General features: G+C 40.7%; 5 protein-coding genes, 1 long non-coding RNA gene, 2 other non-coding genes and 1 pseudogene across 11 annotated transcripts; 6 read left to right on the forward strand and 3 right to left on the reverse strand.

The window, feature by feature from the left end:
• The first annotated feature begins 8,962 nt into the window (after nt 1–8,962).
• ZFAND3 (zinc finger AN1-type containing 3) lies at nt 8,963–337,948 on the forward strand. 4 transcript variants are annotated; one of them, XM_030928148.1, is made up of 7 exons: nt 8,963–9,482; nt 115,849–115,889; nt 133,818–133,871; nt 246,957–247,139; nt 267,237–267,302; nt 300,823–300,990; nt 335,559–337,948. In XM_030928148.1, exons 1-7 carry the CDS (start codon nt 9,412–9,414, stop codon nt 335,711–335,713), a joined length of 738 nt encoding a protein of 245 aa, XP_030784008.1. In that variant the 5' UTR covers nt 8,963–9,411; the 3' UTR covers nt 335,714–337,948. The 4 variants fall into 4 exon arrangements, with proteins under 4 accessions (XP_030784008.1, XP_030784010.1, XP_030784009.1 ...); XM_030928150.1 differs by lacking the exon at nt 267,237–267,302; XM_030928149.1 differs by lacking the exon at nt 133,818–133,871.
• On the forward strand, nt 81,972–82,729 carry LOC104682897 (glutathione S-transferase P). The gene has a single exon (XM_030928152.1). The coding sequence runs from the start codon at nt 81,989–81,991 to the stop codon at nt 82,619–82,621; it is 633 nt and encodes a 210-aa protein (XP_030784012.1). The 5' UTR covers nt 81,972–81,988; the 3' UTR covers nt 82,622–82,729.
• LOC115897236 lies at nt 99,360–99,524 on the forward strand. Its single transcript, XR_004057152.1, has one exon. It is a non-coding gene; the product is annotated as a U1 spliceosomal RNA (small nuclear RNA).
• A 13,072-nt stretch (nt 337,949–351,020) lies between the features above and the next one.
• Nucleotides 351,021–838,989, reverse strand: BTBD9 (BTB domain containing 9). The gene is made up of 11 exons (XM_010389718.2): nt 838,870–838,989; nt 796,862–797,073; nt 793,225–793,588; nt 791,513–791,777; nt 779,412–779,631; nt 776,798–776,917; nt 529,739–529,848; nt 472,915–473,104; nt 442,751–442,858; nt 374,741–374,819; nt 351,021–357,663 (listed from the first exon to the last, which is right to left on the reverse strand). Exons 2-11 carry the CDS (start codon nt 797,044–797,046, stop codon nt 357,466–357,468), a joined length of 1,839 nt encoding a protein of 612 aa, XP_010388020.1. The 5' UTR covers nt 797,047–797,073; nt 838,870–838,989; the 3' UTR covers nt 351,021–357,465.
• On the forward strand, nt 389,743–389,814 carry LOC115897174. The gene has a single exon (XR_004057103.1). It is a non-coding gene; the product is annotated as a small nucleolar RNA SNORD45 (small nucleolar RNA).
• LOC115896823 (EP300-interacting inhibitor of differentiation 1) lies at nt 542,696–543,678 on the reverse strand. Its single transcript, XM_030928256.1, has one exon. The coding sequence runs from the start codon at nt 543,667–543,669 to the stop codon at nt 543,103–543,105; it is 567 nt and encodes a 188-aa protein (XP_030784116.1). The 5' UTR covers nt 543,670–543,678; the 3' UTR covers nt 542,696–543,102.
• LOC115896824 lies at nt 676,792–677,727 on the forward strand. Its single transcript, XR_004056709.1, has 2 exons — nt 676,792–676,981; nt 677,264–677,727. It is a non-coding gene; the product is annotated as an uncharacterized LOC115896824 (long non-coding RNA).
• On the forward strand, nt 786,270–787,467 carry LOC115896822 (annotated as a pseudogene).
• Nucleotides 838,990–876,291: 37,302 nt separating the features above from the next.
• Nucleotides 876,292–902,355, reverse strand: GLO1 (glyoxalase I). The gene is made up of 6 exons (XM_010389719.2): nt 902,171–902,355; nt 886,719–886,801; nt 884,326–884,466; nt 883,075–883,142; nt 882,273–882,362; nt 876,292–877,756 (listed from the first exon to the last, which is right to left on the reverse strand). The coding sequence occupies exons 1-6, from the start codon at nt 902,252–902,254 to the stop codon at nt 877,668–877,670; spliced, it is 555 nt and encodes a 184-aa protein (XP_010388021.1). The 5' UTR covers nt 902,255–902,355; the 3' UTR covers nt 876,292–877,667.
• Nucleotides 902,356–920,859: the final 18,504 nt, after the last annotated feature.

Below are 920,859 nucleotides of genomic sequence, written 5' to 3' on the forward strand. Positions count from 1 at the left end.
AAGGATTGTAAATTATTCTGCTACAAAGACACATGCACACGTATGTTTATTGCGGCACTATTCACAATAGCAAAGACTTGGAATCAACCCAAATGTCCATCTGTGACAGACTGGATTAAGAAAATGTGGCACATATACACCACGGAATACTATGCAGCCATAAAAAAGGATGAGTTTGCGTCCTTTGTAGGGACATGGATGCAGCTGGAAACCATCATTCTTAGCAAACTATCACAAGAAGAGAAAACCAAACACCGCATGTTCTCACTCATAGGTGGGAACTGAACAATGAGATCACTTGGACTCGGGAAGGGGAACATCACACACTGGGGCCTATCATGGGGAGGGGGGAGGGGGGAGGGATTGCATTGGGGAGTTATACATGATATAAATGATGAATTGATGGGTGCTGACGAGTTGATGGGTGCAGCACACCAACATGGCACAAATATACATATGTAACAAACCTGCACGTTATGCACATGTACCCTAGAACTTAAAGTATAATAAAAAAAAAAAAGTTAAAAAAAAAGAAAAATAGGCAAAAAAAAACAAAAACAAAAAAACAAAACAAAAAAAACAACAAAAAAAACAAATCTCATGTTGAATTGTAATCCTCCATGTTGGAGGTGGGGCCTGATAGAGGTGTTTGGGTCATGGAGGCAGATCCCTCATAGATTGGTGCTATTCTCATGATAGTGAGTATTAGCAAGAGCTGGTCACTTAAAAGTGTGTGGCCTTCGGCTGGGCGTGGTGGCTCACGCCTGTAATCCCAGCACTTTGGGAGGCTGAGGCAGGTGGATCACGAGGTCAGGAGATCGAGACCATCCTGGCTAACACGGTGAAACCCCGTCTCTTCTAAAAATACAAAAAATTAGCCGGGCATGGTGGCGGGCGCCTGTAGTCCCAGCTACTCAGGAGGCTGAGCCAGGAGAATGGCATGAACCCGGGAGGTGGAACTTGCAGTGAGCCGAGATCGTGCTATTACACTCCAGCCTGGGTGACAAAGCGAAGACTCCATCTCAAAAAAAAAAAAAAAAAGAAAAGAAAAGAAAGTGTGTAGCATTCCCCTGTTCCCCAATTCTCTCTTGTTCTTGCTTTCACCATGTAAAGTACCTGCTCTCGCTTCACTTTCTGCCATAAGTAAAAGCTCCCTGAGGTCTCCCCAGAAACTGAGCAGATGCTGATGCTATGCTTCCTATGCAGGCTGCAGAACCATGAGCCAATTAAACATCTTTTCTTTTTTTTTTCTTGAGACGGAGTCTTGCTCTGTCACCCAGGCTGGAGTGTAGTGGCCGGATCTCAGCTCACCGCAAGCTCCGCCTCCTGGGTTTCGGCCATTCTCATGCCTCAGCCTCCCGAGTAACTAGGACTACAGGCGCCCGCCACCTCGCCTGGCTAGTTTTTTGTATTTTTTAGTATAGACAGGGTTTCACCGTGTTAGCCAGGATGGTCTCGATCTCCTGACCTCGTGATCTGCCCGTCTCAGCCTCCCAAAGTGCTGGGATTACACGCTTGAGCCACTGCGCCCGGCCCCATCTTTTATTTTATAAAGTACCCAGTCTCAGGCATTTCTTTACAGCAATGCAACAACGGCCTAATACAGTGTTCAGTAAGTGTCTTTTGAATGAATAAAAGCAAATGAATCAATGATGAGAGAAATGAATCAACAGATTCTTTAATTCACCCATACAATAGTCAGAAACAAATAACAATGGTAAGTGTTTATGGAGCTTGTTTTTTTTTTTTTTTTTTTGGAGACAAGAGTCTTGCTCTGTGGCCCACGCTGGAGTGCAGTGGTGCAATCTCAGCTGACTGCAATCTCTGCCTCCCAGGTTCAGGCAATTCTCCTGCTTCAGCCTCCCAAGTAGCTGGGATTATAGGCATGCACCACCACACCTGGCTAATTTTTGTATTTTTAGTACAGACAGGGTTTCACCACGTTGCCCAGGCTGGTCTAGAAATCCTGACCTCAAGTGATCTGCCTGCCTAGGCCTCCCAAAGTGCTGGGATTACAGGTGTGAGTCACCATGCCTGACCTGAGCTTGTACTATACACTCTATACTACACTAAAATTTCCCCACAGATTATATACTTTAATCATCACGATAAACCTATGAAAGAGGTAGATACTACTAGGGATGCTCAGGATTTTCTCATGGAACATAATGAAACTCAATTTAAATTAGTGTAGGTAAAAGAAGGAATTTATTGGCCCATGTCACTGAAAAGTCCAGAGGGCAGCTTTGGCATGAGACTTAGCTGGATTCAAGGACTCAATGTCTTGATGATTTAGTCTATCGCCATCTCTCCTTTCCTTCCTGTTGGCTCGATTCCCCAGGCGACCTCACTCCAGATGGTGGGTCCCTCAGCAGCTCTAGGCTTACGTGGTCTTTGGGCCACTTGATCTCAGAAGACAAAGCTTGCAAGTCAAGCCTAGGGAGGGCCCTGCCTTTCCCTGAGCCAATCCCAATTCCTGTGTCCAGAAGGATAGGGCTCCCTGACGAAACCAGTGAGTGTGTGCATCCCTCAAGAGCAGGGAGTAGGCAGATAAAAACCACAGCTCACTACAAATGCCTCCTGTTACAGATGAGGAAACTAAGACACAGACCAGCTAAGTAACTTCTTCAAGTCTCTGAGCTAGTAGGTGGCAGAGCCCACATTTGAACTTAGGCAGCTTGACTTTTGAACTTATGCAGCCTGAGTTTGGAGCCCATGATTTTAGTGTGATAGTTAATGTTATATGTCAACTTGACTGGGCTGCAGAGTACCCGGATATCTGGTTAAATATTATTATGGGTGTGTCTTTGAGGTTGAGATTAACATTTGCTACGGTCTGAATATTTGTGTCCCCCAACACACATAGTCCGCAATTTATATGTTGAGCTCCTAATCCCCATGGTGATGGTATTAGGAGGTAGAGTCTTTTAGAAGATGATTAGATCATAAAGGCACAGTCCTCATGAATGGCATTAGTGTCCAAGGGAGCTCATTTGCCCTTTCTGCCATATGAAGACATGGCAAGAAAGTACCATCTATGAGCCAGAAAGTGGGGTCTCATCAGATCGTATCTGCCAGTGGCTTGATCTTGGACTTCCCAACCTCCAAAACTGTGAGAAATAAATTATTGTTGTTCACAAGCTGCCCAGTTTATTTTATTTTATTTTTTTTTTTGAGACGGAGTCTCGCTCTGTCACCCAGGCTGGAGTGCAGTGGCGCAATCTCGGCAATCTCGGCTCACTGCAAGCTCCGCCTCCCGGGTTCACTCTGGCCTCAGCCTCCCGTGTAGCTGAGACTACAAGCGCCTATCACCATGCCCGGCTAATTTTTTTTGTATTTTTAGCAGAGACGGGGGTTCACCGTGTTAGCCAGGATGGTCTCGATCTCCTGACCTCATGATCTGCCTGCCTCGGCCTCCCAAAGTGCTGGAATTATAGGCGTTGAGTCACTGCGCCTGGCCCTTATGGTTTTGTTATAGCAGTTTGAATGAATTAAAACAAAATGGTAGACTGTGGAGATTGCCCTCCCCAAGTTGGACAGGACTTATTCACTCTGTTGAAGGCCTGAACAGAAGAAAAGGCTAAGCAAGAGAGAATCTGCTCTCTGCCTGAAAGCCTTTGAGTTGGGACATCGGTCTTCTACTTCTGACTCAGACTAGAGCTTATACCATGGATTCTCCTGGTTCCCAGGCCTTCACACTGCAGATCTTGGGACTTGTCTGCCTCCATAATTGTGTAAACCAATTCCTTATAATACATCTCATGTAATTTCCCATTGGTTCTGTTTCTTGAGAGAACCCTAACTACAAGACTGTACTACAGAACGATATATGGAAGATGTCCGTGACATATTTCAAAATTAAAAAAAAAAGTCAGAGTATACTATGTGTTACATGATTCCATTTATATGATCATACACAAATGAAAAGCCTAGAGGGCTATATACCAAACTGCTAACAAAGGGTATCTCTGGGGGATGACAGTATTAGGGAGGACTTCTGTTTTCTCTTTGTTTGAATTTCTTTTTCCCCACAAAGGTCAAGTATTTCTGGGAAAAACAATTATTTCCATTCTTGAAAATAAATTTAAAAGTCGGCAAAATGAAATTTCACACCAAGATGGGTGTGAGCAGCAGGGAAATCAGCAGTTGCTTTGTGAACATGAGGAACATGCGATGTGAAATGGCAGCATCTTCTCCCCTCGTCCCCTCTTTTCCCTGTTGCACTCTTCATTTTAATTTATTTCTTGTTTCCTGAGACGGGCTGGAGATGGTATGCTTGGTTGCCCTTCTCGTCCCTTGGCTCTGAGAGTTTATCCATGCCAACTGGACCGTAAGTGACTAAAAGAATCAACTGCACATCAGAAAACTCAAAGGTCAGAAGGAAACTTGAGAGGATCTGGTTCAATGCCTTTTGAAAGAAAATCTCTCACCCCCTTGGAAAACCAAACTCAAATGAAAGAGGAGAGCAAAACTCAGAATTCTTGCTCTCTGAGAACACAGTGTAAAAGCCACTCGTCTAATCTAACCATATTGTTTTGCAGAGGGGTCTCAGGTCTTCCACTGTAGGCCAACTGTACCTCACATTCCTGAGTCGACATAGGTGACTTGGAGTGCATGTATTCCGGACTTTCAGAGGCTTAGTAGTCCCTGAATTAGGCAATAGGAAATGTGATTGGGCAGGGTCTCTGCCTCTTGCTCTGGTCACAGATGCTCCACTTTCTCTTTTCTGGCAGTCCAAGGCCCTGGATCCAACCTGGATGATGAAATTGGCTCTCATTCTCTCCAGGGGTCCAGGATGTTACAGGGTTCTCTGCTCTCATTAGTCAGTCAGGGTCAAGGGACACAAGAAAAAGGAGCTAGGGAAAATAACTCAGTGGCAAGGCAAAGAGCCTTTGTTAAGCTCATAAAACTAGAGTTGGGATCTGAGATTAAATTTTACAGATAATATTAGGATTAGGATTAAGGCTAGAGTTTGGATTGGACAGTGGGGCTAATACCAGGTTAGGACGGATTATAATGATGACAGGCTTTGAACTGAGAGCGAGTTTCAAGGGTAGGGATTAGAATTAGAGTGGAGGATCATCTGCTTTCTCTCAGGTCTCTACAAGCCCCTTTTTTTTGGTAAAGTCTTCCAGGGCTAAGTAGGTCTTTTGAATTCTTACCAAGAAGGCAGTCATTGTTTGCTCCTGACCTTGAATCACACTAGGCTCTTTTCCATACACCCTCAGTTTCTACTTCAAAAGCTCTGGCTGCTGAAGAATTAATATTATCCTTTACTAGACCCCACTGAGCACATAGATGGCTCCTTTTGGGCCAATGGTGATTGCAAACTACTCCCAGGAGTCACATCACAGGTTCATCTGGAACGTTAATACACGATAGAAAATAGTCAAGACAATTACGACAAAAGCACTCTGCCAATTACCCCCACACTATGCTCCCCTGATTTGATGATGCCCTGAAATTTTATGTCCTCTCTGAGCTTTCAGTCAACTAAGTGGGCTTGTTATAGGAATTGGATCAAGGGCTCTATAGATAGAGACACTGGGAACTAAGAGTAAAGAGTTAGCTGGCTAGGAACGTCATAAGCAGCAGCTAAATACTGTCTCATCTCATACAACTTCAGTGTGACAAAAAAGCTGGCAGCCTTGTGATGAACGAGGTCAGAAAAAAAAAAAAAACAGAGAACTTCAATGTCTTCTAGGGAGGGTGGGTTGGTAACTAAGACATTCCCCCAGGGTTGTCTAACTATGACTCCAATCCATTTGTGGGTCTCACATTGACTAAGAAATTATTGTGCCTTTTTATTCATGCAACAAATACTTATTGAATGCCTCCCAAAATGCACCTTGAGTATTGTGTATATCACAGTAAACAAAACAGACATGATCTCTGGAGACTCACAAATACATACTTAACTATAAAGTGTGATAGGTACTATAAAGAAAAAGAGTGCCATGTAAGATAATAACGGGGCCACCTAATTTTGATTGGGGCTTGGGTCAGGGATGACTTCTTTGAAGGAGTTTCATTTAAATTCAGGTCTGAATTTGTTTAAGTAGGAGTTAGTCTGTTGAAAAACCTTAACGTGTCAATTGTTCTTTATGCTTTTGAAGTTCAGCTGCAATTTACTCCTTTATGGTCTGTGGTGGACATTTTTTGGAATCTTTGCCAAGTACATAACTTTCTTTGAGAAGACAGCTTACAAAGATGGGGTTCTGGCAGCCATGTTTGCATTACAAAACAAAGAGACCTGACTACATATTGCCCTGTTGGTCAAAGGTGATTGTACCAAGAGTATACAAGCGGACATAAATTGAACCAGTTTCTTGTTCCTGGGCATTGGGATTCATAAATACTAATTAGTCTGTCTGTTCTTGAAGTGAGGCTGGGTAAACCTGGATTATGTTCCCAAAAAAGCAGTGAAAACAGCTCTGCTGAGATTATAAAGCAGCTTTGTAGAGAGAAGCAGAGATGGAAGAATATGTAACCAGAGAGAAAAAGATACTGAAAAAAACCAAACACTTGGCTCCCTGTTGATTAGGCACCTATTTCAGTCCTTCATGAGATCTTACTGCTCTGTGTCCTTGGGTTGTAGAAGATTATTTCCTTGTGTGTGTGTACACATATAAAGAGGAAAGGCAGCTGAGGCAGTCAGGAACAGGAGGACAAGGGAATGGAGATGTCAGAAAGCAAGGTGTATTTGAGGAATGGCAACTAGTGTCTGCTTTGCAGGGTGAACAGAGAAGAGCAGAAAATGAAGTCTGAGAGGACGACTGGAACCAAATTATCTACATTATATGTAGGGACCTGCTGGTGAATGCTACATTTTATTAATCCTTTTAGTCTCCAGAGTGCTGAGGAAATTCCTTGTGTATACTGGGTACTCAATAAACGTTTGTTGAATAACTGGCAAACAGGAAAGCAGTTTGGAAAATGACAATCACTTTTTATGTTGAATTCTCCTTTCAGTTGTGGAGTTTCCTTTTCTGTCCATAAAAGAAAATCATCAAGATGCCAAGAGAGACAGTCCCACTTAATCTTTGTTAAACTCAAAGGCTGTTAAGTATCTCACGTATCTGGGAATTTTATGTCGGTTTAAATGAAGATTTAAGGGTAATATGAATCCAGTGAGAGCAAGGTGTGCTGTATGGCTTTATCCTTTCTATGCATTTTTTTTTCTTTTCTTTCTTTCTTCTTTTTTGAGACAGAGTTTCGCTCTCGTTCTTGTTGCCCAGGCTTGAGTGCAATGGCATGATCTCGGTTCACTGCAACACCCGCCTTCCGGGTTCAAGAGATTCGCCTGCCTCAGCCTCCCGAGTAGCTGGGATTACACGCGCGCCACCCTGCCCGGCTAATGTTTTGTATTTTTTAAAACTAGCGACGGGGTTTCACCATGTTGGCCAAGCTGGTCTCGAACTCCTGACCTCAGGTGATCCACCCGTCTTGGCCTCCCAAAATGCTGGGATCACAGGCGTGAGCCCCAGCGCCCGGCTTTTTCTATGCACTTTCTTACACATATACTTATTGAAGGCTTTGGAAAATCCACAAAATTAAAACTAAATATTGTGCATAATAAATTATCCCTCACGTTTTGGGGTGTTTTGGCTTTAAATGGCTTGATTTTTGCAATCATTAACTGCACCATCAACAGCATCTGTGGCATACTAAGCTAAATGCGATCCTTGCTCTTTAGAGTACCAAAATAAACATCAATGTTAACAAACCCACAGAGAATGCACAAACGGAAATGTGATTTGGTATACAAAGAAATAAGATAGCAACATTTGGTAACCAAATTAATCTAGGTAATACTCTCTCTGAGGCTCTCATATATCCGACAGGCCGGGAGGGTATACGGCAGCTATTCCTAAGAGCCAGGAAGTCTTCCTCAGCGATGGGTTTCCAAAAGGTCTGAAGGATGTTGCCTCTCTGTTGAACTTAGTCATCAATAATCGGTTTCTCTGTCCACGACTGGCTGAGATCAGAATGAGCTCAGGATCAAGGACTAGAAGCGTTAAAGGACTCATTTTCTTAGTGTCTCGAAACTTCTTTGATCACTTACCAATTTCCATTACTGATTCTGCCACAGCTCCCCTTTCCCCTCCAAAAACCAAACGAGTCAGCTGTAGGAAGAAGGGAGGCTCTCCTAGCCCGGGCACAGGCAATGGACTTCTGGCTCTGTGGTTGGGAGTGGAGAGACAAGGAACTCCTCAACACCGGTGGGGGAAGAGACAAGGAACTTGCCCCAGACAAGGGGCTGCGGGAGGGGCATTTCCCAAAAGTTCCTGTAAAGAGACCAGTATACCGGGTGGAACTCGAAGAGTTGTTTGGGTGTGGGGGGACCAGGAAGAGAGAGAGACTCCCAGGGAGTTGGCAAACTAGGGAGAAAGGCTCCGCGGCATCGCCCAGGAACAAGAGCTGCAGCTCCAGGGACCTTGACTCCAACGTACCCGGGAAGTCCAAACTCCACTTCCGCGTTTGGCATTCCTCTCAGAGGCCCCGCCTCGCACTCGGATACGGGGTCTGCGGGCGCATGCGCCGCCGCTCAGGGACTGGCCCAATTTACCCTAAACAACTAATCTGCTCCTCCCCCTCCCGCTTGGAGCGCACCACTCGCGTTTAGGGGGAGACACCGCGCCCCGGAGTACTCAGAAACCTGCTCCCCTTCTTCAGACAGGGGGAAGATAAGGTTGCTTCAGATTTTAAAAGTTCTAAGAATACGAAGGCCTCAGTCGCCCGTCGCCGGGCGAGAGCCCGAGGCTCTCACTTTCTCCCACAGTCCCGCACTCCGCCTTTGAGGCGCGGAACAAAGTGGCACGCCCGGATCCCAGCTGATCAGCTGCTGGGCTTTGGCGGTGGCTCCCCCGGGCGAGACCATTGTGACTCCTCGGGAGGGGTGCATAGAGGGGAGGGGCGGAGCGGCCATTGTCCGGTCAGCGCAGCCTCCGTGGGAGGGGCCGGTGTTACGGAGCCAGCAGGGCCCGGGGCTTCACAGCGGCCGCTGCGACTCCGGAGCCGGCGGGGACCTCCGGTCCTTCCCCGCGCCACCGCACGGGACATCGCTCTGGCTGGGGAGCGGCGGTGGGAGCCGTCGAGGGCGTCGGTGTCCCTCCTCCCCCGCGGTCCTCGGTGCGTCCGCACGCCCCTCCTTCTCGGCTCCCTCCTTCTCCTCTCCGCACCTCCCCTGCCCCCCCCCGTCTCCGCAGACCGAGTGGTGCGGCCCGCCTCCAGCTGACCGGCCTGGAATCCCGGCTCCGAGCCCCGGACTCGCGCCCGCCCGCGCGCCCGCTCCCTCCCCCTCCCCCCGCCCCGAGCCCCCGACGCCGCCGCCACCTCCTCCTCAGAGCGGGGCCCGGGCCCAGCCGCCGCCACCGCTGCCGCCGCCGAGCTCCGCCGCCGCCGAGCACCATGGGAGACGCTGGGAGCGAGCGCAGCAAAGCGCCCAGCCTGCCGCCTCGCTGTCCCTGCGGCTTCTGGGGGTAAGTGCCCGGCCGGGTGGGGGCGGGGGCCGGGGGCGCGGACGCCAGGGCTGCCTGGGCAGGCCTCGGGGCCTGGCATGCCGGAACCCTGGAGGCTGGGCCCAGTCCGGGCCTACGGGGAGGGGGTGGGGGTCGCGTTCCGGGGAGGGATGCCGGGTGGGGAGCTGGGGGTGGGCAGAGAAGGCCCTTCCGGGGGTGCGTTACCACCCTTTGGGACCCGCCAGCCTGAAGCTCGGGCCCACGGGGGCCTCCCGGGCCACGGGTGAGGGGGGCAGGGCGGCGGAGAGGGATGAGGGGGCGGCGTTGACCGCTCCAGGAGGAGCAGGGGTGCCCCTTTCCTGGGCGTGTGGAAGCCAGCCCTTCCTCCCTCCCGGGGCTTGAGTTGGTGCCCAGGCATTAGGAGGGTATTTCCTCTGACTTTTTCACCTCCCCTCCTCCCTGTCCTCCGGAGACTTGCATCATCACTTCCTAGATTATATCCCAGTGCCCCATTTGCTTTTAGGAAGCTATTCTCACGTCACCCGTTTGTAAAAACCGAGGCCAGAACTAGGCTGGGGTAAAGTTATAAGACTGTTAGAGGTCTCACCTTTATGTAAAACACGTTTCAGGAGATTTGTAAAATTCCCTTGTCAAAAAGGAAGAAGAAAACCACACAAAACCTGAAGTCAGCCTGGATTGGGGAATATGAGATCCAGTTTCCTCAATTGGTTCTCAAATTCCCCTCTTTCTCAATTTAAGTAAAAATGATAAAAATGTTCACAGTGGATAGCGTATATTGTTTGGCCATCATGTGTTAGGGCGGAAAAAAAAGTGAGGTGGGAAATCAGCTCCCTCTTCCTCCCCCCGTTACAGTTTAAATTCTCGTGGTAACACTTTAAGCTTCGTGGATTGCCACCTAACAGGTGCCTCCATCGTACCACATGACTGTAGTTCTGCAGTAAGAAAGCTGGAGACTTTAAAGGCCGGCTTTTGTGATTTGAGTCCTTTTTATCTTTTATCGTTTTGTTTTAGTTTTATTTTTTGAAAGATTCAGTATATTTGGAGACACAGAGGCAGGAAGGAAGATTGTTTCTGGTGAGGACATCTTGGGAAGAAGTATGGAAGTAGTTTCCCTTTGCTATCTCCCATATTGTAGGAATGGTTAACAGAAATTAAGGGTAATTTTGGGAGTGCAGAGAAAGATTAGAAAGTGGATCTTAATGTGGACTTCTGTGGAAGCTGTTGTATCTCAAGGTTATGACAAAGAAGTGGATTTTCATTTTCTCATTTTTCTGACTTTCTCGAAAATTTCCCTGTGGAAGGATATTAGTCAAAAAGAAGTTATAGCATATGTAAAGTCCTAAAAATGTGAAAATATTTCTATTCTTCCCTTCATTTTTATTTGAAAATAATTGGTTTGCCTGTGAAGTGCTTTCATGGACTGTCTAATTCCCACAAGAATCTTGCGGGTAGGAACCATTATCTCATTATTAAATGGGGAAACTGAGGCTTAGGGTGGATAATTTGCCCCTTCACACAGGAAGTGTAGGGTGGAGCTGGTGAGCTCTTTAGAGTGTTTAGTACCATCATGTTTATGACATCAGTCTGCTGCCCTGGAAAAATCTTGTGTCACAAGCCTCAGATTGTAACTTATTATAAGACATGTGTCCTGAAGAAAGTTGCTGCGAGTGGCAGCTAATGCTCAGGATGTATCAGGTCTCTCTCCTGGCAACGTGTTTATGTCCTTCGGACTATTATCATGAATGGAATCTTTATTGAAAGACTTACATCAAGGCTTACAGATTAAGAAAATGGCCGGGCGCGGTGGCTCACGCCTGTAATCCCAGCTCTCAGGGAGGCAGGGGCGGGAGGATAGCTTGAGCCCAGGAGTTCGAGACCTGCCTGGGTAATACAGCGAGACCCCGTTCTCCACAAAAAGGAAAAAAAGAGATTAAGAAAATGGAATAGCCTTTTACATTTATTTATTTATTTTTGAGACGGAGTCCTGCTCTGTTGCCCAGGCTGGAGTGCAATGGCGTGATCTTGGTTCACTGCAGCCTGCACCTCCCGGGTTCAAGCAATTCTCCTGCCTCAATCTCCCAAGTAGCTGGTACTACAGGTGCACACCACCATGCCCAGCTAATTTTTGTATTTTTTAGGAGAGATGAAATTTCGCCATCTTGGCTAAGGTGGTCTCAAACTCCTGACCTCAGGTGATCTGCCTGCCTTGGACTCCCAAAGTGCTGGGATTACAGGTGTGAGTCACTTCACCCGGCCAATTTTACACATTTTAAATAATGATGATGATTATCATTATTAATGACTGTAGGCCAAACGAAAGGACAAAGTAGGAGGATCACTTGAGCCCGGGAGTTTGAGACCAACCTGAGCAACAGCAAGATGTTGTCTCTAAAAGAGTTTTAAATTATCCGGGTGTGTTTGTGCATACCTGTGGACCAACCTACTTGAGAGGCTGAGGCAGGAGGATCACTTGAGCCCAGGAATTTGAGGCTACAGTGAACCATGATTGCGTCACTTGCTTTCCAGCCTGGGTGACAGAGTGAAACCGTGTCTTGAAAAAGTAAATCAGTGGCCGGGCGCGGTGGCTCAAGCCTGTAATCCCAGCACTTTGGGAGGCCGAGACGGGCGGATCACGAGGTCAGGAGATCGAGACCATCCTGGCTAACACGGTGAAACCCCGTCTCTACTAAAAAATACAAAAACTAGCCGGGCGAGGTGGCGGGCGCCTGTAGTCCCAGCGCTACTCGGGAGGCTGAGGCAGGAGAATGGCGTAAACCCGGGAGGCGGAGCTTGCAGTGAGCTGAGATCTGGCCACTGCACTCCAGTCCGGGCGACAGAGCGAGACTCCGCCTCAAAAAAAAAAAAAAAAAAAAAAAAAAAAAAAGAAAAAGTAAATCAGTAAACGATATGATTGTAAATAATGAGTGACTGTAAATAATAAATAGTAAATCATTTTTCTGTGATAGGGTAATGTAGAAAGTTTCAGAGGTCTTTTGTTTATAACAGGCATGAGCCACCACGTCCAGCCAGCCTTTTACCTTTAGCTGGTAGGGTTCTGATAATGCCCAGAGAGTTTGGTGGCAGTAGATAGGAAAAGTTACGCTAATGTTGTACTTGACCTGTAAGCAACTAGGGCTTCTTTTTAGATCCTTTCTCTCTGATACTTTTTATGAACTGCAATTTACCTAGCAGGAGTAGTGACCACAAAACTAATATTTTTATGGTGAAAAGTGTTCTTTTTGGTGCAATGTTTTAACCTTTCCTAAGGACTTTTGTATACAATTATGTAGTTTGTATTTTATACCAAAGCATAACAAAATTGCTGCCTTGTTTCCATCGTATCATAACCGACTTTGAACGTTTCCCTTACTGCATGGACCACATTCATATTATGTTCACTGAGTAAACTTAGAATATATTTAACAAATATTTGAATGCCTGTGATATAATGGTGGGCAAGGAGGTGCTGGCCCCATACTCTGGGTCAGGGGGCACAGGGAAGTAAACTGACAGTTGCAATACATTTTACAGGTGCTGTATGGGAGGGGCACCTACCCTAGCTGGGGCGGAGGTAGAGGAAGGTAGCCTGGAGAAAGTGACACTTTTGCCTAGACCCGCAGGAAGGGTAGAAGGAGAGTATGGAAACAAATATTCCTTTCAGGCAGTGGGACTAACATGGGTGAAGGCCGGGATGTGAGTGAGAGCACTACGCATTTGAGGAACAGGTTTGTTGGGTCTGTTGGTAGATGGTGAAGAGGGATCACAATCTAGAGATAAGGCTGGGGGATTGAGAGGAATTGGTGATACAGGGCCCTCATAGGTAATGCTGAGGACTTTGGACTTTTATCCTGAGTGCAGTGAGGAGCTACTCAAGAACTTTGATCAGGGAGTGATGTATATCTTTAATGTGAAAGATTATTGGTTGTCCTTGAGAGTACCCTGGGGGTGTGGGTATGATTCTGTGTGTCTGTATGAATGTGATGTACGTGTTTTCGTGGAATGTTGCCAAGTCCAGATTTGCCATGGTTGTGGCATGAGCCAGTGTAATGGCTGGGGAGAATAGAGAGCCATTCAGGAGGTATCTTTTGCCTTTTCCCTTCATGAAAATAAAGGTGAATATGTTCTAAAAAATTTTGTGTAGCATTGCACTCCTTGGAAGCTCTAGGTCTAAAGTCAGCTAGCCAGGGCCCACACCCAGCCCTTTGCTGAGGAGCCTCTCAGCAGAATGTTCTGGCACCGGCAGACTAACAGCAGTTCCTTGAGGATTGCTGCTCTTTCCAGTGACTCAGGCTGCAGGATTTGCTGCCCAGCATTGTCCAGTCAGGACACTAATCAGTAGGGCTTGGTTGAATAGGAGAGCTTTAACTGCATTCTCTTGTGAAAATGCAGTTAAAGAATGCCAAGAGGAGTGTACAATTCAAATGCATTAGTGCTTGTAACAGTTGGTTTCCAGTTCTCTCCCTCTTGGCTTGTATTGTGTAATTGTGTACAGGTAATTAAGTTATTTTATAGAGACCATCTCCACTGGGAAACTTTGCTACCATGGAAATTATTGAATATTAACCAGTTGATAATGAAGTTGATAATAACGTTGCAAGTTGTTTATATTACATATATATATTTTTTTGTTTTGTTTTTTTGAGAGGGAGTTTCACTCTCGTTGCCCAGGCTGGAGTGCAATGGCGCGATCTCGGCTCACCGCAACCTCTGCCTCCCGAATTCAAGTGATTCTACTGCTTCAGCCTCCCGAGTAGCTGGGATTACAGGCATGTGCCACCACACCCAGCTAATTTTGTTTTTAGTAGAGTTGGAGGAGGCTGTTCTCGAACTCCCGACCTCAGGTGATCTGCCCCCCTCGGCCTCCCAAAGTGCTGGGATTACAGGCGTGAGCCACCACTTGTAGCCAGTATATATATTAACATCATATTTTTAGGATTAAAACAAATTTTTCCCTGAGACATGGACTTAAAACTTTCAGTGAAATATGAACATTTTCTTGGCTCATTTTAGGCATTCAGTACTCAGGCAAAAAACGTATTTGTTGATAATTGTCGTATCTGAAATGAAATAGTCAATTAGTACATTTTCTTTAGTTGAAATATACAGATACATGAAAACACTTAAACTGTGCAGATATAACTGGTATTTGTTGAAGCTGCATTTTAAATTATTTAGACATTTAAAAAGTGCTGAGGCATGTAGATTCCTCACAAATACGCAGATCTAGACTATTACAGAAAAGATAGGAGGAAAAATAAGTATAAGAATATAGTATGTGTATTATAGGATAACAGGGTAATTAGGATGGAAGACGGAAGTGTTTTCTAATTTTATTTAAGTACAGAAATATAATTACTATTGATATTTTGCTTTTATAATTGGAGATAATCTCATAATGACATACGGAAACCTTGGGAATTACTATTTTGTAAATAAGCTTAAAGTGTAGTAGACGTAAGCATTCAGTCTGGTATTTAGGCAATAATGCAATAGTTAAATATGGGGCTTATTAGGTAAACTATTCATTGTTTTGATTTTAAAAAAGAAGCTCTTCTAGCAAGTCATGACAAACATATCACATGGGTTCATTTTCTTTAGGGAAATAGATTTTGTTACTATTTCATTTTTATAATCATGTCTGTTGAAGCATTTTGCCTACAAACTATATTGGCTGGATATGAGATGTACTTTAAGATAGGGATGGGTAGAGATAAGGATAGGGGTAATCTCCTAAAATAAATTTCATTTCTGAAATCGCTACTAGTAGAAAGTTGATTGAAAACATTAACAGGATTTGTTTTATTCCACCTTATTTTTGGCAATCATAAGATACTGACTAGTTTAGAATCAATACATATATTTTTTCCCTCTGAGCCTAACCTTAGTGAACTGCTGTAGAACATCAACTCTGTCACTGTCTAAATTATCTAGCTAGTGTGCTTGGCTCCTCACAGTGTGTGGACTTCACATTCATTTTGCCTCTTCAGTCTCAGTCTCACAATTGTAACATGTTGCCACACTTCAGCCAGCTTAACCTGGGCGTTCAAGATCATGTGAACACAGTATGAATCACTAATCAGTAGAATGTTCATTCCATTGATGTCACTACTTATCCCTTGATTATAAAACCCCCTTAAGCATTCTCTTAAAAAACAAAAAAGCTTGCTTGTGGAGTTTTACTTTGCATCTTTGAGTATTGTGTGCCTCTGAAGATAAAACATGATTTAAGTTAAGTATTCATTGTCAGTTCATTTATCTACTTGCCCTATTTTCCTGATTACATTTGGGGGATTCAGAAAATAGGAAATTTGTCCCTTTGATGTGATGGAACACAGGGAAATAATTTTTTTTTTCTTTTTTAATTTAAACAAACATAGTCATTTTTCTGTTGGTTTGAGGCAATAGCTTTTTAGAGTTAGGTCCAGTTAGCATATGGCTCTTTTGGTTTTATCATCTTCTCTTCTCCATTTTCCATCTCCCACTCTTCCCCTCCCTTCCAAAATGGAAGAGAATTCTAAACTTTAAATCATACTGAACAGTTTTGACTAAGAATCTCTTTATAGTCCTTAATGGGATCAAAATTAACATTAGTTTTCACAAATCAACCTTTCCTTGCTCTAAAAATCAGAGAACTAAGAATCGTTTGAAAAGAATGAAGTCCTTAAAAAGAAACCAAAAATAGTATATAAAAAGATTATTTATTTAGAACAGAATACTTAGACAGTGAGAACTAATATCATTTGGATTTTTTATTAGGTCATAGGGAGGTTCTATCCATGCAAAGTGATGTAATATTTTGAATTCCTGCAATAATCATAGATCAAAATTGAGGTTAAATATTCTTATTTTCTTTTTCACGCAGGCCTGGGACTGGCAGGGCTGCATGACTTTGTGGCTGAGGCTGGAAGCAGAGCCTATCAAAGTTCCTTCCCCTGCAAAAAAAAAAAGAATAAAAGCAATTCTTTTCTGTTTTTGAAGAAAGGTTAAGGTTGATATCTTAGCAAAACTACTTGAAGGAAGTGATTGGTCTTGACCCAGCACTTGTAATGCAATGCTTGCAAAATCGTTCAGATTCTGGTTTTTTGGATTTCGTGGGACTTTGTGTCAGAGTGGTTTTCAAAAGAGGGCCTTCATTCCAACTGTGGGGATGACACTGATGTTACTCAGTTTTTCTAGGGTTTGGGAGGAACAGTGATCCTGCTCTGGACTGGGTCCCTGTGTAACAAGATTACATTGCTGAGTGAGATATTTAAACATAAGACATTTCCTGTGTCATATGCAGAAAAGGAGGTTGAGGAATTTTGTTTAACGTGTCTTGGCCGGGTGCTGTGGCTCATGGCTGTAATCCCAGCACTTTGCCAGGCCGAGGCGGGAGGATCACTTGAGGTCAGGAGTTTGAGACCAGACTGAACAACATGGTGAAACCCTGTCTGTACCAAAAATAAAAAAATTAACTGAGCGTGGTGGCATGCACCTGTAGTCTCAGCTGCTTGGGAGGCTGAGGCAGGAGAATCGCTTGAATCCAGGAGGTGGAGGTTGTAGTGAGCTGAGATCGTGCCACTGTACTCCAGTCTGGGCAACAGAGTAAGACTCTGTCTCAAAAAAAAAAGTGTCTACTAGTCAGAATCTAAAACTGTATTCTAGAATGGCACTGCCCAATATGGTAGCCATTAGCTATAAGTAGCAGTTTAAATTCAGATTAAAGTTAAAAAATTTAGTTCCTCAGTCACTGTAGCTACTTTTAAGTACTCACTAGCTCAGTAACTAGTGATTACCCTATTGAGGAACACAGATATAGAACATTTTCATCCTTCAAGAAAGTTATGTTGGACAGCCTGTTTTCTTGTGGGCTCTCTAGATCCCTTTTTTCCTTACATTCTGAACATGAGGCACTTAGCTAATTTAGCTCTAATTTTCTTTCCAGCCATAACATAGTTTATTTCCACTGGGAGAAGCAATGCTATTGTTAATCCAGAGTACTGGGAAGTGCTCCTTTGGTTAGGAATGGGAATTAAAATTTCAGTAATGGGAATTAAAATGTAGTCTGTAATTTGAACCTTTTTTGAAGTGTTACTTTTGAGTCAGCCATTTTAGCTCTTTTAGCACTGTTAAACTGGCAGCCTGCACGGCTTATACAGGGAGGTGTTGGTCTAACAATCATTTTCTTTTTGGTTCAAAGAATTTTTGAAGCTACTCACCTTTTAGAAAGTTGATAGGTTGTAGATAGGCTCTAGTTAGCTTTTATGACTTTTGTGGAGGAAAAATATTTGTTTTCACAAATGTAAATCTCATGGCGGCTTTTTATATGTGATTAGGGATAAGTGGATTGGATTTTCTGGTAAATTCAGGTTACTATAGATAGAGAAAGGTGGGGTGTATTGGAATTTCCAGCAGTAATGGGCAAAACCAAACTGATCTGTGATGCACCAGTCTAATAGAATGGCATAGGTGAATGAAAATGCATGTCATCCATGAGGCTGAGGGACAGAGCTGCTAACAGTGCCGGGTACCTGAAGTGGCTACAGCTATTAACTCAAGGAGGGATGATGTACTAGCTAACTACATCTGTTCATTTAGCTGTACCAGATGTCCCATATCATAGGCAAGTTCGAGTTTATTAGGGTAGAAGAATGTCCTAGGAGAGGTCTTTGATGCTGCTTGCTACCACTCTGGCCTTGGATGGAAGAGGAGGGCCAAGCCACACCAGAGCATTCTGTTTCCAGGTGTGAATAAGCTCTAGTTAGCTTTATTGAAGCTTTAGTAACTACCTGGTAGAGTGAGGCTGGTGATGTACTTAGGACCTTTTTGGGAGTGTCTTTTTTCATTTATTTCTGCTGAAGTGGAGTGGTGTGGAGTAACAGCTGTTGATGTCTTATCTGCTTCTTGGACTCTTACACACTGATAAGTTGAAGTGCATTTGCATAAAATAATCACAATTATAGCCACACTTCCTGGAAGGGGAAGCATTCTGACCATTCAAGAATATCACAAATACTCTTCCCCTGGTCAGCTTCTTTGTCCAGGCACTTGATTTTATTCATTTATTTTTTACAGGAAAGTAAAAAAAATTTTCTGTGGCTTATGGTACCTAACTGGAAGAGTGGAGGCAGGAAGTTGGGTAACACAGAGTGGGTGGTGGACTTTGCTGTCATTTCTGTGCTTTGAAAACTTTTATCTATTTCAGATCATCATTTTTTAAAGGCAGCCCTTTCTAGGATGCTTTCGGCAGAAAAAATGGGCTGGCAAAATCATCTCCTGAAAAGATTTATGAATGAGATACATAAAGTACATTGAATAGTATAGTTATTCTTAAACTAGTCATAAGAGTATTAACTAGCAATAAATAATAAAAAATAAACCAGAGGTAGGAGAAGGTATGGTGATTTCAATGTGAATTGTTTTTGGATTTATGATTTCTTGGTTTCTGTGCCTAGGGAGGCGTGGATGGTGTTACTCTTTTCTTTTCTTTTTTTTTTTTTTGAGATGGAGTCTCACTCTGTTGCCCAGGCTGGAGTGCAGTGGTGCGATCCTGGCTCACTGCAACCTCCACCTCCCTGATTCAAGCCGATTTTCCTGCCTTAGCCTCCCTAGTAGCTGGGACTACAGGTACGCGCCACCACGTCTGACTAATTTCTTGCATTTTTAGTAGAGATGGGGTTTCACCGTGTTAGTCAGGGTGGTCTCGATCTCCTGACCTTATGATCTGCCTGCCTCTGCCTCCCAAAGTGCTGGGATTACAGGCGTGAGCCACCGCACCTGGCCTGGATGGTATTATTGGTTTTCTTCAGTTGTTGCTGAAATCTAAAAAACCAGGTTTTTCAAGTCTTTATGTGTTCATGTGTGAAACTGCCCGTACATATAAAATCTTTACATTGTTTGACTTTACTGCGTGCAGTTTAGTTTGCCTTTTCCTTTTAATATAACTTAAAGGTATTATCTTACTTTTACAAGTGGAGAACTGTTCTGTGGACTGATTAGCAGTGGATTTGAGCCTGTAAATAGCCACTGCACTCCAGCCTGGGTGACATAATGAGACTTTGTTGCTTAAAAAAAAAAAAAAGGTGGAGGATGCCAGACTTGGTGGCTCACGCCTATAATCCCAGCACTTTGGTGGCTGAGGTGGGCAGATCACCTGAGGTCAGGAGTTCGAGACCAGCCTGGACAACATGGTAAAACCTCATCTCTACTAAAAATACAGAAATTAGCTGGGCTTAATGGCCTGCGCCTGTAATCCTAGCTACTCGGGAAGCTGAGGCAGGAGAATCACTTGAATCAGGAAGTGGAGGTTACAGTGAGCCAGGATTGCACCACTGCACTCCTGGGCAATAGAGTGAGACTCTGGCTCAAAAAAATAAAATAAAAGTAAAATAAATGGAGGAATGTTTTTGTATATTGACCCACAAAAATATTTGCACGTAGGAACTTTTAATTTTTTTATTGATTTGGGAGGACATGTTCATGTCGTCTCTGAGGCCTGAGTTCCCTGTTTCTGTGGATCAGTCACTGTTAACTAGCTCACCCTGTTCCCCCAACCCCATTTAAGCACTTCGAATATGTGCTTAAACCATGCATTTTATTTGTAAGGCTAATCTTCTTCAGGGAATATTGAGCAGGATCTATTAAGGAACAGTTGCTTTGACTTAAAAAGTCTTTGCAAATGACAGATAAAATCTTGAGTGACAATGTGTGGAGTACTACACTCTTGTATAGTAGAATCTCTTTAGGGGATCTCAAAAATCCTGATCTTTGGAAGTGTATGTCCCTACAGACTGCATTTTCTTACCCTTGGTTTTAAACTTTCTAGGATTATATATTGTAATCTGATAGTTGAAAGCCACCAAATTTACATGAGTAGTTTTCATTCTAAATAAACTAGAATTTACATTGTGTGTGTTTTTGGTTGGAGTTAGGGACAGGAAGAATAGACTGTTGGGTTTGTGTTTAAAGTTGTGGTGCAGTAAAGTCGTTGGACAGAGATCTATTTAAGACTACAGATTTGGAGGTGAGTTAGAAGGGAAAGAACACAGAAGGTGGTCAGAGGCGAAGACTGGGGCAAGGGGGATGAGGATGGGGACACATGGAAGACAGTAGAATGGTGGGATTATAATTGGGAATGAAGTAGCTTTGTGGCCACCATCATTTAGTCAATCTGTGAGAGGTGGTCTCATCTGTAAGGCTAGAGTAATTAATGTGAAAAGGTGGTGGTTAGGGTTAATGAAATGTTCTGTCTTTTCTTGAAGTGTGGTATGTGAGTCCCCTGGGACCTTACAGGAAAGTGCTAATGATCACAGGATGACAGCTGAGATACAGATTCCAAACTAAAGTTTAGTGGAAATAGCAGCAGCTTTCAGCAACATTGGTGTTCCATCATGTTAGAACCCCATGGGCTCTTCTGCTAAGACCATAGGTACCTTCTTAGCCAGTTAAAGAAAAATGCTGCATTGTTTCTCTTTGCAGCAGGCCATGGAGACTCAACCTACCTTTCTTTTATTGAAATTGCCACAACCTGTTAATTCCATTGCTTGGGAATGATTTTTCTTCTCCCCTTTCCCCCCCCATGCCTGGTGAGGCATTGAACAGTCTTGCCCATCGTCTATTTAACTTGCTGTTCTTAGAAAAACAACTCATACAAGCCCTTCTCTTTTAAAACATTTTACAGTGAATACATATGGGGAAGTTATATTAGATCTTGAATAATGTAGCAGTAGTACTTCCTGGGGAATAGGATCTTTTCTTATTTGCTGAGAGGCTGATGAAGGGCCCCCTCTCTCGTCTATTCCAACCTCCTCCAAAACTCCGAAGATGAAGGGCATACTGATCTCTTATCTCCAGAAAACCAACTGAGCTAAGTGGCTAGGCATGGGTTTTGGAATCAAAGATCTGGATTGGAATCAAAGATGTGAGTTTACCTCTCTGTATCTTTATCTTTAAAAAAATAATATCTTAGAGTTGGCTTTGAGATTTAGTGAGCTCTGATGCCTGTCAAGCCCTTGCCACAGAGCCTGGTCATGGTAATTACATTCATTAAAGGCCAGCTTCCCAACTTGAAAGAAGGAGCGTTGATGGCAGATTAGTAAATACAGAACTATCTTGCCTTATATGGGCAGTTTGCATTTATAGTGATCTCCAGACTGATGCCACTTCATTAATTGGTGAAGTTTCTGACCAACCTTTGGCCATTTTCCAGAGCCAGTCCTTTTTCCAGCAAGTGTTAAGCACTCTATCTTGTGTCTTGAGCTATACTAGGCAAGGGATACCTTGGTCTGGCTTCTGCCTAAGAAAGCTCACAGTCTAGAAGGGAAGGTGGATCAATAAACTGACAAAACACTGTTAGAAAAGTGCTCTGGGGGATCACTGAGTATTGTGAGAAGAACACTAATGGGCAGCTTATCTACATGGGAACTGAGGGTGGCCAGGAGAGCTTCTCATGAGTTGGACTTGAGCTAGGTATGAAAGATGAGCAGAAGTTAACCACATGAAGATGGTAAGGAGGGGATTTCTAGGCAGAGGGAACAGCTTGTACAGAGAGGCACAGAGGAATGGGAAAGTGTGCTGAATTAAGAGAATTGCAAACACAGCTCAGTATGTTAGCTGCAGGGTATGGCAGGAGGCAAGAGAAACCTAGGGAGATGAGCAGGGGCCAGGTATGAAGATACTTCATTGCTGTACTGTTGAACTTAAGGATCAGGAAGCAGCTGGGAAGCATTTAAAGATTTTAAGCATGGATAACAGATGATATTTATAATATATTTCAAAAAAGTTAATGTGGAGGATGCATTGGAGTGTATAGGCAGAGAGACCAGTTAGAGCAATGAAATCTTTTTGAACCGTGGATCCCTTTGGCAACCTGGTGAAGTCTGTGGACCCCTTCTGAGAATAATGCATAAAATAAAACACCCGTGATTTCAAAGGAAACCAGTTAGCCCATGGACCGTGGGAGCCTGTGGACCCTAGATAAAGTAACCCTGAAGAATGCAGCAGCGGGGTGCTGAGAATAATTGTAGGCTGGCAGTGGGGAATGAAGAGGGGGCTTAAATATAAGAGCAGCGACAGATTGGATGGTGGGGAGTGGTGGTAAAGGAGAAGAGAAGCAGCAGGGTCTGACGTGGACTGCAGATGGAAGATGATGTCAGTCACTTGTGGTGGGTATAGAAGTTCATTCACTTACAAACTGTAGATATGAAAGGTCATTTGTGAATTCATCTATTCCCAAATACAAAGTGAAATTGGAGAAGCGACCAGTAGTGCCCTCTGTCAGTGGTACGCATTGTTTTGTTCAGTAGGAGAAAGTTTATACTTCGGAAGTTCTTAAGTTGAAGTGATTCAGTGAATCTGTACTAGAAGATGATAAGTGGGTGGTGAGAGAGATGATTTGTTTTAGACAGGTTAAGTTTACTTTCTGGCGAATTATAGACAGCTTAAGACAGTTTCTTGCTTTGCTTTTCTGTTTTCTTTTTTCTTCCCTTCCCCTCTCCCCTCAACAGGGTCTCGCTCTGTTGCCCAGGAGGCTAGAGTGCAGTGACAGGATCATAGCTCACTGCAACCTCGAACTCCTGGGCTTAAGTGATCCTCCTGCCTGAGCCTCTGAAGTAGCTAGGACTACAGGTGCATGCCACCACACCTGGCAAACTTTAAAGTTTTTTTTTTTTTTTTTTTTTTTTTGTAGAGATGGGTGTCTCTCTATGTTGCTCAAACTGGTTTTGAACCTCTGGCATCAAGTGATCCTCCCGTCTTGGCCTCCCAAAACATTGGGACAGGCATGATCCCACTACTGATGAGCACAGGAGTTTTGACCTGCTCCATTTCTAACCTGGGCCAGTTCACTCCTCCTTTGGCAACCTGGTGGTCCTTTGTTCATGGGAGGTAGCCATATTGATGCTGAATTTAGTGTGGACATCTGATCAGCATAATGCAGTACTGCCCAGAACTCCTGGGCTCAAGCAATCCACCTCAGCCTCCCAAGTAGCTGGGACTACAGGCATGCTACCATTGTATCTTTTTTTTAATGTGAATTTTTTACTGAAGTATAACATAAATAATGAAAAATACGTGAATCTTCAGTGTATAGCTAAATGAATTTTCTACAAAGTGAATATGCCTATGTAACCAGAAATAGCTAACAAGAAATAGCATTTCCGGCCCCCAAGAATCCCTCTTCCTATCCTCTTCCGGTAACTACTCCCTTCTTCTGTCAAGGGTAATCACTATCCCAACTTGTACCATCACAGATTACTTAAAATTTTTTTTCTTCTTAGATTTTTTCTACTTTTTAATTGAAGTATGACTTAGTTTACTGTAAACATTTCAAGTGTGTACTTTAGTAGATTAAAAAAATAGACTTCACAGCTGGGTGTGGTGACTCACACCTGTAATCCTAGCACTTTGAGGTCAGGAGTTAGAGACCAGCCTGGCCAACATAGTGAAACCTTGTCTCTACTAAAAAGTACAAAAATTAGCTGGGCGTGGTGGCGCATGTGTGTGGTCCCAGCTACTTGGGAGGCTGAGGCAGGAGAATCACTTGAACCTGGGAGGTAGAGGCTGCAGTGAGCCGAGATCGTGCCACTGTACTTCCAGCCTGGGCGACAGAGTGAGACACCGTCTCAAAAAAAAAAAAAAAAAAAAAAAAAAAAACTTCATTTTTTAAAAAGGAGTTTTTGGTTTACAATAAAATTTACTAGAAGGTAAAAAGAGAGAGTTCCCATATACCCTTTAACTGTCTACGCACACAGCCTCTCCTACTATCGACATCTCACACTAGTGTGGAACATTTGATAGAATTGATGAACATACAGTGACACATCATTATCACTCAAAGCCCATAGTTTGCATTGGGATTCACTCTTGGTGGTGTATATTCAGTGGATTTTGACAATGTGTAATGAAACTACCATTATAATATCATATAGAATATTTCAGTGTCCTAAAAACCTTCGCTGCTCTGCCTGTTCATCTCTCCCTTCTCTTCAACCTTTGGCAACAACTTTTCATTGTCTCCCTAATTTTGGCTTTTTCAAAATTTCATATTGTTGGAATCATACAGTATGTAGCCTTTTCAGATTGGCTTCTTTTATATAGTAATAAGCATTTAAGTTCCATGTCTTTTCATGGCTTGCTAGCTTATTTTTTAGTGCTGATTAATATTCCAATGTCTGAATTATACTACAGTTTATCCACTTACCTACTGAGAGACATCTTGATTGCTTCCAAGTTTTGGCAATTATGAATAAGGCTGCTATGAATATCTGCAGGTTTTTGTGTGGACATGTTTTCAACTCATTTGGATAAATAGCAAGGAACACAACTGCTGGATCATATAAGAGTATGTTTAGTTTTGTAAGAAACTGCAAAACTTTGACAAGTGAGTGTACCATTTTGCATTCCCATCAGCAGTGAATGAGAGTTCCTGTTGCTCCACATCCTTGTCAGCATTTGGTGGTATTGAATGCTGACACTATGATATATGATACATATGCATATATCATATGCATAATGATATATGCATATATTATGATATGTGCATATATGTATGTATGTTTCAAAAAAACTAGATACTGCCAGTTTTCAAAAATGATTATATCAGTTTACATTCATACCACCAATATATGAGAGTTCCGGTTAGTTCACATTTTGTCAATACTTGCTATTGATGGTCACTTTCATTTTGGTTGTATAAAGTTACTGCATTTTTCTTTTAATTTATATTTCTCTGATGACTAATAAAATAGAGCATCTTTCTTCATTGGCCATTTGGCTAAACTTTGTTGTGAGGTGCCTGTTTAAGCATTTTGCTTGTTTCTATTAGGTCATCTGCTTTTTTCTCATTCATTTGTAAGAGGTCTTTTTTTTGTTGTTCTTGTTCGAGATAGAGTCTCACCACTCTCTTGCAGGCTGGGATACAGTGACACAGTCATGGCTCATTGCAGCCTCAACCTATGGGCTCAAGTGATCTTCCTGCCTTAGCCTCCCATGTAGCTGGGACCCCAGGTGTGTGCCACCACACTCAGGTAACTTTTAAATTTTTTGTAGAGACGGGGTTTCACCCTGTTGCCCAGGCTGGTCTTGAACTCCTGGGCTCAAGTGATCCTCCTGCCCCAGCCTCCCAAAGTGCTGGGATTACAGGCGTGAGCCACTGTACCCGGCCTGTAAGAGTTTTTTGTTTTTTGTTTTTTTTGTTTTTTTTGAGACGGAGTCTCGCTCTGACGCCCAGGCTGGAGTGCAGTGGCCAGATCTCAGCTCACTGCAAGCCCTGCCTCCCGGGTTTACGCCATTCTCCTGCCTCAGCCTCCCGAGTAGCTGGGACTACAAGCGCCCGCCACCTTGCCCGGCTAGTTTTTTATATTTTTTAGTAGAGACGGGGTTTCACCGTGTTAGCCAGGATGGTCTCGATCTCCTGACCTTGTGATCTGCCCTTCTCGGCCTCCCAAAGTGCTGGGATTACAGGCTTGAGCCACCGCGCTCGGCTTTTTTTTTTTTTTAATGTATTCTGGATGAGTCCTTTTTTAGATAGCATGTACATGTACTGCGTGGTTTTGTATTTTCTTAAATCCCTTTTTAAAAAACTAGAAAGTGACTGTATTCGTATGGTAAAAAATTTAAACACACAAATGGGTATATTATGAAAAGGATGTCTCCCTCCTAGTTTTAGTCCCTTACTGGGAGACCATAGCCTTAGTCCCACTTAGTCGTGGTTATGTTTTTTGAGTATGTTTCCTGTGCGTGTACTGCATTTGTTCTTTTTTCTAACACAAACAGCATACCACAGACTATTCCCCACCTTGATTTTTTTAATTAACATATCTTGGAATTCTTTCCAAATGAGCATATACATTTCTAGCATCCTTTATAATAAATGGCAGCACAATATTCCAGTAGGTGCATGTACCAGATTTTATTTAATCAGTTTATCTAGTTCCTTCTTGATAAGTGTTGTTGTTATGCTACAAAAGTAATATGAAATATGTTGAATTTTAGGGCTTATGGACAATCTAAGTGTGAAAATGCCTTAGGTGTCCGAATTAGGAGAGAGGATAAGCTAGGGCTTTATCATTTAGGGTGACATGAGTGCGTATTGTCATAGCTGAAGCCAAGGGAGCAGGTAGAGTCACATAAGAAGTATTGTTAGATCAGTGATTCTCTGTGAGATAGAAATGGAGTTGTCAGAACCACTTTGGGAGTCTTTTCTTTTTTTTTTTTTTTTGAGACGGAGTCTCGCTCTGTGGCCCAGGCTGGAGTGCAGTGGCCGGATCTCAGCTCACTGCAAGCTCCGCCTCCCGGATTCACGCCATTCTCCTGCCTCAGCCTCCCGAGTAGCTGGGACTACAGGCGCCCGCCACCTCGCCTGGCTAGTTTTTTGTATTTTTTAGTAGAGACGGGATTTCACCGTATTAGCCAGGATGGTCTCGATCTCCTGACTTCGTGATCCGCCCGCCTCGGCCTCCCAAAGTGCTGGAATTACAGGCTTGAGCCACCGCGCCCGGCCGGGAGTCTTTTCTAAGAAACACATTACTCTTGCTTTCCCTAGCCCCAGTTTAGTGGGTCCCTGATAAGGTCATCCTTGACCATTTTTCTTCCATCCCTTGAAAAAAGTGTCACTGTCCTTTTGAGACCCAGGGGTATAGAGTGAAAAGATAACTAAGGATGGAACCCTGAGGAACACAGGTAGAAAAAGATGACTTTGGAAAGGAGTTGGATACACTGAGGAGATAAATCAGGTGAGTATAAGGTTACTGAAACCAAAGGAGGTGATATTTCAATGAAGAAATGGCAGAAGGGTCATGCTACAAAGAGTGGTCAAGTTAAGATGATAATTGGGACTTCTCTGCTTCTTCAGGGTCCTAGAAGAACTTGAGTAGTGCTTTTAAAGTCATGTTTGTGCTTCCCAGCAGTATTCTGGCCAAGCATGGTACCAGGGTATGTTTTGTGAAAAATTGTTGTAATTACCTCCTATGTGTACCAGAAATGAACACCTTTCATTAATGATTCATGAATCTAACCATCATGAATTGAAAGAAACTTCTCTTGAATCTATATTTTCACTTCTATTAACACTTCCAATAATATATATGTTTTTAGGGTAGTTTTTAAAAAACCTTTGACCTTCAACTTCTTAGTCTTCTAGGTTCTGGCGGACAAGATTGCATTCACCTAATTTTTCTTGATATTTGACTTAATTTTATAGACGAACCATCTCTCTCAGCTTTTGTTTTTCTAGCAAGAAGTCCCTTTTATTTAGTCTGGACTTTGATTCCTGTAAATATTCATATGTCTTTTCTGAAGTCTTTCCAATTGTATGTTATGTCTTTTTGAGGTGCATCTGTGTTGCTGAAAAGATACTAATATTCATATTCCCTGTCTCTTCCCCATCCCCCATATAGATTGGGATGAGGTAGAAAGAAGGCATTCATATGGGAGATAACGAAATGTATTTCTTAAGAAAAGCTCAATATATATATATTTAGGAAAAATTAGGTGAAGAATGAGGTAAGATGAGGGGACAGACTTCTTGGCTGATACTGGTTTATGCTGTTTTATTCATGACATATTCTGTATGTGTCAATATGACACAAGAAGAAAGGACATACTGGAATTATTAGAGGAGACAGTGTGAGGATTAAGGTCACATAGCGTTTTTGAGATATTCTAAAAATCTTATTTTGCTGTGTGTTATTTTCTGTAAACATTCTTCTGTGTATTTTGCTGTGTAACTGCTCTGTTGTGACTTTAGGGAATTTTAAGCATTTCAGCATTGGAACTGTGTAATCAAAGACAATGGGTCCTTTTAATGTATAGGTAGGCTTTTTTTTTTTTTTTTTTTTTTGAGATAGAGTTTCGCTCTTGTTGCCCAGGCTGGAGTGCAATGGCGCAATCTCAGCTCACCGCAACCTCTGTCTCCCAGGTTCAAACGATTCTCCTGCCTCAGTCTTCCGAGCAGCTGGGATTACAGGCATGCACCACCATACCCAGCTAACTTTTTTTGTATTTTTAGTAGAGACAGGATTTCTCCATTTGTCAGGCTGGTCTCGAACTCCCGACCTCAGGTGATCCGCCCGCCTTGGCCTCCCAAAGTGCTGGGATTACAGGCGTGAGCCCTCACGCCCGGCCGATAGGCTCTTATTAAAGAACAGCTTATATAGAGAATAGCATGCATACCAGTATGGTAAATATACACAAAGATACACTTTGTTTGTTTAAAATTATACTGATACAATTTAAATAGTGTCGTAAATATTATAGCAACTTGATGTTACTTTATTTTAGAATATCCCTGGAGGCCTTTGAGGTTGAAGCTGTTTTGATTTCACACCCTTCTGTTTTAAAACATAGGGACTGACAGGGAGGCCCAGGGCTGCTATCTGGGTGGTGCTACATTTGTAGACAAGAACAGCTTGCTGTATTTTAACCCAGAAAGATTAGAAAGTTTGTTCTTGAACTTCTGGTTCAGATTTAGATGCATCTTTGAAGTGCTGATACTTGGCTTATCTGAAGCTTTGGGATTATCATTTTCTAATTACGAAGGGATTGAAAGTGTTTATAACATTTTTGCAGGTGGAAAGTAAATTTGTTATTTTGTTCCTCAATTTTTTTTTTGCTTAATTTAAAAAATATTGAGATATAATTCACGTACCATAAATTTCATCCTTTTGGAGTGTATAACTGTGTGTGGTTTTTAGTCTCTTCATAAAGTTATGTAACCATCACTACTGTCTTAATTCCAGATAATTTCATCACTTCATAATTCCAGACAATTTCATCACTTCGTAAAGAAATCTCATACCCAATAGCAGTCACTTCTCCCCTCAGCTCCTGCCAACCGTGAATCTACTTTCTGGTTCTATGGATTTGCCAGTTCTGGACATTTCGCATAAGTGGAATCATACCATATATGACCTTTTGTGTCTGGCTTCTTTGACTTAGCATAACGTTGTCAGGGTTCTTCCATGTTGTAGTGTACTGCATGTCTTTTTGTGGCTGTATAGTATTCCATTGTATGGATATACCACATTTTGTTTATCTGTTCATTAGCTGATGGATAATGAGTTGTTTCAGGTTTTTGGCTGTTATGAATAATACTGCTGTGAACATTTGTTTACAAGTTTTTGTGTGAACACCTGTTTTCACTTCTCATATTTGAATACGTAGGAGGGGCATTTCTGGATCACATGGTAACTCTGTTTAACTTTTGAGTAAACTACCACCCTGTTTTCCAGAGCCAACTACATTATTTTACGGGTTCCCACTAGCAATGTATGAAGACTCCAGTTTCTTCACATCTTTGCCAATACTTGTCATTGCTGCTCTTTTTGATTATAGCCAACCTAGTGGCATCTCCATTGTGTTTTGATTTGCATTTCCTTAATGACTAATGATATTGAGTATCATTAAATATTCCCATTGACCATTTGTGTATCTTCTTTGGGAAAATGTCTATTTAAATAGTTTGCATGTTTTAAAATTGAATTATATGCCTTTTTAGTTGTAAATTGTAAAATTTCTTCATGTATTCTGTTTACTAGTTATCAGATACAGAATTTGCAAATTTCTTCCCCCATTTTGTAGGTGGTGGTTTCATGTTTTTTTGGGATGTGTCCTTTAGAGCACAAAAGTTTTAATTTTGGTGAATTCTTATTTATCTTTTTGTTGTTTTTGCTTGTGCTTTTGGTATCATATCTAAGAAAACTTTACCTAATTCAAGGTCACAAAGATTTACACTATATTTTCTCTAATAGTTTTACAGTTTTAGTTCTTATTTTACATTTAAGTTGGTTATCTATTTTTTTTTTTTTTTTTTTTTTTGAGATGGAGTTTCGCTCTTGTTGCCCAAGCTGGAGTGCAATGGCGTGGTCTCGGCTCACTGCAACCTCCGCCTCCCGGGTTCAAGCGATTTCCTGTCTCAGCCCCCAAAGTAGCTGGACCTTCAGGGACACACCACCTTGCCTGGCTAATTTTTTGTATTTTTGGTAGAGATGGAGTTTCACCATGTTGTTCAGGCTGGTCTTGAAGTCTTGAGCTCGAGCAGTCCGCCTGCTTCAGGCTCCCAAAGTGCTGGGATTACAGGCATGCGCCACCATGCCTGGCCAATTTTATTTCATTTATCTGTAACGTCTGTCTTTATGCCAATGTCACACTGTCTCGAGTACTTCCTTTGTGATAGGTTTTGAAACCAGGAATTGTGTGACTTCTACAATTTCATTCTTCTTTATCAAGAGTGTTTGGCTGTTTTGGGTCCTTTGAAATTACATATGAATTTTAGGATCAGCTTGTCAGCTTCTGCAAAGAAGCCAACTTAGAGTTTGGTAGGGATTGCATTGCATCTCCAGATGAATTTGGGGAGTGTCTCCATATTAACAATATCTAGTCTTCCTATCCTTTAACATGGGATGTCTTTTCATTTATCTGTGTTCAGTTCTTTCCACATTTTGTAGTTTTCAGTGTACAATGATCTGGTCTTTTGCTTTCCAAAACCAGAAACTCTTTTTTAAATTGAAGGTTTCCTAAGACTTTTGGGGAGGCAGTTCTGGTAACCAAACACAAGAGAGACCATTTGGTTAGAAAAAAACAGAGATAACAGGAAGATTAATTACTTTAATAATAAAGCAAAGAACCAATTTATTAAAATTTTTTAGAATATGCTTTGTAATCATAATGCTTGAATCTGTTGTTATACATTTGTCTCAGTCCAGAAATTCCTCTTTGTGACTTCAAGATACTTGAGAAACAGTCAGTAATCAGTTAATGGGCTGCTGGGTTATAGAAAAATCAACACAGAGGAAATTTAGAGATCTTGAGTAAATATTTCACTTTAGTTATGAAAGAGGGTAATGAATGAAAGAGGGTATTTTAAGAAGGGTTTCCGGATAAGCTTCAGTTCTTTGAGTAATAGCTTTATGGAAAGAGAGACTATTTTTCTAGTATCTGATTTTCTCCTTCCCCATAACATTTTATCATGAAAAATCAAGAATTGTACATCCATTTATTTACTACCTAGATTCTGTAATATTTTGCTTTATTTGCTTTCTATCCTTCTATCCATCTAGTAATCTTATTTTTTATTTTCCAAGTAAATTGTAGACTCAATACATTTACCCTTCTATACTTCAGCATGCATATCATTAACTAGAGTTTAACATTTGTTTTCAAATTTTGAAGTACAATTTATATACAGTGAAAAACACATCTCTCAAGCATAGTATTCAGTGAGTTTTGACAAATGCACATATATGTCTTAGTTTGGGCTGCTGTAACAAAATACGTGGGTAATTTATAAGCAGTATAAATTTATTGCTCATAGTTCTGGAGGGCAAGGTCAAGGTACTGGCAGATTCAGTGTCCGATGAGGGCCCATTCCTTATAGGTGGCACCTTGTTGCTGTGTCCTTATGTGGCGGAAGGTTCATCATCTTTTATAAAGGCACTAGTTCCATTGATGAGGGTGATGTCTTAATAACTTAGTTACCTCCCTGGAAGCCCCAGTTCTTTATACTATCACAACTTAATGGTATTAGGTTCCAACAAATGAATTTTGGGGAGGACACCAACATTGTACAGAGTAGTACTCTGTAACCCAAACCTTTACCAGGAGGTATACTATGTAATGCTGCTCTTGATCCAGAAAGGTTCCTCATGTCCCTTCCTAGTCAGTCTGGTCCCTTCTCTGTTTCTCATCCCCTATCAGGCAGCCATGGTCCTGATTTTCTTCCCATCATAGATTAGTTTTGCCTATTTTGAAAGTCATATAAATGGAGTCATATGCTGTGTACATTATACTCTTTGACACAGTGTAATGTTTTTGATATTTATCAGTGTTGTATGAATCAGTTTGTTCATTTTTTATTGCATATTTTAAATAGTATTATTTCATTGTATAACTATACAACCAGTTTCTCTATTCTCCTGTTTATATATACCCTAATTTGCTTTTTAAATACTGCTACTACTATTACTACTACTACTATAAAAATCACTTATCAGCAAACACCCTTACCTGACATCAAGAAAAGGACTAGAATAGATTGGAATTTTCTTAGATAACTTTATATTCCATCCTTGCTTTTATAGTTGCCTTAATTTTATTTTTAGATAGAGTTTGGGAGATACCCTAGCCACATGTGCATCCCAATTTCAAATAATCTCATTCATGATGTTGTAATTTCTACTACAGGATGATCTTTTAAATCTTAATTTCTTTCTGGGTGTGGTGGCTCATGCCTGTAATCCCAGCACTTCTGGGTGTGGAGGCTGAGGTGGGCGGATGACTTGAGGTCAGGAGTTTGAGACCAGCCTGGCCAACATAGCAAAACCCCATGTCTACTAAAAATACAAAAATTAGCCAGGTGTGGTGGTGTGTGCCTGTAATCCCAGCTGCTCAGGAGGTTGAGGCACGAGAATTGCTTGAACCCAGGAGGCAGAGGTTCTAGTGAGCTGAGATTGTGCCATTGCACTCCAGCCTGAGCAACAGAGTGAAACTGTGTTTCAAAAAGAAAAAAAAAATCTTAATTTCTTAAGCCTGCTGTGCCTTGACTTTCAGGTGATTTTTTTTCCTTTGTTTTTTTAAAGTGTTCCTGGCTGAGCACAGTAGCTCATGCCTATAATCCCAGCACTTTGGGAGGCTGACACAGGCAGATCATGAGGTCAGGAGATCGAGACCATCCTGGCTAACACAGTGAAACCCTGTCTCTACTAAAAAATACAAAAAAATTAGCCAGGTGTGGTGGCGGGCACCTGTAGTCCCAGCTACTTGGGAGGCTAAGGTGGGAGAATGGATTGAACCTGGGAGGCAGAGCTTGCAGTGAGCTGAGATTGCACCACTGCACTCCAGCCTAGGTGACAGGGTGAGACTCCGTCTCAAAAAAAAAAAAAAAAAAGTGTTCCTGTCTTTGCTTGTTATACAGTTTTGTAAAATCCTACCTGTGTCTCTGAAGCTGAAATCAGATCTGAGAGCTAATAGGAGAGTTTTGTTTTGACAGCTATGCAGTCCACATTATTCCTGTTCAGAGACCAGTGTTTGTGTAATGGATTGAGCCTGTTTTTGCAACTACTTAGCATTTTCCTCACTGAAAAAACCTTTAATATACTCAACAATCATTGGTAAATAAGACCTCTTTTTCTTTTCTGGGTCAGACATTGCATATTCTTTTAACATTTCCAACAGTAATAGTTTTCTGTCCTTGTGGATCCTTGTAGTTTCTAAAGAAAAAAAAGAAAAAAAAAGAAAAGCTAATTTGAACATATTCCCAAAGTTAATAAATACTAACAAATGCTGAGTACAATAAGATTATTTATTTTCTATTGATTTTTTTTTTTTTTTTGGTACAGAGTCTCACTTTGTTGCCCAGGCTGGAATGCAATGATGTGATCTTGGCTCACTGTCACCTCCACCCCTTGGGCTCAAGTGATCCTCCCACCTCAGCCTCCTGAGTAGCTGGGACAACAAGACCACCACGCCTGGCTTTTTTTCTTTTTTTCTTTTCTTCTCTTTTTTTTTTTTTGTGAAAACAGGGTTTTGCCTGTTGCCCAGACTGGTCTCAAACTCTTAGGCTCCAGTGATCTGCCTGCCTCGACCTCCTAAAGTGTTAGGATTACAGGCATGAGCCACTGCGCCTGTCCAAGATTGATTGATTCTTTCTCCTTTTCTTTTTCCTTTCCCCTTACCTTTCCGCTTTCCTTTCCACTGCACCCAGCCAGTTATTTTGTTTTCCAAGTGAAACCGTGTTTAGTCTATTGGTGTGGTGAAAGGCCTAAGAGCTGGAGCTGTGGTCTGCTGTCTGAGGTTCTGCTTACTTGTTGCTTCTTAACAAACTACTTTAATACTTAGGATGTTAAAAAGCAATTATCGGCCGGGCGCGGTGGCTCACTCCTGTAATCCCAGCACTTTGGGAGGCTGAGGTGGGCAGATCACGAGGTCAGGAGATCGATACCATCCTGACTAACATGGTGAAATTCTGTCTCTAAAAAAAAAATACAAAAAATTAGCCGGGCGTGGTGGCGTGAGCCCGTAGTCCCCGCTACTCGGGAGGCTGAGGCAAGAGAATGGAATGAACCTGGAAGGCGGAACTTGCAGTGAGCCTAGATTGCGCCACTGCACTCCAGCCTGGCCGACAGAGCGAGACTTCATCTCAAAGAAAAAAAAAAGCAGTTATCTCTCACAGTTGATGGGCTCAGTTGGAGACTGGCACAGTGTCACTTCTACCATATTCTCTGGTCAAAGCAGTTATGGAGCCTGCCCAGATTCAAGAGAAGGGGAACTGGACTCCATTTCTCAGTGAGAGGTGTAGCACAGAGCTTGGGGCCATCTTTAATCTTCTACTGATGGTGTGACTGGCTCAGTGGCAATCTTGGGAGGGAGACGTAACTGAATTACAGACAGCAGTTGTTTTTAAGTGTTATAATGTGTTATATACACCCTCCTTATCACTCAAAAAAAATTTTTTTTTTAAAATTTTCTTCTGGGTTAAAATTTACCATGCCTAGGCACAGCTCCAAAGTAAACCTGTTTTGTTGTCTTTGTTGGCAGAAGGGTAAACATAAATGAAATTTGGTTAGGGAAAAATGTTTTTAATGATACAGATAAGAAAATAAACTGTAGAAGAATGTCAGGTTTCCTAGCCATTTTTCCTCAAAGGAAGCATGTATAACTTAATCTTCCAAGAATGAACTTGTTTTACTGCTTTTTTGTGCTGTAAACTGTGGTCACTTGCAGCATTTAGGAAAATGATTTTTGAAGCAGGTTGCATGCATCATCAGTAGAACAGAGTATGCCAGTCTCTACTCCCTCACAGACTTGCTAGGCTGGACTTGTCCCTTCCTTGTACTCAGCGTCCTTGGAACATATCCTCTTAGACGTTTGTAAAGTGCTTTGGGAAATAATGATGAAATGGGTTGAAATCAGCATGGTTCATAATTTTCCTAACTTCTGAGCTTAAAGTGAGCCTTAGCTTATCCTTCATGATGCTTACCTTTTAGAGGTCTAAAGACTAATGGTAAAGTTTTTCTTTTCCTGGTTAGATTTTTAAAATGAAACATTGTTTTTGGAATGTTAAAACTTGCACTGCCCTGCATCCTCGGATTTGTGAAGTGTTCTCTCATCTCTGTACCTCAGCTCTTAGAATTGCTCTGTTACGATGTGTCTCCCATCACATACCCGGGCCCTGATTAAATACCTGTACAACTTTTCCTGATCCCATGGGACACTCATGTTGGCTTTTGCCTGTTCCTATTACAGCCCTGATTCATCATATATATATGTCTGAGTTCATTTTAAGCTGTTTAAGGGTTGAGGCCATCTCAGTCATCTTTAGTTCCACCACAGTGCCTTACATTATGCTTTGCTTAAATGTATTCGATGAGATATACTCCTAGGTGCACAATATTCCGCTAAGAACCCAAGCCTTAGCAGAAACTAACAAGTGCTATTAAAAAGTGTGGAAAATTGAGCCAGGTGCAACTGTTTGAGAGGCTGAGGCAAGAGGATCTCTTGAGCACAGGAGTTTAAGTCCAGCCTGGAGAACAGAGCAAGATCCTTGTCCCTTTAAAATAAAAGGGAAAATTATAGTATTAAAGTTATGAAGAAAGCCATTGAGCACCTAATAATGGCAGCTGATATTTCTGTAGCACTATGTAGTATACAAATCCTTTCACATAAGTTTAATTGCACATTTTGACTACTCTTGGACCATTGCAGATATTTACTCCTTAACAGTAAAGAGTCTGGAACTTGCTGAAGCTCACTCATCTAGAAAGAGGTGGAGCTGGAATTAAAATCTAGTGTGTAAGTATCTGAGGCAATCCTATAATTTATACTTGTGTGTTTTTTTTTTTTCCAGATGGAGTCTTGCTCTGTCGCCCTGGCTGGAGTACAGTGGCGCAATCTAGGCTCACTGCAAACTCCGCCTCCCAAGTTCAAGCAATTATCCTGCCTCAGCCTCCTGAGTAGCTGGGAGTACAGGCGTGTGCCACCACACCCGGCTAATTTTTTTGTATTTAGATATGGGGTTTCACCATGTTAACCAGGATGGTCTCAATCTCCTGACCTCGTGATCTGCCTGCCTCAGCCTCCCAAAATGCTGGGATTACAGGCTTGAGCCACTGTGTCTGGTGTATACTTGTGATTTTTATTCAGGTAGGTTTTGCATTTGAAGATAAAAAATAGATTGAAAGATGATAGTTGAATTCTTGGCTTTACTAAAAGAATTTTTATTTCTGGTGATATATTAACCAGAGATTTAATTTGCACCAGTTTGATTTATATCACCCGTTGGCAATATACTACATGTGAAAGTTGCTTTTTATGTTTTTTGTATTTTGAGAATTATTTTAAAATACCAGCTCACGTAAGGTTATTTGGTCGTTAACAAGTGCCCCAAAAAACCTCATCAATCGGCTGGGCGTGGTTGCTCATGCCTGTAATCCCAGCACTATGGGAGGCTGAGGGGGGCGTGGATCATGAGGTCAGGAGATCGAGACCATCCTGGCCAACATGGTGAAACCCTGTCTTTACTAAAAATACAGAAATTAGCTGGATGTGGTGGTGTGTACCTGTAATCCCAGCTACTTGGGAGGGTGAAGCATGAGAATCACTTGAACCCCGGAGGCGGAGGTTGCAGTGAGCCGAGATCGCACCACTGCACTCCAGCCTGGCGACAGACTGAGACTCTGCAGGATATTAGACACTCAGAGTACCGTTGATTCACAGAGTGCTATTGATGCACAGAAAGTGATATGAGTGATTATTTTCTCTATTCTCCATAATATGATGTATAATTGGTACCAGTCTGGATACACAGGAAAGAAGTTAATCTGTTACATATAAAGGATGCCTTGGGAATAGGTCTGTAAACTGCCTAGGGCCAGATCTGGCCAATGAATTCAGAATTTTTTTAATAAGAATGATGTTATGTTTTTAAAACCTTGGAAAGATATTTTTCTGTGAAAATTACATGAAATTCAATTTGGTATGCTCATAAATAAAGTTTTATTGGAACACGGTCATGCTCATTTACTTATTGTTGGTGGTTAATTTTGTGCTACAGTGACAGAATTGAGTAGTTGTGACAGAGATATAGTGGCCTAAAAGCCTAAAATATTTACAGAAAGGTTTGTTAATTTTTCTGCCTTAGGGTATTAGTGCCTAATTCTGCCTTGTGGAACCGCAGTTGAGAAAGGGCAAGGATTACCAGTGATGATCCCTTTTAGATTGCTGCAGTATTCTTTATATTTAATAGGAAAGTACAGTTATCATTACTGTTTTGAGAATTTTATCCTTTCTTTGCTCTTTGTCACTTGGCTTTGACAATTGCAGCCTGGATTGGGCACTCAAGTTTTATTTTGTTCTAACATGCTGAGCTTGACTAGTCCATTGTATTTGGCACTTTGAAAAGTACTTTTTAAAAATAGCTTACATTGAGATTTGCTTTTGAGAAGCTACTAATTGGCAGTTCCAAACTGGACAGATTGAGGCCAGGTAAAGCCTGTAGGTGCCTGTCAGGCAGCAGTGAAGTTAAAAATCACCTGCTGTCAACACCAGGGAATTCTATAATCATTTTCATTTTTGAATAAATGGAGAATCATTAGATTCCTGGAGCTGCAGCACTGAATGGGGAAAATGGTTATTCTGCATATGTGCAGTATTTCCTTTGTCTCTGTAGCTTCATCTGTTAACCTCTTTCTGGCTTTGGTTAAAAATTATTTTTCTGGTAAGTTTTTAATTAGGAGATGCAGAAATAGAACTGCTTGAGTTGTCATAACTTAAACTAGCCATGAAACTTACAAACTGGAGAGACAGCTGTCTCGCTTAGAATGTAACTGAGTTTATTGTTGAAGTTATGTTTAAAAAAAACTTGGGAGGGTTGTGTTTGCTGTCTTTGTTTTTTTTCTTCTTCCTCAAAAAAAAAAAAATTTTTTTTTTTAAACCGATGTTTAGTGTCTCAATGCTGGTAGTCTGGTATTATATGATACTGAAGACAATTATAGACAGGCATAAGAGAATTGTTGAGAGAGCTGTCAGCTTCTCCTTTAAACTTTATTTTGTATCGAACTTTTTAAACTTTGATCTAGTTTTGACAAGTGAAGTTCTTTAAACATCATATTTTTCTGAGGAAGGGGAATTTGAAATAAAAAATCAACTCTTAAGATTTCACAGAAGTCTTAAGGCCTGTCAGCCAATAGTGTCTTCTGTTATTCTGGTAATTAAAATAAACTGCTTTGCAAGTTGAGATGAATTAGTTTGGATTCTATATTCCTGCTGCTCGTCAACGGGGGCTGCAGGGGACCAGAAGGCTGGAGTGAAGATGGAGGAGGATGGGAGAGATGGGGGAGGACCATAGACGCACTACATTCTCAAGCCAGAGCTCCCCTTTTAGAGTTGCATTGTTCTATTCCATTTTTCTTTTTGGCTTTTCCTCCTCTCCTCTTCTTTGGGCGATGGGGAGGTAAAGTAATTTATAAACACCTGTCTTCCCTGGATGAATTGCATCATATAATATTTTGTGCTTGTGCCATTGGTATTTTTATTTATTTATTTTTCTGCTTCTTCTTATTTTTGAGATGGAGTTTCCCTTTTATTGCCCAGACTGGAGTGCAGTGGCGCGATCTTGGCTCACTGCAACCTCCGCCTCCCGGGTTCAACTGATTTCTCCTGCCTCAGCCTCCCTAGTAGCTGGGATTACAGGCGCCCGCCACTATGCCTGGCTAATTTTTTGTATTTTTAGTAGAGACGGGGTTTCACCATGTTGGCCAGGCTGGTCTGGAACTCCTGATGTCAGGTGATCCACCTGCCTCAGCCTCCCAAAGTGCTGGGATTACAGGCTTGAACCACTGTGCCTGGCCTTGATTTTTGTTTAAAACTTCATTCCTTTTAAAGTGATACAGAGTTGTGATAATAGATGGAAAATGTCCTGAAGGGCAGCAGATGGACTTCCTGGAACTTGATTTCAGTGCCCTTTTGGGAAGGAATGTTATGGTCCTGAGTAAGGGATAAGTGAGGCTCTGTGGCTTCTGCCACCATCTCCCGTCCTTTCCTTTGGTTTCACCTAAATGTGATTGCTTTCTCTGCTGTACCCCTTCCTCTATGCTTCCTTCTGTCTGTCCTTGCTGCTGCCACCACTGCTTGCTGCGGGTACCTATAAAATGGCTATGTGGTATCTCAACAACAAGTCGAGCAGTGGACCATTAGTGAGAACATTACATTCATCCTGGGCACAGCCCGAGTAGGTTTATTACTATAGTAGGAGGTCTGTCTTGTAGCCCTTGAGTATCTTATCTGAATTGGAAGCTAGAGAAGAACAAAACATAGATGATTGAAACATAACCAGAAGCAGGATGATTTTATTTCAGTTGAAGCTCTTTAGAGCCAGTCAAGAGAGGCTTTTTGGAAGAGATGAGGTTTTTCTATCTGAGGAAGGTTAGAATGGGATTAATAGACTTATAAAAGCTGGGATTGGGAGTGAGAATCAGTCAGCAAATATTCTGCTGTTTACTTTGTGCCAGACATGGCTCTAGGCACTGGGCACACAGAGAATAAGTCACTGCCCTCACGTATCCTGCCTGAGGATGACACATCTAATGGGTAATCGTCATGTCAGTCAGTGACAGACCACAAATACGAAGGTGGTCCTTTAAGATTAGACTACTGTATTTTTACTGTCCCGTTCCTATGTTTAGATACATGAATACTTACCACTGTGTCACAGTGGCCAACAGTATTCAGTACAGTAACACATACTGGTTTGTAGCCTAGCAGTGATAGGCCATACCACATAGCCTAGGTGTGTAATAGGATATGTCATCAAGGTTTTTCCGAGTACACTCAATGATGTTTGCACAACAATGAAATTACCTAATGACATGTTTTTCAGAACATATTCCCGTTGTTAAGCGATGCATGACTATAGTTAACGGAGGCAGAGATGGGTCTTGCTATGTTGCCAAGGCTGGTCTCTGACTCCTGGCTTGAAAGCAGTCCTTCTGTCTCAGCCTCCTGAGTATCTGGGATTACAGGTGTGAGCCACTGCACCCGGCCCTTTGACTCTTTATACCTGCTCTGTTTCCCACCCCCATTAGTCACCAAATTGGTTTTCTTGGTTATATCTGTCTTGTCTCTCCCTCCTTGCCATCACTGCTACCCTAATTCAGTGAACCTCTGCTTCCTGCTTGGTCTCTTGCCTCCTTTTTTTTTTTCTTTTTTGAGACAGTGTCTCGCACTGTCACCCAGGCTGGAGTGCAGTGGTGTGGCAGGTACATGCCACCATGCCCGGCTAATATTATTGTTTTTTTTTTTCCTGGTAGAGATGGGGTTTCACCATGTTGTCCAGGCTGGTCTCTAACTCCTGACCTCAGGTGATCCAACTGCCTTGGCCTCCTTAAGTGCTGGGATTACAGGTGTGAGTCACCATGCCCAGCCGTTGGCCTGTTGCCTCTTATTAGAACTTCTTGTTGGATTCCAGTCTTTTCCCACTCCATTTTATTAATTTGTGGCCTTTGGAAAACAGATCTGTTCATGTCATTTACCCACCAAAAAGGATAAGTTCTTACTCTTTGAAAAAAAATCAAGCTCCTTCGTCTGCCTCCAAACTATCCTGTTTAGCCTCATCTCCCACCCTTTGCCACATATACTGTATTTGAGCTACGTAAAAGTAATTGTTGTTCCCTACTTACAGTATTCTCTGAAGATCTCAAAGTGTTGTAGCAGTTATGAATGGATTTTGTAATGACCCTGAATCCTAAAATAGAGTTTAATTATTTTTAATATTCTTGTTCAAGAATGAAAGGCAGTATATAAAAGTAAAGATTTCTGTCCAAGAGAGTTAAAATTGGAAAAAAATACCTCGTATCTAAAGGGACAGATTTCCAGCCATTAGGAAAATTTGGCTGCTTAGAGAAGATACTCAGGTGCACAGAAATTTGACCAGCTGTTATAGTGTAAGTTGCACATTGCGTGGTTGAGCTCCCTCAGTAGCTCAATTTCTGTTGTTGTTTTTGTTAATTAAAGATTGATTATTTAAAGGCACAGAAACAATAGCTGATACATTGTATATTGCAGATAAAGTGTTCATCTTAGGCATCAAAAATAATTTTGATCTAACTTCTAAAGAATTGCTGGTAGCCATTCTAACTATAATGTAGGAAGATCACAGAGCCTACTGTGACCAGTACTTTTGGGCTTAGTTTATATTCTGGCTGTAACAAAACCAAAACTAGGCTGTGCGACTGTAGCAAGTTATGTGACTCACCAGGAAATCAGTTTATTTATCTCATGAAGGGGGTTGGACTAGGTAAGTGGTTCTCCATGGTGGTGAGGAGGATGGATTTGTCTCCCAAGGGGGCATGTGACAATGTCTGGAGATATTTTTGCTTGTCACTACTTGGTGGAAAGTGGTGCTAATGGCATCTATTGGGTAGAGGCCAAGGGTACTGCTAAACATCCTACAGTGTACAGGACATCCTCCACAACAAAGAATTACCTGGCAGTGACTCAGTTTTTTTGTCTATTCAAATCTAACCTTTACTTGTTTGTTTGAAGATACTTTTTTCTGCCTGGCCCCATAAGTCTACCTAATCAAAACCATGCTTCTGTCCTACTTTATCACATTGTACTGTCTTTATCACCTCATGCACATATCTTGCCATTTCCAAACTCCATGCCTTCTTATTTCTTCTCTTTTTGGAATGTGTTTCTGCAATCTCTTATATTTGCAACCTCTGCAGACATAATTTTTGTGTTCCCTTAGTATTTTGTGTTAATTTAGACTAAATAATCATAGTTCTTTAGTTTCACACATTCTTATGTGTATTTCCTTTTTCTTTTTCTTTTCTTTTTTCTTTTTCTTTCTTTTCTTTTTCTTTCTTTTCTTTCTTTCTTTCTTTCTTTCTTTCTTTCTTTCTTTCTTTCTTTTCTTTCTTTCTTTCTTTCTCTCTCTCTCTCTCTCTCTCTCTTTCTCTCTTTCTCTCTCTTTCTCTGTCTCTCTCTTTCTCTCTTTCCCTTCCTTCCTTCCTTCCTTCCTTCCTTCCTTCCTTCCTTCCTTCCTTCCTTCCTCCTTCCCTCCTTCCCTCCTTCCCCCCTTCCCCCCTTCCCCCCTTCCCCCCTTCCCCCCTTCCCCCCTTCCCCCTTCCCCTTCCTTTCCCTCCTTCCCTCCTTCCCTCCCTCCCTCCCTCCTTCCTTCTTTTCTTTTCTTTTCTTTTCCTTTCTTTCCTTTCCTTTCCTTTCCTTCCTTCCTTCCTTCCTTCTTTTCTTTCTTTCTTCCCCTTTCCTTTTCCTTTCCTTTTTCCTTTCCTTTCTCCTTTACTTTCTCCTTTCCTTTTCCTTTCCTTTCTCCTTTCCTTTTCTCCTTTCCTTTCTCCTTTCCTTTCTCCTTTCCTTTCTCCTTTCCTTTCTCCTTTCCTTTCCTTTCTTGACAGAGTCTTGCTCTGTCTCCCAGTCTGCAGTGCAGTGGTGTGATCTTGGCCCACTGCAGTCTCCACCTCCTGGGTTTAAGCAGTTCTCATGCCTCAGCCTCCCAAGAAGCTGGGATCACAGACGTGAGCCACCATGCCCAGCCTTTATGTATACTTCTTAAATTTTAAGTTTCTCAAAGGGTGTCCATTCCCTGCTGCTAATATTTTCTTCACTATAGATGTCTTTGTTGAGAAGGTTTGGCACTTTTCAAAACCTGTTGGTCTTAGAAAGAAGAAGGTAAGAATTGTGAAAAGCTGATTGCAACTGGTGCCCTTGTAGGTCAACAATGTCTATTTTGATGTGGCCTGATTATTTCACTTCATTTTATATGGTCAGATGCTCCACGTTAGGATTAAGGGATAATTAATAGTAATGCATATGGAATTCAGTGTGAGTTGATTCATTCATCTGATTCTGTATTTAATATCTTAAGTGGGATCAGTGACACTGGTAGGATGGGTGAGAGAAGAAAATAGGCTAAGATTGCATCATGGAAGATCACACTTGGATTGGGTGCCGTGGGTGACCTGAGGGGCAACATGAGATCCCAGGAGCACAAACTTAGAGGGATGCTGAAAGATACCAAGACAAAGACAAACTAACATTTTGCCAGAGCCTAAAAAAAAAGAGAAGATGGATTCATTCTTGCTCTTTGGTGGCATGACCCTGGATTTCAGAATCTGGACCAGTAACTCTTATTACTAGAATTCAGTAATACTATGGTTAAATATTTTTGTGGGGTTAATTTAGGAACTTTAATCATACAACATTGTTTTTAAGGGAAAATAAATTCTGAGTTCTAAACAGTTGAATTGCAAATGGATTATATTCTAAAAGGGAACTGCTGATATATAAAATATAATATGGTTTTAGTAAATGCATTTTGTTTGCAAGCCTTTGCTCATAAGCAATGTAATAGGTACAGAAGTAGGAAGAAAATACTAAAACCCCTAAGAATCTAAACTATTTTATTAGGCACCTGAATAAGTAAGTAGATAGTATAAGAATTCTTGATTGCCAGTAAACTATTTGGGGGGAAAATGCTAATCTTACAATGTCTGTTGTATTTTCTGATTATAATAAGAATGTATTTTCAGTAGAGGAAACTCAAACAGATAAAAATAAGGCTTTTGCCTTAAAAAAAATTTTTTTAAAAAAAATTTTTGAGATGGAGTTTCGCTCTTGTTGCCGAGGCTGGAGTGCAATAGCACTATCTAGGCTCATTGCAACCTCCCCCTCACGGGTTCAAGCAATTCTCCTGCCTCAGCCTCCCGAGTAGCTGGAATTATAGACATGTGCCACCACACCCGGCTAATTTTGTATTTTTAGTAGAGATGGGGTTTTTCCATGTTGGTCAGGCTGGTCTCGAACTCCCGACCTCAGGTGATCGCCTGCCTCAGCCTCCCAAAGTGCGGGGATTACAGGCGTGAGCCACTGTGCCCAGCTTGCCTTTCTTTTTGGTGAACTAACCCACTCTAAGTCTACCTCTTAGGTAGGAGGAGAACAACAGATTAAACATTTTCATGAATGTCCCATCTTTAGGGGAGACATGAATTCAGGTGAAAAGCATATTATTGATTTAATTTCACATGTTTTGGACATTTGAAGACAAAGTTACAGAACTTTATAGCTCAAGTCCCTTTACTCTTTAGAGATTGTTGGAGGTGGTGATGGATCCAGGTCCCTAAGTTATTATAATGTATTTTAAAGCCTAGAGAAATGTTACTAATGATTAAAACATTTATTGAGCATTTTCTGTTTGCCAGGCACTGTTCTAAGAGTGTTATGTGTATTAATTATTTCCTTTCTTCCTTAAGAACTCTATGAGACAGGTATTAGTAATATCTTTATTTTATAGATGAGGAAACAAGTACCTTATCTGAAATCAGGCAACCTTGATTATAATAGCTGTGTTTAATTCTAGAACTCTCTCTTAACTCTACTATATTTTATTAATGAGACTGCATAGGCTAAAATGCCCCTTTTTTTCTTTTGGAGTAAGAAGTAGGCTGACCTGAAATTGAGTCACTTAATTATGGTTGTTTCATGTTTAACAGAAGCTCTGCAGTTATATATGTCTTTGGTCTAAAAAGCTAAAGCTAATAAGTTAGTAATGAGTACAGTCTAGAAAGCAAAATTTTTACCAGTTGAAAGGTTATAGGAGAAAAATAATAAGTTTTTTTTTTTTTTTTTTTTTTTTGGTGAGGCATTTGGGATCTTGCTGGATTATGATATAGGTGCTCACTAATTACCTCTTCTTTTTAATCTCTGTCAGAGGGTGATCCTCTCTGATACCAACAAATCTTCGCTTTCTAAAAAGCAAGATAGCGCTGAGGGAGGTATTTTGGATTTTGTGGCAATTGCATTTTTTTTTTTTTGAGACAGAGTCTCGCTGTGTTGCCCAGTACAGTGGTGCCATCTCAGCTCACTGCAGCCTCCACCTCCCGGGTTCAAGCTATTCTCCTGCCTTAGCCTCCTGAGAAGCTGGGATTACAGGAGTTTGCCACCATGCCTGGCTAGCTTTTTTTTTTTTTTTTAAAGTAGAGATAGTGTTTCACCATGTTGGCCGGGCTAGTCTCAAACTCCTGACCTCAGGTGATCCCCTTGCCTCAGCCTCCCAAAGTGCTGGAATTACAAGCATGAGCCACTGTGCCTGGCAGCAGTTGAAATTGGTGTCCATAATTTAGTTCAGGGGTTGCCCCCCCCGTCCCCCGGAACCCCATATTCTTTGACAGAGGTTTGAACCTAATGAAAGAGGAAAGGAATTTAGTTTTGATGTTAGAGATTTTTTTTCTTACCAGGCACACTTGAATCAATATGTTAAAATTTGAAGAAAGAAGTGAGTACTCTCTCTAACATCTTCTCTTTTTGGGGGCAGGTGGTGGGACTGTGTTGATTTAACCATTGTGAAATCTGGGTTCCATTTTGAAAAAGAAGAGCGTATGTAGACCTTCATGTACTTTGCATATACACAGTGTACTTCTTTGGTGCCTCAGTCTTTAAGGATTAACTAGGAAGAATTTTCTTTCTGCATAGAAACTTTGTAAAATAATGCCATTGTTAATAATTCGGGCATAATACCTTTCTTGAACGCTGATGTTGCACACAAGGGTGATCTGTAAACCGCCATCATTTCCTTGCTCTCGCTTTTAGACCTGTTTCCTGACATAAAATCTTGGTGGTGGTTCTGGTTTTTTCTTCTTCTTCTTTGTTTTTTTTTTTTGTTTGTTTTTTTTGTTTTTTTTTTTGAGACAGGATCTGACTCTGTCGTCCAGGCTGGCATATAGTGGTGCTCAAGTGATGCTCCAGCCTGTGCCTCCTGAGTAGCTGGGACAACAAGTGCGAGCCAGCAGGCCTGGCTAATTTTTATAGTTTTGATAGAGACCCAGTTTTGCCATGTTGCCTGGCTGGTCTCACACTCCTGAGCTCAAATTGATCTGCCCCACTCGGCCTCCCAGAGTGCTGGCATTACGGGCACGAGCCACTGTTCCTGGCTGGTTCTGTTTCTTCTGTAGTCTTACTTCCTGTCAGGCTCACCTACCTGACTTCATGTAGAAGCATTCTTCTTGGATCCATGTTACTCTCTTTTCTGCTAGCCTGATATTCTATTTCTAGCTGTGCTTTTTTTTAAACTCAGATCAAACAATAGCTGTCATTGTGCTTAAGCCTTATCTCTGAAGAATTTCCCTTTTTTGAGGAAAAGTTAGAAACTACATATTTCACATGCATTGCAACATCTGTAATGCTGTGTACCTTTGAACAAATTCTATGTGAAAGGTGACTGTGTGGGTTGGGGATGTGGTTTGAACAGTTTGGGTGGACAAAATAAATTGACTTCAGAGTTAAGTTGTAGACTCAGGACATGAAGGACAGTTGTGTTAGAGCTTTGCAGGTGCAGAGGAAGTCAGAGGCAAGGGAGTTGCTATTTGGAATGGAGAGCTGAGTTAAATAGGAGTGGGTCACAAAGAATGTGGTCCATAGGTAGGTTGCAAGTCGAATGGTAGGTGCAAAAGTGCAAAAACTTCTCTTTTCCAACTATGAAACTAGGAGTGGGGCTTTCACTCTTCAGTCTTCCTGAATCTTTAGCTGCTTTACTTCATTTCTGGTCTATGTGCCCTAATGCTGTATCTCTGGTGGCAACTCCTATCTTTTTGGCTTTCACCACTGTAGAGATGGAGGTCTCACTATATTGTCCCAGCTGGTCTCAAATTCCTGGCCTTAAACTATCCTCCTGCCTCCTCCTTCGCCTCCCAGACTGCTAGGTGTGAGCTACCCCAAGCCCTGTGGTGGCAACTCCTACCTTAACCTGGAGATAGTAGCAGCTTTGTTTGTCTCAGGTGGATGGATAGTAGGAGAGTTGATGGGAATTGTTCAGCTAAAGGGAAGCTTTTAAAAAAAGTGTGTTAGAGTGTGGTTAGGTGAGATTATCATTCGTTTATTTTCCAGTCTTTTTTGTTTCTTCCTGAAATTAGATTTGAGGGTGGTATTGTGAAGTTAGGTGGTCTATATATAGTTTGCCCAATATTGTTATATGATGTGGTATTTGAGAGAACTCTAAATTATCTTGATAACCCCCACTTCTTTTTTTTCTTAGATGATTAATAAGAATAGAATTAAGTCAAAAGATGGCTTTTTAATTTTTAATACGTTATTAGACTGTCCAAACATGTCTGAATTCTTAGAATTGAAGGGAAGTTTGAAATTAAAATACTGGCTTATCCAGAAAGTAGTCATGATAAGGCTGTTTTGTTGACTGCTTGATTAAAAATTTAGGTTACCAAGTGGTTTTCATAGGACACTCCCAAAGATTGTTGAAAACAGACATTTTGAGTGTAGAAGTACCTGAGATACTGGGGCACTGTACTTGGTAGTGTATTATCCAGTGACCTTTGAATTTTCTGTGCCACTTAAAGAAAAGAGGTTCTTATTTTTACTTCAATCACCGTAATGTCAGTGAGAGATAGCTCTGTGGTCACTGACTTTCAACCGTAGTAAGGTCAGATAAGAAATTCACGAAGCCTTTTAGGAATTTGTCTGTAAAGGGCACTGTGTTGTCATGAAACATATGGACTGCTTTACTAAAGACCTGGGATGCTTACACAGAAGGCAACTCCATTTGTGGAGAAGGCTTATTTTGTCTGAATTGTTTAATGTCTTGTCTCAGACAAATGGTGACTCAAAGTCAAATGTTCACCTTTAGGGGCCCCAAAAGGATGCAAAAGAGAATACATAGTAATGATTGGCCTATAGGCGGTTGAATGGCAAAGTTAGTTTAAAGAAGAAAAATCCTTCCTATCTTTTTTTGATAGTTCTGTAAACATTATTTGAAGAAGCTTGGATTTCCCTGTGTGCTTTGAAAAGTGAAGTGCATGTTGTGCAGTAAAGAAGCAGATCTAACCTCATTGTGGATCTTGCTTGCTGTGGTAAATCATAGAAGGAATGATGTGAAGGCAACATTTATATTTTCCTGCATGAAAAATTCATATGAATCACAGAAACTCAGAAGTGGCCATGTCACTCTGGTTTCTCTGTTAAGGAGCTATGGTCCTAAGCTTGCTGCTGACAGGTAGTGTATTAGAAATACATCTTCAAATTACCAGTTTTTCTGCTGCATCTGCTGCATTTTAGACTAGTAAAGGGAAGGAGCAGACCAGTGATTATGTCCTTTCCTCTCTGTGGCACCCCTATTTAAGGGGATTTGAGGTTGTTCTATAGGTCCTTAATGTGTGTTTAAAAAGTTTTCATTCCACATTAGTGGTACTTGTCCAATTTTGTTTTGATCAGCTAATGAAATATAGTAACTGTGTATTTTACTGCCTATTCACCATAGTTACCTAAACTAGTGGCATTGCTAGGAAATGTTGAGAATTGTCACAATAAGAACCAGGACTCAGTCTTTGATAAAGGTCCCGAAGTATGCTTTGTAGGAGGGACTAATTGTCCATTGTGACGTGAACCTGAATATTAGAGATAGTGTACTATAGTAAAAAAGTACTTTGGGTAAACGACTGGATTCTTGCCCTGGCTTTCTTACTTGAGTATATGATTTAATGTTTTTAATGTTTTTGACTGAGAGTTGCTGTTATACCAGTTGGGACAATAACTTCCTTCTTTTTTTTTTTGTTTCAAATTTAAACAGGGTTGTTATTAAGACCAGTGAGAGATAAATAAGCTCATGTAAAAGTTGACACCTGCTACTAAGATTACTGATACTTGGAAGTTAAGAATGATGTTAATTGTTATATTTTTCTTAAATGTCTTTACTAGGTTGAAATTTCCTTTAATTCTTAATTTGATGAGTTTTTTCCCTTCATAAATGTGTATTGACATGTGTCAAATGCTTTTACTGCATCTTTTGAAATGATGATTTCAATCATCATTTTCAAATATGGTTTTTCTTCTTTATTAATGTGACATTCCCTGCCCTGTAGGAGTGATAGTGGAATAGAAATAAAAAGAAGTGGTAATATCTGCTGTAATTGAGAGTTACAAAAGATGCAGTGGGTGTGTGGAGAGAGGAGTAATGAAATCAACCTGATAAAGTTAGGAAAACTTTTGGAAAAACTGGGCCGAGATGGAGCTTTGGCATTTGTGATGGAGGGAAGGAGGGGAGTGATATGTCTTGGGCAGAGGGCATGGCCATTGTAGTGGGAATATGGGGTGCATAGTGGAGGGTACTACCTAGAGATGTGACTGCAGTGCGGGGCTGGGATTGTGAAAGGAGCATTACATGCTGTGTTAAGGTTTCTGTCTTGTATGTGGTTATGGGAAGCCAAAAACCAAGCCAAAGAGTTTTGAGAAAGTGAGGAATATGATGAGATTTTTGTGAAAGATCTCTTCTTCAGTATTATAGTGTGGGTGTTGATGAGTTGTTTTAACAACCTTATATTCCTGTGATAAACCTCACTTGGTCATGATGAATCATTTTAAAATATATTACTAGACTCCATTTGTTAGTGCAGTATTTTGTTAAAGATTTTTGCATATGTGCTCATGTTCTCTTTGTCACAATTTGATATGAGGTGTTATGCTTGCCTCAAAATCAGTTGTTAAATATTTATTCCTCTTTTTCTGGAAGGATTTGTGTTCAATTGATGTTAGTTGTTCCTTAAATGTTTGAGAGAATTTGCCATTTGAGCCTGTGGTTTTCGTTGTGTGAATGCATTTGATAACAAATTCAGTTAGTAGAGTTAGGGCTATTAGGATTTTGTAGTCTATATTATGTCAATTTTGGTAAGTTGTATTTCTCATGGAATATGTCCATTTTGCCTAAGTCGTCAAATTTTTTTTGGCATAAAGTTGTACATTGTATTATTCATTTAATAATTTAATATATGTATGGTCTGTAGTGATTTTGTCTTTATTTTTTTTTTTTCGAGACGGAGTCTAGCTCTGTCACCCAGGCTGGAGTGCAGTGGCGCGATCTTGGTTCACTGCAACTTCCACCTCCCGAGTTCAAGTGATTCTCGGGCCTCAGCCTCCCGAGTAGCTGGGATTACAGGAGCACCACGCCCAGCTAGTTTTTGTATTTTTAGTGGAGATGGGATTTCACCATGTTGGCCAGGCTGGTCTCAAACTCCGGACCTCAGGTGACCCATGCACCTCCGCCCCCAAAGTGCTGGGATTACAGACATGAGCCACCGTGCCCGGCCGTTATTTTATCTTTCATTTGTGATACTGGTTCATCTGTATTTATCACGTTTGTTATTTTATATATATATTTTTTTGAGATAGGGTCTTGCTGTCACCCAGGCTTAAGTGCAGTGGTGTGGTCATAGCTCACTATAACCTCCAACTCCTGGTCTCAAGTAGTCCTCCCACCTCACCCTTTTGAGTAGCTGGGACTACAGGCGCACATCACTGTGCCTGGCTATTTAAACAAAATTTTTTTTGTAGAGATGGGGGGGGTCTCACTTTGTTGCCCAGGCTGGCCTCAAACTCCTAGCCTCAAGTGATTCTTCTGCCTTGCGTTCCAAAGTGCTGGTATTATAGGTGTGAGCTACTGCACCCAGTCTCGATCTTCTTAATCTTAAAAAAAAAAAAAAAAAAATCAGCTCTTGCCTTTGTTCATTTTCTTTATTATTTTTGTTTGCCCTGATGTTTGCTTTTATTTTTCTTTCTTTCCTTCTATGTTGGGTTTAATTTGGTCTTTTTCTAGTGTCTTGAGCCAGAATCTTGGGAGATTTTATAACTTTCTTCTTTTCAGATACTAGCATTTAAAGCTATACATTTTTCTCTCAGTACTGCTTTAGTTGAATTCCACAAATTTTGGTATGTTGTGTTTTTATTTTAATTAAATTCAAAGCATTTTCTAATTTCATTTGTGATTTTTTCTTTGAAGTGTGTTGTTATTTAGAAGTGTGTTGTTAGCTGGGTGTGGTGGTGCACGCCTATAGTCCCAGCTGTTTGTGAGCCTGATATGGGAGGATTACTTCAGCCTGCAGTGAGCTGTGATTGTGTCATTGTAGTCGTACCCCAGCCTGGGTGACAGAGTGAGACTGTCTCAAAAAGGAAAAAAAAAAAAAAAAAAGGGCGGGCACGGTGGTTCATGCCTGTAATCCCAGCATTTTGGGACGCTGAGGTAGGTGGATCACCTAAGGTCAGAAGTTCGAGACCAGCCTGGCCAACATGGTGAAACCCCGCCTCTGTTAAAAATACAAAAATTAGCCGGGCATGGTGGCACGCACTCGTAATCCCAGCTACTCGGGAAGCTGAGGCAGGAGAATTGCTTGAACATGGGAGGTGGAGGTTGCAGTGAGCCAAAATCGCATCATTGTACTCCAGCCTTGGCGACAGAGCAAGACTCTGTCTCAAAAAAAAAACAAAAACAAAAAAAGACGTTTAACGTGACCTTCCACTGTCTTTTGGCCTTAGTTGTTTTTTAAAATGAGAAATGAGTAATTATTTTATGAATGAATGAATGAATGAGACAGGGTCTTGTTCTGTTGCTCAGGCTAGATGACAGTGGCGCGATTATAGCTCACTGCAGCCTCAAACTCCTGGGCTTCAGTGATCTGCTTCAGCCTCACAAATAGCTGGGATTACAGGTGTGCACCACCACTCCTGACTGTAAATCAGTAATTCTCATGATTGTTTTCTTATATGATTTGTCATTTTTCTCTGTTTTAGCAGTTGTGTCTTTTTCATTGTTGACCATTTGACTATGATGTGCTTAAGTGTTTTACTTGTATTTTGTCCTGCTTATGTTTCATTGATCTAGAATCTGTAAATTTCCATCTTGTACTCCATTTGGGAAAATTTTGGTCATTATTTCTCCAAATATTTTTTTCTGCCCCATTCTCTCTTAGTTCTGGTTATAGAATTCCAGTTATACCTGTTACATGTAGGTTTAGACCTTTGATGTTGTAATACGCAGTACTCTTCAGTTTTATTATTTTTTCTGTGTTGTTCAGATTTAATAGTATCTAGTGATCTTTCTTCTAAGTTTACTGACTCTCCCTGCCATCTGTATTTTGTATCCAGTGAATGTTCTTATTTTGGTTATCGTAATTTTTGGTCCAGAATTTGTGTTCTTTTATGGTTTCTGTTTCTTTGCTGAAATTTCCTATTCATTTATAAGAGACTATTTTACTCTTTAATCCTTGAGCACAGTTAGAGTAGCTGCTTTAAAATTCTTGTCTACAGGCTGGGCGCAGTGGCTCAAGCCTGTAATCCCAGTACTTTGGGAGGGCGAGATGGGCGGATCACCTGAGGTCAGGAGTTCGAGATCAGCCTGGGCAATACGGTGAAACCCCGTCTCTACTAAAAATAGAAAATTAGCCGAGCGTGGTGACACTTGCCTGTAATCCCAGCTACTTGGGAGGCTGAGGCAGGAGAATCTCTTGAACCTGGGAGGCGGAGGATGTGGTGAGCCGAGATCGCACCATTGCACTCCAGCCTTTGCAACAAGAATAAATCTCCATCTCACCAAAAAAAAAAAAAAAAAATTCTTGTCTAGAAAGAAAGACTGGGGAACTATCTCAGACTGGTGGAGACTGAAAATATGTAGCAACTAAATGCAGTGTGGGATCTTGGATTGTATCCTGGGCCAGAATAAAGATATTGGTAGATGGATTGGCAGAATTTACATAAGGTTTATAAATTCCTTGATAGTATTGTGTCAACATTAATTTCTTGGTTTCTATAGCCATATTAGGGTTATGTAAGATACTAACGTTAGAGAAACCTAAGTGAAGGTAGCTTAAAAAAATCTTTCTCTAATTACACATTGAAGTTATCATAGTGTTGGTCTGCATAGATCACCTTTTCTCTTTGAGTATGGGTCATGTTTTCCTGTTTCTTTAAATGTCTAGTAATTTTGAAATGCATCCTAGACGTTGTGAATGATTTATTATAGAAATACTGGTTTCTGTTGTGTACCTCCAAATAATATTAATTTTTGTTGTAGCAGTCATTTTACTTGAATGGGCTCAAAATGAAAACCATCTTTCCCACCATCATCAGCAGCTAAATTCTTTATTCAGTTTTTAGTCTTACCTGGGCTGCTGTAGTCTATCCCATGCATGTATATTTCATGGATCAGCTAGAGATTTGGGCCAAGTTTATATGTAGACTTTGAACCTCTCCATTTCTGCCTTTCTCCTTTTCTTGATTTCTCCCTCCACTTTCCACCTGATAGAATCACTCTGAACTCTGGTTCTTCATGTCAGTAAGACAGTAGTTTCTATCCGGATTCTGTTACTCAACCTGGCTTGCCTAGGCCTTCCCTCAGGCAAAAAGCCATTTAGAAAAAAAAAAAAAGGAAACTTTCTCAATGCAATTCCCGTTTTCCAATGCAGACTCACAGTTTCTGCCTGTTTTTGGTTGCTGTTCAGTGCCTTCAGGTAGTTACTTTTTATATTTTGTCCAGAGTTTATAGTTTTTACCTATGGAACAGTTGGGCCAGTAGGAACATACTCAGTTCCACTTCTAGTAATCTTAGGAAGTAGCTCCTGGAAGTGGAACTTGTTTTTTGTTAACCTTTTTTTTTTTGAAGTATATGATACACACACACAGTAGGGAGAGAAATAGAATATTACCAAAACCTCAGAAACCCCTTTCATTTCTCTTCATGTCCCTTCTCAGTCATTACTCCCACTTGCCTCTCCAGAGTACCACTCTCCTACTCTAGCACCGTAGATTAGTTTTGCTTGTTATTGAAATTTACGTAAATGATATCTTTCGTAGGTTTTGCTTTTTGTTTGGCTTCCATCTTTGTGTTTATGTGGTTATTCTGTGTTGCATGTAATTTGTTCATTCTCATTGCTGAAAAGTATTTCATTGTGTGTATTTACTGTGATTAGTTTATCCCTTCTACTGTTGATGGGCATTTGGATTACTTCCAGTCTGGAGCTGTTACAAAAAGTACTGCTTAAATATTCTTTTATGTGTCTTTTGGTATATATGTGTATGCATTTCTGCAACCTTGGTACATGCTGCCAAACTGTTGGCTAATGTGGCAGAACTTAATTGTTTCATTGCATTAACAAACATTGAGTTTTTAGCTTTTAGAAAATTGGGGCTGGGCGTGGTGGCTCATGCCTGTAATCCCAGGGCTTTGGGAGGCTGAGGTGGGCAGATCACAAGGTCAGGAGATTGAGACCATCCTGGCTAATACGGTGAAACACCGTCTCTACTAAAAAAAAAAAAAAAAAAAATTAGCCAGGCGTGGTGGCGGGCGCCTGTAGTACCAGCTGCTCAGGAGGCTGAGGCAGGAGAACGGCATGAAACCAGGAGGCGGCACTTGCAGTGAGCCAAGATCACGCCACTGCACTCCAGCCTGGGTGACAGAGCAAGACTCTGTCTCAAAACAAAACAAAACCAAAAAAATTGGAACATAAAGAGTTAATGCAAACACAATTAATCATTCTTTCTGTGTGCTACCCCAGGGTTTGGTCAATAAATCGGTATTTTTATAATAGAAGGTAAACATAGCCCTAATTCATACATAATCACTTGTTTGCTTGCTTGCTAGAGCTTATTGAATTTTATTGGGATCATTTATGTGGTTGTAATTCTTGGATCTATTATTGAGAGTTGTATGAGGTATTTTACATAGTTTTATCAGTCACATAAGTTCTTGCTGACATTAGTGGACTTAATAGATTGATGGTCCAGGAATATGTAAATTGTCTGTTGACCTAATTTTTAGAAGAAAAGCAGAATAGTGAAGGTCAGCTGAAAGATGGAAAATGAAAACAGATTGATCTTCTTAGGGGGAGCATCTACAATATAAAGTGTGATGCTTTGTAACACAGTGGTTTTTCTCAGATTGGCAAACTTTTCTGTAAAGTGCCATGTTTCAGGCTATGTGGGCCACAAGCTCTCTGTTGCAGCTACTCACCCCTGCATTGTGAACACAAAAGCAGTTTGTTATAGGCAATACATAAAGGAATAAGGAATAAATGTGACTGTGTTCTAGAAAAACTACACTGAAATTTGAATTTCATATAATTTCCATGTCTCAGAATAACATTTTTTTTTTCCAACCACTTGAAAATGTGGAAACCATTTGTATTCATCTGCCAGGGCTACTGTAACAAAGTGTTGCAAACTAGATGTCTTAAGCAACAGAAATTTATTGTCTCATGATTCTTTCTGAAGGCTGTTAAGTCTGAAATCAAGGTTTGTTGGCAGGGTTGTTTCCTCCTTAGGCTGCGAAGGAAGGATCTTTTCCAGGACCTTCTTCTTGGCTTGTAGATGGCCATCTTCTCCCTGTGTGTTCACATAATCTTTCCTCCGTATGTATCTGTCTCTCTATACAAATTTCCCTTTTTTACTAGGACACCAGTCATATTGGATTAGGGCCCACGCTGATAATCTCATTTTAACTTGATTACCTCTGTAAAGACCCTGTGGCCAAATAAGGTCACATCTGAAGTATTGCGGATTAGGTCTCCAACATATCTTATTTTTGTTGCCAGGGATTTAGGATAGGGGAAGGACACAATTCAACCCATAACACCATTTTTTTTTTCCTTTTTGTAGAGATGGAGGTCTCGTTTTGTTGCCCAGGCTGGTCTCGAACTCTTGGACTTAAGCAGTCCTATCACCTCAGCCTCCCAAAGTGCTGGTATTACAGGTGTGAGCTACTGTGCCTGGCTCTGTAACACCCTTCTTAGCTGTGGGACTGAAAAATACGGCTAGAGGGCTGGACTTTACCAGCTGGCTGCACTTTGTCAGCCCTTGGCTTATCTGATTGCAGGAGAGGTGATACCTGTAAATCTTACCATCTCCAAAGGCCTGTGTAAATGTATCTTTGAATGAGATGGCTAATCTTGTGGACCTTTCACATACACCGGAAGAACAATAATCAGTTTCATTTTTGAATATGAAGGACAGCAGTTTATACTGATATACCTGAGTATAGGATTATGTCTTCTCAGACATTTACAATTCAGGTTCAAATACCATTTTTGTGTTGTTTTTAATTTTAGAAATAATGGACTCCTCCTGGCCCCCCAATTAGAGATATTTTTGGGAGTGGATTGGAGTTGCAGTGTAATAAAAGAAGGCATAGAAAGTGATTTGAAATAGTTGTCCAGCATTTTGTAGAGATGCTTTTAAGGATTTTGTAAGCATTTGATGAAAATGTTATTTTAAAAAATAAACTTAATTTTAGTACATGATTACCAGTAATGCGTTAGTTGGTGCTATTCTGTTCATTCATTTTTGTGAAGATCTTAAAAGTAAATGATTTTTTTTTTTTTTGGCTTGCTCTACTTAAGGAGCATCCCAAAACTCTGAGGTGAACTGTTTAAAATAAAGATAAATCTGTTATCAGCAACTTACGTTCATGAACAAGATTTTCTTGGTTGTCATCTATATATTCTTGTTTGTATAATATTTAATTTCTGTATATGATTCTTTTTTTTTTAAATAGAGATGAGGTCTCGTTGTGTTGTCAGGCTGGTCTCGCTGTGTTGCCCAGGGTGGAGTGCAGTGGTGCAATCACAGTTCACTGCAGCTTTGACCTCTTTTGCTCAAGTGATCCTCCCGCCTCAGCCTCACGAGTAGCTGGGACTTCAGGCATGCACCACCATGCTTGGCTACTTTTAAAACTTATTTTATTTTTTTATTGGTAAAGATGAAATCTTACTATGTTGCCCAGGCTGGTCTCAGACTTCTGGGCTCAAGTGATTTTCTCGCCTTGGCCTCCCAAGATGTGGAGACTACAGGCCCAGCAGTAATTTGCTTTATAATATATGAATGTTTTACATTTGAACTTAGGAGACATATTTACCCTAAAATAACTTTTTTTTCAATTTTATATTCATGTTCTTTGTAAGGTTTAATTTGAAAGACAGTTTTACTGTTTGAAAGCTTGGAAAATTGCTGATTCAATATATGTAACAAATTGGAAAAGGTGAAACAGGAAATAAAGGAAATTGGTTATTTTAAATCAAGTTAATATTCTGATGGGGAGGGCACAGCAGAAATGAAATCAGTTCAAATTTCTTTTTTTTTTTTTTTTTTGAGACGGAGTCTCGCTCTGTCGCCCAGACGGGAGTGCAGTGGCCGGATCTCAGCTCACTGCAAGCTCCACCTCCCGGGTTTACGCCATTCTCCTGCCTCAGCCTCCCGAGTAGCTGGGACTACAGGCGCCCGCCACCTCGCCCGGCTAGTTTTTTGTATTTTTTAGTAGAGACGGGGTTTCACCGTGTTAGCCAGGATGGTCTCGATCTCCCGACCTCGTGATCCACCCGTCTCGGCCTCCCAAAGTGCTGAGATTACAGGCTTGAGCCACTGCGCCCGGCCATCAGTTCAAATTTCTATTCCAAGTTTCGTTTTCATTCCTTTGACAACTTTTAGAATCCTGTAGGCACTGTTGTTTCTGCCTTCAACTTCAGTAGATACAACTTAATTATTTCCTGTTAAGTAGAGTTACTGGTAGCTCCTGAAAAGGTGATAGAACTTCTTACCTGCGTGTTAGTGGTAAGTGAAGTAATCTCAGTCAGCATTACGGCAAAGCAGGTTTTAAGTCTACTTTTTAGACTTTTGCTTTAAAGTAAAGGTACTTCTTGACTGCCAATAAAATATAGAAGAAAATAGAGAAAAGAAAGAGCCCCTACTGTTGTAAAGGCTGTCTATTTGGAATATGTTCTCATTGTAGCAGTTCTTGTATTTATTCATGTAGTGGAAATGGTCAGAGGTAATGAGATAGTTAATTTGATCTCCGGTCAGTCTTTCATATCAATCCATTCTCTAAGAACTTGTAAAGAATGGCTGACATGGTGTGTGTCTTAGGCTGTTTGAGAGGCAAGGGACATTTTGGAGTGTGATTGAAAGAGCAGTAAGCCTCTTTTGCATATGTTGATAGGAAAATATTGTTTATACCCTGTTGGCTTGGGACACTCATCTCATGATCTTTTTGCCTCTTGAGATTAAAATACACATACATATACATTGGCTAATTGAGATTATTTTCGATGTTTAGTTGTTTTTATGCTATTAAATTCCTTTGCTTTGAAGATATTCTTTGTCCACTGTGGAGACTCTGGAAATGTGTCTATTAGTTCTGTGCCTGCAACAATCATTTCCTTGAGTGACACATAGATCCTGGGTTTTAATGTTTGTGTATTTATGCAAGTACTTTATGTATGTGAAAGGAGGGCTGGAGGGTTTTGTATAGGTCTTCAGTTACATACACGTGCATGTGACATTTTTAAAATTTATTTCACCAGTGGGAATCAATAAGGTGGGTGATTTATTGTTTATCCCGATTGTGTACAAATCATACCACTTCTTTCTTGGGAGCATTGCTTTGTTCATATTTCTTCCACCCTTGTGAGGACAAAAAAGTCCTTAGTACACCTTTCTCATTTCTTATCCTGTACATATTTAATGTGAACCTCAGATTACCATGGAAATTGATTGTTTCCAAGGTTGTGTAGTTTTTTTTTTTTTTTCCTTTAAATTTTTTCCATGTAAAGAATTGAAGGGTATCAGAGAAGAAAGCAGGAGTCCAGGTGAGATAATGGTGGCTTGGATTAGAGTAGTAATAGAGGAGATGGTGAGAAGTACTCAATTTGGGGCTATGTTTTTGCAAGCCTTGTGATGAACTGGATGTGAGGTGAAAGAAGAGGAGTCGGAGATAATGCCCAGGTTTCTAGTTTGAGCACTGAGCAGTCCAGTGGATGATTGTTTCACTTACTGAGGTAGGAGGATCTCCTGCGTAAACATAATTTGTTAAGCACTTTACATGCTTGATATTGCTTACTTGTGGCGGGGCTGGGATTCAAACCCAGGGAGGCTCACAACAAAGCTGGCGTTCCAAACACTACAAAGTTCTGTGTATTAATAGCTTCTTCTGGGAACTACTAATATTGAGAGGAGATGCGGAGAGAGAATGAAGCGAGAGCCAAACCAAAGTCTTGGTCAAGCTAAGAAGTCTGAATTTTGTTTTAAGTGAACCAAACACTGGAGGGTTTTAAGCAGGGAATGACTTCATCAGACTTACACAGTGCAAAAAGATCAATCTGGCTGCTTCGTGGAGAATAGATTTTAGAGGGGAGGTAGGAACAACTGTATCAGTCCAGGCTGGAGATGATGGTGGCTAGAAAGTTGGTGACAGCAGTAGTTGGAGAGAAGTAGGCAGATTGGAAACACATTTACAATACAGTGAGAGTTGTGTGAGAACTCGTACAAATGTGGGCAATCTGTGACACTGGATGGAAAGTACGATCCAATGCAGTCCCTATTTGATTTATGGAGGTTCTCCACACAGTCATTCAGCTCAGCTTGAGTCACTCCAGGAGCTCACTGCCATTACTATCTGTAGGACAGTGGGAGAGACAGATTGAGGGCAGATCACTGGAGTGTTGAAGGGGGCTTGATGCAGCACTATGTGTGAGCCCTATCCTGAATGAGCTTGGACAGACAGAGGCAGGCTGAGGTCAGGCCTTGAACGCCCTGCTGAGGAGAGGGTTGTGTTGTAGGCTCCCCAGTGCTTGATGTAGCTCTGAGAGGTGAGGCAGGGCCTAGATCCCTCACGCTTGGCATAGCCCTGCCCCTGTGACCTGAACACCCCACGGCAGTGCCCTGGGGCTGAGCGGCTCAGGAGTCCCACCACCGGGAGCTACAGCCTCCTCCTCTGCCTAGGACTGCTGGCTGAGGCAGTTTGTCCTGCTGGTTGTGTAGTTTCTTGAAAATAGGAGAAGTGAAACAACTTCAAGCTGTTAGATTTGGGAATTAGTTTAGTTTCTGAAAAGGATTTGTCCTAGCCTAGTTGATTAGGTTTTTTAGTGGCAAGGAAGAGACACTTAGTAATCACAGAGATGGAATGAGAGGTAAAAATTTTGTGTCATTTATTGTATAGGCACCCAATCTCCGTGTTCCTGGTGAAGTTTTTTTTTTTTTTTTTTTGAGACGGAGTCTTGCTCTGTCATCCAGGCTGGAGTGCAGTGGCTGGATCTCAGCTCACTGTAAGCTCCGCCTCCCGGGTTTACGCCATTCTCCTGCCTCAGCCTCCGAGTAGCTGGGACTACAGGAGCCCGTCACCTCGCCCGGCTAGTTTTTTGTATTTTTTAGTAGAGACGGGGTTTCACCATGTTAGCCAGGATGATCTCGATCTCCTGACCTCGTGGTCCACCGGTCTCGGCCTCCCAAAGTGCTGGAATTACAGGCTTGAGCCACCGCGCCCGGCCGAAGTTCTTAAGTAGCTAGGAAAGTATCTGTTACTCCAGGACAGGTCAGCTGCTCCAAATAACCTTTCCCAGCCCCGTGAGTTAATTCTACAGTTGGATTGGATTGATTTAGCATTCTTGTGCCAGGGTGAAATATCCTTCTTGGTCACAACTGGAGTCAGGAATCTCAGAGGAAGAACCCCTTATCCCCAACCCATATGTAGTTGAGTATTAGCCTGAGTAAATTGATTTTTCTTCATCCAAACCCCTGTGACCTGTGTAACTGTTGGTTTTATGTTCCTTACAAAGTATACCTTGGAGAAATTACTGGAGAGTGGGATAGAGTGAGAGAATAGGTTGGGATCACCGTGCTCAGAACTATCTTTGTGTGTGGTGGGATGCTTTGTATATCACTTCTTTGGTCCGGCAAGAACAGGTTTCTGCTTTACCCCTAATTCCAAATGCAGAAGTGTTGTTTTTTTTGGGGGGGGTGGGGTGGGGTGGGGTGGTGCAGGGAGTAGGTAGGGGAAGATTGGTTTTAGAAAGGAGGGAAATTGCATGGAACCATCTTTATTATTCTTGATACCCACATGGACTTGCATACTTGGGTTAATTATTTATTGTGGCCATGAAAATGGAGTTTTCTCTCTGTGTAACTGACAAATATATAGGTATATCTGTGTACTAGAACCCAATTAAATGAATTAACTGTAATTAAAGGTACTTAAAAGTGTGTTTCTGAAACTTTATTTTGCCTGTATTCAGTGAATATTTTAAAAGAGTATTCAAGTAACTGGGATGAATGAGCATGCTTTTTCTCAATCTGGATGATAGTAAATTCATTATTGGTAGAAGATATTATCCTGCCTGTTATAGAACTTTCAGAATGTGAGTTAGGTAGGGTATGAAATACTGAATAACACTTGAAACCAGGTATATCTGGTACTTACTTCTTTTGAACTAAATACTGCATTATTTTCAGGATAGCATGAAGATGTTGGCTTGGAACTTTTGAAGGGGCTGTGTTATAGACTCTGCATGGAGACAAACCATTAGTACCAACCACCTGGCTGTATTCTAAGGCTTAAAAGCAAAATCTTTGTGTGATGTTTTGTATATTTGGCTTAAAAAATTCACCAGCTTTTAGAGGTTGTGAGATATGGGTCATTTTTGTTCAGATAAGAGAGGTCAATAAAGCATTTACTAACATGAAATGTTTTTCTTTTCTCCTTTCTCAGTATTAAAAGAAAGGTGAATGGACAAAAAGCCAATAAAGGGCTTAGTTTTAAAAATGTAGCAACAAAAACACACTCTGGCTATCATGGTACTTTAAGTTTCATATTTCAAAAGTGTATTAACAGCTTTAGAAATAAACTCTCCAGTAGCTGCATGGTATTAACCAGTGCTTTTCTCCTTTGCTTTATCCTATGGTGTCAGCAGGGATGTTGCAGCAATTCTTTTTGATCTAAAAATTACTTTGTTCTGGAACTGAAAAAGAAAAATGTTCTAATCTCATACTAAAATTTTATCTGACAGTGAAATCAGTCAAACAATGGAATAACTTGCTGAGGGAGTTCAGTGAGAATCTTTCACTAGAGATGTCCTGAAGTTGACTAGAATGAGCCACTTGGAATCTGAAGATCAAGTTGGAAAAGTCCTCCAGGATGAGATAGTCCTTCTGAACCAAATTTTTAAAAAGGAGTTAAAAAGTGTATATTACAAGGTTTGAGAAAACAGTGCCTATTTATTCAGAACTTAGTTTCAGGTCTGTTTTGTACTTGACAAAACATCTTTCATGAAGGATATATTTGATAATGGAAAGTATTTTTTTTTAAAGTTGTATAGTTCTGAATCACAAATTACTGTGCTATCGTGTATATTCTGCAAAGTCCATGATTCAGTCACCTACTGTTGTGTGCTAGCACCTCATAAAAAATACTCTTCAAGGGAAGGCTGATTATGGTAGTCTTTATTTTTATTTAGTTATGTTTTTTGTTTTTTTGAGGTGGATTCTTTCTCTGTTGCCCAGGCTAAAGTGCAGTGGTGCAATCTATACTTATTGCAGCCTCCACCTCCTGGATTCAGGCGATTCTCCTGCCTTAGTCTCTGGAGTAGCTGGGACCACAGGTGCACGCCACCATGCCTGGCTAATTTTTTTATTTAATCTTTTTGTATTTTTAGTAGAGACGGGTTTTCCCTATGTTGGCCAGCCTGATCTCAAACTCCCGGCCTCCAGTGATCCGCCTGCCTCGGCTTCCCAAAGTGTTGGGATTACAGGCATGAGCCACTGTGCCCAGCCTATGATAGCCTTTAAATTAAAGACCTAGGTGGGTGGCTGGCAAGACTGTCAGTCATTATTAATGCCAGAGATCTAGATTTGATGGTCTGTTCTGTCTTTCTGCTTAGGCCAGCAGGAGGTAGGATTGCTGCTGGAGGGGAGGCTGTTAGCTCTGGGGCAGGCTAAATCTTTAATCTCTCCACAGGTTCCTCTTTCACTAATTAGAAAAGAAAACAGCTAGGCTGCAGGGGCTTTTCTGTTTTCAGAGCTCCTTAGCCAAAAAGTACATGCTATATAGGGTTTTGAATATAACAATAGAGTACTAAAAATAAGAATTTTTAGTCTTTGGGACCTTCATAGAGATTTTTGTTCCTTGCTCCTTAGGGTTTGAAAGAAAAGTTCAGTGTTGAGAGCTGGACTTCAGGGATAGGGGTAGGCAAGGGTAGAGTTGAATGCTGTTTGTATTTAGAATTTCAACATTGTAGTTAAAAAAAAATCGTTCCTTTGGATGCTAGTATATGGAAGAAGTACAATGAATTCAAAAACATCCCTGTATAATCACGTGAAGACTATAGGTCAGTGGTGCAGAGCTCAGCATGTCATCTGTGTCATGACAATTTTGTTCTTTTCACTACTTAATAGCCAATTTAATTTTGCAGCAGAATGTGTTCAATGTTGAATTTTCCAGGTTCTCTATATCTCGTGCAAAGATCACTCTGACATTAGGGTTCTTTTCAGTGGTCCAGTTGGGTGGCCTTGTTGCTGGAGTGGGAGTGGGGTGGGATTTAACTGTAGGCCTTGTGTTAGCAAAAGTATTACTCTTTGTTTGTTTGCCATGTAGGCAGTCTAGCCTCCCCTGAAATAGAAATGACTAGTAATGATTTGTTTCTTGTCAGTATGAGATGGAACACATGAAGCCCCTCCCCCTAGGCTCTTCAGATTCTGTTTATTTTGGGGGCAGTAGTCAAATCGGAAGCATGATACAGTCTCCCTGCCCCCCCCCCCCCCAATTCTCTTCCTCCTTCCTTTGCCCAAGGATAGGATACTTGTTAAGGTTAGGGCTCCCAGGCCTAGGGTCCATTTGATGCTTGAAAAGATTGCTTGGCAAGGTATATTTTTCTGGATTAGTCCTAAGGTTTAGTCCCTGCTGCATACACTGCTGCTATACTTCCCCCTTGGAGAAGGAAATGAATGTAATTCCCATATAATTGGGAAATGCCAACCTCACTGGTCTGTGGCCCTCCCAACTCCTGCCACCCCCATTTGTTTGGCTTGGAGTGTTTGTGCCCCCCACCCTTCCACCCTTTTGGATATTAGAGATGTGGGCCATGGCTGGACTAGGTTAGCCCACTACCTGGTCTGGGCTGCATAGAAAGATAATGAACAGGGAGTAGCTGGCCACTTGTTTTTGGCATTTCTTAACAGAAATCCTCTTTGTCTCTATGTCTGTTCACTGTGGTACTTTGGAATTTCTTTGTGTTTATCCCATAAACATTTTCTCTTGCTCAGGACATTCCAGTGGTTGCTTAATGCTTCTCTAGTACCATCCAGTGTATGGTTATATTTAAAACATGTAGCCTGGGTGCAGTGTCTCATGCCTATAATCCCAGCACTTTGAGAGGCCAAGGCAGGAAAATAATTTGAGGCCAGGAGTTCAAGACCAGCCTGAGCAACATAGTGAGACCCCCCCCCCCCCATCTCTACAAAAAAATTAAAAAAATAATTAGCTGGGTATAGAGTTGTACACCTGTAGTCCTAGCCACTTGGGAGGCTACAGTGGAAAGATCCCTTGAGCCCAGGAGTTTGAGGTTGCAGTAAACTATGATCACGCCACTGTACTACAGCCTGGGTGACAGAGTGAGACTCTCTTTGAACAAAAACACAAGCAAAACTAAAACATTTTACAGTCCTGGTCAATACAGTCAATAACATGAGTCACACGTAGTACAAGCAGTGTACAAAGCACATCCAGAGAGTAAGTTTAGTATCCTAAGATAGTTTTATCTTTTTGTACCAGCAGTATTATTTGTCACAGTAAAGAGAATTAATATTGGATGGCCCCCACCCCCCACCCTTTGCTGTTGAATGTATAGAAAGTACCCAGACTACAAATGAGTTTTGTTTGCAGATATTTTTAAATAGCGAAGACTTTAGAAATCTACTCCATATCGGCTGGGCTCGGTGGCTCATGCCTGTACTCCCAGTACTCTGGGAGGCTGAGGCGGGCAGATCACAAGGTCAGGAGATTGAGACCATCCTAGCTAACACAGTGAAACCCCGTCTCTACTAAAAAAGTACAAAAAATTAGCTGGGTGTGGTGGCGGGCGCCTGTAGTCCCAGCTACTCGGGAGGCTGAGGCAAGAGAATGGTGTGAACCCAGGAGGCAGAGCTTGCAGTGAGCCAAGATCATGCCACTGCACTCCAGCCTGAGCAACAGTGCAAGACTCCATCTCAAAAAAAAAAAAAAAGAAAAATCTACCCCGTATCTAAATGATGCATACCTTTTCTTTTCTTTTTTTTAGACGGAGTCTTGCTCTGTTGCCCAGGCTGGAGTGCAGTGGCACAATCTCGGCTCACTGCAACCTCTGCCTCCTGGGTTCAAGCCGTTCTCTGCCTCAGCCTCCTGAGTAGCTGGGATTACAGGTGCCTGCCACCATGCCTGGTTAATTTTTGTATTTTTAGTAGAGATGGGGTTTCACCATCTTGGTCAGGCTGGTCTTGAACTCCTGACCTCATGATCCACCTGCCTCGGCCTCCCAAAGTGCTGGGATTATAGGAGTGAGCCATCGCACCCAGCCTGATATATACCTTTTCATTATCTATTTCCCTTTCTCCCATCCACCCAACTAGTTCATTATGTATGTTCAGGAGATTTGCCAGGCCTGGGAACCTTTAGCCAGAGTTTCTCAAGATTATAGTCATCCTTGGTGGAGAAACCTTGGATGACCAAGAGCTTTACAAGGGCCCTAGAGCTCCTGTGTAGAGAAAGGTATCTAGAGTTTTGATGTATGTGTGGCTCTTGTAATAGAGATTGATTTTTAACTTGATCACATGTAAGTGGGAGATTGGAATGGTTATGATATGGTTAGAGACTAATCAGGGCTTTACAAGTGATTGAAAATGAAATACACCTTGATTCGGGAAAGTGAGAATTAAGAATTACATCAGGGTGGCCGGACGCAGTGGCCCACGCCTGTAATCCCAGCACTTTGGGAGGCCGAGGTGGGCGAACCACCTGAGGTTGAGAATTTGAGACCAGCCTGTCCAACATGGAGAAGACTTGTCTTTACTAAAAAATACAGAATTAGCCAGGTGTGGTGGCGCATGCCTGTAATCCCAGCTACTTGGGAGGCTGAGGCAGGAGAATCGCTTGAACCTGGGAGGCGGAGGTTGCGGTGAGCAGAGATCACACCATTGCACTCCAGCCTGGGCAAAAAGCGAAACTCCGTCTCAAAAACAAAAGCAAAAACAAAAAAAAAAAGACAAAAAAAACCGAATTGCATCAGGTAAGGTTGCATGTCTTTGAGAGATTGTTAGGCTGTAATTCCACTGTGGCTTCAAGCTCCAAACCAAAATACCAGTGACATACTCTAGACCAAAGACCAAATGAAAATCGTTTGTCATTTATCTGCTACTCTAAATATCAAGTGGGAAGTGGGAGGGCAAGATTACCAACAAGCACATTCGATTGTAAAGTCATTCCAGGTATGCAGTGATGTCACTCAGAACACTTTTCTGAGAGATGTGAATGAAGAAGAAAAATTATCAGTGGATTCCTCAAGTTGCTGTTGCATAGAGAACATTTATCATACTTCAGTCACTCCAGCCCTTGCCAGATAGGACTAGTTTCCAAATCCACATGTGAATTTTTGGGATGGAATTTTGAATTCATCTATATTTTCCCTCCACTTTCAAATTCCATTTCTGAGATGAGTAAATCTAACAAGGCTCTTGTAATGGACATCCACATGATTGTTTTCAGAAATCTAGTTTTCGAGCCTCTTTCTTCCAACAGTACCATCATTGCTTAGAATGTCTTGGGGGCCTCTTGAATCTGTACTCAGGGACTGAAGAACATCTCTGGTGGCCAATCATCTTTTGGAGCTTATGTATGTCTTTAGGTAGGAGAAATGATTAACATGTTTTTTAGAGACAAGATTGGGAAAAAAGGGGTGGGTAATTGTCAGCTTGAAGGATACTGAAGGTCTCCATTGAGGTAGCTGTACAGAGCAATTAAAAGAGTATTTCCAGAGATTTGGAGTCGTAAGAATTGTATGACCTTGGTTTCCTCATCCCTAAAATCAAAAGCATATCTACTTTGTAGGATTGGTATAAGAGATAAGAGACTCAGTGCCTGGTTTGTAGTTTACCTTCACTTATATTAATTCCCTTTTATGGTTTATAAATGTAGATCTGGGCTAGGCGTGGTGGCTCACGTCTGTAACCCCAGCACTTTGGGAGGCTGAGGCGGGCAGATTACCTGAGGTCAGGAGTTCGAGAGCAGCCTGGCCAACATGGTGAAACCCCGTCTCTACTAAAAATACAAAAATTAGCCGGGTGTGTTAGCATACGCCTGTAATCCCAGCTACTTGGGAGACTGAGGCAGGATAATTGCTTGAGCCTGGGAGGCAGAGGTTGCAGTGAGCTGAGATCATGCCATTGCACTCCAGCCTGGCTGACAGAGCAAGACTGTGTCTCAAAATAAATAAATAAAAATAAATGTAGATCTGAAGACAGTTCTGAAGAATTTCAACCTTATTTGAGTAATGGCATTGATGTCCAGAATAATTTCCTTGAGATTACTCCTTTAAAAGACAGCACTTAATTGGGCATGCAATTTGTTTGGGTGGGCAGAGGGGCGGAAAAAGTTAGTATACTTCTCCAACTCCTAGACTCAAGTGACCCTCCTGCCTCAGCCTCCCAAAGTGCTGGGATTACAGGTGTGAGCCCAGCCAGAAGTCAGTATACTTCTGAGCAGAAGCAACTGAACAACTGTTTTAAGTTTGAAGAGGCCAGGCGCGGTGGCTTACGTCAGTAATCCCAACACTTTGGGAGGCTGAGGTGGGTGGATCACTTGAGGTCAGGAGTTCGAGACCAACCTGGCCAAAATGGTGAAACCCCATCTCTACTAAAAATACAAAAATCAGCTGGGCATGGAGGCAGGTGCCTGTAGTCCTGGCTATTCAGGAGACTGCGGCAGGAGAATTGCTTTAACCCAGGAGGTGGAGGTTGCAGTGAGCTGAGATTGTGCCACTGCACTCCAGCCTGGGTGACAGAGCGAGACTCTGTCTCAAAAAAAAAAAAAAAGAGTTGGAAGAATATGTTTTTACTCAACCTTGATTGATTACTACAACCAAACTTAATGACAAGGAAACCAATGGTAGGTTTAAATTCAGTAATGTGATCTTAGATAAATCACTTGTGCATCTCTGGGCCTCAGTTTTTTGTCTGTACAATTAGGAATTTAGATTTGATTTGTTAGAACATAAGCCTAGTTGGTTTGAAAGGCTGAATCTTAAAATAGCACAAGTTGTTTGGGTAGGAAGTAGTGATTTCTAATCACAGGAGATTTTCTACAGTCATATAATGGAAAGGACCCTTGATTCCACATTGATCTCTTCAGCACTCTTGCTCAGTAAAGCTATTACCTTTTAAAGCTTAAGAAGGTACTGAGGTACTTGTGCATGAGTATCCATGCATATGCTACAAGTGAGAATTCCATGTTTTGGATTTTATAATTAAGGAGCTATTAATTGTCTGGACGTGGTGATTCATGCCTGTAATCCTGGTAGATTTGGGAGGCCAAGGTGGGTGGATCACTTGAGGCCAGGGATTCAAGACTAGGTTGGCCAACATGGCAAAACCCAGTCTCTACTAAAAAAACAAACAAAAAAAACCCCCCAAATTAGCCAGATGTGGTGGCACACGCCTGTAATCCCAGCTACTCCGGAGGCTGAGGCATGCGAACTGCTTGACCTTGGGAGGCAGAGGCTGCAGTGAGCTGACATCACGTACACTGCACCCCAGCCTGGGTGACAGAATGAGAGACCCTGTCTCAAAAAAAGAACCAAAAACTGTTAGTTGTATCTTGTTGTATGTCATGCTCCTGTTCCTTGGTATCATAATCCTGGTAACGTATTATCAATCTGAAAATTATCAAGCATAAAGAATGTTGTAATGAAGTAAGAAGTGTTGTGATATAATGAATAAAAGCCCCTTTGGCTTTTCTTTTTAATGTCATTCTAGGTGTAAATTTTGCTCTTGGATTTGAAAGCAGTGAAATTACAGAGAAATTGAAGTAATTCTCTTGTAAAAACACATCAGAGTTACTTCTCAGTTTAAAAGAAATGCATTTATTGTTCTTGGCATATGTAAGAATGTGTATTAAATATGTAATAATCTTGACTTTATTTTTAAAAATGAAAATCATTAGTACTTTGTACCAACTGAAGCATTTGCTTTTTATCAAAATTGTTAAAAGAAATATATTTTAAACAAGTTAGGTAACCTTAATGTATATTATGAGGAAAGTCATAATCAAATCAGAACTTATGATGTTGGAAATTAACTTCTGATAAAAAGAAAAAAATCCACCTTGAATTGTATTCCCTGATGGGAAGAATCTTATCTAGGCTAAGGCCGATACAAATATAAAATTGTATTTTAGTTTTGCTTCTATTTAGATCGGGAAACTTTGGTTTGTTGCTGGATGCAACTGTCGTAAATATACCATATATGCATCTTATCTGTTAAATGATTATTTTATGTAGTGTTAAGCATTTAACCAACAAGAGTTAATCTAATTAAGCTATGAAGATGTTTGTTAACTACCATATATGTAATTTCTGGATAAGTTCTCTTAGCCACTGATTGTAGAAGGAGGAATACGGTTTATTCTTTGAGAAATTAACATAAAGCCTTTTGGAAAACAAATGGCCTTGGCAAACACATTTACAAAGTCATGCTGTCTCAAGTACAGTTGGGCTTCTCATTGTGTTGAGATTTTGACTTGTATGTTCTCATCTATCTGTCACTTTTGACTATACTAAGAAGGCATTTGTAGGCTCTTCTTCCTGAGCATTTTCCTAATTTACTAAGTAGAAAAAAAAAGAACAACTGTAAGGTGGAACTGTAAGCTAAGGATTTTTTTTCTTAATTGTGTTACATCTTTCTGGTAAGTACCTACGTCTACAGCTATAAATTTTTTTATATGTATGTTTCAGCTTCTATTTATTAGAGTATGGTTAAAATTTTTGCAGGTTTGATTAGAAAATAAGTTTCAATGTATGAGTAAAAAGTTTCTCATTGTGCATCATTTGAATGTCGTTAAAACCAGACTTGCAAGTTTCAATGTCACGTAGCTCAGTCTTTAATACTGTAATAGATGAGCTTGACTTAGCTCTGAAGTAGTTTAATGAAGTCAGATAATATTCTAAAGAGAATTAACATCTGAAATGTAGTTGCATAATTATGGCATTATCAGTAGGAATACATAATGGTTCAATCATTTGTGCTTTATTCTTTTAGAGCTTAATTTTTTCACTTAATTTGGATTGTATATGCAATCCAAATTATGTGAAATTGTATATGCATTGGATTGTATATCCCTTTTCTTTTTTTTCCACAGTGCTCTGGGATCCTTGTGATTAGATAGGAGACCAAAATCCCATTTTCCAGATCACGTTAGTTTATATTTTTGTTTAATTTCCCTGGATGTGTTTTACTGTTTGCAGAAAGGTTACCCTTAAAATGGGCGAGGATATAAGAAGACTTGTATAGATTTCTTTCTCTTTGATGTTGCTGAGACTTTGGATTTTTTGGCTGCAAGAGACTTACTACCGAACTGAAAGTGGCCTTAAAAATGCTATTTCTACTGTATAAATTGACCTTTAAAAAAAATTAAGTGCAAACTTATATTTTGTAACTACAATAAAAATGCTGCAGCAATATAAAATACTGTGAAGTTTCTAAATATTTGCTCTCTGTTCCTGTATTTATCCCACTGTGGACTGGAAGCAAACCTTTTTTGCAGGCTAGCAGTAGTCTATGGACCATCTTTTGAGTAACACAAGCATGAACTACACAATTATTATTTCACTTAACGAGAAGTCTGGATTTGGTGGTTCCAGGTTGGGTTCAGCAGCTCTGCAATTTGCTTATCTTTCTCCATCATGCGGTTAAAAAATGACAACAACACCTCTGAGCATGCTCTTCTCAAATGAGGACATCCAAAGCCAGAAGGAAGAAGGAGGAAAAAAGGGAGCTTTCTTTTTTTTCTCTTTTCTATATTAATGAGGAATAAAACTTTCCCCAGTGACTCATCTGCCACTTTGCCAACTTCTGACTCCCAGAAAACTTCCCTTTACATGTTATTTGCCAGATCTGTGTCACATAGCCACATCTACATCAATTATGTGCCAAAGGGAATAATGGATTGTTATGGTGGCTTACACCAATTTTGATTTCTCCCTTGGCACTGTGTCTAGGGCCACCAGAAGAAAATGGGGATTTTATTAATGAGGAGGATAGAGTAATAGCTGGGTTTGTTACCAAGTGTTAACTGCCACATTGACAAGAGAGGTCAGAGTGTCTTAGCCATTGAATTTAATAACTTGTTTATTTGTGTTATAGTTAAGAAAGGCATACAAAGTTGATAGGAAAATAGTAAATGCATTAGCCTGTGAGACCCAGTGTCCTTGATACTGAACTATGACTCCTATTGGTGAGTCTGGAATGTGCCATTGGGCATTGCTGTACTTGGCTACTAGCTAGAGTATCTGATTTGAGCCATGGTTTAATAGCTGGCCAGGCACTTTGAAACAATAGAACATTATTATTGTTACTGATATAATCTTTATTGTGTAATGTATATTATTAGGACTTTCAAATGTGTTTCATTTTTAGAAGCTACATAATATGTTTTAAGCAGCGATTTATTGTTTCTGATTATTTTTGCAAGTGTATTAGAAAAGTAAAATAATTTGGCATGTTAAGACGTGTTCCATCCATCATCTTCAGGGTACTTCTCATGACATTTCATTTGAGCAACTAGTCTTTGTATTTTGTTACTGCTTGCATTTAGCACTCAATTCTTACTTTTAGATAGGAAGAAAAAAACAGGTATTTTAAAAAAGGACGTGTAGCTGCTCATAATAGCATGAGTCCTATGGTTCCTTCTCTGTTCATATCCTAGCTGACAACACATACAAACATTGCTTTGCTGGAATATTCTGAAATTAACAATTTTGAATGATAAGTTTATACACGTATGCTTATAAATCTTTTCCCAGTTAACAGTTTGTCTAGTTAATTTTGTGTTTTTAAGTAAATAGCACTTCAGTTTGAGTCCCTATAGTGTTGACTATTATCAGATTTGAGATGCTTACGTGAGTGATCCCCGATTGCTGGTATTTGGACATTTGGATCTCAATAGAGAGATTGCTGGTTGAATGGAAAGTCCGTGAACCTGAGAGCCAGAAGCTCTCGACTCTCTTGTTCTGACACTGTTGCTATCTGAATGGCTGCGAAGAAGCCCTTTATTTCTTTGAGATGTGGTTGCCTTTTCTGTAACACCTGATCTGTATTGTTCTATGTCACTGGGTTGTGTAGATAAAGTTAATACTCTAAACAATTTCACAAATATATAGTAGATATTATTAATAGTAAGTTTTATGGAGTAAACATATTAAAAGGTACTCAAAGTGTCTGAAGTATGGCCAGACTAACACTATTAGATTAGTTATAATTGTTGCTAATTCACAAAACCACATTGCTTTATCGGTTTATTTCAAGATAATCACACAGTCCTGGTATTGTAGAGTTCTTGATAGAGATTTGAGTATCAACATATAGAACAGCAGTAGTTATTGTAATTCAGTTTTTATTTTGAAACAGTTGAAACTATCTTGACAATTCATCCTAGTTTTCAGTATGTTAAAAGTGACTTCAGCCAAATGGCAGAGCAGGCAGCTCCAAACACACTAATCTCTTTACAGAAACATCGGAAGATGAGCAGAAACTCAGAATCAACTTTATCAAAACTCTGGAAAATAGTCAAAGTGTTACAGTAACTAAGTATTTTCATCACCACACACACACAACAACCCTTTATGTTTTAGCTATCACTTCTCTATCCCCCAAACCCGGAGTCCTCATATCCACTTGCTGTCTAAAATTTCCTTCTTTGGGACATTTCATATAAATGGAATCATACAATACGTGGTCTTTTGTGACTTGCTTCTTTAACTTAGTATAATGTTTTCTAGGTTCATCTGTGTTGTAGCCTGTGTCATATCAGTGCTGCTCTCCATTTGATGGCTGAACATAATTCCATTATATGGTTGTTACCATTTTTTGTTTAGTCATTCATTAGTTGATGGGCATTTGGTTGTTTCAACGTAGAGCACCAAAATACATGAAGCAAAACGGACAGAAATGAGTAATTTGACAAATAGTTGGAGATTTCGGTGCCCCCCCCCCCCCCCACCTTTAAGAGACAAAAATTAGCCGGGTGTGGCAGTGCATGCCATGCCTGTAATCCTAGCTACTTGGGAGGCTGAGGCAGGATAATCACTTGAACCTGGAAGGTGGAGGTTACAGTGAGCCAAGATCACACCACTTCTGCACTCCAGCCTGGGCTAAATTAAATAAATAAATAATAGAACAACTAGACAGAAGATAAAGAAGGAAATAGAAGACTTGCATAACACTGTTTAAGCAGCTAGAGCTAATACATTTATAGCACATTTCACGTAACAACAAAGTATATACATTATTCTTTTTTTTGTTGTTGAGACTGAGTCTTGCTCTGTTGCTCAGGCTGGAGTGCAGTGGTGGATCTTGCTGGAGTGCAGTGGTGGATCTTGGCTCACTGCAACCTCTGCCTCCTAGATTCAAGTGATTCTCCTGTCTCAGCCTCCTGAGTAGTTGGCATTATAGGTGCATGCTGCCATACCCTGCTATTTTTTTGTATTTTAGCGGAGATGGGGTTTCACTGTGTTGCCCAGGCTAGTCTCCAACCCCTGACTGAGTTCAGGCAATCCACTCGCCTCGCCCTCCCAAAGTGCTGAGATTACAGGCGTGAGCCACTGTGCCTTGCTAAAGTATATATTATTCTTATGGGGACATGGGACAGTCTCCAGTATAGACAATGTAGTAGGCCATAAAATAAACCTTAATAAATTTAAAAGGATAGAAATAATACAAATCATTTTCTCTGACCATATGGGATGAAATTAGAAATCAGTAGTAGAAAGAAATTTGGGAAACTCAAATACGTGGAAATTACAACACACTCTTAAACAACTACCTGGTCAAAGAAATCAGAAAATGCTTTCAGATGAATTCAAATGAAGACATAGCATATCAAAATGTATAGGATGAGCAGGGTGTGGTAGCACGTGCCTGTAGTCCCAGCTACTTGGGAAGCTGAGGTGGGAGGATCCCTTGAGCCCAGGAATTTGAGGCCAGCCTGGGCAAGCAATATAGCGAGTGAGATCGTCTTAAATTTTTTTTTTTAAAAGTATTGGATGGAGCTTAAGTAGTGCTTACAGATAAACTTACAGCTGTAAATGCCTATGTTAGAGGGAAGAAAGATCTCAAATCAATACCCTTTCTACCTTAAGACTCTGGAAAAAGAAGAGCAAGCGAAACCTAAAGCAAACAGCAAACCTAAAGCAAAATAAAGACTAGAGCAGAAATTAATAGAGAATAGAAAAATAACAGTAAATCAACGAAATCAAAAGCTGGTTCTTAGGAAAGAGCAACAAAATTGACTGAACAAGATACAAAGTGAGACTCAATTAACAGAATTAAAAATGAAAGAGGAGACACTACCATTGGCCTTACAGAAATACAAAGGATGGTAAAAGAATACTAAGAACAAATTGTACACCAACAGATTAATTAGATAACTTAGATGAAATGCGTAAGTTCTTAGACTCTAAACTTCTGAAACAGACAGAAGTAGAAGAAAATTAGAATCGGCCTATAACAAGTGCAGAGATTGATTCAGTAATTAAAAAGCCACCTCTAAGGAAAAACTTAGCTCTAGATGGAATTCTGAGGAATTCTACGAGACATTTAAAGAATTAATACCAGTTCTAAACACACACACACACACACACACACACACACACGTTTAGGAGGAAGCACTTCCCAACTTACGAGGTCATTAATACCCAAATACCAAGACCAAAAGTATCATAACCACATTCCAATATCTGTTATGAATATGTATGCCAAAATCCTGAACAAAATGCTAGTAAATCAAATCAGTGAGGCATAAAAAGAATTGTTTCCCATGACTAAGTGGGATAATCTCAGGAGTATAAGGTTGGTTTAACATCTGAAAATCAATTAATGTAATACATCAACAGAATGAAAAACAAATTATATTATCATTTCAATAGAGGCAGAAAAAACATTTGATAAAACTCAACACTTTTTTGATAAAAGCATTCAACAAACTATGAATCGAATGGAACTTCCTCAATCTGATAAAAGGCTTCTAGGTATTACTTTTTAACTGTGTTATTTTAGTGGTTACTTTTATCTTTAACTTATGACAGTCTGCCTTCAAGTGATACTATACAATTTCAGGACCTTCTGTTTTTTTTTGGAGGCGGAGTCTTGCTCTGTTGCCCAGGCTGGAGTGCAGTGGTATGATCTCTGCTCACTGCAACCTCTGCCTCCTGGGTTCTAGCGATTCTCCTGCCTCAGCCTCCTAAGTAGCTGGGATTGCAGGCACATGCCACAATGCCCAGCTGATTTTTGTATTTGTAGTAGAGACAGGGTTTCGTCATGTTGGCCAGGCTGGTCTCAAACTCCTGACCTCAGGTGATCCACCTGCCTCGGCCTCCCAAAGTGCTGGGATTACAGGCGTGAGCCACCGCATCCGGCCCAGGACCTTCTGTTTCTACCTTTTCAACTTTGTGTTATTGTTGTCATGCACTTTCACTTCTCCATATATATAATACCCATACTACACTGTTACTAATTTTGCTTTAAACATTTGTCTTAGGCTGGGTGCCATGGCTGACACCTGTAATCCCAGCACTTTGGGAGGCCGAGGTGAGTTGATCCCTTGAGTCCAGGAGTTCAAGAGCTGCCTGGGCAACATGGTGAAACCTCATCTCTACAAAAATACAGAAAATTAGCTGGGCATGGTGACTGGTGCCTATAGTTCCAGCTACTCAGGAGGCTGAAGTGGGAGGATTGCTTGAGCCCAGGATGCAGAGGTTGCAGTGAGCTGAGATAGTACCACCGTATTCCAGCCTGGGCAACAGACCATGCCTCGAAAAAATAAAGCAGTTGTCTTTTAAGGAGCTAGGAATAATTAGAAAAGTCTGTTTACTTGTGTTCATTTCTTTGTGTAGGTCCATATTTCCGTTTGGTATAATTTTCCTGCTCTTTGAAATCTTTCCTTTCCTTTCCTTTTTCCTTTCCTTTTCCCTTTCCTTTCCCGTTTCCTTTTTCCTTTCCTCTTTCCTTTCCCCTTTCCTTTTTCCTTTCCTCTTTCCCCTTTCCCCTTTCCTTTTTCCTTTCCCCTTTCCTTTCCGCTTTCCTTTCCCCTTTCCTTTCCGCTTTCCTTTCCCCTTTCCTTTCCGCTTTCCTTTCCCCTTTCCCCTTTCCTTTCCCCTTTCCTTTCCCCTTTCCTTTCTTTTTTTTTTTTTTCCTTTTCTCTCTCTCTCTCTTTTTTTTTTGTTTTTTTAAGTCTGTTGCCCAGGTTGGAATGCAGCTGTGTGATCATGGCTTATTGTAACCTGGAACCCCTGGGCTGGAGTGATCCTCCCACCTCAACTTCCAGAGTAGCTAGGAATTAGTAGATGTGTGCCACCATGCCTTGCTAATTTTTTTATTTTTAAATTTTTTGTAGTGACAGAATCTCTCTGTGTTGTCCAGGCTGGTCTCAAACTCCTGGCCTCAAGCACTCCTCCTACTTTAGCCTCCCAAAATGCTGGGATTATAGACAGGAGCCACCACACCTGGCTTTAATATTTCTCGTGGTGCAGATCTGCTCATGAGGAATTCCTTTAGCATTTATGTTTGAAAATGTCTTTATTTCTCTGTTTTTAAAATATATTTTTGCTGAGGATAGAATTGTAGGTTGGTGGATTTTTCTTTCAGTATCCTAAAGATGTTGCTCTACTGTCTTTTAGCATGCAACGTTTCTAATGAGAAATCTGTCACTGTCCTTATCTTCTTTCCTTTATATATAATGTGATTTTCCTGGCTGCTTTTAATAATTTGTCTTTATCACTGGTTTTAAGCAGCTTTATTATATGATGTGTGTTGGTGTAGTTTTCTTTGTATTTTTTGTGTTTAGTTTTGTTGAGATTTTTGGATCAAAGGGCTTATGTTTCCGATCAGTTTTTAAACATTTCTGCCATTATGTCTTCAGAACTTTTTTTGCCTCCCTTCTGCCTCTTCATAGACTTCAGTTATACATATATTAAGCCTTTCAAAGTTTCCTCACACATACATCCTTTTTATTTTCTTCATTTTTTACTCTTGTTTTATTGTGACTATTTACTGCTAGGTCTTCATGTTCCTTTTTTCTTCTGCAGTGCCTAATCTGCTCTTAATTTTATCCATTGTATTTCTCATCTCAATGTAGTTTACATCTGTAGGAGTTCTATTAGGTTCTTTTTCTTTTTTTTTCTTTGAGCCCGAGTTTTGCCCTTGTCGCCCAGGCTGGAGTGCAGTGACGCAATCTCCGCCCACTGCAACCTCCACCTTCCGGGTTCAAGCGATTCTCCAGCCTCAGAGGTTCTTTTTGTCTGTGTATCTATCTGTCTCTGTCTGTCTGCCTGTCTATCTTATCTATCTATCTATCTATCTATCTATCTATCTATCTATCTATCTATCTATCGATCTATCTATCTATCTTGTAAGTGTAGACTTAACTTTTTAAATTTTCTTTTTTTTGATTTAGTACAAAAAACATGAACATATGGAATACAGTTATATTTATTGTTGTAATGTCTTTGGTTACTGATTCTATCATCTGTTTCAATCCTGGATCACTTTAGATTGAGTTGATTTTTCTTGTCACTCTTGGTCATAATTTTGTGCTTGTTTGTATGCTAGTTAAAAGTTTAAATTGTATACCAGAGATTGTGAACTTTACCTTGTTTTAATAGATACTTTTGTATTCTTGTAAATATTCCTGACTTTATTTTGGCATGCCGTTAAGTTTCTTGGGCAGAGTTCAGTCATTTCATGTCTTTCTAAGTTTTGTTAGGCTATGGTATACCAAATCAACATTTAATCTACGGTTCATTTACTCCACTACGGAGGCGAAACTGTTTTGAGCACTCTACCCTATGTCCTATGAATTGTGAGGTTTTCCATTCTTACTGATGGGAACAGGCACTATTCCAGGCCCTGTGTAAGCTATGGCATTTGTTCCCGCTAGTTATTTTCAGAAGTCTTTGTCCTTCTTCACGTTGAGTAGATTTACAGATGTCATCATAATGGTTATGGTTATACTTATTTTGTTTCTGATTTGAAGCACAGAGCTCTCAGCTTTTCACCATTAGGTTTGATGTTCCATGTTGGCTTTATTTAAACCTTTTTTTCTTTTTCTTTTACAGTATCCTTTTTTTCCTGAAAGTTTCCTTCTGTTGCCTGTGATTTTTGTTTGTTTGTTTTACAGAAAACCATGGATGAATATTAATTTTTATCCAGTTATTTTTCTCCATCCATTGGATGCTCAAGTTTTTTTCTCCTTTATTTTGTTACTGTGGCCTGTTACATCAATGTTTGAGTGTTAAATCTACCTTGGACTCCCTTGAAAAAGCCCAACTTTATTGTACCATAGTGTTTTATTGCCCATTTTGGTTTGCTAAATTTTATTTACATTCTTTGTATCTGTGTTCATGAATGAAGCTGGTCTCTTATTTTTTTTTCCTTTTTCTTTCTTTCTGTTGTGTGTGTGTGTGCGTGCGCGCACGCGCGTGTTTGTGTGTGTGTTTTAAATACCTATAATGCCCTTACAGAGTTTTGTCATCAAGGTTGTGCTGATCTCATCAAGTGAGTGGATGAGTGCTCCTTCTCTTGCCCTGCTGTGTTTAAGATGGATTTATTTTTTAACTCTTTGTAGAAATTACCAGTAAGGCCAACTGAGACTGAGGTTTTCCTCATTTCTAATGAAGTTTTAAATTTTGGATTTGTTTTCTTCTTCATTGTAGGATTGGTTAGATTTTGTTTATTCTTTTTGGTTTTGGTAAGTTTTGTTCCCTAGAAGTTTAAAATTTAAAATTTATTAACATGATATTGTTGATAATACCCTCTTTTTAAATTTAGATATGACTTACATATAATAACATGTATGATGTTAAATTTACAATGTAATGAATTCTCATAGATGTATATTTCTATCTATATATGTCTATATTTGTGTAATCAACAGCTAGAGCAAGGTAAAGCATATTTCTTTCACACCTGTAGGCTCCTTCTTGCCCTGTTCTAGTTAAAGCCTTGTCTGTACGTGACTATTATTTTGATCTCTGTCACTGTACTTTTAGTTTTACCTGTTTTAAACATCATGTAACTAGAATCATAGGCACTTCTTCATGTCTGGTGTATTTTGCTCAACATTATGTCTGTAAGGTTCATCTTTGTTGTTGCTTATGTTAGTAATTCTCATCCCATTGTGTGACTACAGAACAGTTTATGGATTTATTCACTTGTGGGTACACATTGGGTTATCTTCAGTCTTTGTTAGGAATAATGCTGCTGTGAATGTTGCTTTATATGTCTCTTGGAAGAAATTCAACCTCGTATTTCAAGAGCATATAGATGAGAGGGAATCGGTGAGTCATAGGTTATCTATGCTAAGCTTCTGCGATAGTGGCTATACGAGTTTACTCTCCCAGTATCAGTGTATTAGTATTTCAGTGTTCCACACTTTGCCAGAACTTGGATATTTTCAGTCTTCTAGCCTCTGGTGGAATTATATTGGTGTGGCATTTTAATTTTAATTTGCATTGTCTGATGTCTACAAATGTTGAACTGTTTTCCCTTTTTTTATTGACCACATAGATGTCTGCATTTTTGAAGTGCTTGTTCAAGTCTTTTGTCCAATTTAAATTGGGAGTCAACAGTCAGCAAGCAGTCAGAAAACAATAGCAAAAACACACAAAATAAATAAATAAATTGGGAGTCAGTCTTCTTATTGATTTATAGTTCTTTATTTTACACAAATACCCAGACACATACCCCATATGTGTGTATTGCAGCTATCTTCTCTCAATCTGTGGTTGACTTTTTTATTCCCTTAGTGTTATCTTTTGATGAACAGAAGTTCTCAGTTTTAATGCAGTAGTATCTATCATTGTTTTATGTGGTCAGGATTCTTTGTGTTTTAAGATATCTTTTCCTATTACAGAGTTAAAAAAGATACTCTTGAGTTCATTCTTCTAGTTTTATTGTTTTATATTTTGAACTTGGGTCTACTGTACACATTTACTTGTGATGTAAAGTAATGGTAAAAGTTCATGTTTTTTTCACACTGATATCAAGGTGACCCAGCTCCATTTATTGAAAAGACCATTTTCCCTAGTGGTTTGCTGTGGTAGTGTTAAGCCACATGCGGGTCTGTTTCTGGACTTTTAATTCTGTTCTATTGGTCTGTTTGCCTGTTTCTACATCAGTGACATGCTGTCTCTATTGCTGTAACTTTCAGATAGGTTTTCATATCTGGTGGTATAAGTCCTTCAGTTTTTTTATTATTCTTCATGATTGTCTTAGCTATTCCACATCCTTTGAATTTTCGTATACGTTTTAGAGTCACACTGTCAATTTCAGTTAAAAAGAAATGCTATGGTTTTGATTGAAAGTCTGTTGAATCTAAGCATACTATATATATTTCCATTTATGTAAGTCTTTAATTTCCCTCAGAAGTGTTTTATAATTTTCAGGGTAGCAGCCCTGTACATCTTTTAGATGTATTTCTTGGTATTTGATGTCTTTTGATGTAAGTACTATGATTTAAATTTCATTTTTTAACTTGTTTATTGCTTTAAATGAGGAAATAAAATTAATTTTTGTATGTTGACCTTATTCAGTGACCTTGCTAAATTTATTAGTTAATTCTAATATTTTATAGATTTCTTTCCATGATATGCAGTCATGTTATGTATGAATAATGACAGGTTTACTTATGCATTTCTAATTTATTTATTTATTTTTTGAGACGGAGTCTCGCTCTGTTGCCCGGGCTGGAGTGCAGTGGCCAGATCTCAGCTCACTGCAAGCTCCGCCTCCCGGGTTTATGCCATTCACCTGCCTCAGCCTCCCGAGTAGCTGGGACTACAGGCGCCCGCCACCTTGCCCGGCTAGTTTTTTGTATTTTTTAGTAGAGACGGGGTTTCACCATGTTAGCCAGGATGGTCTCGATCTCCTGACCTCGTGATCCACCCGTCTCGGCCTCCCAAAGTGCTGGGATTACAGGCTTGAGCCACCGTGCCCGTCCGCCTAGCTAATTTTTTTGTATTTTTAGTAGGGACAGGGTTTCACCGTGTTAGCCAGGATGGTCTTGGATCTCCTGACCTCGTGATCCACCCGCCTTGGCCTCACAAAGTGCTGGTATTACAGGTGTGAGCCACTGCGCCCAGCCATTCATTTCTGATTTTTAAGATTCCTTTTTCTTTTGATGATGTGGGCACCACTAATCTTTATGATTTTTGTTTGACTTTTCTTGCTTAATTCCACTTGCTAGAATCTCTACCTTAATGCTGAGTACATGTGGTGATAGTGTACATTCTTGCTTTTTTCCTGCATTGGGGAAATGCGTGCAATATTTCACCATTTAATGTGATATTAACCTGTTATTGTTAGCCTTTAATAGTAGTGGCTGAGTAGCCACTATTATTGTTAAACTGTGCCCAGCCTGTTTACTTTTTTGTTGTGACTTTTTCTGAGGTTTCATGAATGCTTTAATGATCCAAAGTTATTCATTTGTCCAATTTAGATGTATATTTGTATTTAAATTGTGTATGTAAACTAATACTTGAAATAAGCACTGTTTAAATAGGATTAATCTAATTTTAACCCTTATGTTTTAGACGTTAGAGATGCTCATTATTCTCTTTGCATATTTCAAATAAATTTTCTTTACAATTCTGTAATTGGGCTGGAGTTTCGTCGTCCCCGCCGCCGCCGCCGCGTGTGCCATCATGCCGCCCTACACCGTGGTCTACTTCCCAGTTCGAGGCCGATGCGCGGCCCTGCGCATGCTGCTGGCAGACCAGGGCCAGAGCTGGAAGGAGGAGGTGGTAACAGTGGAGACCTGGCAAGAGGGCTCTCTCAAAGCCTCCTGCCTGTATGGGCAGCTCCCCAAGTTCCAGGACGGAGACCTCACCCTGTACCAGTCCAATACCTTCCTGCGTCACCTGGGCCGCACTCTTGGGCTCTATGGGAAGGACCAGCGGGAGGCAGCCCTGGTGGACATGGTGAATGATGGCGTGGAGGACCTCCGCTGCAAATACCTCTCCCTCATCTACACCAACTACGAGGCGGGCAAGGATGACTATGTGAAGGCATTGCCCGGGCAACTGAAGCCTTTTGAGACCCTGCTGTCCCAGAACCAGGGAGGCAAGACCTTCATTGTGGGAGACCAGATCTCCTTCGCTGACTACAACCTGCTGGACTTGCTGCTGATCCATGAGGTCCTGGCCCCCGGCTGCCTGGATGCGTTCCCCTTGCTCTCGGCCTATGTGGCGCGCCTCAGTGCCCGGCCCAAGCTCAAGGCTTTCCTGGCCTCCCCTGAGCATGTGAACCTCCCCATCAATGGCAACGGGAAACAGTGAGGGCTGGGGGCACTCTGAGCGGGAGGCAGGGGCTGCTTGCCTCCCTTTCTCCAGGACCAATACAATTTCTAAGAAAAAAAAAAAAAAAAAAAAAAAAAAAAAAAAAAATTCTGTAATTGCCCTGTTCTGAAGAAATAATACAACCAATGCACATGGTAAAAATTTAAACAGTTCAAAATGGTTTACAGTGTAAAGTAAATATTTTTACTTCCATTCACAGTTCCATTACCCTGAGGGCAACCTATGTAACCATGGTGTTTTTTTGATGGGGGGTATCCTTCCATTTTGTACTGTGCTTAACCATTATACATTTAAGCAGTGTATGTTTGGGCATGTACTATACATGCTGTTCAGCTTCTTATGATGTGTTTTATTGATTGTTTTATATCAGTATATGTAGAACTACATCATTCTTTTGGGTAAGATTGTTTTATATCAGTATTGTAGAATTACATCATTCTTTTGGGTAAGACTGTTTTATATCAGTATATGTAGAATTATTCTTTTGGTTAGTGTCATATACTCAATAGATTTAGCATACTTTAGTCTCTTTATGGACATTCAGGTTATTACTGATCTTGTTTTAACTGTTTAACTGTTGTTTAGTTATGTAACTATTTTAAACAATACTGCAGAAACCCTTGCAATACAAGGTTTTCTGCATATGTGTGGGAACTTCTTCCCATATTATCTTAATGTTTTTATTTATAACTTCTTTTATACTGTGTTCTGAGAAAATTACATAGCAAAGCACCCTTTCAGTACTCTTGAGAATTAGAAATTACTATTCAAAATTTTACTCTCTTGGAATAGACTTGCAGAAGACATCTCATTTTCAAGAGGAGAAACTAATCTTACAAATGGTGTTTGAGCAAACTTCCTTTTGTGTAGAAATTCAGTGTAAAATTTTAATATCAAATAATGGGCAATATTGAGTTGTTGCAATTTTCATTACTTTTAAACTGATTTAGTTTTCTAAGTAGAGTAAACTTGTTCTGTAGATTTTTTCCCCCCTTTTTGGAAAAGCACTAGTATTTTGTAAAGAATACATTACTTGGCCGGGCGCGGTGGCTCAAGCCTGTAATCCCAGCACTTTGGGAGGCCGAGACGGGCGGATCACGAGGTCAGGAGATCGAGACCATCCTGGCTAACACGGTGAAACCCCGTCTCTACTAAAAAAAAAAAATACAAAAAGTTAGCCGGGCGAGGTGGCGGGCGCCTGTAGTCCCAGCTACTCAGGAGGCTGAGGCAGGAGAATGGCATAAACCCAGAAGGCGGAGCGTGCAGTGAGCTGAGATCCGGCCACTGCACTCCAGCCCGGGCGACAGAGCGAGACTCCGTCTCAAAAAAAAAAAAAAAAAAAAAAAAAGAATACATTACTTGCTTGTTAGTATTTGTAGTAACAGGGTCATTAACTCATTCAACAAATACTTGTCACAAGTCTGTTATGTTCCAGGTAGCGGAAATTCCATGCTTTGGAAATACATCAGTGAAGAGTTAATCATGGAGCTTTTATGGAGTTGCAGATTCGGGTGGGGCAAGAATAAAATAATTGATTTAATTGTAAATAAAGAATATATGTTGGCAGGCTTATTGGTGATCAATACTAGGAGAAAAATAAAGCATGCAGGCAGAATATGGAGTGCCGAGATTCAGAGTTTCAAATAGGATATGCCTTAAGGAAGGATCTACAAGAAACTGGTGGTTGCTTTTAATAGAGGGGAATTGAGTGTCTGAAAGACAGGGATGGGAATGAGGCATATGGTACTTTTTTTGCCGACTGAATTGTTTTTAACATGCAGTACATTTATTGGAATAAATTCAATTTTATTGAAAGATAGGCTACTGTGGTATTAGAGTTGAGGGAGCAAGGGAACAAGCTGTCCAATTTTTGGCAGTTCATTCTGGTGCTTTCACTGTGGCCAGGCCTTCTTACTCAGAAATGAGTAGTAGTGGTTCTATAATCATACATTCCTACCGATAGCATAAGGAAGGAAAAGGGCATCCTGAGAAAGCAAGGGAGATTAGAGTGGTAAATGGGTAAGAGATGAAAAGTTATCAAATCCAGAAAAACCTTTTACGGCTATTTTAAATCGTGAACAAGGCTGTGTTGGCCAAGTGTGGTGGCTCCCGCTTGTAATCCCAACACTTTGGGAGGCCAGAGTGGGTGGATCACTTGAGCCCTGGAGTTCGAGACCAGCCTAGGCAACATGGTGAAAACCCTTCTCTTGAAAAATACAAAAATTAGCGAGACATGGTGGCACACACTTGTAGTCCTAGTTACTCATCAGGAGGCTGAGGTAGGAGGAGAATTGCTTGAGCCCAGGAGATTGAGGCTGCAGTGAGCCGACATTGTGCCACTGCAATCCAGAGGGAGACCATGTCTCAATAAAAACAAAAAAATGATGTGTTTGTCTTTCTAATATGGAAATGAAATCATCAATGACTAACTTCCAATATGTTTCAGTTAAGCCTTTTAGAGGGGCTTCAGCCTTTTGAATGAAAGCAGTGAGACTGAGTGAAGGTCTGATACTTCCACGTGCTGGTTCGTTGCATTTGTTTCCTGCATCTGAACCACAAGCAGACTGACTTGAGGTTTCTCTCACAAAAGCTGAAAGTATACACAGGTTCTTAGGTTAAGTACTGGAGAGACCTTCCTGCTGGGGCCTTGAACAAAATTGCGAAAGATAAAAGTAATTTAATTCCCTGCTTGGATCTCTGGTGCTGTATATAAAACCAATTAACATGTAACACTTGTAGCTATTGAGGGTTAATTTTAAATATTCTGTTAGTTTGTTGAGTATCCTCTGGTAATTCTGTTTTTAAATTCAGCGTTTATATTTGCATATTTGGAAAGTATAGATGCTGCCTGCCAAGGGTAAAGGTGGGGTTAATTTGGAATCTGAATATAAAATATTTGTTATAAAATGAATATACTAACATTATAGCCGGGTGCAGTGGCTTACTCTTGTAATCTCAGGACTTTGGGAAGCCAAGGCAGGAGGATTGCTTGAGACCAGGAGTTCAAGACCAGCCTGGGCGACATAGTGAAACAAAAATTACAAAATTTTTGTATTTTATGTTTTTAATACAAAAATTAGGTGGGCATGGTGGCACACCCCTGTAGTCCCAGGCACTTAGGGGGCTGAGGCAGGAGGATTGCTTGAGCCCAACAGGTTGAGGCTGCGGCTGTGGTGAGCTGAGATGACACCACTGCACACTAGCCTGAGTGGCAGAGTGAGACCCTGTCTCAAAACACCACCACCACCAACAAACAAACAAACACAACAAATATAACAGTAAAAATTATAAAAGAAAATTTTGTTCATATCTTTTCAGGTGTGTTAGACCCTTCTAGTTCTTGTCTGTTGCTTCCACATCTGTTTCCAATAGCTGTAATCATGAATTAGATCCCATTTCCTTTGGAAAAAAATAATTTTAATTGAATGTAGACTTTTTCTTTTCCTATAGAGATGCAGCAACAAACTTCTTTTACTTACTTTTTTTTTTTTTTTTTTTTTTTTAAAGAGATGATGTCTCACTATATTGCCCAGGCTAGACTTGAATTCCTGGTCTCAGGTGATTCTCCTGCTTCAGCCTCCCAGGTAGCTGGGACTGTATATACATGAACGACTGCACTGGCCATGTCCTATTTACTTAACATTTTACAAACATTACCCTATGTTGTTACTTAGTTTGGAAGTAGTTTCATAGATGATTTTAAATAGTAATAATTTCAGAGTAACATAAAGCTAAAAAATTGGCAAAGCATATCAAGCTGTGTGTAGTAATTTAGGATGGATCTTTACACTTCTCTAAAAAGTATTCATTTTTAAAAGGTTGCTTTGATCACCAGTCTTGAAAGTTTTGAAAGTTTTGAGGGTCTTTATTGATACATGATGAGAATTTTTAAGCTTAGAAAACCAATTTTATGTTCAAACTTCTTTATTTATTGGGTAAACTTGTATCAGAATTATAATTACATATATAATTGAAAAATCCTATAATTTAAGGTATAAATAAGCTTTCTAGTTAAAGTCAACAACAAAATATGTAGGAATATTTGATTTCTTCTTTGACACATGAAATATTCTGGCAAGCTTTCAGACTAATAGAACGGTTTCCAGAGATTGAATAAAATTGTTTATCACTAATTTACTGGTCATCTAGATCACCACATTTGTTTTCTGGAAACTTTATCATTCGGGGCTAATCATCCATTTTCTGAATTTTCTAAATTATTTTCAAAGCTTCTCCTGCCATATATCACCTGCCATATCACCTTTCTTGCTACCAAGCTTTTGACGGCGCATATTCCCTTTAACTAGTAGAGTAAGATGGAATAGCGAGAGTATGTACATTCACCTTAGGTCAGTAGTCTATGGTTCTTGGGTGGGAGAGATAAAGGAGGTTTAACAATTGAGAATTTCAAAGTCATCCATTGATTTTAGTATCAGTGGCAGAGCATGCACTCTAATAGCATGAATAATGTAATCACAACTAAGGTAGGACTGATGAAAATTTTAAACGTCCAGTTCATAAAAAATATGCTTGCTTTTTAGAAAATGTTTTCCATAAATAAGTTGGAATCTATGCTCTGTACCTTGTAAGTTGCTAGCTTCTATTCTAAACAATAGTCCCTTTATGAGGTGAGAGGTTGTTGTTCTGTGGATAGTCTCAAAGTTTCTGAAATAAAGGGACAGATTTTCTTTAAAAAGAAACAAACTACTTGGCCTATTTGGAAGGGAATAAACAACTATAGCCTACAGTTTTTGCTTTTCTGGAATGCCAAATTTGAGCTCAGAGCAGATTCTTCAGCTGAGCAATAAACCTTTGAAAATTGCTTTATAATGGAAATGCTGACAGACCATTAACTATAGTGGTGCAAATGTGCTGCTCTGACATACATAAGGTTGTCCCAAGTTGCTAAATAGAATAAACCATGTTGGGCAGTGTGCATCCTGTGGAAGCTTGTGTGGGTGTGTACAGTTTGTCATGTAATGCCACCTGATTATTAATGGGGGAAGTTCTATCATATCACCTTAGACATGCAGGAGAAGTACCATTTTAGAAGAAAGGAGTGGTTTAGGCTCTGCTGATGCTGATAGCTCATTTTATATTTGCTATACTGGAAAAGGCCCAGGGTAAATTTAACATGATGCATTTAATCACCATTCCAATTACAGTGCCACTGAAGCAAATCAGTGTTTTCTTACTACCAATTCACTGGAACTTCTAGGTCATAAAGTATCATTATTAGGCATATTGGAAAGTCTCGGCCCAATGGAAATGTGGATTCTGGGGCTTTCCAGTTGCTTTGAAATAGTGACAGAGGCTGCCTGGTTGTACATTGTCCCCATGTAAGATGAGAACTGGAATTTAAAGGGATTGATATGACAAAGCGAGAATTATATAATGACCCAGGGAAGGATGAAGCAGAATGTTCACTTCTAAAAGCAAAATAAGGAAAATGATGAAAAGGGGTGATTACTTTCATAGTAGCCTGCTTAGTGACTCATGCCCCTGCTAATAATAAGTATTGTGAGAATATGTCTTATTCTTGGCTATATTCACAGCACCTAGAACAGTGCCTGGCACGTAATGTGGATGTCAGTCAATGTTGGATTTACTTGTGTTTATTTATTTAAAACCTATTTGGGGTTAGATTGTCAGGAATCCTGCTACATGTTGTGTAAGGCTTCTAACGTGTACGTGTGTGTATTTCGTATAATACATTTATGTATATGAGCAGTTGGAATTGATCACTAAAAGATTTCTTAAAGGTAATATAAATACAGTTTGATATGTTGAGTATCATGAATGAATCAGTGCAAAAATTCAAGTATATTTGGGGTAGAATCATATCCTTTGAAATGTCAGTGTACAGTAAAAAGGTGTGACATCATAACTAGATTATAAATCCTATACTCTTGTATTCCAAAATCAATATAATTCGACTGGGCTTATATGTCCTCTTTGACAGAATATAAATTTTACTTTCCTGTGGCAATTCCCAAACTGAGCTGCCCACTTGGACTTTTAAGAAAATGTAAGCATTCTTGGGCATTGACCCAACAATTTTCATTCTCTAGATCCTGGGGTGGGGCCTAGGAATCTGTATTTTTTAATAATTTCCTTTCTGTAGGTGTTTACATACAGTCAGTTTCTCTGCTACCCACCTTTCATGATTTACTTTGAAATTTGGTGACAATCACCTTGGACCTTTTGGGTTCTCTGGAAATGGTAGCCAGTAAGGTAATTAATAATTAATGTTTTATACTGGTAGAAGGAAAGAAATGTTAACATGTGTCGTACTAAAGATCTTTTAGAATTAGTGTTCACTTTCTGTTCATATATTTCACTGGAAAGCTATTGTCAGGACATTTTGGGGAAGGTGATTTTTAAAATGTGGCATATTCATGGAGTTGTATTGCTGGAAGTTACCTTAGAAACCATTTAGTTTATTCCCTTTTATATTTGAGTTAATCTTAAAAATGTTAGGGTGTATTGCTTATTAGTTAAGTTGCCTCATTTCTCAGCCATGATTTCTTAAGCATAAGATGGGGATAATACCTACCTACCTTATAGTTTTTTTAGGATTAACTGAGATTCAAAAAAGTTCCTAGCATGTATCTTGTTTGTAGCAATGTAGCAAGTGTTCAGTAAATGTTTAATATTTTGACATACCTATAATATGATCTGTGGTATACATAAAAGCCAAAAGAGGTAGAAAAGTTATAGTAATTAAGTTCAAGTTAAAAATGTTGTACACCCACAGGCAGAGTTTTATTTTTAAATTATGGCATAATACTTACAAAATGCACCATTTTAAATCATTTTAACCATTTTTAAGTAAACCATTCGGTGGTGTTTAGTATAGTCAGTGTTGTGCAGTCATCACTGTCTAGTTTGAGAACATTCTTACTACTGCCAAAGGAAATCTGTACCCATTGAGGAGCCACTTCCTATTCTTTTCTCTGTATCCGCTTGCAACCACAGATCTATTTTTTGTCTTTATGGATTTGTCTATTCAGTCTCTTTCATATGAGTGAAATAATAAAAAATGACTATTTTCACTGTATAATGCTTTCAGGGTTTATCTGTGTTGTTGTGTGTATCTTACTGCATAGCTTCCATTTTTTTACAATGACCGAACAACATTCCATTGTATGGATATAACAGCCTTGTTTATCCATTAATCAGTTGATAGACATTTAGGTCCCTTCCAACCTTTGGCTGTGTGAGTGGAGCTGCCACGAACATGCATGTATAAGTTTTTGTTTGAAAACCTGTTTGCACTTTTTGGGTATACACGTGGGTGTGGAATTGCTAGGTCTTGTGGTAATTCTATGTTTAATTTACTGAGGAACTCCAAATTGTTTTCCACAGTGGCTGTACCATTTTATACTCCTTTAGCAATGTATGAGGGTTCCAGTTTCTCCACATACTGGGCAACACGGACTTTCTGTTTTTTTTTTTTTTTTTTTTTTAAGTTAAATTTTATAGCCATCCGAGTAGATACGAAATGTATCTTATTGTGGTTTTGATTTGCATTTTGCTGATGGCTAATGACGGCATCTTTACCTGTGATTTTTGACCATTCATATCTTTTCTTTGAAGAATTGGCTGTTCAAGTGCTTTGCCCACTATTTAATTGGGGTGTCTTTTTGTTGTTGAAAGCAGTCTTTTGATTATGAAATTAATTTATGTATTCTTCTCTAGGGGCCTTATTTGGAAATATATACTTGGTAATATAAAAATTTATTTTGGAATATAAAATTAAGGACTGGACTTCATTACATTTTAAGTAAACTTTTATTGGATGCTTCCTTTTAATGTATTTTTTTTGTAGAAATGAAACTATGTTTATTTTATAGCTTAGCCTGATGCCTGATTCTATGCTTGCACTGACTCCCTGTCTGCACTAACAAATTATCAGATTTATTCCTTTCCAAAATATTGTTTTACATTGATTTTTTTTTTCAGATCATAGAATGTTCCTCTCCCAACTTTTTTGTTAACAGCTTTACTGAGGTATAATTTACATACCATAAAATACACCCATTCTAACTGTTTGTAGGTCAGTGATTTTTTAGTAAACTTACAGCATTGTACCACAGTTAACACAATGCAATATTAGAACATTTCTATCCTTCTGAAAAGTTTTCAGGCCTTTTGGAAGTCATTTTCTGTTCCCACCCCTTGGTGAACTCTGATGCTTTCTGTTACTCTTGATTTGCTTTTTCTGAGTATTTCTCGTAAGTGGAATCATAATGTGTAGTCTTTTGTGACTAGCTTCTCTCACTGAACATGTTTCTGTGGTTCATCTGTATTGGAGCATGTATCTGTAGTTCTTTTTTTTTTTTTTTTTATTACTGAGTAGTATTTCATTCTGTGAATAATACCACATTTTATTTATTCATTCACAAGTTGATGGGGGTTTGGATCATTTCTAGTTTTTAGCTGTTATGCATAATGAACATTCAAGTACAAGTCTTTGTGAGGACATCCTCTTTCAACTTTTTATTCTGAAAAATTTAAACCCCACAGAAAGATTGAAGTAAATAGTATAACAAACACCTATTTACTCTTCACCTAGATTCACTGTTAACATATGCCTACTGTACTTTGCCTTTTTCTATAAATACACCTTTTCCAGAACCATTTGTAGATATTATACTTTATCTCTTATGTATTTCAGCATGAATTTCCTGAGAATGACATTCACATACATAAGCATGATATTATCATTTATCACACTTAAGAAGATGAACAGTAATCTCATGTCAACTACTTTATAGTCCATATTGAAACTTGTCCCCAAAATGTCTTCTGTAGTTCCCACCCCCACTTTCTAATGTAACATCCCTAAATGATTTATGGATCTCAGTTGGTTTGATATTTCTCTTAGTCTCTCTTAATCTAGAATGGTTCCCCTTCTTTTTGTTTCTCCTGTCAGTGAGGTTTGGAAGAATACAAGCCTTCCACATTTTAGATTAACATTTTGACAAGGATTCTTAATATCAAGGTGAAGTTGTGTACGTTTTAGTACACCAGTGATTAAGTGATTAAGTGAAAAAGTGAGTTATATCTCAAATCTAAAAATACCTTAAATGCTTTATTTTAGTGTAAAACGTAAATGTACATTGCCATTAGTGTGAACATGTCAGGTTCTCCCCTTTCTTGTGTAGAAAAGTTTGATCACTTGCTTAGAGATATTGAATGCCACATTCCAAAGGAATGACTTCTCTTTGTATTAAGTAATTTGTAGGATGAAACTTTGAAACCGTATGGGATCTTGTTCGTCAGTAACTTTTTACCTGATTGTTTCAGGGTCCTTGAAATAATTACTATATTGGGAGAATGTTTTAAAAAATAATTTCATAAGTTGTGTACTATTTGAAAAGACATTTGACATTGTCTCCTTAGGTTTCTTTACTTGGGTAAATATGCCCCAGATGTCTGTTACATTGTAGTTTGTACTTAACTCTTTCAGAGAGGAATTTACTTATGAATGTGTTGTGGTAGTTAAGTGTGGAGATGGATTTTGGTTTAGAAGTTACTTTTGATTTTACAGTGATACTCGATTGCATTTTAGCACTCAGCAAGATGGTAGAGAAATTAATGGAATCCATTAAGAGGGAAGACTTTCTGAATAGATATCCACCTGACAATACTAGATTTCTTTCTTTCTTTCGTTCTTTCATTCATTCGTTCTTCCTCTTCCTCTTCCTCTTTTCTTTCTCTTTCTCTTTCTCTTTCTCTATCTCTTTCTCGTTCTTTCTCTTTTTTTTGACGGAGTCTTGCTCTGTCACCCAGACTGGGGTGCAGTGGTACTATCTCAGCTCACTGCAACCTCCGCCTCCCAGGTTCGAGTGATTCTCCTACCTTGGCCTCCCTAGTAGCTGGGACTACAGGTGTGCACCACCATGACCAGCTAATTTTTGTAGTTTTAGTAGAGTTGGAGTTTTGCCATGTTGGCTAGGCTTCTCTTGAACTCCTTACCTCAGGTGATCCACCTGACTTGGCCTCTCAGAGTGCTGGGATTACAGGCACGAGCCGCTGTGCTTTGCCTAAATGTATTTCTGAATGTTAAGAATTTTGTTTAGAATTTTTTTTTTGACGTTTTGCTAAAGCTTTTGGTGGAGTTCCCTGTTTTGTTCTATGCATTTCTGAAATTGCTTATACTATAGTTGTGCTGATTAATCATGGGTAGAATCTCAAAATGTTACATTCAAGCCTGTAAATACTTATATTTCTTTTCCTGGGAAAAGAGAATATAGCATGTCAATAATATCAGTAATTAATGTGTAGCTCTTTGCTCTATCATTGATTTAGTGGCTTACACCAGAACATAGGAAATGTACAGCAGAAGCCTCTTATTCAAATTGATAAAACTGATAGGTAAGTAAAAAAAAAATGTGTTAAAGCATGAAATCTTGAAAAGCAACTTGAATGTTTAATTTAAAACGTAAATTTACATGATTTGCATTTTTCAGTGTAGGTCTATGACTTGTTCTTTGCATGTCATCAACTGATTTGAGAACCATACGCTGTTTCTGCATAAGCCACACAAATAATACATTGTCTGTGATAGTTTAGCATAGTAGAAATGTGACCTCTGAGACCAGGCCTCCTGGGCTGCAACCCTCATTCTCTCTTCTTACTAGCATATGAACCAAGGCAAGTTACTTGACAGTTCCGTGCCTCAGTTTCCCCATTTGTAAAATGCAGATAATACCAGTGAGTCAGTAATTGTCAAACACATGTTTAAAGTGATTAACTCGTTTATACCAGTGAGTCAGTAATTGTCAAACATATACTAGTTTAAAATGATTAACTCATTTAATCCTGTTGGTAACTGGCATGTAAGTGCCTAGGTAATTGTTAATTAATGTCCAGTTTTGGTTTCATTAAGTGAAATGAGAGTAAAGACATTTGTGAAGCAATCTGAAGGTACTCTTTCTAGATTTTAAAAAATATTTTAATTAAAACATTTTAAAATCTGACAAATACAAATTGTGTATGTTTATGGTGTACAGCTTGGTGTTTTGTCTTTTTTTTTTTTTTTTTTTCCTTTTTGTGGAGAACGGGGTCTCGCTGTATTACCCAGGCAGGTCTCGAACTCCTGGGCTCAAGCTATCCTCCCGCCTCTGCCTCCCTGAGAGCTGGGATTACAGGCGTGAGCCACCGCGCCCGGCCAGCTTGGTGTTTTGATATATGTATACATTGTAATGCCTAAATCAAGCTAATTAACACCTCACACACCTATCATTTTTGGGCGGTGGGAACATTTAAAATCTACTCTTAGCAATTTTCAAGTATACAATAATTTGTTACTAAGTATAATCACCATACAATGGATTTATTCCTCCTAACTGAAATTTTATATCTTTTGATGAACATATCCCCAACCCCCCATTCTACTCTCTGCTTCTGTGAGTTGGACTCTTTTACATTCTGCACGTAAATGAGATCATGTGGTATTTGTCATTCTGTGTCTGGCTTATTTCACTTAACATGATGTCCTCCAGGTTCATCCTTGTTTTTACAAATGAAAGAATTTCCTTCCCTTTTAAGGCTTAATAGTATTCCGTTGTGTTTATATGTCACATTTTATCCATGCATCCATTAATGGGCACTTAGGTTGATTTCATGTCTTGGCTATTGTGAATAATGCTGCAGTGAACATGGGAGTGTAGATACCTCTTCAGCATCCTGATTCCATTCCTTTGGATATATACCCAGAAGTGGAATTGCTGGCCTAATTCCACTGGTATTTCTATTTTTAATTTTAATATACTGTTTTCTGTATTGGGTGTACTAATTCCAATCAATAGTGTACAAGGGTTCCCTTTTTCCCCATATCCTTGCCAACACTTATTATTTCTTGTCTTTTTGGATCATGGCCATCTAACAGGAGTGAGGTGATAACTATTCCACTGCAGTTTTAATTTGCATTTATCTGGTGATTATTAATGTTGAATTTTCGTGTACCTGTTGGCTATTTGTGTGTCGTCTTTTGGGAAATGTCTATTCAGATCATTTGACCATTTTTAAAATTGGGTTATCTGTTTTCTTGCTATTGAGTTGAGCTCCTTGTATATTTTAGATGTTAAGTATGGTCATCAGAAGTATGGTTTGCACATATTCTCTTTCATTCTGCAGGTTGTGTCTTTACTCTGTTGACTGTTTCCTTTCCTTTGTATAATTTTTCCAGATTTTTATGATTTGTATACATCCCAGTTGTCTTGGCCATGCTTGGCAGTATGTCTTTTGATCAGAGCAGTCAACATAGATTTTATAGAAATAACGTGTCCTTTTTGCACTTACTGGTTTGGGTTATAACTAATTAAATTATCTACAGTAACGGAACAGGCATAATTATAAGGCAGACTTGGAAACACAAACCACTGGTTCTTGTTAGACATTCAGTTCAACAGGTGGGAGTGGATGAGCTTGTATATTGAAAAATAGCTTTGCTGCCTGAGATGGCATCTGGCAAGCTGTGGTTATGTCAGCCTGTTTTATGGGGGCCTCACTACCATAGGTTAGTGCAGTCAGTTGAGTAGAGTGCTGCCAAGAAACACTACATTAGGGTGCCTAATGTAGGTTGGTTGCTATGGATCTGTTTTCTGCCAGCTTACAGTCTGTGTGTGTGTGTATGTGTGTGTGTGTGTGTGTGTGTATGTGTGAGATGGTGTAGGTAGCATATGTTTGTGAGAGGTGGCAAGTTTTATGGCTAAGAAGATATCGACTGACCTAGGACTATCAGGATCCTCTGAGAACAATTATCTGTGGCTCAGCATCAGTCCCCAGCACTGAGGAGGGGGACCATGCACTCTGAGTTGAATTCTGTCAGTCGGATCCTGATCCCAGTGCTTTTTAATACTTCCACCAGAGTCTTAGATGGTAGCGCACAGTGTATGCTCATTAAGATTGTGAAATGGCATCAAATTGCATAGGTGGCTCAATAGAAAACTTGATTAAATTTCAGAATACCTGATGGTTTAGGAAAGTTGGCGAATATACATATGGCATTTAGCTAGATCAGGGCAAGATAATTTTCTTAAGGAAAGTAAATCATTGTTGAAATTTGGTATGGGGGTAGAGTTTGTACTACACGTGATAGCACAAAGTATCCCAAAGTGCTAAGAAAACCAGTTAAATAAGGGTCATTGATAATGCTTTTGTAGTTGGTCCGAGTGTTGTGGGTTATTGTTAAGCTGATAATGCCTTTGCATTCAAAACCACTGATAAGAAGTCATATAATTGGAATGGTGCTTATGGAAGTTACAGGGCTTCACTGTACTTAGTATTTCACAGTGTAAGCATATGACAGGGATATCAGAAAGAAATGTTCTGAGTGAGAAAACTGTCTGAAAAACTAGTAAATAGTCCTGTAGCTGAATGTTATAGTAGATACTTAGCTTAGAAATATGAGGAAGTTTAGTAATTCTCTCTTTTTTTTTTTTTTTTTTTTTTGGGCGGAGTCTCGCTCTGTCGCCCAGACTGGAGTGCAGTGGCCAGATCTCAGCTCACTGCAAGCTCCGCCTCCCGGGTTTACGCCATTCTCCTGCCTCAGCCTCCCGAGTAGCTGGGACTACAGGCGCCCGCCACCTCGCCCAGCTAGTTTTTGTATTTTTAGTAGAGACAGGGTTTCACCGTGTTAGCCAGGATGGTCTCGATCTCCTGACCTCGTGATCCGCCCGTCTCGGCCTCCCAAAGTGCTGGGATTACAGGCTTGAGCCACCGCGCCTGGCCAGTAATTCTCTTAATAGATTATACAGGCATACCTTACAGATACTGCAGTTTTTGTTCCTGACCACCACAGTATAGCACAAGTTACACAAATTTTTTGATTTCTGAGTACATATAAAGGTTATGTTTACACCATACTGTTATCTGTTAAGTGTGTAACAGCATTGTGTCTAAGAAATGTACATATTTAATTAAAATATACTTTTGCTTAAAAATCTGCTAACAATCATCTGAACCTTCAGTGAAGCACAGCTTTTTGCTGGTGGAGGATCTTGCCTTGATCAAGGTGGTGGTTGCTAAAGGCTGGGTGGGGGCTCTGGCAGTTTCCTAAAATAAGACAACAGTGAAGTTTGCTGCATCAGTTGCCTCTTTTTTATGAAAGATTTCTCTATAAAATGTAATGCTGTTTGATAGCATTTTACCCACAGTAGAACTCCTTTCAGAATTGGAATCAGTCCTCTCAAACCCTACTGCTGCTTTATCAGCTGAGTTTATGTAATACTCTAAATCCTTTGTTATTTCAACAGTGTTTACAACATCTTCAGAGGAGATTTATGTCAAGAAACCAGTTTCATTCATTGCTCATTCATTTAGATTTTATTATGACATTGCAGTGATTCACATCTTCAGGCTCTACCTCTGATTCTACTTCTCTTGCTGTTTACACCACATCTGCACTTATTTCCTCCACTGAAATCTGGAACCCCTCAAAGCTATCCATGAGAGTTGGAATCAACTTCCAAACTTCTGTGAATGTTGCTTTTTTGACCTTTTCCCATGAAGAGGTATCACAGATGTTCTTAAGGGCAACTAGAATGGTCAGTCCTTTCCAGAAAATGTTCTACTTACTTTGGCCAGTTTCATCAGAAGAAGCACTGTCTATGGGAGCTATATTCTTTCTTTTTGGAGACGGAGTTTCACTCTTGTTGCCCAGGCTGGAGTGCAATGGTGTGATCTTGACTCACTGCAACCTCCGCCTCCTGGGTTTAAGTGATTCTCCTGCCTCAGCCTCCTGAATAGCTGGGACTGTAGGCACAGACCACCATGCCTGGCTAATTTTTTTTTTTTTTTTTGTATTTTTAGTAAAGATGGGGTTTCGCCATGTTGTCCAGGCTGGTCTTGAACTCCTGACCTCAGGTGATCTCACTTCAGCCTCCCAAAGTGCTGGGATTACAGGTGTGAGTTACTGTGCCTGGCCAGCAGCTATATTCTTATGAAATGTATTTCTTAATAAGACTTGAAAGCTGAAGTGATTCCTTGATCTGTGGGCTGCAGAATGAATGTTGTGTTTGCAGGCATGAAAACAACATTCATCTCCTTGTGCATCTCCATCAGAACTCTTGGGCGACCAGGTGTGTTGTCAGTGAGCAGCAGTATTTTGAAATGAATCTTTTTTTCTGAGCAGTAGTTCTCAACAGTGGGCTTAAAATATTCAGTAAACCATCCTGTAAACAGATGTGCTATCTTCCAGACCCTGTTGTTTCGTCCCTAGAGCACAGGCAGAGTAGATTTAGCATAGTTGTTGTTTTTTGTTTTTGTTTTTGAAACAGGGTCTCGTTCTGTAACCCAGGCTGGAGTGCCAGCGTGCAGTGGTGTCATCTTGGCTAACTGCAACCTCTGCCTCCTGTGTTCAAGTGATTCTCTTGCCTCAGCCACCTGAGTATCAGGGATTATAGGTGTATACCACCACACCTGGCGAATTTTTGTATTTTTAGTAGAGATGTGGTTTTGCCATGTTGGCCAGGCTGGTCTCGAAATCCTGGCCTCAAGTGATCAGCCTGCCTTGGCCTCCCAAAGTGCTGGGATCACTGGGATCACAGGTGTGACCCATAATTTGTCCCTCTTCTCTCCCCTCCCCTCCCCACTCCTCTCCCCTCCCCTCCCCACTCCTCTCCCCTCCCCACCCCATTCCTCTCTCCTCGCCATTCCCCTCCCCTCCCCATTCCCCTCCACTCCCCTCCCCTCCCCACTCCCTTCCCCACTCCCCTCCCCTCTCCTCCCCACTCCCCTCCCCTCCCCACTCCCCTCCCTTCCCCTCTCCACTCCCCTCCCCTCCCCTCCCCACTCTCCTCCCCTCCCCTCTTCTCTCTCCTCCCCTCCCCACTCTCCTCCCCTCCCCAGTCCCCTCCCTTCCCCTCCCTTTCCCTCTCCTCTCCTCTGCTAGGATTATAGGTGTGAGCCACCGGTGCCTGGCCAGGTGTGACCCATAATTCTTAAGGGTCCTAGGATTTTTGGAATGGTAACTGATCACTGGCTTCAACTTAAAGTCACCAGCTGCCTTAGCCCTTAACAAGAGAATCAGTTGATTCTTTGAAATGTTGAAGCCCGGCATTGACTTATCCTTTCTAACTGTAAAGTTCTCTGTAGCATCATTTTCTAGTGTAAGACTGTTTGATCGACATTGAAAATCTGCTGTTTAGTGTAGCCACCTTCATTTTAGCTAGATCTTTTGGATAACTTGTTCCAGCTTGTACAACAGCACTTGCTGCTTCACCTTGCATTTTTGTTATGGAAATGGCTTTTTTTGTTTTTTTTTTTAAACTTCATGAACCAACTTCTGCTATCTTCAGATTTCTCTTCTGCAGCTTCCTCACTTCTCTCGATCAGCCTTTATAGAACTGAAGAGAGTTAGGCTCTTGCTCTGGATTAGGATTTGGTTTAAGGGAATATTGTGGCTGGTTTAATCTTCTGTCTTGATCACTAAAACTTTCTCCATATTTGTATGTTCACTGGAGTAGCATTTTAACTTTCCCTTCAACTTTTCTTTGCATTCACAACCTGGATAACTGGCATAAGAGGGCTAGCTTTAGGCCTGTCTTGGCTTTCAACATGCCTTTTTCATTAAGCTTAATCATTTCTAGTTTTTGATTTAAAGTAAGAGATGTGTGACTCTTTTCAGTTGAACACTTAGAGGACATTGTAGCATTATTGACCTAATTTTAATATTGTCCCAAGAAAATGGTAGAGAGGTGGAGGAATGGCCAGTTGGCAGAGTGATCAGAACACACATTTATTGATGAAGTTTGCTGTCTTGGGCTTATCCATTGCACTCTGGATGTGCTGACCCCTGCAGTTTTCCACAAACATGAGAAACTTGACTGCATAATTTGTGGTAGTGGGAGGCTGCATTTGCACTCTCCTCTGATGCTGTGTGTTTTTTAAAAATTTTTTGTTTGTTTATTTTTTGAGACAGAGCTTCATTCTTTTTGCCCAGGCTGGAGTACAGTGGCACGACCTCAGCCCACTGCAACCACTGCCTCCCAGATTCAAGCGATTCTCCTGCCTCAGCCTCCCGAGTAGCTGGGATTTCAGGCATGCGCCACCATGCCTGGCTAATTTTATATTTTTAGTAGAGACGGGGTTTCACCACGTTGGTCAGGCTGGTCTCAAACTCCTGACCTCAGGTGATCCGCCCACCCTGGCTTCCCGAAGTGCTGGTATTATAGGCATGAGCCACTGCGCCCGGCTGCTGTGTTTTTTTAACTTACAAAAAAAAAAAAAGTTTGTTGGCTTGTATGGGCATAGTTTATGGTGTCCCAAAACAATGACAATAGTAACATTAAAGACACTGATCATAGCTCACCATTGTAGATGTAATAATAATGAAAATGTTTGAAATATTGCGAACCTTATCAAAATGTGAGAGAAGAAGGCTTCAGACGATCAAACTTCTCCAAGCTAAAGGAGGAAGTTCAAACCTATCGCAAAGAAGCTGAAAACCTTGAAAAAAGATTAGACGAATGGCTAACTAAAATAACCAGCGTAGAGAAGTCCTTAAATGACCTGATGGAGCTGAAAACCATGGCACGGGAACTACGTGACGAATGCACAAGCTTCAGTAGCCGATGTGATCAACTGGAAGAAAGGGTGTCAGTGATTGAAGATCAAATGAATGAAATGAAGCGAGACGAGAAGTTTAGAGAAAAAAAGAGTTAAAGGAAATGAACAAAACCTCCAAGAAATGTGGGACTGTGTGAAAAGAACAAATCTGCGTCTGATTGGTGTACCTGAAAGTGACGGGGAGAATGGAACCAAGTTGGAAAACACTCTGCAGGATATTATCCAGGAGAATTTCCCCAACCTAGCAAGGCAGGCCAACATTCAAATTCAGGAAATACAGAGAACGCCACAAAGATACTCCTTGAGAAGAGCAACTCCAAGCAAGACACATAATAGTCAGATGCACCAAAGTTGAAATGAAGGAAAAAATGTTAAGGCAGCAGCCAGAGAGAAAGGTCGGGTTACCCACAAAGGGAAGTCCATCAGACTAACAATGGATCTCTCGGCAGAAACTCTATAAGCCAGAAGAGAGTGGGGGCCAGTATTCAACATTCTTAAAGAAAAGAATTTTCAACCCAGAATTTCATAGCCAGCGAAACTAAGCTTCATAAGTGAAGGAGAAATAGAACCCTTTACAGACAAGCAAATGCTGGGAGATTTTGTCACCACCAGGCCTGCCCTACAAGAGCTCCTGAAGGAAACACTAAACATAGAAAGGAACAACCAGTACCAACCACTGCCAAAACAGGCCAAATTTTAAAGACTGTCAATGGTAGAAAGAAACTGCATCAACTAATGAGCAAAATAACCAGCTAACATCATTATGACAGGATTCACACATAACAATATTAACCTTAAATGTAAATGGGCTGAATGCTGCAATGAAAAGACACAGACTTGCAAAGTGGATAAAGAGTCAAGACCCATCAGTGTGCTGTATTCAGGAGACCCATCTCATGTGCAGAGACACACATAGGCTCAAAATAAAGGGATGGAGGAAGATCTACCAAGCAAATGGAAAATAAAAAAAGGCAGGGGTTGCAATCCTAGTCTCTGATAAAACAGACTTGCTGCCAACAAAGATCAAAAGAGACAAAGAAGGCCATTACATAATGGTAAAGGGATCAATTCAACAAGAAGATCTAACTATCCTAAATATATATGCACCCAATACAGGAGCACCCAGATTCATAAAGCAAGTCCTTAGAGACCTACAAAGAGACTTAGACTCCCACACAATAATAATGGGAGACTTTAACACTCCACTGTCAACATTAGACAGATCAATGAGACAGAAAGTTAAAAAGAATATCCAGGAATTGAACTCACTTCTGCACCAAGTGGACCTAATAGACATCTACAGAACTGTCCACACCAAATCAACAGAATATACATTCTTCTCAGCACCACATTGCACTTACTCCAAAATTGACCATATAGTTGGAAGTAAAGCACTCCTCAGCAAATGTAAAAGAACAGAAATTATAACAAACTGTCTCAGACCACAGTGCAATCAAACTAGAACTCAGGATTAAGAAACTCAATCAAAACCACTCAACTACATGGAAACTGAACAATCTACTCCTGAATGATTACTGGGTCTATAACAAAATAAAGGCAGAGATAAAGATGTTATTTGAAACCAATGAGAACAGAGACACAACATACCAGAATCTTTGGGACACATTTAAAGCAGTGTGTAGAGGGAAATTTATAGCACTGAATGCCTACAAGAGAAAGCAGGAAAGATCTAAAATTGACACCCTAACATCACAATTAAAAGAACTAGAGAAGCAAGAGCAAACACATTCAAAAGCTAGCAGAAGGCAAGAAATAACTAAGATCAGAACAGAACTGAAGGAGATAGAGACACAAAAAACCCTTCAAAAAATCAGTGAATCCAGGAGCTGGTTTTTTGAAAAGATAGACTGCTAGCAAGACTAATAAAGAAGAAAAGAGAGAAGAATCAAATAGATGCAAAATGTGAAACAGATATGAAGTAAGCACATGCTGTTGGAACATAAGACTTGCTCAATGCAGGGTTTCCATAAACCCTCAACTTGCAAAAAGTGCAGTACCTCCAAAGTGTGGTAAACTATAGTGCTATAAAACCAGGTATGCCAGACGGGTGCGGTGGCTCACACCTGTAATCCCAGCACTTTGGGAGGCCGAGGTGGGCAGATCACGAGGTCAGGAGATCAAGACCATCCTGGCTAACACGGTGAAACCCTGTTTCCACTAAAAATAAAAAAACATTAGCTGGGCGTGGTGGCACGTGCCTGTAATCCCAGCTACTCAGGAGGCTAAGGCAGGAGAATTGCTTGAACCCTGGAGGCAGAGGTTGCGGTGAGCCAAGATCACACCACTGTACACCAGCCTGGTGACAGAGCAAGGCTCTGTCTCAAAAAAAAAGAAAAAAGAAAAAAAGAAAAAGGGTATGCCATGCATAATTACAGTGGTCTCCCTTTATCCGTGTTTTCACATTTTGCAGTTTCTGGTACCTGCAGTCAGCCATGTTGTGAAAGTATTAAATGGAAAACTCCTGAAATAAACGTAAGTTTTAAGTTGCACACCATTCTGAATAGCATCATGACATCTAATGCTGTTCTGCTTTATCCTGCGCTGGTGGTGAATCATCCCCTTCTCCAGCATAACCACACTATGTATGCACTACCTGCCTGTTAGTAGCTGTATTGGTTATCAGGTAGACTGTCATGGTATCTGTCATGGTATCTCAGTGCTTGTGTTTAAGTAATCCTGTTTTACTTAATAATGGCCCCAAAGCACAAACGTAGTGATGCTGACATAGTGTTAAAATTGTTCTGTTAAGTATTGTTGTTAATCTTCTACTGTATCGGATTTATAAATTAGGAAATCTGTTTGTATAGGAAGAACACAGTGTATATAGAGTTCAGTACTATCTGTGATTTCAGGCTTCTGCTGGGAGTCTTGAAATGTATCCCCCAAGGATAATGGGGGACTACTGTATATCATTGTGTGATCATAGATTTATAGAACATTAGCAGTCACTGGTCTAAGTAGCTCACTTTATTTTAATGGGTGACAAAACCCAGTTGCGAGGTCCCGCGTTCAAACTAAGCCCTTTCTTCCCAGGTCATTGCTCTTAACTCTACCCCTGTAGCAACTGTTTTTACCCTGAAGACAGAATTATAAAGGAGTTTACAACAGTGGGAGGAATGTGTGTTGGACATTAGAAATTTATGATTACAAGGGCAATGAAATATGATACACAAGAAGCAATAGAATCTCTGGTGATTGTAGAACAGGAATACTTTAAGTCTTTTTGGGGCAGAGATAGAAAAGATGTACTCTTGAGTTCCCTTCTGTTTTTTTGCTGGGGGTTATAACCAGAGAATTTTCTTTTGCAAACTCTGGTCAATCTTGTATTTTGTGATGAATAATTAAAATAGGAAATGGATATTTTGAACTTTGAACTTTACTTGTCAGTGAGCATTGGACTGGGAATAAGGAAAGCAGTTTATTTTCTGCCGTCACCTTTCAACCATTCCTTCTCTAGTTTCATTGTAGGTGTGGTATCCTGACTCTTTCACGAACTCCCTGAGAATGGCCTAATTGATTGATGTAAGGTATAAAATGTTTGGAATTTGAACAAATGAAAGATGTTGAAGTACAAATGACATTTAAAAAATATGTCAGTGACATTATGTATACATTAAAATTTTTCTTCTATGTGCATATTGCTAGATATTGATTTCTCCTCCTCCATGTTTTGTAGATGTTCTGTTGGTATTTTTATCTTTCCTGAATGACATGAACAGAAATGTTGCATCGTGTAGAAGTCTTTTTTGTTTTTGTTTTTGTTTTTGATATGAAGTCTCTATTGCCCAGGCTGGAGTGCAGTGGCGCGATCTTGGCTCACTGCAAGCTCTGCCTCCCGGGTTCATGCCCTTCTCCTGCCTCAGCCTGGCGAGTAGCTGGGACTATAGGTGCCTGCCACCACGCCCGGCTAATTTTTTGTATTTTTAGTAGAGAAGGGGTTTCACCATGTTAGCCAGGATGGTCTTGATCTCCTGACCTCATGATCCTCCCGCCTCGGCCTCCCAAAATGCTGGGATTACAGGTGTGAGCCACCGTGCCTGGCCTGTGTAGATGTCTTTACTTGGATATCCTCCAGCTTCTGTAAGTGCCTTGTGCTTGTCTTTCTCAGCCATACAGCTTCTTTTCTAGCCTGTTTAACCTTGTAGTTTGAACGCTTGTAACTCTATCATCTCCCAGGTTTATGTCACATTTTCTGACAAAGATATAATAATACTTCAGGTTACTTTTCATCTTTCACTAAAATTATCATGCCTTTGATTTAATTTACCATAAATATAGATAAAAGAATGCCTCTCTCTGCAAGCCTGAATTATCTTAATGAGAGTAGATGAGTGGATGAAGCAAAAATATTTGCCACTTGGGTAGGACAGGTGAATATTTAATTATTTTGACACACTTTGGGAAAAGTACTCTAAGCTCCATAAATGTTGTTGTTCCCCCAACCCCACCTATTTTCAAAAGCAACATTGTTAGCAAGAAGAAAAATAAGGCCAGAGAATAACTCATTGTTATCTCTCAAATTTGTCATTCTCAGTTTAATTCTCAGGTAATTGCTCTCATACTAGATGGTTGGGAAGTTTTCTGTGTGTTTTCAAAACATGAAAAATGCCCCTTTTTTTTTTTGAGACAGAGTCTCTGTCGCCCAGGCTGGAGTGCAGTGGCGCAATCTTGGCTCACTGCAACCTCTGACTCTGGTTCAAGTGATTCTTCTGCCTCAGCCTCCTGAGTAGCTGAGATTATAGGCATGCGCCACCACACCCAGCTAATTTTTGTATTTTTAGTAGAGACGGGGTTTCACCATGTTGGCCACGATGGTCTCAATCTCCTCACCTCATGATCCGCCTTGGGCTCCCAAAGTGCTGGAATTATAGGCGTGAGCCACCTCGCCGGGCCAAGAGATCTTATATATATGTTCACTCATTTTGTCCTGATGGTAACTGCATGTATATTTAAAGGTCATGGATTATATAAAATCATATGTAATTTGTATATGCTCCTAATATAAATTTTAAAATGTTAGTTTTTCCACATTTATGAACAGATTTAAATTCTCCATGTCTGCACAGACATTGGACTTCAATATTTACCAAATTATTATTTAATATTTACCAGGCCATTTTAAAAGTTATTGACCATGGTTTTTCAGAGGATATCATATTCATTTTTCAGCCTCCAAGTTGTTTGAGATAAACCACTTTAAAATCTGTAAATGTTACGATCACTGGAAAATTTATCCCAAGCCACAAGAATTCGTTCATGTAACATTAGAAGAGTTGTCATCATCTTGACGTCATTTATTATCTTCCTCACATTTCAAGGCTGTTACTGCACTGCTTTCTGGAAGATCTTCAGAGGCCTTCTTCAATGGCAGCTACTATTTGTAATCACTCTCTAGAAATAAGTATTAAATCTTTGTTTAAAACTGTATCCTCCCTTTTTATAAAACTAATTTGTTGTGGTAACCATGACAAAGTATCCAATATTAGAGTTGGCTTGACATCCTTCCATACCTCAATATGTCTGACTAGTGTCTCTGACTAGTGATGAGAACTTCACTGTCTCAGCCTTTCACAGACTCTAACTGGAGAGATGCCTCTGGGACTGTGACTCTATATTCCTCTTTTGAAATCCCAAACACCATTCATTTCCCTGGGCATGACTGCATGCTTGGCTTTCTCTTTCTCACTTCCAGGTTGTTCTTGAAGCTTTTTTTTTTTTTTGGCCCTTGTTAGTACTTACTATAAAATAATTGGTGTCTGCCTCAAAAGTAAGGATTTAATTGTAAAGCAGTTCCTTCTTTCTGAAAGATAACTTTAGGGAAGAAAACCTTATCTTACGTTTGGGGATATATAGTGGGACAGCTGCAATCATTGATATATATTGGGTGTGTTAGAGTTGATAGCCTCATTAAGTTTCTCGTATGTGGAAAAATTATTTGGCATTTTAATCACTTCGTTGTATTTTTTTTCTCCTTTTCTACAGGGGCTTTCATTCGTATATTTTAATTTTTTTTCTTCTTCTTTTGACTAGTTTATTGATGGCCATGGCTCATCTTGTCTGTAATTGTTAGATGGTGCTGGACTAAATTTTTAGTAATACATAACAGGGCCACAGATGAAGATGTGACTAGTTTTACATCTATACACTATAACTTTTAGTGCAAGTACTTGAAACACACAAAAATCGAGGCATTTTGCTCTGCTGTCCTTGAATTTGGGCATACAATGCTAAAACCACTGCTAATTACAATAACCCACTTGGAATCTAAATTGTTACATTAAAATTAGTTTTTAAAGTGAGCAGGATCCATATTGTTACATTATAGAAACTAACACCCTTATTAACAGCTCCATCATTGTAATATTTCCTTAAAAAGAAAATTTGCAGACATGGTCTGAACCATTTAGAGTGATGTGTAACAGTGTGGACAGGCTGGTTGCACCGTTGAAAGCCTCCTTTGTCATTGCCAGCTAGAATGTCATCTGTTTGAACTGGTCTTTTTCTTGTTTGCCTAGGGTGAGTAGAGAGTGATGATTTAGTAGAGCTGTTGGCTGCTTCCTGGCTGCTGTAGGAAGTTAGTTTTTCTGGCTATATGTGTATGAGGCAGGAAGCAGATTGTTAGTAGTCTTTAATCTAATTTTATCTCTAAGAAAACTGGGATGATTTTTAGTGTGTAGTAGGTATTGTGGTTTGTTTTTTCCTTCCTTTCCTTTACCATCCCACTCCTCGGCCCCTTCTCTTCTCTTTGTCCTCTTACCCTTCCCTCCCCTTTCCTCCTTTGTCTGGTCTATTAGAAGAGGTTGAATTCAGAAATGTGACTAGTTTTTGCAGATTGTGTTTTTACAGACTAGTTTTTAGAAATGTGACAGTTTTTGCAGATTGATTCCCTTCATTGAAGAAGGAACTTTCTTTGTAGTCTAGATTTTTTTAGTTTTATGATACATGTCTAGTCTGGAGAAGTTCAGGGACCATAGGACTGGAAGGGCTTGGTATACTTATGTGCTGGTACTGGTTTTTCTTTATACTTTTCTTTATTTTTCTTGTGCCCTAGGTTTTTCCTTCCAGTTGTGTAAACAAAAAAAAGGTTGTTGAGGAACATTGATATGGTGACAGAGTTTTTAAAAATTTCCATATTTATATTAAAATAGTTTTTTGCATGTGTGTGTTTCTCTTGAGTGGGGAGAGATAGTAGTCTTGTGTATGTGTCAGGAAAATACTATAAATAAGATGTTTCTAGAATTCCCAGAAATTAGGACTGTTACTTTAATTCCCTAAGATGAATTAGCATGAAGGCTAATTTATTTGTCATTAAAACATTGATATCCTTCAAAATTGGAAAAAAAAATTAGAAGAAACATTTAACAACATAATCATTTCTGCCCTCAAGTAAAAATTAAAAAGTACAAACAGTGTTGGCCAGGTGCAATGGTTCATACCTGTAATCCCAGCACTTTGGGAGGCTGAGGCAGGTGGATTGCTTGAGCTGACTAGTCAGAGACCTGCCTGGCAACATGGCAAAACCCCATCTCTACACACACACACACACACACACACACACACACACACACACACACACACGCTGGGTGTGGTGGCATGCACCTGTAGTCCCAGTTACTCAGGAGGCTGAGGTGGGAGGATGGCTTGAGCCCAGGAGGCGGAGGTTGCAGTGAGCTGAGATCACACCACTGCACTCCAGCCTGGGCAATAGAGCCAGGCCTTGTCTCATAAATAAAATAAAATAAAATAAGATAAAATAAAATAAAATATTGTTGGCAAAGATGTGTTGAAAATAGTATATAGAACTTACCTGGAAGGTAATTTTGCAATACTTACCAAAATCATACTTTTTCGTCTAGTAAGGTCTCCTTCTCACAATCAGTGTTAAAGCCATTCAGATACAGATTTATGATTAAAGGTGTAAGTCCCAAAATGCTCATTATAGAAATATTTATAATAGAAAAAATTGGGGAAAAATGATTATACATCCAACAGTAGTAAGGGTGTGACTAAATTATAGTATTAGTATGTAATGGATTGTTACAGAGCAACAAATATGTTCTTGAAGAATAAGCAGTATAAATATTAAATGGAAATGTAAATTGAAAAAATGGTATCTGTAGATTTTCATTATGCATTTCTTTATGAAATGTTTATATATACACAAAAGAAAGTAGTCATGCATTGCTTCATGATGGGGACATAGTCTATTAGTCGGTTTCATTGTGGAAACAGTGTTGAACATCATAGAGTGTCCTTACACAAACCTAGGTGGTATAGCCTACTCTACACCTACACTATATGTGTAGCCTGTTGCTCCTAGGCTGCAAACCTGTAGAACATGTTACTATATTGAATACTGTAGGCAGTTGTATTTGTGTATCTAAACCTAGAAAAGGTATGGTAAAAATATGGCGTGAAAGATAAAGTGTACACCTGTCCCAGGCACTTACCATGAATGGAGCTTGCAAGACTGGAAATTGCTCTGGGTGAGTCAGTGAATGAGTAGTGAGTGAATGTGAGGGTCCTAGGACATTATGTTACTGTAGATGTTGCAAACACTGTACACTTAGGCTACACCAAGTTTATTTTTTAATTTTCTTTAATAATAAATTAGCTTTAGCTTACTATAACTTTTTTACCTTATAAACTTAAAAAAATTTTAAACTTAAGACTCTTTTGTAATCACACTTAGCTTAAAACACAAGCATATAGTTACACAAAAATATTTTCATTATATCCTTATTCTATGAGTTTTCTTTACTGATTGCTTGACAGAGTTTCACTGTGTTGCCCAGGCTGGACTCAAAAGTCCTGGGCTCAAGTGATCCTTCCTTCTCAGCCTCCTGAGTAGCTGGGACTACAACAGGTGCATGCCACCAGGCCTGGCACCTTTATTTAAACAATATTTTATTTTTTGCTTCTAAAGGTTTTTAATTAGGCCCCAACATACAGACATGCACACAATTAGCCTAGGCCTGCACAGAGTCAGGAGCATCAGTCTTCTGCTTCCACATCTTTTCCCACTGGAAGGTCTTCAGGCATAGTGACTGGTATGGAGCTGTCATCTCCATGATAACAACGCCTTCTTCTGGATACCTCCTGAACGAGCTGCCTGAGGCTGCTTTACAGTTAACAACTACTTCTTCCTCTTCTGTTTTTAGTGAGTAGAAGAATTACAGTCTAAAATAATGATATAAAGTATAGTAAATACACAAACCAATCACATAGTTGTTTATCATTTTTTATCAAGTATTATGTACTATACATAATTGTATGTACTAGACTTTTATATGACTGGCAGCACAGTCTGTTTGTTTACTGTGTTGCTCTAACACTACAGCTACGATGCCACTAGGTGATAGGACGTTTTTGGCTGCATTATAATCTTATGGAACTTCCATTGTGTATGTGATCTGTCATTGATGAAAGTATCATTATGCAGTACATGACTGTATGTAATGTGTATATATGGTATGAAGCATAATAAAATGAACACCTATGAACATACCATATAACAACCAATACAGTCAATATAATAAATTCTGAATTATGGATATCTATCTAAAAAGATTAGTATTTCTTATTTTGGGGAATTATAAATGAGTTTGTTTTTTTGTTTTTTTCTACATTCTGTTCAAGGGGTATGTATTTGCAAAACCAGAACATACTATTAAACATTATTTATTAGAAAAAGAAAAAAATTTAAGTGGATTTCTCACTGTATCTCATTAGAAAGAAACTTTTAAAAGTGTTTGCCACCTGTTATCTCCTGAGTGACAGATCATGGCCAGATACATAGGGTGACGTTGTCTACCAGCCATAGGTAATGCATTGTGACAGAGCTCCAGAAAGATGACAGGCTGACAGCCACAGGAATTGTGGAGAACCTGTCTTCTAGCTGGTGTTTGACCTCTACAGAATACATTTCAAATATCTACCTAGGTGTTTTTTTTGTTTGTTTGTTTGTTTGTTTTTTTAATGGTTCAGGCCTGCAAAAGAGATTTCATTTCTTCATTTAACAAGCATTTATTGGATACCTGTTAAATACCAACCAAGAGTGACCAAAGGAGTCTTTGCTCTTATGGCACTTACATTCTAGTGGTGAAAGATAGCAGGCAAACAGGCATGCGGTGAGCTATGGAAGAATGATGTGTTGTGAAAGAAGGAAACAGGAAGAGGAACTGATTTAAATCGGGTAGTCAGGCCACAGGAGTTGTGGCTCACACCTGTAATCCCAGCACTTTGGGAGGCTGAGGTGGGAGGATCACTTGAGCTGAGGAGTTTGAGATCAGCCTGGGCAGCAAAGCAAGACCCCATCTTTACAGAAAATAACGGACTAATGCGTGCCTAGAGTCTTACCTACTTGGAAGGCTATAGCGGGAGGATGGCTTGAGCCTTGGAGGTGAAGGCTGCAGTGAGCTATGATTGTGCCACTGCGCTCTGGCCTGGGCAGTAAAATGAGACCCAGTCTCAAAAAAACAAAAAATAAAAAAATAAATTGGGTTGTCAAGGGAAGGCAACTGAGGAGGTTTGAACTAGATTATGAGTAACAAGAAAGAGACAGCATTACAGTGATTTGGGGGGGTAGAGAGAACAACATGGGCACGAGCCCTGCAGCACAGTTGGGGAATAGAGAAAAGGCAAGTGTGGTTGAAATGTGGTGAGTGAGGGGGCAGAATGATAAGAGAGGAAGAGGGGAAGTAGGCAGAGTCAGATCACAAGGAGATTTCCAGGCTTTTTGTTTTGTTTTGTTTTTAAACTTTTCTCCAGGTAAAAAGTTTGGGTTTTATACTCAGTAGCAAATTGTTGGATAGTGTTAAGCAAGAAAATAACATGCTCCAACTTGTTTTAAAAGATGACCATGGTGGCTTCGTGGAAAATCAATTGTATAGGGTCAAGAGTGGGAATGAGAAGACCAATAAAAAGCTATTTACAGTGGCCTAGGTGAGAGTTAATGGTGGCTATCATAGAAGCATTGAGGAAGGAGAGGAATACATAGATTTGAGGTCTATTTGTAAGTAGAACTAATGCGTCTTGCTGAGTGTTGTTATCTGTGAGACTACAGGAAGGATGGTAATCAAAAATGGTTTCTGCCGGGTGCGGTGGCTCACGCCTGTAATCCCAGCACTTTGGGAGGCTGAGGCAGGCGGATCACCTGAGGTCAGGAGTTTGAGAGCGGCCTGGCCAACATGGCGAAAACCTGTCTCTACTAAAAATACAAAAATTAGCCCGGTGTGGTGGCGGGCGCCTGTAATCCCAGCTACCTGGGAGGCTGAGGCTGAAGAATTGCTTGAACCCAGGAGGCAGAGGTTGCAGTGAGCCAAAATTATGCTACACTCCAGCCTGGGCGACAGATCTAGACTCTGTCTCAAAAAGAAAAATAAAAAAGAAAAGGTTTCTAGAATTTTGATCTGAGGAACTGGGAAGAAGGTGTTTTCCACTTATAGAGTGGAAAAGATGGGTCAGGCAAATTTTTGGGAAATACTGAGAATTCTAATTGGAAATACTAAGTTTGAGTCACATGTTGAGATGTCAAAGAGGCAGTTAGATATGTGAGTTTGGAGCAAGGAAAAGAGATTTGGATTGAAGGTAAACATTTGTGTATCTTTTGTGTATAGATACAGTATTTTAAAACCACAAGAGTGTGGGAGATCACTACTAAATGAGAAGTAGAGGTCATGAAGACTGAGTTTCTGGACCTCCAGTTAAGGGTCTTTGCAGGGGAGGAGCAGCAGCAAAGGTGGCTAAATGGGAGCTGTTGTGGGGGAAGAGGGTTGTTTGATCTGGGATTTGAGTGACATGAAGGTATATGAAGAGTGTTCTGGAAAGAAGGATGGATCTGGCTGAATGCTACTGAGAGGGAATATGCTATGATTGAATACATACCCTTGTATATTAGTTTTCTAAGGCTATTGTAACAAATTACCACAAAGTTGGTGACTTAGAATAATAGGAATTTATTTTCTCAAAGTTCTGGAGGCTAGAAGTCCAAGATCTGGGAGGGCTTCCTTCCTTCCAGGGTAGCCCTGAGGGAGAATCCATTCCTCACCTCTTCCAGCTTCTGGGGGCTGCCCCAGCATTCATGGGCTTGTAACCCTGTTACTCCAGCTTCTGCCTCCACCTTCACGTGGCTGTTTACTCTGGGTGTCTTTCTGAATTCCCTTTGCTACTCCCTTATAAAAATGTTCTTTGACTCTCCCTCTTGTGATGTCATTTAGGGTTCACCTGGATAATCCAGGGTAATCTCATCTCAAAATCATTAATTAATTTGGAAAGGACCCTCCACCCCCCAAGTCAGGTAACTTCAGGATTAAGACTCGATATCTTTGGGTAGCCGTTATTCAGCCTACTACCCCTTGGTTTTAGAAGCGTGGTATCCATTGGAGAGCCCCATAAGAGTAGTTTCACTGGAGCAGTGAAGCTTTCAGAGCTCTGTTGTCTGTTCCAAGACCATGCAAGTTGATTACATGCGTTTTCTTAGGTAGTGAGTAGTTGTATGCCTGTGATTAGCTTCAAGTTTCACATGTTCAACATGAGAAAGGATCAAAGTTCCCAGAAGTCTCTGCCAGTTCCTTTGGATTCAGTGTTCTTGACCCATGTGATCCAAGCTGGCATTGTTTAGAAGTGACCATTATTTCAATAGCCAAAATCTGGTTTATTTTAGATTTAAAACATCTCCGTTTTGAGTAATAATATCAGTAGCTATATTATTTCTTTTATAACCTGATTGACAACCATGTTGCTGAAAAATTTCTATCCAGAATGTGTAATGGATGTCATTTAGATAATATATAGGTATGGTGGGCATTTTAAATACATAGACTATCTGAAGAGAGATCAAGGGACTCTGAGAAAAATGCCATTTTGCCTTTTTTTTTTTTTTTTTTTTTTAAAACCATGTTTCTGAAACTCAGATGTTAAAACTGGCACACTTGTTGCCAGGTTGTTCTCTGAAGGCTTTCCATGATTCCTGCTGGACAGTTGGGAGTAGCAGAGGTTATATGAGTTGTATCTGGCTTTTTGTGACATTGCGTGGACAAGAGGTAGTGACCACATTAGAAGGGCACCTGCTTCTTTGGCGGGGAATTCTGGCCCCTTCAGAGAAGTTGAGTGGAGATGAGAGGGGAGGGGACAATCACAATATTCTGGCAATAGAGAATGTTCTGCTAACCACAGATGTGTGTATATTGCATCCATACTAGAGAGTCTCTTTAGGATGGAGAGGCGCCCCTAGTTCAAGTTCAATTAGTTAAAACAGGCATGTAGGATTTTCTTCATTCTCAATTCTTCGTTGCGTTGGAACTGAAATGACTGGGAATCTTAGGTTGTTTTTCCATGTGCCTGGAGGGTCAGGGAGGGCAGGAGTTGTGCTTCTTCCATATGAGAAGCTTTACTTTCTCAGGGAGCTGACTTGATTTCCATAGACATTCTCACAAACCACCAGAGCGCTGTTTCTGGACTGATATATACCCCTCAGCTTCTATATTGAGGCAGAGGCCTAAGTTTGGCATGATGAATAGAATACAGGTGTTGGAGTTAGACCAGATTAATTCACTTACTAGTTCTGTAATCTTCGGCAAGTTACATACCCTCTTGGGACTTCTGTTTCCTCAATGGTAAAATGGGGTTGAAGGTATGTGGTATTGTGCCTGCCACATTATGGGCATGTAATAAATGTTAGATGCTACCATTAACATATCTCTTTATCCACTTACTCATCTTATTCACTTATTGATACTTAATTTTCCTCATTGCTCTTGTGTTTATATTAAGCAGGATTCTAAAGGAATATCTACTTGTTGACAGCATCTTTTTTGGGACAGAAATAATGACTCCCTTTCCCCCATCTTGTGGCAATTAACTGTTAGGGCTTCAGTTCCAGCACATGTGCAAACAATCAGCATCAGAGAATACTTTCTGAGGGAGGCTTTCTTTCATTGTAAAACGTAGTAACGAAGGCAAAAGAAGCTTGGCTTATTCTATTTTTAGGGGCAGTTCTGGTCAAAGGCTCAAATATTGGAGATGGAGTTGCTGAGGAATGAGGTTTTAAATAGGTCAGCTTGCCTAACATAGAGCATTCCAGGAGGTCTTTGGAAGGGAGAGCTATAAGAATGAGTCCTCTTGGGAATAGGATCAGGAAGGGAAACAGCAGTCAGATTAATGTAACAGAAAAGTCATTATTATTATTATTTTTTGGAGACAGATTCTTGCTCTGTCGCCCAGGCTGGAGTGCAGTGGTGTGATCTTGGCTCACTGCAACCTCTGCGTCTCTGGTTCAAGCGATTCTCGTGTCTCAGCCTCCCAAGTAGCTGGGGCTACAGACATGTGCCACCTCTCCCAGCTGATTTTTTCTATCTTTAGTAGAGATGGGGTTTTGTCATGTTGCCCAGGCTGGTCTCGAACTCCTGAGCTCAGGCATTCCGCTCACCCCTCGGCCTCCTGTAGTGTTAGGATAACAGGTGTGAGCCACCATGCCTGGCCAGAAAAGTCATTTATTGATTGCCTACCGTGTAATCCCTGGGGTGCTATGTTGCCAGGTGCTGTGTTGTGAACAAAGGACGTTGGGTTGGCCTTTGGAGTTTGCTTACACCCAAGGTCAGATATTTTTCTATAGTTCCTAGCTTTGTGACCTAGAACAGGCTGCCCACCTATGTAATGGGGATGAGACTGTATGTCTTTGATTTCTAAGACCGCCCCCCCAAGTTGAATAATACCTTGGCAGAGGAGGGGGTAACATAGTGTTCCATTATTGGAACACTAACCATGTGGGTTATTTATATCCTGCTCAAGGTCATTGCCCTGGTCTCATTGCCAAAATTCAAAAATTCCAACCTCTGGCATAAACAGGTTAAATTATTCATCGCTTGTAAACAATTCTAAGGTATTTCCTTGTTACAGAAATGCTAATGTGATTTTTTTTTAAAGTGCATTTTAGAAGCAAAACAATATGGTAATACCCATCTTAGTGATGTTGGGATGATTAATAAGGTAATGTATGTGAAATGCCCATCCAAGTTAGTATTCATTGAATTGTAGCTATTATTAATGGATGAAAGGACATGAAAAATAATTTGGAGTATCTGAAGAAAGAATTTTAAACAAGAAGGTTGTAATGTGACTAGGATCTGAAATAGGGAAGATTAAAGTTCAACTAATGTTATAGAGATAAATGACTGTGTATATGAGGAGAAAGTTTTACCCGTTTACAAAGTCTTTGTTGTTTATAGTGATAACTTCGTATATTTTTCAGTATGGTAATCATGTGGTTTAAATTGACTCCCATACCATCTTCTGGGCATTTTATGTTTCTGAACTTGTTGCTATATAAGCTGCTAACATACACAATAAATAAAAGCAAGCATTGGCTAACTTACAGGTAAAAAATAAAAATAAAAAACAAGTTTTTATATTTTTGTTATTTTTATTTTTATTTTGTTGAAGGGGGAGTGGTGGCTAGCTAGGGACTTGTTATTAATTTATCAGTTTATTAGTTCAGTTGCCTGGCCAGAAAGTTCTTTGCCTACATTTCGGACATCTTATGTTTTGATTAGAGTGATACGGAGTTTTTAGCTCTTCTTTCTTTCTTTTCTTTTTGTTTGCCCCAGGTCCAGCAAGACTATGAATCTCTGTTCCAAATGCTTTGCTGGTAAGTGCAGAAAAAGGGTTTTTAAATTTACTTTCATTTTTCATTTTTTTTTTTGGTTGTTTTTAAGACTAAATCATTTGACCCTCCCTTGGATTTATGCATGGGGTTTTGTTTTCTTAGCTTGTGTGAGAAAGCAGTTTCACCTTACCAAGGTGCTTCATATATTTGCCTAGGACAGTTGAAACAGTCTTCCTTGAATGAAATCCTATCTCCTGTGTACTTGCACCAAACAAACTTTCTTTGGTTTACTGTTGTTGGTGTACAGTAGAACTATAAAAAAATGCGTGTATTTTAATAGGGTAGTAGATACTCACTGCTCATCTTGACTTGAATGATTAATGGTTAATATTGCTTTATCAATGAGAATATAACAGAATATTTTCATGTTGGAGTCAGGAAGAGAATCATGCTGAGTTAGCCCTTCATCAAATCCATCATAGAGGCCGCCATGGTGGCTCACGCCTATAATCCCCGCACTTTGGGAGGTAGAGACAGGAGGATTGCTTGAGGCCAGGAGTTTGAGACCAGCCTGGGCAACATGGTGAGACCCCATCTCTATAAAAACAAAAAAACTCCTGCAGATCCCTCATTGAAATCACCTCGGGTAAGTCATGTAATCTCTTTGGACCTTGGATTCATCATTATAAAATGAAGGACTTGGGCTTGACATGTGCCAAGGTCCTTTTCTAGCCCCAGAGTGGTAATTGGTTAACTTCTAGAATTATGACTCCTTCACAAAGTTGAAACTTGTAGGTGTTTTTTTGTTTTTACTTTTTTAAAAAAGAACGTTATATCTAGCGATCCTATATAAATAAGTCTTTACTAATTAGGATATGTTTAACTTTCCGTCTTCGTTTTGTCAAAGATAAACAAAGCTGCATACTAGCTAAAGTTCTAAGGACAGATTTTAGTCAGTAATACACTTTTGCAATAGGGAAGAGAGTCCAGTATGAAATGAAGTCAATGTCGATTTGCAGAGATGACTGGGAGTTTTAAAGGGAGAATGGCAGGGGACTTGGAGTGGATAAACAGGGGATCTGTAGAGTCAAGGAAGTGAAAAACTAAAAAGATTGGTAAAATATGGTGATTAGGCCAGCTGTGCCTGTTAGCTGCCACTGTGACTGGGGAATAGATACCCTATTTTTCCTGATGGTTACATTTTAAAGGAATGGCTTTAAAAGACACGCCTGAGTTGTAGAAGTACGGCTCAAAGGGACAGAGGAAGGATTCACAGTTGTAAACCCTTTTTAGTAAATGATCTAAGAGGATGGTTAGGGCCTATCTTCAGATGCTGGCTAGAACAAACAGTAGATTCTTTGGCAGCCTTGAGCTTTAAGAGGCAGACACTTAAAGGGAGGCTAGGGTCATCCTAGGGAGGTAACCTTGAGCTGTTAGAAATGTTAGTGTTTAAAATTAGCTGGACATGGTGGCACGCACCTGTAGTCCCAGCTACTCAGGAGGCTGAGGCAGGAGAATTGCTTGAACCCGGGAGGCAGAGGTTCAGTGAGCCGAGATCGCGCCACTGCACTCCATCCTGGCAACAGAGCGAGACTCCGTCTCAAATTAAATCAAACAAAAAAAAAGAAACGTTAGTATTTAAGTCTTTTAATGTGAAAGGAGTGGGTGAACCAAATCATTTGTTTTGGGAGTCCAGGTTGAGGCCTGGTCCAGAAGAGGGCTCAGAGGAGCCTGGCTAGATTTTTATTGAAGAGATTTTTGTTGTTGTTGTTAATTTTAATCTATTCATTATGCTATTTGGGCAAGGAAGTAATCACAGTGTAAGCTTTAGACCTTCACATTGGGGCCTAAACTAGGGGATAGGTGGGAAAGAATTGGGAGAATTGGGGAAGCTGACGGCTCTTATGTGTTCAAAATTGTGAATTTGTCAGATATTTAGGTTTTTAAAAGAAAAGAAATATTGGTGGATTTTTATTCAGCTTTTAACAGTATTTGTGCCATGTTAAAGGACTGTATCGGGCCGGGCACAGTGGCTCACGCCTATAATCCCAGCACTTTGGGAGGCTGAGGTGGGTGGATCACGAGGTCTGGAGAGCGAGACCATCCTGGCCAACATGATGAAGCCCTGTCTCTACAAAAAACACAAAAATTAGCTGGGTGTGGTGGCGCATGCCTGTAATCCCAGCTACTTGGGAGGCTGAGACAGGAGAATCGCTTGAACGCAGGTGGCGGAAGTTGCAGTGAGCCGAGATCGTGCCACTGCATTCCAGCCAGAGTGAGACTCCGTCTCAAAAAAAAAAAAAAAAAAGACTGTATTCTGCTTCTTACCTTATGTATCTATAGTCACAGATATGAAGAAATGCTTCCTCACTGATGAAAAGTTAACTTTATAGTGAAGACTTTGAAAGTAGCAATGAGACAAAATGTATACAGGTTGAGAACCCCAAATCCCAAATCTGAAATGCTCCAAAGTGCAATCTGAGAAAAACAAATCCCAACACTTCTGGTCTCAAGCATTTTGAATTAGGGGTACTCAGCCTGTATTAGATTGTATATTTGTCCCCACATGGAGACCCCATTGTAATTTAGTAAAGCATGGTTTTGGGAGAAGGCCAGACACCTTTGAATAATAAGGTGGTTCACATCAGATAATCATAAGGAACTGTCTTGTGCCCCTAAATGAATACAAAGTTAAAAAAAAATTATGAAGTTAGAGTTCAGCCATGGTCTTTGTGTTTCTTTGGACTTGTTACAGTTTTACTTTCTGTGTTTATAATTATCTGTCTCTGGTGATCTTTGTCTTTTTACATTTTATACAACCTTGCCACTTTTGCTTTTATAAAAATGTTAGGACACTTTCAAGTATCTAAAGAAAATATTTGCTTATCTCCTCTATATTTTTTACCCACACACTATTGCTTTCTCCAGTTGCATTTGCGTGGCATGACTAGTTAATATCCTGCCTGCTGAAACAGAATTTTAAGTTCCTTTAGAAATTCTCATTCTCTCTCTCTCTCTCTGTCTCTCTCTCTCCTTTAGAAGTGAAGCTTAAACTACACCCAGTAGGTTACTACAGTGTTAAAATACATATTAAAAGTCAAGCATAGAGTCTAATGAGTCTAATGAATATTCCTGCCTCAAAAGCAGAAATGATACTGCCTATGGTATTTTTTTTATTTGAGTGCAAATCCAATTTATGAGTTTGTGCATTTGGTTTACCAGTGTTTAATATTTAGGAATAGTTAGTACCTAATTCATGATGACCTCTTGTTCTAGCATATTGAAGGCCAGCTATCATTAAAGCAGTGCTTTTAACAGAATGGTTTTGCTGACCTCCTAAATAGAAGTGTGGATGACAGAAGCATCAAAGAGGATGATCACAAGTGGGGAAGGCAGACATTTTAAAATAACTGACTGAAGTAACTCCTGTATTAATGTGACATCATCTCTATGCCCCACAAACCCTTAGAAATACTAGTTTTGGGAGAAGAGAGGAGTATGGTGACCAGAAGTAGCTATAACCTATTAATCATTGTATACTTTATAAGGCAGTGAGTCAGAAGATCTGTTTAAGGAATGGAAGGTTGTTGGAGTAGCACTGATAACAGATGCTTATCATAAGGCAAACAATACATGTTTCACAGTATACAAAATGCCACTTGGTTGATGGACTTTTAAATGTGTACATACTTAATTTTTAATAAACCGTAGACATGGTATAAACATAGTTTCATTTAAGACTAATTTTTAAGAAATTTGCTATCGTATGTGGTTCACATATGTACAAGTGTATGGTTGCATGAGATAAAGCTGGAAGATGCCACATGAAAAATTTAATTGTGGTAGTCTCAGAGTAAGAGTAATTGGGGAGCTTTAAATTTGAATTTTCTCTGTGTTTTCAGATTTAAGTATTTTTAAAAAGTGAAGTGAATTTATACAATCTAGAAGTAGTTTGTTTCTTTCTGGAATGAGCAAAATAAAATTAGCTGTAGTCTGCAGCATTGGGAATCTAAATGTTGACATCCAACGTGAGTGATATAACAATGCTGAGCGCAGGGTGAAATGGTAGATAAACCAAAATGCTAACATCTTTCTTGAAAGTGATTTGAGTATCATGATAGTTCCAGAAGAGGATAACAAATTCCCATTTCATACCAAGTAAATTAAAATATTTCCTTATGAACTTGCAACTTAGTGGTTGCAGTTACATACTAATCGCTTTCCTGCTTCCGTTTCCTGTTAGAATACCAGAGTAAAAGTGGTATGATTCTAGTCAATTTTGAAAAGCAAAGAGTTGTAGGTTACAGCTGAATTTTGAGGCATTACAGTTGAGAGGTGAAGCCGGCTGGGCTTCTGGGATGGGTGGGGACTTGGAGAACTTTTCTGTCTAGCTAAAGGACTGTAAATGCACCAATCAGCACTCTGTCTAGCTAAAGGTTTGTAAACGCACCAATCAGCACTCTGTGTCTAGCTAACGGTTTGTAAAGGCACCAGTCAGCGCTGTGTCAAAATGGAACAATCAGCTGTCTGTAAAATGGAGCAATCAGCAGGATGCGGGTGGGGCCAGACAAAGGAATAAAAGTAGACCACCCGAACCAGCAGCGGCAACCCGCTCGGGTCCCCTTCCACCTGTGGAAGCTTTGTTCTTTGGCTCTTTGCAATAAATCTTGCTGCTGCTCACTCTTTGGGTCTGCACCACCTTCGTGAGCTGTAACACTCACCACCAAGGTTTGCAACTTCACTCCTGAGGCCAGCGAGACCAGGAACCCACTGGGAGGTAGGAACAGCTCCGGTCGGGAGGAACGAACAACTCCACACCCGCCACCTTAAGAGCTGTAACACTCACTGTGAAGGTCTGCAGCTTCACTCCTGAAGCCAGCAAGACCACGAACCCACCAGAAGGAAGAAACTCCAAACACGTCGGAACATCAGAAGGAACACACTCCAAACACACCATCTTTAAGAACTGTAACACTGCGAGGTTCCGTGGCTTCATTCTTGAAGTCAGTGAGTCCAAGAACCCATCAATTCCAGACACACAGTAAGAGGAACAGAGTGAGTCTGACAAATTTTAAGCTCTTCTTATATATGTTTCTTTTAAGAAATGTAGGAACTCCACAGATAATTTAGAAACAAATTACCAATTTCAATACCAAACATTTTGCAGGATAGTGGAATTTGTAAGCTTGTCATACCTTGATTTTTCAAATTCACCTTTTCCCAAAAGAAAGCAACTGTTGGCCAGGTGCGGTGGCTCATGCCTGTAATCCTAACACTTTAGGAGGCTGAGGCGGGTAGATCATGAGGTCAGGAGATCCAGACCATCCTGGCCAACATGGTGAAACCCCCATCTCTACTAAAAATACAAAAATTAGCCAGGTGTGGTGGCACGTCCCTGTAATTCCAGCTACTTGGGAGGCTGAGGCAGGAGAATCACTTGAACCAGGGAGTTGGAGGTTGCAGTGAGCCAAGATCGGGCCACTGCACTCCAGCCTAGTGACAGGGCGAGACTCCGTCTCAAAAAAAAAAAAAAAGCAAAAAAAGCAGTGTTTGAACAGAGTATTTCTGTTTTTGTAATCTTTTTGACTTGGTTGCTTTTGTATACTGTTTGATTTCTTCAAAGCTGAACGCCCAAGAGGGATTTCTCAAGTATAACACACACACGTTTTGGTCATGTGTTTGTTAAAAGGGGACAGCTCGACTTACCAGGCTCTACTTAACCATGATGTGTCTGTTGGTAGGTACCTGTTGCATAGTTGGGTGTCTGACATTCAGAATATCCACAAACCCACCCAGAAGTAACAAATGTTAATGTTTTGTCTTTTTCCCTATCACATTAAAAAGGACACTAAAATGTCACAGTTTTCTTTTACCCTATTCATCATCTTCCTGTCTCAGAGACAACTACTCTCCTTATCCTTGTATTTATACTTTTTATTATGAATGGGCATTTATATAAATATTATGATTGTTTTAAAAATGTTTAAATGGTATTTTGTACTAGTCAGTCTACAACTTGTATTCTTTTAAATAATGCTTTTAGAAACTAATCATGTTGACACGTTGCTCTTGTTCATTTTAACTATAATATTCCGTTATAATTAATATCTAGATTTACCTAGAACAATCTCCGTTTATGCACTTTGTGCTAGTGAAAATCTTAATAGTTTGTACCAAACTGGTACTCTTGTAAGTGTACCAATTTGTTTGATACCTTAATTGGTCACCTTCATTATAATATGCCCTCATTTATTTATCTAGTCACCTGTAGAGGGACATTTGTTGTCAACGGCCATTTTTATACCACAGTTGCAATCCTGTGTTTTTTCTCTCTTCTTTTCTTCAGCACTTGCTTAACTATGTTAAAATAATGTTTCTGTAAGAAATTCTGTTCTTTATGGTGTAGCCTCACTCTGAAATGCGAGCAAGACTCGGGCAACAGGTCCTTAACAGATTAGCAGTGCTGGACTGTGGCAGCCTTTTCTGATCTCTTAGTCTATAGCAGTTTGATGTCTCACTAATAAGCATTCTTAAATTAATTGTGTGGTTAATTATTATGCTAGTCAAGATATATGAAGCAGTGTGTTAAAGATGATGATGTTATGGAAATTATGTCAAAAATAATTGTTGCATTTCTAACGGGAAACAAAGTGCTCAGTGCTGTGAAATAGCTGAGAGGTGGCTTCTTTCAGGCCTCAAGTGGGAAAATTGTGACCATGTATTAGAGTATGATAGGGAAAGTGGAAGAAATGTAGTAGTTACTAGGTCTTTTAAGATAGTTTCGTCTGTCACTTGGCTTTATTTCTTCCTACACGTTGGTCTAAAGCTGTGGTCTCTTTATGGTAAGACAGGATTATCCTTTGTGGCATTGAGAGAAAATGTTAGAATTCCTGCTTGTGTTTATTTCTGTCCTATATACATAATCTCATTGGTATCTATATTAGTTTCCAAGGGTTGCCACAACAAATTGCCATACACTTGGTGGTTTAAAACAACAGAAGTTTATTCTCTTGCAGTTCTGGAGGCCAGACGTCTGAAACCAAGGTAATGGCAGGGTTGGTTTCCTCTAGAACCTTTGAGGGAGAATTTATTCCATGCTGCTGCTTGTTTCTGGCTTGTCAGTAGTTCTTGGCATTCCTTTGCTGGTAGACATATCACTCTAGTCTCTGCTTCATCCACATGACTTTTTCCCCTGTGAGTCTCTGTCTTTCCCTCTTCTGTCTCTTCTAAGGACAAGTGTCCTTGGCCCCACTCTTATCCCAGATTATCTGATCTGGAAATCCTTAACTTAATTACATCTGCAGAAGCTTTTTTCCCCAAAATTATCACATTCACAGATTCTGCGTGAACATATTTTGGGAGGTGGGGACAGGGACAGGGTACATCATTCAGTCCACTACAGTAATATGTAACTACTTTTAAAACAGACATGGAAGAGATGTGCACTCACATTTTATACTGATGGTACACCTTTATCAAAGCTTGGAGACTTCTAGTTTAGAGAACTGTTTGGGTTGGAAATGGTTGGCCTCTTTTCATGTAATTAGACAACCCTCTGTGACATGAAAAGCAGTATGAGTTAAAGCCAGGAACGGTGGCTCTTGCCTGTAATCCCAACACTTTGGGAGGCTGAGGTGGGTGGATCACGAGGTCAGGAGTTTGAGACCAGCCTGGCCAACATGGTGAAACCCATCTCTACTAAAAAATAAAAAAATTAACTGGGAGGGGTGGCGCACGCCTGTAATCCCAGCTATTCTGGAAACTGAGGCAGGAGAATCACTTAAACCCAGGAGGCAGAGGTTGCAGTGAGCTGAGATCGTGCCACTGCACTCCAGCCTGGGTGACACAGCAAAACTCTGTCTCGGGGAGTGGGGCGGGAAGTTAATTGCTAATATTCCCTATGTTTCGTGTCCTCAGTAGACTAATGCAGGCTACTGTATCAGAATGACCAGGCCTGGGTTTATGGGCTCCCGTTTAGACTTGTTAGGAATATGGATAACTTTCAGATAGACTCAGAAAAGCAGGAGACTGTTTTGTGCCTCAGAGGCTTTGGCTCCACCAAGTTTCAGATACTTACTGTAGTTCTTGTTCTGGCTGTTTCCTTTGTGTATGAATTAGAAGATTATGATGAGGTTGCTTTTTGACATTTTTCCTGGATATAATACCCCCTTGTACTTAATTCTTAGTCCACAGCAGGGATGATGAGTAAAAAGATTGGACATTATCTTTGGGCCATTAATGTATGACTAAAATATCATCTTTCATGCTATAAAATTTTATACCATTTAAAAGCCTCAGTGCTTAGCTGGTTCTTGCAGTGTAAAGTAGATCTAACTATATGTTAACAGTCTTAACTATTTTTTTCTTTAATTTATAAAAAAAAGAGGTTTAATAGCATAGTACTGGCATCTGCTTCTGGGGAGGTCTCTGGAAGTTTCCAGTGATGGCAGAAGGCCAAGCAAGAACTTGCATATCACATGGCAAAAGCAGGAACAAGAAAGAAAGAGTGACAATCTTAACTATTATCAAAGGTTGTTCTACATTTCTTAATTTACTTTAAAACTAAATATTGGGGATAGAGAAGAAAAAATACCTTAAGACTTCTGGTTTGAAGAAAAAGAAAAATGGTACATAATCTTAAATGGAGAATGCCAAAAGACAGATACTTTAGTGTGGAACAAGAATTAGTTTTTGTGAAAAAAGAAAGATACGGACAATTATATATATCTATTTTTTTAAGGCAGTAAAATCCTGAAATGAAATAATTGCAATTTTAACTAAGATTACTGCAGCCCTTTTATATTATGAAGTCCTTTAATACAATATTATCACATTTGATCCTCACAATGTTGGTGATTTTATAACTCCATTTTACAGATAAGGAAACTTTGACTCAGATGGGTTAACTCATGTTCCCAAGATTCAATAAATTTTAAAGAACTGAGGTTTGATCTGTGGGAGTTTAGACTTGATCTAATCTCCACTGTTTGATGTTATTAGGTCCTAGGCTTCCAATGGAATGAAAGTAGTAGACTTAGATGGGATTGTACTGTGAAAACCAAAGCTAAATAGATTAGTTGGGATTGTACTGTGAGGATATAACAGTAACATTGTTTTGCATTTGTGTGTAGGAGTATTCTCTTTTCTTGTGCTCTTTTCTTTTAGCTCAGTTGTAGTTTGCCTCTAGATCCTGTCATAATTAGAGAAACAGTGCTGAAAGCTTCACAGAGTAGCTAATTTAGGAAAAGGTGTGCATGTGTGGTGGGGGGAGTGTTTTTGTCTAACACATTTTCTGTTTTGGTGGTGAGATCTTCATTTCTTAACATCTTTCTTGTTCTTGTTCATACGACTTTTAGCTCATTAACCTTGCTCTCTGTGCTGCATAGTGAAGCACCATTTCTAATTTAGTCTCCTGTGTTTAGCTTCTCAGAAGATTTTTTTGAAAATGTTTGGAAGTATGATTTAATTGCAAGGCTGTTTGCACATTGTCAGTGTGAAAGCAAAGATGAATTTCATATTTAGACTGTGCAACCTGCAGATTTCATTTGTTAAACCTTCCAGTTGGTACTCCCGTTCTCTCATATATGTGTGCATAATAGTATGGAAAAAAACTCCTGTTTTGTTGTATCCATATTTATCAGTTTGGTTGAGTTATGGAAAAGCCTGTCCTTTGCTTTGTGTATTTGCTCATTTGGAAACCTTGTGTAGTTTATAGAGACACTGGTGATTTGTTCCCCAGCCTCCCTGTGGATTTTGTTCCATATTACAATCTAATTCCACCTCCCTGTCCCGTACTCCTGAGCTGTTAATTTGTACATTTCGATGCAGTTTGTTTCATCCTGTGTTTTTGTAATCCAAACTGAATGTAACGAGCTATGTGCTTTAGGGACCTGGCTTTGCCTTGCCAATTAGAACAAAGTGGTTACTAAGTAAGAGTATGTTTTAAATAAAACATGGCACCTCTGAGTGGTGTGACACTCATTTGGGAATAAAATAGATGGTTTTAACTCTTTGACTCACAAAGAAGAGCCATTCCAAAAGATCATATATATATATTTTGTTGTTGTTGTTTTGTTTTTTTTTTAAAGAAGGGTAAAGTTTACCTCCATAAAATGTGGTTTTACAAGTTTCTTTAGGTAACTAAATAAATTTAAAGGTTTGTAATTAAAAATGTACTTTTTTCCTTCATGAGCATTTGAGACATGTTGCAAAATTCTCTGAATTTCTGAATATTGAACCAATGGCTGCTGCTGAATTTTGAATTTGTTCATGTTTAGGAAGGTGAGGGTATATGAAACCAATAGGTATGTTAGTCTCTTTATTTTTATAATGTATCAAGCCAAGTTTTCGATTTAATGGTGACACTCCTTCCCCCACAGATACTTAAAAATTGTAAAAATTATGAAGGTGAATGTAAGCTTCTACAATCTTGTGGGAGTATTATTTTCAGATAATTGAATTTTGAGCCATCAATGACTTAAGGCTATTTGGACGTTTAGCTGCACTTTCATCAAACATTTGCAGCACAGATGTTTCTGAATAGATCTTCATAGGCTAATAGTTTACTAATTCACATCATAGAGGGACCCTCATAAGTTACCTCTGTTATTGTATTTGCATCTACCCTAAAGATAGAGTTTTAGCTGATATAGCATATAAACTCTGTAATTCATCCTTTGCATAAGGAAAACATAAAACCTACTTTGAAGAAAAAGTGGGACTGTATCAAAAACTTTGAAATAGAAACATCAAGGGGAAAGCTAGACATAGAAAGATTTGGTGATGGGCTTAGACATTATAGCATGTATTAACCTATGCAAGCAAGAGAGAACAAAAGGAATGCATTTCTGTGGAATAGTTCAGTTAAAAAGTATGTAGCAGTATCATATTGAAAAAAAAAGTTTCTAGAAAAATGAGCTCTGTACTAGAGGAGGCCAGTTAATTGGACTACGTGAAACTAAACATAGGCGTTTCTCACATTGTACTGGTACAGGAAAGTCTTGCAAGCCCTGCTGATGGTTTGAAGAGACAATCATTTTAACAGTATTACTAAATGCTCTGTACTTCAGATTTGACAGTTAACCTCCATATTGCTAGTACTTTAAATTGTCCAGTTTTCTGAGTAAAGATATTAAAGTTTAAATGTGCTTCCATCTTCTCCTTAATGCTGTTTCAACCTGTTGCTAAACTGACAGTCCAGGAGATTGAATTTTGTTTAAAAATATTTGACATCTGTAGAGAACACTGAATTTTCCAGCTTTGCGTAAAGTGACAGTGTTTTCCTCAAATCATATGGCTTAGGATCCAGTGGCCGTTAATTTCCATGTGTGAAGCACAAATTAATGTCAGGAAGTCTTTCTCAAAAATTATTTTCATTCAGGTCCTAGGCTTCCAATGGCAACTGAAAGCTGGGTTATTCATTTCTCCTATACCTGTTACTCAGTGTACATCATAAGTATTTGTAAACACTAATTTTGCTTTTAGGAAGTCTAGAAGTGCGAGTCCCATTAATCATGTGATATTAGGAAACGGTGATCACAGAATATTTGAGTGGAAAGATTTTTAGAGCCCTTTTCTATCCAAGACACTGGTACTTATTCCAAATGTCTACTGAATTAATGAGTTTCAAAGTAAACTGAGGTGGTGAGGGCAAAGTGGCTTATTATTTCATCTTTTATTTGCATACTTCAACCTGTTTCCTTTCTCCTTCCAGTGTTACTATGCTATATTAGTAATCTTGAAGATGAGACTAGAAATAAATTTATAATAAAGTTGCAACAACCCTTTAATTTGTAGATCCTGCTTTAGGATTATATGCCTTTTTCTGTTTACTCTCTGTAATTCATTTGCTGATAGTCTTGCAGGCAAACATTCATTGTTCTGTAGATTATTGGTACAGTTGTCAAATTTTTGTATATTTGTGTGTATGTGGGTGCGTGCATATGCATATAGTTATTTAGATATGTTGATTATAATTTTTTATTAAAATTTTTATTTAAGTATGACACTTGGATTTTATATGAGATTTTATAACATATAGCAATTAAAAGAACTAAAATGTCCAAAAACATTTTCTATATCATTAGTACCTTAAAGAAATTTCCCCAAATTCGATGAAAATCTTTATTATAGATTTTTTAAAAACCCATAGTAAAGCGTTTCATGTTCTAAGATACATACTCTGTGGAAATGGATAATTTTTATAGTGTCCCTCTATCAAGTAGCCTGGGTTTATAAAATATCACAGAGACGAAATTCTTTTCTGAAAATCCCTACATGGCCCTGCAAGAGGAGGAGCCTAAAAAGAGAAAAGAGAAAAAACTGTGTATGTTTCCCGTGGGTCAAAATTTTTCTTCGTTGAATGGGAAAGGCAAAACTAATGAATCCGTTTTTCTTTTGTGATGACTGAGGTCTCGTGTTTTGACCTACAGTGTGTATCACGTGGAGAAATGTGCCTGTTATAACTTGGGTAGCAGTTTGAGAACTTAAGTAATGACAATACCAGGTACTTAATATTTTTTCTTTTGGACTGATACCAGTGGACTGGGGGAGGTCCCCAAATGCCAGTGGGACCTCAGCTCTGATCAGTGTTTAGGCTCTTGACAGTGTCTCCAGTAGGAATTCAAGGATGAGTTGGAAAATAGTGAAATGTACTAAGATTTATTGCAAAGTGAGAAGTATATGCTCAGGAAAGGGGAGTGCGGGCGTACTCAAGACAGGGTTTGGCTTCTATCTTTATGGGTTTCTTTAATCAAGGGATGGAATATTCATGAAGATTTCTGGAAAAAGGTGAAAATTTCTCAACTTTAGTGCTACCCATTTTTACACCCATATGGGTGCTCCTGGAACTGTCTTCGCATTGGTGGGTGTGACTGAGTATGTTAATGAGCATATAATGAGGTCCTAGGTGAAACCTAGGTCAAATCCAGTGCCATGTTGGGTCCACTTGGTCTTAGCTAGCTTGACCAACATTCTGCTTTTCAGGGTCTTCTCGGCTCCTAGCTTATATATGTATTCTAACAGTTTCCTTTTTGCTAGTCATGTGAAACTGCTGCCTGGAATTTTCTATTCTCCTTCGACCACCCTATATTATTCCTGTCTCAGGGCTTGGGAGAAACTATATGGTATTCCGGAAAAATACCACGTGGAGGCAGATAATTTTGGACAATGGGAAATTTTGCATTGGAAGATCATTGACATAGTCTTTTTTTCAAGACAGAGTCTCCCTCTGTCTCCCAGGCTAGATTGCAGTAGTGCAGTCGCGGCTCACTGCAACCTCTGCCTCCCCAGTCCAAATAGTTCTTCTGCCTCAGCCTCCGTGCACCACCATGCTCGGCTAATTTTTGTATTTTTAGTAGGGACAAGGTTTTGCCATGTTGGCTAGTCTAGTATCGAACTCCTGAACTCCAGTGATTCACCTGGGCCTCCCTAAGTGTTAGGATTACAGGCGTGAGCCACTGTGTCCGGCTGACATAGTCTTAGTTTAGTTAACAGTGGTAATTTATTTTTGGACACACCATATGGTTTAATCTTTACAAAGCAAAAATGAATGTCTTGTCTAAAACACTGTTTTATATAGTTGTCATATAAAATACCCAACTTTGTTTTAGCAGACTTTTTCCTTTTTTGGTGTCAATATTCTGAGCTTATGAAAAGCACAGCTCTTGCTTGAGTGCTTGTCAGACACCTCGATACCTGAGGCACTGCTGGCTACCACTTCTTGTTAAAATTTGGTCAGTGATTCTAGTTGCATTATAAATTAAAATTCAGAGAAACAGCCCCACCCTATTATCAGAGCAGTGTTTTTGGTATTTAAAGGGCTGGTGTGGTTTGTTTAGTGGCTCCATTGAAAGGCTGCTTGGGACTTCTGTCTGAATTTTAGATGGACATAAATACATTGTGGAGGTTCAGAGTGAGGGAATAATGGGGAATGTAAAGGCATACAAGTCTGTTTTTTAAAAACTGTAACCAAGGGAACCTTTTCAAAGTACTCTGTAAAGGTCATGTTTCTTGTATTTCCTACCTGATCTCTATGTGACTGAATGGAGGCTATTTCACTTCTGATTTATAAGATATTTACCGTGAGTCAAGGTTTTGTGAACACTTTTGTCTTTTCCATGCCTCTACCCTTAAGAAGGAAAACAGACCCAGTCTACATTTAGAGAAGCCCTTCCCTATAGGCCTTTGTTGCACAACTCAAAAGAGCAACAACCTTAGAAAAGTAATTGGATTTTTCAAAACACAAAATTACGATTTTCCCCCCAATTCCTTCATGCACACTGTAAAGTTACCAGGATACCCTTTCCCAATAGTTTAAAATTGTGACCTATTTTTTTTCCCCCTTTTGGTGTCCTGATCAGGGTTCGGGGAGAGGGAAGCATTAATTTTTTACTAATTTCCCTTGAATTCACCAGTGCTTTAATTTCTCACAGCATTGTCAAAGAACTGATGTTTATGCTGTTTTGGAAACTGGCTTTTCGCAAGTGTTTTTGCTATAGCATGAATGAACCTTGACAACATTATGCTAAGTGAAATAAGCCAGTCACAAAAAGAACAAATACCATATGATTCTGCTTACATGACAAACCCACAGTAGTCATATTCATAGAGACAAATAGAAGGGTGGTTTCAAGGGGCTAGAGGGTGGGGGAATTGGAGAGTTGTTTAATGGATAAAGTCAATTTGGGAAGATGAAAAAAAGCTATGCAGATGGGTGTTGGTGGCAGTAGTTGCACAACAACGTGAAATGTACTTAATGCCACTGGAACTGTATGATTAAAAACGGTTAAGATGCCGGGCGCGGTGGCTCACGCCTCTAATCCCAGCACTTTGGGAGGCCAAGGCGGGCGGATCACAAGGTCAGGAGATCAAGACCACGGTGAAACCCCGTCTCTACTAAAAATACAAAAATTAGCCAGGTGTGGTGGCAGGCACCTGTAGTCCCAGCTACTCAGGAGGCTGAGGCAGGAGAATGGCGTGAACCCGGGAGGCAGAGCTTGCAGTGAGCTGAGATCCGGCCACTGCACTCCAGCCTGGGCGACAGAGCGAGACTCCGTCTCAAAAAAAAAAAAAAAAAAAAAAAAGGTTAAGATGGTAAATCTTAGGTTATGTGCATCTTACCCCAATGAAAGATAATGATTAAAATAGTGTTTACTTCTGAGTACAGTTTAGTTCTTTACATTTGCCAAAATCTTTGTTCAAATTTCTTTTAAAAGTCTATTAACAGGAGGGGTTGAGTGTGAATATTTCATCTTGCTCTGTGACAATAAACTAGTCTTCTACAGTAGAGAGCAGAAAATAAAAAAATATTTCCAGAAATAAAACTGAGATTTAAAAACAATGTAATTTTTTTACCTTCTCATATTTATCTGTGTAGGTGATGTCATAGCAGGCATAATTTATATTATTTATATGATTAAGTTAAAAAAGTTGTAGTGGCTTTCATTTTGGGCAAGCTACTTTACCTGAAATATTAGTTTCCTCATTTGTCAAATCAGGGGTTACTATACCTCCTTCCCTGGGGATAAAATTAGATGATATAGATGAAATCTCTTTAAAGGTATTTTATTAAAGTACTACATGTATATAGTTTGAAAAGTCAGAATATTACATGTAACAAAATGCCCTGCCCTTTCTGCTCCAAGTTTCCCCACATGCAATAATTGAGAGGAAGTTCCCCAACATGCAGTAGTGACTCTGAATTCTGTCTGCTGTTTCTTCTAAACTTATACTTCTCCATATTTACGATTAATATACATATATTGCTGACTTTTTGATTTATCAGTTATACACTTTTTTTTTTAACCTTGTTGTGATATATAAAGCCTTTGCTTTCTTATACCACCATCTCCAATTCCCCCCAACATATTTATAGTGAAATTTTGGTTAAATAATTCTTCAGTATTTACTTTTTTATGGGTATATAAACATTATGACTTTGAAGCGTTTAGCTTAGTATTTCCTTTCTTTTTTTCCCTTCCTAGAGGATTTTCCAGAGATCTTTCTGTTACTTCTATTTTTATTCTATTGTGCTTAAGAAACATTTTGTATGATCCTCATTCATTTATTGAGACTTGTTTTATGACAAAATATGTCTTGGAAAATGTTTTGTTTGTATTTGAAAAGAATGTGCCTTCTGCTGTTGTTGAGTAGTGTGTTCTTCAAGTGTCAGTTAGGTCAGGTTGGTTGACAGTGTTCAAGTTTCCATGTCTGTTGATTTTTTGCTTACTTGTTCTGTCAGTAACAGAGAGGGATAGTGAAATAGCTGAATACAATCATGGATTAAAGCAATTTTTTTCTTATATTTATATCATATTTAGCTTCATGTGTTTTGAAGCTCTGTTACTAGGTACATAAATTTTAGGATTTTTACATCTTTATAAATTGATCCCTTCATCGTTATAAAATGATCATTTTAATTGCAGATAATGTTATTTGTTGTGAAATTTACCTTGAGGTTAATTTAGCCATGCTAGCTTTCTTTTGGTTAATGTTCACATGGCTTAGTTTTTTTCTTTCTGTTATCTTTCCAAGTTTTATTTTTAGGTTTGGGGGTACATGGGCACATTTGTTACATGGGTAAGTTATGTGTCATGGGGGTTTGGTGTACAGATTCATCACCCAGGTGATGAGCATAGTACCCAATAAATAGTTTTTTGATCCTCATTCTCCACCCTTAAGTAGGCCTCCATATCTATATTTGCCTTGTGTCCATGTGTACTTAATGTTTAGCTTCCACTTATAAGTGAGAACGTGCTATTTCATTTTCTGTTCCTGTGTGTGTTTGCTAAGGATAATGACTTCCAGCTCCATCCATGTTCCTGCAGAGGACATGATCTTGTTCTTTTTTATGGCCACATAGTATTCTGTGGTGTATACGTACCACATTTTCTTTATCCAGACTATCATTGTTGGGCATTTAGGTTGATTCCATGTCTTTGCTATTGTGATTATTGCTGCAGTGAACATATATGTACATATGTCTTTATAATAGAATGATTTATACTCCTTTGGGTATTTATATTCCTTTAGGTATATGAGTCCAGCAGTAGATTGCTGGATCAAATGGTAGTTCTGTTTTGTTCTTTGAGAAATCTCCAAACTGCTTTCTGCAGTGGCTGTACTAATTTACTTTCCCACCAGCAGTGTATAAGCATTCTCTTTCCTCTGCAGCCTCACCGGCATCTGCTAGTTTTTGAGTTTGTAATAATATTTTGACTGGTGTGAGACGATATCTCATGTTGCTTTGATTGCTTTCTAATGATTAGTGATATTCAGCATTTTCTCATGTTTGTTGGCCATGTATTTGTCTTTTGAGAAGTGTCTGTTCATGTCCTTTGCCCATTTTTAAATGGGGTTATGTGGTTGGTTGTTAATTTAAGTTCTTATTGTGTGGGGAAGACTCTGTGTTTTTCCTCTACTGTCATACCACAGCAATTTATGCAAAGAAAACTCCCGTGACCAAATGTGTGTGTGGGGCGGGTCTCTCCCCACCACCAAGCAGTGGACACCAGCTGGGTATCCTCCAATTCAATTCTGACACTATCTGCCTGGAGGTATAGTGCCAGATCCCACAGGTTAAGGGCTCCTTTCCCCACCAGTTGCAAGCCCAGGCCTCCGGAACTTCTGACACACACATCAAGTTGGGATTCCCACAACCCCCTCTTTGAGTTCGATTAATTTGTTAGGGCAGTTCACAGAACTCAGAGAAACACATTTACTAAGAAGGGTATTTTAAAGGATACAGATAAATAGCCAGATAAAAAGGTACATAGGGTGAGGTCTGGAAAGGTCCCAAGCTCTGGAGCTTCTGACCCTGGGGAGATGGGGTGCACCACCCTCCCTGCACATGGAAGAGTTCTTCTTCACCTTCCTCTTGGCCTACACATGTTCAGCTATCTGGAAGCTTACTGAACCCTCTCTTCTTGGGTTTTTATGGAAGCTTCATGACATTATCATTTCTTCCCGCAGGGTATACGGTGGGACCCTCTCATGGGAGGGTCTTAAGACCCACAATCAGAAAAGGTAAGGGAACATGAGCCAGGAACTGTGGATTATGGATATTGGACCTTTGTTGGGTGCATAGTTTGCAAATATTTTCACCCTTTCTGTAGGTTGTCTGTTGATAATTTCTTTTAATGTGGAGAAGCTCTTTACTTAGGTCCCACTTGTTAATTTTTGTTGCAATTGCCTTTAGAGTCTTCTTGAAATCTAGGTTTTCTTCTGGGTTTTCATAGTTGTAGGTTTTACATTTAAGTCTTTAATCCATCTTGAGTTGATTTTTCTATGTGGTAAAAGGAAGGAGTCCAGTTTCAATCTTCTAGCCAATTATTCCAGTATTCCAGTACCATTTGTTAAATAGGGAGTCCCTTTTCCATTGCTTGTTTTTGTTGACTTGGTTTTTTTTTTTTTTTTTTTTGGTCAGAGTCTCGCTCTGTCACCCAGGTTGGAGTACAGCGGTGCAATCTTGGCTCACTGCAACCTCTGTCCCCCGGATTCAAGAGACTGTCCTGCCTCAGCCTCCTGAGTAGCTAGGATTACAGGTGCCTGCCACCATGCCTGGCTAATTTTTTTGTATTTTTGTAGAGATGGGGTTTCACAATGCTGGTCAGGCTGGTCTCAAACTCCTGACCTCAGGTGGTCCGCCCACCTCGGCCTCCCAAAGTGCTGGGATTACAGGGATGAGCCACCGTGCCCAGCCTGTTGATATTTCTTGATGGTTGTAGTTGTATGGCTTTATTTTGTGTTCTCTAACCTGTTCCAGTGGCCTGTTTTGTACCAGTACTATGCTGTTCTGGTTACTATAGTTTGAAGGTGGGTAATGTGATGCCTCCAGATTTGTTCTTGTTGCTTAGGATTGCTTTGACTATTCGGGCTCTTTCTTGGTTCCATATGAATTTTGGAATAGTTTTCTTCTAATTCTATGAAAAATGTCTTTGTAGTTTGATGTGAATAGCATGGAATGTGTAAATTGCTTTGGGCCATTTTAGCAATATTGATTCTTCTTATCCATGAGCATGGAATGTTTTCCATTTGTTTGTGTCATCTCTGATTTCTTTCAGCAGTGTTTTATAATTGTAGAGATCTTTCACCTCCCTGGTTAGCTGTATTCCTAGGTGTTTTGTTTTATTTTATTTTTTTGTGGCTGCTGTAGAAATAGGATTACAGTCTTGATTTGGCTGTCAGCTTGGACATTGTTGATGTATGGAAATGCTGCTGATATTTGTCTGTTGATTTTGTATCCTGGAATTTTGTATCCAAGGAATGTGCCTGTTCCCACAAGGCAAGGTTGAAACTCTCAATTCATGGGACACTGTTGAGTACAGGAGACATCTTGCCTCAGAAGCACAGAATAATGAGTCCTAGACTGTGAATTGTGAGTAGTGGGACAGGGAGTAAGCAAGGCTGGCACACTCATTCCCAAAACCACCTGCTTTCTCATGTTTTCTCATCAGGCCAAGCTGATCAAATGTATTCAAACCCTGCATTAAGAAAATTTAAGACTCCCTTCCCCTTCCCCTTTCCCTTCCCCTTCCCTTCCCCTTCCCCTTCCCCTTCCCTTCCCCTTCCCCTTCCCCTTCTCTGTGTTGCTGTTTCAGTCACTGAACAGAGTTTTCAGTCACTGAACAGAGTAAGAAAATTGATTGCCTGTGCTTGTGGGGGGTGGGGAGGTTGGTTTAGAGTCGGGGTGGAGGGTTGTTGATGAACTGGGTTTTGGACTCAGCTTGAGATAATTTGGGAACTGCATATATTCCATAGGTACTCAGAATTTGGAACTCTGTGAAACATCTAAAATCAATTTTGAAAAGTTGTCACATTAAGATGAGGTCCTTGCACATAGCTAGTATTCATTAAATGTTTGAAAAACAAAATAATAGACTTGAAGCTTACTGTGCTCAGGGCGGTATTTCTAAAACTTGAGCATGTACCTGGAGGGGCTGTTAAAACTCATATTGCTGGGTCACACTCCACAGAGTTTCTGATTTAGGAGGCATGAGGGTGGGACTGGAACCATTTGTGTGTCTTAAAAGTTCCCAGGTGCTGCAGTGGTCTACAGATGGCATATTGAGAACCACTGGCTTACAGAAGTAAATAGAGAGAACACAAAGGAATGCTCAGATCCTTGGAGGAGGAAGAAGAAAAGGAGATAAATGAAGTCACATAGGTCACAACCATCAGTCGTTAGAGTTAGATGACACTAGTGACATAGATTATAGAAAGGGGATATTTTAGGATTTCAAGCTTGGGTAACAAATGGCATCAAGTAAGGTAGGGAGATTAAAATGAATGAGAAATGATTATTGGATTTAATGAATACTGTTATTTGTGATCTTGGAGAGCAGTGTTTATCTTTTTGGGGTCACAGAACTTTGAAAACTGATGAAAGCTGTGGATCCCTTTAGAAAAATGTGCAAGTGCTCATAGTTTTGCATATATTTCTAAGGAGGTTCATGAATTTTATTGAGGCACTTGCGTCTGAAGTAATTGAGGCACTTACATCTGCTTTAGGATGGATGGTCTCATTAAGAGTACTAAGTGTGGAAGCCAAATGTGAAGAGGGAAAGTGTGGGAAGAAGAAAGTAATTGTGGATATGAACAGTCCTTCAGGATTGCAAAGACTTTTGGGAGTGAACTGATAATTGTCCAGTTTCCTTACTTGGAGGTCTAAGCTTGTGATAGTCTTCACATCTCGCTGAGTTTTTAGGGATACTATGAAAAAAAAGGTACTCATTTATGAAAACTGAAATGACCCATGGCTTTCCTGACTTCCTGGTCACTTGTTTCTTTGCTGCTCTTCAGCTCTGGTGTGATCAGAGTTATTGACTGTTTTTGAAATGATTCAGTCTTTTAGTCTTTCTGTCATGTGTTAAGCAAGTCCCCCCCCCCCCTTTGTTTCCCTCTTTCATGAAAAACGCAAATTATCTTTTTCCAGAAGAACAAATTATTCTATAACTTGCCAATTCTAGTGGAAACATTTTACCATTTCTTATATCCTTAGTCTCATGCTCTGAACTTGGCATCAATTTTTTTTCCCATTGAATTCTAGGGCTCTTTTGGACAAGTGACATAAATTTCTCGGAGTCTCAGTTTGCACTTGTTCTTGGTGAGGATGGTGATAACCTGCTTTACAGTAGGTTTGTAAGGATCAAATAAATTAGTGAGGCACTTACTAAACTTTCAACATATGTACATGTAAGTTGTTTCTTATTAGGTACAGTGTAATAAAATACATTGGTAAGCAATGCTAGGGTCATCTAAATTTGTTTTTTTCTCAAGCAGAACATTTGACTGTAGTATCTTGAAACTAGAAGCTGGTATGGAAGAATCGTTGCACAGATGTAAAATGATGGATGGAATGAAAATAGAGTTGCCAGCTACTTTCTAGCTAAGAAATGTGGTAGAACTCTACCCTTAGTTGTTTTCAAGGAGATACGATCTACTCTAGGAAACTTGTCAGTACTTTTATATGCTGGTTGCATATGGACCTAGACCAAAATTATAAGGAAAAGCAGCAGGACCCTGGTAAATATTCCTGGTGAGATAATTTATGCATATGCCTTTGGAGAATAACTGCAATATGCTGTGTATGTGACATATAGGGTGTTATGCTCTATGATTTGTTTCACTATATTTAATCCAAAAATCTTGTACACAAATCAAATAGACTGGACCAGATCAGTGAGATCAATAATAAAGGTAAATTTGGATTTTTTTTTCTTGGATAGAATTTATGACTATGGACAGACAAGTAGTCATAAAATTTTAAAAATATTTGTGTTTATGCTTTAGTGGTGTCCATTCAGATCTGTAAATTTTCAGTACAAAAATATGATTTAAAAAATTGCTCATTTAGGCTGGGTGTGATGGCTCACACCTGTAATGCCAGCACTTTGGGAGACCAAGGTGGGCAGATCACCTGAGGTCAGGAGTTTGAAACCAGCCAGGCCAACATGGTGAAACCCCATCTCTACTGAAAACACAAAAACTAGCTGGGCATGGTGGCGGGTGCTTGTAATCCCAGCTACTCGGGAAGCTGAGGTAGGAGAATTGCTTGAACCTGAGAGGTGGAGGTTGCAGTGGACTGAGATTGTACCACCGCACTTCAGCCTGAGTAACAGAACAAGACTGTGTCTCCAAAAAAAGAATTCTCGTTTAGGTAGATTCTGAACCATTTTACGTAAATGAGATTAAAAAAATAATGCTATGTTTCTGCCGTCACTAATTAGCAATCTTGGTAGCAAAACATTTGACTTAAAATAATGAGCACTTGAATTGACTTATACTTAGGAAAAAACGTGGAACTACATGGTCGTAGCAGTTAAGCTTGGGACGAGTATGTATACATCACCTTTTCTTCCACACTTAAGACTTCTAAAAAACCTTGCTTAGCTTTTCAGGACATCCCCCACCCCCGGCCCCACCGAGGGACAAAATGTACCTTGTGTTTACATTGCTGGTATTTGACAATTGTAAATTTCCATGGGGATAGATGTGAATTCTGGTAAAATTTCTCCCCAAAGCTTGCTTCATTTATTTTCCAAGCTTTAAGATGACTGGCCCCCATTAATGTACCTGTAAAGTCTGAACCTTAGTCAAAAGTACAGAAATGGTGAAAGGGCTTTAGGAACCAAAATCCTGCCATAGATTTTATCACCAACATGTTTCCTCTGGGTCATTACTCATTTGTTGGCTTCAGTGGAAGTACTGGTGAAGAATGAAAGAACTAAGTCCTTGGGGTGTAGAAGTGGGATAGTAAGCTGAGGTGTGGCATTCTCGTCAGCCCCCATTTCACCTTCTGAATTAGCTTAAATGCAAGACTTTGCTTTTGTGCTGGTTTTAAACAATGTAATGCAGCATAGCCTAACACAACACAGTGGTTTGTAAACAGGCTCCAGTCTAGTTCTGTGACATTAACGTGTAACAACAGAAAATGTTTCAACATTATCAATACAGTTTCTCTCCACGGTAGTGATGGTTTCCTGCAAATGCACTTAGTCTGACTTCATCAAAATGGAAATGTTAACATTGGACTTACATAGATGGTTCCAAATCCAGAAATTCTGTCCACTATTGTTAAGTGAATGAACAGTGTCAAGAATGGATTTTTACTTATTTTTTTTTAGAGCCTAAAGTATTAATAGTTAGCATAACTATTTTCTAATGGTTGTGGTAGTATTCCTTTTTTGTTGCTTTACTAAATGTCAGTTTGAATAACATGGATTCATATTATGTATAGAAATAATGATTTCACATAAATTGTCAAATATATAAATATAATATTTCAATATATAAGAATTTGATGTGGACATTATTGGAACTTACTATAAAAGACCTTACACTTGTGATCTTTGCTTCTTATGGACAAGCATTTTCTGGAGCTATTTCCTGGTTGTATCTGTACTTTGAAAGTCTTTCCGTTAAATTGGGATAACTTTCATCTTCTAGATCCAGAATTAAATTGAGACTAAATAGAGGCTAGATCCTCAGGCTTGCAATTTAAACATTTTTCTTCTTGAGAACACTTATAACCTAACCTGGGCGAAACGTGAGACGATGAATTCTGTATGGAAATAAATTGCATTTGTTCAAAAGATTTTCTTGAATATCTGCTATGTTTACTGCCTTACATTAAGCACTTTAGGGAGAAGTAAATATATACTTCTTACTCTCAAAATCGTTAAAGTCTAATTGGGGAGGTTAGCCATAAGCATTGAAATAGCAACACAGTATTTCAAGCAAGACCGCTGAAATGTGTTCTGAAATCTTCAAGATACCACAGTGTAGCATATATCTTTCTTAGCTATCAAATGGGGATAATAATAACCCTACTTATTTTCCTGACAATTAATTGAAATCCTGTGTTAAATAAAATAGTAAGACCACACTGAGCTGGTCAGCTTTAGGCACACTGACCAGCCAAGTAACTCATTCCTGCAAAGCTGTCCTGCAACCCAGGCAATTCAGATTCATACTTAGCAAAATCATTTGTTACATGCAGTGAACTTTGAAACCTCAAATGTCAGATCCTTGAATGCCAAGTGTTTAGTGTGACAAACATTTCAAGTCTGTGTTGCCAGCACACATTCATATACATACACCCTTTACTCTGGACGGAAAGCAATGGGGAGTACCATCAGTGATGTTTGCCTGAGCATGGCAACTTAATTCCTTTGTGGAACTGCCCACTTTCCATGAATTACATCCTCTTAGCATGAACAGATTCTGCTGATGTTCAAACAACTACCTTAGAATCCTGTAGCTGCCTTCCTGTGTGTGCCTTCCATTTATAAGTAAAGGGGAATAAAGGGAAGTTTAGAAAATTTGCTGTATTTACTTGTTCATTCATTCTAGGTACAGAAACTTCTCTCGTCAAAGTTTTTACTCATCTTCAAGTTAAATGACATTCATCAATTCTGAGAGTTCTTCCCCACACCTTTCCCTACTCCTTGGGAAAAAAATTGGCTAGTTTTGGTGGTTCACACCTGTAACCCCAGCACTTTGGGAAGCTGAGGCAAGAGGGTCACTTGAATCCAGGTATTTGAGACCAACCTGGGCAACCTAATGAGACCCCACCTCTACAAAAAATTTTTTAAAAAATAAGCCGGGTGTGGTGGGGTGTACCTGTAGTCCTAGCTACTCAGGAGGCTGAGGTGAGGGGATTGCTTGAGCCTGGGGTATTGAGACTGCAGTGTTCTGTGATAGCACTGCTACATTCAGCCTGGGAGATAGAGCGAGACTCTGTTTCAAAAATTAATAATCAGTGCTCTTAGGATATCTGATTCCAGGACTGGGCTCTTGGATGTCGTTTCTGGACCTGCCTTGGGCCACCAGAGGAGAGCCCACTCCCCTGAAAAGTGAGTCACTGCTAGATGGTAGTTGGGCCAGTACTCCCTGTTTACCTGAGGTGTCAGTGGACATGAGGTGAGGCTCCTCTGCCTTTGGAAAGGGGAGGGAAGAGTAGGAACGACTGTGTCTCGTGGTTTGGTTGCCAGCTCGGCCGCAATGCAGTAGAACAGCACGTGGACATCTAAGGTTTTTGACTGTGGTCTCTGCCTCCAGGATAGCACCTCTGGCCCCACCAGGAGCCTGGGGGAGCTTGCTGTCCTGAAGGGAAGGACGTAGGTCTGGCTGGCTTTGCTACCTGCTGATTGTAGAGCCCTAGGACATTGAGCAAACAGAGGTGGCAGCCAGGGTGTGGTTACAGTAGGCCTTGGGTGAAACCCAGTGCTATGCTGGTTTCAGGTTTGACCCAGCGAAGTCCTTGAGCTGGTGGTTACAGGAGTACTTGTGTCAGTCCACCCCCATCTCCAAGTAGCTCAGAGCAGAGAGAGAGAAAGAGAGATTCTATTTGTTTGGGAGAAAGTAAAGGAAGAAAACAAGAGTCTTTTTCTAGTAATCCAGAGAACTCTTGAATTTTGTCCAAGACCCTCAAGGTGGTACCTCTTAAGAATCTGCAAGAAACATAGTGCTCCTGGGCTTGAGGACCCCCCTAAAGCAGATACAGCTTAGATCACCACACCTAAGTCCTTTAGAATATCTAGGCCTTTCCAAAAAGGATGGGTACAAACAAGCCCAGACTGCAAAGACTACAATAAATACCTAATTCTTCAATGCCCAGACACAGATGAATGTCTACAAGTATCAGGATGATCGAAGAAAACATGACTTTACCAAATGAACTAAATAGGGCACCCGGGACAAATCCTGAAGAAATAGAGATATCTGACCTTTCAGACAGAGAATTCAAGACATCTGTTTTGAGGAAACTCCAAGAAATTTGAGATAACACAGAAGGAATTCAGAATTCTGTCAGATAAATGTAAGAGCGTGAAATAACAAGAATTAGACAGAAATTCTGAAGTTGAAAAATGAAACTGTTGTACTGAAGAATGCATCAGAGTCTTTTAACGGCAGAATTGACCAAACAGAAGAAAGGATTCGTGAGCTTGAAGACATGCTGTTTGAAAATACACAGGCAAAAGAAAGGGTAACAATTGAAGCATGCTTACAGGATCTAGAGAATAGCTGTAAAAGGACAAATCTAAGAGTTATTGGGCTTAAAGAGGAGGTAGAGATAGTGGTAGGCATAGAAAGTTTATTCAAAGGGATAACAGGAAACTTTCCAAACCTAGAGAAAACTATCAGTATCCAAGTACATGTGAGAGGTGAAGCCGACTGGGCTTCTGGGTCAGTGGGGACTTGGATAACTTTTCTGTCTAGCTAAAGGATTGTAAATGCACCAATCAGCGCTCTGTGTCTAGCTAAAGGTTTGTAAATGCACCAATCAGTGCTCTGTGTCTAGCTAAAGGTTTATAATTGCACCAATCAGCACTCTGGAAAAATGCACCAATCAGCGCTCTGTGTCTAGATAAAGGTTTGTAAACGCACCAATCAGTACTCTGTAAAAATGGACCAACTGCGCTCTGTAAAATGGACCAATCAGCAGGATGTGGGTGGGTCCAAATAAGGGAATAAAATGTGGCCACCTAAGCCAGCAATGGCAACCCGCTCAGTTCCGATTCCACACGGTGGAAGCTTTGTTCTTTTGCTCTTCACAATAAATCTTGCTGCTGCTCACTCTTTGGGTCTGCACTACCTTTAAGAGCTGTTAACACTCACCGCGAAGGTCTGTGGCTTCACTCTTGAAGTCAAGCCAGACCACAAATCCACCGGAAGGAAGAAACTCCGGACACATCTGAACATCTGAAGGAACAAACTCCAGACATACCATCTTTAAGAACTGTAACATTCACCGCAAGGGTCCGTGGCTTCATTCTTGAAGTCAGACCAAGAACCCACTGGAAGGAACCAATTCCGGACACACATGTAGCCTGTAGAACACCAAGTGGATTTAACCCGAAGAAGACTAAAGGCATTTAATAATGAAACTCCCAAAGGTCAAGAAATGGAAAAATTTCTTGAAACAAATTATAGTGGAAACACAACATACCAAAACATGTGGGATATAGCGAAAGCAGTACTAGGAGGGAAGTTTATAGCTATTAGTGCCTACATAGAAAAGAAGAAAAACTTCAGATAAACAATGATGCACCTTAACTAAAAAAGCAAGAGCAAACCAAACCTAAAATTAGTAGAAGAAAAAGTAAAGATCTGAGCAGAAATACATGAATTTGAGATGAGAAACAATACAAAAAATCCATGAAACAGTTGGCTGTTTAAAAGTTAAACAAAAGGGACAAAACTTTAGTCAGACTAAGGAAAAAAAGAAAGATCCAAATAAATAAAATTAGTTTCTAGTTCTTCAGCTTCCATCCTGCTTCACCAACAGCACTAATAGTCTTTATGATAGTTTCCAGTCTGCTTCTGAATGTAGAAGCCTTCTTTCCTCCCTTTCTTTCTTTGACTTTCTGCTGTTTTTTCCTGAGTCTAGAATTTAAAGATGTTCTATTGATTTAGGTGTCAAGCCCTCCTAAGATCTCTCTGTTGGATATAGTACTCTATCATACTGCAGCAGAGTAAGTCAATAATGCAAGGTCCATAAGGTATTATAGATAAATAGCTGTGCATTTTCCTGTACTGTTCCCAAGATCTCAATTATGAGTCTGTTATTTTACAAACCCTACTTTTCTGGAAGAATGTTAACTGTTTATGACTTGGGCTAGTGTTCCATATATTATAATCCTTTCCATAGTTTGTTCTGTTGTAATTCTATTTCTCCTTCTGTTTCATTCTTCCCCCACCCCCTCAGATTTTCCTTGTCCTCCCTTCTCCTAAATCCTGTAAAAGAAAACAAATCTTTGAGTGCAAATCTTTCCTCAAGACTTCTGGACTATTGCTGTCTGTTCAAAGATCAGGTGATATAGTAAAAGAGATATGGACTTTGATGTCCTGCTCTGATGCTTAGCTGTTATAGGTGGATTTACCCAGGTTCTGTATCACATGACTACCCTACCATGCTGCAAGACCAGAAGGGGTGCTTGATTCATAAGATAGCCAGTCTATAACTTCTGACCTGTGTGGCTTTTGGGGAAAATGTGAACTTCTGAGAGAGGCAGAGGGAGATTAAATGCTGGTGATGTGCAGGTGTATTGGGCTGGGCCATCTTTGGTTGTGCAGGTTGAAGACGACGACCTTGGCAAAGAGAACAAAGCAGAACCACTCATAGTGTCAGTAACTGCACAGACCCTTAGAGACAGCCAGCCATCTTTGGTTTCTGACATTGATTCAATCCCTGCCTTTGGATCCCTATGAGATGTATGTATGTATACAGTTTATCTTTACTTGAGCCTAGTTAAGTAGACTACTCTTACATATATCATGGAGCAAAGTCAAAATACCCATATTCAAAGAACACCAACTGGTCTATCATGCATTCCGGAATCCCTTCTTCCATCATTTCTCTGTAACTTTACAGTTTTCTTTTATTACTTTATGTGGTTTTCAGGACTCTATGGCTTAGTGATTAAGGGCTTAAGTTCATGTCATTTACTGTGGAACTTAGGTAAGTTGTACATCCTCTCTGAGCCTTAGCTTTCTCGTCTGGGGAATGAGGGTAGTAATAGGACTTAGACCCCTGTGAGGATTTAGCAAGATTGTGTACAGCATACAGTACCGGGCATGTAGTAAGTGCCCAGTGAATATTAACTTATCGTGTATAAATGTAGGATATGAAAATTAATGTATTGCTTTTTAAACTATCTGTGGTAAAAGACCAGTTCTTTTTTTCTCTCAACCTATGACAATTCAATATTTTTGTAAAGTACAGTAAAAATAACTAGATTTTTAAAAGCACTAATTGTAAAGACATGAAATATAAGTCCTGATTTTTAAATTATTATATTCAGCAAACTTAGTATGTCAAATTTTAAAGTTTTCTAAGTTCTTACCCTTAATTTCTCTACTTACTTTGTTTAGACCAGTAACTACTTATTGACCAGTTACTGGTCTACTTATTTAGACCAGTAACAATTTGCAGACTGGCACTGATCTGTGGACTGTGAGTAGCACTGTCCTGGTGTACACAGACAATCTCATGGATGTCAGAATATATATGCACACACATATAATTGGGGAAAAATACCCCAACCATTTCTGTAAGGTTAATAGTAAGTAGCCAGAAGTTCATGTATCCGTTTCTTGACTTGGACAGTGTACAAGGGACATCTGAGACCCCTGGAATTCCTTCCTTATATGGTTGTTATTCCACTGTTTCCCAGGTGAGGGTTGTCATTCTTTTTTTTTTTTCCTTTGAGTTGTGCTGTTCTTCCCTTCTTGCTCTTCACTTAAGGAGGAAACTGTACTCCCTGAAGGCCAGATAAATATACATTGTCTTAGACAAATCAGCTGTGATAAGTAGTTGAGAATAGGATACTGAATACTGCTGTCTTGTGGACTGAAGTGAAGCAATCACTAGCAGAATGACCAAAAGAATAACTTTTTAAATTTGAGACAGGATCTCTGTTACACAGGCTGGAGTGCAATGGCACGATCATGGCTCACTTCAGCCTCGGCCTCCCTGGGTTCAGGGAACCTTCCCACCTCAGCCTCCTGAGTAGCTGGGACTATAGGCATGTGCTACTATGCCTAATTAATGTTTATATTTTTTGTAGAGATGGGGTTTCGCCATGTTACCCAGGCTGGTCTTGAACTCCTGGGCTCAAGGGATCCCCCTGCCTTGACCTCCCTAAGTGCTGGGATTGCAGGTATGAGCCACAATTCCTGGCCCAGAAGAATAACTTTAATGATCCTTTACACAACGGCAAACCAGACTGCATGGTTTGAAGACAAAGGGGGAATGAATCATAGAAGAGGTTGGCATTTGCATTTTCCTTCTATGCAAAGACAGTGACAGACCATGATACAGAATTGCAAACAGCAGGTTCTAGAAATAGTAACTGTGATTGATGACTAAAAGTCTATATACAAATGCTAGAATGTGACCAGGGTTGGGTATTCTCTTCTAAGTATTTTAGGGAAAACTAAGCCTTACGGTATCAGATTTTATTTTCAGAGAAATTAGAATTTTCAATTAAACAGCACATACAAAGTGCCAGACATTGTGCTAAGGTGCCTTGTATCTCTTACTTAATTCTCACCACAGATTGATCCTCATTATTCACTGAGCAAACAACATTTAGAGAGATTAAGCAACTTGTCCAGGGCCTTGCAGTTCATAAGTGACTGAACCTGATTTTTGAATCTAGGTTTGCCAGACTCATAGTTGAATTTTCTGGGTTTTCTCATAAGTGGATTTTCTGGATTTACCTTAAAAAAAAAAAAAAAATCACAAATAACTTTGCTGGAACCATTGGAGAAGAAGTTGCCAGCTTGATGCTCTATCACTCCCAAATACTTCAGTGTTTATTTTCTACAAGAACATTTTTCTTTGTAACTAAAACAAAATGTCCAAAACCAGGAAATTAGTATTAATAGATTGTTACCATCTAATCCTCAGGTTTTATAATGTCTTTCATAGCACATGTCCCCATAATGTCCCTTTATTTCCTTCTGGAACAGTTCCCTAGTCTTTTCATGATTTTCATGAACTTGGCACTTTTGGAGATGACAAACTATAGTTATATGTTGTATTTTCCTTGATTTGATTTTATCTGTTATTTCCTCATGTGATGCAAGCGATGTACCTTTGCAGGAATATCACGTAAATTATGTTGTTCTCATTGTACTCTGTTGTTACAGGGCATACATTTTCAATTTGATTCATTACTAATGATGACCTCTATAACTGCCTTATTAGGGTGATATCTCCTGGGCTTTAGTACTGTAAAGTTACTGTTCTTGTTTTTGTAATAAATGTTTTGTGGGAAAGTATTTTAAAACTAGGTAAATATCCATCTTTGTGACACTGTTTACTCATTTAATTTGTATCTACTTATACTCATAGTTTCCTGTTTTATTCAGTGGATTATGATCTTCTGTACCATTATCGGTTTTGATGCTAAAATTGTCCTAGATTTGGCCTGTAAATGCCTCTTCAGGCATTCTGTGTCTATTTTGAGTGGTTTCGATAGTTTCTTGCTTTCTGGCACAAAAAAGATACTCTGAGCTCACCTTGTACTTTCCCCATCCCAGCCCTAGATAATCAGTCATTTCTCCAAGGAGCCTCAGTTCTTTTTAATTTAAAGGAAAGAAGTATTTAGAAGCCAAGATCTGGGTAACCAGTGTGCTCATTACCGTTCTTGTTTTGCTACTTCCAGATCCTCTCAGTGGATGCATTTACATTTACCTATGTTTTCTATGTTTATTTCTGTGTTTAAATATATTGGAAATTGTGAATTAATACTGATAACTCCAGTTCCAACCCAATACCTCAGGGTTCAGTCTCGTTTTCTCACTTTCTTTTACAGTATTCTCTTACAGCAAGAAACTTGGTTTCCATTATCCTTGATACACTTGCTAAATGATTGGTCTACTTGTATGTTACCAACCTCCCATCTTTGACACTATTTTCTCCCCTTCATGTATGTCCTGTTTTTCTTTTTTTTTTTTTTTTTTTTTTTTGAGACGGAGTCTTGCTCTGCCGCCCAGACTGGAGTGCAGTGGCCGGCTCTCAGCTCACTGCAAGCTCCGCCTCCCGGGTTCACGCCATTCTCCTGCCTCAGCCTCCCGAGTAGCTGGGACTACAGGCGCCCGCCTCGTCGCCCGGCTAGTTTTTTGTATTTTTTAGTAGAGACGGGGTTTCACCGTGTTAGCCAGGATGGTCTCGATCTCCTGACCTCGTGATCCGCCCGTCTCGGCCTCCCAAAGTGCTGGGATTACAGGCTTGAGCCACCGTGCCCGGCCCTGTTTTTCCTTTTTGAGTATTGACTCCACATTCCAGACACTTCTCCTTTTTTGATGTAGTCACCCTTTTCTCTCCACATGGGCTCTCAAGTAAATTTACTTGATGATTTTATTTTACTAACATAATCCTCTTGTTTTGGTGTTGTTGCTGCTATATGTAAATGATAACATTAAAGGTTCCCTAAAATGATTGCCCTGCTGGTAGGAGAGCACCAACTAGAATATCTAAATGGGAGGAATTGAACATTAGAACTGAAAAATAACATTTTCTGGGATCATCCTGGGTCAATAATTTGTATTCTGCAAGTGATCACAAGACTGGAATTGTTCTTTTGACAAGAAATTGGGATTTAATGGGTTGTCTCTAGAAGTCTCATTAGAGATTTAAAAGAAAAACAAGTTTTAGTATTCTGTAGAGGATGTAGAATGAAATATGTTCCTGGGGTAGGCAAGAGGGCTAGGAATGGATGGGGGAAAAAAAAAGTTTTTATTGAAAGTACTAATTGGGTGAGGCTAACCATTGATAGGATACTGTGCATTCAGAAAGTCAAAAAAGATAGAGAGCTGGGTTAGCGAATACTAGATGCAGACTCCTCCTTGGAGGGGTGAAAAACCAGTCCACCTGACGGAAGGATCAGTAGGAAGCCTGAAGCTGGGTGTTAATATGGGGGTGTGGTGTTGGTAATATTTGGTGTGTGCTGCTCCATGGGGAAAATAAGCAGTAAGGATGGCTAGCAGTTACTATGAGAGAGGCTTTAAATCTTTTCAGAGTGAGTACTGGGACAGGGAGTGAGCAAGGGTGGCACAGTCATTCCCAAGACCACATGCTTTCTCATGTTTTCTCATCAGGCCAAGCTGATCAAATGTATTCAAACCCTGCATTAAGAAAATTTAAGACTCCCTTCCCCTTCCCCTTCCCCTTCTCTGTGTTGCTTGGGCTGGTTTTAAACTCCTGGTCTCACTTAAGTGATCCTCTCACCTCAGCCTCCCTAGTTGCTGGGATTACTGGTGCAAGCCACCATGCCCAGTTAACCTTGTGTTTTTGAAACATCGAAGTGTGTCCAGTAATCTGGGAGCATTATGAAGTCCTACCCCTAAAATTCTTAAAGATATATTTCAATGCAATTAAACTGCAGGCTTGTGTCACTTAACAATGAGGATATGTTCTGAGTGAACTTCCTAGAGTGAACTTGCACAAACCTAGTTGGTGTAGCCTACTATACACCTAGGCTATAAGCTATAGGCTGTTGCTCCTAGGCTACAAACCCGTGCAGCATGTGACTGTACTGAATACTATAGGCATTTGAAACACAGTGTTAAGTGTTTGTGTGTCTAAACATAGAAAAGGTGTAGTAAAAGTACAGCATTAAAATTTTATGGTATCAGTGTTGCATATGTGGTCCATCATGTACAGAAATGTTGTTATGTAGCATATGATTGTTTATGCTATTTGGAGTATTTTTAAGCAAGAGAAAGGTATATAGGGGAAGCAAATAGAGATACTTCTTGATTTAAAATTAGGTTACATCCCAGTAAATCCATGGTAAGTCAAAAACACCGTAAGTCAAAAAGGCTGTTAATACCCTTAAGCTGCCAAACATCATAGCTTAGGCTACAGCCTACCTTAAACATGCTTAGAGCACTGACATTAGCCTATAGTTGGGCAAAAATCATCTAACACAAAGCCTATTTTATAATAAAAGTGCTAAATATCTCATATTTTATTAAATAGTGTACCAAAGTGAAAAACAAAATGGCTGGATGAATACCCAAAGTATAGTTTCGACTGAGTGTGTTTTGCTTTTGTACCATGGTAAAGCTGAAAGAGTATGTAACTCAAACCATTGAACATCAGGGAATGTCTGTATATGATAGTGGTCAGAGTAGTGAGTTACTCAGAAGAACTAAAATACTGTGTATGTGGGGGGGACTTGCTTCAGTAGTTATTGAAATTTGCTTTTTTTTTCTGTTCACCTGTGCCAGATTTGAATATTTGGGAGATATTTACTCCCTGAAAATCTGAGGGGAACTGCTGCTTTGATGGGAACCTTGCTTAGTAGATTCTTGCTCAATGTTTATTTTTAGGAAACAATCAAATCCCCTTGTGGTTATTAAATTAATTTAGTATCAGGCCGGGCACCAGTGACCTCAGGAGTTTGAGACCAGCCTGGCCAACATGGTGAAAACCTCATCTCTACAAAAATCCCAGCTACTTAGGAGGCTGAGACACAAGAATCGCTTGAACCCGGGAGGTGGAGGTTGTAGTGAGCTGAAATGGCGCCATTGCACTCCATCTTGGGTGACAGAGCAAAATAGCAAAATAAATAAATAAATAATTTAGTATCATTAAAATCAGAGAATTTAGAAGTTTTGTTAGGATGTAAAGTCCTACCCAGAAGAAAAACATATAGGTCAGGGATCAAAAATGTGTCAGATTTTTCATAACAATATGAACAGTTGGTAAATCTAGGTAAATGGTATATGGCAGATCATTGAATTATGCTTGCAGTTTTCAAAAGTTTGAAATTAAGTAAAAATTAAAAGTAACAAAAGATTTTGCATGTCAAGGTTCTAGCCTGTTTCTTCTGGTGTACTGATAGGCCAGAGGAACCCATTCTAGGGACTAAGTATTGACAGAATTTGGTTCTGTGGCAAGAATTACCTAGTGTCCTCGTGCTAAGGCCCAGTAGGTCAGAGCCCTTGACTCAGATTTCAGGACAAGAAACAGAGAAAGATTGGAATAGGAGTGGGATGGAGTCTCCCAGTGATTTTAAAAAACACTTAGTATGGGACCAGGCGCGGTGGCTCACGCCTGTAATCCCAGTACTTTAGGAGGCCAAGGCAGGTGGATCACGAGGTCAGGAGATCGAGACCATCCTGGCTAACACGGTGAAACCCTGTCTCTACTAAAAATATAAAAATTTAGCTGACGGTGATAGTGGGTGCCTGTAGTCCCGCTACTCGGGAGGCTGAGGTAGGAGAGTGGCATGAACTGGAGAGGCAGAGCTTGCAGTGAGCCGAGATCATGCCACTGCACTCCAGCCTGGGCTACAGAGCGAGACTCTGTCTCAAAGCAGACAGACAGACAGACAAACAAAACCCACTAAGTATGCGTTGGTCTAGGACTATCATTTATTCTTCCTCAGTATTTCTGTGATGATCCTTGTTGAAAATTTAGATTGATGGTGTAGTTTGTGACGTTGATACAGGTGTATTTGTTCACAGAGATTTGAGCATATTCCTTTCAACCATCAGGAATAACTTTTAGTTTTTGTTTGATCATAATTTTTAGTCTCTGTTCTCTGTAAAGTGCTTTACATTTAACAAAGTACTTTTGTAGTTCTTGTTATTTTGAACCCATAAACTAAGATCTTTTTTCTGAGCCATCTTGTGCCCCAGCCCTTACTTACTGAGCCCTCTTATTGTATATACTGAACACATTTTTAAATTGAAGAGATGCTATTCTGTGTATCTTTGCGGGGGAATGAGTCCTAGGTTGGCCAATGTCTCACTAGTTGAGATTAATTTTTTGCTTATACTTGTTGATTTGACTGTAAATTTGTTGTTGGTGGCTGGATGAAGTTTTCCAGCACATTTCCTCATGTTGCCAAGTTCTTCTACAATGACTGAATCTACTCTTCATTAATTCTAGTCAGCAGTCTCACACTTAATTCCAAGGTTTACTTAAGATTTTTTTTTTTCTGAGGCTGGGCGCGGTGGCTCAAGCCTGTAATCCCAGCACTTTGGGAGGCCGAGACGGGCGGATCACGAGGTCAGGAGATCGAGACCATCCTGGCTAACGCTGTGAAACCCCATCTCTACTAAAAAAATACAAAAAACTAGCCGGGCGAGGTGGCGGGCGCCTGTAGTCCCAGCTACTTGGGAGGCTGAGGCAGGAGAGTGGCGTAAACCTGGGAGGCGGAGCTTGCAGTGAGCTGAGATCCAGCCACTGCACTCCAGCCCGGGCGATAGAGCAAGACTCCGTCTCCAAAAAAAAAAAAAAAAAAAAAAAAAAAAAGATCTTTTTTTTTTTTTTTTCTGAAAAGGCAATGCTTACTTTCCATATTTGCATATTTTTTCTCTGCCTTAATAGCAGAAACAATGGCTTCATCTTGCATTGTGTATCAAATTCTTCTCATTGATATATCTTGTCCTTATTAGGTAGTTGTTTCCCAGCTGGGTACAGTGGCTTATTCCTGTAATCCCAGCACTTGGGAGGTCAAGGCGGGAAGATTGCTTGAGCCTAGGAATTCAAGACCAGTCTGGGCAAAATAGTGAGACTCCATCTGTACAAAATTAAAAAAAAAAAAAAAAAAAAATACCCCAGTATGGTGGTGTGTGCCTGTAGTCCCAGCTAGTTGAGAGGTTGAAGTGGGAGGATTGTTTGAGCCTAGAAGGTCAAGGCTGCAGCGAGCCGTTATCTTGCCACTGCACTCCAGCCTGGGTGATAGAGCAAGACCCTGTCTTAGTAAAAATAAAAATAAAATAAAAATCTTTGATTTCCAAAATGATTTTTGGTTGCATAGGAGAGAAAGAAAAAATGGAATATCAAAATTAGTTGTGTATGCTGAGTTTTTCTCCCACTTCCTTCCTTTGGGTTAAACAGCCTCTCTTCTATTTATTTTAACCTGTTTGCAATTTATTAGGCTTGGTAGGACCCAGCTGTTATACCTCACTTAGCACATTACCCATTTTGCTTTTTTAAAGTGACTGAGGCAGCAGCTGTTCTCCAGCTGCACACAGAAGGCCCACATAAAGCTGGGTTTAGCACATAAGCCCCACTCTAAGAGCATTAATTCACCAACCCAGTCTTTCTGTTTTGTCAGCTACTCAAAGTCTATACTTGCCTCTGTGAGGCTTCAGAAATAATGGATGAATCTTCTGTTAATGAAAATACACTTCCAGATATAATATACACACTAAGTGTGGTGTTAGAATAACAGATGTGGCTGCTCAGCATTTTTTGGACTCTTGTAGGTATATAGAATTGTGAGAATATTAATTTTGAGGATCTATAAAGAGTTAGGACTTACCAGTTATGATTTGAAACACTCAAAATTATCTCTTGGAGTCACACAAAATAGCTATTATTTTATTTGAATGAGATCATTAGCAGATTGATAGTTGGACGAGGTGCTGTATTTTATGGTGCTATACTTTATGCCCTCTCTTCCCTTTGTAAGGTTTTCAGGCCTATTAATTTTTTTTTTTTTTTTTTTTTTTACAACATTGGGGTAAGATTTTATTTTGGCTGACGGTACTTAAAATGGGTGGGTGAGTGATAGATAATATTTGTCTTCACTATTGGCTGTAAACTGGGATTAGGGTAGATTTATTTATTTATTTATTTATTTATTAAGCAGTCAACTAGAAACAAGTGCTGTGAAGTCAGTAATGTATGGCTTTAGTGAAGAGTCCACTTAACTGAAAGTAGACCTGAATTATTCATGCAATTTGCCAACATTTATATCCATTAATAAAGTGGTAGTTTATTTTGAAAAAAACTTTGCACATACTTTTTGTTGGCATTCCTCTCCCTCGAGTTCATTTGTCAAAGTCATCATGAGTATACTCTGTCAGTATATTCATGGCTTTTAATTGTTTCACTGCTTCTTCTTAGTTTCTGAGTTACTGATTTGGTAAAACTGTCATGATTTTCTTCTCTGTCAGTTTTCAAATGTTGCAAAGCGGGCAGAACAACTTTGAGTCCCATAGATTATTGATGGTGCTTTGCAAATAGTTAAATACGCCTAAGGTAAAGGAAATTTTATGGGATTAAAAAAAATTCTATGCTCCATTCTAGGTTGATAGTACTTGAAGCAAATTTCATTTCATTGGTGGGTGGCCCCAGTACCTAAACTTTAAAAAGCATGGATTCATAAAACTGTTAATGCCGCTTACGAAAATATCTGCAGAAGTAAAGAGTTGTGAAAAAGCTACCATCTTTCTCTAAATTTGGTTACTGTGGAGTAGCACTGTCTAATGCAACTTTTTGTAATGATAGAAATGTTCTCTATCTGTGCTGTCCAACATGGTAGCTACGTGTGGTTATTGAACACTTCAGGTGTGGCTAGTGTGAGTTAGGAACTGCATTTTCCATTTTATTTAATTGTAGTTAATTTAAATAGCCACATGTGTCTGTTGCTTTCTGTATTAGATAGCACAACTCTGAAGCATTACACCGAGTACCTAAGCTAGTGTTTCTGAAATAAAATGATCCTTTGTGATTTTCCTGAAGGTGAAGAAGGCCTATGTATGGCCTGGAGTCAGAAATTGTTGATGACTTGTCTTGATTTTTTCATGAAATAATTTAAGGACTGTCTTCTCTTTCAAATCTAGGAAATTTCTGAAATGTTCTTTCTCATCTACTTAGAAAGCATTTACTATCACCTTTTGATGAGCAACACAGTGGTCAGTATATTGTGTTGTAGGTTTGATTAGTTTCTCTATCTCAGGGAGACAGCTTTAGTGACCTGAGAGTTTATTGCCTATCTGCAGGAAAATAATAAACTTTTGCTTTACTCAAAATTGTCAGACTTGGAAGTAGAAATAGCAGCTTTTGCCTTTCCACAACAAATAATTATTCTTTTGGTTACTTCACGTACCTGCCACCTTTACCTTCATTATTTTCTCTGAAAAAGAAATCTTGGCTTATTGCAACCTCTGCCCCTCCCCTAAGTTCAAGCGATTCTCATGTCTCAGCCTCTGGAGTAGCTGGGATTACAGGCGCCTGCCACCACGCCTGGCTAATTTTTGTATTTTTTAGTAGAGACGGAGTTTCACCATGTTGGCCCGGCTGGTCTCAAACTCCTGACCTCAAGTGATCTGCCCTCCTCAGCCTCCCCAGACTGCTGGGATTACAGGCATGAGCTACCGTGCCCGGCCTGAAATCATACATTATATACTCTCTTTCTCTTTTTTTGTTTTTGGAGACAGGGTCTAGCTCCGTTGCTCAGGCTGGAGGACAGTGGCGTGATCACAGCTCACTGCAGCCTCAACCTTCTAGATTCAGGCAATCCTCCCACCTCAGCCTCCAGAGTAGCTGGAGCTACAGGCGTGTGCTCCAACATCTGGCTAATTTTTGTAGAGATAGGGTCTTGCTGTGCTGCCCAGGCTGGTCTCAAACTCATGGGCTCAAGCAATTGTCCCACCTTGGTCTCCCAAAGTGCTGGAATTGTATGTGTGAGCCACCATGACCAGCTATATATACTCTTTTGTTTGGTCTGGCTACTTTCACTCAGCATATTTTGAGATTCATCTATGTTGTTGTCTGTATTAACAGTTCATTCTTTTCTTTTGCTAAGTAGTATTCCATTATGTGGCTAATACTACAAACTGCCTAATCCATTTATTAGTTGATGGACATTTGGTGGCTTTGAGCTCCTGAACTCATGTAGTCCTCCTACCTGAGCCTCCCAAGTAGGTAGGAATGTAGGTGTGTGCCACTATGCCTGGCTATCACATAAATGTCTTTATATGGATGTATATTCCTTTGCTTCTAGGTAAATGCCTGCAAATGAAATGTCTAGATCATATCATAGGTTGTATGTTTTAACTTTTTAAGAAACTGCCAAACTTTTCCAAAGTGGTTATATTGTACAGCATTCCTACCAGCAATGTATGGAAGTTTCGTTTCCTCCATATCCTCACCAGCACTTAGTATGGTCAGTCTTTTTAACTTTAGACCTTCTATTAGGTGTGTACTGATATCTCATTATGGTTATAATTTGCATTTCTCTAATGACATTGAGCATCTTTTCATGAGCTTATCGCTATCCATGCATCTTCTTTGTTGAACCATTGAAATTTTTTGCCTCTTTTTAAATTGGGTATTTTCTTTTATTACTGATATTATTAATATTCTTCTGGATACAAATCTTTTTCATATTTATGTTTGCAAAGATTTTTTTCTTGCTCTGTGACTTGTCTTTTTTATAACAGTGAGTTTTGAAGAGAAGTTTTTCATTTCAACGAAATTCAGTTTATCCATTTGTTCTTTATAGATGATGCTTTTAAATATTTTTCTATATTTTCTTCAGGAAGTTTCATAGTTTTAGTGTTTATATTTATACCGATTATTTATGTAAATTTTTATATATGATATGGAGGTATGCATCTGAGTTGATTTTCAAGTACCAGTAGTTAAAAAGGCTATCTTTCTTCACACTGCAGTACCTTTGGGCCTTTGTCAAAAGTCAGTTGTCAATATATGTGTGTGTTTTTTTTTTCCTGGAGTTTATATTCTGTTGCATTGATCTGTTTGTCTGCCTTTATGCCAATACCTCTTTTGATTACAAAAACTTTATAATAATTCTTGAAATCATGTAATGTTAATCCTTCAACTTTATTTTCAGAGTTGTTTTGGCTCTTCTGGGTCCTTTTTATTTCAATATGAATTTTAGAATCAGTTTGTCAGTTTCTCCCAAAAAACCTGCTGCATTTGTGATTGGGATTGCTGTGAATGTGCAGACTAACTTGGGAGAATTTACATCTTAACAATGTTGAGTCTTTCGACCTATGATAGAAGTGATCTCTCTTTAGGCCTTCTTTAATTTCTCTCAGCAAAATTTCGTATTTTTTGTTCCGTAGGTCTTTCACATCTTTTGTCAGATTTATCTCTAAGCAATTAATATAGTTGATGCTACTTTGAAGGGTGTTTAACCATTAAAAAAAATATCTGATGGTTGATATATTGATTTTGTATCTGTAAACTTGGTAAACTTATTAGTTCTAGTAACTTTATTATTTATTCATTGGATTTTCTATAAAGATGTATTAGTCCATTTTCACACTGCTTATAAAGATACTACCAGAGGCTAGGTGTGGTGGCTCATGCCTGTAGTCCCAGCACTTTGGGAGGTTGAGGTAGGAGGGTCCGTTGAGGTCAGGAGTTTGAGACCAGACTGGCCAACATGGTGAAACCCTGTCTTTACCAAAAAAAGACAAAAGTTATCTGGGAATGGTGGCACACACCTATAGTCCCAGCTACTTGGGAGGCTGAGGTGGAAGAATCACTTGAGCCCAGGAAGTAGAGGTTGCAGTGAGCCGAGATTGTGCCACTGCACTCCAGCCCATGTAACAGAGTGAGACACTGTCTCCAAAAAAAAAAAAAAAAAAGATACTGCCTGAGACTGGGTAATTTATAAACATAAGAGGTTTAATTGACTCACAGTTCTGCATGGGCAGGGAGGCCTCAGGAAACTTAACAATAATGGTAGAAGGCAAAGGAGAAGCCAGGCATGTCTTACATGGTGGCAGGTGAGAAAGAGGAAGGGCCACACTTTAACACCATCAGCTCTTGTGAGAGCTCCCTTACTATCATGAGAACAGCATGGGGGAAAGCACCCCCATGATCCAGTCACCTTCCACCAGGTCCCTTCCTGGTGGGGACATGTGGGGATTACAATTTGAGATGATATTTGGGTGGGGACACAGAGCCAAACCATATCACCAGACAGTCATGATGTTTGTGAATGAAGACAATTGTGCTTCTTTCTCTCCACCTTAAATACCTTTTATGGTCATGTATCTCTGAATTTTGAGGATACTTTCAGAGAAATGCATTGTTAGGCAATGTCATTGTTGTGCTAACATCATAGAGTATACTGCACCAAATACTGTAGGCAATTGTAACACAATGGCTAATCTTATGAGACCCTCATTGTATATGTGGTCTGTCATTGACTGAAATGTTGTGTTATGTTGTATTTCTTTTCTCACATTATTATACTGGTTAGACTCCTCAGTATGATTTAATTATTTATTTATTTATTTATTTTTGAGACTGAGTCTCGCTCTGTCGCCCAGACTGGAGTGCAGTAGCACGATCTCAGCTGACTGCAACCTCTGCCTCCCGGGTTCAAGTGATTCTCGTGCCTCAGCCTCCTGAGCCACTGCACCCAGCCTACAATGTTGAATAGAGGTGATGAGAGCAAACGTCCCTTTCTGTTGCTGATGTAAGAGGGCAAACTTTCAGTCTTTCACCATTAAGTATAAGATTAGCTATAGGCTTTTCACAGATGCTCTTGATTAGGTTAAGGAAGCCCCCTTTTGTTTCTGGTTTGCTGAGTTTTTTTTTTTTTTTTTTTTTTTTTTTTTTCAAATGAAGAAGGAATGTTACATTTTATAAAATGTGCCTTCCTCCCTCTCTCCCTTCCTCCCTTCCTCCCTCCCTCCTTCCCTCCCCCTCTCCCTTCCCTTCCCTTCCTTTTCTTTTCTTTTCTTTTTTTTTTTTTTTTTTTGAGACAGAGTCTTACTCTGTCTCCCAGGCTGGAGTGCAGTGGCTTGATCTCAGCTCATTGCATCTTCCGCCTCCTGAGTTCAAGTGATTCTCCTGTCTCAGCATCCTGAGTAGCTGGCATTACAGGTGCCCACCACCATGGCCGGCTAATTTTTGTATTTTTAGTAGTGACAGGGTTTCACCAAGTTGGTCAGGCTAGTCTCGAACTGAGACCATGCTCGGCTATAAAATGCTTTTTCTATGTCTGTTGAGATCATGTGATTTTTTTCTCTTTTAATTCATTAATATAGTAAATTAATTATGCTGGTTGGGTTTCAAGTGTTAAAGCAGTCATACAATTTTGGTATAAATTCCATTTGGTTGTGATACATTCTATTGTTGGATAAAATCTTGCTTAAAATTTTTGCATCTACATTTCATCATGGATGTTAGTTTGTAGTTTTATCTTGTAATGTCTTTGTCTGGTTTTGTTATTAGAGTACTTTTGAACTCACAGAATGAGTTGGAAAGTATTTCCTTCCTCTTTAATTTTCTGTTAGGAGTTTGTTTAGAGTTGCTGTTGTTTCTTCTTTAAATGTTTGGTAAGATTCACTAATGAAGCCATCTACACAGGGAGTTTTCTTTGTCAGAGAGTATTAACTGCAATTTATTTGATAATGATACAGGGCTATTCAGAATATCTGTTTCTTCTTGAGTGAGCTTGTCTTTCAGTGCATTTGTCCATTTCCTCTAACTTGTATTTATGGCATAAAGTTGTTCATAACATTTCATCCGTATCAGCTCCCTGCAACCTTTTGCCTCCCGGGTTCAAGTGATTCTTGTGCCTCAGCGTCCTGTGTAGCTAGGATTACAGGCGCCGGCCACCACACCCGGCTAAGTTTTGTATTTTTAGTAGAGATGGGATTTTACCTTGTTGGCCAGGTTGGCCAGCATTTTATGCTTTTAATATGTATAAAACTGTAGTGAAGACACCTCTCATTTCTGATACTGATAATTTGTGTCTTTTTTTTTTTTTTTCCTAGTCAGTCTAGCTAGACGTTTATCAACTTATTGATCATCTCAAAGACCACTCTTTTGGGTTTCATGGCTTTTTTCTGTTACATAAATTCTCACTTTAATCTTTGTTTTCTTTATTCTACTTTGAGTTTGTTCTTAATTTCTTTCTTAAGGTGGGAACTGAGTTTATTGATTTGAAATCTTTCCTAATAAAGATATTTAATGCTAAAATTTTTCACCTCATTACTGCTTCAGTGGCAGCCTACAAATTTTGCTGTGGTGGTCTTTTGATATCCATCTCTGCTAATTTCAACATCTGTGTCAATTCTGAATTGGTTGTGATTATTCTTTTCATGGGTCATGTTTTCTTACATCTTTGTGTATTTGATTATCTGTGTCTGGGTGGGCAGATACTGTGAGATTTACTTTGTTGGGTGCCAGGTATTTCTGTAAATGTACACATTTTGATCTTTGTTCTAAGATGCAGTTAAAGTTACTTGGAAACAATTTCATCTTTTGGAATTGGGTGTGTGTGTGTGTGTGTTTAAAAGTGGGCTTGGAGAGGTGCTCAGTGTAGAGTTAATTGTTCTCTACTTCCAAGATAAAACCTTCTTAGTATTCTATGCAATGTCCCTGAATTATGAGTTTTTCCAGTCTGACATTGGGCACAGGCACGATTCCTTGCCCTGTCTATGTGCGTCTCAAGCCCTGTCAAAACAATCCATTACGATGGTTCTTTCCCTGGCTTCAGATAGTTTTTTCATATGCATGTGCTGACCCGTACTTGGCTGAATAATCAGGACCCTCTCCTGAAATGTAACTCTTCCTTGTGTGTTTTTCTGTTCTAAGAACTCGAGCTGCTTTGTTCTCATCAGGGCTCTTAGCTTATTTCCTCAACTCAGCACATCTGCTGAGTAGGACGAGCTATATAATTAGCAGGGCCCAGTGTAAAATGAAAATGTGTGCCTTTGTTAAAAAATTACTTAGTTTCTTAAAATTCTAATTTTAATCAGATCATTAAAGCAAGCACTGCACCCTTCTGAGCTGCAGCTGCACAGGTTACATGCCTACCAAGCCAGGGCTACTGCTGGACTCCACTTTGCATTCCCTTCTCTGTTCCATGGCCAGGTAATTCTCTTCAGGGCAATAAGCCGAGACAGTTATAGGGCTGGTCTTCTTTGTTTCCCATCTCTCAGAGGTCACTGTCTTTTTTTTTTGCCAGATGTCCAGAGTCATGAAAATTGTAATTTTTGTCTGTTGTTTTTGTTTCAGGCAGGAAGAGAAATCCAGTCCCTGTTAACCTGCCTTGCTTGGATGTAGTTATTTTTAATGTACATTTTGTTCAAGGACCTTGTAGCAGCTTTTGTGTCGAACTAGGCAAAGATTTCCCTATTTGGCTTCTTGGCTTGGTGCGTTGTTTAGAGCTGTTTGGGTAAAATCTCTCTTTTATCATTTGCTTATCTGTTTTCCAATTTGTTTTCCTGGTAACCATCAACTCCATTTTCTGAATTGTATCACTTGATTTGAAGCAAGTGTTAGCTTCCTGCTTGAAACCACTCTGCCCTTATTCTTCTTTCTGCTACATTTAACTGCAGACTGCAATGGGTGAGGACAATTCTCTTCTTTCACCTCCTGCACAATACATCCCCTTGCAGTACAATTTGATCGGCATTTGTGCAGTAAGGTATTAACAGCTTTTCAGATATTCCCTGCCCTATTAGCAGGAATATACAGCGATACAAAAATGAATTTGTCAAGAGTTTTATGGCTTCATGATCTATCGTACAATATTAATCCTGCTGCAGTGTTATTAAGTCATTTTTCATCTCCCCTCAAATTAATGTTGACGTTCTATTACTGGATTTGTTCTTGTCCCCAGATTAAAACATAAAGGAAAAAAGTCTTCCCTGCTACAATATTAAAATTAATTGTAGGGTAAGCAGTACCTAGCTTGGTGAAGTAGATTCCTGCTAGAAAATTTATAATGGGAATTTATTTCTCTGCTTTCTATTTGTTCTTGTGCACAAAAAAGCACAATTGGAATATACTTCTAAGGGCACCAGGAGAACATAGCAAGGAGCAGGGGGGTACATTTAAGTCACTGAGTTACCTAAAAGGGAAATGAGAAATCAGTGGTCTGAGCCTAAGGCAACGATACCTAGCTTGTACTTCCGGCCTAGAGGCTGATCGGGATACTTGTGGTAATAGATGTATAAGTAGAATTTTGGCTGACTTAGGATGCTATTTTCTTCATAGGAATAGCTTGTTTCTTGTATTTGGAAACATTTGGGGCATTTAAACAAAAACTACAGCATGATGAGGTCAACAGTTATAAATCACAGTAGACCTTGTTCAGGACTCTGGAATGAGAAGACAGCTGTTACCTTTGTTTCAAATTTGGACTAAGTGATGCTTTTCTGTGAATACTCTTTTTTTAAAATAACTATTTTCACCCATATTGAAGCCAGGATCATCAGCTTCATGTCTGTGACTGCTGTAATGAGATCTTAGGGTATTGTGATTTTTGGTCATGGTTAGGTAGGTGCTTTAGAATGCTCATTGTTACTGTAGGAGGATCATGGAATTCTCAAGAAGTTTTGTTATAAATTCTAAATTTAAAATATGTAATATGTAAATATATATATGTATATTTTTGATGTGAAACACCAAAATATATAGTGTTTGACTCTGGGTGATGGCTTGTGGGGAAATAATGTTATTTAAAAAATTTTTCCTTGTAAAAGATCAACATGAGTTGTGTAAACCGAAGAGTATCGGAGACAAGTCTCAATTTTGGAAGTTTATTTTGCCAGGGTTAAGGATGCACCTGTTACAAAGCCTCAGAAGGTCCTAATGACATGTGCCCAGCGTGGCCAGGGCACACACAGCTTGGTTTTATGTATTTTAAGGAGACATGAGACATTAAGTCAGTATATGTAAGATGTACAGTGGTTCAGTCTGGACAACTCAAAGTGGGGAGAGGGCTTCTGGGTCATATGCAGGTAAATGACACTTTCATTCTTTCGAGTTTCTAATTAACCTTTCACGGAATACACCATTTACAAGAATGGTCACTTATGCCTTAGTCTTGCTTAGTGAAACAATAGGGCAAAGGAAGCAATCAGATATGCATTTGTCTCATGTGAGCAGAGGGACAACTTTGAGTTCTGTCTGTCCTTTGTCCACGAGGAATTTCCTTGTGGGCAAATTGTGAGGGAGTTATGTAGCTTTTTTATCTTTGTAGGTGTCTTATTTAGGGATAGAATGAGAGGCAGATTTGCTATATGCAATTCCCAGCTTGACTTTTTCCTTTGGCTTAGTGATTTTGGGTCCTGAGATTTATTTTCCTTTCACAGTTGTACAATAAAAATGTAGCCAATTATATATATTTTTATATTTGCAAATGACATAAGCAGTGGAGCAGCCTTCTAGAGGGTGAAAGATGATGCAAATATAGTCATGTGTAACAGTGTTTCCATCAAGGACAGACCACATATACAACAGTGGTCCCATAAAATTATAATGGAACTGAAAAGCTCCTATTGCCTAGTGACATGGTAGCCATCCTAACACAATACATTACGCATGTGTTTATGGTGATGCTTGTGTGAGTATATCTACTCTGCTGCCAGTTGTATAAAAGTATAGCCAGTACAATTATGTACACCACATAATGCTTGATAATGACAAGAAATGACTCTGTTACTGGTTTATGTATTTACTATGCTATCTATCCTTAGAGTGTGGTATTTATTTATTTTTTTAAAGTTAACTGTAAAATAGCCTCAGGCAGCTCCTTCAGGAGGTATTCCGAAAGAAGTCAGTGTTGTCCCTGGAGATGATAACTCTATACCTGTTACTACCCCTGAAGACCTTCTTCCAGTGGGAAAAGATCCTTGTAGAGGTGGAAGACGATGATGCTGATGATCCTTACCCTGTGTTGGCTTAGGCTAATGTATGTGTTTGTGTTGCAGTTTTTAACAAAAAGGTTAAAAAGTAAAACTAAAAATGTTTTAAAATAGAAAAAAGCATATAGAATAAGGATATAAACAAAATATTTTTGTACAGCTGTTACGTTGTGTTTGTGTTGTAGGCTAAATGTTAATACAAAAGAGTCCAAGGTTTAAAAAATTTAAGTTTTATAATATAAAAGTGACATGAGCTAAGGTTAGTTTATTATTGTAGAAGGAAAACATATTTTAAAAAATAAATTTAGTGTACCATGTGTACAGTTTATAAACCCCACAGTAATGTGCTAGGCCTTCACATTTACTGACCACTCACTTATGCAGAGCACCTTCCAGTCCTGTAAGCTCCTTGCATGGTAAGTATCCTATACAGGTGTACCATTTTTTATCTTTTTTTTTTTTTCAGATGAACTTTTGCTCTTGTTGCCCAGGCTGGAGCGCAATGGTGCGACCTCAGCTCACTGCAACCACTGCCTCCTGGGTTTAAGCGATTCTCCTGCCTCAGCCTCCCAAGTGGCTGGGATTACAGGCATGCACCACCACGTCTGGCTAATTTTGTATTTTTAGTAGAGACGGAGTTCCTCCATGTTGGTCAGGCTGGTCTTGAACTCCTGATCGCAGGTGATCTGCCTGCCTTGGCCTCCCAGAGTGCTGGGATTACAGACATGAGCCACCCCCCACCCCTGGCCCCATTTTTTTATCTTTTATATGGTATTTTTACTGTGCCTTTTCTATTTTCAAATATGTTTAGATACACAAATACCTTCGATTTATAATTGCCTACAGTATTCAGTATACTAACATGCTTATACAGGTTTGTAGTCTAAGAGCAATAGGCTATACCTTATAGCCTAAGTGTATACTAGACTATACCATCCAGGTTTGTGGAAGTTCACTGTATGATGTTCACACAACAATGAAATTGTGTTTTTCAGAACGTAACCCCATTGTTCAGCAACACATCACTGACTTTGGGCAGTGCAATGAAATTTATTTCATGATTGCATCATCCTTCAGTGGAGGTGATTCCATCATTTTTATTTTCCTTATTCTGTAGTCTTTTTGAAAGCATAGTTGGATATAATTGATGAGTAGTGGTAAACTAACTCTGGATGATGAAATGTTAACATGTTTCAAGATATAGGAAAATTAAGATCACAAAACTTCCATAATGTGTATTATATTTATAAAATGAGTCTAATGGAACAATATGGTAATTGCAAGATAGAGCATGAAATTCCTTCCAGTGACTCAAAGAATAAAGGTAATGAAATGCCAATTCTTACAATTAGTTAGAACTGCTGAGAAAGAAACTAAAACAAAAATTGAGTCAGATGAACTAAGTGTTAAGAACTTTTAAGGTAAAACTGTCCAGGTTTCCCATTGTACATACGAGAAGAGGGGGTATATTGTCAGTGGCAGAGCCATGAGGTTGGAATGGGGACTCTGATGTGTGGTCTTAGCTTTCACATTCCCCCAGGTGGTACTAGAAGCAAAGTAAACATTTGAACAACAATCACTCCCTTATGAGTTCCTCTATAGTTGATGGTAGGATGTAAAGATGGTACTTTCTGAAAACATTTGAATTGTATTTGATTACATAATTTGAACAAAGCAGTGTATCACTGCTGAAAGCTAGTTGGCAGAAACTTTATCTTAAAAGTGATTTATTTAAAACTTCTACTGAAGCCCAGTGGACTTCCACATCCCAGCATCCAGGTGTCCAGTACTCTCATCTGTAAGAGTCAGCTACTCGTCCACAGGCTAAGGCAAGTTTCAGCTAGATCCAACTAAGCTGGTCTGAACCAGTGGAATGGGCCAGTTGCAGCTGTCACTGCATCTCCATTTTGAGACTACAGAACCCTAGGACTTAGTCTGTTAATTATCAGAGAGGTCATTGCTGTATGTGTTGTGTGTTCATGGGGCTACTGCAGCAGTTATACTTCCTTCAGCAGTCTCAAAAGTTGAATGTGAAAATTGTCTGAAAAAATTAAAAAGGGATGTTTTATTTCTAATCGTTCAACAATATAAGACTTCTAGTACTTTAGTTTTATTTTCTCTCCGTCTTTAGCTTATTAAATAAAGATCTGTAAACTAGGCAGTGAGTGTTTATTGAGCATCAGGTATGTAAGGTACTAGAGGAATGTGATACTCAAGGGGAATTCTTTTATAAAATAAAATTTAAGCTGGGTGTGGTGGCATGTGCCTGTAGTCGCAGCTTCTTAGGAGGCAGAGATAGGAGGATCACTTGTGCCCTGGAGTTTGAGGGCAGCCTAGGCAATGTAGCAAAATAAAAAATAAAATAAAACAAACATTTCTTTGTAATGGAATAACTCAGTTTAACAAATACTGATACATTAAGAACCTAGGCTCATGCCTGTAATCCAAGCACTTGGGGAGGCTGAGGCGGGTAGATAGCTTGAGCACAGGGATACGAGACCAGCCTGGGCAACATGGCGAAACCCTGTTTCTACATACACACACACACACACACACACACACACGTCAGGCCTGGTGGCACGTGCTGGTGAAACCCTGTCTATGCATGCATGCGCGCACACACACACACACACACACACACACACACACACACACACCCTGTCAGGCCTGTTGGCACGTGCCTGTGGTCCCAGCTACTCGGGAGGCTGAGATGGAAGTATTGTTTGCGCCCAGGAGGTTGAGGCTGCAGTGAGCTGAGATTGTGTCACTGTTCTCCAGCCTGGTGACCCAGTGAGACCCTGTCTCCAAAAAAATAAATAAATAAATAAATAAATAAATAAAGTTTAGGTTGCTGTTATTACTTATGGTTCACAGTGCCACCAACATAGCAAAGCACATGTAGTTGAGAAAGAAAAAAGAGGAACAGATAAAGGAGAATTAAGTTAGAAGAGGTAGATGAGACAGGAGAGGCAGATGTTTGTCAAGTTGTGAAGCTATGTGAAATTTGCTTTTTATTATTCTAGTCTTTTTATGCCTGAAATATTTTGTAATCTCAGATCTATCCATCTAACAAGTCTTTATCGAGCACCTCCTGTGCTAAAAGCATTTTGTTGCTGTGGCAAGACTGAAATAGATAACCAGCTGTCTCAGGGATGTTTGTATTTTAGAAGGAAAACACAAAAGTAGACATTGTCTGCAGATACGTTTGATTTGGCCTGCAGTGTTTTCAAAATAGGGGAGATGGGCCAGGCGCGGTGGCTCAAGCCTGTAATCCCAGCACTTTGGGAGGCCGAGACGGGCGGATCATGAGGTCAGGAGATCGAGACCATCCTGGCTAACCCGGTGAAACCCCGTCTCTACTAAAAATACAAAAAACTAGCCAGGCGAGGTGGCGGGCGCCTGTAGTCCCAGCTACTCAGGAGGCTGAGGCAGGAGAACGGCGTAAACCCGGGAGGTGGAGCTTGCAGTGAGCTGAGATCCGGCCACTGCACTCCAGCCTGGGCGACAGAGCGAGACTCCGTCTCAAAAAAAAAAAAAAGGCGGGGGGGCGGAGATGTCACATAAATTCTGAGTTTGGCTTCTCTTTACAAAATATAATTTTTTTTTCTTTTTACATTTCTTTGTGGCTCTGGTTGGCGGGAGTTGAGTAGATATTGCCCTTTAGACTGGCAGGTATCCTTGAGTTTGCCAGTTTAAACTACTCCCTGTTGTCCTGAGCCTAGCTTACTTTACTCACTTACATTACCTGCCCTATCCTTTAGACGTTGGAGTTTGTGGTCTGTTAAGTGACTGAGCTCTAATGGGATTCATCAGCTGTTACCTAGGTGAGGATTTAAATGGATTTTGGGGGTGGTGGTAGTGGTTGCATGTTATTATAGGCACCAGAAATTATGTTCAGTAAGCCACTACCAGTACCTGCTGTGCAAAGAAATATCTTCCTTGGGGAGTGAAGAAATAACCACCAATTTTCTTAAGTGACAGTTGTTGGTTTTTTTATCCTTAGTTTAGTGGATAAAAATAAGTGTTTAAATTAGTAAAAACCCGAATACCTCCGAACCCAGTCTGTCCAGCTTTATGTTGACCTGGCTTTTAAAATTATTTATGTATTTATTTTTGCATTTTGGCAGTTCATTTACTCTTCTTTCTCTATTTAGGAAAGTTCAATCATTATAGCAAAGGATGAGTCTCTGAAGAAGGGAGGAATGTTATATTATCTAACTATCCATACTTAACCAGGAAGGAGCGTATTTTCCCCTCATTAAGAAGCCTAAGTATTAAAAAGCAATTAATACTTTATTAAAACCACAATTACTTTTGCACCAACCTAATAAGTGACAACTATATCAGTGAAAAAAAAAATCTAGAATGTTTACTAAATGTTCCAGGCACAGGGAATACAAAGATAAGTAAGACATGTTCTCATTCAGATAGCCCACAACTTATCCGTGTCAGAATTTACATTTCACGAATATAGGGCAATGATTTATCTCTGAGCATTAAAAGCCTTGAAAATATTTAAGAATGTTTAGGCTGGAATAGGAGTTTACTTTGAATCTGATTGCGTTACCTGCTGTAAAGTGTGAAATTTAATCCCAGTTCTAGAAAGCATTATAAACTCAGAGCAAACGAGTGGAGTTAGAAGTGAATAGCCAATGGAATTCTGAGCATGAGAGAAACTCATTTTTGTGATATGAGTCAGAGGTTGCAGGTGGTGATGTTCAGAGGAATACATTTCTAGATTTTGGAAAAAATGATTCAGTTTTGAATTTGCTCAAAAAGTCCTCCTAGTAGCAATATTTAGCATTTCTTTCAATTGGTGAGCGTTGCCAAAAATGTTTACAATCAAATAAGGAGTTAGTAGTGCACATAGAATTCATTTTATAGAAACTTTAGACCCTGGAGTGTATTATTCTGATAAAGATGATGATACCTATACTTGTGTGTGTTAGTGGGACTGTAAATCTGAATCTGTAAATCTAAAAATGTAGTCGGCATCTCAGTGAAGTGGTTGTACCCTTTCAAATGGTTGTTCCAACTCACCTTTAGAACCTTTGTAAACTTTAAATACCCTGGCCCTGCTCCTGACTTAGTGACTCTGAGTCTTAACCCTTGTGTAAGCACTACTGTTCTGCCGCAGAATTTCTGAGATCATTTGCTAGCACTTTGTTGAATCAGGATGGAGAGAGGGGAGAGGATCAGGAGCCAGATACTCAGGTTGGGGTGACGTTCCAACTCTCCTCACTGGAAAGTGGCACAGATGTAGTGACCCTCGGTCATGCTTTGGTCTCAGCTGCCCTTTCTTTAGAAAGTTGCATTATTACTGTTGGATATGCCTTCAAAATGAAACATCCTCTTTAAAATAATCTCTTGAATAGATTTAGTATTTTCCGGGAATAAATTCTGAGTTTCTCAGGCAAGTCCAGAACTATTCTAATTACTTGCATATTCTTACTCTTACAGAGCTTGCTTTAAAAACTACTGGTTAAAGTTATTGGAGTTGGAAATACTGTGAAAATTAAATTTTTTTAAAAAAGTTTTTAATGCTTCCTTAGAAGAAAATATTAATTTTGCCAATAAGTAGAAAAACTGGAAGCAAAGTTCCTATAGTAATGTTCTTTGCCTTTACATTATTATTACCCAATTGGCCTGTGATTAATGCTTTTTCCTGACAGCTGTAGAAGCACATAGGATTCTTTCTGTATCACTGCATATGAACTTCGATGCTGCTTTCCTAGTAAGCTGTGTAAATATGTGGTCTCAATATGTATCTCCAGTTTGACCTTTATGTTTTTATTGCTGCCAAACTTTGTCCTTGCTGTGGTATCTCACTACATCTGTTGCAAACTTTTCCTCATTACCACCCCTGTCAGAAATGTCATTGCTCTAAAAAATTTTTTATTTTGTCTTTGTATCTCTCAATTCCTGACATTATGCATTATTTTCCCCCATGTAGTTCAAGCTGTTCATTTTCTCTCAATAAAGCTTCTGTTTACAAGCTTACTGTTTTTTTGTTTTGCTTTGTAAAATTACAATATACTGCTTCCTAAATGCTTACTCGGCTCTGTATCTTTCAAGCCAGCCTTATTCTGAGTTAAAACAAATACCTAGCATTGATTTGTCTTCATAGTTCTTCTAGTTTCTCTTGTTCCTGTTGGTTATTTAAGGATGTGGCCTTAACTTAGATTCTTAGCTCCTCCTTTCCTCCCTCCTTCCAACATTACTGAATATTTGCTCTATGTTACGGACTCTTTTGGTCTCCAGAAATAGAGCAGAGAGCAGCTTCCTGAGTGGTGTGCTTGTTTGCATGTTTTTTTAAAGGGTCTAGTTTTATTCATTTCACAAATATTTAGCTGACCTTTTTTTTTTTTTTTTTTTTTTTTTGAGACAGAGTCTTGCTCTGTCGCCCAGGCTGGAGTGCAGTGGTGTGATCTCGGCTCACTGCAGTTTCCATTTCCCGGTTTCAAGCAATTCTCCTCCCTCAGCCTCCCCATTAGCTGGGATTACAGGCACTTGCCACCATGCCCGGCTAATTTTTTGTATTTTTGGTAGATTTTGCCATATTGCCCAGGCGGGCCTCCAGCTCCTGACCTCAGGTGACACCTGTCCTCCTTGGCCTCCCAAAGTGCTGGGATTATAGGCGTGAGCCACCATGCCCAGCCGAGCTAAACATTTGAGGTATACCAGGTACTATCCTAACATAGGGATATAGCAGAAAATAAAATTGGCAAAGTCTCTATCTTAAAATACCATGATTTGGGTGGCTAAAACAATAACGTGCTGGCCATTGGATTCTTTGTGAAGACCCTCTCCCTTGTTTACAGACACCTTCTTGCTGTGTCCACATGGTAGAGAGAGAGAAAAAAAGAGATCAGCTCTCTCGTTTCTTTTTATAAGGACACTGATCCCGTTCACTAATCCCATTCATAAGAACTCTACCTTCATGACCTAAATAGCCCCACAAGGCACCACTTTCTAATACCATCACGTTGAGGAATAGGCTTCAACAACGAATTTTGGAGGGACACAAACTTTCAGTCCATAGCAATAAAGATCAAGCCATATAAGTTATCTGGGGAAAGAGTGTTAGGCAGAGGTGACACCAATTGCAAGGGCCATGAAACTGGAGTGTTCCAACATGGGTTCAGGAACAGCAAAGAAGCTAGTGTTGGCTGGCATGGTAGTTTTTGTGATTTTAGTTTTTGTGATTTTATTTGCATTTAAATCTGGAATCCATCTGGATGTTAAGTGAAATGCTGTTTCTAGAAGAAGGTTGTTGAAGTGATACTCTAGAAAGTTGGATGCAGAGCCAGAGGCACAGTGCTCACCTAATCTGGGACATAGAGCAGTTTTCTCGAAGAGTTTCAAGAAAAGATAACCATAACGGAGACTAGCCTTGTCTCATGCTTCTTATATTTATCCTCTGGGAGGATTTCATTGGCTGTTACTGGTATAGCCCAGGGCAGTGGTTCTCTAACTTGAGGGCTGAAACAGCATCATATGGAGGGCTTGTTAAACTCTAGACTTTTTACTAAGTAAGTCCCGCCTCCAGAATTTAACTCTCTAGGTCCGGGTAAGAGCTGGAGAATTTTTGTTTTTGGTAAGTTTTCAGGTGATGGTGATAGTCCTGGACAATACTTTGAGAATCACTGGCCTCGGGGTTCTGAGCTTAAGCTCTGGAATCAGAGTTTTGCGTTCAAATTCCTTTTCTGGTATTTACTAGGCTGTGATTTGGGGTACTTTTCTGTGTGTATTCCTCTTCCCCTCAAGCCACAGTTTGCTTTCCTTGAACCCAGGACATGTACTTCTTAGAGCTGCTGTGAAGAGTAAGAGAAATACTGTATTTGAAATAGCGCATAATTGAAACCTGGCAAGTGCTCCTAATAAATATGAGTTGCTGGTGCTTTTACTGAGCTCTCTCTTTGGTCAGAGTGTCTGACCCAGTGCTGCTCAATAAAAATATGTAACATAATTGTAAAACTTCTGGTAGCCGTGTAAGCAAAATCAAAACAAGGCAAAATAAACAAATTATTTTAACACAACATACGTGAAATAATTTTAAAATATAATCAGTATAAAAGTATTAAGGTTTTAAAATATTATTTTCTTTATACTAAGTCACTTAATTTGGTGTGTCTTTTGTACTTAAGCACATCTCAGTTCAGACCAGTCACATTTTAAGTGCTTAATAGCCACATGTGGCCAATGACAGCTGTTTCACATGGTGCCAGTTTAACCAGCACTCTTTCTCACCCTTTCCTCTTGGCCACCCCCATTACAGATTCTTAGTCTAATTAGTTATAGACGTGGAAGTAAGCTTGTTTTAGTTAATGCAGAAATAATGACCCCAGGCATAGCAGGCATCCTTTACATGCTTTTCTGTCTCTTAAAAGTTCAGTCAGGGATAAGAGTTTGTATTCCTGGGAGTCAGTTTTCACTAAGGATGTCGTGTCACATATAACCCAATGTCCTTTGAAAGATCTCTTTTTTTAAGTTCTATGGGTTTGAATATTTCCCACTGGAGGAGGGTCGCTGGAAACCCCAGGAGTCTAAGGAATAACTCCACCTGATTCTTAAAAGCTAGTCACGTGTGCTGACATTGGTTTCCAGAACTCAGCGTCTTGACTCATTGGACAGGCATTTCCCCTCTGTGTGTCTGTGGAGACTGTTGTGAAGGAGGATCCCCTTAGGATTTGTGATTATTTTTATTTTATTTATTTATTTTTTATTTCATTAAAAAAATTTTTTTTTTCTTTGAGACCGAGTTTCACTCGATTGCCCAGGCTGGAGTGCAGTGGTGCAATCTCGGCTCACTGCAATTTCTGCCTCCCAAGTTCAAGCGATTCTCCTGTGTCATCCTCCTGAATAGCTGGAATTATAGGTGCCTGCCATTACGCCTGGCTAATTTTTGTATTTTTTTGTATTTTTAGTAAAGATGGGGTTTCACCATGTTGGCCAAGCTAGTCATGAACTCCTGACCTCAGGTGAGCCCCCTGTCTTGACCTCCTAAAGTGCTGGGGTTGTTGCAGTTTTAAACAGGGAAGTTTCACTTGCCCCTGTGTTTCTGGACAGCGTATTTCAGAGGCTTGTGGTGTACTTTTGTCTTCAATTAAGTATTCATTTAGCAAATATCTGAGTACCCACTATGTGTTTGTCACAGTTTTCTTATGCTTTAGAGACCCTATTTTGGAGTTTCATATTTTTCAGTGATTGTTTTTTAATCTTTTAGCTGTTATAAGCTACTCAATGAAATCCTACCTGAAATAGTTTTGGTTATTAAACTTTTATATTCGTTTAGCATTCTTTTGACATTTAACCCATTTGAAAATAAATGTATGAAATGTTAAGCTTTTCCTGCCTATGGGGATAAATCATGTTTGGTAATACCTTTAAATTTATAAATGGGCAGTGTGATTTGCATTTTTTGCAAATACTTTACTCTTGCCGACTGACTTTTTTAAAAATTGGGACTTTTCTTGTTACTTATGTAACAAGGTTGGGAACTGTGTTGTTTCTTAGACTAGGCTTTTAAATTCATTTGCCTTTAAAGGGCTCTCTTTTGAATTTGTATTTCTAGACAGTACTTCCTATACTTACAGAAAAAGAAATTTTATATATTTGCTGCCTATCATGTATCAGCATTTAATTTATCATTTGCTGCTGAGAGAAAATGATGATTTAGGTGTGTTTAAGCCATAGAAGCAAAACCTAGTAGTGCAAATAGATGAACAGTGGAGCTCCCACAATCATTCTTCCCCTCTATCATCTTTATTGTTTAAAAAAGTTCAAACCTACAGGAAAGTTAAAACACTGGAACAGCGAATTCCTATGTATCTTTCACTGAGACTGACCAGTTACTCTCATTTTTCCACGTATGCTTTCCCTCTCTTCTTCTCCCTCTTTGTTTTTTTTGCTGTTTTGTAGCTAGTTGCAAACATTGACACTCCACTCTTAAATTCTTCAGCATATTCTCCCCAAGAATAAGGATATTATTTTACATAGCCATAATATTAAGAAATATACCTAAGAAAAATATCAATAATTCCATAACATTGAATATATAATCCCATTCACATAGCTTTAATTGTCCCTCAGATGTTTTTTATCGTAGTTTTAAAATTAATCCAAGATTAGGTTTAAGTGTTTGATTATGTCTCTCTTATTGTGTCCGGAATTGGTGGGTTCTTGGTCTCACTGACTTCAAGAATGAAGCCGCGGGCCCTCGTGGTGAGTGTTACAGCTCTTAAAGGCAACGCTTCTGGAGTTGTTCGTTCTTCCCAGTGGGTTTGTAGTCGCTCTGGCTTCAGGAGTGAAGCTGCAGATCTTCGTGGTGAGTGTTACAGCTCATAAAGGCAGCGTGGACCCAAAGAGTGAGCGGCAGCAAGATTTATTGCAAGGAGCAAAAGAACAAAGCTTCCACAGTGTGGAAGGGGACCTGAGTGGGTTGCCACTGGCTGGCTTGGGCAGCCTGCTTTTGTTACCTTATCTGGCCCCACCCACATCCTGCTGATTGGTCCATTTTACAGAGAGCTGATTGGACCATTTTGACAGGGTGCTGATTGGTGCATTTACAATCCTCTAGCTAGACATAAAAGTTTTCCAAGTCCCCACTAGGTTACCTAGATACAGAGTACCAATTGGTGTATTTACAAACCCTGAGCTAGAGACAGAGTACTGATTGGTGCGTTTATGATCTCTTAGCTAGATATGAAAGTTCCCCAAGTACCCACCAGACTCAGGAGCCCAGCTGGCCTCACCCAGTGGATCTCACACCAGGGCCATGGGCGGGGCTGCCTGCCAGTCCCCCACTGTGCACCCGCACTCCTCAGCCCTTGAGCGGTTGATGGGACCCAGCACACAGAGCAGGGGGTATGGCCCCTCTGGGAAGCTCAGGCCGCGCAGGAGCCCACCGTGGGGGGGTGGGTTGGGGAGAATTGGGGGAGTTGAGGGGGGTTAGAGTATGGCGGGCTGCAGGTCGCCAGCCCTGCCCTGCGGGGAGGCAGCTGAGGCCGGGTGAGAACTCCAGTGCAGTGCTGGCGGACCGGTCACACCCTTTGCAGCTGCTGGCCCGGGTGCTAAGCCCTTCACTGCCCTGGGCCTGTGGTGCCAGCCGGCAGCTCCATGTGTGGGGCCCGCTGAGTCAGCACCCACGCCTGCCGGAACTTGCACTGGCCTGTGAGCACCGCATGCAGCCCTGGTTCCCACCCTCGCCGCTCCCTTCACACCTCCCTGCAAGCAGAGGGACGCGCTCCAGCCTGGGCCAGCCCAGAGAGGGGCTCCCACAGTGCCGTGGCAGACTGAAGGCTCCTCAAAAGCACCGCCAGAGTGGACGCGAGGCTGAGGAGGCGCCAGAGAGCAAGGGCTGCTAGCACGTTGTCACCTCTCATTATTTTCATCTACGTGGGTTCCTTTGACGATTTTTGGTTTTTTTTTTTGTTTTTCCTGTAATTTTTTTTGAAGAGTCTAAGCCTTGATCAAAGTTTGTTTTATACAGTGTCCAACATTCTGCATTTATCTAATTGGTTTCCTCACAATTCAGTTCAGCCTAAACATTTTTTTGGCAATAATACTTTATTAGATGACATGCATTTGTTACTACATCACATTCCATAACGTCAGATTGTGCTTCTCTTGGTATTGCCATGTTTGATCATGTACTTAAGTTGATGACCACTAGATGATTTCATTGTACACATACGTTTTTCCATCTGTAATTTGTAATCTGGTGAGTCCAATCTCACTTTTGGATTAAAATTTTTATTGTTAAGAAGTGTCTTTTCAATCTGGGAAAAAAAGGTATTTAATAGCCTATGTCACTTTTTTTTTGGCTCCTTTATGTGACATAATGAAACCATAGAGCTAAAAATACAGCCTTTGCTGATTTCTGTTAGCCTTTAAAACATGATTTTATTTTTATTTTATTATTTATTATTTTTTTGAGACCAGGTCTCACTCTGTCACCCAGGCTGGAGTGCAGTGGCGTGATCTCGGCTTGCTGCAAACTCCACCTCCTGGGTTCAAGCCATTCTCCTGCCTCAGCCTCCCAAGTAGCTGAGACTACAAGTGTGTGCCAGCATGCCTGGCTAATTTTTATGTTTTCAGTAGAGATGGGGTTTCACCATGTTGGCCAGGCTGGTCTTGCACTCTTGACCTCAAGTGATCTGCCTGCCTTAGCCTACCAAAATGTTGGATTACAGGAGTGAACCACTGCGCCTGGCCTGTTTTATTTTTAAAGAGACTTTTTCTTCAAATTATTGATAACATGAACTGTTTATTGTTACCAATTAAGTATGTGTGCACATCTGTCATTTCCTTTAAAAACTCAGGAATTTAAAGTAAAAAAGGTTTTCTGAAATATTTCATAGCTTGCCTTTACCTTACTCAGATCAAAATTGTCACGTGATAATGATTGGCGTAAATATATTTACATTATACAACGCAGTATTTTTGTTTTGTTTATTCAGCATGTAACTCTAAATTCTTTAGACTCTTTGTGATATTTTCATTTTTTGCAAAGATACTGAAATCCTTGAAAGAGTGAATGTTACCAATAAAGAAATCATTATTGAACTACCATTCCAACAAAGTATATCATAGGACCAGTAAAAGAATTGGATTTCTAACTTCTTAAAAAAACGATTTTTACATTTAGTTACTAGAATTATGTGTCTGTGGTTCAAAGAACAAGTTCATGGAGAGAGACTGTGTGTGTGTGTGTGTGTGTGTGTGTGTGTGTGTTTTGGCTTCTGTAAAAAAAAATGTGATTACTTAACGATTATAATGTTATGATCCTGAAGATGATGGAGTCACTAGAGGAAAAATCCTTAAGTGTCTTCCATAGGACAGCAGCTTATTTCCCCTCCCATAGTGGACCAAGGAACCAAGAAAACACTTACTCTTTTGTTTGGTTTTTGTTTTTCTTAGAATGGCTTCTACTCACAATCAGGTTAGGCAGACCACCTGGTGTCTGCCTGTGAATGGGAATATTTATGAGCAGTCTGAAGCAGTTCTTAAGTGTCCACTTCTTTGATAGAGACTGCTTATTCCAAGCTCAGACATTACTTTTCCCTCAGAAATTGCCTGCCAACACCCCCCTCGTAGTAGAATGACTCATTATGAGCTGCAGTCTTAACGTTTTTCATTGTTTTGACGTTGTATGCTTGGCAGGGTGTAGGGTGGTTCTTTACTTCTTCAGGGTGTCTATATTTATCAAATACAATGTAGATGCCTTTATAATATTAAATATGTGATTTGTAACTCTTACTCTCCAATTTCCATCAATAAAGCACAGCTGCTTAGTTACAACTCAGGCTGGATTAAGCAGTTTGTTTTATTTTGTGGCTCACTAGAGTAATTTGAAACAGTGAAGATTTACCAAGGATATAAGGCCAGATTTTTGCAGGTGCTGTTCTGTGTTTTGTAAACAAACATTCATCTTTAGTGGCTAGATGTCAGGCAGGTCCCCCCAAATTTCTTGTGTACAGTAGAGATCAGCCCAGATGTTTCTTAGCCGGGGTGGGGGTAAAAAGAGAGTGACCCTAATGATCATGCCCGAGAGTGTTATCTTTGGTTGATCCAGTGGTTCTAACTGCCTTTGTTGCAGACAGTGTGTAGCAGTTTAACAGCTCCTTTGAATATGTCAGTGAATGAATGAGAGAGTAAAAGTTGAGGATAAAAGCTGAAAGGTGATGGCGTGATAATACTGGAGACACCTGCGTAAAAATATTACACGGATGCGGTATGCCATGTCAGGGCAGCTATTGACTCGGCAGATCCTGTTAACCCCATGGTTTTTTTTTTCTTCTTCTTTTGAGGTGATCTTCTTAGTAGAAATTTAATTTTAACCTCTTTCTTGAAATGAGGGAAACTAATCTTGGGTGTCAGTCACATTCATAATTGTAGGGGCAAGCATTTTAGAAAACCGTTTTCAAGCATTAAATTCTCGACCTGAGTTCAGCAACCCAAGGTATTAATATGTCTAAAGAGCCCAGTCTCTTGGTTTCTTGTGCAGGTAGTTTTTGGGTTTATATTAATGAAAGGTTCTAGAGTTTCTACAATAATACAGGTTTACCCTTTTGGAAAATTGCATTATTAACATGCAATGATAATTATTTCTTCGCCACATTGTTGCAAAATTTAATTTTGCAGTGGGAATAAAAAAATGTTTAAGAATTCAATTGATACTTATTAATTGTTGCCTATATATGTTATGTACTGTGCCTGGGGCGGGGAAATACAAAGATGAGTAAAGCAGGTCCTCTTCCTTAAATAAAATTTTAGTTTTTAAAAAGCCTTTTAATGAGCACGAAAAGCAAAACAAACACAGTTACTAAGTAAAATGAGTAAAAGTATATTTGAAATATCAAAACATCAGCATGTGTTTTTTTAGAGGAAACTATCAAATTATTCTAAATTTAAAAATTTTAAATGAAATTTAAAACGGTGAGACTTGGCCGGGCACTATGGCTCATGCCTGTAGTCCCAGCACTTTGGGAGGCTGAGGCAGGTGGATCACTTGAGGTCAGGAGTTTGAGACCAGCCTGGCCAACATGGTGAAACTCCGTCTCTACTAAAAATACAAAAAAATTAGCAGGGCGTGGTGGTGGGTGCCTGTAATCCCAGCTACTTCAGAGGCTCAGGCAGAAGAATTGCTTGAACCTGGGAGACGAAGGTTGCAGCGAGCCAAGATCACGCCACTGCACTCCAGCCTGGGCTGTAAGAGTGAAACTCCATCTCAAAAAAAAAAAAAAAAAAAAAAAAAAAAAATGATGAGACTCTTATCTTTCTTAGCTTACAGAGAAAAGTGAATTTTAAGAGCAGATTTTCAGTGGTTATAGTTTTCCAACACTAGACAAATAATGAACACAAAATACATGCTGCTGTAAGATTATATTGATAGTCTTCGCAGTATTTCTCTTCAGCATTATTATCTGATCAACACGTATATGAATGGAATAATAAAACTTACATTTATCATACACTTGTTATGTACTTCTTTTTTGTTATCACAAAAATATAAGTGTCTTCAATTTAAATGAGGATGCGCAGAGATTAGTAACCATCCCACAGTTAACAGAACTAATAGTTTAGCAGAGCCTAGATTCAAGCTAAGCAATCAGATCTTTTATCCAGCATTTCCTGAGTTCACTTATTCTTAGCTGCCCCTTTACCCCAATAGGTTTTTTTCTTTTTGTTTTTGTTTTTTTCTGTTGAGTATGGTTTGGAAGAACCTGTAAAACTCTATCTAAAATAAAGGGATACATTAACTTTTCTCTAGGCTAATGTTGTAAAAGAAAAAATTCAAGGAAAATTTTGGCTAAGTATATATTTTCTTTCAGATTCTTTCTATATATACATATTTTGGCAGTGTATATATTTGTAATCTTATATTCTACAATATGGGACATTTCCCAAGTTTCTATTTTGTTTTCCAATTATTTTGAATTGTTATGTATTATACCACTGACCTAATTTATCCATGTTTGCTCATCTTTTCCTCTACTTTTGGGATTGTTTTTTCTTATTTCCATTGGGGAAAGTAAGAATTGGGGAGATACAGGCAATATTAAATTAGAAGTGCTTTAACATATCAATCTTCTTATTTGGCTTAGTCTTTTAGTTCCTATATTTTCGGGAGTATAACTAGTATACAATTCCAGACCCTATAAGGAAAATGAGGATGGAGAAAAGAATAGCATTGTAATGATAGAAGAGGGTTAGGGAACTCCTGTTGACTCTGATGATAAGAATTATGATGGATTTGTCATTCATACAGAAAGCTAGGAACTTAGCTCAGATGCATGCATAGTGTGAGAGACAAGACTCAAATAAAACTACACAGGCAGTTCATATCACTAGAGAGCCCCAAGTTAGTTTCTACTTGAGGTTAAGACAGCTGCTGCAAGGAGGAAGGGACAGCTGTTGGGGTAAGCTTGTGAGCACTGTGAAGCACTTCTGTAGTCCCTTGTGCTCTGGGTGAATTAACTGGAGGTGCTTTGCTTTCCTTGTAGAGGGCCATGACCACTGTTTCATTCATCCTTTGAATCCTAGTATATACAGTGCCTGACACATAGTAGTCCCTTAGTAAATGTTTATTCCATTTAGTAGAATTCATAGGTGAGCTTTGAAAAGAGTGGCTAGCACATGTGCAATGAAAATTGTGCTAGAGAAATAGAGGCTTATTAGGCAGATGTACCAGTTTGGTGGGAAGAGACTTTGGTGACTTCAGTGGATGGGTAGCAGAATTGGAAGATTGTTCAGGAAGAAGAGATGGTGTTAACTGCTATATTGAAATTTCCTTTGAAAACTTAGGTTCACACAAAAACCTGCATATGAATGTTTATTACAGCAGCTATATTATGATCTCCAGAAAATGGAAGTAACTAAAGATGTTTTTCAATAGGGGAATGGATAAACAAACTGTAGAATATTATTCAACAGTAACAAGAAATAGGCTGTCAAACCACAAAAAGACATGGATGAATCTTAAATGCAAATTACAAAATGGAACCTGATTCAAAAAGGCTACATTCTATATAATTTCATTAGTATGACATGGAAGATGGAAAACTAAAGTGACAATACAGAGATCAGTGGTTACCATGAGTTCAGGAATTGAGGAGGGTTGAATAGGTGAAGCACGGAGGAAGTTTTAGGGGAGTGGAACTATTCTCTATGATCCAGTGGAATAGTGGGTATGTGACAGTTGTCGAAACATACAGAACTTTTACAGCACAAAGAATGAATTTTAATGTATGAAAATAAAAAAAAATTTTTTAGGAGATCCCAGGATGGAATGCAGAATGTTTTTAAACAGACTGTATTACAGATGTATGAAACATCTGTAATGTGGCGAGGGGTAGGGGGGAGGAGAAAAAATGCTGAACTAAGTAAATTTGGAAATAAGTGAATTCTGAAAGACTAAAGGCAAAAGGACCTGCATCTGAGTATTGTATTCTAGTTGATGAAGTTGTTTTTCATGGGCGTATAGGTTAACAGTTCTGATACTGTTATACATGTATACTGGAATTGAGCAGTTAAATAAATGGATGGTGGAAGCCAGATTTCTCATTGTTGGGGTGGGTATTTACAGAAGAGTAAGAGGAAGAGGCTAGAATGGTCCGTGTGGTAATGAATTACAGAAGGATATATCAGTAATGTGAATACTTAATGTGGATACAGATGGTTACATATAGAAATATTTACAGAGATGAATGCATACACAGATTGGTATACACATATATTTCCTTGCTCTGTCTCCTGAGAGGGCCTAGATGCAGCAACAGTGATTATATGTAGCACCTTGATCCTGGTTTCTAATAACCATTCTCCAATAGAAGCAACCAGGGCTCTTGGAGAAGTGGTCAGTTCTAGGACTGCAGTAGGAAATATACAGAATGAGCCTTGAACGTATTATAGTGCTAAAGAAGTGCTTTAAAAAAACCCACAATGAGGGGTGCGTGTCAGGCGAACTGAAGAGCTCCCAGTGGCCCAAGCTGGAAGGAACTATTTGAGCAACAGAATAAAATACTAACAAGTTGTAACCCGAAGTATGAAATAAATATCCGTGAGTCCATACTGATATATAAGTAGTGATAGATAACTAAAAGGGGGAGGAAGAGATAAATTTGCCATGTAGCTTTCCAAATAATTTATGTAGATACTCTCCCATTAAGGAGCAAGGGGAGCCTGACTGTCTTTTCCTTAAGTGTGGGCTGTGTCCATGATTTCCAAGTGTGGAAAGGGAGGGAAAGTAACTTTAATGGAGAAACCTGACAAACATGGCCTCAGCCACGTGATCAAGATTAACATCAGCAGTGATAATTCATGTTGATTGCATATACCCTTGATATGGTGTGATGAGAATGGCCTCTGTGATCTTCCTCCAATCCCATTAATCCAGTTTAACCATGAGAAAAATCAGACAAACCCAAATTGATGACCATTGTACAAAATACCTGACCAGTACTCTTCATAAGTCTCAAGGTTATCAAAAACAAGGAATATCTGAGAAACTATCACAGCTAAGAGGAACATAAAGAGCAATGACAACTAAATGTAATGTGGCGTCCTGGATGAGATCCTGGAATGGGAAAAGAACATCAGGTAAAAACTAAGGAAATCTGAACAAGTATGGACTTTATTATAGTTAATAGAGTGTCAATATTGGCTCATTAATTGTAACAAATGTACCATACTAGTGTAAGATGTTAATGATAGGAGAAATTGGCTCCTGAGTATATGGGAATTCTCTGTACTATCCTGGCAACCTTTTTATAAATCTAAAACTGTTCTAAAAAATAAAGCTTCATAGATTCCATCGATCAGAAGGAAAAAATAAATAAAGCTTTTTTAAAAAAGGAAAATAGCCGGGCGCGGTGGCTCAAGCCTGTAATCCCAGCACTTTGGGAGGCCAAGACGGGCGGATCACGAGGTCAGGAGATCGAGACCATCCTGGCTAACACGGTGAAACCCCGTCTCTACTAAAAATACAAAAACTAGCCGGGCGAGGTGGCGGGCGCCTGTAGTCCCAGCTACTCGGGAGGCTGAGGCAGGAGAATGGCGTAAACCCGGGAGGCGGAGCTTGCAGTGAGCTGAGATCTGGCCACTGCACTCCAGTCCGGGCGACAGAGCGAGACTCCGCCTCAAAAAAAAAAAAAAAAAAAAAAAAAAAAAAGGAAAATACTGGGTGGCACAGGTAGAATTGCTTTTACTTATCTCCCTAAAGGAATTTAAACAATTTTTTAAAAAATAAAAGCAAATTCAGATACCAAACAAACCAAAAAGCTTCCTGTGATGATCCTGAGAGGTTTTGAGATGATCTTGATCTCAGATTGATACTGATCATTTGCAAGACCCAAAGCACCTTCCATTAATTAATTAATTATAAATTCTTCTCATCTAATTCTGAAATTGAGAAACAAACTGGATTTCCCATGCCCTCCAAACAAGTTTATGAAAGAGTGAAAATTTCATAGATCCTGACAGTATTAGTTCATTCTCATGCTTCTAATAAAGACATACCCAAGACTGGGTAATTTATAAAGGAAAGAGGTTTAATGGACTCACATTTCAGCATGGCTGGGTAGGCCTCACAATCATGGCAGAAGGCAAAGGAGAAGCAGAGACACATCTTATATGGTGGCAGGCAAGAGAGCTCGTGTAAGGGACCTCCCCTTCATAAAACCATCAGATCTCATGAGACTTATGTACTGTCAGGAGAACAGCCTGGGAAAGACCTGCCCCCATGATTCAGTTACTTTCCACTTGGTCCCTCCCATGACACATAGGAATTATGGGAGCTACAATTCCAAGATGAGATTTGGGTGGGGACACAGCCAAACGATATCACTGACTAAGTCTTGTGCCTACCTTCTGCTTAATGCTTTTTTCTTTTTAGAAGTAGAAATATTCATGAATGAGAAAATTATAGGCACTGGACCTTCCTCTGATGCACTGAATAAAGCTCAGAGTTCACTCTCATTACACTTGAAGGAGAATAGGTTGAAGAATGCAGGATAATTTAGAAATGCAAGAATGCTTGTATATCCTTTGGCAAAGGAGATTTTTAAAACTTCAGAATACTCTGACCACCCTTAGTGTAGAAAGTATTCTAACTAACTCATTTTCATTCATTCTTCTTATATAAGTTACTCTCTCTTGACCTGGAGTAGGATAGTCCCAACTTCCAGTTGAATAATACTCTTAATTCCCTAGAAACAATGCTCTGTTATTTCTGAAACTGGTTCACTGCTCTCCTCTTCACAAGTCCATCACTACTAGTGTTTGACCTTCTGGAAAGCACAAGGTGCTCCTGAAATCATAGTTAGGGCTGGGAACTGAAGGGCTGATGCAAATGTATCTTGTAAGACAGTCTGTGTTCTGTTACAAATGGTCTCCATCCTGGTGTTCTTTCCTGCTCATTTCATTTTGTGTTCCTAGGATCTTTGCACAGAGCAGAGCAACATAAACTGTATTACAATCTTATCTTTTAGTGGGCTTTTGGCCAGAGGTTCAGAGCTCTAGGATTTAGAACTTCTTTTTACTTCATAAAATCACAGGATTGATGTTAGCACTCGTTCTTTTTCAGCCATTAATTCATCCCTTGGTCATACGTAAATAAACTAAATTTGTATGATGTAGTTGGTGAAACGAGATGTCTGGTTTATTCAGCTTGGAAAACCTTTTTCAGAACATGGAGAAACTTGTGTTTGTGCATTCCAGTAGCTTCCGGCAAGCTCCGTAGAGAATGTCAGAGGAATAAAAGTAAAGACAACTCCTTGTTCCTAGGAGTAAAAGGTAGTTGCACACAAGAAAATTGAGTTATGACTGTTGGTCTGATACCTTTTCTTTTTTCTTTTAGTCTTTTCTTTTAGTCTAAATATTGATATATTAGGTGAATACAGAGTTTAGCATCCTTGATCTAATTTATTGTATTACTAGAGAAGTACGTGTTTTTACCAGTGAAAATACAGTCAAGTGTGAACATTTTAAATGCAGAAAGCCTGAGATTTTGTCCTATTCAATAAAAAGCCTGATTTATAGAATACTCAAGAGATGTTGTTTTCCTTAAGAAAATATACTATAAATATTCATGTGTACTAAGCCTATATAAACATAAACTAAGCTTAATTCAACAATAAATACTTGCCAAGCTCTATGAAGACATAATGGACACAAAGATGATACCCTCAGGAAGCTTACAGTTTAGTTCTGAATTATACTACTGTATTTTTTTTTTTTAAGAAAACAGTTTAACATCAAATGTTTCCCAAGTTTACTTTTTGCATAGTGCATACACTTTTGGGAAAATATATGGTTACAAAACGATATTCTAGGCCAGATATGTTGGCTCACACCTGTAATCACAGCACTTTGAGAGGCTGAGGTGGGCGGATTGCTTGAACCCAGGAATCCGAGACAAGGCTGGGCAATATGGTAAAATCCTGTCTCTACAAAAAATCCAAAAATTAGCCTGGCTTGGTGGTGTGCCTGTAGTCCCATCTTACTCAGGAGGCTGAGGGGGAAGAATCACTTGAGCCCAGGAGGTGAAAGTTGCAATTGCCACTGCACTCCAGCTCGGATGAAAGAGTGAGATGAGACCCTGTCTCAAATAAAAAAAAACCAACAACAATAAAAACAAAAGAAAACACCCCATGATAGTCCACGATTTGTTCAGTGCTACTCTAGATCATCTTAAAGGAAAAAGCAATCAGTATGACACCAAGTCTCTAGAATTTTGAGGATTGGTTGATATTGTCTCCCAGTGAATGAGAGAGCAGATCTTAATTTTTATCTGTGAGCAGATTCTCTGACTTCATCTGGGCCTTCCCTATGCTAAGTTCAATTATTGATATTTTCTTTTTAAAAAGCCGTGTACCTTGCTAACACAAGAAGAGAGCTGGGGAGAAAATGCCACTCTTGGACAGAATGATTGTAATGATCAAAACCAGAAGGCCACCAACATTGCCTCCAATGATGATAGGCAAAGAATGTTACTCTTCATCTTTCAGGAAGATGACAGTGATCTTAGTTCATTGGTTCTCTATATTCAGCCCCTCATATAGAGATTTGTTGAAAGGATCCACAGTTCAGTTACATTTCTTGGTAACAGCTTAGAGTGAACCAATGAAATCTCTGCAGCCATGGTTACATTTTCTTAATGTGATGTGATGGCTTAGCTCACTGAATGCCATTCTTCCACATGCTGAACTAAATTGCTCTCATAAGTGTTCTTCTGACTTTGGGTGCACAAAGTATAGGCCTGAAATGAAAGCTAATGAAATGAAAGGATGCACTGCCATAGTCATTTGCCTCCTCTCCACTATACCACTGTATTTTAATTTAGTTTATAATAATTAAGACATCTTGTATATTGTATTTTATTATAAATGCAATTAGTGAAATTTGAGTAAATGAACCTTTAGTATTAAAAACCATCCCGAATGTTTTTTTTTTTTTTTTTTTTTTTGAGACAGTGCCTCACTTTGTCGCCCAGGCTGGAGTGCATCAGTGTTATCTCAGCTCACTGTAACCTCTGCCTCTTGGGCTCAAGCAATCCTCCCACCTCAGCCTCCCAAGTAGCTGGGACTACAGACATGCACCACCACACTCAGCCAATTTTTGTGTTATTTTTGTAGAGATGGGGTTTTGCCATGTTGACCAGGCTGGCCTTGAACTGCTGAGCTCAAGTGATTCGCCCACCTCAGCCTCCCAAAGTGCTGGGATTACAGGTGAAAGCTACAGTGCCTGGCTAGTCCAGAATCTTAACGTTGCTATTTGTGTATCTTTTTCCTTCTGCCTTCAGGGAACGCCTCAATCACTGCTTATTACTGTGAGTTCACTCTGACCTGCCATCACCTTCTGTCGTCTGAATGAAAAAACTAATTTATTTTTTCTTGATGACTCTAATATTGTTTGAGGGGCAACTCAACTTTTCTTTCTCTCAGCTTTTCTCGTTAATGTTGTTATCTTTTATATCAAACTGAAGGATGGCCAAGTCCCTTTATCCAGCTATCCAGGGTCAGCTTTCTAGGTTTTACAGTGGTCCCTTGGAGGATTTTTGGAGTCCTGTATTTTAAAAATTTGGTCATATGGGGTTTGGTGTAAAAGATGCAGAGAGGCCATGGGAAGGGATTCCAGTTTGTATCCCAGAACTTGGGTATATTCAGGTTGAGATCTTGATTGTCAAAAACTTGTATATTTTGAAGGTGATTTCCGATAGTACATATTCGGTAGAATCTTACCAAGGAGGCATTTGATTTCCCACACATTTGCTCATAGCATTATATTGCTTGCCTTAGTGATTTCAGTGTTCCTCCTCTCTAGGATTTTTATTTCTTTTTAATGTTTCTTTTCTTTTTTCTTTCTTTCCTTTCCCCTCTCCCTCCTCCTCTCCCCGTTTCCCTTTCCCCCTCTCCCCCTCTCCCCCTCTCCATCCCTCTTTAGGACAGCAGTGTCCTGATAGAGGTAACACACTTGGAAATGCTAAAGCTGTATACACACACACACCCACACCCACACACACACCAATGAATAAGTAGGTCTTCTGATTGAATGGTATTAAATGTAACAATATTTTCATTTATACTTTGATCCTGTGTTTTCTAAATTTTGAATATTAGAATGTGCAGAATATAAATTTATAATCTTCAGACTTGAATTTTTAGCCCAATACATGATATTATTGTAGAGTAGGAATGGTATGGAAAAATGAAATAGAGAGATAATTCTCAATCTTTATTTTTAATCATTTAAAGTCAGAATTTTTGTCTCTTCCATTAAATGTCTAGCTGTAACACAGATCATCATCATGTAGCAAAGGTATGCCAGACTGAAAAAGAGAGTGGCAGTTCTTTTGGGGGCTCAGTAATTAGAGCTTACCTAAAACCCAAGATGTTGAACTAGGAAATCACTGTCGTCTCTTCTGATTCTAAAAGTTGATGATTTTCTTGACATCACAAATTCATGCAGTTGCATGTGCGAATTGTGAGATGCTCAACCTGTAACAAGAAGAGATAGATCATCTTCAGTCAGATAATCAGCTTCTGGGTGGCTGAGAAGTTTTTATATGAGTAAGATCAAAAATGAGAGTCTGCTCAGCAGATTTGCAGGGAGTCTCTGATCAATTTCTTTAGTGCCATTTCAAACCCCAGGAGCTCCACATATGATGGTTTTATTTTGGGCTCTGTTATGGACATATTCTATATATTTACTCTCACTCTGCAGATCTGTCTAAGCATGTTTTGATAAAGAGTATTGAAGTCTCAAAGATGGGTTTTAATATCTTTACCAAAAGATGGCAGACATTGACAGATGGTTTCTAAGGATAATTCCTTGCAATCAAATCTTATTTTCTTTATAATGCCAGTATATAAAATGAGTATAGGTGTGCATTATTACATTATCAGTAAGAGCTAACAGTTGATTGCCAAAGTATACTTTCAGTGGCATCCGACTTTTCTAGATCAGAATCATGTAATGTGGTAGAAAGAGTTCTTAAATAGGATTGACAAGCCTCTATCCTTCCCTCTCTGTTTTGAGCAAGTCATTTGAACTACCTGAGAGACAGTTTACTTGTTTTTTAGAATGAATCACTTTTCTTATAATGATGGATTTTTAAAAATCATTTTAATTATTATAAAGTTATTACATTCTGCATGGTTAATAAAGGGTGACATGCCAAGAGAAAAATATTACAGTTGAAAAATCTTAATTTCATCAGGTTTCCAGAACAGTTTTTAAAACAGTATTGAAAACATTACTATGTTTTTATACTTCTTCACTGTGTATGAGGAAAAGCTGACTACTTGAGCGTTGTTATCAATCTACACTAAACTAGAGGTACAGTTCAGGGGACATCAGCACATATATGGACATTTGGCAGATTTCTTGAGCCGATAATTCTGGTCCTTCTCTTTTAAAAGTTCTTAATTGGGTAATCACGGATAATTGAAGCAGAAAAGTCTTCTCATGGTGTGCTAAGTAAACACAGATGAAGACATAGCCAGCTGACTTCAGCAACTCTTCTCTGCATGGTGTGTCTCTGAGACTTACATTGAAGATGTATAGTATGGGTTACTTTTACTTCATTTTCTTGTAGTTACAGCTTCTGCATGTATCATGCCCCAGAAAAAAGTCATCATCTTCCCATTATGACATACAGTATACAATTGATAGTCTTTTTTGTGGGGAAGGTGTTGGGGAAGAAAGTGAGTTTAATGGACCTGAGGTAACGTTTAATAACAGGAGATGTAAGTTAAATTGACCAGCTGTTGTATGTCTATGTTTGCTGTAATAGAATGTGGGATAGTGAGAAATTTCACACTAATTTTATTCACACTAAACAATTCTAATTGTTTCTTTTTTATAAAAAATATGTGAAATTTGTATAATTAAGAGGCTGTCCTTTCTAAATTAAATATAAATTTGGCTTTCTTCTGGAATTCTGCTGTTTTGAGTGCTTTTTGTCCTCATTAGTATTATTAGTGCAAGACAACCTGCTTGCATGCAGCTAAGCATAGCTTCTTTGTTATGTATATAACACAGAGTGGGCAGGGTGTGCAAAACTCATCTACATGCTTCTCAGAAAGCTTCTGTGTAACACTGCCATGTGCTAAGCCTACGGAGCTGAGGTACAGGGTTTTCTTTTGTTTTTTTGTTTTGTTTTTTTAAATTGATAGTTTTGGCTTAAGCTTTGGAAGGAAGAAGAAATGGTGTGGACTCTGTGAAATCACAGGATGTCCAAGTTCCAAGGGCTTTAGGAATTGCTTTATATCATGTGTCTAAATATTGCACCCCTGCCCCTCTTCCAGTCCAGACTCATCCAAGAGAATCAGCACAATTCCATTAGTAAATGAAGTCACAACTTAGGGATTGATGGAGAGAATTAATAAAAAAGGCCACAAGTGGTTCCAGGTGCTCCTGCAGTCATACACACACATACTCTGTTTAGCATCCTGAGTTCTCAGAGAATGAGGAGGTGTGGAGAAATTATTTGAATTTGTTCTCAGATGTTTTTATCGGGTTAAACAGTTTTTAAAAATTAGAATGAAGAGAAAGTGATGGACATACAGTTGCCAACTTTTATTCATTTGGACATTTAAAAGGAAAATCATCACCATAGAGTTATAAATAAATTATAACAAATGTAACAATGTAGCATATATTTAGCTTTATGAAAAACTGATATTGTCCTTCTCATTTAACTATAAAAATTTCATCACTGACTGGATGCATGGTGGCTCATGCCTGTAATCCTAACACTTTGGGAGGCTGAGGATTACATGCTTGTAATCCTAGCACTTTGGGAGGCCGAGGCAGGAGGATTGCTTGAGCTCAGGACCAGTAAAACTCTGTCTCTACAAAAAATACAAAAATTTGTCAGGCATGATCTACATGCCTGTGATCCTAGCTCTTGGGAGGCTGAGGTGGGAGAATCACTTGAGCCTAGGAGGTCGAGGCCCCAGTGAGCTATGATTGTGCCTCTGCACTCCAGTCTGGGTGACAGAGTGAAACCCTGTTTCAATTTCAAAAAAAAAAAAAAAAAAAAATCACGTAGTTCATTGCCTAGGATTTAGGAATTGCTAATCAAGTAGTTATAACCTGAAGAATAATTTAACAGTATAAATTTTAAATTTAAAACTATGGTATTAGCCTATATCAGCTCTAAGTGGATTCTTGCCTGATGCAAGATGTGATTCCTGCACAGCCACAGAAGGGTATTATTAATTACTTTTAGGCTCAATAACTAAAGAAGCTTTTGGAAAATTTGAACACAACTGAGAAAGCAACCAACATCAATTTCCATAGGTACTCACAAAGCTGGGTGGTGGTGTACATTGTCATGTTGAGTTATTTACAAATACAATTTTTGTGAGACTGTGGAAGGGATAACTTGAAATCTTGAAGAATGATTTGGGGCCTTGTTACCCGAAGTCTGATCCAGGGACTAGCTACATTAATAGCACTTGGGAGCTGCTGGAAATGTGGGCCTCACTCCAGACCTGCTGAATCAGAATCTGCATTTTAACAAGATCCCCAGGTGATTCACATGCATAGCAAGTTTGAGATACTGATTTAGAGTACCTTTCTGAAAACAAGGGTTTCAATTAGGTAACTTTCACATAGCCTTTGCCTTATCTAATTAACAAGTGTTCCAAAACCAGGATTATTAGAGGAAATAGGTTGTTTAGAATAGGAATTAAAACTAGCCTTTAAAAAAGGTAATATAGAAAGGCCTTGAGACCTGCATTAATGATAATGTAGCTTATAATTAGCTTATCAATTAGATATACATGGGTGTATTTAAAGAGCTTGAAAACTGTTTTTAAGGTTTTTCTTTTCTATCTTGATTTTATATTTAGGAAAACCCAGGTAAAATCACAAATAGAGGAACATTTTTTTAAGCAGGAAGATATTTATATAACAATTTTTGGACCAAACAGTTAAGTGAGAGAATTTTGAAATGGAAACAGAAGTTGAAATCTGTCTTAGAAGTAATCTACTCCATCCCTTCTCTCCCAGCAGTTTGAGTGCTCTGTTTAAAGCTAGAATTTTGAGCATGAGAATGCCACTCTGGACAACAGAGAGATTTTTTCTCTGTCTCCCCTCTTCTCTTTCTCTCCTTCTATCTCCCCCTCCACCACCATCTCTCTCATCTTACTCCCTTTGTCCCCACCCCATTTCTTTTTTCTTTCTTCTTTTCCTCTTCCCTATCCCTACCCAGGATTGTTTCACTGTTAGCCAGGTTAAGTTTAAGCTTCTTGAGAACTTTAGTACTTAATATGGCTCACTTTTAAGACTAGTTGAAGGGTACAGATTTAGATTTGTTCAAGATGATATATGATGTGTAAACAAAATCACAGTGGAATTTCTACTAATGGATATGTATTTACATTATATATATATATATACACACACACACACATATATAATCATTCCTTTTATGCTTGCATCCAGGGTTTAATTAATCCTTTGGTAATTAAGAATCCCCTCAAAGTATGCCTGTGAGCATATTGTTCAGACCAGCTGTTAGCTCTTATACTAAAATTGGTTGCCTTGCAGACCTGTGTTATCAGTAGTAAGTACCTCAAAAGTCACTCAGGAGGAAAACTGAATGGAAGACCCGAAGCAGAGGGAATCCTCATTGTATACCTTTTTGTGCCTTTTGAATTAAGCCCTTTGAGTATATTACTAATCAAATAAATAGTTAAATAAAATTTAAAGAGAAAAGTTTCTAAACTTTTTCACTAAGAATGTGTGAACTCTGATGTCAGGTACTGTTTTGTGGAAGGGGAGAAAATACCAGGTATGGGTAGCATCTTAACAAGTGATAAATGCTTTTGACTTTATTTCTCACTGACATCCTGTACTTTTGGTGGTGTATTTCTTCTTTCTACTGACCAGCAAGTAAGTTCCAAAATACTGCTGAATATCAGGTTAGAAAAGAGCCAGTGTTTATTTCCCACCCTGCAGTCTTCAGTGTAAATATCTGAAAATGGTTACATTGGGAGAGACAAAAAGATCTTCCAAATCTCTCTTATACATCTGTTAGTCTACAAGAGCTTGCCAAAACTGTTTTCTGAACTTTTACAGGATCCTGCTATAACCCAGCATACATAGCCACCATCCAGATTTTGTTTTAAAAGTAGATGTGGTTTAATTTATATTGAAGGAGGATTAAGTCTCTTCCTTCATCTTATACTCACATAGAAATACAGAAATCTGTCTGCTTTGATCTGAATATGTTTTAAGAGACAATGTTATGACTGGTGGTTACCGTTGCCTTTTAAGTTATAAACAGTATGTAACCACTTGCCAGAATTAACAAATAGGTTATAGTTACATTACATTCTTTTGAATCTGAAATTGATATTTTATCACTTGTTTTCACCTTTCTGCTGAAATGAGAATTTGTGAGGAGTAGGGGCGCAAGACAAAAAAAGTTTATTCCATGTCTGTCAGATAACTGGCAGAGCTAAGTTCCTAGGGCATATTTCTAGTCGCAAAAACGTCACTAAATGTCTAAATTAAGACCAAAATGCTTCTAACATTGAATATTGACATAAATGTGAACCGTACATACATTTAAGACAGAAACTAAGCACAAGATATTTACCCAGTTATTCCAGCTCAGGGTGCCAGGTGAGAACCAACCCTGCACAGGGCACCATCCCATTGCAGGGTGCACTCACACTCACTCATACTGGAACTGTTTAGACTCATCAGTGAACTTAGCATGCGTAGCTTTGGGATGTGGGAGGAGTACGCAGAAAAAAACCATGCGTGCATGGGGAGAAGGTGCGAACCATACAGACAGTGGCCCTGGTTGGGAGTTGATTTTTCCCCCCTTACCATCCTTCTAATGAAATGATGTTGAAGGAAACTGTTATTTGAGGAGCTGTTGTACCAGACTTTAACTGGGATTTTGAAAGTTTATATCTAATACTGTCGTTTTGATTAGATTAATTCTGGTTTGGTGATATGCTGCTTGCTTTTGTCTCCAGCTGTTAAGTCTTTTCATGCCCTTGTTTGAGCTTCAGTGAGAATATAGTAATGACAGATTGTGAAAAGTTTTAACTTTTCTGTTTTAGTTTGTTAATGTGGCTGAACCTTTCTCTAAATACTTTGTATGCAGAGTATAAAAGATAGCTGGTGAATGCTTAATTGCAAGGTCACATTTTAAGATAGATGTTCTCATAGGGCTATGTTTTACATGTCTAATAGTTTGTGATTGTGTCAGGACCCTGAAAAGAATTTGGACCTATAATTTGGGACTCTACTGTGGTGAAATCTGCAACTTGATAGCAAAGTCTTCCTTTACCAATTGAATTCAGTGTGAATCACATCACTGGTATATTGGCTGTGCCTAAGATTATATTTGCCTTTTGTGGTAGATTAAAAAAATTTTTTTTGTATATGTATAAAGAATTCTATACTTAAATGACTAAATTGCTCATAAAAGAGAATTATATACATAGGTACATGATTACGTGTTTTTAAGAAGTACTTAAACCCTTTATGAAATTCATAGGTGATGTATGGTGGTGTGTAAGATCAGAATTGGAGTAGATATCTGTTCTAGTCTATACTCTGTTTTTAGCTGGTAACCTTGAGCAAGTTAGTTGTGTGTATTAATTTCCTTTTATGAAAATAAGAAAGTTGGCAATGTGTTATCTGCAGTCTCTCAATGTTCTGTGATCATCTAATTTTATGTAGTTCAAGGCAGTTTCATAGGATCAAGAAGTACATTGGCTAAGATACTTTAGTAAGTGATTTAAAAAATGATGATAATGATGTTGGAAAGAGCAGAAGAAACAATATTAACATTTATAGTATTTGTAGCAAAACAAATTTATATTAAGGACAATAGATGTTCAGAACCAGCCTGGAGTGTCTTCAGACGTCCTTTTAACATTCTTTCCTGAGGCTCATTCTTCCAACCAGGACCCAGGGCTCTCTCCTTTCTGCTCCTCCATATTCCTATCCCAGTACTCATTGAAACTCTGACACCTATCTTTTTTCCCAGTCGTTGACCCATATCCATCTTGTGCCTCCATGCTGCATTAAAAATTTTCTGGTTCCATCCAACTAACATGATAAACTATGTTGATTAAAAAAATAGTTTTATTGAGGTATAATTCACATTCCATAAAATTCACCCATTTAAGGTGTACAGTTCAGTGGCTTTTAGTATATTCTTAGTTTTGCACTTATCACCACAATCTAATTTTAGAACATTTTTGTCTCACCAGAACGAAACTCGGTACCCGTATACTATATTGACTTGATCATGTTTAATGTGGATTCCTAACCATGTGTTTGCACAATAATTGAGGACTTTTAAGAGACCATTTCATAACTTAAAAGAGTGACTGTACTGTGGAGGCTTAGGCACTGTTATAAGGGTGTAAAACAGACCATTTTGGTGCTTCCCATGCTGTGCTGCTCTGCTCGGTAATGAGGGCGGGTTCTGAAGTTGTAGTGAATGAATTTCTCCATTTATATTTCATTAAGAATTAGGAGCCAGAGTTTGAGGGGTAGCTGTGCTTTTTTCTGAGGGTTGTATGGCTGGCCAGCATAGTGATGACCATGTGAGCACAATGATAAGGAGACATGTTCCAGACTTAATGTGGTAAGCAACAATGACTGAATGCTGCTTCTCTGTGTTGTGGACAGTAAATTAATAACCACCTATAAATGTTTCTTGCGTGTGTTTATCTTTACATGTAGGAACCTATAAATATTCATTATGGGTCCTTCAAGATCCAAGAGGGAAAAATTATTTGCCTATATGTATGTCTTCTTTTTAACTATCTTTTTTTCGTTTTTCTTCTGATTTATTGCCTTGACCTATTAGGTGTTAGAATCAGTTTATTTTATAGGTTTTTAATGAAATTTTAGATCAGCTCTTTTGAGATATATAATTTTGTAAAATAAAACTGATTAGGAGTATAATTTTTTGTCATATGTATACAGCTGTATGACCACCACTGCAATCATTACACACACATACACACACACATTTCCATCTCCCTCGAAAGTTTCCTTGTAAGTTTCCTTGTACTTCTTTGTAGTCATCCCTTTCCCTCACCCTAGTCTATGACAAACAGGGACCTGTTTTCTGTCACTATCATTTTGCTTTTTCGCCCCTAACCTTTTTTCCCTTTTTTCTTTTTTTTTTGAGACGGAATCTCACTCTGTCACCCAAGCTGCAGCACAATGGCGCAATCTCGGCTCACTGCAACCTCCGTCTTGCGGGTTCGAGCAATTCTCTTGCCTCAGCCTCTTGAATAGCTGGGATTACAGGTGCCCACCACCATGCCTGGCTAATGTTTTGTATTTTTAGTAGAGATGGAATTTCACCATGTTGGCCAGGTTGGTCTCGAACTTCTGACCTCAGGTGATCCGCCTGCCTCGGCCTCCCAAAATGCTGGGATTACAGGTGTGAGCCATCGTGCCCGGCCCAAATTTTTTTTGAATTAAAGAGATGAGGACTCATTGTGTTGCACAGCCTGGTCTTGAACTCCGGGGCCCAAGTGAGCCTCCCACCTCAGCCTCTCAAGAAGCTGGAACTTACAGGTGCATGTCACTGACTGGCTCATTTTGTTTTTTTCTAAAAATTTGTATTAATGGATGCATACAGTTATGTCTGGCTTGTTTCAGTTCGCACAATACGTGTGGGACTCATTCATGTTGTTGCATGTATCAGTAGTTTGTTCCTTTTCATTGCTTTCCATTGCATAGATTTACCACAGTTTGTTGAGCTGATCTGTATGTGGGTTATTTCCAGTATTGGAGTATTTTAAATTGCTGTAGACCTTTGAGTACCGATCTTTGTATGAACGTATGCTTTTATTTTCTTGCATAAATACACACGGTAGAATTTTGGGGTTGTGTGACAAAGTATAGCAGCTGTATGCTTAACTTTATAAGAAACTGCCAAACTGTTTTCCAGAGTGGCCGTACCATTTTACATCCCCATCAGTAGTATATGAGAGTTCCAGTTGCTCCATATCCTTGCCAACACCTGGTATCGTCAGTCTTTAAAAAATTTTAGGCCGGGCGCGGTGGCTCAAGCCTGTAATCCCAGCACTTTGGGAGGCCGAGGCGGGCGGATCATGAGGTCAGGAGATCGAGACCATCCTGGCTAACCTGGTGAAACTCTGTCTCTACTAAAAAAAATACAAAAAACGAGCCGGGCGAGGTGGCGGGCGCCTGTAGTCCCAGCTACTCGGGAGGCTGAGGCAGGAGAATGGCGTGAACCCGGGAGGCGGAGCTTGCAGTGAACTGAGATCCGGCCACTGCACTCCAGTCTGGGCGACAGAGCGAGACTCCATTTAAAAAAAAAAAATTTTTTTTTAGTCATTCCAGTGAGTGTGTGGTGATGTCTCATTGTAGCTTTAATTTGCATTTCCTTTTGGTTCATGGATTTGTACTTTGTGGCATTTATGCTAAAAGTACCAAGGGGGAAGAAAGTTGTTTTTTCTTCAGATTGTTATCATCTTGGTTTGTAACTTGTGTGTTCTCAGAACATTATTTGATTCTCGACAGTCAGTAGCACAATTATTTTTATATTAATTGGTTTTGTAAGAGTTGTCCAGAACTCTATTACACTTAAAATATGATCAAACACTATAAATTATTGTATCATTTATGATCACACCTGATCAATTAAGAGGATTCGGGGTAGGTAAAACCTTACGTAAATCTTTGGAAAATGGTTTTAACCTGTTTCTCAAATAATACGTAGCTATATTTCTTGTCATTCTTTTTTTGGAAACTATAATATGAAAGTTCAAAATGTAAAAAAGAAGATATACTTAAAATTAGACATTTCATAGTTGGGATATGGTATAGTACTTTGAAACAAATTCTGTATTAGTATTTAGAATTGAGATGTTTAGCACACACTGCGTAGTTATGTTAAATGGTGGGGACGGGGTGTAGCAGGCAGTAGTGGAATGTAGAATGCTGCTGTATGCTGTGTAATGTAAGCATCTCCATTCCTACTGGAGAAGTTGCATCTTGTTCTCAAGAAGCACAGAGGGAGAAATTTGGTAAAGTACCAAGTAGTTGGAAATACAAGACATAGCAGATAAATTTTGTATATACTAATCAGTGTAACTCAAATCGGTAACTGTATTTGATATCCTGAGTAGCCATATTGGATATCCAAACTGTTAACACTTCATTACCCTGAAGAGCTTCCTCCTTTCTGATAGTTTTTTTTTTTTTTTTTTTTTTTTTTTGAGACAGAGTCTTGCACTGTCACCCAGGTTGGAGTGCAGTGGCGCGATCTTGGCTCACTGCAACCTCCGCCTCCCAAGTTCAAGCAATTTTTCTGTCTCAGCTTCCTGAGTAGCTGGGACTACAGGTGTGCACCACCACGCCCAGCTAATTTTTGTATTTTTAGTAGAGACTGGACTTCACCATATTGGTCAGGCTGGTCTTGAACTCCTGATCTCGTGATCCAACTGCCTCGGCCTCCCAAAGTGCTGTGATTACAGGCGTGAGCCACCATGCCTGGTGGATAGTAATCTTTAATCTTTATGTGATGAGGGATCCAGAAATCTTAACTTGAATGGCAATTAAAGGCCTTTGAGAAAGTAGGGGAGGGTGATGGATACATCAGCCTTGGCCACCCTCTAGTGGCTGCTCTGACCATATTGCAACTTCAATTGATGCTCTTAAGTGTACAGTTGGGGGAATGGCTGAGGGGCTTGTTGTTGTTTTTACAAAAATATTTTTTGTATAATAGAGTAGAACAAACATCTGGAGCAATCTAGAAGAATAACTTTAGTAAGGAGTTACCTTAAATATCAACATTGGTTATCTGGGTACTAGGATTATGGATGATTTTATTTTCATAATTATACTTGAGTGTATTTTCTAAATCTTACTTAGTCAGCTTTTTGTTATAAGCCAGATAAATAGAAAGGGAGACTCACTGATCATCTCTTTGTGCCAGACACTGTTATATATATCATTCCTAATTCCTAATACACAAATTTGAGTTACATTGATTAGTACATACAAAATTTATGTCCTGTATTTTATTCAACTTCATTTGGGGTTTTAATGGAACACTATCATTCGCTAACATTTTTGTGGCACAGACTTCTTGCTGATGTTGTTTACCAGAATGTCCTTTGATTCTATTTTAGTCTTGCCCAGTAAAGTCGTCTTTCTCCCTTAATGAATATCTCACCTTTTTTCATGACCACTCACTAGTCTGTGACCTTTCAAAATAAATACATTCCATGTTCTTATTCATATTGACATATGTTTCATGTAGTACATACTGCCATCTGTTGTAGTTATTTTATGTGTATTGCCTATTTCCTAGCTTTGCATCCTACAGCCCCAGAACAGCACATAGAAAGCACACGGTATTTGCCTAAAACCATATATTGAAAGCTTCTACCTGCCTCAGTTTGTGATGTAATGGTATTTGACTTATTTAATCAGTTGCTTGGCATTGTAGCACATTTTCCTAGAACTAGTATTTCAAATGGTGTGTAGGTGCCTAGGCCCTAAAATACTGGTTTTAAAACTTTGCCACACATTTAAAAACTGGAGAGTTAAAAAAACAAAACAAACTTCCAATGTCCAGGTCACACCCCATACAAATGGAATCAAAGTATTTGGAATGGAAGCCAGGTATCAGTATTTTTAAAAAAGATACCCCATGTTATTTGAATGTTCAGCAAAAGTTTATCAACTACTGCCCTATTTAATCTATACTGCATGGGTACTAAAGTTAAACTCCTGACATTTAAAGTTTTGCTTTTGGGGAAAATACCTTTCTCAAGCCATGTGCAAGAGGTTTTTATGGCATAAGACCTACAGATAACTAGCAGGCTTAATGCCCAGGTATTTATTGTTAAAGGAGGTATTTGTCCAGCTTACTCTCAAATAGTTCCCAAAAAATGTTTTTAAGGGGAGAAAGAGAGAATGAGAATGATAAAGCAAATGGGGACAAAATGTAAACAGTTGTTGAATTCTATAAAGGCTATATGGGATTCACTAATACTAGTCTTGCAACTTTTTTGTAAGTTTGTAAAACTTTTAAAAAGTTTTGTTAAAAAGAGAGAATTTGTTAACACAGATAAATCCCTAATTGGTGAAATAGTAGAGATTTTGTTGGTTTTTTTTTTTTTTTTAATAGAGTTTTTACTGTTGTCGCCCAGGCTGGAGTGCAGTGGCACAATCTCAGCTCACTGCAACCTCTGCCTCCCTTGTTCAAGCGATTCTCCTGCCTCAGTCTCCCGAGTAACTGGGATTACAGGCGCCTGCCACTATGCCCAGCTAATTTTTGTATTTTTAGTAGAAACGGGGTTTCGTCATGTTAGTCAGACTGGTCTCGAACTCCTGACGTCAGGTGATCTGCCCACCTCAGCCTCCCAAAGTGCTGGGATTACAGGTGTGAGCCACCACACCCGGCCCTAGATTTTTGTTTTTAGTTTTTAAAAATATTGAAATGCACAGAGTACATCTGGCTTCAGTCATCTGTTTTCATTTGTGTTGCTGTTTGACTGAAATCCTCTTTCTCCTGGCAGGTGGGGTTGGGGGATGGTCCTATTTTCTAAAGGGAAGAGGCATTTCCTATTTAATCTTGAGGATACAGGGAAGATGGTATGGAGTTAAGCATCAACCCACTTCTCTTTCTGTCTTTTCTTTCTACCTCTTTTTCTTTCTGTTTCATTGGCACAAAATGCTGTTTCCATTAAGGTGCTTAAAAGTGATGCAGGTGCAATTGTGCAAATTTAGAAGATAATCATTAGTTGGAAGATACGTTAGATCATTTAATTTAACCTCTTGCTTTTTACCAATATGATGACTAAACCAAGACTGGTAGATGTAACCTTATACTTTATTTAAGGTCTACAAGGAGGAGTAGTATGCATTTTACTGGTTCCCTTGTTATCTAGAACTTAACATGGGATATTTACCTTTAAGGAAAACTTTTATATTATATCTGTGCCCTGGATGCTTAATTGGTTAACTGTGCTATTGTAGTTTAAGGACTGTGGCTAGTAATTATGAAAATATACTAAATCTCATTGCTAATCAGAAATGCAAATTAATCAAAAATGAGGTAATTTCACGTCATCGTATTGGCAAAAATTAAAATGTCTGGCACTGCCAAATGTGAATGAGGATGTGTGGGTGTAAGAATTGAATACTGCCTTCATGAACAGTTTGGCAATATTTGATAAAGGAGGCATTCCTTTTGGTCTGACATTTCTAAGTCTGTGCTCTAGAAATGCTTGTGCAAAGGAGTCAGGTACAAGAATATTCATCATAGCAGTGTTTATGTTAGTGGAAAACTTAGAAACAAGCCAACTCTCCAGCAGCAAGTGAATAGATTATTGTGGTTTGTTCATACTAGAACACTATGCAGCTGTTAGCAAGGAATACATCTCAAAAACATGATTGAATTAAAAAACAAGTTTCTGAATGATGTTTATGTATGATGCCATTATATAAAGTTGGGCAACATGCAATATCTTGCATTTGCGGATGTTTATTTGTAGAAATAGTATTAAGACATACATTGGAATGCAAATCCTGAACCAAATTTAGGATAGCGGTTACCTCTGGGAAACAGAGAAGGGTATAGGATTGGAGGAGTACACACAGATTTGCAACTTGACCTGTGGTGTTTTCTTTCATATTAAAACTCTGAAGCAAATATAGTGAAATGTTAAGATTAGACAAAGCTAGCTAGTAGGTGCAGTTGTTGTGTTATTCTCTGTAACTTTCTGTATATTTATAAAATATGTGATTAGATACATTGATGGTAGTATGTTTATAATGGGCCATACATTCAGTCACCAGTGGTAACATAGAACAGCAGACTGTGTCTTGCAGGTGAGACCTAAGGCAGTAGTTCCTTAGACAGTAGTTCAGAACTTAGGTTTTGGAGTCAAATATACCTGGATTAAATTACAGCTTATCCACTTGTTAGCCATCTGACTTTGGGCTTTAGTGTGCTCATCTATGAAGTTAACAATCAAACTTACCTCCTAGAGGTGGGTTGTGAGATTTTCAAAAAAGTATGCTTCAAGTAATACCCACTCAATATATGATAGTTTCATTTAGCCTTTAACCACCTAGATTAAATAATTCTTGTTTCAAAGAAGCATACTTCAGAGAACCATGGAACAATGTGTTACAAGTACAATATTGCTTCTTTTCTGTATGACTGGCATAATTAAAAGTTGCTAAAAGAAAAGTTCCATGCCAGAGCTTAGGGAACACACTAAAGTTGTATTCCATACTGAGTTCCACCTACAAACGTAATTATGAAAGATTGTTGAGGTTAACTTTGTTATTGTGCTTTCCTCTTGGATAACCCTGCTTTTTAAAAGGAAAAAGCTCCTTTAAAAATAGGTTCAGTTAAACTTACAATTTTGCAGCAACCCCAAATCCTCACTCTTAATGGATTTGTCCAGTGAAAATTGTAAACAAGAACACATGTGAATATATAAAGATAGATGTAGGTATAACAAATGAAATGGTATTTTCCTGGACTGGAAAAATTCCTTTTTGTGAAGATTATATTTTTGGTGATCCTTTTCTTGATTTTCAGTGCAGAATTACTGTTAATATATTTTAATTGACCTTTGAGAGCTGTCTTTAGGGATCTCTAGAAATACTAATAAATATATTCATAAGCCAGGCTCAGATATTCATAATCCATAGTAAGGAAAACTCTTCATTACTATGTGTCAGAAAGAGAAGAAGGTAGATGACCTCTCTCCCCCAAATGTCTTGAACTTCGCTTTTCTAATCTGGCGTTGCTTGCTTGCCTTCTGACCAAATTCATCACATTGGGAAGTGGAAGAATACATTGATATCTGATGAGATTTCATTTTAAAAGTTCTCCCCAGTGAAAGGATTATAGGCACTTCAGAGTTGTGGGTGTTTGGCAGGTGTCTACAGTCAAGAAGAGTGAGGGAAAAGTGTTTGAAGCCCAGCTGTGTGGTAGAAATGGAGCCTCTTCATCCAGCATCTCCCAGTGAATTGATAATGTGTAGAAACACCAGTCCAAAAGGTAACTCACAGCTTATGGAGGGACAAGAAGCTTTGGAAGAAAGCACAGGAGAAAGAACCCGTGTGAGGAGGTTGGGCAGGAGCTGTTTGACATTCAGTTAGAAGCATTGCCTTTCCATTCCACGATGGCTTCGACTGGTATTTGAAGCTAGTTATTAGTGTACCCAGTGAGCCATGCATTTCTGAGGTATCTCTGTGTTTTTAAAATAAAGTCTGAAAGCTTGATCTGCTTAGTTCCACCAAACCCTGTTCAAATTTTTTCTGAAGGCACTTTAGCAGAGCTTGTCTTTTCATTTTGTGAATACTAAAGTGTAAATGATGTTCTTAAAGCAGTAAAGGGAAGATACATTTTTAGAATTTCTGTATTTGATACTTGAAAAGTTGGGGTAGAAGAGAGACCTGGTGTTTGTGTCGCACTGGAGAGGGAAACTCCTGCTCCCATTAAAAAAAAAGAAAAAATCATGTATTTCTAGATGTATATTTCAGTCTTCCAGGAAACTCCCTTTACGTTTTACTAGGCAACTCCCTAGGCAATGATACAGACCTGTTTTTTTTATGGAAATGGATGTTAACTATATTTTCTCAAACCACAGAAAGTAATATTCCTGTTACTCATGTCAGCATTCTTTTTTTTTTTTTCCGAGACGGAGTCTCGCTCTGTCGCCCAGGCTGGAGTGCAGTGGCCGGGTCTCAGCTCACTGCAAGCTCTGCCTCCCGGGTTTATGCCATTCTCCTGCCTCAGCCTCCCGAGTAGCTGGGACTACAGGCGCCTGCCACCTCGCCCGGCTAGTTTTTTGTATTTTTTAGTAGAGACGGGGTTTCACCATGTTAGCCAGGATGGTCTCGATCTCCTGACCTCGTGATCCGCCTGTCTCGGCCTCCCAAAGTGCTGGGATTACAGGCTTGAGCCACCGCGCCCGGCCTCATGTCAGCATTCTTGATCTCTAGTTTTGGGTATTGTCCCCTTCCCTAAATCTCCATCTCATTATTCTCAAAAGTATACTTTTTCCTGGGTTCCCAGAAAACTACTTATCATTTACTCCTACCTCCTTTTTGCAGACTTTGAGGATCAGTTCCCTTTTGCAGTTGTTGGTGGACTAAAATGACATTATACTATCACAGTTGAGGAGCCAGTTATCTTAATGTAATATTAATTTAGCATGTTTATATGTGGCTTTCGAAATTAGATGGGTCAGGTAATATCACCTGTAACCTGACTCCTGTTTTTATAAAATGGTCATTAGCCTCATCATTCATAATCTTTATTTTAAAAGGGACCCACTGATACTATGCATTCCTTTAGTATCTTCTCATATTAATGAATGAAGAATATTTTAGTTAGGTTTGCATTTTGAAATGAAATACAAAGACCCTAAAACTACATTATACTGCAATTTATTGAACCAGTTCTCTGTTTTGGAGTATTTAGATTACCCCCTCCCAGGCTTTTACTAAAACAACTCTCCAGTTATTATCTGTGGATGTAGGGTACTTTATACATGCAAAATTATATCTGTAAGATGAACTCTTCGATGTAGAATTGATGGGTCAAAGTGTATGTGCACTTTTAATTTTGATATTGCCAAATTGCCCTCTGTAGACATTGAAATAATTTACACTCCCGCTGGCAGTGTTTGAGAGTCCATTCTCCTGGCGGCAGAGAAGAAACTTTATTTTTGCCAATCTGATAGTCTTTTTTTTTTTTTTTTTGAGACGAGGTCTCACTCTGTCGCTCAGGCTGAAGTGCAGTGGTGCCATCTGGGCTCACTTCAATCACCATCTCTTCCGCCTCACGGGTTCAAGCAATTCTCTGTCTTAGCCTCCTGAGGAGCTGAGATTACAGGCGCCTGCCACCATGCCCAACCGTTTTTTTGTATTTTTAGTAGAGACAGGGTTTCACCATCTTGGTCAGTCTGGTCTTGGAACTCCTTACCTCGTGATCCACCCACTTCGGCATCCCAAAGTGCTGGGATTACAGGTGTGAGCCACCACACCTAGCCCGATAGACTTTTTTTAAAATGGTATCTTATTTTGCTTTAGTTTGTATATGTTGAGGTTGAACATTTTTAATACACTTAAAGAGTAATTCAGATTTCTTTTCTGTGATTTTTGTGTTCATGCTCTTTGTCCATTTCTCTATTAGATTTGGGTCTTTTTTATTTGTGGGAGCCCTTTCACATTAAGAAAATGAGTCCTTTTTCTATACTGTGTGTTGCAAATACTTTCTCCAAGAATTTGTCATTTGGTCATGTATGGCATATGTTGAAATACAGAAAGTTTTTGTTTTTACATAGTCAAATATTATATTAGTCTTTACTTGTATGGCTTCTGGGGTTTTTTTGGGTCATTTTGAAGGCTGTTCCTTACAAAAAATTTATGTTTTCGGTTTGCTTTTTATAGTTAACTAGGCTTATGTTTTTGATGAAAGACATCTTAAACATTAATATGAAAACACCATTTTGTGTTTGTTTTTGAGATGGAGTCTCACTCTGTTGCCCAGGCTGGAGTGCAGTGTGGCACGATCTCAGCTCACTGCAGTCTCTGTCTCCTGGGTTCAAGTGATTCTGCCTCGGCCTCCCAAGTAGCTGGGATTATGGGTACATGCCACCACACCGAGCTAAGTTTTGTATTTTTAGTAGAGATGGGATTTCAGTATGGTGGCCAGACTGGTCTCAAACTCCTGGCCTCAAGTGATCTGCCTGCCTCCATCTTCCAAAGTGCTGGGATTATAGGCGTGAGCCACCTCACCCAGCCTCAAAACACCATTTTGGCCTTATAATGCCTTTGCTATGTTAATTGTAGGATGGGCCTGTATGGCATAGACTGTAGATCCAGGCACATGGGCGGATCATAGCTTTGTTACCTAACTGCTGTGTGAGATAGACAGATAAATGTATCCAACTTTCTGTTTTCTCTTACGTAAAATGAGGATAATTATACCTGCCTCCAGAGTAGTTATGAGAATTGGAAGATAATGTATATATTAATTATATTCTTAAAGCACAGTGTTATAATTCATAATCCAACACACGTTAGTTTTCTTCCTTCTTCCTTCATCTGACTTCAACATCATAGTGATGGGAAAGATAATTTAAAAATTTTTTTAAAGTAGAATCACTTGGTGGTTAAAAAAGAAACAAACGTGTTTCAAATTATCTCAAAAAAATACTGTGCTTTAATAATACTTTTGTATTAACAAACAAGTCTCCAACATAACTCTATCCCTCTATTTATTGCATTATTTATAATTAAATGTTAGCATTTGCTTTCCAAAGAGGAGACAACTGCTGGCTTTTGTGTTAAAGTGAGACAACTGTGTAATGGCATGTGGATAACAAATATTTTAAAAATTCTTCCTCCTTAAAGGGAAGTTTAGGAAAATACATCTTATTTTGCCTCTCTCCCCGTTACACAGCCTAGTATTGTCCAGATTGCTGTGGATCTTCTCACCAAATGAGTTTTGTATCTCTAAGTTAATTTTCTGCCAGAATCACTTCAGGCTGATGACTATGGTGTTTGTGTATCCGTTAAGCATACTGCCAGGCTATGTCCACTGCTTTCCACCTCTCCTATTAAACAGCTGTCAGCAGGTTTACAGAGCTACTCCCTTGCTCTGCTTTAATTGTAGAGAGCCACAGGATACTATGTAAAATGGTCTATAAGGAGTTACATAGAGCTGGCTTAGAAATCACAGAAGATAAACAAATTCTGTCATCAGCTGGGTCAAATTTATTAGTGTTTTTATGAAAGGAAATACATTTTTAAAATTCTTTTTCTTGGTTAACCTTTTCCTTCCTTCATTTAACAACCTCCAACTAGTAAAATTCAACAATTCAGAAAAAGCACATATTGGAGGAGTCTTGGGTAAGAAGCTCTCATTAAAGTTGTATATAGCACCCTGCTGAGCTTTACAATTGGTTTTGAAATGAAAATCTGTTAGATTAGAGCAAACATTATCCCAGCTGCCATGGTAAGTAATGTGGAGAAGATTAATGATTTGTCTATGAAAGCCAGTGAGCGTTAAGTCTGTGCTGTGCCCTTTTTAAAAGGTGGAGGTGAGAGAGGAGGTAGGGAAGAAGGGAGGACTATGCTATTCATAGCTACATGTTTATCTTTTTCACATGAGTTAGTGCTTCTCTAGCTTTTTTTCCCTTGTTAAAACCAGGGAAGCTTTAAATTTTAATGATACCCCCAGAATTTTTCATTGACTAGGGAAAGTAAGGTGGAACCGGAGAAAAAAAACATTGCCCTTATATAACATTAAAGGCTCTCACTTCTTCCAGTCAGCAATGAAATTTTCTTCCTCCTTTCATGGAATTAATTGTAGTACCATAATCTGTCTTCTTGTGGTAAATGTCTGAAGATATATGGGTGAAAATTAGTGATGGTAGAGTTAATACTTTTCCTCTTCACCCATTGCATGCATCATCGAAGGTAAAATTGAGCAGGGCTGCTGTTATATAACCTTAGGTTTCCTGACTCGGTAGGGCTGTCTAAGACAATTCCTGCTTTCCCCATTCAACAAGTGCCCCTGTTTTCTGAGACCTTCAGTGTGAGGCAGGGAGAGTGACACCAGCACCATTGTGTGAAAATAGTGTCCTGACAGAGAAAGAATGGCTTAGATAAGTATTTAGGAAACCATCAATACTTAAATATAGGTTTATATATCATAGCAGACTTACAGTTTTATTAGCACAAACCTAATCTTGTGATTTGGAAATCAAGTCTGATATCGGGACCAAAGTTGATTTTTATTGTTGTCTTTTTGAATTTGGTATCCTGTAAACTCTTGTCATTCAAAATGTGCTCCTTGTCACCTGGGAACTTGTAAGAAATGCAGAATCTCAGGTCCTGCCCCACACGTACCAAATACTAAATCAGAATCTGTATTTAACAAGAGCACAAGTTATTTGAATGCACATTAAAATTTGAGAAGCTCTGATATAAACCATGGCCTGCTTTTCTAAAATCAGCATCTATTATACTTTTTCTCTTTTCCAAAGCAGGCAAGAAGGCTGTAAAAAAGAAAGAAAGAAAATGCTTTTTGTTTCACCAACAGGAAGCCTGATGATGATTTTAATGTCATAGCAGTGCCATGTTTTCTGGTGCTGTTCGTGCATCTTCCCGGAGACACTGTTTTAAAATGCAGCTATTTCTTCTTAATCCCTGCAACAGAAATAAGTCAGCTTTTGCTGGTCTTTTAATAACACCAGCCACCGTTAGAGAGTTTGCTGTGTTCCACACACTATATGAAGTTTATACAGCACTCTAGTCCTTAAAATACCCTCCTCTCCCCACTCCTTTTTTCAGATGAGGAAATAGGCCCAAATAATTTTAATGGGACTTGCTTAGATCATATAGTTCCTAAGTATTAATAGGGTTCAGACTTGATTTTGAGTCTAAAGACTTGCTTTTCTATCCCTTTGCCATTTGGTCAGAATTTATCTTAACAGCAGATAGGTGAATTGTGTAATTTCTACTGACTTGTAATATGTACTTAACTTTAGGATTATCATTATTTTGATCCTGCAGGGCACAGCACTACTTGATTGGAACAGCCTTATGCTGGAATAAGGACTCTAGTATATAGTTCAGCCACTAGCTGTTTTGATGACTGTTTTGTTTTCTTTCCTTTTTACCTTGTAAAGGTAAGGAACAGGCATGTGTGTTGGGAATGGTTAGCTTTAAGGACAAAGAATGCATATGCTTTGAAAATAAGTAAAATCAAATTTGCTACTAGAATGTACTATTCTTTGTGAATTCCTCAATTTATAAAAATTACTTGGAGAAAAAGTGGTTGATAATACCTTTCAATACACTCTAACCATGAATCTATAAGGCTACAAGAAGCTTTTCAGAGGAAAGCTAGCCAGACACTGAATCAAGGAGGGTTTAATCCTTCTAATAGGTTTTTATTCACAAAACCTCTCTGGAGAAGGAGCTATGCATGTGTGTGTAATATGTATTTTAAGGTAGACATTACCCCTTTTCATTGAAGACAGTTGATCTGATTGAAGTATTATTGCTAACAGTTTAGCATGATATATTTAGTAACATTTTAAGACATTTCAATAACAACATGGAAGTTGTATATTTTAAAAAAGATTTGAGAGATCAAAAAATGGTAAGTATATGAAGTAATGCGTATATTAATTAGCTTGATTTAGCCATTCCACAGTGTGTATGAATTTTGAAACAACGTATTGTGTATGATGAGTATGTAATTTTTATTGGTCAACTTAAATAAGATTTGAAAGTTTTAGAATCTAGAATGTGCTGCCTCTAAGCTACCTGTAATCTAACTTTTTTGGCATAGTCAAGGAAGAAACATTTCATTTTGGCAAGAGGAAAATATTCAAATATAAGAACAGTTTCATACCCCCATAAGACAAATATCTTTTACTTGTCTGACAAAATCCAGAACAATTGAAGAAAAAGATACAGCTTTTACAAAAATTTGACGTATAATAATTTAAGTGGTATTTCTACTTCCTTACTCAATTTGGTCTCTAATACTTCCTATCACTGTCTAAATTACTCCATTATTAGGGGAAAAGGCCAATTTTTAAAAGCAGGTTGGGTGCAGTGGTATGTGTATGTAGTCCCAGCTACTCGGGAGGCTGAGGCAGGAGGCTTGGTTGAACCCTGGAGGTCAAAACTGTAGGGCACGAAGATTGAGCCTGTGAATAACCACTGCACTCCAACCTGAACAAAACAGTGAGATACTGTCTCTTTAAGTCAAACAAACAATTCAAAACCAGTTTACTGCTGTTGACCAACTGTAGAAATCACTGGGTTCAGTATTCCTTTCTTCAGAAATGTATGATTCAACCCAGCAGTTCCAATACTAGTTACTGAAAATTCAAAACAGGTGTATACAAAGGTACATATATAGCCAGGCACGGTGGCTAACATCTGTAATCCCAGCACTTTGGGAGGCTGAGGCAGGCGGATCATGAGGTCAGGAGATCGAGCCTATCCTGGCTAACATGGTGAAACCCTGTCTCTACTAAAAAATACAAAGATAAAAAATACAAAGAATTAGCTGGGCTTGGTGGTGGGTGCCTGTAGTCCCAGCTACTCAGGAGGCTGAGGCAGGAGAATGGCGTGAACCCAGGAGGCGGAGCTTGCAGTGAGGCGAGATCGTGCCACTGCACTCCAGCCTTTGTGACAGAGCGAGACTCCGTCTCAAAAAAAAAAAAAAAAAAAGAAAAGTACGTATACATGCATGTTTGTTGCGGCACATTTCACAATAGCCAGTAGATGGCAGGCAGCAGCCTATTTCATTGGATGAATGATTAAATAAATGGTGGTATATGCATAAAATGGAATATTACTCTGCCATAAAAAGGTATGAAGTACAGACGATGCATGCTACAACATGGGCAAACCTCAAAAACATTGATGTCAAGTAAAAGAAACCAGACACAAGAGGTCACGTATATGATTCTGTTTGTATGAAGTATGCAGAATAGGTAAGTCCATAGAGGTAGACTGAGATTGGTGGTTACTGGGGCAGTAGGGGAGGGAATGGGGAGCAGTTGCTTTATGGGTATGGGGATTCCTTTTGGGTTGATGAAAATGTTTTGGAACTAGATGGAGGCAATGGTCAAAAAAAGTTTTAAATGCACTAAAGCCACTGAGTTGTTCATTTTAAAATGGTTAATTTTGTGTTGTGTGAATTTTTTATGTTCTGTGAATTTCACTAAAGTAGAAAATACATGTATTGTTCATTATTTCTCCTTTGGTTAAAGCCTTTAATATATCTGGTATCCATTCATATGTCACATGATCATTCTGAGAGATACTCTTCTCAGATTTCACATGCCTAGTAGATTTTAATGTTGGATTCATTCATTACATTCCTTTGTTTCAGAAATATGTTTCCATTTTCTGATTCGGCTTAATCAAGTTGCTGTAAAAATGGCAACATTAAAAATCCATTTTTCCTATAGGAATTCACAAGTCACATACTCGTATTAAGCGACACTACTAAGGAGAGACAAAGGTCTTTTTTTTGGGTCACATCAATACTTTTTCATAATTACTGGTGGTGCTTTCACTTCTTAATTAGAAGTGGGATTTATTTCTATCCCCCCCTTTTTAGGAGGCAGAATATCCAAGTAATTTAAGTGGTATTTAAATGGTATGGAAGAAAAGACAATTTCTCTGCATTTTGATTTTTTTGAAACTTGAATTAACATCAGAGTCAGATTACTACAAAAAGTATACATGAAAATACTGGATCTTGTGAACTTTTTTTGGGGTCTGTTTTGTTCTTAATGAAATAGTTATGTTGAATTAGTGGTATTTATTACTATAAAACATTAGCCTTTAAACAGAAGACTAGTTTGGTAAACAGCTTGCTTACTCATCTTTTGGCCAGTCTCATCCTTACAGGCAATATACATGCCACAACATAGATGAATTTTGAAAACATTCATGCTATGTAAAAGGAGCCAGTCACAAAAGACTATATATTGTATGATTTCATTTATACGAAATGTCCAAAATAGGCAGATCTACAGAGGCAGAAAGTAGATTGGTTTGCCTAGAGCTGCGGGTAAGAGTTGGCTGGAAAGTTGGAAGGGAATGAGGGGTCATTGCTAAAGGGTACAGGGTTTCTTTTTGGCGTGATGAAAATAATCTAAAATTGGTTGTGATGGAGGCACATTGAATTGCACACCTTAGGTGAATTTTATAATATATGAACTATATCTCAATAAAGCTGTTACAAAAATAACCTATTGCTTAAAAGATAAATTATTGACAAATTCTTTATCAGATCCATTTCTAAACCAAGTTCTTCAGCAAACCTCTTAATGTCTCTGTCCCCTAAATACACTTATATCCAGTTTATACTGGATCATTTTATACTTGATACATTGTTTTATGATTTTTCTTCATAAATCCTGTTTCTCTAGTCCCAGGGTCCAGAACTACTCCTTCTTTTGCCCCTGTTTTAGCACTGCAATCAGGAAAATACTATATAAGATCTCAGAGGATGATTACTCAGCCTTGACATTCTGCATTACATTATGGATTCTGCTAGCATTTATTATTTGTATTACTTTAGGATTTTTTTTTTTTTTTTTTTTTTTTTTTTTGAGACAAGTCTCACTGTGTCACCCAGGCTGGAGTGAAGTGGCCGGATTTCAGCTCACTACAACCTCTGCCTCCAGGTTCAAGTGATTCTCGTGCCTCAGCCTCCCAGGTAGCTGGGACTACAGGTGTGCACCCCCATGCCCCGCTAGTTTTTTGTATTTTTAGTGGAGAGGGGCTTCACCATGTTGCCCAGGCTGATCCTGAACTTCTGAATTCAGGCAGTCCGGCCCACCTTAGCCTCCCAAAGTGTTAGGATTACAGGCCCAAGCCATCACGCCTGGCCAGTCCAATTTTAGGATCTTATGTGGTAGATATTATGGCTCTTTGCATTTTAATAACCAGAGAGAGAGAGAGTGAGAGAGTGTGTGTCTGTGTGTGTGTGTGTGTGTCTGTGTGTCTGTGTGTGTAATGTAATACTAGATATCTCCCTCAAGGTTTGGGACACTCTATTTGGAAAGCAAATTTAGTTTTATTTTCTGCCTGCACATTAGCTAATTTACTCTCTTACTGATAAAATTCCAGGTCTAAGTTTTTGAATTGATTAGTGTTTACTAAGTAAGGAATAGATTTACTGACTTTTTTTGGTGGGGGGAGGGCGGAACTAAGTAAATTCCTATTCCATTCCCTAAATTTTTCCCCAGTCCATGAACAGAGGTCTTCAAGAGCCTACCGGGCTCTAAGGACACAGGCTGTAGTGAGGGATAGTGAACAGTTAGCTCAAGTGAAATGATGTTGTCTTGGGGATACAAACATGTTCGTCTCTTATAAATGAGGAATAGTTACGAGAGTAGATTATAGTGATTTTCTTGCGTGACATCCTACATCTTGCTTTTTAAAATATTTCTCCCAAATATGAATTTGGCAAGTGCCTTTTAAATGCTTTATTGTCGACAGATAGTCTTTTCTTATTCAGTACATGTTCAGAAACCCCATGGTGGATTTATGGAATCTTTAAGGTCCTTTTCAAAAGAACCAAAGAGCTTTGACTAGCATATCGAGACAACCTTTTTTCCAAGGTTAACTTTTCCCTTTGTAGGTATATTTTAGTCTGCAACTTGGCTTTCTAAAGGCATCTTTTTTTACAATAGAGCGTTTTTAATAGAATATATTGTTTAGCTGCCTTGGAATTAAGTCTATAAAATATTAATGTACTAAGGCTTGCAAAACCCAGCGGTATGTGTGTGTATAACTTATCTAGCTTTCAGAAGCTCAGAGAGAGTAGCAAGGAATCAAAGCAAAATTTGGAAGAAAAACTGTTCTTCACGGCTGGCTGCCTTGGTAGGTATAAAATATTAATATTTGTACAAAAGGCTGATGCTCTTAGCAGAGGCTTTGAAACCAATCTGGATGTCTTAGGCGGGTGGGAGGTATGGTTGGGTAAGTGGGAGACTGACTCAGCAGAACATCTCAGGGAGCCTGCAACTACAGTTTGGGTAGGAGCACAGCTAATTTCATTTGAGCACAAGTGCTCCTGAAGCTCATGATTGCCCTGCTGTGGAGCCTTTCTTTTGTTACTCTGTAATTTGTGCAGGGACTGGGCAGACATTGATTTTTCTGAGGCTGGGCTTAAATTAGCCAACAATCCCCAGGGCATTGTTTGCTCTTGTTAAGTTGCCTGCCCTGTGTAAGAGAGCACATTTGCTACGAGAATATTTGGATTTTGTCTTCAGTCTTACATCATGGATGGTTCATAAGTCTCCCTTCAGCCAGTATCCTAGAATGACCATCAGTTCCAAGAACAGGCTAAGACACTTCCTTCCTTTTCTCTGTTCTGTAGTTCATGCCTCATATCGAAATTTAGATTTAAGAGTACTCATGTTATGCAGCATACTTATACAAGACAGTGATGTATATGAGTTAGAAAACAAGTCTGTAGCTTGCGTTGTAAATTTTGAGTAGGGTTTATAGGACCTAAGTGTTAGTGTAGTAGATACATTATTAAGGGAATTTTAGATACACATTACACCAGATTTTGTGTTGTATTACAGTTTTTGGAAATACTCTATTCCCCTCACATTATCTTTTCTTTGTTTCATCACAGCCTTGGTAAATTACAAATTTGAATGTACAGTGGTCTATACCTCATGCTTGTATTTATTGTCTAGTTAAGATGTCCTTGTTTTTGAATTAATTTTCTCAGGCAACTCCTGATCTGCTTGATTAGGTCCATGGGTAATGTCCCATTGCAGCTAAAGTCTGCCTGACCTAGGGTACTCTTGTAGTAAAGAATCCATGTACCTCTCCTTTGCAGTGTAGCAACAGAATAAGCTCAAAATCAATGTGCCAATGAGTAAATTTCAAGTTGTAGCTCTTCACCTTGGCTTGAAGTGATTCTGTGGGGTCTTGGTGTGGCTTCTGGTTTATCAGGGATACGTTTCCTGTGTTCTGTGTAGAATTCTATTTCAGAGTATAGCTAGGTGACTTGGTTTTTTCCTTTCTTCGTGAAGGAAGGCGTGGTGCAGAATAGCCCACTCCAAATCAAGCTCTATTTTTTGCTTGTAAGAAATTGTTTTAATGACTTCTGATTAAATGTGTTTTCAGTGAGGTTGACCTTGTCTCTAATTACAGAATCATGTCTTTCTCTTGACTGTCTTGATTGAACTTTACATAATAACCAGTGGAAGAAAAATAAGTCAGTAGAACCCAAATATTCAGTCTTGGGCATGCATAGCTATTTTAGTTTTATCTGAACTCTCTTACCTTGATAAAATGAAAGTTTGTAGAAAAGCCATTTAAAAGTCCGTCAAGCTTCTTTACTCATCTTATTTAAATAGTACAGCTTCTAAAACACTTTTGAAATGTCTCCATCAAGATATATCTACAAATGGGTACAGGTGGGGGGCCCTTCTTTTTGACTGCTGATCTCAGGGTGCCCAGAATAAATTGATGATACAAATTTTCAGCCTTTGGATTTCAGGAAGAGTAGCTATTCTGATTTTAGTTTTATCTTTTGGCTTTATTTCTACTAAATCAGTTTCTGTATTACTAAATACCAACAAGCAAAGCATTTTTTTAAAGTTTGGTAATGAAATGTCTTCCTTGTGATTTCTTTCTTTGTCTTAAGTATTCATTTGGATCTCTCTAATACCAGTGAAACAGCACAGCATTTATGGTTGTAATTGGCATAATCTCAGGCGATGTCTAAAGTATGGACATATAGCCAAAAGATATAAAGAATACCTACATATTAATTAAAAGGAAGAGACATTCCCCTTCGAAAAACCCTTACAAATAAATAGGCAAAAATGTGTGCACTTTAAAAAGGAGAGATATTCATAAACATCTGAAAAATATGTGTAACTTTTAGTCATCAGGGAAATAGAAAGAAAATATGAAGTGTTGGTGAGGATATGAAGCAAAGGCAATCCTCATGCATTTCCAGTAAACGTATAAATTACTGTCATGTATTTTATCTTTGCATATGCTATAAACACACAAAACATTGCTACTACTTTTGTTTTAAGCTTTTACTGATTAGAGCAAATACAAATAAGAAAAACATAAAGTTTATATTTGCCTTAAATTATTCGGTATTTAGTGCTTTTAATTTCTATGTGTAGATCCATGGTTCTGTCTGATATCAAATTTCTTCTGCCTTGAAGAACTTTCTTTAGCATTTCTTGATATGTAGTTCTGCTGGCTATATATATATATATTTTTTTTGCCTGAGAAGGTCTTCTTTTCATGTCTAATTTTTCTTTTTCTTTCTTTCTTGCCTTTTTTTTTTTTTTTTTTTTTTAAATATTGTTTTGCTTTGTAGAGACAGGGTCTCTCTCTCTCTGTTCCCCGGGCTGGTCTCACACTCCTGACCTCAAGTGATCCTCCCCACTTGGCTTCCCAGAGTGTTGGGATTACAGGCATGATCCACTGCACCTGACTGTAAATATATGCATATATTTTTAACACAGTAAGCACTGTTTTTTTTCTCATTGTAATTCAGTTTGGTTATTTTCTATAGCTGTATCATCAAAACTTATGAACTAGAGAGCAATTTACACCAGTACTTATTATGGTAAAGCTGACCCTATGGGACCACAGATAATTGGGGAACAATCATAATATAGCTACCCAAAACTAAAGTATTCAGGGAAAAGGACACATCTCATTCCAAGAAGCAATGATAAATAATTGTTCAACAGAAACAATGAACTCCAGAAGGCAGTAGGAAGACATCTTTAAAAGGGGAGAAAGAAAACAATTGTCAAGTTACAATGTAAGCACAAGGAAAATACCCTGCAGAAATAAAGGAGAGAAGATATTTTTATGCAAACAAAAACCAAGGGAGTCTATGACCTACAGGTCTACATTGAAAGAAGTACCAAAAAAAAAAAGAAAAAAAAAAAAAAAGAAAAGAAAAGAAAAAAACTTCATGGGGGTAGGAGGATGCCAGACAAAGTGGTAGAAGGAATGAAGAACAGAGGATGAAGTAAAATTGTTGTTTAATTTAAATGAATGTTGATTGTGAAAACTAACAATTCTAGCATCTTTGGAGTTGAAAATAGATGCAAAACCAAAATGGATGGCAGTAACATAATGGAAGGAGGGTAATAAATGGTGCAAAAGTTTGCTAGGGTTCTAAGTTGTACCTGAGATGGGATAAAAGTTATTTAAATAAGAATGTGATAGATCAAGGATACAACCAATGGAGAGAGCTAACCTTTCTTAAGGTTACATAGACAGGATAGGACCCAGGTCTTTCTGTATCCAAGGTGCTGCTTTTTCCACCACGTAGTTTTTTGTTTCTTCTCCATTCTTGGTGCTACTACCTGTTTGTTTGCCTCTGTATTTTGATCCCCTCTTTTTCAGAAATACTTAGTTACTCTGTAATCACATACCTGAATTTTGCTAGAAGTTTCTTTCACCTTCTGACTCATCTCCTCAATACTTAATAAAGTTTTAGATTCATCATCTATACTACTGTTGTCATCAAGCCATTCTCCTGCTCTTCAGCAGATCTCTGTTTTATGCCTTAAACTTTTATCACTGACCCCACTATGCCCACCCATTTTCTTACTTTGCCCTTCTGGAAGCAACAAACTCCCTTTAGCATGTTCAGTCCTGTCCTCAATTCATTATACACTTGCAAACCTGTCTCAGTTATGGCATCTTTCTTTGGTGCTTGAGGAAAGTTCTCAGACTTTGGAGTCCAATAGACTTGAGCACTTGTATCCTGACTCTACCACTTCCTAGCTTTGTGATTCTGAGCAAATTTCTTAACCTCTAGGAGCCTTAGCTTCTCCAATTGTAAATGAAGATATTAATAATTATAACTGCCTTAAAATTTTTGTTGATTGAGATAACACTTAATTGCCCAATAGAGTACCCACGTAGACATTTTAATACTTTTTAATGTATCTCATTTGTTACGCATATGTAGACTCCAACTTACAGTTTCATATTCTGCCCCTCCCCACCACCCCACTGTCCCAGGGTCTTACTTTATCACCCAGGCCCCTGCAGTGGTGTCATCATAGCTCACTGCAGCCTCAGTCTCCTGGACCCAGGTGAACTTCCTGCCTCAGCCTCCCAAGTAGCTGGGACTACAGGTGTGTGGCACCATGCTCAGTTAATTTTTGGATTTTTAGTATAGATGAGGTCTGGATCATGTTACCCAGGCTGATCTCTAACTCCTGTCCTCAAGTGATCCTCCCTCCTCAGCCTCTCAAAGTTCTGGAATTACAGGCGCCATGCCTTGCCTGTATCCTGCATTTTTTAATGTATCATGAGCATTTATCTATGTGACTATAAGAATGCTAGTGATACTATTATAGATTATTGTAATATCAGTATAATAGTTACAATATATTTTATAGTAAAGATAATATTTGCAAGTGTTCTTAATGGTATAATCCTAGGCTAAAAGGACGTATTATAATTTTAACTATTTTATCATTTATCAGTTGTTTGAAAGTTTCACCAATAGAAATAATTTTGTGGAGAACATTTTTGTCAAGTCTTCGAGACAGTTAAGTTGTATCAGAAATGTCATTTGAACTCTGCTCAGTGGTCATGGAGCTGTGATGGGAAAGATCTTTAGTGTCAGAGCAGATTATAGGAAGACATGGACCTCGTTACCCAGAAGAGAATAAAACTCTGAGCACCTACTTTACTTAAAATGTACTGAGTAACTGTTGGGGAAGGCAGAGGTCTAATTGTTTTCAAAAGGCATTTGATAAATATCTGCATCTCTTTATTAAAAGCTAGCATTAAGGGCAGCTGGGAGGAGTCGATTATCTAATAACTCTGCAGGGGAATGGTGATCAGGCAAAGCACAAAAGAGTCCCTGAACTTTATTTAGCTAAAGTTGTGCCTGCACAGTAGATGCCATGTCTTATCTTACCATGAACCTAGTAAACTTCTTTGCTTATAATCAGCAAAGAAGATTTGAGTGGTGTGTTTGAAATTGAATTATTATTATTTATTCAAATCTAGGAACTAAAAAGTAAAGATAAATTTTGGTTTTGTGCCTATGAATGTACTGTGCAGAGTCCATGTTGCTACTCTGTGTAAGACCCAAGCCTTGATTGCCTTCCCAAAATGCTAATACAAAGGCTGTCATAGTTACTTTGTGGGCTAAATGTATCCTTTAGGAAGCCAGTGAGAAACTTACTGAAAAAAAATGGAAGCTTGCTAGCTGAAAAATTTAAACACATTAACCAAAATGGCCGCAAGTAAACTCTTATCCAGGAGCTAAATTCCTGAGAGCTGTTAGAAATAATTTATTTAGACCTGTAAGAAGATCAGAAAGGGGTTGGATTTAGTTTACTCTCTCTAGAAACTAAACATCATATAATAAAGACTCTCATCTATAGTGAGAAGGGATGCTGTATTCAGGAATAGGCTGGAAAATATTAATCCAGCTTTTCCAATCTTCATTATTTTTTTAAAAAAAGGAAATTTTGCCTCTCTCTGTGTAAATCAAGTTGAAATGTTTCTCTAGCTAGAGTTGATGTCATTGCACCAGCCACTTGTTTGACCTAATTAATAGAACTTATATTTATTGCAGCCTTCCCCTCCTTACCTCATTGTAAGACAGGGGTTCACAAGGAGTGGTCTGCAGGCTGCTTTACACAGGTAATTAGAACAGCATGAGTGTAACAACTAGTAGTTTAAAGCAGTAATTCAGCTGTGTCTGAAAAGATCATTCATCCTTCCATTTACTCATTTTTCTATTTGCGCTGAATTTTACATGCCAATCCACAGTTAGTTTTCTATGTCAGTGCCTATAATTGACTGTACTTGTTACATAATTAGCAACTGTGCCTTGAATTGAAACTCCTTCTATTGTTTATTTTACTAATAGCCAAGAAGCAGGTAGATTTTCATGTTCTCTGTGGAAGCTTTCAGGGATAGCTCAGTCAGTCAGTCAGTCAATCACAGGATATCTCTATGACAACTCTTGTGACATTTATTTAATGGCACTTGGCAAAACAATTAAAATTAATAGCTTATTTAAACAAGCAGAGTTAAAGCTTTACTTCGTTTAAAAGGGTACTTCTTACTGTTTCAAAATAAATGTTATTTTACAAATGACTTAAAATTCTAGAATTTAAAAAGACTTCTAATAAAAAGTTTTCTAGCTTGTGCAGGGAAAAAAAAAAGTGGTAGTACATTGTACTCAAACAGTGATTTCCTCAGCTTTTTTAAAAAAAAGCCTATTATGTTTTACATTCAGTTTCATCTTTTGTGTGAACTCATATGTGCCAGATTGCATCTACAGTGTTTTTATTTAGTGAAGTAAACTAGTCTCTTCCTTTTCTCTTTGTATGAAGCTTTTACCTTCTCCACCTCTACTCCAACCCATGCAGGAAATGGAGGTGTTAAAATACAAGAAAATAATGCAGAATAAGAAAGGAGAAAGTCCACTGGGATTGGCCTAATAGACTGTTGCTAAACCTGCTTTACTAAAAAGTCACCCGATATATTATACTGGGATGTATCACCCTTTGATAGTTATTTTATTAGGAAAAAAGTATTTGCATTTCCAATTCAAGATGTGAGGAGCATCTAAGGAAGAACTACTGCAAAGCCAGCAGAGGGAGCACATCATGTGTTTGCTGGCTTGTCTTGAAAAATATGCAGTATCTTTTGAAAGATTCTTGACCAATGTAACTAAAAATAAACAAGATCATTTTCTCCAGTGTGGTTTCAAAATTAATATTTAAAAAAGGGGAAGAAAAAGGATTCTTTGTCAGAAGCTGATAATGAATCCTCTCCCCAAACAGGGACTCCTACTAGGCATTTTAAAAAGTTGAACTAGACAAAAGGGGAATTAAGTTGAGCCCTCAGCAAGAATTGTAGCTTGTTCATTGAATGGTATTTATTTTACCATGGGCCTTTTTGATTAATAATTCCAATTTGACTTTTAATTTGATAAATACAATTGTTCTCATACCACTTCCCAAAAAGGGTTTTTTTATTTTTATTTTTTCTAAGCATGAAAGTAGCAGCACATAAGGGTTTTTTAAAAAAGCGTTAATAGAAGGTTCTTACTGTACAGGATTGTTGATGGTTGTCTTGCATCTAATTTGTGCTGTTAAATAGTCACAATTTACTGGAAATTTAAGTTTTTACGCTGCCTGGGCCTAGTGGAAAGTTGATTTCCTGTTGAGCTTTGGGGGTTCATAAATACAGGTCTTTTTGGTGGCTTTTTTGATACATGGGATTATGGAAGTTTTATACATGCATTAAAGTTCTTTTTCCTTGGTGAACTACAGCTGAAGTGCATAACTTGAGCAGTAAGAAAGACTTAAAAGTACTTTTGCTTAAAAAAAACTTCACATGTGACATCCTGAATCTTCTATTATGTTTGTTTACTTTTCAGTCTCATTTTCAAAATATATAATCATAGCCAAGGCATTTTTCTCTAAACCTCTTTTTAACAGAGTTCCCTCCTTATGCTGCTCTTAATTTTGCTTATTCAGGCCATGCTAATGGTTTCTAAGCAACCAAGATAATACATATATAATAATTGTGTATTTTGGCTTTTAAAGTCTTAAAAATAATCCTCGAAAAGGGAGAGAGGGTGATTTGTTTTCTTAGGTACTCATGTTCTGAGTTATCGTATTGTTTATATTTAGACACTGACAAAATAGTAAACTTCTGTTGCTTAATTAGCATATGAGAGATCCTCATTAATGTTATTCTGTTATTGTACTTAATACAAATTCCTGCCTTTTCTTTTTCTGTAGTATGAACTGTTATATAAGCAGTATTGAGTCATTTAAGAACTCAGCAAATACCACTAATCTAGGAAAGGTGCAGATTCTATCTCATATCCATGTTTTAATTTTCTATAAATTGTTTAGGGTGAGAATTTCTAGAATGGTGTGTGGAGCTTGGTTGACCCTCTCCTAGATGAAAAAACCATTTAAAGTTATTTAAAGCAAACATTTAAAGCCTCTGGAAATTGTCCTAAGGGCACACAGCAAATGGAGAAATACTTTCAAGAAGGTCTACTAAATCTCGGTGAGAACTGGAGACCCTGTGGCATTTGAGCTACAACCAGCTCGCATCCATTACCTCTGCCAGCTCCATGTCATGGAAAGGCTACTCCAGGAGAGTGCAGCCAAGGATTCAGGGTCCCCTCTCCCCCAGACTCTTGAGTCTGTTCTCCCTGGCTAAAGACAGGACAGAATATTTCCTGAAATGGATAGAAGTTTCCAAGCCCCATATACTTTCATTAGTAAAGGGTGAAAATCTAACTGGCTAAGGAAGCTTAAGGACTGTCTTTGACCAGTAAGAAGTTTATGTGAGCCCAGGGGTGACCCCTAGGAAACCAGGCTGAAAGATAAAAACAAGGAAAAAAATCTGAGCAGGGACATCAGAAGCTGCATACTGCAGGGTAAATAGACTTCACAGAATTAGTCCAGCCAAGCCACTAAACGAACAACAAACAACACCAGAACAGGGGTAGGATAGGAGGATAGAGGGTGCGTAACCGGAGTTGGTTATATTATCTAAAATGTCCAGTTTTCAACAAAACTTCATGCAGAGAAGCTAGAACGTGTGACCATCTACTGGGGATAAAAGCAGAAAACAGAAATTGCCTTTGAGGGGACCCGGATGTTGGATTTAGACCTAGACTTCGAATTATAAATACATTTCAAAATTAATATAATTATAAATAAATATAAAAGAGGTTCGATTACAGACTCATCAAGTAGAGATTATCAATAGATTATAAAAATACTCCACATAGAAACAGAGACTTCAGAAACTAAGTTGGCAAGCATGCTTTAACGTGTAAATACTAAATATATGAGCATTTTTTTTTTATTAAAAATCTTTTTCTTTCAAAAATTTTAATAGAAACAGGGTCTTACTATGTTTTCCAGGCTGGTCTCAAACCCCTGGTCTGAAGCAATCCTCCTGCCTCGGCCTCCCAAAGTGCTGGTATTACAGACATGAGCCACCATGGCCACTCTTAAATACCTGTTTTAAAAGAGATACTCAGAAACTGTAAAATCAGAGTTTATCTTATATATCAACACTTTTTCATTTAGTTCTGCTTGTTGTATGTAACACACCAAGTTGCTTCAGAGTTTGTAAAAATGTCAGGTTGTTCTAAATAGGATCTAAACTCTAGTTATATATCCTGCCAACTCAACACATTCTTTGAGCTACTCAATCTTTTAGTGAATAGAGAATAGGTGTCCCTTGGCCATGTCTACCTTAGAACCTCTTAAAGGTTTGTAAGGTATAATGAATGGGTAAGCACACACAACATAAAATAACAGGCCATCAGTAGGAAATATTTTTAGTGTTATCTGAGTGATAACCAATTCGTGGTGTGGCCCTCTTGTCTCCCTGATGTCTGATAAAAGCTAGCAATCTGCAGTTCAACAGAATAGAATTTCTGGAAAGGGTAGTTGAGTTGTAAATTCAGATCAGAGTTTTGGTTTTAAGAGAAGTATGACTGCTAATTTAACAAGCATTGTAATCACCAGTTCATAACCATTTCAGAGGTAGATGTGTATGTAACTTCTTGATAAAAATTTTTCCGTAATCCAGATTGCCTGTGAACCTAGGTGACTGAAAAGCATTTAATTGATTGAAAAGTGTCAGCTAACAGGTAAAAGGTATACATGCTTTAATGTAGATAAAGGAAACAACTTATTCATTCCCAGAGTAGGAGACACAAACAGCACTTCCATTGGGATGGGGCTACACAAAGGGTGCCCATCCACGACTAACTTCTTAATTGGGCTGAAGACTTCTTGGACCCTTTCAAAAGGCCCACCTTTGTCATTCTAACAAAGGGTAGGTGTGTGGGTTATGCAGTGTTCTGGATAACAGCCAAGTGGTTGTTCACCAAGTAAAAATAATTGATAGCCCCATCATATTCCTGAATGTTTACTGCAAAGTTGTATGAATCAAAGATTAATTTTCCAGGCTGCAGATTTTTAATCCTTTCTTGCAGGGAGTGACTTTTCCTTCACATTATCTTAATATGTATTATATATGAGGGGGTTGTGTGGAAGAAGAACATGAGCTAATTAGCCAAAGAACAGAGAGATTGGAGGGTAAAAGCATTAAGGAGCCACACTCAGCTCCTTCGTGGCAGTCCACATGTAGGACCTCCAGGGCTGCTCTGCAGCCCAGCCAGTCAGTCTTCGAGGATTAATCAGCTGGCCCGAGGCCTCTAGTCTTTTGTATCTTTCCTGTCCTTCTCTTAGCCATTGAGATATTGAAGATCCTAAAAGTAGAAATAGCTCTGTTAGAAAGGTTTGTTACCCTCTGGTATGTTTACGATACATTTTGCTTCCTCCTCTGTGGTAAAGGCAGAGATGATAGATGCAGTGCAGCCTTTTGATTGCAGTTAAAGAGGAGATTCTGCTTAGCATGGTGGTCGATTAGCTCTTTATGAAAAGGATTCTGACTTTTTATTTCATACAGATATTTAAAAATATGTGAGCCTTAAATGAATCTTAGCAACTAAAACTGAAACAAATGTACCCTTTTAATTGGGTTTGGAAATACTGTACATGATACATTGTTTATAAAATGAGATATTTTTAAATGGCAGAGTTCACCTTAGGCCCCCAGGAGGATATTCTGAGGCAGGGTCTTTAAAGACATTCATGTAGGAGAATGAAAGTCATTTCCCCCACCCTGGTGCTTTATTTTATTTTTTTTAAGAGAAAGAATAAAAAGTTTCTGGCATGAGACGGAAGATTCAGAATTGTTACCTGTACCTTTTCATGATCCGTAGACTTTCATAGTCATTTGTCTTTACCAAATAACATTAGTCTTCAGATGTTTAGATGTCATTCTAGATGCAAAGATCTTTGAAAGCAAGCCATACCAAAAAGGAGCTGAATCTCTATCGTATCAGCTGCTTGGGGGCAGCACTATCTCTGAGAAGCTGTTAGATCCCATCCTGAAACCTGGTTCATTTGAAGCTCAAGCTACCTGGGATCTGGCTCTTTTGCTTTTGAGATGTAAAACGATGGGGGTTGAAGTAAACAGGTTTTGTTTTGGTTTAAATATCAGATAGGTTGGAAATAAAACCTAGATCACATTTCTCAATCTGGGATGACCACACTATATTTTAGTGTTCCAAAATTTCTCATGTTTGAGAAACCTTGGCCTAAAGGAGTTTGCCAGTTATCTCTTCTCAGTATTTATTTGTGTTTTGTTAATAAAATTTAAAAAGGTATGGGGTCTTACTTCTACAAGGTATGTCTTATTGCTCTTAAAATCTGCTTCCTTACTAAAGGACAGTCTTACAGGATCATAAATATTCTTCGGAAAGAATGAGATTATCTGAGGGTATATAGAATCTCAGTGTGTCGTCTCATGTCAATGATTTTTAGCAACATGAAGATTGTTCTTAGCCAACTTTAAAACATACCTAAGGTCATGGAATGACCTAATTGGCCACTTTCTTCCTCTTTAACCTTTTCTATACACATTTCTATTCTAGGTTTGTCAAGGATTTATAATTTTCCCAAGGATTTGCCTCAGAAGAAGACACAAGGGGAGTATAATATATTCATAAACTAGAGTAGTAGTCAGAAGATAAAATGCATAAATTAGATGCATATGTGTCAGCATGGATATGCATAAAAACTAGCATTGAAGAAAAGCTAATTATAGAGTAAGACATGCAGCACAGTACAATTTACGTAAATTTTAAAAATCAGTACTCTATAGTGCATGGATAATACAAGTATAAGTATGTGGTCTACAAGGAGACATTCCAAAGTCATGATACTGGTTGTGTTTACAGAGCAGAACCACACTAGGGAGGAGAACTGCAGCTTTATTAATAATACTTAAAAAATTTATCTGTATACATATGTATAATGCAAATATGACTGATATTAAAATAAATTCTGAATGGTGGACCAAATGGTTATTAGTAATGTTTTCTATGCTTTGTTTTTAATATTTTTAAAATACATGCTTACTGTAAAAGAAAGTTGACTATTGTTTAGAAAACAATATTATCCTTCCTCATTCTCCCACCTGAATATTATTACTCTTAAACTTATGCATCTCTTGAGACATTGGGGAGAGAAATGGATTAAAAGCTAGAAAAAAAAAAAAAACGAAAAAACTTTATTTTTGTACAGTCAGTATATAAAACATAGTACCTTATAAGCCTGCATTTTCTACTTTTTTTCATTGTCTATACATAGATACCTGCCTCAGCTCTTAAAGGACATTCTGGTTGTTAACACTTACAGAAAAGGTTGTAGTGACTCTTCTTGCATACACATCTTTAAAGAAATTTTTAAATTCATTATATATTTTTCAAACTTTTAAATTGTGGTAAAATTCACTTAACATAAAAGTACTGTTTTAACAATGCTTAACTGTACAGCTCAGTATTTGTCTTTTTGTGACTTGTTTGGCTTGTTTCACTTAATATTCTTTTTTTTTTTTTTTTCTTTTTTTTGTCTTTTCTTTTTTAATTATACTTTAAGTTCTAGGGTACATGTGCATAACGTGCAGGTTTGTTACATATGTATACTTATGCCATGTTGGTGTGCTGCACCCACTAACTCGTCAGCACCCATCAATTCATCATTTATATCATGTATAACTCCCCAATGCAATCCCTCCCTCCTCCCCCCTCCCCATGATAGGCCCCAGTGTGTGATGATCCCCTTCCCGAGTCCAAGTGATCTCATTGTTCAGTTCCCACCTATGAGTGAGAACATGCGGTGTTTGGTTTTCTCTTCTTGTGATAGTTTGCTAAGAATGATGGTTTCCAGCTGCATCCATGTCCCTACAAAGGACGCAAACTCATCCTTTTTTATGGCTGCATAGTATTCCATGGTGTATATGTGCCACATTTTCTTAATCCAGTCTGTCACAGATGGACATTTGGGTTGATTCCAAGTCTTTGCTATTGTGAATAGTGCCGCAATAAACATACGTGTGCATGTGTCTTTGTAGTAGAATAATTTATAATCCTTTGGGTATATACCCAGTAGTGGGATGGCTGGGTCATATGGTACATCTAGTTCTAGATCCTTGAGGAATTGCCATACTGTTTTCCATAATGGTTGAACTAGTTTACAATCCCACCAACAGTGTAAAAGTGTTCCTATTTCTCCACATCCTCTCCAACACCTGTTGTTTCCTGACTTCTTAATGATTGCCATTCTAACTGGTGTGAGATGGTATCTCATTGTGTTTCACTTAATATTCTTAAAGTTCATTCATATTCTAGCATGTCACAGAATTTCCTTCTTTTTTAAGACTGCATAACATCCTGTTGTATGTATATACTACATTTTGTTTATATATTCATCTGTCAGTGGACACTTCAGTTGCTTCCATGTACATATCTTTTTAAAACTTCAGTTTTGACATGAAGTACAGCATTTAAAAGCATAAATCTTTTAATTTTAATACAATTTCAAACATATACAGAAAAGCAGCAAAAACTAGTACAAGATCTCTAGTATATCCTTTATGCAGATTCAGGAGTTGTTTATGTTTTGCCCCATTTATTTTATCATTCTGTATGTATGAATGTATTTATGTATGTTTGTATGTACATAACACCCCCACATGCATATTTTTCTGAACTATTTGAGCATAAGTTGAAGACATCATGCCTTTTAGTCCTTGAATATTTTCATGTATACTAAGAACAAGGACATTCTCTCAATTTAACCACAGTATAATTATCAAAATTAGGAAATCTAATATTGACACACTTCTATTATCTGATCCACAGTCTATATTCAAATTTCATCACTTGTCTCAGTAATATCCTTTTTAAAGATAACTATTCCCTGCTGCCCCCTGTACCCCTGCCCCTGCCATCAAGGTCTAATTCATTTCTGGCGTTTAGTTAATGTCTCCTTAGTCTCCTTTACTGTGTTACAGTCCCTTAGCCTGTTACTGTTTTTCTTGACCTTTGATATTAGTAAGGAGTGCAGGCCAGTTATTTTGTAGAATGTCCCTCAGTTTGTGTTTGATGTTTCCTCATGATTAGATTGAAATTATGCATTTTAGGAAGCAGAATCACAAAAGTAATATGTGTCTGTAGTACACAGTATCAGGAAGCATGTGATTAAAGTAGTGTCCTCATGTCTGTCCACTATAAAATTCCTAAATTCCCTTACTAATTAATAAGAAATTGTGGAAGATACTTTGAGACTATATAAATGTCTGTCCTTCATGAAAATTTCACTCACTAGTTTTTTAGCATCTATTGATGACTTTTGTTAACTGCATAATTTCTTCTGTGTTTATTAGTTTGCTTTCCACTGTAAGAGTTTTTCCTTCTCGCCCATTCTTAACATATCATTATAAATCCATGGATGTGTATTTTATTTAGTAAATTATCCATTACTAATTTATATTGTTATTACTATTATTGATGCTTGCATTGTCCCAGATTTGGCTCCTGGGCATCCCTTCAAACTGATTTCTGTTTTGTGATGTCACCACTGATTTTTTTTTATATATTTTTCTTTTTTTTTTTTTTTTTTGAGACAGAGTCTTGCACTGGGCCACTGTTGTCCAGGCTGGGGTATAGTGATGCAATCTCGCCTCACAGCAGCCTCTGCCTCCGAGGTTGAAGTGATTCTTGTGCCTCAGCCTCCCAAGTAGCTGGGACTGTAAGTGTACATACGACTGGATATGGCTTTTTTTTTTTTTTTTTTTTAAAGTAGAGACAGGGTTTTGCCTTGTTGGCCAGGCTGGTCTCGAACTCCTGGCCACAGGTGATCTGACCTCAGCCTCCGAAAGTGCTAGGATTACAGGTGTGAGCCACTGCCTGGCCTAATATATATCTTTTGTACTTGTTTTGTTTTCCTTAAAATGATTTTCTTAAAATAGAATTTGCTGCATTAAAAAGGTTACACATTTCAAATAATGCATGGACTAAGTAAATCACACTTTTGGCCAGTTTGGGGGAGGGGAGAAAGTATGCATGTAACATGTAACTCCTTCTTGAGCTTTTTTTTTTTTTTTTTTTTTTTTTTGAGATGGAGTTTTGCTCTTGTCACTCAGGCTGGAGGACAGTGGCACCATCTCGGTGCACTGCAACCTCCACCTCCTGGGTTCAAGCAATTCTCCTGCCTCAGTAGCTGGGATTATAGGCACCCACCACCACGCCCAGCTAATCTTTCTATTTTTAGTAGAGATGGGGTTTTGCCATGTTGACCAGGCTGGTCTTGTACTCCTGAGCTCAAGTGATCCACCCACCTCAGCTTCCCAAAGTGGTGGGATTGCACACGTGAGCCACTACACCTGGTCGAGCTGCCTAAAAAGCAGAATCTTTTTAAGGAAATTTTGTCATTATTGGCTCTCACAAGAAACATATGCAAGAAAGGAAGGTATGAAAAAGAAGAGTATGTTTTCAGTGCCATTCAGGAGTAGTAGGTCACAACTATCTGAATGGTTGAACTAGATTTATAGGGTGTATTTTTAAGAATAGATGGTTAACAGAATAGATCATTTATATTAAGTAATAAAAACCTACTTGGGAAAGTCATAGATTAGCATTAATGGTGAGAGACGTTTCCCTTTTCAGATCAGACATTTCTGTATGTTTCTCACTTGAGCTCCTGCCAAGGATGCCCAGGACAGGTTGATAGCTTCCCTTCTGTGCCTCACTTTGCTCAGATAAAAAATGAATGTGTTAGATCATTGGTATTTATAATCTTTTTGACTACAGCCTCCATTAAGAAATATATTTTCCATTGTGATCTAATATACATGTATGTGTGCATAATAAATACATATTACAAAGTCAAAAGTTTTGTAAGAGACAATTTAACCTTACTATGTGTGTAGCAGGACAAGCAGCAGACAAAACCCCTCAGACACAGAGTTAAAGAAGGAAGCGGTTTATCTGGCCAGGAGCATCGGCAAGACCCGTCTCAAGAGCCGAGCTCTCCAAGTGAGCAATTCCTGTCCCTTTTAAGGGCTCACAACTCCAAGGGGGTGCGTGTGAGAGGGTCGTGATCGATTGAGCGAGCAGGGGCTGCGTGATTAGGGGCTGCATGCACCGGTAATTAGATAGGAACAGAACAGGACAGGGATTTTCACAGTGCTTTTCTACACAATGTCTGTAATCTATAGATAACGTAACTGATGAGGTCAGGGGTCCATCTTTAACTGCCAGGCCCAGGGTGTGGCGCCGGGCTGTCTGCCTATGGATTTCATTTCTGCCTTTTAGTTTTTACTTCTTTCTTTGGAGACAGAAACTGGGCATAAGGCTGTATGAGGGGTGGTCTCCTCCCTTACGTGTACTGCATGCTGATATTTCCTTTTCTGTTGTTTCTCTCATCTTGTCTTGTCTAGTCTAGTCTTGTCTTTTCCTTCTTTCTCCCTCCCTCTCTCCCTTTCCCCTTTCTGCTGCCACCCTGTGAGCCACCGTGTCCAGCCCTCTATTCTGTTTCTTTAAAATACTGGTAATACCATTGACCTTGATTTTAGATTAAAAGAAAAAATTGTAGTAGATTTTTGCCTCTTCTCTTCACTCTTCTCCCCCACTCCTCCCCTTCTCTTCTCTTCCCCGCCTTTTTCTTTTCACTTCTTTTCTTCCTCCCTTGCTCCCAGAACACTCTCCTCTTTTCTCCTCTCTTCCTCCTTCCCCTCTTCCCCTTCACCTTCCTCTCCTCCTTTCCCTCTCTCACTCTTCCCCTTACAACAGGGTCTTGGCTCTGTCACCTACCTGGAGTGCAGTGTCATGATCTTGGCTCACCACAGCCTTGATCTCCAGGGTCCAAGGACTCTTCCTGCCTCAGTCTCCTGAGTAGCTAAGACTAAAGGTGCAGGCTCATGTCACCACACCCAGATTGCTTGCTTGCTTGCTTATTTATTTATTTATTTATTTATTTATTTATTTATTTATTTATTTAGAGACAAAGTCTCACTGTTGCTCAGGCTGCTCTCAAACTCCTGGCCTCAGGTAATCCTCCCACCTTGACCTCCCGAAGTACTGGGATTACAGGTGTGAGCCCCTATGCCCAGTCCAAGTAGATCATTTCTCAAAGCCCTTCAGCTACAAAATTACATGAGTATATTCTGTGCAACTATTTTTAAATGACATAATAAAAAATAAAGATTCTGGGACAAGGTCTGTCAGGGCAAACAGTCAAAAATAACAGCTTCTCTTATATACGTAATTGTGGCCATCTCAACAAAAACTAATCCAATAAAAAGCCATTCCAAAGTCTTTAGTCTGTCCTTCTGAATACCGTCACGACTAGTATAAGCTAATTTTGGTAGGTTTTTTCTTGCTTAAATTGACCCTTTTCACCCTTTTCTTTACATCCATAGCAGTACACAAATTACTGTCGTTGGTGCATTTATTTCTGGCCATGACTAGTTAATGGAGAAGATTAATTTAAAAAACTTATTGCTGGATTTTAGTTTGGTTGAAAGTAAGTCTAGTTAACACTCTTACTTTTTTTTTAGATTGGCAGGTTTTTTAGTCTATCTGAAATGAATAAAATTGGTCCTTTGGCCATCTTGCAGAAGAACTTGAGCTCCTGAGTGCTAGAGCCACAGTTCATTCTTCACTAGGCATCTTTAATGTCTCAGCAACAACTTTGCTGCAGAGATGGTAATTTTCCTTGTCACTCTTAGTTTTAGTTTCGTTTCTAGGAAAAAAGGTGAATGGAATTTAACATCTATCAGATTGATAAACACAATATTAAAAGAGAAATTGGGAATGTGCTGCAGCCTTTCTTGACATGCTAGTTTTTTCCCTTGAGTTTGCACTACAGTGTTATTCACATACAGAGCTAAGCGAAATAGTAAATCACTTTCGTGAAATGGGAGTTTTGGGGCTGGTTGTGCAGAAGATGTTTTTGCTCTTGATAAAAGTACATGAGAAGATGCAAAAGTAATTACTGTTTCTTTTTTGAGCCAGTTTTTTTAGATGTGTATGATTTCTGGTGAGACAATTGAAGTATAAAGTGTTAAGGAAATTGTACTGCTTTTGTAATATTGTAGCTAGCCTCCTAAGCATCTTCTGTTGATTTTTGTTTTGTCTGTGGTTTTTCAACTCCTCCTATTTTAGACTTGGCATGTCTTGCCTTAAAATCTGTTTAGTGATAGCTGTTATCTCCCCATGTAGAAATTCTTTTATTTATTTATTTATTGAGGTGGAATCTCACTCTGTCACCCAGACTGGAGTGCAGTGGCGCGATCTTGGCTCACTGCAACCTCCGCCTCCTGGGTTTAAGCAGTTCTCCTGCTTCGGCCTCCCAAGTACTTGGGATTACAGGTGCGTGCCACTACGCCCGGCTAATTTTTGTATTTTTAGTAGAGATGGGGGTTTTGCCATATTGCCCAGGCTGGTCTCGAACTCCTGACCTCAAGTGATCCACACAGCTTGGCCTCCCAAAGTGCTGGGATTGCAGGCTTGAGCCACAGTGCCCAGCCATTCCTGTGTAGAAATTCTAATACATTAGTTGATATTTCTTATGCATGCATTCTTTACCTTGAAAGATAAAATGAAATAAGAATCTAATCATAGTTCCTTATATAGGAATTCTAATGCAGTTCATGTAAAATTTTGTTTCAAATTTCATATACATTTTTCTAGCAATTTTTCTTCCTTTGAATCAGTAGCCTTCACTTAAATATTGATACAGATATAAATATATATTATCTCAAATGTTTATCTTTATGAAATCTCCCACTTAAAAAGTAAGATTATGGTATTTTATTTAACACTACCTATTTCTAATAAGAGTAGTTTAGTAAAAAATATATATAGATTACAATAGTTTTTTCTTTTTAAATGTTGGTATCAGGACAAAGGGAAAATACAGATTGAGTAGTAAGACCAAGATAAGGAATTTGAACACAGAAATCTATATACACATCTGTATAATCATTAAAGACAGTGCAGATTGAAATCTGAGCTTCCTAGGGATCAAAGCAAAAATGGAAATACTTTATAAGCAGTTTAGAGATCATTGTGTTATGAACTCTAAAGTGGTTAGCGAGAAGAGTAGTGAACAGTGTTCTCAGTAACAGCTCTTCAAAAAGTGTTTTTTACATGGCTTTTTCTTATAACATCCCTCATTATAGAAGCCAAGGGCATTATATATGAAAAGTAAGTAGCGGTGATGATGACTAAAATGTATCTCATTTTCCTTTTGTGCATTTGTCTGAATTAATGGTAAGCACCATCTCTCAGAGTAATATAAGATCTAAGCCTAATAAATTGCCTAAATGAGAAAATTATAAAGGATTTCTTATCTGTAAGACTTCCTATTGAGCCGCATAGAATAAGAGTAAGAGATAATGGGAGTTGTTATCTACATAGAACACAATCATTTAATTTGTTTAGTGCTATTTGAAGAAACTTACCTATATCACTTGCTATTAAATATTTGAAAGATAATTTCAGAATAGATAACTTCTACCTCTTCCGCTATTCCATTCAATACATACCTACCCATGCTTGCAAGTGAAGTAAAAAGCATATTCCCAAATGAAAAATATTTTTAAAATGTGTTAGTTATACCAAATTTCACTTGTCCTAAGTGACATTTAGACAAACCGGTTTGGATTAACTAGGTATGAGGCAGTTCATTCCTAGGAAGGACTTTGTAATAATTTGTTTTCTCTGTTTGATAGGGAGCTATAAATAAAAAATTTAATACATGTACTTAGTAACCAGTGTCCATTTGAGAATCAGAAATGAGCCTGACTTGTAATCAGTAAAAGATAAAACCAACATATCGTGGTCCTATTAATTTAAAACACAAAATTTTGAGTTGGGGTCGGATTATCTGGTATTTTATAAAGAACAAGGATTTTAGTTGCTTGGAAATAGTTGTTTCAGACAAAACTTTCTTTTCAATAAGCCAGTATCTGCTTAATATGGTTTTATGGCATTCATACACTCAGATTTTTATTAAGACTATTACAGAATTTAGTACAGCCTGGTAGAAAGTTAGTTGATATCTCCAGCCCACATTGTCTAGTAATCAGCAGCTGGGAAAATCAGAGTTAGAACTAAAGTGTACTGATCTAGTATTATAATTAGTAATGGCTGTATGTTTGAAATATGACTTCTGGCCAGGTGGCTCATCCCTGTAATCCCAGCACTTTGGGAGACATACGGATCACTTGAAGTCAGGAGTTCAAGACCAGCCTGGCCAACATTAGTAGAGATGGAAACCCCATCTCTACTAAAAATACAAAAATTAGCTGGATGGTGATGCACACTTGTAATCGCAGCTGCTCAGGAGACTGAGGCAGGAGAATCACTTGAACACAGGCGGCGGAGGTTGCAATGAGCCAAGATGGCACCACTGCACTCCAGCCTGGACAACAGAGGGAGACTGTGTCTCCAAAAAAAAAAGAAAAAGCAAAAAAGAAATATTACTTCTTTCAAACCCAATATGAGTTTTTCTTTGGCCCTTTTGGTCTGTGATCTGTGATGCTTTGCAGAATATGGTATCTTTATTCCTTTATCTGAGAGGGAAAATGTGCCTATATACATATACAATATTGCATGTAATTTAATAAGATTACTCAAAATTATATGCAAAAGTTTTCTATGCACACACATTATGAATCCCAGATTATTGTCTCCACATATTTGGTGCCCCTCCCAGTGTGAGGCTCATACTTCCCTGTCCTGATCATCAGGCTGAGCTGTGTGACTTATTTTAGCCAATAAAGTGCTAATGAAAAGTTTATTTGGCTTTTATGACCAGAAACGTTAAGAGCTGTTAGGTGGTTCCATTTCTCTTTTTCCCTTTGCAGTGATACCAGCAGTATTCCATTTAGGGCCACTCCTTCATTCTGGGTTCCTGGAATGAAGATACATAGAGCAGAGCTGCTGCCTACCCTCAGCAGACCTATAATGTGATCAAAACAAACCATTGTTATAAAGCCTGTAGATTTTAGGGTCATTTATTTTTGCAGGTAAATTAGCCTAAGCTGACTGATAATAAGAAGTCTAGCTTAAGAAGATCTTTTCTAGACCTAGGTTTTGTTTGTTTCTTTGTTTTTTTTTTTTGTTTGTTTGTTTGTTTTTTTACTTTTTGTGTTTGTGGGTTTATTTGTTTATTTATTTTTGAGACAGGGTCTCACTCTGTTGTCCAGACTGGAGTGCACTGGTACAATCATGGCTCACTGCAGCCTCACCCTCCCTGGGCTCAGGTGATCCTCCCACCTCAGCCTCCTGAGTAGCTGGGACTACAGGCGCGCACCATTACACCTGGCCAATTTTTGTATTTTATGTAGAGACAGGGTTTCGCCATGTTGTCCAGGATGGTCTTGAACTCCTGAGCTCAAGCTATCTGCCCACCTCAGTCCCCCAAAGTGCTAGGATTACAGGCATGAGCCACCATGCCTGGCCCCAACATTTTTTTATTAGTCGTTAAAAAATGTATTCAGGCCAGGCGCAGTGGCTCACTCCTGTAATCCCAGAACTTTGGGAGGCCGACGTGGGTGGATCATGACGAGACCATCCTGGGTAACACGGTGAAACCCCATCTCTACTAAAAATACAAAAAAATTAGTTGGGTGTGGTGGCAGGCACCTGTAGTGCCAGCTACTCGGGAGACTGAGGCAGGAGAATGGTGTGAACCTAGGAGGCAGGGCTTGCAGTGAGCCAAGATCATGCCACTGCATTCTAGCCTGGGTGACAGAGTGAGATTCCGTCTCAAAAAAAAAAAAAAAAAATTCAATGCCTGTTTTATGAGGGGCACCTGCATTATCTGCTATCCTCACAACAATCCTACACAGTAGGTTTTAACATTTTTGCAGTTGAGGAAACTGAAATAAAGTTCAGTAACTTTCTTATGGTCATGCAGTTTCTAAGTAGTTTAGGCACGATTCGTACAGTTCTGATTCTTTGTATTACACCTCTAAACTTTCCTGTTTGTTCTTACATTGGTTTCACCTATATCTGATCAGTCATTTCTTTACTAATAGGCAGAATTAATAATGCAGTTTTCAAAAACTTTTATATGATAAGTGCATTTGTCTCTGTTTAAATCAAGGGTCTTACATTTTTGGCTTTCAAAGCACAGATATCTTGTATTTGGAGGTTTTTATTTTTGTTCTTACATTTGAAATCACATGCCTTTAGGTGAGACTTACACTTGCCAGTTAGCCACAATAACTAGCACTCCCTTTTGTGTTAGGCTCTCTAACTTCACACATTTATGATACCCACCTGGTCTCTGAAAATGTTTGTATTTGTATCCCCAGGATTGGCTTGTTAGTGTACATTGTTAATGAAGCCAAAGACTTCGCTATAATTTACACTAGAGAAATTAATTTCATAGCCTTAGTCTCAAGCTAGCAACTTTTTAAATTGCATACAAGGAGTTGGAAGAGGAATAGCAATCATAGTTACTTCAAGATTTACTTATATGCCAGGCACCGTTCTAAGACTTGCACGTGTATTATTTACAAAATAACTTCATTAGGTAGATAGTAGTAGTAGTCTCATTTGTGGGGAGAAAACTAGAGCAAGAGAAGTTAAGTAAATTGCCCAAGATTACACAGCTATTAAGAAATAGAGCCAGGATTTGAACTCAGGCAGTCTGGTTACACACATCATACTGCGACAGAGGATATGTAGGTTAATTGTCCATGGAGCTTTTCTCACTAGTGGAGAAAGCTTTTGTATCAGTAGTTGATAGCCTTTACGTGAAGATAGATACCTTTTAGGAATTGTGAATTATATAAACATCGTGTATTCTGATACCTTGGATTGACTGGATAAAAATTAGTAAATTAGCCCTAATCTTGTGAAGATCATTGCCATCTTCTCTAGACATCCCCCTGATATGCTTTAATAGATGTAAGAAGAAAGTATTAGTAAGCCCATCATTTAATCCTTCAAAAAAATATATCTTAGAAGTTTGAACCACTACTTGGTCTTTTACTCTTTGGGAAAGAGATTGACTCTCCTCGCTCCCCACACCCCCACCCCGCTCTTCATTCACCACTTTTGAGTAGGCAGTTCATTTTTTTTTTCTTTTGGAGACAGAGTCTCACTCTGTCTCCCAGGCTGTAGCACAGTGGTGCAGTCTTGGCTTACTGCAACCTCCACATCCTAGGTTCAAGCAATTCTCATGCCTCAGCCTCCTGAGTAGCTGGGATTATAGGTGCATGCCACCACGCCCGGCTAATTTTTGTAGTTTTAGTAGAGATAGGGTTTCACCATATTGGCCAGGCTGGTTTTAAACTCCTGACCTCAGTTGATCCACCCACCTCGACCTTCCAAAGTGCTGGGATTACAAGCGTGAGTCACTCTGCCTGGCCAAGAAGGCAATTCATTCTTTGCTTCTTTTTCCCCTCCTAGAGATGGAGTTTTGAGATGTTACCTAGGCTGGCCTGGAATTCCTGGGCTCAAGCAGTCCTCCTACCTCAGCCTTTCTAGTAGCCAGGTGATATGGTTTGACTGTGTCCCCACTCAAATCTCATCTTGAATTTTAGTTACCATAATCCCCACGTCATGCTGGTGGGAGGTAATTGAATAACAGGGGCAGTTACCTCCATGCCGTTCTCATGAAAGTGAGTCAGTTCCTATGAGATCTGACGGCTTTATGAGGAACTTTCGCCCTTTGCTTGGCGCTTCTCTCCTGCCACCTTGTGTAGAAGGACATGTTTGCTTCCCCTTCCGCCATGATTCTAAGTTTCCTGAGGCCTTCCCATCCATGTGAAACTGTGAGTCAATTAAACCTCTTTTCTTTATAAGTTACCCAGTCTTGGGTATTTCTTCATAGCAGCATGAGAATGGACTTACACACTGGGACTATAGGCGTGCACCACTGTGCCCAGCTGACATTCTTAAAATATAGCATATTGTATTGCTTGAATTTGTGCTGAACATCTACAAGTTTTATCTTAAGGGAAAATGTGTCTCAAAAGTTAATATCACCACTCTTAAGTTGAATTTACTGAAACAAATGGAGTGGTCAGCTTAGTAGCAGAGCTTAAATGAAGGAGACCTGAAGACTGGTGGTATGAGATTATAGACTGAGAACTGAGTAGAAATACTCAGGAAATATTGAGGGAGTAATTAGGGGTAGGAATAGCTCATTAAGTCAGGAGCTGCCTTTGTGGATAGAAGGAAGGAAGAACGAATAGGACCAGATTGTAAGAGCATAGGTGGGCAAGAGCAGTACCTACGCTGTACCCAGTCCCACCACCATCCTCCCCCTCAAAAGAGAGGTGCCAGTGGGAGTTATTCTTTTGTCTTTTCTCCTGTCACATCTGCACGGTAAAATGAAAGGCTAGTAGCATTAGGACTGTGGATACAATTATAGAAATAATCAGTGATCTAAAAAGAGGGGTGGTAACCTGCTGTTTTTGCTAATTTATTCCAAATGCTTTTCTACTTTTCTATTCTGTTGTTGTTGAAGTCTTTATGGGACATTTAAAGCCTTTAATCTGGGGTAAAATATTCCAGCCTCCAGCTTCTCCAGCAATTACGTTCATGCCACTTCTGTGCCATTGGAGTAATTCATGAATGACACTAAGGACTAATGGCTTGAGGGGAGGTCTTTAGATGATACCAAGGGTCAACTGTAAACAAATAGAAGTTTTTTGTTTTGTTTTTAGGCTCCAACTTGCCTGTTTTATTTTGTCAGCTTTACCCAATTTTTCCACAATATGCCAAACCCTATCAGTAATTTTGATGGCTGAACTGTATGTGTATATGCACATACAGCATAAAGTGCGTATTTTGTTAGAGCTAGATTAATGCCACAATATTCAGAAAACTTTTCCCTGTGTTTTAAAAAAATTGACATATTTTGTGGTTAGACTGAAATGATATAAATGTACATGTTATTGTAGTACTAATGAATTGTTAGATATTTGCTGTAATGTTAACATTGCTAATTTATGCCCTGTAAATGAATATTGAATATGAAACACTGTTACAGGGAAAACTATAGTCTGCACAATAAATGCTGCCTAAGAAACAAGCCTTACTCCAAATAATTTTTTTTTTTTTTTGCTAGTTCACACCTCTGAGTAGTTGGCTCTAGAGGTGTGAAGAATCTAGAGAATGTTTAATTTCAGTGATAAACCAGATTATAAAGTAAGTTTAATTGATGAAAAGAGTAAGCTTTGTCAGCTTCATATATTCTCTTGTTGCCTGTTTTTGCAAGACACATTTGAGAATATGCTTTTGGGAGCCAATCTAATGTTACCTGTATTTGCCTCACGTAAAAATCTTAAGCTCTGTGGTTTAAATCTAAGCAAGCAGGAAGTGACTTGAGAGACCTTGTAAGTCCTGTCAGGACCAGTTATCCATGATGAATAATAAGGAAGAAATTTTTATATGTGCGGAGATCATTTATGAAATCCAAACATCTACTTATTGACAGGGTGCTTAATATTTCTCTTGTAGGTAGGAGCACTCTTACCTCCTATAAATAAATTTTGTAGCAATTTAAAATCCATTAATGTCTGTAAGAGAACTAATATTCTTCAACTTTGTGTGTTCATTGGTATCCAATACATTAAATTCAAGAAATGCATATTGTGTATCATGTGGCAGGCATTTTGCTAGGGGCTGAGTCACACTGTGAATAAGACATTCATTTATCCAACAAATATTTAATAAAGTGCCTTCTATGGATAATCTTAAGGACTTCCCTTAGGAAGTAATGCTTATATTAAGAGTTCAAATATGAGTAGGATTTACCAAGGTGAATATGAGGATAAAAAATCTTCCACATGTCGTGATTAAAGTACTCCATGTTGACAGCCGGGTGTGGTGACTCACGCCTGTAATCCCAACATGATTACAGGCACGAGGCTGAGGCAGGGAGATCATTTGAGGTCAGGAGTTAGAGCCTGGCCAACATAATGAAACCTTGTCTCTATTAAAAAGTACAAAACCTAGCCGGGTGTGGTGATGCATGCCTGTAATCCCAGCTACTCAGGAGGCCAAGGCAGGAGAATTGCTTGAACCTGGGAGGCGGAGGTTGCAGTGAGCCAAGATGGTGCCACTGCACTCCAGCCTAGGCGACAGAGCGAGACTCCATTTTGGGAAAAAAAAAAAGAAAAGAAAAGAAAAAAAGATAGCACTCCCTGTTGAGAAAGAGCACGGAGTATCTGAAAAACCAAGACCGCTAGAGAATGGCTAAAGCAAGGAGAGGGAGAGGAGGAGCAGTGGCATCAAAAGTGGCTGAAGAAATAGCCAGCAGCTGGTTGTAAGTTCTAAGCCATGGTTAGGATTCTGGATCTGGTTGTAAAGGCAGTGAGAAGCCATTCAAGGGTTTAGGCAGGGAGGTGATGTTATCAGAATTTGTTTTCTTACATTTTTTTTTTTTTTTGCAATCACTGTGGTTGCATTGTGAAGAGTGGATTAGACTGAGCCAAGAGAGGACACAAAGATTTCAATTAAGATGTTATCGAGTCTGGACATGGTGTCTCATTCCTGTAATCCCAGCACTTTGGAAAGCCAAGGCGGGCAGATTGCTTGAGGCTGGAAGTTCGAGACCAGCCTGGCCAACATGGCGAAACCCTGTCTTTAATAAAAATACAAAAATTAGCCACATGTGGTGGTGCACACCGGTAGTTCCAGCTTCTTGGAAGGCTGAGGGATGAGAATTGCTTGAACCCAAGAGGCTTGAACTCAGGATGCCAAGGTTGCAGTGAGCCGAGATTGCACCACTACGCTCCAGCCTCAGTGGCAGAGTGAGACTCTGTCTCAAAATAAAAAAGATGCTATCAGAGGAATCTTACAGATGATGATGGCTTAGACTACAGTGGTAATGGAGAAGTAGGTGGATTCAGGAGATATTTAGGAGTTGCAAATGACTAGAATGGTAATTTGGGGAATGTAAAATTAAGAAGGGAGAACATGAAGTTCAAGATAATTCCTGTCTTCTGACTTTATTCTCTGAGTGAGTGTTGATGCCATGTCTTGAGATGGGAAGGAGGGCAGAAGACAAGGTCTATTTTATTTTTTGAGGTATTACTCAAATTACAGATTCATGGACATAAATAGGGAACATAGGATAGGAGTCATTTATCATCATTAGGAGGATATATACATGTACGGGTGCCGTGTGTGTGTGTGTATGTATATGTATATGTATTATATGTATATATTTTTAACTTATTTGAAAGGACACAGGCTGGGCATGGTGGCTTACACCTGTAATCCCAGTGCTTTGAGATACCAAGGTGGGAGGATCTTTTGACCCCAGGAGTTCAAGACCAGCCTGGGCAACACAGTGAGGCTCCATCTCTACCAAAAAAAAAATTTTTTTTTAAGGTAGTTGGGTGTGATGGCACACACCTGTATTCCCAGCTACTCAGGAGGCTGAGGTGGGAGCATCACTTGGGCCCAGGAAGTCAAGGCTGCAGTGAGCCATGTGTATGCCACTGCACTCCAACCTGGGTGACAGAGCGAGACCTTGTCTCAAATTAAATTTAGAAAAAAGGAGGAAGCACACAAAAACAGAGCAGTGTTATTCAGTCTGTCTATTCTGAGATCAGTGAAGAGAGTCTGATTTTTTTCAATTAATAAAAATGATTTTTGAAAGAAAACAAAAATTAGTAAAAATATTTTTTAAAAAAAGAAGATAGTCTGATTTTTAAAGAGAAGGAATGGCCGTGAGAGGTTGGGTGAGAATCTGATAGGGTAAAGGTGTTTTGCTTTTGCTTTTTAAAGAGGCTAGAAGATACTGTTCATGAAAAGACACCTAAGTAGACTTAGCCACATTCAATAGATCACAGTTTGCCCCTAAAGCTACAACATATGCATAACGTGACCAAGTCCGTAAGTACATTGGTTCTTGCTCACTCCTGTTTAAGCAGTTTATTCTTGCTGCGGCTGTTAACCCAGATTAACATCCAACTACCAGGATTTTATTAAGATTTTAATCAGAAGGCTAGAAGTCTGATTTATGAATTGGCTGGCTCCTAATGGCTTTGTAACTTTTTAAAATAAGCTATTTAAGTTTTGTGGTTGAGATGGGGGTGGGGGACAATGCAGCTTTAGAAACCTAGAAATGTTTCTATGAACGGAAGCTGTAGCCTATTATGGATATAAATTGGGCAGAGAGGGGATGGTGAGCAGAACCCTGTTGTGTTAAAGGAGACCTTTATACAGTGCCTTGTATGAACCAAACTCTTGAGATATGGGAAATGAATTTTTATTTTTAAGTGGGTTGAGAAACAAAACCTCTGGCAACCTTTTCCATTTTTTTAAATTTGACTACTTGAAACATGAAGTATTTTATGGTGTGAAATACCAAACTAAAGCTTCTGGTGGATGCATGGATTTGTAATCTGTGATACATAGTCAGATGGGGTTTGGAGACTGAGAATGGAAATGTGCGAACCAGCAGCGTACCGGGTGCAGGCTGCGAGCGGTTGCATTTTGGGGAGCTGGGAGGTGGTTGCTTCAGTGGTGCATGCTGTAGTGGGAAGAGCACAAACATTAGAGTCAAATAAAGCTGAGTCTCAAAACCTAGCTCTAGCATTTGTTAAGGAGGGAGCAGGTTGCCCAACCTTGCCATACACACTGTCCTCTGCTGACATGTGGTGATGACGTCTACTGCCCAGTTTATTCTGAGGGCTAAATGAGAAAATGAATGCAAAGCCCCTGGCAGAGTGCCTGACTCATAGGAGGCGCTTAACTCTTAGTTCCTCTTCTACTTCTAATCTGATTTCCTATATACCTGGCTTTAGTGTTTGCAATAATGATAGAAGCCTTATTAGTGATCCCAAGTAGTCTTAATGAGTGAGTTGGAACAAATGCAGTTGAATTTCTCATCTCTACTTACTGATTATGAAAATAGAAATTCACAGGTATTAAGCTTTTTATCTTTTAGAAATGCCGACCCACATGATGCTAAGAGTACCCTTAAAGACACACAAAACAGTTTATGAAAGGTTTAAAGTAACAACTGATAAATATTTTTAAATGTAATCCAGTGATGGACTTTCTACAGGAAAACATTGGCCACTTATTTATCCAGTTAATGTTTATTGAGAACCATTCTTTGTCCTGGATCCTGAATAATGTAGGAGACTGACAAGTGAACAGATGATTCTTATGTACCATAGTAAGTCTTGTGCTATGGGAAATCACAGAGTGCTGTGCCAAGAGAATTTGGTAATACGTACCAAATTCTTTAAAAATGTACGTCCTCTCTTACCAATTGATCTACTTCTATTATATAACTTAAGGAAACTCAATGAAATCTTGTTTATAATAGTGAAAGGTTGGTAAATGAAAATGTGTAACACTAGTGGATTGGTTTAGTTCATGTATCTATGAACGAATGAGACCATGTACTCATTAGTGATCACCCATTTATATTTTACAAAGAAGAAACATTCATGATACCTTGCTAAGAGGAAAAAAAATAGGTTATGGAACAGAGTTAGAAAGAATTAATTTGTTTTCAGTGAGAGAAAAAGTTTAGCAAAATAACCGAAATTCTTTTTAAATATTTTGAAGAAATCATTCTGAAAGACATATTATTGTAATAGTCTAGAAGTGGGGTTGGGAATCTAAGCATCTTGCCAAATCAGCATTGTACGTCTGAGAGAGAAACCATGGGGCATGTGCATATCAAAATGAGTATTGCATAGTGGTGTACTTCTAGAGAGACTGCCCAGGTTAATGGACTTGTGAAGCAGGACAGGACAAAGTGCTTTCACAGTGCTTCCAGTATTTTAGGTGCATTTTGTAGTAAGAAGATTGACGTGTGAAATATCATTCTGAAAACAGTATAGAAAACTATGCCAGGGAGTATGTGGGTAGCCAGTCCCAGGGGCTTCACTGGTTATTTTGACTTTGCTAGAACCATTAGGTCACTTTATCTTCTGGAGACATTCCATTTCTGGGTACTAAAGGATTCAAGCATATCTTTGTTGAGAAATTGTTTTTCCCTTTAGATGATAATAAGGTAAGTTGCCAAGATCTGGGCTGTATTCACTCTTAACAGTAATCCCATTAAAGTGCAAAGGTTTTTAAACTCAGTTTTTACAAGTAACAGTTTGCTTTGGAAAAGCTTTATTCACATAAACCTCTCTCAGACTCACAACTTTATTCAAGGACAAGTTTAAGACCTTTGGATATACCGTTAACTCAACTAACTTATAAAATTAGTTATTCCTAAGTTTTTTTCTCATTTAGAGAGGTAGATAAGCTTGGAGATTTCTAGTTTTCTCATTTATATGAGAATTATACAATATATCAAGGGAACGGACCTTTACTTTGTCTGAATCAGATGAAGTGGCTGTTTCTGGACCTTTCATCTGCACTGCTCTCCAGTGTAGAATGATGGGAGGCAGGCTCTGTGCCTCATGTTTTGTTGTTTACTTCTTTACATGTAATATGAATCTGTTGCCCTTCATTTTCGGAGTAGACTTCTGAGAGATTCTTTCTTTTTGGCAGTAATCAGAAGTTGGATGCTGAATGATTCAGAAAGGCCTAAGAGAATAAGAACTGTGATGCAAATATCAGGGCCAAAACGAAAAGATAACTCTTACTTAGTGCCCCTTTCTTTAAGTTTGGAAAATACCTTTTCTTTTTAATTCTGTCATTTGTTGAGTACTCATGTGCTAGGTCTTCATGTACATTATCTTATTTAATCCACATTTTCCTGAGAGGTTTAAATAACCACCTCCCTTTGTTTTACAGAAGGCCCCAAAAGATTAAACAATTTGCTTTTAGCTATATGCCCAGTAAATAGCAAGGGCAGGATTTGAATCCAGGTCTCACTCTAGAGCTCTTTGTATTGCACAGACTTTGGCATGGAAGTTAGAAAACTCCCAACTCAATTTCTGGTGAGTTGTAGTAATTTTCTCAGCTCTTGCTTTCTCTGTCTGTAAAATGAGAGGATTGAGCTGAATTTCTAAAGTCATTACTGGTTGTAACATTCTGTGATTCCTGGATGCTTTTTCAGGTTCAAGCAGAGAATATATAGAGCTTCTACTCCTCTCTTTGTGAGCAGCCAGTTGGGTTTGTATGTTAGCCTGGTGATGTGATGACACCATCACCCTGTGCAGGTGTAGAAAAGGCATAGAAGGAGTATGGGTTAAAAGAAGGTACACTGTGTCAACTGCTGATTCCTAAAAGAAAACCTGAAATTTGTGAACTACCAATTCACAAAAGAAAACTTGAAAGTACCTGAGCATCAAAGCAGCATGGCTTGGCTGGAGAGTGTGTGGGTGGAGCCTGGTATTAATAATTGTCTTTAGACACCAACATCCTTCACCTTCAAAGGGCTGTTGTGCCTGAGTGAGTGAGTTTCTGTGTGTGCATCTGTCTCCAAGCATTGGGGATTGTGCTAGATGGTACAGTGATGACTCAGTTTCAGTTCTGTCAGGGTCATAAAACATTTCCAATTAAAAGGTAGACAGATGGTTATGGGAGGGACACAATGATTATTGACATAGGAGAGCTAATGAGATGACATGACATAAAAAAGAAGTATCATTATTGCAGTATTTTTATTCCATTGATATAGTACCTTTTTCTTGAAGGTGCTATACAAGTAACACTGAGATAATAAGCCATTTTAAAATGTCAAAACATGGAAGAACGAGAAAGTGGCTAGGAGAAATAAATACACAGAAAAGAAGCAGTGGGGGCTGTAGAGCACTGATCACCTTAGCAGTTACTAACTGGCTACATTCATTGCACTCACTAGTGGTGCTGGAAATGGCTGGGGGCTTGACATGGAGGTCTCTTCTTGGCCCATCCTGGTGATCACAGTGCCACATCCTGTGGTTGTGATTGAAGACCATGGGCTTTGTTGTCACATGGACTTGTCCTTGCTACTTATTAGCTGTTGACTTGGAACAAATTACCTAAACTTTCTGAACCTCAATTTCTTTATCATTAAAATGATGTTATTTATACCTTCGTTGTTAGGGTTTTCCTGAGGACTAACATAAATACATTACACACATAAAACATTTAGTTCAGTGCCTGGCACATCATAAATGCTAGCTATTCTTATGTTTAGAATATGTCAAAAGGTAGTGATTCTGATGAAGTTATAGAGTATGATAGCAACACTTCCCTGTGGTTCGAAGGCTGTGTCAAGTTATAAGAATCTTGTACTTCTCTGAATTGATATAATAAACTGTAATCTGTATTCCGCAGAGTAGCATTAGATTTTTAAAACATATAGAGAATATAGACAATAATCACACTCAGATACCTACCAACAGCTTAAGAAATAAAAAATTACAAAACAAGATAGAAGACCCGTTTTTCTCCTTATCCCTTGGCCTCAAAGAGGTAATCGCTATCCTGAATCTGGTATATTATTTCCTTGAATGTTTTTATCTTGTAATTATTACCATTCATGTATCTATAAACAATATATGGTATTCTTAACATATTTTACATTTTTGTATAAGTATTATTATACCATGTATATCTTTCTGTATCTTGCTTGGTTTTCTCTCTCAACATTCTTTTTGAGATTTTTCTATTATACTTGTAGCCTTATTCATTTAATCACTGTAGAGCATTTTAAGATCAATTTTCTGTTAATGGACATTACCTATCTTTGGATATTTTTGTGTGCCTCTCACCATCACACCACCCTCCCTCAATCTAAGATGTAACTGCTCTTCTGAATTATGCTAATATTTGGGGGCTTTGAAAAGGTTTAAGGCCAGGTGCTGTGGCTCACACCTGTAATCCCAGCAATTCGGGAGACTGAGGCGGGCGGGTCACCCGAGGCCAGGAGTTGGAGACCAGCCTGGCCAACATGATGAAACCCCATCTCTACAAAAATACAAAAAATTAGCCGGTCGTGATGGCAGGTGATTGTAATCCCAGCTACACAGGAGGCTGAGGCGGGAGAATCACTTGAACCTGGGAGACAGAAGTTGCAGTGAGCTGAGATTGCACCACTGCACTTTAGCCTAGGTGACAGAGTGAGACTCCATCTCAAAAGAAAAGAAAAAAAAAATTGGGTTAAGCATACAAATCCCTAAACAGTATATCTGAGTTTGTACTGTTTTTGAGGTTTATATAAGCACAGTACAATCTACTGTGATTTAGTGGCTTGCTTTTTCCCCTCAGCGTCATGATTTTGAGATTCATTCATGTTGATACATGTGACAGTAGTTGTTTCCATTATGTACATTATTCCATTGTTTGACTGTGCCATTATTTATAGACCTTAAGGTTGTTGCTGTCTCCTTGAATATGTTTGTTGAGTTTCTCTCAGGTATATATCTAGGGATTAAATGACTGGGGTGTAGATAATGTACATATATTTTTATCTTTACTGGATATTGATATGTAATAATTTCATTATTTAATTGTAAGTATTTTGTAATTTTATAATTTGATTTCACTCACGAGTTAAAAATTTTTTTTTGTATGTTTCCAAATATAAATTTTTTTCTCAGCAGTTTTTAACTCAGTTGCCCTATGATCAGGTAATATTGTCTGTATCTTAGTAATTCTTTGGCATTTGTTGAGACTTTTGCTTTGTGTTCTGATATGTGGTCAAGATTTAGCCAGGTTTTAATCAGCTTTTATAAATATTCCATGTGTTTGAAAATAATTTATGAGCACGGTGGCTCATGCCTGTAATCCCAGCACTTTGGGAGGCTGAGGCAGGCGGATCACCTGAGGTCAGGAGTTTGTGATCATCCTGGCCAACATGGTGAAACCCTATCTCTACTAAAAATACAAAAATTAGCTGGGCGTGGTGGCACACGTCTGTAATCCCAGCTACTTGGGGGCTAAGGCAGGAGAATTGCTTGAGCCTGGGAGACGGAGGTTGCAGTGAGCTGAGATCATGCCACTGCAGTCCAGCCTGGCCAACAGAGTGAGACTCTGTCTCAAAAAAAAAAAAAAGAAAAGAAAAAAAGAAAATAATTCATTATCTAATTGTTGGATACTTGGTCTTTGTATGCTTATTAATTATTTTGTGTGAGAGTTATATTAAAATCATCCCCTGTAGGAAATTTGTCAGTTTCTTGTGAATATAACCATTTTTACTTTTAAGTACAGTTGGCCCTGGAACAAAATGAGTTTGAACTTTGTATGCCTGCTTATATGAAGCTTTTCAACCAAACCTGGATTGAAAATATGGGATGCTAAACCTGTGTATATGGAGGACCAGTATTTAATATACGCTGGTTCAGTAGGGCTGACTGTGGAACCTGAGTATATGCGGGAGTTCTGAAACCAATCTCCCTTGTATATTAAGGGAGGGCAGTATTTTGGGGCTTTGGAGAAGACTCTTTTACTATTTTATGATCCTCTTCACCCCTAATAATGCTTTTGACTTAAAGTCTACATATTCTGACAGTACTGTAGCCATACTAGCTTTCTGTTCATCCCCTCCCCTCCCCTCCCGCTTTTCTTTTCCTTTCCTTTTCCTTTCTTCATTCTTTTTTTTCCTCCTCTCCTCTCTCTCTCCCCCTCCCCTCCCGTTTCTCCTCTCCCTCTCCTTTCTCTGTTCCTGTCTTGTCCTGTCCTGTCCTGTCCTGTCTTGTCCTCCCTTCCCCTTCCCCTTCCCCTTCCCCTTCCCCTTTCCATTCCCCTTCCCCTGCCTTTTCCCCTTCCCTTTCCTCTTTCTTTCTTACTCCTGGACTCAAGAGATACTACCAAGTAGCTGAGACTACAGGTGTGCGCCACCACCCTCAGCTAATTTTTTAAAACTTTTTTAGAGATGAGGTCTTGCTGTGTTGCTCACGCTCATCTCAAACTTCAGGCCTCAAGTAGTCCTCCCACTGCAGTCTTCAGAAATGCTGGGATTATAGGTGTGAGCTACTGTGCCCTGCATGTTCGCTTATATTTTTTTACCAGGTACATTTTTTTATATATATACAATTGTGTTATACTTGGGGGATTGGCTACAGGACTCCCCTGCATATACCAAAATCTGTGCATACTCAGGTTTATCAGTCTGCACTGCAGAACCATGGTATATGGAAAGTAGGCCTTCCATATATGATTTTTACATCCTGTGAACATTGTATTTTTGATCTGCATTTGGTTGAAAAAAATCCGCATACGAGTGGACCCACACGGTTCAAACCCATGACGTTCAAGGACTAACTATACTTTAACATTTTGTTTATCCTCTCATATTTGTGTTTTTAGTATGTCCCTTATAAATTGAATATAACTGGACTTCAGTCCAAATATTCTGTCTTTTAGCTGAAAAGTTCAGTCTGTTTATTACCATTACTGACATATTTATACTTATTTCTACCATCTTGTTATGTGTTTTCTGTTTACTCTGCTGTTTTCTCTGCTGCCTTTTTCCTTATGACCTTTCCTTCTAAAAAGTTTGAAAAACTGTTGTTTATTCCCTTTTTCCTTCTGATTACTCTTAAATATTTAACATGCATCTTTGGCTTTGCACAGAACGTTAAAATCAGTATGTTTGCATTCTTCTGAATGGGACCTTGGAAAACTTTTATCTCTAGTCACCTTCCACTAATCTTAAAAGTTTTTGACCAGTGTTTTACTCCCATGGTTTTTTAAACACCCAGATCAGTCTTTATTATTGCTGTTGTTGCATTTAATTTTTGTACCACCTTCCATTGTTTTCTAATCCTCAGAGACTGTGAACTCCTTAATTAAGCTCATTTTCTATTTTTCTTCAGATTTTCAAAAGAAACAACCAGATGATGATTCCGCTCCAAGTACAAGTAACAGCCAATCAGATTTGTTTTCCGAAGAGACCACCAGTGACAACAACAATACCTCGATAACCACGCCAACTCTTAGTCCCAGCCAGCAGCCGCTTCCGACAGAACTGAATGTAACTTCACCGAGTAAAGAGGAGTGTAAGTGCCTGGCTTCTTAGGGGTGGTAGAGAGAGCAGCCTAAGAACCTTAGTTGAGCATCTTGGTAATGCCTAACCCCAGAAAAAACAGCACTTCTTTTTATTCAAGATAAGTGTTCACATACAAGGCCCAAGCTCAGCAAGTTAGAGAATAAGTTTCAGCCATTCTTGAAGAAATAGCCTTTTATACTGTCAAAGTACATGAAGTTTTGAACCAGTCTGGAGAGCAGTGGCTCTCACCTATGTCTGCACATTAGAATCCACTGGAGGTTTTTAAAACAATTTTAATCTTTAGCATCATTCCCTCATTCTCATTTAATTCATCTGGAGGGAGACCCAGGGATCTGTTATTTTTAACTCTGCAGTGGATTTCTAATGTGCAGCAAGGGACCAGTAAGGGATTCTAACCCTAAAACCCTAATTTAGGAGCCTTAGATTGAAACTTTACCTCTGTCACTAACTGGGCCTTGACTGTTTCTAAGCATTTAACTGAGAAAACACTATACTTCATAGGACATAGGATATTTTTTATTTTATTTTATTTTATTTTATTTTATTTTATTTTTGAGACGGAGTCTCGCTCTGTCGCCCGGGCTGGAGTGCAGTGGCCGGATCTCAGCTCACTGCAAGCTCCGCCTCTCGGGTTTATGCCATTCTCCTGCCTCAGCCTCCAGAGTAGCTGGGATTACAGGTGCCTGCCACCATGCCTGGCTAATTTTTATATTTTTAGTAGAGACAGGATCTTGCCATGTTGGCCAGGCTGGTCTCGAACTCCTGACCTCAAATGATCTACCCGCCTCCGTCTCCCAAAGTGCTGGGATTACAGGCGTGAGCCACCATGCCTGGCCCATTGTCTACTTAATTTTTATAATGTCATAACATAACATCTCTTTCCCTCCATCCCCCATCCCTGGTGGTATGTGAAACATACATCTCTTTTAGGGCACAACTATAACTGATAGTATTTGTTGAAAATTATAGGGATATCATAACATAGCAATTTTTGCCTTTTAAAAGCTCTGCTTGGCCAAGGCAGGAGGATTGCTTGAGGCCAGGAGTTTGAGACCAGCCCAGACAACATGGTGAGACTCTTTTCTCTACCTAAAAAAAAAAAAATTAGCCAGATGTGGTGGTGTGTGTTATGGTCCCAGCTGCTTGGGAAGCTGAGGCAGGAGGATCTCTTGAGCCCAAGAGTTCAGGGTTACAGTGGACTGACTATGGTCTCACCATTACACTGCAGCCTTGTGAGACCTGGTCTCTGTGTTCTGTATACTAACTTTGGAAAGGTTAGCAGAAAACAAATATCTAAATCTATCATAAACTACTATATTTGGTAATATTGAGAATATAAAATAAGCAAGGTCATAGTCCTTGTCCTCAAAGAATTTGAAGGGGAAGTTAAATATATTTGTTATAGTTTATCGGTGGTTATCAACCAGGAGTGATCTCCCACCCCACAGCCCCAGAACATTTGATAGTGTCTGGAGGCCAGAGATGCTGCTGAATGTCTTACATCATATAGGACAGTCTTCTGCAACAAAAAATCATTCAGCTCACAATGCCAGTAATGCTGAGTTTGACAAACCCTGATACATGTTTGCATACACCCATGTTGGTCCTTATATATTAAAGACAGCAACTGTTGAAGGACATTCACTTACTGAGGAAGTAGTAAAGATGGATAGAAGGTGGTGAAGAGACATACTAGACAGAGTAGAATGAGCTGTGGAAGGAAAGCTGCATGAAGTTTCTCAATGGCAAATGACTGTCTTAGGGCCATTTATGGAAGAGAATGAAGGACAAGGCTAGAAGGGTAAGTCGTGGCCAAGACATAGAGGCTTAAATGTCCAGCTAAGCTATTTGGACTTGAGACAATAGCCATATTTTTGAGCACAGGAAGTGATATTATATTACAGTCCTTTGGAGAAGTAACCTTGGTTGTATTGAAAATGGAAAGGATTAAACAGGAATAACATTGCAAAGAGAGAATTTTTAAAATGTTATAAGTTATTGAATAGAGGCCAAAGCAGGTGTAGAAATCATGTAAGAGGAGAAAAAAAAACGGTGAAAATGGTAGTGGTCATGCTAAGGCAGTAGATTTTGTTTTGTTTTCAAAAATCTATTCAAGGTCATGCACTTATTGAGGAGCTGATGACAGCTATGGCCCCTTGTCTTAGAAAAATATACACCATCCATTTATAACCAATTTTGCATAGAATTTCTCTACAGCTTATTATGGCCCTTGGGTTAAGAACTCCTGGTCTAAGGAAAAGGTTGGTCAGGATCTCATCTGATGGAAACTGGATTGGATTCGTGCATACCAGGATTAGGCCATCACAAACCAATTCAAGCCGCCAAAATGCATGTGAGGCTGAGATAACAGCAGCTACTATTTATTGAGCACTTTATATATGAGCCATTATTCTACATGCATATTTTCTCATTGTTTCTCGTGATAACCCAATGAGGTAGATACTGTCATTATACTCATTCCGTAGATGAGGAATTAGACACAAAAAGATTAAATAATTTGACTGTGGTCACAAACTAGTAGATACCAGAACCAGGATTCAAAAATGTAGGCATTTGGCTTCAGAGTTCATACTTTTAATCAGTTAATTCACAATGTGAAACACAACTGTCACAGAGAATAATATTTGTGTGGGCAAGAGGGATGCTTTCTCTTCCTGTCATTAAGATATGTGGAAATCCACATCATATGCAAGTTACTAGCCAGTTTCGGCCACTGAAGACTGCTATGGGTTTTTTTTGTTTTTTGGTTTTTTTTCAATATGAATACCTTCAGCCTGATTAAGGATGTCTAGTTCTACTAGCTTCATTGCCTTTCTCTCTTTTTGGTGACATCATTGCTTTGAACCATTGTATGTTTCTCTTAGACTTATACTCTCTGAAGCTAATCTCTTTCCTAATTCCTCAAGCTTCTACAGATCTAGGGAAATGAGATTTGCCAATTGGAGATATGGTGATGACTTAAGTTGTTGTATGCCGCTGGGCAGGTTGAGTTGGAGCTCAGAGGAGAGAAGTCAAGATTGGCTTTATCCACATGGAGATGATAGTTTAAGCCATAGGTGTTAAATGAGGTTGCCAAGGGTGAGAGTAAAGAAAAGCAGGGAGGGCTGGGCACGGTGGCTCATGCCTGTAATCCCAGCATTTTGGGAGACTGAGGCAGGCAGATCACGAGGTCAAGAGATCAAGACCATCCTGGCCAACATGGTGAAACCCCGTCTCTACAAAAAATACAAAAATTAACCGAACATGGTGGCATGCGCCTGTAGTCCTAGCTACTTGGGAGGCTGAGGCAGGGAAATCGCTTGAACCTAGGAGGTGAAGTTGCAGTGAGCTGAGATCACGCCACTGCAGTCCAGCCTGGCAACAGAGTGAGACTCCGTCTCAAAAAAAAAAAAAAAAAGAAAGAAAAGAAAAGCAGTGAGAATAGACCTGTGAGTGAAATTTCTGCACTTAAGGAGCAAAAAGGCTAGAGGAAGCAACTGAAGAAGTCAGGAGGAGAATGATAGTGGGCAAGGTCACAAAAGCCAAGGAACAGATTTCAGTTTAGATAATAATAATATTAGCTCATATTTATGAAACATTTGCTATATTCTAGACAGTCTTCAGGGTTCTTTAGATGCGGTAACATTTAATTTTCAATACAGCCTATTAGGGTAGGTGCTTTTATTATACTTGTTTTTACAGATGAGGAAACTAAAGCTTAGAGAGGTTCATTAACTTTCTCCCCAAAGTTATAGAGCTATTGCAAGGCAGTGAAGCCCATGCTGTAACACACGAATTTGGATCCAGAGCCTATGTTTTCAGTCACTATAAGATATTGTCACAATATTATGAAAATGCTACTGAGGCTGTAAACTGACAAAGAGGCACTTGGATTTAGTGATCATAAGATGGATAACCTAAATAAACTATTTAATAAACGGTTTCAGTGGTTTGTATATTCATTTAGCAATCTTTGCTGAGTGCCTGCTGTATGTTAGACACTAAGTTAAGTGCTGAGTATAGAAATGAATAAGATTAGTCTTAATACACAGGGAGGTCACCTTTTTGACTACATATGTCTCTCCCTGGGAGTCTGGTTTGTTCTCGCAAACAAGTGGGTAAGAATTTTGGGGTGGAAGGGAGGAAGTAGCAAGTAGTGGTTAACAGGCATGTTATTTGCAAAGCTTTTTCAGGTCAGCTTTGCTCCCTCACCTAAGTTGAAAGCAGCTATGCTAGTGTGAGGAGATGTGTGCCAGATTTGGGGGTTGAGAATATGGGGTAAGACAAGTACCCTGGGTTTGTTAAGAGCTGTCAGAGTGGATGCTTTAAAAATCAGTGGGAGTTAAAGTGATTGCCTAGTAGCAGTGAAGACCCAGGTGAGACACTAGACAGCCTGATCCATCTACGTCTTGCAAATTTTTTTAGCTGTGATCTGCCAAGGTGACAAAGGATGATGGAAGAGGCAGCAGGAGATTGCCTATGTTGATATTTTAGTATCTTCAAGGGACCAGAATTTCATCTGTGGATTTCTTCTTAGCTTCCCCTAAAGAGATGTGGAGAAGTAAGATGTAGCAGTTGTTGGAAAATGGATTTGGGATGCCAGATCCAAGTACCATGAAATTTGTAAACTATTTAGTAGTTATGGATCCATGGTTACTGCATAGAGCTAGGAGTGCTACATTTTGTTGGGGGCTTGTGAAAGGTTTTGTTTTCCCCCTAATAGACAAGAAAATGGATATTGCTTAAATCTATTTTCACCTTCTTACTATCAACATGAACTTGAACTATGAACATATCAACAGAAAGTAGTGAAAGTCTGGGTACATTTTCTTTTGAAAAGACTGCAGATAGAGCAATAACTATTGATGGAAGTATGTAAAACTTAGAAACAGGACTAATTTTTACCCAAAAAAATTTCTTAATACACTTCCCTGCAGATAAATAAAGCAGATATCCAAAAGCTCTAAGTGATATTTCTCTATCTGAACGTAAACATATGTCTCCCTGTCCCAAACTGTGTGTGTCTGCAGAAGAGTGCATGGAGCTTAGCCATTGGAAGCCTTTTCCAAAAGTAATGTAAACAAAATTCAAATAGTGACTAAAGGACTTGTTACAGCATTTAAATGCTATAATATAACAGGTCACAACAAGTATACTTAGTACCAGGCACTGTTCCAAGTACTTTATATGCACAGTCATTCCTCATTATACACAGGGGATTCGGCGCATACTCAAGTCTCACAGTCAGCCCTGTGGAACCCACTTACGTGAAAAGTTGGCCCTCCATATATGTGGGCAGTACTATATTTTCCATCTGTATTTGGTTGAAAAAAAATGTGTGTCTAAGTGGACCCACACAGTTCAAATTGGTCTTGTTCAAGAATCAGCTGTATTAACCTACTTCATCTTCGTAATTACCCTGTAAGGCAGGTACTCCTATTGTATCTATTTCACAGGTTTGAAGATGGAGGCACAGGATGATTATCTTGCCCAAGATCACAGAGCATTCTGGCTCCAAGGGACTGACTCTGCCACCGCACCATAGCTACCATTCTCTATCATGATTTATGGTCTAAAGGACTTTGCATGCAAATTAGGCTATACAGTGGAAGGTGTGTTGGACAAACTCTTAAAAAGAAGAAAACATTTCTTTCTGCTTTTGCCACTGCCTATTTACTGTTCTCCCAGTTTCCAGATTTTTTCTAAGGGAGAATACATGTAGTTTGTAGTTATGTTTTTTGACCTAAGTTTTGCAGAGAGAAAGGATAGTGCCAGGTTGTAGTTAGAACGCTGGAATCAGTTGTTGTTTTATTGTTCTTAAGTACAGACAGATGACTTCTCACAAGATGAGGAAATGCCCTCATCTCTTTATACAAGTCAGCTTTTCTGTTGTTATGCTTTTAAAGGCTTGAGCATCCCTATTTATGACTGGTTTGGGAACCTTTTAATGTACATGTCTACCTGAGCTTTTGGATTTTTCTTCCAATCCCACTAGTATAATGGATGGAAATGGAGGTGTTGGAGGGGTCATGGCTGATCTATTTCTTTCTAGGCAGGAGAGGAAGAGAACTGATACCTGTTGCTAGGGAAGACTAATGGCAAGAAATGGACTTGTTTTCAAATAGTCTGATATTCTAAACTAGCAGTTAGAGAGTACCTATCTCATACAAAGCAGTCTTCTGAGCTCTGTGGAGGCACATACTAAGAATTAAATAGCAACCAGCTCTTACATAAAAACTATAGTTTACAACAGGGGTTGACAAACTATAGCCAACAGGCCAAATCCAGCCTATCACCTGTTTTTATGCTGCCCACAAGCTGAGAATGATTTTTACACTTTTAAACAACTGAAAAAAATCAAATAATATTTTGTGAAATGTGGGAATTACATGAAATTCCAAATTCCGTGTTTATAGGTAAAGTTTGATTGGAACACAACCCCACTCATTTGTTAATGTATTGTCTGTGGCTGCTTCTGTGCTACAATAGCAGAATTGGCTAGTTGCTGTGGAGACCCAATGGCCTATTACAGAAAAAATTTGTAAACCCCTGTTTTATGGAGTACTTTGGTGCACATGTTCCTAGGATCATCTTGACAGTGTGCAGCATAGGTAAGGCAAATATTCTCCTTCCTATTCTATAGATGAAAAGGGGAGGTTTAGATAGTGACCCTCCTGAAGTCCCAAGACAGGGCCAGAACTCAGCTCTGGGCCTTTTGCATCTATAATACGGGACTCTGGTTTTTTTCCTACTCTTCTCTACTGCATCCACCCAAGACATACTTTTGTTGTAGCAAAATAAAATATACAGAAAAAGTGAGAACCATATTAACTGGCATGTTAGTGAGGATTTTTAATGACTAAAGCTTCATTTCCAGGTGCTGACTGGATTTTCCTTTAATATGACACTGATTCCCAAAATAGAAATTTGAGAACATACTCCACCTCTGGTTAAATTAATTTGGTTGAACAGAGATTTCCATCGTTTCCTTGGAAACTGGTTTCTGGTGATATTGTAGCTCCCTCAGGGATTTTTAAAAAATGGTAGTGCCTTTTAACAGAGGTCCTTGCTAGACTGCCCCTGGGTCTTTGAACATCCATTGGGTGTCATTGGCTACATATCTTCATTTCTGTCTGACAAGCCTTAATCTGTTCCCTGGAAATTTAGTATCACTGCCACCAAGCGGCTAAACTTCTGATTTGTTTGTTTTTACCAGTTAAATTTCTAATAATCTCTAAATGAAACCAGTGTTCCCTTTTTCAGACTATGCCTACTTCAGGAGGCCAGATATTGGGCAAAACAGGCTGGTTTCTTCTAGTAAAGCATTTAGAAAATATTGCCTATTAAAAAATATTTTATGATTTCCTGCTGGGCTGGTTTTAAGTGAAATATGGTGGGGAGATTTATTTACAGTTCTCTCTGTGTGTGTCTTTCTCTTCCCTTTTCTCTAATGAAGCTCAAAGCATCAGGCCGTTTATCAGAGATAATTATACAACAGATGGAGTTTTTCTGATATATAATAGTCTCAAAGTGGAAGATTCTTTCCCATAATGAAGAATGCCCAAACTTTAAATGTCTCTTTTGATTTTAATTTAACGGTGTTTTTTTTTCCCAGTGCATTTATTTATTTATCCTGAAACTGGTTCTGCAAAGCATGCTGCTTTCATTAGGGCTGTGTTCTGAAAAGATTGATACTTTGCAGTACAGTATGATAATGTACAGTTATATGCTGTTTTGAAGAGCCATAATTTATCAAAAATCATTGTGTGAGATCATTAAGTTAATCTCTGTCAAAATACAGGACTTGAGCAGTTCAGAAGTGTTTTCTTATAGAAATTCTTTCTGTTCCATAATGTCAGTTGGGTAGGAACTTGTTTAAGTACTGGTAGTGTCATCTGACCTTCCATTTGTAGTCAAAATATGAACCAGATTAAAGCAAAACCATGATTTTTAAGTTACTCATTTTCTGGCTTGCTTTTCTTTTTCATAACTTTTAGTCCTATTTTTAAGTATGCAAGTAAAGCATGACTACATTCTCAGTTTTTGAATTACAAAGACACAGGTTTAGATAGACTAGAACATGAAAATATTCTAACGTCACCACCATCAATCACCACCACCCAATTCCTACTTTTTACAGAAATAACCAGTTTTTTTCATTTTGGGTTGTATTTTTTCTATGCAGCTGTGTACATGTTTACATACAAAATTTTATTTTGGCCGGGCGCGGTGGCTTGCGCCTGTAATCCTAGCACTTTGGGAGGCTGAGGCGGGCGGATCACCAGTTCAGGAGTTCGAGACTAACCTGGTCAACATGGTGAAACCCCGCCTCTACTAAAAATACAAAAATTAGCCTGCCGTGGTGGCAGGCGCCTGTAATCCCAGCTACTCGGGAGGCTGAGGCAGGAGAATCACTTGAACCCGGCAGGCGAAGGTTGCAGTGAGCTGAGATCATGCCATTGCATTCCAGCCTGGGCAACAAGAATGAAACCGTCTCAAAAAAAAAAAAAAAAAAAAAAAAAGATTTTATTTTTATATAAATGAGAGCGTACTATATATATTGTTTTGTAACTTGCTTTTTAACTTAAGATATTTCAGAGATCTTTCCAAGTCTATGCATGGAGATCTGCCTTACTTCTGCATAATATTCCATATTGCCCTTATCATCCTTTTCTCTACTCTCTTCTCTGGAGGCTGTTTTTAATATTTCACTATTATAAGCCATGTCAACTAAACATTTTTGTACATGGCTAATGGTGCATATGTTATTTTTCCATGATAAATACATAGAAGAGGAACTAACAAGTCAGAGAATATGTATATTTAAAATTTTGATTTGCATGGCAATATTAACTTCCAAAATGACTGTATGACTTTCTATTCCTAAGAATGATGTTTGAGAGTGATTGTTTACCACAGCATTACCAACATTAGGTGGGTTGTTTTCTTTGTTTGTTTGTTCCTTTTTATTTATTTATTTTGGTAAGTTGGGCAAAATAATAGCTCATTTTAACTTGTGTTTTCCAGATATCTCCTGATGGTGAGATTGAGCATTGTTTTATATGTTTGTTAGCAATTGATGAGTCTCCAGTAATTGGCCTGTCAGTGGTGTTCTTTGCTTATTTATTTTTTATTAGCTATTTTTTTCTTACTGATTTGTATGAATTCTTTATTTTTTTAAATATGTAACAAATTCTGGATGAGTATTTGTTACATATATTGCCAGTTTCTTTTGGTATGTTACTTGGCTTTTAATTTTCATTTAGGTGCCTTGTATTCATGAAAATTTTGTAAATTTTGATTTAAATCTGTTGGTCTTTTGTCTTCTAGCTTTCTGTCTTTCTTAGAAGGCTGTCTGAATCATAGTTATAAAAATATTTTTCTATATGTGTTTAAATACTTTCATAGTTTATCTTTTTCTATCATTAGCTCTTGAGCCCATCTGGGATTTATTTTGTATTTAAGGCATAGAGATTTACCTTTATTATTTTTTTTCCAAGTGCATAACTAGTTATGCAAAAACCATTCATTGAATAGTCCTGGTTTAAAATGCTAATACTATTACATAAACATACATCTGTTCCTAGGCTCTTTATTTTGTTTTATTGGTCAACCTGTATATTTCTGAAACTGAAATATAGCTTTATAGTATGTATCAGTGTCTTCTGATTTGGATTATATTGAATATATAGATTTATTTAAGAATAATTAACATTTTGATACACTTTTGGGTCTTCTCATAAAGGAATATAGTTTGTCTTCATTTATTCAAATCTTCTTCTATGTTCTTGACAAGACAATGTCATCTCTGTACAAGTTTAGAGACTAAGCACCAAATTAGCAGTCTTTATTTTATGCTACTTTGCTCTGTCCCAGAACACCTAGCACACTGCTAGCATAGTACTCAATAAATGGTTACTGATTTAAATATTTAGGAAAAGTTTTGTTTTTAATTTTTCTTACTTTTAGAAACCTACTTTATGTGTTTTGATACATTAAAGAAAGGGCCTCTCATTGCCTGTGCCTGATTTTTGAATAACTACTTAATATTCTTTTATAATTTTCTGTGCCATACAATAACCACAAGACAAAGCAACTCAAAAAAGGCAGTATCCCTACCAAATTTTGAAGATTTGGATGCTTTGTGGTGGTAACAATTCATCTCAAACTTTTGGAATAATGGGAGTCTTTTCTGTTTCTCTCTCTCTCTGTCTCTGTCTCTTTCTTCTGTACAAATAGGCACTTGCCTGTTGTAAAATAACCATTTTTGCTTGTTAGTATTTATCACCTAAATTTCCCTCTTCAAGATTCCCCTTTGCAAGACAGAATACTAGCAAGCTTTTAATACTTATTTTCAAAGGTCCCTTAAGAAATCTGCAAATCTAAAAGGTTAGTTTCCCAAAAGATTACCTCAGTCACATGTGAGATTATACAATTACTGATACTCAAACTAGGTTTTGAAGCAACATCATCACTGGCCCCCCTGCGCCCAATATGAAGTTCTTTAAATGTTCTTATTAAATTAAATGCTCTGTCCTTCTCTGTGAAACTAAAGGTCATGGTAAACAAGCACACTTCACACAGCTTTAGCTCTTGCACTTGTCATATTTTTATTTTGTCTAGTTACAAGTACTATGTGACACTGTGCTGATTTGAAATTAAATCTAAGCTTTATTTATGACAAAAATGTTTGGCTGGAAAAAAAAATAATGACATTTATGTGAATGTGTTGAAGCAGCCATTTTAAGCTTACATAAATATATTTTAATTGTGCTTGTGAACTTCTTTCTGAAAATTCAGAGCTGCCAGTGCCAAAAAATGACTATGTAACTGTACATTTTGTATTCATGGCCTCTGTTACTTTTATAAACCATCTCACTTTTTGATCCATCAAAAAGGTGATTCTATAGGTTTAATAAAAACAATAGGATGCCAACTTAGTGAGGAATTTTTAAAATTCTAAAATATCAGTATAACCCCTTCACTACACAATTGAAATTGTGACATTTTCAACTATTAGTTGCAAAGAGAGATCCTATTATTAAGACCTGACAGTGTTCACTTCTGTCTGTAAAGCAAGACGGTTGGACTAAGGTAATTTCCATTTAGTGTCACTCATCATGTTCCAGCTGTGGTGCAGCTAACTATGGGAGAGGCTCAGCAGAGAGGCAGAGGAGAAGGGCACCTGTGTTCCAAGTTGTTTTTACAAGTCCATGGAACAGTACCTGTGGCCTGAATAGATGTCTTTTTTTAAATTTTTTTATTTTTCCTGAAGCCTCTTAGGAAGAACGTGCACCGGTCATTTCCCTTTCTAAGGAAAGCATTGCAGCCTTTTTTCAGTAGCTGCTGCAGGCTGAGATTTATGAGAATACTCTTGCTAGCTGAATTGTGTTTGAAAAAACAAAAAAAAAAATCTCTTCCAGTGCTGAGTGGTGTCTCCATTAATGTTATGAGAATCATGGTTGTGTTGATGGTAAAATGCAAATGATGCAAATGTAGAAATTGGAGTTGGGCCTTAGTTAAGCCTGTAAATAGTCAGAAGTGAAGCCTAAATTGGAGAGGTGACAGCCCCTGATTTTGTGTTCATATTATATATGCTTTGTCACAAGAGAAAAACAAAACAGTGTCTAAAATTGGTAATGATTTTATTAGCCAGGTGGTATTTTGACCTCTAACAAAATGGCGATTATTCTATTTTTATCCCCAAGAGGGTGGTGATGTCTTAGAATGTCACTGTTAATTGCTGTTGGGCTTTATCACATTTTGAAGTATCGGTGGTAAGCGTTTGTCAGCATCTTAACATATGGAAAGGTATAGGATTCTAGGTGAGAGATTACATCTGAAAAACTAAAATTGAACATATGTAACTGCTGACCCAGAATCCTTTGAGAGTTCCATGAAACATGTTTTTACTCTTCTTATATACATAGCAGAAATGGAATGTCATGGTTTGAAATTTTGACTAGTTTATTCCACTATCCCTTGCCTTTATTTACTTAAATATTCACATTTTGTCGAGACTGGGAAACCCTTTTACTGTTATTTACACTTAGTACATCAGTTGATTTCTGCAAGACTGTAGAAATAAGTCAGTTGGCATGTAAGGAGTATGGGGAAATTGGATCTTATATTAACCTTTAGGTTCACTGGTTCTGTACCAGTGGTTCTCAAATGTGGTCCAGAGACCTATAGAGGTCCCCAGGTCCCTCTCAGGGCATCCATGAGATCTTTCCTTTTCCAACTACATATTTATGTAGTAGTGGGCTTTCTTCGTATTCATATAAACAGATTACATACAGATATAGACATGAAAATCCAAGTATCTTCCTTTAAGCCAGGCCACTCTCACTATTTTTTAAGTTGCAGTTATTTTTCATAAAAGAGAAAGTTTTAATGTTGAAGTGTAATTATTTTGATTTTAAATGAAAACATAATTTTTATCAAGTTATAATTTCACATGAGATAAATATCAATGATATAAACCACATAAACAAAAGTTTTTTAGTGTCCTCAGTAATTTTTAAGTGTTAAAAGTTCTTAAGACAGAAAAGTTGAGGACTGCTATGCTGGTAAAGAAGTTACAGAAGAAAAGCTTGGAGTTAGCGGAGATTGGTTCATGAGGCTAAGAAAAGAAGCCATCTCCATAAAAGTGCACGGTGAAGCAGCAGTTGCTGATGTAGAAAGCTGTAGCAAGTTGCCAAAAATACCTAGCTAATATCGCTGATGAAAGTGACTACACTAAACAGCAGATTTTCGAAATAGCCGAAATAACCTTCTATTGGAAGAAGATGCCATCCAGGACTTACAGGAGGAAAAGTCAGTCCCTGGCTTCAAAGGACAGTATGACCCTCTTTTAGGAGCTAATGTAGCTAGTGATTTTAAGTGGAAGCCAGTGCTTATTTACCCTTCTGAAAATCCTAGGGCCGTTAAGAATTCTGCTGCATCCACTCTGCCTGTGTTTTGTAAATGGAACAACAAAGCCTGGATGACTACACATCTGTTTATAGCATCATTCACTGAATGTTTTAAGCCTACTGTATAGACCTGCTGAGAAAAAAAAATACTCCTTTCAAAATACTACTGGTCATTGACAATACATCTTGTCACCCAAGAGCTCTGATAGAGAGGTACAAGGAAATTTATGTTTCTATGCCTGGTAACACAGCATTGATTCTGTAGCCCATGGATTAAGGAGTAATTTTGACTTTTAAGTCATAATTATCTGAGAAATACATTTTACAAGGCTATAGCTGCCATAGATGCTGATTCCTCTCATGGATCTGCCGAAGTTAAATGGAAGATCATCTGGAAAGGACTCACCATTCTAGATGCCACGAAGACCATTTGTGATTCATGGGAAAAGGTCAAAATACCAACATTAACAGAAGTTTGGAAGAAGTTGATTCTAACCCTCATGGATGATTTTGAGGGGTTCAAGACTTGGGCAGAGAAAATAATTGCAGATGTGGTGGAAATCACAAGAGGAGTAGAATTAAAAGTGGAGCCTGATGAGTTGACTGAATTGTTGCAATCGATCCGCCTCCCTCGGCCTCCCAAAGTGCTGGGATTACAGATGTGAGCCACTGCACCTGGCCTCGTTTTCTTTTTTTAAGAAATTGCGGGGTTTCACGGTGTTAGCCAGGATGATCCTCAATCTCTTGACCTTGTGATCCGCCTCCCTCGGCCTCCCAAAGTGCTGGGATTACAGATGTGAGCCACTGCGCCTGGCCTCGTTTTCTTTTTTTAAGAAATTGCTGCAGCCACCCCATTTTTCAGCAGCTACCACCACCTACCTGATCAGTTAGCAGCCATCAACATTGAAGTAAGATCCTTCACTAGCAAGAAGAGTATGAATCACTGAAGACTCAGATGATCCTTAGCATTTCTTTTTAGAAATAGAGTTTTTTTTAAATTAAGGTATGTACATGTTTAGACATCATGCTGTTGCACACTTAATAGAGTCTACAACATAGTATAAACATAACATATATGCATTAAGAAGCCAAAAAATTTGTGCAACTCGAACTTTATTGCTATATTTACTTTATTGCGGTGGTCTGGAACCAAACCCATAATATCTCCGAGGTATGCCTGTAATTGTTTAGGGGAGTTAAGGTGGAGTGGTAATAAGATTTTGTTGAGAAAGAAGCCCTTATTAACAAAATAGATAAGCTACCAATTGCAACTTCTGACCCACTTTGAAAATTCCCTTCTCAGAAATTACTAATTTGGATCTAAATAGTGTGAAAGATCATGTACTGAGTTAGGATTAGAACTTCTAACTCTGGGAGATTAACACTTAGATTCCGTAAAAAGCTTTGTAAATGGTTTAATTTGGAAGTTTCATTTGGAGAAATAAGAGGGCTATTATCTGTGTTGAAGAATTTCTGTAAACTTGGATTACAATTCACTATATCTTTATGTATCCTTGTTTTTAATCAATGGTGCTTTTCAAACTCAATTATATCGACAGATAGGTGTGTCCTTTCTGATTAAAACAATTCAGGAACTCCAGGTTTAGGGTGAGGTTGGAGATTAGGGTTTTCTGAAGAGATGACTTTTCTTGTGCATTCTGCTATGTACTGGATACTCATTAAATACTGTCAATTCTTTGCTATTTTAAATCTCTGTGTTTATATTGAAGGCTAAAGAAGGAATATTTTACTGCGCAAGAAATATATATTATATGAATTTTTTGAAGATAATTTTACATTCTAAACATGGACACATCAGGAAACAGTGTAGTTTATTTCACTATCTCCATTGCATAGATTTGTTGAGGTTTATTTTGTCCTTTTTTATTTTTTTAAGAAGAAGCCTCTTCAAGAAATTCTTAATAAGATATCCTGAATCTCTCTCTGCCCAGGGAGGCTTAGGAGGAAAAGAAAAGATATTCTGAATCTCTACAGAGAGGAGAGAATTGCAGCTCTTTAATTTGTTGTCCAAAATTACCTTTAGAACTGTGAGCCTGGAAGAGTAACATGCTGCAAAGGAAAACAGTGTACAGATTATGATAGAGTGGAATTGACAAGCTGGTTAAAAAAGGATGGTACATTTTTAATTAGCCCACAGTGCCTTTAGTTGATAAATAGATACTTTTATGTAAATGTCATGTTAATTAAGAAAATTGAAGTGTTACAAATCTACAAAAGGAATGGCTATTTTTGTGTATTAATGTTTTGCAGTTACTGTGAAAGGACTGATAGTAGAATATTTGATTATTGCACTTCTGGCAATTTTTGGCTGACCAACTCCTTGATAGTCTATTTTTTCTAATTGATGTGCTATTATCTGTATTGAAGATTTTTAGCACATGATTTGACTGCAGCCAGTGAGGGCTAGTGAAACCAGAAGCCAAAAATAACCAGTCATCACAGCTAGTTTAACAAAACTTTTCAGAGTAGATTGTTGATCTCTATTTCAAGGTTAAGAAGAAATGTTATTTTTCTGTATTTACTCAGCTGTGGAGTTTGGGGTTTGAGTGCATGAAAAGCTGAATGCAGCTATCCTCCAAACCACCATTCTTGACTTCCTCCTCGAGTTGCAGTCTTCAAGTAGCCGATGGGATTAACCACTACATAAGTAGGTAGACCTGAGTTTTTTGGCATGCTCAGTAACTCTATAGGAGACTGGAAAAAATATAATAATTCTGGTACTTCATTTTGAAATGTGTGTGTTGATAGTTAATGGGGTATCTTCATCTACTCCTGTTTTTGCAGGTTACAGTGAAGTGAGTATGCAGATTTGACCCATGTCTTCAACTTTATAGGGCTGCAGTCAATAATACTGTTTCCCTGGGAAAATCTACTACCATATTGCAAATGCTGTAACAATTTTTACTTGTTGGGAATACAGCTGAAGAATATAGTTTCATGGCTTTCATGTGGAATTGCAAATGTGATCCACAGTGCTACATTATGTATGACACCTTTAATATAAGAATAGAAACATCCCTAGAAGAAGCAGTAGAATATTCACTCTTCTCTAGTCACAAACCACAGTTACCAGAGGCTTTATTCACTCACAAACTCCAAACATTAAATTGTTGAAACTTGATGTTTTTTAAGGAAAAAGTCCTCTGAATGTAATATCAAATGCAAAATGTTAGTCTGTTAATAAATATCTCTGGATAATGAAGAAACATGAAAAAATTCAGTTATTTAATTTGCTTTAGCAAAAGAAAGCAAAAAGCATTCATGATGATTGGCTAAAAGTTATTTCAGGTTGGTTAATCTTGATATCATCTGGCTCAGAATCCCAAGAACCTGTCGTATTAAGCAAAGAACTTTGTAATTTTTTTAGACATTAATAAACCCAAACTCAATTGCCACTGATACAGGCTAGAAGATAATGGTTTGAATTGTTCTGTGCTTAGAAATACATTTATTGTCCCAACCTCAGTCCTAGTCAACACACACACATACACACTACATTCATCTATAGAACACACAATCATGAAGAGGCTTTCTCATCTGTTTCTTTAGTTACTACCTCTGTCTACCCTGTTGTTTGGAAAGAAGAAGAAAGGTAGAAAAATGGGAGCCAAGTTTACAGTGATTTATGGGGACATACGCCAGCCACACTCTCAGGCATTAGAAAGTCCAGAAAGGAACTTTGACCCTCACTGTCAACTCTCAAAACTATTTTGTTTCCTGTAACCAAATGTTACCCATGTTATATTTTTATTGTTGTGGGCAGAAACCTGAAAACATTTTCTGTGAGTGGCCCTTAATTTCCTGCATTGATTTTAACAGAGTTGATTTGGAACTGCCTGTAATTGTGTGGATGACAGTGCAATTAGTGTAGAATGTATGTGTGGTGCTGATATGTTCCTGTTCTGGGTTTTGAAGTGTTTCATAGGTTGTAGTTTGCCAGACCAAATTTAACTCTAAGTTCTCTGTTTATAACATTGCCCAATTATCAAAGCTGGGATATATTATTACTGCCAGTTACTCTTGCTGTCAGTTTGTCTTGGTTCAACTATGGTTCCATTTGTACTTTAATGCAGTGAATACATTGGATTGGGTTGTTAGTTTAACAAGCTCTCTGGAGAACACCTTCATGATGATGCATGTTGAGATATGCTAGGCAGCCTTAAAGTTATTTGCAGAAACCTACAGAAATTTATTCACTAGAAATTTTTAAAAGAATAAACTCTCAAGCTAAAGACAAGGTAAAGATTCTCTTATATGATAATCTTCTAGAACATTTGTAAATACGGGTGTTGCTTCATGAGTCTCAGCCAGATTTCTTTGGGGGTTTTGATTTGACAGTTTCTCCTTTCTTATATAATTCTACTGGATGAATTATTTTATGTCCTTTTAAAAAAAGTATTTTGTTAGTTAAGCTGTTACTGACCCTTATGCACTGTGCAGCTCATGGTGTTACGGGAACTCAGTGATCTTGGCCAGATACTGAGTTGGGGTAATCAGAAATTAGAACTGACTGGATTGTTAATATTTACATTGTGCTTAGCTAGTTTAGAAAAGTACAGTAACTTCCTCCTATGTCCACCCCAATCTATTACATCAAAATTTCCAGAGTCAGGGCTTGGGAACTTGTATTTTTAAAAATGATCCCCAGGACTTTCTGGATGTTGGGAATGTTCTGATATTTTGATCTATGGCCATTACACAGTATGTATGTGTTAAAATCCCTCAGGATGTACATTTAAGTTCTATACACATCATTCTAATATTGCATTCTCTCAAATGTTACACTCTAATTTTAAAAGTTCCTTGAAAAAAAAAACACCGCATTTTCTCACTCATAAATGGGAGTTGAGCAATGAAAACACATGGACACAGGGAGGGGAACGTCACACACCAGGGCCTGTTGGAGGGTGGGGGTCCAGGGGAAGGATAGCATTAGGAGAAATACCTAATGTAGATGACGGGTTGATGGGTGCAGCAAACCACCGTGGCACATGTATACCTATGTGACAAACCTGCACGTTCTACACACGTATCACAGAACTTGGTATTATATACACACACACACATATATAAACTGTTACTCTTCTGATTAAATAGTTTGCAGTAGTCGCTTGATGAACATTATTAAGCATTCACTGTCTACATAGCAGTGACCCAACAGTAGATAACAGTGTGATTCTTGATCCTTGGGAACATAAAATCAAGTGGAAGAGGAAGTGATAATACATAATATAAAGTTTTATGGTTTATGATACCTTGCTGTACAGATGGTTCATCAAAAGTCGGTTATTGGCAATTTTACTATTTCCATTTTTTTATTTGTTTTGTTAAAGAAACTGAGGATCACTTACCCTTGCTGAGATTACTCAACAAGTAGGGAGTAGTTGTCAGACTTAAACTCAGTCTTCTAAAAAGCCTATACTTTTCAAGAAATAAGAAGGCTTCAATTAACAAAAACAAAGAAGCCTTACATGGAAGCAGAAGTTACAGCATTTTATGGAGCTACGGAAGCCAATCCCAGGAGGGTTTTTGAGGATGCTGAGGCTGTGTTAGCTTTGCATGTCTCTCATTGTCTCTTCATGTTGCCTGTTTTCATGTCACAGTTTACCATTTGAACCTCTGGAATTTTAATTCATTACACTTTTTCTGGTGAATGTGACATTTGTAGAAAAATGTTCTGTTGAAATACTCTGCTCTCTGGTCTGACTTTCGAAACTGTAATTTATTCTTGCCTCATTTTCAAATTCTTGTATTTCCAAGTAATACAAGTCAATGATGAATGTTCTCCTTCCTCATTACATATAGCATTTATTACCTGTTTCTTGTTCTTTGGCACTTGGCCACATTCCGTCTAGCTATTTATTGCTGTCATGTATTGTTCTTTATGTACAGAGGTTTTTGCATTTTGTTTGTTCGTTTGTTTGAAGAAAGATTATGATCTCCCTGACTGTGGGACTAACCTGTGTGGTGACACATAGTAGGTATTTGCTAAGTGTTCTTTGAAGTCAACAGTGCACTTACTTGGTTTTTCCTGTTTCAAAATTTCCCCTCTGTGTCTTCTTACACTAACTAAGGGTTGTTGCTATTATGGCCTTGCTATAGTAAAGAGTAAGCTAAGAGTGAACTTCTTAGGTGCGCTCTCCAAGTCCTTAAACCCATGAATCTCGGCACTATGCACTCTAGGAACAGGTCTCAGAGCTCCTTCATCGTTCCCTCCTTTTCAGTGAGTAACTTATATGAATTCTTGTAGAAGATACACAACTCTGCCAAGTAACCATGTTTTCCTTCTGCTAGTCGCAGTCACCTGGGGACCCTTTTTAAAATGTGTAAGAGTTGCGTATGTGTTCTATTCCTTTATGATCACTGCTGCCCATCCCAGGGCATGTCAGTGGGAAGTGTTGGGGTGTGTATCAGTATCAACCTCAAAATGTGTTGAAAGTCTTGATTTTGCAGAATGAAATTATTGATTTTCAAGCCTTCACTCACCCAACAACTGTATCTCTTGCATACTCTTGAATTATGCTTATGCATCAGATCTCTGGGCCCACCAAGATTGCATAAAGGGCCTCTTGTTATCATATTTCTTATAATGAAACTAGATGTTCTTCCTTGGTCAGCAATGCTCTCTTTCTATGTGAAAATGATTCTTATTTCTTCTGACAAGCAGTTTATTGTTTCTTAAGGCCTTCCCTTTCTTATTATGTAAGGCTAGTTTTTCAGTAAATTCCAAGATAGAGTGACTGCTGAGATACTAACCTAAGAGAGAGTACTCCTGCTCATCGTTCTGTGGAGGAACGCATCTTCCCAAACTTGTGGGTAATATCCTCTCACCTAGATCTGAATTCTAATTAAATTTTTATTCTTTAACTTGTTAACGTTATGTGAGACTTGGCTGTTTTTTTTTTTTTTTTTTTTTTTTCAATGAAAAGCATGTTATAATGTAGAAAGACTATGCATCTCTATAGACTAAACTGCTGAACTAAAATTAGGTCCTTAGAATTAACCCACCACCACCGTCTTTCCTACTACTACTTGTCATTGTATTTGCAGGTTGATCTTTTCCTTTTTAAGTTTCTCTTTACTCAGGAAAGCAACTATATGGACATGTAAAGAATGTGTCCTGACTGATGCACCTGCCTTTCTGTTTCTAGGTGGGCCATGCACAGACACAGCTCATGTCTCATTAATCACACCAACAAAAAGATCCTGTGGTACAGGTATGTACGTCATTCTTATGTGAATTCATCCTTATTTGAATTCTTCACAGAAGTTAGCAACTGGTTCTAACTTGGTGTGCTTGTCAGGGTCTCTGATTTCTTCCATCAATTGTGAGGTGATATATTATGTGCTTAGTATTGACAGTGGAGTGTCAGCAGAGGTCAAGGTCAGAATGATGTTTTTGGGGAGTCAGATTGACTGAGTAAATGCTGGCAGCTAGATCCAAGAAGGTGGACATCAAAATATACATAATTTCTAATATCTGAAGAATGTTATTAAGATAAAACAGAAACGCACATCATTGCCCAGTTTGTAGCATGTAGCTAATCTGAGGGCCAAGATTGAAATTTTAATAGTTTTAATGTAGAAAATCAGTGTTTTAAATTGACTATTGTAGTATCCTAGTATTTTTGGAAAATTATTTCCTGTCATTTGATTTAAAGCCATAGATATACTGAGATTTCTCTTTTTAAATGCAGAGTCCCAAAAACATCTTTGTGCATCTGTGGCATTTTTATTAAACATGAAGTCATGAATCTTGTGTCACTCTAAAGAGCAGTCAGAATGCCCATTGTTCCCTTCGCCTATAGCTTAATTTGTTTTAAGCGATATTTACCTTTTCTAATAATGCTGTCTGCTATTTAAAATATCTCAAGGATTATATTTGGAAGAGTCAAAATAATTATATTGTTTTTCTAAAGGTCACAGTCAGAGTATTTTTCATAACTTAAAAAATCCTTGTAACTTAAAAAACCCAGCAGAAATAGCACAAACTATTTCCATGTACAAACTTAACACTGAAACCTCAGCTCCTTTAAATGCTCGTAGTTTGATGCTAGGCCTCAGTCAGTCCCATGTTTGCATAGTTTCAAAGTAACATCCAGGCACTGAACTCTATAAGGAACTCAGTTGTACTCTTCTCTTCCAAATGACCAGCTTTGAGGTAGGGTAGGGGGTATAAGATAGTCTTGGCATGCTCTTATCCCTCCTGTGCTCAGTTCTCAAGCTCTACTTGGTAGAGTAGATTTATCGTTTTTCTTGAGGTAGAAAAGAGCTGTGCCTGAAGTGAGATAGACCATCCTGATTTCAACCAGTGGGAAGTCAGAGAGCCAACTACCTGCCTACTCCAGCCAGAAGCTTGAAAACATTCAGAGTCCTTTGATTTGAGGTCCAGCACTTCAAATGCACAGTACTTTAGTCTTTGTCTTTCCTTCTAATCTTGGCCCTCAGAGAAGGTTTTACTGTTAAGCACTACCACTATGTTCAGGTAACAGTCAAGGAGTTGAACCTTGAACACACTGGGTCATCCTGAGAGGTTTGGGAAGGAGACTCATATACTCAGATGCTGAAACTAGCAGGAAATTCTGGTGAATATCATTTACTTGTGTCTGTCTCCTAGGTAGATCTGTTTCCTCCTCTCTGATCCCATACTATTTTGTGTATCTAAAACTAATAATGATATTTTTTATATGCTTACTACATTGCCAGGTACTATTCTCTATATTTTATATACACGGTGATTTAATCTTCAGAACAGTTCTGCAAGATAGTTATTATAATTCCTCTTTTACAGATGAAAAAAAATGTGGGCACTCATAAACTTAAGTATATTTTCTGAGGTAATATTGCTAGTAAGTGATGGAGCCAAGACTTGGACACGGATCTTTAAGACACTAAAGCTTGCATTGTTTTCCCCTATATCATGCTACTGCTTTTCATATTTTGTGATTGTTTCTTCTCCTAACCAGATTGTGGAAAAGCAGACTGTTGAATGAAATATGGAAAAAATGAAACATATATTTGGAAATATAGCATACAGTCAAGTAGTTTGAAAATGTGAGTTCTAGAATCACATCTGGTTTCAGATCTAAGCTTAGCCACTTACAAGTTGTGATTTTAAGTAAATAAGTCAACATCTCAAAATTTTGTTCTTCATCTGTAAAATGGGATGATAAATCTCCCAGGTTTGGTGTAAGAAAAAAAGAGTATGCTCACATAGTAGACCTTCCATTACTGGTAGTTTCCATTGTCTTAATGAAGATTATGTCTTTATAGTGAGCCACCCTTTCGATGGTGTTGATAAACACATCAGTGGGTATCTTAGGCAGAAGGAAGAGTAAAGTAGAAGTACTGGCGTTCTGTGCTGTACTCAGTTTTATGACCTGATTTTATATTGATCATGTTCTTTGTTACGTGTCGGTATTATACTGGCAATTGAAGGTGGTAATATTTAGATCTCCATTAGTGAAATGATAGGCATTGAGCTCTCAGTCATACCTTTGTAGGCCTTCATTTAGGTGAATACATACCTCTCTTAACTAGAAAAAGATTGAGAATTTCTGACTTGGAAGGAAATTAACGCATTGTCCAGGTCGTATCCTAGAAAGCCTGAGGGAAAGTTGAGATTTCTCAGCAATGGACATTAAAGGTCATCAAGTTAAGCCGTCTGTACTTCTTTTCAAGAAGACTGTTCTGTGCCCTCTTAGGCTAGCCAGACTGCCTCAGCCTTAAATATTGGCCCTGATTCAAAAGGACAGAGCTTCCTGATTTTGAGAGGTAAATTAAAGAATTTATTTAGAGAACCACAGGTTGACTGTCTTTGTCTCCATCTTTCTCTGTGTCCTGCAGTCAACAGGTTGCCCGTGGTGGGGATTTCAATCATTTTTCTTCTGAACCACCAATTATTACTTATTTTGCTGCAATGTTCCTTGTAGCCTTTATGTCTAGGTTCTTCAAGTTAGGATTCATGTCTATGATATGTGCTGTACAGTGCTTCTATTATGAGGGGGTCTCCCAGACAGAAACCACATGGGCCTTCAGGCATAGATGGCAGTAAATAATTACTTTACAGTGGTGTCATTTCTTCGGAGACACAGAGTGAGACGTTAAGTGAGATCTTACCTACCTCCTCCCAGCCAGTCTATCCATACAAGTTTGGACCTAAAGCAGCCTTGAGCTTAATAAATGATGTTTGTTAGAAAAAGGATACTGATATTAGACTAAGGTGGTTCTTTAAGTCAGCCATTTCTGACAAAGGGCACACAATGTACTGTCTGAGGTGTGTGGAGACAATAGCAAAAGCTCTTTATCTCAGCCTTAATTTATGTTTTGCAAATTCACTTTATTATATGTGTATGTGTTCATACATTTATTTTTATTTATTTATTTTTATTTTTTAATAAAGACAAGGTCTTATTATGTTGCCCATACTGGTCTCGAACTCCTGAGCTCAGGCAGTCCTCTCGCCTTGACCTGCCACAGTGCTGGGATTACAGGCATGAGCAACCTCTCTCAGCCTGTGGTTTATAAACAGTTTATAAACAGCAAATACACCCACAAATATATACATATTAAAGGAACATGGCCATTTAGATAGGACTATGCAGTTCAAAAAGGTTAGTGACTTCTTCAGTAAACAGATAATTTTCTTCTTAGTACTTTGAAAATTAGCTCTGAGGATTAGCATTAGACCCATTATTACATGGTTTAGTAAGTGAAGACCTCAGTGGTTGATTAATCAGTCACCATTTGTATTTCAAGCAATTACAGTTTTGATCAGGTAAAGGGTATTGTCATATTTTAGAGGTGGGCAGCAGTGTAGCGTGGTTGGTCTACAGCTCTCAAAAGGAGAGAGACAACTCTTTTTAAGAAATTGTTTTGTCATCACTGTGAGTCTATGACGCAGATTGCAAAAAGTAGCTGTAGTAGCAAATGAAAGATCAGTTTGTCTTTGTGAGATAGATGGGAAAGACTTTTTTTATATGATGGCTTTTAGCCAGACAGAATTATTACCAATTAAACTCTGTAATCTTTAGATTAAAAAAAAAAAAAAAAAGTAACACCATGATCATGATCATTTTGGTATTTAAACAGAGAGCAATTAGATAGATGAAGGGTGTGTGGTTGTCCCCACTCCACCCCACCCCTGCCATCTTTGTGGAGTTCTAGGATCTCCACAGTCAATGAAGGGTTGAAAAGTACTGCCAAGTCCTAGGTTGCTTTTGGTTAGAATGTGTGAGTTAAAGCACATCACACCTTCAGATTACTAGACAGAGTTTACATTTCTTCAGAGAGCTCAGAATTTTTCCACATGTTCTCTTGTTAATTCTCACAACATTCCTGTCAAGAACAAGTATTTTGTGAAGGAAAGAGATCACTTTCTTTGGCAACAAACTACCAGAAGATTCCCTTTTGTCCTTCATCTTTTCTAACCATCAAGTTATACCTTCAGCTAATAAAATACTGTAACCGGAGTTATAGTCATCTCCTTTAGATAATTTTATTTGGAAGGTGTTTGGATATTTAGCTGGCTATCTTCATGACATTATGTTTTTATGTTTAAAGTGGGCACAGATTCAGTGCAATCCCTATCCAAATACCAGTGACATTCTTCACAGAAATAGAAAAAAATCCTAACATTTATATGGAACAACAAAAGACCCAGAATAGCCAAAGCTATCATAAGCAAAAAGAACAAAACAGGAGGAATCACATTACGTGACTTCAGTTTATACTACAGAGCTATACTAACCAAGACACCCTCAAACCGGCATAAAAAGATACGTAGACCAATGGAATGGAATAGAGAACCCAGAAACAAATCCACAGTGAACTCATTTTTGACAAAGTTGCCAAGAACGTACACTGGAGAAAAGAAAGTCTCTCCAATAAATGGTGCTGGGAAAACTGGATATTCATGTGCAGAAGTATGAAACTAGACCCCTGTCTCTCTCCACATACAAAAATAAAATCAAAGTGGATTAAAGACTTAAATCTGAAACCTCAAACTATGAAACTACTATAAGAAAACATTGGGAGAAACATCCAGCACACGTAGATAATATTCTCTTTGATAGACTTGAAAAAGGATGGTTAAAACATGCTGTGTGTATGTTTAAAATGTGATTATAATTAGTAGAGCAGCAAATAAAATAACTATTTGTGAGGCCATAGGGGAGCTGTAGAACTGTCTGAGGTTAAAGCAGATGGGACTAAGAACAGTCCTGTTAAATATCAAAGCAGTTTTTCCAGAAAGTGTCATCTTTCCACCCTATAAGAAGCATGTTAATTCAATTTTACTTTATATCCCTCCCTCCCTATTTTGGGTTACCTGTTTTCCTTTCAGTGTGATAAACAGTGACATGAACTAGATTAGCTTTGTATTGTTCATTGTTTTTTCCCCCCCAAAAAAGAGAACAGTTTTCCCCTTTTCTTGACTCACTTCTTTTTTTTTTTTTTTTGAGACAGAATCTCTCTTTGTCACCCAGGCTGGTGTGCAGTGGTGCGATCTTGGCACACTGCAACCTCCGTCTCCCGGGTTCAAGTTATTCTCCTTCCTCACCCCGCCCCGCCAAGTAGCTGGTTTTACAGACATCTGCCACCACACACGGCTAATTTTTGTATTTTTAGTAGAGACAGGGTTTCACCATGTTGGCCAGGCTGGTCTTGAACTCCTGACCTCAAGTGATCCACCTGCCTTGGCCTCCAGATGGCAGGATGACAGGCATGAGCCACCACACCCAGCCCTGACTCACTTCTTTTGTACGGCCTGTTTATGATATTGTTTCTTCTTGCAAAGACGAGAAGAAAACCCCTTTCATCTGGAAGTTAAGAGAAGATTGATGTGCTGAACACTTTCACATCGGTGTTCGGAAGCCAGTTAAAGGGAAATGTTTCCTTGTTGTTAGGTTACCGAAAAGTTTATATGAGATTTTTAGAATTGATTCAGAAGCTAAAGAGTGTTGGTGTTAAATCAGAAGTGGCCCCGTAAATCTTAGAAAGACCTACTCTTGTGTGTTCTATCTGCTGGTAGAGTCAATATTCATTGAAACATTTCAGCCAGTACATTTAATCCTAGAGAGTTGTGTCAGTGGCTACAAACTGTATTGTTCAATATTACACACTATAGTTGGCTTTTCGAAGGAGGACTTCACATCTTCCTCTGCTCTGTGGAGTTTTGTTTTTGCTTTCGTTTTTGTGAGGGAATCTCGGTCTGTCGCCCAGGCTGGAGTGCAGTGGTGCAATCTCAGCTCACTGCAATCTCTGTCTCCTGGGTTCAAGCAGTTCTCCTGCCTCAGCCTCCTGAGTAGCTGGGACTACAGATGCGTGCCACCACACCTGGCTAATTTTGTATTTTTAGTAATGACGGGGTTTCACCATGTTGGCCAGGCTGGTCTTGAACTCCTGACCTCAAGTAATCTGCCCACCTTGTCCTCCCAAAGTGCTGGCATTACAGGTGTGTTCTGTGGCGTTTTAAAGGGAGGTAGCTTCGGGTGTGAGTTCAACTGTGTAATTCACTTTTCAAATCTTTCTTGTTGGTCCTTCAGGTATAGCTCTTCCCTCAGGTCTGCAGTATCCGCATTTGAGGCAGAAAATTAGAAATTTGACCTACTTATGTAATACGCAAGTTCCCATCAGGAGAATATTAGGGAAGATATAAACCTTTCATTTTTTATTAGCGTTTAATGTAATCATTGAAGAAAGATCAAAACAGTAAATCTGTCATGGCAAGGAAAAAGTATTTAAAGAAATGTTTTACCTTGTGCACTCATCATCTTGGGTCCTGAGGGAGTTCATTTGATTCCTGGGGCAGGGGACAAAAGGAATATCAAATATTTGGCAAGATTGCAAAAATTTCTCTAATCAATAAGTGCCATCTGACCATGTTTTGCCACAGAAAGCAGTTCTCACCAAAACTTATCATGGCATGTCATAGTGGCTGTTTGCTGACAGTGTGTGAGTTTTGGCCATTCAGTGGATGACTGGGAAAGGGAAATAATCTACTAAATGCTTTCCCTTGGGTTTTTTGTTTCCCTGGAAGAACTTTAATCAGTCTGCTTCAGTTGTTTATGTTGAAGAATAGAATGAAGGAGTGAGATAAAATATACTAATAATTAGATGATTTGATACTCAGTATAGAGATAAATTAGGTGGGTTTAAAGGCACCTCACACAATGTATAAATTTCAGATAAGAAGAGGGAAATTTTACTGTTTTGTAATTGGAGCCCTAAATGAGAGTTAGGTCCCATTGCCACCTATGTTTATGTTACAGCACAACATATAATGTATCAGTTTGCTGTACTTAAAGTCAAAAACTTGTTTCCGAGGCCTAGTTTGGGCTTTACTCAGGAGAAGCAGGGGCTCCTCTTGAGAAAAGGCTGAATATAAGTGAATAAGTGGAATATCAAGCCAGGATGCAGTCTCATCAAGAGGAATTTTTGCACTTGAAAAATAAAAATGCACTGTAGTATAAAAAGGAAAGAGAAGCGTCATGTGGTTTGTTGCTCTTTTGGAGATGTGTGTGTGTAAGAAGTCCAGGCTTTGCTGTTGAGCTTTTCGTGATTCACATGCTTTGCACAAAGTCAGTTTGCATCAGTCCACAAATGCAGTTACAGCTGTGTTTTTTTTTTTTTTTTGGAATATTTATTTTATCATAGCTTGCGTTCTTACCAAGGAGAAAGATCCCTGAACTTTCATTAATTAGCTGTTCTGTTGCTCCACTGGGGCAAAATGCCTGAGCCAATACTATTTAAAAAGCATATCGGGAATTTAATTCTCCTCTGCTCCTTTGAAACTTCAGGATTTTTTTTTTTTTTTTTTTGGTGGAGGTGGATAGGTCTGGGGGAGTGCCTTTCAGGTGCTGCTCCGTAGCATGTGTGTGCCTGTTAGAAGGCAGCATGTTAGAAACGCAGCCTTCCCAAAGCAGTCTTACCAGAAGAAGTGGGATAGAACAGCCACAAAGCAGCATTATAAATCATCTGAGCCTTGCAATGATACTGCCCATTAAGGAGCCTTTTTTTTTTTTTTTTTTTTTTTTGCCCTACTCAGTTCCTGGCTCTACTAATAGAACAACACATCAAGCAAGGCTGTAAATAAAAGTTATTGCCTAATAGGTGGGTGCCGAAGTGGAACAGACGGAGCCGAGGCATGGAGGCCTTATTACTGCTCATCAGCAATTATAAACAGGATAAAGTGTCTGGGACTTGCGCTGATGCAGCGAGGGCTAATAGAGGCTGGGGATGACACTGGGCAATGATAGGATGATGTATGCTGATGGGTTTTACTGCCTCATCTTGCTGCTTGCTTCCAAGAAAAGTTGTATTCTCCGTTTTCCTGCTTGCTCATCTATCTGAAGAGATGGTCCCATTGCCTCTCCTGCCAGCAGGTGGGCTGGCATTTATTCCTCATAGCTGTGTCTGCTTCCAAGGCACCGCCCTTGAGAAGGATCTTCAGAAATACTTCATAATCATGGCCGATTAAAGTTGTGATCTTACTGTATTGTCTGCCATCATAGTTACAGATCACACCCTCAGAAGGAGTTGCTTATGTGGATTATAGGACCAGCTGAGACACTGTGGTTAGGCAGCCAGTCTAGCACTTTACTAAAAGACTGCTGTGACAGAGTCCTGTAGTAGATTCTGTAGGAACATGCAAAAGAAGTGATAAATGTGTATCTTGCCCCTGGGAGCTTACACCATAGAGAGAGAGAGTAAGTACAGAAACAAGTACAATAATTCCAGCTTTTGCGAGCAAGAGATGTAACTTATGTTTATTTCAAAAAGTGAAGAACAGGAAGATAGATTATGCCAAATCATTAGGAGCAAATACAATACTACTGTTACATTTTTCTTTTCACGAATTACCTTCCTCGTGGAATGCTTAGAATTTACTTTAAAGTCATGGGAAATGATGAAGGGATACTAGAATGTGAAGGGAAAGTCTAGGAGTAGGACTGTGTTTTCTAGTGAATGGAAAACTTCAAATGTGACTTGGCAATGCTTTTGAGTAGCACATAAGCATCTAGTACTTGGAAAAACTGAGCTACAGCTCTGTTCAACTTTGAGTGCTTAACTTCACTAAATCACAGTAGTGAGACCTTTAAGATAGGAGGAATCTGTAACGGAGCCACAGAAGAATACTTCTGGAAAGGGCTTTCCAGTTTGATCCAGGAGTTTAGCAGCATTCTGATACTTCATTTGTTTGTCATTTGTGCCTTTAAGTAAATACATATCTTTATGTAGTACCCTCAAAACTAACCTATCAGGAGACTTCCTACTGTTAGAGATATTGTAGTTTTTCTCTGATGCCTTAAGGTATGCCTAGGTGTATCTCAGTTTTGAAAAAGCCTGACACATGATAATCCCAGTATTATAAGCTACATAAACTAAGAATTAATGTTATAGGAGGGTCATTCAGTCTATAAAATGCCTTGCCATTGGGTTAATGTAAATAGGTTTTTCCTTTTGCATATAAAGTAATACTTGCCAAAAAAAAAATTCCTACTTATTCAGAGAATGCTCTGTGGGTAGTGGCCAGTGGAATAGAGAAAGAGATAAATCTGATTAAGATATGTTTGAAAAGAATAATTGACAGGATTTGATGGCTGATTAGAGTTGGCTGAAGACTGCAAAGTATAAATCTGGAGAACTGAGGGAAGAAAGATGTAACTGACAGGGAAGGAGTAGGAAGAAAACTTGATTGAAACTATTTTCAGTTTCTGATGAGTTAAACTTAAATTAGTGTAGTCCTATAGAAAATTATAAATATGAGCCTATTTTGGAAATTGCTAATTTAGAAGCAATGATTAAAGCTGTGCAAATGAATAAAGAAGAAGAACCAGGGGGTAAGGACTGTGTTTCAGGGCAGGAAAGAGAAAGAGGAGCCAGTGAGTTAAGGAAGCTAAAGAAAGAAGAAAGCTTCCCACAGGATCATGAAAGATGCATGAGAAGAGGGGTCAGGAAATGTGAGGACTAAGGAAAGCTATGACTATGGCTAGAAGAAGATCATTGGAAAACCTGAAAGAAGTTTGTGTAATGTGTGGGAAATGAAAGCCTGAAATCATTAAAGAGGGCCTTGATAACAAGGCAATAAAGGCAGCAGGCAGAAATCATTCATTATGGGGTTAATTGAACCATTAAAAACCAGCAAATAGTGGTGGTTGGAGGGAGAGACAGGGTCAGGCATTTTTTGGTGTGGAGGTGGTTAAAATAGTGAAATATTTTGCCCCTACTAAAATACAAAGAAAAGGGATCCAGGAAGAGAAATAGAAAAGATTAGAGGAGAAATGGAGAGGCGTACAAGCAAGACTCAATAGAGGCAGAAATCCAGAAGCATTATTTCTCTCTAAGAGTATAAAGAAGGACATGCAGTTAGAGATTTTCTCATTAAATGAGTAGATGGTTAGCTGAGACAAGATTAACTAGGGAGTTCCTCCTAGAAAAGGTGGTCACCATGTTCTGAATAAAGAAAAAAAAATAATACCATAAGCTGTAAGTAGCAGCAGAGAGCTGTGCAGCAGAGAGCTGAGGGTATAAAGAAGGAACTATCTTAGACTGAGGAGGAAAGACAGCATCTACAAGTAGTAGCTAACTCAAGCTGTCATTAAGTAGTTTAAATTTATAGTGGGCCAAAGTAACACTTTCCCTGGATACTCCATTTAATCCAGAAGAAAAAAGCAAAGGAGAACAAGTGGTGTTCTCTTTGTTTTTTAATAAGATTTCATTTTTATAAAAGTAACATATGGTAGCACACCATATCACAGAATAGCTTAGAAAAGAAAGTAATAACTTGGATATGATCCTACTCCACAAAGTTTCTCTCTTGGCAGTTTTAGTACCTTTGTTCTGTAGGTTACCTTGTAATTATGAGAGGAAAATAATACTTAAAGTCCTACTTTTCGAGATGTCAACTGGCCTGAAATAGGAAGATTTAGCTTATACTGTTCCTCATCCCAGTGTTTGGTGTTTTATTACTGATTTTCATTCTTTCTTGATCCATCAACTTTCAGCACCGTCTCTTAATGAGGATATTAATACATCTGATTGGAAATACTTATTCCTCATATTCTCTGTTGGCTACACTTGTAATTTTTATATGTCATGGTTGTTAGTTACAGGATGAGTATCCCTTATCCAAACTGCTTGGGACCAGAAGTGTTTCAGGTTTCAGATTTTTTAATATTTGCATTATACTTACTGGTTGGTCATCCCAAATCTGAAAATCCCAAATCTGAAATTCTCCAATGAGCATTTCCTTTGAGCACCATGTTCCAGAGCTCAAAAAGTATAGGATTTTGGATTTCAGATTTGGAGATTAGGGATACTCAACCTGTATTTACAGTCAGGCTGTAACCAGAAGCAAATCCTCCATGTATGTTCACAGGTTGTTCCTAAAAAATTGAAAGCCCAATATATGACATTTACATTAGTATGACTCTGTAAACATTCCCTGTCAGGCCACCAACCTGATATATGCTAAGAATATATTTCTTTCTCTATAGGTCTAATGAAAACAGTTAATGGTGAACTATTTAGAAAGCAAGCTTTCATTTACTTTTCAGGGCTAGAATCTGTGAGCCATTGCAAAAGAATCTCTGAGCCATGGAAAAAGAATGTTCCTATAGCAAAGCCAAATTGATCCTTTATTATATTCCATCAGTTGCTCAAAAATTATGCCACATCTTAGTTTGCTTTATATTTGCATTATAGCTCTTTAGTACCGGTCCCCCCACCCCTGGCATTTATAATTGCCTTTCTTTTTTTTTCTACAATGTTTGGTTTTACGTCACCACTTACTTCCTAACTCTGTATTTAAACCTTTCACCTGAAACCTTTTTCCTAGAGCCTACCCACCTTTCCTCTCCAAGCTGGACTAGATTCTGTAAGCCCACGGTGCCATCCTAGAATTTCCTTTCATCGCTCATGCTTTTATTCCCTCATTTTTCCAAATGCACCCCCAAGTTAGTGCCTAAAAGAAGCAGTGTTAGAATTCTTGCATATCTGAAAATTTTTTTCTGCTTCCATTATGGTGGAAAGTTTGAGTAACGATTCTTGGAAGAAAGTCATTGCTTCAGCCAGGCACAGTGGCTCATACCTGTAATTCCAGCACTTCGAGAGGCGGAGGTGGGTGGATTGCTTGAGCCCAGCAGTTGGAGACCAGCCTTGGGCAACATGGTGAGACCCTGTCTCTACAATCAATACAGAAAATTAGCGAGGCATAGTGGTGTGCATCTGTGGTCCCAGCTACTTGGGAAACTGAAGTATGAGGATCACCTGAGCCCAGGAGATCGAGGCTACAGTGAGCCATGATTGCACCACTGCACTCCAGCCTGGGCAACAGAGCTGAGATGCTGTTTAAAAAAAAAAAAAAAAAAAGTAATTGCATCCTTGTCTTCTAGTATTCCATGTTACTACTAAGAAGTCAGATGCCATTGACTATCATTTTTATAAGTAATATACCTGGAATTTTTTCACTTTTAGAACTCATTAGGGTTTTTTGTTGTTGTTGTTCCCCATGCCCCATCCTCGCCTTCCGTGCCCCAGATGATGTCTTGCTCTGTCACCCAGACTGGAGTGCAGTGGTGTGATCTTGGCTCACTGCAACCTCCGTCTCCCAAATTTAAGTGATTCTCCTGCCTCAGCCTCCCAAGTAACTGGGATTACAGGCACCCACCACCACATCTGGCTAACTTTTGTATTTTCAGTAGAGGCGGGGTTTCACCATATTGGCCAGGCTGATCTCGAACTCCTGACCTTGTGATCCATGCGCCTTGACCTCCCAAAGTGCTGGGATTACAGGTGTGAGCCACTGCGCCCAGTCAGCGTTGTGTTTTTATAAACTTAGTGTTCTAAAATTTGTAGTGAAGTGTGTAGTAGGCATCCCTGTTTTCCATTCAGTTTTCCATTCAAGATGCTGAATACTTGCTACGTCCCTTAGATCTGGAGACTGATACCCTTCTTCAGTGCTGAAACTCTTTTATTTTCCCCTATCAACTTTGTTTTTTTTGGGGGGGGATGCTTGTGATTTAGATGTTGGAAGTGCAATTTTGATGATCTTTCTCTAATTCTTTTCTCAGAGTTTTCATTTCCTGTTTTCTGGATGATTCTGTTGACTTTCTTTTGTAACCCTTTTATTTCAACAGTCATATTTTGAGCTCACTTTTGTTCTCTGAAGATTTTTTTTTCATAGTGTCCTTTACCTATTTATGTATATAATAATTCCATAGTAATGTCTTCTAAGCATATTCATTAGCGGTTAGATTTGTCATTGTGCCCTTCTGTTTTCTGAATTACCAGTGATTACCTTGAGACCAGGTTTTCTGTTTATCTTGGTCTTCTTCATACTCTGATTCTCCTCATTTACCTGGCAAAGCTTGGTTTTCTGTTGACTTTTAAGAAAGACGCCCTGGGTGAGTGGGGAAGATAGGACTGTTTTGGTTTTTGGGAGTCTCACTCTATTCACCCAGTCTGGAGTGCAGTGGTATGATCACTGCTCACTGCAGTCTTGATCTCCTGGGCTCAAACAGTCCTCCAACCTCAGACTCCTGAGTAGCTGGAACCACAGTCCTACAGCAGCACACCCAGTTAATTTTTAATTTTTTTTTTTTTAAGAGACGGAGTCTTGCTTGTTGTCCAGGTTAGTCTTGAACTTTTGTTCAAGTGATCCTTCCACCTCTGCCTCCTAAAGTGCTAGAATTATAGGTGTGAGCCACCACACCCAGCCTAGGACTGTTTTCTACTATGTCTCTTTGTTAAGTCAGAATTTTAACGGGGGGTTCTGTGTGGGAAGGAGTGAGTATAGGTGTTAACTGGCAGAATTACTGGTAAGGAGGTTGAGAACCTGCTGTTAGGCTTTCAAATTCAAGAGGAGAATTCAACTGTAAGGGACCATAGAAACAGCTTTGCCTAGACAGATGATTCAGTTGCTTTGAAGAAGAGCTGTCTAGATTTTTGCCAGGTAAACGTGGACTGGCTGCCAACACTGAGAGACAGGACTAGTAGAGTTCTTGTAAATACAGTTTCAGTGGATCCCCCTGCTTTCTGCCTTGCTGCTCCTTCTGCTTCTTCCTGTTCCTGCTGCTTCTGAGCCCAGAGCCTAGTAAGGATTTTCCTTGCATATAGTGGCTTGCAGCCACCAGGTTTCAGCCTCAACCTGCTCTGGTTCTCTGTCAGTTTCTAGAAATGTGTTTAAAATCTCTTAATCATTGATTATGTTAAACCTACAATTATTTTTATGAAAGTTCTTCATGTTTGTGCTTTTATTTCAGTTGGGTCTGGGGAGGAATAAGGAAAACAGGAGTTTTCAGTTATTTCTCTGACACTAATAAATGTTATTTGGGATAAAATCAGGGCTGCGATTTCTGATTTAATCACTGGTGAAAGACAAAAGGAAAGGGTAGCCTCAATGAAAATGAAGTGGTTCTTAGGAAATCTAGAGGGGTGAGAATGTACCCAAGTTAAAGCCCCTGATCTTAAAGAGAAGGATGTGGAGGGTAGTGGCTGAGAATGTGGGCTGTAAAGGTGGATTATGTGGGTTTACATTCCATTGTTCCCTTTTACTAGCCTCATAACTACAACAGTTATTGGACCTCTCTATCTTGGTCCCCCCCGCCCCCACCACCACCAAGTAATATAAAATGACTAATAGACCCAACTGGGCACGGTGGCTCACACCTGTAATCCCAACACTTTAGGAGGTCGAGGCAGGCAGATCACTTGCGGTCAGTGTTTCAAGACCAGCCTGGCCAACTTGGTAAAACCCTATCTCTACTAAAAATACAAAAATTAGTCCAGCATGGTGGTGTGTGTCTGTAATTCTAGCTACTTGTGAGGCTAAGGAAGGAGGATCACTTGAACCCATGAGGCAGAGGTTACAGTGAGCCAGGATCATGCCATTGCACTCCAGCCTGGGTGACAGAGTGAGACTCTGTCTCAAAAAAAAAAAAAAAAACACAACCATAAAGTTATTATGAAGGAAGTGAGATAATTTATCTAAAGCACTGATGCCTGGTAAATGCTCAGTAGATAATAGAGATGTAGACAGATGGTACCTGACAATCTTGAATGAAATGAGACTGAAGAGAAACTTGAGGCTCGAGTGTAGAGGAAAGTGAGAAAGAACTTAGAGATGGAATCCGAAGCTGGTAATAAGCACCTGAGGCCAGTCAGATTGGATAATGCAGATATGGAAAGGAAGTAGAAGTCAGTGGAGATAGGGAAGGAGGGAGAGCCATAGCAGCCCTTGTTTGAACAGGTGAGGGCTGTGAATGACAGGAAGCTCAGAAAGCCCCTCTGTCCTTCCTTAAGAAAACTGAGAATTAGAATTGGGAATATCAGACTTTCTTTTTTGTTGTTTTGCTTTTTTCTAGCCTGGCCCCACTCCGCTTTTTGAGATAGGGTCTTGCTCTGTTGCCCAGGCTGGATACAGCAGTACCATCACAGCTCGCTGTAACTTTGACCTCGGCCTCGAGCAATTCTCCCACCTCAGCCTCCCAAGTAGCTTAGGACTATAAGCATGTAGTTGTCTCACTGCAACCCCCACCTCTTGGGTTCAAGCAATTCTCCTGCCTTAGCCTCTGGAGTAGCTGAGACTACAGGTGCATGCCACCATGTATTTTTAGTAGAGACAGGGTTTCACCATGTTGGCCAGGCTGGTCTCGAACTCCTGACCTCAGGTGATCCACTGGCCTCAGCCTCCCAGAGTTGTGGGATTACAGGCATGGCCAGAAGTTTAACTTGTAAATGAATATTCTAAGCAAATGAAAACAGTATTGCCCATCTTTTTTTTTTTTTTTTTTGAGACGCAGTCTCGCTGTGTTGCCCAGGCTGGAGTGCAGTGGCATGATCTCGGCTCACTGCAACCTCTGCCTCCCAGGTTCAAGTGATTCTCCTGCCTCAACCTCCCGAGTAGCTGGGATTACAGGTGCGTGCCACAATGCCCGGCTAATTTTTTTTTTTATTTTTAGTAGAGACGGGGGTTTCACTGTGTTAGCCAGGATGGTCTCGATTTCCTGACCTCATGATCCGCCCGCCTTGGCCTCCCAAAGTGCTAGGATTACAGGCATGAGCCACCCGCCCAGGCCAGTATTGCCTATCTTAAGCACAGTTAAAGTAAGTTCTCACTTAACATTGTTAATTGGTTCTTGGAAACTGCTACTTTAATACATACATATATACATATATATGGTTTTTGTTTGTGGTTTTGGTTTTGATAGAGATGGGGTTGCTCGGGCTAGTTTCAAACTCCTGATCTAGGCCTTGGAAGTTAAATATTTCTGTATGGGTGGAAAGTAATTCTTGCAGATTTCACAAGCTTGCCTTTTAAAAACATAAATACTTCTATTTCCTGAGGTCTCTAAGCTTTTATACTTATAACTGAGAACTCCTTTCTAGGGTACATCACAATTTAGAGGCCACAGAGAGTTAATAGTTTCTTGTGATTAAAATCTGGGTAAGAAAGACTGGCTGTTGCATCCAAACCAACAACATGAGGAGATACTTTAGCCAATAAATCCACTGGTTTATGATTAAAAATCAGGCAGTTTAACCTTGGAGGTATTTCTGTCATGGAGGGCTTAATATTGTGATTAGTTATCTGAACAGCCAAGTGCCTCTGTGGATTCAGTTAACTGGCCTCCCACTCTTTATGTATAATTATTTCTAGTGCATACACATACTCTGCCATAAAAGCTTACTTGGCCTTATGTGCCCCATCATTCTGAGTTCTCTGTTTCATTACCAATATCCACACACAGAGTTTCAGAAAGCCATTACCAAATAGCAGAACCACAACTCAGAATTTTAAATAAACGACACCTCTGTTAGCTCAATAGGACAGGGGAATTAGTTACATGCTATGCATTTCCCACACCCATCCACCCTTTCAAAACTTACTAAAACTGTATACATATATAAGCAAGAAAATAGGGCATTTAACTCAGATTGTGTTAATTTTTCTGTTACTTTAGCAAGGGGTAAAGAAAAAGACTATAGCAGACAATCTTTAAAATTTTTACCTTGAATATGGGTCCCAAGGTATATATGTATTTACTTGAAAAATGTACTGGTTGCTGCTGCTTTTTTTCTAGAGGAACTCTCTTCAAAGATAATGTTATTACATTACAGCTTGAATTATATGTCCAAATATGCAGATGGCTTTTAAAAGAAAGCTGTATGCAGGGAGAGAACTCATGTAGTACCATTTTGAATGAGAGGTGTTAGCTGTAGCAGAATTGTTTTCCAGCTTGGCATTAACTGATAATTCCTGTAACTGACAAGATTAAGCTCCACTTTTTCCTTGGCATCCTGTTGATAAACCTATTTCTTTTTTTCTTTTTTTTTTGAGACGGAGTCTCACTCTGTCGCCAGTCGCCAGGCTGGAGTGTAGTGGCATGACCTCGGCTTACTGCAACCTCCACCTCCCAGGTTCAAGTGATGCTTCTGCCTCAGCCTCCCAAGTAGCTGGGACTACAAGCGCATCCTACCACGCCAAACTAGTTTTTGTATTTTTAGTAGAGATGGAGTTTCACCATTTTGGCCAGGATGGTCTCAATCTCTTGACCTCGTGATCTGTCTGCCTCGGCCTCCCAAAGTTTTGGGATTACAGGCGTGAGCCACCACGCCCAGCCAATAAACCTATTTCTAGAAGATTAAAATCGTATCTTAAGGTCTTGGTCATCATCCTTCCTAGAATAGCCATTGCAGTAATTAATGCAATGAAAAATAAGTTCATATTGGTGTTGGAGGAAGTAAGGACCAAGAGATGACAAGCGAAAGTCTGTGAGTAATCTCTGAAGTGTACCTACAGGTAAGTTTTGACTTCACTGCAAACCTGGAGAAGCATGAGTTCTGACCCTACTGTTGATTACCAACTACAGCTATGTTGTCATGTACTTTCCCATCAGACGTAAGCAATGTCAGCATTTCTGGGAAAGAATTCAGTAGGCACTCTAGCCACTTACCTCTAAGGATAGCTACTCTGGAATATAGTTGGGGATTTTTCTTTTTTTAACATGATTTCAGACTTTAGAAGTTATAAGAATATTTCCTAAAATTCTTAGGTATCCCCCCAACCCAGATTTTCCTAATGTTAACGTTTTATCACATTGGCCTTATCCCTTTCCCTCTTTGTGTCTGTCTGTATACATGTATGTATGTGTATTATATCCATATCCCTGACCATTTGAGTAAGTTGCAGACATGACACCCTTTTATACCAAAACTTCAGTGTGTAATTCTTAAAATCAGGGAATTATTTTACACAGCTACAGTATAATTGTCAAAATTGCAGACTTAACACTGATATATAGTTGATTTTTAATATGGTGGATCACAATGTGGACATCTTGATAAATAATAATTCTTTTAGTGAAGATGGTTGAATTGAGGTTACATTGTTAGATAGTTGCTTCTCTCATGTTTCAAATACATACTAAAGACAATTTTCATAATAATGGTTTTTATGCAGAATTCCTTGCTTCTGATTTTTCAGCATCTCATCTGGGTACTCTGTCACAATATACCAGAAGAAATCTAACTTTTGGTTCATTTAACATCATATCACATGAGGTGCTGAAGTTATTTATAAGCTTAAGGATTTGTCTTGAAAGCAGTGAGTCAAAAGACTAAATTTTACCAAGGCGGGCAGATCACAGAGGTCAGGAGTTCAAAACCAGCCTGGCCAACATGGTGAAACCCGATCTCTACTAAAAATACAAAAATTACCCAGGCATGGTGACAGGCACCTGTAATCCCAGCTACTTGGGAAGCTGAGGCAGGAAAATTGCTTGAACCTGGGAGGCGGAGGTTGCAGTGAGCCGAGATCGTGCCACTGCACTCCAGCCTGGCAACACAGCGAGACTCCCTCTCAAAAAAACAAAACTAAACTAAATTTTGGGTGGAAGAAACTAAATGATAGGTAGGGAGAGGAACTGAATTAAGCTGATGCTAAAAATAGTTTAAAAACAAATCAGATATTTAATTTTAGCATCTACTCAGTTATGCATTCAGGCTGATTTTTTTAAACAGCAACATATAAACGTTCAAACATTTCCCCCTTACATTAAACCTGGAGCACATCCCACAGGATGACAGTCTCTCACTGCTAGATTACCATCATTAGCAGCTTGTCCTGTTACAGACATCATCTTCCTCCTTTCTTCTTTCTTCTTCCTTCTCATCTTCTTCTTCCTCCTTCTCCTCCTCTTTCTCCTCCTCCTCCTTCTCTGCTTTCTCCTCCTCCTCCTCCTTCATCTTCTTCATTCTTCATCTTCATATTATTGTCGAGTGCCAGTAGAGTACTGAACATAGCTGATTCTGCCCCCTCCCAGAAAGCTTGCATTATAAATCAGATAGGCAAAACATTTGGAAGATCAGAAACACCCATGAGTAGAGTACTTAGGCTTCATAGGGGTGGGATAATTTACATGGGAATATCTTGACTTTTTGTCTGTTTGTATGTTTTTAATAAAAATTCAGAAAGTTTACTTGAATTAGTGTCTCATTCATCTTTACCCATTTCCCCACCTCACCCCTACACTCAGTGTTTCTCCATAAAGGAAATCTATTTTTAGTCTTTTTCGCAAAGGACCCGAGGCCAGATTAGGTTTAACCCCTGGGCAAGTCATCTATATTTAGAGACCAAGGTGTTGGGGTACAACATTATTTGAAGACTTCTGGCCTGTCTCTTCCCTCCAGACCTGTCCAAATACAAGTCAACAGTAGGAGGAAGTGGCCACAGTTACAGGTACTATCCAGCTGCCTAAAAGTTGTATAATTTTATAAGGCAGAATTTAAATACCTCTAGGCTTCATGTAACTACAGAGTAGGCAGGAGACTTACTCTGTATTTTTAGAAAGTTTAACTTTTTTGTTTGTTTTTTTGAGGCAGAATCTTGCTCTGTCCCCCAGGCTAGAATGCAGTGGTATGATCTCGGCTCACTGCAACCTCCGTCTCCTAGGTTCAAGCAGTTCTCCTGCCTCAGCCTCTGGAGTAGCTGGGACTACAGGCATGTGCCATCATGTCTGGCTAATTCTTGTATTTTTAGTAGAAATTGGGTTTCACCATGTTGGCCTGTCTGGTCTCAAACTCCTGACCTCAGACTATCCACCTGCTGTGGCTTCCCAAAGTGCTGGGATTACAGGCATGAGCCACTGCCCCCGACTGGAAGTTTAACATCTAAATGAATGTTCTAAGAAAATGAAAACAGTATTGCCCATCTTAACACAGTTACAGTAAGTCCTCACTTAATGTTGTTGATTGATTCTTGGAAACTGCGACTTTAAGGGAAATGACAGCAGGTCCTTAGATAACATCATTTGGTTATGACGTTATGAGAAAAAATGTTGGCTTTGTTATGTGTTGTTTTCCTTAAAGTCACAGTTTCTAAGAGCCTGTCAGCAACATTGAGAACTAAACTGTATATGAAAATAAATCTGGAGATATATATACTTCATGGACTTCTCAAGTTTCTCTCTTTCAGCAGATGAAAAGTCTTGGCTGATTTTGCTTTTCTGATAAATACTGGAAAAGATAGTAGAACTGAAGTTCTGTCTAGTCTTAACACTGTAAAAATCTTTGCATTCTCATGATCATAGACTGACTTGTGGCCAAGGAGCAGATTAAAATTAAGGGACTTGGGCATGTGGACTTTGAGAAGCAGATTTTTCTGTTAGGTTTTTCAGGTTTGCCTTACCTTAGAGTACTACCTTATTCGGTACTCCACTGATGCTATAAATGTAGTATGTTTAAACATCAATGCATTGTAACGTTGAATTCCAAAATTGCCAAGCATGTTATAAAAAGGAAAGGTTATCTATTGAGGATCTTTTGTCAGTTACAATGAGAACTGAAAAATTGATGAGAAAAAAGTAATACAGTTGGACAGGCAGGAGAGGTCTTGCTAATATGGAGAAGCTAAAACAAGGAAATGGTGCTAGGCCACGTATCAGCCACAAAGAATGACTGCTGTTTTGCTAGCCTGACAGGTTCCACTGACCAGACACTTCTTTGAGGAATTTAGCTCCTGGTAATGCCCTTTCAGTAATTAGTGCAGTGGAAATGGCACTTAACAAGCAGGGATGGTGGCTGCAGTTTTTCAGATGAACGCATCCTCATCTGTGCCTTTTTGGTAAAGAGACCTCGCATATGAGCTGTAGGAATACTCTCAGGGTGGTTGAGAAGAGGAAGCTTTGACTTCTGTCTGTGGGGCCCATATAAAGCTGAGAAAACATGTTTTGCCTTATCTGATTATTAAAAGCAATAAAATTTCAAATGAAAATATCTAGGTTTTCTTGTGCTAATGGGGAGAAATTTTTTTTGTATCCTACAAGTAATCAGTAAAGAAACTTTTGTGGATGAAGTCTTTAAAAATAACATGCAAGTATGTAAATCCAAGATTAAGCCTAAGATATGACTGGTGGAATGATGTTGTATGTCAGAAAAGAAAATAATGAATAACTTAAGTACTATGACTACAATCCACAGAAATCCAGAGAGTTAGCAGGAGTGGAAAGAAAATCATATGAGAAGTCTTACAAATCATATTCTGAGAGCAGAGGGCAAGTAGAATTATTCAACAGAGAAATATCCTAGATAAATTGATAATCATATTTGGACAAGAGGATTTTATGAAATAGAGGAGCTTGTTTTCATTCCTTTATTTGCCCCAGGATCTGTCCCCTGCCCTCATCTTGGAGACAACTGGGTCTTTGTATATGCAGAAAATAGCATAAACTTGTCTTCGTAATAAGGTACTCTGATGGGAAAGCAGAAGTAGCATGTTTAAGTGTAGCAACGGTTGGAGACAGCATATATAGTAGTTAAGAGTAAGGACTCTAGGCCAGGCTACTCTTCACTTACTAGCTCTGTGACTGTGGGCAGTTCACTTAACCAGTGCCTCAGTTTCCTCATCTGTGAAATGCAGGTAGTAGCTACCTCATAGCCTTGTTATAACACCAAAATGAGTTAATATATGTAAGAGCATTTAGAAAGTGCTGATAAAGAATATGTGCTTTGTGTTAGTGGTCATTATTGCAGTTACTAGGAAGCTTAACTTTAAGGAATCTCTTTTGTCATATCCACCTTCCGTGATAAGTGGCCTTAAAAATAAGCTTGTACAAGTGCAGGCATGGTGGGTCATGCCTATACTCTCAGCTACTCCAGAAGCTGAGGGGAGGATCGCTTGAGCCCAAGAGTTTGAGGCTGCCGTGACCTGTGATCATGCCACTGCACTCCAGCTCGGGTAACAGAGTAAGACTCAGTCTATTAAAAAAAATTTTTTTTAATGAGTTTGGACACATGGGTTATATACACACTGTATGATTCCATGTATATATTCACATATGTGACATTCTTGAAATGATAAAATTCTGGAAATGAAGAACACATTAGTTTGTCCGAGGTTGTCAAGGATCAGTGGGGAAGGGAGGGAAGTAGACATGGCTATAAAGGGGCACTAAGAAGGATCCTTGTGGCGATGGGAATGTGGTGTGTCTTGATGGTGTCCATATCAATATCTTGGTTGTGATGTTGTTCTAGAGTTCTGTGAGATGTTACCCTTGGGGAAAACTGGATGAAGGGGGCGTGGGATCTTTCTGTATTATTTCTTATAACTACATGGGAACCTACAGTTACCTCAAAATAAAACATTTAATAATAAAAAGAAAATGGTCTCGGAAGATTCCTAATAGAGAAAAATTGGCAGTGAACGCCATGTGTATATCTGAAACGACAGACCAATATTAGGTAAATAAGGCAAATAAACATCACGGAAGGAAAACCGAGCTGACCATTGACATTTTAGTGAGATGTTCATGGGCCCCCAAGAAAAAAGTGGAACCCCGTGGGTTCAGAGGGAGGGAGAAGACAGACAACAGCTTCATTTCCCTGAAAACCCATCAAACTGGTGTTCTCTAAGGGCCTTTGCTTCCCGTACTGTGAAATGTTCTATTTAATTGATGGTTTTTGGTAAAGAGAAGAAGGTAGATGAGTAGCAACTTAAATACAAATGACGTTCTTTTTTTTTTTTTTTTTTTTTTTTGAGACAGAGTTTTGCTCTTGTTGCCCAGGCTGGAGTGCATTGGTGCAATCTCGGGCTCACTGCAACCTCCACCTCCCAGGTTCAAGTGATTCTCCTGCCTCAGCCTCCCAAGTAGCTGGGATTATAGGCATGCACCACCATGCCTGGCTAACTTTGTATTTTTAGTAGAGATGGGGGTCTCCATGTTGGCCAGGCTGGTCTCGAACTCCCGACCTCAGGTGATCTGCCTGCCTCGGCCTCCCAAAGTGCTTTCATTACAGGTGTGAGCCACCACTCCTGGCCTACAAATGACGTTCTTAAAGGTAGGCCTAAGAGAAAAAGAATATGGGGATGACAGGTATGAGCTAAAAATCATCTGTCTATATGCCTGTAAATATAGTAATTAAATCCAGGAGGTACCTTGTCTGACTTTTCTCTCATCTACTTCTTAAGCACCCCATCCGCCAGAGTTTATCACTTTTACTTTGTGTGTTCATAACACTCTCCTCATACCACTTACTATGGCCCTAGTTGTATTTGTGTGTGTGTGTATATATATGTGTATATCTTTCCTTCTGGATTGTGGCTCCTTTGAGGGGACAGCTCACTACTGTGCTTTGTTTTGATTTGTTAGTTCAAAGCCCAGTGTCTGTTGCACAGTAGGCACTTAAGAAATAATGAATGAGATATTGACTGTTGTCATGGCCCTGGACAGAGTAGATGTTAATCTAGAAGCCTATATAAATTAAACAGATCAAATAAACTGGTAATATTATTGCACTGAATGAAATTGTGGTTATTTTTACAAATGAACATTCCTGGGCTTTTCTTTATGTTTTTTAGTCTGGCAAATTTTTTCCTTAGGTTTAAAATAAGAATTTTAGAGAATTGAGTAATGCAGCTATGAAGAGATGTCTTATAGCAACTACTAACAGTAGTGTGGTGTCAGTCAGGAGGTAAAGGGCCATCAGAAAAAGACAAGGAGACCATTGGAAAGGAGATAATTGGAAGAATGACTTGTGTGGCCTGCTGGGTTCAATTTCAGTCAGAGAGAATGCCATCAGACTAAAACAAATCATGATTGAAAGCACTAGTAACAAGCTTATCTCTTAATGTTTGCGTAAGCATCTCCTCCTTGCCAAGGCACACATGAGCCATATTCTGATGTCCAGTATGTGAAAGAGGTGAAGTGGAGGCAGTTGAAGGAACAGCATTCTTCTCCCCAACTGCAAGGTGCAGTAGAAACTGGGTTGATTACGCAGTACCTGCCCTTCACCTTCTTTACTTGTGCCAGTCCTCCAGCCATGCCATGTGAGCTTGTCAGGTGCCTAATGGAAGTTTTACATTTCTGGTTCTGAATATCTAACAGAGAAGGTATACAATTAAATATTCCCTTCCTGCCAGGCACAGTGACTCACACGTGTAATCCCAGCACTTTGAGAGGCCGAGGTGGGCAGATTGTTTCAGGCCAGGAGTTTGAGACCAGCTTGGGCAATATGGCAAAACTCTGTCTCTACTAAAAATACAAAAAACTAGCCAGGCATGGTGCCTCACGCCTGTAGTCCCAGCTGCTCAAGAGGCTGAGGCAGGAAGATCACTTGAGCCCAGGAGGTTAAGTCTACAGTGACCCGTGATTGAGCCACTGCACTCTAGCCTGAATGAATAAGTAAATAACCACTTCCTTAAAAGTTACAGGATACCATTGATTGCTTGATTGATTGATGAGTGGAAAGAAAGAATAAATCCAGGTGGTGGTACATTCCACAGGAAAACTGAGAAGGATTGTAAAAAAAAAAAAAAAAAAGCTTATGTTATTTGAATGAATGAACAAATAGTTTGAGGGCCATACTGTTCTAAGTTTAAAAGAGATTTCGACGTAAGAGCTAAATGTAACACATGAAACTTGATTGGACATGCCTTTAAAAACAATGAGGGTATTTCACTATACACTGAATATTAAATATTGTGTGACACTGGGGCATTCTTAATATTCTTAGGTATGATATTTTGGTCATGTAAAGAAATGCCCTTATTATTAGGTATCTATATATTCCAGGATGAAGTATTTTGATGTATGTAGCTTATTTTCAGACGGTTCTGGGAGGAAGAAAGTATAAATATGGAGGGGCGAGTGTATTAGGATTCTTCAGAGGGACAGAACCAATAGGATATATATATTTATAAAAGAGAGTTTATTAGGGAGAATTGGCTCACATGATTACAAGGGGAAGTTCCATGATAAGCCTTCCATACACCGGGGAAGAGAGAAGCCGATAGTGGCTCAGTTCAAGTCTGAAAGCCTCAACACAAGGGAAGCTGACAGTACACCCTTTAGTCTGCAGCCGAACCTGAGTCCCTGGGAAGCCACTCGTGCACCTCCAGAGTCTAGAGGCTGAGATCCTGGAGTCTGATGTCCAAGGACAGGTGGACAGAAGCAAGCATCTGGCACAGAAAGAAGAAAGAGGACCAGAAGGCCAGCAAACAGACTTGTCCCACCTTCTTCCTCCTGCTGTGTTCTGGCTGTGCTGGCAGCTGATTGGATGGTGCCTACCCACATTGAGGGTGGATCTTCCTCTCCCATTCCACCAACTTAAACGTCAGTTTCCTCTGGCAGACACACCCAGACACATCCAGAAACAATACTTTATTAGCCATCTAGGCATCCCTCAGTCCAATCAAGTTGACACCTAGTATTAACTATTAAAGTCAAGTTAAAGAAATGGGATAAAACGTTAATTGTTGAATCTGAATGGAGTGTACACAGGCGCTTAGTGTATTATTCATTCACCTTTTCTGTGTTTGAAATTTTTAAAATAAAATGTTGGGTAAAGCCTAAATGCATTTTTCCTACAGCTGGTAACAAACCAAGGGTGTTCTCTCTCAACACTCATATTCAGCATCATACCAGAAGAACTAGCCAGCCCAGGCAAGAAAAAAAAATAGAAGGCATACGGATTAGAAAGAAGAGTTAGAGGGAAAACCTTGCCCTCAAAAACTGTTGGACTTGCTGCCGTGACTTTTTTTTTTTTGAGACAGAGTCTCGCTCTGTTGCCTAGGCTGGAGTGCAGTGACACAGTCTTGGCTCACTGTAACCTCCACCTCCCAGGTTCAAGCAATTCTCCTGCCTCAACCTGCTGAGTAGCTGGGACTACAGGTGTGTGCCACTACGCCCAGCTAATTTTTTTATTTTTAGTAGAGACGGGGTTTCAACATGTTGATTGGCCAGGATGATCTTGATCTCTTGACTTCGTGATCCACCCACCTCGGCCTCCCAAAGTGCTGGGATTACAGGCATGAGCCACCGCGCCCAGCCTGCTGTGACTTTCGTTTAAGATTGTTCGATTTGATGGAGAGCTGCTCCCCCATGGCCCATTAGCTTCTCCTGCTTGATATTTTAATGAATTCAGTCACTTGTTTCTGGTATCATGATGTACCGCCAAAATCAGCTTCCAGGTTCCTGTGCACCAGAAATGGGAAGGGAAGATGGGCCGTGAGGAAGTGAAAAACCTAATCTCAGTCTTAAAAACATACCTTTGGGGTTTGTGGGTACGCATCCCCTGAAGGGCATATGGTAATTTTATCATGACTCCTGACTTCTTTGTTCTGCTGCTCTTTAAGCTGTCTTCCAGTCAAAAATGTCTCCACAGAAGCAGCTTCTACATTGCTATCTGGAGGACCAAAATCTGGTAGATGATAAGAGTTGGCCCCAAGAAGATTTCTGATGCCGTATGTTTTTTGAGCATACTAAGGATAAAGACCTCAAAGCTCAGGTGTACTCCCAAGATGGTCAGCCTTCCTGATCAGCCATTCCAGATCTCCCAATCTTGTGTTCCCAGGAGGAGAGGGAGCCAAATGCTTAGGAATTATACTGCCTGGCAGTTTGTGAACAACTGACTTTTTAAATGTTTATGATCTAGGACATGGCATACTAGGAGTATTTCAAGCTGGATTCATCTCCATATCGAATGAAGATGATGGCATTCTCCACAAAATTTTAATAATCAGCCTCTTGAACCTCATTCTCTGTCCACACAATGGCTTTTCAGCGGATGTGTTACTCCACAATTATTTTAGAGTCATTAGGAACATTAAGAAAGGAAGGGAAAATTTCAGTCAAACGAGGTGGGAAAATTTTTTTAATGGGTAGCAAGGTGTTTTCTCTCTTAAAGTCTTTCGTGACACACAGAGTAGAATGTCAGGAGAAGATGAATCTAATCCCAGCATATACCCTGAAAGCAAAGCATGAGGGGAAACACAGAGAGAAAGTACCTGTAAAACAAGTTTTTTTCAAGCCTCTTTTATCAGTTTTTCCAGTGAGAGTGTGGTATTTTTCGTGGACAAAGGTTTTACCAGCTTAAAGCTCCTTTTGAGTGGTCGAAGGAGAAACAGCAGTGATGTGTGAGGGTTTGTTAATTATTGCTCTTACTGATGTTTGCACAGGCTGTTGGGATCATAAATGTCAATCTGTCAAGAGACTGATAGGTTCTAAAAAAACTGAGTACCTCAAAAACTGTCATAGAGCCTGAGATTAAACAGATATGTCTTTCATAGAAGTAAGGGAAGGTGTGGGTGAAGGGAATAGCAGAAGGCTTTCTTCTCTTTGTTGCCGCATTGCTTCTCCCACTCTCCTATTCTGTATTGTGAGTGTTGGCTTGTACAGAGGCCTAAGAGCCTGCCTGCCTGAGATGTCAGGAAGCCACAGCCGTGGTTAGTGCATGGGGTGTGTGCAAGCTGCCAGCTGCAGGGTGACAGGAGATTAAGAGAGATTGAAATTCAGCTTTGACAGGCCTGACACAATTTATTTGGAAATTTTCAGGAGAGAACATGAGTAATAAAGACAAGAACTGTGACAGTAAGGAACAAATGTCAATTTCTGCCAGAGACAAAACAGAATTTTAAAAGAAGTGGCTGTTTGTTGTCTCCAGTTAAGCTTTCCAGTTAAACTGTGTTCCTAATTGAAAGTCTTACCACTACTTTCTGAGATTGGCTAGGAAAGTACAATTAGAAGAATTCCTCTCTTCGGAAGATTCCATATATTTAAAATCACTGTACAGCCAGCCTACCATATCCATGAGTTCCACATCTGTGGATTCAACCAACCATAGACTGAAAATATTTGGGAAAAAATGGATGATTGTGTCATACTGAACATGTAGATTTGTCATTATTCCCTAAATAACACAGTGTAACAACTATTTACATAGTGTTTATATTAGGGATTATAAGTAATCCAGAGAAGATTAAAGTACAGTTGACCCTTGAACAACATGGGTTTCAATTGTGCAGGTGGGTCCACTATGCGCAGATCTCCTTCTGCCTCTGCCATCCCAGAAACTGCAAGACCAGCCCCCCACTCCTCCTTCGTCTCCTCCTCCTCAGCTACTCAACGTGAAGACCACAAGGATGAAGACTTTAATGATCCACTTACACTTAAGAGAAACTGTGTTTTCTCTTCCATATGGTTTTCTTAATATTTTTTCTTCCTGTAGCTTACTTTATTGTAAGAATACAGTATGTAATACATAAAACATGCAAAATATGTGTTAATTGTGTGTTATCAGTGAGACTTCTGGTCAGCAGCAGGCTATTACTAGCTAAGTTTTGAGAGAGGCAGAAGTTATATGAAAATTTTCAACTGTAACGGGGGGTCAGCACCCCAAACCCCATGTTGTTCAAGGGTCAGCTGTATACAGGAGGATTATGTAGCTTATATGCAAATACTGTGCCATTTTATATAAGCTTCTTGAGCATTTGTGGAATTTGGTATCCTTGGGGGGTCCTGGCACCAATCTCCCTTGGATACTGAGAGACAGACTGTGCAGTACTTGTCTCTCTGTTGAAAATTAAGCAGCAGTTACTTTCACACCAAGAAAACTAAATAAGCAAAATCCTTCTTAAGATTTTCCTTCCTTATTTAATCACATTATGATTCTTGATCAGACTTTACTTTGACTAGTTCTGATGTGATATCTTTCTCATTCTATTAAACATTGGTAGAGAAAGCAGGGGTCTGGTGACTACCAAGAAGTGTGAACCTGGAATGGGGGAGTGGCCGCTCTCCATGGGTATATCCACACTAGATTATGTTCTCAAGAAGAAGCATACTGGAAAAAAAGAATCTGCTTTGTTGGCCATTTATGAAGGACCTTAATTAGAAGTCACTGTTAACTCCTAGAGTGGGAATGGTTTCCAGCTTGGCACGGGAGTTCCTCCTGCTGCTAATGAGCATACTCCTTGCAAGGACTTGCTTCTTCTGTCAGTTAAAGCTGCATGTAAGAGTTATTTCTCTTCACCTCTCTCTCCACATTTAACCGTTACTGCCCAAGTTCAGAGTATGCAAGTAGACTGTTAGGTGTTTTCAGGAAATTGGCAGTGCTTCAGGGTAACAAGCAATGATACTTGTGAGCAAAAGTAAATCATTAAAGTTTAATTTATTCAAATATGGGCAGTAGATGGTTCCTTTAATGTCAGCCACGTTTGGATCTTTTTTTTTTTCCTGGTAGTCTTTTTCTAATTGACCTAAAACATAAATAAATAGTTGAATTATTTAATTCATTATCATGTCATTAGAACCCCTGCCCTGGACATCTGTTTCTCTTAATTAAGCAACTCGCCCCATGGCACGAAGGTTTTGTTAACTAATTAGCAGAGGAAATGTAAATTTCTTATGCAAGGAGGATAATTCTATAGATTACAATTTATTTCATTAGCTTCTCATTAAAAGTTGACTTGTGAGAAAATGCCAGAGAATGGTTTGCTTCTCCAAGAAATTACACAGACATAGTCACCCTCTTGGACAATAGCATGTGGAGGATAGCGAGCAGTTTGGGAAGCTTATTTACTCTCGTTCTCTGTGGGAGGGAGCATTAGAGAGCATCTAACAGATCTTCATCTAGGGAAGAGTAAGTGGGGATATTCCAGAGCTTCAAAGGTGTGGATCTCTTACTAGCTGGAATAGTTCCTTGATTCTAAAACATAACACATTCTGTTAGACATTTTTTCTGCCTTGGTTTAGAATCATCTAGGACTGCTTCCTGGGGCCCAGACTTTCTGTATACATGGATGCCTTTGGTCATAGACTTGTACAGATGCTGGGGCATTGATTGTCAGAGGACTGACTAGGGCTTAATGGTGTTCTTTTAGGATGACCAGTATATCATACCAGAAGCTGTGGCAGCATCAGAAACCTCCTTTAGGATTCATTGTTCAAGAATATTCCATGCCTACTGCCTACCAGAACAAATAACTCAGTGGTCTTTTTATTAATGTGGAATAGATCAAGGAAAATCTCAGCATGGGACCATGTAGACATTTCTTAGTGTTGCTGTTGAATGCCCATTGATCAGATAAGGTGGGGAATTAAGAGAAAAAGAGGTGAAAACTGCACAGGCCTCCTAACTTTGCAGGGCAGGGGTCGGGGGGACCCATGAAAGTGGGTTGTTTGGTGATGACTAATGATTGTGGTTATGTAAATATGAAATCTATTTCTCAGCCATAGGACTCATACATTAAAAAAAAATTTCTTGCCGGGCGCGGTGGCTCAAGCCTGTAATCCCAGCACTTTGGGAGGCCGAGACGGGTGGATCACGAGGTCAGGGGATCGAGACCATCCTGGCTGACACGGTGAAACCCCATCTCTACTAAAAAATACAAAAAAACTAGCCGGGCGAGGTGGCGGGGGCCTGTAGTCCCAGCTACTCCGAAGGCTGAGGCAGGAGAATAGCGTGAACCCGGGAGGCGGAGCTTGCAGTGAGCTGAGATCTGGCCACTGCACTCCAGCCTGGGCGACAGAGCAAGACTCCGTCTCAAAAAAAAAAAAAAAAAAAAAAAAAAATTTCTTCACATGTCTAACTCCCTTACTTATTTGGACATAGTTAGCTTATGGATAACATTGCCACACTCAAATTCTTTTTGTCTTTTCTTTATTTTTTCTCCCAGTTTCATTGACACAGTGAAATTAAATTGTCTTCTCCTTGCAGCAAAGGTTTGTTTTAGAAATGGAGGTGGGTGCTTTGCAAATGGACAGCGTGTTTGACAGTTTGGGATAGATTCATGTAGAAAGAGCTCTAAATGTGAACTCTTCATTTTCAGACACAGAGGTGTGAAAGAAAGGGGCTCAGGGTCTGAGCAGTTCTCTGTTAGATTAGAGGTGTGCTGGCATTGTGCCAGGGCCCTCCAGATTTTAATCATATTAATAATGAAAAGGCCTCAGCTGCCTCCCCATCTTGTGCTGACACCTGCCTCCCAATGGGAGCAACTTCCTGTAAGGATGCTTTGAATTTAGGACTTTGTCTCAGAAAAAAATATTTTTTTGTTATAGTTTTTACTCTAGAATTTTCTCGTTACAAAAAAAAAGATCTAAATAGGATTATTAATATAAATAGAGCCATTGCTGGTTTGTGTAAAAGGACATCCCCAGAGAGCAGTGTGGCTCATACAAGGTGAACTTCTTTCAGCTGACTGCTTTGTAATGATTTACATTTAAATTGTTGCTTGTTGCTCTTGTAGAAGAAGGGAGAGAGAGCCTGCCCTATCTGCGGCCACCTTAGTCACCACATTGACTGGGCCTAGGCCTAGACAGCTTTGCTCAGCAGAGCTGGGAAATAGGCTGAACTTACTTTTGGTTGTTTTCATCAGAGGTCTTATTTAGTTGGTTTGTATTGGGGCAAAATGTCATGTAGGACTGGAAGAATTAAATGAGATGAAAAATGAAGTCTGTAGTTGCTAAGAATGGTGCAGGGCCTCCATATGCCAGTACAGCACAGCAGGCTATACTGATGATGCCCTGATGGGGCACCATCAGGGTCCACTGAACAATCTTGGGTGAAGTGCAGCATCTTCCTCACGCACAGGGAGGCTAGGAAAGGGCATACAGACAGCCTTCACTAAAATACATCCTACAGGCTGTGGCTTCTCACTAGACCCACTTTAAGTAGAACATTAGGACTGCCTAGGAGACAAATTCATTCATTCAAGAAATATTTATTGAGCATAGGCATGGAGGGAACATCAGTGAACAAAGCAGGTGAAATTTCCTGCCCTCTTGGAGTTTATTTTCTTTTAGGGCATAATGTTAAAGATAAGTGCTGTGGAGGAATAAAAGACAGGGAAACAGAGGAGGGGAAGTGCTAAGAATGGGGATTCAATGATCTAGAATTGATGATCAGGGAAGAAGCCTTCAGTGAAAATGTGACTTTGCAAAATAAAATTTAAAAGAAAATGTGACATTGGAGCAAATATATAAAAGAGATATAAAAAATGGCATATGCAGGGCCTTCATATGCCATTACAGTTCAGCAGGGCTGGGGGACTGTGAGCAAACTACCATCGGGGGCCTGAGTGATAAAAGAGATAAGATCCCATGTTGATCTGGGTGAAGATTGTTTCAAATAGAGGGACAGAACATGCAAAGTCCCACAGCTAGGGGACAATAAGGAGGCTAGTGTAGATAAAGGAAGGAAAGCAGCAGGAGCTGAGCGTGGGGCAAGTCATGCAGGGTATTTGACAGTCTAAGTATCTGGACTTTTACTCTGACAAGAGGAGCTATTAGAGGGTTTTGAGCAGGGAAGTAACATGATTCTAACTTGATTTTTAACAGAGTCACTTGTCTGCTATATGGAGAATAGACTGTAGAGACAAGGGGGTGAGCAGAGAGACCAGTGAAGAGGCTCTTGTAGTAGGCTTGATGAGTTGGTAATGGCTTAGACCAAGGTGGGAGTGACAGAGGGGTGAGAAGGTGTAGCATCTGGATTATTTTGAGGAAGACTGTTTAGGAGACTCCCTTCTAGAGGTAATTTAGCACAAACAACTTTGGAACTTGGTAGGAGGTACGTCGTGGGTATGCAGGCAGCTATTTCAGGAGTACAGAGCCCCAAAGAGCTGCCCAGTTTGTTGAAGGCAAGAGTCATTTACAGCCTTGCCTGTGATAGGAACTTTATTGCATCTTAATTACTTTTTTGAGGTTATATAAGACACAGTTGTCACAGAGTACACCCCCCTCCACCTGCCATTTTTGCTCCACCTCAAGGTGGGGTGCCCAGTGCTGCTGCTGCACCACACCATAGTGGAGGTAATAGGGCAGCTTGCATGTGCACCAGCAGAGGTGCCCCTTCATTCATTCTGAATCAAATTGAATAATACTTGTCAGTATTAGAACCTGACTTTTGTGTCTTTAAGAGTAGAAACATGAGTAATTTTACTATAAAAGATTACAGATCACTCATCAAACACTGGCTTTGGGAATGGAATTGTGAAAGCATAGTGATACAGAGATAACATTAGACATAGTCCCATCTTTAAAGAATTACAGTCTACTTGAGGACAAGCAAATACCCAAGAAAAGATACCTAACCAATACAGGCAGCCTCTAGGTCCCAGCAAGGGGATACAAAGACAGGACCCCATTTCTAGCTGGAATGGTCTCTTCATAGAATCTCAGCTTTAAAAAAAAAAAAAAAACAGCAACATAGAACTGGTTTTTGTTGAGCCACCCTCACTCTCCTCTCCAGCTCAGGCCTAGCTGGTTAGAAGTCAGCACTAAAGGTACATGCTTGTCATGGTTTGTGCGATATAAACCAAGCAAGTCAGAACTGGCTTTCATGGGTCTGATTCCTTCCTGGACAAGGGCAGTAGCCCGGTCAGGAGAATGCCTGGAAATACATTAATCAGCTGTGCTTGCCAGGCCAAGCACTAATCCTGATCCCCGAATATGTTGTTTTGGTCAGATTCACACTCTGAGAATGAGGCTTCACCAGTAAAACGGCCACGACTACTGGAGAATACGGAACGGTCCGAGGAAACCAGTCGATCTAAACAGAAGAGTCGACGTCGGTGCTTCCAGTGCCAAACCAAACTGGAGCTGGTGCAGCAGGAATTGGGATCGTGTCGCTGTGGTAAGCATCTCCCCCAGTGGCATGATGGAGACTATATCCTTAACACTTTGGCCCAGCTTTGGGAATTAAGTGGCTGGAGTCTTTTGTTCTTCTGAGTACTGTAAGTTTGCTACAGTAGTGCCTGCGATGTAAGTTTGGGGCTTGAGAAATCAGGAGTACAGGATGTTTGCCTCTAAACACCCTTTATTCTCACGCATGCAAAAAAGACAAAAACATCCCCCTGTTCTTATGCATATCTCCTTAGAGCTACATCTCACTGCTTAGTGCTTTCAACTTCCCCCCACCACTTGCTACTCTGGTTTCTTCTCACGACTTCAGAAGTTTACCAAACAAAATTCTGGAGTATGTACCATAAAATTCAGATAGTAAGTTAATTTTGAATGAACTTCTTACTATTTATGGAAGACTTTTTTCTCCATCTCCCTGTTAAATTAAGCTTTGATTAGAAAGTTTCCTTTGAACCTTAGTTCATCTAGTCAGTTAATACCTTGAAATTGCCTTTTTTTTTTTTTTCTGGACTGAATTCATCCTTCTGCCTCTGCCTCACAAAGTGCTGGGATTACAGGCATGAGCCACCATATACCCAGTCGGAAATAGCTTTACAGTCACCTTTCCTTCCATATTCTGTAGTGTAATACCTTTTAGAATTGCTGCACAGGGATGCCTACCTGCAGTGGAACAAAACTTAAGTCAGCCTTTTCTCTCTTCATGACCACATGTATCATGACACATAGGAATAAAATTGTGTAGCGGCATTATTTTAGGCTGATTTAGTTTCCTGTACTTTTGTTTATTCCCTGGTTTTAAAACATACTGTTATAAAATTGTTTGAGGACCAGTTCAGCTGTCATCAGGCTGACTGTGAGACCTGACTGTAGCCTCTGAGAATCCTGTTTCTTTCTTTCTGAGAAGTCAACTTTAGAAGCCCCCTTTCACTTCTGGGACAGCCAAAGATATCCTACAAGTACTATTGCTGACAGTCAGGACTAAATAGTTCACTCAGCAGTTATAAAGTAATAGTCACTGGAAGTTTACTATCTCCTGAAGCGGCAGCCTTTGCTGCTACGGTTCCTCAATTATCTGCCCTATTGGAAATGGGAAGGAAGAGAGAGGATATTAGCTTTTCATAGAAACTAAGTTGAAACTCCTGTTCCTGTTATGACCAGATACCTGTTTGTTACACATTCTGGTGTATGTGTTACTCCATAAGATTAGAAGTGCATATTCAACTGCAGAAACCGGAACCAGCATGGGGAGTCTTAAATGTTACCAGATAAGGTTTTTAGGGCATTTTGGTTATAGTGCTAAGCATTTTTGGGAAACTGTAAAGAAGATTAGGATAGGTGGTGGGAACAGAGGCTGACAGCAGTTTTCAGACTTCCGTGTGTACATGCATGCAGTATGGCCCAGGTAAGTTCAGAACCTTATTATTAGGCTATTTCGATCAACCCTGCCAGACAATTTTAAATTCTTGGTGACATAAGGCAGGGACACTGTGGTTGGCTGAGGAAACTCTGGGCTCTGCTGGCTAACCAGCTTCACTCCACACTGAAGAGGCTGCCTCATCTTTTGTGATCTGCAGTTTCTTGCTTTGGTCTTCATGTGAACTCTCAGGGAATTTGAGCAGTTCAGTCTGTTACCAGTGTTGTGAGCCTACCTGGTCATTTTAGCTGTTGCTTTTGTAACACAGGCCTTTGGTTGTCCCTCAGTTAGAATTGTGGGACGTTCCTGAACCATCTGTTCTTGTTTCTTCCTTGAAAGTAACTAAATCCTGGGTATTACACAGGATTTGCCATAGCAGATCAAGCAATTGGTCTATCAAGTATGCTGTCTTGCCCCTGGCAGTGGCTAATGCTTCTTCTTATCAGGCAAACAGGCGATTGCACAATTTAACACTGAGATATAAAGATGTTGTAACCAGGTCTCCCAGTTTACCCTTCAGCTTTTGACACAAACTACCTAATCTCCTAAGGTCTTAGCATCCACCTGAAAAAAAAAAAAAAAAACGGTAATACATGTTAGATGACTTCACATTCACCCAAGTAAAGCCCACATGTCTAATCTCTGGTAAATATAGATTACTCTGCCATATTCTTAACCTTTGTGGGCAGGAGGCTGAATTGCTAAGTGTGTATTGGGTTTGTTGCAATATGCATCCTTTTTAAATGTTCTGACATGTAGTTTCTGGGCTTGTACCCAATTCCGAGAGTCTGCTTATAGGGAGATTTGACTTTTTCTGTTGGAGAAGAAAGCCCTGAGCTTTCTGAAGTCTCAACAAGATGTAACTTTCCTAGAGACAGCTGGGCATTCAATTTGACCCACTGAGAGTATTACACTTATGTGCCCAGAAAAATTACTGAGTCAACTGCCACCCTTCAAAAGATAAGGACAACAATGGGAACATGCCGTTAAAAAAGTCTGGGACTGTCTTTGACAAAGAGCTCTTGTGTTCCTCCTGCCTGCTTGGATCTCTAGGAAAGGGTGAGTTGTACAGGTATTTCCTTGAGGATGCATGAATGTTGGAGAGATGTTTAACTGCCCTGAAAGGTTTTAGTAGGGGGATAACACAGTAATTTACTACTGAAAGTGAAGACTCAGGAAGATAGTTTGAACTCAAACAGAACACTTCTTCACTGCAGAAAATCTTTATATATATATATATTTGCAATCTTTTCTTCCATTTGCCTTCCATTCTGTACAGGTTATTAACTGCTGACAAGAAATTCACATCTCATAAATAATGCTTAAGAGCCATTGCTATATAAATTGAATGTGTTATGAATTGTGATGGGCCTTTTTGTAGCATTCGATGCCTAGAGCAGGAAGAACAGAGGATGTCATTTTCATTAATTTCTAATGAGGTGCCAATTAAAGGCAGGGAAGACCTCCAAAGGGAACAGTGGCCAAGCTCCCCTGAATCCTCTGCCCCAGGGCTGTCATCCAAACACTGCCAGTGAAGCCTTCTCTAAAAATTCCATTAAATTACAGTCTCATCGAGAGCACACACAGACACATTCGGCTTCCCTTTGATCTTCAAAAGAGCAATTTGTAAGGCGAGTTCTGAGCCTTCTTACATAGGGAACAGCTAGAGGTGATAGGAATTGTTAATTGCCAAGACACTCCATGGGCTTTCAATAAGGAGGAATTTTGAAGAGGAATTATCCTATGCTTCACTGTGACTAGATAACCTTTAAATCAACAATACCAAAGTAACACCCTTTTCCTGTGAAATCTTTCAGGTGCCAGTTAGAAAAGGCATGTGGTTGCGAGGCTGGGATGATATCCTGCATCTTAGAGCATCTTCAGTAGTTTAACTTCTCAAGATAGAAAACAAGTGCCTGAAAATGGATCTATTTGTTTTCATTTTCTACCCAGTAGGCGAATTGATCCGCTCATTCTCATTGCAGGAGTCTTGTCTCCTGAATTGCCACCTAGAGGATGTTCTTCTGAAATCTGGCCATGTTCATCAAATCTGGGTCACAGCCACAAGAATGCCGTCTTCTCTGAGCAGATCTTGCATGATACACGTAGCTTGGCTTCCTTTTTGGGGGGGGTGGGGGGTAACAGAGTCGCCCAGGCTGGAGTGCAGTGGCGCGATCTCAGCTCACTGCAACCTCTGCCTCCCAGGTTCAAGCAATTCTCCTGCTTCAGCCTCCCGAGTAGCTGGGACTACAGGTGCACGCTACCACGCCTGGCTAATTTTTTGTATTTTAGTAGAGACGGGGTTTAACCGTGTTGCCCAGGCTGGTCTTGAACTCTTGAGCTCAGGCAATCCACCTGCCTCAGCCTCCCAAAGTGCTAGGATTTCAGGCATGAGCCACCACCCCTGGCCTTCTTGGCTTCTTAATCACTGTGCAATGCTTGCTAGAACTGCAGAACTAATTTTTAAATACCAGTCGAAGAGTGTGTGTAAGTTTTAACATATTTTCAATTGGTGCATTAATAGACTAAGTGGATATGCTCCCTTTGGGGACAATAGTGCTTTTATTAACCTCCCGAGTAATCTGACATCCTTTATTGTTTTCAAAATAAGTTTTCTATTCACTTTAGAAACCTGAAGTGATGTGTTAGCTGGGGCCTCTGGAGTAGTTGATCATCTCCAAGTGTCTCAGTGGTCATTGCTGCCTTATCATTCACTGTCAAACCAAATTCAGCAAGCATTTATTGAAATCTGAATATGCAGAAAGCATTTTTTTTTTTTTAGGTTTTATGAGGAATATAGAAGCTAGAAGTACAGAATCTAAGAGCTTATAGTCTAGATCTGTGGTTTCAAACTTGAGTAGGGGCCTGGTGTTGTGGCTCACACCTGTAATCCCAACACTTTAGGAGGCCAAGGTGGGAGAATCCCTTGAGGCCAGGAGTTCAAGACCAGCTTGTTGTCCGTCTCTATTTTTCGTAGAGATGGGCAACATAGTAAAACCCTGTCTCTAGGAAAATTATTGCCAGGCAAGATGGTGTACACCTGTGGTCCTACCTACTTGGGAGGCCAAGGTGGGAGGATGGCTTTCAACCCAGGAGTTCGAGGCTGCAGTGAGTCTTGGTCACACCACTGCACTGCAGCATGGGCAACAGAGAAAGACCATGTCTCTTAAAAACTGGAAAACAAACAAAAACAAAACTTAAGCGAGCATCAGAATTTACCTGGAGAAAATGTTAAAACCACAGATTGTTGGGACCCACCCCCAGAGGTTCTGATTTGGTAGAACACGTTCCCATGGAGTGTTTTTATAGCCTTTCTGTTTTTTATGGTATTGACATTTTTAAAGAATACAACCCTCTATCCCTCCCCTCACCTATTTTTTAATAGAACACTCCTTATTTGGGGTTTTAATAGAACACTCCTTGTTCTGATATTTCTTCATAATTAGATTCAGGCTACGAATTCTCACCCAGTCTACTACATAGATAATCATGTGTCCTTCTCAGGGTTTTATGGGAGACACAGATGTCCATCAGCCCTCATTGTTGATGTTAATTTTGATACACCCACCTAGTCAAGGCATTCCCTGGTTGCTCCACTATGTAGTTACTATTTTTCCCCTTGCACCTATAAAGCAATCTGTGGGAAAACACTTTAAGACCAAGTAAATGCTCTGCTCCTCGTGAAAAATTTCCCCTAGATTCATCATCCGTTGATGATTCTTGCCTAAGCCAATCTCTGCTAGGAGGGTTGCAAAATGATGATTTACTAACTCTAGCACTCCCTCAGCATTTACTATTTGGCACTCAGCATTCTTCTGAAAGTGAACCCACCTCCTCTCCCCCATTTATTTATCTGTTACTTGTATGGACTCATGGGCTCTTATCTTTTTTAATGGTTTATGATTTGTTACGGTACAGTTGTCCCCTGGTATCTGCAGGGAATTGGCTCCAGAGCCTCCCATGGATACCAAATTCAAGGATGCCTAAGTCCCTGATATAAAATGATGTAGCATTGCACATAACCTGTGTACCTCCTCTCATATACTTTGTCATCTCTAGATTACCTATAATACCTAATACAGTGTAAATGCTATGTAAATTGTTACGTACTATGTTGTTTAGGGAATAATGACAAAAAGAAGAAATCTGTATGTGTCAGCGCAGACACAACCATCATAGGCCTAACTACATTTTTGATACGTGGTTGTTGAGTACGGAACCCATGGATATGGACAACCAACTGGACTTAATTACTTTGATGCTCAAATTGTCCCGGATTTAGCCAGTGGAAGTTACTTTCTGTTCGCTCCTTTACTCTTATGACATACTTCACATCTTTTTTCAGTGGTGGGGGGAGGGTTTGGGAACATTCCCTTATTCTTTGGCATAACAGCATGTGTCCCTAAATTTCCCCAATCCTGGAATCAGCCACTTCTCCAAGGACCCCCAAGGTGATTTTAATGTGCACTCAAGTAGGTATTTGCTGGACCCAAGAGGAAGGCAGACATACATAAAATAACTGACACCTGGAACAGCCTACCATAAGCATTTATCAAGGTATAAGCCTATGTTATAGTGATATGGAGAGGGAGAGATTAATTCCAACTCAAGATTCTGGACAGGCTTTTACAATTGGGGCTTTAAAGGAAGGTTGGGACTCAGAGATGAGAAATGAGGGGATGCTTGGGCAAAGCTGGTGTTTAGGAGATGACCTCTGTTCAGCTGGCTGAAGTCTTGGAGTCAAATGAGGACAGACTGTTAGAAAGGGAGGAAAAGGATTCCAGATTCCAGGCTGAGGAGTTTGAATGTTAGTTTATAGTGAGAAGCCATCAGTAGTTTTGAATACAATGAACATGATCTAATCTGACTTTTAGAAACATTCAACATGTTGGAAAGCCATGGAGGTTGTTGAATCTTTTTAAGGGAATGATCTAGAGAGAATGTGAACTGATTGAGTGAAAAGGAATGTGCATGTGTCACAACTGCTGCTGCCACTGCAGGGACTGCAAAGTGAACGAACAGTGATATCCATAAGGTCTTGAGTGGGGCAAGGAGCTGCAGTGATTAGGACACATGTTGGGGACATGCAGTTACCAGGCTGATCCATTTCACCAGCATCTGAAATCAGCCCACGCGTCTGTGCCTTAATTTTAATCCTCATCCAAGTGTGAACCTGTCAGGAACATTTGGCATTCTGTCCTATGTCTCTAAAAGAAAGTGAGGCAATATGTTCTTTTAAAAAGCCTTATTCTGTTGACAGTGTTCTTGCGTAGATCCACCAGAAAACCCTGCTATGCAGAGAAACACCTGAGATCTTTTATTATGACCCAAACTGATTTGACTGGTGAAGTGTTACCATTATTGCCATTGTGTGGAGAGTCCGTGCTCTACTATGAGTTATGGGGATAGAGCATGGTTAAGCAAAAGACCCCAGCCTTTAGAAAGTCCTATTTATATGCTGAGTCTGGGTGACGAAAGACTAAAGCTTCTCCGGTACTCCTAAGATAGCAACAATTGGGGTGTATGTTATGTGTGACTCAAGAGAAGGAAGTGTCCCGTCCATCCTCCCAAAAGGAAAAAAAGTTCCATAACCTTTTGATGGGAGTTATTATAGATGTGAGAGCTAAGGGTAATTAGACATCTTGAGGCAAATTCTGAGAAAATTTTCCTCCTTTGCTATACTCCTCCCTTCACTCTCACTGTACTTTTCACCTAAGCATAAGTGTGCTATCTGTATTCCTCATTTAATCTTCGATGTGTAAGTGTTCCAGTCTAAAACCAAGTAGATTAGTCCCTCTGCTGCTCCTCTGCAAATTGCAACTTGAGATATTAGAACAAAACAAATGAAACCTTTTACTGAACATGAACTCCATGTATTTAGCCCATTAGTGCAGTACTGTCCTGGAGACCCAGCCTACCATATGTCCTTTGACAGGGCTGTAGAGAGATGTCAGAAACATGAAGAACTCCCCCTCCCTAAGCAAAGGAGTATCAAAGACTAAGCTCTTCTTACAAGACCAAATGTGCAGGGCACATTCGTTGCAGCCTGTGTCACATCCCCACCCATCCCTTACTGACAGGTATGGCAGAAGACCCTTATCCCATGGCGTGAGATAAGTTTCCATCTTTTTAGCAGACTTGCAGCTACTTCTGTAATCTAATCTTAGTGGCAGTAACAGCACAATAATAATGTTCCCAAAGTTATTTGGATAGGTTATCCTGCTTAGAATACCTTTTTTTATGGGAAGAAAAATTATTATAAAAGGAAGTAAGTTATTAGTGTCTTTTATTTTAGTTCCAGTAGTAAACAGTTTTAGTTAATTCTTTGTTTAGTAAAGTTTTTAAAACAGCTTTTTGAGAAATAATTTACATATCATAAAATTCGCCCATTTTACAGTTGAATGAGTTTTATTACTTTTTTATTTCTTTAATCTTGTTTCAGACCCTAATTTTTTAGGTATTACATTTTTTATTTCTTTTTAAAATATTTTTTCAGAAACTGAATGAGTTTTAATAGATCTATGTAAGTTGTACAGCCCTCACCAAATTCCGTTGTATAATACCTCCATCGTCCCAAAAAGTTCCCTCATGCCCCTTTTCAGTCGATCTCTATTCTATTCCACCCCAGCCAACCACTTAAGATCTGCCTTCTGTTGCTGTAGTTTCACCTTTTCTAGGATTTTATTATCAATGAATTCATACAATCTGTAGTCTTTTATCTACATAGTATGTTGTTTTTGAAATTCATCCATATTATATATCAGTAGTTCATTCCTCTTTATGCTGAGTAGTATTTCATTGTATGGATATACCACATGTGTTTATCCATTTGCCACTTGACATACACTTGGGTTGTTGCCAGTTTGGGGCCTTTATGAATACAACTGCATTTGTTCTCAAGTCTTGTGTGGACATGTGTTTTAATTTCTCTTGGGTATGTACATAGGTATGGAATTGCTAGGTTAAATGGTAAGTGTGCCTTTAACATTTTAAGAAACTTCGAAGATCTTTTCCAAGTTTATACCATTTTATATTCCCATTAGCAATGCATTAGGGTTCCAGTTTCTTCCTATTCTTGCCAGCATTTAATATTGTCAGCCTTTTTAACTTTAGGTATTCTAGTGGCTATGTAGTAGTATCTCATGGTATATTAATTTGTATTTCCCTAATGACCAATGATGTTGAACATATTTTTTATATGTTCTTTGGTCACTCATAGTATCTTCTTTTATGAAGAGTCTGTTCCCACTTTAAAATTTTAACCATGTTGCAAAAAGATTCACAGAATTGCCATCTTAATATTGTAATTCTTTATTTAGGTGCTTAGTTTCTCGGCCACATTTTATATTTTCAATGCATATCCTGTTAAATTTATTCCTAAATATTTTATTTTGTGATGATATTGTGAGTGGAATTTAAAAGTTTTGTTTTTAGATTGGTTTTTTTTTTGCTACTACTTAGAAATACAATCTTATATCTTTTTTTTTTTTTTTTTTTTTTTACTGCAGTCTTGCTAAATTTAACTTGTTAGCTCTCAATTCTTTAGGATTTTCTACATCCATGATCATGTCATCTGCAAATACAGTTTTACTCCTTTCCAATCTGTATGCCTTTTCTTTTTCTTGCTTTATTGCACCTCCAGCATGATGTTGAATAGAAGCGTGGAGTCATCCTTGCATTTTCCTTGATTTTAGGTAGAAAACATTGCATTTCATCACTAAGTATGATTCAGCTATAGATTTTTCATAGCTGCCCCCCACAGGTTGCAGTTGATTAATACATTCTAGGAAAACATGGGAAATGTTCAAATGTGTTCACCAAAAACAGATGATGATTTAACTCATGGTAGGCTACCATGTAGCCTAATTGGTCAACAAAGCTGTGTTTTAAAGAGTTTTGCCATCCCATAGACTCATTTCTGTTTGCAGATGAAGCATATTCCTATGTTGTTAGTCATATGTCACGTGTGTGTCTAGCTAGAGTGGTAAAAACCTGCACCCTGAGCTTGGCCCTCTTATTTTAAACCAGTATCATAAGAAACACCCCAGATAGCTTGTCCTGGGCTATACTCACTTGAGGTGATGAAAGCAAGCCACACTGAGAGATGTTTAGAAATGCTTTGTTTGAATTAAAGGCAAAATCATGAAAATTTGTGTGTAGATAATAGAATCACATACCACCAGAATTAGAAGGAGCCTTAGTAATCATTTGGTCTCATCTCCTTTTTTTTTTTTTTTTTTTTTTTTTTTTGTAATAAATGAGAAAACCAAGATCGGAAAGGTGGTCCCTCACCTCATATCACACCTGTATGCTAAATAGTGGTATTCTATGTACTAAACTTCAAGGCCTGCTGAAGACTTTCTGCCCAGGGACCCCTCATGCCAGTACCTTCTCCTCCCTTCCTTCAGCTTAGGTTTCAGCCACACTCACTGCATCTCCCTGTCACATTTTCCTGCCCTGTATTCTCCATTGAACCCAGAATATCTCTTCTGAAGTACCCATATTTCTTGGTCTTTCTTCCAAATTCACCAGACTCTGTTAACTTCTTGTTAGTTCAACCTCTAAAACCTTGCCCAGAACTTGGGACCCTGTATGGAGCCTTTGCAGTAAAACCACCAAGTAAGGCCAGTTATGGCAAACACACACACTCACACACACACACACACACACGCAAAGTAGTTAGTAGTCAAAATAATCGGATTTTTAAAAATGTTTTCTTTCAGATTAATAATAAATTACTCATGAAGTTTTACCAAAGACATGTCCTTTGCAAAGCCTTTAATGTGTAGTTAAAACTAATTTATGTTAAGCACATTGTATGCAAATACCTGCTACTAGGTACTGTTAGTCACCCTAATAGATTCTTCCTGTGATTCCCCTTTTTTTACATTTTTATTTCCATAGGCTATTGGGGAACAGATGTTGTTTGTTTACATGAGTAAGTTCTTTAATGGTAATTTGTGAGATTTTGGTGCACCTATCACCCAAGCAATACACACTGCATCTTATTTATAGTGTTTTATTCCTCACCCCCTTCCCAGTCTTTCCCCCTGAGTCTCCGAAGTCCATTGTGTCATTCCTATCCCTTTGCATCCTTATAGCTTAGCTCCCTCTTAGGAGTGAGAACGTCCGATGTCCTGAGTTACTTCACTTAGAATAATAGTCTCCAGTCTCATCCAGGTTGCTGCAAATGCCATTAATTCATTCCTTTTTATGGCTGAGTAGTATTCCATCGTATATGTTTGTGTGTGTATATACACACACACACACACACACATACACACACACACATATATATATATACACCACGGTTTCTTTATCCGCTTATTGATTGATGGGCATTTGGGTTGGTTCCATGTTTTTGCAATTGCAAATTGTGCTACTATAAACATCTGTGTGCAAGTATCTTTTTTGTATAATGACTCCTTTTCCTCTGGGTACCCAGTAGTGGGATTGCCGGACCAATGGTAGTTTTACTTCTAGTTCTTTAAGGAATCTCCACAGTGTTTTCCATAGTGGTTGTACCACCAGCAGTGTTAAAAGTGTTCCCTGTTTACCACATGCACACCAACATCTTACTATTTTTTGATTATTTTGATTGTGATCATTCTTGCAGGAGTAAGGTAGTACTGCACTGTGGTTTTGATTTGCCCTTCCCTAATCATTTAATGATGCTGAGCATTTTTTCATGTGTTTGTTGGCCATTTGTATATCTTCTTTTGAGAATTTTCTATTTTGTTCTTAGCCCACTTTTTGATGGGATTTTTTTCTTGTTGATTTGTTTGAATTCATTGTAGATTCTGGATATTAGTCCTTTGTCAGATGTATAGATTGTGAAAGTTTTCTCCCACTCTGTGAGTTGTCTGTTTACTCTGGTGACTGTTCCTTTTGCTGTGCAAAAGCTCTTTAGTTTAAGTCCCAGCAGTTTATTTTTGTTTTTATGTCATTTGCTTTTGGGTGCTTGGTCATGAAATCCTTGCCTAAGCCAATGCCTAGAAGGGTTTTTCCAATGTTATCTTCTAGAATTTTTATAGTTTTAGGTATTGGATTTAAGTCTGTAATCTGTCTTGAGTTGATTTTTGTATAAGGTGAGAGATGAGGATCCAGTTTTATTCTCCTACATGTGGCTAGTCAATTATCCTAGCACCATTTGTTGAAAAGGGTGTCCTTTCCCCACTTTTTGTTTTTGTTTTGTCAAGGATCAGTTGACTGTAAGTATTCGGGTTTATTTGTAGATTCTGTGTTATTTTCCATTGGTCTGTGTGCCTTTTGTTATGCCATTACTATGCTGTTTTGGTGACTATGACCTTATAGTTTAGTTTGAAGTCAGATAATGTGATGCCTCAGGATTTGTTCTTTTTACTTAGACTTGCTTTGCATATGTGGGCTCTTTTTTTTTTTTTTTTTTTTGGAGGGGTGTCCATGTGAATTTTAGGATTGTCTTTCTAGTTCTGTGAAGAATGATGGTGGTACTTTGATAAGAATTGCACTGCATTTGTAGCATTTGTAGATTGCTTTTGGCAGTATGGTCATTTTCACAATATTGATTCTACCTATCTATGAGCATGGGATGTGTTTCCATTTGTTTGTGTTGTCTATGATTTCTTTTTTTTTTTTTTTTTTTTTTTTTTGAGACGGAGTCTGGCTCTGTCGCCCAGGCTGGAGTGCGGTGGCCGGATCTCAGCTCACTGCAAGCTCCGCCTCCCAGGTTCACGCCATTCTCCTGCCTCCGCCTCCCAAGTAGCTGGGACTACAGGCGCCCGCCTCGTCGCCCGGCTAGTTTTTTGTATTCTTTAGTAGAGACGGGGTTTCACCGTATTAGCCAGGATGGTCTCGATCTCCTGACCTTGTGATCCGCCCGTCTCGGCCTCCCAAAGTGCTGGGATTACAGGCTTGAGCCACCGCGCCCGGCCTGTCTATGATTTCTTTCAGCAGTGTTTGTAGTTTTCCTTGTAGAGGTCTTTCATCACCTTGGTTAGGTGTATTCCTAAGTTTTCATTTTGGTATGTTTTGTTTTGTTTTGTTTTGTTTTTGCAGCTATTGTAAAAGGGATTGAGTTCTTTAGTTGAGAGCTACTGATTTGTGTACATTAATTTTATATCCAGAAACTTTGCTGATTTATTTAATCAGTTCTAGGAGCTTTCTAGAGGAGTCTTTAGAGTTTTCTAGGTGAATAATCATATCATCCATCAGCAAACAGTGACAGTTTGACTTCTTCTTTAACGATTTGGATGCCCTTTATTTCTTTCTCTTGTCTGATTGCTCTTGCTAGGACTTCCAGTACTATATTGAAGAGGAGTGGTGAGAGCGGGCATCCTTGTCTTGTTCCAGTTCTCAGAGGGAATGCTTTCAACTTTTACCCATTCAATATTATGTTGGCTGCGGGCTTGTCATAGATGACTTTTATTATATTGAGCTATATTTCTTCTATGCTGATTTTTGTAAGAGTTTTAATCATAAAGTGATGCTGGATTTTGTTGAATGCTTTTTCTGCATCTACTGAGATGATCATGTGATTTTTGTTTTTAATTCTGTTTGTGTGGTATATCCCATTTATTGACTTGAGTATGTTAAACCATCCCTGCATCCTTGGTATGAAACCCACTTGATCATGGTGGATTGTCTTTTTGATATGTCGTTGGATTTGGTTAGCTAATATTTTGTTAAGGATTTTAGCATCTATGTTCATCAGGGATATTGGTCTGCAGTTTTCTTTTTTGGTTATGTCCTTTCCTGGTTTTGGTATTAGGGTGGTGCTGGCTTCATAGAATGATTTGGTGAGGGTTTCCTCTTTCTCTATCTTGTGAAATAGTGTCAATAGGATTAGTACCAATTCTTCTTTGAATGTCTGGTAGAATTCTGCTGTGAATCCGTCTGGTCCTGGACCTTTTTTGTTGATATATTTTTAATTAGCATTTCAGTCTTACTGCTTGCTATTGGTCTGTTCAGGGTATCTAATTCTTCCTGATTTAAGCTAGGAGGGTTGTGTCTTCCCAGGAATTTAACCGTCTCGTCTAGGTTTTTCTAGTTTATGTGCCTAATGGTGTTCATAGTAGCCTTGATTGATCCTCCATTCTCTGGTGTCCGTTGCAGTCTCTCCTGTTTCATTTCTTATTGAGCTTATTTGGATTTTCTGTCTTCTTTTCTTGGTTAATCTTGCTAATGGTCTATCAATTTTATTTATCTTTTCAAAAACACAGCGTTTTGTTTCATTATCTTTTGTAATTTTTGTTTGTTTCAATTTCATTTAGTTTTACTCTGATATTGGTTATTTCTTTCCTTCCTCTGGCTTTGTGATTCCCTCTTAAGGAGTACTTCTAAGAAGTGTGGGCCTCAGCCCAGCACTTCTAGAGTTCTTCTTTAGAGAGTAAAAATGCAGTTCTTTAGGTAATTTGAATGTACCCCCAAGTTAGACCATACTACCTGTACATTTAATAGATTCATTTGTTCGTAGGAAGCACCAAGGTAATTTAGAACCAAAGAGAATTACTGGAAATTGCAAATGAGTAGTACCCACATCAATGAGGTTTCATATCAGTTCCAGTCACTTCCATTCTCTCTCAGTTAGAGATTTATACCTTGTGGGTGTGTAACACATGCCTTCCTCCCACTGTTCTCCCCTTCCCTGCCAGACTCAAAAAATCCTCAGCAGGCATAAAAGTACATGATGGCTCTGTAACTTACCACAGCCGCTATTGGAGTATGTGGCCTATAGTGGCTGTCCAGTCAGTGGTGACTAATAATGTACAAGAAAAAATGGAAAGTCCAAGAAATGTGGTGTTCTCATGAGCCTGCTGGTTATGATTAGCGGAAAGCCTTTTTGGAATTAGTGCTTCAAGGCAGGCCCAACCACAGCTGACTGGGAATATTTCTGGGCCAGTAGCCATGTAAATTCTTGAGGTCCAGAGGACACGTGCAGCCTCAGGATTTCCTAGTGGATTATGGCTGAACGAATAAGATCCAGATGGATTGTTTTCCCCTTTACCACTAAAAATTGGTAGAGGAGGAAAATAAATCAGACTAGACATATATACTGTCAGATAGGGTAGTGTGCTTGCTTGCTTGAATTAAAATTATTTGGTATGCTTACAAGTTTAATTAAATAATTCAACTTTGGGAAAGGGTGTATTTGCACGAATAAAACCTGTGTTTTTGTTAGTACTTAGACATAAATAAGATGCTTTCTGTGGGCCGGGTGTGGTAGCTCACACCTGTAATCCCAACACTTTGGGAGCCACGGTGGGAGGATTGCTTGAAGCCAGGAGTTCAAGACCAGCCTGGACATCATAGCAAAAATCCATCTCTACAAAAAAATAAAATTAGCCTAGTGTAGTGGCATGTGCTATAGTCCTAACTACTCAGAATCTGAGGCAGAGGAATTGCTTGAACCTAGGAATTTGAGACTGCAGTGAGCTGTGATCATGTCCCTACACTCCAGCCAAGGTAACAGAGTGAGACCCTGTCTCATAGAAAACAAAATATATGGGTTCTTCGGAGGTCACAGACCTACTGTGTGTAACCACACTAGTCTCTGATTCCTGCATAACAAACCTGCCATTCCTTGACATATAATCCAAGCAATTAAGGGATATTAGAAGCCATCCATCCGGTGCCAGTCCAGACCCGTAAACTGGCGCTGCATAAACCCCATCATCAGCAGTTTCCTGGCAGGAGCCCCACTGTGTACATCTGCATGGAGGGAGCATGGCATCTCCTGTTGCTGGGCAGCTTAGATTGACTAGATGCTTCCTCTACCCAGCTTAAACTGGCCTCCCTCTAGACCACATACTCATTCCCCTCACTCTGCCCTCCGGAGCAATCTGTCACAGATCCTCTTCTTCAAACCTGTTCACAGATTTGAGCACTGTGGTGTGAGCTTTCCAGCAGCCCAGCTCCCCCAGTAACAAATTCATTCTCGAGACCACAGAACTAATATTGGAGCATCAAGGACAGGGTCAGAAACAGGATTGCCAGACTGGGCTCAGTGTTTGTCTCCACAGTTTTTCTCAGCTGAGGCCCTCACAAAACCTGTTGTCTTTTTTAACAAAACCCTTCATCTGGTGATCTCCTCTGAGACAGCTCAACAGTCTTCTCTTCTGTGGAGTCCATGGTTGGCCTCTGTTTATGATATATGTCTCAGAGCATATTGAAATTGTCTGTTTACATGTCTGTCCGTTCTCCAGACCATGAGCACTTAGCGATACTCTTCTGCGGTTCTCGGCTCTTACTGCAGTGCCTGGTGTGCGGTGATACTTTAATAGACACTTGAATACACTGTGAGATCCCTGCATCTTGCAGTTGTGATCTTCTGGGTGAAGGAAGAAGAGGAATAGCTGTATTGAACAGCTACTATATCCTGGGTACCTGTACGTAAGTTATATCATTTGACTCTTAAGAGCATTGTTGGACAAATGGTACCTCCTTTTTTACAGAGTTGCAAACTGAAGCTTTGAAGCTTAGAAATATGAAGGTAGCACCTGGGATTTGTGCCCAGCTCTTTTGAGCTCCCAGAATCCTACCCCTTTCTCATATCCCCAAGCTGGCCCATGGGGTCCCCAGAACAGTGAGGAGAGGACTACAGCATTAACTGTCCATATTTTCACCCATGTAGAATTTAGCCCATTCCTTAACCACTTCCCCATTTCAGAGATGCTTTTTATTGAATGGTAAAAATATATGCACCTGACTGAGAACCACTTAAGATGGGGTAATGAGTCATCCAGTGCACTGTGTTTTGTTGTGTCCCATATGCCACATCTAGATAAGATGCTTCTGGAAAACCGGGTCCACAGCATGGCCACCTTTTGGTCTCCCACTGCACCTGGGTAATACGAGACACAGTGACATTTAATTCTGTTGACATGCACATGCCGTTCTCCTGAGTGCTAATTCATATCCTCATGTTCCTTGAAAAGTTACCTCCTCCAAGATCCCTTATTGGAGTTGACTTCCCCTTGGTGCTCCCGATTTATTACACATCGCTGAATTATATTGATTTTATTTGCAGTTGATTTCTTGCTTTGCTCTTTGTGACCTTCAACTGTTTTTCTCTGCATGTGTCTCCAACTATCTCAAAAGGCAGAACCTAGTGAATTCTTTTTTTCCCTTCTCCTCCACCCAGCCCCTAGAATAGAGCTCTGTAAACAGTGCACAGGTGACCAATAAATACTTTTGGCTCCTTGAGCTTGATAGCTTCTTTCCCTTGCTGGACTGACAGCCCAACACTGGAGCCTACATCCTTTATTTATTAGATGAGATTTCTATAGCACCTTTACTCTGAGAAGATCAATATCAATGAAGTTTGTTTCTGCTTCTGGAAAGTGCTTTTTACCTAAGCAGACCAAAGTCCTGATAAGATCACATGATAGCCCTTAGTCCTCAGCTGCTGGGGCCTGGAGACGCAGACTAAGAAAAGCCTCACCACTTCACGTTTTGCCATCTTGTTGCCAGCCACGAGCCTGAATAAGATTGTGTGCCAGCATAAACTCTAGTGTTGGTGGATACTGTAGTCAGTGTTACAAAAAGAGAATTTGCATTTGGAGAGCATTGCCATCTTTTGGAAGGCAGACATGGAGAAGACTGCCTTAGAGGTCAGTATATCTGCCAGTAACCAGATCCCTATGAATGGAGCTTTCATGGGTTGTTGGCTTTCACCAACCTGCCTGATGTCAGGGGGCACTAGAACTGTTCAGTCTCTCAAAGTCATGTTGCTTAGCGAGCTAAGGTTCCTGGGACAGGACACATGAGGGGCATGACAGGTGATACATTCCCAGAGACTCAAAAGGAACAAGCTCTGGATAAGTTGGGAATAAGTGCTGAGAGGTGGCACTCTTAACTATTTGGAAAAGGAGCTAGCAGACTTAAGATCTGAATAGTTGAGACTGACCATGAAATGCTATAGCAAATTTCAGAGGCAAAAAAACTGAAAAAGGTGGATGTGTTAGTCCTATAGTTCATTGGAGAACTGCCTAAAATAATTGGATCAACTGACTTCTCTAAGAAATTTCTCACCTTTCTACATCTCCGTGTTTTGTGCAGGCATCCCCATCCCTAATTCAGGGTTAGACAGAGCTCAGTTAAGAAATGAACACGTGAGGCCGGGTGCAGTGGCTTACGCCTGTAATCCCAACACTTTGGGAGGCCAAGGTGAGCGGATCATCTGAGGTCAGGAGTTCGAGACCAGCCTGACCAACATGGTAAAACCCTGTCTCTACTAAAAATACAAAAATTAGCCAGGCATGGTGGCATGCACCTGTAATCCCAGCTACTCAGGAGGCTGAGGCAGGAGAATCGCTGGAATCTGGGAGTTGGAGGTTGCAGTGAGCCACTGCACTCCAGCCTGGGCAACAGAGCAAGACTCCATCTCAATTTAAAAAAAAGAAAGAAAGAAAAAAGGAAATGAACACATTTCTGGTGAGCTGTGTAGACAAATGAGAGGTACACACATAAGAGCTGCTTGGTGCAGACACTTACCAGCATCACCAAGCTTGGCCTGCCCTTGAGCCTGCAGTCCAGAAGGCTCCCTCCTCTGTGGAGCAGGTATTAAGGCAGTCATAACTGTGGATTTCCTTTTCCTTTTACTTTTTTGAGAAACAAAAATGGTCACGACAAGTAAAAAGAAATCCATGTGTTGGAGAGAAAAGAGACACAGTAGAGAAGGACTAGAAATGTCTGGAAATGGAGGAGGGGCAAACATGGAGGTGTGATGGTGGGTGTGGACTGGCATTGACCTGAGAGTGGTGTTTGGCCACAGCTGCCAGCGCCTGAGGATGCCACTGCTTATTTCCTCTTGAGATTTGAAGGGTGTTCCCTTTCTCTGTTGTTGCCTGTGGCAATGAGAGGTAGAGCCACCTGTACTGTCTAGCGTATTACTATACCCCATTACAGTGCCTGTGACACAGTCCAAAGAAGATTACAGGGAAAGTCCCATGTTGCTTTGGATATTTCCTTGTTCACGATCACAGGCCACACCAACTGGTGCATATGCTAAAATGTACAGTGCCTGGGTGGATGACTGGAAGACAGATGACTCTGGCCTGTGGGGAGTACTGTCTTCCACAGAAGACAGATCTCTGCATGATCCAAGGCAGGCCTGTTTCATTTGCTCTGATGGCTCCTCCAGAAAAGTACCTTGGGGCCACAAGGGAGCTAGGGATAAGTGTGTTCCATGCTGATATTAGATTTCTTTATTAGTAGTAAATATTTGCTTTCGCTCTAGGCCATAGGGTGGGAGGTGGCAGGCAGTGGCTTCCACAAGTGAAGATGGGTCCTATGGGTCCAGGAGACAGGCTGGCAGCCACCTGTCTGTGCCCTGAGGACTCTAAGGGTCACGAGGACACATGCTGTGCACAGCCAGCCACTGTTCTCCACACACTCAGTGCTGTTCTTTCTTGGACCATGGCAGCTGTGAGTCAGCACACAGTGACATTTGTTTCCCTGAGCTCTGCACCGTATGTTCCAGATTCACCCAGGAAGTGGGGGGTCCCAGATTTACAAACTAAAGGGCTAGGTTTATGTTAATACTCTTGCATCAATTAAACTGCTCTTCCCTCGAACCCAGGATTAATTTTCTATGGAATCTGGAGTAACTCACCAAAATACCAGGGTGGAATAGGAAATGGATGTCAGTGGGAATTGTGTGGTTACATTCAGTTCTGCATTGTGTGTACTCCACTCGTTTGTAATTATGAGCAGCCGCAAAGTTTCAGTTCCAGGAGAGTATCCAGTGCCATCTTGGACATTTCTGGGTTACCTCTAAGAGTGAGCTCAGCAAGTGCAGGCTCCTGTGAATAACGGCAATAGAAAGGCACTATTAGGAAAGTGAACGTACTACTGCAAAAAACAGGATACACCGCAAGCCAGACAGCAGTAATTTTTCAGTCGTGCCCGTGCACTTGTGTTCACCCAGGTAACTGGATGAACTACATGGTGATGGTGTTCTCTTGTGAGGGGGAGGGGCACAGTTACTAGCATTAAATATTGCTAGAAGCAATATTTTTCTATTTTTAATGAGTCAGATGTTTACTCAAATTATTTATTCATTCTGTTCATCTTTATTGAGTTGTAGAGGAAGAGCAAGGAATAAAACTGACAAAAGTCCCTGACCTCTTGTTGCTTTTATTCTTTGGGGGAGAGATGCAGTAAGCAAGGGAACAGATAAACAAGGTAATTTCTGATGGGAGTTGGAGATACGATGTAATAAAATGACAGAGTGATAAGGGAAAGGGGGAGCCGCAAATAGGGAAGGGGGAGACGAGCACCTGGGAGGACATGAAAGCTGAGCTGAACATGAAAGCTGGGAGAGCCAGCCATTCAGAGAGCTAGGAGAGCAGTGCCCTAGACAGAACAAAGGCCCTGGAGGGAGGAACAAACTTGGTGTATCTGAGGAAGAGAAAGCTGGCCAGCCTGGCCGGAGCACAGTGCGGGAGGAGAGTGGAGACGCAGCAGGGATCAGTCGGGGGCTTGCATGTCTTTGCAAAGAATCTGATTATTGTAAACATAGTGAGAAGGCATTGAAGGGTTTTAAGCAAAGGAGTGATCTGACTTAAATTTTAAAAATATTCCCTTGGAGAGCCAGGCACAGTGGCTCATGCCTGTAATCTTAGCACTTGGAGGCCGAGGTGGGAGTATCCGTTGAGCTCAGGCATTGGAGACCAACCTGGGTAACATAGTGAGATCTTGTCTCTATTTAAAAAAAAAAAAAAGAAAGAAAAAGAAAAAATAGGCCGGGCGCGGTGGCTCAAGCCTGTAATCCCAGCACTTTGCGAGGCCGAGACGGGTGGATCACGAGGTCAGGAGATCGAGACCATCCTGGCTAACACGGTGAAACCCCGTCTCTACTAAAAAATACAAAAAACTAGCCGGGCGAGGTGACGGGCGCCTGTAGTCCCAGCTACTCGGGAGGCTGAGGCAGGAGAATGGCGTGAACCCGGGAGGCGGAGCTTGCAGTGAGCTGAGATCCGGCCACTGCACTCCAGCCTGGGCGACAGAGCGAGACTCCGTCTCAAAAAGAAAAAAAAGAAAAAATATATTTCTCTGGGAGAGAAACACATGCTTGTGTATGCATAGATGCATGGGCTCTCAAGAATACATAAAAACAGACAGTGGTGGTGGTTGCTGGAGAGGGTAACTGAGAATGGGATGGGAGACTTACTTTCTGCTGTATATCATTTTATGCAATTTGAATTTTTATTATATTCATGTATTACCTTTAAATAGGCAAAGTAAGAATAAACAAATATAAAACAAGTATATCTCAGGTCAATAATTGTTTTAAAAAATCCAGAAATTCCTTCCAACTGCTGGGAGGGGGACAGCTTGGAGGGCAGCAAAGGGAGAAGCAGGCAACACGCCTGAGCTGTAGCAGCCTGGTGGAGCCGTTGGCCTCACCGCACTCCAGCCCAGCTGGCTGCCTTTCTCTTCCATCAGCATGTGGAGCTTATTCCTGCCACAGGACATTCGCATGAGAAGAGATGCGGGGCCGATTCAGGACATTGTTTAGATCTAACCAAACCTCTAATAAAGTCAGTGTGAGAAGTAAAGAAAAGAGAGGAGTCAAGAATGAGCCCAGAGTCTGACTTGAACAGCAGCTGGGTGGATATATTGCCACTCACTGAGGCAGAGAAGATGAGGAGATAAACTAATGGAGAGGTTAAAAAGATGAAGAAGAGTTGTTTCGAACATGGTACAATTGAGATTCCTAGCAAACATTATTCTAGTCAGAAGTGTTTGTCAAGTAGGCCACTGGATATCGGGATTTGGATTTGAGAGGAATTCATGGATGGAAATGTAAGTTCAAGAGGCATTAGCACTGATACCCTACTTGGATCTGGAAGAAATTACGTAAAGGAGAAAATGCAGGAGGATGTCATGCTGGGTGATTTTAGAGGAGAAGCCATGAAGGATTCCAAGGAGCAGCAGTTGGTCAGGTGGGAAGAAAGGAGTGTGACATCACAGAAGACGAAAAATAGAAGTTTTTTAAGAAATGGAAAAGTGGACAAATGCTGTAGAGGTTGAGGTGAGGATATTGGATTTGGTCCCTTGAATACCCGATTGGCCTTTGCTTGCTCCCTAAGGTTCAGAGAACACAGTCTTTCTGTACCTAACCTGTCATTTCTTTCCCTGACCAAAATATTTTGAGTGAACCAAGCAGTATTTTAGGGATAGAGGATATGTGATAAATTACAGAAGCATGGTACGTGATTTTATGAAATCTAGCCAAGGAGACAAGTTAAATGAACAAATTCCACAAATGACACTAAATTAAAATTGTGACTAGTGATTGAAGGGAAAGTTCAAGATGCCTTGAAAGCATCCAACTGGGCCCTAACCTAGTCTGAGGGTTCAGGAAGATCTTCCTGAGGAAGTCATTGAAGTTAAGGCCTGAATAACCAAGAATTTCATTTGGAAGTTGGTGTGTCTGGGACATAGAATGCAAAGGAATAAATGGCACAAGGGCAAGCGGCAGCGAGTGTTGAGATCGTGCTTCAGTGAGGAAGTTTTTATTGTAATCAGTGGGGAACCATTAAGTAAAGGAGCATGGTAATCACAGACAGGGCTGGATCTCATCATCTCATCACGTCGGCTGCCCTGAGGAAGGTGGATTTGATGTGGGGTGACCACCTAAAGGAGGCTGTTGCAGTAGCCTTGGAAAAAGATACTGGTGGCTTTGACCAGGTGGTGGCAGTAGAGAGGGCAAGAAGTAAATGGATTTGATTTTTGGAAATCATATCCACAGGACTCAGTAATTGAATGTGAACAGTAAGGAAGATATCAGTGATGACTCCAGGTTTGTGTCATGAGCCACTGGCTGCATGGTGGCCCTATTCTCTTAGAATGGGAGACACTGAAGAAGAAGCAGATTTGTGAGGAAGTAGCAAGTGTACTATGTTAGACATCTCAAGTCTGAAATACCTGAGATGCCAAGTAGATAATTGAATGCACAGATAGGGAGCTCCAAAGAGAGGTCTGGGGCAGAGAGAGAAATTTCAAAATTGTTAGCATACATAGTTAGAATGTTAACCTTGAGGAAGAGTGTAGGATTAAGACAGAAAGAAGGTCCAGCACTGAATAATGCTAATATTTCAAGGACAGCAGATGAAGAGCTATCAGAGAAGAAGAAGGAAAACAAGGTAAGCAGGTGTCCCAGAGCCCACGGGAGTAGTCAGCTTTCCAGAGGTTCTAAGTGAGAATTGAAAAGGGTCATTAGATTTAGCGATTTTCAGGCTCCATTCATGGGGTGTTTTGTTTTGTTTTCTGTTTTGTTTTGAGACAGGGTCTTGGTCTGTTGCTCAGGCTAGAGTGCAGTGGCTCGATAACGGCTCACTGCAGCCTTGACCTCCTGGTTGCAAGTGATCCTCCTGCCTCAGTGCCACAAAGTGCTGGGATTACAGACATGCGCCACCATGTCCAGCCGTTCATGGGGTGTTTTTTATACCCAAATTGTAACCATTAGGTGAAGTCGTCATATCTGAGCCCCCTCTCCTACACCCCCAAGTGAAATGGAGCTGGGCTATGGGGTTATTAATACCTTCCACACAGGAGATTTGTAGAGTCCTTTAGTGGGCTATCTATTCAGTAGGGCTTTCACTATAGTGTGTAGTCTGACTTCAGATTTGAACTGATGTCTGCAGAAAATATTTTTCTGACACTGAATAAGCCTCTTCCCCTTCATGGGAGTTGTTTATAAATAAACTAGCTTTAAACATGGAGAATCAAGAAGCCAGCTTCTCTGCCCGTCCCCACCCCCACCCCCACCACACAGTCTTATAACAGTGGACAGCAGACATTGTAGGACTTACGACTTTGCAGTTCAGATTTTGTGGAAACGGCAAAAGCATGCTTGTACTTTTAACTCCTCTGAATGACCTTTTTGAGTTATCGTGGTGAAAACAAGAAGCCCTTAGAGAAACTTCATTCTTAACACAAGCACATAAAACGAGTGCATGTGACGCTGGCACAGTGTGGGTGAAAACGTAGATTATTTGCAGAATGTCTACAGCCCATTCCTTTCTCCTGCTCTTCCTTTCACCACAGCCCCCAGCCTGACAGACTCGGGGAAGTAGACATGAGGCTTTTCAGTAAATGGTCAGTACACGACCAAACTGGGCAACACATGCTCTGCCTCTGTTTGTGACAGAGTCTTGCAGAACACTCAGCTGTACCTGTGGCGATGCCTCTGCCAGGGCAGAGAAGCTCCTCTCTGATGTCCTTGGAAAGTTTCTGTGTCCCTTTCATGGTGTCCCTAACCACTGAGTGCTTTCCAAGCTGCACTGTGTAGTCTTCGTATATTTAATTCAGATTTCTCTGAAATTTGCATATCTTCAGAAATTTTTACTGAGCTTGTCACTTAGCATGCATTATAGTCTGTAAAAACAGGCTTGTAGAGGGGGAGAGAGGAAACTTGTACATCATATGTTCAGAGGAAGATTTCCACATTCATTCTCTTTTTGTCGGCAGTGACTTCTCAAAGGAGAATGGAACCAGAATCTAGATGGGGAGGTAAAAATTCAGAGGAGTTAAAAGTACAAGCATGCTTTTGCCGTTTCCACAAAATCTAAATGGGGCAGAAAAAAGGCTGTGTGAATGGAGGAGGAAGGAACAGACATGATGGGGGAAGGGGGTCAGAGTCGTAATGCCAAGCATGCCAGCTGCACCATGTAGGGCAAAATTGGAAAAGGGATGACCACGCTCTGAAGTATCATCCCAGGACCAACCAGCCTTCCTCGAGCACATGCCGGGTGCTTCACAGGCACGGTGTTCTGTTATGCCCATAACAACCCCATCTTATAGCAGACACAGCTGAGGTGCTTCAAGGTTAAATGGCTTGCCCTGAGCCAGTAATGTCAAAGCAGCCCTCACTTCACCTGACATAACTGTCAAAGCAGAGCAGCGGGAATCTGAATTCAGTACTTGGGGTCCAAAGCACACACTCCGTGCTGTATTATCCTGAAAGAGAATGTATAGTTCAGCTGTTAAGGGACGTGCTGGGGAAGCAGGGTTGGGACTAAGCTACAGGTCTCTCCTGATTCCAGTTTCTTATCTGCGTACACCCTGTGATCCCAGCATGTTGATTGAAAGGTCAATTGGGAAAGATGGGAAAATGTTCCTTTCTTTTCCAGGTGTTTCTCTGGAGAGAGATGTATGGCATTTATAGTCTGATGCCCCCTGACCACATTGCCACTCAGACATTCTGTGCCTTGGACGAACTGACTCTTGCCTGCAAAGGTGCCTTCAGGGAGGCTAAACTGGCCACAGCTCCTTGGGAGCCATGTGTCAGGAGCGTGGCAACTGAGTTACCCCCACAGGCCCAGGCTGTGTCCTCAGCAGCTCCTGGATAGAATGTGTGCAGCCTCTTTTGTCATCTCTGCTTTAACTTTGGAGCTGGTTTTTTAGGAGACTGCTCTGTCTGAGAAGATAATGTTTTAAAAGATTGGGAAATGCTGAAAGAGAAGCCCAAACAAATCAGGAGCCTACTGAAAGAAGAATAAGATCATTCCCAAAACAGAAGTTTCTTACCAGCACAGCACTCTTCCCCTGAGAGCCGCGTAGAGGCTGGAGGAGGTGGAGGGGCCTGCCAGGAGTGCAGGTGCCTCCTTAGGGGGTTTTGGACCCTAAAGACTACCCCAGGTACCAAGTGGTTAATGCCACCTGCTTTCAGCTACTGAAATGAAATGATGTTTGAAAGAGCAAGTAATTTCATTATTCTTGTGGCAAAAACTGCCTTGAGCCATTTTCTCTTAGTTTTTAAATATATGTTCATCTCCAGATAAAACAGCCTAGCATATGAGCCTGCAGCCAGCCCCTGTCTTCTTGTATGCTGGGCATTGAAGGGCTTGCTTGGAGGAGAGTTCTCATAAGTCACAATATCTTCCATGGTATGGGCCTCCTAACCCCCTACCCCCTGGGTTGCAAAAATAGCTTTTCCTACATGGAGGCAAGAGTGAGCGATGGAAGGCTTATTCTCTGGCTGTCAGGTAAAGTGAGAGCTGCTTGAGCTGGGTGATAGAAGGAGACATTACTGGGACGAAACGATATTCTCCACAGAGAGGAAAGAGGTAATTAGAGCTTTTGCAAGAATGGGGCTGTCTGGAGAAACAATAATAAAGGACATGAACAGTGGTGAATTTTTTTATACTTTTAAAATGGCATGTGTACAAACTGCATGGGGAGCTTCGTTAAGCTGGACTGTGGCACAGTTTTCTTGCCTGCACTGCTGACGGCTTTCTGAGAGTGATGTGACGGCACATGCCGAGGGAGGGCTCTCGATCACCGCTGATGGCGCACAGCTGCCTTACGAGTTCTTTGCACAAGGCTTTTGTATCTTTGCCTCTATCATACTGCTTTTGGTTCTAACATTTAGCTGGCATGTAACTGATATTTTAATTTATTTGGAGGAAAGCAGATGATTGCTTCTGTTTTAGAGCTGTCTCGATATGATTTTAGTGTTTCTAATGAAATTGCTGAGGAGGAGCGTGGGCTTTTCTAAATTGCAAGTTTTCCTTCTCTTTGAAAAGCAGACAGACCGATGGCCAGCTTGTTGATTCACTGTGGCTTTGGTTCCAGCACCCTGGGCAGCTGACTTCTGTCCATCCAGTGGTTCTCTTCTCAGCCCAGCAGAGCACTGTGTCAGCCAACTCAGCAAGCTGGGATCCAGTTCTGTGTATTGGAGTCTAATGATTTTCCCCTTACCATACAAAGCCAGGAATGGAGGAGAATGTAAAGCAGATGCATTTCGTTCCCGAAACACCTGCAGCCGCTTTGCCTGTACCCTGGCCTGATGAAATAAAATGCATTTAGATCCTTTAATATAATACATTTCTGTGCTACAAATTCTGCCTTGGGCATTGGGTCAGCGGATGTGGTATAATCCAGGGATTGCTGCAGGTGGGAGTATAAATGGCTAATGCTTTACAACAAGCTTCCCTGTAACCACCTGCTGTTCCCAACGTGTACTTACATATGAACTATGAGGCCAGTGAGCTGTCCTGAGCTTTAAACAGTTGTTACTTGGCTGGAAAAATATGATTTTTTAAAAATAAGGTTGCTTGATCATTTAAGGAAGATGAGTCAGGGATATTTGTCATTTATTTTTGAAATAGACACTTTAGATGCCAAGTGGTACCTATTAGTGAGTTGAGATTTGGAGGGTCAACTCAGGATGCTTTGGGAGGTCTTGGTAGCTTCTGTCTGCTGGAGCTCATGTGCATCCACAGGAATAGTCTCTGATTTACCACAGAACCAGATATACCTGCTGGGGCCCCATCACTGTGCTGCCCCCAGCACAGGCTGGGGGGTGGGGAGCAGGTGCCTCTGTGCAGACAGCAGCATGCTGCCACCTCGGGCTGCACACCAGCAGAGCTTGTTACAGTACCTCATCCCCAAGGCTCATCAGTATTTTTAGGTCCTCCTTCAACTTTTGACAATTTGAAATTTAAATGAGCAAGGAAGTGTAAAACATTTGCAAATGAGGCAAAAACACCTGAGCAGCTGGAGCTGCAGCCCTCCCTGGTCTATGGCTTTAATAAAACAGCCACTTGAGGGAGCTTCCAAGTGAAGGGGTCTGTAAGAAAGCAAATGTTTAATTAATTATAGTCCAAAAGTATCCAGAGCTGCCCAGTTTTGCCAACTTGAAATAATTATTTTTACTTCAAGATAAAGCCAATAAGCAATGTTTCTGTCTGGCACCGATTGAATCAAAATGTCAAGGGCTCAACTTTTGTGACTTTCAGCATCACCTTCTTTGTCTCCCTCAGGAAATTCTGTGTAAATGGACAGTTCTAACACCTACCCAATTCTTAGGAATTGGAGGGAAATGCTGGTCTATAGGGTCCAGGGGCCTCAGCCAAGGGTAGAGGCCTCACCTCAGGCAGGATTAAGATGGGCTCCTTCCCTCTGCCCTCCAGCTCCTGCTCCACCTGCCTCCGCAGGCCCCTTACAGCAGCCATTCCCTGTGGCCACTGGGGGAAGGGAACCAGCCGATGCTACTTGACTTGGTTCAGCTGCCCTCCGTGCCTAGCCTGCCAGCATTACGAGAGGTAAAAAACACAGAACACAGACCCAGCCCGACCTTCTAGGTTGAGTTACACCTTGGAGTGTTCCTTTTGGGCAGTGATTGATGTTGATTTTTGTATATAAGTGAGTGAGATGTTAAAATTTTCACAGCACTTAGAACAAGGTGTTGGATGTTTTGGCACCTTTGCCTAATGATGGCATTTGTGCAGATTGTTCTCAGTCATGTAGGTTTAGTCTCAAAACACCCACGCCTACTCCTCATGTAGACAGAGGTGAGGGGTAGCTGTGGATGAGAGATCTGAATGAATTGTATCCATTTCACATGTTAGCTTTAAAAGCTGTAGGGTCATGTTAGAAGTTTGGTTCCCGCCAAATGAGCAGTTTTAGAGCTCTGCATGTCAGATTTTTATGGGTCTTGGAAAAATGCTCCTCAGTTCAGTTTTCTGCTGGGAATGTGTTTCTAAGGCCCTTTAGGTATTGGGCATCTTCAGGTTTATGTGGCACATGGGTCTTTAGGGCCATAGGCCCCATTTCTGCATCAGGAGGGCTGAGTCCAGATGCGCTGGTTTAATATTTTATGAGTGGCCTCCATTGAAATACCTGTTCTCCCGAGAGAGGTGTCCCTATCCCCCGGCCTCTCTGTTCTGGTGAGTGAGCTGAAAACTGCCTCTTGCATTTCTCATTCACATGGGATTCTTTCAGGACAGAGCTTTAGATAGGTCTTGAATTGTGTTTTTGCCTTTTGCTATAGTCTTGTGTCTTTGGTAGTGACAGTCAGGGAAGTGATTGCTCTGCCCTCGTCACTTGCTGTCCACAGCCTCAGGCTTGGGCAGGGCCCCGGGATGACAGCCTTAGGTGGTTCAGCCACTGTGACTGTCTGGACAGGCATCCTCTTCTTCCGTTCCTGTTCCATGTGCCCCCTCTCGATGCTGTCTGCTCACTTGAAGGAGGTCTTCTCAGATGGTGGGTGTAGCTGGTGGAGACCCTGGGGAGACCTTCCCCTCAGATTACAGGGGGTGACTGGTACTACCTGCTGTGGCTGGACTTCCTCACTAGTCCTGCTCTCCTTCTTTCCATGCTAAGGGCGGCCTGTAAGAAGCCAGGATGGTGGCAGGCAGAGAGGCCTCAGTCCAGAGGGCCATGGAAAGTGGAGTCATGGAGCACAGTGCCTGCAGAGCTGCTGTTTCACCCTCCCTTTGAAATCAAGGGCTCATCCCATATTGCTCTTCAGTGCCAGAAAGCAAAGGGACGCCCACACAAGTTCTTGAGCGTTTTGTGCAGATTTACTGAACACAGCTCAGGTATCCTTAAGGAAGCTCTGCAGCTTCCTCCTGGACCAGTATTTCATGAAAATCCAGTAATCCTGTGCTCGAAGGAGCAGGGTAGCCAGTCATGTGACTTGGCAGGGGAAAGGGCTATGGTTAAACCACATTTAGCAGGCAGATTACATTTTCAACCACTTTGCCATGACTCTTCCCCTCTCTTTTTGGGGGGTGAGCATCCTTTTAACTATATTCCCCTATCCCTTATCGTCCTTTATCCCTTCAAAGCACCAAATGATATATAGCTACAGTAAGCAAAAATCTGTTGAAATGTTTTTAAAATTACATGCCACTGAACAATAGGGCCATAAGGAAAATACAGATATGGGAATGTATGTATGTAAATGAGTCAGTGAATTTGATTTTTTTTATTTGTACAGATTTATGGGGTACATGAGAAATTCTGTTACATGTATATAATGCATGTGATCAGGTCAGGGTTAGGGTGTCTGTCACACGAGTACAGTACATTTTTGCTAAGTATAGTCATCCTACTGCACTAATATTGAATTTATTCCTTCTACCTTACTATGTGTTTATACCCTTTAGTCCACTTCTCTTCATCCTCCTCCCTCCCCACACTCACCCTCCCAGTCTGTCTCTTTTCACTCTCTACCTCCATGTGTTAAATTAGTTAGCGCCTGAATATAAGTGAGAACATGGGATGTTTGCCTTTGTGTGCCTGTGTATTTCACTTAAGATAATGACTTCCAGTTCCATCCATGTTGCTGCAACGGACATGATTTCATTCTTTTTGACTGAAGAGTACTCCTTTGTGTATATATACCACATGAATATCCATTCATCCCTTGATGGACACTGAGGTTGATTTCATATCTTTGCTTTTGTGAATAGTGCCACAATAAACATGCGAATGTAGCCATCCCTTTGATGTATTGATTTTTTTTCCTTTGGGTAGGTACCCTGTGGTGGGATTGCTGGATCAAATGATAATTCTTAGTTTTTTGAGAAATTTGCATACTGGTTTCTCTAGTGGCTTTCCTAGTTTACATTCCCACCAACAGTGGGAGTTCTCTCTTCTCTGCATCCTCACCAGGATCTGTTATTTTTTTTGTCTTTGTAATAATAGCCATAGTGACTGGGGTAAGATAATATAGCTCATTGTGGTTTTGATTTGTATTTCTCTGGTGATTAGTGATGTTGAGTATTTTTTTCATACACCTGTTTACTGTATATCTTCTTTTGATAATTGTCTATTCATGTCCTTTGCCCAATTTTTAATAGGATTTTTTTTCCTGTTTAAGTACCTTATGTACTCTGGATATTAGTCCTCTGTCAGATGAATAGTTTGCAGATATTTTTTCCCATTTGGCAGGTTTTCTCTTTGCCCGGTTGATCATTTCTTTTGCTGTGCAGAAGCTTTTAGTTAGTTAAGTCTCATTTGTCTGTTTTTGTGTTTGTTGCCGGTGCTTTTGAGGTCTTAGTCATAAATTCTTTGCCTAGATTAATGTCCATAAGAGTTTTCCCTAGGTTTTCTTGTAGTATTCTTATAGTTTCAGGTCTTGAGTTGAAGTCTTGAGTCCATTTTGAGTTGATTTTTGTGTGTGGTGAGAGACAGGGGTCCAGTCTCACTCTTCTGCATGTGGCAGGCCAATTCTCTGAGCACCGTTTATTGAAGGGGATTTCCTCTCCCCAGTGTAAGTTCTCATTGACTTTGTCAAAGATCAGCCAGCTCTGAATATGTGGCTTTATCTGATTTTGATTTTAATATATAACTTTTTAAAATCTGGGGAAAAAAGAAATACATGATACCCTGGGTAATAATACCAGAGCTGCTGTCATAGTTCAGCAGGTCAGTTCGGTGTCCTTAGTGTCTTCATCCCTTCTGGATGCCACTGTCCTTGGCCCTCTCTGGAAAGGCCCTTACTGGTTTCTAACAAATGATGTAGAGGAAGTGTTAAGGCTGGCCTGGCTAACACGACTGTAAATCCTCTGTGCTCTAAAACTGCTCATCATTGACATTATGGAAAATAGTCTTCTGTAGTAGCAGCCTGGGCTCATCTCTCTCCATACCCAGCTTGGATCCCAGAATTCAGTCAGAGAGCAACCCAAAGTTCATGACGCTTGCAGTGGTTTCTGGACACAGATCTGTGAGTACCAAGAAAAGAGGACAAAGTTTCATCCCATCCACCAGTCATTCCCATGCACCTCTGCCCGCCATCCCCTGTATCCAGGACAACCCCCTTCTGACACCAAAATGCATTTCGCCATTGGCTGCTGTCAGTAGATAATATCTGCTCAGCATTTGGGACAAGTTCCAGACATAACTTCCTCTTAGTGAATGATCCTGACAGGAGAAGGAATTGAGCTTTAATTTATGCCATCTAATAACTTCAGTGCAGCTACTTGGGAAGTTAGCCCTCCAGTGAATTATTACAATGCCATATATTCTCATTGCTACCAGCGCTGCTCCCAAAATCTATCTGCTGTTTAATAGTTTTTACCTTTCAAAAATGCAAGTTGGCTGGGTGTGGATTTTTGAAAACATTCCTCCTGCCTGCTGGGATTAGAGGGTGCCTTCTCATCCCAGCAATCCCAGCACTTGGAGAAGTCGAGCCGGGAGGAATGCTTGAAGCCAGGAGTGTGAGACCAGCCTGGGCAACACAGTGAGACCTTGTCTCTACAAAAATAAAATATAAGAAAATAGCTAGGTGTGGTGATGTGTGCTTGTAGTCACAGCTACTGGGGAGGCTGAAGCAGGAGGACCTCTTGAGCCCAGAAGGTTGAGGCTGCAGTGAGCTACGATAGCACCACAGCACTCCAGCCTGGTGACAGAGCAAGACCCTGTCTCAAAAAAAAAAAAAAAAAAAAAAAAAAGAAATCTAAGCCAGGTGTCAAGATGTGTCTAACATGTTCACAGAACCTGGGCAGAGAAATAAGGTGTTTTGGGCTGGTAGAGGGAATATTAGGGTAGCTACTGTGATAGAGGGTAAAGGGAATATCAGGTAGCTACTCCCTGGGTGGTAGAGGGAATATCAGGGTAGCTACTGTGGGTGTCACTCCCTGTTCCTTCTTCCAGAGGCCTGGGGCTCTCACATCCACCAAGTTGGCTGCTCACTAGCTGGCGGAAGGCAAGCTAAGCAAACATGGAGAAGGGGGGGCCAGATGCAGCCTTTGCCTTCCACCCCAGTCTGTCTTTGACTAATGAGGTGTTAAGCTGAGCCAGGAGCCAAGTTAATTCCAGTGGTAATCCATTTCCTGCTGCTTTTATTCAGCCAGCACCATTCATCAGAAGGAGAGGAGAGCCCCTGGGACCTTCTGAATCATCCCAGTATCTTGAAGAAAGGGAAGGGAATGGGCAGCAGGGGTCCACCCACCCCTTATTATGGATGCTGAAAGTACAGAAATATGTCAGGACTTGGTGACAGAAATGTCTACAGACACATCCTGATGCCATCCTGCTGGTGCCCCTACCCTAAGCCCTGACTGGCAACAGGTTCTCCCTCACCAGGTAGGCTTTGCTACGAAAAGATGATTTTGCTTGTTAGATGGAGGATGCATATTGAGGCCCATCCACGCCTCTGCTGCAAAATCCTTCAGGAGAAAGACAACTGGTATCCAATATCTTCGAGTAATGAACTTATCAGTAAATATAACACATGAGCTCATTAATCTTAACTTTGCTTTTGGACCAAGTGGGAGCTTGGCTTCTCAGGAGACAAAAATTTCATCTCTGTTCTTTTCCTTAAACCCAATCCCAATTTAGAGCCGAACATATTGCCCTGCTCTCCCTGGGAAGCAGTTAATAATGTGTTTTCTCACACAATGGATGGCCCAAGCTCAGCTGGGTCACTCCCAGCCCCCTAGGCTGTGTACACGTCCCTTGCACACAGCCTGGGCTCCAGGCTTTCTAGTAGGGTGTGAGCGCCAGCTACATCCTTGAGGCTGGTTGGTCCCCAGCCATTGAAGACACCACACACTCTCCTTCCTTCAGGCTGAGGAATATAGGTGAAGTTAATCTTAGAAGTTAAGGCTATTGAATATTAATCTTAAATCTTAAGGCTGTTGAAACTGTTGTTCATCCTGGCCACTTCTTCCTTGCTTGGGCTCTTGCTGCTCTTCTAAAAGCACAGCCTCTACATCTCTGAAAAGAAATTGATGTGAGGAGGGATGAGTCAGTTTGCAAGGGCTGTTCTTTATGGCCTGGATGAGGGCTTAAAAGAAAGAAGTCTAAAAAGAGATGCCATGCCGTTGGCTTGGAAAACAAGTGAGGAGAGTGTTTGCCTGGGCAGGCTGCTGTGGGATGCCTGCTGCAGACAGGGGGAGCAGGTTTAGGAATGGATCTGGACTCACCCAGAAGCTTGCTCCTGTGGACCTGATCTAGGCGCACGGGGCCTAGAGGTGTGGTGAGTTAATGCCGATGGGATAAGAAGGTGGTGAGGAGCCAGCCAGCACTGGCAGGTGTCTTCCTAGCCCTGATCTTGCTCTCCCCAGTGTTCCTGAAAGAGACAGCCAGCAGACCCTGCGGACCTCAGACGTCTGTGCTCCACATGCATATCATCCGCTCTAGAAATTGCCTGGGAAGCGGGAGGGAATGGGTGACACCCTGGTGCAGCTGTGCACCCTGTGTTCTCCTTGTTCCCGGCCCAGAGTGACGTTACCTGTACCAGCTCTCTGCTTGGTAGGCCTCTTGATCTTTCATCACTGATCTTTTTCTCTTATTTACCAGACCAATGTCTCCCTCGGATTTCTCTGCCTCAAAAAGAGCCTTGCAGCATCCTGCACTTCTGGGAGGGAAGGACAGTTGGGAGGCCCTGGGTGTGGGGATCTCAACCTTGCCCACCTACCTGGTGAAGTTAGAAATACCAGGTTCTGGCTGGGTGTGGTGGCTCACGCCTGTAATCCTAGCACTTTGGGAGGCCGAGGCGGGCAGATCGCAAGGTCAGGAGATCGAGACCATCCTGGCTAACACGGTGAAACCCCATCTCTACTAAAAATATAAAAAATTAGCCGGGCGCGGTGGCGGGCGCCTGTAGTCCCAGCTACTCAGGAGACTGAGGCAGGAGAATGGCGTGAAACCTGGGAGGCGGAGCTTGCAGTGAGCTGAGATCCGGCCACTGCACTCCAGCCTGGGTGATAGAGCGAGACTCCCTCTCAAAAAAAAAAAAAAAAAAAAAGAAGTGTCAGGTTCCTTGGAGATGGCGATTCGAGCCCAGCATTGCTGTCCTTTCCTCTGTTTCTATCTAATACCTTTTCTAGTACTAGAAATAATCCACTTTCCTTTGAGAGCCCCCACTCATTTGTGCGTTGTGGTTTGATCACTCCCACCATCCTCTCTAGCCCCTGCTGTACAGGAGGTGCAATGTCATTTAAGACATAATCATTTCTCCTGCCTCTTAGAAATGGTGGGCATCCTGTGGTGGAAATCACAGTTTTCCTGAGCCAAGCAAAGTGCTGAGCTGACAGCCTGTGCTCTTCCGCCTGCATGGTGCTGGAGGGGGGCGCAGAGCCCACTCATTTCCAAGGAGAGGGCTGTGTCTCACTGCAGCCATCAACTTAGGATTCTGCCCTTCAAGGGTCCAGGCAGGGGCAGCCTCTGAGCAGCCACAGCTTGTGAGTTCGGAGGGCGTCAGACGAGCTTGAGCATCTGTGGAATGCGAAGTGCTGACCCTCTTGCTACAGGGTGTGGGTAGTTGGAGTGAGCTCTCTGCTGCATCAGGAACCCCTGCAGTGACTGTTGTCCACCCACTGGGATGCCCTTCCATCCTCTGGACAAAGGCAATAGTGAGGCTCTGTGCACTTGGAGGCCACCCTAATTCTCTCTTTCCTCTGCTTCTCCCACTGCTGCAGGTTATGTGTTCTGTATGTTACATCGCCTTCCCGAGCAGCACGACTGCACATTCGACCACATGGGCCGCGGCCGGGAGGAAGCCATCATGAAAATGGTGAAGCTGGACCGGAAAGTGGGGCGCTCCTGCCAGCGCATTGGGGAGGGGTGCTCCTGAAGGCCAGGCATGGCCACCACATGACGCTGTTCTTAGTTCACTAATGTTAGCCTTATTTAGGACAAAGTCAGCCAGACACCTTGTACTGGGCACGCGTCAGACTGCAGCCAGTCCGTTTCCTTTCTTTAGCCAGCCATCCTGGTACTGTAGTTTAGGGGTTGATGGTGGTTGAAATTGATTTCTGGCTGGTTACTAAGGTGCCTGCTAGCCATTGTATAAAATTAAAACATGAAGAATATTTTTTTTGAGCATGGCTAGTGGATTTAAAACAACACATACCTGTCACTGCTGGAGTCAAACTTATAAAAAGCCTTAAGTGGAAAGTGTTCCAGACGGAGACTCTGAGTTAATAGAGGAGTAGAAGCTGGTGTTAAAGTTCCCACGACGCACATGGCTTTGCCAGAAACTCTGTTTAATGTTCGGCCTTTCACCTCTTCACTTATCCTTAGTCCCAGTAGCCAGGATACCTGATGGCCACGTGTGCCTTGGCCACAGGAGGCTGCTGAGATTGGCCACATGGCTGGGCTGGGTGGTGGCCTCACTCTCCCACAGAGCTGGAAATGGGGGGTGGGGGACAGATTCTTATGGAAATTTTTTTTACCTGACTTGCTATGAAAAAACTCATCACACAAGAAGAGAATCAGTAACCTCACTTTGAAAATTAGCTCCACTCAAGACTAGTCCACGAACGAGACCCGCCTTTTCTACACAGGATCCAAGGTCATGAGAAGCAGCCAGAGTGCCCTGCCCCCGCCGGCTCTGGTCTGCCATTCGCCAGTGCAGGGATCTGGCACGGACCAGATGCGGCGAATGGCAGCACAGCGCGGTGGCCGGGTCTGCACACTGGCCTCTGCAGCCAGATTTCTATATTGGGAGTTTTTTAAAAAGACATTTCATAGCCAACAAGAATCAGTAGAAGTGCTGGGAGCAGCTAGGGAAGCTGCCGCCCACAGGCTCTGCCCCTTCCAGCTGGAGCCGCCCGTGCCTCCAGGGGCCAAGAGGATGATGCCGTGGCCTCCATTCTCGTTTCTATGCAGCCCCATAGTCCAAGGACACCCAGTCCACATCTACCACATAGCAAGTTTAGTAAGAGAAGGCAGCATATGTCCCAGGGACAGTGGGTTTGGATCTGTCTAGAACAGCAGTTTGTGGCTGTGGCCCAGCTCCGAGAGTGGTATTTGCTCTGGTGGGTGTGGGCCTGAGGGTACATTTCTCCACCTGTGCCCCCTCGTGTTCACAGAGGAGTTCAGCAGCTGCAGCTGCTCAGGCCAGATGGGGAAGGGTGGGGGTGGGCCTCATTGCCCCATGTTAGGAAATCACTACCAGTCAGGTGGGGCTGGGGCTGGGGCTGGGTGGACAGGATCAGGATTCTCTTGAAAGCCCAGGCAGGGTAAGCGGTCCCAGTGGTTCTAGGTCCGCATCTGATCCAGGTGGGTGAGGGCAGGAGGCCCCTGCAGAGGCAGCGTGGATCTGCCCACACATAGGCTACTGGAATAGTTTAACCCAGCAACTTTCCTTTTTATAAAACAACAAATGGTTCAACTCTGTCTGCAAATTAACAACTGAGCACCTGCAACTGCAAATATTTTTTTGATCCGACGTACTGAAATAGGAAGTCATGCTCTTCCCACCCTCCACCCACCAGAGTGGAACCCGCTGCAAAATCCCCAGCCTTAATTCTTGCTTCAGGACCCAGACGGGTGTCTTGCTCTAGGGCAGCCCAGGGCAGAGGGGCCAGGTCTGCCCAGCGTTTACCACTGCTGTCAAGCCACAGCCCTTGGCCACCATACGGGCCATCCTCAGTGAGGCAGCCCCGCCTAGGCCTCCGCCAAGCTCTGGTCCCGAAGAGGCTGTGCGCTCCTTTCCCGGCCCTCCCCAGGCCCTGCCCACTGCCTGCGGCGTGGAGGCAGCCGTGGGAAGGAGCCCTGGGGAGCCGGCCCAGGGGAGCGAAGCCCATGTTCGCTTCCTGACTTAGAGCTGGGGGTGGGGGGGGTGGGGGGTGGGGCTTGTTCCCCTGCAGTATCTGTTCTGTGAAGTTTGTTAAATGTAAGGAAAGCTTAAATTCTTGTATCTTTAAAAGAGAAAATCTTATTTAACCCTTCTGTGTTCTAGATTTACTTACACACATAGCCTAGAGCTCAGTTTTAGTTTTAACATTGTGAAAATATTAAAAGATTCTTGTAACTTTATTCTTTTTTCTCCTGCTGAAAAAAAAATTAAACCAATCGTATGAAAGTTTCGCTTCCTTGTTTCACCCATTCTCCTAAGTGCCCCCTGGGTTGCTGGGAAAACTGACCCATCTCCTTGGCCAGGGCTGGAAAGAGCTGGGGGCCTTGTGTGCAGAGTCCGTCTGCAGTACTTGGGGGCACTCGTCCGGTTAGTGTCCGGGCTAAACAGCCGCTTCCTTGCTTTTTGTTGGGGGCTTCTGCCCTGGGCAGCTACGGGGCTGGCCTTGGGGTAAAGGTGGGTCTGCAGGGCCAAGCCTGTGCCAGCAGCCAGGAGGTTACACACTGGGGGAGATGAGAAAATGAGCCCCAGCCCTGAGGGCCCCAGGCATGAGTGGAGCGGGTGCTGAGTCTTGAGGGAAGGCAGCATGCCCTAGACCTGAACCCCACCCTAGGAAGGGCCTCCAGGATGGATGACGAAGGCTCCCAAAGGCTGGCTTGGAGGGAGGTGTGTGCTGTGGCACTCTTTAGTGTATAGGATGAACTTACTACATTTTTAAATGTTTAAAAAGCATTTGGTAGGACGGGCGCCATGGGTCATGCCTGTAATTCCAGCACTTTGGGAGACAGAGGTGGGCAGATCACGAGGTCAGGAGATCGAGACCACGGTGAAACCCCATCTCTACTAAAAATACAAAAAGTTAGCCGGTGTGGTGACAGGCGCCTGTAGTCCCAGCTACTCGGGAGGCTGAGGCCAGACAATAGCGTGAACCCGGGAGGCAGAGCTTGCAGTGAGCCGAGATCGCGCCACTGCACTCCAGCCTGGAGCGACAGAGCGAGACTCCCTCTGAAAAAAGAAAAAAAAAAAAAAAACATTTGGCAGGGCAGGGGCAAGGCCCGGGGGTGGGAACTGTCCCCACTACTTTTAGGACAGAGATACTGACCACACAGTTGTCATGAAAGTGCCCAGTGGTGGTGAACAAGCATGTGGGCAAAGGGCAAGAGGGCTTTGGTGGCCCGGGTGTGAGGCAGCCTGCAGGGAGCAGTGGGCTGTGCTCTGCCCACTGGTCCGCAGGAACTGGGTCTGCGTCAGCTCCCTCCTGATTGCTTCACAGAGGATTTTATGCCAACAAAAATCCACAGCAAGAAGAGGGGATGGTGGGAAGACAAGGAGAAACCTTCCTGCTGGGTGGTGTGAGAAACAGGAAACCATGGGTGGGAGGGGGCCGTGGTCTTCAAGGGAGCCATCGGCAGCACATTCAGGGAGCTGTGAGCAGCCCCTCTAGCCCCAAGAAGGGGATCTCCAGGAGAGAGGGCACCAGATGGGCACGACAGCAACACAAACACCCAAGAGAAGCCTGCAGGAGTCTCAAAAACTGGCTTCCTCTGCAGCCATTCTCACAACTGTGTGGGAAGGCTCCAGGGAGGGGAGGGAGGAGTGATTGGAGAAAGACATGGAGCCTTGGGACCCGGGGCGGACTCTGGGGAAACTCAGCACAGCTCTAGGCCTGCGAGGGGGCCCCATGTCTTGTCAGCACTGGGTCCTGTCAGAGGGCTTGGAGAAGGTCTAAGAATCAGAGATAGATACAGACAATTAGACAAATAATAACAGTGTATTAATGCCTACCAGAAATACGCAGGAAGAGGAGCCGCAGACCCTGCATGACTCAGCTGTGAATAATATTTACATATAAATAATGTGAACACAAATACGAGTGAATATTGCTCTGGTAAATATGTATGCTGGATCTCAGTAGGAGACTGGGAGAGGGAAAGAATATGCCTGTGTATTGATGGCAGAGGGTAAGAGAGCCAAGTTCTTGTTCTTAGCAGGAAATCAACAAAGGATGTCCAAAGCTGAAAACTCGAGAGTAGTCTGTTGTTCAGAAATACGGAGGTAAAAGAGGAAGAAAAAGCTTAAAGTTCAAATTGGTTTTCTTTGGGATAGGAGATAGGAATACAGTAGGCCTTATATTTATGACTACAGTTAAACGTGTAACATTGATTGAAAAATTGAAACGCTTAATACGGGAATGATGGAAGCCCTTCCTGGGAATTGAGGGGCAAAGTCTTCAGAAACCTGCCTCACTCTTCTCGGAAAGTGGGTTTCAGGGAGTTCAGGTCTCTGAGATGCAACCTGGAGTGTTGGTTTTGATCAGAGCTGCTGTGGAAGAGGCAGGCAGCTGGCACATCACAACACAGCGCACGTTTAAAACCCCCAAGGCTGAGGGCGGTGGCTCGAGCTTATAATCCCAGCACTTTGGGAGGCCAAGGTGGGAGGATCCCTTGGGTCCAGGAGTTCAAGACCAGGCAACGTGGTGAGACCTCATCTGTACGAAAAAATACATATTTTTTTCCTTTTCAAACCCTGCATGTGGCATGTGATGCAAAAAAAATTTGTTTTAAATCACTGTGGGGAGGGGGTGGTGGTACACGCCTGATAGTCCCAGCTACTCGGGAGGTGGAGGTGGGAGGATCACTTGAGCCCGGGAGTTGGAGGCTGCAGTGAGCTAGGATTGTGCCACTGCACTCCAGCGTGGGCAACAGCCTGAGATCCCATATCTAAACATATATATATATATATATATATATGTATATTTGTTCTTTTTTTAATTTAAAAACCCTGGGAAAGGTGGCTCTGGCAACACTAAGCTTGTTTGTTACCAAGAAACCTTAATCAGCACACCTTGGGAAAAGTTGCCCTGGGTCACTGAGCACCTACTGTGTGCCATACACCCGAAGAACTCTCCCTCGATCCCATGTGATTCCACTTGGAGACACCTAGAGCAGTCAGGTTCACTCCCTTCATCAGGTCAGCCTGGAAGCGCCTGTCTCTGGGCTGGCTGGGCAGATGCATGGAATGTCACCTTTCCCTTGGCTTAAGTGCTGTGCCCAAATTCACACAGAAACAGAAGGGTGTTTCCTGCCTGTCACTGGAGACTCTGGGATGGAAAAAGTGCCTGGAGCAGGAGGGTGGGCGACACCGAGTACGTGCTGGGCCCAGGCCTGGCCCTCCCGCTGCACACCCTCTGCGGCATCGCATAGGGTTAGGTGATTGAATTGTTGGCAAATGAGAGCCCCCCAGACCCGGGACCTAATAGAAGGCCTTTGGAGTTTTTGACCTGAAAGGACCCCACACCGAGGGCTCCCCTCCTGGCCACCTCTTCCAGGCAGCTCCACCAATCCTTGCAGTGAGGGGTGTCGTTGAAGGGGCCTGGGGGACACATCACAGGGTTCGATGGGAGAACTCGCTGACAGGGAGCTGGGGTGTCTCTGGAGTCCTCAGGCCCACGCCCACCAAGCACCAGGAGGAGTTGAAGAGGAGGGAGTCCCAGACTAGGAGGAGAGGGATCCGCTCTGTGTGACAAGGTGCCGAAGTTTGGGGGTGGGGTGGGGACCAACACATAGACCCCGAGGTAAAGCTCTGGGTCTGCACTGTGGGGGCCCCATTAAGGGCATCTTCCAGCCCGCAGCCCACTGGATAGGGTGACCTTCATTCCACACCTGCTATATGCCAGGCTGCGTCCCAGACACTGGGGATATGGTGGTGACCCAAACTACAGCCTACAGCTAGAGGGAACAAAATAAGGGCAGTGCAAAGAATATTAGGGGGGTGACAGGCATACACGATACGCAGGGGGAAGGGAGCAGGGAGAGAAGCACAGGGTCTGAGGGCCTTTCTCTGCGATGGGCGTGGAGGGCCCTGCCTGCCGCCTGGGGCTTCAGTCAGGCTGCCACTGTGCCAGGAACAGCCTGCAGGGAGCGGGGGAGGATGCAGACCAGAGGACCGGCTGGCTGGTCCCAGAGACCAGCAGGAAGGTTCAGTGCCCCGAGGTGGCAGGGAGGTGGCGAGAAGAGCCGGATCCTGGACTGATTTTTGAGGGTGGAGATAGCAGGAGTCACTGACAGGCTGGGTGTGGGTGAGAGAAGAGAGGAACTGTAGGCAATTTCTAGTTTGGAGTGTGAGCCGCTGGAAAGCTAGATATGCCATTAATGAATGACGGGCAGGAGTGTGAAGGGGGTGGGATGAGAGCAGACTGCTGAGGTGTAGACAAGACACCCAGCTAGAAGTGTGTGTGTGTGTGTGTGTGTGTGGCGGGGCCGGGGGGTTGGGGGTGGTGCCTGGATACACAGTTCCAGGGCTCAGTGGAGAGGTCCTGGCTGGAGATGGGCATTTTTTCCCCAGTAATTTTTATGGTAGTAAAACATACAGAACATGCAGTCTGCCATCTGAACCATCTTTAAGTGTACAGTTTAGTATTATTCAGTCTCATAGTGTGGTACAATCATCGCCCGTGTCCATCTCCAGAACTGGAAGGGGAATCACATAGTACTTGTCTGTTTGTGTCTGGCTGATTTCACCAAACACGATGTCCTCCGGGCTCATCCACGTGGTAGATGTGTCCGTGTCCGTCTTAAGGCAGACGCTCCTGCCCCGTATGATGGAACACACGTGCTTGCCCGGCCCTCTGTCAGCGGGCACTGGGACTGCTTCCATATGGTAGTTATTGTGAATGAGGCTGCTGTGGATGTCGGTGTACAAATGAGATACAGAGTTTCGAGTCACCTGCATACAGCTAGTATTTAAAGCCACAAGCTGGGCCAAGGACACCAAAGAAGGGAGTGTAAATGTAGAAGAGATGGATGGAGGCTGTGCCTGGGGACGCCATCCAGGGAGCTGGAAGAACCTGCAGAGGAGACCGAGAAGGAGCTGCCAGCAAAGCAGGAAGAGACGGAAAGACGAAGTCCCAGAAGCCAGGCGGGGAAAGGAGCACTTCGAGGAGCAGGGAGTGGCCACTTCCGTGAGCTGCTGCCCAGGCCCCAACCGTCCCCGGCGCTGAGGACCGATTCCAGGGGAGGGAGACTGGGAAGGCCACCCAGCTGAACCTCTTCTTTAAGCAGTTTTGCTACAATGGAAGCAAATGGGCAGGAGAGTGGATGTGGGGGCGAGGGAGTTAATTTTTGAATAAGGAGAAGTCGCCGCATGTTTTGATGCTGTTGGAATGATCCCGTAGCGAGGGGAAAATTTGGGATCAATGCCATGATGGCACGTAGAGCGCAGGGTGGCAGGTGTGGGCACAGGGCCAGCAAGCGGGAGTGGGACCCTTCTGTTCTGTGTTCTCAAGGACATACGGAGCAGGGTTGCGAGGAGTGAATGAGGTTGGGTAAGGGGGTAGCAACAGTTTGGTGGGGCACTGGCGTGGATTTACCGGGAGACAAAGCCTTAGCTTGAGGCCCCTCACTCGTGATTGGACCTCGGCAATGTGTTTGCATGTTCCCAAGAGTTTATAAAATTTGCAGAAGTGAGATACTTTAACTGCAGTTGGTTAAAACTGTTCCCTCCTTCCATTCTAACTTCCCTTCCTTCATACTTCCTCTTCTGTTGGGTGATGTTTAGGCCACATGGTACTTTTGGGATCTGGCTAAGGGTAAGCAGAGTTAGGGACACGATTCGTTTGAGGTTAGTGGGATACACTTGTGCGGTTCACAGTCACTTCTGCATTTAGTAGGTCATTGCCAGTCATCCTGGGGTAGGACTGGCTTCAAGAACATGCTTCTTGTCCACTGCCTGACACCTGGTGTGGTAAACATAAGGAGCAAGGCCACGGTTGTATTGTGCTAGGTCCTTCGGGACCTGGAACAGGGAGTACAGATTGTGGAGGAGAGATGAGGCTTGATATGTTGGAGCCAGAAGTCTGTGGAAAATTCTTCCCGCCAGCAGGTGTGTGAACGTAAACCAGGAAGACTTGATTCTCATCAGTACCTGCTCGATACAGACGTTTGCTCTCGTCAGGAACACGCTTGACGATGCTGCACAATCAGAAGCACACCACACTCCTGTCAGAGCATTAAGGATGAGTTTAGGAACGCTGGGCGTGTTCTAGAATCTCACAGCTCAGACATGAAAGAAACTTGGTAACAATTCCCCCACACTGGACTATAGCTCTAAACATTTCCATGACTGCGCCAATAAGAGTTGTGAAGATGAAAGAGACTTTTCTAAAGTAGCAATAATTCAAAACAGAGATCAACCACGCTCGAGGAAAGATTGAGGGACCTTTCTATTCCTACATGATACTACAAGATCATCATCACGGGAATGGGTGATGAAAGAGGGCACAGCCAGGCAATGTAGGAGCAAAGTGTGACAGATGTGTCACCACCAGTGAGGGTGAGCTGCAGACATCTGGGTATTTGTCAACTTTAAAACGTGTAATTTGTTGTGAATTCTTTTCCCATTTTGTACCTAATTTGAGAGTCAGAATTTTTACTCTTTTTCTTAAAGGGGGGCTCCCAAACTGTCTAATCTTCCGGCCCTGTGTAACCCGGGGAGGCTCCGAGCGCCACCCCCGCGGGGCACAGGTCTTTCGCTGTGACCCAGGACCCTGACTGAGAGGCAGCGCGGTTGGGTCAGCTGACAAGACTGTCCTGGCGCAGGGGCAGGTGCGGATGTCTCCTCTGGTATAAGCTCCTTATCTTGTCCCGAGACGACACGTTGAGTGGCACTGGTCTGAGAGAGCAAATGAGAAATGTGGAGATGTCGTGATTGTTAAACGTCTTTTCTCTCAATTCTCTGGGGCTCCTCCTGTGGAAAAGCGGAGCCTCTCCCCTTGGACATGGGCAGGAGCGCCTGTGGTGGAGGTGACCTTCCCGGCCATGAGGCCACATCTGAAAGTGGCGTGAGAAGGCCCACCTGGCTCTCTCAGGCGACATGAGCCTTGGGAACACGGGCTGACGCGCAAGAAGTCTGGCCATTCACACGAGTAGGTTGGTGATAATCAAAGAGCAGAAAGTAAGTGACAGCGAGGATGTGGAGAGGCTGGGACGCTTGTGTGTCGCTGGCGGGAACGTGAAACCGTGCAGGCGCCGCGGTAGACCCTCTGCCGCTTGTCAAAAATCCAACAGGGAGTTACCACGGGACCCAGCAATGCCAGTGCTGGGCACACACTCTGAGAGCTGAGAGCGGGACGCACACACGCCCCCGGGTTGCAGGCAGCCCTGTTCACCATAGTCCAAAGTAGAAACAACGCAAGTGTCCGTCACGGGGTGGAAGGATCCACAAAGCCTGGCGCAGGCCTGCAGTTCAGCCATAAACGAAGGAAAGTGCTGACCCAAGCGCAGCCCGGGGGAACCTCGGAAGCATTCTGCAAAGCGGAAGGAGCCAGCCGCGAAGGCGAACGTGCATTCAGCAGCAGGGTGGCGGCGCCGCAGGGACAGACAGCAGGTGGGCTGGCACCAGGAGTTGGGGGAGGAGAGGTTAAGAGCAACTGCCCAATGGGTGTGGGGTTCCCTTCTAGGGTGAGGGACGTGGTGATGAGAATGTTCTGGAAGTGGTGGTTGCGCAACACCGTGATGTGCCAAATGCCACCGCCACCTCGCCCGGCTAGTTTTTTGTATTTTTTTTTAGTAGAGACGGGGTTTCACCGTGTTAGCCAGGATGGTCTCGATCTCCTGATCTCGTAATCCACCCGTCTCGGCCTCCCAAAGTGCTGGGATTACAGGCTTGAGCCACCGCGCCCGGCCGAATTGTTCATTTTAAATGGTGAATTTTACATTCTGTGAATTTCACCTCAATTAAAGAAAAAAAATATTGCTCCTTTGAAGCCTCTGTGCTGAAGAGACCATGTGGCGAAACCAGACGGAGACGGTGGTGCCCAGGTGCCCAGCTGTGCACCAGCTGTACCCGTGGCCAGCGAGCAAGGCTCCAGATGACCCACCCCAACCTTTGGGCTGACCTGGAGCAGATAGGAGCCGTCCCTGCCAAGCCCTGGCCAAACTACAGGTTCCTCAGCAAAACAAATGTTGTTTTAGGCCACCAAGTCCTGCAGGGTGGTTCTGCGATGTCAAGAGGACTTGCAGGGAGCTCTTGGCCCCACGGCGGTCATGGGTTGAGAGTGGGCACAGTCAGCCAGATTCCAGAGGGTGTTGCTGGGCCTCCCGGGTGGCTGTGCCAGGTGAGGATGGGACTAGAGAGCTGTGTGGGGACCGGATCGGGGAGAGGGCCCTCCTGGGGGGCCTGCTATGAGCAGGGACAAAATGTGTGACATCAGCAGTCCTGGTGGACTCAAGGCAGGAAGTGCAGGTAGGGCAATGGGTGGCAGGAGGAGGGAGGGTTCTGGCACCTTCCATGAGGCCCTCAAAGGAAGACCTGCCTTTTCCAGGCTCCGCGGCTCCCTTTCCACTTGGTCAGCTCTGGCAGCAGGGAAGGGAGCCCCGGGCTTGGAGTCAGGATGCGGTTCTGGGCCAGCTCAGCCTCTCTCAGGCTGGGAGAGCTTTAATGGGCCCCCCGGCCTCTCGTTCCCCAGCTGGGGAATGTGGAAGGTTCCACAATCTCAGACCCTTGCCTGGTGGCTCTCGGCCATGACTGCCTTTAGAATCACCTGCGGAGTTTTTAAAGATTTCCGTGTCCGGATCCACCCAAGACCAAGACCAAGTCAGTCTCTGGGGTGGCTGGTCAGGGGTGGGTCCTTACAAAGCTCTGCAGGCAATTCCAGGATGCAGCCGGATCAAAGCCACACCCTAATGCGGCCTCGCAGCTGCCCTGCCGCACAAAGGCACGAAAGCCTGAATCTGGAACCTTGTGACACTCATTCTCCAACTGGAGCACCCCGGTGTGCAGATGGAGTGAGTCCTGGGTGGATTTTCTCAGAAAGGGCTCCCTGGTTTTTTTCCCCTTAAATTTGCAGCCCATGGAAGCTGGGCAATGGTGTGTGATGGGGGACATCGGGCTTGGCCCCACGTGGTGTCATTGTCTTCCGTGGGTGTTTGCTGCTTTTCATAGGCTCCTGGGCATCTCCACCTCCAGGCAGGGCCCTGAGGCACACCTCCCTCCGGGCGGGGCCCTGGGGCACACCTCTGGCCTCCAGCAGCTGTGAGGGGAAGCTGGGGTTTGCCAGGAGCAGCAGCCCCCTCCTTGTGTCCTTGTCTCTTAGTGATCTGCTGCCCCAGGAGGGCCGTGGTGACAGGCGGTCATCAGGGCATCACCGGGAATGGCACAAATATGGCAGACGTCTCACCACGTCTGTGCCTCGCTCCCACTGGCCCAGCTGTCAGGAGTGGCTGGGCTGCCACCTCACTCTTGCACTTCTGTCCCCCCAACCCCTGCAGGCTCCTGAGCTGCCCTTGCCCACCTCAGGGCATCTGACCTGTGCCCTTGGCCCTTGGTCACATCTGCAGTGTCATCGGTTGGGATGGGCGCTTGTGGTCCCATGGTAGGGCCTCCTGGCTCGGGCCTGTCACCCTGTACCCAGCGCTGCTGCCCGTCAGGCTTCTCTGGGTATCTCCCCAACAGCTTCCGGAGGCCAGCAGGGTTCCCCAGGGCCCTGCCCACTCCCAAAGGACCAGGCCCCTAGAGGTGACTCCAGATACTCTGAGGAGCCCACATTTCCAAAGGGGACCCAGATAAGACAGGAGAATCAGCCGGGAGGAATGCCCAGGAGTGGAGTGGACGGAGGCGCCTGACGGTGAAATGCAGTGTTAGGACTATGTTGTAATAAAAATGCAGGCAGAAAGGGCCACTGGTGTAGACCCAGAGAACGTTATCATCAGAACGGCTGGCGTCTCTCTCTCTCTCTCTCTCTCTGTCTCACACACACACACACCCACACACACACTCACCACCTCCCTCAACCCCCGCCCCAGGCTCATTTAATCCTCGCAGTCCCAAAAGGTGTTACTGTTAGCTCCATTGGACAGACGAGAAAACCAAGGCTGCTGAGCAGGTGCAGGGAAGGAAGGAAGCCCCATGGCGTTCTTTGCCCTGGAACAGGTGGGGCCTGCCCTGGCGGAGGCACGGCCACTCTGAATTGCTCATGGGTCTGAGGACACTGTGTCATCTGTCTGTTTTCGTGCTGGGTTCGATATGGAAACGTCCAGTCCAGCCTGCCCCGGGCTTTGGGTCACCCTCTGTTTCTTGGCTTCCACCATTTCCTGAGCTGCCGGCACCTTCTTGTTTTCCATTCTGTTTTTGTTTTGTTTTGTTTTAAGCGATTGGTCTTTTTGGTCATTGCTTATGACGGGGAGAAGGGGGTGTAACATGCTCATCTTACTTTTTGCACACATTCCATTTTAGTCAAGACTGTCAACTTGCCCTCCAAACTGGCAGTCTGCCACCTGGAATTCGAAGTCCAAGATCTTTAAAATTAAACTAGGTGAAACAAGTAGAATGTTCTGGAAGTGTTGAGGTCTCAGCTAGGTGAGGAGACAATGAAATGTGGAGCCACTTCAGAAGAGTCTGTCCTTCCACGTCCTGGGCCAGTGAATACTGGTATGGGAGACGCAGGGTGGCTACGGGGCGCTGGGGGAAGTCCTGTCAATGGAAGAAATGCTAAGACTCTAGAGGTGGGCAAAGGGTGTCTTTAGAGTCTGTCGTCCATCCCTACCAAAATGAAAGACCAGTGTGTTAGAAGGCCTGTAAACATCAGAAAAGGAAAATGGGGTCCCAGAGCCCACACAGGAGCTCACAGTGAGCCTCAGGGACTGTCCCAAATGTGGGCAACGCCAAAAACCACGTGAGCACCCCCCAGAGCCGGGTGCTGCCTGGGGGCCTGGCCAGCCCTCAGCCTCCTCTCGCGTGAGCCGGCCCTGCCTTGGGCTGCATTGCCAGCTGCGGGGACAGCCTCGGAGCCCTCAGCCTCCTTTGCTGTCCCCTTTCACCTCCCCAGGCTCCAGCTGCTTGGCTGCCCAGGGCTCAACCTACGACCAGCCCCTCTGCCTGGTCCCCTCCTCTAGGCTCTTGGTTCTAAACACCGGAGATGCCGGTGACCCCCAACCCCTCCCTCTAGCTGGGACCTCACCCATCCCCGGGCTCAGGGTCCTCGCTGCTGACTGCGCATCTAGTCTGGCTGTCCTCAGAAGCACTGGGTGGGTTGTCAGAATCAGAACCAAGGAGGGCACTTAAGAATGTGACCCCTGGGTCCACAGCAGCCCCCCTGAATCAGAACCTGTCAGGGCGGGCGGTGAACACATGTCACTTGGTCAAGTTCCCAGGTGATTCTCACCCACCACAGAGTTTGAGAACTACCGTTGTAGTCATCGAATACAACAGAAACACATTACACCCTGAGGCAAACCAAAATTATCAGGTCATCCTGACTCGTTCTGGAGTCCAAATGATAAAATCTTAATGAGTCCTACAAACTGGGGCTCCCAGTGTTAAAATGGTTTTACCCTGCCGATGTCTGAAGAGAAGGCATGATCCTCTGGCTTGGGATAATGTGAGGAAGTTGCTGTTTTTCCATCACAAACAGACTAGTGTGACTTGAATTTGTGTCATTTTCTTTAGCTGCTTGTTGGGGTTTGTGTTTGGGGTTTCTAAGTCAGGCTCCCTGGCCTCCCCTCTCTCTGAAAACCCAGCATGTCCAAAACTGACCACCTCCAAGCGGCTCCTTCGCAGCCTTGCAAGTCCGGAAAGGGCAGTCCCATCTGGGGGTCAGCCTTGCCTCTGCTTCTTCTCTCAGGCTGTGCGTGCAGCAATCCTGCGGGGCCCGGCACAGCAGAGCCCTCCACCTCCCCTGCTCACAGCCCACTGCCGCCATGCTCCATCCTCCCCACCCCCGCCGGCCCCAGTGCACTCTCCAGGCAGTGGCTGGTGAGCCTGTCCCAGGGTGAAACCGATTAGGGCCTCCTCTGCTCAGAACTCCCCACTGGCTCCCGCCTCAGAGACAAGCCTGACATTCCACAAGGATCCATGAGGCCTCCTTACCCCCCTCACCCTGGCCCGCCACCCCTGCCCCTCCTCCCCCACACCAGCCAGGAGACATGGAGCTGTCTTCCCCTGGCCCCCGTCCTGGAAGTCTCCCCCAGAGGGCCACGACTCGTTCCCCACCCCCCGGGGCTTTACTCAGCTGTCACCTTCTCTGGAAGCCTCCCTGGGCCACGGACTTCACCTGCACGCCCCGCCAGGCATCCTGTCCCTCTGCACATGGGCTGAGCCACATTCACACTGACGCTGGTGTCTGCTCCCTGGAAGGTGAGGGAGGGCCGGAGGGGCAGCCTCCCTGCTCCATCCCCAGCACTTGGGAGGCCGGGTGTCTGTGACCTGGGGCCTGGGGGTGCGGTGGCAGGACAAAGCCCAGGGCTCTCTGGATTGGGTTTTGTCTTGTTCAACACTCACGTCAGCCAGTTATTGGCAACAAGTTGTCAGTTCTGGAAGATCGAAGCTAGGAGGGTGTGCTCCCGGGAGGGAGCCTGCATCCTTTGGAAATGGAACACCTGACTTGGAGCCCCAGTGCTCGGCTAAAGTCACCAGGTGGAAGTTAACTAAAAACATGGAGAGTCCCTAGTTTAGGTTCCAAGAAGAAATTTCACTGAGAGGAACAGACCCCTGCCTGGTTTCCACGTGACAACAGCTCAGGAGGAGGCCCAGGCCCCGGGTGGCTGGGGTCCCTCGCGTTCAGGGCGTGGAGTCTCGGGCTCCACATGCACCAGCGGAGTTGCTGGAGACTGAGGCCCAGTTGTGGGGCCACAGACAGAGGAGAGGGCACTGGATCCCAGACGGCAGGGCCCGCAGTGTTCACACACCCAGGACGCAGGGTTGGGGCCAGGGAGAGCGGCAGTACCTGCAAGGGGCCGCCTCCTGGCTCGCTGGCTCCCTTCCCCATGTCTCCCCTGGGCAGCAAGATAAATGGGGGAAGTTGCTACCAAATACTCATGGGCTCGTCAGGTAGAAGCAGCAAGACATGAGGAAGAAAGCAGCTGGGGCTGAGCTCAGAGCAGGAGAAATGACAAGGGAAGGGGACCGGGTTCAGGGTGGTATTTCCTAACTCTCTAAAAAGGGCATCGAATAGGCCATGGGGCGGGGTGGAGAGGGCACCACAGGAGGCGGAAGGGAGCTGGACGGCCCCTCCACCCAGAGGGAAGGCCCTGCAGAGCTGGTGACAGTGCTGGCTTGAATCCGCCCACCCCGCCGCCCTGGAGCAAGCCTGCCTTTGTGGCTGCTTTGCTCCAGGGCTGTCTGCCTCCCTCCTTGAGGCAGAGGAATCGAGCAGGGGCCTGGGCGGACACCCCTGAGTGCCTGGGCCTGTAGAGAGGGCTGGATGGCAGTGCCACATGAGGGCACTGGGGCAGAAGGGCTGACCCTGGCCTGGGCCCCTGCTTGTCCCTGGGTGCCGAGGGGTTGCTGCAGAGAGTGACAACTCGAATACAGCACAAATCACCACTTTATTTCTAAGAGAAAACCTGCGTTCTCACACACACCGACTCAGGGGTTTCGAACACACATGGTTTGTACAGCTGCCCACTTAGGTTGCTCTGCAAAATGAGGAAGAAGCTGCATCGTGCTCACAAATAATACACATTCCACACAGCAGCACAGCCTTTTGGGCGTCTTTGGAGTTTTGGGTGGAGCTTCTGGAGTCACAGAGCCATCCCCAACCCAGGCCTGGCATGGTCCCTGCCCTTGCATCAGAGTGGCCTGGGAGGCACACACAGCTTTACAGGCCTGGAAACCCCAAAGGCTGGGAGGCTTTTGTTCTCTGGTGAATCCGGATCGAGACAGGCTTCACAAAAGCAGCTCTTGGGCCGAACTCCAGGCCTAGTCCTAAGGACCCCTGGCCTCCTGGAGCCCCTCCAGAGGCTGCCCGGCCGGTCTCTCGCTTCTCCAGGCACTGGGGGTTGGGAAGGGGTGGGCTCAGGGACATAAGGACCAGGGAGAGTATGACGGGGAGATTTCTCGCTGTTCTTCCGAGCGGGTGCAGCCTCTCTGAAGGTCACTGTGGAGGGCGCCCCAAGGCCTGAAGTGCCTTAGGGAGAGGTTAGGCCCCACAGACCGGGAAGCTCTGCCCCAGTTTCCCCCAGCCTGGGCGGCTGGGCTGTGCTCCCCGCAGTCCTTACTGGCAGCGCCCTGCCCTGCTGATCCCAGAAGCAGCTGATTGAGGGGCCTGGGAAGACCCCATGGCCTCCAGCAGGTCTCAGAATGACTCCTGTAGTGGCTAGGACTAGGGCACTGGCTGCACCCTCAGGCCCGGGTGGGAGATGTGGGCCAGGAGTAAACCCAGGAATTTAGGACTAGCAGCAGCCATCAGGGGCTGTGGTGCAGGAGCAGCCGCCAGGGCAGCACTGGGAGGCAAAGGCCCTGAGGGAGACCAGCTGGTGCCGTCCCCTCCCAATTCCGCTCACATGGCACCCTTGCCTTCCTGGGACATAAACCCCTGGGGCTCACGTGGTGGGGAGCAGACAATTTGGCAGCAGACAGATGGACTAATACCAACGTCTCCAGTGACCCAGGGCCCAGTCCCTGACCTGAAGGCTGCTCAGCCCCTCCGGCCCACGTCCTGCCTCACAATGCCTCCTCTGTGCTAGGGCCAGGGCCTCTGCTTCAGTGCCTTCCCCCTAGCAGGCGACTGTTTGCTGGCTTTCAAAGGTGGCACTTCTCAGCTGTCAGAGCTGCAGTGACAGCCTTGAGGAGGCTGAGGGGGCTCTGTCAAGCAGGGGACACTAGTGGGGACAGGTGTGTGGTCCCTGGCTGCGGGGCCTCCTCCACCCTCCCCACTCAGGGCTATAAATACTCACGATGCAAATGGTAAATGCTCCCAGACATTTATCATAAATTACAGGTGGATAATTGTGAGTCTTTAGGCCATGAGGCCTCTTGGGGAATATTTCCGTTCTTTAAAAAAAAGAAGACACTAAGCCAATGGGGCAGGACGGCCGCTGGGCGCAGCAGACTGGCGTGGGAGAGGCCAGGGTGCTGGGTGAGTTGGAGGCTGGGCCAGGGAGCACCGTGACCAGTGGTGGTCACAGAGGAAGTGAAGGATGACGTGGGCCCAGGTCGGAAGCAGCCAGAGCCAGATGAGGGGCACCTGGCCCCTTCTGCGAGGTTGGAGCATTATGCCAGGAACAGGTGTTCCCTGTACACTTTTTAAAGTGAGTAAAGAGAACAGTGATTTTCAAACAAGGGTGTGTTGGAGAGGGTGTGGGGGGGCTCTTCCGTGCACCTGTTCCCTGCCTCTGCATGAGTCCAGCAGAAAGTCCTAGCTGGAGGCCCGTGGAAGCCTGAGGCCGGGCACTGTGCAAAGGCTGGGTAAGCATGCTGTCCCTCAGGGCGTCCTCAGTGGTGTAGCCAAGAGCCAGGAAGGGCATAGCCTCCTCCCTCCTCCCTACTGGAAGCCAGAGACCTACCACAAAGAAAGGCCTGCTGCCTCCACCCCTTCTCTCTCTGCCTTGCCTCTCTGCAACTGGTCTTTCCTCCAAGCAAACCTTTTCTGCCCGCTTCCTTCACCATTCACTCTGCAAATGACCAGGGCCTCCAGATCCCGTCCAGCCTCAGGTATGACTGGGTCCATGTCAGCGAGAGAGATGGGGCATTCCAGTTGTCCTGCATGTCCTTTAAACCTTTCCCTTCCCTCTCTTCCGGAAACTGAGCAAACACCAGGCACTGGGACAACTTCTAATTTAATATTATAATAATAAAAGCCACGGTGGCACAGAACCATGAACTGCATTTTACATTCCTAACTGAACTCCTGCTGGGGCTATTGTCAGGATAAACATGCAGAATCAATGGCTGCAGTTGCCAAAATAAATGGAGCATGCCCACCTCTGCCGTGGCATCGCTGCAGACCTGCCCTGCCCGGCCTGCGCCCGACCTGGGCATCGCTCGGAGGAGCTGGTCACCACACAGAAGGCAAGATTAAAATAATAACACTGACAAGCAAGCTCTAATGAGGAAAAACTCCTGGAAGGAGGCAAATTTAATTTTCTTTTCCTCTTTTGACACCTTTCTTCCCTGTCCAAAGGGAGGTTCTTAATTGAAGTCTGTGAGGGGAACGCTCTGTCTCTTTATTACCAAGTGGCCTCAGTGCACAGAACGCTCGCGTTTTATTGTAGATTATACCTTCCTTTCCCCCTTGGCTCTGGAAAGGATAAGTGATTACAATTTTGTTATCTTCTAAATTAAAAAGAAGGTGAAGTTGACTGGGCTGGAGCCGTCTGCACAGCAGTTTGACAACTGGGGCGACAGCATAACTACTGGGCAATTTTTTGCACAATTCAAAAGCTTTTTTTCTCCTTTTTTGCCAAGGAATCAGTCTAACAAACACATCCTACCCTTGCTGAAAATAATTTCTTTTTCCAACTCTTCTAGGAATAAAGCACTTTTAATGTATTTGTCAGGAATCGACACTTCATTTAATAAGGTTTAAAAAGTGACAATTTAAAGAGCAATTGAGAAGAGTCCCACATCCATCATGGCTCACGCTTCTAACTAAAATCAAAAGAATGAAAGCAGAAAGAACACTGAGAAAATGGTAATACGTGTGTCTGTGTGTGAGGGAGAGACGGGGGGCGGGGGCTGTTCATAGCTGCTTCAAGTCCAAAGTGGTTGCAGCGGCTCCTGTGACACTGCCCTGCTGGGTGCTGGCTGCAGGGACACAGCTGCTGCGTGGCACACGCCCTACCCGCCCGACACTCTCAGTCCACCCCAAATGACCCTCCCCAGAGCTGCTGGAAGGTGACTTTGAAGGCTTTTTCCCCCAAAAGCTCCAATGAAGTTGCCTTTCTACCCTCAAAAAAAAAAAAAAAAAAAAAAAACATGATGGAAAGTGAAGGGTGGGGGTGCTGGCCACCTCCTGTTTCTTTGCCTGGGTGGTGGTGACCGTCACGCCCTTGTGCCCTTTCTGTTGGTTACTGAAGACCACTGCCCTCATAGGCCCGGGCCACAGGCACCCCCGTCAGCCTCACCTGCCACCCCTCCTCATGTTGGCTTGTTGCCTCTGGGGCTGGCCCGGGCATGGGGGAGCCTGTCTCCCCAATCAGGGGCTTGGCCATGTCTCCTTCTTCACAAGTCCCGCTTCCCACGGACTCAGCCTCTACTCTCTGCTGGGCTGAGGGCTCTGTGGTGCCCAGGAACCCTCCCAGCCACGTGCCAGCCCATCCCATCATCAGCACTTGCTTTTAGCTTCAAACTTTTAGGTCGCTTTGGTCCAGGTGGCCTAGGGGAGAAGTGCTCTGTAGGACCAGCCAGGCTCTGGGGAATTCCAGGCTGCCTGGGGACTTTCTGGTAGCTGCTCACTTGTCCCTGTTCCCTGGAGATGAGGGTCTTGCCCTGGTGTGTGGTGTGACACACCTTGACTTGGCCTCCAGACCCAGCTGGACACACGAAAAGAGCCTGCCCCATTCAGAAGACCCCTTGGGGAAGGGCAGTACGCCTCCAGCCTGGGAAAGGAGGTGGACCCAGCCTGGTGTCCTTCCGGAGTCCAGGGCAGGCTCCCAGCAAAGTGAGGGGAGGTGAGCTGGCAGCGCGGCTGTGGGGGAATGAGACTTTGCCCTCAGTCCTCACCAGTGACATCAGCTGTTAGTGCTGCCGCATCTTCCCCTGACTTCTCTTTATCTGATGATAAGGGGCATCTTTAAAGTGCTGGAAGCAGGAAGGACAGAGATCAGAAGGGCATGCCCCAAAGGAAAGAGCTGCCACAGGCCAGGGAGCTGCAGATGTGGGTCTAGGGCCGAGGCTTTGAAGCGTATTCCTTTGCCGACACGAGGCTGAGCTGCCAAGCTGCTGTCTAGTTCCCGGAGCACAGGAGGGCTCTGCGTGCTCCGTGGGCAGGGGACTGGAGGGTTGCAGATGCAGGGCTGGGTAGCCCCTCCAGCTCCCCCACCAGCCCCGCGTCTCTTCCCAAGGTCAGCAGCATGCTGCTCCAGGCCGGGGCCTCTGGACAGGCGATGCCCATGTTTAAAAAGAAGCACGTGAATGGTTCTCTCAAAATGTTTGAACTCTGCCCTTGATATGACTGATCTGGCTCCTCTGTCCCCCTCTGGGTAGAAAACACACTGGGGAAGGAAGTGCTGAGTGCGCAGGAGCTCCCTGGCTAACTGGCAACCTGGGGCTGGGGGCTGACAGAGCCAGCGCCCCCACTGGGAGCGGGCGCCCACGTTCCTTACAGGAGCCTCCTCCCATCAGGAAATGCCTGGCGCCCCAGGGGTGTTCCGCTCACCCACACAACAGGGAGTGGCAGAGAGCAGAGTTGAGGGGATAGGAAGCAGCTCAGCCCTGCAGCTGGAGCCACTGAGGAGGATGGAGAGCTGCGGGGCCTGGCTCCTCCCCAGGAACATGTCCGCCCTGACCCAGTGGCCCTCTGATGTCTGCTATCCTGTGTTCACACGGAAAGACAGTCTTCCAATTTAGTCATGCAATTTGATGCTACCCTACTATTTCCATATGGACAAATAACTCAAAACCAAGTTAAACTAGGAGGAAGCGGCTGACCTGTTGGCTCTTTTTGGAGCGCAGCTGATACGTCTTTGACACACTGAAAGGAAACTCCCACGCCCTCACCCTCCTCTGATCAGGGTTGCAGGTTGGCGCCGAGGACCCAGGGACGTGGTGCTGCCTGTGTGCCATGCCGTGCCGTCCTGGGGAGACTCCCAGGCTGATGCTGATGGCGACAGAGGCAGGAGCTCTGGGGACAGCAGAGGGACAGGCAATGATGTCCACAGTTACCCAGGGCAGGCAGCACTGGAATGGAAATCACTAAGTAAGAGACGGAGCCAGATCAAACCACCATCATCAAATGAGGTCCTTTCGATGAGGATTAGGAGAAAAGCTTCTTAGAACTGCTATTTTTCAATCCCCAGTTGAGTACTGCGGTGTGGGGGAAGCACGGAGTCCCAGTTCTGCGTTCCCGACGCTGATGGGCAGGTGGCTGCCTCTCCAATGCTCCGCTAAACACAACTGGAGGGGCGGCTAAGCCATGGCAGTCCCCGGCAGGTTTGGCCATGCCAGAACTTGGTATATGTTTATCTACATGGACTTCTGAACAGTGAATTAGCAGCAGATATAGTAACTATTTCCTTGTCAGCCTCCCAAGCTTAAAGGCTGGATCCATGTCAGGAATGACAGGTGAATAACTCAGCCACACGAGTGACTATTAACTCCAGTGTCTACAGGTTGATGTGCTCGTGTGCATTTGCAGAACTTCCTCTGTGGCCCAAGTGCCAGGATGAGCCACATCCGTGTCTCATTTAGGAGACATGCATGATGGGCCTCTGTCCCCCCAAGCTGAACCGTTGAAAACCAAGGAAGGAAAATTACAGCATCCAAAGGGATTAAAACTAGTGATTTGCTGCTTGAGCATTTCAAATAGCTCTGGAGCACGTATGACTCACTGACTGGAGAATAACTAAGAGAAAAACAAAATCATTTGGTTGCCAGGGCAATGTTTTCCAGCAGAATGAACACTCTAAGGAAGCCCGTTCCTAAAGGGTGCCTCCAGGTAGCAAAGGCCTGACGCTTTCTCCTCCGCCTGAGTGTTGGCGTGCCATTTTTGTATTCCAACACAGGCCTGTCTATGACTTCCTCCCGTTCCCTGCGCCTGGGCTAGATTAGAGAGGTAGGGTGTTAATGGTGGACTTGATGAAGATTGAAGACCCATTTTCTCCCCCTCGAGACCAGCCTGATTTGGACAAATTGAGAAGAACAAAGCAGCCCCTTTCTGTCCTTGGGAGGAAACCTGTTCGGTGTCTGCTTTTGCAGCTCCTCCCTGGAAAGGGGCAGGGGCGGGGGCAGTCAACAAAGACCCCTGTTCAGGGAGGAGACTGTTTCCTGCCGTCGCCCAAGCCCACCAAGTCACACCAGGCCCGCTGCCTCCTTTATTGGTGCTGCCGGTTGGGGGAGCGTGAGTTGGAGCCTGGGCTGGAGGGTAGTGAGCTGCCACTGGGCGCCCGCAGGGCATGGGAGTCGAGCTGCTGACCGGCCAGACTGGTGTCCCCCGTCCCCGATTCCTCGCTGTTTTCCTCCTTCTGGCTGCTCTGCTGCTCTGGACACTCAAAGTGGACACAGTGGAACACCTGGGAGAGAAAAGGAAAAGGCCCATGAGTGAAGGGTCAGCACGCGGCCCTGGAGCTGCCGCAAGTCGGGACCCTGCCCTGCCCAGCATGGGGGCTCCCACGAGGGAGTTAGCGGAAGTCCTTCCCACTGCCCACGCCTGCCCCGGTGCAGACACCTGATGGCAACGAGCATGCTGTAAAGACATTTTGATCAGTCAGGATGAAAGGAAATGGGCCAGTGGCCGAGAAGTTATAGACACCATGACATGCATTCCTACAAAATGTTCACATTGGATTATTCCGTTTTTGCTAACCTTTGTCTAATGGGTTTTTTTCTTTTTAATTAATTTTTGTATTTGGCAGTTGGGTTAAAAGTCAACAGGAGTTGACTGTGGTGGTGGTGGTTCAATTCTGTGAGGTTGTGGAAAGCAGGTCCGCAGATAACGTCCACCCTGTGTGGCATGTGCGCCTTCTCCCCGTGCCTGTGTGGGTTGTCTCTGGGTACTCTGGTTTTCTCCCGCATCCCAAAGCTGTGCACATGAGGTTCATGGGTGCGTCTGCAGGGCCCCAGTCTGAGTGAGTGTGAAGGTGTGTGAGCGTGCCCTGCAATGGGACAGTGTCCTGTCCTGGGTTGGTTCCTGATGCATAATTCTCCCTGGCCCTGCAATGGTTGAGCACAGACCCTGCCAAGGCAGCTGTGCTGGGGAGTGGACTTCAACCTCATATGGCTCAAGCCAGCCTGGAACAAACGCCCCCAATGTGTAGAAGCCAGCCACCCGGCCGACAGTCACCCTCTAGGAGCTGAGAGAAGTTTGCGTACCTGACAGCAGGTCAGCCTGGAAGCACCATGAACTCTGTGCCAACACCGTGCCAGCACCGTGCAGACAGGGCACAGCACTGAGCTCAGCGCCCCACAAGCAAGGGTAAGCCATGGCCCTGACCTGGAGTAGACAGTGTGCTTCAGGGGGGACCTGACATGCATGTGTGAGCTGAGGGGTGCAGGAGAGAAGGGTGGGGTGGGGGCTCTTGTTGGCACAGCACGAGCATGTGTGCACACGCATACACACGCCCTTCTCCCATGGAATCAAGTTCACAGAGACAAATGTAGTTATCAACTGCAGAATTATACTGAAAATGTAAATTCCATGCTTACCTCCCTGCATCACTATCTTTTCCATATTCCCACTTCAATTCCTTTATTGCCCACTGTTTTACACTTCACATTTCCTCATGTGAAGACTGAGACCGTGTCTTCCTGGTGTGTCCACTCTGTTTTGGAAGCTGCCATTTTCTTTTAGAAGGAGCTGATTTCTCTCCTTACCGGGCAGGGTCTCAGACCCGGTCCTTGCTTCCTGCAGAGCCCTCACTGCCTCACAGCTGAAGCTGCCCCCACTTAGCCTATGTCTCCCTCCTTTTCCTTTCTTTCCTTTCTTTTTTATAAAATCTCCTTCTGTGGGTCCATCTGCAGGGCTTACCAGTCAACAACCGGAGGGGCTAGGTCCTAGGGGAAGGCCTTATGCGGAGATCTGAACACTACTTGGGCCATCAGCTCTGCCCTGGGCTAGGCCGTGTGAATCTGGGAATCATCCTCTAGGTGACAACCATTAATCCACTCCTCCATCAGCTCCACATTCTTGCAGCTTTTCAGTAACACCACTGCCCTGGGCATGTTGGCCACTCGTGGATCACTTGCCTTATGAGTGCTTTTCCTTCCGCGCCCAGGGATAGGTGAGGTCAGGCTCTGCAGGGCCAGGGCACACCCGAGAGTGCAGTCCTGGTCCTCAACACACCCCCTACTAAAGCTTCTCGTAACCCAGCAAATATGCCATTCTCTTTTGCAATATGACCCAGAGCCATATTCTGTTTCCACGCCCACGCACAGGACTTTTCAGGACAGGCTGCGTTTTACTGCTCCTTCCCCCTGCTGACACAGGAGCTCTTTATCCTGCCCTATCATGTTCTTTAATCGGTTATTTGTGTAATCCCTGCTCTCCCTGCTCCGTCAGTATCTCTGGAGGCCGCTCCCCAGAGCCTCAGGCTGACACTAATCCTGGAATTGACTTACATTTGTCCTACTCCTTATTACCTTTCCTCAAGCTCGCTCCTCTGGCATTGAATGGTTTTTCTCTCCTTTTGCTCTTGCAAGGTTCTACAGTCCTGTTAATTTCCAGGCCAGCTCTTCCCCCCTCCCCCGGCACGCCTTCAGGGTGCCTCCTGCTCCGTGGCCCACCCCGCTGCCTGCCTCCTTCTACTCATCTGTCAGCTCCGATCTGACTCCAGGACCAAGGCTTAGTTATCCTTCTACCGACTCAGGTTCTTGCACAAGAATAAACAAATCGATAAAAACCCTGGATTGAGAAATAAAGTTAAAAAAGACCTCAGAGTGGCCCTAGTGTTACAGCTTGCTCTTCAGAGCCGGCCTCCCACCGGAGGAGGGATCAGGGCGGGTCTCTGCTCCGTACTGTGCTGGTAAGAGCCTGGGAAGAGATGCTGTCTGTGGTGAGCATGTGATAGACATTCCACGACCCGACCTGTCGGTGCCCTGGTTCTCACTCTACTTCTCATTTCCAGCTGCATTTATCTCTTGTCTAACTTGGGCAGTGGTAAGGGCACAACTGTGTTTAGACCATTAGCCAATTTGTTTTCAGTTAATAATGCAAATGGCTGTTACTCCCAACACACCTAACAAGACTGACAGCCAATCTCAACTGTTGCTGTGTTTTCCTATGGATATTTCTCCTAAAGAACTCCTAACTGTCTCTCTCCCTGATGCCACTGAGCTCACAGCAGGCTCTGCCATCAAGTTAGGGGACTCTAGAAGCCCCTGGAAGCCCTAGGCCTTAATTGCCTGACTGAGCTCCCTGTGGCTCTGCAAGTAACTGGGGCCATCTCAGAGCTGCGTCCCAGTCTGTGGCCCCAGAATCCCAACTAAATGAAGTGCAGTCTCCCTGAGCATCTCCACGAGGCCACGCAGGTGCTGCCAGATTCAAAGGCAGTACACAGGCAGTTACCTGTATTATATCACAGACTGTGTGGCGAAGATTCTAAGTGAAAAAGAGTGTTTTTACAAATGGATAGGCAGGTGAAGAGGCACAGCATGCCATGGGTGGGAGTGGGCAAGCTACAGGTGACAGGTGGGGAGGGAACAGCCTCTGCACACAAGCAGAGCACAGGATAAGCGTCACATATGCAGCAGACACGGCCAGAGGATGACGCTGCACACGTAAGCAGGGTCAGGAGGTACACATACCACAAGCATGAAGCACCTCCTACGTGCCTGACTGGACGAGGTCCCAGCTGCCCTCAGAGGGTGTACAGTCCAGTGAGGCCAGCAGTCACATAAGCCAGGGAGAAGGAGCCCCAGGGGCACAGAGGAGTGGGACCCAGCCAGGTAGGGAGTCAGGGAAGGCTTCCTGGTGGAGGAGACATCTGAGGTGAGTCTGGAAGGAAGAGTCAGCCAAGCTAGAGAGGATGGAGAAGGGGAGGACTTGGTGTGGAAGGAAAACAGGAAGAACTACACAGGTTCTCAAGCCAAAGGGTGGCGACAGAGCAAGGAGGGCCTGGAGCAGCAGGGTGTGGGGTGGAAGGGTAGGGGCAGGGGCCACACCCAATGGGATAGGGTGAGGGCCTGGCCTGGAGCTGGGCAGAGATCCTGATACTCTTGGACAAAGGAGACTATTTATTTATTTATGAGACAGAGTCTCGCTCTGTCGCCAGGCTAGGATGCAGGGGTCTATCTCAGCTCACTGCAACCTCCGCATCCCAGGATCAAGCGATTCTCCTGCCTCAGCCTCCTGAGTAGCTGGGACTCCAGGCACCTGCCACCACACCCAGCTAATTTTTGTATTGTTAGTAGAGATGGGTTTCACCATGTTGGCCAGGCTGGTCTCGAACTCTTGACCTTGTGATCCGCCCACCTCGGCCTCCCAAAGTGCTGGGATTACAGGTGTGAACTACCACGCCCAGCCTAGGAGACTCTTTATAAACGAATCTTTCTTAAACTAAAAAAGTTATTTAAAAAGGAATATATGTTTGTGGTGACAAATTCAAATAACAAGTATTTTTAAAAACTAGACAACAAACCTTTAAACCTTGGAGTCCCCTGACTTAGCCATTTGGAATCAATAGAAAGGAGTCATTTTCAAATTGAGAAAGAAAAGAATCTGGTAACAGACTAGGTGAGACTGACAACGGAAAGAAAAGGGACACAGTGACTGTCGGGGCTCCCTGGAAGGGACGGGGACGGGCATACTGTGGTGCTACAGAAGGTGGCCAGCAGCAGGTCTGGGGCTCCAGGCACAGCAGCGCAGACCTGCACTCATGCCAAGGACTCTCACAGACCCTTTCCCTGCGATGATTTCACTGAGTGCAGACTCCAGCAGGTGCGTCCACAGTGCGGCCCCTGCCCTCAGGACCTCTCGGGCAGATGGGGGCAGAGGCACCTCTGCTGGGACGTGTGTTCACTCTTCTGCAAATGGCGAGTGGGCAGGCTGGGAATGAACCTCAGGGCTGTGCATCCCTGAAGCCTGGACCTTTCCACTGTATCAACATGCCTGCCTCACACAAACAATTCTACCAGCACGGGGCCAGCCATATTTCATACATCAGAGGCGAGGGAGAAACTGATTCTGCCTGGAAGAGAGGTCAGGGCAGGCTACAGAGAGGAAGGTGTGCACAGGTGAGGTCTTGAGGGGTTGGGAGGCAAAGGGAACGAGATTTCCACATAAAGATCTGGGCCCTGGCACCTCACTCCTGGCAGCCTGTCTGCAATTCACTCTGGTCACCCTTCTATGGAGCAGTGTGCCTGGCTCATTCATCTCTGTTGATGGTTTAAGCCTAGCAGCCTTCAGCCAAATGTGGCAACTGTGTAAGCCAACACCCAGCTAGCTCCTAGACCACTCAGATGCCCATCAACGTGTACGAGGCTGGGGTTACTTCTCCTGGGACCCCAGAAATCCTCAGATTTGCATGCAATGCACATGGGCATTCAGGGGGGTCTGTGGGTGGTCCCAATTCTGTTCTTGGGAGCAGTAGTGAAAAGCAAGCCTGTTGTGGGGAAACTGGCACCTTCACTGGTGGCCACGCTGCTGGGGCTGGGCGTGAAGCTGCCTCCGGCCCTTGGAGAGGAGTGTGAGGGAAGGGAGGCGGCAGTGCTTTTTATACACAGGAGCTGGAGGAGGGTGATGGCAGCTTGGAGGAAGTCATCACTGCCATGGTGGAGGGGAAATCTGGAAATATTGGGCAAGTGGCCCTCTCCATCCCACCGTAACCCCAAGCTCCTCAGCCCACTTCTTTCCACCAGGCACCTTTGGGCCTCCCTCGAGGTGGAACAGCCAAGTTCTGAGTCTCTCTTTGCTCAGAAGCTCATGTGATTCAATTTCTTTTCTCTAACCTTTCCCAAGACTGCAATACCTCTTGGAAAGGATGTGACCAAAAGTGGCTGAGGCATACCGCACTATGATTTATGCAAAACCATTACTCCGGCCGCCGCATCATTCTCCCTTCCCCTTTTCAGCAATCATGTATCCCATTAGCCTGTTTGATTGCCGCTGCTCACAAAGGGGCACCTTCGCTGAACCGTCTTCAATGGCCTCTGGATCTCTCCCCCGAGAGAAGCCGGCTAATTTGGAATGTGGTCGTGTGTATGAATCCGACACAGCCCCAGTCACAATCGCGTGTCCTTTTCTGTAGCTGCTGTTTATGATCACTTTGCCTTGCCTCTCTGGGAGCCATAATTCACAACATACTGGAGAGAGCCTGGGTGTTCTTTTCTCCGTGAACCCTGGACAGGATGTACACAAATGTGCTAGCCCCTTCTTGGTGACCAGGCTAATTCCTCAGCTGGCTGGTGGCTGCTGCCTCTCATTAGAGGGATTCCCTAAGCGCTATTTGCTTGACACATTTTCAAGGTTTTTAAAAGCAGAAGCCTTTGCTAATTTTCCCAAGTTGGCATAAGAGTCCACTGTGAACTGCGGCAGAAATTGGGGAAATTTAATAAATGTTGATCAATGACTCTGCCTTGCTTTCCTGGTTCCTCCTGAGTAATTTCCACAGACTGCTTTCATGCCAACCAATGCAAACAGGATTTTGGATCCAAGCTTTCAACTTACAAATGCAAGCTGACAAATCTTTATAAAACAGATACCTACCTCCTGATGTCTATCCACAAGTCAGATGCAAAGCCATGGCTTCTAACTTACGCTCCCCTAAAGATCCCCTATTTCCCTTTCACAGTGGCTGGTGTGGTGGCATCACACACCCACCCAGCGTTCAGTGACATAACAGATCCTGACGATGGTCACCATTAACACCTCTCTCATGCTCGCCTCAGAGCAGAAGTCAACAGTCCATCTACAGACCGCAGAGATGTTTTGTTTTTGTTCCTTTAAAAATGAAGATGAGTGCCTCCAAAAAAATATCCCTTTTTATAAACCATGGTTTTTTATGTGCATCCGAACAGCCCAACACATTGTTTTCAGTTAAGGAATCATTTCATAGGGGCCAGGCGCGGTGGCTCACACCTTGTAATCACAGCACTTTGGGAGGCTGAGGGAGGTGGATCACTTGAGGTCAAGAGTTCGAGGCCAACCTGGCCAACATGTCAATACCCCGTCTCTACTAAAAATATAAAAATTAACCAGGTGTGGTGGCACACGCCTGTAATCCTGGCTGCTTGGGAGGCCAAGGCAAGATAATTGCTTGAACCTGGGAGGTGGAGGTTGTAGTGAGCCAAGATCATGCCACTGCACTCCAGCCTGGAGACACAGTGAGACTCTGTCTCAAAAACAAACAAACAAACACACACAACAAAAAACAAAACCAGGAATTACATCATAGGGAGACATTTCCAAATTGTGAGCAACAAATTTTCAGTATTGCTTAGGGTGATAGGATACCCAAATATTTTTGCACAAGTACTTATCCCTACTAGGTATGGAAGTAAGTTTCTGGGTGACAGTGCTTATATATGGCAACAACTTTTTAAAAAAACTTTACAATATCCTTTTCTCATATTCACATAGGCCAGGATACCCACAGATAACTGGAACGCTGATGCTTGGAAGGTTCTGGAGGAAGAGCCTTTCCAATCCATATAACTCTAGGCAGCCCTGGAATTCCTGCCCTGTTTTTGATGTGTGTACACTCCAGAGCTCCAGGGAGAGAGTTACTCTTGTCTTAATGGATTCCGCCATAGAGTGGTAGAGGGATCTTTCAGTTATTTTTTTTGAAAAACTAAGAAACAAAAAAAGGGAAGTGTTCTTGTTTGCAGGCTTCTGGGATGCCTGAATCTCCCCACCTGGTAGATTTGGCCTCACCAGGGCCCCCTTCCCACACTGGACAGGCACCAAGAGAGCCTGGCCATGGCCCTGATCTCCCCACAGGGCTGGCCTATGCGTCCCCAGCTGCCTGGGCGGTTCTTCACTTAGTGTGACCAGGCTCCTCATGTACCTTCTGTCTCAAAGGGCTCCAGCTGCGTGGAGGCTTCCAGCATCACCCCTCACTGCTGGCAGAGCAATGGGACACATCTGAGGGGGCCCTCACAAGCTGCTGTTTCCATGCGTCTCACTGCTGGGAGGCTCCTGGGTACTTGTCTGCCCAAGTCGGGGGGCACTTTCTCCCAGGCCAATCGAGGATGGAGAATTATTGCTGCTCCAATATGACAGGTCTAAGGATTGTGCAGTGTCTGAAACAACCACATGTGCTCAATGTTGTCCTGCTTTTCCTCTCTTTTCTTCCGATAAAATCTTTCATAACAAACATTTAAATATAAAGAAGCCCACAAAAGGTTTTCTTTTATAATTATGAAACAAACTAAATATTTTTCTGCCTTTTTTTCCTGTCTTACTGAGAAGGAAGCTTTAAGATCTAGTTTACTCTCCTTATTTCAAAGGCAAGTGTCCTGAGAGGCAGGGAGGTGAAATGACACTGGGGCCACACAGCTGGCTGGAAGTGAAGCTGGCACCAGTGCCGAGGCCCTCTCCCTTCCTTCCACTCACTGCTCGCCCTCCTCAGTGCATCCTCCGCCTCCCTGCCTGCCCAGTGCTGCTTCGTGGAGCCAGCTTCTAGAGCCTCTGAGCCCCTTTCTTCTTAGCCTGGCTCTTCTGAGGCACCTGGCTTTGATCATTATCTGCAGGTATAATCCTTAAATCCAAGTTTTTGTTTGGATGGCTCAGCTTTCACTGCCTCTCCCCTAGCCTATATTTTTGTGCAACCGAATGCTTCCACAGTCTCTTATAACCATCAGAGCTCTGCCATTCTCCAAGGGCATGGCAGTCACAGCCTTGGTGCCATCTTCAGTTATTCTTTGATCTGGCTTCAGGCTGTCACAAGTGATTCTGAGAGCTCATTCCCCTTGGAATCCTGCACCAATGCTCTGGCCCCTGGTCTGATTTATAGAGGGGTTACTGTGTGCTAGGTACTGGGCTGGGTGCTGAGGACACAAAGATGCCACAAGACAGTCTCTGCTCCCAAGAACTGCAGTGTGGTGGGGACCCAGTCAGAGCCTTCTGCTAGGACTATTATGCAGATTCACAGGTGCCAGGCTACCCGCTGGGCCTGACTGTCCTGGCTGTCCCTGCACTGCCTCCTCTCTGGCCCAGTACCTGGCATACATCATACAGGGCCTCTGTGCTGCCATCTGAAACCTAAGTTTGTTTCCATTATTTCTATTCCCAAGCAGGTCTTCTTTGTGGCCATCCATTTCCAGTTGCTGGGACATGAAGCCCCTGGAGGGCCAGGTGCTCTCCCACACAGAAGTGGAGTCTGAAGGCTGGAACCAGTGCTCTCTGCAGACCAGGAGCTTTTGTTGGGAGGGGCCTGCCTCTCCATTTGCTCTCTCTGCGCTCTGCCATTGGGACGTCTGTTTCATGCTGCTGCTGGCCCACTGGGAGTTCAGGCCCTGGAGCCAGCATGTGACTGCTTTGAGGTGCTTCTGGGCTGAGACAATGGTCCTCTGGAGGATGCTGCAGGGGAAGTCCTCGGGGAGCCAGAGAGAGTGGAATCAGACCTGGGGGGACCTGGGATATAATTATCACCATGCCAGGAAGGAGCATTTCTTTCTTTTTTTTCTTTTTTTAAGAGTCTGTTTCCTTGTTTTGTTTTTTTCCACTAGAGCCCCGTGTTGCTATGGGAACCGGTGGCATGGGAGCCCAGAGCCACTCACTGGCCTGGCCGAAGCCCGTAAATAAATTCTGCCTCACTCTAGGCCCTGAGCTGAGTGGTCCTGGAGGGCAGCTCAAGCAGCCACTTGCAGACTTTCTGTCCTGCTGTCGGCTCATGCAGATGCTCCTCTGACACGCTCGTGGGCTGATCACTCTCCCTGGATAAGGAGTGGAGAGCATGCAGAGTGGTCTGCAACCTCCCACCCTCCCGGGTCCTTATAAGACATAAACTCATTCATGGCTCCCAAACTCCAAGGGCCAGGATCACTAGATCCATTTTACAGATCAGAACTCACCCTCCTCCTTCAGGGCTGGCTGCTGTTTTCATTCACTGATGTCTCTACCATCAATCAGGTACAGCCATTTGAAACCTCACCCAGAGGTGAGGGGCTTTTTATGGGGATTCATTTCTATCCGGTGGTGAAGCTGCCATCCCCTTAAGGAAGGGTCCTGCCTCAGTTTCTCCCCAAGATCTAGCACCGACTGGTGCACACAGCATGCTCAGAGCCACCTGCTTATCAATGCTTGACTCATAGAGCTCTGGGCCAGGGTGCAGCTGGGCTCATTTTGCACCTTGCCATCTATTATGCCTTTGTGGGAGATGCAGGGGCCTCGATGTTAACCACCAGACTGCCTGGATTCACATTCTGATTCTGCTACTCAAGACTGGGGTGATCTCATACAAATTAGTTAATGTCTTTCAGCCTCAGTTGCCTCTTTGCTTAAAAACAAACTTTTTACTGTCAAAACTGCATGTTATAAGGCATAGTTTTCCCATAGAAATACCATGTGGGGCAAGAAACAGTGGTGCCTCCCCCTCACTGAGGAAACCCCAATTCTGGCTCAGATAAGATTCATCCCCTTGCTTTCTTTTTCTTAGCAGTTTTATCACTTGTGTATGCATGAATGTTATAGTTAAACTTTGCCTTGAAGTTTCCATGAATGTAATCCTAGTATACATATTCTTTGGTGTCTGGCTTCTGTCCTTCAACACGCTGTTATGTTCATCCACCTACAGTCCCTGCAGCCTGTTGTATGAGATGCTGTCTTTGCTTATCCATCCTCTGTGGATGGACGTGCGTGGTGTCCCGTTGGGTTCAGGATGAACAAGGCTGCGGTGAAAGCATCCTCACTGTTGCCTCCTAACCTCGTACAAGAGCTTCGTCGGAGAATACACATAGGAATGGAAGTGAATGCTCAGCCATAGGGTGCATGTGTGCACACGCTCCTTTAGGACAAAACGCCAAACTCTTCTCCAGAGTGACAGGGTCAGTCCATCCACCCACAGCACTGGAGGGGAACTGCCCACTTCTCCACAATTTTGCCAACACTTAGTATTGAGTTTCCTCATCTTTAAAATGAGGGTGAGAGTGGAACCTACTTCATATATGAGGATTAAATCATGTAATAAAGGGCTGGAAGAGAACCTGGCACACAGTAAGTGCTCAGCAAATACTAGCTACTATTATTGTAATTAATAATAATGATTATTATTATAAGGGTCCTAAGCTAGGAGATGCTGAGATATCTGGTGCGCATACTTTTCCATTTACAAATGTTTCTGGTTTAAGAAAATCCTCCATATGACTACAAAAACTCGTCTTGGAATGCCATGGCCTCTCGATAATGAAAAGTTGGTTTATTACATCTTTTCCTTTATTGCTTTCTTTGATTGACTGGGAGAGGGAGAGATGGGTGTACAGATCAGATCACTCACCCATTCATTCAGCTAACAGGTCCTCTATGCTTACATGTGCCAGGCACCATGCTAGGTGCCAGGGATACAAAGATGAATCTAACACAGCCCCCTCCTCACTATATAAATTCAGTAGGTAAAATGGAACCTGAGAGCTGCCTAAAGCCTGTCAATACCATCCTCAGTTTCTGTTATTGACTTGGTAAAAGCTTTCATGTAGGTTCTGGTGAGCAGAAGCCCTATCTTTCCGAATACCTTGCAGAGAGTTTCCTTTTCCTACAGTCCTTTTTAACCCTCAAGACTGCTTGTGGGCCCCTGAGCTCCCTGCATACTGAGAAAAAAATCACTCTAGAACTTTGAAACCCACGTTTTCATAAAAGCCATAAAAAGAAACAGGCATAACTTCTATTTCTTGAACACCACTGACTGATTTTCATAGGTGCATAGACTTGATCTCATTTACTCCCAGCTGGGTTTCTTTAAGGATGTAGGTATGTGCCTTTGTTATTTGCTCAGATAATTAATAACATGAAACGGAAGGGTTGCTGGAGACCCCGCACATCAGAACCAGTGCGGTTCTGAGCACAGTTTTTGGGGCTGAAACTAAAGATTCCCTCGATGTTTGTAATGTTGTTGACAAGGTCCAGTTTATTTTAGACACAGGAGACTTAGAAGCAGCGTCTGTCTCCCCAGTGGCTCGGAGTTGATTAGCATTGAAGGCAGGTGGGTGACCATACAGGCATGACCAAGAGCTTGCTAAGCTGGCAACCGAGACCACCATAAAGTGACGGAGGAAATGGTGGAGAAAGACCTCCTTGGCCACAGGCAGTAGGGAGAATCAGGTGCGTGGAAACAATGGAAGCGGAGGGTGGATGTGCTGAAAGACACACCGACATCTGTCTGCCATCTAGTGCTGAGCATGGGAGGAAGACAAAAGAGTGGGGGGAGCGTTCGAGGGTGAAGAAGAGACAGGCGTGAGCACCGGGCCAAGCACAGGGGAGCTTCCAGAGCCAGGCGAGCAGGAAGCAGAGGACGACAGAAGCACACACTGGGGGAGTGAAAGTGGAGTGCTCTGAGGAGTTAAGATAAATGATAAGGATGATGCTGAGTACACAAGGAACAGGGGTCACAGAAGGAAGTGCTGGAGTCTTTAAGAGGTAAGCATTGGGGGAATTTATTGACAGAAGTTGTAAACGTAGCTAAAAAATTAAATGAATTCGTTGCTGCAGTGCTCACAAAGGAAGATGAGAGACAGATGCCAGTAGCAGACGTGCACTTCCCAGAGGAGACGGATGGAATGCCGCAGAAAATCAAAAGCGTGCCAGAGCAGGTGATCAAGAAATCTAAACTCACAGACTACCGAGGCCACCGTCGCCTGAGAGCTGGACGGATCGGAGGGAAGTGGGAAAAATTAGCATGCAGCAGGTGGAGGCTGAGCGTTTGGATGCAGGAAGGCCTGGCCGACTGGAGCAAGACAGATATACACCTACAGCGGGCAAGAAATCCCAGTCCACCTTAGCTCAGACAGGCCAGCCCGGGGGGCCTGCTTCCATGCGCTGCCTGCTGTCTGCCTTCTCCTATTCCAGCAGCTGCCGGGGTGTTTGGAGTTCGGGGCAGTTTCCATGGTCATTGTGCAGAGCTATCAACTCACTGGGCTCCTGCCTCCAAGAACGACTTCAGGTCTCTCTAAACAGCCGGCCGCTCTGCTAGCTGCTACTTACACACTGTCCAGGCCACTTCCCGCCTTTTGCCAAACTGCCCAGCCACCATCTTCTCTTGAATGCTCTTCACAGGAGCCTCCATGCTGTGCTTCCCTACCAGTCCCTGCTCTGCCTGCCCCTCTCTCGATGGGGAAGCACCTGCAGAAGACAGGCCTACCTGCGCCATTCGGCAAAGTGTTTCTTCACCCAGATTTCCCTGTATCGTACGTACACAGACAGACCTTTCCATGCCATAGACCAACTCCATCGATAGTTTTTGAAGCTAGCACAAAGTCTCTGGGTTCACAAACACTGAGTAGCTAGAGGGACACAGTGTTTCTCTGGCTCTGACTAAAACGAAGGCCACTGTTATGGACTGATGCTCGTGTCCCTCCCAAATTCCTCTGTAGAAGTCCTAACCCCTAATGGAATGGGATAGAAGTGGGGCCTTTGGGAAGTGATCAGGTTCAGCAGAGGTCATGAGGGTGGAGCCCCCATGATGGGATTGGTGTCATAGGAAAAGAGATTGAGTGCTTGTGCCTGCGCCCTCTCTCACTCTCTCTCACGGAATTGCACACACCAAAGAAGGCCGTGTGAGGACAGAACCCAGAAGACGGCCCTCACCAAGAACCAGAGCCTGCTGGCACCCTCACCTCAGACTCCCAGCCTCCGGGACTGTGAGAAATCAATGTGTTACTTTAGCCAGTGGAATAGCCAGCTGAGACAGCTGCTGATGTCACTTAGCAAGTAAGTAGGGACAGACGGAGGAAACCCTGCATCCTCTGCCCTCCAGGCCACGCTCCGTAGTGAGGGAGGTGCCCGACCCGTTTCTGATGGCACAGTTCTGGCTCCCATGGGACTGTGAATCAGGGTGGTGCCGCACACTCATCTCCAGCCTCCTGTCCTATGCTGCAGCCTTCCCCAGCTCCATGAAGTGCTCCTGTCCATGCGGTCATGTCCTCTAGAGCCGTCTCTCCCAGGAATCCTGCCTGACCAGTCCAAGTCATCCTCCTTCCCTGATGTGACCCCTGTCCCTCATGCCTCTGAACTTTGCCATACTGGCTTACACACATTTCCATTGTTCTCTGTTATGACTTTTTTCAAATAATGTCCCAGAACCCAGTATGCTGCAGTAAAGAACATTCTCTGAGGTTTGCTATATTCTTGATGCCCAGGAAAGTTCAGCTTTATTGTACATTTTTTGTTTTTTGAGTCAGGGTCTCACTCTGTTGCCCAGGGCTGGAATGCAGTGGTATAACCATAGCTCACTGCAGCCTTGAACTCCTGAGCTCAAGCCATCCTCCTGCCTCAGCTTCCTGGGTAACTGGGACTACATGTAGGTGCACACCACTGTGCCTGCTAATTGGTTTTCTTTTTTTCTTGCTTTTTTTTTTTTTTTTGAGATGGAGCCTTGTTCTGTTGCCAAGTCTGGAGTACAGTGGCACGATCTTGGCTCACTGCAACCTCGGCCTCCTGGGTTCAAGCGATCCTCTTGCCTCAGCCTCCCACGTAGCTGGAATTACAGGCACGTCCCACCATGTCTGGCTAATTTTTGTATTTTTAGCAGAGATGGGGTTTACCATGTTAGCCGGGCTGGTCTCAAACTTCTGACCTCAAGTGATCCACCTGCCTTGGCCTTCAAAAGTGCTGGGATTATAGGCGTGAGCCACCACGCCTGGCTTTTTTTTTTTTTTAAAGTAGAGACAAGGTCTCACTATGTTTCCCAAGTTGGTCTTGAACTCCTGGGCTCAAGCGAACCTGTGGCCTCAGCCTCCCAAAGTGCTGGGATTACAGGTGTGAGCCAACGCACCTGGCTTATTGTGCCTTTTTGTGTGCTCTGAGAATGAGATCCTGTTCATTATGTATTTTATGACTTAAGATGTTTCCTGGCCCAGCATGGTGGCTGGTTCACGCCTGTAATCCTAACACTTTGGGAGGCTGAGGCGGGTGGATCACCTGAGGTCAGGAGTTTGAGACCAGCCTGGCCAACATGGTAAAACCTGTCTCTACCAAAAAAAAAAACAAACAAAAATTGGATGGGTGTGGTGGTGGGCACCTGTAATCCCAGCTACTTGGGAGGTTGAGGCAGGGGAATCACTTGAATGCAGGGGCAGAGGTTGCAGTGAGCTGAGATTGCGCCACTGTACTCCAGCCTGGGTGACAGAGTGAGATTCCGTCTTAAAAAAAAAATGTTTCTCAGTTGGCAACACTACTTTGAGGCTTTTTTCCCCCTGATCAATAACTGATTCAAAAAGACAACTGAGCAAGTTATTCACGAGCCAAATGGGATGGATTACAAGTTAACTAGTGACCTACTGTCCAACCCATTTAAAATGGCTGGTCCAATCTCCACCAAAGTGGTTGGGGCCCCTTGCACAGACATTTTTGGGAAACTCATCATGAAAGAGAGGTCTTACACTCCAACTTCAGAGCTCTGTAATGGGAAATCATTCTTCATCTAGAATAGCTTTGGAAAAAAATGTCCAAGATGCTTTTCTTCTTCCTTGGTCACTGAGGAAACAGGTTTGGGACCGAGGGCAGCCCTAGAAGAAGGCTCTGAGCAGACTCGCCTTGCTGCTTCTTAGCCTTTTCTGACTTGAGAATTCCTTCTGTTGTAATACAAAATTTCAGAGTTCCATTTAGGAATTAAAGAAAAAAGACAGTCTAAAATTTTGGGGGGGATGCACTGTATAAAAAGCAAGAACTGCAAATGAAACAGTTCATTCGATTTCAATATGTTACTATGTAAAAATTTCAATTGTTTATGACCTGGTGTTTATAATTCTCAAATTTTTCTTTAGAAAACATCAGTTGGTTACTTTTATAGTTTTCAGGTTTGTTTTGAAATAAAGAGGCAAGAGGAAAAGTTCCAGGTTTCTGTTTACAAGCTCCTCTCTGCAAGAAACACATTGTAGATGTGGACCATTTTTATTCTAAATAAATACAAAGCCAAAATGAATTTAAATTATCACAATATGCTGGGCGCGGTGGCTCAAGCCTGTAATCCCAGCATTTTGGGAGGCCGAGGCGGGCGGATCACGAGGTCAGGAGATCGAGACCATCCTGGCTAACATGGTGAAACCCCGTCTCTACTAAAAAAATACAAAAAACTAGCTGGGCGAGGTGGCGGGCGCCTGTAGTCCCAGCTACTCGGGAGGCTGAGGCAGGAGAATGGCGTAAACCTGGGAGGCGGAGCTTGCAGTGAGCTGAGATCCGGCCACTGCACTCCAGCCTGGGCGACAGAGCGAGACTCCGTCTCAAAAAAAAAAAAAAAAAAAAAAAAAAATTATCACAATATTTTCACATTTATAAATGCTTTTTGAAGTACCAGAAACACCTTGATGTGTTCTGGGGAAATTTTAATTCCATAAAGACAATGCATGAATCCTGAGCACAGGGCCCATTTGCTAGATGGAAACGAGGAGCCCTATGTTCAAAAAGCAGAAAGAAACCTTTCTGCTTTCATCTAGGGTCTCTCTCTCTCTCAAGCTGTCACACTAGTTATTATTTGCTACTTAATGATGTGCTACCTCAGGCACAGGGACTGGCCCCCCCACCACCCCCAGCCAGTGAAGCCCCTCATGGGCACCCAGGGCCCTATTCTGTGACTTGAGCTCAGGACTCACACCAGACTCTGGCCCCGTCCATCCCTGTGTCAGGGCCCCTGCTAGGGGTGGAGAGGGCAGTGATCATGCGTGAGATGAGGAGGGGCAGGCCAAGCAGAACCCAGGCATCCTGGCTCAGGGAGTGGGTGGCTGAGAGCTCATGGCAGGAAGGTGGGAAGGGGCAGGAGGTGGGATTGCGTGTGGGCTGAAGCTCTAAGGTCCTGGTGTGTGTTCCATTGTGCTGTGGAGCTTCATTTATAAAGCACAATTCAAAGATAAAAAGACCCTAAGCATTTCAAGATGGTGCCACAGAGCATTAAACCTCATGCACTGGGTCCCATGAGACTGTCGTGGTGGCACACCATAGAGCCAATCCAGCATAAATCTGAGCAAGATCATGGAAAGGTAGAATTGCAGAAATGTTACTACTTTTAGGTTTCTCATGTACCTCTTGCATTTCAACCCATCATTCCCTATGCTGCCTCTCTTAAACCAGGGTTCTTTGGAGGTACACGCTTGACACAGTGTGACGATGAAACAGCAAGGGAGTGACAGGTCAGCAGCACGGCTGCCTGCTAGACACCATGCTCAGATGGGGCAAGGAACCTCATACAATTGCTGTCATTTGGGAGGGCTGAGGACTCAGAGACAAGGGATGGGGTGTTTGACCTCTCAAGGCATCTGTGGTTGGCCGATTCCACAGAGAGCTGTAGGAATTAGTAAAGCAATAGGAGCTGGCTTTCATTTGCCAGTGAAGAGATATCAAAAAATGATAATGATATCCCCACTGTGCAATTGCAGGACTTTCTCCTTACCAAGCTGTCTGAACAACAGGCCATTAGCAGGCAGAACAAACAATTCCACTTAACTCAGGAGGTAGCATTGACCTGTACATCAGGAAATCTTGCGGCACCTCTCATGAAAAGAGACCCTTACCTCATTTGCTGTGTTGTGTGTCCCAACGATACGGATGAAGGAGGCAGGCTGTCTTTCAAAACTCACTGACTGCCAGGACCTGGGAGAGGAAACAACCATTTGCCTGGTTAGACAGTGCAGTTAACTGACAGTGTGGCTGACGGAGTCATGTCCACTGAGGGAGGGCTTCCTGTCCTCGGAGACTTGCACTGTAGGAGGGGCTGGGGGCAGGGCTGCACCTAATGTATGGCTGAGAGGGGCAGGACATACACAGTGTCCCTATTCAGGAGCTTACAACCCCATCACAGAAGGCACTCCTCCCCATCTGTGAACGTCACTTAGGGTTCTTACAAAGCCCTCCATAAACAAGCACAAAGTGCAGACCAGGCTCATTACGACAAGAGTGTGGACAAAGAGATGTAATCACGGTGGCAGGAGTTCATAAATACATTTCCCCATCTATAAAATGGGGCCATGATGGGGCCCGCCTCAGGGCTGTTGGCAGAATGACCTCAGTCATTCGTCAGACACGCATCTGAGGGGGAGCAGTTACTCAGCACGGGAGGCTTCTGGGAGGAGGAGAGTTTGAAGAGGGCAGGGATGTGGGAGGGCTGCGGAGTTCCAGCACTTGGGTTGGGGCAGCGGGGGTCCTGCACTACCCTCTGACCCCACCATGTGACTGATGGCACATGGGGGTTTTGGCAAGTTCTCCACAGGCCTCTACCCCCTCCTTTCCTGCTTCCAAAATGCTGTCCCCGACACCATCTATTCTCAAGACTGCCCTGGCTCCGTCTGGGTGGTTTCCAAAGCATCCCCGATATTTTAAAGGCAGTTCCTCATTGATCGGCACGGGCCAGGCCAGCTCATTGAAGACTCAGCAGAGCAGGTCCTGAGCGGACCTGAGAGGAGGAGTTCTGCTCTTGGCTGAATGCTCAGCAGCTCATCAGAATGCACCGGAGGAGTGCACAGCACCCACGACTGTAAACTCCAATCATATTTTCTGTAATAAATGTGAGGAGTTCACAGTTGTTGCCATCCGTCCTCCGCTCTCACAGTGGAAATGCCAGCTGCTGGGAAGCTGTTTCCTGTAATTGTCTAATTACCAAGTAATGTTAGCAAAGAAAATATCTATGTATTTGCAGTTTGCTTTCCCCCTTTGGTTTCAGGTGTTCCATCTTCCCTCTCACTATGAACCTCCCACTGAGACTGACTCACTGCCTCCTGGACACCTGTCCCCTTAAGGTCATTAAAAAGTCATTACCATCTTGTGTGCAAAGTCTGTGCCCCTGAAACCAGTGTTCTGGAAACAGAGTTAGAAAAATCACTCTCGGCCGGGCGCGGTGGCTCAAGCCTGTAATCCCAGCACTTTGGGAGGCCGAGACGGGCGGATCACGAGGTCAGGAGATCGAGACCATCCTGGCTAACACGGTGAAACCCCGTCTCTACTAAAAATACAAAAACTAGCCGGGCGAAGTGGCGGGCGCCTGTAGTCCCAGCTACTCGGGAGGCTGAGGCAGGAGAATGGCGTAAACTCGGGAGGCGGAGCTTGCAGTGAGCTGAGATCTGGCCACTGCACTCCAGTCCGGGCGACAGAGCGAGACTCTGCCTCAAAAAAAAAAAAAAAAAAAAAAAAAAAGAAAAATCACTCTCTCCGTAAAAATGCTATTATTCATACATGAAGGTGATGCCATCTGACCATGCCCAGGGCTTGTGCTGGTGCCCTATTTTCTTGGTGAGCAACTGCTGTCCTCCCAGACCCCTAGCTCTCTTGGAGGGTCTGCTAGATGGGATGCAGCCCGTTGGCCGGCAGGGGTCCTGCAAGACCCTGTGGGGTTTCCACAGGCCTAGCTCTCTCTTGCGAGCCAAGCAGTGGAACTGACCACACACTCATGTCCTTCCTCCAGCAGGTGGGGAGAAGTGAAGGGAGCGGCCCCTGGCCAAGGTTCACACTGGGACATCAGAGTCCCATCCCTGTCCCTAAAGGAAGCTAAAGAGTACACTAAAGCTGGCCCACTGGCTGCTTCTCAGGCCATGCCTCTAGGGAAGAGAAACAGAAATAGGATGAGTGATGGTAGCTGGTGACAGCTATTAGGTTCCAGTCACAGTTTCACAAAAAGGACTGGCATGGGGAGGTGCAGGAGTGGAAGAAACTGAGCAAAGATTTTGTTCTTCTCAGCCTTCTAGCTCGATGCCTGTCAAATATCCAAGTGATTCTGGACAGTTGGAAGCTCTTGGTCCTCAACAACATGTGTGTAGCTCTGAGAGTGAAGGCAGGCCCAGAATCATGGCCCTGTGGTCCCACGTACTCCTCCCTCCATGATGCAGAGGAGGTTCAAGGAACCCAGACAGTGAGGTCTCGCTGGCAGCCATCCTGGGCAGAGCCGGCCTGAACCTGGGTCTCCCTCCCCTCTTTCCCTTGCTGCTCCTCTTGCCTCCACTCCCCTTTCCCTATGCCAGGCTTCTGCAGCGGGTTTAGGGCTCTGGGCTCTGGCCCCACTGCCCTTGTTTCTGCCTGGGGAGGCAGGGGAGGCAGGGCTGGCAGGGCAGCAGCCTGAGCAGGAGGGAACATTTGAGGAGATCAGAAGGTCTCAATTTAATACCAATCCTCCATCACACTGCATTAATATCTAATCACACTGGACTTCAGCCTGAGAGTTGAATATATGATTTCATTTTCAGCAGAGCCGGATACCAATTCCAAGACCAAAGTATCAGTAGTAAGGGAAGTTGGTTAGAACAAGGAAATGAGCATCTCTCTCTCCCCATCAGATTCCATTTCCCCGGAACTTCTTCAGAATAACTTGTCATGGTTGCTTGAAGGGGAAATGACAAGGTGGCACCGGAGTGGTCACCACCACGACTGTGCCACATTTGCAATCACTGTGAAACCTCAAAGGAGCTGCCTCGGCTGAGATTTCACAGAGCCAAAAAACACCAGCATTGTTTAGTCAATGCAAAAGCTTGACTGCCATGTTTATTGGGCTTTATTGATAGCTGCATAAATATTCCAACTCACCAGGCACTCAGAATCTCTTCTCTAGTAGGCAAAACTTGCAGGAAAGACAACAGACCACTACAGGCATGGCAGCCTGCCCAGTTCAGAGCCAGGGCTGGGCGCTTAGAGGAAGGTGTTTGAACAGGAGCAATGAATGTCAAAAAATAAATGTGGTCTTAATAAAAACAAAAAAGCTTAATAAAAACAAAACACCCACACAGGATTGAAGTCCCAACCCAAACTGGCTCTGACTGGATGAACTGTTACCCTCCCCGGAGTGTACTTTCCTCATTTAAGCAATGCTAACAGAAATAACACCGGTCACCTGCTCACAGAAACACATGTAGAATGAGGTCCCAATTATGTCCAATTGTAAATATGTCTCTATACACATAGGTATTATTTTTAAATTTTAATTATTTTTTATTTAATAAAAATTTTAAACTTATTTACTTTTTAAATTCTTTATTTTTTGTTTATTCTTCACCATGCACACATGTGCAGAACTATACACACATGTATTAAAACATAGGTGTCTGTAAGAATGCTTGCGAAAATGTTGGTCCAGATTTTAGCTTTGGATGGAAGAATTTCAAGAGCCATTTAGTTTACTTTGGTGCTGTTCTGCACTGTTTGAACTTGGTAGAATGTATAATACATGTAAGCAGTACACAGTGTACCTATCTTGCCTATTGTCCGAGGACTTAATAATACAGATCACATGGCATGGAGCCAGTGAGAATGCCAGCACTGCATTATTATGCCAAGTATTCCGGTGGAGAGGACCACAGGCGACAGTCAAGACGGTAGCCTTTCCTCCTGGTCTCTCAGGACTCGGGGCAATGTGGCACAGGGGTGGAGAGCATGGGCCCTGGACCCTGGCTGCCAGTGTTTGAATCTTTATTTTGTGCTTTTAACAGCTCTAGGACCTAAGACTGCAGTCTTTTCATCTGTAACATGGGAATAATAGGAATAACTACCTAAATTTTTTGGGTAAAGATGAAATACATTAACAAATGTAAAACATCTAGAAAAGTACTGGCATACATTAAACACTAAAAAAAAATAGTTGATAGTGTTACTACTACTATAATTACATTCAGCCAATGAGTCTGGACAAGATACACCGTGTTTCTGGGCCTCATCTGTGAGTTGTCAAGCTTGACAGTATATGATTCAATGATTACCACAGAGGTTCCTGGAGCACCCAAGGCGACTCCCATCAGCACCCATGTCTTGGAGGCAGACAAGAAGCTGGGCTTTGGATGAATTAAACAAGTATGTTTTGAATACATCCTTACACCTGGCACCTGCTGGGTGTTAGGGAGGACATGTGCAAGATGTAGTGCCCCTTCCTTAAGAAGTGTGTAATCTCACCAGGGAGATTAGCTCTCCTTCCACAAACTCATTAGAGAACAATGCAAACAGTACAGTGGTCCCAACTTATAAACTGGTGGTGTTCCAAAACTTGCCTTGTAGTTGGTTGTTTGATGCTTGGAAACAATTTTTCCATAGAAATAAGGCTATAAATTTTGAGAGGGTGCCCAGGCCCACCCACAAAACTCAATTTAACCCATAATGAAGCTAAAATAGTATGTATATGAAGTTTAAAAAAGGAAAAAAAGAGATATTGTTGCCAGAGTAGTAATTAAGCAAGCCAGATAAACAAGGGATTTAAAACAATCTTTCTAAAGCTGCTGCTTGAGGAGTGAGGATTAAATTCTGTAATGCAAATGAAATCATGGGGATGTAGCTGGAACATGGTAGGCGGTCTGTTAATAGGGAAAGTTAAAAAACGGGCCAAGTTTGTCATCCTAAAAGCCTTTCCCATCCACAGACCACTGAGTGGTTTACAAAGTGTCTTAGAGTCGTGATCTATCTCATTTGGTTCCCAACACAATCTTTTAGGTAGGCAGTCAGCAATCTGAATCCCATTTCAGAGGCGAGGAAACTGAGACAAAGAGAAGTAATCTGTGTGACATCCTAGAGCTGTCAGGATAGAGTCAGCAACAGAAGCCAGATTTAATGACTGTGAGCTGAGGTTCTTTCCACCAAAGGGCAAGATGAAGACACCAATCCAGAGGCCAAGGCACTGACTAGTCACTGTCCCCTGGGTTTTATTTTGCTGGCTCCCAGAACATTACTGACACCTCATTTATGTGTTTGTGTCATGACTCCGGGGCCAGAAATCCCAGTGGCCAGAACCATACGGATCATACACACGAGCGGATCATAAGGTGGCCTCAGGTAAGTGACCATCCGCTAAAGTCTCTGTTTCCCAAGTGAAGTAGGGGTGGTAACAGTATTTACCATCTGGGGTTGTGAGGACTCAAGGAGAAAACACAAAGAGCATGGCACGTGGTGAAAGCAAATTAACTGTTGGCTATTACTCTCACCTCTTTACATTCACACATATGGCAAACTGGAAAGAAAAGAGGCTCAGCAGGTGCTCTCTCTACAAAAAGATCAGTATGGAAAAAGATCTAAAACAGAAGGCTTGCTCAAAAGCACGTTAGAGGACAATATGTACAATATGGGATTATACACACTAAACTGTATGCGTGACTCAGGAAAACATACAGGTCTGTAAAATAGTGTGAAATATTCCGGAAGGATAGATGCTAAATTCATGACAGTGATTGTTCTCTGAGGAGCGGACGAGGACTGGGACTGCTAATGGGGAACAAAGGAGATTTCAACATTAACTAGAATGTTTCATTTCTTTGATTAAAATAAAAAAGACTTGAAGTATATGCAAAAATTATTAAATATGGTCAATTCTGGGGATAAGTACGTGAGGAAATGTTATATTATTTTTATTCTCTTATGTATTTTAAACATTCTCTTATGTATTTATTGAAATAAATAAAAAGAAAGAGAAGAGGAGAAAGGGATTAAAACAGTGTCTGTGTTCAGGTTGGCAGGAATTTGCTGGAGATGGAATTAGCTAAATTACAAATATAAAAGTTAGGGGGAAAAGTGGAGTTGGTCCTGCAGTAGCAGTGTGGATCTGGCAGGTGGTGCTGCTGGCTCCAGCCAGCTGTGTCACCATCGGAAGGAAGCAGAGGACAGGAGAGCCACCGGGTGGGAGGAATGTACGGTTGCCATCAGCAAGGGCAGGGTTCGCGTGAGTGGTTCTGGATGACAAGGACACTGCACAGGCCCATAAGTGATGAGAGAAAGGGTGACTGTAGTGCTCAGTAGAGAGCAGCTCTTTGTCCTTAGCCTTGATCTGCCTCCTCTGGGGATTCAGGATCCTGTGGCAAGGGTGAGGGTGCCTAGTCTGCTTGAATCTGGAAAGTTATGTGATTCTACTGCACATGCTATAAAGAGAAAGCACATATCAGAACTTTTCTGCAGCAGACCTGCTGAACACTGGGGAGGCAGAGACAGGAAAGTATTTGGCCAGGGCCAGACTGGCAAGTAAACACAGCAAAGTCAACACATGGCATAGTCTGCCTTCTCTCCACTAAAAGGGCAGTAAAGAAATATGTTTCCCATCAAATATATGTGTTATATATTAATTAATTAATACATGCGGACACATGCATGACCACAAAACAAAGAGGAAGAATGAGGAGGTGTGACCCTCTCTCTGCATCGGCACCTCAGAGAGAAGGCACACAGAAAGCAAGTGGATTCACACCACAGAACCCTAGAAAGGCTCAGGTCCTCAAGTGACTAGCTACTTTTGAAGGTGGAGGTGTGCAGGGGGCTGAACCAGGAAGACTGGTTGAAAGAAGGAAAAAGGAGCAGGTGCACTCCTCAAATCCCTTCCCCTCCTTCCTGCATAGGAGACACACATTTCCCTCTAGAGATCACGAACAGAGAAGATCTGAACTCCAGGGCCCTAGGCACAGCAGAGGGTAGAATCCGGTAGCAGCTGAGAGCAAAGGAGTTACATGGAAGTCATATCCCAGATGGTGAGACCCCCCCCCCCACCCAGTTCCCTTCCCTCCCTTGGCTTTCAGGCCACTGTGATACAGTCTTAAATCCCACGCAGGAGACTGGAGAGTCTCTTTCGGGAGCTGTTGACCGGCCCAAGAGGAAAGAGTTACAGATACTGTACGACCTTCCCTCTCTCTGTCCATCTCTCCTTTCTTCCATAAATATCAACCAAGTCCTTACTATGGAATAAGCCCATTTTTAGACCCTGAGGATATAGCACACAACAAAGTCCCTGGCCTCAAAGAGCTCATGTTCTAATGGGAAGGAGACAGAAAAAAAAAAAAAACCAAAAAAAAAAAAAAACAAATTTATCAGCGTTAAAAAGGGGCTATGGAGAAACACAAAACAGTGTTAAGTAGACTGGGAGGAAGGCATTGCTTTAGTTAACATATTTAGGGAAGGTCTCTTTGGTAAGGTGACAAATGAGCTAACACCTACACAACTGGAGGACACGGCCATGCAGATCTGAAAGAGCATCCCAGGGAGAAGGCACAGAAAGCACCAGTGTGCTGGGCAGGGGTATCCCAGTGAAACGTCTAATCCCTGCCTGATAGCCCTTAATGAAGCCCACAAACCCATCCATATACTGGAAGCTTCCAGCCAGCTTTCACAATGCCTAACATTTAAAAGGGAACGGTGGCAAGAAAAGCCTGGGCTGCTGCCCCTAAAATGTAGGCAAGGGTGACCATGGGTCCTCCACCTTGGGGTGGAGGCACAAACAAAGCTCTATTTTAGGGCCCGCCCCTACAGACTGCACACTGTCCTGGAGCCCTGTGAAGCTGGACCTGAGGTCAGGAGAAGCATGGCCTGCCGTCCTCAGGGCTTAGATGCGCACAGGCTATGCACCCAGGGCTGAGGGGCAACCAAGGCGCTGGCTACCAGAGCAGGGGCTGAGGTATGAGCACCACAGGCATTTCCCACCTTTAGGCCTAGGCCACTGTCACTGAAGGTGGCACTGCCTTCTCCAGGGAAACAAATGAAAATAAAAACAAAATAGACCAAAACCTGCAAAAAAACTGCAAAAGCAGTACTCAGAGGGAAGTTTACAGACTTAAGTCCCTATATCCAAAAGTAGAAAGGTTTCAAATAAACGATATAAAAATGTACCTCAAGAAACTATAAAAGGAAGAACAAATCAAACTCCTAAATTAGCAGGAGGAAAGAAACAATAAAGATCAGAGCAGAACTAAATGAAATAGAGACTAAATAAAAATACAAAGGATCAATGAAATGGAAAATTGGTTCTTAGAAAAGATAAACAAAATTGATAAACTGCTAGCTAGACTCACCAAGAAGAGAGAAGACCCAAATTAACAAAATTACAAGTGAAAAAGGAAACATTACAACTGATGCTACCGAAATACAAAAGATCATCAGACAGTATTCTGAACAACTATATGCGAACAAACTAGAAAACCTAGAAGAAATGGATAAATTCCTAGAAACATGCAATCTATCAAGATTGAATTAGGAAGAAATGGAAAACCTGAACAGATCAATAATGAGTAGTGAAATGGAATCCGTAAGAAAAAGTCTCCCAACAAAGAAAAGCTCAGGACCTGAGGATTCACTGACAAATTCTACCAAACATATAAAGCGGAACTAATACCAATCTGTTTCAAACTATTCTAAAAAATTGGGTGGCGCATGCCTGTAATACCAGCTACTTGGGAGGCTGAGGCAGGAGAATTGCTTGAGTCTGGCAGTTTGAGATTACAGTGAGCTATGATTGTGCCACGACATGCCAGCCTGAGTGACAGAGCAAGACCCTGTCTCTAAAAAAAAAAAAAGTAAAAATGAAAAAAAAAAAAAAATCCCAGAACTGAAGAGGAGGGAATGCTCCCTAACGCATTCTGCAACATCAGCATTACCCTGCCACCAAAACCTGATAAGAACAAAACCACAAAAGAAAACTATAGGCCAATATCCTTGATGAACACAGACACAAAACTTCTCAATAAAATACTAGCAAACCAAATTCAACAGAACATCAAAAAGATAATACACCATGATCCAGTGGGATATCTAACCCAGGGATGCAAGGATAGTTTAACAGACACAAATTGATAAACGTGATGCATCAGATCAACAAAATCGAGGACAAAAACCATATGATCATTTCAATAGACACAGAAAAAGCATTTAATAAAATTCAACATCCCTTCATAGTAAGAAGTCCCAACAAACCAGTCATATAAGGAATATACCTCAAAATAATAAAAGCCATCTGTGACAAACCCATAGCTAACATCGTACTGAATGGGGAAAAGTTGAAATCCTTTTCTGTAAGAACTGGAACAAGACATGGATGCCCACTCTCACCACTCCTATTCAACATAGTACCAGAAGTCATAGGCAGGGCAATCAAGCAAGAGAAAGAAACAAAAGGCATCCAAATTGGAAAAGAGGATGTCAAATTGTCCCTCTTTGCAGATGACATCTTATATTCAGAAAGATCAAAGGATTCCACCAAAAAACTCTTAAGAGTTGATAAGCAAATTCAGTAAAGTTGCAGGATACAAAGCCATCATACAAAATTCAGTAGCATTTTATACACCAATAATGAAATAGCCAAGAAAGAAGTCAAGAAGGTAATCCCATTTACAATAGCTGCCATGGAAAAAATTCCTAGGAACAAATTTAACCAAGGAGGTGGAAAATCTCTACAAGGAAAACTACAAAATACTGATGAAAGAAACTGAAGCGAATACAAACAAATGGAAACTCATCTCATGATCACGGATTAGAATAATTAATATCATTAAAATGACTGTACTGCCGCAAACAACAAACAGATTCAATACAATCCCCATCAAAAATACCAAAAATCCAAAAATGTCTTTTTTTTTTTTTTTTTTTTTGAGATGGAATCTCACTCCGTTGCCAGGCTGGAGTGTAGTGGCACGATCTCGGCTCACTGCAACCTCTGGTCCCCGGGTTCAAGCGATTCTCCTGCCTCAGCCTCCCGAGTAGCTGGGACTATGGTCATGTGGTACCACACCCAGCTAATTTTTTTGTATTTTTAGTAGAGATGGGGTTTCATCATGTTGGCCAGGATGGTCTCTATCTCTTGACCTCATGAACTGCCTCGGCCTCCCAAAGTGCTGGGATTACACATGTGAGCCACTGCACCCAGCCCCAAAATGTCATTTTTTACAGAAATAGAAAAAAAAAAAAAATCCTAAAATTCATGTAGAACCAAAAAAGAGCCAGTATAGCTAAAGCAATCCTAAGAAAAAAGAACAAAGCTAGAGGCATCACACTACCTGACTTCAAAATACAGTACAAGGCTATAGTAATCAAAACAGATGGTATGAGTATAAAAACAGACACAAAGACCAACAGAGAATACGAGAACATCCAGAAATAAATCCACATATTTACAGCCAACTGATACTCGACAAAGGAACCAAGAACTTACACCAGGGAAAGGATACCCTCTTCAATAAATGGTGCTGGGAAAATTGGATATCCATACACAAACTGGACCCCTATCTCTCATCATCTATAAAAATCAACTCAAGATTGATTAAGGACTTAAATGTAAGACCTGAAACTATAAAAATAATAGAAGAAAACATAGGGAAACCAGTTCAGGATATTGGTCTAGCCAAATGGGACTGTATTAAATTTAAAAATTTATGCACAGCAAAGTAAATAATCGATAGAGTGATAAGGTAATCTGTTGAATGGGAGAAAATATCCACAAACTATTCACCCAACAAGGGACTAATATCCAGAATGTACAAAAAAAAACCTCATTAAAAAGTGGGCAAAGGACATGAATAGACACTTCTCAAAAGAAGACATACAAAGAGCCAAGGGGTATATGAAAAAATGCTCAATATCACTTAGCATTGGGAAAATGTAAATCAAAACCACAATGAGATATAATCTTACCCTAGTTAGAATGCTATTATTAAAGACAAAAAATAACAGATGTTGGTAAGAATGAAGAGAAAAAAGAACTCTTATACACTGTTGGTGAGAATGTAAATTAGTACAGACACCATGGAAAACAGTATAGAGTGAAGATTTCTCAAAAAACTACTACTATTTTTCAAGGTGAGAAATAAATTTTTAAAAATCTAAAAGTACAACTACAGGAAATGGATAAATTTCTGGAAACATGCCATCTACCAAATGATCCAGCATTTTCACTTCTGGATATCTACCCAAAACAAAAAAAGAAATCAGTATTCCAAAGGGATACTTGCACTCACGGGTTAATGTGGCACTATTCACAACAGTAGAGATATGGAATCAACCTAAGTGTCCATCAATGGACAGAAGGGTAAAGAAAATGTGGTATATTTACATAATGCAATACTGTTTGGCCATAAAAACAATGAAATCATGTCATTTGCAGCAACACGGATGAAACTGAAGGTCATTATGTTAAGCGATATAATTCAGGCCCAGAAAGACAAATCCCACATGTTTTCTCTCATACGTAGGAGCTAAAAAACTTGATCATGTGAAGACAGAGAACAGAATGATAGATGCCAAAGGGTAGGAAGAGTGTGAGGGTGGGAGGGGGACATGAAGAAAGGGGGGTGAATGGGTAGGAATTTACAGTTAGATAGAAGAAGTAAGTTCTAATGTTCCACAGCAGACTAGGGTGACTATAGTTAGCAACAATATATTGTATATTTCAAAGTAGCTAAAAGGACTCGAAATGCTACCAACACATGGAAATGATAAATACTCAAGATGATGAATACCCAAAATAACCTGACTTGATCATTACACATTCTATGCATGTAAAACACATTCACATGTAGCCCACAAATATGCAAAACACTATGTATCAATAAAAGAAAAAATTAAAAAAAGATAATAACAAGTGTTGATGAAAATGTGAAGAAACTGGAACCCCTATATACTGTTCATGGGAATGTCCAACGGTGTGGCCACTTTGGAAAACAACCTGGCAGTTCCTCAAACGGTTAAACAGAGAGGTGTGATACGATCCAGAAATTCTACTTCTAGATATACACCCAAGAAAAATGAAAACACATGTCCACACAAAAACTTGTTCATGAATCTTCACAGCAGCATTATTCATAATAAAAAGTGGAAACAACCCAAATGTCCATCAACTGATGAATGGATAGATAAAATGTAGTATATCCATACACTGGAATACTGTTCAGCAATAAGATTTTGATACATGCTATTAATATCATACTGATGAACCTGCTACGTCAAAGAAGCCAATCACAAAGGATCAGGTATTGTATGATTACACTCACAGGAAACGTACAGAATATTGAGACAGAAAATAGATCAGTGGTTGCCTAGAGCTGGGGAATTAAATGGGGGGATTGGGAGGTGATGGCTATAGGGTATGTGGTTTCTTTTTGGAGTAATGAAAAAGTTCAAAAATTGATTGTGGTGATGGATGCAAACTCTGTCAATATACTAAAGCCATGCAATTGTATACTTTCAATGAGTGAATTGTACGGTATATGAACTGTATCTCAATAAAGCTGTTTAAAATGTTTAAAAAAAGACTATAACATGAAAGATGACCAACAGCAAATAGAGAAAAATAATAACTCAGAGGACATGCATACAGTTCAGTAAGCAGAATAAAGCTTCAGGAAAAAAAAACCTAAATTATCCTCAGAAAGATAAAAGGAAGCATTATTATCTCTTTGAAATAAGAATAAATAAAATGATATGAAAAAGGAACATTTAGTGAACAAGAAAGTGCTCTTGTAAATTAAAACTAGGAACGACATAAAACAATTCAACAAATGGGTTAGAAAGTTAAGTTGAGGAAATTTCCCAGAATGTCAAATCAAATTACAAAAATAAAAAAATAGAAGAGAAAGTTTAAGAGAATAAAAGAATCTAACGAGGAGTTCCACCATCTAATTAGATGTTCCAGCAAGAAATACGATGTTCCAGAGAAAATATGAGCTAGGAAATTGCCAAAGTCACACAACGAATTTTCCCAGGTATGAAGGACATAAGTTTCCAGGTTAAAGACCCCACTAAGTAGCCATTACAGGAAATGAGAAAAGATCCACACCAAAGTATATTATTAAGAAACTTGAGAAGATCTTAAAAGTTCTGGAGGGAAAAAAAGCAGGTCATCCCAAAGACCTGGGAATCAGGTTCACATGAATTTTTCAAAAGCAACATTAGGGGTCAGAAGATAATAGATCACTTCCTTCCAAATGCTGAGGGAAAAATTAGTTCCCAGCCATGGGACCATTCCCAGCCACAGGACTATTCCCAAAGTAAATCAAGTATGACAACAGAATAAGGAAATTTTCATTCAGGCATAAAAAAAATTCACCTCCAACCTCTCTTTGTATTTATGTGAAGAAAAATTAAAAAAAATAATAAAAACTTCAACTCCAATGCATTCATAAGAAACTACCAGAAAGTGTGTTCCACCAAAACAAAGGACTAACTTAAGATAAAGAAAGTTATGGGATACTATCGCTTGAGGCCAGGAGTTTGAGACCAGCCTGGCCAACATGGCAAAACCCCTTCTCTACTAAAAATACAAGAATTAGCCAGGCATGGTGGTGCGCACCTGTACTCCCAGCTACTCAGGAGGCTGAGGCATAAGAATTGCTTGAACCTAAGAGGCGGAGGTTGCAGTGAGCCAGCACTGTGCCACTGCACTCCAGCCTGAGTGACAGAGCAGGATTCTGTCTCAAAAAAAAAAAGCAAAGAAAAAAAAAAAAGAAAGTTATGGGATCCACAAAACAGAGAATGTGACATGGAATAAAGGCAAGAGGAATTCCTAAAATAATGGGGTGGGAGGTCCCAGGATGAGAGCCGTAAAACAGGCCCACAGAACAACTAGTCCAGACTGGAGAGGGAAGGTGAGCAGCTCATAGCAACATCTCAAGGGAGACAAAGAAACTAATTGACCAGATGTGTTATGAGGCCAGGTTATGAGAATTTGTGTTGCTCTACAAAAGTTAGGGGGAAGAATCAGTGATAGTACACAGAAAATTAATGAAAGATACAGAAAACTAAGCAATTTTTTTTTTTTTTTTTTTTTTTTTTTTTTTTTGGAGACGGAGTCTTGCTCTGTTGCCAGGCTAGAGTACAGTGGCGCGATCTTGGCTCACTGCAACCTCACCTCCCACCTTGGGAGGCTTGAACCCGCCTCCCAGGTTCAAGCAATTCTCTGCCTCAGCCTCCCAAGTAGCTAGGATTACAGGCGCCCGCCACCATGCCTGGCTAATTTTGGTATTTTTAGTAGAGATGGGATTTCACCATCTTGGCCAGGTTGGTCTTGAACTCCTGACCTCATGATCCACCTGCCTCAGCCTCCCAAAGTGCTGGGATTACAGGCATGAGCCACCGCACCTGGCCACTTTTTAACTCCAGGAAAAACAAATGATTTAAAAAAGGTGATTGTAGCATACTACACGGCTTGGCTCTGGACAATAGTTACATAGTCATCCTAATGCCAACAAGAAACCTGATACAAAGAAAAATTGTGATTTAACTAAACAAGAGGATGGAGCAGAGACGAGCATGTGTGTACTTGCAAGCGGGGAGGGCAATGAAACTAAATCCTTATATCCTTATCTTTCAAAATAGGAACACAATAGATAACTCCAGTAATGTAATTAGGAAATAGCAGAATAAGCCTATAGTTTAGAATATGAAGATACAACCAAAAAAAAAAAAGTCAAAAGAGATGAATATGTTTGCCTCAAAATCTAAAAGTCTGATCAAGTGTTATATTGGACAAGGTGGGGTGACACAGGCACTCTGACACATTGCCAGAGGAAGTACAAGTTGACACACCCTCAACTAGCAAAGTGTTAAATGCACATACCCCTAGAGCTAGCAATTCCCTTATACTACTCTAACGTATGACGCAGCATAGGGAAGAAGAAGGAATAGGGATCACACTGCAGCATCATTTGAACAGCAAGAGAACAACCTAAATGCTCATCACTGGGGACTGGTTAAGTAAATTATGGTAGATCCTTATCCTTATAATGAAGGACTATAAGCTGGGGGGTGGGGGATGGGGAGAGGGAGGAAATGCAAGAGATCTCCAGGGTACAGAAAAACCTGTATTAAAAGAAAATGGGGTCAATGATGTAATGACATGTATTAACTGAATCCAAAGTTGATATGAATTCTAAAATTACACTGAGGCTGGGTGCAGCAGTTCATGCCTGTAATCCCAGCACTTTAGGTGACCAAGGCGGGAGGACTGCTGGAGAAGTTCAAGAGATCAGCCTGGGGCATATAGTGAGACCCTGTTTCTACAAAAAATAAAAAATTAGGTAGGTGTGGTGGCACATGCCTGTAGTCTCAGCTGCTTGGAAGGCTGAGGTGGGAGGATCACCTGAGCCTGGGGGATCAAGGCTTCAGTGAGCCGTGACTGCACTGCTGCATTCCAGCCTGGGCGACTGAGCGAGCCCTGTCTCAAAAACAAACAAACAAACAAACAAACAAACAAACAAACAAACATTAAAAAGAAAATAAAATTACACTGAGACCTTGGAGGAAAAACAAAGTAAATGGGGAGAATATATACACTTGTTTATGCATCAACTATCTCTGAAGGAAAGGTAGGAGGGAAACATTTCAGTCTACAGTTTTAGATTTTTAAATCACATTAAATATATTTTTTGGAATATATGTTTTTTTTTCAAAATTATTTTTTAAAAGAGGAAAAGGAAAAGCAGTTGCTTTTGGAGAATGAGACTTGGGGTAGGGAAGGATGAAGCAGAAGACTGCTGCTTTTTTTTTTTTTTTTTTTTTTTTTTTTTTTTTTTTTTTTTTTTGAGACGGAGTCTTGCTCTGCTGCCCAGGCTGGAGTGCAGTGGCCGGCTCTCAGCTCACTGCAAGCTCCGCCTCCCGGGTTCACGCCATTCTCCTGTCTCAGCCTCCCGAGTAGCTGGGACTACAGGCGCCCGCCTCGTCGCCCGGCTAGTTTTTTGTATTTTTTAGTAGAGACGGGGTTTCACCGTATTAGCCAGGATGGTCTCGATCTCCTGACCTCATGATCCGCCCGTCTCGGCCTCCCAAAGTGCTGGGATTACAGGCTTGAGCCACCGCGCCCGGCCGACTGCTGCTTTTTGTTAAAAGTCTTGCGGTTTTACTTCATTCTCAAAACTATGTCCATGTATAACTTTGATAATTCTTTTTAATTACAATTAACAAAAAGCAGAGCCTAAGAAAGGGAGCAGAGCCTGTGGTGATGAGGAGTGGAAAAGGTACATGGGGAGCATATATATTTACAGCCTTTGGGAGCAGGGCTGGAAGGCAGGCATGAACCTTTGGAACAGATTCTTGAAAAGGGAGGAAATAATAAAACCTGTCCCCTGTCAACTGAGCTTATGGCAGTGACGGCGGTGCCCTCTCCAACCCATGTGGCACTGAGACGTGACGGGCATTAAAGGCCTTGAGTGAGCATCGAGACTTGCCTGAAGATCCCTCTGACAGTTCTTTACGACTGAGCCTCTTGTGCTGACCCCACAGCTGCCCGCCGTCCCTCCAAGCATGCTGTTCTTATTGTCTGGCGCATTGTAGTGATGGGCCAAGGACTACATTCATCTCTTTAATCATATCCAAAGATGATCTATGGACTGGGGATATGAGAGAGAGAGCATTTTCCAGAACACTGGGTGAAGTGGGAATTACAGTGTTTTAACAGCCCTTGAGCTGGGCCTGCATGTCTGTCCCTGCTGGGTCCCCAAAGGCAGAGCTACAGAGGGTGTCCTATGTGGCAGACTCAAAATCAGCCCGGATCCTGTTTATTCCCTTCTGAAGAGATGCCTTGGCCCCAGATCTCTAATACCAGTCTAAAGTGAAGACTCAGTGTGCAGGCCTCTCTAATCTGGCACCCCAGGAGTATGTTCTTTTGTTCTGCATCACGCTTAACTGGATTTTATAGCTATCTCGCTGCCCACACTTACCGGGAATTCTGGGTTTGCTCCATTCACCCTGTTTGTCCATTCAACAACTATTTATTGAGACCCTCTATGTGTCAGGCTTAGGAAAAACGGGGCCAAGTTGGTCTAACCTGACTGCCGACCCGAGGCCGCAGAAAACTGCATTAGGAGCTATGGGAATTTGTGATCGTTTGGCCACATGCTGACTAGCCAAAGGCTCACTAAGTTCAAAAGTTGCACATGGGAGCCTCAACAGACATACTTTGCTGGTTTATTGAGTATTTTTTAAAAAGTTGAGTTAGCTTCCACTTAAACATTGGGAGATTTCACAGCAAAACACAGATGTCTCACTTCTCTTGGAAACCAGAAGATCTGGCATGCACGAGTCCTCTCCCCTGCCTGACAACAGCTGGAGATGAAGAGAGCTTTTGGTGGTCTCTCTTACTCCCTGCAGCCTGCCCTGGCCTGCTTTGCTCCTCACATCACCCATCCGGTCCAAGGAGGTGGCCAAGTTTCTACCCCAGCCTTAGATAGAGCTCGTTGTTAAAATGGACTCTTGTACAGTAATCTCACCAAGTTCAAAATTCTTTGGGGATTTAGCACCAGAACTGACATAAAAATTATGTTTCAGGATTAAGAAAAGTAAATCCTTATAGTGTTTTCTTCTTGGCCTTGAGATAGGTATAGCTGAGGTTCGTGGAAGGCCATAAGAACTAACTACAGTCCTCACTTCCTGCTGCCTGCCTTCCCCTTGGCTGTGGTTAGCGGAAGTCTGGTTATAGCTGGACCAGTGGGTCTGGACCTTGGCTGCACATCAGAAACACCCGTGGAGCTAAACTTTTGAACTCCCAGACCACAGCCCACACCAATTAACGCTCAAAACCTCTGCGGGGTGGGCCCTGCTTGAGTCCTTTTTAAATTCCTCAAGTGATTTCAATGTATGGCCAAAGCGGGCCCCTTGCCCAGGTTAGAGATTGAGTGGTAGGAGCAGCTTGCTAGCATGGACATGTGGCACCTTCTGTCCCGACTACAGTCCACTTCCACCTCCCTGCCTGACTTCCCTCCTGGGATTCCTTGATCTAGGTAGGTGAGCATTTGATGCTTTCTGGCAGAGGAGGAACTTCAGACTTCTGTCTGGTAAAGGCACTTGCATCTACGAGCCAGTCTTGAGTTTGACCTTCCGTGCTCACATTCCCTTTTAGAGGGGTTGCCTCTCAAAGAGAGGTGCAGGACCCTCCCACCAGCTCCTCATATTCTAACGCTGTGGCAGCTACAGAAAGGGATGTGTCCCAGGGACATCCATGGTGGTTTGAATGACTACGTGGGGAGACAGGGGAGGGGGAGTTTTAATACTCCACGTCTCACTCAGTCCCCCAGCCCCAAGCCGCTCCGACTCTGCCATACAGCCTCCCTGATTCCCCTAAGGGGATGCAGTAATTGATGATTAGCATTCCAAAGCTTGGCTTACATCCTGCTAGCCCGTCATATTTAATTACATTTTAACTATATTCGTCTTCGATAATAGCACGAACATAATTTAGATAATTATCTCTCTCTCTCTTGTTCTCTGACTCTGTCTCACTTAGAGCTTCTTGCAACAAAAATCGCTTTCTCGGCTCAAACACATAAACAGACTCTGGGGCCAAGTGCTTTTCTCTCTTCTGCAGCAGCAGCTGTGCTGGAAACTCAATGGTTTTGAGTATCATGCAGAAAAAAAGCAAATTCGTGTTTCTTCCTGTCTCTGCATTCATGTTTGTACACAAGTGGTGGTGGAAGAGTGTGTGTTGTGTGTGTGTGTGTGTCTGCATCTGGGCAAGAGCTTTTGTGTAAAACAGAAACAGGGGATGCCTAGTCAATCAAATTAGTGTCTATGAAGCACCGTGTTGGTCTGGCATTTCTTTCTTACAAGGTGTAATGGTTTCGCTCCCAAATTTAAACTCTATTGAACAGTTCTAAATGTCTAGTAAGTCTTTTGAAGAGACGTGTTCTTTCCAATAGGGTTTCTGTCACACTTGGATCTTATAATTAATGACCTTTACCCTTGTCTATTAACCGCGTTCTCCAAGAGACCATCAGGTATTAGAGAGAAACTGGGACTCTTTAGGGCGAGTGTGTCTTGAACACACTGCTATACATTACCAGGAGTCCCAGGCCCTCCTGAACACCAAGTGGGTCACACACATCTGAGTTCCTCGGCCTAACAGCTCCCCTCCCCTTCCCCATTCTGGGCAAAAAGTATTAGAGCCTTTGTTGGTTTTCATAGAGAAGCTGGCCATTGTAGCTGAGCTCTTTAGGTACAAAGATTTTTACGTTGCAAAGTTCAGGTCTCTGAGAAGATTCTGAACAAATAAGCCAATAAGAAATGGGTTAATAAATAGCTATTATCCAAGCTAATCTTGCTAAAAGTTTGGGGACCCAGAGCCTAAAAGAACAAACCAATTAATACGATACAGTGTGGAGGTGGGAGGTTACGGGTCCTCATCCCCAGATTATCGCGGTTTGGTCTGTGTCCTTGGAGCTCTCAAAGGCTCCAATAAATATGGATTTTATATAAAAAATTCACTCTGGGCCGGGCACAGTGGCTCATGCCTGTAATCCCAGCACTTTGGGAGGCCAAGGCGGGCGGATCACCTGAGGTTGGGAGTTCAAGACCAGCCTGAACAACATGGTGGAATCCCATCTCTATTAAAAATACAAAAATTAGCTGGGTGTAGTGGCGGGCACCTGTAATCCCAGCTACTCGGGAGGCTGAGGCAGGAGAACCGCTGGAACCTGGGAGGCGGAGGTTGCAGCGAGCCGAGAGAGCGCCACTGCACTCCAGCCTGGACAATAGAGTGAGACTATGTCTCAAAAAAAAAATTCACTCTGGGCTGGGTGCAGTGGCTCACAACTATAATCCCAGCACTGTGGGAGGCCTAGGCAGGTGTATCACTTGAGGCCAGAAGTTCAAGACCAGCCCGGCCAACATGGCAAAAGCCCATCTCTACTAAAAAATACAAAAATTAGCAGGGTGTGGTGATGCGTGCCTATAATCCTAGCTTCTTGGGAGGCGGAGGCACGAGACTCACTTGAACCCAGGAGGTGGAGGTTACAGTGAGCTGAGATTATGCTACTGCACTCCAGCCTGGGCAACAGAGTGAGAATCTGTCTTAAAAAAAAAAAAAAAATCACTCTGGTTCAACCTTGTCTGATGTTGAACAGGGATATGGGGCTATATTTATGTAGTTAACAAACTCTTGCTGTCACTTGCTTGGGAGGCCAAAATTCCTAGCTTTTCTTTGAAAAAACACTCAGACCAGGTTTCAGGAGCTAAGCAAAGTGTCTAGACCAACATTTTGCCACTACTGTGTTGAGTCCACCAACTGACCCTTCTCGTGTCCACCAACTGACCCATGGCTGGGTGATGTGGGGAAGGGAAACAAGCAATTTGCTGATTCTGGCAACTGCGTAGTAACCTGTTGACCCACCAGAAAAATTACTATAGAAACCACTTAACGTGGTGCCAGGAGAGGCTGTGGGGTCCTGTCCTTGGTGAAGTTAAAGATGGGCACAGGAGTGGCCCTCCCTTGGTAGCCAGGAGAACATTAAAGTCTGGAACTCTTTCTGAGCAAGGGCTCTGGGCTTGATGCAGGCTCTGGGCTAATCACTCCCGTTCCTCAGCAATGGCTGCTGGTGGATGCAACACTGGGCAACACTGGTCTGTGCTGAGGGGCCTGCCTGGGGCTGTGGTTTCATGTGTGAAATTCCTATACAGAACAGGCTGGGCTACTCTGGGCCAGCCTGTGCTGGGGGATAGGAGGGTTGAGAAGGAGTGACACAGGACTAGGGGACATGACCCTGTACAGGCTTCACAAACTTTGATTTGCTCCCTGTTGCTCAGAAGGTTGTTCCTACTTTTGACCTCGTAGTACCTACCTTACGAGCTTGGGAATTTTGCTGAAATTTGCCTGAAAAATAACAAAAACCAGGGTGTAGGTCTCCACTAAATGGCAATGGCAGAGCCAGGAGCTCTGTCACACCCCCCGCCAGCAGGCATCTCTGGAGGCTGGTGAGGGGAGGAAGAAAATTCAGTCTGCTGTTCCCCAGAGGATTTCCTGCCCCCAGGAAACACAATGCTAAACAAAGTTATTGATTTAATGACGTCAGCAGCTCCTTTCAGCCTGTGAGGAGGGCAGGCGAGCTCTGAAAAGGCTGCTACCTCCAAGGAGACAGCCTCCGCCTCCTGGCTCCGTGTGGCTTTCTAATACCACCCCCTCCCTTCTCCCCCCGCAGCGCATTCCCTCCCAGAGGCACCCTGGAAATGTGAGGACTAGGCATGGGCAGGAGCCAATTTTCAAATGTTAAGATTTTGGCAATTTCATTTCCTAATGTTTTAAATACCAAAGGGAGTTAGAACACAATGAGGACTAACTGGCCCCTGAATTTCAGGTGTTTTTTTTTAAGGCTGTTTTTGTGGAAATTAATGTCAAAAGCCCATGCAAAACAAAGCTCAGCCCTGACCTGTGATCTCACACACAGCTAAGCAAGCGAGTGGCCTTCCAGAAGGATCACCAGACGGTCTCAGAATCAAACCTGATCAATTTCATACCTAAAAACTACACTAAACCCCTGTGGGTATTTTAGATCTGATGACATGCCAAATTCGTTCAGCACCTGACACTGGGGAGATATTCAGTAAAAACTTTAAAAATAGACTCTCCCTCTCCAGCCATTAAGGGCCTGATATTCGCAGCTGAACAGCTAAGAAGTTGGGAGCACTGGGGAGAGCTTAAAACAATCTCTGGAGTAAAAAAAAAGATATTTTTCTATGATGAAAACTATTGCCCTTAGCATGGAGCGGCCCAAGATTAGCCTAGAGCTATTTAACACACTGGAATCTCTGAGTATGAGTTCTGTAATGAACAGGTGACAAGTCTTCGAGGCAGGCCCCATAAAGGCCCTTTCCAGGATCTGCATTAACTGTCACATTCAACACAAAGCACTGCGTTCTGTGTGAACATTCAAGACAGTGAGCGATCTGCAAGCCAATGTGAGGCAGTATGTGGCAACAATCTTTCTTCTGGGACAGTTTCTGTCAATAAAAAAGTTGAATTCAAAAAAAATCAAAAAATCATGGGCGGGCGCGGTAACTCACGCCTGTAATCCCAGCACCTTGGGAGGCTGAGGCGGGCTGATCACGAGGTGAGGAGATCGAGACCATCCTGGCTAACATGGTGAAACCCCATCTCTATTAAAAATACAAGGCCGGGCGCGGTGGCTCAAGCCTGTAATCCCAGCACTTTGGGAGGCCGAGACGGGCGGATCACGAGGTCAGGAGATGGAGACCATCCTGGCTAACATGGTGAAACCCCGTCTCTACTAAAAATACAAAAAACTAGCCGGGCAAGGTGGCGGGCGCCTGTAGTCCCAGCTACTTGGGAGGCTGAGGCAGGAGAATGGCGTAAACCCGGGAGGCGGAGCTTGCAGTGAGCGGAGATCCGGCCACTGCACTCCAGCCCGGGCGACAGAGCGAGACTCCGTCTCAAAAAAAAAAAAAAAAAAAAAAAATTAGCCGGGCGTGGTGGCAGGCTCCTGTAGTCCCAGCTACAGGCTGGGACTGAGCTGCAGGCTGAGGCAGGAGAATGGTGTGAAACCGGGAGGCGGAGCTTGCAGTGAGCCGAGATCGCACTACTGCACTCCAGCCTCCAGCCTGGGCGACAGAGCGAGACTCCGTCTCAAAAAAAAAAAAAAAAAAATTCATTTATCCCTCTTTTCAAACATTTTCTTGATTTAAAAAAAGTCGCCACTAGCACTCTCTGGTGTTGATGACTTTCTGGGTCCATTTGTGTTGGCCTAGACCTCTCTCAGGCTTATAAAAGGTGCATGTTCTCTCCAAGGCCCCTCGCTCCCCACCAGCTGGTTCCAAGTCACTCTCTGGCCCCTCCCTCAGATTCCTGCCATACACTGGCCTAGATGCAGGCAAGGATGGGCTTTCTCTGCAACCCTGCTTTTTCCTGCACATCTTGGCACCCTTAAACTGCCATGTGGCATTATGCCAGTGCCAGAGTGTAGCAAGGACTGAACTAGCCCGCTGGCTCCCTGTGAGCTCACAAAGAAGGTAGACAATGAGACAGGACAGGTGACAAGGGCATATGTTAACTACATATATTAAGTTAAATAATTTAAATCATTTGACACAAAAACCAGATGCCAAGACAAGTAGGGTGTTCAGCTGGGCACTGAGAGAGGCTAAAGGTGTGACAGGCCAGGGAGAGTCTGCAGGTCACTTTAATTGGCCAGAAGAGCAAAAACAGGAAGAAGGAGGCTGCAAGGGAGGTCGCATGCTCTTTGTGAGGAATCCTAATTCCCCACAAACCAGCAACCCTAGAGATTCCCAACCCATATTTTGCCAGCCTGGGCTTCCTGCATGCCCAAAGTTTGATGCCATGTATTTCTTTACACCTGCTTTGAATTTTGTTCATGCCGTCAGGGCTAAGATATCAAGCAATGACTTCTTTACTACTTCATAGTAAACAAGCAGCCATAAGACACAAGAAAATATGGCTTCCTTTCAGACTCTGTTTCAGTCTACCCCTAGCTATTCACCATACTAGTCCCCTGCCCTGAGGGTTTTGCAGAGTTGAAGGCAGATGCCAAGAAGTCAAATTGCATTCAACAAGGTTAAAAGTTATCCTTGGCACATGGAAATCTCCCGTAATAAAATAACATAAGGCACTTGCTGAAGCTACATCAGCTGATTTTTCTGGATTATTTCTTGAGGAGGAAGGTTGCTGGGTGAAGGGGATGGGTGAAAAAAACTGACCAGTAACTCTTTCTGATTCTATTGTCAGGCTTTAAAATCAGATGGATCAGCCAGTCATCTCAGAAAGGCAGCAGTGAACGTGTGCAATAAATTTGTCATCATTTTATGAATAAGCTCTCGGTCATGAGGGCTTACTGTCTGGCAATTCACCTTTTCCATGATATTTTCTATCACTTGTATTTTGGAGCAGCTTAGAAAGAATATTATTTGTGTTCCTGCAGATCTGAACATAAAAAGCCCTTAGAGTGATGGAGACGAACAGTCAAGCTTCAACGTCGGCCTCCGGGCTCGCTAAGCAAATAGTTTACCCACGCTCGAGTGAACAGCACCAGGGGACAGGAATCACTCTTCCCAGGCCAGGAGAGCACTCATCCCCTCAAGAGCTGCTAATGAAGGCCCTGTTAGCGCTGGATGACGTGGCACATGCCCACTGGCTTTCTGTCAAAGTCTGTCAAATAGAGCTGTTGGTAATCACAGCTGGCAAGTTGTTTAGTCAATATTTTTGAAAAGTTCAACGAAGTGTGTAAAAGCACAAAGTAGATTTTCCTAAAGTTATCAGATGATTTACTCATCTCCCCACTTTGTGATGGCTTGGTTGCCATCAGAATCACACTGGTGTCCTGCTGGGCAGCCCTGGAGGGGTGTGGGGCAGGAGATGTAGAGACAGATGAAATTTCAGCTGTTTTATCATTCAGCTGTTTTTTTCCCCATCAAATCAGCAGAACTCTAGATCTGAAACTCTATACTGAGGAGCCTTTAGAGATTAACCAAAAAAAAATCAGACCAATCCCTCCCCACCTGCGCCCCCCACACCACTGCCACTAATCATTCTGTTGTTCCATTCCATCCCTTGCCTAAACACTGCCCCGGCGAAAGGCCCTCAATATCAATTTTCAGGCTCTGAGGAGGACACCTCTATTTTCACTTCTCACTCCTTGTGAAGAAGCACGGCTCTGTTCTATAATTAGAGATGACAAGTATTCTTTTGGGGCTATTTCTTCTGGATGTAACAAAACATCACAAAGGGGAAACACACTCGATTAAGAATGCAACTCTGACACTGTACAGTTTGTTGACTCAGAGCATGTGATTGGGCCTCTACTCTGAGTGATGGTATGCACCTTGGGGTATCCATCTTTGTTTTTATGATTTTCATTTTTTTTTTTTTTCTGAGACGGAGTCTCGCTTTGTCACCCAGGCTGGAGTGCAGTGGCCGGATCTCAGCTCACTGCAAGCTCCGCCTCCCGGGTTCACGCCATTCTCCTGCCTCAGCCTCCCGAGTAGCTGGGACTACAGGCGCCCACCACCTCGCCCGGCTAGTTTTTTGTATTTTTAGTAGAGACGGGGTTTCACCATGTTAGCCAGGATGGTCTCCATCTCCTGACCTCGTGATCCGCCCGTCTCGGCCTCCCAAAGTGCTGGGATTACAGGCTTGAGCCACCGCGCCCGGCCATGATTTTCATTTTCTTATCTTCAATTTTATAACCTTCATGAGAAAGAAAAACCATGACTCCCAACTTTGGGTCATGCAGACAGACAGCAGACAGACCTGTGCACCAGCAGACTGGTACAGGATCTGTGGAGCACTCCTGAGAGTCCTTGGCTAGGACTACGGTGGCCAATCAAGTCTATCAAGCCTTCTGCAGAAATGGAAGCATTTGGGAAACACAGGTTCCCTCTGAAGATCTTAGATGTTAGAATTCCCAAGTCTGAGTCCTCGGAGAAGGGGATTTTCTGCATGTATAATGGCAGGTTTATGTCCCATCTCCTAAACTCTATTATCTCCCTGTGGACCAGGAGGGGTTGGCAGCTGGTAAAAACATCTGAAGGATTTGTCATGGTAGTGAAATTCTCACTGGTCCTCATAACAGAATCACTACACAATGAACTGTGTTGCAGCTGTCACTAACACCTTCATAGTCAGTGAGGAATACAGCAGCCACCAAGTGTCCTGCTGGGACATATAGCACACCTCCAAGGCTTCCCATCGATGGGGGAGGGGTGTGCATCCATAAGTGATTCTGATGCGCTGTTCCAGGGGTTCTCAAACATGAAGTTCAGCATTGCCTGTGGGGGATGCTAAACACAGACTGCTGGTCCACCCTTGGAGTTTCAGATTCAGTAGGTAGAAGAAGTGGGGGCCTGAGAAGTTGCATTTCGAATATGTTCCCAGGTGATGCTGATGGCCTGGGAGCCACACTTTAAGAATCCCTGTTCTGGGCCAGGTGCAGTAGCTCACGCCTGTAATCCCAGCACTTTGGGAGGCTGAGGCAGGTGGATCATGAGGTCAGGAGATCAAGACCATCCTGGCCAACATGGTGAAACCCTTTCGCTACTAAAAATACCAAAAAAAAAAAAATTAGCCAGGTGTGGTGGCAGGTGCCTGTAGTCCCAGCTACTCAGGAGGCTGAGGCAGGAGAATCACCTGAACATGGGAGACAGAGGTTGCAGTGAGCTGAGATCGCACCACTGCACTCTAACCTGGGAAACAGAGTGAGACTCCATCTCAAAAAAAAGGGAAAAAGGGAATCCCCGTTCTACAATAAAGTGGTCAAGCCTATGCCCCATCAGGTAGAAGGCAGCAAATTGGAAAAATCAAGGGAGGCTTTAAGAATAAGAAAGTAAGGAAGACTTAGGAAGATTATTTTAGTGGCAGTGAGGATGAGGGACTGACATGGAGATAATACCATGGGCAAGAAGGTTCCAAATGCAGCTCTCAAGAAAGTATTCCACAGGTGTCCTGGTCAGGCGGAGAGGTTTGTAGGATTACTAGGATGGAAGAAGGGCTGTGATGGAACAGAATGTCTACCAGACTAGGAATCACAACATCTGAGTTTGGGCCCAGCTTGGTTTTTTAAAAATTATTTTCTTCTTCTTTTTTTTTTTTAACTGAGAGAGACAGCCAACACATGGGCCCAGGTTTTACCCTTCACTGGCCGCATGGTCTTGGGCAAATCACTTGATCACTTGAGTCTCTGCTGTCACACCTGGAAAACTCTATGCTGCAGGGAGCTGTGCAAGTCAAACGAGGCAGAGGCTGCTGTAAACTATCCCTACGAAGGTAAGCCCTGCTGCTGCTCCAGTGTCCCCGAGGGATGTCCTACCTGTTGCAGGACCAACTGACCCTCCCTTACATGCTAAGTCTACCCTGGCCTCTGCCTTCAATCTCCTTAGGAAGGAGGAATATGGGAACTGTCACGTGAGCCTTGTTCTGGATCCTGTTCTGGTTGTGTAGTTGGGTCCTAGGAACTGGCTCTTACTGGTTCCTGATAATTCACTAGTATGTCATACCTCTGGTTCCAGTAATTATTCTATATTCAAGTCTATGCCTATCCCCAGGGGCGACAAATGTTTTCTGTAATGAGCCAGATAGTAAATATTTTAGGTCATGCAGGCCACACAGGTCTCTGTCACATATTCTCTTCTATTTTTTCCAATTTTTAAAAAATGTAAAAACCATTCTTAGCTTTGTACTAAAGCAGACTGCGGACAACTTTGGCCCTAATTCCTGTTCTACCCAAACCTCTGAACTTCTGAAAGGCCTAAGTTCCTGTTGTAACCTTTCCAACCCTCTTTGTACTGCAGTCTGTTTTCTGAACCTGCGACCACTTTCCTGGAACACTCCCTAAGCGCCAGATTCTATGCTGTGCTATTTACCTGTTGTCCTCAACAACCCAACCCCCTGGACCTGTCAGACGTCCTCTGGGATTTCTTATCCTGACTTTCACTCACTTCTACTTTAGATCCTTCCCAAATACTCCGTTCCATTCCAGTAGGTGTGGCCCGTGTCCAGGCCCTGACCGTCCTGGTCTGGAATGTCTACCACTAGTTGCCTAGCTTCTAAATCCTTAAGCTGAATGTGTGTATGGCACAGACAAAAGCTCACAAGAAGGACAGCCGTACTGAAGCTATCACAGGGCAACTTCATAAAGGAAATGCTGGTCAGCTTGACTTAATTTTCTTTATTCTCAAATCCCAACTGATCAACTGACTGTATATTTCTCAGGCATAACAATTTAATGACAGTTTCTACTTCTACATGGCATTTTATCTGATGTGGGAAGAACAATCCATTTATTGAGGGACTTTCAGAGAGACCATCTCCAGTACACTTTTTTGGAGTGCCTGCCGAGGCTGTGTACCAGGTTTGGTGATACTGACAGCTACTAATGATTGACTAGCTCTTTGTATACGGTCTAGAAAGGAGCAATATACGCCCAAGTGGTGCCCAGTCTATTTCTTCAGAAGGAGGATGAGGAGAGGGACAGATAGTATTAAGTCATTACTATCACTTTCTTTTTTTTCTTTGAGACCGAGTCTTGCTCTGTTGCCAGGCTGGAGTGCAGTGGTGCAATCTTGCCTCACTGCAACCTCCGCCTCCTGGGTTCCAACGATTCCCCTGCCTCAGCCTCCTGAGTAGCTGGAACTACAGCTGCGTGCCACCATGCCTGGATAATTCCTTTTTTTTGTATTTTAGTAGAGATGGGGTTTCACCATGTTGGCCAGGATGGTGTTGATCTCTTGCCCTCGTGATCTGCCCACCTTGGCCTCCCAAAGTGCTGGGATTACAGGTGTGAGCCACCGCGCCCAGCCTCACTTTCTCTTTTTTTGGACTAAATCCTCTCTCTTTACTAAATTGCCCACCTAGGTTCACTTCTCCACTTTGCTTTTCTGAGCCTCTGACTTAAAACTGTTCCATTGTGTCGTACAGCCTGGATGCTGGGTTGTCACGCATCTTACCTGAGATAACATGAAATAACACAACTGCAGAGCTGGGTGAGTCACAAGAATAGATAAAGCCAGACGGTCTGAAGATGAGTGTGTGTTCCTACAGTGAAATGAACTCAGCAGTCACTAAAAAGACGAAAAAGCAGATACTGTTGGCTAGTTTGCCATACAAGCCACCAATAAACATTTGTTACACTCTTCCGCAACATCATGACCTAAAATACATAACACAATTGTAAATCATTTCAAACACTAAGGAAAGTATTTGGGTATCTCTGCCATCTTTCCTTTCCAAAGAGCTGGATAACTAGACCCTCTTTGGCGGATACATTTTTAATATGGTATATCCGTAATATTTCACATTATTTAATATGGCCATATGGTATATCAGAGTCATGTGTTGATGTGGCTTTCTGTGCTGAAAATAACCAACCAGGTTATTTTAACTATCAAGATAATGAAAAAGCACGTCTAGCTCTTAGGCTGATGTGTTTTGCGTCTCTGGGCTGGTGGCAATAGAGGTGGGTACAGGGAGCATGAGGCTGAGAACGCGCCAGTGGGTGGTGGTGTTTGCGGACCTGCCCTAGATAGTGAGTGCGCCCCCTCAGGGCATGGCCCCACCTTCCTCAGCACTGTGGGTCTGTAATACTGACATTCACCAGTCCCACTGCAAAGCAGGCTGTGTTCTCACAGCTCCAAACTGAATACAAAGGTCCTTTGAATGAGAGTTTACTCTTGGTTTTCTTTGAAAAAGCTACTGATTCACTTTGGCAGTGAAAAAAGCTCCATCCCACCCCAAAGTAGCTTGTACTTGAAATACAGCTTCTAAGAAACGGGTATAACCCTATTGGTGTTTTCACTAGCACTTGAATCCTTTCTGCATGGTTTGAAAATATACATTTGTACTGGCCAACAGGGATCTTTTACTCAACTCTCATAAAGTTTTACAATGTATGATTCATTTTAGAAATGAGACTTGGTAATGCAGATTTATCACAATGAGAAGGCTGCCTTTAAAATGTGATTTAATGATGCCTATACTTATTCGCTGACATCTTTATAAAACTGTTAGTGTGGAAATATATTTGTCTTTTTGAAAATTATTCTTCCTTTTACAAGTGTCGTGCAACACAAGAGCCATACATTAAAAACGCAGCCGAAAGAAGAGCAGTGGTCTAATTACGCAAAGGCAATGCCACACCAAGCACCATCACTGCCTTCTTGAGACTCTGGGGACACCGCCAGGCCTGGCAAATATATTCTCCTTTCCAGCTCCCTCCACCCATGCGAGTCTAGGCTTGGGGCTGCTACTGTAACCAGAGGGTAGAGAAAGGCTCTCCAAGGTCATACAGATGCAAGAATGCAGTAAATAAACAAGCCACTGATTATGATTTAGCACTGCTTTTCTTTCTACCTTAACCAGGTTTATGAGCAGATCTTGATGATTTAACCTTTCAGCCAATTAGAACAGAAAGTTTGATTGACAGCAAATGAATAAATAACATTTTAGTGCAGGAGACAGAATCATCCTCCCCTATTAATCAGTCCCTCTGCCCATGTGCAGGTAACACAATATTTATCACGCCACTCTGTTACAGTCCCTTGGGGTATCATTTCATGGCCTACCAGTAAAAACTTCACATCTACAGCAACTGCCCCTCTATTACTGTCGATAATATCTAATTGATATGTCAAACCTCCAAGGAATGCAGTAAATCGAAACACTGCCTTCCAAAAGAAAATAAACAGGCAAAAAGGTAAATCAGCACCTGCCTTCCTGTAATCACCCAGCCACCTCCTGTCCAAAAGCCTCCCCGCAAGGGAGCCACCACCACCATCTTCCCTTCAGTCCGAGACATCCCAGCATCCCGGATAAACGGACACATGGGTCAAGAGTACCACTAAACTCCTGCCCACAAAATGTCACAGTGATGCCTGAGGAGTGCCGCCCGTCAATGAACCACTGCATTGAAACAATTTTGCCAGGGGAAGCCCAGCTAGACTGTGAATGCCACAAGCATTATGTGGGGTATAGTTTGGAAGAGAACAGTAACAACAACCCAGTAACAATATTACAGACTTCCCTCTGAAGAGTAAGCAATGCTGTAAGAGATATGATCTCAAAAGGCTGGGTGTGGTGGCTCATGCCTGTAATCCCAGCACTTTGGGAGGCCAAGGCAGGTGAATCACAAGGTCAGGAGTTTAAGACCAGCCTGGCCAATATGGTGAAACCCCACCTCTACTAAAAATACAAAAATTAGCCAGGTATGCTGGTGCGTGCCTGTGGTCCCAGCTACTTAAGAGGCTGAGGCAGGAGAATTGCTTGAACCTGGGAGGTCGAGGGTGCAATGAGCTGAGATTGCACCACTGCACTCCAGCCTGGTGACAGGGAGAGACTCTGTCTCGAAAAAAAAAAAAAAAAGAAAAAAAAAAAGAGATATGATCTCATTTATCTTCCAAATATCCCTACAGGGTAGGGAGGAGCTGGAATAATTATTAATTGAAGTCCAGCCAAGGAACAGACTAGTCTAAGTACTTATCATGAATTGGGTATGTTTGACAATGAAATACAAGATTGGTCTTAAATCACAGGGCTCTTAGCTACTCAAATATAAAAATCATATAGGTGAAGAAAGAAAGGACTAAATTAGCCTTAATAATTCATTCAGTTTGTTTACTTAACAAAGAACCCCAATTTTAATAATAGACAACATGAAACGTATGATATATCACTGTGGGGGGAGGGCACCAGGGATGGCATACCTGGCTAATATTTTGCATTTTTAGTAGAGATGAGGTTTCACTATGTTGGCCAGGCTGGTCTTGAACTCCTGACCTCAGATCCACCTGACTCAGCTTCCCAAAGTCTGGGATTACAGGTGTGAGCCACTGCGCCCAGCCTATGGGAAGATTTTAGATTATCACGAGAAACAACTGAACAGCATCTTAATAGTCAATCCGGTGAAACTAGAGCATTAAATAATCACCCTTCTAAATATGGAAAGATTTTCCTGCACAGGAATTCTGAAGTTATTTTTATTTTTTTAGAGAGAGGATCTCACTGTGTGTCCCAGGCTGGAGTACAGTAGAGCAATCATATAGTTCACTGCAGCCTCAAACTCCCGGGCTCAAGCAATCCTCCCACCTCAGTATCCAAGTAGCTGGGACTACAGGCACAAGCCACCATGTCTGGGTAATTTTTATTTATTGTTTTTGTAGAGATGAAGTCTCCCTATGTTGCCCAGGCTGTATTCGAACTCCTGCCCTCGAGTGATCCTCCCACCTTGGCCACCCAAAGTGCTGGATTATAGGTGTGAACCACTGCACTCAGCCAGAGTTCTGAATTTAACATCAGTCCCCTTCCTCTCTGCTCAATTCTGCGCCCATCCACAGGTCTGCTCTCACGCTGTCATACTCAGTTTTACCATTTCTGCCAAACATTTTCTTTCATTTCCTTTTTTTTTTTTTTTTAACAAAAAATTGGTTATATCCAGCCCTAAACTTTTCCAATTTCTCATCTTGCTTTAGAAATCCATATTCTAGGTTTACTTCTTTCTACAGTTTTTTTGGAGTGACTAGAAATTCTTTAAAATAATGAGGTATGGCCTGGTGCAGTGGCTCACATCTGTAATCCCAGAATTTTTGGAGGCCAAGGCAGGCTGATTGCTTGAGGCCAGGAGTTCAAGACCAGCCTGGTCAACATGGTAAAAACCCAGTTCTACCAAAAATACAAAAATTAGCCAGGTGAGGTGGTGTGTGCCTATAGTCCCAGCTACTTTGGGGGCTGAGGTGGGAGGATCACTTGAGCCTGGGAGGCAAAGGTTGCAGTGAGCTGAGATTATGCCACTGCACTCCAGCCTGGGTGACAGAGCAAGACTGTCTCAAACAAAACAAAACAAAAACAAAAAAACTTATGAGGTATGGACAATTCAGTAATAAGATTTGAGTCTCATGGTCTGCATGACCTCTTTTTCTATGTTTTCATTCCTCTTGGATTTGTCTATTTTCCTGGCTCAGTTGGCAAGCGCCTGGCCTGAGCAAAATGCCTAATCTCAGATATGGCCATGAGCATATTTCTGGATGAGGGCCATCTCATTATGATGAAAAAGGAAAGGATTGTCCAAATCCATTGCCACTGCTTTGGGGAAGAAGACCCTTGGGGTAAAACCAATGTTGGACGAAAAATACTTAAAAACCTCACACAAAGGCTTTTTAGAGATTACCATCCAAAATACACACAATGGAGAAGCTCTATCAACTGAAAGGTCTGAACAAGAGTAAGGAAACCATACATGAAGAGTAAAAATACAAAAGAAAAAACTTGTATAAGACCAAGATCTACAAGAGAGAGAATGATCCATTATTGAGCCAAAGGTCAATATGTGTAGCTGGTTCAGGTACAAAAGTAACTTTTTATTCCACTTCTGATTTTCATAATTTACATATTTAATCAGAGCTATCCAAATATCACCCATTACAAACCCACGCTTAACGTGGAGCTTGTTTCAGAATATGTGTGTTAGGTAGTGCTTACATTGTTTACAAGGCTTGGTTATTCAGAACAAAAATGTAATTTCAAGGTAATAAGTATGATGCTGCAGTTCTACAATCTAATTGGGTATATTCAAAAATGTGAGTCAGAAAGTCACACTTAGTTTAAGGTAACTAACTTCTGATGGAATTCTTGCTGGTAGATGGTGAATGTAGGTCTTAATGAGCTCTCCTATGACAGGAGCACTTACCATGGGCAGGAAGATATGAAAAAGCATGCTTTCTCTGTGGGTGTCCCCCAAGGCAGCCTTTGCATTTGTACCACAATTCAAAGGACAGAAATGCTCAGTCAGAAGTTCTCTTACCTACCTCACTCCAGCTAGGGAACCAAGTCCATCTATCTCTTTTCCCACAATGCCATGGACAAATGGAATAGAAACAAATCGGCAAAGGTAGCTGCCATGTCTTGCCCAATGATGTGTCCTAGAGGCTCTGAGATTCACTTGAATGAAGTCACCAGCAGTGAAATTCGCAGTTAATGGGAAGATGCAAAATGTTCAGGAGACATTGGAAAGCTAGCCCCTTAGACCCTGAAGGTGGAGGCCAAAAGCTTCCCCAGTGGTAAGATACAGGAGAGAAGGGACATTCTCTGGCCCTAAACTTACTAATGTCCTCCTGGGGAACCATTCCTTTAGTAACTATTAATAAAAAACTGTTAATATGTGCCAGGCATTTTATAGGTGCTAAGAATGTAGGTATGAACAAAGCAGACATGGTCTCCACTTTTAAGGAACTTAAAGCCTAATGGAAAAACATAAGTTATAAATAACTTAAAATTATAATTGTGACAGGTGTTATGAAGGAAAAGAATACAGCGCTACGAAGGAATAACAGGGGAGGCCAACTCTAGCTTGCCTGGAAAGGGTCACTTAACCAGCCAGGCAAAGGGCAGGGGGATGAGGGACTACCTATGAGAGGAAAAAGAAGCATCCGGGGCAACCCGGGACTTCAAGGTGCTTACAATCTAGTCAAAGAGACCTAATGACATCTGATGTTTATATAGAGTTTTACTACTTACAGATGACTTTCATTGCATCAGTTTATTTAAGGCAGATATGACACATACATAGAGAAGACTAACAATACTGGTACTTGATGACTGAGCACATTTCATTGGCAAGGCTGAACTATGAGGCCAAAGGCCAAAGGTGGATTAGCTGCTCTACTTTCCAGGGTTCCCAAATCCCAAGGCACACTAGCCTTTTTTGCTCCAAAGTACTTAGCTCTTCCTGTGCCTTGCTTATTTTCTTACGATAACACTTGCCCCACCTGCCCTCTCTGTTTCTCTGCTCCATCCATAGGCATGTTAGTTAGGCTTGTTCAGGTTGCTAGGATAGGTCACCTTAGGTATCAAAGAGGGGGTGGGAGTGTGAAACTACTTCTTTTGTGGAGAACTGATGAGATACTGATCCCCATGCCTAGGTGGTCGGACTGCACAATTCAAAGCATGGCAACCTATGTATAAGCAACTGTCTGTGGCCACCCTTCTCAAGAGGAACAGGGGAACAGGCAGGACTCAGCAGCTCTTACAGTAACTGAGCAGAGCACTACAGTGATGACAGAGTGGAGGCAGGGGTTCCTTGCTGCTACTCCAACTCTGCAAAAAAGAGTCAGGAAATGGGGCTTGGATGGCATGCAGCAGCCAGCAAGATGGCAGAGGTTCGCACAGAATCTCCAGCTCTGTGACTGCAGATGAGACACAGGCTGAGATGAATCTGGCTGTTCTGCTCCAACTGCCCCTAAAACAACACAACTGAAGAGTAGGCAAGGAGAAAGGTTAAGAATCTAGGGGTGATGGCAAGATTTTTGACTCTGGAAAAACAAGTATGAAAAACCTTCAAACCTGAGATTTGGGCACAAGAACACTTAAATCTCAAGGTGCTTGCTGAGGGGTGAGGACCTGTGTGTACACACACACACACACACACACACTCTCTCTCTCTCTTTCTCACACACACTCACAGAGTTACCTCCACCGACATAAGAGGCTTCTAAAGTCATTTGTGGTACCATGGGGATCCAATTAACTACAGTCTCTCACAAACATTAAAACCCTAGTTAGACATGAAAACCACTGCTGCGGCCTATCAAAGGCAAGCCTACAGCTGACAGAGCAGCCTTGAACAAAACAAAAGATCCAAAGACAGTAGGTTTACTCTGGAAGCAATCAACTTTATAACCACAATTTGACCCAGGATTTTACAGTGGTGACAAGCAGAGGCTGGGGCAATGTGAGGGTTACACTTAACAAGTATGTCCTGGAGAGGCTTTCTCACCCACTGTGTGCCTCAAGTCTCCTTAGTGTGAAATCACTAGAGAGGGAAACCAAATGCTATACTGAAAGGAGATGCAGAACACTGTTTAGAGGCAGGTCAGAAATTTTCTCTGGAGTTTTCTGAGGATTCTGGGATTCTGATTTGCCTCCAAATGAAACCACTTTGGGGCTTTGCACTCTGAAGTCCTGGCGGTCAGCATGAGTGCTGCCACTTGGTCTTGTTCAGGGGCGCATATTTAGTAGGTGGTTACCTTGGTCTTGTTCAGGGGCGCATATTTAGTAGGTGGTTACATTCTTCTATATGCTGGATTTGAATTCCTTGAATCTCTAATCCAAAGATGCTTGAAGGCCTAAACAATGAACCTCTCAAAAATAGGAGAATAAAAAGGCACACAATGAGGTCCGGCAAAGTGCTACAGAGCCCCAGACAAACCTGTCAGTTATTGTCCCTGTCCCTTCCGCCTGATGAGGCTGGGAAGGAAGGTGATCAGAAGGTGGCTGGGATGGCAGGGCTTGCTGGCCACAGTGGCAGCCTGAGAAATAGGTTCAAGAGTGCTTCCGAGAGGCGATAAAGACTCCTGCAGAAGGTCACAGCTCCGTATCTAGGAAGAAACAAGGGATCACTTTCCTTTGTGTGTGCAGCTCTGCTGCTGACAGAGCTCTGAGAGTATAATGGAGAAGGTGGCCTGGGACTGGCGGTCTTTCCTTGCCAAGAACTCAGGGATCTTGTGCTCTGATTAGCAGCCAGACTAGAGAACAGTGAGTTCTGCGGCAATGGGCACTTCTGAAATGCTGTGTGGTATCTTCTTCTGAAGAAATTCAGAAGTGAATCCTAACTTACATGACATTCTGGAAAATGCAAAACTATGGAGGTAGTAAAAAGATCAGTGGTTGCCAGAGGTTGGTACTGGAGAGTTGGGGGTAGGAATGAATAAGTGGAGCACATACTCTGTATGATACTATAACAATAGATGTCATTATATATTTGTCCAAACCCATAAAATGTGTAACACCAAGAGTGAAGCCTGGCCAAGCACAGGGGCTCAAACCTGTAATCCCAGCACTTTGGGAGGCAGACGTGGGTGGACTGCTTGAGTCCAGAAGTTTGAGACCAGCCTGGGCAAAATGAGGGAACCTTGCCTTTACAAAAAGTACAAAAATTAGCCGGGCATGGTGGCCATGCCTATAGTCCCAGCTACTCAGGAGGCAGAGGTAGGAAGACTGAGGCTACAGTGAGCTATGATTACACCACTGCACTCAGCCTGGGTGACAGGGCAAGACCCGGTCTCAAAAAAAAAAAAAAAGAGAGAGAAAGAGAGTGAAGCTATGGACCTGGGGTAGTATGGACTTTGGGTATTATGATATGTCAATGTAGATTCACCAAATGTAACAAATGTACCACTCTGGTGGAGGATGTTGATAAGTGGGGAGGCTATGCATGTAGAGGGGCCGAAGGGATATGGAAAATCTCTGTACCTTCCTCTCAACTTTTCTGTGAACCTTAAACGGCTCTTAAAAAAAAACAGTCTCGAGGCCGGGCGCGGTGGCTCAAGCCTGTAATCCCAGCACTTTGGGAGGCCGAGACGGGCGGATCACGAGGTCAGGAGATCGAGACCATTTTGCCTAACACGGTGAAACCCCGTCTCTACTAAAAAATATTAAAAAAACTAGCCGGGCGAGGTGGCGGGCGCCTGTAGTCCCAGCTACTCGGGAGGCTGAGGCAGGAGAATGGCGTAAACCTGGGAGGCGGAGCTTGCAGTGAGCTGAGATCCAGCCACTGCACTCCAGCCTGGGCGACAGAGCGAGACTCCGTCTCAAAAAAAAAAAAAAAAAAAAAAAAAAAAAAAACAACAGTCTCTAGGTTGGGTGTGGTGGCTCATGCCTGTGATCCCAGCACTTTGGGAGGCCGAGGTGGGTGGATCGCGAGGTCAGGAGATCGAGACTATCCTGGCTAACATGGTGAAACCCCGTCTCTACTAAAAATACAAAAATTAGCCGGGCATGGTGGCATGCACCTGTAGTCTCAGCTACTCAGAAGGCCAAGGCAGGAGAATCGCTGGAACCTAGGAGGTGGAGGTTGTAGGGAGCCGAGATCACGCCACTGCACTCCAGTATGGGGGCAGAGCCAGGCTCCATCTCAAAAAACAAGACAGAAGAAAACAAACAAAACCAAAAAAACAAAAAACAGTCTCTAGGCCGGGCATGGTGGCTTATGCCTGTAATTCCAGCACTTTGGGGAGGCTGAGGTGGGCGGACTGCAAAGTCAGGAGTTCAAGACCAGCCTGGCCAACATAGTGAAACCGTGTCTCTACTAAAAATACAAAAAATGAGCTGGGCATGGTGGTGGGCACCTGTAATCCCAGTTACATGGGAGGCTAAGGCAGGAAAATCACTTGAACCTGGGAGGCGGAGGTTGCAGTGAGTGGAGATCACGCCACTGCACTGCAGCCTGGTGACAGAGCAAGACTCTGTCAAAAAAAAAAAAAAAAGTCTCTAAAAATCCTGAAAACATATTAGATACTTCATCTGATACATACGAAAAATAGTAACTGGCAAAGAGCAGACAGATGCTCACTACATGTGTGTTGAAGGTATGAATTAAATTTTTGTTAAGTGCAAACCTCTGGGTTAACAGAATGTAGGTTCTTCTCTTTAAATTATATTTAAAGATAATCATCATGACCCTACAGCCCCTTTGATGGTTTACCTGGATCTTGTTTTATCCCTAGTTCTTTAATTGGTCCCCCCATGAAACAGTTTCCTGAACTCCCATCATCTGCTCTTGCACAGGTGCCCAGGTGTGTCTTGACCAGCACAGAGCACAATAGGAAGGTCACATGGACATATGAACACTGGACAGACAGTGTAGACTAAGACTGCTCAAGGTTTGTAGCAGCCCCACCTAACTATTAGCTCATATTGAATTTGTGGCCAACCAAAACCACAGTTCTTTTTCCCATAAACTTCTCTCAAGCTTGACTGCTCCCATCCTGTACTTGTAGAATTGATTTTCTGAACCTAAATGGAGAGCATCACATTTATCCCCATTAAATTCCATCCTGTTGGTTTGGTCTCACATTAGGGCCTGGAGAGATCATTTTGAATTTCATGTCTGTCATCTATCACATTAGTCATCCCTCCTAGCTTTGTCTCATCCAGAAATCCGAGAAGGATGCCTTTCAGGGCATTGATAAAAAGGGTGAAATGTCCAGGACCAAGGACAGAGTCAGAAACACTAACAAGACCTTTGTCTCCTCTCCCTCATTTCCACCCTGACCCCCAGTCCATTCTACCAGCAACACATTTTCCATAGCCAGCTGCTTCTCATCATCCCCACTGTAACTGCCCTAGTTCAAGTCATCTCTCATCTGTGTTATAGCAACGGCTTCCTTACTAATCTCACAGTTCCGTATTTACCCGCTTTCTGATTTGTTCTCCACACAGCAACCAGAATGAACTTTTAAAAGCAGATGTAAGGAGCTGGGCATGGTGGCTTACACCTGTAATCCCAGCACTTTGGGAGGCCAAGGCAGACAGATCACCTGAGGTCAGGAGTTCAAGACCAGCCTGAACCAACATGGAGAAACCCTGTCTCTACCAAAAATACAAAATTAGCTGGGCATGGTGGCGGGTTCCTATAGTCCCAGCTACTCAGGATGCTGAGGCAGGAGAATTGCTTGAACCTGGGAGGTGGAGGTTGCGGTGAGCTGAGATCATGCCATTGCACTCTAACCTGGGCAACAAGAGCAAAACTCCATCTCTAAAAACAAAACAAAACAAAACAAAAAAACAGACATACGTTCTTACTACTCACTTGCCTAAAACCCTCCAATAACACCCCATTGCTCCTTAGAATAAAATTCACACTACTTACCAAACCTAAAGGTCATATATGGTTGGAGATCTGCTGGCCTCTTCGTCCCATCTCATCCCATCCTCTGCTTCCTTCTTGGCTTGAGCAGCACAAGCCATCTTTCTGTTCTGCACACATACCATGTTAATTCCCTCTTCAGGGCCTTAACTATTCCTTAGATTCTCTTTTCCCAAGCCTTTGGGAGGCTGGCTTCTATCTATCACTTACTTCAGTTCAAAGGTCACTTTCTCAGAAAGGCCTTTCTGGCCTAAAGTAGCTGCTTCTTGCCTACCACAGCCTAGTCACTCTCTACCACTCCATTTCATTTTCTTCATAGCATTTATCAGTAGTTGAAACTTCCTTACTTATCTGTTACTTCCCCCTACTAGGATGTAAACTGATGGAAGTAGGGATCCTGTCTGCCCTTGTTCAGTGCCTAAGACTTCGTAAGTGCTCAATTATTATTTGTTGAATGAATGCATAATGGTGAGAATTATAGAACTGGGAGAAATCAAATACATTTGCTATGACCTAACTTGCATTAATAAAAATGGCTCTTGGTTCCATTTTTATATCACTATTATTATCTTCTTTGTTATCAATATTTTATGATGCCATCAAAGAATCAAATTGAATTACCAGCATTGAGTTAGGTCAGACAATAATTGGTAGTAGAAATGCATTGTGTGGGATAACACAGACATGCTACTTAAAAACCATGCACTATGAGAGACCTCCACATGGCTGGTGCAGAATTAACATCTCACATGCAGCTGTGTGGCTACAGGATTAGACTGTTTTCACATGAAAAGAACCACTTAAGAGAGTTGCTGCTCAATCAGGTAAAGTTCATGCCAATGTCTCTTACTCCTGCATTTATATATACTTTTGCCCAATATAACATTACGAGCAAGAATAATTCAGATTTCAAAAATCTGAATTTTATTCACTTAGAATTCCATCACAATGCCAGCAGAAGACTCTATTTACAGTAGGAACTCATACTACTGACCTAGTGGTCAAAACATAAAGTGGACCATAAAAGAGGCTAGAATGGCCCATCAAGAGCCTGGTAGCTCATCAACCCCAAGTCATTGGGTCCACTCACCTGAGCCTGCACTGGCACTCAGCAGTGCTGTGGCCTAGTCACATGGGAGAAAGACAGGACCAAATTTCCTACTATGACAGCAGGGCATTCTGGTTTGTGTTTTGCCCTTCTCTCACCCATAAAATGAAATCTTTCCATTTGAACACATAAATTAAAATGCATTTCAGATGTAATCCCTGAGCCAGCCACGTATTTGTGGAGAGAGAACCATGAGAAATAAGGAAGGGGTAGGCAAGGGCAGGAAATAGAAGAGAAGGGAAAAGGGAATCTGTTTACCACACCTCTCTTCCTCCTTCTCAAAGGAATTGTAAGGAAAAAGCAGAGAAGAGTTATGTTTCTCTGCTACAGTTTCAGTTTAGCCCCATGAAAAGCATGTGGCCCTTTTGCCAGCCAAAAGCTGTAGGGGTTCTATAATCTAGAGTATTCATGGTCACAAAATAGGACAAAGTGAGGGCCTTCCAACTGCAGAGAGCTGCCCTGCTCCCTGGCATGGACAGTCCTTCTTGCAAGGGTAGTTTCAGCCCTGGTCTGGGAATGTCCCATAGTCTCTGTTTTCTTTTCTTTTCTTTTTTTTTTTTGAGGCGGAGTCTTGCTGTGTTGCCCAGGCTGGAGTGCGGTGGCGCGATCTCAGCTCACTGCAAGCTCCACCTCCCGGGTTCACGCCATTCTCCTGCCTCAGCCTCCCCAGTAGCTGGGACTATAGGCGCCTGCCACCACGCCCAACTAATTTTTTGTATTTTTAGTAGAGACAGGGTTTCACCGTGTTAGCCAAGATGATCTCGATCTCCTGACCTCGCAATCTGCCCACCTCGGCCTCCCAAAGTGCTGGGATTACAGGCGTGAACCACTGCACCCGGCCCAGTTGTAACTTTTAAGTTCTAGATTAGGAAATAGATGATCTCCTGGGTCATTCACCCACATTAACATGTATTGAGCCTCTAACGAATGGCAGGAAAGCAGTGGTGAACAAACCAGATCTACCTACTACTCTTATCACCAGAGAAGAGATATGCAATTAGAATGCTTTCCCTCACTTCAACTCTTTCAGTGGTTTTATCATTTAGCCAGACCTGAAACCCTCCTTTCTCCCCTCTCCCCAAGTCTTTGGGTTCAGTTTCTAGATGGATCAGACTCATTTAGCCTGAGCCAGGAATTATATTCTTAGTCTGGAGGTGTCAGGATGGGATTCATAGAAGAGGTAACATTGAGCTGGGCTTAAAGGATGACCTCCTGGCCGGACAGGGTGGCTCACACCTGTAATCCCAGCATTTTGGGAGGCCGAGGCAGGTCAATCACTTAAGGTTAGGAGTTCGAGACCAGACTGACCAACATGGAGAAACCCCGTCTCTACTAAAAATACAAAAATTAGCCAGGCGTGGTAGCACATGCCTGTAATCCCAGCTACTTGGCAGGCTGAGGCAAAAGAATCGCTTGAACCTGGGAGGCAGAGGTTGCAGTGAGCCCAGATCATGCCACTGCACTCCAGCCTGGGTGACAGAGTGAGACTCTGTCTAAAAATAAATAAATAAATAAAGGATGACCTAAAATTCACCAGTCACAGAAGGTCTAAGGGATAGAGATGGGCAATAAAGACCAGCATTCCAGGTAGTGGCATATGGAGGTTTCTCAAAGATGGGAATGTGCAGACTGTTCCTGAGAACAAGATGTAGTCCACAGCAGAGGAAGCAGAGGGTAGATATGGAAGCCAGAAGAGATGAGGTAGCTAGGGTGTCTGGGGTCAGATTGTATAAGATCTTACATCTTATACAGTCAAGCCGAGGCACTGGAATTGTGAGCAAGCGGTGGTATGATAGTTCTGTGTTATAACAGTAACTCGAGAGGCAGAATAGAAGACACTGGAGGTAGAAAGACAGGCTGAGGAGAGACCAGCTGAGAGTCAATGGGAGGACAGAAGCAAACAGAATTGACCTGAACAATGGAGAGAACGGAGTTGAGAATGACTAGATGTTTCTAGGTTAGGCGAATACATGGATATGAATATAGAAAAAGGCACTGGCTCATGTGGGACGGTGGGGGATGGAGGTCAGGATGAGTCCAAGGTCCTGTGACATGGCTCACTGAAGGCTTTATGCTAGCAGACACTGTAGGTCATCTCATGAAGCCAGCCATGGAGGCTCCTCATTCCCCTTCTCTGGAAATGTGGAGCCCCATAGGCTGCCACTGTCACTTGGTGATGGAGGCCCCCCTCAGGGGCAGGTGTGAATGGGGAACAGTAGTGCTACCTCTCTTGGCTTGCACCCACCAGAGTGCCTAGTCCTAAAGGAAACCAGTACAAGATCTTCTCCTTTACCACTCCTACACAAACCAGACTTTGAGAGATACAAAGACAAATTAGTAGGGCTGGCATAGTTTCAACTTCCTAACAGATCAGTCTCTGCACATCTGGCAGGTACATTCCCAGTTTCTCCACCCCACCTCTTTTTCTCTCCTGATTGGCTAGGCTATTATGAAAGCTAGAGAAGATTTCTTACTGTTTTTTGTTTTTTGTTTTTTTTTGGTAAAATCTGACTTTTTTGGTTTGTTTGTTGATAGGCTGCTGAGTGTCTTGCCTCCAAAGGTGTCCTGGCAGGGCCTATGATGTAGAAAGTCTACTTTCCAGGATGCAGGAGTGAGTTAAGTGAATTCTCAACCTGACCCAGGACACAGGACAAGTACAAATGTGGTGCTGACTCTGTGCCTTGCATGCAGTGGCTGTTCAAATGCTTGCTGAAAGAAATCCCTTTTATAATATCTGATATTACAGCTTCAGCCTGATGTATTCAGGAAAACTCTGGGAGCCAACAGCAGCAGTACAAAACCAGAGGTGATTGCAGTGTTGTCTGTGCAGGCTGAGGAGAGTGCTAGGAGAAAGCAGCAAGGGAATATGAGCTCCAAATGGAACAGACCTCTTGCCTGATCTCAATCCTCCCAGCAAGAAAGGAGGGCGGAAACTAGAACAGCCCAGAAGTGTTTTCAGCACATTCCCCAAAAACCTGACATAAAGACTCAAACAGAAAAGAGATTAAAAGATACAAGAGAGATGGAGTATAGCACAAAGATCTTCCCAAAAGATTTGTCATTGGACTTTCTAGCTACAGTTCACTTCTATTTATTTTATTTTATTATTTTTTTTAACATGAACCTTTCGCAACTCTTTTTTTTTGAAGATAAGGTCTCGCTATGTTGCCCAGGCTGGTTTCAGACTCCTGGGCTCAAGCGATCTTCCCACCTCATCCTCCCAAGTAGCTAAGATTACAGGCGTGCATCACTGCGCCTGGCTGAGGCCTTTTTAAATGAGTCTCTCTGAATCACGGATTAGTAACACATAAGAGGCCAGGCTTCCTCCTATAGCCCAGGCTAAACCTTGCCGATTCCCGCAAGCCCTTCCCGGAGGATGCTGTGTTCAACCTGGGTAACCATCCCTTTCCAGAATCCATCCACTAAGGAGCTGGGCCAATTGTATTTTTAATTCAAATTTTAGGCAGGATGGTCATGCTTCCTTGGTGGGAGACCTTTTCTTTCCAGATCTGTGGGAGGGCTCAAGTGTTTGATCTTCAGGATAGTGAGCAAGAATTTGATTTGGATTAGTTTAAATCTCATTTTCTGCCCTTCCCTAGAGATAACCTTTATCTAATTCACTATAAGACGGATAAACTCTGTGTTGTAATTCAATTTTTTAGAAAAGACAAGTTGTTCCCAAAATATAACTACTTACCCTTTCATTCCTAAATTCATTCACTATTTTTTTAAAAAAATAATGAAACCATTTTTAAGCTCCTACTACACGTCAGACTCTGTGCCAAGCTGTGGTGATTCAAAGATGAATAAGCTATGGTCCCTGACCCTTGAAGAGATATCAGATAAACCCATAATATATCAGAGTAGTTCTTTGCGGCACATATTAACTTCTGTGACCATAGCCTCCAAATTCTCTAACAGTGCAGTATTCTGGAAAGAGCACACACCCCTTATGCCCATTCTACTGCATCCAGCACAAGGCTGGGTAGAAAGCAAGGTTCTCTGCAGCAGCCTACCCTGGAAGTTTCAACACAGTCACTGCACTATGACTGTGGCCTTACTTGGCCTGCCAGCGCCTTTCAGTGCTTACCTTTTGGCAGGTAGAGTTTAACAGGAAGCAAGAGCCCTGCTACCAAATGACAGAAGAACACAATCTGAGGGTTGATGACCTTTGTATTAATTTAAACATCTCAACCTTTCTCAACCAGGACAGGCATATACCTCCACTTGTGAACCTGAATTCGGCTGCCACAATTTGCATGCATAATGTACTGAAAAGCCTTCTTTATAATGTTTACTTCTCTGTTTCTTCCAGATGAAATCACTGAAGGGCAAATTTGATTTTCAAATCAGTTTTAAAACATCTGCCTTCTAAAAAAGTAAGAGTAAAGAGATAAGGCTTTTAGATTACAGGCAAGGGCTAATTATTTTAACTGATACCACTGTGTCCATGCTAAAAATACAAATGTGAAGACATTTTTAATGCATACCCAACATCTAATGGATGTTAATATTTCATTAGGAAAAGGCTTCCAGTCACGAGGTATGTACCTTGTGATTTTAGAAGGAAAAGACTAACTTCCTGACCCTTCTTTAAATATCAACTCATCTGACCTTGTGCTTCAGCATCTCTATTTGTTGTTCTATATGACTCTATTTCTTTCAAATATATAACTATGTCTGTCACAGCCTTCATCTCCAGGAAGCTCAAGGTGTTTAATATATTTCAGTTTGTTATTTTGTTTTCTCACTTTCTGCAAAGAATATCTGAGGGTGTAGGCTTTGCTCTGGAGGTGGAGCTATCACCCTGCAGCTGCTTGGGCCCAGGTATGTGACAGTTAGTGACAGTTTCCAAGGACTAAGGAGGTGGGGAGAAGCAGTTACAGGGGTTGGTTCGACCCCATATGGAAGAGCTGAATGCTCACACATATATTTTATATATATAGCATTCATGCCTGTGGGTGTCTGTACATCTGTCAAGGCAACACACATTAGAAGAAACTTTAGAAGTAAATCCATTATATTTTATGTCTTACATAACTATTATATACTTTTACTGATAAAATAACAATAAATGGTATTATTTTAATAAAAACAGCCCTTGGAGCCCAGCACCAACCTTGTTTTAGGAATGACATCTTACAGACGTGGAGACAGAGGCACAGAGGGAGTAAACGCCTTGTCCGAGGACGCTCGGCTAATCGGCGGTAGAACCATGGCTAAGAGCCAGGCCTCCTGATTTTCAGCCCAGGGATTTTTATTTTGCCTTTTTTACTTCACTCATGTACAGATGCTGCTGCCATATTTCACACTTTTCTTGCTGGTGGCAAGATACTAGTAAAGAGTCCAAGAACATAATCCCTAGTATAAAGGCTAAGATTATGAAATAATTTTACATTAAACACAAACAATTCCAACATAGATTTTCACTTTCATACATGCACACTTCATTCCAGCGATTAGCCTGTACTTCTCCTGGGGACAGGCTCGGAGCCCACCACCAGTTAAGTTCCAGTACGTAGTGGGTGCACAGTAATTGCTAAACCACAGGGGGTTTGCAGCCCCTGTTCCACAGCAAGCCTGCACTTTACACTCTGACAGTCACCATGGGCTCTTTAATTTTGTGGTCAGGCAGATTTTTGCCTGCCACGGTACTGAACTCATAGTAGGTACTTGATAAAAATGGGTTGAAGGAGTGAAGAAAGGTCTGCATATGCTTCCTGCAGGTAGATACTACATTTTCTTATCAGTAAAATGGGTGTCTTGAGAGAAGGTAATCAATATTGGAGGGTCAGAGCAAGGGCTAAAGAAAAGCCAAGGGGGTGGTCACATTTCCCAGACCCAATCTTTTAGAACAAACCCTCAGGACTGATGTGCAAACAAAGCTATAAAGAGAGAAATGATTCTGAAACCTGAGCTGGTGACGAGGGCTCAGGTTTTGCTGCAAACTCCATTTGGCTCCCAGTACCACTGGCTGAAGTTTAACAAGTGAGATCACCACAGTTCAAGGTTTAACATAGGGAGGGGTCAGTGACAAAGATGAGCTTGATGTGCTCATGTTAGCAGCTCATGGCCCCAGATGTAGGGTGCACACCAGATGCAAAAGGTCACAGGAGACCAACAGAAATCAGGTAAAGGAATGACACAATAACAGAGATATGTGTAACTGACACTTCCTATTTTCACTGAAATGTCTGCTTCACTCAAAGGTTTTCACATGTGAGTATTCAGCTGACCCTTGGATCTTCCTTTTTTGTGCCAGGGATCTCTCTGGCATTCTGTGAAGCCTATGAATCCCTTCTCAGAAGGTTTTCAAATGTATAAAATAGAACACACAAAGAAACCAATGTTACTGAAGTACAGTTGTGTCCACAGTCCCCTTGGGCATAGTGACAATGAAAGACCCCTGGCCCGAGGTAGAAAGGGTTGACTTTATCAGCTGGGAAAACAGGGCTGCATATGGGACAGAACATCAGTCAGGAAACTGAGACTCTGGATCTCTTTACAGCCAGAACTCTTATTTTTTCAAGAAAACATAAATTAGATGTTCTTATATAGGAAAGGAATGCCTCAAATAAAAACGGCAACAGCTTTTTTTTTTTTTTTTTTTGAGACGGAGTCTTGCTCTGTCACCCAGGCTGGAGTGCAGTGGCTGGATCTCAGCTCACTGCAAGCTCCGCCTCCCGGGTTTACGCCATTCTCCTGCCTCAGCCTACGGCAACAGCTTTGACACTACTTTTCTATACCCTCTTTTAGGTGCTTTTCTCCTCTTCATCCCTTTTTCCAAATACAATGGACACCAGGAACTAGCAACATTAGTATAGATTTTAGGTCCTCTCTGAAAATACAATTCTCAGTTCTCCAGCACTCCCATTTCCCACTTTACCTTTCATTTGCAGTAAAATTAACAAATCATATGACCTAGACATTTCTAAAGACTACTGGTCTGTGACATCATTTCAAACCATCCCCCAAACCTGAAATCCAAATAGCCAACATCCTAACAGAGGCTAAAGAATAAAGCACAAATCCAGTGTAGGGGAAACCACTTCTGTTTTGAAGGAACGACTCTCATTTGGATTATGACAGTTAGCCAACACACATAGGTCTGTAATGGGGGATATCTCCATATAAAATTCTGAAGTAAAAGGGTCACAAGAGCTATCAATCCTAATTTAATTCAGCCAATCTAAGTAAATCCCAAAGAAACATGCTGGGCTAGAAATGAAATCCCAGTAAACAACTGGAAAATGTGGGCACAGTAATACGAGGACTCCAGAGATTTCTGTAGCAAATGGATTGTTCTAATGACATTTGATTAAAAATCTGCTTCCACCTGGGTCAGTGCATTTCATGTGCAGAGTGGATTCAGTTCTGCACGCAGAATAAACATTTCAATGGAAGGCACAGTGGGAGGAAGAAAACAATAGCTCCCCAAACCCACAGTCATTGAATGGTGTGTCCAGGTTCAGATCTGGGAAACAAAGAACTGTGAGATGAGAGATGGCTGTGCCAAATGGACAGGATGCATTTTCCCTGAGCATCACTGCACAAGGGGCCCAGGGGAAGCCTGGTCTCAGGCCAAACACACACTTCTCCTACACCTCACTGCTCAGTAGTTGAACTCTATAAAGGTGCAACTCGCTTGCTTTTTAGTTCTGTCTTCATAAATTGCACACTTGTCTGTGATTTGGACAAATTTTGAAGCAGACGCGGAAAGCAAACAATCATTCAACCTCAGTTTGCTTTGTAGGTGACACTTAGGAAGAGTCAGCGTATTGGAGGGTCTTTTTGAGGTGTATGTTGTTTTCAAATCAGACTACAGGCAAGTAGTCTATCTTTTATTTTCTTCCTAACTTCACACAGAGTTCCACATACAGAGGGGATCTATCATTCTGATCAACAAATCCAACTTTTTGTGCCAAAAGGGCAAAATAATTTCTCAAATGTAAGGTCAGTTCAAACAACTCCTGCAACTTAGCTGCCACCATTCATAACTATCCTGGTTTTAGCAAGTCAGAGGCACCGAAGTACCAGGAAGGCCACCTGTGTGGAGGTAAACGGCAGTTCCCAGTGATCACGGAAGAACTAGGGCTCCCATCACCATGATTCATAAAATCACGTGATATCACAAAATCAACAATTTCTGGTCTTGCTTAAGCCATCTGACAGGAGTAAATGGTTACCAAGATGCCTACAGAAACTAATGAGTGAATAGATAATGCCAGCTATATCTCAGAAAGAAGAAAAGATAATCTGATGAAAAAACAATCTTAATTCCTTACAAAAAAGTGCCGAATCTTATGGTGTTCCAAGTGTCAAGAAAAAATAAACAGATGACTTTAAACAGAGGTGGGGAGGGTTACAATGTAAAGCATTTGTCTGTTTCCTTTTCAATGGTATTTTCCAATGTTAAAAAAAAAAAAAATCAGCCAGATATGGTAGCTCATGCCTATAATCCCAGCACTTTGGGAGGCTGAGGCAAGAGGACTGCTTGAGGCCAGGAGTTCGAGACCAATCTGGGCAATAAAGAGACTCCCTGTCTCTATTTTTTAAAAAATTAGAAATATTAGTTGAGCATGGTGGCATGTGCCTATAGTCCCAGCTACTTGCGAGATGGAAGCAGGAGGATTGCCTGAGGCTAGGAGTTGGAAGCCTAGGTGACAGAGCAGGACTTTGTCTCTTATAAAACAAAACAAAACAAAATCAGCAAGCACCTCATTCAATCTTTTTTTAACAAAAAATTTGAAGACATTGATTCTGAGCCAAGTATGAGTGACTAATGGCCTGCGATACAACCCTCAGGAGGTCCTGAGAACAAGTGCTCAAGGTGGTCAGTTGGGGCACAGCCTAGTTTTATACATTTCAGGGAGACATGAGACATCAATCAAATACATGTAAGATTTACATTGGTTCCATCTGGAAGGGCAGAGCAACTCAAGGACAGGTGCTTCCAGGTCATTAAAAATTTTCTGATTGGCAATTGGTTGAGTGTTATTATCAACAGAAAGGAATGTATGCTTCGCGGAGACCAAGGTTTTATCATGCAGGTGAAGCTTCCAAGTAGTAGGCTTCAGAGAGAATAGACTGTAAATGTTTCTTATCAGACTTGAGATCTGTGTTGATGTTAATGCTGGTCTCCTTTTCCTGAATTCTAAAATGGAAGAGGGTATAATGAGACATGTACGATCCCCACTTCCATCATGGTCTGAACAAGTTTTTCAGGCTAACTTTCTAATGCCCTTGGCTGAGAGGAGGGGTCCATTCGTATGGTTACTCCATTCAATCTTAACAGAGTGGGACTTAGGAGAAGAGTACAGAACATAAAAGGCCCTCTTCCTCTCTCAGGGAAGGACACCAAGTCATCTAGGGCGAGTTCACTTTACACTTCAGATGTAATCTCTTGGCCAGGAGTGGTAGCTCACACCCATAATCCCTGTAATCCCAGCACTTTGGGAGGCCGAGGTGGACAGATCACGAGGTCAAAAGATCGAGACCATCCTGACCAACATGGTGAAACCCTGTGTCTACTAAAAATACAAAAATTAGCTGGGTGTGGTGGCACACGTCTGCAGTCCCAGCTACTCGGGAGGCTAAGGCAGGAGAACTGCTTGAACCCGGGACGTGAAGGTTGCAGTGAGCCGAGATCATGCCAGTGCATTGCAGCCTGGTGACAGAGCGAGATTCCATCTCAAAAAAAAAAAAAAAAAAAAAGACATAATCTCTTATAGGAAATTTAAAACAATAACTTGAGATGTGGCAGTTTTATCACCCAAGCTATTGGGCTAAGTTTCAAGATACCAAACCCTCGAGTAAAAGCACAGCTAGGAGACAGCTAAAAGGAGCTTAAGACTCTATATAGTCATTTTATTATAAATGGCTACTTCAGAGCCAATATATTTGACTTTTGACTTTAAAAAGGCAAGATTAACCATTATACATTTTGGTCACGCTTAGGAAACAACTTGCTAATAATCTATCTTGTGAAAAAAGATGCCTCTGAGAAATTCATCGTATTGGTGGAGGGAGAAAACACCTACATTTTTGCTGTCACTAAAAGCCAAACAGAAACCTCCTGTTATCAAGGATCAGTGGAAAATTACTGCTTATTATACAGTACTACATTTACAGAAACTGCAAGTGCTCATCACAAAGTGAACGTCACACTTACCTTATCAGAAAGAGCAGCCTGGCACTGGCACAGGGGTGTAACAAAACACGGTCAATTTACTAAGCCTCACGATAGCTGAGGTTATTGTTGGCAACACAAAAGGTAACAAAGGAGTGGACTGGCTGAGTGTGCAGGCTGCTATCCTGCCATCTCTGGGAAGATCTGAGCTCAAGACACACTTGAACTTCCCTCCAGCAGGCTGAAGAGAGAAACAGTGATTTTCATGTATCCACCAAGGCTTCCAGATTTAGCATGCTGCCTACTCCCATAAATGTTATCCCTACTGAGTCACCCAGAGAAGATATGGTCTAACTACATGTGTCAGAATCCACAAATGCCTCTATCTGCATTTGGGTCAAGGCCCCTTAGTCTCAGCTGGTCCCGAGCCAATTGGGAAGGCTTAATTAGTGAGCCCATGAGAGGAGGGAAGTGCCCAGCACAGAGCCTGACCTAAAGCAGTGGCTCAAAATGTGTCCACTAAATTAATGCCTAGATAAATACCAGACTTTTGAGTTTACGTAAGCCCATGCCCTACAGTTTAGGGTTCCTGGCAGGGAAATGATTCAATAGTAGTTGAATGATAATTTTAATTAAGGAAATAGCAAAAGAAGAAAATACTGCCTGAAAATATCAGCGGTTCTATCCCCAAAAATGAAAAGCTTAGAAAATTCTGCCCTGTGTTCCTTTCTCATCTCCTCAGAAATTTATAAAGTTAATTAATATTAATGTAAGAACACCATATTAAAGCAATGTGAAGGTATAAATTTGAAAATCAGACTAGAAATTCAAAAATGAAGGCATTTGTTAATTGTAGATTCACAGTACGTGCCATGTCTAACTGAAAACTTGATTACTTCTTAATGTTATTGTGGCTCTGTCTTCACAGGGCAATTGGGGCTTTCAATTAGCCTACTAGATTCACCCTCAAACAGGCAGAGGCTGTGATATGAGGGGCTCAATGGTGCTCTGAGAACACCAACCCTGAAGCCCTGTTGGTTTAAATCTATGACCCTGACACTAGATTAATGTAGATTTGGGTTTTGATTTTAATTAGGAAAAATGAATTCTGAAGATTCAGAAATGTGAAACCAACAAGCTTCCAGGAGCCCCTCCTTCTCCCACCCTCAGCATACCCTAGAGAAAAGACTATACATTTCAAAGCCCAAGCATCAGAATTTCTATTAAGCTTATATGTCCACTGCTAAATCCTACAGAGAATTCAGTAACTCCCCAGAGAATCAGGAAGGAAAAAAGAACAATATAAACAAGTTACTCTCCTCTAATAGAGCAGTACCAACATGTGCTATCTTCCTTTGCCTGAGAATCACCTAACAGCAGAAATTTACACTACAGCTCTGAGAACCAGAGATGATGAAGCAAGCGGTATTATCCAGTCTTCCTCATCTAAGGAAAACCACGAACTCTCTGGGACAAATTTAATGTGCAACATTGCCTGGATGTAGAAAGCCGAACAAGATGACCACTCATCAGGTCAAGATTGCTAAGCCACATTACTAGGAATACAAACATTCTTTTGCTCCATTTAGGTTTATTACATGGGCACCATACTGTTGTATAAATTTGGATAAAGAAGTGAAAAGTGTATGAGCAGAAAGCACTCGCAAACTCCCTCCAAAGCAGCTGGTAAATGTGTGCAATTCCAGATGATCACCACTTTGAAACTATACTTTAAAACTTCGTAAGAAATGTTTATTACTGATACTCAGTACATAATTTACAACACCATGGTGAAATTCACTTACATTCCATTTCAAGGGATAGTGAAAAGAAAATGTCAACTGTGGGGAAAATATGCTTTATAGAGCTTGGCTTAAAGCACAGGGAAAAAAACCACACATGCAAGTCTCTTTTTATGGAAGGAAATAGTCTAATAAATGGCCTAATGAACAGCGTAATGATTTTTTTTAAGTAGGTAATAGGAAGGAAAAGGGAAGAAAAACAGGCTAATATACTCTACAACCTGAATATACGAACCCCTAGATAATCTAGATTTGACCACTGGTGTAGAAGCTATACTTTTAAAACCAATTTTAAAGTATGAATTATGATACAGCTAATAGGCTGGACAAATTAATATTCTGTGGAAGTAGTAGTGACAGCAAGGTAGGAAATCATATAGAAATAAAGGTGGATTTCTCTGTAATCCATAGTCTTCATCATACCTCTGGAAGGTGGATATTTGACTTGTACTTTTATGTGATTTTAAAATCTGAAGTTTATAGGCTCCTTGGGTTGGGAAGTCACCAGTAATTCCAGCCACAACATGAGCCAGTAGCAGATGGGCAGGCTCAAAATGCATCTTTTCAGAAAGATTTCCCTAACTCCATCCCATACTCTGATAATGTTTATATACTTACAGTACTTATATATCTGATTTTGTATGTTTACTGTGGTCTTATAGGCCATGCAAAATTCTGGGAAAAATGGACTCAGAATCAGGAGACCTGGGTTCTAATCCAGGGCTTCCCATTAGATGAGAACTTGGGAAAGGCACCTGTGACCGCTGTCTCATCTGTAAAATGGGAGGCTTGAACTATGATTTCCAAGGTACTTCTATCAGTTATAGTATCGTTTGATTCTAGGATCTTGTTTTGTATTTTACATTGTGTGTGTGCATACGTGTGTGTGTACACATGCAAGGTGGTTCCCAAATGTTCTGTATAACGTGTAAGTTCCTTCAGAGAAGAAATGTCTTCCTGTCTCCTCAGAAGTGTCCTTCACAATGTATTAATAGTATGAACCTCTACCCACTAGGGTCACTGAACAAATATTAGACTGAATCAAAGTTGTGCATTTGATTACAGACCCATAGAGATGACTCTGGGAAAAACTGGTCCTATACTTCCAAGGGGATAAATCCCAATGTACCTTGAAAAATGGCCAGATTTTTAAAAAGTTACCTTTCTCCTGGACTAGGCCCTTATTTCTTCCCTTTTCTGAAACAAACCCAAGAAACAGTAAATGTATCAAGTTATATGCATGCCAATGACAGTGGACATTCACATAACGGAGCAATCACCTGTGTTTGGGAGGAGAAAGATCAAGAAGAACTTATAGAGCATTTGGCTGGGTCTTCAAGGGAACACTGAATGGGTGGAGACTTGAAGATCAGCCAGAGCAAATAAAAATAATCAGCTGACCTAAAGCATGGGCTCATTTAACAGTAGTGATTAGGCCAGACTGAAAGGAAAGTAGGAATATAAGGACTGTAAAGAGAGAATTACAGAGATAAAGGTTAGAAAGTCTGGTTAGAGTCAGAGAGATATGGTAATTACATATTTGAAGTCTGGACATGTGGTTTAACAGGAGGCAGAATATTTAAAAACAAGATGTTTAGGGAGAGCTGGTCATGTAGAGATAGAAGATGATCCAGGTAAGGATCTGAGGCTCTCCTTAGTAGATCACTGAAGGTCACTGTACAGGGATTAAGGAATCACAGCAACGACAACCCAGCAATAGTGTTCTAGACTCTAGAACAGCAACAGATGTAGAGTATAGAAATTCTCTGCAATAGTATTGAGGGAAATTCACTAGAAGCTACTATAAATACTCCAGGAAAGAAGTATGAAGGTCTGAATATGGAGGGAGGCAATGGGAATAGAAATAAAAGATGAAAGGATATAACAGACAGGATATAGCACCTGACTGACTGTGTAGGGCAAAGAAGAAGACCCAAAGAGGTAAGAGACGCCTATGGGAAGGGAGCTACAACAACAAAAGCAGGGACGCCAAAGGAGTGTAGCTGCTTTATAGAGAATGACAATGATGACTTTAGTTTGAGACAAGTTGTGTTTGAGAAACCATTCTAGAAGGAGCCAATGGAAAATATGAATGAAAGAGATAGCTGAAGCCAAGAGAATGAGCTAAATGGTGACTCTATGTGCATGCTGGACCCCTGAATTCATAAAAATGCCTTTTTCCTTCTTTTTTAAACTCTGGAAGAAAACACGAGCCTCTTAGTGCTCTAGGATAGAGCTGAGCAAGCATCAATCATGGCATAATTACCAAAACAGAGCCTTCTCATTAGATCCAGAGGCTGGCTGCTGACTTCTGATTACAATTTAGTAAACTGAGACAGGTCACTTTAAGAAGGTAAGATCAAAACTACCACGCCTTTCCTTTCTGTTCTCTTTATTCACTGACCAATAAATAGGCTCTACTTTCCTGTTTTTGCAGATGCCCATGCTGACTGTTACTGTGGTGTCTGCTGCTCCGTTTGCTTACCTACCTTGGGATTATGTGACTGACAGATTATGTGCAGCAGGTCCCTTGTCTGTACTGCCCATTTCAGGGAAGGGGTTAATCAAGGCTTTGTCATGGTAAGGTTGCTGACTGAGCACCTCACTGGGTGGTAGTGGCCTGGACCCTCTGCAGCCATCCTGAGACCATGAGAGGTACAGCGAGCTCTAGGATTCCAGAGTGAGGTCTGTTCCATTGAACAAACTCTTTCCTGCTGGGAGAGGTACATGTGATGCTCTGGTAAGCAGTTTAGAGTCCCTCTTCAGAGTTTAAGGTTGGGCTTTTTTTTTTTTTTAACCTTTTACTCTAAAAATCCAGAGAAGCAACTGAAACATTAACCAGACAAACTCAGGATTTTAAATCAAATCAATTTCTGAATTGAAAGGGGCACAGCTGGCAAAGAGTTTTAAAAGCACTTGGCCCCTCCATAAAAATAAACTTTACTCTCTCTAAGAGTGGTTAAAAATAAAGGTAATGGACTTCCAGCCAGTAACCAACTTGAAGTGATAAACTGTTACTAGGGGATCCAAGTCATTAACGTGAGGGGCAATGATAGATGTAAAAACCAAAGAAAACTGAGCCTCTGGCAATACTGAATTAAAACTTGTGGAATAATGCTATAAATGAGCCAAGGATGACAGATCAATAATGGGTTAACACAGAGACGTTAGGAAGACACATGTGTAGTTTACAAGGACTATATCATCAGGGGCAACTGTTATTCTCTCCCATAAACTCTTCCTTGCTTCATGTGACAGCATCTGAGCTGGAATGGACAAACGTCCTGATTGGGCTTTGTGACAATGACACCTCCAGACAGTAACAAGACAAACGAAACCAACATGCACACATGACTGGAGACAGAGCAATGGCATGCATGCTTCCATTCATTCAGATCAAGTACATACAGACCCCTACAAGTGTTAGGTCCTTGCTAGGCTACTACTATGGATCAAAGAGTGAGTAAAACACTAAATCCCTGCTCTCCTGGAGCTTACCTTCTGGTGAAGAAGAACAGTAACTAACAGCCATGCTATGGAATGGGGAATTGCAAATGGCAACAAAGGCTGTGAAAAAAAGTAGCTTGGTTTTATGAGAGGGGATAACACAGTGATTTGATCAAGATGTGTGGTCAGGGCAAACTTTCCTGAAAAGTGGCCCTTGAGCTGTGAAGAAAAGGATAAGTGGGGGTGGTTAATGAGACAAAGGGCAGAGGGTGGGCTCCAGACAGAGGCCAGCATGGCATATGCAAAGGCTCTGTGGGAGGACAGAGCATGATGGATGGTGGGAAAACAAAGGATGCCAGGGAGATGGGAACAGGGAGAGGGATGCAGGGGGAGTATGGAGAGGCGGGGGGCCAGATTGTGTAGGGCACTCTAGGCCACACAAAGAATTCTGGTCTTGATTCAGAGAGCAGCAGGAAGCAGTGCAGGGTCTTAAGCAGGACGATACTAGAGTTGTGCTTGAAAAGTGCCACCTGCCTATAGTGAGTAAACTCATGGGAGGGCACAGAGGGAATGTGGGGACGTCAGTCAGTAGAGTGGAGAGGAGCAGCTGAGTGATGATGGTAGGTGAACTAATGTGATCTTGATTTATTTTTAATCATTTGGAATATAATATTAATAAGAAAGTTATTTCCATAATAAAATAAAAAGTCTTTCTGATCATGTACATTTTGTGTGCTCACACAGCTCACTGAGAAAGTTTTATTGAGCTATGTTTCATTTTTCTTATAACAGGCATGGAAAAAATTATTACCCTCACAGAATAACGTGGCTCCTGGGTTAAGTAAGAAAGAGGGAAATGGGAGCTCTCAGATTTTTCTTCCCGATCATTTGCTACCCAAGAGGACTTCATTTCCTTCTAGCTCCTTTAACTTCCAAATGTTCTGGGTGGAGAGCACCCTCCCACTGGGGGTCCACAGGATCTGCTGACCGCTCTAAATTTAGAACTCAGGCAATTCACACACTTAGCATCAAAATCTACTTTCCACATGCCTCCCAATGTTTGGGTAAATTTTTAATAAAAACTTCCTGCAATACAAAAGATAAGTTCCCTTTAAATGTGCAGGTATGACTGGCTGACTCCTTATTGCTATTTTCTATTCTAAAATAATCATCAGCTTTAGGTACTTCATAACCCCATAAACAAGTGTGAGTAACTGGTGTCTCCAAGTGTGGCCTAACATATAGATGACTTCTATAGGGCAAGCCTGCTGATCTCTCGTCGTTAACACAAGGATCTGCCTAGGGTCAGACTTGACGTGCGTACACATGAGAGTGTGTGTGTGTGTGTGTGTGTGTGTATGTGTGCTGTCTAAATTCTACTATTTTCTTCATTTTTCCTTTTTTGAAACCATTCCTCTTACAGGTACATGTTTCTTTATTGTTCAAGTTCTAAAACTTGACAAAATTAACACCAATGTTTGCCCTTTAAGAAAAAAAAAACAGAAAAGAACATGACTGGCTTTTTTCATTACTGTCAAATGCTATGTAGAAAAATGAATTAAGTATGAAAAGAGAAAAATAAAATCTTCATCGAGCATTTCAAAAGTGACAATTACACAACCAGAGCGCATTAATTGGCTCACACTTCTAGAAGGAACAAGCAAACATACTCCTCCAACTGTGTAGGGCAGAAAAATCTCAGGACAACAGCCCTGTCTGTTATTACCAATATGGGATCTATGCGACAGTCAAGTGCTTCAATCTTCTTGGAAACTAACATGTCACCCAACTATGAACTATGTCTCATCATCATTAGTATCAATGAGGAAGACATTTCCTCCTTTATATCCTGCTGTCTTTCTGTTGCATCTTATTTGTGATATCAAGTTCTTTACACAAACCTCCAAATCACATGGTTAGCAGTGACCTCCTAGAACCACCCCAAAGTTTTTGTTAAGTGTTAGATTAAGAAAGAAAGCAGGCAAAAAAACAAATAACAAACCTTTCTCAACATTGTCACTAACAATGGCAAAGAAGATGCAAAAAAAAAAAAAAAAAAAATTACAGGCAAAGTAAATTGTCTCTAGGTTTTAAATGTATCATTTTTCAATCTTGCTATACTTTGGAAGACTTTACTGAGGCTATAACTCTCCACCTTTAATTTATCCTGTTGTCCTCAGCCACTGCAGCACTTAGAAGAAGAAACATGATCCTCTTTCTCAGATTCCTTGAAAATAAATAGCAGATACAGAGACAGATCCCAGGACTAAGCGGCAGTGCATTTAGCAAGGGGACACAGTGCTTCTCGGATGTGAATATAATCATGCTGGAGACCAGGCAGCAGATGGGTCGGCTCCACACAGGTCTTTCCAGTGACACACAGACAGTCAAGGTGCTTCTCAGGGAAGGCACAGGGGAGAAACTTCCCAACATTAGGATGCTGTAGAGATTGCCTGCTCCAAGGAGGTGCTCCAACCTCCCAAGTAGGCCAGGGCCCTTTGAGAGGGCAAACTCAGATGGGAATGAACTTTGGGTGTCCTGGGGAAAGGCAGAAGAAAGTACTCTTGGAGAAGTGGGCTTTAAGGAGCCCATGGAGAGAAGCATAAGGAAAATGTGGCTGGAGTGTCCTTTCCGGGGAAGCACAACTCGTGCTTGGGCTAAATGGCAAGGTTCTGAAGAGCCACTGGGATATTGCTATGTATAGCACTTAATTTTGTTGATTTACTGCTGGCAGTGAATAAACCATGCCACTCTGCCAGCATATGCTACTCAAATAATGGCAAGGACAAGCATCTATAAAACACTTATGGCTCTAGCAAAAAAAAATTTTTTTTTTCAAATAAAGTGCTTTTAGATTTTAAAAGAAATACATGTAAATTGGTCAGAAAAATGTTGAAAATTAGAAATAATTCCCATAATCCTCTATACAAAGTCAACCATTATTAATATTTTGGCATATTTCCTTTTGGTTTTCTTCTTCCATAATTCTTCCTACTTATGATAATACTTCTATAATTTTGTACACTGCTTTTAAAACAGCTTACTTATGTATTTCCTTAAGTTATTAAAAAAACTCTTTGCAGCATCATTTTTAATAAACACCTAGATTGGGGGAAAAGTTTATTCAGAAGGGAATTTAGATGGTAAATCTGGCAGGAAATAGAAAGTCTGTGATAAAATTAGAAGCTAAAAGTTAGAAAGACTAGGTAGTTCCATATTAGGACTACAGAATTCTCCAGCGGAAAAAGAAAATTTTTATTACCTAATTCTTTTTATCTAATCGTTTGTATTTGCCAAAATGTTTGGGAAGGGCACAGTTTTGGATAGATGATGGCTGAGGTCACTAATACTTTGGCAGACAGAATTACTATCCAATAGGACCATGACGAAACAAAGAAATTGTTTAAAAAATGAATGCAAATGAGGTCAATATGTGAGGGAGTATACTGACAGGAAACAAGACAGCTATATAACGTGGCAGAGGCACAGCCAAGCACATGAAAGGTAAGGAAAATGACTTGGGGTCACTGGGGACTATCAACAGCTGACTACAAGTCAGCCCATGCCGCAGTGCTTTTGGGAATTCAGGTCCAAGATGGCTGACATTGTAGGCACAGTTCACTCTCCCTTCCTGGAAACCACTGACATGCCACCAAAGAAATGCAAAGAGAATACATTCAAAAAGGTTGCAAATTGGAGAGGACATCAGTAAATGAAAAATTTTGGTGAATTTTGAGAAAATGATATGCACATGAAATATTACTCATTTATAAATCGAGGAGAACTGGGCAGATTTCCATACCGAAGCAAACTGAGCAGGATAATAACAAATGACCCACATCCAGCCATGTCATTGTGAAATTTGAGACTACCGGGGTGAAGAGAAGATCCTAAAGGCTTCTATAGAGAAAAATAAATTACTACAAAGAATATGAATCAGATTGACATCAGATTTCTCATGTGCAACATTAGATACTAGATAGCAATAAATCCAAGCTGTTAGACTTCTGAAAAACACTGAATTCTATACCCAGCCAAACTATGATTCAGATATGCTGGGGTTCTGAAAATTTGTATTCTATATCCCTTTTCTGAAAAAAAAATTATCCATAGATTTATTCTCTACAATGGCCATGAGTGATCTTCTTTCTTTATTTGTTTGAGACAGGGTCTTGTTCTGTCACCCAGGTTGGAGCACAGTAGTGTGATCTTAGCTCACTATAACCTCGAACTCCTGGGCTTCAGCAATCCTCCCTCCTCAGCCTCCAAAGTAGCTGCAACTACAGGTGTGTGCCATGATATCTGGCTTTTTTTTTTTCTTCTTCACATTTTATTTATTTGGTAGAGACAAGGTCTCACTATGTTGCTGGGGCTGGTCTTGAACTCCTGGCCTCAAACAATCCTCCTGCCTCAGCCTCCCAAAGTGCTGGGATTATAGCAATCTTTTTAACTAAATGTTCAGGCTGAACAGACTCAAACAAGCCATAATTGGCTTCAGATTCACCTAGGAGACAGAATGGGAAACACAGCAAGCCCCCAGGACAGGCACCAGGTATGTCTTCCCTTCGGGAGTCTTTGTAGCAGTCAATACAACTGTCTGGGGGCTATTCTTTTTGGCCTGCAGGTGACAGCTCAAATAAGAGCATTAAGAATCAAGAAGAAAAAAAAAGAGTATATAAGACTCAAGGAAAAAAAAGAGTATGTAAGACTCAACAACGGGTGACTGTGGAGCTGCTCTGGCTTAGAAGCCTCACATTCCAAATAGAAACTAATACTTCTTGTGACAGCTCCATAAGCACAGATCCCAGAATCGCAAGGAATAAGCCCAATTACAAAAATCTCTGCACTCAGGGAAGCACAAGGATCTATAGTTTCTGACCAGATATTTACAGTTTTCCCAGGCCACATGCAATTTACCATTTCAGGGGTAATTTTAAAAAATCATAAGCAGTGTTGCTTATAATGCAGCAGACATTCCACTACAATCAGGTTTTCAGGGGGACAGGTCTAGAAAACTAACAGAGACCCAAGGTCAATATCTCAAGCAAAGGGAAAGGGTTTTTATTTATTATTTTTTTTTAAACCATTTACCTACATTCCACAAAAAGAAAATGAAATTGAGGAAACAGTGTTACCAATGATAGGAAAGAAGAAATTTTAGGATCGCAGACATAAACAATCTATTCAAAATCAACCAATGAACAAACAGTATGCTTTAGAAGTTCCTGCAACAGGAAAAAACTAATCAGAAACTTCAAGAAAACAAAAAGCTGTCTAATAGGAAGCTACTTAAAATGTGGAATAATTTTGAGCACTTGTAAGAAAATCTAATCTGCTTCATCAGTACAGTACAATTCTTCCAAGAGGGGAACAAGTTTACTGACATAGAATAATATTTCCCTAACTCTAGATCCAACCAATTACTAGATCTGTCATGAACAACGTTTATATATATCATTATATTATAATGAGTTCTTAGTGTTTTTCCCTTTTCAGGATCAATTTATAGTTAACACATAGATGATTTAACTATAAGTTATGAACAAAAAATAAGTATCACAATGTCAATATAGTAAAGCAGCTAACAGATGAGAAGTAGAAAGGGAAAAATAGAGGGAAAGGTACTGGGTGGCAATTTCTTCATCAATGTAGTAAAGAGTCAAGAAATATTGTTTATAACTGATGGATCAAAAAATAGAGGTTTAGGCCGGGCGCAGCGGCTCACGCCTGTAATCCCAGCACTCTGGTAGGCCAAGGCGGGTGGATCACAAGGTCAGGAGTTCGAGACCAGCCTGACCAATGTGGTGAAATCCCGTTGGTGAAACCCCTCTGCTAAAACTACAAAAATTAGCCAGGTGTGGTGGTGTGCCCCTGTAATCTCAGCTACTCAGGAGGCTGAGGCAGGAGAATCACTTGAACTCAGGAGGCACAGGTTGCAGTGAGCCGAGACCACGTCATTGCACTCCAGCCTGGGTGACAGAGAGAGACTATGTCTCAGAAAAAATAATAACAATAATAGAGGTTTGGCTGGGTACAGTGGCTCACGCCTGTAATCCCAGCACTTTGGGAGGCCAAGGCGGGCGGATCATGAGGTCAGGAAATCAAGACCATCCTGGCTAACACAGTGAAACCCCATCTCTACTAAAAATACAAAAAATTAGCCGGGCGTGGTGGCGGGCGCCTATGGTCCCAGCTACTTGGGAGGCTGAGGCAGAAGAATGGCGTGAACCCAGGAGGCGGAGCTTGCGGTGAGCCGAGATCACGCCATTGCACTCCAGCCTGGATAACAAAGTGAGACTCCGCCTCAAAAAAAAAAATTATTATAATAATAGAGTTTAAGTATATTTAATTGTAAAAGATAAATACTAACAGAACTAAAAATCATAACTAACAAAAATGAGGGATGGTTAAATGAGCTAAATTTCTCATTTGTTTTATATCAAGGAGTTAGTAAAGTTAAGTTAATAAAAGAGGTGTGAATTTTTTTTTTTTTAAAGATGGGCGAAAGTGCTGGGATTACAGGTGTTAGCCACTGCAGCCAGCCTACTTTCGACCATTTTTTTAGTTTTTAAAACTTCTCGACTATAAAAATATTTCAGACAGGCGCGGTGGTTCACGCCTGCACTTTGGGAGGCCAAGGTGAGTGGATCACCTGAGGTCAGGAGTTCAAGACCAGCCTGGCCAACATAGTGAAACCCTATCTCTACTAAAAATGCACAAAATTAGCCAGCCATGGTAGCATGTACTTGTAATCCCAACTACTTGGGAGGCTGAGGCTGGAGAATCACTTGAACCTGGGAGGCGGAAGCTGCAGTAAGCCAAGATTACACCATTGCACCCCAACTTGGGTGACAGAGTAAGACTCTGTCTCCAAAAAAAAAAAAAAAAAAAAAAAAAAGTGAGAGCTTTTAAAATAAAGGGTACAGGTCAAAGGGTACAGGATTAGATTGTATGAAGAAAGAGGGGTAAAAGGTAATTTTAAAAAATTACTCACTATAAAAACAGAGTTATCTATAATAGAAAATAACTGCTTATCCTGAAAACAAACCAAGAGACTTAGGAGAGCTATGAAGGAAAATATCCCACTCCTGGAGCAGAGAAACTAACAGAGACACTGGAGAATCTCATTCCCCAGGGATTTTTCAGAGGACAGCAAATACCTATGTTTTGATTTCTTTACTAGGTAGAATGCTATCAAGAGGTGGAGCTATGATCTTTGAAAACTCCATATAATTTCATTTATAAACTCACGTACTCTATTTCAATAAAGAGCAGACTACAATTCTTGAAACTAACAGAATCCTCTCTTGAGGTCTGCTCTGTAGCATATTAGTTAAAAAGAAAAATCTTTTGCCTTTTGTCATTTACATATCTTCTATATTTCTTAAGGCCTAACTTGAAAAAGCGAGGTACAATAATTTCAAGTTACGCTTATAAACATAAAATCATAACCTCTGGTTCCATTGATTCTTACAGGGTTAACAGGCATTTGCCTTCTTACTACTATTTCTGTTCTTCTTTTTTTTTTTTTTTTGAGACGGAGTCTCGCTCGGCCGCCCAGGCTGGAGTGCTGTGGCCGGATCTCAGCTCACTGCAAGCTCCGCCTCCCGGGTTTACGCCATTCTCCTGCCTCAGCCTCCCGAGTAGCTGGGACTACAGGCGCCCGCCATCTCGCCCGGCTAATTTTTTTGTATTTTTTAGTAGAGACGGGGTTTCACCGTGTTAGCCAGGATGGTCTCGATCTCCTGACCTCGTGATCCGCCCGTCTCGGCCTCCCAAAGTGCTGGGATCACAGGCTTGAGCCACCGCGCCCGGCCTCTGTTCTTCTAATGTATTATTTATTTAATAATTTGTAAAACACTGCTATCACATCTAAGTGCTAAAATACAAAGTTAAAAACATATAAATTATTTAAATCCACCAATAAAAATTTAAAAAGAGAAAAATATGTTGATAATTTAATGCAAAGCTACTAGAAGAGGATCTAATGAGTGAACGAGACTTTGAAACCAAAAAAGTCCCCATTTAACTAAATACAAAATGAATATGACATGTACCTGATCAATAGTTAGTCAATCAGCTCTTGTTAAAAACCCACACTGGGCCGGGCGCGGTGGCTCATGCCTGTAATCCCAGCACTATGGGAGGCCAAGGTGGACGGATCACCTGAGGTCAGGAGTTCAAGACTGGCCTGGCCAATGTGGTGAAACCCCGTATCTACTAAAATACAAAAATTAACCTGGCACAGTGGCACACACCTGTAATCTCGGGAGGCTGAGGCAGGAGAATCACCTGAACCTGGCAGGCAGAGGTTCCAGTGAGCTGAGATCACACCATTGCACTCCAGTCTGAGTGACAGAGTGAGACTCCGTCTCAAAAAACACCGACAACAACAACAACAACAAAACACCCACATTGTATAGCACCTTTGTGTTAGTCCGTTTTCACACTACTATATAGAAATATCTGAGACTGAGTAACTTATAAACAAACAGCTTTAATTGACTCACATTTTCACATGGCTGGAGAGGCATCAGGAAACCTGCAATCATGGCAGAAGGTGAAGGGGAGGCAAGAACCTTTTTCACAAGGCAGCAGGAGAGAGAAGAGTGAAGAACTTCCAAACACTTCTAACACCATCAGATCTCATGAGAACTCACTCACTATCATGGAGACAGCATGGGGGAAATTGCCCCCATGATCCAGTCACCTCCCTTAACACATGGGGATCACAGGTCCCTCCCTCGACATGTGGGGATTATAATTCGAGATGAGATTTGGGTGGGGACACAGAGCCAAACCATGTCAACCTTTAACAGAGGGACATAAAAAAGAAGAGGAATCCAGTTTACAACAATAAATGACAAAAGAGACCCGTGGTGGGTAAGATACATACAAGATGACAAGCTTTGAGAAAGTACAAGGTCTGGTCTGGGAGCTGTGGACCCAATTAGCAAAGACTCTGGGAAGACAAATGCATAGTTGTTCATGGGCCGTGGAGGCCCTTCTATTTTATAAAAATGGTTCCAGGAGCTTGGGATAAATTAACCACTTTGTTTCCCCCTTTTCATCATCTAGCTTGGTACAGTCTTCTTTAGCAGTGTTTTGAGTCCTAAGAGGCAATGTGGTATAGTGGCAAAAACCTGGATTTAAAACTTAGCTCTGCTTCTGCAAGAAGAGGCTGAGATGGTAACAAGATCTGTGCTCCACTGGGAAGTGGCTACCCAACCAGGAATTGACTACATTTCCCAGCCATATCAGCATCTAGTATGGCAATGTGACTAGTTTATCTCAGTGGCATGTTAGTGGAAGTCATGTATGCTACCCGTAAAGCAGGGCTTTTCAGAACTACGTGTACCCTCTCTATTCTTTCTCCTGCTAGCTAAATGTGGCTGATGCTGAGGAGGAACTAGATGGCAGAACCACAAGAAAGAAGCTGCCTGGGTTCCTCAGTCACTTCTGGGAAAATCACTTAACTATGAACACACATACTGACTGTCCCATGACTGAGAAACAAACTATTGTGTTAAGCCACCGAAATACTAAAGCTTATTTGTTACAGTAGCAAGAGTTAACCTAACCAACATATATATATGTGCTGATAATTACTAAAATAATAACGGTGATGGTGTCAGACACTGCATCAAACAAGTCATCATTAATACTGTTAAGAAATCTTGGCCGGGTGTGGTGGCTCAAGCCAGTAATCCCAGCACTTTGGGAGGCCGAGACGGGTGGATCACGAGGTCAGGAGATCGAGACCATCATGGCTAACACGGTGAAACCCCGTCTCTACTAAAAAATACAAAAAACGGCCGGGCGCGGTGGCTCAAGCCTGTAATCCCAGCACTTTGGGAGGCCGAGACGGGCGGATCACGAGGTGAGGAGTTCGAGAGCATCCTGGCTAACACGGTGAAACCCCCGTCTCTACTAAAAAATACAAAAAAAGCTAGCCAGGCGAGGTCGCTGGCGCCTGTAGTCCCCGCTACTCGGGAGGCTGAGGCAGGAGAATGGCATAAACTCGGGAGGCGGAGCTTGCAGTGAGCTGAGATCCGGCCACTGCACTCCAGCCTGGGCGACAGAGCCAGACTCCGTCTCAAAAAAAAAAAAAAAAAAAAAAAAAAAAGAAATCTTGGCCCAGCCTAGGCAACATGGTGAGGTGCTGTCTCCACAAAAAAAAAAAAAAAAAAAAAAAAAAAATTGCTGGGCACAGTGGCACACAGCTATAGTCCCAGCTGCCTGGGAGACTGAGGTGGGAAGATCACTTGAGCCCAGGAGTTTGAGGGTACAGTGAGCCTTGATCGTACCACTGCACTCCAGTCTGAGCAACAGAGTGAGACCGTGCCCCCACCCCAAGTAAGCACATGAAAAGATGCTCAACATCATTAGCCATGAGGGAAATGTACATGAAAACTATAATGATATGCTACTTCATCCCCACTAGGATGGCTATGGTCAAAAAGATGGGCAATAGCAAGTACTTGTGAGAATGTGGAAAAATGAGAACCCTCAAACATTGATGGTGGGAAGGTAAAATGGTGCAGCTGCTGTGAAAAATTTTGGCAGTTCCTCAAAAAGTTAAACGCAGAGTTATCCTATGACCCAGCAATTCTACTCTCAGATATAGACCCAAAGGAATCGAAAATATATGTTCACATAAAAACTTGTACAGGAATGTTCATAGCAGCATTATTCATAATAGCCAAGAAGTGGAAACCATTCAAATGTTTATCAGCTGAAAAATGGATAAACAAATGTGGTATATGCATACAATGGAATATTATTCAGCCATAAAAAATGAAATACAGGCCAGGCGCGGTGGCTCAAGCCTGTAATCCCAGCACTTTGGGAGGCCGAGACGGGCAGATCATGAGGTCAGGAGATCGAGACCATACTGGCTAATACGGTGAAACCCCGTCTCTACTAAAAAATACAAAAAAAAAACTAGCCGGGCGACGAGGCGGGCGCCTGTAGTCCCAGCTACTCGGGAGGCTGAGACAGGAGAATGGCGTGAACCCGGGAGGCGGAGCTTGCAGTGAGCTGACAGCCGGCCACTGCACTCCAGCCTGGGCGGCAGAGCAAGCGGCAGAGCAAGACTCCGTCTCAAAAAAAAAAAAAAAAAAAAAAAAAAATGAAATACAGATGATATATGCTACATCACGGATGAACCTTGAAAACATTATGCTAAGTGAAAGAAGCAAGGAACGAAAGGTCACATCTATACAATTGCATTTATATGAAATGTCCAGAGTATACAAATCCATAAAGAAAAGACAGAAGGTAGATTATTGGATGCTAGGGCTGGGAGAGTTGGAGGGAAATGGGGAGTGACTGCTAATGGGGAAAATGTTTCTTTTTGGGGTGATAAAAATGTTCTGGAATATTAGATAGCAGTGGTGGTTGCACAACACTGTGAATATCCTAAAAACCACTCAATTGTACACTTTAAAAGGGTAAATTTTATGGTATGTGAATTATATCTCAATTTAAAAAAGAAAAGAAAAAGAGAAACACATTTGCTCCACCTTGCCTCTTAGAGATTCTGGCTCTACACAAAGAGGCACTGAGCTCTTTTCATGTACCATGATTCTAGGCTGCTCAGAACCTGCAGACTCCTTCTTCCTATCTTCTGCTGCAAGCAGACAAGTCCAAACAGCCCCAGTGCCATATGCATTAAATGCCTCTGTCTGCATGTGGAGAAATAAGGTACAAGGCTTTCCTTAGTTTGAGTAACAGCATAGTTAACAACGAGATGAGATAAATAAATTTGACGCTAGCCCTGAGAATGCTATGAGTGTGGGGAATAGGATAGAGCTCCATAATAACTACTAAAGTATATATTGCTTCAGCAAAGTTCTCTAAGGAAGAAAACAATCCTAAAAAACGTTCTCACTCATAGGTGGGAGTTGAACAGTGAGAACACTTGGACACAGGGAAGGGAACATCACATACTGGGGCCTGTCGGGGGGTGGGAGGCTGCGGGAGGGATAGCATTAGGAGAAATACCTAACGTAAATGACAAGTTGATGGGTGCAGCAAACTAACACGGCACATGTATACGTATGTATCAAACCTGCACGTTGTGCACATGTACCCTAGAACTTAAAGTATTAAAAAAAAAAGTGTGGTGTGTGGTGGGTGCTGCGGCAGGGTGGAGCGGGGGGTTATGAGAGAGGATTGTATAAGGAAAGTATCCTTTTTTTCCCTATTTAGGCACACATGCCATTTTCAAAAGTGTGAGTCAAATTCACACCACAGAGTAGAGAACATCAAGTAAATTTCATATAAGTATTTGGTGACATCAAGTAAATTTCATATAAGTATTTAATAGTCAAAACTGAAGAGAAGATCACTGGAGTGTGTTTTCAATCTCCAAGTAAGAATGTAATTTGGTGATTCTATGACTCTTCTTTGGAGCCTCCCAATCCACTGGGAAGACTGTCTTTTCAATAGGAATAAATTCCTGAAAAGACACAACTTACTTGCAGGACACTTTAGTTCTGTCAGCAACCATGGTCCACTGTTGCTGGTTGGTAGAAACCTCAACGTAGTAGCTATAGCTTCGATCATCACAATCCCACAGTAGTAACCTGAACAAAGGGAAAAACGTAAGATTGCTGTAAACATTTTAACTGGTTGTTTCCTTAGGCTGCGGGCATATCCCTCCCACCCACCTCCTTTGTCCAGCACATTTCTAAGACTGGACAAAGTGAATCCCAAAAAAGCATGAAGAGAAAAGCCAAGTCAGTCTGCAGTGAGAGGCTTTTAATCTTTAGTTTTTTTTCAAAAGTCCCCCAATCCCAGGCAGCCTCTGCCCCACTGGTGGCAAAGTTCTTTAGACTGGTTTAGGAGAGAGATGTCCCCAGATCACCCTTCCAGCTTCCTCTAACTCTCCTCTCCAGTTGGTTCGGCTGACCACTGCTCATGGGAGAATCTATAACTTCGAATAGATTTTTATTTTTCATTTCTATTTTTAGAGACAAGGTGTTTATCTGTCACACCCTGGCTGGAGTGCAGTGGTGTGATCAGCGGAGTAATCAGTGGTGCAAACAGTGGAGGCTCACTGTAGCCTCCAACTCCTAGGCTCAAATGATCTTCCCACCTCAGCCTCCTGAGTGGCTGGGACTATATAGATGCACACTATTTTTTTTTGTAGAGGCACAGTCTCACTATGTTGCCCAGGCAGGTCCTGAACTCCTGGTCTCAAGTGATCCTCCTACCTTTGCCTCCCAAAGTGCTGAGATTATAGGTATGAGCCACCGTGCCCAGCCTAATTGATATTTTTATTTTTATTTTTAGAGCACATTTTCACTCTGCTGCCCAGACTGGACTGCAGTGGTGTGATCATAGCTCCTTGCAGCCTCCAACTCCTGGGCTCAAGTGATCCTTCTACCTCAGCCTCCCAAGTAATTACAAGCATGCACCACCATGCCTGGCTGATTTTTAAATTTTATGTAGAGTCAGGGTCTCACTATGTTGCCCAGGCTGGTCTCAAACTTCTAGCCTCAAGTGATCCTCCCACCTCAGCCTCCCAAAGTGCCAGGATTACAGGTGTGAGCCACTGTGCTGGTCTAATTGATATTTCTTATAGTATTTTCTAATTGGTTATAACCCCATCACCTTTACTATCATGTTTTAGCTTCCTTCTTATTCTCACCAGGATTTTTACATAGCTGTAGTAGGGTTATCTGATTTGGAGATATAGGCAAACATACATTCATTTGCAAAACTTTCATTATTTAGAAATTGATTACCTTGGTCCTGTTCTTAACCCCCTTTTCTGCCCAGATAAGAACTTAAGCATTAACTGTGTAATTCCATTTACATGAAGCTCAAAGCAGACAATTTATCTGTTGGTGACAGGAATCAGAATAGTGGTTAGCTCTGGGGGAGGTATCGACTAGGAAAGGGTAAAAGGGAATTTTCTAGAATCCTGGAAAAGTACTAATTTTGATCTGAGTGGTAGTTATGCATGTAAATAATCACTGAGCTATACATAAAAGATCTGTTCACTCTGTGTGTGTTACTCCTCCATTTTACATATATATATATAATTTTTTTTTTTTTTTTTTGGGATACGGAGTCTCACTCTGTCTCTCAGGCTGGAGTGCAATGGCGTAATCTCAGCTCACTGCAACCTCTGCCTCCCGGGTTCAAGTGATTATCCTGCCTCAGCCTCCCGAGTAGCTGGGGTTACAGGTGCCCATCACCACGCCCAGCTAATTTTTGTATTTTTAGTAGAGATGGGGTATCACCAGGTTGGGCAGGCTGGTCTCAAACTCCTGACCTCAAGTGATCCACCTGCCTCAGCCTCCCAAAGTGTTGGGATTACAGGCGTGAGCCACTATGCCTAGCCTAAAAAATAATTTTAGAAAAGAATCTGAACATTGCAGTACAGGATTAGTATTTTGCTTCTGACAGTGCCACAGGGAAGACAGATAATGTTTTCTATTATTTCAGCCTTAAAAGTCCTTCTCATACCAACTATATATTTTACTGCTTTATAGTTGGTCATATGTGTTTGCTTCCTCTACCAGCTGGCATAGATAGTAAGCTCCTTGAAGGCAGTGTCTATGTCTTACTGATTTTTTCTATACCATTGACAGAATGTCTTACATGGAGCTTAAACTCAGTCAGTGGTTGCTGAGCAAATACATTCTTGTTAACAACAACAATAATGGCTGGGCGCGGTGGCTCACGCCTGTAATCCTATTACTTTGGGAGGCCAAGGCGGGTGGGTCACGAGATCTGGAGATAGAGACCATCCTGGCTAACATAGTGAAACACCATCTCTACTAAAAATACAAAAAATTATCCAGGCGTGGTGGTGGGTGCCTGTAATCCCAGCTACTTGGGAGGCTGAGGCAGGAGAATCGCTTGAATCTGGGAGGTAGAGCTTGCAGTGAGCTGAGATCATACCACTGCACTCCGGCCTGGTCGACAGAGACTCTGTCTCCAAAAAAAAAAAAAAAAAAAATCAATCATAATGATCATGATGGCCAATATTTCTTTAATGTTAACTGTGTATCAGTCCCTATGTTAAGCGCTCTATACAATTTGTCTTATTAAAATCCTTCTAAATATCTTCTTAGCAAGCATTATTATTATGAAATTACAGACATTGAAAGTGTAAGGATTAAAGCATGTTAAGTAACCTGTCTAAACTCATACAGTAACTAAGTGATGGAAATGATACAAGGTTCTCACCTGGTACCTTCACCAAAAGCCCATTTCTGTAATCTCACTGTCAAATGTTTCCATTACTCTAGTTTATATATCTGGTTCCCAATTTACAACCTCTAATCTATCACTCTATAAAAGTGGTTTGTATTATTTTCCCCTAATCTTATGATTATAATCAGTGAAAATCCTTTGCACAAGTTCACTTTAGTGTTGTATATAAAGCTATTACTGAGGACTAGGATTGCCTGTATTTTCTGTTTTCCTTTACCCTTACCTTTTTTTTTTTTGGTTGTTGGAGGAGGTTGGGGGGACAGCTTCTCTCTCTGTTGCCCAGACTGGAGTGCAGTGGTGCAGTCATAGCTCACTGCAGCCTCAAACTCCTGGGCTAAAGCAATCCTCCTGCCTCAGCCTGCCAAGTAGCTGGGATTACAGGCACACACTACCACACCCGGCTAATTAAAAAACAAACAAAAAGATTATTTTGTAGAGATAGGGTCTCACTGTGTTGGCCAGGTGGGGTCAAACTCCTGGCCTCAAGCTACCCTCTTGCCTGGCCTCCTAAAGGGCTCACCTTCCCTTTCATTCTTTATTTTCTATTGTAATTCTGTTTGCTATCAATTACTAAACTCATACTACCTAATATTTTTGAACTCTTTTAAGTAGAGAAAACTGTTAAATGGGTTTGGAAAGCATTAGCAGATGATACCTACTGATTCTCTTTAATACGCCTGAACGTTTAATCTCTCAAAGTACCCTGAATGAATCAGAAAGGATTCCACTCTGTTGTTCTTAAGTGTCCCAAAATCCTACTCTTAGATTACACTAATTTGCTTATAAGAATATGAATCATTTCCTTCATTAGTCATTTCCTCAAATATTATCCTAGTTTCTGAGCACTTTTATGCAGTTAGCCTATGCTAATTTATATTTATTTTGAGTAACTTTTAAAAGTGTTATTTTTTGCTTCTATGTTTGTCTGGCTCTCATTTTGAGTATAAGAACTTTAGAAAGGATGTTTATCTTTCTCTTTTTAAAAACTCTGCTTCAAACATGTGGGCTCTGTTCATGGCATATGTTCCATATATGTTCTGGATTGAAATCATTCATAACTCTGACACAGTAGAGTAAAACTAGGGGAAAACTTAAAATCAATTAATAATTCTCTAAAATTATTAATTTATCTCCCCTAAAAACTAGGGGAGATAATGTTGAGGTTACTTTCCCCAATGCAATTTTAAATTATTTATGGAGAGCCAGGTTTATCATATTTCCTATCCTTCTAGATAATCATAAGCTAGTGTTTCTACAGAGGACTGAAATGAAAACAGTCAGTCCCTTTTGGGATAGAACCTAACCAGATCTCCAAATATTTCATGGAAAATGACTGCCTTGAGGATATGGGATATGGAGAAGATAAAAAAATGGAGGATAAATTATGAGTATCATATATGTTCTAGTAGATATTCTTGGAGTGATAACATATTTGAGGAAAATTTTAAGGTGTATATATCATGCTCTGTAAGTAGCTTATTCTATAAAAGTCCTCCAATTTGTTTCAAGGCAAATTATTATTTTAAAATGAAGGTAATCTGAAATTCCAGTAACTTTTAAAACATACACACACAGTACATATGGTTTGTAACTGGCTGCTTTTGCTTAATGGTCTATTATGAATATCTTTTTGTATCATCAGATATTCTTCTACATCATATGTACTGAATAGTATTTCACTGTATGGATGTCTCATACTTTATTTAATCAATCTATTATTATTAGACACTTACGCAGTTAATATTTCACTGTTATGAAATTCTTTTTTTTTCCTTTGGAAACAGGGTTTTGCTCTGTTGCCCAGGCTGGAGAATGAAGTGGCACAGTCATAGCTCACTGCAGCCTCGATTTCCTGGACTCAAGCAATCCTCCTGCCTCAGCTTCCTGAGTAGCTAGGACTACAGGTGCATACCACCACGCCCCGCTGATATTTAAAAAAAAATTTTTGTTGCCGAGGCTAGTGTCCAACTCCTGGCCTCAAGCAATCCCTCCACCTCAGCTTCCCAAAGTGTTGGGATTAAAAGCATTAGCCACTGAGTCCAGCCTATTATGAAAATTTTGTGATAGACATTCTTAAGCTAAATCTATGATTATTGTCTTTGAATGATTCTGTAAGTGGAACTCCTGGAGCAGGGCATATAACATCTCGAGGCTTTGATATATATCATAAAATAGCTGAATACTTCTATTCCCCCCAACCCCAAGCAAAAATCTATACCAATTTATATTAACACTACCAGCATTGCATAACAAATGCCTGTTTCTGTGCATCATCACCAATATTATGTATTATGTTTAAAAATACTGCTAATTTGATAGCTGAAATATCTCATTAATCTGCAATTTTTAACTTATTGAGCTTGAACATTTTATCCATTTTCTACTTATATTTATCTTTTTGTTAATGACTTACAAAATGTCCTCTATATTTAAAGATATTAATCTACTGCCTATCATAGTTTGCATGCTGAAGGTATTAATTTTTATTAGCCTAGTCTATCGATCTTTACCTCAATAATTTATCCTGGCCTAAATTCTTTTTTTCTGAACAGCAGCCAAGTGCTCATACTGGTTGAGACATCCTCTCTCTATTCCTCTATTAAGAGTCCTCAGGGACTGGAGATGTGGGGTCATGGTGACTCCTGAGTGGAAAAGGGACACCGATGGATCTCAGGTCATCGAGCCTAGAGCTCAGACTCATGTATGCTGAAGTTTTAAAGAGGACTTCTAACTAATGCCCAGGATGCATATTTGCTTAGAATTTAGGCTTAGGCAGGAATTAAACCCCTTTGTTGATTTGATTGAAAAAGGCAACTGCAGCTGAAGAACACTAAAGGAAAAATTGATTCAATCTTTGCTTTTCCATTGAGAGGAATTTTGTTCTACCAGTTCCCTTCATTTCTTTGGCTGCCTGAAAAGTGTATTCTTATGTCTTTGTGCCTGCAACAACAGAGAGCTATTTCTGACTTGTAAAGTAGCTGGGAATGTTTGCATGGTGAGCTCGCCCAGGACAGACACTCTCTATGACCTTAACTGAGATGAGCTCCTTAAACATATAATGCACACTTCCACCCATAGATCAGAAGCCATTTTCAAAAGGGGCTGAATAAAGGAAGTTGCTGGCCAAGATTTATCGATGCAGGTCAGGCCGGTGTTTAACTGTTGCCACAAACCTCTCTAACTAATGAGCCCAGCATGAAATGCCTGGTGATATTATATATGTTGTCTCCTCCGTCTTCCCTTATTCTCACTGTGAAGTTTCCCTAAAAGCAGTGAAGAGCTGGGCTTTTTTTCTTTTAATTGATTAGCAGATGTGATTTTGCTTACATCTTCCATAAATGCTCTGGCTGACTGCATACCATTGATTACCAGGGGTTCAGTTTACAGCAACTAATTGCTCTCCTTGCTGGTATTTTGATACAAAATTCAATAGCGAATATGTTTTCAAAACTCTTGCCTTTGTGGCTTGAGTCAGAAGTGACTCAAGGCAAACCCAGTGGACTGAGTTTTCCCGTCTTTAAAATAGTTTTTCTCTCATCAGTCTGTGAAGAAAGTTTCCAAATTGTAGCATTCTAATTGGAAGGTCTGCATTATGCATGCGATGACAAACTATGTTGTGCTCAATGGCACTTTTTTCATTCTTTTCTTAAGGGATTAACACTGTGCCAGATTGTGAACAATGGCTGAGGTTTAACAGTTGAGGTCAACAGCTTCTCCACTGAATTGGTGCCTTTTAGACCAGAAGCAAGTGCCTGTTGTGCCTGTTTCTAACTGTCCATCATTTGTGGGAAATTCCACTGGAAGGCCTGGGACCATAAAGCCACTGTTGCTAAATTTTCTCATTTGGGTGAAAACAAACTAAAGATCAGCAACCAGGATATTAGTGATAGTGCAATAACTTCTGATCAAATCCATTCCTAATCTTTCAATTAAAGTCAAAGATACTCCTGACCTCAAAAATGTATATAGTATATTCTTTGGTAAAGATCCTTTAAGTTCCTCAGAAATAATTGTCTTCCATTCAACAATTCAAAAAATATTTACTGAATAACTACTAAGTAACATTAGGCAAGTCGCTTAACTTACTTATACTTTGGTTTCATCCTTTGTGACATTAAATGTTGAGATCTGATGGCTTCTCAGCACTCTTCCAGTTCTAACATTTAATAATTCTGTTATAGCATATGCAGAGGTTTTTTTGGTATGTCTGTATGTTACACAGCAACTCCTGTCTTTGACAACTATTTCCAGACCAACCTCAAGGTGGACGTGGGAGATTCCTGAGCTTAGTTTATCCTCTGGACTTGGAAGCTGGGCTAATCAGATTTCCTTTCTCAAAAATTTAGAATTATGTGAGATTCCAGCTTAATGTGCTCTGTTCACTTGAAACGAGATGAGGAAAATATAGGCATTCTGGGGGTGAGTCTCTTTGATCACAGGCATACAGAAGCAAAGAAAGACATCTGCAGTGAGAAGCAGAGACCACAGGTTGTGCAGTCCAGGGAGAGCTACCTGGGGTCCTGACAGATTCCAATGTCTGGTTTCAAAATCTACTAGGGCCCTCCAAGTTTCTGCCCTAGTAGTCCATGAAAAATCTTCTAATCACTTAAATAAAGTTACCATTTGCGGCTTAAGATATCTTTACTTGGTTTCTGTTACTTGGAACTAAAAGGGCCAAAGATAAGCTCCTAGTGGAGTGCACTGGACAGAAAAGGTACTCAGTAAGAGTAGATGTTATGGCAATGAGGATGGCAATGATACTGTGATGGTTACAGGACCAGAGAGACAACGAGGTAAAGTGCAGGGGTGGTGGGAAACCTCCCTTACGATGGCAATCTTTTCATTCAATTATGAAAGAGGATTCTATGTAGAAACTGAGAGCAGTAAGACTGTGGTGTACGGTGGCAAGGCAAAACAGGCTTTGGAGTGGGCTCAGTGGCATCAGTGGAGCTATAGGGAGAGAGCCTTGCAAAGATGGAATGATCAGTGTAGTTTATAACTCTCCTCAGCAGTGGCACTGGGGAAGCAGGGCCAACAGTGACAAGAAGGATACAGGCCAGGGTCAAGGAATGAAGGGCCAGGAAAAGTAATGACCACTTGTAGGCTGCTGAGGAGGTAAGTGGGATCAGAGATGGTAGACTAATGTTCAGAACAGAGAAAGACTGGAGGTCATGATGCAAAGAACAGATGCGACAGCTGGAAAGGTGAGGGAGAGAGGTAAGGAGTTGTGCTGACAAAGGGAAGCTTCAGCACTTTTACCTACATCGGAAAAGTTCCGTTCCCCCTCCTCTGGATGAGAAGCAGAAGACAAACAACACATTAGGGGCCCTATTCTAATCTCTGCCACTGAGGGGCAGGAGGGAGCCTGTAACAGCTTCCAGAAGGAATTAATACAGCTTCAGATAAACAACTTTGCTGGTGAGAAAGAGGGACTTTCCCAAAGATGAGAGGGCTCCTTATTGTCAGCTGTCACAGGGTTCGATGATGTGGCTTTGCCCTCAGGTGGAGAGCATGGTCCAGCTGAGAAGAGCTGCTGGAGGATGCCAAGTCCAAAATGAGATTCTCAGCGGGAGCCTAGAGCCCAGTAACAATGTTTTCTCAAAAGTGTGTGAAGTAGACCAGGCGGCTGCCCTGAAGATTCCAGACATGAGAACTCCTGAGGTGTTGCCACTGCAGAGGCCTGCCTATGAATGGGCCACGACCTTTCAGGGCAAAGGGAACACCAGTCTCCTAATAGCAGGAGGAGGGAAAAACCGGCTGCTCATCAGATGGAATGGGTTTTTGGGAAGTGCATTAGTCAAAGGACATCAGAGAGTCTACCTACTGTCTCATAGGTGTTTAATCTCTCATATCTGGGACGTGGAGGGTGATTTCTCTAAAAGGGGATGAAACAATGGCACTGGTTAACAATATTCTCTTGCAGGTAGCCAGAGAAAAGGCAAGCAGAAGCTCTCGGGTGTCTGGCATACGTAGTTTCTGTGTTTAGTCAACTGAAGCCCAGGATTACAAAAATGTGAGGAGGTGGCAAGTATACACTTTGGCTCCACTGTGTAGGCTGGCTCATTAAGAAAGGGATAGGAGGGATTTTCTTTCTCATGAAATCTTACATTCGATATAGTATAATTTTTTTATTTATTTAAAGCCCACACACCATAAGAGATATAGTACAATCTAGGTAAGTTATCTGAAAGTGGTAACGTATCAATGGAGAATATGCCTGGAGGATATAACTGTGGATAGCTAGATGGGGCAAAACTTACCAAAACTTGAAGACAATACAAAACTACCAATCTTTTTTTTTTTTTTTTTCTATTTTTTAAGACAGGGTCTCAATCTGTTGCCTAGGCTGGAGTTCACTGGCACAATCTTGGCTCACTGCAACCTCCGCCTCCTGGGTTCAAGTGATCTTCCCAGCCTCCCACAGTGCCGGGCTTACAGGCATGAGCTACCACGCCTGGCTAAAATGACCAACTTTTAACAGCTAAGACCATCTTTTCACTTCTTAGAAGGATTAAGTTTTTAATTTCAAGTTTCAGGTGATAACATAAAAGCTAATACCACATTACCAAATAGCATGGCTGCAGCTGCAATATTCATTAGCTACTGAGTGTGGAATGAATGGTGAACAATTAATCATAGTCCCACCTCACATTCACACAGACCTCACTAGTTTCCAAATGTTTTTGCATACATTATCACATTTGGAAAAAAAAAAAATTTATAATCAGCACATTTCCTGCTTTTAAAGCAAATCTATTTTTCTAAGTTTCCTGGTTAATTTTCTTACATGGGCTAAACACTGCCCAAGCAATCTTTTACATATTATTTAATTACTTGACAAACTCTTTTAACAAATAAATTTTGCCCTAGGCTTACGATCTAGACTTCATACTACACAGTCCAATTTAATGAAAATTCTCGGCCGGGCATGGTGGCTCACACCTGTAATCCCAGCACTTTAGGAGGCCGAGGTGGGTGGATCACCTGAGGTCAGGAGTTCAAGACCACCCTGGGCAACATGGGGAAACCCCGTCTCTATTAAAAATACAAAACTTAGCTGGGTGAGGCAGCGTGCACCTGCTATCCCAGCTATTCAGGAGGCTGACACAGGAGAATCGCTGGAACCCGAGAGAAGGAGGGTGCAGTGAGCCGAGATCGTGCCACTGCATTCCAGCCTGGGCAACAAGAGCGAAACTCAGTCAAGAAAGAAAAAGAAAAGAAAAGAAAAAGAAAATAAAGAGAAAGAAAAAAAGAAAATTATCTCATTTTATGCTTTCAATGTGGAAATATGATAAAATTTGTCCAGGCCAAACAGCCCTTGAGAAGAAAAGCATTCTTATATTTTGGAAAGTGACTCTAATACAGCCCCTTCCTTAAGCAAAATGTTGGCATCAAAAATACTGGGAACCCCTCAAATGGTTTTATGATATTTTAAAAGGTGAAGCCACAATATGTTACAGACTTTTTGGGCAGTGACACACTAGGCAGGTATGCAGCTTTTACAGATATTCCCCGTGTTTAAATTTGGCATCATCAATTCCCCTCTCCAGCAAGGCCATCTGCCTTGATCCTAGCAACTTCCTCCTCATGATGAGTATATACAATCAGTGAGATCAGCCTGATTTGGCTCACCCGCAGGATCAGAAAAGGATGTGTAAGAGGCAGAAACGCCGAGGTCCTGCCCAGACCATAGGGCTTAGCTCCCAGGCATCAGGTCCAGCTGGCTTTTTAGCTTCATTTGCTAGAAAGGCTATTACGGGCTGTTGTGAATTTAAAAGGCCAGAATCAGTTTCTTCTGTTAATAGCTGAAGGCAATATGCATTTGTGTGAGCTTTTCTGTTCTCTGTCCTCAATTCTATGAAATGATTAGGAGGGCGATAAGAACAGACAGACATATTAAAAGAGCTCAAAATGTACTAATCTACAGCTGAGTGTTAAGAATTCTTGGATTTTTACTTAACATTTATGACTCCTGTGAAACAAAATGGCCCCATTGTGGGCCTTCATTCAACAGGTAGGGGAGTAGAATCACCTTGGCTCCAGGTTCCCTGCATGACACCATCCGGTAGCCCCTCCCTTCAGCTTTTCAAACCAAGTCCATTCAGGAGAGCCCACTGGACCATGCTTCTACAGCGCAGGGACCAGGCATGGCTATTGACCTTGGTATTTCCCAGCACAATGCCTTCCACATCATAAGCTCTAGTGAGTTAAACCGAAGGAGGGGGGCTGGGCGCATTGGCTCACGCCTGTAATCCCAGCACTTTGGGAGGCCGAGGCGGGAGGACCATGAGGTCAGGAGATTGAAACCATGCTGCCTAATACGGTGAAACCCCGTCTCTACTAAAAATACAAAAAATTAGCTGGGTGTGGTGTCGGGCGCCTGTAGTCCCAGCTACTCGGGAGGCTGAGGCAGGAGAATGGCATGAACCCAGGAAGCGGAGCTTGCAGTGAGCCGAGATCGCGCCACTGCACTTCAGCCTGGGCGACAGACCCAGACTCGGTCTCAGGAAAAAAAAAAAAAAAAAAACCGAAGGAGAAATGGGGAGCAGAAGAGGCGACTTATGATGGAAAGAGGAGAGGCAGAGAGGCAACTATAGATATATCACTCCTCAAAAAACTCAGGTCACTTATTCCTGTACAGTATCTTCAGTGTTCTATAGACTGAATTATGTTTCAATGCAAAAATAACCTCCCCCAGCCAGTTCTTCACCCCTAGTCCCAACACCATTTTGGAGAGTCTCACATAAGTTAAAGTTTATGAAAAATATCCATTCTGACTGCTATTTCATCCACTGAGCTTATTCTCCTGCCCATCCTCTGACCACATGCTAATATGTGCCCGCATGCATGGCCTACAACGCACCAAAGAAGCAGCGCCAAAGGGAAATTTAGTAAGTGTCATGGCTCCTTCCTATTCCTTTGGGTCGAGTTTTCTTTTTCTTTCTTCTCATTTTATTTTATTTTATTCTATTTTGAGACGGAGTCTCACTCTGTTGCCCAGGCTGGGTTGCAGCAGCGCAATCCTGGCTCACTGCAAGCTCCGCCTCCCGGGTTCACACCATTCTCCTGCCTCAGCCTCCCGAGTAGCTGGAACTACAAGTGCCCGCCACCGCACCTGGCTAATTTTTTGTATTTTTTTTTTAGTAGAGACGGGGTTTCACTGTGTTAGCCAGGATGGTCTCGATCTCCTGACCTCGTGATCTGCCCGCCTCGGCCTCCCAAATTGCTGGGATTACAGGCGTGAGCCACCGCGCCCGGCTCCCTTGGGTCAAGTTTTCACAAGAATCTGTGTCTATGGGAAAACTCATAATTTAGCTACATGCAGATCTTTGTATTCTCTTGACCTGGTGACAAAGGGAAAGAAAGGAACGGCAAACAGGTGGGAAGGCTCAACTCTGAACATTACAGTCAGGAGGATGTTCCAGCAGGGATGAACGACCTGGCAAATCTCTTCCTATTCAATCATGTAATCTCTCCATTTTTGTTCTTACCAAATCTCTTCCCTGGTCTCCCTTAACACAACCAGTACTATTTTCCCACACCTCTTTCCCTTTCTTATCAGACTGACCTTTTCACCCAAATCAGATCTGGGTTTCAACCTTTGCTCCAGCTTTAAATCATCTTCTTTTCCCCACAGAACACAATCTACAAAGTCTTGAGCTCTTGATAGAAATGATTTTAAAACACTTGCCTATCCAATTCAGACCTCCTTCAGCCTTACCACCAGTGTGAGCTGCGACTCGTTCCTCCCTCAGGTTCTCACTCAGCGAAGTTACTACTGCCCTCCTCTCACGGCATTCCCAAATCTGTTTATTCCACTGGGTCATGGACAATGAAATGCTGTCTGTCTTTCTATCTCCTTGTTCTGGAATTCCCTCCCTGTTAGTCCCTTCTCTAATGGACTTCTTTCATGAAATAGTTTGTGAAGGCTCTCACATGAAAACAACTACCCTCTAAAACACAAAAGAAAACTATAATAAGTTGCAAGTGCTATACAATTTAAACACTTAGAATAAGTACATTATCCTGTTTGAAAGCTGAGGTGTGTGATAAATCATAATTCTCTATGTGGTACATGACTTACCATTAAAAAAGACAGCATTAATGAGAAAAATAATAGCAACATCTCCACCAGTATATAAAGGTGAAAATCCTAACTACCAACTATAAATTCTTATAAACAAAAGATAATTAATCAATTTAATATGTAACTGTGTGATAAATCTTTTGAAGAATGGTGAGAAGCCAGAAAAATAAAGCAAATTTTATGTATTTTTTTTGTAATAGCTAGAGGGAAAAATGGCTCATTAAGTTTTTCAGTGCAATTCTTTTGATCACTGGCCACTCAGTATAGTTTTCTTGATCCAGGTCTTCAAAGCTGGGATCACAAGTTTTAATTGAAACGTTTTCAGCTGAACATTAATAACACTAGCTTTCCTAACTGCTGAACAGCTGTAATTAAGCCAAACTGGTGTGGGTTTTAGGACCAAAGGCTAAATGGGCAGTTGCTTTTTTTTTTTCTTTTCCCTGCGATCACCTATACTGAACAGGAGGCCCAGGCAAAGGCTCTGCAAAGGGAGGGTCTGCAGGTCTCCCCACTGTTGCAGAAGATGTGAGGATGTTGTTTCTGTCTCATGAATGCTCCCCAGAACTGCAGAGTAGCTTCCCCTCTTCCACATTTGTTTGGTTGAGGGAACATCAGACAGGAAAAGCATTCCCTCTTTGGAATGTATTCTGCAAGAATTGCCTTTCTAGAAATAACCCTCCCAGGTGCCGACATGAATATTCACCAGAGTGTACTGGGCACAGAGGCCAGTCTCCGTGCCATGTACACTAATCCTTCAAAATGTATTCCAGGCAAGCTACTAGGGTAAACTCCTCTACAGAAACCAGGCTTTCCGATGATAGACACTGGATGACTGAGAGAAGGAAATCTGAGTGATGGAAGCAGAGATGAATAAATCACTCCTATCTAGCTAAGGCCCTGCTGCAGCTAGACCTTGCGACATTGACTCAAGCAGAGCATGAGGCTTCATTAGAATATTGCACTCTGCAAATTCAACTGTTTCTTTTGTTCAGCCGGTTCACTCTTCCTCATCAAGAACAAACATTTATGCCTTATAATCCTATGCCTTATAATCCTATTTCTGGACCCCTTTTAACTTCCTTCTAATTTTGGCTGATAGGACCTACATGGGCATCCTGAGAACACAGTCCTCAGTGCCATGCAGGCATCCAATGCTCATGCAAGCACCCCCCGCCCCCCACTACCTCTCTGTATCACTGCCCTGACTCCCATTCAGGAAGGTATAGACAAAAAAGATCAGGAATTTTCACAAGCCAGGAAAGAAATCATGCTAAAGGTGGGTGAGATCTCAGATTTCTCAGGATCCTCCCACTCTGGCACTGGATCCCCAAGAGCCAGCATTGATATTTCTGCAGTAGAGCAGAAGAGGACCCCAGCCTATCTGAGTCACACATGAGACTGTTTGGGTGTCAGGGGTTGGGAAATATCCCTGAGGTAACCTCCAAAAAGCTGGTGCTGGAACTGTGTGCAAAGGATACACAGGAGTAGCCTGGGGGGAACTGAGGAGCTTGGAGGCTCCTAGCAGCCAAAGGGAAGAGGTAGCATGAGCAGATAAGAGGAAATCAGTGAAGTTACTAGTTATTTCCTTAGCCTATTTTTTTTTTTTTTTTTTTTTTTTTTGAGACAGAGTCTCGCTCTGCCGCCCAGGCTGGAGTGCAGTGGCCGGATCTCAGCTCACTGCAAGCTCCGCCTCCCAGGTTTACACCATTCTCCTGCCTCAGCCTCCCGAGTAGCTGGGACTACAGGCGCCCGCCACTTCGCCTGGCTAGTTTTTTTGTATTTTTTAAGTAGAGACGGGGTTTCTCCGTGTTAGCCATGATGGTCTCGATCTCCTGACCTCGTGATCCACCCGTCTCGGCCTCCCAAAGTGCTGGGATTACAGGCTTGAGCCACCGCGCCCGGCCTCCTTAGCCTATTAGGACGACAAAGGGTTCCAAGGACTCTCCTTGAGCCTCTGATGGACAAGGCTCCTGTCCACAATTCCTTGGAATGTGTAATGAATGGCAGTGGCATCAGATAGGAGGCAGGAGTCCCAACTCCGCCTCTGTCTTGCTCCACAGCTGTATCCTCTCAGATTTACAATCTGGGAAGGGGGTGGCAGGGGGAGACGGGAAAGGAGGGAGATGGATTTTAGTGTACGTGATTTGCGATTCCTTTTTCAAGTCTATTTTTCCCTTTTAATTACAAAGTATATGATATATGATAAATCTTTGGCAGTTTTATGAAGTATCCATTATAAAGAGGCATTATACAACTTGCAAAGAAATATAAAACAATATTTTAAAAAATATTCTTTAGCAGCAGAATCTCTTTTACAAACAACATCCTGGCAGAATCTCCATATCTAAAACAGATAAAAGTAGAACTGCTCTTCTGAGGTCAGAGTTGGGGACTGAAGCCTCATCTGCAAGGACTTCCTATTGGCCCCTCCTTGTGGCAGCCCACAAGGCTCATTCAATAACAAAACAGTAGGAAAAACCCAGTGGTCATGGTATTGTATCTTGTCCCCAAACTAAATGCTGATTTTTAATATTCCTACCTTTCAATAACAGGCTTATTATTCTTCTTCACATTCTTTTGAAACCATGAGGGGCAAATGAACTTCCCTAACTCTTCACTTTTACCTGTCTGGGCCAGAAATGTTAGTGAGGAAAGGAGCTGAATGGATTAGACATTGGTAAGTCACAGCCTATGGATGCCTATTTTTTGTAAATAAAGTTTTATTGGAACACAGCCATGCCCCTCAGCAGGGTTGAATAGTTGCACCACAGAGACTGTATGGCCTGCAAAACCTAAAATATCTACTACTTATCCCTTTATAGAAAAACTTTACCAACCCCAGGCACAGACAGAAAACTAAAGCTGTTCTATTTGAGCAGTAAAGAGTTATGGCACCAAGGTAAGAAATGAAGATGCAGTTTAAGGCTGAGCTTAGCCTAGAAATGTCTAAAGTCTCTTTCTTCTGTTGTTTCAATAGATTTTAATGCAGTGAATTCTACATGGAACTTTTAGATTGTGCTGTAGTCACAATCTCATTTTTGTTACTGTGACAACTGCAGTGGCAATTCTTGGCTTGCCTTTCACCCTAAATTTCTGGTATTTCTCCTAAAAGAACTACAAAGAAAATGTTGGGGGGCGGGGGAGCAGCAGCAGCAGCAGCTCCAATTAAAAATGAAAACCATTCCCATTCCCAAACCCTCCTTACGCCCTGAACTGATAAAGTACCCACGAGCTACATTCTCAAACTGATAAGATAGTCATTGACCACTACCCTCTAGATCCCTACTAAAGGGGATGGAAGCAGTAGGGTAGGGTGAAGAAATTACAGATACATTTAAAGTCAATAAACAATATGTCAAAAAATAAAGTTTTATAGTCATTGACAAGGCAGTTAATATGACAGTAATAAAATAATAATACATCAGTTATAGAGGAAGATGACACTATAGACTAAAACACACCAATTAAGTACACAGTGCTGAGTTGTTTGTTGGTCACCAGGAGAAAATGGATTTGTACAGATCTATCCTGTTGCCAGCTCTGTCTATTGTGATTATAAAAAGCATTTTACAAGATAGCTGGCCAGGGCAGTCTCTGACCACAGAACAATAAAAACCTTATAGTACTTGGCATTTTAACAGAACTACTCATTTAGACTGTTTAATGAAACCAATTTTCAATGGATGACTCTGTTTAACACGTTCTTCCCAAATAGATGCAACTAATCTCCATGAATTTTCTGCTTGTCTCTGAGTCTAATGTATACAGCTAAAATCTCACTACAGTGAACACGATCGTGACAAAGCCATTTTCCTATTTTACTAGTAGGGCTGTTATCAACAAGATATTATTTATCTGGTTACCACCAATTCTCAAACAATTCTTTATAGATGATGTTTTATCTATTTCTAACAGGGTTACTATGAACTTTCTAATAAAAACAGTACTTGATTATATGTTCTTTATTATCTCTTAACCTCAGAGAGGAGAGGAATACAGAAAGGTCAGATATCAGGAAAAGAAATGACAAGAGGTTTGTATTGGACATCAGAGGACAATTAAATGGTATATAATTGTCTAATGGAATTAGAGCTATTGTTCTAGATTCCAACCAACCCTTCTCACAAGGTTCTTGAGGTAAGTATATGCCAAGGAAAGTTCCAGCAAATGAGAAGCAAAGGGGATACTTTATTGTTGGTACGTGTACAATTTTTGGCCCAAAACCCTAATGCAAAGGGTATAGGACATGGAGCACTCCCTGTTCCCAAGTTGCTTATGCCTGAACAGCTTCAAACCAAAGCAAGTCAGGAGGTCTTCTCTGTCCCTTTGTCAACATCCAAAGCTTATTCTTGGTTCTTACCACGATAATGTAAGGAAGAATCAACCCAGTACACTCTGTAGTACAGTAATGTCCTTTTATCCATGTGGGGTACATTCCAAGACCCCCAGTGGATGGCTGAATCCACAGATAGTATACAACCCTACGTACTGTATATTATGTTTTTTGAATCTGATAACTGAGATGGCTACTAAGTGACTCCTGGCTGGATATGCTGTACTACTGTCCAGCTGCACATGTCAGACAAGGGGATGCTTCACATTCCAGTCAGGATGGAGCAGGTCAGTGTGAAATCTCATCACACAGTCATGCAATTCAAAAGTAAAGATAATGACATGCAATTTAAAACTTTTCAATTGTTTACTTCTGGAATTTTCCATATAATACTCTACACCACAGTTGACTGCAGGTAACTAAAACCACAGAAAGCAAAAGCACAGATAAAATGGGATGACCATGCCAGAGAATCAGAGTAAATATAAGGAGACCATTGCCCCCGCACTGCCTAGCACTGAGCTGCCACTGAGCTGAGTTAGAAATTGGTTTCATTAAAGATTCTTACCCTTACTGCCCTAGGAAAGAGAAACTAAGGGTATCCAAGGAGAGAAAAGGATGGATCTGCTTACCACTTTGTTGTAAAGAACAGAATAAAGGAGAAGAGTCAGGAGAGATGGAGGAGAGGGAAGTACAAAGCGGGAAGGCAGGGCCTCCTTCTAGGTTGTAGTGGTCCTAGCTCATGCCTCTTAGGGCCCAGTGGGAGACCAAAGACACAAGTGATTCCACTGAACTATTCTGAGCCTACTCTGAGTGCTGCAAACAAACTAATCTGATCATCTTCTTGACCAGTTTTAGGAAGGAGTGAAGATGGATATAGGGGAAGGCATGAAGAAATGGTGGAAGGAAAAGCAGAGTGTATTTGTACTTCTTCTCCCAAGATTTAAAATTGTCATATTGCTATAATTACCCTCCCACGGACTGTACTTCTTGTTTCAAATGTCCCCAAAGTCAGAAATACTCATTATAATCCTACCAAAAAACCAACCACATTAACCAAGAAGTTAGAAAAGGAAAAGACTGGAGGTAGTACGACAGTCTCTGCCTGTATCTTCTTTGAAAGTAAGAGGTCTTTTTTTAAAAAAAATCTATCACTTCATTCCAAGGCAAACAGACTTGACTTTTTCAACTCCAGATCTTAAAGACTGAAAATACCATCTCTAGCAGGACTTTTGATATAATTAATCTGTCACTACAAAATAATATAGATATGCAGTGAAATTTCTGATATTGGAATTTTGTATGTATACAAGAATAGTCAACTCTGCTTTGGTTGACCAAACACATCTGGTTAACAGACTCCATGTAAACTGACAATTTAGATAAGAGTTTGGATATGATAAATATATTTTACTAAAGTAAAACGAAACCAAATAAAATTTCTTCTGATTTTGATCAATCAGGAGGTACTGGTGATCTTGCCCTGCCTCCCAAATTTCATCGCGGCATGAATTATCACTATGCTGGCAAAGCACAGGAGACCAGTTATAGAAAGTCAGTATATTAAGTGTTTACAACAGAAACTTGAAGTTTTTCTAAGAAGTAAGTGTCATGAATATGAAACCAAACATATATAATCAATGAAGCCTCTCATTTTGGGTCAGAATTGTGCAATAAGCAGACACAGGCTTTTATTTACAGAACTTTTTATTTTTTAGTTTTTTGAGATGGAGTCTCACTCTGTCATCCAGGCTAGAGTGCAGTGGCGCGATCTCGGCTTATTGCAACCTCTGCCTCCTGTGCTCAAGCGATTCTCTTGCCTCAGCCTCCTGAGTAGCTGGGATTACAGGCACCCACCACCATGCCTGGCTAATTTTTGTATTTTTAGTAGAGACAAGGTTTCACCATGTTGGCCAGGCTGGTCTTGAACTCCTGACATCAGGCAATCCGCCCACCTTGGCCTTCCAAAGTGCTGGGATTACAGGCGTGAGCCACTACGCCCGGCCAGCTACAGAACATTTCTGAAGCTGAGAATAACAGAAAATATTATTATTATAGTACTGTTTTAGATACATCCAGAAGCTGTGGACTCTAAGGGAAGCTTTTAAAAATAAATGGGAAAAAGCCCCCAGTGAATTACATACTTTAAATGGGTGAATTATATGGCATGTGAATTATATTTCAATAAAGTAGTTTTAAAAAATAAACAGAACACATGAAATATGGAGATGTGTTAAAATTCCAAAGCACATGTGAAATGTCAAGCGGGAGGCAGTGTTCTGTGGCAGAGCTGTTGGCGAGATAAGCCAACCCCCTTACCATGACCCTCAGTTTCTTAGCCAACCTTGCTAGGGCTGACCATATAACATAGTTCTACCTAATAATTCTAAGTGAAAGTTGGCTGGGTAGAGCTTCAAATAAAGCTTTGGATTTTCCTAACAAAAAAGGAACAAACTTGGCTGGTAGACTTTTATCCTTGTATCCTTTTGTCCTTCTTTTTCCTGCCTAAACACAGACATGGTAGCTAAAACTGTCATCCCTATCTTGTTTCTCGGGGGCAAAATACAAATGGAAAAGACCAAGAAAATTGTAGAGATCACTGAATTGCAGAACCAATACGGGCAGACATGCCCCTGTGGACTTTCTGTTATGTGACACAAAAACAAACAAAACAAAAAATAAAACTGAAAAAAAAAAGTCTTCCTCAATGAGATTATTATGTTATTTGCGGCCAAATGCAAGCTCCTTTGGAGCAAATGACTGCTAGTAAAACAAATGTAAAATCTTAGTTGCAACATATAATGGCAGTTTCTATAACTTATGACCACAGAAAACAAGGGTGGATTGAACCATAAGATGTAATGGCTCCTCTCACTTTCTTTTTAAGGCTATAGGAGGTTCTGCAGGATCATGAAACAAATTAGAATCTTTGGAGCTGGAGTTTTACCATGGGTTGTGCTGTCCTACTCCTGATGGAGAGAAAGGGATGAAACTCAAACTATGCTTTAATGTCTTCATCTTGTAAATGAAGACAGTGAGAGCAGCTAAAGCTCCAGAACCACTGTTAAGACATGGCAACTAAAAGAACCATTAGCCATTTCTAAACATTAAACTGTACAGAAGGTCTAAAGACTCTCGGCTGGTGTTTGGTTACAGTAAAAGAATAATGTGGCAAGGCAGGTAATATCAAAACCATTGAGGGATATGATTTCAGGCATAGTAAGGTAAAAGGAAGAAAGAAGATCCTGACCATTAAGTCTTAAGGGCAGCAAGGAAAGTAAATCCAGGGAGAAGTAAAAGCATCCTCTGCGTTTATCTATGTAACCAATCCCCCTTATACTGAATCTGATACATTGCTGAAAGAGGCAATGCAGCAGGCAAATAATGATTCCTCAGCTAGAGCTAAGACCCTGAGTGTCCAGGAAAGTTGCTGAAAGGAGTCCTTGACGGGCACCAACCAGCGTGTCATCATAATCATCTTTCCTAGAAGAAGAATGCAGAAATGGAGGTGGACAGAGAGGAGAGGCAAGAAGAGGAGGTGGAAGAGTTTTTCTTGGTCTCAGTGCTTCTGCTTGTTCTTAAGTAGATATACAAGTATGTGTTGGTCAAGTGCCTCTGTGGTTACCAATGTACAAAGGGCTAAGCTTTTTAAAAAGAGAGATATGCTGACATCAGGTGCTATCAAGATGTACCAAATGTATCTGAACAAAGTGACAAAATTGGGCTCCTGGGAAAAGAGTCTCTGATGTAAGCGTACTTGGGGAAAGAATACGAAGATTTTCAAAGGTAGATTACTGCTTTGAATTAATTCAAGAATTAACCTTAAATGACTGTGACCCTTCATCAGTTTTTTCAGAATAGCTTTATTCATTTAATACTCAAAAGCTATATTAAAGCAACTTGATGTATTAAAATGTGTAGAAATTTCAGTTTGCTCAAAGTCCTATGCTTCTGTTAGCCCTCATGAGACTAGCTGCATTTCTGTGACCCCGTGTGGCCTATCCTGGGGCAGCAGCATGTAAAACATCTGCCACAGAAGGAGGAGGCTGATGCTTTCTACTCATTTCGTTTTCCAAGGTGAATAATTCTGGTTTTTAAAATGATTGCTGAAATCACTACTGGTGAAGTATTTGTTTTAAAGAGTTCTTAACAAGTCTAGATAATTATTAAATACACATGTGCATGAAATAATGGGTCAGATGGGGCCGAAATCCTCTGTAAAAATGTCTTCTAGACGGGTTAAAATCTTGGAAAGCTAAAAGGATTCTTTTCATATATCCAGCTATATCTTATGATGACTACTTGCCAAGTTCTCCAATCACTCAACAGAAGTAAATGGTTGACATGTGAGGTAAATCACACACATGAACACACAAACATATATATATATATATATTTTGGCATTTAACTTTTCCTGTTTTTCCAAAGAACATCTGAATTCTAGTGCCCCTCCTGTATTTTTACCACACAACTTAGTTGCCATAGCAATAATTTCTGGTCTTGAAATACCTCTAGGATGAAACTGGCTGAGGCATATTTACCATGCCCCCAAACTATCCTGCTGTCTGTTTCCAGGATCCAGGATTTCTGGCCCTCTAAGCTTTCACACAATTCAGACTTCAGCACCTACTGGGAACCATAGATAAAATTATTTGCTCTATGATTTTTCTGGGAACCAGAGCTCTGAGGTCTGAGGGTGATAAAAAAAGACTTTAGTGTGATGCAGATAGGCTCAGAGAGAAACAACACTTAGTAATAAATCATGGATCAGCGAGACAAGGAAGAATTCCTTGGTTCAGGGCTGTGACAGACGATATTCAGCATGACTGATATGAAGCAAATTTTGTAAAATATCTTTCCAATTTTGACTAGAATGATAGGCAATCTTAATCCAAGCCAGAAGAGTCATATATTTAGATGTTTGCTGTATTCTTCAGACTATAAAAAGGAAATTTCTAGCTCTCTAGGTTGCAAAGAAGGCTGTCTTAATGTAAACAGATGTACTGCTTGCCTGTGCAGTACTCAGACAGAATGAAATGGAAGCGGCATGGAACAAGTGAGGCAAGCATTCTTACCTGTGCTAATGTCATCGCCTGTGCTAATGTCAAAGCCTAACTCCAGAGCTCAATCTCAGTCATTTGCTGGAGATGCCAGATCTTTAGCAGTTTCCTCACATACACTTAGATGAGACACACTGAGCAAATATGATGTCCAATTTAGTTGATAGATAGAACTCCCTTTAGTTGCACTAGCATCTATGTTGTCAGTTTAGTCAATGAGTGTTTATTGAGTACTCACAGCACAGAGAACCATACTACGCATTTGGAAACTGCTGCAAAGACTTAAGCCCATCACAATATTAAAAAAATCACTATCTTCAACATGAGATTATCCATGGTCCTACTAGAGATTGAGGGCAGCACAGATGTAGGAAATACTCAAATAATTACAAAACATTATTTGAGTCATTAGCCCCAATTCCTCTACCCACCCTTATCAACTAAGCCTTCATTTGGCTATTAAGTAGGAAAAAAATGGCATTTTTTGCAGTTCCTCTCCTTTTTCTTTTCTGTGCTTATCCTTCTGGAGGGAAGTGGATGAGCAACAGTTAGGCAGGGTGGTAAGCAGCAGGAAGAAGAAAAAATAGCAGTCTAAAGGAGGTCAAGGTAATTTACAAACTGAATAGATGATCTAGAGTTGGTTGTAGCCACACAATAGTGAAAGGACAATTGGACTCGGCATGGGCTTGACAGTTCACAGAGGAAGAAAAATATACCAGATGAATGAGGACCACAGTGGCATATGTAATTCCTTTTTTTTTTTTTTTAGGATCAATTCGCTATTACTTCTTTTTATCTACTTAATAACTACAAGGCATAAACTGATTTGTGATTCAGACATTATGTGCCAGATTAACTTTTTAAAGTGGTAGAATTGTTTTTTCCTTCTGCAAAACAAAAAGAGCGTCACCCCACAGACTAAAGAGATTATGAATACCCATCAAGAACCTACTTTGGGCTAGACATCTTTTGTCCTAACATACTGCATTTATATAACATTTTCAAATTGAATAACTCCAAATATTTTTGTGTCATTAACTTCTTAATACTCATAACACCCAGAGAGACAATGAGTTTATTTAGCTGCATCTATCTACACAGTCTTATCTTTTGACAGCCTACGTACTTACTATTAGGTTTGTTATTTAAAAGATTTTGGGTATTTCACTTACACGATTGCACATATCAATTGCAAAAACATCATTCAAGTCAATGTAAAAATTGTTAATTTAATTGACTGTCTTATAATTATATAAATTTGGGTTTCAACAAAGTGCTGTCATTAGCTGGAAAAGACTGGATGATAGGTATACTTAATGCATAGCATATGTGAGTTCTCATACTAGCCTGAAAACACTAAAAAGGATATCACAATTAGCAAGTAGAAAGATAATAAGTCCTAAACTAAGGCGACAGAGGGACTATAAACTAAGACATTAGGTGGATTTGGTTAGTTATTATGACTCGACTCTGGTCTTTTTATGTGGTCAAGCCTCTGAAGATTTCCTGTTATTTAAATTTTAATGTTTTTAAAATGGCATGAAAATGATATAATTACTACTCAATTATCCACTTTTAAGGCACATTTCAGGTAATTTCTCTCTCTTTTCTTGGAAATAAAATGAGTAACTTTTGCTGTGCTTGTAAACCTAGCAACACCAAGGACAAACCCCTTTATTTCCCTGCTGTGCTACGTTGGAAATGAGAAAGAAATTCAAGAGATGAGAGAGCTTCCTGTGAAATGGTAAAAGTTAGGGCACCTCCTGCTGCTGCTTTTCTAGGAGCAGATTGGGTCAAGGAAGGTCAGGAGCAGAGAAAGTGGCTTTATGAGGGCCTCCCCATCCCTGCCCCTCCTCTGCTCTGATGGCGCTGAAGAAACACTGAAACGGGGGTGGTGGCGGGGGGGTGGGATGCAAACATCTCAGGCTGACACCTCTCAAAGCTATCACCCGGCTGGCCATGCTCTTCCCTCCCTCCTGCTCCAGCCACACTGGCCTCCTAGCTGTTCCTGTGGCCTGCCAGGCGAGCTCCACTCCAGGGCTTGGCACTGCCTGTGATGCTCATCCCCAGAGGGCTTACTCTCCCCATTCTTCGAGATCTGCTCACACTTCACCCTTCTCAGTGAGGCCTTCCTGACCACCCAATCTAAAACTGGATTGCGTCTCCAACCTGGTTTTTCCTCCCGATTTCCCCACGGCACTTCTAAATATCAGCCATGTTACAAATAGCATTTGTTTGTTATCTCCCCTCAACCCCACTAGAATGTCAGTTCCATGGGGCCACCAATGTTTATTTTGTTTATTCAGTGCTGTATCCTCAGTGCCTATGATAGTGCCTAGCACATAGTAAGAGGCTTAGTAATTTTTGTTGAATGAATCAACGAAAATGCTGGTATAGCGAGAGGGTCAGAGATCATGTATGGAGTCCACCCTCTCTAGTATACCACAGGATATTGGTATCTGACTCACTAAGAGGATCAGACAGCCACTGACCATGCTTAGTTAGGTCCAAACATTTTCTGTCAAGAAAGAAGGCTCTACTTGCCTACCCAACTACAGGGTAAACTCTCAGAAAAGGAAGAAATGGCTCCTGGGGATGAAAACAGCCAAACAAAAGAAATCCTTATTCACAAAGCAATTACGTCCTTCACTTAGCAATAGCAAATGCAGTGACCAAGATAATTCATGTTTGGCCAGGTGCAGTGGCTTACGCCTATAATCCCAACACTTTGGGAGGACTAAGTCAGTAGGATCACTTGAGCCCAGGAATTCGAGACCAGCCTAGGCAACAAAGCAAGACCTTGTCTCTACAAAAAAAATTTATAAACCAGTCAGGTGTGGAGGTGCATGCCTGTGGTTCCAGCTGCTTAAGAGGCTGAAGTGGGAGGATTGCTTGAGTCCAGGAGGTCAAGGCTGCAATGAGCCATGATCACACCATCATGTTTGAGACCGTTGCCTTTGTAGTCACCAAATATAAAGGAACCTGAATATTTAAAACCAATATATCACTGATTGTGCCCTACCTCAGCCAGGGTAAGAGAGGGTTTCCAGGATTTCCAGATTCCCTCCCTCCTAGATAGGGAAACTGTTAAGTCACTGGGCTCTGTAATACTCTCCCTCTGGGGTTGATTCAGAATCACTGGGTTTCTTCAGATACAATGTCTAGGAAAGCAAGTCAGTCATCACAAGCAATAGAAGCTGTGGGTCAAATGTCACTGACTAATCAACCTGTCATTGGTCAATTACTCATCCCTATGAAGGGGTACTACTCATCTAGTTTCCTGTCAATAAATGTCTATCTGGCCACATCAACTGTCGCTAACTGCAGCCTGCCAAGATCTCCAGCATTGTCCACAAGCATTGGTGGCTAATAAATCTCTCTCCTTTTCCTCTTAATAATGTCACAGAAGAGGCAAATGCAGTTCCTGACAACATAACGTTAGTTTCACAGAGACGTGTCTCTTTGAAGGCTCAGCCAGTTATACAGAGCTTCAATTACATGGATTTTTTTTACTGGGAAAAAAAAAAAAAAAGGAAGGCTTAAGGAAGTTGGAGGCTTCATACTGTGCTGAGATACACAATTCTGCCTTTGGTGTGTTCATGCTCATCATCCCCGCTCTGAGTCAGGAAAAGAAAAATTGTTTGGGAGAACCACTTTTATACCACATTAAAAAAAAAACCCAAATGGGCACTATTCTCTCTTGCCTTAGACCCCAGTGACAGCCTTTTCTGGAGTCAGATTCAACATCTCTGATTCTTTGGGTAGAGCTAGAGGCCAAGGTGGCCTTGCCACATGAAGAGCCTGTTTGTCTCTCTGAGTTGTCACCCTGATAACAACCTCATGCAGTCCACACTAGATTTAAGATTCTAGATTTCCTACTGTACCCCCCACAACTTCCCCTTCTTTCTTGATAGACTACCTCATCAGTACACTGAATCTTTCAAGGGAAGCATATTCTGAGTTGCCACAGGCTTTTATGTATCAGGTATGGCTGGGAGGAGGCAGCAAGTGAACATTTACATTACAAACGCTCCAAAAGAAACTGTATACAAAATATATGTGATTACTGAAGAGGGATCTATCAATAAGTTCAGGAGATAATGGATGGTTAGTAAAGAATTCCCAAAGGAGTGGAGCCCAAAAGGGGGAATAAAAAAAAGAGCCAGGGAAAAAAGGAGGTAATGAGAAGGTAGTGAGAGATGCAAACAATGATGTCGGCACAATCAAAGAAGTGGAGGTAAGAGGGTAAGAGAGGGCAGGACCCATGTGCAATGCTTTTAATCACTGGATAGGCTGTGACAGAGTCCAGAGTAGTACAGGGTTGGGGAGGGCGGGAAGGGGTGCGGACGCAGGACACAAGGCTGTACAGACAGAGGTAAGTCAGATAGTTCTTAAAATGCCTTAGTCTGAACTTTCTCCTGAAGGCAAGTATTAACCAAGAATCCTCTGAGAGAAGGATGTGTAGGAGGGATGGCTGTGGGTGGGGAAGTGGGGGGGCCCAATGGAGGTCTGGAAGATTGGGTAGAAAAGTGAAACAAATATTGTGCAACTATGGTGATGTGGTGGGACACAGAAGAGGGCAAGGATTTGTGAGATGTTTAGGCCATACTGAAAGAACTTTATGTCTGACTGGATGAGAGAGCAGGGTGAAGGAGAGGAAGGAAATCAGAAAGATTCCCAAGTTTTTGGCTCAAGTAAGGGACAAATGGATGGTGCCACTGAATGAGATGGGGAATCCTGACATAACGTGACTTGACCAGGGAGGGAAGGATAATGGAATTCCATTTTAGACATCTTGGTTTGAGATGTGCATAGAACACTGTTAGATGGTGGCAGTGGTGGAGAGGGAAGTGTGGGGTACCGGGGAAGCAAATGGAAAATGGAGAACATTAAAAGAGAGTGGGCAGAGCTACTAAACTTCCCGTTTGCTTCAATCTTCATTGGCAAGGAGACTGGTCTTCAAATTAGAAATGTCAGAACAAACATAATAAAGAGAAAATTGAAGTCCCAAATAGGTGAAGTGAAAGAGAGTATCTAGTCAATTTAAATGATTTCAAGTCTCCTGACTCAGATGAGTTACACCCCGAGCCTGCTGAAAGAAATTGCAGATGTAATCTCAGAGACACGATTGGTAATCTTCAAGAAATTGTGGAGGCTATCAGGAGTGCCAGAAGACAAAAGAAAGACAACTGTTTTCCAGATTTTTAAAGTAAAAAGGGATAGATTGTAATGGAAAATATAGAGGTAAGTTTCACATCATCTTTAACAAAAATTCTAGAATAGCTTATTAAATAGATGGTTTACGAGTACTTTAGTTGATGCATACAGATGAGAGAAAGGAAGGTGGGGTGTTATTTGCTATTCGACGGAAGTTTATTTGTACATGTAGCTGATGTGGCTTGTCTCTTTCCCTTCCTAAGCACAAAGTAAGCTGATCTGGCCTGTGGTACAAACTCGAGGCTTCTCTATCTGTGATTTGTTGCCTATGTTACTCAGCCTGTAATATGGCCCTTTATAAAAAAGGGTCAACAATTTAAATGAAGAATCCACAGTCTGAATTCTCCAAGAAACCCAGCATCAACTCCTTAGGGTGCCCTGGGGAACCAGCAAGCAGCATCAACTTCTGTGGCTATTAGCCTAAATGTCAATAAACCTTTGCTTATTAGAATATTAGCACCTTATTTGTTGTGCTATTTCTTTCTTTATACATACTGACTTTAAAATGAGAACAGGAAACAACAAAGCAAATGTGGTGGAACATTATGGGGGAAAGGCGGTCATGTCTTGCCAACACCTTTACTCCAGGAGGGCTAAGATATACATATACATATACGCATACATACACATACACATAAACATATACATATACACACATACATAAATATATAAACATTATATGTTTTCATTAGCCCTTCGGAGATCTTCTTAGAATGTTAAAAAAATAAAAGAAGAGAAAAGAAAAAGCAGCTTACTTAAGACCCAGATGGCAATCTTGAACTAAAAGTATAGTCATGCACTGCATCATGAGATGTTTCAGTCAAGGACGAACTGCATTTATGATTGTCTCATAAGATATAATGGAGCTGAAAAATTCTTATCGCCTAGTGACACCATAATGTCGTAGCACTATTACTTTATTTAAAAAATTCGGCCGGGCGCGGTGGCTCAAAGCCTGTAATCCAGCACTTTGGCGAGGCCGAGACGGGCGGATAATTAGGTCAGGAGATCGAGACCATCCTGGCTAATACGGTGAAACCCCGTCTCTACTAAAAATACAAAAAACTAGCCGGCGACGAGGCGGCGCCTGTAGTACCAGCTACTGGGAGGCTGAGACAGAGAATGGCGTGAACCGAGGAGGCGGAGCTTGCATTGAGCTAGAGCCGGCCACTGCCACTACAGCCGGGGCGGACAGAGCAATACTCCGTCTCCAAAAAAAAAAAAAAAAAAAAAAAAAATAAAAAAAAAAAATAAAAAATTCAGTGTTGGCTGGGCGCCGTGGCTCATGCCTGTAATCCCAGCACTTTGGGAGGCCGAGGCAGGCCGATCACTTGAGGTCAGGAGTTCGAGATCAGCCTGGCCAACATGATGAAACTCCGTCTCTACTAAAAATACAAAAATTAGCCAGCTGTGGTGACAGGCACCTATAATCCCAGCTACTTGGGAGGCTGAGGCAAGAGAATGGCTTGAACCTGGGAGGCAGAGGTTGCAGTGAGCCAAGATCACACCACTGCACTCCAGCCTGGGTGACAAGAGTGTGACGCCATCTAAAAAAAAATATACATACACACACACACACACACACACACACACACGTAGTAGCCTAAGTGTACAATGTTTTCAAGTCTACAGTAATGTCCTAGGCCTTCACATTCACCCATCACTCACCAACTGACTCACCCAGAGCAACTTCTTGTCCTGCAAGCTCCATTCATGGTAAGTGCCCTACACAGGTGTACCATTTTTTATCTTCTTTTTTTTTTTTTTAATTGAGATGAGATCTTGTAATGTTGCCCAGGCTGGTCTCAAACTCCTGAGCTTTCAAGCGATCCACCCACCTCTGCCTCCCAAAGTGCGGAGATTACAGGCATGAGGCATCGTGCCCAGCCACCATTTTTTATCTTGTATATTATATTTTTATTGTACCTTTTCTATGTTTAGACATGTTCAGATACACAAATACTTACCACTGTGTTACAATTGCCCACAGTCTTCAGTACAGTCACATGCTGTACAGATTTGTAGCCTAGGAGCAATAGGACATATCATCTAGTCTAGATGTGTGGTAGGCTATATACCATCTAGGTTTGCGTAAGGACACTCTATGACGTTTCCACAATGACAAAATTGGCTGACAGTGCATTTCTTACAATGTATCTCTGCCATTAAGCAATGCATGACTGTATATCCTCTGAGGAATATCACCAGTCTCACATTTAAAAATTATATAATCCTATAAAACAGGCAAGGTTAAAGTTCCCTTCTTAAAACAAAAAGGAACAACAAAAAGCCCAGGCACAAAGATCATTAAGATTGTTCAGAACCAGATCTCAAATTCAGATCTATTTGGTTCATATGTAATTCATTAAAGTTGAAAATGATTTTTTCATTCTATATAACTATCTTGACATTATCCTATAAGTCTCTAACCAATACAAATTGAGACTGGAGAAGGACATAAGTCACCCAGGGAGAAGCCTCTTGTCTAGTTCTTCCATGAGTCTAACTTCAGTGTACTGCCCCAGCGGAAAATCCAAACAAGCACCCTATATCTTGTTGCTGTCCCTTCCTTCGGCTCCCACTCCTTTCTTGATATTTAGAGAAAGAACAGTAGAATGTCTTCACTGAAGTTATTAGGATTATCATTTTACCAAAATACGATCTATATGTGTATCTTCCATTTTAAAACTTATGAATGAGGAGGAATCTTCTTACCGTATTGACCCAATCATGTATGGCTGTGCTAGCTGAACCACAATCGCACCACTTCCTAGCTGGTGACATGTGTAGCCAGAATCCCAATCATAATTCTTAGTGTCCCCATTCAGCAAGGCATTTCGGCTCCGACTGACTCCTTCAATCACGCTGGCACAATCAGCAATTGTTGCAATGTTCTCCATGGGAACTGTGAATCCAAAAACAAGATTTGGCATCAGGATAAGAGAAGCCAAATATATCTCGATAGTGTGCTCAGAACAAAATTAATTAATTGCTATCTCAAATCAATGATAAAAGAAAAATTAGAACATTTGGATTATCTTCAGATATTAATACATTGTCCATGCCAAGTAGCTTTAAAAAAAAAAAAGTTAAGCCCAGTGGGCATGGTGGCTCACACCTATAATCCCAGCACTTTGGGAGGCTGAGGTGGGCAGATCACTTGAGGTCAAGAGTTTGAGACCAGCCAACATAGTGCAAACCCATCTCTGCTAAAATAAAAAAAATTAGCCAGGCGTGGTGGCGTGTGCCTATAGTCCCAGCTACTTGGGAGGCTGAGGCAGGAGAATCGCTTGAACCTGGGAGGCAGAGGTTACAGTAAGCCAAGATCGCATCACTGCACTCTAGGCTGGGTGACAGAGCGAGACTCGTCTCCAAAAAAAGAAAAAGCAAGGCATAGAAAAACACAGGCTATGTATTCATTTACACAAAGTTTTCAACTAAGTCAAAACTAAAACATACTTTGTTTAGAGCTATATACATAAATGCAAAACTAAAAACGGAATCTAGGAAACTAATACAGAAAATTAAAAATAGTGGCCGGGCACGGTGGCTCACGCCTGTAATCCCAGCACTTTGGGAGGCCGAGGCAGGCGGATCACGAGCTCAAGAGATCGAGACCATACTGGCTAACATGGTGAATCCCCGTATCTACTAAAAATACAAAAATTAGCTGGGCGTGGCAGCACACGCCTGTAGTCCCAGCTACTCGGCAGGCTGAGGCAGGAGAATTACTTGAACCCGGCTGGGAGGCAGAGATTGCAGTGAGCAGAGATCGTGCCATTGCACTCCAGCCTGGCAACAGAGTGAGACTTGGTCTCAAAAAAAAAAAAAAAAAAAAAAAGAACAAAAGAAAAAAAGGAAAAAAGAAAATTAAAAATAGCTTGGGAAGAGGGAAGGTGAAAATTTGGAAGGTTCCCCCTCCCACCCCGCACCAAAAGGTCTAAGTATTAATTGGGTCAGGCACAGTGGCTCATGCCTACAATCCCAGCACTTTGGGAGGCTCAGGAGGGCAGATTGCTTGAGTTCAGGAGTTCAAGACTAGCCAGGACAATGTGGTGAAACCCCATCTCTACCAAAAATACAAAGAATTAGCCAGGCATGGTGGCACACGTCTGAGGTCCCAGCAACTCGGCCTACTGAGGTGGGAGGATTGCTTGGGCCTGGGAGGGAATGGTTGCAGTGAGCTGAGATCATGCCACTGTACTACAGCCTTAATAACACAGTGAGACTCCCTCAAAAAAAAAAAAAAGCAAAAAGATTTTAAATGATTTTATGTCTAATAAATACTGGTTTTATTCTATATCTTAAGCTAGCCGGTAGGTACATAGGTATTTGTTTTATTAGTAGTTTCTAAGCTGCAGATATTTTATCGATTATTCTGAAAGTCTGTTTAAAGAAACATGTTAAATTCAGAATTTTGAAACTCACATAATAGGAAAGCGATGCAGGAGCTGGTACCAAACCCATTTCAGAATATACAGTTGCCCTCAGCCATGATTCATTTCTTTCTTTGTCTACTATTCTGTGCATTGCAACATATATGCTCTTCCCATTGTTCATGAACTGCTGCATCTTAAAAACCCAGCTGTTCTGGTTTTGAGTCTCTCTCTATAACTCAAGTCTACATCAAGCTGCTCATTTATAAAAGTCAAGAACTTCCTCAAAATGATGGATGCTCACTATGATGTAAATTCTCTAAACACTGAGAAGAGAATAAAAGGTAAGGGCCTTTTAAGTCCCCTGGGACCTTTTTTGTGCATTTAAAATAAAAACCTATAATTTTCTTCAGACATTTAAGCTATTTAACCAAAACCTACTTACATTCAAGGTTTGTAGCTTACATCAGATAATTTAAAAGTAGGCTGGAAAAGAAAAAAGTAATTTTACATATATCTTCTATGCAACTCATTTATTTTCCAAAGTTGGACATGTTTGTACTTAAGCCCTCATCTCCTATGCCTTCACTAATTGCTTTGCTGTCTGCAGCTGAGTAAAGCCACCCACAGAGAAGAAAGGAAGGGAGAGAAGGGAGAGAGGATGAATTTTTTTGGTGATGAATTCCTTGATTATGAAGCTTAATTCCAAAGCAACAAGCAAAAACACTGGTGAAATTACCTGTAAGGACAGTTTCCTGGCAGAGAAAGAGCTCAGAGAGAAGCTCCCTGTGACTTTGGAAAGAAACAGAAGTGGACTACATTTAGAAGGTAAGTTATGGCACTTCTATCTCCTGGAAAAAGGGCAGTATTCTTTGATTTCAAAGAGAGAACGAAAGGAAGTGGTATAAGATGTACAGTAAATTGAGCAGAGACATAACGCTGTAGACAGGTTATGCTGCACCAACTTACAGGCCCCTACTCTCTCAGTGGCTTAACACAGCACACATTTATTTTTTCACTCACCCTATGTATTCAACAACGATCAGCCAGGAGGTTCTGCTCATTGTATCCCTCTGGAATCCCAGTGACAGAGGCTTCATATTGACATGTGCTTCCCAAATCACAGCCACAGTGGGAAGAGAGTAAGCTGGGCACAGGCTCTTAAAACTCTTCCCCAAAAGTAATACATGTCACTTTGCACATATTTCATTGTCTAAGACAAGTCACATGGCCTTACCTAACTTCAAAGGGGACTAGAAAGCACAACCCTGCTGTGTGCCTGGGAAAAGCTCCCGGGAGAAAAAATGGGGTATTTGGTGAACGACATTTAATGTCTACCACAAACATTAAGCCTGGATGAAAGAGCAGTCAACGGACAGGTACATCTGGTCATCTGTTTCAAGTACATAAAGTATTTCAGTGTATGAATATTCTAAGAGTTATATATCTATTCTCTTGCTGAGGGACATTTAGATTGTTACCATTTTTTTTTTTTTTTTTGCCATTACAAAGATGTCTTCTTATATTCTGGGTAAGAGTTTCTTAAAGGAATACTTAAGATTTCTATGTATGTGGAAGTGGAATTACACTCATGACTATGAGTTAACTTCAACTTGCCTAGATATTGCCAAATTATTCACCAAAGTGGTTGTAAAACTTTATACTCTCTCCTTGAAGAGGCCCTTCACATCCCTTGTAAGTTGGATTCCTAGGTATTTTATTCTCTTTGAAGCAATTGTGAATGGGAGTTCACTCACGATTTGGCTCTCTATTATTGGTGTATAGAAATGCTTGTGATTTTTGCACATTGATTTTGTATCCTGAGACTTTGCTGAAGTTGCTTATCAGTTTAAGGAGATTTTGGGCTGAGATGATAGGGTTTTCTAAATATACCATCATGTCATCTGCAAACAGAGACAATTTGACTTTGACTTCCTCTCTTCTTATTTGAATACCCTTTGTTTCCTTCTCTTGCCTGACTGCCCTGGCCAGAGCTTCCAACACTATGTTGAATACGAGTGGTAAGAGGGCATCCTTGTCTTGTGCTGGTTTTCAAAGGTAATGCTTCCAGCTTTTGCCCATTCAGTATGATATTGGCTGTGGGTTTGTCATAAATAGCTCTTATTATTTTGAGATACGATCCATCAATACCAAGTTTACCAAGAGTTTTTAGCATGAAGGGGTGTTGAATTTTATCCAAGGCCTTTTCTGCATCTACTGAGATAATCATATGGTTTTGTCATCAGCTCTGTTTCTGTGATGGATTACGCTTATTGATTTCCGTATGTTGAACCAGCCTTGCATCCCGGGGATGAAGCCGATTTGATGGTGGTGGATAAGCTTTTTGATGTGCTGCAGGATTTGGTTTGCCAGTATTTTATTGAGGATTTTTGTGTAGATGTTCATCAGGAATATTGGCTTGAAATTTACTTTTTTCTTTCTTTCTTTCTTTTTTTTTTTGAGATGAAGTTTCGCTCTTGTTGCCCAGGCTGGAGTGCAGTGGCGAGATCTCAGCTCACTGCAGCCTCCACCTGCCCGGCTCAAGCAATTCTCCTGCCTCAGCCTCCCAAGTAGCTGGGATTACAGGTGCCCGCCACCACGCCTGGCTAATTTTTCTGTATTTTTAGTAGAGACGGGGTTTCACCTTGTTGGTCAGGTTGGTCTCAAACTCCTCAGGTGATCCACCCGCCTCAGCCTCCCAAAGTGCTGGAATTACAGGCATGAGCCACCACGCCCGGTTGAAATTTTCTTTTTTTGTTGTGTCTCTGCCAGGTTTTGGTATCAGGATGATGCTGGCCTCGTAAAATGAGTTACAGAGGAGTCCCTCTTTTTCTATTGTTTGGAATAGTTTCAGAAGGAATGGTACCAGCTCCTTTGTACCTCTGGTAGAATTTGGCCATGAATTCTTTTGGTCCTGGGCTTTTTTTTTTTTTTTTTTGGTTGGTAGGCGATTAATTACTGCCTCAATTTCAGAATTTGTTATTGGTCTATTCAGGGATTCAACTTCTTCCTGATTTAGTCTTGGGAGGGTGTATGTGTCCAGGAATTTATCCATTTCTTCTAGGTTTTCTAGTTTATTTGCTTAGAGGTGTTTATAGTATTGTCTGATAGTAGTTTGTATTTCTGTGGGATTAGCGGTGATATCCCCTTTATCATTTTTTTTTTTTTATTGTGTCTATTTGATTCTTCTCTCTTTTCTTCTTTATTAGTCTGGCTAGTGGTCTATCTATTTTGTTAATCTTTTCAAAAACCAGCTCCTGGATTCATTGATTTTTTGAAGGGTTTTTTGTGTCTCTTTCTCCTTTAGTTCTGCTCTCATCTTAGTTATTTCTTGTCTTCTGCTAGTTTTTGAATTTGTTTGCTTTTGCTTCTCTAGCACTTTTAATTGTGATGTTAGGGTGTCGATTTTAGATCTTTCCTGCTTTCTCCTGTGGGCATTTAGTGTTATGAACTTCCCTCTAAACACTGCTTTAGCTATGTTCCAGAGATTCTGGTATGTTATATCTTTGTTCTTATTGTTTTCAAAGAACTTATTTATTTCTGCCTTAATTACATTATTTACCCAGTAGTCATTCAGGAGCAGTTGTTCAGTTTCCATGTTGTTGTGCAGTTTTGAGTGAATTTCTCCACTGCTCAAGGAAATAAGAGAGGACACAAACAAATGGAAAAACATTCCATTTGTTTTTCATGGATAGGAAAAATCAGTATCATGAAAATGGCAATACTGCCCAAAGTAATTTATAGATTCAATGCTATCCCCATCAAGCTACCATTGAATTTCTTCACAGAATTAGAAAAACCTACTTTAAATTTCATATGGAACCAAAAAAGAGCCTGCATAACCAAGACAATCCTAAGCAAAAAGAACAAAGCTGGCGCATCATTGCTACCTGACTTCAAACTATACTACAAAGCTACAATAACCAAAACAGCATAGTACTGGTACCAAAACAGATATATGGACCAATGGAACAGAACAGAGGCCTCAGAAATAATGCCACATATCTACAACCATCTGATCTTTGACAAACCTGACAAAAACAAGAAATGGGGAAAGGATTCCCTATTTAATAAATGGTGTTGGGAAAACTGGCTAGCCACATGCAGAAAACTGAAACTGAACCCCTTCCTTACACTTTATACAAAAATTAACTCAAGATGGATTAAAGTCTTAAATGTAAGACCTAAAACCATAAAAACTCTAGAAGAAAACCTAGGCAGTACCATTCAGGACATAGGCATGGGGAAAGACTTCATGACTAAAACATGAAAAGCAATGGCAACAAAAGCCAAAATTGACAAATGGGATCTAATTAAACTAAAGAGCTTATGCACAGCAGAAGAAACTATTATCAGAGTGAACAGGCAACCTACAGAATGGGAGAAAATTTTTGCAACCTATCCATCTGACAAAGGGCTAATATTCAGAATCTACAAGGAACTTCAACAAATTTACAAGAAAAAAAAAACCATCAAAAAGCAGGCAAAGGATATGAACAGACACTTCTCAAAAGAAGACATGTATGTGGCCAATAAACACATGAAAAAAAGCTCATCATCACTGGCCATTAGAGAAAAGGAAATCAAAACCACAACGAGATACCATCTCATGCCAGTTAGAATGATGATCACTAAAAAGTCAGGAAACAACAGATGCTGGAGAGGATGTGGAGAAATAGGAACACTTTTACACTGTTGGTGGGAGGGTAAATTAGTCCAACCATTGTGGAAGACAGTGTGGCAATTCCTCAAGGATCTAAAACCAGAAATACCATTTGACCCAGCAATACCATTACTGGGTATATACCCAAAGGATTACAAATCACTCTACTATAAAGACACATGCACACATATGTTCACAGTAGCAAAGACCTGGAACCAACCCAAATGTCCATCAGTGACAGACTGGATAAAGAAAATGTGGCAGATATACACCACAGAATACTATGTAGCCATAAAAAAAGATGAGTTCATGTCCTTTGCAGGGACATGGATGAAGCTGGAAACCATCATTCTCAGCAAACTAACACAAGAACAGAAAACCAAACCCCGCATGCTCTCACTCGTAAGTGGGAGTTGAACAATGAGAACACATGGACACAGGGAGGGAAACATCACACACTGGGGCCTGTCAGGGGGTGGGGGTCTGGGGAGGGATAGCATTAGGAGAAATACCTAATGTTAGATGATGGGTTGATGGGTGCAGCAAACCATCATGGCATGTGTATACCTGTGTAACAAATCTGCATGTTCTGTACATGTATCCCAGAACTTAAAGTATAATAAAAATAAAATAAAATTTTGTTTCAAAAAAAAAAAAAAAACCTTTATACTCTCAATTAATTGCTCCACATCCTCACCAACTCCTGGTAATGTCAGACAGGTGAGTGTGAAATGGGATCTCAATGTGATTTTAGTTTTTAACTTTTTTGTTAGGTGAAGTTGAACATTTTTTTCCCTCTGGAATCATTCTCAATTTCTCTTCTGTAAACTGCCTATTTTTATCTTTTGCCTATTTTTCTATTATCTTTTTAATTGATTTTCAGGATGCCAGGCTTTTGTAGGTCAATTTATTGAGTTGAAACATTTAATCTTTTTATGACTTGTGCTTTTCCCTTTTCAAAAAAATTTGATTATTGTTGTTGTTGTTGAGACATGGTCTCATTCTGTCATCTAGGCTGGAGTGCAGTGGTACGATCACGGTTCACTACAGCCTTGAACTCCCAGGCTCAAGCAATCCTCCTGCCTCAGCCTGTCAAGTAGCTGGGACCATAGGCAGGTGCCACCATGCCTGGCTAATTTTTAAATTTTTTATAGAGACAAGATCCCATTTTGTTGCCCAGGCTGGTCTTCAGCTCCTGGGCTCAAGCAATCCTCCTGTTTCAGCCTCCCAAAGTGCTGGGGTTACAGGCATGAGCCACCATACCTGGCAAACTTCTCCTTTCTTGTTTATAAGTTCTTTCCTACACCAAATTCATAAAGATATTTTCCTAATTTTCTCCTAAGAGTTCTAAATTTTTTTCTTTTTATGTTTAGTTCTTTATTCAGAATTTATTTTTAGTATGCTGTGAGATGGGGATTTTCATCTTTTATTTATAAATATGTACTAATTTCCCCAATAGCATTTAATGAACAGCCCATTCCTTTCCCCCACTAATTTATGTTACTTTAGTCACATATGAAGTTTTTGTATATATTTGCATCTCCATTTAAGATCTGTATTCTGAGGCTGGATATGGTGGCTCACACCTGTAATAATCCCAGCTCTTTGGGAGGCAGAGGCAGGAGGAGCACTTGAGGCGAGGAGTTTGAGACCAGCTTGGCAAACATGGTGAAACCCCATCTCTACTAAAAATGCAAAAAATAGCTGCGTGTGGTGGTGCATGCCTGTAATCCCAGCTATTGGGAGGTTGAGGCAGGAGAATCGCTTGAATCCTGGAGGGTAAGGTTGCAGTGGGCCGAGATCACGTCACTGCGCTCCAGCCTGGGCAACAAAGCAAGACTCTGTCTCAAAAACACAAAAACAAAAAAAGATCTGTATTCTGTTTCATTGGTCGATTTGAGTAGCCTTGTGCCTTTACCATGCTATCTTAATTATCATAATTTTAAAGTAATTGTAAATCTTAGTTAGCTCCTCTCCTCCCCCTCCTTTTCCTTCTCTTTTTTCTTTTACATTATCATATATTCTTGGCCCTTTCAGGAAAATTTTTCATTTTGTTTAAGTTTTCAAACATACTGGCATCCATTATTTCACAGTATAGCTCTTTTTCATTCAAAATGTTGTTTATTATACCTTGTCCTTCTTTTTTGTCCAGTTCTATACAGGTTTGTCTATTTTATTAGTGCCCTTAAAGAACCAATGTTGGGTTTTGTTGATTCTTTTCTTTATTTCATATTTTACTAAATTCTTCCCTTCTCTTTATTATTTTCCTCCTCCTGCTCCTTTGGATTTATTCTATTTTTTCCTAACTACTTGAAATGAATGTTTAACTCACTAATCTTTTTCTTTTCTAAAAAATGTATTTAAAGCTAATATAATATTTTACTTCTAACTCCTGTTTTACCTTTATAATTAAGTTTTGATATTTAGTGTTTTGAAGAGTACCAGTCAGGTATTGTGTAGAACGTCCCTCAATTTGGGTTTGTCTGATATATAGTATTTTAAAAGTTAATCGTTTCTAAATATTTTATAATTTCCTTTATCATTTTTCCTTTGACCCACGAATTATTCAGAAGTATGTTTTCAACTTTCTAAATATCGTTTTTCAAGTTATCTTTCTGTTACTGATATTTAATTAAACTGCAATGTGGACAAAAAACTGTGGTGTGTCTGATGTGACTTCGTAAAATCTTAGATTTACTTTGTGATCTAGTACATGGCTAATTGTTATTAATGTCTTTTTTTTTTTTTTTTTTTAGACAGAGTCTCGCTCTGTCGCCCAGGCTGGAGTGCAATGGCGCGATCTCGGCTCACTGCAACCTCCACCTCCTGGGTTCACGCCATTCTCCTGCCTCAGCCTCCTGAGTAGCTGGGACTACAGGCGCCCGCTACCACTCCCGGCTAATTTTTTATTATATTTAGTAGAGATGGGTTTTCACCATGTTAGCCTGGATGGTCTCGATCTCCTGACCTTGTGATCCGCCGGCCTCGGCCTCCCAAAGTGCTGGGATTACAGGCGTGAGCCACCACGCCCAGCCCTTAGCCCTTATTAATGTCTTATGTGTGCCTGAAAAGAATGTATGTTCTCTAATTTGGGGGATGTATGGTTCTATATATATTTATTAGATCAAACTTCCCAATTGTATTATTCAAATATTTATATGCTTACTGATTACTGGGAGATGTTTGTTAAAATCTCCTGCGGCTGGGCGCGGTGGCTCATGCCTGTAATCCCAACACTTTGGTAGGCCAAGGTGGGTGGATCACAAAGTCAGGAGTTAGAAAGCAGCCTGCCTGGCTAACATGGTGAAACCCCATCTCTACTACAAATACAAAAATTAGCTAGGCATAGTGGCGGGCACCTGTAATCCCAGCTACTCAGGAGGCTGAGGCAGGAGAATTGTTTGAACCTGGGAGGCGGAGGTTGCAATGAGCTGAAATTGCGCCACTGCACCCCAGCCTGGGCGACAGAGTGAGACTCCGTCTCAAAAAAAAAAAAAAATCTCCTGCCATTACTATCACCATAGATTTGTCAGTTTTTCCTCACAATTCTGTTGATTTTTGCTTTATGTATTTTGAGACCCTATCATCATGTACATCATTTTAGAAATTGTATCTTCCTGGTAGCTTGAACCTTTCATCATTATGTATTATTGTTCTTTATTCTTTTTTTTTTTTGAGGCGGAGTCTCGCTCTGTCGCCCGAGCTGGAGTGCAGTGGCCAGATCTTTGCTCACTGCAAGCTCCGCCTCCCGGATTTAGGCCATTCTCCTGCCTCAGCCTCCCGAGTAGCTGGCGCCCGCCACCTCGCCCGGCTAGTTTTTGTATTTTTTTGTATTTTTTGTATTTTTAGTAGAGACGAGGTTTCACCATGTTAGCCAGGATGGTCTCGATCTCCTGACCTCGTGATCCGCCCGTCTCGGCCTCCCAAAGTGCTGGGATTACAGGCTTGAGCCACCGTGCCCGGCCTCCTTCTTTATTCTTAATAATGTTTTTGCCCTAAAGTCTATGTTGTCTGATGTCAAGTAACTATAACACCTTTACATTGTCTACTATTTCCTTAGTATCATGTCACTTTCTATTTTTCTGGTCTCTTGTAAATAACATATAACAGATTCTTACAAGATTCACTGTCCTTAACTGGCAGTGTGTCTTTTAACTGGCAGATTTATATGACTCATATTAATTGTTATTACTAATTTATGTGAACTCGCTTTTATTTTCTATTTACATGTTTTTTCTTTGCTGTTTCCCTTACCTTTCTGCCTATTCTACTCCATTTTTCTAATGAATGGGTAGATTATTTCATTTCTCCCACCAGGTATCCCAACTGATTTGGTTTGGAAGTTATATATATATATTACATTTTTATCCTTTTACTTCTCTTAAATTTTAGGTAAGCATACCAGATTTAATAATGCCTAAAATTAATAATTATATATCCCTTCCCCTGACCAATATAAAAGACCTTAACACATGTCTGCAATTAAAAATATTCTTGACACATAATATTTGTACATATTTGTGGGGTACAAGTGATATTTTGTTACATGCATAGAATGTATAATGATCAAGTCAGAGTATCCCTCACCTCAAGTATTTGTTGTTTCTACGTACTGAGAACATTTCATATCCTCTCTTGAAGCAATTCTAAAATACACAGTACATTGTTATTAACTGTAGTCACCCTACTCTACTATCAAACATTAGAACTTATTCCTTCTATCTAATTGTATGTTTGTATCCTTTAACCAATCTCCCTTTATCCCTTCACCCTTCCAACCCCAAACACACAAAACCTTCCTAGCCTCTGGTGCCTATTATTTCACTCTCTACCTCCATGAGATCAACTTTTTAAGCTCTCACTTATGAGTAACAACATATGATATTTGTCTATCTGTGCCTGGCTTATTTCACATAATATAATGACCTCCAGTTCCATCCATGTTGCCGCAAATGACAGGATTTCATTCTTTATTATGGCCAAATAGTATTCTGTTGTGTATATAAGCAACATCTTTATTCATTCACCTATTGATGGGCACTTAGGTTGATTCTATATTATTGCTATCATTGAATTGAACTATAGAACACCCTGCTGTTGTCTGTTGTCTGTTGTGTGTAAGGCAAGTGTTTTCCCCCACATTAAGCAGTTCTTACTGCTTAATGTGGGGGAAAACACTTGCCCTACACACATTTTGGTGACTGCAAGTGTGTATGTTAACTATTTAAGAAAAGAGTAAGTGTTTGTTGTTTTTCTAATACATGTATCAACAAGCGTCAATCTCACAAAGAAAACTGGTTAAGAAGAACAAGTGACAGAAAAATACATAGAAAACAATTCCTTTTATATTGTTTAGTGACACATACATATGCGATGAATTAGAAAGGAAAGCTAGGGAATAGTAGACACTAAAATTCAGATTAGTCGTTACCTCTAGGTAGGAAGAGAGCGGGGATGCAATTGGGGGAGGAACACACAAAGGGCTTCAAATGTTTCGTGATGTGCAGTTTCTTTTCTTTTTAAACTGACACATAATTGTACATATTTATGGGGTACAGTATGATGTTTCAATATATGTATACACTGTGTAAAAATCAAATCAGGGTCTTCAGAACATATCATCTCATACATTTAACATTTTTTTGTAGTGAAACATTCAAAATCCTCTCTTCTAGTTATCTTGAAATATACAGTACAACACTGTTAACCACAGTCACCTTACTGTGCAACGGAACACCAGAACTTATTCCTCCTTTCTAACTGTAACTCTGTACCAGTTGACCAGTTTCTCCTTACCTCCCAACTCTTCTCAGCCTCTGGTAACCACTACTCTACTGTCATAGCTATGAGATCAACTTCTTCACACTTCACATACGAGTGAGATCATGCAGTGTTTGTCCTCCTGTGCCTGGCTTTCTTATTTCATTTAATTGTCTCCAGATTCTTCCATGTTGCTGCAAATGATGCATTTCATTCTTTTAATGGCTGAATAATATTCCGTTGTGTGTATATATGTATCACATTCTCTTTATACATCCATACACTGATGGACACTTATGTTGATTCTATGTCTTGGCTATTGTGAATTATGCTGTAATAAACATGGGAGTGAAGATATCTCTATCATAGATTTCATTTCCTTTAGATATATACCCAGTAGTGGGATTGCTGGGTCATATGGTAGTTTTATTTTTAGTTTTCTGAGGAACTTCCATACTGTTTTCCACAATGGCTGTACTAATTTACATTACCACCAACAGTGTAGAAGAGTTCCCCCTTTCTCCACATCCATGCCTGCATTTGTTATTTTTTTGTCTTTGATACCATCCATTCTAATTTGGGTGAAGTAATATATCACTGTGGTTTTTATTTGCATTTCCCTTATTAGTGATGCTGAGTATTTTTTCACATACCCACTGGCCATTTGTATGTCTTCTCTAGAGAACTATCTATTCAGATCTTTTGCTCATTTTCCATTGGATTATTTACTTATTTTGCCATTGAGAATATTCCTTATATATTCTGAATATTAACCCCTATTCAGATGCATACTTTGCAATAGATTCTCCCATTCTGTAAACTGTCTATTCACTCTTTGACTGTTGCCTTTGCTGTGCAGAAGCTTTTTAGTTTGGTGTAATCCCATTTATCTATATTTGCTACTGCTGCCTATGCTTTTGGGGTCTTATCCAAAAAATTCTTGCTCAGACCGATGTCATGAAGCATTTCCCCCATGTTTACTTCTAGTAGTTTTATTGTTTCAGGTCTTACTTTTAAGTCTTTAATTCATTTTGAGTTTATTTTTGTATAGGTAACATTCTATTTCTTAGGCTGCATGGTGAGTATGAGAGTGTTCCTGCTCACCAAACTTTATATATATTGTATTTATGTTCTTTTGTGCATATGGAATATTGGTTTTTAAAAAGTTTCACACATTTTAACACTGTTTTTATGAAAACCAGAAAGATGGTAAGCCTCTGAAAGTATAAAACCTTTTATGATTATGCTGAATGCTGATATCCTCTGTAGACAGCTTGGTCTCACCAGTTGTCTCTGTTGACTCTGTGTTAGTTTGTCAGTTTCCACCTACGCTATGCCTTACTGCTTCACAATTTTATCTCTAGGTAATCTAATTCAATTAGAGCATCAACATCACAGACTATCACAAAATCATGACTGATATGCTTTCAAGCTCTTTGGGGAAAAAAGGCTGGGATCAGCACTCAGAATTCCTTTTCTGCAGACACATTTATAAATAGATTTGTTAAAAGATTGTTTCTGTCTCCAACGTATTTTCTAAGTTGGTAATATCTAGTAATATCATCCTTTGGCCTTCTGGAATCTTGAGGTGGTCTAAAATGCTGCTACATTAAAGAATGTTGTGGCTGGGCATGGTGGCTTACAATCCCAGCACTTTGGGAGGTCAAGGTGAGAGGATTATTTGAGGCCAGGAATTTGAGACCAGCCTGGGCAACAAAGGAAGACCCCATCTCCACAAAAAATACAAGACATGGTGGCACATGCCTGAAGTCCCAGCTACTCAGGAGGCTGAGGCAGGAAGATCACTTGATCCTCGTCTGGGCAACAGAGTGAGACCCTGTCTCAAAAACAAACAAACAAAACCAGAATTTTGTCTTTTTAAGAAGGAATCCTTACAAAAGTCTTACGGCATAAAAAAGAAGGAAATATATATATATATATGCTCGTGAATAGCATACTATTGTTTCTACTTTGATCTCGATGTAATTATTCATTAATGTTTATTAGTCAAAGTATGGATCTACAAAAGGAGCCCAACAGAGACATACAGACACACTCCACACACTCACACGTATGTATATATATCAGTGATATATATGCATATGGATATGTGTCTATCAGTGAAACCTACCTCAAGTCCTAAATTTCCTTTCAAGAAACAGCTTTTACTAGAAATCAACCAGCAATTTGATAATCAACTCTACTATCTAATTCATAAGGCAAAACATCAAAAGGCCAGGCATGGTGGCTCACACCTGTAATCCCAGCACTTTGGGAGGCCAAGGTGGGTGGATCAGGAGGTCAAGAGTTCAAGACCAGCCTGGCCAACATAGTGAAACCCCGTTTCTACTAAAAATACAAAAATTAGCTGGGCATGGTAGTGGGCACCTGTAATCCCAGCTACTCGTGAGGCTGAGGCAGGAGATTCACTTGAATCCGGGAGGCAGAAGTTGCAGTGGGCTGAGACCACGTCACTGCACTCCAGCCTGGGCGACAGAGCAAGGCTCCATCTCAAAAAACAAACAAACAAACAAAAACCAAAAAACCAACATCAAAAGAATACCACCTCTCTTAATTCTTTGTTTGTTTGTTTGTTTGTTTATAAAGACAGGGTCTCGCTATGTGGCCCAGACTCCTGGGCTCAAGCAATCCTCCCACCTTGGCCTCTCAAAGTTCTAGGACTACAGGCATGAACTACCGTGTCTGGCCTTCTCTTAATTCTGATTCCTACTTTTTGCTAATAAGTCAAATTAACAGTATAATGACGAAATGATGCTGACACCTGGAAGGAAGAAGAAAAGGACCTAAAGCACAAGCCCAGTGGATTTACCATCTGTAAATCACCAAGACGAGACAATCATTCTAGCACTGTCCCACTTCTTAATATCCAAATCAGTACTTCCAATTGACCTGACCTGACAACCAGAGATTCAGAATGTGAGTTTCATAAGGGAAGGAACGGTTTTTTTTTTTTTTTTTTTTCCTGCAGCTGTATTCCCATTGCCAAGGAACAATGCCTAGCACATGGTAGGCGCTCAATAAATATTTGCTGAGTAAACGAATCAAAGCTAGAAAACGATGCCTATGTAAGGTTGTGGTGCTTAACCTTGCTTAACATAGTTCCTTACCAAAGCTAAGAAAATCTAAAAGTTACTGAATAAAGCAGAAAAAAATTGCTTTATCAGTGGAAGTTTTCTTAGAAAAGTAAAATACGATCAATCTCTGGGTCTTGACCTAAACATTAAAAACAAAATAAATACGCCCATGGTAGAAGAGTTGCTAACTAAGCACTACCCACACCTTCTGTTCCTCAACTTCTCCCCTAAAAGTCTGCCCCACATGCAGAAAGTTTGGTCACTCATGGTAGACTAAACTATTTTTTGATGGAGAAAACATTTTGGGGGGCAAAAGTGAGAAAAGTGTAGATAACAGTGTAGCTTTTAAAGACTATAAAAGGTTATTGTTTTTGTATGTTTTGTTTGTTTTTGAGATAGAGTCTCACTCTGTTGCCCAGGCTGGAGTGCAGTGGCACGGTCTCGACTCACTGCAACCTCCGCCTCCCAGGTTCAAGCGATTCTCCTGCTCAGCCTCCCCAGTAGCTGGCACTACAGATGCACGCCACCACACCCGGCTAATTTTTTTTATTTTTAGTAGAGATGGGGTTTCACCATGTTGGCCAGGCTGGTGTCGAACTCGTGACCTCAAGTGATTCACCTGCTTCAGCCTCCCAAAGTGCTAAGATCACAGGTGTCAGCCACCACGCCTGACCCTTAAAGACTATAAAAGGTCTTTTATGCCCAAGGGGGAGAAATGTCTGATTTAGTCACACTTACAATAGTTGTGACAGATGTTTGTCCCAAATGTCACCACTGGTTTACTAATATACATAGGCCACATCCTCCATTTCAGCAGGGAATAATTTTGTTATGAATTTTTCTTTCTAGAAACACAAACCTCAGCCTACCTAGTTGGACTGCCTTAAACAATTACTCAATGGTTTGAATAAGTTCTGTGGTCTTTTTCACTGGGAAAAATTAGAGAGTGATTCTATATCTGAATGCAGCACACAGAAGGTTTCATACTGTTTTTCTTCCCAGAGGGACTGGGCCACTCCCCATTTTGAATGTTCATTATCATCTTTCATATGCGTCTGATAAATTTATTAAAAACACCATCTGGATGGGACTCAGCTTTCTGCTGTATTTCTAGTCTTCTAGTTTCCTCCCTTGTCCCACTGGAATTTCTGCCCCAATTTGTGTCACTTTGTTTACAAAACCATGCTGCCAAAACCCAGTGTCTTGCGTCTGTCACTTTCTGGTGTTCCTTTGCCATCCTTCACCTACATCCCCATTACAACAGCCTGTGCTAGGAGCAAAAGGCAAAGGGGAACCGCCTGGACAGAAATTACTTTTCCCCCTCTGTGCACATAGCAATTCTGCTCAGACAAATTTAATTTGCTGCTTCTGAATGCAAAAGTTGCATGTTAACAAAGTGTAGACATTTTGCAAAGTGTATGAATATTGGAATGATTCAGACTGCAGGGAACTGCAGAAAAAGTGATCTGAAAACAATTTTACTGCTCTCTGTTCTTACATAGCACCAGGGGTGGCCAACAACTTGCCAGTAAATTTAATTCAGGAGTAATAAATTTTTTAAAAGGCAGTATTACTTCAGTAGGACATGACCTGAGGGCCACCTGTACCAGCTATATTTAAAGATAAGACTGACATGTTATTTAACTGTCTCCAGAGATCACCTTTGAGAGGTGGGGAAAAAAAGCCCACTTGAAGCAGATTTTGTAAAAGGAAATAACACTTAGCAGTTACAGAGTACTGTCATCTTCAACAACTGTGCTCTGTTGGGCTTTATTCAATGTTTCCCTGGCTGTTTTCATTACAAAATTGTTTTCTAACAGCACAGTGGTTCATGCAGCAAACAAATGGTTAATAATCTCAGAGTAGATGATTCTCTATTGCCAAGATTTTCATAGAGATACAAAGCATTTCCTGTTTAAGAAGATAACCATTAGCTTAAGGTCCTACCTAGATATCCTCCCACAGACACTACTTTTTTTAAAGGGGAAAACACACTAGTGGCCTAGCCCCAGGCCTACACAGGAGTTTGTTGCTGATCAGGCAAGCTTCTAACCCAACTGTAATCCAACCTTCTGTCAAATTATTCAAAAGGAAAAAATATCCACAGCTGTTCTGTCTTAACAGCTGTAAAAGAACAATAGCTAATTAGAGAACAAGCCCATCTTTCTTGGAAACTATCAAAAAGCTGTAAAAACGTATTCTACAACATAGGCACTTAAGTTACATTAATTCCTAGTTTTATCTATCCGGTTAAAAAAATCACTTTTCAATCATATATCACATTATCAAAGAAAAACCATGGGTTATATATGGCATATAATTTTTAAGCTTTTCCTTTCCCAAAGTTTCCCTCAGCTGCTTCTGAGAAGGCTGCTTCTGAACACACTTCCAGAGGATTCAGTCCTGACCACCTCTCCACACCCGTGGGTGAAGCCCCTGGGTAGAAAACAGGCCATGCCTTTCGAAAACTGGAGCCCCTTTCCCCTAATTGATTTTTCCTTCTTTTTTTGCTTTCTATTTTGTCTGTTTAATTAGCACTAATCTCAGTATTCTGATGTTTCCTGTTCTAGCTCCAATTTTTACATTACCAAGGTTGCCCAAATCACATCTTAAGATTATAAGGGCTCCAAAAATCAGGCTGAGTCCATTCTACCCAGTGATGAGAAGAGGTTAACACCTCCCTAAACTTCAGATGTGCTCCCCTCCACCTCTTGCCCCTCAGACACATGCAAATTTTAGGAAGCTATAGCTCTAAACATTTCAGGAAGTGGCCTGCTTTCTAGAAGATGAGAAATCAGAGATGGTTATCACCAGGGACAGAGGTGAGGTGATGTGGCAACAGTAGATCTCAAACATACAAATTCACCAGGATCAGTGAATTTTCTCTCTCTCCTCACACTGAGGCCTTTGAATGAAAGCACATTCCAAAAATAACTGTATGGTTTACTCTCTTATGTGTAGTTTAACAATCCTGTAGTTTAAATGCTGGAGGTTTTAGCTGAGAAAATCAATTCAAAAGCTTTAAAGAATCAAGCATCAGACGTTAGCAGCAATAACCACTGCAGTGTATCAAAGAGGGATTCACTCTGAAGGTTAGGCCTTGAAATTGAGGACAGAGGCATTTCCAGGTATAAAGAAAAAAGATACCCCAAACATCCAATTCTGTGTTTGAACTAATAGGCAATATCTCTGTGGGTGATTTTTTATTCTTTCCTCCGGACATAACTTGTCAGGGAAGAGACTTTACATCTGCACTGTAAACATAACAAGTGATTTATACAAACACAGGAAAAGGAATAACCAACATACAAATAGTCACTTAAACTGGTTTTGCAAGTTTTCAAAACGATTTCTCAAAAAAATTAAGAAGTTTTAATATAAAGGGCATCTTTTTCTGTGAGTAGTATCGTAAGTTTCATGTGAATTTATTTTTCCTTCTTCCTTAAAAGGTGTTCAAATTGTTGCAGGATTCCTAGTTAAAATCAACAGAGTTTTGTTTTGTTTCTGTTTTTTTGAGGCGGGTCTTGTTCTGTCGCCCAGGCTGGAGTACAGTGTCATGATCACGGCTCACTGCAGCCTCGACCTCTCACAGGATGAGGTGATGCTCCCACTTCAGCCTCTGGAGTAGTTGGGACTACAGGTACATGCCACCAAGCCTGGCTTTTTAAAAATTTTTCTGTAGAGACAAGATTTTGCCATGTTGCCCAGGCTGGTCTCAAACTCCTGAGCTCAAGCATTTCTCTTGCCTCAGCCTCCCATAGTGCCGGGATTACAGGCCTGAGCCACTGCGCCTGGGCCAAGTGAGTTATTTTTGTACCACACTACGAAATAAAGGGCTGTTTAAAGGGTCGTCGGGTCACAACAATTTCATGACTCAAGTCAGAGATGTCACCACAGCTTGGGAAATATTTCTCATTCACATTGAACAGAGAACAAAGGACATACAAAAGGTTGTTAAAAATTCCACAAAAAGGCCAGGCGCAGTGGCTCACACCTGTAATCCCAGCACTTTGGGAGGTTGAAGTGGGTGGATCACCTGAGGTCAGGAGTTCGAGACCAGCCTGGCCAACATGGTGAAACCCTGTCTCTACTGAAAATACAAAAATTAGCTGGTCATGGTAGTAGGTGCCTATAATCCCAGCTACTTGGAAGGCTGAGTCAGGTGAATCGCTTGAACCCAGAGGCGGAGGTTGCAGTGAGCCGAGATCATACCACTGCACTCTAGCCTGGGTGACGGAGCGAGATTCCATCTCCAAAAAAAAAACAAAAAACAAACACACACACACACACACACACACACACACAAACCCACAAAGAAGTGGTGGTTTATTTAATACTTTTTTTTTTTTTGAGATGGAATCTCTGTCGCCAGGCTGGAGTACAGTGATGTGATCTCGGCTCACTGCAAACTCTGACTCCCTGGTTCAAGTGATTCTCCTGCCTCAGCCTCCCGAGTAGCTGGGATTACAGGTGCCTGCCACCACGCCCAGCTAATTTTTAGTAGCGAGGGGGTTTCACCATGTTGGCCAGGATGGTCTCAATCTCCTGACCACCTTGGCCTCCCAAAGTGCTGGGATTACAGGCATGAACCACTGTGCCCAGCCTATTCAATACTTTTTTTAAAAACGATCCTTTAATAAAGAATAAAGTAGTAGCCTTTCTTTTGTTTGTTTGTTTGTTTGTTTTTTTTTTTAAGCAAGAGGCTGTATCCGGTTCAAACATTAACATTTCTTCAAAACGCATCAATAACTATAAAATTTGATTTTTTTCTAAAAGTACTACTAACAGTGAGATGTTTAACATTAAATGGAGCTGGGTATGTTATAGAGAAAATGTCCCCATCAGATCTGTGGCAAGTATGCTCCTACAATCCCACTTTGGCCGAAACTTCCTGCCAGAGCCTTTAGAGGCAGAGAGAAAAAGGTGAGACATTAACACCAAATCTCGTATGTCTGTACCCTCACAAACCATCCTGGATTGAGTGAGAGGTGTGAGAAGGAAAGAATCTCTGCAGATCTCCTGAAAGTAAGACTGGAATGTAGAAGAAACACACCGGGGGGAAAAGGGAGTACGAACTTCTGAATACTGCATTCAGAATTGAGACTCCTTAAACCACAAAGGGTGCCTGAGGGAACAACTTGTCCCACTGAGCACTCTCAGTTCTACCCTGCGGCACCAGCCCAGGCCTGTGGGTAAACTGGGCAAATCCCTGAGTGTGAAGGATGCCTCCTGAACTGCGAACTTGGAGACCTGGGGCAGTTTGGCTTCAAAGGCAGCCAAAGTCTGCCAAGTCACCTGGAATGACCTTAATCAGACTTCTGAAGTAGTTATCAGAAAAAAAAATCTGGGAAAAATATACAATTTATAACTACCTTCTGGTAGGCCGGGTGTGGCGGCTCACGCCTGTAATCCCAGCACTTTGTGAGGCCGCCGAGGCAGGCGGATCTGAGGTCAGGAGATTGAGACCATCCTGGCTAACACGTTAAAACCCGTCTCTACTAAATATACAAAAAATTAGCAGGGTGAGGTGGCAGGTGCCTGTAGTCCCAGCTACTTGGGAGGCTGAGGGAGGAGAATGGCGTGAACCCGGGAGGTGGAGCTTCCAGTGAGCTGAGATCGCACCACTGCACTCCAGCCTGGGCAACAGAGCGAGACTCCGTCTCAAAAGAAATAACAACAAAAATAACTATCTTTTGGGGGCCAAAATTAATCTAGATTGAGGAAACAAAATCATGCTATGTTTTTCAGTAGACTTACTGAATGTGTGATGAAAAAGTACAATAAAAGGTAATTTTAAAAGAGCCTTTTACTATTGTTTTAATTTCTTTTAATGATCTACTTTGTGTTACAAACAATCCAATTATACCCTCCTAGTTTTTTTTTGTTTTGTTTTTTTGAGACGAAGTCTCCCTCTGTTGCCCAGGCTGGAGTGCAGTGGCGCGATCTTGACTCACTGCAACCTCCCCCTGGGTTCAAGCAATTCTCCTGCCTCAGCCTCCTGAGTAGCTGAATTTACAGGCAGGCGCCAACTCGCTCGGCTAATTTTTTTGTATTTCTAGTAGAGATGGGGTTTCACCATGTTGGCCAGGCTGGTCTGGAACTCCTGACCTCAGGTGATCCACTTGCCTCAGCCTCCCAAAGTGCTGATTGCTGTATCATATGGTAGTTCTATTTTTAGTTTTTTGAGGAACCTCCAAACTGTCCTCCACAGTGGTTGTACTAATTCATATTCCTGCCAACCGTGTACAAGGGTTCCCTTTTCCCCACATCTTTGTCAACATTTGTTATTGTGACGATCAATAATTTTGAGTACTTGAGCACCTTTTCCCTCCCTCCCTCTCTCCCTCCCTTCCTTTGAGATGGAGTCTTACTCTGTCGCCCAGGCTGGAGTGCAGTGGCATGATCTCAGCTCACTGCAACCTCCCAGGCTGGAGTGCAGTGGTGTGATTTCGGCTCACTGCAACCTCCACCTCCCAGGTTCAAGAGATTCTCCTGCCTCAGCTTCCCAAGTAGCTGGGACTACAGGCGAGCGCCACCACGCCCAGCTAATTTTTTATTTTTAGTAGAGACAGGGTTTCACTATGTTGGCCAGGCTGGTCTCGAACTCCTGACCTCAGGTGATCTACCTGCCTCGGCCTCCCAAAGTGCTGGGATTACAGGAGTGAGCCACTGTGCCCAACCAACCTGAGCACCTTTTCATATGCCTGTTTTCCATTTCCATGCCTTCTCTTGAGAAATGTCTATTCTGATATTTTGCTCATTTTTAATCGCATTTTTTGATTGTTTTTCCCTATAGAGTTGTTTGAGTTCCTTATATATTCTGGTTATTAATCCCTTGTCAGATAGGTACTTTGCAAATATTTTCTCCCATTCTATGGAATGTTTCTTTGTTAACTGTTTCTTTTGCTGTGCAGAAGCTTTTTAACTTGATGTGATCCCATCATCCATTTTTGCTTTGGTTGCCTGTGTTTGTGGGTTATTACTCAAGAAATCTTTACCCATTCCAATGGCCCGGAGAGTTCCTTCAATGTTTTCTTTTATTAGCTTTGTAGTTTGAGATAGTAAATTTATGTCTTTAATCATTTTGATTTGATATTTGTATATGGAGAAAGAGAGATAGGGGTCTAGTTTCATTCTTCTACATATGGATATCCAGTTTTCCCAGCACCATTCATTGAAGACTACCTTTTCTCCAGTGTACGTTCTTGGCACCTTTGTTGAAAATGAGTTCATTGTAGTTGTGTGGATTTATTTCTGGGTTCTCTATTCTGTTCCATTGGTCTATGTGTCTGTTTTTACGACAGTACCGTCCTGTTTTGGTTACCAAGGTTCTGCAGGATAATTTGATGTCAGGTAATGAGATTCTTTCAGTTTTGTTCTTTTCGTTCAGGACAGCTTTGGCTATTCCAGGTCTTTTGTGGTTCCGTATAAATTTTAGGATGGTCTTTCTACTTCTGTGAAGAATGTCATTGGTATTTTGATAGGGATTGCATTGAATGTGTAGACTGCTTTGGGTACGATGGACATTTTAATGATATTGATTCTTTCAATCCATGGACATGAAATATCTTTATTTTTTTTGTGTTCTCTTCAATTTCTTTCACCAATGTTTTATAGTTTTCAATGTAGACATCTTTCATTTCTTTGATTAATTCCTAAATATTTATTTGTAGCTATTGTAAGTAAGATTACTTTCTTGATTTCTTTTTCAGATTGTTTGCCATAAGCATATAAAAATGTTACTGGTGATTTTCTATCTTACAACTTTACTGAATTGATCAGTAAATTGATCAATTGGTGGAGTCTTTAGGTTTTTCCAAACATAGGATCGTATCTTCAAACAAGGGTAATTTGGCTTCTTCATTTCCAAATTGGATGCTCTTTATTTCTTTCTCTTGTCTGATTGCTCTGGCTAGGACTTCCACTACTATGTTGAAAGTCCTAAGTGGTGAAAGTGGGCATCCTTGTCATGTTCCCGATCTTAGAGGAAATGATTTCAGTTTTCCCCCATTCAGTATGATACTAGCTGTGGGACTGTTTAATATGGCTTTTATTATGTTGAGGTATGTTCCTTCTATATCCAGTTTCTTGAACTTTATCATAAAGGGATGTTGAATTTTATCAAATGCTTTTTCATCATCAATTGAAATAATTACATGGTTTTTGTTCTTTATTATTGATATGATGTATCATGTTGATTGATTTGCATATGTTGAACCATTCTTGCATCCTTGGGATAAATTCCACTTGATCATGATGAATTATCTTTTTTTTTTTTTTTTTTTTGAGATGTAGTCTGGCTCTGTCGCCCAGTCTGGAGTGCAGTGGCCGGATCTCGGCTCACTGCAAGCTCCACCTCCCGGGTTTACGCCATTCTTCTGCCTCAGCCTCCCCAGTAGCTGGGACTACAGGCGCCTGCCACCTCGCCCGGCTAGTTTTTTGTATTTTTTAGTAGAGACGGAGTTTCACTGTGTTAGCCAGGATGGTCTCGATCTCCTGACCTCGTGATCTGCCCGTCTCGGCCTCCCAAAGTGCTGGGATTACAGGCTTGAGCCACCGCGCCCGGCCCTTTTTTTTTTTTTGAGATGGAGTCTCACTCTATCGCCCAGGCAGGAGTGCAGTGGCGTCATCTTGGCTCACTGCAACCTCCGCCTCTTGGGTTCAAGTGATTCTCCTGCCTCAGCCTCCTGAGTAGCTGGGACTACAGGTGCGTACCCTTACATCTGGCTAATTTTTCTATTTTTAGTAGAGATGGGGTTTCACCAGGCTGGTCTCGAATTCCTGACCTCAGGTGATCCTGAGGTCTGCCTTGGCCTCCCGAAGCACTGGGATTATAGGTGTGAGCCACTGTGCCTGGTAAATGATCTTTTAATGTGATGTTGCTAGTATTTTGTATTTAAAATATTTATGTATTTCAAGTACAAAATACTAATAATATCACATTTGTTGTTTGTTAGTATTTTGTTGAGGATGTTTACATCAGAGGTATTGACCTGTGATTTTATTTTTTTTAATATGTCTTTGTCTGGTTTTGATAACAGAGTAATATTGACCTTGTAGAATGAGTTTGGAAGTATTCTCTCCATCTTTATTTCTCAGAATAATATGAGCAGAATTAGTATTAGTTCTTCTTTAAGTATTTGGTAAAATTCAGCAGTGAAGCCATTGGGTCCTGCGCTTTTCTTTATTTCTTTCTCTTTCTTTTCTTTCTCTTGGGAGACTTTTTATTACATCTTCAATCTTGTTACTTGTTATTGGTCTGTTCAGCTTTTGGATTTCTTCATGGTTCAGTCTTGGTAAGTTGTTAAGTGTCTAGGAATTTATCCATCTCTTCTAGGTTTTCCAATTTATTGGCAGCCTCTAATGATCCTTTAAATTTCTGCAGTATTGGTTGTAATGTCTTCGTATTCATCTCTCATTTTCTTTTGAGACAAAGTCTTGCTCTGTCGCCCAGGCTGGAGTGCAGTGGCGTGATCTCAGCTCACTGCAAGCTCCGCCTCCCAGGTTCACGCCATTTTCCTGCCTCAGCCTCCCAAGTAGCTGGAACTACAAGCACCCGCAACCACACCCGGCTAATTTTTTGTATTTTTAGTAGAGACGGGGTTTCACCGTGTTAGCCCGGATGGTCTTGATCTCCTGATCTCATGATCCGCCAGCCTCAGCCTCCCAAAGTGCTGGGATTACAGGCGGGAGCCACTGCGCCTGGCCTCTGATTCTCTTTATTGGGGTCCTCTGTTTTTCTAAGTTAGACTGGCTAAAGGTTTGTCAATTTTATTTTTCAAAAAAAACAACTTTTTGTTTCGTTGATCTTTTGTATTGTTTTCTTCATTTCAACTTCATTTACTTCTGCTCTGATCTTTATTCTCTCTTCTACTAACTTTAGATTTGGTTTGCTCTTGCTTTTCTAGTTCTTTAAGATAAATAATTAGGTTGTTTATTTGAAGTTTTTCTTTTTTTTTTGATGCAGGCACTTATAGCTATAAACTCCTCTTTTAGTACTGCTTTTGCTGTATCCCACAGGTGTGTTTTTCTTTTCTTTTTTTTTCTTTTTTTTTAAATCCCACAGGTTTTGGTATGTTGTGTTTCCATTATCATTTGTTTCAAAAATATTTTCGATTTCCTTCTTAATCTCTTCCTTGACCCACTGGTCATTCAGAAGCATACTGTTTAATTTGCATGTGTTTGGATAGTTTCCAAAATTTCTCGTTATTGATTTCTAGTTTTATTCCATTGTGGTCAGAGAAGATATTTGATATTATTTGATATTATTTCATTTTTTTAAAAAGTTTTGAGACTTGTTTTGTGGCCTAAGATATGGTCTGTCCTTTAGAATAATCCATGTGTTGAGCAGAAGAATGTGTATTCTGCAGCTGTTGGATGAAATGTTCTGTAAATATCTATTAGGTCCATTTGGTCTATAGCACAGAGTAAGTCTGATGTTTCTTTATTGATTTTCTGTCTAAATGATCGGTCCAATGCTGAAAGTGGGGTGCTGAAGTCTCTAGCTATTATTGTATTGAGTCTATCTCTCTCTTTAGCTCTAATAATATTTGCTTTATATATCAGGGTGCTCCAGTGTTGGGTGCATATATATTTATAATCGTCATATCCTCTTACTGAGTTGATCCCTTTATCACTATATATGACCTTATTTGTCTCTTTTTATAGTTTTTGTCTTGAAATCTATTTTGTCTGATAACAGTATAGCTACCCCTGTTCGTTTTTGGTTTCCACTTGCGTGGAATGTCTTTTTGCATCACTTTAGTTTCAGTCTGTGTGTTTCTTTATAGGTGAAGTGTGTTATTGGTAGACAACAGATTGTTGGGTTTTGCCTTTTTATCCATTCACCCACTCTATGTCCTTTGGAAAGTTTACTCCACTTATATACAATGTTATTACTGATGAGGAATGACTTACTCCTGCCATTTTATTATTTGTTTCCTGGTTGTTCTGTGGTCTTCTCTTGCTTTCCGTCGTCTTCTTAGTGAAGGTGATTTTTTTCTGGTGCTATGCTTTAATTTCTTGCTCTTTATTTTTTGTGTCTATTGTACGTTTTTAGATTTGAGGTTACCATGAGACTTGCAAGTAATATGACCCATTATTTTAAACTGTTGACAACACTGATTACATAAACAAGAAAAAAGAAAACTAATAAAAATTCTATAATTTAACTTCATCTCCCCACTTTTTAACTTTCTGTGGTTTCTATTTATATATTATTGTATTGTATATGTCTTCAAAAGTTGTTGAAGTCATTTTAATCAGTTCATCTTTTCATCTTTCTACTTAAGATATGAGTGGTTTACATACTACAATTTCAGTCTTAAAATATTCTTTTTCTGTGTACTTATTATTGAGTTTTGTACCTTTAGATGATTTCTTATTGCTCATTAACATCTTCTGCTTTTGAGGCAAAAAACTCCCTTTAGCATTTCTTATAGGACAGGTCTGGTGTCGATGAAATCCCTCACCTTTTGTTTGTCTGTCAAAGTATTTATTTCTCCTTCATGCTTAAAAGATATTTTTTCTGGATATACTATTCTAGGGTAAAAGGTTTTTCCTTCAGCACTTAATTTTTAAGTTTTTTTTGAGTTGGAGTCTCGCTCTGTCGCTAGGCTGGAGTGCAATGGTATGATCTTGGCTCACTGCAACCTCTGCCTCCTGGGTTCAAGTGATTCTCCTGCCTCAGCCTCCCGAGTAGCTGGGATTACAGGCGTGTACCACCACGCTCAGCTCATTTTTGGTATTTTTAGTAGAGACAAGGTTTTACCATGTTGGCCAGGCTGGTCTTGAACTCCTGTCCTCGTGATCCGCCCACCTCAGCCTATCAAAGTGCTGGGATTACGGGTGTGAGCCACTGTGCCTGGTCTTCCTTCAGCACTTTAAATATGTCATGCCACTCTCTTCTGGCCTGTAGGCTTGCACTGAAAAGTCTGATGCCAGACATATTGAGCTCTACTGTATGTTATTTGTTTCTTTTCTCCTGCTGCTTTTAGGATCCTTTCTTTATCCTTAACCTTTGGGAATTTGATTATTAAATGCCTTGAGGCAATTTTCTTTGGGTTAAATCTGCTTCGTGTTCTAAACCTTCTTGTACTTGAATATTGATATTTTTCTCTGAGTTTGGGAAGTTCTCTATTATTATCTCTTTGAACTGACTTTTTACCCCATCTCTACTTCCTTTTTAAGGCCAATAACTCTTAGATTTGCCCTTCTGAGGCTGTTTTCTAGATCTTTTTTTTTTTTTTTTTTTTTTTTTTTTGAGACGGAGTCTCGCTCTGTCGCCCAGGCTGGAGTGCAGTGGCGCAATCTCGGCTCACTGCAAGCTCCGCCTCCCGGGTTTACGCCATTCTCCTGCCTCAGCCTCCCGAGTAGCTGGGACTACAGGCGCCCGCCATCTCGCCCGGCTAGTTTTTTTTGTGTGTATTTTTTAGTAGAGACGGGGTTTCACCGTGTAGACCAGGATGGTCTCGATCTCCTGACCTCGTGATCCACCCGTCTCGGCCTCCCAAAGTGCTGGGATTACAGGCTTGAGCCACCGCACCCGGCTGTTTTCTAGATCTTGTAAGCATTCTTTATTCTTTTTTATCCTGTTTTCTTTTGTCTTCTCTGACTGTGTAATTTCAAATAGCCTGTCTTCAAGCTCAGGCTTTTCTTTCTTCTGCTTGATTAATTCTGCTAGTAAGAGACTCTAATGCATTCTTCAGTATGTCCATTGCATTTTTCAATCCAGAATTCTGCTTGGTTCTTTTTAATTATTTTCTTTGTTAAATGTATCTGACAGGATTCTGAATTCCTTCTCTGTGCTATCTTGAATGTCTTTGAGTTTCCTCAAAATAGCTTTTTTTTTTTTTGAGACAAAGTCTCGCTGTGTTGCCCAGGCTGGAGTGCAGTGGTGCAATCTCGGCTCACTGCAACTTCCACCTCCTGGGTTCAAGCAATTCTCCTGCCTCAGTCTCCTGAGTAGCTGGGATGACAGGCACTCGCCACCACCCCGGCTAATTTTTGTATTTTTAGTAGAGACGGGGTTTCACCATGTTGGCCAGGCTGACCTCGAACTCCTGACCTTGGGTGATCCGCCCGTCTCGGCCTCCTAAAGTGCTGCGATTACAGGCGTGAGCCACTGTGCCCAGCCAAAACAGCTATTTTGAATTCTCTGTTTGAAAGGTCAAATATGTGCCGGGTGCAGTGGCTCAAGCCTGTAATCCCAGCACTTTGGGAGGCCGAGACGGGCGGATCACAAGGTCAGGAGATCGAGACCACCCTGGCTAACACGGTGAAACCCCATCTCTACTAAAAAATACAAAAAACTAGCCGGGTGTGGTGGCGGGTGCCTGTAGTCCCAGCTACTCAGGAGGCTGAGACAGGAGAATGGCGTGAACCCGGGAGGCGGAGCTTGCAGTGAGCTGAGATCCGGCCACTGCACTCCAGCCTGGTGACAGAGTGAGACTCCGTCTCAAAAAAAAAAAAAAAAAAAAAAAAGAAAGGTCAAATATCTCTGTCTCTCCAGGATTGGCCCCTGGTGCCTTATTTAATTCTTTTGGTGAGGTTGTTTTCCTGAATGGTCTTGATACTTGTAGATATTCGTCAGTGTCTGGGCATTGAAGAGTTAGGTATTTTGTTTGTATCCAACCTTCTTGGGAAGGTTTTCTAGGTATTCTAAGGGACTTAGGTGTTTGATCTAAGTTTTTGGTCACTACAGCCATATCTACACTAGGGGCACCCCTGGCCCAATAATGCTGTAGTTCTTACAGACTCATAGAGGCACTGAGTTGGTTGCGGATAAGATCCAGAAGAATTCTCTGGATTGCCAGACAGAGACTCTTGTTCTTTTCCCTTACTTTCTCTCAAACAAATGTAGTCTCTCCCTCTCTGCTTTGTACTGGGGGAAGAGTGACACAAACATACCTGTGGCCACCACTATTGGGGCTGTGCTAGGTCAGACCTGAAGCCAGCACAGCACGAGATCTTGCCCAAGGACCACTGTAACCAGTACCTAGCTACCACCTATGTTTGCTCAAGGCCCTAGGGCTCTACAACCAGCAGGTAGTGAAGCCAGCCAGTCTTGTGTCCTTAACTTCAGGGCAGTGAGCTCCTCCAGGCCCCGCAAGTCCAGAGATGCTGTGTAGGAGCCAGGGCCTGGAATCAGAAACCTTAGAAATCTACCCAGTGCTCTATTCTACTGTGACTAAGCTGGCAGTGAAACCACAGACAAAGTGCTTCCCACCCCTTGCCCCATGCAGAGGGGTCTCTCCTCATGTCCACTACCACCACAAGCCCATAGGGAGTACTGCCAGGGTACCACTGATGTTCACTTCCGGCCCAAGGGCTCTTCAGTCAGTTTGTGGTGAATGCTGCCAGGCCCGGCATTCACCCTTAATGGCTGTAGGCTCCCCTCTGGACCAGAGTAGGTCCAGAAATGTTGTCCAAGAGCCAAGACCTGGAACTGGGGACCTAAGGAGCCCACTTGGTGCTCTTCCTCACTGTGGCCAAGCTGGTACCTAAGCTGCAAGATGTTGCTCTACCTATAAAATAAAGATAATAATCCCTTTATTATTCCGTCTCCTTTTCTTTTCTTTTTTTTTTTTTTTAAATTACTATTATTATACTTTAAGTTCTATGGTACATGTGTACAACGTGCAGGTTGGTTACATATGTATACTCTTCTCAAGCAGTAGGAGCCTCTCCTCACATGTGCCACAGCTGTGAATATGCGGGGTCATACCCAAAGCCAGCATGTCTTAGAGTCTCACCCAAGGCTCACAGTGTGTACTACCTGCTCACCACTGCTCATTATTCAGAGCCCAAGGGCACTGTAGTCAACAAGTGATGAATCCTGCCAGGACTGGGTCCTTCCTGTCAGGGCAGCAGATTCCCTTCTGGCCCAGGGCATGTCTAGAAATGTCATCTGGGAGTTAGGGCCTGGAATGGAGGCCTCATGACTCTGCCCAGTGTCCTATTTTACTGTGGCTGCGCTGGTATTCAAGGTGCAAAACAAAGTCCTCTTTACTCTTCCCTCTCCTCTCCTCAAGCAGAAGAAAAGGGTCACTTCCATTGCTGTGAGCTGTGCTGCCTGGGGTTGGGAGAGGGATGGTGCAAGCATTCCCTTGGCCACCCTGGTTGGTGTCTCACTAGGTTGCATACTCCCCAAGTCACTGGCTCTTAGCCCAGCACAGCACTAGGACTTGCCCAGGAGTTACAGTCCTTGTGGCCTAGACTGCCTTCAAGTTTATTTAGAATCCCAGAGCACTGTAGCCTATGGTGGTGAGCATGCCGAAACTCAAGTTCTGACTGCTGGGATGGGAGATTTCCCTCTGGCAAGGGCTTGTCTAAATGCTCCTTCCCTGGGCATTGGCTGTGTTTTGCCAAGTGTTGGCAGCACTGAGTTCCAATGCAAAGCCCCACAATCGTAGCACTCTCGCCCTCCCCCAAAATGCACAGATTCTCTCTCCACGCCATGTGGCTACTAGGGGAGAGGTGGCATCAGCAATTCAAGGCTGTCATTCCTATCCTTTCCTGTGCCTCTTTCAGTGAGATTGAGTTAACCAGGTACTGTGACCACTCACCTGATTTTTCATTCTTATTAAGGTGCTTTTTTGGTAGATACTTGTCAAATTTGGTGTTCCTGTGGGGAGGATGACCAGTGGAGCCTTCTATTTGGCCATCTTACTCTGCCTCCTTCTCAATACAAGTATTTTTAAGTGACACTTTACTATATTTTCGTATCTGCCTTTTAAGGAATATCTTATTTCTGCATTTTAACTCTCTTTCCATCATATCTACATATTAATTATGTGGGAGGAAAACAGTTGCTCTTCCCTTTCCAGCTTCTGCTTGAAAGTCCACTGGACACGGCAATGGACTAGAAAGCAGGCATTCAGAGAACGAACCTCAGTTCTGTAAACAGCTTTCTAGAACGTCAAGGAAGTCATTTAACCATTCTGTGACTTTGTTTAAATATCTATAAAGATAGTAATCCCTTCTTCCCCCTATCTTTTTATGAATATTGACAGAATAAGTTAGATAACGTTTACAAAAGAATTTTGAGAGTTTCAGAGAAGCATAAGACCTAGGCTTGGCACTTCCCCAGACACAGAAAGCCAGATTTTTCCCCATGTGGAATGGGTAGGTGGGACCAGCATTTCATAAATCTGGGTATTACACAAGATGGGAGACAAGCCATCTTAAAGGATAAGAGGCAAAGGAAGAACGAATAACAATTCTACTGACCTCCAAAAAACTATGAGCACCTGCTAGTGTAATATGCAGCTGGCAGTTTCAGAATAACTGAGAAAGCAGTTCCTTCTGGTCGATATTTGCTGGGGACAGCAATTTCTGACCTACTGAATCAGATCAAGATCATCTGAGTCATCTGACCAAAGTAGCCTCTTTGTGCTAACAGTACAGTGGCTCGGGTAGGTCTCTTTTCATTAAACAAAGGGGTCTTCCCACAGTCTGCCTTTTAAGATTGTCACTGCTTTAAGGTTTCAAGAGCTATCACAAAAGTATGAGCAAATCAAAACATATTAAATGAAGCACAGACACAAACGGGCTTATAATTTATCAGTGAGACAGACAGTGACATTGCCATGTGGCTGCTCCATTCTTCTTGGGGAAAGGCAGGAGGGAGAAGAGGGAGAGAGGAGAGAAAGAAGGAAAGGTTCCCTACAGTATTTAGATGGTCTTCAAATGTTCATAATTTCCTTAGGGTGTGCTCGTTGCCAAGTTGACAGATGTTGTAGGAAAAACCTGTACTATTCTGAAGAAAGGCTAACCTTTCAAGAGAGGAAGAGGGGGAGGGAAGCAGCCCATCCATTCGGCGAAGGGATGACATTAAACTGGACAGCAAACCACCCTTAACATGCTGGATCTTTGAAAGGCTGTGTGATAACACTGCCAAAGAAAAATGTTCTGGGAGAAATCTCATTTCACTGTCGTTTTCCTTGTCATGAGTTTAAATTTGTTTTTAACACTAAATATTAGAACTCCTTAGACAAGTAAATGATGATGATTATTTTTCATACCACCATGACTTCAAGTGGTAAGCTGCACAACACTCCTCTAAGGGAAGCCATGGGTATGCCACATTACACTTTCTCCTGTCTGTCTACTTTCTTTTTCATTCATTCTTTCTTCTTGTTTTATACACATACACACACACACACACAAAACTACACACCACACATATTTCCATATATATAAACAGTTTTTTTCAAAGCAGTCACTGTCAGTTCTTTCATCCCAGTTTTCCTACTGGGTGCAAACTGACATTGCTCTTCTGCTTGCTTGGTCCTTGACGTTTCCTAAAAAGAGCCTTCTAGCAAAGGATTGAGAATGCTGAGTATTAGTATATGAGACAAAATGGCAGTTTTGCCAAGCCCTAGCCCTTTTCCACCAAATGAGAAGGAAGAAAGCACATTAAGGCTTCCTTGTTTAGGATCCTCAGCCTGTAAGTCAGTGCAGCAACATCAGCATTCTGGCTGATAGGGAAGGACAAGAGACAGCCATGCTGTACCCCTTCTCACTGGACATTGCCTTGGTCCTCTTCCTGGGGAGGACTGCATCTCCAAGATATTCTTCTGTTATTTCCAACTCTAAACCTCCCGCTTAAAAATCCACATGCTCTTGCTTACTAATGTGACTATTAGTCATCTTTTCCTGTGCCATAGTTACCCCTAATGTTTTTGTCAGCTGTGACTTACCTAATGCATTCTTGTGGAAGGCAGATTAACCTACCCCTTTAAAGATTAACAGCAACGTGCCATAAGGAAAATTATACCTCCAGCATGAAAATCTGCAATTGGGGAACCATTTTACAGGATCACATTCATTTATATCAATTATCTTGTTTATCAAAGACAATGAAACACCAACTGGTAGTAAAAAGGTACAGAGGGTACAGTGAGGAATAATTAGGTCTTACCCGCCCAGAGGCCAATAGCCATTTACCTCTCCATTTTGGGACATGACGTTTACAGCGTCTGTTTTATAACTCACTTCACATTAACTTTGAAATGTCAAAAGCAGGCAGTTAATTGTTTATTATACAAAATGTCACAAATGTAAAGCACTGAGATTTAAAATTATTATAATTGATTCACCACAAGAAATACTGCCTTTTAGCTTTTATAGCTTGTTTGTCAGTCTCTGGATCTCAGCTTAACTACATAATGTAGCCTGTGTGTGCCAGACAGTTACTGTCTAATAAATAATATTTTCTTCATGTACTATATCCTCAAGACAATTGAAAAATAAAAATAACATGATATGAAAATTACTAATATGGTTTAAAGTAACATGTACTCAGAAGAATGGGAGACATCTGAATAGTAACGTCATGTGTTCTGATTTCATTGTAGCTGAGACTGAGATTCAGAGAATCATGACACAAAGCTTATTGAAGTAGTTTAACAAGAATGGGTATGCACTGCCCAAGTTCTCCAAAGCTGCTACGAGTCTACAATAACATTATGTATCAACTCTAAAATCTTTGGGTCATGAAGTTACACAGCAGCATGATAATTTTTTCCCATCACCTGCCAAATTTACAGAGACTAAATCCCCTCCCTCTGCTACCCACTATTTCCGTTTTGTAATTTTGCCAAACCTACCCTTTCTGGCAATCCCCTTGTCTTTAGGCTCAAAGAACTCAGTTTTCCTCTAGAGCCATAAAAATCAAACAGATGGGAAGAAAAAGGGTGCAGAGGGGCAGAAGGGATACAGTAGGAGTAAAACAAAGCAGTGTGTCTCCATGGGGAAGGAAAGAAGAGCCAAGAAGTCAGCTGGGTGGGGGTGAGTATGAGGTCAGGAATGCTCCTTAATATTCTATTAGATACAATGTATACATCATATGTTTTGTGGCAAAAATTTAGTAAAACAAATAAATGAGTGACAATAGATATCAGTGGACTACTGAACTTCTGTTTACAGTCATCAATTTGCATATGAGAGAAAACACACCATTTTCTACTTATAGTAGGTTAACTCTCTCTCCTAGTATTGCTGAGGTCTTAGATATATGTTAATTTGCTTGGCTAATTCACACAACTGGTGAAGGCCTAGTAAGAATCTCACAAGCATGTGATTCACCAGATCATAAAATGAATAGTTAAAAATAACTTTGTAAAGGAAAAAATAACTTTGTAAAGGCCAGGTGTGGTGGCTCACACCTGTAATTCCAGCACTTTAGGAGACCAAGGTGGGAGGCTGCTGGAGCCCAGGAGTTCAAGACCACCCTGAGCAACATAAGGAGACTCTGTCTCTACACTTTTATTTTTCTTAAAATTACCCAGGTGTGGTAGCATGTGCCTGTGGTCCCGGCTACTTAGAAGGCTGTGGGAGGATTGCTTGAGCCCAGGAAGTGGAGGCTGCAGTGAGCTTTGATCGGGCCACTGAACTCCAGCCCGGTGACAATCTGTTTTGCGGTGCAGGGAAGGGAAGAAAGAACTTTGAGGAGCATTTAGTTCAAGAAACAGATAATTTACGTCTTGTTATACATTGGTCCAGAAAACAGAAAAAGAGGGACAGCTGTTCAAGCCATTTTAATATAGCTTTGTTTATAAAAACAGCTTAGAGACGGGCCAAGAAATTTATAGACCCATTTTATTTAAGGAAACAGATGCAAAAATTCTAAAATACGTATTAGCCAACCAAAGCCAATAATTACTTAACAGAAAATGTCATGTCTAGGTAGCAAGTGTCCTAGGAATGCAAGTATGGATCATCATTAGAACATCTATCATTTCAATGGATTAAAGAAAAAATGCTCAGTGATTTGAGCAAAACAGTGTTCTAGTAAGATTATTCTGACTGAAGTGAGGAGAAGGATGAGAAGGACCAGAGAAGATGCAGGGCCTGCTGAGTAGACAGACTATGGCAACAGGGAGAAGAGGTGATGGTAGCTTGCACTAGGGTAATAGCAGTAGTGGTGGTAAGAAACTGACCAGGAATCACAGCAGTGATATACTACTTTATGGCCTTCATAATGGCAAGGAGTACGTGGGAGGAAAAGGGCTCTTTTGTACTCCTGGCCCTGGGAGTATGAACTGGCAGGAAGACAATCTGGAAGTACAAAGCAAAATTAAATATGTGCATACTTTAGTACTCAGGCATCTCACTTTTGGATAAAGGTCCCAAGGAAACTATCACACACATGCAAAGGAGACAGACACAAGGAAATTCATTGCAGTCCTGTTTTTGAGAACAGGAAGCTGAAGACAACCTAGGTTTCCATCATCAGGGCAATCAATGAATGCAACATTAGAAAAATAATGGTATCTACCTTGCAAGACTGTTGCAAGGGTTAAATGACTTTATGTAAATTGCTTAGAACAGTGATGACACACGGTAAGAACTATGTAAATTTTCTAATAATATATTTATAATTATTATGATGGAATATTAAGTAACATTAAGACACATGATATATAAATTTTAATACTGGGTGAGAAAGTACAAAAAAGAATAAAATCTATAACATAAAAACATTTCTGAAAATTAAAACACATATACAAAATTGCCCAATATTATAGATTTTTACAAGAATAGGTATGTATTAAGGAAATAAACATACTAGAGATGGTATCATAAAGAGAAGGGAACAGAAGCAGGGTTCAAAGAAGAAAATATATGAGTAAAAGAGAAGGTAAAAAAGAAGGACCACTAAGGATGGCATACACAATTAACACAGTTCTCTATACCTAATGGATACCTGTTTAAAAACAACAAAGAGGCCGGGCGCGGTGGCTCACGCCTGTAATCCCAGCACTTTGGGAGGCCGAGGCGGGCGGATCATGAGGTCAGGAGATCGAGACCATCCTGGCTAAAACGGTGAAACCCCATCTCTACTAAAAATACAAAAAATTAGCCGGGCGTGGTTGCGGGCGCCTGTAGTCCCAGCTATTCGGGAGGCTGCGGCAGGAGAACGGGGTGAACCCGGGAGGCGGAGCTAGCAGTGAGTCGAGATAGTGCTACTGCACCCCAGCCTGGGCAACAGAGCAAGACTCCGTCTCAAAAAATAAAAAACAAAACAAAACGAAGAGCCCCAGCTCATTAGGTTAGTTTTTTTCATTTTATAGCTGAGAAATCTGAGGCTCAGAAAGATTGTCTTATTTATTACATAGTAAATCAGCAGCAGAGCGGAAACCTGGATTTGGGTTGATCTTCTGGTCCTCAGAATGCAACACATCATTCCACTTATTCATTCATTCAACACACACTGAGTATCAGGGTTCCAAACGCTGGGAATACAGCAGTGAACAAAACAGACAGTCTCTTCTATTTTCAAACCATGTAAATAAATGTATAGTTACAAATGAAACTAAGTGCTCTGAAAGAAAAAAAACTCCACATCTATAAGCATCATACTAAGAAATTTTACCAAGACTAGGGGTAGGGGGTCAGGGAAGCCTTTTCTGAAGAAGTGACATTAATCTGAAATTTAAAAGTATAATAGAAGGTTATCCTAAATAAAGGGGGTGGGGTTTGACAAAGTGAGAGTAAGGATGAGGAGAGGGTGAGAGGCATTCCAGAGTGAACAGCAAGCACAAAGACCCTGTGGTCAGAGAATGAATGGTGTATTTTTGGAATGGAAAGGCCTGTGTGGCTGGAATATAGAAAGCTAGATGAGAATTGGTACAAGATGAAGCAAATAAGTAGGCACCATACCATGCAGGGCCTTGAGCACCAGGGTGAAGAGTTTGAGCTTTCTCCTAAGGGCAATAGAAAGTCTCAGTGGTTTTGCATAAGAGAGTGTCCTGATAAGATAACACCGGCAGGAGGGCAGGAGCGTGGAGAACAATGAAAAAGACTAGGCAGGACGTGAGACCAGTAAGTAGACAGAAATGACAACGGTGAGGAGAGGTGGTGGTGGCTTGCACTAGGGTGGCAGTAGCAGTGGTGACAAGAAGGAACAGATTTGTCATTTGGAATACAGTATCAACATAAAAGTCGTTTCTATAATTAGAAAATATATCTGATCATGTATATTTTACTTACATTTCCACAGCTTACTGAGGTTTTATTGAGATGTGCTTCCAACTTTTTATAACAGGGATCTACTGAACATTAACTCATCAAAGAATCACTGCAAAAAATAAGCTGTTGTTGCGGGTAGGGGTATATTTTACAGAATCATTTCCTGAGGATTCCAATTCAAACATTCTAGTACCTTCTGCACTTTTACACCTTACTTGAGTCCCTCACATTTACACTCTGCTTTATTACCACTTTAGTTGATTTCATCACAGCTTCATGGAAAACAACTTCACCAAGGACCATTTCCTGTCATTATAGGGGCAGAATTGAAGCAATCCCCTGCTTGAGCACTAGGTAGTTTTTATGATAATTTTTACCACAGGTAATGTTGTGATTTTTAAGTATATTTCCCTCTTGTAGCACTGTACCAATTCCTGTCTTTAAAAAATCAGTATCTAATGCAGCTGTAAAAGAAACATCCCCATCTTCACAATATTAACGAGCCAATACATTTAAAGAGATTGCTATGTCTCAGACTGGCTCACCCACCAGGCTTCCACTCCCATACAATCATTCCTTTTTATGCAAAACAGTGACAAGCCCAAGCCCTGTTATATTGGATTATGAGGCAGGAAGGGGCCAGCAGGTTTAGAGGCCCCTTCCCAAAACTGTATACAGCAGTCTGCCACCATAGCCTCCAAATCCTAAAGGTTTCTTTTGGTTCGCAAAGCCCAGCCCCACATCACTATTTTAATAAATAAGTAATAGTGTAATGCCCCAAAGGCTGCCAAAATGTTTTCTTCCAGTGCCCTCTCCCATTTTAAACATCTTTCCTGAGACATAACTGACATATAATAAACTGCACATATTTTAACTGCACAGTTTGAGTCCTGATATATGTAGACACTCATGAAACCATCAGCACAATCCAGATAATAAAGCTTTCCATCATCCCCTGCCCATTTGTAATTCCTCCCCCCAGTTTCAGAGATCTGTAGATCTGCTTTTGTTGTTACAGATTAGTTTGCATTACTTAGAATTGTACACAAATAGAATCACACAGTACATACTTTTTCATTTGGTATCTAACATCTAGATTTTCAACTCTTGGTTTATTCAGCAGAATCATCAGGTGTATCACTACATTTCATGAAGAAATTACCCTATCTCATCCAGAAATAGGACTTTTCTTAGTTTAATAGCTATATTTGGGAGCACATGGAGTGCTGAGGCACACCAGAAGGCACTGCTGCTGGCCCCGCTCATCCTGCCTTGTCCCTCACTTAGGATAAGCAATGTGGAAATAACTTTTTTAAATTAACTTTTTTCTGATTATAAAAGTAACACATGTTCACTGAAAATATGTAATATTTTCATTCACAGAAAATATATAAATACAGGAAATGTAATAAATGCCCAATAATCTCAGGTAATGCCATCATCTAGAAAACGTGTGAACATTTTGATGTTCTTCCTTACATTTTTATGCACTATTATGGACTGAACTGTGTCCTCCCAGAATTCATATACTAAAGCTTCACCCCTAACTTAGAATGTGACTGTATTACGAGACAGGGGCTTTAAACAGGCAAGTAAGGTAAACTGAGGTCATAAGGGTAGGGCACTAATCCAGTATGACTGATGTCCTTATAAGAAGAGGAAGAAACACCACAGGCCACTCAGAGAGAGGAAGAGCTATGTGAGGGTACAGCAAGAAGGTGGCCATTTACAAGCCAAGGAGAGAGGCCTTAGAAGAAACCAAACCTGGCAATACGTTGATCTTGATCTTGGACTTTCAGCCTCCAGAACTGTAAAAAAATATATTTCGGTCATTTAAGCCACCGTGTGTGTGTGTGTGTGTGTGTGTGTGTGTGTGTGTGTGTGTGTGTGTTTTATGGCTGTCCTAGCAAATTCATACATGCAATTAAAAATACATATATTTAGGGCCAGGTGTGGTGGCTCATGCCTATAATCCCAGCACTTTGGGAGGCTGAGGCAGGGGATCACGAGGTCAGGAGATGGAGACCATCCTGGTTAACACGGTGAAGCCCCATCTCTACTAAAAATGCAAAAAATTAGCTGGGCGTGGTGGCGGGCATCTGCAGTCCCAGCTACTTTGGAGGCTGAGGCAGGAGAATGGCGTGAACCTGGGAGGTGGAGCTTGCAGTGAGCCGAGATGGTGCCACTGCACTCCAGCCTGGGTGACAGAGTGAGACTTCATCTCAAAAACAAAACAAAATAAAACAAATCATATATTTAATGTAAAAATATTGGCATCAATCTGGCTATAAAGATGGCATCCTACTTCTATTTTATATTCTATTATGGTTATTTCCCTATATTATGAAATATATGAATATTCAGAAATTTTGATGTGTTGAGCATGCCATAATTCATTTGTTATGCCATATTATTAGACATTCATAATCTTCCTCTTTTGGGGTTATTATAAACAGCACTGTGCTGAACATTTATGTAGAAGAAATGCTGTTCCTGAATATTCTTTTAGGATGAATTATTAAAGGTCAAAGTAGTAGATCAAGGAGTATTTTAAAGACTCTTTTTTTTTTTGAGACAGAGTCTGGCTATCACCCAGGCTGGAGTGCAGTGGCATGATCTCAGGCTCACTGCAACCTCCGCCTCCCGGTTTCAAGAGACTCTCCCGCCTAAGCCTTCGGAGTAGCTGGGATTACAGGGTCGTGCTACCACACTCAGCTAATTTTTGTATTTTTGATAGAGATGGAATTTTGCCATGTTGGCCAGGCCAGTCTCGAACTCCTGACCTCAAGTGATCTGCCTGATTCGGCCTCCCAAAGTGCTGGGATTACAGGCCTGAGCCACCACTCCTGGCCTAAAGACTCCTAATAGATATTGCCAAGTTGTCTTCTATAAAACATGTACTGGCCAGGTGCAGTGGCTCACACATGTAATGTTAACACTCTGGGAAGCTGAGGCAGGCGGATCTCTTGAGGTCAGGAGTTCGAGAACAGCCTGGCCAACATGGCAAAACTCCCTCTACTAAAAATACAAAAAATTAGCTGGGCGTGATGGCGGGTGCCTGTAATCCCAGTTACTTGGGAGCTGAGGCGGGAGAATCGCTTGAACCTGGGAGGCTGAGGTTGCAGTGAGCTGAGATAGCGCCATTGCACTCAGCCTGGGCAACAAGAGCAAAACTCCATCTCAAAAAAGAGAAGATACTTAGTATTACTGAGACTGGTAAGAAACAGGCAGTCTCATATGCTGCCAAGACTTGGATGGTACATGTTTCCTTTTTTTCTTTTCTTTCTTTTTTTTTTTTTTTTTTTTTTTTGAGACAGAGTTTGGCTCTGTCACCCAGGCTGGAGTGCAGTGATACGATATTGGCTCACGGCAACCTGCGCCTCCCGGGTTCAAGCAATTCTCCCACCTCAGCCTCCTGAATAGCTGGCATTACAGGCGTGCCACCACACCTGGCTAATTTTTGCATTTTTAGTAGAGATGGGGTTTTGCCATGTTGGCCAGGATGGTCTCGAACTCCTGACCTCAGGTGATCCACTCGCACTGGCTTCCCAAAGTGCTGCGATTACAGGTGTGAGCCACCGCGCCTGGTCAGTATTTACATTTAAACTACCTTTGCCAGCCGGGCGCGGTGGCTCAAGCCTGTAATCCCAGCACTTTGGGAGGCCGAGACGGGCGGATCACAAGGTCAGGAGATCGAGACCATCCTGGCTAATACAGTGAAACCCCGTCTCTACTAAAGAATACAAAAAACTAGCCGGGCAACGAGGCGGGCGCCTGTAGTCCCAGCTACTTGGGAGGCGGAGGCAGGAGAATGGCGTGAACCTGGGAGGCGGAGCTTGCAGTGAGCTGAGATCCGGCCACCGCACTCCAGCCTGGGCAACAGAGCCAGACTCCGTCTCAAAAAAAAAAAAAAAAAAAAAAAAAACTACCTTTGCCAACAGAATTTTAAAAATGAAACTTGAGCCAGGCACAGTGGTGTGCACCTATAGTGCCAGCTACTTGGGAGGCTGACGTGAGAATATCACTTAAGCCCAGGAGTTTGAGAACAGCCTGGGCAACACAGCAAGACCTTGTCTCATAAAAAATAAAATACCATCAAATTATTAGAGACGCCATCTCTTAAAAAAAAAAAATTTTTAATGAAACTTGACAAGCCGATTTTCAAGTTCATTGGAAAAGAAAATTGGAAAGAATAGCTTAGAAAACTTAGAATAACTATGGATGTAGATTTGCAGCACTAGAGAGCAAAACAGATGACGAAGATGCTGTGATTTAAATGATATGATGCAGAAGCTAGAATAGACATACAAATCTATGATACATGTTATTTTAAATCAATGAAACAAAGAATAAAACAAGCAAGAAAGAATTTCAAGACAATTGGCAACAAAGTTTAGAAATAAAAGTTAACCCCTACCTCAGACCAAACACAAAAGAAATGTTAAATGGAGTAAAAAGCTAAATGCTTACACACACCCCAACAACAACAAAAAAACAACAAATCGTTGACAACTACTGCGGAAGAACATGTTTTTATATTTTGAACTGGGGAGGGAGTTTCTAAGCAAATCACAAAATCAGACGACAAAAAAAATGACTGATAGGAATAACTCAAAATTAAAAATAAAGTTAAAAGGTAACTAACAGTCTGAGAGAAGATATTTGCAATGTATATAAAAGGCAAGGAATAAATATCCATAACCACAAATTAATAAGAAAGAAGCAACAGGCCAGGCGTGGTGGCTTATACCTGTAATGCCAGCACTTTTGGAGACTGAGGTAGGAGGATCGCTTGAGGCCAGGTGTTTGAGACAGCCTGGCCAACATGGTGAAACCCTCTCTCTACTAAAATTACAAAAATTAGCTGGGAGTGGTGGCACATGCCTGTAAGACCAGCTACTTGGGAGGCTGAGGCATGAGAATCACCTGAACCCAGGAGTGGAGGTTGCAGTGAGCTGAGATCACGTCACTGCACTCCAGCCTGGGCAACAGAGCGAGAGTCCCGCTCAAAAAAAAAAAAAAAAAGCGGGGGGGAACCAAGAAATATTTTAAAATACTCAATTTTAGCAATAACTAGGCTAATGCAAGTTGAAACACAAAAACATTTTATTTTGGCCAGGTGCAGTGGCTCACACCTGGAATCCCAGCACTTTGAGAGGCCAAGTTGGGAGGATAGCTTGAGCCCAGGAGTTCAAGACCAGCCTGGGTAAACATAATGGGACCCCTGTCTCAACAACAAGAACAAAAATAGCTGGGTGTGGTGGGGCATGCCTGTGGTCCCAGCTACTTGGGAGGCCGAGGCAGGAGGATCAGTTGAGCCCAGGAGGTCAAGGCTGCAGGGAGCTGTGATTGCATCACTGCACTCTAGCCTGGGTGACAGACCCTGTCCTGAAAAAAAAAAGCAAAAAAAGAAATGTTTTACTTATGTACTTCTGTATTGTTTGATTTTTGATGAGACATGACTTTGTCTTATTTATATATATGTAAAAAATTTTAATGAAAAATATTTGCCAAGTAAGCCAAAAAATGGTTACTGCACTTATTTAATTATTAGCGAGGTGAAATACTTTCAAGTTTATGGACTATTATTGCTTTTTTTTTTTTTTTTTTGAGACGGAGTCTTGCTCTGTCACTCAGGCTGGAGTGCAGTTGGGCGGTCTCGGCTCACTGCAAGCTCCGCCTCCCAGATTCACACCATTCTCCTGCTTCAGCCTCCCAAGTAGCTGGGACTACAGGAGCCCACCACCACGCCCGGCTAATTCTGTTTTTGTATTTTCAGGAGATGGGGTTTCACCATGTTGGCCAGGATGGTCTCGATCTCCTGACCTCATGATCCACCCACCTCGGCCTCCCAAAGTGCTGGGATTACAGGCATGAGCCACAGTGCCCGGCCCTTTCTTTTTAAATAACTGCTGTTTGTATACATTTTCTGTAAGGGAATCATCTTTTTTTTTCGTACTTATTTTGTCATGTATGTTGCAATTATTTTCTTCCAGTTTGTCAAACACCTTTGAATTCTGTTTATGGTTTCTGCCTTTGCTTTTGTGCTGAGGAAGTTGTTCCTCACCTTGAGATAAGATAAATACTTATTAATACAGTTTCCTACAGCTCTTTTGAAGTCACATTGTAAAATCTACCTCTTTAACAAGAAAATGCTTTTGTATCTAGTATGAGGAAAAAATTTCATGTAACTGTTTGCAATTGTTAACTGTCTCAGCATCATTTGCTGTGTTATCCTTTGGTTCTTAACTGATGTGAGATGTCACCTTTATCTCACATTACATTCTTACACATACTGGGATCTAATTCAGAGTGTAGATGATTGCTTTATTTATCTACCAGTTTGTTCTTGCATTAATGCCACATTACTATGCAGTACTAATTTTAATACCTGCTGGGAATAGACCCCTCATTCATTTTTTATTTTTTAGTTTTTTTCAGGCTTTTTTTAAGGAGTGGGGAGAAGGAAAAGATATTTCTACTTATTTATTCTCTTGGAAAATATTTTCAAATAACTGAGCAAAATATTAAAACACACACACACACACAACTGGGATTTTGAGTAGTAGTACTATATTAAATTTATACATTAAAATGGGAAGAACCAACATCTTTACAATATTAAATTTTCCTATCCAGGAATATTTCTTTCCATTATTCAGTGCTCTTTAAAGATTTATAGTTTCTTTACATTAAAGCCTGTGGATTTATTAACTTTATTTCCAGGTAGGCATTTGTTGTTTGTGGGAGAAAAAGTTTAAAAACTCCAGCAGATCTCCTTGTCATGCTCACTTAATAGCAACTGAATTTATGAGCGCACATCATCCTACTGCCCCCCACCATTGTTCCAGACCATTATCCCATCTCTAACGGCATGAGGTAGGCCAGGGGTGGATGGTTCTTGGTAATATGGCTAGTGATGAAGCAGAAGGAAGGCAAAGGCATTTCAAGAAGTACCAATGACCAATCTCAGATGCAGATGCTGGCCATGTAAAGATGTTCCTGCTTCTATCATATCCTTTTTCACTCTTGTTATTACCTTGTATTAGCCAAATACACATGCTGAAAATAACAATGTAAAAAGAAAGGGAAAGATAGGGCCACCCATAGGTCCCTTCCCTTAAGTCCTTCCTTATTCATCAAAAAGCCAAAGGTAGAGAGTATCAGTAAAATGTGCAAGTATTACAAAGTGAAAAAAAAAAAAAAAACAGTTGTTAGTTTTGTGCAGTATTTCCACTCTTCTGATAAAAACTTATATACATGTATGATATGGTTTCAATCTGTTTCCCCACCCAAATCTCACGTCAAATTGTAACTCCCAGTGTTGGAGGAGGGGCCTGGTGGGAAGTGACTGAATCATGAGGGCAGACCTCCCCTTTGCTGTTTTTATAATAGAGTTCTCACAAGATCTGGTTGTTTGAAAGTGTGTAGCACCTCTTCCTTCACTCTTTCTCTCTCTCTACTGCTGGCCATGTAAATATGTACCTGTTTTCCCTTTGCCTTTCACCATGACTGTAAGTTTCCTGAAGCCTCTACAGAAGCAGAAGCCCATACAGCCCATAAAACCATGAGCCAATTAAACTTTTCTTTATAAATTATCCAGTCTCAGGTATGTCTTTATAGAAGTGTGAAGATGGACTAACACAAAAAATGTGTACCAGAGAAGTGTGCTATTGCTACAAAGATACCTGAAAATGTGGAAGCAACTTTGGAACTGGGTAATGGGTAGAGTTGGAACAGCTTGGAGGGCTCAAAAGAAGACAGGAAGATGAGGGAAGGCTTAGAACTTCTTAGAGACTTGTTAAATTGTTATGACCAAAATGCTGATAGTGATATGACAATGAAGTCCAGGTTGAGGGGGTCTCAGATGCAGATGAGGAACTTACTGGGAACTGGAGTAAAGGTCACTTTTGCTATTCTTTAACAAAGAGACTAGTGGCACTGTGCCCCCTGCTCTAGGGATGTGTTGAGCTTCAAATTTGAGAGAGATGAGTTAGAGTATCTGGAGGAAGACATTTCTAAGCAACAATGCATTCAAGATATGTCCTGGCTGCTTCTAAAAGCATATGCTCATATGCGTGAACACAGAGATTATCTGAAACTAGAACTTATATTTAACAGCTGGGCATGGTGACTCATGCCTGTAATCCCAGCACTTTGGGAGGCCAAGGTGGGAGGATCACTTGCTGTCAGGAGTTCAAGACAGGCCTGGCCAACATGGTGAAACCGTCTCTACTAAAAATACAAAAATTAGCCAGGTGCAGTGGTGTACACCTGTAATCTCAGCTACTTGGGAGGCTGAGGCAAGAGAATCACTTGAACCCAGGAGGCGGAGTTTGCAGTGTGCTGAGATTGCACCACTGCACTCCAGCCTGGGTGACAGAGCAAGACTCCATCTCAAAAATAAAATAAAATAAAATAAAAACAAAAACAAACTGTCCACATTTACATTTACCTTGACACACACATCCGTACTACTATATCTATCTATCCTTATGATAATAAGGGAATATATAAGTAGAGCCCAAAAATTCAATCCTGTGAAATGAAGTCAATCCTATAAAACAAGAGTAGTAAAAAATTTTTTTCAGGCAATCTTTATTCTTAAAAAAAAAATGGAAATGATAATAAGATACATAATTGGTATGGTTTGGCTTTGTGTCCCTACCCAAATCTTATCTTGAACTATAATCCCCACGTGTTGAGGGAGGGACCTGGTGGGAGGTGACTGGATCATGGGGGTGGAATTTCCCCATGCTGTTCTCATTATAGTGAGTGAGTTCTCATGATATCTTATGGTTTAAAAGTGTGGCACTTCCTTGCTCTCTCCCCCTCTCTCCTGCTACCATGTAAGATGTGCCTTGTTTCTCCTTTGCCTTCTACCATGAATATAAATTTCCTGAGGCCTCTCCCCAGCCATGCACAACTGTGAATCAATTAAACCTTTTTTCTTTATAAATTATCCAGTCCCAAGTAGTTCTTTTATTTTATTTTAATCTTACTTTTTTTTTTTTTTTTAAGACAGAGTCTCACTCTATTGGCCAGACTGAGATTGAGCAGTAGCGCAATCTCAGCTCACTGCAACTTCCGCCTCCTGGGTTCAAAGGATTCTCATGGCTCAGCCTCCTGAGTAGATGGAACTATAGGTGCACACTACCACACCTGGCTAATTTTCGTATTTTTAGCAGACACAGGGTTTTGCCATGTTGGCCAGGCTGGTCTTGAACCCCTGGCCTCAATCAATCCACCTGCTTTGGCCTCCCAAACTGCTGAGATTACAGACGAGAGCCACTGTGCCCGGCCTCCAGGTAGTTCCTTTTTTTTTTTTTTTTTTTTGAGTGGGAGTCTTGCCCTGTTGCCAAGCCTGGAATGCAGCAGCATGATCTTGACTTACTGCAACCTCTGCCTCTCGGGTTCAAGCGATTCTCCTGCCTCAGCCTCCCGAGTAGCTGAGACTACAGGCGCGTGCCACCATGTCCAGCTAATTTATTTATTTATTTATTTTGAGATGGAGTCTCACTCTGTCTCCCAGGCTGGAGCGCAGTGGCGCAATCTCAGCTCACTGCAACGTTTGCCTTCCGGATTCAAGTGATTCTCCTGCCTCAGCCTCCCAGGTAGCTGGGATTACAGGTGCCCGCCACCATAATTGTATTTTTGTATTTTTTAGTAGACATGGGGTTTCACCAGGTTGGCCAGGCTGGTCTCGAACTCCTGACCTCAGGTGATCTGCCCACCTCAGCCTCCCAAACGACTGGGATTACAAGTGTGAGCCACCGCACCCGGCCTCCAGGTAGTTCTCTATAGCAGTGTGAAAATGGACTACTACACATACATACACACTGACCACATACTAAGCTGAGAACCCTAGAAGGGAAAAGTAAAAGACTACAGTTAACTGTAACTTCTACTCCAATTCCTCCATCGGGTGCAAGGTGGTCCACTAGAAGGGGCTCTGCCTGTGGAATGGGTAGGAGATAAGCTTTTGCACACACTGACCATTTTGTGTGATTCTCCCCTGAGCTTCCCCACTCTTCCCTTCCTTAAGGACTGACTGTATTATTCCATTCTCATGCTGCTATGAAGAAATAACTGAGACTGAGTAATTTAGTAAAGAAAAGAGGCTTAATTGACTCATAATTCTGCATGGCTGGGAAGGCCTCAGGAAACTTATAACCATGGCAGAAGGGGAAGGAGAAGAAAGGCACCTTCTTCACATGGAAGAAGGAAGGAGAAGTGTCAAACAAGGGGGGAAAGTCGCCTTATAAAACCATCAGATCTCGTGAGAATTCACTCACTATCACAAGAACGGCATGGGGGTAACTGCCCCCATGATTCAGTTACCTCCCACTGGGTCCCTCCCATGACATGTGGGATTATGGGAATCACAATTTAAGATGAGATTCGGGTGGGGATATCGCAAACCATATCCCTGACCCAATTCATACCCTCCACTAGTAGGTCTTCCTGATACCATTCCCTCAGCTGAGGTTAATGCCCCCGTTCAGCATTCCTACAGCATCTGCTGAAACTTCCCGATACATGACTTATTTTACTGAGTTGTCACCTTCTGTTTAAGTGTCTTTCTTCTCTATTAGCTCTTAAGATCCTTCAAGGCAGAAACTACACCCATGTGTCTTTCTCTCCCCTGTGTCTAAGATACACTCAGCAGCCTCTTAATAAATGTCTGCTTAATGCCAAGAAATTTACAATAGCTAAATAAGTTAAGCTTTACTGACAAGCAGAACCAGCCTTAATATCTGGTTAGAGAAATAGGACTTGGAAAAGCACAGCCTCCTGGTCTAGACTAGTTCAGACTCACTAGTGCCATTGTAGGAAACCATCTGCATTAAGGCATTTAAGGCCCCTCTGCCAAGCCAGGACGTTTGCTTCTTTGCCACATTCTAACACCTTCATCTGCTACTAAACTCCCTCACTCCCAAATCTCTGTTTCTGCTCCGGAGGACATTCACTTTACTAAACATAATTGTGAAGCACAGAAGTCGTATTATATTCTTAGGCCACTGGATGCCAAAAACCCTTCACAGCCCAGATTTCCAACTCTGTTTACTTTCCCAGAAATTTTACAGCATTCTAAACATACTGTTACAATCTCAAAATAGTTTTAAATGACAGTAGCAACCACAGACAACCTATTTCTATTTACTAGCTTCAGCTCCTCTGAAGGAAACAGTATCATTGCTATGTAAATTAGCACTTCTGTAATGCTCCTTAATATTTACTGAATCTTTCAAGGCCGAGCTCAAAATACCATTCTTCATGAAGCCTTATCTTACTAGGCAAGAGATATGTTGGGTTCCTTTGCAGCCCAAATCAATACTTAACCTTTCTCCATGCCTGTTTATGCCTTTGTCTGTTGTTCTCCACTCCACTTATTTCCATACCTTGCCAGTGTGACTGTCCAGCTACTTTGAATCAGATAGTAGGTTTCCTGTTGGAAGGAGCCTCCTTTACACTGCCTGTCTTCCTGTCTTTGTGCCAGTCATCTGTTTGCTTTCAGCTCTCTTCCTTCCCTTGTTCTACACTGGATCTCAGAGGCTAAACCTTTGAAAACTACAGTCACCCAGACTCCCCTTACCAGGTTGTTTTTTTGTTCTGCCAACAGAAGAATCTGGTGGGAGATTGAAACATAGGAGGAAGGAAAAAGACATGTTCTTGTCTATTTGTTTCCAGTGGTACTGAAGGTAGCAGCAGGTGAATATGGACTCCAGTGTTTCTGTTCAGATAGCACAATTCCAGCGGTGACGGCAGTAGTGAGTGTACCAACAGCTTCAGCAACAGAGTTCTTGTGCTTATGCTGTTGATTGTGGTTGCCCTAGATCAATCCCAGTAGTCCTCCCTTACCTGCAGGGGATATGTTCCAAGATCCCCAGTGAATGTCTGAAACTTCACGTGGTACCAAACTCAATATACACTATGTTTTTCACTACACAGTAACAGGCAGGTAGCATATACAGCATGGATACACTCAACAAACAGATGATTCACATTCCTGGTGGGGCAGAGTAGGATAGCACAAGATTTCATCATGTTACCAGGAATGGCATGCAGTTTAAAACTTACGAATTGCTTATCTGGGATTTTCCATTTCATATTTTTGGACCATGGTTGCTTACATGTAAATGAAACCACGGAAAGCAAAACCACAGATAAGGGGGTCTACTGTACAGAACAAAAAGCTACCAGTCTTCCTGGATCCAAGCTAATAGAATCTTACTCCTATTCTTTGAAAGGGTTAATTAAACCATAATGTTGAACCTAGAGCTCTATGCTCTAGCTATTATCTCTTTTTTTTTTTTTTTTTTTTTTTGAGACGGAGTCTCGCTCTGTCACCCAAGCTGGAGTGCACTGGCCAGATCTCAGCTCACTGCAAGCTCCGCCTCCCGGGTTCACGCCATTCTCCTGCCTCAGCCTCCCGAGTAGCTGGGACTACAGGCGCCCGCCACCTCGCCCGGCTAGTTTTTTGTATTTTCTAATAGAGACGGGGTTTCACCGTGTTAGCCAGGATGGTCTCGATCTCCTGACCTTGTGATCCGCCCGCCTCGGCCTCCCAAAGTGCTGGGATTACAGGCTTGAGCCACCGCGCCCGGCCGCTATTATCTCTTAAGCAGAGAGGTTGAACCAGGGACAAGGATGGAGGGGGACATATGAGAACTTCTATTTCCCAGGAGAACCAGGAGACCTTAGGAAGCACAAACAGACTTCTGTAATGCTGAAGGTCACACTCCAATCTCAGTGTAAAGTGTTTACTGCTCCCCCAAGTCTTACTAAAACCATATTCTCTATTCATCTAGAAGACTCATAAGAGGAGAAGAGCCATTTAAAAAAGAAAAAAGGGAATGTAAATGGTCCTTAAACATATGAAAAGATACTCAATTTCTCTCATAAGAGAAATGCAGTTAAAATTGCACTGAGATACCATTTCTCACCTATCAAACTGGCAAAAGTCCAGAAGTTTGACAATATGCTCCACTGGCAAGGCTGTGGGGAAACAGTCTTTATCATACAATACCAGTGAGAATTTAAAAATGTTATAATCCCTATGAAAGTGAATTTGGCAATATCTAGGAAAATTCTATAAGCATTTACTCTTTGATCATACAATCCCTTCTCTAGAAATCTATCCCAAAGATATACTGGCAAAAATGGGAAAAGACTTATACACAAGGCAATAGCACTATTTGTAGGAGTGGAAGATTGAAAACAACCCAAATGGTTCATCAATAGAAAACTGTTTATTTAACATCAGTTAAATAAACGATGGTATATCTATACTAATGAGGACCATGCAGCTACAAAAAGAAACAAATAATATCTTTCTCTATAGCTAGCTCCAAAATAAGTGTTAAGTACAGAAAAGCAAGGTGAAACCAAGGTCTACAGTCCTATTGGCTACTCAAGAGGATGCCTAGAGCCCAGGGGTTCTAGAACAGCCTGGGCAACAGAGCAAGACCCTGTCTCAAAAAAAAAAAAAAAGAAAAGAAAGAAAGAAAAGAAAGAAAAAGAAGCATGGTAAGGTAAAAAAAAAATATAATATGTATGGTATATAGTGTGCTGCCAATTGTTTAAAGACATTAGGAAGATACAAAATATAAATATAGAAATAAATATATTTTTCCCACTTTTAAATGGAAGGATAATAACAACAAACTAAAGAAGAAAAAAAAAAGAGATTATTTACACAGGTAGAGAGGGCAGGAATAGAAGCTTCATTTATCTGAATAGAGCTCTTTTGTAGATTTGATTTTAGAATAATGTAAGTATTTCGCATAGTTAGGAAAACAAAAGTTTTTTAAAGGCAATCCCTAAATATTGAAAGCAAAATGGAACAGATGAACCTAATTGTATACTGAAATAGTGGCATAACTACACAGAGAATCATTGCAAGTGACTTTAAAACACTGTCATTTTACTGTATATTTCTAGAAATAGAAGGACCTGAAAATCAGTAACAAAAATCTTAAAGCTATTTTCAGTAATCATATGGTTCACAGCTATTCTGTATGTACTGGCGATAGAGTATAGTACATTGAATATAGAGTACAGTACAAATGAATATTGCACTGTATCACTGATAACCAAGATTTTACCTATGAAGAAAAAGAGATGAAAGATCAAAAGCTTAAACAAAAATCTTGTAGTACTGAATTTGAATTAGAAGTGTCAGTATATACTCATGATACATTTCATCTGCTAAATATATGTCATATAAATAATTAAGTGTATGTACATGTATTTCCGAGTTCTGTCTACTGAAGGGTCTAGAAATAGCAACAAACACAGTAGCAAAGATCATCTGCGGTATCTACACTGAGGTTTCCAAATGTAATTTTCCTCTATATAGTACCAAGCCTTCATGAAGAAATGGCTGATTCCAGATCAAGGGCAAGAAATGTACAAAATAAACCTAGTACATCTTGTTATGCCAGAAAGCACGGAGCTATCAAGGACTACTAAAGTCTTATCAAAAGACTCAAAAACCAATTTGAAGAGGCTAAAGATACAATGATTTGAATATTGTTACTAATAACCACAAGTGATTAAAAGATTTCAATCATGTTTATTCCCACAAATTCAAAATGATATGTACTTACCTCCCCCTAACAAATCCAAAAACAAACCTTTGTCACCCTTGAAGAATGCTAGGGAACCACCTCTTTATTTTGAAAACTGGTGAACAAAGGGAAAGAATGTAATATTTATCCTTCTTTTCCTGAGCGAATTGTATCTCAGGGTTACTAAATGAGTGTTGAAGAAAATTTTCTCTTTCTAGGGACTAAATTAAGAAGGAATGACACACTTGGAAAATAACCATTTGTAATCCAAAATTATGAAATAATGAATCCAGGAAATAATCATCAATGGATGTGAACATCCAAAAGAGAGAGACAACTAGAGGTTTTCTCTGCTTCTGGATAGATACACACAACCCTACCTATGGAACATTATTACCAAAAAATAATAGTTGAAACTGATTAAGGCTCTATCTAACTACCAAGTTACAAGAAATGCAAAAGATAAACATGCTAAATATTACCATGGAAATTCAATGACCAAAATCCAGACTGGTAGACAATCTATATGAGAAAAGCCTAGTTTCTTAACAAATAAATAGAGAAAAACAGACAAAGATAGACAGATAAATAGAAGAGAACCTACAGATTTAAAGAGATTTAAGAATCACAACAGTTATTTGCATAATATGGACCTTATCTGAATTCTGATTTACTCAACCTATAAAAACACATTCTGACTCCAGACTTTGAAACAATTAGGGAAATGGGAACTTTTTTTTTTTTTTTTTTTTTTTTGAGACGGAGTCTCGCTCTGTCACCCAGGCTGGAGTGCTGTGGCCGGATCTCAGCTCACTGCAAGCTCCGCCTCCCGGGTTCACGCCATTCTCCTGCCTCAGCCTCCGGAGTAGCTGGGACTACAGGCGCCGCCACGTCGCCCGGCTAGTTTTTTGTAGTTTTTAGTAGAGACGGGGTTTCACCATGTTAGCCAGGATGGTCTCGATCTCCTGACCTCGTGATCCGCCCGTCTCAGCCTCCCAAAGTGCTGGGATTACAGGCTTGAGCCACCGTGCCCAGCCAGAAATTGGAACATTGACTGCATATTTAATGCTCTTAAGGAATTACTGTTCAATTTTAGGATAGTATGATGGCATTGTGCTTATGGCTACAATAAGGAGGCCTTACTTTTAGATTTGCATAATAAAGTATTTATAGATGACATGATAAAATGTCCAAGATTAATTTCAAAATAATCTGATAGGGACAAAGTAGATCACATACAGATAAAACTAGGTTAGCTGTGAATTGATAATTCTTTAAAGCTGGGTGATAGGTACTGCTCTCTCTACTTGGATAACTAGTAGGGCATTAAAAAGTGAATTTAAACACAAGATTCAATGAAAAGGCAGATTTGGAAATCATTACAAAAAATCAGCCGGGCGCGGTGGCTCAAGCCTGTAATCCCAGCACTTTGGGAGGCCGAGACGGGCGGATCACGAGGTCAGGAGATCAAGACCATCCTGGCTAACATGGTGAAACCCCGTCTCTACTAAAAAATACAAAAAAAACTAGCCGGGCGACAAGGCGGGCGCCTATAGTCCCAGCTACTCAGCAGGCTGAGGCAGGAGAATGGCGTGAACCCGGGAGGCAGAGCTTGCAGTGAGCTGAGATCCGGCCACTGCACTCCAGCCTGGGCGACAGAGCGAGACTCCATCTCCAAAAAAAAAAAAAAAAAAAAAAAAAAAAAAAAAAAAAAATCAGAAGGACTTGGCAAATGCTATGCAGGTATCACCAAACTGGAGTGCTAAGGCAAAGTAAATACATTCTTTGGGAGGTTGAACGTTTATGAAATAGCAGTCACATCTCTTCTAATTACTTCTTCCATGCCTCACTGGTAAGACAGGTTAGGGTTTCTTACAAATGCCTCCTAACACAGAGGAGACAGTCATCACAGGCTGACTCTCCCAGGAAAGAATACATTCCAACAAGATCCAGATGCAGCCACCAAATGAGAAGAGGTCATAGTGGCAACAGCAAAGGTGGGAGAAAGGCCCAGCTCCGGGCAACGTGGTTGAACTAGGGCCTCTTCTTGTGGCTATGTGAACCCGAGGACTTCAAAGCCTCCCATGAATCTGTGCCAGTGAAGCTGTATGAGGCATGACACAGTCATCAAAAATGGGAAAGAACCCCTTTGGTGGGAAAAGAAGACTAAAATCTCATATAGTGGGTGTGCTTACCTGTCATCATTACATATTTTAAATAATAACATTAGAATCTTTTTAAAATTATAAATATTATAAAAGTGATTTTTAAGGCCTACAGAAAAATAATTATAGGAGCCTGCACTATGAAAAGAAGACCAGGAACTATGAAGGAAAAACATTCTGAATCTAGAAACATAAAGGCAGGATTTGAGGGCCAGGCATAGTGGCTCACACCTATAATCCCAGCAGTTTGGGAGGCCGAGGCAGGTGGATCACCTGAGGTCAGGAGTTTAAGACCAGCCTGACCAACATGGCAAAACCTTGTCTCAACTAAAAATACAAAAATTAGCCAGGCATAGTGGCACACACCTGTAGTCCCAGCTACTTGGGAGGCTGAGACAGGAAAATTGCTTGAACCCAGGAGGCGGAGGTTGCAGCGAGGCAAGACCGTGCCACTGCACTCCAGCCTGGGCAACAGTGTGAAACTCTGTCTCAAAAAAAAAAAGTAGGATTTGACACTCTAATTACTTACGATGACATTATCTTAGTTTTACTTTTTTTTCCCCAAGAAATCATGGAGTTCATATCAGTGATTCTCAGGAGCGGACTGTATATTTCACAGGATACAAGAAAGTGTAAGAAGTAAGCATCTGCAATTTAAAAATAACTCGAGGTGATTTTGACATACCTGTACCCCCGTAGAGGACCTGTCAAGGACCAGTAGGGTGACTGGCCAAGGCCTATGTGCTGCTAAAATGCACCTCAGATAATCAACATGGAAAGCTGGAGATTACTGTTTTAAACACCTGTGTAAGGTAAGCAGAGCTGCAATGTCAGAGGATAATGAAATCCCCCTGAACTTCCTTACCACTCACACCACTGCCAAGGATGAGCAACTCTGAGCTGTGAGGATGGTTCAAGGAGGGTCAGAGGGGGTTCCACCGCAGACCATCTTCCGGCAAGCACATGTACATATCTGCCTACCTGCACCACTGCTCCCATTTGGCTGAGGGACAATAACAGGCAGATGACTACAGTGCTCTTTGCAGTCAAACTTGTGAGCATCATGGAAGACTGCTTGAAGAGGAGTGTCTAACCAGACACCAAAAACACTTTTTGTATCTCTGTAATTTTCTTTCATCACCAACATATCTGAGACTGTTACGGCTTCTGATGATGCTGACTAGTTCAATTTGGACAAAACATGCATACCAACAGCAGCACCCCTCATGACAACCAATCCTGAGTTTCATGCCAGACAGGTTTGTTTCTTTCATAATTACAGTATCCACAAAACTGTTCTTCCTCCAGTAAGAAGAGGGGGCTGACTGATGTAGATGGTGCCTTCTCTGCAGCATGTTCAAAAATGCAGTGCACTGAACTGAAATGAGTAGCCAAATGCTACACATCTTGTAAATAAGAAGGGTCTTGGTTTCTAAGATCCTTCTCACTGAGGGCTCTCCTAACTACACAGATATACAGTGAGGCCTACAGTCTATGGAAGAGCCTGAACAACAGGTGAAAAAGAATGCCCTCCCAACAACCCTCCATCACCACAATTCTGTACAGCCTACAGAATTAAAATACAACAATATCAGGTAATGCTTCAAACTTGCTAACTTTCAAATTACTTAAAAGTCACACAAATTGTTAATATTTATATTTAATGTTAAAAGTATATTCATAACAAAATTAAAACCAAGGCAGCTATTTCAGTTGAGCTCCAAATACTCTCTATATTGGAAAATTTTCCACTCCTGCTACTTTATTAATATTGTTCTCCCAAATTTCCGTAAGTAAAGGATTAGGTTTTAGACTCAGCAGATGTTAGGAAAATTTAGGTTATGACCATTTAAAGAGTTAATAAACATTTGCAAGTTACACTCATCTTTCCCATTATAGTTATTCCCATGCTTTTAGGTCAATATGGACATGTGTGCCAACATGAACAAAACTTGGGAAGGAGAGGTGACATGAGTCCCTTTGTAAAGGTACAGAATTCTATTTTAGACCACAAGGCAAGGTCATCTTATCCCCACACCGGAACATACGAAGTCTCTTCTCAAAGGAAACTGCAATAAAGGGACAGAATCAAGGAGCTAATTGATCTAAGCATGATCTTTGCAGCAGGTGAGTGAAAAGCTATGGGCATGGGGTAAAAAAAAAAAAAGCAGAATAAGCAGTCTGGATGGGCAAAGCTACTCATGAATGTTAAGACCTGGGATGGACTGTGCACAATGCCCAGACTACCCATTACTGAAAATAAAAACAAGACAAGACAGAAAACAACCAAGCAAACAATTACACCAAAATTTAAAATCCTCTTTCCAAATATCAGTCAGGCAGTATTTCCCACCCAATCACTTGACTTTTGCAATGACAATTCAAAAGTGACAATTCAGTCACTTTGGTCTTATTTAAATTATACGGAGGCACTTTCATGAGTTGAACTTTCTTGAGGCTACATCGGGCAAATATGAATTTATATATCCATGAAAAGAAGATACCTCCACAGCTAACCATACCACTCCTATCAAATCAAAGGCCAAAATACCTGCACAGCCATGGGAAGTCTGAACATCCAACCAATATCATACAGACTTCTCTTCAAACTCACCTATCATTAAATCCCTTAGTGTGAGGGGCTTCACCTGAGCATCACAAACATTCGCTACATAGCAAATCTGAATGAATTACCAAAATATTTTCAACTCTTAAGCACTAGTACAATATTTACATTCATTCTTTTAAGTTCATTGAAATTGCTATTTTGAATACTTCTAAAAAATGTAAGCCATTCCCTATGTCACCCAGTAATAAGGCATTTAAATCAACCAGAGTTCTTAGAACTGATAAAGATAACTTAACAGAGTAACGAAGTATTTGAAGATAAAATACCTAAATATATATATAAAAATGTAACTGTGATACTTACCTATCAGCCCCTTCTCAAGAGTGAAGGTTTTGTTTGTAAACATACATTCAAAAGCCACAATGTGAAAAATCTTGTTCACTGTGTTGTGAGTCCCAACAATTCGAATATACCTATGGTAAAAAGAAAAGAAAATCTGTTGAAAATGAGCTCCCACCACAACCAATCCAAGGATACCAGAATAAGACAAGTCACTTAAACATATAGTGCACCAGGATATAGACCAAAGAAAGGACACTCTGAGCTTGACTTCAGACCCTGTGTCTGCTCCTTATGGGTAGCTCCAATTGGACCTAGAAGAATTATAGCAAAATAAGGGAGATGTCATTTTGCAGAAAATTAAGTAGAACTTAGATTGGATTTACCCAAAAAAACCAAACCAGGTGCTGTTCAGTTCAACCCCTGAATGTCAGTCAGGTACATGACCTGAAGACATTTTTACCAGATAATATGAAGTAGCTTCTGCTCTTGCCTTGTGGTTAGGAATGTGCGGGAGCACATGTGCACAATCAGATGCTTTCCAGCTCAGTGGAAGATTTCATCCATTGGAGATGAATGCATGAAATCAATATTGCTTTCTTCTTTAAAAGGAAAAATCCAGAAACTACTGAAAACTCCTCACAGTTTCTTTTATTTTAATAATGCTCCTAAATCTTTGTTAGGAAGTTAACCTTATACACTGACACCAGCCCCCCACTTGACTGCTGGAAAGTCTCCTGACCAGAGGAAGTGATCTGCAGAGATGGCCCAGCCTGCTCTGCAGCCTCCATCCTGGCCACATCAATCTGGCACCTGCACACAGTGCAGAGTTTCACTGGGCAGCCCTTGAGCATCTTGGCCTGTTCATCCTCTTTAATTCCCTGGAGACTTCATCTCCGACAAACAAGCATTAACCTTGGAGTAACTTGCTCTCTTCACTCTCCAAAGGGACCTGACCGTTCACAGGTTAATGAACAGATAAACTCACTCTTCTGAGTGTCACATGATTCCACAAGGGATGTGCCACACACCGTCTTACTGGAACTCAAAGGAAGAACCAGGAAAAATAACTAGATTAACTGATAACGCCTCCCAAATTATGAACTATGCACTCTGAAGGATGGGGTATATTAAATGAACAGATTTCAATTAGGATATGACAGACTGGACAAGGTTTTAGTAATCTCCTCCCCTCTGCTGTGTAAAACAACCTTCAATTTAGACGATATAATTTTACTTCTGAGTTAATCGCTATTCACTAATTCAGTAATTTCCTTACATTTCTCATCAGTCCAGGTTAACTGTATAATGTAAATGCTGATTTAGAAAATTCACATTAAGGAGACTATATTTGGGGTTTTTATATCATGGGCTATTTTCCCTCCTGATTCTTCAAGCCTGACTCTCACGGCATTCCCTGTGCACCTCATTTAGCCATCTGCTCCTTGACATGAGCTGATCACTCATCTTTACAACCAATATTAATGCTATCTCCTAAACTGACTGTCCAGTGTGCTCACACCTACTGCAGGGAGGCACCACTCTCCCTGTGTTGAGAATCAAGGCAACTGCTATATGTACCAGAGCCCACTGGTTAAGCAGGAATTTGGCCCTAATCTGTTCCTTCAAACCCTCAAGGCAGACTGCTTTTACTGGGTTTGGGTGGGTGGGTAGGTTCATTCAACATAAGTTCTTACTGGTCTGAGTAGTAAAGACTATACTGTCCTTCACCTTGGCAGTGACAATCTCCCTGATGCTTTCTGGAAGGGAAGGAGTGTATTAATTCTGGCACCTTGGCCTGAATCTAATTTTGTCCATTTCCTTAAACCCACAGGAACTCAACCAGCATAGCATTTTCAACTGCATATGGCTGTGACAGCCTGAGTGCTGCTGCCTGCAACCTTGGAGGGAATAGAGGGAATGTGGTTTAGTGGAATTTGATCAGATCATTTTGCTATTCTCTAGCTCAAATCTCTACCAAAGGAGAGACAGCTCTCCTACTGTGCACAGAAGAGCCAGGAAGTGACTAACAGGGTCTTTTCCCAATGGCGGTTCTTAAGGTTAATATATTCCAGGCTAACCTAAGGGGATTCAATAACCTTCCTTCCCTCTTGTTCTTTCTTTTTAAAACAATATATGGAATCAGGTTTTCCAAGTTTAGATAACTTATTTCCCAAATTTTACCCAGTGCAAACATTAGGAATGCAAGAAAATATGCAACCCTCCCCTCCCTCGCCCCGCAGTTATAAGCAACTGAGAACAAAAAGTTATACTGGAATACATTTTATACCCTTATGATAGTATTTGTGATAACAAACAAAATAATATATATGGTGGGAAAAGCATTGAGAGATGCCTCCAGATAAAAAGTTCTGTGTAAATGAAGATAATGTTATCTCTGCTGCATAATCCTGAAGTCAAATTAGCAATTCACCATTATATATCACACCTTTTGATCAGCCTGTTATACGCAATGCTCATAACAAGTTTAATTATTCTAGTTCTACAATGCTTTCTAAGTCTCTAGAAAAAAAAAATTATAGCATAATTTGCAAAAATGGCGTAAAGTCCCTACTCAAATACATATTTTAAAAAATGTGACATCAAAAGAAAGAAGCCAAGCTCCTTTTTCTCAAGCAAAAAGTTGCAAACATCCTGGACTTTCCCCATACTAAAGATCTAGCCTAGAAATGGCAAAAGGCTTCAACTAATGGCCCAACATCAATGACTGGAGGAGCAGCCTGAAACTCTACATTAAGAATTCAGGGCCAGGCGTGGTGGCCCTGTAATCCCAACACATTGGGAGGCCTGGGTGGGTGGATCACTTGAGGTCAGGAGTTCAAGACCAGTCTGGCCACCATGGCAAAACCCCATTTCTACTAAAAATACAAAAATTAGCCAGGCATGGTGGCATGCGCCTGTAATCCCAGCTACTTGGGTGGCTGAGGCAGGAGAATCGCTTGAAACCAGGAGGCGGAGGTTGCAGTGAGCTGAGATCGCACCACTGTCCTCCAGCCTGGGTGACAGAGTAAGACTCTGTCTCAAAACAAACCACCACAACAAAAAAGGCCCTGTCCAGCACAGGAGTAGTGCCTTGATCCATGAGCAATGACTGAAAGGGGGAGGAGGCAGCACAGGTACCATCCTTGATCATGAGCATATTTCCTTAACGGTGCTCACAGTGGAGCACCCCAAGGTAAAAGAAGTTATTACTACCCAAGTTATTGAAAAATCCAAGGGATAGGAATGGGAGAGTCCTCTCTCTTTTTGCTTTTTTTGAAAAACAAAACAAAACTTGGTTCTGGGTCATAACACCAAAACTGGAGAAGTAGGTATCACATTTTCTCTGTCACAAGAAATCCTGAATATAGGTGAAGTTTAAGATTTATTTCTTTGCCTTTTCAGCGCAAGTCAGACTCTGATTTAAGCAGATAATAAGGGCAGTGGCAGCCAGTGACTTCATCAGTGTGCAGAGAGGAGAACTGCTGAAAAATAGAACAAATATCCTTTGTTCTTGCTGAGGTCCTCAATAGCAGTTCAGACAGTTGGAAGATAATTAAAACTTAAACAGTGCAGAGGAAGGCAGATATGCAACAGATTGGCCATTTCTGATGAGGGTGAATGCTGTCCACGTGAACCAGAGTGTAACAGTCTGTTTCCAATATTCTCCTCCCTTCCCTATGTTAGCTGTCTTCAAGTAGCTGACAAAGACTGGATACTGAACATAGTTCAGAACAGAATGTTTCAATACAGAAATTTCTAGGAGCTATAAGATTGTGGGTGAACGAGATTCTGTCTTCTTTAACAAAATAAAACTGAAACCTCCAAGGACAGCACTCTAAAACTGAAAGGCACTACAGAGTTTTGACACAATGTGGCTTTTAGCGTCCAACAGAATCAGGTTTGTAGCCCAGTTCCATCACTTAATTAAATGTGTCACTTAAGGGGAAAAAAAAAAGAAAAAAATATATATATACACACATACATACACACACACACACATACATACATACATACATACATTTTTGAGACAGGGTCTCATTCTGTTGCCCAGACTGAAGTGCAGTGGCATGATCATGCCTCACTGCAGCCTTGACTTCTGGGCTTAAGCGATTCTCCCACCTCGGCCTCCCAAATAGCTGGGACTACAGGCATGCACCACCACATGTAGCTAATTTTTTGTAGAGATGTTGCCCACACTGGTCTCAAACTTCTGGGCTGAAACAATCCAACTGCCTCAGCCTTCTAAAGTGTTGTGATTATAGGTGTGAGCCACTGCACCTGACCCCCCAATTTTTTTTTAAAACTTAGTTTCCTCCTCTATAAAATGAGGTCAATAACACGAACTTTACAGGGTATTTAAATGAGACAAGTATTTAAAATATCAAATGCAGTGTTTGGCAGAGTAGGATACCATTAAACAGAAATTCAAAGAGTAGATTATAGGATGCAGAATTTCTTGGTTAGGACGTTGAGAACGCTGGTTGTCTTGGAGGGTATAGTAGTTAGCCCCCCTTACCTGTGGTTTTGCTTTCTATAGTTTCAGTTACCTGCAGGCCAATATCATATTTGGAGACAGCAAGAGGGAGAGAGACTGCATTCCCGTAACTTTTCACAGTATATTGTTATAATTGTTCTAATTTATTATTAGTTATTGCTGTTAAACTCTCACTGTGCTTAATTTATAAACTAAACTTTACCATAAGTATGTATGCATAGGAAAACATACAGTATATATAGGGTTCAGTACCATGCATAGTTTCAGGCATCTACTGAAGGTCTTAAAATTTATCCCCGGAGGATAAAGAGGGGATTACTGTGTTACTGACTTTAGATGTTAAAATGGTGCATCTATGAGAGGCAGGCCAAGGTGAAGACTTCAGGAACACAGGAAGGGGCTTGTCCTTCCTCTTAGGGCACCACAGCATGGGGACTATGGGCCATAGAAACCAAGCAACATTCAGAATGTAGATTTCCTGGCTCTGCGGCGCTTCTCGCTTTAATCCTCTAGCCTTTAAAAAAATGTTCTTGACCTGTCTTAACTAAGCATGAGGAAGCAAGGGAACAATCTTTTGCCCATATTTGGGTTTAAAGTTTAAAGTATCTTCTCCCTTCCTCCAACCCAGGATCCCTTCTTGGCAGAGAATGTGAAATCCAGGGAGACTGCTCAGGGCCATGTGGTCCAGCTAAGTATACCTAGTGATATGGTTCTTTTTTGTAAGCCCTGGAAGTTAGGAATTTGAATTTGTTAAGAAAAAAAATGCATTTCTTTTTTTTTTTTTTTTTTTTTTTTTTTTTGAGGCGGAGTCTCGCTCTGTCACCGGGACTGGAGTGCAGTGGCCGGATCTCAGCTCACTGCAAGCTCCGCCTCCCAGGTTTACACCATTCTCCTGCCTCAGTCTCCCGAGTAGCTGGGACTACAGGCGCCCGCCACCTCGCCCAGGCTAGCTTTTTGTATTTTTTAGTAGAGACGGGGTTTCACCGTGTTAGCCAGGATGGTCTCGATCTTCTGACCTCGTGATCCACATAGTACTATGACCTAAAGAAATTTTGCTTTGGAGATTTCACGGCATTCTCTGCCTGTTCTGGGAAGGTAGGAGTTCCTTTTCTTAATCTAGCTTTCCATTATTGCTTATGAGGATGCTACCAGATTTAATTTCTTTTTTTTTTTTTTTTTTTTGAGACGGAGTCTCGCTCTACCACCCAGGCTGGAGTGCAGTGGCCGGATCTCAGCTCACTGCAAGCTCCGCCTCCCGGGTTTACGCCATTCTCCTGCCTCAGCCTCCTGAGTAGCTGGGACTACAGGCGCCCGCCACCTCGCCCGGCTAGTTTTTTGTATTTTTTAGTAGAGATGGGTTTTCACGGTGTTAGCCAGGATGGTCTCGATCTCCTGACCTCGTGATCCACCCGTCTCGGCCTCCCAGAGTGCTGGGATTACAGGCTTGAGCCACCGCGCCCGGCCCAGATTTAATTTCTAAGGCACATACAGTACATCTTTAACATACTAAAGAAAATACAGAAAAACAGCAACTTGTGCATTCCAACTTTAAACCCCTAGTATTCTGCAGTCTTCAGCTCTAGTGGAGCACAAGCCTACCTGTGGTTACAGTTAATCCTTAACCTTTGCCTTAGTTATGTGATCACCTAACTTCTGTACTGAGCACATTTTATTAAAACATAAAATTGAATTTGGTAAGAAATATTTAAATGAGCTCTCAAGGGATTAACAAAAGCTAAAATCTATCTGAATTCTATTCTTTGGTAAACATATATTTATTCTGAATTTGAACTTTATATTCTTGGATTAAACAAAGAATCCTGAAAATGAGAGTTAGCCTGAGATTGGTACAAAAGAAGGGAACCGTAACATTTTGGCTCTTCCTTCAGTAATCACAGAGGACTCTGCAGAGAAACACTGTTCTTTGTTGTGGCCAGAGGCAGGCACCTAACAAGAACTTAAGCTACAGCATTCACTATAGATTTGAGATCACCCAAAGTTCAGATGCACCATTTCCAAGATTCCTATTTGACCTTTTCCTTTAAGGAGATACTAAGAATATACATAAATAATTCTCTAACCCAAGAAGCAGGTAATGCCTGTGGGTTTCCCCAGTATAAAATTTTCTTCTAGTTCTGTGTATAATGTTAGTGCTCTTATAATCAAGCCACTGACTGGAGGGGGAGTGACTTCAGGTCTTGTTGCTAAGGCAGCAAGTAGAAAACAAGTTTACTGCCAGAATGACAAAAAGCTTCTAGAAAAAGCATGTTGCAAAAAAAGATTTGTTACTCTTAGAAAACCTTCCCTCTGGCTGATCCGTGGAGCTATAGATTCTCCTGTACTGACTTCAGCAAAGGGACCCAGCAGCATTTGCTTACTTGGGAGAGGAAGGATTATTGAAAGGTTAAACACTGCACACAGGGCTAAGCAGAGGCTACTGTCTCAGAGAGCAGCCCTGATGCTATCTGACCATTTGCCCTGCAGAGGGAGCAATCATGTCCTGGCACCTCCACTGTTCAACCCGAAGGGCAAACAAAACAGGAAGTCTTGTTTTTGAGAGAAAACACATACTATATGGAATCAAGTATATGGAAGGGATGAGATGGGTAGAAATAATTACTAATACAGAAAGTCATTCCAATACTAGAGATAAATATTCAATTTTTTGTTTGTTTGTTTGTTTGAGATGGAGTCTTGCTCTGTCCCCCAGGCTGCAGTGCAATCTCAGCTCACTGCAAGCTCCGCCTCCCGGGTTCACGCCATTCTCCAGCCCCAGCCTCCCAAGTAGCTGGGACTACAGGCACCTGCCACGACGCCCAGCTAATTTTTTGATTTTTAGTAGAGACAGGGTTTCACCATGTTAGCCAGGATGGTCTCCATCTCCTGACCTCATGATCTGCCCGTCTTGGCCTCCCAAAGTGCTGGGATTACAGGCATCAGCCACTGCGCCCGGCTGTAACTGTTGTTTTTTATTTAGGGGAAAAGTGAATTTTGAACAGTAGGCTCTTCCTGTTGGCCAAATATGCACAATCTAAAACTTGCCATGATGTGCCTTCCGTGTATGAAATTATATTTTGAATTAATATCAAAAAATAATTATAATATTTACATAAATTATATAAAAATGACATAAGATCTAAAATGTATTTAATTCATGTACATTTTTTTGCTTGCAAATATACCATACAATAGCCTTTAAGGTATACTGGGTAAATTTGCTATTATCAAGATTTAATAAAAATCTACTAGGGGCCAGGCGCTGTAGCGCATGTCTGTCATCCTAGCACTTTAGGAGGCCAAGGTGGGAGGACCACTTGAGCCTAGGAGTTCAAGACCAGCCTGGGCAACAGAGGGGGACCCTGTTTCTACTGAAAATTAAAAAACTAGCCAGGCATGGTGGTGCACACCTGTAGTTCCACCTACTCGGGAGACTGAGGTGGGAGGATCAATTAAGCCCAGGAGATCGAGGCTGTACTGAGCCATGATCACATCACTGCACTCCAGCCTGGGTGACAAAGTGAAACTCTGTCTCAAAAGAAAAAAGTCTACTAGACATAGGAGATAATGCTAAGCCCCATGAAGAATCGGCCAGAAGCCTTCATCAGACATAAGCCTTGATCTGGACAAATTTATAATACAGTTTGGAAAGCAAGATACAAACATATCAAACTATATGACTTGATAGAACTGAATCAAAAGAAAGGCCTAGGTTCTAGTCAGAGCTTCATAATGCATTAGCTAATACAAATGGGGTAAGTTCCTTAATTTTTCTCAATCCCAGGCTCCACATGTGTAGTAGTGGTAGAGAGAAGGACATAAGAGTTTATTACTTATTCACATATGGTAGCTTAATCTTGAAACACTGAATTTAGCAACATGAATATTAAAAGTCGTCCCAGGAACTAATCTTGCTTCAAAGACCAAAATAAAACAAACATAGCTAAAGGAGAATTAATTATCTTTCTAACCACTCTTCCCAACTCATGATCACTGATTCATCCAATAAATATTAACTGAGCACTTACTATATGGTAGCTATTGTTGCTGGGTGCTGGAACATGGTACTGAATAATACAGATAAAATCCCTCCCTCACAGAACTTACATTTAAAGTTGAGATAAACAACAAATTAAAAAATCAAATAATTATCCAATGATTGATAGGTGATCTATTTGGCACTGAACTTTATAGACAAAGTTGCCAAATTAGAAGGATAAACAGACATAAAACTCCTACCTTCTGGAATAAAAGAGTCAAATGGAAAAGTACAACTAGCTCTGTCTAAGAACATGGCTATAATGTAAATGAGTCTGAGGTGTAGACATAGTACACCTATTACAGCTATTTAGCAGGATACAGGCAAAAATCTAATTAAGTAGGCTTCTTAGCATCTGGAAAGAGGAACTGATTTGAATTTCAAGCAATGTCTTGCTTATTTCATGGTTTAGTTTACTTTTTATTCTTTCCATTATTTTCAGATTATAATTTTCAAGGGATTATAGAGAGAGAAAATGAGATGTGGAGTATATAAAATGAAAAATGAATAAGGGAGAGGGGAAGAAGAGAGACAGGGGGAGAAAAAAGGGAGGCGGATAGAGAGAGAGGAGCAAGGGAGAAAGAGAAAAATGAGTATGAACAAACCAACCCCTTCTCTGTCTCTGTTATGTGCTAATGTGAACAAATTCCCATATGGGAATAATTTTAACCAATTTTATTACTCAATAAAACATTTGAAACCAACATGAAGTATACTTTAAGAAACAGAACTAATTTACCGAAAGTTCAACATTTGCATTTTTTCATTAACTTTTCCCCTAGCCCAAGATGCTAGGGGCTGGGGAGAGAATTTCACTAGTTTTATCTTCAAAATGTCTGCATTATCTTTTCCAGTTTATCCAATAAGCTATGCATTTCCACGAATGGAGACAAATGAGTCTAATGGAATTGTGAACTAGAGAAAAAGCAAGAGAAAATTAAATTTGTTAGTTTCCCTATGAATCTATAAGAACTCATTTGGTGACTATGACCTGTAACATGCCTCCTATTTAGTGTCAGGGCAAGGAAAGTTTCTCCTTTTTTTTTAACCTAAGACTAGGGTGGGCATATGCCATTAATTGTAACGTAAAAGTTTAAGGTTTGGAAGAATCTATTTTTCTCCTTTTTTTTCTTTTAGAGTAGAGGATTAAATAGAGGAGGAAGAGAGGCAAAAGAAGGAAAAAGAATTAGTCTCTCCCCAAAGAAAAATCTAAGAATCCTTCTAAGAATGTAAACATTATATACCCTGATAAATCAGACAGGAATTGCCCAAGATGGCTTAAAAAACAGAAGTAAAAACTAAGCCAAGAGAGTAATAAAGAGAGCATAGGGAGTGAGGAAATCACAAATCCTTACTCTAGACTCCTGAGAAACTAGCACTGGAATTAAAATAAAAGCGAATCACTTCTGCATATTGTACAAACAGCCTCTGCAGGCATCATTTCCTTTCATGGAAAACCCATACTCTGTACACTCATACAACCAGTTGTGTTATATATTCATATATATAATATATCTAATGAATATATATAATATATACAGTATTATTATATATGACAATAACATAGGTTCATCTTCAAAAGCTCGACAGAACATATGGCCCTTGAAACCTCTGTATTTTCTACAAGTTATGTAAAGTAACCTGTGTTCCAGGCAATTGCTTCTCAGAGAACTAACTGAAATGTATTTCCAGAAAACAAGCTCAATGCACTGAAGTCCCACCTACTATCCCTAGACTGCTTCAGTGTTCACAGAAAATTTCAAGGACCCTCCTTTTCCCCTCGGGAAATTCTGAACCTCTACTTAGTAAAAGGATCATTAAAGAAAAAAATCCAGAGATTTACTTAGCATGCAATTTGAGCATCAATAAAATTATGCATAAAGCTACCAAAAAGAATCAGAGTAGTCAAAGTAAATAAAAATAATACTGCAGAAAACTTGAGGAGAATGCTCACCACAGCACAGAAATGCAAACAATAACAGGAGAGAAAGAGAGAGAGAGAGAGGAGACACATACAAGTATTTTTGTGTTGAGTGCCAAAACTAGTATGGATATGTATAATACACTATCTCAGGGATTGTTAAAGCTGGAAGTGCATGACCAGTTTCACTGTGGAAGGCTGTACTCCAGTTTCCAAATAGCATGAAGGATTACTAATTTCAGCACTACTGGTATAAGAGATTTTGCTGCTGAAATCTGTCAATGTGTTAGAACTTTAATGCAAGTAAAACAGAAACCAAAATAGTAAGACGCTCCAAGTGGCACTATTTGGTGGTCTACAGAGTCTGCTTATAGTAGGGGCTGAGCAGACATGGGATTCAAACCTAACAGTCTGCCCAATCATTTAAAAAGACATCTCCCCATATGTACACTTTATGTGTTAGGAGTCCTATGCACTGTTGAAGTTCAATTTTGAAGCCTGTCTCCAATCCATATTTCTGGTGGATTAGCAAGCAGGTTGGGAGGGGGAGTAGTTTGGCAAGGCTGTTTTTTGCCCCTCCCCAAAGCTTCTTGAGAATTCAACCATTCATGACCTAGACTCTGCTGGTGGAGCATTAGTACTAAGCCAGTGATCAGAAAGAAAATGTCAATCCTCACACTTGTTTCAGAAATTCAGGAAAGGAAAAACTTAATGAGCGGAATGAACAGAAAGTAAACTGTGTACTTTGTAAGACAGGACTTCTTTTTAATATGCAAGAAGATTCTATCATATTACTAATAGTCGCTGCTACTGCTGTGCTGCTTGGCCTCTTCATTAAACCAAAACAAAGCTGGTTTCACTATTTCTTTTTCTTCTTTTACATTTTTAAAATAAAGTTATATATAAAGGTAGTTTAAGAAGTCCAACAGCCTATAAGGTTTATTATGAAAAATACTCTTCCATGCTCCATTTCCTCTCCACCTCAGAGGCAATAATTTTTACCTGTTTAAATTTATTATTTTAGGGTTTATCTCACATCTACAATTAACATGCTTCTAGTGTTATATCTTGACCTTCAATTTTAGGTTTTATTCACCAACCTACTACTATAGAAGATGAGGATTTAGCTTTCCCTCTCCACGTGTACCCTTTCCCATCCCCCCAAGTTAGACTGTACTATAACTTTGTTGGATCAATATTCAGTGCTTACATTATGACTATGTAAATGTTATTCACAATTAATATGTGGAGGACTTTTCTTTCCTGCACAATTTTTTTCCCTGTGAGAATTAAAAATAGTCTTGGTTTTTGTTTTGCTTAGTTTTGTATGAGTGCAACACTAATTCACCTCCTTCGTCTAACTCTCCCTTAACCGACTGAGCTCCTCTCAAGACATTCTGACACATCAGGCATTTTTTGAAATTTCCTCTTCTTGAGTAAGTCTTCTTGGGCCTTCCGAACAGTTTCAGTCAAGTCTAGCTGCCCTCTAAGCCTGCAGCAAGCTATCATCCTGGGATCCATCTTCACCATCATTGTAGGGATTCTTTAATCTCTCTCGGGTGTTAAACAGCCTGCACCTGTATCCCACACTGTCTTCTTTTTTGGTGTCCTCTCTCATTTTGGTGGTACATTTACAAACAGTTTCCTGAGAAATGGTTTCTAGGAGATAACATTTTTAAGATGTTGTTTGAACATTATCCTTAGACCACCTTCATATATGATTGGTCTTGTGGCTGGGTACAGAATCTTAAGTTGGAAATAGATTTCATTCAGGACTCTGAATGTATTGTTTTACTGCCTGTGAAGCTTCTAGTTTTGCTTTTAAGAAGCCACTATGATACTGGATCAGGTTATTTTCTTCCTTTTGTCTTTTTTTTTTTTTAAAAAAAAACCATGCCCTGCTCTGGGATCATGTAGATTTTCTCTACATCCCTTATATTCTGAAATTTCATGACAATGATGATGTGACTTGCTGTGGATCTATTTTCTTTTTTTTTTTTTTTTTTTTTAGATATAGGGCTTTTTACTTGACAACTTTTTATTAACAGTTCTTACAATATGAAGTTCAACTAAAGTATTTCACCTGTCAAGTTAAAACAGCAAGCAAAACAAAATTTCTCTAGTATGTAACAGCGTGAGCAATGGTTTCTTTGTACATTCACACACATTTAGTGTCTAGATTTCAAAGTTTTTAATTAAAGATGTCTTAATTTTTGACTTTTAAAAATGGTTATGATAATGAATTTTCTTGATTTATAGATCACAGTGGCTTTATAAATGATCAAGATACATGTACAAACAAAATTTCAGACGCTCTTGGAAACACATCTTAAGATACAGAGCACACGTGATACATCTTTGAGTTTACTTATCCTTTTGGAATAATGAAGAATACTCCATTTATCTTACACTGAAAATTTAGCCTTTGATAACTATGGCTTGACTAGATCACAATATAGAATATCCCAAGTTTTCTTAAACTTTCAGTCCAAATAACTCAAAAGATATGTGTCCTAGTTGGATACATTTTTTCTCATTATATAATTAATATCAGTGGGCTCTTGTATTGGCAGTTTGTCTTGGTCATGACTTATTCTTGCAAAACCATCTTTACAGCAAACAAATATGAAAGATATTTTCCCCAATGCAAGGAAAATAATCTGGATCAGTAACAAAGTCAAAGCCATAGGTGTTTTAGGACATTCTTGATAAGAGATTTCAACGGTCTTAAAATCTTTTTTTCTTTTTCTTTAATGATTCTCCTCCTTTTTCACAACTGTGCAGTCACTGTCCTATTGTCTTCTATTCTGAAAAACAAATTTTTTTGAAGGTCAAGTTTTTCAATGGCACAAAACTATTTGGAATGAACCCAAAAGATAGCGGAAAGTTGGGTCCCTCCTCAAGTAGTTTCCTCCTCTTTTAACAGCATGTAACTACTCTCTATCAATAATCTCATCACAGCCGAGTTCTTCGGTCAGACGATTGACAACCATCAGTGAAAAAAGCTCTTCGATAAAAGCTAACTGATCAAACGGGGTCTTCTCATAATGCATCTGAAACCCGCCATCCAGGGCTGCTTCTCTTGTTCTCAGAAACATCTTGTCGGCTTCTTCAAGAGCGGCTGATACTCTGTAGCCGGCACCACTAAGCTGCTCCTCTTCGGGATAGTCGTAGTCGTCCTCCCAGTCATCAAATTCCTCGCCCTCGTCCTCGCTCTCGAAGTCTGCGCCCGCCACCTGGCCTGGCTGCTCCCCAGCGTTGGGCCCGTTAGCAAGGCTCCGTTTCCCCTCTGGCGCCGCCATTGGCTGGGCCGCCTCCTCCTCCATTGGGCCTTCCTCCTCGAGCAGTGGCGGGGCCCCGTTGCGGGAGGGACGCAGGGATAGCTCCCGGCTCCCGCTGCCTACCTCCATCTGCGGTAGGTCACCTTCGCCAGGCATCACATCCATTTGCAGGTCACTGCTCTCTTCATATAGCTCGGACAACTCGGCCATTTCCGACATTATGCAAACCGCTCTGTGGATCTATTTTCTTCCAGTGGGCTGAGCACTCAGAAGGCCCTTGCAATTCCGAAACCCATGTTCTTCAATTTTAGCAAATTTTCTTGAATGACTGTTATTAATTTATTCCCCTGGTTTTTTTCTAATTTTTCCTTATGAAACTCTTAGTTTTGAATATTGGACTCCTTCATCTTGATCTGCATTTTTATATTTTCTCTATTTGCCATATTTTTGTCATCTTGTTCTACTTTCTGGGAGAGTTCCTCAACTTTATCAGCTATCATGCCTCCTGAGTTTTCCATTTTTGCTTTAATATTTTAAATTTCTAATTGTACTTCTTATTCTCTAAATGTTCCTTTCTTTTTGGTCTAGGGTTGCCATATGTACCTCAATCTCTTTAAAGATAGCAACATTTTTCTTAAAGTTTCCATATCCTTATATAGGTTCCCTCTATTTGGTGTTTTTGTTTCATATTAGTTTCCTCACATGTCTGCTTGTCAGGAGGAAAACTAGAAATGCAGTGAAGATTCTAAGAATATAGTGAGGCTCACAGACTTTTAGCTTCATGTTAGGATTACCTAAATGGGTTCACCATTAGGAAAACCCTACTTTTAGATTCTTTAGCTCTTCCATCTCAAGATGGTCAGATTATCCCAGTAAGATGTTTCTAATCCTTGCATGGAAGACACGGGCCTGACTACCAGAGTTCTTGAAGCTAAGATGGGGGTGCTGGGGAGGGTGGTTATGTGTGTTGGAGGTGTTACTGAGTTACTGAGAGGTAGGGTCTCAACAAATGACCATTTAATCCTCCTATGGTATGACCTTTCTCAACTGTGCACGTTGTCTCTCCTGTTTTAGAGACACTCTGTTTTATCTGCCTCAGATAATAAATTTCCAATTTTCCATCAGGATGAGGGAGAAACGGTCAGACTTCTATAAAATAGGGGAGAGGATCCAGAGCTCTTGATTGTTTCATAAACATGTAGTTAACCAATCTTCCTCACAGTAGCCCTTCCCTACCCACTTCATTCATCACAGTTTCAGAGGTACCTGGTGCCTTTATTCCTAAGCCTCTGAGGATTCGATAGCTTAGGAATCAGTTTCTTGGGGGCCTGCTAAGTCATTTACCACTTGTTCATCTGCTTTACATCTTTCTCTTCCACGTTTTCGCCTCCTCTTCCCATTTTCTTTACCCTTGTGGGTTTACACCTAAAAGAAAATCTCTTTACTTTATTTTAGTGGAGTTTTGTTCTGAAGGGAGTGAGAATTGATGTGTTCTGAAGGGAGTAAGAATCTGCCATCATAACCTGAAAACTTAACTATTTTTCATAAGAGCAAAATGGATTATTCCGGCTCTCTGCTCCACTCTCCCCATCCCTTTGGTTATTCCTGTAAAAATAAAAATTTGAGCAGGGATCTTCGCTGGACTTACTGAGTCTGAGATCTTGGCCTTTCCAGGCTGCTATCACTTGGGTACAACCACTGATACTGTTGGTACTAGGACAACAATACAGGAGGCGATAATCATTTCTCCACATTTCCTTTCCCATCTTCAGCCTGAGGGCTACACTTCTTTATTCCCTCTTGTCTAAAATAACATTTCACCTTGTTGCTGCTCCTCCATCCCCCTCCTTATCCCATTCTTTCTACCAGGTCTTCAAATGGCTATCTCAGATTACTTAGCTATATTATCTTCTGAACTTGTTTTTTCACTAATTAAGTTCCAAACAAGGATATGTCCAGACATTCTCATAAATTATCACCATTCTGCAGAAAGATTCAAATCACTGAGTAATTTTGTTAGCCAGTCTCTCTCTCTCTCTTTAAAAGAAAGAGGGTGTGTGTTAATTCCTACTGAGTAAAAATAAAATAACTCAGCTCATCCTCACACTGAAACAGCTACACAGACGGCACTGGCTGCTCTGTTTATCTTGATAACTGTGGAAAAACACCATCTCCTCCCCTTCCCGCTCTTTCCAGAACAATCACTATATTCCACATGCAGATGGGGTGATTTAGATCCTCTCAAGCAGAGACAGGCTTGTCTGGTGTTCTTCCTGCACATCCACACTGCACCCTTCCTTTGCTTCTGTTGGCACAGCCCAGTTGCTTCAGATACCAGCTGCTTCAGGAGGACCTGATAGATTCAGCTGTGGATCCCCCGGAGGCTTCCTAATGCCCCAGCTCAGCCACCTGCATCTAAGCAGAGCTACGGGAATTGAGTGCCAAAGTAGGAGAAAGTACATACTGTACATCCTCTTTAATCCATGGAGTTACTGCCACAGCAGCAAAAGGGGAAGGGAAGGAAAAACAAATAAATGCCTCATAGGTATGGGGAGCAGAGTAGCCAAGAGTTCTAAGTCAAAGGAGTAGAGAGCCAAACACAGGTGAGTAGGAAGAAAGCTTTCAACAAGGGTCCATTCCATTTTACTGCTTACTCCGGGGAGGTCAAGGAAATCCTCTGTTTTTCTTTGTTTGTTTGTTTGTTTGTTTTCCTGAGTCATTCAATGAGTCAGACAGGATTTAAAGACAATAATAAATGATTTCAATGGATTGTGACCTTTTTGTTAAGCTAAGGAAAGTTAAGTTAAACATGCAGGATGGCCAACTATCCAGGTTTGCCCGGAACTGTCCTGGTTTTAGCACTGAACATCTCCTATCTTAGGAAACTACTCAGTCTCAGGCAAACCAGGATAGTTGCTCCTCCTACGCCACCACCAACAGCCATTTCCCATTCCGGGATCTATGTGAAACTGGGCAGCATTCAAATTCTACACAGCACCTTCCTTTTCTTCCAGGGCCGCTCCTGCCACACAAGCTCTCCTCAGCCTTAACACTCTTCAGTCTAACAGACGAGAGCATGAAAAGGCCATTCTGTGCTTGACTCTCAGCAGAAAGGCAACTGTGTCATTCTGAGTTCTCCCAGCTTGTCTTCTGGAGTCCCTGTCAGAAGCACAGGCCATCTAGCCCGATAGAACTGAATCAAAATGATCATGGCAGAAAGGTCTTACTGCCTACAGAAACAGTGCATCCCTCAATAACTTTAAACCACTGAACTCTGAAAAGGAAGCCAAAGAAAACTCAATTACACAGGGGCTGATAATTCAGTGTGTGGATTACTCAGGCTCTCTGTTCTGCTCTCCCTTCCCTCTGGCCCCAGTCATTAGGCCATTTCACTGCTCATTAGCAGGGAAGAGGAGGAAGAAAAGGTGGGGGAAAGTTGAACCAGCCAATTTTTCTATTTATGAGCAGGTTTCCTAGGAAAAGTGTTCAAACTATTGGCTCAAGAGGTTCTTTGGTGGGGATAGAAGATTAAGCTTTGGGGGTTGTGGCATGATTTGTTGATTTTCATCACTTGATCTCTCCTAATTCTCAAACAGAATGAACTATTGGACCTCTGTTTTCATTGAAAGGCTAGCAAAATGACAAATGTCACACACACACACACACACACACAAAAGTTACTAGTTAAACCATACAAGATCCTATCTTTTTAAAAAGTCATTTGACAAACACTAGAAAGAACTGGTAATGCTAACATTTTACAAGATAAATATAATTGGATGATTATATACTGTGCTTCAACATTTTTACAGCTTAAATTAAAGAAGTTCCCCAATCCAGATTAAGTGTGAAATACTAATTTGGGAAAGATACCAGAAAGAGCAATCTGGTTTTGGTTTATTCACTTAACTTCTCAATTTCCTCATCTGTAAAAGGGAAAATAACAGTACCTAACTTTATGGGATTAAATAATACATGTGTTAAGTGTTCAGCACTTTACCAGGAACATCCTAAGTGCTCAATAAATGGTACCTAGCATATAGTAGGTACTCAAAAATGTTAAGTAAATATATCATTATTTAGCATTTTTATTGTGCAACTACTATATGCTGAGCACTTTTAGGCACTAGATATGAAAACGTATATGAACAAGTCAATCTCTAAAAAAGGCCCACTCTTTTAATGCAGGCAGGAAATTACAACACATATTAATAAATGCTGTTATACAAATTCCACATAAATAGCATGGCAGCACATAGGAGTGGTACATAATCCAGACAGAGACAACCAGGAAAGGCTTCCCAGATGTGACTGCTAAGTATTGAAAGATGAGTGGGGGTTGGGGGGATGCCAGGAAAAAATGTATGGGGAAGGAAAATGCAGGCAGAAGAGTAACATATGCAAAATCTAGGAATGTGACTCTAGGACCCTAGGAAGACAGCGGAGCACAGTAGGACTGGAGTCTACACTCAACTGGGATGGAGAAGTAAAGGCAGAAACACAGGGTGTGGCTGTGAAGAGAACAACAGGATGGAACGACAAGATAATGGCGAGAGGGAGACTGTAGAGTCAAAAGAGGGATTTGTTTATTAGTAGGTAAAAGTGATTTTAGTAAGTTTAAATGCTGCAAAGGGAAGGAGCCAAGAGCAAAGAGATGAAGTTTGTTGCTTCCTATCAGTGTAAGGGAGGAACAGGATCTGACCTAATGGCATCCCTTTCCAGTTTCAGTGAGGGTCTCCTTGGGTGCCACTGTGAATCTGTTCAAGCGTCGAGGGGTCTGGATCAGTGTTTCTCGCCCCTGTTTGGAAATATATGGATGCTACCCTTAGAGACTGTGATTTAACTGAAATTGGGCAGAGAGTCTAATATGTAGCTAGGGGGTGGGGACTATTAGTCTGAATCATAATAAACACCCATAGTCAGACATAAATATAAACACATATTTCAGTTGGGAGCAGTGGCTCATGACTGTAATCCTAGCACTTTGGGAGGCTGAAGCGGGAGGACTGCTTGAGGCAGGGAGTTTAAGACCAGCCTGGGTAACATAGCAGGACCCTGTCTTTACAAAAACAGAAATTTAAAAATTAGCTAGGTGTGGTGGCACATGGCTGTAGTCCTAGCTACTCTGGAGGGATGAGAGGATCACTTGAGCCCAAGAGTTGGAGGCTGCAGAGAGCTGTGATCATGCCACTGCGTTCCAGCCTGGGTAACCGAATGAGACCCTGTACTCTTCAAAAACAAACAACAGCTGGGCGCGGTGGCTCACGCCTATAACCCCAGCACTTTGGGAGGCCGAGGCAGATGGATCATCTGAGGTCAGGAGTTCAAGACCAGCTTAGCCAACATGGAGAAACCCCATTTCTACTAAAAATACAAAATTAGGTGGGCATGGTGGTACATGCCTGTAATCCCAGCTACCTGGGAGACTGAGGCAGGAGAATCACTTGAACCTGGGAGGCGGAGGTTGCGGTGAGCCAAGATTGTGTCATTGCACTCCAGCCTGGGCAACAAGAGTGAAACTCCATCTCAAAGAAAAAGAAACAACAAAACACCACCACCACCACCATAGAAGAAAACTCTACATGTATTTCAAACGCAAAGATGAATTACTTTGAGGTTAAAGGTCCTTTGGATTAATGGACTGCTGGTCTACTTTTTCAATGGAGAGGACCCAACACACCTCCACTTGCTTTTCTGGCTCTATGACTAACTACTTCTATCATATGCTCTATGTTTGAATCATGGGTAATTCCCCAAAAGTACTTCAGGTGTCTTGCCTTACTCATTCTGTCTTGCCTTATAATTCTGCTCCTGGGTATGCCCTTCTCTCCTTACTCCCATAGTAAACCATAATCTTCACCCAGTTCAAATGACACATATTTATGTAATTTCTCATGAGTACTGATTCATCCCAAGAAGCATTAATTTCTCCCTCATCAGTGCTCATATAACTTCTATTATGGTGTGTCTCACGTTGTATGAAAGTTAAGTGTCTACTTTTCAGCTTCATCTACTGGACTGTGATCTTTCTGAAAGCAGAGACCATTCCTGGTTCATTTTCCTTTTCAAAGTACCCATACAGTGTCCAGTAGAGTACACAGAATGCACTAAAATGTTAACTAAATGAATGAATCAATGTGGGTAAACAAATGGTAATCATTGTAAGAATTGGATTGAAGAATACAATAATTTTAAAAGATTGCTAAGATTCATCACAGCAAATAATATTTATGTGAAATTATTTCTTAGAAGAATATAAATTACTCCCAAATACCAAATAATTTTCCCAGTGGTATAGAGTATGAAACGTGATAGAGTATAGAGTATGAAGTACCAAGCTTAAGACTTGGTACATATAAATCTCAATTAGACAGTGTTTCTTTCTTCAAAAATCCTTTTTATAAGGTAGCCAAATACTGGTGGGATAACATTACAATGTACAGTGGCAGCAGGATTTGATGAGTATAGCAGAAGAAAGGAAAATCACCAGTAAGGTTTCTAAGTGACAACTGTCAGCAGGCTGGAGAACTGCTTATAAATACAACAGTATTAAATAACCATGGTATGATGGCAGAGTTGCTCAAACATAATCACCAAAGAGATAAAAATTCCTCTCTAGAAGGATAATAATATTGCAATCTGGCTTTCACTCATGGGAATCTCAGTAATAGGAGAGAGTGGCCTGGAAACGACAGAATCACATGATAGAAGAAAATGGGGGAAAAAAAGAAGCTGAAAATAAAAAATATCCCAATTATTGCTATGAGAAGGTGTATAGTGCCTGCTTTCATGGAATTCATCAGCATCAACTTTTTATTTATTTATTTCATTTTATTTTTAGAGATAGGGTCTTGCTCTGTTGCCCAGGCTGCACTACAGTGATGTGATCATAGCTCACTGCCACCTCCAACTCCTGGGCTCAAGGATTCCACCTGTTTCAGTCTCCAGAGTAGCTGGGACTACAGGTGTGCACCACTGTACTGGCCAGCATCAACTTTTAAAAAAGTTTCTCTAGGCTGGGAGCAATGGCTCACGCCTGCAATCCTTTGGGGAGGCCAAGGCAGGAGGACTGCTTGAGGTCAGGAGTTCAAGAACAGCCCTGGAAATATAGTGAGACCCCTGTCTCTACAAAAACAAAAACAAACTAACAAAAACCTAAAAAATTAGTTGGGCATGGTGGTGCACACCTGTAGCCCCAGATACTCTGGAGGCTAAGGTGGAAGGATGGCTTGAGCCTAGGAGCTGGAGGCTGCAGTGAGCTATGATTGCACCACTGGGTGACAGAGACCCTGTCTCAAAAAAAAGTTACTCTAACTCTGAAGAGCTTGCATGTAATACACTCCAATTCTATTGGCAGTATTATATTTATCATAACTACTTTGGGAAAAATAGAAAGGGAAGAGATAAAATTTATGTAATCAGAGAAGTACAAAGAGAAGAAAATAAAATGGCTTGAGAGGCATATTACTAGGAGTAATGAGAAGAAATTAAGAAAATGGTGAAATTAGGTTACATATCAGAATTCTCTCAGCATGATTTTTCCTGTGGTGTGAAAGCATCTTCTGGAATAATAACACTAATTTTAAATGCCCTCCTAATAAAATGTTCAGGTTGCTACAGCCTATTAGACAGCAATTTAAACCTTGTAGGCTCTACTTCTCCTGTCTTAGGTCTGCTGCAGTATGGCCGTCACAGGGAATGAGGCCTTGAGAATCCCGGGTACGTGGGGGTTACACTAGCCAGGTAAAAGATGGAAGGTCCATCATCAAGTCACTTAAAATTGGACACAACATTAGAGAAAATGCAATGGAGCTGAGTGGGATGAATTAGAGAACCTAATGTAGCATCAAAAAAAAAAAAAAATCACATTCATTGGTGCCAAGGGACATTTGGAGGACACTGTGTTTAAATTTGGGGCTCATTTTGTAGGAATGAGTGTCAACTGTCCTTGATCTTGCAGCTGACGCTACACACAGGAACTCCCTTGCAAAAATATTAAGAAAAGCACTGCCAAGCTGACAGGGAATAGTTTAAATCCCCAGCTCCCAAAATGATTTCCATTGCTTCCTTCTTTGGTTCAGTGATGATGATGTCATCATGCATCTGCAGTTTTTTATTTTTATATGAACACAAAAACAGACAGAAAATACATTAAAGTGATATGTAATTTTCAATGCAAATGCTTTCAGACTAACAAGAGTTGTGTTTTATGATTAAGTGGAAATTGGTTATTTGCTTTAAATATTTATGGTAAAGTATTTAGAATTAACACTTAAGTAATTCAATCCAGGAGATTAAAAAAACTGCAATATTCCTTGCCTGACCTTGGCAGCTAAGGTGATATAGTCCCTGTTACCTTAGCTGTGGAGGGACTTTATATAATAAATCACATCCACAAATAGTAATCAAAATGGTTTTGCACCTAGTTCTGCTACCAAACCCAGGTAATCTAAAGCAAATCCCTTAACCTTACTCTTTTTTAGTGTGCCTAACAAGATAAAATGGAAAATACTAACATATCATACACTGGAGAAAAACTAAACCAACTAGATTGATGAATAAGACAAGACCCTGTAGATCTTGAGAAGAGAGATCTCTTCTGTTCTGAGACTTCTGGAGATCCTAAAAATCATTCAGCAAGGTACTAGTTTTGTGTAAATAAATCATATCCTAGGACATGGGAGTCCTATGACAGCAGACGTTCCAGAGTGCTTGGGGGAGACTGTGAGTAATCCAGTCTCCAAAGGTGTTTTTAGGACTAGGCTAAATAGTAGCACTTTTAACACTGAGGCAATGTTGAATGGTTTGTAATAATATATTATAATGTTTATGACATGTTTTAAAAAAGTAATTAACATGTATTAAATACTTAGTCTATGTACTAAGTATTTAGTCTAGGCACTACACTAAGCACCTTACCTGTTTAATACTTAGTCTATGCACTAAATACTTAGTCTAGGCACTACACAAAGCACCTCACCTGTTTTCACTCATTAAATTCTCTTAACTTCCAAGGTAGGCATTATTACTATCCACATCCTACAGATGAGTAAAGTGAGGCATAATCAGAGTGTTTAACTAACTCGTTCAGGCTCACAAGCTGGGAAGTGATGAACTATGCTTTGGGCCTGGCTGAACAGCAAGGCTGTATTTCAGAACATTATAACTGAAGTAAAAATAACCAGAAGAAAAAAAATCTGACATTGCTGGTACCATCCATACCAGCAAGAGTAACAGGCTACTCAAGACACTGAAGATATAGGCTAGATGTGGCGGCTCACACCTGTAATTCTAGCACTTTGGGAGGCTAAGGAGGGAGGATTACTTGAGTCCAGGAGTTCAAAGACCAACTTAGGCAACACAGGGAGACAAAATTTTTGTCTCTACCAAAAATTTTAAAAATAAGAAAATTTGCAGGGTGTGGTGGCACACGTCTGTAATTCCAGCTTCTCAGAAGACTGAGGTGGGAGGATTGCTTGAGTCCAGGAGGTTGAGGTTGTGTTGAACCAAGCTCATGACACTGTACTTCAGCCTGGGCAACAGAGCCAGATCCTGACTCCAAAAAAAAAAGAGAGATACTGAAGGTACAATCTCTCAAGGCCAAATGTTAGCCATAAGTAACATTTCTACATGGCCCACAATAAATAATTTGAGGATAAATTATGAAAAATAATTTCTGTATTTAAAAATTGGAAGGAGAGACTGCTCACAAAGTAGACAACTGCTGGTTTTCAAAAACAAGGTTCAGAAGAAATAACAGAAAACAGAGATTTTCATTTCTATGTTAACTGGATACTTCTCATTCAAAAGGAAGAAATTATATTGAACTCTGGCTCTCATCTTTGCTTCCTAAAGGTATCTAGTTCTTCACTGCTTCAGCGTAAGAAATACCAGTTTTATTAACTCAGAATTAAAAGAAGAGTATGACCTGCTTCATAAGCATATAGGTTTGATTTATCAAAATATAAAGAACTTACAAGTTAAATATTTTTAAAAATCCATTGAATCTGATTTTCACTGTCTAGATAAGAGGGTCATGATCTTAATTTGCAAAGTAAGTACCCCCTTCCTTGCTTCCATCATAGCCTAAGTGTCCCCTTAGAATGACATACACAGGCATTGCCCTGCCTCTAGCTTCCTTTCAAGGAAAATCTTTTCTTATCTATAGATTAATTCTGACAGCTATCTGGAGTCACCAAGAAACCACTCCATTTCCCCAGCACTGCGAGTACCAGCCAACTGACACAAGCAGCAGGTTTTGAAAAGGAAAGCTGTCCCCTAAGCATGTCATACAAGGCATGTATATACTGTATACTTTATAACAGGGCAGAACCCAAGAGTAAAACAGAGGCCTGGGCTTTCCTTAACAAAAGAGAATTGTTGGTTTATGAATTAAGGCCAAAAGACACATACTTAAAACCAAATATTTTGGAAGCTGCTAAACATTGAAATGCTCCTAAATAGTTGCAAGCACACAACTGTGATTGGTCCCATGAAGGAAGTGGAAAAGAATGATGAATGCAATGGTGACTGATCTGATGGGGCCTTTTTGGAAGAATAAGAAAGGGAAGGCTTTTGGCTTTATGACCATTCACTAGGAATGGAAAGAAGAATAATCTTTTCTTCACATGATATATGCTCAATTTCCTCTAGCATCCCTGTATTGTTGCTATTGCAATTTCACTGCATCTGGTCTTTGGTCAGGTAAGGTAAGCACACAAACTGTGCTCTCAATGTCCTGACTACAGAGACCTGATGAAGGCTCCAGTTTCGGTAATAAGACTTCAAGATGAATACAGATTCAAAAGGCCGAGTTGTTTTTCATGAAGTTCACAAAGCAGACACCCTATGAAAAACCTCACCCAAAATTGTGAACACTTTAGAACAAGAGTTACAGATAAACGATTTCTGACTTAATGAACCACAGTGGCCAGAAACCTGCTGATCCTGCTTTCCCCTTCCAAAACTTGCTGCTCTCAGCTCTGGCCCTGAGGGTGGCCTATAATTTACATTAAAAGAAAATATGAGAAAGATTAGTAAAATTTGGTTAATTTGTCCATCTTTTTTCATAAGCAACATACAAAAGAATTAAGATTAGAAATATACATAATACATTACACAGTTAAGTGGTAGCCTCTTGATACTTTATAGTGACTTAGGTTTTCGTGAGGAGGAGGACTCAGGGCATGATTTCTGACAGTTACACCACAGCAGCTGCGCGCCTCTGAAAGGAACTGCTGTTTCAACCTTTAGGGGAAGAGAAGCTCCTCAAGGACTGGACTGGGCCCTCTTTGAACTCTGTAAAATGACTCAACGTTTAGATCTGGTGTCATGTTTGCAGTGAGGGCTCAATAATTACTCAGAGGAGAAAATTATTAGCTATAGAAGAGACAGAGAAAAAACCCTGGAGAGTACAATCCGTGGAAGTTTCATGCCCTCTCAGACCACAAATGGTGCTTTCTTTATCAGTGGGCAGATGGGGTAACTAAACATATCTATTAACGTGCAAGACTGATTTTAAAATGTGCTCCTAACTGTAGATATTCATAAAAGCAATTATGTACATCATCTTGCAAGAGTGCTGCACCAGAAATGGCAAAAAAAAAAAAAAAAAAATAAGAAAAAAAAAAGAAAAAGAAACTACCCCTGCCTGCCTGAAAAGCTCCATGTTTTCCCCTTATTCTGTGTATCCATAGTAAACTCAATTCACTGCAATAAACTTTTCAGAGAGTATATGTGTGTGGTGGTGGTAGTGATGGTGATGCGATAATAGAAAGGAGGAAAGGTGTGGTATAGTAATAGTGCTGTCAGCAATAAAAACTACAGATTCTTTATGTTCTTAGCTTTTAGACACTAATAGTAAAACAGAAGAGAACCCACTGCACCTCTTGCTCCACACCAATGTTTTGCACCTCTTTCTTCATTACTACTGCCCTAAGGAAGCTTTTAAGACATTTTTAATCACGCCCCACTTTGAAATTTTAACACCACAGATACATTGTATATCTGCTTATGTACCACATGTATATCTGCACTTTATACATAAAATAAGAGGGAGACTTTTCCCCCCAAAACCAATTTCCATCCCTTTGGAGGAAAACATTTTGAGACAGAGTCTTGCTGTGTCACCCAGGCTAGAGTACAGTGGCATGATCTCAACTCACTGCAACCTCCAACTCCTGGGTTCAAGTGATTCTCCTGCCTCAGCCTCCAGAGTAGCTGGGATTACAGGTGCCTGCCACTGTGCCCAGCTAATTTTTGTATTATTAGTAGACATGGGGTTTCACCATGTTGGCCAGGGTGGTCTAAAACTCCTGACCTCATGATCCGCCCACCTCAACTTCCCAAAGAGGTGGGATTACAGGTGTGAGCCACCGCGCCTGGCCTTTACCATTTTTTTGACTCATGTATTCCTTTGAGACTCTGATGAAAGTTATGACTCCCTTTCTTGCCCCCTGTCCAAAATATGTACAAAATTTTATATACAATCAGAGCATTCACTGAACCCCCGGAGCCTACCCATGGACCCCAGGCTGAGTCCCTGCTCTGCATGCTCTCCTTAGGTGACTGCATACATTTTCACCTCTCTAACTTCTGGGTATTCTTCAATCACAAGTCACAGCTCAATCACTGAGTTTCAGGCTCAGATGCGTAGGGTGAAGACATGCCCATTTAGATGTCCCACAGACACTTCAATTTCAACTGTCCAATTCTGAATTCATTGTCTTCTACTCAAACCTGCTTTCAGATTCCAGTTTAATTCATGCCGCCATACCTTCCTAGTTTCTCAGGGAGAATTCTGGGTTATCTTTGATTCCTTTCTCCTCACTTTATAGCCAATCAACAAGTCCTTCCCACTGTCTTAACTTAATATTTCTCAAATCTGTGCCTCTTTTTCAGCACTCTGCCCTAGTTCAGGGCTTATCATCTCCCACCTGAAACACTCAAATGATACCTCTGCCTCTACTCTTGCCCTCCTCCATCAAATCCATTCTTCAAACTTCTCCCTAAGGAAGCTTCTGAGAATACAAAATCTGACTATTTCTGCTGAAAATACTTCAATGATCAAGCCCCTGAAGAAACGCAAATATACAAATGGCCTTCTAGGTAAAATGGCCTTCCTAGATTCCTAATAGAATCTCTAAATCACCTGCCCTCAAGTCTTCTTTTCATGTCATCCCCCTCCCTACGTGATGCTCTGCTAATATCCAACTGAGAACAGTTCACTCTAGACGTTGTGCAGCTTCACATTCCCACCACTTCCTCTGCCTAAAACAACTTCAGCACCTTTTCTTCCCTTCCGCACCTTGTGAAGTGATTGCTCTTGTGAACAAAACTTCTCTGAAAAGTAATTTCAAGGAAAGATGTTTGTAATACTCACAGAAGAAGAGAGGTAGGTAAGGAGGGGAAGAGAGAAGGAATACAAGAAATATCTTGGGCAAAATTGGAGCTTTAGCTCTGCTGCCCTTCTGATGCTGGGCTACCTGTTCTCTTGCCCAGGGCTCTTCGGGTACCTGACTAAGTTGGGCCAATCAGGTTCTATTTCCAGGAATTTGGAATTAGCAATCAGGATTCTAGCTAGTTGGTTAGTGTTTCTTGAATTGGGAAGTAATATAAATCTGAAATGAAGGCAACTATCATTGGCTATGTATTCTCATTTAAGAAGACAATCTCTGTGGATAAAACAGTAGTGAGAGAGAGGAGACTACACAGCCCTGGAAGGACAATGTTATTTTCGTGACCATTTTCCAGTCCCTATTCTGGTCTCTAATAAGGCCTGACCATCTTTCCTTCCTTGGTTCCACCAACAATCTCTGTATCCTGATTGTAAATTCCAGTTTGTTTCGGCCAGTCTGAGCAGATTTCTGTTCCTTGCAATACAAGGGACTTGATTATGTCAGCGTTAGTAGAGAAGTGACATCCAGTATGGAACCCCAATCCCCTTCTTTTGTTTTGTAGCCAGTATTACTCACTCAACCTGCCTCTTTGAATATAATATATTACTTTTTGTGTAAATGGTAGGGCAATCATATTAAAAGTCATAAATGTACCTCATTTAAATAAACTATCCAAGCTTCAATGCTCCAAAAAACATAAAACAGAATTGAAAACAAATGAATCTTTGCTTTGGGCTTTAAGGCTTATGAATTAAATGAGCTATTAATCAGACGTGGAAAGATACTGGCTTCTTTCCCATGGTCGTTGTTGTAAAATTATTTTAAAGAATCAATAGAACTCACTAACCTACATGACTTTCTGGTGCTTTCACTCTCCAGTTTACTCCAGAACTTATTGCTAATTACTGTAGGTCTAAGAGAATCCACACACAAGTGACAAAAGACATAAATTATTTACACAGCTATTCATCTGCAATGGACATCCCATCAGATTCAACCTTGTAAGTGTCACAGGACCAGTTATTTTTAAATCAGATTGTATTTTATAGGAAATAATAAAGATGCTATAGCAGCACAATAAATTCACACTAACAGCAGATCTGCATTTCATTGCAACAAATGTCTCTACTCTATTAAGCAAGTACTGAAATTTGCCCTTAACATGTCATGGAGTCATGGGTTTCCCTGGAGATGTCTGCAAACCTGCAGGTATCTGAGGCTGAGGGCCGGGTGTGGGACATTTTTTAAATCTTTCTTTCTTCCAGTTTCCACATGGAAAATGAGACTCTCTTAGATCTCAAAGAACTTGCTCTCACCTAAAAGGACCTTGCTCCTGGCATTTGTTTTTCTCATCTGAGAATTTTTTCCTTCTCTGCTGTGATCCATTTTGTCTCTGCAACAGAACCATGTTTATCATCCAGGACTTATCACATTACTCTTGCTGACTGAGTGGTCAGCAAAAAAACAAGTTGATGAGTCTGGGATGTGAGTACTTGGCAGCCCCCCATTGCTTTAATGGGTCTCAGCAGTATTAGTTTACTGAAAGACGATTCAGTCCGCCTGGGACAATTTACCATTCTGTGTATTGTGCACAAACGAGACCTTTTATTTTGTTAGAGTTTAACTTTGGCCCTCTCTCCAAAAGACAGAGAGATTTAAACTCTGAAAGTGTTTCAACAATCAGGCAGCAATGAATAAAATCAGCCCAGTGTGATTGTGATGGATGCTAAGAACACTTAGGATTACCAGATGATCACTGGCTAGAAGGACTAGGGGAGACCATGAGCCTTGCTTCCCAGGATCTCATCCAGCACATGACAGACAGGCCCATTCTGCCCAGGGGTGTTTGTGAGACACGGCCCTGTGCAGAGGCACAGGGTGAACACGATGGATGACTTCTCAAGGTCACTGCCGTTGCCATGATTCATTAATGTTGGCCAGGCTGCTGCTCTGAGCTGTGTTTTCCTAAAGCAATAGACTCTACTGTCCACCTTCTGTAAATAATAAATCTCTCAGCTTCCCAATCTTTCTGTAATCTGCACACCAGCACATTGAGCATAATGTAAACAACGTCAGCTCACAAAATAAGGCATGGAGCCATAGTGAGTCCAATAAGTCTGGTGTGACTGTTTTCGTTAATGTCTCCAAATTGTTTATATCAATATCTAACCTATGATTACAACTGGGGACATTAATAAAATTTTAAAATTCTTGTACCTTTTATGGCCTCGGTGTCAATTTCTAATTTTTATAAAACTGAAGGGAAGATGTGTACATACTAGTTTTAGACAAGCTAAATAAAACAGTAGAAGGCAATTTTACCCACAGAGTAACAACTATAACAAATCACAACACCTCAGTGTAAAAGAAGTAGTTCGGTTAGATGTCCTCCTCCCACCACTCCTCCCAGGGTCCCATGGGAATCACACAATGCACGTAATTCACCATCTCCTGGACCATCAGTCACATGTGCCAACAATGAAACAAGTGTCTTTGGGCCTTGAATGACAGAATTTTTAGATACACCTCAGCTCGCTCATAAACCAAAATCTAAAGTGATTAAAATTTAAGTATCACCCCAATTCCTGGGAGATAATATCTTTGTACAAACTGCTAGTTTATTCTCTTGCCACGTGGAGTCACACTCATTATTAAAAAGACGTTAAGCCTAATCGCAGTATGATGAGGTACACTAATTTGTCACTTCCTCAGGCTATTTCTGCAGCTGTGAGTTGGGGTTTTAGTGGGCTGGTGTGGACTGACATAACACATTTTCTAAAAATCAAACAGTGCTACAGAAACTAGAAGAAAATCCCGCTCCATCAATCTACATACACATCCTTCAAGAAAAAAAAATAACACTTTTAAGTATGATAAAACCCTTTTCATCCATATCTTCAGGAACAACAAATTAATAATTTTCTGTGTTTCCTTTCCCTTTTTAGGGGCTATGTTCTTGTTGTTTTCAGCATTGAGACTGTGGCCTACCCGTCTGGTGCTAGAAGGTCCTAGAATGGCTGTTCAGACTCCCTGACTTTTCCCTCTGTACCCTCCAGTCAGACGACATGAGCCTCTCTCCAGTTTTCATTACAACAATTTTCCCAAATCTGATACAATTTCTACCTCTGACACATCCAAATGCCTTCCATTCCAACTATAAGGATCTTCTATGTGCCATGAACATATATAGCAAAGGTCTGTCGAATTCTATACAAACTCTTGGCTGGACTTACTTTTCTCCCTGTTTCCTTCTCCTTGTTTTTCTCCCCCATTCCTAGTTTCTCTGTATGTCCTGCAAGCATGCATTTCCTTTTTTTATGGGGGAGGAGCAGAGTGAGGTCCTTTTATTTATTAACTCTTCTGCAGTTTGAGGGCTGCTGGCTATGTGTGTGGTGACCAGCAGCAAGCACTTAGGGACCACTATTTGACAAGGACCATGGTCCTTGGTGGCTACATATTCACAAGAGATCAAAAGAGTAAAATGTGTCATTTGCTCTTTCCAATGATTCCCTGAACAGCATCAAAAATAATCTAGGATTCAAAATAATCCCCGATGAAGCTGATTAGCAGGCAGACTGTACATTTCAAGTAGTATTATAAATAATTAGTCATGGACTATTCATGCCAGTCTGCTGCTTTTGGGACATATTATTCTATGCACGATCTATTTTTCTCTACTGAACCTGATTTTAAGTTAACTGAATATAGGAATTATGATTAAATCATCTCTGTATTTCCCACGTTCTTAGTATATTACTTAAAGCCCCATTATATATTGAAGGAAACTTACTGTGACAGTTTCCTTTGTAATAAAACTGTAAAATACACACTTCAGAAGGCATTCTGCTATACCTAGGGTTGGGAGGTGCATATAAACTTGTTTTCTGAAGACAAGGTTTCACTCTGTCACCCGGGCTGGAGTGTAGTGGTATGATCACAGCTCACTGCAGCCTTGACCTGCCAGGCTCAAGCGATCCTCCCAGCTCAGCTTCCAGAGGAGCTGGCACTACAGGTGTGCACCAGCACATCCAGCTTTTTTATTTTTTGTAGAGACAGGGTCTGTTGCCCTGGCTGGTCTCAAACTTCTTGCCTCAAGCAAACCTCCTGCCTCAGCCTCCCAAAGTGCCAAGATTATAGGTGTGAGCCACCACCTCACCCAGCAAAACTTGTTAATATTGGTTTAAAATTCAAGTTTAAAAGTTTATATCATTAAAAATCAAAACTGAAAAAGGAATATACAGATGTTAAGACAAGTAACACTTAACTCTGCTTCCATGCCTAGCATCTTTCTGAAAAATTAGCTTTTTAAATATCTACACTCAGCTAGGTGCGGTAGCTCACACCTATAATCCCAGCACTTTGGGAGGCCAAGGCAGGCAGATCACTTGAGGTCAGGAGTTCAAGACCAGCCTGGCCAACATGGTGAAACCTATCTCTACTAAAAATATAAAAATTAGCCAGGCGTGGTGACATACACGTGTAATCCCAGCTACTCAGGAGGCTGAGGCAGGAGAATCACCTGAACCTGGGAGATGGAGGTTGCAGTGAGCCAAGACTGTGCCACTGTACTCTAGTCTGGGTGACAGAGCGAGGCCTTGTGTCAAAAAAAAAAAAATTAAAAAAAATATATATATATACACACACACACACACACACACACTCAAACTACATAAGAGTAAGGAGAGACAGCACAGAAAGTTATATTCTGTGAACGTCAGAGGTAGATTTATTAATATTCAGAAATTTTTAAACAATCAAACCGTTATTTTTAAATCAAAAATTTTAACTTATTGTGTCCTAATAAAACAAGTGTCTTCCTGACGCTTCAGGCTCCCAAAGTTCTGGGATTAAGGATGTGAGCCACTGCGCCCAGTTGAGACATCTCTTTTTTAGTATAATCAATAAAATGAACGAACCAATTAATGAAGTGTTTATTTGGGGGGAAAAAGTTCTGCATACATTCAGACATTACCCACTCCCCAGCTCTTGCACATACACAATAGACACCTTTAGAGACAACTAACCCTGCATAGAAATCAGCACAAAATCAATATCTTTTATGTGGCCCTGAAAGCACTATAGACCTATGGATACCCTACTGTGTCTTAGAGAAATATCATTGGCTTTTTTCCCCTGACTATAGTGGCAAGGAATTGGAGTCAGAGTTGGCAGCGACATTTTAGTGATCTTTGGAACACAATGTCCAGAAAACACAAGGCAGTCACTAGGCGTAGCTGAGATGTGATAGTCAACACTCTGGAGATTTGAGGGGGGAAAAAGAAACTTACAGTTGTCTTTCATATGTTTCTGCCTTTAAGGCAGGAGTATATACTGAATCACTCTCAATATTCCTTCCATCTATGGAATTCTAAGTCCCTTGATAAAACCCGCATTGAAGAAGTCAGGAGGCAAGATGTGCCAGGACTAGGTAAGTGCCAGGAAAGTTAATGCAAGAAATACTGTTGAGTTGTCCACATGATCTTTTCCTCGGAATGTAAAGCACTGATAATTAATGTAATAATAAAACACAGACTTGGTCAAAATCATGCTCAAGGTTTATCTGGACAACTAAATTACTTGTATCTTGCTTTTTATCACTATGAAATATTTTTTCTTCTCTCCCTGTCCCCAGCATCAAATATTTACTAATCAATCATAAGATGCATGCTATTGTGTTAGGGGCTTGGCATTAAGAAGTTTTAGTGTGAGTTAGAAAGTCTGCACCCTGAAGATGTCTACGATATTCAGGACCAAATTCTAGTCATTGCATCCATTAACTACAGAGGATGAAAAGTCAGCAAGTATTAAAGTCAGACAGCTGAGTATGGGAATATCTTCCACATTTTTGTCTATCACTTGCTAACCATAGTATGAAGGGTTACCAGATATTTGAACTCTGACAACAATATCAGATCTTTTCTTGCTCAGAGGAATTTAACTATCTGAATTATTGAATAGATTTCTTCAAAGAAGACAAGGTCTATGGAAAAGGGCAAGTTGGAAAATCCAGCTGTGGTTGGGTTGCTAAGGATAAACACACAAACACTGCATACTGTGCAACATTAATTCTTTTAAAATAGAAGTAGTATGTTTTGGACATCAGTTTATTACTAAAATAAAAATGTAAATTTGGACTTAACGAAAACTTTCCCAAAGCAATTAACCTTGAGTCTACAAACAAACAAACAAAAAAAGAAAAAATGTGTAGGGGTAACTATGACGAGAAAATAAAACTAAGTCTGCTGTCTTATATGTCATGTTCAATATAACCAGAAACCCTATCCAAAATTTAGGAGCAAAAAGCTAACTCTGAATTATCCCTTGCTGCTTAGGAATAGGAAGCCACAAAAGAAAAATTCCCCATGTGGCTTTTTTTCCTCCACAAAAGAAAGATGTTATACAAAGAAAAGAAAATTTAGGGGAAAAATGCATGTGAAGAAAGGCTCACAGGGAATGATTTAAGCTGAAAGATTGCAAGAGTTCAATACAGACAAGTGGACTAAGGGCCAACTAAATATGGACCTGCTCTCTACAAATAATGCTGAAGAGTATTCCAAGGATGAAAATTAATTTTAGGGGTAATATATATTAATGTGGTAGGAAACAGGGAACTGAGAAAAAAATACAAATAAAATTAAAAGAAGGAAAATATATCCTAAATGCTAGAACTTTCTCATAATCTATGTGATCTCAATGCCACATAAAAAGGTTAACGTATAAAATACACATATCTCAAGTGATAAAGGCATGTATGCAGATAAACATTCAAGTTAAACAAAATGAAAACTGTAATAAAATTATTCTAAATCAGGAAACAAAAGCTGTGTTAACTTTCTGATAAAAGAGAAATCATTATATAAATCATTAACCACTAAGAAACCTCCTAACACCCAGCAATGCACATCAAATTTTACTGTAATTATGTATAAAGAAAATTGGAGACAAGCTGATGTATTCTGATATCATTCATTTTGGCTAGTCTATGTACTCTGGGTACTCAAGAACTCTGTATGCTTATTATGTTATATTTGTCCTTCTTGGAGTGGTTATACTTGTAAAAAGCTATCCAGTACCTTGAATAGACTGGATAATTAGAATTGCAACGACTGCCATTTGAATATACGATGTCATAATTTCCTTTAAGTGCATTATCCTACTTGATGATACACTTGCCTTCTCCCTGGCCTGAGATTAAAGACTGCTTTCCAAGGCAGACATAGGTTCCTTGAGCAAAGTTAGTCTTATCTAAACCAATTTTTTTAGTTGACAGATGAGGTCTCCAGTATTTCATCAGGTTCACTTACCCGAACCTACTGTATTTCATTTATAACCATCTTATTCTGTTCAGAAAGTACAAGTTTCTCATTCAAAGTGTTACCAGTCGATTTCCATTTCTAGATAAATAAAAAGTAAACATTTTACACAATGCTTTCATACTCCTTTGTAGAAGTTGAAGTTTATTATATAACTATATACTGCTGCCTAATACATCCTTCTTGGAAGAAACCATGTCAGTCACAGCAAGGAAGCTACTCTGGGGCTAGGACTAGTGTCTCCATTGGAAACAATTACTCATAACAGAATGAAATCTCTATTTAGGGATGAAAGGACAGACATTATTCATTATGATACCTCTGAAGAATATCAGAAACCAATGATAGTACACAACTGTTACAGCTGAGGCCAAAGCAATCTATTACCCAAATAAAAGGAACAAGATATAACGTCTACTTTGGTATTTCTCAATTTACTGTGCATTTCACTCTTGGGTTCTTACAAATTAAGAACATGCACGTGTGCACACAGGCGTGCATACACATGGACACACACACACATACCTTCTAACAGACCTACCCAGAACTATCCCTCCCTCACGTAACTCTGGACTCTCCTTGGAATTCCCAGTTGCACCATTTGAAAAGGTTATTTTTTAACTAGATGTTCCTATCTTCTTTTTCATAATCATATTTACCCAAAATATTAATTTTCCACATAGTATTTTTTTCTTAATAGAATTACTACTTTTTCTAATACAATCAAGAGGGTGGTAGGCCGGGCGCGGTGGCTCAAGCCTGTAATCCCAGCACTTTGGGAGGCCGAGACAGGCGGATCACGAGGTCAGGAGATCGAGACCATCCTGGCTAACACGGTGAAACCCCGTCTCTACTAAAAAAAATACAAAAAAAAAAACTAGCCGGGCGAGGTGGCGGGCGCCTGTAGTCCGAGCTACTTGGGAGGCTGAGGCAGGAGAATGGCGTAAATCCGGGAGGCGGAGCTTGCAGCGAGCTGAGATCCGGCCACTGCACTCCAGCCCGGGCGACAGAACGAGACTCCGTCTCAAAAAAAAAAAAAAAAAAAAAAGAGGGTGGTATAAGAAAGGAATGTCCCAAGTTCTTCCTAAAAAGAAATCTTTAGATTCCCTGTTGAAAAAGATCTTTTAAAAGATACAGGTATTGCAGAATTTTGTCCCTTAGTTCAGCTAAAATCCTGCTCTACTCCGCCTTCAATATGTCTGCAGCGTCTAAATTTTCCTGGTAGTGTGATTCTCCCCCTGGCAAACAGTGTGAACTTCCGAAATTCCCGTGGCTCCACCCCATCCTCCCAGTGGAGCGCACAGGCTGGTCGGAGCCTCTCGGGGAACCCTCCCCCTTATCTGCCTCCCGCATCTATCATTGACAGGATTTCCTTATATAGCAATATAGCTAACTTATGTGCAGAGAAACCCCTCCTCATGAAGAACATCTAAAAATAATTGGCAAAACTTTCATTTTATTTATTTATTTAAGATGGAGGCTTGCTCTGTCGCCCAGGCTGGAGTGCAGTGGTGTGATCTTGGCTCACTGCAACGTCTGCCTCCCAGGTTTAAACGATTCTCCTGCCTCAGCCTCTCTAGTAGCCGGGATTACAGGCACATACCACCATGCCAGGCTAATGTTTGTATTTTTAGTGAGATGGAGTTTTGCCATGTTGGCCAGGCTGGTCTTGAATTCCTGACCTCAGGCGATCTGCCCACTCAGCCTCCCAAAGTGCTAGGATTACAGGAGTGAGTCACCACACCTGGCCCTAAACAAAACACTTAAACTTAAATTCTCTTAAAAGTATGGTTAAGTTGGCAGTAAAGGCCGGGTGCAGTGGCTCACGACTGTAAATCCCAGCACTTTGGGAGGCCAAAGCAGGTAGACCGCTTGAGGTCAGGAGTTCCAGATCAGCCTGACCAACATGGTGAAACCCCATCTCTACTAAAAATACGAAAATTAGCTGGGCATGGTGGTGGGTACCTGTAATCCCAGCTACTCGGGAGGCTGAGACAGGAGGAGAATCACTTGAACCCAGGTGGAGGTTGCAGTGAGCTGAGATCACACCACTGCACTCCAGCCTAGGCAACAAAGCAAGACTCCATCTCAAAAAAAAAAAAAAAAAAAAAAAAAAAAAAAGGTGGAGGCAAGAATCGTTGAAAAGGAACCATTCCCCAGGGATGAGAAGGCCTAAAGATGGTGTTTGCTCTGATGTAGGGTGACCATATAATTTTTTGCCCAAACCCGGACATTTTTGAGTATGAATAACCAGGCTGCAGCAAATTAATAATTTTCCAGGCATACCAAGATATATGATCACTCTACCCTGAGGTCATTTGCTCATCCCTGGTAGCAGTTTGGATTTTAGCAGGCTACATGTAGGTTTGGGGAAAGGAGATAAAGCCTGGGGTCTGAACAGGGAGAGATGCTGAAGCAGAGGCTCCTGAACAAAGTCCAGACTCCCAAAAGGCAACATTTTTAGTGGCTGACTTTAAAAAAAGAAAGAAATCTATCTTCAAAAGGAGATAGGGTTGAAATACAGGTGAGAATACAGGGTGATAGGGTTGAAATACAGGTGAGAATACAGGGTGATAGGGTTGAAATACAGGTGAGAATACAGGGTGATAGGGTTGAAATACAGGTGAGAATACAGGGTGATAGGGTTGAAATACAGGTGAGAATGGGGTGAAAGCTTAGAAGACAGTCAGTCCAGACTGAAGCAACTTAATTCAAAAGACTTGAATATTAAAGGCTCTCATCACCATTGTAATCTCTGTAATCTGACAAATCTTCTAGGGGGTTTGTTCTAATAAAACAAGGGATTGATTCAAGAAATGGAAGAGAAGAAATCAAAGAAGTATGAAATTCAATTTGGGAGACAGGCAAAGATAATTCCAAGGATAGCAACAAAGAAGATGCTGAGATTGACAGCTGTGCATAAGGCTGAGAAAGCAAGAAGGGAAAGAAGGTTCTAGAAAGGATATTTCTAAGAAAAAAATAAAACAGAGTGCTGGAAGAAAACTATATTTGGATGCTACCAGAAGGTATAAAAAACATCATCAATAGGTATTAAACACTTACTTCAGGAAAAACAATCAAACAAGAAGGGGAACAATCATACTACATATGCTTGGATATGAGTAACATTTGCATGACCACAGTGAAAACTGCTTTTACTACAAATTGTAATATAACCATATTGGGAGGATAGGGAAGGAATGCACGGGAGATGGCAGTGTAAAAGAGCCAAACAGTCATCTATTGTCATAATAGGAAATTAATAGAAAGTGACTACAATTGATTAATCAAAAAAAAGATGTCCCACATAGAAAATTATAGGTATGTATAAATACCCAAAGAAAGAGCTAAAAGAGTGGTAAGTCATTGCCTTTGGAGATGGAGACTGGAGTAAATGAAGAAAAGTGAGTGTGGAAATTACTGTATTTGTTATAGTTGCTGTATTTGTTATATACTATATGCTCTGTAGTACTATTTGACTTTTTAAACTATATGCCTTATTACTTTAATACAAATAAAAAATTGTAAACATATATCAAATGAAATTATTTTCAAGAATAAGGGTGAAATAAAGATAGAACTTTCATAATTTAAAAATAAGGAATTTCCAGACAAAGAAAAATAAAAGAATTCATCACCAACAGATTCTTACTAAAGGAAATTCTGAAAGATATACTTCAGGAAGAAGAAAAATGATCCCAGAAGGGAGATCTGAGATGCAAGAAGGAATGGTGAGCCAAGAATAGGAAATATTTATGGATAACGCTAAACACACATTGACTACATAAAACAATAATATTGTCCCGCTTGTGGGTTAAAAATCAAATAAAATTCTAGGAAAGAACAGCATATAGGTCAGATCAAGGGTAATGGGAAATAACTCTCTTCTAACAACATCCTTATTGAGTCTAAGAAGAGGGTAGGCTGGGTGAGATGGCTCATGCCTATAATCCCAGCATTTTGGGAAGCTGAGGCAGGAGGATTGCTTGAGGCCAAGAGTTTGAGATCAGCCTGGGAAACACAGCAAGACCCTGTCTCTAAAAAGGAAAAGGAAAGAGTTTTTTAAAATACAGCAGGGAGTGGTAGTGTGTGTCCCACACTGGGTAGTGTAGTCCCAGCTATTCAGGAGGCTGAGGTGGGAGGATCCCTTGAGCATAGGCGCTCTAGGCTGCAGTGAGCTATGATCATGACACTGCACTTCAGCCTGGGCAGCAGAGCAAGACCCTGTCTCTAAAAAGGAAAAGGAAAGAGGGTAAAGAAATGGTTTAACTTTAGAATAGTAAATTAAAAATGCATGTTAAAATTTCTGAAATCTAGGATAACCACTAAAATAGAAACCAAATGTATAACTTGCAGTATAGTAAGTGGGGGTCAGAAACCAGAATGAAGAAAAGCAACAATACAAAAATAAACATAAAAGGAGGAAAGAATAAAAGAAGTAAAATTAAGAAAAATTCAACAAATAGCCAAAAATGATACGGGAGAAATAGATCAATTGTATTAGGAATCACAATTAATGTACATGGACTAAATTCTATAGTTTAAAAGACAGATAACCACACTGAAGAAAATTAAAATCTTATGACACGCTATTTACAAGAAACAATAAAATATAGCCTAGATGCAAAAGTTAAAATAATATCAGAAAAAAACAGACATTAAAGTAAAAAGCATTACTCAAGAAAGAGGGTAACTATATACTGATAAAAGATTCATTTAATTAGAAATATATAACAATTCGAAGTGTGTATTCAGCTAATATGGTTTCAAGATATACTAAGCAAAAAGTAACAAACTGAGAAACTGGGAAATCCACTATCAGTGGCAGAGTTTAACTGCTTTCTCTCAGCAACTGATAGATCAATCAGACAAAAAGTCAGAAAAAATATAGAATATTTGAGCCACATAATTACATGAAGATAAAGAGAATACTGTTCTCAACAACTGAAAGATATATGTTCTTTTCAAGTATGCAAAGGATTTTATTTTTAAAGACTATGTTCTAGGCAAGCAAGTGTCAACAACTTTTAAAGGATCAGTTTCACACAGATCACTTTCTTTGATCACAATCAACTGGAAAACAATAACAACTCTACATACACACAAGCATACACACCTTAAAAATAACACCAAAAACACATGTACGACTGCAAGCTAAATCATCTTTAAAGAATCCATGGGTCAAAGAAAAAATAAGTAATGGAAATTAGAAAATACTTAGATAACATAAGAATAATAATGAAAATAACAATTACTAAAACTCGTGGGATGACATCACTAAAAATAGTGTAGTAAAAGACTCCAGGGTTCCATCTCTACTTTAGATTCAACTAAAGTACTGGCAAAAACTGTCAGAATCAACTTTTGCAGAACTATGGAACCTAATTAAAACCCTCCAACAATTAGGGGAAGGCTTGGTGAAGAAGGAAGCTACTGCAGTAAGAGAGCAGTGTGGTATTTTAAATTGCCCACATACTATCTCCCACAACACCTTAGATTTGTGGTGGCTGTGAGGACAGCAGCCCACACTGCTGGTGCAGGTGTCCAGTGCCAGAGGGAACAATACGAACCTTATTCTCAACTAATTGTGGTTGTGGATTTTGAATCTATCTAGTAGCTCCTTTAGGGACCAGCTCAAGAGTTTGCTTTGTTCTGCCAGCCTCAGATCCTTCCCGGGAGTGGGGTGGCTTCCCAAGTAGCTTTTTTTTTTTTTTTTTTTTTTTTTTTGAGATGGAGTCTCGCTCTGTCGCCCAGGCTGGAGTGCAGTGGCCGGATCTCAGCTCACTGCAAGCTCCGCCTCCCGGGTTTACGCCATTCTCCTGTCTCAGCCTCCCAAGTAGCTGGGACTACAGGCGCCCACCACCTCGCCCGGCTAGTTTTTTTGTATTTTTTAGTAGAGACAGGGTTTCACCGTGTTAGCCAGGATGGTCTCGATCTCCTGACTTCATGATCCGCCCGTCTCAGCCTCCCAAAGTGCTGGGATTATCGGCGTCAGCCACCACGCCCAGCCCCCAAGTAGCTTTTACAGGACACATTTAAAGGCACAATTATTGGTCACAGCATTCTGGGGAGGTTGCAGTGAACTGAGATTGTGCCACTGCACTCCAGCCTGGACAACAGAGCCAGATCTTGCCTCAAAAAAAAAAAAAAAGAAAAAGAAAAAGAAAACAACTGCAGTAGAAAGAAGAAATGATAGGAACAAAAAATGCTGAAACAAGAAACAATGATAGAATACAGATAATTTTAAATCCATAGAAGGTTCTTTGAAAAGGCTGATGAAATTTAAGAAATTTAAGAAAGATGGATCAATAAATTTTAAGAAAGATGGATCAAACAATTTTAGGCATGAGGAAAATAAAATAATTACAGATGCTAAAGAGATTAAAAAGATAAGAAATTATGAATAACTTGAAGTCGATAATTTGAAACCCTAGTTGAAATGGATAAATTTCTAGAAAAATATGAATTATCAAAACCAAGTCATTAAGAAATAGAAAACCAGTGTGGTGCTATAAACATTAAGATATTTAATCAACAGTTAATAGTCTCCCCACAAGACCCAGGTTTTATATGTGAATTCTACCAAACATCCAAGAAACAATTTTAATATATACAAATTCCTCCAGGGAAAGAAAAAGAATACTCCTCAACATATTTTATGAGGCTGATGTAACCTGAAAACAAAATTAGACAAGTACAAGAAAATTCTAGTTGTTCTCATAAACACAAACGCAAAATCCTAGAAAAATTCAGCCAAACAAATTCAATTATATATAAATAATCATTATGACCAAATTAGGTTTATTCCAGGAATGCTAGGTATATTCAATATTAGAATATCTTACAATGTAATTCACACATTAAATGAGAAAAACCCTGTCATTGTCGCAATATTTCCAGTAAAAACATTTGCTAAATCCAACCACTATTTAAAAATTTAACAAACACTCAGCAAACCAGGAATATAAGGCAATTTCCTTAACTTCTTAAAAGGCATGTATCAAAATCCTATAACAAATGTCTTTCTCAGTGGTAAAATGATAGAAGCATTTCCTTTAAAATTAACAAACAAGCAAACTTCAGAAGGATGATCACCATTGCTCCTTCTGTTCAACTGCATTTCTACACATTTTGTAGTAAGCAAGCAGAATACATTGAATTAAAAAAATACTGTAAAAAAAGGGCAACAAAAATAGATGTTACATCTAAAAATAAACCTAACAAAAGATGTGGCAGATATGGAGAAAGTTATAAAATTTTGTTGAATGACCGCAAAGAAGACCAGAGTAAATGGAGGAACACACCACGTTCACGTATACAAGGATCCAACCTTATAAAGGTGCCAAAAGAACTGGTAACGTTCCATCTGTTACACTAAATGGTGAGTAATGGGTCCTCATTTTATTGAAACTCGTTGCTATAGATTGAATGTTTGTGTCCACCCCTCCTCCAAATTTATATGTTGACATCTTAACCCCTTGAAGCTGATGGTATTTAGGAACTGGGGAGGTTATTTTGGATAGAATTTTGCCCAAGTCCAAGGATGACTGAGTGGGCTGTGGCAGACAGTGCCTTTTGTATTGGATAGCTGACAAGCTGCCTGGGAACATGCACTCCTCCTCAGTCATACATTATCTTCCTTTAGCAGGCTGGCAGCACAGGGCTCAATGGGAAAACCTTAAGCCTCACTTTAATAATGGTCGCACATAAGGCACAGTGATTCTGACTCAGTTGCAAGCTAAGTGCAAAACTGGAGTATATTCTACCCTTAAATCTCACCTTTAAAAATTTCCTTTTTCTTTTAAGCTTGCAATTGATTCTTTTTGTGAAGTGTCTTGTGATACTGTGAATTAGGCTATATAAATATAAAACACACTGCGTTATATAAAGTTTTACTGCTTCTTTGCTATAACATCAAATATGTTTGATTCTCTAGACCTAATTTGTATATCTTTAGACTCACTGAGTAGGTTTTACCTGATGAAGAATTCAATAAAATGGTATTAAAAGAGACAAAGATTATCAGATATAAATCCCTTTTTATCTTTCCTCTGAGCTTAGGCCTTTGGCAAATGGTTCTTTCAGATATGCAAAATATATCCCACCAACAAAAGCCTGCTTAGTTCATACAGAAGTTAGACTAGTCAGCACTTATAAACTGCAATAACCCATCTCTGTGAAATACATATTAGAAGGTCTTCACAACTAGTACTTCCTTAGAGTCACATAAGAAGGAAAACCACACTGCTTTCAGGCCTCAGAAGACTAGAAAACAATTTGATTGGGGTAATATGTGATAACTCCTGAAAAACCTAACATTTCACAAGAAGACAATGCTTAAATATGGTAGCCTAGAAAAACATTCCCAGGGTAAAAGGCCTCTAGGTGCACAGGGAATTTTGCCTCACCCTGTATGTAATAAGCTGACAAAAATATACTTGCTCTGTATCAGAAATGTTCAGGATTCTTTTACCATAAATAACAACATAGGGAAGCAAGTTCTGTCCAGTGTTAGTGTAGGAATATAATCAAGTTCAGCTTTAACTGCAGCTATCCATCATTTGGCTTCAGCCTTGGCCTTTGAAGGGGCACTGAGAGGCTAACGTCTGCTTCAGTGTCAATTCTGGTATCCCTGAATGTATTCAGGATCAGTGGTCACATGGTCACATAGGTTCCTACCATATCTAACTAGCACAATAACTACAGAAATATGAACAAGATATGCCATTTGGATCTAGTTTATCTAGAAAATATCTGCTTATTCCACTTACTTTTGCAAGTATTCTAGATACAACTTGGTGTGAAAATCTTCTGTACTTTTTTTCTTTTGAGATGGAGTCTTGCTCTGTTGCCCAGGCTGGGGTACAGCGGCTCAATCTCAGCTCACTGCAACCTCTGCCTCCTGGATCAAGCAATTCTCCTGCCTCAGTCTCCCAAGTAGTTGGGATTACAGGTGCCTGGCACCACCCCTGGCTAATTTTTGTATTTTTAGTAGAGATGGGGTTTCACCATGTTAGCCAGCCTGGTCTCGAACTCCTGATCTCACGTGATCCACCTGCCTCGGCCTCCCAAAGTGCTAGGATTATAGGTGTGAGCCACCACACTTGGCCCCTTATGTACTTTTGATGTTAAAATCTTAACAGTCAGCTGAAGTCTGAATGTATATTTATTACTGCAAGAGTAAAATGTTACAATAATCATGGTGACTATATAAAAATTATTAACTTCTGTACAAAGTTAATTATTAAAAACTAGAGTGCTCAAATGGGGAGACAGGTTAATAGAGCAAATATTAAGAAATAGTAGATTGGCTAGATACCTTTTTTTTTTTTTTTTGAGACGGAATCTTGCTCTGTCGCCGGGGCTGGATTGCAGTGGCTGGATCTCAGCTCACTGCAAGCTCCGCCTCCCGGGTTTACACCATTCTCCTGCCTCAGCCTCCGGAGTAGCTGCGACTACAGGCGCCCGCCACCTCACCCGGCTAGTTTTTTTTTTTGTATTTTTTAGTAGAGACGGGGTTTCACCATGTTAGCCAGGATGGTCTCGATCTCCTGACCTCGTGATCCGCCCGTCTCGGCCTCCCAAAGTGCTGGGATTACTGGCTTGAGCCACCGAGCCTGGCCAGCTAGATATCTTTAAGAAGAACATTATGTTTTCTCAATCAACATGCCTACAAAATTTTTTTAAAAACAGGCAAACTGGCCGGGCGCGGTGGCTCAAGCCTGTAATCCCAGCACTTTGGGAGGCCGAGACGGGTGGATCACGAGGTCAGGAGATCAAGACTATCCTGGCTAACACGGTGAAACCCCATCTCTACTAAAAAATACAAAAAACTAGCCGGGCGTGGTGGCGGGCGCCTGTAGTCCCAGCTACTTGGGAGGCTGAGGCAGGAGAATGGCGTGAACCCGGGAGGCGGAGCTTGCAGTGAGCTGAAGTGAGCTGAGATCCCGCCACTGCACTCTAGCCCGGGCGGCAGAGCGAGACTCCATCTCAAAAGAAAAAAAAAAAAACAAACAGGCAAACTATCAGAGATTAAATAATATCATACTTTTTTTTTTTTTTTTTGAGACAGTCTTACTCTGTCACCCAGGTTGGAGTGCAGTGGTGCAATCTCAGATGACTGCAACCTCCACCTCTTAAGTTCAAACAGTTCTCATGCCTCAGCCTCCTGTAGCTGAGTAGCTGAGACTACAGGTGCACGCCACCATGCCTAATTTTTGTATTTTTAGTACAGATGGGGTTTCGCCACGTTGGCCAGGCTAGTCTCAAAAAACTCCTGGCCTCAAGTGATCCACCCAACTTGGCCTCCCAAAGTACTGAGATTGCAGGGTTGAGCCACCGCGCCCAACAATAAGATCCTACTTCTAATCTTTATAGTATTATTCGGTGACAATATTGTTATTTGTAACCCTAAACGAAAATCCTCTATTTAATTTTTGTTATTTCATTCTACATAGGCTACAAGTTTCAAGAAACAATTCTGTTTCAGAAATCTTCATGTCAGAATAAATTTAAGGTAGGATATCAATTTTGCCACCCCAAAATTTCATAAGAAGGAAAAACTCCAAGGTAATATATAACAACATCCATGATAAATTATCTTCAATTTAAATGGAATAAATATAAGAAGAATGAAGAAAATAACATAAGATTAAAGAAATGTGAGGTGCTCCAAAATATAATATATTGCTCCTGCCAAAGACTTCAGTTGAAAGTGAATGTCTACTGTCACAAATGTGCAATACAGTGCTCACAGGCTCATTTAGCAGGTGCTGAGTGCTGAGAATTCTGGTTCCTGCAATATAAGGTCAAATTTTAAAATTCTGATCAATATAAATGTAATAAAATTATAGTGATATTTATATTTGGGATACATTTTGCAGCTTACTCCTTTTTTTGGAGTGGGGGCCAGGGTCTTGTTCTGTCACCCAGGCTTAAGTGCAGTAGTATGATCTTGGCGTTCTGCAACCTCCGCCTCCCAGGCTCAAGCAATCCTGCCACCTCAGCCTCCCAAGTAGCTGGGACTACAGGTGTATGCACAACATCCAGTTAATTTTTATACACTTTTGTAGAGACTGGATTTCACCATGTTGCCCAGGCTGGGCTCGAACTTCAGAGTTCAATCCATCGGCCCACCTTGGGCTCCCAAAGTGCTGGGATTACAGGCATGAGCCAACGTGTCTGGCCCAATTCACTCTTGTTTCCCAAAAGTCCCCTCTGTGTTGGTGATATTACTGGTCTCAATTCTCCATTTGGCAAAAATGTTTATTTGATGCACCTCTAAAGTGACATTCTATATTGTGTAGTAAGAAAGGATGCTTGCACATAGAACAAGGAAGCACTTAAGGATTTACTCTTGGACATTCACCTTCCTAGAAATTTTAAATTAAGCAATCAAATCATGTTTCTTTTTCAACTATAATTATGTTTCTGAATATAAATCTGTACATATTTGTTTGTTATAGGGAGAGACTATAGTAAGTCTAGAATAATAAGACAAAAGTTGGCTGGCACAGTGGCTCATGCCTGTAATCCCAGCACTTTGGGAGGTCGAGGAGGGCGGATCACCTGAGGTCAGGAGTTCAAGACCAGCCTGGCCAACATGGTGAAATCCCGTCTCTACTAAAAATACAAAATTAGCCAGGTGTGGTAGTGCATGCCTGTAATCCCAGCTACTCGGGATGCTGGGGCAGGAGAACTGCTTGAACCCGGGAGGCAGAGGTTGCAAGGAGCTGAGATCATTCCACTGCACTCCAGCCTGGGTGACAAGAGCAAAACTATAATAAAAAACAACAACAACTATAATAATAATAATAATAGATAAGACAAAAGCCATATGAAGGCATCATGCATCTAATATTCATGATTCAGCTGTTGGTATCTAGTCAGTATGACAGACATTGTGAGTAATGGCCACAAGATATAACATGGATTTGGGAGAAACCTTCTAAAAGTGTATCATTCATTTTGTTCCATTCATGCCCAGAGGAGAAATCACCCAACAGATAAATTCTTGGGAAAAGGACTTGCCCAGATGCCAAATACATTGCATGGAATCATAAAGGAGAAGAACTAATTCACAGGGTGTCAGACATTTGCAGCAAAGAGGCCTGAAAACCAAGAGAGAAAAATAATGGCCCACTTCATTAGCATTCCATGTTCTCAGAACTAGGTAGCATCAATTTGAAATGCATGTACTCACTTCACACTGATAGGATATACCAATTCTACCTCCTCAGATACCCTTTCTAATCACAGTCCCTGGGACTGTAGTCTGGAGTGAAATGTAATCTCCAAGTGAAAAATTAAAAATGATGGAATAAGTATTTTCCTCACTCAAGTGAAATCTGGTTTTATGATGCTCTTGCTCAAGAGACATCTGTTAGCATATCTGGATTTAAATGTTCAGATGTGCACTTTGTTCCAAGAAAATGCTTCTGGTATAAATGCCCCTGACAAAAAAAAAAAAAAAAAGTCTACTTTATTACAACAGCTTTGAGGTTCATAGTTTAACTGGCTGGAGCCAGACCATATTGTTGGTAACTATGGCCCCTCTCCTATTTGACTTGTACAGTAACAGCAGCATTAGCTCTGTAACATTAGGGGCTGCTTTGTTCTGTTTTTAAAAGAAAAAAAGAAGATGGTATAACTTAGTGCCTGTATTAGCTGTTAGGATTACAGTCTACTTAGACTTTTATAATGATATGTTTTCAGCTTTATGTGTTCCACTGAAGAGAAGGGAACTAAAATGCTTTGGAATAGGGAGCTATTTGTGTATTTTCTGCACATGGTATATTAGATTTTCCTATCTCCTCACTGTATTACCAGAGTTCATATTGACTGAAAGAAAATATATCAACTGAATTTAGTGTGTTTATAGATTCAATATGGCCATTTTCAAATGAACTGTGTTGAAAATGACAGTGTCCATCAATCCTTTGGCCAGCAGTTTTTTGTATATGTATAAAAACACCTATTCTGTTTCTAAGCTTTAACCTTGAAACACTAATACCAAGAACCTGAGGGTCATTTAAACTGAAATCTAAAATTAAACCTTCAGGACTTCTGAAATATTAAAGTGTCATTATAAAAGCTACATTTTAAAAGAGGTTAACAAATTGTGCTTTATGATCTATTGTTGTACCCTTTCTCAAGAAAGAAATCTGAGTATTGTTATACCACAGGTTTTATACTAGCAAGAGAGCTTTTTAAACAAAGGGGGGAAATGACAACAGTAAAATAATAATTTATTTTTAGCACTATGTAATGTACCAAACTCTCTACTAGATCTTCTAACTGTCTTTAACTGGCAGGAAATCTGTGATAATTTATAGTATAGAGATTAATTAATAGAGGTGAGGATTTAACAAAGAATCTTTTAAACTTATTTTCACCACATTTTAAAGACATATATTACATCTATGGCCAAATTTCTTTCTACTTACCCTTGCTGGGAAAGTTTCATTTCCTTTAACTCAATACATAAAATCTGCACCTTTGTCTGTCAGAGAAATATGCTCAGATGTGGTCTGTTTCATGGCTTGATATACCACAATAAATTGTTAATGATACATTACTGCATCAAAAAACAGGCCAATGCAATACTGTCTTCTTTGTACATTCCAAAAAGAGCCAGGAAATTTCAAACTACTCTCTCTTTAACCTTTCAGCATCAAAGATGCCACCAGTAAACATGTATGAAGCAAGCAGCTGCACTACACATACAGCCCCATGCTGGATGGCATTGGACGTTCACTTTCATTCACAATTGACTATGCTTTACAGTCACTTCATGGTATACAAATATTTTTACAACAAATGTGCTGTAATTTACCACCTTTTTTCAAGAATGAATTACTCAAATGCGTATATATCCAAGTTGATTATTGTCAGCTGACATGACACAGAAATGGCACAAAGGATCAAGAAGACTAGCTTACCTGAAAAAAGAAAATATTGAATAAATAAATTAGCTGTCTTAATTTGGTATGTCATTGCTTTAAAATCCTGGGAACCGTGAGTATTAAACTACACCAGTATTGTACATTTTACAGGTTATATTTTCTTTCTGGCTTCTGGTGTCTTAAGCTTTATGTTGGTGATTTATGATTTACATTGTCAGTCAAAGCTCTTAATAAAAATACACCTTTATGTTATGCAGCTGGGAATAGAGTTTTTTCCTTTCTCTCTCTGTAGAGTCCCACATACATATTGAATATATTCTAGTGGTAATTATGAAATACGAGGTTATAGGGCCATCACTGATTGTCATCATATGCCACTCAAACTTCTTCCTGATGGTACAATGAAGTAACTGAAAATACCTCTCTGCTGGTGCCGTCACATATCTCAGAGTGCGCTGGGCTACAACACAGAAGGCTTTCATTTTCCTCAGGATATAGAGATACTTCCAAAGAGTTTCTTTCTTTTTTTTTGAGACTTCTTCAGCCTCCTGAGTAGTTGGGATCACAGGCATCTGCCACCATGCCCAGCTAATTTTTGTATTTGTAGTAGAAATGGGGTTTCACCATGTTGGCCAGGCTGGTCTCGAACTCCTGACCTCAAGTGATCCACCTGCCTCTGCCTCCCAAAGTGCTGGGATTACAGGTCACCCAAAGATTTTCACAGTACCAACACATCAGGCTCTTTGGACTTGGCAAACCTAGCTTACCTACAAAGGCTTTTTTCACACAGACTAATCTCTATCATGTGGTCAAAGAGAATGGTTTCCAAAGTGGGGTGCATACACTCCGGGGGTTTGTAAGATTCTGATTCATTGGTTACAAAAAGAAAATACTAGAATCTATCTTACCATTACTTCTTCTTTTTTTATTTTTTTGACAGAGTCTCGCTCTGTCGCCCAGGCTGGAGTGCAGTGGTGCAATCTCGGCTCACTGCAAGCTCTGCCTCCCAGGTTCACGCCATTCTCCTATCTCAGCCTCCCAAGTAGCTGGGACTACAGGCGCCTGCCACCACACCTGGCTAATTTTTTGTATTTTTAGTAGAGACGGGGTTTCACCATGTTAGTCAGTTAGCCAGGATGGTCTCAATCTCCAGACCTTGTGATCCACCCACCTCGGCCTCCCAAAGTGCTGGGATTACAGGTGTGAGCCACCGCGCCCAGCCCCATTACTGCTATTGTATACTTTAAAAATGCCTATATTTTTGTATGTTTTATAATGTACACATTAGTTCAGGAGTACATGTATATAGTTTATAAATGAATAAATATGTCAGTGGACCCCACTCAAAAATTTTCTTTGTAATCATTTTAGTAAGATATAATTTATATACTATACAATTCACCAACTTAAGTATATGATTCAATGGTTTATAGTATAGTTACAGAGTTTGACAACTATCACAATTTAGAACATTTTAATCATCTCAGAAACACCTGTATCCTTTAGCTGTCACCTCCTCATTCTTTCAGACCTAAGCAACCATTAATCTATGTTCTGTCCCTATAGATTACCTATTCTAGGGATTTCATATAAATGAAAGCATGTAATGTGTGATATTTTGTAACTAACTTCTTTCACTTAGCATAATCCTTTCAAGGTTTATCCACATTGTACCATGTATCAGTACTTCACTCATTTTAATGGCTAAATAATATTCCATTGTATGGATATACCACATTTTATTTATCTATTCATCAATTGGGGGACATTTGGATTGTTTCCATTTTTGGTTATTATTATGACTAGTGTTGCTATAAACATTCATGCTGAGTTTTTATGTGGATATATGTTTTCATTTCTCAAGTATACAGCTAGAGGTGGAACTGCTGGGTCAAGCGGTAACTCTATATTTAACATTTTGAGGAACTGTCAGACTATTTCCAAAGTAGTTGTACCATTTTTACATTCTCACCTGCAGTTTATGAGGGTTCTAATTTCTCCACATCCTTGCCAACAAGGATCAGACTTTTTTATTCTAACCGTCCTCCTGGGTTGAAGTGGTATCTCACAACCTTTGATTTGCATTTTCCTCATGACTAATGATGTTGATCACTTCTTCAGGTGTAATTTTTTTTTTTTAATGGAGTCTCACTCTGTCGCCCAGGTTGGAGTGCAGTGGCCCGATCTCAGCTCACTGCAACCTCTGCCTCCCATGCTCAAGCAACTCTCCTGCCTCAGTCTCCCAAGTAGCTAGGAGTACAGGCGCATGCTACCATGCCCAGCTAATTTTTGTATTTTTAGTAGAGACGAGGTTTCACCCTGTTGACCAGGCTGGTCTCGAACTCCTGACCTCAAGTGATCCGCCCACCTTGGCCTCCCAAAGTGCTGGGATTATAGGCATGAGCCATCTCGCCTGGCCCATGTGTAAATTTTTTTACTAACGGGTACATGATCCAAAAAAGTTGTGAGACCCCTGACTAAAGATAACTTTAGTCACTAAAGTTATCTAGCAATTTCAGGAGCAGTTATCCAGTATAAACCCCAGAGAGCATTCTGAAGAAACAATAACAGCCAATATTCAAGATACTGAAATATTCATGAACAAGAAAAAAGAACACTGGTAGGTGAAATGAAGACAAAAAGCATAGGAAACCAATGGAGGATCAAAGATCAACCAGACATGGATGTCTAGACAGTACCTCCAAATTCAAGACATTATACAACTCTAAGGAACATGCAGAGTATCACCTACATTGTCACCACTACTTAAACTGATACATGGCTCCACTCTCATTACAAAGAGGTAGATGGTGATGCTTTAGTCACTTCCTTAATACAAACATAAGCAATTTAAAGAACTGTCCTTTTTTGCCAAAATTATATACACTCTACATTTTGGTGTTATAGAACAACAGTGACAGTCAACATCTTTACTTAGCAAAATTCCTTTTGGAAATTGCACTGGTCTGTGAAATCCAGAAGTCTGGGAACTCCTGCTTTAGTACATACCTTCCACTCTAGAAAAGACCTCAGGTCTCCCTAATTTACTCTATCATTCCTGCTTTTATATGCTTATACTTATTGTCTCCCTGGTCCTGGAATATCAAAACTTCAAACCTTACCCATTTTTAAAGACTTCACGTCTTATTCATTTATGCAGTCAGTTTAGTCAAACAGTTACTGAACATCTAAGAAGGCATCAGGCTGAGGGGAATGGAATTAGGGTGAGGAATGTATGCCAAGATGATTAGCTCATGAACATTACTCTCAAGGGTTTTACATACTATCCTCTTTATCAAGTCTTAAGTTATAGACTTGGTTAACAATTTCCTAATCACATCATCTGTTAATAGAATGATGAGGGGCCAGACTATTTTAAATCAGAGCTGCTTTGGAAAATCTAGCACATATAGGTCACAGTACCCATTACACGATACACAGTCTCTTGGAGAAGGCTTTTTGGATGAGTCACAGCTTTAAATAGGAAAGAAGGCAATGACGAAGGTCATACCTGAAGTCAGATCAGTGAAGCAGAGCTTCCTATCTTCTTACATCTAAGAACTAATGTCAACAAATCTTCTGATTATTTTACCAAGAAAGAAAATGCTGTAATGATTAATTCTCTCTTAACTAATCTTTTTGATACCTCAAACACCAGAGTGGTTGTTTTTGAATAAAAACTTGCTTGTTTCTCTTTTTTTTTTTTTTTTTTTTTTATAGCTATTCTCTCTCTAATCCTTACCCTGCTGAATTTAATTGCCTTGGCAATGCCAAAACAATGTCTGATCCTAATAGGTCAGCATTGATCGCTCTAAACCAATTGGTTCCTTCATTAGCAAGAAAATGAAGTAAAGAGAAAAGACAGGTGGCACCCGAACAGGCAGCTGGGTTTTTGCTCCTCTTACAGTGCCTCTCTCTCATTAAACAGTAGCTGATCGATTGGCAACTTGCTCAAAATCTACAAAAACTATTCATCACTTTTGACACAGAGCTGTTTTAACAGGCCACACAACTCAAGATTTGGATACCCCAGACAGTCTGTTTGTGGGGCCCATCACACTCTTCCCAGACAGATGTCTCTTTAGATCATATGGAGAAAAAAAAGGGGAAACATCATGCAATAGACCACTTTCTGGCAAGACACCAAGCAAAGTCCAGAACAGCTAATCCCAGCTCTGAGTTTCTGGAGCAAAGGCTTCCCAGAGGAGAGTCCTCCTCCCAGAGTCTAGACTCTATGGCATGGACCAGCAAGAGGAAGCAAGGAGGGTTAAAAATATCAATCATCAACAGAGAGAGAAAAACAGAGTCAAAGAAGAAAAGGGAATGCAAAAAAAGAGAAAAAAAAAATCACAGGAAAAACACAATATATTCAGACTGCGTTACCTTGGTTAGTTGGGAAATGACCCAAGAAAGTGAATAGACTAGGAGTTTTGTCAGATGGCTCAGGGAACTGCCTCTCTGCTAGAATGGGTTAGTCCCTCACTGCTGGGGCAACAATCACACGACCAAAGAGACACAGCAACTCCTTTTCAAGCTGGGGAATACAGCGTAGGAAAAGGGGGTGCTACCCAATCTTGACTGAGCACCTACTGTATATCAAAGACCTTGTTAGGCAATTTACACTGAACCTGATGACAATCTTATGAAGGAGCTAATTTTATTCTCATTTGCCATACTAAAAAGAAAAAGTTTCAGAGATATAAAGTAATCTGTCCAACAACACACAGCAGGAAAGAAATGGCAGTCAGAATCTGAATGTAGTTCTGATTAATTCCAAAGACCTTGCCCTTTTAATGAACCTCTGGGAACAAAACAAAACACCAAAAAAAAAATAGAGTTAATTTATAAGGCACAAAAATAGAGAAAAATATAAAACAAGACACTGATATTTAAAAATTTATTTATTTTGCTCATCCTTAAGACAATGATTTTTTTTTTTTTTTTTTTTTTGAGACGGAGTCTTGTTCTATCACCCAGGCTGGAGTGCAATGGCGTGATCTTGGCTCACTGCAACCTCTGCCTCCCAGGTTCAAATGATTCTCCTGCCTCAGCCTCCCAAGTAGCTGGGATTATAGGCGTGTGCCACCATGCACGGCTAATTTTTGTATTTTTTAGTAGAGACAGGGTTTCGCCATGTTGGCTAGGCTGGTGTTGAATTCCTGACCTCAGGTGATCCATCCGCCTCAGCCTCCCAAAGTGCTGGGATTACAGGCATGAGCCACTGCGCCCAGCCAAGACAAAGATTTGTAACGAGAATAAAAAGAGGAGGAGGAATATGAAGGAATATTGAAGGTTATTGCTTTCATTCTGGAGGTTCTTGCAAATTGACTCTGGGTTCTGCATATTCTGAGGGGAGGAGGCAGGGCCAACATTGTCCACAAGCTTCCCTTTTGCTTGCTGCCTTTCCACAAAGCTAGCCGAGCTAGAAGAGAACTGGCCTAAGAAACAACTGAAGCCACAATAATAGGTCAATTTTCTCTTAAATTTCAAATCTGGAAACAGAAAGAACTTACTCAACTTCTATGCCAATAATTCCTTGGTCTAAAAAAAAAAAAGTCTAAGAAAAACTTTTCATTTCTTATACTAAGCCACAACATAGTTACTCAATAAAATGCACTTAACAATATGTTGAATTTATTCATCAATCATTCACAAAACACCTTTCATGGTCAAGGTACTTGCTAAAGCCCAAATGAACACTGCTAGGGCTATTATACTCTCTCATTACAAATACAAATTATCTGAAATCATATTACAATGTTGACTTCCAAGGGAATGTCTGCAATATTTGACAATAAAAATAACCAAAAGGTGAATTTTTGACATAATCAGATTTACCACTAATGACAGACAGACGGAGATGTGGAGCCTCTCAAAATCTTCACTCTATTAAGAATTGGGAGAAAGAGAAGAAAGGAGAAAGGGATATTTAATAGGGGCCTATTATCTGTTTGGGCACCATGTAATATTCTGGGGATACAAAAACAAAAAGATGAGGGCACAGTTCTCTAGGAGTTCAGAGTCTAGTAGAAAAGACAAGATATTGGCCGGGCGCGGTGGCTCAAGCCTGTAATCCCAGCACTTTGGGAGGCCGAGACGGGCGGATCACGAGGTCAGGAGATCGAGACCATCCTGGCTAACACTGTGAAACCCCGTCTCTACTAAAAAATACAAAAAAACTAGCCGGGCGAGGTGGCGGGCGCCTGTAGTCCCAGCTACTCGGGAGGCTGAGGCAGGAGAATGGCGTAAACCCGGGAGGCGGAGCTTGCAGTGAGCTGAGATCCGGCCACTGCACTCCAGCCCGAGCGACAGAGTGAGACTCCGTCTCAAAAAAAAAAAAAAAAGACAAGATATTTGGTCATTCATTCATCCATCCACTCACCCATGTATCCCTTCCTTCATTTTTAACAACCAGCAACTATTTACTGAGAACCTATGATGTGTTGTCAAGTACTATGCTGGGTACTAAGGATATAACAATAAACCAGAAGGATGTAGTCCTTGCCCTCATGAACTTAAGAGTCTAGTGGGGAAGTCAGGCCAGGAAACAGGCAACTATAATAAAATATAATAAGTACTATGAAAGGAGAAAGACAGAGCATTCTAATAGCATAGAATAAGCAGGCCATTGGTGTTGATGGTGATGATGGGGTGGGGGCTGTCCTGGTAAAAAGAATGCTTCTCACAGTAAGACATATCCGAACTGGAACTTGAGGGATAAAAAGAAGTTAGAAAGACAAGCAAGAAGAAGAGAAACAGAAGTTTTTTGTGGTAAGAAAGAACAACATGTAGCAATATCCAGAGACAAGTCACGGCATGCCAGAAGGGCTAAAAAGACATTTTACAGATGCATCATACAGTGATAGCCAGCCTCCAAAATGGCACCCAATGGTTGTTTTCTGTTATTCATATCTTTATATGGTTCCTTCTCATACTAATATCCTATTGGTTACAAAGGTCAGTTCCAAAATGACAACGTCTGACTTTCAAGTCTAGGGAAAAAAAAGCAAAACATTGCAGTTTCTGCTTTGCTTTCTCTCTTGGATCACTTTCTCTGGAGGATGGCAGCCACCATGCTGTAGGGACACTCGAGCAGCCCTCTATATAGGAAAATGTGGAAAATCTGCCAACAGTCAGTGTCAACTTGCCAACCATGCAAATGGGCCACCTTGAAAAATGAAGCTGTCAAACCTATTCATAAATTCAGATGACTATAGCCTTGGCTGACATCTTGACTTTAATACTGTAAGAGATTGTGATGTAGGTATGAGCTGACAGAAGATATAACCAAAAAAGAGAGGGGGAAAAAAAAAAAAAAGAAGAAGAGACTGTGAGGATCTGAATGTTTATTTCCCACCCCCAAAATTCATATGTCGAAATACTAACCCCCAATGGACAGAATTAGGAGGTGGAGGCTTTGGGGAGGTGATTAGGTCATGAGTGAGGAGCCCTCATGAATGAGACTGGTTCCCTTATAAAAAGAGGCCAGAGAGCCAAGTGTGGTGGTTCACACCTGCAATCCTAATACTTTGGGAGGCTAAGGTGGGATTACTTGAGCCCCAAAGTTACAGACCAACCTGAGCAACATAGTGGGACCCTGCCTCTACAAAAAAATTTTTTTTTAATTAACAGGGCGTGTTGGTTTGCACCTATCGTCCCAGCTACTCAGGAGGCTGAGGTGGGAGGATTGCTTAAACTTGGGAGGTTCAAGGCTGCAATGAGCCATGATCGTGCCAGCCCGTCTCAAAAAAAAAGAGGCCAGAGAAAGCTTCTTCGTCCCTTCTGTCATGTGAGGCCACTGCTAGAAAGCCCCACCTATATATCAGTAAACGGCCCTCACCAGATGCCAAAATTGTTGGCACCTTGATCTTGGACTTCTCAGCCTCTGCAACTATGAGAAATAAACTTGTTGTTTATAAGCGATTCAGTTAATAGTATTTGTTAGTAACAGCCTGAACAGACTAAGACAGCGACCTCAAGCCAAAACCACTCAGCTAAACTACTCTCAAATTCCTAATCCCTATAAACTGTGAGATAATAAATGTTTACTGCTTTTTTGTTTTTTTGAGATGGAGTCTCACTCTGTCGCCCAGGCTGGAGTGCAGTGGCGTGATCTCGGCTCACTGCAACCTCTGCCTCCCGGGTTCAAGTGATTCTCCTGCCTCAGCCTCCCGAGTAGCTGGGATTACAGGCGTGTGCCACCAAGCCCAGCTAATTTATTGTATTTTTAGTAGAGACAGGGTTTCACCATGTTAGCCAGGATGTTGTCGATCTCCTGACCTTGTGATCTGCCCACCTTGGCCTCCCAAAGTGCTGGGATTACTGGCGTGAGTCACTGCGCCTGGCTTTGTTTTAAGTCACTATGTTTGGGGTCATCTGTTACACAGCAATATATAATTAATATACACAGCATTTAAGATGAGAGGAAGGTGGTTGAGGTAAGAAGCTAAAAAGACAGGGCCAGATCAAGTAAAAATTTTAATGAAATGATACTGGCCTTTATCATGAAAACAATGGAGAGTCACTGGAGGTTTTAAAAGAGGGAAATGACAGAGCTACATTTAGCAGAATATCTGGCTACACTGTTCTTGTTTGGGAATTGAACAGAAGAAAGATAAAACCAAAACCAAAAAACTGAGTGAGTGTACTGAATGTGAACCTACCATGTCTCTAAGATTCCCTCAACCTCCACCAGCTTTCTCTTTAACATATACGGAGTCACCCTTCTACCTGTGAACTTGGATACAATGTCATACTGCTTTCTGAACAGTTGCCAAGGGGTTGGAGGAAGTCAATGGGAAACAGAAAATTAGGGGGAAGTCATGTCTGAACAACCTGTTGTGGCCAACAACCTTGGCCATGGCCAAGAAGGTAAGGTGCTATATCATACTTTTCCCTCCTTGATTTTCCTTTATCCTTTACCCTTGCCACTTTGGGCTGGAAGTTACCAAAAAAATGTCAGCACTTGAATTCTTGCTTCAGGTTCTACATCCTACAGCTGTTAATGCCTACTGCAGTAGTCACTGCCCATATTTACCTATTTAGAGGTAGAAATGTGGTTAATCTAAATTAAGACGAGCTGTAAGTGTAAAATACACACTGGATTTTGAAGACTAGTGTTTAAAAGGAAATTTTAAACACGCCGCTTTTATGTTGATTACATGTTGAATTGATATTTTGAATACATTGGTTTAAATAAAATACATTATTACATTATTAAAATACATTATTAATTTCACTTGATTCACTTAATTTCACTTGATTCCTTTTTTTTTTTTGAGACAAGGTCTCAAAAGGTCTCACTTAATTTCACTTGATTCCTTTTTTTTTTTTGAGACAAGGTCTCACTTTGTCGTCCAGGCTGGAGTGTAGTGGCGCAATCTCAGCTCACTGCAACCGCTGCCTCCTGGGTTCAAGTGATTCTCATGCCTCAGCTTCCCAAGTAGCTGGGATTACAGGCATGCACCATCACACCCGGCTAATTTTTGTATTTTTAGTAGAGATGGGGTTTGGCCATGTTGGCCAGGCTGGTCTTGAACTCCTGGCCTCAAGTGATTCACCTGCCTTGCCCTCCCAAAGTGCTAGGATTACAGATGTGAGCCACCACACCACCTCACTTGCTTCTTTTTATCTTTTTTAATATAGCTACTAGAAAACGTAAAATAACATTTCTATTGGACAGCACTGTTCTACAGGACCTAGAATAAGACGGTACACAAGTTAAGCAAGAAGAGGGCAACTGGTTATTGCAATGGAGATGTAGAAAAGAAGACTGGAAAAGAATTTAAGGACAAAGCATTGCCAAATAGAAATGACTGGCTGTGGAAGAGGGGAGGAATGAAAGACGACGCCCAGCTTTGTGGCTAGGGCAACTCACTGAGATGAGAACTTCAGACGAAGAACATGTTGGAAGGTAGGATTAGTTACCGTGAGGCATTCTGCTGTGAATTTCAGGTGCATCACTAGTGAAGCTATGCAGTGGCCATATTTCAGCATGCTAACCGCAAGCACAGGAGAGAGAACTAGGCAGGAGATGAAGATGTGTTATTAACAGATGCCATGTGAGCCCATGAATTTGCTAAGAAAGAGTGTGCAGAGTGAGAAAAGTGGAGGACACAAACACATTAAGAATATCATTCTAGACTGTGATAGGTGTTATACAGAAAACAGAGCAGAATCACAAGAGAGTGAGTGACGGGATAGGGCTGAGGGGTTACTTAAGCTTGGGGATAAATGAGATGGGAGCATGGAAGTACACTGGACAAACAGAGCATTCTTGTGGAAGAAACATCAAGTGCAAATGCAGAAGTTATAAATAGCCTGACAGGTTTACGGAAGGAGCAGGGGTCTGGTACTACTAGAATATATGATAGAGCAGGAGGAATGGAACAGGAGAAACTGCATGGGCACACAGTGGGCAGATCATGAAAGGCTCTGCATTTTAAGCTGTGGAACTTGGACTTTAAGCCACAGGCAAAGAGGAGCCCTGAGAAGTTTTAGTAGAGGAGTGACATGACTTCATTCGATTTTTACAACTTTCTTCAAGGTACATGTTCCTAACTACAAGGGGCCCCACCTACTTGGTTCTGACATATCACTGGGTTCCATGAAGCACAATTTTAAAAACACTATGTTACATGACTTCTCTAGGCCTTTAAACCTCAACAGTCTATGGTTAAAAGATCAGTGAGAGAAATATAAAACTATACTTGTGTCAGGTTCACAAGTCTCTCTTTCTTCTCTGTCCCAACCCTCCCCTCATTCACACTCAGATAACCGTGTGCATGGCAAACCTGCATGTTAGGAATATGAGGCCATACCAAGGAATCAATGTCACATATTCAGACAAAATACATGGGCAGGAGGAAGTAAATATCCTCTTGAGGGCTGTCATTAAACCATCCAAACTAAAAAGAAACAATACAAGTCACAGCCTGATTATTCTGCAGTGGCCTCATCCAGGCCCTTTCACCATCCTCCATCTACCTGCTCATTGGCTGTTAATGACTCCATTGCCCACTCACCCTCCCCTCATAGGCACACAGGTCCAGAAAAGAAAAGAAGGAAACCACCGAAGAAGTTAGCTATGACAACAAAGGAGAAGAAAATTAGCTAATGGCTGAAACAGAGTTTAACATTATCTGTTTATTTCAACTTTATTTCACCAAAGCACTTACCATTTTTTCCTAATTTATTCTTATACCCATTTTAAAATGTAATTATTTAATTTAATTTAATCTGTGGCCAGAAGAAGTGACTTGTGGAGATATACACTCCCTGCCTTCAGTTCAGAGCCTTTTGCCATCACACTACTTTTCATTCCATCATGGGTTTTCTAAGATGAAATATTTCATAACACTAAGAGGGAGAAACATTTGTTTTTACTAGGAAAAGGTTTGTTTTTAAAATAAATGGTGTTCAGGAATAGCTTTCACCAGTGTTCCTTATGATATAATAGCAGGTCCTATGGTGAGAAGAATTTGCAAACACTTTGCAAAACCACTGAGAAACGACTGTGTCTCAACAGCCAAATGGGTTTCTGAACAAAAACTAAATTAAATCCATTATAAAAAGATTTTCAATGGACTACATTTAAATCCCACTGACTTCTTAATCTTTCTAGACTTTAATATAATGCACCTAATACTACCTAGATATCGAATATTTAGGATATCTGGAAGTAAATCTCTAAATCTTAAAATTGTCTACTAGATTAACTACAAATACTATACACACACAATCACATGAAAGGCAACAGTGCAAGTGAAAGAATGCTGGACTTGGGAGCATAAAGACTTTTGTTTCTGCTATGTTTTCTACTCACTGTATGAATTGCGGAAGCTTACTTAACCTTTGGGTCAGTTTATCTGTCAATAAAATGAGGTTACCGGTAAATAATAAATAATTTAAATTCCCTACACAGGTTCACCAACCACTCTAGATGGGTTTGGTAATCTATGGCAGAGAATGTGAGTTGCCTATCCAAGAATCCATCTATTCTCTTTTTCCTAAGTAAAACAACCTAGATTTTTTTTTTTTTTAGAGCTGAACCCATAGCTGCCTAGAATAAAGGTTGTATTTCCGAAAGTTCTTTGCAGCTATGTTCTGATCATTTCTTTCTTTCTTTCTTTTTCTTTCTTTTTTTTTTTTTGAGACAGAGTTTTGCTCTTGTCACCCAGGCTGGAGTGCAACGGCGCAATCTTGGCTCACCGCAACCTCCAGCGATTCTCCAGCCTCAGCCTGCAGAGTAGCTGGGATTATGGGCATGCGCCACCATGCCCAGCTAATTTTTTTTTTTTGTAGTTTTAGTAGAGACAGGGTTTCTCCATGTTGGTCATGCTGGTCTTGAACTCCTGACCTCAGCTGATCCGCCCACCTCGGCCTCCCAAAGTGCTGGGATTACAGGCGTGAGCCACTGTGCCTGGGCTTGTTCTGAACTTTTCACTATTTTCGCCTTTCCTGTCACTCTTCCTTTCCAAGGCATACCTCTGTACCTGGGTTCCTGACCCTATCGGGTCCTGTTTCCTATACCAGTTCCTTCTTCCACCTGTCCCAGCAGCTATTTCCTCTCTGTAGTATCTTTAATTGCTCTCTCACTGCTAGCCACTTCCTCTCAGCCCAGATCCTTAAAAAACACACCTGTTTTAAGTAATCAGTCCCTCTTATCTCTCCTTTCTTATCAAACTTCTAGAACCCATAGTTCATATACCCACCTTCCACTTTCTCATAGGCTTAGTGTCTCTGTTCCTTTTCTCCTTTGCTCTACTGAAACTAATCTTAAAAATCACTGAATGTCCTCTAAGGGCCAAACCCCATGGCCTCTTTTCAGTCTTTATCCCATTTGACAGTCTTACAGGTGTCTAGCATGATTAACCACCCTTTCTCCTCAAAAGCCTTCTTTCCTCCACCTTCTGTAACATCTTCCCCAGGTTCTTCTAATGCCTCTCTGACCAATCCTTCTCAGGTTCTTTTGCATCCTTATCCTTTTTATTTACTCCAATGATCACTCCCTAGGATACCAGCCCAGATTCCCTCTTGTCTCAGCAAATACACAATCCAAGGTAGTTTAGTCTCTCTCAGAGCATCAACTACTTTTAAACGTTTATTTGTCTTTCTGATTATAAAAGTATTCATGCTCACTGTAACAACTTTAAAACAATTTTTTAAAAGAATTTACTTTGTGCCTGGTCTAGGTTAGGAATTCTCATGTGTATTATTTATTTAAGTTTCACCATAATCCTATGAGATAAACATCTCCTATTCCTTCTGCTACAATGCTCCTTCCGCCACTTTAAAACAGGCTAATTACTTCAGGCCAGGTCATGGCTCAAGAGTCATTTCCAGATCAGGACATCATATTACTCTCTGTCATAGCACCCTGTTCTTCCCTTCCATAATATGTATCACAATTGGTATTTGATATGGTCTGGCTCTGTGTCCTCACCCAAATCTCATCTCGAACTGTAATCCCCACATGTCAAGGGAGGGACCTGGTGGGAGGTGACTGGGTCATGGGGACTGTTTCCCCATGTTGTTCTCATGATAGTGAGGGAGTTCTCACAAGAGATGATGGTTTAAGTGTGACACTTTGCTCTTTCTCTTCTTCTCTCTCCTGCCACCATGTAAAATGTGCCTTGCTTCCCCTTTGCCTTCTGCCATGATTGTAAGTTTCCCAAGGCCTCCCCAGCCGTGCAGAACTGCCAGTCAATGTTAAACCTCTTTCCTTTATAAATTATCCAGTCTCAGGTAGTATCTTTTTATCAGTGTGAAAATGGACTAATACAGTATTTATATACCTTTTGTTTACTATGTCTGCCTCCAGGCTCTATAGTGGCTCAAACAGTCTTGCTGAAGGATTCTTTGAAATTAACATTTCCCAAAGGAGGAACAGAATCACTGTTGTACAAAAGTGAAATGATCAACCCTGGCAAAGAGACAAGCAGTGGAGACCTGGAGAATATTTCCATGTTGCTTAATCTATCATCTAGGTTCCAGGATAGAGCTATTATGAATTATTCACAAAAAGGCAGTATGTATAGTCAAATGGTTAAGAAAACAGGTTTTGGAGTGAGTGACCTGGGTTCAAGTTCCAGCTCTGCCACTGATTTATTGTAGGACTATAGGCAAGGATTCTTCATTGTAAAATGAAGACAAAAGTTAGCATTAAATGAGAATAATTCATTGTAACTTACATAGCAGCTTAATGCCTGACACCTAATAAGTGTTCAACAAATGTTAACTATATATATTCTACTCTTTAAAAGAATCCCAAGGGTGACTACAAGTGGCTTTCTATATTGGTTCCAATATATTTGAAATTATAACCAGAAGATGTTCTTTAAAATTGCTAATATAATCAATATACAAAAATCAATCGTATTTCTATAAATAAGCAATGAAAAAACGAAAATAAAATTAAGAAAATAATTTCATTTACAATCGCATCAAAAAGAATATTTAGAAATATATTTAGCAAATATGCAAGACTAGTACACTGAAAAGTATAAAATATTGTTGAAAGAAATTAAAGGAGTCCTAAATAAGTAGAAAGACATCCTGTGTTCACGGATTAAAATATTTAATATGTTAAGGTGGCAATACTTCTCAAAGTGATCAACAGATTCAATGCAATCCTTTTCAAAATCCTAATACACTTATTTGTAGAAATTGACAACCTGATCCTAAAATTCATACGGAAAGAACCCAGAATAGCCAAAACAATCCCCCATCCCCAAAAGAGTTAGAAGACTCACATTTCCTGATTTTAAAACTTGTGACAAACCACAGTAATCAAGATAGCCTAACACTGGCATAAGGATAGACATATAAAGCAACAGAATAAAACTGAGAGTACAGAAATAAACCCGTACATCTATGGTCAACTGATTTTTGACAAGGCTGCCAAGACAATTCAATGGGAGAAATGTGCCTGGGACAACTGAATGTCCAATACGAAAGAATGAATTTAGACTCTTACCTCACACCATATATAAAAAGTAACTAAAAATGGATCAAAGACCTAAACGTAAGAGCCAAAACTATATTATGTTTAGAAGAAAATACAGGTGTATATTATCATAACCTTAGATTAGGCAACAGTTTCTCAGCAATGAAACCTAAATCAGCCAGACTTGGTGGCTCATGCCTATAATAACTGCACTTTGGAAGGCCAAAGAGGGAGGATTGCTTGAGCTCAGGAGTTCGAGACCAGAGTGGGCACCCTAGTGAGACTCTATCTCCACTAAAATTAGAAAAAAAAACTAATTGGACTGTGGTGGTGTGCACCTGTCATCCCAGCTACTCAGTTGGTTAAGGTGGGAGAATTGCTTAAGCCTGGGACACAGAGGCTGCAGTGAGCTATCACTGTACTTCAGCCTGGGTGATAAAGTGAAACCCTGTCCAAAGAGAGGGGAGGGGAGGGGAGGGGAGGGGAGGGGAGAGGAGAGGAGAGGAGAGGAAAGGAAAAGGGAAAGGGAAAAGGAAAAGGAAAGGAAAGAAAAGAAAAACCTAAATCACAAGCAACCAAAGAAAAAATAAATTAGACTTCATCAAAATTTAAAACTTTTGTGCTTCAAAGGACATTATCAAGAAAGCAAAAAGACAACTCACAAAAAGAGAGACGATATTTCCCCACAAAATTAAATCATATATCTGATAGGGGTCTGGTATTATATACACACATATATCTTAAAACTCAACAATTTTTAAAAATCCAGTTAAACAATGGGCACATAAACAAAAACCAACCTAATTTAAAAAGGGATAAAGAATCTGGATAAGACATTTTCCAAAAAAACCCTGTAAATACTCAATAACCATATGAAAAGACACTCAATGTTATTAGCCATCAGGTAAATGCAAATGAAAACCACAATTGATATACCCACAAGGATGGCTATAATCAAAAACGTCTGATAATGACAATGAGTGTTGATGAGGATGTTGAGAAATTAGCACCATTCCATACTGCTATTGGGAATGTAAAATGGTACAGTTTCTAAGGAAAACAGTCTGGCAGATTCTCAAAAAGTTAAAGATAGAATTTCCATATGACCCAGCAATTCTACTCCTAGTTATATACCCAAGGGATCTGAAAACATATGTCCATACAAGAACATATACATAAATGTGTATAGCAGCATTATTCATAGCAGCCAAAAGATTAAAATGGCCCAAATATCTATCAACTCATGAATGGATAAGTAAAATACTGTATATTCATACAATGGAACATTATTCAGCCATAAATAGAAATGAAGTACTGATATATGCTATAACACAGATGAACCTTGAGAAAATTATGTGAAGTAAAAGAAGCCAGACACAAAAGGCCACATATTGTATGACTCCATTTACATGAAATGTCCAGAATACGCAAATCCATAAAGACATAAAGTAGATTAGGGGTGGCCAGGGGATGGGGGGAGAAGGGATTGGGGAGTGACTGCTTATGGGTACAGGGTTTCTTTTTGGGGTGATAAAAATGTTAGTGGTGATGGATGCACAACCTTCTGAATATACTAAAGACCAGTTAATTGTACACCTTAAAATGGTGAATTTATGGCATATTAAGTATATCTCAATTTTTAAAATTCCAAAACAGGTAGCTAATATGAATCTGTTCCTTTAGCACACTAGCCCATTTTCTTTCCTCAGCAGACTTAGAGAACAAGTACTCTTCATTTACCATAGCATGATTTTGTCTTTAATATCTTAAAACAGTGGTAGACCCAGTTAGGTAACCTTACTTGATAAAGAAGTAGAATAGACAAATGTGCATCTTATCTGGCACAGTTCCAAAATAGAGGATGCATTCTTTACTGGCAGCACAGCTAGGACAATAGAAGACTCACACATTAAAACTGAAAGCTTCCGCCCAGAGCAAGTCAATAAAAAACAAAGCCCCAAACTACTAACTCTACATCCCTGAGCCTGCCTGGCATGCATGGGATCTCATTCTGCCAAAAACCAAATTCAAAACAAATATCAAGGTTCTAGGGAAGGCAAAGCTCAAACAAGCAAAAGCATTTCTAGTTGTTACTGCAGATAAGGGATAAACAGATGTGTTTCATTCTGGGCTTGTTATTACCAAATTGACCCTGGCCAGCAGAGGATAAAACTGGGATGGTTTAACTCCAGGTAAAAAGGTAGAGCTCAGTTCCAGAGTGGCCCCCACTTGAAATACTTTATACTTCAGTTAATTCTGTCAGAAAAGAGGCAAATTCAGAAATCTCTTCAGGTTAGAGCCCTAGCCCTTTTCAGCATTGTAAAATTCATACGGGAAAGAGGCTGAGGTAGGAAATATTACTGTAATCACTGAGGCTTTTAGTGCTTATTGTCGATCGTTACGAAACGATCCTTGTTTGATTCATACCTCTAAACAATCAAAAGAAATCAAAGTCACAATGTAAGAGTTTCAGGAACACATACAAAACTTGCCTGATGGTTGTAGCTTTGAGTTGTGCAATTCTAGGAACGTACCATGATCTCTGGCTTCTGTCCAGAATGCTAAATAGACAGTCTATCTGAGGAAGGGCCTGACCCCTCCTCATACCTGACCTGGGCAGGTCTGTGACTACATGTGTATCACTGGCTTTGAACCTGATACCCTATAAGACAAGGGAGGAAAATCTGGAAACTGGCAAAACAGTTAAAAAATAAACAAACTAAAAACAACTGGACAGTCATTGTAGGGCTTCTGCCAACTTCTGGTTTCTTGCCATAGAGAGTAATGATTCCTGCCAGTCACTTAGAAAAAGAATAGCTTCTAGAAAAGCCAAATTGCTATGACCTAAAAACAGCAACTCTGCATCAGCACATAAAAACTTATAGGAAGCTGGAAGTCTGAAAAATCAGATTCATACTCAGAAATTTAATCTCTCCTCCAATATTGAAGCTACAATGAGAAATAAGCTCCTGCAAAAACACATATTAATCATTTTATTGGTTCTGTTAAAAAAAAAAAAAAAAAAGAACACCAATAACACCCAGCTAGTGTTACGTTCTCAGTGCAAATGATACATGGTTTTGAGATGGCAAAACCGTCAAATTATTGTATCCATATTTGTTCTATAATTTTTTAAAACTAAATATTCCCAAATAAATAGAAGTCAATGCAATCACGAAAAGTAGCCATAAAGCCTATTTGAGTTTCCATACTAGTCACAGATATCCTAGTGTTGGTCTAAATATTCTAGTGATAAAAAATTCAGCACTTAGAATAATTCTCCATGTCATCTGTGCGTAACAGTTACAAATGAAATTTTGAAAAAGTTTTTAGGGGAGTAAAAGCTCTGTGAAGATGTTGGGGGAGGGGCAGTGAAATGTGGGTGCTTCGGAGGTCAACAACAGTGGAGGGAATGTTAACGAGCTATGACGTCAGCAGAGACGTGTATTGGTAAGCTACCATTCAAGTGGGCTCAACTTTAGGCCTCTCAACCCAAAACCTGAGCTTAGATCCAACACACATTCATAGGTCCTTAGGTAAAAGGCAAGGGAAGACAAGGAAAGAAATTCTTCACAACTCTGAGGAGAGGGACCTAGCACCTTCTTATAAATTATGGTTCCTACACAAATCTAACATTCTGGAGTCTCAGAAGAGAGTAACCAGAAGGAGCATCAGCATAGGCCAAAGGCAAAATTCTTTGCCAAGCTGTAAGTGCTGTTGAGATTTTGATCTAAAGCCCGAGAATTGATTGTGGTTTTTTTTTTCTTTTAATCTCCAAATTCTACTGACTGTCAGCAAGTTTAAGCAAGCCCCACATCACACTGTATAAGAATATACATACATTACCATTCCATTAAATTTCTTGTCAGAATTGGTACTTGGAATAGACCTCTTAGATTAGGGATACATTTTCATTTACAGTAAGGACTTGGCATTCCCAATTCCCAGTGGTAGTACTAGAAGAACTGGAAAAATAATTTTCTGATACTCTTACTCTCAAAAACAATGTCAGAAGATTAAAAGACTAGTCCTGGATATGCAATTTAATAAGAAGAATCACACTGGGAGAAACTAAAGTTTCTACAGGTATCATATCATCTGAAATTAACAGTCACCTTGGTGAGGAAGGTAGGACAAAGTACTTTATTATTATGATTTTTAAATGGGGATCACGCTTTGCTGCCCAGGCTGGAGTGCAGTGCCTATTCACAGACACGATCACAGTGCACTGCAGCCTCAAACTCCTGGGCTCTAGCAATCCTCCTGCCTCAGCCTCCTGAGTAGCTAGGACTACAAGCGAGTGCCACTATGCCTGGCTAGGATTACCACCATGCTCAGGGAAGCTCAATGACCAGTCTGAGAAGGATTCACACCGAAAGTAGCAGAACCAGGTCTGGAAGTGAAGTCTTCAGAGTTCAAATTCCTTGTTCTGTTTCCACTACCTGGCTGTCTTCTGTAATTAACATGCAAACGTAAGGAGAATGGGAGGCAGAAATGGGAGTGAACAAGAAGAAAGCAGAATAAAAATCTATGTTGCACCTGAGTATTTCTCAAATAGATTTTAATTTTATTTTCCTACAGGTTTGGAAAAGTGTTTGATGACCACATTTTAACTGTTTAAACTTTTATTTTCCTTCTGAATCCGACTTGCAACACATCTGTTGATCACATATAAAATAAAATTGCCAGAGATTAAGCAATGAGTTGTTTTCAATAAATTCCAACTTTTGTTCCCAGTCCAATCCAAATGGCAACTTTCAGAACGAGCCAAATTGAGAGATCATTTCAGAGCAATAAAAGAGGAAGCTCTTTCAGTAGGGAATCACTTTTTGAGTTCTAGTTCTTTGAAATGTTATGTTTAAGACCAATTACTTGGGCGGGCGCGGTGGCTCAAGCCTGTAATCCCAGTACTTTGGGAGGCCGAGACGGGCGGATCACGAGGTCAGGAGATCGAGACCATCCTGGCTAATACGGTGAAACCCTGTCTCTTCTAAAAAAAATACAAAAAAACTAGCTGGGCGAGGTGGCGGGCGCCTGTAGTCCCAGCTACTCGGGAGGCTGAGGCAGGAGAATGGCGTAAACCCGGGAGGCGGAGCTAGCAGTGAGCTGAGATCCGGCCATGGCACTCCAGCCTCGGCGATAGAGCAAGAAAAAAAAAAAAAAAAGACCAATTACTTATCCGGTATGCCTGTATACAAGCCTGGCTATGCCCAGATCAGCAGACCAGCCACAGTTCTTCCTGTGTGCAATCTGCAGCAGCCCCTTGCAGAGTCTGGCCGGGGTTTTGAAGAATTTTAGTCATGCATTTAATAAAAGTCATTTTCCCAATGTGCTAGACTTCAGTTCTAACTTGGAAAAGGGGAGCTAAGTTGGGTAAAGTTAAATGTGGGGAAATATGCAAGACAAAATCAGCTAAGTGACTGCTTTCAACGAAAACCAAAAACTATTTCATTTTCCATGGGTATTTTCACAATGTTTTCCTATGTTCATGACTATAAAATGATCAATAGTAAATTCTGAAATAGCTATGGAAATAATTATCAAAACTGGATTCAATTAGAAGACTAACAAAATCTATCAATCATGCTTGCCTTTCCATCTAGATAAATTCAAGAATTCCTGCATTCAAGGTCCTCAATGGACAACTCTGATGTATAATCAGATCAAAGGAAAGCTGTTTTTGCTTTCTTTTTGGAGATAATTTATTTTTCCTAAAAAAGGAATCCCAATGAAACAGCTGATATATAACCTAAAATCAGGCCACTTTACTTACTAACACTTGAAGGACATGATTTAAATCATGGCATTGGCAAAGCATGGTGGCTCATGCCTGTAATCTCAGCACATTGAGGCCAAGGCAGGAGGATCACATGAGGCCAGGAGTTCGAGACTAGCCTGGGCAACATAGTGAGACCCCCATCTCAAAAGAAAATAGAAAAATTAGCTAGGGGTAGTGGCATGCGTCTGCAGTCCCAGTTACTTGGGAGGCTGAGGCGGGAGGACCAGTTGAGCCCAGGAGTTCAAGGCTGCAGTGAGTTATAATCGTGCCACTGCACTCCAGCAACAGAGCAAGACCCTGTCTCTAAACAAAACAAAACAAACAAAACCCCAAAAACAGTTCTCATATTCTCTTACTTCCTTTGTCAACTATTCTAATGCTCAAAGGTTAAATACATTGAAGAGAATCCAAAAAGAATCCAAAGCTTTGTGATATGGATAGGGGATGAACCCACCAATGTTTGTTTTTCCTTTGCTTGGGTTGAAATAATTCCAAGACTGCCACACTGACACCTTAGCCTTACATAATGAGAGATAGTTGTTAGGGTCACTATATTTGCATGTTGGCTTAACAAAAAAAATCCCTGAAAAACTACTGAACATACAAACTATAAATACTCCAAAGTAAACAGTTGCTGTGTAGAATCAACAAAAAAAGAATGTATGCAAAGACAGAACATCTTTTATTATTTCCTAAGTCTTACCAACAATAGGCTTCCAAATTAATTTTGTCTTTACCCTTCTTTGTCAGAAAAACTAAGGCTAAAAGCAGTAGCATTTCTACCATCCCTCCCTCACTCAGTCCATTCTCAAGAAGCATAGAGCCCAAAGGAAGTATCCAAAGGAAAGTGATACGAAATTCTAATACTTAGGTACTAGTTCAGTTACCAGTGCTATAGAAAAAGATCAACGAGAAATGATTGATGCACAGGCGCAGTAGCTCATGCTTGTCATCCCAGTACTTTGGGAGGCCGAGGCAGGTGGATCACTTGAGGCCAGGAGTTCGAGCCCAGCCAGGTCAACAAGGTGAAACCCTGTCTTCACTAAAAATACAAAAATTAGCCAGGCATGGTGGCAGGCGCCTATGATCTCAGCTACTTGGGAGGCGGAGGCAGGAGAATCGCTTGAACTAGGGAGGTGGAGGTTGCAGTGAGCTGACATTACATCACTGCACTCCAGCCTGGGTGACAGAGAGAGAGTCCATCTCAAAACCAAACCAAACCAAACCAAACCAAATCCAAGAGAAATAACTGGTGGCCTACAACGCAATGTGAATTAACTTAATTCCTTAAGCAGGCTTAATCGGCATACTTTTCTGAGATATTCTATAAGGGCTTAATAAGTGTTCATTAGTTTTGAAATGGGAGAAAAGATGTAAGATATAGTAGCCTGTAGTTGTTTTTTAAATACTTATTTCTAATCTATATTTCTAAAATTCAGGAAAACAGACGTTCATAAACTCCTGTTCACTGATTAAGAATTTCTTGAAAAGGCTATCTCTAAAATATGTGACCCGGCCGGGTGCGGTGGCTCACGCCTGTAATCCCAGCACTTTGGGAGGCAGAGGCGTGCGGATCACGAGGTCAGGAGATTGAGACCATCCTGGCGAACACGGTGAAACCCCATCTGTACTAGCCGGGTGTAGTGGTATGTGCCTGTAGTTCCAGCTACTCAGAAGGGTAAGGTAGAAGAATGGCTTGAACCCGGAAGGCAGAGGTTGCAGTGAGCCGAGATCATGCCACTGCACTCTAGCCTGGGCAATAGAGCAAGACTCTGTATCAAAAATAATAAATAAATAAATAAATAAATAAATAAATAAATAAATAAATAAATAAATAAAATACGTGACTTTATGGGTGGTTGTACAAGTGTGTGATTTCCTGAGTACAAAACCAAAAACAAGGCATCATTCAAACTAATTCATCCAGTCAGTTATCTCCCTAGCATGAACCCAATTCTGTAATCATTTTCTAGTGCTAAACCATTATATTTTCTGGGCTAAAGCACATCAATGAGTTTTTATTTTAAAAAAAAATCATTCCACTTGCTCAAGAAATTAATGACTTAAACAATATCAAGGGTTTTTACTTGAATATTTTTACATAGTTGATACAATCCAAAACATCTATCTTTTTATCTTAGAATTAGAAACAAAAATCCAGTTGTCCAGGCATGGTGGCTCACACCTATAATCCCAGCACTTTGGGAGGCTGAGGCAGGAGGATCACTTGAGCCTAGTAATCACTTGAGACCAGCCTGGGCAACTGTGTAAGAACCCCAAATCTACAAAAAAATTTTAAAATTAGCCAAGCATGGTGGCATGCACCTGTAGACTCAGCTACTTGGGAAGCTGAGGTGGGAGGATCACTTGAGCCCAGGAGGCTGGGGCCACGGTGAGCCGTGACCACACCACTGCACTCAAGCCTGGGTAACCGAGTGAGACCTTGTCTCAACACAAACAAACAAGGAATAAAAAATAATGTTAATGGAATAATCTCAAAAACTTAGCATTTTTTATTCCATGAAACTGAAGAACTGTGCTATGGAAGATTTTTTTAAATGAATAGCTCTAAAATAACTTTCATTGATAAGAAAACATGAAAATGTTACCTGGTCATGTAACACGTATGAATTAAACATCTTCAGTGAGTAAGTTCCTTAGAGAATGATATTGAATGACTAACTTAACAGTGCAACAGTGTGCAATGTCATGTCATGAGGGCTGGGTACAGTGGCTCACGCCTGTAATCCCAACACTTTGGGAGGCTGAGGTGGGAGGATCACTTGATTGAGCCTGGGAGTTCAAGACCAGCCTGGATAATACAGTGAGACCCTGTCTCTATAAAAAATAATTTTTAAAAACCAAGAAAATATCATGTCATGAATTCACATATTATTCATGAAACTGGTTCCCTGCACCTGTCTCCAGCCCAACCTCTCTCTCGTGACCTCCTGTCCCACATTCTGATTGCTGACCAGGTAGTTGAACATCTACTTGAATATCCTTACCAACTCTTCAAACTCAACCTAGCCCAAACTGAGGGGCAACATGCATAAGAAAGAACATGGCATAAAAGTAGACTTGCACGCTATGTTCTTGGAGAGGAAGACTAAAGATCATAGGACACCACTACTCTCTAATGCTAAACTTAATAACATCTCAGTAAAAATACTATAACCCATTCCCCACCAAAATTAGATAAGTTGATTATAAGGCTAATTTAGAAGAGCAATCATGCAAAAATAGCCAAGAAAACCCTGAAAAAGAAGAGCATATATTAAAACATATTATAAAGCCTCTATAAAAAATAATGTGGTATTGGCACATGAATTGACTACTCAGTGGTGTGGAGTAGAAAACCCAAGATATAGAGCCAAATTACATTTGAAATTGTATGCTTATTATTTAATAGAGGCAACAACTCAAATCAGGGATGGATTTTTTAATAAGTATTGTTGGGTTAACTAGATAGCCATATGGCAAAAGATAAAATCAGACACATTCTTTCTCAATGTGCTTTAGTTCCAAAGCAAACAAACAAATAACAACGAATCAGATCCATCTTCATACTGTACATGAGGATAAATTCCAAATGAATCAAAGACTTAAATATAAAACATGAAAAATATTAAACATAAAAAAAAGTGCCAGGTGTAGTGACTCACACCTGTAATCCCAGCACTTTGGGAGGCTGAGGCAGGCAGATTGCTTGAGCTGAGGAGTTCGAGATCAGCCTGAGCAACATGGTAATATCCTGTCTCTATAAAAAAAATATTAAAAATCAGCCAGACGTGGTGGTGTGTACCTGTAATCCAAGCTACTCAGGAGGCTGGAGTGGGAAGATCGATAGAACTGGGAAGGCAGAGGTTACAATGAGCTGAGATCGTGCCAATTGGGCAACAGGGCAAGACTCTGCCTCTGCCTATATATATGTGTGTGTACACACACACACACACATATACACACACATACATACATATACACACACATATGTATATAAAGTAAAATTATTTAAAAATGGGTCAATTCCTCTATATTCTGAAAGTAGAGAAACATTTCTTATGTAACTCATTACCCAGATGCAAAAAGGAAAAAGACTGGTCAATCTGACTACATAAAAAACAAAATTCTACATAGTAAAAACAAAGAAAAAAAAGCAACACAAAAGTACAAACAACAAACTGAGAAAAAACATCTGCAACTTCTATTACAGAGAGATTAATATTCCTAATATATAAAGAATTCCTAAAATAAAGAACTAAAGCCTGTGTAGAAAACTGGAAGACAGAACCAAGTGGAGTTCACAGAAAAGATCGGCAAGCATCCCCAAAACACACGAACATATGCTCAACTTCCTTCTCGATAACAGAAATGAAATGCTCTCACCAACTAGAGCTCTCAAAGTTTGAAAAACGTACTGTTGGTAAGAGTGTGAGGAAACAAGCCCTCTCATACATTGCGGGTAGGAACTGGGGACATTTGAGTGGGCAGCTGAAGTCTTGTGACTATGTAACAGTGTACAAAGAAGCCAGCAGCCATTTGGACTACCTTAAAAAAAAAAAAAGTCTGACCAGATGCGGTGGCTCACACCTGTAATCCCAGAACTTTGGGAGGCCGAGATGGGCGGATCAAATGAGGTCAGGAGTTCGAGACCAGCCTGGCCAACATGGTGAAACCCTGACTCTACTAAAATTACAAAAATTAGCCAGGTGTGGTGGCATGTGCCTATAATCCAAGCTATTCAGGAGGCTGAGGCAGGAGAATCACCTGAACCCAGGAGGTAGAGGTTGCAGGCGAGCCAAGATCAGGCCACTGCACTCCAGCCTGGGTGACAGAATGAGACTCCATCTCAAAAAAAAAAAAAAAAACCCAGTTGGAAATTTTGTCAACTGCCTTAGAAATTCCCAGTCTCGCCCACTGTATATAGCTGTGTATGATGAGTAGTTGCACATGGAGTATAGAAAGTGGTACTTACTAGAACTGTTCAATGTGTGGCCCTGCTATCAACCACCTAATCCTCAGGAAATCATTTCTTCCTACCAAACTCTTCTTTTGATTCAAATTAAGCTTGGTCCTTCTGTCTCCATCTTTTCTTTCTGTCCTTCCTTCCTTCTTTTTTCTTAACTATGTCCTCAGGGAGGACAATAACATCCCTCTTAAAAGCATTCTTTCCCAAACTTAGACTCCTCTTCAGTAACGTGGCTTAAACTAGGAAAGACAAACTGAAATATCCACGTGGGTGGCATGCGAGCTGGATGAGGGCAGACTGGAGAACATATGCTTATACTCACTGCAGTGAGGCAGCGGGGGCTGGGGAGCTGATGTTGAGAAAGTTTCCTGTTTTTCAAGAGCAGCTGGTGATTTGGATATTTTTATGAGAAATTTCCCAATTTTTAAGCGCTGGCATCCAATTTTGATTTCCTTACACTGTATAGGCCAAACAAAAATGCCACTGTTTAGACCTCTAGTTGGTAAGGCCTGTTTTGAATCTTTTCTCAGCAGGCTTATTTTTTAACCAATTAATCATCTAGGTTGCTCTTCTCTAGACCAGCCAGTTACTCGTCACCTTCAAAATACAGAGAAATAAAGGGACATAATTTTCTAAGAATGTGATGTGACTGCTACATCTCTGTTTTACGTGTCATTTTCCTGTAAAGCATTCTAGGACCTTGTGCTTTTTTTAAAGAGTAGTGTATCCCATCCTATGCTGGAACTCAACCACGGTCACACAATTATTATTTTTTGTAAACAACATTCTAATTAGAAACCTATTACTTTGATGCCTGGTTCTGTCCTTCTGTCTCACTGACCTACTGTGTAACCTTCAAGTTCCTCATCCATAAAATGAGAATAATAATAATAATAATAATAATCCATAAAATGGTTGTAATAAGGTGTCTATTGATGGGATTTTTGTGAAGATTGAATGATTTGTTATGTGTAAAGTGTTCTGCACAATGCCTAGCACCTAGATACACTTTCCAGACAAACTGACAAGTGCTGTTATTGTAGCTATTATGCAGCTATATGCTCATTTAACACAGTTCAGAGTACCCCCAAAAGTTTCACAGAAGTTTAGGTGTTACATTTATCACCTTATCTTTATGTTTGTGGACTGTCTATCACTAAAAGAGACTGAACTGACAAACTTCGCCATTTACAAAAACAAAATCATTGCTATTCAGTACCTTTGCTTGTCAAGGTGCTTATTCTAAGTGGACTGCTTGATAATATGTTGTAATATTCTCCCTGCTATGTGGAATAGAAAGACATCCATAACTACTGGGGTCACCCAGGTGGTATTCTGTCATTCTTACAGCTGTCTTTTGTGTTCCATGGCATCTCATACATAATAGCTAATAGTGGCTCTCCCAATAAATTGTACTTATTGTCTGAATAATGAAGGATGTAAGTTACAAGGCCCTGATGATTTGAATTCATCATTTTTCCCCCAACCATATATTATTTTTTAAAAACAACCACCAAAAAGACCCTTTTCTCCCTCTGGCTACTGCCCTTTCTCTTTTTTTCTTTTTCCTTCACATCAATCTCCACTTTCTTTCTTCCCACTTATTCCTCAGCATGCTGCCATTGGTCTTCTGCCCCCACTACTCCATGGGATCTGTTCAGATATTTTTCAGCCCTGCTGACTGCTATGCACTCTTAATGTGATTGACTACCCCGTTCTTCTGTGATACCACTCTTTCTCTTTTTTCTTCCTGCCTCTCCTATGCTCTTTATCAGTATCCTTCTCTTTTATGCATGGTCTTCTCCCTTTATGCTGTCCCATAAACATGGGTGCTATTTAAGAGTTGTGCCTGGCTTTCTCCTTTAACTTTATATACCTGTCCTAGGTATCTCATCTGTGTCATGATTTTAGCTATTCTCCTTAAGCTACTGACACCCAGATTAATAATTACTAAGCTCCAGACCCATGCTTTCAATTGCCTACTAGACACTTCCCCTAAAAGGTTCTACAGGTACTTTAAACCCTAAACATCTAAAATAAAAGTTATCATCTCCATGCTCCCACTCTAAGTTACTTCTTTTCCCTTTCTAACCTAGCAAATGGCATCATTATCAATATAGGCCTAGCCACCCACAAAGGCATACCTTTCATAGGTAGCATAATGACCTTCCCCAGACACATCTGTGTCCTACTCCCCAGAATCTGTGAGTATATTAGATTATATGGCAAAGAGAATTAAAGTTGCAGATGGAATTCAAGTTGCTTAATAAGCTGACTTTAAAATGGGGAATTATTTACCCTGGATTATCTGGGTGGGAACACTGTAATCACAAAGACCTTTAAAAGTGGAAGAGGAAGGCAGAGATTGCTAGCTTTGAAGAGAGAAGGGAGCCACGAGTCAAGGAACATGGGCAGCCTCTAGAATCTGGAAAAGCAAAGCAAATGCTTTCTCCCTTAGAGCCTCCAGAAACGAATGCAGCCTTGATAACACCTTGATTTTAGCCCAGTGAGACCCATTTCGGAATTCTGACTTCCAGATCTCCAAGATAATTATTTCGTGTTGTTTTAAGCCACAAAGTCTGTGGTAATTTGTTACAACAGCAATAGGAAACTAATACAGCACCCAAGGCAGAAGGTGGAGAGTTATCCTCTACTTCTATTCAATTACTCTCTAAGCATTGCAGCAGTTATTACTTAAATAACTTTCAAATCCAATTCCTCTTCTTCTTCATCCCCATTATTGCAACATGATAATATTTTATCTAGATTATCACAACCTCCTACTGGTTTTTGTCTTTAGTTTGGCACTCTCATCTATCTCCAATCCTATCCATTGATCCTGCATTCTTGCTAGGCTACCTGGGCTGCAAGCCTTTTTAAAAAAAAAAAAAAAAAAAATTTGCCCCACTCATATTTCTTCAAATGGCTCCTCACTGACTTCAGGATCAAGTTCAAACACCCTAACAGAGACTACGAAGTCCTATCAGAGCCAGAGAAGTTGGCCAGAACCAGACAGATTGGCTAGACATAGCATCAAAACATTGCCGAGACACCATACATTGCTAGAAACGTAAAGAAAGAGGAAAATTACATTTAACAGAATTCCATACTACCAAGTACTCTATGAGGCTGGAGAAAAACACTTTTGATTAGCCATTGGGAGGTGGGGAAGGTAGGGTAGGGTGGAATGAAAGCCCCAAAGAGATTTTTCAGTGGCACAGTAAGATGTTGAGTTGTAGATAGTTGGGATAACAGCCATGAGCTACCCTGCCTACCCCAACCTCTTTATTTGTAAGGGTAGCTTCCAAGAGGTAGTGCTGTAGTCAGCCGTGTGGAGGAGTCAGGTGTCCCCCTCGGTACTCTTACATTGCCTGGGGCCACTCTCTAATGTCACACTTACGTTATTCACATCTTTCAGTCTCTGCACATGGCTGAGGAGGTTTTGCAATTTGGGGCACAGTCACCAAAGGGCTCAGCCCTTGTCCTCTCCAGCCCTCGGTATCTCTTAAGTACTGTTAAACAATACATCCAGAAAGGGTGTCAAATTACTGGTTCTGCCCTAGATCTGGAAGCTACATTGCTCTATGTGTGACTATGCAGGTCCCATCCTTTGCCCAAGGACCTCGTGGTTTTGTTTTGTTTTGTTGTTTGTTTGTTTTGGGGCCAAGTCTTGCCCTGTTGCCCAGGCTGGAGTACAGTGGTGCAATCACAGCTCACTATAACCTTGTCCTCCTGGGCTCAAACAAGGTGTTCTGCACCTTAGCCTCCCAAGTAGCTAGGACTACAGACATATGCCACCACATCTGGCTAACTATTCTTTTTAATTTTGTGTGTGTGTGTGTGTGTGTGTGTGTGTAGACAGGGTCTCACTATGTTGCACAGGCTGGTCTCAAACTTTTGGCCTCAAGGGATCCTTGGCCTCCCAAAGCACTAGGATTGTAGGCATGAGCTACCCTGCCCACACTGACCTCTTCTATTTGTAAGGGCAGCTCCTAAGAAGTAATGCTGTAGTTGGCCCTGTAGACAAGTCAGGTGTCCCCCTCTGTACTCTTACATTGCTTGGGACATGCTCTAATACTGCACTTATCTAATTGACACGTAACAGTTAACTGTTTTTAAATCCATATCCTCGCCTAGAATGTAATCTCCTAAAGGGTAAGGCTTTGTCTTATTCATCTCTGTATCCTAGCACTTAATAAAGTGTTGACACATAGGTCAGTGCAGTGGCTCACATCTGCAATCCTAGAACTTCGGGAGGCTGAGGCTAGTGGATCACTTGAATCTGGGAGTTCGAGACTAGCCTGGGCAACATGGCAAAACCACGTCTCTACGAAAAATACAAAAATAAGCTGGGCATGGTGGGACGTACCTATAGTCCCAGCTACTTGGGGACTGAGGTGGGAGGATCACTGGAGCCTGGGAGGTTGAGGCTGCAGTGAGCTGATTGCGCCACTGCATTCCAGCCTGGGTGACAGAGCAACACCCTGTCTCCAGGAGAAAGAGAGAGAGAAAGAAAAAAAAAGTATTGATACATAACTGGTACTTTTCAAATAAATAAGTATATGAATATTAGTTTTAGTTGACTTTCATTTTCCCATAATATCAAGCAGTCTTTGTTTTGGATAGCCAATCATCATAGCTAACTTTTTCCCAAAGGGGAAGGTTTTTTAAAAGGCATACCTTTTAAAAGTCATTCATTTATCAGCTTTCTACCATGGGAAAGAAAGCAGCTGAACAATGTATCCTAGAATTCTTGCCTCCTGTAATTGAAGAATGCTTTTTTCTATTATCATTTATGTCTTGTTTATGGCCCATAAAAAGTCAGATTTAACCGCACTGGAAATTTAAGGGAAAAATATAAAGGATCTTGATGAAACAAAAGCGTTGGTATGAGATGAGCCTTCCAAGAGAAATAAATTACACAAAATCACTCTTTCTGACTCTAAATACAGGGATAAATACGTTTAGGGTTGCACAACTACCATGTAAACGTGTTAAGGTTCAGATGCAGAAATTGGCCTAATTGTATATAAAGCTGTCCTTTTATGAATCAGACAGTCTGGACTTATCTACCCAAATGTATGCTGGCCATTTCTCCTCTTTATCTCTACCACTTCCACTCTGCTCCTCCCCCACCAAAGAGGAAAAAAAGGATGCAGAGAGGAGAAGAGGATGTATGTGGGTACCAAAGATGAGTGAGTGACTGAGTGAGTGAGTTTGCTGGTTGCTATAGGAGAACCTTAGGAAAAATCTTCTTTCTATTTATTTATTTATTTATTTATTTATTTATTTATTTATTTATTTTGAGACGGAGTCTCGCTCTGTCACCCAGGCTGGAGTGCAGTGGCCGGATCTCAGCTCACTGCGAGCTCCACCTCCCGGGTTTACACCATTCTCCTGCCTCAGCCTCCCGAGTAGCTGGGACTACAAGTGCCCGCCACCTCACCCGGCTAGTTTTTTGTATTTGTTTTAGTAGAGACGGGGTTTCACCGTGTTAGCCAGGATGGTCTTGATCTCCTGACCTCGTGATCCGCCCGTCTCGGCCTCCCAAAGTGCTGGGATTACAGGCTTGAGCCACCGCGCCTGGCCCGAAAATCTTCTAATAGAATCTGAAATTTCTCAGGTCCCTCTAAAGTAATGAGTTTTCTCATGGCAGTATTGTTCAACCTGTTTTTAATTATGACCACCCTAAGGAGTTTTCTAAAACATTTTTTCTCCAACTGCTCCCTACCCCCCAAGAAATTTTAGTCCCACAGCTATACTGTGTATCTGTTTGTGTACTATATGTATATCTGTATTTTATACATAAAAAGAATAAGTTATTTTAGACCTCAGGAATGAATTTTTACTCCCTTGGGGTGATACCACCTTGGATGAGAATGCATGGACTGGAATAGCAACTGGGCACAGTGGCACATGCCTATAGTCCCAGCAGCTCTTTGGGAGGCTAAGACAGGAGGATTGCTTAAGCCCAGGAGTTTGAGTACAACCTGGACAACAAGTAAGACCCTGTCTCTAAAAATAAAAATAAATAAAAAGGGAATGCATGGACTAGAAGATACAACTATGATAACCACTGTTGTGAAGCAAGGTGTGCTAAAGATCATTAAACCCATTCTTACAAAATAGCAAGATAGGCAGGCTAAAGATCAGTAAATAGCTGTAAGTTTGTATTTAAGGAAAATAAATAGCAGATGAAATTACAGTAAAGAATTTACCTTTATTTAGAATACTGCTATTAATAGTTTAGTATTTTAATGCATGTATTTTATAATCTTTCTAGGTGTTGACCCTGTCTCTTTACTTAAGGTCTACTGAAATAGTGGCTCAGAGGACATGGGCCACTATTATATTAAACCTGTGAGGGTGCTTTCTGAGGGAATGAAAATGTTCTAAAATTTACTGTGGTACTGTAAATCACTGAATTATATACTTTAAACAAGTGAGTTGCATGGTATATAAACTATATCTCAATAAAGCTGTTACAAAAAATAGTGCTGATACTTAAAAAATATTTGTACATTTCATTTATGAGACCTGTCTGTCAATCTCTTACTTGATCTGAAACTTAAAATTCATTGTGATTAAAAGAATCAGAATATGATCTATTTATAAAAGAAGGGAAAATGCTAATTTAGGAAGACTCTAAAATACTCGCTTAAAAATACTAAGGGAGCTGGGTGCGGTGGCTCATGCCTGTAATCCCAGCACTTTGGGAGGCCAAGGCAGGCAGATCACCTGAGGTCGCGATTTTGAGACTAGCCTGACCAACGTGGAGACGCCATCTCTACTAAAAATACAAAATCAGCCGGGTGTGGAGGCACATGCCTGTAATCCCAGCTACTCAGGAGGCTGAGGCAAGAGAATCACTTGAACTCGGGAAGTGGAAGTTGTAGTAAGCCGAGATCGCGCCATTGCACTCCAGCCTGGGCAAAAAGAGCGAAACTCCATCTCAAACAAAACAAAAAAATTACTAAGGGAAACTATTTTAACACTTTTTATGGTATTCAAAGCAATCTTCCTTTCAACAAACTAAATGTGTAACAACAAGGGAATATAAATAAATGATACTAGACCTGAAATAGTCAAAACTGATTTATCCCAAGGTACTCATAAATCTACAAATTCTGAAAAAAACACTGACATCTCATTTCCTGACAAATAAGTAATTAAAAAAAATCAATCCTTCTAAGCTTTTAATTATTCTGTAAGTAGAAGACTACAACAATTTATAATACTAATAATGCCAATTTTGCCACTAAAATGAACACTATTCTACATCATTACTATGATGACTGATATCCAGGAACTTATCTAAGTCTCTGAAGAGATTTTTCTTAATGACTTTATAAGAGTTATTGTGCATAGTAAGTACCAATAGAAAACAACAGAGTGGCAATGAAACGCTTAAACTGGGCAGGGAACTATACTCACAAGCTGAGAAACGCATTTGGCACACATGGGGTAATACCAGCAGTGACTCAAACTTGTGCATCAATAAAATCCCTGGGTCATGGACCTTTGTGAATGTTTCTCACTTGTTAAATCCAAATCCAACAGTAGGATTTCTCAAAATAACGGAATATCATGCAGTCATTAAAATTGGTACCTGTGATGGCTACATGGAGAAGGTTTAAAAAAAAAAAATAACATCCTAGGCCGGGCGCGGTGGCTCACCCCTATAATCCCAGCACTTTGGGAAGCCAAGGCGGGTGGATCACAAGGTCAAGAGATAAAGACTATCCTGGCCAACAAGGTGAAACTCCGTCTCCACCGAAAATACAAAAATTAGCTGGGCGTGGTGGCGCACACCTGTAGTCCCAGCTACTCAGGAGGCTGAGGCAGAAGAATCACTTGAACCTCGGAGGCAGAGGTTTCAATGAGCTGAGATCATGCCACTGCACTCCAGACTGGCAACAGAGCAAGACTCTGTCTCAAATAATAATAATAATAAAAACATCCTAGAATAACATAATTTTAAAAATTACATAAGAAAAAGAAAAGCACAAACTTTTTAAAAAAACTGTATACATTTTATAACATATGCATTTTATAACTGTCAAATACAGTAAAAAAAAGTTACAGTGATAAGATTGTCTAAAGCTTTTAAGGTCCTTTCTTTTATGATGTCTTAAAGAGTATTTAATAATAAAAATGTTTTAGAAAACAGTTACAGGGCTGGGTGCAGTGATTCATGCCTGTAATCCCAACACTTTGGGAGGCCGAGGTAAGTGGATCACTTGAGGTCAGGGGTTCAAGACCAGCCTGGCCAACATGGTGAAACCCCATCTCCACTAAAAATAAAAATAAAAAAAAAATTAGCCAGGCATGGTGGTGGGTGCCTGTAATCCCACCTATTAGGGAGGCTGAGACATGGGAATCACTTGAACCCAGGAAACAGAGGTTGCAGTGAGCCAGTATCGTGCCACTGTACTCCAGCCTGGGAGACAGAGCAAGACTCCATCTCAAAAACACAAACAAACAAACAAGAAAACAGTTATAGGAGGCAAGATTATTTAGAAGACAAGATTATTTTATTCATTTGTTTCTGAACATGTGTTTTGGTTTCAAAATTTTTATCTACTAATAATTTAATAATTCTTAAGCCTGACTTCAGTCTTCCTTTGTATATATATGTCTAAGGCTGCTGACAGCCCATCTCAAAGATGCCTGCTTCTGTATATTGGCCTCAGGATAAAAGCACATGGAGCAGAGGGTTTTAGTGGTTCATAGTAATACAGCTAGTCATAATCATGCTGTATGTCTAATATTTCATCCATGACCAGATAAATGGATGACAGGCAGACTCCACTGAATTCTGAGATGACAACAAACAGTAAGGCATTAGCCAGACACTAGAAGTTCTGACCAAAGTTAAATTATCAATGAAATAATTAAGGTCATTAATGACAAGAACAGGGTATATCAGTAATGCAAAAGAAACAAAGAAAGAAAAGTAAATGGAGAGTATAAATATGAAATGCAGAAAAGTTGGCAAAAACTATGCATGTCTATGACTGAAAGTAATGATCAGTTACTCTTGGATTCCATTAAGTTCACTGATAACAGGTTCAGAATGAAGCATAAGGGATTTAGGGATAACTAATTAAAAACAGCTTTTCAATTCATTAAACAAAAAGCCAGTGCCTTCAAATGCAATTGTAAACCTCCATACCAAGTTAATTTTCTAAATCAGGGGTTTTCATTGGGGGTAGTATCGTTCTGGGGAGCATTCTGGATTCTGCTGGAGCACTTTACCCTTCTAGTCTAATTATTTCCTTTCATTTCTCCTTTATGGCACAGCTAAAGCATAATATTGATTTATTCAAACACCCTTTCTGTGATAGAACCAATATATAAAAAAATGGATAAAGTATAAAGGAATAACTTAGCAAGCTACTATAAAATGAACTCCTACCCAGCATCTCAGAAGCCCTCATGTGCCCCTTCCTACACCCTGTTCCTTTCCTTCATAGGTAACTTGGCTACTTTTAATCTTTATACTTTATACATTTTAGAATAAACCCATTACATTCCACTAAAAACAGTTGGGGTTATATCGACTTTTTAAAAAAAGTTTGTGTGTGTGAGCAGGTTATATTTTCTATAAATTTTGTTTCAGGACAGTAAGGGGCACTGGATAATATTTCTTTTAAAAAGGGAATATTGGTGCAGATAGGGATAAGAACCAATGTTGTAAATGAAATGAAGATGTAGAATAGGGATCACTGTAGAATAGGGATCTAACATTCTAAGACTATATCTTCTATGAAAAATAAAACTCAAGATGATCACTGAGAATATCTCCATTTAAAAAACTTTCTCAGATGTCACAATCTGCCTCCCTATTACACAGAGTTTTCTAGGCACTGGTATATTTTGACGTCTTTTATCAAAATCTATTAACTCCTTTATAAATCTTCTTTTTGGCCGGGTGCAGTGGCTCACACTTGTAATCTCAGCACTTTGGGAGGCCGAGATGGAAGGATTGCTTGGGGCCAGGAATTCATGATCAGCCTGGTCAACATAGTGACCAGGTAAGTCGGATAAATAGTGAGACCCCATCTCTATTTAAATATTTTTTTTAAATGGGCTGGGCGTGGTGGCTGAGGCCTATAATCCCAGCACTTTGGGAGGCTGAGGTGGGCAGATCACATGTGGCCAGGAGTTTGAGATCAGCCTGGCCAACATGGTAAAACCTCATCTCTACTAAAAATACAAAAATTAGCCAGGCTTGGTGGTGCATGTCTATAATCCCAGCTCCTCAGGAGGCTGAGACACAAGAATCGCTTGAACCTGCGAGGCGGGGGTTGCAGTGAGCCGAGATCTCTCCAGTACACCCCAGCCTGGGCAACAGAGAGAGACTTTGTTCCCCCAAAAATAAAAAAAATTACATAAAATTAAAACCAGCCGGGAGTGGTGGCTCACGCCTGTAATCCCAACACTTTGGGAGGCCAAGGCGGGTGGATCACGAGGTCAGGAGATCAAGACCATTCTGGCTAACATGGTGAAACCCTGTCTGCACTAAAAATACAAAAAAATCAGCCGGGCGTGGTGGCGGGCGCCTGTAGTCCCAGTTAGTCGGGACGCTGAGGCAGGAGAATGGCGTGAACCTGGGAGGCGGAGCTTGCAGTGAGCTGAGATTGCGCCACTGCACTCCAGCCTGGGTGACAGAGTGAGGCTCCATCTCAAAAAAAAAAAACAAAAAACAAAACACAACAAAAAAAAAAAACAAAAATTAAAATCTTTTTTTTTTTTCTTTTGAAATAGAGTGAGATAGGGTTTTGTTCTGTCACCCAGGCTGGAGTGCAGTGGCATCATCTCAGCTCATTGCCACCTCCACCTCCCAGGCTCAAGTGATCCTTTCACCTAAGCCTCCCTCAAAACTGGGACTACAGGCGTATCCCACCACGCTTTGCTAATTTTTAAATTTTTTGTAGAGATGAGGTCTCACTATATTGCCCAGGGTGGTCTCAAACTCATGGGCTCAAGCAATCCTCTGCCTCAGCCTCCCAAAGTGCTGGGATTACAGATGTGAGCAACTGTACCTGACCAACTCCTTTACAAGTTATCATAAAATGACCAAAAGACACAAATATTAATGCCAAACAGGTTATTATAAGTAAATCCTTCATCTTGGGAAGTGGACCCAAAATAATTAACAAAACGTGAAATCCACCAGGTCAAAGCATAAAAGTTAGTATTGGGATTTTGTAGTTAAATCATATAGTAAAAAATTTTAAGTCAGATACAGTGCATTAAAAGAATGTCTTCAGAATTAAAAATTCAATTCAGTCTTGGTGGTCTAAGATGAATAAATGACTATATTTTTAAATAGTTCACGACAAGGCCCGTGCCACGTTCAGCTTTCTCATTTCCTGTCTACAAGACCGTGGGCAAGTTACTTGACCTTTCAGGGGCTTGGTTTCCTTCTCTGCAAAATGAAAATAATACTGGCATCCAACATTTTGTATGAATTATCGGAGATATGTATTCAAAGCATCTAGGGGCTAGGTACCCAAGAGGAACTAAATAAGTGATGGCTATTAGCATGAATTTTACACTCATTCATTGACTAATGAAAACTTGTGAATGGTTGAATGAGTTTCATGTGGATTATATCTCCAAGGCATCTGCATTATAGGCTTTTACTTCTCATTGTGGAATAAAAGTCTCTGGTTACTTTAAAGAAACTTCAGGTATCGTCAAGCAGACAGCATAGTTCATTGAAAATTCATCTCACAAGGTCATCTGGTCCACTCAGTTTATAAGGAACAAATTTGGAAGCAATTGAGAAATTCTTTGTGACTACAGAAAAAAATATAATACCACCCAACAACTGGCTTAACGACAAGGCTCCAGCTCATCGTAAATTTTTAGTCAACTATGGGCCACAAATATTAGGTAGATCTCTCAGCTTACTAGGTGTGAATCTGAATGAGTTATAAAAGTTATAAAAAGTATATTTTTAAATTTTTTATTCTTTTTGAGATGGAGTCGTGCTCTGTCGCCCAGGCTGTAGTGCAGTGGCATGATCTCAGCTCACTGCAACCTCTGCCTCCCGGGTTCAAGAGATTCTCCTGCCTCAGCCTCCCAAGTAGCTGGCATTATAGGTGTGCACCACCACACCAGGCTTATTTTTGTACTTTCAGTAGAGACAAGGTTTCACCATGTTGGTCAGGCTGGTCTCGAACTCCTGACCTCAGGTGATCCACCTACCTCAGCCTCCCAAAGGCCTGGGATTACAGGCATGTGCCACAGCACCCAGCTTATTTATTTTATTTTTATTTTATTATTATTATTTTTTGAGACACAGTCTCACTGTGCTCCCCAGGCTGGAGTGCAGTGGCACAGTATCGGCTCACTGCAACCTCCACCACCCAGGTTCAAGCAATTCTCCTGCCTCAGCCTCCCGTAGCTGGGATTACAGGCACACGCCACCACACCCAGCTAATTTTGTGTTCTTAGTAGAGATGGAGTTTCACCATGTTAACCAGGCTGGTCCTGGTGATCCATCTGCCTTGGCCTCCCAAAATGCTGGGATTACAGGCGTGAGCCACCATGCCCAGCTTTTTTTTTTTTTTTTTTCTTTCTGAGTTTGAGTCTTGCTCTGTCCTCTAGGCTGGAATGCAGTGGTGCGATCTCAGCTCACTGCAACATCTGCCTCCCAAGTTTAAGTGATTCTCCTGCCTCAGCCTCCTGAGTAGCTGAGACTACAGGCTCGTGCCACCACACCCAGTTAACTTTTGCATTTTTAGTAGAGATAGGGTTTCACAATTTTGGCCAGGCTGGTCTCAAACTCCTGACTTCATGATTTGCCCACCTCGGCCTCCCAAAGTGCTGGGATCTCACTACTCAGGTGGCATAAGCCACCGAGCCCGGCCCTAGTTCTAACACTTATAACACTAGTGTGACAGTAAGTAGCACATTTAATTTCTACCAGTTTCAATATCTTATCTAAAAATGAGAGGAATTATGTGGGATTCATTTTAAGCTCTGAGATTCTACATGTAAGGTGCATACAGGGAGAAGGAATAGGAGACGGAGTTCTAGTTTGTCCCTTGCAATCACGTATTATTTAATAATAAACCCAGGCTGGACATGATAGCTTACGCTTGTAATCCCAGCACTTTGGGAGGCGAAGGTGGGAGGATCTCTTGAGCACGGGAGTTTGAAATTAGTTTGGGCAACATAGAGAGACCCCATCGCTACCAAAAACTGGAAAAAAAAAAAATAGCAGGGCTTGGTGGTGTGTGCCTATAGTCTCAGCTACTCAGGAGGTGGAGGTGGGAAGACTGCTTCAGCCATGGAGGTCAAGGCTGCAGTGAGCCATAATTAAGCCACTGCACTCCAACTTGGGTGACAGAGTGAGACCCTATCTCAAGAAAAAAAAAAAAAAAAAACCACAAAAACCCACAAAACAAAAGCAAGCCCAGCCCAGAAGCTACATGTGATACAATTCTTGACGTCTTTACAAAAAGCAGGATCAGGATGGACCTCCAGGTGGAGAGGAGGGGATGTCCAGAGCTGCTTCAAGCCTGTTCCCAGGGGATGCAGTAATTAATGAAGAATGTTTGGTGTAGTATCATGTCTGGACTAAGAGAGAGACCATCAAGCCTCCAGTGTCCCCTGAAATGCCTGAATGAAGCTTCAATTCCCCATCTCCCCAGATTCCCAGGTAGAGACTCTACATTCTATATCCTACATCCTAGGGCTGTAGGACCTCTCTGCCTTCCACAGCACCCTGACACCCACGTCCATTCTCCTGGACAAATAACCAAGAAACCACTGTACCTCTCTATCTCTTTACGGCAGTGCAGTTCAGCCATAGCTGAATATTAAAATCACCTGAGGAGCTTAAAAAAACAAACAAACTAACAAACAACAACAAAAAAAACTGATGCCATGCTGAGTATGGTGTCTCCCACCTATAATCTCAGCTACTCAAGAGGCTGAGGCAGGAGGACTGCCTGAGCCCAGGAGTTTGAGACCAGCCTGGGCAACATAGCAAGACCTCCATTTCAAAAGAGAAAAAGAAAAAAGAAATACCGATAGCAGATCCACCCTGGACCAATTTCATTAGGTTCTCTGTGAGGTGAGCTCTAGGCACTGGGCTTTTGTAAAACCTCCCCAAATGATTCCAATGCACAGCTGGAGCTGAGAAAAGCACATACCAGGGAGCTAGAGTGACCATATACTGCATGGGCTAGCCATGCACAGAAAAGATGCCTCCCTAGAAAGGAAAAGAGGAAACAAATGCTGGAGTTTTGTTTTTCTAACCTGTGTGTCAAAGTATTTGTGTGTGTGCTTATCAGTGAACCAAAAAGATTAAATTATAGTGGTCTCAAAAAAAAAAAAAAACCTGTCAACAATAAAGATAATTATAGGTAATGGAGAACTAACAAAAAGAAGGGAAAACCCACAAAGATCTGTTTTCACCATATAAAATAATTACTCATTGCATTCTCTTAGGTCAACCATTCTCTACTTGACTAATTACAATGCAGCACAATAACGATGAAGTACGTTATTACCTGTACTGCGTTAACTAGAGTAAGTTTTATTTGATTGCAAGATTAAACTGTTCCTGTACGCTTAACCTTCATAGTTTGTTACTCCTGAACAGTGTAATGTTTGAGGGAACATTGCTCCTGGGCACTAGGAAGTGTTAATGTTCAACATTTGCATAAGTGAAGGTACTTTTCTATATTTGCATAAAAAGAGGTAAGCATGCCCCTTCAAAGGAATGAGGAACAAAGAGCAGCTACTCTGAGGGCTGGAGGTTCTAGGAAGGGAGTTCTTTGGGTGATGGGGATAAAACAGTGGGGCAGAACAGGCACCAAAGATTAACGAGATACATCCCTGACATTTAAACATCAAGAGGTGCTTCATGAAGGACTTTTTAAAAGGGAACTGAGAAGTTTGAAGTGGCCACCCATGCTTCTTCAGGAGCTGGGCACTTGAAGGGAAAAGCAACATTGCAATAGAACAGCACCCTGGTTGAACAGACCACTCCCATCTTTAGGCCCCCAAAAACCTTTGTACACACCTCTATGTTAGCATGTTAGCACTTGCTCTGTTATGTCCCCCACTCCCCCGCTCCCCACTAAAACTATGGTCTCTGTTGCTCAGGCTGGAGTGAGTGGCATGATCGCGGCTCACTGCAGCCTCGAACTCCTGGGCTGGAGTGATCTGTACTAACGCATTATTTTGGCATGCTCTATAAGGTCCTTGAAGACACAGGGTCCATTACTTGTTTCTTTGTTTTCTCATGTATTCCCAACACCAAGAACAGTGTTTGATACAAAACTCTCAATAAAAATGAGTAAATGAATGAACCAATGAATGGTTCCCAAATAATACAGCTTATTCAGGCATTGGAATGATTTTTCATTTGACTCTGTCATCTACTGCATTAGTTCTTTCCACTTGCCTATTATATTTTCTTCTAGGTTACTAGTCAGGCGAGAGCCAAGAGCAAAATCCCGTGATACCCCATTAAATACCTCATGGGTGTCACTGATTCAAGAACCAACAACTGGGCTGGGTATGGCAGCTCACGCCTGTAATCCCAGCAGTTTGGGAGGCTGAGGCAGATAGATCACTTGAGGTCAGGAGTTCGAGACCAGCCTGGCCAACATGGTGAGACCCCCATCTCTACTAAAAATACAAAAATCAGCTGGGTGTGGTGGCAGGCACCTGTAATCCCAGCTACCTGGGAGGCTGAAGCAGGATAATCGCTTGAACCCAGGAGGTGGAGGTTGCAGTGAGCCAAGATCGCACCATCGCACTCCAGTCTGGGTGACAAGAGCGAGACTACATCTCCAAAAAAAAAAAAAAAAAAAAAGAATGTGAATATAATTTTACCACCTAATTGAGCACCGTGCACACATACGTACTTAAATGTTTACCTATCCTTCCTCTTATCTGCAAAACATCATAAGAAACTCCATCAAATACTTGGCTAAAATCAAGTTACACTGCATCTACAGTGTTTCTCCAATTTTCCAACAATAAAGCCCTAAAGGAAAATCTATTTCGGAATGACTTATTTTCAGAAAATTCAAGTTGGTTACTAGTGTTACACATTTTTTTCTCAAATGCTCAGAAACCATGGGGTTAATCACTAGTTCTAGAATGACTACCAGGGATAAAAGCCAAGCCTCTTTGCATAGAGAATTTCTCCTTTTGGGGGAAAAAACAATCACATGTAATATTAGCCTTCTTGCTAAAAATTATGCTGAATGAAAATTCTAAGATCAGATCTGAAAGTTCTCTGAGCTTCCTGGGATGTAATTCAGCAGAACCTAGAGATCAGAATTAATTTAAAGTGGCAGATACTCATTTAATCGCCCTTTGATTGTCTTACCTACCCTGGGCTCCCATATCTTCTCAAACATGTTTGTTTTTTCCTTTCCTGTTTGAAGGCCAAACTCCTTACTGAAGAAAAGTAAAGTAAGGTAGGGGATTATAATTCTGTTTTGTCATTGATAGCAAATAACATCAGATGATTTTTCCTAGGTAGGGACTATCCTTTTCCTTCCTTTTTTCTATTATTCTGAATGCAGCTTTAAACTTTTTTATTTTTTATTTTTTTAGAAATAGGGTCTCACTCTGTTGCCCAGGCTGGAGAGCAGTGGCATGATCACAGCTCACTGCAGCTTTGAACTCCTGGACTCAACGGATCCTCTTGCCTCAGCCTCCCAACCAGCTAGGATCACAGGCTTGTGCCACAACCACACCCAACTTATTTTTTACGGGTTTTGTTTAGAGACAGGGTCTCACTATGCTGCCCAGGCTCATCTTGAACTCCTGGCCTCAAGCAATCTTCCCACCTTGGCCTCACAAAGGGCTAGGCGTGACCCACCGCAGCTGGCCAAAAAAAAAAAATATTTTTTTTGAGACAGGGTCTTGCTCTGTTGCCCAGGTTGGAGTGCAAAGGCATGATCACAGCTCATTGCAGCCTTGAACTTCTGGGCTCAAGTGATCCTCCTGCCTAGGCCTCTTGAGTAGCTGGGACTACCCTAAGTAGTCCTGGCTAATTTTTGTTTTTTAAATTGCTTATAGAGACAGGGTCTCCCTATGTTGACCAAGCTGGTCTCGAACTCCTGGCCTCAAGTGATCCTCCAGCCTTAATCTTCCAAAGTGCTAGGATTACAGGCGTGAGCTACTCCAATAGGATTTTCATTCCTATTACTCCACTGAAATGCTTCCTGTCAAGGCTGCCATCAATTAATCCTTTGCCAACCCAACGGTCACGTCTGTCCTGATCTTACTCTTCTCAGCATCATCTATATGGTTGACTTCTGTCTTTTAATGCTTTCTATACTTTGCTTTCATGATGCAGTACCCTTCAGGTTTCCCTCCTGTCCCTTGACAGCTCCTTTTCATTTCGTTGTTGACTCTACCTTTTTGTCTTGACCTCTAAAGGTGGAGAGCCCCATTCCTCAGTCCTTTGCTCTGTTCTTTTATCTCCACCTCCATAGGAAATCTCATCCAGTCCCATGGTTTTCAATACCCATCTGTATGCTAATAACCCTCAACGTCCTGATTTCTCTCCTGAGTTCCAGACTCATAAATCCTATTGCCTCTTCAATATTTCATTTGGATATACACTAATATTATACTTATGGGTTATAGTAATAATATTAATAATAACAGTAGCAGCAACAATACCTAACATTTGCTGAGAACACAGTATGTGTCCAATTGTGTTTTAAGTGCTTCAGGGCATTAATATATTTAATTTTCATGTAAACCATATAGCATACATACTAGTACCAACCCCGTTTCACAGATGAGGAAATTGAAATAACTTGTTCAATAGTCCACAAGTAATAAATGCCAGAACCATGCATTTAAAAATTAAAATAGCCTTAAAAAACACTAGACTCCCATCCCTCAAACCTGCTCCTCCCCATTGTCTTATCTACCATCAGTCACACCCTCGCTTAAACAAAAAATTTATCTCCTAATCTCTATCTACTCTGTCAGCAAATTCTGAATATAACCTGACTCTGACCACGGGTCTTCGTTTCTACTGCTAGCACCCAATGCACATCCCCTATCACTTCTCCTCTAGAGTGATAAATGATAAATGAACCTCCTTACTGGTTTCTCTGCTTTCTACTCTTGTCTGTCTATATCCCCATTACAGCAAGAGTGAAACACTTTTCGTTTTTAAAAAGCTGTTTAAAATCTAATGGCATCCAATCTCATTTGGAATACAATTTCACCCTGCGACATGGCCTTCGGGGGTCTTGCTATGGTTTGAGTGTGTCCCTCAGAATTCATGTGTTGGAAATCTGGTGCCTGGTATGGTGGTGTTGGAAGATGAGGCCTTTAAGAGGTGATTAGATCTTTAGGTAAGAGGCACTAATGTTGCTCTTTGGGACTGGGTTAATTCTGGGGGAAGTAAGTGAATTATTCCTCTCACAGGACTCGATTAGCTACCTCAAGAGCAGGTTGTTTTGAGGCAAGGCTATCATGTTTTGTCTCTTTTGCACAAGCTTTCTTGCCCTTCTGCTTTTCACCATGTTATGATGGGGTCAAAAAGCCCTTGTCAGAAGCTGCCACCATGCCCTTGGATTTCCCAGCCTCCAGCACTGTGAGCCAAATATAGTTCTGAAACTGCCTTTGCAAAGATCATGACAGTGAGCGAAATCTCGCATAGCTGACTTCATCTTGCCTCTAGCCTCACAGACTGACCGTCCTCACTCATTCCTGAGCATAGGCCAAGCCAATCATGGGAGGAATTTGGAATTAAGTATGATAACAGCCCCTCCCTAAAACATCCCCTCCTCATTTGGGGCTGAGACAGTGTTTGTAAGACTAATCAGAGGCCACAAGATTGGGATTATGGGAGGGTCCTGAATTCTGCTAAAATGTAGGCATAGTTTCTATAACCCCATTACTGCTCAGAATCATGTGGACAGAGGTCATAAGATTCATGAATTCTCCAACTGATCCTATAGATAACATCACTATTGTAGAACCTAAGATTGGTCTTCTGAGATGTTTTTCAGACTTTTGCATTCTGGCGACCCACTGACCTCATGACTAATGACTTATGATTCAACAGGTCCTGAGCAACCCACCCTCCCCACCTAGAGGCAGATTCAGTGTATGAGGACCATTTTCCACACTCCTATGATTACATTCCCAATCAGCAGCATCCATTCCCTAGTCCCCTGCCCACCAAACTATCCTTGAAAAACCTTAACTTCTGCTTTGAGTGATATCTACAGTTCTGTTGCATGGCCAGCTTCATGTTAATAAAACTCTTCTCTACTGCAATAGCACAGTCTCAGTGAATTGGTTTTCTCTGTGCAGCAGGTAGGAAGAACCCATTGGGTGATTACATTTCTTTTCTTTATAAATTGCCCAGTCTCAGGTATTCTGCTATAGCAACAGAAAACTGAATAAGATGGCCTTATATGATCAGGCTCTCAGACACATCTTCAGCTTCACATATTACCACTTGTGCTACCTCTTGCAAAAACAGACCTTCCTCTGTGCCTTGAGTATACCAAGTTCATTCCATCCTTGAGGATTCTGCAAAGTTCTCCCTTTGCTTGGAATGCTTCCCCTTGAGATTTTTACTTGCCTAATTCCTTCATGTCAGTTAAGATTCGGCTCAAACTTTACCTTCTATGATGATCCAACTCAAAGTTTCTCATCCCTCTACTGTCAGGCCTCTGAGCTCAAGCTAAGCCATCATATCCCCTGTGACCTGCACGTATACATCCAGATGGCCTGAAGCAACTGAAGATCCACAAAAGAAGTGAAAATAGCCTTAACTGATGACATTCCACCATTGGGATTTGTTCTGCCCCACCTTAACTGAGTGATTAATCTTGTGAAATTCCTTCTCCTGGCTCAGAACCTCCCCCACTGAACACCCGGTGGTCCCTACCCCTGCCAGTAAGAGAAAAACCCCCTGTGACTGTAATTTTCCACTACCACCCAAATCCTATAAAACAGCCCCACCCCGTCTCCCTTCGCTGACTCCCTTTTCAGACTCAGCCCGCCTGCACCCAGGTGAAATAAACAGCCTTGTTGCTCACACAAAGCCTGTTGGTTGTCTCTTCACATGGACACGCGCGACATTTGGTGTCGAAGACTTGGGTCAGAGGGACTCCTTCAGGAGACCAGTCTCCTGTCCTCACCCTCACTCTGTGAAGTGATCCACCTACGACCTCGGGTCCTCAGACCAACCAGCTCGCCAATTTCAAATCAGGTAAGCGGTCTTTTCACTCTCTTCTCCAGCCTCTCTCGCTACCCTTCAATCTCCCTAAACTTCTTATTTTCTGCAACACCGCTTGGCCCCAACACAAAATCGAAAATGGTTCCAAATGGCCAGAGAACAGCATTTTTGATTTCTACATCCTACAAGACCTAGATAATTTTTGTTGAAAAATAGGCAAATGGTCTGAGGTGCCTTACATCCAAGCATTTTTCACACTTAGTTCCCTCCCTAGTCTCTGTTCCCAATGCAACTCGCCCCAAATCTTCCTCCTTTCCCTCCCGTTCCAACTCCAAGCGTCTCTGAGTCTTGTGAATCTTCCTTTTCTACTGACCCATCTGACCTCTCACCTCCTCACCAGACTGCTCCTCCTCAGGTCTCTCCCTGCCAGGCTGAATCAGGCTCCAACTCTTCTTCAGCCTCTGCTCCCCCACCCTATAACCTTTCTATTACCTCCCCTCCCCACACCCGGACTGGTTTACAGTTTCGTTCTGCAACTAGCTCTCCCTGACCTGCCCAACAATTTCCTCTTAGAGAGGTGGCTGGAGCTGAAGGCACAGTCAGCGTACACATGCCTTTTTCTCTATCAGACCTTTCCCAAATCAGCCAGCGTTTAGGCTCTTTCTCATCAGACCCCAATAAATATATATAGGAATTCCGATATCTAACTCTGTCCTACAATTTAACCTGGAGTGACTTAAATGTCATCCTAACTTCTACCCTCTCCCCAGATGAATGGGAAAGAGTTTTTTCTCTAACCCAATCTCACGCTGATAACTGCTGGCTTCATGAGCCAGACCTCCAGGAAGGCATTAGAGCAGTTCCCCGAGAAGATCCCCAATGGAACTATCAGGCAGATTCCCCAGGTATAGCTAGGCGAGATTACATGGTTTCCTGCCTAGTTGAAGGGTTTAAAAAGGCAGCTTACAAAGCTGTTAATTATGACAAACTTAAAGAAACTACCCAAGGTAAAGATGAAAACCCAGCCCAGTTCATGGCCCGTTTAGCAGCAACCCTTAGACGCTTTACTGCCCTAGACACAGAGGGGCCAGAAGGCTGCCTTATTCTTAATATGCATTTTATCGCCCAGTCAGCCCCTGACATTAGAAAAAAGCTTCAAAAATTGGAATTCAGCCCTCAAACCCCACAATAGGAATTAATCAACCTCACCTTCAAGGTGTACAATAATAGAGAGGAGGTAGCTAGACAGCAACACATTTCTGAGTTACAACTACTTGCCTCCGCTGCAAGACAGCCCACAACCACGTCTCCAGCATATAAGAACTTCAGAACATCCAAGACACAGCTCTCAGGGGCTCCTTCAAAACATCCTCATGGACCTTGCTTCAAATGCCAAAAGCCTGGCCACTGGGCCTAAAATGCCTGCAGCCCAGGATTCCTCCTAAGCTGTGCCAGTCTGTGTGGGCCCCCACTGGAGGTCCGACTGTCCGACTCACATTGCTGCCACTCCTAAAGCCCCTGGAACCCAAACCCAATGTTCCTCAGCCAATTCCTTCCCAGATCTCCTTAGCTTAGCAGCTGAAGACTGATGCTGCCTGATCACCTTGGAAGTCCCCTGGACTATCACGGACACCGAGCTTTGGGTAACTCTTACAGTGGAGGATAAGTCCGTCCCCTGTTTAATCGATACGGGGGCTACCCAATCCACATTACCTTCTTTTCAAGGGCCTGTTTCCCTTGCCCCCATAACTGTTGTGGGTATTGGCGGCCAAGCTTCAAAACCCCTTAAAACTCCCCCACTTTGGTACCAACTTGGACAAAACTCTTTTATGCACTCTTTTAGTTATCTCCATCTGCCCAGCTCCCTTACTAGGCTGAGACATTTTAACCAAATTATCTGCTTCCTTGATTATTCCTGTACTACAGCCACATCTCACTGCCACCCTTCTTCCCAACCCAAAGCCTCCTTTGCGTCATATCCCCCAACCTTAGCCCACAAGTATGGGACACCTCCACTCCCTCCCTGGCAACTGATCACACACCCATTACTATCCCATTAAAACTTAATCAGCCTTACCCCACTCAACACCAGTATCCCATCCCACAAGCCTTGCCCATGCCACAAGGCTTCAGGGACAGCCCTCACTACTTCAGCCAAACTCTTTCTCATGATTTCCTTTCTTTCCACCCCACTGCTTCTCACCTTATTCAATATATTGATGACCTTCTACTTTGTAGCCCCCCTTTGAATCTTCTCAACAGACACCCTCCTGCTCCTTCAACATTTATTCTCCAAGGGATATTGGGTATCCCCCTCCAAAGCTCAAATTTCTTCTCCATCCGTTACCTACCTTGGCATAATTCTTTCACGAAAACACACATGCTCTCCCTGCCAAATGTGTCCGATTGATCTCTCAAACCTCAACCCCTTCTACAAAACAACAACTCCTTTCCTTCCTGGGCATGGTTGGATACTTTTGCCTTTGGATACCTGGTTCTGTCATCGTAACAAAATCATTACATAAACTTGCAAAAGGAAACCTAGCTGACCCCATAGATCCTAAATCTTTTCCCCACTCCTCTTTCCGTTCCTTGAAGACAGCTTTTGAGACTGCTCCCACACTAGCTCTCCCTGACTCATCCCAACCCTTTTCATTACACACAGCCAAACTGCAGGGCTGTGCAGTCGGAATTCTTACACAAGGACTGGGACCACACCCTGTAGCCTTTTTGTCCAAACAACTTGACCTTACTGTTTTAGGCTGGCCATCATATCTCCTTGAGTGGCAGCCACCGCCCTAATACTTTCAGAGGCCCTCAAAATCACAAACTATGCTCAACTCACTCTCTACAGTTCTCACAACTTCCAAAATCTACTTTCTTCCTCACACCTCACACATATACTTTCTGCTCCCTGGCTCCTTCAGCTGTACTCCCTCTTTGTTGAGTCTCCCACAGTTACCATTGTTCCTGCCCAGACTTCAACCCAGCCTCCCACATTATTCCTGATACGACACCTGACCCCCATGACTGTATCTCTCTGATACACCTGGCATTCACTCCATTTCCCCATATTTCCTTCTTTCCTGTTCCTCACCCTGATCACACCTGGTTTATTGATGGCAGTTCCACCAGGCCTAATCGCTACACACCAGGAAAGGCAGGCTATGCTATAGTATCTTCCACATCTATCATTGAGGCTACTGCTCTGCCCCTCTCCACTACCTCTCAGCAAGCCAAACTCATTGCATTAACTTGAGCCCTCACTCTTGCAAAGGAAATATGTGTCAATATTTATACTGACTCTAAATATGCCTTCCAAATCCTGCACCACCATGCTGTTATATGGGCTGAAAGAGGTTTCCTCACTACGCAAGGGTCCTCCATCATTAATGCCTCTTTAATAAAAACTCCTTTAAAGGCTGCTTTACTTCCAAAGAAGCTGGAGTCATACACTGCAAGGGTCACCAAACGGCATCAGATGCCATCGCTCAGGGCAACACTTATGCTGATAAGGTACCTAAAGAAGCAGCTAGCATTCCAACTTCTGTCCCTCACGGCCAGTTTTTCTCCTTCTCATCAGTCACTCCCACCTACTCTCCCACTGAAACTTCCACCTATCAATCTCTTCCCACACAAGGCAAATGGTTCTTGGATCAAGGAAAATATCTCCTTCCAGCCTCACAGGCCCATTTTATTCTCGTCATTTCATAACCTCTTCCATGTAGGTTACAAGCCGCTAGCCCGCCTCTTAGAACCTCTCATTTCCTTTCCATTGTGGAAATCTATCCCAAGGATATCACTTCTCAGTGTTCCATCTGCTATTCTACTACTCCTCAGGGATTATTCAGGCCCCCTCCCTTCCCTACACATCAAGCTTGGGGATTTGCCCCTGCCTAGGACTGGCAAATTGACTTTACTCACATGCCTCGAGTCAGGAAACTAAAATACCTCTTGGTCTGGGTAGACACTTTCACTGGATGTGTAGAGGCCTTTCCCACAGGGTCTGGGAAGGCCACCACAGTCATTTCTTCCCTTTTGTCAGACATAATCCATAATTTGGCCTTCCCACCTCTATATGGTCCGATAATGGACTAGCCTTTATTAGTCAAATCACCCAAGCAGTTTTTCAGGCTCTTGGTATTCAGTGGAACCTTCATACCCCTTACCGTCCTCAATCTTCAGGAAAGGTAGAATGGACTAAGGGTCTTTTAAAAACACACCTCACCAAGCTCAGCCTCCAACTTAACAAAAAGGACTCTGTCCAAGAATAGAGCCCAAAAACTCACCAACCAAATAAGTAATTACACTGAACCTCCTTAGACACTCTCTAATGAGATGTCCTGGGTCCTCCCAATTCTTAGTCCTTTAATACCTGTTTTTCTCCTTCTCTTATTCAGACCTTATGTCTTTCATATAGTTTTTCAATTTATACAAAACCATAGCCAGGCCATCACCAACAATTCTGTATGACAAATGCTCCTTCTAACAATCCCACCATATCACCCCTTACCCCAAAATCTTTCTTCAGTTGAATCTCTCCCACTGTAGGTTCCCATATCACCCCAATCCCACTCAAAGCAGCCCTGAGAAACATTGCCCATTCTCTCTCTATACTACCTCCAAAATTTTTTGCCACTCCAACATTTTGCCACTATTTTGTTTTGCTTTTCTTATTAATATAAGAAGACAGGAATATCAGGCCTCTGAAACCAAGCTAAGCCATCATATCGCCTGTGACCTGCATGAATACATCCAGATGGCCTGAAGCAAGTGAAGAATCACAAAAGAAGTGAACATGGCCGATTCCTGCCTTAACTGATGACATTCCACCATTGTGATTTGTTCCTGCCCCACCATAACTGAGCAATTAACCTTGTGAAATTCCTTCTCCTAGCTCAGAACCTCCCTCACTGAGCACCTTGTGACCTTTGCCCCTGCCTGCAAGAGAAAAACCCCCTTTGACTGTAATTTTCCACTACACACCAAAATCCTATAAAATAGCCCCACCCCTATCTCCCTTTGCTGACTCCTTTTTTGGACTCAGCCCGCCTGCACCCAGGTGAAATAAACAGCCTTGTTGCTCAAAGCCTGTTGGTGGTCTCTTCACACGGACATGTGTGACATCTACCATGTTTTATTTTCTTCTAGCATTCATCATATCTGAAATTGCCATGTTTATTGCACTGTTTATTTATTGTCTTCTGTTCCTCCACCATAACATGTAAGTTCCATAACAACAGAGACCACGTTTGTTGAGTTCACTGCTGTATACTCATGACTGGAACAGTGCCTGGCACTCAGTCGGTATTTGCTGAAAGTGAGAACTAAGCTCTGATTTTTCTTATCCTGGCCAAATTCTTCTCTAATGGGTCTGGGGAGTCATGCCTTACAAACCATATATTCTCAGCAGATGAGTTTTACTTAACACTATATATTCTGACTTACTTTCCAATCTGACTCTGGCATAGCATATGTGATAAAGAAGAAAATCAAAATATTTTACCCCAAGTTTCTTTGCCATATTTTGAAATGGCCCTGCAAAAAAAATTTTGTGGGGCAAAATTTGCATCTGTAAAGAATCTCTATTAACATAGCTAGATCTTTTTCTTCCAGGCTCTCCCAATCTGAAGAGATTAACAGAGACTGTAGCACCTTTTAAAGGTCTGAATAGAAAACATTTGTCATCTATTGTCTCTAAGGTCAGCCACTACTAGACTTCAAAGGAACCCTGGTCTCCACAATCTTTTATCTTAACCTGAACATCTCCCTTCTATTGATCCCAGGTCTTTAGACAAACTCAACCATCAGCCAGAAAATGTTTAAATGTACCTAGAGCCTGGAACATCTCCCAGCCCCACTTCGAGTTGTCCCCTTTCTGGACCAAACTATTGTATTTCTTAAATGTATTTGATTGATGTCTCATGCCTCCCTAAAATGTATAAAACCAAGCTGCACCTCAACCACCTTGGGCACATGTTCTCAGGGTCTCCTGAGGGCTGTATCACGGGCCATGGTCACTCATATTTGGCTCAGAACAAATCTCTTCAAATATCTTACAGAGTTGGACTCTTTTTGTCAACAAAAGACTGAATTGAAATTCAAACAGCTTTCTCTTACACACTCTCCCTAGTAGTAGTCTATCATTCAGGAAATTTGTGATTATACATTAAATTTTGTTTTAGTTGTTTTATACAGACAGATATATGTATACTTTAGTCCCTCAGTATCCACTGGAGATTGGTTTCAGGACCCCGGCAGATAACAAAATCTGCAGATGCTCAAGTCCCTTATATAAAATGGTGTATTTGGCTGGGCACGGTGGCTCACGCTTGTAATCCCAACACTTTGGGAGGCCGAGGCAGGTGGATCACCTGAGGTCAAGACTTCGAGAACAGCCTGACCAACATGGAGAAACCCTGTCTCTACTAAAAATACAAAATTAGCTGGGCGTGGTGGCACATGCCTCTAATCCCAGCTACTCAGGAGGCTGAAGCAGGAGAATCGCTTGAACCCGGAAGGTGGAGGTTGCAGTGAGCTGAGATTGCGCCACTGCACTCCAGCCTGGGAGACAGAGTAAGACTCTGTCTTGGGGGATGGGGGGGAAGTTAATTGCTAATAGCCCCTATGTTTCATATCCTCAGTAGACTAATGCAGGCTACTGTATCAGAATGACCAGGCCTAGGTTTACGGCACAAGACCAGACTGGCCAATATGGTGAAACTCATCTCTACGAAAATACAAAAATTAGCCCAGTGTGGTGGCAGTGCCTGTAATCCCAGCTGCTCAGGAGGCTAAGGCTGAGAATCACTTGAACCTGGGAGGCAGACGTTGCAGTGAAAAAAAAAGAAAAAACGAAAAAGCAGCCGGGCGCGGTGGCTCAAGCCTGTAATCCCAGCACTTTGGGAGGCCGAGACGGGCGGATCACGAGGTCAGGAGATCGAGACCATCCTGGTTAACACGGTGAAACCCCGTCTCTACTAAAAATACAAAAAAACTAGCCGGGCGAAGTGGCGGGCGCCTGTAGTCCCAGCTACTCGGGAGGCTGAGGCAGGAGAATGGCGTAAACCCGGGAGGCGGAGCTTGCAGTGAGCTGAGATCCGGCCACTGCACTCCAGCCCCGGCAACAGAGTGAGACTCTGCCTCAAAAAAAAAAAAAAAAAAAAAAAAAAAGAAAAAACGAAAAAGCAAAGCATGGTTAAAGTTTTGTTCTTAAAAAAAAAATCTAGAACACACTAGAAAAGAAAAAACAGCCCGCTTTTGCACCAAAAATACTCACAGACCGACCTTTCTTTCCTTTTTTGGAGACTGAGTCTCACTCTGTCACCCAGGCTGAAGTGCAGTGGCGCAATCTTGGCTCACTGCAACCTCCATCTTCTGAGTTCAAGCAATTCTCCTGTCTCAGCCTCCTGAGTAGCTGGGATTACAGGTGCCCGCCACTGCGTCCAGCTAATTTTTGTATTTTTAGTAGAGACGGAGTTTCATCATGTTGGCCAGGCTGGTCTCGAACTCCTGACCTCAAGTGATCCACCCGTCTTGGCTTCCCAAAGTGCTGGGATTACAGGCATGAGCCACCACACCCAGCCCAGAGAGTATCCTGGTATAACCACAGGCCCATGGGGACATTCAATATTAACATTCTAAGTACAAAGTTAACAATTTGGAGCAAAATCATTAAATGTCATAAATTCCTTAAATATCTTGAAACTGAAAGTTACACAGAATCTGCCTAGTACTGATAAGTAGATAAACAAAGTACCATTTCATTAAATGTAAAAAATGAAGTTAAGAGGTAAAGATTCCTGCCCATAGTCAACATAAGCAGAATGAAGAACACCCAAAAAAGACACATTCCAATTTCCTGTCTGAAATCCAAATCTCCCACTCTACTTCCTATAAATACTTTATTGTCCAACACTGAGAAGAAGGGCTATAGAATCTTCTGTATGTGAAACTAATGAAGCAACAATATCTATCCCAATTCTAATTTTTTTTTTTTTTTTTTTTTTTTGAGATGGAGCTTCACTCTTGTTGCCCAGGCTGGAGTGCCACTGGCACGATCTTGGTTCACTGCAACCTCTGCTTCCCATGTTCAAGTGATTCTCCTGCCTTAGCCTCCTGAGTAGCTGGGATTACAGGCGTGCGCCACCATGCCCAGCTAATTTTTGTATTTTTAGTAGAGATGGGGTTTCACCCTGTTGGCCAGGCTGGTCTCAAATTCCTGAAAGTTGTTGACATCAACTTTCTCATTCAAGGAGTTTTTCATAAAAAGAAGAGAGCACACAGGTTTGAATGCCTTGCTTGCGCTCCCGACTCCTCGGCTTTATCCTCAGTAAGAACAGCATCTCTGACTGATGGTTGTCGGCATTATTCAAGTCACAGAGTGAGCTTCTCTCAGTATCTGTAAACAGGAAGTGCTATAAATTACAAGTCTACAACGATGATAGTTGTAGTCATAGGAATATGTGTATGTGCACCACTCTTCAATCACTCAGCTTTTTCCTGGCTTTCTGTGATATCTAAAGCAAGCCAGTTTTTCCCTTATCCTCCTAAAGATGCAGAATCAAACACAGTATGAAAAAAGGCTGGGTTGGTGATAATGCATATTGAGCATCTAATTAATACAAATTACAATAAACCCAAGGCTTAAGGAGTATGAATATATAAATATGGAGTCAACTATGACCACGTGTATATGTTTAAAGATTGAAAGGTCAATGTGACACAAAGACAGGGGGAGACCAAAGATGCTAATGACAAAGCTCCCCTGGATGTGTGTCACTGCCTCAGGGTAGCGATGGGTGGGTCACAGCAGCTGGTAACTCCTGACAATAGAAAAGTGGGGTGGTCCTAGTGAGTATCTTACCCCTGTCCCCCATGGCTCTGGAGTTTATCAGCTGCAGGATTTGCCAGCTCATAACGTTTTTTAGAGGAAGAAATACAGAACGATGCAAATACCTTAACTGGATTCATGTTCTTTTCCATTATTAATTTTTACTTCTATTCACTGAAAAGAAGACGTGAAAATAATGTATGTCTTTTTCTGGGTTTATTGTTATTTCTTTGAAAAAGAAAGACATTTTGAGAAAGACTGTGAAAACTGTAATGCCCTTTCCACATGTTTTCTGATGTGTTTCATCTTTAATCTTATACCCAAGACATATCTGTCTTACTTTGTAATGCTTGTAAAGATTCCAGGCTTTCTGCTTAATATGGAGTTCACGTAGAGAACAAGGTTTCATTAATGATAATTAAGGTCGAAGATTATACTGAAATGTTCAACAGTAAACTAAAATACAATTTTTAAGCAGGGGACAGTGTCCAAATAGGATCTCTGTATTTAGGCTTTGAAAAATCCAGTGGTCAAGTCTCTTTTCTGGGTGGGGAATGGGAAAACAAAACGACAAGGGGAAGGAAAGGAAAAGGAAAGTAACCTATGTTGAAAGGTGACATGTCAGACTCAGTCTCAGATTTTAAAAAATCTTTTCAAGGTCACATAGAGCTATGTAAGTATTGAAGATGCAATTCTAATTTAAACAATGCCTACGGGTTCCAAAACCCAGGGATCTCCTGGGACACGAAGGGAGGATATTTTCACCCACATCAACAGCACTGACTGAAACTTGAACACATTTGTAGAAAGGATCTAGCTTGAAGAATACTACTACTTGATTCAGTATGGCCAAACAGGAAAAGAAAAAAAAAAGGAAGGAAGGAAGGAAGGAAGGAAGGAAGGAAGGAAGGAAGGAAGGAAGGAAGGGGAAGGGAAGGGAAGGGAAGGGAAGGGAAGGGAAGGGAAGGGAAGGGAAGGGAAGGGAAGGGAAGGGAAGGGAAGGGAGGGATGGTTGGAAGGGAGGGAGGGATGGAAGGGAAGGAGGGAGGGATGGAAGGAGAGAGGAAAAGAAGGAGGGAGGGAAAGAAGGAGGGAGGGAGGATGGATGGACAGACTACTACTGGATTGCAGCTTATGGCAATTTAATACATAAAAAACGGCTTTCACATACTTTGGGTCCTCAGCATAAGCCTGGGCAGCAGAAAAACCGTTGAAGTGGAGAAATGGTACAAGGTGCAGAGTATAGCTGATAGCCTTTCAGAACTAAGATGGCAAGTAGATAATTCTAATTCTGGCAGAGGCATGGGAGTGATGGGACAGTGCATGAGTTCAGTGGAGGAAGAAATAAAAAGTACTAATCAAAACATCTCCTGTTTCTACCAAAAAGGCAACATTTTCAAATATAAACACTACTAGGAAATAAACCTTTCAGTCATTTAGGTCTCAATTAAATGGACAGATTCCTTTCCTTTGGAAACTACAAAGATTGAAAGTTCATTCTTTCAATCTTACAAGTATATTTATTGAGCATTTACTATGTACCAAGTACAGTTCTAGGTGCTAGAGAGCTTCATTTTAGTGGGGAGAGATAGAGACAACAGTTTAAAAAGACAAAATAAATTAGTAAAATATATTTGGTTATGTGGTGATCAATACTATGAAGAAAAACAAAACAGAAGGAAGATGGGTGTTTGGCCTTACTAAGGCCTTACTGAGAAAATGGAATAGAAGTGGAGGCCAGAAGGAAGTGAGGAAACAAGCTGGAGGAAAAAAGCTGCCAACAGAGGGAACGGCAAGTTTAAAGGTCCTGCAGCAAAAGTCTATCCTTGTGTGTTCAAGAACAGCAAAGCATGTACTGGAGTGAAGAAAACAAGGAAGAGAGTATAGTAATATAGTCCAAGAGAAGACAGGGTACCTGATAATGTGGGGTCTTGTAGGCTCGTGTAGCAACTGTGACTCTTTTTTTTTTTTTTTTTTTTTTGGTGAGATGGAGTTTTGCTTTTGTCACCCAGGCTGGAGCGCAATGGGGCAATCTCAGCAATTCACTGCAACCTCCACCTCCCAGGTTCAAATGATTCTCCTGCCTTAGCCTCCCAAGTAGCTGGGATTACAGGCGTGTGCCACCACGCCCGGCTAATTTCTTTTTGTATTTTCAGTAAAGACGGGGTTTGACCAACATGGTGAAACCTGACCTCTACTGATCCACCCACTTCGGCCTCCCAAAGTGCTGAGATTACAGGCATGAGCCACCACGCCCAGCCTGTTTTTATTTTGTTTTTTTTTGTTGTTGTTGTTTTGACAGAGTCTCACTTTGTTGCCCAGGCTGGAGTGCAGTAGCACAATCTCTGCCCACTGCAACCTCTGCCTCCCAGGCTCAAGTGATTCTCCTGCCTCAGTCTCCCGAGTAGCTGGAATTACAGGTACCCACGACCATACCCATCTAATTTTTGTATTTTTAGTAGAGATGGGGTTTCACCATGTTGGCCAGGCTGGTTTCGAACTCCTGACCTCAAATGATCCGCCACCTCAGCCTCCCAAAGTGCTGGGATTACAGGTGTGAGCCACCGCACCTGGCCACAACTGTGACTTTTAATTTGGGCTTCAATTTTAACAGCTCACTGCAGTCTCAAACTCCCGGGCTCAAGAGAGCCTCCCTCCTCAACCTCCTGAGTAGCTGGGACTACAGGCATATGCCACTGTGCCAAGTTCTGGAAATATTCTGAAGGTGAGAACTAACAGGATTTGCTGGCAGACTAGACAAGGGATATGACAGAATGATGGCCTAAGCAAAACATTGGAATTACTATCTGGCAAACTCCTGAAGACTGCAGAAGATGGGTGATTGTAGAGGCTAGCTCAGGAGTATGGCTTTGTTTATGTTAAGTTTCAGATTCCTGTTAAACATTCAAGTGAAAGTGTCAAGTAGGTCACTGAATTTATGAAGCTGGGGTTCAAGGAAGTCCAAGCTGGATATACAGATTTGGGAGTGTTCAGCATAAAAATAGTTTAAAGCCCTTGAGACTTGATTGAGATCACCAAATTTGAGCATGCGTATGTATAGAAAAGAAAAGAGGGTTACAGATGAAGGCTAGAGCACTTCAGTTTTAGAGGTTGGAGAAGGAGGAACTGGCAAAACGCACTAAGTAGAAACAGCCAGTGGAGTAGGAGGAAACCAGAGAAGACAAGTGTCCTGGAAGTCAAGTAACACATCTTTCAAGGAGCAGGGTGTTAACAACTGAATCCAGTGCCGCTGCTAAGTGAAGCAAGACAAGGACTCGGAACAGACTACTGGGCTCAGCACTGTGGTAATAATTGGTGACCATGACAAGGGCAGCTTGAGGGTGTAAGATGAGGGGAGGCCTGTTTGGAACAGGTTCCAGAGAGATCACAACCATTTCTGGACCACTTTCTTTTTCAAACATTCTTAGATAAGCTTTTTAAATTCTTCCATCAAGACCCCTACAATTGTAAAAAGTAAGGAACGTTAATTAAATGTTTAGTGTATATTATAATAACATATTACTTTTAGGTATGTCAAATGTATGGCATAATAGACATTTTAATGTGTTGAATGTCTACTTTATAATGCATTAGGGTCTTCTGTACCACATATACTAATTAAACATTTATGTACATTTTATAAAACTTTTAAAGCACAGATATTGAGCTATAGTAGATGTAACACTGGTCAGGGAGCCAGGAGATCTGGGTTTTCTAATACAGTATTGCCCCAATCTAGAATTTTTTTTGATATTGAGTACTAAGCAAAGTAATCTGCACTTATATTTTTCCTCTAGGAAAACATAATCCATTTTATCATATGCTTCCCAGAAACACCCTGTGGAGAAGTGGAGAGGCTGGGTGACTGCCTATGAAGGCAATAAAGAGAATCACTACCCTGAGGGTAAATTTCATAGAACTCAGAGCCAACACTATGGTAAAAGAGAAACCTAAGGAGCACAGAAACACTGGATGACACAATTCCAGGCCCAAAGTGTCGTGGGGCTGCTAGCCAAGGTAGCCTGTGTCCCCAAAAGGGCCAGTTTAGAGGTCCTGCTTCTAAGTGAAGGGCTAAGAATGTGTTCTCTTGGGTGGTAGTAGATCCTTTGGAGGGACCTAGCCCCTCCACATTTGTTTGCCAATTCCTACAATTCTGGGGGTGGGGAGGTGGTTGCAGGAGGCTTCTGAATACAGAATCCTATATGAGATGCTATGGAGAGTTACAGAGAAGAAAACCTAACACCTTGTCCTGGGAGATGTTTTTGTTTTAGAGACGGGGTCTTGGTCTGTCGCCGGGCTGGACAACGTGAGCCAATCATGACTCATGGCAGCCTTGAACATCTGGGTACAAGAGATCCTCCCACCTCAGCTTCAGGAGTAGCTAGGAATACAGGTACACGCGACCATGCCTGGCTAGTTAAAAGAAATTTTTTTTCATAGAAACGGATCTCATTTTGTTGCTCAGGCTGGTCTTAAAACTCCTGGGCTCAAGTGATCCTCCCACCTTGGCCTCCAAAAGCACTGGGATTAAAGGCATGAGCCACCACACCCGGCCTCTGGGAGATCTTAAGAAAGCAATAATAGCTGACATTTATTGAGCTTTTACTGTGTGCCAGATACTATTCTAAGTGCTTTATATATATTACCTCATTATTCCTGACAGCAACCTATGAGGTAGATGTTATCAACAGTCCAATTTTACATATGGCACAAACAAAAGTTAAAGTCATACAGTTATACCTAAAGTTATACAACTAGAAAGTATAGAGCTGAGAGATAACCCAGTCTGGTTTTACAGTCCCTCTCTTATGCATGAAGCCTTCCTCCCAAAATTCCTGAGATGGTAAAAGTTTCTATTTTAAGGGACCAGGCAAAACTGCGGCAAGAGAGAATAGCTTCCCAGTACTAGATCGCATAGAAATACATATGACAAAATCACGGTGCCTTCATAATGCTGATGTTGGTGAGACGGTTTTTGTTAGACTCCATTGCTATTGTGCAGGGGCAACATTTTGTCTGTGAATTCATACAATAACAGAGTCTGGGCCGGGCATAGTGGCTCAAGCCTGTAATCCCAGCACTTTGGAAGGCCAAGGCAGGTGGATCACAAGGTCAGGAGTTTGAGACCAGCCTGGCCAACACAGTGAAACCCCATCTCTACTAAAAATATAAAAATTAGCCAGGCATGGTGGCTCACACCTGTAGTCCCAGCTAGTCAGGAGGCCGAGGCAGGAGACTTGCTTGAAACTGGGAGGCAGAGGTTTCAGTGAGCCAAGATCACGCCACTGCACTCCAGCTTGGACGACAGAGCGAGACTTCATCTTTAAAAAAAAAAAAAAAAAAGTCTTATTATATATATATTTAAAATAAAAACAGAAGTACTAAGTACATGGAGAGGAAGAATACACCCAAAGAAGTTAATATGATGCCCCCAGAAGCTTCACCCAGTCCACACTATTTAACAACAGATGTCCCTCCTGTGAAGAAGGAAAGTTGGAGGTCATATGGAACAGACTCATTTGTGCTTTTTTTTTTTTTTGAGGTAGAGTTTTGCTCTTGTTGCCCAGGCTGCAGTGCAATGACGCAATCTCAGCTTACCGCAACCTCTGCCTTCCAGGTTCAAGCGATTCTCCTGCCTCAGCCTCCTGAGTAGCTGGGATTACAGGCATGTGCCACCATGCCCAGCTAAATTTGTATTTTTAGTAGATATGGGGTTTCTCCATGTTGGTCAGGCTGGTCTCGAATTCCTGACCTCAGGTGGTCTGCCCGCCTCGGCCAAAGTGCTGGGATTACAGGTGTGAGCCGCCCGGCCCATCTGTGCTCTTAAACATAAAAGGATCAAGGATTTTTTTAAAAAACATTGTAAGAAACTCAAGCTAGACAGATTTATCTTAATTTCTGCTATGTTTGTGAAGCAGATATTGACTTAGCAGGTAAATGGATTGTGGTGGTATGACTTTGTAACACAATGGACCACATGAAAAACTTAACAAACAAAACTAGAATTCTATACTAACTTTATCAGAGAAGAAAAATTCAGGTAGCTGTGAGGGGAATCAACAGAGACTGAAACCCTGACACTTTCAGACAAATGTCTTTTGTGAACAGAAAAGCCAATATATAACACACTTAAGATGAGTTTAGACTGGTCCTGCTTCTAGGTGAAGGGGTGAGAATATGTTTTCCCTGGCTCAACTTCCCACACCTCAATGCCTACAGATGTGTTACCACCTAACTGTTCACTTGTTTCTATCATGTGTTGTCATGTTCATTTCATAATGCATGCCCTGCCCCTGTCTCACTCTCCCCTTATTCCGGCATATCCACTCATATTTCCCAATTTCCCACTATAAAGGGCATACAGTGCAACCATCTCCTCTCTCCTCCACAATAGCTTCTCCACCATTCTCTCTCATTATAAGGATTAGCAAGCAGTCAGCTGCTCAAGCCAGAAATCAGGAAGTTGGCCCTGAACACACTCTCTTTATCTCTCTCTCTCTCTTTCTCTCGCTCACTCATTTCCACCTCTTACCCACATGCACATATCCAATTAATCGCCAAGTCCTAAACTGGTTTCCTTCTAAATCTCTCAAACCTATTTACATCTCCTGCCCCTGTTGCTACCACCTTAGCCCCCTAGCTAGCATCTCTTCTCTCACCAAAATTACTAAATAGTTTCCTTACTGGTCTCCCCATCCACTCTGAGTTCCCTCTAATCCACTCCACACGTCTACCCAGGGGCATGATTCTTCAAAATAGAGCGCTTTCGAAAGATACAAATCTGCTTCTGTCATTCCCCTGCTTAAATGGTTTCCTGCCTCTACAGGCTGCATCAGTGTGACCTGATCTGCTCTTGCCTTTGGTCTCTGTGCTCTGTTCTTAACCGGCTTCTCCCCGTTCTTCACACTGGGTACCTGCTCACTAAGTGCTGGGCCTTCTTTGTCCATACTTTTCGCCTTTCCTTATCTACCTCAGCTCTAATGACAAAAAGCCAGCCTTAACCATCTAGAAGAGGTTAAATCCCTCGGCCATATGCCGTCATTGGACATTTTGTGCTTTCCTTCAATGACTGTCTATTTCATGGGAACAAAAATCTATTTCATGGGAACAAAAACTCTGAGAACAGTGATCAGTCATGTCTATCCTATTCACTATAGTAAATTCCTAGAGTCAGCACAGTGCCTGGCATGCTTGATAAATATTTTGTGAACTTACTCCAGAATCATAAAAGAATCATGTGGCTGGATGGAAATTTCCTCGTTACTTAGTCCAGCCCACTGCTGACACTTCAATTCTCCTCCTCTAGAGAACTAGTGTCTTTCTTATAGCATATAGAATAATCAGTTAACAAATATTAATAAGGAAAACGGTCTGTTGTGAAAAAATGTAACGTATCCTACAGCCTAGTGATTATGAGCTTGGACTCTGGAGCCAGACCACCAAAGTTAAAATCCTGGCTTTGCTACTTACTAGTCATGTGATTTTGGGTTTCTTACTTAACCCCTCTGTGCTTCAGATTCTACATCTATAAAATGGGGATAAAAATGGCACCTTTTTCACAGGGCTTCTACGAGGATTATACAGACTGCTATGTTGGTGTTAGTTACTATTATTATTACTTGGTTTTATATTATGTGTATGCCACGATTGAAATGTTAAAACAGCTTTATGGAAATGGGCTGACTTGTCAAATACAGTGCTAAAAAGCTACTTGCCCCCATGGTAACTTTTCACTATCTAAAAGAAGATTTATTCATTTATCCATACATAATTAGAGTCATTATTTCTACTTACTGATGTCTAGATCCAGTTCTCTTCCTTCTGGACACATGGAAGACTGAATTTCCTATTCCTCTTTGGCTGGCTGGGACCACGTAAATTGTGAGTAGGAGTGGCAGGAGTCCTGTCTGAGCTGGAATATTGAATTGCTTGAGTGAGACCCTCCAGAGCTCTTTTTCCCCTGACTCTGTGATCATGGAAGCATGTGTTGAGTCTCTGTCAGCGTGGGTACCTGAGTGACTATAATGAACAAAGACCCTACCAGTTCTCACTGAACTCTCTGTATGAGTGAGAAATATGGCATTAAGATTTTTAGAGTTGTCTGTAACTACAGTATAACCTAGCCTATTCCGACTGATACAATATAATAACATCTGCAGGCTATTACTTTCTTAATCAATCCATAGGAGAGAAAACCTGAATAGGATTCTTTGGTCTTAACTTTTTCTGTTGACTACCCTCATATTTGACCAGAGTTAAGCTGAAGAGTTTAATAAAAGGCTGGAGAAAGTCAAAGTCTACCAGGAAAGGTACTGACCAACCAGTGGCTATCAAGTTAACGTAAGATGTGTCAGTCTGAAAGACAGTATTGTGATCCAGCGAAGTCTCCTCCAAGTCAGACTGTCTAGTATTATCATTTTATTATTCTGAAGTATTACACATTCAACGAATATGGGAGATTCTATGTTTATGAAAGACAGTCCTAAAATAGACTTGTTAAAAAAATATTCTTTATGGGTTATCTGTATCATCACAATTTTTTCATTAAATACAGACACGAATTGAAAAAGAAAAATGTCTAAATGACTACATATTGAAATAAAAAATGTCATCATCAGATCTTAAAAATGAGTATGTGGAATTTATAATTCCAGAAGACATTTGTATTGATACTGTTACCATATAATCTGGCAAGATGAGTATGGTGGGAAGGACAAAAGGCCACATGCTTATCTCTTGGCTAATATAAGTTATTGAGAGGCTAAATATAGAATATCATGCCAAGTACTGCTGAAAAGGAAAAGAAATTAGAAAACTCATTTCTAGAAGCACATAATTTAGACAGTAGTTGAAAGAGTATATTAAATGTTTGTAAGGCAATTTCTATCCCCCCTAGACAGAGGCCTTGCTGATCCTCTAAGGAAAGTTCTCACTGAACCCAAGGGTAAAACATTAGAGCAAAACAAAAAGTGAGACACGTGAGTAGTGAGAGCTCCACTCACATGGCTCAGATAACTGAGGACTTGCCACTTTCTAGCAGTAGTGTGTGGGCAGTTGAAGACACAGCACATTCAGTCAGTGTAAAACATCACAAGAGACTGACCACAGCAAGGTGGCCTCTTTAAATGCACCCTGTACTTCTGCCATGTAGCACAGGTAATCATAAGTAAACAACTAGTTTTTTTGTTTTTTGTTTTTTGTTTTTTTTTAAGAGTGAGGTTAAGAGCAGAAGTTCAATAGGCAAAAGAAAGAGAATAGCTCTCTGATGCAGAGAGGGGTCCCGGAGAAATGGGTTGCCCTAAACAACTAGTTTTATAAGGATTTGTTGAGTCTGTCTCTACCAGTGGACTGTGAGGTAGCTGTTTACTTTTGTTTCTGTCATGTGTTTTCACATTCATTTCACAAGGCATGCCCTGCCCCTTTCTCCCTCTCCCCTTATTTTGGCATGTCCACTCCTATTTCCCATTGTTTCATGGAACGGCCCTAGTCAGCACTGATACTTGCCATTTATTGAGTGGTAACTCTATGCCAGGCACTGATACAAATTTTTACATTTATGATTTTACCTAATCCTGGCAATAATTATGAGGCAGGGTCGAGCTTTAGCTATATTTTACAGACAGGGAAATCAAGGCTTACACAAGTAGCTTACCTGGCCGGGTGTGGTGGCTCACGCCTGTAATCCAGCACCTTGGGAGGCCAAGGTGGGTGGATCACCTGAGGTCAGGAGTTCGAGACCAGCCTCAACATGGAGAAGCCCTGTCTCTACTAAAAATACAAAATTAGCCAGGCGTGGTGGTGCATGCCTGTAATCCCAGCTACTCAGGAGGCTGAGGCATGAGAATTGCTTGAACCTGGGAGACAGAGGTTGTGGTGAGCCAAGATCATGCCATTGCACTCCAGCCTGGGCAACAAGAGCGAAACTCTGTCTCAAAAAAAAACAAAAAAACAACAACAACAAAAAAACAAGTAGCTTACCTAAGGTCATACAGTTGAACTTGAACCCAGTTTGTTGGACGTCAAAGCCAGGGCTCACTATACTACACTAAATAGCTAGGCAGAGCAGGATCAATCTCTCTAGCACCTACTGCAAAGTCCTAAAGTGAAACCCTGCATACAAATGTAGGCAAATTAAACCAGGGCAGGCAACATTCCTGTACACATGGCTAATTAGAAAGTCTAAATGATCCTCAAAACCCCTTGGTTTAAAAAAAAAAAATCAGTACTAATAATTCTTCAATGCAACATTCATATTTTTCTTCTTTAATGGCATTTCACAACTCAACAAACAATTGTCATTGCCTAGATTCTTGCCAAGAGTACTTGACCACAGTTTTTGTTGTTTAGCAAGTAAATGAAAATATATCAAGATCTGTAAATGTTGGCTAGTACTGAAAGAAAATGCTGCAGTAGAGTGAGGACTCAAAAAAATCCTGCTGGTTTGTCAACATGGAAACATGCATGACCCATCCATTAGAGATACAGAATTTGGGTCAGTGTATATAGCAATTTGTCACAATTTGGCTGTCAATTTTGGGATTAGAAACATCAGAAGAGGCTCAAGGGACTTTTCAATCACCTGATGTAACAAGCAAAGAACAAAAGATACTGCAAATAATTCAGCAAAGTCAAAAAGAACCTTAAACATTAGTAATATTTGGAAACTGTGACTGAGTTCATGTAAAGTCCACTGACATCCTTTTTCTAGAAGAAAAACACCAGCAGGAGAAGAAACAAGAGCTCTAACAGTCATCAGCAAATTTAGCATGTTGCTAAAGAGCGAGAAAGTGGAAAAATTCAAGGATGTTATAGTACAGACTCTGTGCAATCATACTGAACTTTGACACAAAAGAGCTAATTACTAGACATCTTTTCTCAATAATTAAGATTACAAAGCAAGAAAAATATAGAGCCGCCTGCCTCAGGAAGAAGAAAACACCATGTATCTCTTCCTTCTTTTTCCCTATTCACCAGCCTCTTTACTGGAGGAAGGTCATACAATATAGATTATCATGTCAGAAAAACATCCCATCTTAACACAATTGATATATAAGCTTTTCTAGGGTAAAGTTAAAGAAGTTGGTGGGATACAAAAACTAAATTAAAGTTTTAGTCATAGGATGAGTGAAGACTGAAGGAAGATACGTGAACATTCTTTGGTCCTCATTCATAGCTTGAAAACGGACCTCTGAACCTATATTCATATAACTCTGCAAAAGGCAATTTATGGTTTAAATTCAGCTTGTTCAGTTGCGGCTCTGGTTAACTCCAGAGCTCAAGCCTTGTTACAGTAATCAGGGTGTGTCAAGGGTCATACGGGAAGAACCAAAGAGACGGAAATGGCAAACTTTGCTTCATCCCCAGCCAAAGCCCCTTTTCTGCAACCAAAATTCTCCAGAATAGTGTATCGTTTTGTCCCACCTGAAAGTACCTGGAATGAGGAGAAAGCAGATAACCTCTCTAACCTGACACATGCCAAATCCTCATCAAATGAGGAAAGGAAAGGAAAGGAAAAAGAAAGAGAAGGAGAGGGGAGAAAGAATGCAATGTAAGAGGGAAGATGAAGATGGGAGATAAATATTTTTGTAAGCAAAGAAACAGAGTAAAATTAAACATGGAAGGAAAAAGGACAAAGACCGTATTCTAGCTCATTATATTCCATTCTAAAATTTAGTAGCTGACAACTACCAAGCACACTAAAGGCCAATTCCTATCCCATTCTTTTTTTGCTGGCACATTCTCTCTCTCTCTCTCTTTTATTTATTTATTTATTTTTTTTGAGACAGAGTCTCTCTTTGTCTCTGCACTTCAGGCTGGAGTGCAATGGTGCGATCTTAATTCATTGCAACCTCCGCCTCTTGTGTTCAAGCGATTCTCGTGCCTCAGCCTCCTGAGTAGCTGGGATGACAGGCATGCACCACCATGCCCAGCTAATTTTTGTACTTTTAGTAGAGACAGGGTTTCACCATGTTGGCCAGGTTGGTCTCGAACTCCTGGCCTCAAGTGATCCGCCCACCTCGGCCTCCCAAAGTGCTGGGATTACAGGCATGAGCCTCTGCACCCGGCCCCTTTTGCTGGCATATAATCTCTCAATAAAAGTTATTTCATTCAGCCCCTTGTCCCCAGAGTTCCATTATAGCATTTATGAGCACCATATGAAAAAAAAATTGATATAACCACATGGCCCATCTGGGTACTATTCACTTACAACTCAGAAATCATGCAGTAATAGTGTTTAGTTCTGGGCGCTACACTTTACAAAGGTCATTAAAAAAACTGGAATGCACTCAGAGGCAAGTGTTTAGGACAGAGAAGGAACTCAAAACCAAAACAAGTGAGGACCTGCATCTGTTCAGCTTACAGAAGAGAGGCCTTCCAACACTTGAAGGGCTCTCATAAAAGAAAAACCTTGGTGGCCGGGCGGGGTGGCTCAAGCCTGTAATCCCAGCACTTTGGGAGGCTGAGACGGGCGGATCACGAGGTCAGGAGATCGAGACCATCCTGGCTAACACGGTGAAACCCCGTCTCTACTAAAAAATACAAAAAGCTAGCCGGGCGAGGTGGCGGGCGCCTGTAGTCCCAGCTACTCAGGAGGCTGAGGCAGGAGAATGGCATAAACCCGGGAGGCGGAGCTTGCAGTGAGCTGAGATCCGGCCACTGCACTCCAGCCCGGGCGACAGAGCGAGACTCCGTCTCAAAAAAAAAAGAAAAGAAAAAAAAAAAGAAAAACCTTGTTACTGTTTTTCAAGGGGGGAGGGCTAAAATCACAGGTAGAAGAGACAGAGAAATTTCAGCTCAATAAAAGGAAAAAGATTTCTAAGCAGCAAGTCTACTCAAAGAAAGAATAGCCTGCCTCAAAAGACAGATTCTCACCTGGAATAGACAAAGAAATCTTGAGCAAAACAAAACTGGAGGCATCACATTAGCTGACTTCAAAATATACTACAAAGCTACAGTAACCAAAACAGAATGGTACTGGCATAAAAACAGACACATAGACTAGTGGAACAGAATAGAGACCCCAGAAACAAATCCACACGTTTACAGCCAACAAATTTTCAACAAAAGTGGCAAGAATATACAATAGGGAAAGGGCAGTCTCTTAAAAAAGAAATGATGCTGAGAAAACTAGATATCCACATGCAGAAGAATGAAATTAGACCCTATTTCTCATCATATATAAAAATAAACTCAGCTGGATACAGTGGCTTATGCCTGTAATCACAACACTTTGGGAGGCCAAGGTGGGAGGATTTCTTGAGCACAGGAGTTCAAGACCACCCTGGGCAACATAGTGAGACTTTGTCTCTATTTTTTTAAAAAAGAAAAAAAAAAAAGATAAAAATCAACTCAAAATGGATTGAAGACATAAGATGTAGAACCTGAAATGGTAAAACTACTAGAAGAAAACATAGGGGGAAGCTCCATGACATTCGTCTGGGCAATGATTTTCTAGGTATGGCCTCAAAAGCATAGCCAACGAGGATAAATAAATATAGACAAATGGGATTATATCAAGCTAAAAAGCTCCTTCTGCACTCCTATGTTCATTCCAGCACTATTCATAATAGCCAAGATATGGAATCAACCTAAGTGTCCATCAGTGAATGAATGGATAAAAAAAGTGATATACACATAGATGTATAAATGGAATACTATTCAGCCATAAAAAGAAAGAAGTCCTGTTATTTGGATATGTCTGAAGAACATTATGTTAAATGAAATAAGCCAGGCCAGAAAGACAAATACTGCAGGATCTCACTCATGTGGAATCTAAAAAAGTTGATCTCATAGAAGTACAGAGTGAAATGGTGATTACCAGAGGCTGGAGTACTTAGCAGGGAGGAGAAGATAGGGAAATGTTGGTCAAAGAACACATATTTACAGTTAGACAGAATAAAGTCAAGAGATCTACTGTATAGTACAGTGACTACAGTTAATGACGATTTATGGCATTCTTGAAAAACGCTGAGAGAGTGGATGTTATGTGTTCTCACTACAAAAATAACTATGTGAGGTAATGTATTAGTTGGCTAGAACTACTATTCCACTAAGTATAATACTTCAAAACATCATGTTGTACATGATAAATACACAAAATTTTATGGGTCAATTAAAAAGAAAGAAAGAAAAAAAGATGATGACGACAAAGTCCCCAGAGATGCTTAGAGAGAGATTTAAGTACTAACTGAAAATGTCCAGGATCAGGTTAGTGCTTCTCTAAGAGCCATTCAGTGACAAACTGAATTAGAACCACTGGCTTATAAAAAAAATGTAAATTTAGAAAATAATAGAAGTTCAGAAAATAATGCAAGTTCCTGAATCACTCTCTGGGTTCCGTGACTTAGAAGGGGATAATGCTTGGGAATGTGCATTTTAACACGGTCTCCAGGTGATTCTAATGTACAGTCAAGATTAATAACTAGACTAGTTGACCTGTGAAGCTTCATCTGTCACTTATCCTCTAATACCACTGGGCTGTCCAAATAGTTTCCCTGGTTTCATCACTTTGCTTTGCTTGTTGCCTCTGTGAGAAACTTACCCTCACTCAGGTTTCACTAACCTCTTCTCTATTGAAAGTCTACCCATTCCTTCAAGATGAACTAAAATGAATAAGTGATTCTTTTCTGCTTTTCCAATCACATATGATCCCCGACTACTCTAAACGTCTGTACCACTACTTTGTACCACACCGATGGAACTTGTTACTGCACACTGGAGTTAATAATAGTCACCTATCACTACAAATACTTTGAGGGAAGGATTTCTGTCTCATTCCCCATTTTATTCTCATTGCCCAGCCACATACCTTATTATAAATATAACTTGACAAATATTTGCTCAATGAATAAATGCAGATATTTTGTGCTTACTAACGCGTAAGTTCTTTGAAGACAGTTGCTCATCTCTATCACTGTGGTCCTAGCACAGTGCTTAGACAAGAAGGTCTGATAAACCTTGACTCAAACTCACTAATGAGGAACTGACATTTTCTTTCAGGGTTCTCAGGTAACAAGCAATTTTTACAGTTGTCGCATATAGTATCCACTGTTACCTCTTAAAACCTTCACTCGCCTGGCCGGGCGCGATGGCTCACGCCTGTTATCCCAGCACTTTGGGAGGCCTAGACCGGATGATCACGAGGTCAGGAAATCGAGACCATCCTGGCTAACACGGTGAAACCTCGTCTCTACTAAAAATACAAAAAATTAGCCGGACGTGGTGGCGGGCGCCTGTAGTCCCAGCTACTCGGCAGGCTGAGGCAGGAGAATGGCATAAACCCGGGAGGCAGAGCTTGCAGTGAGCTGAGAGATCCAGCCACTGCACTCCAGCCTGGGCGACAGAGCGAGACTCCGTCTCAAAAAAAAAAAAAAAAAGAAAGAAAATGGCAAACATTGTTGCAGAAGAGAGGCAAAAGAGTAAAGACTCCTCTTCCTTCTATAGAACAAGGATGGTGGTGATCACATATGAAGATGATGATAGTATCCAAGTGCCATGTTTACTCTACTACTGGTATTTGTTGCCAAATCTTGACTCATCCTTGATAACTTCTGTTCCATTCAACTCTCTTTTTCATTCCCATCTGATACTGACTGTTCTAGGAACTGCACTCTGGAAAGTAACCATCAAGTTTCTAATAATCAAAACCAGTGGTCATTGATTCTTGGGTTTGCAAAGTTTTAGTTCATGTACCTGAAAAATACTGTCTGTAGTATACTTGAGGAGAGAAGACTCAGATATATTTTACAATGTAAGCATCTTAAGAACTACGAATTTTTAAAAAGTCCTCATTCTTTGAAAACTTTAAAAAGTCCTCAGCCCTTCCAATGTAGAAGGGCTCTTTTACCTTATGCTTTTAATTGGAACTATTCTACCTGGTTCCATCCTCTACTCTCTGTTCCCTTTCTCCATTTCGTCCTCACAAATAACAATAACAGGAACAACACTTCTACTAATAATAACTATCATTAATTGATGTCACTAAACTATGTATTTTACAAACTGTGGCTACTTTTTATAAGACTATCATATTATTCTCCCTATTTTCAAATGAGGATTCCTATGCCCCAAAAAGGTCAAGTAACTCAGTCCCCAAAAGTACACCACTACTAAGGGATTAATCTGGGATTCCAACCCATATCTATTTAGTTCCAAAGCCAATACAGTATACCACTATACTATGCTGTCTCTTAATAACATTAATAACTTCAATTACTATTGCAATCATTTTGAAACTTTGAAATAGCTAAGTTTAACAAAAGTCATGTTTTAGTAAGATAAATCTAGTGGTGATGTTCAGGATGGATCGGAAGGAAATTAACTGGAGGTTGGAAAACCAATTAAAGATGTAATAATTTAGGCATGAGTCCATAATGGTCTACATTAGGATGCTGGCAAAGAGAAAGGGAAAAAAAAAGATGAATATAAGAGAAATTATGAGAGATGACTGAAAAGAACTTGGCAACTGCTTAAACATATGAAGAGAGGAAAGGAATCAAAGCTGATTTAAATTGTAAGTGTGTGTGACTAAGAAACAAAAGGGGTGCCATTAAGTGAAATAGGTAAAACAAGGATAAGATCAGAGTTTATGGGGGAGAAAAATGATAAATTTCTTGTTACTGTTATTGAAAGTAAAAGAATGATATGACTTAGATGTAGGAAGGTGATCACTTTATAAATATATCTATCTTTAAAATAAGAGTAAAAACACCATTCTGCCTTTTCCTTAATGTGATACTGAAACTGAGGAAAACGACATCAATTAACATTAAGAACACAGATCTCTGACTGAGTAAATACTCATGTTTTCCTTGTATGCAATCCCTTTCTCTTCCTAACTTGTAAAAAGTGCAATGCCTGCAAATTCCAACACCATTCATTCAAAGGAGACAGCTAATAGGTCTCATCTGTTTAGCTAGAAAGCGTATAACAGATCCTTCATAAGAAGACCACAGACAGTAGTCTGAGTGAAAATTTATGCAAAGTAACAGATTAGTAATAGTTTTACACCACCAGGGCTTCATGTCTCATTATTTTATACAGACCACTAATAGAGTTTAGTATTAGAATTTGAAAAGGAACAGAAAATGGAAAGCTCTCCCCGTAGAATTTATTGTAATCTTTCAGCTATTATATGGGTTTCATTATGGATTTCTATTCCAAGGCATTATTCTTTGTTTTATTTTCAAAATGTGGCTCATACTTTTAAAATGGCTTTCTGGGAAACCTCCACATTTGCATGAAGTCAAATGAAACTCTGTTCTCTGTTGTCATCATTCTGTTCAGCAGCTTGTTACTTATTTTATAGGGTTAGGACGTGATTAACAATGGAATCCTCTACAGCATTCCATAAAACAACAAAATCACCAGTAAGGCTCAGCAAAGTAAACATCAGAGTGTTTTTAAGTATTTAGTTTTATCATTTTTAAATGACAAGGTTTTTAAAAAAATACTATGATGTAGTTGAGGATGTAGCAACAGCAACACCCCTCTGACTGAGGACAGCCTGACAACCGGATAGATTATGTGTGAAGAATGCCCCTTAGTTACTTAGCTCTTCAACGTTCTCTTATGATACCCACCGGGACATCAAATGTTCCTCTGCATATCATCCCAATGAAGAGAGAAGATGATAGAGGGAATTAAAATGCTACAACTGCAATAACTGCTGTATAAATAAATCAAGCTGCTTTTTGGAAGAAGACATTGGACAAAGGGATACGTTTCAAATAGTGGACGAATGTTGAAGACATTCCAAATCCAAACCTGTATATTCTATACATTCAAGAAATAGAGCGATATACACCCAGTCATGCATCAGCAGGACAAAAGTGGTTCCTTTTTATTGAAGGAGATAATAGAAAAATAAATGCTAGGAAGTTTTCAAAGGAGATCAAAAGGTGCAGTGATTAATGACTCTGATGTACTTCAAAATGAAACTTCTTCAAGCAAGTAGGTTTGGGTTTCAAGTAATTAACCTAACACTTGAACAATGGATTATTACAAAATATAATGAAGTTAAGTACAAAACACTGTCTGATAAATGTTAACTCGATGTTCGTGTCCTCTGGCAGACACAGCTATTTTATTGTATATGAGGACAAACTCTTAAAAAATGGGGGAAATATATTATTATATACCTTATTAGTTGAATTATTTTTGAGGTTAAAGAGTTTAAAGTTTACATATGGAATGTTGGGTCATAAAACATTGAAAATTGTCCCACTCCTAAGAAAATTCAATTTTAAAGACATCTTTTCACAGTGGTTTTTAAGAAGCATCACTACCATAATTAAATACTGGGCCAACATTTAATTATCTTAAATATAATATAATTAAATATTATATGTAGTGGCTAATGCCTGTAATCCTAGCATTTAGGAGGCCGACACACGAGGCTCACTTGAGACCCAGAGTTCAAGACCAGCCTGGGCAACACAGTAAGACCCCATCTCCACAAAAAATTTTAAAAACTAGCTGGGCATGGTGGTGTGTGCCTGTTGTCCTGGCTATTGGGAGGCTAAGGTGGGAGAATTGCTTGAGCCCAGGGTTTGAGGCTGCAATGAGCTATGAATGATCATGCCACTGCATTCCAGCCAAGGAGACAGAGCAAGACTCTGTCTCTTAAAAAAAAAAAAACTTAAATTAAATTTTAGAAATAATAATTCAAGTTCATGATAAAATGAGACCTAACTCATTTAACAAAAGCTAATATAAATGAGGAGAACTAATACATTATCAGCTTAAAGAAAGTCATTGCAATCTGGACTGTCCAAGAGGAACCAACACTTCTATAACCAGACACCTCATTTTTGAAAAGAATAAAACTGATTTTTGTTGGCCTTCCAGCACAACAAGCATTATAATGAAACAAACAAACAAACAAAGTAAATAAAAATGTACTCAATACCTAAAGAGCATTGTCTATGATCTTTTTGTTTTCATTTTAAGTTTATTTTAAAATTTACAGATAGTAAAAGTCCCCCTTTTGGTGTACTATTCTATGAGTTTAAAAAATGCAAAGACTCATGTACTTACCACCACGATAATTACAAAACAGATGCATTATCCCAAAACTTGTGCTGCCTTTTTGTAGTGAAATTTGCACCTCACCCTTAACCCTGGCAAACACGGATCTGCTTTCCATTGCTATCATTTTGCCTTATTTTTTTTCTTTTGAGACAGGGTCTTGCTTTGTTGCCCAAGCTGGTCTTGAACTCCTGTGCTCAGGTGATCTTCCTAACTCAGCTTCCAGAAGTGTTGGGATTACAGGCGTAACTCACCATGCCCGGCCTCATTTTGCCTTTTATAGAATGATATATAAATGGAATCATACAGTATGTAGCCTTCTGAATCTTGCTTTTTTCACTCAGCATAAAACATCTGAGATACATCCATGCTGTTGCGTCTGTAAGCTGCTCATTCCCTTTTATTGTGAATAGTATTCCATAATATGGATATACTACAGATTCTTCATCCATTTATTGATTGAAGGGGTGTTTGGGTTACATCCAGTTTTTGTCAACTTTTTTGTTTGTTTTTTTGTTTTTGAGAAGAAATTTTGCTCTTGTTTCCCAGGCTGGAGTGTAATGGCACGACCTCGGCTCACCACAAGTTCCACGTCCCGGGTTCAAGTGATTCTCCTGTCTCAGCCTCCCAAGTAGCTGGGATTACAGGCATGTGCCACCACACCTGCCTACTTTTGTATTTTTAGTAGAGACGGGGTTTCTCCATGTTGGTCAGGCTGGTCTCGAACTCCTGACCTCAAGTGATCCCCCCGCTTTGGCCTCTCAAAGTGCTAGGATTACAGGCATGAGCCACTGTGCCCAGACCTTTTTTGTTTTTGTTTTTTTTTGAGACAGAGTCTTGCTCTGTAGCCCAGGCTAGAGTGCAGTGGCACCATCTCAGCTCGCTGCAGCCTCTGCCTCCAGAGATCAAGTGATTCTCCTGCCTCAGCCTCCTGAGTAGCTGGGATTACAGGCACGCGCCACCACGCCCTGCTAATTTTTGTATTTTTAGTAGACAGAAGGTTTCACCATGTTGGCCAGGCTGGTCTCAAACTCCTGACCTCAAGTGATCCACCCGCCTCAGCCTCCCTAAGTACTGGGATTATAGGCCTGTTTCAATTAAGAAAATGAATCCAGGAGCTGGTTTTCTGAAAAGATCAACAAAATTGACAGACCACTAGCAAGACTAATAAAGAAGAAAAGAGAGAAAATTCAAATAGATGCAATAAAAAATGATAAAGGGGATATCACCACTGATCCCACAGAAATGCAAACTACCATCAGAGAATACTATAAACACCTCTACATAAATAAACTAGAAAATCTAGAAGAAATGGATAAATTCCTGGACACATACACCCTCCCAAGACTAATCCAGGAAGAAGTTGAATCCCTGAATAGACCAATGATAGGCTCTGAAATTGAGGCAATAATTAGCCTACCAACCAAAAAAAAGTCCAGGACCAGACGGATTCACAGTCGAATTCTAGCAGAGGTACAAAGAGGAGCTGGTACCATTCCTTCTGAAACTATTCCAATCAATAGAAAAAGAGGGAATCCTCCCTAACTCATTTTATGAGGCCAACATCATCCTGATACCAAAGACTGAAATTATCAGTTTACATGTCTCTCCCCCAACTGGTCTGTTAGTTCTTCGGATCCACAGATCATGTCTTTTTCATATTTGTAATTAACAAATCGTATTGCCTGATACTTAACAAGTGCTTACTAAGTATTGCGAAACTCACATAGGCATGATATGTAAGGGAAGATGACATCATCACGTATATGGTGTATAAGGATCGGTGAAGACAAGCAACCCTAAGGAGACTGTAGTCCCAGAGAGCAAGCTTTACGTGCCAGATTTTGCCATATCCATGGTGGGCAACTAGTCTCTCAAGCAAAAAGGAGCCCTTCAAAACAGCAGATTATTGTTTCCTATAACACGACTGGAAAAAAACAAAACAGATTAAAATATTTGTTTGCAGTAAAAGAAATCATTTTTCACCTATAATTATTCTGAGGGTTCTCTTTTCTACTAATTTTAAATTCCTACCTGGAAAATGAGTTCTTTCATTAGAGTTTACAAGCTAATAGTTCAGAAAACTGGGGTAAACTGAGACTGAATATTTTCGACTTGATGATCTGAGTATGAACAAGCCCTTGTGTTCCTAAAAACGCAAAAGGACCCAGTAGTCCCTGCACTACTGCCCTACATTCCTTCCACATTTGGTTTGTTCTCCCAAAAGACTTCCTATTAGGAAGGAAATAGCCTTCCCTAAAAGGCTTAGAAAATAGCCTAAACAAAAGCTCAGGATAATCCTATCATGATATAAGATTCTCCTCCTCAACAGTTTAGCTTTATTGGAAGGAAAAATAAAACCTAATAACTCAGCAAAAACTAGAATAGACAGATCCCTAACATGAAAAACTCCTAACCAAAGATACCTGAAATCACTCTAGCAGTTTTCAAAATATATTGTGAGTTTTCATTGTAGCAACATATTTCTCTACAGACAACACACACAAAATCTCACTTTGTGGTTAGAAGCAAGGTCATCTGGATTATTTGGAAAATGGCAAATGGCAAATTACCACTTATATGAATAATGGTAAATTGAAGAATATATTGATTCTCCTTTCCCCCTCCTTTTAACAAATGAGAATACACAAAAAATTTAAGTATGACATAAAAAGGCCATTTTATGAGCATTCTTTGCCAGTTGAATACTTTAATTATATGACATTAAATGTTCTATTAAAGGTATTATTTCAAAGATGCCAGGCAAAGTGGAATTCATCCTATATAAAAGTCTGACCATGCTTTTATGTTTTATTTATTTTTATTTCTTGGAGACAGAGTCTCCCTCTGTTGCCCAGGCTGGAGTGCAATGGCACGATCTCAGCTCACTGCAACCTCTGTCTCCTGGGTTCAAGCGATTCTCCTGCCTCGGCCTTTCAAGTAGCTGGGATTACAGGTGCCCACCACCACGCCTGGCTAATTTTTGTATTTTTAGTAGAGACGGGGTTTCACCATGTTGGTCAGGCTGGTCTCAAACTCCTGACCTCAGGTGATCCCTGGCCTCAGCCTCCCAAAGTGCTGGGATTACAGGCGTGAGCCATGCGCCTGGCCATGACCATCCTTTTATAACAAAGACGTTTATCACTGAACATCCATGAGCTCTCCCACAATTCTCCAGCTAGCTTGCAGTTAGGTGAAGCCATGTTACCGGTTCTGGCCAATGGGTTGTGAGTTAAACAACACATCACTTTTGTGCTGAAAAATGTAAATGCTAGTGTATGAATCATCAACTCTGGCTTCCCATGCTGCAGTGCCCAAGGAAGCTATACGTTCCAGATAGTACAGCTATAAGAGGGTAGAGTCTCAGCCTGGGTCCCTGAGGGACTATGAGGAAAAGAATCCTTTACATATGGCAGATGTGTAGTGTAAACAAGAAACAGACTTTTGTTATGCTAAGTTACTGAGATTTTGTTTTTGCTGCTGTTATTACAACACAGCTTAGCCTACCCTTACCAATACACCTTCACAGTTAAAAATTATGTTCATAATTTGCTCAAAAAACCCACTTCACACTGCACACATGTACATTTAATTTGCAAGTATAATTATTTGCAAAGACCATTTATTTTAAAGTAGAAGTCAATATGTAGCCTTTGATTTTAAAAGAGCCATTTTATTTCTTATTGTGACCTCCAGAATTGATTTGTCTATCGTGGTTTACAACATTACGTGAATAGAGTTTTAGCTTTGTATTATTTCATTTCTTTCATCATTTTGGAAGATCATCTCAAGTCAGCTTATGATATAAATTTCAATTAGAAAATCCTAGCAAAACAGTCTATTTAATAGAATATTAGTTAATGCTAATACAATTATTTCAGAGAGATCATCTGTTTGCTTATATTTTAACACATAAGTTAACAGACTTCTGTTACAACACTAAACTTCCAAGGATCTGCACCTAAATCTTAGGCAGTAAGAAAATGTAAGCAATCACATTTCTGTAACACATGAGTTTCTCTGTACTATATATTTAAGTTCTGTGTTTTCTTCCTTTCCAGTTTAGCAATATCACAGCAATCATCAAACAGTTGGATCTGAGAAATGATAAAACCAATCTGCCCCTTATGTCATTTCTACCCAGGAATCTGACAACACATTCCTATTTGTTTTTTGGTTGGTAACAACATTAGTCTGAACATCATTATGCACACTGCAGTTGCGTATTTATTTCCCCTTTCAAGAGAAAAAAGAATTTACTAATGTAATATAAGAACAATAAGACACTCTAAACTAATAGCTAGCAAATTTATAAACAAAAAGAAATGCTCCTTCACATACCATATAGACACTCAGCCAACCCATGGAATGTGTCACTAATCATTTCACAGTTAGGGCTTTTTTTTTTTTTTTTAAAGACAGAGTCTCGCTCTGTCGCCTAGACTGGAGTGCAGTGCGGTAATCTCAGCTCACTGCAACCTCTGCCTCCTGGGTTCAAGCAATTCTCCTGTCTCAGCCTCCCTAGTAGCTGGGATTACAGGCGCCTGCCACCATGACTGGCTAACTTTTGTTATTTTAGAGAAACGGGTTTCACCGTGTTTACCAGGCTGGTCTTGATCTCCTGACCTCAGGCGATTCGTCCGCCTTGGCCTCCCAAAGTGCTGGGATTACAGGCGTGAGCCACCATGCCCAGCCCCACAGTCAGGGTTTTTTTAAAGGCTGGATAACTTAGTAATTAATGAAATATTTAATGTTTGTCACCTAACTATAAAAGTAATTAAATTTGGTTCTTCAGGAAATCACCTCCCTGGTTCTAAACAGGCATTTCTCGCTCACTCTGTTTACCCTCTTGGGGTAAAGGGAGTGGCACAGTTTTATAGTTACAGACTTTGCATTCCTTTCTTAAGGAAAGTTAAGTTTTTGTTTGCTTTTAACAATTTTATTGACGATTAATGGAAACAAACTGCACATATTTGAGGTGAACAATTTGTTAATTTTTGACCTGTAAAACCATCACCACAATCAAGCTAATTAATATATCCGTCACCCCAAAAGTTTCCTTGTGCTATTTTGTAATGGTTCCCTCTCATATCTCTCCACTCCCTACCTCTGTTTCCAATCTGTAGCGCTTTCTAACACTATAGGTTATTTTGAGGTTTCTAAAATTTTATATAAATTAATCATACAGTATGTATTTTTTTTGGCTTACTTTGCTCAACATAATTATTTTGAAGTTCATCCATATTGTTGCATGAATCAATAGTTCATTCTTTTTTATCATTTAGTATTTTATTATACACAATAAATTATAACACAACTCATTTTATCTGTTGATGAACATCTTGGGTTGGTTCCAGTCTTGCATATTAAAAATGAGGCTGCTGTGAACATTTACGTGTAAGTCTTTGTATGGGTATATGCTTTCTTTTTCTAGGGGTTAAATACCTAAGAGTGAAAGGGCTGAATCATATGTAGGTGTACGTTTAACTTTTTAGGAAACTGCCAAGCTGTTTTCCAATGCGGTTATACCATTTTAGATTCCCACCAACAGAGCAGCCGAGTGTTAAGAGTTACAGTTGGCCGGGCGCGGTGGCTCAAGCCTGTAATCCCAGCACTTTGAGAGGCCAAGATGGGCGCATCACGAGGACAGGAGATCGAGACCATCCTGACTAACACGGTGAAACCCCGTCTCTACTAAAAAAATACAAAAAAAAAAAAAAAAAAAAACTAGCTGGGCGAGGTGGCGGGTGCCTGTAGTCCCAGCTACTCGGCAGGCTGAGGCAGGAGAATGGCGTGAACCCGGGAGGTGGCGCTTGCAGTGAGCTGAGATCCGGCCACTGAACTCCAGCCTGGGCGACAGAGCGAGACTCCGTCTCAAAAAAAAAAAGAGTTACAGTTCCTTCACATCCTCTCCAACATTTGGTATGGTCAGTTTTAAAAATTTTAGTCAAACTAATAGGTATGTAGTGGTATCTTATTTTAGCCTTAATTTGCATTTCCCTAACATCTAATGGCATTGAATATCTTTCATCTGTTTATTTACCACTTATATATCCGTTTGTGTGAAGTATCAGTTCAAACGTTTTGCCTTTTTTCCCGAGGTGTTTTTGCTGTTGTTGTTGAATTGTAAGGATTCTTCATATGTTATTTATTAGATATATGATTGCAAATATTTTCCCCCAGTTTGTAACTTATCTTTTCATTCTCTTAAAAGTATCGTTAGAGGAACAAAAGGTTTTACATTTGAAGTCCAAGTTTTCAATTTTTTTCTTTTATGAACTGTTCTTCTGATGCTATATCTTAAATACATTTGCCTAAACAAGAGAAAACAAAGGTTTTCTCTTACGTTTTCTTTTTCCTAAAGAAAGTTTATAACTTTAGGTTTTACATTTAGATGGATAATCCAGTTGGGGTCAATTTTTGTCTATAGTAAAAGGTATGAATTTTAAGTTCATTTTTACATATGAATACTTTGCACCTTTGTTGAAAAGCAGTTGTCCATAATTGTGTGGGTCTACCTCTAGGTTCTCTATTCTGTTCCATTATCTTTTCATATGACTACTATACTGTTTTGAGTAAGGTAGGTTTATAATAAATCTTAAAGTTAGGTAAACATTAAGTTGCTAGTTTTTTTTTTTTTTTAAATCTGTTTGACTAATCTGGCTTCTTTGCATTTCTATGTGACTTTGAAAATAAGCTTGTCATTTTCTTCAACAATGCCTGCTGGGATTTTATTACAGTTGCATTGAATCTATAGATAAATAAGGCGGAGAACCAAAAACTTTACAATATTGAGTCTTCTGACCCACACACAATCTCTCTCTCCATTTATTTCTCCAAGATTTTTTTTTTTTTTTTTTTTTGAGACAGGGTCTCACTCTGTCACCCAGGCTAGAGTACAGTGGCACCATCTTGGCTCACTGTAACCTCCACCTCCTGGACTCACACTACCCTCCCACCTCAGACTCCTGAGCAGTTGGGACTACAGGCGCACGCCACGACACCTGGCTAATTTTTGCATTTTTTGTAGAAACAGGGTTTTGCCATGTTGCCCAGGCTGGTCTTGAACTCCTGGGTTCAAGTGATCTGCCTGCCGCAGCCTCCCAAAGTGCTGGGATTACAGGCGTGAGCCAATGCGCCTGGCCTTGCACATCTTTTATCAGATTTTTCCCCTAAGTATTTCAAATCTTTTGAAGCTATAATAAATGAGTTTTAAAAATTCCAATTGTTGATTGTTTGTGGGCCGCATACAGAAATACAATTGATTTTTGTACAATGATTTGTATCCTGCCAATTGCTAAATTCACTTATTAGTTTTAGTAGCTTTTTTGTGGATTCCACTGGATTTTCTGCATAGCCAATGATATAGTCTGAGAATTTAAAAGTTTTACTTCTTCCTTTCTAATTTGGATGCCTTTTACTTCTCTTCCTTGTCTCCCTGCATTAGCTAGAACTTTCAGTACAACGCTAAATGGAAGACATGAAGTGTCCTTGTAAGAAGCGATTATGACACAGACAGTCAGACACAGAGGAGTGACCATGTGAGGGTACAGGAGGAAGGCAGACATTTGCAAGCCAAGGAGAGAGTATTCAGTCTCTTGACATTAAGTTAGCTATGGGATTTTTACAGATGCTCTTGATCAGTTTTAGGAAGTTTTCTCATGCTTCTCGTTTGCTGATATTTATTGGGAGTAGGTGCTAGATTTTACAAAATTCTGCCTTTATTAAGAAGATCACATGATGTTGAGTTTGTATTATAAGCTCAACTGTGTTCCTTCTACCCCCTAATTCATACATCACAGTCTTAAACCCTGGTACCTAAGAAAGTGACTGTATTTGGAGACAGACTTTAAAAAGGTAACTAGGCTGGGCATGGAGCTCACGCCTATAATCCCAGCACTTTAGGAGGCCGAGGCAGGTAGGTCACTTGAGTCCAGGAATTTGAGACTAGCCTGGCCAACATAACGAAATCCCATCTCTAAAAAAAATACAAAAATTAGCCAGGTATGGTGGCATATTCCTGTGGTCCCAACTACTTGGGAATCTGAGGCAGAAGGATCATCTGAGCCGGAGATGCAGGGGTTGCAATGAGCTGAGATCCCACCACTGCACTCCAGCCTGGGGAACAAAGTGAGACCCTGTCTCAAAAAAAAAGGGCGGGGGGGATATTGAGTTAAAATGAGTTCATTAGGGTGGGCTCTAATCTGAGAAGTGTCCTTGTAAGAAGCGATTATGACACAGACAGTCAGACACAGAGGAGTGACCATGTGAGGGTACAGGAGGAAGGCAGACATTTGCAAGCCAAGGAGAGAGAACACAGAAGAGATCAAACCTGCCAATGCATTGATTTTGGACTTCTAACATCGATACTTGTGAGAAAATAAACTTCTGTTGTTTCATCTATCTAATTTATGATATATTGTTATGGCAGCCCTGGCAAACTAATAGTTTTGTTAATTTACTAAGTTACATTGATTGACATTTGAGTGTTAAACCAGCCTTGCATTCATGGAAAAAAAAAAAAAAAAACCCACTTGAAAGAGCTGTCCTTTTTATCGATTGTTGGGTTCAATTTGTTAAAATTTTTAAATTCTGTCTTCCATGAGGAATATTGTCTATAATTTTCTTTTTCTTTTGAGACAGAGTCTCACTCTGTTGCCCAGGCTAGAGTCCAGTGGTACAATCTCGGCTCACTGCAACTTGCGCTTCCTGGGCTCAAGCGATTCTCCTGCCTTAGCCTCCCGAGTAGCTGGGATTACAGGCACCTGCCGCCGCGCCCTGGCTAATTTTTGTATTTTCAGTAGAGATGGGGTTTTGCCACATTGGCCAGGCTAGTCTTGAACTCCTGACCTCAGGTGATCTGCCCGTCTCGGTCTCCCAAAGTGCTGGGATTACAGGCAAGAGCCATCACACCTGGCCTATAATTTTCTTTTTGTATAGTATCTTCATCTGGTTTTGGAAGTAGGGTAATGCTGGCCTCAGAGACTGAACTGGGAAATATTCCCTTCTGTTCAATTTTTCTAGAAGAGTTTATATAGAATTGATATCATTTCTTCCTCAAATGTTTAGCAGAATTCATCAGTACAGTCATCTGAGCCTGGTGTTTCTCTGTGGAAAATCTTTTAGCTTTAAATTCAATTTCTTGCCCATGTGGGGTGGCTCATGCCTATAATCCCAGCACTTTGGGAGGTCGAGGCTTGAATTCAGGAGTTCAAGACCAGCCTAGGCAATATAGTGAGACCTCATCTCTGCTAAAGTTAAAAAAAAAAATTAGCTGGGTGTGGTCGCGTGTGCCTGTAGTCCCAGCTACTTGGGAGGCTGAGGCAGAGGGATCACTTGAGCCTGGGAGATTGAGGCTGGCTGCAGTGAGCCTTCATTGTGCTACTGCACTCCAGCCTGGGCAACAGACAGAGACTGTCTCAGAAAAACAAAAAATCAATTTCTTTAATATATATGGGTATTCAGGCCGGGTGCCGTGGCTCACGCCTGTAATCCCAACACTTTGGGAGGCCGAGGCAGGTGGATCATGAGGTCAGGAGATCAAGACCATCCTGGCTAACAGGGTGAAATCCCGTCTCTATTAAAATTACAAAAAAAAAAAAAAAAAAAAAATTAGCCGGGCATGGTGGCGGGTGCCTGTAGTCCCCGCCACTCAGGAGGCTGAGGCAGAAGAATGGCATGAATCCGGGAGGTGGAGCTTGCAGTGAGCCGAGACCATGCCACTATACTCCAGCCTGGGTGACAGAGTGAGACTCCATCTCAAAAAAAAAAAAAATATATATATATATATACACACACATATATATATGTATATGTATATGTATATGTATATGTATATATGGGTATTTCAGTTATTTCTTCCTGAGTGACTTAGGTAATTTTTATCTTTTTCTTTTTTCTTTTTTTTTTTTTTTGAGACAGAGTCTCACTCTGTTGTCCAGGCCAGAGTGCAGTGTTGTGATCATGGCTCACTGCAGCTTCAACTTCCCAGGCTCAAGCAATCCTCCCATCTCAGCCTCCAGAGTAGCAGGGACTACAGATGCATGTCACCATGCCCAGCTAAGACGGGGGTCTCACTATGTTGTCCAGGCTGGTTTCAAGTGATTCTCTTGCCTCAGCCTCCCAAAGTGCTGGGATTACATACATGTGAGCCACTGTGCCCAGCCAAAAATTTTTATCTTTTAATAAATCTGTCCTTTACAACTAGGATGTCTAATTTATTTGCATAAAGTTGTTCATATTACTCTTTATTAGTCTTTTAATATCTATGGAAACTGTACTGATGTCAAATTTTTTAAATTTGACTGAAAATCTGAGCTCCATGCTTCCTTTTCCCTTTTTTTTAAGATGGAGTTTTGCTCTTGTTGCCCAGGCTGGAGTGCAATGGCATGATCTCAGCTCACTGCAATCTACGCCTCCCGGGTTCAAGCAATTCTCCTGCCTCAGCCTTCCTAGTAGCTGGGATTACAGGCATGCGCCACCATGCCCAGCTAATTTTATATTTTTAGTAGAGACGAGGTTTCTCCATGTTGGTCAGGCTGGTCTCAAACTCCCAACCTCAGGTGATCCGCCCGCCTCGGCCTCCCAAAGTGCCAGGATTACAGGCGTGAGCCACCACGCCCAGCTCCTCAGTCACATTTTTAAGATAATTAAATTATCTGGAACATCACTCATGCCTAGAGAAGCTCTATTACTGATAAAATAAAAATCCCCAAATTCAAGAGCAATTAACAGCAACGAATCTATGCATAACCAAACATACATGGAGAATCCACTAAACTTCAGTCAATAAGTCAGGGAATACTTATATTAGAATGTGCTAATGAGAGAGCTAATTAAATAAAAATTCAAATGGCAGATTTTCCTATTTGTGGTTCTGAACTAAAACAAACAAACAAAAGAGAATTACAGAATTAAAAGAAATCATTAAGACCATTTCCTAAAACCACAGAGAAAGAATGCTATAGAAAAGGATCTCATTCTATTTTTGTCCCTTTTAGCTTTGGTTTTCAGAAACTGTCAGACCCTTCTTTTCCTCAAAGTTTCTTCCCCTACACCTAAGAGAGAGGATGTCTGTCATTTTCACCTGAACAAATACAAAACTATCTGTGTCTGAATTTATGTTCTGTTAGAGTCTATGTATACAAATACCTTAGAAATAAAACCAATGTAAAAATCATAGAAATGACCTCCCCCCATATTAGGCCACAATACCAACTTATGTATTGTTCAGGTATACTAGAGTTTAACTCAGGTCACAGAAAGCTAGAATTACAAGAAATTGCTGAGCAATTTATTCCATCCATATCCATTGCTTCAGCTTGTACAGCATCAACTGAGAAGGTGATCTACGCCATGTACCACCATTCCACATTTTCACCTGCCTCTGGGACAAAATCACTGATATCTTGCGGACACTTCAGTTACAATGCGTCCAAGAGATTCATCAATTCATCAGAATGCTTTCTCCTCCTTCCTCTTGACTTCTCTATTTCTATTCTGGCTCCACAATTTTCCTAAATTACCCAAGCTTAAAAACTTCACAATGTTTGACTCCACTCCTACTTCTTCACTCTTTCCATCCTCCTCTGTAGATTCTATTTCCAAAATGTCATTCAAATCTGAAATTTCCTTCATATTTCCAAGTTCAGGGCCTGATTATAATGCTTTTTTTTTTTTTTCTTTAAACAGCTTTATTTAGGCATATATAAACTGCACATATTTAAAGTGGCTCTACCTTTGTTTTTTATAGGTAATTCCAATAGAATTTCTGAATTCCAATTTCTCTGTACCCTCTATCCTTCATTCTAATCTATTTTACTCATGGTTTTCCAGTACATTTTTCTTAAACTCTTGGCCTCAAGTTTCCCCCCTTGGCCTCCCGAAGTGCTGAGATTACAGGTGTAAGCCACCATGCCCAGTCCCCCAGCACATCCTTCTAAAGCACAGTTCTGATTGGGTAATTTCCTAGTTTTCAGTCTTCAAGATCGACTATCATGTAAATTCAACCCCTGTTGCATGGCATATTCAAAGTTTTATTCTGACCCCAACCTATATATCAGCCGTATTTCCTAATATTCCCTACATACCTCACACACACCTTATATTGCAGCCAAACTAAAGCATTTGCCATTTCCTAAATATGTCCTTTCTCTCTCCTATAACTTTTTCCAGGAATACATTTCTGTGCCTCTTCTGTCTAAAGAAATCCCAGGCATCTTTCAAGGTCTAGTATAAATATTGTTAGGAAACCTTCCCTGCAAAATATGAGCTTCCTTCCTCTAAACTCCTAGAGAATTTGTACTTCTATTACCTCACTTAATACACACTGCTTTATTATTTTGCATCTATCAAATTGTAAGTCCCTTGAAGGCAGAAATCATGTTTTATTCTCCTCTGGAACTCTCAAGTTTCCCTAAGATAGTCCTTTAAAACTCAACTCAAAAGAGATCAAATCATCTACCATATACAGTATACCCAGAAAAGATACTCAAACATTTGGTGAATGAGCCAATGAATGACTATCACAACCTTAGAATATAAAACTTTCTTAATAACATTTACAGACAGAAATACAGTTTCTGTATTCCTCCTCAAAGGTTGCTTTACCTCTCTCTGAGCGAAGTTTCTCTCAGCCTCACTCCCCATCCAAAATATTTAACTTTGACTATGTAGGGAAAATCCCCAGAGGATAGATCTGGGACTCAGAGGATTATTAAAACATTTTGAAAAACCCATGAAAAGAATTCCAATCCTAACTAAGGAAATAAAATATCATTTGTCAGTCCTACTAATCTTGTTGGTACCTTTGTAAAAATCTAAAGTTGCATTAAAAAAAGGCCTATTTAGAAATGTGTGGATGGTCAACAAGTAAATAATCTGAATGAGGCAAAAGCAGTGGATGGCCTACCTCACCATATTTCATTGACTTTCAAGTAGTGCTTTTATATCCCTCAGCTCCAAATAAAAGTGTCTAGGAACTTTCTTAACCATGTGTCCTGAGGAATACAAAAAGGGGAATTAGGGCATTTAAGGAACTCACTCTGAAAACACCCCGCATGATTCATGGCATCGTAGCCTCCTTGTCATTAAGAGACTTTGTTAGAGGACCATTACACAGACACCAGGATTTTGTCGTCTGAGTAGTTTTATTTTGAATTGCACAAATATCACTTAATTTTCACCTTGAAATACAGCACCTCTATTCCACAGCCACATCTTTTGCCCTTTCAATAAACTCTCACACTCACTTTCATTTATTATATGCCACATAATCTTTCAGACTTGAGATACTTGGAAGCTATACAAAATATTTTAATACTTAATTCAAAATTAAGCATGTACACAAGAATTCAGAATTACTTCAAAATTTTATCACTGTCAGAAAACACTACAAAATATTTCCTCAGAAAACAAAATGCATCAAAATAACATCCTGGATACCAGACTGATCCTCCTAACACCACCAAGTTCCAAAGAGAAAACAGAAAGAAAAGAGAAGGAAAATTTTAGTGAGTGGTAAATTTCAATTCCTTATTAAAGACATAAATATGTTTTGTTGCCAGTAATCTTTAAGGTCTCTGCAGACTGTGTGCTTTGCAGTTGTTAAACGGGCTTTGTTCTCTTTTCTACAAGAACAGAAAAAATAACCACAGGAGGACAGAAAATAACCAAGTGGAGAACCTAGCCATGAAATGCAGTCCCATCTTCACATTTATCATCCTGGCCAGTACAGGCCTGTGTATGCACTGGCCAAGCTTAGATGGGAAGACAACTATGACCCTGACCACAGAAGTGTATCTAGCCAAAAGATGTCTTGGTCTTAAAAATGGAAGCATAGGTTGAAGACAGACTGGATTATAGCTCAGGAAATTGCACGCAATGTCCTGTCTGTGGACATAAAGGTTGATTAGGGTGAGTTGGTGTTATTGTGAACTCAGAAAAAAGGACCTTTGTGGAAATCTTTCAGCACTCAGATTCCATCCCATTTATCCTAGTGATCTACTGGCTAGCTTTCAGAAAATGCTTTAGCATTTTAATGTGAACATTTTTGAAGTTTCTAAGTAAAACAACCAACAAGAGAAGAACTGCCTTCTTCTCAACAAGAGAAGAGTGTGTACCTCTGCAGAGCAGGTGATGATAGCATGAGCAGCACTCTGCTGGTAAAGTACCCTTCACACTTAGTCTGCCTTCAGAAGAGAGGAGCATTAGAAGCCCTCCTGCCTCAGTCCAACAGGCCAAGCAAAATGCCAGTGAATATCAGCTGGAAAGTGCCACCTCAGAAGCCTTTAAAATCACATTTAATTATACGATTCACTGCTGCTTCTTTAACATGCACTGAACGAAGTAGTAAATTAGAAAAGACCAGTTTTCAAAGATTCATTTGCTACATTAAAATTCTTTGGGAGTTGTTTATAAAAAATCTCCATCACAAGATGATGACTTTTGGAGCTCTAGGGAACATGTAAATAGAGGATGGTAAACTTACCATAGCACCACTATTTTGGGGGCAGAACCAATGGCCTTAATTTTCTGCAAATGTATTTTAAACAAGTTGTAAGATATTCCATTTATAAAAATGGCTATCAAATCTTAGCATACCCTTGAAAAGTGATAAAAGCTCAGCTCTGGGTGACCTAATTGGCAACTTAAATCAGTCTATTTTTAAGGCACAATAATCGTTTCAACTGGCTAACAAGTAGCAACTTTGGGTTTACCAGGTGGCACTCGGCAGTGATGCTTCCATCAAAGCAAGGAAGATGAGGTCAGTGCACAGTTTGCCTCACCCAAGGAATTCGACCCATTAGGACCTCAAGAACAAAACTAACTTGTATAACTAGGATTAACCCACAGTTAATCCACTTCTTTCCCTCATTTTTACTAATGAAAGGCAGGTTTAGAGCTCAGAATATAGGTAACAAGTCTAAGTGACTTGTAGTGACTAAAGGTTTTGTTGTTGTTGTTGTTATTGTTTTAAGCAGAGATGAGGTCTCACTATGTTGCCCAGGCTGGTCTCAAACTCCTGGCCTCAAGAGATCTTCTACCTCAGCCTCCCAAAGTGCTGAGATTACAGGTATGAAATACTGTGTCCGGCTGTGACTAAAGTTTGTTCAAAATGATCCAAAGAAACTCTTCCAAAGTCCTACACCTTTCATCCCTGAATCATCTCCTCCAGCTCAAGGTCACCCAGAGAAAGAAACTAAAATGTCATTACTTGGAATTATGCCTCTTCATTACCAAAAAGAAGATCCAACTTATGTTATTTCTGGCCCATTTAATAAATATTTTTTGAAGGCAAAAACATGGTCATTCAAGCAATAATGATTGCCTCTTTTGAGTTGAATATATTTGCAATTTCAGGCCTCTATAAGCCAGTTAGAAATACAGAGAATACATGAAATAACAGAGCTTCTCTGAACATTCTGCAAGATTCCACTTTGCCTCTGTAGAAAATGTGGGTATTATATGTAGATTTTCTGCAAAGTGCTCTGAAAATTCCATAAATCCCATCCTGCAGGGATTTCACTTTTCTGTAGCCTTTCCACCACACTTGCATCCTATCCCCGCTAAATATATGCTGCAATATCAACATTTCCATAGACAAAGCACTGCACACTAATAAAACACAACATTGTTTACATACAGTGCAAATATATAACATATTTTTAGCATAGGTTATGAGCAATATTTTTAGATGGATGGAGCCTGCAGTGATATTAGTAACAAACTTCTACTGTAAATTAGTGGCCTAAATAGAAATTTATGTTCCATAAAACCCAGCATGAAACAATAAGTTAGAAATATTTAAATAACATTTTACAGAGTGTTAAGCAGCAAGTACAACTGTGTCAGGCTGAGTTGGTTACTGAAAAGGAGAGTTGGGCACTGTCATAGAAAGGTCCCCAAGCAGCAAGACAATTTCTTGGTCTTTTATATAACTTAAAAAAAATTATGTATGAAATCCAGATTTACCATACTAATATGTCAAAGGTAGACTACATGTTGAAAACAAGTAAAAAATAACCAACCAGTCCAGGAATAAAATGTTGCAGCTTCTACAGACAAAAGGTCAAAAGGCACCTACAGGAGATGGGATTTTGGTTCCTACCTTCATTCGTTTTCTAAAAATATGCTAGGCCTGTAAAGTGAAAAGATGAGCTTATATCTAGGTAGGCCTTTCTAAGATCTATAATCCTGCTCAAGTCATAATCAAGCCCACTCTTGCATTACTCACATTTCACAGAGCAAAGAATATTTCTATGATTTCTTGGGGGAAGATCAGCTTCCAATTTAAATGTATCTTTGCAATTCTTCAAATACCAAGATTTTAAACGCTGTATTCAAAATCTAATATTGTAAGCCTGATACTATGGTTGGATCCTGTGAAGTATGTGAAAACACCATGGAAGCTCCTCAAATTTGTAATTTAGATATTTTTCCAAAATAATGGAAGTGAGGATTGGCTGGGGAGGTGAGGAAGGAAGAAAAGGTCCAACTTCTGTTTCTCTTCCAAACAAAACAAGAAGTCTTCAGGGATTCAGTAATAGAGATGGCAGAATGCCATGTCTTCAAGTGAAAATAAAATGATAGCTTTCTCTCTTCTGTTTATCCATCTGCAATTCAGTAAGACAAATAGCACTATTCTTTTTTTAAAAAACGGGCTCCAGAACCTCAATAAAAAGAAGTGAGTTCTCTGATTCATAAATAATGTCCCCAAATAAGAAATAAACAATAGTTTTGGGTTATGGCTTTGTTTTATTAAGGCAAGAGATTGGTACTGGCATGCTGACTTTTTCCAATGGATTATCCAGCTTTCATCCTTAAATTCCACATGCCTAAAATTGGATTCATTTCTTTCCCAATCTGACTTATATCTTAGCTTATTTCTGTCAATTCTATTTTAATTCTACCAACCATCTAAATTAAAACCCTCATTCATCACTTCTGATTCCTACTCTGCTCTTATCCGTAGAACAAATATGGAAGCTCCTAAGCATACTGGGATGGTATCTCTTAGTCACCTTTCATTCATTCTTTCGCCCCTACCATATGACAAAGACAGTGATAGGTACTGGGTAAAAGTGAACAAGACAGTCATGATCCCTGCCTTCATGAAGCTTACAATCTAGAAGGGAAGACATACATTAAATAAAGATATAATAATAAATTGTGATAAGTGCTTGAAAGAAAAATACTTGGTATGGAGGAATTAATTAAGGGGTGATAGCAGTCAAGAAAGGCTTCTCTCTGGTAGTAAAAACTGAGCTGAGACTAAAGGGTAAGTATAAGATAGCTAGGTGAAGACTACGGGAACAGTATTCTAGGAAGGCAATGTGTGGGGAAACCCTAAGGTAGGAAAGAGCTTAGCACATTTTACGGAAAATGTACAAAGGGCCAGTAAGGCTGGACTACTTAATAAATGGGCAGTACAGTGGCCTTGTAGACCATATTAAGAAGTTGGGTTTTATCTCATACTTCCAAATAATGAGAAGCTCAATGGGTTATGTACGTGATCTGATTTATGTCTTAAAAAGAACACTCTAACTGCTGAGTAGAAAATGGAGAGAAGAAAAGATGGAAACAGGAAAACTAGTTATGAGTCTACTGCAGTAGTTCTGGAAAGAGCTGAGGCTGGGCGTGGTAGCTCATAACTGTAATTCCAGCACATTGAGAGGTCGAGGTGGGCGGATCAACCAAGGTCAAGAGTTTGAGACCAGCTTGGCCAATATGGTGAAACTCTGTCTCTACTAAAAATAGAAAAATTAGCTGGGCGAGGTGGTACATGCCTATAATCCCAGACACTCAGGCGGCTGAGGCAGGATAATCGCTGGAACCTGGGAGGCAGAGGTTGCAGGAAGCTGAGATGGCACCACTGTACTGCAGCCTGGGCAACAGAGTGAGACTGTGTCTCAAAAAAAAAAAAGAAAAGAAAAAGAAAAAACAGAACAGAACAGAAAAGAAAAGAGAAAAAGGAAAGAGCTGAGGGTGACGTGAACTAATCAAAGCCATCTTCATTCCCAGGGCCTAGCACAGCTCCTGGTTCATATAAATAAATGAATCAATGCCAGCATCGGTTCTCAAAGCTCTTTTTTCATAGTATTGCCACTTGCTCCAGCATAGAGATATCCTCCTGTCTTTCTTAGACAAAATTACATTCATTTCTAGGGCCAAATTTTTAGTCCACATTATGACTGAAGAAAATTAGATGATCTCTAATGCCAACAATTTAAAGTTCAAACTCAAATGCCACATTAAACTCCATATGAAAGTAAAGCATACTTTTTAAAACTCTCAATCAGATAAATAAACAAAAATTTATATACAAGAATATTCATCAGAGCATTATTTACAACAGCAAAATAGAAACTATATGTGCTTCAATATAGGAAAAATCAAATTATGGTACCTCTATATAATGAAACACTATACACCCCTTGAAAATGTTTTCAAGGAACATTTAATAATGTAGGGAAAAGTAAAACAACGTTAAAGGAAATAAGCAGAATATAAAACACACATAATATGATCTGAAGTTCAATTTTAAAAAGAATACACACACGTACACATGGCCAAAAAGAAGAAGAATGAAGTACTGAATTAGTGATCTACGGACTATAAGATTATGGGTGATTTTTACCGTCTCAATGTTTTTCTATTTTCCAAATTTTCTGCAATAGTAATATTTATATTCTCAGAAAATCTCCTAGTAACAGTTACATTTAAAAGGAAAAAACGTCTTCAGCTAGATCCATACTGCTGTCGCCATCTTTGTTCAAATCTGTGGCTGTGTTTCCTACAGCCCAGCTTCTACCATTGCCTGAACATAGCATATTCCTGCTCTGCAGCTGTGGGTCTGTGAGGCTTCCTTAGCATCTCAAAGCCTGCTCTCAACATTTACTACACAAAGCACTAATCTGACACAACATATGCTGCCTTTAGCTCTCATCTTCTCTGTCCAATTCACTGTTTTCTGTTTTTTTGTCCTTCCCCACAGCACCACACACAGCATCATCCTATGCAGGCATGTAATATTTGTTGACTGCCCAGAACGAACAAGTTATTACAGTATAAGGGCCACAATTTGGTTCTGAGAAGAACAGCATACCCATGATCTCTTGGGTCTCTGCTGTTTTTCAGTCCAAAAGCTGCTGCCATACTTCCCAGTTTGAATCACGGACTGATAGGGCAGGGAAGAGACTGATCCCTGAAATGAACACTGAGTTCTAAAGGTGCAGAGAGATTCTCTGGAGGGATTCAGATAATCTAAGCCAGACCTGGAAACACAATGGCTCTAGATTCAGTGGTCTTATTCCCAGTCTGTTCTATGGCAGCTCACTGCAAGAGCCCTTCTCCCTAACTCTTCAAAGAATGTAAACTGGCAAATTAAGTCTGGAAATGTCCATTTGATTTCCTGAATGTCCATTTGGCAGGCTGGAAAAAATTAATTTGGGGTTGCCATTGTGTTTTTCACTCTGTATAATTTAACTGTTAAATATCAAAGGTTCATTGAAAGTAAATGGAAGTAGTTTTTAAGCTTAACAGTTAGGCACTTTAAAAATTGTTTTCAAGGCAGCACAGCACAAAGGCCAGAATCATCTGATCACAAATTCCTCCCAGGGAAATAAAATTAAAAGCATAATTCAGTGTACTTGTGAGGCTACACGTTCCCTTCTCACACCCCGGAATAAACAAATGCAGACCTGAGTGAAGCCAGGGTGCATAACATGCTTATGAGCCAGCGTGAAAAGTATACATTTCACAACTCCAGGAAGACATATTAAAGTCACTGATGAATAATTATTCTGAAAAAGCTCTAAGATCCTGTGAGGTTAGGCTGTGATTTCAGTTGACAGCTTTGCTTATAAACATTGGTCCTAAAAAATACCAATTAATGATTCATTTGAATCCTGCTTTGCTCTGATACTGTCCAAATTCTGGCATTTCACGTCATGTCATCGTCTTTTACCACATAAACTTCAGTTTTATCAAGGCAGAGAGTAAAAAATACTTTCAAGTAAAAATAATACAAATAACAAAGGATCTATTTTACTGTTGTGAACTCTGACAATTTCCTCTTTGCATTAAAAAAGATAATAAGTGTCAAACCAGTTATTATAACACATGACAGCTTCAGGATAGAGACAGCATATCCAGCTTTATATTATTCAGTATAGACACATGGGAAAAGAGCAAACAGTGTTTCTAACAGATTTCTCTGCCTCAATGCCAATATGGCAAATAATCGTAAGAAAATGTTATTACTATACCTAATTTTCCCCTGGAGCTTTTAAATAGAAACTTTTTAAACTGATTTTTAAAATATGCACAGGGAGTGAGGACAGTAACAACACTACATGGGGCCCTGCCTTTGACATTCAGGCTTCAGTGAGGTGACACCTGGGATGGGTGGGGTTCTGAAGATTAATAAGGGCTGAGGAACAGGGGATGCATGACAAAGACAGATGTCTTTCCTAAAAGGGAAGAGCTCCTGAAATGGCATGAATTCCACCGAGGCATAAGTTGGGGAAATGAAATGAGAAAGCTTAATCTGTGCTTTCTTTCTCTAATCTCTGGGGATGACAGTCAAAATTAGAGGACAGTAAAGTAATCCAGATGTACAAGGAACAGAAGCAAAAGGAAGTAGTTAAAAGACATTTTATTAGAGACTAAGAGTGATTCACTTCAACTAAGTGTTACCTAGTACCTACCATGTGCTAGCTGTAACATCTGAATACAATTGAATAGACATGGCTTATTTTATAAGAGCAAACTCTCATCTACAGGACATGCCGGGGCAGAATCATGCTTACAATAAGATGCTCAGAAGCAAGACTGTCTTTTCCTTTATACCTAAAAAAGCTTGTTTAGCAAACAGAGTTATCTTTATCTGAAATGCTTCTAATCTTGTGCTTTGTATTTATGTCCATACCTTTTAGATAAGACCTACTTTAACTATTGCCAATTCTCACGTTTTACTGAGCTAATGAGCAGTATCTATATTTGCTGATTTTATTTTCTGTCACTCTAATGTTATCATAACTTAATGCTATCAGGGAATAGAAAAGAATCAATGCTGATTATAGTTAAGAAAGCAAGGACGAAAGCAATACAAACTGGGGATATTTGTTTTTTTGTAAAACCTCTACAGGAGGTCTTCTTATCCTAGAGTCATTTAAGAATTACTCACTTAACTCAAACTGAGCAAAGATGCCATGAACACATCCAGTAAAGACATCAGTGGCTCTCTGGTGAGGCAGCATGGTTTAGTGGAAAGAGAATTCACACAAGGTCTTTAGAGTCAGGTGAACCTGTTTTTGAAATCTGGCCCCATCACTTTTTGAAAATGGTGCAACCTCTCTGGGCTTCAATTTCTTCATCTGTAAAATTGAGAATACCCCTGCTGCACAGGTATGTTATACAGGATTAGGTAAGACAAAAAGCATGTATGAGTGCCTACGAGGAAGTAGCATGTGGTCAATACATGCTGTTTCCTCTTTTCCCTCAACTGCTTCCTACTAGGAAGGGGGAGCGGGTCAGAAGTTAAAAAATTTTACTACCAGTCTCTGATTATGTGCGTATATATGTGAGGAGAAACATGTGCAAAGGAAGGTTATATATTTGTGAGTACTGGGCTCTCATGAGCTTTGCCACCTTTAAAATATTTTGGTTTTATTTTATTGATTTGACTACCATATTAGCTTACTCATATATATCATCTGACACATCCATTTACTGGTCTTTTAAGCATCTCTGGGCATGTGGATGCTTGAAAAATAGTTTATTAGTATGATTTGACTATCTCTATCTTATCTCCTATTTTTTTTAGAGAATTACATGGCCAGCAGTGAGGATGGTGTCAAATCTCATCAGTCATCTACAACCACTTCCTCTGAACCTTTCTGCATCATTGAAGTTGACTCTCTTTCTTCCCATTCTCTCCTTAGAGGACCTAAGAGGAAATGTGGATGGGCAGACAAAACAGAAAACTAAAGAAGGGAAGATAGGTGGGTTCTTGGCTTCTGGAAGGATTCTGACCTACTTCGCTTGCCTTTAAATTCAGTGTGAATTTATTTCAGCAGCTACAGGGAAGAGCTAAGAAATCCTGTTTTCCTTGGAGAAGGGAATAAACAAACGCCAGATTAAAACTCAGAGGAAACTTTGTAAATTATAAGCGAGGCTGCTACATATAATGACCAAGTCACCTTGGTATGTCTTGTGAGCTAAAATTCCATTTCACTTTTATCATATATAAAACCAGGATTATAGCTCCAGGAGGAGCTACAATCTATGTTCTCTTTGGTCTATCTGAACATCCCAAATAGTATCACATTCTACCTGAAGAAGTGCTGCTGAAATAGACTGACAATGCTTCAATTACTTTGGCTGCAGGCAAAGACAAAATAAGTCTCAGGAGTTCTCCAAAAGCTCAAAAAGTTCTCTGTAAACTATGCTGTTATCAAATGGAAACTAGAAGAATGCGACCAACACCACAGGAGTAGAGATTTCCCTGGGCTTTGCTCTGGCTATGAGAGAGTTTCCAAATATGCAATGAAAAGTCAGTGGAACCTGACAGGGGCCCAATGTAAAGCACAGGGGTTCAGACACACAACCCCTCCAGCTCCTCTCAGAACGGCTTCCCACTCACTGAGCACTGACCAAACCCTGGTTAAGCGAGCACTGACCTTCCTGTTTATCTGATAATCCACACGGTGTAGATGGGGAGAAACTGATAGAAAGGAGGAAGCATAAAAAAAATTATTTCCTCAATGTTAGTAAAAACATGAATTGGTTACATGACAAACATGAGGTAGTGATTATGTTAATGGTACAATGGAAAAGTTATTACAATCTGTGGAAGGAAAAAAATCCCATTTCTTCAAAAGTTTCCAACATTTTAAAATCCAAGCCCAGGCTGGAATCACTGCTGTATGAGGTAACACTCCCTTTCTGACGGCATCTGTGTGACTGGGCCACCAAGTCCCACTGATGTAGTTGGTATTACTACTGCTCAATTAACACATCTCAGGACAATAACTTTCACTTCAGAATCCAAGCCTCAAGTTATAAGGGGGACTAAAATCTTTTATTTTATTTTTATTTTTAAAAGACAAGATCTGGCTCTGTTGGCCAGGCTGGAGTGCAGTGGCGCAATCTCGGCTCACTGCAACCTCCACCTCCTGGGCTGGAGCAATCCTCCTGCCTCAGCCTCCTGAGTAGCTGGGAATACAGCTGTGCACCATCATGTCCAGCTAATTTTTGTATTTTTGGTAGAGAAGGGGTTCCGTCATGTTGCCCAGGCTGGTCTGGAACTCCTGGGCTCAAGTGATCCTCCCACCTCAGCCTCCCAAGGTGCTGAGATTACAGGCATGAGTCACTGTGCCCAGCTGAGCACTAAAATCTTTAAATAAATGCTCTTTTCTATAGACTGTAAGAGAAATAGAAGGGAAAAAAACAATACAGTACTTAAGATTTACTCGAGAAGCACCACTGGGATTGAGGGGAGAGTGTACTCTTTGGAAACAGATAAACGTAGCTCTGAAACCCTGCCTTGCTCCTTGCTAGCTGCATGACTCTGGGCAAGCTTCTTGATAACTCAGCTTCCTCATCCATAAATACGGGGAGCAATGCACTTCCTTTGCAGGGCTCTTGTGGGCTGAGAGACAGCATGCATTCAACACTCAGAGTACCTCCCCTTTGGTGCTCAATAAACAGTAGCTCATCTCTGCCATTCCTGGAGTTAAGGCAGAAGACCCACAGATATTCTTACAGCACTCTGCTTAGGAGCTCTTGTGAAAGTGTAGGTCAGATTGGTGCAAGTCCTGTCACATGGGCATTGGTGGGTGACACAATCTGCTTTTAGCCTCTCATTTAAATTAAGCATGGGCCGGAACATCAAACTCTTTTCAAGAAATCAGTGCTTTAACTGGGACCCTGAGACTATCTCCATGCAAAGTAGTATATAAATAAAAAGCTCTAATTTTGCTTGTAGCTCAGCTACAGAATATATCAAAACCCCCTACCAAACCCAATGTTCTAAGTAACAGAAGTGTCTCTGAGAACCATCTGAAAAGAAGCCTGACAACTTGCTTGTCTCACTCCCCACCTGACCTCATTCTTTCTTCCTCTGAGTGGATGATTCCAGGGCCAGTTTTAGATCCAGTGCCCATCCAAGATTTGGGGCTTCCCGAACAGAATGTAGTATTGGTAGACAGCATATAGCCATCACACAGGCTGACACTAACAGAATAATGGGTATGAATGTGTGCTCTGTGCAAAATCCTCATGGGGAAGTAAGGCAACACCTGGGCACCTTTGGCAATGTAAAAATTCTCTTCTTGTAAAAATGCTGTTTAAACAAAGAGCTTTATATCTAGACTCAAAAATGCCTTTCCATCAGTATCAGCTTCTTCCAGGTAAAAGGAAGTGAAGACAGAAACAGTGGGCCCTTGGAAATCCCATTGAGTAGGGAGAGGCAAAACAGAAAGATTTATTCTAACATGAGAAGAGCCCATGAGGATGTGAAAGGGAAAGAAGAGAGAAGAATGGCATATAACCTGGAAGATTCAAGTACATTCACAGATAGATACTTTCCCAAGGTGTGCAGGAATCTAGCCCTTCTTCAAGGAGACAACCATAGCATCATATAATTCAAATTAATTCCTTTCTGAATGAGAGCTGAGTAACAAAGACAAAACTTGGCAAGATGGCACAGCACAGTGAGTGCAAAATTGTATTCCCAGTTGATACTTGGTGAGATGTTAGGTTGTCAGCTTAATGTAAAATAAAATGAGGCCGCACATCATAAAGTGTTTTGAAAAGTAAAAATCCAAGGAAAATATGAAGGCAGCATTTTAATGAGTCTAGAGAAAATGAACTCCGGGGTGAGCAGCTCTGCTCGCGACCTCTTTTCAGTTGGTATCCCATCGGCCTCTGGGAAGCGGGGCACATGAGGGAGGGGCCAGTGCCTGCCTCAACACTACCCTCCCTCCCCTAATGAGGCTCGTAGCACCACTTGCTAGCACCGGGCAGATGACAGAGAAAGAAAACCTGGTGTGGAGACCCCCATCCATTAAAGGCAAGAGAGTGAAAGTGGGAGAGAAAGCTCCCAAGTTCAACAGCAGTGACCTGGGGTCATGCAGTGAGGACTTACAAAGGTACAAAAGCTTCTTTATTCAGGTGGTTCCTTTCAGCGCAACTTATTTCATGATGCTTAATGCAGGCAGTTAAAAGAACAGTTCAGTTGGATATAACTTAAACAGTACGTCACACAAATCTGGAGTGCCCATGGAACATTAATTTCAGCGCACACACTGAGATTATAACCAGCCTCTTTGCCAGGGGCAGCTTGTAACTCAGAAAGTCATGTTTCATTTAGGATGTGCTGTGTAATGTTGAAGAGGAAAGTAACTATTTTGTTTTGTTGTGTTTCTTCCCAGTCCAAGAAGAAAGCATTTGGAGAAGAGCTACACATGCTCAGCTGAACTTCCTGTCAAATTGTTCTCACTCGTTTTGGCACAAGTCTGCTTAGGCCATCTCTCATTAACATTTACTCTTGCCCTAAGCCCTCTACCCACTCAACCCCTACTAATCTTCCATAAGCAAGCTGATCACACTGGGATTTGCTTTTCCCAGACACATTTGATACTCACTTTCTCCTGAACCTAGAACTGTGCTTCCCACCAAAGCATGCCAGGCACTAACTCATCCCTACTGAAAGGGGCTGTTAAAAGTCCATCTTCTTCTAAATGGTAGTGAGGTGATCCTTTTTCTCTCTCTCTCTTTTTTTTTTTTTTTTTTTAAACTTCTAGCTACTCTCCAATTCTGGTGATCAGTAACAATTTATTCCACTTAAAAAAGAGAAATCATATTAATTATTCTAAGATATAAACACTTAATTTTATTCATGCTCTTGAATTACTTTCCTTTCTACCGCATGTTTGTGTAGCTGTTATATGAGTCCTTCCTACTGATGTACTGTCATTCCTTCAACTCAGTTCTTGCCAAACACTGAGCTACGTCTAGAGATACAAAGATAACTACTCTTGTTGAAGAGATGCCAGTTTAGTCAGGGAGACAGACACGTAAACAGATCTATATCTTAGATAGATGGCCTGGGTAGGAAAAGAATACATATAGCACAAATAACTCAGTGGACCAGCAAAAATAAAGCTTGAGGCCATGACACACAACAAAGACCCAGCAAAGCACAAGCACTGTCACCATGAAGGTAAGGCTTCCATTTTTGCCCCTTTCAATCTGTGCACATCTATTCTACATACTCTGCCTTTCCTCCTGTTACAGGAAAAGAAGGAACCTCAATTCTACCTAAAGCCAATCTTCTCCTTGAGCTACAGATCCAGCCCCTCTCCCATAATCAGGTACATGGCCCCTGCAAATATCCACTCTCCTGCATTATCAAATCCTCCCTCCCTGTGGTATCATTCCAATCCACACACATACCTTAACATCATCCTTCCTTGACCCTAGGTCCCCCTCTAACCTCTTCATCATTTCTCTGCTTCCCCTCCCAGTGATACTTTATCTTCTACATGTGTTGCTACCCCTATTTCCTCAGCCTCTATTCCCTTCTCCCTTGACTCCACTGAAATGGCTCTTAAAGGACACCACTAAGCTCTACCTTGCTACATCCAGGAGTCGATTTTCTGTTACCTACTGTCCACTCCCATCTCCCCTCCCCATACTGAAAGACTGACTTTTTGAGACTTCCATGAAAATTCTGTCACTTCTATTCACTTTTCCTTGTCCACTTGCCATCTGGTCTTCCCTATAGTCCATTCTCACACTAGATCACACTAGAGTTATCGTTCAAAAATCTAAACTACCATCACCTGGTTTAAACCCTTCTATGGTTTCCCATCATCCTTAGAAACCCACACTATCAAGTCCCTGTAGGACATAGCTCCTGTCTACCTGTCTGCCCTCACTGCTAAACATACCTTCCTCCCAACACCCTACAGACCATCTACCCACCAGATTTCAGACATACACGGCCTTCGTTCTGTTCCTTAAAAACGCCAAGCTAGTTCCCACTTCGCAGCCTTTACTCTTGCCGTTCACTAGCCTGGAACACTTCTCCCTTAGATTCCTGCATAGCCAACTTCTTGTAATTCAAGTTTTGGCTCAATTGACTTCCTCAGAGAGGCCTTCCCTGACCGTTCTGCTCAAGAGATCCTTCCCCAAACTCAACCACTGGCTAGCTTATTCCCCCATTCCAATTTCGTCAAAATATGACTAGTCAGTATCATATGTATTTCTTTACGTCTCATTTTTCTATCTCTCCTACTACAATGTAAACTGCATTAAACAACAACTTAATCTCGTTTACTGCTATATGTCTACTTCCAAGCATAGCGTTTAGTATATAATGGGTGTATACTAAAATGTTATACATTGAGTATAACATTTTACTCATTGGATAAATGAAATGACGATGAAATCCTTGTTTAGGATCCTGTGTTCAGCTCTTTGCTCTTCAACTGCAGACATGCACAGAAGCTAAAGGTGAGACGTAATAACTAGTGCACAGGGAAATCAGACCTAAGAAACCAGAACCAGAATTACTATGGAAGTGTTATATTTTTATTCTTCAGGGGTAATCATTAGTTGTTTTTTAAATGTCTAATAAGGATTAAATAAAAAGAAATGGATTACAGGTTCAGCAGACTGGGCGAAAGTTCTGGAGTAGATAAAATGTGGGTTAGATTTATGAAAACACTTCCTGGGATTGGCTACTATTTGAGATTATAATCAATTCCTAAAGAAGAATACTGGATATCTTTTTAAAACAAAAAGAGATAACAGTAATCCTTTATCAATTGTGTGCTTCCTTTGTGCCAAGACCTCTGCCAAGGCTGTTCTACAAGCCTGATCTCCTTTGACATTTGTAGCAACCCTATGAGACAGGTACAGGGATAGCTGGGAGATGTCATGGGTTCAGTTTATGACCATGCAATAAAGCGAGTCACACAAATCTTTTGGTTTCTCAGTGCATATAAAAATTACATTTACACTGTATGGTAGTATATTAAGTGTGCAACAGCATTATGTCTAAAAAAAGTACAGATTAATACATTAATTAAAACATACTTTATTGCTAAAAAAATGCTAACAATCATCTGAGTCTCAAGTGAGTCATAATCTTTTTTGTTGGTGGAGGATCACGCCTCAATGTTGACAGCTGCTGGAGTGATCAGGGTAGTGGTTGCTGAAGGCTGGGGTGGCTGCTTAAAGTAAGACAATGATGAAGTCTGCTGCATCTACTGACTCTTCTTTCATGAAAGATTTATCTGTAGCATACGATGCTGTTTGACAACATTTTTACCAATAGTAGACCTTCTTTCAAAATTGAGGTCAATCCTCTCAAACCCTACTACTGCTTTATCAACTAAGTTTGTGTGACAGCCTAAATCTTTTGCTCTAGAATCTACCATTTCAACAATATTCACTGCATCTTCACCAGGAATAGATTCTATCTCAAGAATTCTATCTTCACTTTCTTTGCTCATCCATAAGAAGCAACTCCTCAACCATTAAAGTTTTTTCATGAGATTGCAGCAATCCAGTCATGTCTTCAGTCTACACTTACTGCTGTTAATATTTTGACCACCTCTCACGAATCACAAACATTCTTAATGGCCTCTAAGTGGTGAATACTTTCCAGAAGGTTTTCAATTTGCTTTGCCCAGATCAGAGGAATCAGAGGAATTTGCCATCAGAGGAATCACTATTTATGGCAGCTATAGCCTGACAAAATGTATTTCATAAATAATAAGACTGGAAAGTTGACACGATTCCTTGATCCATGGGCTGCAGAATGGATGCTGTGTTAACAGGCATGAAAACAACATTCATCTCCTTGTACAGCTCCATCATAGTTCATGGGTGACCAGGTATGTGGTCAATGAGCAGGAATATTTTGAGAGGAATTGCTCTGTCTCAGCAGTAGGTGTGTCAGCCGTGGGCTTAAGATATTCAGGAAACCATGCTGTAAACAGATGTGCAGTCATCCAGGCTTTGTTGTTCCATCTACAGAGCACAGGCAGAACAGATTTAGCATAACTCTTAAGGCCCTAGGATTTTCAAAGTGATAAATGAGCACTGACTTCACCTTAAAGTTACCAGCTACGTTAGCCCCTAACAAGAGAATCAGAAATGTCTTTTAAAGCTTTAAAGCCAGGCAGTGACTTCTCCTCTCCAGCTATTAAAGTCCTGGATGGTATCTTCTTCCAATAGGAGGCTTTTTCATCTATCTTGAAAATGTGCTGCTTAGTGTAGCCACCTTCATCAATGATCTTAGCCAGGTCTTCTGGGTAACTTGCTGAAGCTTCTACCTAAGGAGCTGCTGCTTCACCTTGCATTTTTGTGTTATGGAGATGGCTTCTGTTCTTCATCTTATGAATCAACCTCTGCTAGCTCCAAGATGAATCAACCTCTGCTAGCTAGAAACTTTTGTTCTGCACCTTCCTCACTGTCTCAGCCTTCACAGAATTGAAGAGTTAGGGTCTTGCTCTGAATCAGGCTTTGGCTTTAGGGAATGTTGTGGCTGGTTTGGTCTTCTATCCATACCCACTCAAACTTTCTCCATATCAGCAATGGCTGCTTTGCTTTTTTATCATTCCTGTGTTCACTGGAGTGCTTGGACTTTCCTTCAAGAACTTTTCCTTTGCATTCACGGCTTGGCAAACTGTCTTAAGAGGCTTAGCTTTCAGCCTGTCTCAGCTTTCAATACGCCTTCTTCACTAAGTTTAATCATTTCTAGCTTTTGATTTAAAGTGAGAGAGATGTGGCTCTTCCTTTCACTTGAACACTTAGAAACTACTGTAGGGTTATTAACTGGCCTAATTTCAATACTGTTGTGTCTCAGGGAATAGGGAGACTGGAAGAGAGAGAGAGATGGGGGAACAACCAGTTGATGGAGCAGTGAGAATACACACATTTATCTATTAAATTCTGTCTTCTATGGGTGTGGTTTGTGACATTTCAAAAAATTACAATAGTAAAATCAAAAATCATCAATTGTAGATCACTACAATAGATGTAATAATAATTAAAAGGTTTGAAATATTGAGAATTACCAAAGTGTGACACAGGCACACAAGCAAGCACATGCTGTTGGAAAAATAAGGTCAAAAGACTTGCTGAACACAGGGTTGCCACAACCTTCAGTTAGTAAAAACAAAACAACAAAAAACCACAGTATCTGCAAAGTGTAACAAAAATGGGTATGCTTGTAGCACTATTCTCATTTTAACTTGAAATGGTCACATAGTTGGTAAATGACCAAGCTGGGACCTAATTCAGTCCATTTAACTCTAAAATCTGTGCTTAACCCTTATGTTTACAAGAGAGAGTTTAGATGGGCCCTGCTGAGAGCATGAGAGTTAACTATTTGAATCTGTACCCAAATCTAGGATTCTAAGAACACAATATGAAGAACAATTTAAAACAGTCCCGTAAGTTAGATTCCATCTTTGAGCTTCTGGTTAAAAAGACATTTAAGGAACTAGACAAAATTATGTGCTTGTGGTTATCCATTATATAAATTATCTTCTGTCTTTCTGAGGGGTTATTTTATTTATAATCTGAAGACCTATCTTAGGTGGGGGGAGGTTGGGTGTAGTGGCTCATGCCTATAATCCCAGCACTTTGGAAGACCAAGGAGGGCAGATCACTTGAATTCAGGAGTTCAAGACAAGCTTGGGCAACGTGGTAAAACCCCATCTCTACAAAAAATACAAAAATTAGCTGGGCATGATGGCACATGCCTGTAATCCCAGCTACTCTGGAGGCCGAGGTGGGAGGATCACCTCAGTCCAGGGAGGTTGAGGCCGCAGTGAGCTGAGATCTCACCACTGCACTCCAGCCTGGGTGACAGAGCCAGACTCTGAAAAAAAGAAAAAGAAAAAAGGAGAGAGAGAGAGAGAGAGAGAGAGAGAGAAAGAAAGACAGAAAGAGAGAGAGAGAGAGAAAGAGAGAAAAAGAGAAAGAGAGGAAGGAAGGAAGGAAGGAAGGAAGGAAGTGAAGGAAGGAAGGAAGGAAGGAAGGAAGGAAGGAAGGTAGGTAGGTGGGGGTTGGTGGTGGGGGATCGAGTTTGCAAGTATCACCAGGTATGACTAAAACAATTTCTTGCTCCTTTAAGGTTTTGAATAACAAACTATGGCCTGCAAGCCAAAAATAAATTTTATATTTTTAAAGTATTGTTTAGAAAGAGAAGAATTTGTAACAGAGACTTTATGTAGCCCACAAGACCTGAAATTGTTATTATCTGGTCCTTTACCAAAAACATTGGTTTTTGACCTCTGGTCTAGATCTTAAAAATGGGTGCACGAAGTATGAAATAGGTGTAATAGATAATAAAGTCCCTAGTTAGAAAAAGCTATTCCCTAAAGGTTGTTTTTTTTTTGAGACAAGGGATCAAGCAATCCTCCCACTTCAGCCTCCCGAATAGCTGGGATTATAGGTACATGCCATCACCCCTGGCTAATTTGTATATTTTTTATAGAGATAGTGTCTTGCTGTGATGCTGGTCTTGAACTCCTGGCTTCAAGCTATCCTCCCACCTCGGCCTCCCAAAGGTGTGAGCGACCATGCCCAGCCCCTATAGGTTTTCAAGTTTCCAAGGGATTTTTTTTTTTTTAATATCAACAACAAAGATTCCCAGAGTCAGATTTAAAAATGGATCTAGCCTCTCAACTTAGCATCAATGAGATGATATTAGGGGACAAAAAAAGAAAAAGAAGATGCTGCGAAGCTTGGGGAAGAATCGGAATTATCCAGTTTTAGAGCCGCAAGGAACCGTATAGAAACTATGGGCCAATGCCCTCTAGCTCTGTAAATGAAGAAACACCCAGGGATGGGGCAATGACTTCAGGCTGCGATGTGTCAGCATAGCACAGTCCTGTCTCCGGGCCCCTAGGCCACGTCTATTCTCACTGTGCCAATGAGGCCTTTACGTTATTACAGAGACATGCTCTGCAAACCAAGGTGTGGTGGACAGCTTTTTTAAAAGGTCAGATGAAAACCAGCAGCTCTGCAAAGAATGTGTGATCTGAAGGTGAAGTCTCAATCCATTTTGTTAAGAAAAATTAATGTTTCTTTTTTCATAATGCTTTTTTGAATTTCAAAAGTGGTACACATTCATTACAGAATTTTCATTATGAAAATTATTTTTCAATAAGGAAATGCAAAAAAATTAAAGAGAATAATTATTCATAATCTCTCCATCCAGTAATAAAATATTTTCAACATTTTATTATTTCCTTATGAGACAGAGTCTCACTCTGTCATCCAGGTTGGAGTACAGTGGCATGATCAGGGCTCATTGCAGCCTCGACCTCCCAGGCTCACGGGATCCTCCTGCCTCAGCTTCCCAAGTAGCTGGGACTACAGGCATGCTCCACTATGTCTGGTTAATTTTTGTATTTTTCATAGAGACAGGGTTTCACCGTGTTGTCCAGGCTGGTCTTGAATTCCTGCGCTCAAGTGATCCATCTGCAAAGTGATCCGAAGTGATGGGATTGTAGGCATGAACCACTGTGCCTGGCCCTTACAGCTTTTTTAAAAATGCAGATACACATATGTCATTTGAAAAATTAGAATATTCCCAGAAGTTTGAGACCAGCCTGGGAAACATAGCAACACCCCATCTCTACAAAAAAATTTAAAAATTAGTTGAGCATGGTGGCACATGCCTGTAGTCCCAGCTACTAGGGAAGCTGAGGTGGGAGGATCACTTGAGCCCAGGAGTTCAAAGTTGCAATAAGCTATGATTGTGCCACTGCGCTCCAGCCTGGGTGACAAGAGTGAGAAGACCTTGTCTCAAAAATAAATAAGTAAATAATTATAACATTTTTTTCACTTAACATCAGCATTTTTGTGTCATGTACATTTTCCTAAAACCTTTTAACATTATACAATTCCACTGTGTATATGTATAATAATTTCTGTAACTTCTAGGACCAGCTTATAGAAAGAATATTTTACCTCACCCTCACCAACAGTGACTATGACCATTATTCAAAATATTTTTCCATTTAACAAGCATGAAATGGTTTCTCTTTGTTTCACACTGACGTCAATCCTTTCTTTACATGGCATTTATTTATATGCCATCTTTTGTGACTTGTCTATTCCCAATGTCACATGTCCTATTCTCATTTTTCTTCTGAGGTGTTCATCTTCTTTTTGATAAGAGTCAAACAGAAAAGATTTTAACCTTTTCTTCTATCATAAATATTGTATGTTTCCCACTATGCCATTTGCCTTTTAATTTTGTCTTTTTAATTTGTTGTTGTTTTAATCCAGAAATGTAGCATTTCCAGCTAGTCAAATCCCCTGCATTTGTCCTTTGTAATGCCAAATAAGGGATGATCTACCAAAGCTGACCTATTAGTTTCTAAAAAGCAGCCAGTATAAGTCCCCCAAACCTGCATCATCTGCAGAGGTTCCACTCAGTGGTGGCCAGATGGAAGGAATGTGGAGTAGAAACACTACCAAATGTACAACTGAGTCAGGAGGCCCAGATGCTAGTCCTGGGTTTGTTGCTTGCTTGCTGCAAGTCCTTAGGCAAATCTCCCATTCTCTCTGGGTACCATATCCCTCTATCAATAAAATGAAAGTTGTGGACACTACAATCTCAAAAGACACATCTATTTCTTTTTTTTTTTTTTTTTTTGAGACAGAGTATTGCTCTGTTGCCCAGGCTGGAGCGCAGTGGCGCAATCTCGGCTCACTGCAACCTCCACCTCCCAGGTTCAAGTGATTCTCCTGCCTCAGCCTCCCAAGTAGCTGGGATTACAGGTGTGTACCACCAGGCCCGGCTAATTTTTGTATTTTTAGTAGAGATGGCGTTTCACCTTGTTGGCCAGACTGATCTCAAACTCCTGACCTCAGGTGATCCACCTGCCTCAGCCTCCCAAAGCGCTGGGATTACAGGTGTGAGTCACTGCGCCTGGCCAACACATCCAGTTCTAATGCTCATTCTTATTTGACACATGAAAGAAGGGAAGTCAGTGCTAGATGTTCCAGGCTAGTCAGAATCCACAACCCCAGAGAGACCTGTCAATGAGAAGAGGGAAGAAGGTGAGAGAAGGTAAAAACAAATGTCTGACAGGAGAAAACTTGCAGCCCTTTTGACATGTAGCTTATAGAATTTATTTCAAGTAAATCAGCATGATCTGGAAGGTCAAAGGCAGCAGAGAACCAAAACCGGAAAAGGGCTTAATTTTAGTGCATAGATTTTTCCCAGAAATGGCACCAGGTAATCTGACTGTGACTTCCTCTAAGCCAGTGGGGGACTGTAAATGTTGGATATGGGCATAAACGCCAGAATAAAAAGATCCAAAAGGGATGTGGATGACAAAAGTGGTGCAAGTTTTGAGGGAAGAGGGAAAAGCTGTTCATGCGGGTCATCGTGTTGAGAGAGATCTCTTTGAGGGCTGGTATAGATCAGATCATAAAAACAAAAGGCACGAAAGACAACGAAACTCAAGCACAGGAGAAGAAATGGTCTCAAGACAGTCTGGCAGGCTTGCAGTAGAGATGAAAGTGATGTCCTCTGTCCCTTGGAAATACCTGTAAACACAATATTGTGAAATAATAATATGTGCTTTGAAGAAAAGGCAAGAAAGGCAAGGTGTTAGTTTCATAATAGTGGCATTGTGTTGTGGGGGCCACCAACAAAGTCCTGCGTCCAGGTGACACAGGGTCATGAGAAATCACATTAATGAGCTAAAGCCCTTACCTACCATTGCTAACTAACTAGTATTTATTTATGTGTATTTAACAATTATTTTTTCTTGCATAAATTAAGTAGTAACACCTGTTTGTTTTCTTCACTTTGTTGCTACTTTAGTAGCTATTTATCCTTTCCATTTTAGCACTGATTAAAACATAAAATGTCTTTAGGAAATGTTATGTCCTAATTTATGGTTTAATTTAATCTTAGCAGTCAAACACTGATGACATTGCATCTCTTTAAAAAATTAGCCTATCTATTATCACACACCAATAAATATATTCTTTACAAAAAAAAAAATCTCATTCTCAAATGAGAAGAAACCACAAAGCAAGGAGTCAACGAAGGAAAAAAACCAAATCCCGAGTCTTTCAGGTCCAACAGGGTGTATTAAGAATAATTATGGAGTGTATTAAGAATCATTAAAGTAATATTTCCTTGTGTTTCTGTGATAAAGGATGCCTAATCTGTTCACTTCCAATACTTTCTTTTTTCAAGCTTGCTGTCTTTCATGTAAATAAAAACAAAAGAGTAACTTTCCTTTTCCAAAAAACACAGAAGGGCAAAAACTACACTACAAATAGCTTTTACCCTCAGGCTCAAAGTTCTCAATAAATTAAAACTCCATTATTGTTTACTCTGTTGTGGATACAACTGAAAAAAGATTAACCGGGTCCCACTGTAGAGATGAGAAAATGGGCCCACAGAAACAGCTTAAGTCAGTTTACAACACACAAAAAAACAAAGACCAGCCTTTCCATCCAAAGGCCTTTCCTGGGATCTCAGTTCACAGTCTCCATTCAGGGTTCAACAGCACCCCTTCAGGACTGCACCCCAAGTTTTTAAAGGAGGGAGATGTGCAGGAAGGAACACTGACCAGGAGCAGGTAACTGAAGCTCAGCCCTAGCTTTAGCCCATGCTATTTCTATGATCTTGGGAAAGTAATTTTCATCTTCCTATGGCTCCATTTCCTTCAATATAAAACGGAGATAATATTTACACTTACTACCTAACACAGTGTTTAAAAAGTTCAAATGGAGGAAAGGGCTCTTTTCAAAATACAGGCCACCTGTGTTATTTACGAATTTAAAAGAGAAGAATAAAGCAACTAAAATAATGATTTTTAATCTTACATCATCCTCTCCTCCATGAATTTCATAAACTCATCTCCTAAAAGTGCTACATGGCATACATGTAAGAATAAATATAATTTTTTGTTTTGATGACTTTGTTTTAATCAACTGAGAGAACTATTTTGTGTGTATGTAGAATATTGACATTTTATGGTAAAGAAAATTATGATGTGGCACAAATAGCATATAAATTCTTTTTTTTAATTGTTGATAAACCAAAAAACAGTGTCAATATGCTAAATAATAATAAAATTGCATTTTGCTCTAAATTAAATGTATACTTTCGATTTAAGATTTCATTCACAAAATAAGATAGCACCACTGCATAAAAAAATTACATGATGATAAAAAATACTATGTGAAGGAGTTGGCAAATTGTTTGTAGCTGTTCTTAAAACCTAGATAATTCTAATCTAGAATTTGATCTAAAAATGAGATACTTGTGCATTTTTAACCCTTAAAAAATTGCCCATTCAATACTACTCAGTAAAGCAAAAAAAAAAAGTGTCCAATGTATACACAAAAATTCCATAGAGTTTAAAATAATAAGAAAGTGTGCTATAACCTACCAATTACTTTGAATAAAGGATATTTATCAACAATTACACTAGGTAAAAATGTTCCTTTCTCTGAAACCCTGGAGGAGCTATGTTTAATGAGAAATAATTATTTATGCCTACAAACACAGAACCGTAATAGGTAGTTTTAATGTAACACATCACAGCAGTACACACAGGCGGTCAGAAACGTGTTACCTGGTTTTGACTTATACTCAATTTCCAAGACCAGACTAAGGCTTCGAAAACAGCAGGGGCTTTTGGTTTTGTTTTTCCTTATTATTGATAGTGAATGGCAACGATGTTTGTGCTGACAGGGTCTTTGGGCAGGAATACTGAGGCCCTCCCTTTTCCTGAGGAAAATGAGTTATCACTCATCTCCTATTGCCAGGACTAGTGATGTCAGCACGTGCTTTGGTCTTTTTTCTCTCTGTTTAAGTGCTGGTGGTAATTTAGTGACTTCAATCATTGCTATATTCATTTTGGAATAACAAAGTGATGTTAGGAGATTCCTGTCATTGCAAAGACAGATTTAGAAGGAAAAGGAACTATAGTTAGTCAGTTTTGCTACCAAGAGTAGCCGTTGGTACACTGAAATCAAATTAACTACAAAAACATCAGGGATACGTGTGGGGATGGAGCCAGCTGTGGGGGGATGAGCACTGAACCCAAACCAGACTGGGCCAGAGGAAAACTCTCTACAGTCTCATCATGCAACAAAACAGGGAAATTGGTTTTAGTGTTTTTAACTTTAATTAGTCACATTAATTAATGCTAAAAACAATGTTAACAGTATATTATTTTCATCTAGTTAAATAAAGGATTACACACATTTGAGTAAATTACACAGCATTAAACATTTAAATAACTTGAAATGAAGCCATTACTGTCATTCAAACAAGTTTCCACAGCTAAAGGCTGAATGTTAAGTATGAACTGATTTGACATTACAAGAATATAAATCCTTTATCTTTTTACTGAGAAGAAAAAATGAAGAGATTTGATGACTTCTGACTTTAATAAGTGGTTTGCAGTAGCACAGCGCCCTCCAGTGGCTAAATTTTGAAATGCAGTTTCAAAGGACAGTTCAGTAGCAAATCTTTTCATGTTGAATGGTGTTAAGCTGATAACATTAGCTTTTTCTTTTCTTTTCTCTTTTAATGTAATTGTTTATCTCAGCACGTATTTTCAATATCAAACCATCTTTCTATTGCCAAATTCCCCTCATCAAATTAAAATTCTTCTATTCAAATCTGATTTGTTTTTCCTCAGAAATATTCTGAAAAGTAAAAAAGAAATCAAAGCGAAACAAAATAAAACAAACCTAATGTGGACACAGACAATTGCAATGACAGGGAATTCTCTATAAGCCCCAGATAATGGCGAATGTCAGCACTAGAGTAGTAATAATGAATTCTTAAGTGTTAAAATCCAAAATCCAGGGTAAGATTATACAAATTATGGAACTCTATCTTGCCTGATAAACATCATGATGAGCACATATGGTGAGTTCAAAGTTGTAAAGCATATCTTTTACCCATTTTTTCTATATGTGAACATTTCTGTTTTTAAATAACAGTATAAAAGATTTCACTGTATGCATATTCTTTCACTATTACAACTCCTTATTAAAATGGATCCAAATATTTTTCTGTGGAGGGAGGAAAAGATGACCCTTTGGTTACCTTTGCAGGTTACCAGAAAAGCTCCCTTAGGCCAATCTAAAATATTTCTATTCTTGAAAAGACATTGACTTCTCACATGAAAAGAGATCATAATTCCACTTTTAATAACTACTGCCATAGAGTAAACACTTATTATATTCTTGGTCAAATAAAAACTGCAAGGCATCTGGTGCCCACAAGCATTGCCCCAGATCCTACACCAAATAGTTACTAGGTAGAATGAGGGAGTTTATTGTCAAAAGGCTAATAATGATTAGCTATTTTTTCCCTTTTCTGCCTACCCAAATAGAAAAGTTTAAGCATGTTTGAAAGAATCATTCCTTTCACTGGAACCAACAAAAGCAACTCTATATAATGTCAAGAACAATGGCTCTGGCCTTGCATCTTGTTTCCACTGCTACAGACCGAAATAGGAAAATAACATCTCTGGGCTTCATTTCTTCATCTACGAAATGACGATAATTGTTCCCATCTCATGGGATGTGGTGAGGATTCATTGTAATGATGCAAATGAAATACTAAGTCTGACTGCCTGAAACTCACATAGGAGATTTTCAAAGAATGTTAGTTATCTTCTCCATCTATTCTTACCAACAAAAGAATGCAGAAGACCTATTTTCACCAGAAGGAGGACTGGAACCAGAGTTAGCAGGTATGGAGTCACATGGGTGAATCAATAAAACCCACTCAAAATTTCATCTATAAAAAGCCTGTCCTTCTTTATTATACATTAGAAGACCCAAAGATGGTTCTGGAAGCAAAAACACTGATTTCTGGAAAGGGTCAGAAAAGGAACAGAATTGGCATTTGTTACGTGCTTATATGCTACTGGTTGCACCCAGCTTTTCGATACATAATCGTATTACTTAAGGTACCACATGACTCTACAGAGCAGTTAGAACTGTGATGGAACCAGTGAGGCTGGCTTCCTCTTATCCAAGCATGACTGGAGGACAGGGTTCAAAGGACCGTGCAGGTGCATCTGGAGCGGGGGTAAGACAATGAAGAGGAGGTGCAATAACATAGCCCCATGGGGATGGTGGCAGACAGACAGAATATGCTCATGAATAAGAATGTCTTACTTATCTCATCTTAATTACTTTCATCTGTTTCTCTCTTCATGTTTAAGTATTAAGAACAGTGAGGTGGGGAGAAATGGTATGGGAGTCATATCAGAATCTTTTGGAGGGAAGAGATGGGCACAGGTGTCATCTAAAAAAGCATTTTCAAAATTATAATAAAATACACAACATTTGCAAAGCAGGCTTTCTGCCCATTGTGACCATGAAAACAAAGCAGCTGAAGAGGCTTGATGTGAAAGTGACCTCCTCGGTGCTCTATCACTGGCAAGAACAGGAAAAACACTTGGGGCAAGCAAGCCAGCCCCACTTTCACACGACTCACATGACTGAAGGAAAGAAAAGGCATCCTTGTCAGGCTGTCACTACCTTCTTTTATTAAAATTCTTACTTTTTATAATATTTTAAATAATATTAAAGGAGATGTAAGATTTCTAAGTTTATCACCAGGCACCGTGGCTCATGCCTGTAATCCCAGCACTTTGGGAGGCCAAGGTGGGTGGATCACCTGAGGTTGGGAGTTCAAAACCAGACTAAACAACATGGAGAAACCCCGTCTCTACTAAAAATACAAAATTAGCCAGGCGTGAGGCACGTGCCTGTAATCCCAGCTACTAGGGAGGCTGAGGCAGGAGAATCGCTTGAACCTGGGAGGTGGAGGTTGTGGTGAGCCGAGATCACATCATTGCACTCCAGCCTGGGCAACAAGAGCGAAACTCCATCTCAAAAAATAAAATAAAATAAATTTTTAAAAAAATAAAAAATATAAAAAAATAAAAAAAAAACAGTGTATCAAAGACACGTGAGTTTTTAAATGTTCAGAAACACATTTTTCTAAAGATGCAAATCTGCCAGGTGCAGTGGTTCACACCTGTAACCCTAGTACTTTGGGAGGCTGAGGTGAGAGGGCTGCTTGAGCCCAGGAGTTCAAGACCAGCCTGGGTAACACAGGGAGACTCCGTCTCTACCAAAAAAAAAAAAAAAATTAAATTAGCTGGGCATGGTGGCATACACATGTGGTCCCAACCACTCAGGAGGCTTGGGCAGGAGGACTGCTTGAGCTCAGGAGGTTGAGGCTGCAGCAGGCCATCATCACACCACTTTATTGCACTGCGGCCTGGGTAACAGAGCAAGACCCTGTCTCTTAAAAAAAAAAAAAAAGAGAGAGAGAGAGATTGAGATGGAAATCAGCTTCAGGAAAATGAGAGGGTAAAGGGAAAAAGGATTCCATGGACAATTTTTAAAAGTCGGGCTTTTGGCTAATGGTCATTCCAATTAAAATGCAAATGAATAAGGCTTCTAGCTTTTGCCAGCTTGCCAAGTACCCTGATGACTTACTAGTGGCAACAGCCATCATGCCTTCCCTTGCTTCGTTAGTGTCTAAAACAATGCCCTAAAAGCTTAAGAGAGCTGGTGCTAGACGGCAAAGTAGCCAGGGCCTAGCCACACACACATGCTCTCACCAAGATCCACCCTGAGGGTAGAAACTTTCAAGCAGGGGAGCAAAGGTACCAGCATCCCCCCTTATCAACACGGGAAATACCTTTTTCTCAAAAGGCAAATGTCACAATACAGAACTACGACCATCTAGCAAGCAAATGACAGATGGGTCTAGACACATAAGGTAAAGGACAAAATTGGTTTTGGTGACTCTCTGAATATTCATGGAATCTATAAAAGTCCAATTCTTTTAGGATGCAGTCTGTTAGAAATGAATATGCAACTGTACCAAATAAAAACAGTGTATTTCTCAACATGCACACAGGGAGGGGACTTCCCACCTCCCATTGCTGTCACATACAGTTGCGGTATATGATCTAGTATTATCTGAACTTTATATTGATTTGTGATTTATATTCTCTAATGCAGGTCCCAAGAATACACTTTTTTCCCCAAGTTGTATTTTCTCTGGCATTTCATGCATCACAAAAGATGCAACATTCAGTAAGATGCTTCCTAACCATAGTGTTAGAACGGGCTAGCTCTTCAAAATGATCAGGTTTCCCGGACCCTACACATGGCAGCAGTATGGAGTCCCTTTTTGCAAATTTACCAGTTCATTATATGGAAAGAAACAGAACGAGAAAGGGAATGAAGGGAGGAAAGGAGAGAGCAGAAAAGACAAAGGGGGAGGAAAAGAAAAGTGAGAAGAATAAAGTATTCAGCAAGAAGGAACTGATGTCAAAAAGGATGACTACTTACAACTAGACCTATTAACAATAAAAACCACTGTATGGTAGTGGATTTCCAAACCTTTTTGCTACAAAACTCCAACTACTGAGCAACCATTACAGCAAGCAAAGGCTTCAGAGCTGGCTATTCTCTCAAGTCCCAGGCAGAACTGAAGGTATTATTTTAAGTCTTAATTAAGCAAGCTAGGCTACAGTCAAACTGCAAGCAACCCACTGAGGTAGCAACAGCTAGGTTTATAGAAAGAGGCATTTAGTAAGAATAATGTGTGTTAGGCATGCTGAAAAATGGACGTAAGGCTGAGATGCCCGTTGGTCTCAATACTGTTATGTTTGAATCTTGTTGGCTTTATGGAAACAATCACTATAAAGTGTCTTTCACATTAATAAGAATTTCTAGCACAACCAACATCCAAGCGATTCCCAACAAATTATCAGACACAGAAATCTGATCATTTACAAAAGTGGTTTACTGTATAAAATCAGCTGCCTGAGGCACCTGTCTATAATATCTAAAACCAAATCCAACCTATCCCAGTTTTTCCACAACTAGGTTGTTCAAGGACTGGTGAGGTATCAAGGATGAGTCACAACACCAGAGCTGGAGTCTGCTGTCCACACTCCATGTTCATGGGCAAGAGAATGCTAAGCATATTTCTACACAGACTGTACTAAACAGCTCTACATAACATAAGCTACATTTCTTTCATTATTTAGAGGCACATATATTTCAAACTTTGTACGGTTCTATCTTTTCTTGAACTTCTGACCTCAGGTGATCCACCCGCCTTGGCCTTGGCCTCGGTTCTATCTTTTCTATCTAGTACTAAAAAAAATACAAAGCAAGAAGCAACCCAGAAAGGGACGGAAGGGGAACACTAGCTTTTAAATGCCTTGGCTCAGAAGAGCCCTGTATCCCTTCCACTCACAGCTCATTGGCCTGGGCAAGTCACAAAGCCCAAACCCAACAGCAACAAAGGCTGGGTAACATCAGGGGATACACGAAATGTGTGGTGAGCACCACTACTTCTACACACCATCCAATTTCAAAATTATTTGATTCTGAAAACCAAGAAGCCCCAGACCATTCCTCTTGTAAGCTTCGCTATCCATACCAAGGATGCTGGATATCCTCTACTTTGGTAATCCCCCACGCCCCACCCCAACTGATACTGAGGCAGACCTCGGTTCTATGTTGATTTTCTCACAAAATTACATTCAAAACAAATGGAGCCCTAAAGATATAAATTCCACAGAACAAAAACCTGTACAATCAAGTTAAATCCCCACACATTTTTATCCACATCAATTATGTGCCATTTAAAAGAAAAAAGCCATAGTAATGAATGATCTAACATAACTGGATTCTAAACAATGCCTGTCAGCAACTTCTAGAGGTTCATCTTTGATACTTGGTCTTTTGCTGAGCCTATTTTCTGTCAGCTTTCTTATTTTCTCTTTAATTTTGCTAAGTGAACACTATTTTGACAAGAGGTTAAGCAATACACCAAAAAAAACAGAGAAAAAATATTAACAAACTAAGCACTTTCATCTCATCCTCCTCAGCACACTGCCAAGTATTGCCCATTGTACACTGCAGTCTCAGAAAACACTGCTCCCAGGGACCGCCCGCTCTGCATTCAGCACACAAATCACTCTGACTGTGATCACATGCATTTCTCTTTATTTTTAAAATCTCCTCATTGTTGCCCATGGCACTTGAACACTGTTATTACTAATCCAGCTACTCCTAATAATAGTATTTAAGTAACTTGTCATCTTGGGAACTTTATAGACAATAGCTAATTAATTGTCAAGCGTTTAATGTAACAGGATTCTAATCTCCAACCTCTGAAGCAGGGTATTTATTTGTTATAATGGTAAAACTTCTGTTTAAATTGCTTATTTATGCAATATATATTCTCTATCATCTCAATTCTAATTTTTATATCTGCTTTGTAAGTAAAATAAAGAATCCCATGCAGAAAGACACAGACAGCACACTTCACAAACAGTAATGAATCTCTTGTGACTCATTTTATTCACACTACAATAGATTCTATATTACCATGCAGAGAAAAACAAAACACCATAGATTATTTCCCTCATTTGCTCACAGTATTCTGATAGGAACACGAACTTGAAGGTGCAGCGTGCTATGTCTTAGGACTGTGAGTAAATACAATATTCTGTTGACATCTTGTTCCTGCTTTCAAACAACCAGGTATGTTACATGTGAACTGTCAGAGCAGCTGAATAAGTTTTCCTGTCTAAATGTACCCACATTCTTTTCAGAGACATCATCTTAAGCTGAGCTCCGTATCTTAGTTGAATACTGCAGTTAACAATTTCCTAACTTGCAATAGTCATTTCAAATCAATATTTAAAAGGTATAATCATTACTACCTGTCTGCTAACCTTCCCCTCACATACACCACACATACTTTACATGTGGCAATGCAAATGGTCTGAATCCAGCAGAAAATAGAAAGATGTCAAAGAAAGAGAGATAGAATCTCTTTCTCGGGCCCTTAATGAGGTCTCCAGAGCCAAAGGCAAACCAATAACAAATTATATTTTCCATGTATTGGGGGTGGAGGGGGGAGGAAAAGGCAGCAGAGGGGTGGTAGTAGGGGGGACCTGGAGCTTGTCATCTGAAATTAATTGAACTTAGCCATGCCAAGAAAACACTGGTAATAAACCCTCCCCATCTAAATTAAGGGTTTTATACCATGAAAAAAAAAATTTATGGCAGTAATTTCATCTGGGTTTTTCAAAAAGCGCTTGCTGATTTTCTTGTACTCAGTAGAAAAATCCCCAAGGAGCAATGCAGACTGCAATAAGGCAGACTTCTAAAAAGATACCATTTAATTTCTCACTCCTCCCTTTGCACTATTACTACACTTCTACTTTTCTCTAACTCAGTATTAACTCTCTCAACACGGTTCTCTTCCATTAACTCTGAGCAACATCTTACAGGGTGGGTGAGAGTGCTTGATCTGCAAATGCCTATCTGTTGCTCTTAGCAAGATAAGGACAGTGAAGAGAACCAGAAGCCCCGGAAGCGCATGCATAAATTCTTTATGATACCTGGCCATCTTAATTGAAGGCATCAGAAGTCTTAACGGCTTAAAAATAACCCCAAAACAAATCCATCACTCGATGTCTTTAATACTGGTGACAAGAACAGATGAGTGAATTCAGTTCCCAACCTGTGGGTCATAGGCGGCATGGCAGGTACATAGGCCAAGCACAGATGTATCTGCAAGGGTTCTGCAAATCTCCATGGGTACAAAGCACTGACTGAAGACCAAATGTATAAAGTATAAAACAGAGTGTTCATTTTCTAGTGAATTTTCTATCTAATGTCCATAGATATTGCTGTGATGAATAAAACATAAATTTATTAAAACCAGAACTAAATTCACAGTTGCTTTTTGTCACTTTCTCAATGGATGTTATAAGTAAAAAAGTTAACTTACAGTTCTAACATTTTTTTAGGCCAAAAGGAGCCTTCACATTGAAGAAGACAGAGAACACCTGATGCGAGTGTTAGTGCAGGTTGAGTATCCCTGATCCAAGCATCCAAGACCCTCCTGAATCTGACTTTTTGAGTGCCAACATGATGCGCAAAGACAAACGCTCATTGGAGCATTTCAGATTTCAGGTTTTCGGATTAGGAATGCTCAACCAGTAGGTATAATACAAATATTCCAAAATCAAAAACAGTTCAAAATCCTTAACACTTCTGGTCGCAAACATTTCAGATAAGGGACACTCAACCTGCATCTTCAATGCTTTGCATTTGGGCACATGGTAAACACTCAATACTTATTGATCATAAATGTAAGGACATTTTTCTTGGCCCCTTTTTGTATCTAGTTTTTCTTTCACTGCAGTCCCTGCCAGTTGACATCACGAATCCCATCCCTTGGTGTATAAGAGAGCAACTGTTCTCAAAATGTGGTCTGGGGACTCCTGGGAGTCCCCTGAGACCCTTCTGGGAGGTCTGTGAGAACAAAACTTCTGAATTCAAAGAAGTTATTTACCTCCCATGTCTGTGCACTTCAGCTTTCCACAGGCTCCATCACCTGTTCTGTCACAACAGATAGAATGAGAAATAGAGAATCCAGCAGTCTCCTATTTATTATGACAGACATTAAGGAGACTTGCAAGGCTACTCTCTTTTTTAATTTAATTTTAAAAAATTAAATTAATTTTTTAAACAGTTATTTTTCATCAAAAATGATATCTATATTGACATGTAATGGGATTACTGTTGCATTTTTAAGACAACAAATAAATATTGATATATCCTGCATAAACAAAAGCTCTTTGGGCTCCTCAACAATTTTTAAGAGTATAAAGGGCTCCTGGGAACAAAAGTTTGAGAACTACTGTTATAGAGATAGCAATCTGCAATATCCTGGTGTCAATGAGAAGCTGGTTTCTATTGTCAAGAACTCTGCTAATCCCTAGAGATGCTGATGCCGGACACCTGCCAGATGAGGATATTGTAAAGGGGATTCAAATGTTGGCCTGGGTGGCTAGGCCAGCTGCTCACCATGGTCCGTTCTAACTGAGGATTCTACAATTCTGAGAGAGAACCTAAAGAAGCCTTTCAGAGCTTTGGCTATTGACATGGAATATGAATAACACTTAATTTACCTTCATTTTCCTACCCACGAAACAATACGGGCACATCAGTGGGCAAAATAATGTTTTTTCCATGGTGTATTCTCTTCATTTTGGTAAAATATTTCCAACATTTTGGAAGCAAGGTGATTTTTAAATTTTGCTCATTGGGTTTTTATTACAAGAAAAGCTTTCTCTTCCATGTCCAGCCTCCTACTGCATTCAAATCACAAAGACCAGTACCATTTGCTCTGAAGGGAAAAAATGCTAAAGGAAGAGGACTCCAAGAATGTCCTATTGACCAAGGTCAATAATGAGGCAAACATTCTGCTGACAGAAATCCCCAAGGCAAATACATGAATACCAAGCCTGCAGAGATGAGCGGGATCTCTTCATCCTGTGCGCAGGTCTTACTCTTGCGTAACACAGAAATAGGATGGCTTATCGTTAATGAGCACACTGTGCCCACGGAAATGAGTAAGTTGTTTAGAATATATGGCATCAGATTCATGAAGGGAAATAGCTATTAGAAAATAAAATGACCATACTTGTGCAATTTGATTCAATTCAATGAACGTTAACTGAGTGCCTGTTATATTCCAGTCATTATTCTAGGTGATCATGAAGAGAGGATAAATAAGCCTTACTGTTCAAGAACTCACACTCTGAAAGGGAAAACAGGTAAATCGCTGTAACAGAATGTGATAAGTGATATAAAATTAGGTGCTCCACACTGTGGAAACAGATGAGAAAGCAATTAATTCAGTTTGGTGGGAATAGGGGAAAACTGACATTCTATGTGTAATGAAAAGGGAGGGAAGTGAGTTTATGCCTCTCACTCTCCAATCTCAGCTGAGCCCTCGCTATCTCCTGATGCTCTTTCTATGTGTCACTTTTATTACTCCATTCTCCACAGCAGCTACATCACATCTCCTCCATTCCTCTCATGTCTCCTACCCAATCCCCCATCGCCCTGCTCTCAGCAGCTGTTCCCGCTGCGTTCTGCAGAAATGAAAGAGGAGGGGCAGCCTCTAGCCAACAACCTACAAACAGGGCTGCTGCCCTCCCGCTTCTCTCCGGCAGAAAGCCCAGGCTAATCTCTCCACCAAGACTTTACAGCCCATCTCCCTGTTCTCCCTTCTCAGGCAGCTCTGCTCTTCAATCTCTCCCTCTCCAGCCTCTCTCTCTCCTGATTTCTTATTGCTAGCAGTTAAACATGCTTCCCCAACAGCCCTCTCAAGTTACCATTTTTTTCTCTTAATGCCCCATAAATCCCAGAGCCAGGAGATAGAGGAGGCAGCTGTCCTTGTTCCCCCCACTACTCTCAAACCACTTCATCCCTTTTTGCTTGCAATTCTCCCTGCCCTTTCACAGTTCTAGCTCCACCCACACCTGTCACCATTACCTACCAACTTCACACTCATCCCACCAAACTAAAAACTTACACTCCTGGCTCACTTTTCTTCCACTCCTACTGCTGGCATCACACGCCAACAATAATGTACACTATGCAAACAATATATTGGCCTCCCAGGTCCTTCATTTCCTCATCTACAGGGACCCTTTCTTCTGCTATACCTCAGTGATTCAAATCCATGGGCAATTCCTTCAGTTGGTCAAGAAAAATCATAACTCTGCCAAAATCTAAATGCAAACCTATCACACTCTAACAGCTCTTCCCATCCCTCCTATTCTTTGCTTTAGTGTCCACACTGCTAAAAATTCTTGCCCCTCTTTGAACCTTCTAATCCATGGATCCCGCCAGTCTCACAACCCCTTTCTGCCCTCATTTCTCTCCTCTGTTCAGTTTATGGTCTACGTATAATCATTCCCTTGCAGAGTGCCCTTACTTCCCTGTCCGTCTCTTTCCATCATACTTGCCTGGCAAACTCCAGCCCTAGATCATCTCAGGTATCCATCTTCTCTGGGCACAAGCCCAAGTAACTTCATACAGCTAGAGAAAAACCACACAATCGGACTGCATTTCAAATGCAGCACTACTCAGCAATCCTACTCCACTCCCGCTCCTACTTTCTAGGAATTCTTTTGTGCTTTGAGCCTTCCAAGTAACTTCCTCTTTAACTGATGATTTGCTATTATTTTACTGAGACTACAGAACTTCCTCATGTGACTACCACCCAAACTACATATAATTTTCCTTCCTCCCTTTCCCTATGAAGGTCCAATCCTTCCACTGAACTTAAGACCACATCTCCTCTTACCTTTTGAGGACTTTGCACTGTCATTGTCAGTTAGCTCCCTCTTCTCCTGTATCATCAATCTCTCATAAACTGCTGGTGAAATGTGAATTGTTTTAGGCTTTTGGGGAAGTTATTAACAACATAAAAATTATATAAAATACACCTATCTTTCAACCCAGGAAGCCCATTCCTAGAATGTTTCCTATATAAATACATGTGCCAGTGTGTAAGGATGAACACAGAGACAAGAATGTTTATTGTAGTATTATTTTCAGTGACAAAAATGAAAACAAAGGGAATGCTCATCAATAGTGAAAGGTTGAGTAAATGATGGCAGAAACATCTATGAACCATCGTACAGCCTTTAAAAGAATGAATGAGGTCTATCCCAGTGCAATTGCTATGGCTCTACTTCCTTTCACTTGTCTTCTGTTTCCACCAAAACACTGGAAATGCTTTTGTAATAGCAACCATTCATCTAGATGATGCCAAATTCATAGACACTTTTTTGACTCTATTAGAACCACTTAACAAAGTTGCTTATTCCTTCATTCCTGAAGCACCCCCTCTCAGCTTCCACGATGCCACCTTCTCCTGAGTTTCCTCCTCCCTCATAAGCTGCTCTCTCAATTTTTTCTTACAAGTTAGATCTCCTTTGTTTGACCACTAAATACTGGCATTCCTCAGGGCTTAGTCCTGTATCCTCTTCCCAGGTGATCTCATTCATTTCCATGGCTTTAAGCAAATCTACATGCCAATGAATTTTAAGTATCTATCTATGGACCAAACCTCTAATTTCCACATGTCTACATTCCACATATCTACATTCCACTTATCTACATTCCACTTATCTACATTCAGTTGCCAACTTAAAATCCCCTATGGAGGCCAGGTGCAGTGGCTCACACCTGTAATCCCAGCACTTTGGGAGGCCAAGGCAGGCGGATCACTTGAGGTCAGGAGTTTGAGATCAGACTGGCCAACATGGTGAAACCCCATCTCTATTAAAAATACAAAATTAGCCAGGCGTGGTGGTGGGCACCTGTAATCCCAGCTACTGGGGAGGCTTAGGTAGAAGAATTACTTGAACCTGGGAGGCAGAGGTTGAGGTGAGCTGAGATCACACCACTGCACTCCAGCCTGGGCGACAGAGTGAGACTCTGTCTTTAAAAAATAAATAAATAAATAAATATAAATCCCCCATGCAACTGAATTTCAGTATATATAAAAAGGGACCGCTTGGGCTGGCCATGGTGGCTCACGCCTGTAATCCTAGCACTTTGGGAGGCTGAGGCAGACAGATCACAAGGTCAGGAGTTCGAGACCAGACTGGTCAATATGGTGAAACCCCGTCTCTACTAAAAATACAAAAATTAGCCAGGTGTGGTGGCGTGCGCCTGTAGTCCCAGCTACTCAGGAGGCTGAGGCAGAAGAATCACTGGAATCCAGGAGGCAGAGGTTGCAGTGAGCTGAGATCATGCCACTGCATTCCAGCCCGGGCGACAGAGCGAGGCTCCGCCTCAAAAAAAAAAAAAAAAGGAACTCTTAATTCTGCATTTCCACCCAGTTCCAACCTGCACTGAAACTCTGGGTCCCTCTCGTTTTTCCTGCCTCAGTAACTGGTGCCACCATCTATGCTGACACTAAAACCAGACACCAAAGTTCTCCCTCCTCCCTGTCTCTTGACCCCTCAGACATTAGCCAAATCATCTTGATTCTATACATTACACAGATGATCCTTGTTTTACAATGAGTTAAGTTCCAATAAACCCATCATGAGTTGAAAATACTGTAAGCCAAAAATGTGTTTAATACACCTAACTTACCAAACATCATAGCTTAGCCTATCCTACCTTAAATTTGTTCAGAACACTTACATTAGCCTATAGTAGGGCAAAATCATCTAACACAAAGCCTGTCCATAAACAGTGTTGGACAGCTCATGTAATTTATTGAATAAAGTAAACTGCAGAATATCGGCTGCTACCCTCGTGATCCCGTGCTGGCTGAGCTGCAGGGCTTGCTGCCACTGACCAGCAGCATGAGAGAATATTATATCACATATCACTAACCTGGGAAAAGATGAAAATTCAAAAGTCAAAGACAGTTTCCACTAAACACATACTGCTTTCACATCATTGTAACATCAAAACTTCCTAAGTTGAACCATTGTAAATTGGAGACTATCTGTATTTTACTAGCCAGTCTCTTTTCTCCACCTCCATTGCCACCAGCATAATCCAATCAGCCATTAACTGATCCCTCTGCTTCTGTTCTTGACCCACCTCCATTTATAATCCATTCCCCACAAAACAGTCATTGTGACTTCTTTTAGAATGTAAATCAGACTGTGTCACTCTGCTTAAAACCTTCCAAAGGTTTTCCATTCTTCCTGAATAAAATACAAATTAATACTATGGCATAAACGACCCAACTGGTCTCAAAATTTCCTATCTCTTCAGCACCATCTCATTAATACTGTTTTTCCCTAACTCAACTTACTATGGCCATAAAAACCTTCTGTTCCTGCTGGCTTCTAGAATAACCCAAGCTCTTTCCCATCCCAGAGCTAATGCACTTGATGCTCTCTCTGCATGAAATACTCTTTCTTAGGCTCTTTACACCTGTCTCCTTCATAGCCTTCAGATCTCAGTTTAAAATGACACCTCCTCAAAGAGGCCTTTTCTGACCACACTATCTTAAGTAGGGCCTCTCTGTTATTCCTGACCACAGTTTGCTGCTTACTTCCTTCAGAGCCCTTCTAATTCTTTATTTGCTATTCTTTTATTGGGTAGCCATTTGGCTAGAATTAAGATCCATGTGGACTGGGATCTATTCTCAGCATGTAACACAGAGTGTGTCTCACAGAGGACTCTTACCAATGATTACTCCAGGAAGAAATGAACAGAATGATCAAATTTCTCCTATCTCAGCAATTCTTCAACCCCTCCACTCCCAGCTACCACCTATCCGCCTATTCTGTTTTCTTAAAACTTTTTGAAACAATTGCCTATTCATGATTATTTCACTTCACACTCTTCAACCCTCTTCTTCTCCCTCTGCTCTCCCTTCTGACATAACATGCTTATTGTTAAAGAAAATGGAAATGTCTTACTGACCTCTTCATGACATTTAATCCTGTTCATCACTCTTTCCTTCTCAAAAAGTTCTCTTGCCTTAAATGACAATTCACTCTTTTGATATTCCTCTTACCTTTACCACTTCTTCTCAGTCCCATAAGCCCCCCTCTTCTCTTTTCCTGAACTGTTAGTGCCTCTAAGGGTTCCATCCTAGACTTTCTCTATATATATACACACTAAATCATCTCGTGTACTTGTAGAGTTTTAGTTACTATCAATATGAAAATGTCTCCCAAATCTTTTTTTTTTTTCTTTTGAGATGGAGTCTCGCTCTGTTGCCCAGGCTGGAGTGCAGTGGCGTGATCTCGGCTCACTGCAAGCTCCGCCTCCCAGGTTCACACCATTCTCCTGCCTCAGCCTCCCAAGTACCTGGGACTACAGGCGCCCACCACCATGCCCAGCTAATTTTTTGTATTTTTAGTAGAGATGGGGTTTCACTGTTAGCCAGGATGGTCTTGATCTCCTGACCTCATGATCCACCTATCTCAGCCTCCCAAAGTGCTGGGATTACAGGCATGAGCCACTGCACCCGGCCATGTCTCCCAAATCTTTAGCCTAGATCCTGCTTCCGTGCTTTGGACAATTTGCTCAAATATCTAGTCGACAGCTCTATTTAGATGTCTTTTTGCCACTACCAACTCAATATATTTAAAGCGAATTTACCACTTTCATTTGTCAGATTTGCCTTTTCTTGTGTTCCCATCTTAGTGAATGGTGCCTCCATCCCTCCCACGACCCCAGGCTAAGAACGCAGTCTTTGATACTTCATGTCCCTCAACCCCTCCCCCAAACAGACACATTTATTTTTAACCAAGTTCAGTGTGTTCTACTAATGAAGTATTTTTGAAAGTTGTCCACTTCTCTTCATTTCCCCTGCCACTGGCACTTCTTACCTAGACTTTTGCAAGTCTACAAATTCTCTTCATATTTCTCTCAAAGCCATTTTTCACAGAGCAGGAGTGATTATATCAAAGCACAATAAATCTTATCACATCACCCCACTACTTAAAACCCATCAATGGCTCCAAATGTCTACAGGATAAAATTCAAATTTCTTGGCCTGACAGACAAAGCCCTGAATTATTTGGACTCTGCTTGCTTCTCCAGTCTCCCCTCTCACTACTCCTTGCCTCCTCTTCCATGTTCCACCCACACAAAACTACCAACTTCCCATGCTCTTTCTTCTTGCAGTCCATACATGTTATTCCCCAAAATCCAAGACAGGCTTCTGCCTTACATTCTGTATTCATATGCTTCCCACCTCCTCCATCAACCCTAATCTTCTAAGACTAAGCTAGGCAATCCTCTTCTGTGCTCATAAATTATCCCAGAGCCCTACTTCAGAGAAGTGTAATTTCCTATTAACTTGTCAGTAATCTTACCTACCCACCGTAGAACCAGTGAGTCAGAATCTCCAGGACAGGGACTCTAGCATCTGTACTTTTTAAAGACTTACCTGTATAGCTAATGCACACCCAGCATAGAGGCATAACTGTTTTACTTCCCTGAAGACAAGAAGTGTGATGTTTACATTGTAACCCAATACCCAGCATAGTGCTGACACATGGAGGTTACTCAATAGGAGGAAGGGGGAAATGATTATACATTTAAAATAATCCTCAAGAACAGGCTTGGATGTTCTTCTGCACAAGGGTAAAAGGACATATTACCAAGAGTGCAATTTTTAAGAATGAAATTTCTATTTTGCTTTCAGTGTTACAGTTTCTCTTTGTTACTGCTAAACAATGTTCTCTTTGCATTAACTATAAGTAAAGAATGGCAGCTAAGATATGTTAGGCCTAAGAAGTTCAGTACAAATCAGCTATCACATCTATAATTCTGCATACTTTGCCTTCTTGACCTTATAAATACTGGCTGGAAAGGCACAAGTCACAGAAAAACACCAGTTATTTGAGCATCTGTACTTTCCCCAAAACTCAGTGAGAACTCCTGTAATAAAGTAGTGATGTGGGTTAAAATGGTTCTGAGCCTTTGAGAGACAGCAATAACTACACAGTACGTTAGTAGCAAGCATGTATAAAATATAATAAAATGGCATAGAATTAACAGTTCTGAAAAGAAAAATCTAATAAAACTGAACTCAGGGAAGAGGCGTTGCACAAACAGGGAAGAAACATCTTTACATTTCCCTCATTGCCCTGAACACAGCAGCCTCAGTATATATTTGTTGAATGAATGCTTGATAAATGATAAATAAACACAGTTCTGAAAGGATTACTCATATTTTCCTATCCTGATCAAAGAGCCAGCTACCCCTGGCTTCATGTTTCATCAAAAAAATACTTATCAAGTGTCTAAACCTACCTGGTAATGTGCTAAAACACAGCATACCAAAAGAACCACAAGAGCTTGGCTTCTGCAGTTCCAAGATTACTATACAAATCCTGCTGTTGGCTTTGTCTCCAAGCACTAGCACCACCAAAAACACACAAACTCTACAGTCTAGCCACATTCCCTAAATACGCCATGTTCTTTCATGATGCCATCAGTTTTCATACATACTCATGCTTAACAACTGGGATACATTCTGAGAAATGTAATTTCATCATGGCGTGAACATCATAGAGTATACTTACACAAACCTGGATGCTATAGCCTACTGTACACCTAGGCTAGATGGTATAGCCTATTGCTCCTAGGCCACAAACCAGTATAGCAGGTAACTGTACTGAAGACTATAGGTAACTGTAACACAATGGTATTTGTATGGTATATCTAAACATAGAAAAGGACAGTAGAAATATAATCAGCACTTATCATGAACAGAGCTTGTAGGAATAGACGTTGTTCTAGGTGAGTCGGCGAATGAATGGTGAGTGAATGTAAAGGCCTAGAACATTACTGAACACTACAGCCGACTTTATAAATACTGTACACTTAGGCTACACTAAATTTGTTTTTAAAATTTTCTTTCTTCAGTAGTAAATTAAACTTAGCTTACTGAAACTTTAATACTTTATAAACTTTTAATTTTTTAATGTTCTGAATCTTTAAAAATAATACTTAGTTTAAAACACAAACACATTGTATAGCTGTACAAAATATTATCTTTCTTTATATCCTTATTTTGTAAGTTTTTTTTCTATTTACATTTTTTGACTTTTTAAGCTTTTTTGTTAAATACTAAGACATAAACATATATATTAGCCTAGGCCTACACAGGGTCAGGATCATCAATATCTCTGTCTTCCACATCTATATCTTGTCCCACTGGAAGGCCTCCAGGGGCAGAAACATGCATGGAGAGCTCATCTCCTATGATAACAATGCCTTCTCCTGAAATGCCTCCTGAAGGACCTGCCTGAGGCCGTTTTCCAGTTAAATTGTTTTATAAGTAGGTGTATGCTCCAAAATAACTCTAAAAGTATAGTGAATTATATATGCTGTACTTTTATATATAGGGTTGTTTACACTAGCATCACCACAAACACGAGTAACATGTTACACTACAATGTTATGATGGCTATGACATCACTAGGAGGTAGGGATTTCAAAGCTCCTTTATAATCTTATGGGAACTCTGTTGTATATGTGGCTTGCTGTTGATGTAAAGATTATTATATGGCACATAATTATTACTGTTCCCTCTGCCCCAAATAACCTTCCCACCTGAAAAACTCCTACTTATTCTTCAAGACCTAGATAAATGTTACCTTCTTTACAAAACATTGTCTGAATTTCCCAGACATAATCATTTCCTCATCTGTGTCTATTCCCATAGTATTTTGGAAATACTTCTTTTTTTTTTTTTTTTTTTTTTTTTTTTGAGACAGGGTCTCACTCTGTCACCCAGGCTGGAGTGCAGTAGCATAATCGTGGCTCACTGCAGCCTTGACCTCCTGGGCTCAAGTGATCCCCTTGCCTCAGCCTCCTGAGTAGCTGGGATGACAGGCGCTTGCCACCATGCTTGGCTAATTGTTTTATTTTTTGTAGAGACAAGATCTCCCTATGTTGCCCAGGCTGCTCTTGAACTCCTGAGCTCAAGCCAACTGCCTGCTTGGCCTCCCAAAGTGTTGAAATTACGGGCATGAACCACTGCTCCCGGCTGTAAATAGCTTTGATATAGCTTGAATCCTATCCAAATTATGATGATTAACTTCATATTCATTAGGCACAATTGAAAGAATGAGGAGAAACCATATATTTGGGTCATTTTTCTCACAGATATGGAAAAGTTTCACACGAAAGGGCAAAAGGTAAAGATTTGCTTGCATAGATGACAGGAAGGGCATTTCAAACATAAGGTGCAGTTCTGGGAAGAACTTAACCTTAGATGTGTACGTGCAGAGGAAAGGGAAATGAAATGGTCTAAGACCCTCTTGAAAGCTCAGAGTAGGAATTTTGAGTTTTATCCACAAAGCAATGAAAACCTACCACTATTTTCCCCCTTTTTTTGAGACTGAGTTTCGCTCTTGTTGCCCTAGGCTGGAGTGCAATGGCACAATCTTGGCTCACCGCAACCTCTGCCTCCCAGGTTCAAGTGATTCTCCTGCCTCAGCCTCCCGAGTAGTTATGATTATAGGTATGCGCCAACACGCCTGGCTGATTTTGTATTTTTAGTAGAGATGGGGTTTCTCCATGTTGGTCAGGCTGGTCTCGAACTCCCGACCTCAGGTGATCCGCCCACCTCGGCCTCCCAAAGTGCTGGGATTGCAGGCGTGAGCCACCACGCCTGGCCACTGCTATGTTTTAAAAAAGGAAAGGGATACTACAGTTTGTATCACTCATTTAATCAGAGAATTCCTGTGGAACATGTGTATACCAAACACTGTATGGTGACTATTAATTAGGTGTCAACATTTAGATGACCCATGTAAAATTCACTCTTGAAGTAAACTGTGAGCTATTTAAAAATAAGGATGTGGGCTCATTCACCACTGTATCATCGCCAGTGCCAAGAAAAAAGTGGGAGCTTGCTGACTGAACTGAACTGAACTGAATTCTTTCACACCTTTAAGTAACATGCCCTGCAAATTCACTACCAGTTTCCACAACAAGGAGGACTGTGTTGCTGGGAGGTAAACCATTTTGCCTACCCTTTCAGACGCACAAAAACAAACACACAAATAATTCTTTCAGAGGCAGCCATCCCTAGTTTAATAAATTCCACTGTTTTTACCTCTGAAGTTTTACCTCTGAAGTTTTTAACTCTGAAGGGGGAGATTTTTAACAAAACCATATTATTATAAACCGTTCTTTATATAAATATGTTTAACTATTATATTGATAGAATTTTGTAGTTGAGATCTAAGTATTTCCACATGGATTAATGCTAAAGTTTAACATATTGGTATATGTAATGTAAAAATGGAGTGTTAAGATATATACAGCCTGAAAATACCAAAGTTAACAAAAGTATAAGAAGCTAGTAAAAAAGCTATGCTAACAAGTACAGTGGTTCTTAAATGGGTTGGACTATACACTCCTAGTGTGAATTCCAAGGAGTTCTTAGTGCCCCACCTTTACTCCAATGCCTAACCATAGAATCCATTAGTGTCCAGGCAATCCTAAGGTTTACCTGACTTACAGAATTTTTCTTATAAGGTTCATTTAACAAAAGCACATTTTAAGAAGTGTTCCTGGATGGGCGCGGTGGCTTATGCCTGTAATCCCAGCACTTTGGGAGGCCAAGGCAGATGGATCAGGAGTTCGAGACCAGCCTGACCAATGTGGTGAAACCCCATCTCTACTAAAAACACAAAAAAATTAGCCGCTGTGGTGGTACATGCCTATAGTCCCAGCTACTCGGGAGGCTGAAGCAGAAGAATTGCTTGAACCCAGGATGCGGAGGTTTCAATGAGCCAAGAATGTGCCACTGCACTCCAGCTTGGGCAACAGAGTGAGACTCTGTCTCATAAAAAAAAAGAAAAGACAAAAAGAAAAAAGAAAAAAGAAAAAAGAAAAGAAAAAGAAGTGCTCCGCCTTGGTTAAAAAAAAAATCCCACAACACTTCCAACAACTCCAAATTGAATGGAAGGAATGTTCCTTGGGCTGACAATAAAATCAAATTTGGACTACTACTCATAAAAATGAACCCCAGCAATGATTCTGCTTTGGAGAAAAAGATTAATATGAAGACACACACACACATACACACATCATTTATAGCTATTTTTGCAGTCTATTATTAATTGTAAAACTACCAGCAGAGGTGGGTAGACAAGCAAAAGTACCAATGCCATGACTAGACATATTCAAGTGGTAGCTTTTTGGGGGAATCAGGTGAGAAGACAGCTGTTTGCACCAGTGCAGTGCTCACTCAGATGATATTTTTATTTTTGTAGCCTTACTAACATATTCCAGGTTCAAAAATGCAGGATAGGAGTCTTGACTATAGAAACAAATTGCCAGCTGTCACATAAAGGACAATCTTATTTAGTAGAAGGCAAATGCTAGCATAGAACAAAAGTAAATAAAGATGGCTATATATGCTCTAGTTTTCAAACGAGAAAATGACAGTGATGAGAGAAGCAGAAGAGGGAAAGGATTAAACATGAAGAAGAAGAGCTGCTACCAATAGCAGACTATCTGACTATTCAACCCATCTTACGGTGCAGTAAGAATGCCAATTAAAATGGCTGGTGTAAGGATGCAGATCTAGAGATCTGATGGCTAAAGAAACCATGGGGGTACAACCAACACACCCCTTTTATTATGTAACTAAACTCACATGTGTGTAAAAGTGCTTTGTAAACTACAATGCTCTACAGAAAGACTGCTATTATTCCTAATATGTGTCTATTCTTCTTTTAATTGTAAACTTACTTTTTAAAGTCTCAATTCTTTGTGCATTTTTTTCATTTCCAATAAAGAGCTGTAATTGTCAATACCATTGTTATTTTACCTTTATTTTTTCAAGAACCTTCAGACAATATATGCTGCTCAAATTGAGTATCTTATAGGAATAAAGCATGAAGGAAATATGTAATTTATATGAGAATGAAACATGAACAAGTCCACCGCTTTCATGTCTTACAAACATGTCCATAAAATGTCACTCATACCTATTAAAATTCTCATATGTCCTGGGAGTTCCCATATCTTCACAGAACCAACTACTCATTAAAGGTTAGGGCAGGAAGGGGAAAAGAAATAGCTGCCCTTTCCTGACAAAGAAGGAGGGCTTGGTGATGTGCTTTCAGTGGGTAGAATAAAATAAAAAGGTTTTAAAAGGGTCAAAGGAAGAGCTTGAAGAGAACCTTAAATGTCTGACTTCACCATCCACCTTAAAAGGACTACTTCATCCAACTAAAAACTAAAATGAACCACCACTAGCTATTAGAGAACCATCTAACAAAGAAAGAAATTTTACAAGTGACCTCTGGTTACCCTTCAACACTGCAGCCCTTCCAAACAGACTGGCACCAGAGCAAATGTAGCCAAGAAGAACCTAACATTTATATTTTATGATTTTATTTCAATTTTTCATATAATTTTTAGTAGACCTACTTATGTGATATAATTTAATCCTAAAGTATTTGGGAAATACATTTAGTCCAGTTGTGCCTAGAAAAAAAAGAAAAGGTAATTTTCCAGTTTTACAGATGCTTCCAGAATTCTGTCTGAAGACGGATTAATCTATGGTTACTCAGCTGCAGAATATTACTTCTATTCCACAGACTTTCTATATGAACTATTAAATCCATTAGATCAATAGCAATTCCTCCCACCTACTCTTAAAGAGCGGATTTAATGAGAACATCATTTTCTTATTCAAGGCTTTCTTTCTTAAGGGAACACAGTCCTATATGAAAACAGTCAACATTTCCTCTTACATCATGACAACTTCATACAAACAGAGCCTGGGGCAGGGTAATAAGGCAAAATGCTGGGTGGTAAATAAGCAAATTTGCTTAAAAGATATCAGTATGGAATTTGAGCTTAAAACTGGACTTGACTTTAAAAGCCAGGAAACTAACACTGTTTTCTTTCTCAAAAACTCCTCAAATCACACAGGAACTAATGGCATCATGACATAGGAACAAGAAGTGTTATTTTCTTACTACTAAGCATAGAACTGTCCAGCATTAAACAATTTATTTCAATATCCTCTCTCCACACTCCTCTCCTGGAACTAAAAGATAATAGTGGGAAGACATTTACTCTTTTATTCTCTCTGGACCTGCATATTAAGAGAGACAACAGAGATATTATGTCTATTATTCTCGGTTTAGACAAAATACGCAATGGGAGGCCTCGAGATATAGTCACTAGTTACTAAGCTCTCTCTCTTCTTAGCCTTTACACACGAAAAGCACAGAATAAATCATAAAGTACTACTTGACGCACCAAACATTAAAAATGGAGACAGAGGGTGGATCAATGTGCATTGTCTCACAAACATAATTTCAAAGATAATTGGTAATGTTCTCTTTTTCCAAAGAAGTGAGGGTTAAATATAGTCACTCTGTACAGAGACTGATGATCTTCAGGATGTGTAAATTATACATTGTAGTTACATAACAGACTAAATCACAGTCATCAACAAAAGAAAATTTGGCACAATTCTTGAATTTTTATGATTCTAGCTCATAAGTAGAGCCTCAAAAAGGAGAAAATATCTCACCTTAATCAGCCCTACAAAGCAGCCTCATACCTCAGGGCAGAAAACAAGTAACCAAGGTAAATGAAAATCACCTTCATTGGACTAGAAAATAGGAGGGAGAATAGTTTGTATTTTCAAGGTTATGTTAAATGAAATAAATAAGTCAGCCATTCCATGAATTTAAAAAAAAGGGGGGGGTTCAACTAACCAGATACATGTAGAACTATGTGTTTAAACACCAACAGAGCTAATGTGACTTTATGTCCCTAGGTTAAGGCCAGGCATGAAAATCAGTTGAAAGAACACAGATCCCTTCAGAACACTTTCAAAAATTTGGATGGCACAAACTAGAGACCAGCAAAGAATTTCCATGCCTCCAATGCAGCTTGAAGGGCTACCTGGTTCCAGACTCTGTTATGCCTGCACTGCCCAGTGTATGTAATTCAGAACGGGTCAAGAGTATTCAGCAGGTGACATGCTGGGAAGATCCAAATGCTCTGCCTCAGTTCCCATGATAACACAGAAGCAGGAAATCGCAGGTTTATTAGATGTGCCCAATTCACATTCATCTCTGACAAGTTCATCCTTTTATTTCCCACATAAAAACAGCTACTATTACTCTGTAATATCTATTAAGCAGTCACAGTGATCTGAGTAAAGTATATTAATGGAAAAAATAAAGAGATATTTAATTAAAGAAAATGGAAGACACATATGAGGAATGCAAAGACCAGAACAATCAAGAATAAACATTCTTTCCTTCATTCCATCAGATCGTGCCTCTTCTGCCACCAACTCAACACAGGTTGCTCACTGCACTCTGAATAAAAAGTGAACATTGTTCTCTTTAAAAGCAGTTGGCCTTGTAAGAACTTACAGAAATCAAAGCTAATATTCAGAGGCTTTCCAAGGGTCCAGAGCTCCAAAGAGCCCATCAATCCTGATAAACTTGGAGAGACTAGACAATCTAAGGGTACCCAGAGCCAATCCACTTTACCTCCGTCATATTTCAGAATGACTACAAAGGAGTCAATGTTGACCTAGACCCACAACAACCAAGATGATTTGTGAGCTCTGGAACATTGCCAACACTTCCTATAAGAGATTGTCAGATCTGAGAAAGTAAACCAGTTCATAAGGTAATTACCTTAAATTTTAGAGCTTTGGAAAACAAAAGCAGTATCTGGCTTACTTTGAAACTAGTATGTTTCCGAGTAATTGAATACCAAGTAATGCTACAGCAAACAAAGTTTGACTTCAACCTTCTTGGGTGTATTGGAACACAAACTTTGCGTATCTTCCCAACTACCTGCTGCCAACTCCTCTCTGCCTTCCCCACCCCCTGCCTGGCCACCTTCTCCTCTCCTTCTCTTAGTTGGTGCCTCATCCAAGTCACTTTTGGACTTGTACGAAAAACCACAGTGTAGTACATGGGATCTACCACCCTGAGTAGCCACAGAGAGCCAGAATGACACAGCCTGGTCATACAGAGGAATTAGCTTCCTATGGAGTAAACTCCTACTAACTAGGAACAGGAGACAGGAAGAAATCAGGCAAATACATTCTCCCCCTTCTTTCTCTTTTCCAAGGACTACTCTTAGTTCCTCCTTGCAACCCCTTCAGAGAAAAGCTGCATGCTTGCTGAGTCACCGCCATGTCTCTTCTTAGCTTGTTGTAAAGCAAAAGCTAGCTGGCTCTATAACACATCGAATCCATTTCTTTGCACCTTCCCTTCTTCCTTTTGCCCTTACTGCAACCCTCCAAGAAAGCATTAACACCTTAATCCTCACCTCAGGCTCTCTTTTCCAGAGAACCCAAGGCTTAGCCACTAGGCTTATAGGAATTAATTCCAGATGAAATTAAGAAGAAATCATTAAAACGTACATTTTCAAAATACATTGAGTCAAAGAATGACAAATATTAAAAAGTAGAAAAATATTAAACACCTAAAAACCTAAAAGACCAGGGCCAGTACAGTAGCAAATGTCACTAACTGAGAAACCATTCAGGCAGCAACAAGAATTACATATAGAATTTCTTTAATGTGCCCCCCCACCCCTGAACCAACTTCAGAGGACAAGATCAGGCATTCTCATTAAGGAATAATGCTGTGTAACAGATGTTGTTGCCTACAGAATTTTCTTACTAATTGTATCAGTCCTAATTGTATAGTATTCTCTCCTCCCAACGTGAAAAGAAGAGGAATGCCCTTTCCAGGCATAGATCTTGAATAGTAATCACCATGGTTCCATTATCTTCACCAATGACTGATATGGGAGTGATAATTTCAACTAGTTGAAGCCAATTATATATGGAGATCTCTAGGGAGATTCTGGGAAAGGTTTCTTAGCTCTTTCGAGCAATAAAGGGAAGAGATGTTACGGCATTTGGACCTTACGCCCGGACTTGTAACAGTCAGACTGTGATCATGAAAGGATCCAGTTTGAGCACAAAGTTTACATAACAATGATGGCAGAGTCTAAAGAACAGAAAAGCCCAGATCCTTGACAATATCATGAAGCCACCAAATTAACCAACCCTGAGCTGGCCAATCTCTGTGATTCCATGTAAGGATAGGTATAATAGTTCCTTATTATTTAAAGCTCTTAGAGTCACAGTTTCCTCTTATTTGTAGCTATAAGCACCTTTACTAAGTGCATAAAGCATCTGGCTGGTTGGAGAGGCATGTAAATAGCTACTATAAGGTACCATTATACAAGGGATAAGGTTAGATTTGAAAAGAACTGGTCTTCACTCTCAAGAGCTTACAATCTATTTTTTATTAGACATATAAAACAAATTGGGAAAAAAGTGATATACCAATTAAAGAAAAAAGGAGCACAGGTACACAGAATAAAGAAACCATCAGTGAAGGACTTTAGAGGCAGTTTTCTAAAAGAGATAAAACCAATACGTGTGCTTTTTCTGCAGCACTAAATTCAATTAGTGTAATTCAACTTCCAGGAAGCTTTCTGTTGTAGATATCTATAGTTCTATCACTTGAGCACAGCACCCTCTTGCATGTGGGAAATGTGACTTCCTTTACTCTCTTTGAGCTCAGGGATGGGCACCAGACCCAAGGTGAGCTAGCCAGAGCCATTATCTTAGATTTTTTAAAACTTGGGATCATAAGGGCTCATAAGGATTCGGGTTACACAGTTGTATGGACTTGTCCTAAGACTTGTGCATTTCTTTGTAAATTTTGTATCAAAAGAAAAAGGTAAATAAGTATTGAACCCTATAGTACCCATGCTGAAGTATTTAGCAGAAAGTATACTGATAGCTGCAATTTATTTTGAAGTGAATTTTTTAAAGATGCAGTGACAGACGGGTGACTGACTGATAGGTATGTGACACAGCAAGCAGAGTAACATATTTATACATACTTGTACTGTAAAGTATAGTAAAGTGTCACTTTAAAATAATTTCAACTTTGCTTTTTCATTTGAAAAACTTCATAATAAATTTGGGTGTGGGAGGAACTCAAACTGCAGTCCCACTCTGCTGGCAATGCTGTGAGCAATAGCTCAGGAGATCTCTCTGGTGACGTTTTCCAGGGTTTCAGTGAACAAGCATGCAGAAAGAATCAGGAATAAGCAGTGAAAGAGTTTTGAGTTGTCTGAGTTGTCTCCAGCTCCAGCTACCCTTGAGGCCTAGCTGCATCCCTGCCATTTCAGCTGTTACATAAGCTAAGAACTTCTGGTTTGCACCTAAGCTAGATCAAGGTGAGTTCCTACTGCTTACAACCAGAGTCTTGACTAACTTACTAGCCTAAGGCAATAATAAGCATTGCAGACAAAGAAAGATGACCACCGTAGCATTACTTATAAGAACAAAACACATAAATTATCTGATCATTCAATAAAAGAAAAATAGTGAAAATTTTGTGGTATTTTTGATGACATTAATGCTCTGGATAAAATATTAAATGAAAATCTCACAAAACTACATATATAAAACTATATATATACACACGCATATGCATACACACATGCATATACATTATGATCCAATTTTGTAAAAAGAAAAAAACTGACAGAAAAAAAAATCACATGAAAATATATAAAATCGTCACCCAGGCACAGTGACTCATGCCTTTAATCCCAACACTTTGGGAGGCAGAGGTGGGTGGATAACCCGACATCAGGAGTTCCAGACCAGCCTGGCCAACATGGCAAAACCCCATCTCTACTAAAAATAAAAAAATTAAAAAAAAGAAATTAGCTGAGTGTGGTGACACACATCTATAGTCCCAGCTACTCAGGAGGCCGAGGCAGGAGAATCACTTGAACCCGGGAGGCAGAGGTTGCAGTGAGCCGAGATCACACCTAGGCGACAAAGCAAGACTCCATCTCAAAACAAAAAACAAACAAAAAATAGACAAAGTTGTCAACTTTGGTTATCTCTGAGTTTAGCATGGTTTTGTTCAAAATTTATACTTTACTTGCTAAGTTTTCTTCAACAACCATATATTACTTTTAGAATAACCAAAAAGGAAGTTAGTTTTAAAAAATTAATTTACTGCCATTAAATATTTAAAAGGTTAGGCATGATGGCTCACGCCTGTAATCCCAGCACTTTGTAAGGCTGAGGTGGGAGGATCACTCGAGCTCAAGATTTTGAGACCAGCCTGGGCAACATAGAGAGACCACATCTCTACTAAATATTTAAAAAAAAAAAAAAAAAAAAGCCAGGCCTGGTGGCACATGCTTGTAGTCCCAGCTCCTTGGGAAGCTGAGATGGGAGAATTGCTTGAGCTCAGTAGAAAGAGGCTACAGTGAGCTATAATTGTGTCACTGCACTCCAGCCTGCGTGCCAGAGTGAGACCTTGTCTCAGACAAAAAAAAAAAGATAAGAAAAAAAGACATGGGTTGCTTCCTAGGCACCATTCCCACCACAAATGATCTACATATTCATATGTGTCTTAAATCGCCCATTCATTTCCCAGGGCTGGGGACACAGGAGCACAACAGTTAAGATCATGACTTACACTCACTGTGTACCCACAACAATTGAAAATAATTAAAAAAAAAAAAAAAACGATCATGACCTGTGAAGTCACAACACCTCAGTTCAAATCCCACTCTGCTCTTTACTAAATTTATGGTTTAGGGAAAATCAATTAATCTTTTTCACCTTAATTTCTCCATCTACAAAATGTGGAAATAGTACCTTACAAGTTTGAGAAATAAATGAGATAATATATACGAACATTTAAAACAGTGCTTGAAGCACAACAGATGTTAACCATCATTGTTACCGTTCTTATTGACAACTCTTCTACTTTAATACAGGTTGAGTATCCTTATATGAAATGCTTGAGACCAGAGCTGATTCACATTTCAGATTTTTTCAGATTTCAGAATATCTACATTATACTTACTGGTTGAACATCCCAAATTTAAAAATCTGAAATCTCAAATGCTCCACTGAGAATTTCCTTTGAGCATCAAAATGTTTCAGTGTTCAAAAAGTTTCAGATTAGGGAGCATTCAGATTTCAGATTTTCAGATGTGGGAGGCTTACCTGTAACAGAATTTAACTCCTCAGGCATTACGAATTCACTCTTTTCTGCCTCCTCACTACTACTTTTTTTTTTTTTTTTTTTTAATGGAGTTTTGCTCTTGCCACCCAGGCTGCAGTGCAATGGCGCAATCTTGGCTCACTGCAACCTCTGCCTCCTAGGTTTAAGCGATTCTCCTGCCTCAGCCTCCCAAGTAGTTGGGATTACAGGCACCTTGCCACCATGCTTGGCTAATTTGTGTATTTTTAGTAGAGACGCAGTTTCACCATGTTGGCCAGGCTAGTCTCCAACTCTGGACCTCAGGTGATCCACCCGCCTCAGCCTCCCAAAGTGCTAGGCTTCGAGGCGTGAGCCACCGCACCCCAGCCCCTCCTCTCTACTTCTAAGTATCAGTTTTTACACCTAGCCTATTCCCTCTTTTCAGTCACGCCTTGTCCTAGGCACAAGATGACATTCCATTGCCCAAGTCTGGGCCTCCTCCTTTTTGAAGCTAAGCTCGCAGGCTCCATCTTATCCTTCCCATCTGCTACAGCTCCTTGCCAGTTCATTCCACCTCCCTCTCCCTCATCTTTCAAGTGCTTACAACAGTGCCTGCCATGGCTTTGTTCTCTACTGGTTTTTCTCTCTCTGGCTGAAAATGTACACATGTGCCATTTTTTGAGAAAAAAAAAAGCCAAAAACAATTTGAACCTACTAGAGCTATTCTATATTTCTTCTTCCTTTCACATTTATACTTCTCAAATTAAAGTCCCACAACCTGGTTCCCTACACTCTACTGAAACTTCACTTAATAAGATTACTAATGGCCTTCTTATTGCCAGATTCAATAACTATTTTAGGCTCATTCTGTTTGTTCTGCAGCCTCTGACACCGCTATGTGCTCTGTTTGCAAATGCTTCTTTGGCGTCCGTCTGGGTCTTCTCCCAGTTGTTTGGCTGCTTTGTCACTTTCTTTCAAACCAGATATTCTTCAACGAATAAGCCCAGTGCTTCCCATTCCCTCTCTTGGAGGTCTTGATGCTTCCCATGGCTTCAAATATTAGCTCTAAGGTGGTGACCATATATCTAACTCCAGTCCTGACTTCTCAGTTTCAGTCCTTCTTCTTGAGTTTCAGCCATTCATTTCCAACGACCGGTCAGGGATTTCCAATTGGCCTTTCAATCTAACAATGTCTGAGAAGTCTGATATTCTACCCACAAACAGCTCCTTATTCTGATTTGCCCTCTGTAGTGAAGGATACCAACTGTGGGGAGACTGCATACTAGGCAGGAGAAATCTGCTCAAAAAAAAAGAGAGTCAAGGCTGGGCACAGTGGTTCATGCCTATAATTTCAGCACTTTGGGAAGCCGAGGCGGGTGGATCACCTGGGCTCAGGAGTTTGAGACCAGCCTGGCCAACATGGTGAAACACTGTCTCTACTAAAAATACAAAAATTAGCCGGGCGTGGTGGCACGTGCCTGTAATCCCAGCTACTCAGGAGGCTGAGGAAGGAGAATCGCCTGAACCCGGGAGATGGAGGTTGCTGCGAGTTGAGATTGCGCCACTGTACTCCAGCCTAGGTGACAGAGTGGGACTTCGTCTCATTAAAACAAAATAGAGGCAGGCAAAATCCTTTGAATTTTCCATGATGACGCCTCTTGCAGACACCTCCTCTTCTCCATTTTTACTGTACCATCCCAGTCTAGTCCTGTGCTATAACATCCTGACTGGTCACCCTGCCACCACTCACCACCCATCTCCACCAATCTAGCAATCTATCTTATATTAAAATTAAAATACTGCTTGTAGTATACCACTTACAAAGATCAAATCCAAACTCCAGACAGTTTGGACTTTCAGGAGTTTGAAGTCTCTGAGAGTTGGGCCAAAGCCTACTAGCCTTGTGCCCTGCCTTCAAACCCTCATGTTTCAGAGAGCTCTGTCCCAACCAAATCAATCCACTCAGTGCCCTCTACACACCTTGTAGTCTCCCTGCCTTGCATGAACAGATCTCTTTCCTCCTCTAAGATTATCCAAATGCCATCTGCCCTTCAAATATCTGCTTAATCCCACCATAAGTTCTTCCAACAACATTTTAGCCTACAGTATTTTTTTCATTATCATTAGCAGGCACTTTACAGATAGTAGTTAACTTTATTTAAATCTCACAGTAATGCTCTAAGTTAGGTACTGTTATTATCTATATTTAACAGATGGGGAAACAGAGGCACAAAGCTAAGCAACTGCTCAGACATATTGCTAATGAATGGCAGATTCACGGTTCACACCCAGGCAGTGTGGTTCCAAAGTCTGTGCTCTTAATCCTCTGTGTTCTGATGCCTATATGGAATCCTTCGGTATTTTTGACTATACTGTTCATTTGTCAATAAGCTGCTTTGAGATATCTCTTCAATTATTAGGTTACAAGACATACTTATGTCTTTTCTCCCCAACTAGACAAATTTCTTAGACAGCAGAGGGTGAACATTTAATTATTTTGATTTTTCCACAGTTACTAATCACTATCAATAAATATTAATTTATAAATTAAATATAAAATATAAGAAAGTGACAGAAATAAGAGTAACTAGCCAAGATTTTAAAATCTGAGCGGTGACTTCAAACAATTTTTAAGTATATAGAAGGTTTAATTAAAGGAAAGCTGGTTTTTAGCTGAGTTTCCATTTCCAAATGATAGAACAATAACAGGAAAAAACTAATGATTATATATTATGAAATGTAAGACATACTGAAAATTTTTTCTCTTCCTTAGAATTCCTAAGAAGTTAAAAAAAAAAGTCCAGAAAACACTGAGTAGTCTTGCCTGAAAGTAGAGAAATGGATTAGTATTAGAACAGCAAGCACGTAGCAAGAATTAAATCAATGTTTATTTAATAAATGAATGAGCTACCTTGACCACAAAATTATCTAAGCTGTCTCTTATAGAACATGATTTTAATGCAGAACTGCAGTCCAGTAAGTCCAACATTATGAGTCTTCTGAAAAATGTACACAATGACTAAATAACATAGGGTTATTTAGTTCTATCCTTTTAGAAACTGGTTTTAGTTTTGCCATAGCTGATATTCATTTTGGCAATATTTAAGTAACAAATTTAGTCACTTCTTGAAGCCACCGTTGCTTGATAAACATGATAAAATTAACCCACAAAGAGTTTTGAACTCTGCCCTGTAGCTAAGTTTTTCAAGACTCACAATGGAGTCAACAGAGATCAGAATAATCCATTCCCTCCTTTTGTCCTTCCTTCCTCCCTTCATCTCTCTGTATCTGGAATAGGTGGTAGTGTCAAACAAAGGGAAGCCAGGAAAATCTGGCTAGCTGGTTAGTGTCTGGGTGATCAGGCCCTTTGAGATGCCTCACCCTTAGTAAAATTCATTTAAGACTGACAGAGGCGAACGGGGGCGGAGCAAGATGGCCGAATAGGAACAACTCCAGTCTCCAACTCCCAGCGCGAGCGACACAGAAGACCGGTGATTTCTGCATTTTCAACTGAGGTACTGGGGTCATCTCACTAGGGAGTGCCGGACAATCGGTGCTGGTCAGCTGCTGCAGCCTGACCAGCGAGAGCTGAAGCAGGGCGAGGCATCGCCTCACCTGGAAGCGCAAGGGGGAAGGGGATCCGTTTTCCTAGCCAGGGGAACTGAGACACACAACACCTGGAAAATCGGGTAACTCCCACCCCAATACTGCGCTGTAAGCATACAGGCATTCCAGGAGAATATATCCCACACCTGGCCGGGAGGGTCCCACGCCCACGAAGCCTCCCTCACTGCTAACACAGCAGTCTGCCGCGATCTATCCGCAAGGCAGCAGCGAGGCTGGGGGAGGGGCGCCCGCCATTGCTGAGGCTTAAGTAGGTAAACAAAGCCGCTGGGAAGCTCGAACTGGGTGGAGCTCACAGCAGCTCAAGGAAGCCTGCCTGTCTCTGTAGTCTCCACCTCTGGGGACAGCGCACAGCTGAAGACCAACAGGGGAAGTAGCGGGAGCCGGTGCAGACGCGAACGACTCTGTCTGACAGCTTTGGGGAGAGCCGCGGATCTCCCAGCGCGGAGGTTGAGATCTGAGAACGGACAGACTGCCTGCTCAGGTGTGTCCCTGACCCCTGAGTAGCCTAGCTGGGAGAAATCCCCCACTAGGGGCAGTCTGACACCCCACACCTCACAGGGTGGAGTACACCCCTGAGAGGACACTTCCAAAGGAAGAATCAGACAGGTACACTCGCTGTTCAGCAATATTCTATCTTCGGCAACCTCTGCTGCTGATACCCAGGCAAACAGGGTCTGGAGTGGACCTTAAGCAATCTCCAACAGACCAACAGAGAGTCCTTCTGACTGTCAGAAGGAAAACTATCAAACAGGAAGGACACCTATACCAAAACCCCATCAGTTCGTCACCACCATCAAAGACCAGAGACAGATAAAACCACAAAGATGGGGAAGAAGCAGGGCAGAAAAGCTGGAAATTCAAAAAATAAGAGCGCATCTCCCCCTGCAAAGGAGCGCAGCCCATCACCAGCAACGGATCAAAGCTGGTCAGAGAATGACTTGGACGAGAGGAGAGAAGAAGGCTTCAGTCCATCAAACTTATCAGAGCTAAAGGAGGAATTACGTACCCAGCGCAAAGAAACTAAAAATCTTGAAAAAAGAGTGGAAGAATTGACAGCTAGACTCATTAATGCAGAGAAGATCATAAACGAAATGACAGAGATGAAAACCATGACACGAGAAATACGTGACAAATGCACAAGCTTCAGTAACCGACTCGATCAACTGGAAGAAAGAGTATCAGCGATTGAAGATCAAATGAATGAAATGAAGCGAGAAGAGAAACCAAAAGAAAAAAGAAGAAAAAGAAATGAGCAAAGCCTGCAAGAAGTATGGGATTACGTAAAAAGACCAAATCTACGTCTGATTGGGGTGCCTGAAAGTGAGGGGGAAAATGGAACCAAGTTGGAAAACACTCTTCAGGATATCATCCAGGAGAACTTCCCCAACCTAGTAGGGCAGGCCAACATTCAAATTCAGGAAATACAGAGAACGCCACAAAGATACTCCTCCAGAAGAGCAACTCCAAGACACATAATTGCCAGATTCACCAAAGTTGAAATGAAGGAAAAAATCTTAAGGGCAGCCAGAGAGAAAGGTCGGGTCACCCACAAAGGGAAGCCCATCAGACTAACAGCAGATCTCTCGGCAGAAACTCTACAAGCCAGAAGAGAGTGGGGGCCAATATTCAACGTTCTTAAAGAAAAGAATTTTAAACCCAGAATTTCATATCCAGCCAAACTAAGTTTCATAAGTGAAGGAGAAATAAAATCCTTTACAGATAAGCAAATGCTTAGAGATTTTGTCACCACCAGGCCTGCCTTACAAGAGACCCTGAAGGAAGCCCTAAACATGGAAAGGAACAACCGGTACCAGCCATCGCAAAAACTTGGCAAAATGTAAAGACCATCGAGGCTAGGAAGAAACTGCATCAACTAACGAGCAAAATAACCAGTTAATATCATAATGGCAGGATCAAGTTCACACATAACAATATTAACCTTAAATGTTAATGGACTAAATGCTCCAATTAAAAGACACAGACTGGCAAACTGGATAAAGAGTCAAGACCCATCAGTCTGCTGTATTCAGGAGACCCATCTCACATGCAGAGACATACATAGGCTCAAAATAAAGGGATGGAGGAAGATCTACCAAGCAAATGGAGAACAAAAAAAAGCAGGGGTTGCAATCCTAGTCTCTGATAAAACAGACTTTAAACCATCAAAGATCAAAAGAGACAAAGAAGGCCATTACATAATGGTAAAGGGATCAATTCAACAGGAAGAGCTAACTCTCCTAAATATATATGCACCCAATACAGGAGCACCCAGATTCATAAAGCAAGTCCTTAGAGACTTACAAAGAGACTTAGACTCCCATACAATAATAATGGGAGACTTCAACACTCCGCTGTCAACATTAGACAGATCAACGAGACAGAAAGTTAACAAGGATATCCAGGAATTGAACTCATCTCTGCACCAAGCGGACCTAATAGACATCTATAGAACTCTCCACCCCAAATCAACAGAATATACATTCTTCTCAGCACCACATCGCACTTATTCCAAAATTGACCACATAATTGGAAGTAAAGTACTCCTCAGCAAATGTAAAAGAACAGAAATTATAACAAACTGTCTCTCAGACCACAGTGCAATCAAACTAGAACTCAGGACTAAGAAACTCAATCAAAACCGCTCAACTACATGGAAACTGAACAACCTGCTCCTGAATGACTACTGGGTACATAACGAAATGAAAGCGGAAATAAAGATGTTCTTTGAAACCAATGAGAACAAAGATACAACATACCAGAATCTCTGGGACACATTTAAAGCAGTGTGTAGAGGGAAATTTATAGCACTAAATGCCCACAAGAGAAAGCAGGAAAGATCTAAAATTGACACTCTAACATCACAATTAAAAGAACTAGAGAGGCAAGAGCAATCACATTCAAAAGCTAGCAGAAGGCAAGAAATAACTAAGATCAGAGCAGAACTGAAGGAGATAGAGACACAAAAAACCCTCCAAAAAATCAATGAATCCAGGAGTTGGTTTTTTGAAAAGATCAACAAAATTGACAGACCGCTAGCAAGGCTAATAAAGAAAAAAAGAGAGAGGAATCAAATAGATGCAATAAAAAATGATAAAGGGGATATCACCACTGACCCCACAGAAATACAAACTACCATCAGAGAATACTATAAACGCCTCTACGCAAATCAACTAGAAAATCTAGAAGAAATGGATAATTTCCTGGACACTTACACTCTCCCAAGGCTAAACCAGGAAGAAGTTGAATCCCTGAATAGACCAATAGCAGGCTCTGAAATTGAGGCAACAATTAATAGCCTACCCACCAAAAAAAGTCCAGGACCAGATGGATTCACAGCTGAATTCTACCAGAGGTACAAGGAGGAGCTGGTACCATTCCTTCTGAAACTATTCCAATCAATAGAAAAAGAGGGAATCCTCCCTAACTCATTTTATGAGGCCAACATCATCCTCATACCAAAGCCTGGCAGAGACACAACAAAAAAAGAGAATTTTAGACCAATATCCCTGATGAACATTGATGCAAAAATCCTCAATAAAATACTGGCAAACCGGATTCAGCAGCACATCAAAAAGCTTATCCACCATGATCAAGTGGGCTTCATCCCTGGGATGCAAGGCTGGTTCAACATTCGCAAATCAATAAACGTAATCCAGCATATAAACAGAACCAAAGACAAGAACCACATGATTGTCTCAATAGATGCAGAAAAGGCTTTTGACAAAATTCAACAGCCCTTCATGCTAAAAACGCTCAATAAATTCGGTATTGATGGAACGTACCTCAAAATAATAAGAGCTATTTATGACAAACCCACAGCTAATATCATACTGAATGGGCAAAAACTGGAAAAATTCCCTTTGAAAACTGGCACAAGACAGGGATGCCCTCTCTCACCACTCCTATTCAACATAGTGTTGGAAGTTCTGGCTAGGGCAATCAGGCAAGAGAAAGAAATCAAGGGTATCCAGTTAGGAAAAGAAGAAGTCAAATTGTCCCTGTTTGCAGATGACATGATTGTATATTTAGAAAACCCCATCGTCTCAGCCCAAAATCTCCTTAAGCTGATAAGCAACTTCAGCAAAGTCTCAGGATACAAAATTAATGTGCAAAAATCACAAGCATTCTTATACACCAGCAACAGACAAGCAGAGAGCCAAATCAGGAATGAACTTCCATTCACAATTGCCTCAAAGAGAATAAAATACCTAGGAATCCAGCTTACAAGGGATGTAAAGGACCTCTTCAAGGAGAACTACAAACCACTGCTCAGTGAAATCAAAGAGGACACAAACAAATGGAAGAACATACCATGCTCATGGATAGGAAGAATCAATATCGTGAAAATGGCCATACTCCCCAAGGTTATTTATAGATTCAATGCCATCCCCATCAAGCTACCAATGAGTTTCTTCACAGAATTGGAAAAAACTGCTTTAAAGTTCATATGGAACCAAAAAAGAGCCCGCATTGCCAAGACAATCCTAAGTCAAAAGGACAAAGCTGGAGGCGTCACGCTACCTGACTTCAAACTATACTACAAGGCTACAGTAACCAAAACAGCATGGTACTGGTACCAAAACAGAGATATAGACCAATGGAACAGAACAGAGTCCTCAGAAATAATACCGCACATCTACAGCCATCTGATCTTTGACAAACCTGAGAGAAACAAGAAATGGGGAAAGGATTCCCTATTTAATAAATGGTGCTGGGAAAATTGGCTAGCCATAAGTAGAAAGCTGAAACTGGATCCTTTCCTTACCCCTTATACGAAGATTAATTCAAGATGGATTAGAGACTTAAATGTTAGACCTAATACCATAAAAACCCTAGAAGAAAATCTAGGTAGTACCATTCAGGACATAGGCATGGGCAAGGACTTCATGTCTAAAACACCAAAAGCAACGGCAGCAAAAGCCAAAATTGACAAATGGGATCTAATTAAACTAAAGAGCTTTTGCACAGCAAAAGAAACTACCATCAGAGTGAACAGGCAACCTACAGAATGGGAGAAAATTTTTGCAACCTACTCATCTGACAAAGGGCTAATATCCAGAATCTACAAAGAACTCAAACAAATATACGAGAAAAAAACAAACAACCCCATCAAAAAGTGGGGAAAGGATATGAACAGACATTTCTCAAAAGAAGATATTCATACAGCCAACAGACACATGAAAAAATGCTCATCATCACTGGCCATCAGAGAAATGCAAATCAAAACCACAATGAGATACCATCTCACACCAGTTAGAATGGCAATCATTAAGAAGTCAGGAAACAACAGGTGTTGGAGAGGATGTGGAGAAATAGGAACACTTTTACACTGTTGGTGGGATTGTAAACTAGTTCAACCATTATGGAAAACAGTATGGCAATTCCTCAAGGATCTAGAACTAGATGTACCATATGACCCAGCCATCCCACTACTGGGTATATACCCAAAGGATTATAAATTAGTCTACTACAAAGACACATGCACACGTATGTTTATTGCGGCACTATTCACAATAGCAAAGACTTGGAATCAACCCAAATGTCCATCTGTGACAGACTGGATTAAGAAAATGTGGCACATATACACCATGGAATACTATGCAGCCATAAAAAAGGATGAGTTTGCGTCCTTTGTAGGGACATGGATGCAGCTGGAAACCATCATTCTTAGCAAACTATCACAAGAAGAGAAAACCAAACACCGCATGTTCTCACTCATAGGTGGGAACTGAACAATGAGATCACTTGGACTCGGGAAGGGGAACATCACACACTGGGGTCTATCATGGGGAGGGGGGAGGAGGGAGGGATTGCATTGGGGAGTTATACATGATATAAATGATGAATTGATGGGTGCTGACGAGTTGATGGGTGCAGCACACCAACATGGCATAAGTATACATATGTAACAAACCTGCACGTTATGCACATGTACCCTAGAACTTAAAGTATAATAAAAAAAAAAAAAAAAAAGACTGACAGAGGCACTAGAATGGTTTATTGATTTAATATTTTGTCATATGGGGATGTCATGATGGCATGATCAGCATTGATATGGTTTGGCTGTGTCCCCACCCAAACCTCATCTTGAATTGTAAGCCCCAGGTGTCGAGGGAGAAAGTTCATTGGATCACAGGGGTAGTTTCCCCCATGCTGTTCTCATGATAGTGAATGAATTCTCACGAGATCTGCTATCTCTCCTGCAACCTTGTAAAGAAGGTGCCTACTTCCCCTTCTGCCATGATTGTAAGTGTCCTGAGGCCTCCTAGCTATGTGGAACTATGAGTCAATTAAACTCTGTCCTGTATAAATTACCCAGTCTTGGGTAGTATCTTTACAGCATGTGAAAATGGACTAATACAGTTAATTGGTACCCAGGTAGTGGGGTACTGCTATAAAGATACAGAAAATGTGGAAGCCACTTTGGAACTGGGTAACGGGCAGAGACTGGAACAATTTGGAGGGCTCAGAAGAAGACAGGAAGGTGAAGTTTGGAACTTCCAAGAGACTTGTTGAATGGTTTTGACCAAAATGCTGATAGTGATATGGACAATCAAGTACAGGCTGAGGTGGTCTCAGATGGAAATGAGGAACTTACTGGGAAATGGAGTAGAGGTCACTCTTGCTATGTTTTAGCAAAGAGACTGGCAGCACTGTGCCCCTGCTTTAGGAATCTGCTGAACTTTGAACTTGAGGGAGATGATTTCTTCTGGAGGAAGACATTTCTAAGCAGCAAAGCATTCAAGGTAAGGACTGGCTGCTTCTACTCATGTATGCTCATATGTGTGAACAAAAAAATTATCTGGAACTGGAACTAATATTTAAAAGGGAAGAAGAGTATAAAAGTTTGGAAAATTTGCAGCCTGGCCATGTAGTAGAAAAGAAAAGCCCATTTTCTGGGGAGATATAAAAGCTGGCTACAGAAATTTGCATAAGTAAAGAAGAGCAAATGTTAATAGCCAAAACAATGGGGAAAATGCCTCCAAGGCATTTCAGAGACCTTCACAGCAAACCTCTCATCACAGACGTGGAGACCCAGGAGAGAAGAATGGCTTTGTGAGCCAGGCCCAGGGCCCTGCTGCTCTGTGGAGCCTTGGGACACAGTGCCCTATATCGCACCTGCTCCAGCTCCAGCCATAGTTAAAAGTGGCCAAGGTACAGCTTGGGCTGTTGCCTCAGAGAATGCAAGCTACAAACACTGGTGGCCTCTAAGAGGTATTAAGCCTGTGGGTGTGCAGAAGGCAAGAGTTGACGCCTGGGAGCCTGCACCTAGATTTCAGAGGATGTATGGAAACATCTGGATGTCCACGTAGAAGTCTGCTGCAGGGGCAGAGCCCTCGTGGAGAACATGTACTAGGGCAATGTGGAAGGGAAATGTGCGGTTGGACCCCCCCACATGGAGTCCCCACTGGGGCACTACCTAGTGGAGCTTTGAGAAGAGGGCCACTGTCCTCCAGACCCCGGCATGGTAGATCCACTGACAGCTTGCACTGTGCACCTGGAAAAGCCACAGACACTGGACGCCAGCTCACGAAGGAGCTGTCCAAGGCTGTGGGAGCACACCCCTTGCATCAGCATGCCCCAGATGAGAGACATGGAGTTAAATATCATTTCAGAGCTTTAAGATTTAATGACTGCCCTGCTAGATTTTGGACTTGCATGAGGCCTGTGGCCCCTTTGTTTTGGCCAATTTCTCCCATTTGGAATGGGTGTATTTACCCAATGCCTGTATCCCCATTGTATCTAGGAATTAACTAACATGGTTTTGATTTTATAGGCTCATGGGCAGAAGGGGCTTGCCTTGTCTCAGATGAGACTTTGGACTGTGGACTATGGACTTTTCAGTTAATGCTGAAATGAGTTAAGACTTTGGGGGACTGATGAGAAGGCATGATTGGTTTTGAAATGTGAAAAGATGGCTGGGCACAGTGACTCACGCCTGTAATCCTAGCATTTTGGGAGGCCAGGCGGATGGATCATCTGAGGTCGGGGTTTGAGACCAGCCTAGCCAACATGGTGAAACCCCATCTCTACTAAAAACACAAAAAAATAGCTGGGCATGGTGGCATGTGCCTGTAATCCCAGCTACCTGGGAGGCTGAGGTGGGAGAATTGCTGGAACCCAGGAGGTAGAGGTTGCAGTGAGCCAAGATCGCACCACTGCACTACAGAGCGAGACTCTGTCTCAAAAAAAAAAAAGAGAGATACGATTTGGGGGCACTGGGGCAGAATGATACGACTTGGCTCTGTGTCCTCACCCAAATCTCGTTTCTAATTGTAACCCCCATGTGTCAAGGGAGGAAACTGTAATCCCCACATGTCGAGGGAGAGAGGTAACTGGATCACGGGCAGTATCCTCCATGCTGTTCTCATGATAGTGAGTGAGTTCTCACGAGAGCTGATCGTTTTATAAGGCAGTTTTCCCTGCTCTTGCTCACTCTCTCTCCTGCAACCTTGTGAAGAAGGTGCCTGCTTCCCCTTCTGTCATGACTGTATGTTTCCTGAGGCCTCCCCAGCCATGCAGAACTATGAGTCAATTAAATCTCTGTCCTTTATAAATTACCCAGTCTTGGGTAGTATCTTTACAGCAGTGTGAAAGGAACTAATACAAGCACATTATGCATTGTAGTTAAACCACATCGATGTAAGTCAGAATCATAATCAGAAACTAATTTCCTAGGAAAGGAAAGACTATATCACCATGATTCCCACTTTTTTTTAATCATGAGAAATCAGTCTCATGAAAATCAGAAATAGGGAGGTAGAATAAGATAGCTGAATAGAAGTCTCCAGTGATTATCTCTCCAGCAAGAACACCAAATTTAACAACTATCCACATAAAAAAGCACCTTCATAAGAATGAAAAGTCAGATAAGTGATCATAATACCTTGTTTTACAATAATATTGTATTAAGGAAAGAGGCACTGAAGAGGGTAGGAAAGACAGTCTTGAATCACCTACAACATCCCTCGCCCATTCGCCAATAGTGGCCATGTAGCACAAAGAGAGAATCTGTGCACTTGGAGGGAGGCAGAGTGTAGTGACTATGGGACTTTGCATTGGAACTCAGTGGAATTCTGTCACAGTGGAAAGCAGCACTGGGCAGAACTCAGTTGGCACCTACCAGAGGGAGCATTTAAACCAGCCCTAGTCAGATAGAAATTGCCCACCCCAGGGCTCAAAAGCTGAGTCCTGGCAAGCCCTGCCACCACATGCTAAAGTGTTCTGGGGCCTTCAATGAACTGGAAAGGCAGTCTAGACCACAAGGATTGAAATTTCTATGCAAGTCCTGGGGCTGTGCTGGGCTCGAAGTCAGTGGACCTGGGGGGCACGTGACCCAGTGATACACAAGCCAGGGTGGCCACGGGAGTGCTTGCAACACCCCTCCCTCAATCCCAAGCAGCATAGCTCGAAGCTCTGGGAAAGATTTTTTCCCTCTGTTTGAGGAGAGGAGAGGAGAAGGAAGAGTATTTTGTCTTGCAACGTGGATACCAGCTCAGCCACAGCAGAATATAGCACCAGACAGAATCCTGAGGCCCCCATGCCAGGTGCTAGTTCCCAGATGGCACTTCTAAACACATCTTGGGCAGAAAGGAACTGCTGCCTTTAAGGCAAGGACCCAGTCCTGGCAGAATTCATTACCTGCTGACTAAAGAGCTCTTGGGCCCTGAATAATCAACAGGAATAGCCAGGTAAGCAGTACTCATTGTGGGCCTTGGGTAAGACTAAGAGCTGTGCTGCCTTCAGCTGTGAGACCCACCACATTCCCAGCTGTGGTGGCTACAGGAAGAGATCCTTTCTGCTTAAGATAAAGAGAGAGAAGAGTAAATGGGACATTGTCTTGCAGCTTGGGTGCCAAGTTGGCCACAGTTGGATAGAGCACCAAGTGGGCTCCTGGAGTCCCCAGTTCTAGGCCTTGACTCCTGGGTGGCATTTCTGGACCTGTGCTGGGCCTGAAGGGAGCCCACTGCTCTGAAGGAAGAGACTCAGGACTGACAGCATTCACCACAAGCTGATCGACAAGCCCTCGGGCCTTGAATGAACATCAGCCATAGCCAGGCAGTGGTCACTGTGGGCAAGACCCATTGCTAAGCTGGTTTAGGTCTGAATTAACAGCCTGTATCACCCCTCCTCCAGTTCCAGGCATCTCAGCACAGAGAGACTCCATTTGTTTGGGGTAAAGAAAAGAAGAGTCTCCGCCTAGTAATCCAGGAAATTCTCCTGGATATTACCCAAGACCACCAGGGTGGTAACTCTACGAGTCTGCAAGACCCACAGTGTTATTGAGCTTGGGGTGACCCTAAAGCAGATATAGCTGCAGTGACCAAAGACTTAGATCCCTTTGACTACCTGGGAAGCCTTCCCAAGAAGGACAGATACAAACAAGCCCAGACTGCAAAGACTACAATAAATACCTAATTTCAGTGTCCAGACTCTGATGAACACCTATAAGCATTAAGACCATCCAGGAAAACACGACCTCACAAAACAAACTAAATAAGGCACCACAGACCATTCCTGGAGAGACAGAAATAAGTGACCTTTCAGAAAGAGAATTCAAAATGGCTGTTTTGAGGAAGCTCAACGAAATCCAAGATAAAACAGAAGGAATTCAGAATTCTACCAGATAAATTTAATGAAAAGACTGAAATAAAAAAGAATCAAGCAGAAATTCTGGAGTTAAAAAGTACAACTGACATACTGAAGAAAGGATCAGTCTCAACAGCAGAACTGATCAAGCAGAAGAATTAAGTGAGCTTGAAAACTGGCTATCTGAAAGTATACAATCAAAGGAAACAAACAAGAAAATAATTCAAAAAGAATGAAGCACACCTACAAGATCTAGAAAACAGCCTCAAAAGGGAAAATCTAAGTTACGAGCTTTAAGGGGTGGGGGTAGAAAATTTATTCAAAGGGATAATAACTGAATTTTCCAAACCTACAGAAAGATATCAATATTCAAGTACAAGAAGGTTACAGAACACCAAGCAGATTAAACCCAAAGAAGACTACCTGAACACATTTAATAATCAAACTTCCAAAGGTCAAGGATAAAGAAAGAAACAACATACAAAGGAGCTCCAACAGGTCTGGCAGAAGACTTCTCAGAAGAAACCTCACAGGCCAGGAGAGAGTGGCAGGACATATTTAAAGTACTGAAGGAGAAAAACTTTTATCCTAAAATAGTATACTCAGCAAAAATATTCAAACATGAAGGAGAAATAAAGACATTCCTAGAAAATAAAAGCTGAGGGATTTCATCAACACCAAACATTTCCTACAGGAAATGCTAAAGAAAGTTCTTCAATCTGAAAGAAAAGGATGTTAATGAGCAATAAGAAATCACCTGAAGGTACAAAACTCACTGATAGAGAGTACACAGAAAAAATGGAATACTGTAACACTGTAATTGTGGTATGTAAACTACTTACATCTTGAGTAGAAAGACTAAAAGATGAACTGATCAAAAATAGAAACTACAACAACTTTTGAAGACAGACAGTATAAGAATATATAAATAGAAACAGCAAAAAATTTAAAAAAAGCAGGGAGGTAAAGTTGAAGTGTAGAGTTTTTATTAGTTTTCTCTATGTTTGTATATTACATTGTTTACGCAATCACTATTAAGTTGTCATCAGTTTAAAATACTGGGTTATATTATTTTCAAGCCTCATGATAACCTTAAATCAAAACACCTACAACAGGGAGAGGCAAGGAGAAGGCAGCAAGATGGCTGAAAAAAGGCTCCACTGATCACCCCTACTCCTGCTCCCGCAAGGACACCAATTTAACAACTATCTACACAGAAAAAGCACTTTCATAAGAACCAAAACTCAGGTGAGCACTCACAGTACCCGGGTTTAACTTCATATCCCTGAAAGAGGTACTAAAGAGCATAGGAGGAAGTCTTGAATTGTCAACACCAACCCCTTCCCATCCTGTGGCAGTGGCCACAAGATGCAGAGAAGGAATCTGTGCACTTAGGAGAGGGAGAGCAGCAGTTGCAAGGCATTGCATTGAATTCATTGGTGCCCTGTCATAGCAGAAAGCAAAACTGGGCTGAACTCAGCTGATGCCCACAACAGCAGGAGCATTTAGACCAGCCCTAGCCAGAGGGGAATTGCCAATCCCAGCAGTCAGAACTTGAGTGTCAGCAAGTCTCACCAACGTGGGCTAAAGTTCTGTGGGATCCTAAATAAACCTGAAAGGCAGTCTAGGCCACAAGAGACTATACTCCTAGGTGAGTTCTAGTGCTGAACTGGGCTCAGAGCTGAGGGACTGAGGGGACAAGTGACCTACTGAGACACTAGCTAAGGGGAGTGTTTTCGCCATCTCTTCCCCAACCACAGGCTGCTCAGCTCCCTGCAAAGAGACCCCTTTCTTCCACTTGAAGAGAGGAAAGGGTACCAAAAAGAGGACTTTGTCTTACATATTGGATACCAGCTCAGCCACAGTAGGATAGGGCACCAGTCAGAGTCCTCAGGCCCCAGCTCTCAGATGACATGTCTAGATGTACCCTGGCCAAGAAGGTAACCTGCTGCCTTGAAGGGAAGAACCCAGTCCTCAAAGGATCCATTATCTGCTGACTAAAGAGCCCTTGGACCCTGAATAACCAACAGCAATACCCAGGAGGTATGCCATGGGCCTTGGGTGAGACTCAGCATATCCCCAGCTGTGGTGGCTGCAGGGAGAGACTCCTTCTGCTTGAGAAAGTGAAAGGAAAAGTAAGGGGGACTTTGTCTTGCACGTATGTACCACCTTGGCCACAGGCGAGTAGAGCACCATGTGGGCACCTTCACTAAAAGGAAGAGAGGAATGAAGAGAACACAAAACAACCAGAAAACAAATAAAATGGCAGGAGTAAGTAATTACTTACCAATGATAATACTGAATGTAAATGGACTAAACTCTCTAATCAAAAGACAAAGAATGGTTGAATGGATTAAATAATAATAATAATAAAACCAAGACCCAACGATCTGTTACCTACAAGAGACATACTTCACCTATAAAGATACACATAGACTGAAAAGAAAGAGATGGAAAAAGATATTCCATGCTAATGGAAACCAAAAAGAACAGGAGTAGCTATACTTATAACAGATAAAATAGATTTCAAGACAAAAACTATAAGAAGACACAAAGAGGTCACTATATATGATAAAGGGGTCAATTCAGTAAGAGGTTATAACAATTATATATGCACCCAACACTGGAGCACCCAGATATATAAAGCAAATATTAAAGCTAAAGAGAGAGATGCTAATAGAATAATAGCTGGAGACTTCAACACCCCACATCCAACACTGAACACATCTTCCAAACAGAAAATCAACAAAGAAATGTCAGGCTCAATCTGCACTTACAGACCAAATGACCTAATACTTACAGAAAATTCCATCCAGTGGCTGCAGAATACACATTCTTTTCCTCAGTATATGGAAGCTTATCAAAGACAGACCATATGTTAGGTCACAAATGAGTCTTAAAACATTCAAAAAATAAAAATAATATCAAGCATCTTTTCTGATCACAATGGAATAAAACAAATCAATAACAAAAGGAATTCTGAAAACTATACAAGAACATGCAAATTAAACAATATGCTCTGAATGACCAGTGAGTCAATGAAGAAATTAAAAAGGAAATTGAAAAATTTATTCGAACAAATGATAATGAAAACACAACATACCAAAACCTATGAGATCCAATGAAAGCAGCAGTAGGAGGAAAGTTTATAGCTATAAGTGCCTACATCAAAAAAGAAAAACTTCAAATAAACAACCTAATGATGCATCTTAAAGAATTAAAAAAGTAAGAGCAAATCAAACCAAAAATGGGTAAAAGAAAATAAATAATAAAGATCAGAGCAGAAATAAATGAAATTGAAACAAACAAACCAATTGGAAAGACTGATGAAACAAAGAGTTGGTTTTTCAAAAAGATAAAATTGACAGACCTTTAACCTAACTAAGAAAGAGAGAAGATAAAAAAAAAATCAGAGATGAAAAATGAGACTTTACAACTGATACTGCAGAAATTCAAAGGATCATTAGAGGCTGCTATGAGTTACTATATGCCAATAAATTGGAAAACCTAGAAGAAATGCATCAATTCCCTAGACACATAAAACCTACCAAGACTGAACCATGAAGAAATCCAAAACTTAAACAGATCAGTAATAAGTAATGCAATCAAAGCCATTAAAAATTCACTGGGACCCAATGGCTTCACTGCTGAATTCTACCAAACATTTAAATAAAAACTGATACCAATTCTACTCAAACCATTCCAAAAAAAAAAGAGGAAGAGGGAATACATCCAAACTCATTCTACAAGGCCAGTATTACCCTGATACCAAAACCAGACAAAGACACATCAAAAAAAGAAAACTATAGGTCAATATCCCTGATGAACACTGATGCAAAAATATACAACAAAATACTAGCAAAAGGAATTGAACAACACATTTAAAAGTTCATTCATCATGACTGGAATTTATCCCAGGGATGCAAGGATAGTTCAGCATATGCAAATAAATCAATGTGATATATCATATCAACAGAATGAGGACAAAAACCATATGATCATTTCAATTGATGCTGAAAAAGCATTTGATAAAATTCAACTCCCTTCATGAGAAAAACCCTCGAGAAACTGGGTACAGAAGGAACATACTTCAACATAATAAAAGACATATAAGGCAGACCTGCAGCTAGTATCATACTGAATGGAGAGAAACTGAAACCATTTCTTCTAAGATCTGGAATGTGACAAGGATGCCCACTTTCACCACTGTTATTCAATGTAACAGTGGAAGCCCAGGCCAGAGCAATCAGACAACAGAAAGAAATTAAGAGCATCCGATTTGGAAATGAAGAAGTCAAATTATCCTCGTTTGAAGAGGGTATGATCTTATATTTGGAAAAATCTAAAGACTCCATCAAAAAACTATTAGAACTGATCAATTCAGTAAACTTGAAAGATAGAAAATCAATCTACAAAAATCAGTTGCATTTCTATACATCAATGGCAAACAATCTGAAAAAGAAATCAAGAAAGCAATCCCATTTACAACAAGTACACATAAAATTAAATACCTAAGAATTAAGTTAACCAAGGAAGTGAAACATCTCTACAATGAAAACTATAAAACACTGATGCAAGAAATTGAAGTGGACACAAAAAAATGGAAAGACATTTCATGTTCATGGAATAGAAGAATCAATATAGTTAAAATGTCCATATTACCCAAAGCAATCTACAGATGCAATGCAATCACTATCAAAATACCAATGACATTTTTGACAGAAAATAGAAATAACAACCCTAAAGTTTATATGGAACCATAAAAGACCCAGAAGAGCCAAAACTATCCTAAGCAAAGAGGACAAAACTGAAGGGAATCACATTACCTGACTTCAAATTAAATGACAAAGCTAAAGTAAGCAAAACAGCATGTTACTGGCATTAAAAAACAGATACATAGACCAGTGGAACAGAATTAAGAATCCAGAACAAATCCACACACCTACAGTGAACTAATTTTCAACAAAGGTGCCAAAAACATACACCGGGAAAAGGACAATATCTTCAATAAATGGTGCTGGGAAAACTGGATATCCATTTGCAGAAAATTGAAACTGTCCACATCAAAACACAAATCAAAATAGATTAAAGACTTAAATCTACTATCTCAAACTATGAAACTACTAAAACAAAACACTGAGAAAACTCTCCAGGACATGGGAAGGGGCAAAGATTTCTTTAGTAATACTCCAAAAGCACAGGCAAGCAAAGCAAAAATGGATAAATGGGATCACATCAAGTTAAAAAGTTTCTGCACAGCAAAAGAAACAATCAACGAAGTGAAGAAACAACTCACATAATAGGTGAAAAATCTGCAAACTATCCATCTGACAAGCAATTAATAACTAGAGCAAATAAGGAGCTCAAACAACTCTATAAGAAAAAAATCTAATAATCCACTGAATAGACATGTCTCAAAAGAAGACATACAAATGGCAAACAGGAATATGGAAAGGTGCTCAACATCACTGATCATCAGAGAAATGCCAATCAAAACTGAAATGAGGTATCATCTCATCCCAGTTAAAATGGCTTTTATCCAAAAGACAGGCAATAATAAATGCTGTCAAGGATGTGGAGAAAAGGGAACCCTTCCTTGTACACTGTTGGTGGAAATGTACATTAGTACAAATCATTATGGAGAACAGTTGGGAGGTTCCTCAGAAAACTAAACATAAAATTACCATATGATTCAGCAATCCCACTGCTAGGTATATACCCAAAAGAAAGGAAATCAGTATATCGGAGAGCTATCTGCACTCCCATATTTACTATAGCACTATTCACAATAGCTGAGATTTGGATAAGTGTCCATCAACCGACGAATGGATAAAGAAAATGAGGTACACAGTGGAGTAATATTCAGCCATAGAAAGAATAAGAGCCTACCATTTGCACAACATGGATGAGGTTATTATGTTAAGTGAAATAAGCCAGGCACAGAAAGACAAACTTCACATGTGCTCACTTATTTGTGAGGCAAAAAAATGAAAACGATTGAACTCATGGAGATAGAAAGTAGAATTATGGTTACCAGAGGCTGAGAAGAGTGCTGGGGGTGGAGGAAAGTGGGGATGCTTAATGGATACAAAAATCTAGTTAGATAGAATGAATAAGATCTAGTGTGTGACAGCACAATAGGGTGACTACAGTCAACAGTAATGTATTACACATTTTAAAATAGATAAAAGAGTATCACCGGATTGTTTGTAACACAGAGAAAAGAACAAATGCTTGAGATGATTAATATCCCATTTACCCTGATGTGATTATTACACACTATACGCCTGTATCAAATATCTTATGTAACTCAGAAATATAAACATCTACTATGCACCCACAAAATTAAAAATAATTTTTTTAAAATCGGAAATACTTGTAGACTGTAGAATTGTTGCACTGTTCTGTGTATAGAGAATTATACAGGAATTATGGGGGTACTTGATAAGTCTCTACTCCAAAAAACAGAGTTAAATGTTCCAAATGAACAAAGGCATCAGACTACAATAGCCACACTCTTAACCTTGGAAACAACCACACCCCCCTATAAAGTGCTTTGATATACTCTTCCAGAATTTATCTCAGTTTGAATTTCCTTTTATTATCTTCCACAAATGGCCAGCAGGACTTCTGATGGACGTATTTTTGTGGATATGTAAATATACACAAATTATCAAAGACTCCTGCAGGGCAGGAAACAATTCTATCAAGTTCTGCAGATTTTCCAGATCTAATGTATCTGGTTAATCTTCCACTTTAACACAAGGGCAAGCGTATCTCTTTAATTTTTATTTATTTTTGAGAGGTGAGAATGGGGAATTAGAGAAAGTGCTTCATTTTGGCTCCAAGGTATTGACAACATGACATGGAATTTTATGCTATGCACAAAGAAAACATTAGATAAAAGACTGAGTGGAAGACCTTTAAAACTTGTCCTCCCTTCTACAGGAAATTTTAGCTGGCACATGGCTAATGAAGTTAAGACTACACTTTCCATTTTCCTTTGCCAGTAGGTATAGCCAGTAGCTAAGTTCTCACCAAAGGAATGTGAGTGGTAGTGATGTGTAACACTTTCAAGCCTTGGCCTTAATACATTGGGCATACTCTCCTCTGCTATCACAGAGTCCACCAAAGGAACCATGGAAGTCACCCATGCAGGATGGCAGAGCCACCTTGCCAGCCTGAGTACCGTGAGGTCATAAGAAAGAGCCTGCCTGTCAGCCCTGGACTGTTAAGTGAGAGAAAAATAACCTTCTACTTTTATCAACGTCATTGGGTCTCTTTGATGCAACTGTTTAATCTGTACCCTTACTGACAGTTATTGATAAAATTAAACATCAGACCCACATGTTAGAATCCAAAACAATTCTTTGCAAATTTGTAGTACTGAAGTACTAATTTGTCAGAAAGAATATCTCAGTATAAATCTATTCCTACACACTTGATGCCTAGGAATTCATTAGTTTTTTAAGATAAAAAAGTAATGGTTAAGTCCATAGTGTTAAACCCAAGAGACAGAATTGCAAATTACTTTGGGGAAATTAAGGGGTTTCTGAGGAACACATGCATTGTCAACACTAATAATAAAAGGCAAATGGAGTGGGAGGAGTGGAAGAAATGATAAACTATTCATTGTGATTTTAATTCTGCAATCCAAGTACATCCTGGAAGTGACAGATGTTATCTACATAATACTTTAACATTCTTATATATAAGAAGGAGCAATTTCTTTTAACGTTTCCTATATATAAGCAGAAGTAATTTCAATACCCCCAAATTATTATCTAGATTAGTTTTTCATCAAAATTTACCTTAGCAAACCGTCCTTTGTCTACCTTTTTTCCCCCCCAAAAGAGACACCCAGCCTGGGCGCAGTGGTGCAATCATAGCTGACTGTAACCTCAAATACTTGGGCTCAAGCCATCCTCCCACCTTAGTCTCCAGAGTAGCTGGGCCTACAGGCATGTGCCACCATATCTAACCAGTTATTTCATTTTTTTCTTTTCTTTTTTTTTTTTTTTTGAGACAGAGTCTCGCTCTGTAGCCAAGACTAGAGTGCAGTGGTGCAATCTCAGCTCACTGCAACCTCTGCCTCCCAGGCTCATGTGATCCCTACACCTCAGCCTCTTGAGTAGCTGGGACTACAGGCACATACCACCACATCCAGCTAATTTTGGCGCATGGGGCGGAGGGGTTGTTGTTGTTTTTGAGACAGGGTCTTGCCCATGTTGTCCAGGATGGTCTCAAACTCCTGAGCTCAAGTGATTTACCGACCTCAGCCTGGGATTACAGCAAACCTAACTAATTTTTAAGTATTTTTGTAGAGATAGAATCTCACTATGTTGCCTGGGCTGGTCTCAAACTCCTGGCCTCAAGCAATCCTCCTGTCTTGGCTTCCCAAAGCACTGGGATTACAGGCATGAGCCACTGCACCCAGACCTGTTTACCAAATTTTTAATAACATTTCCCATATTCAATGTCAACAACGAATGTGACATTAATTAATGACTGTATCTTAGCTCAACCCAATAATACCAACTTCAGCCTTATTAAGTATATTTATTCCTCTAACCAAATGAACCTGGGGTTAACACTAATTTCAAATATGGGTAGATGTTCAGTAAAGAATCTGAGACTCTGGTGTGTAAATTCAAATAGGATAGATGCCTGATGTTATAAGTATTTATAACCAGAAGACCACTGTTCTGCTCAAGAATTATATTGTGCCACAGACAACTTTTGATATTAACCAAAGGTAGAAGCACAGATGATCAAAAATAACTTGCAAACCACTACTAGTTGGCTTTGAACAGTCTATTAATTTTTAAAAGCGATTTATTTGGTCACATTTGCTCAGAATAATATGAAAAATAAACTAAGTTCCTTGGGTACAAGCCAAATGATGAAAGGAAAACTAGTAGTTAAACCAATTCAATTTGGGTATAAAAGCCCACCACAAATAAAATAGAAAGTAAGCCAATTGTGAGAGATAAATGAGATTTGACTACAGGTGTTAAAAATAAGATATTTTAAACATGATTCTGTGTTAGGCTTGATATGGAATTAGGCTCATAGATGTGCAACTAAAGAAAAATTGTGCTCTATTAGAGTTCACAGGCTAAGAGAAACAAATATTTCTAGAAACTTTTAGGTGGTTGGATTGCCGATCTTAAAGGCTTCTCACAGGGCACGGATGTTGACGTTCTTAGCGCTTTTTCCTTAAAAGTCAAGGTTCTTTATCAATACCTAAAATGAATGGGACATGTGAATCATAAGCACTTCTATATGTATTCCAAATTTTAAAATGGGGCTGAGATAGTTTGGGGCTCAAAAGTATACTACGGGCACAGGCACCAAAATGGGGGCACATAGGAAAGTAGGACTTTTCCTCTTCTACCTTGCTACTGCGCCAAAACATCAAACAACTTTTTGGCCTGGGTCAAGTTCCATCTTTTGATTTTGTTCAGTGCCTAAGAAATCACTGGCATGTAATAAGTGCTAAGTAATAATACACATGGTGGAGGTATAATAAATTAATATGAAATGTTCCATAGGAGGTCTGATTTTATGGATCAGGCTAGTAATCCATGAGCCATATTTTTGATAAATTGGTTTATGTTACAATAAACTTTATTATATTACAACAGATTCTGCTGGCTTGCAGCATATTACATACTTGCAAATCCCAAACCTATAAAGCATTTTTTAAAAATTTAAGATTGATAAAATCATGTCCATCTTAAGATGCCTCTGGGCACTTACATGGTATAAAAGCAGACACAAAATTCTAAGAAAAAGAAAGCCTGGCTCTGTTCAGATTTACTTTTTGTTCTTTTTTAAGTACTAAACAAAAGCAGTATGTCTTATACCTGAAGGTCAACCCAAAGTGCAAACTTTATAAAGATTTATAGAATAAAAAGTCTATCTCAAGAAAATACTGGTATCCCTGGACAGCAAAGACTTGTGCCGACTAGCAGGAGAGCTTCAGCGGTGCCTCACTGGAAGCGAATGTTAAGATACCTAAGGGTTTAAGTATAAATTTTTTAAAACCATAAAATCACTACTCTGAATTAACTCCAAAGCAAAGCAGAGCTGTGATGTATCTCATGCTGCGTTCTATGATGTTACATGCTAGAGTGGCAATACTTTACACACAGCATTGCCTTCCCATGGTCTGTGCTAAACAGAGCCCTTCTCTTTCACATACATTCACAGCTTGATGAGAAGGACATCAAGTCAAGAAAACACAGTAGCTGTCTTAATGCTGGATGCAGGTGCAATGATGAATAGAAACTTAAAGACAATGTTTCTGGTCAATTCAGATGAAAGACTCCTAAAGTGAAGTGCATATTATTCATATTTATTCTAATTTTTGTTAGAAAAGCCTGGACAGGTGGCCTTCACTACTCTTTCCCTAGTTGATTTCATCTACCCAACAGCTACAAAGTATATATCAGTAACTCTCAACTTGTTATCTCTTATATATACACAAGACCTATTTTCTAAAAACAAGTCTTGTGTATCCAAATCTCTCTGGAAACTTCCATTTGATGACTCACATGCATCTCAAACTTGGTAAGTCTCAACTAAATGTTCCATCTTCCCACACCCACAGTATGTCTTTCTTACTGGTTTCTGTATCTCATTAAATTGTACCCCCATTCACCCAGCTGTTCAAGCCAAAAACCCAGTGTCAAGGATGTCTCCCTCTCTCATTCTCTTCTCTACCCATTCTCTTCCACATCCACTCTATCCATTATATTTGTCATTACCACCCTCAAAATATACCTCAATCTCATTTTTCCCCCTGCATTTCCACTGCCATCACACTAATCCAGAGATTGCAAAGTGCCATCTATGAGATCCTATCGTCTGACTGGCAAGGCTATTCCATCTGGCCCATAATATTTTTATAAACTACTTAAATTAATTGGTAATATTTATAAATTGAAGAGTTTAACAAAACACTCTAGATTATTTACTTCTCTTGGAAAATTTAAAAAGCTGGCAACACTGGGCATATGATTCCACTTGGCCTAACCTGGGTGGGACTCAGGAGAGGCTACACCTCTTAACACAGGGTCTATGCTCTCCATTGCCTCCTAACACTTAGGCCCAAAGAAAGTTGCTATTACCAATGCAATATTATTTTGCTTATAAGGATCTGTTTTATACTTTTATACTACCTGGCTACTGAAAGCAAACGAGTTTGTGAACGACATTCTATTTTATTTCTTTAACTCCATTAAAATGTGAACCAGATCATATCACTTCCCTGATTAAACCTTCTAATGACTTCATATTATCTTAAAATAAAAATCTAAACTCTTACCTAAAAGGCCCTGCATAATCTGACCTGTCCAGTCTCATCTCCTGCCCCTCCCCTGACTCACTATGCTCTATCCATACAAGCCTTCTTTCTTGTCCTTGTTACCAATCTAGAAAGGCTCTTCTCACAGATATCCACATGGGTGACTCTTCCCTGTTATTCAGGTGTCAGCTCAAACATGACTTTCTAAAAAGGTCTCCTCTGGCCACAGAGGTATTACCCGACTTCCCCACCCAAGCCTATAACCCACCCTCACCATGTTCACTTTCTATCACCTTGTCTGATTTTCTTCACAGCAATCATTGCTCTTTAACATTACCTTGTTTACTGATTTATTTATCTATTGTATATATCACCCCTCTAGAATGTAAATGATGCAGGGACCATGAATGTCTTACTTGCCATTGTAATTGCAGTGATTGGCACTTAGTAATAAATGTTTGTCAAATAAACAATGCACTACAATAAGAGCTCTTACAATTTTCAATGCACTCAGTTAATACCCATTTACAATTCATTTCTCATTTTTTCTAATCTGGAGGCTAGCCTTTTTTGCAGGTTGGGATGCCATGACAGAGTTCATTTACTCATTCAAAAAATATACATTGCACCTGTTCATGGTACTGAGCTCAAACAACCAAAAACCCTGCCCTGAAGGAATTTATAATCTAATAGGGAGGGACAGATGATAAACAAAAGTTAGTAAATTATATAGTAAGTCGGCTCTCCATATCCATGCATTCCACATCCATGGATTCAACCAACCAACTGTAGATCAAAAATATTTTTTAAAAATAATAAAAATTGTAAAACGTAAAAACCATTACAGTATAACAACTATTTACATAGTATTCATATTGTATTAGGTATTGTAAGTAATCCAGAGATGACTTTAAGTATGCAGGAGGATATGTATAGGTTATGTGCAAATACTATACCATTTTATATAAGAAACCTGAGTATCTGGGAATTTTAGTATCCATGGGATACTAAAAATAAAATACATAAGGGGAAAGAGGGGGTGCTGTGAATGTGTGTCAGTGAGTGTGTGTGTGTATGTGTGTATATGTATGTATATGGGGAGGTTGCTACAATTTTAAATAGAGTCATCAGGAAACAGCCCACTGAAAGGGTGTCATCTGAGGAAACCTGGAAGGAGGTGAGAAAGGAAGCATTCCAGGTAGAGGGAACAGCAAGAGTACAGGATCTGTATGTAGCAGGAGTGCATCTGGTGTGGAACAGCAGGGAGGCCAATGCAGTTGAAGAGTGATGAGGGTGTGGGCCAGGCTTGGTGGCTCACGCCTGTAATCCCAGCACTTTGGGAGGCTGAGGCGGGTGGATCACCTGACGTCAGGAGTTCGAGATCATGTTGGCCAACATGGTGAAATCCCGTCTCTACTAACAATACAAAAATTAGCCGGGTGTCGTGGCAAGCACCTATAATCCCAGCTACTTGGGAGCCTAAGGCAGGAGAATTGCTGAGGCAGAGGTTGCAGTGAGCCAAGACCATGCCATTGCACTCTAGTCTGGGCAACAATAACAAAACTCTGTCTCAAAAAAAAAAAAAAAAGAGTGATAAGGGGAGATGGTTGTAGGAGATGAAGTCTGAGATAACAGGAAGTCAGATCATGTACGGCACTGCAGAACATTCAGGAAGTTTGGGTTTTACCCTGAGATGAGAAATGACTGGACAGTTTCTTATTTGTTTGTTGTTTTTTGAGACAGAGTCTTGCACTGTCTCCCAGGCTGGAGTACAGTGTCGCAATCTCGGCTCACTGCAACCTCCGCTTCTCGGGTTCAAGCAATTCTCCTGCCTCAGCCTCCCAAGTAGCTGAGATTACAGGCATGTGCCACCACACCCAAGTAAATTTTGTATTTTTAGTAGAGACAGGTTTCACCATGTTGGCCGGGCTGGTCTTGACCTCTTGACCTCTGGTGATCCACTAGCCTTGGCCTCCCAGAGCGCTGGGATTACAGGTATGAGCCACCATGCCCGGCCATAATTGGACAGTTTTAAGAAGGTTTTGACTTATGTTTAGAAAGGAACAATCTCTTGGTTTAGATAGTGGCGATGGATGCACAACTTTGGGAATATACTAAGAAACACTGAATTGCACACTTTAAAAGAATGAACTTTATATGTGACTTACGCCTTAATATTAAAAAAACAAACACACACACACACACACACACACACACAAAATGCTCCAGGGGTTGAGAAGAGACTATAGGAATGTGAGAATGGAAGCAGGCAGACCAGGTATCAAGCCACTGCAATAATGTAACAGAGAAGGTGATGGCTTGGATCAGGTAGTAGCAGTGGATATGGTAAAAAGTGGTTCCAATTCCCTATATATTCTGAAGGCAGGGCCCCTAGGATTTGCTGATGGATTAGATGTGGTACATGAGAAAAAGGGATGTAGGATGACACAAAGGTTCTATCCAATGAGTTTTCTCTTTCCTGATATAGGCCTTGCCCCTTCCTGTTAGACTTTCTTGTTCTTCCTTCCTGGAATATTGACAAGGGGCTGGAGATGGATCTACAAAGACAAGAATGAGGACAAATGCCAACACACCAAGAATATCAGAGTGGAAAGACAGAAACAGCCTGGCTTCTGAAGGTACTGCTGAATTCTTTTACCAACCTATCATCTAATAAGAATAAACACTCCAATTATTTAAGCCAAAATTTCCTGTGATTTGTACTAAAATGTATCCCTAATTGATACACATGGTGATTTTTTAATGCAAACATACTTCATTTTATTTCTCTTTGATTTATGACACTGCAGATACTGTGTTTTTCAAAACTTGAAGGTTTCCAGCAACTCTATTTTGGGCAAGCATATTAGCACTATATTTCCAACAGCATATGCTTGCTTCATAAATCTGTCACGTTTTGGTAATTCTTGCAATATTTCAAACCTTTTCATTATTATTGTATCCGTTATGATAATCTTGTTTGTTTGTTTGTTTTGTTTTTTTGGAGACAGAGTCTCACTCTGTGCCCAGGCTGAAGTAGTGAAGAAGTGGCATGATCTCGGCTCACCACAACCTCCACCTCCCGGGTTCAAGTGATTCTCTTGCCTAAGCCTCCCAAAAAGCTGGGATTACAGGTGCCTGCCACCACGCCCGGCTAACATTGTATTTTTAGTAGAGGTGGGGTTTCATCATGTTGGTCAGGCTGGTCTCGAACTCCCAACCTCAGGTGATCCGCCCGCCTCAGCCTCCCAAAGTGTTGGGATTACAGGAGTGAGCCATCACTCCCGGCCTATGGTGATCTGTTATCAGTGATCTTTGATGTTACCATTGTAATTGTATTTGGGGCATCACGAGCCTCATCCATATAAAATGGTGAACTCAATGGATAAATGTTGCTCCATTTATCTGATTGCTCCATCAACTGGCTCTTCCCCCATGTTCCTCTCTCTCATTGGGCCTCCCTATTCCCTGAAACATGACAAAATTGAAAGTAGGCCAATTGTGACAATGTCCTCTAAGTGTTCAAGTGAAAGGAAGAGTGACACATCTCTCACTGAGCAATCTGGCAAAACCTTGTCTCTACAAAAAATACTAATAATTAGCTGGGCATGGTGGAGCATGCCAGTAGTCCCAGCTACTCAGGAGGCTGAGATGGGAGGATCGCTTAAGCCTAGAAGGTCGAGGCTGCAATGAACTGTGATCATGATGCTGCACTCCAACTTGGGTGACAGAGCAAGACTCTGTCTCAAAAAAATAAAATAAGATAAAATAAATATAAACCTGCTAAAACAAATCCTTTAATAGCTTCTCCTTGTTCTCATAATAAAGTTCAAAATCCACAACACCTTCACCTTCTCTATCCTTGTTTACTTGCTCCAACCACATTGTCCAACTTTTTGCTTTTCTCAGTTCTTTGAGCCTATCAAGTTCCTTCTCATCTCAAGGTCTCTGTACATGCTGTTCCTTCATCCTGCACCACCTCTCCCTCTCCTTCACCTGGTTACCTCCTGTCTTTCCTCAAGTCTCAGCTTAAACATCATTTCCTCAGGGAGGACATCTCAAAGAATCCTAAACTTCACAACACATATCATATGATAAGTGAAATGGTAGAATTAGCTATATGATTGCTTATTTATTATCCATCTTCACTTCTAAAATATAAGCTCCTTAGTGGCAGGGACTTTTTCTGTCTTATTAATATTATCCGGCACACTGTAGGCTTTCAGTAATTATGTGTTAAATGAATATATGAATGAAGTTTATTTTCCATTGTGAAAATTTTGCTAAGTTCTAAGGAGTTAAAAAGAAAAACATTCCTACCTACACAGCAATATTTCAAATTTTCAAATTTTGCAGTATAAATTATATAAAACACTACTATACCCTTATTTTTTATACTCATTTAGTTACCTCTGACTCAAAATTATGTTTCTCTGCAGCAAATCTGTAAGTACACTGTTCTCTAGAAACACATCAAAAACATTTATATGTTATATTTTCAGTAAGAAGTGATAGGATTATTTCAATTTCACTCATTTTCACTCCACCAAAATGGTATAGATTTTCCAGGCTGAAACAATTCATTTCCCTTTCATTTACACACTTATCTGTGAAGGCAGCATGAAGTATGCCATAGGAATCATCTCTCTTCGAAGTCTATTATGTATGCTTTGTAATTTACTGAAAATTGAAATCATCAGTAATCATTTCTTCCTGTTCTCTTGTCGGGCTAGAGTTCTTTTTTTGTACAGCTTTCTTTTCAGGTTTTGCCAACACATTTTTTCAAGTCATTTTTCCTCTTCTTTTAAAATGAAAATGTGCCTACAAAGTTCAAAATAGTGCATTCCTAGATGGCATCTTAGAAGAAAGAATAGAGCAATTTCAAAGCAAAATATCTATTTTTTTCCCAACTCACACATTAATCTTTCCCTAGAGATATGTAAATAGGTAAAGAAGTGAGGTCCATACATAAAAAGAAACAGTGTACTAAGATGTTTACCTGAAAAACACACTATAATTCAAATATTGTTAAGGGTCATTGTCAATATGTTTAGGCCAAGAGCACAATCTACTTTTAAATTGTTGTAACCTGATAAAAGGGATAAAAGTTTGACATAGTATTCCTCTAAAGAGAGCAATGTAAAAAGATGAGCAATAAATCCATAAGGAAATGGATAGGGCCAGGCAGACATTATAGAAAAGGCACCAGGAAAAATCAATAACTGCAGGAAGGGACAAGAGAGAACCCATGGGTAAAGGTGACTTGTAAATTCTAAGGATTTAAGATCTCTTGGAGGATTTTCATTGGATTGGGCTGTTTTTCCCCAAATCTAGTCTCTCAGTATAAACTGAAGTGAAGGCTATCTTCTTAACCAGAAGTTCATAATATTTTTTAAAAGTAACCTACAATGTGACTCCTTTTAATGTCCAGTTTCATAAACGTGCCTCACACTTCAGAGACATTCACAAAACGTCCCTCAGTATTCTAATGAGCTATCAACGCTAGTAAGATAAAACATGATGCTAAATCCCAGTTATTTAACTGTAAGTGTCTCTTTATGAATCTGTATCACCCAACCAGCTATTATGGTTAAACAGATAATGGATAGAAAACACTCAACACTGTGCTAGCACAGAAGCACTCAAGATAAATTAGCTATCCTTTGTTCCCATGGCATTGCCCCAAGTCTTAAGAAATGTGATGTCTCTAAACTGAGAGCCCTGGCAACCTGCTCTGGAGGGCAGTATGTTTGTCCCCAAACAGGCTGGCTCTTTTTTGCTTACTATTTGAGAATCAAGAAGAAAGTAAGATTTCAGTAGGTCCTAACTTAGGAACTGTCAAACTAAAGGAGAGAAGCAATCCAAAATGACAGCTGTCAGGAGAGAAAAAAAAAAAAAACTTAATGGTAATAACAAGGTTTCTGCAAAAATAACTTTTCCCAGACAGTTGACACCAGAAGAGACTGTGCAGCTAAGCCTTCAGAGTAGGGAACCACCACCCTACTGCTTTCCTTTCTTTCACAGGTAAGTTTCTCAAAATAGTTGTCTATACATGCTGTTCCCAGTCCCTCTTTCCATTTTGAACCTACTCCTATTCAGCTTTCCTCCTACCACTCCTCTAAAACTGCTTCTCAAGGGCATTCAGGATTTCCATTTTGCAAAATCTAGTCATCAATCATCAGTTTTCATCTTACATGATCTCTTGGCACCCGACACAGTTGATCACTCCATCCTCTGTGAAAACACTTCCCTCCTTGGCTTTCAAGAAACTATCCTCACCGAGCCACCATTTTGCCCCTGCCTCAAAGGCAGCTCTTTCTCAATCTTGTGTACTGGATCTTCCTCTGGTACCTCATCCAGTCTCATGGCTTAATAACTCCTAAATTTACGTATCCAGCGCAGACGTCTCCCTTGGACGTTAGACATATATTCAACTTCCTCTTCAACATCTCCACCTGGACATCTAAAAGGCATCTCAGATCTAAAATGTTCAAACTGAGCTACTTCAAAACCTATTCTTCACTGTCCTTATCTCAGTCTAATAGAGTTCTATCCTTTCAGTTGTTCAGGCAAAAATCTTGATATCATCCTTGATTCCTCTCTTTTTTTTTTTTTTTTTGAGACGTTGTCTCGCTCTGTTGCCCAGGCTAGAGTGTAGTGACGTGATCTCGGCTCACTGCAACCTATGCCTCTCGGGTTCAAGTGATTCTCCTGCCTCAGCCTCCCAAGTAACCGGGACTACAGGCACGTGCTACCACACCTAGCTAATTTTTTGTATTTTTAGTAGAGACGGTGTTTCACCATGTTAGCCAGGATGGTCTCAATCTCCTGACCTTGTGATCTGCCCACCTCGGCCTCCCAAAGTGCTGGGATTACAAGCGTAAGCCACCACGCCCGTCCTCTTTCTTTTTTTTCTTACCCCATATCAAATCTATTAGCTAATGCCACTGGCTCTACCTTCAAAATACGGCAGAATCTAAAGCAATCCCTACCTCCACTGCTTCTACCCTCATCCAAGCCACCAGTATCTTTTGTCTAAATTATTCTGGTTAGAATGTGTCTGCCCTTATACAACCTATGGTCTACCTAGAAGTTACAACAATCAAATCACAGGATTCCTTGGCTCAATACCCTCCAGTGGCTGTCAATCTCACTCAACCAAGCACTCTGCAATCTGGCCCCATTTCTTTTCTGACACTGTCTTATACTACTTTCTCTTCAGCTTCAGCCCTAGTGCCCTTCTTACTATTCCAGGAGCATACCAGAGCCAGTTGCTGTTCTCTCAGCCTGGAACACTCTTTGCCCACATTGGCTTGTTCCTTAATCTTCAGGTCTTTACTCGGATGTCACCTTTATAATGAGGCCTTGCCTATTTGAAATTGCAAACCCACCCCATAAACATCCTCTTCCTTGCTTTATTTATTTATTTTGTTGTCTCTTTCTCCCCAGTAGAACATAATTTCTATGAAGACAGACATGTTGTGCAATCTGTACTTCACTGAATCTTTAATACCTACAATACTCAGGTTATTCAGACTGGTTTGGGAATCTTCAGAGGGAAGACAATGCTCAGGCATCAGGCAGGGTGATGTTCATTCCAGGCAAAGGGCATATCATGTTTAAAGATACAGAACAATGAACTAGCACAGTGTACACCTGGAATCTCGAAGCAGTTTGGTTTGATTGGTGCTTAATGTTTCAGCAGGAAATGAGACTAGCAAAGTAGGCCAGGATCTAACACTTACTAAGCGTTACTCTACTCTATGCATTGTTTTAATCCCTTTATATTATTCCCATGCAATTTAAACATCATAGCAAACCTTCTACAAAGAAGCCACTATTGTTATTTCCATTTTATAGGTGTGCAAACTGAGGACAGAGAGGATAAGTAACTTGGCCAAAAATCACTCAGCTAATAAATAAAAGCCAAATTCAAAGCCAGGCAGACTAACTCTAGAACTGCACCCTGAACCAATACACTATATTGCCTCTGTGCTATGGATCTTGGGTTTCATGGTATAGACAAGGAGGAGCCACTCAAAGGTTTTACACTGGCGAACAATAGGTTTAGTCTGCATTTTAGGATCACAGCAGTGGGGAGAATGGATTAGAAAAGTGTAAAGAGACCTGCAAGGTCCAAGCTATAGAGACGTTAAAGGCAGGGTTTAAGGCAGCGGTATAAAGAAAGGAAGACTTTACAGACACCCAGGAAGATTTTACAAACACCCAGAAAGTAGAAATTATTAGCGATTTTAAGAGTGTGGTGGCCGACGACCCAGGAATTCCTGCTCTGCCATTTACCATTCTCTCCGTATGCATTTACATTTACAGAAAAGAATAAGAAATCACAAGCTGAATGAAAATCAAAGTATGATACTATGAGGTGGCTCAGCATCTAAATATCACAAAGCAGGAATACAGTAAAACTGGACTGGAACATTTGGCTTAGGATCAAGATGCAATTAAGGGCCTCTACCTTAAGTCCAATCCTGTATCTTGGGATTTTCCTATCTTCAGGTCAACCACACAGTACAGAAATCAGAAGCAGTGTCCAGCATACTTAGGCTTACATGCAAAGAGAGAACAAGAGTGAGATACGGGATGAACGCCTGGGTTGCACGAAGTGTTCTGCTTGAACTTACTATACTGACTGTACGGAAAGAGGAAGTATAAAGGTAGTCCAGAAAGGGGAAGTAATGGCAGGACTACCTCATGAAGGCAAGATATTCTCAAGAAGAAGAACAAGACGGCAAGGCTGGCCCAATCCCAAAGATTAAAAAATATATATAAAAATGGGCTGGGAATGGTGGCTCATGCCTGTAATCCCAGCACTTTGGGAGGCTGAGACAGGTGAATCACCTGAGGTTAGGAGTTCGAGACCAGGCTGGTCAACATGGTGAAACCCCGTCTCTACCAAAAATACAAAAATTAGCCAGGTGTGGTGGCAGAAGCCTGTTATTCCAGCTACTTGGGAGGCTGAGGCAGGATAATTACTTGACCCTGGGAGGCAGAGGTTGCAGTGAGCCGAGGTCATGCCATTGCACTCCAGAAAAGAAAAGAAAAAAAAAAAAAAAAAAAGAAAAAAGTAAGAAAGAAAGAAAAGAGGGCTCTATGGCTGCATGGTAAATATAGCCTGATCAACATCCTGGACCCTGACTAATTAGGTTAGCATAATATTAATATATGTTCATCCCTTTGTATGCATGGGGGATTGGTTCCAGGACCCTCATACTCCCACCAAGGATATCAAAATCCACAGATGCTCAAGTCCCTTGCATCAAATGGCATAGTATTTGTATAGTATAACCTACACACAACCTGCTGTATACATTTTTTTCTTCAACCCACATCAGTCAAATCCTGTATATTTTAAATCACCTCTAGATTACTTATACCTAATACAATGTAAATGCTATGTATATAGCTGGTGCACTGTATTGTTTTTTATATTTGTATTTTTTAAATTGTATTGTTATTTTTATTATCTTTTTTTCCCCAAATATTTTCAATCTGCAGTTGGTTCTATGTGTGGACACACAGGGCTGACTGTATCAGGAAAAGCCATCAGACCCTAAGTATGATGAAAACGAAGGGGGCAGAAGACAAACTGGATTACCACACTATGACGGATCAATCTGAAAGTCAAATTCATGCCAAGACAGTGGTGAGGGGAATATAATTTCACTTGATATTGATTAGATTTGGAGGGGGCAGGCTGGTCTCTGTTAAAACAGATCCAACACAAAGCTGTCATCTTAGCCAGCTTAACTTAATTCTAGCTTCTTTAAGCCTGATGTTTTGAGTGTTGGAGAAGAACAAACTGGTTATCCCTTACACTATATTCCCTAATACTAGTTGAGGGATGACCTCTCCAAAAGATCAAGAGCAAAAGGTATTTTTAAAAGATTCTAGAAAATGTAGGATACTCTGTGTCATAAGAACCAAAGCCAACACAAATAATCCTTCCACCCTTGTAAAAGAAGAGGTAATGGCAAGACTGACCGTTAATAATCTAGCTAAATGATAGAACTTAAAAGATCTTTGACTAGCTGAGTGTTGTGGCATGTGTAGTCTCAGCTACTTGGGAGGCTGAGGTGGGAAGATCAGTTGAGCCCAGCAGTTCAAGAGGCAGTGAGCTATGACTATGCCACTGCACTCCAGTCTGGGTGACAGAGCAAAACCTTGTCTCCAATTGAAAAAAAAAAAAAATCTAAGACTGATTACTAAACCATTGGGAACAGGAAGTTCTGGGTTCAATGAATTTCTATATATTTTTTCATACCAGGCACATGAAAGACATTAAACAAAATACACTATTTACTAGTTTAGCCGTCTCAGGTGTCAACTTTTCAACATTTTGATGAAAACACATTCTTGATCGTACTAATAAAAGAAACCATATGGTATTGAATATTTTCAGCATCTAAGAAGGTAAATCTCAGAATCAAATCCTTAGACAAATATAAATTAAGATGCATGGCTAGCATAATATATGAGCTACATGATTTGCCATAAAATGGAGGAGGAGTCAGTCACACATCATATTTTTGAGTGAAAAGCAATCTCACAGCTATTAAGAGATTCATGACGTGTCCATCACACGGATGCTATAGACAGCCACACAAATCTTGTGAATGTTTTGTCCCCAAATCAAGGGACTTATCTAAACTATACAATGACTAATTCAACCCCTCTCAGAGGAATGAACTTTTCGAATAAAAGACAAATAAATGGAAATGCCAGCTACTTTAAATCAAGCACTTAACTAACGTGTTGCTACTTAAATTGTAGATAAATATTCTGGCCTACATTTAAGGGAGGCACGAATGCAAATGTGGGTCATAATGAATGAGCTCTATTTAGAGAATGGCTTTAAGGTATACATTTACTTTTCAAGTCTCCAAAAAATAATCTTCTGATTTTATTAGAATGGGGCTTGCATACTGTTTGGAAGTTACCAGAAAATCAATTGTGCGCTGTAGTTTCAAGTGATATATGTCCTTTTCACAGATTTCAAAATCCCCAAAATACTGGATTTTGGATACTATCACAACCTTGGGGTATTCCCCAGACTCTAAGACTTTAAAAAAAAAAAAAAAAAGGAATGGCATCCTCAGAAATAATGGGCTTCCAGAACCTTGGCCGTAGTGAAAGCAGCCAGCAGGGTACATTAGACTCTACTCTTGCTGTTGCAGCGGAGCCTGCCAAGTCTACCAGTGGGCCAAATTAAGGCTGTTACAAACACGTTTTCCTGTTCAAATGGATTAGGAAGCTCCAAAATGTATTCATCTTAGAGTCTGAGTAACATCAAAGCTCTGGGTGATGCTACCAAAGAGAAACAACGACTTCAAAAACAATATTGCTACAGTCCCCTCCAGCACCCCCAAACTGGAAATCTTTATTTATGTAATGCCTTTTGATTGAATGAGTGACCTGGAGTCCTTTCTCCAAGATAAAAGTATAATCTGCTGGTTAGCTATTCTTCTAGAATAGATTATTGCTCACCAAGGTTTTGTTTCTTTGCCTCACTGGTTAAAAGATAATTTTACTAAGGATGACTCACCCCATCTCTAACTCTCCTTGCCAGTGTTTGTTGCTGTTGTTCATTACCAGCAAAACTGGAGAGGGAAGACACATAGACACATAAAGACAAGTATGTCACCCATTACAGGCGGTTCTCATTATTCCTGAACCACAGTTATCTGAAAAAGGACATTTAAAGTGAATTTACTTAAAATAAGCACCAAAATTCCATAATGAATGTAGAAAAGGGGTTTCATTACATTAAAAATTGAGATTAAATGTAAGTATATATTTAATCTTCTACTTAACAAAATGTATGTAATAAATGCAACTATATGCTAACCAAAATAGTAGTAGTAGTAGTAGTCGTAGTAGTAGTAGTAGTAGTAGTCGTAGTAGTAGTCGTAGTAGTAGTAGTAGTCGTAGTAGTAGTAGTAGTAGTAGTAATGATAAACAGTTGTTAGATATCTTTTAGTTTTTCTAGCATTTCCTAACTTCCCCAGCACAATTATAGTGAAGAATATTCTTCCAAAAATACCTGGACATCACCAACATCCCTTCAATTTTTAATTGTCAGATTCTTCTTTTGAAATGCCTACCATGTAATCATTTTGGTGGATTTTCCCTTTTTCAATTATTCACTGGTCTCAAGCTGCCAGAATTTTATTTGCCAATGGCTTCATATGTCACTCTGGCGGCTCTTCAGCCTCACTTTTCTCTATTTCATGAAATCTTTATTTCTCGTATTTTTGCAAATCTGCCATTTGACTTTGCAATTGAGTACACTGATTTTACATCTTCCGAACAATCAGTAAAACACTATAACTAATGGGATGTGCAGGAATAGAATTCACAGGGATGAATGTTTGAGTGGGAACTAATTTTACACGTGGACAGTTCATTAGTGAACATTTTTATACTATGATTACTTCTGTTTCCCTATGCAACCTTCAAAACTGCAAGGCTTGAGGTAATGAATATTCAGCTAACAAGGGCATCATATATGAAAGGCCACAGTCATCATGGAAATGCCTCTGTCTTTGGGAACTAGAAAGGTTTCTCAGGGCACTAGAATCACATCCCAGAGGTCCATCCTAACATTCTACATTTTAATATTTCCTGTCTGCATGGCCTATCATCATAGTATAAAAAGACTAAATAAAATGATAACTAGTATGCATCCCACTCTTTGATCATGAAAATGATTTCAATCTGGCACCATTCACTAACTATAACAGCAAAATTAAAATCTTGAGTTATTGATTTAAGCATTCAAATGTATATCTGACAACTGCCAGATTCCAGACCTCCTAAGGGGTCTGGAAAGTCAAATGGTAAATGCTTTTAGAAGATTAAGAGATACATAGCAAGCATATGGATATTATCCTTGTCCTATAAAGTGTGTGCGTGTGTGTGTGTGTATGTGTGTGTGTGTGAGAGACAGAGAGAGAGTGATTTGATCATCCAGGAGTAAAAGCTATTACTTCAGAATCCAAAGTCCAAAATAAAACTTTTTTTTTTAACTTTGAAGCCTCACAAAAAACAAAGATAATGCCACAAGATGATAAACAGATGGAAAAGACAGCACTGTGTGTTTAAAAGACCTTTGGCTGGGCGTGGTGGCTCACGCTTGTAATCCCAGCATTTTAGGAGGCCAAGGAGGGTGGATCACCTGAGGACCAGCCTAACCGATATGGTGAAAACTCGTCTCTACTAAAAATACAAAAATTAGCCAGACGTAGTGGCAGGCACCTGTAATTCCAGCTACTTGGGAGGCTGAGGCAGGAGAATCGCTAGAACCTGGAAGGTGGAGTTTGCAGTGAGCTGAGATCGGGCCATTGCACTCCAGCCTGGGGGATAGAGCGAGACTCTGTCTCACCAAAAGAAAAAAAGAAAAACAAAAGGGCCGGGCACGGTGGCTCACGTCTGTAATCCCAGCACTTTCAGAGGCAAAGGTGGGCGGATCACGAGGTCAGGAGTTTGAGAACAGTCTGGCCAACTTGACAAAACCCGGTCTCTACTAAAAATACAGTAATTAGCTGGCAGTGGTGGCAGGTGCCTGTAATACCAGCTACTCAGGAGGCTGAGGCAGGAGAATCGCTTGACCCCACAGGCAGAGGCTACAGTGAGCTGAGATCGTGCCATTGCACTCCAGCCTGGGTGACATGAGGAAGACTCAGTCTCTAAATTAATAAATAATAAAATAAAAATAAAAATAAAAAGACCTTTAGAGTCAGACAGACCTCGGCTTCAGTCCCAGCTGTTATGTTCTTGCTGTGTGATTATAAGTTCAACACTCTCAAAGCCTCAGTTTCTTCATTTGTGAAATACAATAGTTGGATAATAATACTTATTTCCTGGGTAAGACCAAATGAAATATTCAGTGTCTGGAAAATTGTAGTCATTACCTATGTTATAAACCATATCTTAGCTAATAAAATAATTTTCCTCCTTCTTCCAGGCATTATGACAACAATGTAATAATGTAAGTCTTCCACCTATTTATAAAAACAGGTATTAGGATATCACTATGAGGACTCTGTCAGAATCCCTTGATAACGTCAATATTATAAACAAAGCTTCCCAAAAAACAGAGGTCCCAGACCAGGAACATTATCTTCTAAGCCTTACAAATAAAGGGGCAAGAGTAATTTAGATATGAGAGTAGGTTCTTTCTCAGTGACAATGTAAAACATAACCAACTGTGAAGCTGGATATAGCCAAGTCAGAATCCACTTTTCTGATTTTGAGATCTTAGAGAAATTACTTAACCTTTCTGAGGCTGTATGAAATGAAGATAATAAATAAAGCCTGCCTCCAAGAGTTGTTTTAAGAACTCTTGGTGGTTCATGCCTATAATCCCAGCACTCTGGGAGGTCAAGACAGAACAATCACTTTAGCCCAGGAGTTTGAGACCAGCCTGGGCAACCCAGTGAGACCTTGTCTCTAGAAAAAAATAAAAATAAAACCAGCCAGGTGTGGTGGTATGTGCCTGCAGTCCTAGCTACTCCAGAGGTTAGAGGGTAACTTGAGACCACGAGTTCCAGGGTAAAGTGGGGCATAATTTTGCCACTGCATTCCAGCCTGAATGACACAGTGAGACCCTGTCTTTCTAAAAAAAAGAAAAAGAAAAAGAAAAAAAAATTTTATCAGGTCTAGGAGCCTTTTGGTGGAGCCTTTAGGGTTTTCCAAGTACAGAATCATATTGTCGACGAAAAGAGATAATTTGACTTCCTCTCTTCCTATTTGGATGACTTTTATTTCTTTCTCTTGCCTGACTTCTCTGGCTAGGAATTTCAGTACTATGTTGAATAGGCATGGTGAGAGTGGACACCCTTTCTTTTAATGTTTTCAAGGAGAATGCTTCCAGCTTTTGCCCCTTCAGTATGATGTTGGCTATGAGTTTGTCATAGATGGCTCTTACGATTTTGAGGTATGTTCCTTTGATGCCTAGTTTGAGGGTTTTTTTTATCATGAAGAGATGTTGGATTTTACCAAAAGTTTTCTGTGCATCTATTAAGATGATCATATGTTTTAAATTCTGTTTATGTGGTAAATTACATTTATTCACGTGCGTATGTAAAGCCTACTTGGTCATGGGGAATTAACTTTTTGATGTGCTGCTGGATTTGGTTTGCTAGTACTTTGCTGAAGATTTTTGCATCTATGTTCACCAAGGAGATTGGCCTGTAGTTTTCTTTTTTCCCATGTCTTTGCCAGGATATCAGGGTGATACCACCTTCATAGAATGAGGTACGGAGGAGTCTCTCCTCTTTTCAGTATTATGGGTAGAATAGGTACCACCAGCTCTTTTCTGAATGGCTGGTAGAATTTGGCTGTGAATCCATCTGGTCCAGGGTTTTTTGTTTTGTGGGGTTTGTTTGTTTGTTTTGGTTGCTAAGTTTACTATGACTGATTCCATTTCGAAACCTGATATTGGTTTGTTCAGGGTTTCCATTTCTACCTGATTCAATCTTAGGAAGTTGTCTGTTTCCAAGAATTGATCAATTTATTCTCGATTTTCTAGTTTGTGTGCACAAAGGTTTTCATAATAGTTTCAGAATACAAAATCAATGTACAAAAATCAGTAGCATTTCCATACACTAATAACATTCAAGTTGAAAGCCAAATCAAGAATGCAATCCCATTTACAATAGTCACACACATAAAGGGAAACAAAACAAAACAAAACAAAAAACAACTAGGAATACATCTAAATAAGGAGGTGAAAGATCTCTACAAGGACAACTACAAAACACTGCTGAAATTAGAGATGACACAAATGAATGGAAAAACATTCCATGCTCATGGACTGGAAGAATTACTATCATGAAAATGGCCATCTGCTCAATACAATCTACAGATTCAATGCTATTCCTATCAAAGTATCAATATCATTTTTCACAGAATTAGAAAAAAAATGTTCTAAAATTCATATGGAACCAAATAAGAGCCTGAATAGCTAAAGCAAATCCTAAGCAAAAAGAACAAAGGTATCACATTTGGAGGTATCACACTACCTACTTCAAACTATACTATAAGGTTACAGTAACCAAAACAGACCTTGCCCCTTTGTTATACACAAAAATTAACTCAAGATGGATTAATGACTTACATGTAAGACCTCAAACTATAAAAATCATAAAAGAAAACCTAGGAAATACCATCTATCTATATGTCAGTCTTGGCAAAGAATTTATGACTAAGTCCTCAAAAGCAATAGCAACAAAAACTGACATGTAGGACTTAATCAAACTAAAGAGCTTTTGCATAGCAAAAGAAACTATCAGCAGAATAAACAACCCACAGAATGGGAAAAAATATTTGCAGACTATGCATCTGACAAAGGTCTAATACTCAGAATTTATAAGGAACTTAATTCAACAAGCAAAAAACAAATAGCTCCATTAAAAAGGGGGCAAAGGACATGAACAGACACTTCTCAAAAGACCTACAAGTAGCCAAAAAACATATGAAAAAATGTTCAACGTCACTAATCATCAGAGATATGCAAATCAAAACCACAATGTGATACCACCTCACATTAATCATAATAGCTATTACCATTATTTTTTACTTGTCAGAAATAAATAAAATGTTTCATTTGTATATATGCAAAATCAAAATATTTTTGTACACAAAATATTTGCAAATTAATAAAAACAAAACATTACTGTTAAATATAATCCTTTATATAAACATTTAAAAAACTACACAATATTTTGCTTTCCCTTTTTTGAAATTTATTTTATTTTTTTAACTTTTGATTTAGGTTCAGGGATACATGTGCAGGTTTGTTTATATAGGTAAATTCATGTTACAGGGGTTTGAGGCACAGATGATTTCATCACACAGGTACCCATTATAGTACCCAATAGTTATCTTTCTGATACTCTCCCTCTTTCCACCCTCCCGCCTCAAGCAGACCCCAGTGTCTACTGTTCCCCTCTTTGTGTCCATGTGTTCTCATTATTTAGCTCCCACTTACAAGTAAGAACATACAGTGTTTGGTTTTCTGCTACCGGATTAGTTTGTTAAAGATAATGGCCTCCAGCTCCATCCATGTTCCTGCAAAGGATATGATCTCGCTCTTTTTTTATGGCTGCATAGTATTCCATGGTGTATATGTATCACATTTTCTTTATCCAGTCTACCATTGATGGGCATTTAGGTTGATTCCATGTCTTTGCTATTATAAATAATGCTGCAATGAACATATGCATGCATATGTCTTTGTGGTAGAACAATTTATAATCCATTGGGTATATACTCAGTAATGGGATTGCTGGGTCAAATGGTAATTCTGTTTTTAGTTCTTTAAAGAAATAGCCCCACTGCTTTCCACAGTGGTTGAACTAATTCACACTCCCACTAGCAGTGTATAAGTGTTCCCTTTTCTCCACAATCTCACCAGCATCTGTTATATTTTTACTTTTTGATACAGAATGGCTATTAAAAAATAACAGATGCTGGAGAGGCTGCGGAAAAACAGGGAAGGATTATATACTGTTGATGGGAACGTAAATTAGTTCAGCCACTGTAGAAAGCAGTTTGGAGATTTCTCAAAGAACTTAGAACTACCATTCAATCCAGGAATCCCTTTATTTGTTATATACCCAAAGGAAAATAAATTGTTCTACAAAAAAGATACATGAACTCATATGTTCACTGCAGCACTATTCACAATAGCAAAGATACAGACTCAATCTAGGTGTCCATCAAAAGTGGACTGGATAAAGAAAATATGGTACATATACACCATGGAATAATGCACAGCCATAAAAAAAGAATGAAATCATGTCTTTTGCAGCAACAGGAATGCAGCTAGAGGCCATGACCCTAAGCAAATTAACACAGGAAGAAAAAACTACTCTCGCACTTATGAGTGGAAGCTAAACAGTGGGTACATATGCAAATAAAGATGAGAACAGTAGACACTCGGGACTACTGGTGGGGGAGGGGGCAGGGGCTGAAAAACTACCTATTGGGTACCATGCTCACTACCTGAGTGACAGGACCATTTGTAACCTAAACCTCAACAAAACACAATATACCCATGTAACGAACCTGCATATGTGCCCCTTGAATGTAAAATAAAAGTTGAAATTAGAGAGAGAAAGAGAAAGAGAGAGCATGCAAGTGCACCTAGTACTATAAGGCATCTATCCTTATTACCAATACCCTGCAGATAATGCCATTTTCAAAACAAGATATTAACAATTTGTATTTTTCTTAAGAAGCCAAAATCCGCAAAGATCAAATTATGATGTGGACTCCTTCAGACCCAGATTCTGTAGGGTACACTTAAAAACACATGCTTTGCAGTCTTAAAGACCGCACAGGAAAATAGAAGTCATCACAATATGAAAACATTCTTTCTGTTACACGAAATGGAGGTGTGTCTTATTCCATTGACTGTCTTTCTCCTTCCGCTTCAGTTTCTTCCTCCTGGATCCATTTAATCAGTATTTAAACATGCTTTAGCACCTCTCATCTTTAAAAAGCACATGCATTTCTAATGTCCACCAGGTACCTGTATTTACCTTAATGGCAAAGTTTCTCAAAAAAAGTGATTTATTCTTTTTTTCTTCATTTCCTCATCTCCCAAAATTTGTAAAAAGTAACTTCAGCTCCCTATTTATTTTTAAAAATGATTGTATAGCAAGTATAACAAAAAATAAATAAAAATCTAATAATACTTGCTTAATCAATATTAAAGTTTGGTGTGTATCCTTCCACACCATTCTCTATTCTCATATAAATCCAAATAAACATTTATATACATATATAAGGTTGTTTATTGATAAAAGAAGTATCTCTGTGTTTTTCATCAACAATTTTTATTAAAATCCCTCTAGGTTGATTCATATGGATATAATTAATTCTTTTCCATTTTAATTAACTCCCCTATTGATGGGCATTTTGGTAGTTTTCAGTTTTTTGAAGCTATAAGCAATGCTGCAATAAGCATGCTTAGACACCTATTTTCTTTGAATGAATTCTGCCAACAAGGGAATTGCTGGCTTAATGGGTGTATGTATGTTTAATTTTATTATAAAGTATACATTTGCTTCTTTAACCCATTCTAATCTGATTTCCACCACTACTGTATCAGTAAAACTGCTCCTACCAAGGTGAACCGTGCACTGTGTGTTGCCAGAGCTGATGGGCACTTCCCATTCCTCATCTACTTGATCTGGCATTGATGACCTGTCCCTCTTTCTTGAAGCCACACATTCTTCACTGTCCTTTTCTTGCTGGCCATTCCTTCCCCATTTCTTTTTACAATTTCTCCTCTTCTACCAGAGCAAATTTTGGAGCACTTCAGACTCAGTCCTAGGTCCTCTTTTCTTTTTCCTCTACACTTTACTACATTCTATTTCTTTTGGATCTAATTGGCTCCTATGGCTTCAAATATCATCCTCTATGACAACAACCCTTAAGGTTCTATTTCTAGCCCAGACCTCCTTTTCCATCATTGAGCCTATATCTAACAATGCTCCCTGGAAGTTGCATAAGCTGAAGAACCCATCTAAAATCCACTCCTTTCTCTCTGACTCCACTGCCACAATCCTTACACGAGACCACCACTCCTCTCCTATGCTACAACAGAGGTCTCCTAACTGGTTTCGCTCCTTCCACTCCCGCCTACCTCAATCCATTCCCCACAAGGAGGCAAAGTCTTTCAAAAACTAAAGTCAGATCATGTCACATCCCTCACCTTCCCAGGGACCGCACTTTTGATAGACTACTACAAGCTCTTTAACGTGCCTCCCACACACATGCAGACCTGAACGACCAGGTCATTTACCCATCTTTCCCCCTTTACCTCGCCACCACTCCCAGTACACTGACGTCTTTTCATTTCCTTAAGCAAGCCAAGTTCTTTCCTCCCTCAAGATTTCCCTACCTGTCTCTGCTCCAAATGCTTTCTCCTTTTGCCTTTGCCTATCTAACTCTTAATCATCACTTAGGTCTCAAAGAGCTCTTCCCTGAAGGACCTCCCCTGACTCCCCAGTTTAAATTGTATTCATGTTATACCTTTACTGCCCACTTGTGCTTTTCTCTCTCCACACTTATCAGAGCCTATAATTCTTTCTTTACTTGTAATTATTTTGTTTAATATTTGACTACTAAGCTGTAAGCTATAAGGGTAAGGGATGTGTGTTCAAAACTCCCCACTGTAGTTCCAGTCCCAGTACAGTTCCTGTCATGTAGCAGGCACTCAGTAAGTATTTGTTGAATAAATAGGGAAAAAATACTTTTATTTCATTTGGGATATCAAAAATTCCCTGGAGGAAGTGGCATTTCAGCTTACTAAATGAATAGATGGGATTTCAGGAGCGGAGATGAGAGAAGAACATTTCAGAAAGAGGAACTGAGACCACATGTTTGGTACTAGTTAGAGATTTTTTAAGATCCAACTCAATCCTGGCACCAAGCATAAAATAAGAATCTCACTATATGGCCAGGCGTGGTGGCTGATGCCTGTAATCCCAGCACTTTGGGAGGCCAAGGCGGGCAGATCACAAGGTCAGGAGATCGAGATCATCCTGGCTAACACGGTGAAACCCCGTCTCTACTAAAAATACAAAAACAAAAGTAGCCAGGTGTGGTGGTGTAGTCCCAGCTACTTAGGAGGCTGAGGCAGGAGACTGGCATGAAACCGGGAGGCGGAGCTTGCAGTGAGCCAAGATTGCGCCACTGCACTCAAGCCTGGGCGACAGAGCGAGACTCCGTCTCAAAAAAGAAAAAAAAAAAAAAAGAATCTCACTATATGAAAACAAAGCAGATAAAATAGCAAATGTTATCATTTTTTTCTTAAATAATAATTCTGCAACTAGCTCAAAGTGATTCCTTCACAACTTCTGTCTACCTATGTCACCCCATTTCCTAGTCACTTAGGTTCCAAACTTCAAAATTCTCATTGGCTCAACTTCTTGATTTTTTTTCTCCATCAGTCATAAAGTTTGACTGGTTTTTCTTCTGAACTGTCTTTTACAGCTATTTCCTTTCACCATTTAACCAAAGACATTCTAATTCAAGCCCTCTTCACTAATCACATCACTGCAACCTTTTCCTAAACAGGGTTTCTCAACCTTGACACTATTGACATTTGCAGCTGGATAATTCTTCGTTGTAGGGATATGTCCTGTGCATTGTAAGATGTTTAACAGCATCTCTGGTTTCTACTCACTAGATACCAGTAGTATGCACCCCCTCAAAACAATCTCCAGACATTGCCAAATATCCTTCAAGGGAGCAAATTCACCCCCAGTTGAGAACCACTGTTCCCATGAGATGACCTCATGGGAAAAGCCCTGTCAAACCATCTGAACAAAACTCAAACTATCCTTTGAGGCTAACTCGACTTTTATCTTTTCTATGAAATTGTGATGTCTATCAACAAGTGCACCGTTGTTTAATTTTTACAAATAATGAAAAATCTGCATAAAACAAATGAGACCATGATTTGCTTGTCAGTTCAAACAAAGATTCAAAATAATGATAATGCCCATTGTTGATAAGAATATGGGAAAATAGAAACTACCATTCATGGAGAGGAATAAACTGGTACAATATTTGTGGATAGCATTTAGTAAAATGTTTCACACTTTGAGATGATTATAATACTTTGACTCTGCTTGTTTAGAGATAATCAAAGGGGCAAAGACCACATTGTTCTGTAATTGCAAAACTGGAGACATCCTAAAGGTCCCTTAATAGGGAACTGGTCGGGTAATCAACAAGCAACAATACATTTAGAACACTGTGCTATTGTTTAAAAGGATAAAGTAGGTTGGTCTGAAGGTAGTGAGTTATCTCAATTGATTGTTCACAGTCAGTTACAGATCGAAATCCTTATTCTACTCTTTGTCCACTTCTCACTACTGCACTTGACTGAAAAAAATTAAAGACAAAAAAAATTCAAGGAGAAAGTAGATTTTTCGATATAGAATAACAACCACAATAAATATAAAGATACATGTGTAAAGTTTCAAAATAGCATGTACTATATAATACCATTTTTGTAAATAACATGTTTGTGTATGATTATACACAGAAAGCTAAAAGATATGTAAAAATATTAACCAAATTTCTGCAGTAAAATAATATTTTTAATATATTAGAGGAACTGCTAAATCTTCTTGAAAAATCTTAAAGAAGTCAACTTTATGAATCTATACTTTAAAATCTTCAGTTTACGGGCCGGGCGCAGTGGCTCACGCCTGTAATCCCAGCACTTTGGGAGGCTGAGGCGGGCAGATCACAAGGTCAGGAGATCGAGACCACGGTGAAACCCCATCTCTACTAAAAATACAAAAAATTAGCCAGGCACGGTGGCGGGCGCCTGTAGTCCCAGCTACTCGGGAGGCTGAGGCAGGAGAATGGCGTGAACCCAGGAGGCGGAGCTTGCAGTGAGCCGAGATAGCGCCACTGCACTCCAGCCCGGGGGACAGAGCAAGACTCCGTCTCAAAAAAAAAAAAAAAATCTTCAGTTTACTTAAAGCAGGTATATTCTCCACCTTTATTTTGGGTAAATATCCTGAGTTGAAATATTTTTTCTTAACCATACTTTTGCCCTAAAGAAATCAATGGTAAAAAGGAAGTTTACAGAGAAAAATATATTTTTGTGCACAACAGCTTACCAGAGTGATGCATCCATGAATCATACTGAAAATATGTCCCTTGAAATCAAAGAAAACAATATGTTTATACAAAGAATGTGCCCCAAAGTTCCCCAATAAAGAAAAGTGTTTAATCGAAATATTCATTGACAGCTGGTTAGTGCTGATTCTCAAGGAGGAAAGAAAATCAGTGTCATTGTAGTCTTTTGTTTTGTGTGTAAGAGCTGAATATGCAAATCAGCCCAAAATGGAGACTCATTATCTGTTTTACACTTGAAGTGTGATTTTAAGCACTGTAGGTATACATACACACACACATCCAGAATACACATATATCTCAACAAACCATGCACATCATCTGTTCAGAACTGGGAAACGCATGCATGCTTCTACAACATTAAATGGAAGGCAGATGGTAGTCACTGATCAACAGACATAAAATAAAGTCCTTCTAAATCCTGTTCCCTCTAACAGTCCTTCTAATTTTTTTCCTTAGAAAAATATCAAGCAGTTTTTTGTTACTGTTGATTTGCAACTCCAAAATTACAATGGGTAATGCAAAAGAGGATTTCAAAGGAGGAAAAACGTCTTTTGGCACAGATTTCTCTCTCATAGTCTTAGACAGGCGATAACACTAACTTTGAAACTCATAGCATACTGTAGTTTTATCAGTAACTAATGTGTAAATTAGTTCTTTCTAATAACTGAAGATTTAGCTTTCAAAATACATAATTACTGATCATTTTAGTCTGCATCGCATTTCTTTTGCAGGATGAGATGAACTAAAACAGCTGTTACATTCTAATAGCTTCATAATGTGCACAGAATTTCTATGACTATTAGAAATTAAACCTATAGCTTCTTATCAAGAAGGACATATTCATGTATATATATGACCCACATTATTTGCAAGAACAATTATTAACTAATGAAATTTTAATTTGAAGCATAAGGCCGCTAAAGAAAATATTACAGCTCTCTTTTTTATTTATTTATTTATGTATGTATGTATCTATTTTTTGAGACGGAGTCTCACTCTGTCGCCCAGGCTGGAGTGCAGTGGCGCGATCTCGGCTCACTGAAAGCTCCGCCTCCTGGGTTTACGCCATTCTCCTGCCTCAGCCTCCCCAGTAGCTGGGACGACAGGCACTCGCCACCAAGCCTGGCTAATTTTTTGTATTCTTAGTAGAGACGGGGTTCCACCGTGTTAGCCAGGATGGTCTCGATCTCCTGACCTCATGATCTGCCCGCCTCGGCCTCCCAAAGTGCTGGGATTACAGGCATGAGCCACTGCGCCCAGCCTACAGCTCTTAAATGAGGTCAATGCCAACAGTCCACTCCAATCCACAGTCCACTCCCCCCACCTTTCTTCGCATCAATAAAGTGTTTTGGGCTGAAGGAAGTCCAAGTGTTCATGCTACCACCATTCCTAGCAGGGACTGAGCCCTCTATTTTCATATTGGGAGATGAATTTTTAGAAGATGAACCAGGCCTGGTACTCTGCCCAGATTTTCTGGCAGCTGACAAGCAATCTTGTTTTACTTCTGATCTACTCTCCCCTGAGCTAACCTTGTATCCACAGACAGCACCCTGATCTAGGGAACTTCTACCATTTATAAGGATCACTGAGAAAGCTCTGATGATTTTACCGACCATGGGACTTGTACTCACAGTTTTCTTTAAACATATTTTCTGTGGAAAACAATATAAAACTTTGTTTCCTGTTATTTCCTTCTAACACTGGGGGAAAAAAAAGTGTTAAAAGGATATATTCGAGAAAAATAGATTATTATCCAGGCACCTGCATTCAGGGATCTTAGAGGGCTAAGGAGATTCAACAAGATATCTGATGAGCCACTACTAGCAAAGGAATATAAAGCAAGGTCCAGGAACTGCAAAATGATTTCAAAAGTATACAAGATATATCATTAATGGCTAATTGGGTGATTCAAGCTATAAATACTATGAAAGGTCAGAGCAATCGTCGTTAAGTAGCATGGGGTGAAATTTGAATGTACAAGATTTAACTCTCCACTGACAGAATTATTAACTACTCAACAATATCTTTTTAAGAGCACCATTGCCAAAGTAAGCAGGATAGAAAAATGACTATGTAATTCACACACAAAAAAATCTGTGTCGAAGTTTGTTTATCTACAAGATCTAATTGTCCCTCTATCTTCTTGGTCATCCAAAAAGCAATAAATGAAGTTTTGTTTCATTGATCGCATTTTCTTATTCACTTCTGAAGCTGGACTGAAGGTCCTGGAAACTCTTCCTCACCAGTTTCATTAATTCCTGGGTTCCATTCCCAGTTCAGTAGCTCGCTTTTGTCTCTGTTCCTTGTGCTGGAGGCTCTTGGCTCATATTTAGAAGCCCCCAAGTCCTGGATGGCTTTGCATTCTATTCCTTCCTTGCTTCAGGATTTCCTAAGTTTCACAAATAAGTGTTGGGAGAGTTGCAGTACACCAAAACAGACTCCTAACGGATATTTCGCAAAGGAAAACTGATAGACTAACATTCATTTCCTCATGTGCAGCATGTACCCAACAATGAAATATCTATGTAACATACTATTTTTCTAAGCAAAAGATGCTAACTCAAGTCCTGGCTCCAAAGAGGGGGACTTTCTTTACTTCTTGGGAATTTTTACTGTTTTCTGTGACAACATAATTTACAGTTCTTCATAGTGAGTCTTTTAATCTTGTAGAAAGAAGTTTTAAAAGAGATAGCTTTAACTAAAACCAAGTAACTCCTAGATACCTTACACAGTTATATAAGGTAACACAGAAAGAGAAGATTGTCATTTATGTATGTTCTCTGAGCTTAGGGACATACGTAGGAATTATGGGTGGGTAGATGGTAAATAGACAATTTTGACTTGCGAGACCAAAACAAAAAAAGGTATTTTTTGTAAGAACCAAGAATGATGCTATAGAAGCAGAAGAATCTAATGATGGAGAGCTTTGAGAGAAGGTTTAGATTTGGCCAAGTCCAATGCAGAGTCTACCTTAGGTAAGTGTCCTGAATACATAGAACATTCTTTATTCATTATTTTGCCTGGAAGGGCAAAAACTATATCATGAAATTCTTGAGAGCAGCCACTGTGTCTTGTTCATCTTTTTATATCTGGCACCTAAATGAGGTGACTGCAATACAGCATGTGTTCAATAAATATTTCTTGCATGAATGTCTGAATGAATAAATCCCATAAGTAATAAAGTAGTATTGAGAAGAAAAACATGAGAAAAAAGATGTTTGATGATCAACATAGAAGGTGCTACCTGAACTTAATCCTGGGCCTAACTGCTTGGGAAGCAACTGTTAGCAGAAGCAAATATAGTTTTTGCCCTTTCAGAATGAAAAACAGACAATGGCTGTTTGTGGTAATAACAACAGGTTATTAGTGTTAGTAACATTATCTCACGCAATAAGCTTATTAGGACACTAATTTATATTCTAAAATTATAAAATACAATGCAAAGGAAAAGGGCAACCCTATTCTATTTTCTCACACAGAAGAAGCTCAACATGTTATTATCCTTTAAACAAAACAAAACAAAGAAGCCTGGATTCAACTGAATAACTTAAGGACAAACAGTCATTTCTTAAAGGTCTTATTGAATATAAAACATGGCGGGTTTTTTGGGTTTTTTTGCTATTGTTGTTGTGTTTTTCCCCCTAATAAAAGGATTCTAGGTGAAAATAATAAACAGAAAATTTCCCAACTAAAAAAAACCAACTTAAGATGTGAAAAGATCTTGTAAATAAAAATTTCATAAAATATGGAATTTGTTTCTAAACACAGCTGAATGAAAACAAGCTAGGATTTAAGAATACTAGGTTCACTCTGTAATAATACTCTAAAATGATCTTATGGAGAACTAAAGGGCAGGAAAATTCGAAGCTCTACAGACAAACTGACAAAACATACCTAAAGGATTGCTGCACTCCCTTTGGAGCATTTTAAAACAGAAAACATATTATTAGTATAACGTGTGTGTAGTCTGGGTGGCTGTGACCAGCACTAGTAGAATTTGGCCATAGCAGGCCCTCCCCTACAGGATTGCTGGAAACTGCTCATTCCAAAGAGGCAGTAAGAGCTTCTTCAGGGCTCAATGCCTCCTTCTCCTACTCTAAGGTAGAGCTATTTCTTTACCTTGATTCTTGCAGCAGCAATGTAATGTGGAGTCAGGCAGACCTGGTTACAAATTTAGCTTTTCTAAGGCTCCATTTCCTCATCTATAAAATTAAGTAGTGGTTTTTCTCCTACAGGGCTATTATAAGAATTACACAAGGTAATGAGATGTGCCTGACCCATAGAAGATGCTCAATAAATGTTAGACTGTTCCCTTCCTACCTCTTCTGAGGTCCTGTAACCTCATTTCTCTTTATCCTCATTCCTCTTTTCTTCTGTTTTCTGATTCCTTTTAAATATTTAGAGAATCTATCTCCTATCTCCTTTGAGTTACTCCTCTCTTTCAAAATTCCAAAGGAAGGTTAAAAAAACTTATTTGCATGAAACTGAATAGCTAGACTACAGAAGCCCACATTTCACCTATGCCTTGCAGATGACAACTCAAGAACTAGCTAGCAAGCACCAAAATATACACCTCTGGACTTTGGACATCATTAACTCAGCAGAAAGACTTAAATAGAACAAATAGTTTCACATGTTATTTCACAAATCACAGACTTTTAGAACCATTTATATTTAAATATGATGGTACAAAAAAGCAATTTTTAAATTCTCTTTAGCTTCAAGTAAAATTGTTATAATTTAGTGACACCATGTGGCTACACTTTGCTTTGCATTCTTAGAAGAAAATGTTCCTCTATGTGGGTTGCTCTTGCTAGTTCAACTATAATATCAAGGTTGTAGGTAGATGGACAATTGAAACTAAGTATGAACTAAAAAGATTGCTTTCTTTAAAAATGAAACTATTCCTGTTTCTTTTACATCTGAATAAGGCATTTCTTGAATTGTGAAGCTCTCCAGTCGTAAGAAGAAAGTAAAGGCTCAGCATTATTCTAGCTAGGATTCTAAAGCAATCTAGTGAACACTGAATAACGTAAGAGTGTCTGCCTTTAAAAGTAAATAAGTATATCAATGCCCAGTTATGGGCGGAGGTGTAGGGAACAAAAGAGAAACGAAAGAAGACACACATTATACAAGCGTTAATATGGCAGGGAACGAATACTTCCATAAATAGCAATGCTTATTTTCTCATTTGTTTTATGTAGATCTATACCACTGTATAGGTACTATAATCTAATGAGAATAGGAGAACAAAAATTTTGCTGTATCTATTGACAGCAGGAATGAGGGGGGCCTAGAATGTATAGAAGCAATAAATGAGACTAAAATGCCATATATCAAAACACAGTAAAGTTAGAGTACTCATCTAATGAGGTCTCCTACGTAGACCAGCTACTCCTGAATAACATTCAATGCACATCAAAGAAAATATTTAGATGTTGTGTAAATATCTAAAACAATGGGCTAGGCATGGTGGCTCACACCTGTAATCCCAGCACTTTGTAAGGCTGAAACAGTCAGATCGCTTGAGTTCAGGAGTTGAAGACCAGCCTGGGCAACATGGCAAGACCCCATCTCTACTAAAAACAGAAAAAACTAGCTGGGTGTGGTGGAACATGCCTGTAGTCCCAGCTACTCAGGAGGGTGAGGTCAAAGAATCACTTGAGCCCAGGAGGTGGAGGTTGCAGCGAGCCAAGATGGCACTACTGCACTCCAGCCTGGGTGACAGAGCAAGCCCATCTAAAATACAAAGAAACACACACACACACACACACACACACACACACACACACACACAAACAAGTAAAACAATGACCAGAAAATATCACCCCCTTCATCTCAGCTTAAAATACCTGCCCCCTGTCTCTGGCCTTCTCTAACTACCCTATTTAAAATAATCCTCCTCCCCGACCTCCATTACTATCACAGTACTATCTTTGCAACACTCATAATTATGTCATGTGCTCTTATTATTTGTTTGTTTCAATCTGTTTCTACCAAATTCCAAGAGCACAGAAACCTTGGCAATCTTCTTCATTGTTGTGGCCTCAATATCAAGTATAACAAGAGCATAAAGTAGGCGCTTATTTGTTGAATGGGTGAGTGATGAATGAATACATAAAATCTATTTCCTTAGCTGGTGAAGCATGCCTAAATTTCCTGTTGTAAGTGAAAGTAGAACCATTCTAGTGAGATGTTTATCATCACTTATGGCCTCTAATGTGACTATGACAACCAGAAGATAGGCTAGCAGCACATGCTCTATGATACCCTTTCTGTTTCCTATGACACATATGGCACACTACAATTTCTCATTCTAAGAAAAGAAGAAAAAGGAGGGCAGTGAACTACAATAATTAAAATACTTGCAGCAAGAATCAAAGAAATCAGTGGAACCGAGTAGTGTATACCCTAGAATCCAGCTCATGATAAATATGGCTGATCACATTAGGATAGCAAAAAATGATTATTAAATAAATGACTTTAGTCAACTGACTATCCCTACCTGAAAAGATATATGCAAAATATCCTGACTGTATTAAATACTTAGATATAAAGCTTAAAAAAAAAACAAGTAGTGGAAAAAAGATATGCACATACACATAAAAGTTTAACATTCTCTAATATTAGAATGAGGAATAATCTTCTAATCATAATACCAAGCCAGAAATCATTAAAAGATGGACAGATTTGAATACATTTTTTAAAAAGTAAAATTCTATATGGCAAAAAGTACCAATAAAACACTAAAAATGTGTAACAAATTTCATATATGACAGGCAAAAGAATAATGTCATATATGTATGTATTGATACAAAGTTCTCACAAGACAAAAAGAAAAAGACAACTCTCAGAAGAAAAATATGCAGAAGACAAAAACAGGCTTTTCATAAATAAGAAATTAACAAATGGCCAGTATTAAAAGATACTTTAACTCACCAATAAAGAAATTCAAAGTAAAATAGGACTTTTGTTTTCAACAAATTATATATTACATTGGCAAAATGGTGACAGTGTCTGCATTGGTGAAAGTTCACAGAAAGGGGCATTTTTGCATGCAATTGGTAGAAATTGAGTACAACATTTCCAGATGACAAGTTTTATCAATATTTAAAATATATACTACATTATAATTTTATAATGAGAGATATTTCCATTTTGATATTTTTTTAAAAAAGGAAATAAAGAAAGAAACCCAGTTTTGTATTAAACAAGTTCATCTCTCCTATACCAGGCTCTAAATTATCAACTTACACCCATCTCAACACCCTGTCTGGCCTTGTCTCCAGTAAACAATGCTCCTGATCCTCCTCTAAACTCAGTCCAGCCCCTAAGGTAAATCCCTCTCCCACCTATGCTCTTCTTCCCTCTCTCAATGGGCATAACCTTGAGAACTTTGCTTTTAGCCCTGCTTTCTTCTCTCTCAACTTTCAGGTTTTAGACCAAGATTTCACTTGCAATTCCAGCCACCAGTCACATGCACACTTTGAATTCTACTTCTATCCATTCACACTCATGTTTTAAAGTTTTCTCATTTTTCAGCAATATTATATGGCTGCCAAATTAACAGCACCATGTTGAGGAACAGCTCAAAATTTCAAAAGTACCCCCAGGGTAGTCAATATTCACCATTCCTTACTAGTGTTTTCTGTTCAGTACTAGATTCGATTATCTAAGGTGGAAAGGACTGAGAGAGAGTTTACCAGATAACCAAGAAGACAATTCGAAGGTTACAGATTATGGGTAAAGTGGAAATTGCCTTCCCTTAGAAAGAAAAGGCTGATAAGACATAACATGGTTCTCAAGGCATATGAAAAATTGAGCATAAATTGATGAGTCACTTTTCTCCGTCTCCAGTTAAAGTCTGAAGGGGGTAACTGGTCTAAGCTTTTGGCTACATACAGTAATCCCCACTTAACTCACAAACATTCCTAAAACGAGTCCAGAAAGGCAAAGCAGACCATTGCCCTGCATTCATTATCATGGTTGGAATGATCACCCTGGCTTTGAAGACTGATGTTATCTGCCACTAGATAACATCGACTATCTTGCTGAGATGAATGCTGACTGAATTACATTTGACAAGACAGATGAATGGCAAATCTTATGTTATATATATTTTACCAACGAAAATATATGAAAACTCCTAGACATATACAAAGATGGGCCAGTTGTTAAGCTAAAACTGTTTAAGCCATGTTTTCGACTGTATGTATGGATTGGCAATTTAAAAAGTACCAAAAAGACTAGGCTCCAGAGGTGAGAGTGAGAGCCACCTCACAGTGAGAGCTACCATGACCAACGACGATGGCAGGGATGACTCTCTCTGAAGGTCAATCACCAGTCAGGAGTTTCTGAAATTAGGAAAAATAATAAAAATGACTGCCATTTATTGAGCCCCTCCTTTCTGCCAGAACTGTGCTCCATACATGTAAATGTGCTATATCATCTAACTCTCACATCAAACCCCATGAACAGGTGCTGGTATTCCTATTCTTTATGGATGCAGATATTAGGGCTCAGAGAGGCACAATCTTATCACAACACAAATATGAGGTGAAACAAAGATTTGAGAGGAGCTCTACCTAACTCCACAGCCCATTATTTTTCTACTACACAATTCTGATTCATATGTGGTTTAGCCTAAACTCAAAGAGAGGATGGGGTAATCTCAGATTTCCCATTCATCAGGTATCATTTTTGTGAATGTATTAGATGTAATCTTTCATCAATACATGACACTTACATTCTTCAGGAATAACCTCCAAATTCAGTTTCCTGAAGAAAAAACAAAGTAACCTTTGCAAAGAATTCAGAACCATTTACCATTACAGAGAATTTTCCAGCACTCATATATGTATTAATGAATACATTGATAAAAAGTCCCAAGGAATATATGTACATATTAATGTTCGATCAATCTCTCTTCATTACATAGTCATTGCCTTGACACCATGAAACCTATGCTAACATTTATAGAGTACCTACTGCATACAAGGTCACAGTCTGAGCACTGTGCAAGAATAATAAAAGATTAGAATCCATACTCCCCGCCTCCAAGAGCTTGTAATTTTAGTATCAGAGGCAAGATAAACACACAAAGGACACTAAAGAACAAAGCTGCCATACAAATGTGCAAATTAACAAACATAATGCAAATTGAACACTTACGTGCTGAGGAAATAAAGAATTTATTTGCCCAGTGAAGTTCTTGGAAGAAGTGTAGTTAGAACATTGTTTAGGTAGACAATAAATAATTGTGAAGATAAGAAAGACCAAGACATCCTCAGTTAATCTATAGACATACTCTTAGGTCCATTTTTAAATACTATAAAATTACAAACTCCTAAAAAAGGCAGTTTACTAAGGAAAGTAGTAATTAATATAATAAGGTGGTTTTAATTTTTTAAAAAATTCTTATTAACGTGGATATCAAGATTCTTTCCTCTTCTTGTTATCATTATCACTAAGATCACTGTTGCTCAGTATTTTTCAACCAGAACTGGGAGCTGGCTATACCAAGACAAAAACTAGCATCATGAATACAGCCAGTCTCTAAACACATAACAGCTCTACCAAAAAAGTCAAGGCCAGACAGGAAAGACAAAAGAAGGAGAGTATAATCATGCTCACTAATATACAAAGGTAAAGTATATTTTCTAAAAGCCAGAGATCATGATCAAAGGCACATGTTTCCATACATACAACAGGAGCTTTCAGGTGGGTAAAGCACACAGGCTGTCATGGCTGGTATTATTATATACATGATTATTTGTTCTGAGAGTCATGTTCCTGTTGTTGCAAATTAAATGCAAACACACAGTCCTTCAGTCCATATCAGATGCTTTGTTATGCTGCCTATGTTTTAATCAGATACAACAGTAATAACCAGAGTCAATGCAGACTCAATCTCCTCCTCCACGTGGGGGTCCCTCTATCACTCTGGAAGTATCCCCAGGCAGCTCTGAGATATGGAATCTTCACTCAATTTCTTGTCCCTCTTATTTTAATCCATTCAAAACTCCTCTGATAAAAGAGCAACTGCCAGACCTGAGACACTTAAGTCTGTCCTTGGGGAAATGAAATTGATTTTCTTCATTTTCACACAAGAGGATCCCTGAGTAATAACATTGTGTCTGGTCATACCAATAAAAAAAAAAAATGTAGGCAACGTTCTTTACTGTACCAGAGGCTGAACGGTTTTGTGAAGTTCCTATAGTGGAGGTAAAAATTCAGCCTTTTGCTGTTAGACCATAAGTTTCACAAGTATAAAAGTAACTTCTGACCAAGAGACTAAGTGCTTTGGTGCCTCCCCCTCTGCTCCCAATCAGCCACAGTGGGAGATCAGATGGGTCATGGGTAAGGGGCCAGCCCCACATTCTCCATGGTGTACACTCACCATATCCCTTCCCTTTTCCTCCTGAGCAAACAAACTAATCACGTTCTACCTTTAATCTTTTGACTTTAAGGTAAAGAATATCTAAGGGCAATTTCCAGGGAGAAAACTACAACAGAAAAAAACAACAGAATTTCGGGGCCCTTTAACCACCCAAACAAATTCACTAATTTGTATAGGCTTTACAAGATTTCAGAAATTTTAAATGATGGATTATACCTAAAGGGAGAATATGAAATATTGAAACTGTAGCTTTTTGATATTTTTAGAAGACAACAATATTGAGGGCTGCAATACATAACAAAAATTAAAGCTGAGGTGCTCTGGCTGAAGAGAAGCTCTGAGCCTCGAGCCTCACTAGCTAAGCCTCATTTGCCCCAAATGCAACCCCACTTGAAACACCCATTCTGTCAAACCCCATTTGTTAACCACTAACCTACAGAAAAAACAGATGACCAGAACATGCACACTGGCATTCAAAAATCTCCTCCAGCCCTGGCCATTGCCAAGGAAAACTCCAGAAATATCTCTCATGGCTTTCCTAAGAAGAATGCACCCCTAACAATAATTCTGCTTTCAATGTATCACAATGAATATGACCATTCACTGTAGAGCACAGAGCTTAAAAAACATTCCACTTCTCAAATGTTCCCTGTCCCTTCTCATTCATTCATGTGTGTACTACATATATATTATACAAGACATGTTGTACAAATAGTTCCACAACACACTGTAAATATTAGGATGCATAATTTTTCCATACTTTTCCTAAGTTTTTTACTTGGGATATGTTTAGTAGTTGACATCCTGAAGAACTCTTTTTTCAAGATGAAAAAATGCATTTCTGCTTCTCAAAGTCCAATCTCCTTAAACAAAAATAAAAATCATTTGTTAACCACTGAGAACTAACCTGCAGACACGGGCTGGAAAATATAATTTCTGCCAAGAACGACACAGATACTGGGAATGGTCTATCACTCTAACCCAGTCCAGTTCATCCATTGACACTTCAATGAAGTATGAATAAGACCTGTGAATCAAAAGGAAAAAGCAGAAAAAATGACCATATTAAAATAACAATACAAAGCTGTACTTTAATAAAGTGTTAAAAGATACAAAAATACAGAATTCAGTAATTACATTTTCTACATAATGAAATTCTAATAACAAAACAATGTTATGATAGCATTCACCTACAATGCACTGAAATTATCTCTCAGGTTGTCTGTCTGCTTTCTCAAATCATAAGCTGCTTAAGAACAAAGGCCATCCTGTATTTATACTCATATCCCTAGGGTCCTACACAGTACTTGACACATCAGGCATGTGAGATATTTACTCCTTTTCAAACATGGTCAGGATGCCTCACCTATACCATATTAGAAGATACATGATGCTACGAGAGAGAGAAGAACAGAAAATAGAGAAGCAGGAAGTACGCTTTTTCCCTCTACCTTCCCTGGCCAGGGTGTTCGGCCACCCCTCTAAGGAAGAAAGTCAACTTGGAATGGTTCCCCCACAGAGGGCAGCCTATCTCCTGCTGCCTACCAGTCTCCTACCCTCCCATACATACAAGCTACCCACAAAAAAATAAATGACACCAGTCAAGGGATAATGCACGTTTCTTTTGGGTACAACTTAAAACTTGCCAGCTGATAATCTGGCAGTAATGAAAACAGCCTATCATCCTCCCCTAGTCAGCTACTCCAAACCATTACATGCAGGTCCCATCCTAAACAAATCTATATTCCCCTGTCATAAGCCAAATTTAAATCTGAGATGCAGTTATTACTTGTACTGTAATATCAACAGGAACAATCTTGGAAGATTTAGGTGACCATAAATGTCATCCTGCAACCCACAGTTGTGACCAGAAAAGGTCAGCTTATTTTGTGTCATCCCCTCATTCTCTTTGCTGTCCCCTCACTCCCATTCATTTTATCACTCAGTCTCAAACTGGTCATAACCTTTTATTGAACCTCTCTGGGTTATCAGTAACACAGGCTATAATTTTACAACACGTCAGAATCTTTTTGGCTTAAGATTCTGAATTTTCACTTTTGCTTAGAATGGTAACAATTTCTGTAAGAAAAGAACTGTTATGTGGTAAAGTTAAATCCCTCGTGAATGTAACGCACATACTAACACAAAGTGGCCTATAAATATTTAACATCACAGAAACAATGACAACCACTTTGCTTCAAACATACCAAACTTTTATTATTTTTATAATAATTTCCCTATTAGTTCAATGAGTGAAATACGTAAAGCTTTTAGAACAGTGTCTACCACATAAAAGTAATGAAAGTACTGCAAATACGTATTCTTATTATACTGTTGTTATTAATCAGAGACTCTTGGAAATGAGATATGTGGATTGGTTCCACTTTGCCAATTAAAAACATCAAATTATATCCAATAAGCTACGTATCAGAAAATATATTCTTAATAAAAAGCAAACAGGAAAAGATAACCTGGGGATCTCACACACCCATGCACACGGGAAATGCTGACTCTTACTTCATAAAGCTTCCCTTCACACTGGGCTCAAATGGCCTAAAAAGCCAGGGTGGTGGCAGTGGTGCTAACAGAAGAAACACACCACCTTGTAAGGTTTGCAGGACATCATCATCATTACTATTTAAGCCCTTCATGCCCAGATCTAAAGAGGCATCAGTGGGGCATAGTTACTGGGTATGCAGGGTTTAGGTTTATGATAAACAGCAATGAAGGAAATAGTTCAGTTCTTGTCACCATATTGCTCTGGTACTTCTGCCATTATGGTTGAACCTAGAAGTCACAGTGGGTGAAAGCATCACAGTGGCTGGAAGAAACGCAGAATTCTGAAGCCCCCAAGAAACTGAATGGGTTCCCAAACTGGAGTTCATTAAATTTTCTCACAAATTTCTTTTGTTTTGAGGATAATACTTATCTACACACTAAAAGACAGTATTTCTCTTTGCCATAGGGTAAAATGCATTTAAAAGGTTATAATATCCAAAACTAATGAATCAAGTAAATAATGTTAACTCATGATAGAATACAAAACAACTATTAAAAATACATTTTAGAGGAATATTTTTTAAAGGGCAGAATGTTCACAATGTATTAAAAGCAAAATTAGCTTTTTGTATATCTAATCCATAAAACTATGTTTGTGCAGGTTTCTGTTTTGTGTGTGTACGTGTCCATGCATAATTGAAAAAACACTAGCTAGGTACATATGAAGATTAATAATCGGTAATGAGATTACTAGCAATTTTTATTTTCTTCTATGTGCTTTTCTATATTTTCTACGGTTTCTACAATAAACACACATTATTTTTATAAGAAGAAAAAAACAAAAAAGTGTATTTCTTTTAAAGAAATGTACCCTTTAACTCTTTCCCCAAAACCAACCTTCAAGAGATAGCAGAATGATCACAAAGAGATAAACCATCATATCTATAAAACAAAAGTAGATGACCACAAAGTTAAGTCATCTCAAATATAATGTCAGTTTCTAAGTCATGCTAATCACTTACCGGCTATCTCGGTCCCACAGGAGTATCCGTATGTGATTGATAATGGACGGCTGACCTAGCTTAATCTCGATGCCGGAACGGCAGTCATCATCAATTGGGTGCCTTGAAAATCCATGATCCAAATCATAATTTTGAGTATCACCATCTAATAAGGCTGATTTCAGCTCCCCCTTTACAACTTGGGCTCCATACTTCATAGTTGCAATGTTTTCTTCTGGTACTACAGTTAAAAATGCAAAAAGCTAGGTTAATGGTTAAGTTATTCTATATTTTTTGAAAAAAAAAAAAAAAACAATTCTAGCATTCCACTTTATTCTAGTATCTGCATTTAAGAAGAGCATAGGCAAGTTTATGGGATAGAAAATACAGAACATCTATAAGGATTAAGACACCATTCAGAGGCCAGGTGCAGTGGCTCATGCCTGTAATTCCAGCACTTCAGGAGGCCGAGGCGGGTCACTTGAGCCCAGGAGTTTGAGACCAGCCTGGGCAACATGGGAAAACCCTGTCCCTATTAAAAACAAACAAACAAACAAGCAAAAAAACACTGTTCAGAGTTTAAATTTAATGTTAGTATCATAATCACAAAGTGCTTGAGACTAATGTTACTTTTCAAAAGTTAATAAACTAGAAAAGGCATGTACAAGGACAAACAAATCGGCTCTGCTGAGTTCATTCTATTAGTAACTTAAATATCTACTAAGCAAAAATAGCATGGAAAATGACCTGTACCTGCCATCTGGACTGAGGACAGTGTATAAAAGCAAAGCAAACAGGTCAGAAATCTGATAAAACAACAGAAAAAGAAAGGTTCCAATATAGCATAGCTGTTAGTCATACATGAATATGCTGAATCAATTAATCTAGCTTATAAAACAAGATTGTTTAAAAGAAGATATCTTTTTCTGTACTTGAGAATTTTTAAAAATGAAAATTGATAGTCTGTCATCAAAATCAGTATTATGGTTACTATTAAATCCCCTCCCCTCACCAACATTAGATTTATTAAGTATCAACTGTGCCTGGGACTCTGAAGTCCTCTACTTAATTATGCTTCACAGATCTGGAACTTATCTTCCAGGTACTAACATTCTAAAACTGACACTCTCCATGGAAAGACAACAGGCTGCAGAAAGATGTTAAGAGCTTGAAAAGTCAGAGATTAAACAGTGGCTTCACCTTCAGCCAGGTACATCACTTTAAAGAAGTTTCCCTCTCTCAAATTCCATTTCTCAATGGGGGAGGGGGGAACCTCCCCCTCCCCCGCCCCACATATCTATCCCCCAGGTGTTTCTGTTTAAGAATTAAATGAGATGATGTTTGTAAAGCATATTATGAGCTCTACTCATATATATATGCTTTTCAAAATATATAGCCATTACTATTAAGAAAACATATTCAAAAGCACACAATAAGAGAACTATGTAAGTTTACAGACTGTAAAAAAATACCAAATTCTCACAGTACACACACATTTTGGCTGTGTGATTTGAATAGGGGAAAGTGTGAGCTATAATCAGGTTCTTGTTAAAAAGTAATTCATCATTGAAGATTTCTGGAAAAAAAATTTTAATTTCAAATGAAGATGAGTAAAGAGAGTGGCACCAGAAAAGAACAATAAATTGCAGCTGAAAAATGGAAGTTTAAAATGGAAGCAAAAGACTATAGCAACCCAGCAAAAATAAACAAAACATCCTAGTTATGCTTAACTTCTTACCATCAGAAGTTTAAGTACTATCGATTTATAACTTTCTAAATTCTATTAGCATGTGATAATCATCCATATTCTTCCTATTTAACAACTCTTCTATAATACACAATGTGCTAGACACTGTCCTAAGCACCTTGCAAATATTAATTCCTTTGATGTACTCCTCGTAATAATCCTTTGAGTACTGTACTATTATTACATCCATTTCACAGATGAGAAGTGGAGGCAGAGAAAAGTTAGACAGGCTTACTTGGCCCAGGTCACAGAGCCAGCAAGTAGCAGAGCTGAGATCAGAACCCAAGCAGTCAGCCTGCAGGGGCCCTGTGTTTTAACAGAATATTCTGCTACTTCCCTCTTGAAGGGTTTCTGATGAATGGCCATACCTTCTCCCTCTTTCTAACCCCCACTTCCCTCTAAGATTGCCTTAGACCCAGAGGAAAGAAACAAATAGTCTGATATAGGGGAAAAAAAAAAAAAGTTAGACTTAAAGTGAAAAAACCTAAGCTTAAGATTCAGGTTCTATCATTCACTCCCCTTGAGTAAGGCCTGTCAGTCTCTCTGAATCTGCTTTCTCATCTAAAAAGAATACTTTGTCCAATCAACCTCATAGGGTTACTGTAACAATTGCAGTACAGATAAAAATTACACTACAGATAATATATGCTAAAGTAACATATAAAGCACTCATTCAGTTCCAGTCAGAAAGCATTTTTCTGAGGACTCATTCTGTACCAGGCACCATGGAAGGTTTTGGGAATAATTAGCGAACTCGACAGAGATAGGCCCTGCCCTCCTGACACCTCCAATCTAGAGAGGAAGTACTTTATAAGTAAGCAAGCAAAGAAACAAAAGCTTGAAATCCATGCTTTTCAGATATCAATGATGCATAACTACTTGGTAAAAATAAACATGTTTTCCCTTCTTGCTAGGTATAAAAAGTGGAGGTGCAAAGTCTGTTGCTGCTGATCCCTGGAACCATCTCCTGCAGTCCTGACACCACAAGTCAAAACTAAGCCAAAGGCTAGGCACGGGGGCTCACACCTGTAATCCCAGCACTCTGGGAGGCCCAGGCAGGTGGATCGCCTGAGGTCAGGAGTTCAAGACCAACCTGACCAACATGGTGAAACCCCATCTCTACTAAAAATACAAAATTAGCCAGGTGTGGTGACGTGAGCCTGGAATCCCAGTTACTTGGGAGGCTGAGGTTGCAATGAGCTGAGATCGTGTCACTGCACTACAGCCTGGGCGACAGAGCCAAGACTTCATCTCAAAAATAAAAAATAAAAAAACGAGGCCCAAGACGGGAACATCAACCTCTCAGATTTAGAAACTAATGCCACCTAATGCCACCTTTGGATTTTCTCTAAACGTAAGTTTCTTCAGCATTAAAACTTATCAAGCTAGGGGTAACATACTAGGCACAAAAGTTTCAAGTGATTGTGACTAACGTCTAAAATGGAAATGAAATTTCTACCACAAGTCTAAGTCTTCTTTTGAAGTTTATTTCAAGGGTACCTGAAAACCTTCCTAACCATTCTTGATACAGACAGATTCATTCCCTGAGAGTATTTTTTACTTCAAAACAGAGAACATCTATACAAATGGAAATTCTCTCATGGTAACTATAATATGAGTATCTCATTGGATAAAAATATAACTCCAAGAATTTTTCTGCAAAATCCATAATTAAGTGATGAATATAATAGGAAGAATGATCATGAGAAAATTTAAATCATAATAAAATAAATCAAACCATAAATATTCTTAGTGGCTATATCTGTCTATCAGTACAGAAAAAAAAGCTCTTAAAAAAATACAAAGTGCCGGCTGGGCGCAGTGGCTCACATCTGTAATCCCAGCACTTTGGGAGGCCGAGACAGTTGGATTACTTGAGTACAGGAGTTTGAGACCATCCTGGCCAACACGGCAAAACCCCATCTCTACTAAAAATACAAAAAATTAGCTGAGCGTGATGGTGGTACATGCCTATAACCCCAGCTACCTGGGTAGCCGAGACAGGAGAATCACTTGAACCTGGGAGGTGGAGGTTGCAGTGAGCCAAGATCATGCCACTGCACTCCAGCCTGGATGACAGAACAAAACTCTGTCTTGAAAAAACAAGGTGATAGAGATTAAATAAGATAGTAGATAATCATAATTTTTTACACATAATTTTTAATGCATTTTACAAGCATTAAGAAAAATATTAAGCTTTGAAGTTCTACAGCTAGGTAGAAATTGCTAATTATTAGAAAGAAAAGTTAAGGAGAAATGAAGCAGAATGTACCCCTAGCTACACAGTGCCAAAATCTGCAAGGAGTGCTTGCTGGTTTAATTACCTCGTGCTTTTCTTTCACTGCTTTATGTTCTTAATTATCTTTTATCGAATTCCCTATTACATGTAGGTTGACATGGTCATTTGCCCCAGTGGATTATTTGGATCCAGACTTAGTTCTCTGCCCAAAGCAATCTACTTACCCAATTCTATCACCTAAATCATTTTCTACTCCCCATCCCAACTTCCCTAGAAAATGTATGGATACTCCCTTCCTGTGAATAATCCCCAAGAACTGCAGCATTACAAGTGACTTACTTTACAATTCCTGTGTTACCTTAACCCCCCCGCCCACCCCGCCCCCGCTTTCCCACTCTCTGCAGGCCTCCTTTCCACATCTAACAGTACTGGTACTCAAACATACCACAAAACGGAAATAAAAAAGAACCCAGGCAGAAGAATCTATGAAGGAGTATTTGCCTGGTGAGTCACAAGACCAGCACTTTGGTTCCAGTTCTGGCATTGAATTCACTTGGTAATTTAGGCAAGTTACATAGATCACAGAGCTGAAAGGGACCTTCATACTATTAAATTAAAAAAAAAATTCTATAGTGCTTCCTACGTGCTGCTCACTGTACTAGACTCAGCTCTCCAGAGCTCACCACTCAGGAGACAAGAGCACATATACCAATACTACACACTCCCATGGAGGAATACTCATTAGGGATGACTTATATACCCCCTATTTACAGATGAGATTTTCTCTATCACAATAAACTATAGTTGGGAAGACACAAATAGCATCTTCTATCTTTGAAGATACAAAGTCAAAGAGTTTTATTTATTTTATTTGCATTTTTTTGGAGACAGGGTCTTGCTCTGTCACATAGGCTGGAGTGTGGTGGCACAATTATAGCTCATTGCAGCCTCAAACTACTGGGCTCAAGCCATTCTCCTGTCTCAGCTTCCCAAGCAGCTGGGACTACAGGCACGCACCATCACACCCAGCTAATTAAAAAAAAACATTTTTTAGAGACTGCATCTCACTATATTGCCCAGACTGATCTTGAACCCCTTGCCTCAAGTGGTCCTCCTGCCTTAGCCTCCCAAAATGCTGGCATGACAAGTGTGAGCCACTGCGCCCAGCTCCAAGAGCCTTGAAAGTATTAAAGGTTCACTGTTACTATTACTGTCTTTATGTGACAGATGAGACAAATTTAAATTCTAGTTTAGAAGCCAGGGATGGATTCATTCAGCCACTCATTTATCACTTAAAAAAACAAAAGTCCAGATTCAGGCACTGTGCTAGGTAGGTGCTTGAAAAACAAAGGCAAAGCAACATAATTACATTACTCAAAAAGCTCAACCTAGTATAACAATCTAAGCAAACAAACCAAGAAACATCATATCACAGTTGCAAGCTCCCTCAGTCTGAGGAAACTACAGGGATAGGTACAGGGTAAACAGGACAGACTACACAAACACACACACACACACACACACACACACACACACACAAGCACATTTATGTATTAACCAATAATGTAACTTAGCAGTCCTACAAACAGATTGACTTTTTATTCAATAAAGATATCTTGAGGATAGAATTTGTGATATGCTCCCTACTATAAACATGCAAAAACAAGAAATAACTCTCTTTCCCCAAATCTAAAACCTGAGATATACAAAATGAAACATAACTCAGCCTTAATTAAAAAAAAAAAAAAAAAAAAAGCACCAACTTTTAGAATAGATAGAAATATCTCCACAGCTAAGACAAAGCTAAATGCTTGGCAGAGGTACAGGTAGTTCAAATATCCTAAAACAAAAATTTCATTAAAAAGTTAATTCTCTTTCCCCAGCTGTATAGAAAAATGTTCATCATTATATATGCATAAAGCTAGTCTAAACTACTGTCCAGAAAGACCATCACAGATAAGTTTAAAAGACTGTTTGGATCTTCTTTTTTTCTTAAAGGGGGAAAAAAATCCCTATAATTTGGTAAAAGCCTTAGGACATGCAGCTCTAAGAATTAAACTTTACAGTAACCAATGATAATAAATTCAAAGAAAAAGCATTAACCTCTATATCCCAGTCCCAAGATAAAACCTCTCTACACTTCATGAAAAGTCCCCAAAGACACAGAATCTATATCCAGGGAAGAACAACAACAGCAAACCCAAATTCTGTCAATAACTTCAAAATAAACAGACCTATCTTTTCAAGTCATCAGCCCAGGAACACTTCTGAAATAATCCTTTTTTTCCCCAACAGTGAAGAAATTTGACAAAAGAAAACAATGACATGAATGTTAAGGTAACATTTACTGGCTGGGCGCGGTGGCTCACGCCTGTAATCCCAGCACTTTGGGAGGCCGAGGCAGGTGGATCACCTGAGGTCAGGAGTTCAACACCAGCCTGGCCAACCTGGTGAAACCCCATCTCTACTAAAAATACAAAAATTTGCCAGGCGTGGTGGTGGAACCTGTAATTCCAGCTACTTGGGAGGCTGAGGCAGGAGAATCACTTGAACACAGGAGGTGGAGGTTGCCATGAGCCAAGATCGTGCCATTGCACTCCAGCCTGGGTGACAGAGTGAGACTCCATCTCAAAAAAAATACATAAATAAAATAACATTTACTTAGAAAATAACTTATTTTTGGTGATTGGGCAGGCCCATATGAACCTACAAGTGAGGTGCAGTGGCCATGGAGGGCAACCGAGGAGTCAGTGATCACAGACTCCCCTCAACACCCCAGTCTGGCGGCCTGGCGTCGGCCCAGTCAGTGGAGACCTGTGGAGAGGCAGCGGCGGTGGCCTCCACAAGCCCTCTTTCTCTAGGGTTGTATATATAGAACATCCTGGAGTCCACCATGAATGGACAGTTGAACCTAAGTGGGAAGCTAATCATGAAGGCTCAATTTGGGGAGGATATTCCACAAATTCCTATCCATAATGAAGATATTAATATTACTTACGATGAATTAGTGCTAATGATGCAGCGAGTTTTCAGGGGAAAGCTTCTGAGCAATGTCGAAGTAACAATAAAGCACAATGATAAAGATGATGATCTTATAACAATTTTTGATAGTTCTGACCTTTCCTTTGCAATTCAGTGTAGTAGGACACTGAAACTGACATTATTTGTTAATGGTCAACCAAGACCCCCTTGAATCAAGTCAGGTGAAATATCTCTGTCGAGAACTGACAGAACTTTTGAAATAAAGTGAATCATTTATTGGATAGCTCGGAACCACCTGGAGAATCAGGACCTTCCACCAGTATTCCTGAAAATGATAGGGAAGAAAAGCCTGCTTCTTTGGATTCTTCTGGAAAACAGTATATTCAGGTTATGGCAGCAAGTATGTCCGTTTTTGACCCTTTAAAAAACCCAAGATGAAATAAAAAATAATGTTACGTCGGTGTCTGGCTTAACAGATGGTCAGGTTTCAGGGCAACCCAGTGCTCCCGTAAAAGACTGTTCAGGAACACCTGACAGCATTGCCACCGCCTCCTCAGCAGCAGTTCACCCATCAGGAGTTCAGCCACAGCAACCACCATATATACAGAAGCTAAAATACAAGCAGGTCAGATTGAAAGTCAGCTGTACCAACAGTACCAGCAACAGGCTGGCTATGGTCGCAGCGGCTACAAGCTCCACCTCAGCAGCCTCAACAGTATGGGATTCAGTATTCAACAAGCCAGAGTCAGCAGAATGGACCCTAAACAACCTCAGCAGTTCCAAGGATATGGCCAACAACCAACTACCTAGGCACAAGCTCCTGCCTTTCTCGTCAGCCTCAACAACTGCCTGCTCAGCCACCACACGGTACCAGGCAAGCAATTATCCTGCACAAACTTCCCAAACTTCTCAGCCTACTAATTACACTGTGGCCCCTGCCTCTCAACCTGGAATGGCTCCAAGCCAACCTGGGGCCTGGGCCTATCAACCAAGACCAGGTTTTACTTCACTTCCTGTAAGTAGCATGACCCTTCCTCCAAGTGGGCCTAATCCTTATATGTCCTCCCTTTGGTCTGGGCTATCCCCAACCTGGACCTGGTTATCAATAAGGAGGCTCATCTACACCAATTAATGTAGCTGCTAGCCACTGGCCTCCCAAAAGACTCCAAAATACTGTTTTAATCTGTAATGAAGTTCAGAAATTTTCAAAGCAGAGCATTTTTTATGGTATCTTTGTTGCTGTTAATTGAAAGCATAATTTGCTGGAACACAAAGACCAAAATCAAAGTTTTTCCTCCTTGCTTAAAAATGTAGCATCTTCTTAGTTATTTTGGAACACTACTCTTACATGTGTGTAAAGTGATTGACTTTCTAGCTTCCCTTGTACAGAGGATATTAAAATGCTAGTGTAAGGTTTAGTCATCTTACTTGGCTTTCTGCTATTAACATGATGTACTAAAGTAGAGACCTTTAAAGATATGACTAGATGTTATGTATAAAACGTAAGACTGATAGATTAATATAGATGATTGAATCAAAAAAACAGGGAAGTGTAAGGCTTCCCTGTTTTTATATTACTTGTATTTATATTACTGATTTTATTATTCTTATTATTCCTGGCTTTAAAAGTCAGGAAAAACAGACTGTTACTTAATCATTACTCAAGTTTAGAAGTTAAAGGATTCCCAAACATTTACATAATCTCTTCCTTAAGCTCCCCATCACTCACTCCAAAGCGAAGAATTTAACACTGATGAACAACAATCTGCATATTTATCATTTCAGAACTGAGTGACTCAACTGGCTAAGTTCTCCATTTCGCAACTAATCTCATGAGTTTCTTGTAACCCAGGTACTACCCTTATATTGACCAGTTGATCAATTCCAGGCTACCAGTAACCATGTGAAATGTCCAAAAGAAATCCTCACTCCTGCAAACACGTCCCAAGATTATCCCTATAATGAATCCAGTTCTAGGGCCTTTTCAGCACTTCAAATCAAATATACGGCAAGAGAGGGAAAGGAGCTTATATAAGACAGGATCCAACATGAGAATTTGAAAAGCCTAACACTAATTACTCATCTTATTACCTCTTCACTTGCTGTCCTCCCACTTTATCCAAGGCTGACACTGAACTAGTACCATTCTCTAGCACCTCTGATTTCTTCCTGGACCTCTCCTAACCTGATCTCTCTAGCTACCATACTATGTTTTTACTACCTTTCAATCCAATTCACAAATCAGAGAGGCAGTATGTTATCTCTGTTATCTTTTCAAACATCCATGGCCTAATTCCCTGGCAGCCAATCATCTGTCCAGTTTACTTACCAACTAATCACAATTTATATCCAAAAGTTATCTCTCAATTTTCTTGACCTCCCCATCATGAGCTACCACCGACCACTGAATCCGTATGAAAGCTCTCTCCTCTGGCTGTCCTGTGTAACTCTCTTCTATCCCAAATGTCTTCCTCCTTCCTTCTCTACCTTAAGTCCCCTGGCTATAGGTTTTCTCCAAGTTTCAGACTTTGATTTTTACTTCTTTCTCTATACTCTAGCAGCTCAGGTTTCAACTCTTTTATCACCAGCTTTGACTGGTTCCTAAACAGTAATGTGTTCCCACTTCCTATTAGACATTTCTCCCTGCATTCATTCACTAAGCATTCACCAAGTATCCATCATATGCTATTTAGTGTGTTAAATGTTGAGGATATAGAGATCAATAAGGCCTACAAAGATCATCTCTGCCTTCAAGGAACAAAGACAAGTAAACAAAAATGTCTAAAACAATGTGATCAAGGTGGTAATTCTCACACAGATGTACAGAGGAAAAAAAACATCAAAATGATATATGGTAACAATGCTTTCCTATATTGATCTTACACACATTATTTGCACACATTATTTCAATTAAGTCTCATAACAATGCTAGGAGACATAAAAGGTAAGATTCCTTAATAATTTAATACCAGATCGCACAACTAGTAAGTAACTAATTCAGGATTTGAGGTCAAATTTGTCTGGGCCAAAACCTACATTTCTTCTTCTATGCCCAGTGAAAAGAAATCTAGACCTCAGAAGTCAGGAGAGAATTCTGTTAAGAATATCTATTTAAGATCAATCAGTATTTCAAGAGAGTGTTTAAAGGCACAGTCAAGAAGACATCACTCAGGGAAATGACTAGCTTGGGACAGAACTTACAACCTGCATGTCCCCAAAACCCTCAAACTCAATCTAAAAACAAGCTCACCGTCTTCTTCAAAGAAGTACTGTACTGTATTTCATTATGGACACACCTGGTGTTCTAATTTTTTAATTTCAGAAATTGTGATGCAGACATCATAGTGTGTCACAGTTAATTGGCAGTATTGTTTCTTTTCTTAGTGGAACATAAAATAATGGTGCCTCAGAATTTCTGGCTTCTTAGATTTGATAACAAACGGTAACTTTTTCCTAAACTTAATCCCCAAATTTAAATTATTTGAATCACCAAGATCTATTTTTTTCCATAGTATCTGTTCTAATCATTCATTATTTTCCATTTTCCCTGCCACCAATCTGGTTTAAGGTAGTATCAATTGTGCATAGATTAAATACTCTCCTCACTGGTCTCCCTGAATCAGTTTTCCCTTATTCTAAATACTCAAATACAGCACTATGGATCAGTCTTTCAAAATCAACACTGTATGCATGCCACTCTCCCTCTCTCAGATTGGCTCTGCACTCTATATAAGGGAGATTCCAATCTATTTTCAAAGACTTCCATAAACTGGCCTAAGCTGACCTTCACATAGTTTCTTTGCTACTAATCAATAAAAGCCTTCTACTCTAATCAAGCTCTTCTATTTATGGTCTCTTCAAATGCTCTAACATCTGTCTATTAACCTCATGATTCTACCCATCTGAAATTTACCCAACTCTTATATTATTCAAATCAAATGTCAAGGCTCAACTCAAGCTTCATAACCTCCATGAAATATCCCTCAATCATTCCAAGCCACTTCTTTCTTTTGAAGTTCTATAACATGTACTCCCTTGAATATTGTTGTATTTAACTTTTCATGGGAGTTTATGTCTTATTTCCACAATGAAATTAAAAGGATCAAAGGCAGAGACTATGTTTAACAATTATGCAGCATAGTTTAATGGTTAATTACACAACTTCTGGGGCCAAACTACATAGGTTTGACTCTCAGCTCTGCCATCTTTCTGTGTGACCTTGGGCAAGTTACTTAACTTCTCTGTTTCAGTTTCTTCATTTTGTAAAATGGGAGTCAATAACAGTATATACCTCAAAGAGTTGTGAGAATTAAATGGTCACGTAGGACCTGTTCTTGATACATACCATACACTCTGTAAGTGTTAATTGCTATAAATTCATTAATGGTGATAAGTATCGTAAGTGTTAGCTACACTATGTATGTATGTTACATAAGTGTTAGCTATTATTATTGTTATTTAGAATCTCCATGTTCAGCCGGGTGTGGTGGCTCACGTCTGTAATCCCAACACTTTCTGAGGCCGAGGCAGGTGAATCACCTGTGGTCAGGAGTTTGAGACCAGCCTGGTCAACATGGTGAAACCCTGTCTCTACTAAAAATAAAAATTAGCCAAGTGTGGTGGTGGGTGCCTATAATCCCAGCTACTCAGGAGGCTGAGGCAGCAGAATCGCTTGAACCTGGGAGGCGGAGGTTGCAGTAAGCCAAGGTTGCACCTTCCACTCCAGCCTGGGCAACAAGAGTGAAACTCCATCTCAAAAAAAAAAAAGAATCTCCATGTTCTTGATACCCAAAATAATAAGTATATAGCATTTACTCAGTATTTGTTTGATGGAGGAAGGAAGAAAAGTTCTCAACACGAGAAGCAGCTTTTTAGGAAAGTGTCCATTTCTGACTTTCTGGGGAGCAGGTGAGAAATCTGTCCAGGAATGGCAAGAAACATCTATTTTGGGGTCTACAAAGGCTAATCAATCTCAGGAGGAATTAACAGGAAAATGACAGAGAAAGACATTCCATAGGAAGCAAAGCCAGCTGTTCATAAATGTACATGTTTCATGTATACCCGCATTATACAGTTCTGTAGTAGTTTTGCAGTTTTAACGGCATCAGAGGCACACCAAGCTTTTTGGTGAGTTTAGGGTAGACAGGTACTTACTGAGCATGCCTCTATAATTGAGGTCCATATCCCGGCTCTCAGATCGCACTTTAATGGCATCCAGGATGGCATCAGGAGACAACAGTCCCGAAGGCCTCACAACATTCAGAAGCTCTGTGAGGCTCATGAGAGGTAAACGTACAGCCTGCATGATTTCAGCATGATTCTCCTTTGAATTATGCTTACACCAGTTTAATAAGGCTAGGAAAATATCTTTTTCGGGAGCTGCAAATGAATCTCTTAACACGATGTTTAAAAGTGCTGTCTGAAAAGGATAAAAAGGTAAAATTCCAGTTATATGATGTTCAACCATTGCATGATCAATCAGTAAAAGCTTACAGAACAAGCATAACTTAGGCAATTAACAATTAACTCTTTTTGACCCTCTCCTTCCCTTATGCTTTGTGCCACATAGCCTCCAGCTCATTATGGCTATGTAAACAACCAGGATGGTAGCACCTTTCTTTTATGCTCAGGTATCTTATACCACTACATCAAACATTTAATCTTTCCAAACACATCTGCATTCATCTTTTTTAAAACAGCAAAAAGGAAAACGTCAAAGTGAAAAGCTGTCAATACACACAGATTCTTCAAGGGAATGCACATTGTTAAGTTAGAAAGATATATTTGGCATTTAAAATTCAAAGTATTTTGTTGCACAGTATTACTTCACTACCATATTTTTGGCTCTCAGATCTCCAAACTGACCTCCAGCAATAATAGTGCAACCCTCAAAGATCATTGTCTTTAAAAATTCAGTATAAAAAAATGAAATAGGATAACACAGATCTTAATTTACACTCAAATCAAGATATGTAGTTTTTCAATAGGTTTTCTCATTAGAAATATCCAGGTTCTAGAAGGAACACAACAAGGGAAATGTAGAGACAATCGCCATTCAGAGCTCAAAGGAAGATTTGAGCAAAACAGTTTTACTCTAGCTATAACACTGAATTTTTTTTTTTTTTTTTTTTTTTGAGACGGAGTCTCGCTCTGTCACCCAAGCTGGAGTGCACTGGCCAGATCTCAGCTCACTGCAAGCTCCGCCTCCCGGGTTTATGCCATTCTCCTGCCTCAGCCTCCCGAGTAGCTGGGACTACAGGCGCCCGCCACCTCGCCCGGCTAGTTTTTTGTATATTTTTTTTTAGTAGAGACAGGGTTTCACCGTGTTAGCCAGGATGGTCTCGATCTCCTGACCTTGTGATCCGCCTGCCTCGGCCTCCCAAAGTGCTGGGATTACAGGCTTGAGCCACCACGCCCGGCCTATAACACTGAATTTTAAGCCAGCAAAGAAAGCAGTGACTTAAAGACATCAAATGATGCATCAGATCTCCTTTATGAATTTGCCTGCTTGCTCTAAGGAATTATTAGTCACACTCTCTGTCAGAGAAAAACAAAACCAAAAGGTAGTATGCAATACCAAAAAGGACCCTATTTGATTGTCACTACATTGAAAACAACCACTCAGCAGCACAGTCTCTTTTGAACATAAAACTTACCAGAAGAACCTTAAAAGAAAACACAACAAACCAGCCCCTCTCTTTTATGATCTAGAGTCCTAGTAGCTAGATGCAAGTGGCCAGACCAGATAATCTCTTTGATACCAATGGTTTCTTTTTTAATTATTCTTAGTCCACTACTATACTTCTATGGTATAGGTATAAATAAAACAATGCTGCCTATAAATTACTTGTAGACAAATGACACACCTTAGAAAGGGAGAGGAAACCTTCACTTGAGAGCACCTCCTGAGCATTCCTGTCCATAAACATGCAACACATACAAGTTAACTTGGGAAGTGAGTAGAGACTGGCAACATCAAAAGTCATGCAGACATTCTGAATGTTCAGTATGGTACAGAGATACTCAGAGGTAGAATCCTCTAGCTCTGGAAATCCATATTTATGAGCCAGGCTCAAAAAGTCCAGCAGCACCTCCTCCTTCTCATCTGTCAGCGTTGCCCGCCCAGTGTAGATATATTTGAGTAGCATTGTGAATGCTTCTGCAGTGGTGTCTTGGAGAGGAATTTCTGCTTCAGGCTGAGACTCTCGCATTCCACCATACAATAATGCTCTGCACATCAGGGAAGAAACACATGAAGAAACTCTCAAATAGGATTTGCTACAAAATACTGGAAATAACAGTTATCAACATTATGCAAATATAAATTTGTTTAATGACACAAAGATCCAAGTGAAAAAATGCAAAATAGTCATTTAAAATGGTTCTTCAAAGGAAGCAAGAGGAATGATTTCAAAACTGAATTAATTCTACAAACCACTGAACTAATGAGATACTCTGAAAGCTCAAGATATGTGCTAGATATTAAATAGAAAGATGAGAGTGATCTCTTGAGAGGCACAATGAAGTTGGCATAAAGATGTTAAAGGTCAATAAGGCAGTTTAAGAAGTAAAACTCTGTAGGAAAAGATATAATCAGATAAAGATAAACACTAATATGATGCCATTCTCCCCGGTAAGACCGGCAGAAATCAAAAGGCTTGTTAATATCAGTGCTGCAAAAGCAATGGAAAAACAGGTTCTTTGACACACTGCTTTGAGAGTATAAATGGGCAGCCCTTTACGGAAAGTAATTTAGTAGTATCTAGTCAAACCTAAAATGTGTATACCCTTCAACTCAGTAATCTCTCTTTTAGGACTCAATTCTAGAGAAGTAATACAGTAAAGAAAAATGTTTAAGAAAACATACTGAAACACTAGAAAAAATCTAAATGTCCATCAACAGCAACATGGTTAAAAAAACTGTGATATATGCATTCTATGCAGCCATTAGAAAGATCAAGAGAGACCAATAGGTACTGTTTTGAAAACATGTCCAGGATAGGCAGACGAGTAAGTAAAATTGCAGATCCATATGTACTGCATGAAAAAAGTATATAACCACATATTTACATGTTTATGCACATATGTCTATACAGATATTTCTTTAAATCAAGAAAAATCAGAGGAAATTTGTATTAAACTCTTAACATCACTTGCTTCTGGGAAATGGTATTAGATGGCTGGGAGACAAAGACTTTCATCTGTCACTTTATAAATTAAAAATGAAATTACTGATAGGATTACAGTGATTTTTTTTTTCCTTTCAGATTAAACAAAAAGCCCTACATTATTGCTTATCTAAAAAAAATGAAAACTAGACAATCCAGTTAGGTAATGAATTTGAATTTCTACCTCTATTAATCAAGAGGAACAATATGAACCAATTAAACTTCCAACCTATCAGGAAAGAAAGGACGAAGAGGACAAGGGAGAAGTGCAGAAAAGGGAGAGAAGAATACAGAATGAGAAAGAAAAGAAGCAAAAGTGAGAGGAAGAGACTGGAAGCAAGAGAGAGATTCTCTCTGTTCCTAAAATTCTCAGAGGAGGACTAGCATTTCAGGGTTACCTACCTGGAACTTGTCCCACCCTCCCCCAGGACCTAGCATTCTTGCTTGCCCCGGGAAAATAGTTGAAACCACCCAGAAAAGATTCATGAATATTCTGAGCATACCTCTTCACTGGGTTATACTCTGCCTAAAAATGCCCTTGAAGGTTTCCATTAATCCAGAGAGCATCCAACCATTACCCTAAAATTACCAAATTAAATAACTTCTCCTTCTTGAGGAGACCTCAAGACTTATCCCCAATCCTGTATGATCCATGGTATTTATCTGGATTCTCAATGCTTTAAAAGTGGTTTTGATGAGGCTCCCTTGGAACAGTAAATACGAACCCCCACCTTCAACAAGGAGACAAGCACAAAGGTTCAATGTTTACTATGAAGAGTTTCCTCCTATACAGTTCCTTATCTGGGAATTGATAGGCTATTATGACAACACTTAGGCCTCTTCTGACAGCTGACAGTTAACGTTCCTTTGCACATGAATACTGTCAGCACTGAGAATCTGTCTAAGGTAGCATTGAGCTTAGCTCTAAGGTAGACTTAGAGGCACAGCTTAGCTCTAAGGTAGTCTAAGGTAGACTCTGAGCTTAGCTTAGTGAGCCAGCAAATATTACAAAGGTTCAATATCTACAAAGACAGCAAGAACAAGGTCAGTAAGTGGGGGGAGTATATTCCATTCACTCAATATAATCTTCAAATTTCTAAAAGTAGTTGAGTTTCTTTTAAGGATATACGAACCACCTAAAAGAAACCCTCATAGAGTTGTTTCAAATTATTTTTAAAAGAGGACAAGGTATACTGTATTAATAAATAATAAACACAGGCCGAGAAGTTCTGACTTAATAAAAAGTGGATTCTTGTAAAATACTTTAATAGTAATGACTGGACCGAAATTTTAAAAGGGGGAAGAAATAGAAAAGGAAAAGTGTGCAGAGGACAGAAGATGATAACAAATAATGGTTAGACCAAGGTCAGATGCTTTGGTAGAGTTGACCACTAGGAAGAATAGGAAAGTGTTAGAACTTTTAACAGACTCCTCACTTTTCTAGGCTCCTGGTTTCATCCACAGTGGCATTTTATATGTGTAAAACTGGAAGTTCATGAAAAACCATAGGAGCTCTAGCTACACAGTAAATATTCCAGGAGACACACGTTACCACAACGTGTCTGACTCTAGGTGTTGCTGTCTTGCTTAATTCTGATTATAAAAGCCAGACTGCAGTTATCATTAGAAGGTAACTGAAATTTTCTCTAAGCCAATAGAATCTCCATTTCAGATACCAAGTTTCCCAGATAAATCTATAACTCTGTGGACCATCTTTATCATTAAAAATAGAAAAAGATCCATTATCACACACAAATGATAACTCACTCAGTAATTCAGTGATGACTCCCTTTTGACAAATATTAGGTAAAATGCAGAGTACTTAAAGATCAGCTTAAGATTTATAACCCTGGAAATTAAGGACCCAAGTAACCAACAACAGCTGCATACAAGTGCACGTCTTAGATCTGCTGGGTTACTAACAGGTCCTAGACCTCAGGAGTCCCAAACCAAGTGGTATATGTGTCCATTAGCAGGTCCACAGGGCAGTCTACCTATACAAAAAGAAGCTTTAGTCCCATTAGCCATCTACTGGGAGGAGAAAGTGAGAGTAACGAAGACAGCCTGAGAAACATTCTTGACACCTTGAAAATGGTTGATTGGGCACTATCTGGTTTGGGAAACCTTCCAACCCTTTCATTTTAAGATGGCTCCTAAAGCAAAAGGTGATTCTCAAAAAATAACAAAGTCTACAAGGATGAAATCTTTATAGATACTGAATTGAGGGACTGCGAGAATTTGTCATTATACTTGATTATATATTTTTCACAGAGCAGAAAATGCCAGTGTTTTCTACAAGTGAACTGAATTTTCAAAAAAAGTATTACACACTTACCGAAAATATTGGCACCTGGCTGCTAAAATTACCCTGTGGGCAGGAAAACGTTTCTTTTCCACAACAAATGTGACGTCGCCATATTCTTCCCCAATCAACAAGGCACCAATATGTTCAGACAAAATGTGCACATGATCAATTTCCCCCACTGCAGTGAAGGGGCGAAGAGGGTGGCTGTTACTCATCTTGTGGAACAGATGATAGTCGCTGATCTATCATATGAAGAAGGAATGAGAGTTAGTGGGGGGAGGGGGAGTACACGCAGAAAATCACATACCATAAACATAGCTAAGTAAAAATTTAAAGTGCTTACAAAAATTCCTGTGAGAGAGTTAATCAATGGTATCTTTATTAACCCATTTATTTTGGGAAGGAATTCAGCCTGCTTCCCTTAACTGTACTCCCTTCTTCACACGAGGAAAGCAAAAATGCCAGTCTCCAAACACTAACAGCACTTGGAGCCATCAGTCTAGAAAACTGAGCCCAAACACAAGTCCCATATTCCTTACAGTACCTTAGGAAAAGAAAAATCAACAATCAGAATAACTTCTCTTTTGCATAAATATACTGAGTAAGGTTGGGTACAATTATATCCAATAGAAAAGTCATTCAGGCATAGATCTAGGCCTAAATTACAAACAGAGTAAGTGAAATAATCAGATTTTAAATAAGAAGTTTTGGTATGAAACCATCTCAAATATTTTATTTAAAAAAAAAAATCTTCTGGGACCGGGCATAGTGGCTCATGCCTGTAATCCCAGCACTTTAGGAGGCTGAGGCGGACAGATCATCTCAGGTCAGGAGTTTGAGACCAGCCTGACCAACATGGAGAAACTCTGTCTCTACTAAAAACACAAAATTAGCTGGGTGTGGTGGTGGGAGCCTCTAATCCCAGCTACTTGGGAGGCTGAGGCAGGAGAATCGCTTGGACCCAGGAGGCGGAGGTTGCGGTGAGCCAAGTTGGTGCCATTGCACTCCAGCCAGGGCCACAAGAGCGAAACTTCATCTCAAAAATAATAATAATAATTAATAATAATCTTCTGGAGTCACAAAAATAACTTGACATTTATTAATGAACATTTGCAGTAGCGTCCTAAGCTCCCCACATCCAACAGAAGAGTAACTCTTAACAGTTTTCTCAAGACTGTGGCTTCTATTCCAAACTTGTTGCTCTGATGATCAGGCTGTCAGTGTTTACCAGAACATCATTACACTTTGTCTCATTTCCAGGCACCTTCTTTGCTTTTGTATGCAATGCCTTTCTACAAAAGTAACTGAAAATCAAAGGGAAAACATGATTAACAGCTTTACATGTAAGAAAGTGGCGGGGGTGGGATGGGGGGTTATAGTCTTAGAAAGCTTAAAATGTTTCTATTTTTTAATACCGAATATACTTGCAAGTATTTAAAAAAAAAAAAAAAAAAAGTTAGTCTTGCTCTGCTGCCCAGGCTGTAGTGCAGTGGCGCAATCACCACTCAGTGTAACCTGGAACTCCTAGGCTCAAGTGATCCTCCCACCTCAGCCTGGCAAGTAGCTGGGACTACAGGTGTATACCATCATGGCCAGCTAATTGAAGGTACTGCTTTGATAAGTGTAAGTAACCGGCAAGTATGTCAGAGCCTTGGCTAGCATTCAGATGCCGCAGGTGAAGAAGGTGGTAGTTAGCTCAGAGGTAGCCAGCTACCCCTCCGCTGCATCAGAGACTAGAGAAATTGAGCCAGATATGTTTTCTCTGCTAGACCTCCACACCTTTTTGAGTTCTCCACTTGAACCACAATTAAAGGTTGAACAGCTCCTAATCTTTAAACTCCCACATCCAGATCATTAGCAAGGTGTGTGAAAAATGATCTTTCTCTCCTGTGACTGCAATGGAAGATCTTCATGGACCAGATTCCGAATCTGCGTGCTTCAGTTAACCTAGTACCATACACCCACCCTCAAAAGGAAGAGCAATAGCAGTGATGCAGAAGAACATGGAAAATGAGCTAGGCAAGAAAACACCTACCCCAGGTAAGTGAGCAAAATCCTAGTTCCCTATAGTAGGAACATCAGAGAACTAGCAGGATAATCCCCTAAGTGCCAAGGGAAATCCTTCTCCCTCAACTGCAGCCTCCATTTGAAAGCCCTAAAAACAGAATAATCTCTAGTCACTTGTGTATGAAAGACCAAATTCAGCTTAAGAGGATCTATTTGAGAGTATGAGCAAGTAATGTATGATACAATAGTCTTAATGTGTATATACAACAACAGTGTAATACAGGAGTTGGAAAACTTTCTATAAAGGTTCAGATGGTACATAGTTTAAAGCTTTGCAGGTTATACAGTCTATGTCAAATGATTCAGCTCTATGGTAGGAGCCTAAAGGCAACCATAGGCAATAAGAAAATGAATAAACATGGCTATCTCCAATAAAGCTATTTCTAGAAAAGACCTAGATTAGACTTGCAGGACACAGTTTCCTAGCCCCTGGCCTATCCCGTGATCAAGGACTGACCTCAAGGACTGACTGTACTCTAGGCAAAGGATCAGACTGGGAGTTTTTTTGTTTGTTTCCTGCTGGGTTACCCAACTGATGTTCCTATGATCATTTCTTGTGTTTGCCAGGAAATTCGGAAAGCTACTGGAACCTGACTTCAAAACCTCTTCAATACAAACTCTCACATCACTATCCAATATTTCAATGATCATCCATGACTCTAAACAAAACGCTCTTCCTGGCTGAAAAAAATGCAATGTGTATACCCAGTAAATATATTTTCTGGTATATTTTCTTAATATTTAATTCAGGTCATGGCTAATACTCAAATTACTTATTAAATGACTCTTGATGAACAACGATTGATTTTTGGTTAACCAGCTCAGAAGGGAAATTTATAATTCTTAAACTGATACATCATAAACATTAATATTACATAAGTATATATCTACCATAATAAGTTCTCTGGAGCTTTACTTCTCAATACATCTAATTTCATTTTGCTAAACTTGCATTTTAATTATGTTTTTCCAAATGGAAACATGAAACTGTTTCATGTACAGAAAATAGCCACTTAGGATAAAATAAATACAATTTTATTGGCATGCAGAAATAATTTTAATTAGACTAGTGATTCTCAGTGAGCTTGCCCAACAATGGAATCACATGGGGAGCTTAAAAACAACAACAAAAAAAAGATGCTTGAGTCCCACTCATCAGAGACTCTTATTTAATTAGTCTAGAATGAGGCCCAGGCATTGGAATCACCATTCTGAAGTGATTCTACTAAGCAACCTGGAAAAACAGCCACTGATTTAGACTCTTGCTGCTGTAGGTTTCCATCCCTTGCTCAGGTGTACAAGTATACAAAAAAAAAAAAAAATCCACAGAAAAAATTCATTGAGGATATAATTTAATTTAAATCTTATTGCAAAGATCCAAAGGTACTAACAAAGTTACCAATGCCACAGTTTTATGCAGAAAATGAGTATTGTTTCACCAATGGGATAGTTTATCTACAAAGTGATAGTTTTAGTCTACCTATGTGTATTTTAAAATGTTGGCCAGGCACAGGAGCTCATGCCTGTAATCCCAGCACTTCGGGAGGCTAAGATGTTAAGATCATTTGACACCAGGAGTTCAGGACCCTGTCTCTACAAAAAAATTTAAAAATTAGCCAGGCATGGTGGCATGAGCCTGTAATCCCAGCTAATTGGGAGGCTGAGTCAGGGGGATCACTTGAGCCCAGGAGTTAAAGGCTGCAGTGAGCTATAATTGTGCCACTGCACTCCATCCTGGGCAACAGAGCAGGAAACTGTCTCAAAAGGATAAAAAAGAAAAACCAAATTTAAGTTAAATGGATTAGGAAACAAAGAGGCAAAAAAAAAAAAAAAAAATCAATATTTGCAGATAATGACTGCCCACATGAAAAATCCATGAGAATCAACTGAAAAAATACTAGAGAAAATAAGAGCGTTCACTAAAGTGACCACATAAAATAATTATATGAAAATATCTAGCATTCTTCCATGCCAAAAACAACCAGCTAGAAAATATTAGTAAAAAGATCTGCAGTTTATAACTGCAAAACACAGGTAACATGTAATAATAAACTCATAGGACATGTAAGGAAATTATAAAACTCCACTGAAAGATTTAAGAAAAATACAGAGACATAAGTTGTTTGGGGATAGAATGATCCAATATTATAAAAAGATCCATATTTTCAACTTACCATGGGTTTATCAGGACGTAACCATATTGTTAAGTCTAGGAGCATCATTTATATAAATGTAGCATTTCAATTAAATGGGAGAAAATACGGAATATTTTTCAATAAAAGGTATTGGCTAGCCATTTGGAAAAAAGTAAGCTGAATATTCACATAAGAGCACAAAATGAATGTATACAGATGTCAGCTTCAGCACTTTCTGTAATGTACAAACACTGGAAAAAACCCTGAAGGCCCATTTAAAGAGAATTGGTTAAACAAATAATGGTATGTCTATACAATGAAATATTATAAATGATTTAAAAAGAATAAAGTTAGATACTAATGAACTGAAAAAAATCTTAAGTATGTGTATTTACATACAAAAGACAATCTATAAAACAATAGTATAGTGAAATATCTTGTTTAAAAAAATACACTGAAAATTCAAGAATATACATCAAATTGTTAACCAAGGGTTAAGTTACTAGACTGGGGCTGTGGGAAAATTTTGCATAGTGCGCTACATACTTCTGTAATGTTTACAAATGTTATAATGTTTATTTGTAGTAAAACGATAAACAAATATTTTAGTAAGTTTGCCCACAAAATTACAAAATAAATTGCTTTGTATATGAGATAACAAGTGTTTGGATTTGCCATAAGCAATAGAACTTGATTTAGTGACTAAGGCAGAAATGGCAAGCAGAGGGGCTATGTATTATCTCCGCATAGAAAAATTAATTAACAACTTGAAGGCAAGGACATAAAGTTCATTACACTAAAACCAGCAAGGGAAAAAAAAGTTCATTACACTAAGACAGGTAAATCAGCTACCTGGGGAGCATGGCCTACTAGGACACCGCATCTGATATTTCCCAACTAAAGATCTTCATCTAAGAGAGTTTCCGTCTCACTTTTTCTAGACTTAAGGCAGATTTTCCCAGATGCAAAGTGTTCTTCAGTTTGCCCCTATTGACTGTCCTGGAGTCTAAACTTGCTGATCCTCACAGCATAGGGCAAGGGTAATCCATTCACTCAAACTGTTCCTTCAAGGTGGGGGTAAGAACAGTAGGAAAGGCAGGGGGAAGAAGGACTTACACTGAGAGAGGACAGGAATATCTCTACCAGGAAGCGGTACCTTTCATGGTACCACATGCAATTATTAGTTTTGGATTCTGGGACCTCATATGAATTTATTTACCAGGGATGGTGGTATAGAAACTATACTATTTTTCTTGGCTACTTAACTTTCATGAATTCAAATGCATTAAAAATCAAAAATGACTTAAGCAGCAGTACTAAAATCCTGAGGGTTATTGCCTGCTTATTATGCAGTAAGAAACCAACACCCATTTGTTCTAACCAAAATAATAAACAATGTCCATCAATAAACTGAGAGTACCATATGTAGTTCACAGCACTGTAACGTTATAATTGCCCCTTAAGGGGGAAAAAACCAAGTTAACCCAAACATCAAATTCTTTACTTAAAGCTCACTTATACAACTGTTTACAAACTTTACTTTAACCAGGGCTAACTACATTTTTTTAGAATTAAAGTTTATTCTCCACTGTTTAATCAGGAAATAGTCAAAGAGCAAAGTTCCACAAGGTGGAGATGCCAAAGAGTCCTTGAACACTGTATGAATCTCCCCTGGGAAGCCCTCTCTGCCCGGTGTATTTCCTGACTGAAAAGCCTTTATGGGAAAAAAGACCTTCTGCTCTTTAATTGCAAAATATAAATGATCTTTCTCTTGAGGAAAGAGATGGCATTTACAAGCATATGGTTTAGCAATTTCTTTCTGCTCTTGGTACCCATGTGGTATGTAATTTGAAGGAGTATTCCTTAAACTTTAAATTAATATCGCTTGGGGAGATAAATGATGTCCTGTCTGCATCTTAAACACTCTCCAAAAAAAAAAAAAAAATCACATTCTACTTCTCAAAGGAAGGATACTCACTTCTCTTGATATATACTCTACCCTTGTCATCCAAAAGTCTAAGGAAACAGGTGAAGACTGACCATGCTGCTAGAGGTAACCTTGACTCTGATATTTTGCAGACCCAATTCTAAACCTTGCAGAAGAGAATTATCCTCCAGTTCGTAAAGTGCTATGTAAGAACATGACTGGAGTTCACATGACAGGATTCCTGACATACATTTTCCTCTGGGAAAGACTTGAGTGTCCAGTTAAGTTCCAAAGTCTCGTCATTTCTGTAATTTTATGTTTGCAAATAAATGTTTATAAATATGCTCAGGTTTGACCACTGAAGAATGGTATCATGAAACATATTTGACAAGATTATTTTATTGAGCATGCATGTAATTCCAGTTTCCAGTTATCACATTGATTCTCCACTTCTTTGCCAATGGCCAAACTAGTTTCTGAATATGTATATAATTCATTCAATTAAAGATTTATTGAGCTCTCTCTACAATACAGGCTCAGTGCTAGGCGACAGAAACACAAGGATTAATGGAAGTCTCTACGTTTGAAGAACTCACTGTCTACTAAGGAAAGTAGGACTAGACAACAAGTAATGTAAATTCTAAAACTCGTAGGCCAGGCCATGATTTTATGAGATTTAGAAAGTCAAATACTTCCACAAGTACCATACCAAAACAACCACAAAGATGCTAAATAGAATACTAAATGAACAGAACTCAGAAAATTATCAGTTATATTCTTATATGAGAGTAAGGGGTAATATACAAATAACTGGCTATGTGCTCTCCAAAGTGGGCTGCTCATATTCCAGGGAGACTGCAATACAAACCACAGGAATTCGGAAAGAAAACATTAACATTTATACTGGTGTGTTTGTATGTATGTATTTTAGACATGAGGTCATGCTATGTTGCCCAGGCTAGACTCAGGCTCAAGTGCTTTTCCCGCCTTAGCCTCTCAAGTAGCTGGGACTACAGGTGCACACAACCATGCCTGGATTGATATTAATTTTTAACCTAGAAAAATGAGAATAAAAATCAGCTTTGCTAATTCTTTTTTTTTTTCTGAAAGGGAGTCTTGCTCTGTCACCCAGGCTGGAGGCCAGTGGGGTGATCTCGGCTCAATGCAACCTCCACTTCCTGGGTTCAAGTGATTCTCCTGCCTCAGCCTCCCAAGTAACTGGGATTACAGGCGCACACCACTATGCCTGGTTAATTTTTGTATTTTTAGTAGAGACAGGATTTCACCATGTTGGCCAGGCTGGTCTCAAACTCCTGACCTCAGGTGATCTGCCCACCTCAGCCTCCCAAAGTGCTTGGGATTACAGGCGTGAGCCACCATACCCGGCCAGCTTTACTAATTCTTAGTAAGTGGATGGCACTGCCTCCTTCTCATGATCTACATGTCAAAAACAGTCATTTGTGTCATAAAATAAATAGGTAACTTGAGAGAAGAGTGGGAATTCCACAAAGAGGCAGGGCTGAAGGTAGTGTCCCTACTTGTGCAAGGGAAGTATTAAGTTAACATGTGCTTAAGTGAAATTTCCAAATGTTATCTAGTTTTAATTAAAAATTCTCTCTCACAAAATGAGAAGTGAATTATAAAAAGGTTCCCATAATCTGGGCAACATAGCGAGACCCCTTCTCTATAAAACTTTTTGTTTTTAAATTAGCATGGCATGGTGGTGTGCACCTGCAGTCCCAGCTACTAGGGAGGCTGAAGCAGGAGGATTGCTTGAGCCCAAGAGGTTGAGGCAGCAGTGAGCCATGTTCATGCCACTGCACTCCAGCGTGGGTGACAAAGCAAGACCCTGTGTGATGGTTAATATTGAGTGTTAACTTGATTGGATTGAAAGAAGCAAAGTATTGTTCCTGGGTGTGTCTGTGAGGGTGTTGCCAAAGGAGATTAACATTTGAGTCAGTGGACAAGAGAGGCAGACCCACCCTCAATCTGGGTAGGCACCATCTAATCAGCTGCCAGCATAAAAGCAGGAAGGGAAACAGCCGACTTGCTGAGTCTTCTGGCCTCCAACTTTCTTCCATGCTGGATGCTTCCTGCCTTCGAACATCAGACCCCAAGTTCTTTAGCTTTTGGACTCTTGAACCTACACCAGTAGTTTGTCAGCGGCTCTGGGGCCTTTGGCCACAGACTGAAGGCTGCACTGTCGGGTTCCCTACTTCTGAAGTTTTGAGACTCGGACTGGCTTCCTTGTTCCTCAGCTTGCAGAGGGCCTATTGTTGGGACTTTACCTTGTGATCGTGTGAGTCAATACTCCTTAATAAACTCCTCTTCATATATACATCTACGTTATTAATTCTGTCCCTCTAGAGAACCCTAATACACCCTGTCTTAAAAAATAAAAAAAGTTCCCAAAATGAAACCACTGATTGAAGATAATATAACATTGTCAACACAGCAAATAATAAGAAAATGGCCAATATGACAACTTTACTACTTACTAGCAGTAAAGATTTTATAAGAAAGTGACCCTTGATTATTTTAAATGATTAAATAAATCATTTGAAACACACAATATAATTAACAATGAACCTCCACACAAAAAGCATTAAAATATTTGTTGACTAAATATATATTCACTGGATGTTTTAATCTGAAAACGAGCTTAAAACCAAATTAGAATCTGGTAACAAGTTAACCATTTTACAGTAGGGACACTGAAAGTACTTCTCATCTAACAATAATGGCTACTATTTATTGAAGACTTACTTATAAGCCAGACACAGTCCTAGCATTTTACATATATCATCTTATTAAATATTCAAAGAATTAAATTAGGTAGGTACTTTTAAAATTTCCATTTTACAAACAGGAAATTGAGACACAGGCAAGATTAGGTAACTCGTCAAAGCACATACCCAATAAGTAGCAGATTCAGAAAGGGTTTGTCAAGGTCCTGAACTTATAAGAACTTGCTAAGTGAATGTAAGATATCAGAAATGATTCTGACTCTGACTTCTAGACCTGCCAGCTAAATCCTCAGAGGAGCAGTTCTCAAACTTTAACATACCATCTTCAGACCAGGTAAAACATGCCAAGGGTGATAAGAATGAAATGCTATTTTTCAGTTCTCTTTGGGAAGATTATACATACATGTGCTTTGCTAATACAAAGAGAATAATTTACATTGGAACTGCAATGTACAATCTAGTTACTTAAAAGTTACAAAACAAGAATACTATTGATACAAATATGTATCAATATATACTACAGGGTTAAGTGAACAACCTATAAGAAATTTAAATAAAGACTAAACAGCAATTTATAACAAAAAATTAAGAATGGAAACCAATGAAAAGCTCAACTCAACATATACTGATGATATATGTCTTTCTAAAATGTAAAGTAATTCTACCTTATGCATGTTCATATGTTCATATGTGGAGCTTTGCAAACTTGCTATGCATTGCATAGTATCCAAACCTCTTAGTAGAAAACTTAAATTAGAAGCCTTTGTAAACTGTAGTATTATGCTAATGTGAGTTTCTGTATGCCACATTTTGCATACTCTTAATGCTTCACTTGACTGGTTATCAGTAAGTTGCCAAAGGATATACATAAATGAAAGACTGAGATTTCCTGCTATTTGCCAATATGTTTTGGACCAGTAGCCTTGGGCCATCTTTTGAGAAGTGTTCTTCTAGACTATGAAATGCTCCAGGCTCACTTTGTATAATAACTAACTCTGTGGTGGCTGGGAGAAGCTACTCCTTTATTATTTATTATTTAATCACAAAATATCAAGACTCCCAAGGCAAAAAAGGCCCAATTTATAATTTGCCAAATTATTTTTATTTTCTATTCAATTCAAGCACTCTCCAGTCTCTCTGGATTCAATCTCTTATTAAAACAACCTTTCCCAAGTAACTATGAAAAAACAAACAAAATCATTCAAATCGGGCATCTTCCAATAAAATAAGTATCAAATGACCCCACTGAGCTTCATTCTGATTTTAAATTCCCCCAAATCCTGAAGCTTTCTTCTTCTTCTTCCTTCCCTTCAGAAAGGATCAGGTACAAAAACTTACCAGATTTCATAATCTAACTTCTAAATGTTTACCTATAACCTACCTCATTCAGCCTCCGAACTTTCCCTTCAGTCTCTTACTTCTCATTTGCTCTAGTATGTGACTTCCTATAAGGCAATCTCCCATAAAATAAGATAAGATGACTTTTAGGAATGACAAGACATAGACTGTAACGCTAAGAAGTTGGTATCACTTATGGATCTCAGAGATTACATAACTATCCTTTTCCATACTCTCAGCCTTGTTGGTCCCAAGCCATTGAAAACTGCATGATCTGTATTCAGGGAGCAGAAAAATATATGCACCTAGAGCCAAAAAGCAATGAAAAGTCATGATGAGTGCAGAGGTTATTAGTTGTAATAATATTTGAAAATACAAGACAAGCCATTTCTGTTTAATTTCTTCAGTGGCAACTTATGAGTCTGTAATATTCTTGCTCAGATTTAAATTATATGATATTTTCCTAATTAATAAAGGTTATTATAGCATGAACTCCCATTAAAGCAGTGGAATCATCAATTGCAGCACTTTAATTTCTTTGTAGCAAAGCTACTGTGAACATTTGCATTATTGTCTGTGTAAAGGAAATTGGCTTTTCATTTGTACAATGTTATAAAAATGTTCTACTATGCATACTTTGACTACTGTTTGTTAAACCTGGTATCTTGGCTATTTTCTGTGGAATTGTAAAATAAAAAAGATCAACTCTGAGAAATCTGTACAAAATAAAATCTTGATTTATAAGTTTATTTGTGCCATTCTAGAACATAATCTAAAGGAAATATTCCACAAATTATACTAGTGTTTTGCTCTTTTTCCCCCATATAACCTCTTCCCCATTTGTTTTATGAACATTAACTTTATTCTAACTCCAACATAACACCCTGTACTGTGATTTTTAAAAAAGAAGAAGCAGAAGAAAAAGAAACTCAGAAACAGGTATCCCCATGCAATCTAAGAGTTACTGTCCAAAAACTACAGCCATTGATACTGGCTGAGCTAAGGGGCCACTGAATTGACCAAGAATTCTTCCAAATCCAAATCTACAGTGTGTATGTAAGAATAAAGGAAGGAACAGGCACAGCTCAAGCCAACAACTTCATTTTAGGAACAAAAAAAGCTTAGGCAAAAAGAGTTTATAGCCTGGGAAACAAAGTGAAACCTCATCTCTTCAAAACAAAAAATTAGCCAGGCATGGTAGCACACACCTGTGGTCCCAGCTACACTGGAGGCTGAGGCAGGAGATTCATATGAGCCTTGGAAGTCAAGGCTGCAGTGAGCCATAATCACGCCACTGCACTCCAGGCTGGGTGACAAGGCAAGACCTTATCTCAAAAAAAGAGTTTAAGTCCAAGAAGTCCATGTCTCTCCTAATATTAGGAAAATAGACTTTTCCTATAAAACTGCCAGCCTTTAATATTTCAAACTTAATTTTACCACCATATTTCCACAAACCCCCACGAATAAGCAAATATGTGGCCTGCCTTTCACCTTCTTCTATGTGTACATACACTTCACCTACAGTGTGGGAGAATAAAACCCAATTTAAAAAAAGAGAGAAATTTTTTTTTCCTTCTGAGAACAAAAACTCTAAAGGGTAGTGGATGGTTCTTCTGTATTCTGTGCACTAATACCCTCAAGACACTAATGAATAATTGATGAGCTTATGATTAGACTGCTATCCTCAGTTTTGAACAACATTCATGGAGCAAATTTAATTCACATCTAATATTGAATTCTCTTTCTTTTATCATGATTGAAATATGCATCAAAGCTGATCTCTGTTCCTTAGAATTTCATCAGTTGATTCCTTACCTAAAGTCATAATACTGGTATTTGACCAACTCAGCTAAAGTACCAACTTAGGATGTCACTGACACAAATTCTCATAGCCCATCAAAAGAAGATATTGGAACTATGCCTTTGTAACAGAAGCTTACAATGCAGGTACCTTAGAAATAAATACACTGACATAAGAAGAAGAGAAACTATTTACACTTTATAAGCAGAATACTTTCTGAAAGTCATTTCTAAAAGAAAAAAATGAATTGTTGTTAACAAATTTTTTAAATGTTGCTAGACTTCATTAGTTGAAATGGCATCACATTATTTGACAAATATAAAGCAGACAAATTATAGCAGACAAATTGTAGCAGAAATGTTGTAAAAGACAAATGCCAGCAGAAACGTTGTAACAGACAAATGCCAGCTTCTCAGAGTGTATATAAGCGAAGAAGCTTATGTTTTACTTGACAAACAGGAATCAGCTGCTGATGACGAAACAAGATTCATAAAATACTCTCTTTGCTGTAGCCATGGTAAATCTAAAGTAACCCATACGCCCTATGGATAAAATGAGATTTAAGTAATTAAAGAAGGTAGCTTTTTAAGGATATTAAATGAAAGATGTTCCATGCAGACAACACAGCAAGAGGAGGAGACACTCAGTGGCACTAATGGAAAATGTGAGACTGAAAAGGAAGTTTGTTTTGAGTAACAACAGAGAAGAGACAGAAACAAATAAACACTGTCGTAGAACCTTGCAATATAAAATGCGCTTAAACTACAATGTCTTCATAGAAACAAAGATCAGAAATGGAGAAGTGCTCATAGTTCTGTGAGGGTAAGATCTGGGCAGATCATTTTAAGTCCCTTGAAAGAGGGAAAGGGAAGTTAGGCCACATTCTGTAGTCCTTCAAGCTCTAAAACTAACAAAATCATGTATGTAGAAAATAACGTTCTAGTATACTGTTGTAAGTATAAACTGGTTCAGCTTTTTGGAGGTCAGTTTGGCAGTCTATCAAAATTTTAAATATACATTTCCTATGGCCCAGCAATTGTGCTTCTAGAAATATATAAGGTTATTAATTACAGCATTGCTTGTAACTGCAAAAAGCTGGGGAGACTAAACGTCCATCAATACAGTGAATGGAAAATATATTACAGTGCATCTATACAATATAGCCATCAATAAGAATGGAATAGATCTATATGTTCTGACTTGAGCGCCAAAGCATGGTAAGTGACATGAGAAAGCAGACCTCGTACAATAGGATCCATTTATTTAAATATATGAAATACATGTGAGGATATATGTGTGTCTAAATACATATATGTATATGTACATGCGTGGCATCTAGAAGGTACCTAAATATTTATTAAATAAACATACACAGAAAAAACAACTCCAAGTACACACATCATACTGCTTACAGCAGTAACCTCCAGAGAGGGAAGTCGGAATGTAGGAAGATAGGGAATGATTGGGAAGTTTTATGATTAAACTTAATGTAATTCTCAAGTGTTTCCTTCTTTTAGAACAAGAATGGATTTCTCTTTTACATAAAAGACATTTTGAAAAATTTAAACAGTGGAAATTATTAAAAGAGATTTATCAAAAGGATGTATTTTTTAAAATGTATTTTCTTAAAAATATAGATGACCTCCTACTTGTGCCAAGAAACAGTGCAATGAGACATGAGCAAACACTGATGCGGGCAGAATTTTGGCTAACAAGAGACTTTTCAGAATTAGCTAAATGTGTCCAAATGCAAATCCTGGACGGCAGTGACTAGGTCTTTCTTCCTGGTGTCCCACAAGGATGTAATAAATAAGTATGACATTAAACACAAATGTAAGACTCCATGTGAGTCTCAGGAATTGATTATAAAATATACGTCCTCATCTTAAAAATATCTCTCAACTATTTATAATCAAATATTTTCATTAGGAAGTTCTCCATTCCCTTTGTATTCAGTGGGTATTTGGTTTCCTCATTTCTACTTTACTAACCAAGGTTATACTCCCTTATCACACTTTGTATGTTTCTCATTTTTTTCCAAATATATTTAAACTTACAAAACCACTTAATTATCATACTGCACCTTTCTTGGTGTTTGCTCTCAAAGTCTCTAGTGATTTAGGTTTGTTTGTTTTTTTTTCAACTGTCAAGTCTATAAATACTTTGAATGGAATATAAACAAACCTTAACAATGGTATTATCCCGAGAAGCAACACCATAAAATCTCTACATATCACTATTCAATTTTTCCATTCACAAAAATATAAAACTCATGGTCAGGCATTTCTAGACAGTGCATAGGTGTGCATTTTCAGAACACGGGAAGGCCAGGACTCTGTTCTTCCTACACTTCTACGTTACTCAGTTTGTTAGTTTAGTTATACTGGGTAGGACCTATGAAAAGCAAGTATTTAAGAATGGAAGCTCATGAAATAAATGATTCACATAGCTGCGTTTCACGAATGTCTGCTCTTCAACTAATATTCAAGCCAACAATTGGTAAAGGCCTATTCTGAGCCAAGCCCAGCCTAGCCACAGTGGAATAAAGAGCAGGTAATACCCAGATACCACCTAACAAAGTTTATTATCCTTCTCCTGTGCTGTAACTTAGAGATCACAGGCAAAAGATAACTGTGATTCCTTCTCCAAACACTCCCTTGGCAATCAAATGATGATGACATTCCAAAAACAAATTATATATAAGCCTTTGCATTCGTAAGTCTTTTCCTTAGAAACAATGTTGCACTATCTGATGGCCAGCCTACAAATGCCTATTTATTCCCAAGATGACTTAAGGAATGGAGTACTATGGAAATTAACCATGATGAGTAACAATGTGGGGAAATGCAGTCTCAATTTAGAAAGAAAAAAATAACTTACTAGCTTCCTGGCAATAAAAGGGCAAACTCTTTTCCATTCTCCACACTCTTCCCACCACCAAATCCCCTTCAAGTCTGACATGAAGGGGCCTGGGGGCACTCATTGTATCAGACCCAAGAATTACTACTCTTACCTTCTTCCCTTTCAATTGCCTTATCTGCTGATTTTCAGCAAGGTTTGCTTTCTTGGGCTCATGAGACAATAGAATGCAGTGCCTACTTTCCATGAACTCTCCTGTCCCTTTGGAGCTGCAATGGCCACAATGATGGCCACTTGCCACATGTGGCTACTAAGCACTTGAAATATGGGAGGTCCAAATTGACATGAGCTATAAGTGTAAAATATAAATTGTGTTTCAAAGACTTACAAAAAAAACATGTTTTTATTGAGCAGTTGTTGAAATGGTAATATTTTAGATATATTAGTCTTCATAAAATATATTAAATGAATTTCAACTGGTCTTTTCTACTTTTTTCATCAGAGTAGCTATTAGAAATTTTAAAATTACATACAAGGCTTGCATTTGTATCTCACATTATAGTGCTGTTTGACAGTGCTGCTTTAGAGATTGTCTTAGGAAAGGCAATAAAGGGTATCCAAAGTCATACTGTCAGAATTAAAATCTCAGGCCGGGCATGGTGACTCACACTTGTAATCCCAGAACTTTGGGAGGCCAAGGCAGGTGGATCACGTAAGGTCAGGAGTTTGCGACCAGCTTGGCCAACACGGTGAAAGCCCATCTCTACTAAAAATTAAAAAATTAGCTGGGCATGGTGGTGGACCCCTGTAATCCCAGCTACTCGGGAGGCTGAGGCATAAAAATTACAGGAGGCAGAGGCCACAGTGAGCCAAGATCATGCCACACTCCAACATGGGCGACAGAGTAAGACTCTCATTTAAAAAAAAAAATATATATATATATATATATATATTTGGCCCATATAGACATATGCATTACTCAATGACAGCATATATATATATGGCCCATAGGGACACATGCATTACTCAATGACAGCATTCTGCGTATTTCCTGCACATTTTGTTTTAGTATAAAAATGTCAGAGGGAGCCTGGGAATACACGGTTAAGGGGTACTGACGTTCCTGTAGCAATGTAGATGTGGGCCCTGCCTTTCCTATCAGCAAATCAGCTGTCCTCTCTGGCTTTTGGTAATCTCATTTGTAAATGAGAAGACAGGGCTAAAAGTTCTCTGAAGTCCCTTCCAGCTATGAATATTCTTTTCTCTCCTTCCAAACAGCTATGTCAAGTCTCACCACAACCCTTACTACCATAAAAACATCCAACTTAAGCAGACTTTGCTGGTGAGGAGCCCTCCTGCTTATTCACCTTGTTCCCCATTAGTGAGAGCCAGGGATATGGAGCTGCTGGCTCTTCTGAGTTGTCAAGTCTCTCCTCTCATACCTCCAGGCCTTTTACTATTGGAACTTCTTGTATTTTCCTTGTCTGGCTAATTCTGCCTCTTTCAAGGCTCAGAACAGGCTTCAAGCCCTTCAGCAGAAGCCTTCACTGATGCTGCCAATCGAAGTCACCTCTTCAGTCAGATTCTGTTCCCCCTATCACTGCCCCCATCATACCTTGCTGTGATTTTGTTACTGACCTGTCTTGTCGGTTAGTAAGCTCCCAGAGGACAATAACAAGAACATAGAGACTGTAGGCACTCAACAAATGCTGAATAACATCTTACTCATCTTTACATCCCCAGCACCTTAGTGACTGGCATATTTAAGACTTCAAAACTAACAAAAGAGGTCATACAGATATTAACAGATCTCTTTTCCAAATTCCAGACCCCTATGTTACCACTGCCTACTTTACATTTGCACCTACTTTTCTCAAAGGTACCTTAAAACTCAATTCACACTCTCTATGCCCCTCCCTGATGAAAGCCTGTCCTTATGCAACGTTCCCTAGCTCAGTGAATCTGCTGTGGAAGCCAGAAAGACACCGCCTTGGATCTCACCTTCCAACCTAATCCATCAGCAAGTCTTTTGTTTTTACCTCCTAAGATAGCTTTCAAATCAATTTATTTCTTTGCAACTTCCATGCTACCATTCTAGTTCACTCCACCTTCACCTCTCACTCGGACCCTCACACAGCTCCTAAGTGATCTCCCGCTTTCCACTCAGACCTTCCTCCAAACTGTCCTCCATGCAGCAGCCAGAAAGAACTTCTCAAATTACAAAACTGAGTATAAACCATTTCCCTCATCCTCTCCTTCCAGTACTCCTGTCGCTATTTAAAACCTTTCAGTGGTATCCCAAGGCTCTCACCATAAAAGAACCACAGAAAAAAAACATTTAACTGGGCCTTCAAGGCCTGTGGAATCTGGGCCCTGCCTAACTAATCACTCCCCCTGATGTTCCCTAACACTGACATGCTCCCTTATGCCACAGGGCTTTGGCGTAAGTTGATCCCTTGTTGGGACCACGCTTCCTCTTTTCACCTTCCATCATCCAAGTGCAACTCAGGTGCTATTTCCTCAGGAAGCCTTCCTTGATCCCAGTCTAGCCAGCGCTCTTGTCATCTCTACTTAGAAGGATATTCTTTTCCTTCACAAATTGTATCTCTTTGTATTTATACATTTCCACCCTTACATGCCATTTCTCCACATAAATCTTTTGAAAATATAAATCAGATCAGTCACTCCATTGCTTAAAACCCTTCAATGCCTTCCTATCTCATGCTGAATAAAAATCATACTCCACCAAGATCTACAGCTCTGCAACCCAACCACCTCCCCGAACTCATCTCCAAATCCTCTCTTGGCACATTCTGCTCCAGCCACACTGGCCTTACTGTTCCTTAAACACAGTCAAAGCAGTCAAAGCTTATTACTGTCTTAGGATCCTTATCATTACCTTCCCTCTACCAGAATGTTTTGTTCCCAAAGCTTCACACTACTGGCCACTCACCATTCAGGTCTTGGTTCCCTAACCACCCTACATACCCTACTACTGCTCCCTTCATTCCCTTACCGTTTCTAACCTTCTATTACATTTGATTTTCTTCACTGCTCTTAGCCCTAGAAGATAACCTCCAGGAGAGCAAGGGTTTTGCCTTATTCACCTCAGTGCCTAGAAAAGTACCTGGTATAGAGAGTAGGTACTCAATACCTGTGTGAATGCTTAAAGTAATTATTGCAGTCCTTTTTCAAATAACTGAACTTCACTGACAGTGAAGAGTTACAGATATGAGGATAGGATAATATTGGCTGTGGCAGGCAGAAATGTAAGATGGCTCCCAAGATCCCTGCTCCCTGGTACATATACCTATATAATCCTCTCCCCTTGAGAGTGGACAGGACCTGGAAATATGATAGGAGAGTTACTCCAGTAACTTTATATAAGAGTCCTGTAGCTGACTGGAGGGAGATTCTCCAACTAGCCTTGAAGAAACAAGCTGCCATGTTGTGAGAGACCCATCGGCTAGGACTTGGGGGCGGCCTCTAGGAGCTGAAAGCAACCTCCAGCTGACAGCCAGCAAGAAAAGGAGGGTTTCAGTGGTATAATCACAAGAACCAAATTCTGCTACCAACCACTGAGCTAAATAGAGGTCCCTGAGCCTCAGATGAGATTACAGCCCTCCCGACACTTTGATTTCAGCTTAGTAAGACCCTGAGCAGAGAAGCCAGTTGTGCCATGCTTGGACTTTTACTTATACAAGGGCCATCAATGCTATCAGACCCAACACCTACTTTTTATGACAAATATTTTATTACACAGTCCTACTATTCTGAATAAGATTCAGAGATATATAACCTACTAAACACTTTTTTTAAAATGCACTAGCAAGCCAGGCACATGTCTAATAGTCCCAGCTACTCGGAAAGTTGAGGTGGGAGTGAGAGGTGAGGCCAGCTGGACTTCCTGGGTTGAATGGGGACTTGGGGAACTTTCCTGTCTTACAAGAAGATTGTAAACCGCACCCATCAGCCCTCCGTAAAACGCACCAATCAGCACTCTGTAAAATGCACCTATCAGCAGGATTCTAAAAATAGCCAATGCACGAGGATTGAAAAAAGGGCACTCTGATAGGACAGAAACGAAACAAGGGAGGGGACAACAGGGAATAAAAGCTGGCCACCTCAGCGAGCAGCGGCAACCCGCCTGGATCCCCTTCCACACCGTGGAAGCTTGTCCTTTCGCTCTTCACAATCAACCTTGCTACCACTCATTCTTTGGGTCTGTGCCATCTTTAAGAGCTGTAACACCCACTGCAAAGGTCCGCAGCTTCATTCTTGAAGTCAGCAAGACCATGAACCCACCAGCAGGAACTAACTCCGAACACATCTTCAGGGCTCGTCCGGGATACCGCTATGCGGTGAGTACCATCAGACCCGTTTCGCTTGCTATTCTGTCCTATTTTTCCTTAGAATTCAGGGGCTAAACACCGGGCACCTGTCAGTCAGTTAAAAGTGACTGGTGCAGCCACCGGACTAAAGACACGGGTGTCAGGCTTTCTGGGAAAGGGCTAACAACCCTCGACTCTTTGGAGTTGGGAGCACTGCTTTGCTTCTGAACCAGCTTCTGCTTTTCCTGCACTTCTGGGCTGAGCCGAGGGTTGATAAAGAGGAAAGCCATTCAGCTCCAGGGTCCTAACAAAAAGTTGGTTGACCCTGCAGTCATGAGCAGAACTCTCAAAGTTACATCACCCAAGCGAGACTCACCCATTTATCCTATCTATCCTGACCCTTGCCTCCTGGGTCCTAACGCCTGTCAGACAAACTTCCTCCTGCCTCTCTTCTCCAAGGCTAGTACTGCTTCTAAAAACCACTCCCTGTCCCTGATGCTCTTCTAGTTTCTCCTGTAAGGATGATTTCTAATATAAATTTCGGGACTCTGTTCCCTTCTTTAGGCACCCGGGCTCATCAATCAGAAAGACATAATTTTTGCCCAAAGCCCCATCATATGGGGGACTATCTGGAATTTTAGGATGCCTCCTCAGACTAGCAGGCCTAACAAACGCCATTTCCAAAGCCAGGATATGGGGAGCCTCAGAAATTACAGACTCCAAAACTGGGGGGATATTCGTCCTATTCATATGATGAAAAGTGAGGACAAAAGGCGTCACTCTTCCAATGCTGGAGATCCCTTCCCTCCCTCAGTGTATGGCCCTCCACTCCATTTGGAGGCATATTATCTTTATAGGACAAGGGTAAGTTCCCAATACCAACAGGAGAAAACACTTAGGTCTCTAACTAACAGGTTTTCGAGAATGCGTTGGTAAGGGCCACTAAATCCGACCTTCCTCGGTCCTCTTTGGGTGCAGGTTTTCGAGAATGTGTTGGTAACGGCCACTAAATCCGACCTTCCTCGGTCCTCTTTGCGGTCTAGGAGGAAAACAAGTGTTTCTGCTGCTGCCTCGGAGAGTTCAACTATTCCAAACAGCAGGGTCCAGGGACCATTGCAGGTTCTTGGATGGGGAAAAAACAGACCAAAACCGTGAGCAGTTTTTCCTTTCAGATGGGAAACTCTCAGGTATCAACAAGCTCACCTTGAAATGCATCCTAAGACACTGGGGACAATTTGACCCGCAAACCCTGAAAAAGAAGCTGCTTATTTTTTTCTGCACTCTGGCCTGGGCCCAATATTCTCTCACTGATGGGAAAAAACAGCCACCTGAGGGAAGCATAAATTACAATACTATCCTGCAGCTTGACCTTTTCTGTAAGAGAGAAGGCAAATGGAGTGAAATACCTTATGTCCAAGCTTTCTTTTCATTGAAGGATAATCCACAACTATACAAAGCTTGCAATTTACATTCCACAGGAGGACCTCTCAGCTTACCTCCATATCCAAGCCTCCCTACAGCTCCACTTCCTATTAATGATGAGCCTCCTCTAATCTCCCCCACCCAGAAAGAAACAAGCAAAGAAATCTCCAAGGGACCACAAAACGCCCCGAGCTACTGGTTATGTCCCCTTCAAGCTGTAGGGGTGGGGGAATTTGGCCCAACCTGGGTACATGTCCCCTTTTCTCTTTCTGATTTAAAGTAGATCATGGTAGACCTGGGGAAGTTTTCAGATGATCCTGATAAATATATAGATGTCCCACAGGGTCTAGGGCAAACCTTCAGCCTCACTTGGAGAGATGTCATGCTACTGTTAGATTAAACCTTGGCCTTTAATGAAAAGAATGTGGCTTTAGCTGCAGCCCAAGAGTTTTGGAGATACCTGGTATCTTAGTCAAGTAAATGACAGAATGACAGCCAAAGAAAGGGACAAATTCCCTACAGGTCAGCAAGTCGTCCCCAGTATGGATCCCCATTGGGACCTAGACTCAGATCATGGGGGCTAGAGTTGCAAACATCTGTTGACCTGTGTTCTAGAAGGACTAAGGAGAATTAGGAAAAAGCCCGTGAATTATTCAATGATGTCCACCACAACTCAGGGAAAGGAAGAAAATTCTTCCTTGAGTGGCTATGGGAGGCCTTAAGAAAATATACTTCCGTCACCCAACTCCTCAAGGATCAATTGACCCTAAAAGATAAGTTTATTAGCCAGTCAGCTGCAGATATCAGGAGAAATTAACCATTGAGGGCCAGGAAATTGATTTCCTCCTGAACACTGGCACGGCTTTCTCTGTATTAATCTCCTGCCCCAGATGGTTGTCCCCAAGGTCCACTACCATCCGAGGAATCCTAGGGCAGCCTTGTAACCAGGAATTTCTCCCACCTCCTCAGTTGTAATTGGGAGACTTTGCTCTTTTCACATGCCTTTCTTGTTATGCCTGAAAGTCCCACACCCTTATTAGGGAGGGACATAATATCCAAAGCTGGAGCTAGTATCTACATGAATATGGGGAACAAGTTACCCATTTGTTGCCCCCTACTTGAGGAGGGAATCAACCCTGAAATCAGGGCACTGGAAGGACAATTCGGAAGGGCAAAAAATGCCCACCCAGTCCATATCAGGCTAAAAGACCCCACCACTTTTCCTTATCGAAGGCAACATCCCTTAAGGCCTGACGCTCATAAAGGATTACAGGATATTGTCAGATATTTAAAAGTTCAAGCATTAGTAAGAAAATGCAGCAGTCCCTGCAACACCCCAATTCTAGAAGTACAAAAACCGAACAGTCAGTGTTGACTAGTGCAAGATCTTAGATTCATCAATGAGGCAGTAATTCCTGTATATCCAGTCGTACCCAACCCCTATACCCTGCTCTCTCAAATACTAGAGGAAGCAGAATGGTTCACTGTTTTGGACTTCAAGGATGTCTTCTTCTGCAATTCCCTGCACTCTATCTCCCAGTTTCTCTTTGCTTTTGAGGATCCCACAGATCACACGTCCCAACTTAAGTGGACAGTCTTGCCTCAAGGGTTTAGGGATAGCCCTCATCTGTTTGGTCAGACACTGACCCAAGATCTAGGCCACTTCTCAAGGCCAGCACTCTGGTCCTTCAGTATGTGGATGATTTATTTTTAGCTACAGTTTGGAAGCCTCATGCCAGCAGGCTACTCTAGATCTCTTGAACTTTCTAGCTAATCAAAGGTACAAAGCATCTAAATCAAAGGCCCAGCTCTGCCTACAACAAGTCATATATCTAGGCCTAATCTTAGCCAGAGGAACCAGGACCCTCAGCAAAGAACGAATACAGTCTATACTGGCTTGTATAGACATTAAGACATTAACAGACATTTGATGTCCTTGCCCTAAGACCTTGAAACAGTTGCGGGGGTTCCTTGGGATCACCAACTTTTGCCAACTATGGATCCCTGGATAGATGGCCAGGCCACTCTATACTCTAATCAAGGAGACCCAGAGGGCAAATACTCATCTAGTAGAATGGGAACCAGAGGCAGAAACAGTCTTCAAAACCTTAAAGCAGGCCCTAGTACAAGCTCCAGCCTTAAGCCTTCCCACAGAACAAAGCTGCTCTATATACACCACAGAGAGAGCAGGAATAGCTTTTGGAATCCTTACTTAGATTCGTGGGACAACCCCACAACCAGGGGCAAGTAAGGAAGGAAGGAAGGAAGGTAATTGATGTAGTAGCAAAAGGCTGGCCTCACTGTTTCCGAGTAGTTGCGGCAGTGACCATCTTAGTATCAGAGGCTACCAAAATAGTACAAGGAAAGGATCTCACAGTCTGGACTACTCATGATGTAACTGACATACTAGGTGCCAAAGGAAAGTTATGACTATCAGACAACCGCCTGCTTAGATACCAGGGGCTACTGCTTGAGGGACCAGTGCTTCAAATACACACATGTGCGGCCCTCAACCCTGCTACTTTTCTCCCGGAGGATGGGGAACCAATCGAGCATGACTGCCAAAAAATTGTAGCCCAGACTTATGCCACCTGAGAGGATCTTTTGGAAGTCCCCTTAGCTAATCCTGACCTTAACCTACATACCGATGGAAGTTCATTTGTGGAGAATGGGATATGAAGGGCAGGTTATACCATAGTTAGTGATGTAACAGTACCTGAAAGTAAGCCCCTTCCCCTAGGGACCAGCACCCAGTTAGCAGAATTAGTGGCGCTTACCCAAGCCTTAGAACTGGGAAAGGAAAAAAGAATACATATGTATACGGATATCAAGTAGGCTTTACCTAATCCCACAGGCCCATGCTGAAATATGGAAAGAAAAGGAGTTCCTAACCTCTGGGGGAACCCCCATTAAATACCACAAGGGAATCATGGAGTTACTGCATGCAGTGCAAAAACCCAAGGAGGTGGCAGTCTTACCCTGCCGAAGCCATCAGAAAGGGGAAGGAGAAAAGGCAGAAGGAAACCGTCGGGCAGACGCTGAGGCCAAAACTGCTGCCAGGCAGAACTTCCCATTAGAAATCCCTATGGAAGGACCCTTGGTATAGAACAAACCTGTTCAAGAGATTAAGCCCCAGTACTCCCTGACCAACACAGAATGGGGACTTTCACGGGGGCACAGTTTTCTCCCCTTTGGGTGGTTAATGACAGAAGAGGGAAAGGTACTCATACCTGAAGCCAGCCAGTGGAAATTACTTAAGTCCTTCCAACCAAACTTTTCATATGGGTATTGAGAACACTCATCAAATGGCCAAATCCCTGTTTACAAGGTCAAATCTCCTTCAGACCATCCGACAAGTAGTCAAAGCCTATGAAGTATGCCAAAGGGATAATAATCCCTTGGTCCATCGTAAGGCCCCTCTGGGGCAACAAAGAATAGGGCACTATCCCGGAGAGGACTGGCAGTTAGACTTCTCCTATATGCCTAAGTCAAGGGAATTTCAATACTATGTTAGTCTGTGTTGAGACCTTTACAAATTGGATAGAAGCCTTCCCCCTGCAAGACAGAGAAGGCTCAGGAAGTGGCTAAAGTACCAATTCATGAAATAATTCCTAGATTTGGGTTTCCCCAAAGCTTACAAAGTGACAATCGTCCAGCTTTTAAAGCCACAGTAACTCAGGGAATTTTCAGGGCACTAGGGATACAATATCACCTTCACTGCACCTGGAGGCCATAATTCTCAGGCCCCATCTCTGATAGAACCAAAAATACCCTAACAGGATGCACAATCCAGCTTTTACGCTCTTACATTTCCAACCTCACCTATTACACAAGCAATCAAAAGCCTATACACGGCCCTGTAACCACGAATACCGAATACTGTCTCAACTTTCCAAGCCCCTTTATGCATCCAACACAACCTGTTATCAGGCCTGCCCCTGGGGCACCTAGTATCCCATCAGTGTAATTACACCCTACAACTTCAAGCCCCAACTGATCATAGTAACTGCGAAGTCACCCAAACAGCTCCATTCAGACGGCTTGTCTCCCTGCTTAACAAACAGTCCAGGTTTTGTCACGGCAAACATACTCCCTGCATGACCATTCCTCCCTGGACCCCCTGCAGCAGCGCCCCCACCACTAATGAATGCCTTCTCTTCCCCTCTTTCAATTATTCTCTTGAATGGTTCCTAGTAGATACAAAACGGTATTTTCTCCAACAGGAAAACAGAACACAGGGAGCCACTCAGTTTGCTCCCAACACCCCTTTCCAGCCACTCACCGGAGCTACCTTGGCAAGTACTCTAGGAGTATGGGAAAATGAAAAACAACAAACTCACACACCTTTTTAACATACACAACCAGTTCTGACTACCCAGCCAAGGCATATTCTTCTTACGCAGAACTTCAACCTATATCTGCCCCCCCACCAACTGGACAGGCACCTGCACCTTAGTCTTCCTAAGTCCCAACACTTGACATTGCCCCAGGAAATCACACTATATCAGTGCCCCTCAAAGCTCAAGTCCATCAGCACAGGGCCATACAACTCATACCCCTACTTAAAGGGTTAGGAATGGCCATTGCTACAGGAAAGGGAATAGCTAGTTTATCTGATCTGCTTCATTAGCCTATTACCACACACTCTCAAAGGACTTTACAGTTTGCAAGAAATTACAAAATCTCTCCTTACTCTACAATCCCAAATAGACTCGACAGGAGTGACTCTCCAAAACCACCGAGGCCTAGACCTCCTCACTGCTGAGAAAGGAGAACTCTGCACTTCTTAGGGGAAGAGTGTTGTTTTTACACTAACCAGTCAGGGTTAGTACGAGACACTGCCTGGCATTTACAGGAAAAGGCTTCTGAAATCAGACAACGCCTCTCAAACTCCTATACCAACCTCTGGAGTTGGGTGACATGGCTTCTCCCCTTTCTAGGTCCCAAGACAGTCATCTTGCTATTACTTGCCTTCAAGCCCTGTATTTTTAAACTCCTTGTCAAATTTGTTTCCTCCAGGATCGAAGCCGTCAAGCTACAGAAGGTCTTATAAATGGAACCCCAAATGAGCTCAAGTCACAACTTCTACTGAGGACCCCTGGAGCGACCCACTGGCCCTCTAACTAGCCTAGAGAGTTCCCCTTGGGAGGATACTACAAATGCAGGGCCCCTTCTTTGCCCCTATCCAGCAGGAAGTAGCTAGAGTGGTCATCACCCAGTTCCCAACAGCAGTTGGCGTGTCCTGTTTAGAGGGGGGATTGAGAGGTGAGGCCAGCTGGACTTCCTGGGTTGAGTAGGGACTTGGGGAACTTTCCCATCTTTCAAGAGGATTGTAAAACGCACCAATCAGTGCTCTGTAAAACGCAACAATCTGTGCTCTGTAAAACGTGCAAATCAGCAGAATTCTAAAAGTAGCCAATTGTGGGGAGGATTGAAAAAAGGGCACTGATAGGACAGAAACGGAACATGGGAGGGGACAATAAGCAAATCAAAGCTGGCCACTCCAGCCAGCAGCACCAACCTGCTCAGGTCCCCTTCCACACTGTGGAAGCTTGTCCTTTCGCTCTTCACAATCAACCTTGCTACCGCTCACTCTTTGGGTCCGTGCCATCTTTAAGAGCTGTAACACTCACCGCGAAGGTCCATGGCTTCATTCTTGAAGTCAGCAAGACCACGAACCCACTGGCAGGAACCAACTCTGGACACAGGAGGATTGCTTGAGCCCAAGAGTTTGAGACCCACCTGGGCAATAGAGTGAGACTCCTATCTTTAAAAAAAATTGAAAATTGCTTCTCAGCCTTTTGACTAAAATCAATTATAGTAAAAAAATAAAAATACACTATGCAATAGAATGGTATACAAACTCCTAACCCCCATCCAAAAATCAAAACAAACAACAACAATAACAAAACACTGTAAGGCAGAAACAAAATAATTTATAATGAAATAATGTTTATTTCATAAAATTACATTAGAAGACAAAGATACTCCCATAAATTTTCACAATGCCTTATGAGGGGAGATTCCACGTCTAATAAGAACTGGTTTCAAGAATTAGTGTACCTAGAATACATGGACTCCAACTGAGGAGAATATTTAATCTTAAAATGTCTAGTATTTGCTAATTTTGTTTCTTTTTATATCATGTTGTAAGGCAGTTTTCATAGTTACATTAGTATTATATTTTTATTCTAACCTTTTTCCAAAATGGACTTGGGTTTGAAAGCTTCATAATTTCCCTTCTGTCCTTCTCTTCCTCAATTATTAAGTACTCACTGGGTACATGACATTATTTCTTGAAATTAATTCTCACAATTAAGTAGACCTTTAAAGCTTCTAATTCATTTCCCAACTCACATTTTTCAGATGTGAAGAGAAAATCATCATCATCTACTAGCTCATTATATATGCTATAAAATATTTCACCCCATCTGTGAAGTTGGCCATAGTAAATATGTTTTGTTGCCTTAGTCAAGATTTATGATAATATAATAATGTAATTTTAAAGGCCACATGCCAAAGTACTTCCTCAATTAATAAAAATACTTAGCACTTAACCTATAACACACTTTAAAATCATCACACAATCTTGCAGGTAGCTATTTACCCATGTGCCCAGGGCTAGTAACAACTGATAGAGAGCCTGTCACCAAGCCTATTTACTTGATTTATTTTACAGTAGCCTTCTAAGGCCACATACATAATGGGTACTCACTTTGTGATGGGAAAATAAATCATTTGTTCTGGACAACCTGACAGTGTTACTATTAAGTTATTAATTCGCTAAGGGGGAGTAATTCCCTGAATAGCCTTTTTTCCTGCCCAAATAAGAACACTATTAGTAAATATTCACAGATTCCAAGAACCTACAGCTGAAAAGAATTTAAGCATCATAACTAGGACTTTTTACAGATGAGAAAACTGAGGGACTTGTTCAAAGTCACAACATTCAAAGGCAGAACCTGGGATAGGGTAAGGAGAGATATAGCATCTCAACTTCCTCATTTAGAAAATGGTCGCTGCCCCCACAGGGTAACTATGAGGATAAAATAAAACACATGAAGGACACAGTACAGTGCTTCACATGTAACAGTCATTTCATACCGTCATTTTCCTTCTCAGAGTTTCCTCCACAATCCCCTCAATCATGGGTCGGTCTTTTTTTTGTTTTGGCCAAAATGTAATTTAGGATGATGCACTTTGGTGATGATTTTCTGACACGTATACTGCATTGACAACAAATTATACTCCATTCAGGAACAGGAGTCACCTGAAGGCTACAGAGGAAGCACCTGACCCCAACTCTCATAAGTCTATACTCCCCAAAAGTTTCAAGGACTTTCAATTTGTTGGGCTGAGCCCAAGCCAACTTCCCCAGGGTTGATAGTATGCAGTTAAGAGCCAACTGTTCAACCTTGTGCTCCACACATACTTAAAAAACTTTTTTTTAATTTTTGTGGGTACATGGTAGGTATATACATTTATGGGGTACGTGAGATGTTTTGATACCAGCATGCAATGCATAATAATCACATCATGGAAAATGGGGTATCCATCCCCTCAAGCATTTATCCTTTGTGTTACAAACAATACAATTATACTCTTTTTAGTTATTTTTTAAATGTACGATTAAATTATTATTGGCTCTAGTCACCTTGTTGTGTTTTCAAACACTAGGTCTTATCCATTCTTTTTATTTTTTGTTTGTTTGTTTGTTTGTACCCATTAACCGTCTCCTACTAGACTACAAGTTTTTTTGTGGGCAGGAACCACAAATGATTGTCATTTGGACCCAGAGCACCTAATATTACCTAGCAAGAGGTCAACACATGTTTGCATGGATGAAAAAGAAGCTGCCTGGGCATCTCCTTCCCAGCTCCACCTGAATTAGGTCAATTCTTATCATAAAGGAGCCACACCATACTCGAATTCAACTCACATGAATTTAACTATTTATATGGAAGAAGTCAGAAATAGTGGGGGCTACTCACCACTCCACTTAGTGACTACATGCTCCTTGCTGTAATCAAGCCTAAAACAAAAGGTGTGAGTGATTTCAGAAGTTTCTCAATCACTGTTAAACAAGTGAGGAATTAATTGAAGGCTGTAAAGAAGCACTGACCACAAACAGCTAGAGCTAGAGAGGTAGTACAACACAGTCATCCCACCTTGGGAGAATTAACCTTCCTTAAAAAACTCATTTGGTGATTTTTTCACATCAGAAGAATTTAATTACCACTGAAATAAATGGTACACAATTACTTTAGTATACATATTTTAATGTTTAGGTAATTAAACTTTTAATCTAGGGGTGACAGACCAGTAAAGAGAGCAAAGAAATCAATGAAAACGATGCAAATGCATACAAGATTATTACCTCCTTAAAGCAGCAAATGACGTATCTGAGAGAACTTCACCAACCCACCAATTACACCATGGCAAAGATGGCTTCACAGGGGGCTTATGATGCAGGTCAGAAAATAAAGGTGGCACTCATGAAATGAGGTACTGATAAGCCAGATTAGGGGTGTCATATAAAACTAGTAAAACTAAATTATCATAATCCAAATTAGCTCATTTTTAGACAAGCTTGTATTAAGAAATCCACGACATGGTACTCTGTAAGCATAAAGGTAATGATATGGAATAGCCTCCAAGATATAATGAGAGAAAAGCAAGATGCAGTATAATACATATGGGCTTAAGAATAAACATTAGAAAATGCCACATATACCCAGCATATTTCTGAATAGATATGCAAGAAACTTTATTATTTTCAATCTCCCACGGTAGAATGGACGCTCCATTAAAGCAGATCTTGGCCTATTTTGTTCACCCCTGCATCCCCAAACACTAGAACAGCACCGGTGTTGGCAGTGAACCAATGGTAAGCTGTTTCAAAGAGGGGGAACCAGATGTCTGTGGGGTCAGGATGGGAGGGACTTAATCTCCACTGTAGATGCTTTCATATTTTAAAATTTTGTACCATTTTTATAAATTACCTCCTTAAAAAGTGATTTTTTTTTTTTAACAAATGAGTTGTTAGATGAGATGTCACAAAGATTTATTAGGCTGACTTTCATCTCCAGGACTTTAGCAAGGTACTAGCTAAAAACTGCAGCATGAGTATTAGCAGGCTTGATAGGAGTGAGGCTCATGCTGTTACTAAAAAGGATGAATAATAACTAGAAAATTTTAACTGATTTAACCACCTTAGAAAACAGTTTGCTACTGTTTACTAAAATGAAGCTCTGCCTATCATATGACTAAGCAATTCTACTCCATATATCCTAAAGTAAGGTGTGTTTGTGAGGCATGTGCAAAAAGGTCATAACTTTTTTTTATTGATAAGTAGATTATCTACCTGGGAGTGGGTAGGAACAAGGTAGAAGGGACAGAAGAAACGGGAGTGACACTTCTCTGAGAATAACTTCGACTTTTGGAACCATGTTAATATTTCACATACTCAAAAAAGGACTAATAAATAAAATCAAAAATGGAGAGAGGGAAGCCTAACATGAAACACAAACAGAATCAAATGAACCAAACTGTATTTCAAATGAATAACATATAATCACATGAAGAAAGCAGGGGAGGAGGGAAGTACTAACTCCTATAACTGAACACAGTGTTTGGACTACAGGTCCCCACGCTAACATGTTTTAAAACGCTAAACTCTAGTTAGTGGGTTTCTTTTTCACAAAGGTATGGGCTAACAATTTTGAACGTTTCTGGGTACATTAGGAGTATACAAATAAGTAAATATGTTGTCAATAAAGGGAGTCAGGTTCTCACTGTTGAACAAAGGTGTTACAAACATGAAAGGGGAATGGATAGAATCAACTCTGTACCGTATGGCTGAAACTGGAGGTGTCAGTATGAACGCATGGTTTTTAACACAGAGATACAAAAATATAGAAAGGTGTGGAATACACACACAATGAAACTGGAGGTATCAGTATGAACTCATGGTTTTTAACATAGATATACAAAAATATAGAAAGGTGTGGAATACACACACACACGCACATGCAACCCATAACATCTATTTGCTAAGAGAGCCTAGAAGCAATGATACCCCAATAGCTATGAGCACACCTAGCTCTGAGATCTTGTTTCTAAATAAAATTTTCTACCAAGTGTTCCTTGGAGAAGCAGCTGATTGCAGGGCAGGGGTAGGGAAAATATGAGATAAACCTGGACTATCTTGTCGTGCCAGAAAATAAGAAAGTGATCAAAGAATCAAGGTGACATGACAGACAGACACAGAGCCAGCTTGAAAGGGTTGGTCAAATATGGAACAATATGAATTAAAAAAAAAAAAAGATAGTAATTAAACCCATTGAATAACATAAGAATCCATGAGATCATTGAGATATTAATTAACTAGTTAATTAATGGGGGCAAGCCAACTAATAAATGTAAAAGGAGAGATGGAATTAGAAAATCTTCATTTGGCAACAATCATGGCAATAATGGATTCAGGAAACAGTCATCAATGGAGCCTAAAACTAGTGTGTGAAAGTCTGAGGAGTAACAAGATATTTACATACTCTCAAAGTATCTCCCAGAAGATACTATTTACAAAGGAAAGGCAGAAACTTTACATTGGAGAAACCAGGCAGAATCCATCTTAACTAAGTGATCAAAATTAACAACATCAATAATAGAACAAATCAACATTAGCCTCTCATCAACATTAGCCTCTCGAAATGAAAGCACTGAGAAAAATACATCACATCTATAATATTACCGCCACAAATACATAATGTGGATCTAATTATAACCAGATAAACCTCAAGTAAGAGACATTCTATTAAAAAAATAAATAGGCCAGGCACAGTAGATCATGCCTGCAATCACAGCACTTCGGGAGGCCGAGGTGGGCGGATCATGCGATCAGGAGTTCTAGACCAGCCTGGCCAACGTGTAAAACCCCGTCTCTACTAAAAATACAAAATTAGCTGGGTGTGGTGGCATATGCCTGTAATCCCAGCTACTAGAGACAGTGACTCAGGAGAATCACTTGAACCCAGGAGGCAGAGGTTACAGCAAGCCAAAATCGCACCATTGCACTCCAGCCTGGGCAACGAGTGAAACTCCATCTCAAATAAATAAATACATACATACACATATACATACAAACTGGTCTAAACCCTTATAAAATATCAGTGTTATAAAGACAAAGACTGAGGCACTGTTCTAGATTAAAGGAGACCACACCAGGCATGGTGGCTCAAGCCTGTAATCCCAGCACTTTGGGAGGCTGAGGTGGGGGGGATCACCTGAGGTCAAGAGTTTGAGACCAGCCTGGCCTACATGGAGAAACCCCATCTCTACTAAAAATACAAAATTAGCCGGGCATGGTGGTGCATGCCTGTAATCCCAGCTACTTGGGAGTTTGAGGCAGGAGAATCATCACTTGAACCTGGAAGACAGTGGTTGCAGTGAGCCGAGATGGTGCCACTGCACTCCTGGGCTACAAGAGTGAAATTCCATCTCAAAAAAAAAGGGAGACCAAAAGAAAAAAAGAAAAACTGAATGAACCACATGGCTGGTTTTTTGTTTTGTTTTGCTTTGTTCTTGTGTATTGGACTTTTATTGTTTTTGTTGCTATAAAGGGTATTCATTGATAAGTGAACTGGGATAATTGAAGAAATATGAATAAAGCCTGTAGGTTAGCTACAACAATAGTATTTAATGATTATAAAACAGTTAATAAGAGAATATCCTTGTTTTTAGGAAATACACACTGCAGGATTGGGTATTATATCTGCAACTTTCTCTTGAACAGTTCAGTGGGGGAAAAGGAGACAGAGAAGGATAAAACAAATGTGGTAAAATGTTAACATTTGGGAGATGTGGTAAAGGTTACACAAGAATTTTTTGTACTATTCCTGCGATTTTCCCGTATGTCTAAAATTAGATTAAAATAAAAAACTAGAAGAAAAGAGTTAAGTGGGTAATTTATACTTGTTAGGGGTAAGGATAGTGAAAGTTAACATCTGACATAAAGTGCCAAAATATAAACCTAACTGTAATATGTTCTGAAAAGGTTGCCTAAGCCAATTATGTCCTATATACACCTTCTAAAGAATGAGATTTGAAATAAAATGGATCTACTTAGGATCTTACTCAAGGAGAAAAGTTAGTAAAGTACCCAAAGGACCGGATTATAAATTAGCAGACTCATCTAAGCCATGTATCCCAATGTCACTGTACCATATGGACATTGAAACACATGCCTTCAGACAGCGGCTGAGCAAGCATTTTTCTTCTAAAAGTTTGGAAAGTGAATTACCTTACCTAGAAATGTTTGGTTATATTTTAGATTAATATAAAACCATTAATTAGGAATACAATTGTGTAAGAACAAATGAGTAGAACAGAATAGGATAAAAATGAAAACATTCTGGCTGCATTAGTACTAAAGCTAATGTGATGGATATAAAACTTCAAGGAAACCACAACAAATCTGTAATTTGTGAAAACTTTCCATAAAATTTAAAAACCACTAAGTTTTCTTCAGAGCATTTCCAGAAAATACTGTGAATAAACAAGTCAGAAAAATTACAGCATGTGCTAAAACAGAGACAATCAACATCAGCTGAAGAAATGGCTTCATATGAAAAAGGATTGATGGTTGTTATAAAATATGCCCACAAATTATTTGACTCTCCCCTCAAAAAGGTGGAACCTAACTGCCTTCCTCCTTGAGTATGGGCTGGACTTAGAGCCTCCTTATAACCAATGAAATATAGAAGGAGTAACAGTGTTAGGTTCAAAATAGGACATAAAAAGGACATGGTTTCCTCCTTGCTCTCTCTCGCATCACTTGCTCTGGATGAAGCTAGCTGACATGTTGTAAGGATACTCATGCAACCCTATGAAAGTTCTGAGGTCCCCGGCAAACAGCCAGCAAGGAACTGAGGCCTCCTGCCAACAGCCATGTGAGTGCACCATCTGGGAAGCAGATCCTGCAACCCCAGCCGCAGCCGCAGCCCCAGCCCCAGCCCCAGCCCCAGCCCCAGCCCCAGCCCAGCCTTCAGATGACTGCTATAGCACTGGTCAAAAGCTTTTTTTTTTTTTTTTTTTTTTTTTTGTGAGACGGAGTCTCGCTCTGTCGCCCAGGTTGCAGTGCAGTGGCGCAATTCGGCTCACTGCAAGCTCCGCCTCCTGGGTTCACGCCATTCTCCTGCCTCAGCCTCCTGAGTAGCTGGGACTACAGGTGCCCGCCACCTCGCCCGGCTAGTTTTTTGTATTTTTTATTAGAGACGGGGTTTCACCGTGTTAGCCAGGATGGTCTCGATCTCCTGACTTGGCCTCCCAAAGTGCTGAGATTAAAGGCGTGAGCCACCGCGCGCGGCCTGGTCAAAAGCTTGATTGCAACTCATCAGTGACTCAGCCAGAACTACCCACCTAAGCTGGTTCTGAATTCCTGACCCACAGAAATCATGAGATTAAAAAATGTTTGTTGTTGGCTGGGCGCAGTGGCTCATGCCTGTAATCTCAGCACTTTGGGAGGCCGAGGTGGGCAGATCACCTGAGGTCCAGAGTTTGAGACCAGCCTGACCAACATGGAAAAACCCCATCTCTAGTAGAAATACAAAATTAGTTGGGTGTGGTGACACATTCCTGTAATCCCAGCTCTCTGGAGGCTGAGGCAGGAGAATGGCTTGAACCCGGGAGGCGGAGGTTGCTGCACCCCGAGATTAGGCCATTGCACTCAGGCCTGGACAACAAGAGCAAAACTTGTCTCAAAACAAAAAAAAGTTTGTTGTCTTAAGCAGCTAAATTTTGGGATAATTTGTTACATAGCAAAAGACAACTAACATATAATTTGATTTAAGTTATTCCATTTGCAGAATCATAAATTTATCGAAATATTCATTGTAAAACTGAAATTAACTATCATTTACAAAGATACAGTCTATATTTCCAGGAATGTATTAAATAGGACCAGAGTGACTTAGTCAACATGCAAGAAATGAAAATCTTGCAAGTCAGAATATCTACACAGAACTATAAATAGAATCTATTAATTTTGTAAATAGGTTTAAATATAAACACCTAAGTGGAGGGAATAAGTATGGAGAGAAGGGAGATTAGCTGGGAAATCTCATTGTTTGGGGTGAGGTTTTAAGGGATTTTTTAAAAGAGTTGGCTTTACTATAAATGTCATTAGCTTGAAAAAGTACAGTTCTTTCTCTAGAAAACTTGGCACCTATACATAAAGAAGTGGGGCTGGGTGTAGTGACTCACACCTGTAATCCCAGTACTTTGGGAAGCCAAGGTGGGAAGATCCCTTGAGCCCACGAGTTCAAGACCAGCCTAGGCAAATAGTGAGACTCTGTCTACACAGAAATAAAAATAAATTAGCCAGGCATGGTGGCATGCACCTGTCATCCCAGCTACTCAGAAGCCTGAGAAGGGAGAATTGCTTGAGCCCAAGAGGTCGAGGTTATAGTGAGCTAGGATCACACCACTGTACTCTAGTCTGGGCAAGAGAGCCAGACCCTGTGTCTATAAAAATAAAAATAAAAATAAATAAAAAGTGGGAAAACTGAATATTTATGTAAGATCTCCTGTGAGTCAATTAAAAAATAATTGGGGTCAAATACAGCGTGTCTTCATAGGAGAATCAGCGTTGGGGCCATCAACTATCCAGCCCCCATTCCCTTCCATTACTAACTATATTACCAAATTGTCTTCAAACATTTAGGCAGTGACTAAATTTCTAACTTCCTCCAGTAACTTTTCCTAAAACAGCAGAAATGAGACTGTATTTCTTCATCAAGACATTGACATGCTGAAGACCCATGGTGACATAAGGAATTGACATGAAGTAAAAAGAGCATAGGCTGCAGAGCCCACACCTGGGTCTGGACTGGAGCCCAGTCCCACTTCTCACTGGCCACAAACTACAGACAAACACTTCCCATTCTGGAACTCAGTTACCTTATTAGTAAAGTGGAGATAATGTCAAATTTACACGGTTGTCATTATAAGGATGAAATAGTACACAGAAAGGGCCTTGCATATGTAGCCATTAGATAAATAGCAGCTTGTTTTTAATTACTATTTTGCTTATATGCACTATGCATATACTTCCCAAATCAAGAAAATAGGGACACAGACTGCCAGAATATTTTTGTGTCTCATATTCAGATGCAAAGGCAGCCCAGGAGGTTAATGTGGACTTACGACATGTTATAATTTCTGAAACATTACAATAGCTTATGAGTTGTTATTAAAACTGAACACTTAGCTACTTAAGAAACCAAAGTACCTAGTCTGTAATCAATATTTATACAGTACTTATCATATTCTTTGTATTACTCCAAATATGTTCTTTCTCTTCTATCAAATTACAGATTTGATTGCTAAAAAAAAGATACATCTCTATACCTGTCATGGCCCCATCCCTATACTCGTCATAGCCCCTTGAATACATAAGGCTGAATGAATTCAACTTCAAGTCCTCAATGTCTCTTCCTTCAATATAATCTTAAGATTATAAAAGTCAGGCACCTTCACCCTGACAATGTGCATATATGTGTGCACACTCATTTCCCTGAGTAAAACCAGACTTAGGTACACAAGGCAATCATCGTTTTCTCTATGCCCAGCACTTCATACAATTTCTGGCACATTGTAAATGCTTAATGAATGTTAGTTGAGAGATAAATGAGAGAGAACAAGCACCTAGGCAGAATAGTGAGTAGCTAAACTGTCAGTCATGAAGCTCCAATTTAACCCCAATTTCACTCCCTTTACAAATGTGTTTATAATTTTGCACAGCTACTGTTTTATTTCCTTATACAGTGGAACTCCCTTATAACTTCCTCTCAGAGACTAGGACTAATATGTGTGCTATATGCCAAAAGTCTTCAGTATATGCAACACGTAAAACCCAAAGAATATTGGCAAGCACGGAATATGCCCTTAGATTCAGATTCCTGTACATCCGCGTTTCTGTGATTATACCTCTTCCTGTTTCTTTCCTGTGGGTTTTGCTCATTTCACCCATCTTATCTGTAAACTTCTCAGGAACAGGGAATACATTATTTGCTTCCCTTGTAAGACACAAGGTGCCTAATACAGGACACAGACTGGAATCCTGGCACATATTATTAACAATTATTTTGCAAACTGGATTGTCATTAAAAATAATAATAATAAGGGGAGAGGGCATCTAACACAAAGTCAAATGCACATAGCTACACATCAGATACATGAAAGAAATTTTCTGTAGTTATTTTGTGCGTGTGTAAAATTAGAAATCATATCCTCCCCATGACTCATCAGAGATAAAAGAGGATAAATGAAATCTGTGTGTGAGGTACATGCAATCAGGCACCAGGACAGTATTAAGCAGCTTCAAAGGTTATTGCTATGTATCAGGCATTATAATGAGAAAACAGAAATGAGATAAGGTCTATGAAATTGGAAATCAGACTGGTGGACCTAGAGAGTCTAGAGGCTGTTCTTCTCTAAACTATCTCCTGGTTCTCCATACACTTCAACCACTTTGTTAGTGCTGGTTCCTTTTCATCTATCCTCTAACAGCAGCATCAGCATTACCTGGGAACTTGTTCAAAAATGCAATTTTTCAAGCCCCAGTCCACACCTACATAATCAGACACTATGGGGGTGGGACCCAGAAATCTGTGCTTTACCAAGGCTTCTGGCTATTTCTTTTCTTTTAATTTTTTTTTTTTTTTTTTTTTTTTTTTTTTTTTTTTTTTGAGATGGAGTCTCACTCTGTGTCACCCAGGCTGGAGTGCAGTGGCCTAATTTCGGCTCACTGCAATGTCCGCCTCCTGGGTTCAAGTGATTCTCCTGCCTCAACCTCCTGAGTAGCTGGGATTACAGGTGTGTGCCACCACACCCAGCTAATTTTTGTATTTTTAGTAGAGACAGGGTTTCACCATGTTGGCCAGGCTAGTCTCAAACTCCTGACCTCAAGTGATCCACCCGCCTTAGCCTCCCAAAGTGCTGGCATTACAGGTATGAGCCACCACACCTGGTCACCTCCAGCTCTTCCTAATGCATTTTCAAATTTTAGAACTACTACAGTTTGCATGTGTCCTCCATGTGTTAGAGGAGACTTGATTCCCCAATGCAACAGTAGTGAGTGGTAGGATCTTCAGTGATTAGGCCATGAAGACTCTTTTCTCATAAATGAATGAATGCCAACAGAGTGGGAATAGGTTCACACTATGAGTTCAGCCCCCTTCCCTCTCTCTCTTACCCATGTGATGTTGATGTCTTCTGCCACGTTATCACACAGCAAGAAGGCCCTCACCAGATACTGGCACATTGATCTTGGACTTCCCAGCCTCCAGAACCATCAGGAAATAAATTTCTGTTCTTTATAAATTAACCAGCCTGTTCTTTATAAATTAAACTTAGATCAGTTCTTGTCTTAGTTTTGTGCTGCTATTATGAAACATAAAATATGAAATAGCAGCACAAAACAAACTAAGACAAGAACTGATCCAAGTTTAAATACTGATTTAAATGTCCAAAAGTTCCATTCACCATCTTTTCCAGTTCTCACTCTCCATTTTTCTGGGGTTGGGCCCTCATCTACTATCTCTACACCTATTACTACTACTAACAATAACAGCAACAGCTGCCATTTATTATATTAAGCATTTATAAGACAGGCATTGTGCTAATCACTGTGCACATAGTACCTTTCTTAATTTCCACTACAATTCTTTAATTCAGATAAGAAGCCTAGGCTTAGAGAAGTTATATAACTTGCCCAAGGTCAGCCAACCAATAAAGAACATAACAGAGATCTGACCTGCCATCTTCCTAACTCCAAAGTCCACTAAGTTAACTACTATACTAACATGCCTCCTAGAAGGTTGCTACTCCCATAACCTCAGCGGTCATCTATATTACAATTGTCCCTAACCATCTCATAAACTCTGAAGTAGAATTTCCAGTTACTTAGTAGATCTCTCTTTTTAAACTCCCCACAGAAACCTCAGAATTAACACTGCCATTATTTCTTCTCTCCTCTTCAAACCTGTCCCTCTTCCTGTGATTTCTAACTTAATGTCATCATAAGCAAACAATTGCTCAAACTAGACATATTATCTTTGACTTCTCACTTTCCCTTACCTTTAGCTGGTCATAAATGTAGAGATTTTAACATCTAAAAATGTCTCCAAAATCTATCCATACCCATTGTCCAACATTTCTCACCTACATTCTAGTCTCCCTGCCTCTCCACTCTTAATGCAATCTGCACATGCACTGTCAGCTTTCTGATTACTCTACCTTCTATGGCTCTCCACTTCCAATGGATGGAATGAGTCTCGACTTTTTAAGATGAAGTAGAAGACCCCCTTAAAATTTGGCTTCAAAAATAGCTTCCTGCCTCATCACTTCTGCCATGCAATAATAAGTGATTAGGCCTTCATGAATGGATTAATGCCATTATAGCAGGAATGGGTTCATAATCTCAGGAATGGGTTCTTGAGTTCAGCCCTCTTCCCTCTCTCTTGCCCACAAGAAACAACTCAAGATATTTCCAAAAGTGCCATTTAATTTTAATCTTCAGTAACTTTGCTTATGTTGGCCCCACTGCCTGGAATGCTCTCTTCCCCCTCCACATGTGGCAAAATTTTATTTAACCCTCAGAGCTAAGCTCCATCCCCTTCTTTTCAGCATGTTCCCTATCAAATTTTTCTCCAGCCAAAGTGCTCTACTCCCCCAGCACATTATTCATTCCAAAAGTGATTTAATGTGTCACAGCATATAATGGTTAGTGGTTTATCTCTTCTGATGAACACTTAGTATGCTGAGGATATTCTGTCTTAACCACTTCGTCTTCCCAGCACCCAACAAAGTGTCTAGCCATAGCCAGCACCCAGTAAATATTTGCTGAGTTGTTAAATAATGCAGCATTTGCAGTTGTAACTTTACACATCTTGGTTAGCAATTCAACTTCAGGTTTACACACCATTAAAAAGAATTTTCACATAACAGAAGATGTTACAAATAAAGACCAAGGGTTCAATATTCAGCAGCAGTGTCTTTAATTATTCAAAAATCTCTTTTGTCCATATTTTTAAGCATCGTTCATCAGAAAGACTCCTTTCCCAACTAACATTTGTATTTTTTACAGGATCAGCAGTAAAGACAAACCTCAGAGAGATATTCCCAAGCAAAACTATGTCACTGAGTGTGACTGGATGACTACTGGTACATCATTTCAGTCAATTTCCAAAATAACGGCCCAAGTACATCAGGTAGATTTTAGAAATGAAGACATGCACCACTGACTACCTAAAATACATGCACATTAGTGAAGCATCAATTCCAATTCGTAATTGAAATCAAAAGTACATTAACAACCTGATATTGGTTCAAGAGTAATATCCTTTACTTTCAAGTAAGGATAACACTTATTCTTGTCAAAGACTATACTCTGATTAATACAACCTCTATCCCACCTTACAAGAAGGTTCTATCTTGCTAACAGTGAGATGCTGATAAGCCCGCCTTAGTCCTTAACACTTTGTCTTCCCAACCTGCTAAGCCATCTCTCTCCAGTATTCCCCTATAAGAGACGTTCTGCTCCAGTTACCAGACATAAAAGTTGTCTTGGTATATCCTCCAACAACCAAATTCACATTATTATTTCCTTAGTCCCTGGTTTATTTCTTAATTCAAATTTTACACTTCTTTCAGAGAGCAAGTCAAATCTTACCTCTTTCAAAGAGTTCCCTAACTCAGCCTACACATCCTATCTTTTCTGATTTCCTACCACATTTATAGTCCTCAAAGAGCACTGGCTACATGCTACTTAACTTGGTTTTATAATTATTTTATATATCTCCTAGCTAGACTACTGCTCTCAAAGGAAAAAAAAAAGGTCTTCTATGTCATTTTTCACTCCATAATCCTCCTCCCACACCTATCATGATACTGGGCAGAGGGAGGCACATTTATTAAGTACTTAATGGACTGAACTAAATGCTTTCTATATATAGATACACCACTTGAGCATAGTGTGCTATATAACAAATATCCATTGCATGCCTACTCTGTGGCAGGCACGTTTTTCCTATGTGTTAGACATAGGTCAAGGAGGAAAACACAGATGATTCCTGTCCTAAAAGCTATTATAGTGCAAGGAGGAAGACACTTTGAATTCCGAGTAATCTAGTAAGTGTTACAAAGCAAGGTTATGACTGGTTCCAAGAGGTAACATACTTTATAGATCCTCAGTCATGAAACGGAATCAAAGAATTTTAGACCTAAATGAGAACCTTGAACTTATTTTCCTCAATCCTCTTGCACAAAACATTACATTTCAGTACAGTCTATCTTTTCACTGGTTCTACACATTGCCTTAATCAACAGAAAGAAAACACTGGCTTCTTCCCTGTCTCCAATACTCCTCGCTCCTAAATATGGTAACCAGAACCCCATACATCTACCCATTACATCTAGTCCAGAGCACTGAGAAGAGAGCACTGGGCTGAGGATGAGCTACACCTTTACACTCTGGGTTCTCCCATCATCAACACTTTCCAGCCCACACAGTGAACAGAATCCCTATTTTCTGCCCAGAAAATAGCAACCTGTACTGCCTTTACGAAAAACAAACAAAACATGCTTCCATACTTCCTTGGACCTACTAATAACAAAAGCACAACACGGTTCTGGGAAATACAGCAAGATATTTGAGTCTATGAGGAAGTAACAAATGAGGATGCCTATCAGCACCTTGGTCTCAAACTCCGTAGCAACAATGTACTAAAACGCCAAGGTAACACATGCACATACGTGTGAAGTTAGAAACTCTAGGCAACAAGTTGGCTGCCCCGGATATATACTGACAGGTCGCCCTCCCTAGGACGTGGGTGTGTCTGACGCCGCACGCAGGCACTGATTCACAACTCTCTCCATAACAACCAGCTCCTACTCAGAGGCTGGCCAGGACAGGGGAGATGAGGGCCCCAGCAGTCCCAAACTTTCCGAACCCCCAACCCGGGGTCACGGGTTTCGCCTCCTCTCAGTCCCAGGCAACGTCGTCTCAGACAGGATACGAGGCTGCTAGTGAACCTGGGCTGCTCCTGATTCGAACTCCTCTCTTTGGGAGGCTGGTAGAGCCACCCCGAACCCCCGAGACGTCTACTTCCTACTACACCTTCGTGGACTGCGAGCCTTCCCCGGCCCTCGGCTACGCTCTCCAGGGCACCCGGGCCCAGGAACTGACCCTCTTCAGGCCCCGTCCCAGCTCCTTCCCCGCCCCCGGAAAAAGCGGCGGAGGGGCGGGGAGCGGTGCGCGCGGATACGGCGGGGGCGCGCGTCCCCGAGCCCCGGGTCCGCGCAGCAGGTACGGCCAGGCCCCACCTCCCCTGCAAGGACCCGGCTACTCACCCCAACGATGTTCCTCTGCGACCTAGCAGCCGGCACAGACGCCTCTTCCGCCCGCTCCGCACCCCCCTCTTCGCCACCGCCCCCTTCGCCGCTGCCGTGGCCGCCGTCCTCGCCGCCGCCCCGGCTGCCGCGGCGCGCGTCCGCTTTCACGCACTCTGCCGTGGCCGCGCACGCGCCACTGCGCGGTGGCGTCACTTAGCAACCGGTCGACCGCGGGCTGCTGGTTCCCGGGGTGCAGGCCTAGAAAGTCGCCTGAGGCGGCTTTGGCGGCTTTTCCGCACCTGCTCTAACCGCTGCCCCTCCAGAGCAGGGGGCCCCAGGGTGTGGCTGCCCTGCCGGCACCTGGCTCCGGGGTAAGTCGCGTCACCGCACGTCACTGTATGGCGTCACCGGCGCGCGTCACTACGGATGGGAAGGTCCTGGGCGCCTGTGGAGTGACCTTGTCCGGACCGCCGCAGACCCTATCGGCAAGTTCTTGGAGGTGCAGGAAGGTTCTCCAAGGAGTAGGACCGGAAAGGGCTGAGAGCGCGGTTAATGTCGAGGCTGCTAAGTGACGCTCGTTAACTTCGCAGCAGGGTATGACTGGCCCAGCCTTGACTCTCAGTTTCCTCTCCCTGTAAATGGGCATAATAATACCGGTCCAGCCTACGCTGGAGAATTGTGAGGTGAAAATGAAATAAGGTATGCAAAGGTACTTTGTAAGTATAAAGCCTATTTGACTTGGTGGCTCACGCCTGTAATCCCAGCACTTTGGGAGGCCGAGGTGGGCAGATCGCTTGAGCTCAGGAGTTGGAGACCAGCCTGGGTAACATAGTGAAACCCCGTCTTTACAAAAAAGACAAAAACTAGATGGGCATGATGGCGCGCGCCTGTAGTCACAGATACTCGGGAGGCTGAGGTGGGAGGATCGCTTGAACCTGGGGAGTTCAAGATTGCACTTGAACGCCGCTGCACTCCAGCCTCTGCAGTGAGAGGAAGACACTGTCTCAAAAAATAAATTTATCTATCTAGATAGATAAGAGTCCTAGAAATCCGGGTGCAGGTCTGACTCTAGCTGATATAGGAGAGTCAGTTATCCCCGGCGCTGGAGCAAGGTAGGGGATCACCCGTGCGGGTGTTGGAGGAGACAGATTGGGAAGGACTTAAGTCCAGGCAAAAGCAGCTTCAGGAGTAAAAGTAAAAAGTGAAAATGGTCAGGAAAAGCAAGGCTTGGGGCAGGGAGACCCATTTTTAGGCCATTGCAGTACTCCAGACAAGTGATAAGAACATTAAGGCATTGGCAGTGGGAATAGAGGAGGGGATAGATGTTAGCGCCATTAAGATGGTAGAATTCACAGCACTGAGGGGGGATAAATGAGTAGGCCAGGTTTCTAGCATGAGTGCTGAGGTAGACAGTGGTAACATTTAGCAAGATGGCAAGCTACATGAGTCTTGATTATCCACAGGTGTCTAAGTTACTGTTATGGATAGTGATGGTGACATTCTTTAGGAGGGTGACCAGATATGTGGAGTATGATGATGAGTTCAAATATGGATATGTTTGTTGGGGAAGCATTTACTCTCCATTCACAATGTCTTCCTTCCATATGGAATGACATCTATTAGTGTAATACTCTCCTGGCTTCTCACTGTACCTGTCCCCAATTCACTCTTCCCTAGAGGAGTGACTTCCTGGTTGGTGAACTTAAATGGGAGAAACTAGACATGTGACATCTATCCCATTCTTTTTTTCTTAAAAGATAACAATCTTCAGGGAACTATCCTGATGTTCTTTTCCATTTCTCCTGGAGCAGGGCCTATGGGTAGGGACAAGGGTGCCTAGTCCAGGGCTACAAAGAAAGTATATGTATTTAATTCCAGAGTTTGGCATTACGAAGCTGTCTGTCCACAGGTGATATTTAATACCAGCTTTGTCAGCTGTGTTACACAGAATAATGATCCCACACACACACACCAAAAAAAAAAAAAAAAAGGATGACCACACCCTGATACTCAGAACTTGTGAATATGTTATATTATGTGGCAAAAGGGACTTTGCAGATATGACTAATTGATGCATCTAGAGAGATTATGCTGGATTGTCTGACTGGGCTGGAGGCAGGAGGGTCAGAGTCAGAGAAGATGTGATGATGCAAGCAGAGGTCAGACAGATTTGAAGATGCTATACTGTTGGCTTTCAAGATGGACCCAAGGAATGCAAGCAAATTGTAGAAGCTGGAGAAGGCAAGGAAATGGATTCTTCTCTAGCACCCTAGGAACACAACCCTGCCAACACGTTGATTTTAGGACTTCTGACTTCTAGAACTGCAAGATAATAAACTTGTATGTTTTAAGGTACCAGGTTTGTGCTAACTTGTTACAACAGCAGTAGGAAATTAATACAGTCAGTAATAAAGATAATAGTTGGTTTCCTGCAGCTTTCTCCGTTACCTGGAAACGAAGGGGACAATTCAGCACCTTCAGAGACTATAGCAATATGACTGTGACCTGATGGAGGGAACCTCCACGTCTGGAGAAAAATGTCCAATAAACACTCAAACTATACAGGTCTATGAATGAGGAAAGAGGTTGAGTTAAAATAGATTTGGAAGAAATAAATTTATAATTGGTAATTTAAGCCCGAGGCATGGATGAGATCAATCAGGGAGAAAATACAGAAGACATAATAAGGAGAGGCAAGGATAGGGACCCTGGGGAGCACTAACTTTAAAAGGAGGTGCAGATGATCAGAAGCCCAAAAAGAAGTCTGAGGAGGAATGGCCAGAGACAAAAGGAGAACTAGGTGAGCCTAATGCCTCTGAAGCCAAGCAAGCAAGATGGAGAGGAGTCAACAGAGTCAGAGACCACAAATAGGCCCAGTATATCAAGAACTAGAAAGCATTCACTGGATTTAGCAACAGAAAAGTGGTTGGTAACCAACAATAGCAAACTTCAGTGGAATAGTGGAGATACATACTAAATCACTGAGATCTGAAAGGCAGACCAATATAGTGGATTGGCCTCTGGACTGGTTTGATGGGAGTTTCAAGGTTCTAGTCTTGATTCTGGCCATTAACTAGCTAGATAACTTTGAAGAAATCCCTCAGCTATTCCAGGCTTTGGTTTGCTCATCTGGCAAAGGATGGGATCAAGCTGAGTCTATAATTTTCACATTAATTGCTAGATAATCCCCCAATTTTTTTTTTTTGGTCATATTTGATTCAATACTTTTATTTCTTTTTATTTTTGAGACAGCGTCTTGCTCTGTTGCCCAGTCTGGAGTACAGTGGTGCAATCTTGGCTCACTGCAGCCTCAACCCCCTGGGCTCAATCACCCCAATTTTATATCAGACTCACTTGCTTGTAACAGTACACTTCAAATCCTTCTCAGACCATTTTTCAACCATTAAGAATCAGTATATTACGTGCCAGCTTCTGTCCTAGATACTATGGCTATGACACAGTTTTCAAGGAACTCACTATTTGGAGAGAGAGAAATGCTAAGTACATAACTAGTTGTCATAGTTCTTTTTAAAAAATAATAATAATAATAAGGCCAGGCGTGGTGGCTCATGCCTGTAATCCTAGCACTTTAGGAGGCGGAGGTGGGTGGATCACCTGAGGTCAGGAGTTCGAGAACAGCCTGACCAATATGATGAAAACCCGTCTCTACTGAAAATACAGAAATTAGCCGGGCATGGTGGCATGCCCCTGTCATCCCAGCTACTCGGGAGGCTGAGACAGGAGAATCGTTTGAATCCGGGAGGCAGAGGTTGCAGTAAGCCAAGATCACGCCATTGGACTCCAGCCTGGGCAACAAGAGTGAAATTCCGTCTCAAAATAAATAAATAAATAAATAATAAAAATAAATACAAATTTAAAATAATAAGGTAGACCTGGTTGTGGTGGCTCATGCCTGTAATCCCAACGCTTTGGAAGGCCAAGTCAAAATATCTGTTTTAGCAGATAGGGACAAAGTTTAAATAATTTGGCCGAGGTCATAGTAGAACAAGATTTAGACCCAGCACAAGCATCCTTTTTCCAAGAAACCTTTCCTCAGGCCCTTAGTTGGTTTAAGTGCCCTCTCTCTGTACTATTGCATGTGCACACACATTTATTTTAGCATTGACTTTAATAATAAGGATGTTTACCGTGTACAAGATACGTAGTACCTGTACCTATGTTACCTATGTTTGTCTTGTAGGCATTAGTTCATTTAAGCCTCATAACTGCCCTTTGAAGTAGGTGATATTATTCACAATATTTTATAAAACAGGAAGCCAAGGCATAGAAAGGTTAAGTAATTACTCAAGGTACAATTAATAAGTAATAAAGCTAGGATTCAAATCCATGCTTTTAACCCCCAGGCTTCATACTGTGTACCCTTTCCCTTATACTGAGGAATTCTAGAAGGCATAGTTTACAGGTTGTTGTGTGTGATACCACTCTGTGTTCCTCATATGAACACAAGAGAATTGTCTCTCTGAGCCACAAGTCATGAAATATTTGGCTACCCTTGAGTAACTGATGTGTTTTCTCTTTATAGGCAATGTGAATTATATAACTGGCTGTTTTTCCCTTTTCACTTTGCCAAGAAGCTCTGAGTAAATTTGTTGGCTCAGCGTTTGTAAGTGGGTGAATTGCCCTGCATATCTGTATTCTGTTGCTTTGAAATTTTTTAAAGAAAAATAATGTAAACTTTTCTGTATTTTCCAAATTGTTGACAATGTACAATAATAATCTTTACAATTAGAAAAATAAACTTTAGGCCGGGCGCGGTGGCTCAAGCCTGTAATCCCAGCACTTTGGGAGGCCGAGATGGGCGGATCACGAGGTCAGGATATCGAGACCACCCTGGCTAACACGGTGAAACCCCGTCTCTACTAAAAAATACAAAAGACTAGCCGGGCGAGGTGGCAGGTGCCTGTAGTCCCAGCTACTCGGGAGGCTGAGGCAGGAGAATGGCGTAAACCCAGGAGGCGGAACTTGCAGTGAGCTGAGATCCGGCCACTGCCCTCCAGCCTGGGCGACAGAGCGAGACTCCGTCTCAAAAAAAAAAAAGAAAAATAAACTTTGTTCTTAAAATAATGTTTGCAGCTTCAAATGATTTCTCATACTTTGACTCTGTGAATAAGAGCTGGTTTCAGGTTAAGTTGCATGAGTTAAATATAGAATCCAGGTTCATATAAAACCAAGATTTCTATATGACCTGGAAAGTCCAGATCAATAGAATTGTTCAGACAGATCAAAAAATATTTTAAGTGGCATAAAATAGTTGTAGCCCTTCTTGTTTTTAACTTATGTCTAAGTAATTTGAAACCACTTTTAGGTTATTTGGACACATGCTCCCTTGCTTTAGAAATTAAAAAACCCATGATCTTCCTATATGCTGATATTTTATTATAATAAACTTTATAGCTGATCTTGTTGCTCACCATTTGTCAGAAAGGATGGATCAAGATCACCTGTTCCAAAACTGAAATAATTTTGGGGGGCACATGTCCTCAAATTTAATTGGCTTAGATCCAGTAACTAAATACCACATTAATTTATTTACTTAAGGGTATGTTTTGCAAGTAATTCTTCCAGGTAGATTTACTGGCCAGCCACTTTGCTAAAAGCCATATATTTCATGGGAGCATTAGTTAGATTTTCCTACAGTCAGAGTGAGCAACTGATCGTTTCTTCTTTGAAAAATTTCAATCCAAATCTTGATCATTCTCCAACAGAGCATTCTAAAGCCTAAACGGCCCAGGCAGGTGGGTAAGTACTCTGAACTCAGCCCAGCAGATTGTTACCATGTGGTATGAGCATCCAAGGTTGCCAGATTTGAAAACTGTTGACCTCTAAATATTGGTAACTAATGGGAATTTTTTTTAAAGAAAAGAAAAACATGACGTGTCTGTGAGTTTGCAGACCTCTTGCTCTGTTGAATGGAACTTGATGGTCTTGAACACGATTTTTTTCATATTTTTGAAGAGTTGTTTAAGGAAAATCCTGGGTTGCCTGCAGGGGCTCTGTCTGTTCACTACCATATGGAGAGGAATGTTCCTATTTAGGTGAGAATCTTAACAGGGTGACTCACTCTTCACAAAAGGCTGTCAGCCCTCTGCCATCTGCTGATTAGATTACTGAATTCTAAACAGTGTGTATCTGGCTTTGGTCAGCCACACAATATTAGCTGGTCCATCAAGACACTGCATACCTGACCATATTGTCCTGAGCATACAAACAGAAATCTTTCCCACCCACAACCAGGAGTGTTTTCATGGCTTGTATTTTGAGTATTGTATCTTCTGTCTATGTTAAGCAATTCTGGAAGAGACAACTCCACAGAGCCCACCAGTGCATTGTGTGGGCAAATAGGCAAAGCTTCCCTTCTGCCCTCTGAAGTTGTGCTGAAAGTGAACCAACAATATGCAGATCAGGAGAAAAGGGTATACAGATTTATTAATGTGCACAAGCACAGGGGAATCACGGGAGAATGATTATCCAGTAACACAATGAGGTCCAGATGCTTATATACCCTTCTTCATAAGAGAAGGAGAGATGGGGGAGATGTGGTAATTTTAAGGGACAGTAAGTTATTTTTAGGAAGAATAAATGGCTCCAGTGCTCAGGCAATGGTTAGTAAATGATTCTCTCTTGGAATTAAGTGGGAAGGGAAAAGGGATGATAGTTTGGTACAAAGTTTGGACTTTACGTGTGGTGTTTAATTTTCAGTCTCCCTCTGATGTGAGGTTTAATCTCTAGTTAATGAAATTTCAGGGAGGGGATCAAAGGCAATTGTGTTTCTCTTTGGTGGGTCCAATTTATAGGTATATAAGGGAACTAAAGAGAAAAACCTCATCCTGAGCTTTAGGAGAGATAAGCTTGGAGATGGGGTGTGGGTGAAGGGGTGTCAGATTTTGAAGCTGCTTCTTTAGTACTTCAAAGTGCCATATATTGGGGTATCCTTTTCTAAGCTTCAATAGCTTTTACTATAGGATTGTTATTATGCACTTGATCACATGAAAATTTCTTTCAGAGCTAGGTATCATGAAGTGCTTGGCTACTCTTGAATAACTGATTGTCCTGCTTACAGCAAGTGAATTGTGTAACTGGGTATGTGTTCCTTTTCACCTTAGCTGCCATTGAGCTCTGAGTCAAATGTGTAGCTCCATTTTAGTGCCTGAGTAGAAACCTGTGGTCTGTATATCTGCATTCTAATTTGTTTTCTACTGGTACTGAACCTGGTACTTAAGTTTGGGTTTTCTCCTTCTCTGGTTTATCTATAATTTCTTTTCCTCTTTCTGAGACGAAGTCTCGCTGTTGCCTGGGCTGGAGTACAATGGCGCGATCGCAGCTCACTGCAACCTCCGCCTGCTGGGTTCACGCAATTCTCCTGCCTCGGCCTCCCAAGTAACTGGGATTATAGGTTCACACCACCTCACATGGTTAATTTTTTGTATTTTTAGTAGAGACGGGGTTTCACTATGTTGGCCAGACTGGTCTTGACCTCCTGACCTCGTGATCTGCCCACTTCGGCCTCTCAAAGTGCTGGGATTACAGGCGTAAGCCACCGCACCCGGCCGGTTTATCTATAATTTTCTACATTCTGTTTGTAATTTCACTAGACACTTCAAGTTGTTTGTGAAAAACCTAGGAAAATGAGTGGTAAATATGCTTATGATGACTATCTGATTCCTAGTCCCTTGCCCTCACTTCAGGCAAAAGTTAAAACTTATGCACCTGACCAGGCACAGTGACTCACACCTGTAATCCCAGCACTTTGGGAGGCCGAAGCAGGCAGATCAACTTGAGGCCAGGAGTTTGAGACCAGCCTGGCTAACATGGTGAAACCCCGTCTCTACTAAAAATACAAAAATGAGCCAGGCATGATGTGTGTACCTATAATCCCAGCTACTTGGGAGGCTGAGGCACGAGAATTGCTTGAGCCTGGAAGGCAGAGGTTGCAGTGAGCTGAGATTGTGCCACTGCATTCCAGCCTGGTGACAAAGCAAGACTCTTCTCAAAAAAAAAAAAAAAAAAAACAACAACAACTTGTACACCCTTCTCTGCTGATAAGAATATATCTTGTTTATGAGTTCTCTAGCATTTTACATAAGATAAATAGAGCTAAAATAATGAATTGTCTTTTAATGTTACTGCAACTCTGCAGTATGTCATTCTCTTAACTTTACTTTTTTTTTTTTCTTGAGGGAGATGGATAGGTGAAGTAATGGTTGACAAGCATAAGTGGGAAGCTTCAAGTCCCAGGTTCTCCCATCAAATCATTTTCTCACAATCTCGCTCAGTATTCTCTTCTAGTAGGCCAGAATTTGAAGGATTAGCTCTCTAAATATCTAGATATCTAATCTAAATCCGACTCCTTGTTTTAAACTCTTTTTGATTTCAAATATTAATGATCTGGTAGTATTCACTAGTGTATCTATTTCCATGTACTTTCTTTAACTGAAGTACATGGAAGATTCTAAAGCAGGATTCATTGTTCTCTTAATACATCTTTTATATTTGTTAAGCTGAAGGCAGAAAGGTAACTGACTGCTATGACTATTCTTAGGCATTGTCATCAACACCAATGTGTCTATGATTTAATATTTTAATACTGTACTTATCTTAAAAATTGGACAGTAAAGTTGCTTTGTAAATGTAAGGTAAACATTTCAAATATACTATAATTTTTGTAGTTGTATATTTGTATTTTTTCATTGCTTAATATACCCTGAACCAAAACAAACAACAACAAAAGAAACAAACCAAAACAAACACACAAAAATAGCCTAGGCTATTTCCTACTTCAGTTTTCATTTACTTGGCTATTTTGTGCCAGGCACAGAGGGGATACAGAGATGGAAGATAACAGTTTCTGATCTAAAGGAGCTAACAGTCTAGAACTGCACTGTCCAGTATGGTAGCCTCTAGTCACATGTGGCCATTTGCATTTAAATTAAAAATCCAGTTTCTCAGTCACACTAGCCACATTTCAAGAAGTTAATAGTGGGCAGGCACTGTGGCTCACACCTATAATCCCAGCACTTTGAGAAGCCGAGGCTATTGGGTTGCTTAATCCCTGGAGTTTGAGACAAGCTTGCCAAAATAGTGAGACCGCCTATCTGCAAAAGTAAATAAATAAATAAATAATAGTGGGGCACGGTGGTGTGTGCCTCTAGTCTAAGCTACTTGGAAGGTTGCAGCGGGAGACTCGCTTGAGCCCAGGAATTTGAGGCTGCAGTGAGCCGAGATCGCACCATCGCCCTCCAGCTCAACCAACAGAAGGAGACCCCATCTCAAAAAAAAAAAAAAAAAGAAAAAAAATTGTCAATAGCTACTGTATTGAACAGTGCATGTACACAACATTTTTATTACTGCAAAAAGTAGTTTTGGATTGTGTTGGTCTGAAAGTCGTATGAAAGACACGCAAAGTAGGGCAAGGCAACTTCAAACAGAAAGATCTTGTGTGAAGTATGCTTAAGAATGACTTGGGGGGCATGTTGATTCCTACTGCCAGATATTCTCATTTAAGGGGTACCAGGAGAGCCTGGTTTTTAAAAAAATACCTGAGGTGATTCTGATGCATAAGGTGTGTGGACTGCACAGAAAAATCATGTAGGGTAAGTGGCAATCGCCTACTAGAATGATTCTGAACTTCCCACTTAAATGGCATCTGGTGCTTGAGCCAATCTAATTTTGACTTAGCCAGATAAGAATGCTGTGAGTACATATGTACCTCAAGTGTTGTGGAGCATTTTGTACTCTTTTAGGTGTCTAAAGATTTTAAGTGTCTTTGTCATGTACATTTTGAATACTTAAAAAGGATATGTTTCAGTCAGGATAGGCTAGGTTATGCAACAGTAAAAACCCCAAAAACATCAACGTATTTTTCCAAAAGGGAAAAAGAGAACTCTAGAGGATCTCACACTAACAATAGTCCAGAAAAGACAGCACTTCTCACAATTCATGTCAGAGCTCAACACAGAACCAACCCTAACGAAGCCAGAACGTGCAGTCCTACCATGTGTTCAAAAGAGAAACAGAACCAAATAAGAGTGAGCAGCACCCATGATTACCACAGTGATGGTAAAGGAAATAATGGTGATCATGCTGTAAGACAGATGAGACCTCCAGACACATATAGTGGTGGTGAATGGCAGAGATGTGTAGGACTAGGATGAGTTTTAGAGAAATTCTTGGCTGAGGGAAAGAAGCCAAGATGAAATGAAGAAGAACTGAAGGTTGAGTTAGAGTGTTTTGTAGACAAATACCCTTGACTACCTCTCTATTTAAAAGAAAAGCTTGATCCTGAAAGGGATCTTAATCCAAGGTTTTGGCTTTTGTTTTGTTTTTTGTTTCGTTTTTTGAGACAGGGTCTCGCTGTGTCACCCAGGTCAGAGTGCAGTAGTGCAATCACAGCTCACCGCAACCTCAACCCTCTGGGCTCAAGCAATCCTCCTGCCTCAGCCTCCCGAGTAGCTGGGACTGCAGGCATGCACCACTGTGCCCAGCTAATTTCTTTTAAATTATTATTTGTAGAGATGAAGTCTCATTCTGTTGCCCAGGCTCGTCTGGAACTCCTGGGCTCCTGCCTCTGCCTCCCAAAGTGCTGAGATGATAGGTGTGAGCCACCATGTCCAGCCTGAAGCTCTGGGTTCTTGAAAGGGTGATGTAAAATATTATGATATAGGCAAAGGGGCACATCTGTAAGCTGACAGTACTATGTCAGAGAAGTATCAAAGAGCCAGCAGTCTCAGAAGAGTCCTACTTCTGTCTAATCTGGGGAGAAGAATGTTCAGTCCAATGCTACCTGAAGGGCGCCAGGCATTAGACCCTGGTGTAGAGGGAGAAAGTAGCTCCAGGAGAAGCCATTTATTTCCACTGATAGCAGGAGTCAGCTATTCTGGGTTTTGATGTTTTTGTCTGTTTGCTTGTTTGTTTGTTTTGGTCTTGATTTACTTTCTTCAAGCTTGAATGCCCCTATGTATGACTGATTTTTCTAATGTCTGCACACATCAGTGTGTGTATCTAAACTGTATAACTCATAAATATTCAGTGACTCACCTTGTAAAAGATTTCACTATCTTGCTGTAGTGAAGCAAAATCATGTGAACACTAATTTTGGTCAGTGAAATGTAAATGAAACTAATGTGTACTAGTTCTAGCTGAAGCTTCTATGCTCTCTGTTCCTCTACCAAGATGCCCAACAGTGTTCCAGAAAAAAAACTGTGCCATTGATTGTAGCTGAGACCCTCAGTGGCCTCTGTAGTGTGAGGAGAAATAAATCTTTGTTGTTGTAAGCCACTGATTTGGGGGATCATTGTTACTGTAGCATAACCTAGCCCATACTAACCAATATTATGTGGATTCTGTCACCATCTGTGCAGATTATGCCATTGAGATCCATCAGGCAATGGTGAATTAGAATGAAAAATAAAGGAGAAATGTATGTTCCAAAATACTGTTTTATAATGATAAAAAGCTAAATGAAGAAGATATAATTGAGCCGGGCGCAGTGGCTCATGTCTGTAATCCAGCACTTTGGAAGGCCAAGGTGGGCAGATCACCTGAGCTCAGGAGTTGGAGACCAGCCTGGCCAACATGGAGAAACCTTGTCTCTACTAAAAATACAAAAATTAGCCAGGCATGGTGGTGCACGCCTGTAATCCCAGCTACTTGGGAGGCTCAGGCTGGAGAATCGCTTGAACCCAGGAGGTAGAGGTTTTGGTGAGCCAAGATCACGCTATTGCACTCCAGCCTGGGCAACAAGAGTGAAAATGCAACTCAAAAATAAAAATAAAAAATAAAGATAATTGTTATAACTCTCTATACATCAAGCAGTTTAGTAGCAAACCACATAAGGCAAATCCTTTTTAAAAATACAAGGAGATTATCATAAAACTATATTTTATTAGGAGGCTTTAATATGTGTTTCTAAACTTTGATGTACCAAATGACTAATAATAATAACAAGGCTATGGAGGATTTTAATTAAACCCTCAACAAGCTTGATGTAACAGTTTTAAATAGAACTTAGTATCCTATAATAGAAAATACAACTATTCTTGTCCAAGGAACATTCACAAAAATCAATCATATGCTTGTTCACAAAGTAAATTTTAAAACAGTAAACTTCAAAAAGAAGAAATGGTACAGTGTATGTTCTCTAGCCACAATGAAATTAGAATTATTATTAAAGGATTGCAAAATAAAAATTATCTTCTTGAGATAGAAGAAATATAAACTGCCATTACTTTCTTTTAACTTTTAGGTTTGGGGGTACATGTGAAGGTTTATTAAATAGGTAAACTTGTCTCAAAGGGGTTTGTTGTACAGATTATTTCATCACCCAGGTATTAAGCCTAACACCTAATAGTTATCTTTTCTGATCCTATTTTTTTAATTATAGAAGAATGGCAATGGGCACTTTATATATAAAAAGCTGTCTTGTGTAACCAGAACAATTCTCAGAGGGAAAAAATAATAAATGAACTTTTGAGACCAGGCGTGGTGGCTCATGCCTGTAATCCCAGCACTTTGGGAGGCCAAGGCTGGTGGATCACCTGAGGTCAGGAGTTAGAGACCAGCCTGGCCAACATAGTGAAACCCCGTCTCTACTAGAAATACAAAAAAAAAAAAAATCAGCCAGCCTGGTGGTACATGCCTGTATCCCAGCTATTTGAGAGGCTGAGGCACCAGAAACATTTAAACCTGGGAGGCAGAGGTTGCAGTCAGCCAAGATCATGCCACTGCACTCCAGCCTGGGAAACAGAGGGAGACTCCATTAAATATATATATATACTTTTGATATTTAAAAAAAAATTGTAAATAAATGAATTAATCATTCCACTTAGAAAAAAGAAGGGAGGCCGGACGCAGTGGCTCACGCCTGTAATCCCAGCACTTTGGGAGGCCGAGGCGGGCAGTCACCTGAGCTCAGGAGTTCAAGACCATCCTGGACAACATGGTGAAACCCCGTCTCTACTAAAAATACAAAAAATTAGCCAGGCATGGTGGTGCATTCCTGTAATCCCAGCTACTCAGGAGGCTGAGGCAGGAGAATGGCTTGAACCCGGGAGGCAGAGGTTGCAGTGAGCCGAGATCGCGCCACTGCACTCCAGCCTGGGTGACAGAGTGAGACTTTGTCTCAAAAAAGGAAAAAAAAAAAGAGAAACTGGGGATGGAGGTGGATATAGAAGTGTACCAGTTAGTTATGGCTACAAAAATGCTGCATAATGAACACACACAATCTCACTGGCATACAGCGATAAGCATTTATTTCTTGCTCATGCAGATCAGCTAAGATCACTGTGCTTCAGACTGTGGAATACTCTGGAGTCCAGGTGGAAAGGGCAGTGGCTCACTGGAGCATGGTTTTCTCATGGTGACAGCAGCAGCATAAGAGCACAAGCCTGACCACAGAAACATGTCGGGTCTCTGCCCAGGTCACATCTGCTAACATCCTCAGATCCTACCACTCTCCTTCTCACTCACTCCGCTGTAATAGATTTGGCCTCTTTGCTCTTCCCTCTGCCCAGGGTGCCCTCCCCTAGCATATTCATTCCCATGGCTCACTACCTCACTTCAGGTTTCGGCGTCAATAGCTTTTGTCAATGAGGTCTTTTCTGAGCAACCTGTATAAAATAGCAACTTTACCTGTATTCCATCTTTCTCCATAGCAGCAACTATCAACATGCAACTTACATCTACACACATACATGTATACTTGTTTATTATTTATTGGCTTCTCCACTAGAATGTAAGCTCTGGGAGTTTAGCATTTTGATTTCCTCACTGCTGTTTCCCCAGCACCTTTAGCAGTAACTGGCAAATAGTAGAACCTACATACAAATGTATTAAATAAGTAAGTGAGAAACCATTTCATACCAATCAGATTGTAAAATAAAGTTTGATCGCTCCTGTTAAGTTTGTGGAGCAACTTAACTCTTCAACACTGCTAGTAGACATGTATACTATGATAGTACAATCAGTGTTTCAGAGACTGCTCATTTACTTCCAGTATCAATTCTCCCTTTCTTCCTTAGTAATAGAATCCACTATTTTTTGTAGAGCATTTGACCACCCAGAATAAAGATGACACATCCCAGTCTCTCTTGCAGCTAGGTGTGATCAGGTGACTAAGTGCTGGCCAACAATATATACTTGGAAGTCTTTCTTCTCCTCTTCTCCCTTCTTGCTGGCTGGAATGTGTATGTAATGAGTGAAGTTCGAACGTCCATATTGCACTGTAAGATGAAGGCCACATGCTAAAAATGGTGGAGCAGCAAGACAGAAGTCTCCTGGATCCCTGATGATTTTGTGAAGCCACCACTCCACCCTTGCACTGCCTAGCTCTGGATTTATTTTATGTAAGTGATAAATGTTTTGCTATTTTTAAACCCACTGTTATTTTGGACTTAGTATCACTTGGAACTACACCTAATCTTAATAGATAAATCACTTTGGAGAATAATTTGACATATCTAATGAAGTTGAAGATGGCATGTGCCAGGACCCAGAAATTTCACTCCTAGGTATAACTCCTAGAAATAGTTCTCCCAGCAGGGCACAGTGGCTCATGTCTGTAATCCCAATACTTTGGGAGGCCAAGGCAGGCGGATCACCTGAGGTCAGGAGTTCGAGACCAGCCTGACCAACATGGAGAAACCCAATCTCTACTAAAAATACAATATTAGCCGGTGTGGTGGTGCATGCCTGTAATCCTACCTACTTGGGAGACTGAGACCAGAGAATTGCTTGAACCCAGGAAGTGGAGATTGTGGGGTGAGCCGAGATTGCACCATTGCACTCTAGCCTGGGTGACAAGAGTGAAACTCCTTCTCAAAAAAAAAAAAAAAAAATAGAAAGAAAGAAAAAAGAAATAGTTCTCCCTTATCTATTGATGGAGACATGTACAAGCATATTCATAGTAGTGTTGCTTCTAATAAGAAAAATATGGCTGGGCGCGGTGGCTCAAGGGCCGGGTGCGGTGGCTCAAGCCTGTAATCCCAGCACTTTGGGAGGCCAAGATGGGCGGATCACGAGGTCAGGAGATCGAGACCATCCTGGCTAACCCCGTCTCTACTAAAAAATACAAAAAACTAGCCGGGCGAGGTGGCGGGTGCCTGTAGTCCCAGCTACTCCGGAGGCTGAGGCAGGAGAATGGCGTAAACCCGGGAGGCAGAGCTTGCAGTGAGCTGAGATCCGGCCACTGCACTGCAGCCTGGGCGACAGAGCGAGGCTCCATCTTAAAAAAAAAAAAGAAAAAAAGAAATAAAAGAAAAATATGACAGGCCGGGTGCGATGACTCACGCCTGTAATCCCAGCACTTTGGGAGGCCAAGGCAGGCAGATTTCCTGAGGTCAGAAGTTCGAGACCAGTCTGGCCAATATGGTGAAACCCCACCTCTACTAAAAATACAAAAATTAACCAGGCGTGGTGGTGGTTGCCCGTAATCCCAGCTACTCGGGAGGCTGAGGCTAGAGAATTGCTTGAGCCGGGGAGACGGAGGTTGCAGTGAGCTGAGATCGTGCCACTGCACTCCAGCCTGGCCGACAGCATGAGACTCTTTCTCGAAATAAAGAAAAAAAAAAGGAAAGTCTTTAATATCTGGAAACAGAAGAATGGATAAATAGTGGTATTTGCAAAATAAAACAGTATACAACAGGGGATATGAATTAACTAGCATATACATATCAACACAGATTAACCTCAATATAATGTTGAGTTTTAAGAAGCAAGCTGTACATTATATTTTTGCATATGTTTTTTAAAAAGCAAAAGAATATTATATATTTGCTAAGAAGAGAACACTCTTCATCTTGCTCCTAACCAAAAGTGATCCTCTTGGCTGGGCGCTGTGGCTCACGCCTATTATCCTAGCTCTTCGGGAGGCTGAGGTGGGCTGATCACCTGAGTCCAGGAGTTTGAGATCAGCCTGGGCAATATGGTGAAACCCCACCTTTACTAAAAAGACAAAACATTAGGCACATATGGTGGCATGTGCCTGTACTCCCAAATATTTGGGAAGGTGAGGTGGGAATTTGGGAAGTCAAGGCTTCCCTGAATTTGGGAAGTCAAGGCTGCAGTGAGCAGAGATTATGCCACTGCACTCCAGACTGGGCAACGAGGGTAAGACCCTGTCTCAAAAAACAAAACAAAAGTGTTCCTGTTACTCATTTTATTTTCCCCCATTTATAATTGTTTCCTTAATTTTTTTTTTTTTTTTTTTTTTTTTTTTTTTTTTGAGACAGGATCTCACTCTGTTGCTCAGACTGGAGTGCAGTGGCACGATCTCAGCTCACATCAACCTCCACCTCCAAGGCTCAAGCGATTCTCCTGCCTCAGTCTCCCGAGTAGCTGGGATTACAGGCATGCACCCCCACTACCTGGCTAATTTTTATATTTTTAGTAGAGACAGGGTTTCACCATGTTGGCCAGGCTGATCTTGAACTCCTGACCTCAAATGATCCAGACGCCTCAGCCTCCCAAAGTGATGGGATTGCAGGTGTGAGCCACCGCACCTGATCAACCTTTTGTTTTTTTTTTTTTTTCTGATTTTTTTGTTTGTTTGTTTGTTTGTTTGTTGAGACAGAGTCTCGCTCTGTCGCCCAGGCTGGAGTGCAGTGGCCGGATCTCAGCTCACTGCAAGCTCCGCCTCCCGGGTTTACACCATTCTCCTGCCTCAGCCTCCCGAGTAGCCGGGACTACAGGCGCCCACCACCTCGCCTGGCTGGTTTTTTGTATTTTTTTAGTAGAGACGGAGTTTCACTGTGTTAGCCAGGATGGTCTCGATCTCCTGACCTCGTGATCCGCCCGTCTCGGCCTCCCAAAGTGCTGGGATTATAGGCTTGAGCCACCGCACCCAGCCAACCTTTTATTTTTAATTGAAGTCTAACATAGATACAGTAAAGTGTACAAATAATCATTATGCAGCTTCTTGGATTCTCACAAAGCAAGCCCAGGCCAAGGAATAGAACAATGCCAGCACTCCAGATAGCTTATTATTATTATTTTATTATGATTATTATTATTATTTTATTTTTATTTTTACTTGTTGAGACAGAGTCTTGCTATGTCACCCAGGCTGGAGTGCATTGATGTGATCATGGCTCACTGCAGGCTTAACCTTTCAGGCCCAAGTAATCCTCCCATCACGGCCTCCCAAGTAGCTAGGACCACTGGCATACACCACCAAGCCCAGCTAATTTTTAAATTTTTTTATAGAGATGAGGTCTTACGATGTTGCCCAGGCTGGTCACCAACTCCTGGGCTCAAGGGATTCTCCTGCCTCGGCCTTGCAAAGTGCTGAGATCACAGCCATGAACCACTGCACCTGGCCTTACCAGGTAGCTCCTGTGATACTGAAGAAAAGGATTTTGTTCAGTCGCTGGAGGAGAGTCATTCTGTTTGTGTCTCCTGCCAGATGAAAATCAAGAAGTATCTATTCCTAATTGTAACTAACAACCATCCTCAAACCAAGAGGAATACCAGCTGTAGGATGAAGAAAACAATACTGGAGTTCAGAGTAAAAAGACAGAAAGAGCCTGACACCTTTTGATGACATTATTGTTTGAACTGTATCAACCAAAACTGAAATGAACTTTCCCTCTGTACCCCAATTACATGAGCTTTTAATTTCTTCATTATTAAATCTGATTGAATTGATTTTTCTGTTTCTTGCAGCCAAAAGCATTCAATCTGATACAAATAGGTTAAAATCTATCATTATTTTATTTCATTGATTTAGGTCAGAACTTGAAATAGCTAACATGTCTTTCTTTTTAATTTTATTCAAAATTCACCAAGCCAGATATTCTTTTCTTTCATTTGATGACTATTATTAGAGAAATAATAATAGATAATGCTGTTTATTACATGCCTGAAACTATTCTAAGCATTTTTACATCTATTAACTCATTTCATGTCTTCAACAATCCCATGAGATATAGAATATTATGGTGATTACACCATTATACAGATGAGGTTTAACCCCAGCCCATTTCAAGAAAGGAAAATGTGAGAATAGTACATTACAGTACAGTGGCCACTAGCCACCAACTGTGGCTATTGAGCACTTGAAATGTGGTCTAAGTATAGTGCTGTATGCACCAGATTTCAAAGACTTTGTATAAATAAAAGAGTATAAAATATCTCATTAATAAGTATATCATAATGACTATCCATGAATATATGCATATGTGTGTGTGTGTATATATATATATATATAATTTTTTTTTTTTTTGAGATGGAGTCTCACTCTATTGCCTAGGTTTGAGTGCAGTAGTGCAATCTTGGCTCACTACAACCTCCGACTCCCGGGCTCATATGATTCTCCTGCCTCGGCCTCCCAAGTAATTGGGACTACAGGAGTGCACCAGCACACCCAGCTAATGTTTGTATTTTTAGTAGAGATGGGGTTTCACCATGTTGACCAGGCTGGTCTTGAACTCCTGACCTCAGTGATCCACCCACCTCGGCCTCCCAAAGTGCTGGGATTATAGGTGTAAGCCACCATGCCTGACCTGTTAAAAATATTTGTGATATATTCTGTTAAAGCATATTAAAATAATTTTACTTTTTTTCTTTTAAGAGACAGGGTCTCATCAGGCCTTCCAGTTGAAGTTGAGTGGCACAATCATAGCTCACTGCAGCCTTGACCTCCTGGGCTCCAGTGATCCTCCCACCACAGTCTCCGAAGTAGCTGGTGCTACAGGTGTGCACCACCACTCCTGGATAATTTTTTTTAATTTTATGTAGAGATAAGGTCATGCTATGTTGCCTATGCTGGTCACAAACTCTTGACCTCAAGTGATCCTCTCACCCTGGCCTCTCAGAGTGCTGGGATTACAGGCAGGAGCCACCATGCTCGGTCTACTTGTTTCTTTTTATATTTTTATGTGACTCCTAGAAAAGACGTTTAATTCTACATGTGGCTTGTGTTACCTTTCTATTGGACAGCGCTACTCCAGTGTGGTGGTTCTCACAGTGTGGTCCTGGACCAGCAGCATCAGCATCACTTAGGAACTTGTTGGAAATGCAAGTTTCTGCTAAATCAGAAACTCTCAATCAGAGATCTTCTGAATCATGCCTGCTGAATCAGAAACTCTTGGGGTGAGACCCAGGAATCTGTGTTTTAACAAGCCCTTCCTGTGATTTTTTTTTTTTCTGACAACTGTGAGATGTAAGTTGCCTGTTTAAAATGTGCAGTTTAGTGGTTTTTAGTATTTTGGAGAGTTGTGCAAACATCACCACAAAAAGCAATCTCATTCCTGCTGTCAGTATTCCTCATCCCCCATACCACCATCGCCATCCCCAGGCAACACCTCATCTGCTTTCTGTCTCTACAGATTTGCCTATTCTAGACATTTCATAGAAACGGAATCATACACCATGCAGTCCTTTGTGGCATCTTTCACTAAGCATAATGTTTTTCTCTGTAAATTATTATATGTTAAAGTCTGAGAACTGCTGTCCTAGGGTAGAAATGGAAAGGAAGTAGAGAGAGTGTGAAAAACTAAGAGTATGAAAAAAGAGGAATGCCCCTGATCATGAGATAGAGAAAATGAATGACACCAGAAGGACATTACCAGCAAAAGGTGAAAGACAGTTTTTTCCATGTGGGAAAATAAGCTACCAGCCTTGTTCCCAAAGTCCAGGAAGACTGACACTGAGGCAAAATATAATTATATATTATGTTTATGTTTTGCTCTGCCTATATTATAGCTTTAATCTTTTTAACTCCTTAAATAATGATCAAACAGATGATAGTTAAAGCCATGACAGTAGGTGAAACTGTCCAAGGAGGAAGATATTACAGAAAAGAAAAGGCTACTGCTGAGGAGAGAATATTGGAGGAATGTCTTCCATTCCTATACTGCAGTTTTCAAAATGGTTCATGCCCACTTTCTCCCTTGAGTCTAGCCATAACCCTGTTAGGAAGTAAAGTGAGTATCACTATCTGGACTCCATAGTTAAGACGTGATTCCTTACACGGATATAATTTGCTCAGGGTGTCATGTTGACTGATTGAGTTGAGGTTTCTTCTCCACTCAGTATTTCTCATCTGTGTTTAAAGGGAAGAGGAAGAAATGGAGACAGAAGGGCCGGTCAGGAAGGTGGGAGTAGAACTAGGTGGGTATAGTTTCATGGAAGCAAAAGGAGGAGTGTTTCAAGGAAGGCCATCTTATTTGCTCCCTTGAATTAAAAAAAAAAAAAAATATTTTAATGAACAAAGCGTGTTCTTTAGTATTATTATTATTATTTTTTTTTTTTTTTTTTTTTTGAGACGGAGTCTCGCTCTGTTGCCCAGGCTGGAGTGCAGTGGCCGGATCTCAGCTCACTAAAAGCTCCGCCTCCCGGGTTTACGCCATTCTCCTGCCTCAGCCTCCCGAGTAGCTGGGACTACAGGCGCCCGCCACCTCACCCGGCTAGTTTTTTGTATTTTTTAGTAGAGACGGGGTTTCACAGTGTTAGCCAGGATGGTCTTGATCTGCTGACCTCGTGATCCGCCCGTCTGGGCCTCCCAAAGTGCTGGGATTACAGGCTTGAGCCACCGCGCCCGGCTGAGCGTGTTCTTTATTGAGTGACCAATCATACTCTGCAGTAAAGAGGTATCAACGTGAACAACCCGGGGAGAAAATGCTTTGTCTTGGTTCTAACCTACAAAGTGTTCCTCTTGGCACTATTTTTCCATGTATCGTAGTTTCCTTAAACAAAACAAAACAAAACCAACTGTTGTTTTTAGTTGAAGTCTAACAGACATAGAATGAGTACACAAATAATAATATAGCTTATTGGATTTTCACAATCCAGGTCAAGAAATAGAACATTACCAGCAGTGCAGAAAACCCCTATTCTCTCTCTTTCAGTTACTATCTTTCTCTCTTCCCCAAATATAGCTGTTTTCCTGACTTCTAATATAACGGATTATTCTGAGAAGAGGGCATGCCAGAGTGGATGGTCTATGTATGGCCAGAAAACCTATCCATTGACTGTGTCCCACAGAAATGCCTGTAAGACATTCCATTTACCAAAACAATAAAGAGTGCCAGTGATGGCACTGGTGTCATTGGAAACTCAGTGGTCGTTCTTTACTCTGTAGAGCTGATGGCAAAACATGCTGTTGCAGAACTGAGCTGCTTGACAGTAATGGGGATGAAAGGTCTTGTAATAATAGAGGGCAGAGACTTAGCCTTCAGAAATAAGGTGGGTGCAATTATCGTAATGAGCAGCAAGGTCAGGGTGGCAGTGGTGAGGAGACGAGGATCATCTGGAGAGAGCTATGGAGAAGATTGATAGAATATGGACTCTCTAGGGGAAAGTAGATGGACAGGAAACAAAAGTATTGCTCAATCTGTGAACCTGTGAATTATGTCAAGTAAAACAAATGTATTACTCAATCCATACAATCAAAATAAATCAAAGATAGATAATGAAAAAATGAAAAGGCTAGTGCCATTGACCCAATATTTTAAAAAATCACAACCTCTTGCCCAGTTCCCAAGCGTGAGCCTGTTTTCAGACCCAGAATCTACTGACTGAGTGAGAGGCCAGGTTAACAGAATGACCCTGCAACACCATAGAAGTCATATCAGTCACGACTTCCCCCAGTCATTCCCCAGAGGAACTACAGTCATTTACTAGGTTAGCCATACATCGGTAAAAGAGGAATACCCAGTATTTTGAAGACTGTTGGACACAAGGCTCAAGTTGTCGTTGATACCTGGGAACCCGAAGCATCATCATGGCCCCCTGGGGCTTATGAATGGAGTCCTGGCCCAGGGCCAGTTCACATACCCAGCCAGTGTTCATTTCACTCATCTCCTGCTATATAATTGGAACCCACTTTATAGTTGACAGAACACCCACATTGTTTCCTTGAACTGTGGGGTAAGAGCTATCCTAGTGGGGTAGGTTATGTAGAAATTTCTGCAACATACCCCACTCTGGCCAAAATAGTAAATAAAAAGACAATATCAGATCCTGGGAGGAATGGCAAAAATTAATGCCAGCCTTAAAGATGTAAGGGATGCATAGGTGGTGAACCCCATCTTATCTCCATATAATTCAGCGGTCTGGCCTATATAAACACCAAGTCAATCCTGTAGGATAACTGTGTTCTACTACAAGTTCCACAAGTAGTCGCCCAGTTACAGATGCTCTACCAGGTGTGGAATCTTTGTTTAAGCAGATTAACACAGTTTAAGTTATATAGTATGAAGCCATTTGATCTAAATATATTTTTCCAGAGGACTAGAAGCAAGTTTTCATGTTCATGGGATGGACAAGATGATACATTTACTATCTTGTTCTGAGGCTATGGTGACTTTCGCCCTGTGTCATGGTTTGAAGTGACCTGGACCACCTGGACATTCTGTAGAACACCACATTAGTTCACTCTATCAGTGACACTATGTTCACTGAATTAGATGAGCAAGAAATGGCAGATATATTTAAGGTCTTTGTAAGACACAGAAACCCTAAGAAGCATGAATAAACCATACAAAGATTTAGGGACCCAACATATCACTGATGGTTTTAGGAATTCCAGGGTCTATGGTATGACAGGTCATCCCCTCCAAGGCAGAGGACAGGCTGGGCACAGTGGCTCACACCTGTAACCCCAACACTTTGGGAGACTGAGGTGGGCAGATTGCTTGAGCCCAGGAGTTTGAGAACAGCCTGGCTAACATGGTGAGACCCTGTCTCTACAAAAAATACAAAAATTATCTGGGTGTGGTGGCATGCACCTGTAGTTACTTGGGAAGCAGAGGTGGGAGGATCGCTTGAGCCTGCGAGATCAAGGCTGCAGTGAGCCATGATTGTGCCATGGCACTCCAGCCTGGGTGACAGAGTAAGACTGTTGCAAAAACAAACTAACAAAAAACAAGAACAACAACAGAGCATATCTCATACTTGGGGACACGGCTCTGACTCGTTTACTGAGAACCTCACGAGGCTGCCAGCTACGTTCAGCCCAAAGTAGGAACAGGCAATGCTGTAGGTAAGGGCAGTAGCCCCACTTCCTCCTAATGATAAGGATCACTTCCTTCTTCCAGAATGGTGATTCTTCTTGTTGCTTGAAGTCGCAGGGCAGCAATCATAGCTTAAAAATTAATAGTACTCATCATATTGGTTCCCTTTGGGAACCCGGACCTCTAGACAAGCCAAGCCCAGAGTTGTGGGGCTGGGAGGCACAAAGGCCCTGAGTGGATAACTAGGAGCAATGGTGTTAAGGGGGTTATCGTATTTCCACCCCTTGGTTTCTGAACCCATGCATAATACCTGCTGGGAATATGGCACTAATAATGATCATTTATTTAGAGTATTTAATGTGTCCTGGAGGATAGCACCTTATCATCACAGTGTATGGTCTCCAAGATGGCACCTCAGCTGTACCTTGAAAAGACCAGCAGCTTCTGAGTGGTCTAGTATGTGGCAGGCCTAGTGGATCCCATTGCTATTATGTACCCATTTCTATTAGGTTAGTGCAAAGGTAATTGCAGTTTTTTCCATTGAAAGTAATGGCAAAAACCATAATTGCCTTTGCACCAATCTAATACATCTTCTTTTTGTAAAATGGGCCTCTCAATCTAATGAGACATTGTGTAAAATCTTGTGTTGCTAAATCAAAAACTCTCTAGGCCCTTGGACACTCATGCTAGCTGAGGTCCTGTGATCAGAAAGGTAAGTACATACCCAGAATACATGCTGATTCCAGTCAAGATGCACTATTGCCCCTAACAGATGGAGATGGCTCAATGAAATCAACTTGCCACCAAGTGGCTGATTGTTTTCCTCAAGGTATGGTGTCACATCAGGGGCTCAGCACTGGTCTCTGCTGCTGACAGGTCGGCAGAGTTGAGTGGCAGTAGCTACATCAGCTTGGAAAGTGAGAGCCAATGCTATGGGACCCATGAATGGCTTTCGTCTCTGCCACTGTGACCAGTTCATTTGTGTTATCCAAAACCGATGGCTTATGACAGAGGTTGGCTGGTGTGAACTGGCCAGGTTATCTGTCTTCTTGGTGGTTTAATGCATCTTCTATGGTGGATGCATAGTGGGGCGGTTAGTAATATGCTTAGCATTCCTCAGTCTTGGTATCCACTTAGGTTTCGGTATTCCTATGCTCAATTTTGATGACAAATGGACAAATGTAGGAACCCTGGCTTGCCTTAGAGAGACATGGTGACCAGGGGCTTGACCCTCCAGAAATGACAATCTGGGTCACTCCATCAGGTGAGCTATGCACACTAGTGTAGATGTTAGCCAAGGACGAAGAGAATCTACAGTGGCAGTAGAAGAGATAGATGATGTGTATCAGTTTTGGTCACAAAATCAGCTGCAGAAGTAGGGTCAGTAGTTAAGTTCACTTAACCTTTCTCTTATAGTAAGTTTCTCTAGAAAAAAGATCAATCAGAATCCTAGAGGAATGGCTTCCAGATAGATTAAACTTATTATATAAAGTAAGGATCTGAGTGGTGCAAGGGGTACACGCTATTGTTGGCTGTGGTGAGCTTTCCAGATCCCTGTTTCAGGACCAAAATGCCCATTCCTGCAACTACTGGAAGTGCTGCCTGCTGATAGCTTATAACTGAGTCTTTCCCCAGGAATTTTCCTTGGTGGAAGCGATCTGCCTCATCCAAGGTTAGATTCCCTTGTTCGCATCTAATGACTGGTTAGCATAGGGGTACACAGGCCAAGGATGGTCCCCTTGCCTCAAACTGCAGTCTCTCTAAAAGGCCATTGGAATTGGCTGAGACCTCTGTTGCAACTGCATTACAGTTAAATCTCTCCTTCTGTTCAGTTGTCCTTCCTTCCTTCCTTCCTTCCTTCCTTCCTTCCTTCCTTCCTTCCTTCCTTCCTTCCTTCCTTCCCTCCCTCCCTCCCTCCCTCCTTCCTTCCCTCCTTCCCTCCCTCCCTCCCTCCCCTCCCTCCCTCCTTCCCTCCCTCCCTCCCTCCTTCCTTCCTTCCCTCCCTCCCTCCCTCCCTCCTTCCTTCCTTCCTTCCTTCCTTCCTTCCTTCCTTCCTTCCCTCCTTCCTTCCTTCCTTCCCTCCTTCCTTCCTTCCTTCCTTCCTTCCCTCACTCCTTCCTCCTTTCTTCCCTCCTTCCTCCTTCCTTCCTCCCTCCCTCCCTCCCTCCCTCCCTCCTTCCTTCCTTCCTTCCTTCCTTCCTTCCTTCTTTCTTTCCTTCCTTTTCTTTCTTTTTTTAGACAGAGTCTTGCTGTGTCACCCAGGCTGGAGTGCAGCGGTATGATCTCGGCTCACTACAAGCTCCGCCTCCTGGGTTCATGCCATTCTCCTGCCTCAGCCTCCCGAGTAACTGGGACTGCATGTACCCGCCACCACGCCCGGCTAATTTTTTGTATTTTTAGTAGAGATGGGGGTTTCACTGTGTTCGCCAGGATGGTCTCGATCTCCTGACCTCGTGATCCGCCTGCCTCGGCCTCCCAAAGTGCTGGGATTACAGGCATGAGCCCAATTGTGCTTTTTTTATTTCCTTACAGGTGTTGTTCCTGAAAGCACTCCCCCATAAAACATCTGCATGTGAGTCTCCATCTTGAAGCCTGTTTCCTGGGAACCTGCCTATAGCATTGTCCTTTGCCTATTTCTCTGCAGTGTTACCTTTGTTTTATTTTAATTAAATTAATTTATTTATTTATTTTTATTTTGAGATAGGGTCTCACTCTGTCACCCAGGCTGGGTGCAGTGGCATGATATCGGCTCACTGCAACCTGCACCTCCCAAGTTCAAGCTATTCTCGTGCCTTAGCCTTCCGAGTAGCCGAGACTACAGGCGTGTGCCACCACTCCAGCTAATTTTGTATTTTTAGTAGAGACAGAGTTTCGCCATGTTGGCCAGGTGGGTCTCGAACTCTTGGACTAAGTGATCCACTTGCCTCGGCCTCCCAAAGTGCTGGGATTACAGGCATGAGCTGCCATGCCTGGCCTACCTTGTTTTAAATCTTTGTTGTACACAGATTACGTGAAGATCTGTTCCTGAACTTTCTATTCTGTCCCTTTGATCTATTTGTCAATACCACCCTGCCTTAATTATTGTAATGTCATGGTAAGTCTTGATATCTGGCAGAGAAAGTTATCCAATTTGCTTGATCAGTTCCAATTTGCAGATCAGATGTGATCCAATTTGCTTTGATCAGACCAAAAGGACTATTTTGGTCCTTTGCATTTCCTTACACATTTTAGAATCAGCTCGTTAATTTCCATAAAAATCTTTCTGTAAGTTTGATTGGAATTTCATTCGTCTAAAGATAGATTTGTGGAGAATTTACTTCTTGTTAACTTCCAACTTATAAAAATGATATGTCCTTCCATTCCTTTAGGTCTTTAATTTCTGTCATTACAGTTTTACAGTTCTGTAGTTTATAGAGGTCTTGCATATCTTGTTAGATTTATTCCTAGGTATTTGACGTTTAGATGCTGTTTTAAATGAATTTTTTTTTTTTGAGTCAGAGTCTTGCTGTGTTGCCCAGGCTCGAGTGCAGTGGTGCGATCTTGGCTCACTGCAACCTCCACCTCCCGGGTTCAAGCGATTCTTCTGCTTCAGCCTCCGAGGTAGCTGGGATTACAGGCACGTGCCACCACGCCCAGCTAATTTTTGTATTCTTAGCAGAGATAGGGTTTCACCATGTTGGCCAGGCTGGTCTTGAACTGACCTCAAGTGAGAAGGCAGTCACACCTTGGCCTCCCAAAGTGCTGGGATTACAGGCGTGAGCCACCATGCCTGGCCATGAAATTATTTTTTAATTTTTTTATTTTGAGAGGGAGTCTTGCTCTGTTGCCCAGGCTGGAGTGCAGTGGTGTGATCTTGGCTCACTGCAACCTTCGCCTCCTGAGTTCAAATGATTCTGTCTTAGCCTTCTTTGTAGCTGGGATTATAGGCATGCACCACCATGCCCAGCTAATTTCTGTATTTTTAGTAGAGATGGGGTTTCACCATGTTGGCCAGGCTGGTCTTGAACTCCTGACTTCAGGTGATCCACCCACCTCGGCCTCCCAAAGTGCTGGGATTACAGGCGTGAGCCACCATGCCCAGCCAGAAATTATTTTTAAAATGTTATTGTCTAATCATTTATCACTGTTTTATTGAAATGCAATAGATTTTTGACTGGGGCGGTGGCTCATGCCTGTAATCTCAGCACCTTAAGAGGCCAAGGTGGGTGGACCACCTGAAGTCAGGAGTTCAAGACCAGCCTGGTGAACATGGCAGAACTCCATTTCTACTAAAAATACAAAAGTTAGCCGAGCATGGTGGCACGCACCTGTAGTCCCAGCTACTTGGGAGGCTGAGGCAGGAGAATCGCTTGAACCTGGGAGGCAGTGACTGCAGTAAGCCAAGATCACGCCATTGCATTCCAGCCTGGGCAACAGAGTGAGACTCCATCTCAAGAAAATAAAAGAAAAAAAGAAGAAGAAATGCAATAGACTTTTATATATTGAGTCTATATCCAGCAATCTTGCTAAATTCACTTATTCATTCCTCACCCTCTGGTCTCCAGTCTATTAATAAGCATCACCATATTGCGGTAGATCTCTGGAAGCAGATTCTGGAAATCTTATTGAACAAGGACAACAGGTAGAAACGAAATGCTGAGAATGTGGGAGAATATGTTTACAATGGAACAAATTTTCCATGGGTATACTGGGAGGAACAAACAGGAAATGGAGGGAAAACAGAGTGAGGAGTATGTTTCTTAACTTTAAAGCAATGCATAGAAGAGGGGCTATTGAGAATAGACTTCAGCTGGAGACAGTGGTACACACCTGTAGTCCCAGCTACTCAGGAGGCTGAGGCAGAGGATTGTTGAAAGCCAGGCTTTGTGCACTGTGATTGCACCTGTGAATAGCCACTGCACTCCAGCTGGGGCAACCTAGCAAGACTGTCTCATTGAAAAAAAAAAAAAAAAAAGTAGGGATTTCATTTATGCCATTTTTGGAAAGGGAATTGGGACTAACCAAAGGAGACATCTTAATTATGTTGGGTGGGTCTGCAGGTGAAAGGATGAGGGACATCAGGAAGGGCTGCTGAATAGATGATTTTACAGTGAGTTTGTAGAGTAGAACCCACAAATCCATAGAACATGTTGATACTTAGTGCAGTTTTTCTCAGCATGGTCCATAACGAGCATCAGCATTTCCTGCGAACTTCTTAGAAATGCAGATTCTAGGGCCGATCCCAGATCCACGGAATCAGAGTGGGGCCCAGACACCTCTATTTAGGCACACCCTCCAGGGGAGAGTTCTCTAAATCTGGCATGCATCAGTCCCTTTAGAGTTCTCTAAATCTGGCATGCATCTGTCCCTTTAGGAGTGAATGCCTCAAACTAGTCCTTCAGGTGCTATAACTTGCCACTAACAGTCCCATGAAGAGTCCTAAATAGGGTAGTTAGTATTGCTTTTAAACTTACTTTATTCTTGTTTATATTTTGCTTTGCCGTTGTGTCTTAGTTGTATGCAGTTTGCTTCCATAGATTATAATATTCTCAGTATAGAATCCACGTCTCATACTTGCAGCTGTCTGGCTCTATAAGAACATTTCATGTCATTGTGTGCTCTCGATCATGCTGTGCAGACCCCACTAAGTCCTTTGTCCTATTATTCACATGACAGGATATTTTTAAATGTTTTCTCCCTGCATTTCTGTGTCACACAAGGCCTATCCCCATTCAGGCAGCTAGACCATGAGTCCAAGGATGTTACCAAAGGGAAAAAAAAAAGGCCTTTGACTTCCAAAGATCTAAACCTTCACGCTCTGAGTTGTAGGGAGGGGAGTCAGGAGGGAGAGCCCCTAGATCCAATGAGTCCCTGTGAAGAGATGTTACTTTCCTCTGCACCTATGGTTTAAGATAAAGAGAAATCATGGAGTCCTGAGACTTAGGTGTCTGGGAATCTAAAAGGAGGGAGTGGTCAGGAGCAGTGGCTCACGACTGTAATCCCAGCACTCTCAGAGGCTAAGGCGGGAGGATCGCTTGAGCCCAGGAGTTCAGGACCAACCTGGGCAACATAGTGAAACCCCGTCTGTACAAAAAAATTTTAAAAATTAACCGAGTATGGTGGCACATACTTTAGTCCCAGCTACTTGGGAGGCTGGGGTGGAAGGATCACTTGAGCCCAGGAGTTTGAGGCTGCAGTCAGCTAAGATGATGCCACTGCACTCCAACCCTGGGTGACAGAGCGAGACTCTATCTCTAAAAATAAATAAATAAATAAAAATAAAAGAAGAGGGGCCTTGTATTTGACTTCCCAAGTAGAACCCTTGGAACTCAGCAAGATCCCTGAGAAGAAATGGCTGTGAAACGTGTCTATTAAGCCGTACCTTTTATAAATCTCATAGAGTTAGTTTCCCATGGTCTTGTTTGATGTTAGAGCAACCGATTCAGTGCTCTGTGGGTAAACGTAGAGAAGAAATCTAAGCTCCAAAGATTTCTCTGTATGCTGACATAGCATGGAAATAGCAGAATCAAATAGCAAGGGAGACTTGCAGTAGCCTCAACAATAAGAATGAATGATGGTATAATAACAGTCTACATAGACTTACAACAAAGGACCAAATGGGATATTTGACATTTTAGCAAATGCCCATAGAAGGGGTCACCTATGGAAGACTAGATGCTCAGTCCTCTCCAACCTTCTAGACATTACAGGAATTTAAGACTTTACCCAGGCCGGGCATGGTGGCTCATGTCTATAATCCCAGCACTTTGGGAGGCTGAGGCGGGTGGATCACCTGAGGTTAAGAGTTCAAGACCAGCCTGGCCAACATGGTGAAACCCCTTCTCTACCAAAAATACAAAAATTAGCCACACGTGGTGACACGCCCCTGTAATCCCAGCTACTGGGAGGTTGAGGTAGAATTGCTTGAACCCAGGAGGTGGAAGCTGCAGTTAGCCGAGATCGCACCACTGCACTCCAGCAACCTGGGCAACAGAGCAAGACCCTGTCTCAAAAAAAAAAGAGAAAAGAAAAAAAAAAAGACTTTACCCTAGAGAAAAGCAGCAGGAAAAATCCTGAATTTCTTGAGATTCAATTTCTAACCTCTCAAAAAATGGGGGGTGGGGGCTTTAAAATTAGAATAAAATAAAGAAAAAATTCCACTTGTTACATTCCTGTGTTTGTGATTATATACATAAACCCTTACTTTTTTTTAATAACAAGAGTTTTACTATATATAAAGAGTGGGAGGAAAAAATCGTATTTTGGAGATAAATGTACTTCTCTGTTAATACTGGTGACTTTAAAAAGAGTCTATACCACAGTGCTTCTCAAACCTTATTGTGCACACAGATCACCTGAGGATTCTTTGAAAATACAGATTCTGATTCAGTGGTCTGAGATGAAGCCCGAAATTCTTAATTTTTCTCCAGCTCCCAGGTGATGCTGATGCTGCCAATACAGAGCCACCCTTGGAGTAGCGAGGCTATTCAAAATACTGATGACTATACTGTGCTGGTTTTCAACGTGCACTGGCTATATTTTCTTAAATAAACATAGGGCGGTACTTGTGCTAAATTAGATCGTAGGCTTATGGTACAATTTTAGACTACAGTTTTAAAATACACAATGAATATTAGCAACAAAGAAAGTTCCTTCAGAATCGGCTAAGAGAAGGCAGTGTAGATAAAAATAATGCTAACTTCCTTCATGGGCTTTTACTTACCTGTGTCAACTTAAAAAAAAAAAAAAACGGGCTGGACGCGGTGGCTCACACCTATAATTCCAGCACTTGGGAGGCCACGGCGGGCGGATCACAGGTCAGAAGATGGAGACCATCCTGGCTAACATAGTGAAACTCCGTCTCTACTAAAAATACAAAAATTAGCTGGGCATGGTGGCGGGCGCCTGTAGTCCCAGCTACTTGGGAGGCTGAGGCAGGAGAATGGCGTGAACCCGAGAGGCGGAGCTTGCAGTGAGCCGAGATCACGCCACTGCACCCCAGCCTGGGCGACAGAGCGAGACTCCATTTCAAAAAAAAAAAAAAAAAGAACAAAACAAAACTAAACATTATCCTTAAATGATTAAAGAAATTTTGCATGTCACTAAATGGAACTTGATCATTTGGAATTATAAGTCATTTTAATCATACAGAGTTTTGAGTGACTTAATATATAAAAGTATCTTCTAAGGCCGAGTGCAGTGGCTCACACCTGTAATCCTAGCACTTTGGGAGGCTGAGGCAGGTGGATCACCTGAAGTCAGCAGTTCAAGACCAGCCTGGCCAACATGGGCAAACCCCGTCTCTACTAAAAATACAAAAATTAACTGGGTGTGGTGGTGCACGCCTGTAGTTCCTGCTACTCAGGAGGCTGGGGCAGGAGAGTCACTTGAACCCAGGAGTCGGAGGCTGCAGTGAGCCGAGATCACACCACTACACTCCAGCCTGGTAATAGAGTGAAACTCTGTCTCAAAAAAAAAAAAAAAAAAAAAAAAAAAGGATCTTCTAATCTTTAATATGTTACCATCCTGAATAGAAGTTTGGGTAGCAGACATGTTTGTTAAAATACCTTATTTTACTCAAAAGGTAAAAAAGTAAATGTTAGCAAATTAAGCAATATCGCTTAATTATTCCATATCATAAAAGTGACATGTGTTCATTTTAGAGAATTTGGAAAATACAGAAAAATATAATACAGGAAATAAAATCATTGGTAATCCCAGCAGCCAGCAATAATCAAAATCTGGCATATTTCCTTCTAGTCATTTCTACATGTATCTTTTTTAACAAAAGCATAATGTACATAAGCTTGCTTTTTCTACTTAATATCTCCTGAGCATTTCTCTACATCTTTTTTTAATTTAAATTTAAATTTTTATTTTTATTTATTTATTGTTTTGAGACGGAGTCTCGCTCTGTTGCCCAGGCTGGAGTGCCGTGGCGCGATCTGGGCTCACTGCAAGCTCCGCCTCCCGGGCTCACGCCATTCTCCTGCCTCAGCCTCCCAAGTAGGTGGGACTACAGGCGCCCGCCGCCACGCCCGGCTAATTTTTTGCATTTTTAGTAGAGACGGGGTTTCACCTTGTTAGCCAGGATGGTCTCGATCTCCTGACCTCGTGATCCGCCCGCCGTGGCCTCCCAAACTGCTGGGATTACAGGCGTGAGCCACCGCGCCCGGACTTCTCTACATCTTTAAGCATTCTTTAAAGACACAATTTAGTGGTGTTAAAGTAGAATAGATAATATTCTATCATTGTGGGTACTATAAAAGTTAATGATTTCCCCAGTTTTGGACATTTGTTTATTTTTTCTATTATGAAAAGCGATACAAGCAATAAATTGTATATAATTTAAAAACTAAACTCTCTGATTATTTTCTAGCATACAGAATTCCCAGAATATCACAGTATTTCCAGATAAGATGTGAACATTTTAAGTCTTTATAAAATAACTCTTGAAACCTATTGTAAAATTGAAGTGGTTTGGATGAAGTCTATAAAAGTGCCTATTTCATTACAACTACAGCAATCCTAGGTACTGGCATTAACCAATCTTCTGTAATATTTTCTTATATATATATATATATATATATATATATATATATATATATATATATATTTTTTAGAGACAGAGTCTCCCTCTGTCATCCAGACCATAGTGCAGTGGCTATCATAGCTCACTGCAGCCTTGACCTCCTGGGCTCAAGCAGTCCTCCCACCTTGGCTCCCAAGTCACTCAGACCACAGATGCACACCACCACACTCGGCTAATTTTATTATGTTTTCTGGAGATGGGGGCCTCCCTGTTTCCCAGGCTGGTCTTGAACTTCTGAACTCAAGCGATTCACCCACCTTGGCCTCCCAAAGTGTTGCGATTACAGGCATGAGCCACCACACTCAGGCTTTGCTAATACTGATGGGACTCAAATTGACGCATTTACAGTAAAAATTCTCTTAACCAATTTCCACTTAACCTGTTATTGGATTAACCACACTCACCATTTCCTCAATAAAGAACTAATGCTCTGGCAGGTTGAGTAACTATAACGAATTGGCTTCTTTCTGCATTTCTACTTCCTCAGATGAGTTACTTGTCAAGTCAATTGTGTCTATTGCCAACGTGCTCAATCCAATCATCCTTGTAATTTTGAATATATAATTTAATGAAATATTGTATAAAGCAATAAAATATGAGTTCATGTAAAAAGAAAATGAGTTTATGTAAAATATGAGTTTTTGTAAAACAAAGTTATATAAAAGAAGAGCACTCAAAGGCAAACAGCTAAAATAAATTCCTGAATTAGAGGCAGGAAAAAAGCATCTGTAAATAAGGAGGAAAGCATAAAATTAGGAATTCTGTACTCAGATTTCCTTATAAATGCTTTCAGTTCACACTCTAAGGAAACGTGAATTGGCAATCTTAGACCAGTGGTTCTCGACAGAGCAGTACTGACCCCTAGGGGTTACTCTGGAGACTTGTGGGACATTTTTGGTTGGGTTTCACTACCGCTATTTATGTAGTGGACGGTGAGCAGGGATGTTAGACATCCTGTAATGACCTGTATAACTTTGGAAAGTCCCACTGAGTGTTCATATAGGTAAAAAGCCTACTTTTCCCCTCAAGGAGGTGGAGCATAACTCCCCAGCCAGTGTGGGCTTTACATAATGAGTGTCTTCCTCATCACTGCCACTCCAGGTGATTAAGGTTAACATCAAAAGATCCAGTGACATGTCGTGCTGATAGTATGTCCCTTGAGGTGATAAGAGCAGTTTGTCTCTGTGGTAGTCCTCCAAAAAACAAGAATCCCAGTTTTATCATGGCAAAAAAAAAAAAAAAAAAATCAGAAAATCCTAATTGAAAAACTTTTTACAAAATACCTAGTTAGTACTCCTCAAAGCTGTCAAAGTCATCAAAAACAAGGAAAGTCTGAAAAACTGTCAGTCTGGAGTAGACCAAGGATACATGGTGACTAGATGGAATGTGGTGTCCTGGATGGCATCCTGTAAGGAAAAAGCAGGTAAAAATGAAGGAAATTGGAATAAGTGTGGACTTGAGTTAATAATATCAATGTAGGTTCATTAATTGTGATAAATGTCCCTACTAATGTAAGATTTCTAAAACAGGGGAAACTAGGTATGCAGTATACGTGAATTCTGCACTATTTTGGCAACATTTCTGTAAATCTAAAACTATTCTAAAATTAAAAAAAAATAAAGCCTGCTTTTTATTATCTGAACTTAGAACTTGTATCTTATTTGCATTTACAATTTTAATATTTTCTAGGGACAAAACTATTCTATAAACAAAAAAGTTACTCTTTTATTCAAAACTTTAGCAAGAATTCATCATTTTGGAAAATATTTCCAAGAGTAACATCATGTTTTTGAGTCATCAGTAAAATGCACCTGGTATATGTATTTAAAGTTGTAACATTATACCTCTTCATGAATCATAAATTCAGTCTGTCTTTATTTAAAATATCAAAGAGTGTCAACAATACTCTTTGATGTTTTTCTTCTTCCGTATGTAAGGACAAGCACCTGACTACTCCACTGTCTTCCAGTCTAAGAGTATATGGGCACTGACATACCAAAATGCACAATTTTATTGCAACCTGATTATATTTCTCCTTCATATTACCACTGACTGATCTTTCTTGATATTGTGCTAATAAGTAGGTTATATCAAGTGAATGTCATTTCAGGATAGTGGATGTGGTAAGATATTACGTTACAATGTTATTATAAACAGGGTAAGCTAAATCTAATATGGTTGAGAACCACAATCTTAGACCTAAGTTTTGAGGGCAAGAAATGTTTCATTTCTTATCGCACTCTGCACCTAATATCTAATTCTCAATATCTAATTTGACTCTGGGTACAGTTTCTGTTTACACCTACCCAGAAGCCCCTATTTGCGCCTCCATTCTGGCAGTCTCAATTCTGATTCACTGTCCATCCCCATGCAGCCAACTTGGGTAAATGTTCCCACCCCCTTAGCCAGTGATTATACAGGCAAGTGACCCAGTACTGGTTAAGATATGACGGGAATTTTGCTGAGGAGCTTAGGGAAAGGTTTTTCACTCCTTATCAAAGACATATGAGGAATAAAAGGATATTTTCTTTAGCTGGACATTTCTATTAGTCCGTTCTCACGCTGCTATAAGGACGTACCCGAGACTGGGTAATTTATAAAGGAAAGAGGTTTAATTGACTCAGTTCTGCAGAGCTGGGAGTTTCAGGAAACTTATAATCATGGCGGAAGGGGAAACAACACATTATTCTTCACAGGGTGGCAGGAAGGAATAGGGGGAAGCCCCTTATCAAACCATCAGATCCCATGAGAACTTACTATCACGAGAATAGCATGGGGGAAACCACGCCCATGATCCAATTACCTCCCACCGGGTCAAACCATCAGATCCCATGAGAACTTACTATCACGAGAATAGCATGGGGGAAACCACGCCCATGATCCAATTACCTCCCACCGGGTTAAACCATCAGATCCCATGAGAACTTACCATCACGAGAATAGCATGGGGGAAACCACGCCCGTGATTCAATTGCCTCCCACCAGGTCCTTCCAATGACCTGGGGATTATGGGAACTTCAATTCAAGATGAGATTTGGGTGAGAACACAGCCAAACCCTACCAACATTGTTGGTCTACACGATACCTAGAATCATGGTAGGCATCTTTGATCGTACTATTGGTCCAGTGAGAAAAAATGCTAACAATGACAGGATGGGAAAGAATCTGGGGTTCTTATTATCTCTGAACCCCCTACCAACCCATTTTATTATTTTTTTTTTTTGAGACAAAGTTTCACTCTTGTTGCCCGGGCTGGAGTACAATGGCGTGACCTCAGCTCACCTCCCGGGTTCAAGTGATTCTCCTGCCTCAGCCTCCCAAGTAGCTGGGATTACAAGTGCCCACCACCATGCCCGGCTAATTTTGTATTTCTAGTAGAGACCGGGTTTCATCTTGTTGGTCAGGCTGGTCTCAAACTCCTGACCTCAAGTGATCCACCTGCCTCAGCCTCCCAAAGTGCTGGGACTGCAGGCGTAAGCCACCACACCTGGCCGACCAATCCATTTTAGAATCTCTTAAGTGCTTACTATATCAGAGCTGGCTTTTTTTCTTATTGCCAATAGCAAGCATCCTTACCGATACAACACTCTTCATAATCAGTTGTATGGCTGAGATTTATATATACTGTACTATGGACTGAATGTTTGTGTCCTGTGGCTCCCTCCCATGTTTAAGCCTAATACTGTGTGATGGTATTTGGAGGTGGGGCCTTTGGGAGGTAATGTCATGAGGGTAGAACCCTCATGAATGGAATTCGTGCCCTTTTAAGAGATGATTTATCTTGGATGTGTGAGAACACAGTGAGAAGGTAGTCTACAAGTCAGGAGGTGGGTCCTCATCAGACACTGGATCTGCTGGTGCCTTGATCTTGGGACCTCCCAGCCTCCAGAACTGTGAGGCATAACTGTTTGTTGTTTAAGCCACCCAGTCTACAGTATTTTTATTAAAACTGCCTCAACGAAGACAACTCTATGCAATCCTGGTCAAAATACTGTGTAGAAAAGCCACAAGTGATTCCCTTTCAGCCATCTGCTCTTCATTCAAACCACCTGTATTATAACGGTTCCAGCCTTAGCTATATAGGGCTTATAGCAGACTGACTGGTTTTACATTGACCATGATCACGGAAAATAAGAAAACTTACTTCTTGTGACCTACTTTGTACTTTCATACAACTTCTTGGGTAAGTGAATTTGGAAGTGAATTGCTCTTTTCCCTAATAAGGTGTAGTGTTACCATACATAGTCATCCCTCAGTGTATGTGGAGGATTGGTTCCAGGACTGCCCATGGATACCAAAATCTGTGCATACTTAAGTCCCACAGGTGGCATATGAAAAGTCAGCCCTCTGTGTACTGTATTTTCAACCCACATTTGCCTAAAAAAAAAAAAAAAAATCCTTGTATTAAAAAAAAAAAAAAATCCTTGTATAAATAAACCAGCGGAGTTCAAACCTGTGTTGTTCAAGGCCAACTGTAAATTTAAAAAAAAAAAAACTGCATATAGGAACGGATTTAAAGAATGAGCAAGGGCTATCTTTTGGAAAGTTTTACTTAGCAAGTGGATAAGGCTTCTTTCCTTGGAAATAAAGCTTAAATTACTGAATTTGTGAATGTATTAGCCCTCCTGTTTGTCAGTTCTAGTACTCAACATGTGAAATTGGTCTTCATAAGTTCCTTACCTTTTGATATTCTGTTTGCACTTTATCTACCACAATCCTTTATTCCTTATTCACTTTCTTCTTCCCACCTGATCCACAGATACTACCTGCTTTACGGGCTGTACAGAATCACAAATGTTCTCTGTTCAGAATGAGCCTACAAGCCTTTTCAAATCCTTTCAGTACTCCCTAAGGGGAGCTCTTTTTTTTTTTTTTTTAAAGAAAGGACATGATGGACAAAGGTTTACAAATTAAACATAGTCTTATTTGAAGTTTCATTTTATTTCAGTCTATAAGTATTGCTGTTTGTTTAAAGCACTCACATAAATCCCTTTCACCCAAAAAGGAAACGTAAAGTGCTTCTAGCAGTACAAGCACGATTGGCATGGCCTTTCCAAAGGTCTTCCACTACAGTCTAGAGAAAAATCTAAATATAGTCATGCAGAAGCTGGAAGTTTTTATTTTCTGAGCCATTAGAGATTTTCAAAATCACTTTTTAAAAAACCCATCAAATGTCAATCATGGCAGGGAAGACCACTGAGCTGATGTCTGATAACTAAGCTATCACTGAACATAATTTATCATATATGGCTACTGGCATCATGAAGACCTTGGGGTAAGGAAGACTCCTGATGAGAAGTATAAACATCACTTGTGTAGGAATCACCGGATGTCCCTAGAGCAGTTCTGTACTAAAGACTTCTAGTGTTTGCTCCCTCACCACGCTACTCAGGACCAAGAGCCAAGAGCACAGTGGTCAAACTCACTGAAGGTTTTTACAACAAGAAACCAGTGGAGGAGGTATTGTGAGGTACTACAACTTTGAGGCACAATCTAAATACTAAAAATGATTGTGCAATCTTGAGTTGAGCTGATTTATGCCATCTTAAATCCATTAATAATCCATGAAAGTGATTTCGCATGCCTAGCCTGTTTTCTTTCTCACACGATAGCTGGGAGTATTAAATGAGATAAAGTTGCAGCCTAGCCCAGTGTCTGGGTACCGTATCATTTCCTTCCTCCTCCCCTTTCCCAAATAAATAAGGTTAGTCCTTGAACTTTAAATGTACTTTATAATAATAAGAAATTACTTTTTCTGTCAGTATCCTCGTCAGCATGATTTTGAATTGCTCTCAAGAGTACCTTCTCTTTTGTAAAATAAACCCTTTGTACTTTACTGAAAGAACACTGTTTCAGTGTTCTTTACTTGCCATTGTGAAAAAAGTGGTTTCTGAGGAATTGAAACCCCGGAAGATAACCACAACAAAAACATGTTAATTTTTTTTAAAAATGATGATTCAAAGGCAGATTTGAAGAGAAGTAATATTTAGGAGGCAGAAGAAGGCAAATGCAGCCTCTGAAGGGAACTGTTCTAATGATTACCTAAAAAGTAAAGTTAAACAACTATATTCAAGGACATAAGATAAAGCATTACTTGAAAACCAGAATGACTGAACAGTTAGGCGAAAAAGAACATCTGAAATAGGAAGGGGAAATGGACTGAAGAATAATTTGAATCAGAACAATGATCCATCAGTCCTAGACACTTCTGGTATATAAATATCTTGAATCACATTGTTTCCTTTTTTCTGAAATCTCAAAGGAGAATTCTCACAGCACTACATTAAAGTTGCCATTTTGTTAGGATTCAAAATTTCAATCCAGTAGCCATCAGGATCTTGAATAAATGCCAGGCCTTTCATTTTACCTGTGAAATGAAATTTTTCATTATTGAAAAGACTAAAAATGAAAACACCATATAAATGTTTTTCTTTCTTTGAGACAGGGTCTTGCTCTGAATGTCAGGCTGGAGTGCATGGGACGATCACGGCCCAAGGCAGGCTTGATCTCCTGGGCTCAGCCTGCCAAGTAGCTGGGGCCACAGGCACACACCACCATGCCTGGCTAGTTTTTTGATGTTGTAGAGGCGGGATCTCAATGTACTGCCCAGGCTGGTATCAAACTCCTGGGCTCAAGCAATCCTCCTGCCTTGCCTACCAAAGTGGTAGGATTACAAGCACAAACCACTGTACCTGGCCTTAAAAACTTTTATTAATTAAAAATTTACTTTGCATTTTAATGAAGTACATTATTTTGTTTACAGTTTTAATTTTTAAAAATTCTTATTGTCAGTGTCACCCAAAGTCATACTTTTCATAAAGATTAAATTGTTATCTTGCACACATTGCAAATACCAGCCCTCCTGAAATAAACTATGGGACTGGCTGCATCTTTTAGGTATCAGGCATTTGCTTCACCTTCATGATACCATGTAGTTCAGTAGTTACAGAAATTGTCTTATTTTAAAGAAGAAAAAGAAAATAGGGAGGTGCTGAAGGGAGCTGGTAGCATGGCTTACCCCCACAACCAAAAGACCCAGATATTTGGGTCATACAAACCCTTTTAAACACTATCCTCGGCAACCCAAGCTCTGTGAGAGCCTTTCTCCCAGGAATTCATAACTGAGATTGACAGTCTAGTATGTCAGAGCTGTTTGCTTAAATGGAAAAACGTGACCTGAGAAATTTATTTGGGGACCAATATGTTGAACTGGTTTGACTCTGATCTCTGGCTCCTTTCCCCAGTATAAATCCTAGAGGAACACAGATGGAAAATGCAGGGAAAAGAAAGAGAGAAAGAAAGAGAGAAAGAAGGAAGGAAGGGAGGGAGGGAGGGAAAAAAGAAAAGAAAAAGAAAAGAAAAGAAAGAAGGAAAGAAAGAAAGAAATCCTGCTGGTGACGGCTGGGGAGAATGGGTGAGGATGGGGTGGGGTGACTGTTTTAACTTGGGCTGTGTGGGAGGTGGTAGTTCTGGCCTGGACCAGAAGGCGGTACATAATGGCTGTGGGAGAACAGAGTTTTGCTTTTGCTCCTCCCTCACTGCGGTGTGCATCAGCACCTGCCCTCTCGCTTGTTCAGATGTCCTTAGCAGTAAACAAGGGCAGTGCAGGAGCCTTGTGCTTGTGAGAAACTGAGAAAAACATGTAGGGCCACATGATCTCCCCAGCCCTCTCTCCATGCTCAGGGCTAGGGAATACTATTGGAAGTGTCTCCTACTAACACTGCTTCCCTGAGGGATGAAGTGGGAAGATCCGACCTGAAGAGTTGTTCTGTGGAAGGTGAAATGTTTAAGTCTCATTTCTAGGTGCCTAGGAATCTCTGGTCTAGGCTTATCCAGCCCATTGTCCTGAGATCATATGGGTTGTTAAGGACAGGGATCTGGCCATTCTCCTATTCACACTGCTTGATGTGTTATAATAGTGAACAGTTGCAGGGGAAAAAAGCTGAGAGGACAAAATAATAATTTGAGAAACATAACCATAAAAAAAACCCCAAAGCAATAGATTGTAAATTCCAACAGAAGAAGTATTAGAATAATGGACCAAGAGCTATTTTTGTCTTTTTTCTGGAGACAGGGCCTTGCTCTGTCACTCACACTGAAATGAAGTACAATGGTGTGATCATAGCTCATTGCAGCCTCCAACTCCTGGGCTCAAGCAATCCTCCCACCTCAGCCTCCCGAGTAGCTAGGCATACAGACTACAGGCATGTGCCACCATGCCCAGATAATTAAAAAAACCTTTTTGTAGAAACAAGGTCTTGCTATGTTACCCAGGCTGGTATACAATGGCACAATCATAGCTCAATGCAGCCTTGAACTGCTGGCCTCAAGTGATCCTCCCAATCCTCTTGCCTCGGCCTCCCAAAGTGCTGCAATTACAGGCATGAGTCACCATGCCCAGTCCCAGGGACTATTTAGACATGTAAAAGTAATGACCAGCCGGGTGTGGTGGTTCACATCTGTAATCCCAATACTTTGGGAGGCTGAGGCAGAAAGATCATTTGAGGCCAGGAGTTTGAGACTAGCCTGAGATAACATAGTGAGACCCTGTCTCTACAAAAAACAAAAAATTAGCCATACATGGTGGCATTTGCCTGTAGTCCCAGCTACTCGGGAGGCTGAGGTAGATTATTGCTTGATCCCAGGAGTTTGACGTCGCAGTGAACTATGATCACACCACTGCACTTCAGCCAGGGTAACAGAGCAAGACTCCGTCTCAAAAAAAAGTAATAAGAACATATTAAGGAAACTAAGCAAAAATTAGAGATCAAAATTATAACAGGTGTTTAAGAACAAAATAGATGAATTAAACATCAGAACAGACACATTTGGGAGAAAATTAGCTAATTGGTATTCTAGTTTGAGGAAATCTCCCAGAATGCAGGCAAGGACAAATAAATAATATAAAAAGCTTCTAGAATAAGACAGAAGAATATACAAAGGAACATAGATTGACACATTTTTCAACAGCAACATCATATGCAAAAAGAAAATGGAAGAGAATTTTCAAGACAGAAAGAAATTAAACCTAGGCTTTTCAATAAAACTGTCCTTCAGACATAAAGGCATCATTCTCAGTTACACAGAATCTCAAAAGTTTTGCCTTAAAAACCCTTTAAAGGGCTGGGTGCAGTGGCTTACACCTGTAATCCCAGCACTTTGAGAGGCTGAGGCAGGCGGATCACCTGAGGTTGGGATTTTGAGACCAGCCTGACCAACATGGAGAAACCCCATCTCTACTAAAAATACAAAATTAGCCAGCCGTGGTGGCGCATGCCTGTAATCCCAGCTATTTGGGAGGCTGAGGCAAGAGAATCACTTGCACCCAGGAGGCGGAGGTTGCAGTGAGCTGAGACTGTGCACTCCATCCTGGGCAACAAGAGCAAAACTCCATCTAAAAACAAAAACAAAAACCCCTTTAAAGACCATTTTGGTTGAGGTATTTAAATAAAAGAACAGAAAAATCCAAAAGATGCTAAAAAGGCTGGGCGTAGTGGCTCACGCCTATAATCCCAGTGCTTTGGGAGGCCAAGGTGGGAGAATCGCTTGAGCTCAGGAGTTTGAGACAAGCCTGGGCAACAGAGCAGGAACTCATCTCTACAAAAAAAAAATAAAACAATTAGCTGGGTGTGGTGGCATATGCCTGTGGCCCTAGCTACTTAGGAGGAGGCTGAGGCAGAGGATTGTTTGAGCCCAGGAGTTTCAAGGCTGCAGTGAGCTATGACAGTGCCACTGCAGCACCCCAGCCTGGATGAGAGTGAGATCCTGTCTCAAAGGAGACACTACAAGAGATAAATGAAGAAAAAGTGATCAAACACCTTGATATATTTATTATTATCTTTAAAAAATAAAATCAATACTATCCCACTCTAGGTAATAGTGACAATGAGGATGAAGTGAAGCAAATTCCTTTCCTATTGGGGAGAAGATTTGGGTATTAAATATATATATTTTTTTGATACGTAGTGTTGCTCTGTCACCCAGGCTGGAATGCAGTGGTGCGATCTCGGCTCATTGCAACCTCCACCTTCCAGGTTCAAGTAATTCTCCTGCCTTAGCTTCCTGAGTAGCTGCGATTACAGGCATACCACCACGCCTGGCTAATTTTTTCTATTTTTAGTAGAGACGGGGTTTCACCATATTAGCCCAGATGGTCTAGATCTCCTGACCTTGTCATCCGCCTGCCTTGGCCTCCCAAAGTGCTGGGATTACAGGCGGGAGCCATCTCGCCCAGCACTGGCTATTAAATATTTAAATTTAAAAAAAAAAGGTGAAATTAAACAGTGAAATATTTCAAATGTTTAGATTGAGACTCTGAAATATTCAATATTTCAATTTTATTTTGAAATATTTCAGAAAGAGATCTAAGTAAAATAATAACAATACATGTAAACCCAGCGAAATCCATACATATGCTATTTCAAAAAACCTACCTAAAACATAAGGACATACAAAGGTTGTAAAAGGTGAAAAAGAAACACCATGTGATTATGAACTAAAGAGAGCTGGTGTCGTTATATGAACATCAGATAAAATTGACTTTAAGGAACTTATTTTTGGGTGGAAAGATACACACTGATAGTGAAAGCTGGTGGCCAATGAAAGAAAGTGGTGGGGTCGGGGAGTGGGAGAGGGAGCCTAGGGTTTTGATGGCTCTCCAGGTCCTGTGTCTAGTCCCTTGGAAAGCCACCCTAGTTGCTGTCTTTCAGTTCCCTGAGATACCCAGATATTCTTCCAATCATTTCTCTTTTTTAAAAATCTGGTTGAAATGGAGACTTCTGTTACTTGTAGCCAAAAGGGTTTTACTACAACAGTGGCATCTCTTGGTACTTAGTAAATATTAACTAAAGACGGGCCTGAAACACAGTAAATAGTAGACTCACCATCATCAGGTTTCTTCACAAATTTGACTCCCAGTTCTTCGAACCTTTTACAAGCACTGTGTACATCAGGAACAGCAATTCCAATGTGACCTTATGTGGCACCCCCCGAAAAAAGCAGAGAGAAGGAAGAAATAATTACAACAGGGTGTCCAAGTATCACAAGTAGCTTCCAGAACTTGTTTATTTCAAAACATAAGGCACTTGGGAACAGACTTAGGTAGGTTCAAAATCTATAATATGTTAAAGAACAAATATAGGTCTAATGGGCTGGGTATAAGTAGTTAATTAGTTGCCCTGAATTATAAATTATTTAAAATTAACCAATATCAGCTCATATACAGTCTAATCAGTTAAGAATAATCTACACCAAAAAACAGTAATCATTTACTAATACTTAATAGGTTTGTGGTTGGCATTGACTACAGTAGCCAGCTGAAGCCTGCAATACGGTCATCTTGATTGAGAGATTGGAGAGCAAGGCAGAAGTGTATGTGCTAGCAGAAACTGGGATTAGTATTAACTATAGCTTTTTAAAAAAAAAAAAAAAAGTCTACTGGAAATTAATTCTGAGACTTAAAAGTAAATCATGGTGAGACAGTAAATGTAATGTTTAGATCGAGACTCTGAAATTAAACAACTCCTAAATAAGATTATTTGTGGAAAATAAAAATAATCATATCTCTAATAAATTGATCATACTTAATTAGGACATTAATGTTTTAGGTTTATTAAAATCATAATTATACACGTAATACAAAATCACACAAATCTATCTATATCACATACACACAGGCAAACTCACCAAATCCTCGAGGGTCTGAATTGCCATTGTGGTAACTCTGGGTCTCATCATCTTCAGTGCCCCAATTGCTACAAAAGGAAGGAAAACATAGCTACAATGTCCTAGGGAATAGATATTCTGAAAAGAAAGTAACATCTTTGAAATCTTACCATGTTTATATGCTACTTGACATAACTGGCCTAACCCCTGCTACACAAATATTAAGTTTTCAACTATAGAAAGGACAAATGGGCAAAGTATGATTTTAACTAGACTAAGGAGACAGTAAATACAGGTACTGGACAAGGACAATAATGAGAATAATAACAGTGCTCATTTATTGTGCTCAATACTTTATATTTCATTTAAACCCTTAAAACAGCTCCATGGGCTAGATGTGAACATCTCCATTTTATTGATGAAACTGCCACTTACTTGTTTAGAGTCACAGACTCACATCTAAGTCTGCCTGATTCCAAAACTTTATTTTGAATCAAGGGACACACGAAATCACACACTCTGAAACCAATCTCTTTTGGTAGTTGTTAAAGTGTGCAGATAAACAACGTAAAGAAATTGCCTACATTTTTAAGTGTTCAAGTTATAAAAATATCAAATTTCAATGTTAATTATTACAAAATGGTTTGAAGAGTTTTTAAAGGAACATATGATATCACATTTCTAGATAAAAAATGTAGCAAAATAATAAAAGAATAAATTTTTGGATGCTGAAAGACTAATTATAGTACCTAAACATTAGTTAGTAACAATCAGGCAAATATCTTACAATTTCAGGGTCTTATATTCTCTATCTAAAAGACAAATGGGCCAGGCGTGGTGGCTCATGCCTATAATCCCAGCAGTCTGGGAGGCCGAGGCGGGCAAATCACTTGAGGCCAGGAGTTTGAGGCCAGCCTGGGCAACATAGTGAGACCTTGTCTCTATGCCTCTACCAAAAACAAACAAAAATAATTAGCTGGGTGTGGTGGCACACATGTGTAGTCCAAGGTGCTCAGGAGGCTGAGGCAGGAGGACTGCCTAGAAGTTAGAGGCTTCAGAGAGCCTATCTCTAAAAAAAAAAGATCTCATTTGCCCAAGAACAATACGAAGACCAAAAGATGCATGAAAAACACTTCAATATATTATTACAAATGTGAAGTGATTAGGCAGACCTGGTTTGAATTATACTGGTAAGTAAACAAAACAAAAAAGATTTTTAAAAACTACCTTAAAAAATCTAAAATATATACAAATGCAGAAATTCATACTCACTGTGTCAGCTCCAGTGTAGCTTTTCTGGAGAGCGCCCAGGCTATTTTTTCCTCTTTATCTTTAGGGATGTCATTTTTATCCTCATAAGCCAAGAAATAGAGTGAAAACTTCATAGCAGGAAAATCACATTTTTGGATTAACCTGCAGTGAAAAAACAAGAAGCCTGGATCATTAACAACAGGAAAGGCTAATTCATACTATAATCAACATAACTTAATATTCAAGTTTTACTAAAAAGAAGAGCTATATGTAGTAAGCCTATTTTAATGGAAGAAGCAGGAAGAGAAGTCAGTGAAAAATATTAAAAATTCATCTGTAACTTTTTGAAACACAAAAATAAAAACTTCTATAATTCATCAATTATTTAAATATAACATTTAGCTGAAATTATGGTACTTGTTAATAAATAGAAATGGCTATCTCCAAAAGAGAATTCTGTTTATTTGTAGTGAAAAATATAAAGAAACTTGTTATTTCATATATATACACACATACAAACACATATATAAATATATCATTCAGTTAAATAAACACATTTACTGTGTTCTTACTATGCCAAAACATCTACGAAAGGAAATTAAGGTAAGAAAGGAGGAAGGACAGACTAATATCACAGAAGACGTGAATGTCAACAGTAAGGTGGCTAACAGTATCAGATACTGCAGAAAGATCAAACAGTATTAAGACTAAGAAAAGCTCACGAGATATGGAAAGGTCCCATGAGAGCAATGTCAGCAGCATGGGAAAGCATCAGCTGGATTATACTGTACTGGGGAGAGAGAATGGCAGGTGAGCAGGTAAAACAGTAGCAAGCATGACAGTGACAATGGGGAGGTGGGCAAGGGAGCAGAGGGCAAGGAAGTCCTGAACTTTAAGTGACTTTAAATGGTGTAGGATTATTTGGCAAGGAGTAAGGTGGCATGAGAATGCATATATGATTTTCTTTAGATTATTCAGGATTAAATGCTCAAAGATGACTTTGTTCATAATCAATAAGACCAAATGGCTGAAGCATATAGCAAATGGTAAGTTTCTAGAGTTCTGCTTCCAATCTTTTATTTCATTATCACTGCTATATAATATGCCTTGGCCCACTTAGATCCTTGCATTGACTTATCACAAATAAGATTTACTCTAACATGTTTATAATAAAGTATCAAACACCTCAAATACTCCAATCATGAAAAACAATCTCTGCACCTACTAAAGCAGACTACACAACCCTTATGGACCAATCAGACAGGACTGAAGGAAATGAAACTGTTGCAACTTGCTTTTCTCAGTTGTGCAAATCTTCCAGCTTACTGTCAACTTGTACCCAAGTTGTACCCTCCAATAGGAGGGCTCCACACACAAAGTCAACATTAGAGTCCATCAGACAATGGATGCAGGTTCCAGCCCTGCCATATGCCAACCATGGGATTTGGAGCTAGTAACTCCATCTTGTTAAGCTTTGCTTTTTCCATCTGTGAAATGGGGATAAAAGTTACCTCCTCCTAAGACTGATGTGAAGACTAAACAAAATAACATTTGAAGTGCCTGGCAAAGTGTTCAATAAATCTGTTTTCATTTTGTCCTTTAAATATGTTATAAATATATTCATAATACCTTTTTCTAGAAAAAAATAATAAACTGAACAGCAGTTATCTCTGGGGAGAACAACTTGGGGAGGGAAGCCATCACTTTTCATTTTGTATTTTTCTGAACTGGTCAAATTTTCTAAATATAGACATACATTACTTAAATTTTTCTCTCAATGTGAATGGAGGTTATCTAGGCACTAAATTTAAAGATTATTTTATTATTCATATATCTATATGATCAAAAACAAAATGCTCACATAACTTAGGGAAACAAATCAACAATATGACAAAATTATTTCTCAATATACCTCAGTAAAGCTGGAGAAAAAAAGAAAAATAAACAAATAAATATGCTTTAGGATTGCAAGCTCAGTGGATATGACCTGTTGAGCAAAAGAAAACACAGCCTAGAAAAATGGAACAGATGGTCACTTTTAAGTAAACCTATTGGTTTTCTGAGTAGTAAGTCCTTATTATCTATAACTTTTCTGAAGTAAACAAGAGGCTAAAAGTGGCCAGAACATCAAAAGAGGTCTGAATACATTAAGGATTTAGCTGGGAGCTCTCAGAGAAGGGAGGCTGGAGAAAATGCAACTATTTGTGTCTTGTTTTCCCCTTTCAGGCTGGCTGGGATAGAGAAGAAAAAGAATTTAAGAGAGAAGCCCTGTCCAGCCAGGCCTAATCACAGACTCCTGGCCAAAAGAACTTCTGTTACTTCTGAGACAAACTTTAAGATGGGTCTGAAAACACTCTCTAGATTTGCAAAGCTATATATTTAAACATTAAGGTGCCAATAAGTACTTGACTTACGTCATTCCAAGAACTCTAGTATAAAAATCAAGTGACTTCTTAGGATCCTTCACTCGTAGCATGGTCTGCTGCAATAGAAAATCCTATGGAAAAATATTTATATTAAACATCTTTCACTTTTACCATTTATTACCAACATTAATTGTGCTCTCTGTAACAAGATACAAAAACAGTCCACCATTATAACATAATTGTTAACTTACCACCTACAACTTGCGAGGGCTCTCTGCCCAGTGGTGTTTTCTGGTTGCAGGCCTCTGTGTGGTACAAGTCCAAAGTGTCAGAAAGTTCACACCACAGAAATGACCTTCAATCAATGGTGGATAAAAAACCTGGCATGCTTGTCCCTTGGTGGGACAATTCGGAGGCAGGTACCACAAAGTCCCTCAAAGAATCCCCAGCAGGATTGAACCTCAGTTGCCCACACTGGTAATCCACTCGTATACACCTATGATCACCCTCTCTCCCTAACTCCACAGAGCTCTCTATGACCACTTCTCAAACTACTTACACCTTCCTCTCTAGTCTGCTTTGGGGCTACCCAAACTAAGACACTGATTTTACACATAAAGAGTTTGATCACTATAATATTTGTTGAATGAAGGCATAAATGCCCTTCTAGAATAATTTACTGGTGACCATGCAAATTAGCAAAGAGTTGCTCACAAGATCCTAGACTCCTAAATAACTAAAAGGGTAAACAGTTACTGTTGCTAACACCTTTGGGAAACTGTTCAACTTACCAGCAAACAGAAGGCTTGACTGAGAAAAGGGTAGAAGGTATGTAAATTCATGGAGTTAAGATTATTAATAGCATTAATAATTTGACTTAGGACTTGTATAATAACTCTATATGGTATTACTATCGATAGGTATTCATATCCCATGTTATAGATAAGAAGCTGACACTAAGTAATTAACTGTCTAAGGCCTCTAATTTTTGGTCTCCCTTTACCATTGGTATGTACCTTCCAGAACATGAGTCTGTGAACCTCACTGGTGCTTCCTAACAGATTTTTTTTTTTTTCTGTTATACCCATGGCTTGACAAAACAGGCCTGAAAATTCGGACCACTTCTTTTGAAGCCACATGCCATTTTTCTCCTATATAACCCACATCATATAAAATACAAATATAGTTCATTCAGCATCATTAGGAAATTATATTTTTCTCTTTTGCTAAATTTTAAGTAAATGAAATATAGTCTTTTAAGTATTAAAATTCTCATTTAAAACAAAACTGGCCAAAAAACTACTTTATCTTATTAAAACTGATCTTAATAAATATAATAATTAAATTATTTATTTGCAGCTTATAATCACATACCAGGCAGGTTACATGTTTCTAGAACATTTGGATAGCTTTTCTCAGTCAGATGCTACAGTCCTAAAGGTCTCGGTTTTATCAAGCAGCTGAGAAAGAGAAAAGTAGTTCTGCACATCCAAGTGCTAGCCTGGTACTCACACCTGGGCCTTGGTTTTCTCCTGTTGAACATATTTAAAGTCACTCTGTGGCTGCCATGATGTGATACCAAAATAAAAAAAAAAAAAAAATTAAAGCAGCAAGACCATATCCACTTCATATTCTGGTCTAAGCATATATTAAAACAAGGCACTATGAACACTACCAAAATAACAAACATCCTTCTTTCCCAGCTAATATGAGTGGTAGCTGCTTCTCTATTGGTTACAATGTTTGCTTGAGGGAGCCACCTGCAGGACAAAGTCTTATGTATAGTCAATGTAGGTTGTGGGTGTTAATAAATATTATTATTATTATTATTTTTAGATGGAGTTTCACTCCTGTTGCCCAGGCTGGAGTGCAATGGTGCGATCTTGGCTCACTGCAACCTCTGCCTCCCGGGTTCAAGCGATCCTCCTGCCTCAGCCTCCCAAGTAGCTGGGACTACAGGCACGCGCCACCACGCCCGGCTAATTTTTTTGTATTTTTAGTAGAGACGGGGTTTCACCGTGTTGACCAGTCTGGTTCTTGAACTCCTGACCTCATGATCCACCTGCTTCAGTCTAAGAATTCATATTCTTTGACCAAGATGTTCTCTTTCTAAAATTCTAAGGAAATACTCTGACAAAGATTTATGTACAAAGGCATCCATCACAGCACTTATACAATAACTATGTGCCAGATGCTGTTCTAAGAGATTCACAGTTTCTAATTCATGTAATCTTCACAACAAGCCCATGAGATACACTTTATTATCATCCCCATTTTACTGCTGAGAAAGTAAGTGGCAGAGAAAAAATTCCAGCCCAAGCAATCTGATTCCAAAGTCCTTGCTTTTAAACCACCAACTTCCTCTAACAACAAAGGAATAGCTAGATGGTATAACACAGGCATAATAGAATATTATGGAAAACATTTAAAATGCTGCGTAGAGACACATTAAATGGCATGGAGATACATACAGATGGTATATTAAGTCTAATGGCATGGGAATATATACAATGGTATATTAAGTTTTAAAAACGTAATATATATATACACATGCATATGAAAACAAATAACACTTAATATGCTATTGAGATTAATTATATCTTAAAATTAATGTTACGGCCTTTAACTTTATTATTAAGAGAACTATGTACTATATCTACCTAAATACATACACATAAAGAATATTAAAATTCACTTTAAAAAGTGTATACATGGCAAAAAAAAAGTAAGATATATTCAATGTTAGTGAATTTATGTATAAAATAGAGGCTTATAAATCCTTTGCTACAAATTGTCAAATGGGTATAAAAACAAGGAGGGCTTATTTTTAAGAAAATGATCAAGTTATTCTATGCTCAGATAACAGAGTTTTATTTTTATCACCAAAATAGTCTGTTAACTCCCTGTGCCTCTTGTAAACACTTGCATGATCTTGAGAAAAAGTTTCTGTTGTAAAAAGTTAAGTTCCTGAAAATTATTGCTGTGTATTGGCATGGTTCTAAAATATCACTTAAAATACATGTATCTCCTGTTTTAAAAAGATTTATGCTATGCTCATGTCTCGTCTCACCTGACAGTCCTCAACTTAACTGTGTCTTTCCCTTATCATGCTCTAAATTTAGAATAAAAATAAGATGTCTTTTATGCCTAAACTATCTTTGGTTTTACTGGGATGGCTACTGGGTGACAAAGATTTGCTCCTGTGCCTTATCAAAAGGTGAACAATAGAAATAATAAGGTTTTTTCAAGGGGAGGGGAAGTGTCATTCTCCAAATTTAATTAACAAAACTACTGTAAGAAAACTTTTTTTTGAGACGGAGTCTCGTTCTGTTGCCCAGGCTGGAGGGCAGTGGGGCAATCTTGGCTCACTGCAAGCTCCACCTCCCGGGTTCAAGCGATTCTCCTACTTCAGCCTTCTGAGTAGCTGGGACTACAGGCGCCTGCCACCACGCCTCGCTAATTTTTGTATTTTTAGTAGAGATGGGGTTTCACCATATTGGCCAGGCTGGTCTCGAACTCTGACCTTGTGGTCCACCCGCCTCGGCCTCCCAAAGTGCTGGGATTATAGGTGTGAGCCACTGCGCCCGGCCAAGAAAACTTCAAAGGTACAATTAAGGATGTTTCTAGTGCATTTCCTACCTGCCTACAATACAATGCTTACAAAACTATAAAAGTGAGGCAAGGGGCCGGGCGCGGTGGCTCACGCCTGTAATCCCAGCACTTTGGGAGGCCAAGGCGGGCGGATCACAGGGTCAGGAGATCGAGACCATCCTGGCTAACACGGTGAAACCCCGTCTCTACTAAAAATACAAAAAAAAAAAAAAAAAAAAAAAAAAAAAATAGCCGGGCGTAGTGGCGGGCGCCTGTAGTCCCAGCTACTCGGGAGGCTGAGGCAGGAGAATGGCGTGAACCCGGGAGGCGGAGCTTGCAGTGAGCCGAGATCGCACCACTGCACTCCAGCCTGGGCGACAGAGCGAGACTCCATCTCAAAAAAAAAAAAAAAAAGTGAGGCAAGGATGTGAACCAAAGGATTAAGTCCCCTTTAAGCACCAGTAAATGGATTTTTTTCTGGGGCATAAGGGATGAGAATCGGGTACAGCTTCATTTTTAACCTAAGGATGTCCAATTGCTTCAGCACCATTTGTTGAGCCTATCCTTCCTCCAGTGAACTGCTTTTCATCTTTGTCAAAAAGCTGTTGGGCATACTAGTGTGGATATATTTTGGAGTTCTCTATTGTGTTTCAATATTCTATCGCTCTGCCAATACCACAGAGTAGTGACTACTGTAGCTATGTAAGTTTTAAAATCAGGTAGACAAATTCTTACCACTTCATTCTTTTGCATAACTGTTATTCTAGTTTTTCTGTTTTGCCTTTCAATCTAGAATAACCCTGTCTCTGTCTTTAAAAAGTTTGATAAGGAGTGTGTTAAACACGTATATTGATTTGGGGAGATTTGACATCTTTACTATGCTGAGTCTTCCAATCATGAACACAATAAATCTCTCCATTTATTTACATCTATGACTTTTTGCATCACCATTGCTGTTTTCAGCATATGCGTCCTGTAAATGTTTACTAGATTTATATCTAAGTATTTCATTTTATTGGGCAATTGTAAATGGTACTGTATTTTTAAATTTTTGGTGCCTGTGTGTTCTTTGCTAGTATATAGAAATGCAATTGATTTCTGTATGTTTATTTTGTACCCTGCAACCTTGCTGAACTCACTTATGAATTCTGAGAGTTTTCTGTAAATTACTTATTATTCCCTAGACAATCATGTCATCTTCAAATAAGGACAGTTTGACTTCTTCCTTTCCAACCTATATGTCTCTTATTTCCTTTTCTTGCTTTACTCCACTGTCTAGAACTTTCATAACTTTGTCAAATAAGAGTGGTAACAGCAGACATCCTTGTCTTATTATCAAAATTAGGGAGAAAGCATCACCACTGAGTGTAATATTAGCTCTAACTTTTCAAGAGAAGCTCTTTATCAAGTTAAAGAAATGCCCCTCTATTCCTATTTTTTTCTGAACTTAAAAAAAGAAATAATGAATAAGTGTTGAATTTTGTCAAATGCCTTTTCTGTACCAACTGATATGGTCATGTGATTCTTCTTTACCCTCTTAATATGGTGGTTTATACTGACTGATTTTTGTACACTGAACCAGCCTTGCATCCTAGATATAAACCCTACTTGGTTAAGGTGTATAATTCTTTCTATATATATTGTTGAATTCTGTTTACTAATATTTTGTCAAGGGTTTTTACATTTATATTCATTAGAGATATTGGTCTGTAGTTTTGTTGTACTGTCTTCATTTGTTTTTGGTATCAGGGTAATATTAGCTTTATCAAATGAATTGGGAAGTGTTCTCCTGTCTTCAGTTTTCTAGAAGGGGTTATGTATAATTGATGTTAATTCTTCTTTTACATTTGGTAGAATTCTCCAGTGAAATCACTTGGGTCTGGACAATCTTCTTTGGAAGTTTGTTAATCATAAATCCAATTGCCTTAAGTTATAGGACTCATCATATGAGTTCATATTGGATGAGGAATTTGTCCAATTCAAGTTGTCAAATTTATGTATACTAAGTTGTTTTTAGTATTCCCTTATCTTTCTTACGTCAGAAAGGTCTGTAGTGTATCCCCTATTTCATTCCTGATATTGGTAGTTTGTGCTTCGTTTTCATTGTCAGTCTTGCTACAGGTTTGTCGATTCTTCTGGTCTTTTCAAAGAACCAGCTCTGTTTTACTGATATTCTGTTTTTAATTTCATTAATTTCTGCTTTTCTATTTCCTTCCTTCTGCTTCCTTTGGGTTTATTTTGCTCTTCATTTTCTAGTTTCTTAGGAGGAAGCTTAAGTTGTTAATTTGAGACTTTTCCTCTTTTATAATGTATGCAGTCAGTGCTATAAATTTCCCCCTTTGCACTGTTTAGCTACGATCCCTTTTTCATTTTCATTCAGTTCAAAATATACATACATATATTTTTGAGACAGAGTCTTGCTCTGTCGCCCAGGATGGAGTGCAGTGGCGTGATCGCGGCTCACTGCAAGCTCCACCTCCCAGGTTCACGCCATTCTCCTGCCTCAGCCTCCCGAGTAGCTGGGACTACAGGCACCTACCACCACGTCCGGCTAATTTTTTGTGTTTTTAGTAGAGATGGGGTTTCACCATGTTAGCCAGGATGGTCTCGATCTCCTGACCTCGTGATCACCCGCCTCAGCCTCCCAAAGTGCTGGGATTACAGGCGTGAGTCACCGCACCCGGCCTCAGCTCAAAATATTTAAAAATTTCCCAAGACTTCCTTTTTGATCCATGGAAAATTTATTTAGAAGTGTGCTGTTTAGTTTCCCAGTGCTTGAAGATGTTCTTATTATGTTTCTGCTACTGATTTCTAGTTTGATTCCACTGTGGCTGAAGAATATATCATTCAATTCTTTTAAATTTGCTGAAGTTGGCTTTAGGACTCAGGACATGGTCTACTTTGGTATATGTTCTACAGATACTTGAAAAAAAAAAGGAGAACTCTGTTGTTGTTGGGTGGAACATTCTACAAATACTAATTAGATCTTATTTGTTGATGGTATTGTTGAGTTCTTCTGTTTCCTTGTTAATTTTCTGTCTAGTTCTATCAATTGTTGAAAGAGGAGTGTTGGCTGGGCATGGTGGCTCAAGCTTGTAATCCCAGCACTTTGGGAAGCCGAGGTGGGTGGATTACTTGAGCCCAGGAGTTCAAGACCAGCCTGGGCAATATAGTGAGACCCCATTTCTACAAAAAATACAAAAATTAGCTGGGTGTGATAATGCACACCTGTAGTCCCAGCTCCTCGGGAGGCGAGGTAGGAGGACCCCTTGAACCCAGGAAGCATAGACTGTAGTGAGCCGAGACAGCACCACTGCACTCCAGCCTGGGTGACAGGAGTGACACCTGTCTCAAAAAGAAAAAAAGAAAAAGTGGTGTTGAGGTCTCCAACTATAATTTTAGATTTTTCTATTTTTCCTTTCAGTTATATCAGTTTTGCTTCATGTGTTTCATAGCTCTGCTGTTTAGTAACATACATTTATAATTACTATATCATCTTGGTCAATCACAACTCTTTTATCACTCTCTAATGTACTTCTTATGTCTGGTAATTTTCTTTGCTCCAAAATCTACCTTATGTGGTATCAAGATAACCACTCCTGCTTTCTTTTGATGAATATCTGCATGATTTATCTTTTCTATCCTTTTACTTTTAACTCGTCTCTATCATATTGGAAGTGAGTGTTATGTAGACAGCATACAACTGAGGCATGTTTTTTAATCCACTCTATCAATCATTGTCTCTTAATTAATGTATTTATATCTAATGTAAGTACTGAAATGTTAGGGCTTAAGTTGGCCATTTTATTCATGTTTGTTTTCTGTTTGTTCTTTTTTTTTTAATGTTTTCTTTCTTCTTTTTGCCTTTCTCTGAGTCACTGGAACATTTTTAAAATTCAATTTTGATTTATCTATAGTGTTTTTGCATGTATCTCTTTGTATAGTTTTTTAAGCGGTGGCTCTAGGTGTTACTATAGATGTATACACATATGGTGTATATATACATATACACATACACATATATACAGACATACATGTGTATATGTATATACACACACGTAACTTATCAGTCATTTGGTGACATCATTTTATTAGTTTGAACAAGGTACAGAAACCTCACCTCTCTTTAAATCCCTGTACCTTCTCCCACTTATAATTATCTGAAATATTTCCACTACTGGGTTGGGGTGGAATTTTAGGTTCCTCATTCCTAAAAGGGATTTTTCCCCAAGAGGGGAAAGCCTGGCAGGATGAAAGTCCTGGCTCCCTACTCACCTTGGCAGGGGAAGGCTGGACAGCTCATTGCATCTGGTTGGGCGAAAATCTAGGCTCCCCACTCAGCTTTTGCTGTCATGGGTGGGACTGAGGCCCCAGTGTTTTCTATGGAGTTTAATTGGAGTAGAGCAGTTATTGTCTAAAAGTTTTCTTTCTTGCCAGGAAATACTGCCCATTTCCAGGTCCTGTGGCTAGAGAGCAGGCTTTCATTAGGCTTTTCTTTGGTCTATGTCCATCAGCATTTCCAGGTTACTAGCTTCTTCAGCTTCAAGTCTGGGCTATATTCGGCAAAAAGAAAACTTAGGAAACTCATCACCTTGTTGTTTCTAGGGTCTCAAGGTCCCTAGCCAGTCTACCTTCTTCTCACCACCTTTCAGAGTCTTCCAGTGTTCGTCTTATATATCATGTCCAGAGTTTTTAGTTGTACTTAGCAGGAGGAATAAGGAAAAGTATGTCTACTTCATCTTGTCAGAAGCAGAGTCTCTAAATGAATTTTATACAACTGCCTCCCACAATGGGATAAGAGTGTATTTGGTTACAATATGTCTATTTTCAGGATGAATCAAAACTGGTCAAAAAGCCACAACAATGATAAAAACGTTGTTTGACTTTGTGTTTTCTCCCTGCGAAATCTCAAATTTGCTTCTAGTGATGAAGATACTTATTTCTCTAGAAGTATTACTAGAGGTTGTAATTGTAATTGTAAGAGGTTACATCTTACTTAAAGCTAAAATCTCCATTTTAGTCCTAAATGGACTAATCTTAGTCCATTTAGGCTGCTGTAACAAAAATTCCATAAACTGGGTGGCTCATAAACAACATTTATTTCTCACAGGTTTGGAGGCTAGGAAGTCGAAGATCAAGGCACTGGCAGATTTAGTCTCTGTCCTCATAGATGGTATCTTTGCACTGTGACCTCACATGGCAGAAGGGCTTGATCATTCTTTACAGTCTCTTTTATAGGATGCTAATCCTAATCATGAAGACTTTGACCTCATGACCTACCTAATCACTTTCTGAAAGGCCCCATCTCCTAATACCTGCCTCAGGGATTAGGATTTCAACATATGAATTTTGAGGGGACACGTTCAGACCATAGCACCTCTACTACCCTCAGTCTGCAGAAAGGAGAAGTTCCACACTTGCATTAGCCACGTTTTCAGAAATTAAAAAATTTCTCTGGTTTAAAAAGTGTTGTGTTTCGACCTTAATAAGACTGAGACCAATTCTCTTTAGAGACTATCTACTTTGTCTCTCAAATAACTTTCAAAAGTGTTATACTGCTCCCAACAGAAAGCCTTCTTTTTTTTTCCTTCAGACGCAGTCTTGCTTTGTTGCCCAGGCTGGAGTGCAATGGCACAATCTTGGCTCACTGCAACCTCCACCTCCCAGGTTCAAGCTATTCTCCTGTCTCAGCCCCCCAAGTAGCTGGGATTACAGGCACGTGCCACCATGCCTGGCTAATTGTTTTGCATTTTTAGTAGAGACAGGGTTTCACCATGTTGGTCAGGCTGGTCTCGAACTCCTGACCTCGTGATCTGCCCGCCTCGGCTTCCCAAAGTGCTGGGATTACAGACGTGAGCCACCGGGCCCGGCCCCAAAAGTCTTCTTAAGGCTCAACTAAACATCCAGACTTATAAGACAACCATAGCCATAGGCCTTACATGGTACCAGTTTACTCAAAAGGGTATCAGTTAGAAAAACACAGATTGCCAACAAAGAAGTATCAGGTAGGTGTTCCTCTTCAGTGGGAGTCCTTACAGGAGTCTACACAGATCAGGTACAGGGACAAGATTCACACTGGGTATGAACGAGAATCACTCTAGGGCAGAAGGCCCCGTGTACCACAGAAGCCAGTATCTCTAGTAGCAACTCCATAGGCAGAACTTCCAGAATCTCCACAAGGGACAGTTATGAGAGTCACTACAATCAGGGAAGTCTAAAGCTATGGCTTCCTTTCAGGTATTTACAATTCTCCCTCTCCAGATGCAATTTACCAATTGGGCTATTTTTACCATAAGCAACAAACACGATTTTTCATTGTTTCCTGGGAAACTAGGGAGTTAACAAAAAGTCAAATTTTCATAAAAGGGGAAAGGGTTTGTTAACTCTTTATTACTAGGTGTCATATCTTCCACAAAACAAAAGTGAACAAAGTTGTTTTCTCCAGACTTTTTAAAAATGAGCTTTTCAACTGCCTTCAGTGTATCTTGAGGAAAGCAAGAAGTCCTCACTACTTCCTGCCTAGACTATTATCTCTTTGCTTTTCGTAGGCTTATGTGCATGCAATTTGGAGTGATCTTTCCATAAAGAAAATCCTGTCATGTCATTTTTGGCTTAAAAATCAATACTTCAGTGGTTCCTGAACACATTTGAGAGACAGTCCCAAATGCAAGCACATGTGTAGCTGTATACTTCTCTAACATCAACGGTTATCACCACTCCCCTAAACTGGTCATCTCAAACATTTTCTATTTCATACCCTTATCGCTTAAATAGACATCATTACAGGGTGAGAAAAACAAATGAATATAATGGGAGTTCTCATCTTTTGAGTACCCCAATGATTATTTTGGTCACCCTTCCCTCAAGTCCCACTGCTTATAACTTCATTCACTGTGTTACCCGCAGGCCCCTGCCTCAGTTCTCTGATGTCATTATGCCTTTGTATATATTATGATTCTTTATGCCTAGAATAGCCATTTATCTGGCCATTGCCCTTCTTCCTTCCTCCTTTCCATTCCCTATTCTCCCTTCTACTGCATTCAATTCTACCAATCTACCTCGATTGGACAGGGGCCCCACATATATATATTCATATATATGTGGAATGATGTGAAAACAGACATTGGTAGTGGTGGTGGAAATAACGGCAACACTGAGGACATTGTCTACTGTATCAGTGGACACAGATACAGACAGTAAAAAAGGAAAGATCTCCAGGAGATCACTACTTGGAAGGAGAATCTGACCTTTTTTTTTTTTTTGAGATGGAGTCTCCCTCTGTTGCCAGGAGAATCTGACCTTTTAAAGAAAATTAGCCCAGAAAGATTGCCCAAAATGGGTATAGAAAGATTGCCCAAAATGGGTATAGAAAGATTGCCCAAAATGGGTATAGCCAGACATTCTTTGGACTTCTTTTACAATGAAGATGCTAATGATCAAAAAACAAGTTGACTTTGTGCCACTGCTGCTCTCTTCTTTACAAACGAGACCCTCATCATTTATCTTACCTTCTGGAAGAGCTTTTGAAGTGGCCTAATCACCTCCAGACTTGGATCCTTCCAATCTACTTTATAAAATACTTCAAAACCCTGACTCATTCCCCACTACCTATATAAAATCTAACTTCCTTAGATGCGACACTCAAAGCTGACTCCAGAATCTGGCCCCAACCTACTATGTTAGCCTTTCCCACCACTGCTGAGATAACCTGATCTGCAACCAATAACATTTAACTAACCCTCCAGTACCTGCCCTGCATTGCAATTCTGCCATCCTAAAACTAGATTTTTGCTAAGATGTTTCCTTCATCTAGAATGCCTTCCCATGTACTCTGTCGGAATCCTTCTCATCTATCGAGGCATGGGCCCATCACCACTGTCTTTTTGATGTGTGCCCTGATCCCCACAGCTGAAACACAACCTTGAATTGTATCAGTCTTCATAGTTTAGAGAACATAATACATGTCATTTTATCCTCATAGCAGCTCTCTGAGATATGTTTATGCTCTTTCTACAAACTCAGCCCAAGTGCCCTGGCAAGGTCTGCAGCCAGTGACAGAAGTGGGGATTCAAATGCAGGTCTTCAGGCTCCAAATATCCTGTGCATAACCCATTCCACTGATGCTACCTTTAAAAACCTCTACCTCCTCTGTGATCCCAGGGTGATTTATAATTTCAATAGCACACTAACCCCAGGTCCATTGTGTATTAGAGTTGATATAAGCTGGTAAAGGGAGGGAACCTCGTCTTGTTTATCCAAGTATCCCCTAAGTATTTACCATCTTTACATACGGTGTAAATGTATCAAGTGGTCAAACTGAATTTAATTCATTGAGGTTTTTTTTTTTTTTTTTTTTTTTTTTTGGACAGAGTCACACTCTGTCACCCAAGCTAGAATGCAGTGGTATGATCTCAGCTTCCTGCAACCTCAGCCTCCTGGGTTCAAGTGATTCTCCTGCCTCAGCCTCCCAAGTAGCTGGGATTAGACGTGCCCGCAACCACGCCCAGCTAATTTTTGTATTTTTAGTAGTGACAGAGTTTCGCCACATTGGCCAGGCTGGTCTTGAACTCCTGACCTAGGGTGATCCACCCGCCTCAGCCTCCCAAAGTGCTGGGACTACAGGCATGAGCCACCATGCCCAGCCTTTATTGAGGTTTTTTATTTTCCTTTATGGCAAATTGTTGAGGGAAGTCGGGGACCCTGAATGGAGGGACCAGCTGGAGCCATGGCAGAGGAACATAAATTGTGAAGATTTCATTTTAATATGGACATTTATCAGTTCCCAAATAATACTTTTATAATTTCTTATGCTCATCTTTAATCTCTTAATCCTGTTATCTTCGTAAGCTGAGAATGTATGTCACCTCAGGACCACTGTGATAATTGTGTTAACTGTACAAATTGATTATAAAACGTGTGTTTGAACAATATGAAATCAGTGCACCTTGAAAAAGAACAGAATAATAGCGATTTTTAGGGAACAAGGGAAGACAACCATAAGGTCTGACTGCCTGTGGGGTTGGGCAAAAAGAGCCATATTTTCCTTCTTGCAGAGAGTCTAAAAACGGATGTGCAAGTAGGGAAGATATCGCTAAATTATTTTCCTAGCAAGGAATATTGATATTAATACCCTGGGAAAGGAACGCATTCCTGGGGGGAGGCCTATAAACGGCTGCTCTGGGAATGTCTGCCTTGTGCAGTTGAGATAAGGACTGAGATATGCCCTGTTCTCCTGCAGTACCCTCAGGCTTACTAGGATGGGGAAAAACTGCCCTGGTAAATTTCTGGTCAGATCGGTTCTCTGCTCTCGAACCCTGTTTTCTGTTAAGATGTTTATCAAGACAATATATGCACTGCTGAACATAGACCATTGCCAGTAGTTCTGCTTTTGCCCTTTGTCCTGTTCCCTCAGAAGCATGTGATCTTTGTTAGACCCTTATCAGTAGTTCTGCTTTTTGCCCTTTGAAGCATGTGATCTTTGTACCTACTCCCTGTTCTTACACCCCCTCCCCTTTTTGAAACCCTTTAAAAACTTGCTGGTTTGAGGCTCAGGGGGCATCACAGTCCTACTGATAATGTGCTGTCACCCCTGGTGGCCCAGCTATAAAATTCCTCTCTTTATACTGTCTCTCTTTATATCTCAGCCAGCCAACACTCATGGAAAATAGAACCTACGTTGAAATATTGGGAGCGGGTTCCTCCGATAGCAAATTCCAAAATTACTGCTGGAGTCAGCACCCCAGAAACAGAACAGAGTGGAGGCTGGAGGTGTGGGCTCCTCCCTGGGCAAATCACTCAACACCTCTATGTGCCCAAGTGTCCTTATTTGTAAAATGAAAATCATAATTATGCCTTCTTTATAGGATTGTTATTAGGATTAAACAATGTACTTAAAAACCAAGCCAGGGGCCAGGCGCGGTGGCTCATGCCTGTAATCCCAGCACTTTGGGAGGCCGAGACGGGCGGATCACGAGGTCAGGAGATCGAGACCATCCTGGCTAACACAGTGAAACCCCGTCTCTACTAAAAAATACAAAAAGCTAGCCGGGCGAGGTGGCGGGCATCTGTAGTCCCAGCTACTCGGGAGGCTGAGGCAGGAGAATGGTGTAAACCTGGGAGGCGGAGCTTGCAGTGAGCTGAGATCCGGCCACTGCACTCCAGCCCGGGCAACAGAGAGAGACTCCGTCTCAAAAAAAAAAAAAAAAAAAAAAAAAACCAAGCCAGGGCCTGGCACACTCAATATATACCAGCTATTATTATATATTCCATTTTATGTCTCCACATAGTATTCCCACGGCCAAAAATTACTGATCTCAAAATTAATTACTCCAAATCATCAAGAGAAATTTACATACTATGGAATGTAAACTAAGCTGCAAGGACATTTACTTAGTATATTTTATAAAGATCTCCCTGGAATCCTTTTTATTTGAAATAACCCATTACATAAAACCCCTAGTTATCTGGGAAAATATTTTACACTGAGTGACTCAATTTATATTACATGAAAAAACCAGGTATTAATATTAAGGGAAATACAAGTGAGATGAGTATGACAGGGAATTTTTTTTACCTTCCCCCTTAATTTTGCAATGACTAACATTCTTCTTAAGCCAAGTACCAGGTGCTAGTCAAAAGTTTTAGCAATGAGAGGTGTCTGACTCTTTGCCCTGAAGGTAAAGAACAAGCAGGGACCAGAGTCATGGACCACTTATGGACCCTTTTAAAGGTCTGCACGAAGCACATATTCAATCTTCAAGGAATTTACAAATGATGTAGTCAAATGAATAAATACAAAGGCGTTTACAGACACTGATGACTTCACTGGAATAAACAGCAGTTACTGTGTCTGATTTTTTTTTTTTTTTTTTTAATGACATGGAGTCTCTCTCTGTCCCCCAGGCTGGAGTGCAGTGCCGCAATCGCGGCTCACTGCAACTCCATCTCCCAGGTTCATGCCATTCTCCTGCCTCAGCCTCCGGAGTAGCTGGGACTACAGGTGCCTGCCACAATGCCCGGCTCATTTTTTTTGTATTTTTAACAGAGACGGGGTTTCATGGTGTTAGCCAGGATGGTCTCGATCTCCTGACCTCGTGATCCGCCCGCCTTGGCCTCCCAAAGGGCTGGGATTACAGGCATGAGCCACCGCGCCCACCAACTGTGTCTGATCTTAACATTGCAACCGAGACACCACACCTGAGTGAGTTACACTGATTCTTACTCAGTAAAGACATGTTCGGTAGGTGAAAGCCTTCGTATGCAACAGGTCATTTCTCTTACTGGGTCATTACTGTAAAACGAGAGGGTAAGAGAAGGAATTTCTAAGATTCCTTTCAGATCCAAACTCTGTGATTCTGTAATCTCTCCTGGGCCCCACCAAGACGAGGAAGGCAAGAAGGGCGGTTGTGACCCACAGCAAAGGCCATGCAAGCAAAAGTGAAATTCTGGGCGCGGTTAAACTCAAAGAGATCAAATTAGTTTGCAGGAGTTAAGACTGGAGTCAGGGTGGTAAGGAAAAATGAGGCTGGGCAGGACTGGCACAGGACAGGCATCTTTGAACCTATTTCTGAGAGTTCTGAAACTACTGTTCTCGTGGGCCTTGGCGACTGATTTGGGAAACCTGACCCGGGGTTGGCCTGGCTTCCAGCCACCGTCGCAATATAAACAAGCCAATTCAAAACAGGGTCGCAGTCTTTGAAACTAGCTGAGGCAACAGATCCCCTCCACATTTCGCGGGCCCCACCATCGCCCCATCGCACACCATTATCCCTCTTCCCAGCACGCTCCCGTCCGCCCGCCCGCCCAAGGCCGGCGGACCTGCAGCGGCGGCGGGATGGGGTTGGATAGAATGCGGCCCGGTCCCGGCCTAGCGGGGCTCGGGGAGCCGTTCCCTTCGGTCCTGCGCCCACCTTGGTACTGGGGTCCGCGTCGGAGCAGCAACTGAGGGCGGCTTCGTCAGTGAGGCCGCCGGACGGGGGCTGCGGTTCTGCCATGGCTGCACTGCAGTATCACAGATGACCCGACCCTAAGGAACAGAAGAGTCACCCACGCTCCGCCTCGGCCCCGTGCCGCCTTAACTAGGGACCGCGCGATGGCGCCGTGGGCGGGCGACCGCTGACTTCCAGCCAATCGCTGCGCGGAGAGCAAGTTGACTCTCTGCTGATTGGGTCCCAGTGAGTCAGCGCCTCCACCCACAGGACTATGCCTCAGACTACAACTCCCAAGGAGCCTTGCGCATAAAGGAGGCAAACTTGTTAAAAAAAAAAATGCAGGCTGGGCAGAGTGGCTTCTCTGTTATTTAATGAACTAATTTTGTTTGTTTAACTAAAGTTTGGTAACCATTCATACCTCAGGACTGCAATTTGGTAGAAAATTGGAATCCGATGGAAACTGAGAACTGTGAGTTGTTCTTTTAAAATTGTAAGGATTCAGAGGTTTCTCAGTTTAAGCAACACAGAGTAATTAAAACAATTGTTGAGTCGAAAACCTATGTTCAAGTCTTGGTTCCGCTATATATTAGCGCCAGAAGCTTGCAATAATTACTGACCCTCTCTCTGAGCTTCCTAACAGGATTTAGTGAGAATTAAATAAGTTTTCTTTTTTTTCCTTTTCTTTTTAAAAAAATTTTTTAAGACAGTGTCTCGCTCTGTTGCCCAGGCTGGAGTGCAGTGGTGTGATCTCAGCTCACTGCAATCACTGCAGCCTCGACTTCCTGGACTCAAGCAATCCTCCAGCCTCAGCCTTCCGATTAGCTGAGACTACAGGCTGCAAAACCACGCCCAGTAAATTTTTGTATTTTTTGTGGAGATGGGGGTTTCACCATGTTGCCCGGGCTGGTCTCAACTCCTGGGCTGAAGCGATTCTCCCGCCTCAGCCTCCCAAAGTGCTGGGATTACAGGTGTAGCCACTGTGCCCAGCCTAAATGAGATTTAAGTCATGGTTTGTCTGCTTAGGTTCCAAATGTCCATAACTTGCAGGACTTTTTACTTTAATATATATTTTGTGTTCACTGGAAGGCTTAGTCATCACTGTGTCTTCAATGACTGACTCATAGTAGTAGATGCTCATTAAATACTTCCTGTTGTTAAAAGAATAAATGGGAATGACTGGTGCTCACGTAACCAAAATGAGGTTGGGCAGGGATATATATGGCACTAGCCACCTGGCCACCACCAAGATGTCTCCATCTCTCATCTCAGCTTCTTTGTGCATCTCAGCTTCAGTTTGTCAGACACGAGCTCCATGAGACTAGAAATTTGGCAGCTGTCCTCTCACTAGGAGAGGAAGTAAATTCTCCCTCTGGATTTTATCCAGCCAGCCTGGATTTTATCAAATTGGAAAATCCAAGAAGGAGCTGTGATTGGCCTGGCCTATGACCTGTGCTTACTCCTGTGATTGAAGCACTGTGATTGGCAACCTGGATTAGGACCACCTGATTGGAGTTTGGCGAGGATCCATTCCCCAAAAGAAGAGTGATGATGTTCTTATGGGAAGGGAGGATGGCCAGGCAAATTGAACCATAGATGTCCACTGCAGAAGGATGGGCAGGATAAGGATTTCAGCAGAAATGTGCACACCTCATACTAACTTATTGAGGGTATTTTATCAAAACACAGTCTATTAGAACTACAGGACTTCTATATGGAGCTAGACCTTAAACCTTTTAAACTCAGGAATTGGGGCCATACACAAACTCTGCTTATACTGTGTGCTACCATTGAATTATTGAAAAGACACCCAAATTGTCTTCTTTTGCATTAATATATATATATTTTTTAAGACAGAGTCTTCCTCTGTCACCCAGGCTGGAATGCAGTGGTGTGATCTTGGCTCACTGCAACCTCCGCCTCCTGGGTTCAAGCGATTCTCCTGCCTGAGCCTCCCAAGTAGCTGTGATTACAGGCACCTGCCACCATGCTGGCTAATTTTTGTATTTTTAGTAGAGACAGTGTTTCACCATGTTGGCCAGGCTGGTCTCAAACTCCTGACCTCAGGTGATCTGCCCGCCCCGGCCTCCCAAAGTGCTGGGATGACAGTCATGAGCCACTGTTCCCGGCCCTTTTGCATTAATCTTTCTGGTGAGCTTCTTAGAATACGTGAGACATAAGCACGTAAATGAATAGGAAGACTCAATATCATAAAATATCAATTCATTTACCAATTAATCTGTTCATGTGATGAAATTCCAACAGAAATCCCAACAAAGTTTTTCTTTTTCTCTTTTCTTTCCTTCCTTCCTTCCTTCCTTCCTTCCTTCCTTCCTTCCTTCCTTCCTTCCTTCCTTCCTTCCTTCCTTCCTTCCTTCCTTCTTCTTTCTTTCTTTTCTTGAGATAGGGTCTCACTCTGTTGCCCAGTCTGGAGTACAGTGATGCAGTCTCAGCTCACTGCAGTCTCGACCTCTCAGGCTCAAGCCATCCACCCACCTCAGCCTCCCAAATAGCTGAGACTATAGGCATGCACCACCAACCCCAGATAATTTATTTTATTTTATTTTTTGTAGAGACAGCATCTCACTATGTTGCCCAGGCAACTTGAACTCCTGAGCTCAAGTGATCCTAGCACTTTGGCCTCCCAAAGTGGGATTACAGGTATGAGCCACTATGCCTGGCCCAGGGGTTTTCAATTAAAATGAACAAGCAGATTCTAGATTCTATTTTTAGGGCCCCAAATAGGAAAGACATACTGAATAATAATTAAGTAGGGGAACATTCTCTACCGGATAACAAGACTTTGTGCAAGCTACAGTAATTAAGACAGAATGAAAAAAAGACAGTATGGTGAGGAGGCTGGCATAGATCAACAAATAGAAACTGTAGTAGACCACTCTAAGATAACCCCAATTTTCCCCACCTCAGAGTATTCACAGTCTTGTCTACTTCCCTGACCTTGAGTATGAGCTGGATTTGGTGGCTCACTTCTGATACAAAGAGCATGACAGACATGATAAGGTGTCACTTCGTGTCACTTCTGAGATTAGAGAATGAACAGGTTGTGATTCTTGAGAGCTCTCTGTCACTTTCTTTCATCTCTCACTTGGAGGGTAAGCAAGTTGTCATGTTGAGAGCAACACTAAGGAGAGATGCATATGGCAAGGAACCAATGTCTCTGGTCAACAGCCAGTGAGAGCCAGATGTCTGCCATCAGCTACACAGTGAAATTGCAAGTGGGTCCTTTTTCAGTAGAGCTTCAAAATGACTGCTGCTTTGGTCAACCCCTTAATCACTGTCTTGTGAGAGACCCTGATCCAGAACTACCTAGCTGGACCATTCCCAGATTCTTAAACCACAGAAACTGTGAGATAATCAATATTTATTGTTTTCAGCTGCTAAGTTTTGGAATCAGTTGTTGTGTATTAATAGGCAACCAATATACATACCCACCATGTTTATGTCTGTGTGTGTATATTTTATATATAATATATATTACATATAATATATATGTAATATATATTATATGTTTTATACATATTATATATTATATATTATATATTTTATATATTTTTTATATATTATATATATATATAAAAACTTGATATGTGTTATGTTAGTGCTAGTGGGGAAAAGATTATTTTTTCAATGAATGGGGTAAGGACAATTGATTATGTATGTGATAAAAAAAATCTCTATTTCATATCATAAAGGAAAACATAAGTCCAAGAGGATTACAGACATAAATGTGAAAAGGCAAAACTTAAAACCTTGAAGAATAAAATACTAGAAAATGCTGTTGTGAATTCATGGTAGAAATTTCTTAATGAAGGCCGGGCACGGTGGCTCACGCCTATAATCCCAGCACTTTGGGAGGCTGAGAGAGGTGGATTGCCCGAGCTCAGGAGTTTGAGACTAGCCTGGGCAACACGGTGAAACACTGTCTCTGTTAAAATACAAAAAATTAGCCAGGCCTGGTGGCGTGTGCTTATAGTCCCAGCTACTTGGGAGGCTGAGGTAGGAGAATTCTTTGAACCTGGGAGGTGGAGGTTGCAGTGAGCCAAGATCATGCCACTGCACTCCAGCCTGGGTGACAGAGCAAGACTCTGTTTCCAGAAAAAAATAAAGAGAGAGAGAGAAAGAAACAAAGAAAGAAAGAAATTTCTTAATGAGATATAAAAGCACAAAGTATAAAAGAAAGCTAAAACACACCCAGAAGGTAAAAAGTTAAACCATAGACTAGGAGAAAGTATGGGCAACACACACAGCCAACAAAGGTTCAGTATCCAGAATATGTAAAAACTGTTAGAAATCAATGAGAAAGAGACACACAACTCAATAGAAAAAAATGGCAAAAGAGAATAATAGGCAATTTACAAAAGAAAGAATAGAAATAGCATATAGGCATATGAAAAATTGCTCCAAGTCTCCCCCACATGGTGAAACCCCACCTCTACTAAAAGTACAAAAATTACCCGGGTGTGGTGGCACATGCCTGCAATCCCAGCTACTTGGGAGGCTAAGGTGGGAGAATCACTTGAACCTGGGAGGCAGAGGTTGCAGTGAGGTGAGATCACGCCACTGCACTCCAGCCTGGGTGACAGAATGAGACCCTGTCTCAAAAAAAGGAAAGGAAGAAGGAAGGAGGAAGGAAGAAGGAAGGAAGAAAAGAAAAGAAAAGAAGAGGCCAGGAACAGTGGTTCACGCCTCTAATCCCAGCACTTTAGGAGGCTGAGGCGGGCGGATCATGAGGTCAGGAGTTCGAGACCAGCCTGACCAACATGGTGAAACCCCATCTCTACTAAAAATACAAAAATTGACCAGGTGTGGTGGCACATGCCTGTAACCCCAGCTACTCAAGAGGCTGAGGCAGGAAAATCACTTGAAACTGGGAGGCAGAGGTTGCAGTTAGCTGAGATCACACCACTGCACTTCAGCCTGGGCGAGAGAATGAGACTCTGTCTCAAAAAAAGTAAAAGAAAAAGAAAAATCGCTCCAATTTTCTGGTAAATAGGAAAATGCAATTTAATATAGAAATGAGTTTTCTTTTATGCTCTTGAGATTGACAGAAATTAAAAAATTAAAAACCTGTAAATATCAAGTGTTGGTGTGGATGTAAAACAGCTAAAATGACTAAACACTTGCTGGTGGACACACTTTGGAAAGTAATTTGGCAGTATCTAATTAAGTTGAAGAGAGTACCTCCTGGATCCACTGCTAAGTATATATCCTAGAGGGTTATTGTGTCTGCACTCCATGAGACATGTATAACAGACATGGTTTGAATGGCAAAAAAAAAAAAAAAAAGAAGAAAAAAAGATAAAGCCTTAATGTCCAACCGTAGGAAAATAGATGATTGTGTTATTTTCATTGAGTGGACTACTACACCTAAGTACAAATGAAAGAACCAGAGCTACTGTTCCAACACGGATAAATCTCATAATGAAATGAAAAAAAATTACAAGTTGCAGAAGAATACACATAGCACAATGCCATTTTTGCAAAGCTTAAAAATATGCAGAATGACATAACGTATTGCCCAGGGCTAAATACACATCTAGTAATGTTACAGGAAGTGCCTGGGAATAAACAAAGTCAGGAACATGATTTCCTCTAAGGGGCAGCAGAGGAAGACATAGGGGAGGGATATACTGTAGATTTCACTGTGTTGACAATGTTTTATAACTTAAGCTGGATGTTGGGCAAATGGAGAGTTGTATTATTCTTTATGACTCTCTGTATATTTTAAATATTTCATCGCACATTTTTTTTAAACTAAAAAGTAACAAGCACCACATAGAGAAACAAAAGAGAAGACAGTGATAGTGGGGAAGAAATAGTTTAGAAATAGTCCCTGTTTGAGAAGATACAAATTCCAAAGAATTTAGAAGTGCTTTGTCAAACTAAAAAACAGAAAGAGGTTCTTTAAAAGAAAACGGTATTTATTTGAACGTAGGGCATTGCAATGGGAATATGTATGCCATAGTAAACTATATGCATATTCAGGGAAATAAAGGAAAACAAAAGTTTTTTAATGAAAAATGAGGAAGATTACATAATTGTTTTGAGGCAATTATCCTTGGCTACAATGATCAACAGTAAGGGTGATGATGTCTGTCTAAGGATAGACAGAGTTCCTGGGTGGATGTCCTTACAGAAGTGTTTTTTTGCAAAAGGTTTCCATGGCCTTTGTAGAAGACTGTAGTTTCACAGAATCTTTTGTGATAATTTTGTCATCAGGCATACAAGCGTAAGACCCTTTTTTTCATAGCCCCTCTCAACTCTATTTGTCAGGATTTTTATAAAACACTTCACACTGACATGAAAACTTTCACATTCTCCTTTTTGGTCGAAGGGGTGTATTAATTTTCCCAGGGATGATGTAACACATTAACACAAACTTGGTGACTTAACACAACAGAAACTTATTATCTCACAATTCTGGAGGCAAGAAGTGTGAAATCAAGGTGTTAGCTGGGTCATCCCCCAATTATAGGCTCTACAGAAAATCCTTCCTTGCCTCTTCCAGCTTTTGGTGGCTCCTGGAGTCCCTTGTTTTGTGGAAATGTGTCTCTAATGTCTGCCTTCATCTTCACATGGCCTTCCTCCCTGTCTTCATGTCTATAATCTCTCTCCACTTTCTTTGATTAGGACTTTAGTCATAGATTTAGGATTCTCCCTAAATCAGGATGATTTCTGTTGGTAGAAGAGCTGAGGCAGGACTGGCTTGTCTGTCATAATATAAAAGAGTCTTGGAAGATGTCCAGGGTACAGTGTCTAAAACCCCTCGTGGCCCTTGGAACACCAAGCTCTGTGCCAAAGGGTGGAAGGTTGCCCTGCTGCACCACAAATCTAGGCCCAGGGCATAAAACCCCTCGTGGCTTGGATGGAATCCAGGGCTCAGGGCGTAAAACCTCTCATGGCCTCTGGAATGTGCACAGACTTGTTGGTAGCTCTCCCAGGCTTGTAAACATGTTCTCCATTATCTCAAGCAGCAGAGCATATTCTATATGTGTCAAAGAAAATGCTAAATTGTCACAGCTATGCTTCATGCACCGCTACCTTTCTACCCCCACATCCTCATGCCCTCACCTGCTTACCCCCACATCCACACGTCCTCACCACCTGCTTCTTTGTTTGATCACCAATAAATAGTGTGGGCTCCCTGAGCTTGGGGCCTTTGCAGCCTCCATACCAGCGTTGTCGTCCTGGCCCACATTATGCACTCTTTACTTCTCTTTTCTCATTCCTTTGACTCCGCCGGACTTTGTAGCCCCCATGGCCTGGTGTTGGGTCTGATCACCCCAACATTTATGGCACCCAACATGGGGCTATGAAGACCCCAGTGAAGGAACGCTAGAGCATGTGGAATGTGGAAGCAGAGGACGCATTGTCAGAGGACACCTGAGGATGACTGAAAGAAGCTCGGTGGGTAAGCTGGGCGCTCTGAAGAACCAGGGTAACAATGGGACAGAATGAAAGTAAACATTTTGCTTAATTAAATTTCTTAAGGGATTTACTATGGAGATGGGGAGTAAAAGTTAGTACTCAGAATTTATTAAAACTCTTTAGTACTGTAGAACAGTTTTGCCCATGGTTCCCAGAACAAGGGACAATGGAGTTGGATGAATGGGAAAGAATTGGTAGAGATTTTAAAAAGGCACATAAAGAAGGAGCCCAAATTCCAGTTTCTGTTTGGTCACTGTGGGTGTTGGTAAGGCAGCTCTTCAGCCATTTCAAACAGATGATGAGACAGATTCAGATGAGGAAGAGGCAGACAAGTATGAAAAATTAACTTCAGATTCTGAATGTGAGGAACAGGAAGAGGAGGAAATTAAAGAAAAGAAAGGGAAGCTGAAAAAGGTGTATTTTACTAGCCCATCCGTTCCACCTGCTGAATTAAGTGAATGGCCACCTCCTCCCTCTCCCCTTAATGGGTCAGATGATGAATTAGCTGTAAAACATACTGCTCCTGTAGTGGCAACATTAAAACCTGGAGCGATTGGTGGTGCTATACAAAATTCTATTGAGAAGGCTAGAGCTGAAGAAGACCTTGAAGCATGGCAATCTCCCATTACTGTAATCCAGCAAGAAGGACAGAATAAAACTAATCTGGCCACTTTTTATTTTAAGTTATTAAAGGAATTTATGCAAGCCATTAGTCAATATGGGCCAAATTTTCCTTTTGTACAAACTTTACTAAAGAATGTGACTCTTGATAATAGATTAATACCATATGACTGAGATACTTTAATAAAATCTGTTCTCACTCCATCCCAGTACTTGCAGTTTAAAACTTGGTGGGCTGATGAAGCTCAAACTCAGGCAAGAGAAAACACACAAGCACAGCTGCCTGTGCCTGTTTCCTTTGAACAGTTAATGGGGATGGGCCCTAATTGGGGCCAATTAGACAATCAAGCAGTAATGAAAAATGTTGCCATTGTTCAGTTACATACTTACAGGCATGGAAAAAAATAAATGTTACAGGGAAAAGATATCCTTATTTCATTAGACCTAAGAGAGGGAAGCCTCATTTGGATGAATATATTAAGGCTTGTGATAGCATTGAAGGTAACTTAAATAAGACTACTCTTTTAGCTCAAGCTATGGCTGGATTAAAGGTGGGAAAAATATGCCCCGTTTCTCTGGCTCTTGTTTTAATCGTGGGCAATTTGGACACACAAACAAGGAATGTAGAAAAGGAAATCAAAAGGCAAAAACTATTACCATCAATCAACAGAAAAGTCCCGGTATCTGCCCCTGGTGTAAGAAAGGCAATCTCTGGGCAAATCAGTGTTATTCTAAATTTAGCAAAGATGGGCAACCTCTTTTGGGAAATGGGAAGAGGGGCCCACCTTGGGCCCCTTAACAAACTGAGGCATATCCAGCACAGTCAGTTTACTTACAAATATACAAAAATTGTCCCCCACCACAATAGGCAGTGCTGCTGTAGATCTTTGCAGTACAGTTCCCGTTTCCTTACTTCCTGGGGAGCCACCAAAAAAGGTCCCCATGGGAGTGAGGGGCCCTTTACCCTCAGGAACAGTTGGTCTATTGCTTGGAAGATCTAGTTTAAATTTAAGAGGTGTCACTGTACATACAGGAATTAATTGATTCTGATTATACTGGAGAAATTCAATTGATTATTAGTTCCTCAACTCCATGATCTGCTTCCCCAGGAGAAAGAATTGCTCAGTTGTTACTGTTACCTTATGCAAAACTGGGGAGCAGCACAGTAAAAAGAATAGGAGGCTTTGGTAGTACGAATCCAGCAGGAAAAGCTGTATATTGGGTTAATCGAGTGTCTGATAAGAGACCTATTTGTACAGTAACCATTCAAGGAAAAGACTTTGAAGGGTTAGTAGATACTGGAGCTGATGTTTCTATTATTGCTTTAATTCAATGGCCCTGACACTGGCCCAAACAAAAGACATCTGTTGGTATTATTGGAGTAGGGGCTGCATCAGAAGTTTTTCAAAGTTCTTTAATTTTGCCATGCCAAGGGCCGGATGGCCAAGAAGGGACAATTCAACCTATTATTACACCTATTCCTGTCAATCTGTGGGGTAGAGACTTATTACAACAATGGGGGGCTGAAATATCATTCCTATGGATCAGTATAGTAATAACAGTAAACAAATGATGAGAAAAATGGGATATCTCCTAGGAAATGGACTGGGAAAAAATGAAAATGGCCAACCAGAACCTTTAGAACTAAAAGGGCAAACAGATTGAACTGGATTAGGGTATCATTTTTAGGAGCAGCCATTGCTGAGCCTCTGGCTCCCATTCCTCTTTTGGTTAACTGCCAAACTGGTTTGGGTGGAGCAATGGCCACTGAAACAGGAAAAACTGGAGACTTTTAAAAAATTGGTGCAGGAACAATTGCAAAAGGGACATCTAGAGCCTGCTTTCTCCCCTTGGAATTCTCCTTTGTTTGTTATTGAGCAAAAATCAGGGAAATGGAGAATGTTAACAGATTTGAGGGCCATTAATGCTGTAATTCAACCCATGGGCACACTGCAACCAGGGCTGCCCTCTCCAACAATGATCCCAAAATACTGACCTCTCATAGTAATAGATTTAAAAGATTGCTTCTTTGCCATTCCTTTAGCTACTCAAGATTATGAAAAATTTGCTTTTACTGTTCCTGCTGTAAATAACAAAGAACCAGCAGACAGATACCATTGGAAAGTATTACCACAAGGCATGTTAAATAGCCCGACTATTTGTCAAACTTATATTGGAAAAGCTATTAAGCCAGTTAGAGAACAATTCGAAAAATGTTATATTATCCATTACATGGATATTTTATGTGTAACTGAAACTATGGAGGAATTAATGCTATGCTACAAACAGTTAGAAAAGGCTGTAACTCCAGCAGGTTAATCATAGCCCCCAGTAAAATCCAAACTTCTACTCCCTTTCAATATTTAGAAATTAAAGTAGAACAAAATACTATTAAGCCTCAAAAGGTTCAAATTAGAAAAAATAATTTTAAAACTCTAAAAGATTTTCAAAAATTATTAGGAGACATTAATTAAATTCATCCCACGTTAGGCATTCCTACCTATGCCGTGTCTCGCCTCTTTTCTACCTTACGAGGTAATTCTAATCTTAACAGTAAACCCTCTTTATCCAAAGAGGCATTAGAGAAAATTCAATTAATTAAAAGAAAAATTCAACAAGCACAAGTAAAACAATTTGATCCTATGCAGACATTACAGTTTTTAGTTTTTCCTACTAAACACTCACCTACAAGTGTTATTGTTGAACAGAATAATCTGATTGAGTGGCTTTTTCTACCTCACAATACAACTAAAGCGCTCACTCTGTACTTAAATTGCTGTACTAACTAATAGAACAAGCAAGGCTGTGCACAACAAAATTAATGAAATATGATCCAAATCAAATTATAGTTCCAATAAACAAACAAAAATTCTGCAGGTTTATATTAATTCCCAGGAATGGCAAGTTAATTTGACAGTTTTATTGGTGTTCTTGATAATCATTATCCTAAATCCAAAAGATTCTAATTTCTTAAATTAACATCATGGATATTTCCTTCCATTATTCAAAAAACCTCTATTGAAGGGGCCATTACTATGTTTACTGAGGGATCTAGTAATGGAAAAGCCTCATTTTTGGGACCTAAACAATAGTTTTTTTTTTTTTTTTTTTTTTTTTGAGACGGAGTCTCGCTCTGTCGCCCAGGCTGGAGTGCAGTGGCCGGATCTCAGCTCACTGCAAGCTCCGCCTCCCGGGTTTACACCATTCTCCTGCCTCAGCCTCCCGAGTAGCTGGGACTACAGGCGCCCGCCACCTCGCCCGGCTAGTTTTTTGTACTTTTTAGTAGAAACGGGGTTTCACCGTGTTAGCCAGGATGGTCTTGATCTCCTGACCTCGTGATCCGCCCGTCTCGGCCTCCCAAAGTGCTGGGATTACAGGCTTGAGCCACCGTGCCCGGCCCAACAATAAGTTTTTCAAACTGACTTTGCTTCTGCTCACAGGGCTGAACTTCTGGCTGTGATAACAGTGTTAAAAACTTGTAAACAGCCAGTAAACATTGTTTCTGATTCAGCCTATGTAGTGCAAGCCATGCAAAATATTGAATGTGCCTTAATTCAAAATGTGACTAATGACCAACTTAATCTTTTATTTCATTCTTTACTGCAAGCAGTAAAACAAAGGCATTCCCCTTTCTGTATCACTCATATGAGAGTACATACTAATCTCCCTGGCCCTTTAACTAAACTTAATCAAAGGATGGATAATTATATGGGGAAGAGGATTTGCTCATGTCTCTCCAGGTAACAATCAGGTGCCTGTATGGGTGCCCACCAAACATCTGAAGATCTATCATGAGCTACAGCAGGAAGAGAGGACTCTGGGAAGAGCCAAAGCTCCCTATATGAGTGATAGCGCAAATAAGCATCTCAGAGATGAAGGAGAAAACCAAGAATAGTCATCAGGCAAATTCTCCAACATGGGGATAAATCAAGAAGTTTGCACAGATGGCAAAGGACAACTTGAAAGCACAGAACAAACTAAAAACAACTGGTAACCTGATGGTGGCCATGCTGGCAGTACTCACCACAGTGGTAAGCCTCCCTACATGGGAGCAACTCAGAATTTCACTTATTGAGCATATGTCCCATTTCCTCCTTTAATTAGGTCTGTGAGTTGGATGGACCATGTTACTGAGGTGTATACCAACGACAGTACCTGGATACCTGAGCCCGTAGATAGCCGAGGGCCAATGAATCCTAAAAAAGAAGAGATAAAAATAAATATACTCATAGAATATAATTATCCCCCAATATGCCTGGGACCTGCTGTTGGATGTTTACAGATGAACACACAGGCCTGGTTGGCAGTAGTCCACCCAAAAATAAACATAGGCTGCTTTGCATATGATTTCAGGGCACAGTTTAAAATACAATCATTCCCATCCTAAAACCCTGCAGTTCCATCTGAATAAGTTCAAATATAAACAAAATAAAGTTTAATTTAAAGATGCAGATGTTTAAACTTGGAAAAATTGTATAGCAAGTAAGGCTGAGGTGCTACAAAATAATTCCTATGGAATCGTCATTAATTAGTACCCTAAGGGGATCTTTAAAGAAAATTGCACCAGAAGGCCTTCTTGTAGAACAAATGTAATAAACCAGTGGAACCGTTGGTAATTAAATCATACACAATATATTTGGACAAAAAACTGAGGTCCCTATCATGTGGAGTCCTACTGGCATTGTTACCTCAGTCCAAAAATAATATCTCCTTACATAGGACAGGACCATTCTGAATTATGGAAATTAGCGATGGCTCAAAGTTCAATCAAAATGTGGGAGGGTAAATATAACAAGTATAAAGGGGAGGGAGGTATAAATATTCTTTCTTCTCTTTCCAACAGGATTTTTTGGATTCAAAGTTGTGTCTGGCCACCTTTTGTGCTAGCAATAGGAAATGTTACTCTTGATATAAACACACACTTCATTTCATGCCCTGAATGTCATTTGTTTACCTGCATTAATTCAACTTTCAACAAAAATCAGACTATCCTAATAATTTAAGCCAGGGAAGGAGTCTGGATCCCATGTATTTAAATAGACCGTGGGAGGCATCTCCATCCATTGATATAGTAACTGAAATCCTTAGAAAACTTTTATCCTATTCAAAAAATTTTATAGTTGCTCTCATAGTTGCTATAATTGGCCTCATTGCTATTACTACTACTACTGCAATGGCTGGTGTGGCTCTGCATTCATCTGTACAAACTATTACATTTGTCAATCAGTGGCAAAATCATTCCACAAAATTATGGAACTTTCAAACTCAAATAAATCAAAAAGTAGTTAACCAAATTAACGATCTCTGTCAGACAGTGAATTGAATGGGAGATCATATTATAAGTTTAAAAAGTAAAATTCAAATGCAATGTGATTGAAATACCTCTGATTTTTACATTACTCCTCATCTGTATAATGAAACAGAGCATTAGTGGGAAAAAGTTAAGAGACATTTGACAGGTCATACTGGAAATTTATGTTGGGATATTGCAAAACTGAAGAAACAAGTATTTCAAGCTTCTCAGGTACATCTGACACTAATGCCAGGAACTGAAGTGCTAGAAGGAGCTGCAGATGGATTAGCAGCTATTAACCTGCTAAAATGGATCAAGATACTTGGAGGCTCTGTGATTTCAATGATGATTGTGATTTTTTTTTTTTTGACAGAGTCTCACTCTGTTGCCCATGCTGGAGTGCAGTGGTGTGATCTCGGCTTATGGCAAGCTCCACCTCCCAGGTTCATGCCATTCTCCTGCCTTAGCTTCCCAAGTAGCTGGTACTACAGACTGTGCTTTTAATCTGTGTTGTTTGTCTTTATGTAGTCTGCAGATGTGGAAGCTGCCTCTGGAGAGAAAGTCGCTGCCAAGAACAAGCAATAATAGCTGTGGTGGTTTTGCAAAAAAGAAAGGGAGATACGTTAGTAGACGAGCTGAGGCAGAACTGTCATAATATAAAAGAGTCTTGGAAAATGTCCAGGGTCCAGGGTGTAAAACCCCTCATGGCCCTTGGAACACCAAGCTCTGTGCCAAAGGGTGGAAGGCTGCCCTGCCTCACTACAAATCTAAGCCCAGGGCATAAAACCCCTCGTGGCTTGGATGGAATCCAGGGCTCAGGGCATAAAACCTCTCACGGCCTGTGGAATGTGCACAGACTTGTTGGTTGCTCTCCCAGCCTTGTAAACGTGTTCTCCATTATCTCAAGCAGCAGAGCATATTGTATGTGTCAAAGAAAATGCTAAACTGTCACAGCTATGCTTCATGCACTGCTACCTTTCTACCCCCATGTCCTCACGCCCTTGTTTGCCCCCACATCCACACGTCCTCACACCTGCTTCTTTGTTTGATCACCAATAAATAGTGTGGGCTCCAAGAGCTCAGGGCCTTCACAGCCTCCATACAAGCGTTTGCCCCCTGGACCCACCTTATGCATTCTTAACTTGTCTTTTCTCATTCCTTTGTGTGGGCAAAGCCCAGGACCCTGGACTGGGGAGAAACAGAGGGACAGTTAAAGGAAGTGTTTGTGTAAGCAATTCTAGAATGAAGTCAGAAGAAAAAAAGAACTACATATAACTTTCTACATTGCTTGTGTTGTTTTTCTAGTAGAATGCTTGCCTTTGTATAATGATGAGTGCTTGATTGTTAAACAGTGATCAGGTTATTAAAGCAAAAATGAAGGACTGAGCCAGTCACCATGAGGTTTGGCTGCCAGTGAGAGTTAACAGCACGTGACGTGCTTTCCCCTGCAAAGAGCCTATAGAGGGATGTGTAGGATGGGAGGTGACCCATCACCCAGATTCCTTTCTCAGGAAGACATCTCTATTAAGGCCCTGGGAGAGGAATGCAGCCCTTATGGAGAGCCTATAAACTGATGCACAAGGGATGTCTGTTTGGAAGTGAAAGCTTCAGTGGTCAAGATAAGGGTGTAAAGCTCTTCTTCTCCCACCACTCTCCTAGGCCTTCCCGGGGGCCCCTCGCCCAGGTAGAATTGTGGTCAGACCAGTCGCCTGGTTTCATGTCCTGTTCTTAGTTGCCTACTGCACAATCCTGATAACCACCTTAAAGTTAAACATAGTTTATAGTTAAGGCCTGACCCTATTAAATTGCTGATGCACACAACTAGTGGTTGGAACTCACGGTTCCATATATCTGTACATCTTTACTATGGACCTCACCCTACAATCATGTGATCCTCTCACCCCATGTCAGACCACCCTCTGCTCACTGCCCTTGCTCCCCCTCCCACATGTAAACTGATAATAAATGCTGGCTATTCCAGTGCTTGGGTGACATTGTGACTCCACATTGTGGTGATCCCCCTGGACCCAGCTTTCACAAACTCATCTCTGTCTTTATTTTTTCAGCCATTTGACCCACCTGGGATAAGCAAGAGAATCCACATTGCTGGTGGGGCTGGTTCCTGCTAGACCTTTGACTCCACCGGACTTTGTAGCCCCTACAGCCTGGTGTTGGTTCTCATCACTCCAATGGTTTCCCCTTGAGATTTTTCACTTCATTACATCTGAAAGATTTTTTTTTTTTCCAAATAAGGTCACATTTACAGGTCATGGTAATTAAGACTTGGACATATTGGCCAGGCGCAGTGGCTCATGCCTGTAATCCCAGCACTTTGGGAGGCCAAGGTGGACGGGTCACCTGAGGTCAGTAATTCAAGACCAGCCTGGCCAACATGGTGAAACCCCATCTCTACAAACATACAAAAATTAGCTGGGTGTGATGTTGTACACTTGTAGTCCCAGCTACTCGGGAGGTTGACGCAGAATAATTGCTTGAACCAGGGAAACGGAGGTTGCAGTGAGCCAAGATGGTGCTATTGCACTCTAGCCTGAGTGACAGAGCAAGACTCTGTCTCAAAAAAAAAAAAAAGACTTGGACATATTTTGTAGGGGGTACACAATTCAACCCATTACAAGGGACGTATACATATACATGGCTTTTCATTTTTGTTGGTAATAATTTAAGATTAGGAAATTGGAGAATATGTTTAGAATACGTTTATGATTACATTTATTTTCCTTAATGAACAACATCTTATTAGTTGTGTAAACCAAAAATAAAATTGTAAACCCCTGTGCCCCCCTACAACCATCTGAATGGACTGCTCCTCTCAGCCAAGGGTATGAAAAGGGTTATTGTGTCTGCACTCCATGAGACATGTATAAGAGACATGGTTTGAATAGAAAAAAAAAATAGGAAGAGAAAAATGATAAAGGCTAAATGTCCAACCGTAGGAAAATAGATAGATTGAAAACTAGTGGAGTCCATGATGGAAGGAGGGGTCGGACATGCCTCATTATACCCTCCTACCTCTTGGAATTACTGATCGGACACTCTTTAAGTCTGATAAGAAACATTTACTATCTATTTTCTCTGAAGCCTGCTACTTGGATCCTTCAACTGCATGATCTCCACAACCCCTTATTGTAATTCACACATTTCTTTCTATTGATAATAACTCTTTCAATCAATTGCTAATCAGAAGATTTTTAAATCTACCTGTGACCTGGAAGGCCCACCCCCATGTATTATGTCTCCCTAAAACATATAAAAGCAAGGTATAACCTGGCCACCTTGGGCATATGTCATCAGAACCTCCTGAGGCTATGTCATGGGTGCATCCTCAACCTTAGCAAAATATTTGCAAAATAAACTTTCTGAATTGATTGCAACCTGTCTCAGATACTTTTGGGTTCACAGTTGCTTAGGTTCTTATTGTCAGGTGTTTTGGCTTTCTGCATTGGCAGAGATTTTTGTTTTCAAGTAGAATGAACCACACTAAACAAGATATAAATGTGCCATTACGGCCACAAACTGATAATCCTTCAAGAAAAACTCAAAGAAATGAGCTGTGGATAGTTATTTAATATTTATATATGTTTTACTTGAATAACTGGCTACTTAAATTGTTATTTGATAATACAATCATGTGGTACTTTAGGACAATTATAACATAACAAATATTGATAATCTGTGCACCTTAACTGCATATTCTCTACAACACCTAGACATTTCCAACTGGTTGTTTTGACATTTTTATTTCGGTCAATAGTATTATCTTCCTCAATCGATGAGGCTTGAAACTAAACTCATCATAGAGTTAGACATTTTTTGAACTGGAAGGGAACTTAGAGATGATCACAACTCCCCTATTTCTTTTTACAAATGAGGACATCCAGTCATAGAGCAGTTTCACAATCTGAAGGTTAGTCGACTAAACAATTATTTGTTGAGTAGCACAGTTATAGGACTCAGTTTCCCTGATTACCAGTTCAGTATTTTTCTTTACTACACACACTAATACTAAACTACTACAAATAACAGCTAGCATTGATTTAGCCATTACCATGTACTACTGTGCTAAGTGTTTTTATATGTGTTCCCTTATTGTATTTTCAGGGACACTAAATACTCAGGATCGTGGGCACTTAATGTCTTATATAAGTGCTGCATGGGGTTTACTTTCTGTTAAGCCTCAAGAGAACTCTGCAGAAGGTACAGTTTTCCTATATCTCAGGCATTCTCAGGAGTGCTATCATTTGGCAGTATTCCATGAAGCTAGTTTTCTGCCAGAGTTAATGAAACTATTGCATGGATCACAGTGCTACAAACCTAATACAGCAACACATCTATAGAACCAAAGCTCTGTCCATATTTAGTATTATTTCTTAGGAATATATTTTCAAAAGAGGCATTTGTAGGTTAAAGCATATGAATGAATATATTTAAGGCTCTTTATTAAGGAATATGATATTCTGTTTTGTTTCTTACCATATGAGACTAGAGAGAGAGAATAGAGACAGGAAAAGATGGCTAGTATAAAACCTGCCCTAGCTCCATCAGTGCGAAAAGTAAACAATGAGTTTCGATGGTCAAGAGGGAGAGCACTTATTACTCGTAGGCCAACAAATGGCAGGAGTATCATATGGGAGGCCAGTTCCCCCAAACCCAAGTCCCACTGGACAACCCCATGGGCCTAGATGCAGGCAGTGGACTGGGAGGCAGGTAAAGAATCTAGGGCTAAGTGCTCAGCATCTTTCATATCAAGCAGCAAACAAGCTAGTCCCTCTCCCCTGGGAAGTGAGCAATTGTGCCTTCTCATGCCTTGATTGCTGTAGCCTACTTAGTTGCTTACAGATTAGTGAAGGAAGTGGCTCAGAGTTAGAGGGTAGGTAGGTCTTGCATTTTGGCATACTCAGCAAGGATATGCAGGAACTCCCTTGCCCGCATAAGCTTATATTGTATAATCACTGAGTAATGTCTATTAATATGGATGGACCATGGTTTATTTAATTTGTGATTTTTTATATTAATTGTTGTTGTTTTTTTTTTTTAGTTGACAGACCTTTCAGTCCTCATTTCACATTGATCTGCTCTACATTCAAAGACTGACTTTCACACCTGTGAGACAAAATAGTTTATGTAAGAAGCTATATTTGCTCATTCTGCTTGCCAGCAGAATGTCAGAGAATCTTTGGCAGTCAAATTTCACAAATCCCTTAACTCAGTGACTAAGTGCAGCCCCTGGAAGAATGCCCCTGAAGATGATAACATCTCTTGCATAAATCTGTTCTTGCAAAAGTTCAAG

Source organism: Rhinopithecus roxellana, chromosome 4 (assembly GCF_007565055.1).
Source record: "Rhinopithecus roxellana isolate Shanxi Qingling chromosome 4, ASM756505v1, whole genome shotgun sequence".
NCBI lineage: Eukaryota > Metazoa > Chordata > Mammalia > Primates > Cercopithecidae > Rhinopithecus > Rhinopithecus roxellana.

Excerpts from the sequence above, each read along its gene's own strand:
- LOC104682897 (XM_030928152.1), top strand. The coding sequence starts at position 81,989 with ATGCCGCCCTACACCGTGGTCTACTTCCCAGTTCGAGGCCGATGCGCG.
- BTBD9 (XM_010389718.2), bottom strand. The coding sequence starts at position 797,046 with ATGAGTAACAGCCACCCTCTTCGCCCCTTCACTGCAGTGGGGGAAATT. Across the intron at positions 473,105-529,738 it reads TCTTGAGAAGGGGCTGATAG|TTCCCATGGAGAACATTGCA; the intron begins GTAAGTATCACA and ends TTGGATTCACAG. Across the intron at positions 357,664-374,740 it reads CACACAACACAGCAAATGAG|GTGTTCCACTGTGTCCACTT; the intron begins GTAAGGGTCTCT and ends TTTCTCTCCCAG.
- ZFAND3 (XM_030928148.1), top strand. The coding sequence starts at position 9,412 with ATGGGAGACGCTGGGAGCGAGCGCAGCAAAGCGCCCAGCCTGCCGCCT. Across the intron at positions 133,872-246,956 it reads AAGACCCACAATCAGAAAAG|ATTTTCAAAAGAAACAACCA; the intron begins GTAAGGGAACAT and ends ATTTTTCTTCAG. Across the intron at positions 267,303-300,822 it reads AAAAAGATCCTGTGGTACAG|ATTCACACTCTGAGAATGAG; the intron begins GTATGTACGTCA and ends TGTTTTGGTCAG.
- LOC115896823 (XM_030928256.1), bottom strand. The coding sequence starts at position 543,669 with ATGTCGGAAATGGCCGAGTTGTCCGAGCTATATGAAGAGAGCAGTGAC.
- GLO1 (XM_010389719.2), bottom strand. The coding sequence starts at position 902,254 with ATGGCAGAACCGCAGCCCCCGTCCGGCGGCCTCACTGACGAAGCCGCC. Across the intron at positions 883,143-884,325 it reads GCTACACTGGAGCTGACACA|CAATTGGGGCACTGAAGATG; the intron begins GTGAGTATGAAT and ends TTCCTTTTGTAG. Across the intron at positions 882,363-883,074 it reads TTCAGACCCTCGAGGATTTG|GTCACATTGGAATTGCTGTT; the intron begins GTGAGTTTGCCT and ends GTGCCACATAAG.